The following is an 866,392-nucleotide window of genomic DNA, read 5'->3' on the forward strand; positions in this document are numbered from 1 at the left end:
GTTATAATAGTATTAATAAAAAGCTACTAAGCCTATCCTATTAGTCATATTACTATTAGTTATATAACTAGTGCCTTTAAGGTCTAGCCTATAGTCTATTTATCTAATAAGTATATATCCTAAGGCTATACTATAGATAGTCTATAATATTATCCCCTCCTTTCTTATTAAGTTATTTTAACGCGCGTATATATAAACCTAATTAGTCTCCCCTTTTTAGTTTATTTATTTATAATTTTTTAAATATATTTTATTATAGCTTATTCTAAAAGTATTACTAATATTCTAAAGTCTTCTAAAGATTCTTCCTCTATCTATACTTATATATTAAAAAAAAATATTATAAAAACTAGTATTATAATACCTTCCTATTATATTTATTATTTAGAAAATAGTGACCTCTATATTATATTATTTTATTCTATAAAGTATTTAAAATACATTTATATAGGTTATCTTTATATTTATAATTATATACCTTTTTTATCTAACTAAGCTAAAGTTTAATATAAAAAAAAAATTAAAGTTAAAAGAGTATAAAGCTTATAAAGAATCTTATAAATTTATAAAGCCTTTTAAAACGTATTAAATAATTCTAATATCTATCTTAATTATCTTACTTATTAGTAAGAGTTTCTTTAGAATTATATTAGTAAGTTTATTAAATTGTTTAGTATTTATTCTAAGATATTTTTTTAATTAATAAGATATAAAATATTAGGTATATTTATATATATTCTAAAAGTTAGAGTTTATAATTAAGTTATCTAATTTTCTCTAGAATTTTAAATAGTTTTAGTTTTTTATAGTCTAATTTATTACTTAGTCTCTATATTTTAATATTTTATTAGAGTAAAAATACTTTTTTCTTCTTTTTAAAGTCTAGCGCTTCTATATACTATTAGTTATAATAATATTTTATTTTATAATTTAAGAATTTAAAATTTAATTATAAATACTTATAGAGTTTATATATTTATTCTACTAAAATCTCTACTTCTAAGGTATACGTCTTATCTTCTTTTAATATTTTTATTATTTTTATTTCTCTTCTATAGTTTATAAAGAAAGGTATTATACCTATTAAGACGTTCTTTACTTTATTATAAGTAAGCTATACTATTAATAATAATAAAACTTAGTTATCTTATTTATAGTTAATATAATATCTTAGATACTATTCTACTATTTAGTTTATTCTTTTACTTTATCTATTTATTTATAGATAATATACTATTAAAGCTTTTTATTTAATCTCTATTCTTTTAGTAAGTACTATCTAGAATTTATATATAAATATTATATCTCTATCTAATATAATTTTATTCAATAATTTTTTATCTATAAAGATATATTATAATAAAATATATACTATTTTTAATAATATAGTTTTTTTAATAAATAGTATAAAATAGGTATACTTTATTAATTTATCTATAACTATAAGTATTAAATTATATTAAATATCTATCTATAGCTTTATTAACTTTAATAGCTTAACTATAAAGTCTATAGCTATTAATTTTTATATTATTTCTTTATATAATATTAACTATAGAAGTCTATATAGTATATATTATTCTAATTTATTTTATTAGTAAACTTTATACTTCTAGATATATTATCTAATCTCTATATTTCTAACTAATAGTAGTTTTATATAATTTAGTCTATAGTTTTCTTAATTCTAAAATATCCTATAATCTTTATATTATAGTTATCTCTTAGTATTTATAGTTATACTTCTCTACGTATATATATTAATCCTTAATATAAAAGTATTCTATTCTCTTTTTTATACTTTTTATTATTATCCTTAATCTATTCTAATAAGGGATCCTTTATTATTATTTTTTATATTTTATTTATTAGAGTGTCTTCTTTAGTTATAACTATTTAAATAGCTCTTAATACTTACTAATTTAAGATTATACCCTTAATATCTAAATCTAGATATAATATTACTTTAGATTCTCTTTTCTTTATTATTAAATTTAGTTTTTCATTTAATATATCTATAAAGGCGTTCTCTATCCCTTTATAATATTATATTTTAAAATTATAGTAGGCTAGTACCTTAGTATACTATCTTAACTATTAATAAATAATTTCCTTAGTTATTATAAAGTATATTAGATTCTAGTACTTACTAATAACTATAGTTAAATACCTTACTCCTTAGAGTTCTTACTTCTATCTCTTAAATACTATAATAATTACTAGTAATTCTTTATTATAGATATTATAATTTTATTCTATAAGGGTTATAGTTCTTATATAGTATATAACTAATCTTAGTTTTTCTATATTATCTTTTTATTATAATTATAATTTAATTATATAATCTAATATATCTATATTAAGATAACTCTCTTTATTTAGGTTAAAGTATACTTATATATCTCTTTAACTAAACTTTTCCTTAAGTTCTTAAAATACTTATTCTTTATTAATTCTCTAAATAGACTCTTTTACCTTCTTAAATAGATCTATTAAGGGTTTTACTATTACTAAGAATTTATATATATATTATTAATAATAATTTATTAGTCTATAGAACTATTATATTTTTTTAACTATTATTAGTATAGGCTAATTAATAATAGCTTTAATCTTATCTAGATCTATTTAAATTCCTTTGATTAATATAATATATTTTAGAAACTTAACTAATTATTTATAGAATTTATATTTTAATACTTTAAGGTAAACCTTATATTCTTTAAGTTTCTTAAGTACTTATTTAACTTTTTCTATATAGTCTTCTTAGGTTTCTTTAGTAAATATTAGGATATTATTTATATATACTATAAATATATCTAAGTATTTATATAGTATATTATTAATAAGTATCTAAAATATTATTAGTATATTAATTAATCTAAAAGATATAATTAAGAATTTATATAATCTAAATTATATCCTAAATACTATTTTCTATTCTTTACTTTCTTTTATTTATATTTAGTAGTAGGCTTCTTATATATCTAATACTATAAAGTATATTATTCCTCTAAATCTATCTTATATTTTATTAATAAGTAGTAATAAGTATTAGTTCTTAATTATTATATTATTAAATTATTAGTAATCTATATATAATTATAAACTTCTATCTTTCTTTAGTATAAAGATAATTAGATATTCTACTAGTAATTATAATTATTATATATATCCTTTTACTAAGTTATTATTAATATATTTTTATAATATTTTAAGTTTTATCTTAGTTAGTTTATATATAGGTTTATATATAGATATACTATATTAACCTATTAGGTAATATATAAGTCTACTATAATATATTTCTAAAAGTAATTTAAGAACTTAGAGTCTCTATTAGAAATAACTATTAGGGGTAGGCCTTAATTATATACTACTACTAAATAAAAGGCCGATACCCACTTATTAGCGTTTTAATTATTATAACTAAAGAGTAACTTAATAGTTTTAAATAGCTTCTTAGTAACTATAGAAATAGTATTATTATTTTTACTCTCTAATAGACTAATAATAAAGTCTATAATAAAAATATTAAATGGGCGCGCTAGTATTAAAATAAGCTATAGTTTATTAAGGAGCTTAGTATTTTTTATCTTTACTAGAGTATATATAGTATAACTTCTAATATATAGGTAGAGGTATTCCCTTACCTAATCTATAAAGATATATTCCTATAGCACGTATAGGAATCGCTTTAGTCCTAGATATCTATTATTATTATAGATAAGATAAAGGATATTAGAGACTAGTAGATATAAAATATATAGCTAAAGCTTATTATTTATTATTTAAGTAAAAAATAGCGTCTTATTACTAATATAGAATCTATAGAATAAGTGGCCCTTCTTCTTAATATATTTAAAGATCTTCTATAAGATAGTATTATTTTTAAGGTAAGTCTTAATATTATAGAGAAACTAATTATTTAGTTATAGGGAGGTAATTAGATAGACTTTTACTAAAGATAATATATCTATATTTATATTAAAGAGAATAAGGTAAATAAGTTCCTTTATATTATTATACTTAGGTATAGAGAATAAATAATCTACTAAAGTTAAAGTATTTAAATATAGAGGCTAAAGATAGATAGCTTTTAAAGAGGTTCTAAGCTTAAACACTATATTAGAGTAAATTAATATATTCCTTTAGTAGAGGTATATTTAAGTTAGTTTTCTTTATAAAGAAAGCGCACTTATCCTTTTTTTAGTAGACTACCTTTTATAAAAACTATCTTAAGCCATATAAGGGGGGAGATAATAGTAGTATAGAAGGAAATAAAATATCTATAGTAGCTAAATAAGCTAATACTAGACTCTAGTTTAGATAATATATAAAGGAAAAGTAGATTAAATATAGTAACTACCTTTTACTACTATATAGCTATACTAAGTCTATTAATATAGTAGCTAAATAGTTTAATAGACTAGTAGCTAAAGTAGTACTTTTATAGAGAGAGTATAATACCTATAGTTTTAAGGATAAGGAAGATTAAGTTAAAATAGTAGAGGTAGTTATTAAGTAAATAAAAATAGATAATAATATTATTAATAAAAATAAAAATAAAAACCTAAAGATACTATATTAAAAGGTATTCTATTTAATACTAAAAAGAAGGAGGAGATATAGCTAGATCTATTATAAAGATAGTAAACCTCTTATAGCCCCTATAAAGTATAAAGAATACTATCTTCTACCTATTTTCTTAATAGATTAGCTACTAAAAGAACCTTTTAATAATATATAGCTTACTATTCTTCTAAACTATAAATATAGGCGATACTATTATATTATAGACTACCTGCGGCGCAGCCCTAGGATATATACTTATTAGACGGATAGATTATAGGCTAGACCTTAAGGGCACTAGTTATATAATTAATAGTGATAGGACTAATAGAATAGGCTTGGTAGCTTCCTATTAATACTATTATAATAACTAATAAGAGTAATAGAAACCCCTTAGTAGAGAACTATCGCACCTATTACTAGATATATAGTATATATATAAAGATACTTATTACTTTAGAATTAAGAGTCTTATACTTATAATTAAACTAACTATAGTTTTACTATACTACTTAATATAAAGTACTATTCTAGTTATCTTATAGTATATTTATTAAATACCCTTTTATCTATTAATATAGATTAACTTTATCTTTACTACTTATAAAGATCTTTAGTTTTTATCTAACTAAAGTACTAATTAAAGCTATATTTAGAACTAGGAGATAATTTTACTATAATATTTTATTCTACTTTAGTACAAAGCTATTTTCTATAATAACTTATCTTTAATCTAAGCTTTCTTCAAAACCTTTATATCTTCTATTTTATAGTAGATATAAACCTCTAATTACTTTTAGGTAATTAAAAAGCGCCGTTAGCTTATAATATTAATTACTCTAACTTTATAATTATAAAGAGGTAAAAGTAATTCTAACTTACTAAAGCTATAATAATTATTATAGCTACTTTAACTTAAGTAATTTATAATTATATATATTAAAAAGAATAAAACTAGGTATATATTACTTTATCTCTAAAAGTATACTAACTATAGAAATATATTTAAAGTAAGATAAGTTAGTATATTATTAGTAAGTAAACTAATTACTAATACTAATACCTTATTAGGATAAATATAATAAAAAATTATTAAATTAGAAAAAAGAGTTAAAGAGTAACCTAACGATAAATAGCTAGATAAAATTAATAAATAAGTAAAAGAATAATAAAGACTACTTAATAAATATTAAGATATTATTAAATAGACTTTAGAATAAGTTAAAAGTTATAAAGATACTATTAATATACTTAGAGTTAGAACTAGAGATAAAAGAACTACTATTAAAATCTATAAATCTAATATCTATAAAGAAGATTATACTAAATTAGAATACTTCTTAAGAGAATATAATATCTACTTAATAACTAAACTAGGAGTTACTAATATAGAGAAAGTTATCTTTATAGAATCTTATATAAGAGAAGTAGTAGTAATATAATTACTACTATACCTTAAGGATTAGACTAATACTAGAGGATAACCTATACTATATATAGATATATATATAATAGCTATATATAATTTAAATATATACTTAGATAACTTTTTAAAGATACTAATAGAAAGAGGACTTTATAATATAAGCTATAAGGACTTAGATAAACTAAAGATATAGTATAGTATATAGTATAACTATAGTAAATCTATTAGGAACTAGAAATCTATAATAATAAATAAAAAATAGCTATATTTAAATAAGGATTTAAATTAGAAATCTAATATAAAACTATTAAAATAGAACTAAATAATTTTAAATAAATAGTTAAAATAGTAGTATATATTAATAATTAACTTTATAACCTATAAAATATATAATAAGAAAAGAGTACTTTTTAAAAAGGAAATTAATATAAAGGATTAAATAAATATAATAATTATAGTACTACCCCTATAGAATTAGATACTATTAAAAAATATCCTTATAATACTAAAAAGAGTAAAAGATATAGAGATAAGAAGTTATATTTCTACTATAAGAAACTAAAATATATTATAAAAGACTATAGAAAGAAATAAGGAAATACTAAGAAATACCTTAATACTACTACTATATCTAAGACTAGTAGCTATAAGAAGAAGTAAAGTAGAGAAGGCTACTAAGACTTATAAAATATTAAATAATACCTTAGGGTAATAAGGAAAACTACCTATCTATAGCTACTAGAGGGAAAACTTAATAATATATATAAATAAGTACCTAATATATAATAATAATAAGAATAGTAAAGATAGAATAAATAGATTAAATAAAAAAATAACTAGTATCAATATAATAAAATACTATAATAGGATAAATATATAATCTAATAATAAGCCTAAATTAAAGAATTAAAATACTAGAATATATAGATTTAAAAGGAGAAATTAAATAAAAATATAAAGATATATAGGAAATAAATAACTAAGAAAGTAAAATACTATAGATAATATTTAAAAATAGTTATAAACTACTATAGGAATAAAGAGAGAAATATAATAATTAAATACCTAATAAATACTAGATAGTATATAAAGAGAAAGGACTATACTTTAGATATAATAAAGAAAAATAAATAGAAGTTAGAGACTCTAGGTACTTATACTATAATAAATATAAATAGGAATACTACTAAATACTATACCTTTAAAGAAATATAGAAATTAGGATAAAGATTTTATTATAAAAATTATATAAAATACCTATTATATAGAGATAGTAAGAATATTTACTAGAGATACTATATAAATAAGGAATATCTAGTATATATTAATAAGTACTTAGAATAGATAAATAAAAAAAGTATTAATATAATAGACTAAAAAAATATAATACTATATAAATAACTAGAAGTCCTATATTAAAGAATAGATAAATAGATTACTATATAGTATAAGGAATATACTATATAATTTAAAGGAAAGGTAGTTATATAATATTAGTTAAAGATAATATAATACTTATAAAAATAACTATAGCTTTAAGAGAGTTAAAAGGACTAAGTAATCTAGATAGTAGAGTATTTAGATAAGGACTTAATATATAAACTTAGTTAAGAAAAACTAAATAAGGAAATTTAGGCTTTAACTAATATTAAAAAACTATAAAATAAAACTTATAATTAATAAACTAGAATATAAAGAAATAGATAATTTTAATAATTTATAGAACTTAAAATAGGTAGAAGTTTAGCTATAATAAGAGGGAAGAACCACTTAATAATAGTAGTCTAATTAGTAGGGCTAAATATATAAGTACTAATCAATTTAGAAGCTACTAGAAATTTTATAAATCTAGAATTTATAAAGTAGTTAGAGATTTATACCTAAACTAAGAAAGAACTATAGAAACTAGGAGGCCTTAATAAAGACTAAAACTAAAGAATTAATAAAGAAACTAGAGGTATTTTATAAAAGACTTAATCTCTAAAAAACTCTAGAGGGATATTATAACTCTCTAAGTTTATTATATTAAAATACTCTATTTCTTTATATTATCCTTTAATATATACCTTTATATCTCTTATACTATATAGTAATTTATTTATCTATTCTTTAGTATAGGACTTCTAGTTATTCATATAGCGTTATATTTTCTTAATCTATTATATTAATACTTTTTCTATCTATCTATCCTAAGTACTTATTAATATATACTAGATATTCCTTATCTATATAGTACCTCTAGTAGATATCTTTACTATCTCTATATAATAGGTATTTTATATAATTTTTATAATAAAATCTTTATTTTAATTTCTATATTTCCTTAAAGGTATAATATTTATAATAGTAGTCCTATTTATATTTATTATAATATAGGTGCTTAAAATCTTTAACTTCTATTTACTTTTCTATATTATATTTAAAGTATAGTCCTTTTTCTTTATATACTATCTAGTATTTATTAGGTATCTAGTTATTATATTTCTCTCTTTATTCTTATAGTAGTTTATAACTATCTTTAAATATTATCTATAGTACTTTATTTTTCTAGTTATTTATTTCCTATATATTTTTATAGTCTAATTTAGTTTCTTTTTTTAAGTCTATATATTCTAATATCCTAATTTCTTAATTTAGACTTACTACTAGATTATATATTATTCTTTATCCTAATATTATATTTTATTATATTAGCGCTAGTTATTTTCCCTATTTAATTTATTTATCCTTTCTCTACTATTCTTATTATTATTATATATTAGGTACTTATTTATATATATTATTAAGTCTGTTTTCTAGTGGCTATAAATAGATAATTCTCTTTATTACCTTTAGGTATTATTTAATATTTTATAAGTCTTAGTAGCCTCCTCTACCTTACTCCTTTTTATAGCTACTAGTCTTAGATATAGTAGTAGCGTTAAGGTATTTCTTAGTATCCCCTTATTTCTTCGTATAGTCTTTTATAATATATCTAGGTTTCTTATAGTAGAAATATAACTTCTTATCCCTATATCTCTTATTCTTTTCTATATTATAAGGTTGCTTTTTAGTAGCGTCTAATTCTATAGGTATAATAATATAATTATTATATTTATTTAATCTTTTATATTAATTTTCTTTCTAGAAAGTGCTTTTTTCTTATTATATATTTTATAGGTTATAGAGTTAATTATTAATATATACTACTATCTTAACTATTTATTTAAAATTATTATATAGTCCTATTTTAATAGTTTTATATTAGGTTTTTAGTTTAAATCCTTATTTAAATATAGCTATTTTCTATTTATTATTATTAATTCCTAGTTTTTAATAAATTTACTATAGTTATACTATATACTATGCTATATCTCTAGTTTTATCTAAGTCTCTATAATTTATATTATAGGGTCCTTTTTTTATTAGTATCTCTAAAGAATTATTTAAGTATTTATTTAAATTATATATAGTTATTAAGTATATTTATATATAATATAGATTATCTTCTAGTATTAGTCTAATCTTTAAAATATAGTTTAAATTATATTACTACTACTTCTTATATATAAGATTCTATAAAGATAACTTTCTTAGTATTAGTAACTTCTAGTTTAGTTACTAAATAAATATTATATTCTCCTAAGAAGTATTTTAGTTTAGTACGATCTCTTTTATAAATATTAGATTTATAAATTTTAATAGTAGTTCTTTTATCTTTAGTTCTTACTTTAAGTATATTAATATTATTTTTATATCCTTTAATCTATTTTATAGTTTATTTAATAGTATCTCTATAATCCCTAAGTAGCTTTTATTACTCTTCTACTTATTTATTAGTTTTATTTAGTTATTTATTATTAGATTAATTATTAATTCTTTTTTCTAATTTAATAATTTTCTCCCTTATTTATATAAGTAGATTATTAATATTAGTAGTAGGTCCGCTTACTAATAATATATTAACTTATTCTACTTTAGCTTTAAGTATATTCTTATAGTTAATATATTTTTAGGGGTAGGATAATATATATCTAATTTATTCTTCTTAATATATAATTATAAGTTATTTAGGTTAGAGTATCTATAATAGTATAGTAGCTCTAATAAGTTAAAATTACTTTTACCTCTTTATAACTATAAAGTTAGGGTAATTAATATTATAAGCTAATAGCGCTTCTTAATTATTTAAAGGTAATTAGAAGTTTATATCTACTATAAGATAGAAAGTATAAAGATCTTAGGGAAAGCTTAAATTAAAAGTAAATTATTATAAAAGATAGCTTAGTACTAGGGTAAGATAGAATACTATAGTAAGGCTATTTCTTAGTTCTAAATATAGCTTTAGTTAGTACCTTAGTTAGATAAAGGCTAAAGGTCCTTATAAGTAGTAAAGATAAAGTTAACCTACGTTAATAGGTAAAGAGGTATTTAGTAAATATAGTATAAAATAACTAGAATAGTACTTTATATTAAGTAGTATAGTGAAACTATAGCTAGTTTAATCGCGAGTATAAGACTCTTAATTCTAAAGTAATAAGTATCCTTATATATATAATATATATTAACTATGCTAGCTATACTAGCTATACTATTTAGTATATCTAAGCTAGTATAGATAATACTTATTTTCCTTACTATCTCGCTATCTATAGATATCTAAGCTGGTGAGCTAGCTAGTACTAGGTTCTTCCATTTTAGTTACTTTGTCTAATAAGTATATAGTCTAAGGCTGCGCCGCAGATGGTCTGTAACACTTATTAACTAAATTAGTACTAGCGTGGCCAGAAAAATATCATTCTAATCCCATATATAGGGGGGAGATATTAATTTCTTTCTAGTGCTAGACCTTTATTTTTCTTAGATGTTATATCTATTTTAACTTTATTTTTTGCTCTCTGGCCCCTTATTAAGAAATTTTTTATATCTTCTTTATTTTTGTTTTTATACCTAGCTTATATAAGCTAATTTTGAGATATCTACTCCTACTAGAGTTAGGTAGGTAAAATTATTAAAAATATGTATTTTTATATTTATTTTTATAATTTTTAGATAATTTTTAATATTTTATAAAGTTATATAATACCCTAATACCCTTCCCTATCTAGATATATCTAGAATGACCCCTAGAACTGTAGATTTCCCTTTAGATTAGCCGTTTTTTAAGTATTTTCTAGTTTCTAATAGAGAAAACTAATATTTACTTGAATATTTTCTAGAAATATACTATACTAAAGGTACTTGGCCTATTTTAGGCATCTTAATAAGGTGTGTATGCCTAATAGGTATAAAGGAATATATACCTATTACTAGTAAGCTAGTAAAAAATATAAGAAGGTAAGTACTTTTAGGTTTTTTTAAGTAAAATTAAATATTTAGTTAGATAATACTAATAGTTTAAATAGATAGAAGAATTAAATAAATTATCTAAATTTATATAACTTTAAGTTACTATATAGACTCTTTAGAAGGCTAGTCAGTCTATTCTATAGAGTATTAAGGACTATTTTTAAGCTATTTTTAATAGTTTAATAGCGCCTTAGCGCAAAAAGCGGTTAGCTATAAATTATTAAGGTGGCTTTATTTAAGCTACTAGGGCTCATTTACTTCCTCTAGTATAGAAAGGAGGTCTAGTCTCTTTCTATAAGTGTAAGAGTAATAAGTAGGTGGATTTTTTAGGTATAAATATATATCCTTAGTCCCCTAAGAATAGAGAGAAGCTAAATGATAAATAGCTTAAGGAGTTAGGAGAGGCCTAGTATAGATCTCTTAAGATTATAGTGCCTAGTTTAGTTTAGAGAGTATTTTTAGAGATTTTCGATAGTTTTTTAATATATTTTTTTTTAATTTTTTTAATTTTAAAATAGAGAATAATACTTTAGTAGCTCTGTAGTATATAATTAATTTAAAAGAGCCTAAAAAGGCCTATTTTCTTCTTCTATTTCTGTCACAAGCTGACGGCGCTCCTTGATTACCTAAAGGTGATCAGAGGTTCACACCTGCCGTAAGACAGAAGGTACGAAGGTCTTAGGGAAAGCTTAGGTTGGAAGTAAGTCGTTATAGGAGACGGCTCGGTACTAGGGCGAGATAGAATACTATAGCGAGACTATCTCTCAGTTCTAAGTGTGGCTTTAGTCAGTGCCTGGGTCAGATGAAGGCTAAAGGTCCTTATAAGTAGTGAAGACAAAGTTAACCTATGTTAATGGGCAAAGGGGTATTCAGTAAATATAGTATAAGACAACTAGAATGGTGCTTTGTATTAAGTAGTATAGTAAAACTATAGCTAGTTTAATCGCGAGTATAAGACTCTTAATCCTAAGGAAATAAGTGTCTTTATATATATGGTATATCCGGTCCCTTCCTCCTGATTCTTCTTAGGTCCCGTCATGGACCTGATGTCCTGGTCCCTTCGTGGACCTTTCATGTTCGGTCCCATAGGGACCCGTCCCTGGTCTTGGCATCTGGGACCTGTCCTTATGGTCACGTGATGTGTAGTTATTCTGTCCCGGAATCTTGTTGTCCAATGAGTGTATATCCTAGGGCTGCGCCGCAGGTGGTCTGTAATATTATCCCCTCCTTTCTCATCGAGTCGTCTTAACGAGTGTATAAGTAGCGAGTGTGTTTCCCTCCTTTTTATTAGGTAAGTCTCCTTTCTTCCTTCATCATGGCTCCCCATTCCGTTATAAAGAAATCTTCCTATCTTTCTTGTAACTGGGCTACCGAGCGTATAATTCTGGCGGCAGCTATTGATCGTTCTGGTTCCTTATCGCGCTCTTGTTATGATAACTATTTTTGGTCTCTTTAGCCTTGTGTTATGATAGATTCCTGCAGCAAACGTTATTCCTCTTGCGTTTATAAGGATTGTCCTTGCGTCGGCCGTCTTGTGGATGACTCTCCTTGGGCTAAAGAATTGGCCTGGCTTCCTTATTATCTTGGCAATTCTGACATGGATATCGCTGGCAATATCCAAATGGTCCATCAGGCCTAGGAAAAGCTCGCTAAGGCTTAAGACAAGCTTTTAGTTATAATAGCTTATAATCTTAAGCTCTATCGGCGTTAGGTTAAGTTGTCTAATAAAGCTACTTCTTTTAATGCTACTGGTGAACTCCTCGTCGGTCCTCTATCCTCTAGTAGCGTTTCTATTGATCAACTTCTCGAAGCGTCTTCTCCTACTTCTGAACCTTCTGGTAAAAGTCTTTGACTAGTCCTGGCGAGTTCTTAAGATATCATGCTGGTTTGTAAGTGTTTTCCAAAAAGTCGTATCCCTTCTATTTGACTAAGTAGTGGGTTTATCTACTGATTACTTTCTTGTCTAGGATCTTTTCAACTTTATATTCTTTTTCTTGATTTTCTGGTTATATTTCTGGTTCGTATGGTTTGGTGTTTTGGGGTGCTTTTTCGAGTAATGAGACGTGGAACGTTGGGTATATTTGCATGTGGTCTAGGAGTTGGAGTTTGTAATTAAGTCGTCCAATCTTTTCCAAAACTTTGAATGGTCCCAGTTTCTTGTGGTCCAATTTGTCGCTTGGTCTTAATGTCTTGATGTTTTGTCGAAGTAAGAATACTTTTTCCCCCTTTTTAAAGTCTGGCGCTTCCACGTGCCGTTGGTTGTAGTAGTGTTTCATTCTGTAGTTCAAGAATTTGAGATCTAACTGTAGGTGTTTATAGAGTTTGCACATCTATTCTACTAAAACCTCTGCTTCTAAGGCGTGCGTCTTGCCTTCTTTTAGTGTTTTTATTGTTTCTATTTCTCTTCCGTAGTTTGCAAAGAAAGGTGTCATGCCTGTTGAGGCGTTCTTCGCTCCGTTATAGGTGAGCTATGCTATTGGTAGTAGTGAAACCTAGTTATTCTATTTGTAGTTAATATAACATCTTAGGTACTGTTCCACTATTTGGTTCATCCTTTTGCTCTATCCGTCTGTCTGTGGGTGATATGCCATTGAGGCTTTCTATTTAATCCCTATTCTTTTAGTGAGTGTTGTCTAGAATTTATATATGAATCTTGTGTCTCTGTCTGATATAATTTCGTCTGGTAATCCTTTATCTGCAAAGACATGTTATAATAGGATATATACTGTCTCTAGTGATGTGGTCTTTTTAATAAATAGTATAAAATAAATATACTTCGTTAATCTATCTGTGACTATAAGTATCAAATTGTATTAAATGCCCATCCATGGCTCTATTAACTTTAATAGCTTGACTATAAAGTCCATCGCTATTGATTTCTATGCTATTTCCTTATATGGTATAGGCTATAGGAGTCCATATAGCACATGTCGTTCCAATTTGTTTTGTTGGCAAACTTCACACTCCTGGATGTATTATCTGATCTCTCTCTACATTCCTGGCTAATAGTAGTTTTACGTAATTCGGTCCATGGTTTTTTCAATTCCAAAATGTTCTACAACTTTTGCGTTGTGGTTGTCTTTCAGTATTTATGGTCGTACTTCTCTGGGTATATATATTAAGCCTTGATATAGAAGTATTCCGTTTTCCTTTTTGTATTTTTTGTTATTGTCCTTGATTTGTTCGAATAAGGGATCTTTTATTATTGCTTTTCGTATTTTGTTTATTAGAGTGTCTTCCTTAGTTATGACCGTTCGAGTAGCTCTCAATGCTTACTAATCTAAGATCATACCCTTGATATCTGGATCTAGATGCAATATTGCTCTGGATTCTCTTTTCTTTGTCATCAAATCTGGTCTTCTGCTTAACGCGTCCGCGAAGGCGTTCTCTATTTCTTTACAATATTATATCTTAAAGTTGTAGTAGGCTAGTACCTTAGTGTACCATCTTGATTATCGATAAGTGAGTTCCTTGGTCGTCGTAAAGTATATCAGATTCTGGTGGTTGCTAATAACTGTGGTCAGATGCCTTGCTCCTTGGAGCTCTTGTTTCCATCTCTTAAATACTGCAAAAATTGCTAGTAATTCTTTGTCATGGATATCATAATTCTGTTCTGCAGGGGTTATGGTTCTTACGTAGCATATAACCAATCTTAGTTTTCCTGTGTCGTCTTTTTGTTATAACCGTGCTCCAATCGCACAGTCTGATGCGTCTGTATTGAGATAACTCTCTTTGTTCAGGTTAAAGTGTATTCGCATGTCTCCTTGACTAAACTTTTCTTTAAGTTCTTTAAATGCTTATTCTTCGTTAATTCCCTAAATAAACTCTTTTGCCTTCCTAAATAGGTCCGTTAGGGGTTTCACTGTTACTGAGAATTTGTGTATGTATTATTAATAGTAATTCGCTAGTCCATGGAACTGTTATACTTCTTTGACTATTGTCGGCGTAGGCCAATCGATAATAGCTCTGATCTTGTCTGGGTCTATCTGGATTCCTTCTGTTAACACAATATGTCCTAGGAACTTAACTGATTATTTGTAGAATTCACACTTTGATACTTTAAGGTAAAGCTCATATTCTTTAAGTTTCTTAAGTACTTGCCTGACTTTTTCTGTGTGGTCTTCTTGGGTTCCTTTAGTAAATATTAGGACGTCGTCTAGGTATACTACTATAAATATGTCCAAATATTCGCGTAGCACGTTGTTGATAAGTACCTGGAATATTGCTGATGCGTTGGTTAATCTAAAAGGCATAACTAAGAATTTGTATAATCTGAATCATGTCCTGAATACTGTTTTCTATTCTTCGCCTTCTTTTATTTATATCCAGTAGTAGGCTTCTTGTATGTCTAATGCCGTGAAGTATGTTATTCCTCTAAATCTGTCTTATATCTCATTAATGAGTGGTAATAGATATCGGTTCTTGATTGTTATGTCGTTAAGTTGTCGGTAATCCACGCATAATCGTAGACTTCTATCTTTCTTTGGTACAAAGATGATTAGGTATCCTACTAGTGATTACAATTGTCATATGTATCCTTTTACTAAGTTGTCGTTAATATATCTTCGTAATGCTTCAAGTTCTGTCTCGGTCAACCTGTATGTGGGTTTGTATGTAGGCGTCTTCCCTTCCACTAGGGGTATCTCATGATCCCATGCCTGATGTTCCGGCAAGCTTTCTGATGGTTCCCGTTCTCTAAATACCTCGATTAGGTCGTGATACTCCTTCGGTATCTATTGTCGTAGTTTATCCATTTCAGTAGCTTTCTCCGTTTGGTGAACCGTTTCCTGCTTCTTTGTTGATCGATTGTTTGCAGTTCCTGTCGTTCCCGTTTTGACCTGGGGCGTCTTGCCCAGTATCTGACCTCGATCCCTTCTTTCGGTGCGGGTGGCCGCAAGGGTATCAGTCTTCTGGTCAGAGCGGTGGTTTCCACCATCTAGTCATAATGTGCCGTCTCTCTAGTTAATAGTCGGGTTGTGTTTTGCTAACCAAGGGTGTCCTAAGACCATGTCGTAACTCCCTAGGCTTGTCACGTCGAAACATTCTGTTCCCTTATACCGTCCTTTGACGTGTACCTTCATACCTCTGGTTTCCTTGTTAATTCTTTGGTTCTAATCTTCGTTAAGTCCTTCTAGTTTGTATGGTTCCTTTTTCGTTTAAGTATAAATCCCTGACTGCTTTATAAATTCTAGATTTATAAAGTTCCTAGTAGCTTCTAAATTGATTAGTGCTCGCGCGTTTAGCCCTACTAATTAGACTACTATCGCTAAGTGATCCTTTCCTCTTATTATAGCTAGACTTCTGCCTATTTTAAGTCCTATAGACTGTCAAAATCATCCATTTCCTATTATCTTGATTTATTAATCATAAGTTCCGTCGTACAGTCCTTCAGCACTAGTTAAAGCCTGAATTTCCTTATTCAGTTCTTCCCAACTGAGTTTGTCTGTCAAGTCCTCGTCTGGGTACTCCGTTGTCTATATTGCTTAATCCTTTCGACTCTCTTGGAGCTGTAGTTATTTTCGTAAGTGTTATGTTATCTTTAACCAATATTGTACTGCTACTTTTCCTTTAAACTGTGTGGTGTATTCTTTATACTACACAGTGATTTGTTTGCCTGTTTTCCAGTATAAGACTTCCAGTCATTCGTATGGCGTTATATTTTCTTGATCCGTTATATTAACACTTTTTCCATCTATCTATCCTAAGTATTTATTAGTGTGTACTAGACATTCCTTGTTGGTACAGTACCTCCAGTGGATGTTCTTGCTATCTCTACACAATAGATATTTCATATAGTTTTCATAATGAAATCTTCGTCCTGATTTCCATATTTCTTTAAAGATATAGTATTTATAGTGGCAGTCCTACCCATATTTATTATGGCATGGGTGCCTAGGGTCTCTAACTTCCGTTTATTTTTCCTTATTATGTCTGAAACATAGTCCTTTTTCTTCGCACACTGTCTAGTGTTTGTTAGGTATCTGGTTATTAAATTTCTCTCTTTATTCCTATAGTAGTTTATAACTATCTTTGAACGTTATTCGTGGTGCTTCGTTTTCCTAATTGTTCATTTCCTATATATCTTCATATTCTGATTCAGTTTCTCCTTCTGAGTCTATTTGTTCTGGTGTCACAATTCCTTGGTTTGGGCTTGTTGCTGGATCATATGTTCATTATTCTATCGTCGCGTTCTGTCGTATCAACGCTGGTTATTTTCCTTGTTTAATCCGTTCATCCTGTTCCTGCCATCCTTGTCATTGCTATATATCAGGTACTCGTTCATATATGTCGTCGAGTTCGTTTCCTGGTGGCTATAGATAGGTGACTTTCCTTATTACCCTAAGGTATTATCTGACATTCTGTGAGTCTTGGTAGCCCCCTCTACCCTGTTCCTTCTCATGGCTACTAGTCTTAGACGTAGTGGTAGCGTTAAGGTGCTTCTTGGTATCCCTTTGCTTCTTTTTGTAGTCTTTTATAATATGCCTAGGTTTCTCACAGTAGAAATATAGCTTCTTATCCCTACATCTTTTGCTTTTCTCAGTATTATAAGGTCGTTTCTTGGTAGCGTCTAATTCCATGGGTGTAGTGCCGTAATCGTTGCGTTTGTTTGACCCTTTATATTGGTTTGCTTTCCAGAAAGTGTTCTTTCCTTATTATATATTTCATAGGTTGTAGAGTTGATTGTCGATACGTACTGCCATTTCAACCATTTGTTCAAAACTATTGTATGGTCCCATCTTGATGGTTTTGTATTAGGTTTCTGGTTTTAGTCCTTGTTTGAATATAGCCATTTTCTGCTCATCGTTATGGATTCCTAGTTCTTGACAGATCTGCTATAGTTGCGCTGCGTACTGTGCTGCATCCCTGGTTTATCTGAGTCCCTATAGTTTGCATTGTAGGGTCCTCTTTCTGTTAGTGTCTCCGAAGAATTGTCTAAGTACTTGTTTGAATCGTGTGTAGCTATTAAGTATATCTGCGTATAGTATAGGTCGTCCTCCAGTGTTAGTCCAGTCCTCGAGATATGGTTTAAACCATGTTGCCGCTGCCTCTCGCATATAGGATCCTGCGAAGATAACTTTTTCTATATTAGTGACTCCTGGTTTAGTTACCAGATAGATATTATATTCCCCTAGGAAGTATTCTAGTTTAGCGCGGTCTCCTTTATAAGTATTAGGTTCATGGATCTTAACAGTAGTTCTCTTATCTCTAATTCTGACTCTGAGTATATCAATGGCGTCTTTGTGACTTTTAACTTGTTTTAAAGTCTATTTAACAATATCTTTGTATTTATTAAGTAATCTTTGTTATTCTTCCACTTATTTGTTGGTCTTATCTAGCTGCTCATCGTTGGGTTGCTCTTCGACTCTTTTTTCCAACTCGATGATTTTCTGTCGCATTTGCCCTAACAAGGTGTTGGTGTTGGTGGTTGGTCCACTTGCTGATGACATATTGGCTCGTCTTGCTTTGGTATATTCCTGTAGTTAGTATGCTCTCAGGGGTAGGGTGATACGTACCTAGTTTTGTCCTTCTTGATATATAATCGTAAGTCACTCAGGTCGGAGTGTCTATAATAGTATGGTGGCTCTAGTAAGTTGGAATTACTTTTGCCTCTTCATAACCGTGAAGTTAAGGCTCTATTAAGTCGAAATTGATTATGCCTCTTTGTAACTGTGAAGTCGAGGCGATTAATGTCACAAGCTGACGGCGCTCCTTGATTACCTAAAGGTAATTAGAGGTTCACACCTGCCGTAAGATAGAAGGTACGAAGGTCTTAGGGAAAGCTTAGGTTGGAAGTGAGTTGTTATAGGAGACGGCTCGGTACTAGGGCGAGATAGAATACTATAGTAAGACTATCCCTCAGTTCTAAGTATGGCTTTAGTTAGTGCCTAGGTTGGATGAAGGCTAAAGGTCCTTATAAGTAGTGAAGACAAAGTTGACCTGCGTTAATAGGCAAAGGGGTATTCAATAAATATAGTATAAGATAACTAGAATGGTGCTTTGTATTAAGTAGTATAGTAAAACTATAGCTAGTTTGATCGCGAGTATAAGACTCTTAATCCTAAGGAAATAAGCATCTTTATATACATGGTATATCTGGTCCCTTCCTCCTGATTCTTCTCAGGTCCCGTCATGGACCTGATGTCCTGGTCCCTTTATGGATCTTTCATGTTCGGTCCCATAGGGACCTGTCCCTGGTCTTGGCATCTGGGACCTGTCCTTATGGTCACGTGATGTGTAGTTATTCCGTCCCGGAATCTTGTTGTCCAATGAGTGTATATCCTGAGGCTGCGCCGCAGGTGGTCTGTAACAATTTCTTCCTTTTCCTTATAATATTATAATAATTATAGTAACCTATTTACTTCCCTATATCTTGTGCCTTAGTAAAACCACCCTAAAATCTATTCTTTTTTAGAAGAAAAGAATAAAAAGAGTACACTTAATATAGTAGGCTTATTATATTCCATTTTAGGGTTTTCTAAAAGTTTAGCCGCATTACTTTTAAAGTATTAGTAGAGTTTTTAGTAGATAATTTTAGTATTAGCTAGATTTCCTAAGTTAAAATATATTTTCATTTAAAATACTAGATAGTTTCTAGTAGTTTCTATATTTTTAATAAGAAATTATTAGTCTATAGTTTAATTTAAGAAGGGAATAGAGCTTAGCTATTTAAATTTATAAATTTTCTAGTAGTAATTTAGCTATGTCTTTTTTATTTTTAAAGAGGTGCTCTAGCTATCTTCTTTACTTTCTATTATTTAAATATCTTAAAGGCTTCGGTACTAACTATATTCTCTAAAGACTCTAGGGTATTTTCTAATAGTCTATATCTCTTCTAATGAACTAAATAGCTAATTACCTCTCCCTTTTTATTAACTTTCTTACTTAGAATTTCTTCTACTTATTATTCCTTTTCCCTATCTATAAGCTCTAGACTAGAAGATGGGGTGGCCCTATCCCTTTAGTTATATCTCTTTAGTAAAAAAATATAAAAGACTAGATAAATACTTTTATAGGCTAGAGTAAGTTATAGCTTATAAGCTTAGTTTCTTTAGGCCTTAATAATTTTAAATAGCCCTAAGTATTTATAATTAATTTTTTAGGCTAGCCGAATTATCCTAAGGTTCTTTCTATTAAGTAGGATTTAGTCTCTTATATTAAATTATACTAGTAAGTATTTAGAGTTATAATACTTCTTTTAAAGTATTTTTATATTTTTAAGTTCTAAAACTAGTAATTATCTAACTTTTTCTAGTAACTTTATATAATTTACTATCTATAGCTTTTTAAAGGCCGCGGGGGTATCTATATTAATTTTTAAATTAAGTCTATAATCTATTAAGGCTATTACTAGTATTTTACTAGTTAAGCTATATTTAGAGCTATTATAGATAAACTATACTATTAGTAGCTATTTAGCCTAGTTATCTTAATTAAAGTTATTAAAGTACCTAAAGTAATACTCTAATATTTAATTTTAATATTTCGTTTAGCCATCTATTTAAGAATAAAAGGCTATTAAAAGCCTATACTTAGCGCCTAGATAGAAGTATAGAGTAGACCAAAACTTACTAATAAATAAAGTCCCCCTATCTAATACTAGATTAGCTAGTATACTAAATAGGCTAAAAATATATTTAAATAATAAATACCCTAGGCCTTCCGCTTTAATATCCTTAGTATAAGGAATATAGAGTATTAGCTTAGTAAAGATATCTACTATTACTAGGATAATATTATAGGCCTTTTCTTTATAGACTAATAGTAGTAGATTAGTAATAAAGTCTAGGGTTATTATTTTAAATAGCTTTAATAAAATAGGGATAGTACTAAGTGTATTATATTATTTATACTACTAAGGCTTGACCCTTTAGTAAATATTATAGGTTTATATATAAAGTAAAATATCTATTAATAAGCTCTACTAAAAGTACTTATTTTAAATAGCCTTAATAGTCTATTTAATACTAAACTAACCTCTTTATAGGTTATTATAGTTAATTCTTAAAATTTTAGCTATTATCGCCGCTTTATATAGAATATAGATCTTATTATCTATATATAGAATAGATTTATTATTTATAGATTAAAAATAGCTATTAGCCTTAAAGGGGCTCTTTTTATTTACTTCCTAAATATATTTTAATATATTAGGGTCTATTTTTTATACCCTTTTTAAGAGAGTATTAAATAGTTTAGGTATATCCTTATAGGTGCTAAGGGCCTTTGCCTATCTCCCTTACTTTCTATTTAGTACTTTAGTTATTATAAAATATTATAGATTATTATAGTTAGAGAAAACTTTAACTAGATACTAACTTCCTTCTAAGTAGTACTTTTAGTACTTAAATATAACTACTATAGTTAAAAGCTTCTAATTATAGGTATTATACTATATTTTAGTAGCTATAAACTTTTAAAACTAAAAGGCAATTAGGCGCTAGAAGGTATTATCTTAAAGCTATAATAGAATAACTATAATTATAAAAGTAGATATATTAGATTTAATTCTAATATAGTAGTTTAAGTTAAAATAAACTAGAAGGGGTACGCGCGTAAAGCTTAATTTTAAATTATAAAATAAATAATCTACTAAATCTATCTATATAAATAGTGGCTTTTACTTACCCTTTTTATAATCTTTTATAAGTTTATATAAAGGGGCTACTACTTTAAAATAGAACTTAATAAAGCGCCTATAAAAGTTTATAAACCTTAAAAAGAATTATATCTCTTTAATATTTTTAGCATTAGCTAATTAGTAATTATTAAGATTTAATCTTATTCTATTTTAATTCTATCTAAACTAATTATAAAGCCTAGAAATAAGACTTTAGTTTATTTAAATTTATATTTTAATACTTTAATAAAAAGATTTATTTAGTTTAGGCGCTCTAAGACTATAGCTATATATTTTTAGTACTCTTTTAGGGTGTCACAAGCTGACGGCGCTCCTTGATTACCTAAAGGTGATCAGAGGTTCACACCTGCCGTAAGACAGAAGGTACGAAGGTCTTAGGGAAAGCTTAGGTTAGAAGTGAGTTATTATAGGAGATGGCTTGGTACCAGGGCGAGATAGAATACTATAGTGAGACTATCCCTTAGTTCCAAGTGTGGCTTCAGTCAGTGCCTGGGTCGGATGAAGGCTAAAGGTCCTTGTGAGCAGTAAAGACAAAGTTGACCTATATCAATGGGCAAAGGGGTATTCGGTGAATATAGTATAAAACAACTAGAATGGTGCTTTATATTAAGCAGTATAGTAAAACTGTAGCTGGTTTGATTACGAGTATAAGACTCTTAATCCTAAGGTAATGAACGTCTTTATATACAAGTCCTTGTATATCTTGTTCTCCCGAGTCGCTTGGTCGCGCCGTCGACTCCGTCGACCTAGCGACTTATACTGGCTCTCTCTGCTCTCTCAGTCGCTCTAGTGAGTTAGGCGACTGGGCGAGTAGGACGTGGTTGTTCCGTTCTATCTTGTCCATCCAATGAGCGTATACTCTGGGGCTGCGCCGTAGGTGGTCTGTAACATCATCCCCTCCTTTCTTATTAAGTCGTCTCGACGAGTGCATAAATATCTATGAGTGTCCTCCCTTTATGTTTTTAATGTCTTCCTTCCTTTTCAGCGTCTCTCGTTATATACTAATCATATCGTCTAAATCCAGTGATTCTTCTCTTAACAGGCATCGTCTTGCTGAATGTATTGAATGCTCTAGTGTCGTCATGGCCTCTCATTGTTCTTATTATGCTTGTCTTTAAAAGGAGTGCGTCGTCTCTCTTGAGTCAAAGAAGTGCAGCGAGTGTACTTGTTCTAGCAAATAGTATAACGCTGGTGACTTAATATCGGATCTGGATTAGAACAAGCTCGTTTAAGCTACTGATCGCTTAGAGCGTGAAGAAGAGGAGACTTGTGCTTAGGTGTCGGAACTGTTTGGTTGTCTTTCCTATATTAAAAAACAACAGAAATTGCTTCACTCCTGTGTTAGCGAGTTCCTTTGCTCTAATATGAAGACTATGGAGGATCTGGAAGCCTTAGACGCTAAGAGGGAGCAGGCCTTGGCTGCTCAGGCTTCTCTATCTGATGACCAGGCTTTCCTTTAGTAAGAGGCTTAGGATCTCTTTGCTCTGACTTTCGGTGCCCTTTCCTCTAGTGATTATTCTATTGATTAACTTCTTAAGGGCCTTCCTTCTCCTGGTTCTTTACCCATTGGTAGAAATTCTTTACCAGGCGCTGTGAATGCTTCAGGTGCCTAGCGGGTTCGTAAGTGTTTTCTGAGAAGTCATATCCTTTCTATTTAACTAAGTAGTGAGTTCGTCTGCTGATTACTTTCTTGTCTAGGATCTTCTTGACTTCGTATTCTTTTTCTTGATTTTCTGGTTATATTTCTGGTTTGTATGGTTTGGCGTTTTGGGGTGCTTTTTCAATTAGTGAGACGTGAAATGTTGGGTATATTTGCATATGTTCTGGGAGTTGGAGTTTGTAATTGAGTTGTCCAATTTTTTCCAAAATCTTGAATGGTCCCAGTTTCTTGTGGTCCAATTTGTCGCTTGATCTCAATGTCTTGATGTTTCGTTAAAGTAGGAATACTTTTTCCCCCTTCTTAAAGTCTGGCGCTTCCACGTGCCGTTAGTCGTAGTAGTGTTTCATTCTGTAGTTCAAGAATTCGAGATCTAACTATAGGTGTCTGTGGAGTTCGCGCATTTGTTCTGCCGAAACCTCTGCTTCTAAGGCGTGTGTTTTGCCTTCTCTTAGTGTTTTTATTATTTCTGTTTCTCTTCTATAATTTGCAAAGAAAGGTGTCATGCCTGTTAAGGTGTTCTTCGCTCCGTTATAGGCGAGCTATGCCATTGATAGTAGTGAAACCCAGTCATCCTGTTCATAGTTAATATAGCATCTCAGGTACTGTTCCACTATTTGGTTCATCCTTTCGCTTTGTCTATCTATCTATAGGTGATATACCATCAAGGCTTTCTATTCAATCCCCATTCTTTCAGTAAGTGTCGTCCAGAATTTACATATGAATCTTATGTCTCTGTCTAATATAATTTTATCCAGTAATCCTTTGTCTGCGAAGACATGTTGTAATAGGATATATACTGTCTCCAGTGATATGGTCTTTTCGATAAATAGTATGAAATAAGTATACTTCGTTAATCTATCTGTGACTATAAGTATCAAATCGTATTGAATGCCCGTTCGTGGCTCTATTAACTTTGGTAGCTTGACTATAAAGTCCATCACTATTGATTTCCATACTATTTCCTTATATAGTATAGGCTATAGGAGTCCATATAGCGCATGTCATTCTGATTTATTTCATTAGCAAACTTCACACTCCTGGATATATCATCTGATCTCTCTCTATATTTCTGGCTAATAGTAGTTTTGCGTAATTCGGTCTATGGTTTTTTCAATTCTGAAATGTCCTGCAACTTTTGCATCATGGTTATCTCTTAGTATTTGTGGTTATACTTCTCTGGGTATATATATCAGTCCTTGATATAGAAGTATTCCGTTTTCCTTTTTATATTTTTCATTATTATCCTTGATTTATTTGAATAAGGGATCTTTTATCATTGCTTTTCATATTTTGTTCGTTAGAGTGTCTTCCTTAGTCGTGACCGTTCGAGTAGCTCTCAATGCTTGCTGATCTAAGATCATACCCTTGGTATCTGGATCTAGATGTAATATTGCTCTAGATTCTCTTTTCTTTATTATTAAATCTGGTCTTCTACTCAACGCGTCCACGAAGGCGTTCTCTATTCCTTTGCAATATTGTATTTTAAAGTTGTAGTAGGCTAGTACCTCAGTATACTATCTTAACTGTCAATAAGTGAGTTCCTTGGTCGTCGTAAAGTATATCAGATTCTGGTGGTCGCTAATAACTATGGTCAGATGCCTTGCTCCTTGGAGCTCTTATTTCCATCTCTTAAATGCTACAACAATTGCTAGTAATTCTTTATCATAGATATTATAATTCTGTTCTATAGGGGTCATGGTTCTTGCGTAGCATGCAACCAATCTTAGTTTTCCTGTGTTATCTTTTTATTATAACCGTGCTCTGATCACACAGTCTGATGCGTCTATATCAAGATAACTCTCTTTGTTCAGATCAAAGTGTATTCGTATATCTCCTTGACTAAACTTTTCTTTAAGTTCTTTAAATGCTTATTCTTCGTTGGTTCCCCAAATAAACTCTTTTACCTTCCTAAATAGGTCCGTCAGGGGTTTCGCTATTACTGAGAATTTGTATATATATTATCAATAATAATTCACTAGTCCGTGGAACTGTTGTACTTCTTTAACTATTGTCGGCGTAGGCCAATCGATAATGGCTTTGATCTTGTCCGGGTCTATCTGGATTCCTTCTGTTAACATAATATGTCCTAGGAACTTAACTGATTATTTATAGAATTCACACTTTAATACTTTGAGGTAAAGCTCGTACTCTTCAAGTTTCTTGAATACTTGCCTGACTTTTTCTGTGTGGTCTTCTTAGGTTCCTTTAGTAAATATCAGGACGTCGTCCAGGTATACTACCACAAATATGTCCAAATATTCGCGTAGCACGTTGTTAATAAGCGCCTAGAATGTTGCTGGTGCGTTGGTTAATCCAAAAGGCATAACCAAGAATTCGTATAATCCGAATCGTGTCCTGAATACTGTTTTCCATTCTTCGCCTTCTTTCATTTGTATTCGGTAGTAGGCTTCTCATATATTCAGTGCCGTGAAGTATGTTATTCCTCTAAATCTGTCTTATATCTCATCAATGAGTGGTAATAGGTATCAGTTCTTGATCGTTATATTATTAAGTTATCAGTAATCCACGCATAATCGTAGACTTCCATCTTTCTTTAGTACAAAGATGATTGGGTATCCTACTGGTGATTATGATTGTCGTATGTATCCTTTTGCTAAGTTGTCATCAATGTATTTTCATAATGCTTCGAGTTCCGTCTTGGTTAGTCTATATATGGGTTTATATATAGGCGTCTTCCCTTCCACTAGGGGTATCTCATGATCCCATGCCTGATGTTCCAGCAAGCTTTCTGATGGTTCTCATTCTCTAAATACCTTAATTAGGTCGTGATACTCCTTCAGTATCTATTGTCGTAGTTTGTCTATTTCAGTAGCTTCCTCCGTTTAGTGAACCGTTTCCTACTTCTTTGTTGATCGATCATTTGCAGTTCCTGTCATTCCCGTTTCGACCTGGGGCGTCTTGCCCAGTATCTGACCTCGATCCCTTCTTTTGGTGCGGGTGGCCGCAAGGGTATCAGTCCTCTGGTCAGAGCGGCGGTTTCCACCATCTAGTCACAATGTGCCGTCTCTCTAGTTAATAGTCGGGTTGTGTTTTGCTAACCAAGGGTGTCCCAAGACCATGTCGTAACTCCCTAGGCTTATCATATCAAAACATTCTGTTCCCTTGTACCGTCCTTTGACGTGTACCTTCATACCTCTGGTTTCCTTATCGATTCTCTGGTTCCAATCTTTGTTAAGTCCTCCCAGTTTGTATAGTTCCTTTTTCATTTGGGTATAAATCCCTGACTACTTCACAAATTCCAGATCTATAAAGTTCCTAGTAGCTCCTAAATCGATCAGTACTCGCGCGTTTAGCCCTACTAATTGGACTACTATCGCCAAGTGATTCTTTCCTCTTGTCGCAGCTAGACTTCTGCCTATTTTAAGTCCTGTAGACTGTCGAAATCGTCCGTTTCCTATCGTCTTAGTTTATTAATCATAAGTTCCGTCGTGCAGTCCTTCAGCACTAGTTAAAGCCTGAATTTCCTTATTTAGTTCTTCCTAACTGAGTTCATCTGTCGAGTCCTTATCCAAGTACTCCGTTGTCTATGTTGCTTGGTCCTTTTAACTCTCCTAGAGCTATAGTTATTTTCATAAGTGTCGTGTCGTCTTTAACCAATATCTGGTTGCCGCTTTTCCTTCAAACTGTGTGGTATATCCTTTATACTGCATAGTGATTTGTTTGCCTATTTTCTAGTATAAGACTTCCAGTCGTTCGTGTGGCGTTATGTTTTCTTGGTCCGTTATATTGACACTTTTTCCATCTATCCATCCTGAGTACTTGTTGGTGTGTACTAGACATTCCTTGTCGGTACAGTACCTCCAGTGGATGTTCTTGTTGTCTCTGCACAATAGACATTTCATGCAGTTTTCGTAATGAAATCTTCGTCCTGATTTCCATGTTTCTTTAAAGATGTGGTATTCGCAGTGGCAGTCCCACCCATATTCATCGTGGCATGGGTGCCTGGGGTCTCTGACTTCCGTTTGTTTTTCCTCATTGTGTCTGAAACATAGTCCTTTTTCTTCGCACACTGTCCAGTGTTCATCAGGTATCTGGTTATCACATTTCTCTCTTTGTTCCCGTAGTAGTTCATAACTATCTTTGAACGTTATCCGTGGTGCTTCGTTTTCCCAGTTATTCGTTTCCTGCGTATCCTCGTATTCTGATTCGGTTTCTCCTTCCGAGTCTGTTTGTCCTGGTGTCACAATTCCTTGGTTGGGCCCTGTCGTTAAGTCGTGTTCGACGTCTGTTGATAGTTCCGATCTTTCCATGACGGTTCGTCTGTGTTTTTCTAGTGTTTGTAATTCTTGTTGTAATAGATCGTTGTGCTGTTCTGTTGTGATTCCGTCGGTTTGGCATCTCAGGAGTCTTTGGTATTCTTCCTCCGTGAGTCCGTTAGAACTTGATCCATACCCTATGACTGCGTTCTGTCGTATCAGAATAGGTCTCTTGCTGGTTGCCCTAAGGTATTGTTTAACATTCTTTGAGTCTTGATAGTTTTCTCTATCCTGCTCCTTCTCATTACTACTAGTCTTAGACGTCGTGGTAGCATTGAGATGCTTCTTGGTATCCCCTTATTTCTTCCTACAGTCTTTTACAATATGCCCGGGTTTCTCACAGTAGAAACATAGCTTCTTGTCCCTACATCTTTTGCTTTTCTCAGTATTATAAGGTCGTTTTTCGGTGGCGTCTAATTCCATGGGTGTGGTGCCGTAATCGTTGCGTTTACTTAACCCTTTGTATTGGTTTGCTTTCCAGAAAGTGTTCTTCCCTTATCGTATGTTTTGTAGGTTGTAGAGTTGATTGTCGATGCGTACTGCCATTTCAACCATTTGTTCGAAACTGTTATATGGTCCCATCTTAATGGTTTTGTATTAGGTTTCTGGTTTTAGTCCTTGTTCAAATATAGCCATTTTCTGCTCGTTGTCGTGGATTCCTAGTTCTTGACAGATCTGCTGTAGTTGCGCTGCGTACTGCGCTGCGTCCCTGGTTTGTCTGAGTCCCTATAGTTTGCGTTATAGGGTCCTCTTTCTGTCAGTGTCTCCAAAGAATTGTCTGAGTACTTGTTTAAATTGTGTGTAGCTGTTGAGTATATCCATATATAGTATGGGTTATCCTCCGGTGTTAGTCCAGTCCTTGAAATATGGTTTGAACCATGTTGCCGCTGCCTCTCGCATATAGGATCCTGTAAAGATAACTTTTTCTATATCAGTGACTCCTGGTTTAGTTGCCAGATAGATATCGCATTCCTCTAGGAAGTGTTCTAGTTTAGCGCGGTCTCCTTTATAAGTATTGGGTTCGTGGATCTTGATAGTAGTTCTCTTATCTCCAGTTCTGACTCTGAGTACGTTGATGGTATCTTTGTGACTTTTAACTTGTTCTAAAGTCTGTTCGACGATGTCTTTGTATTTGTTAAGTAATCTTTGTTATTCTTCCACTTATTTGTTGGTTTCATCCAGCTGCTCATTGTTGGGTTGCTCTTCGACTCTTTTTTCCAACTTGATGATTTTCTGCCGCATTTGCCCTAACAAGGCGTTGGTGTTGGTGGTTGGTCCACCTGCTGATGACATATTGGCTCGTCTTGCTTTGGTATATTCCTGTAGTTAGTATGCTCTCAGGGGTAGGGTGATACGTACCTAGTTTTGTCCTTCTTGATATATAATCGTAAGTCACTCAGGTCGGAGTGTCTATAACAGTATGGTGGCTCTAGTAAGTCGGAATTACTTTTGCCTCTTCATAACCGTGAAGTCGGGGCTCTATCAAGTCGAAATTGATTATGCCTCTTTGTAACCGTGAAGTCGGGGCGATCAATGTCATAAGCTGACGGCGCTCCTTGATTATCTAAAGGTGATTAGAGGTTCACACCTGCCGTAAGACAGAAGGTACGAAGGTCTTAGGGAAAGCTTAGGTTGGAAGTGAGTCGTTGTAGGAGACGGCTCGGTACTAGGGCAAGATAGAATACTATAGCGAGACTATCCCTTAGTTCCAAGTGTGGCTTCAGTCAGTGCCTGGGTCGGATGAAGGCTAAAGGTCCTTGTGAGTAGTGAAGACAAAGTTGACCTGCATTAATGGGCAAAGGGGTATTCAGTGAATATAGTATAAGACAACTGGAATGGTGCTTTGTATTAAGCAGTATGGTAAAACTGTAGCTGGTTTGATCGCGAGTATAAGACTCTTGATCCTAAGGTAATGAACATCTTTATATACAAGTCCTTGTATATCTTGTTCTCCCGAGTCGCTTGGTCGCGCTGTCGACTCCGTTGACCTGGCGACTTATACTGGCTCTCCCTGCTCTCTCAGTCGCTCTAGTGAGTCGGGCGACTGGGCGAGTGGGACGTGGTTGTTCCGTTCCGTCTTGTCCGTCCAATGAGCGTATACTCTGGGGCTGCGCCGTAGGTGGTCTGTAACATAGGGAGTTTAAAAAAGATAAGGATATTATCTAGATAGATAATATAAAATTAGTTAAGTAAGTCTAAAAATACTTTATTAATATATACTTAGAAGGTAGCTAGCGTATTAGCTAGGTCAAATAGTATAACTAAATATTTAAAATGGCTATATTATATCTAAAAGGCTATTTTCTATTAATCTTCCTTTTTAATAGAAATTTAGTAATAAGCGTTCTTTAGGTCTAATTTTAAATAGAACTTTATATTCTCTAGTCTATTAAATATTTTACTAATTAGAGGTAAAGGGTATTAATTTTTAATAGTAATTTAATTAAGGCCGTAGTAGTTTATATAAAGTTTTAGCCCTCTATCCTTTTTTAGTATAAATAAAATAAGTACCCTAACTATACTTTTAAAAGGCTTTATTTACTTTTTCTTTATAGCTATATTAATATATTCTTTTAGAGCGGCTAATTCTATCTATAAGAAATTATAGATTAATATAAAGGGTAGTAATTAGCTAAGCTATAAATTAATTTAATATTTAGTATTTAGAAATAGTAGTACTTTATTTATAGCTTACTAATTAAATATATAAATATAAGGCTAAATATAGTCTAAAAGATCTAGCGTTAGGCTTAATTTATAGTTAGGATCTAGATATTTACTAGGTTCCCTTCTAAGATCTAGTATTTTACTAGTTTTCTTTTATACGGCTGCGCGTTTACTTAATAGTTATACTAAAGTATAAGTTAGAGTTATAAAAGTAATAAAGGTATTAGCCCTAACTACTATCTTAGTAATAGTGTTATTAGCTATAATAGTTTCTATTTTTATCTTATTTTTAGTAGTTTTTAAAGGTCAATATATAAAGGCGCCGTCCTTTTAATTAATATTTGGGTTAATAGCCTTAAGCTATAAGTATTTAAAAATAGTATTATATTTTTCTAAAGATAATATCTAGAATTTATTTATAAAAGTAAGAGATTTACCCTTTTTATTAATAGCGGTTATTTTTAAGGAGTACTTCCTATAATAATATATATAGTGGCCTTTAACTAATTTAATTAATTTAATAGTACTAGATTAAAGCTCTAGGCTATTTTAGATAGCCTAAAGCTAATAAATATAGTTAGCCTTAATACCTAAGTCTACTAGCGCGTTAATTATCTTTTTACCTTTAGGAATTTAAATTTTTAAGGGGATTAGAAAGGATAAAAGACTTTATTAGCTAAGTAGTTTATTAATAGCCCTATCGATATAAAGGGCTTACCTTATTTATTTTTTACTTTTTTAGCCTTAATTTATTATTCTTTTTATTTTCTTCTAGCTAGGTTAGGAAGTGATAATCTTTATTATTATAGCTACTATACTTATAGTAGATATACTATTTCTTATTCCTAGAGCCTATTAAGGCTTTATTACTAGAGCTATTTTCTTAAGACTTTTTTTTACTAAATAGGCTCTTTTAGAAAGTATTATTAGGTTTTATTTATAAGTCTAAATAATCTACTAAGTTTTGGCTAAAAAAAGTTACTTTTATTTTTTAAAGCTTTGCGCGGCGGTCTATTAGATTATCTTCTATCTTTTTTAGGTAGTATACTAGGCCTTTATAGTTTAAATTATTTAGGTTAATAGTATATTTTTTAAACCTAGCTCTAATAGGGTTTAGGACCTTATTAAGTAAATAAGTCTTTTAATAGATTTTATTATATAAGTTCTAAATTTAGTTAGCTAAACCCTCTAAATAGGTAGTAAAATTATAAATAGATTAGTAGTCTTTTTATCTAGTATAGATATAGATTTAATAGGCTTTATTAGCCGATCTCTTAGAACCTAAAATTTAGCCTTAAATCTAATAGATATATTTAGCTCAGGTTAGTAATTTTAATAAGTCTTTTAAATATAACTATTAATAGTTTAAAAAATAAGGTTTAAAGTATATAGCCACTTTAAAAACCTTTTAGCTATTATAGCTATAGAAGTAAAAGCTATAATAGCTATAAAAGACTTAGGCTATTACTAGGAACTCTTTAAATTCCTTTATATTTTAAGCTTAAAACTTCTTTTTACTATTAGTTTTTTTAGTAAGGGTTAAGCTAGCGCTAAGATTATTATAAATAGCTTTTTAGATTAGTGTCTTAACTAAATATATTAAGGCCTTCTATAGAACTATTCCTAGGATAATAGGTATAGCTATTTAGTTATTTTAGCTAGGTATCCTTAATACCCCTATTATAAAGAGTTAATATTAGTAGTTATTTAAGTTAAGTCAACTTGGCCCTAGCTATTAGTTTAAGCTATAATAGGAGGGTTTTAATTAAATAAAATTTAATTTAGATAAATTCCTCCTTTATTTAAAGTATTTTTAGTATTTTATACTAAGATTTAGTAATTTACTAGATTTATATTAGCTAATACCACGTTTATTTAAAGGTAAGTTTAAAAAGTAAAGAGTAAGGCGTATATATATCCTTTAAAGACTTTTATCTTATTTTTATTAACTTAGGCTATTTAGGGCAGCTTATTATTAATAAGTTTATTCTCCTATTAGAGCTTAGCTAATTTAGCCTAGAGAGTTTTAAGTTCCTTCTCCCTTCTTAGATAGTTAATAGTATAGGTTAGGTCTATAATCTACTAATTAATATTATTATTTTTATTTAGTCCCCCTATTATAGCTATTTATATAGATAGGGCTAATAAATCTAGTAATTATCTTAAAGATTTATTTAAAACTATATATTCTACTATATATTTATTCTAGATATTATTTTTAATAATTTAGATAGGATATTTATTTAAGGTATTTAGAAAGGCGGCCGCGGTTAGCTACTCGTGCCTCCGCGCTACCAACCTGCCTGTTGGTGCGCCCCAGCGTAACGATAATATCAGCGCAACGATAATTTTAACCAAAGCATCAACTTATTAAATTCATCCACACCCAACTATGCACTATATAGTGTTATTTTGGTTGCCTTCGAGATAGTTAATCGTATCTCTATCTTCGTTATATATAATACCAAACTCTTGATGCCAAGTTGGCCGATCTGCTTGGTGTTTTTGGACCAGCTGCTCCTCTGCCTTCTTCCGCTTTGCCCACTCCTTTTTTGCCTCCTCTGCCTTACGGACTTCAATATGTCGATTGGCATCCTTTACCCGTAAGGGGCCACCTACGTTCACCCTGCGACGTGTCCTTGGAGCCTTATATCGCTTGGTTGTTCGTAAAAAGTCATCGAGATCTGCCCCCCGTTGAGCACTGAGTTCCGCCTGGACAAGACTTCCTGTAAATATCTTTTGTAGCTGGCTATTGAGACGAGGAGATATCGAATCCAACTCATTTTGGACATCATCTAGACTCCTTTTTGCCTTGGTAATACAGTCCCGGAGTCGCTGTACTGTCTTCGGTGATGATAGTTGAGATGACGGGGCCGCTGGAGAAGCATCTCCATCGAACATTTGAAGCTCTGGTGTCGGACTAAGCCTCTTCTGTAAAGGCTCAAGGACTTTATTAGGATTCCATGGAATGATGCCTCTATCTGCAAAAGAGTGGATGATTGTTGCTGGTTTAAATGCCTCCTTTCGTACGCCTTCTAAAGCCACGAGGAACTCTCGCTTATTGAACTGAGAACAACCAACCCTTGCAGCCTTGTTTACTGCCTTTGAATGGTAGTGTTTATATTGCTGAAAAGGCTTCCCATCGAGCGGCTGAAGCAGGTGAGTTGTATGAGGCGGAAAAGAGTAAGGAATAATGTCATTCTCTTCGCAAAAAGATAGGAACTGGTGTGTAAGATGGGATCCGTGATTATCCATTAAGAGCATTCGATACCGGCCAACCTGTCGCTTTTTTGAATAAGTATCGAAGTGTAGTAGCCATTGGAAGCCCATCTCATCAGTTGTATACCCATTCTCGGTTGTTACAATGAAGTAGTTGCTTGGGAGGGACGTATTTAGATACCAGTCCTCCATCTGATGCTTCCCTGCAAGGATAAGGCAAGGTGGAAGAAGAGAGCCATCCGCAGCAACAGTTTCAATTGCAGTAATTAACTCGCGCGAGAACTTCGAGGAAATAACGTTATTAAGCTCCGGATAGGCTGTAATAACTATCTCTCCCCTTCCCTGGCCAACCTGGAAGCCGATTTCATCCATGTTGTAAAGGTCTGCTGGCTGGATGTGATGCTGCCTCATGGAGATCTTTAATCGATCAAAAAACGTCTGTATAAGCCCTAGATCTTCTACCTCGATCCTCTTTGGGTCCATTGGCTTCCTCTTTACCCTCTCGTAGCCTGGCAAGCGCTGGATAAACCGATATGGCCACATTTTTCCAACAATAGGTGGTTCAGTATCCGGATCTGTATGATTTCGTAGGAGGATGCTATTTGCGCAATTCTTCACCATCTCCACGGTTGGGGCATGGCCGGCACGGTCTAATTGATGAATCCACTGTTTAACTACCTTCTCCTGATCCTCCGTAAGGCATTTATTAGTTGGTTGCGTAGATAACTTCGATGGGATACCTTTTGACCGGCGGAGGAGTCGCTGATACGGAACCTCATATTCACGGGCAAGAACCGCGAGTTTTTGCTTTTTATCGCGAGAATATTGATCTAGAGCCTTTTGAATGCGTATTTCTATATCTTCTGAGCTAGATAACATATTGGTGGTTAATAAATAAAATGATGAAGTTGATAAAGTGATTATTTAAAAATAATTATCATTGCGCTGATATTATCGTTACGCTGGGGCGCACCAACAGGCAGGTTGGTAGCGCGGAGGCACGAGTAATAGATTTCCTCTTTATAAATTAAGCTAATAGTTTATTTTCAAGTAGCTAAATCTAGTATTTTACTAGTTTTATTAGATAGAACTATAATATTACTTAAAGGTTTAATAATAAAAGGTAATATTAGGGTTTGTTTTCTTTTCTAGGTACTATAAGTTAATACTTACTAGTTATAAATTCTTAGTACTATTTTTAATAGTTAAAGGAATACCCTCTTTTAATAGAGTAATTAGAACTATAAGGCTATAAGACTTAAAGATACTATAATAGATATATAATAGTTAGAACATAGTAATATAGATTAATAGTAAGCTAATCACTAACTTCTAGAAGGGAAGTCAGACTTTGCTAAATAATATAGGAACCCAAAGGGTTGGGCACGTGACCTTGACGCTGGGGGGTCACGTGGGGGCCTCGTGGTCACGTGGGAGGCCTCTGAATGCACTGGTATAACAAAGTAGAAGGTAAAGAAATTAATTTAATATAATAGAGATTAGGTTTTTATAAAATAGAAAGGGTTTAATAACTCTATATAGAAACTAATTATAGTTATTTAGATAGATATTCTTAATATTTAAACTAAATTTATTAAAAGACGTTAATAGTTATAATAATATATTTAGTAATATTAATTTATATTACTTTTATACTATTATCTATTTTATTATTTATAATAATAAAGGTTTAACTATTTATTATTTAATTAGTATTTACTCTATATAATATTAAATATTATTTACCTTATTTATATTTTATCTACCCTTATATATATAAAAACCTTAATATCTTTATCTCTTCCTATAGTGTTATACTTCCTCCTTTATTTTAATATATTAAAATTCTATTTTCTTTTTAAATACTATAGATAAAGCAAAGACCTTAAAAAGTATTAAAGTAATAGTTCTAAAGGAAATAGTTAAGTAGTATGAAGTATATAAAAAGAAGAAGTATAGTAGCTTTATTAAGAGAATATAAAAATAATATAGCTATAAACTTATAGAGTTTAATATATTGCTTAAGCTAGCTAGACTATTTTATAAATAGTTTAATCTTTAAGAAACTTTAAAAGTTTAGGAGGCTATACTTAAAGATATAATAATAATGGAAATATATCTTAATATATTTAATATTAGAGCTATAACTTCTAAATTTAAAGAATCTATCCTTTTACTTTAAATAATATTCCTTTTAGTAATACCTTCTACTACTAATAAGCCACTATTCTAGATTTTATTAGATAGTAGTAAGTCCGCGCTTTAAAACTCCCCTAATAATATTATAATAATAAGTATTATAATATATAAGAGAAAAGCCCTTTAAGATACTAAAGATAGAAAATAAAAACTCTAATAAATAAAAGAGGCCTTTAATAAAGATACTAGTAAAAAAGATTATAAACTATTTAAAGACTCACTAAGCTAGATAAAAAGCTTCTATATTTAAATAAATTAAATTATTCTATTATCTATAGTCCTAATTTACCTAATTTCTTTAATATCTTATTAGGTAATAACTCTATAAGTTTTTATTACTAACTATAATTCCTATAAGTTTATTAGTACTATAATCTATATCTAACCTTATATATTTAATCTATACTTTAATTAATAATACTATTATTTAGTTTATAAATCTTATTACCAAGATTTAGAAATTTAATACTATTCTTTTTAATATAAAAGATATCGCTATTAATCTTAGGTAATAAAATAAAGATAAAATATAATTTTAAGAAGTAGATATTAGATTTTATATATATTTTATAAAAGGTATTTAATACTAATAACTCTAAGCTTAAGAAGTATATTAAATATATTATTACTAGCTATAAGAAGAATCTCTAGCTAGAAGGATAAACTATATTTATTATAATCTAATTCCTTATTATATTTCTCCTTATTTTACTATTTATTCTTCTATATTTTAATATATATAAACGCGATGATCTATAAATAGTAGCTTAAGGTTACTTAGCGCGCTATTAGAATACTTTTTACTACTATATTTAATAGTATGTTTTTCCACACCCTTATTATAGACCACCTGCGGCGCAGCTCTAGAATATATACCTATTAGATAGGAAGGACACGGGCTAGGCCTTAAGAACACTAGTCACGTGACTAATAACGATAGAACTAATAAGATAGACTTAGTAGCTTCCTATTAATACTATTATAATAACTAATAGGAATAATAGGAACCCCTTGACGGAGAACTATTATACCTATTACTAGATATATAGTATATATATAAAGATACTTATTACCTTAGGATTAAACATGAGGATGAACAAGCCGAACCTATAGGTAAATGGGTGGGCGCGCGCCCACCGCCCATTCGGGCGGCCCTCTTAGGGGCCTAACCCACCGCTGGCGGGCACCTAATAATCAAATGGGTGAATGGGCCGCCCATAGGTCCCACGCTAATAAAAAAAGAAAATAAGATATTAAAAATGCTAATAATAGTATCAAAAAAGTATAATATTAGGGATTTTAAACTTTTACTAGCCAGATTAGGAAATGATCTTTCTAAAAATATATATTACTAAGCAAAAGCTCTATTATTCAGCGAGATATTAAGGTTTTGGGCAGATGGGTGAGTTGATAGATTTGACCCATGAATCAATAGGCCACCCACCATCTCTATGAGTTTACCCGCGCCCACGGTGGGTCTAAAAGAAGGCCTGTGGGTATACCCATGCGCGTCCATCCTTATATCTACTTAGAATCAAGAGTCTTATACTTATAATTAAATTAGCTATAGTTTTATTATACTACTTAATATAAAGTACTATTTTAGTTATCTTATACTATATTTACTAAATACCCCTTTACCTATTAATATAGGTTAATATTATCTTTACTATTTATAAAGACCTTTAGCCTTTATCTAACTAAGGTATTAACTAAAGCTATACTTAGAACTAAGGGATAGTCTTACTATAGTATTCTATTTTATCTTAATATTAAGCTATCTTCTATAATAACTTATCTCTAACCTAAACTTTCCTTAGGATCTTTATACTTTCTATCCTGTAGTAGATGTAAACCTCTAATTACCTTTAGGTAATTAAGGAGCGCTATCAGCTTATAACAACCCTCTATTTTATATTTAATAGCACTAACTATTATCTTTCTACTCTTAGAATATATAGTGGGCCTACTTTTAAATATATAATACAATATATAATCACGCCATATCTAGGGCTTAATATAATTAGATAGATAGCAATTAATTAACTAACTATATTATAATAAGTGATACCATATTAGTATATAGAGCTAAGCTCCTATTAAAAAGGAAAAGGATATTACTAAACTTAAGAAAGAAAAATAAGTAAATAAATAAATAAATAGTAACGATAACTAAGAAGATAGAATCTTATTAAGCTTAAGGATAGAATAAATAAAGAGATTAGAAGTAAATATTATATAATAAAGTCCTTAAAAAATAGAAGATATAGTATTAATATTAGAAAGGGCTTCTTTTCTAGATAGTAAGAGAAATAAATAGAATAAAGGACTTTTAGAACTTTAAAAAAGACTTAAATTAATTAATATTAATTAATAAATATAAGATATATAAAAAGTATTAACTAAAATAGTAAAAATATTTACTTTTAAATAGTTTTAAAAAAATAAAAAAAGAATAAAGAATAACCTATATATTAATTTTTTATAAATAAAATAAAGATATTAAAGGATTTATATATATTTATACTTATATATTTAGTTATTTATCTTTTTACTATTAGTTTAGCTTCTTATTCCCTTTATATCTTCTTTAAATTTAACCTACTATCTTTATAATACTTTTAAAATATTTAAAAATAATTATCCTATATTTAGAAAGAATAAACTAAATATTCTATATAATATATAAGATATTGTAAGCCCTAGAGTATTAATAAGAAACTAAGAAAGATATTAATAATATATAGAAGGATATCTAGAAGAGTAATATTTAAAAAGGGTTAATATAGCTGCTTCCTTACTACAATATTTAAATCTATTTATTTTTATTAAATAATTTTACTTTACTTCAATATAAAAGTTAATCTTTAATTAATATAATTAATATAATTTCTTATTATATAAAGTATTCAATTAATCTAATATATTAAATTATTTAAACTATATTAGAAAGTTTATATAGATATTAAATTTTATATAGCGGAGCCTGGCTGAACCGCTTCTATCGTAGGCTACACCTTTATAAAATTTTCGTTACTACTCTATAGATAGTAAAGAGTGAATCATTTCTTATTATAGAGTATATCTTAATCAACCTGCTTCTCACAACCGATCCTATTCAGTAGTTCTTTGCGGTGGCCTTGCCCAGATAACCGAACACTGGTTGAGCTTGCACCTCCCCCAATACCAGCACGTCGCACCCAGTCTTTCAAGCCAATTGTTTCCACACCAACTTCTTCCTCTCGAGGTTGAGCTTCGTCCTTATGCTCTTCCTCTTCATCACCTTCGTCTTCTTCGTCATCGCTCCTAATATCTTCTGCACCGTTGCCTTTAAGCACTCGGATAGCTACCCTGATAATTGATACGGACCATATCATCATCATGACCTGCAATATCAGAAGAAAGGACAGGAAGCCAATCATGATGTTATTACCCCAACAGACAGTACCAACAGGGTTAAGGAAGGGCTCCAAGAGGTCAGACCAGGTGGAGGAAGCAGGCAGTGGCCCACGAAGTTGCTCTGCTGAACCCCTGAAGCACGCAGGCTTTGTTACCCGAGGAAGGTCAAAATAAACGCTCCAGCAGGTCATAATGTAGAAGACGTGACGCGACACAAACCATACGGCTATAAATACGCCAAATAGGATATCACACACTGTGGTAAAACCGAGATATTTGAAGCATTTAGCAAGCTGCCCGGCGTTAGTGAGATGGTAGCGTATCAAGAATTAGCGCCTGACTTACGGGGAAAACCAGGTCAACAACGTCCATCAGCACCATAATCAGGTTACCGACACGGGTTTGGTGGTAGGCGTAGCATGCACTCACTAGGGTGATGCTAACGAAATGATGTGCCAGCATCTGCCAGTGATCTTTCCGCCGATCCTCAATATGAATCACTAAGATTTGCTGCAGCCAAAAGGACCACTGGCCAAGCATGTATCCTTTCATGAGCCCACCGAGCTCTCGCTGAGGCCAGTCGGTCCAGAGTTCTTCCATATTGAGAAAATACGGAGACTTGTAATAAATGTACTAGAGGAGGTCAGTTTCAAGCGTGACTCGCGGCTGGCCGTGGAGAAAAAAAGGTATATAAATACCACACCCAGCGGCCAGAACACATTGTAGTAGACAAGCATCCATCCCTGTTCCGAGAACCTGAGAACTTCTTTTCTCTTGGATAAACCCCACCGTTTGGCTAGTGGTGTTATAATATATTCCATCGTGCCTGCGCGTAGGCCGGTCAAGAGCACAACGAAAAAGGCAACGAAGTATAGATCATTCTGGCCTGCAGCATATTTCCCAGTATTTGAGTTGTAATAGGATAGCGTTAAAAACTTGGATGTATATGGCCGTGCGGATGCCATGCTAGTGTGGGTGACCACGAGGGCACCGAGGAGACAGAAGGAAACTTCTGTAGAAAGTATAGAACTGTTAATAATCGACCGAGCCATAAAAAATCGAGGGCCACTGGATACGAGAAATGGGGAATTTGCCAGAGGCCTCGGCGACGTACCAGCTTGTTTGTTCAGCAACCAACGCGTCAATCGCCTCAGCAGCGCATCGCCTCTCTTCTTCGTCTTCTTCATGCTATTTATAGCCCCATTGTGCCCTGGTGGCTGCCTCCTGCGCGTCTGAGATGTGTGCTCCCTGTGAGCGAGCTTGCTGCACTCGTTCGTAGCTGTGGGCGGAGAGATTGGCATTTCTCGTGATATTTTAACGTTTCTGTAAACATGCACTAGCAGCAAAGAAGCTAGCCAAACAAACGAGGCGCTCTTATATCTCCTGGCCGTCAACAACGTATCTCTGGCGGGACGAATATACGGCGGTCCTGTAGTGTGTGTGCCTGGCTAAAAACTCCAATTCCAACCTGCTGAAGCTGAAGCTAGGTGCCAAATCTTCCCCAGGCTCACGCTAAGCGCGGCGGAAGCAGCGGGCCGGGGGCTTGGCAGGGGTATATTGACGCCAAGTTATACAAGCTGTACAGACTGTGTTCGATGTATAGACCGTGCAATCGCGGCTTTGGGGATGGCTTATCACAGCTAGTTGCCCGAATTACTACTATGCTCGCACTCCGTATTATCCTCAGTGTAGATGCAGAAGCTAGGTGAGCGCTCTAGTTCGCACAGCCTCCATGCATCCTTTTCTCTCTCACCCTCACTCTCTCCTCTCCTCCCATCTCTTCTGCCTTCATCTCTTTATTATCTCTAAACCTATCTCCTCTGCCTGCATCCTCCTACTTCGCCTTGCCCCTTTCGAGATTCCTGGCGGATATCTCACGTGACAGACTAAGAGCGGTTACCATCACGTGACCACTTTAAGTACGCGCTGCTTCTTTTTTTTTATCCGAACGACTCTGGAAATGGTTCATGACGAAATAATATCCTTTTTCCTTCTCTCCAGCTCTGGCACTGACGCGCTTCTGATGTCAGCATAACCACGCCACGGACTCCCTCGCTGCACTTTCGACTCGCTATAGATACCGAGCTTTGTGACAGTATGGCCTCCGGTTCCTACAACATAAGCATTTCTACTCCATGAGCTCGCAAGCATGGAAGACCGCGTTCTCGATACTCCTCGACGAAACATGGCGGCCGCGCGCCAGCCTCTGGGTTTGGGTACGGATGCTGCCTTCGATACCCTTGAGCCGTTGGAGCAGGACACAATAGCCACCGTCCCCATCAACGCCGACCATCCTCATCTCGTGCCTACTCAACCCACCCAGTTATTGACACAGCCTACCCAAATAATTCAGCAAGCAAACCATCTCAAGAGCTCGCCGCAGCGGGACTCTGTCATTCAAGTAGCCAGCTCATCCCCCCTCGGCCCATCGATGCAGAATTTGAACAGAAAATTTACAGCCTCTATTGCACCAACTGGTACCCAGTTTCGACCCCCAGCCTTCGTTGCCGCTCCAGTGAGACGGACACCGGTTATAGATCTAAGTGAGGATGATGGTCCCACTTATCGCGGCGGATCCTCTGATGATGATTGTTCTATTGTCCGAACTACCGATATTAAGCCCACGACATTTGCAAAAGCGTCCCAGAGTCCAGATAAAGACGGTGATCTATTATCGTCTCTCACGACATCTGGAAACGCTACTGCTAGATTTCGCGAGATCACTGCAGCTGCGTTCTATAATTCAGACGCAAGCAAAGGCCAGAAGCGATCCGCGGACAATGCTAACATCACGAAGAGTGCCTTTCCGGAAGGGGCCCGTAAACGAAATCGGACTGGATCAACGACGCCCGATGCCGAAGCCCTTTCATTGCAAAAAATTGAAGACTATAGCCTGAGAGTGAAGGTCCAGAGGTTACGCTCGGTATACCCCAACAAATCTGTTCGGTTCTGCCTTGATTCGCTCATGAAGCATCGCGGCAATTACCAAAATACTTTAGACCATATCGCCACCTCAGAGGAAAACGGGGCTGCACATCAAACGTCGGAAGATGAATTGAGCCTAGATTGTGAGGTTCCTCGAGTTTCTGCTGTAAAGCAGCAAATCAAATCAAATGGTCGAATCCAAGATAAATGGACAGCCAGCCAAAGGCCTGTACCCACCCGCCAGGTTTCTGACGACATACCATCGGTTCCTCGCCGGCGCCTAATACGTGGCTCCAAATCACGCCGTGAATCACCCGCGGATACCACAACCTCTGAGCAATCTACGCTCGTTAAACCTCCCAGAAAACTTGCCACGCGTGGGAAAGTGCGTTCGGACTCCCCGAAAATTTCTCACGACGACGACTACACTTCAGACTCCGATGCTGAAATCCCTGCTCCTGAGGATGGTTCTCAGGCAGCCAAGGTCCTGCGTTTTTTTAACTCTTGCTCTTCGGATGATCTCGCTGATATCGCGGAGATACAACCTGACATCGCGTCCGCTTTTATCGCATGCAGGCCGTTCTCTACACTAGCCGCTGCTCGCCTCGTCTCCCCCGAAAAACTCATGAAACCTGGACAAGCTTCAAGTAATAAGAAGTCTTCTAAAAAACCTCTTGGTGATAAGATAGTCGACAAATGCTTGGATATGTGGACCGGTTATGAAGCAGTTGATGCTCTGGTAGCTAAGTGTGAGTCTCTAGGAAAGCCTATAGCGGCCGAGATAAAACGCTGGGGAGTTGACATATTCGGATCAAAACGGGACGCCGGCGAGCTGGAGTTGGTATCATTGGATAAACCTTCGCCAGATGGGCTCCATGACTCTGGTATTGGAACTCCATCTAGCCGCCGATGTGCTAGCGAGGATGCAGATGGTATTAAGGATCAATCACGGGGTAGAAAGTTCATTTCTCAACCGGCCATTATGAGCGATACAATCACCATGAAAGACTACCAAGTTGTAGGGATCAACTGGCTTAAGCTGGTTTACGACCAAGGTCTTAGCTGCATCCTCGCTGATGATATGGGACTAGGAAAGACCTGCCAGGTTATAGCCTTTCTTTCTCACCTGTTTGAAGTCGGTATTTATGGCCCACATTTGGTTGTCGTCCCCGCCTCGACGCTCGAGAACTGGCTCCGCGAGTTTTCTCTGTTCTGCCCAAAGCTCAAGACAATGCCCTATTATGCAGGCCAAGCTGCTCGAGCAGAAATCCGACAAGAAATAGAAGACAATAAAGATAATATCAACGTTGTCATTACAACATATACCATCGCGAAAGCCAAGATAGATGCAGCGTTCCTTCGATCGGTGAACTTCAACGTCTGTGTTTATGATGAGGGCCATATGCTGAAAAGCAGCAAGTCTCTACTTTACGAGAAGCTCATCCGCATCCCCGCCCAGTTTCGGCTTCTGCTTACGGGCACACCTCTCCAAAATAACCTCCAAGAGCTAGCCTCGTTGCTTGGGTTCATCTTGCCTTCCGTTTTTAAAGAGAGAAAGGATGACCTTGAGTATATATTCAAGGCGAAAGCCAAAACCGTGGACGATACGCACTCGGCCTTACTATCAGCACAACGGATTGCTCGAGCAAAATCCATGCTCATGCCGTTTGTCTTGCGACGGAAGAAACATCAGGTGATTGACCTGCCGGCTAAAATTTCTCGCGTGGAGTACTGCGAAATGAATGAATCTCAAAAGGAGATATACCATAACGAAGTCCAATCTGTCGAGAAACATATGTCCGACCTGGCGGCCGGGAAGAAATCTACAAGAAATAAATCATCTAATATACTTATGAAGTTGCGCCAGGCCGCAATTCACCCCCTCTTTTATCGCCGGTTATACGATGACAAAACGCTAAGTCGAATGTCGAAAGCATGTCTGAAAGATGAGAAGTGGGCACGGTCTGACCCTGATCAAATTTACACCGAACTTTGCGCCTACAATGACTTCGAATGCCATACCTTATGTACAAGCAACCCTGCCTCCCTTGGCAAATTCTCGCTCAAAAATAACGAATGGATGATGTCTGGAAAGGCCGACAAACTCTGCGAGCTATTGACCAATTATATCGCGAATGGTGACCGGGTTCTAATCTTCTCTCAGTTCACGATGGTGATGGACATTCTAGAACAGGTCCTTGAGACGCAAAAGATCAAATTCTTCCGCCTCGATGGGACAACCAGCGTTGAAGACCGGCAATCCATCCTCGACGCTTTTCATGAACAAGTGGAAATCCCGGTGTTTATGCTCTCGACAAAGGCCGGCGGTGCAGGGATCAACTTGGCCTGCGCGAACAAAGTGATCATATTCGACTCGAGCTTCAATCCGCAGGAAGACATCCAGGCAGAAAACCGTGCCCACCGTGTTGGACAGACACGTGAGGTTGAAGTTGTACGCCTTGTGACAAGAGGGACAATCGAGGAACAGATCCATGCACTCGGCCAGACGAAACTAGCGTTGGACCAGCGAGTTGCAGGAGAAGATGAAGGCGCACCTTTCGGCGGAAAACGGGAAGACGGAAACCTTAAGGCTGTGGAGGAGCTGGTCATGTCGACAATAGAATTAGAGGGGCAGAATAGCTCTTAATGGATACATCGCTATCACCATCGCATCATCTCCCTCAAGCCTCCTTCCCTCGGCTCTACGCCCGCCGCCTCTCTTCTCTTCGCCTGCAGAATGGATGCTGTCTTCGCTAATACGCCATCTGCTGAACAGCCACGTGAGACGGACGATATGGTTCTGCATCAATTTTACCATGTCTGAGGCAAAATTGTGTCTGATGAGCTGTGGCTCGCCTATTTTTGCTGGCCGTGATAGGCCTCCTTTAGAGTTACAGGCTAGATTCGACTAAGCAGCGTACCTGAACTTCTTGAACCTTCTAGCTGAAGATAAATCACGGCACCTAAACGCCACATACATAGATAGCATTATACGTCCGAGAGTTTAACCGGCAGATATAAAAGAGCGTTGTCACTTTAAGCGGGATATCAGTGTGTTGTATAGATTATCTCGCAATGCTGCCAAGCCATGTCTCGCCCCAAGGGCGCGCCGGCCATCTAACGAACGTACGGGGTATATAGAATAAGAAAGTAGATGAGAGAATCAAACGCTCGCTTTGACCGGGAAACATACTTTCAATGTGTTGATGATAAGCCCGGAATATTAATGCCTACCTGCCATCCCTGGCTGCGGATCTCTTATTAAATGCGTTCATATATATAGTACAGATACTGAGCGGAGCACCTCGGAGACAGAGGATGGCCTTTTGGTGCGCTGACCCGGTACAGATACGCCCTCATCACTGGTATCATCACATCCAGTGGCGGCCAAAGACTACAACTAAGTATATACGGAGTACCATGCCTACTGATGCGCCGTCGATTCACCTTTGATTAGCACACCGCCTACCCCGACGGAGAATGGAGTGCATTTATTTCCAGGACCCTTTTACCCATCCTGACGGAGATACTAGCTGGGTATGCTTGCGGCGGAACAGCGTTATCTTGCTCGCTTCGACCCGAGCAAGGGTCTAACCCATGACATCGCGTATATGTATATATATATGTATGTATATATATATATATATGGACGTGGAATAAGATCATCCGACTGTAGCCTTCGTGTGGAATTGGCAACTCAAAGAATCCTCCTTGACAACCCCATGGCATGGGGGAAGGGAGAAAAAAAAAAAAAAAGAGATCGAGAGGAGCATAGAGTTTTAATGCCAGCCCATAATCGGTGATACAGACGAGGCTATACGGGAGAAGCTCATTTCAGGGACTGGGGGAGCAAGATCTCGATCATCTCGGCGTGCTGCTCTCCGCCAGGAATCGTGTATCTGAACCAGCATCACGAAAATATAATGTCACCTCAGGCTTCCCAGAACTCGCCATATCCCTGCGCTGGAACCTTCTTCCTCGTGATGAATGGAGCGGGATCGCCTTGTCCGGACGAAACTACGAATTAGGAGGCGGGCGAGGAACCCATATTTGCCTCTTGGGGGTCCATATCTACACCGGACGTCAAATCACAGCCTGCTCCTATCTCGTTCGACTCTTCTTACGGAGTACTCCCAACGAGCTGGTCTTCTTGGTATCTTGTTGCTTCCATTCTTCCTTGAAGGTACATGGAACCTCTTGGCCTTGGCAACTGTATGCAGGATATTTCCATCTCCGAGGTCGACATCTCGGCTGCGAATTGAGGCATTCCACAGCACGACATCCCAGGTTACGGCGGCCGAATAATAGGAATCCCAGCTCCGCCCTGACAAGACATCTACAAGTATCTACGGAGTACATGCACGCTGGAGCCCATAACATGATGCCGTTGCACTGTGTTATCTCTGTGAGACCCGGTTGCCGCCAAGAGAGAGCTAGCTAGGTCAAGCGAGCAGATGGCTCAATAAAATGACATCCTTGCATGCAGGGATCGACAGCGGAGGAAATCAACTTTGCAAGGGGTTTCGAACTGGGGGGATGCCTGAGCCCTCCGCAAATTACACACTCGCCTGCGTCCAGCTCAGCAATTGACTTGCGGGGGAGAGGCGGGGGAAGAGAGACACAGCTTCTCTCGAGCCAACCCCACAGAGAGAGAGACATCCAATCCTGAGGGAGCAAGGATTCGAGGAGGCCCAGCTCTGAGTTCCCGGAATACACATCCATGCGCTCAGTTCAGTGCTCGTGAAGCCACGATACCCGGCAGGTTGCGGCCGTGGGAATGGAAATTGGTCCCCGCAAGGAACCGAGCAAGAGAGATGAAGGGATGCATTGGCTGATATGGGAAGCTGTTTCTCTCAGCCTCCCGGGAGACTGCTATATATATTAAGCACCGCCAGGCCCAGTTTCTGGATGAGATCGGCAGGATATTCAATTAGGAATCCCATCTCCATTCTTCTACCAGCCGACCTTCTCCCTTCCACCTCACCCAGCACATCAGTATGAAGGCACAATTGTTGAGCCTGGGCGTTGCCCTCACAGCCCTCTCCCAGGGAGTTGTGGCCGAGCAGGGTGATTCCTTGAACTGGCCGTTCAAGCCTCTCGTTACAACTGTGAGTATTGATCGATCGATCGCCGTCCCTGTCACACTCCACACAAAACTGGAGAACCACGTTCTGATGAAAATTCACTCCTACAGGAAGGCATAGAAAACAAGATTAAGCTCAAGGATCTTATGGCCGGTGCCCAGAAGCTGCAAAGCTTCGCAGACAGTCACCCTGAGAAGAATCGAGTGTTCGGTAGCCCTGGCCACAAGGACACCGTCGACTGGATTTACAATGAGATCAAGGCTACAGGCTACTACGATGTGAAGAAGCAGGAGCAAATGCACCTGTGGTCGCACGCTGAAGCAGCCGTCAACGCTAATGGCAAGGATCTCACTGCCAGCGCCATGTCCTACAGTCCACCTGCAGAGAAGATTTCTGCGGATCTTGTTCTGGTGAAGAACATGGGCTGCAATGCCGTACGTTTCTTTTCTCTTTTGTGGCTTGTCAATCGAAGATAGGAGGAACTAACGTTGCAATAGACCGATTACCCAGATACCGCCAAGGGCAAGATTGTCCTCATCGAGCGTGGTGTTTGCAGCTTCGGCGAGAAGTCCGCCCAGGCTGGAGATGCTAAGGCTATCGGTGCCATCATCTACAACAACGTTCCTGGATCACTCGCCGGCACGCTGGGTGGCCTTGACCCCCGCCATGCTCCAACTGCTGGACTCTCCCAGGCTGACGGAAAGGACCTCGCTAGCCAAGTTGCTTCTGGCAAGGTGACCATCACCATGAATGTCATCAGCAAGTTCGAGAACAGGACGACGTGAGTACCCCCATGCTTCATACACCTGTATCGTAGACATACTAATACTGCTTTATCCAGCTGGAACGTCATTGCCGAGACCAAGGGAGGTGACCACAACAACGTCATCATGCTCGGTTCGCACACTGACTCCGTGGATGCTGGCCCCGGTATCAACGACAACGGCTCTGGCACCATTGGTATCATGACCGTCGCCAAAGCCCTCACCAACTTCAAGGTCAACAACGCCGTCCGTTTCGGCTGGTGGACCGCCGAGGAATTCGGCCTCCTCGGAAGCACTTTCTACGTCAACAGCCTCGATGACCGCGAGCTTCACAAGGTCAAGCTCTACCTCAACTTCGACATGATTGCCTCCCCCAATTATGCCACCCAGATCTACGACGGTGACGGTTCCGCCTACAACATGACCGGCCCAGCTGGATCTGCTGAAATCGAATACCTGTTCGAGAAGTTCTACGATGACCAAGGAATCCCCCACCAGCCCACTGCCTTCACTGGTCGTTCCGATTACTCTGCTTTCATCAAGCGCAACGTCCCTGCTGGCGGTCTCTTCACCGGTGCTGAGGTCGTCAAGACCGAAGCTCAGGCTAAGCTCTTTGGCGGAGAGGCTGGTGTCGCTTACGACAAGAACTACCACGGCAAGGGTGACACCATGGACAACCTCAACAAGGCTGCTTTCTTCCTCAACACCCGAGGAGCTGCCTACGCCACTGCTGAATATGCCCGCTCCCTCCGCGGATTCCCAACCCGCCCAAAGACCGGCAAGCGTGAGGTTAACCCACGCCGCGCCTCTATGCCCGGTGGTGGCTGTGGACACCACTCTGTCTTTATGTAAACAGATGACTTTTTCTAGCTGTGATGAAACTAGCTATCTAGAGTAGAAATATTATACCATCTACGTTCAATTCTGTTTCATACCTAAATTTATTGCGCAGGAGCATTGTAGTGAAGTCTTGATTGTAGTTGTAACGTGATGGCTGAGCCTTGAATGTAATATCCTATCTGCTCTTTTTGATATATTTATAGTATAATGCTTCTAGACTCTATTGCCGGAGGAACATGGCAAAACACCAGATGTCCGTTGACAAAAAATAAAAGGACTATGGCCGACTGAAGACGTCAGATGCTCCACCAGTTTTCCAGAACGCCAGGCTTATGATGAAACATGCAGAAACAAAGAAAAAAGGCCATCGTCTATTCATTAGGCGGTTACCTGACTGGCGAGCGTGTCACCTCTAATGGCGTTCGGGCCAGCAGATACGTCGATTCCTCGACCGATGTCACCAGAAGGCGTAGTAGTAGCATGAGTAGGAGGCGTATGAGAGACCCTTGCAGCCTTCTCGTGGACTGCGGGTTCCAGCACATCGGGACTCCGCTTGACACCCGCCTCTGTCTTGTCAGTAATGCCCAGGATACCGTCCACATGGTTAGCCGCCGGGAGTAGATCATCGAACCCCAAGATGGTGCAGCACTGAGTGTACGTCCTCGCGGCCTTGGCCATCTGGGCGTCCTTGTCCTTGCCCGGCAAGAAGATATTGAGCAGGTATTTTGTATTGCCCCACTTATTCTCGCACTCCATGGCCGTAAGGATGTATGTGTGTGCGAGTTCGCGCCAGGAGGCCCGGCCGCCGTCTTCAGCGCTGCGGAAGCAGGAGAAGTTCGACTCTGCAGAGGTAGCAATCATGGCGCCGTCGACGTCATACTGCTTCATGAGTTCGAGTCCGTGGTCTCTAGACTTGACGTCTCCGTTCATCACGCATGCCACCCCGGCCGCGCGACAGATGGAGGCGATCATGGGCAACTGGTCACGTATGGCGGCCTCCCGGGGCCGCATGGGGGTAGTGCGGCAGTGGACGGTCAGGCCGGTGATGCCGGTTGCACAAAGGGCAGTGACCAGCTTCTCAGTCTCTGCGGGGTCTCTGAGGATGCGTATCTTGACGGATATACCGATCTGCCAGGGCTGGCCGACCTCACGCACCAGTGCTTCGAGTATGGAGACGAGCAAGTCCGGAGTCCGCAGCAGGGCCGCGCCCATGCCGCCGAGCGTGCTGAACGGTTTGGGGCAGCCGGCGTTCACATCGATGCCGGAGACGTCTGCGGCCACGACTTTGGCAGCCTGGACGGCGAGGTCGGGAGAGGCGGTGCCGAGCTGGAAGACGAGCCTGCCTCTCTCCCTGGCCGGGTCGATGCGATAGATGACGGACACCTTGTCGGCTGCGGGACCGGGGTTGGAGGGCACGCGGGTGAACTCGACGGTCTGGTTGCGAGGGTTGACGCGTCTGACGGCGCCTATGAGGGAGCGGTCGATGGTCTCGGGCCCCCAGACGAGGTCGGCGCCGTACCTGAGAGAGACGAGTCGGGAGGGCAGCTCGCCGGAGCGGACCATGGGGGCGAGCACGATCTTGCCGCGATAGTCGACGCCGTGCTTCGGGATGGGCACCGGGGCCTTGGACACCACGGCTTTGGATGCCGCAGCCTTTCCCAGGGCGGCCATGACGGAGCGAGCAAGCCTGTTCATGTCATTATCTTGCGTGGTGGTTTCGGACGGAGGCTCAGGGTGAAGATTTTGATGCCGATTTCTCAGCGCTTACATAAGAACAGCGTCCAGGCCGCGAAGATCCAGCATTCGATGCTCCGTGTTGATAAGAATAATAGCAATTGAGCCAAGTGTGAGTGCCTGCAGATACCTCTGAAACGGACTAGCAGCCTGAGACAGCTTGTCGTCGCATCCTTGCTGGCCGAGATCTGACGAGATACAGATACAGACGACGAGAGACAGACACGAGACCGACGAGAGAGAGACGCTGAGTCTTGGACACTGAGTCAATTGGATAGAGAGGTCAATTGGACAGACAGACAGAGAGAGGGAGAGAGCAATTGGATAGAGAGAGAGATGGCCCTAAGGTGTGTTGTGTTGTGTTGAAGTGTATAAGTGTAAGCTGACTGAAGAGGCCCACCATCTCCGAGACTGCCCTTCGCCTGCGCTGCCCCTCGCTCTCCCTCCCTCCCCCTCGCTGCTTCACCCCGACCGCCAGGCTGGCTCCAAGTATAAAGCGCGCCGCCCTGCTCTCCCGGCACCTGGCTTCTTCCTCTTCCTCCCCATATCCAGCTATACCAACCATGGCCCCCAAGTACACCGTCCGCAACGTCGGCGCCCTCAACACCCTCGAGTGGCGTGCCTTCATCGAGAAGGATGGCGTCCCCGTCTCGCCCTTCCACGACATCCCCCTCTTCGCCAACGAGGAGAAGACCGTCCTGAACATGGTCGTCGAGATCCCTCGCTGGACCAACGCTAAGCAGGAGGTCGGTCCATACCCTGATATCTACCTCTTTGATATCTACCTCTTTGGTGTATATACTGACCAGAGCAGATCTCCAAGGACGACTTCCTCAACCCCATCAAGCAGGACACCAAGAAGGGCAAACTCCGCTTCGTCCGCAACTGCTTCCCCCACAAGGGCTATCTCTGGAACTACGGAGCCTTCCCTCGCGTAAGTCTGCCGATGTCGATGCTGGTATAGATGGAGACTGACGGAGACAGACCTGGGAGGACCCCAATGTCGTCCACCCCGAGACCAAGGCCAAGGGAGACAACGACCCCCTGGATGTCTGCGAGATCGGTGAGCTCGTCGGCTACCCCGGCCAGATCAAGCAGGTCAAGGTCCTCGGCGTCATGGCCCTTCTCGACGAGGAGGAGACCGACTGGAAGATCATCGTCATCGACGTCAACGACCCGCTCGCCTCCAAGCTCCACGACATCGAGGACGTCGAACGACACCTCCCCGGCCTCCTCAGGGCCACCAACGAGTGGTTCCGCATCTACAAGATCCCGGACGGCAAGCCAGAGAACCAGTTCGCCTTCTCCGGCGAGTGCAAGAACGCCAAGTCAGTGTTCCCCCTCCTTCTTATACATGCTCAATGTCTAACCGATGCAGATACGCTATGGATGTCGTCCACGAGTGTGCCGAGGCCTGGGAGAAACTCATCTCTGGCCAGTCCCCCGCCGGAGGAATCTCCCTGTAAGTTGATCTTGACTTCCATATCGACGTCTAGCTAACATTGACAGCGCCAACTCTACCCTCGAACACGCCCGCGTTGACGCCGGCAAGCTCGAGTCCATCCCCGCTGGCACCAACCTCCCACCGGCCCCAATTGACGGCAGCATCGACAAGTGGTTCTTCATCTCCGGTGCCGCTGTCTAAGCGTGGCCCGTCTTCTTCTCTTCAGCTAAGCCGGTATCAGTGCTTCCGTCAAAGCGTTTTAACGGTGTTGATCACGATTTAAAAGGAAGATGAAAGGGTGGCCTTTTCGTGCTGTAGATTCAATAGACAAAACGGGAAAAGCCTGCGGGCATCTCTGGTTCTAGTTAAAACATCTCCAATGAAAGCACGTTGTTCATATCAACCTCCTCTCTTCCCAGTATCTCTCCCAATGGATAGACCTTTATATGCATGATGGTATTCGTAATGGTACAAATCTAGTATACACTGCCCAACGCAAAGAATATAACTCTCGGAAAATAATTTCAAACTCCTCCCTTTGCAATTATACTCGAATTTATGCCTTCAGACTCTCCTCCCTCTGAATCAACCTCCCCACCCTCCCAACCTCCTCCATAACATCTCCCACCGAAAGGCGTAGCTTGCCCACCTCCAACTTCATTTCTTTCCCGTTCCGAAACCCTATCGTCATCTCAGGCAGCTGCTTCGAGTTCTTCGGCAGGTGCGTTACGTTGATCTTGATGTGTGCGGCAGACGAGGGTGAGGCCGTAGTTGGAGTCTGCAGGAGGGCCAGGAATAGTCGGCATGGTCGCGACAGGGGGCTGAGAGGGGAGAATGAGGTGCGGAACGACGTTATTGATCGAAGCGGAAGAGCCATTGTATTTTATGATGGCCTGGTTTGATGGTGGATGTTCTGGTGAGATGTTAGAATTTGGGCACTGCTTTCTGGAGTAGACGGTTCCCGCACCTTAAACCTGATAATCTCAGCACGTGGACATGCAATTGACACCCGACAGCAGTTGGATAACGGGTAGTTTTGTGTATATAGACGAGTTCTCTGTCAACTATCCCGATCTCCATCTTTCATCGTCGTTCGCGGTCACAAAATAATTAATATGTCACGTGAGATGTTTGCAAAGTTGTCAAACATAAAGACCACCATGACATCAAACATATACAGGCAGCGAGGATGATGATATTGAATGAATTAATATGATTTACGTCTTCTTCGATACTATAATACCAAGAGAACAGTTGTGATCATAGACGGCCGACTTTTCACTGATACCCAAAATGGCCACCTCTCTTCATTCTCGTCTTACTTCTGTCGAGGCAAACATCGAGAAGGTCTACGGCCTGATACAGCGTTTACAGTCTTTTGGCAGCTCGGAGAGCCCTGACGACGATGGGCGTATCAATATCAGTACCGACATACACCAGGCTCTAGGAGAAATAGAAGAGGAGATGGAAATTTTACGGGTAGAAACCCACCCCCTCGAACGGAGACGACATCAACGCAGGGAAAGTGCACAAGTTGGACCTGCTGGCGGGCAGTCCATGGTACTAATGGCGAAATTGGAGGAAGACTTGAAAATGTACGAACACATCGATACCCTATACGTTTGCCTTGCGAGATATACGATGAAACATTCCATGCTGACAGCTCGTTTATAGAACAAGGTCTAAATTCAGACGGGCGCAGATAGAAGCCAAACGCAATTCAGAAATTGCAAAAAACAGACAGAGGCAGCTCCTCTTCCAGCCTGCTATGGATGGAGGGGATGGACCGAAGAGGAGATCACCGAGATTCACTCATGGTGATATCGTTGCAAACTCATCGAAAGATGTAACTGCTGCATTGAGGCAAACACACCACCTCATGCAGTCTGAACTTTCAAGAAGTCAGTTTGCACAAGAAACGTTAGGTCAGTACCACTAATGCAAGATGCCTTTTTGGCAAGTTTTCTACCTTTGGCTAATACGAGATGTAGAACAATCTACCAAGGCCCTTGGCTCCCTCTCGGAATCTTACAGCAACCTAGACACCCTCCTTGCCTCATCTCGCTCGCTTGTAGGATCCCTTCTCAGGTCCCAAAAATCAGACACATGGTACCTCGAGACAGCATTCTATATTCTGATCGGCACAATATCATGGCTCATATTTCGTCGAATACTCTACGGGCCCCTCTGGTGGCTACTCTGGCTTCCCCTAAAGCTCTTTGCTAAGCTTACATTTGCCATCTTGGGAGTCTCGGGGGGTGTCTCACAGGGCATATCCGGTAACATCAAATCGATCTCATCATCTACTCAGTCATTACCTACCGCTAGCCTGGGGCCAACCGTAACCAACTCGTTGTGGAACCCCAAGTCTACTGACACAGCTAGTATTCCTGACATGGCGGAAGATGTAAACCGTTGGATCGAGACAGGACAAGAAGGCGGGAGTCTAGTCTCCACGGATAAAGATAATCACCAACCTACGCAGCTGCCGGACGGCCCGAAGGTTTTCCCCAACCCTAATAAAAGGATGTGGGAAGAACCGGTAGTGGACGAACTCTAGTCGTCAGCCCTGGTACCCTGAATTAGTTTGGATAAGAACGGAGGTTTAGAGTTAATTTTTGATAATCCTGGCAATGCATTCACGAAACTATACCGAATACCTTTCATAGGCTACCCTAGTCACTACTTAAGTTACTTGTCTACTTGATATGTACTCCGTAGTTTGATCAACTTGCCATCTCTAGAGGCTGAGGTGGCACAATCTCTCTATACGATGTTCTATAATAAATGTTATATACCCAGCTAGCCCTTTCTCCCTTAACAATAATACTTACAAGGTGTCTCTTGATGAGAACACCTACATACAACAGTCAGTAATTGGATCTGTAGACAGGGATAGACTGAACCCTGGGTTGGAAAACGCCTTGCGCGGATAGCCTGCAACCCATCCATACCCGTCTAAGATATACCGGTGCGTTTGCCGTAGGTAATAATTTGACCTGGATAATCAACGAGGAAAACCGCGGGAGAGAAAGGGAAAAATTTATAAACTCGGCCCGGGGGTTTTACTTTTGCATTCGGCTATTCTGTGTAGCCATGAAGTTCGTCTTACGTATAGATATCAAATATATATATATATATATATATATATAGATCCCTGATATTTCGATAGGTAGAAACTTTGACACTATAGCGGTCAGCCTTAATTTTAGAATCATGCTCGTTATTGGTGCTCTCTTTTTCGGTAAGCCCGGTAAGCCGCAAGCGTTGAGGGCCAGTGCATGATAGTCAGCTTCCGAAGCCCACCGGTCGACGGCAGGTCTATTAGAAGATCTCTAGAGAAGTAGGGCTCTATCAGCTTCTCGGTCAATAATTATGGGGAGAAATAATCGTGGGGAGATATAATTGGAAAAATAGATTCGTCAACGAAGGAAATGGCTAGAAGTAGACAAATAGATACAAGATTAAACATTTACAATACAAAAGAGCATATAATTAGTTACGAACGGGTTATATCTACCCCTTTTAAATGTATCATACTATTATATGTAATTATTTGAAAGCTAAAAGGACTGTCATCACCTAGCCGAGTAAAGAGATTACAGAGTAAAAAATAACAATCCAGAGCATATGATGAAGCATACAATATATATGACGAGGCAGGATCTCATTTTGGCAGGACAGTGGAAGATTGGTCTTTGATCTTCGTCAATCAGCAGCTGCCTCAAAAGCGGCCGCTTGGGAGCTGGCATATTGGGTATCTCCGCTAGCCATGGCTTGCATATTATTTGAGATTTCCGGATGAGAGATGTTAATGATGTGCAGAAGACGGGAGGGAAAAATTGGCCCAGAAATCAATATATAGGATATATTGATCATGGCATGCATGGCTTATGTAGGCTGAGTCTCAAATGGCCAGAGTTGCAGAACGTTGCATATTAATTTGTCTCCTTTTCCTCTTTACCCCAAATTCCCTTGTATTTCCGTCGGGGCCTCACCTAGGCCCTAAATTCGGGTATCGAAATCGCTAGTGTTAGGATGGGCCAGAGTCTGGTTTGTAGCGCCATTATACTTCTAGAGATGTCGATACTCAGTAGATATCCGTAATTTGTTTGAAGGAAGGCAGTCCATCCCGCTGCTTCGCCTTGTCATCATCTACCTTGGGCCCTACCCTTGACCATAGAAAACAATTCACAATGCAAAAGCCCGATCGAGTCACATTGTTGGTGGTTCCACCAGGTCAGGCTCATGAAATGTGTGAAAAAAGGGGTATCTTATGATAATCAATAACCTGAATCAGCGTACAGAGTATGCCATATGGTGATATCCGCCATAAGATATTCTCAGATATCTCAGTTCGGGTTGGTCGACATGTATCAGGTTATGATGTTGAGAAGTCGAGATGGATGTGGCATTAGAGTCGCGGCTAAGTTAAATCGCTTTTTGACGCGCTTCTCCAACGCGACGTGAATAGCTTCACACGCCGAGAACATCTCATCTCACCCCGCCGCCGACTTCTCTTCTACGTTGCTATCACAAGTTCTCTATGGCGTCTAACTTCTTCAATAATAAGGCTCGGGCTGCTGCAGCCTCGACTGCCAAAAATAGCACGAGTAATGGCCAGGACTCTGACCAGCAGACTCAGCCATGGGTTGAAAAATAGTGCGTCAGGCCCAACTTCTCAAGCTATACACGAAGACTAACAATGAGGATGTGAAATATAGCCGGCCCAAGTCTTTGGACGATGTGACTGCCCAAGGCCACACAATCGCTGTTCTCCAGCGAAACCTACATGCGTCTAATGTAATGGACAGCCTAAATCAATCCTCGCCATTTCCTACATATTTTCTAATGCATTTCAAATACTGCAGCTTCCACACATGCTCTTCTACGGATCTCCGGGCACCGGGAAGACATCGACTATCCTTGCCATGTCCAAGTCTCTCTTTGGGCCGGCCCTTGTTCGTTCGCGAGTTCTAGAGCTCAATGCCTCAGACGAGCGCGGAATTAGCATTGTCCGCGAGAAGATTAAAGATTTTGCTAGAATGCACCTCTCTCAGCCACCAACCGATCCTACATACCGCTCCCAATATCCCTGCCCGCCATTCAAGATTGTCATCCTTGATGAAGCCGATAGCATGACACACGACGCGCAATCTGCTCTTAGACGAACCATGGAGAAGTACAGTCGCATTACAAGATTCTGTCTCGTATGTAACTACGTTACGAGAATCATTGATCCTGTGGCAAGTAGATGCAGCAAATTTCGGTTTAAGGTACTGGATGGCTCTGCTGCTCGAAGTCGACTTGTTGACATTGCAAGGATGGAAAAACTAGATTTAGATGATAATGTGGTTGAAACTCTACTTCGGTGCAGCGATGGAGATCTACGAAAAGCTATAACATTTATGCAGAGTTCTGCAAGGTTAGCCCGTTACGGTTCAGGGAAGAAGAAAGAGGATATGAATGATACCCCTAGCAAGATCACTGTGAGAAGTATCGAAGAGGTATCAGGCATGGTTCCAGACAGTGTTATGGACCGTGTCGTGGCGGCCCTGCGTCCAAGCAAGCGGACATCAAAATACGACGAAATTTCAAATCTAGTAACCGACCTGGTAGCCGATGGATGGAGTGCCTCCCAGGTCCTCTCACAGGTATGGTGTCCAGTCGCCCCATGAGCTTCGAGGGTTATACGCTAACAGTAGACCCAGACATACAAAGCCGTACTCCAGGATGAGTCGATCTCAGACGAGCAGAAGAATCAGATATTAAAAGTCTGCTCTGAATTTGATAAACGACTAGTAGATGGAGCTGATGAACATCTCTCGACGCTGGATTTCATGTTGCAGATATCTGGCATAATACAGTCGAACTAGAAATGGCAAACTCGAAACATAGTTATTAAGCTTCTCATTTTCCCTATCTTATATTGATCTTCGTAGTTTTATATACTTGCTCCCTACTTCCTCTTGATAATACTGCGTGTTCCCTTTTAGGTTGTGCGTGGTGATAGATCGCGCCTATCTCTGATTACGTAACTGTTATATTCTTTCCCCAAGAAAGCACCACGGCTAGATAGACAGAATACAGATACATTATCGCGAGCATTGTGCTGGGAATTCAAGGATTAAACACCCTTGATAACAATATCTACTCATGAGCCGACTACGGGTACTCAATCGCTTGACCCTCTCTACACCTCGACTTCTCTCCCGAAGCTACTCCCGGTCATCTGTTCCAGTTCCACCGCGAAACTGGACCCCTACACCATTTGTGACTGAGACTGTGGTATGTCATTGCGGACGCTCGAACTTGAGGATAGAGTTAAGAAGCTAACGATTGCTGTGTTTCCAAAGGGAGGTGGCTGGCACACCTGTATGCGACGGCCCTAAACCACATTCCTTTCACGAGCAGTACTGACACAACTCTCAAGATGACATATTCTCACGTCTCTTAAAGGTAGGCGTTGACATTTGATATTCCTTATACCGGTGCTGACTCTAACTCTCTCTTCTAAGGAACGTATTGTATGTCTCAATGGCGAGGTCGACGAAAGCCTATCCGCGGCAATAGTTGCGCAGCTTCTATTTCTGGAAGCAGATAATCCCGAAAAGCCAATCCAACTATATATCAATTCCCCCGGAGGGTCGGTGACAGCGGGTATGCTATATATACTTGAACCGGTGATTGACCTGGCCTAGCATAACTAACATTGACTTGCAACTCCATAGGACTCGCCATATACGACACGATGACTTATATTCAATCCCCAGTTAGTACGATATGCGTGGGCCAAGCGGCATCTATGGGATCTCTTCTACTCTGTGGCGGCGAGGCTGGGAAGAGATACTGCCTTCCACATTCTTCAGTTATGATTCACCAGCCGTCTGGAGGATATTTTGGCCAAGCGACAGATATCGCGATCCACGCGAAGGAGATTCTTCGAGTACGCCACCAGTTAAATAAGATATACAAACGCCACTTGACAGGGAAACCGATGACTTTAGATGAGATCGAGAAGCTGATGGAGAGGGATTACTTCATGGGCGCGAAGGAAGCTCTTGAAATGGGTATCGTGGATGCTATACTGGACCGTCGAGTACCTCCAAAAGAGGAGGTTACCATACCCTAGAGTAGGAAACTAAAACCTAGCTCTGTACGATAGGTGATCACAAATCTAGACGGTATTTCGTAGCGTTACTGTGTATTGCTACAGAATTACCACGCATATTCCCAAGACTCAATCGCACACTGTAACTTGCTATTAATAGATTATTCGTTATTGTAGTTCATGGCTAAATATATACAGGGCTCTATGCTCAATGGCATATATGGCCAATGGTAAGTCTTCTAGAGAAGATTAAGATAGGTGATTTGGGAGGGGGTCATGCGCTAGCGGTTTCCGTTTGAATGCCTAGTTGGCGTCTAATAAACGTGCTGGCCGGGTCTCTGGTGCTACCTAATGAGGCAGAGGGAGGTACAAGCGTTGTGTTGATTCGGTTACGCCACTGCTGTCGGAGTGTGCGTCCGACGTCCAGATCCATCACCACGGCTTCCCCTGAATAGAAGTAGTCTCGTGGATGAATATCATAGGCTGGGTAAACATCTCTCACACCGCTCCGATTTGAGGACTCAATTCCCTCTTGTTGCTGGTCTTCTATATCAGGCTCCAGGCCAGATAAATTCTGGGGAGCTCTCAATAGTCCCTGCTCTTCGGAATCGTGGTCTTGCTCCTGCGCGGCAGGAGACGGTGTCGACCCAACAGTCCGCTGCGATGAGCTTAATCCAGATACCTTTTCTTTCTCCAAAAGAGCTCCCACCATAAGTATCTGGAGGCATATGACCAATAAGTCGGCCGTGAGTAGCTGGAATTTTGAAATGGGCCCTCTTTGGCCGACAAAATCAATGAACAGCCCGCCATGAAGGTATCCTCTTGAAGCTTCGCCCGCGGACGGGTTTGTTGAAACAATGTGGAGAAAAATACAGATTAAGTTACTTATGATAATTGCTCCAATATAAGGCTGGTTCTTCGGTGGCTCGGGAAAATTGGCAGCCTTGGGGGTTAAGAATAAAAACTGCACTATGGCTCGCACGGCGAAGTGTATGATAGAGCAACTAGCAGGAGAGAATAGATATTAGTCAAACAGCACCATTGATGGCAGGTTGCAAGGGCATATCTTACTCCATATAATAGAGAGCCGAAAGCTCACAATATATCAGCAAGTCGAAATCACGAGTGAGGCGACCTAGAAGTACGGACTTGGATTTTGCAAAGGTCGCTCTCCTACTACCAACATCGGATTGGCTCTGATCTGGGGTGAGCGTTTCGGCATCTTCAGGATCTGGCCTGCTAGGTATATTTAGGACGTCTGTGATATACTCGGCATCCGTAATTGGAGCCTGGGTTGTCATAGAGATGTTTGGGGGCAGAATGTGAAGTAGTGGAATTTAGGAACTAGACGAAGCAAGCTGATTATTATATTAGAGGGAAAAAACACCCCAAGAGCTCTCCAGTATGTCGCTGCTCGATGCATATTATTCCATCGCGGAAAGTTGTTCTGTATGGGTTGAGTTGGCTTCAAGCGCGAAACGGCGAGACGTCGTCCATACATATGCTTACTAAGCAGCTTTTTTGGGTCTGAGCTACATCCTAAGCAAAATCGACAAAACTTCCAGACGAAGGAGAAAATAAGATCGAGAGAGTTGCAGAGAGCGTGTCATTTCTTCTTCTTCTATTTTTATGGGAGTGTTTAAATGGAAATATGAGCTGCGGAAATATACCATAAGATGAGACGAAGCCGTTTTTGCTTTAAACGGTTGCCATATTCGCGGTCTTCAGTCGGCCATGCAGTGTTTTCATCTGCATTTCACCAGCCCAAATCAAGGTGCCATTCAATGGCAGCATCGACAGCGTCTTGGCGCCCGTTGAACTTGTATATTCGCCGTCAAAAATACCCCAGGGTTTGCGGAACCATTCATCAGACCGCGCAAAACTTTACAAATCGACGATATGGCAGCATGTCAGGGGATGACGGCCCCCCTGGTTCTGCTGCTCCAGATGGCCTTGTGGAATCTCCGATAATATTAAGAAGATCTGAGAAAAGAGACCGCCCGAGTAACGCGGAGAAGAGTGATTGCCGCAGCAAACACTGGGATTCTGATGGATTATTGATCCGCAACCCATGGGCGTTAGCTCTTTCAACCCCCCCTCGGCTCTGCCGTGCAACACACACTCGACTCCCAACCGAGTTGCTGCTAGATTTTGGCCTAGTTCAACATCCTGAAACGTCAGCCCCGTGGATATTTCCTACGACTCTACTCGAGGATGAGTTAGCGGAGTCGGAAGCGACGAATGACTCGGTTTCTATGGATACCACCCAGGCAGATACCTCTGCAGTGAGCGAAGAGATACCTGCAGTAAATGATGACCTCTCTACATTGAGCGAAGACATACCTGCAGTAAACGATGACGTCCCTGCGGTGAGCGATAAAGTCCCTAGGGCGACTAGCGAAAAAGCGCCAATCAAGAGAAACCATTTCCCATCATTCAGGATTACAAATAACGGACAGTTATTAGATATGTTATCCGATCGAAAATACTCGAACGTCGGCAAAGGATTAATCCCGCCAATATGGGGTCGACCGGAAGGGCCGCTTTCCCAAAACTTTCTAAAATCCTTGGTTTGGAGGGAGGATATGCCCAGCTTCGTGTTTCAAGCAATGAGGAGGAAAGCTTTGAAAGGACTGAAAAAAATAGTGCATGGGACCGCCAAAACAAAGAAACTCCGAAGGCAAGACACCTGGGCAAAATTGAATATTGTCAACTACCCTATAACTCAAGATGAACTGGAGAACTCTTTGCGACAGCTTCCTGAGTTACCAGGTATTAAGAACGGGGTAGTTTTGATCCTTCGCAGCAATGATCCCATAACAGAGGCGGAGGCTGCCCGCCATGACAATACCATTACAGCCCATGATGCCTCTGCAGATCCTTCTGACACAGTTACCTCAACGGACACAGCCACGCAAACCACCACTCTAACAATTGCCGACAGGGAGTCAGTTGCTCTGGTTGAACTTCCTGTGCAGGAGTCGCAGGTTCCCGTCTTTGATCTTACGAAATTGCTATCCCCTGATGAGCTCCAGGAGGTACGCCAGCTGGGAGAAGTTTTCCAAGAGAGCGCTTTATACTTTATACCGTCAAGGAAACAGTCAGCATCGGTTGTTTTAGACCTCTGGCGGCTGAAGTTGTTTGATATGGACCGCGATCAAGGGGAATAAAGCTATTTCAGCCATCTTTTACAACCAATGGATGCGGCCCGGTCGACACAGGCATGATATAGCGGTCTGATGATCGGCATGTACAATATATACTATAATATATACGGAGTTTGCAGGGAATAAATCAATTCAGTCTATACTCTAACCAGCCCCTGTCACCATACATCACGTTCTATGCACCCTCGAGCAAATCCTTCAACTCATCAACGTATGCGGTGGGGGCTATTGCCGAAGCAACAAGCTGCTCTCGCGACGTGACGCCAGTCAACACCGCCAACGTTCCACCAAGGCCACCATCTATACCGAATTTGATATCTGTATTTATTCGGTCACCAACCATGCAAGTTTTTTTCCTATCAAACTTGAACTTGCCCTCAATGGCATCCATCATCGCTTGGCTAGGTTTCCCTAGCGAGAGCGGCTCGGCACCTGGAACGCCTGGACCCCCTAACATCGCAATCAGTGGCGCACATATCGACCCGCCGCCTGGGAACAGAGAGCCAGAATTTGGCAAAGTGCTATCAATATTCGTTGCCAAGAATACGGCCCCTCGCTGGATATAGTGCAATGCCACGGCTAGTTTGAGGTAGTTGATATGGAAGTCCAACCCAACCAACACCACCCCGACTTCCGGATCCATCATCGAGGGGTCGCCAGAAGCAATTTTCGCATAGTCCTCTGGCGTAATTTCGCGTCGATAGGCTGGGTCCGTTCCTCCAATGTAGGAGACACTTTCGGCCGCTAGTTCTTGTTCAATTCCTGATTCTCCCAGGATGAAGACCTTACGCTTATTAGGCGGCAATTCTAGGATACGCGAGATGTATACCGAAGCACTATATGAGGAGGAAAATATCTCCTCCTATATGATGACAGTCAAAAAAACCTATTCTCTCATATGAGGATGGCTGAGAGGGAAGGTCTTCATCACCTACAATTTGAGCCTTGATCCCCAAGCCATCGAGTTTCTTTCTATAGTCTACCCTTGATTTGGTGCTGTTATTAGTTACAAACACAATCGACTTTCCTGTTGGGGGTAAGAAGGTTAGCAACTCCTTATATCAGGTTGACAACAAGGGTATGAAAGCAAAGTAGTCACCTTTGTTCCTCAGCATGTCCAAGGTCTCAACGGCCCCTTGGAAGGGTGTATCACCAGACCATAGCACGCCTGTCGGTTAAGCCAACGTCAGTTTCGAATTCATTGCCAAACTAGGGGATGCATAGGAAATTGATATATGCGAAGTAACGAACCATCACAGTCAAATAAGAATGCCTGGATTCCGAGCAGATGAGTATAGGTACATGGCTCGGGGAACGATTGGAACACGTACATCAAATTTATCGACAAACTCTTTGATGGCAAGCTTGTCGCCTGTCAAGTGCTGTAGAGGGGCCATTTTTAATTGTCCAATCCAATTGACGTTCACAAAGGTGAAGAATGTATAGTTATCTAGCCCAGGGAACGATGAACATGCAACCTCGACGATAGATGTACTCTGTATCGAGGACATTCGAAGCCGACGTTGAAGAAATTCATCCTTCAAAAACTCAAGGACCCCGCCCCACCAACGTCCGTATTTGAACCTCACGTTTTCATCGCCAGAACCACGATGGCTTCTCACGACTGTAGATTCTCAAGACAGCAGAGAATCGGTTGTATCCCTCGAGATGGGACAAATCCTCGCCTTGCCATATCTCAGCTCGCACTATACAAGCCTCTAGCCCTAGCGTCGGCCATCTTGCTATTAGTTAGTTAACTACGCCCTTTATTATAACGAGCACTCGGAGTATGTCGGAGGCTAATAACTATCACAGACACCTATTCTCCGTTGCTGTATCAAGGTCCTACGACACGCAGTGTCCTCTCCGGGATACCTTTCTCAGCATCTCTTCGGGACTGCCATGTCTACAGCCGGCGAGCTCAGAGGCGAACGCAAATCGAAAGCTATTGATTGGTATACCCCACAGTTTTCAACACCCTAATTTTGGCTAGAAAATCAGCTGCAGCCCGCTTGTGGATAGAGATTCATCGGCCTATCCACTGTCTATGGCACTATGCCCCGCGAGATGTCGTTATTATAGGGGCGATGGGCGCGAAAGCTGGTCGTCCATGTTGGGCTTTGAGTTACGGCCAACTCGTCCCGGTCCAGGTTTGGGGTGGAAATAGATACCCCGAAGCCATGTGCCGCGACATTTGCGGGGAGGCGCCCTTGAGATGGCATTTCCCCTCTTGAATTCGGCAATGGCCAGTTTAGATGAGACTGATGCTCCATCGAGGTTGTAACACCACTTTGGGAGGGGGTGGGCGGGCACAAGTGGCTCATTCTCTTGTTAGCTCGGGGATGGGAAATTATTTATTAAACCAGCTCCGCCCAAATTTGGCCAGTGTTAGCAGCTAGATATCCTCTCGCATCTGGTTTCTGGCTCTCCGCTTGACCGTTTGAAACCAGGCATCTTGAAAAAGGCCTAAGCCGCCATTCGATTGCTATAGTATTATACCAGCGCAGGCGCCAGAATCATTATGAGGAACCATATGGCAGCGGGCTGGTTCTACTCGCCAGAGCAGATTCGACGATATTTTATGACCCGAGTTTCCAGCCTTAAACCCCCAAAGGTTGGTTTTGTGCTCCTGGCCGTTCGGGCACTTTATAGACACGCGGCTTGGCTGATAGTCACATCCCATCAAGCTAGACCGAATTGAAAACCCCCTATTATATTCTTCGCCAGCTAGATAGTCACCAATGGCTTATGTTTGCCGTCGGTTTTATCGCCTGGGTGTGGGATGCATTTGATTTTTTTACTGTGTCCCTCTGCATCACAGAGATTGCCACTGAGTTTGGAGCTACAAACTCAGAGGTATCGTGGGTTAGTTTACCCCAATTATTCTCTAATTCTATTGCTTACCATATCTAACTCGCGTCCAGGGATTGACTGTGACGCTCATGTTACGATCCGTCGGCGCAATTATTTTGGGATCTTTGCAGATAGATATGGACGAAAATGGCCAATGATCATAAACTTGGGACTATTCGTCGTGCTTGAGCTGGGTTCCGGCTTTTGCCAGAATTTGTCCCAGTTTTTAGCAGTCAGGTCCTTATATGGGATTGCAATGGGAGGTAAGCAATACTACAAGTTGCGGCTTTGAATATTCCCCACCAATGGCCGTGTACTTATCTATGAATATAATAGGATTATTTGGCCCAGCTGCAGCCACTGCTATGGAGGACCTGCCTTATGATGCTCGCGGTATTGCATCAGGCCTTTTCCAACAAGGATGTGGCACAGGCTATTTGCTCGCGGCTGTGTTTTATCGGGCATTTGTGCCAACCACCAAACATGGATGGCGGAGTCTGTTCTGGTTCGGCGCTGCTCCCCCAATCCTCATCATCATTTTCCGTTGGTGTCTCCCGGAAACCCGTCATTTCCAGGTCATGAAGGCGGAGCGAGAATCACGAATCCAAGCAGAGGAGGCCGCATTAGAGGGCAACCCGGATATCAATACTACCCATACAATGCGGAACTCTCACGTCAGTGGTCTGCGCGCCTTCTGGAGGGAGTCCCGCCCTGGTCTGCAACAAAACTGGTTCTTAATGGTCTATCTCGTTGTAATAATGACTGGATTCAATTCGTGCTCTCATGGCAGCCAGGACTTCTACCCAACGTTTCTCAAGGACCAGGTGGGAAAGACCTCAACTCAAACAACGGTCATCATCGTGGTTGGAAATATAGGTACCATTATCGGCGGTACACTTATAGGGTGGATTAGCACATTCCTCGGAAAACGGTTGACGATGATTATCGCCAGCTTTTTCGGTGCTGCACTCATACCCGCCTACATTCTACCCAGGTCAGATGCTTTGATTGCCTCTTCCTTTTGGCAACAGTTTTTTATTGGTGGAATCTGGGGACCTATTCCCATTCATCTTTCGGAACTCTCTCCGCAGTCGTTACGAGGCTTATTGGTGGGATTGACCTATCAGCTGGGTAACCTGGCTTCGTCTGCATCGGCAACCATTCAGGCGGTTATTGGAGAGAAGTTCCCATTGCCCGCTGGACCACATGGAAAGAAACGGTTCGATTATGGAAGAGTCATGGCCCTTTTCATGGGGGCCGTATTTGCGTTCTTGTTCATTTTACTGCTCCTAGGGCCGGAAATGTCTCAGGAAGAGAGAGACGAGGAAGAGCTGGCTTCGAGAGAGTTAGCGAGACAACAGAGTGAGGGGAAAACACTGGAGGAAATTGGAAGGGAAAGGGCTGGGTTACCACATGTCAAAGTTCTGGATATTGACGACGGCGACAAGGAAGATGAAGCTAAGGAGTCAATGGCCCAGCACATGGATAACGTAACACCGGAGAAGGCAGTTTAGGACATGCTATACTTTGTATATAAGGATGGGTTGATGGGTTGAGAAATTAAGAAACTCAACGGGCCTTCAAATATAAACGTATTTATTTCCTCTACTGGTTATAACGTCGCCTCTAGAATACCTAGCTTATATAAACTTATTAAGAAGCTGCCGTTTGGTTCCGGATTCGAGTTCTACAGTTAGCCTTTACACCAGGCGCTGGATGCTTCTCGCCTTTCTTTATCCCTCGTAATTCTTCTACTTGCTATCTATCTGCTAAAGCAGATCTTGAGCATCCATATCCCAAATACATTAGACTCAAGATATTACTATATAGTAGTATTAATATACGCCGTGTTAGCAAAATGTCTCCTTGTAAGTGGAAATATCAGAAAGGCGAATTTGGCTAACAGTTTCTAGTGCAAACTTCCGACCGACGACCTATCGTCATTTCTGGGCCTTCAGGTGTCGGTAAAGGGACTCTATGCCAGAAGTTGATCAACTCCTATCCGGACATATTCGCGTTTACGGTATCTCACACAACCCGCGGTCTACGGCCCGGCGAAGTCGAGGGAGTCTCCTACTACTTTGTCTCCCCTTCTTCCTTTCAATCCCTGGTCTCCCAGAGCGGCTTTGTAGAACACGCGGTTTTCAGTGGCCACAACTATGGTACCAGCAAGCAGAACATCTCGGATCTAACCGCGAGAGGGCTTATTCCTGTACTGGATATTGATGTACAGGGCGTTCAGCAGATCAAGTCGAATCCATGCATTGATGCGCGGTATGTCTTTATCAAGCCACCGAGTCTTGGTGCCCTCGAAGAGCGGCTCAGAGGACGTGGTACCGAGAAAGAGGAGGCCATTCAGAAACGACTGGCCCAAGCCAACATCGAGCTCGAGTACGCAGACATACCAGGCTTCTTTGATATGGTCATTGTTAATGACGACCTCGAGGAAGCGTATAAGAAGTTCGTTGAATTTGCGTCTGGGCCATAACGGGTACGGCAGACTATCCCATATCTCTACTGCGTAACTATAGCAGATCACAACCATTGAGGAACTTATAAAGATCTGCGCCGAGGAAACGTACCGAAATGGAGAACGACACGGGCTAAAACGACACAAGGCCTAAGCATATCGAAATACTAGGCACCGGTTTCGAAAAAGGGAACGGGAAGCTGGTTAATTTCGCGTCTGGTCTATAAGGGCCGTAGGGCATAGAGTGATTCCGCATTTCTGCCAGGTAGAGCAGATCGCACCAGCGAGGAACCGACAAGCATGTAAGAGAAGGAGGACGCAACTCGAAAAAGATTTGCCCCGCCATTTATTCCCGAGCTAATACTCGGCCGTGTCCAGTAATTCGGAATCGAAACGATAAACAACTTCAGCCTATATAGTATATGTTGTATGGGCGGAATCCGGGTCGGGATTATGCCGTGCGGCGTTGCGGGCGGTTCCCTATGTGCAATGAAAGCAATACGCCTTACAACTTCCCTTACCAGCGTCGATTGAACAAGGTTAGATGTTGAACGGCGCGAACACTACGGAGGCGCTTTGACAATGAGCAACGGAGATGAACAAACAACTCTAAGTATCAAATTGTTAGCTATCTGGCTGGAAATACATGGGATAATGCTTCCTTCTTATAGCCTATTCCCTTACAAGCTGAAGGCTCTATCGTGAAAACTCCGACTATATCTCTGTTGGAGAAGATATCGTTTCCACGGCTCGGTTGGGCGATTTGAATCAATCTTTTACCTAGTCTGTAGTCATTCATATCCCACATCCATGCTCTATGTATGGCCTAATCAACAAGGATCTTGGGCGCCAAAGTGGTATAGTTCTCGAAGAAGCTAGTGAACAGCCTGGTTGCAAGCGCAACGTCCTTCGTTCCACCGGTCTCTCGGATACTGTGCATGCTCAGCTGTGGGCTTCCGAGATCCAGGGTTCTCGATCCTAGTGCCGCCGAAAGCATAGGACCAATGGTACTACCGCAGCTAGAGTCGTTACGAACGACCAGCAACTGCATTGGCACAATAGAGTCTGATGAAATATTGCTCTTAGCTACAGCGGAACGAGCCACTTCATGCATCAAAACGATTCCAGGAGAGTTTGTAGCGTAGCGAGCATTAGCGTTGATCTTGATAACTGGCCCCCTGTTGATTTCTGGCTTGTGTTCCGACTCATATTTAAACGCATAGTTGGGGTTGACAGCATGCGCCATATCTGCAGAGACAAGGAAAGAGGTCGAAAGTGACTGTTCATAGGCAGTAGAGAGGTCTCCCTCATCGGCCTTGTTGCCAGATACGCGGAGCATAGACAGACGGTGGATAATTCCTGGGAGGATGTTTGAGTCGGCACCCTGGGCAGTCCTGCTGCCAATTTCCTCATGGTCAAAGAGGGCAACCAGGCGGATGGCTGACTCGTTTTCCAAAGCTGAGGGGCTTGCAAGCGACTCAACGAGTGCGACGGTGGCACAGAAGGAAGAGTTCAGGTTATCTAGTCTTGGCGAGAAGATGAACTGATCCATCATACCGCCGAGGCAAGATTTGTGAGTGTCGTAGAGAAGCATCTCAAAGTCAATGATATCATCCGGTTTGACAGACAAGTCAGATGCTAGCAACTCAATCAGACAGGGGTGGTGACGCTCCGAGATCTTTTTGAATGGAGAGACCGAGTCTCCAGCACCCTCAGGTTTAGAGTCACCGCTGGTCCGGGATAGCTCAGCGGCTACCATCCCGCAGATTGGAACAAGCTGGGTCTCCTTGTTGAACGCAAAGGTCTCTGTGCGGTCAAGGTGAATGGCTAGAGTAGGGATACGCAAGACTATACAAAATCAGCATAGTCACCAAAACGAGTGCAGACTTTGGGGGTTATGGGCTTACTTGGCTTATCAATGTGGACCAATTTGGAGCAAATGGTGCCATCAGCTTGCCTTACCATCACACGGCCAGCAATACCAAGATCACGATCGAACCCTAGACAACGCGTTAACATAAAATGCGTTCCCAAGAGGAAAGTGAATGCATACATGTGTGCCATATGCCACCACCATAGGGCTCCACGGCAATCTGGAGGAACCCTTCGTTGGTCCTCTTAGAAACGGGCTTAATTCTCAAGCATGGAGAGTCCGTGTGGGCACCGATCATGGCAATTGGGTTACCGGCCTTCGGCAATTATCGTTAACCACTTAAAAACACCAAAAGATGATGATATTTCTATCATATCAAGAACGAACCTTCCACTTGTTTCCGACGGCAAAAGCAATGATCGTAGATCCATTTCGAGTAACATAGTACTTGCCTCCGGGCTTACAGACGTCTGACCAGCAGTCTTTCTCCTAGGAATTTGGAGTTTGGTGTTAGAACAGTACGAGCCAGACAGGTCTCCTATCCGAGAAATACCTTGATCTCCTCGAACCCGGCATCGGTAAAGCGCTTGATTGCAGAAGCAACAGCATGGAACGCTTTAGTTTAATCGTTAGTACATGAAACATTCACTGATATTAGACTATAAATCGCGTCTTACGGGTAGGGGAAGCGTTGACAAAGGACAAAAAGTCCTCTGCCCGCGCCTTTTCGTCGGCGGTGATCATTGTGGCTAGGGTTCTTGAATATGGTGACAGCGAGAGTGGAGATGAAGGGCGCAGGAGAGCGGCTCTACTAGATAGTATCTGCGGTCTAGAGAGCGGACGACGGAGTAGAACGAGACGGGAGCAGCGAGCAGCAGCAGCAGCAACGGCAGCAGCGGCAGCACAGGTGTCCAGCAGAGCGATTGACATTCAAAACACAGGGATGGCGGGTCGTTGGCTGTCTTTATATATCCCGTCCCTCGCGATGTTGTTTAAAGATCCTCGTCCCTTTGGCCCTCGTCTACCCTCGGCTGACTAAGTGCATGACTAAGATGCTTACTCATCTGAGGAAATGCCAAGTCCTTATCATGTGACTGTTGCCCGGCCACCTGATTTACCGTTTAGGACTAGCGCCTTTTTTGCGTGACCTTCGCGGGTTTTTGTTTTCCCACTTCCCCTTTGGGCCAAACAACGGGACCCAGGACAACGGCCTGTGCCCTGCGCATCGACGTTTCCTTGCCGCTTGTTTTGATATCTCACTCCTCCAGCCAGCCATATCACCGAAGACATTGCGCATTCACTCGTCACACTCGCCGGATATCGCAATTCAAAACCGTCGGCGCCAACAGCTTACACACCCCGGCAACCCCTTTCGATGTTGGTTTTCCCGTCGCGACATCTACACAGCGCCTACTTCGTCGCCAACTGAAGCGGTCACCACCGCGCAGAGGACAAGCTCGTTGCGCTTCCGTCGCATTTGTATTACAGTCTGATACCGCCTGTTCGCCGTCTGGGAGCCCGTCGTTTGATGCCTCGATACCCGCTCGGCACCCAGCAGCACCGTACTTCGCGCTATCGCCGGTGTTTATCGATTGGAAGGGCCCCCTCCCAGGGAACGTCGGGGGAGGAATGGCTGAGACTGCAAAGGGAGCAGGCCGTACTCGTGCGGCCACTTCACGCTCGTCCAAAGCAGATACCCTAGCCGCCATGATGGACAAGAAGCCCATTTCCCCGCCAGCCTCCAACTCTCCTCCTCCAAGCCATGGCAACAAATCGAAGTCTACCCAGAGCAACCCCCGGTCCACCAGACAGCGCTCCCGGCCTGGGTCTGAGCCGATAAATCCAGATGCCCTTGCCCGAGCACTCAAAGACTTTGAAGACGCCGGCCGCCAGCGTGAAAGAACACCTGGTAGCAGCCCGAGCCGGAAACGACAAAGGGTCTATGGTGATAGGTATGTCTTTACATGCGATTATATATATATACCCCTTGTCCGTGCTACTTTTTTGGCGCATAACTGTAACCTCATTTAAACGATCACTTGGCTTTGTCAACCTCAATTTGCAGAAACTGACAATATGTATGCTTGCAGGTTTATACCCAATCGTGATGGACAAGACCTACAGGCTGGATTCAGCTTGCTCCACGAGGAAGGCTGTCCCTCGACACCCTCAAAAACGAAGAAGAAACCCACTCACGGCGAAATCCACTCCCAGAAGAGTAAGTCCTCACGCAATTACCTGGTTATGTCATCACTTTGCTTACTCTTGCATGTACAGCGGAGGAAGCCAACCGGACATATTCTAGAGTTCTTCGAAACGAATTCTTTGGCTCTACCATCCCTCAACCCGACATACACTCCCTTTCACCCAACCCAATTCCCGGGCGATCCAGTGCCTCTCGGGATCTTGCCCACTCTAATACCCCTCCATCACATAAGATTGCCATGTCCCTACCCCCCGCCAGCATTACTCCCTCTACGCCTAGCAAGAACCTACTTTCTTATACGTCCCCGAGAAACGTATCCGGAAACCCTACTCCGTCTCGAACTCCCCGCAGCCAGCATGGCCCTAATTTCGACGCCCGCTCCGACTTGTATAGCCTTTCTCCCATACGATTTGACAGCCAGCAAATTCTTCAAAGTCTCCGCAAACAACCAAGATACGTAAATAAAGTACCCTTCAAGGTTCTAGATGCTCCCGACCTCACCGATGATTTCTATTTGAATCTTGTGGATTGGGGTAGTAGTAATATCTTGGGCGTTGGCCTGGGGTCTGCTGTTTATATGTGGGATTCTATAAACGGCCATGTTACAAAACTGTGTCAGTTGGAAGACGACACGGTGACTAGTGTAAACTGGATCCAGCGAGTAAGTTTCTACCATATTCCTAAAAACTTCAAGCATGTTCAATACTAACCCGTCTTCAAAGGGCACGCACCTTGCGATTGGGACTGGCAAAGGACTTGTTCAGATTTGGGATGCTGAACATTGCCGTCGACTACGGACAATGACTGGCCATACTCTCCGTGTAGGGGCGTTAGCATGGAACGATCACATTCTCACATCTGGCTCTCGTGATCGACTTATATTTCATCGCGATGTTCGCTCTCCCGACCAGTATCTTCGGCGCCTTGCTGGCCATAAACAGGAAGTCTGTGGCCTTAAATGGAATACGGATGACGGTCAACTAGCTTCTGGTGGCAACGACAATAAGCTAATAGTTTGGGATAAACTAAATGAAGCCCCATTGTTCCGGTTTACAGACCACACTGCTGCCGTCAAAGCCATTGCATGGTCTCCCCACCAGCATTCCCTCCTGGCTTCTGGCGGAGGTACAGCGGACCGGACGATCAAGTTTTGGAACACGTCGACAGGCTCGTTAATAAAGGAAGTCGACACAGGAAGCCAAGTCTGCAATTTGGCGTGGTCCAAGAACTCGGACGAGATTGTCAGTACCCATGGGTACAGCCAGAACCAAATCGTGGTATGGAAATACCCACGGATGGAGCAGGTCGTCTCACTTACTGGTCATACCTTCCGAGTACTTTATCTTGCGATGAGTCCGGACGGTCAGACGGTAGTAACCGGCGCCGGTGATGAGACGCTGCGGTTTTGGAAAATATTCAATAAGAAGGGTCTCAAGCAACAGGATCGGGAGAGCAAACTGGTCAGCTATACCACAATTCGGTAGTCATGCAACGAACAGGAACACACACACACACACACATACCACTTCACCTCCAGGTATCCCATCACACGCCTGGCTTACAAATTTTTCGCACATTTATGACCCACACGTAATGATCTAGCATGACAAAAACATTCAGACATTTTAAATCAGCATTTGACTTTGGGCCCAATGTTCTGTTCGTTTCAGCATCGGTAAAAAAAGGGGAGGATTGATTATATGGTGTTTACGGGGGGGGGTTGGGAACATGGACATTGTTACCGTTTTATTTTCTATCTTTCTCTCTGTTGAACTGTTCAGGGGGGTTAGGGGGGTTGACCGGGCACACCAGTGCGGCTAGTTATCGAGTTCTGGATTGTGTTTTACTTATTGCGCAGCATCTTCGCTTTGTTTCTTCAGCGAGCGTTCATGTTCATCATGTTTGTACTAGCAGAGCGAGCGCATGGCGATGGGGCGCTTCGGACTGGAATCGGAGCCACTCGGTTAGGAATTCTAAGACTATTATCATACCATCCGCTCTATGTTCAACCTCTATCCTAAGAAGCGTTGACATCATAATTTCTTTATGGATTAATAGTCACCCCCCGGAACTGACTCATTGCTTGTGAGAGGCGGTTGAATTGGCCAGCAGTAAACTCAGTCTTGCATGCACTACAGGAACGATAGGTGTCAGAATAAAACGCAACTAAAATATCGATGAAAGACTTACTCATTGGTTCCTGCCATGTAGTTGTGAATTGGGTCAGCTCCAGGCTGGGAGCAAGTGTCACGGCCTGTGGGACAGCCTGAGGCAGCAGACGCTTCATATGGAGTATCATCAACAGAGTCACCAGGAGCCGTACATCCGCCCTCGTAGGTATTGAAGAGCCCTAAAAGCAGGGACCCTATTAGCTCATAGTCCTTTGGTATACTCAAATACTGATCAACGAAGGGAGTATTCGAGAATATACATACCAACCCAATGTCCGACACACTTAATGAGGAGTTTTCCTTGGTCAAAGTCGGCGATGGGTCCTCCAGGGAGAAAACGGCTATCAAGAACACACCCATCCTTCCAGGGGACACTTTGGTAATCCCATGGGAAAGAAGAAATCTAACATAATATCCCATGAGTCAAACCGAAATCAAATGTAAAGTTCCAGAGAAGGATTGTATACATAACCGGTAAGATCGCCTGGACGTTGATCTGGTAGAGACTGCACAATGTAAAGATTCAGGTATGAAACTTCCCCCTTTCTTAAAGCAGTTTTCATGCTCTGCTCTGTAGCAGAACCGTCAACAACCCCCGTAGCCCATGTGGGTTGGACAGTTCTATCCAGGCCAATGAGCCTAAATGACAAGCCAATTTGGTGAAAGGGTTCGTTAAGAACTTGAATTTGTCGCTGCACCAAAGAGTCCTAGAGATAGTGAGTAGTTGAGCAATTAAATAGCATCAGCATTCACTTACAGGTACATTGCCATCTTCCACTGTACCTGACTTAGACACAACATGAACAATTACATTAATTGCAGTCGCAGCATTAGCCAGGCTAGTAAAGAGAAATGCAGACAAACTGCAGAGTGCCAGGACAAAGGACCTCATCTTGAAGGCTATACACAAGTAAAGATATAAAGGGCTGCAGAGTTGGTGAAATCCTCCATCATTCTGAGGGAAGATGTAGGCATTTATATCCCATCCCCTCTTTGCACATCATAAGGCTTTCAATAGTTTTCCTATTGTAGAACGCCACGAATATGCTCCTTATCCGTTGTTCTAAGTTGACTTGAGCATGCGCAAGCCACTCGTAAACAAGCAAATATTGAGTTAAGATATAAAGCTCGATGTTGGTGCAAATTCCACGGCCGAATGATCCGTATCGGGGCTTATTCGGGCAGCCAAATCCCAAATTCGAGGCAGCTTTGTGCTCTCAGCTGGCAAATCAAGCCAAAAGATAAAGTGCTAGTTGATCGTATTCCTTGCCATTTGCAAAATTAGACAAAGCTAGGCGTGTTGGCGGCCTCCCGAGCAGCTGGGCCAGTGGGTTAGAAAAAAACAAAGTATGAGGCCAGTTGAAAGGGGGGCAAGGGTACGGAGTATATCCCACGCCTGAAAGGAAGAAACTGCTTTCTCCGCAATAACCATTCAAAGCTTAAACTAGGTACAATGATTAAAGTGCTTAGTGAGCGAGGAAGCAAGATTGAGCTATGAATCTGCGTCTGGGGAAGACGGTCCTTTTAGCGGCCTACACTGGCTATATTAACATCTAGTTAGCTCCTGGTGAGCAAGCCAAAATCATACCAAAATGACGGACTTTTGACCAACCACAGTAAATAGAGTGGTAAATATTGTGTATAAGACTAAGTACCGTTAGAATGACCGTGTTATATAAGGAGATTAATGTTATTGAGAACAAACAGGCGCCCTTAAGAAAGATCGGTGAGATTTGTTCTTGACTGAGTACTCCGTATGGGACAATCCACTTTTATCCCTCGGTTGACTGAAGGAATAATCACCGCCACGAAGCAGTATAACACTATAAATCAAGTAGGTACAAGCAATCAATCAAAGAAAAGCCAACACCCCCCGGCGAGCTGCATTCGAAGGCACTGAAACGAGAAAAAAGAAGTATTTAATACAAAATGGAGTATACAAAGTTAAAGGGCGCGAGCAAACCAGTGTTCTAAAGAGCCAATAACTGAGCCGGCTCTTCTTCCAGGAGTACTTGCATTTTCTCCAAAAATGCCATAGCACGAGCCTCCTCCTGCTCCGGGATCGTCAAGCTGAATATGCTCGTTTCCTTATCCCCTTCCCACCCTTCCACCCTGCTCACAGATCTCTTGCTAGGTGACGATCGACCAGTCAATACATCTATTATATCACCTGTAGACTGTCTCTGTGCCATTTGCTGACCCTCCTCCGAACCGGCGTAGAATTCGGCAGGAGAGGCAATTTCCGGAAGGTAATCGCCCCGGGACAATGCCACATGTGTAGAGGCAGAGGATCTCTGGCCTAGAATTTCGTCGAAAAGAGCTGACGAGCGCTGCTTCTGGCTTGGCTTGACGGGTAGGTTTTCATTTGCAATATCGGCCGCGCGGGAAACGAAGGTGGCAAGTGGGATCTCAACACCGACGGAGGAGCGGATCCGCCGTCGAACAGAGAGAATCTTAGAGAAGGACACCGGAACAGCAACCTTTGTCTCAAAAATAGATTCAACCTCCTTTTGCGCCAGTTTAACCTCCTCCTTTGCCTGTTGTTGTTCCTGGGCCGCAGGAGTAGCTGGAGATGGAGCTTTGGGCGTGGAGATTTTGATATTGCTTAAATCTAGACGCGAGTTTTTTGCAAGCTGTGACGCCAAGTCGGCAGGGTAGCTGGCAGCGATTGAACCAAGGTAGGAGAGCACATCTCCCTTCAGTATTCTGCCATTTGGCCCGGTTGCTGTGATCTTAGATATGTCTTCGGATGGGATATTGTTTTGTTTCAGCAATTGGGCAACGGATGGGTAGAGCGGATACGACAAGTTGGGTTGAGATGCGGTTTGCACGCCTAGGCTAGTCTATCAGCAATCACGTCCATAATCCCCGCAACATTGAGTGAGTAGGATAGGAATGTATATAGCCAAGTGCACTCACATCTCACTGAGCCATAACGACCCAATTGGCGAAGCGGTATGCGTCTGGAAAGGCCCGAGATCTGAGAAAGATTTGCCATTGCAAGACACTGGTGAGCAATGATCCGCTGGCGAGAGGCCGTGAGCCCTGTTTCTGCCGTGAAGCAATAATTGAAGTCGTCTAGAGAGCAATCCTCATGCCAAAGCGACGCTGCGTGCTGTTAAACCGGTCTCTTCTCACTGCTATCTGAAGTGTTGAGTGGAGGTTGGACCTGGGGATTTTGGAGCCTCGGCGGAGGGATTATCTCTTGGCGTTGTTGAGCTTCAAACTAAACCGCTTCAAAGTTAGCATCTCGGTCTCGATCTCGCGCAAAGAAGCAAAGATACGTCAGAGAAGCACTCGTGGGAGAAGTCGAGTGTTGTATGAGAGTAGCGAAGGTAGGCGGCCGTCCACTCGGTTTTAATTGATTTATTAGTATGACACGCTGACGTCTAAACAGTGATGCTTTCGCCATGTTCTCCCGGTCAATACATGTCCAATTGAGCCTGTCACGGTTAATACATTCTCCTCGCGTCAATTCAGCCTCCTGTCCCTGGAAACAAGCAGCTGCTAGGGCGACTCGTCAATTACGATGCTATACGACGAGTAAACCACCTCCACTCCGTCTCCCGAATACTCCAGCGAAAGCGAAAGTCCCAGAGCTATCCTTAAAGGAGCCTTCTCCGTCACCACCATCAGCCAACAAGTTCCGCAGGTTCGAATGGGAAGTTTCCAAACATGACGGGCCAGTCTGTCTATTTCGTGCACCCAGCCAACGGTCATATATCATCGGAGCGTACACAACCGCGTCTTTTTGCTACATGTATGCTGGATATAATTTCTATACCTCTTCGATTGATCCGATATTGAAGATTCTCTGGTGGCAAGAACTACTCTTTGGCGGTATTTGTTTCGTCATAGCAGTCATGGGTACTGTCTTCTTCCGTCGTGGTTTCGGTTTAATATCACAGATCAACGCTGTCAACACCAACGGTCAAACTCAGCTATCAATTAAGGTCAGACGCATGCTCCCGTTTCTAAAGCAGCGTGAGATCCTAGTTGCTCCATCAGAGCTCTCTATATCGCAGAAAGTATGCGTAGGGGAAGAGGAGCTCACGACGAAGGGCTGGAAAGAATCCCAGCAGAGACTAGTACGGCAGCGGAATATGGATGATACTCCATTTCTTAAGATGCCAGTACAGAAGACAAGCCTGTCTATATTCAGAGCCTTTTCGAATGCGCGGCGACTATTCACACAAGAGCATTTTGTCTATCTACAGAAGAAGGGGCTGAAGACTACCTTGAGGCTAGATGCCCAAGGCTCATTTTCACCCGAGTTCCACTTGCTGCAGAAGGCAATCGTAGGAGTGTGAGTGGACTAGAGTCTAGCTCAAAACGATTTAGAATATTTCGTTTATGTATTATACCATTAAAAAAAATTATGTACTCTTAAGATTTATACACCTGTTCTATAATTATCTATTAGTGTGTCATTTGATCGATGGGTGGTTGGAAAGATCGGGAATCTGGCAAAGAAAGTCGTGGGGCGCATTTGAAAGCTATCTAATAGAGGGCGTAGATTTGAAAAATAAATAAAACGCCTATAAATATACATTCGAGAGCTATGCATCAACGAAAATTAGAGCAAATAACACATGAACCACGTAGTAAATATTACTAGAGCATTCGTCTCCGAGCAGCGGTTGACTATGGTACACATAGTTGAAGTTGAATGCAATCGAACTAGCATGCCTGACACCCATGCAACAACCTCACGAGTCTGCGGGATTGTCGATGCGGTGATAGATATCCCCGAGGGTACTTGGAGTTCGCAGTCGCCTGGGCGGTATTCTTTTAAATGCAAACTTAGATCATCGATATTTGCGTAGCTGTAGAATGTATATGTTAGTGACCTGTCAAAACATCGGGAGAATGATAAGACTTACGTCAAGAGTCAATGCCTTACTGCTATTTGCAGCCTGATCCCGATAAATACCAACAAGTGCCTCGCTGACTTGGAATAATCCAGTTTTCAGACTAATCACGATAAACTGCATTCCAGGAGCTGCATGGTCACGGATATAGTTGGCAATTCTGGCCACGTTGGTGTTATCGAGGGCAGCATCTACTTCGTCTAGAACGAAAAATGGAGATGGTTGGTAGGAATGGATAGCGAATAGCAGAGCTAATGCAGCCATGGTCTTCTCTCCTCCGGACAGATGCTCCATGTCACGGAATCGCTTCAGGGGTGGCATAGCATGGTATTTGATGCCATCAAGGTAGGGCTCTTCAGAATCTTCGATATCCAGGTATCTGGTTTGTAAAAATCTAAGTTAGAATTTATCATTCCTTTGATGGATATAAAGTGTAAAACATACGCTTTACCGCCCATAGGGTAACTCTCCGTCCGGGTTAGGTCACGATAGATTGGCTCGATTTGTTCGGAAATATGTGTAAACGCTTTGTTAAAGAGCTCAGATCGTTTCTGCATGACGTCTTCGAAGTCATCTTTAGCTCTCCGGGCGCGTTTGCGAGAATCTTCAAAGTCCTTTTCAATAGTTCGCAGTTTATTCTCAACACCTTCGAGCCGTTCGATGGCGCGCATGTTGGGTGCCATTTTGTCCAGTTCGCCATTAAGCGATCTAACTCTCTCTTGAAGCTCTTCTTCAAGTTTGTCATCGGATTCCTGTAATTAGATCGTTAGCTTCTGCTATGAGACTTTTTACTCGACAATAGTGTACTCACCTCCTTAAGAGAGTCTCCCAAAGAGGAGAAATCCACTTCTATACCGAAGTCCTGTACAAAACGACTCTGTGAATTAGCTGTGTTGGGATCCTCATCAACTTCCATCGCGTCTGGGTCTGGGTGAACGAGCTCGTCGATAGGGAGTTTATCCAGGGGCTCCGAATCCTCTGTCAGGGGTATATCGATATCTTCCAATTTACAGCGCCTTATCAGCGTGTATCTGCCCGAAGAATGGCGTTGGGTATCGGCTTCTAGACCGTTAATAGTTTTCAAGGTGGCTTCCACATCCTTACTTCGTCGCTGAAGTTCTCGTCGTTGCTGGTTGAGATGCTCAGTAGACTCAGAGAATAAACTCTGCTGTTCCTCAAGGGCATCGTTCAACGATTTCAACTCTTCGTTCAATTCATCGAGCCTTTCTTGAATTGATTCACGTTCCGCCTCCAGGTCACGGACCATCGTCTCGTCCCTCTGTGACTGCGCCTTGAGGCTATCAATTCGCATTTCAGTTGCCTGAAGTCTCTGCTTCTCAAAGCTAAGCTGGTTCTCAATCTTTGTCTTTTGGGTAGTGAACTGGAGCTTCTTTTCGGCAGCTTCCTGCTGGAGGGAGCCCTGTTGGGCATCATACTCCTGAATATTCTTATAACCCAACCGCTTACAGAAGTTGCGATAGACCTTATCTTCGACCTCAGTCACAGAGCTCTGAATCTCTTCTATCGACTCATCAAGGCGTTCGAGCAAAGCGGACTTTTCGCGATACTTTGGTTGGACACTCTTCATCTGGCGTTTGGCGAAGTCTATTTCACTCGCCTTGCTCTCCAGGTTCTTCTCGAGAGCGCCCAGTTCATCGCGAGAGTAGGCAAGGCGTTGCTCTAAGCCAGCGAGTTGGCCCTGAAGAGACTCTTCTTCGGATCCCCTGCGGTGGGCCTTGGGAAGGTTGGCCAGGTCTGCCATCAGCTTATCCTTCAGCTTGTGTAGGTTGGCAACTTCCGTATCCTCCCATCGTTTGGAGTTGCGCTGTCCAGGGCCACGACCACCCGTCATTAAACCACCCTTATGGATAACCGTGCCATCCAAAGTTACTGCTTTCGCCTCTACGCCCTTCTCGTAGCATAGATATTTAGCGGTCGCCAGGTCATCACACACTATTGCGTTCCCACAGGCATATGTAATGGCGCGTGAGACAGAGTTATCGTAGTCGACTGTCTCGATTGCCGGACGCATCGCACGGTGCATGCCCTTTAAGTTTGAATTTAATGCCTTCACCTGGATTGTCTCAAGAGGAATAAATGTGGCCTGACCAGCACGCTGATCACGCAGGTGTTGAATGCATTCTTTTGCGGTCTTTTCATTATCGACAACAATTGCGTCGAAATGACGTCCCAGCACCGTACTGACGGCCTCGGCGTATTTCTTCTGCTTGGGTTGACATAATTCGCTAACACGACCTTTGACGCCCGGGAAGATACGTTTCAGGGTTGAGATCATTTCTTTGGCGCGCTGCTCCTTTTCATTTTGTTGTCGACCATCATCTGCCTCTAGCAGCTTCTTCAAGGTGACTTGGAGTTTTTCCTCAAGTTCCGTTCGCATCTGAGCGACACGCAAACGCTCCGAAGTAAGGCTGTTGAGCTCCTTCTTAGTAACATCTATTTCCTTGGTCGTAGACTTGATAGTTGCAGCGATGGTTGTCTTGCGCTCTAGTATGTGGTCCATATCAGTTTGCAGGTTCTTCGCCTGCCATTCCGCACTTTCGAAATTGCTTTTCAGGCTGTTAACTGTTTCTGCGTCAGCCTTCCTCTGGCGTTTCAAGTTGTCCAGTTCCAATTGCGTGCTCGAGGAACGCTTGCTGACTTCTTCTTTCAGCCTGCTGTATTCTTGGAGGTCTGCATCAGTCAATTGGATACCCTTGACCGCGATGGTTTGTTTCCACTCATTTTCCCACTGGCTTTGTGCCTTCTCGACGATCTTGAGGTCCTTTTCGAGCTGCTTTACGGTCTTTGACTGTGCGAGTGCTTCCTTGGAGACTTCTGCTACTCGCGCGGCATACTTGGCCACCTTTTTCGCTGTGATTTCTATCTTCTCGTCCACGGGAACAAGAGAATTGGTAGTCTCTTCAATCTCCTTTTCTTTCGACTTGATACCCTTTTCAGCCCTGGCAACGTCCCTGCCCACCCGAGCGTGGTCCTTTTTGGCGTCTTCAAGGTTCTTTTCGTACTTTTCGACGCCTCTTCTAAACTCTTTCAATTCGTCCTGATATTTCTGTATTTCCGCACTAGACTCTAGGATTAAGCGTTGGAAGTGAAAGAGTTTCCAGAGGATGTGGGTGATGATGGCTTGATCACGTTCTTCAGCTTTCCGGGCGTAGGTTTCCGCTTCCCTTTTCTGTTCCTGGTACTGTTTGATTTCTGAGTTGATACCTCGGCGGCGGTTCAGTTGGAAATTGAGATGTTCAGAAGCCTCCTCCTGTTCCGCCTTTAGTCTCTCGTAGTCCGCCTTGCTCTCCAAGCTCCCAGAAATCTGCTCGATCAGCCGTGTCAGGTCCTTGGGCGATTGGGAAGCGATCGACTCCACGTCACCCTGGAATACAAGAAAGTTGCGTGCTTTGATCAAGATGTTTTCGGCTTCGAGTGCGTCGTTGTACTCTTGCGCGGTGACCACGCGGCTGTTTATGCGGTATTCGCTGATACCCTGGTTCGTGATGGAGCGTTTCCACTGCTGCTCCTCACCGGCGTCGTCCTCGTACACGGCCATAACCCAGGCCGACTTGGGGTCGCTACGCTCTGCCGGTTCGTCCGCAGCATCGCCATTCTGCTCTCCGGACTCCCCTGCCGCATTGTCCTTGGAAGCTGAGCCATCGTCGTTGATCTTTGCGGTACGGAGAACGCGACCACGGTAGACTAGATCGCGAAGGTGGGTTGAGCGCAAATGCGACGACTTGATTCCAAGAACGAAGGAGATCGCGTCCATACTACAGACAACTTAGCAGCCATCATTCTCTAACAATGGCTCAGCGGAACAGGAGCTTACGAGTTCGACTTCCCCGACCCATTGGGGCCGATGATGGAGGTGAAGTATGCATCGCCAAAGAGCAAGGTGTGATGGCCCTTGTAGGACTTGAAATCTGTCTTTCTGTCAGCAGGCTGTCTTAGCCGTGACCTGGGGATATATACTTACTAAAGAGCTCGAGGCGAATCAGCTTCCCCATGGCGGCGGCCTGACGTTGATAGCTGTTGCTGCTCTCTTCTCCGTTCCCTTCTCTGGTCGTGATATTGCTTTCTGAAGTCGCGTCGCGTGAGTCATGTGATGTCTTATTAACACCTTATTAAGCCCTTATATAAGCCCTTAGTCATCGCCCAAAGAGGCAAGAAAGACGTCGGACCAACCACGCGTGCGAGGCCGTGCACGTCCCATTACGGTAAGCAGCTGGCCGCCCTTTTGGGGTGCTCATGGGATTATGTCCTTTTTTATATAGAACATCGCTTCCCCTCAAGCCATCCCGACCGTTTGCCACCTGCAGGACAATGGGGCGTGGGATCACAGAGCCTGCATCATAGATATAACGTCCTCGTCGCGCCGTGAGTTCTCTCGTCCTCGTCCTGCTTTCACCCATCACCTTTCTTTTTGGTTACCCTGCAACCGGCCGTGTCGCAGCTCAGCCCTGACTCAAAGACCCATGGCCAGAAGCTAGGCAGCACATAATAGCACCAGGGCTTCTCTTCTTTTTTTTTTCCTTTTCATCTTAGCCTCCTATCCTCTACAGCTGGGGGATTATCTCGGAGCTCTTCTCGATCGTTCACTCTGTCCTCGCTGTGCCAGACCGTCGAGAGACTCCGTCATCATGGATCGCCCAGATCTACACAAGAGCAAATCGGAGCCGGCCAACATACCTCAGCTGGCGAACACCGGGTCCGGCTCCAGTGACGGCGAGACTATCGTGGTCACTCAGGAAGAAGCTGCGGTTATAACGCCAGAAGGTGGACGAAGCCCTCTGGCACTGAGCCCCCTGTCACGCATATCTTCAGAGAGCAGCAGCTCCTACCAGGAAGACTGGGAGCCGCTCACGCCCGTCGAGAGGTTGACGGTCCTCGATCTGCTAGGCAACCTGGCAATTTCGCAGAAATTGGAGAAATGGCAGACCTCACTCAACGCTCAGAAGGAGAGGGTTAAACGACAGCAGGAGAAGTTCAGGTCGACCAGCCAGCAGGCACGGCAGAGGGTTGTTGGTGAATTCAAGAAGAGGATGCCTACCTCTGAGGAACAGCTGCAGAAATACAGGAAACGCATGAAGCACTCTGTTGAACGACTTACGGTCCGGTGGAACGACACAGTCACGGTCACCGCCATAGAGAAGATATCGTTCATCGCCGGTGTCCTCAACGTTTTCATCAGCGGCTACCTGCTTGGAGCCTACCCTACGTACTTCTACCTCTGGTTCACAGGCCAGCTCGTCTACTTTATGCCTCAGCGATACTACAAATACTGCAAGATCGGATACCATTACTTCCTCGCCGATCTCTGCTACTTTGTGAACTTTCTGACCATACTGAGCATGTGGGTGTTCCCGAGCTCGAAACGACTGTTCCTCAGCACCTGGTGTCTTGCCTATGGAAATAATGCTGTTGCCATCGCCATGTGGAGAAACTCGATGGTTTTTCACAGCATAGACAAAGTCGTCAGGTAAGTCATCCCATCGTTTCTTCTTATTTTTTTTAGAGGTTGATTCTAACCCTCCCTGGCTTTAGTTTGTTCATTCACATCATGCCTCCGGTGACCCTCCATTGCCTGGTCCATTTGACGCCCCCGGATATGCTCGAAACCAGATTCCCAGCGGTATACCAGATCAAGTTCAGCTCGCCCGGTTCGCCTGAACACTACACACTTGGAGCAATGATGATATGGGCATCCGTTCCATACGCAATCTGGCAACTCAGCTACCACTTCCTTATCACAGTACGCCAGAGAGATAAGATTGCTGCCGGCCGCCCAACCAGTTTTACCTGGCTTCGACGATCATACGCCAAAACATGGATCGGCAAATTTGTACTCCATCTCTCTGATCCCCTGCAAGAGCCGGCCTTCATGCTCATCCAATACATATACGCAATCCTCACCATCGTGCCCTGCCCTCTCTGGTTCTGGTATCAATGGGCAAGCAGCGCATTCCTAACTGTGGTATTCATATGGAGTATCTACAACGGCGCAACATTCTACATCGACGTGTTTGGAAAGCGGTTCCAGAAAGAGCTCGAGCAGCTGAAGAGAGACGTTGCCAAATGGCAGATGTCCCCCGACGCTCTGACGGCAGTCGCTGATCCCCTGAGCCAAGATGGGCTCAAACCAGCCTCCCTCACCGAAGTGGTCATGGCAGCACCCAAGCAGACACAGGTAGAACCCAGCCAGGCCATCACCAACCTCGATTTAAACGCGAACGCCAAAGCTGTCTCTACGGGTGCTTTGGTTGATGACGCACCTCCCTCTACGACTCATAGACGACCTTAAGAAGCCTCCCTCTAGCGTTGTTAATTTGCCCACGGTTTCATTCTGTCCTGTTCCTTTGTCCTCATGCCTCTATTATGTTTGCAAAGTCTTAGGATGTACATATATACCCCTTGATGCGTCGTTGGATCGTGACTAGCTACGTCTTAGTCCAGCCCCCATTTAATCTTAATAGTACCAGCAGAATACTACTGTATACATGATATGAGTTCCACTTCCGTAAAACAAGCGCCATCCTACAATTCCTATCCCCAGTCTTAGCCTCGATCCCGGAAAGCTTGTGTCTTCGCCTTTTCCTTCCATGGATCTTTTTTCTTTGGCAGTGGCGTCGGCGATCGGGGAAACGTATAGTCCGTAACAATTTCCGAGGGCCGGAGAATTACCTTACCTTCCAGCACCTTCACAAGCTGAAAGTCGCACTCTTGGACATTTCAGACAGATTCAACCCAAGAGAGACGTCTGACAACCATTGAACAATCTCAAATCACCCGCGGTATACTCGACCTGACTTATTCGACCCTCCGCCGCGCCCAGATACAACGCATACATGGCTGTGCGGAACCTTGGACAGAATGGAATACTTCTAAGGAGGCTCATCCAGAGTGGTACGCATCCCTACATCTCCATCGATTGAGCACTTCAGACCTAACAACTCAGCAGATACCAGCCGGCTTCATGTCGCCAGATACGCCTACTCCGCCTACCGGGCTCAGGCTGCCCGTCCAGCGCTGCCTGCTGTCGGCCTAGAGCTCGCGCAGCTCCGCCGTGGCTACGCAACCGGCCCATCCACATCACCTGGCACAAACAACTCCAGCTTTCCCCCGCCCGGATTCAACGTTGAAAAGGCAAAGCAACCCCTTCCGAAGGAGTCTCAGGCGACCTCAACTTCGTCGTCTGAAAAGTCCTCTACGTCAAATGCGGTCTCGAGGGAACTAGACAGTATAGAACTTGAGTCGAGGGAGTTAGAGAAGAGAATACACACTGCGTCTATTGCCGAGGCGGTAGAGAAGGGCCAACTGGAGGAGAAGAAGGAGGTTAAAAAATTGACTATTGGGCAGAAGATTAAGAAGGAAGTACAGCATTATTGGGATGGAACGAAACTATTGGCCGCGGAAGTTAAGATTAGTTCGAAACTTGCACTTAAGATGGCTGCGGGATATGAGCTAAGCAGGAGGGAGAACAGACAGGTAGGTTTGCCAACTTATTCCCCGACTACATCCCTGTTGTCCAGTACTGATGGTGGTATTTTAGCTTCGAAGAACAGTTCAAGATTTGGCTCGACTTGTCCCTTTCTCTGCCTTTGTTATCATTCCTTTTGCAGAGCTGCTTCTCCCAGTTGCCCTCAAGCTCTTCCCCAACCTTCTTCCAAGCACCTATGAGGCTCAGAAATCCAAGGATGCTAAAGCTGCCACTCTACGAGGCACCCGAAAGGAAGTCTCAAACTTCCTCCAAGGAACTCTCAAGGAAACCGGTCTTCCAGTCAGCTCAATAAATGCGAAGAAGGAAGAGTTTACGGAATTCTTCCGCAAGGTCCGAGCGACGGGAGAAACCCCGTCTGACGAAGATGTTATCGCCGTTTGCAAAATTTTCAAGGATGATCTCACATTGGACAACTTGTCACGCCCACAACTGGTTGCTATGTGCAAGTACATGAATCTAAACACATTCGGGACTGATACAATGCTCCGGTACACCATCCGTGTCAGGATGCGTCAGATCAAGCGTGACGACAGAGCCATTGCCTACGAGGGAGTTGAATCCCTACTCGTCCCCGAACTCCAGATGGCATGTGCATCCCGTGGTCTTCGAACCCACGGCCTCTCGCCAGCTCGACTCCGCGACGATCTCTCCATGTGGCTTGATCTCCGTCTGAAGCAGGGCGTTCCCTCCACTCTGCTCGTTCTTAGCAACGCCTACATGTATACCCAGCACTCTCAGGAGTACGAAATTTCGTCGCAGATGGACGCTCTCCGATCAGTCCTATCCAGTATACCTGAAGAACTCTTCCACGAGATTGAGCTCGAGGTCCACAATGCTGAGGGAGCTGCCACGAACAAGCAGCGTCTTGAGGTTGTGAAGGAACAGCAGGAGCTGATTGAGGAGGAGAACGAGCAGATCACCGAGAACGGCAATACGGGTGTACCAGCGCCAAAGGACCACGAGGACATCGACGAGAAAGACGACAAACAGATGGACGCCTCTGCTTCCAGCGAGGCAGCCGAATCTACTGGACAGTCCGAAAAGACAGAGGAAGATGCCAAAACCGACAAGGATTCTCCCAAACAGCCCCAGGCAGATGACAAAAAGCAGTAAATTGCCAGTATGTGTCATGAACGCGCCCTCTCTTATATTCCCCTTCTAGGTACCACCGAGTGTATTTTGTTGAACTTTTTACTTTGTAATTATACTATGCATCCTCATTCTCCCATCACTATCCATACACACACAGGCTCTGCCCCGGTAAGGCGAGCCGACACTCTACACTAACTGCCTATTCCTGGTTCGCCCCATCTTCCTTTTGATCCTTTTTCTTTTGTTATTTCCCAACCCCTTCAATATGTTTTACGTGCTTTGTTTTCTTGGTTTAGACTGGTGGGAGCAGTGTTTCCTAACGCTACATTTCTCTAAAGGAGGATTTGTAGTTAGTTTATAGAAGTTTGGTGATGTTTTTGGTGGCTTGGCCTCTCAATCACTCGAATGATTTATCTACCTTAGATCTTTGATGAAAATATTACTTGATACCATTAATAAATATTAGGTTGTGATACAGTCACACCCCTCTGGCTATCCATATACCTCTCTAGATAACCTCACACCATATAGTTACTTTAATAGGTATAGCGTCATGGAAAACTAGATAGTTAAAGGAAGCCCCTTAAGTAAATACTTAGTAAGTTTAGAGAGTAAGCTTAGAGAGTAAGCCTAGAGAGTAAGCCTACAGAGTAAGTCTAGAGAGTAAGTCTAGAGAGTAAGTCTAGAGAGTAAGTCTAGAGAGTAGGTCTAGAGAGTAAGTCTAGAGAGTAAGTCTAGAGAGTAAGTCTAGAGAGCGAGAGGGCAGGCTTAAAGGTATACCTAAGGGTAGACCTAAGTAAGAAAAGAGGAGCCTAGAGGAAGCCTAAGAGGAGGCCCAAGGGAGACCTAAAGGCTAAAGGGGTAGCTTAGGGATAGCTTAGGGGGTAAAGTCTTTAACTAAAGAATCCTCTTAGGGGCTTTCTTTAAGTATCTAGTTTTCCGTGACGCTATACCTATTAAAGTAACTATAGGGTGTGAGGTTATCCGGAGAGGTATATGGATAGCCAGAGGGGTGTGACTGTATCACAACCCTAAATATATCTCCAATGTTGTTCCATGTTTTGTATATTCGGATCCGTATACTCCGTATATGTTTGGCGGCTGATCAATCCTGAGCCTAGCATGCTCCGGCCTCGGCACGGCGGCGTTGGGCTAATACGTATCTTGGGCGACGACGTGAGGCCAACGAGAGAAGGCAACTAACATATATAAGATATATTTCGCCAGAGAGAGATGAGACTGTGTCTTCGCTCAGTGCCAATAGACCCAGCCCGTTGCCATAGACTCAGCCATAGGCTATTTTCGTCCTTTGCAGGATCCCAGACATTGAAAGGAAGGATGGCGCCGTTATCGCCGGAATCTCAGGTCGGTACATATAGAACCTGCATAACTAACGCCCTGCTGCCCTCTTTAATCTACAGACACATTGTCTCATGCGGGCGATCATATATAATGTTCCAGAAAGCCTATGAAACATCATCTAACTCCTTGGGGATGGATATTAGAATGCGATTGAACGCTTGCGAGGGTATACTCCGCCCCCAACGAACTACCATGCCATGCCATCCACAAGACAGGCCTCAGTATTATTATTACTCTTTGCCGATCGGAGAGGAGACCTTCGAGTTATCCTAACAATACGTGCCAGTACCCTCAAATCATGTATGTTCATTCCAAGGCCTTTTCAAACATGGCAACAACTAACATGACCACCACCATGGCTCAGATCCCGGCCAAGCAGCTCTCCCTGGTGGAAAGTCGGATGGACCAAGCGAGACGCCTTTTCAAACAGCTCGGCGTGAAGCGTACGAGGAGATTGGTCTACCCAATATAGACCAGCAGATGCCCTCGCCCTTCTGGGTTGAGCATCTCTGTGAACTTCCTGCGAGCCTGGCTCGAACAGAACTTGCTGTTCGGCCATGTGTTGCCCTTTTACACTCTCATAATGAAAAGACGGGCGAAGACGCTGATCCCGAAGAAGCATTCATACCCCAATTAGACGCCAAAGAAGTAGCGGCGGTATTCACAGCCCCGTTCCATAATTTCCTAAAGATAGAAGATGAGCCTCGCGGAGAAGAGGATGACGCTCTCCCCGGAAAGCCAAGCGATTGGTATGAGGGATCATGGACGAAGTGGAATTCGACATGGTGGAGAAGTAAGTAGCCTTATAATTCCCCGGGTTTTTCTATCTTTTGGTATATGAGCAAGACCGTTAACTTACGGGGGAATCAGTGCACCATTTCTTCGTGGCCATAACGAACCAGAAGGTAGCCACGCCGAAGAAACAACACAACAAGGAGCAAGACGCTGCTATTGACCAGTTAGAGGAAGAGAAGGCCTCGTTGGGCCTCGAACGATTTCGAGTGTTCGGTATGACGGCCCGCATCCTTGTCGATGCCGCAAGGGTCGCATATGACGAAGTCCCTGAGTTCGAACACAATAGCCATCTTGGAGACGAAGATATGATCTCTCGATTAAAGACGCTTGGAAGATTTAGCGAGGTCGTCGATCGCGAAGACACCTTGACCCCAGAGATATTTGAGAAAGCAGCAAAACTGTCATGATAAAAACCTAGTATACCATCTTCATGACCATTAATTTACTCTTCCAGCGTTCGAGAAGATGAGGTTTTAATTATTATTTTCACGCTAAGGTCCGAGTGCGGGTTCATGCGCCGATAAAATGCTGGGTTGCCTTTGTTCCCGTAGATCTGCATTTCCTTTGTCTACCCCCTATCTTTATATACTTGCCCAATACCCAACCCTAGAAGGCCACCGAATATTTGGATGTGCAGCGTGCATATTCAACTCTATTCATTTTTTTTTATTTTTTTATTTTTTTCGGACGACGCCGTACATACTGCACTAGTCAAATATGCCTCCGTGGTTAACTACAACTCCACAGCATTTTCTACCATCTCATAGCCTCAATGTAGCAACATAGCCTGCGTTATAAATGTTGGATCAGTCATGTGGGAGTTCTAATGACAGTTTTATATGCAAGAAGCAAACCGGATGTGGCAACGGCCCTGCAGAAATCCCATTATCCTTTGTACCTTCATCATGAATATCCTGTGCCTCCGTCAGAACGGGCTTTGATGTCTGAATCCTAGAATGTCATTTAATAATGCCACCAAACGCATTCAGGTCGATCGACAATGCAAAAAATTAGAGGCTAATATATCATCAGCCTACCCCCCAGACCTATATTCTCTTACCTTCTGCTCTTCTATCTTCAACAACCCATCGCTATAACGACGTAACCAGAGAGAAATATGTCGTTGATGCTAGGACCCCGAGCTCCCTACATGCACTCTCTCCTCCCTTCATCGTCATTGGAAGGGTTAGAGCAAGTGATACCACCAGAGCCCAACTCCCCCAAAATTTACATACCAAGATGGAAGCTCGACAAACCTCTTCCCACCCCTCCAGAACGAAATTCTGGCATTTACTCTTCAGACGACTATTATCTGAGTAGTGCTCGTTACCAGCGCCCCTATGATAGACAGCGTGAAACTGGGATATACTCACGAAACTGCGGCCCTACACACGCCCGCTCGGTCGATGAACTCCGGTTATTTTGTAGCCGGCAATCACCAGTTCCCCGTTCACCTCACTATCAGAGGATATCGAGAAACGATCAGTTTTCGAGCCTTGCAAAACGTGCTCGACATTCGACCGAGCCGATATATCAAACCCATGACGAAGGGTCGATAAAGGCTCATGTGCGGATTGACGACAAGATACCTCACAAAGAGCTGAAAGTTCCTAAGCCAAAAAGAGAGTCAATTTCAGGGGTAGTGAAGTCAGCCAATACAACTCTCATAACACGTATAGACGAGAGTGCTGAGTCGGTAGAAGCCGCCCAACCACGGACTGACACTCCCGAGGGCCACGATAACCGCGATCTTTGTTTCTGCCATAAACCCCACCCCCGTCACAGCAAAACGTACACAAATAAACGATCCTCAAAGTCTAGTTCCAGCGAGGGGGTTCAGGCTGGGAATCTCCCTGATGCAGCATCATACATTGGACTCATCCGGCAACAGTCGGCGCCGGATATCCCTCACGTTAAGATAGAAGAAGTCCCCGGTGGACAATTGAATTCGCGGAGAGAAGACGAACCCCCCAACCGCACACAGCTGTACTCGTTTACCACCTGTGCGAGCACATCCATGATCGATGAATTCCCGGACACAATCAGCAGGAAGGAGAGTTCCGGATTTGGTCTCTTCCGATCTCCTCCCTTACCGCCAGCCCGTCAAGAGAACCGTCACAGGCCAAAGCAGCTCGCAATCCCGCCGAGCGACTACCAGCTATATGGAGTCAAGGGAATGCCAAAGAACAAGCCGAAGAAAAAAAAATCGGGTCTTCTCCCCAGCTACATCAACAAGCTGATCCCCAAGGTCATACGACGGCAAACGAGCGAGCCACAGATGCAATCGTTGACCACACCACAAACGGCACCACCGTACCTGCCAGGGGAGAATCCTCATCGTAGCCGTGAGGAGTGGTTCGGACTGGGGAAGAATATCAACGCATGGCGGTCAACGATTGAGTTCTCCCGGGATGCCTTTGGCTCGAACGCGAACAGGGCGGCTGAGCAGAAGAGAAAGGAAGAACTGAAGAACAAGATCGTAATGGTTGGGCCAACACCCCACTGGCTGTAGACGGTTATCTCAACCCTTGGATATCTTATGATGTTGTCACGCACGGGAGTTTTTTTGGATGTTTTGTTTTTGTATTAAATGTAGTATATGAAGAATGTTTGATATCAGGATCTGTTCCATTCAGCCGACTTTGCTTCCGGCCGTTCCACGATCAGCAGGAACCGTCCTTGAGCCTCCTTTGGACCTAGAACGCGTCCGTCTTTCCGTAGACATCGTGTCATAAGAGCTCGACCCCGGAAGAGTTCCCTGCAGGCGCTTGGAGGTAGAACAATCAGGAGATACCGGTCAATATATGTCGAGTCAGGAGGCGAGCTGGGATAGCACTGTCTTCCTGTCCTCCGGGGACAAGCTAGAAAGCTACCGGGCAGTCGTCTCGTATGTATATTCCAGTTCATATTCAAATAAATCGCTGCATGACCGGTTTGTCCTCACTGCTGCATATCCGGATCAAGTGACGCGGTGGGAAACCCTGGCCGAACTGCACATCGGCCGCTCTGGTCCCTGGGCCCGGGTACGAGCGACGGCGCAGCAGGCTATCATGAGGCCGATCCACGATATCTCGCTGGCTGATCAGGGCTGCAGCGTTCATGGATGGCGGCAAGTTGGAAGTTGAAGTTGAAGTTGGTGGATCGCCAAGGGGTACAGGCACATCCCCGGCGGGCGGGCTTGCGCGTGCCGTGGAGAAGCTTGCGGGGTAGGCTTTTGTTGACATATAAGAACATCTCTCGGAGCTCGAACATCCCACTGCTTGACACAATTAGCTATACAGGCTGTCGAGGTCGACTGTTCATCTGCTGAGCTGCGACTGTGATCTCTCAGTTATACGTCTCCAGCACCGCAATCATGGGCGGGGAAGCTCCCAAGCATGTTCCGCTCTACCCTGTCCTCGCCGAACGCCCGGTTGGCCAGCACATCACCTCTATCTACAAGGACCGACTTCGCCAATTCACCGCGACAGGCCAGTATCAGAGGTATAACCTGCTAGAGTGAGTTGTCCTGCCCTTGCTACAGCTTCCTGTACCTTGTTATGCTATCTAGATCGCACTCAGCTGACTCCTGGGGACAGCAAATTCTTCTACGCTTTAAATGACGACGAACAATATGTTAAGCTGTGGGTTTACTCTGTCCCGGACTTGAAGAGACCGGCCTTCAAAGATGTCGTCAACCACGAGTTCAAGCCTACTCGAAGAGGAAATTCATTCGGTCCCAGTTGGTCTACTCACTGGTTCCGAATCCAGCTCACCGTCCCAGAGTACATGAGGAAGTATGACCATCTAGAGTTCCATTGGGACGCCGGAAACGAAGGCATGGTCTGGACGGAGGACGGCCGTCCGCTGCAGGGCCTGAGCGGTGGTGAGAGAACCGAGTGGACCATCCCCAAGGACTTCAGGGATGGCAAACCACACATCTTTTACATCGAGATGGCTTGCAATGGCTTGTTCGGTAACTCAAACGGAGACATCATCCAGCCTCCAAATCCAAACAGGTATTATCAACTCAGCTCGGCAAAGATCGTGGCAGTTAATTTAGAGGCGAGAGCGTTGAACTATGACTTCTGGCAGATTGGAGGTAAGTAAAGGGGGCTTCTTCGCCCGCTTGACGTTAAAGCAGGCAACTGACGGTCTTAGATGCTGCTCGAGAATTTCCGAGTGACTCCTGGCAGGCTCACAAGGCCCTTATCGTCGGCAATTCCATGATGGATGCCTTTATTGACGGAAACGGAAGTCAGGAGTCTATCCTAAAGGCGCGCAAGATTGCCCAGGAATTCATTGGAACGAAGGTCGATTCTCCCGACGTTTACAAAACTGAGGGTGAGCCCATCGTTTTTGCGACGGGTCACTGCCACATTGACAGCTGTTGGCTGTGGCCGTTTGCTGAAACAAAGCGAAAAGTTGCCCGGTCCTGGTCATCCCAGTGTGACCTAATGGAACGATACCCCGAGTTCAGATTTACCTGTTCATCGGCACAGCAGTTCAAGTGGCTCGAGCAAGAGTACCCTTATGCTTTTGACCGAGTCAAGGAATGGGTGAAGAAAGGCTCATTCCAGCCGATCGGTGGTAGCTGGGTCGAACACGATACCAACCTTCCCAGCGGCGAATCGCTAGTCCGTCAGTTCATATACGGTCAGAGGTTCTTTGAGAGCCGTTTTGGTGAACGATGTACCACATTCTGGCTACCTGACACGTTTGGGTACTCTTCCCAAATCCCCCAGCTGTGCCGCTTAGCTGGAATGAGTCGATTCTTCACCCAGAAGCTCAGCTGGAACAATATCAACAACTTCCCGCACACCACATTTAACTGGGTAGCCCTTGACGGAAGTCAGGTTATTTGCCATATGCCTCCCTCGGAAACGTACACCGCTAGTGCTCATTTCGGTGACGTCAAGCGAAGCGTTACCCAGCATAAATCTATGGACCAGGACAATACCTCTCTTCTAGTATTTGGAATTGGTGATGGCGGTGGTGGCCCAACTTTCGAGCATATCGAGAAACTCCGTAGACAGAGGGGTATGAGTGATACTGTCGGACTTCTTCCCCGAGTCACGATCGGAGGTTCAGTCGATGACTTCTTTGCGAAGCTCGAGAAGAAAGCTTCCGAGGGCACTGACTTTGTGACCTGGTATGGAGAGCTCTACTTTGAGCTTCACCGTGGAACTTATACCACTCAATCAAACAACAAACGTAACAACCGTAAGGGAGAATTTGTTCTCCGTGATGTTGAGCTCCTAGCAACTCTGGCCTCCCTGAAGAGTTCCTCATATAAATACCCCAAGAAGGATATTGATGACATGTGGGAGCCTGTTTTGCTCTGCCAATTCCACGACTGTCTTCCTGGAAGCTCAATTCGACTTTGCTACGATGAGTCGGATGCTTTCTATGCCCAAGTGTTCAAGACTGCCGCAAAAGTGAGAGAGGAGGCAATGAAAGTACTCGGTTTCCATAATAAGGAGTCCAGCTCCGACGGCAAGCTCGCCGCTTTGAATACCTTGCCATGGCCTCGTTCCGAGATCGTTAGAGTGAACAACGCAACGACCTCGTCTGCCTCCCCCCAATACGCTCTTGCGAGCGGAGATACTGGAGTGATGGCCGTGGAACCATTAAGCTCCGCTCAATCAACCTCTCTCTCTATCAAGGAAGTTGAAGCGAATGTTTTCGAACTCCGCAATGACAGCCTCGTAATAAAGGTTGAGAAGGGAGTGATCACGTCCCTATTCGACGTTAAAGAGAACCGAGAGACGATCGCGAAGGGGGGTAAGGCAAACCAGTTCGTCATTTTCGATGACAAGCCACTATACTGGCAGGCATGGGATGTCGAGGTCTATCACTTCCAGTCACGAAAGGAACTGGCCTCCACGGAGACCAAGATTGCAGAGAACTCTCCATACAGAGTCAGTGTCGTCACCGAGACGAAGATCAGTGACAAGAGTTGGATCAAGACGACAATCAGCCTTTCTGCCGAAGCCAAAGATACCCCATCCATGGTGGAAATGGACTGTGAGGTCGAATGGCAAGAGACTATGAAGTTCCTCAAGGTCGAATTCCCCGTTGACATTCGAAACACTGAGGCATCTTATGAGAGCCAGTTTGGTATCACAAGACGGCCAACCCACTATAACACAACGTAAGTCTATACTCCTTCCATTATTGCCGTAAGTCTAGCAAATACTAACCTCACCTTATAGCTGGGACATGGCCAAATTCGAAGTATGCTGCCATAAATGGGCTGATCTCTCAGAGAGCGGATATGGAGTCTCAATCCTCAATGACTCCAAATACGGATTCGCAACCGTCGGCAACTTGATGCGTCTCTCTCTTCTCCGCGCTCCCAAAGCGCCAGACAGCACTGCAGATATTGGCCGCCACCATATCCGTTACGCTATCCTGCCACACTCTGGCCCTCTTGACTACCGTACCGTTCGCGCAGGATACAACTTCAACAACCCCTTGATCCTACAAGCTGCATCAGGACCGGAAACCCATGATGCCTTCAAGGCCATTCGGCTGGTTGACGCCACCCCAGCCCTTGTCATTGATACCGTGAAACGCGGCGAAGACGACGAGGATGTCTCTCGCGGCGAACTTCCACGCCGTGCAGGGAAGAGCGTTATCGTACGTATCTTCGACTCCATGGGAGGAAGAAGCACAGGTACCCTCGAAACATCATTGGCCGTTAAGAAAGTGTTCAAATGCAATCTTCTCGAAGACGATATGGAGGAGCTGAAGATCGAGGGATCCGGACCATCGCGTGTCAAGATTGAATTGAGAACCTTTGAAGTTGCGACATACAGACTTCAACTTTAAGCTATCTGGACATCTGTGTTCCAGAATCGAGGAGGGTGAGTTTTATTTCTGATCTCATTTAATGATTCGTTACGCACCCTTAATGATGACCCACAGCCCATTATCTCGTAGATAATAGTTAGTAGTAGGGAGTGCATATTTTATGGCTGAAATTACTCCTATGCAATGAAATTGAGGTTTATGTCTTGAAAATTGTATGTCTTTTCTATCTCCTCTAAAAGACGGATGCAACATCTAGTTGATATAATATAACACCCACCCCGTAAACACAATTCGCCAACTGCCCAAGGTATAGATCGCTTTTCCCCAACACATCTGAACGCCAGTAGTAGAAAGGAAGAATCAAATAGTATACAAGATCACCCATCTCACTCTCCTCTAACGTATGTGATCTTTAACCTCTTTAACGGCTGCTTATTATCACCTTCATCACCCGCTTCTCGATCTCTCCGGGCGGCCGAGGCATCCCCAACAGACTTTCTGTTGTTCTTTTTGTTTACAGCAGCCTTGTTCCCAGCTCCAGCAGCGGTAGACTCCTTGCCTTCCGCGCCCTTGAAGCCTGGTCCGGTTGATGTAGGCGTTTGTGCATGTGAGGGTGTGGTATGAGCACTCGATGGAGCGGGAGAGTCCTAAATCGAGATATATTAACAAACAGCTCTGGCCGTAACCGAATTCCACGCATATCACGACGCGTCTCTCTGAACCACACCTAGGAATCAACTCACTCTCATAAAACTAGCAGAGCTCCGAGAAAACACCCTGTCTGTATCCGCCACCTGGCCCTTCCGCCTCGTCGTTGGCCCGTTTCCAGAGCCACCAAACGACGAGCCCATCCCACTACCGCCTCCCATGGTAGACAAGCTAGACGCACCCTTGATGTAGTTGTCGAACCCTTTAATTATATTTCCCGCGCCCGTTTCTTCGAGGTAGGATTGTTCAAAGCGGTAGATCGATTCCTCCAGAGCAGCCTACACGAGCACAGCCGTCAGTTATTCGCCTGAGCAAATGGGAAGCTCCATCTATCACGAGGGCGGATTAAATTACCATATTTTTATCCATCAGCCGCTTCTTCTGCAGGGTATCTCGTAGCTCCCGCCTTAGCTTCTCGTAGTAGGGTATTCCGCGTGCGGGAGGCTGCTGGTCTGCGCCGGCGGGAGCTGCAGGAGCACCAGAGGCGCCAGCAGTCGCGGGAGCTGTGTCATTCGAGGCGGCGGCGGTGGTTGCGGGTATATTGTCCGCCGTCGTCGAGGCCATCGCTGCAACTGTGGCTGTGGCTGTGAAGGACGAAGGAGTTGGTGTGTTGCTTGTTGCTTGTTTGTATGCAGCAGGTTTGAGGATGAGAAGTATTGCGCTGATAAGAGAAAGTTCGCAGGGGAGATAAGCTTTCTCCATGTTTGTGCAGTTTGCATCTGCCCAGTTTACTTAAAAAGAACCCCGGCCATACTTCTGCTCTGCTTATTCTCTACTTATTCTCTTATTCCTCTTATATTCCCTTCTTATATCGGTTACTGTTTATCTCATTCTAGCTTGAATCCATATTTGTTGTCGTATTATCTGCAAGGGTACTGCTGGTGCTATACATGAGTAGCAAGATGGACCACGATCACGGCCATGGCGATATGGACATGGGGAACCAGTGCAGCATGAATGTCGGTTTCTTCTCTGTAGCATAATTATACCCCGGAAGAGCAAGCTGACAGTCGTTAGATGCTGTTCACCTTCTCCACGAAGAACCTATGCATCGTCTTCTCCCAATGGCGAATCACCGGGCCCTTCTCTCTGCTCCTATCCCTGGCTGCCGTCGTGCTCCTAGTCGCTGGCTACGAGGCCCTGCGAGAATTCACGCGCCGATATGAAATGTCTACTCTTCATTGCCAAAGGGACCTGCCCTCCGGTATGTACCTCCCGTTTCTTCCTCCCTTGCATGCCTTGTCCCTCCGATGTCGTACTACGTTTCGTCGTGTATGAACGGCCGATTTGACAATTCGCTCAATGAATTGGTACAAAAGACGCCGGGGCAGTTGAAGGTCCCAGACCGTCAGCGTTACCAAACAGGCACTACGAGACAGTCGTAAGTGATGAAGGTAGCTCACTGCTCTTCTCAGCCCGGACAGCAAGAGGAACCGCCGCGGATAGACAGGGGAAAGTCATCCGTGCTGCCCTATATGCGGCCCAGGTCTTTTACAGCTTCTTCATAATGTGAGTTGTCTCTTCCTCGTGTGTTGAGATCGAAGTCGTCTCATACCGTTTTTTTTAGGCTTCTTTTTATGACCTATAATGGCTGGGTGATGCTGGCCGTTGCTGCGGGGGCGTTTCTTGGATTCCTAATGTTCGGCGAGTCAACGGCGTCGAAGTCGGTTTCGTGTCACTAGCCATAGCTGGGGCGGGTATCTGGTATCGTTGTTATCTCGGGGAAGATGCATAGTAGCTTGCCCGAACTGTATATAGAGCTCTCTGGGCTACGGAAGTATGACTTAATTCAGGGCATGGCGTATGGGAGATAATGTATATTCATGATAACCGGAAAACCTACGGCACTTCAGCATCGCTCTCGTCACCAAATCCAAAGCTAAACCCTCCATCAGTAGAAACATTTGAACTTTTTACAACTTCTGCCCACTTCCGTTTCTTCTTTGCCTCTATTTCCAGCAATGCCTCCTCAAGCATATCCGGATACGTTTCTTTCATCCTCTGCACAAACAGCCCGTAAGGGTCTGCAATATCCTTACGGAATCCAGAAACCTGATCGGCCTTGTGCTTCATGAAATCCAACGCAGAGCGGAGGTGTCTGCGAGGGACAAAGTTCTGCGTAATAGCTACCGACTCCGATAGATTAACGACCAGATGCCACCAGCCGGAAGGGACGTGTAGGACCTCCCCTTCACCGCATATCCCTTCCAGGCATCCAGACGTATTCCGCGCTTCCTCATGGAAATTCAGCAGCCACTCGGCAATGCTGAGAGGGGAGGTGACTTCAGACTGGTCTGCGGAAACGTATACACCCGGCGGAGGCGGAAGTGACGCCGAGCCAGGAAACATAATCCAATACTTGGAACCACGCAGAACCGCATTCCAGGCACTGGTAGCATTGGGATCCTTGTGGAAGGTACTCCCGCTCCTGGCAGGGCCGATAATCAGCCACTCCTTGTCAGGTCGCTGGGAGCCCAGCACGGCAAACAGATCAGCCCCGAAGCATGACGGTGGCCAAAACACAACACCACCCTCGTCCTTGTTCTCGCCGCCATCGGATAGCCCCATCTTCGAAACGAAGTTCTTATCGAATAGATAGAGCGGACTCTCATCCGAGTTATTGTGCATGTAGTCAACATATGTCTTGAACGGCCAGTCGACCGCCTCTGCCCGGAAAAGGGTTTCCGCATGCTTATCCAATATGCATTCGACAGACCAGGATTTGAACGCCGGCCACTCCTTGACTGGCTGAGTAAGGATAAACGGCCGATCAGCCCATGACTCGTCGAACTCGGCCTGCGTCAAATTATCCAACCGCGGTATCTGGTTCCTTGCCGGTATGCTCGAGTACATCGGCAGAGGGAGATGCGAGCACTGAAACGGTCTATGAAGCGTATCCGAGAACAGCTGCGAGCAATCGGGCGAGGCAACCTTTGACGGCGGCAGATTCAAGTACGTCGAATGCCAGTCGCCGTGCCACGAAAACTCCGACGGTAGCGCTCTACAGAGAAGATTAACCATCGTATCATGAAAGTGGTGTAAAAGAGAATGAGCTTACCGTATAAACAGGGCCTTCCACAGCTCCTCTGCCCGCGTGAACGCATAGAGAGCCCTGCAGGCCGCACCCAGACATCTCAGCGTAGACGCATCAAACGACTCTAGCAGTATCAGTATCAGCTCGTCCGGCAGCAGAGCAAAGCCGCCCATCGCCGGCCGGATGTCCCATGACGCCGTCAGACCGTTGCCAGCAGGCTTCACTCCGAGTGGATGGGCCGGGATAGCATCTTCATCAGGCGAGGGCTTCTCATCGTTGGCCGGTAACAACTCGGCGGGCTCGAGACTGAGCCGCACCGCCGCCCTGTCACCCAATTCGCATCCTGTTGTGTAATTTCTCATCTGTATTAGCCTTGTTAGCTGTAGCGTATACGTGAGGCATGAAGATACGACGCTGGCTCCCTCGAGGCATACTCGTTGTGTGCCTTTTGCTGTGTATATTTTTTTATATTTCTTCAACGCCCCACCGATAGCTTATCTCCAACCTGGTATACCACTACTAGACAACACGCAGATATAAGATATACATAGATAATAAAGTAGATGCATAGAATGAAAGCCTGAGGCCAGAAGACCCGATTCATGCATCCGGCGACGAAGACGAAGGCTCTTCTGAATGGCCGGCGTGGGGGCGGTTTTTCACTGGCTGGGCCACAAATCCCGCTAGCAGCTCAAAATTTCCACGGTCTTTTTTCTGCCCCCCAAAAGACACTAAAAAACGACAAACTGCGAGGTGAAAAAAAAACTCTTCCTCTCCAACTTCAAACACACCACACCAACAACTGCTCACACACCAGAACACACTCACTCTCCTAGATCCAGACGTGCTTTTAACTAAGCACAGGCTCTAGTTAGATACTCAGCAGCTCTCCAGGCCTCTCTGCCCAGTCGTCTCGACCCCTCCGCTCGCAGTTGACCACAGACATCCAGGTCGTGGTCACTCTATCTCAAATACACAATCATGGCTGACAAAGGTCTTGAGGAGATCCCTGATGGTAAGCTGCTCTCTACCTCTCTGCTGCTGGCTCTTTTTATCTCTGCTGGTGGTTGTTCTGCCGGGCCTGTCCTATCTTGATGCGACTGGGAGTGTCCGGCTGTGGCAACCATCTTTTCAGCCCAGCAGCGGTGAAAATTTCGTCTCGGTTGAAGATCAAGTGCTAACTCTTCCTCCACAGGTCAGATCGAGTCCAACTATGACGAAGTCACAGATTCCTTCGATGCTATGAACCTCAACCCCGAGTTGCTTCGAGGTACGAGCTGAAAAAAAAGTTGTCCCGCGCGGGGCGGAGGGATGGTCAGGAGAGCCGCACTAACAATCGTCATACAGGTGTCTATGCATACGGTTTCGAGCGCCCGTCTGCTATCCAGCAGCGTGCTATTATGCCAGTCATCAAGGGTATGTCGCACTTCCTCGCTACTCTACCAAACATATATATGTTGGCTAATGCGCCTATGTCCTCCAGGCTCCGATGTCATCGCCCAGGCCCAGTCCGGAACTGGAAAGACTGCCACTTTCTCCATCTCTGCCCTGCAGAAGGTCGATACCAACCTCAAGGCTTGCCAGGCCCTCATTCTCGCCCCAACCCGTGAGTTGGCCCAGCAGATCCAGAAGGTCGTCGTCGCCATCGGTGACTTCATGAGCGTCGACTGCCACGCCTGTATCGGTGGAACCAACGTCCGTGAGGACATGAAGGCTCTTCAGGACGGCCCACAGGTCGTTGTCGGTACCCCCGGCCGTGTCCACGACATGATCCAGCGTCGTGTCCTCAAGACCGACCACATCAAGATGTTCGTCCTCGACGAGGCCGATGAGATGCTTTCTGTGCGTATATACCCTCCCTCTCTCTATCTATATATGTACTAACCTCTATATTAGCGCGGTTTCACTGAACAAATCTACGACATCTTCCAATTCTTGTCTCAATCCACCCAGGTTGTCCTTCTCTCTGCTACTATGCCACCAGATGTTTTGGAGGTCACCACCAAGTTCATGCGTGACCCCGTCCGTATCTTGGTCAAGAAGGCCGAACTTACCCTCGAAGGTATCAAGCAGTTCTACATCGCCGTTGAGAAGGAAGAATGGAAGTTGGACACCCTCTCCGATTTGTACGAGACTGTCACCATCACCCAGGCCGTCATCTTCTGCAACACCCGCCGGAAGGTCGACTGGCTCACCGACAAGCTCCAGGCCCGTGACTTCACTGTCTCTGCCATGCACGGAGACATGGAGCAGGCCCAGCGTGATGTTATCATGAAGGAGTTCCGTTCCGGATCTTCTCGTGTCCTCATCGCCACTGATCTTCTTGCTCGTGGTATTGACGTCCAGCAGGTCTCTTTGGTCATCAACTACGACCTTCCTGCCAACCGTGAGAACTACATCCATCGTATCGGTCGTGGTGGTCGTTTCGGTCGTAAGGGTGTTGCCATCAACTTCGTCACCGCCGATGATGTCCGCATGATGAGAGAGATCGAGCAGTTCTACAGCACTCAAATCGAGGAGATGCCCATGAACGTTGCTGGTAAGCAATTCTCCCTTCCCTCGCCTCCAAATCCACGTCATTTAACTAACAAATACTTTCAACAGATCTCATCTAATCACCTTATCGTTGGCATACCCTCGGAACTTCCATTTCTTTGATCTTTAGAGTCGTAATTATGCCCATCTCTTATTTACGGAAACTCCGACGAATGATGTCATTGTTCTTGACGGCCTTTTGAATCTGAATAACGGGTACTACTGGCAGTCATGTTTTCAGCTCGAAAAGTTTCATTGCTTTCAAAAAATTCCTTCATGGCTTGATGATTCTCTGGGGTGGCTTTCGATAGAAAGGGGTGGCGGAATATGTCTGTTAATGTATCCCGATCCAACTCCTTTGTCTCGAGGGCGTCACCCATGTCTCATTTGTGTGTTATTCCTTTTCAAAATGCCAGTCCTATTCCCATTTCTTGCCTCTATCCCGTATCACTCACTCTTTTCCTTTCCCTGACTCCCCCCCTTTTCTTTATGTATCTGATATTTGTCCTGCTTCTTTCTCCTTGCATCCGGCACGATTCTTCTCGCCTATTCGGTTAAGCCATACTTAATCGTATATCATCAGGAGGGACGGAGCTTGATGTGGGCATGTGGACTTACCCCAGTGCTCGTGAGGATATCTTTTGCTCTTTTTTTCTTTATTTTTTAATATGGCGCTTTCCTGATTAGTTATGATCATCACGGCAAATTGGGATTCATGAGATGAGCAAAAGATACCAGACACGAGGCTGCTGGCCATGCAAATGTTTTTAGCTGAAAAAGAAAAAAAAGAACTATCAACAAAAAAAAGGGGGAGAACCTGAAATTACTTGAGATGATTGATGTGGTACCCTATGGTGTCTCGGTTTCTTTTGCTTGTTGATTCCCCCCTTGCCAAATACATGTTGCATCTTCTGCGTTCTGTTATAGATAGAGCTAAATGGGACTTCACCTTAAAAACTTCTACTTCTCCCTTCGTTTATGCATTTATACCTAGGCCATTGCCATAGTTCGTTGTGCAATTGCGGCCAAGAAGGGTTATAGGCTCGCTCATGTGACGGTCTCGAGTGCCCTTGTCTACCCCCTTTCCCTTGGTTAATACAACCAGACTCTATAGATACCCCGTTCATCGCAGAAAGCCGTCAACGATATACCTATACACGAGGAATCATGTCATCTCAAGGCAGACAGCCCAGCTCTCTCCAACAAAATACCCATTCTAAGGAGGGCCCCAAGCAACCCAGCACATCATCACCAGCTTCGCTCCTTTGGGCCCATCAACTCCACCGCGAACAAAACGCGCTCTCCTCTCAGCTATCCAAGCTCGAGTCATCGCTAATCAGCTCAATTACAGCCAGCAATGAGTCCACACTTTTAAAAATAGATGCATTCACCGGACAACTTGACTGTTTGAGAGATGAGGTCGAAAGATTGAGACATGATATAGCTCTAGATTCCGAGAAAACGGCGAGATCTCAGGATAGGAAATGGAATGAGAAGTTCGATGGTATTAGCGAGAGACTGAAAGCTGGGTTTGAGAAAGATCATGAGATCACTGGGGAGATGGTTCGGAGGGAGCTTGGGGTATTTAAGAGCGAGATAACCGATATCATTCAAAGGTCAAGGTCTGCAGGTAAGCTTCTGTTTGTGAGAGTGTCTAAGCAGCCATTAACTCCGTCGGTATTGATACGGCTATTCAGCTGACAATGTTATATAGAAGCAAAGCAACAAACCCCTGATATTCCAAGGCCAAGGCATAAGGTGCCATCTCCAATTCCGAAAGCATCTCCAAGTCACCCAGTAACGATGCCTGTGCCGGTAGCTTCAGATACGCTATCCCATATAGAAGAACCGCCGGCGGTTGTCTGGCAGGACAATATATGTTCATTGTCAACACGCTGCGACACGTCACTCGAGAACTCAGTTGCCCGAGGTACCAGTCCAACCGGTATCGAAACAACTGAATATACCAGCCGCTCAAAGCATATGAGGTCAAAGAACAAGCAGCTAAAACCCCCGGAACTGATAATGCAAGGACACAATCCATTATCCAATTTCCTGGAACTAGGAGCAGTATATATTTCCCAGGGACACAAGGAGAGCTGCGTAGTGCAAGCTCTATGGAAAGGGCTGAATGACCTTGACTTGCGAAGACATGTTGCAAAGGAGATGCCTGCTGACTTTGACCAATGGACCTGCAACCAGTTCAGCAACGTGGTTAGAGAGATTGAGACGCAGAAAGAGGAAATGAATAAGGATGCAGGAAAGATCAAGGCAAAGACGGCTGATGGTAGAAAGAAAAAAAGGCGTCGAGTCATTTCTGTGGTTTGGCCGGTGGAGGAGAATGAGGAAGAGGGCTAACCAGGTGAAAGTTGAGACATGGTGTCCAGAATATCTGATAAATTGAGTAAAATCTAACCTGGTAGTCTAACCTGTCCTGATTTAGATAGCAGTCAAATGGCAAAATGAATAAACAGACCCCAAAGGGAGCCATAGGTATATACCGCATCCCTAATTAATTTTCAGCAAACTCATATCTCCCTTCACGGTCTTTGACCATGACTTCTAGCCGTCCTTCTTCGATTTCCTTCCCATCAACTCGTACACCAGCAGTCATGACTTGGCCGTCCGTGACCTCTCCTACACCCTTGGGTGTACCGGTCAAAACTAAATCACCGGGATCTAGAGTCATCACCCTTGAGATATCTGCTAGCTGACGCGGGATTCGATAGATCATAAGTCCGGTGTTGTCCAATTGCTTGGAGACTCCATCAACTTCAAGATGGAGAGTGGCATTGTGCGGGTCTGGGATCGAAGATTTAGAGATGAGCGAACTGATAGGTGAGAAAGTATCGAAGCCTTTCGCAATTGACCAAGGAAGACCGGCGCGTTTAGCGGAGTCTTGGACATTCCGGGCAGTCATATCAATTGCAACGACGTAACCTGTAAATAAGTCGTGATAAGCGTTCATCCCGGTAGCCAGGTAAATTATGATTGCGACAATCTTGGTAGATTAAAGCAGCCATTATGACCGCGCTCTGCGAGTTTATCCAGCTATAGATCCCGCTCCTTACCTGCAATCGAGTCCAAAGCGCCCTTGATATCGTTTGGGCCATGATCCCGCAGCCTGGAGCCCATTATTAACCCCAATTCGACCTCATAATGCAGCTTGACGCCCTTCGGTCTCAAAACAGGTCCAGCTCCCGGGATAAGGATTGACGAAGGAGGCTTCAGGAAGAAGAAAGGCTGCTTCGGCTTGGAGTTCTTCAATTCGGCGATATGGTCCCTAGAGCAAGAAGCATTGTGTTAACCGCTGCGACGGAGATCAAGGTTATACAGGTAAAACATACGCATAGTTCCGGCCAATGCACACGACCTTTCTACAGTTAGCTCTGATAGAAGCCATGATTGTTGAATTGACTTGGCTGTTTGTTAGAACGACGCTGGCTTATCCCGAAACCCAGGGAACATAATGCCGAGGCCAAGGAATCTGCGTATGGCGGGGGATGGTTGTTCCGTTTTAGTTGGTAAGGTTGACTGAGGATATAACAACATCTGTCTGTCAATCTAACAAGAGACAGATTAAATGGATGAAGAGTATTTGCCATGATGCAGGTCGCTGGTGTGCTTTCTGATCTTGCCTCCCTGAGAGCTTGCGTACGTGTTGCCTGTTCCTAAGTTAATATAAATAACCACGCTATTGACCAACTGCGCATTAACATAAATCTCCATGTATAGGATCAATCAGACGCGCTCTCTTTGGTCAGCATACATAAAACTGTGCAGTGCTCCAAGTCAGCATCGTCTCAACTGGCAGACTCCAAATCCGGGCAAAGTCATGGGCAGTCTCAGAACCAGGACGTGCAGCGGGCAACGGAACTTATTGAGCTGCACAAGAGCATGAAGGAGCATCATATCTACCAGAACGGCGGAGTAGACCCTGGCCTCCGCCAGGCAAGGATGGACGTGGAGGGAGTGCTGAAGAAACTGAATCGGTCATGATATATGGGCGTTAGGAACAGAAATCTTCCACGGTTAATGATAATAGATAGCGCATGGCAGATAGCGGCATTCATGGATCGATATTCTACCTACGAGAAGGCTATATCATACTTCACCCCTTTGATATCCTAATGGCTAAATGGAGTCAGACCCCATATGTACGCTGGCCCATAAATTTCCATCGAATGCTACCTGCACAGCATCTTCGTATGTGGATTGTATAGATAGGGGTACAGATCCTATATCTGACCACTATTGAGCTTCCAATTACAGAAAGGGGGCTTTCGCTTCCTCTGTCCACTCAGTAATCTCAGTCTCATAGCCTGCCGCGCTATCATTCTAAAGTGCCATACATTATTTACACGAACGCACCATCCAAGGCGCGGAGTATGCGGGTGTTTAAAAAGTCACTCACTGTCAGCACAAGAACCGGGTATATAATTATAACATTTAAACGTTACATGATCGTCTAGCGGTAGACAAAAACCATTGCTGTTGATGGCTCGAGCCGGCGCTGTTTCTTATTTTTGAGTGTCTTGTATGAGACATACACTCCAGAAGCGGTTGCAATAAATCCCAATACACCAACGACTATACCCGCAATATCCCCAGCCCCCGATTTATTACCCGCTCCCGAAGTCTTGCTAGTATTGTCAGGTGGACTAGATTGATTCGAAGGCTCGGTAGGGGGTGTAGTCCGAGTTGGGGTATGACTAGCTAATAGGATATCAATTAGATATTATTTTTAGTTAACTCTTAGGCAAAAAGAATGGATATGAATAAAAATAGTTCAGCGATCAGAAAGGAGAACCTATTAGTTTAACCATAAGAGAAGTAAATGTAGTGAATATTCTTCGAGAAACAAGTATATCTGCCTCACCGGTTGTTCTATGTGCTGAAGGCTCACTCAAACTTGAATATCCTGCACTGGCGCAGTAATTTGTATAGATACCAACTGCCTGAGTAATATCGACTGCATTGCTTGAACAATCCTTGTTCACGCAGGATGAGAGGTAGGATGTAGCCATGGCCTCTAAGTCTGTTCGGCAGAAACAGTCGTTCATTATAGGGACAGGACAGCTCAGTTGAGACGCAATCAGGCGCCCAGGTTTATCACCTTCACCATCCACCAGCCGCCCAGGATTACCACCGATTTGAACACAGCCACGGGCACATTCGCGCAGTTTGCCATACTCTAATGCTTGATCAATTGACACTGGAGCATCGGAACGGACCGATGTACCAAGCAATAACATTGCGAGAGGGTAGGATATAACTGGAGAGCGCATGTTGGGTAAGCCAGGACAGAGCTGTCACCTGGACTGCGTACAAGCTCAGGGCGGCTGACTGCCGTATATATAGTATATTAAGCCACAGGACGGGCCCAGTTGACCGGCAGATGTACTAAATATAAACAATTATTCCGTTTCAATATTGAGTATGTACTCAGCAGTATATACCCCGTATGTCCATTTCGTATGTCCATTTCGTATACCCATAAGCTTATATCTTTTCTGTCCACGAGGCTGCGACGCCGTGTTTCTAGTGGTAATCATACATGCCAGAAACAGGGGCGGCACTGGGTATCTAACGCTGATCCCGTACATGGTGACGGACAAGTGCCATTCGAGATAGTGTTGCAGGCCCTCAACCTTGAGCCAGTCGGTCAAAGTGGGAGCCTCGAGTGCTTGCTCATCGAAATGCAGGGAGCACCCATGCTATTCTCAGCTCAGCCAGCTTTCAGATCCAATCATTGATACCTATATGGTTACTCAAGAGTCAGAATGGCTGAATGCAACCCAGCGACTAAACCTCGACATCGCTGCGTCGTTCGCAAGAATGAGATGTATATTGTTTCTGCGGGCGAGATGGCAATCCCACGCCATGGAGATTAAATAAGCTCTCCACTGCATCATTAGAGACCGCCCTGCGCAGACTTCTCGAGACAGTCGAACTGGTGTCTTTCAGCGTCCTTCATCAGGCTGCTTCGAGTTTCCCAAACGCCATGAGCTACTTAGACGGTCAGCTGCGCCGCATAAAGCCGAATAGCTGCAAGCTAAACAACATAAAGACAGAACCCTTGGACTATCTTTGTAGAGAGCTTGAGGTAGAAGTACCATATTTCATGATGGAGTTGAGTTCGACGCGCGCGTTAATTGAAGTCTCCGGGTTTTTGTTTCTCCGCCCGCGTTCTCGTGTGAGCTCAAAAACGCCGCGAAAGCCGCAAAAGAAAGAATGTTTAGATGACGAGAAGGTGAACTGAGATCCGGCTTTGCTCACTCCAGCTTCGTGGATACCGGCAGCCATTCGACATCTCCCATTGCGTGCATATCCGGGAACCCGACATTACCGCGATCATGGACGCCAAACTGCTCAAGTCGACCAAGTTTCCGCCCGAGTTCGCAAAAAAGGTGGACATGACCAAGGTCAATATTGAAGTGATGAAGAAGTGAGTGCTCGGAGGAGCTGCCATATCCTAACTAATGCTGACAGCTTGTGCTCCGGTCTAGATGGATTGCGGAAAAGATCTCGGTTATACTGGGAAACGAAGACGATGTTGTTATTGAATTATGCTTCAACTTACTCGAGGGCTCACGCTTTGTATGTTGTTTCTATATCTGTGTCGCTGCTATTGAGAGAGTCGCGTGGGCTAATATGTTCTATACCTTGCAGCCAAACATAAAGCATCTACAGATTAACCTTACCGGGTTTTTGGAAAAGGACACTGCGAAATTCTGCAAGGACCTTTGGAATCTATGTCTGAGCGCGCAAGATAGCCCTCAAGGTGTACCTAAGGAGCTACTTGAGGCAAAAAAGCTTGAATTGCTGCAGGAACAAGTTAGTTTTCAGATACATGGTAATCTTTATGCTTGCAGCTAACTTTAGTCAAGGCCGCCGCAGAGGAAGCACGTCGCCGCGAAGAAGCCGAACAGGCAAGGGAGCGAGACTTGGAGAGGATTCGACAACGGGAAAGAGACACTCGCGGCCGCGGAAGAAGAGGTCGTGGTGGGCCGTCACGAGGCATGGATCGTTATGACATGCGAGACTCACCTTCACCTCCTAGGAGGAGACGCAGCCCGCCCGATTATCGTGATGTACCCTCCCGCCGAGGTGCCGATATATACGTACCCGGCGGCGGTAGAGGCCATCGACGAGATGATAATAGAGGGCGCCGACTGTCAAGACAATCATCCAGTTCGCTCTCCCGGTCACCATCACGTTCTATTACGCCGCCCCGTGAGCGTCGGCGCGATAGGAGATCCCCGGAAAGACGAAGACGACGATCACTCAGTACCTCACGCTCACCGTATAGGCGCGACCGTGGCCGGAAAAGAGCCCGGAGCCCTATCCGTGACGACTCGAAGTCTCCATCCCGCTCGCCTTCCAGGAGAAGACGTAGAAGATCGCGAAGCGAAAGCTCCTCGTCTCCGCCACGTAACCGCAACTCGAAAGCTCGCCGCGCATCCTCATCACGATCTCTCTCGAGGTCAAGTAGTCAGGGTGATCGGAGAAGCCGACGCCCTCGGAGGAGATCCCCATCATATCAAGCAGGGCCTAGACGGGATGAACCCAGAGCTGATATTCCTAAAGATCGCAGAAGTCATGACGACCGCCGGCTAAGCCGAAGCCGAAGCCGAAGCCGCGGAAGAAATCGCCAGAGAAACTACTCGACCAGCAGCAGGTCGTCTGCAAACAGCTCGCGCAGCCGAAGTCGAAGCCGCAGCAGGGGTGATCGGAAGAGACATCAATCTATCGAAAGATATGCCCCAGCTGGGCGCAGATTGCGCAAAGATACTTCAATCCCCCCTCCCGCGCAAAAACGACAGAAGATAGCTGATTCAGAAGGAGAAACGGCCAGAAGTTCCCCTCAACCCGCCCAAGATAAAGCTACTAAAGATAATGACACACCGGATAGGCCTTCAGCTACTGACGAGGTGGGTCGATGAACATGTTGGTACTTTTTTTTCAAGTTTGTCGACAACGCTCCAGTGCATTTCAGAGTTATAATTCTCCATTCAAAAGGCTGACTGTCTGCGCTGGTAGCACCCACCACGGTCATCCAAATCACGTCTTACCTCGACCCAGCTTCAGGAACGGCTTCTCAAAGAGAAAGTGATAGCCCTCCGTCGATCGAGCGCAGAGAAAGCTGCAGTTAAATCGTCCTAGGTTCGAGCACAGGAAGGTAGTGTTTGGTCAGTCACTCTCTCGATCACACTGGCTAGAGCCCTTCTTTTCTTCGTGGCTAAAGCTTTGCTTGTGTTGTATCCTTCCCATTGAATCCTCCTTTTATCACTATCATCCGGGGGTATAGGACGATACTATGGACTCTTGGCGGCATGAGCTTATCTCTTATACGATATAATACCAACCGAAATAAATATTCCATATCACTCCTCATCTTGCTCTGTAATCGCGTTGAGTCGTATATCTTTAATTGCTGATTCGTCTGATATTGAGAAGTTGAGGTTGTGGTTGCCGTGGAAACGTTTCGTTTACCGTAGCTCACGTGGTAACCTCGACATCAACTTCAAAAATGCAGGATTTTGACCCTTGAACCACGTCGAAACGGTGTTAAGAGACGATAACGACGGCGACTTTCTTACAGAGTGTCAATCGATGAATATCAGCACAATCTATATCTCTTGCCATGGCTTCTCCGACCCCATTACCGACGGGTCACCGCAGATTCGTTCCCAGTTCACGCGTCGCATATCAACAACCGGCCTATGAGACCACATCTCAATCGCATTACAATTCGGAACTTCCTAGCATGATTTATTCAAAAGCAGAGGCGAAATCTCGCACGGCGCATGCAGATACTATCCCTCTTGCTGACAGTTCCGACGATGAAGCCCCAGAACCCATCGCGTTCAGCAAGTCCGTACTAGCTATACTTACGGATTCCCTACCTCAAGAAAAGCGAGAGGCGGCTGCCACATTACAGAACGGGTCATCAGGCAGGAAATGGGATGGAAATTCACCCCGCGGCAGTGAATCCTCGTCCTCTTCGCGAAAGGGCGGAAGTCGAGCAGAGTCATCCAATACTAGTAGAAATGATGGCACTGATGCTATTACCCCTGCCCCACGACAGCGCGTTGTCCGCATATCGCGGCCTCGATCCGGAAACCAAACACCCTCGCCCCCAAGAGCTTCGCCAGATCGCGAGGATAAATCTAAGGATGACAACCACCATGAATCATACTCTCCGTTTAGGCATAGAATGCCAACATCAAAAGAGGGTGCTACCTGCGAAAGAACTGGAGCAAGAAGCATGTTCAGACCAAGAAAAAGCGACGAGGTTATTGGAATGCAAAGCTCCATAAGGGTGAAGCGAGTTGGTAAACTTACTGGAGAATTTTTGAACGGTCCAGCCCGCAGGGGAATGCTACCTCGACGTAGCGAAGAGCAACAATACTATGAAAACGAAGAGCCCGTTAGCCCCTCAGATGCTGAAAAGGACGAAGAAGTACGACGCCGTACCCCTTCACTACCGACATATGAGCATTCTGCCAGGCTAGAAAGGCGCTCGCCCAGCGGATCAAACCATCGACAACTATCTCCAGTACGGGTCCGTACACCTCCACGCCAGCCACCTTACCACGATGAATCATACAGCAGAGAGAGCAAGTCGAAAGCTCCGCGTGTGTCAAGCCCAGTATATCCAACTCCAGGCATGGGAGCAATGTCTGGGTCCAATCCTAAGGAACTTGCTCCTCCAGCCGATATTCAAGCATACCATGTCCCTCCATTATCGCAATTTTCTGCGAGCCGTGACCAGGAAAACGAACCACCACCGACTTTCAAGAAATCTAAACCGCAAAGTTTCGATCTGCTCGATAGAGTCGACAAACATTCCCACCGACAAGACCAAAACCGGAATGCCCACAAATCTACTCCACAGGATTCTCACAGGAAACCACTGGGAAGCATGAGCACCAATGCTCCTACTCCGCACAGGGCCCCTCCACCGCCTCCAAAAATGACTGTTCTTGAAACAGCCACTGCAGCTGCAGGGGCATCATCATCCTCCAGCTCCCGAAGGAAAAAGGCGATCATTACCGTCAACAACAAAGCCTACACCCGATTGGATTGTATTGGTCGAGGAGGGAGTTCGAGAGTGTATAGAGTCATGGCCGAAAATTGCAAAATATTTGCCCTAAAAAAGGTGAACCTCGAGCATGTCGATCCCACCAATCTTGCTGGGTATAAAGGGGAAATCGACTTGCTCAAAAAATTAGAAAAGGTTGAGCGAGTAGTCCGACTCCTTGATCATGAAATAAACGATGAAAAGGAAACCCTTAGCGTTCTTATGGAAATGGGTGAATCTGACCTCCACACGGTGATAAGACTTAAAGTGAACGCCGAAGACTCGATATTCGACCCCTCCTTTGCGCGGTTTTACTGGAAGGAAATGCTTGAATGCGTACAGGCCGTCCATGAATACGACATCGTTCATGCCGACTTAAAACCAGCAAACTTCCTTCTCGTGAAAGGAAAGCTGAAACTAATTGATTTTGGAATTGCCGATACTATTGAGGATCATACCGTCAATGTCCATAGGGAACACCAAGTTGGCACCCCAAATTATATGGCTCCTGAAGCCATCATCGACTATAATGCCACTATCGGGCTCCCGTCATCGGCCGGAAAGATAATGAAGATAGGAAAACCTAGTGATGTATGGAGCTTGAGCTGCATCCTATACCAAATGGCATATGGCAGGGCTCCCTTTGGCCATCTAGCCAAACAAATGGAGCGTGTTTTATGCATTGCCAATCCAAAAGTGGCGATAGAATACCCGTCCACCGGTGTTGGCGGTGCCACAATCCCTCATAGCCTAATACGGACTCTTAAAAATTGCCTTCAAAGAGACCCCTCACTCCGCCCAACCACTACGCAACTGCTGAGTAGGTCGGATCAATTTATATATCCTCCTTCATATCCTGAAGGGGCAGTGCCTGTGACCCAGGAGGCCCTCGGAATGGCTATGACCAAGATAGTCAATCATTGTCGACTACACGGAGTTCCAAGGGATGAGGAAGTGGTAGGCTGGTCTGCTGGGCTCTTCCAGAAATTACAAGCCTCAGCTGAGCAAGGATACAACCTATAACATTCCCAGTGTTTACATGATTGATTGTTCCTGGAATATTCTTGGTGTTTAATGATGTTTGTTTGGGTCTGCAGACTTATGGCTTGATTTTTTGGAGTAGATGTTGGTGGTTTGGATTTACTATCTCGTTGGAGCATTGGTGACTTATCTTGTTTTACAGTTTTATATCCTCTCCGTTTTTGTCTTATTATTGGGAATTGCTTATACCAAAACGCCACCACGGACCTTTCATTTTAGCACCTAATAAGAAAACTGTATACCATCCGTCTCTCATTTCCTCAGGCATTAACATGCCTTCAGTGCGTAGCAGTCTTATCTACGTCACTGGCTTATTTGGTTGATCTGATAGGCTTGAATACGGGAGAAATACGCCCAATGACTTATGTTAATTCCATTTCGATAGGGAAATAAAAAAAATAATTCTCCAACGTAGGATATTGTACAGGGATGTGGAATAAAATACACAGTGCAGAAGAGGCTCAAAATCAGTATCCCCCCATCCTCAACACCTAATATCTAGCAAGAACAGCTGAAATAGCGATATAGAGCTCGGACGAGATATACTTATATAACCCAATCCAAATGCAAACGCTCATGACACAAAGGCATTTCACTCGACTATCTTAGCGCCCTCCGCAAGCAGCTCATCAACCTGCTTAACCTTGACATCCACCACCTTCAAAATCGTAAACTTGTGTTTGCTCTTAACTCTTCGTACGTGTCTCTGTCTCCTCTTGGTCTTCTCCTTGATCCGTATTGGTTCGGCCTCTACCCCCAATACTCGCACTCGGCATTCAAAGAGCCTTTCGTCAAGATACGGTGCCCCCTTCAACGTAAAGTCTCGCGAGCCGATATTCGATGCTCGGTTTAAACGGAGGACGTCGCCTGCCTGGACATTTGGCATGCGGAAGGGTAGTCGAAGCGTGTCACCGGCTGTGAGCAGGTAGGGTCGCGCGTGTAGGTGAGCGGTTATATAATGTGAAGGTTGGGTTGCAAGGTCTGGTAGAAGGGTCGTGATTGCGGGCGTGAGTTCTAGCGGGCTCGTAAATGTAGGCGGCACAGCTGATCTCGCTACTGGGATCGTGGTTGGAAACACTTCCGGAATTGAGCCTGGTGGGAGGTGAGAAAACGGCTCAGGGACTTCTGCCTCTTCCTGGGGAGGTATTTCGGGTTGTGTAGCTTTGAATTGAGCTCCTGCTATAGCTTGATGCAAACATGCTCGACTTCCGGCAAAAAAAGCCGGTGAACTTGTAGGAATATATGAGACTGCCCTCAATTCCCGGGCATTCCGGAAAACAGCCCTTGAAAACATCGTGAAAGGGTAAAGGAGCCTGGCGTGGAGGTTCAATTGAGACCGCTCGCTCTCTCTCTTCTCTTGCGCTCGTTCAATCTTCGAAGTTGAGAAATTTCACAAAGCATCTAAGTCATGTGATCTGGTATTTAACTCACGTGGTATATCAGCTTATCGGTGGAAAAAACATTGATGAGAATTTATGAGAGGGCGAGGAAGCAGACACACAGCGGCAACAGGGAGTCAAGATGGTAAGTTGGTGTTCATTCTGCCTGTTATATGCTTTGCGCTTTTAATACAAATTGCTAACTTGGGATAATAGCCGCAAAACGAGTTTGTCACCCACGCTCCGTCCTTTCCACAGCCATTTAGCTAATCAAAAATGCGGGCAGGTATATCGAGAGATGGACGAAGCAGCACGGGCGACGGTACGTATTGGATATTCTCTCCAATTTGGATTCTCCTTTCTCAGGTGGCCGGATATTGGAGTTGACGCTTTGAAATGCTGCAAAATGGAATTCCCGATTCTTGTGCTTTAGCTAACGTGAAGATGACAGCCTCGACCACGAGGAGCGCACCCGAAAGCGTATAGCCCGTGAATCGCACAAGCAGTCGCAGGACTCTCAAAATCTAAAGGGTCTACGAGCTAAGCTCTTCCACAAGAAACGCCATGCCGAAAAGATCCAGATGCGGAAACGCATCAAGGCCCAGGAAGAGCGGAATGTCAAGTCCTCGGGCGAGCCAAGCGAGCCATCCTCTACACCACTGCCAAATTATCTTCTCGACCGATCTCAGCCTACAAATGCGAAGGCTTTGTCCAGTGCTATCAAAGACAAGCGGGCTGAGAAGGCCGCCAAATTCTCTGTTCCCTTGCCCAAAGTTAAGGGTATCAGCGAAGAGGAGATGTTCAAAGTTGTCAAGACCGGCAAGAAAATTCAGAGGAAAGGGTGGAAGCGAATGGTCACCAAGCCCACCTTTGTTGGAGCTGATTTCACCCGTCGACCAGTCAAATATGAACGGTTTATCCGACCAATGGGTCTTCGATATAAGAAAGCCAACGTTACTCACCCAGAATTAGCGGTTACTGTGCAATTGCCTATAATTAGCGTGAAAAAGAACCCCCAAAGCCCTATGTATACACAACTAGGCGTTTTGACAAAAGGAACTATCATCGAAGTTAACGTGTCAGAATTGGGGCTCGTCACCACTGGTGGAAAGGTGGTATGGGGTAAATGGGCACAGATTACGAATAACTGTGAAAATGATGGGTGTGTTAATGCGTAAGTTCTATCCCTCCCCACATACCTAACACAGCGCATCGGCTAATGTGTTAAATAGTGTTCTTCTTGTTTGAAATACCCTGTTTTCGTTGTGGTGGTATCTCTCCCCACCCTCCCCGCGCCAGCAGTTGAGATCATGCCGAATTTCAATTTATATCCCCGGGCGTTCATGACGGCGAACTCGCGCCGCATTCTCGCGTAGTACAACCTTACCGGCAACAGATCAGGCAGAAGTAAAATCTCAAATCTTGAGTGAGACACGGGATGCGGGGGTCTGATAATTCTGTTATAGAATCTGGCGTTACGGAGAAAAGGCCCGGGTTGTTAGTAAAAGTCAAATCAGGATCGCAACCTAGAGTCAGCAGCAGATTTGATCAATCAATAGCAAGGATTTTTGATTTGCATACTGCTACATCCCTGCGAGCTCGCTTTTTTACTTAGATTCGAGTATTTATATCACAGTTCCAATATACCTGCCGGATCAAAACGATAACTCTATTGTCTATTACTTGCATATTGAGTAGAGTATACTTGATTGCTACTTTTCTATCTTTTGATGAAGGATGAGACATTGAACACATTTAACGAAAAGACAGAGGGCCAGCCCAAAAGCCCAGACGCCTAGATGCCCCGATTATATTAATAGACAAACAAGAAATTGATCGTTCACGGATCGTGACCTCCTCGTATACAGGGAGGGTAGCATCATAATGGAGCAATTAATCCACACCCAAAGGAATTTGGCATCAGACATGAATGTCGTAGCCGATTGAAGAAATTCTCAGCTCGGTCGAGGCTTCAGACGACCACAAGACTGGGCATGGTTGCGGTTGGTGCTCGCACTTGATGCAGATGCAGCTGGGGACACCAGCCCAGATATCGCAGATGAGGCACCAGGTCGAGGATTCGGTCCATTGAACCCCCGTCGGTGTTCGTACTCGTCAGAGCCGTAATAGTTATCACCAGAGTGCGGGTTACGGCCAGCTCCCACTGGCTGCTCGTAGAAATGGGCATGTCTGCTATCATGGCGATTCATCAAGCCCACACCCGGTGAGCGAGAGAAGGAAGACGAGCTGTTCATGAACTCTTGAAACTCCGGTTTACGCGGTTCATTTCGCAACAGCTTGGTCACCCCGTCGAGGCTATCTATAGCAAAGGTCAAAAATTCTGCATCTTTTCGGCTCACGCTCAATGTCCATCGATATTCACGTAGCCGGGCTCGGTAGAATTCTTCCTCCTCCTGTGTCTGTGCCGTCGTCCGCAGTAACACTCCAAATGCGCCAACGAGAGCGAAATTGGTGCTGGCAGCAGAAGGCCAGAATGCTCGCAAGTGAACAGGCCTCAGGCGGTTTACAAAATCCATGGCTGATATAAGACGGGTCTTAGCCGCTGACCGACAGATATGTGCGAGATAAGGGTCGGTGGTTTCTGGTGCTATAGACCGGATGATGCATCTGTGAAGGGTGATTTCGGTTGCGAAGTAGGCCAGGTGAAGTCCACCATTTGCTCCAGATCCCGCCACACAGTCGGAGTCTACTTTCAATTCGACGGGCAATTGGACAAACCAGTCCTTTAATTGGATTTGAAGCGGCTTTGCTTTTGATAAAATAAGATGGGTACGCTGTTCGCCAGCAGCAGAGAAATGTCGGGTGGCTTCGAGGGTATAAAACGATTCGATGATATCGGATAGAATTCTGGTCAGGGCAACGAACTGGCGGAAAAAGATGGGACCGAACTCAATGCCAGAGGGTGATGTAGGGGAAGGAAAAGGAACAGAAACATGAGAAGCAGCATGGGCTGCGGAACGTGTGGTATTATCAAAATCATCTATGGTCAAATCCATTACTGTCCAGTTGGACGAGAATATATGTGATGGTCGACCGTGCACCAAAGCACACCATTTATCTTGCATATATAAAGCCCACGCCAGTCGTTTCCTCAATCCCTTCTCCCAGAACTGCATCTGCCACTTGGAGCAGTCTTGGTGCAGGCCCAAATCGAATCCTGCTGTCACCAACTGGGCCATCAACCTTGGCGTGAAGAGAGAGGATTTCTGGGAGAGAAGCAGGCCGGCCTGGAGAGTGGGTAAGTCTGGTCTAGAAAGAGACTTGTTCAGATACTTAGAAACCAAAGCCTCGAGGCCAGCAGCATCTGGCGGGCGTAGCGTCTGTATTCCGGTTTCAGGTTCTAGCCATTTCAAGGCTACAAGGTACACCGTCCCTAGGAGAAGAGCCGAAATACCCTTCCGTGTTCTGTATGCACTTCGAAAACTGTCCTCGAGGATGATTGGGAACGTCGGGTGAAGATGTCGAAAATACTTGTCTACCAACGTCGGCCCAAAAGGGGTGACAAGATTTTCTACCGTTTCTAAGGAGACTGCAGAAGCATCAATCGCTGAAACATGTGTGTTTCTCGTACAGCCGCTCCCGCCTAACGAGCTTCGTATTCGAGCTGCGGCTATCTGGCTCTCGTCGTTCCAGTCCTGTGGGAGAAAGTCAAGAAATAGCGGCTCTAGCTCAGTGGCTATGCCGTTGTTACGGCAGGTTGGCGGTGTTTCCCGCGATGCATTAGTGTTGATAGAAGTCCGGCGTTGAGAGCCTGGCACGAACTCAGAGGAAGGGGATGAAAGGTCGTCCCTTGCTTGTCTATTAAATTGCAAATGCAATAGGTACTATATTAGCAACCAGTCTAAACCAGGCTACTCCTTTCTTTTCACGTCTAATGAGAGAAGGGGGGGAAATACAGAAAGAAATATTAAATGGGCAGCTACCTCTTTACAGGATCGATTACTCCTAGGTTGGAGCCATCATGCTTCCGCTTTCCTGCTTGGTTACTTATGTTGAATGTACATTCCTGACGATGGAAATCACACGAGTAACACTTGCTGGCGTTTTGTTTCATGGCACAACGGGTTTTTCTCTGGTAACAGGCATCGCATATAGTTGTGACGACATCGTTTGATGGGAAGGGGTCCGCCGGAGGCGAATTTGGGAGTGTGTTTGGTGGTTGAAGATGGGATGGAGGGCTTTCATCCGCTTGAGTAATGGGTATAGAGGATATGCGACTAATAGGATGATGTCGGGTTGATTGTTCCTGATGGTTTGTTGAGTTACCAGATCGAGGAATTCTGGGAGAATGGTGCTCGGGTTGCGGTCGAAACGACCGGGATAGACTGATGGTGGCAGCTGTGGCCATAGCAGGAAGGGTAAGGAGTGGTATTTATCGTCTATCTTGGTTATTTTTCGTCCCTAGGACCTTCACTAAGATAAATTTCCCTTTTTTCGTTCCAGTGTTCTAGTCTTCGTTGGTAGGGGTATATACTCTTTACAGAGACAATATCTTATGTTTGTTGAGGCAGAAGGAGATAGATACAAAGACGACCGAGCAACAGGCTTGAATGTTCCTGCTCAGCAAGATACGTTCCTAATGTCTTCAGTAGGGAGAACGAGGAATCAGTATTTGTCAGAATGTCCAATGAGTCCACTTTGATAAAGTATCTGAGATTGCATTAGTAGTATTCCTAGCCCGTTCTGGGAGGGTATTTGGAGAAGAGTGGCTCGGAGAGGAGAGAGAAAGAGAAGAGATGAAAAAGAGAGGAGAAAAGACGTTCAATTTCAAATCCTCCAAGCGTAAATAACTGGAGCAGAGCTTTTAAGCTTCCTTTGACACTATTCGCACGGGCTCCCAGCAAACAACTTTCTATATTACTATTATTAATGGGATCACAAAAATAGAGTTGAACGACATTATCCAGGACATAACAGGAAATATCTCCTAACGGCCCAAGCTTTTGCAGGTAGTTTCATAATGATTGATTCATTTAATTACCGGAGTTATGGCACAAAAGCGGTGCTGCAGGAGACAATACGGGGTACTGTGGTGTAGGCATGCCTGGGAATGTAACAGTTGTAATTCGAGTAGATAAGCATAACTGCTCCCATTGGATTACTTTCCTGCGCTAGCGACTAGGATGTCCCATCGTGCCAGTGAGCAGCGTGGGATTATCTAATTTTCGATACATAATAGCGCCCTTGGGCCCCTGCTGCCGAGGTATTTGCTGGCGGAGAAAGGCCGCCAGTGGTTTGAAGCTGTTTATAATCGCGAGAAATATTTCTTAGTCAGCATGGTTGATGTCCAATCAAAGTTGTCGGATAAGCTCAAAGGCTGCACACAGGCCACCCCTAAACCTTGAGGCTTAAATTTGATGCTATTCTTAGTATCAAGTGACGTAATGGCCGGTCAACCAGCTACTGTTTCTTTTGGATGCCGAAGGCTGGCACAGAACCACATTGTTATTATATACTCTAAAGGAGATAAATGCAGAAGAAGCAAGCGAATTAGAGGGACCGACGAAATGCACAAATTTAGGTGGGGGAAGAAGTAGAATAAGAGGAAGAGGAAGAATAGACCCTATACGTTGCATACGTCCATTTCAGTGTGGGAGGGCTATCCTGGTTAGCTATCTAGCGTTAATAACCGCCGGCCTTTCCCTTGGTACAGGACTCATATGTCTTCCACTCTCCGTATGTAGGGAAGTTGTCTAGGTCACCCTTAGCCAACGGCTTAACGTCACGTTTGGCAACACGGATCTCCAGGCCATGGCCGCCATTGGACTTGGCAACGTCCTCGGTTGGGATCACGGCACCGGCTTGGTCCTGGATTTTCCAGGTGAGGAATTTGGTGAGGACGGGAACAACGATATGTTCGTCCAATCCGAGGATGGTGCTAGTGGACAGCAAGGCAGCAAGGGCGGGCGAGAGCGGAATCTCACCACAGACGATGCTAGGGTCCGCCATACCCATTCCATGAACGAATGTTCCGTAAGATCCGACCAAGTTGGGGGCATATCTCCAGGTGCTCGAGTCCTTTGGTGCGTCTCCCATGAAGAAGTGGATGCTGAAGGGTCTGGCCACGGCGGCTCTGTTGATTTCATGTTAGAATACTTTCATCCCACTAGTCACCTCTTTTTATCATCCTCGTATAACTTACTTGTTGACCCTGATTTTGATAACCCACTGTTTCTTCATGTTGTTAATACCCCATTCATCGAACTTTTCCAAACTTTTACCAATGGAGTCTCCGATCGCATCGATCATGTTAAAGGCATTGTCCAGTATATTATCAACGTCTGGCGTAGTGTGACCATGACTGTAGTTTTCGCCTTCGCCGTAACCTTCAGATCTGTGGGCATGGGAGTGTCTTGATGCTCGCTTCGCAACATTGTTGCTAGAGTCAACTCTGTTGGTTGGGTTGTATAGAGCATTAACATTTCGTCGGACGTTAGCCTGGAGCTGTTGTTTGCTGACACCCCAGTCTTCAATTTCGGGGTAAGTGTATCCGAAGGTTCGGGTATATCGTGCTGAGTTTGCGGTGTAGTAGGTATTATCATTTGCGTGGAATGGGTATAATGCTGCACATTAGTAGAATTTAGTATTGAGCATCACATCTCCTATTAGTGATAAAAAGGTACTTACGTGAGTTACCGTCTTCAATGGTGCCTGGTTGAGTGACGTAGCCTCCACCACGGTTTGGTACAGGCTTAACGTATGAATCAGGATTGATAGCTTGCCATAGGGCAATCAAGCGGTCGACATTTCTTTTCAAAGTTAGCTTTCAAGTCTGGCTTAGTACTGGTAATAAGTGAAGCACTCACGCATGATGAAGCCAGAAAATCGGGTCATATGCAGACCATGGGATGTAAGTCATATGTCCCTCTCCTCCTACCAAGCTGTGGACGTATCCGTGGACGGTCTCAACGTTGTTGTAACCTTCCTTGTTTGGCAATGCCTGGGTTGAGAAGGTGCTGTAGTCCTTTTCACCAGAGAGAAGCTGGTACACACTTGATCTGAGTCTATATAGAACGAAATAGCAACTGTTAGCAAAACACTATCAGTAGGCGAATTGGGTCTCCTTACGATGCACCGTTGGATCTCATAGCTCTTATGGCCCTGTTATTCTGAGACTCTCCTCGAGAATCGGGGTATCGAGTAGAATGCGACAAAGATGTGAACTGCAACCATTATTAGCAACGTTAGTACATAATTTAGGTTAATGGTCAATGCGAAACGTACCGAGTCACCGGCCGGGAAACCCTTTTGGACAGATGGATCAAATTTGTACTGGTATAGGGGGCTGTCGACACTCTGCATGCCTGTAGGAGTGTTGATGTTGATTTTCGCGGAGGACATAGAACGGGGAATATCGGGGTTGCTTGCCCAATCCCAGTATGGGATTCGAAGGGTCTTCGCAGCGGCGACGTATTTGGCACGGACATTCGCAGGGTAAGTGGCGGCAATTCTCTGTGCATGTGTCCAGATCATTTCCTAATATTCAATCTATGAGCCTTAATACATTAAGGTTATTCTGCACGGTTCAATTCCACTAACCTCATGAATAGCAAGATAGGGTCTGTGCCAGAGAGGGAACAGGGTTGAGTCGTGCAAACAGTATCCCTGCTGCCTGGAGGATTGCATACCGCCGTCCCATGGTCCATATGGCAACCCGTGGACACCTGTATGGATTTGAAAATATGTTAGCAGCCGAAAGAACGACGGGGGCGCTCTTGGCTAGGCCACCTACTGGCGATGGAAAAGTGGCTGCGAATATCCTTCTGATCACTGTACTGGAATGCACGGAGAGCTTGGATATAGAGATCGAAACCAGGACCAGAGAACTCCCAGGTCGCAAGGTTTTGACGCGCCGGTCTTTGACCAGTCCTCTGGTCAACTCCAGCCTGAACACCCCTAATTGAGACAGTTGCGAAAGCTGGAAGTGCTGTGCATAGCAAGAAGTAGAGGACAGTAAGTCCTCTCCATAGAGAACCCGCCATTTGAACGGATTATTCCCCCCTTAGGAGTGAGGTGATCTCAACCAAATAATAACCAATGAATGAAGGAACTCAAAACAGTAATTAAATAATATATATATATAGAAAGGGTAACGAGTGAGGTAAATGTGGAAGAGAATATGATTCAAGGAGAGAGAGAAGGAAAGTAATTTGCTATATAAACGAGGGAAAGCAGGGAGACGAAGAAGGAACAGAGATGAAAGGGAGCAAGTCCGTGCAAGACGAAGTGCAATGGTCTCGACTAGCCCGTAGATTTCGGAGACCTAGCTCCAGTGTTGAGCCAAGGAGAACGGTATCTGCGTTGGGGCTTAAAAATTAAGACATTCGATTTGGGGCGTTAGCGATATGTGATAATTGCGGGTAGTATCCTGCTGCAAGGACTCTAAAAATAATACCCCTTATGGACAGGACGCGCTGCGTTCAAGGATCGCCGTGGCGGCAAGGTACATGCAATGTACTTCGTACTATGTGACTAGTATTCGTTTAGCGACCCAGGGCCGTGGAGAAAAAGAGCTGTCAGGGAGCGAATTAACTCTCTTATGTTTTCCGGAATTGGATCTTTGCAACTCACTTTCATATTACCACCATTTAACTGGAGTACGCTGTGCCTTGCTTTTTCCCCCTCCCTCAAAACGTATTGACAACCAGGCCAGGGTTGCTTTGTACTGGGAATGGGCCCAAACCGTCCAACTCGTATCCTGTGCCAATTCTGAGACCGCTACCAGTACTCCATCTCCTCAGTAGTACTCCGTACATCCGAATAGTCGAAGCTGGGTACGGGGTATATCCAAGGGTGATGACAACAAGATGGAGATTCCAACCTTGCTAGTAAACAAGCCTTCTTTAATCTGTTCGACCCGCTGACAATGCCCACCAAATTTCCCCGCTAGGGGGTCAAGGGCCACGAAGTCCCAAGATCGGTGAATGTAATCTAATACTACCCCTGTTCTAGCGCCGCCGGCTGTAGATGTGGGAAGGTTTCACGGTTGATAATTGGACCTTTGTGCCGAAGGCAAATTTTTTTTTTTTTTCAAACTTCAGACATGGAAGTCGGATGAAGTCAAAAGATATTGCATATTTCCCCTGTTTTAACCTGCGGGAGAAATAGGCGAGCATGATGTAATGCAAGCAAAGATGGAATCAACGTCTCGCACATCACAGAATTTTTGTTGCATGACTTGCCCATCTAGGAGGCTAAGAGGATCGTCTTCGACGACGCGTATGTTGGCGGTTAAAAGGGGTAGGCTACGAGGCGTTAACTTGTCGGTATGGCGCCGGTGTCGCCCGATAGCAGGTGCAGCTGAATGGCCGTTGGTTTATGGAGTTATGCGCAAAGCACTAGTTCCTCGTAGTATGAGTTGCCACAATAGTACGCGGGGAATGTGATGTGGTGGTTATCACATTTGCCATGCACAAGGGCACAAACTTGATATCCAGATACGTTTGGCGGATGGGATTCTAGCGAGTCGTGCTAACTGCAAGATCGTGTCACCAGCTTGCTTGCCGTGCATCTCCGGAGACACAGGAATCCTGGCAACGATCAAGGGCCCCCTATCGTCGTATCTATCCGGCGCATCCATTTCGAAGTGTGTGGCACGAGCAGGAATAAAAAAGCAAAAACTAATAGCCTCCCTGCGGGAGATGATGTGCAAAGGAAGCGACTTTGCTTTTTCCTCTTAGTCCCTTGTTTCCTCGTATGCGGCGACCGATCACTGCGACGCTAACAATGGCTAGAGCGTGCGTGTACCTTGAAGATTGAAGATTTGAGGCTGGAGCTGAAGTTGAAGCTGAGTTGGCAGAGGTGATGTTACAGAATTGAGATGACCAGTTTGCCGTTGACATGGCAGCGCTAAACACCGCGCATACGTAGTATAGTTGCACATCTATAGCACAGCTCCAACGCTACCCAACCGCCGCTATCGTCATGGTGTTTCTTGATATACCTCTAGTAGTCGGGGATAGATATGTGCCGGGGTACCGAGGGTGGAATGCGCGATCTCAAATTTGACCCTGCACGATAGCCACAAGCTGCTTGTCTTACATCTGTGCAACAGCTGCCGCAGGCCTAGATACTGATTGTGCAGGCTGCATCCTTTACATGGCTCCATGGCTTGATATCCCGCTCTTTGACGTGCGGAACGCAAGACAAAACACGTCAGGTATCCGACGCATGGCCCCCAAGCGAGACATCCATATGGTGTTGGCTGGTAAGGAAGAGGACGCCGCAGGCGCTTCGGGGAATTTACTTGCGGTAGGGACGCATCCAGGGTAGGGGCCATGGTGGGTCGTGGATGATCGGTTGCTTGAGAAAATCAAGTTGCAAAATAATATATACACCGGCTGCCATCCTAGCACAGTCGACAGAGCTCGTATCGCCCCGGGTAGGTCGGTCGTGGACACCACTTGCATTATGTTGACAGGGAAATTATAAATCTTTGAAAAAAAAAGAGGATGGACTTCTGTAGCCTGGGTCGACGGCTTGTCGCATTACCATGTCCATAGTAGCCACAGGTACCACACAAGGGATATCCCACCCACCCACCTTGTAGATGACACGAGCTCATCTCGAAATACCTGGATGGGGCGTCGAGTTGCCCGGTTAGAGAGACCCCTCTCCAGGGAGATATCGGCCATCCCATGGTAACTATCATCCAGGAATCCCCACCCGGGCCGTCGTGATCTCGTGTTATCGCTAGACACAGTCGTTGATGCAGCGGAACCTGCAACCGCACCGTCTCCCTCCCCAGTGCCTCCAACGGTCTGGACCGGTTTGAAGCCACGGGGCTCGTAGGGCAGAGTCGTACTCGCAGCCCTGCTTCGGGTCACAGAATAGGATCCGCCGATGGAATTGGATGACGTCGTTGAGGTTGATGCAGCGGGGAACTCGGTCGAATGTGGATAGTAATCATCGGCGGACCGCTGATGGACCAAGGGCAATATGGAGTCAGTCGCAGGAGAGCCCCCCGCTTTCTGGTGGAATGCAAGCGAAAGAGCGCGAACGAGGAGTATCACTACTGTTAGGACGAGGATGTAGCCATATCGAATGAAAATTGCGATTTGATCGGGGAGCAAACACATCTGGTTTTGCAGCGTCTGCGAAGAGCCAGACGGATCAAGTGCAATGCCTGTTTTTGGATCAATCGGATTCCAAAGCGCTGCAAGCTGGACTGCTGGGCGTCTGACGCTCATCGCCAGAGACATACTCTTCACCGTGATCTCCTTTGGAGCGCCGCTGAATTCACGATGGGTGATTTCACAATAGTCGTGGTCGTCCCCGGAATATATTTGCATCACCGGCCCTGCCTTGGCCATTATCTCATTGGATATCACTGTTGTTAGGACATTCTGATATTGATACCCCTTACTGATCTGAATGGCGTTCCTCTCATCCTTCTCTGGCAGAGGATCGGTCGACGATGGAGGCCAATGCTCTCGGAGAGGTCCACAGGGCGTATGAGGCTCCCTGTATAATGGCACATGGGTAAGAAGAATTGTTGGGAGCTGTGTTTCGGACTTTGGAGCAACGGAATCTGCCTTCTCTCCAGTTAGAGCAGATAGCTCCTGCTTCAAAGCGCTCTGCTTTAATGTCTTCAGGTTGTTGAGAAATTCCTCGGTTTCCCTCCATATCTCTTTCATCTCTTGATTCCCGGTGTTCGAGCCTCCAGTCTCCGGATGTTCCTGGTCCATTGCGCTGAACGACACGGAATCAATGGACACAATGGTGTGGTTCCCTACAATATCCACTCGGTTTGACTCGCCAAACATCGATCGAAATCTGTTGACAACCGGCATTTGCACAAGGTTCCCAAATCCAAAGTCATGATTTCCCGGCAAACCAGCCACCATCTTTCTCCCTCCGTGGTTTGACGATGTTCCCTTCCCGCCTAGGCTCCATGTATCGAAGAATATCTTTGAAAACCGCTTGTAGTCTTTCATCCAGTAATCGTTCCCATAATTCTTAAATCTAGGATCAGGACTAGAATATCCCTCCGTTCCCCATTCCCTGCCTCCATCGAAAAGGTCCCCAAGAAAGAATGTACTATCCGGCTGCAGGTATTCCTGGAGTAGCGAATGTGTGCGGTAGAGATATAGGTCGGTGTAGAACTCTGTCAGCGATGACAGCGGCCATGGCCGGCCAGGATAGGTATGTGCATCGATAAGTTGCGGATCTGCAATGAAAGCAACATGGTGAGGCGTGGCGCTTGCTGGCTATTACAGCTGTTAGTTAAAAAAAAAAAAGAGGGATATAACCATCGAGGTAAACCATGAACTAACCCAATGCTCCCATTTATTCCAATCACACGCCCTTAAGCTCTCTCTAAACGCCGTCCTTTCTCCCCACCATAGCGTGAACCCCCAAAGTAAGACCAAAGCAGTCCGCACATTAAGGAACAGCCGCAATATAGCCCGTATCCCTCCAGGCCGACCGTTTCGCCTTGTTGCGCGAGAATATGCAGTTCCGACGAAAGCGATACGAGCTCGAATCCTATCCGCCCCCCATTTAAAAACTCCAGGTATCCGTTCGTATATCTTCTCGAGCGTGCTTGGTTCAGCGAAGGGATTGCGGCTGGAATGGTCGGCATTAAACAATGCCATGTTTGAGCTGTGTAAAAATAAAAACAGCTATATAACGAATGATGTGTAAAAAGAGTATGAACCTGTAGCCTCACATGGCTGATATCCTATCCCTTCTCCCTCTGCCAGCCCGTACCGTACCTGTTGAGATAGATAAAATGGTTGTGGTGGACGTTTGGAGATTCGTCAGGCTCCGTCAAAAGAAAGCGTTGAACAAGCAAATTCCCCAATGTAGATGGTCACGTGCTACGTACCCCCTTATCGGAGATAGAGAGAACTCGGAGATATAAACTAGATGTTAAGAGTTAGGATGTTGAAAGGAAAAAGCACCGTACGGCGCGCTGAATTTTGGGTACACTAGCCTGATAAAAGGGCATAACCTGGAGCCAAGGAAAATATATCTATGTACAAAAGAGGGTTGGGGATTGAAAGAACGTATGGGAAACCAAAACAGTCAAGCTTCAGGAGAGTATTCAGGTGTAGCCACAGGAAGCGCCCTGATATTATGTCCAAACTAATGCATAATGCAGTTGGAAGAGCCAAAAATACAAGAAACCAAAGCTGTAGAAACTATGAGATAACGGAGCTAACAGGAAATGTTGATAATGATGGTGTGCGTATGCAAGGGCAGCATCTATACCGAGGGGCAACACTGACGACCAGGAGCACAATCATCGCCACATTCAAGGAGACAAGATTCGCTGGCGACGGTAGTAAGCTGAGAGCTGCCGGGTCTTACTGAGGCTCCGTCCAAATCACTTCCCGGGTGGAACTCAGGCTGGATCGTCGACGAATGAATTCCATAGGCATGGAGGCACTTCCTAACCTGTCTTGCGAGCGACATGTAGCGATCTGATCCTTCTCCCTTAATGTCAAAGCTGACCTGGATGTGGAGGGAGGCAACTAGTTTGGTATCGCTGAGCTGCCATACATGCAGATGGTGACAGCTGATGATGCCCGGCAGCTGTTCGACGTCCTCGATGATATGGTCGATGCTAAGGCCGGCAGGAACTGCCTGGAGGAGAATCCGGGAAGCAGCCTTGCAGAGTGGGATGGCGGAACAGAGGATGATTACGGTGATGAGGAGCGAGATAGCGGGGTCGGCGTAGAAGCGCCATGGGTATTTGGTAAGCCAGATAATCAAGGCCGAGACGATGACGCCGATGTTACCGAGGGCGTCACCCATGACGTGCAGGAAGACGCCTCGCATGTTCAGGTCGTGTGAATGGCCGTGTGAGTGTCCTCCTCCATGTCCGTTGGCGGCATCGTCCTTGGGTTTGGCGTGGTTGTGTTCGTCGTGGAGATCGTTGGTCTTGCGCTTGCGCGGGTTCGCAGTAGCAGCATATGGTGTAGTTCCGTTGCCATTGGGGAGTAATCTGGACTCTTCCGACTGTCGAGTGCCTTCTCTTTCAGATTCCTCCGTATCCGGCGAGTCGTCTTCAAAACGGCTGGCTTCAATCACATCCTGGCGCAGGCTGGCTGGGTGGCCGTTGATATCTTCGACATCTCTGAATCCGCGGGATGCAGTGCTGTAGCGTCGACTCTCCCGACTAAGACGGCTGATGGATGGATGATGCCTGGAGTGACGTTTGGAAGAAGGAGACTCGGGCACTGTGATATCGGAGTACGTCCCAAGCACGTTCTCGGGCATCACGCTGGCGACGCTGCCGCCCTGGTCTGCGATAACTCCGGTGTAGCCCTGCTCGGCTGACTGGATGGGCTCTTCGGCATGGCTGTGGCCGCCGTGGGCGTGAGAATGGTCATGGAAGAGGAGAAGGCCGAGGATGTTCGAAAAGAGGCCGAGGGCGCCGACAATGCAGACGAGCTTGGGGTGCTGGACTTCCTGGGGCTCGACGAAGCGGTTGATCGCTTCAAGGAAGATGGATAGACACAGCGCAACGAGGAACACGCCGTTGATCAGGGCACCCAGTGTTTCCGCCCGTTGCCACTACACATCCATTAGCAGTGATACTTGTATAGATAGGTAATAGACTCACCCCGTAGGTGTACATCTTGGAGGACTTTTCATTGGCGACCCTGACGGCCCATAGTCCGACCAGCAGCGAAAGAACATCATTTAACTGAAACAGGAGTTAGCAAAGCGTATACCGACGACGACTGAGCGAGAGCGCATACCATATGAAAAGCATCTGCAACAAGAGCTAACGAATGGACGGCATAACCTGGATAAAATGGATAAATTAGTATTAACTCGTGTCGAATCAGACACGTCGTCTCATACCAACACTTAGTTCGATAAAAAAGAATATAGTATCAATGATAAGGAGGATAATGATCCTCTGCGACTTTGTCAACCCCATCCTGCGCACAGCAGCTGGTATCAACGTCAATTGCACAGCGTACGGTCGGAGTCGATGGCAGTTGAGGTCGAGAATGTCGAAGGTCGATGTGAGTCGTGTTGAGTTCGTGAAGCTGAGTCGAAGGTTGAGGGAACGGCGAGTTCAACGGCGAAGGACGGTAAAGGAACGGCGAGGAACGGCGAAAAAGCAAGGTCTGAAGGATAATGCCACCAGGGCTCTATATAAAGGCGAGATCAAGACAGCCGGTGCATCATTCGAGAACGAGAACGCAGACTGCTCGTTCTCTGCTCGTCTCGTCGCAAAAAGACCAAGTTTGGGCGAAAAGCTCGAAGGTTTCAGGTGGCGCGAACTACTGCATGCAGGCTTAGTCACCTACCTTGTCGGACGTTGAACTTGAATATGAAGATGATAATATGAGAATAGTAGAGAAGACGAGATGACGAGATGATGAGATGATGAGATGATGAGAAGAGAAGACGAGAGAGTTGATAGTTGAGAGCGCCTTACTGCCGCTGTCGTCGCTGTGTCGTAGATGAAGGTGAGCTCGAGTGTATCTATATACCTGGGACACCTATGCATCTGGGATACGAGCAGGAATTCTGGTCTGGAAGGGCCCAGATCTCGAGGTGCGGACAGGGTATGTACGTACATGCGGGATGTACGTTGTATAGATGTATAGATGTAGGTACTCCGCATGCAGTAGGTGTGTAGGTATGTAGGTGTAGTATGTAGTAGATGTAGTAGGTATGTAGTATGTAGTATGCAGGTATGTGTAGGTGTGTGATCTATAACAAACGACTCCGAACGCCCTCCCATGCCTAAAAATCGAATCCGACCTCGTTGTCCCGTTTTGCGCTTATCATGATAACCAGGACGAATATCACCAGGATGATCTGTGGCAGACGTCAGCATCCAGCACGACATAGATGTATACCTAGGTATGTATATGCTTACCCCTGCCGACACCAATGCAATGAAGTTCAGCTCCCTGCCGCCGGCATACACCTTGCCTCGCGCGAGGGCATGCTGCTGCCGCCAGAACCGATAGGCTCCGGCCAGGGCGACCAGGATGGCGAGGACGTGGCAGACGCAGGCCAGCGGTTTGCCTATGTGGTGAAAGCCAAAGTGCGGGTTGTGGACGACGGCGTGGTTGAGACTGAAGAGCTGCGCGATGAGGACGCCCAGTATCGCGAAGGTGAGCGATGTCCGCATGTACGCCAAGTAGGTTCGCTCAAGGGCTGGCGTGTGTTAGCGTCATGGCTGACTTCGTGTAACTGAAGGTATAGACGTGGATAGATATAGGTCTAGGTATAGGTATAGAGATATAGATAGAGATAGAGATAGACGTACCGAAGTGGTCGCGGTTCTGCTTGCGAGGGACGCGGACGGAGATATGGGCCATCCAGAAGCGCTTGAGGCCTCGAAAGGGCCCTGTCGGCTGCATGCTGGCCGTCGTCATGACGCTCTCCCGTGTCTGGCGGCGCGAGACGACGATGCCCAGGTCCGAGGCCACAGACAGCGGCGAGCTCGACCGCGTAGAGTCCGGCGTCATGATGCCCAGCTCGGTGGCATTTCGCAGCTCTGGCGGCAGGGAAGAGACCGCCGTCGCCATGTCCGGGTGCTCAGGGCTGGGAATCGCCAGGCCAGAGTCGACCAGGCTCGGGAAGGGATATGTCCTGCCATCGAACGAGCTGCACCGTCGCTGTCGCTGTCGTCCCTGTTCTCGTCCATGTTCTCGTCCTTGTTCTCGTCCTCGGTCGTACTCATCGCTCTCGCTCTCATAGTAGCCGCTGCGTACTCCCTCGTCCCTCTCGCGTTGCTCCATATGGGCTCATTGATCCTTTATCTCGTCCTCCTGAGGTTGACTCTTGGTTAAGCATCCAGGTCGAAAATGCAGACGAAAACTGCCATCCAACGGGAAGAGGCGAACAGGCCGTTATATATTTAACCTCGGGCACCGCTTGGCTGGCCTTGAACCCGGGAGGCCCATTATCGCAGACTTGCCTCTATCATTCGCCCATGCAACATACGAGCGACGGGAGATGTCCATCCAGTGGCTCTCTCTCTCCCTTCTCCGTTCTCCTGTTGATCCGATCAGCCGGCTGCTCGGTCAAGAAGGCAACGAACCGCCCGCTCTTCAATTTTGCTGCACATCTATGGAGCAGGATGGCAATAGAGCTCCAGCTTGAGGCCCTTGTACCATGTCTGTACTCTCACTGTACTCTTACTCTGTATCTGTACTCTTACTCTCCTCCTCTCCACTTCCACTTCCACTTCTCTCCTCTCCTCTCCACTTCCATCCTCTCCTCGTCCGTCCTCTTCCTCGTCTACATCTATCGTGCCGTCCAAGGTGTGCAACTTGCTTTTTCCTGCGCTTTTCGCTTCCACCGCGGCCCAGCCAGTCCGACCCCTTCCACTTGGCGAAGCTTGGCCGGGCGCGGTGGCTGCAGCGAAAAGCGTGGATGTGGTGGTTTGGTGAACATGGCGACCATGGCGACCTGGTGGCGCCGCGTTGGGCACGACGTCAGGGGCACCGGAGATGTCTCCGACTTACAGAGGTATACAGATACCTAGTATAGATGCAGGTATACGAGGATCCGATATCGGCTGTAGATATAGTGAGTATAGCAGATAGATAGAACATAAGAAGAACATAAGAAGAACATAAGAACATAGGAAGAATGGAAGAAAAGAGAGACCACTGGTCGGCAGAGGTACGTCTACCGCCCGATGTCCAGACGCCGCTAACACAGCCAGGCATACTCGGCATCAGCGTCGTTTGTCCCCAAGCTCACGGAGACGGTGCTACAATACCTCAGCCCGCAGCAACACGACAAGGTGCTCGACGTGGGATGTGGCGATGGCAAGTTCACCAGCAAGTACGTCTGCCGTGTAGCCTCAGTGCTGGGCATCGACTCGTCGCCCGCGATGATCGAGGCTGCGAAAAGGGACTTCGGTGCAGACCAGACCGAGTTCCGCGTCGTAGACTGTAGGTATCTCGACCGGGAGGACATCGTCAACGGAACCTGGGATAAAGTGTACGTCCCTTACAATACTACTTACACAAGGCACGACTAAGAATGTAGAGTGTCAAATGCGGCCCTCCACTGGATCCTCACGGACAGTACGACGAGAGTCTCCGTCCTGAAAGCCATCTTCGACTCGCTCAGGCCCGGCGGTGCCTTTGTCTTTGAGATGGGAGGCCACGGCAACGTACCGGAAGTCCATACGGCACTGCTCGCGACTCTCGTACACCACGGCCTCTCGATCGAAGGGGCACGAGAGGCCAGTCCGTGGTTCTTCCCGTCAGAGTCGTGGATGAGAGAGACGCTGGAGAGCATCGGCTTCATTGTCGAGCGGTTGGAGGTCGAGTATAGGCCTACCAGGCTTACGGTGGGAGCTGACGGCGGTATCGAAGGGTGGGTGAAGCTGATGGGTGCGCCGATGCTAGAGGCCCTGGATCCTGCTCGTCGTGAAGATGCTGCGAGGTGGGCATGCGCTTTGCTGGAGACCATCATCACGAAGGAAGACGGGAGTAGATGGTTGGGATACGTTCGTCTACGGGGGGTTGCCATGAAGCCTCAACTTTGATAATAAATAACTACACTACTATGTGATAGATAAACATACTACACTACTACGTGATAAATAAAATACTACTATGTCTTCGCATTTTTAGTCTACCCCCCATGGGCCTTGAGGGCAGGGTAGGTCTGAAAACGGAGGTAAAGAGAAGGCCTGCTCATCCATACCAGATACGCACTTCCACCACCGATCTCGCCTCCAGCTTTCTCCCTGCCCAGCACATTTCATCGACCATCAATCCATCACAGTGCATTACCTCGTGTAGAGCATATGACGTGTTAGAAGGAAGGTAGACATAAAACGAGCTGGGGCAAGAGTCCATCTAGAAGGGAAGAGTGATATCAGTAACATACCAAGGTATAGGTTTGCAGGTCTTTCTCATATTATTCTTGCGCTGTTCCCTGGAATGACACCGCAACGGATGGTTCCAGGGTGACTTGTGATCTGCCAACCATGGAAGTGAAGGATGGAAGACGTCAATGCTCTGTTCTGAGTAGCGCGTTGAACGGAAATAGAAGAAAAAGACGAACGGAAGGAGAAGAACGTGGAAACATGGTGAGTGTATTGCCAAAGGCAGATCATCAATGGCCCAACGCCGTCTATGCCAGTTAGTATATGGTACATAGCCTCTAACTATATTGTACAGTGTTCCAAAAATTAAATCTATAATAGCGGAGATATATCGTAAAAAGGTCAGGGGAAGTGGTATCGTGCATTCATCTTCATGCTGCGCCGGCAACGGAATCCTGAGACGGGCTCATAGATATCTTTTTAACATCCCAGCCCTCGAGATCAGGCCAATCTTCCTTCTTCTTGCCCAGCAGGCAGAAGGAACGCTGTGACGCCTCGACGATGAATTTCTGCGCCACCTCGCTCACATCTTTGGTCGTGACATCTAGCACCTGTTCACGCCACTTCTGGTCCATTTCATGTGTGACGCCGCTCATGAAGTAGCGATGGCCCTCATCCTCGATGCTCATGGGCGCGTCGAGCAATTGGAAGATGCTGAGCTTGGCCTCATCCAATTCTCTCTGTGTCCATGTCCTGTCTCTGGCATACACGCCACTGTTATTGAAGACTTTGAGGGTGTTCATTGGGTTGGGGTCGCGGTAACTGGAGAATGTGAAAAGACCTCGGACCGGGCCGTTGCTGGCACCCGCGCCATAGGCACCGCCCTTTTCTCGAATTTCGGGATGGAGGTAGTTGTGCGTTAGAAGTTGGGCTAGGACGCTCAGAGGAGCGCTCGAAGAGCTGACGTACGGGGTCGTCTCCATAGCCAAGCCAGAATAAGAGACCTGGAAGGGGAGGTCATACAGCACTTTGTCCGACGATGGCTTAAGGAAGGTAGTTCCCTGGCTAGAAGTTGGGCTGGTGTTGGAATGAAGCCCGTTCAACCATCGCTGGAGCATCGCTTCATTCTCTCCCCTCATCTCAGGCTCGCACACAACGCGGACTTTGAGATTTGATGACCGTCCAAGAGCAAACGACTGAATCGTCTGGAGGTGGCCGATTAGTTCCTGCAGCTTATCGGGCGACTGCTGGGCATCTTGGAGCAACTGGGCCATTTTCTGAATTTGGGAAAGACCAGAGATCTGTTCTTCAGCCCAGAACTTTCGTGAAAGTGAAGACGATGCCATGTTCACTGCAAAGCGGTGTCCGGTGGCTGCCACGGAATCCAAAGCGCCATTGCAGCTAGACTTTAATAGTTCCTCGATCATCTTGGGAGCGTCGGGTCCGGTGAATGTAGTTTCATTCACAAGAGTAGTTAGGATTTCGAACATGTCGGGAATATTCTTGTCAAGAGCGAAGCCTGAGAATTGAATGCCTTCGGAAAATTTGTCAAGAGCTAGAGGAGAGGACGCCGAGAAGGTCGACGAGTTGATTCCGCCGGTTTTCAATTTGATCAAATCTTCCCATTGTTCCATGCGTCTGTTGCTAGTACCAAGTCGCATGATGCAATCATTGAAAAGGGGGACCAGTAACCTTAGATGGTCGGGGAGGCCGTTAAGAGCATTGAGCACTTGGATATACGAAAGACCATTCGTCGGAGCTTGTCGCCAGACAACGTCAACGTTGTCAATCTTCGATTCACTCAATGGTTTCTTCTCCTTTTGTCGAGGAATATCGCTAACGGTAAGAGTGGGTAGGCAGGATAGATCGGCTTGTTGCGCTGCCTCCTGGACGTTAAGTAGCTCCAACTCCTCCTTCTTGAGCTGGTCTTTGGCGAGCTCCATTGAGCCGTATTTTTGGCTCAGCTCATTCATCATCGTCTCCTTGCGAGAATTCTCATATTCCACCAGCGAGTTGTTATACGAGGAATCTCCAGTCATCGTAAACACCATATATTTGTCGTTCATGAAATATTTCTTCATCAAGCTTTCCAAGTACCCTCCTTGCTCGTAGCGTTTCTTGAATCCATTGATCACCTCGTTCCAGGCTAAGTCCTTCATGGGGTCGGATCCGTTAAACCAGGCCGAAATAACCTTGTCCATGATGCCCATCCCAAAATTCGCCGTCTTGTGTCTAAGGGCAAGTTCTAGTTGGTGCAGCATGCCCTGAACCTTTTCGTCATTGAATCCATTGGCTAGGTGCTCTTCGTAAACGTTCTGTATGCTCCTCTGGACATCGGCAATGTTTGCTTCAGAAATCCCATTCACTCCAACTGAAAATATTGGAACCTTGCCAGACGTGTCCAGGCCGGTGTTTGGGGTGAAGGATGAGCCAATCCCGCTCTCTACCAAGGCCCTGTACAAGGGAGATCCATAGCCATCGAGAAGCAAAGACGACAGTATTCCCATCGAGAATAATTCGACGTTGTCGCTAGAATCGCCCGCTAGCCAAGAGACTGACGTTTTCGTTTGCTTATCCTCGCTTGCGAATGTATCAATCGGTCCAGTCACCGCTATATTCGATGGTCCAGAGCTAAGGTCCACAGGAAGTTTTACATCCAATGGTTTTGACTTCTTCTCGAAGCCATTAAGAACTTCACCGACCTGAGCCAGATGGTCATCCAACGGCATATCCCCATAGGTGAATATTCTCGCGTTACTCGGGTGGTAGTTCGACTTTGAGTAATCGACGAGTTGTTTATGCGTGAGGTCTGGGATGTACTTGGGGTCGCCGCCAGAGTTAGCCAGGGCTGGGATAATCTGCTCTCTAAATCTGATATAGTAGAGATAATTCGCATCCGACATTTGGCCTTTCATCTCGTTATAGACCACGCCTTTGAACACGATGTCATCTTTTGGCTGTTCCCCGGAAGCACCTTCTGGACTTTGCTCCGGCCTAGCGTTTTCTGGGCCCAATCGCCAACCTTCCTGTCGAAAATCCTCCTCCTTGAGAAGCGGGTGCAGTGTCGCATCTAGATAGACAGATAGCAGGTTCTGAAAATCTTTCTTGTTGGTTGTAGCAAAGGGGTATGTGGTATGGTCCGCGGAGGTAAAGGCGTTCATGAAATTAGAAAGCGAACGAGGTAGCATCTTGAAAAACGGATCTCGAACTGGATATCTATAATCAATAGGGTGTTAGTCAAGGGTGTTTTTGTCAAAAAATAAAATAGCTTTAATTGGTACTGACTTTTCACTGCCGCAAAGTGTGGTGTGTTCAAGGATATGTGGCACACCGGTGGCATCTGGGGGATTCGTCTTGAAGGAGATGCCAAAAACATTGTTCTTGTCGTCTCTTGCGACGTGTAGATAGTCTGCATCCGTCTTCTCATGTTTCAAGTGAATAGCACTCAGGTGCAGTTCCGGGATATGTTTCTTTTCCTGTACGATGAACCCGTGGAGCTTCTCCCCGGCCGATGGATAGTTCTCCAGAGCTGTAACCGTAGACGCCCATCTCCTGTCCCTGAGTCCTAGGGCTTTTCCCTGTAGCTGCGCATGCCTCGACAAGGACAACGGAGCTTTGAAGCTCCCCAGCTTGCTCAGTCTGCTCCCTGAGCGTAGCATCTTCTCAGCTGTAACTTCCTGTCCGCCGGATTCTCCCTCTTCTCTTCTTTTATTTTCTCTCTTCTTTTCTTGTTGTCGTCTAGTATACGGCTATCGTCATCGAATCGTGTACTCCGGTATCAATATCAGGTCTCGTCGTTGTTTCTGGAGCTGTGTTGTATAAGGTCCGGATCGATGGGAAAAGCTGCAAGACGACTGCCAACGACGTCTACTAAAGGAAGAAAGTGAAAAATGCCAAACACAAACAACAAAACAATGCTGTAATGCAGCGTTGAAGATATTCTACCTGTTCGCCAGCATCGATGAATCTTTCCTGAAGGCAGAGAAACATCCAAGTTTTGGCGCTAATTAGCGTTGCTTCATTTGGTGGTCCCTCTCTTGGTATTTCTCTGACAAATGGGCCTTGAGAACATACTGCGCTCCTCCAAAAGCACACGATAAGACCCTTCACAGCCTCCCAGCCCGTCGCCCAGAGCCCCGAACGCTCGAACAGACATGCAATAGAAGCCCAACCGCTCGTTTTCCGTGTTCGACCTTCGGCTCCTTCGATACAACCACCGTCACCACCGTTTCTCGGGTCGCTTGGCCTGAAAATTTCCTCTCCAGGACGGCGTACTCTGAGGCGACGGACTACCTACTGGGATGAAAGATCCACACAAGCTCCCTTCTATCAGTGCACACGATCCGATTGCTCCCCGATCTATAGTCCAGGCGGTTGCGAGGATATAGACTGTTCGCAGGGTGGGCTTCAACCACCGTGTTATGGCCCCGAGTTACTCGACATCGACCACAAAAAACACGGTATTCCTTGACGGATAAGACGGGCAGCGTGTGGACGAACAGCCTGGGTTTCTGCAGTTAGAGCGCTATTTGGGACCGAGATCGAACCCGCCGTCATGGCACCAACGGCTATAGCGAAAAAGGCGAAGGGCAAGAAACATGCCGACCCCGGCGAAACCTCCAAGCTCCTAGCCGCGAAGATATCCCAGCTTGAACAAGATGCGGCCGGTGAAAAGGACCAGGAGGCTGAGATAGGTACGTCCTTTTTGCGTAGTATAAGTGTAGTGTATCGTTTGCGCTGGAGGAGTCATGTCATCTAACCTTGGCTTTTGCCCACATTATCTACAGAGCGCGAAGTCAAGAAGGCCACCAGAGACCTAAACCAGCTACTGAATACCATCGAATCTCCCATGACACGGCTTGAAACCGTGCACAGAAAATATACCGAGCTTCTAACGGAGATGAAAAAGCTGGACCGTGACCACAACAAGAGCAAGAAACGTGCGGATCAATTACAGAAAGCCCAAGACAAAGGGAAATCTGAGCTGAACAAAACGGTCACCATGAAGGACAAGCTTGAGAAACTGTGCAGAGAGTTAACCAAGGAGAACAAGAAAGTCAAAGTGGGTTCCCTCGAAATGGTCTAGGATAGAAGGGTATATCTGATCAATGAGTTGTTGAGACAGGATGAAAACAAAAGGCTCGACGATACGGAAAGACGAGCCCGCGGAATCGTGAACGAACGCCTTGATTCTTTACTTTTTGATATCCAGGATGTTATGGCAGCCAAGGGAAGTTCTCGAGTGGAAAACGTCGATATCGATCTTGATGAAGCGTAAGTTACGCCAACTCTATGTTTAAATTGTTTGATATAGCCGGGGGGGTCTCTGTTAGATACTAATTACCCAACAGCCTCCGAGCAAAGATAAAAACCATCGGGGAGAAGTTTGAGTCTCGAGAATTACATTACAAGGCCGTCCTTCGCAGCAAAGATGCCGAGATCCAGAGTCTCACCGCTAAATACGAAGAACAACGACGCGGGGCCGAGAACGAAGCAGCCAGATGTCGTGCATTGAGCTCACAGGTTTCAACATTTTCGCATACAGAGGCGGAACTACGCAGTCAACTCAATATATATGTTGAGAAATTTAAGCAGGTATGATGATGACGATGATGATAATGATGACGCTTTACGGCAAAGTCACCTCCAATAATAGGCGAAACGTTAACAGCCAACCCCCTCAGGTCGAAGATACGCTCAACAATAGCAACGAACTTTTCCTAACATTTCGAAAAGAAATGGAAGATATGTCAAAAAAAACGAAACGCCTTGAAAAGGAAAACCTAAATTTAACTCGCAAACATGACCAAACAAATCGGAACATTCTTGAAATGGCGGAGGAACGAACCCGCAACAACGAAGAGCTCGAGAAATGGCGAAAGAAAAGCAACAGTCTGGAAGCCCTGTGTCGGCGAATGCAACAACAAGGCCGTGGCCACGCCGTAGAGGGCGAGCTAGACGTGGACGATGAAGGCACCGAGAGCGAATACGAGGACGAATATGAAGACGAGGATGAGGAAGATATGAGTGAAGATGGTGAATACCATCCACATGGAGAGAACGAACACCATCACCACCCAGCAACAGGCGGAGCTCAACCAGCGAAGCCAGTCTTTGGCCCTCCGCCGCCTCCCACCATGCTCGAAGCCCGATCCAACGGTAACGTCCCTGTTATGAACGGATACATGCATTAAGAGGTCTTTAAGCGGCCACCACACCGCTCTGTAGAGTATTATGAAAAACAAAAAAACAGAACTTGTGCAATGTACATGTGAGGCAAGAGAACTCGAACGCCTCGGATGGGTTATGATACGACGCAGCTCAGGTGATGTTCCACCGCGGATACCAAACTCCTATCTATATCTTCGTTTTGAGCTCTCCCTATTAGTTAGAATTGTTTTGTGTAACAGTTTTTATTTTCTTTTTGATATTGCTTCATGTTCTTTCTGCTCTCCTTGATGGGTTGCTGTCAGGTAGGTTTGTTCACCAGATTTGCATTCAGCATTGGACGGTGCTCTTGGGTACGCAGGGTCTACTGTGGGAAATTCGCAGGGTCAAGCGACGGTTGCTCAACGCAGCCGTAGAAGTATTACCTTGTACGCAGATAGGAGGTCAATTGAAGCATATATTCTTATATTACCGCCCAAGCTGGATCAAGTTGAACATATTAAGGTCTATAGATGATACAGTCTCAATAGCCGATATCATCAAGGAAACCGACAAAAACTGGTATAACACAGACAAAAGGGCATCACAATTTACTGCCCTGCTTATCGGCAGTATAGGAGTAGCCTAGCTCTAACATTTGCCGGGCTTCGGCAACCATGGTGTCGACAATCTCTTTGGCGGGCTTGATATCCTTGACAATGGCAGCGACCTGTCCCATCAAGAAAGGGAAATCGACCTCCTTATCCTCCTCCATATCCTTCATAAGCGGTACAATACCGCTCTTCGTCAGCCGTAGGATTTCTTCGGGTTTGCTCTCCCATTCTTTGATATACTCGTTCTCACGGCACCGTAGCGGTCTGCCGGAGATCACCAAGGTTCTAATAGTATCTCCAAACCCAGCGCTCACAACCGCTTCCTTATGCAGTCGACTGGCACCGCTCTCCTCTGCGGCAACAAATCGTGTTCCAACCCACACCCCCGCAGCACCCAACATGAGGGAGGCAGCCAAACTGCGTCCATCATTAACACCTCCAGCAGCAACAACGAGCGGCACTTTACCCGTCATTGGGCTACGGTATTTGCGCGCCACGTCAACGACGGATGGAATAAGGATCGAAAATGGGATATCACCCGTATGGCCTCCTCCCTCACCGCCCTGGGCGCAAATGATATCCACGCCAGCCTGCAAGGCCTTCTCAGCATGCCTGGGAGCCCCAACCATGTTCATGATCAGAATCCCCGCCTCGTGCAGACGCTTAATGGTGTGAGCCGGTGGAATTCCAACCGCAGAAACAAACAGCTTCGCACCATGCTTAATCGTTACTTCGATCAGTTCGTCGAGCTGCCCGTGGGTATAGTCATGGTTAGTGGCGCGAGCGCCCTCCCCAACTTTGGGAAGCGCCAGATCAACACCGAATGGTAGATCTGGAGACTTTAGGTGTGATTTCAGCTCGACTAGCATCTCATTCATCTGTTGTGGGCTGTAACCAAGACCGCCAATTGTGCCGAGACCGCCTGCGTTGGAGACTGCGGCAGCCAGCGGTCCACCAGATGTGCGCGCCATTCCTGCGAGGAGGATGGGATGCTGGATGCCCAGGAGCTCACATAATGGAGTTCTAATGGGGGACGCGGGAGACATGGCGATGGGGATGTGTCAAGATCTAGACAAAATGGTGTCCAGTGGCTAGGGTGGCTGTTTAAACTCGGCAAATAAGAGCTCTGTTCGGGCGTGAAGAATAGTTTTCCAGCCTGGATTCGGTAAAACTAGATTCGGACAATATAAATACCAAAGGAGTGAAGATAGAGAGCGAAGATAGGAGTAAATATAGCTTCAAGATTGGGATAATCGAAGAAAAGGCCTGGGGAAGCTCAAGCCGCGGTTCAAAAAACCCCATGGGGATCGTCGACCGAGGCTTCACGAAAGCCATGCACAAAACCACATAAACGCACATAAAACACACCAAGGCCGTAGTTCTTCTCCGTGTAAGCCTCTTCGGATAAAGGCAGACCTTGTCTTGTTATTAGAAGCCCTAGAACCATCTTCCAGGCTTTTGTTGAGCCCGAGGTTTTGAGATCGCCATGGAGTTAACATACTCCATCCACCCGTAGAACGACAGGCACATCTTCGGCCAAGTGTCTGCTTTATATCAGTATATGTATATGCCCTGGGCTACGGAGTACTCCTACATACCTTTGAGAGCATCTATAACCTTCATACGTGTTCAGGTACGGCCATCTTAGCTGGTACCGTGTCTGGTCGTGTTAGACCGCATTGAATACCCTTCACCTTCACAGTAGAATCATAAGATGACAAGAATAACATCTACCCAGAGATGCTTCGTATCTATCTTCTAATAACCAATTCAACTGTAAGAAGTCGATGTTGAAGTGAAGAAACTGGTGCCTGTGAAGCTTAACCACGTGAAGCTAAAATGCTCGCGTCGCTTTCTTCAACCCGCGTCAAGCTTGATAAATAGACAATTTCTAGCTATTTGATAACGAACCCTCGAATGGTGAATACGTCGATGCTGGCCTGAATGAAATTGACACTCACCGACACTATATGCGATATTCTCCTAGTTAGCAATACCCGCAGCATACTTCCTCCCAAACACATATACCATGGAGGACCCCGCGGAAGCCTTTCTGCGTGCACCTGAGTGAGTCGGCGTCAATAGTGGTCTTAAACTGTTTAGTTAATCTGTTTCTAACTTGTTCGGTGATCAATTCTAGTGAAGATGAGTCTCCGGATGCTATATTCCGCGAACCCTCGTTATACAACCCGATGGCCACTTTCCGTCTCCCCGCAGGCGCAGCAAGGCATTACCAGCAACAATATTCTGATATCTACTTTCTACGGCTTACGAGACTCAAACCTGCTGTCTCGGAGGTTGCGAAAGCTGCCTGGGAAGGCTATAACGTACGTCCCTTTCAATAAGAGTGCAATGGAGCTCAATCCTATATCGTTCGGGTGGGTTAGCGGAATCAAGCCTGATATACAATGGGCTTGGCTATGGATCAGGGACATGGCTGATATTAGTTTCCCTCGCTGAGTAGATTGCTGGAGAGTATGCGCGAAGGGTTGACCGGGTGCTTGATGTCCGTCAAGGTGAACTATCATGGGTGGTTGGGACAGTTTATATGGCGCTTCCATTGAAGCCCAGTATTATGGACGACATCACCAAGGAAGTATAAAACCTCTGGCATTAAGGTACCAACGGTTCCTTGCTGACATGTATTCTTCCTATTTCTAGAACTGGACTGCTGCGCCGGTACCGCAGAAGACCTACCACGACGCTAACAGCAAAAAACCCACTCAAACGATGGTAGAAGATGAATCTGGAAGATTAGTTCTCACTGGAAGTCTGCTGCAATCAAGCTTCCTGGTTACTGGCGTTGTAGCCGCAGTACTTGGGACCGAGAATGCTGATGGAGAATTTGAGGTTGTCGATATCAAAGTCCCGGATATACCCCCTCAGCCTGAGCGCTGGGAAAGAGAGGATTCCTCGGAGGGTGTCCCAGCAAAACGGAAACACAGTACAGTGGAAGACCATAGGAACAGGTCCGCCAAAGGCAAGAAGATCGCCTTTGTTAGTGGATTGGGAGTTACTGGTGCCTCTGGTGATACAGTAGCTTTATCCCTTCTCGCGAACTATCTTCTTGGTTACAACGGCTCCTATTCAGATCAGGACGATCCCACACCTACAAACCCGTCCCGAATTTCCCGCATTGTAATTGCAGGAAACTCGCTTGGAGCCAATGTCGCCTCTACAGTCGACGACACCGCTGCTCCAGAAAAGCGCCAGCCTAAGAAATATGGCTATGATGCATCAGCTTACAACGCCTCTCCCATCACCCTGCTAGATACCTTTCTCTCCGATATCCTCCCTAGTATACCCGTCACACTAATGCCAGGAGAAACCGATCCTGCAAATTTCTCCTTACCTCAACAAGAAATCCACACAGCTATGTTCCCGCAGTCCAAAGTATATTGCACAGCGGCAGCTCCCAGGCAACAGGCCTTACCATCAGAACCAGGCTGGCTGGATAACGTCACAAATCCCTGGGAAGGGGATATCGAAGGATGGAGATTTTGGGGTACCAGCGGGCAGAACGTGGATGATGTCCTTCGTTACGTTAATCCTGACGGTGAAGAGGAATCGGAAGAAGTTGAAGACACCCAAAATGGCATAAGGCTGGATCTGATGAGCCACATGCTTAGATGGCGCTGTGGCGTCCCAACTGCGCCCGATACCATTTGTAAGAACACCCGTTTCGTCTATCCGATATATTAATATGTCATCTAATGTTATACTCAGGGTGTTACCCATTCCAGGACAAAGATCCATTCGTCATACAATCATGTCCTCATGTGATGTTCACCGGAAACCAGCCGCGTTTTCAGTCTACCATTATCGAAGGCGGCCCAGAGGGAACTGGGGATGAAACCGTCACAAAAGTAAGACTAATAGCCCTGCCGAAGTTTCATGAGACCGGCGAGATAGTCCTACTGGACGCCGAAACACTTTCTGTGGAAGTCGTTAAGTTTGGCGTTGCAGAGAAGGCTGATACCGCCGTCAAGGAAGAAGAAATGCCTGATGCTTCATGAAATCTGCATATCTAATAATGTATTTTTTGTTCAGCGAGCATTTTCAGGGAGCCAGGAAGCCGACTCTGGTAGCTATAAGTTTGGAGGGTTCTTGTGCTGAGAGTCCAACTGTCGTGTTGTTAGATAATACCTGGTACAGTTGACTCTTTGGAAACGTCCATTATGACTGTAGTATTGATCTTAACAGTGTAGTTGCTTGCATGAAACCCTGTAGTTGAAGATAGGGAGATATACTAGGAGGTTAGGGTTAGGGCTCAAATCAGTATCTGTAACCTCGCCTTCTCTTCGACTATGATATTTCATCCTCGCGGCCAAACGTATACTGCCTCCCACACGGTTCGTCGAGTAGCGAGGCAAGATGCTAATTAACGAAAATATATGTAAGTATACACTCATTTAACACCAATACTTTTTCTTCGCCTCAGTTGGAGAATCGAGGGCAGCCAGTTTCCAGCAAATTGATATACCACCAACGACAACTAACCCACTTTGCCTAACTATAGGTGTGTCCTCTTCAAGAGTTCTTCTTGTGCCTTACTCTCCACATCATGTGCATAAATACCATGAATGGATGAAAGATCCTGTATGATTCTTTTGAGAAAAATTTACCCCTCGTTTTATACCCGGGAGGCCCTATGTTAAAGATACCACTTGAAAGCGTCACTCAAGCCTAAAACCCATATAGCATATTGCCCTGTGTTGGCCATGGCAAGAGGATGGTATATTCGGCGTATTTGAACATCGAGGCTGACTCCATCCGTGCTAGGAGAAAAGGAGATACAAGAAGCTACTGCCTCAGAACCACTTTCGCTAGAGGAAGAATACCGCATGCAGCAAAGCTGGAGAAAAGATTCGGACAAATTAACATTCATTACGTGCAAGCCGCTATGTTCGCCAGAAATAACATTTTCTGGTGATAAGGATACTTCCGGTCCAGCTCGAGATTGTGGCTGCCATCAAGTTTGCCGGAATGTCGACGATGCTCCAGATCGTATGATAGGCGATGTCAATCTATTTTTGAAACTAGAGGAAAAGGACGATAGCGACGGGATCTCTAACCAGGCCCCAGAAGAAGTGATAGTGGGCGAGGTAGAACTAATGATAGCCGAAAAACAACTACAGCGGAAGGGCTTCGGGAGAGCGAGTCTGATCTGTTTCTTGAGATATATTGTTGACCATACCGAAGAGATTCTAGCAGAGTTTTTGGACAAGGCAGATATAAGTGCTGCTCAAGAGGGGAAGTCTGCAACTACAATGCCTCCTATGAATAGACAATTCGAGTACCTAGTGGTGAGGATCGCAGCTAGCAACGAGCGGAGTATAGCTCTTTTTAGGAGCCTAGGTTTTACTGCTGTATCGGACGAACCAAATGTGTTTGGGGAACTGGAGATGAGGAAGTATGGGCTGAGTAGCTCAGGAGAACTGCAAACATGGCTACAACGTTACGACATAGAAGGCTATGGAGAGTTGCCTTATAATTAGAAATATTTGATCTTGTTTTATGCGCTCACCTTTCAAGATAACCAAACTATGACTTATAAGCAGTATTACATGGCTTACCTAGGAGGCTAGCCTCTCCATTTAGGGTATAACGATATCTAAAAAGGGAGAGCGATAGTGGTCGATTAACGGACTGAATCTGCCGCGCTGTCTTTCATGAATTTCAGCCAGCAATATAATTGGCAATTTCTCAAACCATCCAAGCAACTGGACAATTCGGGTTGTATGTGGTACCGTAGCTACAATAAACAGTACTGTAAATCGAAAATAAATTGTTTGAAAAGCCCTTGCTCATAAAGAGCGGGATAATTTATTGGGATATCATAACAACGAGACCATCCAGGATCGGGAAGGCGGATATGGCGTGCATCCGGGTGTAGTAATAAATACATTAATTGGCTTCACCAAGGCACAATGAATCTCTGTTGATTATGTGCTGGACCCATGTCACGCTCCATCCAATCTTCCCGACATTAATCATGCCCGCTCGCATTAGATTTTTTTTCAACAGCACCACCTCTCTATTCACCCATACTCGCTATCTAGGTGGACTTCTTCTTGGTACCCTTGGAGACATCGACGATTTTCAAGGCTAGGATTCATCCATCAGTGCATTGTCCCAGGCAATAGAATATGCCTCTCCTATTCCGCCATTCCTTTATTTTAGGGAGAACTTACCAGGTGGTAAGCTTTGCTTCAGCTTGTCTGCCTTATCGGAGTCTCTGAGAACGAGGGTGTACAGAAATCTGTTGCATCGGACCTTGAACTTGATCTGTTGGGTGGAGCGGTTGCGCTTGATGCGGGCAGCTAAATGAATGGATCCAGTCAGCATTCCATTCCTGCGACATGACGCCGCCTTGTATAGCCAGCCGGTCGATTCCGTATGGTACCGCTCAAAAAGCGTGGTAGAGGGTAGAGAAGACCAAGGGAACACTAACAGGAAGCGTCCTTCCGTCTGCAGATCTCAATGAACTGCTTGATATCGGAGACTTCTGAAGGCATGATGGGCGATGAGTATGGGTAACGGTCGAAAATTGGTGGCCGGATCGTTGTAATGAATGAACCTCGCTGTCGCTCGTCGATTCTTCGATTATTGAAATGTCGCTGTGTGTGAACTTCAATTAGGGTTTCGCGACGGTGAAGCCCTGAATTGTCGCCAAATCGGGACATGGTTTCTGGGCTGGCGTTTAGCGCGTTTACACGCCCGGATCAGGTTAGTCCAGGCTACTGCATTATAAAATAGATACCAGCTGGCAAGATGGACAGCGAAGAGCATATAAATAGACCTGCTGGTCTAGAATTTGTTTGATTCAAGAACAACATTCAAAATAGCGACACGATGCCTACACCGTTGGATAAAGCTTTGCAGTCAAAGGTAACGTACTATTCCCCTGAGCTTTGATGCAGGTGTACTAACAGATCGTAGAATCTACTTGTTGGTAAATATATGAACCAGAGCCAGAGATAAGCTTGTGAATAACTCTTTGCCAGGGTTTGTCGGCCTTGTGACCGCCGCTGCGATATGGAGCATATGGGGAAGCGAAATGTTCCCTGCCGAAGCCGACCCAACTGGAGGTGAGTTCTTCTACCATCAAGCACACATCTATATACATTAATCAAAGTTAACGGAGCAACCGGTTAGACCCAGAGTACTGGACGTTTGACGAGCTAAGGAGGTGGCTCCGTGTGGTAAGCATATCCATTCTGGCATCTGCGCCCCCCCCCTCTGCACTGCTGGGAGGCATTAAAGTGTAAGCCCGTGTATGGGGCAGAACTAATGCAAGTGTGAACTCATAGCGTGGTCGACTTCCGGATGAACAAGCGTCAAGAGAAGACCTGTTGGAGCGAGTGAAGGCGAATATGAGGCCATAGTCGAGAAGTGCATTGAGCGTTTGACCCGTCTTTGATGATCGGGTCTTTTTTTATATTCAAGTGATTTTTAGCTGGCGGTAAACTTGTTGCTTCTGGCGTTGATAGTTGAAAGATTGTCTTGCTTCCATCTGCTATTCTTTGTAATGATTCGTAATACTGAGAACGAGTTTCATCCGTTTAAAGAAGGCAAGATGGTGATAGCCGAATGCAAATAACCTCCTAGAATCCTGGGCCTATCAAACGACAATCCTAAAGTTCTGGCTCTGTATCAACCACTGCTTTCCTCGACCCTTCGGCCCGCCGGTTGCCTGTGGATTTGGAATAAGGACAAACGTCTCACTGAACCCTCTATTCGGTGAGTCCCACGTTTCCTTTCCTTCTCCGAACTTCACATAGCCGCTAACAATGACCAGTATCGACATATTCTTGGTTGGATCTGGGGTATTTCGGTTTGGGTTGGCTCCAAATGGGCTTGCCGTGTTGTCGGCTTGTGTGGGTGGGATCGTGGGGTAATTTGGGTTTAGAACCTGGCAATCAAATGACTGGACTTCATGATGCGCAGGAGGTAGTTGGTTGACGAATATATCTTGGACGGAAGCGCCGTCGGCTACGACGTTGCCGTTAAATATAATTTTGGATACTGCTGGAGCGTAGAAGGTTGCCAGGGTTTGTCGTGCGCTTTCAAGCGCGGAGTAATAAGATTGAACGAAATTTGTAGCAGCTGGTAGAAGTTAGCACGCGAACAGAATATGGCTTGAAGAAAAACCGTAGCTTTGAAGTTCTTACCCTCTGTCGATACAGTTGTGAGGACGTCTTCCTTGATAGCGGCGGTCATGGTGCTGGAGCCTGTGGCAGTTCAGTCGTGCGTCGTAATGTGGAAAAGCCGTATAATAAACGAAGTATTGGCGCAGAGTCTTAGAGGGAGGTTGCTTTTGTATCTCAAAGTTGGGTGATCGTTACTCTTGATAAAAGAAATGTTCGATCTCGAAGTCGCAGAGCCGCGATATGTAAAATAAATATTTAGCCGGAGCTTGGACCACTAACCACTTTTTTTTAATAGCCGAGACGCGCGACTCGTAGGATTCCTTGCTATATATCTCCAGCGGCACAATAGCACCGGCTCAATGGGCAACAATGTTGAAATTTGAACTCCGGATTATTTCACGCGCCTCCATATTCCGAAATGCGAAGCCTGGCTCGTGGGCATGCGGCCCGTGTCGACGTGCTAATCCCCGACCTTTCTTGAACCGCGGATACGCAACTGAAGCAACCCCCGGAGCTAAGCCAAAGCCATATTATGTCACAACACCTATATTCTATGTCAATGCCGGTAAGACTGCAGTCCGAGGACATATACTGGGATTAATCAACTAATCCTAGCTTTTAGCACCACACATCGGTCACCTTTATACCATCCTCATTGCCGATATCCTTAAACGATGGCAGGTCCTCCTTGGAAACGGCGATGCGAAGCTCCTCACAGGGACAGACGAGCATGGCATGAAGGTGCAGGAGGACAACAAGTAATACTATTGGGATGAGAACTGTGGCTAATACGCCGAGGACAGATTCAGCAAGCTGCCCTTCAAAACGGATTGGAGCCTCAGGCGCTTTGTGACAGGAATTGCGAGACATTTAAGGTCCGTTAAAGCCTCTATGTCTGATATATATACTTCTATACGGAGGTTAACATATTACAGGTGCTTGCAAAGGAAGCGAACATCTCTAACGACCACTTCATCAGAACGACGGACTCCGCGCACAAGCAGGCGGTGCAATTTTTTTGGGTATGCGCGCCGGATATACGATTATTACGCCTCATTGCTAAACTATAGTAGGAAAACCTCAACCATCGTGGCTATATATATGAGGGCAAGCATGAAGGCTGGTACTCTGTCAGTGATGAGACGTTCTACCCTTCGTCCGCAGTACAGCCAACACTTGACCCGGCGACCGGACGGAAGATGATGGTGAGTCTCGTCCCATTCTGCCATTTAGCCGGATACTAATCATGACAAGGCTTCAATCGAAACTGGAAAGGAGGTAGAGCTGTCACAGGAGACCAACTACCATTTCAAGCTATCCGCTTTTCAGGACCGGCTGCTAAAACACTACAAAGAGAATCCGAACTTTATCCGTCCTCAGGTATACATGGACAGCATTGTGCAGAATGTTTCGTCTGGATTGCAAGATCTGTCTATTTCCCGGCCCGTCGACCGCCTGTCCTGGGGAATCCCCGTTCCTGGAGATTCGACACAAACCATCTACGTCTGGCTAGACGCATTGGTCAACTATATCACCTATGCAGGCTACCCGTTCACACCCGGGCACGAAGATAAGTCCATCTGGCCCGCCGACGTCCATGTCGTGGGCAAAGACATCACCAGGTAAGCCAGCACTAGAACCTTTTGTACCCAAACCCAACAGTGGCTAATATCCCACAGATTCCACTGCATCTACTGGCCAGCCTTCTTAATGGCTCTGGACCTGCCTCTGCCCCGTACCATCCTGACCCATGCGCACTGGACGATGAACCACTCCAAGATGTCCAAATCCACTGGCAATGTGGTCAATCCGATGTTCGCCATGGCGCGGTACGGCGTAGACCCGATGAGGTTCTACCTAGCTATGAACGGCGGGCTTGCGAGTGATACCAACTACGATAACTCGTTTATCGTGCGTGACTACAAGCACTCGCTGCAGTTTGGGCTGGGTAACCTGTGCAGTCGGATGATGCGAGGCAAAGGGTGGAACATAAGAGAGTGTGTGATTGCGGTAACTGGTTCAAACGATAAGTTGCGAGTTGAGGGTACGGAGGAACTAGACCACAGGGCCTTTTTGGAGGAGGCTCCAGTTCTTGTGTCGAAACAGATGGACGAATTGAACCCTCGAAGGGCGTTGGAGGAGATTATGAGGATTATCGAGCAGGTGAGGCGTGCTTCCATATCTCTACGACGTCTGCCTGCCTTACTAACTATACTGGTGTAGACAAACAAATATGTACAGGATGCTGCACCCTGGCGTCTGGCAAAGATGACAGACGACCCGAAGTCCTCTGAACGACTGACTGGCGTAGTCTACAACACGGCCGAGTCTCTCCGCATTGCCGGCATACTCTTACAGCCCTTCATGCCCGGAAAAGCCAAGGAGCTGCTCGACAAGCTCGGCGTAGAGCAGGATATCAAGAAGCGGTCGTTCACCGCCGCGACGTATGGCTTTGACCTCGACTATGGGACACCGAGCGAGCCGCTGGGCGAAGGAAAGAAAGGGACACTATTCCCGCCCCTACTGACCGAAGACTGACCATGTACCGTGTAAGCATGTAACCGGGGAATTGTACAATAAGCGAGCGTGGTGGTGTAGACCTGTGTATGCTATGTTGTATGTACGATATATAGATGCCCAATAGAGAGAGCCAACCACAAGTTGCCCATGTGATGACGACCTCCAACCTCAACCCAACCCACCACGGCAACCAAACCAGATCGATATATTCCTTCACGGCCATTATCATAGTACAGGTTGCCTAGCTGCCTGATACAAGCTAAGTGTCGCCTGAAACGCGACATTCACTCGGGACCAGCCGCGGGTGTACGGACGTCATCCCGTGCCTCCACCAGACCTCACACTCGATACTCGATATACTCAACATTCTATAGAGACAACCCCGGATGATATGGAGTCCTACCCCAGCCAAAACAACCGACAGGCCATCCAATGCGTGTGTTCTATTTATATCATGTGCAGACATGGTTCGACGCAGCATCCTCCAGTCCGTGCAGCCATCCTGCAACGGCAAAAGTTGGATTCTCCCCAAGGCCGACTGCGTCGTTGAATATGTCAGTATGCCAGATCTAGACTGCCGGCTATCTCAGCATCCAAGGATCAGAAGGTTACGGTTACGGTTACGCCAGACTAACGGTGTCTGCGTCAGCTGACGGACAAGAATAAACAAAGACGAAGAAGAAGAAAGCAGAATGGGAGATTGAAAGAAAGAAAAAAACAACCAGGTCACACGTCCAGGTCCACCAAATCCACGTCGATGCTGCCATCTCTTGACATCGGTAGCCGCGTCCGAGTCCAGCCGGAAGAAGGAAGACGTGGATTCTGGTTGCATGCTTGCTTGTTTATACGACCGACCGTGCTATGTACAAGGACGCGCACTGGGCTGTTTCACCGAGTCGGCGTTACGATGCTTTCTCTCATCTCCGCCGTGATATCGATCGACCGCGAGACGGCGTCTGGGCTGAGCAATCAGCGCCACGCAATTGCAGTCGTCTCAGCCGTCAGCATCAGCATCAGCAGGCACGCAGACTCTGGGGAAGATATTCTCCGGCAGTACTTCGGATACGCATGATATCGCATCACCGTCGACCTCACACTACAGACAGACAGACAGAGATTAAGATGACTCCGCTATAACAGACAGACGTACGGAGTATCTCTGTCTCTATCTGTCTACTGTCTATCTACTTCGTCTGTTTATATACTGTCTGTTTATATACTGTCTATAGTGTTACTGGTCGGCCGAAAGTGGCAAGACACGTGCCCGGGAAAGTTTCGGGATCCCGCGGGAAACTCTTTTCGGCCGTCGGGAAACTCGCCGAGTGGGGCGTGCCTGGCCGGGATCTCCACGCTTATGTCAGTTGACACTGGTACTTCTGCGCCCACCAAAAAAAGGAGTGAGAAGAAGTACCAAGTACCCTCGGATGTACCGAAGTGCCGCCGCAACTCTGATATGCCGGCGGCTTCCTGGCTTCCTCCTGGCTCCTGGCTCCTGGCTCCTGGCTTCTGGCTTCTGTCCTGGCTTCTGGCTTCCTGGCTTCCTGGCTTCTTCCTGCCGCCGTCCTTGGATGCGCATGGCTGGACGCTCTCGGCTTGCCCCAATGCCCCAAGCCCAAAATCCCCGACCTCCCTGGGGCTTCTGTCCTTGGCTGTTGGGGAAAGTTGGAGAAGTTAGAGATATATAAGATGCTCCCGTCGACCGCTCCATTAGCCGGGCTGACTTTCTTAGCATCTCCACCATCCGCTGGGTCCCCAAGGTTTTATCTTATCCAGTTTCCCGCCCGGATATCTGCAGCAAGCTTATTTATTTAGAGGGACCAAAAGTTGCTTCGACTTGACTTTGATACTTTTTTTTTTTACTCTCCCTCTCCTGTTACTCTCCCTCTGCTCAACCAGATATACATATCACAATGGGAAGCGTCGAAGAACCAAAGCAGCAGCGCTTGCGCCTGCCCTGGATCGAAACCCCTCTGATTGAATCCACCAGCCTCTCCAAAGCTGCCGGATGGTGCGTCTCGCCATCTTCCCAGACATAACACAGCAGTGCTAATATGTGTACAGCCGCATATTCCTCAAGCTCGACAACCTCCAGCCCAGCGGCTCCTTCAAGTCCCGCGGCATTGGTAACCTCGTCCGCGGACATGCCTCGGACCCCGCCAACAAGGGGAAGAGACTGCACTTCTTCATCCCTTCCGCTGGAAACGCCGGTCTGGGGGCCGCCTTTGCGGCCTCTGCCCTGAAATACCCCTGCACCGTCGCCGTGCCCTCCAACACCAAGCCCGTCATGATCAAGAAGCTGCAGCAGGCCGGTGCCCGCGTCGTTCCCCATGGCGCCAATCTGGACGAGGCCGCCACCCGTATGCGCGAGATGATGAAGGAGCTCACGGAAAACGGCACTCCAGGGGGCACCGAGGTCGTCGCCATTGAACTTCACCCCTTCGACCGCCAGCACATCTGGGAGGGTGTAAGCACACTGTCAGACGAGCTCGCATACCAGCTTCCCCCGGCCGAGGAAGGTGACCAGTGCACCCGCAAGGCCCTGCCCTGCGATGCCATCGTCCTCTCCGTCGGCGGCGGCGGGCTCATGAACGGCATCATCATGGGCATTGAGCGCCAGGCCCCCATGCTCGAAGCCGCTGTCAGCACCACAGCGGCCAATGGTACTACAACTGCAGCCACCCCTACTCCCACCAGGGACGACAACATCCACATCATTGCCACCGAGACCCGCGGCGCTCACGCCCTCGCTGCATCCGTAGAGAAGGGTGCTCTCACCTCCATGACGAAGATCACATCCGCCGCCACCTCGCTCGGCGTCCTCCGCGTCGCCGAGAAGACATACGAGAATTACGTCTCCCCGCCAAAGGGCATCAAGGTGCATTCCCTCGTCCTTTCCGACGCTGACGCCGCACGAGGTGTCCTACATCTCGCCGAAGAGGAGAAGATACTCGTCGAACTCGCCTGTGGTGTCTCCGTCGAAGCAGCCCTGGGACCCCATCACCAAGCCGACACCGCACCTCCGCCTGCAAAGAGAGTCAAGCTCGATGCTGATAGTGTCCCCGCTACCAACGGAACATCAGCAGCCAACGGAGTCGTGAACAAGACCTATTTGCAGCAGCTCATTCCCAACTTCGGTCCACAGACAAGAGTCGTCATCGTTGTTTGTGGAGGAAGCAATGTTTCACTTGATATGGCCTCTGAGTGGAGACAGAGACTCGATGCCGGCTGGGGAAGCGATGATGTTGGCACCATCGTCCTCCCGCCAACCCCAGCACCAGCACCGACTGCTGCATCAACATGAAAATACTCTCTTTCCTCGTTCTTCTTTTTTTGCATGATTGTTTTATTTACTGACATCCGGCGGGCTTCTCTTTTACCTAATGATTGCTTTATATGAATGGGTTCATGGCGTTTTGAGCGGTTTACAAAAATGTGGGACATGGCTTGTTTTAATACACCTTTTTATCCCCTTTTTACCTTTTTGCCTTTTTGCGATTGATGATTGCATACGGATGACAGTTTCATTTCCTCATATCCCATGTCCCTTTTCTTCCTTTCCTTCGTCGATGAGAAAATGTCATAACACCCCCTATACAGAGAGATATAGAATAGAAACGAAACGAAACACATAATCCAGCTACTTACACACACATTGCTTACATATCCAACGCCCTAATCCGATAGTTCCAATAATTCTTCCTGACAGGATCATACTTGTCTTTCAACAAGGTAAACATCCGCACTGCACTGGCCTTGGCTTCACTTCCACCCGCAGCCTGCGTTTCTTCAGCAAACACATCGCCCAACCACTCAAGCGCATGGCTGCTCTTAACCTGAACTTCGCCCTCGCCCTCAGCAACCACTTCTTCAACAATAAACCGCTGCGCAAAGGTCTTTAGATCCCCCAACCCTCGCCCAGCAACCCTGAGGACACCACGCATATATGCCCACGGACTCCTATTCTCAGGCGCCAGCACAATCTTCTTTTTAGCATACTCCACCTCCCCGTCAACCATATCTTCATCCACAACGACCATCTTGCCTCCACCAGCTCCAGCACCAACACCAACACCGGTGCCCACGCCAGGTAATCCACCATCAAACCCTTCCCGCGGCGCAAACCGCATGATCCACCTATGATTCCATGCCGAATTATTCCTCACATCCTCATCAATCATCCTTTCCACATCTGCTAACTCGGCAGGTGAATCCCATAGCTTGAAACGACGAAGTATCCAATGTCTGTATGTCCAGACGTGATAGTTTTTGGCATCTAGAGCAAATATCTTCACCAAGAAGTCAAGCTCCCCTTCCGGTAAGGTGGGGAAGGCAGATTCATTGGACATTATTACTTGGCGATGGTGCCTATAGGTATAGTTGGTCAGCGGGGTGATACGATATCAAGCCGAGCAGGATGGGGACGGTAGTACCATATCTGATAGCTTTTTAAATATTTAGTAGATAGCTGGTCGAGCCAGGCGAGCTCGGCTTTTAGATCTTTACCTAGAGCATTGAGGATTTGTGCTCTGTATAGCCTATATCAGATCAGATATTAGCATGAAGCCGTCCAAGCCAACAAACACAAATGGGAAATGGATATATATATATACCAGACTGTATAATGCGCTGGGTTCGACCGAATCACATCCTCTGTCAACGCCAATGCCCGATCAGACATCTCGTTTGCAGCCATCACGGCGCGCAGGTATGCTGTCGCCTCAGCATACTCCTCCGAATACGCAATTGTCGCGAGAGGTATTATTTCGCCGGCTACACCAGTATCACCAGCGCCGGCACTAGCACCAGCACCGTCTTCTCCCTGAATAAAGTGATTTGACCCGTCATCCAGGGGTATGGGGGTAACCGATGCCCACGCGGGGTCAGAAGAGTACTTGGACATGGTTGGGTATTTTCTCTTTTTCCCACAACGAAAAGCACAAGACAGACAAGAAATATTTAGCCTAGGTCTTTAGAGGCTGAGGAACTCGCAATTAACAGTTCCTATATACTCAAAGGGCGATGCGAGAACCATGAATCGGTCTTTGGTTTGTATTGTTCGAACAAAGAGTGCGCAAGACAATAGACATCGCGATTATGTAAGACCAACTCCAGCATATAAAAAAATATTGAATATCGATAATAGGAATATAAAATAATATTTAAATAGTTACGCACTGCGAAGTCTTAATCTAACGAAAACAACAAAACTCCCTACAAGCTTCATAACAAAATACACACGATGTTTTCGCATGGGCGGCTTGAAGGAATCGAGAATTGAACGTCATCCCTTCATACATGATTAAAGCATAGGAGGATAAAAATGAGGATAAAAACATAAATAACAAGCGTGTTAAGACGTCAAATAGCTCGCAAAGCCCCGAACCAGTAGTGCGTAATCGTCGATTGACCGAAAAGAAAAAAATAGTCCTTCATCATCATTCCACGGGGGCCTTCTATCAAGTTGCAGTGCCGCGTCTCCAGAACTTCCAGCCCTCTCTCTTCTCCGTGCCACCGACTCCGACTAGCTGCTCGATGCCGCTGATGCCAACGGCGTTTTCAAATTTCAGCTGGTCGATCTCCTCGCCGCCTTCTTCGTCGGTGCCGTTCTGGAGCACTGCAGGCCAGAGAACACCGACTCCGTCTCCGCCCAGGGTGGTCTCGTAGCGTTCGTAGCCCTCGTCGCTAAGTTGTTCTTCCAGATGCTCGACTGCGGCCTGGTTACGTTCGCCCTTTAGTAAGGTAATGGCACATCCGCCTCCGCCGGCTCCTGTCAGCTTCGTCCAACCGATTTCTGCATGGTCGACCAGCTCTCGAATACGTTCCAGGCGCGGATGGGACACGCCGAGTGATACGAGCAGGCCATGGTTGATGCGGAATAGTTGGCCGAAGTGATCAATAGTATCACTGCAGCGTTCGTCAAAGTCGTCTGATGCGATGAGGCGGTGTGCGTTCTCGGTGACCTGACCGATGCTATCCAAGATTGACTCCGTGATGACGGGATGCGCTTTCTTCAAGGCACCGACCTTGGCGACCTCCGTGGCAGTTGATCGTGGCTGGCGAGAATTGATGAGGAGAAGGGGTAGTTCGGGGAAGTCCAGGATTGGAATCACAGTCGGCGGTTTAGAATAGTCCCCTCTCCTGAATATGACTGCTTTTCCTCCGGTAGACACTGTATTATCAACACCACTCGGGTTGCCATGTATACACAGCTCTCCAACAAACGCCCACCGATTGATACGCTCGAGCTGTACTTCCGCCTCATCCGGTGGCTGATCTTGATGTGGCCCGGCCAGGATGCGAACTTGTAGCAGCAGTGCAGCGCTCAAACACACCGAGACACTCGCACTGCTTCCCAATCCAGCACCAAGCGGTATCGTCGACCGAAGCGTATAGATGGCAGCGTGAGTCTTTGGCGACCCGAGCGAGAGGAAGAGATATAAGAACTGATTGGCAGAGTGATGGTGAATTTTCCGTATTTCCTCCGGCTTATCAAGCGACACCAGCGCGATATGAGGCTTCAGGGCTTCGAGCAGCTCAGGATCCAGCTCCGTGACAGAGTCGTAGTAGAACTTCTTCTTGGATTTATGCTGGAAGACGTCCCACGGCAGGGAGTCGATATCCCAGGTATGATCCAACCCGATATCCCTAAAATTCAACGTAACCGTGCGATGCGACTTGGACAGCGTCGTGACGAGTAGATATGACCGCAGAGATATAGCAGCAGCCATTGCCTTCCTCCCATGCACCACAGCATGTTCTCCAAAGACGATAACCTTCCCCGGGGCCGAAACCATGAACGGCGGTGCCATTGGGGACGAGAGCTTCCTCCCCATCCTCGATTTGACGCTCAATCGGCCTGGCGGAAGCCCTTCTATTCCTGATCGTACCGGCGAGGGTGTGATGGCCCCGTCAGAACTATCTAGGGATTCATCGTCGGGTACGGTCATCCTCAGACTGTGACGGCCGTTGCGCATCGATCGGACGGGTATATTGCTCTCAAACCGCTCAACCATGGTCGCTCTTAGCCCGGAAGCTCTTCTTATTAATCGCGTTTGTTTCTCTGGTTCACGGCGAAGGGTGGTTTCAAAGCTTTAGGAGTTTCTGGTTATATTTTTCTTCGTCAACGTAGCATAGTGGCGCAGTGGAGGCCAGGAAAGGAGGGAGGGGATTCGACGGCCGTTTATATGCTGATAATTTAGATCGTATTTGCCTGGTCAATTAGCTGCTGTCTCGCAGTGGGATCAAGGAAGGCCGGATGGATCACGGATTCAAAAGGCACGCCGAACTTCTGTCTTCGTCCCTAGCTGTCCAGACTAATGTTTTAATTCTCTTGGTGATGTAAGCTCTGCGCGCGCGCTTTAGCCGGAATAGCTGTAGCTGAAATCTTAACTACCTTGTTGGGACAATCTGGATGTTTTCTTTTTCCCCGAGTTTCAGACGACAGGGATCCTGATACAGCCTTTATGCCTGTTCGCCGTTATATCGAGGCCTCCTGTGCGAAGTCCTGCTAATCTCGTCTTTACCAGTGACTGTGGCGTCTGATCTATTGTCGTGACTAAGAATAGTTGTATAATAGGCTGATACTGGCAAAGAGATCGAGAGGCAGTTGACATGAAGACGAACTTAATCTAGGTGATATACGGCGATATACAGGGGATGAGATAAACGATAAACGATATTCAACGGTTGTCTGCATAGTCGATATCAACTATGATTTCATAAGTGATCAATTTATGTAGTACCGAAATATATATACTTGTGGAACGCTAGAAACAGAATATCCGGAAGCTCTAGAGTAAATAACAATTTAAAGGTTCATCGTCACCGTGACACTGTTGCTGTGCACAAGTAGACATGGAGGAAGCCCGTCGCATAGCACTTCGAGGTCATCGACATAAGCTTCACTGGAAGCCTTGTCGCGCCAGACACCTTCAACGGGGGTCGGCAGTGTGGTGAATACCACGGCCGTCTCCTTGCTTTGTGATTTGATCAGTTCGTTTAGTATTAGATGCTGAGCTCGGCCTGGCAGGTCATTGAAAGACAGGGGAACTGCAGCCTGGAATGGGTATCCGGATGCTCGTGCTTGAGCTTCTGAGTCCCCTTCAGCTGGAGCTGATGCTGGCTGATCTGTAGTCGCTTCGGTTCTGGCATATATCGATTCATAGCCTGGTTTTGCCGTGCTCCCGCGGCGCGGAGGAGAGGAGTCAGCGAACATGATCGATGGCCCTACCCCTTCTTCAGAGACCACCTTTGTCACCGGGATAGGAGCCGAGGAGAATTTGGCGCTGGATGCGACACGGCCTTTTCTCATGAACTGGGCGCGCGGTGATGCGGTATTCGCGGTCTCTTCCGGTTCTTTGATAGTTGGAGTTTCAGAAGCAGCCATCGGGTCATCTTCGCCCTCTGGCTCGTGTTCGCTCTCACTCAAGTACGGCTCCAGGTCACTCTCGTCTGAAGACGATTCGTCATCATCGTTCCCATCAGAGTTGTATTCAACCATGGAATCCAACAGCCGATGTGTCTGCATTCCAAGACTGACGCCAGGTCCAAATGACCTCCTGCGAGATGATTCAAGGACTCTCTTCAGGCCCTCAAGTCCAGCACGTCGTCTTCCTCCTTCACGAGGCGTTGTAGAGCCAGATCCAGTGGGAGTTTGTCTCTGTGACCTTGTAGCTCTGCTTCTGGACTCTTCTGAAATGGCTCGATAGCGCCCAAGTTCCTTCCACCAATCCTCATCTTCCAAAGTCTTCTCGACGGAATCCATGATATCCTTATCCACGTTATTCTTCTCTCCGTTGATGATTACGCGGTAGGTTTGTAGGTCTCCGCTTGCTAGCCAAAACACCAACACTTCTGCACTAATTCGAAGCCTTTCAAGGAGGGTCATCACTCGCCCGCGTTCCTCCTCAACGTCCGTTTCATATTCTACAAACACTGCCACTCGAAGCTTGTACGAATGTTTCCAGGATGGAACAGTGTTGAGAATACAGCCAAGCTGTAAGATTAGCGTATAGGTATCAAAGTTGGTCGTAAGATAGTTGGTATGCGTGCGTCCTCCGCTTTGTGATATTTCTCCGGACATTTGAATCGGCCACAGGTCGATGTATTTAGTCGGTAAATCCCCGTCATTTGTCCCCGGCAGCTCGAGGTTCTCAAACCCTCGGGCGACTGCAACGTTGATACGCAGTTGAAATAGCAGATCCTCCAGAACCGTCAAGTAGCTTTGGACACTCATCGTCGAATCTCTTTCAAATGATCCCATTCTGCCCTTTCGAATATTATCTCTTTCGACCTCGCTGACACTCGAAAGGCGCCTTGTTGGTCGTCTCAAAGGTATACCAAAATCAAACGGGACGACAGGCTTCTCTTTGCGAAATTGGTCAATCACGACAATATTCGGCCGCATCCCTCCTAGTCCAGCACTCAAAACGATGTTCCTGATGCCCCATTCCATATTTGGAGCAGCTGTTATGCTAATAAAAGCCTTCACTTTTGAATATTCGATAAACTTATTCCAAGCACCCTGCTCCCTTCTAACCTCCGGAACAGCAGTCGCAAACTCATCCGTAACCACCACACGGCCAAGAACGAATAGCGCACCTTTTTTTAACGAATTACAGAAATGAATCATCTTATACTGTGACTCGAAATCGTTGACAAAGAGAAGAATCTGTGGTCGCCAAAATTTGACGTGCTCGGGTCGAAGGCGAAGCAGATATTTGCGAACTTGGTGGTAGATGAGACTTTGGCTGACATCTCCCCACGTCTTCGGAGGAGCCATGTAGTGGATTAAAAGGAACAGCGTCACCAACACACAGACACAGCCAGTGGCGTACACTCCATCAGTAAAGAACATGCTGGCTCCACTGATGACTGTACCGACGAGAGCAGTCGTTGAATTGAAGTAATGGAACGACGGTCTAAAATTCGGTGCTGAGCCAATCTTGAGCAAGAAACAAGCTAGATTAGTGACCAGGAAGGTCATCAAATATGCCATCGAGACGAAGGATGCGATTTGATTGATGTCGAAAAGTGTTGTTACTTGGGCTATTACGAAGGTGATTAGAATAGCACTAATCGGGTTGTCGTTGTTATCCGTTCCTTTTGCAAAGAGGGACAAGCCAGGCAGTAGGGCATCTCTTGCGATGGCTTGCAGTACCTTTGCTGCACCAATAATTCCCATAAGAGATGAGAAGAACGAGGTCGAGAATTCTCCCAAAACGATCAGGGACCCCGAGATACTGGTCTGTGGTTATTGGTTAGCGGAAGTGCCTGAGACCCGGGAACCATATAGTGTCACTAACATCTTGGATGATATTGACATCTTTATATAGTGATTCTCTAGTGACACTAGCTGCTAGTGTAAGAATAACGGCTGTGTATGTAAAAAAAGTAAGACCAAGGCCGTAGAGCGTTCCCTTAGGAATAGACCTGCTCGGGTTCTTGAGATCGCCAGACATGCTAGTCCCTCTGTAAACATATAAGTTAGCATAGTTACATGAGCGTTTGGGAAGGGTCTTCACGAACGCAAATATCCCAGAGGTTGCGGGGAATAGAATTCCGAACAAATCCTGAAAGGTTTCCCGCTTCTTTATCTGACTACCGGCCGCACCTCTGGTAAGCCTTGGATATAAATTGTCAAGGAACGACTTGGCGCTGAAGCCAGTGAATTCGATTCCTAGTCGTTCGTTTTTGAAAGGCTGCAAAATAGACGCTGACAACGGAATGCTGAAGGTTGCCACCAATAGAACGACGAGCAATCCATTACTCGCACGAGCAAAGACAGAGCTCCCTGCCAAACAGATTGCCGTGCAGAGGACCAAGATGATGGTTGCCCAGAGGTACTCCCACCAGAATCCCTCGTAGAGGAAATGGGCCTTGCTGCCGGAAACAACGCCAAAATTTTGTTTAAAACAGTCAATCAGACCAACCGCGTTCATTCCCGTGTTCAGAACACAGCCAAGATAGAACACTATGCCAATTGAGCCGCCAAACTCGGTACCTAACGACCGACTGATGAGATAATAAGCACCCCCACCTCTAACTGTTCCGTTTGTTGCAATTGCCGAAATTGACATTGTAGTTATCAAGTCAATGGCGTATGATATAATAAGCATGCCTATCCGTCTTCATTTAGAGCTGGATCGTCAAAAGGGTTACGGAGGGAGGATGTTCCACTAACCCATCATGCCCAAGACACCGCTCTGGCCTAAAATAAAGCCGAAACGGAGGAACATAAGGATACTCAGGACATTGAGGGTCGTTGGGACGAATACTCCGGAGAAGGACCCCAGCTTCTGTGCCTCATTGCCATCGTCCTGGGCCAGCTTCTCTCTTTCGTCTGGAAACCCGAGCTTAGCAGGTATGGGCCGGGCCATTGAAGCTCTCTGGAGTCGAGAAACACTCCGGCTTCTCTGTCGAAGCCCATGCTGGCCCTCATGGCCCGTTCTTCCGTGTCCACCGAGCCCTGGTATACTCCTATATAAAATGTTAGACATGGCGAGAAGACTCCTCGGTTCAGTTGGCGGTCAGTGGGATGTATCCTAACCAGCCAGCTCCAGAGGCGTGATCTGCCTCCTGAGTGCTATTGCCATCGTTGGCAGAGCCATTCCTCGGGCGACTCATGGTCGATGAAGAAGGCACAGGGAGTGTTGGAAACTAGGCAGGGGGTTGATGCACCGTTGGCACCCCCCGTCACACGCAGGACAAGGGCTCTATCGAAGCATACTCAACGCTGAACCTGTAGATAGTCAATACAGCGTGTCGAGCGGGACAGATATAAGGGTATGAAGACGTATAAAAGCGATGAAGTTGATATCTTGACCTGCCGCGTTTCGTCATCGGCCCAAAAAAAGAGAGCTCATCCACGTGACCATATCCTATTTGGTAGCTCATATCCCGATCAGGAACAAAGACTGTTACTAAGCCGTAGATCATTACTAATCAAGTCACCTGAGCTTATTTTCACGTCAAAATAGGTACGCTAGCCGTATGCGGTTAGAGGATGACCTAAGCACTGCGTCATAAGTGGTTGAGCCAATAAGCGCGAGCCCGTTTTTTGCGATTCGAACGACTTTCAAACCCTCGTCACGCTGACCGAGCACGAAACCACGACCACGACCAACCGCTCCCACGGCTGAAGCTGCTGACCGTCCTGCAGCATAAAACCCCCAGCCATCCCCTCCTGCAGAGCTGCCAGACCTGTCGTCCCACGGAGTACACGATTGGCATCTCTTGCGTCGGAACCTGAGCCACGGAGTGTGTCCGTTGATCTTGTGTGACGACATCTACCCGGCCTGCGTTTCACCCGTATCCAGCAGCCAGTGAGTGAGTTATCGGAAGATTAGAGAATCAGATGGCTGCAACAACCAGCGAGATGGACAAGGGAAAGGCTATACCGACATCCAACGGACAGGCTGCAGAGTCAACGCGTGGCAGAGCAATCAGCAGCACTACTCCTCCAGAGGGCGGCCTGGCTCCGGGCTCGCTCCCAAGACACCTAGCCACGGCCAGGCTGGCTTCTCCCGTCCCTTCGTCGTCGTTTACTGAAGCACAGGACCTGCAGCTAAGACGAGTTCCAACGCCCAGGCAGACCGCTCCGCCTGATGCCAAAGATGCCACCGACTTTAAAGCCTCGTCCGTCGTGCCGTCATCGCCCGACGCTCCCAGGCCGTCAGCCCTGACGAGCGCCCTTCAAGACGAGAATGCCTCCAGCGGAACCGCATCGTCTTCGAGCGGTGCTCCCCTGGAAGACGCAGAGGTGGTAAAACGACACTTGGTGCAACCACCGCTCGAAACGGCTGACTCCAATGACGCCAACGGGAAGAAGCCGGAGTCGACCAAATCCGGCGGAAGTGGGAGCGGCAAGGATGCAGCAGAGGAGTTTTCCAGCTTAAAGCTTCAAGGTGGTGACATAACGAGACCAATCTACAGGTGGGCCGAAGCAGAGGCTCAGGAGCAGCAGGGTCCCAAGAGACGGAAAAGTTTTGACCTTGCAAGGCCAGAACCCGAGGCTGAGACCTTGGATATCAACACGATCAGAGTTCCAGGTGGCTTCCGCCGAGACTACCTGCGTAGAACTGGCGGAGAGCAAAACACTCTCACTGCACCAGCAGATCCGGAACAGGCACTCGGCCAGCCTCGTTTGCCGACGAACAGCTTCTTGGAATTCCTAACTCTGTTTGGCCATTTCGCCGGTGAGGAGCTTGAGGAAGATGACGAAGTGCTTGGCCCGGGTGAGTTCTTCACCCGAAGAACTGGATTTGGAGAAGAGGAGCCGTCAGAGGAGACCTCGCTGCTTCGACCTGGAAGCGCCGGAGGCCGTACGCCCAAAGACCGCGCCGCAAAGGCTACCAACACCTCCATGGGAGCCGTACTCCTTCTCTTGAAGTCCTTTGTTGGAACCGGTGTCTTGTTTCTTCCACGCGCCTTTTTGAACGGCGGTATGGTGTTTAGTTCCATCGTGCTAGTCGCGATATCGGCGCTAAGCTACTACTGCTTTATCTTGCTTGTGAACACCCGGAATAAAATCAACGGCTCGTTTGGTGATATGGGAGGCGTGCTGTATGGTGAGAAAATGAGAAAAATCATTCTCCTCTCAGTTGCACTCAGCCAGCTTGGCTTCGTTGCAGCATACATCGTTTTCGTCTCGCAGAATCTCCAAGCTTTCATTTTATCCGTTAGCAACTGTGAGACTTTCATGAACATCAAGTATGTTATCATGATGCAGCTCATAATATTCCTTCCGCTTTCACTTGTGCGCGATATCTCCAAACTTGCCTTTACAGCCCTAATCGCGGATGTGTTTATTCTGCTTGGCTTGGTCTACCTTTACGGATTCGGCATTAGCACCATCATGGAACAGGGCGTTGCCGACATTCAGCCCTTCAACCCCAAGTCCTACACACTGCTAATCGGAACCGCTATCTTCACCTTTGAAGGAATTGGCCTGATCATTCCCATTCAAGAGTCCATGAAGCGCCCTGAGAAGTTCCCCGGCGTCCTAGCCCTGGTCATGGTTGTCATCACCGTTGTCTTCCTCTCCATGGGTGTTGTTGGCTATGCAACCTTCGGTTCCGCAACCGAGACCGTTGTCATCCTTAACCTCCCTCAGCAGGATAACTTTGTCCGAGCAATCCAGTTCTTGTATGCCATTGCTATCCTTCTGAGCACACCCCTTCAGCTCTTCCCCGCCATCCGAATCCTAGAAAATGGCCTCTTTACTCGCAGTGGAAAGTACAACCCCGGAATCAAATGGAAGAAGAACATCTTCCGCTTCTTCCTTGTTTTAGTGTGCGCTTCCATTGCCTGGGGTGGAGCCGGTGACTTGGACAAATTCGTCTCCCTTATTGGAAGCTTCGCATGCGTTCCCCTTGTCTTTGTGTATCCGGTATGTCTTTATCCCTAATCTTCCGTTCATGTAAAAACGTCAAAGCTAACCATTTCATTATAGCCCATGCTTCATTACAAGGGCGTGGCAACCACTCGGCTGCAAAAATCCCTAGACATCTGCCTCATGACCTTCGGAATGTTATGCTGTGCATACACTACAGCCCTAACCCTTAAGAACTGGGCAGGCGGAAGCAGCGCTCCCAAACTCCCAGGATATTGCGACAAATAGTGCATGAATCCCCCATTTTGGCGCTGTCTGGCGAACAGCAGCATCTCAATCTCCCATTAGCATTGAATTATTGTTTTTCGGATGCGAGCATTTCTCAGGGCCTAAATTCCGGTAAATCACACCCTTACCTCCGATTCAGGACGTACATATTTTCCGCTTGTTTCACGATATAGATTCCGTCTCACCACCACTACATTTTCCATACACGTGTTTGTCTCTTGTTAAATTGATTCCATTTTGCCTGTTTCTTTGGGTCGTTTGTTTATTTGTTTTCCTTACTCCTGAATCTAAGACTTCATTCCTCTTGTGGAATGTAGAGGTTAGATGTGATGGGCTCGTTTGGTTTCTTACCCTTTTGTTATCATTCCGGTAGATTTAGATACGCGGGTTATATTTCCATAGATAAACCCGGTATACACGGCTTCGCAATATTCAAGATTGGGTTCTACTTACATTGTCAACCTCGAAGATACTGTAAGTAATATAAGATATACAATCGAAGCTATCTCCTCTATATTTGTCCTAGCCTATTTAAAGAATGCAAGAACTAGATCATCCGCAGGTAGCCCTTCAATGCAGGAAATGCTGAATTCCCCGTATCGACTTGCACTCGAAATGTAAAATAAGAAATAAATAGCTTTATTAAAACACAAGTGAACAAACATAACAAACCAAACCGTGTATGCTTAATAGGTACAATCCAATCCAACGAAGCATCTATATGCTTTTGAAGGAAAGAAACGAGAAAAGAAGAGTATTTGCAAATCCATCAACCATATCTATGAAGAAGAGCTAGGTTCAGCAGCAACTTTTCCTACTTTGGCGCCGGCTTCCTTGGCCTGGTTTGCGAGAACTGCCTCTCGTCCTCCCCACCTAGACGCGAGAAAGAGAATCAATTAGTTTAGAGATCGTAGTTTATATGGCTAGCAACGACGTAAAGGGGAAGAAAGGATGAAAGATATGAAAGAACGACGTACTGCCAGTAGTTCATCCACCGGTATCCTTGAGTCAATTGGGCTCCGAAGTTGATGAAGTGGCATGCGAAAAGAAGGTAGTTCCTGGGCGTAACGGCGAGGGAATAACGCATGAAGGTTCCAGAGTAGATGACCAATGCACCGGTCATTTGTGCAGAGATGCTATATAGTATAGATAGTTAGATGGGTGATATTCGTATAGGCGCGAAGATAGCCGCTCAACCAACGAGGTTGACAGTTTTAGTATCAGGGGTCGCGGAAAGGGTGTGATATCTCTCAACGACGTACATTTCGGGGTCTTTTTGGGTATCCATGACCGCGGCGACTGGAATACCGAAGTTGGAGGCTGGGCCCCAGAAATCTATATATATTCAACACTCATTAGCATCCGGCTCAACACTGAGGCAAAGGGTGAGGCTGAAGACGAGCAGGATATCGAGTTCAACGACGCTCAATCCAATCGAATCGCATATCCAAGAGCAATTAGAAAGATAGTAATAGAGAAACATACGTGTTGAGCAGAAGTAGTCCAACACCTTGTTGGACCGTATCTTCGCATTGATCGCTTTTACGACGGCGGCCATTGTGGCGGTATTTCTCTGGGTAACGAGGAAAAGAGATTAAAGAAGTAAGTTGAAGAAGTAGACCGTATCTGACAGTCGACAGATGAAGAGTAGAGATGTTTCTGGACGCCGCGAGTCGAAGATCTGGATGTTTTCTCAAATGCTGAATTGCTTTCCCCAACTAAAGCTCCGAAGTCCGGAGTGAATATCCATATTGGTCACGTGAGGACATCCCCAGACCGCGCTTGAACTTTGGACTTTGTAGACCTGATATAGGACAATAAAGTGAGTAGATTAATTTATCTTTTGATAAGGTCACAGTATATAACTAGCAGGTGTAATATTCTCAAACTAGTGCCTCAATATTGGGAGGTCCTTTAGCCTTTCATTCACCGATACCACCAAACGCCATGGAGAAGAAAAATGCGAAAAGGGTAAGAAAAAGGAAACAAATGGTCTGTCATCATTGTTTGTGAGCAAGGGAATCATGCAATTAGGTCTTTGCTGCCGTTGTCAAGACACGCTGGGTTTCGTAATCCAAGTAGTGCGAGATTATCGTCCGCCCATACCAGGTGGGAAGCCCCTCCCTTGCCCTGGAGGCTGGAAGCCAGGTGGTGGTTGGAATCCTCCAGCTAAGGCATTGTCGTTAGTATGCGAGTAAAAAAGAACATGTAGGATAAACGTTGGTACTTACGAGGTCCGCCAGGGGCTCCAGGAGCGCCAAAGCCTGGTGGAGGTCCAAATCCGGCTATATCACAAGTCAGTATAAACAATTAAGAAGACAACGAGAATTCTAGGCAGAATAAAACGTACGTGGTCCTCCAGGCGGTCCTCCAGGAGGTCCTCCTCGACCTCCAAAGCCAGGAGGCGGGCCACCAGGGAAGCCCGCCGGTGGTGGGAATGCGCCAAATCCAGCAGGAGGAGGTGGCCCTCCAACGCCAGCAGCCGGTCCACCAAGACCAACAGGCAGCCCTCTTCCAGCAGGTTTGCTGATTCCAGGGCCCGCAGCGAGTGTCGCGGAGACACCACCAGGGATACCGGTAGCGGTCGTTCCTAGTCTAGCAGCTGGTTCTGCTGGTGGTGGGCCGTCGACCGAACATGATACAACGTGTGTTCCGCGCACGATCGTGAGTCCCAGCGTTCTCTTCTCCTCTGCCTCGACCAGCTGTGGGGTGCTGCCTGCCGCAGACTGTCCTCCTTTGGCGGATCTCTTCTTTACTCGACGGAACTCTTCGGTGTCTGCGAGAACGAGGTTCATGTGCTATACACCGTCAGCATCTCTACACCAATATCGAGGCTCAAGACCTATCGTAATCATCATATAATCGCACCTTGTCGAATGCAAGCATCTGGCCGGTCATCTGTCGGCCATCGGTCAAAGTAACCCTCATCCTATAATTGATCTAGTCCGCGCGTTAGCCAGACCCAGAACACGCCCAAAAGCGGATTGCACAGCATTGCATAACGACAGCGAGTAAGATAACCGTACGAGATTTTGCTAAAAGGCCATGTCAGCGATCGTATCTTGCTATCAGACGAAGCTCCAGCTAAACTCACCATCTTTCCCTGCTTGTTTGAAGCCATGCTGCTCCAAGTTGCGCACGGATGCGACTTTACAGAAACTCGGGGATAAACGAACCGCCCAGCGCCAGCAGCTCTGCCTTCAATACAGCAGCACAGCAGGTCTGTCGTGGAAATCAACGATCTGCTTGATATATCTCGTCTTTTGTCGACTTGAAGATGAAGATGCGATTTTCACCTGTTCGGGTTTAGCGCGCCGCCAAGCCGCGTAGGGTTTTTTCGCTTCCGCGCACAACAAAAGTAGGAAAACACAATCGCGATTTCGACAACTTCGATATCTCTGCGCTTCCTCGACCAGCAACTCCGATCCCCAGCAACGACCTCACGACTCACAATGGTACGTCCTGGCCGCCGTGCGTGCTCTATGCAGAAGACTAACAAGATGGCAGGCCGAGGGAAACGACAAGACCTCGAACCCCATGCGGGAACTCCGCATCCAGAAACTCGTCCTCAACATCTCCGTCGGCGAGTCTGGTGACAGGCTTACTCGTGCAGCCAAGGTGTTGGAACAGCTGAGCGGTCAAACTCCAGTCTACAGTACGGATATCCCAGCGATTGCAGCGGAATATGGAATATGGAATGTTAGGAACTGACAAGCGACCGCACACAAACAGGCAAGGCCAGATACACCGTCCGTACTTTCGGTATCCGACGTAACGAGAAGATCGCTGTTCACGTCACCGTCCGTGGCCCCAAGGCTGAGGAGATTCTCGAGCGTGGCCTCAAGGTCAAGGAATACGAATTGAGGAAGCGAAACTTCTCTGAGACCGGTAACTTCGGATTCGGTATCAACGAACACATCGACTTGGGCATCAAGTACGACCCTGGTATCGGTATCTACGGAATGGACTTTTACTGCTGCATGTGAGTGTCATCGGAGGACTGCAGAAACAATCATGGCCGGATTACTGACCACCCGCATCTAGGACTCGTCCTGGTGAGCGTATCGCCAAGCGCCGACGATGCCAGTCCAAAATCGGTGCTCCTCATCGCATCAACCAGACCGAGACCATCAAATGGTTCAAGAGCAGATTCGAGGGAATTGTCCGATAAATCAATCTTTAAAATCAAACAAACTTCCAACCTTTTTCCTCTGCCTCTCTTCTTTCCCATTTTTTTTGCCCTCTAATGCCCGGTTCAGGCGAGGAAGAAATACCATATCAGACAGCATGAAACGGCCACTCCCGCCCCGTTTCTACTGCTGAGCTTCGCAAAACAACCCTCTCTTTGCTCGTTGTGTTTTATCATTGGGAAACCATGGTGGGGTGGGTCATTAAAAACGGCGTGTGCGTGCTAGGGCATTTTCCAACGAAGAAGACTCAACGGCAAGCAAGTATGATATGACATGCAACAATAAAATTTACATTTCAAATGGCTTTCTTTCCCAGCTTCACAATGGAGGCTTCACATAGGGTGTTGTTCCGCTTAACCATTGCTGAGAGGGACGTTGGCATTATGCCATACATTTCTGGGATGGGAAACGACCTCGTTTCTTGTTCCAGGCGGCCTATTGAAAGCTTCGTCTGTCTTGTCCTACCATCTCTTTCGAGAGGCTGCCGGACCTGATCAGGCTGGCTCTCTGATTCATCTTTCTCTGCTCGCATGTAGAACATCGTAGTGTGTCATCTTCAAAGTATGTAAGTGTTCACGTAAGTCGTAAGGTAAGAGTAGATCCTATATTGGTATTGCAATGTTATACTAACATAATACGAAACTTGATAACATTAATAATCGACAAATGAAATAAAGCAAACGTTATTAACTCCAACATTAAGCAGAAATAATGTCACAATCATAAACGACTCAATTCTCCTACACATTCCTTAAACTGAAAGGAGAGTTGAACGGTCTGTTATCCAGTCCACTTTTGCATGTGAGGCAGTTTCAAATCATATACCCATACCTCCGAAGATTGCAACTTGATCAAAATGCAGCGATCATGAATCCATCACTTGTTCTTGGGAACAGCCTTCTCTCCCTTGACGAAGCTATATATTCACCGTCAGCATCAGCCATGCTTCAACCCACTCAGCGGTTATGTAGTATAAGACGAGGAGAACTCACTTATCCCACCACCTTCCGAGGAACCTTCTATCCTCCGGCCCGGAACCAACGGCTTGCTCCCTCCAGCTCTGTCTCCTATTGACATAGAGCGGATCACCGGATAGACGCTTCTGCGTCATCAAGCCTGCATATGGCTGGTCAGAGTGCGAATTAGTTCGCTTCGACGCACCCTGCTGTCCAGGACTAGATTCAGATTCAGACGAGACAGAAGCTGAACGTTCCTTCGTCGCAAATGGGAAGAGGTTTGATGCCACGCCCGGAGACTGAGCTGCTTGGGCCGTGGCGGATGAAGTAGATGAGAACGAAGCTGATCTCTCGGGAGCAATGCCAGATATGGCTGGGATGCTGGAGCTGGTAGATGCCTGGATATCACGACGTTAGCAAGGGACGATTCTTTGCACTGGCATAGGTATAGTATCGGTATCTCCTTACCCTTCGCAGCTCTTCGTTAGCTGCCTCCGATGGCATAGAGGACCGGCGAGGATGGTAGAAGTACGGCGTTCCACCCCTAACCCATACCGGCGGACGGTCTGGACGGTCACTCATGATGTATATTATATATATCGGTACTGATATCGAGTGTTCTTGGTGTATACGTTTGGACAGTCACTTTATCCTGCTCTCTCAAAGACAATATCTAGAGCAATGAAGGAGAGCGGGGGAATCGCCTCTCGTTCGCTCTTTTACCTCTTTTGCCCCCTCCCCAGTCCAAGGCAAAGCCCGGTTGGATCCAGGGTCGATCCAGGTCCAGGTCGAAGCCATAGCCTGTGGTTGTATCTCGGTGAGAAAGCTGCTCGTATATGGTGACCTATCGATGTGTACGTGTTGGCGTCTACTTTCCACCGTTGGGTCGGTTTGAGAAGCATACAACGGTCTCTGCGGGTTAGTAGTATGATATATAGCTCTATGCCGTTGTATATGTCGATAGATTCCTTGTAAAAGTCGACTTGTTGCGAACTGTGTACTTGTAGTAGATGTAGGAGGTACTTTTGCTCGTGTGATGAAGCAAGCTCTATACAATCCGCTATGATGTCACATCTTGCTGCATATCTGATTGGCCAAAGGCGCACATCCTCGATATATCATTCGCTAACTATCATACGATCAAGGTATAGGGCCTGGCATAAGTAACAGCGTTGAAGGCTCTAAATAACAAACTGGATGGGGGCTATATATAAATAACGGCGTAACAACATACAACTTTTAAGTTGCTTTGGTCATTTTACAGATGAGATCCTGTCCATCGACGGAATCTCCCTCCTTAACATGCAAGCTAGCAATTTTACCGTGGTGAGGTGCGGAAATAACCATCTCCTATACGCAGGCAGGTTAGTTAGTATGTAGTCAACGACGGGAAGGATATACAACGTTAGACGTACCATCTTCATAGCACTGAGCACGGCAATGGGGTCTCCCTTCTTCACCTCGACACCCTCATGCACTCTGATCTCCACAACAACACCGCTCATCGGGGCGCCAACTTGGCTGCTATCACTGGCATCGGCCTTGAGGCGGCTAGTATCGTCCACAGTGGCGAGGACATCGTCAACAGAAACCTGTCGAACTTCACCGTTCATCTCATAGAATACCTCTCGTTGACCAGTCTGTTCAGACAACGGACCCACAGCCAATAGTTTCAGGATAAGCACCTTTCCTTGCTCGAGCTCAACGCTGAATTCTTCGCCGATCTCAGGTCTGGCGAGGAAGTATTTCGTAGGCAGCACAGAGAGGTCACCGTATTTGGCTACAAAAGTACGGTAGTCCTGGTAGACCTTGGGGTACATGGCGTAACTGGCGACATCGCACTCGGTAGCGCTGCCGAATTTCTCCTTCAGCTCGGCCTTGATCTTGACTAGATCTAGCGGCTCGAGGTGGAGACCTGGGCGGTCCTCGAGCTTTCGGCGATCGCGAAGGGCACGGGAGCGGAGAGGTTCGGGGAATCCACCGTAGGGTTGACCCATGAGGCCCTCGAGGAACTCGAGGACGGAGCCGGGGAAGTCAAGCTCGCCGGCACGGGCAACCACGTCGTCTGGGCTGAGCTTGTTGGAGACCATGAACTGAGCCAGGTCACCGACGACCTTGGAGGTAGGGGTGACTTTGACGATGTCGCCTAGGAGGTCGTTGGCTTGTTCGTAGGCCTTCTTGGTTTCGGCCCACTGAGCACCGAGACCAAGCTGATGGGCTTGGAAGATGAGGTTAGTTAGTTGACCACCTGGGATTTCGTGTTCGTAGACCTCTGGGTCTGGGCCTGTGAGACCGGCTTCGAAGGGAGAGTATAGGAGACGGAGCTGAGCCCAGTAGGAGTCGATGGCGCGGACGTTGTGGATATCAAGCTGGGGGTCTTGGTCGGTGCCCTGGAGCGAGGCGAGGATAGCACCAACGCTGGGCTGAGAGGTCATACCGGACATGCTGTCAGTAGCAGCATCAACGGCGTCAGCGCCAGCATGGGCACAAGCAACCATAGACGCAACACCAGTTCCTGCAGAGTCGTGGGTGTGGACGTGAATGGGCAGGTCTGGGTATTTCTTCCTGATAGATCCAATGAGCAGGGTTGCAGCCTGGGGTTTGAGGACACCAGCCATATCCTTGATACCGAGGACATGGGTGCCGAGGGCAACGATCTTGTCGGCAAGATCAAGGTAGTAGTCCAGGTTATACTTCTTCTTGGGGTTAAGCATGTCTCCGGAGTAGCAGATGGTTCCTTCAATGACACCACCGGCGGCAGCCACAGCCTTCATACCAACCTCAAGCTGGTGCACGTCATTGAGGGCGTCGAAGACACGGAAGATATCAACACCATATCTCTTCGCTTGCTTGCAGAAGTGGTAGATGGCATTGTCAGGGAGACTATCAAATTCACATTTTAGCAGTTGTCCACCTAATTCATATCAACGTGACGGAAACTTACGAAGAATAAGCCACACCGTTGGCACCACGCAGCAACATCTGGAACGGAATGTTTGGCACCGCCTTTCTCATCTTTCTGAGCCTATCCCATGGATCTTCATACAAGAATCTCATGGCAACATCGAACGTTGCACCACCCCAACATTCCAAACTGTACGCATTGTTATACGCATAGCTTGTCTCTCTGGCAATGTTAACCAGGTCAACTGTACGAACCCTGGTCGCCAATAGCGATTGATGGGCATCACGCCAGGTGGTATCCATGATAAGACATCCCTTATTCTCACGGACAGCCTTGGCAAATGCAGCAGGACCCTTGTCGTCGATGATCTGCTTCCATCCCTTCTTGCAAGGAGAGCTGATATCGAGTGGTTTGCCATCGGCATCGCGCATGATAGGCATCAAAATGTTGCCCTTGAACTTGGGATCGCCGACCTGGCCCTTGATACTGCTTCCGTTGACGGCGACATCACCAAGGTATGCAAGCAATTTCTGGGCACGGTTCTGGGAACCGATGAGGGCAAATAGTTCGGGGGTATCGTCGATGAAGGTGGTCCAGCATTTGCTTTCGATGAAGGTTGGGTGGGTTAGCAGCGAAGCCAAGAAGGGAATGTTTGTCTTGACGCCACGAATACGGAATTCGACGAGGGCACGGAGCATCTTTCGTCGTGCGACTTCGTATGTGGAACCGTGGCAGGTACATTTGACCAACATGGAGTCATAGTGAGGGGTGATGATGGCGCCGGCGAAACCGTTACCTCCGTCAAGGCGGACACCGTTACCACCAGCAGAGCGGTAGACTTCGATCTTGCCGGTGTCAGGCTGGAAGCCCTTGGTCGGGTCTTCGGTGGTGATACGGCATTGGATGGCGAAACCTCTGATGGAGATGCGGTCCTGGGTAAGGCCGAGCTGTTCCAGAGTGGCACCGGCTGCGATCTGGATCTGGGCAGCGACGATATCAATGCCTGTGATTTCTTCGGTAATGGTGTGCTCGACCTGGATACGGGGGTTGATTTCGATGAAGTAGTATCTGTTCTGCTGGTCGACGAGGAACTCTGCGGTACCAGCGTTGCGATAGTTGACATGTTTAGCGAGCTTGACGGCGTCAGCCAGGATGTTATCACGGACTTCGATGGGGAGGTCCTTGGCCGGAGCCAGCTCGACGACCTTCTGGTGACGGCGCTGGACACTGCAGTCACGCTCATATAGATGGACGACGTTGCCGTGGTTGTCACCCAGAAGCTGAACCTCGATGTGCTTTGGTTTGTCTAGGAAACGTTCCACGAAGACGGTGCCGTTGCCAAAGGCCGTCTTGGCCTCTGAGGTCGCACGCTCAAAGGAGTCACGCAGAGATTCCTGGTCACGGACGACACGCATGCCTCGTCCGCCACCGCCAAAGGCAGCCTTGATGATGATGGGGAAGCCGTACTCGTCGGTGAAGGACTTGACCTCCTCGAAGGACTCGACCGGTCCGGGGGTACCGGGGACGACGGGTACCTTGCACTCCATGGCAATGGTTCGCGCGGAGACCTTGTCACCCAGCCTGTCGATGGTTTCCGGAGTTGGTCCAACAAAGACCATACCGGCCTTTTCGACCGCACGGGCAAACTCGGCGTTCTCAGACAAGAAGCCGTAGCCGGGATGGATGAGATGGACGCCATGCTCGGAGGCGATGTTGACGATCTCCTGGCCGGCCAGATAGGCGGCAACAGGCGTATACTGACCACGCTTGCCGATCTGATACGCCTCGTCGGCCTTTTGACGGTGCATGCTCAGCCTGTCTTCGTAGCTGAAGATGGCAACGGTCTGTAGGGAGAGTTCGTGGGCGGTACGGAAGATACGGATGGGGATTTCGCCTCTGTTGGCGACGAGGATCTTCTGGAACTGCATGATGGAGGAATTGGCCCGCAGACGACTGTGGACAGAGTCCTGGAAGTTGGACGGGTGGTGGTCTTCCATGACATCTTCTTCTTCGATGGCGTCCTCGCGGATAGCCGCGACATTGACGTCTGGTATTGGTACTGGAGGGGGAGCCATTGTGCAGGAGGGATAGATGAACGGGGGTATCAGAAGAAGATGGCGAGTCCTGATATCACGCCGTATCTATACGCAGAGCACTTCTCTGGGGTGATTCTTTTGACTGTATCTCGCCTGTGCCGTTCTCAATGTTATTATTCCTAGAGCATCGAGTTAGCATCGAGTCTTCCCCTAATATTCAATGGCCAGAGGGGCATGAAGCCGCGGCATCGGCCTGGCGGAGGAGGGGCTAGGGAGCAGTCCGCGGTGGGGCAGAGGCCAGCAGTTCCTGTCTAAGCCGACCGGGCAGCGATTGACAGCGGCCACGGCGCCGGACAGGACGCTGGGAGCTGGGGACGTACCTGGACACTTCGCTGGAGCGGCGAGCAGTGGAGGAGAGGCAGGCTGGAGGTTGACGATGTCCGCGATGTCGCTGGGCGGGCGGGCTTCCCTTATTATGTGCCGCCCGCCCGCCGAAGGTTAGCTTAGGTAAGCAGCTCCGTCCCGCCGCCCTGGCTCGCGTTAATTATTCTCCGCTCACGTGGGAGGCACATGACGCCGGCACATGACCCAACACTACCACTACATATAAGATATACACATATATATACAGATACAGATATAGATATACATAGAGATATATACATATGATATATATATACAGATACATAGCTATAGATAGATGCAGATAGAGGATGGAGATAGATACACGTAGAGACGGCCGGTGTACTCCCGCCGGAAAACCCCCTGGCCTCGGATTCTCTCCACCAAGCAAAAGACTGAAACCAGAAGCCGAAAAAGAAAAATGATATCATCAGCAGTTGCTACGACATGGGTCCGCCTTCCATTGCCTTCTCTTTCTTTGACTAATATCATTTGAGTCATTTATTCATCTCCCGTATCCTAAGTCTAGCCGAGCAAGAAAGAAGCTTCCCTCGTTTCTTTTTTCCCCGGTCGAGAATTTTTTGTTTTTCCTTTTCCTTTTCTTTATGCCTGGTTTTTTTACGTTTGCTTTCAACTCTTCGCGCCGTTTAGCCGAGGATAAACCGGTTTGGTCAAGGGTGGCTGCTGTATAGGTCGGGGGGTGGGTAAAGACTCACGTACCACTGCGTGTTGGGGTGTGCTCCGACTGGCTAGACGATCTATTTACATTCGGCGGTAGTATAAGTTAGGTAGACGGTGGTGGTTGCGGTGCTGACGCAGATGGCTTCACCTCATCACACGGTTGGGGAAGTGATCGTATCGTCCTGCATCTGGGGAAAGTCTAGTCTCTCTTCCGGAGAAATAAATATCGGGCAACTAGTGAGGTGCACGGAGGTCCGTCGGCAGATTCAATCCATTTACCGAAGATAAGACGTTCAATTACAGGGAAAAGGAAAATAAAAAGAAACAAATATCTCGTATCAAATACATGGTGAAGAAGGGGACATGACATGGTTACATTTAAGAGGTGGTTAGGAGCCGGGGAGCCGAAGCCGAAGCCGGCCGTGACGATGGAATGACAACATTAAGGGTTTTATTTTGTGAAGCGACGAAGAGAGTAAGCAATAGGGAAGCAGGACAAAAGAAAGAAAGAAAAAAAGAAGCAAAAAAGGAATCCCCTCCTCCATTTCCATATTTCGCAGTCCCAGATGATAAAGAAAAGAAGTCAGAGTGGTAAGGGGAATAATGACAAATGAAACCACGACGATCTTTAATTCTAATTACCGGAGATAAGAAAGATAACAAAACAACCAACCAGCCCATTTTCATTCAACGGTCAGGGCTCGTCTGGTTATCTTCGTCTCGTCTCATCCTATCTTCATCCCTTGCTTTATTTATCCGTGTGTGTTCGTTTGCTCGTTCGTGTTTAGAAAGGTCGGAACCCAGTAGGCTGAGGCGTTATTCCATTCGTCTGTCCACCGAACATCGAGGGCGCTCCTCCTCCCATCGAACCGCTGGGACCTTGAGTCAACATCAGCCTCGATCCGCCCAGAATAGGCGTGTTGTCTTCTTCCTTCTGCTGTGTGGCTTCCTTGGCCTTGCGCTCCTCGTTATCCTTCTTCAACATCTCGATGGTCTGGACTTGCTGACTGAGCATGTTGATCATGTATGGCATCGTGAAGTCGTGTAGGCCGTGGCGCCAGGACATCTCCAGAACCACGTCAGGGCGGATGAGCTCGTAGCAGGCGTAAAGCATGCCAACGTAGCATTCGCGGCTGCCAATGTCGACGAACTATATATAATTCATTAGTATACGTAGCATATTTAGGTGATAGACAGTTACTCACGTAGCGCAACAACTCCTCGACAACCTCGGGCTTTCCGGAAATAGCTGCAGTCTCAATAGCATCCTTGAACAGCTTATCCTGCTTGGATAGCGCAATAGACTTCTCCCATCTCTTGTTCTTGCGGTAGATGTTGGCAGCAATCTGTCTGAAGAACACAAGCTCATGCTTCTCCAGCCTCTGTGCCAGCTCGACAGGGTCATAGTTGTCATGGTTCTCAACCGAGTCACGGAGCGTCTTGTGGTCTTCCTCCTCGATCAAGAGGTCGTTAATGGCATTATTAACAGCACGCTTGTTCTGTGGCTGCACGTTAAGTAGGAACGGCTTGATCAGCGGGATGTTGTCCGATTTCTCAAACATGCGGACAACTCGGTTGACGTCGATACGGGCAGTGAGGACTTGGAGCAGATCAGTCAACAAAAGTGGCTGCTCTTGTAGGTAAAAGTTCAAAGCGCGGTAGTAGATCTCGAGATTGGCAACTTTGACGACGATGTCCTTGAAAGAGTGGTGCTCCCATGAGTCGGCGGCACGCTCCATCATTGCCAGAGCAGCGTTGTCCCATTCGTCGTAGTGGCAGTACAGGAATACAAGCTCCGGCCAGAGGTTGGCATCCTCGCACGCACGGATCATCTTGGGGATATTGATTCGGGTCCAGAACAGCTTGAGATGTTCCATCACGCGGTCGGGGTGGTATTTCGACAGAGCAATGCCTAGTTCAGTGAACATGCCCATATGGGCTCTCTCAAGGCCAAGACCAGCCTCGAGCAAAGCAATGAGCTCGTCAAAGTAGCCATTGCGCTCATACTGGCGGACCAAGTCTTGCAACTCCTCTGCATGCACAATGAGGTTCAAACCGCAAATCTGAGCAAGGCGGAATTCCTTCTTAGCAACACAGGCAGCGTTGACTTCTTTCCAGACCTTGACGCTATTGCCCTTACGAGCACACTCAACAGCAGCTTGGTAATCCTCGAGGTGGACAAGAGTAGTAGCAAGTTTCGCCCAGTTGGAAATGCTGGTAAAGAAAATCTTAGCAGCCTGGTGGTAGCCTTCGGCGTATGCTTTGTCACCAGATGCTTCGACATCAGCAACGTTGATTCCGCGAAGGAAGTCGTCAAGTTCGGAAAGCTTATCGAGTCTGGCAAAGCTGAAAGCCATGGCAGTATCCACAGCAGGCTCTCGGAGCGTCTTGCGAGCCATCTTGAGGTACTCAACCAGGTCCTCATCCTTGCCGGCGTGAGTTGCGGTTTCAATAACCTCGTTGTAGTTCGAAGGATCACCGGCACGGATATAGGAAGCAATAGAGTCGGAAATGCGAAGACCGTCCAATTGAGCCTTGGCGACCTTGCTCCATACCTCGGGAAGCTCAACACGTTCAGCATAATCTTGTGCGCGGTCGATGCTGACAATATGTTCGACAAGGACGTTGGTGGCAGCTGGGTGGTTCTCAACCTTCTTGTAGATCTCGAATGCCTCCTCGTACAGGCCAACAGACAGACACATGCCCGCAATCTCATCGGCGTTGAACTCGGTAAGTTTATGGATGTAATCCATCAACTTACTCTTGTCAGCCTTGGCCGCAGTCAGCATCAACAAGTTCTGCAAGCTGCTGTTATCGCTGAATGGAGATGGCTCCAAGATGATCTTCTCTAAGAGTTCAATAAGCTCAGTTGGGAGATCAGCTTCAAGGAATGCCTTGACTGCTACAGACACCTTGTCGGGCTCAGACGACTCTGGAACTGCAGTGGCGATAACCTGGTCAACAAGGGATCGTCGATGAATGTTGTTTCCATTCAAGACGAAAGCCCAGATCTCACTGTCGGCTCGCTCAAGCAGATATCTGGCTTGAGCACGATACATCGAGTTCTCGTTGGTGATGTTGATGAGCTCAAGGTCATTCTGACCCTTGCGGTATGCAATGTAGGCAAGGTTAGGATCACGTTTCTCGCAGTACTTTCCGACAGTGAGAGTATCGTAAAGGTCGTTCTCCTTGAGGAATTTCTCGGGGTTGTTGTTGCTGTCAATGTAGATCTTGGCCAGAGCATTGTAGACCGCCTGCTGCTGGTTGCCGGTGCTGAGTGTATTCTCAAGGAAGGGGAGAAGAATCTTCAATCGGTTCCTCTTCTCAACCTCGCCAACAAGCTCATCAATAGGGATGGAGGCTGGGTCAACAGTGGTAAGGAGGTTCTTGATAATGGACTCATCACAGTCAACATCAAGGAGCCCACCGACAACGGCAGGGGTTCTGGATGGGTTCACCCTCTGCACGTAAACCTCGATGGAGGAATACTGCTGGTTCTGGTAGAGGTACAGAACAAGGTCGTGAACAAAGTTAAATCGATCGCAGACGGTGATCAAAGGCAACTGCTCAGTAAGCTTGGCCTCCTTGAGGAAATTCTTGACTTTCTCGGGGTTGTAGTGGTTGCTGTCACGGCAGATACGCTCCACTTCGGTCATCTGGCCCATACGGGTAGCGGCCTCGATGTATTTGAAGTGAACATCAGCATCTTCACTCAGGTTCACGATGCTACCAAGGTAGTAGTAGAGACCCTCAGCGGTGCGATACTTCTCGAGTAGTTGGATGAGGTTAGTAGGGCCCAATAGATCAGAGAACTTGGTGGCGATCTGAACAACTGCTTGGAGGTTTTGGCGAAGGTTAGATTGAAGCATCTCGTTCAGGCATTCCAAGGACTGCTCAACAGAAAGGCGGCCGAAGAACTCCATCAGCCATTCAGGGCTCAACTTGTCAGTACGGACGATGTTCCGCATGATCACAGCAGAGTCGTCGGTGTTTTCAAGAGCACGTTGGAAGAGTCCTGCGTTCTCACAAAGTTGCGAGATTCTAGCCCTGTCGTAATGGGTGAACATCTCGTTACCGAGAATGGCATCAGCAACCTGGGGCGCGTTGACGAGGTTCATTTCCAAAAGTCTGGTTTGAAGTTTGGCATGCTCTGGCTTGTTATCCTTAAGGGCATCCAACAAGAACGCAGTAGCCTGTTGAATCATGTTTTGCGAGACGAAGACATCGACAACTCGGTCAAGATCAACAAGGGCACCGCTGTCATCATTGGCAAGTTGTCCAGCGAATTCAGCACACTTCTCAGGGTTGACTCGGACAATATGTTGTAAGAGCTGAACATAGTCGGGCTGATAGCCAACTTGCTTAGAGTAAGCCAGGATCTTGTCAAATTGACCCGTCTCGGCGAAACCAGCAACGACCTTGTGGGGAACATTGGCCTTCAGGTAAATGTTCAATGCAATGTTCATATCATGTGGTCGTACAATATCACCCAACTCTTCGGAGCATTCCAGCTTGTCTTCGCTGAGCCACTTCTCAAGGAGATGTTTTCGGTTTTGTTGCAGCACAGGTCGGGTAAGTTCAACACTCTCGTATACATTCAGGGACCCCTTATCTAGTAACATTCCAAAGTATTGGAGAATGACAGACATGCCCTGGCCCGTCTGGGAGACAGCCTTGAGGCGGTTGATGGTGTCTGTAGTTCGCAAGAACCCGCGAGGCGAGTTGGCAGCAATTTTGGCAGCCTCGCCATAGTTTCCTTGAGAAAGTAGCTGCTCAAATTGTCTTTGGAGGAGATTATCTGCACCTGGAAGGCCGGCTTTGGATGCAAGTTTGACTGCCAGAGACGTGTTTGCTGGGTTTTCAAGGAGGTATGGGATGATGGTGCTCTCGTCCACGCTGACTGAGAGCACCTGGCCCTTGCGGTTGACACCAACAATACCGGTAGACTCGGTGTTTGGTGTGGTCACAAAGATGGTTTCGCTGGAAATTCTGTTCATGAAGATACAGGTGCCGGTCTCAAGATCGTAGAGGTGGATAAATCCGAACTTGGTGACGAGATAGACGACATCGTATTTCTCAGAGACCTGCATAGCAACTGGGAAATCGTTGGTGGCCTCCTGTGGGAAGTATACCTCGACGGCCTTCTTCTGGAACTTAGGGTTAGGCTCTTGGTGGTCGATTTCCGCAATCTGTAGCTTAGCACCAGTTGCGGTCCTCACGGCGAAGGTGAAGAGCTTGTGTGGCAAGGGCGATCCGTCGACCTTGATAGTAGCAAAGGCCGCAGCGTGACCTTCAATATGTTGCGATATACCTCGCTCAACCGAGTGCAGCTGCATTGTTCCTACTATTCGCCCTTGCTGTTGGCTGATACCAACGACTACCATCCATTTCTCCTCCTCATTAACTCGGTAGCTTATGATTTGGCAGTTCTGGATTCCAATTGATTAGTCTTCTTTCTGTTAACGCCAAAAAGTAGTCATTCAACACCTACCGCCAGGTTCGTAATCCTGTCGAACATCTTAAGGGGCGCGTGCTGGGTGGCGTCAAAGACATTCCAGTGGTAAACCGAAGATTCAGTGACCAAGCCAATGCTTGTCTCACTGTACCACTTCCAAAACACGACATCTTCAGTCATCACCGCGGACTTGAGTTTCTGCTTTGCTTGGAGGTCAAAGACCTGGATGGTCTTGCCTTGGGCTTTGAGGGCGATGATGTTCTTGTTCCAGTGCATGATAGCACTATCGGCGTTGATTGGGCGCCGGATGACCTCATTGTTATTTTTAAGATTGACTATGATAACTTGCGTCTTATCTTCATCGTTGACTTTTTGTCGTATGCAGACGAAATTATCGGATTCTAAAGTCTACGCCACACCAACACATCATGATTAGCAATTGCCGGCATAAGGCGGAAAGGCAGTAACGCAACGAGACGCTGGAATATCACACTTACACATGAATTAAAGCCGATAGATGCAGGCTAGATAGAACAGAGGCAACCAGGCAAGGGGGCCCAGAGCAATTAGCTACCATTCCAATTTCACATATAACTTCCCCACACTCCTTCGAGCTACTCTGGCGCTCGATATGAGCCCGAGACGCGCGGTATCGAGGGCAACATCACGCTGCAGACCTCGTCGACTCGTAGTGATAAGGAATGGGGGAAGCCTCGCTCGCGTGGAGAGTGATTGCGTACCACAATATCAACATTCGTTAACTACATCACCACAAAAACCGATTAGTAAAATGTAACTCCCACGCCGCCCAACGCAGCCATCCAGAAGATCGAGACATACCTGTAAAAGCTCCGTAAACTGAATAGGAAGAGGAGCCATGATTTCGTAATGGCCGTCAAGGCAGCGACCTCATCCAACCAAACCAGGAGCGCCAGCTATGCCGAAGAGAGGAAAAGGAAGGGTGGAACAGCGACCGGGCAACGAAAAGAACTAGTGGAAAGGGAAAATAGGAGTGAGACGAAGAGAAAGAGTGCTCTCGTAGATGCTATCTGGATCGCAGCGGTTGATTAAAGGCAAAGAGACAAGGAGAAGGCAATAATAAACAAGCTTCAGGAGGTTTGCTGGCCAGATAATAGAGACAGTCACGTGGTGTTCCCTTAGTAAGCTCAGCCTCGTATCAGGCACGAAGAACAGTAACAGTGAAGGAGAAGTGAGAGACTGGAGAGAGAGTAGATAGATAGAGGGAGAAGAGAGGTAAGAAACTGTGAAGTGCTGGTGAAGAGATGGTGAAGTACGGGGTATCCGGTGAAGGGTTGCCTTCAACGTTTCGGTCTTTGTTAGTGACGGCGAGAACAGTGAAGCCTGACAACCTAGGTATGCACCAATTGTTCTTTCACTTCGGAGTACTCAGTGTAGAGTACCCATAGGCAGGAAGAAGCTGCTATATACTTATTCTGCTCCGTCGACTTGTTCCGGATGGGAGTTCCTTGTCTGTAGAATTCACTGTTTGCATACGGGAAGTAGATATCTCATTCATACTCTACAAAGCACATCTAAGACACGATCAAGGCAACAGGTTGAATCAATGTCTATAACCCTCGCTATTCCGTATACACATTTAACTAATCAACCTCGAGCTGTTCTAACTCTCTCGCCTGTTCTAATGATGCTGCCTGTTCTATAGAGACGGCGAATGTCGACCCCACGTGACCTTAAAAATGCACATAAATTTCGACTTTATTTTTTCTCTTCTTTTCTCTTTCTCTTTTTCTTCTCCATGAACAACGCAAATAATCACATTCCACCAAAATGTTCTGCGAAAGTTCCTTCGGGAATTCATGATGCTAGGACGTTCAAGTAACATGACTATGTTTCTTGAGGAATGGAGAAGGAAAACAAGATTCGGTCTTGGGTGCAGTGTCATCCAATTTATGGATGGGATTGCAATGATTGAAACTACAATTATCGCTTTACGCGCCACTATTATCATTATGGAAACAGCTCTTGAAGACGTCAAGGTAAAGGTGAAGAGATTTTCATGGGTATTATTAGTTCAAATTACAAAATATATCTATCTTGGTTATACAAATGGCCCGACTTTGTCCATGATCGCCCGAGTGAAACCAGAAAATCGTTGCAAACAAGGGGTATCCCGTAATTCCCTGCGTTTCCTTTATTCCATAACTAAGCCGTAAGCCGTTTCGTCCTCTGGTTCGGTCGAAACGGAAAGCGAGAAACAATCATTGTTCGTTCATGGTGCGAGTTTCCGCCCGATGTTTCCGAAGCAAACACAGCTGCAGAAGAGCACGCTGGCAATCCACGTTCCAACTGCGAGCTGGCCCTGGGAAAGGTTCATGCCTGCAATGCCGCTCTTGAACACGGTGTCGTTCATTGTGGTGGACGCGCTGGTCGCGTCGTCGGGGGAGAAGACTATGCCGGGGTTCATTTCAAGTAGAGCCATCATGCCCGTCAGCCCAATGGCGGTGGAGAGAACGAAGCCAGATTTGGAGCGGTCGATGAGGTACCATAGGAACGGGTTGACGAGGGCGAGGGTTAGAGAGACCTGAGTCGTGGATTGCCATGGTAGTTTTCGCTAGGCGAACGCATGTTAGAGTCACGAATCCTTGATAGGAAAAGGAGAGGAGAAAGAACTTACAATTGCAAACGCAACTCCCACAAAGGCCCCGATACTGCGCACCATCGGGTTCCAGCCTGCTCCGCTGTTCCCCCCCTTGACTGGCTTCACGCCCATAACGTCTTCCCACATAACATCGAACCAGGGCAGTAGATTCCCCAGCGCAACTCCCGCCATACCCCAAAAGACCAGATAGTGCCACCACACCAGTCCAAAGTTTATAGCCTCCACTCTGACGGGGATATGAAGAGGTAACAACCTCGCCATCTGCGGACTATCGTGTAAATGCATAATAATGACGCCGTATATCACGCCAAAGACGAACAACAGCCCACTCTGTTGCAAGGTAGGCAATAAATAGCCACGAACAAGCCCATGCCTTCGACGAGGAGATGGTCGGCGTCCAGCTTCAGCCCTGGCCTGTCGTTGCCGTTCTTGCTCTAGCTTGTATAATTGTCTCTTCTGCTCATCGGTGAACCTGTGCCCGTTACCGTTCCCATTCTCCTTCCCATTCCCATTCTCATAAATCGTCGGTTCTCGCAGGCTGGGCGTCTGCGCACCAGTCCCCCACGGCGTAGCTCCAGGAATATCCCTCTCTTCACGACTCCCGTCAAACGCGGTAGGCGAGTAAATCCCCAGCAGCGTCGAGGAGGTCAGGTTTATATCGGACCGTGTTCGACTAGACGGTAACAGCCCATCTTTGTCCTTTCCGGTCACGCTGCCGTTTCCAGCAAACATCTCCTTGATCGTCTCTTCTGGCATCGGGGACGGGGGAGCCGTCGATTCGGCAGAAGGAAGCTCAAATGGTTTCCTCGCGCGCGGCCGTAGAACCCGACCTTCTTGCTCCATGTCTGCTGCTTCCGTATCAATTTCAATTTCAGTGTGTGTCTGTCAACGGCAGTCGTTAGCTGTGGCCACCCAAGGTTCTCTCAGTCTGTTAACAGTGAATTCGAAGCAAGGTAGGGGGGCGGCGAAAAAACTCCAGGCCCAAATCACATCAGAGTTCCGTATTTGCATACAGTCATGTGCAGCCAGGGGTAGCAAAAAAAAGAAGATTTACCAGATCTGCCGTAGCGGAGGTTTAACTTACAGCGAGACAGCTGAGTGTCAGGACGAGTAAGAAACAGGCTGTTAAACAGGAGACTTAAGGACCAGGTTAAAGAATTAAGGAGTAGAAGTAGAAGTAGAAGCAGAAGCAGGAGTAGAAGAGTATACAAGTGTGTATGTGTTTATATTTTTGTTTTCGGGAAGTCGCTGTCACATGCTCTATCAAGTCACGACCTCCTTTTTCCTCGACGCCACGCTCGCACAGCTTCTTCTTTGCTATATCACGAAGAAGAGGATGCTTGCCACCAGGATGTGGGAGTCCGGCCGAGATGCGTGTCGGACGGGCAGGAGTATGGAGACGTCGACTGCGGTGAGGCGAGAAAGGCCGTCAGCTATACATCCAGCTTCAGACATACGACGGAAAGTAGAGTATACATCCAGCTTTAGATAACGACGTGGCAGATGAAGGATGCTATGCTGTTTGATCGCAGGGAAGAGAGCGTGTAGATATCCCTGTGCGTACAGGAACTTGCTCGGAGTGGACTGGCTGGGATATATGCATATTGCTTTAACAATATCCTGCTTTATATGGAGTACATGAGCTGTAGAAGTACGAGTAGAGTAGAAAGTAAGACGACGGAATGATTATTTATGCCGTATCCTTCTCTCGCCTATTCCCTCCCTATAATACTACAGAATATAAATGTACAATCAGACCCCAGCCCAAACCCAAGCCAACAATGACCTACATATCCTGACCAGAACGGACGAGCCACGACACGGTGGATAGAATATATGAAGAGAGAGCAAAGGTCTCTAATTCCCAATCCCAAGGCCCGCCCATATTTCCAATCCCAATGCCTAGACCTCTCGTCTAACCCTGAGCCATAATCTCGTCGCCGTCCTTGTCTACATGTTCACGATCACGTCCACGTCCGCGCTCGTCTGCATACCCGTTTGTGTCTGGCGTATCAGCTGCGGCAGCCAGGGCGGTGGCAACGACATCTTCCTCTGTCGAATCATCGGAGTCGTGGTGGCCGTTTATCGAGGCTGGGAAGGTCTTGTCATCGGCAGCAGCAGTGATGGCGGATGGCGCGGCAATGGCTCCAGATCTGGGTTCATGATCTGGGTCTGGAAGAGGAGAAACGGAGAGATGTGATTCACCCTCTCCTTCAGCATCTTCATCGCCGTCACCGTCATCGGCCCCCTCGCCACCATCGGCACTAGCATCGCCCAGTATATCTTTGTCGATATCGTCTAGTCCGCCATCCTCGTCATCGTGGTCGTGGTCATGGTCATGGTCATGCTCCCCGATATCTTTCATATGCACGTCGCCCCTGGATGGTGAGCTAGGTAAGCCTAGCTCAGATCCAGCCGCACTCGTACCAGCAGCACTCGCTTCCTGCTTGATAGCCAGCGTCTTGTTAGTAGCTGCATCAGTCTTTGCTGCAGCCGCAGCCGCAGTGGCAGCCTTTGATCTCCCTCCACGACTTTTCCTACCCCCCTCACCGGCCGGTTTGCGTTCAGGTAGCGGCTTGCGGCGAATATACTGCCTCTTACCAGTCGGCGTAGGTGCAGCGAGTCGGTTAGGGTCCGGCGTCGACAGCTTATCAGCATTAGATTTGCGATCTCTTCTGCCTCCCCTGCCGCTCTTAGGGGGCGGAGGAGCGGCGGGCTCAGCTTCTTCCTCTTCGCCCATACCGCCGTTGGCGCTCGCGTTCCCTAGCCCGAGGTTATAGTCGTTTGATAGCCCATTCGGCCCAATGTCCTTATCCCCCGAGGCGATGGCCTGCCAGTCCCATCGATGCATGCGTCGGGCCACCTTCTTCAGTACGGAGAGGTAGTAGCTCCCTGACTCGCCATAGTCTTCCTGCTGAGCGTTTGGGTTCAGACATAGGCCGCCTTTACCCCAGGAGTGGTCGTCGTCAGTGTCGTAGTCCGCCGGGAGACATTGAAGGAGTCGACCGGCACGGATGAGACGGGATCCCTGTTCTCTGAGATGGCGAGCTTTGCTGTATTCCTCTGCACGGCGTTGGGCAAGGATGTAGTCTACGCGTTGCCGGCGGTTCTGCTCTATAGCTAGTTGGTGTTGCGTTAGCGGTCGAGGGCGGCGAGAAGATGATGGTGTCTGTCCTGGTGCGGGCGAGCCAGCGCCAAATTGGTGGAGGACGGGATGGCTAGAGCCAGGAGGTGCGGGTGAGGAAGCGTCGGGAGTTTGGTCCATTTTGGTTTTCAGGACAATACGGGTTCGTCCAGCGTTGGTCGCTGAGCGAGTGGCAGATGAGTCTCGTTTGCGTTTATTCCGTGATCTCAAGCTTTGGACTGGAGTATGTAGCTCTTCGTCTTCGTCGTCGCCTGGTGCTGGACGTTTTTGATTAAGAGGCGTGAAGAAGCTCGACTGTTTCTCTCGACCTGGGAACAGGGGTTAGCTTCGACCCGACGATGAGAGGCGGCATTGGGTACACTCACCAGTATGAGAAGGAGTGCCGCTCGTAGGGATATCGGCAGACATCTGGTCATCACTCATCACATTGTCTATAACATGTTAGCATCATGATCGCAGTTTAGCTAAAGGAGGTACGACTCACCCTTCTTAACCCGCTTGCTTCGAGAGACGATATCGTCGTCATCAAGTATTCCTATACACCAAGTTAACACAATCCTAAACCACTCCATGCATTAGATATAACATACTCTTGCGTTCCTTTTGCTTCTCCTCTCCATACAGAATCTCATCCTGGGTATCGACATTCTCCGCATCGGCTTCTTCCTCCGTCAAATCTTCCAGCTGAGGAATCTTCAACGGCGAGCCTTCGGTGCCCTCGCCAACCACCCCAGGGCCAAAGGGGTTATTCAGTGCCGCTTCATCAGAGAAATCACTCTCTAGATAAAACCACATCAGCCACAGGAACGCCGTGGCACGACTCTTACTACTCAACGTGGCACGCATGACCAGGTCGAAGAAGTCGTGCGGCGAATGGAAGTGAATTTCCGATATTTTAGGTGCGTATTGAGTTAGTACGAATATGAGGTTGACGGGATTGGTGCGCGGGACTGGAGTCTCCTTTAGTTTCTCGATGGTATTAGGTTGTTCGGTATCTTCGGAAGCACCCTTGAGGATCGATTTGAGACGAGGTGCGTCTTGGAGCTGCTTGTATGCGCTGGAATCCTGGTGGGCCTGGAGTGAAGGGATGGAGTGGTATGTTCGTAGCTGTGCGCGCATTTCAGGGAAGACTAGTTATAATATTAGCACTGATAGAATAAAGATGGGGCATGAGACTCACAGTTAAGGGTGGTATTCATCCTCCCAAAATTAACCAGTAGACAGACCATGGCCATGTTGATAGCCGCAGGTTTGTCACTGATCAATTTATCCTTCAACACCTTGCTGGTCTTGCTACTCTTCGCCATGGCGTCGATATATACATCCGCAAAGCTCAGTCCACCCTTCCCATCCGAAAGCCGAGTGAATACAGGCGTAGTATCCTCGAACACCATCCGTAAAAAGCGATGTTGGATATCCCTTCGCCAGAGCGGAATACCGTCGTCTTTCTTGAGATGGCGGATCTTGTTGCCGGAGTAGACGCTGCCAATTGTGCCGTTTGCCTGTCGACGAGTACCAACAGTTGCGTTGGCTGTCGAGTTGTTATGTGCAGCGTTTGCAGCGTCTTGCTGGTCGCGATCCTCTGATGCATTGACGGCCGATGTAGCTCCTGTCTTTGAGCTGGCTGCCTCAGAAGCCGCACCCTTCTCGCTCCCTCCATCGGGTTTGCCATTCACCTGTTCCCGTCCATGCTCTTGTTCTTGCGTCTGGTCATGGCTATGCTGTTCTTTTTCTTTCCCGTCCGGACCAGGAGTACTGCTCTTCGGTGGCCAGTCTTCCCAGCTACCCGACTCTGTCCAAAACCCCTGTAGCGGATAGTTGGGGTCGTCTGTATAATGTCTCTGTCTTCCGCCCTTTGTTCCTGGCTCCGGCTCTGAGAGACGCTTCACACTTGTCCTCGGAAGCGGATATCGGGAGGCAGGAAGCGGAAAATCCTTCCTCGAGCCAGCGTAGTAGCCTCCATCAGGCTTGTCGAGATGTGTTTCCTTCTCGGGCTCAAACGCGCCTCTATCGTCGTCTGTCGTCGCTATCGACAATACCTCGGGCTGTGCTTGTAGTTTCGGCGTAGAACGAGACTCGATCTGCGACTCGACAGCTTTCGACGGAGCTCGTTCAGGTGTAGATGAAGATGCTGGAGCTGACGCCGACGCCGACGCTGATGCTGATGATGATGCTGCCGGCGCGGATACCGGTGCAGCTGCAGCCGGACTGGCCTGGCGAGACGGCGAATTGGTGCTCGCCATTGTACAGACAAGCAAGCTCAGCTCGACCTGAGCTTGGGACGTAGGAGAAGGAGAAAAGACGGTTAGCGAAGCACCTGAAAAGGCCAACGGGCGGTAAAGTTAACACTAGTCGAGTGCAGGCAGGATAGTAATCATTGTTCGTGCCAGCCTCGATCGTAAGCTGAAGTCGAGTCGGGCGAAGAGGGAGAGCAAGATGGAGAGCAGAAGGAAGAATGAACGAGGTTTGGAGGTGAAGGCGAAAAAAGTGCGCGCGGAAGTTTTGCACTGACTAGTGAAGCGAAGTTGGAAGGCTGGTCAGGAGGTTGTGCCCGTACCTTATCTCGAGTTGCATCCTGTCCATGGCGAGGTACCTGCGGGCCCTGCCAATTTACGCGTGGGAACGCGTACCTCGCCATACTATCTATGCGCCACCTGCACCTCATGCGTCTGTATACATACGCTCTGTACAGTCGAATAGGTAATTAATACTGTGAGATGCTATATTATAGACCCTCTTATGAATAAATACCCCGTAGATATCTTGCATCGCATCTCCTTATGCACTATTCACAGGGAAGCGCTAAGAAGAAGAACAACAACAATAATATGACTGAAGGGTTGCATTTTTATAGTAAATAATATTAATCTGCTGCTATTTCCATTCTATTCCATCTCATCCCATCCCATCTCAACCATGAGAGAAAACGACCAGCCAAACCGGGCCGGCAAAGGATAAAAAAAAAACTCCCCCCTCTATGAGAAGTCTTTTTTCAAAGTTCATTCCCTCTCGTCTAATTTATGGGAAATGACATGAATGATATGGAAGAGACAAAAAAGGATGATGACTTCGTATTTCTGCTCCCGGCCAGGGGGTGCGACGCAGTACGTTGACGCCGATGCGATGCGGAGGAACGTAACCGTCGCCTAGCCAGGCTTGTTGTAAAAGACGTAAAGAAAAAAGACATTATCGGGGCGGTGGCGTACATGTAGGAGGGTGTGTATAAACATGCTGGAAGGTTGTTAGAGGTAGGAGGTAAGTAGGGAGGTTGTTTGGTTGTTGGGTATCTCATAGACAAGCCATAGGCAGAAGCAGAAGCAGAAACAAAAACCCATCATGAAGCAGGCGAGCATGAAACATAAGAAGAAAAGGAAAAAACAACATGAGAGACAAAAAAAGAAACACTCCACAATCAACGCTAGTCTATATGATCTTCATGCAAGTTCCGATTCCCCGATTCCCGATTTTTATTTTTCTTCCCTTCCTCTCTTTCCCTTATCCGTTGTGGGTTGATGGCTCTCGAAAAAAACGACGAGGATAAGGAAAGAAAAGAGACAAAAAAATGAGAACAAGACAAGACAATGCAGAGAATGCAAAGGCCCAAACGACACCACCACAATGCAGGTATGCAGGTAATGTTTTCTGGACAGTTGCAATGCGTTCGTAGGAAGGAAATGTGACAGAACCTAATCAGCCCACCCGGGACTCAGCCTGCACTCAAAAGACGACTCGAGTTAAGTCGAGTCTGATCATTGTGCGTGTCTGTGGAGGAGTGTTCATGCGTGTAAGAAAGAAAATCATGTCGAGATAAGCGCATACTTCTGTTTTTCTGTTTTTCTTTTTTTTTTTTTCTTGATGGACGAAATGGAATGAGGATGTTGGGAGGGAAAAAACAAAGGAAAATAAGATAGGAAATAAAAGAAAAGAAGAAACGAAAAGGAAGGGATATAATAAAAGGAAGAGAAATTCGTAGCAGATCATCACAAAAAGCCTCTCCCTCTCGTTGTTTATCCTATCCTCTTCACTCCTTTTTCCCCTCAATGAAACAGAAAGTCACTTTTCAGTCGTGAGAATTCGAGATCGAATTTGAAAACCGTTGTAAAGCAAGCTGGACAAGCAGATTGTGATTTTATCAAACCATCTGCAGGTGTTGTGTTCCGTAGTGGAATAATTTACCACCAGGATGAAGGGCCAGTGGGACCGGATGGGTTGCCATAGCTTCCACCTCCGTAACCACCGCCACCACCATATGGAGCAGCACCGCCGCCGTAGTTACCTAGTAGACAATATTAATACAATTCTGCATAATGAAGGAAGAGAAGAATAAGGAATTCTTACCACTACCACCGTAGCTTGGGGGAGCAGCGTAGTTGCCACCACCACCGAAGGCAGGGGGACCACCGCCCATTCCACCACCCATGCGACGCATATCACGGTTAGCACCAGTAGAACCACGGCCACGGCCGCGGCCACCACGACCACCACCAAATCCGGCACCCTCGCGAGCAATGTTCTCCAAGAAAGATGGAACTTCCTGGTGGGCCTCCTTGAGTAATTCGATGAGGTCACGGACAACACCGCGGTTTCCACGGTTGAAGAAAGCAGTGGAGATACCAGTGTTTCCGGCACGACCGGTACGACCAATACGATGAACGTAGTCATCGATGTCAGTGGGGAGATCGTAGTTGACGACGTGAGTGACGTTGGGGATATCGAGACCACGAGCAGCAACAGCGGTAGCAACGAGGATTGGGCATCGACCGTTGCGGAAGTATTCGAGGGCACGCTCACGCTCACGCTGGGTACGGTCACCGTGAATAGCGGTGGCAGGGAAGTGCTGGTTGATCAGGAACTCGGAGAGAGAATCAGCCATACGCTTGGTCTCGACGAAAATAAGGGTGAGACCAGCGCCATGGGTGTGCAGGATATCAAGTAGGACGGAGCGTTTGTCACCATCCTCGACATATTCGACCTTCTGGGTAATGTTCTCGGAAGTGGAACCAACACGACCAACGGAAAGGAAGACGTAGTCCTTCAAGAAATCACGGGCGAGCATCTGGATGTCACGGGGGAAAGTGGCTGAAAACATGAGGGTTTGACGGCCAGCAACTGGTGGCATGTCTTCACCTTCAACAATACGACGAATTTGAGGCTCGAAACCCATGTCAAGCATACGATCAGCCTCGTCAAGAACAAGGTACTTGATGTTGCAGAGAGAGATACGTCCACGCTCGATGAGATCGACGAGACGACCTGGAGTAGCAACGAGAAGATCACAGCCACGTTCAATCTGGCGGAGCTGAGAACCGATATCGGCACCTCCGTAGACGACACATGGGCGGACCCAAGAGCGGTAGGCGAACTTTCTGGCCTCGTCGTAGATCTGAGAGACCAACTCACGGGTGGGAGCGAGGATGAGGGAAGTAGGGTATGCCTTGCGTTGACGGCCGTAGCTGAACTGACCGCCCTGTTGGGTGGGAGCAGCGGAGGGACCGTTCTGGAATGCCTGTGAGAGAATGGGGAACAAGAAGCCACCGGTCTTTCCGGAACCAGTCTGGGCACAAGCCATCAAGTCACGGCCTCCCATGACAATTGGGATAGAATACTTCTGCACGGGGGTAGGAACCTTGTAAGAGGCAAGCTTGATGTTAGAAATCAAATGATCGTCCAATGGGGGGTTCGTAAACGTGGAAACGGGTTCGGGGACGTTTTGGCCGGATGCCTCGACGGGGATATCATCGTAGTTGGCGAAGTTGATACCGGTCTGCTGCTTGCTGGGATCGTTGGGGACGCCGAAGAGTTCACGTTCGATACGGGCGTTTGCGGGACCTGGAACGTGTTTACCATCACGCCACTGACCATCACCAGAGCCTCGGGCGGCGCCGGAGCCACCACCGCCATAGTTGTTTCCTCCGCCTTGTTGACCTCCTTGGTGACCTGGGTGACCGTAAGCATGTGGATCGAAAGCACGACGGGAACCAGCGGGTTGACCCCAGCCAGAATTACCATTCACGGCCGGTCCGCCACGGGGAGCGAAGTCGCCAGCACCCCAACCAGGAGCGTTATTAGGACCAGCTCTATTTCTTCCACGAGTTAGTAAAAGAGGTTGAGATAAAAGTCTTTTCAAAGGATCAGGGAAATACACACCCAGGAGCCCAGGCGCTGGCGTTCATGCCAGCTGGGCGACCGTTTTGTGGTCCGGGGGCGGGAGCGTGTCCGTCCATAGCTTCGACAGGAGCAGGGCCGGGGGCAGGATCAGCGGCGGCAGCTTGACGAGCTTGACCACGGAGATGGGGAGGGATGTATGCGGAGCGTCCAGCAGCGTTGGGCGCGTGCTGGGAGTCGTTGAGGGACAAGTTTCCAATCTTGATATTATCAGCCATATTAAAATCTAGAGGGCAACAGTTAGCCAAGTGAGGTCTAACACACTCCACGCAGGAACACACAAAGAGAATCACTCACTGGTTTGAAATATCAGATAGTCCGGTGTTGATAGTTGATTACAGGGCGCGGCAGGGTTTCGTGGAGGTCGTTACGAGGAAAAAAGCAAACTGAGATTTAACAGCACAAAAAAATAAAATAAAAAAGAAGAGGACTGAGATTTTATCTAAACAGCAGCAGAGAAGACCTTGAACACGAGATTAAAAGGACGTCTCTCTCTTATTTGCGCGTTGTGTTGTGTGGGATGTGTGTTGTGTGTTTTCTGTGCAGGCGATAAAACAAGCGGCGAAACACAGGTCGAGGCGGTGTAATTAAAGTAGATTGTAGTGTAGGGATAGCAGCTGAAAGCCCTTCAAGCCTTACTTTTTCTCTAAAACCAAAGAGAAAAACAAGACCAGGAAAACAGATGAGAAGAAGAAAAACAACAGACTGAGTGTTGGTGGGAGGAGTGAGTGATGGGAGGAAGAAGAAGTTGAGGTCGGAGGAGGCGAGAAGGGAAGAATATTTTTTTTTTAACCAAGAAAAAAGAAGAAAGAGAGAAGGCTTGGCATCACTTGGCTTGGCGCGTGCGGAAGAGTTTTCCCCGCTTAATAAGCAGTATCCATCTTACATGACGAGACAACGGAGGATCTGGTTGGTCAGTCGACGTTACAGATCCACTACGATGGTATACTGTGACAGTACAGCTGACTCAGCCTCGCCCCCACGCCACATCCATATATAGAGATATAGAGATATAGATATAGAGATAGAAGATATAGAGAGATATAGAGATAGAGATATAGACTTAAGATAGAGATATAGATAGAGAGATAGACTGGAGATGGAGTAGAGTAGTCGTAGTCTGAGGTTGGTGACAGATCAGTATGACTGTGGCTGATCTGTCATTCAGGGGTAAGGCGCCCGATAGGACGAGGCTAGGAGCGAATAGAAGAGAGTAGCTAGGTTGCCGGATGCATAGTATCTGTATTCAGCTATACACCCCGGCCAGTCATCATATAGAACAGATACGCCCAAAATGTACAAAACTAGAGGCAAGGAGAAGACCACCCAACAGTAATGGTATACGCAAGAGTGAAACAAAAGAAGACAAAAGAAGCCAGTCGTTAGAATCCCGTACTAGTTTCCCTCCAGAAGGCTAGGCCGCCGTAATCGCAGACGCTGTCCATCCACATTATCGACGTCAGACACTGCTTTACCCCTTCCCACGTCGATAGGCCCTTCATCCGCACCGTCTGGTCGAACCGAGCTGCAAACCACTCGCTGTCAGGCATCCCTCTCGACGCTATGCCGCCCATCACGATGATCCACAGATATATACACGACACTCTCTCCTCCTCTTCCAGGCCTAGTCTGTCCAGGCTCTCTCGCCCGTAGTCCCATGGCCATTCCCCGCATTCGGCCACCCAGCCGTGCCCGTCGCCGCCGTCCACGGCGATCAGGGCGTTGATCAGCAGCGAGACCAGTCTCTTGAACGGCCTGTTTGCTGCTGGTAGAGGGAAGATGACCAGCATGCTGTACACCATCGCTGCGAGACGGCAGGCTTCGTATAGTCTGTAAGTAGCGACGTAGTCGTCTGGGAATTCGTAGGAAGGAGGTAGCGAGACGAGGTTATATTGGATGTAGTTGCGGCGGTCGGCGATGACGGAGAGTTCGAGGTTGGGGAGTAGACCTTGGGTCTGTAGGTCGACGACGATGTTGTACTCGCGCATGTTTTGGAGGATGACTTGAAGGTTTGGAGGGATGGGAGAGAGGGGGTTTGTGGGGATGGAATTTTGCATGGGGCGGGTGCTGAGGAGGAGGTGTAGAGTGTTGGTGGATGAGGAAGAGGAAGAGTCGTCCGGTGCGTTGGTGGTTGGGGTGTTACCATTTCCGTTGGCGTTGTTGCTTGTGGTAGGGTTGAGAGAAGGCCAGTTGGGTGTTTGACCATAGGCAGTCTCCCTGAAGATGGGTACGAATGGCAGACGAGGTTTGGCGAGATATTTCGTCGACAGCATAACGCCAGATCTAGAGAAACAGTCAGCATATGCATCCATGGTATATTGAAATCGTCGGGAAACGGGAAACATACGTAGATAACGTCTCGGCCAAGCCGGGCATCTTCAACGCCTTCAACCCTCCTCTCGTCTCGATAATTGCCATCAACCCTTTAACATGGTGGTCGTTCAACGACAACCCGCCGTAGACATCCAGCCATTGTAGATTCCTCAAGGGAGCCTTGGGGGACGGATCCGATACCGTCCAGCCCGAATAATCTATCCGGTTAAAGGCCATACACAGCACGGCGAGAACGACTTCATCCGAAAACGCCTGAGACGGATCCTTCATCATCTTATTCAGCTGCTTGATCGTCTCTGTTTCGCATACAATCTGCTCCAGCTTCTCCTCCCTCGTCTGAGGCACAACCTGTACGCTATCCAGACGCCGGCGCGTTTGCATATGGCCTGCAGCTCCGTACAGGAATGCGGTAAATAGCGCTGGGTTCGCCATGGCGCGAGGCAGCCATACTCCCGCCGCAGCTTCACGGTCCCAGCGCTGTCCTTCAGCGCCCAGCACCAGACCAGGCCATAGATCAAAGGCAGCGTACCGCATGAGCTTACTTATGGCCGACTCGTCAAGCATGGAGGGACACATTTGACCGGGATTCTCGAGCCAGTTGATAAGTTGGTTGAACGGACGGTTGACATTGTTGTTTCTATCCACGCTGGATCGCATGGGATCAGGTGTCCAAATATGTGGTGCTATCGCGCGACAGCCTGTCGGAGGCGGAGAGCCCTCAGAGTCACTGTCGTCGTCCTCGTAGGTTTTGGGTTGTATTATCTCCTCTACATCGGCATCTGCATCCCCTTCCACGCCGTTGGTGGCGCCGTTGGCAGCAACGCTGGTATGTATATCGCTATTGGGCTGAATGGCTGGAGGTCCCTGTGTCTGCATATGTGATATGCTGCTGACCATGGTCACGGCCTTGTGCACAGTCACTCCCATTCCCACCCTGCTGCCCAACGGTGTTTCGTCCTTGGCTCCCGCGGTCCAGGCCTTGAACGCCTGTCCACGACGACGAGAAGCAGCGACGGTCTTGCTGGCCTCAGCTCCGGTATACTGGCGTACTGCCAAACCGGGTCCGTTCCCGTTGCCGTTGCCGTTGCCGTTCCCGCTCCCAGCTGCGCTCCCGGATGGACCTCCCACGCCGGCATCCGCACCCCGTATCGCTCGGTGCTGCCTCCATATGTACTTGCTGGCGTGCGAGCGGATCAGCGTCCTGTTCTCAGTCTTTTGGTCTTCCGATATGGGATTCACGGTAACGAAGTGGAAGACATCTCCGTTTTTGTTGCCAGATCCGTCTTTCCCCGTAGCTCCGGCCGCGGTGGCCGCAGCGAGGGCACGACGTTCGGCGAGCTTCGACTTTTTCGATTTGGGCGGCATGATAGAAGATGTTGTGGGGAATTTGGTGGTTTCGTGTATTGATCAAGTGGAGCTATTCACAATGTCACCAATTCATTCTTCCAACGCTGTTTATTCATATGTGATATAAGAGATTACCTTGAACGCTAAGTCCTAGATGGGTGGGCGTGGATGTTCACGGTAAGAGATTGAGATAGATCAGGAGCGAAGAACATGGTATCCGCATATCATATTGCATATATATCTATCCTCTCGACCCGTTGCCCTGTCTCTGGGTGTGTAACGGGATTTTGTATCGTCTGCAGCAATGGTCCCTGTCCTGCCAGTCCGGAGGGACGGGTCTGGGCTGCTTAAAGGGAAAAAAAAGAGAGCGATGAAAAAGAAAAGCCGGCGGATTGAGCTAAAGTGCGCCAGCAACAGGCCCAGGTCGCACCTGGATGCGTTAGTCATATATCTATTCCGTCGTTAGCACACCTTTTTCCCGTTGCGTCCTGGGGGGCGGGAAGTGCAGCGAGCAGTGGCATCAGCAGCGGCAGCGGCAAGCATCCAGGACCAGAACAAGAGGAACACAACGACCAGCAACAGGATACAAGGGCCAGCTGCACGTCCCATCGTCCGCCAAGCTCTCTAAATCTCCATCCTGACCGAAAAAACAGAGGTGAAGAGACGGCTAGTGGGCGCAAAAAGCAAATACATGCCTCGAGTCTTTGCTTATCCTGCTCCGTTTTTGGCTTTTTCCCTCATCTGCCTCCGCCCTTTTGCCCTCCGACTCGGTGAGGATGATAGCGAGCTAGGTGTTTTGGAAGGTTGGCAAGGCAGTTGCAGACGCAGAGGGCAGACAGTCTATTGCAGCCAGGCGTAGACAACGCGGCAGAAGCAAACAACCAGCCAGCCCCAGTCGAGCTAACGTTCTCGTTGTAGTGAAGTCTTGCAGTGAGTCTGTGTGCGTAGTAATGTTAAGTCTCGTAGTAAAGTCTCGCAGTAATTGTAAGTGCGAGATTCTCCACAGCCGTTACATGGATCGCGCCGTCGATGGCAGCCAGGACAGGACAAGCTGTCGTCTGCTCGGCCGTGAGACACTGAAAACGAACGTCGTACGGCGTGCGGAAGGCTGTCTGTCAGCCACGGCGAAGCATCTCCTCGACAGCCCTCGACAGCCCTCGACAGCAAGTATCCCATCTCCTCCGTATGTCGACCCTCAGATCTCCACATCGCCGTCTTCTCGGCTCCCTACCGGCGCCCTCCTAGCGTAGACTGATATCCAAACTTTCCAGTGACAGATGGAGTGTAAACGAGTAGCCGGCGGTCGAATCGGATAGTTCCAGTGAGTGAAACCTCGCCGAGGCGAAACCTTCTGCATGCATAGATCCCTGAGCGACAAACGGGGGGGTTTTTATGCTATCAGACGCATCAACTTCTATTTCCGTGGATCTGTCGAGAGAAGAGTTTTCCCCGGTTGGCCCCAAGCACATCCCCTTCCGTGCGATGGATGGTGGAAGCACCTCGAGGGTTCGTTACAGGCGGCGTAGAGCGTCGGGCCAGTCTGTGATCGTCCTTTCATCAGCCATGGGGGCAAATGGTGAATGTTGTTGCATGCTGCATGTCTGCATGTCGTAGATCGCCTGCGCTTCTCGAGAACCAATCCGCCGTCCACTGAGCTTCAGGTCCCGGATGGTTGGATGTTGGAGATACAAGCATAGGAGTATACGGAGTAGCAGTTGGTGTCACTCGGGTGGTTATATCTATGCAACATTGGGGATTGTGCGAGGCTCGATGTCAGGAGTCAGGAGGTCTGGTTGTGGTGGTGCAAGGGGCGCTCGACGAGGCACAAAGTGATACCACAAATGATACCGCAGTCTATACTCGTACCTCGACCTCGACCTCGACCTCGACTCGAGCAGAGTCACTGTGCGCCATATACTTGTATAGCCTATCGTATAAGCCCCTTGTGGCTTAATACCCGACTTAGACTAGAGGTTGTCTCTAGTATTCAGCTGTCGCCATGGCATTCTATACGGCGCAACACCCATCGACGCTCGCTAACCTAGCCACGAACGGCTAGCATTCTATATCTCTTGGTGAAGCCAAAGGCATGGCAATTAATTATTATTATAGCAGATATTCTATAGGCTCTATATACTTATCTAAGTTAGCACGTGTGTTTCATACAGCCCGCGCAAAGGCAAGGGTGTACAGTTTATCCCACTCCCTGCATATAGAATCTAGATTCCAGACATCTTCAGTAGGGATAGGCTTATCTTTACCTCCTCTCAACAGGCCGACAGACGGATACTGCTTCCAGCCCGGACCGGCTTTTGGATCCTTCACAAAGTCTGCCCACAGCTTCTGCAGCCAGAGCTCGTTGGCTTGTTTGGGGTCACGGAGCCCCTGAGTGCCAAACACATAGCCAATCTCAGAGGTGTGGTATACCCCCAACTCTGGATACCCCGGGTGCCGCGCGGCAGTATCATTAAACAGATATTGCCATACAGGCACACCAAGAGCTGTGGAAGTTAGATTGGCGACAAGACCTGCAGGGCAGCGGAATGTTGCGTCCGTAAGGATCTGTGAGATGATTTGGTGTCCCGTCGAGAGGCCTGCTGTGGCCGGCGAGTCTGGTGCATATAATTCGGTGATCACCTTTGATACCTCGGGGGGTAATGCCAAACCCTCAATAAACGCAGTGACATTATCACCCGTGCCGTGAGCAAAGGTTGATCCGTCATCCAGATTCGAGCCTATAAGAATTGGAACTTTGGATGCCTTGCCAGCGGTGTATGCTGTTATGGGTGATGCGAGAGACGTGGCATTGTCTATCACGGGCGTCTTGAATGATAACCCGGTTTTCAACAGTATCTCTCGAAGGGTGTCGACGCTCGCAGCACGAACGCACTCTAGGATGGCGGCATCTGAAGCACCCGTGCAGTTGAGTTGCTCAACTACGCCAGTCCATGATGACGCCTCGCTGTTGGGGGGAGCTGGGGGGATCTGAAACAATGCAGAACCTGACTGGAGAATGGCCCCTCGAAAGGGTAATTCTGGGGTTGCCGTATTGATAAGATGTCCCACAGATACTGCACCAGCAGACTCGCCAGCAATTGTTACTGCATTTCAAAGAAATTTAGCGGGTTGCATACATAAACAAAGAAGTCAACTCGTTCATACCTTTATTTGGATCTCCGCCAAAGGCATGGATGTTTCGCTTGACCCAGTCAAGAGCCAGCCGCTGATCAAGTAGTCCAAGGTTCCGTTTGTCTACCGGAAGCTGCGGTGACCGAGGAAATCCAAACACTGCATTCGAAAGAGGTTAATCCATATTCCTTCGTCGGATGTACGGAATATGCCTGGTATCAAAACTCACAGTTCGTCCGGTAGTTTGCAGTAACCACAATGATGTCCTGGTTTGCAGCAAGGCTTGAGCCATTGTAGAGAGGAAGTGAACCGGCACCGAACCTATACGCGCCACCAAAAATCCAGAATAAGACTGGCTTACCCTCGCATTCACTACTGGGCCGATAGATATTCAGATATAAACAGTCCTCACTCTCGCCTGGAGGTGGAGGCGTGTTAAAGAGCGTCCTTTGGAACTCGCTGCCAGAAGACTTGTTGCCGAAATCTTGAATGCAGGCTGGAGGGCTCTCTATAACATGCTTGGGCTCTCCCCAAGGCAGAGGCTGCTCTGGAGGAGAGAATCGGAGATTCTTGACTGGTGGTTTGGCGAAGGGGATACCAAGAAACTGATGTACGGTTGACTCGGAGCCAGCTACGTGCACATTTCTACCGACAATAACACCGGAGTCAATGGTCACGGTAGGACTGGATATTTCGATATCGCGGCCCTTGAAGAGTTCATGAGGTGAAGAGGCTGTGGCTGAGATAAAGACGCCGCAAAGTGCGATGGTCTTTGGGAGAATACGCATATTGAGGTAGATTGTTGACAGTATTTGAGCATTGAAGTTGCTACTCAGAGAGCCTCCATATACTTATATATTTGTCATCATCTCAATGATTTTGTATTATATATAGGTACTTACGTGCTAGACAACCGTTACTCCATCGATCGGCGGTGAGGTTGGAAATCGAAGGATCTCAATGACCAGATCAGGTTTGACACGCCGCCCGTGGATACTTGGATATGGTGGCTGACTGAGGCGAAGGATCAGCTGAATGTGCCACGCGTATTTGCCTTGATCGACCCCAACGATGCAAATAGAATCAAGATCTCGAAGGATAGAAGAAGTCAATACACAGTAGGCTTTCTTGGGCCGTTTGGAAGTTCAGTGATGATTAACAGTGTAACCGATCGCTGTCCTACCACCAGCCATCACAAGCAAAAAACAGGTAATTTGGTGATCAGAGCACAGAGTATATAACGCTACGGACTTGTGTATACTTAAATGGGGATTTGCGTTCTGTTATGTACCTGAGAGAAGTAGGTATACAGAAAGGGTAAAATGTACAGCGGTCTGAATGGCAAACGAAGACAAGAGGGCTAAATATTAAAGCAGTTGCAGCAGAATATAAATCATATGAGAGCATGGTATACGGCGTCTACTATTTGCTGGTATCTGGCTTCAAGGGGACATTGCCCTTGTTATATCGTAATCGTCCAAAGAGTCCTTAATTTCGTAAATTGACACATTTCACAATCATCAGCGGATCCGGATTTTAAACGGGAAAGAAATTGAGCACACGATGGTAGCACTGAATAAGACGGGACGGGACGGGACGGCAGACAGTGTACAGACGTGCAGGTTCAATGTAAAAAAGGGTAGGATAAAACCATCTAGATTTCATCACGGACTGGGGCCTCTTCTTTTTGAGTGTCGGATGATGATTCTGTACCTTCTTCGGAAGAAGCACCTTGTTCCTTTGGCATCTCAATTTCTCCGCTCTTCACGATCTTGACCTCCTTGCTTGGGCGGTCCTGAGCACCCTTTGCGACGTTTTGGATTTTGTCGACGATGTCGTAGCCCTCGAGCACTTCACCAAAGACGACGTGCTTGCCATCCAACCAGCTATTATCATGATCAGTAAATGTACATGGCTGATAGATATGTAGTAATAATGTCGATGATAACATACCTGGTGATGGCGGTGGTGATGAAGAATTGAGATCCGTTAGTGTTCCTTCCAGCGTTGGCCATGCCTATTCGCAGGAATACGGTTAGACAGTGTCAACTACCCCACTAGCAGCAGATGATACATACTGAGAAGACCAGTCTTGGTGTGACGTAGCTTGAAGTTCTCGTCCTTGAACTTCTCGCCGTAGATGGACTTTCCACCGGTTCCTATTTTTTTTGTTAGTAAAGACGGACATAGCAACGCAGGTACGGGTCAAGATGGTACTAACCGTCCCCCTTGGTGAAGTCACCACCCTGGATCATGAAGTCCTTGATGACACGGTGGAAGGCAGAGCCCTCATAGCCGTATCCCTTCTCGCCAGTGGCCAAAGCACTATAGCGCTGGTCAGTCCTCGATCCCCAATACCAATTGAGCGGGTTCAATTGCCGGGGGACGTAGTGAATGCATACCGGAAGTTCTCAGTGGTCTATAACACAGACAGTTAGCAAGATATAACTCCCATTTCGTAGATACAGGGGTATCAACCCACCTCTGGAACCGTCTTTCCGTACAATCCCATAACAATCTTTCCAAGAGGCTTGCCATCATGTTCGATGTCGAAGAAGACCTATGTACCGTGACCCTGTTAGTACTCTATCAACCTCTTCAGCCTGCTATCGTGACAAGACACGACGTACCTTGTTGGTGATCTTTGGTCCTTTGGCCTCGACCGTCTGTCCCATGAAGAGCAGCAGGCCCAAGATGGCGCAGGCCGCAATGGCCAAGACACGCTTGATTCCGGCCATGGTGACGTATATGCAACAATGAAATAAGTAGAGGCACTTATCTCGCGGAGGATGGAGGAGTAAGTGGCTTGATGGGAGAAGGAATCAAGAAACAGGCCAGAAACCCGCCCGAGTTGGACACCTTTTACGTACGCTTTAAGGTTGTGCCTGGCCCGAAGAGGACTAGCGCGTGGGGTTATGAATAGAGTCACGTGACATACACTTAGACACGGAGAAGCAGAGATATTATAATAGAAAGAAATATTTAATTCATGTAGCATACAATCTAGTCTACGTAGCACGGAGTATACGGGACATACGGAGTAGTTGCTGATATCTGGCTGTCATCCTATGTGGTACTATCTACTTCCAAGACCGGGTTTGGTGACGGAGAAATATTTATCCGATATGGCCAAAATTATCCCATCGACAGTTAACAATTTGATATCAAGAGCAGCAGGAAAGAGTGCAGCATATACACCACATCAACCACCATGGTACGTCGAATGACACGCCTAGACATCCCAATTGAACACTACGAACTAACTCGCATGGCCAGGTCTTCATCTTAGGTTCCAGTTTCCCGGAGCGGCAGCTCGTCAGGGCAAGTTCACTCTCATCATACCCTCCTCAACGCCCTCTCTAACAAGCCATCCCATACAGAAAGCCCTCCGCTCCTTCTTCGGCATCGGCGAGCTACGATGCAACATGCTGATGGCCCGATTCCACATCCATCCCACCGCAACCATCGGCGAGCTAGCAACTAAGCAAGTCCTGGACCTGACGGGCGCATTGTCCAACATGAAGATCGAGAACGACCTGAAGCGAGAGATACTCAACAACATTAAGAGATTGAAGGATACTGGAACGTATAGAGGAAGGAGACATGCCCTCAACCTGCCAGTTAGAGGACAGAACACTAGGAGCCAGGTATGCACTCCGGTCTTGATATTTGGGGCTGTTACTGACATATGTAATAGATTAAATCCGCGATTGAATTCAATCGTATCGACAGGCAGTTATGATTGCGTACCGCAGATATTTTCTCTTTTGTGGTGTACTGTTATAGGGTATTGGGCGGCGTTTATCGACACATATCTGCCATGTAACAATAGAATTTACATTTCACACTCTTTAATCTAACACGGCTGATCAAACATTTAAGGCGGATAACGGCCTAATCGCATTCATTTCTTCTGTCTATTTATTTTGATATCACCTCCTTTTGAAGAATACCTTTTCCTCGATTTATCTGAACAGCCTTGTCCTCGCCAACACTCGCTATTCCAACTGTTTTATCCCAGCAGACATCAAACACTTTAACGCCATCACCACCTACTCGCTTGCCTTCTTCCTCAACACTCTTTCTTGAAATAGAGTATATGCTCTCTCCAACAACGCCGTCCTTCTCGGTCTTCGTGGACCGTATATCCCATATCCTACATGTGCCGTCGTGGCTGCCACTGATCAATCCGTACTGACTGTTCGGGTCTCGGGCAAGAGAGACGACAATGTTAGTATGGCCTCTCAATGTCATGGCCGAGACGGCCGTTGCTGAGTCTCGAGGATCAATCAGGGTAATATGTCGCGCGGCTGTACCGGCTGCAAGCAATGTGAGTTCTGGTAGGTGTTCAACGCATAGTAGAGAATAAGAGGTAGTTCGGGTATCAACGAGAGCGGAAGTGACCAGATCCCAAGTACGAAGCGAATGATCCCAAGAAGTCGAATAGCCAACAGTTGAGTCCTTGGCATCAAATATAGCAGCCGAAACGGGTGCGGTATGCGATTCTAGTATAGCCAAAGGTCCCCGCTGAGGGGTGCTAACGGAGGACTTGACTTTTCGTCTTTTGGCGCTTCTTGCAGCACTGGATGGCAAGAGATCTGCAGGAGCCTCAGGGCTTTCCGACTTTTTCGTAGACCAGAATCCGACCGTATTATCAGCGGAGGCAGACAATATCCTATTCGACGGGCCATGGACAGCAATAGAGTCCACGCTTCCCTTGTGCCCATAATATTCAATTTGCGGCGTGATCGAAGCAGAAAATCCGTCTTGACTCTCGCTGTATTTCCATAATCGCACAGTCCGATCCATTCCGCATGAGACAATCTGATTTGGCGAGATCATTCTAGCTCCTTTAACTGACGAACCGTGTCCGCCGTTACCAGCAGACGGAGAAACAGCAATTGTCTCCCCGGACATATTCCACATCCTCAGCAACCCATCATAACTACCAGACAGTATCCTCTCTTTTCCTGCTTGTATCTGGTTGCTGCTCCATCGCGCAGCTGGAGACGTTCCGGACAAAACATCAACGGCGCTCACCCAGTCGTCATGCATAAAAGACGCGACATGGAGTGGGGGTATGAGAGCTCGAACATATTCAACGTCGAGCACAGTTTCCGCTGAAACACCATTGGCCGTGAGATATTCGTCTATCGAAGTTCGGAGATATCGCCCATTGATTAAAAATTCAAAGGGTATTGGTTTCGGCGATTCGAGCAGGTTATTCACAAGTGTGGATAGCGCATATCGTCGTAGCTCTTAACATTGAGAAAATGGAATGTCAGTTATAAATCGCAATACTATATATAATTATTTCTTCAAGCAACGGAAAAGGGTGTGAACTATACCTGTAGGCACAAGGATAGGACCTGTTGACTCGGGCAATGCGAGATCTGCATGGCGCGAAGTGAGTCGCAGCCTGACCTGTCGTTGCACTTGTGAGGACCCCTCCTCGGCAGCAGATGTAGAGTCCATCAATGTATCCATGATTGCGATTTTGAAAGACCCAATTGAATAATGCGGGTTTATCAACCATCCGGAGCTTTATCTTTAGTATTTTTTTATCGCCAAAAACTTTTTACGGTGGGCAGAGAGAACAAAGAGTGCAAATGCTTGGCGGTTTCTATCAAGTTTACTGCGAACATGGATAGATTGGAGCAGATCAATTGTTATTTAAAAGTAGATATATAGGGGTCTAGATGTTGGAGAATCGTCATGGCTACTATGAGGAGCTCCGTATTTCTGAGATTGCCTTCCTCCTGTGCTCAGAGTCCGCGAACAAAGCCTTGATCAGATCTATGAGCTCATCGGGGGAGAACTCCAGCTTCAATTCACCCTCGGTCCACAGATACTTGATATCTGCCAGTGAACTTTCCAATATGTTCATCAAATATTGGAATTTCAACCAGTTCGGAACGTATATCGCGGTCATGGCAATAGGTTCATCCCCAGCTTCTGCGCCAGTTTTGGGTGTCTCGGGCAAGAACAAATCTTCGAGTTTCGAAATAAGGCCGCAAAATCCGGCGAGGCGCTGTGATTCTGGGTCGGAGATGTCACTTAGATCTTCGATGTCAAGAATGATCTTGTTGATACCCGTTGAAAGTAAAGACCCTGTTGACTGTAGTAGTACCGAAGGGGAAAGTATAGCCTTCCACTCGGTATGTACGCTCCTAACCCTGTCAACGGTGGCCTTGATGGCCCTCTCACATTCTCCGAGATAAGGCTGAGAATTGCAGCTTGAGAATCCCTGGCATCCATCAAGGAGATCCGTTAATATCGTTCTTTGAGAATGCATCTCCCTCCCGTATGACAGCCTCCCGAATCTTTCGATCGAGTCGATATCTGTCCCTAGCCTGGAGAAGTTGTGTACCTCAGAAAAGGTGCGTAGCTTCTCTGCTAGGTAGATACTGTCATTGTAAAGGTACATATGACTAGTGGCGGATTTTTGAGAGTAGAAGACAGGTGCGGTGGCTTTAAACATAGCGACGATGAGAGTGGGTATCCCTAGAAGAGCTGCACCTGACGGCGCAATCTGAGACGATGAGTATCTATGAATATGTTAGATAGGTTCATATGAACTAGCCTGTGAGCGGTGAGTGACTTACTCTGGCTGTTTGAGGCGCTCCGAGTCGGAGACTTGATCTCTTATCACCCCAACGATGGCATCTGGAACATTGGTTACTGTATAAAATTCCCTTAGAGTAACTTCTCTAGGAGCTGGTTGCGGCGGGTTGTTCTCTTTTTTCTCTGATGCTTTGTGGGCCGATTTCGATGGCTCATTCAGGGGCGTATCGTTAATTTCATCCTCGCCCCATCCCCAGGCGTCATCTACATCATCATCTCCCTTACCAGCCTCTTCGGGTTCTCCCTTGTCGTCGTCATCATCTAAGCCCCAAGCGCTTACATCTTCTTCCTCGTCATCTACCTTGTCGTCTTTGGTAGTGGGTTTAATTCCTTCGTCATTATCATTTTCCCAGTTGGCATTCCAGTCATCCTCTACGTCTGCGTCTGCATTTTTGTCCTGGAACATCTCATCTGACTGCAAAACTTGCTGTTTCTCTACCCTCTCCGCCTTTTTGAATTCTCCAGAATCGCGATAAACAATTAACCGCACTTGATCTAGAGCATGAGCCCGTCGTCGAGACAACCACAATCTAGGTATCTGTTTGGCCCAGGATTCTAGCTCCGTAGGTTCGTTGCAGCCCAAATTTTTAAATACCTTGGAGAATTGCGAAACGTCGTCTAATACATGCTCAAAAGTAGTCATATTCTCGACAGATACCGGTATCGCGGGCGACAGCCACTCGGATATGAGTAGCTGGATAACAGAAACGGAAAGAGTAGGGGAGAGCAATTCCCATGCCTTGGCCGGAAGATTGTTCTTGATGAACGTAAAAAGAGTGAAAATTGTGGCTAGAATGTCCGGTATCGAAGGCTTTGCGGTTTGGCTGTTTAGTCGGATGTGGTCCCCATCAAGAGAGAGTAGCCTATATTCCGCATTCTTTGGAGGAGATAGTACGGGCTGCAAAATGTATTTTAGCAACTTATCTCGGAAAGAATCAAGTGTGTTCTCCAGAATCCCTAGGTTGGAAAGCCACGTTAAATGGCGATCCAGCGCCGATGGGTCTATATCATGTTAGAAATGAGTGAAAATATAGTCGTAGGGAAGGGCGTCCATACCCTCAGACTTCACGATAAACCTCCCTGCTTCCTCCTCTACGCAGACGATGCTATGCCATGTATTCTGTAGCGCAGTGCATAGTGAAGCACGAACAGTGGAGGCTTTTTCTGCCAACAAAATGATGATATTAGAGTCCTGGGGTAGCGGCAACTGTTTCAATTCACCGTCAACCTCCTCAAGCTTCTGAATGGCCGTTTCCAAATCGTCATTATTACTAGCGACCTGGGCACTGGCTATATTTTCATCGATAACGCGCGCTTTGTTAAGAGCATCCCTTAATGACCGTGTAAATGCAGTCTCGCGCTGTAACAGGCTGACCTTGGCCGCTGTGTCGTCGACCTTGATCTTGAGTGCCTGGGATTTTTCATAGTTTTGGACGATCTCTCTCGCTGTCAATTTCGACCTCTCTATATCTTCGTGAAGTTGTTTCGCCTGCGATATCCATTCGTCAACATCAGAGGCCTTATCCTGGCTCAGCGCGCTGATCTCTCTCTGCGTAAGTCCAATATCATCAGCAATTTGCTACTACCTTAAATCCAGGCCCATATTATCTCGTACCTCGACCTTTTGCCTAGCCTCTGATATCTGTTCAAGTCCGGCGGGGAGAGCTGCAACCGGGTAGTCCGCCTTGATAATAGCTTCTGACTCGGGGAATGAACCGTCCGTTACGAATTTGAGTAATGCCCGATGCACTTTGTCCGCAGAAACGGTGGCCGGCATGGTGATATGGGCTTCTTGAAGCTTGGAGTGACAGCTGGTCTTTCGGATGTTAGTATTAACATGTTAATATAATAATTTAACACCCGCAAAGCTTACCAAAAGAAGACAAATTATATTTAGCAGTTATCTCACGTCTAGCTTCCCATTCCGCGCAGCTAGGTTCATTATAGAACAATAGTTGTTATAAGTATGGTGGTGTGTTTGGTGTCAAGCATGCGGCGGCCTTTTTTAACGTATCTCACCACTCGATGACCGCCACCACTCGATGACCACCCCAACAAAAATCTTCATCTCGACAACCACCTATCTTTAACCACCCACAACATGCCTAATAAAGAAGCAATTGCTTGTGCGATTAAAGATTTAAAATCACAGGATGTCCCTAATTATATACAAATAGCTAGAAAGTAGAAAATCGATTAGAGGACTCTTGCGCGTCGATATTTAGGTAAAATAGTATCTAATAAGGAAGCTACCTTAACTCATTATAAAAAGTTAATAGATACTTAAAAGGAAGTCCTTTTATAGTATATTAAATATTTATTAAATAGAGGCCTATCTTCTATACCTTAAATTATTATAAATCTTATTCTAGAGCTTACTAAATAGCTAATTAGTATTAATTAGGTATTTCGATTTTATAAGAGATATTAGGCCTAGATAATATTAAGATATCTTTAAACGATTAATTAATATAGACATATTATAGATAACTCTACCTATTTTAAACATTTCTATGATCTTATAAGTATTTAAATATTTATTATTTATTAGATATCTTATTACTAATACCCTCTTCTTTAGCTAGGGAAGGTAGTTAATAAATATAATATTACTCTTAGTAATATCTATAACTTTGATAAGAAAGGCTTCTTAATTAGGCTTAGATATATAGTAAAACGCGTAGTTGTCACAAGCTGACGGCGCTCCTTGATTACCTAAAAGTGATCAGAGGTTCACACCTGCTGTAAGACAGAAGGTACGAAGGTCTTAGGGAAAGCTTAGGTTAGAAGTGAGTTGTTGTAGGAGACGGCTTAGTACCAGAGTAAGATAGAATACTATAGTAAGACTATCCCTTAGTTCTAAGTGTGGCTTTAGTCAGTGCCTGGGTTAGATAAAGGCTAAAGGTCCTTATGAGTAGTGAAGACAAAGTTGATCTGCATTAATAGGCAAAGGGGTATTCAGTGAATATAGTATAAGACAACTGGAATGGTGCTTTGTATTGAGTAGTATAGTAAAATTGTAGCTGGTTTGATCGCGAGTATAAGACTCTTGATCCTGAGGTAATGAGTATCTTTATATATAAGTCCTTGTATATTCTATTCTCCCAAGTTGCTTAGTCGCACTGTTGACTCCGTCGACCTAGCAACTTATACTAGCTCTCCCTGCTCCCTTAGTCGCTCTAGTGAGTCGGGCGACTGGGCGAGTGGGATATGGTTGTTCTGTTCCGTCTTGTCCATCTAATGAGTGTATACTCTGGGGCTGCGCCGCAGGTAGTCTGTAACATTATCCCCTTCTTTCTTATCAAGTCGTCTCGACGAGTGCATAAATATCTATGAGTGTCCTCCCTTCGTGTTTTTAGTGTCTTCCTTCCTTTTCAGCGTCTCTTATTATATATTAATCATATCGTCTAAATCTAGTGATTCTTCTCTTAATAGGCATCGTCTTGCCAAACGTATTGAACGCTCTGGTGTTGTCATGGCCTCTTGTTGTTCTCATTGTGCTTGTCTTCAAAAGGAGTGTGTCGTTTCTCCCGAGTCGAAGAAGTGCAGCAAGTGTACTTGTTCTGGCAAATGGTATAACGCTGGTGACTTAATATCAGATCTGGATTGGAACAAGCTTATTCAAGCTACTGATCGCTTGGAGTGTAAAGAAGAGGAGACTTGTGCTTGGGTGTCGGAACTGTTTGGTTATCTTTCCTGCATTGAAAAATAACGGAAATTGCTTCACTCTTGTGCTGGCGAGTTCCTTTGCTCCGATATGAAGACTATGGAGGATCTGGAAGCCTTAGACGCTGAGAGGGAGCAGGCCTTGGCTACTCAGGCTTCTCTATCTAATAACCAGGCTTTCCTTTAGCAAGAGGCTCAGGATCTCTTCGCCCTGACTTTTGGTGCCTCTTCCTCTAGTGATTATTCTATTGATCAACTTCTTGAGGGCCTTCCTTCTCCTGGTTCTTTACCCGTCGGTAGAAATTCTTCACCAGGCGCTGTGAATGCTTCAGGTGCCTAGCGGGTTTGTAAGTGTTTTCTAAGAAGTTATATCCCTTTTATTTAACTAAGTAGTGAGTTCGTCTACTAATCACTTTCTTGTCTAGGATCTTCTCGACTTCGTATTCTTTTTCTTGATTTTCTGGTTATATTTCTGGTTTGTATGGTTTGGCGTTTTGGGGTGCTTTTTCAAGTAATGAGACGTGAAACGTTGGGTATATTTGCATGTGGTCTGGAAGTTGGAGTTTGTAATTGAGTTGTCCAATCTTTTCCAAAATCTTGAATGGTCCTAGTTTCTTATGGTCCAGTTTGTCGCTTGGTCTCAATGTCTTGATGTTTTATCAAAGTAGGAATACTTTTTCCCCCTTCTTAAAGTCTGGCGCTTCTATGTGCCGTTAGTCGTAGTAGTATTTCATTCTGTAGTTCAAGAATTTGAGATTTAACTATAGGTGTCTATAGAGTTCGCGCATTTGTTCTGCTGAAACCTCTGCTTCTAAGGCGTGTGTTTTGCCTTCTCTTAGTGTTTTTATTGTTTCTGTTTCTCTTCTATAATTTGTAAAGAAAGGTGTCATGCCTGTTAAGGTGTTCTTCGCTCCATTATAGGCGAGCTATGCTATTGGTAGTAGTGAAACCTAGTTATCCTATTTATAGTTGATGTAGTATCTCAGGTACTGTTCTACTATTTGGTTCATTCTTTTACTTTGTCTGTCTGTCTATAGGTAATATGCTGTTGAGGCTTTCTGTTTAATCCCTATTCTTTCAGTGAGTATTATCCAGAATTTATATATGAATCTTATATCTCTGTCTAATATAATTTTGTCTGGTAACCCTTTGTCTGCGAAGACATATTGTAATAGGATGTATGCTGTCTCTAGTGATATGGTCTTTTTAATAAATGGTATGAAATAAGTATACTTCGTTAGTCTGTTTATGACTATAAGTATTGAATCATATTAAATGCCCGTTTGTGGCTCTGTTGACTTTGGTAGCTTGACTATAAAGTCTATCGCTATTGATTTCCATGCTGTTTCCTTGTATGGTATAGGTTGTAGGAGTCCATATGGCGCGTGTCATTCTGATTTGTTTTATTAGTAAACTTTATACTCCTAGATGTATCATCTGATCTCTCTCTACATTCCTGGCCAATAGTAGTTTTGCGTAATTTGGTCCATGGTTTTTTTAATTCCGAAATGTCCTGCAACTTTTGCGTTGTGGTTGTCTCTTAGTATTTGTGGTCGTACTTCTCTAGGTATATATATCAATCCTTGATATAGAAGTATTCCGTTTTCCTTTTTGTATTTTTTGTTATTGTCCTTGATTTGTTCGAATAAGGGATCTTTTATTATTGCTTTTTATATTTCGTTTGTTAGAGTGTCTTCCTCGATCGTGACTATTTGAGTAGCCCTCAATGCTTGCTGATCTAAGATCATACCCTTGGTATCTGGATCTAGATGTAATATTACTCTGGATTCTCTTTTCTTTATTATTAAATCTGGTCTCCTACTTAATGCGTCCGCGAAGGTGTTCTCTGTTCCTTTGCAATATTATATCTTGAAGTTGTAGTAGGCTAGTACCTCAGTGTACCATCTTGACTGTTAATAAGTGAGTTCCTTGATCGTTGTAAAGTATGTCAGATTCTGGTGGTTGCTAATAACTGTGGTCAGATGCCTTGCTCCTTGAAGCTCTTGTTTCCATCTCTTAAATGCTGCAACAATCGCTAATAACTCTTTGTCATAGATATCATAATTCTGTTCTGCAGGGGTTATGGTTCTTGCATAGCATGCAACCAATCTTAGTTTTCCTGTGTTGTCTTTTTGTTGTAATTGTGCTCTGATTGCACAGTCTGATGTGTCTATATTGAGATAACTCTCTTTATTTAGGTTAAAGTGTATTTGTATGTCTCCTTAACTAAACTTTTCTTTAAGTTCTTTGAATGCTTGTTCTTCGTTGGTTCCCTAAATAAACTCTTTTGCCTTCCTGAATAGGTCTGTCAGGGGTTTTGCTGTTGCTAAGAATTTATATATGTATTGTCAATAATAATTTGCTAGTCCGTGGAATTGTTGTACTTCTTTGACTATTGTTGGCGTAGGCCAATTGATAATGGCTCTGATCTTGTTTGGGTCCATCTGGATTCCTTCCGTTAATATAATATGTCCTAGGAACTTGACTGATTGTTTGTAGAATTTGCACTTTAATGCTTTGAGGTAAAGCTCATACTCTTTAAGTTTCCTAAGTACTTGTCTGACTTTCTCCGTGTGATCTTCTTGGGTTCCTTTGGTAAATATCAGGATGTCGTCTAGGTATACTACCACAAATATGTCCAAATATTTGCATAGCACGTTGTTGATAAGCGCCTGGAATGTTGCTGGTGTGTTGGTTAATCTAAAAGGCATAACTAAGAATTTGTATAATCCGAATCGTGTCCTGAATGCTGTTTTCTATTCTTCGCCTTCTTTCATTCATATTTGGTAGTAGGCTTCTCATATGTCCAATGCCATAAAGTATGTTATTCCTCTAAATCTGTCTTGTATCTCATCAATGAGTAGTAATAGGTATCAGTTCTTAATTGTTATATCGTTAAGTTGTCAGTAATCCACACATAATCATAGACTTCTATCCTTCTTTAGTACAAAGATGATTAGGTATTCTGCTAGTGATTACGATTGTTGTATATATCCTTTTACTAAGTTGTCGTTAATATATCTTCGTAATGCTTCGAGTTCTGTCTCAGTCAACCTATATATGGGTTTATATGTAGGCATCTTCCCTTCCACTAGGGGTATCTTATAATCCCATGCCTGATGTTCTAGTAAGCTTTCTGATGGTTCTCGTTCTCTAAATACTTTGATTAGATTATGATACTCCTTTGGTATCTGTTGTCGTAGTTTCTCTATTTCAGTAGCTTCCTCTGTTTAGTGAACCGTTTCCTGCTTCTTTATTGATTAATTGTTTGCAGTTCCTGTCGTTCCCGTTTCAACCTGGGGCGTCTTGCCCAGTATCTGACCTTGATCCCTTTTTTCAGTGCGGGTGGCCGCAAGGGTATCAGTCTTCTGGTCAGAGTGGCGGTTTCTACCATCTAGTCATAATGTGCCGTCTCTCCAGTTAATAGTTGGGTTGTATTTTGCTAACCAAGGGTGTCCCAAGACCATATCGTAACTCTCTAGGCTTGTCACGTTGAAACATTTTGTTCCTTTGTACTGTCCTTTGATGTGTACCTTCATACCTCTGGTTTCCTTGTCGATTCTTTGGTTCCAATCTTCGTTAAGTCCTCCCAGTTTGTATAGTTCCTTTTTTGTTTGGGTATGAATCCCTGACTGCTTCACAAATTCCAGATCTATAAAGTTCCTAGTAGCTTCTGAATTGATCAGTGCTCGCGCGTTTAGCCCTACTAATTAAACTACTATCACCAAGTGATTCTTTCCTCTTGTCGCAGCTAGACTTCTGCCTGTTTTAAGTCCTGTAGACTGTCGAAATTGTCCGTTTCCTATCATCTTGGTTTGTTGATCATGAGTTCTATTATATGGTCCTTCAGCACTAGTTAAAGCCTGAACTTCCTTATTCAGTTCTTCCTAACTGAGTTTGTCTATTGAGTCCTCGTTCGGGTACTCCGTTGTCTATATTGCTTGGTCCTTTTAACTCTCTTGGAGCTATAGTTGTTTTCATAAGTGTCGTGTTGTCTTCAACCAATATCTGATTGCCGCTTTTCCTTCAAACTGTGTGGTATGTCCTTCATACTGCATAGTGATTTGTTTACCTGTTTTCTAGTATAAGACTTCCAGTCGTTCGTGTGGTGTTATGTTTTCTTAGTCCATTATATTGACACTTTTTCCATCTATCCATCCTAAGTATTTGTTGATATGTACCAGACACTCCTTGTCTATACAATACCTCTAGTGGATATCCTTGCTGTCTCTACACGATGGACATTTCATATAGTTTTTGTAGTGAAATCTTCGTCCTGATTTCCATATTTCTTTGAAGATGTAGTATTTGTAGTGGCAGTCCCACCCATATTCATCGTGGCATGGGTGCCTGAGGTCTCTGACTTCTGTCTGTTTTTCCTCGTTGTGTCTGAAGCATAGTCCTTTCTCTTTGCACACTGTCTAGTGTTCGTCAGGTATCTGGTTATCGCATTTCTCTCTTTGTTCTTGTAGTTATTCATAACTATCTTTGAACGTTATCCGTGGTGCTTTGTTTTCCCAGTTATTCGTTTCCTGCGTATCCTCATATTCTGATTCAGTTTCTCCTTCCGAGTCTGTTTGTCCTGGTGTCACAATTCCTTGGTTGGGCCCTGTTGTTAAGTCGTGTTCGACATCTGTTGGTAGTTCCAATCTTTCCGTGACGGTTTGTCTGTGTTTCTCTAGTGTTTATAATTCTTGTCATAATAGATCGTTGTGCTATTCTATTGTGATTCCATCAGTTCGGCATCTTAGGAGTCTTTGGTATTCTTCCTCCGTGAGTCTGTTAGAACTTGATCCATACCCTACGACTGCGTTCTGTCGTATCAGAGTAGGTCTCTTACTGGTTGCCCTAAGGTATTATCTGACGTTCTGTGAGTCTTGGTAGCCTCCTCTACCTTGCTCCTTCTCATTGCTACTAGTCTTAGACGTAGTGGTAGCGTTGAGGTGTTTCTTGGTATCCCCTTGTTTCTTCCTATAGTCTTTTGCGATATGTCCGGGTTTCTCGCAGTAGAAACACAACTTCTTGTTCCTGCATCTTTTGCTTTTCTCAGTGTTGTAAGGTCGTTTTTCGGTAGCATCCAATTCCATGGGTGTGGTGCCGTAATCATTGCGTTTGTTCAATCCTTTGTAACTGTTTCCTTTCCAAAAAGTGTTCTTTCCTTGTCGTATGTTTCATAGGTTATAGAGTTGATTGTCGATGCGTACTGCCATTTCAACCATTCGTTTGAAACTGTTATATGGTCCCATCTTGATGGTTTCATATTGGGTTTCTGGTTTTAGTCCTTGTTCAAATATAGCCATTTTCTGCTTGTCGTTGTGGATTCCTAGTTCTTGACAGATCTGCTGTAATTGCGCTGCGTACTATGCTGCGTCCCTGGTTTGTCTGAGTCCCTGTAGTTTGCGTTGTAGGGTCCTCTTTCTGTCGGTGTCTCCAAAGAATTGTCTGAGTACTTGTTTAAATCGTGCATAGCTGTTGAGTACATCCGCGTATAGTATGGGTCGTCCTCCAATGTTAGTCCAGTCCTCGAGATATGGTTTGAACCATGTTGCCACTGCCTCTCGCATATAAGATCCTACAAAGATAACTTTCTCGGTGTCGGTGACTCCTGGTTTGGTTACTAAGTAGATATCGCATTCTCCTAAGAAGTGTTCCAGTTTGGCACGATCTCCTTTATAGGTATTGGGTTTGTAAATCTTGATAGTAGACCTCTTGTCTCCAGTTCTCACTTTAAGTGCATTGATGTCGTCTTTGTATCCTTCGATCTGTACCATAGTTTGTTCGACGGTGTCTCTGCAATCTTCAAGTAGTCGTCGTTGTTCTTCTACCTGCTTGTTGGTTTCGTCCAATTGTTCGTCGTTGGGTTGGTCGTTGATTCTTTTTTCTAATTCAAGGATCTTCTCCCTCATTTGCATGAGTAGGTTGTTGACATTGGTGGTGGGTCCACTTGCTGATGACATATTGACTTGTTCTGCTCTGGCTTTTGGGTATATTCCTGTAGTTAGTATATTTTTCAGGGGTAGGGCGATACGTACCTAGTTTTGTCCTTCTTGATATATAATCGTAAGTCACTCGGGTCGGAGTGTCTATAACAGTATGGTGGCTCTAGTAAGTCGGAATTACTTTTGCCTCTTTGTAACCGTGAAGTCGGGGCTCTATCAAGTCGAAATTGATTATGCCTCTTTATAACCGTGAAGTCGGGGCTCTATCAAGTCGAAATTGATTATGCCTCTTTGTAACCGTGAAGTCGGGGCGATCAATGTCACAAGCTGACGGCGCTCCTTGATTACCTAAAGGTGATCAGAGGTTCACACCTGCCGTAAGACAGAAGGTACGAAGGTCTTAGGGAAAGCTTGGGTTGGAGGTGAGTCGTTGTAGGAGACGGCTCGGTACTGGGGTGAGATAGAATACTATAGTGAGACTATCCCTCAGTTCCAAGTGTGGCTTCAGTCAGTGCCTTGGTCGGATGAAGGCTGAAGGTCCTTGTGAGCAGTGAAGACAAAGTTGACCTGCGTTAATGGGCAAAGGGGTATTCAGTGAATATAGTATAAGACAACTAGAATGGTGCTTTGTATTGAGCAGTATAGTAAAACTGTAGCTGGTTTGATCGCAAGTATAAGACTCTTGATCCTAAGGAAATGAGCATCTTTATATATATGGTATATCTGGTCCCTTCCTCCTGATTCTTCTCAGGTCCCGTCGTGGACCTGATGTCCCGGTCCCTTCGTGGACCTTTCATGTTTGGTCCCATAGGGACCTGTCCCTGGTCTTGGCATCTGGGACCTGTCCTTATGGTCACGTGATGTGTAGTTATTCCGTCCCGGAATCTTGTTGTCCAATGAGTGTATATCCTGAGGCTGCGCCGCAGGTGGTCTGTAACATCCTGAGGTAATGAGTGTCTTTATATATAAGTCCTTATATATCCTATTCTCTCGAGTCGCTTGGTCGCGCTGTTGACTCCGTCGATCTGGCGACTTATACTGGCTCTCTCTACTCTCTCAGTTACTCTAGTGAGTCGGGCGACTTATACTGGCTCTCTCTACTCTCTCAGTTACTCTAGTGAGTCGGGCGACTGGGCGAGTAGGACATGGTTGTTCCGTTCTGTCTTGTCCGTCCAATGAGCGTATACTCTGGGGCTGCGCCGCAGGTGGTCTGTAACAATAGCGAGACTATCCCTCAGTTCTAAGTGTGGCTTTAGTCAGTGCCTGGGTCGGATAAAGGCTAAAGGTCCTTATAAGTAGTAAAGACAAAGTTGACCTATATTAATAGGCAAAGGGGTATTCAGTAAATATAGTATAAGACAACTAGAATGGTGCTTTGTATTAAGTAGTATAGTAAAACTATAGCTAGTTTGATCATAAGTATAAGACTCTTGATCCTAAGGAAATAAGCGTCTTTATATATATAATATATCCAGTCCCTTCCTCCTGATTCTTCTCAGGTCTTATTGTGGACCTGATGTCCCGGTCCCTTTATGGACCTTTTATGTTTGGTCCCATAGGGACCTGTCCCTGGTCTTGGCATCTGGGACCTGTCCTTATGGTCACGTGATGTGTAGTTATTCCGTCCCGGAATCTTGTTATCCAATGAGTGTATATCCTGGGGCTGCGCCGCAGGTGGTCTGTAACAGGCATGTATATAAAGACACTCATTACCATAGAATCAAGAGTCTTATACTCGCGATCAAACTAGCTATAGTTTTACTATACTACTTAATATAAAGTATCATTCTAGTTATCTTATACTATATTTACTGAATACCTCTTTACCTATTAATGTAGGTTAACTTTGTCTTTACTACTTATAAGGACCTTTAGCCTTTATCTAACCCAGGCACTAACTAAAGCCATACTTAGAACTAAGGGATAGTCTTACTATAGTATTCTATCTCGCCCTAATACTAAGCCATCTCCTATAATAACTCACTTCTAACCTAAGCTTTCCCTAAGACCTTTATACCTTCTATCTTACGGCAGGTGTGAACCTCTAATCACCTTTAGGTAATCAAGGAGCGCCGTCAGCTTGTGACAGTAAGCAACTTGTCTTTAATAATAATATTTTATAGTATAAAAATTAAGCTCTTAGTAGTACTTTAATTATTAAGAAGTAATAAAGGAAGAGAGGTAAAGAATTAGGCCTTTTTAATAAAGAGAAAGCTAGCTAGGCCTAGTTCTTTTCTCCTTCTAAAGTTAATATAGTAAGGAAGAGAGCTCTAGATATTAAATAAGAAAAATAGGCCTAGATAGCTTAGGCTAAAGAGTTAAAGTTTTAGTAATTAATAAATCGCGATATAAAGGCTTAAAAGGCTATAAAGAAGAAGGCCCAAAGGCTTAAAGAGTAGTAGGAACAGAAGGAGGCCCATAAGAAGGCCTAAATAGAGGTAGTTACTTAGCGTGAGTAAGTAGCGCTAGAAAGGAAGCGTAAGGCTAGTAAATAGGAAGCCTAGTGAATAGCTAAGAAGGCTAAAAAGGCCTAAATTAACGCCCCGAGCCCTATCTCACCTTCTAAATTAGGAAAGAAGAAGAAGTTACCTATAAAGGTGGCTCTAATCGATCCTGTCCCTTTATTACCTAATTTCTTATCCTATAGTAGAGAAACACGTTCTGGCCGAACTATTAAGCTCAACACTTGTTTATTTTCCTAATCTAATTAATTAATATGTAAACTAGAGCTCTACTATCGTTATTTAATATCTAATTTAATTTGTTATTCGCGTTGTTGTGGATATATTAATACATGTAGGGGGGGTGGTGATATCGGTGTTTATTTTGATGGGTGGTCATCGAGTGGTGGCGGTCACCGAGTGGTGAGATACGTTACCTTTGGTGGCAGTGCCAAGGATGGTGGGACATGAATATTTATATCAAATCCACGACTCCTATATTCTTTCGTCTGATACTTAGCTACCACTTGGGGCTTTATACAACGGCCTATAACCAAGCGAGTTTCCATTGGGTGCGCTTGACTCATATGTTGGTCTTTACATCTCTGAGAGATCCTTCTATCAAGTAGTTGCGTGCAGAGTCGCCTCTTGCGAAATCCTGTCCCCGCAAATACAACAAGGTAAGAGAAAAGCAGTCCAAGAAATTGATCAGTTTGTTTTTAAAGCTTCATTTTGACACCGATCCTTGCCATCATATCTGTTGAATCCTTTGTCCTTCGTCCAATATGTGGGTTTTCCGTCGAGTTGTCTTCGAGAGTCTCATCGATACCATGGTGTGTCCCGTAGGATTTAAGGCCGTTCCCTCAGCGAGGGACGGGAAAGTATACTACTCCTTGAGCTTGTTATTATTCTGCAAGTCATTGAGCCTTGTTTTCGCATTAGCTAACATCAGGGGTAGCTATTTCCCAAGGCATATTCTAGCTCGCATCTGGCCAATATGCAGCTTCAATATTCGTTCCGGCGAATCCAGCGATTCACTTCAGAGTACTCTACCTCCGTCTTTACACAATATGAGTCTGAGAGGACTGGGATGAGGGTGGTCACTATTGACCAGAAGGGACCAGAGGTTCAGGGGCACTTTGTACTTGCTACAGAAATTCACGATGACTCTGGAGCACCCCACACGCTGGAGCATCTGTGCTTTATGGGCTCCAGAAATTATCAATACCCAACTTTCCTTCGCAAGCTTTCAGAAAGAGCATATTCGGGGATAAATGCCTGGACGTCAACAGACCATACTGCTTACACCCTAGACACCGCCGGATGGGAAAGTTTTGCTCTGGTACTACCTGTGTACTTGGAACATGTCATTGCTCCGACGTTGACTGACGCGAGTTGTTATACGGAGGTTTATCATGTGGATGGCACCGGTCACGATGCAGGAGTTGTATATTCCGAAATGCAAGGGCTTCAGAACGATGCTTCGAGCCTGATTGATTTCCGATCCCGCCGGTTACTCTATCCCGAAGGGGTGGGCTTTCGATACGAGACTGGTGGTATGATGGAGCAACTTCGAGTCCTTTCTCCAGAGAGAATAAGAGAGTTTCACCGAGAAATGTATCAACCAAGGAATTTGTGCCTTGTTATCACAGGAGAGATTGATCATGAGAATCTCCTTACGGTGCTTGATAAATTTGAAGACACTATTCTAGACATTATCCCAAGCCTAGATACCCCTTTTAAACGGCCATGGGTAGACTCGCCACAGGTTCCACCTCTTGAAAGATCTACGATCGAGAGAGTCGAGTTCCCAGAGGAGGATGAGTCATATGGCGAGGTTGAAATCCGATTCTTAGGCCCTGATTATAGAGACCGGGTTCAAGGTAAGCTTCGCCTATGTAATATGATAGAAATGTCAATGAGGCTAACTAGTGGCCACAGCTGGAGCATTGAACGTCGTCTTGCTCTATCTTTCGGGTTCATCTGCCTCTCTTCTGGACAACATCCTTGTCGAAAAAGAACAGGTCGTATCAGCGATATACTACAGTATAGAGGATGGACCTTGTACTGAGCTAAGTTTTACTCTCTCTGGTGTAGCTACGGAACAGCTAGAAGTAGTTGAACGCCGGTTCTTCGAGCTCCTTCAGGACGCAATGAAACAAGAAATAGACCTAAAATATATGCAGGAGTGCATTCACCGTCACCAGCGGACCTGGAAATTTGCTATCGAGAACTCGCCTACCCCTTTTGCTAAATTAGTGATAACCGACTTCCTCTTTGGGAAAAGGGATGGCTCAACACTTCAAACTGTTGGGACATTAGAGGAATATAAAGTACTAGAGAAATGGACTGATATCGAATGGCGAAATTTTATAAGGAAATGGATCTCCGATGCACACCATGTTTCCATTTTAGGCGTTCCATCGGCCAAACTGGCCACAAACCTTACCGAGGACGAGCAGAAACGTATGGAGCACCGAAAAAAGAAACTGGGGGAGGAAGGCCTGAGGAATCTTGCAGAAGCCTTAGAAAAGGCTAAGACGGAGAATGGCATGGAGGCTCCAAAAGAACTGCTATCTAGTTTCGTTATCCCTGGCACGGATTCGATCCATTTCATCCAAACGACAACAGCCAAATCCGGCCCTGCTTTGAAGTTGGGGCGCCCAGACAATGACATCCAGCAACTAATAGATTCTAATGGACCAGAGCTGCCGCTGTTCATCCATTTTGAGCACATTCCTAGCAATTTTGTGCAGTTCACTTTGATTATATCGACAGCGGATGTCCCGCTTCAAGTGCTACCCTTGCTTCCGGTATATATCGAAGCTTTTTTCAGTCTTCCTATCGAAAGAAATGGAAGGACCATTGCCTTTGAACAAGTCATAGTAGAACTTGAAAAGGACACCGTTGGCCACTACATTCATCCAAGCTACACCAGCCCTGAATCCCTCTCAATTACCTTTCAGATGGAAGTGGACAAGTATCAAGCGGCCATATTATGGCTTAAGGAGCTAGCGTGGAACTCGGTATTCAAAGCTGAAAGGTTGGTGGCTATCGCCACGAAGCTATTTTCAGGTATCCCAGATGAAAAGAGAAGCGGAGAAGACATGTTAGATGCTATCCACCTAATGGTACAACGAGGGCAGAATTCGATATCTAGGGCTCACACTGCTTTTGTGAAAGCACGATATTTAAAGCGTGTCAAGAAACTATTGACTGACAAACCAGAGGAAATTATCTCCCATATGGAAGATATTAGAAATGGCCTTTTCCGACCCGAAAATTTTCGAGTTTTAGTCATCGCCGATCTAGAGAAACTGGCTAATCCCGTTTCCTCTTGGGCTACTTTCGTCGATGGACTAGACACCTCGAAGCAACTCAAGCCCATTATCAAGGTAGCCGAGAGGCTAAGTGATGCTGGCAAAAATCCAGGGAGACATGCATATGTCGTCCCAATGAAGACCATCGACTCCTCATATGCCGATACTAGCGCAAAGGGTTTAGACGCCTACGACCACCCAAAATTACCTGCTTTGTTGGTTGCCATTGCTTATATGAATTCGAGCGAGGGGCCCCTATGGGTCGCTATCCGAGGTCCAGGTTTAGCATATGATGGCTGCCTTAGGAACGATATTGATAGTGGACTTATACATTTTATGCTCTATCGATCCCCCAATGCACACAAAGCATTTGAAGCAGCAAAGCAAATCGTTGAAGGTCTTCTGTCAGAATCTATCATGGCTGACTCAGAAATGGTGCTTGAAAGTGCAGTTAGTAGCATTGTTAGCCGCTTTGCTGCTGAACAGCACACACATTATGAAGCAGCTCATGACAATTTTATTAAAGAAGTGATTCATGGTGTGCCAAGTGACTACAATAAGACTATATTAAAGAAGATCAGAGCAGTTAATATGGGACAAGTAAAGGAGGTACTTCGTGATATTATCATGCCGTTGTTTACTCCAGGCAAAGCAGATTTATTTGTGACGTGTGCTCCAGCACTTGAAGAAGTAAGTTATGGTGTTTTTTTTTTATTACTCATTTTATGATTTGCCAGTATTTGCTGACTGAAGCCCCTACTCTAGAACATCTCCCGTGGGTTCAAATTAGCTGGGTTTAAACCGGAAACACGGACTTTTCGTGACTTTGAGGATGACTATGGGCTGAAGCTTGACGGGGATGAGAGTGATAAAGAAGACAACGATGATGAAGGCAGCGAGGAAGAGGAGGAGGAGGAGGAAGAAGATGACGATGATGACGATGACGAGAGAGGCGAAGACATGATATAGATATTGTGTACGGCCTATGACTATTATTTGAACTACTCCTACCATAAATCCTTAGGGGACTTTATATTTTAATAGATCAGGGTGTTAAATAAACTTTTATAAGTCTGGGGACAAAGTAAGATTACTAAGGCTAAAAAGGGGCCATTTTCTTCAATCCTCTAGTAAAAAATCTAAGGACCCGTAAGAGCTTATGATAAAATCTTCCATATGGCTCTGCTCGAGGTGTTTACTTTTGCCCATGTACTTAATAAATATTACCTTAAATATGAATTTACGTGGTAATGCATATGACGTTGTAAAACATCATCACCCTCTATTAATATATATATTACAGCATAGTATCACATAGGCTACCATATCCAATCTAGTTGAATCCAATGCTATAGTGCAATCCCCCTTAGTGTTGCGAACCCAATTTCATTAAAACAGTCGCATAATCATGTCACTATCACCCACAGATGGCTAAACGATAACTCATATTTACTCCGCACATAGAGCAGTATATTGAGAGATAGTAAAATATGGTATTTTGATACCATATCCACTATTTCTTCACATTCCCCTGAAGAAATAAAACGGCTTCTTTCTGGCCACCTTCCTCTGCTGCCATGATTGGTGTTTGGCCATACATATCTGCCTCGTACGGATCTGCACCAGCCTCTAGCATCAGGCGGATCATGTCCATTCGGCCATCGTATGCAGCATACCACAAAAGATTGCGCTTTGAGTTAGACTTGTGCTGACCGTCGACTTGGCCAGTGGCAAGGAGTTTCTTCGCAATTTCTAGGTGCCCATCACTTGCTGCACGCCAAAGTGGTGTGCGACCTTCGAAATCGCTAACGTCGACCTTGATCCGCTCTTGGGCAAGAAGGAGGTCCACAATGTCGACATGTCCGTATATAACTGCAGTATGTAATGCAGAGCTATATGCCCCTCCCATCGAATTTGGGTCAATACCATCCTCTATAAATTTTTTGGCTAAGTCGAGATCTCCGTTCTCTACTGCCTCGTGAAACGCTTTGGTGCGACTAGCCTCGCTCAATATATCCTGCGCCTTGCTCTCTACCATTTCCTGTCCCCATGATGGCCAATGGTGTCTGAGAATTTGTCGTAGAACATTTTTTCGTCCATTATAAGCCGCAGCCCATATGGAATTTCCATAGTCGCCAGCATCAGCGGCAGGGTCGGCTCCTAGCTCAAGGAAAACTTGCACAATTTTCTCGTAGCCCTTAGCAGCGGCTGCTCCTAGAGCAGTCCCATACTTCCCATGTCGGATGTTAATGTCTGCACCGCATGCAAGAAGGATTTGAACAGTTTCTTCATCGCCTTTCCGAGCAGCCGCCTGGAGAACTGTGCCAAAGGTCCCGTTTTGCATATGGATGTCTGCGCCCGCGTCAAGAAGAGTGCGGGTGAGCTCTCTGCTTCCATTTGGCGAACAAACAGCGGCTTGTAGGGCGCACCCATACTCCCCACATTCCTCATTTACATTGGAACCTCGCTGGATGAGGGTTTTCACAATGGATAAATTTCCTTCTGAGGTTGCAGCGCTGAGGGCTGATCCCAACCTCCCCGAGCATATATGAATATCTGCACCATGGTCTAGAAGAAGGTCCACCATCTCCTCATGTCCCATACCCGCAGCCGCCTGTAGAAATGTACCGAATCGGCCACCTTCTAAGTTGACATCGCCACCATTTGAAATATAATCCTTTACCCAATCTATTAGATTATATTCCACCGCTAAATGGGTTAGAGTCGCGCTTGGGTCATGAAGCTCATGGAAACAACTTTTGTTATCAAGATCAGAAAAATATCTCCAAACTGGGAAAACCTCTTTCATGCGCTGGTATAAATACGACGGACGACCCTTTTCGTCCGATTGATAGGTCCTGGCTGCCACGATATGCTCAAAAACAGAGTGAATCGAGTAATGGAGAAAGGGGAAAAGCCAGCAAATTTTCTTGAAAAGCTCAACCGATTTGGTTAAGCCAAGGGTGTCTGCTTCAGAATGTGATTCAGCAAAACGGCGCAGCTCGGTAGCGTTTAGGTAGTTAATGCACGCCTCAGCAAGTTGGTGGTGGCCATGGCAAAGAGCCTCTTCTGTTGCACTAGAGTCAAACAATTGGAGGCCTCCGTGCTTTAAGAGGAAACTCCTAACCGAGTCATGTACAAAGTGAACAGTCTCCTGATTATCTAGGTCGAAAATTTGTCGAGCATACGCTGTTTTGACTGCCTTTTGTGTTCTTGTTTCCGTTAAATTGCCAGTGCGGGATCTATGAAGTAAATCCATTTGCTGGTCGCTTTCAATAAAGGACAAACAATTTTCTGCTTCAGCCTGGGATTTATACCCGCAATTCTGGAATGCGAGCGCATAACGTAGCTCAAGCAGGGTGATCGGTCGAGAAGCACAAAGCGTCCACTGTAGTACCAGCAGCGTTTCGACGGGGTGGTCTACTTTGACACTTTCCAGCGTTTCTTTATAGAGTGCTTCTAGCTTATCAGGAACAACCTCTACCATTTGCTGCATTTTCTTCATTGACTCGCCGTTGTCGTTGGCCTTGATTATTTTATTAATAATCAGAACAACCCACAGAAATACCCCCTGAGCTTTCTCGATGATATAGGACTTGAGTTTGTCAATATGTCGTCGTCGGAACATTGGCTCCAATTTCCTTTCAATATAATTTTCGATATCATCGCTGTTATGTGCATCAATATGGAGTTCAACGTAGTTCCCCACTTGGATGGGAGGATAGTGCCGGCTAGAATAACATATCCTAAGAGAAACTCTTTTTTGAAGGGCGGTGGCGCGGAGGGATTCAAAAAATGTAATGATATCTCGAGATTCTTCGCACTCGTGGAGGGCATCGATAAATATATATGCAGATGACGGTGACAATTCTGTCATAACGGACATGAAAAAATCTTTCAGCTCCTCCTGGTTCCAGGTCCACTCGTGATTGTAAAAGTCCGCCTTCTGACGAAAGTTGGGCATAAACCGCTTGAGTATCTGCTTTGATTGCCGAAAGAGTTGAAACAACAACGACCTGAAAAGTCCTAGTTGTGATTTCTCAAGAGGGGTTCCGCGATTATTAAAGAAAAAGGCCAACTTGATGTCTGGGATATTTCCATCTTCACTCCACAGTTTTGAAAGGGCAACCTTTATTGATGTCGATTTTCCAGTTCCTAGTTTCCCTTTCACTCGAAGAAGAGTAGTCTTTGTCTGAAGGTCAGATAAATCCTTCCAAGAGCGATATTCTTGAAGGTTAAAGAGCCAGGTGCAACTTGTTTGCACGTCCGGATTAGTTTTGTGTTCCCACATGTCGACTTCAGGGACACACAAAGAACGTAAACATTCTGCCCACATATCAGCAAATGGGATATCGTTACATAGCTGTTAGATACTTTCATACCGAGTTCTTCAGACGATAGCCTCTCTGCAAACAGGTTAGTTATTATAATTGCTTTATTCCAAGGGAACATCAACCAATAGGTACCTTCGACTTCTTCCTGGCGTTCATGACGAAGAGTGTCCACAATCTTGCAGAGTTCACCTCCTACCTGTCGATATCCAGGATCGTCTTTCCCAGTGAAGCGACACATCTCACGATGGTTTGCGTTTATATGTTCGGCATGCTCTCTTGGGTCATCTAACGACGACGATACGTCCATGACTACCTATAAGTCTCGGTTAGTCAAATTTCGCTACCTGGGTGATATAACAACCTTCGTCCTCGTTCCATCAATCCATCTAGTACCAAGGCTCTCCTGGAACGTTCGAACAATAAAATTTTCCCGACGCCACTGTCGGATGAAGTCCTCCCTAGAAACTTCAAGTTCGGTGCTATCGATATGTAAAGCACGTATATTTTTGTCATTTGTATTAAACCCACTGATGGCAACTATTTTTCTAACAGTTTCACCCCAGGGCGCCATGCTGCTGCCGCGATGAGGCGTCCCCAGAAAGATGAACGCTTTTGTGGCATTTCGGATGTCCAGCAGATCCGCATCTTCGTCGATTGCCGCCCTACGAAGCACCTATAAGGAACAGTTAAGCTATGTCGCTGACAGTATTCGGGAGAGGATATAGAAAGGACATTACCTCTTTCACGAGTATTCCTATATACTCAAGGGGTCGAAGTCAGCTCGGGTATATGGTTGGCATGAGGTTTCAAGTTAGCTAATATAAATATATACGTACCCCCCAAAGAGTGGGCAACAAATATTATATATCGGCCTTGCTGTGAATAATTCCGAAAGTTAAACCTTTGGCCTATTTTTCTTCAAGGTATTTGTACTAACACAACCACGTCTACTTCGTCCAAGTGCGTATAAAAGGTTCTTAGAATGTCCATGGATACTGTTCTGGTTTGCCGGTCCGGCAAAGAACTTCGTTACCAGAGAGTCATATCCAAACGTCAGGACCCGACAATCTGGACAATCTTCCGGCAGCAGGTCAAGGGGCCAAAAGACGGCGTCGCCTTGGGAACTGACGCTATCGTCTGATCGACCGTCGTTCGTTGACTGGCGGCGTGAGTCTTTCGCTATCAGCCATCTCAGAAATCCCGGTCTCCGTGAATTTTTCTTGGATGTTAATTCATTATGCGAAGGGCGTGCCGTCCATGTGTTTCTCGGATGCCCTTGAAGTCCGTGGACGAAGACGATGCTTTCATCGACAAAACTGTTCAGACTTGTTTTATAGCGAGCCGATGGGACGATCTACTTACTCCGCAAGTGTATCTGCCTCCGCGGGGCTGTACAAGACGCTGAGGCCGTTGGCTGTGATAGACATGGTCTCCAGATATCTTGCTCCTAGGCCATTATCCCAAATAATTGCGGACAGCGAGAGAGATCGCTACGTGGATTGCAACTTTTTTCAGTGGGGAGACGGCCCGACGCGAGGCTTAGGCTCCCTGCATCAGCCTGCATATTTAGTTCGGTTGACGGAAGAGATTCTGAGACCAAGTTCCAAATGCCTAAACCTGGTTTGAATATATACGTTCTAATGGTATTTAGGGGAAGGGGAAGTGGCGGAGCGAGTTGGGCCGTGAAGTTGTTTTGTGCCAGGTTAGAACTAATCCCCCCTTCAGCTAAGTGTTTGTTTATATTTATGCTAATTTCAATCTGATCTATTTAACTACCCTACATCATTAAAAGCCGACGCCTACTATTCTTGCTGTGTAGGTGTCGTCCAAGACATGGGGTTTCCGCCCCAGAAGTTATATGAAGCCAAGCGACTTCATTCTGGGCTCACCGGAACAGCTCTACGAAAGTAATGACATGGCTCAATATATCCCTGTGTACTCCGTACTCTGTTCTTATTGGATCGAAGGATGCCTCGACAAGGATGCAAACCCCGCAGTCACGGGCGTATTTTGGTCAAGATGTGAATTCTGAAATCTATTATATCCATCAGAATCCTACCTGCTTTGATGCAAGATCATCTTGTCCACTCAAGAGACAGAGAAAAGGGACTCTATTGCTTGCTAAACTCTTTACTAGAGATTTATACTGCTCGCCATAGGCCGCCATCATGGCCTATAAAGTTGATGAATCTTTTCTCCCAGCAGAAATCTACAACACCATCCCCCACATCGACTTGCGGGAAATCGACAACCAAGAGAGGGAGCAATCTTCCGTGCGTGATGCTCTCCTCAAAGTCATCCGTGACCATGGGATGGAAGACATCTTTTCTCTCCATCTTTTGCACCGACACTATGACCTTCCTTCGAATCATGCCATGGTCTACGAGCAGGATTCCAACCCCGAATCACTAGGTGTCCCCTTTCTTGAGATCTGCAGTCCCCGGTGCCTTGATAACCTCGATACCTTGGGTGAACTCCGGGGGAAGTTCTTTTTCTACCGCCGAGACACTGCCACAATGAGCGCCTACGAATTTACCACCGAGGTTGGGCCCAACATCACCTCGCCAGCATACAGTAACTTCATACAAGATTTCACCCACCAGCTCCTCTCACTGAAGATGGAGAATGTCTTTGCCTTGTCTATCTCCCCGCCATCAGAGAAGGCCAGGATCCTGTATGAGATTGAAATCCCGAGGTACTGCGCTACCTTCCGCGTCGAAAAGGCAAGCTGGGTGCCGGATGGGTTTAGTACAGATTGGGCGGGACTTGATGGCAAGTCAGATGGCATTTATGAGAATGCAGGCTCGTTAACGCGATCCAAGCCTCCTTTGAAGGGTAAACATGGCAGGAGGAGAGCCGGCCAACATAGTACTGTTGAACTCGATGGGCTGTTGACGGATCCGAGCAGCGTCGGGATTGTCTGGGATGACGAGAGGTTGGACCAGACTTCAACGGCCTATACTGTTATTGCTAAGGCAAGAGAGTTAATTGTTTCTTCGTGAGGCATTCTACTGATTATCCATGCTTATTTCCCTTTTTGTTTTATGTTATCTGTGACAATCTCAAGTCTATACTGAACTAGCATGTCTATTTATAGATAGTAGTTTATGCAATTTTTTTCTATATTCAACTAGTAAATATCCGGTGATGCGGTAAGGCCATGCTACTTGCCCGGTAGTCTTATATTACGATAGTAATGTTTTCATCAAAAGGCAGCCCTCTGAACATATCTCTCTGGTGCGGCTGAGAGCAAAGGACAGTTTGCAGTGCAAGTCTTGGCGTCTATGTTCGCGCTAAATAAATAAATCTGGTCCTTATCGCGAGCTCACGCAACCTCGAAGACACCAGAGCATCGCTTCCTTGTAAACGGCACCGACAGCTCTGTAGCCATGTTTATTCTCCAGGTAAATGGTCCTCCGGGCTGGCGATTGACCGGCTGCCCGCAGTAATAACCCTCGTTCTTAAGCTAGATGGCTGATCTCTATGTTGTATATAGGAGCTCGCGCGGATTCTCGACCAGCCCTTTTTCCCCTGGAAGAAGGTCCTCGTGGGCTTTTCTCTGGGACAATACCTCCTCGAAGGGTTCCTCTCTCTGAGGCAGTACAAGTTCCTGCAGGCCACAAAGGTTCCAAAAGTCTTGGAAGGTGAAGTTTCACAGGAAGTGTTCGATAAAAGTCAGGTATGCGCGCGGAAGTCCTGGGAGCCATGGCAGTGCCGTCTCTACTTTTATGTCGTATTTCATTTACTTCGAGGCTCTAACTGACCTGTACCGCTGGGTATCATAGGCATATGGACGCGCAAAGGCTCAGTTCGGTTTCGTTAGCGGGCTGTACAGCCAGATTCAGAACCTTGGATTTATCTACTTCGATGCCCTCCCGAAACTATGGGGAGTAAGCGGTCTTTTGCTGTCTATATACGCCCCTGAAGGCTTTAGGGGAGAGATCACTCATACCCTGATATTCGTCTTCGTCTTCAACATTATTACAACGGTCCTCTCGCTCCCCACCTCATATTACAGCACCTTCGTCCTGGAAGAGAAGTTCGGCTTCAACAAGCAAACTCTCAAATTATGGGTTATGGATATGCTCAAGGGTCAGATGCTGACCGTCGTCCTTGGAACTCCAATCATCAGCGCCATCTTGAAGATCGTACAGACTACCGGAACCAGCTTCTTCTACTACCTTTGGATGTTTGGAATCTTTGTCCAGCTATTCGCCATCACCATCTACCCCGTTGCTATCCTTCCTCTATTCAACAAGCTGTCCCCACTGGAACCCGGTGTCTTGAAGACTGGAGTCGAGAATCTGGCTAAAAGGTTGAAATTCCCCCTCTCGGAATTAAATGTCATCGACGGAAGCAAGAGAAGCGCACACAGCAATGCCTATTTCTTTGGACTGCCATGGAAGAAGCACATTGTCATCTACGATACCCTGATTGAAAAGAGTGAGCCTGAAGAGGTCATTGCCGTCCTTAGTCACGAATTGGGCCACTGGAGCTTGAGCCATACTACAAAGTTATTTGGAATTGGACAGGTATGTTTGTTCATTATTGCAATATACGTTACTGGGCTAATCATTAACATTTTTATAGTTCCATATGTTCTACATCTTCGCTTTATTCTCTGCCTTCGTTACCAACAAGTCACTGTATCAGGATTTTGGCTTCCACAACGAAATGCCAATCATGATTGGGTTCCTCCTATTTTCAGATGCACTCGCACCAACAGATGCCATTATTAAGCTGTTGATGAACATCCTTAGCAGGAAGTTCGAGTTTGAAGCCGGTTTGTTCCCATTATCGTTTCTTCTCTAGGAACTTTAACATCTTTGATACTAACGACTCTCTAGATGCCTTTGCCGTGAGCCTGGGCTATTCCAAGGAGTTGGCCAGATCATTGCTGAAACTCCAGATCCAAAACCTTTCCACGATGGATGCAGACTGGATGTACGCGAGCTACCACTACTCGCACCCAATCTTGTCTGAGCGACTTGCAGCTCTCGGCTGGAAGGGAGGCAAGATTACTGGAGAAAAGGAGCCCATCGACAGTGATAAAGCCGTCAAGGCGGCCGACAGAGAGCTATAAAAGATGTTAGAAACGACATCACAATTTCTAGGCCCTCTTTTTTTGTTTTTCAAAGTTTTTCTTTAGGGCAGAATAAACTTACCGGATTGGCAATGACTTGTTGTAGGATAATCAACGGTTATCGATAGACAGACGGAAAGAATAGTTAAAATTTTCAATTCAAATCTCCGTTTCGTCTTCCTTTTCCTTGGCCGCCATGAGGGCTTTCTTCTCTTGCTTGCGTCTCTCCTTCTTCTTTCTCTTTCGCTCGTCTTTATCGATTTTATCGCCCTGAGCTGTCTCCAGGTCGTCCTCGACTGCAACAACTTCATCATCACCATCCCCAACCTCCACGATATCGGTTTGCTCCCTCTCGTAGCTCTCTAGATCCTGCCATCCGGTAACTGCGGCGGCATCTCGTTTCTTTCCTCCCCAATTCTGCCCGTCCGTTGCATTGTGTGACTGTAGCTCGAACACGCCGCCAGAGGAACCGCCCTCGTTTTCAAGTTTGGCAAAAATGAGATCCTTCCCGAGCACTTCTCCGGCCAACCCAGCTTGTACTCGCTTGAGGTTGTGTATAACTAGATTTGGAGACGAGCCCACGCCTGCAGCGATGGGACCTTGTGGTGAAAGGGTTGAATCTGGCTGGAAGCCTGGATCTGAAGCAGCGCGATCGAGATAGGCTGTGAGGAATTCATGGGCCTCTGACTGCGAGATGCGCTCGCTCTTGAGGATTGTGGTCGCAGGTAGCGGAGTTGGGCCTGCTTTGGATGCCATTTTCGAGGCACGTCTGTGTATTATTTAGCCGTCGACAAACTGTGTAGACAGAATTTTGACAGTATATCCAATTGCAAGAGCTATGGCTTGTAGCAAATCGTCAAATCCTCGTTCAATGGAAATTGAGTCTGCGATTGGTCTTTAGATTGAATGTTCAAGATATTTTTTTTTTCTCTTTGGCTCGATCAAAAAAGTGGCCCGTGCACCTTTTTGAACTTCCTGCGAACTTTTTGGTTTCAATCGACGATGAGACGGCGAATTGAATCAACAATAACCAGCAATCATGTTCAGCTTACGAGTTGCGAGGGTCAAGCCCTTTGAAATCACTAGATGTCTCTATGAAAGAGCTCCGAGCAGCATCTTAAGGTGAGTAAGCCCACAGTTTGTCCGCAGACATTGCCTTTATGGAATATCTCTGACAGCTAGAAAACAGCTCGACTTTACAAAATACGGCCAGATCTTTCTCTGTGCTCAGTGCCTCGCGGCCTACCCTCTCAGCAACTCGCGCAACATCAATTCTGCCACAGCCATCGTCCTCAACCTCTCTTCTACGCCAACAATCGCCCTACTCAAACCCGATATCGAGCTCGCTTATAACGACCGGCCTGTCTACATCCCGCGGCTTCTCATCCACTGCCTCGCTGGGCGTTAAGCGAGACACCTATAATCCCAGCCGACGGGTTCAAAAGCGTCGCCATGGCTTTTTAGCACGCGTACGGAGTCGCGGTGGCCGTGGAGTTTTGGCACGGAGACGATCTAAGAGCCGGAAGTATATGAGCTGGTAGGAACGGAATGATGCTCTTAAGGATAAATTCTTTCCATACCCTTTACAACAGGCTATGGAGAGGCGGCGGGGATTGGGAATGAATTATTTGTGACAGCCCAAAGTTTGGGTCTGGGGTTGATTTTCCTTTGGCTGTAGCTTATAGGTTTTGGCCTAGGCTGTTGCTTTATAGGTCATGGGGAAAGAATAAACTATGTACAATAGTGTGTTATAGAACTTTTTATGTTGGAATCCTCCATGTATCTGTTATCATTATCTTCTCTGCTTCCACTTGTATCCGTCTAAGCCTTACCCAGTACCTTGCTTTAACAGGTGCATCCTTGAATTATTTATGTTCACATTCCATGAACTCAGACTCATTATACATATGATCTAAGTAGTATCAGAATGCTTTTGGAATAATTTTATTTCATAGCTGTCATTGCACATTTTCTCCATTTTGTACCTTTTCAGCCCCAACCTAAAAAGACACAGTTTTATCTATGCATCAGAACAACGGGGGGAGCAGAAAAGAGCAAGGTAGGATGAGAACGGGGACTTCGACAAAAGAGAAAGTAGAGGTAGAAAGAAGACTAAAAGAGACTCGGAACACATGAGCCGTATGCAACTGCTCGACATAAATGGAATATGCGGGGGGGCAGGAAAGTAGAACAGTAAAGGAAGGATAAAACCATTAGAACAAGCGGAAATATGCTTAAAAGTATGGAAATAAGACCTTGCTTTTTTGCCATTTGAAAAACGTATTTGCCGAATATTTATATTGAGATGCGGCAGGATTAAGGTAGAGAGGAGACAGGTCGTTCGTTATATCTGAGGCATATATGGTATGCCTAGTTAGCTGTTTTGCGGGTATAGCAGTAACCTTTTTCTCTCTTGACTGATATGGATACGGCCCGTCCCTGCACATTGCAGTCCTCTGATTCCCTCGACTCTCTTTCGTAGCCCCTTTCTGGCAATCGTACATCTCCCAGGAGTGTAAGTGCCACCAACATGTCATATCAAATTCAGTTAGAGATCGGCTCCAGCGTGTTACCACTATTTGAAGGTTAGCATTAATTTTATATATTATTCTGCAGCGCCAAGGGATTGACTACTTACGCAACGATGTTGGCCCAGCCGATCAAACGCCAATGCTTATCGATTCTTCGACTGAGGGCAATCTTCTCTCCGACCTCAGTACAGGCAGGACTGGTCAAGCTCAACTTGGCAGCATCTGCCTTGACACCCATGACCTTTGCACCGGTAGCGGTCGAACCAATGTTCACCATGAGCACTTCATTCTTCGCGAGCTTAGCAACCTTGGCCTGCTTGCCATCGGCGGTCTTGACACCCAACAGACGACGGAGAAGGAAGTAGTTGACTTCGATCTCACTGTAGATAGCAGGGAGACGACCGCGGTGGCCGAGGACGAAACCAAGTAGACGATCAGCACGGCAGAGGGTAGGGTCGATCTTGGTACCGACACCAATAAGACCGCCGGGAACAGCAAATTTCAGATCATTCTGTTCAGCAAGGAGCGTTACGACGCGGCTGAAAATAGGACGGCACTGGATCTTTCCTTGTTCATCCTTGGTGACGATACCGGGTCGAATCTCAATCTCATCACCGAGTTTCAGCACACCTGTCAGGATACTGCCACCAGCAACACCACCCTTGAGATCCTCGATTTCAGAACCAGGCTTGTTCACGTCGAAGGATCGAATGATGATCATGTGAGGGGGGGCGAGGAAGTCTCGCACTGGAACTGGAATGTGCGAGACGAGATATTCGTTGACCGCGTCGATGTTATACTTTAGCTGAGCAGAGATGGGAATAACAGGAGATCCATCAGCGACTGTTCCTCGGATGAACTTCAATATCGACTGGTAATGCTGCAGAGCGCCGTCTTCGCGCATCAGGTCGACTTTGTTTTGTAGGATGATGATGTGGTTGAGCTTCATGATCTCGATGGCAGCCAGATGCTCGGAGGTTTGGGGCTGCGGGCAAGTTTCGTTACCAGCAATGAGGAGAAGGGCTGCGTCCATGACGGCGGCACCTGAAAGCATAGTGCTCATGAGAATATCGTGCCCAGGGCAGTCGACGAACCTGACCATGTTAGCATGAAATCTACATTTCACATTCAACGAGCACTTACGAGACATGTCGAAGCAGTCTATATCTGCCGGTACAGCCCTCTCTCTCGCATGGAGGGTCGACCTCCTTGTCACTCTTGAAGCTTCGGTAGCAGGTAGGCCTAGGACAGGCCTGGTTATCACACCTATAAACCTTTGCGTTCGCATATCCCAGCTTGATGGTAATATTTCTCTCCAGCTCGTTCTTGAACCTGACAGTCTGCACGCCCGAAATGGCCTTCACCACCGTCGACTTTCCGTGAGCGACGTGACCGATCGTGCCGATGTTGATAGTCGCCTGTCGAGCAATGATCTCGGGCGTCAGCGGCGTGAGCACGTTCAGATCGAGGGTCGACGGGTCAGGCTGCTCGGGGAGCTCTGGCTTCTTCTCCTGGCTGGGCTGTTTTAGAGCCGACTTGAGCGGCGTCTGTGAATCGTCTTCGTGGTCGAGCGGTTCCTGGTCTTCAAAGGCATTTTCGACGCCGTTGGAGTCGCCCAGGACGGGCGAGCCGGGCTGCGACTCGTCGTCGGAAAAGTCACTGTTCGTCGCCATGATTGCAACCGGGCGCTGTCTGAGCTGTCGCGACGTCGGGATGGAGGAATCGGTTGTCGCACACAGAGGGACGAGAATATGGCTGAGAAAAGTGGAAGGTTTTAGTATGGGAGCGAGGCAGTGGGGTAACTGCAGTTTTGCTGAGGGCGACGCCTACTTTGCTGCGAGACGGCGGCGACTGGGCGACGGACAGCTGCGTTGGTCGAGGAAGAATCACTGTCTCTTCTTCTCTTCGTCTTCTCGTCTTTCTTCTATCTTTGTTTCTTCGATGTTTTGGAGTCACAGTTTGAAAAAAATATCAGTTATCGGGCACGTGACTGATAAGATCGATACTGATACACACTGGATATTATAGATATTATATAGATATTATATATAGATAGATAGATGTATATGGTGTAGATGTAGATGTAGATATGGTGTAGATGTAGATGGATATGGATGGATGGTGGATGTATATGGTGTATATGGTAGATGTAGATATGGTAGACGTAGATGTATCTGTATTGCTGCTATGTATGTATAGAAGGGGTCTGGGTTGCCCCTGACTGATAGATAGTCAACGGTGTCATCTAGTCGTCTTCACTGTCTTCCTCTTCCTCGTCTTCCTCTTCCTCTTCCTCGTCTTCATCTTCATCATCATCGTCCGGGACTGTAGATTCACGCATGATAAACGCCTTCATGCAGGTAACCCTATTCCCAGTCTCGTATGTCCCCAGGACTTTGCCTATCTGCATAGGCTGGACGGGAACAGACTTCTTGCCGGCCTTTGAAGCTTTAGCCTTTGCAGGTTTAAAAGGTTTGAACTCGTCTGGACTGATGGTCCATATTCTCAGGGCCCCGTCGCTGCCAGAGGTGACGACCAGGTACTGCTTCGTCTTCGAATCTTCCTGCAGAGGGAGAATCTCAAACTCCTTTATCCGGCTGGACTGGCCGTGGTCCTTGCCGCCCAGCTGGAAGAGGAACGGCGCTGTTGGGATGCTGGTCTCGCTCCCCTCTGCGGGCTCCTCCAGGCAGTCAACCGCCGTCGAGTAAAACACCAGCCGTCCGTCTTCTGTGGAGGCAACGAGTAGCTTCTCATCCGACGAGTCGAGGTCTAGATACGCAATGTGGTGTATCTTTGTGAATGGCGAGGTCACCACTCTGCATCTCGCAACCGAGTCCTACCCAAGTCAGTATATAGCTTTATATGTAGAAAGAGAAACATACCACTCCAAAGACGACGATGCCACGCTCGAATGCTACGGCAAACTCCTCCCCGGCCGAATCCCACCTGATCTTCCTTCCCTCGCCGCTCCCCCATTTCCCTTCCTTTGCCGCCGTAAGCACCTCGCGCCCAAAATTCAGCACGCCGGCCTTGCGCCCCGTAACCAGATTCCAGAGCCGCATGCACTTCTCCCCCTTGCCCACCGTAAGCATCAGCTTCATGCTGGGGTGGACGGCAAAGTCGTTGACGCCCGCAGGCGCACCACCCACCGGCGCCGTATCACCACTCGGCCTCCCCTGCGTCTTGGGATGCGGCGCCTTGATCGACGAGACGACCGTCCAGTCCCTCGTCCTGGTGACGGCAATGGTATTGTCCTCTGCGGCCGAGAGCAGCTTCGAGCGGGTTGGGAAGTGCATGGCCGTGATGCTGGCCGAATGGTGCATCAGCGCGCCCAGCTCGCGGTTCCTGGGGTTCTCGAGGATCTTGTTGCCGGCCAGCGAGGGGACGGGCACCAGATCCGCGTCTGCAGCCATCGGCGAGACGGAGAGGCTGTACAGGTTGATGCGGTCGTCTGTTCCGCCAGTCGCCAGCAGGACGTTCTGCTGCTGCTCGTTGTCTGCGCTGGGCATCGGCGACAGCGCGAGACAGCGGACGGCCGACGTATGCGCCTGGAAGAGAAATGTATCCGTAAACCTCGTCTCTTCTGCTTCATCTTCGTATATTGTTGCGTTGATGCCGTGGAGGACTCGCTCGTAGGAGCCCGTCACTATCTGTATTGTAGCTCTCTCTTTCTTTCCCTCGCCCTTCATCGCCTTGCGCGGTCCCTCCTCCGTCTCTCTCTTCCTTTTTCCCATCTTTCTTTCTCTCGTTATCTTTTCGTTGATATCGTGTGTTCTCTTGCTATATTCTCGTTCTTTTTTTATATTTTATAACGATTATGGTGGAAAAAAGTATCGCCGCGGTCACTTAAGAACTTCAAGATCTCGACAAAAACTCCCAAACTCCCCATCTCGCCCATCTTGCCGCCATCAAAACCTGCGTCGCCGCCATCGATTCCATCTCATCAGAGCGACTCGTCGCGCTCGTATGACCCCCGAGAGCCGCTGGGCCCTCGCTTTCTGCGTGTGAATCGGATGCCGCCGCGAGACAGCCTCGATGCTCCGTGACGGGCTGCTCAGATCCAGGCATGACGAGATCGCGTAGGCTACGCCCTCCCCCGACCCTCCCATCGTTCTCCCCGTCCCCGTTTACCCTAGATCGCTCGCTGACCTCTCGTTGCAGGCGTTGTTTGTCGTCGCGGAAGCGCAAGTTGAGCGAGCTGTACTATGCGACGGCCGCTTTCCCCCATCCCAGCGAGGGCAGCCCCCAGAGCGACCCCGAAGCCCGCCAGCGCGAGGCCGCGTTCCTCGACGCCAACGACCTGACAAAGTACGTCGTCTTGCTGATAGTATCCCTACCGTGGTGTCTAATTCTGGCTCCATGGATTTGGGCGTGACCGGTTGTGGTTGCGTTGCTAACTGTTCATAGAGGCCGATGTTACGATGAAAGCACCCTGCCACAACGACCGCACCTCGAAGCTATTCTCGCGGAACATGGGAGGAAGTACGGGCTGCCGTCTCAGTCGCGCGCAGACGGTGACCTCGAACAGCCCCAGGCCTCGGCTCCAGAACTAAACGGTCATCAGGGCCAGCAAATTCTACACGGCCAGAGTGCATCGTCAGCTCAACCACAGCTCGCCGTGTCTTCAGCAGGTGTCCAGACGGTAGAGTCGCCGGCGACAGAACCGCCCGCTGCCTCTGCTCAACAGCTCAACGGCGTTGGCCCTGTACATGCGACCGCTTCTCCAACAAAAAACCCGTCCTCTCCCCGACATGCCACCACCAGCTCCCAAACTCCGCCTCAGATCAACCGAACACCCTCGTTTAATGACCGTCTAGGCGTCGTGCCCATCGTCGTCCCTCCAAAAATCACAGAGACCGCGTCCTCACCCGTTTCCTCGGGACCGTCCTCCAGCCATACCTCTGCCACCGAACGATCGCCAGCCTCTAGCTCGACCGAATCAGTCGCCTCCATCGCCGATTCCATATCGATGAGCAAGGTTTCTACAGAAGAACCGCAGTCCAACGGCCAGTCCCAGCCCTTGTCGACCGCCGTGCCTTCAACTCCGGATGAACAGCTTCAGCTCGAGGCAGCCATGTCCATGCGAAACTCCGCAACGCCCAACCAGTCGTCTGCAAACGGCCAGGATAGGGATGGAGACCAACAGATGGCCGAGGCGCCGCCTGGCGACGTGAAGGAGCCAAATTTAAAACGAGAACCAACGGACAGTCGGCCTTCTTCGCCTGCCGGCTTACAGAACGCGCCTGATGCCAGACACGTCACGAAACCGGTTGAAACCCAGAGACAGGCCCCCGAGCTGAACCCACGACCGGAGAGGATGACCACGAGAGTTGCGTCAGGCGCAATCCGGCACAAATCTGTCTCGGAGATCCTGGGAGAGAGTCCAAAACCGAGTACTCCGGACACCGAACAGCACTCGAGGGACTCTCGACGGTCGTCTCTATTCGACAGACAGGCCGCGACATCGCACGCCTCTCCAGCTTCACCGTCCAAATTACGGCTGGGCGAACGACCGGACAAGGAGAGAAGCAAGCTGTCTACCGTCATCTTTCCCAAGACATCGACCCAGGAGAAGGAAAAGGCCATGCGGCTAGCTCGCCAGCTAGAAGATGTATCGCGGAGATCCCCCAACGAGGAGCAGGATTACCTTTACACTCTTTTCCAGGCAAAAGCTCACTATCCTCCCCGTACCATGAGCCTCAATACCCTTCTTTCCACTGCACATAAAACCCTAAACACTTCTAATCATTTCCTTGAATACCACGAACAAATGGACTGTCGCACCTTGAAGCGAATATATCAACTACAGCACTCGAACCGATGGGCTCTCAGACAGCTACAACGGTCTCCGGAACCATCGAGGCAGGTGACGCACTGGGATATCATGCTGGATCATGTAAAGTGGATGCGTATGGATTTCCGAGAAGAACGAAAGTGGAAACTCACGGCTGCGAAACGTTGCGCTGAATGGTGCGCGGAGTATGTTGCCAGCGAGGAAGAGCATCGAGTTTCTCTACGTCTCCCTGTTAAACGGCCGCCAGAAGCCTCAGATCAGAATGACAAACCTAACCCTCTTCTTGACAGGATCATGGAAGGGAACAACGATGAGGTATTGCCTAATAACCATCCTACCCCTGACTTGATCCCTTCTGCAGACGACGACTCTGTGAGCGATGGATTCAACGACGACCAGCCGGATTTCGGTGATGGAAACGTTCCCGCTGCCATTTTCTCATCAGGTTCAGATGAATTCACATTTCGCATGGAACGAACGATGGCCTCGGAGAAAATACTCGGAGAACTCCCATTCTACTGTCCCGTGCAGATAATACCAGAAACCAATAAGCCTTCCTTCAAGATCGAGCCAGACGACATATGGAAGACACAGTTACTGGCAGTCTCGAAATACGCTCAGGGAACGATACAGTTCAAGGAAGACGGTCCACCCAGGAAACGAAGTCGATATGATTACGAACAAGACATGTCTAATGATGCCGATGATGAAGATGAATACAGACCTCTCCCACCCGAACAGATGGACGTCGCACTCTTTTCGTCCGAATACAAGGGCCTTCGCGATCGAATTCATCCAAGCCATACATTCCGTCCTCCAACCGAGTACGTCATGCCACCGCTTGGGTTTTACGAATCTCGACAATCGTCCCACTGGACATATGCAGAGGACGACGAGCTTCGCAAACTCGTTCAAGAATACTCTTACAACTGGTCACTTATCGCCAGCTGCCTTGCTCCACGATCTAGCTTTACGTCTGGCTCCGACAGGAGAACACCCTGGGAATGCTTTGAGCGGTGGATTGGCTTGGAAGGTCTACCTGCGGACATGGCAAAGACTCCGTATTTCCGAACATACAGTGCACGACTAGAAGCTGCCCAGAGATCCATACTTAATGCACAGCAGCAGGCCGTGCAGCAGCAACAACAGCAGCAACAGAACGGTGGTCAGCTGAATCCAAACTCACAAGCGATGATCAGGAGGAGAACCGCGCAACCGTTGAGGGTCGAGAGGAAGCGGACATCAAGACACCTGGCGCTCCTGGCTGGGATGCGGAAACTATCTCAGAAACGGGAGGCGATCCTTCAAAAGCAGCAGCATGGTATGCACGCATTCAAGTTTTTTTCTTTCTCTCATTTCCTTGTCTGTATATTTTCTGTGCAACCAAACTGACATCTTTTTTAGCCACACAACTCGCATCGCTGCGGAAGGTCAATGAAGCAACTCAGCCGCGTCCACCAATCTCTACGCCGCAGGAATTCAGCCAACTGAAACATGAGAGGGAACTCAAGTTCTTGGAGAAACAGGAGCAATACCGCCAGCAAGTGATTGCTCATCAACGGGTAAGGATTTAACGAAACGTACTCCGTCTCATCCCATCGCTGACTCGTGCATCTAGGCTGCCCTGGCTCAGCGTGCGGCACAGCTAAACCCATCGGCTCAGTTCAATGGTATGCCAGGCCGTCCTGCCGCAGCGGTCCCCAATTCAGCCGCTGGTGTCCAGGTCCCTATTGCAAATGGACTACCGAATGGCATGCCTAACGGTGCACCCGTTGCTCAACCTCGTCCACACCCCGGTATGGCATCTATACCAAATGCACTCCCGGCCACTGGTCCAATCCCCGTTCCCGGTGGAATGCAAATGAAGATGATGCCACAGCAAGGCCTACAGCAACCTATCAGTGGGCGGCCAGGTCTCCCTGTCCAGGGCTCCCCAGACAACTCACGCATCATCCGCGAAGCCAACCGTCTACAAGAGCAACAACGCCTTCTCCAATCTCGCCAACAACAGCACCAGTTCCACGGTGGCCAGCAAACCTTCGTTCCACAGCAAGGCCCTCATTCCTCTCCTAACATGAACGCCGCCCCAACCACTACGGCTAACAACCCTGCTCTCATGGCCGCTTTCCAAGCTGCAACCAATGCCGGAAGCCCTTCCTTTGCCGCCTCATCTCTTGCCCCCGGTATTATCCCTACTGCTTCTCCACGCATGAACCATCCAGCTACCACCCTCTCCAACGGCCCCGCCATGCCCACCGTAAACAATATCCAAACTTCCCTCCAACGTCTCCACCCAAATATGTCGCAGGATCAAATCTCCAAAATGGCTGCAGAGCGTCTCCAACAGTACCAGCAGCAACAGCAACGTTTATCCCAAGCTGCCCTGAACGCCGTAGTAGGTAACATTGGCGTCGGTACCCTCCCTCCCAACTACCAGGCCGGCAACGCCGGACAGCAAATCCCACAACAGGGCGTCGTGAATGGTACACCGGTGACTGTGCAAAACCAGGCACAGGCACAAGCGTACATTAACCGTCTCGGCGTATCGCAGGCTGGTCAACAGAGTCGGCCAGGTGTAGGTGTATCTAGCCCCGCTCTCACTAGCATGCTCATGCACCAGAGTCGAAGCGCAACGCCGCAGAATCATAGGCCTGCAAGCGCCCAGGGAGGTCCACAGCAGCAAGCGCAACAGCAACAGCAACAGCAGCAACCACAGCAGCAGTCACAACAACAGCAGCCGGGCAAGAGTCCGCGACCCCCGCAAGCTCAAACAACCTCAAGCTGAGCACGACGTTGATAGTGGATTTTTATGTCTGCACGATTTGCGCTGTTGGTGATCTACTCGTTACGCCGCTTTGCTCGATACTTGCTCTATATTAATCGATCCACTTCATGCCATTACATGGATAACGACATACGTTTCTCCCTTCCCTTCCCACTTACCCTCCCTACATCAATCCCTAGCACGTACCCACAACTTCGCCGAATGCAATCTGCCTTTTGTCTAGCCCTTACTGTATGTATTATATTGAATAGATGCGTGCATGTATAGGTTTGCATGCTTGTGTCTGGCCTGTCACGCCTGGAGGGTAGGACCGAGCCTTTCACATTTTAACTATTTTTAATTCCCATGATTCAACTTTTTGCCTATCTCTAAACATTTTGTCATTGTAGTTCTCTTGACCTTGGTTATTCTTGCATAGGAGGCCTGTCTACATAAAAGCTTAGTCATCCGTAGATATCTTATCGCCACAAAGTTAAGAGCTTCGAGTCAGGAATTAATATCTTCGACTTGCAACTCACCAACAAGGGTTTCTAGGAGGGTTACCTGGTTGTTACACACCATAAAAGATTCGTTATGCCATCCGGAAGCTCAGAGGCAGGTTCAAAACCGAAACCATTTTCCATCGCGCTATCCAGTGACTCTTCTCGACGGTCAACGCCCACCCCGTCATCCCAAAAGCCAGCACCATTTGGTACAAGAAACCTCTCTAGCAGGACCCGGAAATTCGGCGACCATGATTCAGGCAGCGAAGATGAAGCAGAGCCAGTCCCTGAAGAAGTAACGGGCTTCGACCACCAGGCGGGCGGCGCAATAATTACCAATAAACGAGTCAAGACAGAGAAACAACCGTTAATCATTAAAGTCGAGACACGGAATAAGTGGAGGGATAAACTACAGGCGCAGACACAAACTGCACGCAGAAGCTTGCTACCGGCCGAAGTACAAGCTCAGAGACAGAGGGAGGCGAACGGGACAACAGACTCAACGACAGAAGTTGAGGCGCCAGAAGTGAAATTTGGCTTGAGCTATGCGGAACCTAGTAGTGATGTGGTTACAGGGCCTGCACCACAAGGGCATTCAGGGAATGGCGAAAATGGAGAGCATACAGTCGAGCAAGTATCGACGACAGCAGAAGGATCGGAGGTGAAGCCACTATCGCAGGACGAGGTTGCTTTACAAGCTCTCATCCGTGAGAGCAAGGGTGAACAAGCCGAATCCAAACGCTCAGATCTTGTCATCACTGCTCGACCCAAGGATAGAAAACCATCTTCTGCCTACGACGAAACCAAGTCCTTCCGTCGAGATATAGATTCCCGTCCTGCTCCAGCCAGTCTAAGTGCCTACAACGCCGTGCCAGTTGAAGAGTTTGGAGCAGCGTTACTGCGTGGTATGGGGTGGAAAGAGGGCCAACCTGTCGGCAGAGGAAACTATGGTGATACAGAGCTTACACCACGCGTCCCTGAACGAAGAGCAGGATACCATGGTATCGGCGCGAAAGATATTTCTGGAAAAGGCGGAGATGCCGAAGTCGAGCTAGGTGCTTGGGGGAAAGCCGCAATGAGAAAAGCGAGGAATGATGGCGAAGGCCTCTATACACCTGTTCTTATGAAGAGCAAAAAGACCGGAGAGCTCATTACTGAAGATGAATTTAAGGATCTATCTACCAAGGCAAAGGAGAAGGAGGGTGCTGATGATTGGAGAGAAAGACGAGACCGTAATTTACTTAAAAGCGGTCGGGATACGGAGAAGGATCGTGATAGACGACGCGATTTTGACAGAGATGATTACGATGATGATCAGTCGTCCCGAGATTATCGTCGTAGAACTGAAAGCGGCTCTTCAACTGATCGAGATAGGGACAGGGACAGGGGCAAAGATAGGGACAGGCCTCGCAAAAGACACTATGACGATAGGCTGGACCGAGACAGTGACAGGGAGAAGGACCGGAGCAGTAGCCGTCATCATCGAGATCGAGATCGACACAGGGACCGAGAGCATAAATCAACGCGGGATAGGGAGGATGATCGAAGTAGGGGTTCTGACAGCGGCAGAGATAGAACTCGGGATAGGGATAGGGATAGGGATAGGGATCAAGATCGAGACAGGAGGAGAGATTATGAAAGGAGTAACAGATGATGAGTGGTCTACATGTATGCCTCACACGAATACTCCCAGGATGGCTAATATAGTTTTTGTCGCAGAGTATGTACCAATATATAGATGAATAAAGACGTTGGATCATGATCTATTAATCAAATGTGCTTCCAAAACAAACTCCGTACACAGTAGTATACAACTCCTTAATTAACCCCATGAATCCTATACTTTTTTTTTAGCTTCGACCAGCTCCTATACACAATGACAATAGTATTCATCCCCAGAACTTAGATCATAATGATGTCTTCCGCGTCTGTTCCATTTAACGCTGGTGCGGCGCTTCCAACACCTCCATCCATCTCGCCGAGCACCCATTCCACCAGGTAACTCTCATCGACAAGCTCTTCTATTCTCCTGTAATGTCTCTCCGTGTATGCAGCTAGTGCATCTAAAATATCTTTCATGGCAGCCGATTTCTCGGCCTTGCCATCGGCTGGCAAAGCATTCTTTCGGCCAGCAAGTTCAATAAAGGTAGATGAAGGGTATGATCTAAAAAGTGCATACAAGATGCGTTGTGATACTCGTGCCGTTCGAGCATTCGTATTCCAGTCCCGTAGACGGATTAGGAGAATATATAGTAGTTCATGATCGAGTGACTTGAGAACAGCGTCGATGTCAGGATTTCCGGTCAAATTATCAGGCCCCCGCTCGGCTGTATCGTCATTGGCATCGATAGCACTGGTGAAGAGGGATAATAATCGTCCTGGATGGTTTAGCCGGAGAGCAAGCGTGATGGCTTCGCGATATGCACCTGCATGAATATAGTTTTGAAGCTGTTGATCCTGCTCGATGCGAGCGGAACTTGCTGTTACAGCAGCAGACAGTGTGCTAGATGTTGTGTCCTTCCAGAAAGTCACCACCGAATCGGTAGCACCGGATATCAAGGAAAAATCTAGGTGACTTTCTCGAGTATTTGTTTGTGTGGATGTGGTAGATGAGGGTGCGTATGGCGTTGCCAAAGCCCAAACACGGTCAGTATGGTTATCTAGAGTCGTTTCTACCTCGCCTGTGAATGGAGACCATATCTTCACTAGCCCATCGGCACCGGCAGAGGCGATAAGGGGACTCGTTTGTGCAGCCCCTCGAGAAGATATATCTTCATCTGACTCGGAAATACGTGGTGGGGGAAGCCATAGTACTTTTAGTACGCTGTTAGCATGGCCTTCGAATGTTAGAAGACAGCTGTAGTCAGAAAGACTCCATAATTTGATGGTCTTGTCTCCAGAACCTGTGGCAACTATTCCTCTACCATTTGCCCCAGAAGCGGTGGTGGAAACTGGTGTATCTTTCGGAGCAAATCGAATGGACCATACACCTCTTTTATGGCCACGAAGGACACCAGTAACAGAACCGTCCTCGACCGACCATATCTTCGCTGTACGATCTTGGGAAGCGGACGCGAACAGCGTAGATGAATAGTTCACATCAAGTGCATTTATATCCTTGTCATGGGCCTTTCGTGTATAGAGGGCCTTTGGGGTATGAAGTTTTGATGCTGTGACGCTGAGTTTGGACGTATCCCATCGCTTGATGGTTCGGTCCTGGGAACCAGTAAGGAAAAAAGGAGGTGGGTGGTTGAGAGGATCCTCAAAGGCAGGGGTACCAGCAGCAGGTGCGGACCTTGGAAAAGCGATTGCTCCCAGAGATTCGGCATGGCCAGTGAAGATTGCAAAGCAAGTGAAAGACGAATTGACTGGGTCAACCCTCCATAGTCGTGCACTGTTATCTTTGGCACCGGTTACCAGCCAATTTCCAGACCAATCAACATCAAGGCATATTATAATCTCTTCATGGCCCTCCAGCCGAGCGATGTCTACTCCAAAGTGGTTCTGGGACTCATCGACTCCGTCCATAGGCTGAGCTCGGACAATCCGTATATATTCTGAGTTGGTAGCTAGTGCAAGCAAAGACCTATCTCGGCCAATACAAGCCATGTCAATAACCTCGTCATCGTTGCCGGCAATTTGTCGCGTGACAGAAAGAGGTTCAATTTTGGCACCTGGTGTTAATGAGAACAATGTCTCAAGAGAGTGAAGTTTTAGAGATTGGTCCACATGAACCGTGAGGATAAATGGTAGCCCTTCAGAATACTGAACTGTGACAACACTCTCCTGTTCACTTCCCACTGCCTGATCTTCCGTAACTTCGCTGCCTCTACTCGAATCCCAGACTCTCAACCGACCGTTCTCACCACCGATGTAACATAGCGGACCATCGGATATAAATCCAGCCGCTTCAACACTCTCAAGAACTGGTATGATCCTTTTGCAATCCCATGTTCCAGCATCCCAGATAATGACCGTTTTATCTCGACTTGCGGATAGCAAAGTATTCCCTGATTTGGAGAATGATAGGCTGCGTATGACAGAAACATGGGAGTCTAAAGATGCGGCAGATTTTCTTTTGTGTAGGTCCCAAATCCGGATCTTGCCGTCCTCACTTCCAGATGCTAAGCGAAACCCTGATGTCATGGAGTCGGGCAAATCACTATCGTTGGATTGTATGTTTTTGAACTGGGGTTTTTGCTTCACCGCGAGCTTCTCTAGCTGAATCTCAAAGAAACATAAAGCTGAAACCACTCCTCCGTGGCCATGGAAGGTATGCGTTGCGTATCCTCTTCGAAGGTCCCATATTTTTATCGAACCATCCGCACTACCGGTCGCAAGAAGGGAGCTCGTGGGATCAATTGTGGTTGTAACGACGGGAGTAGTATGTGGCTTGAGCGATCGGAGGAGCTCTGCTTGAATGGAACCAGAGGATTCCTCGGAGGGTTTTAGGGAAAATATTCGCATGGAGAGTGACCTCGAGCAAAGAGCTAGATGGGACCCATTGGGGGATACTGATCACAATGTTAGCTTAGTTGATAGCCAATAAGGGAAATATGACATGAGAGTGAAACATACTGGATATACTGGTGATAAGTTCGCCATCCTTTAGAAATCATGTTAGCGACAGCTCGCTAAAGAAATCTCTGGAAATCACTCACGCCTTCAATCTGCGCCAATCTCTCTCCCGTTTCCAAATCAATTACCAAGGCATCTTCTCCAATGCATGTTGCCAGCAAACGGCCACTAGCATCAAGCGAAACACTTCCGCCAGTGTATATCGGCTGTATGGTCTTGTGTGCCTCAAAGGTGGTCTTGACAGCAATTTTAGACATGGTTCGATAAGGATTTTGCGCAGGTATCGATAGAGTACTGGAAAACACGATTGATTAAAGCGCCATGAGTTCGATTACTCAATATTGAAAATTAAAATCCGACACCAATCCTCGCAGCAAACATCAATTCTTCGTCCAGTGTAGTCGCAAAATAGTTGCTGTATTCTTGAGCTTAAAATTTTATTGAAGATTAGAAAAAGGTGGGTCGTGCCCAATAGCCGCGATAAGCGCCACTTTTTATAACGTCAAATCACAATAACTTCATAAACGTCACAGCAACATTCCAAAGGTCGTATATCCATGAGTGGTTCTGGTGAGTGTAGCTGTTCTGGATGCTCACTTGGGGTTGAATGATAGCATTGCGAAATGCTTCCTCTATCCGTCTACCGAACCTTGATCTCCAGTGCTTAGTATGGGGAGACGCGCATACCTCAACTCGCTCGCTTTGGTATGTCCACAGAACATGTATTCCTCTGCATCACTTTCGTTTTCTGCTTCTTCTTGCTCTAGATATGCCTCTCTTTATGCTACGTGTTATGTTCTGGCGCCGTTATGGATGCCAGAGACGTGGCTAAACCAGACTGCGCAAGCTCCCTGAACCGCATCTACCACATGTTATGTCATCGCATACATCCTGGAGCTACATAAAATTTTGGCTATACCCGTAACTAACTATATATATAGGGCCGGTCTCCCTATGAGGCTCCAGAACTCACGGTTAATGGAGAGGCTGTACCGCAACCCAACCAACATTTAGCAAATACAAACGCAGACGGATATGTCCAAGAGTATGACGCTCGGGGCCATCCCATCAACCGTCGTTCAAAGGCGGAGGCCAAACAACTTAGAAAAGCTAAGAACGATGTTTTATCTACCATGGGCATCGTTGTAAGCGGCGAGGACCTAAACTCAGCCAGCGTGAATGAACAAGACAAGATTGCTCTACTCGCAGAGGAGAATGACTATGGCCTGGCACTGGCGGCTATAGATCAGCTGGCAATGTTTGGAGCGTCATGGTGGACTAAGTCTCTTGCTTGTCGAATTCAAGTAAGCTCCTATAGCTTCGATTAAAAAATGATATCACCTGAAAGAACTAACCATGTTATATAAAGACATTCAAAAGGTACAATTATGCACCATTGAGAGATATCATTTTACGGGAGCGCCAACAAGCTGGCTTTGCTGGGTTTTATTTGGGTGGACTCCCAGTTTGGACAGTGTCATTTTTACTGTCCGTCTGTCGGTCACACTTCCTAGAGTCGGGTTTGGACTCTCTCCATTCAATGGTTTCCCCTCTCCTGGACGCACAATGGTATAAAAAGTTCATTGACGGCTTATTCAAAATAATATCATTCGGGTATTTACTCTCCCCATCAAGTGTCTGATTATCTTAATACTGACTTGTATCCAGCGCCAACTCCGCTGTTATAATAGTCCTTGGGCAGGGATACATGTTCGCGCTCTTACAATCACTTCATCTTTTACCCGTATTCTCTATCCCCTCGCTTTATTCCCTGATTCCCTTTACATCGAGCTCCCTTATACAGCTGCCGCCTTTGCCTTCAGAGCTATCCGCCCGGTCCATCGGCCTGTATGGCCTTTCCCTAATTACTTCACCCTTCGTCATATTTAACCTGTATGTCAACATACGCCCGATTATTGAAGCTAGAGTTTACAGGATTCTTCGGCGTCGTCTCCCGAAACCAGATCGTCCGGATAAGCTCTCCCTTCGAGTTGCTGTAGAGAACGAGCTTATTGAATGGACCGTTCCGTCCTTGGGGAAGAGATCTGAGGAAGAAATCAAACGGAGCCATTTCACGCTAGCTGAGGAGATTGGATATGAGTTGATTACCTTGAAAAATTGGCTTCTCCGGCTCATAGGCCATCAACCGGCTACTGAGCCAGCACTGGATCCCAGCGAAGCTCCGTGGCTAGAACGATATGAATCTGTCCAAAGACGAGTTGAGCAGCTACAGCGTGATCTTGGACTAAGGCCAGCCAGCCCAGATTACAGCCATGATGCCCCAGCAGCTGATGCAAGCCCTGTGTACGGTGATGGGCGCGCCACAATGCACGTCTCAATTGGACATCCGGTTCCTCTACACTCCCACCCATCGCAGGCAGAGGGTGTCCAAGAGCCCGGCCAGATCCTTGTGGATGAAGAAAATCGCTTTGCTCAGTCACCCCTCCAGATGCCAGAAACATATTTCTCAGACATGCACGCTTCAATACAACCCCCTGGTGATGAGGCACATGCTTCAACACCGGATCAGCATAACATGCCGCTTCAACCCCCAAGGCTAGAAACTGCCCCTGAGCCTATGCCTGTCTCTCGACCTAATACCCTTTTCTCTCCTTCACCTTCTCCCGAATCATCCCCACCCTCTTCGCCCCGAGTCAGGGCGTCACTTATCCATCAAAACTCCGACGTTATTACCATGCATCTAGAGCTCTTGCAGAGCCACACAGGGGCGGATGTGGAGGACCAAGCTTTAAATGCAAACGTCTCCATCCCTAACGGCGTGGTTCACAGAACCGAATCACAAACTAGTGCTATCGATCGTGCTGCAACCGAACTATTGGATGCCCTACTTGCGCACCCAACACATCGATCAGATACGAATCCTGGCGAGCCAAACTCAGAAGAGGCGCGTCATGCACCTAACGACACCCTACAAAACGGTGTAGGTCCTAACGGACATACTCCACTGCGGGAGTCAGACACTGAGTGGCAAACACTAGGCATGGGCGAAAATCAGCCAAATGGCGCCCTTGACAACATAAGTAGCAGTTCAAGTGAACATATGGCGAACGGCACTACCCCTCGAAGACAACCGCTTGCCGACCGCTCTAGACAGCAACCTAGTGAAGAATGGGACCATCGTGTTACTATCCTCTCCTCACATCCCGTGGATGCATTTTCCTCGCACCTGTCCTGCATAATTACGTCTGTTTTATTTTATCCCTTTGAGTCTCTCTACCTTCGCAGCCTCGCGGCTACGTTCTTATCCGCTCAACCTACGACTATGCTACTCCCAATAGGGGCTACAGCAACGGTGCTAGGGCTTCGCTCTGATGTACGGCCATTAGGGGCATGGCTGGGCGGGGGGGGTGCAACGGATATGCTCTTCTACGTAGGGAAGATGGCATTAATTGCAGGATTTGAAGCAGCCATTAGTGCGGGAGTCTGGGGTCTAGGAGCTGGCGCTGCTATCATACTGGGTAGGATGAAGTTCCAATGGGGCCAATTATAGGTAAAATTACTCTCTCTAGTCCATGGCCAAATATATCTTCCTAATCTTAATAAGTTGCCATTTGGTTCTTATATCGTACGAAGCTTTGATAGCAAATTCGGTGCGTGGACATTCACAGCCTGTATTTAACAGTATTCAACAAATAACATGTTTTAGACCAATTGGTTACTTGTTCGCACCAGGTGGTTTGGTTTTTCTCCTTTCCCAAACCATTAAATATCCCTCACGTGTAAATAGGGTCTCGCTCTCCGTACGTTTCACCCACAAATCCTGGGCCTCCAGCCATTCAGGCCCCTTATGTTGTTGCTGTTGCGCATTCTCTGTAGCCATAGCTTTATCATGTAGCTGAATCAGCCATGACACCTTATGGTTCCCTGCTGCTGCTCCTGGTGTTGTTGACGCACTAGGTGCGGACGGTCCTAGCTCTGATAACTCTTTGCTCGTTTCTGCACTGTTTGCAGCATTTTCTGGCCCGCCTGGAGCAGTCACTGCTGCATCCAGGATGACGTTTGCCACGAGATCGTAAATGATAGGTTCTCCTGGTGGCCATACAGATGGGTCTGGTTCAACGTATGGTGACATGTCAAGCCCGTGAGGTGACGGGAAAGTGACGATTGTTGGATTTCGCTCAGCTACAAATTTATTTTTGCTGAATCGTTTGATATGAAAAAGAAGGTATGGTGGAAGTGGGTGTAACAACCGGTGTCTTACTCGATGAGAGAGCTTCTCGGATGCCGTAATACCGTTGTACTTGCTTAGGAGTGAAGTAAGCGGAACCTGAGGAATGATGGAGTCTTTGTTTGAAGACTGGAATAAAGGTGTAGGGGGAAGATCCAACGTGAGCATTAGGAAAGGGTTAACCTGGGATGTTGTAGTACTTGATTCGGAAAAGACAAGACGAGCATTTGCGCTATCCGACCTAGCTGTGATAGCTTGACTTTCGATACGAAGTTTGCCATGGAAGGCCGACTGAATTACACTGGTTGGTTTGGATGATGGTTTTTTAGAACCACCGAGAGTCAAATGGAGGTTGTTTAGGAACCATGAGAGGAATTCGATCGGATCAGACTGCTTTGTTAAGGTGAACCGCTTCGAAGACCGGATGGCGACTTCTTGTAGTAACTCGTGTGGAGAGACGTGTGCTTTGAATGCCCGAGGATTCCAGAGTTTGCGCACCAACATGCCAAATCGTAGCGGGAGCTGGGGGGTGCTCAGTGCTGGGAAATCGTGGAGTAGGAAGAAGTTTCGAATCGGGCGAACATGCGCAAGGAGTTGAACGATTACGTTGAGATAGTCGTTGGACTTGATGTTATTCATTCCAACAAAACCTGGTAAGCCAAATGGTTAGCACTAGTAATAGCTATATAAATCCGGACTTTGGATTCCTTACCGGGCCTGTAACGTTTGCCTGAGAGATCGAACGCATCTATAACCACCTTGTCTAGCTTGGCCACTTCTTCCTTTGAGAAGTATGGATCAACCACATATTTGATATCATCCAAGCTCTTATTCTTAACCTCGTACCCTTCTGGTAGCACGTAGACCTTCTTTGTCTCCATATTAACAAAAACATGGTGTCCAACCTCAAGCGCATGGAAATAGGCATGCGATTTATGTCCACGTCCTTGGTAGTACTTCCCGCACACCAGGCAGGCATAAACGTTGATATTCGATAAAGATACAGAGCATAGCTTCTCAAAATCAAAGTCGAGAGCAGCTCTCTGTATCGTGTCAAGGTATAAATCGTCGTAGCCTTCAAGGGGCGCATTCTGCCGTATTGTTCTATGGCGGTTGTCGTTTTCCTCCACATCTGATAGCTCCGCTTCTTCGGTTTCTTTTTCTTCCTCATCTGTCGGAGCTGATATATCATTCCTCTTTCGTTCATCACTCGCCCATCTTTGTTCTGTTCTATCTGCGAGATCGCGCGGCTGGTCGATCGACTCGGGTGTTTGGTCTGTAGAATAGATCTTGGGCCGTTTTGCAGCTGGCGAGCCAACCTCAATTGGTTCACCAGGCGAGTCTTCAGCTGGTCGTTTCGCCATTGCGAGAGGGTTCCCTTGGGTCGATGCAAGGATGTCTCGTCGTCTGTTCTGTCTATTATTTGTTCCTTTTGAGATGAAGCTTGATAGCTTTTGAAGTTCTGCAAACAGTGCAAACATACCCAGAGGGGACATGAGTTTACGCCGATATCAAAGAAAGATTGATAAAGATACCTACATGGGCTTCCTCTAGCAAGCGAATCCTCTTACGTCGCTAAAGGTGTGTTGTATACGAGCATACTGCTTAGAAGTAAATATAGCAGCGATCTAGCAAGCACGAGAATCATTCGAACCCAATTCAATAACCGGCCCAGACATGAATTACAATGATAAAACGCCCATCCAGGTCTCTCTAAGCACTTCGAACCTGTCTGCTATTAGCTTCCTCAAAGTCGACCTCCCTGATTCCATCCTTCGTCACGACTTTCACCAGGACCTAGAGCGGCATATGTCAGCTTTTGATACGGATAAAGCGTAGGCAGTCTAAAACTCACCCCCTTGAAGTCGATCGGTAGTCGTCGCTTCAGTTCATCCGAGCACATCTCAAGGAGTTTCAAGCCTTGCTCATAGGAGATATCAGGGTGATGATGTTTATCAAGGATGGATAGACAGTAGTATCTGACGAGGAAAGCGCGGTTAGTATGCCATTTGGACGCAAAGGGAACAGATAACATACTGGGCATAGCCATGGGCGGCATATGGAACCTGTGCCAACGACGCTAGATAATCTAGCCAGTACAAGCTGGGCTTCTCTGTGATGGGATCCACGCCGCCGAGGAGGAGGTTAACGGTATATGGGCTTCTTGATCGGAGGCTTCGAGCGAGCTCTCCGCGAACAAAGTGGGCAACTGCAGAGGGACCAAGCTCGGTTTGGTTTCGCATGGAGTACAATTGGGTATTTGCTTGTATAAACTCGGCGAATTGGACTGTTGGAGCCGTGTCAGCCACTGGCGGTTCTAGAGCAGGAACTGGCGGTCCTTACTTGTATCTCCAGCTTCTCCCGAAAATGCCATGAGGGTGTTCTTGTTTAGCTGTCGTGTCTTGTCATCTGCGGCCTTCAGGATCGTAGCTCCCCTCATCGCGGCCTTCGACGCTGCAATGAGCGTGAAGTCCTTCCCCGTAATACCAAGAAGTACCTCCCTGCGAATAGCATGGTCAGACGGGCGATACACACAGACGAGGCCGAGCACGGTGAGCTTACATGGTGATAGTCTAGCCGTTCGGATGTCAACCTGACCACTAGAAGCTTTAGTATCGGTAGAGAATGCTGGCTTTCGTCTGCTGGATGTGCTGCTTGTTTGTTGTTGAAGCTGCTCGAAAGCTGCTCTGTTGAAGCCGCGTGAGAGCTTGCGGCCTGTCTGCTTAGTCACCCTTTAGGCTTAACCTTTCTCCGAGCTCCACCAACCTTTAGCTAAAAAACTTCAAGACAAAAAAAAAAAACTGACTGTAGCGTGACAGTGATAGAGGGCGCAGTTTGCGATTATCATGGCTGGACGATAGGCCTCGAGGATACTCCCTGGACTCAATTTTGATTTGCCCGCGCCCCAGCGACCATGTCGTCCTTTTTCACACTCCCTGCGTCGCAGCGGAAGCGCAAGAGGGAAGACCGAGTAGGAGCTCCGGTAACCAAGAAACGAGGAGTTACAAGTAAAGGCGCACCCCAAACCGGTGATAAATCCCGGCGGCAAGGAGACAGAGATGAATCGATATCAGGGAGCGAGTCCGAGGGAGACGAGCGATCAGAAGTAGCAGCCGGTTCGGACGATGAATCGCTCTCTGGATCTGACGAGGACGAGACCGCGGCCGAACGGAGGTTGAGATTAGCGGAGCAATATCTACATAATGTTAGGGAGGAGGTTGACGAAGTTGGATTCGACGCAGCAGATATAGATCGTGACTTGATTGCGGAGAGATTGAAAGAGGATGTGGTATGTGGTGCATATACAACCCAGGCTTTTGTGTGGAACAAAAATACTAATTGGACGGAAACTAGGATGAATCAAAAGGGCGGGCATATAGGTTGGTGGCCTCGGAGCTCTCTCTTTCATCTGCTTCACATTCATATTTCCGCGCGGACACAAACACTACCACGAGTATTGCTGTACATTACCCGTTTGCCTATACGGTGTCAAAGGATAAAACCCTGATAAAATGGGAACTGTGCACACCTTCTTCGGCCACTTTTTCCATGCAGAATGGAAATACGCTCGAGTCAAGTCGACCTTTACGGAAAAAGCCCAAGAAAGTTAGATGGGCGCGAGGATTGCGGCCAGGTAGAGACGGCGGGGAGAAACAAGGACATATCGGCGAAATATTAACTGTTGCAGTCTCGCCATCTGGTCAATTTGTTGCAACGGGGGGCACAGACAATCGTTTAATTATCTGGGATGCTGAAACCCTCACTCCCTTGAAAACCTTCACATACCATCGCGATTCTGTCAGCGGTTTAGCGTTTACCCAGCGTATATCCTCGTCAAGCTCAGGTGAACAGTTGTTTTCTGCCTCATTCGACCGTACCATCAAAATCTGGTCCCTTAGTCCGGATGCCCATGCCTACGTCGAGACCCTATTCGGCCACCAGGATCATGTTCTGGGAGTCGCGTCCATGATGTCAGACCAATGCGTCAGTGTTGGCGCGAGAGACCGCACAGCTAGGCTCTGGAAAGTCATCGACGAAACACAGCTCGTATTTCGTGCTGGAGGCATGTCCAAGAACTGCCAATATTCTCCAAATTCAACGGACTGTGTGGCCGCGCTACCGCCAACACATTTCGTCACTGGCTCAGACTCCGGCGCCATATCATTATGGTCTGTCCATAAAAAGAAACCTCTACATACGATATACGAAGCTCACGGCCTCGACCCGCTCCCTCCCCCTGAAAAACTCTCAGCTGAAGCCGACGCTGACGCACAGGCTGAAAAAACAGCTAACGTTCGTCAAACTCCTCGCTGGATAACGGCCTTAGCTACAGTACCAGGCACAAACATCGTTCTAAGCGGTAGTTGGGACGGATGGATTCGTGCATGGGAAGTCTCAGAAGACAAGCGGCGACTTCGCCCGCTCGGATGCGTTGGTGGAAAGGAGTTGCCAATGGAATTACCCTTACCCCTTTCGAACGGCACCTCACACATCCCTGCAGACACAATACCCATGAATACCGATGAAGACGACAAATCACATATCTCGCCGCCGCTAAGAGGTATCGTGAATGGGATATCCGTCTACGAGCGACGGGGCATTGATTCCGTCAAGCCTGGCATTTCCCCCCTTTCTACGTCTTCGAAAAAGGACAAGAAATCATCCACCGCAAAATCACATGAAACAGATGTCAAGGGCCTCTGTATAGTAGCTGCATTGGGCAAAGAACATCGTCTTGGACGCTGGAAAGTGTTTGATTCTAATGATTCGAAGAATGTTGGATGTGGTGACGTGGGAGGTAGGAATGGCGCTGTTGTATTTGAAGTACCTTTCTCAAGCTAAGATCTTTTATATATCCATGTCACCAAAAAGGGAACGGCCGGGGAAAATTTGGAGTTAAATAGATGATTACATATGTCGCTCCAATATGATACACTTTTTACAATTATTATGCCTTTACCAAACCTATGCTTTACCTAGTTAGTTGGCTTATATATCTACTCGAGTAGCTATGTAACTATGACCAGAGAATGAACAAGGAATTCATAACTAATGAATTTGTCAATTCCATACCAAATGCTATATAATTACAACCAATAACTTCTAAAAGAGCCCAACCAAATAAAGTATTGCGGACGTAAATTCCAGAACGCCACGCTTTGATGTGTTTTAGGGCACAACAGGGCATTGTGTGATTAAGACAATGATGGAGTGCAGATAAAGTGTAAAAACTGAAAAATGAATAGAAGAGAAGCCCAAGCCAGGGAGGAGAGAATAATCCAGAATTTCGTCCGATGACCAAAAAGTCAGACCGGTATAAAACCCATGTCGAGTATGCCAAAACAAGCTAGGACAAGAGAGTTACTTCACTGTGAGTATAGTCTGTCCGGTTGGGGATAACTCTTAGCTTCCAAAAGGGGGTAGGTATCATGAATAAGGGCATTGGGATAGTGTTCCTGCAGCTAGAGGGGAGTGATATAAAAGCTTTTCGATTGCTGGTCGTTACGGACTCTTAACGGCGCCGCTGGGAGTTTCGTTGCCTTACTGGCTGCCGAGGAGATGAAGAGTCGTCAATAACAAGGGCGCTTAGGGAATCGGTTCCCCCTTCGGCTACGGCCCCATTATTGCCGCGAACACGCATGCGAACCCCGTTCGTATAAAACGAGAAATCTACATCGTGAGCGCCTTGCGGACGAGCATTTCGCCTTCGTGGGGCGGGCCTAACTGGCTCATCGTCATCATCTGACTCTTCCTCTGTGTGGTCAGCGGATAATATTTCCTGAACTGAAGGTGCTTCCTCGTCCTCGATCTCAATAACAGAGCTGCTATTGCCATTCGAAGCCCGGCGCACCGTCGAGTGCGAGCTTTCTGAGGCGTCTGATGATTCGCTTGATTCTTCATCCGACTCATCTATTGAATCTTCGTCCACCGAGTCTTCATCCAATGAATCTCCATCGACCGAACCCTCCCCTCCAAAAACATCCATGAACGGTTGATCGCTATGGTAATTGAACTCGTATCCATAAGGGTCGCCGCCTAACATGAAATCGTCTTCGTCTTCAGTAAAAGTGCCGTTCAGTGCCTCTTCGATTGCTTCAAGGGCATCAAGGTCGTCGTCAAGCTCGTCAAGCTCATCGACGTCTGCGTCCTCGGAGTCCGATACTGAATAGCCGCACTGCATGCACTCGCCATCTTCTAGTTCCCAGAGACACCCTGGACACCTTGTGACACCTTCATCATCATCGCGAATTGGAGCTTTGGTTTTGTTAAAGCATCCTTGGAATAGGCCGCCCTTTTCAGGATCGGTATTCTTTTTGTCATTCTCCACTCTCTCGGTTTCCGCAACTTGGTTGGCTAAGTGTTCGTGCGTAGTTTCGTTCGCATCCGTCAACTCGGACCGTCCAATGAACATATGTACGATGTTGCGAACCTAGAACATGGAAACGTCAATGAGCACTCTCTTCCTCGACAGAGCCTTTTGGGAGATTAGGACGTACCAAATATGCGGGAGCGGGGGGTGACTTGACTGACGACCTACAGTCTGGACAAGTTTTCGATTGGCCGTGGCTTGTAAACCATTGAACAAGACACTGTTATGTGTTTAGTAGCTCTTCCAAACAGTCAATCCTTGTATCCGTGACCAGGTTTGACGTACGCTGTAGCAAAATGTGTGTCCGCAGGGTAACGTGTACGGCTCGTAGAGCGGCTTGATGCACACTCCGCAGTATATATGGCTTCGCAAGTCGTCGATATGGCGCTGGAGAGTTTCTAGTAGCTTTAAAATTGTCAATATCAAATTTCGGGCATTAGGCGGGGTTACTGTCAGCCATCAACTCACTCCTGAAGAATCTGTGTCCTTTTTCTCACTAGCCACTGGAAGCGGCGGCGGAGGTAGCGTAGAGGGATGATTGCTACTGTAGTCGACATCATCTGAGCGTCTCCTCTTTGACCTGTTAGCAGGCATCTTCGTATCTGCACCGACTCAAGCAGAGCTTCGAAATTTGGCGGCCGAGTGCACGAGGGCAGCGATGTTGCGATAGTAGGTAAGGCGGGCCGAGCGAGATGCAGTGCACAGCCAGGTAAACAGCCGTATAGCAGCGAATATTGAGGAGGAGAGTCTGGCACGAAGAGTGAGTCTGCGGTAAGAACAATCGCGTCATGGCGGAAGGTCGAAAGGCGCGTTTCTCTTTAACGCTCAATTTCGAAGTCACGTGAGGTCGCTACCATTTAATAACGGGCGATGGACGAACTTCAGCACAGCGAACGCCTCGACAGCGAGGTTGATGGTGACCGGCTTCAGTATGCGAGCTTTGGTCGAGGAGATTACGCCTCGTGGTGACGTTAGGCTCAGGTCACCCACAAAACTCAGCCTAAGAGTTGTCATCTACCGTGAAGCCTTCTAGATGCTAGGTGAGGAGGGGATGTTGGATGGAACGAGATTTACGGCATTCTCTACTTCTACGGCCCTGTGTTGTAATGAGATATGCTAATGCTTATTAGTTTGTCTCGGCCAGTGGCTTTCCCTGATGCTGGAAGGTATCTAGCAGATATCGATGGAAATGGCCACTCTGACACTCGAGATATGGTGATACTCTAGATATGGTTGATGAATGAGGGCACCTCGACTTCGCTTCTTCGGCAATTGCTCCCGCTGAATAAATGCGAAAATATGGTCAAAGTGAAATATCAGACACGATACTCTCAAATCATTCGTTCATACCGATCTCCATTATTTCGCATTTTGTTCTAAATCGATACAGAGACTACATCTCCCATGTTCACTCTTTCTTGAAAGCCCAAGCATGAGACTATAACTACCCGGCAATCTCCTACTCTGGACCCGGATCTATCTTCCACTCAAGAAGTCTCTCCCCGGAACCAACCCAAGAAACAAGAGCCCAGAAGCAACAGTAGAGCGAACTCCCCAAAGCAACACTACCTGGCATTAAAAGAAACGACTATCACTCATTAATATCTTGCGCAAATTCCCGTCGAAACAGGCTGCTGAAATTATTTCCAAACGCGACAACCCCCAGATTTCTTTAACAGGATAAAAAATGAATTGTACCGAAAAAAAAAAAAAATCAAAAGCAATGTAATTAAGGCCAGCGGATCGAGATCATTCCCGTGCGGCCAGCCAGAGGTCAGGCCATGTTAACGGAGCCGTGGAATTCCCTTGAGACCTTATGCAGCAACGAAGCCCTGAAGCAACTGTCGATTATTCTTATAGAGCCGTAGCTCGTGCCCGTCTTCTAGAGCGCTCCTTCAGATCCTCTGATCGCAGATGACTGTCGTCGGTGATACCCTTTTGTACCTTATCATTGTCGACAATTTCCTTGTTCATATGGGCCAGGAACTCTACCTGGACAGCAAGGAATTCCTTGAGTTTCTGTGTGTTGAATGCCCGACCAGCATATCGTGCATCTCGAGCCGCCTTGAGCTGTTGCCTAATTCTTTCCTCGAGCATTTCGAGCCTATATTCGCTAAACTGAAAGTACAGTTCAGAGAGATCGGAGATCGGCCGGACGGTTGTCAATACAGTATCGTCTGGCAAGCTTGGGGAGCGCGGGCGGAATGAGGTAACCATGGTGATGCGCTCAGTCGTACCCAGAGCACGCAGGGCTCGGTGCTCAATATATCTACCCTGGAGCACAACAGCACATCCCTAACACGACCTGTCAGTATGTGTTCGATTTGGTTCGTGCCTATTTCGTGTATCAGGTGTATTGACATACCATTTGCGGCCCTCTCACTTTGACAACATTTCCATCACCTCTGCGGAGCGCCGTTTCGCCGCCTATCATCTCAGTACAGTCACTCAACATTGTCACGCAAACAAACGGATAACTATCCGTGTGCCAGTCAACAATAGGCGCAATGTCATCGTCATAAGTGCCGGCTTCTCCCTTCACTGCCTCAGCAAGGGCATTATTTTTCTCCTCCTCTGTTTGGACGGAGATATTTATGTGTCCAATCTCCCAATCCATGGCTGTAACAAGATCTATGCCTGCAATATTTGACACGATCTCCAGCACCTCGGGGCTTTTCCATGCATCATACACAAATGGTGCGTATCTTTTAAACGTCAGCAAAGTTCTACGTAACGAGAAATGGGGATGGTGATAGAAACCTACTTCGGGGCGAATCCTCGCAGTTGGCACATGGCGAGATCGCTCGAAAACTGATACTCACTCCATACCTCCTTGCTCAGCACTTCCGCCCTCATACAGCGAATGGCTTCGGCCGAGAACAACGGGAACGGTTCAGAGACCCCAATTGGAGATATTCCAGCATTGTCATCATACCCCAATTCCTTCATAGAGTGCACCTTTGAAGGAGGTGTAAACTGAATATGCTTTTCTGGGTCAAACTGAACCTTTTCCTCCTGTTCTGTCCCTTCGCCGTTGCTGATGAGCGGCGTCACCTTACTATGTTTTCCTGGAAAATGGGGAGAAGATAAAAAGGAGGTGTCGGGGAGGCCGGGGGGGACGATGGTATCCGGAACTGCCATTATTCTACTATTGTGAGTATGTTCCCATATTCCAGGCTCGGGAGAACATTTGCATCTCTTCTATGGGCACCCGTGGCTCAATATGGCAGTGGATATAACAAATGGAATTAGAACATCCATAAATGGGAATCCCATGATGTGGCGCCCAGACAGAAAAGTGTTATGCATTTCGTCGTCAATACTGTGGCCTCTTGGATAAAATCACTCACCCCATATGATAACGGTGATAATGACCGCAAGGAGGGAGAAGTCGACGGTGGATCCAAGGTCACAACGCAAGTAAAAGATGGGATAAAGATCAACAGCAGTCAGACTAAGGGAGATTTGAAAAGAGTATGGATGGCCGTTCCGCACACAAGGATCTATGGCAATGGATTGGATAACTGAGGACAGTTCAACCATCCTAGGAGATAAGAGGGGGATATTTATATTCCTGAGATGAAGGCTCTACGCCACCTGAATGCTCGGTTCGACTGTTTGCCAGCATGTTTGATTCTACTGTATGACCCCGGGAAAAGCCGATCAATACACCTAGACCTTGATTCCAGGACCGGTTGACGTGTTCTCAACGCAAACGGCCTATGCATCACTACTACAGACTCCTGGTACTGGCTGGTCTACCACCATGAGGCAAGAATGTGGAGCGCATGGATAAACCCATGGCCTGGCACAGACATACCGCTCAACAGGGTGAAACACGTTACCTCCCTTGTGCCCATGGACGCAATTATCAATTGTGTGTGGAGGGAGGCCTATGCATGTTGATACTAGACGATACATTTCTCCCTATCAACTACGGAAGTACCGGATCATTCCCATGGAAACGACGATGAAATGACAACACACTCACCTTCACATATGCAACTTTGATCCCAATCTTACTCGAGGTGACCTAACAGCACATTTCGTGCGAAGATCATGGGTTGCAAATGTTCCCTCTACTTTACCGAAAGTTAGAAGTACAATATTGTCGTGGAATAGTCTGGGCTACGATCACCAGACCAGAGAGGACCGCTTCTGCAGGCTAAATACGGGTTTGAAACAATGTCCAGCCTTGACAAGAAACTCTTGACTGGCCTTGTGACTATGGAGTATAGGGTAGGCCATGTTTTGCGTCGTTGAAGAATTACAAAGTGCCGTGGGTGGGAATTTACCCATATTTCACCCATGAGAACTGCGGTACTACTTCTTTTGTCCAAGCTGCATGCTGCCGTTAAAGGATGATTGCGATGATGATACCCGTGTTATGGTGTCTTTGCAAAATCACAATTTGTCCTCAAAAAATTCCCTCCACGCCATGGGAGGGACAAAGGATGCGACGTGTCAGGAGGAAAACTTATAGCCACGACAATGGCGGCTATTAGCCTGATACCCGTTGAAAGTTTCCAACTATAGCTACCAGAATCTTATTTTGGGACTGAAGCTTATACTATGAATGGAACAAGAATCCTGGTCACTGGCCAGGACTACGTGAAGAAGAAAAGAAAACCTCGAAGCACGGAAACTAGCACTCATGTTACTCTTGTTTCCATGGGCGTGGGGCTAGCGTGTCTCCTGCCAGCAAATGCAGAGGTATGGACTTTTTGACTCGATTAGGAAATGGTTTGGTAGGCTGTTGTCGGGGATGTACCCTCGCGCTTTTCGCTTCTTCACTTACATAGGTCGAACCTTCGAAAGGTCTAGCCAGATCCCGAGACAAACGAGATCGTTAGCTCTATTCTTATTTCCTACACTCCCTTCGTCAGCCGGGGCGGATAATCCAATTTCATGGAGACCCTAGCGATGGTTCTTATGAAATCCGGGCTTTGAATACTCAGTCTCTACCTTGCAACTCGTTACAACCACCGGCCGCCTCCGTGTGTATGTGCCGGATGGCTAAATTCCTGGCTCTGACACGCCGTTATGCCCGCCGATGTATGTCATATGACCAAGCCTGGGCTAGTTAATATTCACCCTCCACCTCCGGCCAAATGCTCCATTTACCCAGCCAAGCAAATATAAATGCGTCGACAGCGCTACCAGCTTCGTACAAGAAGGGAGTCGGCATTAATCAAAACCACCCGCAGGGATCGTTATAACGCACCACTACCGAACATCTCGGGTCAAAATAGATACATAATAGCCTACTCGTGCCGTACTATTATCTCGTGATTTCATAGCTTAGAGGGTCGCCAAAGCGTGCTACGCCTGCATTGACATCCTAGGAAGATATAAATACCTTTCACAGTTTTCCCGCATTAACGAGAAATGTGCAGGGGATCTTGGATTCTGCAACCCCTTGGGATATGCATGTTCAACAAAGTGCCTTCTTTACGGAGTACATGACGCAGTGCAGCTGTTAAGTGTAGGACAAGAGCGACCAATGCGCCAGCTAGAACGGCACCCAGGCCGGCGCCGCTGTTCGGACTCATCCTCTCTCACATTCCTTTTTTCCGGGTGCCATCCTTTCGGGAGATGTTTAGTAGAAGACCGAGTAAGAACGGAGCGAAACACCAATAAAACCTCCTAGAAGCTACTGCCATCACACCGCATCGCATGTTTCCTAACTTATGGCCCATGCAGGCAGACCGCTTGCCACTCTATTTTTTTTTGTTTTATATATTTTTACGAGACGACTCAAGTCCTCATCCACGCTTAGCTCGTTCTTTATTCTGTTCTTACTGCGTACTGTAACTTTAAGCTTCGCGCATCTGGAGTTTAATAGCTGGAACTTAAAATTTCCCGGGGCTTGAAAAAGGTACGCATGCGATTGGCAGATGTTGCCCAGAGGACGTTATTGGCCTATTTCGGCCACGGATGAAGCCAAGCTTACCTCCTAATTGGGTAATATTTGTCCAAAGTGCTCGATCATCGAGTAGACACCACCAGTATGGCGCTCTCCCCGCCAACTTGGGATTTCGTTAAATAATTAATTATGTCGACGCAGGATATCCATGGTATATCGCTTTTCTAGCATAGGAGCAATGTACTTTTGTTGTTTTAGAGCTGTGACGGAGCATTCAGCGTTCTTCACTCTTGGACCAACATCCGCGCCAAGACTTTCAACCTCACCCATAATTCTTCCATCTCGACGTCGTTTCACCATCACAACTCTTTTGTTAATATCAATCACCCCAGATAACCCATATTTGTGGGACGGAAGAAAATTTGTTTTGTTGACAGCCCTATAATCTTGCTCACCATGAGCTCCGCGGACAAGCAGAACGATTCTCAGAAAATCTTTGATAAATCTGAGCCTAGATTCAGAAAGTACGTACGGCCATAGTCCTTTGAGTATATCCCTTCCCTTGTTTGGGCCATGGTTTTTTACCTCTCAACTGCGCGTGCGATGCATCGTTTGGGCTACTGTATAACCCAAGTCTCTGTTTCTGTCTGATTCTTCCCAGCTATGATACCCCAAGAAATAGAGATTGTATTTCCAGCATGCGCATAGACGAGCTACATTCGTCAAATTTTGAGACTGCAGCTGGGATTTTGGCTCTAGAAATTTTGATATGATCGTCCAAGTGTATTAACTTCGTTCTTTTGGCGGGAAACAGTAAATCAGCCAGCGAATATATGGACCCATGCCAGGAGTTTGCCGACCGAAGTATTAAATGTATGCGACGGAATAACGGTGACCGAGATATGTGCACCGACTATTTCCAGTAAGTCATACTTCTTATGTTTTTCTCTATTGTCCTATTTTATTTCGTGTACCAATTGAATTTCTGCTAACTCCAGACCATCTTAGGGCATATCGAGACTGCAAGAAAGCCTGGGTAAGTGCTATAAAGCTTCCTCAGACAGTTATAAGTTCTCGTCGTTTTCTTCTCATTTCCTCCCTCTCACTCTATTCTCCCACGACATAAGTGGTAAGGGAAGAAGGTGTCATTCTATACTCATCACCAGCAAAATTTACGACGCTTGTTCAATTTACTAAAAGTTAGCAGTTAAACCAGAAAAAGACAAAAGGTACTACCAGTTCATGAACGAAATGTACAGGACGATACCACTATCACTATCGAGTTCCAATATGAATATCCCGTTTATGGCGTTTGGTTCTAGACCCTAGCTTTACGGCATCGGTAGCATGTATCTTATGTCCGTTCTACTTTGTACAATACTTCAGGTGTGTTTGGTGGATTGAAGAGTGATCGGGGATTCTAGGGGTTTGAGCGTGGGTTATATTGATTACAACTGGGCATGCGAAATAGGGCGCGTTTGAACTTTTATCTCATCCATTATAGTGCTCATTTATAGCAATTTTAAAGAGGCGACCAGACACTAAATAAGAATACAATCTTATATTATTTTGGCCACGATTTCCGTCGTTTGTCCATGACGTGGAAGGGGGATTAGACCGACTTGTTACGTCTAGACGTGAAATTGGATCTACACTAAGTGGTGTTTGTCACAAGTCCACCATTAACTATATCAAAGGCCCTGTATTCATCACTACAATAGGTTGATCTCAGAGCCAGCATATTACCAGGATCAAATCCCTAATCCCAGGCCTGTAGCCCATGAGGGATGGCCAGGAAAATTTGGTTACTGTATGAAGAAATGGACATGTTCGAAGAGCTGTAAAACAGGAGAACCTATTATATATCCCGCAGACTATATAAAAAAGACAAGGGTGTTAAGGGACTGGGGAAACGATCAGTAGGGGTAGTATGTTGATATTCAAGTTGAAGCTTTGGCGATGGCACCAAGATCGGGCAACTCTAAAAACATAAATATTTATCACAAATCATGCTACATCATATTGCTACCAAGCGCCAGCAACGCTCTTCACCATGGCTTCCAACGCTGTTACCGAGCGGAGAAATAAGCAAATACAAGATGCTATCGATGGACAGAATTTAAAGCAGGCATTGCAGCTGTGTGAAAAGCGGCTGAAGAAGGGCGAGGACTCGTCTTTTTTAAAGGTCTGTAAAATATACCCCCACCGTAACATGGTCCTTTGCTGCTGAGGAGCCCTCCCATTGATCATGGCAATTACTAAGGCCTGAACTCCTGTTAGGCATGGAAAGCAAATATTCTCTTCAGCCATGCGGACGATGCGCATCGACAGCGCGGTATTGCGGAAACCCTCCAACTGTGCAGCTCAACCCCACCTGTCACCGACCTTGAAGCTCTGAATATACTACAAGATACACTGAACGAGGTGGGAGGACATGGAGACACAGCTCGAGCACTATGGCAGAACGCGGCAAAGGCAAAACCTCAAGACCTGGAAGTCCAATTGAGGTGGTTCCGTGTCTCGTCTGATGCCGGGGATTGGAAGACCGCTCAAAAGGTGCGACAACTAGAGCTGGGTGATGTGGCCCAAAGGCAGGCCCTGTTATTCTCGACATAAGTTATCGAGAGGGATAATTGACATTGTTCATCTAGGCGGCCATGAGTCTACAAAACAATTTCCCCAAAACGAGGAAATACTACTTCTGGGCCATCTTTATGTGCTACTTGATTGCAAACGACACGGCAAGCTCGGAGACTGACCGCAAATTATTCGGAACACTTGCCTATCGTATGATATCAAAGGCTGCGGGTAGTGTGCCCACAGACCCGGTATGTAGCTTCTTCCCCTATAAGATATGAATCGACTCTCACGACTCATAAGTATTATTCCATAACCACAGAAAGAATTGTTGAGCATACCACGGGCTATTCAAACAGCGGAAGAGCTGTTTTTGCTAATTAAGATTTACGAAAGTCAATCCCGCAACGATGAACTCATTGAACTGCTGAACAGCGAACATTTGGGTGTCACATCGCGCATCGCCCAGAATGAGTGGTTGTTTGTAACAAACAAGTTATCAGTTATCGAGAAAGGTGGGCATTGGGAGCAGGCAATATCTTTCACAAAAGAATTGTTGACACTCGATGATAGCGTGACGGCGGAATCAAAGCCGGATGCCAAATATGAAGAGAGGGATGATTGGAAAGTATGGAACTTACTTCTTCTAGCCACTAAGAAAATAGAAAAACCGGAGTAAGTTTGGTTGTGGTTCATTCAATTCAGTTGTTGACCTTCGTACAAGTTTGCTAACCCCTTAAAGGGCATTCCGAGAGACTGAAGAGGTCATTTCAAATTATATCAAAAAGCGTCCGGCCTCAAGAAATGCTCAGCTAGCAAGTCTCGAATTGAAGTTGCAAGGGATCGAAACCAGAAAGTCAACCTCTGAGGATGTCCTCTCGGGATGCGTTCAATATTTCGATCGAAACCAGCGAAAGATATATTGTTTCAATGATCTCCAAAGATATCTTATCGAATTAGATGCAAACCTATATCAGAAATTTGAGACCGAAGTGTTGAAAATTGTTAAGGAAAGCAAAGGCGTAAGATTTCAAATGAACATTCCGGCTTGGTGCTGCAACTCTTTGCTAACTTCTCATGCAGTCTAATGCGATCCCACAAATCAATGCTTACAAACTAGAATATTCGTTCCAGCTTCAATTTGAGAATACCAAAACTGCAATCTCAAAGGTGGAGGATTTTGTCTGTCGCTGTTTACGTGACTTCAGAGATGCCGGACGAGCGGATGCCGGCGACACGCCTTCGACTATTGAGGCAGAGCCAACAGATGATCTCTGCCTGCTCGCTGCTATGGCTTTGATGCGACTACATGAAGCTGTATCTGGTTCAATGATAAGCTGTGTTCTAGTCCAAGCAGCTGGAATTCTCGAACATTTGCTGCTTAAATCACCACACAATTACGAAGCCCTGTTACTGCTAGTCCGGATATACCTTCTCCTAGGCGCAGGATCACTTGCCTTGAAGAGGTTCTCCAAACTTTCGGTAAAACAGATACAGTATGAGACAGTTTCTCATAATCTTTTTACACGACTCGCAACTATCCATCCCCAAAGCGCGCCACCATCGGAAGACCTCGATAGGAAAGACTATGATCCACAAATGGGCCTCAGGCAGGCATTGACCTTTTACCGAAATGCCGAAGCTTCTACCACATATTCTCAGTCGACCGGGTTGGAGCACGGTAGCTATATTAACGTGGAGGGAAGCATTGAACTTCAGAATGACTTAAGGAACAGCATCTGTAGGAAGATGTGGGCATTAGAAGCAAGACGTATACAGCGACTTGTTGGAGGCCCATCGACAAGTCAATATGATAAGATCGGTGAGATTCTTCCTGCGAAGATACTAGGTTATGTCTGAATGCTAATTTGTGGGATATAGTCTTGAATCAAAGTCCCCTTTCCGATAAACGTAGCTTTGAGGGCTTGATGAACTGTGAGCCTCGTGGGAAGCCAGCGTTTGAAGAGCGCGTAAGACTAGGGCCCCTGCAAAAAGTAAGCTGGCTCGAAATCTAACGAGACCTTGTTTCCATTTACTAACTTTGGATCATAGGCTCATGCCATAGATGCTATGGTTGCCACGGATGCTCTGTTTAATTTCCTAACGAAAACCCCGTCTAAAGGCTTGAAAACTCAATTTTCTCAATATCTTGATTTAGATATTGATTCAGCAGCGAGCGAACTCACTCAAGCAGAGATCGAGAATACTAAGATACACCTTCTTCTACTAAAGGGCCTGTCAGTCTTTACAGGAGAAACACCATCTGATTCCAGCACTGTGAACAACATTCTCTCCAAGATCGACTCCTACCTGGAAGGCAGGTTGAAGAGTTTGGTGAATCCCGACTTCACGAGAAATGGGACAATAGACTTGACGCCCAATTCATCTCCTGCGTCGCCAGCTCCTTCATGGATATTCCTGCACGGCGCCATTCTATTGCTCGAAACTCTCAAAGCCATATCACTCTTTATCCCATTTATAAACAAGAATAAATCGTTCTCTTCCGGAGATGCCAAAGCCAAGCTGGAAGCCCTCAAAGCTGGCGTCAAATCTGCTTCAAATGAGGTTAAAGTTCAATGTCAGGGACTAAAGATGCGAATCTCTAGCTCTGGAATGCTAGGCCATCTTGTTGACATCGTTAGTATGCGGCCCGGTGGGAAGGCTGCAGAATCAAAGGGAAGTCTATCACTTGATACTGAGATCGAGGGGTTGATGGATGCGGCGTCTTTAGAATTGTTCTGTGGCTCTCTTATGGAAAGCTGGGACGATGCACTTGACGGAGTTATTTCGATTTGCTCTACACTAAGATGACCTGAACTACTCCAACGGCAAAACCGAGGGATTTATATACAAGTCATTTACCTCTTAGTCGTGAGGTCATCTTCTTGAACGATGTGATCCATTGAATCACTATGTTAGCTAACGACCTATTTGTTCGAAGCGTTTAAAGAGCTAAAATTAAATTATCTCCTGCTTTATCATGTCCGCAACGCCATTTAATCGGTAGAACATAAGTAAAAACATAAGAAGCCCCAAAATTCAAGGGATAGTCTCGTTCTGACTTCGTGTTTCTAATCTTGTCGTCCCTTCAGCTTCCGCTTCGTAACCTTGTCCTTCTCAATAATGTACACGTACGCACCCCAACCGGAAAGGGCATCACGGTCAACAGCGTTCAATAGCGCTTGAGAGATGGTCTCGAAAAGGTCCTCGGGTTCCTAGCGTCAAGTCATTAGTTACGTGTCATTCAACAGGGTTGCAAATTGGAATAAATGAGCCCATGCGGGAAGAATAGAAGCAGTGTCAACGTACAAGATCTGGCTCCCACAGCGATTCACAGGTTCCGTACAACTGGTCGCTCGCTGTCCCGCTGACAATGAAGTTCTTCGCAAAATCGATACATCCGATGCTGTCGAAACCACATACGAAGGGTTTCCCAGTGGTATGATTTATTCCCGCCAGAACCGGGCTGACGAAGAATGGTCCGAATCGCTTCTCGTACAAACTTGAGCTGACCAAATTAGCCAGCGTCTGGGGGGAGATGTTTCGCTCCTCCCGAAGACGGTAGAGATTGACTTTGTAGCGTAGCAGCTGAGATACGGTGTTGACGTCTGTGGCTAGGCCGGTGAGACCTAGGTATGTGGATGGAGCATAGTTGAAGATCTTGGGGAACTCGTTCGAGACGGTGAGAGCTTGGAGACCGAGTCGGAGATCACAGGCTATCGCAACGCAGTCTTTGCCAACCATGGCCACACAGGCGCCGCCGTCTGACAGTGCATGTCTATTAGCATCGAGAGAACTGGATATATATGACATGTGGTAGGGAGGAAGAGGGATATCTCGTACTGATGTCGAATGGTGAACCCTGGGGAGGCGTTAGTTTACAGCACAGGTACCCGCGTTGGAGGAGATACTCACCATGATTGAGGAGACAGAGTAGTTCAGCCGGGTCTAAATATTACGTATACAACGGTATCGAGGCGCTCTTCTGTTGTAGTTGGGGTGCAATGGTGGACAAGGTGGCCGTGGTGGTTTGTTGCTGGCGAGCTCCAGGTTCCAAAACATCGATTCGTAGGGAGGAGCTTGGACCATCGGGATGACGATTCGCCGCTGCCTGCGCTGGGAGGGACATCACCACCACCAACAGCAACAGAGGGGAGAAGTCGACATGTTTGCGCAGCCCTGATGGCTTTCTCCTACGGATATATACTGCAGATTTAAACAGACTGGTTGGTTGGTGTCATTTCTTTTGTCACCTGCGAGGACTCAGCTAACGATCCGGAGAAGTAGAGCCTATCTAGATACGCCGCTTGTTATATAGACTACACTCTCCAGCGCCTTGATATCCCACACGATGGCTGCTCATGTGGTTGTGCTTGATGCCAGCGCGCGCAGGGCACTCGTTAAGGTGACGCCGACGAAGCATATGAGTGATGTGCTGGGTGACGCTTGCGCGAAGTTCAATATCAACCCCGCTCAATATGGCCTAAAGTGAGTTATACGCCGTTTCTCGGGATGATTTCACGTTGAGGCTTGACATGAGCTGACAAAGAGATTGCCGTGCATGATAGACATCAGAAGAAGACTGTCGATCTATCATTATCCTTTCGGTTATCAGGCCTGAGTTCTGGGGCTAGGCTAGAGCTTGTGCAGCTGTCAAAATCACCAAGCGTCGTATCTATCGCCCTCCAGCTACCTGACTCAGAATCGCAAGGAACATCTAATGGTCGACTAGTGGATAAATTCCCAAGCAACACCACCCTGTGGCTGATACTACGGAAATTCGAGTCTGGTGTTGCAGGTAGTAGCAAGAAGTTTAACCTGACAGCGAGAGGTGCTCCACAGGTCCAGGAAGGAGAGTCAGGCTCGGGGAGACTATTCTACGAAACCCCTGTGCTTAATATTTTAGGCAAGGAACTATCGTCCTTTACAGACCTACAGAAGCCTCTCAGTCAACTGGGGTTGAATAATGGAAGTGCGTTGATAAGACTAAGCTTCAGGATAACCGACCAACCACTGGAGGAGGCTATGGTTGATATAGACACATATTTCAAGTCTCTGGGCGGCGACAAGAATGTGGTTGAACCGAGTGAGGCTCCATCGTCGGCTGCTGAGGCTGTAACAATGGGAACCCCAGTATCGTCAGAGGATGCCTCAACAGCAGATACACAGGTACCGGTGATCATATCTTCTAGGCCGGTGACTGTATTTGCGCCTCCATCCAACTCGACTCCCCATTCTGCCCAAACCCCCTATAACGAGAGGGACTACCTACCCACCATCGAACATGCACAAACCCACCAAAAGCGCCTCAATACGGCCTCCCGACCTAACCGTTTAGCGGGTGATGCAGAACTCGCCGCTCAAGAGGCTGCAGTGCAAGAGAAGCTATCAAAAGTCAAAGAAATAGAAGTCAAAATCCGGTTTCCCGATCAAAGCCAGGCGGTCTCTAAATTCACAACGGAAGATACCACCAAGTCGTTGTATGCCTTTGCAAAGAGCTGTCTGGATGCTCCGCTGGCAGATGAAAAATTCTCACTTTTCTACTTCCCTGCTCTGACGGTTGGTGCTCGGCCTGGTTCAAACGTGCAAGTGCAGATCCTGGAAAGCGAAGATAAGGCGCTCATCCGTGATCTAAAGATGAGTGGGAGGGTGTTGGTTAACTTTGTTTGGGATACCAATGCAGCTCTCTCAGCACGTAGTGCTGGGGGATCAGTACTCCGGCCTGAACTACGGCAAGCCGCTGGGAAATTACAGGTTAATGATATTGCAGCTGATGAGGACGACGAGAATGAGGGGAAGAACAAGTCCGGGATTCAGAAGACACTACCTAGCTCCTCTGACCATGGGAAGAAGAAGAGCGGCGTCCCCAAATGGCTGAAGTTGCCTGGCAAGAAATAGCTATTTTACCCTTACAAGCTGGGACGATATGATATATGACATTGATTACGGTTGGGATTTTACCTCGTTTCCTTATGGAGTTTATGCATAAAAGACAAGCGGTCAGCATACGCGGTATATAGATGTTCGAGAATCAAGTAGGTAAATCCAATATATGGAAGTCAGGTTGAACGTTGTAATGTTTTCATTTGTGATATCTTATCAGGTCGTAACCATGAAAACTCCTTTTGAACCCATAAATTGCCATGTTCCGTTTCCCTTGCCATCATATTCCCATCCCATTCAGCATCTCGCCAATTCCATAAATGCGTGCATTGCACTTCAGACAGACACGTATGTAGACAGAGGTACGGTACGGCCATCGACCGGCTGGCTGGCTCTTTTGCGAGTATCACAAGTTAATAGAAGGACAAAGACGAGAGCACATTCAGACGAATAGCGAGGAATGTCGTTTTCCATTGAAATTGTGTGTTGTTTTTTTGGATTTTTTAAGAAGGGTGGGTTGGAATTATTCGGAACTGGGAAATAAGTGACATGATTCCGTTGTTTAGTGACCAGCTCTCCTCGACTCAGCAATGACCTTCTGCATATCGTCGACCTTCCGCTTGGCGCGACCGAGGGTACCGAGCTGTTGAAAGTACATGTTAGCTTATCCACCAATATCAAAACCCATCGCCTGGTGCACGGTGTCCCAGTCGTTCCTAATAACAAGGCCGGAGTGTCTTACTCTCTTCTTAGCGAGCTTTCTGGCACGCTTATCCTGGGAGTTCCTCAACAATTCAATGACACGACGCTCATATGGGGCGAGACCGGAGACCTCCTTGACGATTTCACGGACGAAGGCGGTGCGGCGAGAGAGATGTCCCTTGGTTCTGGAGATACGGGCGCGTCTCTCGATGGGGGTGGTTTTCTATATCGCAAACAGGTCTTAGCCATACATGGTCTCCCTTCACGGCCATCCATCAATCTTCATTTCCTCATTCTTTCGTGGGGAGTAACGTACGCGACCCTTGTTCAAGCCAGCGGCGATTCCGGAGCGTTCGTTCGCCATCTCGATCGGTGATGTCGACGGTTGCTGCGGAGGGAGAGAAGTTGGCGATATTTTCGATGTTCGACGATGTCCAAATCGCGGACTTTTGGGCGAGCTTTTTTTGGGGTGGCTTCGCCTGCGGGACGCTAGCTTCTTTAGGAACTAGGGCTTAGGGTTTAGGGCTAATTATGTTATTAAGCATGCTTATGTCATAACCTTTTATTTACTTCCTTTTTTATTCCTTGCAACAACAACTCGAAAGCAACAACGCGTCTTCTTATTCTTTATGCTCTATCCTGAATCCTCTAGGGCGGGTTTCGACCGGATAATGGTGTGTATTGTCGCCGCAGCTAAGGAGATGGCATTGTCCTGCCCGTGATATAGGTCTATGCAGGCCCCATAGGTCAGCCTGTGCTATGATATCATCATCACCCTATCAAGCCCCTTTGTCGTGCTTCTCCAGGCCACCGAGGACTGAGGAAAGAAAGAAGTTGATAAACAAAGCCAATTCGAGGCCATATCTAACCAGAATATGGCGCCTGAGCTGGCATTCCTCCCTTGTACGTGCCTAGAATGGCCGCCTCGCCTACGAACAATACCGCCTGCTGATGCAGCTCGTTCAAAAATAGCTTCAGCGTTGCCGGAAGGCATTGGTATTTGGACGGCAGCGTCTCATTTGATTCTCAAGACCTTGCATTTACCACTATTTCACACCTATACCGTGGAACTCCAGTCAGACCTATTTCTGAGGCGCAGCAAGGCCGTGAAGAGATGTGCAAGCGTCTTGCAGCTCGCATAATTGACAAGATTCACAAATGCATGCAGATGAGTTTTCCGGGGTCCTACATACGCTGACCTAGCATCATGTTTGGGATTGGTCGCTTGCATTCCAGCCTAGGTTCCCACGAATCCCGCGGGCTGTATTGTACGACATGGAGCAAGAAGGGCCTCACAGTGTCATATAACGGGAAGGTATGTGGATTTCTGGTCAAACCGAGAGGGGTTGGCAAAACTCAAGCAGTCCAATTGAGAAAATAAGCACTCGCCTTTAGACGTCGCGATATATGCAAGAGGTCTTCACAGGCCAGCCAACGCGTCCGCCCGTCCACCCCTCTACACCCTATGGGTAGGATATGGATGCATATGTGGGCTACAGATTGATCTGGCCCTTAGTGTGCTGGCATATTCGACATCTACCAAGACCTAAAATCTCATTTTCCTCGTGCCCACCGGATATACAGTATTGATCGATGAAGGGCTAAGGGCCGGCGATGGATCCTTCAAAGCAACCCCAAGCTGCCGAAAATTGTGTAGAGGCTCCAGCAGCTGGGACTTGTAACCAACGAGTAGTGATGAGCCCTTCCAGAACTACATCTTCCGATATTTAGTCAACTTCACCCACACTGGTCAGCTGTTTCATGAATTCGATTCACGGAGTGTTTGAGAGCCTACTCCGTATGATGAACATCGAATGCGAGGAAGGAGGCGATAAAATACGAAGTAGACATGACAGCTTATGCGCTAGCACTATCGCCGGGGTCAGAAACCAGCGTTATCACAACCACTGTCAGTCTGATATTATCGCTGCTGTCGTTCCTTTTCCTATCCCTGCCGATCTACCGCCATCACATCGCATCGTACATGAAATCTTCCGCCGAACCAGCATTAGCTATGAAGTGCTCGGCCGCAGTTCAGCCGGCTGTAAACGATCTGCGGAACACCGATCTGTCCAGGCCCGTTTGCCCGACCGTCTAACTACTACGGATGGAAACTCGATGCATCCTGTACCTCTCACTTATCAGCTCTAGGATCAGCATCAGAAAGCACGAATTAGCGCGATACTGAAACCGATGCTTTGACTCGAGCAAGGGATGGGGTTCTCCACATCGATTAGGGTATCGCGGGAACCTACTCCATCCAACAAGACGCATCAAGTTGTTCGGGATGGAAGCGAAGAGCAAACGTGTCTCTGGCGTTGATGGCTGTACGCACCCGGGTCGCACCGCCAGGGTCGCCACCATGGTACGGAGTAACTGCATGCCGGGTATCTGCCTGTACCCGTTGAGACAGGGGGATGGCTAATGAAGTTCGCTGGAATGCGGAATATGACCAGTAACAAGATGCATCGCGATCCCGCAGCTTGGTGGCTTGCTCTAGATGCGCCTAGCGCCTTTTCTTCTTTTCCTCGTCGTCCAAGAGTACGGGGGAAATACTCTGCTTCATCTCGTCTATCGTCTTTTTTATTTCATCTGTTTCAATTATCGACGTCCTCTGGTCTTGTAGCTACTAGGTTTTTTTTTTGTCTGTTTAGTGCCCTCCCGCAGCCAAGACATTTTTTTACACTTGGACTTTACAACTTACGCATCGACATCAACATCCACATCGCTCTCACGCTTCTACGCCAACGAGAGCGCCATCTACGGGGTACGCTCGCTGCTCGCGTGGTAATCCCCTACCTCTCCCCCCCAGCACGTTTGGATGGGATACTGATATAATACTCCAGACAGAGACCTATCGATGTCCTAGCAGCACTTAATCATGACCCTCACAGAGGCCCCCAACCCCGGCATGGCCTCCACCACCAGCGTCAACGAGAGCTCCTCCGGCTCCTACAGCGCTGCCGACTTCGAGCAATTCACCGTTAGCGCTCAGGAGAAGCTTGCCGCACAGCTAATGCATCGCCAATTCGAGACCGGCCAGAGTAATGCCATTGAGCGGCTGGTATCGTTGAAAGCAGACCTGCGCGACGCCGACGATGATACTTTCTGGCGGGATCTCATGGAGGGAGTGACGAGCATATGTAACGCTCAGTGCGGCTTCGTGGCAGAAGAAGTACCCCCAGGTAGCAGCACTGTAGATGGTACTGGTCGATCTAGGTCTCACCTCGCACCAGTTGTCTACTTCAACGACGACGGCAAGATCCGCATACATCGAAACTACAAGCCCTGGTCCTGGGACCTCCCTTGCAATTTCATGGCTCGAGATATGCATAAATCCTTCCTCGTGGCAGATAACCTTTCTTCGCTGGTTGGGGAGTCGAGCATGGCTCATTTTACTTCACCCATGGCGGCTTGTTTGGCAGTTCCGCTCTTCGACGCCCGTACCCCTGTCGCTCGCGTGGGCCTCATGTGGACGTCTGCTGGCCTGGAGAAGAGGAATGTCTCCTGGGCGTATCTTGAGATGATACTGCATTCGCTACAGGACATGATACTACAGCGGATGGATGGAAGTTTGACGCAGCGGCAGCTCGAGATGGAGAGGGAACTGGAGAATGAGCGGCAGAAGGAGCAGGAAAGGGAGCGAGAGAACGAACGATCCCGGTGTCGCTCTCGCTCTATCAGCCGGCGGCCCATTCCTTATAAGCCAGGAGCTGGCCAGCCGACACTCAAGCTCTACGCGCGTAGTATGTCGCATGAGTTGCGGACACCGATGCATGGCGTTGTTGGCATGCTGGATGTCATGCACGGCACTGTTGCAGACACAATACATAGAGCGACAGAGGGAGATGAGGGTCTAGTTCCAGGCGTGGTTAAAACATTTGAGAGACTCAGGGGAGATATTGAGGTTGTTCAGGGTAAGCTTCTTCTATATATATTCCATCCCATTACTTATACTAACTTAGGTAAATAGATTCTGCTCGTCGTGCTATCGAAGCTGCAGACAATATTGTGCACGCCTATGATCTCAACATGCAAGTCCCTGATACACCCGAAAGCTCCATTATCGGCGATTCCCACTGCGTTTCCCGCAACCACTCTCTTAATTGCCCAAGCGACGGGCGCCCAGACATCCTAATCGTCGGAAATGACCTTCTCATGAAACCAATGAAAAAACGGCCTCGCAGCATTGGCTACTCGCGCAGCTCCTCACCTAACTTTCCAATAAAATCTCCACGCCGTGAGCGCTCGCGGACGTCAGAAGTCAGGAGTGCGGTGGAGGAGAGCGATAAGATTGTACATTCGACTCCGGCTAGAGGGGAGATGAGGGAAGCGTTTATTGACGCCGTGGCCCCGTCAGAGCACGATGATGACGGTCATGATGAACATACGGATGACTTTACAGATCAGCCTCCGAATACCCGCAAGCACGCGCGATCTTTGTCTAGAGTAACCCGCCCTGTTCCCGTCTTCCCACCCATGGTCCTACATTATACCAAGATCCGAGAACTACTCCATCTAGTGATTAATGAATCCCTACACGTTGGTGGCCGTCCCGACTCCTCCATAACTGAACCCACTGCCACCGGTGAACGAATCGAAATCCGCTCTCGCTCGTCTAACGGCACTGCATCAACTAAACAGATCTCTTGGGCCGTTGATCACTGCGTACCTGAAACACTGTACATGGACGAAAAGGACCTCGCCAAACTTGTCTCCTGTGTCTTCTTGAACGCTCTCAAGTTCACCGAGTCAGGAAGCATAACTCTTACCGCTAAGCTAAACCACACTTCCCGATATGTTGTTATCAACGTCACTGATACGGGCACGGGTATACCAGAAGGGTTCCTACCTAACTTGTTCAAGGCGTTTGCGAGGGAAGACGGGTCTACAACACGCAGCAAAGAAGGTCTGGGTCTAGGCTTGCTTGTGGCAAAGGGTCTTTCGAGGAAGCTTGGTGGAGATTTGATTTGTGTTCGCTCCTCGACTTGTGGTGAGCATAGAGGATCAGAATTCGAGATTCGCTTGCCTATCATACCAAATGATGTGCTTAGCAGGCCTAGTACGCCGAGAACATGCACATCAGTAACCTCAACTGCAAGCACGCATACATGTACAAATGCTGGCAACGAGGCGAACGGTGACAAGAATGAGAATATGGTAGAAGACTCCCCACCTCTACCCGAGCATTCGAAAGACAACGATGACAACGAGAACAACAATAACAACAACACCACCACCACCGCGATAGGGACAGAAATGAATAACTCAGCTCTCTCTCCACCTACTACTCCCCAAACACAAACACTGGCACCACCCCGAACCTTCGACGTAGTCCAATCCCCTATACATCGACCAGGCCTGCCATCCTCCATATCTGCCCCTATACTTCCAACTCCCATGTCAACCACGACCCAATTCTCCTATAACAGCCCGTATCTAAATGGACACCAGACCCTCGCTGAACGCCACCCACTCACTTTCATGGTTGCAGAGGACAACGTGATCAATCGTAAGATCCTAGTCACAATGCTTGAGCGGCTTGGCTATACAGACGTCTACCAAGCTTATGATGGCCGCGAGGCCGTCAGAGTTGTCAAGGAGGTACTGGAGGGGAATACGTTGCGGCCTGCAGGAAAGGACAGCAGTCCTGATCAATCACCGAGAACCGTTTCCCTCCCACCCCCAGCTATCCCCCAATCCCAATGTCCATCTCAGTGCCCATCCCAATGTCCATCCCAACCTCCATCACATTCTACATCACCATCCCCAACCCCACATCAATTCACGGCATCCCCGTCACGCTCACCCTCCCCTACACCTTCCACAGAACATAAATTTATCGACGTAATTCTCATGGACCTCTGGATGCCCAACATGGATGGCTACGAAGCCACGGAACATATATTCTCCTTTGTCTCTTCATACCGCGAGCGAATGGCAAAATATGATCCAGACAATGTCCCGCCTCCCGGCCCTACAGTGCTCGCCGTCAGCGCAGACGTTACCGACGAAGCTTTGCGACGAGCCACGAAGGTCGGTATGAAAGGATATATGACGAAGCCGTACAAGTTACGAGATCTGGAGAGGCTGTTAGTGGAATTTTGTGCATCACAGGCAAGGTGGAGGATATAACACCATCTTTGTCTTGGACGGTTCTTAGCTATATATGTCCATTCCTATTTTCCGGATGGATGATGACGATTTTATGATTTGGCTTGGATTCTTATCATTTGGCCCTATTTACTACATTTTAGGTAGCTTCTATAATGTGTTTTTTGATATATTGCTTTGCGTTTTCGTTATGGGTTTGATTCCGGGGGTGCGACTGCGTGGCTTCTACATATACCTATTTTATCTAGTAATCATTTAATTTACTACCCTTTGGACCTTGGATCTTGTTGGCGTTTTTGATTCCGCGTTGCTGGTTGCTGGTTTCTGGTTTCTGATTCTTGTTCCTGGCCCCGGATAAACAGCTTCGGCATTGAGTTTGCGCCCTGGGGTTAAGGTTGGCCCGGCTATAATCCCGACCTCAAACTGTGGAGAGCCGACTGAAACTCATAAATGAGCCATCCAACCTCCTCGACGTCGTCAATGGACCTGTGAAGAAAGGCAAAAGAGAACAGAATAAACATGCACAAGTCCTATCTTTTGGCGCTGGTTTCGCTGCTGGCGAGCTCGCTCGTCGGCGCTAGGTCAGTGGATGGTCAAATCCGTCTCAGCGATGGCAGCAGCGACGTCATTGACAGTGTGGACAGCATTGACAGCGTCGGTACTGGTAGCGATGCTATTCAGATCCAGAAGTCAGAGATGGATAAAGTAATTGCTAGCTCTGAGCTGCTTTCCCTGCACCGCTCCCTCGTTGAGATCAAATCCATCTCCGATAACGAACAAGCCGTGGGAGAATTCCTGCTGGACTATCTACACTCCAAGAACTTCACTGTCGAGAAACAGTACGTCGCCTTCGACGATGACACCGGCAAGACCATACGTTCTCCTCGCCGCTTCAATATCTACGCCTATCGTAATAGTGCTTCCCCAAGCATCATCCTAACGAGTCACATTGACACTGTCCCGCCGTTCATCCCATACTCCCTGAGCCATCCGTCATCCACTCCCTTCAAGCGCGATGACATTCTCATCTCTGGTCGTGGGACCGTCGACGATAAGGCGTCTTTGGCCTGCCAAACTATCGCCGCCATGGACCACTTGGACGAACACCCAGACACCGAAATTGGCCTTTTGTTCGTTGTTAGTGAGGAAACCGGCGGTCGGGGCATGTCCAGATTCTCGGAGTCCCGCCTCAACTCTGGGACCTACCACACTATCATCTTTGGTGAGCCCACCGAACGTGCTCTCGTGGCAGGCCACAAAGGCATGATCGGATTCAGTGTCCGTGTGCGAGGCAAGCCAGCTCATTCTGGATACCCTTGGCTAGGCCGCAGCGCAGTGTCTGAGATCTTGCCTATTCTGATGAAGATCGACCAGCTGGGTGACATCCCCGTATCAAAGGGCGGGCTGCCTTCCAGCAAAAAATATGGCCGTACGACGTTGAATATTGGGTTCATGGCTGGCGGTCTTGCGTCAAACGTTGTCGCAGAGGAGGCTACTGCTAAGGTTTCTGTACGTCTTGCAGCTGGCGATCCAATGGAAGCACAGGATATAATTGTCCGTGCCATTCGTGATACGGCTAGACAGAACAGGAACGATACTACCGTCGTGGTTACAAGTGGTCGCGATGGTAAGAAGGGAGACGTCGAAATTACTTTCGGTGCGGAGTCATACAGCCCCGTCGACCTGGACTTTGACGTAGATGGATTCAATATCACTACTGTCAACTACGGAACGGACGTGCCGCACTGGAAGATCTACGGCGACAACGTGAAGAGATATCTATATGGCCCTGGAACTATATTTGTTGCTCATGGCAAGGATGAGGCATTGACTGTCGGGGAGATGGAGGCTGGGTTGGAGGGTTATAAGAAACTGATTGCGGCGGCCGTTGAGAGAGAGCGCTCATAAATAATATCCATATCTGGATGTATATATATATATATATATATATATCTAGTTACAAGTAGATCTATCCATATGATTTCGGTGATCATAAATATGGCATTTTATTCATGGTATATCAACGAAATGAAATGCAAACGCTCAGCAAGCAAGAACCCTAAAAATACAAAGTAACAATATAACACCGGCATGCTAGGTATAGAAATAGTATAAATGCGACGAATTTCCTTATCCCTAGCGAGAGGTTATTCCTCAGCTTTCCACTCGGTCTTCCTCTTCCATCCGGTCTTGAACAGCTTCCCCATCTTGAAACGAGGGAAGATATGCGCCTCCGTATTGAAAACCGTCTCCGTAAGAGGAATAAAGTCCTTGTCTGAGAACAAGAGATAGAAATACTTCAGTGTCTCGGCAAGCCAGAAGCTTTCCATATTATCTATTTTTCTAGGAGGGATCATGTCAGCATTCGCTAGCGACGTGAAGGCTCGAATATATGAGCTCTTAGACGGGTGTGAATCGTCGTGCGAGGCCGAGGATTCTGACGACCCCTCGTGGCTCTGTTCATTGGTTGCCTCCTCAATGACGGCTGTATGTTTGACGAAGTTTTTGAACATTTCCCAACCCCATTCGCGGTACATTTCGTCTTCTGTGATGCGGTACAAGTAGAAGAGCGATTCGATAGTTTCAGGTCGTTGGAGGTTATGCCTGTCTGCAGGTTTGATGATGACATCCTTCCTCCAGGCACTGTCCTTGTCGTCAAGAGGTTCTAAAGGTTTGGAAACGATATGTATATCCTCTCCCTTCCCCCTTTCCTTTCCTTTTCCGCCCTTTTCAGCTTTAGTTTCGCTCTTCGACCTTGGGAACACATCCTCCATCATCCTTGGGGGTTTATCGACTTCGTAGTATGCGATTTCGGGAGCTAGGCCCGTTTCCGTCGCAAGATATGTCGCCCAGCATGTTTTGACTAATTCTTTGGCAAGAACAATTTCATCCTCCTTCTGACGGTTCCAACCCGGGGATTTTCGAGCTTTGGAAAGAGGTAAGCCACCCGTGGCCCCAAGAGCGATGGTGCCTGGCAAAAAGCATACCAAATGGTCCATTTTGGGTACTAAGGGGTCGTCGAGCCCGCTAGGTCGTTCGGCCACAAGAGTTAGGGAAGCATGTTTTGTATAGGTGATGAGATGTTTGCGGATGCCTGCAAGTGCTTGGTCCCACATATTCTGGTAGATCGGTTCTTCGCCAGATGTTTGTAAAAATTGCTTAATGAGATATTCTATAGACTGTTAGTACACTTCAAAATAAGATTTAAGATGGTATAACTTACCGTAGTAGGAATCCCCCCGACTTCCCAGTCGGATATTTTCGCCCATGAATTTGCCTGTATCAGCCAGGATAAAAATCGGCAATAATCCATCTCTCATTTCATTCCCGTCGATGACTTCCATAACTTTCTCTACCTTCTCCCAGTAATGCGATTCGCCAGTCAACTTGGCCAAATATTTGAATTCAAGCTGCAAACTGCCGGCCTCTGCCGTCGATGACGCCCCGTTATCCGTGTGCGACGGTACACCATGTGACGAATTGAGATTCAGACTCGCATACGGAATGCCTGACGGCGAATCAAACGCGCCTAGTAACCGATCCGCTAGACCAGTTGCTTTCTCAATATACAGGTCATCACCAGGAGCACCCTCATCGTCATCTACCAGCGGAGCAAGGGTTGGGTATTTTTTTGATAGGTAGTGCGCGGATAAGAGGCCACCCAGCATTCGGATTGTAGTTTCGAACGTGTTAACGTTCTGGTCTTGTTGGTAATGGAGCGAGGTTCGAATCCATTTGCGGGCATTTTGGACTTGTGTTGTTAGGTTCATGAGCATCAGCGTGTCGAGAGTGTCGACGATTATCCAGCCAATTCCGTCTTCGACCATATTGCTCCCAGTTCTAGCTAGAGGTTGATAAACATCCTTTCCTGTATCCATGGTCAGCCACTGTCCACAAAAGCGGAATCCCGATCTATCGAGAAAGTGTGCAATTCTAATGATATGTATAAATACTCACCCCAAGCATCCTGTTCATACCCTCCCCAACTGACAAGGAATGCATCCTTGACCCTCTGCCTCCTCTCTTCCCAATCTACCGCATTGCCCTTGCCACCAACAACTCCCTTCTCAAAACCCTGCACCCATTTCCACATCTCTCCGCCCTTCATCCCAATAGGCCTCACAATGCCTGCATGTCCTCCTCTCCCACCCAAAAACCACCACAAACTAACCAAGAAAACCACACATATCGTAATCCACAGCGCCTTCTTCCGCTTCCGTCCAACAGGATTTCGCCCCCGGGACTGAAAATATGGCTTATCTTTATACATCGGTAGTTCTCGTGAGGGTGTTATGAAGTTTCCTATCTTCTCTGAGAGCTGGATGCCGGACTGTTTGGCGAAAAGACTGTTGGTTGTGGCAGCGCGCCAGTAGCCATCCTCTATTTCGCGCTGCGCAGAATTGAAGGCCGGCACTCTGTTGGGGACTTGGAAGGCCATTTAATTAAAATGGGTATGCCCTCGTTATTTTATCCTGGTGTTTTTTTAAAACTCTGGATAGGGTCGGCGGGCGTCACACGGAAGGCATTCGGATGGGTCTCGGGACGAAATAAGGGGGGTTGTATGGAGCGGAGAGTAAGCTTTCGGCGGCCTGCAAGTGGACAAGTGGTCAGTTCTAGTGATCCTGGGTTTCACTGGTAAATTTTGAGGCTTGGGTTAATTTACTGATTTGTTCATGAAGCTATAGGAAGCGCGAGATGCTATAGAGCCATTGGGATTGAAACGCAACTGATGCTTTTATCTGCGCCAGCGTAGTGCCAGCATATACCTCCAGCGGCTATCTAGTATTCCGCAGGTTCAATAGTTATAGAAAATTCTTCAGCAATTGAGCGGCGAATTGTCTGCCCTGCTCTGTCATGCGATCAATTTTTATAGAAGTTGGCGCGTGGCATAAAGTCGTAGTACCCCCTGTTTGCATTGTTTGCAGTCTCCATGAACGCATTTTGTATACACGGCCACGGGAGAAAGATAGAGAAATGTATTACAAACGGATAGGATGTTTGCCTGTACGGTGGATTTGTATAGAGAATGGTAAGAGATGGACTAGGGGGTTGGGCCGCACGGTAGGCAGTAGTACGGATAATTATGATCTGATTTACATAGCAGAGGACAACCATATCAATCGCTCAAGAAGCAAGACGCTTTGATGGTATAACAGGGATATCTACTTCTTCTATAGTTTTTGATATTCCAGCTTTCCTTCGAGTTTCTTCGACTCTGCCACCTTTCGAACAGCCTTGTTGAAGTCGTCCTGGTTGATGGCATCTCGGTAATCTTTGATAGCGAATAGACCACTACACACTGTTAGAAACACTCTAGCAAACGTATCACTACGGGATAGACTTACGCTTCGGTAACCACGTTTCTCAAATCGGCTCCGTTCAGCCCATCGCTCATCTTCACAATCGTCTCGAAATCAATCTCGCCTTCCATCGAAACACCACTGGCATGAATCTTCAGCACCTCCAGTCGGCCCACTTCATTAGGTAGCGGGATTTCAATCTTCCTATCTAATCGCCCTGCTCGTAGAAGAGCTGGGTCAAGCGTGTCCGGTCGGTTGGTAGCCATGATAATCTTGGTCTTGCCTAGATAGTCGAATCCATCTAGCTGGTTGAGGAGTTCCATGAGAGTTCGCTGGATTTCTCGATCGGCAGAAGTTCCCTCGGAGAATCTTCGGCCACCGATGGCGTCGATTTCGTCCATAAAGATGATACATGGCTCGTGTTCTTTGGCGTAGCCGAACATTTCACGGATAAGGCGGGCAGATTCACCGATATATTTGTCAACGATTGCAGATGACACGACTGTTTACTCGTATGTTAGTTATAGGTTAGGGTAGATGGAGGGCCAATCTACACATACCCTTCAAGAAATTGGTATCTAACGAGCTAGCGACGGCTCGCGCAAGCAGTGTCTTTCCTGTTCCTGGAGGCCCGTACAATAGCACACCCTTGGGTGGTTTTATACCGACGCGCATGAATAGCTCAGGGTTCTTAAGCGGTAGTTCGATGACTTCTCTTAACTCTCTGATCTGATCATTTAGACCTCCAATACCGCCGAAGCTGACCTGTCCGGGATCCTCTAACGACATGTTGTAAACGAGCGGATCGACTTCGCGGGGAAGCATTCGCATGATGGTCAGGGTCGTCATGTCGAGAGCTACTCGTGTTCCTTGTTTGAGCTTGGCCTTATCGACCTTTGACCGACAACCAACGACATATCTTGGGCCGGAGGAGGCTTTGACGATAACTGGGGCGGAGGTCAGTACAAAACACATAGAAATAACAAGACCAGTGTGATATTCAGTCCCGAGTTGAAGGATCATCATCACTTACACCTCTCTTCATCAAGCTGCTTCAAGACCTCGCCAATGATCTGGCCCACGCTCTGGAGGGCTTTGATGTTATCCTCCGTCACATCAAATTCCTTCTGTAGGCCCTTTATGCCTAGTCGGAGATTCTTTAGCTTTGCTTCCCACTCTCGTGACTCCAGGAGGCTCTTCTTGTAGTCCTCCAAGGCTTGCTGGCGCTCTGGGTCGCCGGTACCGTCCATGATGGTGGCTTCTGCGTGCCGGGGAGCGGCGCGTTGGGCTGATGAGGGATCGGATATAGTATCGAAGTAAAGCGGGAGCTAGCCGAATATCAGTCCAGGCGAAAAGAACCGTCACTATGCTCGCAAGATAGCTTCAATCCTCCTGTTGTGTGTTGTCTTGTGCTTCTTGGACCTTCGGTTTACCTCCAGGCGTCGACACAGCTTCATCACGGATTACATAATCCTCTATCACAATGCAAACAGAGCAAACAACGAGAGTTTGTCTGACTAAGCATAATCACGTGTATATTTCGGATTAAATATAGTCCGTGTATAAGGAAGACATCAGATATCAAAACAAAGCCCTCTATCTAGTTCTAGTCAAACATTTTACAATCGTCCTAGCTATAGGAAGCTTCTTGGGGGTTTACACAGCCTGTTTTCCTTCTTTAAAAGAACTGATGTTGGCACGGGTTTGAGTTGCAATAGTATAAGCACTTGGAGCATGTTCAGGTTTTTGATGCTAAGAAGAGCAGACGAATTATTATTAGAACGACCCCTTGACAAAGAACTATAAGTTTAAATCAATAGAATCCTTTAATAGTAAGATATCATATCGTATGTTGTTGCCTGAGGTCCAGGATATAGATCTATGTGCACGTGACCATATACATTTTGCTTGGCAGGGCATCCCGCTTTTCTTAAAACTCCCGATGAGATTTATATCTGACCATCTCACGTTCATATTTATACAAGACTGCCTTAAAGGACTCCTATAATCACAATCATGACCTTCTCAATACTACGTATAACCAGAAAATGAGGTTTAGCAGTACCATATCCCGGCCACTCTGATATCAACACCTGCTCCGGAGACCTCAAGGCTGAAATTATTTGTGATCTTGCAATTTTTATATCTACTTAAATCCTGCTATGTGTATAGTTATGTATGTACATGCTATATCAAGCGGATGAGAGACGACCCCTCTGTTCCCGAAAAAAGCCTCCCCTTGTCTTTCAACAAAGTAATTGAACGGTGCCACCCACCACGCTCGGTATTATTAGCCATCGACTCTGCAAAGCTGGAATGAAAATCACCAGGCAATTCTAGCAATAGGGCCCCGTGGGAACAGCCGAACCAGCAACTTTCTAAACTCGTCCATGCAGAGAATACCAACCGCCAGCGGAATGGGTAGCAACCAGTGCTCAATCGGCACAGGGGCAGTGTTGAAAAGTCTGTTAATGCCAGGCGTTTGAGTAACGAAGACTGCGATTGCAAGTGAAACCAAGACAGCACCTGCAAGCCATGGGTTGCGACGTTGCTTTCGGATTGGATCTGCCTGCAGAATCGAGAGCCGCTTGTTTCGAATGGACAAGATGTTCCCCCACTGCAGTACCACCAGGGTGACGAAGTAAACGCATTGCCCAACATTGTTGAAGTTCGTGAGTTCGGCCTTGGTATAGCCATAGAAGCCATCGGAGTACTTTTCATACGCGAAGACGAGGGAGTGGAATGGGATGCCGGCCTTGCGGTACATGTATAGGAAGAACATCGCATGGGCGCACACGGTTTCCATCACTCCAATGAACAAATATGACTGGGCATATATCTTGAAGTTGATAAGATGGTCCTTCTTATGATTGCGTGGTGGGAGGCTGAGAAGGTCAAACTCTTCTTTCTCCATGATCAGAGACAACGACAGGAACAAATCCGTGAATACGCAAATGATGATCATCAGGAAAGAGCTGAGGGGGAGAGGGACACCGATGAACTGGTTCATAAGCACCGGCCATATCTCAGACCAACTTCCGGCGGGGAGGAGATAACTGATGAGCTTCTGAAGGTTTTGGAAGACAAGGCGGCCCAATCGGACGGCTTCAACGATGGAATCAAACTTGTCCAGCAGGACCAGGTCAGCAGCTTCGATGGCCACATCACTTCCAGACACGACAGCAATTCCGACGTCAGAAGCCCGGAGAGCGGGGGCGTCATTTACTCCGTCACCGGTAACCGCAACAACGTTATCACGAGCTTTGAGCTCTTCAACGATGCGGAGCTTCTGCTCAGGAGTCGTACGTGCGAAAACAATCTCCTCATACTTGCAAATTATATCCCATTTGTCCTGAGTAAGAGCCGAAATTTCGGGTCCTTCAACCAGCAGGCTTTTAGAGGAAGAAGTGTCAGCCAGCTGGACTTGATTGTTCTTATCCACGGGAGAAATAGTCTTGTCGTCAAAATCGCGGACACGATCAGGGTCAGCAGTTCCTGTGAAAATACCAATGTCGCGCGCAATCGCTGTGGCTGTCAAGCCGAAATCTCCAGTAACCATGAAGAAGCGAATCCCAGCTCGACGGCAGGAAGCAATTGTCGACCTAGCCTCTGGGCGTGGAGGGTCGATGATACCGTACAGGCCAATAACAGTCAGGTCTTTGATACAGTTTGTCTTGATTTCGTCACCGAAGTAGTTGGAGCCAAGAGGCGCTTGGGGCGTATAGCGTCGCTGGCAGAGGAGGATAACTCGTTCGGCCTTCCGTGAAAGCTTCTCCTGGAACTCTGACAGCTGTCGTTTTGCCGATTCATTCAGTCGCATGACTCTGCCCTCTTTCCCTGACCAGTACGAAGTACACATTGGAAGGAGAACATCTGGTGCTCCCTTGACGAAGACGTCATAACTAGAGGTATTTGTGCCCTGTGGTTTGTGCATTGTAAGCATCCACTTGCTCTGTGAGTTGAACGGAATTTGGAAAACCCTGTCGAACTCGGCAACGACACGCTTTGATGGCAATGCTGCTTCGGCTAGGCGTAGAATAGCGCAATCAGTCGCATTGCCGTTCATCGCTCTCTCGTCAAGAGGCTGGCTGATGGTTGCGGGTTCGAAGAAAGCATCGTTGCAGAGGATGGAGCCGCGGTGGAACTCCCCAAGAACGCCGCCATGGTTACCTTCCTTGAGAGCGTCGTTGAGCTCCTCAACGGTATATTCCTGGTCCACGAGACCAATGGACTTGACAGTCATCAAGTTTTGGGTCAGGGTACCGGTCTTGTCAGAGCAGAGGACATTAACACAGCCGAGAGTCTCGACAGTGGAGAGGCCCTTGGGCAAGATGTTGGCAGATTTCATGCGATTAGCGATCATCATCATCGTAAGGGCGACTCCAACAGGCATACCCTCAGGGATGAAAGCAACGACACATCCAAGGACATTGTTCAGCATAGCGACGACATCCATGAACGCAGCATGTTTAATCCTGATCCACCCGACCCAGCTGAACAGTAGAAGCGAGGCGAGGACACACGTCAAACCCACGATGATGCGAATGAACCGGCTGATTTCTTTTTGGATGAGCGTTGGCTTTTCCTTGACATTAGTGGTAACCATGGCGATACGGCCCATGAGAGAGCGGCCGCCTGTCAAGACCACAAGGCCAACGGCATGACCGTTTGTAACGCCGGTTCCCATGAAAGCGATGTTACGGGTCTCGAGGAAGTTGTTCTCCGTGGCGTCCAGGGCACCTTCAACCTCGTCGGATTCTCCAGTGAGAACTGATCTGTCGAAGCGTACATCACCAGAACTCGAAATGAGCCTCATATCCGCCGGCACTTTGTTACCAGAAGAGATATGCACGATGTCTCCGGCCACGAGGTCGGTAGCTGGGATACGAACGATCTCGCCATTGCGCAAGACCTGAGCCTCCACAGGTAAAAGATCGAGGATAGAATTCATCACACGGTTGGTAGACCAGTCTTGGAAAGCCGAGAAGCCAGCTTGCAGGAAGATGACGATGAGGACGAGGACGGCCATGCCCAGATTTGCTGGTGATGGTGGGTTGCTAAGGGGCTTCCAGCAGACGAAGAAGATAATCACACCCACCCACAGGACGGAGCAGAAACCACCAAAGACATAACCCAGGATCTTGCGAAGGTAGTTGGGGCGACGACGAGGGATAGTGTTCTTCCCATCTCTCTGTAGACGGGTGTTTGCAGCTTCGGCGCTGAGACCTTGATCGGACGAGACGTTGAATTGTTGGCACAGTGTGTCCTTCGAGAGGATATGGAAGTCGAGCTTCTCGAAGTATTCCTTGTCGTTGTGGACGCTTGCACTGGACCCTTCCTTAGCGACGTCCGTAGAGACATTGCGAGACTCGCTGATTTGGATGGACAGCGTGCGGAACTCGATAGGGATACCGGTGAGAGCGTTGTTGCCAGTACCTCCACGAACGCTGCTAAAGGAATGACGGCTCCTAGAGCGCGACCGGCGACGTTCACGCTCGCCAGAGGTACGACGAGTTGGGCGTTCATCATCTCTCCTTGGCTGCTGGAAGGTGATACGCTTGGGTCCGTCGGCGGTGCCTTTGCCTTCCTCGCCCTTTTCTAAATCGGCGGCTTCCTTGTCATCACTGCCAGCCGGTGCATCGTCTTGGGGAGACATGGTGTCAAAGGAGAAGCTGTTTAAGGTATTGAAGTGGGTTGAACGGGGCGATTTCGAATCGGTTTCAGGGGGAATATCCAAGGTAGGAATCAAGAGAGGTTGAGATGGGCAATGGAGGAGAATATCTGCCCATTACTACAGCCTACCCTTGTCGTATTTATACCTTCTTACTTACATCTACAGCCCGTGCCCTACAGCAGCTGAAGAGGGGATTGTGGGAAAGGAAAAAAAAACTTCTTTATGACGGCAGGCCAGCCTCTTCTGTTTCCGTTCTCCCCTTCGCTTCGCAACTGCTGAAGGGGAAAGTATATACAGTCGCATATGCCAGGAAAAGCACGGGAGAAAAGTTCCCATTCACGAGCACTCGAGCTCCATCCTCTATGGTTTGCGGCATCTGCCAATCCCGACGATGCTACGCCGTGCGTACGTCTCCCCCCCTCCGATGGAGGTTTGATATCGCGAGATTAGCCCTGGTGATAAATGCCTCATACAACTCCTTCAGGCGCTTGTGGTTTTTATATTAGCCCTGTGGCTATTCGCTGCTAAGCTGCCATGTGGAGCCCGCTAAAGCTTGATCCTTACCTTCCGTACGCACGTCCAATGCTTTTTTGCATGTTCTCGTGGCGTTTCGGCGTGGGAATTGCGTGGATCGGATCATATAAAAACCACATCGAGCCCCTTTAGGTAGTCCCAGCCGGACACCACAGCCACAACGCAACGTTCAGTGCAAGCGACGAGTAGGAATGCTGGATGAACATCCGCGGCAGCTAACCCTGATCCCGGTACTTCCAGCTTGCTGGGAGAGGAGAGGAGGCCGTAGCAGAACTTCGAGCAGCAGAGATGACCTCAGCTCGTATTGGAGGCCTGCTTTGCTCTTGCATTCGCTATTGGTGACCCCGAGCAGAGCGCAAGGTAACTCGGGAATGCCACAACAAACCGAACCGTCGCATAGTGCTTTCGGGTATGGTAGCGAGAGGCAAACCGTCTAAATTTAAGCCAACATTTAAAGTATAAAAACTAGATTTTCCACAACATCTATCTACATGTTTGGTTTCTCCCACTCCAAAACCGTCGATGTTGTTATCTATGAATCATCACCACTTCAGTTCGTTCAGCTTTACGCCGGTCAGCTTCCATCCTCCACTCCCTTATCCGGATCGGGTATAGCACCCAACGATGAATTTTTCGGCAAAACAAATTTTGCTTGGTATGATGACACTCGGGATGTCTCCAACACTCAGGCCTTCGTTATCTTGACGGCCGTATTGCAGGTTAAAATATACCGCGATTGGCCTAGGTCGATCCTGTGTAACTTCATCTAAAACGTGGGAATCGTATGCCCATGCTGCTAGATAGCGCGCAGTATAGCGTGGTCGAAAAGTAAGGAGATTAAATATCTGCGATCCACCAGGCAAGGATTTCTTACGATGTTATTGCCCACCAGAAACTGTACGAACCAGTGGTGCCGTTGCGTTGTTGTTGAAGATCGGCTATCCACATTCCGTCCGACCGAAATTACTTGCCCTTCCGATTTGCTAACTATTAATATCCGACTCGTCCTCGATAATTCGCTACACACTCCCTTTTGTTTTTAAAATGTTGCTTTCCTTCTACGCCCTAGTAACAGAACCGACTTGACGCGGGGTTATAGCATTTTCATACACTGTGGCCATGGCGCCCGGCTATGGTAACGGCTCTCTATAGCTCAACGGGTGAATCGTTTGGCTGCCAATAACCTTTGCTGAAGAAATACCTTTAACTATTAAAACAGCATTCTGGTCTTAGTATCGTTATTTGTCTTCAACATGTAGTACCTGACAGTAAATAGTGGAAGTTAAAATAGAGTAGGTGCCAGATGAGGCCTATTCCATCGTAAGCCATAACATATTCCATGATGGAAGACGAGGGAGTATATATCTTCTTGCAGTTGTATCCGGAGTAAGTATGCTCCAGGAGTGTAAAGAGAGACGATTACTAAGACACCACGTGACCCGGGATATTTCGGGGTTAAGCGGGATGGTCCGGGATGGCCCAAAGAGGCAAAGGCCCAGGGCATCACCACGTGACCCGCCTTGTTTACTCCCCTCCGTCCATCCCGCAAGCATCGCAGGAAGCATGAAAGAAGACGAAAGAAAGAGAAGACACCAGCACGCCTTTTAATACCGCAATTGAGCCTGTCAGGTAGCCGAGACCAGCAGCAGAAGAACAACGCACGCAGCCGCAAGTAAGTGAGGCTCCCGCTCTATAACATACAACTAGCAAGGTTGATTAGCCTGCCCCTCCATCCCATCTCACCCCGCCGTCACAAGCACTACCCTGACCAGATATATAAACCACCCAAGGACACTAGCAAGCCTGCTGCTGTCGTCTTCTGCTGCAAATTCACTTAGCTCTACCAACCCTTACTGACTGACAACTGGCCGCAGACATGGCCATCACCAAAATCCACGCTCGTTCCGTCTACGACTCTCGCGGTAACCCAACCGTCGAGGTCGACGTCGTCACTGAGACTGGCCTTCACCGTGCCATCGTCCCATCTGGAGCTTCCACCGGTACGTACCTATTGATATCACCTCGCTGCCGTTGAATGGGCATCACTGACAGATTATAGGTCAGCACGAAGCCACCGAGCTCCGTGACGGAGACAAGGCCAAGTGGCTCGGAAAGGGTAAGCTGTGCTCGTCGGTATTCTGATGGAGAGGCAAGTCTAACGCAACGTAGGTGTCACCAAGGCCGTCAAGAACGTCATTGAGATCATTGGCCCGGCCGTCATCAAGGAAAACATCGACGTCAAAGACCAGTCCAAGGTCGACGAGTTCCTGAACAAGCTCGACGGCACTGCCAACAAGTCCAAGCTGGGTGCCAATGCCATTCTCGGTGTCAGTTTGGCTATTGCCAAGGCCGGTGCTGCTGAGAAGGGCGTCCCACTGTACGCTCACGTCTCGGATCTCGCTGGCACCAAGAAGCCATATGTCCTTCCCGTGCCATTCCAGAACGTCCTCAACGGCGGCTCTCACGCCGGTGGCCGTCTCGCCTTCCAGGAGTTCATGATCGTCCCAGAGTATGTTTTCACCTCATCCAGCCTGATACGTATCAAAACGAGCATATGCTTACTCTGGCAGCTCTGCCCCATCTTTCTCTGAGGCCCTCCGTCAGGGTTCCGAAGTCTACCACAAGCTCAAGGCTCTCGCCAAGACCAAGTACGGCCAATCTGCCGGTAACGTCGGTGACGAGGGTGGTGTTGCACCCGACATCCAGACCCCTGAGGAAGCTCTCGACCTCATCACTGAAGCCATCGAGCAAGCCGGATACACTGGCAAGGTCAAGATCGCTCTCGACGTCGCCTCCAGCGAGTTCTACAAGGCCGATGCCAAGAAGTACGATCTCGACTTCAAGAACCCCGAGTCTGACCAGAGCAAGTGGCTCACCTACGAGCAACTCGCCGACCTGTACAAGTCTCTCGCTGCCAAGTACCCCATCGTCAGCATCGAGGACCCCTTTGCCGAGGACGACTGGGAGGCCTGGAGCTACTTCTTCAAGACCTCTGATTTCCAGATCGTCGGGTATGTATTTTTTTTTTTTTTGCCTATTCCAGGGGGTAATAGAGGCATCTTGCTAACTTGTCACCGTGCAGTGATGACTTGACCGTCACCAACCCTCTCCGCATCAAGAAGGCCATCGAGCTCAAGTCCTGCAACGCCCTTCTCCTCAAGGTCAACCAGATCGGTACCCTGACCGAATCCATCCAGGCCGCCAAGGACTCCTACGCCGCCGACTGGGGCGTCATGGTCTCCCACCGCTCCGGCGAGACTGAGGACGTCACCATCGCCGACATCGTCGTTGGCCTGCGCTCCGGCCAGATCAAGACCGGTGCACCTGCCCGATCCGAGCGTCTTGCCAAGCTCAACCAGATCCTCAGAATCGAGGAGGAGCTCGGCGAGAACGCCGTCTATGCCGGCGAGAAGTTCCGCACCGCCATCAACATGTAAACAGTCGACATCCAAAGATCATCTATGCTGTCCAATGTTACGTTGACTAGGAGAACAACGAACTGACGAACGGGCAATAACATAAAAGTGTACTAGAAAATGAAATGACCATCCCTTCACTGTATCATCTTGAACATGATAAAGAGTAGAAGTAATAGAAGTAATAGAGTAAAGAGTAAGGAGAAGAGGATGACTAATATCACGTGCCTCCACCCCGCCAATGACGGTCACGGGCTTGTTGGGCAGAAAAGAAACAGGCCCAAAGGAGGAAGACGAACTTTCGCTCTCACACAACATTTCGACCTCGACATCGCCCTTCGCACACTGATATATCGTGTCTTCTGCTCGCTGTCTCTCACGCCTATCTATAGCCTAGCAAGAACCAGTTCGACCAGCCTCTCGCCCGTCTACCGTCCAGTTTACACGCTCGCCCGCCAGATCCCCAAACGAAGAACATCACCACCTCCAGAAGACGTCCAGAAGAGAACGATATATAGACGAGAAACAAGCCTTAGACCAGCATGGCGCCGTCAAAGTGGGGTAAGCATATATCCTATGCCTGTGCCTGTGCCTGCGTTCCTCTCGCTCCGTCGCTTGCTCGCTGCCATCAAAGAATTTAATGACTGGGGTTCGTCTGTCCGCGTGTGGGATCGCTGCCTATGCGTTGGCAATCACATCATCATACATAAACCACGTACATAACGCAGCGTCCCGGCCGCGACACGATACGGGACATGGCCTGGTCAAACCCAGAAGAGCGGTGAGGCGGACAGGCGAGCGAGCCAGTCTAACGGGTGGGATGGGGATGGGGGATGCGATGATGAACTGACAGGGGCTAACATCCTTATTTCGTTTCTTTTTTCTAGAAGACGAGGAACAAAGTACTCCTCCATCATCACCTCCGCTCGTTGCTGCCCCGCGACGCAAGTTCGACGATGAAGAGGATAGCGATGAGGTGGGTGATAGCCTGTTACGTCCTTAGTAACTCTATACTAATGTTGGAACCAGGTTCTCGACGACTGGGAAGCCGCTGAGGACAGCGAAGTTGAGCGTGAAAAGGCCAAAAAGGCAGCTGCTGCCAAAGCCAAAGCCGACGCTGAAGCCCTAGCCAACAAGAAATCCAAAGCCCAGCGGATAGCCGAGCACCAGGCCGCCGCCGCTCGACGACGGGCCGAAGAATCATCATCTGAAGAGGAGTCTGACTCCGAAGTAGACCTGGCCACCAAGCGGGAAGAGCTACGCAGAACCGAACAGGCCGCCGACCTCAAGCATGCCGAAGATCTATTCGGAGACATCGACCTGGCCCGCACCCGCAACCGCACCGCACCCACCAAGAGCGTGATATCCGACGCCAACGACCCCACCAAGTCTCTAGACCTCGCATCCATCCCTCTCTTCAAGCCAAGCACAAAACCGCAATTCACAGCCCTCACCAACGCCCTTGTGCCTCTGCTAACGGCCCAGTCCAAGAAGGCAGCATATACCCTGTGGCTGCAGGACTTTACCAAGCAGCTGGTCAAGGAGCTGCCTAGCCAGGAGATCAAGAAGATCGCCAGTGCAATGACGGCTGCTAGCAACGAGAAACTCAAGGAGGAGAAGGCTGCTGAGAAGGGAGGAAAGAAGACCAAGGCTGCTAAGACCAAGACCAGCCTTGTTGCTTCCCGGGTTGGTGGCAACAGTCGAGGAGCAGACCTTACGGCTTATGATGACCTGGGAGATGACGACTTTATGTGATTGCACTGACTCGCCTTTTTTTTTTCTCTTTCCTATCTTCCCCTCTCCTATCTTCCTCTCTTCCTATCTTTCTTTCTCCTCCTTTCCTCGTCTGATCTGATATATCTCCCATATCCCCAGCAATGGAGTCTCAGCTAATATCGTTCTAATATCCCTACCCTGCCCTGTCCTATTCCTACTACGTCATTTCATACATTTCCTTATCATGCATGTCCATGTCATCGTTCGTCTAGCCTTCGAGTAAAAGAGCCGCCACTTTCCTATCATTCGTCATCCAAAAGTTTAGAACATTGCAACCAAGCAGACACCCAGATTGAGAGACAGAGACAGCCTATCTTAGTTACTTTTAGCATGTTAGGTGGTTTGTTAGGCTGTTTTGTTAGGATATTTAGATTTCATTTACTCTTTTTTTCTCCTCTTGTCCCTTCTTTTGGGCCTGTTGATAGAACCTGTTCGATTATGTCTTATCTAAATGATGCTTCTACCACTGGTCTCTACCGCAGCAGCCGCCAAGGCACCCTCCATCTTGACAGGGGCAGCCTGCTTCAACAACGTAGATAGATGGATGGCATAGATAGACAGTTCAGACCGCAAACCCGAGCCCTGCACCGGCCAGCTTCCCTCCAGCCTTGAAAAACCCCTCTGCCGCACCCTTAGCCACCCAATCCACCTGACACAGCCGTATCACCGACATAACTGCCATCAGAGTCCAATACTCTCCCAGCTCCCCCGTCGCTCCACTGCCCTGGAACCGAAACGTACCCATCTTGCAATCCTCCCCTATCTCCAGCTTCTTACTCCATATACCAACGACCTCCCCTTCCGTCCCGTCAGCACCCAGCCTCGACAACCTATACTCAACCATCTCCCTCGGCTTGGTCGAAAATAAGTGATCACTCCGCCATTCGAAATCCCCCTTCTCCTGCCCCGCGCCAACACCAACACCAACGCTGAAATTGAGAATCGCAAACTTAAGCTTCTTCTGGTCCGTCATTCGCTCGATCTGGTTACCTCCCTCACCACCAGCGGGCACAGGCAGCCCAATCACCGACGTGGAAGAGAAAAACTTCTCCGTACCCGCTAGACCAAGCGGTGCAGAGTTAAGGTCCGTACCAGCGTAGAGTATAACCTGCAGCTTGACCATGGCCGTATGAGCGGTGAAAAGGTTAAGCGGGTTAACTCTCCCATCTTCGTCCGTTGCTAGGTAGAAGTGGTCTGTCTTCTTGGCCTGGCCGGGTCCAGCGAAGTAGATGCTAAACTGGCTGGGGAAGCTACCGTAGACTCCTGGAGTGAGGCGCGGTGTCGATAGGGGGTGATCTGCAGCTGGTTTCGAGGATGAAGTCGTATCCCCTGCCTTGCTGTTTTTCGAGCTGAATATCTTCTTCAGGCTCTTCATGGCGGATATTGATATTGTGACTGCGTAGAAGATGGACGGCAGCTTCTCATCCTACTGGCCGCCATCAACGACTTATATATCGATGATCGATACTGACGGCACGTGTTATATCCGTTAGATCGCTGCTGGCTCGTATTATCGACATTCATCAGTGGTGTAATGTATACTTCATGGAGCGCCATAGATCTCCTGCCCCTTTCCATCTACTCCATACTCATAGTCCATACTCATAGTCCATACTCGGTGCCCGTACCATCCCACTTCCAGTCCGTACTCAGTCCCGAGTTTAGGTTGGCTGCTCCGTGATAGAGACAAGGTTCTCTTGCACTCGGAGATCGTGAGTTCGCCCGTCGTTAGTTCATGTTAGTTCGTCGTTTGTTCTTTGTTTTTTCTACTCTAAAAAATGAGGCTGCAACTCGTCACATGACGGCATCGACGGCCTGTATAAAGGGGCAAAGGAGCGAGGCTTCTTCACGCTCTCGAGGCTCTGCGGTTTGAGCACGAGAATAGCGACGGGGAGGCTGTGCAGCCCATCACAGCCTGCTGCCTGCCTGGTGTTTCATAGGCAGCGAAGAGCAGGCAGACCGGCGCGTATGTCGGGCGCAGCTCTATCCACGTACACTCTATACACCCCCAGTCCTGTTGTATTGTATCCGGTACTTTATCCCTTGCAATTACCTGGCCATAGAACAGCCAGTAGCAGTATAAGTAACAGTAGTAACAGTGGTTGTATCAGCCTGGCGCGTAGAGAAGTCAGCATGGTGTCACAGTTAGCGCTGAAGACTCGCTAAACACAAGGCAGAGAAGACAAAAGATAACCAGACCGGAGAGAAGATAAATAGCCATCTCTTCCAGTGATCCAGTGAATATAATACCATCTTCGTCTCCTGTTGTCCTGTTCTGTTGTTCACTGTTGCTGTCCAGTTGGCTGTGTTCCGCGCTAGGCAAGTTTGACCTCTGGCCATCGTCATCTTTTCCCACACACTCCTCCACCTTCAACTTCGACTTCGACCTTCGACTTCATCTTCAACTTCATCTTCACCTCGCCTTCACAACTCAACACCAACACTGCTCTCTGCTCTGCCAGGACTCGCTCTCTAACCGACACAGCCTGCACTTCTCGATCCTCGCTCGAACCAGCGTATCTCCCGCCCAAGATGACATCTGAGGTAAGTTTACCCCTCCCACAGGCTCGCGCTGTCTACGCTTCACCCAGGACAGGCAGACTCTGCTTCCTGACATCTTCTTCTCTCGCTGTCTACGTCGTGAGCATCCTGGACTGACATCATGGCTCTCGGTCTACAGCGTGATAGGTAAGCTGGACCCTCGTCCTGCACCCAGCGGCGGCTCGTTGCCTGGTACTGACTGGCAGTGTAGCAAAACTTTCCTCGCCAGGCTCTGTGAGCAGGCCGAACGCTACGATGGTAAGGACCCAATCGAGACGCTGATAGAACTTATGTCGTCCATCCAATCCCCCTGGAATCGAGTTGTGGATGAATGCTGATTGTTTGTTTGTTTTTTGCCTGGTACAGAGATGGTCACGTACATGAAGGTAAGCCGCATAGCAGACATGTCCAGCGTCAAATAACTCGAGAATACTGACAATCCCTCTAGGAGGTTGCCAGCGTATGTCGTCCATGCATGAATCGGCAGTTTATACTTGCCATTATACTTGCCACGGCCCACTCAACTAACCCGTTACACAGATCGGTGGTGAACTCACAGTCGATGAGCGCAACCTTCTCTCCGTCGCGTACAAGAACGTCGTCGGAACCCGCCGTGCTTCGTGGCGCATCATCTCCTCCATCGAGCAAAAGGAAGAATCCAAGGGCTCCGAGAAGCACGTCCAGGCTATCAGCGAGTATCGTCAGAAGATCGAGCTCGAGCTCGAGCGCGTCTGCCAGGATGTCCTCGACGTCTTGGACCAGTCTCTTATCCCCAATGCCGAGTCCGGAGAGTCCAAGGTTTTCTACCACAAGATGTACGTCTAACCCGGTGATGTCAGGGTCGAGAGATACACGGCTGATGCGTTATTATAGGAAGGGTGACTACCACCGCTACCTCGCCGAGTTTGCCTCTGGCAACAAGCGCAAGACCGCAGTCACTGCTGCCCACGATGCTTACAAGGTGGGTACAGTCCATATCTTGTGTTATCATCGTATATCTAACATTCCATAGAACGCCACCGACGTTGCCCAAACCGAGCTAACCTCCACCCACCCTATCCGTCTCGGTCTCGCCCTCAACTTTTCAGTCTTCTACTATGAAATCCTCAACTCACCCGACCGTGCTTGCCACCTAGCTAAGCAGGCCTTCGACGATGCCATTGCTGAGCTCGAATCCCTCTCCGAAGAGTCCTACCGTGACAGCACCCTCATCATGCAGCTTCTGCGCGACAACTTGACTCTCTGGACCTCTTCTGAGGGTGGTGAGCAAGAGCCACAGACCTCCCAACAGCCTCCCCAGGCCCCCGTTGAAGGTGCTGCCGGTGAAGAGAAGAAGGTCGAGGAATCCACCACTGCCCCTGCAGCGGATGCCACGGCTGCTAAGTCCGAGGAACCGGCTCCGGCCGCAACTGAGGTCAAGAAGGAAGAGCCTGCTGCTGAGTCCTAGATGGGATTGATGGTTAGAACTCAGGCTTGACTTAAAAAAACAAAACAGCAAGGCAAAAAAGAAGTAAAAAAAATAACAAAAAAAAAAACTGAACTTTTGATATTGAAGACCACAAATCATCATATGTCCGAAAACTTTCCATCCCCGGCTTCAATCAAGTCTCGTATTTCCGCCGGAGATGGTCCAAGCCTGACAACACGGACCAAGCATGTATCCCGGTCATCCTTCATCAAATCCACCCAATCCCTACCCTGTCCTGCCTTGCCTTGCCTCGCTCGTCTCGCCTGCTTCTCTTTACCAAGCTATCCCCATCCCGATTCACGCTCTATTCCAATTCTATTCCATTCCGTTCCGATTCCCTTTCCTTTCCTTTCCTTTATCTCAAGGGTTGTGTATCTTCTGCTGGTTCGGCGGAGTTTTTAAAGCAATTGGAGAAAGACCTATGCCTGGACAGATCGGAAACCTTTGTCTTTTATTCATCTTTTCCACTTTCCCTTGTCCCCCCTGTTCGATGAACAATCCCCCATACCCCGTATTGTCCTGCTTGTCTTCAGAGCTTCGTGCGCTGCTCAGCTATGCATCACATAAAATAACTTAACATGACATAACACTGTATTGCATTAAATTGTCGCATTAAATTAAGTGGTTTGGCTTGCTATTAGTGTCTGGGCTTATACAGATTAAGTAAATCAAGTAGGCATAAGTATAATTTCTAACATGATAGGTTTGTTAGAATATAAATAAAGGTAATGATAGAAGGTCAATATCTTTAAACCGATTCAATACGCTTATTCAAGGATTGTACTTTCCGGAACAGCGGAAGTGGCGGATATATCCTAATAAATATTTTCCATCTCTGTATATCATCACCTGCAACCAGATCCAAGCCCGGTTCCTGCGAGAAGGACCGGATATCATGGATCAGGCATGCTGTGCACACTGCAGGCAGGCTGCGGCCATCGATGTTCAACTGGGTCGATCGTGAGAAAAAGCAACGGTTTAACGAAACCAAAGCGAGTTTTGTCTCCATGCCTTCTATAGACACCTGATAAAGTGACGGGAAACTTGGGAGAGAGCAACAACATCATTTATCTATATTGGCCATGCCTTCGTGTGCAAAAAGCTATACGATAGCACACTGCCGCCTGCGACGATGACCAGGCGCAGCCTCTCAGCCTCATCCCCGCGCCGCTGGGCTGCATATAGTGCTATAAGTACGTCCAAAGTACGTACCGCCCATGCTTTCTCATAATTCTCCCAGACCAGGTTCTGACTCATTTCTACGGCGGTCCTATAAAGCTTTCCAGTTCAACTCACGAGTCAAGAAAGAGATATGGCAAGTAGGAATGGTAAAGAACCCGTTTATCCCGTTATGAAGACAAGTAATGGCCACCGCTAACTCGCTCTAGTTGACTCTCGTGGAGAGCAGAAGCAAAAGCGTCGGGCTCCAATTTCAAACTTCTTTGGAAGATACTTCAAAAAGTCCCCTACCATCAATGTCAAAGGCGCCATCGGATTGCATCTCTTGTATTCTCCTCCAGACCCGATTGTTGATTTCATCTTCGTACACGGTCTTGATGGCGGTTCTAGGAAAACATGGAGCAAAACAGAATCGGACTCGCACTACTGGCCAAAGGAATGGATCCGTAACGAGCCTGCATTCGCAAAGAAAGTACGAGTCTACAGTTTCGGATACGACTCAGCCTGCGGCCCTATGAAGAAATCGACCTTGACCTTGTTTGATTTTTCCCTTGAATTGCTCTCGAGCCTGTCCAACTGTTCGTCTATGAGGGACACAGGTGACCGTACCCGAATAGTACTTATTGGGCATAGCATGGGAGGTCTAGTGATCAAAGAGGCATACGTGAATGCAAAACTAAAACAGCAGTATAAATCGCTAGCTGATCGAATCCACACGATGTGCTTCCTCGGAACACCACACGACGGATCTGCCTCGGCTGAAACTCTGCACAATGTTCTAAAGGTTTATGGTTTTCCTCGAAGATTCGTTAAACAACTAAAACCCGGCTCTAACACCTTATTCAAGATGAATTACCAATTTAGTGATTTCTACGATGGTCTAAAGATTTGGTCCTTTTACGAGACAGAGGAATATAGTCTCCTGGGTTCACTGGTCGTTGAAAAGAATTCTGCTACCCTGGAATGTGGAAAGCACGAAACTGTGCGCCCGTTGATCGGTGACCACCGCTCAATTTGCAAGTTTGAATCGCAGGAGGATCCAAACTATAAAGCTCTTTGTGAGGCTTTTGAAGTTACCGTTCTCGAAATCTCTAAAATAGGTATGAGATGCATTCTATGATCTACGATGACGGCCCATGTCCTTATTAATACTGAAATTAGATGATGAACTCTCACAAAACCAGATGGAAAGCCTAGAAGCATATCTTGGTGTGTGCGTAGATCCCTTCGCCACTCATCTTGAAGGTACTTGCCAGTGGTTTTTGGACAAAGAACCATATAGACAGTGGAAAGAATTTGCCCAGGATGTTCCTAGTATACTCTGGGTCACCGGAAATCTAGGCTCCGGAAAGTCGACCATTGCGAGGTACATAATAGAACAGCTCCGCGCTGCCGGTGAGGATTACAGCCATTACTCCGTCAAAGAGGGAGAGTTGGACATGAGGCCCTGTTTTCGGTCCCTCGCTTTACAGATGGCGCGTAGATCCCCCCAGGTTCGAGGAAAGCTTCTGGAGATAACTCAAAAGTCTGGAACGAATCTAGAGAATGAAAATTCAGACGAGATATGGCAAAAACTATTCGAATCCGGCATATTCAGAGTGGAACTCCACAAACATTACTGGGTTATTGATGGGTTGGATGAATGCTCTGATTGTGACTCCTTCTTTCATGGGCTGCAGAGAATCAATCAATCCATACCCCTGAGAATCCTGATCACCAGCCGATACATTCCAGACTTGAAAAGGAAATTCGATAGCCTCAGCTCCGACCAACACCGACATAATATCTCTATAGAGGATACTAAAGACGATATCAAACGCCTAATTGAGTTCAAGATGAAGCACCTACCTGAAAATAAGGGTAATGAAGCTTCTCTAATGGAGACTCTCCTCGAAAAGTCCAATGGCTGCTTTCTGTGGATAGATCTAGTATTTGAAGATCTGTCGAATGCACATAGCGAAAAGGAAGTATCTCGGATTCTTTCAAAGATGCCTAAAGGAATGGAACATAAATATCGGAGGATACTAGAGATAATGTTAGGTGCCACACGCGAAAATGATACTACCAACGCTATTCTAGCGTGGGTAACGTGTGCAGAAAGACCACTAGAAAAGGACGAGCTTAAGGAAGCTTTACAACTTGATATTGAGAGCGGGATTCACAATCTTGACGATTGCGTTGCCGCCCGATGCGGCCAGCTGGTGGCTTTCGATGGGTCTGGAAAGTTAAGGATGATACATGAGGCTGCTCGAGAATTCCTCGTTAACGAAGACTTAGACTCGGAGTTTGCGGTCAGGGAAACCGTGGCCCATACTCGTATTGCTAAGGCTTGTCTCCGATACCTTACCAAGGACGAAATGAAGCCTCCTCGATACCCTGGTGAAGAGCGCGCTCGCTCCAAGTTCTTAAAGTACGCTGCCATGAAATTCTCGTGTCATCTGGCCAAGGCTGACCCCCTTGACGGTGATATATTTCGCCTGCTTGATATCTTTTTATCATCGAATGTTCTTTCGTGGATAGAATTTATCGCTAAAGACCAAGTTCTCACTCCTTTAATTGACACAGCGACCACCCTTGCTGTATATACTGATGCGCGTTCCAAACTGGAGGCGGAGCTTGACACCGCAATAGAAAAAAAGATCAGGGGCTGGACAAGCGACCTAGACCATATAGCAAAGAGGTTCTCCGAGGATCTTATACGTTCCCCGTCAGCGATTTACGCTCAAATTCCACAATTTTGCCCCGAGGATACTTTCATCCGGAAGGCCACTGTATCAGAGCATGAGTTCTCGGTTTTTGGCTGGCCCGCTGTTGAATGGGATTACCAGCTGGTTAGTACGGATGTCGAGGGGGGTATAACTGCTTTGTGCTATGGCGAAAAGTTTTTTGCCATCGCTTCTGCCACTGAAACTGATATTGAAATTGTTACTGCATATATAACGGTGTATCATACATCGTTATTCGAAATATACAAAACCCTGACCAACGACGAAGAAATAAAGTTCCTCCAGTTCAAGCCCGGAGCAAATGATATTCTGGTCTGTTATGGGACAAAACGTATTAAAATTTACGATGTCGTCAATGATAAAGAGGTGACGATATTGCGTCAACTAAATAATGATGAAGAAATACTGTATATTATGGACTATTTGATTGACGGAGAATCACTAATAGTGGCTGTGGAATCAAAGACCAGGCATCTCAAGACGTGGTCATGGGATTTGAGGGGCATTCCTTACCAACACGCCAAAGAGGGATTGGCAGGGCGACGGGAATGGCCGCTTCGTGCATCATTCTCCAAGGTCAGCCGCCTGCTAGCCGTTAGCTACCATGACCCCCAAGTGATAGAAATTTGGGACCTTGATAGGAGATATATCCGTGACATACCTCTTTTGGATAAGCCTTCCATCACTGACATTGTTTTCGGCCCCAGAGAACTATTTGGCCCCAGCGAAACGATCGCCGTACTTTTTAAGAACAATGAAGTACTGGTTATTGACATTGACGGATCAAATACAAAGAAAATAGACAAGAGAGAAGGACCTGTTGAGAGCCTTGCTACCAGCCCGGATCGGCAGCGACTTGCCGTGGTTGGAGATTCCAGTATTGAAATTTACGACTTCCACACTTCTAAGCTCCTACACCACGTGGAATATTCTCCGGGATCCTTTGTTAGAGCGGATGTCGATGCTGAGCAAACACTCAGGCGAGTAGCCTTCAGCGAGGACGGATACTCTCTAGCAGTGCTCGAGGATGGTGCTGTCAAATTTCGGCGCCTTCCACCTCCAGATCAGCAAACTACTGGAGGCGGCCGACAACTCGGCCCGTCCCGCCCTGGGGAAAGGGCTAAAACTCTGGCTGTGGACAGAGAGGGAAAATACGCATATTATGCCAAAAGTTTTGGGCGGGTTTACCAACATACTCTCGGAACTAATGACTCCTGCAAGCTATATCAGCACAAGGACAGGAGTTCGGTATATATCATTTGCGTTTGGCCAGAATACCATTCTATCATCAGTGTCAGCACCAGTGAAACCGGCCCAGACGAACTTTTGGTATGGCGTTTAGACGAAAGGAGGACGCTATCCAAGGACAATGTGCCTGAATACATCTACCAAATATTGCCTTGCGCGAATGAACAAAAATTTATCATATCGGCCCGCGATTCTAACTGGCTTTGGGACATCAATGCCCAGGGGGGGACTTACATAGAAATGCCTGAGAATTGGGTGGCGGGACGTTGGATACAGCATCCGCAGTCACTGCAACACCTAATCTACGTTATCGAGGATTCTGCTTGCATTTATACATGGGGCGACTTTATAAACCGAGTGATGTTGAAGTCTCGCGAGGAAATAACTCAATTCTTTGGAGCTATAGCAAAACTAGAGCGCCCAGCCTTCTCATTCACTCTGGATAACGATAGGGCTCATATTGTTATCCCGGTGAGATTGTTGGACGGTAGCGACTGTTGGCAGCGACTCTATCCGTACAGTTTTGATCTCGTGCGCTCCTTTGACGGGACCCTCTCAAAAATTACGTGCGTGGAGGAGAATCCGTGGCTCCGAGTGATACTGCTTAGCCCAGTCCTCCAGAACCACATTCTCAGCATTTACGGAGTTAGCAGTACCAACCATCTAGTCTTCCAAGGTAAAAACCGCTGGCTTTGCTCTATGGATCTTGCGAGCCTTCGCACTAGGCCGTTGTCATACAAAAGGCATTTCTTGATACCACACGAAGTTAAAACTACTTGTATGCTTATCTCACAAGAAGATATTATCATTTCTTATTATCCGGGTATTGTGAGAATCAAGGGCGGCCTGCTTTACGGAGAGAAAGTCAAAGTGGAGTTTTAAATATCAGATCGAGTGGCTGAGTTTGAAACTGATATCCAGCTAACCAAGGATGTTTTGGAGAATTTAGTATTTATATCCTAACTTCATATTCTCTTCAAGAGGCCACGAATATCTCCGTTGCCAGAGCTGTCAGATTTAAGTTGAACAAAGTTAAGTTATGGATTCAAGCGGCCACTAAACCTTGCATAAAAATATGCGGGGGAACTTGGCCCGCTGGAGTGGATCTACGGGGAATTTGGGTTTGGTGTTTTCTTGTATATACCTGGCTGCTTTTTGAGACCTCTGCTTCGTTTCTCCTATGGAGCGAACGAAAGAATTTTGGGAGGTAGCTATATTTAGCCAGATAAGTCCTCCAAGGGTTAGCAGAGCCGACCCAAGGAAGCTCCAGCTAGACTTTACGACTATGTATAAAAATATTAATCAAGAGTACTCCTTAGGCATGTCGGAATGGTGCATTTCAAAATGAAGCTAGATCATAAACTGATAATATGAGCTAAACACGCACTGTCACCTGATTGACCAATAGCTTTTTAAAGAGGTTGTATTCTCGTCATGGTACTCCGTGTACGTTAACAGCTAGCTACTTGAGCCTTTGATGATACCAGCGACATCCGCAAATGCAAGTTCCTCTTCTTGCCACAGCAATTTGGCAATTCTATCACCCTCGCGGTAGACAATGGGTGCCATTCTGCGCAGTGAAATAATAGTAGCGACATCATATACTGTAACATGGCCAGGAGGAAGAAGCGGAGTTAAATCTTAAACCCGAGTGCTTATATAACATGCGGCTCAAATGTCACATGTTACCCACGTGGACATCACCTGACATCTTACGTGATCAACTATAGCCCTAGTCTACTTTGATGCTAGCGTCATGTCGGCATGAGTTATTCCGGGCCCCGAAAAGACCACGTTGGTCGAAGCTCAAAGAAAAAAGCTGTAGGCGCAGGATTGATAAGCTGGATGCATCTACACATTTCTCCAGGTACACAGCTTGCTGGCTTCTTCTCTTCCCACTCCTCCCGCTCCCTTTACAGTCTGCTGCGAGGTCATTGGCGATAGAGTGGCTGTCCTTACTGTGCTCGACCTGTTCGTGAGCCCAGATTGCTTTTATTATCGTCCATCCCCACCCTATATCGATATCTTTTTGCGGGGAAGATCCCATATATCGGCAGAGTCGTATACGTACCTCGAAGCCCAAGGCTCAGCCCGTATCTCAAAGCCCCTGAATACCTACCACCGCCACCTATGGGAGAATTCCACGAATCAAATTGAGTGCCTCTATTCACACTCGACGCCGTCATCGACATATAACCAGTTAGATTTGTCAGCGCAGAATTTCTTGAGGCCACGGTACAGATTGGGGTTCTATAATATACTTTCCCTCTCTCCCTCTTCTCGCGCCTGGCGCAGAGCTTGAAGAAAGCCAAACAAACACCATGGATCGATCGTTCCTCTCTAGCCCGCAAGAGGTGCTTGCGCATTTCGGAGTGACGGAAGAGCACGGCCTACAGGAAAGCCAGGTGGCTAAATACAGAGAGAAATATGGTTCCAATGGTAGGTACCTGTTCTATTATCTATACGACCATCGGAGCAGCTTCAGGCTAACTCGTTGACTCTATTCAGCTCTCGAGGAGGAACCCCCAACGCCGTTGTGGCAGCTTGTTTTGGAACAATTTAAAGATCAACTCGTTATCATACTGCTAGGATCGGCCGTGGTCTCCTTTGTACTAGCATTGTTTGAAGAGGGTGAAGGTTGGACCGCATTCGTGGATCCCATTGTCGTAAGTGCGCCTGGGACATATGATTTACCCTTTTATTCCTGTACTCACACCTTCTAGATCCTCACGATTCTTATCCTAAATGCGATCGTCGGCGTATCTCAAGAAAGCAGCGCTGAAAAGGCCATTGCAGCTCTCCAGGAATATTCAGCAAACGAGGCCAAAGTCATTAGGGATGGAGCTATTCACCGGATTAAGGCGGAGGAACTTGTGCCTGCGGATATCATCTCGATAGCCGTCGGTGATCGCATTCCGGCCGACTGTAGGTTGTTGGCTATCCAGAGCAACAGTTTCCGCGTTGATCAGGCGATTCTGACTGGTGAAAGTCAGAGTGTTGCTAAGACTACAAAGGCGATCAAAGACCCCCAAGCCGTTAAGCAAGATCAGATTAACCTGATCTTCTCCGGAACCACCGTCGTGACCGGCCATGCTACCGCTATCGTGGTACTTACTGGTGCCAATACCGCAATTGGTGATATCCATGAGAGCATTACTGCTCAAATCTCGGAACCTACCCCACTGAAACAAAAACTGAACAAGTTTGGTGACACACTGGCTAAGGTTATCACGGTTATCTGTATCCTCGTCTGGCTCATCAACATCGAACACTTTGGTGACCCAAGCCACGGAGGCTGGACTAAGGGAGCCATCTACTACCTCAAAATTGCCGTCTCCCTCGGCGTGGCTGCTATCCCAGAAGGTCTCGCTGTCGTCATTACCACCTGTCTCGCCCTTGGAACCAGAAAAATGGCTGCCAAAAATGCCGTCGTGCGATCCTTGCCTTCTGTCGAAACCCTGGGAAGCTGCAGCGTTATCTGCTCTGATAAAACCGGAACACTTACTACCAACCAGATGAGCGTCGCTCGCGTCGTCTACTTGAATGAAAACGGGACCGGCCTCGAAGAGATTCAGGTTGAAGGCACTACCTTCGCCCCTCATGGCGACCTCAAACAGAATGGAAAAGTTCTCAAAAATCTGGCCGCGTCGTCTTCCACCATCCAACAGATGACGGAAGTCATGGCCCTTTGCAATGAAGCTGAGTTATCTTACGACTCGAAGACTGATACCTTTAGCAATATTGGTGAACCCACCGAGGGCGCTCTCAGAGTGCTAGCCGAGAAGATTGGTACCGACGACGTCTCCATCAATGCAAAGATTAGAAGCCTGCCACCTACCGAACGTCTTCATGCCGCTAGCAAACACTACGAATCGCGATCACCTGTTCAAGCTACGTATGAATTCTGCCGTGACCGAAAGAGTATGTCCGTATTGGCTGGAAAGGGAAGAAGCCAGAAGCTCCTTGTCAAGGGCGCTCCTGAGTCGATTCTTGAGCGATGCTCTCACACCTTGGTTGGATCAGACGGAGAGAAAGTTGCTCTCACCAAGAAACATATTTCACTGATCCAGCAAGAGGTCGCGGATTACGGCGACCAGGGACTCCGCATCATCGCCATTGCCAGCATTGTCAATGTGCCGGAAACTCCCCTGTTGCACAGCGCTCAAACTTCGCCAGAATACAAGAAATTAGAGCAAAACATGACGCTGATCGGTCTTGTTGGCATGCTTGACCCACCCCGTCCAGAGGTCCGTCCATCCATCGAAAAGTGTCGTGAGGCAGGCATTCGAGTTGTCGTTATCACCGGTGACAACCAGCATACTGCTGAATCTATTTGTCGACAAATTGGAATCTTTGGTAAAGACGAAGACATACGCGGCAAGAGTTTCACCGGTAGAGAGTTTGACGATCTGAGCGAGCAAGGAAAACTCGAAGCTGCCAAAAACGGCCTGCTTTTCTCTCGTACCGAACCAACGCACAAATCGAAGCTTGTCGACCTCTTGCAGTCAATGGGACACGTCGTGGCCATGACCGGAGATGGTGTTAACGATGCCCCCGCGCTAAAGAAATCTGATATTGGTGTTGCCATGGGCTCTGGAACTGATGTTGCTAAACTCGCAGCCGATATGGTCCTCGCCGACGATAACTTTGCTACGATCGAAGTCGCCATTGAAGAAGGAAGGTCTATTTACAGCAACACCCAGCAGTTTATCCGCTACCTCATTTCTTCAAATATTGGAGAAGTTGTGTCCATTTTCCTTACCGCTGCTCTCGGCATGCCGGAAGCTTTGGTTCCTGTCCAATTACTGTGGGTCAATTTGGTTACAGATGGTCTTCCTGCGACAGCCCTGTCGTTTAATCCCGCGGACCATGACGTCATGAGGCGCCCACCGCGCAAACGAGACGAGCCCCTTGTCGGAGGATGGTTGTTTTTCCGTTACATGGTCATCGGTATCTATGTTGGTGCCGCCACGGTATTTGGATATGCATGGTACTTCATGTTCAATCCAGAAGGTCCTCAAATTACCTTCTGGCAACTGGTAAGAAACGTTCCCCATATAATTCTATTTTTGTTTTTGTTTTTGTTTTTTTTTTCAATCGGAAACGAAACTAACTTTATCTCCACAGTCTCATTTCCACAAATGTTCCAGCCAGTTCTCTGAAATTGGCTGTGAGATGTTTAGCAATGATATGTCTAAATCTGCTTCGACCATATCCCTCTCCATCCTCGTTGTGATTGAGATGCTAAACGCCATGAACGCGCTCTCCTCCAGCGAATCGCTCTTCACTTTCCCACTATGGAACAACATGATGCTTGTCTACGCCATCATGCTCTCCATGTCCCTTCATTTCGCCATCCTATATATCCCCTTCTTACAAAGCCTGTTCAACATTTTGCCACTCAATTGGCTTGAGTGGAAGGCTGTCTTGGCTATCAGTGCGCCAGTCGTGGTCATTGATGAATTCTTGAAATACCTGGAGAGAGTTCTTTACGTGACCCATGCTACCCCGGACCGCAAGGAAGAATACCAAAACGGGTCCAACATAAAGCCAAAGAAAGCGTGAATTAGGAACCCAAGGCTGCGTTGAAACCACTGCATACAACAACACCCCTCTCTTGTACTTCTATGTACGTATTATGAGTGAAGGCTCTCCATTCTTGCAGAATTATCTATCAACCCTAGCAACAGCAACAGCAACACCAGAAGCCCCCGCCCAAACACCAGCGTCAGTGTAACACCTCTGGGTGGGAGAAAATGACAAAAACAGAGATAAAACAAGAAACAAGGAGTCAACTTCTATCAGCTACTACCTCGTTTGGTTTTGGTTTCGATTTTGGTTTTTTTATATAGAATAGATTACTTTTCTGTCCTACAGGTGGAGTGGAGTGTGTTTTACTTTCTAGATCCTTTCTTCGGAAGTGTACGTTATCTGTGAATTTATATTGTCGTTATATCAATGGATATATGTATATGTTTGTATGGTTCTATAAAGCTATTTCTTCCGTACCTAGGTAAGGAAAATACTGACCTGCTGACCACTCTAGAAGACTCATGTGGCCACACGTAATAGAGGTCGCGTGATTCACCATGTGATATTGAATAGAAACAGTGAGCTTTAAGCGATTTTGGCAGGCGCTTCGTATGGAGAAGGTGTAGGCAAAGTTAAATAGATGGCAGTTCTCGTATAAAAACTAGTGGACTCTATATACGGAGTATTCGATTAAGACTTACTCAAGGGCGTAATTCCGTATCCATGGGCTAGAATTCGAAATAATCAACTAGACTAAGGAGGAAGGAGAATATAAGAATGTTTAAGGCGCGAAGAAGTACTGCTCAATTCGCTATAAACTAATAGGTGCAATGAAGGTAACTTTGAATGATGGGATACATCATGAAGAAATAAATAATATGTGCAGAAAAATGACACTCAACCAGTGGACGTGGTCAGGTTAAAAAATGTACTTGAAGGTATAATAATACCCCTCAACATCGAGTTCGGGGTGAATCGCCATCTATTACTCAATAAAGATCGTTTATCGGCCGCTGCCGTTGTAGAGGAGGCGGTTGGTGGTGCCAGATCCTGGGTTACGGATGGCGGCATTGGCGAGCTGCTTGAGGCGGTCGCAAACTTGGCGGGGGTTGGCGCCCATTCCGATCATGTAGGCACCCATACCGGCAACGTGGGGAGAGGCCATGGAGGTACCGGACATGGTGGTGCTGCCACCGCCGGGGCGGGCGGCAATGATATCGGAGCCAGGAGCGTAGATGTCAACTGCAACAAGATGTTATTACTCGAGCCTTTGGCAACATTGTATGAGTATAGTTTAAGGTTGCTACTTACCAATTGGGCCCCAGTTGGAGAAAGAGGACTTGCTGTCGTTGATGGTGGACGAGGCAACAGTGCAGACAGCAGGGGCGGAGGCCGGGGAGTAGTTACGGGCATCCTTCTATAAAGCAGGAAGATATGTTGTTAGTTAATTGAGCATTAAAGGTGGTGAGAAACTTCGGGTCCAGGGTTAAACTCGAATTAATAGTTGAACTTACGTTATCGTTTCCAGCAGCGACGGCAACGAAGATACCGGCGTTCTGGGCACGGGTAACGGCGTCGTTGTTGGCCTGGCTGAAGCCACCACCGAGAGACAAGTTCATAGCGGCCTTTCCAAGGATTCCGCGAGACTGGGCATCCTGGACACAGTAGTTGATACCCGCGATGATACCGCTGGTGCTGCCAGAGCCATCGGAGCCAAGGACCTTGACGGCAACAATGTTGGCGTTCTTAGCGATACCATAAGCAGTTCCAGCGAAGGTGGAAGCAGTGTGGGTTCCGTGGCCGTGGCGATCGGCGTTATCGCGATCAGCGGTGTTGGTTCCCCATCTAGCACGTCCTCTGAAGTCTTGATGGTTGATATCGATTCCGGTATCAACACCATAGATAGTGACACCTCGGCCAGCGGAATCGTCGAAGACGTAGTCACGGCTTCCAGCTTGACGGTGAGAAACACGTCCTAGACCCCAGCTGGGTGCATTTGACTGCGTGACCAAACCGGAGATTCTGACAACTTGGTCATGCTCAACGTAGTCGACCTATGATGCTTGTTAGGTCCCCGGTACTTGAATATAGGTAAAGAGTTGGTAGGTGGGAGACAAACCTTTGAGTCGTTGAGAATTTCCTCGAGGGTCTCGGGGTCGAAGTGACCGTTGTAACCTCTCCAGTTCATGATATCGAACTTGCGCTGCATACCATTCGTCTTGCTACCTCTCTTGGCCTTGTTGGTGTTGTGGATTTGGTCAACGGAGGCAACGTGGGCAGTGAAATCATCCTTGGAGACACCATCTTTCATCACGACAATATAGGAGTCGGGAATGACTTCCATAGTGTTGCTCTGAGCCTTGAAGACAGCGCGAGCGTCGGCAGCAGCCAACGCCGCAAGGAATACGGACAAAGTCTTGAGGCAGACCATTTTGAATGATGAAGAAGGAGTGTGAAGAGATGTGAAGGAGTGTGAAGAGATGTAAAGGAGTGGAACGTCTGTGGTTGTTGATACAGAAGGAAGATCTTCGAATATAAAACTGGCGGACAGAGGTTGAATTTATATTCATGTCCCTATCATCCTCAGCCCGCACATAGCGCTAGGTCGAGGATGAAAGCTCCGTTCTCCTATCTTCCTTGACTGAGGTACCATGGCGCCATGCCATGGATGGTCAGGATATCCCTTGAAAGGGAGTTCCACACAGCCAAACAGGAAAGAGATTGATATTACGGCAAGATGCGGCGAAGGACTGAGGTCAAGAGTTGACCATAGCTGACTTTGCTATACCTCGAAATTTGGAGGCCGAGGTATGGGTATCTGCAGTTGAAAATAGATATCTCTCCAGGGATACCAAGTTATACCAAGAGTTTCATAAATGAGTCGGATGACTTTTTGATCCCCGCAAAATACCGAGTCATTGATTAAGGATTGCGGTTAGTCGAACAAAAACCCCATGGGGTGTGACAGTGCACCTTCCTCAATGCGCCAAGTGAGGCCGAGAAATTCTTGCGATGTTGTGCTCCTCTATCAGAGAACTACTTGTCGAAAGTTTGCCAGGGCGTGTCGGAAATACGGCTGTGTATAGAGTGAGTGTCCGAAGAACTGATAGTTTCAGGCCAACCCCGTTTCCTTGGCCTGGTGGAATCGTGCCGAAACATCTGACTAACGTGTGGCTGACCGCCCTATCAAAGACCGTTATCCTGAAATTAGACATTACGGGAGATCAAGGGCCATCCTCAAGGGTGCGATGGAGCATGCAACCTGATTTGCGATTTGGGGCTAATTATTATGCAATTGATTTCCCCAAGGTACAATGCAGCTTGGGCACCAATGGGGCGCATTGGTTTGAGTTGCCACGAAGAGCGGTTATCCCGGTGCATGAACTATACTCTGGACCTTAAGAACTCGTATCCGGGGGGCGAACAATCTCGAAGCCATAGAAATACCCCCTCTCAGAGGTGCGATGTCGGGTCGGTTGCGTGATTCCATGGCTCTCCCTGGTTCGAGGAGCATCGTATGTATGGCCGGAGAATGTCCATGATAAAGGCCGGTGCTTCCGCGGGGACCTTGGGAAAACTATCCTGGAGATAATAAGATGTATCCCATTCTGTTAAGATGAGTTCGCGAGTGTCCCATGCCCCTAGAATTACCCGTAGCTCTCACATTGTTCCCGTATCCATTTGGGGCGTCTTCTTTTGATGAAAGCTGGATCGCCGACCCGAACGCTGAGATGAACGTGGATCGGCATGTTTAGGCGCGAGCCGAAGCCGTCACCGCGGCCATGGAGATCGGCCGAAAGATCAGCTTGACGAGAGCAGGCATCAACGACTATCAGCGACTATCAAAGCTGATCAGGTTCGAGGATGATGAGCTTGTTGCAACTGTTGTCGTCCAAAGTAAGTAGAAAGTAGACGAAGGACAGGACGACGTTTTTCCGGTCGGCGAAACGTAACTCCGGACATCCAACCTCAGGCCAACCGCAACCACGAAGACGCAGCTACTTTGGGCGCGCACTCCGGGCCCGCAGCCATCTCGGCCAGTTATCAAGGGCTCAGGAATACCAAGAACTCGCATTGCAACGTCACAGTGACTTCTCGGTACTCAAAACAGCGAGCATATAATTTAATTGGTACATCTGGGCCACACTAATAAAAAAAAAACATGTCCAACGAAATCCACCTTCGCCTTCCAACCAGACTCTCACCATCTACTCCCACCACCCCTACCCCCCCTACTGCTGCTGATGCTACTCCGGCTGATTCCTCGGGACTGTCCAGCACGATCCCGTTGCTCGGGACGTGGTACGTCCTAAGCTCCTCAGTCGACTATTGGAGGGATAAGAGAAATGTATCCATTTCATATGCGCTAGCCAGCGACCCGGCCCAGTCTAAGGAGATCAACAGTGCCAACGTTGACTTTACAAAGGATTTTGCCCTTAAGTCGGTAGCTTCGTACCAGTCGATCTCGGGAGAGGACTGCGAGAAAGTTGATACCATCGACGGGACAGATAGACCTATACCAAACTCTCCTCCAGGGACGATAACTTGGCGAGGTACCGGCTTCATCAAGTTTCTAAGCAACCGATGGGAGATTCTGGGCTATGGGAACGTTCCCGGTGAGAGTGGAGAGCTCAAAAGGGAAGGTGATGACCAAGCTATGTGGATGCTCATATTTGCGGATAAGTCAATGTTAGCAGCCTCGTCCTTGAACCTCCAAACGAAGGGTACCAAGGCGCTTTCAGCCCGGAATATGGAACTAATAAAGAAGGCCTTGAGAGATTTGGACAACAAGGAGCTACAGGAATGTTCCGAGAAGATGGTTGACATTTTACAAGAGTGATTAGGGGACATGTCTTTTCTTACTAACATAAAAATATATTTGGTTCTTTTTGTCCATCCTCTTCTTGGTTTATGACGTCTCTATATTCACTCTGGCAAGATTCTAAATTAAACACTCAACAAAGTTAAAATACACTGCATCAACTGCTATCTATACGGAGTATACTGTGTATTTTCGACGCATCAACAATTTTGCCAGTGCGCAGTTCAATTGCCAATGTCCGCATAAAACATTGTGGCGTTCTCGCATCAGCCAGTTTCATAGTTCCTATCCTTCATTACCACGTGCATCAAGTCCCGTTTCATTGTTTTCGAAACATACCATCTCGCAGGGCTGGATGCACGGTGCCGGGGTAGTGAAACACGCCCTACTGGCTATCTGGGAAAAAGCAAACAGAAACACACATTTCATGTTTCCTTCATCAACTGCCAGGACAGGAATGTCCAGTCGACATCAGTGAATCTCGTTAAAAAGGCTCATCTCCTTCATCCTCAAAGACGGCGAATCGGAGCCCGTTAAAGTCTCCTGAGTTCCCAACGCGAGACTCACCGATAAAAGATGCCCTGGGAAGGGAAATGAGGTTCCCAGCCGGAATATATGCATGCCGTCCGACAAAGTAAACGGGGCCGTTGCTTTGTCCTGGGTCAGAACTCCGATCGGGATATCGTCCGCCATGTCCTGACCCTACCCCCTCTCCGGAAGCATACTATATTAATGCGCATCCAGGGTGCCCTACCTAGCAAACCGGCTCCCGCGGAAAGTCGTCGAAGATAGGAATACTCCGTCTTGACTTGCTCTTCCCATTTCTTTGCATGATGGGCAGACATATAATTTAGATATTTGACCAAACCTCTCCTTGCATGCGCAAGGGTTCAGATGCCGTTGCATTAGACTGCCGTTGGCATTTATTCGATGGATCCAGGCAAATACCAACTTTATGCACTGCCGAAACAGGCCCTCAACTGAAAGCTGATTGCTTGCACGCGAATGTCAATGAAAAATTGTATGCATTCGTTATATGCAGAGGTTCGCGGCCGACGATATAGTGAGACATCCCCGAAGGCATGGGCATAGCCATGTAAAGTCCAAATCGCTCCTTGGCAAATGGAGTGATGAAAGCTGATATTTTATGCATCGCTCCATTCTTATCTTATGATCGACGAAACCACAGCCTTATTATTGGATATGGTCAGTAGATCTGGCTAGAAACTAGCGGGGCGGCAATGTCTTACGGCACGGGTAACGATGGAAGAGGGCGGCATTGGTCCACTGTGGTTATATCATGTTAACTATACTAGTTAACTACAATATGGCTTCGCGGGAATTGGGATTGCTAGCTGGAATTAACAGTCAGCATCGGCGGCCATTTTTTGTCATCGGAAAATATGCAACAGATTTCCAACCCACGGATATTATTACAATGCGAAATCCTATGCACTTGTTCATTCTATCCATACCCATACCTACAGGAAGGAGATCAGACTCCACCCGTGCAAAATTTTCAGAGACATTTTGTTAAATAACAGCTGAAGCGGAGTTTATACACCGGCAATATTAATTTGACGGAGAACCAGGAGCAGAAACTATGAGCTGAAACAATTTTCCGTGCATAAGAGAGTATCATTTGGTACGCACACTCGATGCTACCTTTTCTCGTGGAGTCGTGCATAGGAGTCGGGCATATGTTCCCGCGTTGTATAAATAAGCCTGAAGCGAGGAGTTTTGTTGGCAGATAAACAACAGTCACGGCTGCTACATAGTACAGGCAAACCCCCTGAAGCATTTAGTGAAGTTGCACTGATATCACCGGCTGATGAGCAGATATTATATTTAGATTCTGCCCATTGTAACAACAATATATCAAGTATCCGCAATATATGAAGTCTAGACATTTTAGGTGTATGATACTCAGCATACTTCTAGAAGACCAGTAGTAACTTTGCCTCTAGCACACAAATATATGGGGTAAATAAGGGGCCATACATCCAAATGGCGTGATATAGCCACACCCAGTAACCGTGAATTTCTCTGTATAGCGATTTAGGGGCGCTATATATAGTCTCTCGCTATTCAAAGACCCCGCGTCGGGTCGACGGCTAGGGATGATATATAGGGGAAGAAGGGATATTCCTTGCTTTACCTGTCCTCCCCGGGTGGTTGCTCCAAAGGTTGGACGATCGGACCATTCCACCCCTGGGCTATATTAGGAGGAGATATGATTTCCTGTTTAGTGTAACTAGGGCGTAACTACATCCTGCTGGTTAGTTTGCTAGCAGGGGCTTTAATAGAGTGCCAAGTTCCCCAAGTTTGCCCATAGAGGAGTATAAGTCTACTTGGCTAGGATGAGCCATGAAACGAGAATCCCCAAGTTGTTTCCACATGGTATCGTTGTCGTTAATTAATCTCATCCTCCTATATAACTGTAGGATCAACAGGCACTCACACAAATAAGAGTAGAAACGATGCTGTTCCATAACCTATATTTGACCCTCGGTTACGACAGACACGCAATGATCGCAGCAATCGCAGCAAGCGTCCCATTTGGATCCTTGACGCACACCGTGTGTAGGCCAAGCTGCTTAGCCGGATAATCGTTGCCTCCCGGGAATATCGCGTCACCAATAAACATCATTTGCTCGAGCGGGATATTACTCGCATCACGGAGCTTCTGTAAGCCGTACCCCTTGTCAACGCCTTTTTGAGTAATATCAATTGACGTTGCACCGCCCATATTAATAGACACGTCAGGTAGGCGGATACGTAAATCAGCTTGAATAACCTTGCGCTTGTTAAAGTCTGGATCCCAGATTTCTTTAGCGTGGATAGGTGCCTCCTGGCCGAGGGCAGAGAAGGTGATTTGGCTACCGCGATCTTCAATACGGTTTCCCCAAGTCTGCTCAGGTTTAAAGCCAGTTGCTTCCAAGGCTTCGTCAAAGGCTGTCAGGATCTGCCGCTTAACGTTATCATCAAAGAGCTCTGCATACACGGTTTTCCAAGCCCCATCCTGGTGCTTGTACAATTTTGTACCAGTTGTCGGCATAAGCCAAAGCTTCGATAGATCAGCCCGTGGCGGGAGGCGGCTGGCGACCTGTTTTTGGAACTGTGGCCAGTCACCGCCAGAAATAACGGCTACATGGGCCACGGCTAGTAGGTCGGCAAGCGCTTCGCCCATCGAGTCTTCCAATGGCTGTTTGCTTTGGGCGAGAGTGCCGTCAAAATCGAACGCGACGAGGGAAATCATATTTGTATTTCTGTCAGAGATGTGAAATGATCGGACGGTTGGTATGTAATAGGTACGTAAGTAGATATCTGAGGGAAATAACGTTAAATGTAACGCTTCGTAGATTGACTTATCGTGGTATAGGAAGTTAAGAAGACAAGATCATAGAGGGGAACCTAGATATAGACACGTGATATGTCGTTATTTCAGCGAAATATGGCTGTTGAGACGGTGAACTTATGGAATTATTTGACTGGGTTATTTGGTTGACCCCTGGCTTGTTGTAATACTGCTCCGGCGATCCGCAAGGCCGAACAAAGAAGACTTGGTGACGCATTCTGGATTTAATCTGTCTCTATCTAACGTAGATAAGTATTACCCCCTTTCTAGATTGTCTCCCTAGAAATGGAATATATAACGCACTGCAGATGCTAATTGCCCTGGCTTTCCAACCGGCGTTGTCTATGAAGAAGTTGCCATCTAAATTTAGGATTATATATAGTCGTGCCTGGGTATTGTTTTCCCTGAACCACCAACATTTTGTCCTTGTTGATCCAACATATACCTTCTAGCGTGCCATCACGTAAAAGTGTGCCCACACTGGATACCTCTCCCTATCCCCGGTGCCAATCAGCTTGGGCAAGCAGCTTCATGATACTAAACGGAATAACGGAGTCCTCCTGGCCCGTGTTGATACGATACATCATTGGATAGACGTACATCGGCGAGGACCATACCATGAACACGCCCACCCAGATAAAGCCAACAATTTTCTCAACGAGATAATATGGCCGAGATCTATCACCAATAAAGGATCTGCGGTATGTGTGGGTAACGAGGTCCTCGATCACAATTCCAAGCGCTTGCGTGAGGAAGAATTGCAAGGATCCCGAATGGTGCACAGGAACACCGGCCGCCACATCAATTAGGAAATGCATGAAAGCTGAGATGGTGAAGATTGTGATCAGCCTCGCATATCTGGCTAGTTGGGTTCCACGGGAGAGGCCCAGGAGCCGGTGAAGGGTGAAATCTGATATTGATGCGAATTTGGAGGCATTGGTCTGATGCCAAAATACCCTATGAGGCAGAAAGCCGTTAATTGCCTATTGTTCATTCCTCCAGGGATAGGAGATCAGGGGCTTACTTACGCCCAGACTCTTCGCATTGAGAAAGCCTGCGAGAAGGATCCGTATAATGGGGGCCATTCCCGTGGCTCGCTAATACTAAAAAGCACGCTCAAAAATGCAAGAAGGTAGTAGCATCCCTTTTGAACGCAGGTCATCATTAACGCTGAGGCAATGGTAGCGAATGTTCGCATCATGACCTCCTCAGTGGTGATCTCATATGTTCGACGGAAGAAACCGATGTTCTGATGGGTGAAGAACAAACGGTTGAGCTGAGTGTCGACTTGAAATGTGAGCAGATCAAGAACTATATAGATTGCCACAAATGTGAAGCCTGACCGTAACAAGAATCGAGATCTAGTTGGAATATAGGTGGTATTATTATCACTGAACGCAGGCACATTCTTGACCTGATAGGGTGTCCCAATATGTCGGAACGAAAATGTAGCTGAAAGACCAAACTTCAGCCTTTCCAATATGCTTCCTTTCTTTCTCCTCTTGTTATTGACAGCCTTGGGTATATTTTGGCCTGTTGCTGGATCGATGGTCGGTCCATTCGTTTCGAATGACCAGCCCCTGAGCAGGGCGATATCAAAATAGTGTAGAAGGAAGGTGATGGTGTATCCGGCGACTGAGGTAGCCCATGGAACTCGCACCATGTAGTAGATGCTCGTGGAAATGCATTGTAGCGAGCAGATAATAATAATAGGGACAGCAGCCAGACGGAAGATAGAAGATGGTGCCGTGAAGCCTACAATGACAACAGTAACTCCCACCACTGCTGCACAGAGAAGCACTGGGTGAACCTCCATCTCCAAGCACACGAAGCCAGGCTGGAGAAATGAACAGATAATGTCGAGAGCTAAACAGGGAAACACGAAGCTCTTCAAGTGAAGCAGGAACCTTCTATAGAGCGTATTTGTAACTGATATCCCCTGTCTCTATATTGCTAATACATCTCCGGGCCCAATTTATTTGATAAATATCGAGTAGCACCCAGACAGCCTACCATACGCCGTGCATCAAGACACCATTACACAACCAGCCAGCCATCAGCCTAGCTTTGCGCCACCCCCACCAGTAAGTTATGCCTGATGCAAGCCTGAATAGAGCCTGGAGCCTAAGATGTTGGGCTTGCGGCGAGGATATATCAAGGACGACCTCTGTATCTTTCGGAAACCCGTATCTTCCATTCATCTCTTTAATCATTGCAAGCGGTTTATATATAAAGAAAGACATTAACACGGCAAAGGAGTGGCAGGGCACATTATACCAGGGAAGGAGAAGAAGTGATCATAACACATTTCTCCAATCATCACCTCAGATCCCACCATCCACTCGAACAAAACATAACAAACAAGGTATCAAATCCAAACAGACATAAGAAAGACATGAGAGATCTAAGATGCTTTAAGCAAACATCTTTGCCAGCGACATCAATCCGCTGACACCGCCGGCTATTCCCTCTCCGCTGAGCCCATCACGGCCACCGCCGCCACCAGCACCGCCGCCGCCCTTCGATAGCGACGATAGGCCGGGTATCCTAATACCCACCTTTGACAACAACTTCTGCAACACCCCACCCGTTATCAACGGCATGATGACGAGGAAAAACACCTTCATGGGATGCCTCTTCATGTAGTACATTATATCTCTAAACAGCCGCTTGATCTTGCGCATCATGCGATGAACGAAGCCCGCCCGCGGCTTTGCGCGACGAGACGACGAACCAGCGGAGAAGATCGATGAAGCCATTGATCGGTTGGCGTTGGAACCTAGGCCGAAAATCGAACCCTCAGTATGGCGGGTGCTTCCGTTCTGGTGGCTGTGGCTGTGGCGGTGACTGTCGCCGTAGGAGGAGCCGTGTCCGATGACGGACGAGGAGGAATGGTGATGACGGCGGTCCTTGGAGTGGGAGCGATGACTGGAGCTGTGGCCGTGATGGCTGCCGCTACTGCTATGTCGACGACTGTCTGAGGGCGCAAAGGGGTAGAGAAAGCTCATCACTGAGGGAGATGTCCCCGGGCTTTGTGTAAAAGGAGGGGTTTCTGGTGTGATAGACTCTTCGTCCGTCTGTTTTCTGCTATTCACGCGGGGATGGCGGCGGTTTCAGGAGATGGGTATAGAGAGTAGGGATATCGTTATCATCAATTCGACAAGAAGCTTTTATCTAGATCCACGACTGTAAACAAATCAATCGCAAGGACAGGATCGACAGGCTGCGCAAGACAAGTCAGAGCTCCTCTATATGAAACCGCACAGCTCTTCTGCTCCAATTGCGCAAACCAGCACCGTGTATATCTCTATCTTCATCTTCATCAGGAGAAGGCTGGAAAGTGTTTACGGGGTGGCTGGGAGCCTTAGTCAGCAGAGGAAGCTCCTTCATCACGTGAGTAGGGCGGGATAACGTCATCGGGCAACATTTTGTACTTAAAAAGGCACGAGACAAGACGAGATTCAGGCTTCACGTCGCATTCAAGGGATTGCAGAGACATAAGACGCTTGATAAGACGCTGATAAACTATTTCGACAGTATGGCAGGTATGTTTCCCCGGCAGAGTCGCCGTCGCCGTCCGAGATGTGCCTGATGTATGACATGCTAACCAAACCATAGACGACATTGTTGACTACTGTACGCCTCTAGTCGATCACCAAGTATTCTGTCGATCAACATCTAGCTAACCGCCACACTTACAGATGAGTTGCTGGAGATCGACCCAACCGCGACGTTCCAGGAAGTCCGAGAGGCATATAAAAAGTTCGTTGCCTCTTCTGCAGCATGGAGACTACACAACTGACCTAGCTACACTACTAGAGCTGCACTTAAATACCACCCGGACCGCGTGCCCGTCGATTCCCCCGAACGCGCTGAGCGAACCAAGAAGTTCCAACAAGTAAATGACGCCTACTACACCCTGTCTGACAAGAACAGGCGCAGCGCATACACCACCGCGCACAACACCAAATACTTCAAAGGAGCATACGCCACACCACCACAGTCAGATGAATACTCCGCAGAGCAATTTGGCTCTGTGTTCGAAGAGATGCTCCGGGAACACGGTATGATGGGCGGTGGCCGTCGTCGTGGGGGTGCGCGCCCGGATACAGGTGCAGGCACACAGGCTCAAGACGAGAACTTTGGCCTAAGTGGTGCAGGTGGGGGGTGGTTCTGGTCTATCATCGGCGCTATCGGCGGTGCGATGCTGGGATTCATCATCGCTAACTTTACGGGTCTGGTTGCGGGGACGGTTGCGGGTAACAGGCTGGGTGCTATTAGAGATAGACAGGGCAAGAGTGTCTATGCTGTGTATCAGGACATGCCTCAGTCGGACCGAGCCAGGCTATTGAGTCAGCTGGCCGCTAGGGTGCTGCAGTCTGCTGTGTCCTAGTGGATGAATGATTGATGCTGCAACGGGAATGCTGTAATGAGCTGGTTAACGAGGTTCCATACGAACTGTATAAATGAAATGATATCAAGGCATTCCGCCATGTATCGGCGTCCACAGTAGGCTCCCAGTTGTTCATGTATGGTCCTAGAGTAGCACATTTCAAAAACATAACGTCGATCTATAACTCCAAGTCTATAACTCCAAGATATAGATCTGGCGGGTATCAGGTAATAGGCTGTCCTTCTATCATGAAGTCTCTGGTGTACGTCATGTGCAGTCGCGACTTCCAAGATTTTGTTAGTATGTGATTATGTAACACTACACGTGACCACGGAACCCAAGGACTCCGTTGACCACGTGACGGAACTCAAGGACACCGAGAGCGTCATGTGACCTTGAGCCGCGCCGGGTTTTCCCGCATGCCACGATAACCAGCCGGAGCTTGGCGGCCTTCCGAGCGCCGACGTCCGGATTTGCCTGCACATCTCTTATATGCAAGTACTCAATATGCAAGTACTCTGCACTCTGTACGGAGTATAGTCAACGGAGATGATATTGACAGGATAATACTCGGTACAAAATAACAACAACAGGAGCATCACATATATGATCTCGCTGCTCGCAACGGACGCCGAAAGAGGAAACCGGTGCGAGAGTCCGCCGACCGGCCCTTTGCGCGGGCGAAAGTCGTCCCGCCAACCCGACCCTGGGAGAAGGGAACTGGTCGCTAACCTTACAAGCGCGAGAACAGATGGAGTCAAAGCGAGATTGACTCATGAAGCAACACGGAAAAAGGAGAAGGCTTGCCCAAACACGCAGATGGCTTTTTTCCCGCCCAGGCATTGGAGGCACTGTTCGCCGTGACCTGAAGCAAGGCACATGGACATTGGCCATTCCGTGCAGTATGGCGATCGGGAACGGCTGCTCCTGGAACCGAGCCAGGATCGAGGGTGAACATCATTCCTACAGACTCGAGGCTGAAGTCTTACGCTTGGGGGCTGGGTTTCACGTCATCGATAGCTGTCGAGCAGAGAGGATGAATCTCTCGAGGTTTCAGCACGGAATATGCTCATACACCCTCACGCTTCCCGATCTGATACGTGTAACTCAGTCGAGTACGAGCAAGATGCACAGCACCCTTGACCATGACCGCCTCTTCGATCATCAGGACTGGCCACGGGCTGGGGGCGGCCTTGCCTGGGTTGTGTTGTCGTTGGAGCCTGAATCTCGTTTTCCTCATGCTTCCATCCGCTAAAAGCTGATCTCTCGCGCCCCTTGCAAAGCTAAACCTGGTGAGAGCTTGCAGAACTGGAGCGGCGGCCCCGTTTCTTTCTCATCATCGAAAATTATCCGATCCTGCTATTGGTGGAAGGTTAAAAGGCTAGATTGGCTCGTGTTGAGTATAGGGTTTACCGATCTATTCTTATATCACCCTTTTTTTTTTTTTTTTCTTCTATTCAGCCGAGATTTCAAGGGTCGCTACTTCGCTTCTTCCGTTCCCGGGGCTACTTTCGGGGTTGCTTCTTTGTATCTATTTATTGCTATGTTTATATATTTGGCCAGGCCCCGTTCACTCCTTCGTTTCGTATCTGGTACATTTCTATCTCTATCCTATCAAACTACACATACTCTCTACCTCAACCCCAGACAGGCCAAAGTCCGGGGAGACTCCTTCGATCCCATCTTGCATACAAGTACTGTCGGTGCATGAGAAATAATGGGGCTACGCAGTGTATTCTCCAAAAAGGACCCGGAGGTCAAGGACAAGGACACCGAAGTCGAGTCCAGCGCTACCTCCGTCTTGCCGGGCAATGAGCATAATGAGGAGAGCCTGTCAAAGGACGCCAGCGGCCTAACTGAAAAATCTGGTGGCATGGCCACCGAGGTGAAGGAAGAAAATGCTGTTGCTGAGGAAGACGATGAGACGGTGAACCACGTCAGCGGAATCAAGCTGGCCATCGTCGTCACCGGTCTATGTTTGGCCGTTCTTCTCGTCGCTTTGGTATGTAGAGAGCTCCCCCGGGAAGATTCACAGCATCTAACGTTCGTTTGCCATGAATAGGACAATACGATTATTGCTACCGCTATCCCTAAGATCACGGATCAGTTTAACGCCATCGAAGACATTGGCTGGTACGGAAGTTCATATCTACTCACCACTTGCGCGTTCCAGTTGGTCTTCGGCAGAGTGTACTCTTTCTTCCCCGTGAAATGGGTTTTCCTGTCGGCCATCACCATATTCGAGGTCGGTTCCGTCGTCTGCGGTGCTGCTCCTAACTCGACTGCTCTCATCATCGGACGTGCTGTTGCCGGAATTGGCTCGGCCGGTATCTTCTCTGGTGCCTTGATCATTATTGCCTACTCTATCCCATTGGCAAAACGGCCGATGTGTAAGTTTTGCCTCTTTTCTTCTTCCGAGCCGCATCATGTATTATCTTTTAGACGCTGTACAAGTGGCTAATCGTGCATCTGCGTATATAGACACTGGTCTGATTGGAGGAATGTACGGAATTGCCTCTGTTGCTGGCCCTCTTATGGGTGGTGCTTTCACCGACCATATCAGCTGGAGATGGTGTTTCTATATCAACCTGCCCATCGGAGCCGTCACCATCTTTGCGATCCTCGTCTTCCTCAACCAACCAAAGCAGAAGCTCGACACCAACCAGACCTGGAAGGACCGCCTCATGAAGCTCGATCCCATCGGTACCATGTTCTTCATGCCCGGCGTTATCTGTCTCCTCCTCGCTCTCCAGTGGGGAGGCACCAAGTACCCATGGGGCAATGGACGTATCATCGCTCTCTTCGTCGTCTTCGCCGTCCTCATCGCTGGATTCATTTATGTGCAGATTAGAGCTGGCGAAGCTGCCACCGTCCCACCTCGCATTCTGACGCAACGCAGCATCGCGTTCGGTTCATTCTTCTCCTTCGCACTGGGAAGTGCCTTCTTCATCATGGTCTACTACATCCCCATTTGGTTCCAGGCCATCAAAGGCGCATCCGCGACTAATTCCGGTATCATGAACATCCCCATGGTTTTGTCCTTGGTCATTTGCTCCGTCACATCGGGCATCTTGATCACTGTCATCGGATACTATACACCCCTGTACTTCTTCTCAACCATCCTCGCTTCCATTGGTGCCGGTCTCCTCACCACCTTTACCACGGAGACAGGACATGCCAAGTGGATCGGCTACCAAGTCATCTTCGGTGCAGGTGTCGGTTCTGGTCTCCAGCTTTCTGTCATCGCTGCCCAAGCTGTCCTGCCACTCGAAGATATCCCAATTGGAACCGTCGTAATCATGTTCTGCCAGACTCTTGGAGGTGCACTCTTCGTCTCTGTGGCGCAGAATGTCTTCACTAATAAGCTTGTCAGCGGTGTTGTCGAGGCTGCCCCAGGCCTTGACGCCAGTCTCGTCCTGAGGGTTGGCGCAACGCAGCTCAAGACCATGATCCCTCCACAATTCCTCGACGGCGTGCAAATTGCGTACAACAACGCCCTGACGAATACCTGGTACGTCTCCGTCGCTCTTGCAGCCTTGACCATCATTGGTGCTGCCGGCATGGAATGGAAGAGCGTCAAGGGAAAGAAGATTGAAGCCGGAGCTGCATAGATGCATCTATATACCCACCTTCTCATCATTAATTCATCATGCATGCACGACACCGCATCGCTTGCCACAAGCCCGCCCTCTCTCCTCCTCGGAACATGTTTCACAATACAGCATCTCTACTACGCACATACTAATCCCCGCACATATATGATGTATTTGTCTCTTTTCCTTTCTTGTCTTATTTTTCTTGTTATCCTGGGCATGGCATTTATACATGGGATATATCACGGCGCATTGGGGGTACAGGCTGATACTGGAATGGTTTATTTGCTTTGATCCGCCGTCATCTGATGGCGAGGGTTGGTTGACGCACAGCCCGAAAAGTTGTGTGCTTGCTGGTTCAGCTACTGTTTTACTAGATCTATATACATATTAAATGCGAAAGAACATGAACTATATACCTTGTTGCCCCTAACCCCCAACCCCTAACCCCTAACCCCTGAGCAAGCTGGGAGTGATAGTGCTTATCGATAAGAGCTGCCAGTTGTGTTTCTGCTTACGCCCACACGGCCCAGCGAACTAGCGCCCCACCAGATCTGCCCTCTCCCTCCCCGCCATCAGTACTGGACAACTATACAGACTACACACCACGAATCTTCACTGTTGACCGGTTCAAATCTCATCCAGCGTTCAAAGTACAGCGATTCTAAACCTACCAATCCCGTTACCATACTGATTACCGCAACAATGGCTTCCGGTGCTGGCGTATACCCTCCCCTTGAGAGCCGCCCCGTCAAGAACACCATCTGCTTGTTCGATGTCGATGGCACCTTGACGCCTGCCAGACAGGTGCGTAGATAGAGATATATTCTCGATATAGCTTGGAGGCCATCTTGCTAACAATGACCCAGGCCGTCTCTCCCGAAATGCTGCAGCTTCTCTCTCAACTCCGACACCAGTGCGCCATTGGTTTCGTAAGTGCTTGACCACCAACCCAATGGATATACTACCTCTAACAATATCATCCCATCAAACAGGTCGGAGGCTCAGATCTCGCCAAACAACAAGAACAACTCGCCACGCCCTCTACAACCGTCACAGACCTCTTCGACTTCTGCTTTGCTGAAAATGGTCTCACCGCCATCAGACTCGGGGTGCCCATGGCTAGCAACAGCTTCATCCAATGGCTAGGTGAAGATAAATACCAGAAGCTCGCCAACTTTGTGCTAGGATATATGTCGAAATTGACCCTGCCCAAGAAGCGGGGTACTTTCATAGAGTACAGAAATGGAATGGTCAATATTAGCCCTATTGGAAGGAGTGCTAGCGTCGAGGAGCGACATGAGTTCGAGGCGTAAGTGATTTGCCTGTCTTATTTGATAGTAGTTGTTATCTGCGGGCACCATGCTAACGTATAGGATAGGTACGATAAGGAACACAACATCCGCAAGACTTTGGTCGCAGCACTGAAGAAGGAGTTCCCAGATTACGGCCTCACGTAAGTCTATGGCATACAATCCTGCATAAATATCTTTGTTCCGTGTTTTGCTAACGACAACAACTAGCTACTCTATTGGAGGTCAAATCTCCTTCGACGTCTTCCCCACCGGCTGGGATAAGACTTACTGCCTTCAGCACGTCGAGGCTGAGAAGTCCGTCTCAGGCGTTGAATATACCACCGTCCACTTCTTCGGTGACAAGTGCTTTGAAGGTGGAAACGACCATGAAATTTTCAGCGATAAGCGAACCATTGGTCACTCCGTCACTGGACCGGATGACACCATGAAGATTGTTAAGGAAACCTTCAAGTTGTAGATAGGTAACTTGATTTACTACGTAATATAATAGGCAGAGGGTGCTGGGCTATTCCCTCTGTTATTATGAGTTGGTATATAATCTTCACAATATAGCGAGCTGAGACCACCTATATCTACCCAGCCGAATAGTATGCTCCATTTTCTGGAAGCAATTTCCTTTAGCACATAATGTACGCCTCTTGTAATACGGAGCCTCGAAATATTCTAAGTAGAAAGTTCAACTCAATAATGTAGGCCGGAGGAGGATACATATCAGCATTATGTAGTATTATTAAGTCTTGTCATCAAAGCTAATTCGAAAGTCTTAAGCTAGTATCAATAAGGATGTCGTGAACGCTATCAAATCATATCATCAACCTTAAAGAGCGCGCTATCGCCCGAGCCGTAAAAAATGCCCAAACTACTGTTGGCTGTATTCGCAGCGAACCGGGTGCTTCAATGGTACGGTGCGTGGGCTGAATCCTAGACAGCCCGTGTGTCCGCCTGGGTTAGGATTGTTGCCAGAAATCCAGATCGACCAGCCGCCGCCAGGGACAGAGGTGGGACAGGCAAGGAGGCCCTGACCCTTGAAACTGAGGTTGCCGTTGCCGTCGACCATCCAGCCCTTGTCCTCAAAACGATTCGGGAGGGGCCCGTCGCCAGTGAGATAGCCAGTGACGCCTTGGCCTATTTGGTAGTTAGTAAACAAACAGCACCAATCTATATTTACAGAGGAGTCCAACATACCAAATCCAGAACGATCGGTGAAGACCTTCTGTATCAAGCCCTTTCCAGTGTACAAGTAGAGGATCTCATCTTTGATGTAGAAGGTAGCGGTGGTGGGTGGCTTCTCTCCGTGCTTAACCTTGCATACGGCGTCCTGGTTCTGTTGGTTGATGCGAATACTGCCGTGGGCAGCGCTAACCTGGCCGAAATGGATTGGGCTGGCAGAGCGTAGAGACATGATTCCAAAGGGCTTGGATCCGGCTGGAGGTGCCGCAACGGCAGAGCCGGCGACGGCCAGAGAGGCGACGAGTGCGGATATCTTCATGATGAGGAGCTTATGGCGAGAGAACCTTGGGATAATATTGAGTAGACAGAGCAAACTGGACGGTGTATGCGTAGAATTGAAGAAGAGATATGGCCTGAACGGGCTTCTTATATAGTATCTACGCCTGGGCCATACCCTCGGTACACGATGTAGTGGTGTCTCATATTTGGATAACTTAGTTTCTTCAGCTCCGCCCCTTCATGCTACATCATGCAGGAATCAGGGAAAGCCACCTATTGCGTCTCCGTATAGACGAGAGACAAGACAGCTGGCTGAATAGCTGGGCTACCTCAACCAAGAAATGTAACCGATGCATTGGGAGCTCTTGAACAGCTGTAACCATAGCTAGAATTGGCCTGCAAAAGGGGGCATGGATTTCGGATTGCACCTGACGATCTTCAGCCTTTAAACGAGGTCGAAGTCGCGGGCGAATTAGAGATGCTTACTCATCAGATTGTGGTTCTATTAATAGCTACCTAGGTAGTTTCCTTTTTAAGCTGATGATGTAATTCGCGTTTATATCACATGACCTGGTCTTCACTCTTCCTTCTTTCTTCTTCATCCTTGCTTCATCCTTGCTTCATCCTTGCTTCTCACCATTGACTTATCTTCCCGTACTTACACACGTCTAGCCATGCAGGCTACAGACGTATATGCCATGCAGGAGCCTACGACAACACCGTGAGGGCTGGGCGCCTGAGCAACTCAAGCCGGTTTCGAACCTCAGGATGGATGATAGAGGGCTTGTCTCGGCCACGGATCAGAGACAGAGTGGCGCCGTCTCCATCCGCCTTGCTCGAAGCGGGACGGGCAGGGAACTCTATGTGCTTATTGAGAAGCCAAGCGACGATGGCAGCAGCGGCAGTGGCGTGAAGATCGAAGCTACACCTGGAACAGAACAAGGGTGGAACTCGTATCTCGGAGGAGTAGACCAAGACGGAGGTAATGCTTATAACTAGATGCCTTCTAAAGTTGCAATTTCGATGCGCTTCCAGAGATGACGGCTCAGATATGTGGAACCACCCTGCCGCTTAGCTAGGCGCCAATTGAGCACCTTTTCTTTTCAGCCTTAGTATCTAGGCTCGGTGAAGTTGCCAATAGACGCCGTATTGTGCGACCTCTTTGAAGTCTCCGTTGGAATTCAGCCACTGTTAAGGTCCTATATTACCTACTTTTAACCTTATTCTCTTATGTAGCTGATCCCTTCCAGCCTTACTTCCCTTTGCCATGCCTGCTCCCACGTTGTGTCACTGGGAACTTATTAAATACCAGCAAATGCAGCTTGTCCAAGCCTAGCCTCCCGGCCTCTCCCAATTGAACACCGCTTCTCTCAACCAATTCTAGGACTACCCAACAGAATTATATTTCCCATTAATCATGCACGCCCTGCACTTGGAGCTTCGCATAATCTTTCCGAAAGGTATTGCAGTTTAGTATAGGATGTCATTTCTCACTACATTTGTTGAGCAAGGTCCGGTAAGACGTAATAGATTGACATTAACACCCTAGGCATCGGGTTCTTGATATGGATAACACTTATCAATGGACAGTGAATTTTCTGTAGGTCTAGATTGTGCAAGTTATAATAAATATTTTTTCTCTATAATTTCACATCGGAGGGTTTCAACCCTGTTGCGCACCGGTTACTATATCTCTAATGCGGGCAATAATCAGGTAATGGCTCTAATACTTGTCCAGCTTTACCCTGTGTAGATATCACCATAAGTAATGTATGAAGTCGTTCAACTCTATACTACCTCGGCAATTACCCAGTCGAGTGATGACGTAATTAACCATCACATGATCACGATCTCTTATCGATCTTGGAAACTTTGTCAGATTCGGTGCAGGCGCAAACTCCCAAACGTCACCATCACGACAGATACAGTTGAGGGCAAGACACAGCCATGCCAAAACTACAGCTAACCGTCGTCGAGTCGCCGCGCATCGTCCGGCCTTCAAGACGGCGCTCAGTTCAAAACTCCCTTCGAACCATCTTTCTCTCCGCGAACAACTCCCAGCTGAAGGCCCACCATCTTCTTCCCCCTGTATCCTCAAATCCACTTCAGAAAATCGTACCGAACCGGCGTGCCTTCTCCGCATTAGCATGCCGCTTCTCTTCTCCGTTAATACAGAAACACGCCCTTCTCCTCCAGCAAAGTAACTCTTCCAAAGCACAGAGCGCTACTTCCGATCCGGCGCCGATAAGGCATAATGGCGTCTATGTTGCGACGTTTAACCCTGCTCGACGAGCATTCCATGAGACTGCGGTGACACGGAAGGATCACCATTTCGATACTCTCAAGGTTGTCCAGCGGTTGAAGAGTGAGGGGTTCAGTGACGAGCAGGCCGTGGCTCTTATGAAGGTTATGACGGAGGTTATTGAAGAGTCGATGCAGAACCTAACGCGGGCGATGGTGTCTAGGGAAGGTTAGTCTTTGGATTTTACACCGTTGAAGATTGTTTTTTGACGATTAGTTTATACTAACGATCGATTTGAATAGATGCTGAGCGTTCAACGTATACCCAAAAAGTCGACTTTGCCAAACTCCGGTCTGAGCTGCTAAATTCAGACTCAACAGAAGCACAACTTACCCGTTCATCGCACGACAAGATAGCAGGAGACCTGGCTAAACTCAACTCCCGATTACGAGACGAGATAGGTCGAACCCAGGCCTCCGTCAGACTAGACCTAAACCTTGAAAAGGGGAGGATCAGAGAAGAGTCGAATAGCCAAGAGATGCGTATCAAAGAAACCGAGACTAGGATAGAGCAGGAAGTAGCCGGTGTTAGGGAGAGAGTGGAGGCTGTAAAGTTCTCAACTCTACAGTGGTTAATGTGAGTTTTCATCCCATCTTGAACCTGGAGTGGGTAATACGAAGATGAATACTAACATATATGATAGGGGTGTATGCACGGGTACTGCGGCCCTGATACTCGGTGCCTGGCGTTTATTGATGTAGTGTCCTACGAAAACGCGTTGGGTGTATACAAATCATTGACAAGCCGAGTTGGTTCGTCCCTAACATCAAACTACAGGAGAAAGTTATCCTAGGAATAAGGATGATCCCCCTCTCAACCCTTAGCCACCATCCTCTCGTTCTCTCATTCACATTTCGCGTGGCTTGGCGTTTGTATAACATAAAACTTCATGACGATAGATATTCCCTTTGTTCAAACAATCAAACAGATTCTTAGCGCTCAAACCGCTGGTCTAATTCTATATTGGAAATTCTCTTTCGGAAGCGAAGAAACAGAGCTAATCACTAATGACAATAACCTCTTGCTCGCCAGTGTGATTTGGCGAGGAAGATTCAGCTTCATCTCTGTGGTCGTCGCCCCACGAACCCATCAACTCGACATGCTGCTCCAAAAAGGCCTTGATAGCAACCAGAGGCACACCATGACGCATGCCTGTTTGATCGTCCCATGATGAATGAAGCCCGATCAGCGTACCATTTGCCTCCACAAGTAACGGTGCACCGGAATGGCCCCAATACGTCCACGCATCATGCTTCATAGCGCCAATTTCAGAGTTATCCTGCCAATCAACCCCCGCCACCATCCCCCGAAACTTGCCAAACGACAGCTCGACGAAATCAAAGTTATTTTTCGCTGGTGTGCTGGACTCCAAATCGTCCATTCCTGCCTGTCCGATACATATTATCGGAGTTTTCACAGTCGGTCTTTTCAACGCTAGCCGGGCAAACGGGAAGGAACAAATAATACCATCCTTTTTCTTGCCGGCATCAGACTCAATGACGATTATTTTTAAAAGCGCCAGGTCTCGCTTTGCATCCCACACTATACATTCAGTCTGCACAGCCAGACCGGTATAGAACAGGAGCCAACGACGTTTGCTCGATGATTGGAGTTCTTCCTCCGTGTCGCCGAAACAATGCGCACATGTCAAAATCCAGCCATCTGCACCGATACATACGGCAGTTCCAGCTTCGTATTGAGCAAATATCAACGTTGCTTCAAGAGCATTGTGGATGGAGAGAGTGCCTCCATCCGCGCAACCCTCTGCCTCCTTGCATAGGGAGGCAGCGTCCGTGGCTAGGCGCTGTTGTTTCTGTCGCAGGAGCCTTAGCTCCGTTGATGTTAAGCCTGGCAATCTAGAGCCGGTTGGTATAACTTTGATGGCAGAGGATTTGTTCGTAGAATCTGGATGTGAACAGCGTAGTCCTGCTAAGGCTGGCGTTGTGTCTGGCGCAAGATCATCGGAAGTGATATCTTTTGCTGACCTCAATTTGCGCATTTTGCCCAGAGATTTCGGGTTTGTGCAATAGCCAGGCGACAGGCTGCACCTTATACTGAATTTTATATTCCCTCTCAGAGGGTGATGCCAGAGAAAGGGCGATTAGGCAGCCATCACGAACAGCACGGGTGGCCTTGGCGGGATCAAAGCCCACCAAACCAAACACAGCACTCCCTCATTATATATCTATTCCGTTGCCGTCCCCTCTCTATGCCCTACATGGCAACACGCGAGTCTCGATGAAATCGGAGTTCATAACTACCCAAAAAGGGTCAAAAGATATATATCACGTGATATGATTATTCATGTGATACACGTGACTTTTAACCTGGTGTTACGTCATAGTTATTGTTTGGCCTCTGATTGGCCAATTGCACATACTTAGCCACCTCGACGAGCTCGAACGTCATCACATTGATTGTTTGCGCTGCAGTCGAATATGGATGAACTAAACTCTCCAGGCAGTGATATCGCCCACGCCCGCGCAGCGTCTCAGTTTGCTCTCTTCTCTCCAACCATGTCGAACTCCAATCGAGACTCCTATACTGTTTTGACTCCTTACCAGCTAGAATTTGGGCAATTTACCCCGTGGTTATGGCCAGTCGCATCCGTCCTACGTCCGCCCCGGTGGCATCTCCCAAGATAGACCCGGATTCCGAGGATGGTGAGTAGTTGACTCGTTGATTTCGCTTAAGTTCAAAGTTCGCTAACGGCTTTTTTGGCGGGAAAACAGCTGCCAGCGCCGCAGCGTTGTATGTAACACAGCCGCAGAGAACTGGATTCCGGACTTCAAGTGGTATGTGCTGTCCGCATGCAAGTTATATGGAGAATTAGTCCATTTTCCTGGCGCATTTGTTAACAATGGTTTTGGGTGGCAACAGGTTTGCGGCCCACAGGGAGCAAACGGTCGTCGAAGGATGTGGGCGGCTATGACCTAGCATCAGCAGGCGCAGCGGCTAGTTATGCTTCACGTGGCAGCTACGCTAAGCAGGAGCAAAGCAATGCGCCGGAGCCTTCGTCCTTGGATCTATCCGGTGCTTCCGGTGAAGAGCCGTTGAGCGCGGCTTCGAAGGCTGCCTCCAAATCCCTCCGGGACAGCGGGGTATCGGGTTTAGGCGATGAGCCCATCAAGGAGAAGGGTCCCGACGCAAGGACTGCCGCAACTGGCGCCATGTCAACCAGTCGCAGGCGAGTCGAATCTATGGCGGATGCTCCCGACGGGGTTTCGGATTTAACCGGGGCACTCTCTGCGGCTACGATAAGCCATCGAGGTTCCCAGCACGGAAGACCCAAGACAGAAAAAACGGTGGAGTTCCAGATAACCCCTAAGAGGGCTTACAACCCTGCTATCACCAATGCTCGGAGGGAGATGTATACATCTCACCCACCTGTGTCAGTCGTAGTTGAGGAGGAACAGAGAAGGAAGGCCCTGCAAACTGCTGCCGTTTCAATGGCACAACAGATCTATGCGATTATACCAAAGACGGATGATGCGAAGGATATGGAAACCTCAAGTTACACCATGGATGAAACGGAAGAACAAGCACCACGCCGTCAAGAGTCGCAGCGAAGAAGGGGGGAAGGCGAGTCAGGTGGTTTGGCTGCCGGGATGCGTGGCAACATGTACCGTCCGCGCTCGCAATATTTTGCTGCAACGAAGGTCAGGCCATTATCATCTAGCACAGCAGATAGTGGTCGATACTTTGGAGATCGTCGTAGACGGTCCCGGCGCGAGTCCCGAAATGGCAAATCACAAGCTGAATATGACGAAGCCGTCATGGCTGCTGCACGGAAAAATGTGAACAGGATGATGGACAACATTGATAATCACATATACAACTACTCTTCGCGTCCGTCGCCAGCCATGATGAAAGAATGGGAACGTACGGCCAATGAACGTGTATTAGCGCACCGTGAATCTGCAGCATTTGATGTCGGTCCGGAGCAGCTAAGGGGCGAAGAACGGTTGGTGCCACCGAAAAACGTGGAGGATGTGGCAAGGGCTAGAGTAAGGCCAGCTCTACACAACATCGACGACCGGGTCGCTGCTCGAAAGGCAAGAAAAATAACGGATAAGCTTGACGAGGAACGCCATCGGCGGTGGGTAAGCGTGCAGCGATCAAGGGACAAGGAGGCCCATGAAATTAACAAGATAATAGTCGGTATGGTAGCTCGATGGATAACACTATTTTATACACCTTGGAATTACTAATGTTTATGAATAGGCAGGATAAGAGACCCTAAGAGAAAAGCAAGATCATGGGGTACGAAGGAAAAAGAGGGAACAAAGCGCCGCTATGACTCTGATGAAGAAGAGCAATCGACCTGGCCTTATCCTCCCAAGCGTGCTAGCCATGATGTACAGAAGGAAGAACCAAAGGAAGAACCAGAATCAAAGGAAGAAACAATATTCCAAATCCTCAACGAGAGTAGGGTGGATACACACGTTCCACAGCGCCCACCAACCCCTCCTGAGCAAGCTGGTGAATCATCTAAACCAGTGATTCCAGAAGTTAAGGCCGACGACGCTGCCCTGGAACAGGAAAGCGCCGTTGCTGAAGAGGCTACGAAGGAAGAGACTGCCGTGACAGAGCAAGCTGGGTCCCAGGCTAAACATGTACGCAAGCATAGGGCGGTCCATAAAACATGGATTAAAAAACCACAGGACGCTGCGGCGAGCGAAGATGAGCCACCCCGGCAGGTGGAGCGTATAGAAGAACGGATCATCACGGAGATCGAAAAGGAGCGCCCTTCAACTCCCATCCAGGCTGCAAATACTCCCATGGCCTCCGGCGCATTGGAAGTTCCTGAAAGTCCCCGCTATGCACCTTCGAGCCACTGGAGTAGCTCAAACGAAAGCGGGCCAGGCTCTGGTCGCGGAAGCCCTGGATTGCAAAAACAAGATGAGTCAAGCAAGTCAAAGAAACGACTTGGGTTTCCGCATCTGTTCCACCGCCAAAGTCGACGCGATACGTCGGGGAGCCAGGGTTCGTTCGCCGTCAATAGACGCTCTGTGCCAGAAGGCATGCCTCAGATCAGTCTTCCTAGCCAGCCAACGGCTGAGCCTAGCTTGAAAACACCTGGATCAAGGCTCTCTAGGTTCCAAGAAAATTTATAAAATTCTTCCTGCTTTGAACTTTGGTCTATCTTTAACAGGCTTTTGAATTAATATTTCTCTGGTTATTTTGTATATTTATTTGATTTTATTTGGATCTTCTTGTAAAAAAAAAGGGGGAAAAGAAAAGGATGCGGAGTATTCGGCTCTCTCGAGGTTATACAATTTTAGGAACTACCTAATCAGAAAAAATGTACGTTTTTGTAATGCTTTTGATAACCTCTTATACGGTAATAATCATTCTATCAATAGTTAAAGTAGAGGGGAATTGAGATAGAGACTTTATATACAAATCATCTATCGTGGCTTCTGTGTTGACTAGCAACGCCTAAATTGAGCTAGAATACTTAAACTAGTTATTCAACACTTTATTTGACCAACAGCTTCATCGCGAGTCAGGGTGAAAAGCTCGTGAATTCTCCTGGACTCTCATCCAGTCGCGAACTATATTATTATACTAAATGTTCAGAGGAACGTCGTTACTCATGTCTTCGTTGGGTGATATGCCTTGTACACCTGCAGCGCGCCCTCGATCGACTGCACCAGCCCAAAGAAAACAGTCAACAGGAGAACCAACACCGCTACCCAGAAGGTATACCACTGCACGCCATTTCTACGGTCGTGCCACCATTGCGAGACTGTCCCTGGCCGCGCCTCATCATACAGCTGTTTCAGCATCACCAAACGGTCGTGCCAGAAATGGAAGTTCTGAATCTGGCGGTCTTCTGTGCGGCACCAGCCACATCTCAAGACCCTTTCATCGACGACAGCATTCTGTGAAGAGCAGGTCTTTCTGAGCCATCGTCTCATTGACCAGTCTGACTGAGGGAATAAAAGTGCTAGCGTACGAAAGGTTTCGTCTACCAGTCCGTCCGGATAGAGGGAGCTACCGCGTTGATACTCGAGGAATGAGACCTGATGAAAGATCTCTACCACTTGGTCATCGTGAGTGAGCCGGAGATGGTCGGCCAAGTTACTAGTGAAACTGACCCTGAGGCCTCCGATGGAGCTAAGGTTTCGTGCTGTGAACGACTTCTCTAGCTTGACGGAGTCGTAACTCCTCAGAGCTGGTTGATGGAAATGTTTCTGCACACAGCTCTTCAAACAGCCATCTTCCCATGTCAACTGGCTACGATTTGCGATTGTTCCACGAAAGTCACCCAAGTTAATCATGAGAATGGAGCGGGCAGCCAGATGGATTAGAGGGTCCTGGTCCGTCGTCGCATTTGACGAACTAGGATGCCGACAGATCCTCTGTTTTAACTCCTCCCTGGTAATCGGGGTTCTGAGAAGGTCAATCATGTCAAGCACATCCTGGTGCGTCGTGGACGAAGTAGCTCCATCAAATAAAGCGAGGCTGCATTGCTCAGCGTAGTATTTGAAGTATGGGTCAAGGCTAGGGCATGCGAATGGCTCGCCATTGAAGTGTCGTGCAGGCGATTTCCCCAGAAGCCGCTCCTTGAGCTTCTTTTGGACCGGAGGAGATTGATCGCTAATAGGCTGCAGAATGCTGCCTATGGTTTTCATCGTGGAGAGGTCCCTGAAACAGAAAAATCCCTGGATATAAGATGATAGATACGCTCATATATCTATGGAACGACTCAAAAATGAGGCACCCGCATCATGCTTGCCCCTACCGAGGGAAGTTCTCTCGCTAATTGATGCGCCAACTATCATGTTCATGTGGCTATGCTGCACCAACAGGGCGCAGACACTTCAACTGCAGGGTCATGGCATGCAGCTTCTTGAGGCTGATTATTTATACGAGGTGTAACAAGTGAACCAGTGAAGCGGTCATGGGCAAGGCTTTACTGCTCGCCTCGAGGATGTCAGTCGCCTACCTGCTACATGAACAATCCAACACCACCACTAAATCTACGGAATTATGTTATGAAGTGACCATCCCACTGCTGTGGTTAATTCAGTCACAGTCCCGGCCGTTAGATGGCCCCATAACTAACGAGTCGACATGAGTCTTACTGAGACTATTACCTCACTGATCCGGCCACCCAAAAGCAACTGGCCACATCCTCGCGCTTCAATCGGCAAAAGGATCTCGTTCACAGAACTACCCCGAAAGTACACCTGCTGGGAAGCAGTAGGGCCAGCCCGAGAACTTTTTGAGGCTGAGCTGGGTCCTAGTATCGATAAGTTTTTCGAAGGCTATCCTACGTCGGGTGCGACTGTTTATATCTCGATTTGTATGATCGGGAAAACCGAAGACACGGCCGCCCCGAAAGTGATTTTTAGTAGTACTGACGCGACCGTTCGAAAATGTTTGAGGAAGCATGCAGAACAAAGCTCCATCATGGCCTCTGACCACCTTCGTGGAATCAAGCTGGGGGACAGCTCTGAGCGCCCTGGAACTCAACTTAAATACTATGCTAGTCGGGAGAAAGGAGAATGGCAGCCTCAAGACAGGGCTACCAGCCCAGAGTCAAGCCACTGCTCTTATAACGTGGGGGAAGCTCCCTTCGGGCATCAGACAGGCACGATGAGCCCTCAAGCATCGGGGGTGACGAGCTCAGATGCCGCTGGACCGTCGTCATTACCACCAGTGCTGCCTGGCGGATGGTATGTCTCGCTGTATCTCTTTATCTCGCCATGTCCAGAAACATATGAATATTGCATTTTACTGACGATATTACGTTCACCTCGTAACTAGTACGAATCCATCGGAGTACCTTAAGACGGTAATTTCAACAATGCCACCCATCGAACCCGATAATCGGCTTCTAGGGTACAGAGACGTCAATCCGTTTATGGCGTCTGAATCTGAGGGAGAGGAAACTGTAGAACAGCCTCAGTCCATGGAATTTGATTTACAGGGGATTGGCGAAGAGCCAGTCATTAATACGGAGCAACTCGAACTAAACTTCAGAACCTATGATACCCAATTTGCCTCTGATGAACAAACTCTGTTCGGAGAGGAAGGAGAGAATCATCTCCAGAGTCAGGATGTTAGTGGCGAAGCAGTCTTTGCAACAAAGCGCAAAATTGGTCCGGGGGATCGTCTTCTTGTCAGAGGCCTCGGAAACAATATCAATCAATTTACTAAGGTTACCGCTGGACCGCTTTTATTCTGCCAAGGAAGGGAGTATGTTCTAACCGTTGGCCATGCGTTCCAAGGTGGTGAATTCAGTTTGGGAGACGACGATGCTCTGCAGCCCGCCTGTAGCATTGATGGGCTAAGTGACGACGATATGGAGAGCGATGAAGATATGGAACAAGAACTATTCAGAAACGCAAGTTTTACGTCTGAAGAAGGAGAAATCGCGAGCCCTTTGTCATCAACAGAGTGGGAGAGAGACTCTTCGAGCGCATGCACCAACCAAGACCGCAATAATGATACAATTCAAGATCACGCGCCTCATGCACAAGACTCCAGACAACACGAAGGCAGTAAGGGGCTAGAGTCATTAGATGGAGCCTTATTAGCGCAACCAATTGGTAAAGTACGACTAAGCTCTAAGGGGTCCAGCCTGGACTACGCATTGATTGATGTGACAGGCCAAACGTCACGGTACGCAAATGTGGTGGGCGTGTCTACTATTGTTCCATCTGGTCGACTTATTTTGAAGGTCAGGGATACCCAGTGGTGCCACCCAGTTACTATTTACGCCCTAACTGCTTCTTCTGGCCCTATCAGAGGAGTCTTACAACCAAATTTCACTTATATTCGACTGCCAAATAGCGATCGATTCGAAAAGATGTATGAAGTCGACTTACAAGGAGTTCTTGTTACAGGGGACAGCGGCTCCGCTGTTGTTGATGCTAACGCCGGATGGGTATATGGAATCATCATTGGTGGCACACCAGGCACAGGAAAGGGCTTCCTAATCTCGGCGGCCGAAATTATAAAGCATATGGAGTCTCGGCTCGGTTCTAATTTGTCACTATCTAAACCCATCGCGTTTGGAGATCTATATATGAGCATGAATATGGATCCCGCCGTTCATAGAATTACTGGCAGACCAAGGAGTTTCGTCTCTGACTCCCCATCGCAGGAAGAGTCCGTATTCTCGGAGCAATCGGCTGCATGGACGACCTCTACAGCATCAACACAGTATTCTACCACTTCTGTTACTAACACCAGGGATAGCAAGGCTTTTAATGAAATCGGGCCATACACCTTCTTCCCACCCGAGCGGAAACCGTGGAGTCCTCAAGGCCTTCAAAGGCCCCTGGCAACCTCACGTCCTCGACCGCACGAACCCGCGCAAGGATATACAAGGAGCGACAGACAGCCTTTGGCCCATACGGCAGATCCGGCGCACTATTCAATGAACTCAAGGTAGGGTGTTTGAAACAATCCAGCATCAGAAACCCGGAATGCAACTATTGGCACGATATGTCAAAGGCAGTGGCATTCCAACCATCTCCCATCCCCAAAATTTTTAAGCTTTGGAGGTATAAATTGTTAACTCTTGGGATACAATTTCTACAACAGTAACAGGGACATTTCACCAATTCGTGCGTATCGTGACGTACCAGACTCTTACCCCGATCGCCATGAGCCATATCGTGACGGTAAGATAGTTAGGCCAATGAATTTAGATAACCATGCTTGCATAAAATCCACAAAAAATAACACTCCACTAAATTAGGGCCCTGGAACTCACTCGAAATCAACGAAAGCACCAGGTTAAGCATAGGTCAGCAGATCCTAGATACGTTGCTAGATCCAAAAGCTAACCCATCGAGAAGATTACTGCCTTCAACCCAATAACTTTTTCACCATTGGTAGAGTAAGCTTTATTCCGTCAGTCATCATTTTATACCTTGCTTCCTAACTCATATACGGGTGTAGGTTTTATCGGTTGTCTGGACGGAGCCTGATCTGGACATCAAACAGCCACGCGGCAGTGACGAACCGTGGGTCTGGTATCGTCAAGAGACCGGTACTCATATCCGTAGGATGGTTATTATAAAAAATGAACCCGGCTGCTCTTGGTGTTTGTATGCATTCCCTACCATTTTAATTAACGAGTTGGCTACTAACGTTTTCCTAGGCCTATTTACACCTATGTTGGAGCAGGATTATGGGAGCTAGGAATCAACTTTGAATCACACGCAGCCATCTACATTAAGGGACATAAAACTTCGACCATCAAGGCAAATAGGAGCTTAGGAATACCTCCGCTTATGATTGAACTCCATGGGTCCGAAGTCTCTTCCTGGCCATGGCCATGGACTTATCTTAATTTTGGAAAAGTCTTTACCGTCAACCATAATATTAAAGTAAAGAACCTAGGACATATAAGTGACGAGTCGATGAGAACATTCCGCAGGGCCTGGAGGCGGATATCGGGGAGGAAGATTGATGATTAATTGTACGAGCCTTCCTCCCTCTCAGTCGGCGTCTCGACCCTTGCGTATGCTAATCTCCTTGAAACAGTACGCCTCTTTATGTTCTAGCAGCGATGGCTAGTATACATGTCATCCTCATACTCCGTGATGTCTACAAGCATGTTTGAGTAGAGCATCTATACTTTCGACCTTCCCTTTATACTTCACCGTGTTGTTGTTCTCGTTATAGTTTCGATATTTCTAGATAGTGCCTACTGGTAGATTTCGGATAAGAGAGTATATATACGCTATCATGCTTAGCATCATCCAACTGGACTACCGTCTATCCCGATATCTTTCATCGCCGCGTATTCGGCTGTATCGTCGTATCGCCGTATCGGGCGGGGCCCCACAGCGGAGTTAAGGTTGTTTAGAGTTATTACTAAGCTGTTTCTTCAGCGCAAACTTTTTTGGATCTCGCAGTTTCAGCCTTTCGAATCTGGGGATAGCCGGAGTAACGCCGGCACGCGCGAGGAGTCTAAGCGAAGCGCGGGATGAGAAGACTGAACAAGCCGATTACTGCAGGGGAAACGGCTCGGGGCACAGTGGTAGCACAGCCAGCAACTGATTGATATTTTGCTCATTTCAGCCGGACTCCCTGTTCACACCATGATCCTTTGACAGGGAGACCGAACAGTTACTCACGCGGGATGAAGGCAAAGCAAAATTCGGAGCGTAGATCCTAGCTCCCGTTTTATACAGGGTCCCCGTGAGCAAGGCGGGAGTACGAATATTCCAGAGCTATTCTTCTAGCTCTGTCGCCGCTTCTTCCTCCCCTGCTGCGCAACTCCCACAATCATCGAATATTGGTGACCTGGGTGTCGGTCCCGCCGCAATTCTACACTCTCTCTGCCATTAATACTACACCCAAGAATTCGCGATGAGTGTCATAACCTTTCTGAGAAGCCGTCATTTGCGAGCTAGGAACGATCAAGTCACGAATGCTGCTCAGTTGACCCTACGCCAGAGTCTATGGCCACTAACGATTGTCACTATCTTGTTCTTTCTATGGGTTGGTCTTGTCATCATTATACGTGTTTTATCGAGTCAACGTCTGATTATCCCTAGGGTTTTGCATACGGCTTGCTCGATACCCTCAATAAACACTTTCAGAATACCCTGGGCATAACACGAACTCGTTCTTCTGGATTACAGGCTGCTTATTTCGGGTACCATTTCTCCTCACACTGCTCGGCCCTCATGAACTGCTTATGCTGATTATATATTCACAGAGCGTACCCTCTTGCTTCCCTTGGCTATGCCAACTGGATGCTTCGAAAATGGGGCTATAAGTCCGTCTTCATCATGGGATTATGTCTTTATGGAATAGGAGCCCTCTGCATGTGGCCAGCTGGTTTGAATCAATCGTTTGGCGGATTCTGTGGTGCAACCTTTGTGATTGGTTCAGGATTGGGCTCGCTCGAAACGGCAGCGAATCCATATCTCTCAGGTAGGTATTGTATATGTATGCCAATTCTATGCGTGATTGCTGACCATTGCACTACAGTTTGCGGTCCACCAAAATATGCCGAAATCCGAATTAACTTCGCTCAGGCTTTCAATGCCATAGGCACGGTAGTAGGGCCCGTCCTTGGCTCCTATGTATTCTTTTCTACGACGGAAGACGATGTCAGCGCCTTACAGCGAGTCCAATGGGTATACCTTGCAATTGCTATCTTTGTCTTCTGTCTTGCAGGAGTATTTTATATCTCCAACATTCCCGAAGTTACAGACGCAGATATGGAGTTCCAGGTTACCCAAACGCACGTCACTGACAAGGACGAATCGTTCTGGAAACGATATCAGCTGTTCCATGCAGCATTTGCGCAATTTTTATATGTTGGCTCGCAAGGTAGGTCCCACCTTTTACCCCCTGGTCGGTTTTTCTCGTCAGCAACCATCTAACCAAACTTCTAGTGGCAATCGCATCATATTTCATAAATTACAGTGTAGAAACACGAGCAGATACTTCTAGCGCCCTGGGAGCAAAATTCTTAGCTGGCGCGCAGGGGGCATTTACAGTTGGTCGATTTTCAGGAGCTTTCCTCATGAAGTATATCAGAGCTAGATGGATATTCCTCGTCTACTTAGCTGGAGTCGTTGTTTTTCTAGCTGCGTCTACCACACAGAGGGACAACACAGGCATAGGTGAGTGCCTGTAATCGTACCGATATTCCACGAGGGATGTTGAGTTACTAACACTAAATTACGACAGCTATGCTTTTTATGGTTCTATTTTTTGAATCAGTTTGTTTCCCAACTATCGTTGCCTTGGGAATTCGTGGTCTAGGCAAACACTATAAACGGGGATCTGGATTCATAATTGCCGGTGTTTCTGGTGGCGCTGCCATTCCACCGCTTCTCGGCTATGTCGCTGACTTGCATGATTCGACTGGATTTGCAATGATCGTTCCAACAGTTGTAAGAATCAACTAATATCCTTCCACCCATGTTTCATCCTTTCCAGTGTACTTTCAAGTTTCCTTTCTAACTGGACATCTAGCTCATGGCGGCGGCTTGGACATATGCCGTATGTGTAAATTTCGTCCCCTCTTACCGTGACCCAGCGGATAAGGTTGGAGACAGTAATCTTGGTATCGCAGACGTCAGGGCGGATGAAGAACATACCGGCGCTGATATACAAATCGCAAAGTCGGATTCCCCCTCAAAAGGGGTTGAATTCGTAGCTCCAATCGTTGGGGAGAAGGAAGTGAAGTAAACCTACATTCACTCCTCTCCTGCTTTTCCTTTATTTTTGTGGGCATTCATTCACTCTGTGTCTTGGGGTAATGGCGAGGCTATTTAGCTACCAACGATTGATGTTGCTGGAAATGGGGTGAGGTATAAGATAGTTTTACCGTGGCCATTTAATATAATTAGCGGCTCCATTTGTATACAAGCCCTATCTAAATTAAAACCCGTGTAGCATGCCGGTAGTTGGTATCGTCAACCAGAATACTCATAAATTGCCATTAAATGATTATTCTATACAGCCCCTTAACATTGGCCTTAGCCAAGGTAGTACCAATGTAAGCGATAGCAATCAACGACAGTCTGCAAGAGCGACATACAACTAAATAATCTTAAGTGGGGTGTATGTACGAGTAATGTAGTATCCGATATAAATATATTGAGCCGTCAGAGAGAGAAGGAGAAATATATAAACGGAAGAATAGGCAAAGACAATAAGATCTATAATAAGGAGACTATAGCTCGCGGAGTATCAAGAAAAGAAGAGGTAGAAGTGAAATGAGGTTAGTTGAAATACATGCCAAGAGGAGTAAAAAATATAAAAGTATGTTAATTCAGAGTGTAAGAACGATGATTGACCTTTGTGGCGGGAATTGCATTTAAATGGTATAGAAAAGGGGTGGGTAGGGCGGGATTCCAGTTTAAAAAACAATGGTATCAAGGGGTAGTGTAGAGTAATGGAAGATCGGAAAATCGAGAAAAGAAGTAAGTATCGGTACATGGGATATATAGTCGGAATATATATAACTTGACAAATGAGATGGAGATAGATGTAGCGTAGGGGATATCACAGTTGGAAAAGATCGTGACTTTTAAAGAAATTTTAAGGGCCTTTGTCAGTCAAAGGCTTTTCCTGGGCGGAAGAAAGGGCTTCGTCTATATGCTCTAACGAGTCATTGGCCTTTGTACTGCCGGGTGAACCGTTTTTCACTTCTCGGAGCGACGATGAACGGGGAGGGCGTACAACCGCTTGCTCGTGTTCTGATGGCGACATCGGCGAAAAGGGAGGATACTCAGTAATCTCAGCAGCGGGCAGGAGTTGTCGACCATCAGAACAGCCTTCATGTTCGGCCTCAGCGCGAGGCTGGGTTATATCCATCGTGGCAGCAGCGGCGATTGCGGTAGCATAATCTACATCCAACGGAACGGCCGAGGTGGCTTCAGGGAAAGCCGGGGCCCGATCATCGGTTGGGCTAAAACAATCTACCTCTTCCGTGGTATCGTCAGCCAGCACTTCATCCTCTTCCTCTTCGATTATTTGGCTCTTCCTAGCACCAGTCATCAATATTTCGCCCGAAGCTACACTGCTGGCCCTACTTCGCATCAGGCTGGGAGTGCCCGGGCCACTGCCTGACAGCATGTGGGTTGAGGTGAGCGAAGGCCCCTTGAACGTAGCTCGCTTCCTGCGAGCAAATATAGGACCTGATGTAGGCGAAGGAATAAGAGAAGGTGCAGCTTCGTTGAAAGCACTGGTCAGGTTGTTATTAGGACCCCCCCTTACCAGCCGGATGTTGTTCGGGAAAACGGACATGGAGTTCGGCGTCGCGGGAAGGATCTTTATTGAAGAATGAGGAGAACGACCCATGCCTTTGGTGGTAGAACCCGTTGGAGTAGAAATTGTGTCAATGCTGTTGGAGGATATGGATGAAGTTTTGGAATGGGAGTGAGCATGGTGGACTGTGCGAATAGAGGAAACGGACGAGGACGTGGACTTCCGCCCTCTTAAACCAGCAGAGGATCGGCGATATGAATTTCGTGGAGTTAACGGAGACGGTGAAAGAGAGTTGCGATGATGGGAGTTTGAGGTATTTAAGGGCCGTTGAGTTATTGATGAAGGCCGCCTTGCACCAGGGTATGAAGCGTTACTAAGTGCCAGGCTGCTCGAGTTGGATGATCGTTTCGTCGTAGGGGTTTGCTGATTCGGGGCAAAGGTAGCGTTAGTTGGAGTGATTGCGGTCGCGTCTTTGGGCGAATCTTTCTTTTTGGGAGGGCTTGAGTGGTTAGAGAGGAACTTCATGGTCGAAGAACCGGCGAAGGATTTTGGATGTGGTGATTTGGTGCGTTTTGTTGACTCTATTATCCAGTGTTTGAGCTGTGCTAATTGACTGATAATGGGATATTGGCGGCGACGGGTGCCCTGGCGCCTTAATATCCCCTGTGGTCGTGTAAGGTCTGGCTGAGATGCGCTAAGATGATACGCGCTTCCTTTAGATATCCGTCTTTCCTTTGGAGGAGGCACAGGACGGTTGCGAGAAGTAGACCTAGGAGAGCGTGGAAAGTCCTTTTCGATTGGAGGCGGTGGTGGAAGTGGAGGAGTTAGAAGACCATCTGAAGATGCCGCAGTTTCTGGGAGTTTAGGTAGGTCTGGGATGTTCAGTTGCGCTTCAATGGAAAAGTTAGCATCAAGTCGAGAATGAGAGTTAGTAGAGTAATATATGCTTACGAGTTGTTAAGCTTCGTCTTTCTCGTCTACCCCTAGCTTTTGGCTCTTCAGGATGGCCTTCTTCGTCGACCTCGACAAGTGCAGCAGATATCCGTTCCAGCCGGCTACTCGCCGCACTCAGTCGGCGTAGATTTTTCGCCTCTGCCTCCTTTTCACGCCTTTTACGCTCTCTTCGTCTCTCCTTGCGCTCCTCCTTTTCAATCAGCAGAGTCCACCAGCCTGCCAGAGCATCACAGCGTTGAGCCAGTACATTTTGCATGACCTGGTCTGTATTCACTCCGGCGCTGCGCATGCGCTCTAGGGTTGCCTTCTCCAGCAGAGTTGAGAAAGGTGGAGGCCGTGTGAGCTTCAGATTTGCCTGTTGTTGCGGCGCATATTCTGCTAGGAACGGATGGGCTAGAATATCGCTGAGAGTCGGACGGAGAAGCGGACGTTTTGACAGTAGCTGGTTGATAAGCGATTTGGCATCGTCTGGGAATCGGTCGGTAAACTTGGGCTCTTCGGTAAGGATCCTAGACTTGGTGACCTGGTCGTCGTCCTCGTCATATGGCAGTTCTCCCGCGATGAGCGCATAGAGAATGATCCCAAGACTCCATACATCAACCTTTTCACCCGCGTACTTCTCGCCCTTGAGCATTTCCGGAGCACTGTAGCAGATGGTCCCGCAGAATGTCTGTAAATAGCTCGCTTTCCCTTCATATTCTCTTGTAAAGCCAAAATCGCATAACTTGACATTTTCGTGTTTATCCAATAGAATGTTCTCCAACTTTAGATCTCGGTGAACGCAGGACTTGCTGTGGACGTAGGCTACAGCTCCAACTAGCTGTGTAAATATCTTCTGGGTCTTCTCGATCGGCATGGGGCCATTCTGAAGGAGGTGGTTGTATAGCTCGTCCCCTACGTCATATTAGCATGTTCCTCCGCACAGGGCTATACAGGCGGGTGCGCACCAGGACAATACTCCAATACCAGCCATACCAGCTTCTCCGTCACGATAACTTCGTATAGCCGGGCTATATGTGGGTGGTGGAATTGACGGTGATGGTGTATCTCACGGGCGAGATTGGGGTCATCCCGGTCTGAGGATTTGAGTACGACCTGTCAAGAAATACCCCTTAGCTTCGTGTCGACATATCTCATATCGTAACCCGGTCTTTCATACCTTCGAGCCATTGGTAAGTTTATGTGTAGCTAGATAGACCTTGCCGAAGGAGCCCTTCCCGATCAGCTTTCCGAGAGCATAGTTTCCGACATTCCGTAGTTCCTTTGACGAGAACTCGCTAACGAGACAGAGACACAACCTGTCAGCTTGTTCCGGGCCAGTCGTGAAGGATGGGGGGAGGATTGGACACCGAACTTACTTCAGGAGCTCATGGTAGGAGTTTACAAGCTATGAAGACCCCCGAGTCAGCAAATCTGTTCTCCCAATTGACCGCAGCAAGTAAGCACCAGAGCAGCATCCTAGGACCAACCTTTTCCTTTTGAAGCTGCGACTCGGCTCTCGACCTTAGTGGCGGCATGTGTAAGTATGTACTGGCCGCGCGGAGGTGTCTAGACAGACGGCGATGCAGCGACTGGCAGGAAAGCAGTCTCGATGCCTGTTGATATTGTTCGCCGGCCGAGTCTCTCGTTGCAGCAGCAGTCCATTCGAAGGCGACGCGGAGGAGGAAGACGGACGGAAGGCTGTAAGTGTCGGCGTAGGCTGTCTATCGCGAGGCGGGCTGGTCATCGAAAGAAACGGTGCCCCTGTCCGGATCCCCTAACGCCATCCAAAAAGCAGTTCCAACGAGCGGAGCAAGGACGGACACGCCGTTGAGCGTCGAGCGAGTAGGGATCGATGACGGACTCGAAACAGACTAGGAGTTTGAGGATCGCGGTTGATGGGAAGATATCTAGTTAGTGTCAGGGAGTCGAGATGAAGCATTTGTTTCGTCGTCGATGGTTTTGGTGCGCCCCGAAACGTTAGTCCGGAAACATCGCATCTACATTATTTATTATTATTATTATCTACATGCCATCTATTGTTCGAACGGTACTGTGCATGCATATATGCAGCTTATAGCTATGGCGAACATGCAGACTCTGCTACAGATGTTCAGTTAGAGTACGTAGAAGCAGAACTGGCCATTATCTGTATCTAGTGTCTCCAAGGGAGAGAGTCCAGGTGGCTTCGTACACGTCGACTGGCACACAGCATAGGGTCGACGCCGTCGAGTCCTTCTTCGCCGAATAGTCCCAGAGACGCGAGGCCGAGATACGAATGGAGCAAGTCTACATCAGCCTGATTAGTCCACGACGGAAACACGCATCAGATACAATGAAAGACATACCAGGTGGCTCGCCAGCGGTCTTGCCAAACCCTCCGATCATATGCTGCGTCTTTTCAAGCAGGTATCGACGGTTAGCCTGCGCGTCGACAAGGCTGAGCTGGTCGAGCATCTACCTGACGTTAGAGACTTGTCTGACATGGAATATGCTGTAACCCGCCGCGCGCTGGAGAGAACAAGAACATTCTTACCGCGAGTGACCCTGTGACCCAGAAGCAATAGCAGGTATCGGCTATTTTATTCGGTCTGCCGTTGAATCCGGCGTAGAGCCCGTCTGGTTGTGAATCTATTTCTAGATTTGGCAGCAAAGTTATAGCATCTTCAAGAGATGTACAGTTATTGCTCTGGTCCTGTGCAGCAGTGGTAGGCTTCTCGTCATCTTCAGCCTCCTCGTCGTCTTCCTCTTCTTCTTCCTCTTGCTCGATAAAAGTAGTCTGTCGATAGACGAGCCATGATATCAAACGCTCATTCTCCGGCGAGCCACGTAGAGTAACCGAGGACGTGAGCTTCGTCCCCGGCTTCAGACATCCCAGGAATGACAGTGTCCCGAGTGCACAATACGTCAAGCCAGCTATACCGTGTAAGCAAGAAGATATATCAAGACAGAAGCATGAACGTACCATTCGACTCGTTGAAGGGGGACTCTGCAAACCCGCCTTCGTACGTCTTCAATGCAGCATGTCAGTAGATAGAATGTATATATCAAACGGTAGATGCTCACCTGGCACTGCTGGACATAATCTATCAACTTTTCAACATTGATATCTCCAACGCCGTCCAACTCTCTCTCACCGTCGCCTCCCAGGATATACCGAATACCTGCTGCACAGCAACAGAACCTCAGATCTCGGCCGCCATCGATACTCCCCCCAGGTCCCAGAGTCTGTCCAAACGAGCCGTCCTCACGCTGCATGCCGCGTAGCCAGAGCAGACACTCCCTCCTCCGAACCCGCGCCAGGTCATCCTCCAGGATAAGCAACGCGACGAGCGCAAAGAACGTAGCCGGGACATTGGCCGGGTCCCAGCATTCGTTCTCTGGCGTCCGCTTCTCGTCACCGAAATCTGCGCCTGTGAAGCCACGGAAGCCGCCTGAGGACGAGACCTGGCAGTGATATAGCCAGTTTATGTATCCCTCGCGCTCTGCGGCCGACACAGCCGGTTTCACGTCCTCTGCGCCGGTATTCAGAGCACCCAGGAGATCGAGACCGGCGAGCGTAAAGTACGCCAGGGTCATGCGATTGGAATCATTGGAGGTATATGGGTGCGGGAGGAAGGTCTTGAGGCAGCGCAGGAAGTATTTGACCTGGCGGTCTCTTCGGAGCGACATGTTAGGATATATCTTATGTTCAGAGCCGTCGTTTCAGCTCATGCTGGGTATAAATATCGATCGATATCAGCTATCCATGTACTTATAACCAGCTGGATATGCTGTCCTTGGTGGGCTGGCTGGATAAGAGGCAACCCTGCACCTTTTCCCTAGCCTAAATAAATAGTGACATCTCTCTCCCCCAGCGTCTGCTGCCTGATCCTCACCACGACAAACCGCCCCCCAGAACCCCCGACACCCAGCTCGATCAAATGTGATGTAACGCTCACTTGATACCGAGACCAACGAGCGAGATCGCACTGCTCTTCCTGCGCGTCCTGCACTCTTCTCCGGGCTGGATTGTGCGGGGGGGAAACCTCGAGCTGAGCAGACAACAACCAGACAGAACACTCCGAACGCCAGCAGCAAACCAACTACAGCTGCGCAATGGGCCGGATATCGTCAAAGAACTACATCAGGCTTCATGCCTTGTTCCAGGTTGCGCTGGCGATTTACCTGACGACCTCGCGCGAGACGGTCAGCGGCGCGGAGCTGGTGTATAAAGTCCGGAATGACATGAGGATTGTAAGCTTGAGCTGCCAGTCCATAGCAGAGCACATATGCCATCGATCTTATTGATATAACCATGGTTATACTGACTATCATTGCAGGATAACATACAGCCGTTCAGTCTCCCGCGCTCCCCGTTCGCATACTGCGGCATCTTGCTTCTGTCATTCGCCCTGTTCGACCTGACGCTGGCCATCAAGCTGCCCATGCTGAACCATATCCTGGCCGTAGCGGAGTTCATCCATCGCCAACAGCTACAGCAGCAGCAGGAACGTCAGCAGCGAGAGTCTCTCTTTCGGTCTCAGACGTCATCGCCCGCTCCGTCGACTTCGAGGTCGAGGTCGTCGTATGCCCGGCCAGCGTCAACCCGTACACCATCTTCCTCATCCACAGCCTCATCGGCATCGGACACGTCCACGTCCTCCGAGCTCAACGATGCAGCCCTAAAGATAACCGCCGAATTCTCCTCCCTCTATCGCCAGCTGTGCATTCTCCTCATCACCCTGCGGTCATGGATCTTCATGGTTGTATCGTTGCGGATATATCTATCCCCTGAAACGGAATGGGGTGCTACATCAATGGCTGCATCGGCCACCTCGACAGTAATGGGTGTGCCAGGAACGAGCACGGTTGGCGCAGGCAGCGTTGCGACCCCCTTTCGTAACGCCGCGGGCAAGACGATACTATGGTTTGACGAGGCCATGCTCAGCGGATCCGGACTTAGCACTGCAGCTGCTGCGTCCGGCTCCGGTTCTGGAGTTAACGTGGACGATCTGAAGAGGAAAATCGTGTTGGGCTACGGGGTGCTGGAACTGATGTTTTCATGCTGGGTGAGTGCTCCATCTACATCTACGACCACTAAGTTGAGCTAGACTAATACATGACAGATTTTGTTTGCGCTTCGTGAGGAGAAGAAACGAGCCGAGCGCCATCTTCGTTCTTTCGGCGTGGGCTTGGGCGCTGATATGGTTGCTGCTTTGCGATGACATACTACTAGACTGTGATACGATACACACTACATGCATTTTAATAAAGCGATACATCTTTCTGCTTCTTCTTCTTCTTCTTCTTTTTCTGCTTCTTCCGTCTCCTGTCTGCGTTTTATAGCGATAGCTTGAGTTACACTTGATCTTATATTTCAGCATGCTTTACCTGATAGTGAAAACGCACTTTATATACATACGCTGATAGACTTAGGCGCACCCCGGACCATGGAGAATTTCCACCAGCCCTCTAGCCAGTATCCTATCGAGAGATCAACGCCCTGGAGAAACAGCACATTCTCGCTGCGCAAGGATGAGGCTACATGGACTTATGCAAGGTGACAACTGCTCAGCCTCGTGTGCTGGCAGCGACTCCTATCCTATCCTCTGCGCCATTCTCACTTATTACTATCTTATTTCCCACTGACAGGTAACCATCCTTATATTCTCTCCAATATTCCTCTAACTTGCTGTTTTGATATACGGAGTGCTGAATAGTCAACAACTGGTACTAATGTCTCTGCTCAGTTCTCTCAAAAACTCGCTCCTCTCCATAACAAACGAAAATAATGGCGCCCTAGCGAACTTCAAGTTCGACTTCTCTCTCGTCAAGGTGGAAGCGCCCACCGAATATCTGCCACTGGGCTCGGCTCTATCGACAAAACGACGAGTTGAAGCCGAAGATGGCCCTCAGCACCGAACGGCTCAACGACTGGCGGCGTTGTTTGAGCAGCTCATCCCCTCGGCGCCAAAGCTCATTGAGGCGTACGGTAAACGGATATCCGAAATCATCAAGATACCCGGTGTCAATCCTGTCGGTTCAACGTCCCATGGGCCGTTTAAAGAGTACATAGGGGTTGACGGAACGGCGATATGGGCTGCAGCGACTTCAGGACGCTCGGCTTTGGCCATATTGCTTCTCGCCTGTATACTCGCCCGAGCATGGGACGACAAGGAGGCAATATCAATATGGGTCGAATTGATTGCCGAAAGAAAACGAGAGATCCAGACGTCTCTTGAGGTCAACAACATGGTCTCTGCATCGAGTCTTATGAGTTCTCTCCAAGATATCTCGAGACAGGACCTTGCACTCTGGGATGCAAGTTCGCGTGCCTGGCTTCGCAGTGCTGATCAGGCGAAGCAGCGGGAGCACGATCAGTTGCAACTCATACTGAAGAATATCAATCTTCCTTTCCCGGGAGGGGCTTCTACGTACCAAAAAATCATATCAACTTGGAAAGGAGCAATGTTGGGCGTAGAGGACCTCCTGTGTGGTCGGCCTCAGTCGATATCAGACGCTGGTGTGCTTCTCGCACTCTCTTCCTGGCACCTATACCCAGATCTCATTGTTCTGAGAAACAAGACGGTGAATGTCAAGTTCAAAGATCCATTGTTTCCCAGCACAGGTATTTGCACGATCGGTCTCCAAATAGATGCTCCGGAAGAAAGCGGTGGTGTACGATGGTCGTTGGCCTTGTCCCATCTACAGTACTACGGAGCCCCTGTGACCGTCACAAGTTCGCCAGATCATACACGAGGCAGCATCTCGCAGCTATGTCTCGTTGCACTTGGAGGCCTTTTTGGTCATTGGGATGTCAACTCAAGAGACTTGGAAGCTGCAGCAAAGTTTTTCTGTGCTATTGGGGATATCCTAGAATTGCCAGCCTCAGGGTATACGGTTCACTATCATCCCACATGGATTAAGCCTTTAATCGCGGCCGCGAGGAAACTGTGCTTATCGGCAGGAGAGGAGAAAGAGGATAACCTCAGGCTTTTGCTATTTGGCCGAAAACTGGCAACCACATTCCTTAGACGAGCCGAAGAAACAGTCTCGCCTTACTTTGGCCTCTGTAACATTCACATTCTTTCTGCGCTCTCCGAGCACGAAAATAGTGAGTGGGGTGTTACATATTTAAGAGAGATTGCGAAATCGATGGGATACAAAAGCGGCGATTATATCATAATGTGCGCTCATTTCAGTCCTCCCAATGATCCAGGTCCTGATTATGTGGAGTATATGACTGCCGTCCCCCATAAAAGAAGACTTCTAGGCAAAAGGAACTCAGAAGGACAGGAAATTTGTACAGCGGTACATGCAAGGTGGTACGCTACATCCTTTGATACTACAGACAAAAAGGTGGACGAGGTCATGGAGCTTATGAACAGTCGTATGCACCAAGTCAGGGCGAGACATGAGGACTGCTTTCTTCTCCAAGCCGCGCAGGCCCCCCGGTATTCGCCTGAGCTACTGGAATGGGATCATCCGCCGCAGTTATTCCGCTCCTATGATCATGTTCAATCCTTACCCGACCATCACTTGGCCTGTTCTCTATTAAACGACTCTACTGCATGCCAATGCTTTGAACCAAGCTTCGGCTTCGACTATTCAGAGTCAGGTTTCAAGTTTACTTCGAATTTTATCCGCTTATATGGGGACTGGCGCTTTGGTCTGTTCGTTAAGCGCCCAGTTCATGAAGTGAAAGATAGAATAGCTGCGATCGAGATATGCTGCTCTATAAGCCCCGGCGATGCAGTACAACGTCTTGCGCAGCGTCCAGTGCTCGCACAAAGGCTCGGATCCTATCTACATTCCATACAAACACTAGCCAGCAGATTCAACCCTCACGTTGGTATTTACCTCTTATTTGAAAATATAAAGATCACTGGAAGCTTCTTTGCCTCCTTGGACGCTTTATATTTTGCATTCCACGTTTACAATCACTTGGAGGGTTCGACTATACCTTTGCGAATCGTGTCTAAGACGCTTTGTGATGCTAAATGGGCATCGAAAAGAGTACATTTTTCAGCCAGGAAACAGGCATTTGCTTGCATAGCTCACCTGGACTCAGGGACGATCGACCTCGACCCTAGTGACCTGAACAAAACACTCGCGGTGTGCACTCAAAACTCGATATTTGTCGCCAGCTCAGTCCTTTCTGACCCTCTAGATGCCCATAAGCGGCCCAAAGTTAGACGTCTGGTCGGAAACATTGGGAAAAATGGCATCTGCCTGTTAGTGGCACCTAAAGATCCCCAAATACGCCCGCTACAATACGACTATCGTCTTATGCACCACGCACCATACGACTATAAGAGGGAAAACAGTTTCAGTGACACTTCTCTACACCTCTCGTTTACGGACTGGCGTGTTCCCCTACATCGGGGAAACCAGACGATTGACCAAGACGTCTATTTCGTCGAGTCTGTGATATCTGTCCGAGACCGTGGACATTGGGTGGCCGACCTCGATGTTCTCATGATCGAAGACCGTACATATACCGGCCCGGATATTGGTCGACCTTGTCCTGGACATGAAGACGACATGCTTGAGTTGGACTATACGTCTATAGACAATTGGGAAGAGCTACTTGACCCTCCCTCCCCCGTGGGAATATTCCGAGCCCATGGGAATTGGGTAGCTCGCCTCGCAGCGGTCAGCATATTGACTCAGAAGGGTAGTCTAGGTCTGCGAATATGTGTTTCCAAAGAGTCTTGCATAAGGTGCATCGCTTCGCAGCTCGAAGCTGAAGCAGACGAGATTAAGTTGGAGCCTTTCTCCGCTATCCTTATAGACTAGATCCGAAGATATGCTGGCAGGCATCTCAATGTAATTAGGACATAGAGTAGGCCATTACTATATATATGTAGTGACCACATATCAACTAAACCAGATGACGCACTACTCCAGGATCTCATCGTCATGAGGCTATGCGGGGGATCGCACTAACATCGCATCTCCATCGAACTGCATTAGCATATTACGTGCCTCTGTTATATCCGGGGTCAGGATGCGGGGCGATATTACCAGGTTCTCAGCCTGCTATAGAGCGACGATGACGAAAACGACAAGGACACACACGAGACCGAGCAGGTAATTATTTTATGCTTTCTCGTAATAGTAAGCCTGTTATAGGCAGGTAGAAGCAAACAAATAGCAAGCATTAAGCAATTACATAATATATTTGCGTTAAGGAAGACAAAGGAGAGTTTGACAAAGGAGAAAACAAAAGAGATACACGATAGAACCTGTAATTTTCTCCATTCAGTCTTGATAGCTGCTAAACCCGAACTGAACTGTGCCCAATTGAGTTGGAGAATTGATTAGAGTAGAGTCGGTCTACGCAAACCGAACTGAACTGCGCTTAATGTAGAGCTTAAAGTTGGTCTACGCAAAGGCGACGACGAGAGCGGCAATGGCAGCCAGGAGACCACCGTTGGCGTTGACGGAGACGGCGGCGTTTCCGGTCTGGGTGGGAGGCGTGGTCGAGCCGGTAGGAGAGCCAGAGCCAGAGTGAGTGGCAGAGTGAGTGGCAGAGCCAGAGTGAGTAGCAGAGCCGGACGGGCTGCCGGTGCCAGTAGGGGTGGAAGAGCCGGTGATGGCGGTGCCGGTGACGGAACCGGACTGGGACGAGCCGGAGGTTGGAGTCGCTGAGCTGGACGAGCCAGAGGACGAACCGCCGGTAGGGCAGACGGCAGAGTCAGGGACGTTGACTCCAACGGCGCCACAGATGCCCTGGGCGAACTTGATGGTTTCTGTCGAGTGTTAGCTGTGTAATTGTATAAGCTGTAGGTAGAAGGGCTATAGGCGTACGCTTCTGCTCGTCGGAGTTGCAGGTGCTGGCGATGCAGCAGGTGATGGCAGAGAGGAACTGCTGGGATGTGCAGATGCACTTGACCTCGAGGCCGCACTCCTTGGGGAATCCCTGGGCGGCGCAGGCTTGCTGGAGGACGTTAGCAGCGGTCGACTTGGAAGCATCTTGACTTGGAAGTTGGACTTACAGCGCACTTGGGCAGGCCGCTGGTGTCCTGGGCCGCAGCGACGGCGACGAGAGCAGCGAGAGCGATGGTGAACTTCATTCTGACGATTGAGATAGCGATTGAGATAGTAATTGAGGTAGTGATTGAAATGGAGATGTTGTAGAGATGGAGATTGAGATGGATGGGAGGAGGAGAAGATATAAGTTTCGACTTCTGCTAGTCCAACCTTCGACTTCCCCTGTCCATGTCACTATATTAGGCACAAGTCTTCTATCTAGTCTATCTAGTATAGTCTACGTAGTCTAGTTATAAGTATAGTCTACGTAGTCTACGTAGTCTACAGCTGTTAGCCAGTCTTAGGTATGCTCAAGGTTGAACTCGCCAGCTCAAGCCCAACAAGCAAGCGAGCAAGCCATCAGGCCGGCCAAGCGAGCAGAAGCCATCAAGCCAGGAGTGACGGACGGCAAGTTGGTATTGAAATGCTCATTATTCCGTCACGGCCAGCATCTTGTCCTCCGTAGCAGAAGAACAAACATGGGCGGATGGATGTAACAGCGAAGATCTCGAGTCCAGGGCCATCCCTGTGTCTTCTTTGGTCTGGTGGCGTTGAGTAGTGCTAGACCAGGAGATAGTTAGACCGGGAGATATCTCGAGACATATCAAGACATCATCGACCTCACCGGCGACATCTATGCTGCTGCTGCTCATCGGCGAAGACGTACTGCATCATGGCGCTGGGCATACTGGAAGACAGCAAACTCGGCCATGTCCCTGGTCAGTGAACCCACAGTCAAGGGATGAATTGATAAATTAATAAACGGTATAGGGACGACCTACGTGCTCGACGACGATGGCAGCTCTATCGAGACGCCTGTTCCTGAAGAATCGCATCTCAAGTACGACAAGACCGGGCCTGTTCCTGTCATCCTCGTCCCCCAGCCCAGCGACGACCCGAACGACCCTCTGGTACGCATCTACAGAAGAGAATAAGAAGAGAAGAAGAAGAGACTGACTGGACAGAACTGGCCGCTATGGAAACGCGATATGATCCTGCTCATCCTCTCGTTTACGTCCGTCATCTGCGCCACGACGTCACCCATCCTGGCCGCAAACACCATCACCATCGCGCGCACATTCACCATCGACTTCACCCAGGCCGCCCTGCTGACGGGATACCATCTCTGCGGCGTCGGTGTGGCCGGCATCGTCATCGTGCCCACTGCCAGAGTATGGGGGAAACGACATCTCTTCCTGCTCGGCAACCTCATCATCGTCGTTAGCTGTGTCTGGGCCGGTGCCAGCGGTACAAACCACGCCAGCTTGATATGGGCCAGAGTCTTCCAGGGCGTTGGCCTTGCTCCTTTTGAGGCCCTGGTTAACGCCGTCGTTGGCGACCTCTTCTTCGTTCACGTACGTCTGTCACTTTTTATTTCTCTAATGTGTTCTAATATGGTGTAGGAGCGCGGGAAACGCATGGCCCTGTCCAACGTTGCGCTGTTCGGAGGCGCATTCCTCACGCCCGTCATAGCAGGAAAGATGACACACACGCTTGGCTGGGAGTGGACGTTCTACTTCATCGCCATCTTCGCCGGTCTCTGTCTGCCGCTCGTCTTCTTCTTCGTGCCCGAAACGGCCTACAGGCGCGCCGAACATCTCAACACCGACTTTTCAGGAGACGCCGATCGACGGGCGGCGAGAGTGGAAGCGCACACTGAGATCGAGAAGGAGGTACAGTCCGGCGCAAATGCTGGACCGAGTTCGAGTGCTGCAGAGGCCAACGGTGGTGCGAACGCTGCGCCCGCTGAAGTGCCGAGAAAGGCAACATTCGTCGAATCCCTCGCCCTCTTCAACGGCCGCAAGACGGACGAGAACTTCTTCAAGCTGCTGCTCAGGCCCTTCCCGCTCTTCTTCCACCCTGGTATCGCATGGGTAAGTCACTTCATACCATTACTTCTATACTTACTAACATCCGCAGGCATGCCTGATTCAAGGCGTCATCATCGGCTGGACAGTCTTCATCGGTGTCCTCCTCGCAGCCCTCTTCCTCGGCCCGCCCCTCTGGTTCTCAGAAGTAGAGACGGGATACCTCTACACAGGCGCCTTCATCGGCTCTGTGGTAGGCCTGTTCATGTCCGGCCTGTTCTCGGATTGGTCTGCCAACATGCTCATTCGCGCCAACAGAGGCAAATATGAGCCTGAGTTCCGTATCTGGCTTGTTCTGCCGCAGTTGATATTCAGTGGTATCGGGCTGTTCGGGTTCGGGTTTGCGGCCGGCGACGTCCCGAGATACGGATGGATTATCCCGGATGTCTTCTTCATGTTTGTTCTTATCGGTATGGTCATGGGCGCTGTGGCGAGTGCCCTGTACATCGTCGATGCTCACCGTAAGCTTCTACTCTTTACAACGTTGGTCCGTCTCGATATCGTGGCTAACGGTGAATAGGTGAAATCGCCATCGAGGCATTCACGTGTCTGCTCGTGTTCAAGAACATGTTCAGTTTTCTGCTTACTTACTTCGCCTATAACTGGGTGGTGCTAGGTGGCCCGAAGAAGGTATTCCTTATCATCGGCGGCGTCGAGGTCGCCGTCTGCCTTCTCAGTATACCCATGTGTAAGTCAACTTCTACAGCAACAACCCCTTCATTCCCCCTCTAACAGCGCCCCTGATAGATATTTTCGGCAAACGCAACCGCTCCTTCTTCCATCGTCATGATATTCTCAAGATGCTGAATCTGCGGTAACTTAACACCACCACGAACATACCACGAACAAGCTTCGGTCTACTTCTAGTTGAATCATCGTTTGTCCATTTCGGGAACGGAGGGAAAGCGTCCATTTCTTCATTAGATTTTACATCTCATACCTCCAACTTGCACAGCTGCAAAGCCATAAAGAGGAGGAAAGCTGCTAGGCATCAATGTTGTTTGCTCACTTGATATGCATTGTTATTTATAATTATGATTTAATAGTTTTTAATAATCAGGCCGTCTGGTCTGGAGGAGGGAGTGAACATAATCCGAATATACCCGTCTATCTATTTATCATCTTCGTCTACTTTCTTCTCATCCGTTACCGTCAGCCCGTCGTCAACACTAGTCAAAGTAACCATCCAAACCGTTGGAATAGCCACCACCAACGCCCCGATACACAGACCCCAGTCCATCGCCAACTGCGTTATCGGCGCCGCATTAAGCGCATTAATTCTCCAAGCCATCGCTCCCCCCGCAGCCTGGAACGTCTTGTACGCACCTACCAACACGGCAGCCACAGCCGCAGAGTTCGACATCGTACCAATCAACCAGTAACAGTACCCCTGCCACAACGCATCATACGACCCGTAGAAGAAAAACAACCATATCGGCCCCGTAGCAATACCTGCGTCACGAGCATAGTCGATATCCTGCTTCAGGCCGCGCGCAAGTCTCTCATCTTCCCAGCGTTGGAACGCAAGTCCGCCCCCCCAAATCGCCATTCCGGTTATCATAAGCGTCGCCCAGCCAAGCCACGCGCGCTGTCGACGGTTAAAATAGGCGAAATCAAGAAGAAAGCCCATGAATAGGCCGCCAAACATCTGTGCCATCCAATATATGGCCGAGTTAAGCGATCGAGTTCGGATATTGAATGTCGTTCCGTTGACGTTATTCTGTTGGTAGGAGTAGTACACGTTCGCACAGAAGAAGAGCGGTAGGATGCAGAGAACCCGCACCTGCAGGAGGGCATGAAGTATATTCATTAACCTTTTACCTATAGATTGATGGATGACGCTGGATTCCGCCTCGTGTAGCTGTAATAGCTTGATGCGGGACGGAGGACAGATGAAGACACCAATCACCCACCCAAACATCATAATTACCATCGTCGCAATGTACGTACTATTCGACACCGAGCCTTCTTCGGAATGGTAGTTTAAGCCAAAGCTGGCTAGAGACCCGATCATACCGCCGAGATTGAATATTATCCAGAATACAGCGATGGATCGACCCTTTTGTGACTCGGGGACGTAAGTGGTCATTATAGCCCCCTGAGTTACCCATAGGAATGAGGCGCCGACTCCAAGAATGGCTCCCGCTGCTATCACGAAGGGACCATTATGTCGTACTATCGTCATCTTAGCATGGGCATCTCTTGTTCAGTGCTAGGGAAGCTCTCACTGTTAAAGTTCAGCAAACTTGCGCTGTACAGCGCATACGTCCATCCGCCTACTAGCCAACAGGTTCGGGGGCCAATGATTGAGAATATCGGTCCAACGAAGAAGAGTGCCGTTGCAGCAGTGGCAGATAATAATGCTACATTCGCATTGGCAGCTACTGTCGCGTCTACCTGACCAGACCCTCCAAGTCCTGTGAGGGCGTTGTACATCTATACATGAAGTTGTTAGCTATATAATCATGCAGCTCACGGGTATATGCAGGGAAAAGGTAACACTTACGCCTGGACAGCAGAAGCAAATAAAACTGATCAGTAGTACTTGGAACCAAGCATGGCTATAGATGCTCATCCATCTGGACTGTTTTGGGCTGTCGGGCTCTCCGTTTCCCATCTCTCCCATCGTTGGTTCTACAGACAAGGAACCTGCCATGTTTCCCCTCTTGGCTCTCCCCGTTTCACTTGTACCGCCAGATATTGAAACACTGCTACCTCAAGATCAGGGAATCGTAATGATATAAGAAGTGTATAGGTCTCACTGCTATGACGGAGAAAAGGGAGGGTGCAGTGTTTTATACAACACACCAAAGGATTAGGCTGTATTAATAGCGCTTCTCCAGGTTATGGGGAAGCTTTCATCATTGCTTTTTGGTGCAGCAGAAGGTTGTATCCAACTGCAACATTCTGACATGGGGTAATCCTGGGTTGTAAGACATCCTTTATATAAATCCTCGGTATAAGGCCCGATCGCTGAAGGATCCATCAACAAGTTGCTGAGCTGTCACCCCGATGCAATGATCATATATGGCTACTGGCTTGAGACCTGAAACGCACGGCTGCAAGAGTATCAGCTTCTGAGCCACGGACTGGTCGGTGGATCAATGTCGCATTTCAGCTGTACAAAAGATGTCGGGCGATCAAAATCCGAAGTGGTACGCCCCTCGTATTTATTGACATGCCATCGTATCCCTCCACAAAAGGTAGAGGTTTCTTCGACTCAACTCCCAGGAGCTTTCTTTCCAGATACCGTCGAGATACTTCGATGTCATTGTCAAAGAAAGAATATGTTTCCTGGCTTTCTTTCTACTTGGGAGGTTGGAGCGACGTCCCGAAATTCCCTTTTGGGCGAAACTTGTAGTAGCTAGTCACGTGTGGTATTGTTATTTACCAACATCTTACACTGTATTTTATACCTTCAATATCAGAATTAAAGGAAAATGAACAAGGAGTCTTTTGGAGTACTTCTACGGGATAGATTTGACGAGCCTAAGAATGTGGTTACTCTGACGGCTTTGTGCATTGTCTAGCCAAGGTGTTATGTGAAGAGCCTTGAACTGGCGATCCTTCGGAAGGATGCAGCGTTGGGATGTCTTGACTCAGGCCACAACGCGGATGCTACTGCAACCACACGAGCAGCCATACAGCATCCAAAGACTCTTGGACCAGTATCTACCGTGGCTGTCAAACATGGAGCACCTCGTACCTAGAGCTTATCTCGTGAAAAGCCTTGCAGTGGGTCGCCTTGCCTGGAATACCACAAAGAACTACCTATTTTCGCCTTACCATGCAACTCGCCTCCCTGTCTCTTCATGAAGACCTCCATACCAGGTACACAATCATCGACGAATACATAAAATTTCGAATACGGTGGGTGTGAAGGGGTACACAAACGAATCTGTTTAGAGACATGATATGATGGGTTCGTTTATCGATCTGTCAACCCTGCAGACCGAAGGATTGAATCCTCGAACAACAAACATCGACAAAGTCTCAACCCTTGAACTATGTCGCCTGATCAATGATGAAGACGCTACAGTTCCGGGAGCGATTGTTCCTTGCCTGCCGCGCATAGCTGATGCCATCGATGCGTTGGCTCCTCGAGTATCTCGCGGTGGACGCGTTGTATATGTTGGCGCTGGTACAAGTGGAAGGTGAGGTCCCCTCGCTATGATACCTCCGTTCTTTTTTGTGTGGGATCCAGCCTATCTAATCTCGGTTTTTTACCCCAATATGGTAGACTTGGGGTAATTGATGCATCAGAGATACCTCCCACATTCTCTGCCCCATCTGGCCAGTTCGTTGCGCTGATGGCTGGCGGAGATGCGGCAATGCGTAAGGCGCAAGAAGGGGCCGAAGATGACGATGCTGCTGGTAGTCGCGACTTGGAGCCGCTGGAACTGGATCCTGATCTCGACACGCTGATTGGGATTGCTGCCTCAGGCCGTACTCCTTATGTGCTATCTTGCCTAGAGTATGCGAAAAAGCTGGGATGTATAACCATTGGGATTTCCTGTTCAGCCCCTTCAGCCATGGGCGCCTCTGGGTTGGTAGACTATATGATTACCCCCGTTACTGGTCCAGAGGTAGTCACAGGTAGTACGAGGATGAAAGCAGGCACAGCCACGAAACTCGCGTTGAACATGCTAAGCACCGGTGTCATGATTAAAATTGGTAAAACATATGGAAATATGGTATGCCAATGCACCGTATATTCATGTTATTCGTGATCGCTTTCTAATTTCATATAGATGGTTGATGTTAAAACATCTAACCTAAAACTTCAGCAACGCTCAAGGAATATTATCCGGAAACTCAGCGGCTCATCCTGCCCATCTACAGATACAGAGATAGATGACCTACTTTGTCGGTGTGATGGCAGTGTCAAACTTGCCCTGGCTACCCTTGCACTAAGTTCAACTCCCGAATATGCACGAAGAAAGCTGGAAGCCTCTAGCGGCAAATTGTCTGCTATCATGAGAGCCGACGCAAACCCAGCGCATAGTCTAAATGCCATTGGACATTCCAATTCTGTGCACCTGTCTATGGCGGAACCGAATGACGTACCCTACTCATTTGTTCTATACGTGGACGGGGGAGGGACAAAGTGCCGTGCAATGATTGTTCGAACTCACTTAGAGAGGGGTGTAGGTGAAGCAGGGCCATGCAATGTGTAAGTGGGAAGGAATACGAACATTACAGGGATAACGAAACCTCACACCCTCTTTCATAGATCCGATACGTCCCTGGATTCCGCGATAGCTGAAATTAAACTTGCCGTACAGCGGGCTCTTGACATGTTTTCACCAAGGGGGCATGAGGACGATCCACGCCTAAGCTTGGACAATGTTAAATTCAAAGCAATTTGGATCGGGCTTGCTGGATATGATAGGCCGCAAATGAGAGCTCAACTCGACCCAGCCCTGTTTTCTATATTTCGACTGACCAAGGACGGAGTCTTTAAGATATCTAATGACATCCAAGTGCTGGAATCGGGCTCAGACTTACTTCTTGGAGAAGTCTCATCGACTTCTAAACCGTCCGTCAAGATTATTCTCGTTGCCGGAACTGGTAGTGTTGCAGTACGGTATACCCGTAACAAGTTGACTGGTGAATTCATCCAGGACGGGAAATCAGGCGGATGGGGCCATTTACTCGGCGATGATGGTTCAGGGTACGACTTGGGTCGAGAAGCCATTCGCTCTACGCTCTATTCTCTGGATAATTTACGGTTTTCTACCAATAATCAGCTTTCTGCGGAGGAAGCTTACAAGAAATTGAGCCCGCTCTCTCAAAGAGTTCTTGACCATTTTGGTATCTCCAAGCATATGAATGATTATGACTTGGTCAGTGCAATCTTAACTGATCCTTGCTCAAATGGCTCAAATGGCAGCCCCAAAAACAAAATTGCCAGCGTTGCAAGGGTCGTTTTAGAGGTGTATAATCCTCAGCCACTTCGTGGGATGCCACTCGACACCACTTGCGCAAGAGATAGCGATGCGAAAGAAATAATTGCCCATGGTATTAGGGGTTTGATTCGTATCTTGAGGCCACTTCTAACGCCACCCGTGGGCCGGGAGTCTGGTATAGTTTTGAGTGGTGGTTTATTGGGAAATGAAAACGGCGCATACTGCGCAGAATTAATATCTGAATTGAAAAGACTGGGAATTCCGTGCCGAACCTCCATGCACCTTCAGACTGTCACAGATCCTTGCAGACTCGGGGTAGACATATTGGCGCGTCGATACCTAAATTTATCATAGTATAAACCTGTTAATGTATGTAGTATACTACTTAGACCTTGATAATACTCTGTCAACCAAGTTCATCGTGAATATCAAGCCCCTCCAAATCCAATATTTGGGAGATCGATGAAATCATGTGCTAGGATCGTGCTAAACTAGAGACGTCTGGGATACAACGCACATGGAAAGGCGGTGCCTTGGTTGGGTTGCTGGATTTTACAGACTACACAGCCAGTTTCATACTCGACACGGAAATAGCAAGGTAACTATACCTCAAAATATATTAAGGGCTATATAGTTTTCTTAGACTAATCCAGGTTCACCTGCAAGCCAAAATCCCATAACACATCAATCGGAAGGAAAACCGTAGACATTTTAGTCTATTTCCCATGCGAGTGATCATACACTGTTCCATAAAAACGTCCCGATGGCATATTGTCTTGCCTGCAATGAGCATCGATCGCTTTCTAAACTTCCCCTTAGCAAATATCCTGAAGGGCTGCACGGAAACGCCAGTTGAACATACCACGTAAGTTTTGGCCAGGTAAGCGAGGCCTTGAAAGTAGCCTCATCTTTAGCTCCATCATAGGCAAACTTGTTGTTGTTGCGTTTGGTCAGAGCCCTGAGCTCGGCTTCATTCTCGGGTCTGTTGAAGCTGACTTTGTTGTTGATTGGAACCCTGGGGCCGGCCACTTTCTTAGGTCCATCGAAGGCGAGTTTGTTGTTGCGCTTGCAGAGATCCTCACCCCCCGAGGCCAGAGCCCTTGGGATTAAAGGAGCAGCAGCAGCAAGGGCAGCGAGGGTGGTGAACGCAAGGAGGAAATGCATAGTGACCGGTTGGACAGTTAGATGTGAGGGAGAATGTGAGCTTGGAAGATATTTTTCTGTTTCTGTAGACCTTACTTTAACGAATGTTACAGAATAGTAGGGGTATTTATGTATTCCTGCTTGGGCCCTCTAGTCATCCATCTCTACTTGATCTGAACAGTAAGACCTGTATCACATACTATGGATCAAATGTATTCTTGAATTCTTCAGCCGGTTTAGGAACTGATGGGCTTCCGCGTTTGTTATCCCGTTGGTATATGAGACAAGTCTCCTCCATTGCGCTGCAGGACATCCACCACCAGATGAGCACCACACTCCAGGATAGATACATAAGGGATATATCATAATAATGCCGATGGGAAAGACACAGGTTTCTCCTGCAAAACAAACTCTATGACGTTTAACTGTCGTTTGCTCTATCAATGATAGCAGTGGAGTGTGATACAGCAAATTCGCTGTACTATAACCCTATACAAATCTTGATTTCTGTACTCCACGGCCCTACCACCTAGAGCTGCATGTTACTGATAGCCACTGGATGATTGCAGCTGCAGCAAGGAGCGGAATTTCCCCGGAAGGAGCTTGCATTAATTCGTGATTGTGCCCTGAGTTGAGAGTACCCTCTCTTTCTGGTGGATATATCCTACACTATTCTTGTAGCTGACTGTGATGTATTCGCTATTTCATAGCCATGGATTCCCATTACTCGCCCATTCGCTCAACCGAAAGCCAGGACGAAAAATTCTGTGAAGAAGAAAAGAGACCGCAGAAGTCTCGACTTCGATTGACTCTTCATCCTGACGCAGAAAAGAGAATTCCCCGGCACTGGCTCTACCTGTGGGCACTTTTCAACATGATATTCAGCCTGGCTCTTCTGACCGCTGCTATATCATTCGCACAAACAACATGGTTGATTGATAAGCCTATGCCTGTATATTGTGAGTATTCCAAGGGCTGATGCGGGCAAACGCTGACAGTATCATGAAGCACCTGTGCGCGAGGATGGCGCTGAGCGATATATCAATACACACTACCAGCCCAATAAAATATTCCAGTCTCCTCCGTCAGATGAGGTAGACGAGGCTTGGGATGGATGGCTCCGAGGTGAGAAGCTCGTGTGGTAAATCTCAGAGAACAAAAAAAGGCAGTACGAAGACTGATTGTTTTCCAATCAAGAAAATGATCGCATATTCAAGTTTCCCAAAGAGAAAGCGAAAGAGGTCAAACTGCCCGAGGCAGTTGAGCTCTACAACGACCCAGGATATGGCGCTTATAAATTGGGTGTTCATCATCAAATGCATTGCCTAAATGTGATTCGAAAGGCGCTGTATCCAGACCGATATCATTCAGACAAGCCTCAATATAGAATTCTGCAGCACACGGGTAAGTCAGAGTTATAATTATTCCTAGCAGCCTGTTGTGCTTACAGATGTCAAGATCATTGCTTTGACACGCTTCGACAAGCCATCCTCTGTCATGAAGACATATCAGTTGTGTACTGGTGGAACCATAATTACACGTATATTGATGAGGCTGGACATCGACAATATTCGGAAGAATATCTGCACAGGACGCCTGAGGAGCGCCTCACTGGAGCCTTTGTTACGTGGGATAGCCAGCTTCAGTGCCGTGATATGGATGCTATCAATGCATGGACGAAGATGAATCAGGTTGACGATAATAAATACGGAGGGCCACCGTTGGTTTAATCCTGTGCAACGTAGTCAAATTTCGAAGACTAGCAGTTTTTAGCTACCATTTGGATCGGGCCGACTTCCACCGAGTTTAGTTACATCTAGTTGAGGTTCCGGTAATAGTTTTCTAGGGGTTAGTGGCCAGCTCTCTGTATATCGCCCTTCTTGTCAAATCTGCTCTACCGATTCGTGTTAATCCTGCGTTACTTGCTATCACGTCTCAGATAGCTTCACATTAATTAAGAAATTAAAAATAGACCACGATAAGCTAGTTCGAAACCATGGGATATTTGACAAAACCGAGCTTACGGACTAACAGTCGAAGCATACAAATATCATCCCAAGAAACTTCTCCATCCTTTTTTCTGTCGCTCTTCCTCCTTCAGACGGGCTTTCTCCTCTGCCACCCCTTCCGCATGACGCGTCATGTACTTGAACATCATGTCACTATCTCTTTTGCCCAGCTCTTTTTCATCCATCAACCCCTTACCGCCATCTGGAAGGGTGTCAGGATCCGATTTCCCATCATACTTGGACGTAGGCACATTGCTCCCCGCTCCTATAAGCTGGATAAGAGCGTTACATTTCTCCATCAGCCAGTTGCGATTGTCCATACCATCCCTCCAGTGTGATGGAAGAGAGTTATACCCTAACCAACTGCCGAGGAGGGCGCCTGCGGCACATGCATTGGTGTCTGCATCGCCAGCTTCATAGGTGAGCTCCGTGATTATATTTTCGAAAATGGCCGAGTTAGGTAGCGCAGCAGGGGATCCGACTCCAGGGTTATTGCTATAAGGCGATTGCTGCATGCCCATTCGAAGACTTAATATGGCCGATCCCAAACATTTATACACGTATCCAATCTTGGATGAATCATCGAGTTGTAGATCCGCAAATGTCTTTGCATATGCGTGCTTGTCGAACTCTTCCTTATCAAGGAACTCCCGAACGTCAGGTTCTGATGTTTCGCCTTCGTTCTGTTCAGGTTCTCCATCCTTAGCGAGTCGAACATCTCGAATCCATGCATCGACCCATTTATACGCGCTCTCTAAGAGAATGTCCAGGTCTTTTTCATCCAAAATTTCCCCTCTCAAAATGCCGCGGATTAAGCCAGTAGATATGCAACAGGACACCACACATCTTGGATCCGCGTGGGTGATCAGGGAAAAGTCTGTGGCGGTCTGAAAGGTTTCTTCCATATTTGAGGAAAGGCATATAACGCCAAGTGGATGTGTTCGCATCAAGGATCCATTCGGTGCTATATTTCTACCAGACTTAACCCAGTATTGATGCGCTTTAAGGATGGGATCGCTTAGGTATTGCTTATCCAGAACAATCTACAAAATAAATGTCAGTAAAGGTAAAACCATACATAAGAACACTGTAGTGTTTATCTACATTGCTTCTACGGTGAGATCAAATTTGAGCAATACTTACCGAACCAACTGTCTTTCCTAAGCCACAGGGAGGCCTGCCCAAGGCCCTTAATCCCTGCTCCACCCAGATCTTTAAACGCCCTGCAAGGTCTGTGACAGAAAGTTCTTCGCCGTTGTGGTGTAGGTACGAAAGCAATATCAACAGTGCGTGGTCTGTATCATCCGTCCATGCTTTCTAGAGTAACATAAGGCAAAATCGATGATATCAGCATTCTGACCTAGGCCATAAATGATTCCCGATAATATTACTATAATAAAAAACGCCAGGAAGTAAAACTTACAGCTTCAAACTTATCTAGTTATTGGTATCTTGGTTAGCATATCCTAGCCTCTGAGCCGAAATTGCTGGTATAGATGCATGATACAAAGGTAACTTACTTCGATGACCATCATTCCGGAATTTCGTAACTGGATCCACCAGCTGGAATTTCCCCCCAGGGTATGCATCACAGGCAATCTTCTTAGATAAAAATTCTGTCCTCATGAATTAGCCTCGGTAACATTACCCTTGACAATGCAACATCTCAATGCACCAGGGTTTGGCCTGACAAACCAGTGTATAAACCAATACAGTCGCCTAATGCAGATCCAAAGATGCCTCCGCGTATCTTATCTTGCACCGTTGCCTTGACGAAGGGGTGAAGAGATATGAAATCTGCATCAGTAGCATGATAGGGGCGGGTCTCCGGTTTAGTTTCTCCATGGGCCGCCATGATGGATATGGTCACAAAAAAGGATACCTGGAAGAAGAGACGATGCTTGCTGTAATGTATTCCCTTCTCTTCCTTTTCTCACCGTAGTTGTCACTTGATATGTGAAGCTGCTGCCTGGACCAAGTGAACTGAGCCCCGACGCCAAGCCCCACAGCGGGAAGATAAGCTTAATTAGCCTATAGGAGCCGAATCGAGGTTAGTTAATTCCATAAGTCCGGATAAGCATAAACCTTTACCCGTGATGTTGTACGGAATGTTGCTCACCAATTCTTCAGTGATTTATATAATAGACCAATATAGTGGTGTTTCTCAGCGTCGGTGTGATTCCATTCTGCATTGGTTCTGCCAGCTCGACGCATGCCGCAAGGGTTTCATGGTTTCTGCATATTGGTGCCTGTGTACCTTCTGTTGTACTCGGGCAACATTATGCTGGAGGGGATAACGGTTAGGCCCTCGCCCTATCAGAATGCTACCTCAAGGTCGCCTCTCAAAAACCTGCAAGTATGATAGTTGGTGAGCCAGACCTGATTGAGCTGCCGTCGCTTGACTCCTTTCGAGTTTCTCAGCAAGTTGCTTGCGCGGGAGACGTGGTGAATAAGTCTAGCACTTTTTGCCGGAGACTTTTAACATAAACACTCTGATCTGACACACAGTTTTATGTGCTCTAGGGCCTAAGGTTCAGGTCACTCTAGCGCTTCTATCTCTGATATATTGGGAGACGGTGGGCCCCGAACAGGACTGCTCGGAGTGCATACTGACCGTTAACTAAAATAAGGTGAAAGTCCAGGAATGGTTGGAAAGTCACCTTTGTTTTGTCGCCGCAACGCGCTACCATGGCTTCTATCCAGCAGTCAGCGGCGAGCCTCATCCGCGTCTAAGGAAACAAATCGCCTATTCCGGGATTTCTGCGCTGGCCCCATAGATCCCTCATAAAATACTCTTCAACCTGGAAAAGACGGGCATTGTGAAAGTTACGAGCCAGCCGCTGCAGTCTAACTCGCAAGTAGCGTCTGTACGGAGTAAATCTCCTCGGATTCGTCTTGGGCCTCATCCAAAACCTCCTTGCTTGGTTTATAATCTGGATTCAAGTCTACTCCGAATCAATCACGAGGAACGCATTTCTCAAGATACCTTCAAGTGACACGTCAGACTCCAGATGCACGCCTTGAGACCTTCCATGGGAAGTACTTTGTCTGATATCAATAGCTTGATGTCAACTTTGCCTCGCCTCAGAGTAAGAATAGAGTGTACCGATTATATAATACTAAAGATCACATGACCACGCGTTTCTTTTTTATATCGCGACTAAACTAGAGATCAACCTCGTTAGCTTATTGCCGCCAGCGCATCACACACCATCACCATGAAACGAACACCTAGAGCGCGAGATGAAAAGGTGCTAAATATAGCAAGATGCACTGGCAGCTGAGATGTCAGATGAAGGCCCAAAAACATGCCGAGGACACGGAACAGTACGGAAAATACGAAATCCAAGAACGGCCCAAGTGCAAAAGGGGGCAAAAGGTCGAGACAAATACGAGCCTTAACTTTGAGTGCTCCCAATAGCACGGCCCTGTCTCCCGCATGCGGAGCCTCTAGCTCGTATTGAACAAAGCCTCCTTTTTATTTTTTTAAGCCCCAATGGGATAACACCCACCGAAGAGGAAATCGCTGTTGAAATTAGGATAACCAAAGGATAAGCAGAGCCTAAGCTTCTTCAAGGCATAGCGTGCTGTTAGGGCGCGCTTTTATGGGATAAGCTGCTCATTAACTGGTCGCAGATCACCTGGGCGCGGTATGGCCTCAGGGGGGTTGAGGCTATGTTGCCCAAATATATAAAAGCTAGAGCGTGACGCGATCGCTCACCGATTGGGAGAAAGTTACATACTCGCGAGAAGGCACATTCGCTAGGACCTTGGCCTTACCCTCGGGAGTTATATATACCAAGACTGTCTGTGTGTGTCATCTGCGATTCTGATACTTTATCCCTGCCTTTGAACTGTTCCAGTGGCTTTTTTTTCTACCTCCGTCAAGAGCCAGGTAGAATCGCCCTTTCTCCTTTGTTAAAACTTCTTCTGTGATATCTGGCATGGCTCCCAAAGGTGGAAAAGGAGGAGGTGGTGGTAGTCGCGGTGGTAGCGGTGGTCACCGTGGTAGCAGCATTTCGAGCCATTGTCGTTCCGGCGCGTTTGAGGATGGGGCCATCGTCGCTTCTATGGTGTTTTTGTCTATCTTTCTGTTCGTGTTCCTCTGGATGAGCTGCATTACTTCGTCAAAGTCGAAGGCAATGAAAACGAGAGGTCAACGCAAATCAAAATCGCTGTGGTGTGCATTGACATTATCATTAACGTTGGTTATCGGGTAAGCCTTTTAAATCCTATGCGCCTGGCTCAAACTTCAGATATGCGACCATAGACAATTGACTAATGCCATACAACGTTTATAGTGCTACTATACTCTTCATTGCTACAACAGTCATGCGCGAGTGCGGGAATACTGGTAGCTATGAGACACTCACGATAATCCGAACCTGGTTCAGGAACTGGGGCGCTCTCCTCCTTATTGGCGTCATCATGGTGCCGCTCTGCAAACATCTGCACCAGTTGGCTGGAAAGGTTCTTGGGCGAATTATCGCAGTCGGCCATTTTGTTGTCATGATTATCATGGCAATCCTTCTCCTCTGTTACCTGGGCTTGCAAACTAGTCTTTCGAGCATTAATGCGAGCTATAGAGTACTCGGCTCTCTGTCCAAAGTGACCATTGGGCTTGGTGCCACCTACAGTATAGTCACCGTGATTGGAACAGGTCTAGCGTCAGTTAGCATACTCCTCGCTACCATTCGAAGCTCCCAGATTCAGAATTCTGTAAGTCTAATCGCTCTCCAAATACTCCTTCTTTGCGGCAATTTCATGCCAGCTAACATGATATACTCAGTGGGCGAAGAAATGGATCTTCCTCGTGATCATTTTTCCCGTCGCATTGACGTTCTTTGATTTGGTTTATAATTTCCATTTCTACGTCAGGGGAGAAACATACACTACGATAGCCTTCGCCGTATTCACGTTCCTCTGGAACCTGTTCTATGCCCTGTCATATCTTGCCGTTCTGTACATTGTGTCTGAGGGATCATTGGCCCCAGCTGCGCAACCCGGCCCAGCAGCTCAGCACGATCCTACGAAGGGCGTCTACGCACCGGTTCAGGGTACCGCCCAGCAGCCGTTCGAAAACGTAAACACAGCTTACAATAGCCCGATGCAGCAAACTCAGCAACCACCGCAGATACAGCTGAACAATATGCAAACTCCACCACCCATGAGCCAACCAGGATTCGAACCAACGAGGAACGATTTCGTTCAACCTCCTGCACCCCCGCAGCAATACTATGACCCTGTTAAGGGAGAGGCCCATCAGTCTCTCCTGCAAGGTCCGTCATATGAGCAACCAGCGCCACAATACCAGAATTACGCCCAGCCACCTGTGCCACAACCCTACAGATAAATAGTGGACGAGATTACGAGTGAGAATCCGAGGCCTAATGGGGGTGGTTACTCGGATGATTGCCGGTCAGCAGTCAATCGCACGAAAATGAACTACATTGAGATACGAAGCGCGTGCAGACTTGATTGAGGTCTTAGCAGAGAAGGCGATGCAAAGACCTGGCGTGGCGGATATGATAATGTCTTTGGAAAAAGCTATTGCCCAAGTCTTATTCTTCTGTTTTCCACATGATGCCGCCGCGGATACCCTATAATGATACCCCATGTTTTGTAACAATCTATTTACTACTATTATTAATCTTAACGTTTAATACCATATTTATGCTACATTATGTCTTCGAAACTCTTTTTGAATCCATGACGCTTGAGCGTTTGAAGTAAGATGGTTCCATGGTTAGCTTAAATATCGGTGCATAACGATGCTGCTAGAGGGCAGCAATGGACGGTATGTTAGATATTGAGATATGTGCCATCGTCTTTTGTATCATCAATCCATTCAATCAAAGGGTAATCGGGTTAATAATACATTTGGAAACGAAAAGGGGGTAAACCCAGATCAACATGCTTTTATATAAGATAAAATAGACGAATGATTTAACACAAGTTACAGAGAAGTGAATAGTATAAGGAGAAAAAGGAAAGGGAGAGTAATAAATTATCCTCTTCTACCCTTCTTCTTCCTCTGCCCACTAGAAGAACGTCCTACTTCTTCGACCGTCTCCTGAGCATTCTCTTCCTCTTCAAACTGCTCGGCCGAATCGGACGCGGACGAAGTAGAGGTCGAACCAATGACACGTCCAACAGTGCTATTGTAGATCCACATGGGAAGTCGGCAGACCATGGTATCCTGAATAGTAGGCTTTGGGATCTCGTCGACGTCGAGGAGGAATTCTTCCTTGACGCCATCTTCATTCTCTTCAACCAGGTATACGTCGCCAGAAGAATCAACCAGGAGGACCTTGCCGTTCTCAGCAATCACCCTCTTCCTGTTTCTAGTCTCGACGCCAACAGGGGTCGCAGTACCAGTTTCAGGGCCAGAGGAGTCTTCGCGTACAGCAGCGGGTTTGGGAGCCTTGGCAGCCTTGACGGGCTTCTTTCCTTCCTTGCGACTATCCCTCTCCATCATGCGTTTCTGTCGTCTGTTCACGGGCATGGCGGCGGCAGCGGCGGCGGCCTCTTCGGTGGTATTCTCAGCAGCAGGGGCACTGGTAGATGCGCCGGAGGCAGTGGCAGTCTCACCCAGGCCAGAGATACCTGGAATACTAAAGTCATCACCCCACGCGGCACGGCGAGCATGCTTGACATATCGTTCCACGAATGCTCTCTGTCGTTTCCAGCTCAGCGTGAGGGCAGCGTAATGTCCAGCTCCACCGAAGACAAGGAACAGTCCGAACAACACGCTAACCAAGCCAGGACGGAAGCGGTTATAATAGTATCCAGTACCCTTCCACGCGGGAAATCCGTTGTTCAAGAAGTGATCGTATCGTTCACGGCTCGGGCCCTTGAGGATATCGGCAATCAGACCAAGACGAGCGAACTGTTCGGTGGCCCGTTTGTGGGCCTTCTCGATCTCGCGGTCCGTAGGGCCCTTGGAGACGTGAACTCCAGGCTTAGCACCTGGTTTGGCCTTGCGAGGACGAGCGTAGTTGGCGATGAAGGCACGCTTGACCTTGTCCGGATGCAATTGCTTGGATTTTTTGCGGTAGGCCTTGACGAGCTCACTTTGGCCGACATTGGGCTTGACGCCGAGGAAATCTGATCGACTCAGTTAATATATAGCCAATTGAGTGCCGATGGGACGGGGCTCAGGACATACCGTAGAAGGTCACATTGAGGCCCTGGGTGGCGTGGAGTTCATCTCGAAGACGAAATATCTCATGATCTAAGTCGGGCAAAGAGCTTCGTTAGAGCAGGCAAGCCTATCAATCCACGTCTCGAAGAGATATCTACCTTCTTTGGACCACGCAGCAACGAGGCCAACAAGCAGCAAAGCAAAAGCGAGCAACCGCAGGGGATCAAAGTGCCTCATATTGGGCGTACCCGCAGCTCTGCGTTGCTTTTCCTTCTTGATATCCCTGACTCTGGCGCTCTCGTGTCGCCTGGTGTCTGACAGGAGCCGTTACCAAAGGATTGACGGCACGTCGAAGCCTTTCACTGATTCTTCGTAGTTTACATGGAAGTCGTTGCCAAAGTCGAAGTCGCAAAGTTGCAAGGTGGTTTATATGTGTGTTGTCAGGTGCTGTAATATTACCCATGCTTACCCTGTTAAGTGTGGACTTGGCGTGGTAATCTATGTATCATCACGTAACACCCCCAGCGAGACATCTACGTAGCAGTCATCTTAAAGATAGATAATAGTAGACATTATAAATGCATAGATCCAATATGTCTAGATGAATGGAGGATTGTGAAATATAGAACCTCACTCTTATAGAATATACATCAGTCAGGATCTCGAAGAAATAGATAGGAGATAGGAAGTTCTTAAGATTCCCTGGCTTTAGATCTAGCAGAGTATTCAATATTTAAGATCTCAATTGATCCGTCTCATCTTTGTCTCATCTTCATCTTCCTCATCGTTGTCTCCATCTCTTCTTATCCTTCTCCTCCTGATTGTTGTCTTCATGTTGTCCTCAGGGGCGCTTACCTCAGCCACCAGCCAAGCCACAACTGTCCACGTCGCTGCGACTTCAACTCTGCAACTTTCTCTCTTAGCCAGGCTCCCTTATTTATTTCTTGGTGGTATATAGCTCGCTGTCCGTTGCCGTCCCTGTCTCAATTGACACTCGCCTTCGACCACTCTACAAAGACTGTTACGGACTGAAAAGGTTGGTCGACGCTGGAGTTGCTGATTGGCAGCCTCCGTCCATCCCTGTTGATTGCTGATGCCTCATCGTGTGCCGTCCTTTTTTTTCTTTGCTCGGATATTAACTAACTCTTCAGACCTAGAACCGACTGTTAATCTGCCTCTCTCGCTCACCAGCCTCGATTTATCTTCATTTACACAGCCGACCTGCACAATGGCTAGCATCCAACTCCCAATCGAGGCCTTTACCTCGCGCCTGAACATCTCTGAGAGAATAAATGGCATACGCTCCCAGTCAATGTCCAGTCGGTTCGCCAACCTACGCCCCATCTCCGAATTTCTGGACATCAAGCGGATTTCTAAGCCCGCCAACTTCTCCGAGTTCCAGAGCCGCGCGAGCTACAACCTTTCCTACTTCTCAAGCAACTATGTCGTTGTCTTCATCGTGCTCAGCATCTACAGCCTGCTCACCAACCTGGCTTTGCTTTTCGTCATCCTGCTAGTCCTTGGTGGCTCTTACGGTATCGGAAAGCTGGAAGGTCGAGATCTTAACCTTGGCGTGTTCCAAGCCACCACCAGCCAGCTATACACCACTCTTCTAGTTTTGACTGTTCTACTGGGTCTATGGGCGTCGCCATTGACAACTGCATTGTGGCTCATTTGTGCTACCGGCGCGTGCGTGATGGGTCATGCTGCGCTGATGGATAAGCCGATCGAGAATGCTTTTTCGGAGGAGGCGGTCTAGGTGGTCGACCGCGAACTCCTTATGATGTGCCCTTATGGGGAAGACCGCTAGGGGCATCGCGCGCGGGGAAGAGTCAGAAGAGTCAGAGTAAGCCTGCGGAAAGTGATTACGATGATGATGATGATGATGATGAGGAGGAGGAGGAGGAGGAGGAGGAGGAGGAGGATGGTGATGAGGACGAGGACGATCAAGGTGTGTCGTTAACTCCTTTTGACAAAGGGAGAAAGGAGGTGCATAGTGAAGCAGGGGGAGTTCCTGGGGAGTGGTCTGGGAGTGATGATTATGAGTATGACGACGAGGACGACTATTCAGACGATGATTACGAACAGGACTCGTTGATGGAATATGGCATGGATGGTCCGTCTACCGATGACACAATTGCATATGCAGTGGAACTAGCGATGCGAGATCAGGAAGACGTGCTTGTTGAAAATGCGCTGGAAAAGATAAGACGTGCACAGATGCATGGGAAGGCTAATTTCAAACTTACCGCCAGAGAGATTGCCGCGCTGGAAAGGAGAAGACGACGGGATTCGGAAGCAGAGCCTACTTTGACCCATACCCAATCTATAAACGAACGAAGTGACACTACATCGAGGCGCAGCTCCAGGCAGAAATCCGGAACTTCGAGAAAACGGAGGCCGTCTGACACAACCAGTGTTGCCGAGACAGCATATACATCACCACCCGTATATCCTGGATACTACATTATGCCCGCTTCTCCAATTCCTAGCCATCTTTCCATTACGAACCCATCCAACCAATCTCCCGCATCTCGATCCCAAATACCAACCAGGCAACAATTGCAAATGCTACCACCACAGCCTCAATTCTACCCCTTCAGCCAGCACCAGTGGATGCCAGCACCACCTAATACAGCCGGCGCAATACCGCTGTCAGTGCCACAGTCGCAGTATCCCATGTACCCTCGACCAGGCTATCCACCACCTTTATCAAACATCATGTGCCAACCTGTCTACCGCCCTGCATCCCGCGACACGTACGAGAATCATCCACCTACCGATCAACTCGCATTACAGCGACCATCTCTACCATCATGCACGCGGACCTCGAGCAGGGGTAGCAGTAGTGATAACGGAGTTAAGATTACCAATGACAGCTCAAGCGGCAAGAAAGATGCGCCAGCACGTCAAAGGAGGGCACCAACGAAGTCAACGTCGAAAACATCTAAAGCCAAATCTTCCAAGAAGCCCGATACGCCTGCACCTGATTCTGCAACCTCCGCTACTTCCACTGCGTTAGATACATCCAAGTCGTCCTCTTCCAAAACTTCCACGGGTCGAAACGGCTTTACTCGACCGAAAAGGAAGAGATTTCGATGGATTTAACACATCCATACCCCCTCCACTCCACAACTCCCCCATCCCCTCTTCCTTGACTCTGACTCTGACTCTGACTCCGACTCTAAACCAACGACGCGATGCCTCTTAACATGTTTTCATATATTGGGACAATAATTCATAAGGAGTTTTTTCAACTCGTCTTCTTTTCCTTCTTGCTTGTTTTCTAGCTGAAGCTTCATACATGCCATTAGACTTCTTCTTATCTTCTTTTCTTAGCTCTTCCTTCCGTCTTGTATCCCCCTTTCCCTCCACCAAGAGCTCATATTACTTCTCCTTCCACCCTCGAAACGAACCGACATGCTCTTCTTTCATACCACTTTTGCCTCCTTTTCTTTTTTGTATTGTAGCTTTTATTCTTCGACGAGGGTCTTATATGGTCCCCGGCTATACGTTTAAAATTATATCTTTTAATCGTGATGAGTTCCTGGCTGTTCGTATTGAGAAGAAAATGACCCTTTTCTGTGCTGTTACAAATAAAACTGGTTGTCAAGGGGAAGATTAGCTTGACTTGACCGCTATATATTTTCGATGTGTTGGTTCACATATTTGCGGTAAGCTGCTTCTTTTTGACCATCCAGATATGCTAACATTAGCAGCCTGAGCCGAATATCACGTGAACATGCAACCTTGGGAAGACTGTATCTCCACCGCGCTCTTGGTCGCGTGCCAAAACAGCAAGAAGCTCGAGAAGATTGAGGAAATAAGCCTTGATCGATCCTCTAATGCTTAATTCTAGCATCTAGGCCGTTACACTCCGTGAAGCTGGGTGGACGAGCGCATGAACTGATGGTTATTCCCGAGATTATGTCCGGGTCTTGGCTAAGTTGAAGATGGTTATGACATCATTCATCCGAGGAGCCGAAACCCACCGGGAATTTTTTCCCACGTTGAACACGGGCGTCATGGTACATATAGGCACCGCTGGCCCTGCGTCTCTTGAGAATACAGAAGATGGCTTTACTATCGTTTAGCTGAGGTTACAGTTTCTTCTAGTTTTCTCCCCAGAGACACCAATTGCTGTCCACACGGAAGGCCGGTTGTGCGGAATATATCTAGGCTACAGCGTATCGGGTGTTCCTCGAGGGAGAGACGGTACCGTGGTATACTATATCAATTGGCCTAGTTAGCCTTCCCTATGATGTGGTTCATATCGTACTGGATCTTCCCACTGGTAGCAGCGTGTGTATGGATAGGTAAGGGCCCTCATCGATTTTGAAGAAGGTACGTAAACTAACTCTTCAAAAATAGCTACATTAATAGTACTCCTAGTACGATGGAAACTTGATGGCTCACCTGTCTATGCCTCTATGGAACCGGGCCAGTCGATAGCGTGGGTTTCCTATCTAGCACAACTAGATATATGGCAAGATATGCGACAGGGAAAAAAAACTAACGCAGATCGCACTGAATAGGTATATATCTGATGTCGCTGCTCAAGGCTTAAAGCCGCTGTTTGTCGCTGGGTGTGCCGTATCGTCAGTGTTCTTTGTGTTCGCATTCGCGTCTGAGCGCTGGTTAAGGCACACTCGGCGCCTTGCGCCGAATAAGGGCAAATATGATAAAATCCTTTCTCTACTTGCCATATTATTCTCAATGGTTGGAGCGGCTGGGCTCATTTTACTTGCACACTTTGATACCCTTCGACACAGCCGTCTACATGGTGGCTTTCTTATAATGTTCATGTAAGTAACATGCCCCACCTCGTTTCACGATCTACTTCTGTGAAAGATACATTACTAACCTTTGCCGTCTGGCCTTTCATACATAGTGCAGGATATCTCCTTAGCGCTATTTTTATCTGTTTGGAATACCTCCGCCTTGGAATTTACTATAAGGAGCACAAGATCATCTTCTCGAGCTTCGTCACAAAGCTATTTTTTATAGTGGTCGAGTTAGCCCTGGCGATCGTATATGGAGTTCTCGGGAAACGGAGGTCGAAGAGAGACGCGTCCGCAATTATAGAATGGGTCATTGCCTTTATCTTCGCTGGCTATGCGCTTTCGTTCGTGTTCGACTTGTTCCCTGCGGTGAAGATAAGGAATCATATACCCCAAGGCGAACGATCACAGGGCATGGCTCAAGCATCCTCAAGTCTAGAATCGGGATCGTACCCGTCGAGTCCTCCGAGAATGAGCCACGAGGCACAGCTAGCTGTAGATCCGATGGTTGAGATGGGACAAACTTATCGTGGTCGAGTCACCGATGGAAGTCGAATGCCCGCAGCTACTTATAATCCGCATACCTATAGACAGACGCCATTGACATGAACTGAAGATTTTGTGTGAGTGGGCGCATTACCAGGGGCATTTATTTCAATATAGAGGCGGAGCTTAGAGGCTGGCGGTTTTAACTGGGGGCAATATCGGCGCATTAGATAAGCTGGGGACGTACAAAGCCGACCATGGTTCTTATGATTTAGTCACTCAACGGTTAGATAGCCTGGAATGAATCAATCCATTGAATCAGCGTTTCTTCGACTCTTCTTCAGCGGTTAAAATTAAGGTTAAATAATTACGTAATGCCGAGGAGCCGCAAGTGGAGTCGAGTGATGTCATGTGATCATATCGATAAGCAGCGCGACTTTTGGCCGCGCATCTGCCTAAAGTGCTTTTCAACTTCTTCCATCCTCACCTGCTGGAGGAAGCCGGACGGGGCACTCGCGAAAGATGGCATTCGAGCAATACAATGTCATGGTTCCAGGTAAAAAGGATCAATTAGCTTTTCTCCTCCGTTTTCATCGACGTACTTTACTAATAGCACTCTGCTCTAGGGCGTGTTCCTGCGGACCTTGCTTCACTCTCCACCAGCACCAACAACGCAGAATCGGAAACCTCTATGGAGCCTCCAGAGAAACGGAGAAAGATAATGAAAAACATACCTCGTATTGACCTCGAATATGCTGCGGACGTCTTACCCCGTTACGTGGCAATCGGCAAAATTGAGATGTCACTTGTAAGCTGGATATCCGTTCGTTCCGCATGGAAATACTTATATCCTCAACTAATGTACCGCTTCTCTCTAGGAGTTTACCAAGCCACCTTTGCATCCACCACTTAATAACAATCATGCTATCGATGTGCCAGTACTTGCTTTGGTCAAAAACCCGCATCATACGAGGCCAGGGGTGAATTTGGTTCTCTGGACGAACGAGCAGGAAATTATTTTAGAGGAAGCCGAAGGCCTTGACTCTCAGCCGGAGGATACTTTTATGGGAGCTCTCTGGACCTCTCTTTCAAACTCGACGTCAATTTACTGCGCTCGCGGGAAGCTGCCGGCTGTGTTCTCTCAGACACATCTTAAACGAGGTTCTGACCCCAACACACGGTTTTACATCCTTGAGACGAGGATACTATGGATAGACTCAACAGAGATACGATATATAATACCCGACTTCGCCTTAAAAGCACTCTGGAAATACTACAAAGCACAGCTTGGTTTTTCTGCAGACTCTATATACCCCCCTCACCCCCTCCCAAAACTTTACCCGCAAGTAGCACAACCTCAGTTAAGTCTAAGCGACTTTTACGACAGTGTTCATGTCCCGCAATCATATGTGCATGTGCCAATGATTGAGAAATTGGATTTAATCAAGTGTAACTTGTTTCCTTTTCAGCAAAGAACTGTTCGCTGGCTATTAGAAAGAGAAGGCATGGGTGTCTTGCCTGATGGGACATTACGCCAGCGACCACGCACGGAAGAAATTCCTCTCTCATTTACCAAGGCGGTAGATGTGGATGGCCAGCCATGCTATGTCAGCCTATTATTCAGGGTTGTCATTAAAGATCTGTCATCTTGGAACCACGCGGAAAAATACTTGAGAGGGGGGATTTTGGCGGAAGAGATGGGTTTGGGGAAGACTGTGGAAATGCTATCCTTGATATGTGCCCACAAGCGACCCGAGCGTACCAACGGGACGTACCCTCTAGTTCCCACCGGGCTAATAGAATCTCGAGCAACTTTGATCATCACACCCCCATCGATTCTAAAACAATGGGAGCAGGAAATCGCTATTCATGCCCCGGGCCTCCGTGTTAAACATTATACGGGGCTGAAAAAGAGCAAGGCAGATGACCAGGAACTAACTCTCGAGTTAGCTTCCTATGACATAGTTCTGATGACATATATGGTTTTAAACACCGAAATATATTACGCGGAGGACCCTCCCGATCGGCCCTCCCGGAACAGGAAAAAGGCCCCCATAAGGAAATCCCCTTTGATGCAAATATCCTGGTGGCGCGTATGTATCGATGAAGCTCAGATGGTTGAGTCACAGACTAGCAAACCCGCTCGGGTTGCTAGAATCATTCCGCGATGGAATGCATGGGCCATGACTGGTACTCCCTTGCGAAAAGATATCGAAGATATATATGGCCTTTTGTCATTCTTACGCTATGAACCATTTTGCTTTTCGTTGAGTACCTGGAAGAGGGTCTGCACCTTTCCGCCGATTTTTAAATCGATGATTGGAAAGATTGCCATCAGACATAACAAAGATATCGTATCTCATGAGCTTCGACTACCAAAACAGAAGCGAGTTGTCATCACTGTCCCATTTACAGCCGTGGAAGAGCAGCACTATGACCAGCTTTTTCAACAAATGTGTGAAGAGTGTGATCTCGATAGATCTGGTGTTCCTAAGTCCTTCGAATGGGATCCTGAACTAATGGAACCCCAGACGAGGGCTGTTATTACGAAGATGAGGTCGTGGTTATCAAGGCTTCGTCAAGCCTGTCTTCACCCTGAAGTCGGCGTTGCTGCTGGTAAAGCGTTCGGGGTCGACAGACCACTCAGATCTGTTGCTGATGTACTTGCCGTGATGATTGACCAGAATGAAACCCAGATACGAACTGAGGAGCGTGCCCTACTACTTTGCCAGATCCGTAGGGGCCAGATAATGGAAAATGCCTTGAAACCAAAAGAATCCTTAGAAATTTGGAAAAATGCTGCAGAGCGCTCAGGGAAAATAGTGAAAGGCTGCAGGGAACAGCTTGACGATGAGCTCAAAAGGAGAACCGAGAAAGCGAAGGATGACTCCTCAAGCACAGCAAGTGAGGATGAGGACGAGAATGATAACAGTGACGCGGATGAACTGGAAAATGAACAACACAACAGACTCGGAACTCTCCGACATCGACTTCGGACGGCATTAGAAGTTGAACACATGTGTGAATTCTTCATGGCTAATGCTTATTATCAGACTAAAACCAACCCGGAGCTTACTGAGGCAGAGTCTGATGACTTCCGGGAATTGGATAGACTTGAAGAGAGCGGATACGAAACTGCCAAAAAGATCAGAAGAGAAATGCTTGCAGATACTATCCAAATGGTGAACGGCCAGATCCATCGCCTCCAAGCAAAAGTTGACAAGGATGGAGTATGTCATGTTCCAGGAATGTCCTCAAACCTAGAATCCGTCGGTATAGAGAGTCGACGCTTGCTGGATCAAGTTGAAGATTTCTGCGACGCCATGAAGCCTCATTCCGATACGTTCAACGAGTGGCTCGACCATATGGCAAAATTGCTTCTAAAGGCCTTGGTCGACGAAGAAGAAGGCACAGAGCTGAAAGGAGACGAATATGAATCATCCACCAAGCACCAGGATGAAATGTATGTTTATATGGAAGGTCTTCGAGTGATGTTTGCTCGACACTATGCTGCTATTACTGGCCAGGTAAATAACTTGATCACGCATGAAGTTGGCGTGGCGCTTGAAAGAGCTAAACTGGGCGAAGGACCGGCTCCAGAGCTTTATATCTCGCTGATCAACAAATGCGAGGAACTTAAACTTCCTCGTGGGCAAATGTCTCTACGAGGACTTGTGAATGAGCTTCGCAATCTTGTGGTATCGTTGGAACGGCAAGAGATACATGGGAGCTCAAGAGCCCGCGCGGAGCATTCTATCGTTAGCGATATCCTCCGTGCAGTCAGCAAAATGTTTTCCACCCAGTCCAAAGCAATCCCACCCCTGGAAAAGCAAATGGATCTTTTCAGGACTGTTATGAATAAAAGGCTTGAATATTACCGCCAACTACAGCAGATTTCTGACACTGTTGCGCCGTATGACGAGGAGCATAGGGGCCAGCCTCTTCGTCGTGTAGAGTTTGATGCAAAGCTGCGAAATGAACAGAAAATTGACGCCAAGATATCTACTTTGAAGGCCAAACACCGGTATCTTATCCATCTCCGAGATGAATCTGGTGCGGATGAAACGGCCAGGATTTGTATTATCTGTGATACCGCTTTTGAGATTGGTTAGCTTTTCGATCCCTTCTGAAGCTTCCGCGTTTTTATCCCCGAGATGGGCGTTGCGCTAATACAATGGTATATTTTATAGGTGTTTTAACTGTCTGTGGCCATAAATATTGCAAAGATTGTATACGACATTGGTGGCGCCAAAACCAGAGCTGTCCAATATGCAAGAGCCGCCTAAAACGCAGCGACTTTCACGAGATCACATATAAACCGCAGGAAATTATCGCTCAGGAGGAAAATGCACCCAGCACTGAACCGGGCCACGCGACTAAGAACCCGATATACTCTGACATTAGTTCGAGAGTATTAGAAGAGATCCAGAATATTGATATCTCCGGATCTTACGGAACGAAGATCGATACCCTCTCACGGCATTTGCTATGGCTTCGTCAACATGATCCTGGTGCTAAATCCATCGTTTTCTCCCAAAGCAAACAGTTTTTGTGGGTGTTAAGTCAGGCCTTCAGCAGATTTAAAATTGGACATACTAGCATTGATAGTCCTTCGGGCATTGAGCGGTTTAAGGAGGATCATACGGTACGTTACCTTCCCTCTCCCATTGGTATACCGTTATTCCCTGCCTTTCTAATAAATATAATAGAAAGAATGCTTCCTCCTTCATGCGAAAGCACACGCCTCCGGCCTCAACCTCGTTAATGCAACTCATGTCTTTCTTTGCGAGCCATTGATCAACACCGCCATCGAACTTCAAGCCATTGCTCGAGTCCATCGTATTGGGCAACATCAAGACACGACAGTGTGGATGTACCTGGTTGCTAACACTGTAGAGGAAGCAATTTACCAAACTTCTGTCACTCGCCGCCTCGCACATATTGCTCGTAGACGTCAAGAGCGCTTAAAGAAGAAGGGTAGTCGACACTTCCTCACTTCCTCAAGCCATCTTTCTGAAGACCACCAAAACTTCGACGACTACCACGACCTAGGTATAGACGGAGATGCTGATGTCAATGGTGATACTGCCAGTTCTCTTATAAATTTACGCCATCTAGATGAGAATGTCCTCGAGTCTGCAAACTCCCACGAGATGGAAGATGTTACTCCCGGAAATTTACTTTCTGGGCCTGGAGCAGATGGTGAGAGGGTGGGAGATTCAGATATATGGCAGTGTTTGTTTGGCAACCAGAGAAGGAAAGGCACTGCCGCTAACGAGGTCGTGGATGCGGAAGCAATCGAAGCCGTCGAGAATGATGTTGGCCGTGCTCTAAGGGCCAATGCGGCTGATACAAGGCGACGAAACGGCCAACTGCAGTAAAAGGGGGCGGGAGCCTGATGTATATTTAAAAGGACGCTATATGACTTAATATCTATCTAGAGATATTTTTAGAAATTTCCTTTTATTTATTTTATACATCCAGCTGTCAACAGCTTCTATTCTATTACATATAGTTAGTTATTCATAATAATACAGCTTGAAAGAAATCTAGGAACGAAAATGCCCGATCCAACATCACCAGCCCAAAAGAAAACGCTCATGCTTTACTCCTCAGAAAGTAGTTTGAAACCCTCAAGTACAGCCTCGTATACTCCAAGAGTTATTCCGGCAGAAGGGATAGAACGGAGAAGATGTGGCGTCAATCCGCCGTATAGAGCTCTAAATCCTTCTTCCCTACATAGAAGCCGGAAACACTGGATTACCCCCGTGTATTTTACACGTCCATTCGCCATGGGAGCCTGTCGTAGTCTTGTCCGTATCACCTGTAAAGTGTCAGTTAGCCTAAGGATCCTAGTATGGGTTGGGAATATCCAAACTTACTTCATGTGGATAGGCAATGATCGAGGAAATAAACTTGGAAAGTGCGGCCGCACCACCCATTCCCAGTAACCCAGAAACCCGATCGCCGAGTGTTTTATTTCCAGAAATGGAACGACCAGATAGAGCTGCCTGTGTCTCTTGTTCAGTTTTAGTCCGCGCTATGAACATCTTCAACTGCTCATATAGCGCAAGATGAAATGTTGTTTCTAAACTTCCCAAGTAGCTTGCCGATAGTCCTCGATATAATCCTCTAGGGCCTTCCTGTCGCAAGACCTGCTTAGCGCAGTCGAAGCTATTCTTATATCGTCTCGGGGCGGCATGGGGGTTGGTGGCTGATTGTGATCTGTCAAGTTGTAGTCGCGTCTTGATCACCCATATCGGGCTTGTGAGAGTTCCAGTAGTTATCCCCGCTGTAACGGCTGAGATGATATGACAGCCCATCGCGTTTTCACTGTTGGGCCCGAAAAGCCGAGATTCGCCTATTATACGCTTGACGTTCCCGTATGTGTAATATTTGATGGCGCTGGCTGGCACAACACCGGTTAGGTTTGGCCCCAGTCCTCGAAAAAGTCCACGCCATCCCTCAATATGGTATATTGAAAAGAGAATTTGGAATGTTTCGCGAATATGACTTGACATGGAGCGAGATGCTTGCAAGATGTGCGGTGGAATGGGCTGTGAGCTGGCGGACTGAGAGAGTGCTGGGCGGTAAAAGTCTGACTGTAGTCGAGTTCTGAGGACATCGAGAGGAGATGTGAGAACTGCGGTAATGGCACCGCCAGTACTAAATCGAAGGGATAGTGGTCAGTAACCGGAGTAGTTCATAATACTCATGGCAAGGAAGTCGTAGATGGTATTCTTACGCGCCAGCAACCAAATGAGAGAGAGATTTGACCAGGTCACTGTTCGATTTGGTCTGTAATTGCGGTTCAGATATAACTGCAGGCTGTAGCAGTGACGCTTGGGAAGAATGCACCATTTTTTCGTAGCTAGGACTGTGCATGTTGATGTAGTGAAAGAATTTTATACGAAGAAGAAAATTTTGTCGAAGGATGTTTGAGAGGTCCAGGTCATGAAAAATTAATCATTAAGTGCTATTGGCATGGTATCTAATAGTGGGCAATAGGCGTAAATAACAAAAATGGCTAGAAGAACGCATGGAGCTCGCTGTCCTCGACCACGGCGCGTTGCTGGTTTCTTATCCTCTTGAGATAAAAAAAAAACCTCCTAACGCGCTAAGATCAGGAACAGAGTTTATTTTGGCGATTGTTGAACCAATAGATAAGCGCGGTTATTTAGTCGCCTATCGCAGAGATTAGAAAATCATAACTGTCCACGTGATGCTAATACCGTTAGCGCCATGATGACTAATCTTTAAGTCGACTTCAATGATGGAACCTGCGGAGTACACGCCAGTCTCTCGTTGCCTAAGCAGAGGAAGGAGATGATGATGATGATATAGTGACTTCTGCCTAGGGAGACAACATATTCTGATGCATTTAAATAAGTGCGTGGGCTAGAAAATATATACCTAGCTTTACAAAAACAACGCCTCGCCCCATTATATTTGGACACAACTCGATAACCATGGTGGAAAGCACAGAAGACAGAGAGCTCGCGCTAGTTTCTAAGCTGGAGCTGCGTATTGCTCTCGCAGACTCGGATGCAAGGCTCCAATCTCTTCTTCATACATATCTGACTCCGCTTCTATTGAAACTTGCCTCCGAAAATGCCTCTGTTCGCAACAAGGTTGTGGCTCTTTGCCAGCATATCAACACCAGAGTCCAGTCTCAATCCATAGCTTTTCCAGCTGAGGCACTATTGAAGCAATTTAAGGAAACAAATAACTCCCTGGTCAGACACTTTGATTTGATCTACATCCGGCATGGCCTTGATCGAATGGGTCCAGCCAGCAGTCTAGATCTCCTGCCTTCTCTGCTCCATAACATAGCTCAGTTCAATGGCTCTGAGACTCAAATGTCCATTCTTTTCAACTTGATACTGAAACTTCTTCCTCTTGTCAAACTCCCTGCTAGGGGAAGTGAAGAAGACTTGAATATTGGGGAAAAACTGAAGCTACTTCCAGAAGATAGCACGTTTCTATCACGCTGGTTTGGAAAGTTGCTTCTCCTTACACCCGCCGCAGGGGCTGCCAGGCCTTGCCCAGGTTTATCCATGGCAGAGAATAAATTTCTAAACCGAGAATCAACAAACGGAGAAACCTGGGACCCAACAGTTCCTGGTGGACTAAGCCTTATAGACACGAAGGCTGCCACCCTAAAATTTATGAACAGCGGCGCGTTCAAAGATTCCGACCGGTTTATGCCAGCGTTGATTGCAACGGCCGACCCCAACGCAAGAATTTCCGACGTTGGAGATGACACCCTTAAACGATTTCGTCCCGATTTGGAATCTAGCGAGGTCGTTGATCAGTTATTTTCTCTTTACCTAGGTTCGAGGGAGACTGACGGTGCAACACCAGCTCGCCCTGCCTTAAAGATGAAAATTCTCCATTTTTTGAGTAAATCGGTGCGCGCAACCTCCAAAACCCAACAGATAATCCAAGTCCTAGATGATGGTCTGATATCCAGCGATCTGGGTGGGGCTAGAGGCCTGGAGGTATTGAAATTACGACAGCAAATTTTCTCTTTGGTCACTTGGCTGACGAGGATGGGATCACCGTCTGATTTGAACTTGGTTGCACCTAACATCATCAGAGCACTGCGAGAAATGGTCGAGGGCCAAGGCTGGCCGGTTCCCGAGCAAGCCTTAAAACCAGCCGAGCTTAACTCTAGGAGCCTCGCTTACGAGTCTATTGGACTTCTGGCTCCAAAAATCGACCCATCCCTAGCAGGGGAGAATAAAAGCCCGATTGATATCGACCTTTTAGAATGGATGTTTACAGCTCTCGGCTCGGACGTTTCTGGCCCGCAAATGTTTGTCAGTATTGAGGAGGCCCTAGGTGGGATTCTCAACTCCATCACCAAACATTTAGATGACAGCGCAATAGACGAGATCCGACCTATTCTAGCTAGATTTGCAACTGTTGAGCCTGGGGTACAAGATAAACAATCTGGGTTCACTATCGTTAGAAATACTCGTTTTGCTGCCGTTAGATTTTCTAACCGCTGCATGCCTTACAGCGACGTTCGAGGTAGATGCATCGATCTCCTTGCCATTGCAGGCGGCCAAGATGGTGGACTGGAAATGGCTGAGGAGGGAAGAAAAGGACTTGACCCTTATTGGTATCGAATGTTAAATCCTTGTGATAATATTGCCATCCCGACTGCCGAGAACAAGCGCTACGTGTTCCCGCGCTTCAAGGAGCTCACGCAGTATCTATTTGATGAACATATGGATAACGAAGACCCCCTTCGACAAAAACTTCTCTCTCTTCTCGCTTCTGACAAATATACCACCGTTTATGCAACTGCCGTTACATTTATCCGCAACATACTGCTCTGCGAAGCATTAGTGAATACTGATGCTATCCAAGATATAGAGCATAATTGGGAGCAGCGAATCGACAATATTCTTTTGAATAGCGAAAATGCTCGAGAGTCGGTGAGGGCCTACCTTACCGGATGTGATGATGTTCTTCCCTTACTTTTGAACGCTTGCTTAAAAGGGTTGCTCCTCAATTCGGGTCTATCAATCGGCCGGTCGGCAACTCACTTTATTGAAATCGCCTCTCTCACATCCAACAAGCTCCTTAAGCCGCTCATAAAATGTTCCCAGCCCCTACTGAACACGTTGCTGGCAAGATCCCCACCTGAACAGGACACAGCCGCCCAAGCTTTCGGCATTGTAATAACCCACCCTTGCTCGTCTGAGGATGAAAGGAACCAGGCATGGGGAATTATGAAGTCTCGTGTATCTAGTTGGCGAGAGGCTGTCGGCAAAGCGGCATATATATCGCGCGGTGCTCTGCTTGGCCAAGCCTTCATGCTCTCTCGGCTATATATTCGGAACGAACAGATTCAGGGGCAGAGTCTAAAGGCTCAGGAGTGCTTAACTACTGCAGTTGAGATTTTGAAAGACTCTCGAGACTCAGCTCTTAGGAATGCCGCGTACGAGGTTATCGGACAACTCAGCCTCGCGTCAGCTATTACCGTGGAGAATATACAAGATGGCGACAACTGGAAATCTATTATCGAAGCCATCTCAGCGGATGCTAAAAAGCACAGTGAGCCAGCGATAACCGCGCTTGGGCGTTTATCACTGGTAATCCCCAAAGAAGAAAGCGGATCCGCCCGTCTGGAACAATTGCTGGACGTACTATATGCGCTCCATGAAATCAAGGTGATTGAAGTTCAGTTTGCAGTAGGAGAAGCCTTAAGCATTATCGCAGCTGGGTGGCAATCTGCATCATTGATTGCATCCTTGGATGTAGACGTTGCAAAGCCTAACTCTAACATTCCCTCCCATGTTCTCTCTAAGATACTGGACAAGGTCATGCGCGATTGCAAAGCACCTAAGCCATCTCTAAAGAAAGCGTCAGTAATATGGCTTCTTTGCCTTATACAGTATTGCGGTCAGACCCAGGAGATTCAAGATCGGCTCTGGAAGTGCCAGCAAATATTCATTTGGCTACTTTCCGACAAAGACGAAACCGTCCAAGAATCTTCCTCGAGGGGTTTATCTCTAGTATACGAGTTAGGTAACCAAAGCCTTAAGGACGACCTGGTTCGTGATCTCGTGCGGTCGTTTACGGCAGATAACTCGAATATGGGAGGGGGAAAGATCTCAGATGAAACAGAGCTATTTGAGCCTGGAGCCTTACCTACTGGCGATGGCTCAATTACGACATACAAAGATATTGTCGGCCTTGCGTCTGAAGTTGGAGACCCAAGTCTGGTCTATCGATTCATGTCATTGGCCTCCAATAGTGCGATATGGTCCAGTCGTGCTGCTTTCGGCCGGTTTGGTCTAAGCAATGTCCTCTCGGATTCTAGTGAGAACGGATATCTTTCTCAAAATCCAAAATTATATCCCAAATTGTATCGATATAGATTCGATCCCAACCCCAATGTACAAAGGTCCATGAATGATATATGGAATGCTCTTGTTAAGGATTCAAATGCAGTGATTGATTCGCACTTTGACGCAATTATGGAGGATCTTCTTCTCAGCGTTGTGGACGGGAAGCAATGGCGAGTCAGACAAGCTGCCTGCGCTGGCATCGCCTCCTTGCTTCAAGGTCGTCCAGTTGAGAAATATGACAAATACCTCGGCGAAATACTCACAAAGTCGTTTAAAGTCTTGGATGATATAAAATCAACAGTACGGCAAGCCGCGTTATCACTATGTCAAACCCTTAGTGACACAGTCTTACGTGCTCTTGAGGCCGGCGATGCCTCGTCAAAGCGGGCAAAACTTATGCTGAAGCATATTGTCCCCTTTCTTCTTGGCCGTGAGGGCCTAGAGTCGGGCGTTGAAGAAATCCAAAAATACTCCATCGTCACAATAGCGAAAATCATAAAGAATGCGGCAGGCCCTCTGCTTAGACCGTTTGCACCACAAATTTTGGAAAAATTTCTCACAGCGCTTACATCAATCGAGCCCCAGGCCGTTAATTATGTTCATCTCAACGCCGATAAATATGGATTAACCGGTCATGCAATCGACAAGATGCGGCTGACTGCGGTTAGAAGCTCTCCGATGATGGAATCCATCGAGCTACACCTGCTGAACTCACTTGATGAGGCGAGCATGACAGAAGTAGTACCTGCGTTGGAATCTTCACTACGTTCCGCAATTGGCCTGCCATCCAAAGTAGGCTGCAGTCGGGTTCTAGTTATCCTAAGCTCTAAGAATCTATTGTTCCGTCCGTACGCAGCTCGATTCATCCGATTATTGCGAAAACTTGTCCTGGATCGGAATGAAACAGTCAGTGCATCATATAGTTCTGCCATCGGGTATCTTACACGTCTAGCGAGCAATGATGATGTGTTGGATACAATCGAATTCGCCAAATCACTGTATTTGGAGTCAGAAGATATAGCTCATCGCGTTGTGGCCGGGGAAATCACAAACTCGATGTCGAAACTTGCAAATGAAAGGGTGCAAGCTGTTGCTTCGGCTTTCTTGCCCTTTATATTCCTTGGGATGCATGACACCACCGACGAGGTGAAGGAATTTTTCAGTAAAACGTGGAGTGATAATGTGAGCGGAAAGCGCATTATTTCGCTATACCTGAAAGAAATCCTTGAACTTGTTTCCTGCTACTTGGATTCACCGCGATGGCCGATTAAGCACGCATCTGCGCTTAGCGTGGCCAAAACCGTTCTTTCGATAGATAAGAATATGGATCTCCCCACAGCTAGATCTATCTGGCCACATCTTGAAAAGGCTCTGGAAGGGAAGACATGGGACGGAAAGGAGAAGGTCTTAGATGCATTTGTTGAATTTTCCATTCATTCCAAGCCATTCTTGGAGGAGAGGAAGGACGTTAAGGCACGAATGAAGGTCAGTTGGTTTTATTCATGGACACCTTCAATGATATAATCCGCTGTCCATTGACTAACAACAATTTAGGTCATTGTAATCCGAGAAGCAAAAAGAAAGAATGTCGACTACAGACCTCACGGATTGACGGGTCTAGGGCGTTTTGCCAGAAACCAAGAGGATCTGGATATGATGAACGAAACTTTAGCAGTGGTGTCTCCGATTCTGGAAGAAATGGTGGACGAGCTAAAAAGCGATAGAATGGATATCGACTCGAAAGATAGCCGCGTTCCAAAGTGAGATCATCGTACCTCTTGTTATAAATAGTCGCTTTACTGACTCCTCTTCCAATTATCTAGCATTGAAGACAAGACCATCATTGCAGGGGTGGAATGTCTATACAATGCTGCAAATCCTACTCTCCCACCAGCGGGTATGTCCTTCCCCTGTTATTTTCATATCTCAATCACCCTCTTAACCTATTTTCAACCTGCAGATTTGTGCGATTACCTCACTCAAATGTCAGTTGTAATCAAACCGGTGATTACATATGCTGGAAGGTCCGTATACCCGACGATATTCGACGGTGTGAAGGGTCTTTTCGATCGGATCGATGAAAAGCTCCTGGGCGGAGGGCGAGAAGGCGAAAAATCAGTGCCGCTACTACTAGAAAAAGGCCTTGTCTCAAAGCTAGTCAAAGAGCACGAATTTCTATTCCAGGAGTTCGACTTACCGATCGAGAGTGTAAGGAACAAATTTGCGAATGCAGTTCTCTCGTACACGAAATTCTTCGAGAAGTGTTCTATGCCGCTTGATAGCTCCCAGCGAAGTCGGATTGAACAGTGGCGAGATGCCGAACGGTCTGAACCTGTTAAAGCAGTCTGGCATGAGATTTTGGAGAGATCTCCATGATAAGTCCAACTGAACTTTCTTAAGGGACGAATTTTACTTGGTACAAAGCGATAGATCTATGCTACAATACTACGTCCACCTTGGATCAGTACTAGATCAGCAAGGCGCTTTAAGATGGCATTTATCAATCCCCCGACACATAGTCTACCCGAACAATCCATTTATAGAATACGGGCTATCTGCTGTATCACCTCCCCTTAGCTAGCCAAGGCGGAAAACCATCCGGTTACTTAACCTTTCATACGGAGACAACATGGTCCTACATATTATTATTTGTCAGTATAGACATCGATATAGATGATAATCGACATGAATACGGCATATTGTGAAGTGGCTATCGCAGTGTCTCGGGGCTCATAAGACGTCCAGCATGACGAGGACAACTGGTAGCCTTTCTAGATCCAACATCCTACACGGAGAATTCCAGAGACAGCTCTATAAAAACAAAATTGATCCCTTTGAGGGCTGCACCCTGCAGATCACGGGATACACCTTAGTAAGTGTCCGTTGCTTCGTCCGTAGGAAAAAACAACAACCTCCTTGCTGTCCAGGTCGATATGTCACCGTTAACATCTGCCAAGTGAAACAACAGATCAGAAGACTGAGATATTCTGTTAGATTCCAGCCGGATGCCGACGCAGCTCTGCCGTTTATAGAAGATTCCACGATCTCGCCGGGGAGCTGAGGGAACAGGGGGTCAGACCCAGCCTTGACGATCGTACGTACGAGAGCTCGTTACTCGACCCAGCACTCAAGCGATTCAGATTAGCTCCATGCTCGCTCAAAATTACTCTGGCTCTCCATCCCAGGGCCTCTGCCTACCGCTGATTGATGGAGGCATACACTGCACGAGCCCGTAGGCTGTGGTGTCGAGCCACCATCCCAGGACGGAGGAAAACTAGCGCGGCTCTCCCTCGAGCATACGGGCGCAAGGGCTTCCAGCAAGAGCTCAGCGAAAAATGCAGTTTCCATTCCGCCCAGGCATGACGAAGCCCTCATAGGGCAGCAAGTCTGGATGCCCTGGGATTGGCGTGGAGATGAAGCTGGCGAGTTTGTGCTGTACTTGGCTCTTCGTATTACAGTCACTGCTTCACCTTCAGCAACTACGGACATTTCTTTCAGTACCACCAGCTCTCTCACCGCAAGGATCTAAAGAGGCCACAGGAAAGCAGCAATATACCCTTTCGCGGAGGTTAAATCTCGAAATGCTACCGCTTCTTTCGTCTTTTAACGCCGTTATGCCTCGATCTTGTCGCTAGGCGAGCAGGGCGTGCAAGGCTGTCGCGATTAGCGACACTCAAAATACCCCAAGTCTGAATTCTCCTGCAGATTCTTGCAGATGCTTAACTAGCAAGCGCGATTATATGGCGATTAACCCATAAGCCACTTCTTTTCGGACATCATGCCCTTCAGATCTACCTAAAAGCTATAAGCTCATACCCAGCATTCCCTCCGTACACCAACGGAGACCGCCGAGGAATGTAAATTTTGCTGGAGCTACCAGTTAGTGGAACTGTCCATCATCATCAAGAGTGTCATGAAACAATCCTAAGCTTTTGTTACTGTTATGCTTAACTGATAGTTGATATATTTCAATCGGCCTCAACGCCACCTCTATCTCTATGCTCTATTGTTTCTTGACCTCTTCTTCAGTTTACCATCCTGAGCATTCTTATTGTGGCTATTAACTATTACGCCATAATTTGAAACTGCCTTTTGCTTTGACTATTTTTCAGGACATTCCAAATCATCGTACTGCCACCGAGTCACAACCGATCTGCCGCCCTGTGAAAGTGGGAAATACGACTGCATATGAATTAGCCCTGTGTCTACTTCCTCAGCTTCGTCTCTACGTACAGTGCATGAGGCCTTTCGCATTTCAAGGATTGTCGAGACACCAACCGGGCGGTGTTGACTAACGTTCAGTTCAGTTGGAGCGGGCAAGGGGGGAAACATTTGCTTCACCATGGCTTCTACAAAATACGCTCAACCACTACCACCCATCGCTCCCAAATACGGCATGCCCAGAATGGCAAACTTGGACATGGGATGGGAGATGGAACCCTCTAGGCTTAAAATGCCGACTAGGGTACGTTTGCCTCCAAGGTCGAAAACGGGCTGTTGGTAAGAAGAATCTAAGCCCAGTCTATTATTCTATTCCTATATCTAACATTTCCCGTCACTTTAGGACCTGTAGGGTGAATATTCCAGTTCCGGCTACTGTATATCGAGATTTCAGAAAGGGCTAACATATGGGTTGACTGTGATTGATAGGCGCGGAAAGGTGAGGAGATGCCTTTAATATTCTATTAATAAATGCAATAACTGACGTTTCTTAGTGAAATGTGATGAAGGCCATCCAAGGTGCGGTGTATGTATCATATGAATCTGCCAGCTTTCTATTTGATCTGATACTAATAAAAGCGACAGCAATGCACGCGGTTAGGTCATGAGTGTGACTATAGTCCAAGGCTTTCCTTTAGAGACGATACTCTGAAAGTTATGGAAAGGATGCAAGATGTTTCCATCTCTGGGAACGCTGTTTGGGACTGTACGAGTATCTACCTGTTGTTAGATTCTTATACAATATGGCTAACATATTATACTAGCTTCCTCCCCCACGCCGCCCGAAAGTAGTTCCGGATCATCCACCAGCACCACTAGCGATGATATCCTTCCTCCATTCGCATCATTGACAACGGACATAGAGCGAGAGATGAAGGCAGAATGCTATAGCCCGGGTACATATCATGTGGTGGTGAACCCAGATAGCTTCGCAAATTTAACGGATGACAGCGAATGTTCACAAGATGACCTTCCTCCAATTAAAAAGACTGCTCGGGCAACGCAATCAGCAACCCACAAGCGGAATTGCTCCAAATCTCGGCCTCGTTCGTCGACGGAATCAACTGACCCGAATGTGGTAATTCTATCCAGATTTGAAGACTCTATGGCTTTAAATACAAGTTATTGGAAATCCCTAAGGTCTTCTCCGCAGACAGTGTCGTCGAGATCCAAATCACCCGAAGATTATGACGACAACGCGAGTCGAGGGCCGGATAAACCAAAGCATCCTATATTTGTAGGATCAACGGGACACTTGGAAGATGCAAAATTACTTGGTCATTTCAGGAGCGTTGTATGGAAGCACCTTGTCCAAGGAGGCTTAGGACATGATGATATGTATGGAAATGGCTTAAATATGCCAGGAGCAGATATATTTGAGAAAGAGGCGGCCAAATTTCTACCAGTGAGTTTTCAACGTTCAGTTCTAAAGCTTCAATCTAACTATATGCCCTTTTCTATAGCTCTTCCATGCTATGATGGCTGTTTCTGCCCTAAGCCTATCACGCCAGGATCCTGCGAAAAGTATCGACTCCCTCCAACACTACCAGCAAACCCTCCCATTTCTCCAGACAAGCATGCGAAGCCATCAAGACCTATCATCAGACGGGGTGTTTCTAACCCATTTCCTCCTCTTAATATACGAGGTGCGTATATTCAACCAAATAAGATCACACATGTTGTATCTACCCATACTTACCCCCGAAACCCTAGATCGCCGCTGCCGAGCCTGGTGGATCGAATTTATGGTCTCACCATATCCAACGATTAATACGTATATGTTATATGAGAGGAGCCATTTTACAGAGGGAGCCATTCCCATTCGTTGTTTGGTGGATATGTTGGATTGATCTCTATGGGCTATTCAGCGGAGCCGGAACTGGGGACTTTGTGCGAAACTTGCTGGCACATGATATGATACCAGCCGCCGTGTCCCAGCTATACCCAACTGATATGGATGGCAAAAGCGTAATCTACCCGGGAGAGGAGCACACTCTGCCCGTGATACTACGGCTAAATCGCGATACCTTTATACTTGCTATCAGACTGGGACTTCTCGCTGCGGAGTGCCGACGTGATGCGGTCTCTCAGACCTTTCCGGATGGATCGATCGGTTACACGTTGCTCGGACGGCCTGCCAAAGAAAAACGGCTATTTGATATCCAGCAATCTTTTCTCCAGCTGTGGGCATCACCCCGCGTATCCCTCTTTGAGCGTCAAGCGCACCAGCTACCTCGCCGTTCCAAGGAAGTATTCCAACATGTAAGCCGTTTTCCTTTCCCTGTGCATGAAATCATAACCCCCTTTGCACTATTATTGCCGTTCCGTTTCATATACAAGCAAATGCTAAACTACTCTTTAAACCAGTGCTCAACTCTCTTCCACACCTGCATGATATACTCTTATATCAGTATGTGGCCAAACCAAGCTGTCGAGACAGGCGGTTTATCGACTCTTGATATCGATCAACGCATCTCGGCAATCCTTTCGACGGCCAACGAAATTTCAAGCACGGGGAGGTATGACCTTCGTTTCATCGTCTTCCCAACTTTTATCGCCGGAGCAGCCTCGACGTCGCCATCCCATAAAATGATGGCACTTGATATATTATCTAGTTTCGAGGCAAATGAGGGCGTTGGACGAAATGTGGCGACCGCCCGCCAGTTATTACAAACGATATACCAACATCAAACAAATGGATATATGAGGCGTGGCCATGCTTTGGATGTTGACTGGCTCGAGGTAATGACCAAGCAGGGGCTACAGATGGTTAATTTTGGTTTATAAACGCTATTTTATTTCTTTTTGGCTTTATTTATTTTTTGGATTTGGATTTGGATTCTAGCGGGCGTTACCAAACTTTCCGCTTGAGACTTTGATATTGGCGGTGTTTTGGTCAATTAGTGCGAGGTACTTTGGATGGCAACGCGGACATCCTTTCTATTCCACTTCCCAGACTATTGCGGCCTCATTTGGATTTAGCGTGTCTCTATCTCCCTTTTATCTATACAAGAACTTAGTACTTTTGGTTTTCTCTTATTCCATTGCAGCGCTAAAAGGGCTTTATACTGGTGGGTGCTTGTATTGGTATATAGAGTATCGCACGCCATTAAGTCTATTTATCGCCGTAATGTGGATGTTGTTGTTGTTTTGACCTCACCATAGCTTGATAGGGTTTGGATATTGATCTCGACGGCGACTTGCCAGCCATTTACTTATTCAACACAACGTATTAGTACCGGAATCGAGCTATGATTAAATCATAGAAACCCGGGCAGTCGAAGTGAGATGTCGAAGTTCTCGGTGAGTGAGTTTATCCCTTTAGGAAATATATACTCCATACTTCCATCTATACAAGACGCGTTGTTGACCGTTATGATAGCTATTTCTGACCACTCCGGCGAACAGTTCCTGGATTCTTATTAAATTTCGCGGCATGCCTTCGCAGGCTTTCCCAGCGCTAAGTCGACCGTCTGCCCTGTCCATCAACGGCCTGGACGAATGAAGTTCGCGATATCTATGCCAGTCCCGCCAGTGGAGGAAGCCATTAAACCAATCGCTGTCCACAGACGCAAGTGTCAAGTTTCATTTGGCCACCATGAATCTTCAGGCTGCATCCAATCATCTCTTCTACGGGCATCGTAGCCGCCAGCTTCACGCTTGGCGTACTTGGCTAGTTTATCACAGCCCGGCGAGCTCCAGGGACGACGGGGGTCAAAGGGAGGGCTTTTCTGCGAGAAGCTGTTGCCGCCAACATTCAGGCAGACATCGCACCCTTTTTCTCTTCACCGTCTGCGAGATCCCATACTTTACGGAGTAGTTAACGCTCTATCTATCGCCTACAAGCGCATTCCAAAGAGAAGCCTCGCTCCCCACTTCGGCTGCAACTGTTCCCCCCGCCAAAAGTGGCTGCTGGCCGTGTATATATAACTATACCGACAGTTTTCCGCCGCTTGATCAAGTCGAACGAACAGCAAAGCTAGCAGTTCGAGTGTCTCGATGACTCTCGGAACTACGCGCCATGAGTTCTAGTCACAATACCAGCAAGGGAGGGGACGAGATGTTTCTCAACTCCCCTTCCAACCACGAACCTCCGGTCATCTCACCTCTACGGGTTGCAAAAAGAGGCACTCCCTCACCTGCGCCGAGTACCTCCTCAAACCCTCAGCAAGATCGTCCAGGCACTTCTCAAGCGTCAGTGTCTCCGCTTCCGTATCCCGACGACCGAAGGATGCAAGATCAATCATGGCATCACGGCAATAATGGGTCGCAACCTAATGATCCAAGGGAGCATGGTCGGCCGTCTTTCTCGCCAATATCGCTTTCCTCGCCAGCGTCTAGCGGTGGTGAGATTCCTGCTGCGTTGAAACCTCAAGACCGTCGAGATCCAAAACAGGTCCAATCTAGTCTTGCGGAGAGAAGAGGGGCTGCTGCTCCAAAACAGCTTGAATCTCCCACCGCTGAGAGCCCAGATAAAGAGGGATTATTTCAGTGTCTGCCACAGAGGGATAACGCTCAGCAACCTAGCGCTTCCACTCAGAATAAAAACCCGGCTGTTGTCGTGAACCCGTACCCAGATTATCACCAACAATACTGGCCACCTCCTTCGCAGTCAGCCTCATCTTCAAGCGGGAATCTGCAGCCACCTAGCAGTTCAATAAATCGCATAGATTCAACCGCTTCTACCTCTACAACGAAAGCTCAACGCGGCTCTCCCCCTCCGCCAGAAACACCCATAGTTGGACCAGGCCAACAGCCAAGTTCTGATATCGAAGCGCGGTATGCGGCCTCGGGGATTGCTGGCACCGCCACACTAAGTAACATTCACGCCCACAACCACGCCGCACAACAGAGAGCGCAACAGTATAGCGGTATTCCTGGGAGAAACAACCAGCCAGGCCTGCAGCAAGCCACGGTTCCTCCTCCCCGGCCATGGACACCGACGGAGCAGCCAGGCAGTGAACCACATGGCCCTCCCAGGATTTATCAAGGCGATTCAGATGTCACCCCTATACCAGTGACCGAAGGACCCTCTGGCCAGCTCCCGAAGCCACCGCAACCCAATAATAATATTAATAATAATAATAATCAGAGCCAACTCGATGATGATTTCCAACGACTGAACATGACCGCCTCGCCACCGCCAGCATATTCAAGCGTGATGGGCGGACAAAACATGGTATACCCCAATGAAAAACACGGTGGTGGCCCTACCACCCAATATCCCCCAATTGCAGGGTCAGTAGCAGCTAGCGGGCCTCCTTCCGTGACCGGCTCCCAGCCCTCAATACAGAGCCATCCTGCATTTGCAAATGACTCTCGTCAAACGCAATCAGGGACTCCGGGCCAACAGAGCTTCCAGAGCGGACCATCCGCTTTCCCTTTGTCGTCAAAACAAAGTGAACCATCCTCAGCGCATCCAGGACCTGGACCGGCGTCTCCACCGCCTCTCCCAGAAGGCTGGATAGCTCACTTGGACCCTAACTCAGGTCAATACTACTATATTCACCTCCCCACGCAGTCAACGCAGTGGGAGTTCCCCAAGGGTCCAACGCCACTTAACCTCAATGAAACACCGTTATCTCCCGGCCATAGCACATTTGGCGGACACGGACTTACATCTCCCGGACTGTCCTTTGGAAAACCTTTAGCTTCTCCAGCTTTATCCGCGTTCGGTCAACCACTAGCTTCTCCCGGCTTATCAGCATTTGGTCAACCTATGCCTTCTCCAGGTTTGCCAATGACCCCTGGATACGAAGGTAGTGTTATGGGTATGAATAGTGGCTTCGTGGGACCACCCCCGTCAAGTGGCGTGGAAATGTACAAAGTAGCACCTACAAACGGGGTCTATTTCGGGCCATACTTGCGGTATACCAACATGGACATGGAACGAGGCCTCTGGCTAGGCTCTATCCTACTGGTGACTGATGCAGCCCAGCCACCAACTATCCATATGCATAAGAGTACTGACCTCTCGCCGAATCCAAGACAACTCCAACCAGCCCGCATCGCCAGTCACCAGCGATGGGTATTTTACAAATATAGCATCGATATACAAATGGACGATGCAAGCTCTAACAAGTGGACTTATGCCATTACCTCACACCTTGGTTGCACACGGTACGAATTCCTAGTGGCCGGAAGACACGAGACCGCATGGCGAGTGATTGCGACTTCTGGCAATGATTTTGCTCTTAATGTCAATGCAAACGAGCGCTCTCGCCTAGGCGGGGTAGGCTATATGTGGAAAGATATCATGCAAAAACACGTTGAATGCGGCGGATTTCATGCACAATTATGTATTGGCGGGCAGATCAACGCTGATCGCCTGTGGAAGGAAGTCCCATCTCTTAAACAGTGGCTAGCCATCAGTGGTAAGGAGGCGAGGAAAACAGCTCCATGGACCGCCGCATTGGAGGAAGATGTCACGCATGCATACTTCCATTATTATACGAGCCACTTTGATCAGCCCCATTTACGAGAAGCATTTGCCCAACTACCTCATATCTCGCAAGTGGATGATCACGATATGTATGTGTATCCCCCGCCTGCGTTATATGATCATACAGGAAAATACTAACAGTCTATCTAGTTTCGATGGCTTCGGTTCGTACCCGGACCATATGCAATTTTCCAACATGTTCAAAAATATTGGCCGCCTTGGAATCGAAATGTATCTCTTGTTCCAGCATCACACAACCTTAGAGATTCTACGACACGTTGTTGATGACTCCGATCTGTTTACTATAACTGGAACCGGCTGGCATTTCATCAAATACCTTGGCCCGGCTATTGCAGTTGTCGGCCCTGATTGCCGCTCGGAGAGAAACCCTCATCAGGTTCTGGCCGGCCCAACATACCAAGGCATCTTCCCCAAAGTTGCTACACTCCCTCCAAGTGTACAACATTGTATTTGGATGGTTGCTGTGCCTCTTATTTACCCTCGCCTGGAAACAGCGGAGCATCTTGCCCAGACTGTTGCTACTGGTAAAAAGGCTGTGACTGGCGCTTATAACATGCTAGGAAGGGTTACGAGCTCAGTAGCTGGTGTTGTCGGTGCCAAGGGCGCGGTGGGATCAGGCTTTGAATCTGTGAAGCGAGCAGTGGGAAAGTCAGGCCTGATGGGTGGTGTGCTTAGTCCGTTTGGTGATATTGATATCTTTGATGAGCTTAAGGATCAATGGACCCATGAGTCAAAGGTAGGATTTTATATACCCTCCACGTATTATTGAAACCGCATTACTCACAAATACGTAATACAGGACCTTGAACGAACATATCTCATCCGCACCCTCCAGGGAATTGCACATCAACGAAGCATCCGAATGACTTTCCTCTCCGGTGCCGTAAACTGCTGCGGAGCCGGACTCGTTCATGACCCTTCCCATCCAACTGACCATAAAACAATGTACCAGATAATTTCATCTGCAGTAGTTAACGCCCCTCCTCCCTCATATATCCTCAAATTACTCCACGGCAACAACAAACCTTTATACATACCCATCAACGGACAGCGATCAGTTACCTCCCAGATTTCAGATACAAAGGAGGATATGATGGAGCTCTTCCAGACCGATGTTGCCGGCCAACCAAGAGAGCATCGCAAATTGATGGGCCGCAGAAATTATGTTGCAATTGTCGGCTATGATCCAGATGCTGTTCAAGCTGCATATAGCAGCATGCAATCGCCTATGCATCCACCTGGGAGCTCCGCCAGTAGCTCGTTCCCAAAACTAAGCCTTGCCGTGGACTTCTTGGTGCAAGGTGACGGATCATTTGGGAATGTAGTCAAATTCGGACCTGTTATAGTGCCTAGTTTGGATCTAGGCAGATGAAACGTACATGAGGAAAATTCATTACTTCAAGGGCCATGCGACCCTACCGTTTCGTCTAGCAGGCTACATTGAAAAGTATATGAGAGGGTCCAGGTCAAGTATTTGATGTGGCATGTTAACTCTATTTTGAATTATTCTTGGATATATTTACCCCATACTTTTGTCTTTCTATGCGAGCGTCCATGCCATGTTTGCCATCTAGCGATATAACTACTACTTTTTCTACTTTGCCTTTTGCATTTGGGTTTCTATCGTTATTGAAAGCAGTCTTTATATATGTGATTAGAACAAGTATCCTGCAGCCTAGTGCATTGAAAGAAAGTGAATCATAAATGAGATCAATTTGGTAAATTGCCGCCTTGTAGCATTCTATCCCAAAAACCGCGCCTTAAGCTTGGAGCATGACGATCAAGGGTATAAAAGGGTATATAAATCACCAGATTCCTCCTTCTGGGTATCTCACGAGCTTCTAAATAATAACATTGCAATCTTACGCTGAGCCGGCTAGACAGGTAATAACTATCGTACCTCCAACAAAAAAAAGGAAAAAGAGGGGGAAAAAGGGAGAAAAGGAAATAAAAGATATACAAATCCTGTCAAATTCCGCATAAGAACTTATATTAACACGAATTTATGCAACACCATGACCGGTAAACGGCCACTTCCATTTCCACCAAGGTGCTTTCTTCCCGTTATTGTCCGGAGACGAGTCAAAAAGGTTGGGGAAACATATCCCAACTCGATGGAAATAGTCGCGATGCGCGAAGAAGAGCTCCCAGGGCTTAATTGCTCTTGCTTCAACCTCAGATTCTAGGTCATCCGACTGAAGTGGATGCTGATCATCATCAGACAAGCTAGATGACGACCATGGCAACGCGCTGCGTAATTGACGAGCATATGCTTCCTCCTGTTTGCTAATACAAGTTGGGTCGGCAGGGCCATGACAAACTCGTAAATCCACGATTGAAGGGGGGACCTCGACTTTGGTAATGAATATCTCACCAGAATGCATTCGATAATCCATGCTGGAAGGCGGGAGGAGCGGAACGGGGTCGTCCATATGGGTTATACGGCGGTAAGGAAGGTGGAGATCAGTAGCAGCGCCTTCGTTAGAGCGAGCAGTCGAGTTAAGACCAAATATTTTGCTGAAATAATCTGCAAGTGCCTGGTTTCCTACCCGTGGCTCCCCAAAAGTTGTTACATGTGGGTTCCAGCCCCTCAGTTTGAATTCAAGACTTGCCAATGCCGCTACAGCACCACCGAGTGAATGGCCCGCGACAACCAGCTGATAATCGGGATGTTTCTTCATAGCCTTGATAAGTGCAGGGATTATCTCTGGCCGCGTATTTTCCCAGGAACGTATGAAGCCCCCATGTGCCGTGCAGTTTTCACACTTCCCATCTGATGGATCGGTGGCATTGGGATATGGCATGTAAACTTGTGGTGCCACTGAGAGGTCCGCAATCGCATTCACGATCGAGTAAGTCCCCCGAAATGAAACTATGATTCTCTTTGGCGAAGGTGGATGTGATAAGGTGATATATCCACAAGAATCAGACAGCAGCGGGCCAGTGTTCCAGGTCTAACGTACTCCGTATTATATGAGCTTCAGTCTACATGCGCATTCTCCCGGTCGTGGGAGGGCGGTCAAAAATAGCAGGGTGCGCAACCTACCTTCACTAACTCAAAGTTTGGGAACTGTTCGCATAAACCTGGGCAAGTAAATGGTTCATATATCCCCCAGTTGCCAACACAGTATGCTATGTCAACGATTTTTGCTAGCTCCTCAAGCTCATCGAAGAGGGCTTTAGACACCTCACGTCTGGCATCATCCGGGCTGGATACGCTATAGCCATTCCCCTCTTGTTCAGCTAAACCAGCCGTGATCACTGCGGGTAAGAGGAATAGCCATATTGCGGCAGATAAGAATAACGCCCCGATACGGGTCATAGTTATATGTGGACAAATATGCGCCGGGTTGATGCCGTGAAAGCAAAATAAAATGCCGCAACCAGCGTAAAAGGCGAGCTATTTCATGAGCCTCTGCCTTCAAACATGCTCACCGCCGAATATATCTATCATCATTGCATGCGCAGGACGGTCAAAAGTCGTAGGGAAGAAGTTGTAAGAGAGAAGTCAGCCAACCTGATGTCAGATGACCTAATCACGGGTGAGCCGCACTCTAAAACCTTAATTTAATTACTGCCACGTGATACCTTCGGATATATAATACTCCGAATTACGGAAGGGCCATATCGACACGTGATGTATATTCTTGTCCGCGAAAGGGAAGGCAGCAGTGACAATTCTATGAATAACCAAGAACGAAATCCTCACTGTAGAGTCTCGGTCATGGCTATGTGTGTACTAAAAAGGGCACCACCTTCTGAGGAGGGTTGTAAATTAAACCATTACACATCCCAAATCACGACCCTACCGTCGACGCCGCTCGCTAGACCCAATAGTTAGCACAGCATCTATTAAAAAAAAAGGGGGGCTATGAATTTAAAACTTACAGCTGATTTTCTTGACAGCACCGCCGGCCTCTTCGTAGATCCTAAGAGTTAAGATGGTATTTTGATGAACACTCTGTAGCTTGGAATCATCTTTGGTGCTACCCTTCAGGTCCATCTGTCTAAATTTATTGAGAGCAGATTCCTCAGCCACGGCACCTCTATCTGCCCCGGTTTTGGTCTCCAATGACCCAACCATCTTCCAGCCAGACGCATCTCCGTTCAGACGGTAAACTTGACAGTCCTGAGTGTGTATCCTGTTAGTCTAAAGTCCATATGAAGGATAAGGGTATAAGGACAGATTCCTACATGGCCAGCCGCAATTATTTCATTCTCTCCAGTCCAGACCAGGCTCATAAACGGCAGCAGCCTCGTGCTGATGTTCAACATCGCTCTAGGAGGCTGATCCGGCGCAGAAGGATAAACCACGGTTACACTACTATCATGGCAAGTAAATGCCAGCGCGTCGCCGCTTGGGGAAAAGGCGCAGCCATGCACCCATCCTGCCGAGTCGTTCAAGTATTCTCCACAGTTGGTGTTGAATGGCACTCTCTCACCCCAAACACTGGGCTCCGGGCGCTGGTCGATCCCCTTGATGTAACTGGAAAGCACCCTGCAATGCGAATCGGTCGAGCCAGTTGCAAGGAAAACCGAGTTGGGATGCCATCCAAGTGTGGTTATAGTGCTTCTAATCGGCTTCTTCAAGTGTTTCGAGATCCACCAGTCGTTCTCCTCCTCGAAGTAACAAACTGCGACAACGCGGGCGCCTGAACCGACAGCAAACTTCTGCTCCGACGGAGACCAGCGAACGAAAGTTGCGGCACGGTTAATTCGGAGTAACACGAGAGTAGGCTTCCACCCAGACTCTGTATGTTCCCATACATAGGCATTTCTGTCTGTATCATTCCATCGATATGTTAGAGAAGGTGCTTCCTCTGAGAGCTGTATACTGAGCCATACCTTGGGAACAGGTCACAATCCGCCCACTATTAGGAGCGATATCAACGCTGGTAACGGTCTTATCATGGCCTTTAAGCTCCTCTTTCAAGGTATACTTATTACCACTAGTCTCATAGAGCTCAACGACATTATCCCTGGCCACCGCGAGACTGCGTCTGTCCGCAGCGAAGGAGTGGTCGGCAATAGGGTGGTGGAAAAGGTGGTGGGCTTCGGGAGGCGCCATGTCTAAACAATGCGATAGGAGGAGCTCTCTACTATCGCCTTGCGTATTCAATTAATCCATGCAATAAGAAGAAACAGGCTTGTTGTTTCTATATCACCCCGCGAACTCCGCCATCTCGAAGTCGTATTTAGTTTACGTAATCACTTATCATGTGACCACTCACTTTGTCCACACAGCTTGGAGCTTCAGTGCAAGCACGATATTGATATCGAGCAGAGAGCACCACGCTACAGGAATACAAACCTCGCGCTGCTTCCATACACGTACATTGAAAGGGAGTTTAGTTTTATACTCGTTGATCATTTGCGATGGCCTCGAAGACTGCTGCGACGGGTGCTGGTGCGCCAAATCAAACGTCAGTGCTGAGCCAAATCGAGCTTCCCACTTGTCTTATTCAAAGCGATGACTGACTTCATATAGACTATACTGTACCAATCTCCCTGATAAACTCAAGAAGCCCGATTTGAGAACGGCCCTATACACTCTCTTCTCTACCTACGGCCCAGTGCTCGATGTGGTGGCCATGAGATCGAAAAATATGCGAGGACAGGCACACGTTGTGTTCAGGGACGTTCAGACAAGCACACAGGCTATGAGGGCATTGCAAGGCTTTGACTTCTTTGGGAAAGAAATGGTACGTCTAGATCAATTGTCTGTTGAGAAGATAATCCAAAAAGGAGTCGGGCTAAATCATTCGATAGAAAATCGTTTACGCGAAGGGGAACTCCGATATTATCGGCAAGCTTCGTGGGACGTATAACCCCCCAGGCGCGAACGCGGACCAAGGCATATCAACGGACCTCCAAAAATCCATATTCCACGGTCCACCTTCTGCAGCGACTGCTGCAACCACAACACAACCCAAACCTGTGAATGGTCAGACAGCCCCAGCCCAAGTACCACAAGGCGTAAAACGGACTCGAGACGAGGAGAGCGAAGGCGAAGCCCCAATGGATGAGGAGAGTGACGTTTCCATGGAAGCATCCTCTGATGAGGATTAAACGCGGCTATACTGTTGAACGACATGACAATTCGAGGGGGGGATACAATGGCTGCATCATGAAGAGCTTTTAAGCGGGGGTAATAATAGCATCGGCAGCCGCCTCCAGCCAGACACCTATGCTTTCCCTGCATGTGCAACAAGTTCGCTAGGGACATTTAAGCCAACACAGTTCCCTATTAGCCCCAACCACAGCAGCAGATATGTTCCAGTTGTCTGCTGCTCGTTGCCTGCAACACTCTTTAGCGCCTCGCTGGTGGCGCATGGGTGGACGAAATACACCGGCATTCCGGTTATAGGGTGGTTCTTATATGATTTTTTTATGAGCTTCTGCGTTGGAACGAGGGAAAGGTTGAAGCCCACAAAGAAACATTGCTTACAGTAATGCTTACACCCCCCATGACTCCAACCTCTCTCAGTCCCGACCTGAACTGAGCAGGAATCAATAAATCGTACACTTTGTCGAGCTCGTTCGGCCTGCAGGGTGGCCCATCTCGCAGGAAGAAGTACAACACGGGGACCTGATATGTTGGTGATAATATAATGTTATACTCAACTTCGTATTTGTGATCTGAAACGGGTGTCCGAACGAGCGCTTCCTGTATGCTAGCGGTTAGAGATACATCAACTCGGATATAGATATAAATGTGAGGGGTAGTCAAACAGGATCATCGATCTCTACGATTTCTTCATCTTCGCCTTCTTCTATATGCGATTTTGTGTCTGGTTCTGTAGTATGCGGTGCGACAAATTTCCTGACTACCAGGGCCGGTTCAGGCGCCTATATTGATGATTAGCTAGGCATCCGCTATTTACTTTTGTATATCAAGGCCGTCGAGCTGTTGGCCATGATACGTGGAATAAATCGGAACAAGCCATACACTATTATTGAACTTCACGTCTGTCCATCCTAGAGAGCCCAGCTGGCCTTCGTAGGCGTGGACGCGGTCTATAAAATCCTGGCAGCTCAGTGCGAACTCGTCGATTGCAAGAAATGGGAAAGCCGACAGTTTCATTCTAGAACAACCAGAGATTTCAGCTATCAGAGTCGACGACTTGCTTGATAGTGATTTACACTTCGTCTTCGTTCAGGGCCTTTAGACGGTCTCTGATACTTCTCGAACATGTTGCATATACGAAGGGAGATAGCCAAAGCTGAGTCAGTAATCTTATGCTAAACCCGAAAAATGTATATTTGCGTTTGATACTTTATCAAGCATATAGATTTACCAGATCACCGACGTCAACACGAGCGATCAGCCCCACGATCGTCCTTCGATCAGCAGACGACTGTTGACATGCTTTTTCTCGGAGAGCGAGCCCGACGATGTATAGAGAGTGCGGAATAAACATAGGGGTTGCCATCAGCTTACTTCGCCAGTTCAGTTCAGGGGGTCTACTCCAAGCACTCCATACTGAATCGCATTGCCAACTACGCCTACTTCCTTCTCATACTTGGTCCATTCCACAACTAACTCGGCCAGCTTTTCCGGGAAGAGCGCTCCCAGGTCGTTTGTTTCGCCTGGATCCTCGCTGAGTTTGTACAGCTGCCATTTCCCAGGGCCATATGGCTTTGGAATATGCAGGGCCTTCCAGTCTCCCTTGCGCACTGCCTGGCGGCCAAAAAGCTCCCATCCAGTAACGTGGTCCTCGGAATGTATGTATGGCTGGCCTCCCTGAAGGTATGGCAACCAAGACGAACCGCGCATGGGAACGATAGTCCTAGATCTGTAAGACGGGGCCGGATGCTGGACACCGGCCAGTTCAAGGATAGTGGGAGCAATATCCATAACCGTACAAAACGAATGATCGATGTTAGCTTTCCCCGATGTCAGAGGCGGGTAGTTGAGTATAAGGGGGACGCGGATTCCGCCCTCGCTGGTGAACATCTTATAGAGACGAGACGGAGCGGTGGCAGTGGATGCCCAGTGAGGTCCATACCAGGTAAAGGAGTTGTAGTTGCCCACATTCTCGACGGAGTTGTCGTAGTACTGGTCGATATGGTCGTATATATCGTGCTCGATCAGGGGCAGGGCCTCCAACAGCATCCCCTCTGCGCCATTGTCAGACATGAACAGGACAAAGGTGTTGTCCATTTCGCCTGACTGGCGCAGATGGTCCAGGACGCGGCCAATCTGGGTGTCCATACACTGGACCATGGCTGCATACACTTCCATGCATCGAGACGAGAATCTACGCTCGTCAGGGGTGAGTTCGCTCCAGTACTTCGACAGAGTCCGCTTGCCCATGGCGACCACATCATGGGGCACTGTCCCGTCTGGTATCAAGCCCAGCTCCTCGAGCTTCTGCAGGCGTTTTTGGCGAAGGACCTCTGGCCCTTCGTCGTAGACGCCCCTATAGTCCGCGATGTCTTCGCTAGGAGCTTGCAGCGGCCAGTGTGGTGCAGAGTACGGAAGATAGGCGAAGAACGGCTTCCCGCTGGCGCCCTCAACGTCCTTTGTCCGATCCTCGAGATACCCAATCATCTTGTCGGTAAAGGCGACGGTGGAGTAGAAGTGCTCTCCCAAGTCCTTCGGCTCGATAGTCTTGTCATCTTCCACATAAAAGCTTGGTATATGCGACATCAACGCGGGCAGTTTCTCGTCCCGGTGCCGGAGCTGAGGCTCCCAGCCATAGTGGTTTGCTGCGCCCTGTCCGAGCCCCAAGTGAATACCATATTAGCTGACTACGAACCCAGGGACACGGCAAAGATGCACCAATTCAAACATACTGGGAGAAGGGCGTACGATCGATCGAAGCCACGCGCCTGGGGAGTGCGATCTGGATCCAGCCCCAAATGCCACTTTCCCGACATCAGGGTTTGATACCCTGCATCCTGCAACAGTTCCGACAGGGCCACTACGCGGTCGTTGAGGTATCCCTCATAGCCAGGCTTGCCTCGCTGGAACTCAGTCTGAGACTCGTTCATCGTCCCAAGGCCGGCGATATCTACATTTTGTTTCCCAGGTTTTATGTCAGCTCAACTGGGGGGGCGGGAGCAGGCTCTTGCATATACGGATTGGGATTGGATTAGCCAGGGGGGGCGGGGGGGAAGAAAAGGGTTTTAAATTACGGTTGTCGGTGCCAGAAAGCAACATCGAACGTGTGGGAGAGCATGCTGACGCAGCATGGAAATCCGTGAACCTCAAGCCACCCTCGCTTGCGATGCTGTCGATGTGAGGTGTCTTGATCTCGCCGCCGTAGCAGCCCGTGTCCGAGAAGCCCAGGTCATCAGCAACTATCACAAGGAAATTTGGTCGACGCGATGTGGCCATTGCGGCAGCCATGGCTGCAATAAGTTCAAGGGCAGGGAAGGAAGGAGGATGGGTGGCTTTCAATCGAATCAAGAATATATATATGATTTCCCTGGTTCGAACCCCCCCTGACAATTGATATACGCAAAAAATATGGGCACTCGCTGTTTCAAAAGGCCACGCTGAACGGTGGGTTCGGACGGGATACCCTGGGGAATATGGAATATTGGAAGGCTATGCTATCGACTAATCAGGCACAGTCGACGGAGTTTTGTCTACATATGTACTCCAGTTACGTACAGGATTCGTGGGGGATACGGCGCTTCCACCTGTCGAAGATACACTGGCAGGACGGTGGAGACCAATAAGTTACGAAGCCCTTCGTCCGGTGGCTTGCAAGGCCGGTGGCCGACTAGTCGGCCAGGCTCAACTCCGAAGGATGCCAACACCCCCTTCTTTGCCTGGCTAGCTCCTCCCAGCATCCCGTCCCCTCGCTCAGCGAAAAAGGATCTATTATTGAGGCGGAACCAAATCCGAGCGGCCCACGCGGGTTAAAACCTATCCGAGAAATAAACGTCGACACTTTGAGTTCCTGGCTCATGAGCCGATGGATCACTCACATTTTTTGTTATGGGAGAAAATCGAATAAGGTTGTTAGCAACATGCATCCAAGCCATTATCTGGCTTGGTGGTGTTGTGCTGCTCTAGTACCAGGGCTGGAACCCCCGTTCCCCCTGCAAGCTTTGCTCGCGTAGACCCGAAACAGATTGTGACGGAAGGATATACGAACGATCGCTACTGTCAAACTGATTTCTGTCGATTTAACGCTGACGGGGGCCCGACTCCATCAACACTTATAGCGGGACCCGCTGCTCTTCTTCTACTTTCTCCATCTTTCAAAATTATACAGCTTCATGTTACTCCATCACTTACTCCGTGCCAGATCGTGTCGCAAAGTCGATTATCCGTCATAGACTTCTACTTTTAGATCAGAATCGTCCCCATCTTTACTCGCCTCGCCAACGAACTAGCACCGAACTGAAACTAACCCCTTCTAGTACTACGTCTGATCTTTCGTTCGCGTGCTCAACTCTCTCTTGCTGAGATCGACCAAGGCCTTTCGCGACCTTTTTCGACATGAGCTGATGTCGTGACACCAAATATATACTCTGGGCCGACCCTGGATAGGCATCATCTTCGCGAGACATCTTCGCGTGGGGAGAGTTACAGTCCTATGAGCGTCCCTGGCAGGCGCGGAGTCTTGTGGCTTTTATTTGGGAGTTGATCTCCTCTAGGACTTTCACTCCACCCGACCGAGTGCGATGGCGGCACTCCTACTAAATACCGCGTTCGGCGAGAAACCTACAAGCCAGGGTGCTTCACCAAGAGCAGCGCAATTGTCACTCCTATGTCTAGTCATGGCCATCGTTGGGGGGATTTTGGTTATTATACGTTTTATCGGAAGATACCTAAAACGTGCGATTGGCAGCGATGACTGGACGATTCTTGCAGCATACGTACGGAACCCACTATCGCTAATCCTTTCGAAAATAACTATGCTAACCCAAATCTCAGATCCTTTCACTTCTATACACCAGTCTACAAATAACCTGTAGGTAGTGCCCTGGAAATATTTTCAAGAACTTACTTGCTAACTGGCGGACCACTCACTATAGGCGTCCAGCATGGCCTCGGCAAACACACATGGGAGGTTTCAGCAGAAGATAAACTCATAACATTGAAGGTGAGATAAACCCATAACGCCCGGCTTAGTGGCTGTTCTCCTCATCTCTACTTCCACGATCCTTGTCTCTGCGGACAGTCGCTAATTTAGCCCCGTTGAGGAATGCAGTATTTGTATATGTTACAAATCTCATACAAGATATCCCTCTCGCTTATTAAAATTTCGTTTTTACTTCTCTTCGTACGAATATTTTATGTACAAAAGGTGTTCCGCTGGCTATGTTATGCCCTCATGGCCGTGACTGCGGCAGCGGGAATCGCATTCACATTTCCAACCGTCTTCCAGTGCAAACCGATAAGAGCTTATTGGGATCGCTCTGTTCCACACAAATGCATCGAAAATGCAGCGTGGAGAGTTTCATATGCACTATTGAATGTCGTCACCGACTTCTTCATCCTCGTTCTCCCAATACGAGAGTCCATTTACCTCCTAACAACTACGAAGGATAAGATCCTTGTGATTTTCATATTTTCACTTGGTCTCTTGTGAGTCAACCCACAATGTTTTGCTTATAAAGTGTTGTTATTAATACCGATGCCTCAGTTGTTGTGCAGTGAGCATTATCCGAACCACGACCATCTTCGGGACTTCCGACAACAAAGACCCATTATGTTAGTTACTCTCACGTTCCACTATACATGGCCATTGCTAACCACTTTATACTGTAGGGAGCGTTGCCCTGATCTCAGTCTGGAGCGCGATCGAACTCAATACTGGTGTCATAGTTGCCTGTTTGCCCATGCTTCGCCAGTCATTCTTCTTGATATTCCCCAGGGCATCCACGGCTTTAAGGGACGCAACTAGGAGTTCCGGGAGAATTCCCCACCGGATAAAAGACTACATGCTTAGCAGGTCGGCCCCAACATATATAGCTCAGGAAGAGGGGAATTCGCAATCCGACCCGCGTAACGAACAAATATCTATGGGCACCGTGAGGGCAGAGGACGAACCCACGGTGAACGGGAGGACACAGAGTCAAGAGAGGATTGTTACACTACATACATAATTGCGCCATGAGACACGAAAGTAAATAATGTACATAGAGATAAATGCATATACGGAGGAGAAATGAGAAATTTCCCCAATCCACTCCACCTAGTATCCGCAATCCCAAATTCCACACTTTTAGCTATATGGACACCGCCTGGGACATACTCCATACATATACCCGTATCGACGCCTAGACCCTATTATATTTTCGGCAAATGGAACGTGGAGCCCTTTTGAGGAGCACATGGGGATTTTCTGGATTTACGGTAAATTAAGGTACGGCAATTATGGAGCCAGGGCGGCCCGCAGCCGCGGCATTCTCCACGCGCTTACGGAGTATTCTTTATCAAGGCGCCTAAAAGTAAACTCGCATGAACCACTCCCTCCCTCTCTCTATTTTACCAACGTCTTTCTACTTTACTCATAATGTTTCTTTCGTTTGTAGGTGATTTGTATATCTAGTTTAATGCCCCCATGCAGCGTTTACATGCATCGCCACCAAAATAGAGATCACCGCCAAGATAGAGGATGGTGGTTGTATACTGCAATGATCGGCATATCGCCGAACACATAGCATAGATGCTAGCAAGAACGTTTTAATCTAGCCATTCTAGACTAAATCTACTATCTGAATAACCATCTAAAATTTGACGCCTAATTTCCAGCCCACGCAACAAGCACGGCTCCAGATGAAGCATGCTAAGGAGATAACATAACAAAGTGTAGTCCATAGGACAACACCCCAGTAGCGCCCGTCGGTCAGCCGAAGAAGACTCCCCGCAATTGGGATACCTGTGAGTGTGCCAAATGAGACGATAGTATAGCAGGTTGCATAGTACCTCCCATACTCATTGGTGTCACAGAGTTGGCCTACACATACAGGCGCCAGGGAGACGTTGGAGCCAGAGGCGAAGCCAAATATAAGAGCAAAGACAATGGAAAGCGCCTTGATAGTGGGCGCGGAGGATGGAGTTGTGGTGAGAAGGGAAGCCGGGAGCCAGAGGGTTATAGTCATCGCTGTACAAATAACAAGCGCGGCAACCATGCTGTTGAAGCGACCTAGTTTGTCGGCAACGTACCCGGGTAACGCCCGACCGATGCTCGAGCCCGCGTTCATTATAGCGATGAGCTGGTACGAAAACTCCAGAGACATGGCGCCTGTGGACAAGGCAAATGCAGTAATATACGCAATTGGAACAAAGAGAGCCCATTCCATGAAATAGGTCCCTAGAGTAACGGACAGGTACGCCTGGTTACGGAAGATCCGTACGCTGGGTATAACCGTCTGTCCCGGTTTTGGAGGTAGACGAGAGCGTACTAAAATGACGGCGACAGCGCAACAAAAGATGACGGCGAACCCAACGATTCTGGTGGCCCAGGCAAATGACACCACGGTGTACAGTTTTTGCAAGGCTAGTGGGAAGACGATGCCACCGACAGAACCGCCTGCTGCCGCGATGCCAGTTGCAGTTGCTCGCTTCTCAGAGAACCAGTGACTGATTGCTGATAGCGCGGGAGTAAAGATCAAGGACGCGCCTGTTCCACCGAGTATGCCGAAGCACAGCATAAAATGCCAGTATTGGGTACACAAGCCGAGAAGCATCATGCTAACGCCCATGCAGACGCTGCCGGCGAGCATGAGCAGTCTGGGACCATGGGCATCAAACACAGGCCCGACCTGGACACCACCAAAGAAACCAAGGAAGATGAAGGTGCTGAATATCCATCCAGTCGTTCCTTCGTCGTACTGTTTGAGCTGATGTTCAACAACATATGCCTGGAGGGTACCGACTGTGTTCCTACACAATCGTTAGTAACAATTCTCCCTGGCCGCTCGCTCGAATCAACTCACATCATCCCAAGCGTGACAGCAGTCCCAAAGCAGGACCCGACAACCACCATCCATGCCTCGAAGCCGCCTTCAGGATAGTATACCCCGTCATTCGGGAGTCCCGCAGACTGCGCTTCACTGTCGCCATGATGGCTCCCATTCCGCACCTCGGCCGGACCGCCTGGACGTTCCTCTCCTTCAGTATCGGACTTCTCATGGACTAGAACGTCATCGTATCGAGATCGGGTCGACGGACAAGCTGAAACGATGTGGTCTTGGGGATTGGTAGGGGTGACAGTAAATTCAGCCGCCAGTGGGGGGACAAGCGCCATTGCTCGCTAGTTTTCGTTTAACAAGTCGGATCCCCGCGTTTTGCCTTGGCCTGCACAACTCTTCAGGCGTTTTCTTGTCAAGTTATGGTGGTTATGCCGTGAGGGAGAGGGACAACCGTTTTTATATCGGTATATGGGTTTATGTTGGCGATGGTTTGCCGTAAGGAACGATGTCGCCTTCCACACCGCCAGCCTGTGTCAGACGACAGACAAACCCGCCCGAACCGAAGGGCAAAAGGGCGAATAATGCATTAGCCGGCAAGGGTAAAGACTGGTTGAGGGCAAGGGGACGATGTCTTCACCGCAACCGGAGACGCAGCCGGGAACTCCTCTCTGCTGTGGTATATCCCTGCATATCCCTTGCCACTCCGGTATATCTTCTACCGATCCCCGATCATACTACTTTGCAGTTAACTAAGCCTTTATATACAGTACAGATGTCTACTCACCAGGCATGATATCAAGTCTACTCTGCAGTTAACTGAGCTTTTGTATTTGTAGTAGTTATTCGGCTATATTTTTGTATAACTACGAATAACTCCTTGATACCCTCCCAACAAAGCCGAACTACGCCCTCAGATGGCAATTCTATAGTTTGCTTCCCTTTGCTGCCAGCTATCATCTATAAAGATAACCATCAACCAATCTTCAAAGAACACTGCAGAGGGCTGTTTACTGGCAACGGTAGCTTTCAACTGGCCGTTGGCTGCACACTTCTTCCTCAGAAAACCAGCTTCCGTGTAGTCCATACGGCACTCGTTGAGGCAGGCGGATGCGGGTTACCATCTGCATAACTCTGGCGTCAATTATCCACAGCTCACTCTGTGTACCTACTGGAGCATTCCCGTCTTCATCAAGCTGAGACTCGTCAAAAACAAAGGTTAAAAGCCACCCATCGTCCTCTGAAATCCCATTTGCTCTAGGCACAAAACTGCATTCTTGTGCGTACCATCCGGAAGGCATTGGAAATATTCTGATAGGGTCCTCGGGGTTATTTGAAGACAGAATCTCTTGAACTGATCGGCCATCCACACAGCCAGTCACAGACATTGGGGGTCTTTTAATACCCTCGTTGATCAAGGCCCTCACATCTACCTTCGCCAGACAGTCTACCTTGGCGGCTCTTCCGAGTGCCGCCGTAAATGTGCCGTTCGATAATGAACAGCCATAGACAAAGCGGGTGGAAGACATGGCGAGATTTTTGGGTACGTGGGGTAATTCAAAAGGTATTGCAGAGAGAGCCCATTGATGAGAAATGACGTTTGTCGCTTGAGATAGGTCGAATTGATAGTAATAAAGACGGCATTCCTTTTCAAGCTTGTCGATGCCTGCCGGTGATGGAATATTTCCTGCGTTAAAAATGATCGCAGGGGTCGTCATACGGCAGACAAGCATATTCAGAACCAGCCCATCAATGCCGCCCTCTCCACCCTCTGATTCCCACGTATTGGTAGTGTGGAAAATGCAACAAGGGGCGGTTTCAAACCATCGCACCTGGTCTGGTTTATATCGTGGAAAGATACCGAAGCGAGTACAACCGTCGACCTCATAAGCAATGACAGGCTTATTGTAAGCTAAGTTTACCGGATCCAGGGAAAGAGGAAGATCAATTATGACAGTATGCTCGTGTGATACACCAAAATCATGCATCATCTTGGCTGACTTAATGCCTGGGACGGGTATATTGAGAAGCGGGGACTGCGGCTCCAGAAGGCCATGTTGGACTCGTGAATCGGGCACAACAGAGTAGTGCACAAATGGCGGGAAGAACGTCGAATGAAAGAGAACCAGTTCGCGAGTTTGAGGATCTGCCCTAGGCTATAACCAGTCAGTCAATTGATATCGACGTCTGGCCAGATGCCCTTACATGTCCAGTGGTCCATTCATTGAGAAAGCCAGTCAGACCAATTCCCCCAAACCCAAGGCGAGATGAGTGCAAATCCAAATCCCCTGGCTCTCCCTCTGCCTTCCAGCCGTTGAACCAACCGACTGTTTCGAGCCCTGGTAGCGACACTCTCATGGGCGGTCCACTCTCGCAGGTAGCCAAAGCACGACCATCATGGTAAATGATATTGGTATTAACAACGCTAATCTTCTTAATCGGCCTTCTTGAGCCATTCACATATGACCATAAAACAAGAACAAGGGTCCGACATATTGAGTAGACTATCTTGCCTAGGGTCGTCCTCGGATTGATCAAAGTTGTAACACTTGGCAGTATTGGCTGACGGAGTTTCGGATTTGCCAGGGCAGCGAGATACACATCTGTCAAGACATAGTTGTTGACATATTCTGCCTGGACGGCGGTACCCTTGAGCCTTCTAAAGAAAACGCCGCTGAGCATGCCATCTCCATCAAACCAATGGGCATCTCGCCCTAGGTCGTCATTTGTCAATGGATTGCCCCCATTACGGACATATTGTCCGCCGATGAGTTCTTTTGGGATATCACCTATGTGATCACAAGGTGTGGGTGGGCAGACATTGTGTATCGGGGCAAAATTTCCTTTCAGGTACCTTTCCGTAAATCAGTTCGTGCTGTTACTATTAGTTAAGATGGGTAGACTACTTACATATGTGTACATCCGCCATCTTTCTTCTTGTTGGCCATCGCGGCGATTAGCTTAATTTGAATGTAGTCGAGGAATTATTTACCCTCAGTCGGATTTAGAAGTATATATTTCCACCGCCTCGGGTTAAGGAAGGATCGACATACATACCTTATTATAATTTCTTCTGATAATTCAGCCCAGTTTAAACTTCATGGCTTGACATCTGTGGTGCCAATCATGGTGCCCCCTATTAGCACTCAATGGCAAATGGAAATGCTGATCCAGATCCAATACTAAGCGTCAAGATTAGGCTCAGCATAATTTATTCGTAATCCTGAGATTAGATGGGCAGAATATTCACTCAGTAATGCTAGCATCTAGAAATTTTTGTGTATAGTTTGGTATTCATTCGTTTATACCGTACTCCTAAGCCTCTGTAGGGCAAGGAAGGCTCAGGCGGTGTGATGGAAAATATAAGAGCACCAGGAGAAACTGAAGGTGATAGGTCTATGCTACCCACTTCCAATCATCGACTTGTTAAAGTATATAGTTCCTCTTTGTCGAGTAGAGTTTCAGGTATGTTTTTCAAAATGTCACTCCAGATACTTTCGCGTAGGCTTATACCTGTTTTGCATGTCGTTGCAGTAGAAGGTCTTCGCAAATTTAGTCTCAATCCCTTGATCCAAGAAAAGGATATCACTTACGGACGAGGCTTGCCATCAGCAAAGAAAGAACCATGAGAGACTTGATTCATCGTAGCAAGGACATAGAGGTATTGGCAGGCGGCTTGTGACACATTTCTGTACACAATTTTCTCCAGCAGTTGTGCAATCTTGTTGGAGTTAAAGGAGCGAAATAGTCCAGTCCGGCAAAGGCCAGGGGATATAGACCCTACCAATACCTTGCTAGAGTCAACCTTCTTTGCGAGCTCTTGTATCCATAAGACAACAAGTAGCTTGCTGATATGGTAACGCTCGTAACATGCATAAGCTGTAGGGTCGTTGATCTGGTTCAGCAATTCATTTACAGACGGCTGCCTCGGGTTAGCCCATGCATACGCCTCAGATGATACGATCAATAATCGACCTGGCTCCGAAATTGTTGATAGCAATGGTAAAAGAAGTAGCGAGAGCGCACAGTTTGCAAGCACATTCACCTGTTCTATCATCAGCCCGGCACCTCCACTAGGCTACACGATGTGCGTGTATGAGAAAGAGAGGATTTTCGGACATACTTGGATGTGACTCTCCCTGCCAGTTTCTGAGCAAAGCGAAAACTCAGCATCATAAATTCCAGCATTTAAGATCGCCATGTCCACTTTTGACAGCTTGCGAAGCTCTTTGTTAAAACTGCGAATGGACTCGAAGGAGGTAAGGTCAAGCTCTGAGAGCTCAACCTTAGGTATAATGCCTGAACGTGTAGCTTCATTTTGAACTTCTCGAAGTGCTTCCTGTCCTCTCTCCAGGTTCCTCGCTGTCAAGATAATACGGCAGTCAAAATGAGCAAGCATTTTGGCGCATTCAAACCCACAGCCGCCGTTGGCCCCGGTGATTAATATTGTCTTTCCAACAAACTGGGTGGGATCAATTGAGTCGATAGTAGGTATCCTTGCGGCGAATAAGCGGTACAGTGCAGGAAAGGGGCCATCGGGATCCAAGCTGAAGCTGTAGGGGTTGCGGAGAGCAAATGAAAGCAGGTGGAGAGATGAAACGGGCATCTTTTTCGTTGTGGCCTGATTTTATACGGGGATAAGTATTCACGAAATATAAATATGACAGTTGTAGTTGGTAAAGAATGTTGACCACCTGCTCATTTTTATCGCGGCCAGTTAAATAAACTAGATGATACCCACTAATTTAGCTATTCCTTACTAACTAGCCGTCTTGTTAGTTCAATCGAACCAGAATATGACCCAGGTCTTTAAGTTGGCATATCATTTGCTCATGGTTACTTCTCGACATAAAAGTTCTACTACGTTATCACCCTTTATGCTACTATTTCTACTGGTTCCGGTTTATAAAACCGATTGGCCCCCCACAGGATAAAGGCACAGTATAGCGGTCCGCCCCAGATGTCAAGAACTCCATAAAACACGGCCTCGCTGGTGGGCGATATAACGTTTCCGCCCTCACCCAAGCCCCAACAGACCCCGTATAACGGCCAGAGTATCGACAAGAAGATGCCGCATGCAAGATACATCCGCGTTAGAGATGGGACCTTTGAGCGTACGTGGAGGTATCCGGTCTTCATTATCATCCAGGCCAACGCCACGCATGCGAAAGCGCCATATACACTATTCTGGTCAGAAGAGAAGAAATAAAACTCGGAGCAGACCACTCACTAGTATGCCCATTTATATGCCGTGGGAATCAGCGCTCCGCCCAAGCCTGTTATCATCACTATTCCAACCATGAAGATATCATGAAGAATAAGACTTAGAGGTGCGTTGATGAAGAGGAAGAGTTCCGTCATGAGAATTGGCGTCGCGAGCAACCTTGATGAAATCGTTAGCGGATGAAGCGAGAGATGAGAAGGCTTGTTGGAGACTCACCAGCCAGCATAGCGAATCCAAAATACTTGTCGAGTAGGATTCTGAGTGGCAGTGTCGAAAACAACCTGACTACCGCGTGCGAATTCAACTTCCACAGCTACCCAGCCGATATTGGCGCCCATAGCGAAATAGGTCATGGAAAAGATGTAACATGATAGCGCCGACAGGTAGTATAGAAGCCGGACATTTGGATGGCGAACGACGAAGCTTCCGACCAGGAAGACAACGGCAGAAAGCGAGAAAATGCCAGTTACAGCCCAGTACCTAGAAAATATAGTGAGCTCACGCTTTCCAGTCGTCTTCATAGAGTGGTGTATACCATATGATGCCCGGCTCCGATACCGTGATGTCGGCATATTCCACCAAAGTGGTTATCGCATTCGTTGAGAGCGACATTGGGGAAAAACGAACACACCAATGTTCAAGGGAGCGATCAGTTCAAGCCGAATAAATCAACATGCTCACACGCTCTTCCAACGCAGAGGATACTTCACGTCGACTACCGCAAGGTTAGGGGTCAACGGCGAAGGAAAAACCCGACCGATCCAAACCCAACTTTTGGGTAAACGTCTATCTGCGACTATCTATATATTGTGGACATGCTACTAAAACACTATTTATACGGAGTGAATGATTCCGCAGGACTCAGCCGGCGATCATGACCAGCTGAATTGGTGCCAACGCCATTTTATGCAGGATAAGCTGGCTATCTCTGGGCGCGCAAGCCATTTCTGTATGCAAAAAGAAATATATGCAAAAAAAGAGATCGAAAAGAGCAGGATTCAAGCCTCCGGGGGGTTTCACTTGCAGGGCTCGCTTCCGTCCAAATCACCCGGCCATCTTACCAGGATATTAAGTTATTATCCACCAGAGATTAAACTATAGTTGGGTATATGGTTAGTTGGGCTCGTTTCCCACACCGTCAAATTTTTGAATCTTTTAACCTATCGCCAAGATGAACTTGATGGCGTATGTCCCGATGATGAAGCAGTTGGATGTTGATCACTGTGGCCACAGATTGGTTTTTGCACGTATGATGGATCGACGAGACTGGCTGGGCTAGCTACGATGAGGGACTCGTCTCTTTGATAAATATGCAATCTAGAAAGACTCATTGAGATACGTTTAGCCATCACGGTCACTCAAGCTTGGAATACACATTGCGATGAAGAGGCATACTGCTATTGTGGTTGGTAAGTAGACTCTAGCTCTAGCACCAGCGAGTGTGATGATATGGGCTAACCTCGCTCTCCATAGGTGCTGGCGCTGGGGGCGTATCTACTGCTGCTCGCCTGGCGAAGGAAGGCTTCAAAGTAACTGTGATAGAAAAGAACGGTTTCATAGGCGGTAGATGCTCGCTTATCCAGGAAAACGGCTACGTTTGTCTTTCCTACTCTATTCCCAGAATATCGAGCTAATGTTCGTATCCAGAGATTTGATCAAGGGCCATCTCTCCTCTTGCTTCCTGAACTCTTTGTGGAAACGTTCAATGATCTTGGTACCTCGCTGGAGAACGAGGGCGTTCAGTTGCTCAAATGCGAGCCCAATTATAGAATATGGTTCGGGGACCATGATCGCGTTGATATGTCAACTGACATGGCCAAAATGAAATCTGAAATCGAGCGCTACGAAGGCAGACAGGGATTCGAGGGATATCTATCATACATGAAGGAATCTGGTCGGCACCATGACCTATCTATGATTCACGTCTTGAAGCAGAACTTTCCCAGACTTCTCAGTATGCTTCGGCCCGAGTTTCTGCTTTCTACCCTTACGTTGCATCCATTCGAGAGTATCTACAGCCGAACTAGCAAATACTTTGCTTCGGACAAGATGAGAAGGGTTTTTACCTTTGCAAGCATGTATCTCGGAATGAGCCCATTTGACGCCCCGGCAACATACTCGTTACTCCAATATTCCGAGCTCGCCGATGGTATATGGTATCCTGTTGGTGGATTTCAAATAGTAAGTCTCCCACGTTTAAGGTTGTTCTATTTATTCTAATTGAATACAACAAGGTTCTAGAGGCATTGGCGAACATTGGGAAACGCATGGGTGTAGAATATCGCCTCAATGAGCCCGTGTCATCAATTCAGCTCTCTGAAGACGGTCGCACTGCAACGGGGGTGAAATTGAGCTCTGGAGAGATATTGAATGCAGATACGGTTGTTATAAACGCGGACCTTGTCTACGCTTATAATGAGCTTCTACCACCCTCTTCTTTGGCTAAAAGTTTGCAAAAGCGACCTTCATCTTGCAGCAGTATTTCCTTCTTTTGGTCCTTCGATCGCATCGTTCCCGAGCTGCGAACCCATAATATTTTCCTTGCAGATGAGTACCGCGAGAGCTTTGACGCCATTTTCAAGGACCACAAGATACCATCGGATCCATCCTTTTACGTGAACGTACCCAGTCGCATCGATCCAACGGCCGCACCACATGGCAAGGACGCTGTCGTGGTGCTTGTTCCGGTAGGCCATCTGGTGGACAACAGCATCTGGTCTACAGACATGGACGCCATAATATCCAAAGTACGAGAAGGAATTATCAAGACAATTGAATCTCGCACAGGTGCTCGAGGTTTACGTGATAGCATCGTTTCCGAGAAAATTGACACGCCGTTCACCTGGAAGGCAAAATTCAATCTAAACCAAGGAGCTATCCTGGGACTATCACATTCATTTTTCAATGTCCTGAGCTTTCGCCCGAAGACTAAACACGATACAATCAGCGGACTTTATTTCGCTGGTGCCAGTACACACCCTGGTACTGGAGTTCCCGTTTGTTTGGCTGGCAGTAAGATTGTCTCCCAGCAGATTTTTGATGGGTACGGCATCATGCCGTCTGGCCAGAGCCGAAAAGGAAAGTCTTTTGAGTTGAGGTCCTACGGGGGATGGCTCATGACTCTACTCTTTATAATTGCTTGGGTTATAACTTATGGGCTCTGGCACTCTGGCTAGGTATATCATATACGCCAGTGACTGTCAAGATGTTATGAACAGCTATTTAGGGTTATTATATTAACTTTAATATGAATTATTGGAATGTTATGATATTTGTTCAGACTTATCAAACTATGATACTATCCTCTTCAAAGGCATTGCCCTAGATCGTCAACATAAAAAAAGCCCAGAATATTGGGAGCGTCTATTCTACACTCCCCCGATCCATCGCGATCGCAACTCTACATTGACATGGCTATCCATGCAACCTTGAGCCGCCTCCAAGTTGGAACCTTTAACTTTTCATCCAAAATCCTCCCTTCATTTTCCCGTAGCATTTGGCCTATCTCCATGTAACTCATGACCGTCGCTCGAACAGGACCTCGGACATTTGATGGAAGCCTATCGATCGCCTTCTGCGTAGCTTGGTAACACATGTCGGCCTTATCAAGAATCCTTCTTCGGAGGGTAGCGAGCTGAGGATTTCTAGGCTGGTCAATAACCATCGAGGGTGTAAGATTCTCCTTAGCCAGCCAAGAGGTAGGAATATAAACACGGCCGATTGCTGCGTCTCGCACAATATCACGCGCTATGTTCGTATATTGCAATGCTTTCCCCATGCATTCACCCGCGGAGATCACCTGCAAACGCTCGGTTTCGCTGACAGGCATTGGATAATGACAGAATACCAACTCCAGAAGAAGTATGGCAACAGTGCTAGCAACGTGATAGGCATATACATCTAAGTCATCCTCGGTAGTAATTGGGAAGCAGTTGCTCTCGGCATCAAACTTCAAATCAATTTCGAAACCTTTAAGAAGGCTATAGAGTGGTTCCTTTGGGAGTCGCGAGGCCGGTAGCAGGTGTATAGCAGTATGCAACGGTTGTGGAATGGATTTTGTCAGTATTTCGTAGGCTCCAGCATCGTCCAACGTAGATTCCTTGAGCTTGAACCGCAAGTCTAAGGCCTTTTCACATTGCTCGATCCAATATTGTGCAGTTTTACGATCAGGCGCGTCATCAATCAAGTCGTCGGCTTTGCGACAGAATGCGTATCTGGAAAAAACATTATTAGGAACAGCAATTTGAATATTCGGAAAAACGGGGGGCTTTACAATGCGATTAGGTCCAACCGTAGTTGACCTTCAAACACTGCACTTCCCAAGTACATGCTCTGACTCTTTTTCTGTAGAAGCGAGACTGCTTGGGAAATCTCTCGAAGAACGGTAGTGTCGTATTGATGGCTACTCTTGAGGAAAGGGGCGATGAGCTGAAGGATGGACGGCATTTGACCAACAGCATCGGTGGATATGAAGGCGTTGTACTCGAATAATGCAACTGCATTGTCAATTGCTGAAAGGCCGAGGACTACCATAAGATTGGTGACAAGGAAGAACAGCGCCTCTCTATATATTTGTGTTAGACTCGTCCACTTGCAGTGAATTAATTCCCGGGCTAGGCACATACTCTACCTCAAAACCGGCCCAGAGTTGAAGGTTCATTTTCGTTCCATTTTCTATGACCCAGGTTCCTCTCCTCAATGCAATAGTGTCCACCAGCCAAAGGTAAGCTGTTGGTAGTGCGATTGGCACCAAAGTGCTGGCAAGCGGAAGCGCAATGAGGAAGCGATATATGAGAAGCCTGGATCGTTAGTAGCTTGACATCGATTCGGAGATCAGAAAGCCTACCATTGCATGATTATGATGGGGCAAACCCAGCTGATTATCAACCCCATATACGTATATTTGCCGCCGTGGTAAATACCTGAAATTCCTAGGACCAGACATCCTGTAAAGAATAAGGTACCCAAATCCCTCAACACCCTCAGAGTTGCGTTACCAAATAGGCTTGTGCAGCCCGGGAGGTTAATAGGCCCCGACAAATAAGATGGTAGGACCAATCTTTTGTTAAACAGGATATAGATGAGACTGGTGTTGTAAGTCTGGATAATGAAAAAGAAAACTTCCTCAAGTGGAATTTTGAAGAGCGTTGGCCCAACAATTGATTCTGGAGGATATGACCATATCCGAGTACGAATCAAGTACGAGTCCCATGGAATTGTCCAGACAACTGCAATCTATTTGGCCATTTTTCAGCTTTGGGTAGAAGAATTTGCGTTGGAGAAAACTAGAGGAACTCACCACACATAGCAACGAGATTTTATAAATGTCCAACCGGGTAAAGAAAGGCTTGTAGAGAATGGTCATAAACAAAGCCGGCGGAAGGTTATATTTCAAATGACTTGAAAACGTCAACCAAAGGCTCCTACTTATGCCGTTGAATAGTCGCTGACTTACATTAACAAGTAGTCAAACCCCATGGTTCCGTTTTCACGCTGAACATAATATCATAAGCTCAGCTCTGTGTGACTGGGAAAACTGAAGGGCCACCAGGTATTGGTATGATATCGCGCCGTTTCAATCGGCTCGCAAGGGCTGCAGCCCACAGTATACCTTAAGTATTCTGTGCTCCATAGAAACGTAGCATCCAAGGCCATAGCTCAGCTACGCCCCTTTGCATACCATGTAGGCTGCCGTTATAAAATCTTGATACCCAAAGCAACGTAGATCTCTCCCACTTGCGATCTGCCCTCGAAATCTCCGTCTACTCCCTCGTTATCATTTTAACATATTTTGGGTAAAAAACATGTGTAGGTTCTCCACTATACCTCAGTCGGCATTCTGTACGGATATATCAAGCCCCATTGTGGGTGGAGGGGACCCTATCAAAAGCCCCATATCATATTGATATGGATGATCAAAGTCCGAGTTGCAAAATCTATGCAACCTCAAGCCACAAGCACGAGGGCTGGGATGACAACAGTGTGGTATAAGTTTCTCTGGCAGAAAGGGTGATCTTCCACCATTCATGCCGATGTTCGTGGCTGTCGATCGACGTTGAGAAGCCCTTCGATCTAGTTTGATGCCGTTATATTTGCAAATACAACAGACTAATAATGGGCTGACATGGATCAACAGGCGCTGCTGCTTGATATCGAGTTGCGCCAGGAAAAGATAGAAAGCTGGATCCACGGTCAGCTATCAGCAACGAAGCCACACTGAGGCATAACTAGTGAGTGGCTACTAAGGTTACCTCAAAAAGAAGAAAGGTAAACTATAGGCTCACGAAGTGCTTGCTAGATCTACCATCGATCATTTTTCAACAACCGCATCCTCTACTCCGTACTACACCGCTATGCAGCCTTGGCTTCGGGAAAGACGCCATGATATTTCCCGAGGAGTAGAGGCACCGGGGTGACAGACACAGATCAGATACTATAGTATCAACGGGGTAGGGATGGAAACTATTATGTTGCAATCTCATCTATCGCAGGGAAGAGATTTGATACTTACAGAGGCCGGTTTCTCCCCCGAGATTAATCGCTTAATATAAACTATGCTCAACAACAATCACAAGCAAGGACAGTAACCAAACGCCCTTCAAACGATCATCACACGGAGCGTGTTTAGAGATATAAATGGCCGAATCCGAGGGCTCCGGGTGCGATGTGTCTGGGAATACTCCGTCAGACCATCCAGCCAATCGAGGATTCCGGCATAAACAACCGGCTAAGCGTACGATCGAGCGCTGTCGAAACGGACCAACAGGCATGACGGCGTGCGGATTATCGCCTCGCAACCAGTGCAGCATGAATATTCCTTAGCACTCGATGTATCGCCACCGAGATTAGGCCGAATACTAATAACCAATATCCAGACGTGTATCCCATGATCTCGGGGCTAGGGGAGGTTTCAGCCTAGCCTTCACAAGAAGAGTCGGCCATGATAAAAGATCCCTTCAATAACATTAATACTCTCGAATGAGCAGTAATAAGATGCTCTAACCGAGTGACACAAGGGTCGAAGTCGAGGCCCAGAGCGGTATACGGTATTTCACCAAGCAATATTCCAGCAAAGGAAGATATCGGGATGCCAAACACGGAGATGAGAGCACTCTGTATAGAGATAGAGCTCCGGACAGACTCCAAAGAGATGATCAGGAGCGTGAAGAGTCCCCCGCATCCAGGCTCAGCAGGCATTCTATCCCTGTCCTCATACGTCAGCGCGACCTGGCCAAACGACGAGGCGGATGAACCTCGACTCGACTCTTGATACCAGAGGCCGTTTGACTTCGGCTGGATCTCCCAGTCGTCGGACCCAGCGAATATGGAGCGGAAATCGACCTTGACATGGGTTCAGGGCTATCATCCTTGCCACCAACCGCATAAACAAAGCAATATGGGCGAATTACATCACGTCAAACAGGCTGGCCCCGTTCGAAGAAATAAACAAACGCCTTCCTGCAGCTTTGAATCACGGCTAGTGCCTTGGCCAGCTGTCGTCCTCCCACTTTACCCCCCTTGCCTCCTTATACCGATCAATCCCCAGTGCTCCAGTTGAACGACGGGCGGTTTGGTAGAGCGGTTAACGAACAAGCTAAACTGAATCTATACCATATATTTTTAGCCACGGCAAACATGGAGACGACCAAGGACTCATCGATCCGGGACCAAGATGACGGAGAAGCTAGCGCGTTAAGCAAAGTGGACGCTGATCTCAAAACTCAAAGCGAAGCGCTCGATTCCCCCCTTGCCAGCCACGTTTGCGAGAACGATAGGAGATATCAGGGCTTCAGGCCCGGTGCATACTGGTATAGCTATCTTCCATATCCCTTCAGCTTCAGCTACCTTATTGAAAAGAGAAGAGATAAAAAAGAAAAACTACAACTTCGAGAGCACTCTACCTGAAAGCTAGTTGAAAGAAAACTAAGTTTCTTAGGGGCCCGAATGATCAGGAAGCCGCCGACAATCTCAACCTGTACCACCGCATCTTCTCTCTCTCCTATCGAGGAAGGCTATGCCTCGCACCTATACCAAAGGCACCCGAACGCGTGCTTGACCTGGGAACCGGAACGGGGATATGGGCACTAGACTTTGCCGCAGAGCATCCCTCAGCTACCGTTGTGGGTACGGATATCTCGCCCGTCAACATAGATCCGGTCCCAGCGAATGTTACGTTCAAACAGGACGATTTCTGTGAAGACTGGGGCTCCAGCCATGAGAATTACGATTTCATACATGCCCGCTGTTTATACGGCAGCATACCCAACTACCCTGCCCTGTACGAGAAGGTGCTCAAGGGCCTCAAGCCTGGCGGCTGGTTCGAGCAAGCTGAGATCAGCGTAATAGCGATATCAGACGACGGCTCACTCAAGGGGACACACATGGACAAATGGGGTTCCCTGGCGTTAGAAATCGGTGAGAAGACCGGCAAGTCGTTTGCTATCGCCGAAGAGCTGATTCCACAGATTCAAAAGGCGGGGTTTGTCGACGTCCGCTCTCATACCTTCAATTGGCCAGTTGGAGAATGGCCCGAGGAAGAGCGACTCAAGGAGCTTGGTAGACAGAATCGCATAGGCTGGGAGAAGGGGTTGGACAGTTGGGCGAACCTCCTCTTCCCGAAAGTTCTCGGTGTACGTTCCTCTCCCCCTTTCTCCTCTCTATCATCGTGGCGTTGAATAATTTGCCTGGCGGCCACTACATCTTCTTCTGCGTGCTCATGCCAACCGGGATGTCAATAGTGGAGTGTGCAAGAGACGAAAGAGCTGTGTGACAATATACGCCAGGACTTGCGCAACCCAAAAATCCATGCGTATCAACACATGTAAGTGCCCTTTCCCTCGCCCTCGCCGTCGCCCTCGCACGGAGGGCTCAATATTGCACTCGTCTCACGGCTCTGGCTACAGGACTGTCTGCTACGGCCGGAAACCCTTGGAGCCAGCTCCATAGGCAGGTCAACGAGAAATGAAATGAATATCTTCCTACTTTCCTTCTTTCGTGTCTTATCCTCCTTCTTTCATGTCTTATCCATCTTTCGTGTCTTATCCATCTTGTCATCTTAATGGCTCGTTATATCTAGTAGATTAGCAGCATCGTACAATGATACATCAGGCCATGTGTTGACGTCCATACATATCGAATATCGAATTAACGAGACCTTGGCCGTCTCCCTCTTTTTTCTCCCACCGCTTCTTCGACTGGTAATCAAGTCCATCTCACGCAACACCATCCCAGCTAGAATGGTTCCTCCAGGTCGTAACAGCAACCAGAAACCGGGCGGGGAAGAGGGAAGAAGCAGCCAGCCGAAAGGCAAGTCTCCATCTCGCCTTCGAGGAGGCTGAAAGCTCTTCGGAATTTTATGCCCGGCAAGCTTTGTTTGGGACCAGGCATGAGCAGCATTATAAATAGGCGTTTATATGCATATATCATATCGTATAGAGGCGACTCGAGACAACTCAAGATGCAACTCAAGATACAACTGCACAAACGTTAATCCATGCCTTTGACACAGTTTGTACGATCCCCGAAGTCCTTGTACAAGCCGTCCTTATGACGAAGCAAGCCACATCCCCGTCGCACCATGCCGTAAACCTTGGACGCTGTCAAGGACTTCGGGCTGCTGCGCTGACCGGGAAAGTTGGACGCAGACAGAGCGTGAACCATGTTTATCTCCCTAAACGCTATCCCACGGCCCCCATCGCCTGGTTATATATTCCGCAGCTTGTCGGTGCTTCATTCGCTGGCGATGGCTGCTGGCTGTAGGCGCCTGCTGCTATTTCATGCGGGGGTTTCAGGTCAGACAGCAAATAACAGCGACGGCGAAGGGCTGCAGAAGAACAGCTGCAGGGGGAAGAGCCCCAGCGTGGCGGAAACAGAATAAACAGACTGAAGAATTTATCTCTCCGGCTGATTCTCGTCGTTTTCATCTGCGTCGTCGGTGAGGAGATACTCGATATCGATATTATACCGATATACGGTCAATTACAACGCCGGATATCACCTTGGCCATCCTGCAGCCAGCTACCAGGTATCAAGGAACGCGATTCGATCATGGCACGTCATGTATAGGTAGGGATTTTGTGGCTAAATTGTGTCTAATTTACCAAAATCTCTCCGCAGCGAGGGCGCTGGGGTATGAGCTCAGGGAACACACCGGGAGCTGCGGAGGTTCAATCTACAGGTCGACGGGCTGCTCAATGCCCTGCTGGGCCCCTTGGTCCCCCTGATACGACGAGACAATAAGACGGAAGTTCGTTCGTTGCTCCCGTTCGTCTACGGACCAGCTGGAATATGGGGAACTCGCAGTCTACGCCAGACAGCACGCAGAGACAGCACTCGACCGGCCACTCAATGGCACGAACAGCTCCAATTCCAGCTTCGCTGCCAGCCTCCTCGGTGCCAGCTTCAGTGTCAGAGCATAACCGCTGGCATCTCGAGCCTGTTGCGCCGGAGTCGACGCCGCAGCCTTGCCGCTGCCAATGGTGTCTCGACTACGCGGTGCCGGACAGCCCCTACCAGACGCCGTCGACGCCGCTCGAAGAGTTCCTCGAGTTCAGACGTCAAGTGCTCAGCCGGGTCGAGAGGAAGTATGGCGCTGGAGCGGACGAGGACGACAAGACGGCTTCTCGCTCGCCGGCCGGGGCCAAGATGAGTGGTTTTAAACGCCGTTTCTCGCGGTCCAAAACGAACTTCTCGCGGCGTCTCTCGCTCAGCTCCAAGTTTGCATCGACTCATGACCTCACCGCAAACGGAGATAGGGATAATGCGGTCATCCAGGACTCCGGTTCGCCTGTTGGCTTGGGACTCGTCGAGGACGATCCGCTGTCGCCCCAGAATCCTCCGTCAGGACAGCCTCGTTTAGTCTCAGCCCGCCGACGGTCATTTAATATACCCGGCGTGCCAACGAGGTTTCCGCTCTTCAACAGGTCACGGCATGTCGCTCGCCGCAGTGATTCCTTCTTTCACTATAAGTCGGACACGTCGGAACCGCTTCGACGAAGTTGGACAGACGCCGGGGCTGTCCATAACCATACCAGACCCAGGACTGCTTCTCCTACTCGAGCCATCAGCCCGTTCGAACAAGGCTACACCCACCTCGGGAGATTCAAGTTTGGCTCTCTCCATGTTGTAAACGGGTGCGCCTCCCCTGCCCCAAGCAGCAAGAAACAGAGGTCGTCCTGTCCGGATTTAAAATCGATGGCTCAGTCCACTGAAACCCTTCATGACGGCGATTCTGGCTCAGAGGCCGGTATATCGACAGCCGAGGGACACCCTGAGTCTTCTTCTTTCCCTTCTTCTCCTCCTCCTCCTATTCCATTAAGGTCGTCGTCGAGGCTAAACGGGCGTCTCGACATGGCTCCAAATTCCGAGGATGCTGCAAGGCAAACACCCGTCGAGGACCAACGGCCGGCGAAGAAGTCGGTCTCTGACCCTCGTCTGAAGCTCATGCCGTTGACGACCACTCGAAGGCCAAGCATGTCCTGGTTTGATGACAGCCCTACTTCGCCGCCTTTCGTCAGTAGTCCGGACTCCGTCCACCTCAGGCCTTTTACTCCGCTCTCCATCCAGCCTACTCCGGTCCTGGTGACGACGACCAAGGCAAATGAATACGATGACAACCTCTTCGAAGATGAAGGGATGGAAATTCCAGTCTACTGGGATGACACAGTGCAGTCCCACGAGAGCTTCCACGATACTCAATTCCACGGGACCCTAAGCAAAGAACGACAAGAGGCGAAGCAATGGTCTACTAGTGGCCGTTCCGGTACTTTGAACAAGACAGATAGCGGCTATAGTTCTGCTTCTGGGAAATCTACTTCAAGATACCGCCATAGTTCGGGCCAAAAGAAAAGCTCGAGAGACAGAAATGGCCGCATGTTCGAGGGAGATTCCCAGGGCTTGGCCCACTGCAATGGAAGCATAACTGACCCCGTCGAGGGGACCATTTCAATTACTTCGCATGGAAGTAAGGAAATCATCAATGCAGTCTTCCCGTGGCCTCCCGCCCATCTGAGGTATCCGGTAGAGCCATATGCAAGTCAAGCACAGAAACAGAAACCCGAACATCAGTCCCCTTCCCGGTACGAACCTAATGCAGACACCATGTCTGAGTATAACCTGGATCCAACGTACCCGGTTAGAGTCAGATATGAGCCTTCTCGCCCGCCACCAATACCACCACAATATCGCCCAGCAAAAAAGTCGTCTCACAGCCGGCCATCCAATAGCCAACATACCCAATACAAGGGCCCTACCACTAAGAGTTCTATGACTAGATGTTCTCCTATCAAAGGCCTTGCTATCAAGTGCCCTGATACTAAGGACCATACTTCTAAACGTCAAGCAACAAAGAGTCATCCACAGAGTCATCCACAGAGTCATCCACCCAAGAGATCTAGCAGAAGACATCGAGATTCAACTCCCGCCCGCATGACGGGGGAGAAGCCGCGCTCCGCTTCCCAACTTCACGCCAGGTCTGCATCAGACCTGACTTCTTCAAGGCGTTCAAGGCGTGTAAACACCGATAAACCTCTACCGGCCTTACCTCCATCAAAGGATTTCCAATTCCCAAGGCCTCAGATGCCGACTCCCCCACTCTCCCGTTCAACCTCATTGGGAGACTTGAAACTATTAACTGATACCGGTCCAAATGACCTCATAAACTATATCACAAACCACACACCCGTGGAGATAGATAACAACATGTGGGGTTCTCTATCGGCAGATCCAGAGCTAGACCTAGAGCTTCTTCCCCTGAACTTGGACCTTAACAAATCTGCTTTACACGACTATCAGCCAATCTCCCTTCAAGAATCGATCAATCAAACGCGAAGGCAACAAAAACTGCACCGGAGCGCATCCCATTTCAGCTTCGATTCTAGCATTAACCAAAGGCCTGGTGGTCGATACTCTCCCTTCCCCCCATCGCCTATTAATGACGTATTCGGCGATAACCATCGCAAGTCTCGAAGACCAAATTACCAATCGGGTCCACCACCAACAACATATCGCATTTCGCAATCAAAAACAACAGCTACTGAAAAGCGCTCGAGTCGGCCACCGAAACCGTCGTCATCGTGTGCTGCGCAGGTTGGCAGAACTCATCAAAAACCCGGCGCATTAAACCACATCGAAAGCTACATTTGATTTCATTTTTTCTCCTCCTCTTTCCTCTCTCTCTCTGTCTTTTTGTTTTTTTTGTGGGACGTCCATTACCTGGACATTGAAAAGCATGCATATACCTTTTTCAGATTCAGCCTATACCATTCCTTCCATGATGCCTATATGTCCTTCGTTATACATATACCCAGCTGTTACGTTCGCTTTATATACCTCATCACCCAATCGCTTATTGTTATGATACGTGAGGCCGTCTACGCCATGAATCTAATGACCTCACAACGATCCTTGCTACACAAGCTAGCTTATTTCTTAATGTTTGAAATTCCAGCGCTCATGATGCAGATGTATTGGTTAGGAAGGAGAATCGGTTAATTTGGGTGGTAGTTTACTGGCGCTAAGTCATTCATTGCATTTGTTTTGAAAGTTTTGATCATTTAATTGAATATTTCGGGCTCTATATGTACATTTATCTTACATACATATTTTCAGGGGATTTATCTGCCATATATAATAATATGGGGAAAAAAGTGTATAAATATTACCAATGAGTTCAGTTCGTTTTCCCTGGTTCTTTTTGAGCTCGAGTATAAGCTGTGATTGGATTCGGTGTCTTTACAATGTCAAAGTGGACTTGTGAAGGTTATTTTGAGATCGAAAACTAATAATTTGATTTAAACACTACACTAAAGGAGTGATTACATTATATGATTTCGAAATAGGAGACAAAGAAGACAGGAAAGCTGATAGTAGAAATACAGGCAAAGTAAGGACAGTACAGCAATAAACTCGAGTAACTTCCATCGTCGTTAAAAAATCAATAGATCGTAACGTTGCAGTCATAATGGTGAAGTAAGGCGTAATTGCTCATCGTTTAGAGGATGCTGATCTTCTTGATAGTTGGAGCGGAAGCCTTTGGGACGGTGATGGACAGAATGCCCTCCTGCAGGCTAGCGCGAACAGCATCCTGATCAACGCGGGATGGGAACTTGAAGACACGGTTGAATTCGCCAATCGATCGTTCGGTCATCCAGTACTTGAAGGCAGGAGCTGCGTTTGCCTTCTTCACAGCCTTGGACTTGTTGACTTTCGCAACCTTGTCCCTAGCTGGAGAAGCAGGGCGTGATGTGTCTGGGCTGACAGTGGTGGGCTCCTCTTCATCTTCAACGGTGGCTTGGTGAGAGTCCCTTCTAGTGGAAGATGATTCATCTGCCTCTGCATCTATGGCAGGGGTGGCAGAAGCACTCTCCTCGGTGATGTTTGCGTTTGAAGTGGTGTATTCGCGCTTAGTGCGGCCGCGAACAACAAGTGTTTGAGGTTCGGTAAATTCAATTTCCATATCCTTTTGACTGACGCCGGGAATTTCTCCGTCAAGATGATAGGCGTCCTTGGTCTCTCTCACATCGAACTTTGGAGCGAAGGATCGCGCAATGGAGGCCTCTGATGAGCACGAGCGGTGGGCATCGTAGTCGTCAAGAAGGCGGAAAAGGGGGGTGAATTCACCACCAGAGAGGCGTGGGAAGAAGGCCATTTTGTTTGATCGGTTGGAGTTGATGTGGTTTCTTGAAGTGGGAATCTTGTTGACTTTAAATAGAGTCGACTTTGGAGCTCGAATGTTTCTCAAAGTGGATGTAATGCTGTTTTTCTTGTAGTTCTTGAACTGGCTGTCTTGATGCTTGTGTTGTCTGTGATGAGAGAGAGAAGAGAATCCCCATAGACAAGTTGGTTGCTTATATAGACCGAAGCCATGATGCTAGAACCTGCCGTGACCCTTGAGTTTGCCATCGTGAACAACCAAGATTTCCAATCATCGAATCGTCTCCAAGGCGCGTCGTGTATCCTCGATGCTGCCTGTATCTTCAACCGTTCTTCGAGCATCTTCATCCGTCTTTCTAGCATCTTCGCCAAGCTTCACGAAGCTTCTAGCACCTTCCTCATTGGTCAGCGGATGAATATAATCCCGGCTGATATATCATACGTCACGTGATATGGGTATCTTGCTCCCAGAAGTAGCTGATGGCGACAGAATATATGAGGATTCAGATCCAGAGCCCGAGTTTAGAGAGTTTTCATGGGATACGAGCCTGCAGAGCTCACCCAAAGCCAGGTGTCAGCCTGTGGCGACTTGACGGTATCACCTAGAGACATTTCGAATAGCCGGCGATGAATACATCTCCAGCTGCCGGTGGCCCTTCCTTAATAGATACTCAATGGCAGAGAAATCCTTCTTGCTAATACTCAGGTTCTTCCGAAATTCTTGTCTAACCGACTATTAGCAAATGCGGCCATGAAATCGGTCCGTCTTTGGATTTCTATGTTTGGGGAAGGCCTAGCCGGGGGTGGGAGTATCCGGATAGACTCATGTTTCTCGATATCCATGACGTAGTGCATACCTGGCAAATTGCTTGAAATTCTCCTGCGAGTTCTATGACGTGCGAAGTTAGCTCTTGGTTCTTGGGTTTACAGATATGCGCAGCTTCGGAGTAATCATTTCACTCACAGCTGGTTTCTTGCGGATTTCTCGAAAGCACTGGCGGTAGAGGCTCATGACCTCCCGCTGTATCCCTGATAACCGCATTGTTTCCGGGTATTCCGAATGGTATCTTCCTTCTTTCTATCCTGTCCTCTACTGTTGACCAAACATCAAAAATTGATCGTCTTGCAGCTTCGGCCGGGCATGGAAGTTTAATTTTCCTAGCTCCGAAAGCTGGGGTATTAATAATCCTCGTCTGCGACTGTTCGGCAATTCGGTCATAACTCCGACTCAGCCTGGTATGTAGATGTCAACACCGTATATTCGCTCCTCGTATCCTGTGTGCCCTCCACTATCACGTATCGATATATCCAAAAGCTGGAGCTGAACATTCGTCAGAATGCCGGCCTTCTCTGTAAGAACATCATAGATGTAGGCTACACTGGGATGAGAATTGGAGAGCTGACTATCATGTCAATAGCGTCTTGTTCGTTTCCTTGCCAAAGATGGCTTGGTATACCACGGAGACGCCATTCTACCTGCTGGAGTTAGTGATATTGCCAAAACAACTAAGGCACGAATTATCAAGGGCGAGATATTCGGCAACCATCAAGTCACAGATCAAGTCCAGGAAGTGAAGAAGCTGCTCTGTCCACTTGGCCGCAATGACATTAGGACCGTTCGATGTCTAGGCCTCAATTACGCCGAACACGCCAAAGAGTCAAACATGCCTTTGCCGAAATATCCTATCCTGTTCTTCAAGCCTGTCACAGCAGTTAGTGGACCAACAGATGACATTCCAGTCCCACCAATAGCCCAAGAATGCGAAGGGTTAGATTATGAATGTGAACTGGTGATTATCATTGGGAAAGAGGCACATAATGTACCGAAATCGAAGGCACTGGAATACGTACTTGGATACTCTGTCGGGAACGATGTCTCCCATCGAGAGTGGCAGATTAAGCGTGGAGGCAGCCAGTGGGGGATAGGGAAGGGTTTCGATGGATGGGCACCCTTTGGCCCAGGAATTGTGTCCTCGAAGATAATTCCTGATCCGAATGCTCTACGGATATCGGCCAAAGTGAATGGTAAAGTCGTGCAGGACTCAAATACGAAGGATATGATATTCGGCGTGGCAGAGACAGTTGCTTTCTTATCTCAGGGAACAACTTTACTGCCAGGTGATATTATCTTCACCGGAACGTGAGTGCTGCTATTCCTACATTACCCATATCTGGAATCATTGTTGCTAATGGAAGTATTATGTAGGCCTCAAGGAGTTGGCATGGGGAGAAAGCCCCCTGTATGGTTAAAGGATGGTGATAGAGTGGAGGTATCGCTCGAAAATGTAGGGACATGCGACAACAAGGTTACGCACGTCGACTCTTCTTCTTCAAAGCTATAGAATTTTATATTGATAGGCGTCAAAATAAATTCATCATGGTCTCACTCCTGGATATAATTAAATCTACCTGAGGATGGAGAATAACCTGCTATACCGAATGGAAAATACAGAAGCTAGCCAGTTTAGTTGGTCTGAGTACCGTAGCCTTTAACCCGATCAGCAAAAGCCCAGCTTTGGTTCTCCAGCGCCTCATCCTCCTTGATCTCCACTCCCTCCTTCGTAACGACAGCAATCGAATATCTGTCCGAACTTCTCGCATCTCGGTAGAACAGCACCTTCATGCAGTCCTTCATAGCTTTCACAGCCTGCTCTTTCGTAATATTCTCTATGCCGTTTTCTTCTGGGAACAGTCGACGCAGAATAGGAACAGCCAAGTGCGCTCCGAACCCTGTGGCGAGAGATGGCGCAGAGTAAGTAGTTCCTAGCAAGTCCGCAGAGCTGAGGAATGGCTTGCCCTCTCCATCAAGCCCGGCAACGAGAATGTGGTTCCAGAGCGGGTTGAAGTCGGATCGCCGTTTGTAGAGCAACTTGGAGAGATATGTGTGCAGATTTTTGGCGTTGAGGGAATGTTCGCCGTACGTGGAGTAGTTCTCTTGTATGTCTAGGGAGTTTAGGACGCGGTCGATATATTGCATGTCTGAGACGTCACCGCCAAATCCAACCACGGAAGAGTTGTCGAAGACTCGGAGACGCTTCAAGTCGCTGAATCTAGCGAGGGAGCCATAAGAACCTGGAGCAAGCGTATTAGTATATTGCGCCTGCTAGGTTCATAGAGAGTCGTGAAGATGTGTGGCTACGAACCCAAGTTGTCCGAAGCTATCACTACACCGTCCTTGAACTTGACAGCAATAACAGACGTTCCTGTCACGATTGGGCGCTGGGTATGGGTCGTTGGGCCGGAAGTCTGGAGGTACGAGTGATCATAGGCTCCGTACACATCATCTCTCGGCTATGGCAAGGAAACTGTTAGCTATAAAGCTGATAGCAGGTCTTATTGTCCTCGTGCTTACCCGGCCCCAAGCTTCTGGGAAGTGGTTCATGGTGTACGGCGGGGAAGAGTCTTTGTAGGGAAAGTAATACAGATAGCTTCCGTATCAAGGAGCCAAACAATCAAGAGTAGAGTCGCTGTAGCAGGATCGTGGGTGGTTGCTGGATGGTATGTGTTGTTGGACGCAGCTTGGGCGTTGGTGAGAGCTTGCGACTAAACGCAGCCTAGAAGCCAAACAAGCCAAACATGTCAACAGGGAAGTAGACAATAACCAGCTACACCACGGCATCTATCTCTATTATACTACGTTTAATGGGATACAACCTACATTTACGGTGATCTGACGCGTAGTTTTAATTCTGAATGATATATTCAGTAAAGACGATTTTGTGCTATCTATCCAGGGTATATTTTAATTCCCAACCACACCCAAACTCCATATGCTCCAAAATAAATTCAAAAAGAGATAGGAACATTGAAAGGGACTATCGCGACCTGGATCTCCTCCTTCTCCCCGGTGATCGCGAACGGTGTCTCCTGTGTTCTAAATCCATCCTTCTCTGCCGCTTATCCTGATCACCTCGTTTGTTCTGATCCAGTTTGAGCGGAGACGGCTCCCGACTGAGGCCAGCCATAACTCTCTCTGCCGCACTAGATTTCAGTTTACCGCTTCCAGGAGTGCCGCTTCCAGAACCCGGAACAAACTCAATAGCATCACGGTCAGATTTCTTTTCCTCCAGCTTACGCCGTATGCTCTGCTGGCTCTTCGACAATTCGTCCTTGTAGGCCCATGAAGGAAGAGTCGACACGTCCCATAGTTCCGTAGGTAGAGAAGTGCTGTATTGCGCCTGTTCGTCTAGTCCAGCATGTTTCATCATACTCTGAAGCAGGTTTGGATTCTTTAGTGAGGATGAAGAGGCCAGCTTTTCGTTGAAATGAACGCCTTCCTTTTTAAGGGTTAGGAAATGCTCGAACTTCTTGTTCATTTCGGGATTGGGAGAGCCTGGAGGAGAGGGGGGTATGTCGAGGTTTGGAAACGGAGGGAGCGTCATATCTCGGCGTAGCGAGCTGATGGAGATGAATGACGATGACTTGGGAGATTGAGCAGATTCTTCCGGGAGAAGCGGCGTATAATCAGATGGTGGGAGAGGTCCAACGATCGGTTTGTTCGATTCATCAGCTGGTTCAACTGTTGCAGCTTGGTATACACTTGGTCCTGGGGAATTGTAAGCAGGATGCACCATCTAAAGATTCAATGCGGTGGAGCTGTACCTTTCACTTCGCTCGCCGTATCCCCAGCCGACTCCTTGGACAGAGACTGCGCATCAGGCAAGCTATCACCTTGCTTCATCTTATCGATCGGTAGTTGAGAACTTGTCACTCGTTTTACGCCGGCAGAGACATCGTTGGTGCTCTCATCCTCGCTACTACTTTCGTATGTACCGAGCCCAAGCATCACTCACGCGATAAAAGCCAGCAGGTAAGCAGTAACAGCTCTATCAAGGATATATCAAGCTCGAAGTTGTCCTTCTTGTAGACAAAATGCTCGTCTATTACCCGCGCGGCTTGGTCATGTGCTTACATAATATAGGCAGTCAGCTTGCGTTGACCAGCTTGAGGAAGAAGAAGCTCCAAAGCAGCATCAACAACGAAGCAATAACCCCCTTCAACTCGCCTAGAACCAACTGTCGCGCCTTGATCTCATAGTCCCTTGCTGCATTGTCCTCCTAGTTTGCTTGTTCTGCCAAAATGAACTCGCTCTTAACCCACCCCGATCCTCACAGCCAGCCCATTGGGTACTCCTTCTCAGAGCAGTCGAGCGGCCCCAAACAGCACAGCTTCAACCCGTAAGTTCTCTGACAGGCTGGACTTTTTGGACATCGCGGTAGCTAATATATGCCACTAGATATACGGACAATGGTGGTTCTACCCTTGGAATAGCTGGTGACAATTTCGCTATTCTAGCTGGCGACACACGATCGGTATCTGGCTACAACATCAACACCAGATATGCCCCCAAGGTATTCAAGATCGGCGCAGATGAAGTCACCGGAGAAGGCGGCCACATGATTCTCTGTGTCGTGGGCTTCTCTGCCGACGGTCGAGCTCTAAAAGAACGTCTCGACGCCATCGTCAAGATGTACGAATACCACCACAACAAACCGATGTCGGTCAGAGCATGTGCACAGCGTCTATCTACGATCCTATACTCGAAACGATTCTTCCCATACTACGTACACGCGATTCTGGCCGGAGTTGATGAGGAAGGAAAGGGAGCTCTGTACAGCTACGACCCAGTGGGTTCATATGAGAGGGAGTTCTGCAGGGCGGCTGGATCGGCGGCTAGTTTGATGATGCCTTTCCTGGACAACCAGGTTAACTTCAAGAACCAGTATGTTCCTGGTAGCGGTCAGGGTAACGCGTCGGTGGCCAGGAAGCCAGAGCCTCTGTCTAGACAGGGAGCGCAGGAACTCGTACTTGATGCATTCACCAGTTCCGTGGAAAGACATATCGAGGTTGGAGACGGGCTGCAGATGATGATTGTTACCAAGGATGGAATAGAGGAGGTGTACCGCCCACTTAAGCAGGATTAAGCATGTTTTCATAGACAATATCACCGTCGCATATTTGACTTGCGGCTAAACGATGAGGTTTCCTTACATAAATGCACCTCCTAATATTCTCGTGTAAAGAGCCGTAATTGTATATCTTTTCGTCTAGATCCCATGATATACGTGTGCGCTACCAGTCCAATATATTCCATAAATCAAACACCGACAATAATCGAAGCGCAAAACCAAAACGCCGACATAATACCGAATTCGTGTATTCCAGACATGCTACTTTTTTAAAATCGTTCCTTCATTCGTGACGCAACAGTACGCAAATTACCATATACCTTGCCCTATAAAGGCGTTAGTAAAGTGTGTAGCAATAGCGCATGAACTATGGGGGCTACTTACCGGAGGGCTTCCCAGAATCAAACTAACAATGGCTTCTCTAGCAACGTGAATATTCCGGAATCCACCCAAAATATGTATCTTTTGATCTGCGAGTACAACCCTAGTCCTGCTGGCATTCTCGATAGCGAACTTCGTCTTCCCATCTTTCCCAGCTATTCGACCAATAGCTCGTCCCAGATGCTCTCCATTTAGCGTCTTGACATCTTTAATCTCAAATGTTTCGATATAAAGATCGTCTAGTCGAAGTAAGGCAATAGCGTCATCCACGTCGAAGCCAAGGGTAAACGCCTTGACAAAGTCTTCACCCTTTTGTAGGGCGCCAGTGTCTGTCGTGTGCTTTGAGGTGCGCAGCTCCACTGCTCGGTTCTTCATGTTCATGCGTACTTGGAGTTTCAAGTGCTCGACGAGCGGCGGATATATCTTTGGCCATTCGGCCTTGAGCGGCGTCATGCGGTGAGGCGGGATCGGTACTTTGCGGGTTTCAACTCGATATGCGTCGCCGGACGTCTTGATGGGCGTGAAGCGGAGTCGTCCTTCCTCGTCGATTGCCATTTCACTATCCTCCTGGCCCTGCGGTAGTGGTACCGATGGCTCTTCCGGCTGTGCGGCACTGGTGTCTATTAAAATATCATCCTCATCTATGGCATCTGTCAGTATATCTTGCACCATAGATAAGAGATTTCTGGAGACTGACTCTGGACTGGCTGCTGAGCGGGGACGAGCTCGTTTTCTTCTGGCCCGTTCAGGCGCGCTGTGGGAGCTGGCATGTCTGGCAGTCTTCTCTTCTCGTAACTATGTCAAGTAAGTATTCTGTAATATCTATGCCGTCTGTATATCTGCTTGATGCGAGTTGGTCGCGATAAAATTGTTTGAGTGGGAAAATCCACGGTGCAAACAGGCCAAACAGCGCAATCTTATCGCCGTGGAAAAAAACTTGCTGCAAAAAGAGCTTCGACTTGCAGCTTCAAACCACAACATCCTGCATCACCAGCTCGAAACGACGCATCAATTCGAGGCAGCGGGAATTCGGCGCTTCTCACGGCCATCCATGATGCCACAGGAGACATGTCCGGGCATATAGGACGACGGCTGTTCTCGACGCTGCGCACCAGCTTCCCGGCCAACTTTATCCAGTCCAGTCGCCAGGGCGTGCTAGGCGGTTTTACAGAGAGCTGCCATACCACGACCTCCAGCTTCAACCTCTTCCGGAATGGGTCAATCCGGAGCTTCTCGCGCTCGAGTCCGAAGAATGTAAAGAAGATCAGTCGTCAGTTTGCGTCGGGGGGGTTGCTGGTGCTGGGTACATCGTCGACGAGGAGTTCAGCTACGGTCGAGACAGGGACGGCGGCATGTGCAGTAGCTTCGGCAGAGAAGAGTGTGTACCATCATAGCAGGAGGTTTACGGGCGGGCTAGGGCTCCAGAGTGCTGCTAGCTGGGGATGGAGGAGATACCTTCACACGTCCAAGTCGAAGGGAGAGGGAGGCAACAAGGACAATACTACGGTGGAAGGCGGGAGACAGCAACCTGGTCCATCTACCCCGAAGCAAGATGCAGTGAAGCCAGAGTCCGGGTCAGAGCCGCTGACGGCTTCACCAAAGACGGACGGCGGATCCCACGGGCACAGTCGATACCATCTGATGGATCGGCTACCGCATATGCATCGGCCTACGAAGGAGGAGCTTCTAGCTGCCGCCACAGGGTTCTGGTCACGATTGAAAGTCCGGTTCAAGTGGTTCTCTATCAGAAGTGCACGACCGTTCAACGTTGACGAGATTAGCACATTCTTCTCCTGGGTTCTGCTCGGACATGTGCTGTGGATTATACTTGGAACCACCACATTCTTTTCACTCTTAATCCTCACTATCAATACCGTTTTTGCGCAAGGTGAGTACATCTGGTTCAATGTTTTGTCTCTGCGTTAGCTAACGATAATAGAAACTCTGGCGAGATGGATTGGTAACTACCTGACACGATCTTCGGGGGTGAAGGTCGTTTTCGAATCAGCAATTGTACCCAAATGGGGTGCAGGCGTGATAACGTTCAAAAACGTCTTTGTCTCCCGCCGACCCGGACAAGGAAAGGGAAATGTGAGCAAAGGGTCATCCAAAACAGCTGCCGCAGCTGCATTCCAGGGAATGGACCAGCCTCGCCATCAGAACGAGGAGGAGACCGAAGACGGCAACTATACGCAATTCGACGTCTCCATAGATACCGTCAACGTGACACTCTCCTTTACCAAATGGTTCAATAGCCACGGCCTGCTGAAAGACGTCCACGTCAAGGGAATCCGGGGTATCGTCGACAGAACGCATGTCAAATGGTCCGAGTCCGATGCCCAGATCGATCCGAAATCGTACCGCGTGGAGCATAATCCGGGCGACTTTGAGCTGGACTCGTTCAAGATGGAGGATCTCCTAGTAACCATCCACCAGCCTAACAACTTCCGACCATTCACCGTCAGCATCTTCTCATGCGATCTACCACAGCTACGAAGACAATGGCTCATCTACGACTTCCTATCCGCCAACATGATGTCTGGCTCCTACGATAACTCACTCTTCACCATCCACCCTCGCCAGACACACAGATACACCGGCGCCCAGCTCCAGGACGGCTTAGAAGAAGACGGCACCCCCAGCCCCTGGAAGAAACACAACCGCATCCGCATTGATGCACTGAACATCGACCATCTCAACACCGGCGTCCAGGGCCCGTTCTCGTGGATCCACGAAGGTACCGTCGACATCGTCGCTGACCTTATGCTGCCCGCCGAAACCGACGAGAGCCTGGCAAAAGTCATGTCCGACTTTTACGACAGGATGGAAGCGACGGTGACGGCCAACAGGTACCAGCAAAGCGACGCCATTGTCCCTGCTCAAAGCGAAGACGATAAGCGATTCGTGGTCACCGATCTACGTATACACCTGAATAACGTTCGCGCCGTGGTGCCTATCTTCAACCGGGACCTATCGTACATCAACAATGCCCTTATCAGGCCTATTGTGGCGTACATCAACAGTCGACGAACGTTTATACCTATCCAGTGCCGGCTTGTCAAGCGAGCTAGTGACTTTGACGGTAGCTGGACGATCTTCGACAGCGGACTAATGGATGATCTATCCGCTGAGGTGAGTCTAGCCCTCCCGTCCCGTTGTGACCCGGATGAAAGGGATGCTAACTTTTGTATAGACGTACGACGCGTTTGCGCGGGACGTTGTCGACGAGCAGGCTCGAACACGGCGTTTCAAGAAGGTCGGCCTGTGGTCTCTGCAGCTTGCGGCGCAGGCCATCTTCATGGGCATGGCCGGTAACATCATATAATAATCTCTCTCTCTCTCCCCCTCTCTCTGTCATCTCTGTCCTCATCTCACCTCCAGCTGTTCTCACGACTTCTACGTCCGGTCTGTTCTGTTCTGTTCTGTTCTGTTCTGTACTGTTCTGTATTCGGCGGACGGTGTGCTGGAGTCTATACTGTATTCTATCTTCTTCATGTACGCGGAGTACGGTGCTTTCTTCTTTTCGAGCCGTTTGGGGGCTGCAGTGTATATGAAGATCAACGTCAGCAAAGTCAGCGACCTGCATAGTTACATGCACAAGCATCTGTCACCCAGGCCGTCGCCACCTTCTCGCCTAGATATGTTAATGTCGACCTGAATACGAGCGTGGAAGCGTGGAAGCCCGCAGCCGCAGCTCCCATGGCAAGATCGGCCTCGTATCCAGCTCTACCCCAGGACGACGTTTGCCTTTTGCGACCTGTCCAGATCAGCCCCTGAGTTCGCAGGCCGCGCTCCTATTCTAAGAACCGTCCCACAGACATGCGGCATGCAGGCGGTTGCAGATGTGATGCATGTGTGATGGGACGACCAGGGGCGCCACCGCTGCAGCCAGTCAGATCGGCCATCTATCCGTGGTAATGTTCATGGTAGTCGGCTGTTCCATGGTACGGAGTAGAGTCTGTATGTAGATATCTATATAGATGTTGTAGATGTCCTGTATGTATATCGTCCATATGAAGCATGAGTCGCACAGCAGAGCAGATAGAAGAATATAATAGGATATAATAGTAGTAATAGTAGAATAGTAGAAGTAGTAGAAGTAGAAGTAGAGAAGTTGGCAGCTGTCGAGTGGGCGTGATGGCATCGCCTGATCGAGAAGTTATACAACTTCAACTTCAACTTCACCTCTTCAACCTCATCTCTTCCTCTTTACCTCGTCTCTTTACCTCGTCTTCCTCTTCACCTTCACAGCTTAGTCTACGTCCAATACTCGAGCTACTCGTTAGTGCTCCATAATTAGAACTTGCTCGGCTAGCTACATCGCCTAGTCTGATGGCGCCGTCTTTGAGCCCCTGAGCAGTTCGCCGTCCCTCTTTTCTCTGGCGCCTCCAGCACACCAGGACACACCGTCTACAGTCAGTGATAGGATAGACCGCATGCGCGCAATCTCTCAACCATGTCGTATGTCCGGCGCCAGCGTCAAGATGCCCTGGCACACGCCCTGGCACAGCAGCCAGGTCCATCCCGTCACGAAACAGCCCCGGTCCCACCAGACTCTTCCTCTCCTTCTCCCCTGACGCCGATACCTTCAAGTCCTGCGTACCGGCAGCAATACCTCGACCAGGCGCGACAGTATCCCGAGAGCCAGCGCCAGCAGCAGCAGCAACAGTCACAGAAACAGACACAGCAGCAGGACCAATATCTGCACCAGCAGGTTCAGCAGAAGAACCCTGCTCGCTATTCAGCCGCTCCCGTGCTCTCTCGCCCGCTGTCCACCCATGCGCTGCACCCGTCCTATTCTCACTTCCATCAGCAGCAGCAGCAGCAGAACCAACATCAGCAACCCCGTATGCCCCAGGATGCCCTGAACATCCATACCGATAGCAGACTAGCCCACTCCCAACGTGCTTTTCCTCAGACGGGGGCCTCGTCACACCCGTCCTCTCCTCCTACTCCCTCCTCTACTGCCGCCAGACTGGACTCTGCAGCCTCCTACTCTCCCTTTCCGCGCCAGGGCCAGACGCCGCCTTTCCCACAGACGCACGACAGAATCAGCCCGGTCTCCTCGCTCTCCCCGTCACCCTCCGCCCTCTACTTCCACGAGCGCATGGCGGGCCACCACCAGGGCCAGGGGCAGAAGCAGGCGCTCTCCCTACGTCTGCAGCGGTCCAGGGACCAGCTCGCCAGAGAGAAGGAGAAGGAAACGGACCAAAAGGGGACGGACAAGGACGATATGTCACACTCGCACTCGCCCTCGGATTCCGTTTCTGCATCTACGTCTACGCCGAATACGTCGCCTATAATGCCTACCAGTAATACCACCACCACCTCTTCCTTCGGCCAGCAGCCATCGACGTCGACATCAACAATGTCGAAGACGATATCATCAATGCCAACGGCGAAACCTACCCCGCGCACATCATCGATAGACTCTGCCATATCATCTCTCTCATCCCTCTCGCATCCGGCGTCCCACTCGCACAAATCCTCCGTCGACAGCCCCGCCATAACGCCGGCAGACATCAATAATCTGATATCCGCTGCCAACGGGTCGCCAGAGGCCGTCATTGCGCACCTCCTGAAAGAGAAACAGCAGGCTGTTTCTCAGAATTCGCAGCTGTGGAGACTGGTCGAGAAGCAGCGTCGCATGGTCCTGGCTCTAAACAAAGATTTAGAACGTACCGTGGAGGAAAAGGATCGGCTGAAGAAGAAGGTCAAGGAGTTAGAGAAGCAGAAGGAGGATAGTAAGGCCGCGGCCGGGACAGTCGATGGACCAAAAGATGGAGCAAAGGATGAAACCAAAGATCTTGATGGTCAGCCCGAAAAGGACAGAGAAAGCAGTGCCAACACTATCAAACTGCCACTTCAGACACCCACCTCCGAATCAACCCCCAAACAGGCGCAAACTCCACCCTCACGCCGTGCTCCGCCTGCGCCACTACAGCTTTCTGGGAGCCAGCGTCTCCGTCCGCATATCCAAGTAGACCACTCTAAACAGCAGCCCGCCAGTAACAATGCAGTCGCATCTGATTCCGAATACGACTCCGGCGTCGAAGACTCTGAGCTCCCCAACTTCGAGCGCGGCCGTCGAAAGACCCGCGAGGAAGACGACAGGCTGCGTGAGGCCATACTCGCGCAAAAGGAGAAAGAACAGTCCAAATCCAAATCCAAGTCAAAGGGACGCAGTCAATCGAATAAGAAACCCAAGAACATCAATCCTCCTGAATCCCTACAGAAGGAACAGGCGCAGCACGATACCAGAAATGGGCCCGGACCAGGTACTGGCTTTTCAGGTATTGGTCTGCCAGCCAGTCCTCGTGTCTCTGTTTCGCCGCCCAACTTGGCCAGACAAGCTGGACAGAGTCTCAATTCCGTGTTGGGTCCTGCGGACGGCGGAAAGGCGTTAAGAGCGAGACTTATCAAGGCACCGCCTATGAGTCCCGGATTACCACAGAGTCCACGGCCAGGTGATCGGCCGATTGGGTCACCGATGCCTCGTCTGCCTAGAGACGGACATATGGGCATCTCGACTCCCCTGCGCAATGCCTTCCCTGCACCACTCCAGTCTCAGTCCCAACAACATACCAGCTATCCCGCCCAACACCCAGTACAGCATGAGAAGAAGGCATCCACAACCTCCACGTCCACCTCTGCGTCAACATCCACTACCATCCCGACCATCGATCCAACAGTGCAGATTGACAGCTCCACTCCCACCGCAGCTACCACCCCAAAGCCCATCTACCGCGGCCTCGTATCAGACGACTACCCCGACCTTCTCCTCCCGCCTAACTCACTCCCTTCCATCCTCGTACAGGTGGCTTCCTCTCGTCTCCGTCCATCAAGGCAAAGTTACATGAACACGCAGTCACAATCCTCTAACGAACGTGGCAGTCCCGACGAAGACCCCGTCTTCACACTGAGTGTCTTCGCTCGCTCCTCGCGTGCAGAACTCTGGCGTGTTGAAAAACCCATCATTGCTCTGCCACAGCTTGACCAACAGGTTAAGACCCTCTGTAGGTTTGCTGGTCGGATACCAGAACGCTCGGTGTTTAGTGGCCATTCCCCCGCAAAGGTTGACGCCAGACGTGCAGCGCTGAACAGCTACTTTGAGATGTTACTCGATACCCCCATGGACGATGAGGCGGCGTTGGTAATATGCCGATTCCTCACGACGGATGCGATTGAACCACGGGATGATGAGATGAGTCTTGTATCCGGAAATGGACATGCCAGTACCTCTTCTGTCGGTACAGGTGATGTGAAGGCATCCATCCAGGTGGGACCAGATGGCAAGCCAAAGATGGAAGGATACCTTACCAAGCGAGGCAAAAACTTCGGAGGCTGGAAATCACGCTACTTCGTCCTTCAAGGGCCGGAACTGAAATATTTTGAGTTCCCTGGCGGTCCGCACCTGGGTACTATTCGCATCCAGCATGCACAAATAGGCAAGCAATCCTCTACCCAGGGCAAGAATGGCTCATCATCCTCGCAGGCCGAGGACCAAGATGATAACCAGTACCGTCATGCGTTTTTGATATTGGAGCCGAAGAAGAAGGATTCCACCTCCCTGGTCCGTCATGTTCTGTGTGCTGAGAGTGACGAAGAAAGAGATGTATGGGTTGAATCGCTTCTTAGCCATGTCGAGCGCGTTGAGGGAGAGGACGATGATAAAGATAAAGAAAGGCAGATGGACAAAGACGGTAAAGATGAAACATCGAATAAGCCCCGCATACCCCTAAGTACCACCAGCGCAAACGCAAGCTCGTCTAAAAAGGGAACAAGCAAAGACTCCTCCGACGGTCTTGACGCCGACGGTCTTCGCGCAGTCAGCTACGATGATGTCGTGGCTGCCGAAGCCCCCATCCGAGGAGGCGCGCCACCAGGCTACGAGTCTACCGACTCCCTTGCCGCAGCACAAGCGCACTTCGACCAAGCCATGCCCTTAACCCCTTCATTTAAACCTATCTCGGGTCCTACCAACGGCGTTAAGATCCAAGATCCGTCCGCATGGGGTAATAAGCCCACCACGACGACGTCAGTCAAGGAGAAAAAGCGAAGCATATGGGGATTCTCGCGCCAGGCTGCACCCAGTGATTCGGGCAATGCGACTGGACGCCAGGACTCAATTAGCGGAGCAGCTGGTTCTATGGCCGGTGGTGTAAACGGTAGCGCATCTTCTCTCGAAGGCAAGGAACCTGTCCGTGCCGTCTTTGGTCTGCCTCTTGCTGAGGCGGTGGAGTTCTGTGCATGTCCTGAACCAGGAGCTGATACAACTTTACCTGCTGTCGTTTACCGATGTCTTCAATATCTGCGTGCTCGCAAGGCCGAGTCTGAGGAAGGTATATTCCGTCTCAGCGGCTCGAATGTGGTTATCAAGGGGCTCAAGGAGCGGTTTAATACCGAGGGTGATTTGGACTTCCTAGAAGGGGATATATATTATGATGTCCATGCTGTTGCATCTTTGTTCAAGCAGTACCTTCGAGAACTGCCGACTACGGTGTTGACCAAGGAGTTACATCTAGACTTTATTAGGGTCTTAGGTATGTGCTGCTCCATGTTTTTTATTTCTAATATCTTCCCCAATGGTCCGCCATATACTAACCAGCCCCTAGATCTCGATGACAAGCAAAAGAAGATTGCAGCCTTCCACACCCTTGTCCACCATCTACCCAAGCCAAACATAGCTCTCCTTAAAGCCCTATCAGGATTCCTCATCAACGTCGTCAACAACTCCGACGTCAACAAAATGACAGTCCGAAACGTCGGCATCGTCTTTGCCCCAACCCTCAACATCCCTGCTCCCGTCTTCTCCCTGTTCCTTTCAGACTTCGACCCGATATTCGGTGACACCCCACCACCATACGCTCAGGCTCCCGCCTCATCCCCTGGTTCTCCACCAGGAACAGCTCCAGGCTCAGGATCTGGACCAGGAAGCCCCGGCTCCGTCGAAATTACCGTCGACTCACCCGGCTTAAGCGCAGACGACATACGCTCCCCACGACATCAAATGTTCTCCGATCTACCATGTACACCTGCCTATGACCAGAGTTCGTTCCACAGCCAGTCCAACGACGCAAACGCAAATGCCTACCGACACGCTAAAGAAAACTACGATATCAACACCGGCTTCGTGCCTATGCATTCTCATCAGCATCCACACCAACACCAACAACACTCATATGACCCTTCCACGTCACCAATGAACGTGAACATCAACCTAGCCCACCAGGGACAGCGAGATGGACAGTTCACGGGACTAGACGGAATGTTGGCGCCGTCGGGCAGCTCATCGCAAACGACCAAGTCGAAACGCCGCGAGAGTTCGTTGTTGTTCATGACTCTTGGGAGCCGGAAAAGTTCGATGCCAAAGATTCGCGACGAGGAGTAATTTGGTTTCCCTCTCAACTCTATCATCTATCATTTTATCTATGCCGACATGTCTGCCCTGCTCCACCTACGCACTTTTTTTGTGAATATGGAAATTTCCATATGCTCTAGCAAGCAAGCGAGCGAGCAAGCGAGCAAATGTCTATTTTTCCCTCCCTTCTCACCTTCCGCTTTTCTCTTCTTTTTATACCTTGTTATTTCTTCCTTGCTTAATTGGGCGGCTTTTATGATTTTATCGATCTACCTTGCAATTTTCATCATGTAATCTCATATTTTCCCACGTATGCCTCTTTCTCTCATCTGTGTAAGCGCTTTTCCTTTCGCAGGCATAGTCTTCTTCTTGTTTTCCATTCTCTGAATACCCGAGGACGAACGGATATACCCCTCTTTCTAAATTTCTTTCCCTCTCACTCCTAATATGTATTCGATCATATCCGTTGGTTAACTGGTTTAACCTGGATTTTGTTTTTGTCGATATGCACATATGAGATAATATGCAGAGGGGCGCATTCATTCTTTACTGTTACTGAAGTTGCTTGATTTATTGCATTCATATTAAGTAAAGTAATTCTTAATTACTATTCATCTAAACTTGACGGGGAGCAAAGAACTAGAGCTGCGCTAAATGAGATATGCAAAGAAAGTAAATTGGTGATATCAGGGTGCTTTCCCCATCCATCCCAATTGGGTATATATAATTACGTACAAATATATTGTCGTCAACATCCAACGTCCATTTTTAATTCCATCCCAATGCTAAAGGACAAAGACAACAATGGCTCTGCCTTTTTTTTTTTTAAGACGTTGACGTCTCAAGACTGGAGCGGTATTAGAGCATGTTGTTCACCAGGTAACTCGGCGGCGTTTGCTTTTGTGTTCACCTGGGTAGTCGACGGCAACTCTGATGGCGGACCGTTGTTGCGAGCGTCCCCTTTACCATTCCCGTCAAGCTCTGGAGTCCAAGCCTCGCCGGGGAACTCATGTTTGTCTTCCTGGGCTGGTACATATCCCTTGACCTCCTCGTCTCCAGACTGGCATCTCTGCTCCCCTAACGGTGACATGCTTCTCCGGTTTCTCTTCTTCCTCCACATCCTACGAAGGAATAGCAAGGTCCCGGCAATGATGAGTAGTAGAACTAGTACACCCACGCCCACACCAATGCCAATTTTCGTTGTCGTCGCTAGTCCGAACTCATTATGTGTTAACGAACTTGGTCTCCTGGACGTGGTACTCGTAGGCTCTGTGCTGGAGGCCGGCACTCCGATTTGACTGGGCGTTCGTGTTGGATGGTTTTCTGTCTCGTTTGCTCGTCCGATGAGAAGGCCGTTATCGTCCAGGAAGAATCCAGCCTTATCGATGCAGCATGTCTGGCTGTCGTCACAGCAGTAGCTCCCATTTGCAGGCCCTGGCTGCTCGCAAATCACAGCGCGCGGTAAGATGAGTGTATCCTTTTTGTCTATGTTACATTAGCCCACTTCCTTGAATAACAAGGACAAATATGCATTGACTTACCGTACAAACATACTTGAGCACAGCTATTTGTCCACGGTCGATGCACGCAGGGAGCTCTTATCAGGGTCTTCGGGTCATCCTTGGACGTGCAGAGGCGGTCCGGACGACATTGTTCAACAGTCTCACAGCAGGAATCGGAATTAGGGCACTTGACGTTATTTGGGTATGCCTTGTTTCCCTCATAGCTGTAGCATGTTATCTTCTCGGCTTTTTTCCCCATCTTGGTGAGGGCAGTAGATGATGCTCCGTATGCGACGGAGGATTGGAATAAATCTCGGCTCTCAGCCTGATAAAATAAGGGGAGATTCCCTCTTATGCTGTAATCTAACCGCTCCCATGTCCGTCATGGCCCATATCCTTCATGAACGGGGGCCAATTGCAGTGGCTAAGCCGTCCGTTGATCCCTGACTTAGTGATCCTTCGCGCGTTCCAGCGTCGCCTTGGCCTGGATCGGATGATTGATCATAATCCATAATCGCAGATTGGATGTCAATGCATGCAAGACGTACATACTGTATGTATGTATGTAGAACATAGGATGTTGCAGACGGATGCATGGTCCGATGATGGACGGTGTATAACGCTCAGGGGCAAGCTGGAAGTTGAAGAATATCGTCAACTTTCCCCCTGCAAGCACTAAACATGAACTAACAGGGATTTCCAGTTCTGCAGCCAGCCGCTCCGGCCTGGCCGCCATGCCATACCAAGTTGAGAAAATGGAGGAAATGTGCGGCTGAAGGAGATGCTTGAAAGGATTGGCACGATTCGATCTCATGTACGGAGTACTCCGTAGGTATAGGGCGCTGCCGTGAGTAATAGCAGGAGATCCCTAATGATATGATCCGAAGTGTGGCTGGTGTGAAAGGCGCAGCTGTGTTATATTTGGCTTCTAGATATGGGGGGAATCTGGGTGTATTCATGACCGCCTAGGTACTCCTTATATAGGGGTCGATATGTTACCAAACCAGCTCTACTAAGCTTGATACAATCGATACGAGGAGAACGTAGTCATTAGTATACATATATCAATCAATGACAATCTCTATCATGATAATGCGTCACCACCGCCAGCAGCTGCAGCCCATATAATAAACGAAAAGAACCGGCTGAAAGAGCACAGAAATATTTTCAAAACCTCCTCGTGTTTTGTCCGCCCCAGAAACCCATTACCTCTCCGCTCTCACTCACCCACTCTCTAGCACCATCAACCAACGCCTTTGCCATCCCTTTGCTCTTCGTCTTCGCGGAGCTGGCGCTGTGCTCTCCATATGGCGTCGTATCAACCGACGCACCACCACCACTACTCGACGAGCCCATCGACCCAGTCGCATACTCCGAGCCCATGGTAGGCAGCACATTCTCTCCTGCACTCAAACTGACAAAAAGCGCGAACGGAATCATCCACACGCACAACCCGAAATATGACGCTATCTCGCCAAACGAGGGCGTGTCTACGGCTGCACCGTAGTAGTTATAGCTCGATCCGCCGGGTGACTTCCACCCACCGCGGTTCCACGACGTAGGCGCTCCACTGCCAGAGTTATAATCTGGACTCGAAAAGTATCTGAACCACATCCAGTGGTTTAGGCCGACGAGGACGCATGACGACAGGAAGATCGGATCGGAGAGCTTGACGATTGGAAACCGGCGTAGGTTGCCGGCGTAGACCATGTGGGAGACGATGCTGAGAGCGGATAGGTAGAAAGGGAACCCGTCGACAAGCCAGAGAAGTATGTGTATGCCGATTATCGTGTATATCAGTCTGGTCAGAAGCCGCCGGGCGATGACGGTATGTTCTTCAACGAGCTCGGAGAGGTAGTAGAGGCCCGAAGCTGTAGACAGTACATTAGCTACTGCATTTATTTAACCGTCGGCTTCTATGGGATATCACCTATTGCTAATGTCAGGAAACAGAATCCTATTATCACGCCCAAGTATCCTAATAGAGGTAGAATCCACATCGTGAGCTATATATCCGGATGAAACGGCGTGACGTCGGCGGGTTGAACGGAATCCAGTGTAGTCACTGCTTTGCTGGGGGTATTTTAAACGATATTTTAAAGGGTCGTAGCAGGCGCCATTGGTGTAATCACTTGCGCATGTCCTTTCTCTGCTTTTTGGTCTTTTTGTATATTTACCAAAAGTGAAGCTGTTGGTCGAAGCAAGCCAGATAGGCCATTAGCACATTAAAGAGGCACTGGATATCTGACTAATACAGCAGAAAAAATGACGCCGCTTTAGAAGCCTTAGTTCCCCCACATATCATCATTTTTTTTTATCTCGAACTTTTGGACAAGACGTTGGAAAGATTTCGTTATTTGATGATAATAGTTCTAGCGGTTAAAGAAGAGAGACGTTTGCATCTGCATTTATAGACACGTCCGAGCAGTCGAATTCCGCTGTCAGATTCCAGCGCATCACATAATAGTAGAGCTCATCTCTACCGCTTATCTTAAAGAATCTATACTCGAAGCGCAAACATGTCTCGTCCTGAGGATACCCTGTATGTGTATGAGTACCTATTATTCATGGCAGCTACTAACTGGTTTGGACTATAGCCCACCGGACCTATTCTACAATGATTCCGAATCCCGCAAATACACATCCTCCTCCCGAATAAAAAATATTCAATCCGACATGACACATCGTGCCCTCGAACTGCTTGAACTTACCGCTCCGTCATTGATCCTAGATGTTGGTTGTGGTTCCGGCTTGTCCGGTGAAATTCTCTCCTCCGTCGAGCCATCCGACGGCGGTCCACACACATGGATTGGCATGGATATATCACCCAGCATGCTCGATGTTGCGCTCCAACGGGACGTGGAAGGTGACCTGTTCCTAGCCGATATTGGGCAAGGCGTGCCGTTCAGACCCGGCACTTTCGATGCAGCTATAAGCATCAGTGCGATCCAGTGGCTTTGCAACGCCGAGACTAGCGATGTTAGCCCAGAAGGTAGGCTAAAGCGGTTTTTCGAAGGGCTATATGCCTCCCTACGACGAGGTGCTAGAGCTGTATGCCAGTTCTACCCCAAAAATGACGCGCAGAGAGGGATGATCAGTGGTGCGGCTATAAAGGCTGGTTTCGGCGCGGGTATCCTTGAAGATGACCCTGGTACGAAAAATGGGAAAACCTATCTTGTCCTTACAGTTGGTGGAGGCGGTTTACAGGGCGACATTACTGGTGTGGTCAAGGGAATGGACGACGTCGACATTTTGGACGCGAGAAGGAAGGCCAGGGACGCAGCCAAGGGACGCAGAGGACCAGATCAATCGCATGTCAAAGGGACCAAGGCCTGGATTTTAAGAAAGAAAGATCAGATGGAGAAGAAAGGGAAGGTCGTCAAGGCGAGCTCGAAATATACCGGAAGGAAGAGACGAATTGCATTTTGATTGGACCGCCCTGATGCTTTACATCCTTATCCCTTCTTTATCTCGGACAAATAAATGCATTACCCGACACCAGGCATTTCCACGATCAAATCTCACCGGACCGGTGTATATGGCCACGAGAAATGAATATTACGCAAATCCTCAGACATCTAGGAGCCAGTTTTCATTACTCGTGATCCGCTTCTCAATTATAGACAAGCCAGCCGATATACTGGGCCCAATAGCCAGTATAGATCCTGCAACGGGCAAGATATGGCGCATGGACACAAGCCATACAATTTACTCTAAGTCTCCAACGTGTGCCAGGCTTCAACCGACCCAATGGAGATACCCATTATCAATATGGGAGAGTTTTAAAGTGCCGCAGGATAGTGAGCCCCCTTTTGGTTCAAACTCACACGAACGATATATGCATATCATGAATACCCATAGATAACCGCGAGTCAACGCAGTACTTTCTGTGTCTATCTCTTCAAATCGCTCTTTCAATGATAAATTAACTCTTCGCTTGAATACCTAGACCAAATCTAATGTGTATTCTGTAATTGTATTGCCTGCCTGTCCTGTGTAAACGGATCTCACTAAAAATTATATCTCTCTTTTTTTGTAATTATCGCTATGGGCAAACAAACAATACAAGAAAAATCTTAATCTACAGTCATGCTTCGATCGAATCATTCAATAACAAAAGAAAAAGAAAATCCAGTATTCAAATATGGCAGGTAGGTAGATGATGGATAAATGAGGTTCAAGGGAAGAGGGTGCAGGAGGTTAACGGCAGCGTTCGCTAACAGGGCGCTTATTTACTTTGGAGGAGGGCGGAAATATTTTATTAGATTAACGACCGGCGACTTATATTGGTAGCGAATGGCGTTTAGAGCTGGGCCTCCATCTTGTCGAGGACGGCTCGGGTGAACTCGTGGGTAGTGGCACGGCCACCCATGTCACGAGTGCGAACGGCACTATTCAACGGCGTTAGCTAGGATATAGATAAAATGGAGGACATATGATGACTTACCCTTCACCGATGACGTCGTAGACAGCCTTGGAGATGCGGTTGGCGTGGTCGTCTAATCCGAGGTGACGGAGGAGCATGGAACCAGAGAGGATCAAGGCAGTTGGGTTAGCCTGGTCCTTACCCTGAATATCAAGACCGACGTGACGGCAGCCGGGCTCGAAAACGGCAACATCTCGTCCCATGTTACATCCTGGAACGATTCCAGGGCCTCCGACCAAAGCGGCGGCAACGTTGGACAGGATACCACCGTACAAGTTAGGCATAACCATGACATCGAATTGCTGAGGTCTGGAGACAGCCTGCATAGAGGCGTTGTCGACAATCATGTCATTGGTTTCCAGAGTTGGGTAGTTCTCGGCAACCTTCTTGAAGGTGCTTCGGAAGAGACCGTCCGCAAGCTTCATGATGTTCGCCTTGTGGATACAGGTGACCTTCTTGCGGTTGTTGGCAAGAGCAAAGCTGAATGCGAACTTAGCAATGCGCTCTGATTTGGCACGGGTGATGATTTTGAGGGATTCGACAACTCCGTTGACAGGCTGGTGCTCTAGGCCAGAGTATTCACCTTCGGTGTTTTCACGGATGATGCAGAGATCGACATTGTCGTGGCGGGTCTGGTAGCCGGGGATGTTCTTGATCAAGACGATAGAGGCATAGATGTCCAATTCCTGTCTAAGGGCAACGTTGAAAGACTGGTGGCCGGATCTTTCAATGGGGGTGTGTAGGATTCCCTTAAGTCCGAGCTTGTTTCGGCGCAGAGATGCGATCGACTCCCTGAAGAGGTCCTCGGAGTGCTTGTTTCCAGAGTCAACACCACTGACATCAACCTGCTCCCACTCGATGGGGACGTTGTCGGCCTTGAAAATGGTCTTGACGGACTCCGCAACTTCCACACCAATACCATCACCTATTGTTGACCAGATTCATTAGCTATCTGAACTCTCAACAAAGCTTCAAAACAAAGAAACCGGAAGCCGGCTGCATGCTAGACTCAACCAGACTCCGTATAACCGGAGCTATAGGTACATACCAGGGATCAACGTTACTGTATATTTGCCGCCATACTTGGTTGGCTTGAAGATATCCGACTGGACGGTAGCCATGCCTGCATTGTCAATTGCTGGTTAGCGAGCTGGAGAACACGCGGGAATCGAACAATACTCACATCTAACGCCTCCTGAGGCGCGAGAGAGGCATGACGAAGAGCTGGCGACGCTTCGCAGGACAGACTGCGCGTGGTGAACTGGTTAGCAGGCGGGGCATGAAATGCCGCAGCAGAGGAATTGATATCATACCTGCGCAGGGCGTGCAGTCCGGAGGGAGAACATGTTTGCAGGCAGCTTAGAATTTCGTCTGGAGGGCTAAAACATCGAATGCGAGAGCAGGAGTCTGGATAGCAGCCGGGAGCTTCAGGTTTGTCTTCAATGTGAAATTTGTTCACAGGGTGCCATTTTGCCGGAGCTTCTCAGTCCGTTGTAACGCTGGAGGATTATGTAATGAAACGGGATCATCTTTATCCCGAAACACACCACGTGATATCGGGGATGTGCCGACCTCGACGTCAGTTCCTGAACAGTATGAGATTCATACCCAGATGGTATATCCAGGAGACTAACAAGACCACGTTAAAGAGCATGTTGAGAAGAGATGAAGTTCCAGACATAAGGCCAAGTCCATTGTGTACAACGGACAAGTGGCAGCAGCTCTTCAAGGCACGGACAACGGCCATACGTTCATATACAATGCAAATGCTTGTTCATCAAGCCACCCCGGAGCCGCTTTGCCTTGGATTGCTCGACTCTTTGCAGAGTACAATGAATGGATTAACCAGACCTCATGATATGGCGTTTGCAACTGCCAGAGTCAGCCCCGTCCACAATTCTCCCGGGGGTCTGGGGCCCCAGCTCTGGACCTTGGTTAATTGATGCTTGTATGCGACATGTCTCCAAGGGACCAAGACATTTACAAACCGATCTTTAGCTTCTGGCTTGCTGCTCGAGGTTAACGGGACGCTCGAGATGACCTAGATGCCTTTGTTGATATCCCCCCTGGACCTCGTGAGAACTCACAAAAGTGGACCGTTAGACAGCCTCGACACCAACCATGCCAGAATTAGATGATTAATGGGCATCCATCATATACCAGGCTATTCAACTGCGTTGTTTTATTCTGATCGCAGCCGCAGCGTCCAAACAATCCATGACTTTGGCCTTTCTTGCCGCTGGTCGAAAGTATTACCCAATCGGGACTAGTGTTAGGGCTAACCTTTGACCCTTATTGACAACCAAATGCGGGCATCAGCTGAATAAGGGAATTCCCTTCAACATCTGATTGAGATACCAATCCGGTCTGGGGCCTTTCATCTTCACCTCACCGTCTCCATCGTCCCCTTGACTTTTTGGATGTGTTCATGCCGACCGCTGCGTCAAAAGTAGTATGAGCCGCCGTTGTGTTATTCCACTAGTGCTAGAATGATAGACGACGGGTTGAGGCCTGGGGTTGGTCCTCGCTGGCTATGGAAGACTGTGGATCATGTCTCCGGAGAAGTCTTACTTCCTTCATGGGGGTTTATGCATGTCTTTCGATTAACTTGCCTACAGTACCTGCGGCATTTCACTCCATCTCAGTTTAGACTGAAAGCGCATCAGTCTAGGTGAATGCCCCCGGTTGATAGCTTGGAACACTAGGGATCTTAATTCCCGTTATCAAGCCTAGCTACGTCCTTCGTTATCAAGCCTAGCTACGTCCTTCTTTCCAGTAGTCCTCTTTACTGAGATACTACTCAACCTTCTCTTCGTCTGTCATATTCACCTATTGGCCCAGGGTCAATCTCCACATACTCGTACTCTCGGTTTGTCCAAGAATACTTGACTTATATTATCCGGTTCTATTGAGGGCTTGATGCTTTTAGGCCGTCAATTAGCCCGACAAAACCCCTCATCAAATGCGTCAAGATATTGCCACAAGGGGTGTCTATAAAGGAGGCGTCCTATGCACGTCCTTGCATGAGCTCTTGTGTTGCTATTCTACCAGACTTGTCTTCCTTTATCGAATATCCCCAAGATCAGCATCTCGTGAAACAAAGCTCCCTTTAAATTCATATCCATTTCTTGATCCTCCCCATTTCAAGAAACTTCTTCTCTTCACCAGCAATCATGAAGGCCTTCGCCTATATCCTCGCTATCGTAGCTGCCTCCGTGGCCGTTATTGCTGCTCCAGCCCCCGTTGCTCAAGTTGCTGAGGCCCAACTGGAAGCTCGTGCCCTTGAGCCAGTTCGTAAGTTACCCTGCATCGTTTATTTATAACAGGGGACACTCGTTCTGACTTGCTTTATAGTTGAGAAGAAGTGGTGCCACATCCCCGGCCAGCCCTGCTAGATATCTAGCAGCCTATCTGTCACATCAGCCATGAGCTCATACTGGAGAAATGGCTTTGATGTAGACAGCTCAAACGGCGTGGTGCGAGGTTGAGTCTGTATGAGTTATGGGCCGACGTGCGGCAATTCGACATTATCTGGATGTCTTTGATCTTTTTCGCTTGTATTTATTGTTTTATCCTCTTTACCTGGCCGAATTTCGCTCCCGTTCTGCAATTCGATCTCTCTTCACCCTTTCGTCGGCAAAATACGCTTATGCCACACGGACAGCTCCTCGCTACCCTACAACAACAGTTTGGCATATCGTTCAGTGCCCAGCACCTGTCAAGGGATGCAACATTATACACGGCGTCGACACTATACCTACGAACAGGCAAGCGCCGCCTTTATAACCTTCCTTGACCTGGACTGGGCTATCGTCTTCATCGCTACCAAAACTATATGAATTCGATAATGACAAGAAAGATGGGGGAGAAGCTCGAGCTACATTACATCTGAGACTGAAATGAGGCCAGTTTTCCTTTATGGAGTACATAGGTTCGATCCAGTATCACCCCAGTCGGGTATCCTATATAGTCTTTGGCTATTGACACGGAGAGTTTTGGAAAAGGTTCAACTACTGTCTTGTTCAATTTTCTGATCTCCATTTTCGTTTCTGTTTATATTTATTTAACTTCCTGCTTTGACATTCTGGAAGCTTGGCTTATATATGGTAATATACACCTCATGGATCTCACCATTTATCTGCCTGCTTCTCTTATCACCCCCAGCCATCAGCTTTCCAGTCACTCACCCTATATTGGAACAAGGGTGTGTGGTCCTGAATCCAGCCCTTCCATTCAAGATGTTGCTTTATTAACAGGTGAAGATGACTGGTCTTGCTATTCAATCATTTATAGCTGAATAAACATATATATATTCATGTCAATCATTGATATGTATTATTTCCTGAATTAATCTGCAATATAGGCGTGAATCTCCTTGTATATCTCCATACTCTTGGTACAAAATAGGGTGCCGCTTATATAATCCAACCCTTGCCCTGCCATGTGGACAAAGTGTGTGTACAAAGCACAAGAAGGGGGCGCGCAAACATCCTGCAGCCTCAGGTTTGCTACATGCATAACTATGCAAGGTTGATCCTCTCCATCGGGAATCGAACGCCATTTTAATTTCTTTGAACCTTCCAAAAATAAAAGCCACATCAAAGCCAAGTTTGTACCACCTGGGGAGTCAATCATGCTTGGGGCCAGCGGTGCCTTAAATACTATGAGGAATTCAAATACGGACTGCATCAAAGCCCAAACTTGAAGACACCATATTCACATCCTCCTATCACGATCACTACACCTTGGATATTTATTATGGATCACTGTTTTCTGTGGCTATATGTATGCTCTAGGCCTAGACAATCGCCTTCTATTCAATGGCTTAAGAACTTGTGAAGAGGATAGGTGGTGTAGATATATATTAGGTTACACTACTCACCAATCGATTTAAGATCGTACATTTCATATACCTAGTGATTATGTGTGACATGTCATATACTAGCCACGTCGCGCACCATCCAATCCAGCATGTGTACCATTCCTTTAGAGTTGGCATTCTCCAGGGAAGAACATTAATTTTACACACCCCATGATTATGTGCTGCTCGAGGGTTATCTAGTGCGCCTGTTGCTTTAGCGGGTATGAGAATGATCAGAACACTAACAATAAACCATACACCAGTCAGCATCTTATCAGGCAACAGGCTGTACACCTGAGTGGAACTACTCTATAAATCCCAAGAGTGCAAGGTATCTCCGCTATCCAGCTTATTGCCCAGGGCCAGTTTCTTCTGGATAAACCGAGAAATTAACGCGAAACATACAAAAATAGATTGAAACATTTAATTTCATACCGGATATATAGAAGGTGATACCAATAGTTTCTATCATCCTTTCGCATAATTGTTCATTTATGCTCCAAAATGGGCAGCCTCAAGTGGGCCAGCTTTGCCGCCAAGAGCCGAGAAGCGGCCCGTTATACGCGGAAAAGCTTAACTTGCTCAACGAAAGTCAACCTTAATTGTGGATGACGTCACACTTCGATGAGCCTATGCATCTACCGTACAGAGTACCATGGTTATCTAGCTCTTGAAATGGTATCATAGACTGTCTAAAATGGCACCAAAAATTTTCATCTGGCTAACTGGTCTCTTGCCTGAGATCCTACCCTATAAATGAGCCTTTCAACTCGCAATAACTATTAATTATCCCATTTTAACCAGCAACATCCCAAAGGACGGTGCCGCAACCTGCAAATCTAATTCGCCCGTATCTTCTACTAAGTAACTGAATGATGAAACGGAGAGTAAGCTAAATGATTTTTCCTCTTCTACCGCAAATAATATAGCTAATAACTACCATATATGCCGAGAGATATGTTAAAGATCGTCACTTTCCCAGCCCCTTCTGCAACGGCTGACGAAGTACACTGTTTCTTAAGGACATGGGTTGCTGCAGTAAAAGATGTCCCAGTCAATAGCCTTCAAATAAAAAAGATGCCTATAAATTTTGAAGGCTATGGAGCAGCGTTATACGAATCGACAGCTGATGAGCTAGAAAAATATTTCACAAAAAGCCCTAATTCGACAACCCCTGGTTATGAGTCGGATGGTGTTTCAATCTCACTTGCCAAGTCGTTGTATCTGTACTTATGCTGGGCTAAGGTAAATTGTCCTTATGAATATAATTGATATTATGTTGGCTGACTTCAAGGATAGGAACGGCAGGGCTACTCTGAATCCCAATATTTCGGACATAGTACCAAAATTACTAAGGTGTGCTATCTTTCTCAATAATCACTACTATGGTGGCTAACTTTAAGACTTAGAAACAACATATGCTCGCTGAACGTACTGGGCTGTGTTCTGAAACAATTAACATCTGTTTCATCATTGCTTTTGTATCCCTTGTGAGCTTCTTACTGGTGCTCGGGGTCAGGTACTTGTAGACGAGAAATCCTAGCAATAATAATACCAGTAATAACTTTAAATTCATTCATTATTAACCTGATACTTACATTTTTTTCACAACTACCGTGGGCCGCTGATGACCCTGTAACCCGCCGTAACTAAGGCATTCCAAGCCGTTCTGCACTGCTTCGCGAAGTATGTGGTTTTAAAATATGGGTTGCTGTAATGAAAGATTTACCACTCGATGGCCCTGGAACTTAGTAAACAGAGCGTGTAAGTGGCTTCTATATTCTTGATTAATAAGGCTTTCTGTTTCTCAAGTCAACATGATACACTCTTTATTGATTACATACATCATAAAAAAAAGAAGAATTGAGGATTTTAAACGCTGTCGACCTGCAAGTGGAGATGGGGTATTGAACGTAAAATGATCCTAGGATATTCTAGCTATTGGTGGGAAATGAACTAGGACTGTGTATGAACGTCATGCAATCGGTATAAGGTTGACAAAAGGAAGTAGCCCGGTTCTGGTGGAACATGCAAACGAAATGAAGAGATGAAAGGTCATAACAGTAGCCCACATGAAATAAACAAAATAGAAGAAGGTTGCCAATTCAAAGATTCAAACAATGCCAGAAGTCCCAGGAGTAACAAAAAGTGGTATAAGTACCATCCCCCATTCCCCTCTTGGATGTTCACTAATCTAAAGCATCTGCTCATCCTCAAGCCAATGGGCTCTCGAAATACCACAACCAAAGTAGTACTTCTTCATCTGGAGCACACCATATTGGTTTTCCATTGAACGTTGCTGCTGTTGCTGCTGCTGCTGCCATTCATATCCCTTGTAAGCTGGGTCTGTGGCCTGGTTATAAGTCTGGCTTGTAACCTGGCTTGAAAGGGGAGATGTCGACGCAGGGGCACTTTGGCTTTCATATTCCTGCTGCGCAAGGCGCTCATAACCCGAAAGAACATATGGTTCAGCGTTATTCGAGTCATCGACAATTTTCTCGTCGTCCATCATCATATCATCGCCGCCTTGTGGTTGAGGCTTGTTCGGGGTATTTGCGATGTTTGAAAGAAACCCTGTATGTACGATATGCGCACCCTGGCTAGGGAGTATGTTTGCCACGGTAGCTTGGTTAACCGAGCTAGAAGGAGATATACGCCACAACTCAATGAGACGGAATTTCTGTTCTGGGGCGGCCTGGCTGAACAGGGTTATTTGTGACGGATAAAGCGAGTCCGGGTCGATGTTATAGCCTCTCAACATATCCTCTGCAGAAAATGCAGAGGCGGGAGTAGGGTTTGGTGTGTTTGTGTGTTCCTGCTGCATAGCGTCGGAGTCCGTATCTGTGGACGTACTGCTCTGGGGCGCAGGAGTAGCCTGGTGGGAGGAGTGGTGGTAATGTTGGGTTATATTATATACAATGGAAGGGGTATCATTAGGGAGAGTAGAAACTTTCGGGTTGGGAGCTTGGCTTGGAGGGACATTGATTGTTGGTGTGTTTCCCATGGCCATTTTGCTGGCAAAGAGGGCCGCGAGATCATCATCCATCTTCATATCACCTTCCATTGCCGACAGGCCGCACTGTTGAGGATCAGGTCAGATATCTTCAACCATTTAGGGAATGAATGACTTTAGCTGGGACATGAAAAGGGGTGCTCCTTACTCGCTGACAATGAGGGTTCTCTGCAAATGCTGGAAGCGTGTTTGAGAGGTCTGTCTCGTACGCACAGTACGGACATCGATGAAGAACGGATGCCATCTTTGTTCAGAGTAGCTTGCTTTCCTTGGTATGTTAGGTTCTGTAGTTGTTTTGGCCAGACGTTGGGAAATAATGTATTCAACGGGAAGAGAACTGCGGCAATAAACAACTCCTTTTTCTTGTTCCTATATATTTCTAAGCTAGTTGAAGGAAGCAACACTAAATCGAAAGATGGAAAGAAGTTGTGTAGTTCGGTGTTCTCTCAAGTCTAGGTATTCAAATGACGATATGGCGGGGGGGAGAAAGGTGTTATATGGTCCGGTGATGCCCAACTTGGGAGTCGGTGGTTGGCAGGAGAATATAATAGCCGCCTGATCTGCGTAGATATCTGCAAAATTTGAGGAGCCAAGCGGAGCAGTCCTGTTTCTCAGATCGATCAGCACTTTATGCAAAGAGCAGCCCTATCTATGAGGGGGTGTATCGAGCGAGTCTGATTCGTTTTGCTATCCAGGATTCAATGACAAGAAACGATGAAGTGAGAGGATAGCGGGGCAGAGGTAGGATGTGGAGAAGCCTAGCAAAAAAAGGGGAAGGGCCAAAAGAACCACTCTGATAGATAGCGGGACAAAAGACTGGATGTCAAGCGGACCAAGTATCGATTCCAGAGCCTAAAGGGCAATAGATATGCCTGGCAAGATGGACAAAGGCTTTAGGGAGCGGTGAAAAGCCGGTTGAGTGGCTGTTTATCTTGTAATATGTTAGTGATCGATCGCTGCCCAACAAGCTAAGATTAGTGGCGGCTAAACAGGCATGTCAGGCAGAAACGACGATGAAGAATAGAGCCCTGCTAGTCCGTCCTGTCAGCGAGCCAGGGATCTCATAGGCCCAGTAGATGACATCCTGTATATTAATCCCAATGCTTCCTTGCGTTCTTGAGCGTATCAAGAGAGGTGAAGTTGGCGAGAAGTCGCAAGGATCGAAAGAGGAAGAAGAGAAGGCGGCTTAGTCATATGGCTTAATCAGATGTTAGTCAGATATCATGTGACTTGAAGCTCGGAGGCAGCAGTCCCGTGACGCAGCGAGCTGGTTGGAAGCTCCAAAGGCCCAAACAGCGAACTAACCAACAGCTGCGAGAGACGAGAGCATCCATTCTACCGCCAGCACACCGATATTGACTCTCGACGACCGTGTTAGCATCATTGATACACGGCACAGCTGAAGGGATCCATTTTCTGCCTCTTTCGCGCCCCACAACGACCTCAAGATGGTATGTTGATACACGCTCTGGACTTAGAGGGATATGCGATATTGGGGCCATATACTGACTGCCCGTGACTACAGACCTCCATAGGAACGGGATACGATCTCTCAAACTCCGTCTTCTCGCCAGATGGCCGTAATTTCCAAGTGCGCCCGCCCTCCCTTTCTTGGTGCTAAAAGTGGCATCCCTTCGTCTTACTGACCACGCACGCTCTTCGCTCTCCAGGTAGAATATGCGGTAAAGGCAGTTGAGAATGGCGGCACGTCTATTGGAATACGGTGCAAAGACGGCGTCGTCCTCGCCGTAGAGAAGCTTATCAGCAGCAAACTACTCAAGCCGGGTGCCAATAAGAGAATAGCAACTGTTGACCGGAACGTTGGAATAGTGAGCATTCCTCGTTATCCGTGCTTTTCGAGTTTGCACGTTATGGTGCTGATGACTCTGATATAGGTTTCCTCCGGCCTGATTCCGGACGGACGACACTTCGTTTCCAGAGCCCGTGACGAAGCTTCTTCGTGGAGGAGTACATATAAAGGCCCAATCCCAACGGATGTGCTGGCCAACCGATTAGGTGGATACGTCCAAGCATATACCCTATATTCCTCCGTTCGACCATTCGGTATCTCCGCCATAGTTGGAGGATGGGACTCAGAGGCAGAGCTACCAGTAGATGGACAGGTCGGGTCGGGTCCTGAATCTGGTTCCGGCGGTAAAGTCAAGGGAGCCAAGGCTGGCGGTCCTGGCTTGTTCATGATCGAGCCCAGCGGTGCCTACTGGGTATGCATCCCGCTATTACCCACTCATACTAGAACTTTACTAACATATTCAAATATAGGGCTACTACGGTGCCGCTACAGGCAAAGGCAGACAGGCTGCCAAAGCTGAACTGGAAAAACTAGACCTCCCAGCTGGCAAGCTTAGCCTGCTAGACGGTGTCAAGGAGGCTGCTAGAATCATCTACATCTCTCACGAAGACAGCAAGGATAAAGAGTTCGAGCTGGAGATGACGTGGATTAGCTCTCTAGATGGACCTACCAAGGGCCGACATGAGGAAGTTCCAAAAGAGTTGTTGGAAGAGGCAGAGAGGCTTGCCAAGCAGGCGATGACCGAGGACGAAGACGAGGAAGAAGAGACTACCGGAGACAAGATGGAGGAATAGATAGATTATTATTTCTATTAAACACGGGATTTTTGACCAGCGGTTTATTCACTCTACGTCGTGTATCCTCAGCGATGCTAAATGCTTCTCCCCAATTAATCCAGCAGCTTTGAGCCCTTAACAATCTACACACTGCAGCTAACAGAACGCATAGATATACCAAATCCCAGCATAATAAGCTAAATTACATCGTGTAATCGAACATTCATACACTATTCCATCCAAATTACTAGTTACATCATACCATCCCGGCAAAGAACTAACAGCTTATCACCCACCCACCACCTTACAAAATCTTCCCATCCAACCACCCTCTCCTCTTCGCACCTAATTCAACAGCCGCACTGCCCCAATCCTCGCCGTGATTATGCATACCCCCTTCCTTCGCCAGGCCAGCTCTAGCCAACCCTTGCTCCTCAGTGAGAACCGTCAACAGCCCAAAGATAACAGGAACACCCATATCGAGCTGAACACGCATCAGACCATGGCTCACTGCGTCAGCGATATATTCAAAATGCATTGTCTCGCCCTTGATCAATACGCCGATGGCAATTATTGCGTCGAACGGCTTCGTGCCGGCGCTGGTACCGGTGGTGCCGGTCGTTTGCTTTGTGAGGTCTGTTGTGGAGCTGGAGAGAAGGTCGGCGCTTCCTCCCGACGAGGGTGCGTTTGCGTTGACGTGTGAGGCTGCGTATATTCTATACTCGGCGGTTAGCTGGGACGGATAGATAGGTAGATATATAGGTGGGTATACCTCTGGACGGCAAATGGCAACTCATAACTACCTGGGACGCTCTGGAGGACGATATTCTCCTCCTTGACGCCCGCGCGGGCCAAGCTCTTCTTTGCTCCAGCTATTAAGGAGTCTATGATCACTGTGTTCCAGCGTGCGTGGACGATGGCGACTCGAAGGTCGGATCCTATACACAAGACATTAGCTATCACGGAAGTAGGATTGTGGGATATTGCTAATATAACATCATCACTGTAGTTGCTGGTATCATGGGTATATATAGACAAGCAAGTAGGTATCCTCAATCTCTCTAGTTATTCCATATATACAAGGCTTGATAGGAGTGCGGGGGAGTAACAGTGATCAGCAGCAACAATGCATGGAAGAGGGTAATTGTCGTACCGTCAAACGTCTGCGCCTCGCCGGGTCCCTTGATATTAGCCATTGTATGATATCCGTATAAGATCAAGCGTGTCTAGCTAAGGTGTATCTCGTCGTGTTTATGTAGCTGTTTCTTCTTCTTCTATGTACGGAGGGCGGGCACAGAAGCGTAGATTAGATAAGCATAATCACGTGCTTTCCTCCCGAGGCAACCTTGATAGAAGGCGATATAGAAGGGATAAATGGATAAATGGAAGTATGGATGGATATCGGAGACTAGAGGCATGTTATGATATTGTGTGACTATAAAGTGGGTACGTAAGGCCAGCCAACACACACATGCACAGAGACATAAGCCGCATTACAACATATAAGCAATAAAAAAAGAACGCAAAAAGAAACAGAAATGAACCTCGTAGCAAATGAAATCAAGCTAAAATAAGAAAGTAACGAAAAGGGGTGTGTGTAAAGGGGAGGTTGAGGGAGCCGTCTCTCCTTTTATCTTTTTTTTGTAAACCGTGCTCATTGTATTTCCTTTTTTCGCGGACCCAACCCAGACCCATGGCGATCTATAAAACACCATCACTTTTTTCCCTTCACAGCCGTTAACTAGACTCAGTCTGTTGTCAACGTTTACTCGACGGTAACGGACTTGGCCAAGTTACGAGGGAAATCGACGTTCAAACCCTCACCGACAGCGAGCCAGTAGGCGATGAGCTGAAGGGGGATGACGTTGAGCAGTCCCTGCAGGCAGTCGACGGTGCGGGGGATCTGGATACGCTCGGTCTCGGAGGCAGGGAACTCCTCGTCGTCTGGGTTGCAGATAACGATGGGTCGGCCGGCACGGGCAATGACTTGTTGGTAAGCGTTGAGGGACTTAGCGAACAGGTTATCTCTGGTCAGGATCATGATGATGGGCAGGTTCTCGTCAACGAGGGCGAGGACACCGTGCTTGAGTTCACCGGACATGACGGCTTCGCAATGTAGGTAAGAGATTTCCTTGATCTTGAGAGCACCTTCGAGGGCAGTGGCGTGCTGGCTTCCTCGTCCGAGGAGGAGAAGAGACTTCTGGTTCTTGAAGAACTTGGCACACATCTCCTTGATGGGCTCGCTGAGCTTGAGGATCTCTCTGAACTGGCCGGATACTTGGCCGAGGCCCTTGATGATCTCTTCGCGGCGCTGTTGTTTGGATGCACGGTCTTCACTGAGGGAGAGGGCGAACATGACCATGGCTACGAACTGGGAGGTATAGGCCTTGGTGGAAGCAACACCGATCTCGGGTCCGGCGTTGATGTGGACACCACAGTGGGTGAGGAGGGAGATGGAGGAGCCGACGACGTTGACGAATCCGACGGTCAAGGCACCGCGCTCGAGACAGTAGCGGAGAGCGTTGAGGGAGTCGGCAGTTTCACCGGACTGGGAGACGAAGACGCAGGTATCGTCACGGAAAACGGGGGCTTCTCTGTCTAGGAAATCGGAGGCCAGCTCAACGGAGATGGGGATCTCGGTCAATTCCTCAAAGACACCACGCACAGCCATACAGGAGTGGTAACTGGTTCCGCAGGCAATGAAGATGATACGACGGCATCGACGGATGGTGGTGATGTACTGACGGAGGCCACCAAGGGTGACCTTACCGTTCTCAACATCGAGACGACCTCTCATGGTGTTGACGACGGACTCGGGCTGCTCGAAGATCTCCTTCTGCATGAAGTGGTCGAACTTACCCTTCATGATCTCCTGGAGCTCGAGCTCGATGGTCTGGATGGCACGGACGTTGGAGGTGCCATCGTTCTTGTTGAGACGGTGGATGTTGAGCTGACCGTCGTGGATGTGGGCAATGTCGTCGTCCTCGAGGTAGAGGACCTTCTTGGTGTGCTCGACGATGGCGGAGGGGTCAGAGGAGAGGAAGAACTCTGCTGGCTGAGGAACACCGTCATCCGAGAGGAAAGCACGGGACTGAGAGCGGTGGAGGAGGGACTTGTCTGGTGGAGCAAGCAAGTTGGTAGCGGACTTCTTGATGGCGGCGTTCTGGGAGGCCTCCTCAGCTGGCAGGGCGCTGTCCTCGGAGTACTCGACGTCGACGAAATCGACCTTCATCTTCTTCTCGGTACGGACACCGATGACGAGGGGAGAACCCTTGCGGGCAGCAATGACCTCGTGTGGGTAGTGGACAGACTTCATGAGCAGACCAAAGGCGCCCTGGAGCTCCTTGACGACGGCCTTTGCGAGGACGGTGAAGTCGATATCTGGGTGCAGGTCGTAGAGGTACTTGGCCAACTTGGCGATACACTCGGTGTCGGTCTCGGTCTCGAAGCGGAATCCCTTGCTCTCGAGCAGGGCCTTGAGTTCCTTGTAGTTGGTGATGATACCATTGTGGACGATGGCGAACTCCCACTTGGGGTCAGATCTAGGCAGGTCAGCTACTAGTTCTAGCATCCGTAGTGAAGAGGGGAGTATACCGGTGAGGGTGGCAGTTGATTCTGGAGGGGGAGCCGTGAGTAGCCCATCGAGTGTGAGAGATGCCGACGTGAGACTCAAAGGTCTTGGTCATATCAGGCTTGGACGAGTCGATCAACTCCTTGAGCTTTGCGACCTTTCCAACCTCCTTGAAGGCGAGGACTTCGTTCTTCTTGTCTCCATCGACAGCTAGACCGGCGGAGTCGTAGCCACGGTATTCGAGTCGGGAGAGACCTGTCTTGCGTTAGAACTGATAGACAGAGAGAGTATAGAGCTCTGAACCGACCATTGATGATAGTCTGGATGATGTAGGCACGATCCTTCTCGACCAGATAGTTGATGTAGCCAAAGATTCCACTGATATTGTTAGCTACTGACTGCTGGACTGGACTCCTGGACTAGACGGCTGACGTACCACATGGTGACGGATTAGCGAGTGACGGAGGTAGAGCAGAACTATAGCAGTGACTAAAGCTGTTCAATCGTAGGTGGTGAAGTTGTGGTTGTGGTTGTGGTCGTGAAGCTGAAGCTGAAGCTGGGTTGTGATGGTCGAAGTTGGTGGCGGTGAATGGAGGGGCAAGCAGGGAAGAGGCCAGAACAAGACGCCAGACAGCAACGAAGACGACGGAGACGAGGACGAAGACGACGATGAAGACAGAGACGAGGAAGAAGAAGATAGAGGAAGCAGAGGAGGTTAATATACTTATCCTCGACGGTGCAACAAGTGAAACCTACACCAGTGGCGGCCCATGGCTCTGCGGTGCTTATCTACTACGTTTCTACCTGAAGCTGCTTCCCCTGGTTCTACAACCTCCCAGTTTCTTTGCTTCTTCTTGTTTCCTCTGCTAATAGTTACCCTCCTCCCAGCGTATCCGCCTCCTAACTGTCCGCCTATCCGCCTATCCTGCTGCTATCTCGGTCGTGTCCGTCTATATCTGAGGCTGTGCTGGCTCCATCGAGCTCTGCGTCGTATCCACCAGCCCTAGCACCTATACACCATCCAGCATCCTAGAGCATCCTAGTTGACCTACGAGCCAATGGATCATCGACCCGCCAGCACTGTAAGACAGCCCTCTGCTTTGTCCGGCATATCTACGGACGGAGCTGCATAACCGCCGGCATATGGCATGATATACAGCATGGAGCATGGAGCAAGACGCATGAATATCATGAATATCATGCAGATTTCTCCATCCATCGACACTCTCTCCCCGCCAGCATGAGCTTGTCGACTTCGTCATCTCCTCCCTGTTCTTTTGTCCTGCTTCATCGCTCGCCCATGTCTCACCACAGTGGAGTTCGCACACCCGCCAAGCCGCTTTCGACTAAATATAACGATCTCCAGGAACAGCTTTTCTTTTTGCCGTGGATGAACTACTGACAGAGCGTCATGACGGGCTTCTACTATACATGTCTGGGTAGCTATTTTTATCCAGGCCGTACGGGAGTAGGGAGTAAGGGGGGCAGCTGAGCCAGGGGAAGGGGCATGCAATTGAGTTCGGGAGATTCGGCTGTTCGTCATGGCAGGACAGGAATAGCATCATAAGTACTCTATCTGCCTACTCTATTGTACCTTATTCTTATTTCGATCTACTCCCTTACCTCATGGTGAAGGGCGCAGAGATAACATGCAGGTAGCATCATAGCTCGCAGACACCTCCACCCGATTATACATCACTTCCATGGCAGGCCACACTCGTCGATAGACCGCACTCATCAATAGATATCATCATCGACATCAACACCATCATCATCAACATCGATAGATATCAACATCATCGGCATCATCATCAACATCAACATCAACACCATCGACATCGATAATATCAACATCATCGACATCATCCGTACCAGTAACGATACGTCGAGAACGGCTGCGTGTGGTATATAAAGTAGACGGACGTAGGGCGGAGGGTGTTCGTTGCTAGCATCGATCGATGGCAGGACTGGCTCTATCGACTCGTCACGGCTTCAGTCCGGTAGACCGTATACTCATCGTGTAGGCTCCGTTGCGTAGAGGACTCATGGCTGCAGTCATGCAGACATCAGGTATCAGACATCACCATCCATGATAGACATCAGGCATCAGGCATCCCTATGATAGACATCACAAATCATACATCAGACATGACAGACAGTGGCCGTGATCATCTATCATGACGGTTGTCCGGTAGGATATCATCTCGCTCAGTAGATACCGGTCGATCCGCGGCGAGCAACCACACCGTCACGTCGATGCATCTTCTGTCCAGTAATCGATAACCGACAGCACTCCGTACTCAGAACAGTCGTGTATTCATCATCATCATCATGATCGTTCGTCCATAGTATCGTCCGTGCCTCTTACCACGCCGCATCCAAAGCATCTCACTCCGTCTTCTCCCATCTATCGTCTCCATCTCTATCTCCATCTCTCTATCGCCTCCATCTCCGTCTCTATCTCCCGTCTGTCTCGTCTCTCCATCGTCTCTGTCTCGTCTATCGTGGTGGTCATCGTGGTCGTGGTGTGGTGGTGCAGTAGAACGGGTCCAAGATTTTCCCCCTTTGCTCCAGAACGTCAAGTCAGCAATTCTTCGTTTCTCGATCTCCGCAAGAAAAAAACCTCCAACCCTCCACCACCCAACAACCAGACCGTGAAGCTGCTGTCGCCGCGCCCGACGCTCCTACGGCCTCCTCGCTCCTCTGCTCGCGGTCTCTGCTCCTTTTCGCTGCGCTTCAGCCGGCCTCGCCACGCCCAGCAGCCCTATCGCGTTGCTTCAACCCGCCCCCAAGAGCAGCAAGGGAGAAAAAAAAAACACACAGACACCACAGCGTTGGTCCACGCCAGCACCTCTCCAGCGACCGCATGGCTTTATGAGAACACATCTGTCCGATACATTGCGGCCGAGGATGGTGTTTGCACACGCTCGCCAGTGTGTATCAGGCTCGTAGCCAGCTCCAACCATGTCACGCGCCTCCGCGGGCTTTGCAGACTTCTTCCCAACGGCGCCCTCTGTCCTGCAGAAAAAGCGCAGCAAATCCAGCCAGGATCGTCAGAAGGGCAAAGGAGCCTGTGATGCTTCGCCTTCTTCCGTCGCCGGCTCCGTTGCTGCTACCGAGCACGATGGTGGGGGTTTCTGTGCTATCGCTAACGGACATGATTCCCTCTCCCCTACGGACGCTGCAGCAGCAACGACGACGACGGCTACGACAGACGCAGCGGATGCACTGGATGCAGCAGCGGACTCGCAGCCGGTAGCTAATGGCGAGGGACAGGGCCATGTCACCCCCAGCACGAACAGGATCGGCTCGTCCAGCTCTACGGCTACTGAGTCGTCCGTCTCCAGCTGTACCTCTGGCGGCCCGTCTGCAGGTACTACTCTCAACGGGATATCGAATTACGCTCTCACCCCCCTCACAAACACCGACTCTTCCCCCCCGCGTAAGTCCGGTAGCCCAATGCTTCCCAAACCGGCCGGGGTCGACACATCTCACGACCATCCTGTGCGCTCAAAGAGGAATATAGACGATGCCAAGGCCGCCGTCACTCCCATACACACTCCCCCGTCTCCCCGGCGGCATCCTCGCCCGGCTGGAAATGCTGCAAAGGGGTATAAGCTGGTCTACGATCCGGATCTGGACAAGAAGACCCCGTCCAAGGACAAGCGGCAGAAACCCCAGTATGCGGCCTTTGGAGAGGACGAGACGGATGCCGAGCAGGCTGCTTCCTCTGATCCTCGACGGGCAATCGCAAACTACACTCGCGGTGCCGGAAGCAAACAGAAGACGAAATATCGACCGATTCCATACACGCTCAAGTCATGGCCTTACGACCCAGCCACCTCCATCGGGCCTGGCCCGCCAACCCAGATCGTGGTGACCGGCTACGACCCATTGACCACGATCGCGCCCATCAGCGCCTTATTCTCCAGCTTCGGAGACATAGCCGAGATAGATAACAGGACCGATCCGACTACCGGCCGCTTTCTCGGCGTATGTTCAATAACTTACAAGGACAGCAGGTCGTTCCGCGGTGGCTCGCCGTTCTCGGCAGCCCAGTCGGCGAGAAGAGCATACATGGAGTGTAAAAAGGAACAGCGCATCGGCACACGGCGCATCAGAGTCGAGCTCGACCGCAATTCCACCGCCTGCCATCGCATCGTCGCAAAGTTAATCGCAATCCAGAAACAGGAACAGCTTGCCTTGTTTGAACAGCAGAATAAAGCCGCCGATAGCGATGCCGGCAGCCAAACCACCAGGAAACCAGATATCAAAAGCGCAATTCCTCCACCACCCATCGGGCCCAAGGCGGATGTCGAGATGACACTGCCCAAGGATAACGTCCCACCTCCTACTGCGCCCAAGGGCCCGTCCGGAAAATCCTCCCTACATCCTGCGCTACAACTACAACCTCCCGAGGGGCCCCGCGCCATAATAAAACCTCCACCCGCCTCTCTAGTCGAAGAAACCCCGATCCTAGACCAGATTAAACGAGACCCTTATATCTTCATAGCACACTGCTACGTTCCCGTCCTCAGCACGACAGTCCCGCATTTAGAACGACGGTTGAAATTGTACGATTGGAAATCTGTCCGCTGCGATAAAACCGGATATTATGTACTTTTTGAAAATTCCCGCCGCGGCGAGCTCGAGTGCGAACGATGTTTTCGAGGATGCCATATGACCGCCTTGTTCACATACGTCATGAATATGGAGTGTCAACAATACGGCAACCCTACGTACGAACGCAGCCCGAGCCCCGAACGAGTCAAGGCCGAACAACAGGAGAAATCAGAAAAGTCGCGACTAAAGCGGGAAACAGAACTCGATGTCGAAGAAGAGAAGAGGCTTCGGGCGGAAAATGTTGATCCAACTACTGAAGTCGTTGCCATTGCTGTTCGTGAGTTGAGGGATAAATTACTTGAGGATATCAAGACCCGTATCGCTGCCCCGGCGCTCTATGACTTCCTCGATCCGGATAGACATCGTGCGAAGAGACAGAAACTTGGAATTGCCGACCCCGAAGGAGCGAAGAGACCAACCTTTCATCTCGACGCTGCTGTTGGAGAGACCACCAGCGAGTCACGGAACAGCCCTGCACCATCGGGCGTGGCTTCGAAGAACGTACTCTCTCTACCCCGTATCAGGAAAGCTCGCGACTTTGAGCAGAATAACTCTGCCTTTGTGGATGAGCGACGACGTCGTCCTGTGCGCCGAAGAGAGTTCAGACCACTCTACCACCGTCTTCAGCAACTTCATGATGAAGATGATTCGGATGATGAGCAGCAGACTTCGTTCACGCGGGATACGGAAGAGCAAGAAAGTCGACCGCTCAGTCGCCTTAGTATGAAATCGAGCGAAGGAGAGAATGACGATGACCAGCTTCGTGGATCATTGGTACCCAGCGTCTCAGGATTTGGAGACTCAGGCCTCGACTCAGCCGGTATCAAGGATGAGTTGGATGACCTTGATCGCGAGATGTTGGGTGAAGGAGGCGATGATGAGCAGTTGGCTGGGGCGTCTCCGTTCTCGAAGAAGCGGAAACGTCTCAGCATGGAATTATTGGAAATGGAGAAACGGCGGAAAAGGGATGATGAGCTGTTTGGTGTCGATACTTCGCATGTCGTTGGTGATCTTGGTCAGGAACCAGATGATCTATCGAACATGTCTCTTGTCGTAGACTCTCAGCCATTGACCAAGGGCAAGGGCAAAAAGCCTAAGAAAAAGACCAAGAAGCAGCTACTTGAAGAGAAGAAAGCGCTTAAATTGGCTGAACTTGAGGCGGCCGAGGATCTCGTTTCCAAGGTTGATATCTCGCTTGACGTCACGCCTATTGAAGAAGAGATCGAGCCTGAAGAGAAAGAGGAGGAAGAGGAGTATGTTAAGCCCGAAGTCGAATGGGGTCTGTCGACAACTGAGCCTAAGGCAACTGTGGAGGACGATGAGAGCATCGTTCTTGATCTTGACGGCTGGCAGAACCTGGTCAAGGATGCAGAGGATCTTCGATTCCTACGAGAAGCACTACATGCCCAATCTACTTTTGACATTAAAAACGTCACAGCATGGGCCTGGAACCGGAAGGAGATCAAAGCTATCAATAGCCGTGGTGCACGAGGCCCTGTCCGTTCTGAACTCAAGATAGAAGGCTACTACGTCCCCAACCCCACAGGCTCAGCTCGAACGGACGGACGAAAACGTATCCTCGAATCTGAAAAATCCAAATACCTCCCTCATCGCATCAAGGTCCAAAAAGCCCGCGAAGAGCGTGAGGCACTCGCCAAAAACGATCCGCAGGCCGCTGCCGATGCCGCCCGCGTCCTAGCAGCCAAAACAATCTCCAAATCCACCTCCAGATCCAACCGAGTCAACAACCGTCGTCTAATCGCTGACATCAACGCTCAGAAACAGGCAATGCCCACTCAAAGTGGCGAAGGCGATGTACTACGCTTCAACCAGCTTAAGAAACGTAAGAAGCCAGTCCGCTTTGCTCGCTCTGCGATCCATAATTGGGGTCTATATGCCGAAGAAAACATCACTGCCAATGATATGATCATCGAATACGTTGGTGAGAAGGTCCGACAGCAAGTTGCGGACATGCGTGAACGTCGATATCTGAAGAGCGGCATTGGAAGCAGTTATCTGTTCCGTATTGATGAGAATACTGTCATCGATGCAACGAAACATGGTGGCATTGCGAGGTTTATCAATCACAGCTGTACCCCGAATTGTACTGCCAAGATCATCAAGGTCGACGGCAGTAAACGTATCGTCATTTATGCCTTGAGAGATATCGAGCGAGGTATGTCTCAACGTCATATTTTAACCCCCTCCGTGTTCAATTTACTAATTCTATTCGCACGTTACAGATGAAGAATTGACATACGATTATAAATTCGAGCGAGAATGGGACAGTGACGACCGTATTCCTTGTCTCTGCGGCTCAACGGGCTGCAAGGGATTCCTCAACTAAACCAACCATCATCCATCAACGACCATCCGCACTCTACCACCCCTTTCCCCCCCATCATCTTCATCCCGCCCTGGATAGAATTTCCATTATTATCACCTCTAAAACACCCTCATAATAAGCAAGCAACATATGGTGCAATGGGGTACCTTTACTTTTCCGCATGCATTCTGCTTTATATTCAAACCCACCAGCCCGCAAGGGTATCTGCATACAAAACCCATAATTCAGAGCTATATTAAAGCAGGAAAGGCGTTGACACATTACATTTCACATTATTGTTCTTTCCCTTTCATCCCAATTCCATTCACGATCGATCAATAGGCTTTGGCGTTAATATCATATTCTATCCCAGATTCCCTTTTCCTTGTCCCTTCCTTTCCTGCCTTTTTGTTAAGATATGCGACGATATTTCACATGCACCTATTACGCATTATTGTCCAATCTTCTCCCTGTATGTTCCCTCCCATCCTTTGTCTGGTCGAGGTCAAGGTGTGGCTTGCTGTTTTCAGGCTTAAGGCTTCAGTCTCATGTTTTTCCTTGTCATCCCTGAAAGCCACGAAAATCCTTTTTTTTCTATCCCCCTCTGGCTTGTAATAACCCTCATCGGTCCTGTTTTTCAACCTTTCTTCGTTTTCTTTTAACTGTCTTTTGCTTTTATTCTCTGTGTATATTAGCTGGATGGTCGGATGGATAGATGTGGGGTTTTTCTTATTTATGCTGGGAGATAGGCGCTGGCCAACGCTGGGGGATCATAAATGATAAGTAACATTTAACATATTATATTGAATAGGATGAAACAGTTAATAAATGGATAGCTTCTTATCTTCCTCTGTTACTCGTTTGAGTGGGTATCATAGCATCAATCTTCAACCCAGAGCTAATGATGTTACCCAAAACACCGCCTCTACCTCTTGATAGTGTTGCTATTTTCATAACCACTCTAACCACTCTATTACTTCTTTCTTGTATCCTTCTGCCGCAGGCTGTGCATTGTCACTTGAGTGAGAAAGGTGGCCAAACACAGACATGGAATCGGAATAGATATTCAGGTATTCCAGTACTGATTCAAGATATAGTTGGTCCCATGCTATGTTTCTCCATCTAGCTAGGCTAGTGAAGAGGGTATCAGCTTTTAATATTGTTGCATTATTTCGTATCATACTACAAGGGCGTAAAGAGAACTCATGGTTAGTAAATATCTCAAATATAATAACCCGCCAAAAACAGTTAACAGAGGGTAAAAGGTAAATCTTACCAAGATGGCTTGGAAGCAAGAAGTTTGCAATTCCTTCTTTTATCTTATACTCATGGCCACAGTTCCCACAAACCAGCTGTCCTTCCACAACATGAGTTTCAAGCAGTAACTTGTGGAGATCACGCATTAACTGTTCATTATTCAACTCGTCTCCTTCTGGCTTTGACTCGCTTATCGATGGGAATCCTAGCTAATAGTGTGGAAGTAATAATCAGCGCAAGCCCATCGCAACCCTAAAAAGGCCATAAAGGCGAATTAAACGGTACAAGTCACAGCACTTACCTCGCTGGCGTTAACTTTGAGAGCCTGCCAGTCTATTCTTGGAAGAATATTCTTGACAAAATCAGGTTGGAATTCGAGTTCTTCCTCCTCGAGCTCTGCGTTCTGGAAGTGAAGAGGGTATGATGCGGAGGAAGATTTGCACGCTTTCACGGCGCAGGTGACGAAGTTTGACGTGAGGACCTTCATTTTTTGATATGTTTTTTGCTATGTCTTTACTAAACTGTAGAGATCTCTTGTATCATCATAGAACTTGTCAATGTATAGGTCGAGGAAGTTAGAGGGTGAAATATTTTAGTTTGGAAAATTCCTTATCGCGGGGAGGAAGCTTATCGATAAGGCCGACTATATATCGACTTTGACATATGCGACTTTATATGCACCTTAAGGAGCCAACTAAGATGTATACATTAACTGATGGATGTAGCATACGATTACTATAGTTCAAAATTCTGGATATCCTGTAAATTCCTACATCTATGCTATTTCAAAACTACATCAATACAATCCAGATCATCAATATCGTTGTCCCCAATTAACGACTCTGGACCCAATCGATCTCCATCGAAGAAGAACGAAACAGACTTGTCCGCAGGTACGCTCTTCATCTCCCGGAATTTATTGATGATATTGTTTATTCGCGTTGAGGGCCGGACCTTAATCTTGAAATCGCCCAGATCCGGGTTTTTCAGGGTGATACGAACGATATCTCCCTCTGGTGCTTGCACCTTTGGTTCATCCTCGCTTGATTCTCTGCCGTGATCTTGAAGCGATTTCGCTATCCGACGTCTTTCAGCCTCGAAGGAGTCTGATGTCATAGCCTGCATGTGGACACCTGCGGTTCCCTCCTCCGATCCGAAAGGCCCGTCATCAGATGCAGGGAACATGGTGTTATCGTTATTTTCAGATTCGTTAATCCCGAGGGCCTTGCATGTAGTTGCGTCAAATAACCGTCTTCCCTTCCAAGTTAAGATGATTGAGTCCGACATTTCCTCTCCGAACTTTTGGTGACTGCACCATGCTTTTCGCACTTCCCCTAGATTCTGGGCCAACTTCCGACGGACAAGTAGTGGTTTAGTATTTTCTATTTCGGATGTAATAAGGATCGTCACAACTGTGTCTATTTCTGCCTTGGGGGACTTTGGAGCCGTCGCGGGTTTTGAAGGGCTTCCAGTCTTGTTACTTGGCTGCCCCAGCTGTGCAGTATCCTTGCTAGTAGGAGATTTGGACTTGCTCTCCGCCTCTGCAGCGCGATTGCGCGCTCTTTCACGAGCTCGTCGGACTAGTTCTGCACATTCTTCATCCGATTCGTCGTCCTTATCACCATCATTATCCGAGTCTGTGTCGTCCTTTAATACGATAGTTGGGGGTACCCGCGCAGCTGGAGGGGGAGGTGATTCCGAGCTAAGGCGAATGACATTGCTAGGTGGTGATGCCGATTTCAATGGCGACTTTCTCGGGTTGAGTCTTCTTGGGCTCGTACGCGCAACTTGAGAGGTCCTTGGTGGTGTTCTGCTAGTCGTAGGCTCTGTCTTTGGTGTAGGCTCTAGTTTTGGCGTAGGATCCTTTGCTGTCGCGCCGTTTGTATCTAGTTGAGCCGGTGTCTTGCCCCTTGACTCTGAGCTTGAAATAACTGCTGGCTCATCCTCGGTAGAGATACGTCGTCTCTTCGAGTCGTTTGTCTTATACTTGGTCTCAGGTTTTTCGATTGTCTCGTCCTCGCTATCCTCGTCATCCTGCGCCGTAGCGACAAAGTCAGAGTATACCTGGTTGGAGCGGCGATAGAAGTCTGTTGGCTTCGCAGGCGTCTTTGCCTGCGCCCATGCTGGCTTCTTGAAGAACGAGCTCATCTTGTCGAGTTGCTATGTCTTGCTCTGGGATATAATACGGTCTGTTGGCACTCGAACAAGAGGGTCGGTTAGCTATTTAAAGGAGGGAAAGTGGGAAGACAGCTGTGGTGGGACTTTTCGACGCTGAGGCTCGTTTTCATCAACAATAGAAAGCCCAAGTGTGTTTTGTCTCATCGATCTATTGACTTCAATATGCAAAAGATGACGGTATTAACCAACGAATAGGCAAAACCCTCCCCAATTGATCTAGTCAAACAATGTACCAAGGACTGTCCTTGACGCCTGCATATAATTTATAATCCCATTGATCGAGCTTCTTTCTCCTTGATCATCGCGGAATTTGTTTCGCGTCGCGTTTTAATATAACCAAACTGGGCGTATCACGTGATCAAAGACCGTTGAAAGTGTTGATGAAGATGGAATGATGAAGCTGTTTTTCTATAGTAATAAAGATATCACTGCCACCTGTCTTGACCCTATATCCTTGAGCTTCTTCTTGTATTTCTCCGTCTTATAACGCCACGATCTCGACATGGAGGCTTCATCTTCTTCCGAGGGCAAAGACCCTTCTGCCTTCCTCGGCGAAATCACCGGCGCTCCAGTCACAGTCAAGCTGAACTCCGGCGTTGTTTACAAAGGTTCGTTCTTTGCGCATGGTTACGGCTTCCTTTTTGTCTGCTAGACGTGTTCTAACTCGGTATAATAGGCGAGCTCCAGTCTGTTGACGGCTACATGAACATTGCCCTGGAGAAGACCGAGGAATACGTTAACGGCAAGATGAGACGGAGCTATGGAGACGCATTTGTGCGAGGAAACAATGGTATAGGCTACCCGGCTGGTGAAGCTATCTCTAAATATATTCCGTACTAATGTGTGGTTGATAGTGCTCTACATCTCGGCGGACTAGATGGCAGTTTTGTTTAAATACTTTACGATGTCTTAACGATGCGCTGTTGGGGGAGACCATTCAACCTTCCTACACACTATTTACGAATTAATGCGCTCGCTGGACTGAGGATATGAATTATGGCATGAGAACAGGTCAACATGGCTAGAAGAGACACCTTGCTGCAAATAACTGGGGGAATATTGCTACGGCAACACGAATGCCGCCCAGGAGAGCTGGAGACTGCTCGGGAGAGAAGAGTCCTTGGGTTCTAGGCTATTTATTCCAATTACATATAGATGGAGAATGTTAATTTGCTCAATCTAGATACCATTTCATATTCTGAAAATGGTCGTGAGGCCTCGAGCATTGATTGATTCTGGACAGCTACATCGACAATTTCAGCTTCCCATTCGCGCAATTATCCGTAGGATATTGAAGATCAAGCTAAATATTAATAATGAAGCTATATTAAATATAATTGCCGACTTCATGGATTGCGATATCGTAAAGTAGCTGATGGTCGAATAATCGCAGGTTATAGGCTGGGTTGAATTTTATACCATCTTGCCCCTCCCCCGCCATAAATTAATCCTCCGCCAGCACCGAATAGATAGCTGAGGAACAACGGACATCCAGCTGTTTTTGCGATATTCAACCAGGTTATAGCTTGAATTATTTCTCATTTACACATTCTATCCGCGGTGTACAGAGACGAAGACATCTCCGGCAGCCATGTCTCTCCAATCCATCCGGTATAAGCGTGGCATGCTACAGATCCTCGATCAGCTCCAAGTACCGCACGTCGAAAGATATATTCCTGTCTCGACAGCTAAAGAAGGATGGCATGTTATAAAAGAAATGCACGTCCGAGGCGCCCCGGCCATCGCCATCGTTGCCGTTCTCTCCCTCTCGATCGAGCTGACCGATCTAATGGATGACGGGAAGCTGTCCACCGAGGCAGACGAGGTCGAAGCCTACATATTAGAGAAACTAAACTACTTGGTTACCAGTCGGCCTACTGCAGTTAACTTGAGTGATGCGGCTACCAAGCTGAAGGCATTGGTGCAGACTCGGAAACAGATCGGGGACCCCAAGGGAAAGGATCTTGCGGAGGCGTATGTGGAGGCTGCGGAGAAGATGCTGATTGACGATGCGATGGATAACCATCGGTTGGGTGATTTCGGAGCCTCGTGGATTGTGAATAACACCACCGCGGGCAAGGATGGGAAGAAAGTGGGAGTCTTGACACACTGCAATACAGGGTATGGCTGGCTGCAGCAGTGCGAGGTAGAGAAGCGGGAAAGGGACAGTGTGCTAATATGATTTCACTATTCTAGATCACTGGCAACGGCTGGGTATGGAACAGCATTGGGGGTCATCCGCTCCCTTGTAGCTTCGGATAAGCTCGAGCATGCCTTCTGCACAGAAACCAGACCATACAACCAAGGCGCCAGGCTCACGGCCTTCGAATTGGTACATGACAAGATCCCGGCCACACTGATTACAGATTCCATGGCCGCCTCGCTCCTCGCGCAAAAAGGGACCGGCCTCGCAGCTATCGTCGTTGGAGCTGACCGTGTCGTCGCAAACGGAGATACAGCAAACAAGATCGGAACCTATCAATTGGCTGTCCTTGCCAAATACCACGGCGTGAAATTCATCGTTGCTGCGCCTAGAACCACCATCGACCTGCACACCAAAGAAGGAGAGGATATCATAATCGAGGAACGTTCAAAGTCCGAAGTCACTAGAATCACTGGCCCGCGCATCAGCGATCTGGGTAAGCCTAATGGCGACAACATCGCCCTTGAAACCGTAAACATCGCTGCTCCGGGCATTGATGTCTGGAACCCCGCCTTCGACGTCACTCCCTATGACCTGATCGACGCAATCGTGACAGAGGTCGGCGTTGCAGAGAAGGATGCCAATGGTCTTTTCCAGCTGCAGAAACTGTTTGGTTTCCCTTGATCCCCATTTCATTGCTTATCTTCTTTCCCCTGCTCGTCCTTGCTGCCATTCTCCGCGACAGATTTATCGCCCTTTTCTGCGCTCTCCTCCTCTTTTCCTTCATCTTTCTTGAGTGCTGTATCCGAGCCCTCCTTTGCTGCTTCGACTGATCCAAGCAGACGATCTATTTCCTGCTCTAGGCGCGTAAGATGGTTCTCAATAGCACCGGCTGTTTGCTCGCCTCTATTTATATTCTATGTTAGATATAATTTTGCGCCAATAGATATATATGGGCCCCATCTGGGCTGGATTCACTCACCTGGCTACATCTTGGAATGCCTAGCATGCGAATGAGACGTTAGCCATACTTGTCACCAATAGATGTATGTGCTGGATATATAGAGCTTGGTTCTATGGTGGGGGTTCTTAGCCGAGATGGGAGAGATATACCTTCGCCAAATGCGATTCGGGGCTTTCATTTTCATCGAAACCGCCCATTGTATGCTCTGCCTTTGTCTAATGCAGTGTTTCCTCTGGAGTCTGATATAGATGTATCGTTGTCTTGCTCTCTTCAACATCGAGAGAAGAAACGCGGGCAGGTAAGTTGATCACGTGACTGACGCCCACGTCCGAAGTTCTTCATCTTCACCATCAACATCAACCCGCATACTCCGTACAATCACATTTATTTGGATATCCATGCTCGCTTTCTGCATAATCGTGCCGCGTTGCTGAAATTATACGGGACTTATTCCAGGTACGGCATATTCTCCGTTCTGGCAGGACGGCCGGTCAACGGAAAAATGTGACGGAACATATTTCCTATAAGGGTATCTGTTCGTTGCTTGAGGTGCCCAAGAGTGACTCTCTGCCAATGATATCAATACTGGAGGCATCCCATTGCCACAGGAAGGTATATTAAAGACCTACTGCACCTTTTTTCTTGGAGACATGGATTCCTTGCAACCCTTGTGGAGACTATCCAACAGCAATGGTTATATTACTCCTCCAGCGTCCGGTTATTAATCGCCACAGACCTGGCCAATATATATGAATATAGTACCAAAGCTAGGACCAATAGCTATGTGAATGAAACTGGATGCTTCCTGGGTCCGTTGAGTCATGCAGTTCCCCGTCAAAACAGAAATCGCCGGTGGTAGCCAGGAGAAAGTGACACAAAACACAGGGGGGATATACAACTAGCCATGCAGCATGCATGACGTCCGAGGGCCATTTTCAAAATGATTCATGCATTTACTCTGTGGTTCCTCCTCACACCCCCCCCACACTCGGCTTTGTCACTCCGTGGACAGTTGGAGTATCCAACGCCAGTGTAATTTACATGCGGCCCCGAATGCCGTACATAAATACCTAGTGGAAGCCTCCCTGTGCCACAATCTCAAGCGTGGCTAAACTCCGAAGAGGTCCACCCGATACGGGCTTATACCAACGTCACTCCATGAAGGATCAGATGGGGGTTCATCGCATGCACATACTACATGGTTTATTTCGATCAACCTGCAACCTCCTCCGTAAAGAGGGGTAATCGAAACTACCGTTTATCAAAATGTGAAATGAAGGTGCTAGGCTACGCAGCAGTTACCCAGATAAGGTATGTAGAAAATCAAAAGAAAATGCTGCATTTCTCCAAGACATGCGACTAGCGATACTTCCGAGTTTGAATGATCGAGAAATCAAGGATGTCGACTCAATACTCATGAATAAGCTTCCTAACTAATAACTTGTCACTAAACAAGTGCTAGGGTAATAACATGCAGGAAATTTGCACCACATGTTCTCAGACTTCCGGCCCAGGGTACCTAAACTCCAGCCTAATAGTTAGTAACGGGAAAGCCGCTGGTCTGGAATACATCTACTCACAAGGGTTCTCTACACTCGGGTATAGTAGAGTGCTCCCTCCTTATAATCGCTCTTGGCTTCAAAATTATCACGCTTGACCCAGGAACCAGGATAAAGTTCTCCTTCAGCTTCACCCTCAGAGTTAGGGCTCTCACGTTTGACCCAAGAGCCAGGGTAAAGTGCCCCCTCTACAGCATCGCTCTCAGCTTCAGATTTGTCGCGTTTGACCCAGGAACCGGGATAAAGGGCTCCCTCAGCTTCGGCATCGACATGCTTAGGAGACTGCGAGGTGGAACCGGTGACTGGCAGCGAAGAAACCAGAGTAAAGGTCGAGATAAACCCTAGAACTGCGTAGGAGAACCGCATCTTGGACTATGGCATATAAATAAGGCGTTTTTGCGTTCCTTGCTTGTGGTGTATGTGTAAGTGTGGTCTCGAGGCAAACATAAAGTATGGATTGCTCTTGATACTTATATAACTTGGTCTGCTGGCTTACCATCCATACATCAAGGGAAAGAAAACCAAACAACCAGATGTAGCCGGGCTGCTTCTCGTACCCCAGCGTTCCCATCCTAGGACCTCTCGTTTGTGTATCATACTATGCATGCCTGAAGGGTGGTGTTGCATGGCCTGGCTGGGGTTTAACAATAGCCTAATATATCGATGTAACGGTTATCCGTCATCCCAGGCTCTTGGTTTCACCCAAGGCAATAGTCTACATATGCCTAATTGTGGATTGATTTCTGATATCCATTTGCTAGTTCAGCTTCTATGGATGACCATGTTATCCAAAACTCATTATACCGGACATTAATTTCTCTATTCTTTGAAAATTACCGCTCATTGTGACAATGAAGGATCCTTCATCTGAGGGTTTATTGGGCGACTCCGGTTCAGAAGATCGCGGACACTTGTCCATTAGGTCAAGCAAGTATCCAAAGCGGCTTTTATATGGAGTGTCATCAGCACTTTGTCTCTCTTTAATTGTTAATATAATTTTGGCTCTTTTGTACTCCAAAGCCTGGCTCTACCACCGTGAAAACTTGGTCACTCAATCACAGAGTCTTTATAGTAAGTCTCAACACTACTAATATCCCTCTGGAATAACATGATTTAATTCGTTCATTATAGGCCCTGCGAACGAAGCAATTTCTTATAGATATGTCAAATTTGACAGCGGGGTTAATGGAGGAGAGACGCCGTACCAAGGCAGGCCGACCAAAGAAAACAACGCCCTTTGGAATGGACTATATGCGCGTAAGTACTTATATATATCCCTTTGGTACATTATTTAGTTTAGCTCATATCTAGTAGATGAGCAAAGCCATATCTCTGCCGATGAGGCAAAACTTCTTCCAAACCGTACAACCGCAGAGCTTCCGTATCCGGGCAGCGGATACCTCATTGTCCTAAATGTGTTTCATAACCTACATTGCCTGGACAGCCTTCGGAAAGCACTTTATTACTTCGTTGATCCAGCATGGAATGAAACGGTTAATCCCTTTACACTCTATCCCAATGACCCAAATTCTGGGCTCAAAAATGCTGGAGGCCATGATACAGACATAATGCATCTGGACCACTGTATAGACGCGCTTAGACAGAGTGTTATGTGCGAAAGTGATGTCACCCCAACTGTGTTCCAATGGAGTGAAAAGCTCAAGATAGTCGGCGCTAGAGCAACAGTTGTACATCAGTGTCGAGACTTTAAGGCAGTAAGTGATGAACCTCGATAAATGGGAGAAGAGAAGCTAATTTGTATAGATTAAAGAATGGGCAAAGGCACATAGAGCCAGGCCATTTAAAGGGTTTTCTAGTCATGACGAATTGGGGAAATGTGGGTTTGATGATCCATGGACATGTTTATATACTTAGAGCCTGTTCTACATATAAATATGTCGATACCAATCTACAATTATAATACGCATATGAGCCACTCGAATTTTAGCACTTAGTTTCTCCAGAGAGCAAAATATGTAACTATAGAAGAGTGACCATCGAGCTGCTCAAATATCCTTCGTTTGATGTCAATAGCGTAATTACGAAATGGAATCAATAAGTATTCACGGACAGTTTGGTCATCAGGAACTACAACTGTGCCTGAGACCCTAAAAATCTTTCCGAATATCCAGGGATTCTTCCATCTCCAGCTTGATTTATTAGCAAAGGTATAACTGTCATGTATATATAGCTTTTTTTTTAAGCTGGGAAGAACTTTACTTACAACTTTGATGCTGCAGTCCGTCGGGGTCGGGGTAATTCTCCCTGCCGTTTCCCTCCGCATCAGGACTCGGTGAGGAGAAGATTGGGTCTCCGCATAGAATGTTAGTAACTATAATATGGGCCCTCATCCTCCACCAGAAATGAAATGGATGATCATGGCCGTTCTGCAGCTTCGTAAGCATGAAACAGTGCTTGATCGTAATGTGTCCAATAAGGCCTGTGACGACAGGGGTTATACCAAGATGCCGTGGGGATGGACCGATGGATGGAGGGGTTCGTCGGCCTCAAGCACCGAAGCTTTGTACATATAAATAAAGGGCCAATTCCCTGATTTCTGTCTTGAAATATAATCAATCGCACATATCTTCACTTGAAGCTTCATCAACTTGCAGCATACACCCATCTACCACTCAAGATGGCAACCCGCGATATCAAGCCGTTGGTTCTTTACGGCGTCCTCCCTACTGCCAACCCCCTCAAGGTCGCCATCATCCTACAGATCCTAAACATCCCCTACGAGCTCAAGGCTACCGACTTCAAACAGTGTAAGGAGCCTGAATATCTTGCAATTAACCCCAATGGCCGTTGCCCGGCTATCCACGACCCAAACACCGGCCTCACTCTCTGGGAATCCGGCGCCATCGTTGAGTACCTGATTGACGAATATGACAAGGAAAACATCATCTCCTTCTCTACGATGCCAGAGAAGTATCACCTGAGGCAATGGCTTTATTTCCAAGTCAGTGGACAGGGCCCATATATCGGCCAATTCTCCTGTGAGTCCTCCGCTTATTCCAGTACACCGTATTTCTGCTCGACCGTAACATTATCTAACGGGATTCTTTCATCTAGGGTTCAAATGGTACCACACCGACAGATTCCAGTCTGCGGTTGACAGATATTCCGCCGAGACCCGTCGCATCATGGGTGTTGTCGATCTTGCACTGAAGGACAAGGAATGGCTCGTTGGTGGTAAGATGACATATGCCGACCTTTCGTTGGCCCCATGGTTCTTCTGGGCCAAGAGAATCGGCGGAGATGAGTGGTACGCACAGCAAGTTGCCGAGCTACCAAACTTCCAGAAATGGTGGAACAAGCTTGCAGAAGTTCCCCAGGTCAAGGATCTCTGTGCTGGCGTTGCGCAATTCGACCCATCTAATGTCCCCAAGGATGTTCTCGATAGGTTGAACAACAAAACTGCCTAATCTTGTAATATGAGATATGTCTGTGTCATAAATTGGACGAGTAACGCTGGATAGCGTTTGTTGTTTTTGAAATAGCTATATGTGGCCTCGCAATGGTTGTTGATAGCTGCTTGAAATATCAGCTTTATATCTTGCCAAAGTTTGGGCTTCGGAAAGCCAAATTAGAAAACTATATTCCCATTAGTGGATGCTAATATATGTACATATGCAGTGGCGGCAGGAGATGTGTATCATAGGACCGGCCTATCTGACAACTGCTTGCTCGCCTTATTGCTCTTGCTCTCAGTCAGAAGCAATCGAGATAGACGCCAGCTATAGCACTGGGGCAACCAAACAGAACAACCACCAGTGGAACCCATATAAGAGCACAGTAGAAGATCTGCGCTCTGGACACGGCACTCTGATCTGGTGGGGTAAACCACTGAACCATGCATAGCGGTGAGAATTTGACGTTGATGATGATTCCAAATCGGTGATAATAGCAGGCAGCGCGTGACATTCGTAATTCCATAGCCGTTAGGTCCATGAAGGTTTAGACGATTGTCTTATTTTTTCCGTCCGTAGAACTCCAAAAGCATATTCCGTCGTCCTCTAAATCATGATATAGCGCATGGCAGCTCATTTTTGTAACGGAACATCCTATAATTTTGTTGTAGTCCTCAACTGGGAGAGCATCACTGTGTCACGGGGGAAGGAGCCTAGAAATCCCAGAGGCATACGCAGCACAATAAACGTGAGCTTGTTTTGACGGAGATCACTTGTTCGTTGTCGTTGGAGTGGCTTTCCCTGTAAACATTCTGATATAAGCATATAAACGGGGAGACTTGAAGTTTAAAGCAATATTTGGAAGTAAGAAACGGGAAAGGGGAGCCTTCATACCGCTTCCGCTGCGATGAATTATATCTTCCCGCTCTAGCTTGTTCCAGGCCCAATAAGCAGCTTGATAACATAGCAGGGACCCAATGAAGATCTTCACAAAAGGTCGTCCGAAGTTCTTGTATATCATGACCTGATAATACCAATGAGTGAGCTAGTTCCTCGTAGTCATAATAGCTTTGGAGATGCACATACATGAGGCGAGGTTCCCGCTGGCGGCTGGGTGTTGCTGCTATAGCTCCGGCGCGTGATTTGAGCCATCTTGAGCAGAGTCCCGAGCAGTCGTTGGTCAAGTATATGGTGTCTGGCCTAGATTGGAGCTATCCACGAAACACCGAAAGACTTGGACGTCCTTTTATCTTGTTCTACTTGAAATGTTTACGTGAGTTTCTCCGCGAAAGCCAAAAAGCCACGGGATCTTGGCATGGTTACTTAATCATGCAGCTTACATAAGCTCACTGACATCATGAAGTTGCTCTCGTGTTCATTCGGCCTTTAACGCGCGCATCGCAGTCAATTTACAGGCGAAACAGCTCTCCCTCTGACTCAATTCCCGTGGAGATTCCTTCAGCTATATCTGTTCAGTTCTGCTCGCCTTGCAGGAACTTCGAATCCCTCCATTTTACTCGAGATCTTTCTAGAATCCGCAAGTCATCAACTAGAGGACAGTTGGCCAGTTCGCATTACTCTCTGCAACGTGGTAGATATATATACGCAACCAGCAAGGAATTGAGGAGCTCTACCCATAAACTATTTACGCAACACCTCCGACCCTCCTTACGAAAGAATTATCCGGGAAACACCGCGCCACTAGGGCAAACCAAACGATCATACCTTTACATCCTCGCATCTAGATCGACTTCCGTCTCAATTGCAGAATGGTACGTCAGCATGGAAATTTCCCAATTCCAGCTCCCTGGTGTCCCTATTTAATTTGGCCGACTACTAACTCTTCTTGAATCAAACCTGTAGGCACCACAAACTCCCCAGCAACGAAGGGCAAATGAGAAATTTGCCAAACAAGAAGCCTCCAAACGTGGAAGGCCAGAGGTGGCGGCGAAGCCAAAGCCAAAAGCAAAGTCTCCGCTATCCATGGGCTGGGTTGGTATGTGATACTTGTCATTTTCTACCTTTAGAACCACCGGGCATTTACTGTCCTACATCCTACAAGCTCTTATATTTCCGAGCAGGAGTTAGACATTATTATATGGAGGATAGTTACTAACAAGATCTGGTATTCACCCAAACAGTTCTATTAGTTTTCGTCCTCTGTGGCGGTATCCTTTTTGAACTGGCGAGAGTTATCCCTGAAATATGGGGATACATCTCCCAATTTATCAGCCAATGGACCAGCTAAATGATATAGCTTCATAAAGCTTTCAACAGTGACTTCCTGCATCTACCAACAGATCACCCCATTCTATTGTCAATATTTGATTTAATTTTCTAGCTTTTTCTCCTTTCAAATGTCCAATCATGTGGCGTATTCCCTGGTTTGTATTTTAAGATATCTCCTTTAAAGGGGGTGAAAAAGGCTACTTTCTCGGCTTTAAATTCTATTGATTCAGTTTACAACAGTCGATCAAATCATTGTTCAGGGCTGCTCGTGACATTGTTAGATCCATTATAAACATTGCTCTAGCTATGCGGATTATAACGGGTCTAAAATATGCCATATCTATTAGCATTTCCACAATGTTGGCCGTCACTTCGTCAAGATGCATACTACCTGCTTATGCATATAAACCAAAAGTATTGAGCCGGAGATCCGAACTCCACACCGTAGTAAACTATTCCTCGCCTTCCACCTGTGTGGGAGCCGTTTTCTTAGACGTCGTTACTTTCTTCTTCTTCTTTTTCTTCACCACGGGTGCTTCCCCCTCTTCGCCCACAGCCACATCCTGAGACTGAGATGGCTGACCATCTGTCTCTTGCGTGCTAGACTTGCTCTTCTTAGAAGACACAACTTTCTTCTTCTTTTTCCTCTTTATCATCGTCCCCTCGGCAGGGACCTCTTGGCTACCATGAATCCGCTCAGCTTCACGTTGCATTTCCAGACGTAGCCTCTGTATTTCTGCCATTGCCTTTACCATCTCTGCATCTTCTGCTTCCTTTCTAGCCAGGTCACCAATATTAGGGGTCAAACCGCTCTCTTCTTCAAGTGAGAGTTGGCCTATTCCACTGGAATCAACTTCTAGCAATGACCTCTTTGCTCTGGTGACTGCTGAGACAGAGTCAGGCTTCATACTAGGCGAAGTGACGGGGTTATCGAACTCCAGGGTCTCGTCCCCTATAATTTCAACCTTTTTAGGTTTTAGTTTGCGTTTTGGTTTCCGGGCCTTGAGTGCATCTGGTTTGTCCGAGGATCGTTGATCAATGGCAAGATCGATGATTGGAATGGAGTCTAGATCTAGATCCTCATTATTCGCACCACGAAGAGCCTGGTTAAATGGCGTGGCTGGGTCAGAGGACTCTTCGTCCGCTTGTCCCTGCCCAATATAAAACGGGTCATCTTTATTTCGCTCTCTTCTTGCCGCACGTTTTCTAGCAGTAATGTCCAGTGGCTCGGACAATAGCCCTTCAGAAACGTTTTGATATGAGGTTGGTTGAACTGGTGTGGGCGATAGAACCTCCTTTTGTGGCTTCGTGACGAAGCCTGTTGAATCTGGTATGTGGTAAAATTGATAGCATTCGTCGTGGTTGAAAGAATCAAACCAGCCATTGCTTGACTCACGCTGAATGTGGACGTAACGAGGATTAATCGGTTGATCAAGGTCAAGATCACTTGGGATTGGGACTTTCTTCTGCGCTCCCACTGCAACGGGATTGAGATCTAGGCCAGTAAACAAGCTTGGAATGGCCGAAGATACAAGGAGTGGTACACTTCCTGATTCGATATCTGATGCAGATACCGCTTCCTTGGTGAGTCGTAATAACTCTAGAAACTCAATGGCTCGTTCTTGCACGTCCAATTCCGGATGGGAAGAGAGTTTCTCTAGGAAATCTGTAATCCGAGCGAGTAGTAAGGATACTTCACCCTGCCTACTCACATTCCAGTCATAGAACTGAGACGTAAGGTGGACAAATATTTTTGGGATCGCCTGAATATACCCTGCAAGCACTGTAGGGGAAAGGGTTAGGTTGGAGGAATGAATTAAGGAAGAGAGCGACTGGTCTGGGAAATTCAGATACTCGGCATACTCGCCCACTATCCATGCAACGGGCTCTAATAAATTTGTGCTTGAGGTTCCGGATGAAGGGAATAGAGTTGCTCGATTATCTATAAGCACCAGCGTTTCAGCGGCCCGAGCTGCCTCGGGGCGCACGCTCTTCACTCTTACGGCGACATTGCGTAGCTCGGTACCAATTCGATTTGATATGTCGGCTCTTAGGTTGTGGGCGTCTTTTGACGAATGCTCGTCATTGGTTTTGGAAGCACTAGCTGGGGGAATCAACCTCACCAACTGGACTAAGACGTCCACGTACCACTCAAAATCGGTGAGGTTGGAATATGTATCCCGCGAGCAGATGTCTAAAATCCGGTGGAGAACCTCTAGTCTGTACTCATTTGGGAGAGAAGGCGCAGACATTCGACTTTGCCTGGCAAGCTCCAAGTGCGCTTCAGGGTCGTCATCGTCGTAGTCTGCGGATGGGGTAATATGGGCAAGGAGAGAAGTAGTGGCCGTGGGACCGTCTGTGACTGCAGATGCGGTCTGTAGTTGTGTGATCAAATGGTTGACAACAGACTGCAAGGAGTCACTAGCCACCATCCCTGAAACTAGTTCAAGAGCCTGTAGCCTGATAGATATGTCGTTGTCGTCAAGGCAGCCCATTATTACATCCTGGTGCGCCGAAACCAGCATCGGATGCGTTGTTACGATCCTATTGAAAGCAAGGAGAGCAACGTATTTCACTGGGACCCTATTAGTATATTCATTCCACCATCGACAGGCGCAAAACTTACAGTTCGGGTCCTCTTCCAGAACAAGCATGCCCCGGAGCTTGTCAACGCATAACTGTGCAATGGCTTCTCCTTCGCGGATTCCTTCTACCCCATCGAGGATTCCACCTTGAATTACTCCATTAATGCATTCATACAGCAGAGACATGGCCGACGTAGTGTGCATAATGTTGGTTAGAGGTCGTATAAGCTTCCGGACCAGTCTTGGCTCCAATGGCGTTAAAGATGCAAACTGGAGTAATCATCTTAGCTTGCCTAGTTCTCATAACTAGGGGTGATAAACTCACGAGCTTGATAATTTTTATAGCCATCCAGTTATTACCTCCGTCAACCAGTAGCTCGAAGAGCCGTGGTGCTAGAGGTAAGAAATCTTGCGGCCTCCTCCAGCCCAACTCACATACGACATTTATGACAGCAGCTGTCACACTACCATCTTCCTCGGTGTCCATCAATCTCTCTTTAATTTTCGGCCATGCTATCCGGAATGCCTCAGGGTATACCAACGACAACCGATACAGGTTCACCACGGTCTTCTTCCTAACCACCGGGTGTGAATGCGTCAAACGGGGTATAAGGTCGGTAAGCAGTGATAGCGCAAGGGAGGGCGAAATTATATGCGGAAGTGTCACGAGAGGTAGGGACATCGTAGGAACCTGCGGAGACACGATATCCTATGATACTAGTCAGCGCAAGAGCCGTATAATCAGTAATATACTTGATATCCTGCCCAACCTTCTTTAAAAGATTTGTTGCTAGCATCAGAACTTCTGTGTCGACGCGGAAGCTCTGCACGGCTCCGAGGTAGCCCACACGCTTCTGATGGAATTTCGGGGAAGACATGACTTCGAGGACATGGAAGGAAGCCCACGACATGTCATAGCCAAACATCTCCAGGTATATAAGTTTCAACAGCGAGGTTGCCTTCTTGTCTTGAATGAACAGTCAACCTCCGTATATATAGAAACGCCGCCGCAAATAGGACTAGAATAAGTCGACTAACCCATATCCTGTGATTTTATCTCTGCTCGACATTCCTTTAAGCTGTTCTGGATATATTCGCTCTCGCTTCCTTTATGATTCCGCAGGCCTCGGATGAGGTCATATAGTGATTTTTCGAACCTGCGGACAACCACCACGGTCAGCAGCTATAGCATGATATTTAGAGGGAGTTACTGACATGGCGACTAGGCTCTTCCGATATCACTTAAGATTAGATATATAGGCAGTTGGCGGGGGACTGTGTATCCGCCGGGGTCGAATGAACTTGGTGGGATGAGAGCAGGCAGGCCGATTCACTCAGACACAACGCAGCTTTCGGGCAGGGTTTATGGCGCATACTCCCAGTATCAGGTAATAGCATGAAACGGAGCTCCGGACTGTGTTTCTATCGTCCTCCCCGGCAGTGTGTGGGCGAGTGCCGTGGTCATGAAGCATCGAGTGTGCACTCTGGTTATCGCGTGAATCCCTACTAGCGCTCGACGTCACCAACCTTGCCGCTTCTCTACACATCGAAGGAATCGCATCGAGGAGCTCCAGACTCCAACATCTCTACCGACTCTACACCATTGCGCCAGCCGCACTAAATATACAGACAGATACGGTGTCTGCGATGGCCGCATCCCTCCTTCAGAAGCAGATGGGCTTAAGCTCGTCTGACCCGCAAGCGTCGCTCCGGCTCTCCCAGAAAGCTCCCTCATTCCTCCAAAGCCAACCGTCTCGGTTCCCTTCCTTTCCGTTCTCGATATTCTCCCAGAAAGAGTCACCTGAGCTATGGATGAACTATGAGCAGCTGCTGGCTGCGTGTCTACGGACAGGCGACGATAAATCTGCGCGGGAGTGTCTGGACAGACTGTCGTCCCGGTTTGGAGAACAGAACGAGCGGGTGATGGGATTAAGGGGATTATATGACGAGGCGACGGCGGCGGACGAGGCAGCTTTAAAACAAGTGCTCAGTAAATATGATGCAATTCTACAAGAGAATCCCGTAAATGTGGTGAGTATTATCTATATCAATCCTGTCCGATGCAGGCTAACTCCTATCTGCAGCCAGTATTGAAAAGGCGCATTGCTGTTCTACGGACGCTGTCCAGACACGCAGAGTCCATCTCAAGTCTAGTCGAATTCCTCGATGCGTTTCCAACAGATGCCGAGGCGTGGTGTGAGCTATCAGACCTATATCACAGCCAAGGCCTATCTTCGCAATCCATATTTTGCCTTGAGGAAGCCCTGCTCATCGTGCCGAATGCCTGGAATGTAAGGCGACACACCATGCCTACCACCAAATATTAAGATACCACTAGTTATCAAGATTGTGCTGACAAAGTATATCAGCTCCATGCCAGGCTAGGCGAACTGCAATATATCTCTACCAGCACGCCCGAAGCTTCAGAGGCATCACTAAAAACCCTGGCGGAATCTGTACGACGGTTCTGCCGAAGCATTGAACTTTGCGACGATTACTTGCGCGGGTACTACGGTCTGAACCTGGTATGTCACACCTGGTCTGCCGCAGCCATCGTCTTGGCCATTCACTTACTCTTGTTCCAGAGCACTGCCCGACTCCTGGAGAGGTTGGGACCCAAGTCTAGACGCGACGATACGCTGCCGACTCTCGAGACGACGCAGAAACTTCATGATCTATCGATAAAGAAGCTGCGTGAGATCGTAAAGGAGAGGTGTGTGGGTGGGAAGAGCCCCGAGTTTAATGAGAGCGAGCTGATTGCTGCGCAGGCCCTGCTTGACAAGCTGGAGGAATCAGGTTGAGCGTCTCGAAGAAATAGAATATTATGCATATTCATCTCTGCGGATATTATTCTATCCACCCTTACCTCTATTCTTCCACTCAAGCCACATTCAGGCGTAAATACCCTTATATCTTGACAGCAAGCCAAGCCACGCCCAATGCGCCAGCCTTCTCTTCGTATGGCATATGCAAGTGATATAAATGCCTCGAGCAGCTATGGTCGACTACCACACGGATAATTCATCGATGTTTGTTCTAAGCTCTTACAGCAGATCGGCCAGCACACGAAGGCCGGTCCAGAGGTATGTATGTAATGACCGGGGTCAGGTCCTGATGGCTGCTGCAGGGTGCTAGCGGTCAGACTATTAATTCGATCGCTATCAGTTACGTGGGCAAGGTGGTTCGATGCGGCCTCGTTGGTGATGCGGGATGACTGTTTGCCTGTCGGCTTATTCGATGCTCGTAATTGGACTCTTATATTGGACTTTATTTGGATGTCCATGCTCGTAAGTCTCACATAGTAATCCAGACATCCAACAGACAGACATATACATCCGACAATAGACATACCTCGACAAGATATGTAGGGAGTACGGAGTATGGAGTATGGATTGATCGACAGCACATCCCGCACCCAGAACCAAGTTCCCACGACTTGACTATTTCAATCGCAGCTGGCTATCCGTACCCATCCCATCAATTCTATCATCTCACCTGATGAAGAAAACAAGAAAGGACTCGAGGTCCCCCAGCCAACAACCGGCCCAACCAGTCAGTAGACGAGCCATCCTACCAAATAAAGAGCATTGAAGCATGCACGCCGCGACACCGCGCCATGCCATGCGGAGGGAACAGGACCAGAATCGGCATCGGCCTCAGATTTGCGATGCAATGGTCTGACGTGGCACCACAGGGCCGGCCGGGCCTGTATCTTGTGCACGCAGAGGGAGCACCGGAAGGTCGATATCACTCCTCCTGGCGGTCCGCGGGCTTCCACCGTTTTCGACGGCGTCTCTGCGTTCGTCGTCTTCAGTATGGGGAAATATCGAATATTGACGTAATGGCTTTCTCCATAAAGACTAATCCGTGGGAAACGTTCCTTTTCTTGCCAATAGTCAGGTAGCGGAATATTGTTTGCTCGTATACAGACCGTAATGCGATCAGTCAAACGTCAGGGGTGCATCTCTTTATCCTTTATCCCTTCTTCGTTCTTCTTTATCCCTCCGTCTCCCTGCGTGTACGCTGACCGACTGTCATCGGAGTCGATTCGTGGGCAGCTAAGCAGCTGTAGCGTCATGTACCTAACGCCTCACTTCGTCCAGCAGCCTCACTGCGCGGGGTCTGGCGGTGACTTACATATACCATAGGAGCATAGACTTGATTAGCTGCAACCTGCTGTCTGTCCCTGTCTCAACCTGTCTGCCTGTCTGTCACTGTCTGCCTCAACCTGTCTGCCTCAACCTGTCTGCCTCAACCTGACTGCCTGTCTCTCTGTATGTATATGTAGCCTGTCTCTGTATCAGCATCTGTCTGTCTTCTGTATCTGTATCTGTATCTTTGTCTCTTGTATATCGTATATCTGTCTCTGTATATCTGTATATCGTATATCTGTATGAGGTCGAAGTTTATGGGAGCCACATGACCTGTCCCGATCGAGCGTAAACAACTTCAACTTCTCAACTTCTTCTCTTCAACTTCACTTCTTCTTCTTCTTCACTCTCTCTTCACTCCTCGTCGACTTCTCCCTCGACATCTCTCTCTCTCCAATCCTATTCCTCAGCCTTCAGCTGGGCACTGGGTACCCATCGCGTTGGGTTGGGCGAACCTAACGTCTGCCCTACCAGACCCCCGCCAGATACACCACCAGCACCAGCACCGGCAACCGTCTAGGTCGAGGTGAGTAACGATGATTTACATACATCACCCACATAATGCATCCTCCCGTCGAGCCTCTGCTTAGCCGCTCCCTTGCGTGGTCTCTGTCGAAGCCTCCGAGCTGAGAGCCCTGCCTCTGCACCTCCGTGAGGATTACTACAGATTGGGCAGCAAAGAAGGGTAGAAAAAAGAAGCCTCCCCACCTGTGCATCTTCACCCTGGCCTGGCCCGCCCTGCCCTCTCCTCTCGCCCTCCCTTTTTCTTTTTCTTTTTCCTCTCGTCAGGTTTTGCCTTAAATAGGTTACCTCCCGCTGCCTGCCTGCTTCTTTTTTTGTCCTCGTAGACAGCACTAACACACATACGCGCAGCATAGAGTCCTGTCCAGTCCCGTTGTGGTACCAAACTCGCTATCGTCGAACAGCCAAGCCTCGCGATAGGATCCTCGCCCATCCTGGCTAGATTCATATTGAACTGGCATACCCCAGATACCTACTTTGACTTCCGATAAAACGAGGGACCGCACCTGAAAACAAGCCAGGGACTGTTTCATCCTTGAACACTCATCATTATATAACCGTTTTATCCTGCGTCTCCTGCCGTCATCAGCCAGCGTCGCCCTCAGTTCTCGTACTGCCGCCAGCAGGCTCTCAAATCGAGGATATATTCTCCCAGATCATTCCGTTCGGTGGATAGATCTGGCCGGATACTTCCTCTTCCACGCCAATCGTCCCATGCCGTGAGCATCTTCCTGTTCCTTTAGTTGATGGATGCTAACTACTTTACCAGATTGAACCGCGGTGTTGCGCACGGCTCGGACCATTCACTCAGCGACGACGACTCGTCGGGCACAGGCGTGCAAGTCTCACCGCCCTCTGCCACCTCTAGTCACGAATACCAGGACTACGGAGTCGGAGGACCTTGGTCCCACCTCCAGTATCCAGACGAACTAAAACCATCCGATTCTGCTTCAAGACCGCGCACATCCAACAGACTGCGAGAACCGGTCGACCCACGGCCATCCCGCCATCGTTCCTCGAGGCGGCACCAGCATCAGCATCAGCACCAGCACCAAAGCCAGCACCCGCATCCTCATCCCCGTGCGCACCCACGCGCGCACCCACACCCACACCCACAGGTCCAGGAAGTCCGCGAGGTGCCTTCCCACAGGTCGAGAAGACAACACGCCCGGGCGGCACCCCCGCAGCCGCCTCCGGTCCCCGTATCTCCTGAAAGCGACTCCTCAGAAGAGGAGGAAGAGGAAGAGGAAGAAGACGACGAAGACGACGACGACGAATACCTAGAATACGCACCGAACCCGGGAGACAGACGTTTTTGGCCAGCACCTCCAACACAAGGTCCAGCATCTTCTGCGCCCTCGTTCAACCCGTACGCACCGCATCCACAACATCCGCCTAACGGATCCTTCGGCCAGGCGCAACATGCTCATGTTCATGCCGGTGGACCATCAACTCAGCTTGTTCAATTGGGACCCATGGGCCAGCAGACCCCTATAGGAGGACACATGGGTCAATATTCGCATCAGCAATACCCCTACGGCGGGCACTACCCGCCCGCCCAGGGGCACCAACAGCTCCCTCATGGGTACTACACCGGCCCAGATGGACTGCCACACCCTCACCCGCAGGCGGGTCAACGCATGCCACTTCACCATCCCCACCACCCGCAACACCACCCGCACGGGCATCATCCCAGACATCGATCCCGCAGCGACTCGCCAGACGATGAAGATGACTCGCCAAAACCCGCCATGGCACATCCTGCCGTCGTCCATCCACCATCATTCCCCGGCACACCGCCATACATGTCACCGGAGATGGTTCCGTACGGTTACCCACACACCCTCCCGCACCAACATCCGGGGATGCACCCACACGCACATCCCCAAGCCCAGGCCGCTGCAGCGGCGGCGGCATATTACCAATATATACAGCGGTACCCGCACATACCTCCAAGCATGTTCCCACCCCCGCCTTTCTTCCAGATACAGGCCCGCGAACCTAGTCCCGCGAAGCCAGAAAAGACTCCAACCCCGCCTCCGCCTCCGCCACCGCCCCCACCACCCCCGCCACCTCCCGCTCCCGCCGAGCCTCCACCGCCAGATCCCAAAGATGAGGCCATCGCGCGCCTCGAGCGGCTCATTATCGAGGAGCGTAAAGAGCGAGAGGAACGCGATGCTGCCCGTGAGGCGGCTATAAAGAAAGCGGCGGCCGACAAAGCTGCGGCAGAAGCACTGGCTGCCAAAGAAAAGAAGATTGCTTCCGAAGCCGCTGCCGCTGCCACTGCTGCTGCGAAGGAAGAAGCTAAAGCAGAGGCAGAAAAGGCTGCTGCTGCAGCTGCTGCGAAAGCCAAGAAGGACGCAGAAGAGGCAGCAGCTGCCGCCAAGAAGGAGGCCGAGGAGGCTGCTGCCATTGCTATAGCAGAGGCCACAGCCGCTGCAACTGCGGCGGGAGATACGAAGGCTGCCGAGGCCGCCGCAGCAGCAACTGAGGCTGCACTGAAGAAACCCCCACCGCCAAAGAAACCCGTTCAATTCAAGGATGCAGTAGGCAGGAAATTCAAATTCCCTTTTGCTCTATGCAAGACGTGGCAGGTACGTTGCCCTCTTTTTACCTAGGCCCGAAAATCGGGGACTATACCCTTGCCCTCGCTCATATTTTGTCCATGCATACTAACGTCTCTCCTACAGGGTATGGAAGAACTTATCCGCCAAGCATTCCTGCATGTCGACGTAATAGGCCAACATGTTGCAGAGGGCCACTACGACCTAGTCGGTCCCAACGGTGACATTATCCTCCCGCAGGTCTGGGACACGGTTGTTGAACCCGACTGGACCGTTACCATGCACATGTGGCCCATGCCTGAGAAACCCAAGGATCCGGATCCCTCACCACCACCCCCGCCGCCGCCGCCAGAGGAAGAGCCTCTAATCGCCGTACTAGACGTTGGGCTACCACCGCCCCCACCCCCTGCGCCAAAGAAGGCGTTACGCGGAGGTGCACCGGGTGGATTTGCCAAGTGGATGACGGGCGGAAAGGTGAAGCCAAAGGCTAATTCAAAAGCGGTCAAAAAGCCTGAGATGGTTCCGCCGCCACCTCCACCGCCTCCAGCGCCATAGATGATGCCTGTAGGATGGAGAGAGAGATTATCGAGAAAGATAGGAGAAGGTAGCTTGGAACGCGAGCGCGAATCGCGATGAAGGCCGAATATATATCGCCAATGTGCACACAGCGTCCGAATGCGACACGCTTGATACAAACGGCACCATTGCTACAACGAATGCGCTTCAAAGCCGGTTCTAGGATCCTCCTCCTTCCACTCTCGGTTGTCCCTTTCTCTCCGCCGACCTTGCACATCTCACGTGGTACAACATCAGGAGTTACGAATCTGACGATGATATACAATGCAATATACAACGGTGCAGCCGCGCCCAAAATTTAAAAACCATAAAAGGAAAAAAATGGTGGTGGCATTCTACTTATACCTTACATCTTGCGTCTTTCTTTTTTTATTTCCCACTGGTTTTTTTTTTTGGCCTTATGATTGAGTTTATTGAGCGTGTTGATATTGAGTTCTGTTCCTGTTCCTGAATTCTCTCAGTCATTGCGTTTGCGATTTGACTTTTTAAACGCTTTTTCCTTTTGGATACCGGCGGCTTGATGCGAAAAACGATATATAGATCTCTGGTTGTTCAACTTCTTATTTAACACCTTACCCATCCCCAACCCCTCCCCTTATCCCCCCCGATGTTGCAGGCTCATGTTGAGGATGGCATGTATGATTAATGGTGGGAGTTGCCGAGAGAGCGAGGAGGAACGGAAGGCACATCACGGCGCAAAACCACGAAAACACAAATGATGAATGATAATGACGGCAGACGGACGAAGACGAGGAGACAGATGATGATGTGGAGGTGCCTGTTCTCTTTCCCCCCCTTTTCCTTCTTTCTTCCCTTTGTCACTCCCTAGCACCCTACTTTTGTATTTCCGCCAGATGTAATACCCATACCCATACCCATACCCTTTTATGCATTTTATCTTTTGAGTAATTAATCTATACCTTCTACCGACACTCTTTCTCGCTACTGCTCTCCTCCACTTTTCTCCTCCATTAGCCTACTCATCCCCTATGAGGTGCAGCCTATGGCTTTTCCGTTCATGCCGGCGCACCGCGAATCTTAACCTTACGCGCTCCAGCCCTGACAGCTGCATAACCAGGCCTGCTGCCTTAACTTCCGGCCCTGGCGCATGAACTAGCTAAGGGTAGGGTAGGCAGCCTTACTACCGGTCGACATGGATGGGCGTTTCGCTGTACGGAGTATGTATAACTGCGGGTGGAGACTGGAGTATAAAGGCATTTTGCTCACCTTTCACCTACAGATAACGGAGCATCCTCCGTCTCGGACTACCTATGGCATCATCTACCGGCGCAGAGATGGTAGCATCTCGGGCTGACGTAAGGAGTCCAAGGCCTATCCTGAAACGCCGATTGAGCTCTATCTGCGCCAACCAGCAACCTCGGGATATTAGTAGTGCTTGGACGTCCTCGAGCTCCAGCCTGGCCATACATAACTCGGTCTATCGGGTTACCTTCTTGAATTGTAGCCCGCCATCTAACGCAAGCTCTCCAAGCTATAGCTCAACAGCGAGCCGCAGCGTCGAGATGTGCGCCTGATGGCGAATCTCAGCCGTGTGCCCAGACAGATACCCAGCATCGACTCCAGAATTAGCTGTTGGCTGTAACGGTTCCCTCCGTGGAAAGCGAATAGAAGAGCGTCCATCCATGCCCTTAGCCGTCCTCCTTGCTATATAAAATGTAAAATGTAAAATGTAAAATGTAAACATAAAAACGGCCTCTTATTACATAAGCATATCATGTGACTGAGTTGACGTTTTTCCCTTTTCGGTTCGCGACTCCGACTTCACCTCGACTTTTGCGGCAGACAAGATGAGACAGACAGCTTGATATCGGCCTGACATCGGCTGCTGACCGTGATCGCGGCCGTATCGCCAGGTACCCATCCCTCCCAGCTCCATCCCAGGCTCCATGCTGACTCGAATCCTCACACCTCGCGCGCGCGCTCTCCACACACACGCCCGGCCAATCAGCGCCGCCTCCCCGTGAGGATCTCGGGGGAACAGCCAGCCAACTAACTTTTCGCGCCCCTTTATTCACCTCCCGTTGGCCCTCCAGCATGATTTAGCAACAACCGCCCTAGCACCAGGAGTCCAGGACCGCCTATAAACAGAGCAAGAAGCCAAACGGGATTGGGATTAGCAGCCCGAGAGACAGGCCAGGGAGACCGAACCTAGCACCGCCCCCTGCGCCGAACGCACGACTCGACCTGTCGGATCCCCGTCCTCGTCCCCATCATCTGTGTGCCCATGCACGCTGTCACGGCTGTGAGGCCCGTCGTTGCGCCTCTGGCTCTGTACGCATCTGCCGATTGCTGTGGTTGGTAGGATTTGTACGATACTGATAGAGGGTGGCCAGGCACTTAACTTGCACGCCTGCGCGCTTTAATATTAGCTAAGATTCGATCTTCCTGCTCACTGGGTTTCTGGTCAACTCTTCCTTTTTTTTCTTTTCCCTTGTTTCCCTTTTTTTTTTTCGCGTTCGCTGCTGTTTTCCTTCGAGACTCGAAACTCGATTGCTGGGTGTTTTCTTTACCCCTTCTCCCGTCGGGCCCCCGCTCTCTCTCCCTTTCGACCCCCTTTTTTAGCGCTTCTGGTCGCTCACCTTCATATCATCCTGTTCGCATCAGCATCAGCGTGTAATTTTGCTCTCTTTTGCGTTCTTCATTCATTACTTGCATCGATAGAGTGCTATTGATTGCGCGGCTCCTCCGTTCGCCTCTCGCCTCCCGAGTCTCGTCCCAAACCACCACGAGATCAACGTCTATACTCTCCTCCTTCTGTAAGCTTTTTTGTTCCAATTTTGTTCATTTCCTCCCATCTTCGCTTCTAGCCGCTGTTATCATACAGGTACTCTGGTATATGTTATATGTCCAGCTGCTCCCTGAAGAATTTTTGCCTCCATGCATGGCAACCGACGTGCATCCTTGAGGAAATCTTGTTTTCCCTACCGCCTTGCCCCCTGTTTAGGTCTCGTAACTGATGCCCAAGATTACACAGCGTCCTCAGGCAGGGCCCCCGGCTCGTCTCTGCACCTGTTTACTGCTCCTGCTGCTCCTGTTGCTCCGGGCTGCTGCTGTCGTCGCCTCTTACTGCCTGGGTTTTTTTCGGCGATCCCTCCCATTCCATGTGCCTGTACTGGCTTCCTCGCATTCTCCGCTGCACGCCATTTCTCGTCCCTGTCGTACAAAGTCTCGAAGATGTCTCATGCAAGTCGTGAAGCATAGTGCAACAGACCCATAGCACAATCCCAATTCCACGCGCAACATCTCATATTACACCCTAATTGACATCGTCATACCATCCCTCGCACACCCCCAAAAACCGCACTGTCAACACTCCCACCGCGGCCATTTCAACCCATTCTCTTAATCGCGCGCCAGTGAGGTGATGGTTGTATACATTGCATCCTCCAGGTTGCAGACATGACTTCGACCATCCCGCAACCTTCTCGGTTGTCATCTAATCCTCCCCCTCCCCGGAGTCCTCCCACATCAGCTCTCCCTCCGATACCAGCTACGAAATCTAGAAAGAGCATGCCTGGGCCCGGCGAAGCGGCTAGGCTATACGCAGCTTCCCCTCTTCCTTCAAAATTACGATCTCCCTCCGCTATTCAGACTAAATCCGCCATACCATCCAATCTCGGACCATCGGGACTATCGCCGAATAAGAGCTCGTTTCGATCCCCTTCCGTATGCCTCACCCCTGGCAGTCCAGACAAAGCCATACGGCGGACTGTGAGCATAGCTGCATTCCCACAGCCTCCCAAAGCCAGCCGGCCGTCTCTCTCCACTCAGTCTTCCTTCTCAAGCAACGCCCCAGAAACCACCAAGCCCGCATCCGCTACCAGAACGAAGAAAAAGGCCCCGCGCATTGATACAGGGGGCAGCTCACAGCTCAAGAACTCAAAAACACCTAGCCTGCTCAACGGTAGCGGAGATGGTAAATCGATTCCAAATTCCAGAAATTCTGAAGGCCATGCCAGTATCGTCTCGCCTACACAGAGCAGGAGCTCGTCTACTCAGGACTCGTACTCGACTAGTGCTACCACATATGATGATAATGAAGACAGCACACGACGGGGCAGAGACGGTGTAGAGGACTCAGCTGGAAGTTCTAATCGAAACCCGAAAGGCAAGGAAGGGAAAGGGAATGTGCTTGTCAGCGTACGAGTTCGACCTGATCTAGCTTCCGCGGATGGTAAGAACTCCGAAGGAGAATGGCTAGTCGATGGCAGAAGAAGTTTGGTTTCGTATAGAGGAAAGGAAGGAGGCGACTATTTTTATGGTATTTTCCCCCTTTCCTTTGTCACTATCTTATGGTTAAAAAGCGAACATAGATTGACTAACTGATATAGATAATGTTTTTACCACCCATGATAATAATGCTAAGGTGTACGACGCATCCGCGAAACGACTTGTCCGCCGCGTTATGGAAGGATACCACGGCACTGTTTTTGCTTATGGAATGACGGGAACTGGAAAGACGTTCTCCATGCAAGGAACTGCGACATCTCCTGGTGTCATACCGCTCGCCATCACGGATATCTTCTCATATATTCGAGAGACGCCCCACCGCGAATTCCTACTTCGAGTTAGTTATTTAGAAATATACAACGAGAAGATTCACGATCTACTGTCTATGTCTGCCTCAGGGCAAGGAAATGGAGGTGGAGGCGGACAGGGACAGCAGCAGGAAGAAATCAAGCTACGCGAAGATAGCAAGAGAGGTGTTTACGCTACACCACTCAAGGAAGAGATCGTCCAAAGTCCAACGCAGCTGTTACGAGTGATTGCTAGAGGTGATCATTCCAGGAGAACGTCCAGCACCCAGTTTAACTCGCGAAGTTCTCGAAGTCACGCTGTCGTGCAGATCGTGGTGGAAAGCAGGGAACGCGCCCCCGTTGCTGGGCAGGAGAAGCGTGCTGCAATTGCACCTGGTGGCGTCCGAGTATCGACTCTTAGTTTGATCGATCTCGCTGGCTCTGAACGTGCTGCTGAAAGTAAAGAGCGCAGAGCAGAGGGTGCCCATATTAACAAGAGTTTGCTCACACTGGGAACAGTCATTGCTCGTCTAACTGTTGAAAAGGAGGGCAAGAATGGCTCGGAGAAAGAAGGGAAGCATTTACCTTACCGAGACAGCAAGTTGACTCGATTGCTTCAGCCTGCGTTGTCGGGTAACTCCCTTGTCAGTATTCTCTGCACGATTCAGGTTGGATCTGGTGGAAGTGTGGCATCCTCTCAATCGCATACAGGCGAGACCATGAACACGCTCAAGTTCGCCGCACGAGCAAAGAATAACATCGTCAGTCATGCGAAGCGTGCTGAAGAGTCCATGGGCAATGGCACAGGTGATGCCGGCAGCAGAGTACTTCTCGAACGATACAGGATGGAAATCCAATCACTACGACGCCAACTAGAGAACCAAGCAAAGGCCGAAACACCGACTACACACACTGAATCTGAATCGAAGGAAGAGGAGAGGGCAAAGGAAAAAGAAGCTGAGCTTCGCCATGAAGAACAAATGCTGGAGATGCAACTTGCTCGCACAGCGCTAAAAGAACGAATTGAGCACCTTAATAGGTTGATCCTATGCTCCAAGTCGACAGGCGTAAACGCAAGTCTTGCTGGATTCACCCAGACGAGCCCGGGATCTGTCGATATGCGCTCCTTGCGCTCTTCAGCTTCCCAATCTACACTGGGCGCGGCCTCGGCATTAAACCGCTCTACATCTCTTGCCTCGATGAAAAGCACCAGCACAACCGCAGGCGGCCAAACTACCCCGTCCGCATCCTTTGCTCACCACGACCATGACGATGATGATATGATGGGTGAATTCGGTGACGGTATGGCCAGTTTACAAGTCCAAGTCAACGCTTTACAGGCCGATCTTGCGGATAAGAACAGATACATCTCTACTCTTGAGCGTAGGCTGCTCCAAGCTCGTCGATCAAGCCACTCCCGCGTTTCAATGGGTCTAAATCATCATCACCTCAAATCTTGCAGTACTGCGTCATCCTCGAATAACGACACAGACTTATCGGCTGCCTTACGGGATAAGGATATCGAAATTGCGGACCTGCGACTCCAGTTAGACGACAAGGACCGAATGGTTGCGGCATTGAGGTCGGCCGCCAGACAAAGGGACATGGCGCATCTGACAGGCGGGACTGCAAGCACACCCAGTCGAGCTGATGCTGCGCCCACGCCGCCACCACTTCACCCCCCGCCACCCGTGGGAGCAGATTATAAAATTATGGGCATCAACAACGCCATCCTATCCCACCATCACCACAATCACCACCACCATAACCACCAGGGTGACACCAACTCATTATTCAGCGGTAGCGGTGCCGGCGCCGGCTCGGTATTAGGAAGAGTCAGCCCCAACCTTCTCCCACCCGTCAAGCTAGCGGCCGAAAAGGAGAGGGACAAGAAACGAAAAAGTGTTGATGAGATGTCACGCATGCTAGACGAGATGATCCAAGATCGTGTCGAGAGCGGACATCTCGTTAAAAACTCTAGGGGACACATGCGAGTTTCCAGTGCTGGTATATCACCCAGAACTAGCGAAACCCCACCCATGAATGCTACCAGGATGTCCACTGGCACAGTTGCAGATCACACGTCGACAAGTAACGGTTTCTTTTCTGAAACCAACTACCACCCAGATGATACCAAGGGCTCTATATCCTCCAACACCGGAAATGAACTGCGGCGCGAGGAATCGTCAGAGTCGACTGCTCAGTCTCTAGATACGGTCGTTGGCAACCTGCATGAGCCGGCATCCCGGCCTTTATCGTCGTAAGCACAATTACGTACGACTCTCCGGCTGCCTAAGTAACGTTGGTCATGACTGTTTTGATTTGATCTTACATACGGTTTATCAAACGAGTTTGGTTTTATATTTTTCGATTTATCTCACTTTACATCTATCTCGTTACCTACGCAACGCTTCGGTGATATATTTTTTCTCCTCGCGAAAGAATTTTTTCTTTTTCGATCCTCCCCCATGAATTCTCATCACATCTACCCTGTACTATTTCTGCTTCTCTGTATAAGTTGGACATCTTGATTTTTTTTTCTCCCCACTACCTGTTTGCCTCAGGTGGCTAACCTTAATTCGTTACTGTTTGATCTGTCTAAAATCTAGATACGATTGATTTGCCTCTTTTTTTTTCTTTTTTCAGACACATCAGTTATATATCCCCATTCTTATTTTTGTCTCTTTTGGCTGTTTAGTCCTTGATTTGTTGGTTTTTGTACGATTTTCTCTCTTTTCTTTTCCCAGTGAAGAGGGTAAAGGAGGGTAGGGAAGAGAACTTTGGAATGAAGTATTTACAAGACGAAGTATGGGTTCAATATAATGCATAATATTGCCTATCTACACTTGTTTCTGATGCTTAGATTACGTGCTCATAGCATAAATAGCACACAGCGTATAAACTGGTAAAGAGATTAAAGTAATATACATCAATAAAAACACCAATTGCAAACCCGTAGAAAGGAATATATAGTCGAGATGACAGCTCGCGCAGTCTAGCCGACTATTACGACGTCTGCCTCCGTTCGGCCTCCGTCGTCGGCCTCTATGCTTGCACCCTTCCCTCGTAAGAGGTTGGATACTTCCTCATTCTTCGACACCGACAAAAGAGTGTAGCCATTACTATCTCTAATATCTAGAGAAGCTCCCCGGTCGAGCAAAAGAGTGACGAGGTATATATGTCCAAAGAATGCCGCAATGAATAATGGAGTTCGGCCATCCTCATCCCGAGCCTCTATATCAGCTCCTTTCTCAACGAGGAATAGAGCCATCTCCAGATCCCCTTTTCTCGTTACCGAAGCGAGAGGAGTGCTACCTCCTGCATCCTGAGTCTCTATATCAGCTCCATGTTGAAGCAATAGCTCGACTAGTTCTTTACAAACATTTGCCGCTGCAGCAGCCAAGGGAGTACTACCGGTATCATCCCTGGCCTCTATATTAGCCCCCTTATCAAGCAGGATCTTGACAGTTTCAATATTCCGGCTCTCTACAGCCACAGCTAAGGGGGTGTAGCCACTGTCATCTCGGGACTCCAGATCGGCCCCGTTCGCAAGCAGAAGCCTGACTATTCCCTCACATCCAAGTTCTGCAGCAGCTATGCCTAGGGCGGTACGGCCGTCCCAGTCCCTGGCCTGCGTAGAAGCACCTGCCTGGAGCAAGAGCTTAACTATTTCCGTATATCCGCGTTCTGCTGCTGCACTTAAGGGAGCAGTGCCATTTTCCTGATTTTTAGTCGTGAGACAAACGCCTCTCTCAAGAAGAAGCCTGGCTATATCCTCGCGTCCGGCTTCTGCTGCTCGGGATAGGGCAGTATCACCATGCTCACTCTCGACATCTGCGTCTGCCCCGTTATCAAGCAAGAACTTGACCATTTCTATATCCCCTTCGTCCGCTGCCATCATTAGCGGGGTATTGCTCTCGACATCCATAGGATCTGGATCTGCTCCTCCATCAAGTAGTAGTTTGACTACCTCCTTGTTACGGCCTATTGCTGCCCAAAATAGAGCCGACCGCTCATGGACGGTGTCCTGGGGGTAAGTCTCAGCTCCATTCTCCAACAAGAGTTTAAGCACGCCTATGTGCCCTTTGATGGCCGCTAAGACTATCGGCGGCTCCAAGTACCAGGTCTGAGGGTCGCCGCCTTCATCGAGCAATTTTTTGACAGCCGCTTCTTCCCCGGTATGTGCAGCATACACAAGTCCCGAGCTCTGCGAGTTCCGCACATTATAGCGATACAGGTGGGTATTCAGATTTTGGTAAAGCTGGCGGCATGTTTGGACGAGTGCATTGATATCCTTCTCGTTCCCCAGGGCCTCGGTAATCAGCAGGAACAGTTCAAGGGGCAGACTAAGCAGCGGCATCGTCTTTGTTTCTTTCCGGGTCGTCCGCTGTCCTTTTCCCTTTTATCCTTTTCCTTTCTTCCTTTCTTCCTTTCTTCCTTTCTTCCTTTCTTCCTTTCTTCCTTTCTTCCTTTCTTCCTTTCTTCCTTTCTTCCTTTTTTCCTTTCTTCCTTTCTTCCTTTTTTCCTTTTTTCCTTCTTTATACTCGTACCAGCGGAGTTGGAAGTCAAAAAGCGATATCACGTGCCTCGGGTAATGAGTCAGCACTATAACTCGACGTTTTTATATTTTATATCAAAGAACGACAAGAGAAAGCGAACAAGGGGCCTCCGTTGCTTGTCCCAACTCGGCACGACGGGCAGGTAATTATCCCTCAGGACACTCGAGCTGTTTCAGATGAAAGGGGAACCTTCAGCCATGGGCCTGCTTAGCTCGACTCGACCTTGCTGGTGCTGTTGACAGCGACAATGCCGGCGGAAAGGAGTCGAATTAATGGCCAGCATCAGGATGTCATCATGCATGAAGGTTATTAACACCTTGCAGACATTTATCACCAGCTCACCAAGCCACCAACGGGCGACATATAAATGCTCCGTCCTTAGTCAGGCCAGTCTGAGAGCAGTGCAGCAGTGAATCCGCTGCTCCATGGCGCTCCTGAAACACTGGCGTCTCCACCAGGGCCGGCCACAGTTCGGCTATCACGAATCACTGATCGCGCCCTGATGTCAGTGGCTGGAATGCTAGCCTCCACCGGCGAGCTTAAGACAAAAAATCTCCCTAAGGCTATGTCCAATCAGCCCTCTTTGGGACCAAATGACAGTCCTCCTCCCCTGTTGCCATTGTTGAAACACGAGTCTGACGGAGGGGGAGGTGGAAGAGGATGCTGGAAACGACATCGTCCCTCGCCGGACGGGTTGTCGATCTCATTCTACCTATCATATCGAGATCATCGTTGATATGGCACCGAGGCGACGACCGTGGCACAGCTATCATCTTGTCCACTTCTGTCCGCTTCGTTGTCATCGACAGGCGAACGTTGACGTCACTCCTGTTCGCTTCTCCCACTGATACGCTGTTCGCCAGTGCTACATGTCCACAGTTATAATTGGGATCCGCAATCTTAACTCTGCTTCCCCATATTTTCGCGTGTAGTTCCTTGGATGGCCACTTTTTAAAATGAGTTGTCTAGATGGCCACTTTATAACCCTAGCCTAGTAAAGTAGGTACCTCTATATTTTATTAATTACTAGTTTGATAATTATTCTATTATGTATTAGAATATATATCTAGAATTAATAATATTAGCCTCTACTAATATCGTATATTATAAAACTATATATTATTTTTATCGAATATTAAATTAATAATATATAGACAAATATATAAATGAATATAAAATAATAAAAATATTTCCCGTATTCTAGTTTAAATTCGCATCGACGTGAGGTTCCTGTCCGGCCAATGGTCCGATCGACGCCTGTGGTGATGGAAGCTCCCACAGATGGCGGACAGCAGCAGCAATGTTCTCGAGGACGATGTCATCCTCTTTGGCCGTGAGAGCCTCGCCGCGTACTCGCTCCATAACAAGATATGTTACTGGTAGAGCGTTCATTCGCTGTTCGGTGAAGTAGTCATAGACCTTGGGTGTGTACGGAGTACACGATGCTGTGGTCTACATTTTCGTTCACAAACTGCTGCAGTATCGCTTCGGCTTCCGTCACGCCCGTGCTGTACTTGATCCAGATATCGCTATTGTATGGGATGCCGGTCATCAGCGCGCGGAGGAACTGAAGACTGCTCCATGATACCCGACAGAAAGGGTTGCAAGGCGATTGAACAGCTACGTAGTAGCCTCCATGTTAGGAGTGTCCTCGCCATCTACACTGTACTTTCCGCTCTTTCGGCTGCTGAAGACAGCATAAGTCAGTTGGCAAGACTGAGAATTTAAACGGTAGAACGAAGTGTTTGTTCATCTGTTCGGTATCAATGGTACAGAATGTCGAGAATAGTACTCTGTAAGTTGTAACTCTGAAATACTTGAGCATGAGGACCAAAGGCTGTTAAAATAGCCTAGTACTACTATTTTTTTCATATCTTATTATTTTATTTTATTTTATTATTTTTATATCTTATTATTTATTATATAACTATTTTCTACCATATTGTATAAAATTTTAACAGTTAATAATATTAAATCTAATAATAAATATATATTATTATTTAAAATAAAATACTAACTTAATAGCTACTAAGATATATATTTAATTATTTATTAAGAGATTAGGAGTTAGAAGTGCAGGAATTACAGTATATCGCCCCTAGTACGCGGGTTCTCTAGCGGCGACAATCAATCTCTCACTTCTTCATGCTTCCGTCGACAGAACTCAAGTTTCAGGCGACTCTCGCTATCCTTGCATGTTTGACATGCAATATTGAGGAGTTATCCTGTTTAACTGGCGTGCTGGTCTGCCCAATCAGCCTCTGCTGCGTTGATCTCGCTTCGTCCTGCTTTCTCTTCTCTTTCTTCTCTTTCACTTCTTTCTTCTGCTTCTACGGAGCATCTTCTACTTTCGCTTCTTCCCGTCCTCGCCCCAGCGGCTGGAGATTTTCAAGAACTATACGCTTAGTGATCGACTGGCATCGGTTTAGACTTTCCACCCGTGGTACATCTCATTTTCATATAGATCACCGGGTCCACCGTGGTTACATATACGATTCAATTACTCCGACCCCCTTGACGAGCTCTGCTCTTGTGCCCCATGCCCCCGCAGTCCCTTCTTCACCCTCAATTGCCGTGTTCTTTTATATATCACGCCGGGGAACGTCTTCCCTAGCCGGCTCTCTCTTCCTCTCCCTTTCGCCCGTGATTGTGCTGGTGCATTTGACCATATTCTTCCCCTGGCCGGCCTGGTGGAACATGTCCTGACCCTTTAGTCATTCTTTTATTTTGCGCATTTGGGAACGTCGGTCCCTATATACTGTGAATATTGTGGCCATCCGTTGGAGCTTAACATAGGTTCGATTAATACCGCGAGGGATATTGATGCACTGAGAGAAAGGGAATTACGACCAAGTCGCGGACTGACTGATCCGTGGCTTTATCCATCACACCTATCCAAGTTAAAAAAGAAAGGATTTGTTTTTAGTACCTGTCTTGCAATATGATTATCGCCTCTCGACGGAATTTGCATGACATGAGTGTGCGCAGGGCTCCTGCTACCCTATCTAATGCCAGCCTACGGGTTCCATTACTCGACTCTCCACTCCCTTCTCCCAGCCTACCGTCCGTATTACCTCGCCAAGGCAAAGAGTCTTCGCCGAGATGGTTAATACGGCTTCGAAGACTGTCTGTATGGATTGGATGCCTCGTGGGCATATTCCTATGTCTACGGTCATTTCTCAGACCCACGCGCCTCGACCCGGTCACCCTGCCCGGCAGCTACGAAATCATTGAAAGCGAGACATTACCAGAGGTGGCAGGTCCAGTTCTTATAGAAGACGGGCGCGGACGGACGAGATGGACGGTTTCGCTTCCGGAGAATCTGGACTATCCCCTTTCTCCTTCGGAATATTCGAAGCTATGCACACAGACTGAGGCAATGGCACGCCACCTCGCCGATGGCAAAGACAATGGCGGATATTACCATGTGGACAAAAACTATATGGATATCGATGAAGCCAAATCGCAGGATATTCTTCCGTCGAAGTTGAATGGTCGAACCCCACGAAATGTTGCTGATAATGTCGTCGGCGGTGATAAATATCTCAGGATGCGGGATACCATGCCCGTATGCAAAAAGAGTTTGACATTCGTGATGCAGACTGAAGACGCCGGTTTGGGTACTACCTTGATGGGTCTATGGATGAGTTATGGCCTTGCGAAGAAGGAAGGGAGATCATTCTTTATTGACGACAAGAATTGGTCTTATGGTCGATATACCAGATATTTCAAAACCCCTACATTGCCCGACTGCCAACCTCCTCCTGTTTCGCATAGGACTCCCTTCCCTCATCACGCACGCCATCTCCTCGTTTCATCCGCCACGATCCCATGGACGTTTGGGCACAAGTTTAACGAACAGTTCGAAAGAACACGGAAAGCAGGTGCCGAACGTCAAAAGGAAATGTTCAAGTTTCTCCGCGCAGGGTACGAGGCGCTATTTCATATCGATAGCGATGATGCAAAATACCTTGAACACCGAATGACGGAAATTCGAAGCTCAATTCCAAAGAGCGGCGGGCCACTGATTAGCATCCACGTCCGTCGCGGTGACTGTCATCCGCTTGAATTCCAATATGAGAAATCGTATATACCACTTGATGTATATGTTGACGCGGCAAATGAACTCGTCACCTCATTCTTCGACAAGAAACTCAGCACTACCTACAGCATCAACAGCAGTAGTAGCAAAAAGGCCTCCAAGGCCCAGTACATAGCTACATCGAGCATGATTCTCGCCTCCGATGACCCGGAGACATATTCCTCCCCTGAGATGAGAGGGATCATCAAAGCCCAGTCTTATCTCTCCTTAACCAGCAAAAACATCCTGGACGCCGAACCCCCAATCGACGACGATACACCATCAGGAAAGTCTGCGAAAATTGTCGCCAAGAAGACACCAAAGGACGCAAACATTGGCTGGGAAGGCGGATTTTTCAGCAGCATTTTCTGGTCACTTGGAGATACATCGCTCATCCCCTCTGCGGAAGGCAGCCCTTCTGCATCCGGGGGCAAGTCATCCGTATTCCCACCACATCGCGTCGTCCGCGAATCGGAATACAATCGACTTCGCTTCGATCCCTCTCCACAGGCACTGCAGCTGCGCGAGCTAGTTGCTAAAGCATATCTTGTGGATATATCGCTTCTAGCAGAAGGTGATGGGGTTGTTTGTGGTGTGAGCAGTACCACATGTCGCCTATTGGCCGTTATGCTCGGATGGGACAAGGCCATTTCCCATGGAGGCTGGAAGAACGTTGATGGAAACCTGGACTGGACAGGAATCTTTTTATGAGGGGCTTCGTCTCTCGTTTTATATCCCTTCTACGTTATACGTTTGTTGACGTTCTGTTCTGGGAATAAATTTCTGGCGTTAATTGTTTTTCATTTTTTTTATCTGGTTCTACTGAGCGCTTGCAGCGATCATACATTCGTTATTCTACTAACCACACGTTTGTTTTTTCTTTTCTTTTTTTGAAGCAACATGATACCCGACATATTGCTGGCGACCAATGTCACAGAATATTTTACTTCTGGGTTCCACATAGAAGCACGACCTACCTCCACGCACATATATCATAGATCACTGGATATCGATATCTAGAGTGTCGTCATACAATATGACTTGTTACACTGGGTGTGAAACACATTGATAGACAAAATCGAGATGAACCATAGAAATACCTAGTGCATTCTCAATAGGCTCCAGCGCATATTATTTTCTACATTTATACTCGTAGCGTAAATGGAAAGGTTGTTTGACAGCTTCATTCCTGTGGCACTAATAAATATGGAGAGTACAGAGAGTATATGGTTGTGTATCCCCGATGATGCAATATTCAACGCCGATACGCCAAAAAATGAAAACAGTGGCTATGGAAATTGTATCACAAAATATCGACGCCTCCGACCAATGGTCAAAATCATATCCAGAAAAGAGAAAGATCACCAACTAGTTGAAATAGTAGAGACACGACGCGCCTAAGCGGTGATCTCAAGCTCGGAGATCCGGTCGGGGGCAAAAGTATCCTTCCACTCGTCCCACAGCTTCTCCAGTTCCCGGATGTATTTCTCATGCAGCTCGTCAACGTATGCATCTTCAATCTTATTCCTATCGCTCTGTTGGATAACGTGAATCGGTCTACCGACAACGATATTCAACGGTCTTCGGTACGGCATTAAGCCAACATCATAATTAAATACCCCTCGAGCATGGAAAAGCGGAATCGTAAAGCCCATCGAACTCTTGACGAGCATTTGAAATTTATGAATGAGCGGATGCTGATCAGAATCTATCTGCTCGTAAAGCTCGTTTTCGCCAAATGCGAGGATAGGAACGAGATCCGCGCCCGTCCGAATAGCAAGCTTCACGAATCCCTTTCGTCGACGAAGTATCAGGCGGAGAGTATTTGGTCTAGCATCGAGAGACTCTCGCGCCCCGCCTATGACGATGGTAATTGCCCGCCCCATGCCTTCTTTATTCAAGCCACCCTTCGAGAGGATATTCTCGCATGATTCTCGCGATACACTGCCTAAACCCATTGCCAGTGCCCAGTCACGGTAGAAGGGGAGACGGAAATTGGAGTCCAGCGTAAGTAGCGTATTGGTAATTCCCGGGAATAGCTTCGAAAAGCCCAGACCCTCGGTAGCGAACGCCGCAAAAGCCCCATGGGAGATGATTCCATGCGGATGGTAACCGAAAATATACTTTCTAGTTGGTGGGAGTTGTACTGTACGGTGAAGGCGAGCTGGGAAATATGACCCGAACAGCTTCCAGATGGGGAGGGATCGAATGAAGTTGTTCCGTCGAGATAGATTTCCGTCCGTTGCAGCTTTGGAAAATAGCGAGATGTAGATCACATATGGGAATAGAATTGGCCAGAATAGAGGGATTGCGCAGCAGAAGAAGAAGGACATCAGGCAAAAGGCGATGGAGATTGTGTGAAGCAGCACAACGAGAGTCTGGAGTCGTCTTTTAAGGCTGATATTTAGCGGAGCCCATCGAATCCTGCCAGACCAAAGGACAGCTTGTTAGTCTCGAGATATACCATATATAGTATTATTGAATATAAATTCCCCAGGTTTAAGAACATACCCCCTACGCTGAGAATAAGCGTCACCAGACCGAGTCTGGAGAGTTGTGGTAGTATCGTTCGGTTTAAACGAATCCGACCTCGTCCTGACCAGGCCCTGGCTTCTTTGAGCAAACTGAGACGCAGATAACCCATATGCTGTACTGCTTGCCGAAGAGGAATCGTTGTCTAATGTATCCGGAGACGAGTTCACCATGCGTCGGAACTGTCGCATGGAGCCCGTATAGTCCTCCACAGATTGCCCGTTCATTTCAGCGAATACTCTGTCAATGTCGGGCATGGAGGCTGAGATGATAATGTCTATTCTTTGAATTAAACAATGCAGTCTTTGGAAGCAAGCGGCCAGACAGCCTTGGAGTGATGTTTCAGCGCGAGGTGGCTATGTCAACCTGAACAAAGTAGACCGGTCTCTATATATGCATCCCCAGGCCCAGTGAAGGGTGAGTGACTATCGCATGAAAAGGCCTTGACAAGTGAATGAAGGCACAAGTGAAGACAGTGTGAAGATAGGAAACAAATCAGCTTTACAAGGAGGTTGGACTTTGACCTGTGAATGCTGGATGACGTAACAGAACATGGCTTGGTTTCTTATCGAGGCTAATCTAGTAGTTTATCACATGCATCAACTTCCTTTTTCTCATTGTTTTCGTTTCTTTTTATTCAATATCTCGACTACAGCCTGAGAGACATCCAGAATATCTTTTAGGGGATTCCTTCTAATCCGTCGACATGGCCCGTAAATCGTTGGTCCTCATAGCCCATAGTTGGCAATCCACACACGGCGGTACTCGTGAATGATAAGTTCGGTAAATTTGCGGATGGCATCGTACAGATCGAGCGGTTCGTCGACCATGATGGTCGGATGGTCCTGCAACAGCGTACGCAGATGAATACGGAACCTAGCCAGCATGATGTCATAATAGGTGTGTAAGGGTTCGTTGAACTGCCATCCGTCTGGCGGAGGAGATAAAGGCTTCCTAACGGTATACTTCAACGCACGCACGGCAACGTCGCTGTTGGGAGTCTGGACGGTGGTTTTGAATCCATCAATCGAGCCAAATGGGGTATAATGCCATCTAGAGCGGACGTTGCTGAAGATGCTGATATGGTGACGTTGGGATTCTTCGTTGAAGGTTGCCTCGTGGTAACGGCCTTTTCTCCGGAGGTGCTCACGGAAGCAGATAGTAAACTGTTCGAGGACCGTGGAATAGTATACTAAACATTTCTGGCCAGGCAACCAGCCAAATGGTGGTGGTTTCTCCGGGACCTTCACTGCCTCCTGGAATGCGCGTGCAGCAATTGCAAAGAAATAACGCTCGGTATTGTTTTTGAATTCGAAGCCTGGAGGAGTGGGAGGCGGGGGTGGCAGAGGAGAGAAGGCAGAGATGGCTGGCGTGGCAGCTGGAGTAACGGGCGTATTTGGCGCTGTTGGAGTAAGAGTAATTCCTGGTATCCCCTATATTTAAATGCATGAGTAAAGACGAACTACCTCGCCATATGCCATCACCGCAAGGCCAATGGAAGCATGAAAAGTGATAAGGGAATGCATACTTTGGTCGGATCGCCTGCAAAGAGAACAGCTGGAACGCGGATCATTCCCTCGCTATCAACAATATAAGGACCTGTCCCGCCCCCTCGGAGCTTCTCAGCCAAGGAGACTTCAAAATCGAGCATGGAAGCCAACTGAGAAGTGTCCGCGAGCGTCATCCCAGATAAGCCTGCCTGAATGCGGCTCAGACAGACATCCATGGCATCTGATGTAGCCAGAGAGCTGCCCTGGCAACTTCACTAGGCAGGGAATATAGATCGAGGAACACGGGATTCTAATATCGCTGTTTATATCTGTCGATTCTGTCGAATCCCTGTTGGCCGTTTTCTGACAAGTGGTTGTATTGTGTGAAGGTAGAAGGTGAAAGCAGGAAGTTGAGTGCAGAGAATTTGCAAGAATTATTGTAGGCGTGACAGCCTATATTGTTTTGAAAAGAAGACCATGAAGTAGGACGCCATGGCAACCAGGAGGAGATACTGTAGAATCATCTCCTGGGTGCGTCCTCTAGGGTTGGGGTTAGTTCTAAGTATATTTCTGAGCATTATAGCTAGAAATGCAAGCCATAAGATAACAATAGAGATAGAAAGATATATCCAAGGCAAGTAAATTGTCAAAAAGATGTATTATTTTAGCGCTTCATGGGTATATAAAATCATCTATCTTGCAGTTGGGTCTATAGCCAAACATATTTCAAAAATGCAGCTGGACCATGGACAAATGTAAATTGAACAAAGCAGAAATCAGCCTGTGGTCATAAATATCTATTCTCCTGTTAGCTAACAGACACCATTGTAAGGGGTCAGACGATAAGTATACCTCATTCAGGGACTTGGAATCCATCACAGCTCGTCTCTTTTGCTGTATGTATCGGCCTCGCAGGAGTTGCCGAGCAAATGGGATAACACGCTCCTTTACAGCAATGGGAGCCACGGTATGTGAAGTCGTATCGTCTTCTTTTATGCTTTTTGCATCCTCGTCATCTGAGGTTGCCGAGGATCCAGCCTTGCTAGCCTGTAGCTCTTCCTTTCGTTTCCGCTTTTTAGATTTCTTCTTGTCTTTGGATCTCTGTTTATCGCTTTTCGAATCTGTTGAGTCTGCATCAACCGGAGTTTCGGCTCTGGATGCGGAAGCCGATGGCTCGGTCGCAAAACCACTATCTGCAATATCCCCAGACTCTTCCGACCCTTTCTTCCGCTTCTTTCTTTCCTTAGATTTCTCCTTCTTCTCCTTTCGTTCTCTCTTCTCCTTCTTCTCCCGCTTTTTCCTCTCTTTCCTATCAATATCTTCACCCGCCGACTCCGTGATAGGTTTTACCTCTTCACTGTCTTCCGACTCCTTATCCTCTTCGCCATTCGGTATCTTATTCACCTTGTCTGGCACTAGTAGCCCGCCGCCAATAAAGTTCATGCAACCCCATCTCCGTTCAATATAAGTCAGAGCTTTAATATCACTTTTCACCTTCAATTCTTTTTCAATTTCGACTTCGCTTCTCCCATTAAGTCGCCCTAATAGCCCCTGAAATGCGTCTAATCCCGTGGGTTCATCGTCTATCAGCGGCCGGCGGGGTTTAGCGCCTAGCCCAAGGGTATCGTCCTTGAGGGAAACTCGGATATGACTGGAGCTGGCAGCAGTATAAGTATCGGCACGGTTATTGTCTGCTACGCCTAGATATTCGCCAGGCGCCCAACCCTGGGCGGTCATGATTTTGTGGCCATAGTTGGACGTCGATCGTGTCCACGAGGTGTTATTTGGGTCGTTGAAGATTTTCGTCTTTCTATTGCAGAGTCAGTTGGACTGGCATGCAGATTCAATTGCTACAAGCCATATACTCACTTTTTAGGACCGGCTAAACCCATTGTGACGGCTTGAGGATTTAAGTAGAGTGAAAACGCAGGTGGAAATTTATTTTTATCGAGATGGACAAAGCTTGGACAGACGAGATAAAGTATTTCTTCTGCACCGCCGCTTTAACCGTTCTACATCCAGACAAAATTCCCATGCCCCCTGCAAACTCGCACCATGTACCGAGTAATCATTTTTAAATTAATAAAACTCCAATCAATGATTTATAGCCCAATTTAATCTCGCTTTAAATCATTTATTACATCTACAGCGCCGCCTATATAGATTGCTACACGCCGGTGAAAAGGACGCCGCAATAAGGATGCTGACATAACCACATCCCACCGGATTAATATTTACCCGTAGCTCTATTTTGACCTTCAAAGTTGAATCTCGAACTTCGGCTTCAAAACAATTCAAAACAGTTCGCAACAGGTCGCAACACCTCGCGCATCCCGTCGTGACCTTGAAACCGTCTGTCAAAGAAAAGGAGATGGCCCCCAGACAAGCTGCCCAAAGGCGACGACCGAAACCCCCCGCGAAAGGTAACTGGAGAACAAACACGGTGGACAGTGAAAGCGGGCTGTCCGTCGATTCGGCTGCGGAGATCACGGCAAATTTACTCAAGAAACTAAACAATTCTGTGAGCAGCAAGTGCTGTTGCTAGCGTTATGTTTATGATATCTATCAATATGGCTATGGTGTTTCAGGAGTATTAACAAGTGTCATTCTCCTAGGCAGTAGGAAGGAAACCTGCCAATGATGGACGCCAGAAACTCCAGTCTCACCACAAAGCATGTGTCAAGAAAGTAGAAGATAAACTAAGAGAGGTGTCGCAATCAAATGGAAAAACAATGTAGGTATTGTGTTGTACTTACATCCTGCTAATTATAGGCTACTGCCCGATTTTGGAACCCCAAACTTCCACCCAAGCTCGTCTTACCGGTTTATTGACGTATCAATAGCCTAGCATACCGCAAGACACAGCTTGAAAGGTTATCAGATCTAGCAAAGAAGAAGCTGGAGATTGAGAGCGAGATAGCCAAACATACACTGTTTCTGGAGAAAGAATATGAGATGGCAAGAGGAACAGTGAAAGCCATGCTAGAGAAAAAGATCGAAGCCCTTCGTTGATTCTGCAAAAGGGAATTACCACTTCTAGCTGTCTGGTTGCATTGTTAGGGCTTCCACACCTGTGGATGAACTAGAGGGATGTGATGCTTAAGACAGGGGTAATGACATATTTGTTGTAATACTGGCCGCTTGTTCTCTATTTCTTTATTGTTCCTTATTAAACTGATTGTTTACTATGGTGAAACTCCTTAGAAGTATCACTTATTATTTAGAGGGGTGCATGGCGTACTAACAATGACGTACTTTATCCATATTTATTTTCAGAAGCTTTATGTATTCAGGCACGGAGTATCCAGTAATAAAGCTACAATGGCCATTACTATCATTATAGTAACTTGCATAACTTACATCATGAGAGCCGGAACTACCCATCTCGAAGCCAACTATATATTTAACAAGTGAGGGAGCCAGACATTATTTTCCTGTTTACTTTTTGCAACCACCACTTTCGCCCACAACCTTCTTTATAATTAAGCAGTTAACCACACCAAAAAGAAGCAGCATTCTACATCAACAAAGCCTGCCGTTATATCGTCGTCCTCTCCTTACTGTGGCCCTGCGTGATTGCAGGCAGATGAGGAGGAATTCATCTGCGCCAACTGAAAGTGACGTTTTTGTCTCCTCTTGGTGAATAGGCTAGAATATACGACCAGAGATCCCAACACCCTCTCAACCATGCGCCTATACTTTTTTAAATAGTTCATGCGTGAGAGATCTGCTATATTATATTCAGACATAATACTTCCACGATGGCTCTGCGAGTTCTCTGCAGGGATGAACAACAGCGCACAATCGTTCTTGTGGCAAACGGCTATGCCCTCACAATAAACTACGTGCCGCTAGGCTCAGAATCCATATCAGACAACACGTTCAAGTTCTCCAACCTCAGCCCTCCAAGGTGTGTTGTCGAGTTTGCCGCCGCAGATACTATACCTGTATCCAAGTTCCGTACTCTGGGGACCGGCTTGGGGACACTGGGACTCATCAAGCTTGCTACCGGCGACGTTTTTATATGCATCATTACGCGCTCGACTACTGTGGCCAACGTGAGGCCCAGGGAAACGGTGCAAAGAATAGATAATGTTGAATTTTGTACTGATCTCCCCCTCCCTTTTCCTTTCTTTTTCTGTTATGTTTCTTACATCAGTTTGAGTTGATGAGATCTTGTCCATCCTAACTAACAACCGACAATAGTCTGCCTAAACCGACCCGATTACGACCTAGTCGTAGGTCCTGATTCAGATACGCGTAATTATAATTATGGCACTGCTTATCAAGGATACGATGTTGCCCCGGAAAATCCCTCTTTGGCGTTGAAAAAGCTTTTGGATGATGGGAGCTTTTTTTATAGCTCTGACTTCAATCTGACGGAACGCATTCAGGATAGGTAATGAATGGCACTATTGAATTTCTAAACTATACCTTAGCTAATTCCTTAATCGACAGAGTTGATGATCCCGTTGCTTTCGACATCGAAAGTCTTGACGAGGACTTCCTTTGGAACTCATATATGATTAAGCCTTTGCTGCAGTTCCGGAACGGCTTAGGTGTACAGGACCGACAGAAGCTGGACTCTTCTCGACTCCTTACGTCGGCAATTCGAGGATTTGCCCAGTCATTAACCATTCCTGCTTCTTCGTCTCTCTTCCCTAATATAGAATCAAACCTCCCATCAAGTTTAACTGTGATCTCACGTCTCTCCTCACGTCGTGCGGGAACCAGATTTAATGCTAGAGGCATCGACGATGACGGAAACGTTGCAAATTTTGTGGAGACAGAAACAATCCTATGGATCCCCCCTGCATTGTGTTTTTCCTATACTCAGGTTCGGGGCTCGGTACCGGTATTTTGGGAACAAGAAGCGGGCTACATTCCAGGAGCACAGAAAGTCAAGGTCAGCCGTGCCGCAGCCGCCGCACAGCTCGCCTTTGACAAACATTTTGGAGACTTAACACTTAATTATGGGGCTGTTCATGCAATCAACCTACTTGCTAGATCTAAGGAGGCGGAAGCAGAGCTGACGGCACGGTATATGTATCATGTCCGTGGAAGCCCACTATACCGGAAACCTGGCTCAGGAGCCGCTCCAGGACACGATCTTTTAAAGATGACAGAATATGACTTCCACGCAGAAACTAAAGGGCCGGCAGGATATGAAGCTGCTAGCCGTATCAAAGACGTGATAGGAGACTCGGTTGAAGGGTTTGCGTATTTTCTGTCCGAAGAACCTGCTGGCCGCGAAAGTGAACTTTCAACATCAGACATCAGACTCGCTAGACAGCAGAATGTTGTACTTCAGCAGGATGGCGTTTTTCGAACAAATTGTTTAGATTGCTTGGACAGGACTAATCTCATTCAAACTATGATTAGTCGCATGGTGATCGAAATGTTTCTGGCACAACGAAATGGCCATTCTCCACGGGATTTTTGGATGAGACATTCAACCCTATGGGCTGATAATGGGGATGTTCTGTCAAGAATCTATGCAGGAACCGGTGCACTGAAGTCATCATTTACGAGACACGGCGCAATGTCTGTTGCTGGTCAGTTTGCTGATTTCCGCAAAAGCGCTACACGTCTATTCGTCAACAACTTTACGGATCCTGGAACACAAACTACTATAGATACACTACTGGGACTTATGACTGAACAAGTACCAGTGCGTCTATTTGACCCGATAAAAGATATGGTAGACGCGGAGCTCAAACGAAACGCCGCGGAGTTTACATCTCACGAGAAAATTCGTATATGGGTTGGAACATTCAATATCAATGGTTGCAGCGAAGGAGCTAGCGAAGATCTTAGTCCATGGCTGCATGGATCCCTTGAGAAACTTGGTGAAGAGCCTACAATTGTGGGTGTAGGATTCCAAGAAATCGTTGCGCTTAGCCCACAACAGATCATGTCTACTGACCCCAGTACGCGCTTGATATGGGAGGAAGCGGTTGCAAAGTCGCTTAACGATAGGGCTAAGCAGAGAGGAACAACCAAATACGTTTTCTTGAGGAGTGGTCAGCTTGTGGGTGCAGCGCTCATTCTCTTCGTGAAGGAGGATGTTATCGAGAAGATAAAAAATGTGGAAGGTAGTGTAAAGAAGGTACAGGCACTGAACTCCCACATACAGAAGAATTCAAGTAACTAACATGGAATTACAGACTGGCTTGTCCGGGATGGGTGGAAACAAAGGGGCTTGCGCTGTTCGTATGGAGTATTGCAACACAAGAATATGCTTCATCACCGCGCATTTGGCAGCTGGCTTCTCAAACTACGAGGAGAGAAATCGCGACTATCAAACTATTGCTCGGGGCCTTAGATTCCAACGGAACAGAACAATCAACGACCACGACGTAATCATTTGGTTCGGTGACTTCAATTATAGGATTGGCCTTAGCAACGAGCGTGTGAGACCCCTAATCGAAAAGGGAGATATAGAGACATTATATCGGAATGATCAGGTAATATCCCGCCCGCTTAGCTCTTATAACTACATACACAGTTGCTAACATACTGTAGCTCAACATTCAAATGGTTGCTGGCATGGCGTTTCAATTCTATATGGAGGGGCCAATCACCTTTCCACCAACATATAGATATGACAACGGCACGGACCTATATGACACTTCGTAAGATCTAGGAGTCTGCCTCCTTTATTGCTCTTCTATGCTAATATTGTTATAGAGAAAAGCAGAGGATCCCCGCCTGGTGCGATAGAATTCTCTGGAAGGGAAGCAACCTGCGTCAGTTAGCGTACCACACAGCACCCTTGAAATTTTCAGATCATCGACCCGTCTACGCGGTATTTGAATGTGAGATATATGTCGTAGATGAAAAGCGCAAGGAAGAATTAGGCCGAAAACTCTATGAAGCACGAAAGGATATGCCTATAAAAACACCGAGGTGTCTTATATCCGACGACCAGGAAGAGGAGGACGATTTTGATGATGATCATTTTGATATAGAGGATGAATTTCCAGTTGCCCCTGGCCTCCCACCTCCCAGCTCAGACAAGCAGAAGTGGTGGATTGACAATGGTGAGAATACTTTCCGCCATTATCTTATTTGCTCATGCTAATGCTGGTATAGGTCGTCCTGTTCGATCAACCATTTCTCCGCCGCTGGGTGCTAGGAGCAATGTGCAACGTGGAGCCAATCCATTTTCAACATCACTAGGGTCCGATTGGAGCCAAATCGGGGAAGGCGAAATTCCAGACTATACTACACCTGGTCAGATGGAGCGGAGTTCAAGCCGCAATTCAACAAAACATCCACTTTCTCCTTCCATACTCCCACTCAGGTCAATGACAGAAGTCATACACGAACAAAAGCCGCTGAATAGGAGCGCATCACTGCGGTCTGGGACCATGGCGCTAGATGGGTCTAAGAAACCACCACCTCCTGTCCCTAAAAAGCCGGCAACTTTAAGTCCGACTGCAGGTATGGCAAAAACAGAGAACTCGGCGGCTGCGGCTAGCAATAATATGCCAAAACGATGGACCGGCTTCGAAACCACACTGCCACAACCTGCGGGCCAACCACGTAATGGTCAAGGACAGACAGACATGGGACAAGCTGATGGGACACCGGGCTCGCAAGCTCCAAGAAAGGTGGTCAGAGTAGGCGCTCATGCCTCTTCAACTCCAGTGGTGAAGAAAAAACCACTGCCTCCCCCTAACGAACTTATGGATGCGGATAATGGCGCACGAGTACCATCCTGGGAGCCCCTTTGCCCGCAGAAGTGATTGAAGGTAGAAAGTGGATTTCTAGATTAACCGTTTATAGGTTTCCACGCTGGGGAGTTACCGTTCTAGTAGACTTAGCTAAATCAGAGCATATTCCAATTCATCCATATCGTTACCTCCTAACAGCTTGATACGACAAAAATATAAGTATCACTCAGCATGATATTCCAGTAAATGATAAGTGAAAATTATATATATAGTTTCAAAAGTGCCATCATAGCCTGTTAGCCAGATTATAGATATTAGATTAGGTCAATATTATGCATCAAACCCTTAATGAGAGGGGACTTGTGCGTGATGCATGGATTAAGTATCTAGAATCTATAAATAAGAACATAGCAGTGGCTACACTGGCTGAACCTCTGCTCTATTTATGGCATAGGGTCGGTCTATGGCAACATCTCGGAGGGTAACCAGGGACTCTCGGAGTGATATAGTGACTCGAGATGGCCTACTCAGCGGTGTGAGTACTGACTGTGTTCCTTGAATGCCCACATATTCCGGGGGGATGTTAATTGGCAAATATGCCTGCCCTCTAGGACCGTGACCTAATTTGCCCCTTCATACGTAGCCGCCAGCTGTGGAGGGTGAATATCAGGCACTGGCCAAGGTTGCCCATGCCTACGAAAGACGGCCAGCGGAAAACCGTACCCATTGAATAGCATGTCTGCATGCACAACGGTTGACAATATATCCCGTTTTAGCCACTGAAGCTATTTGGATTCATTCACGAGTTATTAGATCCAAGATCCGATGATTTGAAGCCTATCCTCATTTCTTCATGGCTCCAAAATCGAGTTGACGGGAAACACCTTTATATTTCCCATCGTCAATCTCACCAACTCGTCTACCCATATCATTCCCCATTTTCTTTTCACCGCCTGACTTCCTAGGTAGGTTTTCATTTTTCGTTGGTTTGGGTTCAGAAAACCACCACTGATGTTGTAGAATTTGAGTAGCCGTGCTTCGTTTCCTTGGATCAAGTTTTAACATGGAGGCAAGTAAGTCGGCACCTAAGGGTCCAGCTGTTGGGAACTGACGGAGGAAAAAATCTCGTCCTTGCAAGGGTACAATCTGGTTCTCCTCAACAGGCACATAGTTGGGTAACTTCGTTACGCCCGGCCAATTTTCTTCGGTAGGCGCACCAAAGGCAGCGCAGATTTTGGAGATTTGGTCCATGTCTGTATTTCCGGCAGCAAAGGGGACACGAAGAATTAGTTCCGCGAACACCATACCCATAGACCATATGTCGACGGCACCAGAATACTGTCTGGCCCCAAAGAGTAGTTCTAGCGGTCTGTACCATCGTGTGATAACCTGATGTGTCATGTTCAAATATGGATCTGCAAACGATCTTGCGAGACCAAAATCCGCCAATTTAACCTCTCCGTCGGATCCAATTAGCAAGTTGTTTGGTTTAATATCACGGTGTAGAACGAAGTTCTTGTGGCAGAACCAGACACCACGCGCAAGCATGCTTATCCACGCCTTTATATCAGCAACACCATACTGAATTGTATTATCTTTAATCAACATCTCGAGATCGCCAAGGGGTAAGAACTCGAGTACCAAATTTAGGTTTTGGTCCTTTGAGGAGAAAACGTCGTGTAGAGCGATGACATTCGGATGAGACAATTCCTGAAGGTATTTTACTTCTCGAATTGCGTCCATCGAGAGTCCGTCTTTGTATTCCGCGTTTAATTTAATTTTCTTAATTGCGACGAGCGAGGAGGGATCATCTCGTAGATGGCCCAGGTATACCACTGCATATGTACCTTCTCCAAGTTTCTTGTCTATGAATAGGCATGTATCAGCATTTCGAGGTTCTGCAGGAGGCAATATTTGGTATCTATTATACCCTTGACGTATTTCTGCCGAACATCCGCGTTTAACTGTTCTGCTGCGTCTGGTTCGGGGGCAGATGGTTTGGGGTGTGCAATATCGCTGCCAGGTACGGCGCGGGTTTCTTGAGACGTAATATTGCGCATTGCGAGGGACTTTGGAGCACCGGTAGCAATAGCAGTCGTAGGGATTTGGGTGGGCAGGGGCGATACCGCCATGGTGTCAGTGAATTGGGAGTGTCAGCTTCGCCGGTGAGCCAAGTGAATTTTTTTTTAAATCAAGGAACTATCCTCCTGCCAAACAAGGCCAGCAGTCCTAACAAACGTGTGGCTGTTTTCTTGATATTGAAGTTATATACATGGATATAGCTTAGAGCTTGAAGGTGAGAATATGTCGGAGCCGGAATATCTTAAGTCCGATCTCAACGCCAAATTCAAATTTTGGTGCAAAATCTTGACCAGGAGCAAAAGGAAGGACACTTGACACCTTCTATACCACGCAATTGAGGGCTATCTGACACGCCTTTGGGTTGAATCGTGCGGGATTCTTGAGCCTACGGCACTACGGCGATTTTATCCCTCGTACACCAGCTGATGGTGGACATACGCCATAAGCTACATCCATCCATCTCACCCTAAGCTTCAATCCGAAGGCCGATATTATAAGAAACACCATGGCCGCCGCGCGCATACCGGGCTTCAATGCTCGAGCCTCGCTCCCAATCCGAGTTTTCAATTCTATCACAAGCCCTCACCACCAACTATGCGTGCGCTACCTTCACAAATCTCTAAAACCCGCGGCAGTCCCAGCTCCTACTCCGTTCGTGCCAGATACTGAAACATTCCTACGCCTAATCGGACGAAACATGTCTAGATATGCTAGCAAGCTCACCGAATGGAACAAGCTGTTCACAGCCGACGCGGATGAGCTTCGAGAATTGGGGATGGAGACCACAAGGGACAGAAGATATTTAATGCGGTGGAGAGAAAAGTTTCGAAAGCAGGACTACGGCCCTGGCGGAGATCTGGACCATGTCGTCGATGGAGTTGCTGAGCTGAGAGCTGTTGAGGTCCCGATCAAGACCAACCAGTCGGCAGAGAATACCAAGAACGGAGATGCCTTAAACGTCGGTCTAATGGGTACCGCTACCCTCACACCTGGAATGCACTATGTGATTGTCAACCTACCTCCCGGCGAAACGAAGCTGAAAGATCCTACCCAGCCAATCAAGAGATACGCCCACTATAAACTGCACCGTGGGAATATGATTAAAGGTCCATTTGCTCAGATTATTCCACATTCATGGAGTACTGCTGTCAAGGTTCAGGTTACGGATGGTATGTGGGAACATAAGCGTGGTAGAAAGATTGACGGTGGCCAAAGGAGGCAGAAGGAAATTAGGGCAAAGAGGTGGCTGGCAGAGAGAAAGGCTGCTCAGGCAGCTGCTTAGAAGGTTGATATGCGCTAGAGTTGAATGGGGAAGAGAGAAGTTGATAACCCTGCTTGTCGGTTAAGTACCAACATTACTCCCTTGGATGCTGTTGTTTAGATACTGAAACGTCCCAGTTGAGGGAATATGTACTATTTCTCCAATGTATATTACTCTTTTTTTTTGTTACGTCAGGAGCGGAACTGAAGAGCAGATTTCATCTGTTGGCTGTGTTTATCGTTAAAAGGAAGTGTATTAAAGTTAGGTTCTGATATCTACATCCGCATTTTCGAAACAGGCTGAAGAAAAATTATTACATATGCTCTATTCCAAAGCGCCACTTGCATGACCGTGAAGTGGAATTTGGCCCAGGTGTATAAAAAACAAGAAGAATTAACAGGTATAGCAAATATGAACGTAAGTAAATCTGCAGTCGTGGTTATCATTTGGGAGATGGCTGCTTTCGTTTCTCCCACGCTATCATTGGGTTGCCAAGGGGTTTTGAGAATAGAGACTATTCATGATTGATTAGTTATACTCTTGCATGCCGAGGATGAAAAAAAAATAAAGGAGAGAAAGAAAACTTACCGAGTAATCAGTATCTGGTACGACAGCCTTGGTACCTTCGACTTGCTTCCATTTCAATAACCTCACCAGAGCAGCTGTTACTGCTCCAAGTTGTACATATGCGAACTGTTCACCGATACATCGATGTCTTCCAGATCCGAATGGGAGGTAAGGGCTGTTAGCGCCCTTGCTAACTAAACCATATCCGTAATCGGTCTTTTCTTCGCTGGCTTCCACCACGGTGACGCCGGCATTGCCCTCCCATCGGTGTGGGTTCCAGAGCATTGGGTCGGGGAAATACTGGGCATCGCGGGATGGGACACCGGGGGCTGCGAGTAGATTGTGAGAGGTAGGGATAACGTAGTTTGTTCCCTCGACTGGCATGGGAGACTTGACAGCACGGAGAATGGAGTGGATTGGGGCGTGAAGACGGAGGGTTTCCTTGATAACGTTGTTGTGGAGGTCGAGTTTCTGTAGCGTTTCGTAGGTGAGTGGTGGAAGGTCTTTGCCTAGGACACGGAGTTGTTCCTGGTACAGTTCCTCGAGGATATCTGGACGGCTGGCGAGGCGAAGAACGATCCAGGAGCCGGTAGATGAGGACGAATGCTGACCAGCCATCAATAGCGCAATCATCATATGAGCAACCTCGATATCAGGGATTGGGGTTCCGTTCTTGTATACAGAGGACATCAAGTTCCACACCATATCCTCGGAGTCCTTCTCTCCACCGGCCTCGCGTCTTTGGCGGATGATGTCGGTATAGACCTGAGCCATCTTTTTCTGGGCACGATCACGCTTGCGGTTGTGTGGGAAAGGAACCCATGGGAACATAAAGTTGATGGCGGCAAAACCCATATCAAGATCGCAGTACAGCTCGGCGAAACTGGAGTCGAATTTCTCGCGAACCTCTTTGCCCTGTAGGGATCGAGAGGCAGTGTAGATGGTGATTTCGGCCATAACCTTGCTGACGTTGAGGACACCGGAGTCGCCCTTGAGAACTGGAGACGTCTCGAAGAACTGTTCGACTTCTTTGGTGATCAAGGTGACGTAGGATCGAAGAGCTTCAGATGTAAGGCCGAATTTGACAAACTAGATAATCACAGTCAGCGGAGGTTCTAGAAATCGAGAAAAACGGTTCAACATGGCATACCTTCTTCTGTTCCATGAGCTTGGAGTTGGGGCAGTCATAGACGACATGTCGTCCGAACACTGGGGTGGTGAGAGGAGAATAGACCTCCTCGGCGCAAACGTCCTTGAGCTTTCCGTTCAAAATGAAATCATTGCCCTTTGTACCGAGGAAGACGGTCGTCTTCTTGCCCAGGAGCACGAATGTGAAGATATCTCCATACTAGAGAGACGAAGTCAGCTATCCATGCACTCCAGACCATATGGGTGCTTGCGTCAACCTACCTTTGCCTTGCAGTCATCGAAGAACTTGTACGGATCAATGCCATATGAGACAGTGCTTCCAATGATTGGAACCCAGTGAAAGACAACTGGAGGCTGGTTCGGGTCTTTGAACAGGAGCTGGAGGAGGACGTTGATAACGATGGAGAGGACGATAAAGGCCGATACGGCGCTGGAGACGAGGGCGGTGGTGGACAGGGTCGAGCAGTGCTCGCAGAAGCGAGAGACGACCTCAGCTAACAAACCCATGGTGACTGCGGGGATCCAATCCTGTGTTCTTCGCTTGCTTGCTGGGTTGGTTGCAGTTCAGTTCCAGAGCAAGTTCAAAGTCTCGAGATGCAAGTTGATTTCCTCATTTAACATTTTTGGCGGCTGCAAGGGGGCGGTATCGGTATGGTCAGATCGTGTATCGTGCCTGACATTAGGCAGCTTTTTACTGGTTCACAGCGGTATCTCCAATACATATATTACACTCCTTGTACCCCCTTTATATTCTGCATATCAAGTCATCTATCGAGTATTACGACGGCAATGATGGAGTCAAGGACGTCATCACGGCTTGTCTACGGAAGACTTCTCTGTACCGTTGACGGCGCATCAGGCCATCGCGGCTGGCACCAACCCGGCTTAGTCATGGTCGATGTGGCTGTGTAGAGAGGAAAAGGAGAGAGGAGGAAAAGAGAAGAGACAGTAAATACATTGCTAGAGATCGCTAGAGTACTCCTAAATATCACATAAAGTAATCCAAAATAGTCCCCTACATCCACCTGACACCTTTCCAGAACCCCGTCGAGTTAGTTTTCTGCTCTCCCGCCATCTCGATTAGTGACCCCTTTCACCTGCCCGTCTGGGGTATATATATATATATGAGTATAAAAAACGCTAGTTTCCTGGATAGCAGATGGGAGAAATAGCAACAGGCCAAGTATATAAGACAGCCTGTGTCCATCTTATATGGCTACCACCTTTCACCTCCTTCTCCCGCGTGGAGGCTCATCCTCGGCATCATCATTGTTGAACAGCGGGCCATCCCTTTCATCGTCAAGCTCCAGCGAGTCACTATCAGATTTATCATCGAAGAGTACCTGGTCTCCCCTTCCACCCAGTTCCATGAATTCCCTCGAGTTGCGATTCGCAGCTGGTTTGGGCTCAGGTATTTTCCCGACAGGGTGATTCTGGTATATGGTTACCTTTTTAGAGCCCGGGTCATCGCTCTTCTTATGCACCACCTGCTTGATCGTAACTTCGTGCAGATCACTCAGATACGTGCGTGATAGGGTTGGTCGACGATCTTTCGATACTTTGAGACCGCCTATGGCGCCGACTAGGCCGTCTGTGCTGTCACCGATGTCAGGCCTGATTCCGGTAATCCAGGGATCCTTGAGACATTGGTCAATGGTGATGCGATGCTCGGGGTTGACGACGAGCATTCGCTCGATCAGCTGGATGGCTTCGTCGCTGACTGGATCCCAGAAGGGGGAAGGGTAGTGGAAGATTCCGTTCTTGATTTGATCTCTCTGGGTGTATGGGAAGGTGTTGTCGTCGTATAGTTCGTCGGAGAATGGAGGGAAACCACAGAGGCAGATGTAGAGTACTACTCCCAGTGACCAGATGTCAACTGCACGCGTATACATGCGTTGGGCAGGGTGGTCTTCCAATATCTCAGGGGCGACATCTGGTAATCGTTAGACACGGATAAAGTAGATTGAAAATTAGTAGGGACATGACTTACAACCGGGCGTTCCACATCTATGGACTGTTAGTAAAATCCGTTATTCGTAAGTTAGGTGATAGGAGACTTACAGAGTTGTGGTGAAAGACTGTTCACCGATAATCTTTGCAAGGCCAAAATCAGCCAGTTTTACCGAAAGGTCCTTGTCAACAACGAGGATGTTCTCTGGCTTTATATCCCGATGGACAATATTCCGTTCATGCTATAACTATCGTCAGACATGCATTACTTGTCGTTGTAACTGGAAGAACGTACCAGATATTTCAAGCCTTCGAAAAGCTGTATGAATACTTTCCGTGTCTCGTCCTCAGTCAGCTTCTGGTGCCTGATTATCCAGTTAAACAGCTCGCCTTCTGGCGCAAGTTCAAGAACCAAGTAGACGCCGTCACTCTCGTCAAAGGTAGCCTTTAGACACAGCATGTTCGGGTGATTGACACTCATCAACATGGAGATCTCTTGCTGGAGTGCTTCCGGATCAGTCTTTTGAACCATGCCCGGTCGTCTCTCAAACCGTTTGACAGCAAACTTCAGTCCCGTTGAGCGTTCTGCGCATAGATAGACGCTTGCAAAGTGTCCCTTGCCCAGCATGTCGAGAAGGGTGTATTGCTGGCGGAACTTGCTGGTGTTCCGGCTCCGTGGGTAGTTGAAGACGAATCTAGCTTCATCCAAGATGGTGATTTCATCACCACCCTCGAGCTCTCGGCGTTTATTTCGGCCAATGATGGCGTCGTTGACGAATGTCCCATTGCTGGAAAGATCTTCAATAATCGCAACTACATCTCCTCTCCTGTTCTCGTTGAATATCAGGCAATGGCGATTAGATATCGTGCGGATATCAAGCCTGAAATCTATAACGTTGACAAAATCGTTAGTCAATTCGAACCGTTGCACTCATAGGTCAGAAACCAGAAACTGTACTCACCACACTCGCTATGCCGGCCTATCAGATATCCAGCACGGTTGATCTCACTTGCACCACGCTTCGACTTGGTGCTGCCGGGTGTCGCTATAGCTCCACCTACAGGCGTGGTAAGGGTGCTATCCCGCTTCTTCAGTATCAATTGACCTCCAAATTTGTTATCCAGCGGAGTGAGATATCCCCAGACCCCCTCAGCAACCTCGTCTTCTATATCGTCCATGAACTGCACGGGAGGGTACTGGGAGAACCCTTGCGTGGGACAAGACTCGTCGGGCGATTGACCGCGGCGCATCTGGCTCCGTCCTTCGTCTGGGGGTGTGGCCGTGGCATCCTTACGCGGTGTATCTACCGCTACTTCGTTTCCCAGAGGGGAGGGTAAATATCCGACATCTGGCTGCAATTGAGATGCGATTCGTGGTGACCGCCGAGGTTTCTTCGGGTCATGCTCGAGGTCGGCATTTCCCTATACAACGACACCGAGGTGGTTAGCAAGGTACAACGTTCTAAGAAACCGATATATCGCTTCAAGTGCTAGACTCCCTACCCGCGATCTCTTCAGATGGCTCGTCTCTCTCTGTGGAGGCATGGTGGCTCTATGTAGTGAAGTCGACGACAACGACCGAACCGTCACAAATGGCCCCCAATGGCTTCTCCGTGCTGTAAAGAGAAGCGCAATCCGTCCGTCAAGACAATAAAACCAAGATTAGTACTCCGTATATACTCTGCGATCCAGTAAAGGTCGAGATGGGCGCCGTTCAATCGGCTGAGCGATTGAGAGTGCAGTTACTAAGTAAACAAGGATAACAGAAGAATATATTAGCGCTGGGGGCATAAATATCTCTGGCTGACCCCTTCGAAACTGGACCAGGACCGAGAACAAGCTGCAGCAAGCCGAGAGCAAGGGAAAGACGGCGCTTAAGGTCAATGGCAGGTCGAGCGAACTTCTCGAGCTTCCTGAACTGGAGGATCTTTGGTCGCTTTTTATAAGGTTGGCGAGGAGCTTAGAGCCGCATCCACGGCTTTCCCTGCGCCCAAATATTCAACGATGATCTATTTCTTTCTTTTTGCTATATGCTGGTCGCCTGTAGAGGTTTTATGCATGTAGGCAGTAGACGAGCAGATGGACAGCCGTGTATCAGGACAGCCGTGTATCTGGTGTATCTGTGTATTTGGATGCTGTAACCGCTGTCTTCTGTCTCCCTCTCGAGCGACCCAGGCTGTAAAGGTAAAGATCAAACAGATCAACCCTGCATCTTGTGCATCTTGTGCATCCTGCGTCCTGTATCTTTGTTTCTTCTGTTTCTTCTATATCTTCTCCTGTCCAGTCGTTTGTATGGAGGCTGATGCTGTGGCTTGGCATCCTCCCAGCGATTTGTCCGCGAAAGACACGAAAGACGTCTGTAACGAGGAACACTCGCCCTCACACACTCGCTCCGGCCTCGATCACAGACCAGGAGACCCCTGGCGAGCTGCACTGTTGACAGGACATGTAGGTGACTTCGCTGGCCACGCTGAGCGCATCTTTCCGCTAACCGTGCAAGGAGTTCCAGGCATTCGTCGTCGTATATCCGGCGTGCGGCCCTCGAGAAGCTTGCCATATTAGCCACGAAACACCCCAGACAGGACGATGAGCTGGGCAACTCCGACGTCGAAAGGCTCATCAGGGCCTGCCATGGCTCCAAGGCTTCTTCTGGTGGCTCAACAGCTCGCTGCGCCCCAAGTGTACAGCCTCTCCCTCTCTCCATGTTGCCCCCCGTATCTATGCCCGATGGAACATACAGCTAAGATGAAGCTAGGGTTTCCGAGAACTAGACGTCCTTCTGGCTCTCTGCAAAGCAGCAGGGTCAGTACAGCGGCCTGACCATGCGGCAAAGCTCGTCTCGCTCCTTGCGGGCTGTCTCCCGACCGTCCACACCCTACGGATACACTCGTCCCCTTTCCTGCACACCTCTAGGCCTTCGCCTTGGGAGACCTTGACGCATGACGTCGTTGCGGCGCTCCTCTCTCTCGGGTCTAGGCACAAGTCGCTACGGGATGACGTTCATGAAGCTGTTGACGAATACCTGGAGAACTGTCACCAGGCAACAGAGAGACTACCGGCATTCTTCGACGCCGAGGGGACAGGGATACATGTCGATAGCCACGAAGCTACAGACGTGGCGGCTCTGACGGTGTCTCTTGTCGGGTTTCTCAGGGGTTCCGCCGAGTTCCCGCACTTCTGGACACCCTTGGACCGCCTTGCTATCATAAAGCAGCTACATATTATACTTTCGGAGCGTTTCCTGGTGGCTGTAGAGACCATCTCGTCTAGTATACGGAATTCCCGCTCACCGGATCCCTTATTGCATGACTGGAGACGGTATACCCGTCAGTATGCCGCTGATGGACGGCCCCTTGGCTCGATGATGCTGCAACAGGCATTCATGGGTTTCCTGAAGTCGTGCACATCTCCCATTGAACGTGACGGAACACAGGTTTCTGACGACACCCTTCTATGCCGTTATGCAGATGGTGGCTATGTAGCCAAAATGACTGACCGTGGCATGGACGGCCTCGTGAAATACGCCGCAGAGATCGCAAATGACCAGATCCACCTCCTCGAAGAGGGGTCGGACTACCTGCAAGTTAGCTCCGCCTGGCAACAACGCCTTGCATTCTCAGTCAAGGCGTTGTCTATAATGTGCTCTATCAACTGCATCATGGTTGATGAGGATTCCGTGGATCTAGATCTGCTGTTCACATCCCTGGAGAACACCATCCTGGACGCGGATCAGATGGTGAACCGGGAACTGGCAACAGTTGTCCTAAAATCTGCCGTCGTTCTAGCAAGGTTATCTCGAGGCAGTGCAACCGGCCTGACTCGCTCCCTTCTTCGATTCATCGTGCAAAACGGCCAAAGTAGCCCGGTAGTTGCACTCGGAGCCCAATGTTTGGCCCAGAACCTCCGTCTCCTCTCCCAGGATACCATCATTGGCACGCTATACTCCCTGGGGAACGTGCTTAGCTCCGGCCCCGGGGCCGACAAAACTGCTACAACCCTCACTCCTGAGCCGGGCACTGCCTATTCCAATTCTATTGAGCCGCGTTCCCATCCGACGAATGAGAGTTTTCTATCCCTCGCTATTGATGGCGAAGGTGACTCGTCTATTACGGCTAGGAATGTGGTTCACGCCATTATGACAATTGCCACTAGTAGCGAAGACAGCAAGATAGTTGCCCTTGCACAGTCTATGCTGGTGCAGAAGATTGGTAAAGTAAATGTTGTAGTTGATGCATACATCATTCAAGAAACGGCAGCTCTTTCGCTGAAGAGTGAGCCTGCGGAGTTTCACTTACTGCTGAAGTTTTACTCTCGTTTGCTGCGAGATACTTTTGCTCAGGGGAATAACTTGATGATTGAGGCGGTACGTATTATCCTTACACTGTTAATATGCTTCTTGCTACCACTTAGCTTTCTATAAGATTTCTAACATAACACTCAATAGATCCATAAAGCAAGAAACCATCTTGCCGCCCACCTCGACCCAAGCAGTGAACTATTCAAAATCTACTTGGTATATCTACTTGAGAGTATCGTCAACCAGGGAGCTGCCGTTGAGCGTGAAAAGATCCACCCGGAAGACATAGAGTCCACAGCTAAGCAGATTGTGCCAATTCTCAAACCCCTCGCAATCCTTTTAGCCAGAGCAGGCCGCCTGGAGAACTTGCCAGCAGGTGTATGTGACAATGAAGACATCACGGATATGCTACGGGATGCGTGGTTCAACATCGCCGCCCACGACATCTCTCTTAGATCCGAGCTCGGAAAGGAGAATTATGAACAACTCCGTATCTTGGCCGAACACTCGCCCCCTCTTGTGTCTGAGAACCGTGCCGAACTGTTGGAAAGCGATATTGAGCTGAACACAGTTCTAAGGCGTGGCCAGAGCCCTCACACAACAATCGACAAGAAGAAGAACCTGTCTGCAGAGTTGCCTGCGCAAGAATATGACATTCGACGCTTGAATTATCCCAAGGCACTCTTCCTTAACGCAGCATTGTTAATCGAAACTCTCCGCGCAAACTCTGGCGATTGCACAAAGGTCTTTACCTACTTCCTAGACCCGACCCTGAATACCTCCGAAATGGGCAATTGCATGAGAGCCATCGCCGATAAAGTCGTTACCATTTATTTGGAGAAAGCTCTAAGGAGCACTGCCATCAAATTCTCAGCACCCTACATCGCCAAGCAGTTGGCCGACACCTTTACCGCATGCTGCCATCGCATTGCTCAAGTCCAGCAAGCTGCCGCCATGGCAGCTAATAAAATAATCACGCAGTGTCCTTCAGCTTTATGCCAGAAACTGTCTCTCTTCACTCTTCTGGACCTGCTTACTCTGCTTTGGTCATCATGCATGGATGAGGAAACGGATGAATTTGCTTGGAAATCTACGTTCACCTCAGATAGACGAACAGTTCAAATTGTGTTATCGGACAACTACGATTTCAGAAGGCGCACCCTGAAAAATGTTCATAATTCCGCTCGTACTTGGATTTCAAGTGTTATGAATATGGCACCGTTGGATATCAAGGGTCTACTCCAGGTAAGCCTACCCCAATAGTACTCTATCCAAAAACACAACTAACTTACCCAGACTTACTTATCTGATTATGACGATGATGGTGTATACGGCAACATAACCATGGGTCGCTCGTTGGCACTTGAGATGGGCTCGGCCATTCCCCTGGCTGACCAAAGACTAGGTATGTATATTGCCATTGCTCGATATTTCTTTGACTTGACACTAATGGTTAATAGGATCAATTGACCATCCTGGTGGTACTGTTTTAAACGTTGCTTCCGATTTTATATCCCAGTATACGACTCGCCAGGAGTATCGCTATTCCGAAGCAGGGCCCGCACGTCAAGGAAAACTACCTTTAGAGATAACTTATGGTAAAATTGCTGTACCTTTGACACACTATGCTGGCAAAATACTGACGTTTGACAGGCCAAAGCACCACGGCTCAGACAACAGACTATCCTGAGACCGTGCAAGAAGCCCTCGCCGCCCTAGAGAAACAGATACGAACAGACAAGCATATGTCACTGGACCTACCACGACACATCCTTCGACGCACTGCTGCCCTGCTTTGTAACACTTATGATAGCCACCCGGCAATTATTGCTCATCTGGTCAATATCCCCTTCCAGATCTTTACCAAAGAGTCCATTAGGATGGGTATCGCATTGTGGCTTGGGGTGATCAACGAGAAACCAGCCATGGAGTCAAGGATCCTAGTAGAAGTTGCACAAGCATGGGAACGTACTATTCGTCGCAAACAAGGGATCTTTGACCCGAACTTCAAGTAAGCTGCCTTCGTCCTTTTGCACGAATATATTGCTAATGCTCTATCAGACACAAGAATCCTTTCATGACGAAGCTTGAATCGTCACCCTCAGATAAGGAAGCGATCCTCAGACGTCACAGGAAAGCCCAGAATAAAATAGCCCCTCATTTCCTAATCTTGCAGTTCCTAGAAAGCCATTTTAATGCGAGCAGGCTGGGCAGCTTACATACCCAGCGAGTGTTCAGACGCCTAGTCAGCGAGACATTAATTGCCATGAGAGATTCAACTGCCCACCCGTTAGCGCGCGAGATTCATTTCCATGTCATACTGTTTAGTTTGAAAGTACTACGCAGCTGCTCGGGACAAAACAACGTTGGGCTATGGAAACTCAAAGATCAAATCCTCTCGGCTGCGTTGAGTTGGTTTAGCCGTTCTCCAAGGTGAGCTATGCTTCTCCCCACTCCAGTTTCCAACAGCTGCTAACTTTGGTGCCAAGATGGTCGTTTGGTGGAAACCGCTTACAGCTCAAAGCGGAAGATCAGGTCCTTCATGATATAGAATCTATCCTGGAAACTGTATCTTGGAAGGAGGCGGTAGATTCAAAATCTCGCAGGTCTCTGCAATTGAAACATGATTTACTCCTGATACTGATTGGCAATGAACGGTCTCGGCTAAAAGTTTGGCTTTCTCCCCTCGACCAGGAAAGAAAGTCGTACTTCTTTTATGGAGCTGGCAATAAAGCTGTCACTGAGGTTGGTTTCTTAATTGCCTTGCTCATGTAAACGGACCTCTAACATTTTGTGTACTAGGAGACTGTAACAGGGCTACTTCGACTAGCGTGGACCGAAAATCCAAGCCTAGCATTCCAGTTAGGCTCACGATTCCCGTCCGCGAAACTCCGAAATGATATCAGATGGCTTTTGCTCAATTTCCCCGAGAAGGCACTCAAAGAACCGAATGCACTGGAAATATTACTTGGATCATCTCTCCCCGAGGATGTTTCATTCCAACTCAAGGTAAGTTAATCTTCATACTGCGCGGTACATGTAAAAAATTCTGATGATTTCGCAGTACCTCCTCTACTGGGAACCAATCGACCCCATCTCTGCCGTGACTTATCTCTTGCCGTCGTACGGAAATCACCCATTCATCTTGCAGTATGCCATGCGGTCCCTCGAGAGCTTCCCTGTCGACGTCGGCCTTTTCTATGTTCCCCAGCTCGTGCAGGCTTTACGATACGATGCATTAGGATATATAGAACGCTACCTTTTGAACACTGCTCAACTTTCGCAGATGTTTGCTCATCAGGTCATTTGGAACATGAAAGCGAACGCCTACAAAGATGAAGACTCGCAGATCGTGAGTACTAACTCTTTTCCCCCAATACTGCTATGTTTACTTGGGCTTAAACTAATTATTAAATAGCCTGATCCACTTAAACCTGTGCTTGATAGATTCATGGATACTGTCATCGCAAGTTTCACAGATGAAGACCGAGAGTTCTACGAACGGGAATTTGCATTCTTCAACGAGATTACTGGTATATCTGGAAAGCTTCGACCGTTCATAAAGCATACCAAACAAGAGAAAAAGGAAAAGATTACCGAAGAGCTACGAAAGATCAAAGTTGAAGTTGGCGTGTACCTGCCCAGTAACCCTGACGGTGTCGTTGTCGGGATTGACCGAAAGTCTGGCAAGCCTCTGCAGAGTCATGCCAAGGCACCTTACATGGCAACATTCCGAATCAAGAAGACCAGAAGCCTTGAAGATGGTAGCAATACCGTCACTCCTGCAGAAGTGAATAAGGAAGAAGAAGCTTTGCAACTGTCGCAGGTTAATGAATCGACCATACAAAACAAACGAGCAAGCCTAGCATCCCAAGCAGCGACATATGAAGTGTGGCAGTCTGCTATCTTCAAGGTGGGAGACGACTGTCGACAAGACGTTCTTGCTCTTCAAATGATCGCTGCATTCCGCGAAATCTTCTCCAGCGTCGGATTAGATGTCTTTGTCTACCCCTACCGTGTCGTGGCAACTGCCCCAGGGTGCGGAGTAATCGATGTCCTGCCCAACTCAATATCTCGAGACATGCTAGGCCGTGAAGCTGTCAACGGGCTATACGATTACTTCGTATCGAAATATGGAGGAGAGCAATCGATAAAATTCCAGGAAGCCCGAAGCAACTTCGTCAAAAGTATGGCTGCGTATTCCGTCATTTCATACCTGCTACAGTTCAAAGATCGACATAACGGAAACATCATGATCGACGACGCAGGCCATATCCTCCATATCGACTTTGGATTCTGCTTCGATATCGCGCCAGGTGGAGTGCGATTTGAACGTGCTCCGTTTAAATTAACTACGGAAATGATCGCTGTCATGGGCGGATACCATCCACCTACATCAACCGCCGCGTCAGTTCCCGCTTCGGGCGCTGCCCCAACGGCCGCCCCCACAGCATCACACAATGCCGGGTCCCAGTCGTACCGCTGGTTCGAGTCGCTTGTGGTAAAGGCCTTCCTCGCCTCAAGGCCATATACCACAAAACTCTCACATATCGTCACTCTAATGCTGGACAGCGGGTTGCCTTGCTTCACGCCCAACACACTGACTAATTTCCGTGACCGGTTCGTGTTGGAGAAGAGCGAGCAGGAGGCAGCGCAGTATATGAGGGAGCTGATTAGGAAGAGCTATGCTAGCATGTCGACCAAGGGCTATGACCAGTTCCAGTTGTTAACCAACAACATCCCTTACTGAGTCAGTGCTTGGTGCCCGGCCAGTCATATTCTTGTCATATGTTTTTTTTTTTTTTGTTTCTAGAAGGAGGCAAGTTTACTGTGGAGGAGAGTGATATTCGATAGACCTGCTACTGCATTTAATTTTATAGAGTATTTAATAAGAACTACATCTGTTGTCTTCACAACTTGCCTAACTGGGAAGTAGTACCATGCCAAGGAATCGCTGGGATAAATATTATTCCGCATCGATATGCTTAGTCAGTCTATATACTTCCGACCTCGAGACGTTGGGCTCAGCCTCAAGTACGACTTGATTCCCTTCTTTTCTAGCGAAGTTGCTACAATAACCCAATCGCATTAAGTTGTAGCTTTAGGGGTCACACTCGTTGTGGCCCCAAATCCTCTGGACCTAGTCCCGACTTCGCTTTTTGCTCCCGGTTCGAAACCGAGCACCTCTTTTACCCTTTAACAGTTTTTTTAATACATAGCCTACATCACACACACACACACACACTCTCTCTCTCTTTCTCTCTCTCTTACAATCTCCTAACGTATCCAAACGATAGTTAGAAGATGTACAAATTGTAATGTTGAATAGGAGGCTCCTGCTTAGTCAGAAATCCTTCGACTCTGATCTATATCGCTTTAGGACTCCGACTCGTGTACATGCAACTATCCCTATCCCTATCCCTATCTCTACTCTCCCAGCGAAGTGGCTAATAACTTAACGGTTAACATTCTTGTCAACTGAGAAGGAGCCTGGCTCCAACTTCGCTTTTTGTTATCGGTTCGAATCTGAACCTCTCTTGTATGAGGTCAGGGGTTGACATACGTAAAAATTGTTCACCGTAAAGAGTATATGATAGGCTTAGGCCCAACTTATGTACAGTATCCAGCCTACTTTGCCAGCGAAGTGGCCACTCCAATAACCCAGTTGATTTATCACACTTTGTACTGGAGCCTAGCTCCAGCTTCGCTTTTTGGCATTGGTTCGAACCCAAGGGTCTTTTTATCACCGTACGAATTTCCATGGGAAGCCTGCCTGGTCCGCTAATTACGGTAGGAACTATAATGATAATGAACTTATGGTTAGCCCGTAGCTGTAGACTCCTACGTAGTTGGGCAGGCAATATCGTTAAAATGTGAGCTATTGGTTTTAGACTCCCGACCTATGTACGGCACATTCTCTGTCCTCTACTAGCGAAGTAGCCACGTTAAGCTTATGTTATGTCGTGTGATACACCTGACTTTCGATGCTCAAACCATTGGAGCCTAGGTATTCGAGTCCAAGGAGACTTTTTACCCCTCTGTGAGCATGTACGGATCCCTCCTTTCTCTACAACCATCATTAGAACTCTCATGGTGCTCAAGCCACGGTCAAATATATGTTATTTGTAATAATGTTCATATTGGTGATATAGCCAGCTAGATAACACATATTCACACCAGAAAAAGGGGGCATGATAGAACTTATAAGCTTGTGCATGAATGCTTGCTTCAAGAGCTAAGAAGAATAGAAACGATCCGCTGATAGAAAGGAGAGCCAAGAGCGCGACAAGGAGACGATATGATCATAGCCTTACATGATATGATATTCCAGCATGTAGAGTTGGCGAATATGCAGTATAGCAGGAGAGATGCAAGAAAAGACGAGCACGAGTCGACTCCACTCCACTCCGATACCAATATTCGAATAATTCCACCCTCCCTGATAGTTGATAGTTGAGTTGGTAAATGAAATGCCTCCGTACCGAATAAAACTCCCAATAACTTCCTCGTAATAGAGGGAAAATAAAAACCTTAAGACGACATATAGGTTAAAGGAAAGGGAAAAGGTCCTGGATAAGCATGGAGCTTAGATGGGACATCATAGTCAATCCATGAAATCTGCCCTCAGAATCTTTTCCTGGAAATAATCCGGCTTCGGCCGTGGCTTGGCCTGCTGCTGCTGGGATCTCTGCTGCTGTGTAGGCGGCGGTGGCGAGGACGGGTGACGCTCCAACAGCTCCTTTGGAGGCGGCTTATACGCTTCCATGGTAGCAACAGAGGCCGACCGATGATGTTTGCCCGAGAACGAGCCAGATGAGAATGAAGAAGACAGAGATGGGGAGGAAGATGGAGAGGTGGAGGTGGTGGACGAGCCAGCAGAGAGGGGCTGTTGGTGTGCCTGCCCATGCCCATGCCCCTGACCCTGGCCCTGCTGCTGCTGATGCATGGAGAAGCTTCCGGCAAGGGACGGAGCTCGTTCAGCTCTGGTTCGAAGGGCTTCTGGCCAGTTGAAGCCTTCACCTGTTTGGACAGACGTGTTGTCAGCATTGACATTCTCAAGTATGAGAATATGTGGGGTAAAAATTACGAATAGGGCGTTGACTGTAACATCAATGCCAGCACTATTCAATTGACGAAAAGTTTCCTACCAAGGCTACCACCCCTGCCGTGATGGATAGAGGTGGTGTGGTATTTAAATGAGGGAACCGGAATGGAAAGGGATTGATATATACCGTTTATACTGGCAGCCCGATCCCGGAAGCTGAAGGATACTCGCCTCGCGAACGGGGATGCAGATGTAGGCAGTGGTGTATCGTCGCCTTCCTCGTCCTCTTCCTCAACGACTGCCTGTTCCATTGTTGGGGAGCTCGAGAGGATCGAGCTGGACATGCTTCCCCGTCGGCGTCTGCCAGACGGAGGTGCTGCTGGCGCCGTCGTCGGTGTAGCGCCCGCCACTGCCTGGCCAAAGGGAGCTGACTGGTTGGTGGGGGAGCCAGACAACCCGAGTGTGGTGATTGACATTCGACGACGGTGTGGTTGCTGCTGAGCATTCGACGCTGCCGCCGCTGCCGTAAAGAGGGGGGCGGCATTCGATGCATTGGTGTTCAGCGGCGGTGGTCCACCATTGCTAGGCCGAGAGAACATCTCGGTGATCGAGGCACGGCGGCTTCGAGGTGCTATGGGTGTGGCAGGAGGTGAGTTCGAGATATGTGCAGCGTTAGAGGACATGGTGGGCGGTGTAAAGTGGTTGTTGACTAATAAACGGTGTAGGTTCAGGCCGGTGTGGTAGATAACGGTTGGACGGCCGTTAGAAAACGGCGGGTTCGTCCTGATACCAAACCAGCAATTGCAATGTGGGTAGAAGTCGTTCTTTCAACAAAGAGGCCGGCCTGCTCTGGTTTCCTTGATATCCGGTTCTTCTTGTTAGAGACCGTCGTTCGATGACGTGGATCTGCAGATCTTCAAACAGGCACTAGTCGATCTCAATAGTGAATATACGGAGTAGCGTATGAGGTAGAGAGAGAGTCGGTGTCAAGAAGCGAGAAAACAGGCAAGGAATAGAGAGCACTGCTTTGTCCTGCTTGTCCGATGGAAGAAGGAGAGGCGATAGTGAGCGAGGTGAGCGAGTGGGGAGCGTTCTTTATCTACGGGAGCTGTGGGAACCTGTGGAGAGCTTGGGTGGCGAGCAGTGATGCCCTATCCCTTGGTCTGCCAGGGACGGACCCAAACGACCCAACCAGAGGGTGAATTGAAGCCTGAATTCGAGCGTTAGAAGGCCGGTGAATGAAGTAAAGACGTGTAAAAAGATGAAAGATGAAGAGGAAGAAGAAGAAGAACGAAGTGTGAATAGAGAAGAAGGAGGAGAGGTTCGATTAGGTAATAAACTCCACACACAGACCACGCCACCTCCAGCCAATCAGAGGCCAGAAGTGCCTAGCTCCATCACATGATAATTACGCTTACCATACCATACGCATAAAAACACACCAAAAGAGGAATAAAAGCGGTGGCCGATACAGCCCATTTCAGAGTTCGTTAGTGTAATTTACCCCGGATTTTCATGACTAAGCTAAAGCTGACTAAGATGCGGGGACGGATAAACCTTTATCCTGCGGACGAATGGAGAAAGCATGTGACTTGTCATTATCATTAGTTAAGCTAAGGGCCTGCATTATTTCGCCCTGGGGGTGCATAATCAGGGGAAAGCGAGTAGAGGGTAGAGAAACAAGAGAAAACGTTATACATCCATACACGGTCTGGTGGGGAAACTGGGGAAGAGGGAATTTATGAGTGCGCGGTTTTTGCATTCGCCATTAGCATCTGAAACGCCACAAACAAAGGGAGGAGAAACGTGGGTGGTATCGCCTTTACAGAACTGATAAACGAATAAAGGATGGGCGAGGTGAAAGACACGGGAAGGGATAGAGTAGGGATGGGGAATGGAAATGGGATGGGACGGGATGGGATGGGGTAGGGGAGATATGCTGGAAGGGAGAGAAGGGTGATTATCCAGCTAGAGAAGACACTTTGCCGGCAAACCGTGCACCAGCGCTTCCTCTCTTATGCAGCCTCTCTCGCTCCTTGCTGTCAACGCTGGGGGAGAAGGAACCGGGTCCCTCGTTTCCACGGATAGTAGGCAGCGCACTCAGAGTGTCGGCGGTGTTACCACCAGGCCCAAGTCGTGATGATCGAACAGTTCGCTGGTTCACATATAACTGCGCAGCCTGAGAGAGCGGAATGGCAGGCATCTGAGATGGAATCACAGCACCGTTCTGCACCAAAAGCTCCGCAACAGGGAAAGGTATCGCATTAACACTGACACCGGAGGAATGAGAAGGAGTAAAAGTTTTAGAGCCGCCTAGGGTTGGGGTCGAGGTTCCAGATCCTGGTGCTGCAGGGTCGGCAGCCGCAAGGGCTAGGAAGACGGCATGCGTATTACGTGAACGATCTGCGACGTTGAGGTTCGCCCGTAGAGCAATGCCGTATAACACCCCTTGTATATCGTTCTTCTTGATTGAAGCAAGTAGCGTTTCATCTGGAGATGCGAATCTCGACAAAGTGGTTGATAGCGGTCGAACATATGCTCGATCACTATACTTTGCCGTAATGAATTTCAGTCGCTGGTCACGCGTCGCTTGCGGGCCGGGCTTGATCCCAGGATCTAACTGCGCCTCCCAGACCATATTGCTAACGCGATTTCCTATCTGTAGCAATATCTCCACGATATCATTTGAGAAGGAGTGGATGTCGAGTGTCAGCGAGCGTATTTTGGATATATGCGTTCCCAACGATCTGTGGATGCCACTGCATTCAATGCATAGGACTATTCCGAGGTTGATAGATACCCATTCAACTTTCGATGCGGATCCGCAGTCCGCACACCAATTATTGCCCTGGTCGGCGTTGTGGATGGTTTGCAGGAGTTTGGCAGGGTCCTCATCAAAGCTATGGCTATCGCTCCTCACGTAACTGGGTCGTGCGCCTACTGTTGTGCGGCGGCCCATATTCCCAGTATTGCCCGTGTTGGAGGATGTAGAGACACCATGCTGGCCGGAATACGACGAACTCTTGCCCGTCAGGACAGATCCGATGTCTCGTCGGGGCTTGTCACCAGGTGATGGGTTACCTAAGGGAGCCATGCCTCGACCCTCGACGGCGCTCTGTAAGGCGTTGTTAATCGCTAGGATCCAGTTGGCCATGTCCTCTTCGGAGGTTGCTTGGTATATCCGTTTATATTGAGGAGTGATGACCTCGAAGCAGAACCGTCTCTCTGCATTGCGTGCCTCGCGAACAGACGCCATCCGTAGATCGATGGGGTCCATGTGCAGATCGAGCTTTTGCTTCCAGTTGCTATATTCTGAGAGCTTGCCTTGGTCGAGAACGATCCAGAACCTGAGTTAAAAGTCATATTAGCCATGTGAATCTAAGGAAGATGTAGTTGAAACGTGAAAAAACTTACTTATGCCATGCCTGTTTATTAATGCCCTTGGGATCGATATGAGATCCTGGACGTGACAAGGCCCATAATAGACCTTCCTTTCTTTGTTGGCCATTTGCCCGTTCCGCCGCTGCCATGCTCGTGCTATCACGTTCTTCCAGGTCACGAATCCCCTTGAACCGGTTATGAGTTGAAGAGAGTGATCCAATTGTCGATCCGGTCAAGGCCGTTGCTGCGTTGGGGGACGATGACAAAGCTGACGTGTTACTCACGACGCCCTTCAACGTCGAACTTGTACTGTCCGCTCGCCCAAGGTCGGAGTCAGACGTATAAGTGGTGGTGGCGGAGGTGGTATTAGTACCGCCAGGTGTAGGTGGTGGTGGGCCTGGGTTCGGGACTGTCTCTGGTTCAATATACTTCTTGGTGCTGTTCTCGAGGGCCCTGCGTTTCTCTTCCCGCTCCGTACGCTGAAACTGGAACTCTTTATCGGCTTCGGAGACCTCGTGCATCAGAGCTTCGAGTTGCGGCATCAGCTCACCAACTTTTTTGGCGGTTGCGAGATAACTCTGGGCTTGCGTCCCGGCATATTTGGTGAGATAAGAGAGCACTTCCTGGTCCTTCTTACCACCGTGTAAGTCTTGCATGAACGATGAATAGTCGAAACGCTTTAATTCGAAATTCCTTCTCTTGGTTTGGTATTTGGAATCACTCTCCGCTCTCTTCTTTTCTTTCAGAGAGTCTTGTCGTTGGCCCAGATACCTTCCAACATACGCATAGTAGTCTCTGCTCTCATCGTCAAAGATCTTCTTCTTCCATTCCGCCTGTTTGATGTCTTGTGTATAGAGTTTCGAAAGAGGTTCGATGATAAGCTTTTGCAAGTTGACGGAGTTCTGTTGCTCGTAGCGGAGGATTTCTTGCGCAGTCTTCTCAAAGTAATGGTCCATGGCAGGCTGTATAGCGTTGGCGTTGGATTTGGACGCTTCATTCAGCGCAAGGATGAATGCGCAGACCGAATCATTACACGCTACCTGTGCCTGGTGCGCAGCCTCGGCCTTTTTGAGAAGTTTCTTCATCTTCGCCCGCATATTTCCGGTCTTTTGTTCGAGCGCCTTCATCGTGGCTCGAAATAAGGGCCCATCGTCAACCGCGCTCATATCCTCGCCCGGACGTTGACAAGTAACATCCAACTTGACGGGCGCAGCTGTGGTCGCATTTGAAGAGATACTGGCGGCCGGGGCGAACGGGTTCTCGGCATGGTCAATGGGCGAGGTGGGGGCCAGGTTTTCGTTAAACGTGCTGTCTGGCTCGCTCATCCGTGACATGTTCGAGTGGGATGAGATCTGGCGATTACGTTGGGGCACCGCCAGTTCGAACCCTGTAGAGTGAAGGCTGGGACTGGTGGATGGTCTCGCTGGGCCTTGAACCCAATATTCGAACGAAGCCAACGTATTCAACCTGTTCGTCCTCTGGTCGTAGTCCAAGAAGCTGCAGCAATTTCTCCATCCGCCGCCCTTATCTTCCGACCTCTTCGGCGGCTTCCATCGCCATACCCAGTCGAACTGGACTGAAGGTGTGCCACCCGTCTCAAACGTGCCAACGTGCTGAACATTATCATTATTCTGGAGGTTCGGATTCGCATGGAACTCTCGTGTGATCAGGTTGTCGAGCTCCTTTGCGTTCGATGCGTGTGCGAATGTGACTCCCTTGAGCACCGTATCGGCGACTTCTGGCAGCGAACTGGCGACACCGTTTATGGTTGTTGCGGTGGGTATGGGCGAGATTTGGGTCTGTCGAATAACGAATGTGAATCTGAAGTTGAGCTCGTCTTCATTGTTTAATCGGAGGAGGAAGGAAGGTAGCGCATTGCTGCCCACTGAGTCTGGGTCCTATTGCGGTATAACGATCAGCATTGCTATCAAACCCGGAATCACAGATATAACCTACCTGAATGAACTCAATAGGCGTATCGTCACCAGCATCTCTCTTTGCAGTAATCCGTGACGCAGGGAATGAGTTTGGCACAATATTGAGGAGAACGGCGCCGCGCTGGTTGGTGATGATCAGGGAGGAGATGCTCACTATCAGCCCACAGTTAGCAACCAGGCCATATCATAGACAAAGAAGCAACACTCACGCTTAGTCTGGTCCTTCAGATAGAGCACCCCAGGCTCATCAGGCCTGCTGTTGACATTCCCCATATTGAGCGATGCAGAGCAATTGACCAGGCAGGCAGTAGGGCGGGGCTCAAAAGAGACAGCACAAACACAGCTTTATGGACTCATGAAATTCTCGCGCGCCGGTCAGTCTAGGGAGACACCACCATCTGAGCTGCGGAATATGCCAGCAGTTGCGGTAAGCAGGCAAGGCGACGCGTGGTGGAGTGTTGGAGCTGGAGATGAAACAGCGACCCTCGATGCGGGTGTCCCAAGCGCCTATACCGATGGTGAAGCCGGACGAGCGAGCGTGTCCCAAAGAAAAGAGCAAAGACAGAGCTAGAGTACAGCAAAGAGAGAGAAGCGAAAGCTGTAGGTCTAGTAGGCCGTTTATTGTTGACGCCGGTGGAGGTTGTACTTTGCTATCACGCAGATAAGAAGTGGTGGTGGTGGTTCTTTAATTAGCCCCCGGTTCCCCCTTAGTCACGCAGGTCACGAAGTTAATCTGAGCCACAAAGCAACGATGAGGATCTTCTCCGTGACGCCGGCCGTGATGGACAGCATGGTTGATATGACGATACGAGGCTCTGGCGTAGTCACTCGGGATGGGAGGCGAGGCGAGGCAAGGCTTGTTCCTGGCCTGACCCTGGCTACAGCTGCTCAAACGGTGTCAATAAGTAAAGATATATCCCTTGTACGGAGGCTGTCTATTACTCCGCTTATTATTGGAGCAATATATGATCCCGTATTGCATCCTTCGGCGTCAAACTAGTCTGCCATCTACGGAGTACGATCTATTCGTGCCTGGTGGCCGGTTGTCCGAGACCAGCGTAGCCACCGGCTGACCAAGATATCTACAGACAGGAGATGCTATTTACGCGCACGCGAGCAGGCGTTTGATCCTGGGATATCGACCTTGAGGCTGCTAACTTCCCCGTGATTGACTTCGGCCAAGATTCAGCCTCCTAAATGACGTGTTATCAAATCCAGCATGAGATACAATAGCAAGCATGGGGTATCGATCTTAGTTCTATGCTAAGAATGTCCATAACAACACTGCCAGAGTACCTGTAAGAGCTAGAGTGGTGGTGCCGCCACTGTACATCGCCGCTCCTCCGTTCTTTAGAAAGGTACCGTTTCTGGCAGCATACCATTCCCCCGAAGTCGAGTTGAGCAGCAGCGGCATCCCCGTCTCGTCGGGGACTAGGCGAATGATACCATCATGGTAATGCTCCTTCTCACTCTGATAGTCTCCGCTATAGTTTGACCAAAACTTAGAGTCCTTAGCAGGCAGGATGTGGTGCCCTTGAAACCGAATCTCCGCCGTCAAATAAGTGCCAGTGTGAGTGTTATTGCGTAAATAAATATGTTCAGCCTTTGTAGAAAGAGTGACAGCCGCACTACTGTTATCAAACTGAAAAGTGTAGTTGAGATTTTGGGCATCCGTCGTCCAGTAGATTCGGCTATCGCGCCAACATCCCTCCCCGGTGTGTCCCTCCTGGCGGGAAGCACAGTAGTGATCTGAATCGTTATTCGATACCTTGGCGCATGCCAGCTCCACATAGCGATTAGGACCAGAGTACTGAGTATCCTTTTTATCCTCAAATAGCGCCTCCTCGGTACCTTTAATCGTCCAGGCTGGGAGGCCGTCGGATGGCTCTTTGTTGGGTGCAAGAATTGCGGGCTTGATGACGCCGTTGACGTATGGCCCGGGGACAGACCCATTGGAGACGAGAATGTCATAAATCTGAAGACTGATGGGATTGAGGTTCCATATGTCCTTGTTCACTTCATAGACTCTCAGCGCAACATCAACAGCTAAATTCTCCAATGAGGTAGTCGGGGTGTTGGCCGGTGGACAGAGTCGGAGTGTAGAGGGATTCGGGAGGTCAATGTTCCAGGTACGGGGACACTTGTTCCCGTTATAGTTGATATCAGGTAAAGCATCGGGAACGTGAACCACGGCGGACATATTGCCAAAGTACATGAAGCAATACGGGTTCCGGTTATCGAGATTGCTGTCAGCCGTCCTCGCAAGAGTGAGAGGAAGCGAGAGGAGGAGAAGTGAACATATGAGGCCGAACCCTGTCATTGCTGCCCTTGGAAGCATCGCCATCTTGTCTGCGGGCGTCTGTAGCAGTAATGTCAGGTCGGAGACGCCAGGGCGAGAGTGAACGAGTGCAATCCACGACACAATGGGGGGTATCTGCTCTGACTATATATTTAGGTCGCAAGCGCTGTCCGAGAGGAATAACAACGGGCTAAGTTCGCCCGATTTCCCGACTAGCTCGCATCCTTGCAGGTTGAAATTTCACAAAGGGGTAATCGCGGGAGTCATTCTCCGGCTCCAGTAAATAATGGGTGTCTGTGGAAGGGCGTCATAACCACAGTATGCATAGTAGAAGCGTAAACTTTGGCATAGACGCGCGCGAATTACCTTTTGGCCTATCTTTGCGCTTTTTGGGCAGTTCAGCGGCATCTAGATACTACTAAGTCGCCGTGGTTGCCCGTTGACCTGGGTTCTGAGCCGCATATTCTGTTGATCGTCCTTTGCCTATAGTATCAGTATTAGATATGTGACATCTCCGTTTCGCCTATCAAGAGGCTGTGTGTAGATTCGGGGGCATGGCAACCAAATGGTGGCCCTTGTGCTATCCAAGTGGATATCCAGCTGATAGATAATAAAGAGATATATACGGAGTACTAGGCTGTTAGTAGTGAGTCTTAGGGATAAAAAGGCAAGACGGAGTTCTATATATTGCAGTTAGTACCGTACGGTGTCATGGAGATACCCTCTCGTATTGAGTGTTCAACGGTAAAATGTATCCATGGAAGTTTTGATAGAGAAAAATCCAACCTCGGCTCTAGCTTAGTAAGCTGTTCTATTCTGGGACTAGCGTGAGTGTGTGAGATACTAACCACGTGATATCAACTTTTATCTCTGCCGCTTTTACAAGTTGCATCATCACCAGCATCTTGAGCATATATCTAGAACGACGGGCTCCCAGGCACGGTTTCGGACTCTTCACGATACACACTTTGTTCTCTAGTGGCATACCCTTGAACAGGTACCATACTCAAGTCGCCCAGCTACATATTGAAATACCCACATACGCCATGGCCTCCCAACTTCTTCCATTAGGTGGGCTGTCTCTCTGCGAAATACCAGTGTTTTCAGCGTCTGGGACAAAGTACTGATGATGTATTGTTGGATGGCTGCAGAGTTGATTGACAAATGCGTGGGATCGAAAATATGGGTTGTTATGAAGGGCGATAAGGGTAGGTTCATCATCTCCAAAGTGCCAGCCTCTCGGCCTTTGCATGCATGGGTGTTCGAGTTGATGTATTGGCGGGCTTGTTCTTGAGTGGCGGATTCTAACTATCATTGTTCAGAGTTCTCGGGGACTTTACTCGGGTTTGATGATTATGTTAGTACGTATACCTGTGACCTTCTACCAGCGGACGATGCATAGTTCCCTGTCTAACGGTTGATACACGATACAGATATGGTTCTTGAGGATGTGACTGAATTGTATGTATGATTTTCCTCTTTGAAGTTAAGGTCAAGTCTATCCACTACTAACTTCATTCAAGTGATTATTCTGGCGGCCAAACGAAACTCTCTAAAATCCTACTAAACGGAAATAATGTCTGCATGGTAATTTATATCCGCCAACATGATCTTTTATTGCTCGACCCGTTAACTGTATCTCTAGTTAATACCCGGTGGCGAAGGACCAGTCAGCGCAGCTCCCTAGCTCAGCAGAGGACGGATTTGATGAAATGCACAGCACGACTTGTTAATCATGATATCAAAAGAAATTCCACGAGAAATAGAAACGTATGCCTTAACGAGGATCGTCGTTAGTGAATCGTTTCATCAATTTCGTTAATTTAATCTAGAGTCATTCCGTAATGTATTACATTAGAATAAGATCCAAAAAGAAGGACACAAACGTCTTCATGAAAGATAAGGCAGTCAGATAAGGCAGTCCAGCTGGGACCAAGCCTGTAAGCAACGCAGAAAAACATGCATAAACCAAGCCATTATGAAAAGAAAAAAAACCCGGTAAGACGCAAAAATCCATGTAAACTCCCCACCATTATTTTGAAGATTGGCGTAGCTTAAAATTCTCGATCGTATGGAGAATCAGCCTCGATTCTATGGTGTGTTTTTCCTGTAATATGTCGATGGCCGTGCGCCCTTTTATGTCGAGGGCTTCAACTTCAACGCCCATGTCGAGTAGGACCTGGGCGGCGCGTTCGGGGCATTCTCCAGGCGTGCATCTGGGCGAGTTCGCGGCTAGGATGTGTAGTGCAGTTTGGTTTGAGTGGTCTACGGCTGTGATGTCCGATCCGGCCTTGAGGAGTCGTCTTAGAAGGACCACGAACGCGCTGCCACGGCTGTCGTGTGGGTTTCCTTGTTCATAGTGACAATGCAGTGCTGATGATGCCCTTAATAGCGGTGTTTCGCCATTTGTGTTTCTAGCTCCCAGATCAGCCCCTGCGTCAAGTAGGAGTTTCACTACTTTTTCGTCTGGCTGAAATGTGGACACATGTAGATGCACTGCTCAAACGTCAACAATCATAGCAATATACGTCACAAAGCACCGGGAAAAAAGGACATACATGGAGTATTGAGTCTATCGTCGAGCGAGTTTACATCGGCACCTTGACTTAACAAGAATGTAACAAGTTCAGGAGACGGTTGGTTTGTAAAGCAAGCTGCGTGGAGTGGAGACTGATAACCAATTGCGTTGTCGTTGTCGAGCCTCATGTTGGAAGCCAGTAACATTTCAACCACTTTCAGATGCCCGGACGCGGCGGCCGCGCTGATGGCTCTACTGGATTTCCTAACGATCTCCGGGTCTGCTCTGTCAAGCAGGAGTTGAACAACCGATAGATTCCCAGTGGAAGCCGCGCTGACTAGCACCGAGCTGGGGCTGTCGTCCGTAGGGTTATCCAGAACGGCCCCGTTGTCGAGGAGAAACTTTACCGTCTTGTAGTCCGTGAATCCAGCTGCATGTCCGAGAAGAGACGGGTCCTTTGGGTTTGCCGGGTTAATAGACCCTCCATGGTCGAGGAGGAATTTGATGAGATACTGATCGCGTGATAGGACTGCCTCAAATAGCTTTTTCAAGGCCTCGTTAGGGAAATTATATTGCAAAAATCAAACGGCTACGGGGAAAAGAAAGAACAGGAGATGAAGGAGATGACGATGATGAAGGAAGAGGTGAATACCATGCCGGACTCGTCCACGCTAAAGCCGTAATCGAGAAGAACCTTTATCGTTTCCATTTGCTTTGCTTCCACCTTGCGCGGGGAGAGGGAATAATACAGGACCATGCCCAGGGCATTCCTCCCGTCGAAGCCCTTTCTGTCCCTCACCGCGCCTCTGTCCAGCAGGAGTTTGACTATGTCTGCGCGATCCTTGTTAGCCGCCCAATGCAGAGGATAGGAGTTCCCAGCGCGATCTCTGTCGAGGATGTTGACTTCCGCGCCATGGTCCAGCAGGAACTTGACGACTTCCAGGTCGCCATTGTAGAAGCAAGCGAGATGCAGCGCGGACATGCCCTCGAACCCATCGCCTTCCAGGGCATTCACATCGATGTCGCTGGTGAAGGCAGCCCTCAGCTGCTCCACGGTGCCATGCCGGGCCGCCTTAAAAAAGGCCGTGTATGAGGGGTCGTCCGATGGTGCCCATGTCACTTCATCAGAGTCCATCGCTGACCGGCCTCGGAGACTTATCCCTCGTTCATGAAAGGGGAGGAACAAGCATGGAAGGGAGTGGGATAGAAGCATCAAAGGACATGTATAGGGAGAAGATGTCGTCGCGGCAAAGGTTTAGGTCGCGATGCGTAGTTCCTTTGTCGGACGCCAAGCAAGGGTAGCTCTACGTGGGGTCGCCAACACACCACCAACAATAACAACAACACGATAACATCGACAGTGATAGGACGGCGACGGCGATGACGGCGACGACGATAGGACGACGACGGCGATGACATGACAGTGACGATGATGACAGTGATAGGACGATGGCAGGATACAGGACGCTGTTCCATGGTTGACCCTCGCAGACCATGATCCGACTCGCGGATGCGTTGACTGAGCTGGACGATGAGATAGTGCGAGGATCATGTCGTTTGGCTGCTGGGAACATGCGAACCATGGTCGACTCTGTCGATCGTCTGTATCTACGAAGCGAGACGCGCAATACGTCCAGCATTCCAGGCTCAGCACGACGCCTCACCATATACCCGGTTCTTTACATCTGGACGACACTCATCTACGATTATTTGATCATTTGTCATGCTATGTCAGATATGTCAGCTATGCCAGATGTCAGCTATGTCAGCTATGTCGGATATGTCAGCTATGTTAGATATGTCAGATGTCAAATATGTCAAATATGCCAGATGCCAGAGAGACTACGCCAAGGCGGTTCATCCTTCAGCCAGACTTTTGTGCCTGATCAGGTAGCATTCACGAGTGACAGCCACGCCGTTGAACAGAACCTTGTCGACGCGTCGGCCCTTCCGGCTGTCCTTACCGTGGTTCACCAGCGACATTCTACTGGACACCGCTGTCACATTCTTAGCTCGTCAAGGGAGCAGCCACTGCATGCAAGAGACTGGCAGCTGTGATACTGCGTCAGGCTATGGATGTATACGCAGAAGCTGGAATCTTCAATCAAGCAAGCCTTTTCTCGAAGCTTGTTGTTTCAGCTCGTCGTGGTGGCCAATGAGCAGCAGAACGCTGTAGCATAGCTCTCTCGCTAGGGCCAGCTCTTATCGAGTGCTGGACTGGATACGCCTTACAGCCCTTTGACCCTAATCCTTAGTCCTTCATCTATCATAGCTGGCCTCTTATACACCTGTTACTACCCAATAGTCACCCCGGCCAACACTTTTGCAGCGAGTGGTGCTGGCAGCACACCTGGGTAAATTATATTGATTCCATGCACAGCAGCTATCTTATTTCAGCCTCTCAACTTCTATAAATATAGCACCCAGCAAGTGGTATTCACTCACTCCTGTTCAACCCATCCTAGCATTTTGATTCTAGTACCAATTATATAGACTGTCTGTTGGTATACTCAGTGCGGGGTGAACGTATGATGAACGTATGATGAAAGCTGAACGGGAGATGAACACACATCCACTGCTCCGTCGATATTCACCGTGTTCATACTAGGGTCCACGCCCTGCTGTCAGCCTGAGATAGCTTGTCTGGTTTATCCCTCGATCGTTGGCTTTAGGGTATAGCACATGCGGAGAAGCTTATCTTATGCCTTTCAACTGTCATAGTTCAGCCCCGATATCCTCGGGCATCTCCATACTTACAACCAGCCATTGGTGGAATTGCCATGGAGAGTTCACTCCCTTCGCCAGGTCAACACGCAGCCGATCCTAGATGACAGATCCAAGAAAGACTAATCCACATCTTGGGATCATATTCTATGGTAGAGAATACGTCGTAACTCCGTACGTAACCATTCCAAATCTTTTAATAATAGCAGGGTGTCCAAGAAACGGTACGAATACTTCGTGATAGTGGAGATCCAAGCCGTTGTTCAACCGTTCAATTCAAGCCAGGTGGAGGAGTACTTGTAGAGTTACTCTGGTCCAGGTCGCCTGTTTTGTCCAATTGTCTGATGCCGCTCGATTAGCTCGTGCCTATAGCTGTATATCCCGTCCTATATGATTACTTGCTAGCTTCATCTGGTAACTGGTATAAAGTATATCGCGTGATCTTGTAAGGCCTCTTGGACCAGCGTTGATATGTGAGACTTTCGCGGGGATGGCCGGGGGCCTCTGCGAGCGGATGCACCAATTTCCTGATAGCGTGTAGTCTGATAACCCCAGGCCGGGAAGATGCAGACTGATCTATCCCTGCGGCTGTAGACAGGGAAGTCTTCCCATTATCTCGACTTCATTACCCCCTTGCATTGTCTAGATCAAGGCCGTTAACCATAGCAGTTCGACTATCTCCAGTAAATGTCGTCCTGTAACTGCAGTCTCCGTAAGACAAGGCAGCACGACGAGCCATCCGCAAGCCGGAGGTGGATACACCAGGCTCGAGGTTTATCCCAAGCCCCGGGATACTCCCGTTCTGGCTTTGCGTCTCGTAGCATCCATCTCATCCCCATAAGACTACCACGGAGTACGGCCCGAACATCTTATCCAGCAGCGGTTTGAAACTCACGCTCACGCCTGGCCTCGAATTCTCCGTGACTTCGGGATTCTTCGGTGCAGCGGATGGTGAGATGTCTGCATCGATGGTGTGGCTTTTAGCGAGGCTTCACGGCATATCCCTGGGGCCATGGGGGTCGACAGTTATTCCACCAATGCCCGCAGGATCGCTGATTACTTGGGTTTGCGATGGAGCCCAAGGCCACGAGGACTCTTAACAAGAACTGCAGGGGGCCGGTCGCTCAGCCGGGTGGGACCGCACAGTTGATGCCCCTTAGCAGTCTATATGCACGATTGTATGGACTGGAGGTTGCCCCGTAAGAGATACACAGATACAGGGGCATCTCTTTGCATCGATCGTATGGTCAAGACCGCCGCACCAGGTCAGGGAGGTGGTTATCGAACGCGAGGTAAAGCTGGAAGCGATTATGTGCAAGGGATCAAGCAATATTTATTTAAGACTTCGGCTAACTAGTTGACTATAGCTGGGCGGATTCTAGAACCGCAGGTCAAGCCTTTGTACATCTCGCTGATTCATCAGCTCAAGGATGTCAATTTCGACTTCATCTCCTTTCCATCAGATGTCACAGGAGACACTCACGGGCAGGACCGTGGAATGGGCACCGCTACAGCCTCTGAAACCTTCAAAGAAAGCCACAGTCTCATCGGTATGGCTTCTGACCATTAGCAACCCGTCATTGGGAGAAGTCAAGTTCTGTCTGCGGGCCAGAGAAGAACATGCTTCGAGAAGTTTCAAGTCTATCTCCCGCCTGCACCATTATCACCGGCTGAAATACAACCTTATTGGCGGGTCAGCGCTTCCCCATGCCCGGCTATATTGTATGCATGATCAGGAATTTCCACGCTTCGACCCTGTGTCCCAAGGCTGCGAATTCAGGGGTATCTCAACCGCTCCAGTATGATGGGACCGCCGAATGATATCGTCTAGCGCCTTTACTCTAAACCTCCATCAGAGCAACACTACACTGTACGGAGTATCAGCCCGTCTTTGTGCCTGTCTACAGCTTTCCTCGCGTTCAAGAGGCATTCGGGATTCTCTCTCTTTACGGATAGAGCAAGAGGGCATGCGCCACCTCTGACGCTCAAAGACATGTAAGATGAACAGTCTACCTCAGCTCTATCGGTGACTACATCTACCTTCAACACGGAGTAACGCGTAATCCTTCGTGGCTCTGGATTCGAGAGGGAGGGAGAGAAAGAGGCTACGTAGGACGAACTGGTGAACTGCACTCATTGGCCCCCCCAGGTCATAAAAAAACATTTCAGCCAGGATAAAGCCACCCACTTACGCAAAGAAGCAGGTCGTTTGAGATGCTGATCAGCTCGACTCTCTGTTCTGCATCTCTAATTAGTCTCGGTTGCATATTGAGTTTTCTGGCTGCTGTTTAGTACCCATATTCATTGCATCTGCAAATCGACCAGAATAATAGCTTGATCCAACGGATTCCCCAGCTCTGCTCCCGTGCCATACTCCGCACCCTAGTCCCATCCCCTTTTTCCGACACTAAGACGGTGGAGTTTCAGCATTTCAACAACTCCGTCTGCCCACAAAAAAAAAGAGTGTTTTGGCCGGCAGCCTTGGCGCTTGGAAGTCTATAAAACACTATTCTAGCCAGGGATCAGCCTTGGTCACAGACGGCGAGTTGATCATCAGACTGGCCTCATCGGGGTCTCTTCATGATATGTCCGGTCTATTCTATGCAGGGAGATTTTGAACACCGTCGGAATAAGCCCATGTGGCTACGAGGATCAAGTTAAGGCTAGCCTAGCCCTATGAAACATCTGCACGCTGCGCCTAGAGAAGGTGACGAAGCAAGCCACATGGAAGTTGCCAGGACATATGCTCGTAACCCGGGTGGGGATGACGCATGGAGCCCATAGCAATCATCCTCGTCTTAACGGATAGTCCCCTTGGCCGGCATCCTTGCCAACGGGGAAATCGTCAATCATCCAGATAGCCAAACCATGATGCAGGGTCCTGGTACCGTGGAGATGGTATACATCGAGCCTTGCTCGAAAGCCTAGCCATACCGGGGACCATATCGGCACACATATAAATCCACTTGGGAGGGATGCCATCTATGGAAATATCCCCTGACTCTCATCCATCACTAGATGAGCCAGCTTTATCTTCTCCTTATATCCCTCCAGTCGAATCCATGCTCCAGTGAAGCAATATTGTTCTCTGTAGTAGTTAATTCTACATTTATACTCTGCAATACCTAATCTCCCCATCCTCCAACCTCCGAGCCGTGAGATTTCAATACCCAATACCCATTCCAATACCCAACACCGTCCCTCCAACTCGAACACAGTATGGACTCCAGCAGTGACAATGCAACCAAGAAACGTGTGAGAAAGTGGCATCACCGCGGGTTTTCAGGTTGCTCGACATGTAAAAAGAGACACGTGAAATGCGACGAAACATCTCCGGCTTGCTTGAACTGTACCAGGCGAGGTGTAGATTGTGATGGCTCTCACCGAAACCCCACGTTCAAGGCCTATTCACAATCACCGCCAGCGTCAGCTACAGATCAAGAGAAACCAAAGACCCCCGAGACCACGGGAACAGGGAGCGGGTGCAGCCCTATCGACAACTACGTCAATTCAATCGATATCAAAAAAGAACCCGAAATCACCGCACACCATGTTTTCTCTCTAGACACTACACTAAATCTCTGCCCGGAAAGCAAATATTATTCATATTTTGTTAATACGGTCTCCACGCTTTTAATCATATACGATACGCCATATAACTCGAATCCGTTCAGGTACATCTTCCCGCGATATGCATGCACATCAAAGACACTATCACAAGCGATGAGTGCCGTTGGAGCTCTTCATCTTGCAAACACAACGACAGGACGTGATAGGTCAATACATCTTCACCACGCCATGAAGACGTATGGCGAGATAATGCAATCCCTCAGACAAGTCTGGGGGGATCCCAAACGTCAGTTTCAACTAACGGATTTTGCGACTTGTTTACTGTTATGCATTTTCGAGGTAAGCCTACCGTCTTCTTATTTACCACATACTTGATATCGAATATATGGACTCACATTCCTTACTAGATGCTAGACTCACAGATCGAAAACTGGAAAGTGCATTTAGCAGGCGCTCGCGATATATTCGAATCAATCGTCAAGACTCCAACGACAGCCACTGTGGTCCAGAAACAAATCGACGGTTTGGATCGGCCGTTCAAATGCATTCTCATATCGCTCATGGCGTACCTTGACGTTGTGGGCGCAGTCTCTACGAATGAAAGAATGGTGATCGGTGGGTCATACCTGGAAATGCACGGCGAACAGGAATATAACTTTGGCATCTCAACCATAGCCACAGAACGCACAATCGAGGATGTCTACTTGGGTGGGCTACGGCATGCTTGGTCAGTTTTAATGAGCATTAAAGCGGACATTAGCGCATTTGGTGACGCAATAAATCGTGGCTTGTCTCCGAAAGAACAACATACCATCCGTCAAGGCTTAGAGGACAGGCTAAGCTCGTGGAAAGCCCTGGCGCCTGACTGTTTCGCGCAGATTGGAAGTTCAGAGAACATGTCTGATGAATTCGGGAATATCACACTGCTGGAAAGCATGGCTTGTGTCAAGGCACACGAGCAAGCCACGATTATATATTTACATAGAGTGGCCATGAGCGGCCAGCAGGTATCTCGTCCTTCGCCCCCGCATGTACAAATTGCAGCATGCCAGGTTCTAGCGCTGGCAAGAAAATTTGTGAAAGGAGTTGGAAGGCTGGCCATGCTCTGGAATATGTATATGGCTGGCTTAGAGGTGACAGATGGAGGCGATCAAGCGTTTGTGCGTGAATGGTATCAAGAGACGGAGGCATACGGTTTCAGAGTTCGTATCTCCCTTCCTATTCGGCTGGTTAACTCTAGATACTAACATGATCAATATAGACTGCAGATAAGGCTTTACTCACCCTTGAGGATGTCTGGAATAACAAGGCTGCGTCTGAGATGCATGGATGGATTGAAGCACCAAATATAAAAGCTTCACTTCTGTTACCTTTAGGCTAGACGCAAGTTCTTGATGATGAAGTGATGAATACCCGGTAGAAAGAAATAATGATGCTTCTATTTTTTTTTAAATTGGCGACCCACGAATACCATATACAAGCAATTCATCATGATGGGAAGTGAGAAGCACAAGTAAAGTGGATGAGCCGTGTGTGGACCTGTGGAGCGTATTATCATTGAGCATATCAAGCAATCCAACGAGCATGAAATGACTGATTGATATATGCAGCTATACTAGAAATATGGGTTTGCTTAATTAGGAACTATATAGAGCTAATGGGTTCAAGACAACAACAGGCCAACAAAGGTAAACAGATAGTGTACGAGCATATAGAGAGTAGCAAATCATATAGTACTAGATAAATGAAATTAAAGGAAGAGAATGTATATGAACACTACAAGCGAACATATATAAATGTAGGGCCATGTAACGGATTAACCCTTACCCCGTACAGACGAAAGACCAGATTCAGCTTCACCCTGAATGGTTCTATCCTAAGCGAGTTGTATCCAAGCCTATTTCCTCAATTTCCACCGTTTACTGCTACAAAATGAACAGTCATTTGTTGCCATATCCTTACAACCAAGAGCGTCGTCCTCCAATATTCCGGTGTGAGACCTTGGCTAATGCGCTCTACGGCTTTTACCTTCGTTTTCAACTCCCTGCTGCTCCGCCAACCAGTCTCAAGCCAATTCAAGTTGTTTGCATTTCGGACACCCATAACTCGACTAGAGAGATTTCACATGGCGATCTTCTCATTCATGCTGGTGACCTAACTCGAGATGGCACATTCGAAGAGCTTCATGATCAACTTCGATGGCTACAAACCCTCCCACACCCTTGTAAAGTTGCCATAGCAGGGAACCACGATCTCCTACTGGACTCAGATTTCGTTGAACGTCATCCAACTCGTCTTCCCAATCATCCTAGATCATCTGTCCTCGACTTGGATTGGAACAATATCTATTATCTCCAGGACTGTTCTGTCACCCTGGAATTTTCAAACGGGAGGAGATTAACGGTCTACGGCTCACCTCAGACGCCAGAATTTGGTGTTTGGGCCTTTCAATATCCAGCAATTAGGGATGTCTGGACTCAGAGAATCCCTGATAAGACGGATATAGTTGTGGTGCATGGCCCTCCAGTGCTCCATTGCGATGCCGGAAAAAAGGGAGATGGGTATTTGTTGAGGGAGTTGAGGAGGGTGAAGCCACAGCTTGTTGTGTTTGGTCATGCCCACGATGGATATGGAGAAGATAGCCTGTTTCATGATGGGGTACAGAGTGCATGGGAAGATGCAATCCTGCAAAGAAGTGGTGTGGCTGCAATATTTCGCATGAGTTTCTGGATGGTTATAGCATCCCTAAAGGCCTTGCTGGGGGTATCACAGCCCAGGCCAACGAGGCTGGTGAATGCGGCTGTTGCACCAGGAGCAGAGAAGAGAGCAAATAAAGAGCCTATTGTATTAAAAATATAGTCTTTTGACCGTCTATACTGGTGATGCATCTGCGAGGCGACGGTAGCTGCATGCCTATACAACCAACCAGACGGCCCCTGTTGTTTGTTTCTTAGTCTAGGGACACCCCGCCAGTATAAATAACCGGCCAAGTCCAGAGACGCGACCGTCCTTCTCACAACATCCTAGGAGGCGCGAGGATGTTTCTTCTCAACTTTCTAGCTCAAGCAACGGAGCTTTTTTACTCCAGCATGTCGAACCACGAGATGCAATGTGCCCGTGATGGCCATAGCGATGATATCAAAGAGGTCGCCTACATTACAATGCTTCCAAACGAATTGATCCTGTCCATTGCTGAGAACCTCTCCCGGAACTGCGATCTAAACTCGTTTTTACGATGCAATCGCAGATTCCACAGTCTACTGAACCAACAGCTCTACCGGCTAGATGCACAATCTCCTGGAAACGACTCTCTCTGGTGGGCCATAAAGACCGCAGATGTCGACTTAGCAAAGCGCGCCATCGACGCGGGCTCAGATCCGAACAAGAAACGTGGATCGAGGATATGGGTTGGCCACCGGCCATTACTGGTAGCAGTCCTCCAAGCAAAGAACACTCATAAGAGGAAAATTGTGCCCAAGAACGAACCGCCAGACTTCCTAGAGAGAAATGACAACCTTATCCGATACCTAGTTTCCCGAAAAGTGGACATGAACCTGGATCACTTCCAGGACTCGCCTCTGCGGCATGCCGTTTTCAACGGAGAAATAACTACTGTCCGATTACTCCTTGACAATGGCGCCGACGTATCGATACAGGATTGCCGAGGCGGCGGGTTAGCCCAACTTATAGTCGGACGTGCTCAAAAAGATAACCCAAACTCGCCCATTTACTTTCAGATTCTTAAGTTATTACTTGAGCATGGACTGGATCCAAATGCCGGTAATCGGTGGAAATTCACACCCTTACACCAGCAGATAAAGGCCGTGGGAACCGGAGTAGAAAGGGCCAAGAGGAAGAACTACAAGAATATAAATGAGGAAAGAGTGGAAGACGTTCTTAAGCTTCTACTCAAGCATGGAGCTGACATCGATGCCCAAGACCACTTTGGTGAGACACCTCTTTCGCTTGCTCTAGACTGTTTACATGACGAGCCCATATGCCTCACGCTATTGCTTCAGTATGGAGCCGACACGTCTCTAGTTAGCTTGCCATCCTGTCAGGAAAAACGGGAAGCAGCACTTAAAGTGTGCGAGGAAGTTTCACAGGCGACTGGCAAGACATTCAAATTTCGCACCGAGTAGGGACCATGGTGGAACTGGCAACTATGTAAAGTACGTTCTCAAAGTTTCTTGGCTTTATTGTGTGGTTGAGATAGAGCATATATGATACATAAGTATTCCAACCCCATGGGTTGGCTTATAAAATGTTGTCAGTGTTTATTGCGTAGGATGCGTCATCGAAGATGGCATCGAGGGTTTCGTTGAGGATGTAGTTGGGGATGTAGTTGGGGATGTCGTTGGGGATGTAGTTGTAGTTGAAGGCCAGCTTTTCCAGGCATATATTGGAGCAACGCAGTATGTCGTGTTAGACTTGAGACTGGAATTGCAATCAACAGTCGACAAAGACGGGTTAACATCCCAGAACAAATGTGCAGGAATGAGTTGACTAATGCATATGGTGGCACACGTGTCTTCTTGAGCAGCCGTATACCACTTTCCACACCCAAATGTGGTACCAGCGGCAATTGTCGCATTCTGTGGGGGAGCAATAACCATTGTCGCATATCCCGATCCTGGCGTGGGAGTGGCTGCTGGAATTACACCAGTCGGGGTATATGTTCCTGCTTGAGGGGCAAGACAGAGAATTTTACCCAGTACCTCGCTAGCAGGGTGAAGGTTTGTGCAGTCCATGTTGATCCAGTTATTGTAAGCTCGGAGCCCGCCCACTCTTATCAACTTGGAGTACTCGATTGACGAGCAACTATCGGAGGGTTGTAATTCGTAGGTCTTCTCGCAGGTGAGGGGAAGGCATAGCTCTACGCCAACTGGTAATTCTTTGGCGCAATTATGAATGAGTTCAGAATTCCCGGCAACCAAACCAGCAGATGAAATACTTTTTGCCAAGGCAATGGAATCGCACGTATCCCCATGTTGGGTCGTATATTTGTTCTCTGATACGCAAATCGGCGGTGGCGGCGGTGACTTGAGAACCGGGGAGGGAGGAAAATCGGTAGGAAGGGATAGGCCACATTTCTGGTTAATGACCTGAATCACCTCCTGGTAATACTCATTATAAACAGAGTAGGAGCTGGACTGCATAATCTCATTTCTTTTGATATGACAGTATGAGCATAGCTCATTCATTGGCATCTCATGAACAGTAGAGACGGTGGAAAAGCGATCAATAACTCCTATGAAATCAGTGTTAGTTTTATCCATGAAAGTAGTTACCATGAGAAAAAGAAAAGATTACCGTTGCAGTATTTCCCAGTGGAAGCGTCCTGAAGACATGTTTCATTGTATCCCTGGTAGAGATATCCTCCCAAAAGCGTTGGGAGTGTCCCGGTAATATTTTGGCCAGAGCAAGCCAACTCAACTGTTTTAAACCAATCCTCCAAGCTCTTCTTACATCCATCATCACACAAATCTGGGGTAAATCTATTGTCGAAAAACGTCCCGTGATAACTTGGCCTTACCCATTCCTGGTACACTGGGTGGCAATCGATACGTTGAGTGACTGCCGTTTTGCAAGTTTTGGTGATGCCTGATAGTGTTCGATTTTCATATAGATGGAACCCCGGGAACAGTCACTCACCAATGGTAGTGTTCTTATCCCTCACCCATGCCAATAGGGATGACGTATACCCGTTTTTATTTTCCGCTGCATAGGTAGGCCTAATCCCCGTTGGAGTAACCATCTCGATGATAGATTTAGTCACGAGGTTGAAAAACCAAATATCAACACTCTCCTCAATTTCAACACCACGATCCTGGCAGTTCTCTTTCTCCACACAATCTTGCTTGTAATCCGAGAACCAGCTGTATAGCCCTATAGAAGGGTTAGTATGTGTCTTATGGCTAACTTAGTCACTAATGCAAAGAATGTACTAACCAGCACCCAGAAAATACACCGAGGCACTATCAATCACACGTAATGCCCACGAAGAGGCACAGGTCTTAGAACTGGCCTCGCAGTCTTTGAATAAAGGATCGTTGGGGAAAAGGCCCGTGGTAAAGGGGCTTGGCGCTTTTGGAACTGGTTGGAAATATGGCGACTCAGTTTGAATCATGCTTAGGAGCAAATTTTTAGCATTTGAAATCTGGTACTGATAAAGTACGCTGTGTTCAGAAGCTGTTGCATATAACCAGGTAGGCCCTTTGCTCTCGATTAGTACGCCTCGGGCCGAATAAATATCAATTTGGTCTTGAGAAACCATATCTAGGTCGTGATCGGCGACCCAGGCCCATAAATTTTCGAGGTATGCAGATGATTGAGAGGTAAGATGCAAAAGTAGAGAGGCCGCTTTGCAAGAATCGTTGACTTTACCCGTCAACTTAGGGCATTCTTTTTTCTGAAGGTTAGAACCAACGGCTCCACCAACTCGGAAGTGGGAATCTATAAAAAGTATGTTAGTCTTATGTGAAGAAAAATAAGGTAGTTGAATCATAAGTAAGAAACTCACCCCACATAGCTGCAGAACCCTGAGAAATTTCCTGCACGTTCCACTCCATCAATACCACCCCAGCAGTTGGGCCGGATACGGTAAACATCATATCCTGAATCTCAATAATACCTTTATCCCCTGCCTTCCCCACTTCTATTGCAACTTTTGGGCTTGTCTCATTTGAAAATTGAGGTCCGGTGGCCATTATCTGAGACCATACCTGACCGATGATCCTCGAACCAACCGGGATATGCAATGTGTTTTTGATAAGATAGATACCATGTGGGAAGTAAACAATAGAAGACATGTTACCTGCCCGAGATAGAATACTGTTCAGAATTGCAGTGTCGTCTGTATTTCCATCCCCCTTTGCTCCAAGAGCCTTAACATCAAGAATTTGGCTTTGACCGAGATCTAGATACTGCGGGCGCCGGCGGGTATAAAAATTTTCTTTATAATGGCCAGAAGGTCCTAGGAGCGATACTGAACGATTCATGGTTGGGATATTTTGCCCACTAACAAATTTTCCAGGTTCAGTAGAGTTAACGTATAACCCAAATCCCCAAGAGTCAACTAATACTTCATTGCCGCCAGGCAATAAAGTATCACCGCTCACATTTTCTGTAATGGCCTTAGGTACGTTAAAGAAGCCGGTATTTTGAACGAGAAGCGCAGTCGAATTCCTGCCAGATAAAGAAGTGCTGATTCCAACGGGTGTATTGGCAATTATCGAGTCAACGAGGAGCAGGGAGCCCACAGCCTGTCCAGTACTTCCAGGGCCACCGGCCTTTGAATGGATGAAGTATTAGTTAACAAATTCTTGCTGAGTTGAAATGTCTAGATGGATAATGAAATATAAACATACCCCGCCAACAACTACTAGGCCCGTCTTGCACGATTCAATTATGATATCCTGCATTGTCCATGCCCAGTCCCAGTGAACTTGCAATGCTGTCTTGCAATTGACGAAAATCAAGTGTGATGTTGTAAATTGCTGATTCCCGAAATAAGCTCTAAACCCACACTCGTTAGAATAGGAAAGTGCCTAGTGGGGTTTATACGCGAGTGTTTGGCCCGGTTCTGCCCTGCAAATGAAAATAAGGGCTGATGGAAAATAAATATGAGAGAGTGACGCGTACCCAAGATTTCCACCCACGAATGTGAGGTTAGAAAGAAAGCCGCCACTTCCATTCTCCATGTAGATTCCCTAAACCACTTAGCAAGGGATTTTCTACGCTCTAAGGCCAGAAGCTCGGCTCACCTGTTGTGTTATAGTACTATCCTGCACCATATAGAATTCAATATTTTCTAATGATGTCCCCTGAGCAACCTGCCAGTGGATTGCACAAACATATGCGCCTGGATCAGTTCGTCTGATATCCATTTTGAAGTTCTTTATACTTCTAAGAAAGTTATTTGTATTAAGATACCTATTTGAATTAGTTAAATATTTGGCTAGCATTTTCAGTGGTAAATTAAGGAGCGGATTCTTATTACCAGGAATTTCCATTACCACCTTCAATATAAACGTTGGAGGAAAAGACCCCTAGTCCAACAAAGCTGGAAGCTGCCAAAATGGTGGGATAGTCATGCGGCTATGAGTTTGTAAGCCTTAAAAGTCCATGAGAGTATATATGGTTATAGGGAACGGCTTACTTCACCAAGAAACTGAGTGTTATAGTACTGGATAATCGGAGAGCTAACCAAGTAGGTCCCAGGGGGGAAGTATACCACAGCAGGATATATCGTACTTGAGCCGCAGTTTTCACCACACCTATTTCCTTCAGATATTGCCCTATTTATCGCCGCGGTATCGTCGGTGACGCCATCACCTATACCATGAAATTAGTCAGACTTCAAGTAAATACCTAACTATGGGGTTCTTACCTTTTGCTCCGTAATCTTTAACATTTCTCCAGACCTGGAATAGGTGGTAAGTTATGATTGAAATCAAATTAAGCTCCATAGCAGGACTGACCAGCTCGATAATAGAGGTGAATTTAGTGAATATTTTGCTTACCTTATACCCAGATGGCGCAAACGGGCTTGCACCTCGCTGTGTTATTGTTGCCATCCAGTGTTGTTTAGCAGCCCGTTTCCCAAACGAGGACGTTGTATTAGCTTTGGGAACTAGGTCTTCTTGTGCATCAAGTGGGGAGATAAGATAGCCCTCTAATCCATTGGGTTGGACATAGGTCTGCGGAGGGGTGTTTGTGTCGTTTCCTTTAAGCCTATACTTTGCTTGTATTTGAGCTGCAATTAGACTATGATTCCCTAGTTGGCGCTCGAGGGGACTCGCTTCAGCTATGATCCGTGCAGCACTAACGAGATCCGGTGGGATATAGTAGGTAAATTCTTTGTCCTTGACAGCCTTTGCAACGGCGGAGTCAGTAAGCGCTCTTGCTGCCCTTGAATTATTCCTTGCAATGAAATCAGCCAAGTCAAAGATGGAAGGGGGCTTGCTGAACGTTTGGGCCTTGAACGACGCAGATTGCTGGCGAAACTCGTATTTGTTGAAACTGGGGTTCTCTAATCTTTTTTTATTGACCACTGAAAGCGCGTGCAAAGCTTTGTCAACCAGCTTCTTCGGCTCTGCCACGGATGACGGCGTTGATGTTCCAATAGGTAAAGATGTTGTATGGGCGGTGATTCCAGTGCCGGCAGCACGGTGATGAAAGCTGGCATGACGGTGATGTGCGCCATGCCTTGAGGCGAAAATTGGATGGAAGAGCAAAAAAAGTAAGGAAATTAGAAAACAAATATGAGGGGCCGCCCATCGGCTACCAAAATTTGAAAGCCTACTCATAGTTGACACTTGACACCTCCCGAGATCGAGTGGTAGTAATGGCAATCGAGGAGTAGCTAGAAGAGGATATAGGATGTTATATTACCATGCCCGCTCTTGTGGCGTGGGAAAACAAAAATCAACCCCCCATCCTGAGCCATCATTGAAATATAAACAATTTGGAGAGTACTCCATACATTGCAATACCAGGGATGCATTGTTAATTATTCCATGCAGTATCCGTATAACCAAGTGAGGAGGGATTTTTAATGTGACGACAAGAATTGCACCCTTGTTTACCAGGGGGTACACTCTCCAGGAAGGTATGTAGGGGCTCCAAACGCCTAGAAGGAGCTGGCCATCATTAGCGCTGCCATATGCATGACAATACTATGATACACCTGGGACGATGGTGACCAGTCCATGCGCCCCATGCCTATAATAATGAGCGTTTCCCGATATTAGTATACCCCTACCCCTGGGTTATTTGTTGTCAATGTCCCTGGCTAGCCTATGCAACAAGATAGTGGGAAGAATGCAGCTTCCGGGGCGATATATCAGTCCAACAAGGTGCGACATTAGTTCGCTTTGCAGGAACAGTACGCCTACTGTATTCGGAGTACTCAGTACGTAGCACTGTTCAGGGTATATGACTTGTAGACGATGTAACGATAGGATTCGATCATTAAAACTGTGAGAACCAGTGTTCCAAAGGGACAAGTTCAATGGGAACTTGCTCTCGATATACTCTTGAGAAGAGTTATCCAGACGTCTGATGTAGGTGGTTAAGTTAAGGGGTAGGTGCACGGTGTTCCAAGGTTATTTTAAGATTCGCATCACGTGTATCGCTTAGTTCCAACTATAGCGCCAAAAGAGTTTTCACGCCGGGCCTTTGGCTGCATAAACCCAACTACTGACGGCTACAGGGTAGACGGAAATGAGGCTATGCTATATTTGTCTACAGATGCTCATTTAACGTGCAGATACGCTGGACGCACCCGCATATTTCCTGGGATGTATCCCCGATCACTCCGGACTCATACAAAGCCCGAAGTCAATTTCGAGGCGCATGGACGAGACGGACGAGCTGGTACTGAGTACTCTAGACGATGCCTCTTCTTTGGGCTCCTTTTCCGTCTGGCCACTTCTGATGCAGCTTTGATGGCCTTCTTTTCAACCCCTCCTGAATATTTCAGGCTAGCGTTAATATCGCCTTAATATTAACGCCGTCCTTCCGGGATATGTCTACCACGGGAAGTATCCCTTTCGGAGGGCGTTATGCTATGGCCGCGGTCGGTGAAGATACCTTGCTGCATATTGCGGAGCATAATGCAAGGCACATTCATACCCAGCATCTTCTCTCTCTCTCTCTCACCAGTCCCAAATCAGAAGGTGGAAGGTCAATTTTTAGCAGCATGCGCTCCCTGTGCCTGATATCACGACTATTTTCCGCGGAACCTAGCCCATCCATTATAGGAGCTACCTTCGCCGCGGAGGACGTCCATGGAATTTCAGCAATATCCTTCTCCTGTCATCCTTACCCTGCCCTCTCTCCTGCAGCATTAATCTACTATTGAATTACCTGGCAGGGAGGCCTTGTCTAGAGCCATCTTAACCTGGCAGCCTATGTTTTTGCCTTGTTTGGGAAAAAGGGGGAAATCAACCGCTCGCTGGAAGCACTATGGATAAATGCACTCAGTGAAATATTCTATTCTTCCTTCTCATTTCATCCCATTCCATACTTTTTGCTCATTTGTACGGAGTATTGACCAAGGACTTGTCATAACTGAAAGAGGATATCGATTTCCTAGCATTACAGGGCTCACAAAATGAGATTCAATTTTCAGGAATCATTAGTTAGCCCATTTTCTCTGATACTTGTCTTTATTTTTGCCGGATCTGTCTTTTCAGAAACATGTAGTAGAGCTAATCCATGCTCTACTGGCTGTTGCTCAAAGTTTGTGCCCCGAAATATCACAAAATTTGCGGTTTGACCTGACCTTTCATCGTTTTCAGGGAAGGGTACTGTGGAATCGGTGATAAGTACTGTGTATGTTATTTCTTCCTTTCTACGTTGAGCTCATAAGCTTACACAGTTATATCGCAGTCTCCCCAGAACTGTATCGATACTTGTGATTATGTGAGCGCTACTGGCCTTGAATGCGATAAAAATAAACATTGCCCGGAGGGATGTTGCTCAAAATATGGTGTTTGTGGCTACGGACCTGACTGTAGGTTTTTCTTCTTTTTTATAAATATTCTTATAGCCTCGGGTTGATTTGCTATATGGGAATACCTTTTGCTAATCCTCGAGTACAAAGTCTGTGCTCCTGAAAACTGTCTATCTACTTGTGACCGCAAGTCAGAGTGTGATCCAGGTGATTTTGGGTTAGAATATGCACAGAAATCTAAATGCCCACTCAACGTTTGCTGCAGCAAGTATGTTTTTTTTTTTTTTTTTTTTTTTTTTTTAAAAAAAAAAAAAATCATTTCTAGAGCATCTTCTAATGGTTTGTAGATATGGTTTTTGTGGAACTACAAAACCATTCTGTGGTACGTTGATATCTGTCCATACTCTACATTTACTCTGCTTAAACCGTAGGCTCTTACTTTGCTAATTGGATACCCACAGGAGATATCAAAGTTGATCGCCCTAACTGCCCTAACCAAAGTACTCTACACAGGGTGGTCGGCTATTACGAAGGTTTTGGGACCAACAGACCATGCTATGCGATGTATCCCGAGTTTATACCCCTATTATATACCCATATCAATTATGCCTTTGCGCTTGTTGACCCAATCACGTTTCACGTTGTCCCTGCAACTTTAAAAGACGTTGATCTTATGAGGCGAGTTACCGCTCTTAAGAGACGAGATCCTTTCCTCAAAGTCAACATTGCAATTGGGGGATGGGCGTTTAATGACCCTGGCTCAACGGCGACTACATTTTCAGACCTTGCAGGGTCTGAAGCTAACCAGAGGATATTCTTTAAATCGCTTATATCATTTATGGCGACATATGATTTTGATGGAGTAGATATTGACTGGGAGTATCCTGTTGATAAGGATAGGGGCGGCCGACCACAAGACTTTAAAAAATTCCCAGACTTTATGGCGAATCTAAAAAATGCACTAAAGTCAACCGGCGGAAGGGGGGAAGTTAGCGTTACTCTTCCGGCGTCATATTGGTACCTGCAGCATTTCGATTTAAAAAACCTGTCGCCACATGTTGACTATTTCAATATCATGTCCTATGACTTGCATGGAACGTGGGATAAAGGTTAGTAATATCCCGTTTTTGCCGTTTTATACCATCAACTTGGACTCTTATATATCCGTTTTTCAAGGGAATAAATGGACTGGGAATATTCTCAATGCCCATACAAATTTAACGGAAATCGAACTTGCACTGGATTTGATATGGCGCAATGACATCGAGCCCAATAAAGTTGTAATGGGCTTAGGCTTCTACGCGAGAGCTTTTACGGTCCAGGATAAAAATTGCTTGTAAGTTGCTTCAATCTAGCCCCAAAAAGTTGCAAGCGATTATACCTATAGCTATATTCTCTCTAACGTCTCCCCCGTTTTACACGACTCTCAGGGACCCTGGTTGCCTGTTTACGTCTGGATCAGACCCTGGCCCATGCAGCAAACAGACTGGGGTTTTATTGAACAACGAGATTGACGACATTATCAAAACAAAAAATCTCGAGCCGAAGTTAGACAAAGATGCTGCAGTTAAGATTTTGACATGGGATGATCAATGGCTTACCTTTGACGACGAGGAAACCCTGTCACTTAAGACCTCTCACGCACGACTCCGTTGCCTAGGAGGCGTGATGGTTTGGGCTATTAGCCACGATACCACCGATAATAAGTACGCTAAAGCTCTTGCAAAGGCTGCTAAACGGTCGTTTGATGTTTTCTTTCCCATCAAGGATGCAAATGATGAAGTCTATATCGATGTTCGTGATCCAGTCAAGCAGTGTAAATGGACCGGCTGCGGTCAAACATGTCCCAATGGATATCACGTTGTTGACCGAGTGGATAAAGAGGCTAAAAAGGGTGAGATAATGCTCGACCAGACTGGCTGTCCTAAGGGCTCTATTAATACCTGGTGTTGTCCGGACGACTCGGGTTTGGTGGAGTGTGGATGGTATCAACATAACAACGGCAAATGTTCATCTGAATGTCCAATTGACCATATCGAAGTGGGGTCGAACTCGATGTACTGCAACAACAACAAATACCAGGCGGCGTGTTGCAAAGTTGAGAAGCGTAGCATGGGAGCCTACCGGAATGTCGAGTGGTCCAGGTACCCTGATTGCGATTCTGGACATTGCCCATTTGTTAACCAGTATAATAATCAGGTATTGGTTCGATCTGAAACTGGAAGTGGCGGTGCTACGTGCAAGCCAAAATATTCGGGCAATCGCCTCAACCCGATCAGCGGTTGGGAGTCAAGGGCTCTATGTTATGGCACCAAACGTACCAACGACACCCTTGAGGACTGCTTTGGAAACGACTTTTCAGGCGGTATCGGTAATCCGCATTATGACTCTGCTCTATGCCTTTTAGGATGCCCAGAGGACAAAATCAGACTCGCAATGGATACCCATTCTAATGAGTGCGCCTTTACCGGCGGTGCAAACTCCTTCTGCTGCAGGCCCTCAGTCTATACAGAGCGTACACAAACTAACCCCCGTATCACCGATTTTCGCGAGGCTCTTAACAGATACCTAGATAAACAGCAGTGCCCTGCAGAGCGCCCGTTCGACTTATCTTTTCTTCCTATATCAGGAGTATCGCATGGTTCTATAGCCAAGAGGGACGAGAGTTTGCCCAAGGATTTGGAAATATTGATTACAACTCTTGGGGATCTATTCCAAGCTTTGACTTATACCGCCTTGCAAAGGAAGCAGGTCGAAGATTGGGATACAGGAGTTAGGAGTACGTACCCCAATCTAGTCATGAAGTCCCTCAAGACCTTTATTGTCGGCACAGCCATATGGAAAGCCAAAGGTGCGGTACATGCAGTATACAACCTCTTATGTGACCTCAAAGGATTCAATAAAGAGCTTGATGATAAGGACAAAGAATGCAAGTGCCATGGTACCATCTGCCAATATGTGGCTGAGGTTTGTTCCCCCGAGGATGACAAAAATCACCCCCCTACGGGGCGCACACAAGGTAGTGCTCTGACTATGGAGAGAGGTGTGAGCGTGGTGGAACATCGCGCATCCAGCCAACTACACAAGCGCGGCGAATTACGAGAGTACACAGCCTACTGCAAGGATGGGGATACCCACTCACTTCAGATCTCGCAGGCGCCTTACACATCTGCTGGAGGATGGGATGCAAATCATGATATTTGGAATCGAGCCATAGATGTGGCGGACCGCGGAGACTGTGGTAACCCTGAGGTCCTCGAATATGTTGAAACCCCAGAGACGGCCTACCAATATCATAGTGAGTTAATTTCTCAAAATTATACCAAATAAGCATTCAAGAACTCCTACTAAAATAACTTTACAGCGGAACACCTTCTTGAGATACAGACCATTACGATCTTCTTCGAGTATGCGAGTCAAGGCAAATATCTATATGGAACAGGAACGTACGACCGAATACCATGTGAATTTTTCCAACAGCTTGGCACATTCCTCATCGATGAGCGTACACCACCGTCATTCCCTGGTGGTTATCAGTCACCATCCCCAAATGACAGAATAATGGACGCTCTAGGCTCTACAGCTAATAATCAGGATTTCTGGCTCCTTCAAGCAGGCATTAATGGAATGAAAGCAATTGTATGTAAACAAGCCCCTAACTGCTCTGCTTTTCCCTATCACTAACCATGGCGTGCCAATAGCTATGGTCAAACAAGAACCCAGCTTCCGAGACTAGAATGCAGGCGCTTTATGATTTGGACGACCCCCACCCCGCAATTGTTGTTATTCAAACCACGATCGCAGTGTTCAAATATTTAAGCCACCCGGCTGTCCTGAGGTCCCTTAATAGGATCGAGAATAACCTTAGATTGGTGTTTGAGGACATTGTTCTTGCATACAACGAGAAATATGGGGTTCAGGTAAGCCTGGTCGCAGCCTGGGACGACTTTATTGAAAACCTTTTAGATGGGATGGAGAAAAAAGCAAAAGATTTTGTTGAAAATTGGATTAAAAAAATGCTAGACAAGTGGGATTCTGCTGATGCCCCAGACCAGTGTGCTAAGGCTGGAGCCGTTGCAGATCTTCAAAAGCTTGCGACCTACAAGAGTCACATCATGGTTTCTACTGAAGGCTTTGGTGGCAGGCAGGAAGACTAGAGTTATTCCACACACCTGCAGTAATCTAGTTAGAGCTTTTGATACATATAAAATGTGAAGTTGATGGCACTATTTGCTAATTTTACACTTATTAGCTGCTGCTTGCTCACACAGAGGCGGTGACCTCTACAAGGCCTGCTTCTCCAGCTGTATACCCGTGCAAATCCAATCATACCCATGGGACCTGAACGTCTATCCTAACAAACCCTCATTCCCAGTTTCTGATGTTCTGGTAATTCTTGTCTGGTATAATCATACTATTACCGCGGGCAGCTATATCCCCAACATGACGGATTTTTTTGGAGGCAAGATCAAAACAACCCTTGGGATATTTAGCTGCTGGGCTTTTGCGGCAAAGCGGGAAGAGTTCATGCGTGCACATATCGCAATAATAGCCCTCACTTTTGGAAACAAAGTCAGGACCGCGCGAGTTGGGATGTTCGCAAAGTTGCTTTGCACTCATGGAGTCACTAATAATGATATCGTTGTTGAAGCAAGCGTTCCTGGGCTCCTTTTCCGCTCTCTCTTTCAGCTCGGTGACCTCCCCCCTCTTGTGCTTGATTCCATAAGTTGGAACTGGAATTCGCCCTAAGTTAACCTTTCGTAGGTGTAATATCTCCTCCGCTGTTGCCTTTTCACCGGGCCCCGGATGGCACATAACTTTACCGTCTGTCAGTGCTTCCTTGAGGTCTGCATCGAGGTTCTGGTCCTTGAGTGGGGGATTGAAAACAGGTAAGCAGTTTAGTTCATCCAATCTATCGTACATATGCAACCTAGGGCGGCTGCACATTATCTCATTGTGCGCTTGGTATTGTGCTTGTCGTTTCTTATTTCCAACAAAATCTGTCAGATGAATGCCGATTCCTTGGGGGAGATTGCCTGTAGTTTTTCCATTGTCGCCTGGCCCATCGATCCAAAAGCACGCTGGCTTGTAATATTTAATGTCGCCACTTTCGTCAGTCGTCTTGATCGGCTGACTAGAATAGTACCAGGTTGCTCCACACGCTTTCGCAGTATCCCCGAGAAACGCAAAGTAGTCGGCATTTGTAGGCGGTGTTACAGCAATAGATGAAATGCAGATGGCATCGGTGCCTGAAGCACTGATAGAGATATATGTTGGAAGTTCGGTATTTTTGGAATCGATCGGGGAGACACTGATATCCGCAAATCGCCCCTCGTCAATATTGCCATGACCTTTCCCGCTCTTGAATCCAATCCTATCTCCCTTCTCATTGAACAGTGCTATATTTGGCGTGTTGCCCCCGGGGCTAAAACTTTTCTCGCCAGGCTGTGATAGTGCGGCAGAGACACGAACGATGGTGTCGGCTTCGGCACGCTTTGGGAAAAATAAATCTGCAAGTGGGAATAGGGAAAGGCCTGAGATCCCAAGGAGAAGACCGTTGAAAACAGTACCCATATTTGAAGGTGAAACCTCGGGGTGATTGGGAATAATCTGCCTGCTGTAAAAGGTGTAGCAGAAATGAAATTGATATGATTGATGTTGCCATCAAGAAAATAAAATGTCAATAGAGGGTTCACTCGCTCCTATTTATACCCATGGGAATATGTTCGGGGACATGTCGATATTATTACGCAGTCCCAGCAAGCTCCAAAGGAATGTCCGTCTTCAAACCCCAGCATGCTGAAACGATGGCAGCAGCTTGTAAAGCCAGACAGTCAAGAAGACATTCTACTCTTGCTTCAAGGAGGCAGATGACACGGCTGGACGGGAATATCCTAGAATAGCGCTAGAATAGGTGATCTCGAGCTGGCTCAGGCATGCTGATACACCAACGCTGCACTTAATAACGATATGACTTAATAACGGCATGCTGTTACTGAGTCAAACATATGTTCATAAACTGTTTATGCGTCGAAACTTGGATGACGATGGGGATCTTTGTCATAGTTTATTGATTATTAACCTGATATCTGTAACATCCAACGTTGACAGTTATGCATTCAGGGGTCATGTCATTAAACTCGGATAATACATAATCCGTACCCGGAGTATATTTTACCACCCTTTCCAATCAGATATCCATCTACGACCTATGTATCTACTCGGTTGTTTGAATACCAAGATCTCTGCTATTTCTTCTCCGGGGGTACAGTCTACTGCCACCAATCATCATCACTATAAGGCCGTTCAGTTGCTCCGCTCCAACATAAATTGGCCAAAAAAATTAGTGTATCAGAATAATCACATTGATATCCCAGCACTACATTCAGCACCACACTTTGAAATATCAGCGCTGCACGTTGATACATCAGCTATGCGGATGCATCTATCACAGCGGCCTCGTCAGCTTGTTGGCTCAAACTGATTTATGCGAGGGCGGAAACGCAAGATGACCCAGTGAAGCGGCGAAGCCTAGCCTAGCAAGGAACATAATCGTCCGTGGATATATGCCGCCCATTCGAATGGATGGGAGGAGAGTAAGTGACTTGTTTGCTCCAGGTGTTTCCAAACAGCGCTTCAGCTCCGCAGTTTTAAATATGACAGAGATAACTAATCACTATATGTTGGATGAAACCCATGTTACATTCGCTGTAGTTACTAAGGGGATTAGTAGTTGCACTACTGATCCTTGATGGAGGCACCATGGCAATTACTATTGTGCTTTAAGGAGACCGAGGGCGGTCCTAAGGCGAGGAACGGTATGATGGTGTCTGGAGATCAAGATATAAATATACCATACTCCATTCGACTCCAATATTAGGAAATCAAACAAAGCCACCATTCTACTGAATATCTGATTGATTACACCTTAACTTCTTAGCTTCATCTTACTCGAGATACAATGCGTTTCGACGTCTCCAAAATTATCCCGCTCCTGGCAGCGATTGCCTCCCTGGAACCCTTTGCGGCCGCACGGACAATACCAGGTGGAAAGTTAGGGGACATAAAGCGAAGCTGCGATGTCGAGCCTTGCGATGGTAGTTCACGTTTTCCATGAAATTCCTTCTAAGAACGGTGTATATATTAACTACTTGTCACAGCTGGCCCAAATTTGCCTAAGGGCCCGCATGAACTAATTGCTGGCTTGCGCGTCAGAAGGCCCCCAATTATCCCTAGGCCCCCGAGCCCAAGCGGGGGCAAGTCTGGAGGAGGGAAGCCAGGAGGTAACCCCAATGAGCCTCATCCAGGTCAACAAGGTGCCCATGGGCCGGGAGAAAACCGCCCTCCCCCAACTCCACAAGAGCCATCGCCACCAGTTTTGCACTCTAGACCCAAAGATGGGTCGTTTGACGAGAGAAGAATTCCCGGGGCCTCAGAGGACCTGGGATATGAAGGATACGGAAGGAAAGGGGCGGAGGTGAGAAAGATACTTGATGATGCTATTTCGGACAAGAGACCGGATGTGGACAGGCCACCCTTGGATTACTATTACAATACACTCAAGATCCGCTCAGATATAAGAATACCTGTCTCAAAAATGAGGGAAAGGCTTGGGGCGATCGAGGAAGAACCGTCTACGTTTATCGCAGTTCTGAACAAGGAGGATCTCTTTACACAGGTTAAGTCCAACTACCGCCAAATTCACGAGGGATATTACAGTCCGGAAAAAAACTTTGTTCATATCTCGAAATCCTTCTCCAGGAATGACTTTTTACCAGACAGCGTACGTCTACCATACTCTGACATGATATACCAGGGCATCAAGGTTACGGGAGGCAGACCGAGAGACTTTAAATATATAAGTCAAACCGCGATTACAAATATGGAAACAAGGGCGACGATAAGGACGGCTCGGGAAAAACTCAAGATTTCCGAGAGAGAAGAGCATATATTTCGCCCGTCGAAGCCTGGTTCAGACGAGGACAATGCCTTCAACAGCTTAGCAGGGACAGAAAACGCCAAATCCACCTTTCGTATGCTGGCTGATCACCGTGCGGAATTTGGCGACCTCAAGGTGGTTGGGATCCACACGTATGATATAGATGATGCGCTCCTAATTGAGTTAGGACATCTGAACTAAGAAGAGCTTGAAGCAGGTAGAGACGATTGGGGTTATAGTCGATCAGTTGTGATGGACAGGGATATGCAAAGCTAGTCTTTCAGAGCTTGTCTTTTGGTCTCACACGGTTTGGGAGTAAGAGAGATGGTAATTGTTTTTAGTTGGCCTAATGCCGTTTGTTCTAGAAGTACTTCTTACCAATAGAAAAATATATATCACAATATCAATGCATGATGATCAAGCTTTTGTAGACTAAGCTAGGTACTCGTACCTGGATATAATATAACTAACTAGTGGTCATTTGGTAGGAAAGTTATAACCAGATGTAACTTCCACCTTCTATACCAATTACCATTACCTGTGGGCATGGTTATTCAATGGTTTTCGATATAGACCTTTTGTCCCCTGGTCCCATTAGTATACCGTGTGGCGGCAGCCATTTCTCATCTAACTACGGCATGAGCTGCTGTGGCCACGGTATGACTAGAGTACAGTCGGGTGATTATACAGCAAATACAGAGTATGTGATGTCAGAGACTGCAGTAGCCCCAATGCCTACTAATCACTGTGCATGGGCATACGTAAAATGTTATACCTACTTGGAAGCGACAAGGATCTACAAGAGCCTATATAATACCCCTGAATCCCCCTCTATCTAACTACATAACCACCAACATTCTATGCTGATTCTCGTTTTGCACGTTTCCCAGCCTCCGCCATGGATTCCCTGTTGCCTGAGATCTGGCAAGAGATCTTTGATCAGCTCATCATCATTGCCGGGCCTGAGTACTACGGGTTTAAGGTCTTCCTCAGATTGAGGCTCGTCTCCAGTCAGTCACCTATTCATCAGTCACCTATTCATCAGTCACCTATTCATCACTTTGTAAAAGCTCTGTGGTTGATTAACTAACCAACCTTTCACACTAGGCTTTTTCGATCGCGAAATCCTGAGGGCTATTAACTCAACCCGAATATTCGCAGCGGAGTGCAGCTGTATGAGGATTTCTCCCTCGGAACGCATCGGTCGTGATTATCTACGATTTCAGGTTTTAAGCAAAAGTGGATGCAAGCCTAACAATTTGATAAATACCATTCGCACCACAGTTAAGACCCTGGTACTTTCAAGCAGCGACCCAACATGCGATGAAAGCGTATATAATTATACCACTATATTATCGAAAGCGCTTTTTACGATTTTACCAACTCGAACTATCTTTTCTGCACTCCGCTCGGACTACTTTCCCTCTGAAAAAGATGGATATTCATCCATCCTTGTCTCAGATACCTTTCCTGGCCATATTCCCCAGCAGATTTATCCTCCAGATAGCCCTCGGCACCTGCTTCCTGCTGCAGCATGCGTTGGAAACACTACTCTGGTAGAAAGCCTACTACAGCAGGGTAGTATTGGTTGTAATGACGCCAGCAACTACTTCGGGACTCCCCTTCACCTTGCAGCATTTTATGGGCATATCGACACAGTCAAGCTACTCCTCAAAGCCGGCGCAGAACCTAATATGCTTACATGGGATTCACAGCTTATCACTCAGTCAGACAGGCGATGCACTTGGATCGACGGATACGAGGTAGACAACTTTGAAATATTCGCTGTAACTCCGCTACAGTTAGCATGCTACGCCGGCAAATGGGAAATTATCAAAATACTTCTCTTGCCTGAGTACAATGTTCCACTGACCGGTTTCCATTATCACATGGCGATACTAAACGCTACTAAAGGGAAACATTTAGACATCGTGAACCATCTTGTGGACGTTGGGGATTTAGAATCCATGCCGCCAGAATTTCTTGACCGTTTCCGGCATCGGATGCTCCGCGTGGCCTGCGACAATGGTGCTGTTGATGTGGTCCGAATGCTACTTAACAAGGGGGTTTCAGTTATTCCGCTGGATCCGAAGGGATCCTCGTTGATACTAGCATGTCCCACGTCAATAGCTGCTGGTCATGGATACGATGAAATTATTTCTCTTCTTTTAGAAACGGGTCCTGATCTAGATCGTATCTCACCGAATCCGAGAACTTACGACGTTTATACCCCCATTCAAAAGGCAGCGAGGTATGGACATTTAAAGTCATTGAAGCTGATGCTGGAGACCTATTCAATATCTTATGAATCCCAAGTCCTCTTTCACGCCATTGTAGGCGGACAGGAACATATCATCCGGTACCTTGCACAGGACGGTATTTTGAACTATGAGGAAAAGTTCGGTGAAGCATCGGTTGGGTGTGGTCATGCCGCTTTCACTTATGATTGGACCAGACCACTCGTTAAGGAACTTGGACTTCTTCTGCCACGATAATTGCAACTTTCTGCATGTTTACGACTGAGGTCACCCCCTTTTCCTGGAGTGTGTTCATATCTATAGGCATTTCAGTACCACTGAATACGATTTATACGTAATTGAATCTCCATACACTGAGTACCTGATTTTTTCCTCTATAGATACGCTATACCGATGTCCTATATCTCTCGCCCGTCTGACAGTTAATAGTCAGCAGGGTGGTTGATAGCGGGGATAATGGCGCTACAGATTCGACGAATTACTTTAGCCCTCCTCATCGAGCCTAAAATCATTTGCAGGGCCAGTTTCATACTCGATCCATTGTATTCTACGCCCGATATTCTCTCATTGGGGCGAGATGCGTGAGTAAAAGTAAATCCTGACATAAATTCCTTGGGAAATCCACGGCAAGACTGCGGAGGCTTAAGCGCCAATGTCGGAGAAACGCAAGCAGGGCTTCCGGTGACGACCAAATAGTGGAATGAAAGACAATCTCCTGTAGGGGAGGTAGCGTGTCTATTGGAAAAGTGAGATAGTTACCTTCTCAACGCCCAAATTGCATTGAAGACGTCTTAAGGTGGTGGCACCCTGGATAAGTTCAAAGGCCCAATCGATAGTGTCAGGCACTACGTCGAAAAACAGCAAGAGGTCTTAAAGATAGGATACGGCGATGAAAAATCCTGGTTTTCGAAGATCATTCAAGCCCAAAAGCTTTGCATCCATACTATGGTTAGCTGAAAGAGCCCCCTGGGTGTCCCAATCCAACTCTAGTGATTTTAGTGGCAAGGCATTCTCAGCAATGGTATAAATGATGGTCCTGGTAGCGTCGCTCGGTCCTAGGACATTGGATATATAGTTCCCCTTCTCCATTGCACCTCCATAACCGACTTTGAATGAGTGACAGTTAATAAGGGAGACTAGGATATCAGATATCATTTGTACCCGGCGTTGCGGGATAATGAGGTAGCCAGACGGGTCTCGATCCCACAATAGCTCGGCCCCTAGTCTCGAATGTCCGCCTTCCACGTCAAGGGATTGGACATAGTGACTCAGGCGTGGATGGCTAGATGTAAGGATGAGTTTCCGTAGGCTTGTAGCGGAAAGATTGGTCTTTATGGCCGTAAACAAGACACCAAAGCAGCGCTCGGTACTGTTGTAGATGAGCCTGGACGTACTCCGAAACGAAGCTAGATCGGTAGGCTCAAGGAAGGCGGCAGTTATTTCAATAATCTCTGTCGGCAGTGTGCAAAGTAGATGGCCAGCATAGTGGCAGCCATCATCTGGTGAAGGGGTATAAAGGGTAACGGTCTGCTCTGTGCCATCTCTCTGAGAAGCATGGACAAGCTATCTCTTAACAGAGGAGATTCGTAGTCACCAACTGACATTAGTTACATATTGGAGACCGTAGTGCCCAATAAACTCCATCATTAAATGTTGGTGACTCTCAGAGGCGGCCAATCAACTGATAGGGCGTTGATTGGAGTTTGTGAAGTCACAACATAACCGCTTTAGGTAAATGCATTTGCCTGGGAAGCGTTAGAGGATGTAAATAATGCCTTCGAGTTTGAACGGAGTAGATTCTTGTGCTGCCGACTCTGGCCATACCGAGAAACAGCCAAGAAGGGCATGCTTTTTAACCATCGATCTATCGTCCTCGACGGTCAAGATCTCCGCTGTAAGATCTTCATCCTGGCTGTATCTAAAGGGCAGTTGATCCAGGGTGCAGAAGTCGAACTACCACTTTTATATGCCGTCCATGAACATCAACAGGAGTTTGGGCCATGCACCCTGTACGCCTTAGGCTGCACAGCGTTGATAAGACTTTGTGGGCGTCGATTGAACGTAATTAGTGCTGATGATCTTTGGATGACCTGCAGTTGAGCTTGCTTTTGGCGGCCATTCACCGGCTCTTGACTTCGGACCTATGTTCTTCGTTCGACATAGCCGGCTGATCGCGTCTATACAGGATAGAGAACATGCCATCGGTTCGACCAGGTTTCGACTTCAACTCTTCAGTTATTCATGCCGCAGAGATCCGTATCCACCAAAAGCCACACGCATGGATACGAGAAGCATGGCGTTTTATAAGTATGGTTGCCGGCTTATACGCCGATTTGACGGCGTTACTGGCCTGGCTGAGCCATCATACGCAGACATCCTGGACAGCCTCTCTCTCTCGTCTGATACGGAGGAGAGAAAACAGCCGAGCCAGCGAATGGTGGCAAGTTTCGCTAAGTCAGGCTGAACCCGAGTGCTCGACCCAGACATGAGCTTCATCCATGCATTCTTTAAGCTTATACGAAGTTTCGCCGTTGAACTTGCCGGCCTGCATCGAATTGCAGCCAGCGAAGCTCCCCCCTGGCTCTCACACGCACATTTGGGTCCCCGGCTTCGTGTTAACTAATGCAGTGCGACAAGACGCTGCCGTCGACGATCTGGCATTCATCTTTGAGCATTGTCGCGGGAAGCTGCCAGCAAAGACGCCAGGGTGCCCTCCCTTGCCCTCGACCCGGTTGGCCCGCCAGTATACATATCTCCCGGCGCTTCGCCCACATCGGGGTTGTGGTTAATATCCTACGGCCTTGGTCCTGGTCTTGGTCCTGCGACTGGACGAGGGGGAGCGTTTGGCCCAGCTAGTTCGATTACGACTGGCAGTTAAGATGCCATTTGTCCCCATCTCGCTCCTGGTTCCTCTCTACCGCGCCAGCCGTTCGTCCTGAACCTGTTTCAAAGCTGCCTCTAGAGTCTCGTCGTCTCGCCCCTTCATATATGCGGCGGAACTGTCTCTTGCTCGATCCCATGCATTCGATCCGGCTGTAAATACATACCGCTGTGATGGTCCTGGCCTAGGATCACTCAACTCTACGCTCGCCCATCAAGACTCCTCGCCATGCCATACGGAGACAGGGACCAGTATGGCGCCCGCAGCTCATCTGTGTCCGCCACCCGCCGCCCCAAATCTACATTCGAAGTAGAAGTCCCTCGCTCCCACTCATATCCATACTATCAGCCGCCGAGGCAGTTCCCCCGCCACCTCCACGGCCCAGTGCCGGAAACTCCAGTCATCTACGAGGAAGGGCGGAGGCCGACGGCGGCAGCAACCTTCTTACGGTGGTTTATCGATGGCTTCAAGCGCGATCCGGACGCACAGCTCACCATCACTAAGTCCACGCCGTTTTTGGACCGAACGGAGTTTGATTTTGCGGGTGCGGCGGCGGCGACCGCGAATTCGCCGTTGAAGCGTAGGTTGCAAGGCAGGCATCTGCAGATGATCGCTATTGGAGGGTCGATAGGTATGTTCTGCATTTCGCTAAAAAATATATGATGGTTTTGAAATGCTTAATTCCCTTGTACAGGAACCGGCCTGTTTGTTGGATCGGGTAAATCGCTATCAACCGGCGGCCCGGCTTCGGTATTGATTGCCTTCCTCCTCGTCGGTGTGATGATATATGCTACCGTTCACGCACTCGGAGAGATGGCTGTCCTCTTTCCCGTTGCCGGATCTTTCTCGGCGTACTCTACTCGCTTTTTAGACCCGGCCTGGGGCTTCGCAATGGGCTGGAACTATGCACTCCAATGGCTTGTTGTATTTCCACTGGAGATTGTGGCCGCCTCCGTGACGGTGTCGTATTGGAACCATTCCACTCCTCTCTCGCCGGCGGTCTGGGTCACGATTTTCTACCTTTTCATCTTTGCGATTAACCTCTTCGGCGTACGGGGGTATGGAGAGGCGGAGTTTATTTTCTCAATCGTCAAAGTCGTCGCCGTCGTGGGATACATGTAAGCAATGGCTCGTTGAGGTGAAGCTTCAGTCGCACATTTACTAACGAGCGCAGAATTCTCGGCATTGTGCTCAATGTTGCTGGCGGCCCGGATGGGAGTTATATTGGTGGCAAGTACTGGCGTGATCCAGGAGCGTTCAACCACGGCATCAAGGGACTATGCAGCTGCTTTGTCAATGCCGCATTTGCCTTCACCGGTACTGAACTGGTCGGACTCGCTGCTGCCGAGGCAACTAATCCACGAAAATCACTTCCTACGGCGGTCAAGCAGGTGTTTTGGCGCATAGCGCTCTTCTACATCATAGCTCTGACAATGGTAGGACTTCTTGTGCCCTACACCGACAGTCATCTCCTCCAAGCCACCTCAGATGCAACCTCAACAGAATCTACGGCTTCTCCGTTTGTCATTTCCATCACAAACGCTAGTATCACTGGCCTTGACTCCGTAATGAACGCCGTCATCATGGTCTCCGTCCTTAGTGTCGGTAACTCAGCGATATACGGCTCTTCACGCACCCTAGCCGCACTGGCAGAGCAGAACCAGGCTCCCCGTTTCTTAGCATACATCGACCGTCGAGGAAGACCCATCTTCGCCGTCCTAGTCGCATTCGCAGCCGGAATGCTCTGTTTCCTCGCTGCATCGAGCCACCGTGACGAGGCCTTTACTTGGATGATAGCTATCTCCGGCCTATCCGCCATCATGACCTGGTCATCTATTTGCCTAGCACATATCCGCTTCCGCCGCGGATGGCTTGCCCAAGGCCACTCTCTGGACGAACTCACCTTCCGATCCCAACCTGGCGTGATCGGCTCTTACATCGGCCTGGTATTCAACATGCTAGTACTCATAGCACAGTTTTGGATTGGCATGTTTCCAATCGATTTACCCGAGAACTCTCTCAAAGGACATATACAGAATTGGTTCTCCGTATATCTTGCAGCGCCCATCGTGTTAATATTCTATGTCCCATATAAAATATGGTTCAGGACTTCGATCGTCCGGGCCAAAGATATGGATTTAAAGACTGGTAGGCGGGATTTGGATTTGGGCGATTTGATTTCTGAAGAGAGGGAGGAGAGAGAACAGTGGCCGGCTTGGAAGAAATTTTATAAGATATTCTGCTGACCTCTTGATTCACATAGTGTTGCATTTTGTTGTATAGATCATCTTTGCTTTGCAAACGGTTGGTGTTTTGGAGCTCTGAGTTGGCTGGACATGGTTGTGTGTTTGGGGGGTAGATCATTGGGTTATTGGTATGTTGGCCTATTTGATATGAAACGATATGTATGACCCTTGTATATATACGCTCATGAGCTATAATAACGTCTTCCCTTGGTTGTTAATGCCTGTTCTAGCCGGACAGGGCAAGTCCGACCTGGGGTTTTGGATGGGTTGGTCCGCCTCAGCTACGTTTATTAATCCTTCTCTTGTTTATTCTATTTTCTTTTATACATGTCTCCTGGTACCCGGGTATGCAATCGCGAGGTTCCGCAAACCACTCGATACTGGCGGTTTTTATCTAACTGGCGAGTCAGTAGCGTGATTGAGCAATCATTCTGCTGAAGACACCTAAAGACCAAATCTAACTCCTCTAGACAAGAAATGGATACTAGAGAGAATATGTGATCTACCTTCACTGGTGGTTCCAGAGTTGTACCGTCTGCAGTTCACCAAACATGACTTGACCTTCATGAAAGCTCTGTGCCTCGTAAAGTTCGATTTCAGTGGCAGCCTACTAGAACTCGCATTCAGGTCAGATAGATGTAAGCAAGCGTAGATCCAGAATCTTGAAGCAATCAATCGCCCAATTATCTTCACTCAGTAAAGGAGATACCCTTAACAAACTGTTTGTTTGGGTCAATACTCCTTAAAAGTCTCACTCTAGATGACGTCACCCCCTAAACAGCCAAAATCATTAGTTTGTCGCCTTTCCCCTATTTCCCCAAGGAGCAGCATCTGTTACTCTTTGACTGGCTGTAATGTCTTTGTGGCTATATCTGCGCGAATACCTTCGAGCCAACGTCGACAGCTTGCCGCTGTATTCCCCCTATTATGTGGAGCTCGTCCATGCTGCCAGAACCCGACATCCGTCTTGTTTCTCGGTGATCCTGTTGATCTCGACCACGGCGTTTCTCGTCGTCCTTTTGACAAGCGCCCAACGGAGCCACTTTTTCTATTTATACGTCAGCTGTTCTAAAAATGGAAACCGGCGGACCCGGATAAACTGTCGGAGAAACATCGGATAAACTCGGTGGTGCGCTAAGCTATATCGGGATAAAGTGGATATTATATAAGCATTCTGATACGCTCACGTGCTGCTTAGCTCAGCCACTACGTAAGTACAGCCTCCTTGCTTCTTCACAGCTTCATCAGCGCAATCTCCAGCTTCACCCTTCTCCGTCGACGCCGTTCTCTCGTTCGGATATCATTCTTACGTCCTGTCATTTATGTTTTGTTTTCTGGGCTAGCTGGATCTGCTCTCCGACCTCGTTTCTACCGCATCCCGAGCGCTCGTTCAAGCTTGCTTCAGTTCTCTACCAGTTCACGCGCGACAACCGAACTATCCCGGCCAACGCCGTTCCATAACGCCTGACGAACCCCGGGTATACTCGATATTTTTCCTTATTTCACATCCGTACGTAGCGCCGTGACAATGCCGGAATTTGCGGACTCATTTTGGACTCCCGACTATGCGTCTGGGGTCCACACCCTGTTCACAAAGCTCCACCAAGGCATCGTGGAGAACCAGCAGATTCTCACGATGGCCCAGATGCGTGCTGAGGCAGAACGTGTATATGCCGCACAGCTCGGGGCCATTGCTCCGGCTCTTGAACGGAAGACCGGCGGCTTCGACCGTGATGACGGTGCCAGCGTTCGGAAGGTTAGTTTTCAGCCTCATCATTATATGTTGGTTAAACGTTTTTTTACTAACATCTAGAAGGCATTTGAATGCATGCGCAAGCAGATGATAGAAGAACAAGGCATCCACCAAAAAATTTCAAGCAGCATTCAACAGCTCGTCATTCAAGAGTTTAGCCGCTGGGCGAGCGAACACGAAAACCGCGTTCTCACCTACGAAAAAGCCCTCACCGCACGGCTCAAGGAATACTCTAAACAATGCGAGGAAGTGAGCAATCTGAACGAAAAGTATCTGAGCAAGTGTCGTCAGATTCACGACCGCGAACAACAGGAACTATTCGCCTTCCAGGAACCTGAAAGCGCTACTGCAAGCCCAAAGCACAAACAACTGACGCTGAAAGCCCCCACCATTGTTCTACCTGAAGCAGAAGAAGACCCAGAACCGGTGGAATTGGGTGATCTGATATATACACCAGAGCAGCTGAAGCAGGTGTTGAAGCATATGCTAGAGACTATTCCTATGGGAGAAGTGAAGGTGCGTTTACTCGGAACATACCTCAATACGTCCCTCGGATCGGATATTGTTGAGTATCTACAGAAGCACCTCGGTGCTTCCTCTCTCAGCTATGCCGAACGGATTGGCCAGGACATGGCTGATAATGGCTTCATTACCTCGATCGGTGCCATGGGCCCTAACCCCCTTGTCAACACCACCTTTACCGGTAGCTCGAGATCGACTTACCAGTGGGATAAGCGTGTATTTCAGATGACTGGAGTCCCGGAGAAGAAAAAACCACTAACTCGCTCCGGTACTACACTAAGCCGCACGAGCACCGGAACGGGAAGCGATGACACCCCGATCGATTCCCCTACTCTGACGGAGCGATTTGCAGCCTGGAACCCGCTAAAAAACCAGCTCTCTGATGAAACCCCAATGGAAATTCTTAAACGCCAGGCTGATGAGGCTGATGAGCGATACAAGCACGCCGTTAAATATCTAGATGCTATCCGTTGCAGGCTCGAGGAGGAAATGTTACATTCCATGAAATTCATGCAACAATGCGAACTACACCGTCTTGAGGGCATCAAAACCGTTGTTATAGATTTTTCGAGCACGATCAGCAACGTCATTCCATCCCTAAAGAGTTCGATGGACAATATTGTTCTACATCACGAGGCTATGCAGCCACAGGGCGACTTGCGTTACATGTTAGAAAATTATCGCACTGGCTCGTTCTGCCCAAAAGTTGTCGTTTATGAAAGCGGATCGAAGTCCACACAAGGTGAGCTATAATTCTATCTTCTCAAATACCGACCAACCGAAGTTAATACTAATTAATAATCTTCAGAACAAACTTTTGGTGTTGACCTAGAGACCCTAACCGCGGCGGAAGGTAAAAAACGGGTTCCAATCCTGGTTACTGGTATTCTGACGTACCTTGATAAACGTAAGCACCCCGTACTCGTTAACCTATTATATATATATATAAATCCAAGTTCCAGCTGACGATGATAAGATTATCTTGATCTGGAAGGAGACGACGCTCGACGAGCAATATGGCTTCGCGATGTTCCTTTGTCCGAGACCCATAAGCTCCGCGCAAAGCTGAATAAAGGTCGTTCTGGGCCGGTGGTGAAGGTAGATGACGAAGTAGACGCCATAGGAGAGAAGCTGCGAGAGTTCGAAATGCCTGTTGTCGCAAGTGTTTTGAGGCTCTACCTTTTAGAGCTCCCTGGTAAAGTTCCCACCTTTCTTATCCGCAATCAATATCATACTAATATAGTATAGACTCAATCGTCTCCTCCAAGTTATATGAAATCTTCCGCACAATTTACACCACGACTCGCGACACCTCAGATGAAAACCGCATCAGAGTCCTTCAAAGCACTCTTGGACAACTCCCTCTTCCATATATCGCCACTCTAGATGCCATAACTACTCACTTCTGGCGCCTCGTTGATCTCACCATCCCTGAAAAAGACCAATTCTCCACCCGCGAGGAAATATACATTTCCGCCCTTGCACCAGGACTAGCCCCTTGTATTTTGCGCCCTCGTGTCCAGAACCATTTAACTATGGATGAAAGACATAGCCACCGCCTCGTGCGTGACTTGATTGTCAACCAAAAGCAAATCTTTGGGGAACTTAGACGCCTATCCAGCAAATCGAGCAGCGCTGCCGCCCAAAGACCGCGTGCTATTAGCACTGATGAAAGTAACCGACGGGCAAATATGGAAGAACGGAACCGTGCAATTGCAAGCCGGGCTCGGGGCACGAGTCCGGCTCCATCTCCTCGCCACCGCCGCGACAGATCAGTCGGAAGTTCAGGATCGAGCACCCGGTTCCCCGTTAGCGTACCTGGTGCGGCCCCTTCAGAACGGAAGCCTGTACGCCATTCCCTCGAGGTACCTGGAAGTGACACAACGGCGGCTCCTGCCGACACCGCAACCACTCATACCAATGGCACAGGCGAAGACACTATTGCTGCTGACGGTGTAGAACCCTCTACCAACGCTCCATCTGCTGATCGAGCCTCCACACCACCAACCACAATCGCAGCCTCAGCAGTCCCTCCATCTATGACTGGCGAGGTTCAGAAGACAGGATCTCTTTCTCGCTCCAGTCGGTACAGCCACATTACTGGCATAAAGCGAGAGGAAGCCGACGGTGCCGGGCATGATGTTCCCGCCCCCAAACCTATAGGAGTAACACTGGAAGATAAGCCGATTGATGATTAAATTTAGCCTGACTTTGTTTCAACCCAGAATATTGTCACCCCTCCTTTATCCTTTTCGTTATCCTTTTGACTTGTGTTTTTGTCATGATATTATGTCAAGAGCAACTGATTTAACGATATCCCAACATTTTCTCCTATTTTACTCCCAAAGCCTCAGTAGCTTACCTTACTTAACCTTAGATACGTTCTTTTGTATTATGCTTTCATTTGTTTCCAGTGTGTTTTATATTGTGCTACCTTATTCTGCCCCTCGGCCCTATACTTAATTGGTTTGTTTATTCGAGTGCTCCATCCCTCGTTTTTCACGGTGCTAGATATCCATGACAGATAGACAGCGTTCTAGCTACAAGGCTTTATGTACTACAGTATAAGGAGCTAATGACGTTGCTTGATTGAAGACAATGTCATTAAGCCTATTTGATTTCTTGAGAGCCGGATCCTTTTTGATATTTACGAACTTCAAAGCCTGGAAAGCGATCAGAAACACTATAAAGCGAACTGCTGTTATGCATCCGGCCCCCGTGCGTCAAGGATTTCACTCAAAGGTAGATACTTAACTGACAAACGAAAATGGAGTATTATCATACAAATTCAAGGCCAACTATTCCCGTCATTGGTGAAATCCATCGCGCGGCCTATTTTCCAGCATCCTCACGCTTTCCGGCATCATTTCGTCGTCTCCTCTTGATGCCCCTTCCTGATAACGTTTCTCGGTCTTCTTCCTGTTAAACAGGCCTTTGATATCCAAGGGATCAGCAATTTTCATCATTAAAGGCCTGGTATCCTCTAGCGTTCCTTCCGAGCTGTCATCTTTTTCCTCCGTACCGTTCGCGAGCAAGTATATGTGTGGGTTGCTTGGTAGGAGACTTCCAGGGTGAAAAACATTGAACATGGCCACGTTTATAAACATTATGAGAGCCTCCAAACAAAGAAATGGTGCCTCAGTAGCTCGAAATGGATGATCCGAAGGTAGAAAATTCTCTTGAATCGTTTTGTTAGCCTATTACGTGACCATAGAAGGTGGATTCTTGGACTTACCAGCAATATGATACCCCGATCTCACGGCTATCAACAAGGAAGAAGCATATAAAGTATATGTGACCTTCACCCAACCAGGAGTCCCACCAGCCTTTTGATGACTCGCTTTCCAAAAACCTCGACTTGTTGCCCGTATCTGAAAGATAAATATCACCACAACGAAGCACATGAATAGGGCGAGCTGTATGATCACCGCAGCCCTAAGTAGGTTCAAGCCCAATTTTGCCCTAACACTATTTGGGTCCCCGCTACCGTCCATGATACCCGCGCCAACCCAAACGGCAATTTCTGCCAGGACATCGAAAACAATGAACGTTCGGACGGTTCTGAGAGGCGATATTGGTGCCGCCGATCTGACATAGCTGAATATTCGGCCACATACGAAGTAGTCTGCACCCGCGTATGTAGGACCGGCACCGAGGGTGAACATGGAGGATATACGCCATAATGTGCGTGCATCTCCTACCTTGAGAGCGCTCAACGAACGAGCGACGAAACCGATACCAGAAAATGTTGTTCCTAGGATGAAGGGCATAGTGAACTTTTGAGGCCGCGTTGCGCTGCACAGTAGTGTAGTTAGCATTTAATTGTTATGGTTCGATATTAAAGTAGATAGGAATGGCAGAGCGTAGACATACTTATACTGAACTTCATGAAGGATGGACGACGCGATGTATAGAACTGCAAATATGATGGCTGCTGCTTTGTTCGGGAAATAGTGATATAACTCCTTGATCATTTCCTCCTTGGAAGCCATGTTTATTTCTTGCTCCTCTGGCTTTGATTAGAATTGTATATTAGTGATAATGAAAAATAATTTGCGAGTATATGCGTGAAATAAAATGAGGTTGATATATACAACTAGGACCTTGCAGAAGGTATCTTATATACCGCCTACATTTATTTACTTTATGCCCAATATATCTTGTTGACCTGGCCGTAGCCATGTCTGCGCCTCAAACACTCCTAAGCTGAATCTCAGAGTCGCAAGATTCTACGTTGTACGTTGTATAGGGCTGGATACACTTTTATGCCAGAGCCACGGATAAAAGTGGAGCAAGAGGAGCTCGTACCAGGTCTTGGCCACCTTAACTTCCTAAACGGGTCATTTAACGGGAGCTTAACTTTAATTCCAATCACGTGATATTATATTGAAAAACACTGCCCATGGGGCCATTGTCTCCATGCTTGTTTATGCAGTTGTCTGTGGAGTACGCATATCCGAAATTACCTAAAAGGGCGAATATCAGGGAGTGGCTTAGGTATGGAGGATTAAAGATGTCAATAAAGTAAATAATTAATTTAACACAGTACTCCTAGGCTTAACGCTATTGCAGAGCTAGAAGAGAAGAATAGAAATAATTGAACAATGAAACAAGAAGGTGACCCAAAAACAACTCCAAACACCAGGGTATGCTAGCTATAATAACACATGCATCGCCATAAAAAAACATGGACGTGGCTAATTATACATTAATAACAGGTAAACTTTTAATAATCGTCAGAGGCAAGCAGGGATCTGAGAATACCCTCTCCGGGGCCAGAAATCTGACCTTGCACCTCCTTTTCTCCAACAAGGCATACTAGACCACTATCGTCTGTTCGAATCATGTTTCGCACAGCAGGTGGCCTACCACGACCGGATTTTGTGGGGGTAGAGAACAGCCCGGCCGAACCTGCGGGAGAACCAGCTCCACGGCCACGGCCATCGACCTCCCCAACCAAGCCCATGGTTTCAAGGTTGCTGATGACATCTCTAAACTCGGTCGCGGTAAGCGGTTGGAGGACGTTATCTCGACGGCAAAGTCCGGAGTATGTTTCGAACAGCTCTCTGCTTGTAGGCGCAGTGGAGCGTGGGGACTTGGTAGGCGTTTTATAGACAACGTTGGCAGTTTGTTGCTTCTTGCCGAATGAAATCAAAGCGCAGAGGGCAGCCTTTTGTTGCAGGTTTAGGTTTTGAAGTCTTTCAGTTGTGCCGTTCCCGAAAGTAGATGAAGTGACTCGAGCGACATGGGCTACTGTTGCTCGGGGAGCGGTGGCAACTGTGTGCTCCGTCGGCTGTGGAATAGATACCGGTGTTGATGCCAGATTCTTGTTTTCGAGTAGAGGTGCTTTGGAGGGGCTAGTAATAATAGCAGAAGCAGCTTTTTGTTGGGTATCACGCTCCAAAAGAGAGATAGTTCGGTAAACGATATCAAAGGCCTTCCTTAAATCTCCCGATTGAGAGGCAACCTTCCGCGAACAGAGTTGAATAGCAGCCGGATGAAGGAAAGGGGTCGGGTTTGCTGCAGCTTCGGATTCCTTGGGTAGTAAAGATCGTAGACGGGTGGTGATGACATCGGCAATCTGTGCAGGTGTATATGGAAGGAACGGCAGTAGGTGAGGTTTCAGGTTCTTCGCTTTCAAACGTGGCAAGAGTCTATCTGTCAAGTCTAGTGCATTTGCAATCCCAATCAGGATAAGGTGAGATGACTTGTGCAGGGACCATTCAAAGAGCTTGTACAGGATCTCAATGTCGCCGGTCAAAAGATGATCGATTTCATCCAGAACGACAAGGTAGAGTGGACCGGACGACTTCTTGGGCACGAACATGGCCTCAAGTCGCTCCGCCTCGCTCTTCTTGAAGACACTGGTGTTTTCACATAGGTCTTCGATGAGATTGCCGTAGATATCCCTGGCAGTCGTCAAGCTGGCACAGTTGACATGGGCCACTTTGATGGAATCGGGAGACTTCTCCAGCTCCCGAGAGACCTCGTCTATGAGTGCCGTTTTGCCTGTGCCTGGGGGTCCGCTCACGTAGATGCATCCGCCTTTCCTGGCGTCGACCGACTGTTGAATGAAGTTCTTCATCTCTCTTGTCTCATTGTCTCGACCAACCAGCTGGCCCGGGTTCGCGCTCCTGGTGAAGAGTTGCTTTGCAGCCGTGAATACGGATCGGGTAGCCTTTGGTGTAGATAGGGTACGTGGAGTTCTGGGAGTCAAGGGCTTCCCTCCAACCTGCACACGATGCTTTGGCGTAACCGGGAGGAGAACGTTCGTGTATCTCTGTGCTTTTGGAGTGGTGAACTCGACGGGTTCGGCATTTTCATCTAAGCGCGTACGTTAGCTATTTGGGTCTCTCTGCCACGGACAGATCAACCTACCATTAAGCCCGTTAACCGTCGACTTGCTCGGTGAGCTGGTCTTGTCATCGGTAATACGTTTCGTCCGTACATTACGGCTTGGTGTGTTTGCATCGCAGGGGCGCTTGAGGGTGGTGGTCGATCGTGAGCTGGAGCGTTTTTGGCATGTCGACGATATAAAGGGGTCCTCTTCGTCGGTATAGATCTTGCGGCTTGCCCTTGCCAGACGTTTGCTTAGTGATCGTAAAGAAGGTGCATCTACAATTATCACGGGTCAGCTTTGTATCCTGGAAAGAGAGGACTGAGCAGAGTAGAATTACCAGCAGACTCGAGAGCAGGTCTCTGTCGCTTCCCTAGAACTGACGATGCCATCGCTCTGGCTGCGAGTTGGTATAGGAAGTGAAGTGCGTGGAGGAGAGGCTTGGTTGCTGTATTGGCAAAGCAGCAAGAGAGAGTGTGGTGGTTGAGGAAGTACAGGTGGAGCGCGGAGGAAGTACCTGCAGAAGTACCTTTTTCTATGGGTGGAAGTCACTTTTTTCCAAGGCGCGTCCAGACCTCGAGACGCGAGCGCGTCGTGGCTTAAAGTGGCAAGGCGAGCGCGTTTCGCGTAGGAAACAGAAAGAGCAGGTTAGCCGAGGCGTCTTGGCAGGGACACGCTGAAAGGGGAAAGGGCGTGTCCCGCGTCGTGTCGGTGGCCTGTTCTTCCGCTCCGGGCCTAATCGGGTCTTCCGGAGGACCACGGTTGGCGGCAGAGACCAGACACGCAGCTGGTTGTGCATTATTTTGTGCTTTCTTGGCAAGAAGCCACAGCCACATTAGTAATATCTGACTAATAAATAGCTTCTGACTAAGCAGCCTCGGGTTTGCGGCCCGCGACGGGATCGGAACATCGTTAGTGCGGCATGCCGTTTGACGTTCGACCTTGGCGGCTTTCTTCGATGCTTGTTTCCATCATAGTGAGATCATACGCAAGAACTGGTGGATGCCTGCGACTTCACCGACTCTCGGACTCACAAATACTTCTAGAGGCCTCTGGACTGTCTCTCGATAGCGGATTCTTCTTTCACAACCCCCATCACTCACCACACTGGAACGTTCCCCTTTGTGTTTGCTTAAAAAGCCGCCTATCTTGAATCGTCATATCTGCCCCACGCATAACCCTCTTCATTACTCTCTAGGCCCATCTGCTTCCTTCAACAGAGTGATAGATAACCGGGAAACCTCGCTCTATCACATCTCAACTACACCTCATCTGCGCCCTGCCCTGGACGGGCCACCGACGTCACCATGGCCGACCCAACAGTGGCACAGTTCATAGAGATCACTGGATCTTCTCCAGAGATCGCTACCCAGTACCTACAGCTGACCGACAGCAATCTCGAGACTGCCATGCAGCTCTACTTCGAGAACGGCGGCAATCCGATCCAGCCTTCCGCGCCCGAAACACAGACTGCACCCCCCGTTCCACATTCATCAACTCGACCGCAACGAACGACTGGCTACGAAGATGAAGACGGGGTAGTACACTTGGACTCTGACGATGATGATGTTCAGTTTGTGGACACGGTTGCAGACCACAGTAGTGGCCCCGCGGCAGGTGGGAATACGTTCGACGCAGACCTAGAGATGGCCAGGAGGCTGCAGGAGGAATTTTACCACGGCGGCGATTCGATAGGTGGGGGTATAGGCGATGACGTTCGAGCACCGATGGAGAGAAGGACCGAAACGCTCGTGGGGCCGGATATGGACGGTGGACTTCCAGACGGGGGATTCAGCCGGCTGCAGGCATCTGCGAATCGTTGGAGTATGATTTAACTCATATAACACAGATACTGACCATTGATTGGCCATGGCTAACTGTGATGGATAGGAAACCGACCTGGTATCTTCAACCAGAGAGAAATCGACAGCTCTATCTGGAACGAAGACACCGAGCCCTCAAACTCGGCCATTCTCGCACGCGCAACCGGCGGAGCCTCAGAGTCATCGTCCAAGGCTAATATGCTGGCTGAAATGTACCGACCTCCCTTTGAAATCATGTCTCGCCTACCCTGGGACCTAGCACGAGATGAAGGCCGAGAGAAGATGAAGTGGCTATTAGTCAACATCCAAGACTCGTCCATCTTCGACTGTCAACTATTAAATCGCGATCTATGGAAAAACGACGGCATCAAGGAGACAATACGAGAGCATTTCCTGTTTATGCAGTTCTCAAAGGATGATCCTCGCGGTGCACAATATATCCAATACTACTTCCCAGGCCACGATGTATCCGACAACTACCCACACATTGCCATCGTCGACCCACGGACCGGCGAGCAGGTGAAGAGCTGGAGCGGCCCGCCTGTCGTCAAAGCTCCCGAGTTCTTAATGCAGCTACACGAGTTCCTCGATAGATACAGTCTCGACACCAACGTCCGCAACCCTGTAGCGAAGCGGAAACCCGAAGTCAAACCTCAATCAAAAATAGACACCATGACGGAGGAAGAGATGCTAGATATGGCGCTGAAAAACAGCCTTGTAGGCCAGGAATCGTCAAAACTGGAAGATCCGGATGACCTAACGCGAAGTATCGGAGATATCAAAGGCAAAGGGAAGGCCATTTCTATTGACGATGATGATGATATAGATATGGTCAAGGGCCACAAGGAACCGAATGGCCATGGCGACGACGCAGACGAGGAGGAACCTGCTGCCTCAGACTCACCATTCTTTAAAATACCCTCTGATAAACCACATACCGAACCTGCCGCGGACCCGGCAACAACCACTAGGATCCAATTCCGCCATTCTTCTGGCCGAATAATTCGACGGTTCGCCCTATCGGATCCTGTCCAGCGACTGTACGAATGGCTCAAGGCGTCGCCTCTCGAAGACAAGCAGGGAGTGGAGTTTGAGCTGGTATCTATGGGCCAGAATCTGATATCACTACTGGACCAGACTGTTGAAGAAGCCGGGCTGAAGAACGGGACAGTGATGGTTGGATTTATTGAAGACTAGATAGGCTGCCTTTGACCATAATGCAGTAACACATCATGATACCACGCAACACGACCCCTGACGCGCTTTACATCATTCATCTGATATAGACTGGCTTATCTAACTGGCCTGAAGCACTGTCTGCCATACCCATAGGCGCAGTGCAATGCACTCATGACCTTTCCCTGGCGAACTTTTCTACTATTGGTCTGCTGTTTGGTGGCTGGCTATGGCTTGGACATGCAATAGGCCTTGGATTCTGTTTTCCTACACAATGTACGGTGGAATACTGACTCCTTTTCCGCTCATTTTTTTCTTGAAGCTCAGGGATATTATAATATTAGGTAGATAAAAGGAAGCAAATGAGACATCCATTCAAGCCAGCCATTTCCCGGCTTTCCAGACGTTGCGAGGAGGGCGAGCCGGCATGACGGGCGTGTCTTGCACCCCTCGACGTCGAGTAGACAACCGTATGACTTCCCCTTCTCCCTGTCCCTCCCCTCCTCTACTCACCTCACCACCAAACGCGAGATATCTCCATCACTGATCCTGTCAGAGGAGGGCTGTGGCCATCCAAAGAAGTGAGTATACCCTTTTAGCATTGCGCACTGTGTATTCTCTGCTCCTTTTGGGCCGTGTATGTCAGGTATGCTGACCTGTCTACCACGCGCCAGTCAGACTGTCTGTGAATCAAATCCATCATAAACTCATCTAGAATCACATACAACACCCTGTGCTGTGAGATATAGCAATCATGCTTGGAGACGAACGTCCAGGAATGGCCAGGTCAACGTCTTCCACCAGCGTTCGCGGCGTCCTTAAGGAGACGACAGAACCAGCAGTCTCTCCAGCAAAGGCAGAGGCAGCTCCCCAGACTGCACCAAAGCCTGCTCCTGAAGAGGGCTCATCAAGCGAAGATAAAGATGCTGGCTTCCTCATGCATCCCAAGGGCGTGTACATTGTCATCTCAGAGAACAAACACTTCACTGAAAAGTTCCACTGGGGTATCATTGTTGCTCGCAGCCAGAATGAAGGAATCCTCTACCACCGTGTCTTTGATGGCAGTGACTGGGTGCTTGAGATTGAAGAACATAAAGACATCCCTGCAGACAAGAGTGTCATGGTTATCCTGAAGGTGGGAGATGTGCCTGAGGTCACTCCCCAGTGGATTGAGGCCATCCAGGAGTGCATTGTCACTGCCCAGGTGCCCAGGATGACCATGGGGCCCGTCACCTGTCGCACTTTTGCTCTGGCTGCTGCCTATGAGATGGGGAACGGCGGCTTCACCAACCTGTATCCCAACTGGAGCAAGGTGAAGGGCATTGAACGTGAGGGAAACCAGTTTGCCTGGCATGCATCCAACCTGGGACGTCGCCTGGTTGTGGCCAGCCAGTGGTGCGACCTCTAGCTCTATTCACACAGGGCTCTGTGGGAGTTATGATGATTATAAGAGTATAGAGTATGATGGGTTACTGGAGTTATCAGAGGAATGGCCTTATGGAGTTATCAGAATATGGTTATGGAGTTATCAAAGGAATATGTTATGGAGTCGGTGAATAGGAGAAGGTGTTAATGGATTGACTAGTATATCTAACAATATCAACCAGCTGTTAATCTCATCCAACCAGCATGATATCTCCCATCTAACTAGATAATCCATGCAAGGCTCATCGCGTCTGTTGGAATTATCCATGGCCAGCTCAAGGCACAACCTGCTGCCGGCCAATGAAGAGCCCCTGGTTTCAGCTGAGTTGCAGGGACAAGCGGAAGAAGACGAGCCTTGTACACTCGAGACGTTAGTTCCCATCAGTCTAACCTGGCCTCGCCGACTGATTGGCCGCGGCGACGTTGCTGGGCCGCCATCTTCGGTGCTTCAGGCCAGGGGCGCCCGCGATGCATCGTGACATCTGCCCCCAAGCCAACCAAAACATCCGGTCGATCGTAAACACAACACTCCCACCTAAATAAACAACCACCGCCCGCCCGCCCGCCGCACCAGCTCCTCCTCCGTAAATAATTGGGCCTCCCAGACGCGACGTATCCGTCCTCACGCTTCGTGTTTTAAGCTTGTCGTTCGGCGTTTTTTATCGTGCGTTGGTGCTTGTTCCTCGTCTCCCCGCGCTGACCCACTGCACGTATAAATATAATAAGTTGAAAGAAAGAAAACTTCAACTCTCCCATGCGCCGTTTCGCAGAAGCTGTCGACGGTTATACGATATATCGGCGTTTAGATCGTGAAGTCGAGCGGGAGTGAAGTGACCGTCGACATGGAGGGCGTCGTGGACCCGGAGACGCTCTACACAAAGCAGAACTGCATCGGTATATAAGCCTGCTCCCCTGACCTGAGAATACGTGTGCAACCGGGGATCATGCGCTAATGAATTGTCCTTGTCAATAGGCGGAGGGAGTTTCGGGAGAGTCTATAAAGGGTACTGTCGTTCGCTCGTTCTCTTTGTCCTGAATGTCTGTCACTGATGTACGCCGGTCTAGGGTCGACAAGCGGACCGGTCAATCGGTTGCGATCAAGATAATCGACGTTGAAAATGCCGATGACGAAGTCGAAGATATCATACAGGAGATCTCGATATTATCGGAGCTCAATTCGCCGTACGTCACCAAATATCATGGCTCGTTCCTGAAGGGATCGGATCTATGGATCATAATGGAGTTTTGTTCGGGGGGCAGCTGCTCGGATTTGATGCGTGCGGGGCGCATATCGGAGGAATATATTATGATTATTCTTAGAGAACTGCTGCTGGGGTTGGATTACTTGCATAACGATAACAAACTACATCGAGATGTCAAAGGTATGACAAGCGTTCATGATAGCTCTTTTTGGGGCTACATTTTTTGGCTGACTTCTGACCTATACAGCGGCAAATGTATTACTTACGGCGAATGGACAGGTCAAGTTGGCCGACTTTGGTGTTTCTGGTCAACTATCGGCAACAATGACCAAGAAAAACACCTTCGTTGGAACCCCGTTCTGGATGGCCCCGGAGGTTATCAAACAGTCGGGTTACGACCACAAGGCTGATATCTGGTCCCTGGGTATCACGGCAATTGAGCTAGCTATGGGGGAGCCACCACTCTCAGACATTCATCCCATGAAGGTTCTCTTCCTGATTCCAAAGAACACTCCACCTACCCTCCAGGGAGCTTTCAGCAAATCGTTCAAGGACTTTGTTGATCTATGTCTAAGGCGTGATCCGAGAGAACGACCTACTGCCAAGGAGCTATTGAGACATCCGTTCGTTAAACGTGCGAAGAAAACAACATACCTAACAGAGTTGATAGAACGCTATGAACGATGGTTTGCGAAGAACGGGAACCGGCTACCGGACGATGAAGATGATGATATATATCACCAGCAGGAGCAGTACCAACCTGCCATGGCCGGAGGGGACGACGATCTATGGGACTTTGGCACCGTACGACCGGCAGGGGGGAACAGAGCTGCTGGGCTGCGTGCCATGAACGAGGCTGCAGCAAACGCAAGGGCACAGGTCCCCAATATGCAGAGTCGAACTCAGTCGAATAATAGCCATCATCCCGACTTACAGGAAAATATTCACAGTAAACTGTCGAAAGAGACGCTCAAGAGCCCGCCATCACCGCAGAAACGAAATTTCACTGCGGAAACACCGCCTGCGACCCCAAGCAATGTGTCCAGAGTACCGCTACCAACGCCTCAGCATTCTCAAACACAGTCGATACACCGCGATCAACTAAAGACACCAACTGCCCTTGGGAAGCCTCACCCTTCTCTGCCACAGCAGGAAGAAGAAAGCCCTAACACCCATGATTATGACCGGGCATTGCAGCGATCACTAGCCCAGGACCTTAACTTCCTAAAGCTAGCGGAGTCCCCTAACAGCACACCAACGCAACCTATCCCAAAAGCACCCGCTACTGAAGTAATCCATAGGAAGCCAGCTCCGATGCAATTGCCTGAAATACCTCCATTTAAGGGGCCATCTAGGTCATCGACCCCCACCCATATGTCCAAACCCCCGGGACAGTATCCTCTTCCTCCCCTCTCGGCTCATCCTTCGTCCAATCTTTCATCCCATCATCATCATCAGCAGCAACAACAACAGCAGCAGCAGCAGCAGCCTCAATCCACACGCTCCCAACCCCCAACTTCAGCACCAGAACATACCCCTGCCCCTCGCAAATCTCGCGACTCTCTAGACTCCATCTCCTCCCAATCAACAGTCCACTTCTCCTCTCACGACCAACCTAACCCCAACGAACCCATCACCGCACTCAACGGTGTGATCCTCCCTGCCCTCGAAGCCGCTCTCCACCGCCGCACATATGCTCTCAACTCCATGTGCCGTGTCCAACCAGGCACCCCAGCTAACCAACGGCCGTCGACAGAGCAGATACAGCGGCAGGTATATGCACACGAGAAGCTCAAGAGGCTCGTCGTCAAGGCTGCAGGCGTATTCAAGGAGATCGAGCGATGGGACTCTGAGGCGCCGTTGGGTATGGGCGGGGACATCAATGCGTTCCTTGAAGGCTTTTTAGAGGAGGTTCTTGTTCGTGTTGAACCGGAGGAGGACCCAGGAGAGTGAATTTGCATGTTTGCATATTTTCCTACCCTTATTCTTCTATTCGCTTTACTTTCGGTGTGAGGTGTTTACTTGTGTCTTATTTGGGGTTTTGCTTCCCTTCTGCCTTGTCGTTCCATGCGGATTTGGCATTTTCCGTGTTTCCCTTTACTTTTCTCTTTAGGAGTATGAGATAGCCTGATATGTGTTTACGTTTAGTTATGGTTTATGATGCTGATACCTTATGGTCGGTGAATGGTCAATGATGAATGAAGGATAAAATGTACCGTCTCACTCTTGCGATTTTCTTGCATCAAGGTAAGAGATGTCTATCTCTCATTGGATCTCTCGTTGGATATCCGGAGAGCTCTAGAAAAAGTAGAAAGAGAAAGAATATCGGCATATCGATAGCCTGCCTTATATAGTAGACGTAATAAGCCAGTAAATTAAAGACAGGAACTAATACTATTTATTGTAGATGCTGCTGTGTCCACAAAGTGTAGTGCAGCCTCCTTTGAGTCTTTATTATTGAGAACAACTGGCTCAGCACTACTGTCATCATCGTGTTCATCTAGACACTCCAAAAATCCTCGAATAAGCTGAGCCATCTTTACCCCAGCCACAGCCGGGATTCTTATATCGGTTAGTTTCACCAAGGCAGCTTTTATCTGATCAGGATACCGAGTGTAGGGCTCTGTTGGGCATATGTCACCTTCATCGAGTTCAAGTAGATTGAAAGCATCAATGAAGGCATCAGAGACCGCAGGCGGGTCCCTCGTTTTCAGAAGACTCTCCCAGGTGAGAATCTCTAACATGCAGACTCCGAGGCTGTATACATCATGGCCCATCGAGTACTCCTTCTCTGACGTGGGGAGTTGCCGCTCCGGGTGCTGATAGATCTTTTTCTGTAAGGTAACTTCATTCCTTAGGTTTGTGACACTATAATCGATGTGTCTTGCATATTGCCATCCAGACAGAAACAGATCCGGGGTCTCTTGATTGTCTAGCAAATCTCCAAGGGCCCCAGCTGGCTGAAGGAAAATGATATTCTCTGGCCTGATGTTCTTATGCACCAAGCGCAACACATGGGTCTGGATGACTGCTCTTGCGAGCTGATAGCATAGACTCACACGAAAGTTAAGCGAAGGCATTGCTGGATGATCTGACATGTAAGTCAAGAGTGTTGGAGGAGCGGTGCCCCCGAATGCTCCCGTAAACAGTAGTTGAAAGCTTGAAACGCCAGGCTGGCAATCATCTCGGAAGCCAGCGAGCTTGAGAATTCCAGCTTTCGGCTGAGCGTCGTGCACCTTTTCCGCCAGAATGCGGATATTCTCTCGAACGTCTTCCTTGTTTGAGGCGACATACGGCTTTGATTCGTATAAGAACCACTGAACGCCAGATGGGAGTCCGGCCTGGGGATTCGTGAGCCTTCCTTTGCTCAAGAATGTGCCTGGTTCTGGCATCGGACACCTTGTCTCGGGTTCAATCACCGTAAAGTCGTTGCCAGCGAGGAATAACGGTGAATAGCTTCTTTTGACCTCGCGAACCGCTATAACAGTATCCCGGAATCGTTCAAGCATGCCGGAAAGCATGTTGTCTCCCCCCAGAGCGGCCAACTGATCCCTTGCCTCATGTCTGGCAACCGTGTTCAGAATGGAGGAGTTCAAGATAATTTCGTCATAGAGCCGATCGACTTCAATCAGACGCTCGTTAAGGCGGTTCCACTGGCTTTCGAGACGGCGCTTGTGTTCTTCCTTCACCACAGAGCTTTTTAGCACATCCTTTGCCAGCTCAATCCAGGCAAGGAGCGCGCCTCTCCGGTCCTCTACCTCGAAAACCTGCAGCTGCCGGGCTATGGCTTTCAGCTTCTTTTCATGTTTGATTCTCTTGTAGATGCGTCGACCAAGGGTCACAAACTGTTCGCCGGCAGACGCTGACGCCAGCGCGACGCCAACAATCTCCAGAACCATGATCGTTAACCCAGCTGGTTCAGTCTCAGGGCACAGGGCCTTTGGTCTAGTTCATCAAGACTTCTCGCAGAAATATATCGAACTGGAGAGTGAGTGGCGGGGTAATCCTTCAACTTGGATGTATAGCCGCCGCTGCTCTTTGGGATTGCCAATATGAAGCCAGCAAGCCAGCAAGCCAGCAACCAGGCTGCATATACATGTAGTTTTCTCGCTGGGATATATTACGCCCTGGTCCCCGCGGAATATGAATATTCAATGCTGGCATTTCTCTCCCCGTGCCACCGTGGTGCTCGAGTTCCCCAACGATCTTGTTCTCTACAGACATCATTCTTCGATCCCACCAGGCTATAGGCCATAATCTTCCTCCCATTTAACTGACACCCCGGGTCTGGGTATCGTGATCATGAGTGGGCTTGAACCAATCCCCCTTGGTTCTACGGTTCTCGCTATGAGGTCGGGCATCGACTATCTAAATGCCCGTATCATGGCACACGTTCCGGAAACAATAGCAGAGCTCATCCAGGAGCTATCTGCATTAAACTGTCTTCTTCTTCAAGGAAGGGATTTTATTGAACAACAGATGGTTGACAACACAGACACCAAGAGGCTGTCTGAGTGCTTGAGCCTCTACTACGACCTAGCTCCTCAGATCCGAACGCTGGAAGCTTACCTCCAACAGTTACTGCCCCATGCCCACTCAAAAAGAGGAAAGCTCAAATGGCTACAAAAGAAGAATTCGATAGAGAAAGATATGATAGTGATTCGCCAACTGTCACTGAAGCTACTGGCCCTCCTGGATGAATGTGGTGGTGATAATTTTACTCCTACTTTAGTGTATTTTGGAGGGGATACAACGACATTGCAATCATTTCTCGACTGGCTGAGCCCTGATGATTACTCCACTCGGCTACAGGACATCCTTTCGGGGCGCATTCCAGACATTGGACCATCGATAGTGGAGCACTCTGACTTCCGTGAATGGCTGGAGAATCCTGGGGCGGCAATCTTGTGTACCGGCATGCGTAAGTTAATGTTCCCTTGGCCTTATGAACCTTTCTAACCACTAGTTATTCCTAGCTGGCATTGGGAAAACCACTCTCTGGTATGTGAATTCCAAGAATAAGCAGTTTTTTATTGTCATGATACCAATTAGAACAGTTCAACCGTTATACATCATTTACTCGAAAAGTATCCCCAACCACAATTTGCAGTGGGATATATATTCTTCAGTAGAGGAATACAGGACAATATGCAAACAGCTAGAGTTATTGGTTCGATCCTCCGTCAGCTTGGCCCCATATCGCTAAATTTGCAAGCCAGCCGCATATACTGGTCCCCTGGGCAAGGAATCCGACCCCTGTTGCACCAACTAATAGGGATTCTTATGTCTGGCCTCGACGAATTTAAACAGACTTTCATCGTTTTCGATGCATTGGATGAGTATAGTGAAGGAACTCAGGGATTTTTTACCAAGTTTGGGCCTTTATTTAGGCATCGTTCTACCAATATACTGATGACGTCGAGGCCATGCACTGCAAATACTCCCTTCAATAATGTTATACACATGGAGATTAGTCCCCCAAACGACGACGATATTCGCAAGTATTCGGCCGCGCTAATTGCACGTCAGAATACACTAAATACACAGATACGAAATGATACTATAGACGTGCTCGTCCAAAAATCTAACGGAAGGTCAGTAGCATGCTTCAGTGGTCACTTTTAAATTAACTAATATCTCGGTTAGCTTCATAAAGGCACGCCTGATCTTTGACTTACTACAGGATCTAGGAAATAATAAGGGATCGTACCCAGCGTGGGCTTCAAAAACTGATGCACACTCACTAGAGGGGCTGTACAGCCAAGTCATGGCCCGTTTGGTTCATACCAATTCAGCTTTGGAGATAATTACATGGGTCTACTGCCCACACAGGCCGCTAACTGTCCTTGAAATTCAGGAGGCTATTGCCCCGAATGTCCACGGTTCCACTTTATACGCCCGCCAGGCTCGACAGGATGTGCCATTGGCTACATTGTGCCATAACATGATCGTAGTAAACTCTGTATCCAATACAGTCACCCTTATTCATTCAACATTTAAAGAATTCCTAGCGAATTACCATAACAAGTGGCAATCTCTCCAACTCCCAGGCCTAAGCAGCCCAGCTACCTTCCTTTCACGGAAATGCCTTGCATATTTATGCCTCGATCGATTGGATGGAAAGGTGCCTTTGAAATTAGAAGACCTAAAGGAAGAACTGGCTCGTTATCCACTGCTTGAATATGCCGCAAATTTCTGGGGGAAGCATGCCCAGAATATCGAGTTGGACGATTATTTGGAACTCAGTCAAGCACTATTTGCTTCAGAGGCAAAGACTATGAGAGCTGGCTTGTTGATGGTGAGATCTGAAAAATACGAAAGGCAGTATGAAGAAGCCTATGCGAGAATGCGCCCATTACATATATGCGCGAGATTTGGGCTTGCCCCACTGGCCAAATATCTGATATCAAACAAAGCTCATGATATCGATGTGATGACTGAAGATAAATGGACTGCTTTGCATTGGGCAGCACGAAGTGGCTCAAATGAGATTGTGTCCATCTTACTCGACTCTAAAGCTCGTACTGAGAGCCGTACAAAGATAAGTAGCTGGACGCCGCTCCACCTTGCATCGAAGGAAGGGCATTACGAAATTGTGAAACTACTTTTAGATTCCAAGGCCAACGTGGAGGCTGAAGATGCCCAAGGTCGAACCCCTCTATATTTGGCTTGCTTGTCAAGGAAGGAAACTGTGGTCCAACTTCTTTTGTCACATACCAACAAGGCCGATGCAAATGTATACACCAAACTGGAACTAATGCCATTGCACTGTGCCTCCAAACTAGGGTATATTGAGATTGTGGAAGTCCTGATAGGTTATTCTGACATCAATGCGCGCGACGGCCTAGGGTATACCGCACTCGACGTGGCCATTATTAAGGGCCACCAATCCGTGGCTGATCTTCTTACCAGGGCAGGTGCCGAAGGCAAGAATAATGAATCAAGTTCCTCTGGCGATCCTACCATGATGAACTACAAAGCAAGGGACTGGTCAAGATTTGAGGTGGACGAGAAGAAAACAGCTGCTATCCCCCAGGGGAGTCAGTGCAAATCGCATGTGTTACGACACTGTTCAAGCCCCACCGCGACTCTACCAACTGTGAGTATTTAAGGCTTCAATACATTTTACAGGTGTCTTTTAGTTGAAACACGTTGCTAAAATCTCACGAATATGCAGGAAGTTTTTCGGAAAACATTTCATCTAGACAATTCAATGACTGAACTCCCAGAGCTGAGCTCCACAGAACGCCGAGATATAATCTCCAAATATTTCCTTTCCGAGCGCCGCATCCTCCATAGATTGCAGCACCCCAGTGTCGTCGAGTACTTCGGCTTTGATGAAAATCCTGATCAGAACACTCTCCTTTTGTATATGGAATATTGCGATATGGGGAACCTAGACCAGTTACACGGACTACCGCCTCCAACATCCCCATGTCATGAATTCGACCCTTATGAAGATAGTGGACCTGCATATAATGAGGATGAAGATGAAAACGGATTTTATACAGCCGAACGAATGCCCCAGGGTAAGACGACACCGCTCAACGGCTTAGAGGTCTGGGGCTTGATCTATCAGCTTAGCTCCGCGCTCGCGTATTTACACTATGGGTTGTCAATAAATCGAGAGGGTCCCAGGACTGCCTTTTTCGATGAGCCGTGGGCGTGTATAATTCATCGTGACATCAAACCTGCGAATGGCACGTGGACGATAGACCCCCGTTAAGTAAATAGTTACAACCGCTACTACCAGCTAACTGAGATATTACTATTAGTGGTCTTGCAAAGCATCGAACCAGGCATGTGGATCGCAAAAATTTGTGATTTGGGGATTGCCACCGCTCTTGAAACGAATGTTACAAGGCTGATCGGTACAAGAGCTTTCTACCCACCAGTAACTATCCTTTCATTCCTGCGGTCTTAAAGCTAGGAATTCTAACTTGATTCTAGGAGGTTTTAAAAGAGAGGCCATGGGCGATTAAGGGGGATATATTCTGCTTGGGCCGTAAGTCTGCACATTCAAATATCCCTGGCGCAAGTCTAGCATTTAGTAACGCTTTATAGGAACTATCCAACATGTATTGAAGCTGCAAGACGAGAAAAAAGACTCCATTTGCAAGTTCATTAAGGGTTGTTGCTGTCCCAACCCGAAGGGCAGGAAGAGTAGCCTGCACATCATGGAGGAGGCATATACCCACCTCCAGAGAAATGGAGGGCTGAATAATCTACCAACTACAGTCATCGAGCAATCGGCAGCCATCCATTCATACCTTAACGTTGGAATTGGGGGCTATGTCTTCCAAGCTTTCAGGCATATTGCAGAATTTCTAGACACCAATAAACCATTTGATGAAAATGCTAGAAAACAGCGGAAGATCACACTTGAGAAACTCAACCTCCTTTGGACAGATGGAGCCGGAGATCTGATTCTGCAACACCCTGACGATTCCACCGCGGCTGTCCTCGTCCTTCTAAGAAAGCGGTTGAATCTTGAGAAATTACTGTCATCAGGCGGGGATATCAATGTCCAGTGGAGGAAATCCGGTTGGACGCCCCTACACATCGCTGCCCAAGAGGGAAATACAGAGATAGTCAGGATGCTGGTAGAACGTAACGCACAGAAGACTGTGCGAGATACTACGACAAAGCTTCCGAGAGACTATGTGACTATAGGTGAAATATTAAAACTTCTTAGCTGACACCAGGAGACTGTTAAGGAGTATATGCGGCCTTATTATAGATATACAAAGCTACTAGATAATCTACATCTGGTTGCTTCATCGGTGGTTAGCGACAACATGAAAGTTTAGCAATTTGACGGAAGGATCACTAATTGATCCAAGGTACTCAGGGGAAAATCTCTTTGAATGGTGCATATTTACCCAAAGTCCAGCGCCCGTCGAGCGCAGAAAGCAGATCGAGGTGAGAAGAGGGAGAAGGACAGGCTGCAAGAGAAACATACGCCCCCAACGACTCAGCTCTATCGTAGGCTACTTGACAGCCGTTGGACACGAGAGAAAGGCCTAAGGATGTTCAGAAGACGCTCGCATGCCGGACACCACGCCCTTCATTATCAGCCCAGTTGAAAAATACTACTCTTTTTGGATATGGTTCTCGGGCTCAAATCAAATACGAGCATGCTTAACACGGGAACTAATGCAGGGATGAGGCATATCGCCATCCAGTCCAGCAGGCAAAAACGAGACATCTCCCAAAAAGGCATATTCTCGCAATATATAACCTGGCGACTGCTGCGGTCCCTTTGGGCCCCCGTATCCTGTTCAGTCTGACTCGGCTTACGCCATTGAAAAATCGGCATCGGCACCACTAATTGGTCTTCTTTCAAGCATAATGCCCACGTAACGGTGGCTCATCGCGTATTACTCACTATGTTGGTCTTTCGGCAAGCCCAAGGGAGGTTTCTGGACCATGGCTCGATAAGCCAGGCATGAAGTTAAGTATAAGCCAGCGAACTCCAGGGAGAATACTATTATTCTACCGAGAATAACTTATTCCTCTTGTCCCAGTTCATACATTTTTATGAATGGTAACCCTTCCAGCTGTGTTTCTATCAATTGTCTGCCTCCTGGCTTTTCTCGCCCTTCCAGCTATGGGCGATACCCCTTCGCAATTTGCCAAAGCCTTTCCGCCTGTGGACTTGGGATATGCTATCCATAAACCCACGTACATCAATATTACTGCTTCAGGTCTCTCGGTTGCAAAATATAACAACATTCGCTTTGCTCAACCCCCCGTAGGAGACCTTCGTTTCCGCAAACCGAAGACACCTCCGCCACAAACACACGGCGTTCAAGATGGCAGCCAATACCCTTCTACGGACTGTGTTAGCAGTGCTTATGCAGGGGTCCCATTTCCCGGACTTAATGGTACTACTTGGGGCCAGGAGGACTGCTTGTTCGTAAATGTACAAGTTCCAGATGGTATCAAAGAGGGTGATCAGGTACCAGTACTCCACTGGATACACGGGAGTGGATATGCCTTTGGAAGTAAAGATACAGTAGGGATTACTGTTGATCCAGAGGGATTGTTCGACAACTTGCGCAAGAGCGATGAAAAGTTCATCTTTGTTACGAGCAACTACCGGTAAGCTTCCTGGCCATATTTCTCTTGAGAATTGATCTCTCCTAACCGTCATCATAGCCTCGGCCTTTATGGGTGGATGTCAAGCCCCGAAGAAGATATGGCTGCAAATATTGGGTTACACGATAGCATTACCGCAGTGCAATGGACCAGAGACCACATATCTAAATTTGGTGGTAGCCCAGAGAGGATCACTGTAATTGGGCAAAGTGCTGGAGCGGGCATAATAAACTTGATGTTGACCTCCTATGGCGGATCGGGCAAGCTCCCGTTTTCCCAAGTGAGATTTGACATTCCTGATAACTACTCACTTTCGACAGACTCTGACGTGATGGAAAATTGTAGGCCGTTGTACAATCCCCTTCCATAATGCCTCGAAGAAATGTGACTTCCCGAAGACAAGATGTATACAACGAAGTCCTGAAGGCTGCCGGCTGTCCCGACCTAGCATGCCTGAGGACTGCTTCCTCAGACGTTCTCAAAGCAGCGAACCACCATCTGATAGTTGAAGTACCCACAGGAACTGGAGGTGCCTCATTTGGCCCCGGCATCGGGTTTTCGCCCGCTGTGGATGGAAATATTGTCCCAGAAGAGCCCATGATACTTCTTGAGCAGGGCAGATTCCATAAAGAGGTACAGCGGGTTCTCGCGGCAAATACCGCCTTTGAAGGAAATGGCCTCAGTACGGACAGTAATATGCCTGAAGCGTTTCCCGGCTATGTTCGAATCAACTTCCCTACCGCAAGTAACGAGACGATTCAACGCATCCAGAATCTTTTTCCATTCCCCCCTGACAAACCAGAAAGGCTGGCCTGGGACTGGCTGACATCAATTGTATACGCATGCCATTCAACCACCATCACAAAGGCGTATGGATCTAAAGCATATCGATACGTGATGCGTATTCCACCTGCAACTCACGCGTTGGATTTAACTTGTAAGTTGCTAGATCGCTATACCTCAATACAGCATGCTTCGATCGCATTACTAACCTTTCGTTTGACCAGACTTCTTCTTCGTTGATAATCAAACGACACCTGTGGTAAGCTATGACGTTGCGCGACAGTCTCAGGAGTATCTTTACCAATTTCTTCTGGGTAAAGGCGACAAGGGTGACGCCTCACTTCTCCCGTCTCCTAAATACCCTGCTTGGCCGCCATATGGAACGAACTTCCATACCATGGATATTGTTGAGCACGGATTCGAGCTTAAAACTGATCCTTGGGAGACGAATGGGATTTGTCGGACTTTAATCGATATTGTCAAGGATCCCGAAAACGGCAACTAGTTATTGACCTTAGACGCAACAATGTTCCCTAATTATATTCTTTAAAGTAGCTCTTCTCTAGAGGTCTTGAGATTTCCACACACTGAATAGTATATTCCATGTATTTAATTTCCATATACATTTATTGATAAAGTCCTCATTTCGTTAATATAAAAGGTATATTCAGGATAAATAAAATATACACGCTTGCTATAGTCAGCCAAAAAGATTAAATGCATACTCCCAAACTAGGGCCAGAATAAATGAGAAGGGATATATATATCACATGAGTGTGCTATGTGGTAGCTCTAAATAGCCAGTCCGTCTCAGGGGTCGGAACCATATAATTGGTGATATTAAACTCGTTCGTCGCCTGTACTGCGGCTGCAGCGTTGACAGCAGCGGCATTAGCTAAATCAGCGACCGAGATGCCTCCCACTGTTGCAGAGACGGTGGGGTTATTTGGTTGTGGTTGAGATGGCGAGATTGTCTGCTGTTGGGCTTGATCCATTACTAGGTCATTGATTGGCGGGGGGCCATTGGGGTTTCCCCCCGTTACAGGGACGCGAGGAACATTGAAGAAGTCAAAGATATCCAAATACTCAAGTTCATGAGGGCTGAGGTTGCGTGGTGGTACAAGTGGCGTAGTAGTATTCGCTTTTGGCGTATTCGTGCCACCTACTGCTGCTGCGGCCCCTCCTATCACGGGTGTCTGGCTAGTGCTGCTGGCTCTGGGAGGTTGATGGGAAATCAAAAAGTCAAGATCGAAAGCACATCGCCTCATGTCGGCTAGGATCTTTACCGATGAAGGCGTTGTGCGATCCCCATCTGTGGGACCGGACTGTGCAAACTCGTTATATTCGTCCAAGACTCGTTGCAGGATCTCGCTATATCGCTTGGCGACTTTCCAATATTGGCCCATGCGACGAAGCGAATCGACGAAGAAGGTAATCGCAGGGTCAAGCGTATGGGCTGCTGTTGAGCCGTTCACTAGGAGCAGTCGTGCGGATACCCAGAGTGTGAAAGCGAACGGGGGACCAAACTTGTCTAGGACATTATTATCCACGACAAACCTGGCGATGGCCCGGATCCTCTCAGTGGCGGCGAGACAGCGCTGGATGGCGCCGTATGATGGGGTGAAGATGGGAGAGCGGGTGGTTGGATAGGCAGCTGATGAATGTAATCGGATGATGGTGCTTGGAAATATTAGCATATTGCCAAAGTACTCCGTAGCGTTGTGAAGAAGGGTACTTACGTTTGGTACGCTGCATGTAGCATGATCCAGCCACAGTGAACGGATCTAGACTTAGAGGATGCCAAATATCGGGATGACATCGCGAAGGAATACTCTTTCGGTAAACGGTATTCCCACGCAGTCAACTCATTATCTAGCTTCCTATATGTCGACTGCCACTGTTCAACATCGGCGATCGCACTGATATCCACTGGTCGTTTAAGGAACAAGTGTATTTTCGACAATATACCTAGAACCTCCATATAGAACCCAAACGAACCCATATACTGGCTCCGACTAACGTACTCTATCTGTTCGTGGGTATCAAAAAACCTCGTCTCAACAGGTTGGTTCTTAACAAAGTATTCGTCTTTGCATGGGAGCCTCCTGTCAATTTCCTTCCCATCAAGTGCAAAATCGAAGGCTGTGGCTATTGTGGAATATCTGTCCAGTAGATAGGCTGCCCAGAACAGTCGTCGCCTACCTTCGTCTTCGATCCATGTTCTAGAGTCAGGAAGAATATTGGCTCTGAGGGTATATATAGATGGGAACATTGTTGCTACAAGAGATGACGTAGCCTCTACAGCTAGGCCCAGTTGTACAACCGACCTAGCAATAAGCGCGAGTAATTTCCATCCTGGAGGGCCGTTAGATGAACCGACAACGTCCAATGCCAAAATCACTAGAGCTTCTAGAGACGTCACTGATGAATTATCAAGGCCGTATAGAAGAACCTTCTGTTTACACGAATCGTGGTACCGCTTCCGGTTCTCTTCGTTGAGTCGAGTATCCTTAGAAAATCGTAGGGTTGTAGCGACTATTGCATATAAAAGCATCCGATCTTCTTCTTTTAACGGTGATGGTCCGAAAAGTGTGTCTAATGTTGTTCTCCGATGAAGTATCGGGCACCATGCGTTTATATGTTCAAAGTATAGGTCGACCAATGAGTAAAGAAGATCGTAGGGCGGAAGATCGGCATTAGGATCGGCAAGAGACGGGCTACTCTGATTTGAAGAGTGGATAGGGACGGCTGGAAGCCTCAGGGATGATGGCTCTCCGGGAGTAAAATCACGCCGCTGTGTTTCTGTGGGCTGGGGTAGTAGGCTTTGCGCGGGTAGGCCATTTTGAAGTTGACTTGGTGGAGTATTACTGAACGGCTTATCTGACGGAGTGGATGTGTTTTGTTCCTGATTATAATTCCCGATAACCGAGATGCGGCGGTGCGGCGTCGGGAGGCTCGAGGTCGAAGCATGTTGGTATAATGTGTCCCTGGGGCTAGATTCGGGCGCGGCGGATCGGTCTGATGGGGAGCCATAGGATGGAGCTGCTGGCGGACATTGATTCGGGTGAATTTCATTTCCTGTACGGCGTTGGCCTTGTATTATATGGGTTTCGATAAGTCGTGCTTGCGCCTGGATAACTTCCTCTAGGCGGTCTATCGAGAGGAGCGCTATTAGTATCGTACTTTGACGGATAGTCCCTATCAAGGCGATTTTGGGCTAGGTAGAGTACCAAGTCGTTGTTCAAGCTCCCTTCCATATCCAGCCCTCAATCCCGGTTTCTTTCGCTCTTTGTATTCGCATAGTTGTCCGTTTCGAGCACACCAGCCACAACTGGGTTGCGTACGATCTAGCAGGTGGGTGAGTCCAATTCGATGTTCACTTCGAAGTCGAGTTATACGCACCACATTTCACTTTCCGCTGCTTACAAAGTTCGCATCTGAATTGGTCAGTGACTGCACCAGGAGTTGAATTATTGAAGGACGATGAGGAGCATAAGGAAGAAGGCCGAAAGGGTGCGGGGGGGGTGATATACGAGACCATCACCGGACGTTTTCTCTTCAACGACCGCTCCGAGGATTGCGAGCCCTTTCGATCCACTGCGCCAGCGTCGTGGCCGCTCTCCTGCCCTGACCAGGCGTCTTCCGGGCTATCGGCTTCATCGCGATCGTCTGTCTGTCTGCCAGCTTTGACTTGACCAGCCGGGAGCGAGGTGTTGGCTTGTCTGTAGGCGTGTGGAGAAGGGAATGGATGCTCCATCGGCGCACATTAACGAGGACCCCGATAGATGTAACCGTAATAGTCGTGCCCAGGGTAACAGCTGTTCATATGGCCGAATCTTTAACTAACCACGAAAGCGCTAGGAGATAGAGCTCGTAGAGGGATGTGGCAGGTTACGGAGCCAGCTTGCGATCAAATCCCAGGATCTCTTCTCGCCAAGCCTTCCTCCAAGCCCTGCGTGGGAATGGCCGGGAGCAGATGAGCCCACTGGTTTATTGAGATCAGACGTTTATCGCTTCAGCCCTGGCCCTGGGCCTTCGGGAGTCGAGCCTCGACGGTCCAGCGGTCTCTCCCCCTAGTGCAGGGTTGTGGAGGCCAGGTGGCTGATACCACCCGACACGGCGTGGCCATGGATCCCAGGTGTATTCTGTACATGTCCGCCATTGGCTGCGCTTGGAGTTACCAGTAGCTGTGCAATAGTTGTGATAAGACACCTCTGTCGATGAGTATTCGGCTTGGAGGCGAGGGCGAGTCAGACGGCTTATCCCGAGAATTACTTTTGGTTTATTCCGTCTCCTATGAAGTGTAGCTGGGCGAGTTTATTGGATGCGGAGAAAACTCGGGTCATTTTGCATCATCAGATGGAATCAACGAGATTAGCCAATCCCGCACCGATCTAAAGCTTGAGCTTGCATATAAACTATTTCAACCGGGAATATCGACGATTGAGAGGTTACACCTCAACTCGACATCTGGCGGTGCGCATGTCCCAGCGAAGTTAGGGATAGAAAATATTAGCGACGCGTTGAGCTGCATCCTGCAATATAATAGAATAGGCACTTGGAGGTGGAGTATTTGCCAAATATCGAACTGTGCTGTGATTGTCTAATATGCACCGGAGGAGTTTTGGTCCACAGGCCATGCCTTGTGGTCATGTCAGGGTCCATCCTTGCTTGGCCGCATAAGATATAGAGGGAGAATACCCGGGCCTGTCGTATAAGTTTGGAGGCATCATATTCGTTTCTGTGTCGGGCTGGTTCTCTCCATAGTCTCGTCGTTCGGGTTATTATTATGTCCTGCAGACCTCTGTCTTGTCCTTGCCCATGTCCTTGACCTCGTCGATATTACAATCTAGCAAGCTCCGATCCTTCGCAGCTATTGGCTTCACGATGTCGCTTGTGGAGGAGCGTTGTGACATCTGAGAACCGGCGTGTGCAGCTACCTGATCTGAAATCAAGCCAGTCGATGTGAAATCAGATCGTAACGCTTGTCCGTGCCGCACTTAGGCCGACGTCATCCCACGCAACGAAGCACTCCATAGTTGATCAAGGCCATTGAAAAGGGAGCAAAAGAAACACCCCAGTTGAGCTGGATCTCAACTCGACGCCTCTTGAATGTTTTAGCTCCAAGAACCACGCGTGGAGTCAAAAATATAGTTCCGTAAACTTAACTCTTCACCGAAGGAAAAGCACACGTATCCTGTCTCAACACGCTCCTATCTCGAGTCATGACGTCGCGGAGGTTGAGAAGTTGAGGTAGAAGGAGAAAAAGTGGCTGGATGTAGATGATTACATAATACAAGATAGGAGGAGAGACAACTTTTTTTCAACCTCAACTCTCGTTCTTTGCTGGAAGAAACACACAGCTCCCTGGCCCACGTCCAGCCTCGATCTCGGTGTTGAAAGAAGCCCGACTGGAGAGTTATTTGGCTGTGGAGCGACGGCATGACGCCCTCTGCAAGGATGGCTTCGTGGAGGGCCAGCTGTGACAGCTCGCTGGATGCTGGTTGGTGCCTCCGAAATTCTGTCCTCGGTCGACGGATAAACCTGCTGCTGCTCTCCTGCATAACGACTGAAGGATTGCAATAATATCTACATTATATTTCTTCTTCAGCAACGCAAAATACCCGGCACAGCTTTCGCAAGCCTTGGCGTTCATATCACGAGTGCGTTGGCGAGATGGTTGGCTATATGGCTGCATTCCCTGAAGCCATCAAACAAGATCACTAGCGAATCAGGACATTAGTCAGGATTGAAATAACGTGGCGTTGGATGGGGAGCTCGGAAGAAAAGTTAAGAAAACAAGCCTACATATCCTGCATAAACCTCCGGGAAACATCATCCAGCGGCGATGAGCACGAGATGCCATCTTTTTTTGAGCTCGAACACCGCGATTATGCTTTCTATACCGGAGATTAGAGCATCCTCCCTCTCAATAGCAAGAATATGGAGAAACTCTCCTCGGTTGCTATGAAACTCTCCTCGGTGGGAAGTCTCCTCGGTGTATTTACAACCGAGAAACTCTGGGGCCATGTGGAGAATGGAACCACTAATTCACTGACTTCGACACGTTTGCACACTTAAGCTTCCGAGGCGGCTAAACTGTCGCTACAATTGTCGCCTTCAACCACCCAGGTTCGCTAAAGCAATGGCCACGGTTGTGCAATGTATACGCATGGGCCAACGTGGGGACTAGATATACCTGGTTATGGCGCCATTTAATTACAATCCTCCGAGGGCGGATCTAGATATCCCATCAGCTTTTCGGTGAAACAAACAAGCTCATACCGATGGCACTAATCCACGATGTGGGACACATCATCTTTTGGGTAGCTATATATACAGCCCTGAAATTCTATCTTTGAAGGATGCCTGGCAGGATATAATCTCATCACCTCATACGGATTCGCCTTTGGTACACCCCATCCAAACTTCACCATGGCTGTCTCATTTCCCGCTATCAAGGCCGTAAACACCTTCGTCGTTGATGGAGTGGGCTCTGGAGGCGACTATCACAATGTATGCCATTACCTCCAATCTACTCAGATGATACTATCAAGACGTTAATCTATTATCTCCTTGCATCTAGGTGAAAGGTGGGCACTGGCTTATTGATTCCCCCATTGCAACGCCAATGGCTAGATGGGAGCAGTACCGGGGCTCCCGGACAAGCTGGGGCATAAATGTGCTTGGCTCCTTTTGCGTTGAGATAATAGCAACAGATGGCAACAAGGGGTTTGCAACTGGATTCGGTGGCCCTCCAGCATGTTGGTTGGTGACGCAGCATTTTGAAAGATTTCTAATTGGTGCAGGTGAGTGACCATTAGTTTCATCTTATTTCATTATAATGAATTCTTGCTGACGAATCATACTCCAAGACCCTAGAGATACAAACAACTTGTTCGAAAAGATGTATCGTGCTTCCATGTTTTATGGCCGAAAAGGCCTCCCAGTTGCCGTCATCTCAGTCATAGATTTAGCCATCTGGGACTTGCTAGGGAAGATTCGCAAAGAACCAGTCTACAAACTTATCGGCGGTGCGACTCGTTCCCGACTAAACTTTTATTGCACTGGCCCAGAACCAGGTTTTTCTAAGGCCATGGGCTTTTCCGGCGCCAAAGTAGCCCTCCCATTTGGTCCGGACGAGGGCATCGATGGCCTTACCAAAAACGTCGAGTACCTGAAAAAACAGCGGGAGAAGGTTGGCCCAAACTTTCCACTGAGGGTTGATTGTTACATGTCCCTAAACGTATCCTACACCATCGAGCTAGTCAAAGCCTGTGAATCGGAAAATATCCATATCGATTGGTGGGAAGAATGTTTGTCGCCAGATGATGTTGACGGTCAGGCTTTACTCAAAAGAGCCCATCCAACTGTCAAATTCACTACTGGCGAGCACGAGTATTCAAGATATGGGTTTCGAAAGCTGATAGAATCACGAAACTTGGATATCATTCAGCCAGACGTCATGTGGGTTGGAGGCATGACTGAGCTACTGAAGATATCGGCAATGGCAGCAGCTTATGATATACCCGTTGTCCCACATGCCTCTGGACCCTATTCCTATCACTTTGTGGTTTCACAGTCCAACGCGCCATTCCAGGAATACCTGGCCAACTCTCCCGATGGGAAGAGTGTACATCCTGTCTTTGGAGATCTGTTTTTAAACGAACCGATTCCGACCAGAGGCTATCTTGATGTTAGCGTTTTGGATAAACCTGGATTTGGGCTCGAGGTGAATCCCGCCGCAAAACTCATACCAGCAAATTACATTCTTACTCCAAGCCCTCAGAAACCACTAAAAAACAACAATTTCGTTTACCATAAGCATGATAAACTGGATAGCGAAAAATCCCGTTCGATGGTAAATGGCGCTGTATAGTCCTAGATTGGCAGTATTATTGGCGCTCTTGAAAGGGTGAACGGGAAAATCTCCTTTTCAGTTATTGAGTTCACCTATACTTATATTTACCAATATATTTAGACTATTCATGAACAGATACTTTTGGGCTTCGACCTTTTATCACAACTTCTGATGTCATGCTTGGCTAACGGTGTATTCCGCTCAGGGGTTGCGGTGCTGGAGCAGCCCATTTGTAACCGAATTTTGCTGGGATTCCGGGCGGCTGCATTTCAGATTACAACAACACACTTATCCTAGCCCAATCCCTTGTGAACTAGGATACAACAATGCAGCAACAGGCATATAACCCAATCAACCTAGACGCTAATGCGCCCCTTTGTTACATCACATTTACCACTAGTTGCTGCAACTAAGCGCCCACGGTGCATGGTAACGAGGGGAAGGCTGTACTCAAAATGGTACTGATTATGATTGTCCCATTTTCTTGTGAAAAGTACAATACTCCCAAAGACCCTCAGTTGAATTGCGCTGAACAATCTACTTATCATATACTGAACAGCCTGATCATACGTTAGAACCCTACAGTCGAGATGCCTTTACAGTCACTAGACCGCCATGCGATTCACCAGCTGCAAGCAGAACAAGCAGAGTTGCTTGATGTCATTGACACCCTACGAAGCCTCCGCTTGGGCCAGATAGTTGAGCTACCTCAATTAATTGTCTGTGGTGATCAATCGAGCGGCAAAAGCTCCGTCCTAGAAGCCATTTCACGAGTCCAATTTCCTGCACAGGACACCGTGTGCACTCGGTTCGCTACTGAGATTATCCTGCGTCGCAGTGCTGGCCCCAGTTTCAAGGTCACGATCGAACCTGGCCCTTCTAGGATGGACAGGGCCGAAAAAGATCGACTACGTGCATTTCCGGGTGATATATCGGATCAGGTCGACCTTCCCAGTCTAATAGATCGGGCGAAAGAATGCATGCAAGTGTCACTAGATGGGAAGATGGCTGGGTATAGCGACGACGTACTGAAGGTTGAGCTCTGCGGACCTAGCCAGCCCGAGTTAACGCTGGTTGACCTCCCTGGCCTCTATCGTTCAGGCAGCAAGGTCCAGGGAGCCGAAGGGATTCCAGTTGTTGAAAAGCTAGTGGATTCATACATGAGCAACAAGAAGAGCATTATTTTGGCCGTCATATCGGCCAAAACGGAATATAGCCTTCAGGACATCCTCGGACGCGCGCAAAAACATGACAAGAATTGGGAGCGAACTCTAGCAATCATTACCAAACCGGATCTACTAGATGCAAACTCAAAGCTAGAGGAGGAATATATCAATCTCGCATGCAATGAGCAAATAAAACTTGACCTAGGATGGCATACCCTCCGCAACAGAGGGTATGCCGACAGGGACTCTTCTAATGATGCCCGAGATGAAAGGGAGAGAGAATTTTTCGATAGCGGTCGCTGGTCTAGTGTGCCTCGAGAATCTGTTGGAGTTACAACGCTTCGGGCTAAACTGAGCAGTATTTTGCTCGCTCATATCAGCAAGAATATCCCTGGTTTGATAAAGGAAATTCAAAACAAAATCGTCGATCGTCAGCACAGAGTGGCTAAATTGGGAGAGGGACGGTCTACTTTGACAGAAAAAAAGGAGTACCTCCTTACCGTTAGCAGTCGATTCGAAAAGATCACTGCGCAGGCGATTAGTGGACTGTATATGGACAGTTTCTTCGAAGGCCTTTATCCCGCTCCCGGTGTCCCTGATGTCAAACGACTCCGTGCCCTTATCCGCGGGCTGAACGAAAATTTCGCTGAAGCGATGGCAGACAGGGGCGAGAGACGCCGAATCATAGACGCCGTATCTCCTGGTGAATCTAGAGCCAATGACATATTGAGGGACGATCTTGAGGTTGATATTCGAGAAATGGCAAAGAGAAACCGGGGCATCGAACTACCAGGATCTGCAAACCAGCTGCTCGTTGGAGACCTTTTTCGCGATCAATTAAAACCCTGGGAAGCACTGGCGCAAAACCATTTGATGATAGTATGGCACAAAATCAGACAGTTCCTTGAATTGCTTCTTAAACATCTGACTGATAAATTTACTTATCCTCTCCTTATGCGTCATATTCTTGACCAGCAACTTGAAGAAATGAAAGAAAATGTCTTGCGGAAGCTTGATGAGCTTGTTTCTTACAACAAACGAGGACATCCTCTCCCATTTGACGGGCCTTTTCTTCAGTCACTAGACAGTTTTACGACCGACAAACAGGTCAGGGCGCTGGAAGCGGCTCTTCGACAGGATCGTGATCAGTTGGCTGACGCCCCCCGGGCCGGAAATAATAACTCCTTCACGATTAGAGAAATTCAAAATGCAACGGCAACTATTAACTCCTCAAGGGATAGGTATGCAGCGTCAGGAATCATTGATCTCATGAGCATATACTACAAGGTGCGTACACTCTTCCGGGTTCCATCAGCGCAGTGACTCTTCGCTGGGATGAGATCGGGAGCCATAACTTTATAGTGGCAATATTGATTAATTTTCTCTTCACAGATGGCCCGCACAACATTTATCGAGAATGTCGCAATTTTGGCAATCGAAAACTGCCTTATATTACCACTCGAATCTCTTTTCACCGCAGTAAAAGTGAATGGTCTCAAAGACGATCAAGTCAACCATCTCGCTTCCGAGCCACCATATATTCAGAGTGAACGAGAAAGGTGCAAATCTGAGCTTGGGAAATTAAAGGATGGGCTTAGGGCATGTGAGAGGTATAGCAGTGAAGCTGGGAGGCTCTCTGTTCCAGTTGAATGTAAGCCGCGTCCCCTTTTCATTTCCACTACATTCTATTGGTCGAAAGCAACTTATTCTAAATTTCTGGCGTATACATAGTGCCTATGTCGCATGTGGTTAACAACGCTACAAAGACTATACCACCTAAGGACCAGGTTTCCGTAAATACTCCTACGTCCTCAGCCACACAAGGAGCATCAACGACTGTAACTGGTGCTAGCGGTAGAAATGTATCTGCTGAATTAGGGCCTAAGTCTTCGAAGCCTTCTATTTTTGGCTCAGCTACCCTGGCTACTTCGACTACTCAAGGAAGTCACTCAATCTTTAGCTCTCATACACCAGCCTCCAATCCATTTATGGACTACGGGAAGCCAGCCTTTGGAGGTATATCTAAGCCCTCAGCGTTCACCACCAATACGACGCCCGCTCCCTCTAAGCCTAGGACTGGTTTATTCTCACCTAATCCAGCTTCACAAAATCCCTCGCCATTCACCCCTAATATAATTCCTGCTTCCACATCATCGTTTGGGTCTACTCTAAACACCTCCAGCAAACCCAACTCCAACAATCTAGGCTCCCTTTCAAACCTCAGCAAAACTGCCCAGTTCCCAAGTCCGTCAGATGATTCTTTCAGGTCTCGAAGCCCTTCCCACACTTCGAATTAACGTCAACCAGATGGCGACCTAACTAGAAGATAGGTACGTTCGCCTGCATGGTATTAAAAGCTCAAGGGATTACCTAGAACAGTTAAGTTTAGCGTAAGCTCTCTCATTCACTAAATTATCAGTATTACCGTGTTAGCTAAACTGGACTTGATAGGCCTTTACTAAACCTCAGAATTTCCGAGTGTTTAACTCGGAGCGATCGTTTCCATTCTATTGTGGCTTTGGATTTATATAGTGGTTTCTCCTTCGAGGTTAGTATTCTCGCCGCTTCCCGATATTTTTCATGCCTTTCCATTTGCTATTCCTATTCACTCGGCCCAAATGCAATGAGATACTGATATCTTGTGGTGGTAACAGGAAATAAGATTAAAAGACTATACGGAAGACCTTACAGGAATTTCTTGAGCCAGTATCTGACTGACACGAATTTATGGGTAATTGTGATCTATTATTTGACCTATCTACAATAGATAAAAGAAATCAATATTCGTATCCGTCTACACGGCCGGTATAAAGCAATAAGGGAGGGTTAGATAATCAAATTATTTAAATGGTAGACTAATGATAAATGGTAAAATAGCAACAACGGTATAACAATCATATTACTTTTTCTTCTGGATAAGACCGCTTCGAAGGAAGGGGAATTCTACTCCAACAACCTCACCTGCTTCCTTATCAACTGTGAACACGATCCTGTCCATGGGCATGCCAGCATAATATAACCAATCCACAGTTTGCCATGAAGTACAAAGGGCTTCAAGTCTCCCTAACCCAGGGAGCTCGGACTTCTGATCATTACCATAAGGCAGAAGATCAAAATTGATTCTCCAGTCTTGTTCAACGAGGTTCTCATTGCCCACTTTGGGAACAGATTTCTCAACACCGGTGGGGTACATTCTCATTTCCGAGGTAAGGGGGCCGATCATGGCAAGACTAGTAGCCCAGATTGTGCGAACGCCCTCGAGAATATCAGAGCCATTGCGTGTGAGGGAGTCTAACTTTATACCAGGCCCATCGTCCATAGACGTTTTGAATTTTATAGGCGCATACTCGCCCGCCTTTTCACTGGCCTTCTCCTGGCTAATGTATTCACCAATATACATTCCTGCTTGTTTGCGAGTTTCCTTCTCAATAGCTGGGAGAAGGGCGCTGAGCACAGCTTCGTTGATAATGTATGCAGCGGTGGAGTCCATTGGACCAGCGGTTGAAAGGACAACGCCGATTCCGTATTGATCAATGATGTTGATTTGGGAGATGTAACCGGGTGCACCACCGCTCTTTCCGTATATGTCGATTGTATGTGGGTGTTCAGGGGTCATGTTTGATGTACGTAAAATCTCCCATGGCTGGCCCACGAGGGTGGATAGGGACGATGTGGAGGATTTTGGTTGGAGCCATCTTCGAACAGCCTGAGGGTTGTCAAAAACTGTATGGTCAAGGATGCTAGTTACTAGGGTGGATAGATCGTTTAACGAAGAGTAGAGACCACCTCCACTATTACTTCGTTAGTGACATTTAAACAAGATAGATGAAAGCGCGGATGGCATGCATACGGAGCGTTATATCCATATTCGGCACCCCATCCCTGCTGTTCGACATTAGGAATCACTGCACGTTCATCATTGCCTGGAGACACACCGGTGTTCTTAAGGCCCAGCGGACGAATGACATTCTCATCAAGCATCTGAGCGTAATCCTTCCCCGTATCATTGGCGAGCACTAGGGAGAAAAGAGTGAATGAGAGCTGAGAATAGACTGGACGCGAGTAGGGCTCAGCAACAGGGTGAGAGTGGACAAGCTCCTCGAGAAGTTCTATGCATTGCCTTTAGTATATAACGTGAAGCTGAAGGTCCGCGCTATGCCATACCTTCTGGGGTACATGCCTTATTCAAGCCTGCAACACCACATTTAGGGTAATCACTCATTTCCAGCGGAGGAAACCCTAGTGCCAGGTATAGAGATTCCAGGAAGTAAAATTGAAGAGCTCCGACTAGAAACCTATCATAAGCAACTTTTCATAACAAAGTAATCCAATGCTGAACATACTGGTGTTGGCTGGAATTCCAGAAAGATGCTCTGACAAGGACATGAGAGTAATGCTATCCCAGTCTATCGGAGACGATCCGCTCCCCTTGAGCTGTGGTAGATATTTGGTGATAGGATCATATAGATCTATGTCCGACTTTAAGAGAAGTAGGTCTGAAAAAACCTTCGACACAGACCCAACCAAGTACTGAGAGTCCCCGTCTAGATGTTTGGTGCCGTTAACGTTCTTCTCTCCCAGATGGTGGTACTCCCAGAGGATACCGGTCTTCAAACCCTCATCCTCAAGGCCACCATTTGGGGACACAAGGGCGATTGAGAACGATGTATTGGCAACGTCCCAGCCGGACTTGATCTTCCCTGCAATAGCATCATCTAGAGATTTGGAAAGATATTTCGTAGCGTCCTTGATGTATTCTGACTGACTCAGGTCCGTAGGATGGGGGAGCAATGCTCCGCTAGGCACGCACGCCGGGTTTGATGTTGATTTAGTCACAGCGGCAGCGACTTGGAGGTTTCCGAATGGCGACGAAAGCCATAGCAAGGAGACAGAAGCTGTGAGAAACCGTTGGTAGAACATCTTGAGGGTTCTGCATACACAATTTGGACATGCTGAAGCCGGTCATGGGCTGTCAGGCCGTCCTTATATCAGAAATTCATGTCCACATCGTCGACAATCAACCATCCCGAAGATGGAAACTTTTCGTTCAACCAGTGGGACCCAGAGAGCCATGGTATGAGACATTTTTTGCGTTGGAGAAGCATAACCGAAGCCTGGGCTGCCGTGAAAAGCACCATGTTTTTTTGGTTCCTTCAGCCATGGTGATCAGGAAGAAGCTCGAGTCGGATCAACATGCCCATCGTTGCCAAGTTAGTTGAAAATGCGTACTCGCTTCTCGTATCTCACCCCCTGGCTTTTGCTTATTTTATCCCCTTGTTCATCCCACTTAACTAGTTATATTTAGCGTGGTAGGTCGAGTTCAACAGCAAACTTCTTCAGCATTGTCACAGTTCCATATCCGAGCTTCATCATATTGACGAGAAGTAACATCGTAAAGGACGACAGATGTCTTCTCCAGGGCTTCTCCGTGGTAAAGTGGCCGCGATAACGGGGGGCCTGACAGGAATTGGGCGTGTACGATACTCCTTTCTAACCACTATATATACAACTCCCTAAACCATTTGGCTGATCGATGAAATGCGTCTTGCCCTGCCGTGTCTGCAGCTGGGCGGGAATCGAAACACGCCTTGATTCGATTAAATAGGCCATTGCTATCGAATATATTAGACAAGGAGCCTTTGTGGCGGTTAATCATCTTGGATTGGACCACGAACAGGCGTTGATCTCGGCTCTACATGAAGAGGTCGCCGATATTATTTCATCTGAAGGGATACATAGCCCGACTAACGAAGAAGATGTAGCGAAACCGGCGAATCCCAGGCTTATCACAGTCGCAGGAGACGTGTCGTTGCCAGAAACTGGAAGTCATTTCATAAGGGAAATAGTGTCTGCGTTTGGCCGGCTAGATGTATTCGTCAATAATGCTGGAATATGCGAGTTCAAGGAATTCCTAGAGTATGCAATCTCTTACTATTACCGGCTCTTGAATAGTCCTCTAACAAATACAGGATATCGCCTGCTCTGTTCGATAAAACAGTGTCAGTCAACCTCGGCGGTGCATTCTACGTCACCCAAGCAGCAGCCCGTCAAATGGCACTCTCCCAATCCCCACCAGGAGGTTCGATAATCGGGGTCTCGTCCATATCTGCGCTTGTCGGCGGTGGCCTGCAGGCCCATTACACTCCGACAAAGGCAGGTATAACATCACTTATGCAATCGTGCGCTGTCTCACTGGGCAAATACGGTATCAGATGCAACGCATTGCTACCTGGAACCATACGGACGGGGTTAAATGAGGAGGACTTGAAGGACGATGAAAAGAGAGCTTATATGGAAGGGAGAGTGCCGTTGGGTCGGCTGGGAGAGCCCAAGGATCTAGCTGGACCTGCGGTTTTCCTAGCTTGCAATGAATTGAGTGGCTATGTGGTAAGTTCTGCTACCTTGCTGTCGGTATCCTGTTGCTGCGTACTGATTGTCTTCCTGCTTAGACTGGCGCACAGCTTCTGGTTGATGGGGGGATGTTTGTAAATCTCCAGTGATGGTTCTTACAGAATTATCACTGGCGTCTATCCTAATTATACTGATAGCCATCATGATCAGATGTTGAAAACTTGTTGGCAGCGTCGAAAAACTTTCAAATACACCTCTTTCTAACACAAAAATCCTGGACTGTTCGAGCTGTCTAAACCAAATAGGCTGAATTGCTTTTACGCATGGGAACCTCTGACGTAATTGCTCGCTCGGTGCATTTCAACCCGAGTGCCAGATGGTGAACTCTGTATTTACCTGAGTATGGTGAGGGATCAAGCTATATATCCCGAGAAAAGCGGCCGATCATGTCGTTTGTCGCTTAAGTGAAACGAGTGCTCTATTTTCCGTGACCGGCAACCCTTGCTGGCCAATTATGACCACCTTCGCTTGTCTTGTAGAGTCCTTGGAGTTGGCGTAAACCAGCAGAAGAAATGTTAAGAGAAGACGAATAAGGCTCAGGAGCTAGCCGATAGTTATAATAAGCTTAAAGCTCTACACACAAAATATAAATAAACAGACTTATCACTCTGCTATCCCAGCCCTGATTGCTGCTATGTTTAATGACCAAGCACCCTTGACTTTATTTTATCCATCTCACCCAACAAATGTGATATTTTAGTTTGTAGGGCTTGGACTTTCAGTTCTGACCCTTCGTGGACGGTCCCGTTTGTTTTGAGGGCATCAACCTGACGCTGAATGTCAATCCCCAGAGACCGCATCTCATAATAATAATCATACTCATGTTTCCCGTTAAAGCATATCCCATATCCCTCGCAATAACAGACGTGTTCCTCCGGACAAAGTTCTTCAACGCCTGCAAAGACGTACTGCCAAACATACTCCCACACTCGACCAGATAATCTGTCGTGCAAGGGCGAGTTGAGAAGCCAGTCTCGATAGAATATATAAGTCTCCCGCGGTATCCGACGTATGCGATCGGCGCTTACAGCGAATTGCCCACAGCATGGCTGCGAGAGCACCTCTGGGATTGGGCTCTCGGGGAAAAGCTGTTGCCATGATTTCGCCATCACAGCCGCCTCGGGGAAGTTCGCGAGGTCGTCACCCCCTTTTGTCGGATGGATGTTACCTGGACAGCCCGGTTCCCAATGACAGCGAAGGCTCATGTAGCCGTCGCGTATCACCTTCTCACTTCGAAGCCGCTTCACCATGTTTGCAGAATTCGAGTCTAGCATATCGTTGTTATGCCATGTAACCAAATGAGCGTGCATGAAGATAGACACGTCGCTGAGGCTGTCATATCGATCGATGATGTGTGTCAGATAGACCATCACCTCATGGCCCTTATTTCTGGGCACAGTGAGCGGTGCGGTGGGATTGTCAACAATATACACTGCTGCCGTCAAGCTCCTGTCATCACGAGCGAGCTCGCGGGCCCAGCTGGTATCTTCCTCCTGGAGACTCGCTATAACGAGCGTGCGTGTATAATGTTTACCCGGCTCTACCACGCCTGGCACAAACGCAGCCGCTGTCTCCGTGGCATTTGACAGATCTGTTTTCGAGAGATGGTCCGTACTCGTCCGGTCACGGCCATGGCGTGGAATGCGAGTGAGGTAGTAGCCAGATGAATAGATGGCAAGGATGCTAAAAACGGCGAGACATATCAAGCTCTGCCATCGATGACGCTGGGGTATGCATTTCATCGCAGCTATATCAAGGAGGAAATGGATGAAGTGAAGATGCCATCTGTGAGGCCTCTGGTGTCCGATCCATCCCATCCGACATTATATCTCTTGCGTCGCCCATGCTATTATTATTAATCTCCTAGGCCAAAGGATTCGCCCAAAGGCCCGGCGGAAGCTCTGGATTAGGAACCGCTAGGCTTCGCCCCGGTTACATGCTTGCTGCCATGTATGTGAGTACGGGGATTCGCGGCTCTAGCTAAGACACGTTGGCCAATCCTTCCACTCCACTCTTGTTGGATCTTGACCCCTGTCTTGTATACATTTGCTATATATATGATAGCACCACGCCGCTATAAAGGTACGCTCTATCGCTGTTGGTACTCTGTTCATGCTAGTTAGAAACAGCTATTCAGCTGTTACTTTCGAATCCTACCGCCAACTCTCTATGGATCATGCCTTTGGGGCTTCACCGTCCAAGTGGCGGATCCAATTCCCACCCCGTTCTCTATATTTGGAGCTGATTAAGAAATGGATATATATATATGAACTAGAACGTTTGGTATATTAGAACGGTTCAAAGTACACTGCATGAATTTCAAGATGAGTCTTATTTCCATGGCCAACAGAGCCAATTGTATTATTTATTGATTCGTTAATTAACTATGTGATTGGTTGAATACGAAAGTTGGATATTTAAAGAAATAATGCCTGTCGAGATGTTGCTCTGTTTAGATTTCTTGATATTTGTAACTCCATAGGCACAACTACCAAAATCGATAACTAGACAGCCACAAGAAACGCTTCAAAATGGCGATTCCCGTTATTGATTCGCACGTCCACCTCTGGACGGCCTCGCACCTGAATACTCTTGCATGGCACTCACCTTCTAATTCTTTGGGTTCTCAGCATTCTGTCAAAGAATACCTTGATGCCACCTCTACGTCCATTACTACTCTAGAGCCTGCATCTTCATCTTCGCCATCTAACTATCGCCTGAAAGGCTTCATCTATGTTGAAACAGATCGAATATCCTCGCTTTCATCCGAGGACTGGACCCATGTTCTTGACGAGGTTTCTTTTCTTACACGCATAGTCCGTGGGACTCCGCCAGATGGCGAAGGACATACATCTTCAGACAAACAGCTATGTTTAGCCATGATCCCTTGGGCACCGGTTCCTCTAGGGCCAACGGGACTAGAACTATACATGTCAAAGGTAAAGGAGCGGACAGGGCAGGATGACGAAGGAGCGAGCATATGGAAAAAGATCAAGGGAGTGCGGTACCTAATCCAGGATAAGCGTCGAGGTACGATGCTGGAGGACAGTTTTATACATGGCCTAAAGTGGCTTGATCAACGCGGTTTGGCATTTGACCTTGGAGTTGATGTCAGGAGAGGCGGTATACAGCAACTTGAGGAGACCGTGGAATTGACGAAGATACTATACAAGGAGGGATGCCAGGTGAAATTGATTCTAAGTAAGCTACTGACCGCCAACGCCTGTCGGTCCATCGGTTGTTAACCAGGCGGATAGACCATCTGTGCAAGCCGAATCTACGCATACCACTCTCTGAAACTGTTAACCATCCAGAATTCATCGAGTGGAAAAGGCACATAACGTCTCTCTCGGCCTATCCAAACACATACATGAAGCTTTCCGGCCTCTTTTCCGAGCTCCCGCCGCTCCCGAGACGAGTAGACGACGAATTAGACGAGGCAGAGCTGGTATCCTCCACCGTAGAAGCTATCCAGCCCTGGACAGATGCCATATTCACCACATTCGGCACTGCAAGAGTGATGTTTGGGAGCGATTGGCCGATCTGCAACATCGGCGGGGGCGATAACGAGACAACTTGGACGAGATGGATGAAAATAGTCGAGATGCTGCTGGAGAGGCGAGGGACCGGGGAAGATGGTAAGCGAGATGTCTGGTGCCGAACAGCTCAGACAGCGTATAAAATCGCTGCCTGCTGAGTTCCCGCTCATATAGCTCTTCCGTTCCCTGTAATATAAGATGCACAGCGTGGCATGATGACGGGCTAGGCCCTGCCGAGGTTAGACAGCAGTTCTGTATCCTGATCCCTGGTCGATGGAAAGCTGCATAAAAATGCCATCATCGACGCGAATGCAAGAAGTGCCAGCCAACCACGCAGCTCTCCGATACAACATGAGGCTTCCCCTCTCTTTGAATGAGCTGACCGCGGGGCGTTTCACACTCTAAAGCTAGGCGAGATGTTTGCGAGAGATAGGCATGTCAGTATGGTTGACCAGTGGCTGTAACCCAATAACGAAGACATAACTCTATAGTTGGTGGCTATAAAGTCGCCTTGCCCCCTCTGTCAGTTCAACTTCACAACAACCACGATATAAAATCAACCTACTCACATTGATCTCTGTATCCAAGCTACTAAGCAGCGACGATGACGTCTCCCGAGATCCCAGCGCAGGCGAAGGCCATGGTCTACGACAAACCAGGCAGCGTGTCGACCAAACTGACGATGGTGGATGTCCCCGAGCCAGGAACTGGCCAGGTGCTGGTCAACTTGTATGCATCTACTCTTCACCTAAACTGATGTTTGAACAATACTAATCCTTCTCCTGATGCTAGGACACACTCTGGAGTTTGCCATTCTGATCTCTCTGTTATGACCAGCGGCGTATGTGTTTGATCTTGTGTTGCCTATGACGTTATTCGCTGACCAGGTCTGGATAATTAGTGGCCTGGTTTTATAAAACCAACTCAGTCGGGCCAGGTCGGCGGCCATGAAGGAGTCGGAAAGGTCGTCAAGTTTGGCCCTGGAGCTGAATCCTCGGGCCTCAAAATTGGTGACCGTGTGGGCATCAAATGGGTTTCATCTGCTTGTGGCAATTGCGGTAAGCATCCATCTCGTTCCTTGAACCGACGCTATTCTAACTATATGAATAGCTTACTGCCTTGAAGGCACTGATGGATGCTGCCTTAACCAGAAGGTCTCTGGTTACTATACCCCAGGTACTTTCCAGCAGTATGTCCTCGGACCGGCACACTATGTTACCCCTATCCCGGACGGTCTTCCCTCCGATGAAGCAGCACCCATGCTCTGCGCTGGTGTGACAGTTTATGCTGCTCTTAAACGCTCCCGCGCCGAACCAGGCCAGTGGGTGGTCATCCCAGGCGCTGGTGGCGGGTTGGGGCACATAGCCACCCAGTTGTCCAGCAAGGGACTCGGCCATCGAGTCATTGGCATCGACCACGGAAGCAAAGAGAAGATTGCTCTCGATTCAGGAGCAGAACATTTCATCGATATGACCCAGTACCCGCCTGACGAAAAGGGGACGCAAGCCCTCGTTGAAAAAGTCAACTCCCTGACTGGTGGTCTGGGTGCCCATGTAGCCATCGTCTGCCCAGGATCGAACACTGCGTATACACAGTCTCTACAGTTGCTGCGTACTAACGGTACACTGGTCTGTGTCGGGCTACCTGAACATGAAGTACAGCCAATAGCTTCCTGCACACCCTCGCGTATGATCAAGCGTTCCCTTACCGTCGTGGGTTCACTTGTAGGGAACAGGAAAGAGGCCATTGAGGTATTGGACTTTGCAGCGAGAGGCCTCATCAAGACTCACTTCCGCGTGGAGAAGATGGAGAACCTTACAAATGTATTTGAGGAGATGAATCGCGGCGAGATCCAGGGAAGGGTTGTTCTAGACCTATCGTGATGCTCCCAGCTGGGTAGCCTTGATATGTGCAATACGCTCTCGACGAGTTTTACAATAACAACGTCATTAATTCATATAAGAAGAAATTAAACCTCAGGGTTCTTTTTATTGAACTAGATATTAACGTACTATCCACCAGGGGTATTCCGATGTTATAGTTATGAGAATTAGTCGAGAGTAGAGATCAAAAACCTAAAACCTTGGCCCAGCCAATATGGTAGCGATAAATCGAAGGGCAAGCAATCGCAGATTATTCGCCGTTCTGTTGTAGAGGGCCATCACTTCGTCCTCTTGCGGCCACTAACGGACCCAGAAGTTGCGGGGCGCTTTTGACCACCCGCTCCTACAGCGGCCCTCGCAGAAACATCACCAGCTATAATGCTGTGGAGTTTGCGGAGATACGGCACTGGCGCCCCGTTCATCTGCATATCACTAAATATAGCATCAAGTTGGGGGGTTATTTGCTGGAGGACCTCCTCTGGTAACAGCTCGAGGCAAGAAAGGACGAAGAAGTCGTCTCCATCAACAGGGTTGTAGATGAGTTGGAAGTATAGGTTTCGATCTTCGGCAGTTTCGTCAGAGCCGGATGCACGATCCCATGTGCTGGCTTCGAATGAATCAAAATTATATTGACAAATCGTGCGGAGAAGATATAACAGAGCCTCTGCGGCGCCCTTGAAGCCGCGGGGGCTGCGAGATAGCGTATTTTTCTGAATTTGTCGTAAGTGAGCTCGCATTTCCTCAGCAACGACATCGACCTCCAGGGCCATACGGTCGGATTGTCTTGGTGTGCCCTTTTGCCGATACTGGTTGAAATCGACGAGTAGGGCGCGTATCCTCCGCTGTATTTTATCAAAGAATATAGCTGCGCGGGCTCCAGAGGGCATAACTTTGCGAAGACTAGCGTATACACTTTCATCATGCACAGCAAGACGAAACATGGTCGCTTCGAAATCACCTTGAACCACACACTGTTCGGGTGTGCGAGGTTGGCCAATGGTTTCCACTAGCTCGGGACGGAACTCATCTGGCATTGTGTCTGCACTGAAAGCAGAAAGGAGATCTCGTGCTTTCTCAGGTCGACTCATGGGTGTCGAGTTGTACTGGGACATATCTGTAGGCGTCCCGGGGGTAGGGATGTATGGCCATTTCACCTTCTGGCAAATATCTTTCATATTGTCCCCGATTAGATCCAGCATCGGGTCAAGCGTAGAACACTCCCCTTTTGGCGAGAGCTGGAGCCCAGCAGATGGCCTCCCTGGCAATACCCATCGATGAAGTTGATCGACAAGCCACTGTGATGCACCATTTTGTTGTTAGCTGCAGCCAGTAATACCAAGAGTAGCCTATCAACGGGAGAACTAACATATACATGTCTGCACGCAATGCGGCTGTCTTGAAAGTCTGGGCATGAGCATGTCATCGGGCCCTCACCCACATAGACGCGGCCATGATCAACAACATGGAAATCATATCCACCACCGTAAATTGGCCTGCATTTTTCGACAGAAAATTCTCCACTTAGCCCATGTCGCGCTTTTGCTCTTGCACTCTGAGAGAGCATTCGCAGGTCGTAAGTGATTGACGACCTTCCCCGAACAGTCACAGCAGCTGATGAGGGTGAACCGCTCTCCTCATCGCTACTCGACGACTCTTCTTCTGATTCGCTATCAGAGGATTCTTCGGTATCGTAGGGCGGCTTTTGCCCTTGTCTCTGTGATCCTGCATGGGGAGCAGACATGTCACTTCCGAGTGATAAGTTTCCAAGTTCCTTCGTAGGAGCAGACATGTGAGGGGTAATGGAGAATTAGGAGTCGACTACAAAAAAAATGCTCAAGTGTTCCGATAGAGTAGTCAAGTAGGTTGTTTTGAATGATCTGAAGGCTGAGGACGGAGGAGAGTGATATCGTGAGTTTCTCCTCTAGATTTCGGAGTGACTGGCCTCCTTTTGTACCTTGGATGCCAGACTAAGGAACAGTCATAGGTCGAGACGGGATCTACAGAGGTCGCCGTAGGTCGTTGCGGTAGGGGGGGCGTAGAATTAATCCGCAGCCTGAGTGAACGATAAGGCCGAAATGACTTGAGCAAGGGATGGCAGTTAGAGTGCTACTAGAGCGGCCGAATCACAACTGGTATCCGGATATCTCTAGCGGCGCTTACGTTTGACGGTGACGCGAAGTATCTGTGTTCCCAAGCGTCGGAGTAAAAGGAGAAAGGAAGCCAGATAAGAGTAAGCCCATGTAAAGCTAGGGCCATCTTTGATCGATTATCCCTCCGTGTTCCAAACAGTGGGGATCCTGGCATCGTCTAGCATTGCATAACTAGCACCTCCAGCCAAAACGGCGTAATGGCCGGGTTTCTTCAGGGTCCCTCGTCAGGTAGGGGGTGACCGGGGTGGTAAAAGGTCCCGGATTGCGGCACAGACTGGAAGACCAATGCAAGACGTGCATATTTGACTAATTTAGGGTCATCTAAGATGGTATGCTCATGGGTATACGATGTACTGCAGGGACGAGGGAAAGGCCGCATGGAGGAGCCGTCCAATAGAGCATCCAACTCCCATGGATGAGCCGCCAGGTGGAGAAAACATCTCAATGGCAACCGCTTCATTCCATGCTCGCTTAGAATTATCCCAGGAATGGTCGAGTAATTTGGGGTGTTCGAGAACGTTGCAACGTTCTGAGGATGCTACATGTTAGTATGATGATATCAAAACGACATCGCCGCCATATTATTATCACCCCACCCTGCGGCCGGCGGGCTTCGGGGTCCACTTCAAGGCAGCAATCATCCTGGCGTATATTCCTCTTGGTATAATGCAGCCCGTTAATAGATTCTTCAATATGTCACAGCGTGAGAGGCTCAGCATCCAGTCTGTTGTGGCATAGGAGAGCGTGAGGCTCGAATAGTTCTCTCGACGCAGTTCAGCGCCTCAGAAACGAGCGGAAAGGAGAAAAGACAGGCTAGGAGAACAGCCGCCAAAAGGAAATACAAGTAGAGTATGGCATATGCATGGCTCTACCTCCGTTGCGGTCAGGGTTACGGCGTAGGCTGCGCGTTGTTCGTGAGGCCGAACTGTGGTCGAAGTTCCAGGAGGCAGAGGAAGAAAAAAAGGGGTCGTGATGACTAAGCAGTAAACCTCCCTGTCCCGTTCCATTTCTGGCGGATCTTTCTCCATATCAGAGCCTCATATCGACGGCGTCTTCCTGATATTTCGGGGAACTAGATGCAGAGTTACGCTCCCATGTCCTAGGTCACGATGATACACTGGGCTTTAGACGTCTAATTGGCCGCTGCCCCCCAAGATGAGGCTATGTTCTCCAAAAAAAAAACTGCTGTGCCGCACGCTATCTCATGCGGCCACTTTGGCTTCACTTTTCATGGCCCAGTAATACCGGTTTACCCCCCGAGTCATTTCTGCGAGGCTGTTACTACATACCCCCTTCCACATGGCTGCTCGTCATTTAAGAAAGTTTCAATCACATGTTCGAAAGGGACACCGGCCGATCGTTTCTGTGATCCTCGAGGGTCGATTCCCTGCCCAAGGATATCAGATTTACATGTCTGATAGGCCGATCCAAGGATACTCCGGGCGCTTGGGCTGCTCCCGCATGCTATTTGTGTCCTACCATGCGCGTGACGGGGTTGGCCGTGTCGTAATAAGCGGCCATCCCGGCGGGCACTGATCCTGTCCAAGCTGAACCTGCACTCCAGAAGGCCCCGTCTTCGCCTGTTTCTCCTTGCCGACCACGACTGCAGATACATCTGTGCCTTGGTCAGGGAATTTTAGATTCGCCACAGCAGGGCGAGTGTCCAATGGCGGCGTTGATGTCCCATATTGTCAAGCTGCAACCCTCGACGGCCACTTTTGTTAGCGTCAACATTCCAACATCTCTCGGGGAACTGGAAGGAGTGCGTCTAGGCGCAAGGGCAGAAGCATTTATCTTGCATCATAGCCCAAAATGCGGCGGATATAGACGGGGAGGCCTGGCCAGGCCGGGCAACTCCCGACAATGACGATATCCCAACAATGACGATATTACCATTTTACGGGCAAAGCACAACTACACAGAACTATCCGCATCGTTTATTCCCCAGCTCTTTCCGCGCCAAATCCTTCAAGGGTTCCCGGATATGTGACGGATATTGCTGTGCCACAATTCTTATATCGGTAATATACCCGCTTGGATATTAGTCATTTGATCACTTTACAGAGCCTCAGCACAGTGTTATGGCTGCATCATGATTAATAGATCTTATCAAAGGTAACATTCGCGAACCAAGCGATAGTCACGGATATGAGGACCCTTCGATCTAGAGGGTGCCGGGATTGGAGAAAATCTCATCTTGCCGTAAAGCACTTGCAGGATGGCGTGGATGTGCCTCGTTTTTTTCTGATATTCTCGTGGGCATGCTTATATAGCATACGATGACTGCAATTTATAAGTGCATATTTATACAGGTACTATGATATGCAATGTGTTGAGATAAATCTTTGTTACTAACCTCTAGACCAGTCTTGGGGCTGCCTTCTAATGGTTCATGCTATTTTCTTGTTGCATTTGAAGTATGGCCAGCAAACGCCGCTTTGCTCCCTGTAAATCTGAGGTTAACTAATGACTCGCTTTAATTGTCTTGTCATGGCAGGTAATGAAATATAAAAGATAAAAGATAAAAGATAAAATATCAACTCGTACACTCCAGAGATAGAATACGAAATATCCAAAACATAAACAAGCTATAAAAAACCATAATATGGAATAGGAATAACTTTAGCAATAAATCAATAACGCAATCGAAATACTATGCGCCACCTCCATCATCACGACGACGTTCAGCCCTCCTAGTTCTCTGCAGTTCTCGTTGTTGCTGTTCTTGTTCTTGCTCCTGTGGCTGGCTATCTACGGCCTCTTGCATACGAAGTAAATTGTACTCAGTGGAAGTCATTAAAACTCCGTTGTGTCTTACACGCGCACCGCCAGGACGTGATGGTGGTCGTGGTATCTGGAGCTGTGGTACATCAGAGTTGCCGGTGCTCGATTGGTTAGGTAGAGATGGAGCTGGCATCGGATTGTGAGTTGGTGTAGATCCATTTTTTGCTAGAGGTTGCTGTTGCCCACCCTGCTGCTGCACAGGTTCTTGGGCCCCGTCCCGTATGGCAGATATAGTCGCACGCCCAATTTCCCGCATTTGCTCTAAGGCCCGCTGTGCTGCTGCTAGGTATGAGTCTCCTGGGAGGGTGTTGCTGGGTGGTTCACCGTAAGGCGGATTCTGTAGATGAGTTCCTGCAAATAGTTCCGCTCCTGGCTCCTCCTGGGAGCTGCTCGTGTAATCATCCAGCTCTTCCTGGCCTTGATCTTCCACATCTGCCGCCTGGTCACTCTCATCGCTCCCCTGTTCTGCTGAATCTTCGCTCACATCGTTGCTATCAGGTGCCCCTTCTTGGCTTGACTCTTGACTTGATGTTCTAGCTGGATTTGGGCCTTGGTGTGGTTCCTTTGGTTTGTCAGACGGTGGTGTATCTGGTCTCTCTTCTTCACTGCTAGTTACATCTCCATAATGATCATCAGGCATATTCATGTCTGGCGTTTGATGGTCTCTCCCACATCCAGGACAATCACAGGGTCTGCTGAAGAGTCGACATGCTGTGTCATTGGTGAGAGCGACCTTTGAGTAGCGTAAGAACAATTCCTCTCCTCCTCTTATAGCCCTATTAGCATGTAAAATAAGCCGGTTAGGAATTTCCGTATCCCAATGCCAATCTACATTGTGATGTGGCGGACAGGCATGTTTGAATATAGACACCACAGGGAAGACATAAAGATCAGGAAAGGTCGGCATGACTTCATCAACGTCTTTTGCGTCCACTTTCGTGATCTCCTTGGTACGTTTGACTTTCTCCTTCACAGCTTCTGGAATGTCCTTGTCCCTTTCGTCATTTGGATGCCAGGGGATAGCTGACACGAGTAATTTTCTCAGCACAAGCTGGATCACCCATGTATCAAACGTAAGATCCCGAAAGATGTCCACACCCAGGCACGAAAGGATGTCGAAGGGGACTTGAATATTTGCCGCAAACGAGAACGGTAGATTCTTGGTGAGAGCAGACCATTGCATAATCGGCATGAGCTCATCGATTTCATACGCCAGCAAATTAGGCTTGTTATCAGTCTTGCGTCTGAGAAGTGTGATGTCAAAAACTTCTCTAAGAAGCAAGCTCAACAGAGTGCCATGCTTCTCATTTGTATGGGAGAGTGTGCCTAGCTCCCTAGGCACGGATCCATCAGGCCACCGGTTTGGTCGCATAGTATCGTGTAGCCATTTCCAGTTTCTCCCACATACCCGGTTGTGATATAAAGATCTTGCAATTTCGAGACACGAGAGACGCTGGCTGGCGGCATCGCCATTCTTTTTTTGTCTCTTTGTGGTGGTGCCTCTCGCAGTCTCCTGTTCATCATCTGTGTCAAAGCTTTGGGCGCGAGAACGTGTCCTACGGCCCTTGCGAGCAGCGGAAGAAGCCGTCGTAGGTTCGGGGCTCTGCTTAGAAGATCCTCTTGAGTCAGAGTCGCCGTCTGTAGAGCACCAGTATAAAGGCGTCCTGAAACAATTGGCGCATTCGCAACTCGAGGGGTTCGAGGAAGTGGAATTACTATCTGCATCACTTTTTTCAAACGGCATCACGGCCGGGGTAGGAGTGACTGGCCGTTTACAGTTCTCACAGCGGTGCGTTGAAGGCCTTAGGCGTTGCAGGTGGCCCCTGATTGAAGGCTCGTCCACATAGATGACGGCTCCCTTGGGTATATCCTCATCGGCGTAGACTGCTAGTCGGTATTCATCGACATCCACTTTTATGTGTTGAAGTCTGTAGGTCAAGGCCTGTGATTCATTCACCATATCTTTGTTCATCCTTTCCGCAATCTGCTCTATCGCCAGGACGCTGTCCCAAGGTTCGTACGGATACTGACGGCAAGTGATGAAACCATAATGTCGCTCAAAGAAGTATTCGAGGTAGTTGTGCCGTTTTTCTCTTGCTGCATCGCGAGTGAACTCCGCCAACTTCACTTCCCGTTGCTGAAGCGCAATTTTGTCACGGTCAGCCATGATAAGTCTTGTCCTCAAGTATGGTTCGGTAGCAGCGTAGTCCTCCCAGCATTGCATTGCCAGCAAACTAAGAACTATAATATGATGGACTGTTTTGCGAAGTAGGGGAATAAAGCTGTTTACCCCATTTCCTTTTCGCACGAGCTCAACCACTGTAGACAATTCAGGCTGTTTAGTGTCAATCTGCAGTATATGGCGTTCGATAGCATCCCAGATGCGTATGTAAAGGCCAGGCTGCATGTGACGCTTCAACGGATTGGCAAGTTTTTCACACAAAAGCTGCGCCCGATATGCATCGCCAATTGCCAGGTCGAAGTGGCCCATCTGATAATATAAGTACGCACGACTGGTCCAGTACGTGGGATTATAAGGGCTAAGGGATATCGCCCAAGTATACATATCAAGGGGTGATAGTCGGCGTTTGGAGGTTATTTTCAGCATATAGTCATCCGCTGATCGTTTGACACCCCACTCCGATAAGTCCTGGCGAGGCAGAATACTACCTTTATCCTCATCATTTGGGGTACTGGCTTGTAGTTTTTGTAGTTCGTCATCATAGAGCCTCTGTCTCAGAACGGAGACCAGATCATTTGCTGGGACTCCTCTTGCACGGAGTTCTGGCTGGAGCCTTGCTTTTGTCCAATATTTGGTGTCTATGAGAGGATTATGACCTTGGACCAAGACATTTGGGGCGCTGTCGTTCTGGGCTTGTTGTGCAGAGTCCGGCTCGGAATCAAATATCTCGCTGTATAACCAGCCACGGCGACCTTCACCATCCCTAGACGACTGGCGGACGAATTTGTCCTTATCAATTGGCAAGTTGGAGGAAGATAGGATGCTTTCATAGACGTTCCTTGCAAGGCAAGCAGAGGGAATGTCGGTTGAGGGATGGGATGCCGTCAGCGTGTTGTTTGGTATCGACCACACTTTATAGGCCTTCGCTATATTTTCGTCAGAGGGAAAAGGCCCCCACTCAACTTCATTGAATAGGGTCGGTCCGTTGGGATAGGCTGGTGCAGCGAGATCGGATCCAACTGGTACCTGGCATTCTATAGCCCTTGGAGGGGCCCTCGCTGGTTGAGGCTGGCTCCCCGCCATGCTGGAGTTAAAGGTCGGTATAGATTAATGCCGTAAATCCTGTGCTAGCTTGTAAACCACCACCCTGGGCTTTCTTCCACCGATTTCACCAGGCCAGCCCGGTTAAAATATCGACAAATAGTCTGTTGGAAGTGAACAGTTAGCAGCCTGCTTCAAGGATTGTTGTATATTTGAAGCATTAGGGAATAGCCGTAGGGGATTGGTAGAGTGGTAAGAATAATTAGGATCATGGTTGGACACAGCCAGAGTAGCGGGAATCCAGCTCTATTGTAGCTTAGGGCGCATCAAAGGGTATATCTGGAGCGAAGGGAACAAAGGGCATTGGACCAGTAGATAAAAGAAAGGAAAAAGGCCATGACTGTATGGAGAGACTCATATCCTCGCTCTTATATATCTAAAGATGCTGCGTTCAGTCACTTCTTGATATCCAAAAGGCGACAATAACAACGGCAGCCCAATGTAACAAAGCCTCTTTATGAAGCTCTTAACAATGTCAGAAGCAATGCTGGATCATCATAGGTGAAAGACTGGGTTTTGCTCCATGGTAAACAGCTGCCAGCCACTTTGGAGATTTCGGCCATTGCGATGACGGGGATGGTATAGAACCAAGAAGCAGCAAATGCAGAGGTGAAATAGAAATACTACAACTGTAGTACGTCAAAGAAAGATTGACTGGCACTCATGAAGCATTATCCAGAGCGACTTCGAGCAGTCCATACAAAGGCTCGTTTATCGGGAGAGAGTTATTCCTCGCCAGTCGGTCCCCAGCGCAATCTCCCACGTAGAATGAGCCTGGAGAGATATCCGCATCTCAGGCCGAAGTGACAGCAGGATATCAAATCGTTATCGTAGAATCGTGGTATCGTGGAATCATGCTGGGTATCCATACTGCCTCCGCCTCGCCTGGACAGAGCATGAAACGAACGACGGTTGGAGCCAGCTCTGCGCTCGCTAAGATGAGGCTCGTAAATGGTGCGGCAACGACTCGTTTATGCGAAGCTAGAGGAGGTTTTGATAGCTGTTGGTTGGTGGGCCCAAAAACATGGCTGAGCCCGCGCATTCGCAATATTTATAGCCCCCAGCTTGGCGGGCGGTTGAGCTCCTCCTCAGTCTCTCGAGCAGCGTCGACAGCGCAGCTCCTGGAAGCAGAAGAACGGCGGTCGCGATCAGGAGTCAAAGGGCTCTGCGTTGGGCATGTTGAGCTATAGCAGCTGCTAATTAATAAGAAACCGACGTGACCTTGATCTGGTGATGGTCGAGGTTGAACATCGCATCTACTTGCGCCTGACCACAACATCGCGATAGACGGACGACAGCGACATCTGGAGCAAACCACCGTCTCTCAAGTTGAGATAGACGTCCTTTTCGAGTTTCCAAGGGTTGAGCCCTGGTTCTGGTACCGCCGGAAGGTTTAAATGAACCCTGGACATACAGAGTCTGCCCCTGATCCAACGATTCACGGACATATATAGTTACAAAGCTTCGGTGAGTGGCAGCTTTCTCATGGACGAAGCTATACCCAGACACAAGATACGGAGCTGATATATCTAACGGTATCAGCAGCCATGTACGGCTCACAGCATCCGTATCAGCCGCCGTGGCAGCAGCAGCAACAGCAGCAACCGCCTCTGCCTCCTCCACCACCGCTCCCTCCAGCCGGCGACCATTCTCAACAATGGCACGGAGGTGACCAGACGCAGAATGCGCAGCCTCAGTCGACTTACAACCCGAATACATATGGCCCGATGCCTGGGACCCCGTCGATGGACCAGAACCAACAGGATACATCGCGGTGGGGGGTTCGGTATAACCAGCAATATGGACATCAGCATCAGCCTAGCATCCATAGCCAGCAAAACGCACCACCACCGTTACCGGTAAGCATACACCCGGCTACTGAAGCAAGGCACTGTTCTAATACTCTGTATAGCCTCGTCCGGCTAGCGCGTTCGAGTTCTCTCAGGTGCAGATGCAGAATCCTCCCCAGCAGCAACAACCACAGTGGCAGCAGCCCGTTCAGACAAGTCAGCCGTATTATCCTCCAAATCAAGGAATAAATGTCCCGGAATATCCTCCAGTGCAGCCACCCCCTCCCCCGCAGTCATGGCAGCAGCAGCCGGCCCCTGACCCGAACTATGGTGTCAACCAAGGCGTTCCGCCGCAACCACCACCGTTGCCATCAGCATATCAAGCAGAGATCCAGCGTCCTGCTTCTGCATGGCAGACCGCACCAATATACTCGCAGCATCCTCCAACTCACCAATATGACCCGTCTCCCCAGCAGCAGCAGCAACAGCAAGGACAGCAAGGACAGCAGCAACAAGGTCAACAGCCAGGACAGGCCCTATATCAATCTGAGCAGCAACAACAACCGCAGCAGCAGCAACAACAGCAAGGACCATATCAACATGATCAGCAGCAACAGCAGCAGCAACAAGGGCCATATCAACATGATCAGCAGCAATATCAGTTCCCACCACCGGAGCAGAAGCAGCAGCAGCAACAACAACAACAACAACAACAACCGGTAGTGTCACCACCTGAGCCTTCGACGCAAAATGTTGAAAATACGGGAAATTACAACTACTTCCAGTCTCCGATGGGTGGGATGCGTGATCATCTTCACAGTCCTCCGCCTGATAGCAACTTGCAGCAGCCACTTCCCCCGGCGACACAGGCTCCCGCTGCCTCCCTTGCCCCAGCTATTTCACCACTCTCTGCCCGGGCGTCTATTGCTACCAGCACACCACCTCCAACTACCGTTACAACAGCTCCTACCAAGACGGCCACTACCACCGACACCAGTGCATCAGCCCTTGGATTTGGAGGTCCATCTGATTGGGAGCATTATACGGCGACAGGAGAGGAAGTAGATGATACAGCTGCTTTCGGCTTGAGTACCGAGACCCCTGTCAAGAAGACTAACACATTTGAATTACCGTCGGACCCGTCCCCTCGGCTCCCAATGTCTAACGCCCAGGTGGCTTCACAGCAACCAGCCAGAGTATCGTCTCTGGCGCAAGTTTCACCAGAACAACCTCCACGGTCAAACTCGCACGTAATCTCTCCCGTCGAATCTAATAATCAGCGTGCACAGAATCAAACAGGCAACCTATTCGGTCGTCTGGATAGCGTCAGCTCCTTCGGATCTGGTACGCCCGTTGATGCCAAAGCCATCGACGGCGTTATTGAAGTCTGGTCGCAACCAGTTGCAGCAGCAGGGAGCCAGCAATCCAGCTACTCAGAGCCGAAACAACACCAACGTTCAAACACAGTTTCTACGTTTGAATACCCCCGTGTGTCTACACCTATTTCTCATATTCATGCGTCTCCACAACAGCAGAGTCCAATGCGTTCAGTATCTGGTGCCGATAGCCGACCCATACAGTCCATCGTCACAATTTCCGATCCATATGAAGACCTCGATCCGTGGTACAAATCTTCTTTGACGCGATATGTTACCATGCTCCGCAAGGAGATGGAGACAGAGTCAGAGGAGGAGAAGTATAAGCTTTTCTCAGCTTTTATGCACAAAGAGTCGAAGCTACGGGCTATTATGTACAATGTGGAAAACTTCCTAGACCAACCGCCTGCGAAATCCGAATCCACTCCCGTTCCCGCCCCGGCACCGGCACCGGCACCTGCGCCTACACCAGTACCTGCTGTTACTCCAGCGACACCCGGCCCGAACGTGAATGATGCCCCAACACAATCACAGGCAGCACCGTCAAGAATAGTCATACCCGATCCACCAACACCGAGTGAGCAAGATGATGTCGTCTCTTATAGCCCCGGTGGATTGCCACGACTAGCCTCTGCACTTACCAACCAGATGCGAAAAGGCTCGGGCTCGGACGGATTGCATCGATCGGCCTCCAATCCCGCTCGGTCCCAGGGGCAAGCCGGTGGTGCGAAGAACCCAGTTACTCACTTGGGTATAGCCTCGCACGCAAATCCTTCCCGATCAGTCTCAGTGCCACCAGAGTCTGCGGTAAGGCCAGAGAAGAACCCTGCATATACAGTTGAGCCACCACATGCTGTCTACACGCCATTCCGGTACAATGCCGACCCCCGGAGGGCTTCTGTATCTGCTCCCCCAAGCCGTCCGGCTTACCAGGGATACTCTGCACTGCGCCTGGCGTCTGTAGAAAGCGGGCGTGTCATGGCTCAGCCATCTTTGCAAACCCCTCCATCATTCCCTTCAGAACGCTCAGCATCACGCGCCGAGCACGATGAAACCTTTTTAGGTCTTATCAGAGAGAAGAGTGTTGCGTATCGTGGCCACCGGCCGGGAACTAGCCTAGCAAATAGGCCCGCTTTGCCTAAGAAGGGTGTATCAAGTGCGACCTTCGACGAGCTGCAGGCATTGGTGCCTGGCCCGCCACCACGCCTCGAAAGTACCTCCAGGGTTGCCATGATACGTGACGAGATCGATAATTTCCCCCAGGACTTTACCTTTATTGAAAAAACGCATGGGGCATGGGATAATAGCGCGGCCAGCCGCCAGGAACAGGTCAACACCCAACGTCAAGCTCGCCAGGCGGAATCAGAAAGCCATATCGACTCTCTTTTCAACGATAAAGAAATAGGGTACTCCGATATCAACGTATTGGAAGATGAGTTCAAACAGACCGAGGCTCAGATACAGTTAAACGAAGAACGAAAGGAGTTTGAAAAGTATGTGGAGATTGTATTTACGCGTGTTGACGAGAGACTGGCGGCAGAAATTAAACGGCTGCAGCACCTGTATAATGAAACAACCGTGCTCTTGCAGCCCGAAGGAGGAAAAGCTTCCTCATTGGCGAAATTCCAACTTACCCACGCCATGCGCAATGCAGTGGATATCTTCCAGAAGCTCGAGATCCGCCATGCCAAGCGGGTGGCGGGTGTGCTTGAGCGAGAACGACGCAGAAAGAAAGCCGAACGCCGCTACTACGTTTTCCTGGGTGAAACTGCAGCGTTGAAACAAATGGACAAGGACTTCACAGCATTGGAACAGAGGACTCTCCTCGATGCGGCCAAGGCCAAGGACGACCGGACAAATAAATTGATGGACATATTTGACGATGCAAGCATGCGTGGAATTGGCGAGAACCAACGCCTCCTGGACGATATCTCCGCCAAAATCAATAAATTTGACACGGACCTTATCCGCACAACCCCCAGTCTCGTCCCCACCAGCGGCTCCAAGATATTACAGAATACTCTGGAATTTGTCAAATTTCTCGGCGCAAATTCAGAGTCCGTGCTAGAAAGTTTTGGTGTCGCCGACAGACTTCTCAACAATGCCGACTACGATGTCTCGGTGGCTGAAGCCAAGGTCGCCGAGTCCAATGCTGATATCTTCCGCCGTCTAGAAGAGGAGAAGAAGAAGGAAGATAAGAAGATCGAGGACGATTTGCAGGCCAGAATGTCCAGTGTTCGGACGAGCCACCATGCTATCATCATGAATATCGAGGAGGTGCTAGAAGCCGTAGAACAGGCCGTTAGTTCCGGTGCGGGTACTTCCCTCACGCCACCTTCAGGCTCAGACTCGCGATCGCGAACTACGTCTTTGTCTGGCGGTATTGGTGCATCCGATACCCCCCCTGCTTTGGGTGTTGGTGTCTCCACTCCCCCTTCTACGAGTACAATGAGTGCAGAGGAACAGCAACAAGAGAGACTTCGGAAGGCGTTGGAAGACGCGAAGAGGAGGAATGCCGAGAAGGGACATACTTGAAAGGATATGAACCGAGAGCCGAGAGCCGAGAATCAGGAGAACGAGTGCTCGATGATACCCCCTTTTACACATTACTTGTCTTTGACCTATATTTCCTGTCAGCTTTGTCTTGTTATTCATTGTATACAAATTTTTGGTCTTTTATCTTGGGCCCTTTGGCGTTTCGTTCCGCATGCAATAATCACCATTATCTCTTAATTTAGCTTCTTGAACAACTGGTTTGATCTTTTTGTTCATCTGAATGGTTTATTTGGCGGTTTCCTTTATGTCATCTCACCTCTTTCCCCCCTCTCCCCACAGCATCTAATGGCCTTTATCAATACTATTGAAAGGGGATATTGGTCATCTTGGCTCCCGGGTGCATGCATACATTTTGAGCCTAGAGCACCGCCCCATCGGTGTAACTTGTATTTTGAAGGCTGCCATCGAGAGACGAGCCATAACTATTCATGATTGGGGGGCCAGTGGCAAATAGAAAAACACCTCCTCACTCTAGCTTGGTTTAGTTGGAAGCTCGAATCTCGAAAGCATCCCGGCTCACCATCATCTCCGTCGAATCGAGCCAGTCCTACTGGAGCAGACAGGCCATCCTTGTCGTCAACTTATCAATCTCCACTTGGCCGCGGCGTCATCCTCCCCCCAGTCAAGAAAAAGCAAAGGCTCGTATATGTACATACTCTGTACGGAGCACAGGTTAGCTCGCTGCCGTTGGTTGGAGATGGATGGAGGAAGCCCGGCGAAGCCACATACGCTAGAATTGCCAATCACAACAACACCTACCCCGGACTGAACAATTGTAACAGCAGGGCCCGGTTCTGCAGGCGTCAGGACCTCCCCGGCGGCAGGCACTTTTTGGCACTGCACTAAATATATACATGCACAGCTCGGCTCAGCCGGCGAGAAACTTATACTTAGGTACCCGTACCTACTAGTGACCAAGTCTAGCTCCGTCACAGCACAGCCGCTGAAACAGCGCCTTGACGAGCTAAGGGAGGTCTGGATAAAACGCCCATCCATGTTTAATAGCTCCCCGACGAGGCAGAAGCAGGGAGGGCGACCTTCTAGAAACCGGGCTCCTCAACCGCCATCCTGCATGAAGCGTCAAACTTGGCACATCCCCGTGGCGACTCAAGCCCGAGGACGTGTCTCAAGCTTGGATCGCCCGTCCCTGATGCAGGATGCAGGCTGTCCCCTCCACTCGCATGAGTCGCAGTGGCTGATATTGAAATCGCAATGACGATATCTGGTCGGTTTATACCTTTTCTTCCCGTGCTTTTTTATAGCCAGAGAGCTCAGGATGTATATGCTGACTCAGCCACTCGTATTTACAGGACCGTATTTGACCGTACGGCAGGGGTCTCTCCACACTGTGGAGCAGCAGGAGGCTAATCTGGCCAACCACAGGCTGCCATCGACGCCCTGACCGCGCTGCTGAGCCGCAGCTTCGGCCACGAGCCGCGTATCGTCGTATCAAAGCGCGGTATTGGTGATACCGTATGGTCACGCATCGTATTTGCGCGCAGTCCAAAAGTACACAAGGAATTCAGCCCCAAAACGGGCAATTTCAACTTCAACTTCGACTTCAGCTTCATCTTCTTCTTTCTTCCTTCACTCCCTGCACCTTGATACACGCCCGATATTCATGCAAATCCGGTCTTTGCTGTTGAGTGCGCCGTTGAGCCGGTTACCGTCCCTCAGCTGATCTGCTTTGGCTGCCCGTCGACTGAACCAGGGGTCGCAGAGGCGTCTTATTCAGCGTGGCGTCGTACCCAGTTTCCGCCTCACGCCGTTTCCATCTTGCTTTGCCTCTCCAAGAGAAGTTATTATTGTTGAGGGTTCCTACGGAGTATATCTTGCTGGTGTCTTAGTTGCCGCCGCCATTGCACCGCCAGATCGACCGTACGCTCGTGTTGTACTTGATCGACTCCTGCAGTCTTCAACAGCTCTCACCGGAGGTGCAGCCAGAGAGCTACGCAGTGCATAATTCAATTAAAATACGCTACTTATCTGCGCTGGTCCTGGCCCTGGTCGCCTGACTGCCAACGGCCGAACCGTCACGGAAATACTACTTCCTACGTGCAACTTCTGTTTCCTCTTTCGCAAGGACCCCAAGCGCGGGAATCGACACGGCCCCCGGCGTCACACTTGCCAGCTAATTCGCAATATTACATATCGGGCTTGATATTGGCTCTATCGAGTTACTGTCGATCGCATCAGACCCGAGGCTGGCACTACCAGTTCCTTTCTCGCGAGATTAGCCCGTCAGCTTGCGCCACAACTCGCTCCTCCAACGCCGACACATCCAGGCCCACCTCCACCAAGACCGTGAGTGTCACCCTTCCTCCTTGCTTCGCCCTCTTCGCCGTCGCTTTATTCGCGCTTGCTAGTCCTCCGTTTCATCGTCCTCTGGTATCATTTGCTGCTGCCCGTTTCGTGGCTCTCGCGTGCTGCTCATCAACGACCGTAAACGTGATCATCGCCAGCCGCGCAATTTTTTCCCTATCCCAAAATCTTCCTCCTAACAGCGCTTGCTCTCCCATCACATCACACTTTTTTTTTTGACATCCAGTCACTACCTCCCATTGCCCGCCGATTAACAACTGTAATAGTTGCGATATCTGGCTTCCCCCAAATCCACAACTTGTCTGTAGTGGGCGGTGTGACCCCAAAACAGACCCCCCAGGCTGGCCGCACCGGCAGTCTTCGCATGGCTGAATCCCTCACACAGGCTCCTGAACCGGCCTGCCCTCCAAGCCCGGCCTCCAGGTCTTTGAATGGTCGTGGCTCCAACTCTGCGACCCCAACCCCGAGCTCGATTTCGTTCTTTTTGAAATCCGACGACCTGAAAAACGAGCGCAACCTATCATCCATCGCGAACGCGGGACTGAACGTCACCTCCACGTCCCTAACTGAGAGAAATAAGCGGTTATCCCCGCCCTCAATGACGTCTACAGGTCAACGCACAGAGGAGGAACAGGCTCAGCGTCAGGGCAGTAATCCACTGTCCGCCAGGAGGACGCCAGAAATAACGGTTGTGGATGAAGGCCGTGATCGCCATCCTGTTCGCTCCAGACGGTCATCTAAACCTACCCTGTCAGAGGAAATACAATCTCGCAGAAGCCCGTCCAGCGCAGCGGATAACTTTGGCAATGGAGACAATCCACCCACGCTCATGAACAGCTCGACGGTCGCCAGCCCGGGCCCCATAGAGGAACCCAATCCGCTAGATGATAAACCGCAACAGCGAGACGAGATGGAAGAAGCTGGCAACAAATCGTACTCCTATCCTGTTCCCATGCCGGCTGCTGGTGGCTTAAATGACCCTCGGCGCGGGATGAGTCTCCCGCATTCTGGACTCAACAGATCCGGCGCACGTTCTCCGTCTTCGAAGAAACAGCATCGATGCCCATATTGCGCTACCGAATTCACCCGTCATCATAATTTAAAAAGTCATCTTCTCACCCACAGTCAAGAGAAGCCATACGTCTGCCAAACATGTCAATCTCGATTTAGGCGCCTACATGATCTAAAACGTCACACAAAACTACATACTGGCGAGAGACCGCATATATGTCACAAGTGCGGCAGACGGTTTGCCCGTGGTGATGCACTGGCCCGACACAACAAGGGACCCGGCGGCTGCGCTGGCAGGCGGTCTAGCATGGGCAGTTTTGCCGGTGAAGATGAATTTGCTGATAATAATGCTGGGTCCGGTCCAGTAGCAGAAGACGGGATGGAGGGACTCATGTATACGGAACCAGATCGGATGGACGAAGAAGACGAAATGCGCCTGAATCTCCCTTCCATCAAGAAAGATAACCCTTCAGATCAGTCTCAACCGGGTTCTGCACGCCACGTCTCCTTCCAGCAGTCCCATCAATCAAATACCTACCCACCACTCGCGGCCACTCGAGTGCAGCAAACTGCCAGCGGTAGTAGTGGAGGAGGCGGAGGCGGTGGTGGAGGTGGAGGTGGAGGCGGCCTCTTCCCTCCTGTTAGCACCCATCAGCGCTCTAATTCATCCGCGTCCTCGATATCTCAGTCCACTTCCCATCTCTCATTCGCGCCCGGCGCCTCATCGCCATCCATGTTTGCGCAATCAGGTATGACCGAATCCCCCAAACCGCTCTCTCCCAACAGCGCGGCCTCTCGTCAACTCGGCCACGGCCCCGAAAACCCTTTCCGCCAAACCCACTCCCCTAATCTCCCACAATATCACTCTCAAATGCGCAATGGCTCTACAGGATTAGGCATACCCTTCTCATCCGTCTCATCACCAGGTGGCTCGCTAAGCCATCCCGGCTCGCAAGCAGGAACTCCACACCTTCCACCGCCGCCTGGTCTCAACCCTCCAGATTCCCGCTTCACTCTACACTCCCAGCAGCAGCAACAACAAGGTCCCCATCACCCCAACCGCGCCGGCTCTAACCCGCCGCTCCAACATCCGCATCACCCCCCTCATCCCTCGTCGAGCATCGACAGTAACGTGGCGCCCAGCTCCGGCACCAACAGCGGAAATAGTAGTTATACCAGTGCCCCATCCAGTGAGGGGTTCAACGTGAACGGCTCTCTTGCGAACATATCAGGAGCGTCCTATTTCACTCATTCGCCGCATTCACGGGGACCAAACGATCAGCCCACACGGCAACTATCGATTCCCAGCCCGAACCCAAATCTACCGTCGTCCGATCGAATATGGGGATATATGCGAGCGCTCGAAGATAGGGTTAACGGACTAGAAAATGAAGTGGTCAGGTTACGTGGACAGTTAAGCAATGCTACAAGTAGCGAGGAAAACCAGGATAAAAACACAAGAGCCAGCGGAAGTGGTGGGAAAATTGAGATGTCTAGTCCTAACCCACATACACTACCTACGCCGGTGTCGAGTGCTGGTCCCATGGGAACAACTACAGCTCCGCAGACAGGTAGTGGTGCAAGCTCGAGCGGAGGAAACGGGTCGAGCACCCCGAAACCTGCGAATGGAGCTTGATTAATATATACCTACTCAGCAAGGAAGGAGACCAAATTTGGATTTGGTCTTGGAAAGTGGATTATCGTTCTGGATTATCTAACGAATTTTATACCCCCTTTTAATGCCCGCCATTCATCAGATGGGATGGTCGGGAATCAGCCTTGCATTCTTTCTTGCGCGTTGGAATATACTTAGCTAAATTCTACTGGATTGCATTTGACTAGGCTGTTGGAAACCAATGACAGTGGCGGTCATTGGAACTCATACCCTCGCTCTCTCCATTCGATTCGTGCAAGTCTTTCATACAGAACAGACATTTATCAGAGAGTTACTCGAGATTTAGCGGGAAATAACTATCCATATACCCCAATTATACCCAAACTCAACCCAAGCACATGTGCTCTACAATATAATGAAACCTTAATTCGAAAAAATTATCGTCGTCACCTCCCAAAAAAAAAATATTGTATATGACTTGCCAACCTTACTTGCGTTTCCATTCGCTTGCTACTTTACTTTTTAGTATTTCACTTCTATCCAGCTAATACTTTCATATACGTACCTTGTTTCCCCTTTTTGCCGTGATTACGTCTCAACCCCCTTCTCTCCCAGCCTACCTATACCAGCCACCGCTATCTACATCTTCGCCCTTATATACCCTTCTATGCCGCGTATTTTCACCGGCCTTGACTCATTCTACTTTATGAAACGAAGTAGCTAATCTAAATGAATGACTGAAATGATTATTCCACTCCACTCCTCTTTCACCTTCTTCTTTCCTCTTCCACGCACACGTCTTGGATGCTTATCACTTCCCAAGCCGTCTTTCTCCTTTTAATGGTTCGTTGGTTTTCTAAATAGTACCACGGGTCGGTTCATTTGGAATGGCGGACGGGATGTCCTTATCTGTTATGTTTATTTTTACTTCGTCTTTAGCTTACGAGATGGTTATGGGAAAAATCCTTAGTTTACACCCCTTTGCATCCTCTATCTTGCTTGATTTTCAACGACGCTGTCAGTCTCTGTTTTATTCCATTTTATTGGATCGTCGGCCTTTTGTATGAGAAGTTGTGGCGTGTAGCTGTATACTAAATACTAAGAATGGCTTTTTATATGGCTTTTCCTTTATTCTTACCTTATTATCACAATAAGTTACATCAAAGCCTAAGGTAAATTATAAGAAGGCAATACCCCTACGCCTTTCCAGTTATCAGTACACCGCTAGGTCATTATGTATATGTCCCTAGGTTTGCTCTCTAGGCTACATTCTCTACTCTTATAGCCTACTAAAATAAAAGGGGTGTTATAGCTACTGGAGATCTGGTGGAAAGGGGGAAGACGTTAGGATAACCAGGAGGATACGAGAGTATCACCATTCAAACTATATACGTCTGTAGAGACTGAGATAATGGCTAAAGGAGTGGCTGCCCTTGCTTCGGCTAACATTAACAATACAATATAACTTATACAGTGAGAAGAAAACCCCCGAGTCCATCTTCAGAAAAAACGAGCGTTCTGGTCCCTGCTCTTAAGTTGGAAAACTCATCATATCTCCACCTAGTCATTCACCTTTCAACAAGTGGATATAATCCTATTTCCGTGCTGGCACCTTCTGTTTGCGCTGTGACTTGAGCATCTTCATAAATTTTCCGGGTTCAGCATTGATGAGACTTGGTACGCCAACGTACAGGTTTTCATGCAAGCTCGAGGGCATTTTGCTCTCAGCCGTTGGCGAGACCGCAAGCGTAAATTTCCACGTATAATCCGGGGGCGTGTTATCTCTCATTTGCTGTTCGGTTTTGAGGTGCTGTTGGACCATCCCCACGGAGGCGTATGCCGGGTAGATGGTTCGCTTAAACCAATGCTCTTTCGGTCGGCCAGGGATACCGGTATATTTGAGAGGAATATGGGCAACGACCAGGTTATCTAGCCAGCCATGCGGCACATAATTCAAGGTCTGGACACTCTCGATAGGTACTGTTGGCGGATTCCTCGAGACCTCAGACACAGAATCAGGCGATCTACCTTCGGAAGGTTGCGTTGGTTGAGAGGCAGGACTCGCTCCGCTCACAGGGAGCTTTGGTTGTGCAAGGTGATCAGGCATAATAGCCTTGGCGCCAGTGAGGACTAGTACAGCGAATATGCGTTGAGATGATAGAAAACTTGGAGATCGTTCAATCCAGCATACTTGGAAAGGTCAGCATATCCCCATGAAACTATAGATGATAACGCTTACCTTCAGCAGTAACATCTCGCCATCCAACCAGTCCTAGCTCGCTGCAATCCCACGTCGTTACCTTAGTGACTTCGACTCCATCCACGTACTTTGGGAGATATGTCGTATGCCCGTCTTTCCAGTAACGTTTCAGTTCACCAAACGTAGCATACCCTGCCTGATTCCTATCCATATGGCTAGACCACCTCGCATACCACGACTCACTCACATGGCGTGGGGTACCACCAGGTTGGCCATTAGGCAAGGTGATGTCTAGCCGCTGCATGGCGCGACGAGAAAAGAAACACCTGGTACCCTTACAGCCAGGCGACTTTAGTGAGTTGGGATAGATATCTCTACCGTCATAAGATGGTCCCCTGCTCTGGATAACATTAAATGCTTCGTCAAGGCCGTGTTGAATGAACAAGCGTATATCCGGGTAAACCTGGCCAGATACCGTCGGAAGCTTCTCATTCTCTGGTATCTTACCGAGTTCAACTGGCCTGACATGGAGATAGTTTGGCAAATTACCTCCGGGGGGTTCTTGTGGCTGTTCGGGAAGAAGAGCAGGCCCGATTTCACTTGTCTCCGTCTGGCCGTTCAAAGGCTGCTGTTCTGGCGGAAGCCCCTGTCCTTTCGTAGGCTGTTGTCCTGGTTGAGGCTCCTGTCCTTGCTTAGGCTGCTGTGGCTGCGGTTGCGGCGCAGATGCCGAGGACTGCGATGCCTCCGCTGCGTTGAGTGGCTGTGATGGTCCTTGTTCGGCTGCTTCTGGCGTTGGCTTAGACAATTCCTTAGCGGTCTTGTCCATTTTCAACCCCTTAAATGCAATAAACACTGAGAATAAGATGAAATAAATTGAAAAGATGAACGACGTAAACAATGAAACGAGTGTCTTGACGGTCAATATGAATGATATATCAGGATGGATATAACTGTTGTTGACGGCCGTGAAGAAGAGAAGAGAAGAAGAGAAGAGAAGAGAAGAGAAGAGAAGAGAAGAGAAGAGAAGAGAAGAGAAGAGAAGAGAAGAAAAGAAGAAGAAGAAGAAGAAGAAGAGATGTTTCTGGGAAAGTTGGCGAGTAAACAACTGCTCGAAGAAACAGCGACCCAGAAGCAGGGAGAGTAAACAAACAATCAAGGGAGGGAAAGAAGCATCCCTTGATTGTAGGTAGAAAGCTGGAAGGCGCATTTTTATTGAGCAAGGTGCTATGAAAATGTCTCCTTAATCATACACCATCATCTATTCGTAGAAGAAAGGGGGTATCACTGTGTATGGGTGGACTTTTATTTGCCTTCAAGCTATGCAGGAGTAATGTAGGAATCCATCATACACTCCGAATTCCCGGCCCAACGCTCCCCGTGTTGAAGATCTCGATGAGACCCGCGCCCAGCGCTTCTTCCAGCGCCCATCGAAAGTCCAACCCGTACAGCTGCTTCCACTTGTTCGTCCTTCCAGGTAGAACGCCAGAAAACTCACCGCGAGCGTGTTTCGCGATGCTCGCTCGGGAATTCAGCTCTATAGAACCATCCCATCGGTCACGAATCAGGTAGACAGGCGCCTCGCTGTATCGAGACTTTCGAAGTGTGTCTAGGATATGGGTGCGTGCCGCACCGAGGAGTCGGAGGTATGGTCCCATATTGGGCAGAGAGAGGATCATCGTTGACCCACGTTCTCCGGATGCGTTGCTGGTATGATCTGTGGACGCGGCAGACGCGGTTGAGCGGCCGAGGTTGATGTAGCCGCTCTTGGAGTGGGATGATGCCGTGACCAGGAAGCCCGAGCGGACGAGTGCCGCTGTTTCTTCAGGCGAGAAGAACCCAGCAGGCACTGCAGGCGATTTCGTGTCATTCCGTAAAGCCTGGGTGAAGCGGTCTAGACATCATTAGAGGAACAGCAGAAACATAGTGAGGAGACAAGAATGAAGCTCACCTTTCAACGCATCATCCAGAGACGTGCTGCTTCTGATAAGCCTCTCCCAGTCATCTAACGAGACAAGACAGTCGCCCAGCCCATACGTCCCATCGCCACGGCCAGTAACAAGCAATCTCCGTACAACCGCCGAGTCAATCAACTGCACGATATCCTTCTCCACCCTCGTTGGCTCATTAAGCAGGACATGGACATGCGCCACGGACACGATCGGTGGAAGTGACTTTCTGAAAGCCATGACCTGCGCAATCCTCGCGCCGTTCATCCCCGACCGCCTCTCTGGAATAGCACTGAACATCGTGTTCTGGATATACTCAACGGCCTGAGTCACGGTGCTGACGGTGGTCGATTCTGCGAGGACCCGTGACGGGCCAAGGTCTGGGAGCGACTCATCGAATATCCAGTTACCCTTGCCGTTGCCGCTGCTGCTTCGAGCAGTCCCGCTGCCGCTCCCAGCTATGGGCTGCGCTTCGGACTCGTCTTGCTTGCCATCGCTCTGGTGGGCAGGCGAGGCGGGGGCCTTGGTGCGGCGGAACGAGGCAAAGGGGGTCTTCTGGCGAGACCCGGACGACGGTTTCTTGATGCGGGATGAATGGGCGGCCGTCAGATTAAGCGGCATCACCGTCGTATATATATCCTCCTATATATATCCTCGAGTGCTGCACTTTCGTGTCTTCCTTAACATCTCGAGCTGAACGAAATCAGCCGATATAGTCACGTGTATATATTATATAATCTTGTAGTCATCAAACTGAGTAAGCAACACGTGATAGAGCCTTATATAAGCGGACCACTTACCTAAGCTAGACTTACTAAGCAGGGCAAAGAACAAGTTCGCCTGGGCAACTTCCAGATTTCAAGACGTCGATATAAAACCGGGTCTGCTTTCTGATATAGAATAGGTTACGTCATGGCGAGCGGCTTAAAGCGTGGTATCCAGGAGGAAGACTCTCCGTGTCCAGTGCGTATACGTGTCGCGCTGTTACCGTTAAGTCTGGGATTGGAGCTATATCGAAAGCTGATGCTCTACGTCGACGAGTACTTGAAGATATCTTGCTCGAGAAGTTGCCAATATCGGAATCACTGACGGCCACTCGTGGTTCACACCCTCTTCCAATTCAGCGAGTAAGAGTACTCCTACTTCGACATCAGACGGCGGTTCGTTCTATGCGGTCATAAGTAGCCGAACTGGTCGGCTAAGGAAATGCAGGGATGGGCGGTTGAGGATACCTCGAGGCTGCTGGAATGATAGACCATTAGCATATAAGGTGGATACAGCTTCTGGTGACGTTCGGTCAATATACTCGGCCTGGTGGTATTGTTGTAATTCCATGGGTAGTTGATTGGCGTAGTTGTAATTTATAGTGTAGTAATTCCGCGCACTTGATTCCATGGATGTAGGCATCAAGAGGACTCTATCATAGACCATCAGTCTCTCGGTGCCTCGTTGTTCGTCCATCTACCGGCTATGCAGACGTGCTTGGTCGGCCCCAGACTGCGGGCTAGGCGAGAATGACGTAGGTAGCATGTTCTGGCTGGCTGGCTGGATCCAACAGTTCCCATCGTAAGAAACTCTTTGTAGCAGAGCAACTGGCAAAGGCAGCGCGAAGTTACCTGCAAGCCCAAAGCCCAGCGCGACCGTGGTTAGTTATCTGGGAATATCCGGGAACTTGGTGGAAGCTCTCACGTTACCCAACCGACTTCACCTCCGTCCACCTCCAGGTCTCGGCTACAACGTCAAACCTCGCTCTCTCGACCACTTCAAATGCCTGATCCTGACGTTATCCGGCGAATTGATGCTGCTGTGACTTGATGCGCTTCACGTAGTGCTATCGCCGTGCTCCCCGCTAGCCTGCTGCCCCTCTTTCTGCCTATATATATGGAGGGGTCACGACGCTGTGACGAGGCACTCATACATGCTCTGACAAGGCGCTACAACCAGCAACAATGACGATATTCATCGTTTCGCTGTATGTTCCCAGTCCCAATTAGCATAGACACATCACTGACCGAGCAGCTTCTTACCACACACCATCGACTTCGCCCTGCCGGAGGGCTATCAACTGCGCAAGTCTTCTCACCACCACCGCCGCAAGAGCTCTGGCCAGAGAGCCACGCTGTTTGGCCGTATACCCAGCCAGTCGGCCACTCCTGCGTCCGCTTCTGCCTCTGCGTCAACGCCTACACAAGCGTCGAAGTCGGCAACAGCCCATCGACCGTCGAGCTCTAGGGACCAAGGCCGCATCTTCTCGCTCCCAGACTACTCCTCCTCCGGGATAGAGATTGAGTCGCCAGAGCCACGCCTGCTAGCGCCTAGTGACCCGCATTCACCCCGTTGGGGGTCCCCAGGTGCATTCAACCAGCCCAAAGCTCAGGCTCTCGCACCTCCATCCTCGTCAATCCTAAACCATACCCAGGGCCGTCTCAAGGGCCAAGCTCAGGAATCTGCCTCGGAGCTGTCCAAGACCCAGCCAGTCCTTATTCCCGCCCAGGCACAGCCGCCTAGCGGCCAAGCTCCCCCGTTAAGCCAGGATAAGGTCTTTGAAAGCGCAGAATGGACCGTTCAACCCTCGGAACAAGGAAATGGCGGACTTCTAAATGCTATCCGCTCTGCCGTCGACTGGCCGTATATGAAGGATAAAATATGGGTTGGCACATTGGGTATGCCCACCGATGCGCTGCATGACAAGCAGAAAGATGCCATTGCCGAAAAGCTAGCCGCGGACTGTGAGGCGTTGACGATATTCGTCTCGGACAACGATTTTGACAGCCACTACTCACATTTCTGCAAGATGATCCTCTGGCCCGTCTTCCACTACCAGATACCGGATAACCCCAAGAGTAAAGCATACGAAGACCATTCGTGGGTATATTACCGTCGTGTCAACTATAATTTTGCACAGGAGATTATTAAAAACTGGAAGCGAGGGGATGTGATATGGGTACACGATTATCACCTCCTTCTGGTGCCAGACATGGTAAGGAAAGAGATACCAGACGCCCAGATTGGTATCTTCCTACACGTCGCCTTCCCCTCGTCAGAGGTGTTCAGGTGTCTTTCTGTCCGGATGGAGCTGCTCAAGGGAATGCTGGGGGCCAACCTGATCGGGTTCCAAACGCAGGAATACTGCCATCACTTCTTACAGACCTGTAGCCGCCTGCTTAATGTGGAGGCTACCAAGGATGGGGTGCAGCTGGAGGACAGGTTTGTCAATGTTGGCACTTTTCCAATTGGCATTGACCCTGTCTCGCTTGATATTCGACGACAGTGTGGAGAGGTCAAGTCATGGATTCGTATCCTACAGAATAAATTCAAAGGCAAACGGCTCATCGTGGCCAGGGATAAGCTTGACAACGTCCGAGGTGTCCGCCAGAAACTACTAGCTTTCGAGCTCTTTCTCAACAAGTACCCTCACTGGCGAGATTCTGTTGTTCTGATACAAGTTGCATCTACCACTACAGAACAGCCAGAACTAGAGGCCTCGGTCTCTGATATCGCCACGCGCATCAACTCAGTCCACTCTAACCTTGCCCACCAGCCTCTCATCTTTCACAAGCAAGACCTTCTCTTCGACCAATATCTTGCCCTTATATCTGTTGCAGACGTCTTCATGGTGACCAGCCTGCGTGAAGGAATGAACCTCACCAGTCATGAATTCATCCATTGTCAGGACGGCCTGCTATCCCCGTCTAAACATGGGCCCCTGATCCTTAGTGAGTTCACTGGTAGTGCCTCCATTTTCCACTATCATCCTCTCCTTGTCAACCCATGGAATTACCAAGAGTGCGCCGACGCGATCAATACCGCCCTCGAAATGCCTGCTGCTACTCGCCAGGCCCAATGGACCCGACTCAACACCACGGCCAAGGATCACGTAACCACCAGATGGGTTAATAACTTCACCTCTGCTCTTAACGATGCATACTACCAACAATCAACTCGTGAAACTGTAGCCGTTCCGCGTCTTTCAATTCCTAATCTCTGTGACACCTACCGTACCTCCACCCGCCGTCTCCTCATCCTAGACTACGAGGGCACCCTTGCTTCCTGGGGTCAACCTACCAACACAGTCCTTACAACCCCCCAGCGCGCTATTGATACCCTCACAGACCTACTTGAAGATCCCTTTAATACTGTCTATGTCATGTCCTCACGCATGCCAGAGGATATGGAACGCCTCTTCAGCCGTGTCCCCGGTCTAGGCCTTATAGCAGAAAATGGATGCTTTGTGCGGCCACCTCCAGCTTCCTCCCCGATCCCTTCTCCGCCTTCCAAGTCTCTAGGCACCACAGAATGGATCCGCCTCATTGACATGTCCAAGATGAATGACTGGAAACTTTCCCTCTCGCCTATGCTAAGCTACTTCCAAGAACGAACAGATGGAAGCTGGATTGAAGAAACCCATGCATCCCTTATCTTCCACTATGAGCGCGCAGATGACCCAACTAGTGCAGAGCGCCATGCTTCCGAATGTGCGAATAACGTCAATGATAGTTGTGGCAATCATGGCCTCAGGGCAGTGCAGGCCGACGGCTGTGTGGTTGCTGGACCAGTGGAGCCAAATAAAGGTACAGCTGCAGGCGTTGTGTTATCGGCGTATACGAGAAGAGAGTCTCGGAGGAGTTCTAGTGCCGGTAGCACTAATAGCGTGAAGCACGGTATGGCGGGAGAAATTGACGATATGGACGAAGATGCACCGGATTTCATACTCATCATTGGTGATGGGAGGGATGACGAACCTGCGTTCCGATGGGCGAATCGCCTAGGTGAAGAGAAGAAGGTGAAGAATGTTATGACTGTTACGTTGGGGTCGAAAAATACGGAGGCCAAGGCCACCTTGACGCAGGGCGTTACTGGTATGCACACCCACCCAAATTTCCACTATTAGATCCCGATATACTATGAGGGGGATGGTGACACGGTTATCTAACTGATACTAACCTTATGTTCTTGATGTAGGAGCATTGTCATGTCTTGGAAAACTGGTAGATATATCACAGCGCAGAGACTCGGCGTCTCTAGCCCAGCAGCTATCTTACTTTCCAGCATCAAATGGGGAGTAAAAGTAAGTCCCGTGAACTACGATATTGCCTCAATACGTTTTATTTTAGCAATGTATAAATAAGTATGATTCCATTTGACTCCGGCGTATGTATAGCTAAATATATCATCCATTCCGCTTCACCCTACTCTGCTATTTTGATGTCTATTTCTGTCCGAGGGAACCAGTTTGTCTATACCTGGCATAGTTTTGTTTGATTCTATATTGGTAGCAGCAATGCCAAAGCATCCTTTACCTTGATGTCTCTTCCTAGTGCCTCCAGTGATGACGAAATTATTATCACGTGCTATGCTCTTCATGGTTATATAAGCTAGAATTTAGGCTTTAGAGTTTGAATCTCGCTCGGGCCACGAGTCAATTTTGACTTCTTGACACTTCGACATGTTGACGCCGCTGTCAAACTTATCAAGGGGAGTGCGGCTCAAGCATGGCGTTCTCATCCATTGGAGCATGTTTAGTAGTTGAAAGTTTCACGTCAGCTACTACGTGCTGCATCAGACGCTCACACGTAAATTGATTTCGAAACATTATGAAACTATCCACCTACTTGATCCAGTCTCCATCTCAATCAACTGGCACAGGATCATGTTTTGTTCTGCGATTGGCATACGAATTGAATCTGTAGGATATTCAAAGTGAAGTCCTAATGCGTTTCGTGGACGCTTATCGCATTTATTGGCTGCATTACACAACATGGCGGTTAATAGAGTCAATATTTCCTCTCAATAAACTGGAATATTGGAATCGGCGCTAGATATTGTTTTCCAAGGTTTACGGAGATTAAGAAACGATAAGCGTTTAAGGTCTTTAGAAGACAAGCAGCACCTTCTAGCGCACGAGTACTAGAAGATGGAGTGGGCCTAGACAAAGAGGCCGTCGATTATGATATTAATGTTGAAAACGTGGTGATCGGTAAGGTGCTGTTACTTGTGTCGTGGAATGATTGGATACATTCACAAGTTTTTCAACGGGTGCTGTCTCGGGGGTACGGAATCGAGGCCCGAAAAGCCGAAAACGGGTAAGTCGCCTAAGGATAGCTTCGACGATGGTATCGAGATGGCCGATGCTACTTTCTGTGACCTAGACCAACGCAAGCTCGTTGCTAAGTTGAAGAACCAACCAATGTGGGGGAGATGCTTGATAGGATCGCAGGGAGCGGCTAATAGCTAACATTTGAAGCAACTAGATAGCGCATATACGCATGACAGAAGCATCGCCGATCTGTCAACATTGCTCATCCTGATTATGCAGCCTTCAAATGGACAACTTGATCTTGATGCGTCTCTAAGACTTCCCTTCTGTTACGAGTCAGGGTCTAGCGGGAGAATTGTTTTCTAATCACCCATCAAGAGGGGGGATCAATGCAACTTCTACACATTATACTGAATCCTAGCTAACTAGTCGCACATTTTCACCCTGCAACGGTCTCGTCCTGCTATGTAATGAATGATAAATAATTCTCCAAAAGGCCGTACGCAATGCCTCTACGGAGCACCCAAAGCAATGTAGGGTCAGTCAGTATAGGATAAGAATAACATGGAATTGGAGGCCTCTGTGAACATCATTGAAAATGAATTATACGGCAAAATACTCGTAGTATGACTTGAACTTATATCAACGTGGCCGTAACACGATATTCTAACCATTAAACTAACATATTCAACGCCGGTATTTATTCTAGATCCGGGACAAAGCCGCTAAAGATAAGCCCATTCTTACAGCCATACTTAACGGTACATGTTAAAATTTTGAAACCGAGCTATAGAGCGACTCTTATATATAATTATTTAGTATTAGCCTCTAGGATTAAATAGGACGATAATAAATATCTATTAAATGTCCTTTCAGTGCCTTGGTAGCATAGAGTTGACACCTGAAATATTAGCCGAGGCATCTCGGCGCAAGCTAAATCGACCTCGACAACCTCGCGATCGATTATCGACGACCTTACACTCTTTTATTCCTTAACTCATACCCGGTAGAATCAAGTCTGTCTCTATCCTACTCTCAGTCTAAATAGATTTCTTTCGTACAGATATTCGATCTGAAGAAAAAAAGATAGCGATCGAGATACCCGAGGAGCTATGACGACAGCCAAATTGCAGCCCGCCGGCAGCTTTGAGGAAGCCATTGCAGTTACACCATTGTCTTCACACACATATTCTGCGAATCTGCGATCAGAATGGTGCATTGGTAGCGGTAGGCGCTTGATTTCTTTCCTTTCATCCCATCTTCAGCGACGCATACTAATGGAGTAACGCTACAGTCCCCCACGGAGGTTATGTGACCTCCATCTTCTATTCTGTCGCCCGAACGCATATGAAAACCACCCATCCAACACGCCACAAGGGCTCTCCTGACCCTATCACGGTCTACCTCACTTTCATCCGCAGGACGGATATTGGACCGGCCTTGTTCACCGTCACGGACGTAAAGCTGGGTTCACGCACGTCGACACTGCATATCGGCCTCAGCCAGATAGACCCAGACGGTAATCGCCGCGAAGAGGTAGCGGGATACATCACCATATCACATATAGCGAGTGAGGAAGGGCCAACTATGCAGACGGCCTTTGCGCTGACTCCTGCGCCACCAGCAGTTGACTTCAACCAGCTAGCCAGGACGGGCGAGAGCGGAGAGTGGAAACGGTTCGAAGTAGCCTTTGCATCGATGAGGAAGGCGAGCAGACAAGTCGAATTCTACGCTCCTTCTGTGCCGGGGATGATGAAGCGCGGGTTCATCGAGCAGTGGGCTCGGTTTGCGCCATATGGGAAGGTAGAGAGATGGACGGATGAGACGCTTGGGTTTTTAGCCGATATGTTCCCTATGATGCTTGAGTCGTTTGACGAGAAGCCATGGGAGAAGAAGGCGAGAGAGAAGAAGGAAAAAGAGGAAGAGAAGGACGGCAAGATTAGCCCGAAGGGGAAGTTTTGGTATCCTACCATTCTGCTGAACTTGGATATTAAGAAGAAGTTGCCGGCCGAAGGGGTGGAGTGGATGTATTCTCGAGTGCAGACGAAGAGGCTGCAAAATGGTAGGATGGATTTAGATGTTATCATCATGGATGAGAAGGGAGAGCTGGTTGCGTTGAGTAACCATGTTGCATTAGTGATTGGAGCAGAGAGGAACCTGAGTGCCAGAAAGGGCAACGGGAAAGCCGCTGGAGGCGAGAGCAAGATATGATCAATAGACTTGTAGATGTATATATCGATGTATAGTTGAATTTAGTGGCATATTTACACTCATGTAGTCGTCTAAAGCTTCGAATCGTTGACCATGATGAAGAATCCCACGGCATCAGCACACACATACTTCCTCTTCACCCACTCCACCTTCTCTCCGTTCGGCTTGATCGGGTTCTCCTCCTGCACCAGCTGCGCTCTAACCCACCACTTCCGCCCCTCGTTGCCAATAACCCATGTCTTCAGTATAGCATGCGCACCAGCTCTAACAGGCTGCTTGAACCTAGTATCCAACTGCATCGTATACAGCCTACCAAACTTGTTGGGGTTGTTAAAGTCGAAACCGGGTATATATGCCGCGATGCTGACGGACATCAACTCGTCGAGCAGCGTAGAGATGACGCCACCGTGCACGACGCCAGGATGACCGTTGACGCCTGGCTCACCGAAAAAGAGCAAGTTGATTATATCTGCTGGCTGGGTGGAGGGAATCTTTGGCCATTGTGCTGGCGGAGCGGGGAGGGATGGAGCCTTTGATGGCGGCGGGGAGAGGAGGTTCGGCTTTCGGTGGAGGGTTAGGAGGTGTGGGATTGTAGACGGTGTGTTTATGGTGGATGCGAAGAAAATGTCTTCTCCTGTCTTTGTCTTTGGTTTGCGACAGAGGGTTTCGACCGGTTCGTAGGATGAGTTCTTGAGCAGAGTGCTGGTCCAGGTGTTGGCTTGGAAGGCCGAGATGGTGGCCTCTGGCACGCTGTAGGGTTTAGAGGCTGTCATCTTGAGACACTATGGGTGAAGGAGTGCTGGTCAATTGTTAGTTTACTCGTAGATGTTACTCGTAGTTGTTAGTTGTTGTTTTTCGATGTTCGATGTTGTCGGTATTTGTTTACAACCTCGGCCAGAAACATCTTGGCAGTACAAAGTGAAGTCATCATATACAACTTCGCTGATTTTCAGTAGATGTAATCCTATGTAGAAGTAATCCTATGGCCAGCAGAAGGAGATGTCACTAATCTAGTAATATGGAGTATGGTGGCGATAATCATGACAATTGACAGCTGTCCATAGACTTGCATCTCTCCTTTTGGCCACCAAACTACGGCGTACTCCGGCCGAAATCATAGCAGAGAACGGCTCAAGCTATCCACGGCCGGCAGTTGGATCAAGCCTCAGGCCTGATCTCGATCTCCCCGATCGGAGCGCGATTGAGCTTGAATAGTCACCTTGGCGCAGATGCTACTCCCACGGGCACGGATATGTGAAGCTGCTTTCTCTCCAGCTGATTCGCCGAGTATTCGATCTATCACGCCTCCTGCGACGCCGCCTGGGAGCTTCGTATAAAGTCAATTGGACATCCGGCACCCGCGGTTCACCGTCTCATCTTCCAGCTCTAGTGAGGAAAAAGCAACCTAATCAGCGCCTCCGTTACGGATCAAGTGTGGATGAAAGTACGGATTGGATCAGAGTAAAGGGGGAGCTCATCTGTAACAAATAGCTGCCCGGTTGTTTATTATGCCACTCTCTCATTAAAGCCCCTGTCAGCTCGCAGGCATGAACCATGAACCGTGGCCGACTTGGACCATGGGCAACGACACAATGCCAACCCGTTGTAAATAAAATCCTTTAAAGACGCCTCCATATACAGGGTTGCACGACCCCTTTTGCTGGACGAGGGAGCGGAGACCTGCTCCGAGTCAGACAGACTATTTCCTCGGGGTAACGCTAGCCAGCCGGTGCTTCGATAGTCGAGTCGAGCAGCCAGACAAGGACCGCGGGCCTGTTCAATATCGAGTGTCAGGTTTAGGGGCACGGAAATTGCAAGCTGGGCAGGGAAAAAGGACAGAGGAAGTACCTTTGCGCCTAAAGTTTGGTGTAGAGGTACTTGCAGAGACGCGCCTTTCCTCTTTGGGCAGTTTGCGATCGGTGCCCGCCCAACGAGATCCTGGTTTTTGTTTCTCTCTCTCTTCTTCTTCTTCCTCTCTTCTTCTTCTCTTGTCCTCGACAGTCCTCTCCTCCAGTCTCTGCAGTGCAACTCTGACGTGATAACCAGTCAAGCATCAGCCGGTAAGTACACGCCTACAGCCACTGATCAGTGATCACTGATATTGACTGTTGACTGACCTGGTACATAGCCTCTCACAGCTACAGTTTGAAGCAACATAAAGTCACCATGCTCTTCTCGACTCTCATCTCGCTGCCTGTGCTCGCAGCCACCGTCTCTGCGCTGGGCTCAAACTACACTGTCCCACCAGACTTCAATCCCGGCTCCGTCTCTGCCGACGAGAAGGGTAAGCTCCCAGTTGCAAGTTCCAAAAAGTCCAATTGACGGATACTAACGTGTCTGCACAGCTACCTGGTGTGATGGTGAAGCCAACACCTGTAGCGACGTCTGTGGATCGTACAAGATCAACAGATGCGACCCTGTAAGCTACAATTCCCCCGCCGAGGTACGGACCAGCTAGCTGACGAACTCTGCAGAAAACCCTCGAGTACTCTTGCGAATGCCAGAACGGCACCATCCCCCAGATGGACCTCTACATCAACTCTCTGCCGTGGTTCATCTGCCAGGCCACCTTCGGCCAGTGCATCAAGGCCCACCCGGACGATGCTGACGGCCAGCAGGGCTGCAAGGACGCCCAGGACAAGTGCGGTAAACTGAACGCTACTGCTTCCACCGGCGGCGACTCCCAGACCACCTCCTCCTCCGGCAGCGAGCCCACCGCCTCTTCCACCAGCGGGCCCTCCGCTACTCATACCGGTGGCAGCTCTGCTCCTTCCCACACCGGTGCCGCGGCTGTCATGATGGCCAAGGACTACTCTCTCGGTGTCCTTGCAACCGTCGTCTTGGGTGTCTTTGGCCTCATGCTGTAGACGCCGAGCCCTTATCTTAAAACTAGCTTAATATTTCCTTGTCTTTCCTATGTTATCCCATGCGATCCCCTGAATGATGAATTGTTTGCTCGGAGATTGAGTGTTGGCAGTGCGGTTTTTGGGATCCAGCGATGATTGGCACTGCATCCTGGTTTGGATCGACGGTGTCTCGCGCCGAACCTCACCTGCTTGTCTTGAACTCTTCTCCACTTTTCCTTACCTGTTCTATTCCCTGCCTGTCCCTTGTTGCAGCGTCGAGCATGACGATGATGTATCCGCTACGTATGAATACGATATCCAGACCGAGCCTAAAAGACCTTACTATAAACGTGCAGAATCTACTATAAACATACTCCGTACAGAACCTACTGTGAAGGGTAAAAAGAACCTATGAGGGTAAGAAGAAAAAGAAGAAAAAAAAGTGCATCGACCGGGAATCGAACCCGGGGCCCGTCGATGGCAACGACGGATTTTACCACTAAACCACCAATGCTGTTTCTTGCGGTAAGTCGGACCAAAGTGTCTGACCTGCTTACGTTTCGCTGCTCCCCGCCAAGCGCCCACACAAGAAATTTCTCCCGAAAGAGGAACTTTATCGATACGTTTTCAAGCAAAACTCACAACTTCATCCCACCAGCACCACCAGCAGCAGACTCGTCTTCTTCCTGCTCTTCCACTACACACACGCGGGCGTCGCTTTCAAGCCGCAGCAAGGAACCCGCTGGTTGATCAGCTGAAAGAAAATACAAGGATGGCCGCCACAAACACCCTCCTGATCGAGGGATCGTTCGACGAGCTCGCAGACGAACTCGCACGCTACATCGACTCGATCCGCAAGTCCGTCTCTGCTGCTTCGGCGACTCCAGATGCCGAGGTGCCGTCTGTCCATGCGGAGGTTGCGCCGCTGCTGGAGAAGTTGAGAGAAAAGGAACAGAGCGAGGAGGAGTTGACGGAGGCACAGGGCACACAGGTCGAGAAGGAGAGAGACGAGGTGCTCAAGAAGTTGGTGCTTGCGGCTCCAGTGCTGAATGCCGCTCCCGAGAAGGGTACTACCCCTATCCATATCTATATTTCCTATCTATATTTCCTCTGTCTCTATATATACATGGAATACTAACGGTTATAGAAATTACGGCGGCATACAACTTGCTCGTCTACCTGATCCGCCAATCGTCAAATGCCGGCATGTTCTTGCCTAGAATCTGCTCATTCCTGGCTAAGCCAATGCCAGCGTCGCCGCAGCATGGCCCTTCTATCGCCCTGTCAATCCTGGCAACCGTCTTCAACACCATGAGCGCCGAGGACTCCAACAGATTCCATGTCTTCCTCGCCATCATGTCCGTTATCCGAAGCACCTCCTCCAGTCTCGCATTCGAGGCCCTCAAGACTCAGCTCGCAAATCAACTGTCCGGCTGGATCGAGTCGTGGGACCTGGACGATGACGATACCCAGAAACTGCACATGGCCATCTCCGACGCCGCCAGAGCCTCCGGCGACGCTGAGCTTTCCTACCACCACCTCATCCTGGCCCTACATGCCATCCCGCCTTCTGAAGCCTCGTCTAACGAGGCCCGTGAACTGGCCGTCCGTGGTCTCGCTACCGCCCTCTCCCTCCCATTCGTCTTCGACTTCACCCCTCTAACAGCCAGCGATGCCGTCCAGAACGTGCGATCCACTGATGGTCCCCTCTTCGAACTCCTCGAGGTCTTTAGCACCGACAACCTCGACGCATACGAGGAATTCGTCAAGTCTACCCCCATCTCCTCCATCCCCAGCCTGGCATCCATCAAGACCATCGCACCCTCCACTTCCTCTGCTTCCCCCGCTTCCACTGAACCACCATCCATAGAGTCCATCCTACAGACCAAAATGCGTCTTCTCACGCTCACCAGTCTTGCGGCAAAGTCTCCCACCCGCTCTCTTCCCTATGACGACATCGCTTCTGCCCTACGGATTGACCGCGCCGACGTCGAGAAATGGGTCATCGATACCATCCGCGCCGGCCTAGTGGAGGGAAAACTCTCCCAGCTAAAGGGTGAGTTCCTCGTTCACCGCGCCACCTACCGTGTTTTCGGAGAGAAGCAATGGCGTGAAGTCCAGGGCCGTCTGATGGTCTGGAGACAGAGCCTCGAAAATGTACTCGAGGTCGTCCGCTCCGAGAAGGAGAAGTTTATCAAGGAAGCCGCATCCGCTTCTAGTGCGCCAGCCCAAGCGTCTGGAGATGGCGACCGGTTCTCATTCGGTGGTAGAGGCGGCGGCGAGCGAAGGAGAGGAGGTCACCAGTCACATCAGCAGCATCAACCCAGAGACATGGAGTTGGTTGCCGGTGGTGATTAGTCCCCTTTCTCTCTCTTTCTCTCACATTTTTTTATTCTACAAAGACTTGAATGTATTGGGCGTTATTCGTGTTTTTGTCTACTTCGCTTCTTCCCCAGATTTTCCTTTACATTAATCACTTTATGTGGTTTGATCTTCCCTTGACATCAATACTCCTTTTCTCGCTTTCAAAATGTTGAAATCTAGAAAGGACTGCGATAGATCAAGCTCGTTATTTTAATGATTTTGAGCATGAGCATGAGCATGAATGAGTATGAGGGATGAGGATGGAAAATAAAAGAAGAATTCAATCTACTGTTCAATACGTCTATCTCTATCTAACGTCTATATCTATCTACTTCCGTGACGTCCTTTTTAACCTCCTTAGTCATTAATTAGGGCTAAACCCTTTACGTGAACTCTATTATGTAAATTATGTAATGAATACATCACATGACTCTCTAACCGTATCGGGCGTAGTTCTCGCTAATCGCTCTTTGCGGCATCCAAAATTCGATGGTTGCAAAGCGCACACAGAAACGAGAACCTCATCGCAGCGCCTTCAACACACGTCGACTCGACTTCACGGAATCAACAAAACTCCCTTCAAGATGACTCACGAATCCGTCTTCTACAGCCGCCCACGAACCTACGGCAAGGGCAGCCGTCAATGGTACGCTACATCCATGCGGAGTCGAAGTTGGAAGATATATCGGACGTGGACGTGGAAGTGGAATATAATGCTAACGGGGATATTCTCTGCAGTCGCGCTTGCGCTCACCAGGCTGGTATCATTCGAAAGTACGGTTTGATGATCTGCCGTCAATGCTTCCGTGAGAAGGCCCAAGATATCGGTTTCGTCAAGGTAAGAACTATACATCGAACAAACGACGCCAAGTCAGCAAGTTATGGAATATATTCTTACATCCACGCCTCCCAATAGTACCGATGAACAATTAAACCGACCGATTTCTCTTGTCCTGCTCCGCTCCGTTTCTTATCGTTTCGCATCATTCGACATTCCCGCTCTCCTTCCTTGAATCGAAGCGCGCACCACCCACGCCACCTTAATCACTTCTATAACAAATGAAACCGGGGACAAGATTGAGAGAAACGGAGGAGATGGAGAGGGGTAGACGAGGATGTGCATGTGGATGTGCTTTGGTGTGGGCGTGGGAGGGAACTTCTTGACCGGACCAATCTGATACATGTCCTCGTTCTCCGTTTTTTAACGCATATCATACCAAATCAAAATATGGATACTTTGCGGAGTTGATTCTTTTAGAATGGAGATTTCAATCAAGTCTTTTTTCTGATGGGTGTTTGGTCTATCGTTTTGATTGTAAGGCGGATCAGGGTTGGGCATTCTAGTCCACGGTAAGCTCATACTTTGCACGGAGGAAACAATACATGCTATGCGGTGGTCTGACTCAGTTCTACGCTAAGTTATATCTTGGAGGTAACAAGTTGACTATGTAGAAGGGTTTATATTCAGGCAAGACATAACGTCTTACACCCCTGTAAAGATCTAAATGCATTTATGATATATGAAGAAAAAAAGGAAGGAGGGGAGAAACACCTCATCACGGCTCGCTTTGCTAAATCACATATGTACCAAACCCTGCTTTAATTTCCTTTTATAGGCAAGATACCACGGCTCTCGATCTCCTTTTGAATGCGAGCTGTCACCTCCGCCTCAGTGCCAACAGCAGAAACGCTCATGACCTTGCCCATCTTCTCATAATGATTCACAACCGGCATGCTGGTCTCTTCGAAGACACGGAACCGCTTCTTGATAGACTCGATGTTATCGTCGTCGCGTCCGCTGGTCTCTCCGCGCTTTAATAGGCGATTCAACATCACGTCTTCGGGGCAGGAGAGGAACAACGTCGCAGCAGACAGGCAGACGGTCTCTTCAAAATAGACAGCTTGATCCATCTTGCGGGGGAATCCGTCGATAAGGAATCGTGACGTAGACTGCACCTTTTCGTCGTCCTTCTGCTTTTCGAGAATTGCAGCCATGGCGTTGGAGAGTAAAGTGACGGTGATTTCCATGGGTACGATGATCCCCTCACGAATGTTATTCCGAATCAAGTCGCCATACTGGCTTCCCTTGCGGTCCTGCTCGGCTCTCAGCAGATCACCAGCCGAAAGATGAGAAAAGCCATAGTCCTTGACGAGCTTGGCCGATTGTGTCCCCTTCCCGCTGCCCGGCCCTCCCAGCACGAAGATCACGGTTACCTCATTGGCAGAGAACCTGGGAGAGGTGTTGGTCGAAGTAAGCGGCGCAGGGAGCTCGGCCGGGATCTTGGTCTCCGCCGATTGAGGCATATCACTGGCCGCCTTTGACATCCTTGGGCGCGCGAGACTTTATCAAGAGAGCGTAGACGCCGCTTCCAATTGCGAGGATTGCAAGGATAGGTAGGACCTTTATCTCAGAGTTGTTTCGGTTGCGGTTTGGAGGAGGCGGGGCGGAAGAGTACGGCCGTGAGAAGAACTGTGTTTGTTGGGCTGCAAGGCGGGGTGGCTGATATCCGCTGGACGAACGAAAGACCTGACGGGCGGCCACGGAGCCAGATCTAGAGATGAAAACAGACTGCGAGAGTGGCATTCCTAGCCCTGGGTAGTTTAATTGCTTGTTCTGTACGGAGTAAACAGGCCTGACACGCTCTTATCCACGACTTTTCGTCCTTTTGAAGCCGAATTTGAGGTTGAGATGGAAAACCAGGAGCTGTCCCGAAACAGACTAGCGGCTTGGCAGTGACATCAAGGTTTTAAGCGTATTTTCTCCCTTTTGCTTGTTCAACTTTAAATACTTACTAAGTTGTCTGAAAACACGCAGGTTATATCTAAGGAATCCAGGACAGGATAGCGTTTCTACCCATCGTAGAGACGTGCCATTAAAGAACCCTCTAAGATGAGAATATTGGGTCGTCTAGCGGAGTACATTTCTGGAGCGAGGTCCTCGTAATCAGCTGGCCCGATCCCGCTATGTACGAGTTGTCCGAGCCCGCACATGGCCGAAAAGTCTGGAGAAGCTTGCAAGATCATCCCTGTTTAACTCCATGCGTCAATCAATACGTATGCCGTCTGGTCTCTCGGCCTCAGCTGCGTTCTCGCCTCCATGACAAAGGATTGCAGGGGCTTTAGCGCACGCGAGTGATTTCAAATACAAGAGCCTTCGCACGAGTAATCTTCTATTAGCTTGTGCTTTCTTCCCATTCCGCCGCTGTTCCACTCGACGATACCATGGAGAAACACGATATAGAGGTGTCAGGCTCTGATCAGCTGGAAGAGCCGTGTCAGGTGGTGCAACCTGATAAGATAGATCTTGACGACCCAGATGCTCATTTGAGCGAGGCAGAAAGGGAGAAAATTGTATATCTCCATCTACTGACTCGAAATGTTCAAACCAATACTAGTGCAATCACTAAGCCTTGTATCAATATAGGACAAGCAACTACTGTGGAAACTCGACCTCAAATTGATTCCCTGGCTCTCTTTGCTATACCTTGTCAGGTTCGTGTGACTGGAGCTCAACCAACCTGGCCTAGCATTAATATCTAGACAGCTTTTTAGATCGCACGAACGTCGGAAATGCAAAGCTAGAAGGTCTTCTAAAGGACCTGCATCTGACAGATGGCCAATATGCCGCGGCTTTGACTATATTTTTCGTCTCTTATTCCGTCTTCGAGCCAGTGACAAATGTATTGCTGAAACGGCTGAGGCCTAGCATCTTCATTCCCGTCATAATGCTCATATGGGTACGTCGAAATTCGCAGAGAGCACACTTTAAATATGGCTAATAACTCCCTTGCAGGGCATCTGCATGACTACTATGGGATTAACTACCAACTTCTCTGGCTTCATGGCAGCACGATGGTTCCTAGGCCTAACCGAAGCAGGCCTCTTCCCTGGAGTCGGCTACTTCCTGTCCTGTTGGTACAAACGATCCGAATTTGGTGTTCGCATGGCGATATTCTTCTCTGCCGCAGCCGTGGCCGGCTCTTTCGGTGGTTTACTCGCTGCTGCCATCGCAAAAATGAACGGCGTAGGAGGTAAGGCTGGGTGGGCATGGATTTTTATCCTCGAGGGTCTAGTTACTATCGTCATTGCCGTGGCATCATTCTGGATGGTGCAAGATTTCCCAGACTCGGCGACATTCTTATCTGAGGATGATCGGAAACGAGTCATTCGACGGCTGTCACAAGATAAGCAATCCAGTGCCGAACATGAAGAGTTCAAGATGTCGTACTTCTGGGCTAGTATGAAGGATTGGAAGACCTATGTGTCTGCTTTTATATATGCCGGGTGTGATGGGCCGCTATATGCCTTTTCGCTTTTCCTTCCAACCATTATCAAAGAACTAGTAAGATTATGCTCTTGCTATACCTGTTTACGTTGCCATGATATTAACTATTTCTTTAGGGTATTTTCGCCAATATTAACTCTACACACTTACTTCCAACTAACGTATGCAGGATACAAATCAACCAAGGCTCAACTACTCTCTGTTCCACCCTACGCAGTTGGCTGTGTTTTGACCATTGGAATCGGCGTGCTTGCTGACCGCACAAAAAAGCGTGGTCTATGCAACATTGGCGTCTCACTCCTAGGAATAGCAGGTTTCAGCATGCTTATCGGCGCTAAATCGCCAGAAGTACGTTATGCTGGAACATTCCTCGGTGCGATGGGCATATATCCCTGCATCGCCAATACCATATCGTGGGCCAGTAATAATACTGAAGGTACGTCTACACCATCTCTCATCTACCTCATATCTATCCAAAGGTTCTAACGTTTATATCTAGGCGTGTACAAACGTGGAGTCACTCTCGGCATTATAATTGGCTGGGGAAATCTCAACGGCGTGGTATCCTCCAACATCTACAGAGGCCGGGACGCACCGAACTTCTTCCCGGGACATGGCACAGTACTGGGCTACCTTATAGTATTCCTACTTGGCGGCAGTATATTGCAGCATGTCTTGCTTCGGATTGAAAATGGCAAGAGAGTTCGTGGTGAGCGGAACTCGTGGGTCGAGGGACTTGATGCAAAGAGCATTGAAATGTTAGGTGACAAACGGCCAGACTTTTTATACACCCTTTAAATAGTAAACTTGAACGGGATATAGATTATCGGACGCACCAAAACGAATTAAAACTGGTTTCGTTACAACCATGGTACATACGCGCATTTGGGCTGTTGCCGTTCGTTCGTACTTTGTCCAAGGTTGAAACGTAGACTTTACAATATCAAACGTGGGACTGGCATTTATCCGTGGGGCGAACCAGTGGATAGGGGCATGAGCATATGGGTCATGCCGCACTGGCAGGAAACATGCATGAATAAATCAAACGGCAGTCTAGTGCGAGCCTACAAATGAAACCAACTGCCAAACCCCAAACAAGTGGGCACCCAAGTTAATAATAACATCGACAACCCACCATGACGTCCCGCCCAGTTCATCTACTCACTTCCCGTGCTTCGTCTGCGCAACGCAAACACTTTGGTATATTTATCCCCTACACCAAACATCAGCAAAATGGCACCGTGATCCATGTTGTGGGCGCGCCTATGGTCGGGTATAAGCTCGAATTCAAACGAAACTTCAGCCCATCTACCGCCCAGCCGCCTCATACGAACACGTTAATTGGACACGTCGCTGTAGATCTCGTTGCGGATGAAGGCTCCGATGTTGATTCTGCTGGTTTGAAGCTTGATTATACGCCGAAGGGCGAGTTGGAGAAGATAGCGAGCCAAGTGCCTCCGCCCCCTATTAGTAAAAATTTCATGGCTCCTGTTGACGGTGTACGTAAAAATATAGACTTCCTTGGAAACTGATTATGCGTGACCTTACTGACTTAGAAACCAGATTGTTAACAGAAGGTGTCAAGAGTGGACGATGGATTTTATTGAGAGGTTGGTTTCGCGGAAGTACATCGAAGCGGAGGCACTGTGCATTGCTCAATCTCACCGCGATCCTCCAGAGCACGGAGTCGGTTCCGGGGTGCAGGATAGATAACGAGTCATGTATGCAATAGGATTACGGAGTAAGTATATCACCATGACACCAGAAAATACTTTTCCAATCAATTTTTTTGTTACGGCGTAGCATATTGGACTCGTCTCAATGGTTTCATACTTCCGCGGGAAGACAGGATACCGTTTGAATTTGATCGCAACTTCACCCCCAATTCCCAAACCTACCCAGCACGTTATTTACGATAAAATGCAACATCTTTCAACGATATTTAGTTGGCCTCAGCTTGCGCCGCCCAAAAGCGAAGGACGGCGGTCGATCCCCATCTTACTTTGGCCCGATGAAGGCTTGTCTAAGTTCTTGGGGTACATGATAGTACGGCGTACAGAGCGAACAGGCGGATTGCAAATATATATTCTGTCCCAGTGCTCCGGAGACGACAATACAATCACCTTGAAACTTTGTACAGAGTACAATAATCACAAACGAACCCTGCAGAAAGTAGTAACATGCATGCACGGGGGAAGCAATGCAGGTGGCCTCTTCAGCAATTATGTATGTGGCGGAGTGCGATGGGAATGCCTGTAATTGGGGCCTCGCCTTCTTCATTGCTTGCCTGGGTGATCCTGGTTGAAGAAGGGATGGGGAGTTGATGGTACTTTCCTTCTCACCAAAATAAAGTGAGGAAACAAGTACCATCGAGTAGTCCACTTGTTCCCCACTATTTTTAGCGCTGTTGAAATAGAGTTAAAGCTTGAGCCAATAAAACACCAGTGGGTTCGTTCTAAAAGTAGAACATAACCCGCTGATTGGCTGTGTGGATCCCGCGGGACTAGCCGTAGTGGTCCTAGCGCGTGACCAAAGTTGCATCCATCACGCCAAGACCACCTGTATCGCTGGCCCATCACAGCAACCGCAGCACAATCTGCATGTCGACTGCATCAAAGCACCGATCCTGGCAGGCAATGCGGGCTTGTCATTCGCCCACACCCTGGCCTTGACTGGGGGAAGATGGGCCCTGTAACCGCTGGGCGACCGGACGAAGCAGCTCGCGACGGGCCAAACGGAGCACAGAGCTGGTCTAACTGACTGTTGGACGGACCAGGCCACCCTCGCTCATTTTCGCAGCACCGACCGAGATCCCTGGCAATCACATCACAGCTTCGCTTTTTCCCTTCTTTTCTCTTTGTCATGCCTGGCGCAATTTGCACATCGCAAGGGTGATTGATGCCCCTCTTGCTAGGATCGTCGTTGAAATACATAGGACTGGCCGACTCCTTTTTATCTATTTGTCTGGCACTCTTCGTTTGAAGGTTCACATGCTTTAGGTTTGCGACTTGCCTCCCTGGTGGCATAAACATTCCCACGGAGTACATACCCGTCATTCTGTGCGGGCGGTTAACGTCGAGAATCTACTGGTTGCTTGAAATAGCTCACAGTTTCCACCCTCTCAGGGTCCCTGGTTGCGACGGGCGCTAAAGATACAATATCTCCCTCCCATCGTCTTTCCTCGTTCCTCGACAACTCTCTCAACTCCTTCCTGTGTGTCTGCTGGTCTCCCATTTCCCTTCACCATACGGCAACGACTGGTTTCGTGCCTCTTGCAGCGCAACTCACCTTAACAATCCATCTAAGCGCCCTGCTCTTGCATATAACCGAAAGCCTACATCAATCACTTGAGCAAAAAGACCTTAGAAGTCTGCATACCTCGTTCTCGTTCTGTATGTTGATCTATGCAGTCAAGTCGCCCTCTGTTCTTTGTCCTAACTTGTCCAACGCATAGATCGTCACGAAGAGCTAGCTCTCTTCCAGCTGGTGTTTCTGCGAGATAGGAACCCTCCTATTTAGCACCTACGCCGTTTCTCCAGCCTCCTTCACACATCTCTGTTATGCCTAGCCTACATCCAAACGGCTATACTGAGGGATCAGAGCACTCGTTCTCTCACGAACCCGTCACTCCCGTCGACGTAGTGCAACCAAGCCGCAGACAAATGGTTGGATTCGCTGCTCAGCCCACTACGATGGAGGGCTCCTCTCGGGACCCTCCTTCAGAGTCGCCTTTTGCAGACCCTCCAGTCAAGTCGACAACTCCAGACTCGAACAAACAGCCAACCGTCTCCGATGTAGGATTTGGCTATGTTGCTGATAACCAGCCTGATCGGGATGTTCCTGGTTCTTCCACCAACGCCCCAAATTCCCCTCTTAAGAGTGCCATGAAAATCCCTGGGACGCCTGGCCGGTTCGGCACCGCGAACCCTTTGAGCCCAACATTTAGAGAAGAGCAGATTCTCGAAATCCACGAAAAAGATGCGGAGGAGGAGAATGCAAAGGACCTGGTATGCTCTCTGCCTTGTATGCTTGATATTGCAGGTCGCTAACATGTCATATAGAAAATCAAAACACGAGTGCGTCTGTCAAAAATTATGCTTCGCGGCGTCAACTTCTCTTGTAGCATGATTGTCCTTGCACTTCTTGCTCAGTCATTTCTCATCTTCCGCGCTACCAGACATTTGGAGACTAGGAATGGACTGAGCCCTTGGGACCCCAGTACCAACCCCTGGCCGCAAATTCTCATCTTGGTCCTTACATCCATCAACATGCTCCTATCCCTGGGTGTGATTTGGAATAACTGCCGCGGAAAGGAACGCCGTGCAGAGAAAGTGGGTGTATACTATACACTCTTTGCTGGTGGATTCTTCGTCTTCACTGTTGTCATGTGGGTGGTAGCTGCTGCTATCCTGCAGAACAGCAAAGACAGCGGAAATGGCAAAGATCTTTGGGGCTGGGCTTGCAAAGACAATCTACGATCCACGCTATTTAAAGAAGTCGTCGACTATGCCCTTGTCTGCCGTATGCAGGTAAGCAAAAGAATGCCGTCTTCGCTACACCTAAATATAACCGATAGGCTAACCTGATATAGGATTGGACTCTTGTCTGTATCATCGAGATTGTTGTTGACACCATCACGATTGCCATTTATGCCGTAGTATTCTATCGTTTCTACTCCAAGCGCAAACTACGCAAGTCAATGAACGTCCGTGACAAGGCCAGATCAGATCTCTACCTCGCCAACCTCCGCGTGCAAACAGCACCTAACACCCCTGGCTTTCCACGAAGCCCAGCCATGACCGCAAACCCTTACTCCACCGCTGAAAATGGACAGATGCACGAGTACTACAAACCACAATATGCTAGCCAAACTCCCGTCACTGCTGCCAACAAGCCATTCCAGCTACAGCCTCCACCATCCAGATCGAGCAGCAGCATCCATAACTCGCCTCGTGCGGAAATGCAAAATCCTCCTCTTAGCCCCGGCATGGCAGAGCGAGTAAACCAGCCCGTTGCTGCTGCTCCAGGCGAACAATCATATGGCGCTGTGCCAATTCCTGGAGCTTATAGGAGTCCCAGTTTCGGCCCACAGCCAATGACGCTCCCTAATACCCCTGGTATTGGCGTTGCGATTTCATCAGACAATGCTCCCCACACTCGCAACACTTCAAGGTGACGCACATAGAGAACATAGCTAACATTTGAAGTTGGATACCCTTGTATTTACTCTCCCCTATACCTGTTGCAGTTTTCTGTCTTGTTTAAGCATAATTCTTAGCCTTTAATTCCCTCATTACATCTCCTATGTCATTTCTATATTGTCTACCTACCCATCTCTGTTGAAATACCCCCCACCCCCTCCCAGACAAAACAAGAGGGATTGCCCTACTTCTTTTCTTTCTTCTGGCGCTAAATAATTGTTTGTGGTTTTTGGGCATATCATGTCGTATAACGAGGCATGGAAAGGAAATGAAGGAGGAGTCATACATGCATGGCGCTTGTATGCTCTATGTGGATTTCTATTCTTATTTTTTTTTTTTTTTTGGAGGCCGGGTGTGATATTGAGTATCAGCCAAGTCCCTATGATTTGATTTGTTTAACTATCTTGAAATCATAATCACAAAGTTCCTCCCAAAAATGGCTATTTCATCTCGAGAATTAAGTAGATCGTTTATTATTTTAATCATGGATTCAGGTGATATCAAACAATGGTTTCTCCAAGTAGGGATATTGATTACATTATCTCGTTAACGTTCCTCTCCTTTGAGGCATGCTATTAATCAAAATTCCACTCAGCTAATCATTACACATGACATCAAGTAAAATATAAACATTGCATAATGCCCCTGGCTAGCAGCAAAACTCCAACGAGAAGACAAATCATTCATATAGGCCGAAAACGCATAATGAATAGGATTTAATACGCTCAATTTGCCCATGCTATGCATCGCCCTCAATAACAGCACCAACGTCCTTAGTCACATATATCTCCTCTAGTCTCCCTTCCCAATCGTCATTCATACTGCCTTTGTTTTTCAACACGAGACCTTGTTCGTTCGCTAAATGGAGAAGACAGATGAAGCCGTATGACGTGCTGATGTCGCGCATAGCTTGTTCGGGATACGATTGCTTCAATCCATTCATGACATCGGTGAAGCGAAGACTGTTTTTAAATTCTTCGGACTCGTCGCTAGGAGAGCTGTTTTCGACACTAGGTTCAGGGGCTGGTTCTTCAGGGGCGGTTGTCGTGGTGACTGCAGCAGATGGAGAAGAAGAGTTGAATGAGAGTGAGGCGATAAGGCGTTCACCCATTCCATTCCACATCACTTCCTTCAAGCGGCGAACATCTACCTTCTTCGCTACACGGGCGTAGTTTACATATTCTGGGCGGATTCTTCGGCCTCCTTGGGTGACTAGCTGTGAGCCGTAACCTCCCAGCAAGGCGCCACCAGGGGTAGCAACGCTGTTTAAGAGTGCGTTGAGGCCAGACATACCACCCGCCGAGGTTGCGGGTCTCGCGTCTGAGTCTAGTGGCGGGGAGAATGCCTCTCGAGCATCTGCGAAAGGCATGTTGTCGTCGTCATCATCGTCGCCCATGGGAAGGCCATGTGGGAAAGCAAGGCCATCGTCGTCCGCAAAAAAGTTAGCATCGTATGTTCCCTGAGCAGCATCCTCGTTTGCCGCTTGCTCCATGTCTTGTTTCTGTGACGCCCAGAAGGCTTCATCCATCTCGCCATTGTTGGGGCCAGAAGCGTCATTCTGACGGGAGCGGTTGTTATTTCTTACTAGTCCGCGTAGCCCCATCTTTGCTTTGGGCTTTAGGAAAAGGCGGAGTAGTTCCCTGGAGTTGAAGTGTTTATCATCAGGTAGCAAATTTCGACCCTTTGTTTTCCACTGGGTTTTTGGGAGTGAAATTGCAGAGTTAGAGCTCGAGGTGGTGTATATCAGCTCTGCGGTAGCAGGGTCGAGGTCCGCGGCAAAATTTATCTCAAATGGCTCCTTTTCTTTCCGCTGCCTGGGCGCTGCTGTCCCGGCGGTAGCGGAGGTCACATCCTTCATTCGTCGAATCTTCCAATGCTCGGGACCAGCCCAGTCTTTGCGTAAGGCATTATCAAAATAACTCAGGATATTATCGTGATCGTGGTTTGCATTTCCATGTGAAAGGGACAAGGTGAAAGGGTCATTTTCCGTGTTATCAAATTCGACTGTGGTGTCGTTATTGTCGCCTCCAACTCCAATGTTGCTAATGCGGTGCACCTTCAACATTGGTTCGAGAGCAGCATCTCTCGCCCATGCCTCACCACCTTGCCCGAACTCGGCATCACCACCGAGATCGAATCCAGTAATTGTGGCATCGTCATCATCAAATCCGATAGCTATATCGTCATCCAACATGATGCCAGATGCATCACCAAGGCCTGGCTGCTCTGACTGTTGTTTATCTTGCCTCCAGTCCTCAGGAGCGCGTAAGAATGGAATTTCGAGAGACCCGCTGGGGTCGCCCAGATCGAAATCTTTCAGGGAGGGACAAATATCATGGTCAGCCAGCGCGTCAAGGTTGGGAAAGAATCTTTCGGCTAAGCCGCTGACATCGACGTCCAAGTAGTCATCATTTGAATCAGATGTTCCAGGTCTTGGAGTCGGGGACTTGGAACCATCTTCTTGGCCATCTGCGTTGTTGTTTTGAGCCTCAGAGTCAGCCGTAGCTGTGTTAGCATCATCGCTGCTATCAAAAACAATTCTTCCTTGACCGTCAATGGATAGATGGTTCAAAAGTAGGCCCTTGGCGCCGCCTTCATCGAAATCAGCGGAAGCCTTTTTAAATAGAGGATCCACGGAGAATTCCAATTCAAACTTCTTTAATTGCAGAGATGAAAACGATGGCGCTAACGTGGATTCGTGGGATCGTGCCTGTGGAAAACAAGGTAAGTATAGGAAAACGGGATTACCAGCTCCAGTTGTACGGATTGGCCAACCTTTTTCCGAGTTTTCCGTCGGACTCCATCTTCACCTTCTTCCCCTTCCTCATCATCGTCTTCTTCGTTTTCTCCACCATCCTCACCGCCGTCCTGTTTCTTTTTATTTCCACTATCCGCCAATCCACTCAGCAGTTTCCCCGTCTCAGTCGCAACGCTGTCCACTCTGCTTGTATAAATCTTCACACAGCCGTCGAGTGTACAACTTGCCTTTTGAAAATTAACTCCATCGCCTTCCTTCAAAAGCGACATGTCATGAAAGTAGTCGATGAGAGCAAAATTCCACGAGTTAGCAGCATTGATCTTATTATCCGTCGCCATCTTCATCCACTCCTCAAAGTTGGCTAGGATGGGCACACGCTTCATCGGCGTCACTGCGCGGCCGAGAGCATCGACATCACTGTCTCTCCCTCGTACAGAGCCCCGGGGGGTGCGCGGACTGTCGGCTGTTCCATCATAGTTGTTGAATCTGCGCGGGGGCATCGGCGTCTTTACCGCCGCTTTGATCTGGTCCATCTGGAGGTCGTATTGCGCCTGGCGGGAATGTAACCGCGCAACCTTCTCGCCAGCGTCATCGTTGAGGGGGATTCTGTAATATCCCAAGTGCGCGTTAGCTATCAGACACTCGCTCCCTGACGGCGGCACTTTCCCCCGCCATATCCCTTGCGGGAAACTTCTTTCAACTCTGCGCGAATGCGCCATGGCCAAGGGAATAGGCAATAACGTACTTCCTAGGAGTATTTTTGTGTGGTGTAGTGTTATTCGCCGGCTTCGAGGTGCCGCGGCCATGACGGCTCTTGACGGGGGGGTTTGCGACTCGGGGCATTTTGCGGAGGGTCTTGCGCAGCGTCGTGGGGTGTCGATGGGATGCTTGTGTATTTGAATAATTATATCATCCTCAACAGAGATTGTCCAGATTATAGCGTGGACAGGCCTCCGATATCCTCTGCTTTGTCTTTATATTCTGCGCGCGCTTCGTGATGTTTCTTCGGTTGAAGTCAACATAAACAAACGGAGCGCGGGGCAGACCACTTGCGCAGTTATGCTTATGTAAATTGCTTATGTCATCATTGTCGGTCCTATATATATCCGAACATGACTAACATACTACTAATAAAGCCTCGGAAAAATATTAATATTATACCGGAGGCTTATTACTCAGCAACAGTACGATGCTGCAAACAAAACAAACATACCATATATAGTAATTTCCCATGGGACACCCCTAGCAATTACGTCAGCAGGCGCAGCTTCAAGTTTCCAAACAACCGCAAGCAAAACGGAAGTTCGATGACCACATCAAAACAGCCACATCGCCGACCAAGAAGCAGGGATTGATAGAGTCGCCCTGGAAGACTTGCTGGGTACCGCCACCCGATAAAAGCTGTGCCTGTCCTACGCCTCTTCTCCCCCTCATGAATACACCGTGTGTCCCTTACCAGCCTGTGGATCCAAGGTGCATGTACTCGCGTGTCTCTTTACACATAATGCATCCCCCATGATGGAGGGCCCTTCAAACACATTTTTCACCAGGGCTGCGCTTGTCCGTAACTCCAGGAAGCGGTATTCAGCCCGTGTGTTCTATCTTGTGATATTTACCGTCCTTGCTCTGGCCCTTGGAAGCCGTTTTCTCCCCCGCATCCGAGATGAACTCCCTGCGCCAGGGACTTCAAGAAGTCGAAGGTCGTTTTCGCCGAGCACACCGGACTGGACGGTACAAAAGCATGTAACAGAGGTAAGTGGACGCGAATACTATGAAAAGTCAAGCGGTTCTTTGGTGGCTAACGATGTTCGGACGTTCGTAGTGTCGACTGGTCCACCATGCCAAAGACCAGTGCGCCTTTATTCGAGATAACTGCCAGGACGAAGATATCGGCCTTATTTCCTACCTAGAGCTTTACTACTGTCGGCTCGAGGGAGCGAAACCACTTGGCTTCGCCATACTCGCAACATGGCTCGGTATGCTTTTTAGCACGGTGGGAATCGCGGCGAGCGACTTCCTATGTGTCAACCTAAGCACCATCGCCAGCATCCTTGGAATGAGTGAGAGCTTGACGGGTGTTACATTTCTCGCCTTTGGAAATGGAAGCCCAGACGTGTTCTCTACATTCGCCGCCATGAGTTCCAATAGTGGGAGCCTGGCTATCGGCGAACTTATCGGCGCTGCTGGGTTTATAACAGCCGTTGTTGCCGGATCTATGGCACTTGCTAGGCCCTTTAGAGTTGCTCGGAGAAGCTTCGTTCGCGATATTCTCTTCTTTGCGGTCGCTACCGGTTTCAGCATGGTATTCGTTGCAGATGGAAAGCTACAAGCCTGGGAATGCGCGACCATGATCGGGTTTTATATCTTCTACGTCATTGTCGTTGTCACTTGGCATTGGTATACGGGTCGACAGCGACGGAAACTAGAGCGTGATCTTGCTGCTCGTGCCCATTTCCATATCCCCCAAAACCAAGAATTGGAGATTAATGAGGTACCGGAAGACGATGATCCCATTGCTGGTGGCGAGCAGCGTCCGCTTCTGGGTGCGACAAATGACGATTTCGGAACTTTGGAACGGGCAGATATCCCTATTTTGAGAGTCGAGGATGAGGATGACGAAGAATCTTGGGACAGACAGCAGCTGGCAGAGCTCCATGATAATATGCGAGTGAGCAGGCCACAGACAAGCCAGAGAATGGTTCCTAGTAGCGCTATCCGGCCAAGTTTGGTTGGCGCTCTGGAATTTAGATCGGTTCTCTCTTCGTTGCGCAAATCCAGAAGTCTCCAATCTGGTAGGATTCATTTACGAAGCTACTCAGATGACCAATATGCCACCACAGACCCGAGATCATTCCGCCCCAGAGCTTCAACAACCCAGCGTCCACAGTTTTATTCCTATCATGACGACGAGAGGGCGGCCCCAACAGGCTTGTCTATCGCCTCACGACCACATATACTAGCTCACGGCCCAGATAATGAGCCAGGGATCCAGCAGGAACAGCATGCGAATTTCCTCTGCGCATCGCCTACATCATCGGGCTATCCTTCAAGGTCTCAAAGCCCTGCTCCCTCCGTCGATCGCTCAAAATCTCCTAGTCGGTTAGTGCCTCCACACACTGTCTTTCATCGACCATCCTACGAGTCAGGGGGCCCTACTCCGTCAATTCAATCCTCGGTCTCACCTCAGACAACTCCTCGCACTCATGGTGGTGCTACCACTCCGGATAGCTCTGGGTCAATTACGCCGTTTCCTCCTTACACTGATGAGGCTGCCTATGGCCACTCGAGTTTTCCCAGTCTTCGATTTCAGAGATCAGGCCACTCGCTGGGCTCAGAGTACATACGCGGACAGTCTGCAGGCACCGATATCGAGGTTCCTGGACCAAAATGGTGGCCGCGTTCATATCTACCCATCCCCGAAGTATTCGTATCAGCACTCTTCCCGACGCTCTACGGCTGGGGAGAAAAATCCATATGGGACAAGCTTCTTGGGATTGCGGCAGCACCTAGTGTTTTTATCCTGACGGTGACTTTGCCTGTAGTGGAAACGGAAAGCTCTGAACCTGAAGTCACCGCTTCCCCTGAGCAGACATCGGCAGCCGCAATTCCACATAGGCCAGGGAGGAGCGGCTCAGAGGCGGCTCCGTCAATCACAGTACCTCGTTACTACGACGATGAACAACACGAAACAAACACCGATTTGCTTGTTCGGCCATCTATCAATCGCGTCCGACAAGACTCCGAACTACCAGTCATGCCACCAAGTATGGAACCCAACAGCAAGGGTGATTCTTCTGCCAAAGAGTGGAACAGATGGCTCCTATTGCTTCAACTTTATACCGCTCCGTTCTTTATTACCCTAACGCTGTGGACCAACCTTCGCCCAGAGCATAACCCACGCACATTAATCTTACCAACCCTCATATCGTTACTTGTCTCTTGCGTCTTCACCGCCATTCTCATTCTTTCAACTAAAGGCTCCTCTAACAAACTACCTAAACCCCTTCGGCCATTTGCTGCCTTCCTCGGATTTGCCGTTGCAATCGCATGGGTCTCGACGCTAGCTACTGAGGTCGTCGCCCTGCTTAAGCTGTTCGGTGTAATTCTGAACATCAGCGATTCTTTGCTGGGCCTTACTATCTTTGCCGTCGGTAACTCCTTAGGCGATCTCGTCGCCAATGTCACCATCGCACGCTTGGGATATCCGATAATGGCGCTCAGTGCGTGTTTTGGTGGACCAATGCTAAACATCCTTATTGGTATTGGTGTTGGAGGGTTATATATGACTCTCCAGCAAGCGCAGAGCCTTCAGTCCTCAGGTCTCGTTTCACAGGCGTTGGCGACTATTGTGCAACCGTACCCCATCGCGGTATCTAAAACATTGATTATCAGCGCCGCCACACTGATGATCACATTAGTCGGACTACTTATCGTTGTGCCATTGAACAAGTGGCGGATGGACCGGAATGTTGGATTTGGACTTGTTGCGCTATGGAGTTTTAGCACCATTATTAATGTCGTCGTTGAACTAACTTCATGACGGAGATGGCGAGCAGAGCTTCCTCTTTTATATATAGCAACCCCATGATATTATTCTTGACTATCTCTTTTCTTCCCTTTCTGGTTAATAAGTTGAGTCTATTTATATATGTATATAGTGTATCGGTTCAGAAGTAGCCATGTATATATATTGCGTTCGTTTAAGAGTTTCGTCTATTGTATTAATTCGCTTCACCACGCTATTCGTAACGATCAATATGTCACGTTAGATCATACTGGTGATATTTTTCTTAGGTTTATGTACAGAGTTAACAAACTATCTAAATGGAATTATTTGTTTATGGCAGAATACAGTAACAAGTTTATTCTCTTTCCAATGAAACGGATATTAAAAACCCAACTAAGACCGAGAAACAAAAACAGCGAGCAAGAAGTACATCAACGGCTAAAGAAAGACGGTGGAACATCTCAAATAGTCACTCATAAGAAGCATTGCAAATTGTGTCCATTGATCATTTGGTTTTGAAGAATACTTTACAACACACGTCCGGCAGAGCTTGCAGTGCTTCGGTCTTTGGTGGTTACTTTCCTCAGCGCCCTCCCTGCCTGGATATCTCCTAGCAAAGCACCTCGTCCCATGCCTGGTGGACCACCTGCGCCAGGGCCAGGGGCTGGTGGCGGAGGTGGTGGTGGAGGAGGCGGAGGAGGCGGCGGAGCGGCACCTGGTGGAGGTGGTGGCGCGGAAGTTGGAGGGCCCATATCTGGGAGTGGAGGTGCGGGCGGAGGCATTGACGGAGCTTCTTGTGTCTCTTCCTGTGCTTGCTCAGTGGGCAGTGGGGGAGCAGGCATTGGAGGTGCAGGAGGAGGGGCTACTGGGCTTTGAGCGACTGGTGGCGTGGGAGTCTTGGATTCTTGGGGTTCATCCATTGCGCTTAGAGGACGTGGTGGCGCCATGGTGCCGAAGAGGATGCTGGCAAGCTGCTTAGCGCTTCCACCGCCCACTCGGTCATCATCGTCATCAGACTCGTTATCTGATTCAGCCACAGACCAGTCGTCGTCCTCCTCAGGGCGAGCTCGCGATTTACGTTCGAGAGGTCCAGGAAGAGTGGCGTCGCCTGTTGCAAATGCTGATTTAGCGTTATCTTGAGCAAGGCGGTGGAATGGGTTGGTGGATTGGGAGTCTTGGGCTGCTTGTGCTGGCGGTTCAGGAGCATGGGACTCGGATGACTGGCTTAGTTGGCGGAAATAGGGGTTCCTTGACTCCGTTTCAGGGATGGCCTTTGTCATTACTGGCTCAACGACAGGATCAGGAGATTGAACTCGGATCGGTTCCTCTGGATACTCCTCGTGCCTGATAGTAGGAATAGGTACTGGAGGCGCTGCAGTGGGAGGAGGTGGAATAGAAGCCCTTGGTTGCTCGAAAACTTGGCTTTGGGTAGGCGTGGTATCCTGAGGTGTGATAAACTCGGGCCCATCTTCGTCGGAAGAAGATTCTTCGTCTCCAAGGTTCTCCAACTGTCGTTGCAGTTCACGTTCTCTTTCTTGAGCGGCTTCCAACTCAGCTCGTTGGGCTGCAAGTTTAGCCTCTTTCTCCTTTGCTTCTTGCTCAGCCTGCTGTTTACGGCGCTTCTGCTCCTGTTTCTTGATCTTGCCCTGGCGGACTTGCTCTTCCAATGCCTTTAGTCGGGCCTGAGCCGCTTCCTTCTCGCGTGCGAGAGCTTCCTCTTGCCTCCTTGTTTCATCTCTGTAAAATTCGTGGGTTAGAACTAGTAAAATTATCACAATTTTGTGGCATGACTTACTCTAGCTGCTCTGTCTCTGCCTCCTGAGCCTGTTGTTCTTGTCTAAGGGCGGCTTCTTGCTCTTCTTTAGCTCTGAAAGCCAGAGCCTCCTCCTCGGCTTTTCTCGTATCGTTTTGCTCCGAGGAATCTGACCTGACCTTTCGGGATGGAGGAGGCGGTGGTGCCTTCTTTGGTCCACCCTTAGCTGGTGGAGGTGCAGGGGCTTGCTCGTTCTCCAGCCTCCTTAGCCTTTCTTGCTCACGCTTAGCATCCTCTTCCTCGGCACGCTGAAGCCTTTCTTCTCTTTCTTTCTTCTCACGCTCTTGTCGTTCCATGAAGGACTCACCGGCATCTGCAGGCTTGAGCCCAGCAGCAGCCATTCGTTCGGCAATACGACGTTGAGCTCGCTCCCTGGCGGCTGCCACCCGCTGCTCGTGTGTAGATCCAGCGAGCGACGGCGATTGAGATGAAGAACGGGGTTCGGGGCTAGGTTTCGGCAGGGTATCAGAGGAGTTTGCGTATTGGTTTGAGCCGCCCATTCCACGGCTGGATTGCTCCCTATAATAAATCGATTAGCTTGATAGATCAGATAAAATTGAAGGTGGGTGTTACTGACTCTTCCTTTCTAACCTTTGCAGTCTTACGATTGCGTTGAAGGTCATAAATGAGGTCTCTAATTTGATCCTCAACCCCAAGGGCCTCCTCCCAGCGTCGTCGTTCATGTTCGCGAGTAGAATTCTCATCCTCTCCTTTAAGACTGTCCTCAAGACTAGCTGAGAACTCCTTGACACTCTCCTCAACATCTTTGGTCATGGCCTCGTTACGCTCACGCTCAGCGTTAACTTTGCTTCTCTCCTCTTCCAATCTGCGAGCAGCGGCACCTTCATCAGCAGCAGCAGGGGCTGGTCGACCTGCTAATTCTGCAGCCCTAGCTTGCATTCTTGCGCGAGCACGAGCTTTGATACGATCGCTCTCAGTGATTGCGCCGCCTGGTCCGGTACCAATGATATCCAGGGCACTTCCTGGATTTTCCTTGGCATCCTTCAATCTGAAGAGCTCAAGCTTGCAATCTGCGATAGCCCGCTCGGCCTTACGAACGTTAGAAGCCAATTCAGGTAGTTGATCCTGGTAAGACTGAAGTTGACGACGCATGGAGCGACGCTCAGCGCTAGAGTCCACGTTTCTGAATGAAGCTTTCGGGTCAGTATCGATGTCGTCCTGTACCCGTCTGATTCTATCCATAAGCGACTCTGCCTCCCTTCTATCCCTGCGATCAAGTGCCTGCTCCTCTTCGGCATGGCTCTCGTCCCTGAAATCAGTGGCATCAAGCATGATTTTGGTTTCGCGGATTTTCTTCTTCAATTGCTCAACGGATAAGTCATCTTCTGACCTCTCCGACTGCACAGACGAGGAGGGCGACGGGGTACGGCCAGCTCCAATGCGACGACGAGCACTAGACTTGTAGCCAACGGCATCATCATTGTTCTTGAAAACGGTAGCATCTTTCCTGCCGTATCCAGCGCCACCTGAACCTGAATTAAAAGAGTGTGTCTTCAAATAACTGACACCAGTCTTTTGTGGCTGCAAGAACGCGCCGGAAGATTTCCTAGCCTCCGCATCCTGGGAGAGCATCGACTTGACGGCCCCAATTGAGTCGTTGAGGTTGCGAGTGGAAGGCGGCACTAGTTCTGGGGGAAGTCTGTTTGGAATAGGATAGCCGTTGAGTTTTCTGTAAATGAGATGCATGGCCACGGCAAACTCGTCTTTGTTCAAACGACCTCTATTATTGGGATCTGAAAGAGTCCAGATTTGTTCAAGATGTTGGCGATCCAGTCCACTTTGGCCCATAATCTCAATAGCAACGTCTCCGCCGATAAACCCCTTTCCTAGACCATCCCACGCACGGAATAGTTCGTCGTAAATCCTTTTCTCGTCCTTGGTTACGGCCCATGGAATCGTAGCATTCCCAGAAAGGCCTGCAGTAGTAAATCCGCCTTCCCTGCCTGCTTGCGGCATGAGTCTCTGTTGCAAGGCTTCAATATTCGGTAATCCAGTTGCCGGTGCATTGACAAATCCCCACTGGCCAGGCATTCCCGTCGGTTGGGCGGTTAAGGGCGCAGGAGCTAGACCGGAGGCGAATCCAGTTGGCATCGGAGGCATTGGTGGCCGTGGACCCGAATACCCTGTAGCTTGAGGATTCGGTGGCATGCCCGTTTGTTGCGGTCGTAGGCCACCTGGGTATCCCGTGGGTTGGGGCTGCATGGCGTTCTGCGGCTGAAACCCTGTTGCCTGGTTGTAGAAACCCGTTGGCTGGGCAGTTAATTGTGAGAGGAGCTGCGAGTTAGAGGCCTGCTGGGGCTGCGGCTGTTGTGGTGCGGGAGGAGCAGAAGTATTCTGCATTAATGGCTGATCGAAATTGGGAGCGTTCGATCGCGGGGCGGCCGGCGCTGGCTGATCGTCTGGCACAGCAAAGGATATAATATCGACCATGCCCGAGACCTCGTTCTTGATCCGGTCAGGGAGAGACGACGGGAGATCGCGTCCAGTTATTCGGAGATTGCAGAGGTACATCGCCAGCGCAAACTCGGGGAACATGAGGCGTCCTGACTTGGTAGTGTCCGAAAGCATCCTGAAGATCGTTAACCAGGCGCATTGACGGGGAGTGGAAGTGACCTCACGTACCATATCTTGGAGAGCTCGCTGCCTGGCAGCTTGGATCTTAAAAGTAGATCTCTCGCAGTTTCACCTATAATGTCCCGCGAACGTCAATTCCGTCTCTCTCCCTTGACAGCGCCAATAGCCCGTAATACGGATCATAACTCACCATCCAAAGACTGGGAATCCCCCACAGCAAACTTGAAAAGCTGTTCAAACTTCGCCTGATCCTGCACCGTGATAAAAGAGAGTCGCATAGGCGGTATCTTCGACCCGGCATGCGCATTTCGTGGTGGAGCAGCGGGGGTCTGTCCCGGGACGTTTTGGAACGACTGTGCTATTTGCGACGAGGTTTGGCCGGTGGGCTGCGGTACTTGGTTGGTTTGTTGCGGAACCTGTAAACCCGGTGTCTGCTGTGTATGATAGCCGGTCATCTGCGGCGGTTGGAGGGAGGATTGAAAGGGGGCCTGCTGCTGCTGATGGAGTTGCTGCTGAGGCTGCTGCATGGCGCCGGGGAAACCGGTCGCCTGGGGTTGAAGCTGGGGCATGCCATAGCCAGTCGGCTGAGGCATGAAACCTCCAGGCTGTTGCTGTTGCTGCTGCTGGGGTTGCTGCTGCTGGAAGCCCGGGAATTGCTGCTGTTGCTGGCCACCATACTGCGGCTGCTGGCCCGGCTGGCCGGTAGGAAACGAATACATTACACCAGTATAAGAGAACAATTAGAGGGTAAATTAAGAATTAACAATAAGCAAAAGAAGAAACCGAGAGAACGGAGGGAGAAAAGGAGCGTTGCGAAGGAAGACGGTGGTTGTGCAGCCTCTTGTTAGCGTTGTATCTATGAGTTGACGACGCCCGGAGAGAAGGTGAGGTTGCCTACGCCCAAAGCGGCAAAACTTCACGCCGCTCGAAACGTCTTGGCGTTTTTGCCCGTTGACATTCACTACGAAAGAAGATGAAGAGAATCTCTGATATTAAAAAGATAGCTGGTCCGCAGGTGAAAGAGACAGCCAGAGGATAGAAATATAGAGTCAAAATTGCCTTAACCCCCCGAGGACACCAGGAACAAAGTAATCATCATCCGTAAAGCAGCATAAATAGCCCCCATCGTGCTAAATCTATTCTCACGAAGGAGTGGACAGGTTTAGAGGCCGTTGGGTGCGTCGTGCTGCTGTGCGCCGGCACCGACCATCTTGCGCAACTCATACTCCTTGGTGAATTCACGGCTCAGCGTTCCGAGGTCTTTCACTAGGTCGTGGCAGGCTGTGAGGACGGCGTCTTTGGGCGTGATTTGACCATCGGTCTGGACGCGAAGGAGGACTTTGTGTACCAGTGGATGCGGGATCTGCTTGAGTGAGTATATAATGGCATAGCAGCATGGTTGGGCAACTTAACATACCTTGTATCCGGAGAAAAGGACATGCGGGCTCTGAAGGAGACGAGATCGGATCATGTTTCCCAGAGTATGATCCTCTTTGTTGAATGTAAATATGGCAGTGGAAGGGACACCTGGCATGAGTTAGAGCAGTCTTATGCTGTAGGTGGCTCAACGTAACGTACGAGTATCAATTTCAATTTCGACCTTCTTCTCCCCAGGCCCGAGAACGAACGACTCGAATCTGAAATGTGCCAGGTTAGTTATGGGTCAAATATATCATTCTCGACAGCAAATTAGAAATATAACAGATCAGTGGGGCATTATTCAAAGCATGGCAGACAGAAGAGTAAAATGATCGCTGAAAAGGAGTAAAACAGATGTCGAACCTCGAAATCAGGTCCCTGTGAGGGCGAACTTGGGTACGGCAAGGATTCTGGCGGTAACTTGCGCAGGAAGAGTCAAAATAGAAGCGATCGAGATCACCTCGCTTCCGCTCCCTCTCAGGCTCTTCATCCGCCATCGTTACAAGATTTGTGTAGACGTTGCAAGCAAAGATCAAGACAAGCAGAGAGCAGGACAATGTGCAAGGAAGATGTTGTTAAGAGAGAGAGAAAGAGAGAGAGAGAGAGAGAGGGGAAAAAAAGAGAGAAATGTAACAAAAGTAGTCATGATATAAAGATGCAGGCCCGGCCAGAAAGCAGTGACTAGCATACAATCGGCAACGACAGAAAGGCATGAACAGATATGAACAGGCAGAGGATGCAGTCAAAGAAGACAGTCTAGCATAGAGAGCAAGTATACAATGCTTTAAAAACCTCGTACTGCATAATTTAGGGATGAAAAGGGGTATATTCGACGGCCCATCTTTCCGTAGCAAATAGCAAGCCCATCGAAAACGAAACAGATGAAAAATCCTTACCGATCTGGAGCGTTCATGTTGTTGTCGTAGAAAAGGAGGCGTGAGTTGAAGGAATACTAAAAGACCAGAGGTAAACACCGCCCTTCCGCCGGGGAGGGATGTCGATGTCGATGCTGGATATATGGAGAGCCCTGTCCAAGAAGCCGGAGACCACGGGAAATAGAGGCGAAGTAGGAGGTCAGGATATAGGAAGTCCGAGGGATTAAGGTGAAATAAGGGCCAGTTGAGAGATAGGAATAGGGATATGCGGTATGTGCTGGTTTGAACCCGGGCGATATAAATGGCAAGATAGATTAAATGTGTGGTGAGAGCTTGGCGTGGTGTTCACTTTTTCTCTTTCTTTATAGCTTTGTGTTGTTTGTGAGTATGGGATGTACCCTGCAGTGTGGGTATGGCCGTGTAGAGACTAATCAAGACAGTTGTGAGGAATATATCCAGACATCCAGAGTTGCTTCTCTCGTTCTCTTTCGATCTTCACTTTCCTTTCCCATGATGCAACAAAGATGGAAGTTTTAGCTTGGTCAGATCACGTGATCACTCAACTTCAACTTCGCCATTTGACATGGACATAGACTCGACATATTCATGGCCAGTGATATATATATCCTATCTATTTAAGAACATCTTGGGGAGTCGAGGTTATATTATGCGTCTGATGATGTTTAATTACAGGATAATAGCCTTGTTACTTTGTTTTCGCTGATAAGAGCTACGTGATATAAGAAAGAGATGAAAGATTGGACTCCCCGATATAGTAAAAGTGTTGAGGATTAAAGACGAAGAAAGATGCCTGGAGTATCAGGGATACGAAGGACTATAGACCTACGAAGCATGCATCGATATCGCCGGGCCCATAAACTCCGTGGTCAGGACAGGGGCAGGAAGACACCTCACAAGCCTTCATAGATCAGTACGACCATGATGCGCCCCTGACTCAAACCGCCTGAGTTCGTCGGAAGAAGGGAACTCGCCGTGATAATGTAAATCTATACTTTTGATACTCTCAGCGTCATCTGGTGCTGCATAAACTAGCCGAGGCAGTTCTGTTAGCTAGTAACTAGTAGTTAATAGTTTGAACAGTAACTATGACGTCTATTATTAGAAGAAGGAGAAGTACATCTACACTACACCGACATCATCATCTAGCACATAAATCTGGCCACCCTTGCATGAAAGTGGTGAAGGGCGCACTATTTGATCCCGCGAAGCTTTGCGTCGGCGCCTCACCGGCCGGGATAGCAATCGGTGGACCCAAACAGGTTCGGACAGACGCCGTGCTTATATATCAATCTCACTTAGATACCTTCAGCAGCTCGCGAGGATTCCGTCGTCAGCTATATACGAAAGACGTACCTGCATGGTGATATTGATCGGATATACGGCATGAGAAGTCTATATATACCATACAACTAACCACCGCGCTTCTATATCACTACACCACACTTCTAACCATCACCAAACAAGATATAATATACAATATACCCACCATGTCCTTCCTCAAGAAAGACTACCCCTGGATCCAGCTGCCCTTGATAACATGCGCGCCCATGCTGTTCGCCGCAACGGGTGAGCTGGCCGCTGCCGTCTCTGCGGCCGGCGGTATCGGATTCATCGGCATTGGCTTCAAGGAAGAAGACTTGGAAACTCAGCTATCTCAAGCCACTCGCCATTTCCAAACCACTCATAAAGACGTTAAAATGGCCACTACATCACCGGAAGTTCTACCGGTGGGAGTCGGGTTTCTGAACTGGGGCGCGAACCTCGACGCTGCACTGCCGGCTATCAAGAAACATGTTCCGGCCGCAGTATGGTTATTTGGAGTAGCAAAGGAGACCATGATCTCCGTTTACGGATCGTGGATTACTCGCGTACGCGAAGTGACTGGTGGATGCACCAAGGTTTGGGTTCAAGTTGGTTCGGTGGCGGATGCACTGCATATGACTGTTGATATGAAGGATAGCAACTCGGTTCCAGACGTGCTAGTTCTCCAGGGTGTGGACGCAGGTGGTCATGGCCTCAAACATGGAGCCGGAATCATTACTCTCATGCCCGAGGTGCGAGATACATTGGCATCAAAGGGGTTCCCTGATATTCCACTCATAGCTGCCGGAGGTATCAGTGATGGTCGAGGGGTTGCAGCGTCTCTATGTCTGGGTGCCGATGGAATATGTATGGGAACGCGGTTCCTGGCTTGTTCACAGACAGCAATAACGCAAGGATATCGAAATGAGATACTCCGTGCCAGCGATGGTGGTCGAAGCACGGTTCGAAGCACGGTGTATGATCGGGTAAGAGGATATGTGGAATGGCCTGAAGAGTACGATGGGCGAGGGGTTACGAATCAAAGCTACTTTGACGAACAGAAAGGTATGGAAGACGAAGAGAATAGGAAGTTATATGAGGCAGAGAAGCAGAAGGGGGATGCTGGTTGGGGTGTTGGAGGTAGGATGACCACGTACGCCGGGACGGGCGTAGGGTTAGTCAAGACCGTAGAAAGTGCAGAGGAAATAGTTCGCAAGACCAGAGAGGAGGCGAAGAAGATAATTAAATGCGACTAGAGATGAGAGAGATATGAGATTAATAATGACATTATTTCCATGCTTTTCTGATTCTTGTATTCTTACGTACATGAGTGAATTGTAATTATGAACTTGGGGAATGAGAACCACAAACTCCGGTCCGAGAATAATAACGCCAGAAAGAAAAGCACAAGCAAACAAGAAAGTATCTGAAAGGAGGAAACAAGGTCGAAAAAATTCGAGTTAAAGATTAAAGCTAGTATCCGTACATTTGTGTGTGATGGTTCTGGTTCTGGTTCGTTTTGAGGGGCCCGTAGTGTGCGATTAAAGGGGTAGGTGAGTAAATATGATATAGTATAAAAATGCAACGCCGAGAAAGAAGCAAAGCAGAGTAAGACAAGTCAGGTAAGCAAAGGGGATGATTAAACGCGGTATAAAAGGGTGAAAATGGGGTGGAAAAGAAGAACAAAAGCATCAACTGAAATACATGAACGGGATTTTTTATGTGTTTCCAAGCAAGTAACGTACTCGAAATATCACCTTCCCCAATTACGCTTCACCTCATCATCTCATCGCATCTCATCGCATCTCATATCTTGCCATCGTCCGTTAGGTTGGTAGGCAAGCCGCTGAAAAAAAGGCCAAGATTGGAAGTCATTGATTGGTTATATGGCCGTAGGGTGAACATAGTCGCCCAAAGTCCCCGCATGATCATCCCCACCACCACGTCGGAACTTCCAGCCGGTCTTCTTCTTTTCGCGATTCTTCATCATCTCTGCCCATGCCTTTTCGTCATCTTCGTCCTCGTCGCCTGCACCAGCTGCGGGGGTTGGTAGGCCGGCAACAGAGGCCCGACTACTATTTCCTCCTAGCAAGGGGGACAGACGACGGAACATTGAACTGACAGGACGAATTGTGGGGGTTGTTTCTGACGTCGAGGGCGTGATTGTGCTGAGATTTGTGTTTGATTTGTTCGCGGCTGAGAGACCGATGGGGGGTGGTCGTTCTTCTGTCCATGGTCGTAGTGTGGAGGTGGTGAATGTGGATGAGCGATTAGCCCCAGCGTTGGAGTTGGATTGTTGTGCGATTGTTGAAACCGGACGGTATCTAGATGCGGCGCCTATGTTGCTGCGTTCCGATGGTGCAACGGATGGTGCGTAGCCTGTTCCTCCCATACCCAATCCCATACCTAGAGACGGACCGCCCATATCTGGAGTCATTAGGAATGATGCGCGGTTTCCCGGCATCTGTCCTGGAGCCCATGAACCGCCAGATGTAGATGGATCGAGCATGCTTAATGTTCGATGATCGACCTGCGGTGGTCCGCGATAGTGAGATGGGTTGGAAACCATCGAGAATGGTCGTTGGTTGGGGTTTGGCGGCTGCAGTAGGGACGATGTGCTGGCGTTCGGGTTGGCAGCTGGTATTTGCATTGGCATCTGACCGGGCATTTGGCCTGGGAATGGAGGCATCTGTTGCTGTTGGCCTGGTGCTTGCGTGCCCTGCATTTGCATCATTTGCTGCATCCATTGCATCTGCACCTGCATCATCTGTGTCATTTGCTGCGAGACTTGCATCTGCGTTTGGTCGGCTGGAGATCCAACGCTACCGGCCTGAGGGAACGGATGATGGTGATGATGCGGGTTCACAGTTCCAGCTTGTCCAATCAAGCCGTTTGCATGCATACCATTCGGCAGACCTCCCTGAGCAGCCTGAGCCTGCTGCTGTTGCTGAAGCTGTCCCAATAACCCGCCCATCTGCATCTGTGGCTGCGGAGTGAGGAAGTTGGTGTTGTGCATCTGTGGCATGCCCATATCGTACACACCCTGAGCATTGGGGCTACCACGACGCATTGCGCGCGCCCGTTCTTCAGATGCAATGACACCCACCAAGCCGCCCGGTGGAAGACCCGGTGGTCCCAAGTTTACAGTGTTTAGGTTTACACCCGGAGCACCGCCACCGAGAGCTAATGATTCGCGGTGTGAAGGGTTAACGAGGCTGGCGCCAAAGTATGGGTCCTTGGGCAAGTTGCGGGCGAAGACGGGGAGGGTGCTTCGCTTAGTTGAGCCGGATGGCGCTCCGTCCGGCGTCCCAGCGATGGAGGCTGGGCCAGCCTGGTATGCGGCGTTCAGGTTGGGGTTTGAGCGTGACAAGGCCAGGTGGGAAGGTGGACGATTGCGGTGTGGGAAGCCATGGGCTGCGAGGATGCCGAGTGGTACATCGTCATCATCGTCGCCGTCGGAGGGAGTAGATTTCGCGGGACCAGCTCCTGGAAACAGGCCCGGGGACAAGCCCGGAGACGTCGATGCCGTGGTGGTGGTTGTTTCCATGGGATCCAGGACGGATCTGCGATTCTGGTTGGTGGTAAGATGGGTAATTGACTCCGAGCTACCGGCAGCGTCGTTGATGTTGCTCTTCTTCTGTTCACCCGTAATTTTCATCATCTGCTGTCTGTAAACCGACAAATGAGCTTCCTGCTTCTTCCTCTGCGCCGCAGCCTGCTTCCTCTTCTCAGCCTCATCCTCATCATCTTCGCTGTCCACCTCGTCCTCCTCGTCGGAACTATGTTCACTAGGGGCTCGCTGAGCCTGTTGCTGTTGGTACCTTTCGAACTGTGCAGGTGTCATTACTTTGTTTACCGGCTTGGCCGCAGCGAGCGAGGCTTCGTATCGGGAGGCCAGGGAAGCGTTGGCGGCCATTCCGTTGCTATCGTGGTTTTGGCGGAGCGGAGAGTGATGATGGTGACGTGGAACGTGGGTGAAGTCCTTGTCACTGGAGAACAGGGAGGAAACCTCCGGATCACGAAGCGGCGGGCTCATCGTGTTCCTCTCTCTCTCCGAGGAGTAGATGTTGGGCGTGGAGCGCGAGTTGGGCATGTAGGCTGCTCTAGGCTTGGGGCTGGGCTCGGATAGCTCGACGTCCCGTAATTGGCTGGCTAGTTGTTGAGAGAGGGTGTAGTCGTCAGCCGCAATCAGACTGTCGCGAGAAGTCTGGCTGTGATTCGAAGAGAGTGGAGAGAGAGGAGACGGAGACACTCGTTTGTCTTTGGCGGGGACACTGGGAGCAGGTCGGCCGGGCTATACACTCGATTAGTATCTTTGAGTATATTCAATAGCAGCCGGGAGAGAAGGGCCCTCTTACCTGTGGCAGGTTAGTGATGTTATCCAAGACCCTGCTACGTCGTTTATCCACTCCAACGCCTTCAAAGATGTTTCCCATCTCACCGGCACCCTCGAGGTTCAGATCAGTCTCCATCAGCTTTGGAGGCGTGGCGGTGCTGGTGGTACTGTTTGTCATGGCCCGCTCTCTATTAGTGCTTTCCGACTTTCTCGGTATCGACGTCTTGGAGGCCTTGGAGCCAAACGAGAATGTGCGTCCGGAAGCGCGAATGGAGAAGGCGAACGGGCTCTCCGGGATGGGGGGCACCGGTATGCCATCGTGGGGTGAGTGGTCCGTAGAAGACGGCAATGTCGACGAGGAGCTGTATCTGGCCGAGGAGGCGCTTGAATTATCGTATGGCTTGCTCGAGCTCCCATTCGAGCCGTTCAGCTTGCCGTTTCTCCCATTGATGTGGGAAGCTGTGTTTGTAGTCGTAGCCGGAGCAGGTTTCTCGATTCCGGCGAAGATGTTGTCTGGATCCGGGTCCTCTGACGCCCGTGGCCGCGCCGCGGACTGCTTGAGAGCCGTGACCGAGTCGAACGAATGGCTTGCGCGATGTGACGGCCGCTCGAAGACGCGAAACGAGGGCTCGGCGGCGGGAGTGGGAGCGGTCGTCTCGTCCAATGTGTTGCCAGAGGACTTGCGGCGGCCGAAGCCGGGGATCTTGATAGGCATGGAGTTGGACTGTGATTATTCCGGCCGGAGCGAGTATGTCAGGTGAAAGAGAGTATGCTAGGTGCAAGATGAGAGAGAAGAGAGGAGAGGTCTATGAAGAGTTAGCAACGGTCAATTCACTGACAACAAGCCGTCTGTCCTGCCGAGCTGGTCTCTATGTGTATCTGAGACATGTCCTGCAGCACCTGCAGCTGAGCCACCACCGCCAGACAAAGAGTAGACAGTGTAGAGCAGTAACAGGATAATAAGATGACAATAAACAGCAGACTGAGATAGACCAAGATGAGGGAGAGGGAGAGACCAAGATGAGGGAGAGGGAGAGACCAAGAGGGAGGGAGGAGGGAGACCAACCTGATTAGAATGTCTCAGCAGGCATGAGTGCTAAGTGAGAAGCGAAAAAGACAAACAGACAAGAAGCAGAGATAATAACGACAGGAATAACAATGATTAAGAATAAGAAGACGCAGACAAGACAAAGATGCAGATGGTGCTGGTGAAGGAAGAAGCGACGTCGAGGAAGAAGTTCTGAAGATGAAGAACCAGGGGCCAGGACCAGGGCCAGGGGACGAGTCGCCGTGGCTCCGTATATATACAGCACAACAGAACAGCAGATAACACGACAGAAAAGACGAGAAGAAGAGATGAAGAGAAGAGGAAAAGAGAGAGAAGTCAGGAGTCGCGATGTCGATGTTGATGTTCGGTTTTGGTGGTGGCGAGCGGATCTCAACTCGAGCGCAGCAACAGTTTCATCAAGATGCTGTCACTGTCACCGTAACCGCCGCTGATATCACGCTGGGGGACTATCACTGTTTCCTGTCAATGCTACTGTCATCAATACGTCTCTCCTCTGCCTGCGCAGAAGCACGCAGTCTGCTCCCTGCTCGTCGCCATCGTCTCCATCTACGTAACTATCGAGCTGGCCTGGTATATTGCTTTTTCCCAGACAATGGCATTGAAGAACCACGATCGCCGGCGATCCAACTTCAACTTCGAGACGCCATGCCCAGTAGTCCAGTAGCTTTGGCTGGCTTGTGCGACGGGGCAGCCTGCTGGCGTTGTCGACGTGCTGTCGCTATATCTAGGCTGATATACCATCTCACGCTACGTGTCTCCAGTTAGGCTATCCAAGGCAGAGGCATGAGGCATCGACGTGAAGACATCGATGAAGGGATGAGGCATCGATGTGAAGAGATGGTGGAAACTTCCCGAGCCTAGTTACGCCTACCGTGGATCGAGGAGGCTTATTCTGATGATGACTATATTCTTTGTATGAAGTACTACATGGATGATAACTACATGGTATGAGCATTCAGTCCTCCGATCAGGGCAACGTTGGCCGGCGGCTTCACGTCCACCACATTGAAGCACGCAAACGCAATCACCTTGCTCAGCGCCGGACATGCCCGGAACAGGCATCCCATCAGATAGTCGTCCACCCGCGTGTGGAACGAGACATCCAGCTCCTTTAGATACTCATACCTCTGTCCGTCCCCAAACACCTCCCCGAACGCATCGTAGCTGACATGGCGACACGAAGAGATGTTCAGCTTCTGCATCTTGCAGCCAGAGTGCGCCATCAGCGCTGTGAAGCCGCCAGAGGCTAGGCCGGTAGGTGAATCCTCCTCGCCGTCAGGGAACATGGGTTCCAGATGGCGGATGCTCGAGAGGTCGACCGTTGAGACGGGGGGGTTGGCCCAGTTGACGAATAGGTTGGCAAAGGACTCGTCGGTGCAGTTCTCGTTATGGGAGATGCGGAGTTTACTCAGCTGTCTGGCCTGGTCGTGAAGGATGGCGAGACTTGACCCGTCAAGCGGCTTGAAGTGTTCGAGCGATAGGGTGCGTAGGTTGCTGCATCGTGCTTTGAGTAGAGAGTTGATGGACTCGAGGTCATCGTCCATGGTAGAACTGCTGTCGTAATGGCGCATGTCGAGAGAGAGATGTTCCAGCTTCTCCATCTTAGCAATCGACTCGAGGCAGCCGTAGGTTAATTTCCAGCAGTCGGTGAGTTTCAGGCGACGCAGATTCGGACAGTGGCTGGCTATCACGCCTACCGTCTCGTCGTTCAACGCGCAGTCTAGGTTTGATAGCTTGATGGTCTCTAGCTGTGAGCCGCAAGTCGTGAAGAACCGACGCCAACACTCCTCTGATACCAGATTACTCGAGTCGAGCGTTAGATGTTTGAGGCGGCTCTCCCGGCTCATGACGTATTCCAGTACAGAGTCCTTGAGCTGTCCGGCACAGCGGAAGTTGGCCTTTTCCAAAAACGGCATCAACGCAAACACCTTTTTGAAGTCTTCCTCCTCGAGTTCTATCTCTGTTAGCAGCAAGTATATATGGTAGGTGGTAGGTACAACGTACTGGCAGCATCGTATATGTCAATGGTGTTGATATCACTGCGTAGAAACAGTTCTAGAGTGCGCGGCGTGAGAACTCGTCTCTTGCATAGGATCTGACTGAGTCTATGTAGTAGCTCTCCTGGCAAATCTCCAAACCCTTCTACATCATTGATATTGTTCGCCACTTGCTATACATCTCGTTAGCCATGGTATTTCCAGTTCACACCGGGCGGACTCACCTTGATGCACATCTCCATTAAACTAAAGGCCCCGCGCTGCGCAATACCATCTAGCAGGTTACTATAATTCTGCCTCTTCGCCCCTCTTGCGGCCTTCTTTGGCTTCGGTTTTGCCTTCTTCTCGTCCGCCGTCATCTGCTTACCGCACGGCGTGCACAGTAGACCACCATCAGGCCCTGTTTTGCTATATGCCGTCACCGTGAACCGCTTATCACATAGCTCGCAGTTCGACAGTTGTCCAGGAACGGGCAGTTTAGCTTGATATAACGCATCATCGTAGTCTTCATCAGAGACATCCCTTCCCTGCTGTTTCGCCTTTGCTTTGGCCTTGGCTTTCGCTTTGGCCGTTGCTGCCGCTGTGGAGCGTTTACGTTTTCTAGCATTCGCTTGCTGTATCTCTTCTTCTACCTCTGATTCTTCCAACGCTTCATCTTCTTCTGATAGATTCCGTAAGCGGGTTTGTAGCTGTCTCTCCAATTGACGCTGCTCAGCTTCGTTCTGTTGCTGGGCCGCGGTCAGTCGCTGGTTATAGCTCTGTCGGATATCAGCTGCAGAGATGTTATGCGACTATTCAAATGTTAGTGAATGGACGTATATACATGAACCGTAGACGACGTACAGCAAGGAAGTCGGTCAGGGCAGAGTGGCTGTCCCATGGTCAGTTCGTGTCTGTCATCATCTTTTTATATATTCACTTACGGCCCTTGGATCCCTCGTCGAGGATTCGCCCTAGGCAGCAGTCAGCATCAACAGACCCCACGTATGTTCAACTCTAGCCACAACCGGTGTCACTCACATTGTATCTATCAGAACAGCCGTCCTATCACCTCGTAAACGTCCAACTTCACTGCCGTATGCTCGTCCTGTGTGATATCTGCAGCTTTCAAGGGGGCTTAAAGTGGTTTTTCTGTCTCACGTGATCACGTGCCGCGTTTTCCGTTGCGACGCGTTGTTTCAGGCACGCTTTTGATAAGATACGAGGATAGCCAGGACAGGCAGACAGACAGGACAGGACAGGACAGAGAGAACACTGATATAAAAGTACCATTCGGAGTACTGGAAAAGTCTTCACTCAGTTACTGCGGACACTAAAGGAACCATGGTTAGGGGAGATGGCAAAAGTAGGTACTCCACGTCCTGTGGTTGGCTGTGCTAAGTTTTATCAGGCAAAGCGATGCCTCTCAGGCAGGCTGCAACTCGACGCAGCTCTCGCATGGCATCTTCCCAGGCAGGCCACGAGAGGACAGACACCTCGCGGAAGGTCGAGACGGCAGTCATGGTCTCTGTTCCAGTGAAGGATACGTCCAAGTATCGCTCAGCGTCGTCCTCGTCGTCACGGGCCGGCGAGAGCACTGCAGGGGACTCGACCAACGCCTACAGCACTCCGGCAACGACGGCCAATGTAACCCCCAACAATGAGTCGGCCTCGAGTACTCGTCGTTCTGGCCGAGTAAATGCTGCAGCACGGGCCCTGGAGCTGAGAAATAGCTCCCTTGGCCTTAATGGCAGGAAGAGAGCGGCTCCGGCCACCACGAACCCCAGAAAGAGTCAGCCAGAGACAATTGATGATGCCAAGCTGGCTGCGGCGTTGCAGGAGGAAGAATACAATGCTGCACCTAGTATCAAGAAGCAGAAGATGAACAGTGGCCGTCCAAGCAAGTCGAGAGTGATACCAGACACGGACACAGATACAGACTCAGAATCAGACTCAGGTTCAGACTCAGATTCAGACTCCGGCCTATCGTACCAGTCATGCATGCCGTCTATGCCGGACTGGTCAGACATGTCAGACATGTCCAGTTTGTTAGATACGTCAGACTCCGATTTAACCGATTCGGGGAGTGAGACGGATCCTTTGATACGTTTTCGCAATCCCCCTCCTACGCGTTCTATGGTACAGCGGCGACGAACAGGAGGACCACAAATGACAAGGGTAAGCTCCTACTTATTCCCGTGATACGTATCAGCATCTAACGTTAAATCTACAGGCTCAGCGAGAACGCAAGAAACTTGAGACTCAGCACCCGGGTATCGTCGACATGTGGGAGAAGCTCGAGGCTACCCCTATTCTTGCACCAGCTCCTGCTGCACAGCCGGCAGATATAAATCGAAAGCTGAAGCCTTTTCAGCTTGCAGGCCTCAGCTGGATGCGAGCACAAGAAGAATCAGAGTGGAAAGGCGGTTTGCTTGGTGATGAGATGGGCATGGGGAAGACCATCCAGGCTGTTTCTTTGCTAATGTCGGACTACCCGGTTGGACTACCTTCGTTGGTCGTTGTGCCTCCCGTAGCCCTGATGCAGTGGCAGTCGGAGATTGAAGTATGTTTTGGACCTCCCGGGGATATGAGATCAAGCTAACGGTACATCTAGTCTTATACGGACGGCAAGCTGAAAGTGTTTGTCTATCATGCTGCCAACTCAAAGGTCAAGAATATCACGATCAAGGAGTTAAAGTCCTACGATGTCATTATGGTTTCATGTACGTCACCCACTCCCTTCATCACGTACACATCTAACCTCCATAGATTCCGGCCTAGAATCCATGCACCGCAAAGAAGTCAAAGGCTGGAAACGAGATGGCGGGCTCGTCAAGGGAACCAGCATGCTTCACTCGATAAAATTTCACAGACTGATACTCGACGAAGCACATAATATCAAACAACGCACTACTAGCGTAGCAAGAGCCTGCTTCGCTCTGAAATCAAAGTACAAATGGTGTCTATCTGGAACACCTGTGCAGAACCGAATCGGCGAGTTCTTCTCTCTCCTGCGGTTCCTGGAGGTAGAGCCGTTTGCATGCTACTTTTGCAAAACGTGTAAATGCGAGGCTCTCCATTGGAGTCAGGATGCGCAGAAGAAGTGCACGCTCTGTAAACATAGGTATGGCCCTTATACTTGTGCTCTGTCATTGAGTTAGTGCTGACACGCGCCTATTAGTGGATTTAATCATGTATCGGTGTTTAACCAGGAGATCCTCAACCCGAGTAAGTTTTATATGCTTTAATATGCTATAACCAAGCTGACAGTTAGGAATAGTCACGGAAGGAAGACGCGATCCGTCAAAACGGAGAGAGGCATTGGCCAAGTTACGTCTTCTCACCGATAGGATCATGCTACGAAGAGTGAAAAAGGACCATACGTCTTCCATGGAGCTTCCGCCAAAACGGTATGTTTTCATCGCCACGCCAACAACTTATACCGTCATACTAACTGCCGCAGCATTGAAATCCACCGTGAATTCTTCGGAGAAATCGAACGAGACTTCTCATCTAGCATCATGACAAACACCTCCCGCCAGTTCGACCGATACGTCAGCCGCGGTGTCATGCTAAACAACTACGCCAACATCTTCGGTCTCATCATGCAAATGCGACAAGTCGCCAATCACCCCGATCTCATCTTAAAGAAACACTCCGAAGGCGGCCAAAACATCCTAGTCTGCTGTATCTGCGATGAACCAGCCGAAGAAGCCATTCGGTCCCGATGTCGTCATGAATTCTGCCGTCAGTGCGCAAAGGAATACATGGCCTCGATTCAATACGGGTCTGAACCAGACTGTCCACGCTGTCACCTGCCTTTATCCATCGACTTTGAACAACCTGATATCGAGCAGGATGAGAGCGGGGTGAAGAAGAACTCGATCATCAACCGTATCAAGATGGAGAACTGGACCTCGTCGACTAAGATCGAAATGCTGGTATACGATCTATACAAACTCCGAAGCAAGAAGAGAACAAATAAATCCATCGTCTTCTCGCAGTTTACTTCCATGTTGCAGCTGGTGGAGTGGAGGCTGCATAGAGCAGGTATCAGCACCGTCATGCTAGACGGCAGCATGACGCCCGTCCAACGACAGAGGTCAATCGATTACTTCATGACCAATGTAGACACTGAGGTTTTCCTCGTCTCTCTCAAGGCCGGTGGTGTCGCTCTCAACCTCACAGAGGCATCGAGGGTGTTTATCGTTGATCCGTAAGTTTATTTCTTTCCTGTCACTTTCTACGTCCTATCTTCTAACGTTCATGCAGATGGTGGAATCCAGCAGCAGAATGGCAGTCCGCAGATCGATGCCATCGAATTGGCCAACGGCGACCATGTGTGATTACTCGACTCTGCATCGAGGACTCGGTCGAATCGCGAATGGTGTTACTTCAGGAGAAAAAAGCGAACATGATTAACGGGACTATTAACAAAGATCAAAGCGAAGCGTTGGAGAAGCTGACGCCGGAAGATATGCAGTTTTTGTTCCGTGGGAATTAGATGGGATATACCCTTTTTACTTTTACCTAGCGTCCATTTTTTCTTTTCTTTCTTTCTCCCATTTTGAAGATGTACCTCCAAATGTTCGTTTCGGTTTAGTTAGTTTAATTCTGACGATTTTGATGGCACCTTTGATGATTGATCATGGTTTCTGTGGCCGTGGATAGACTTGGAAGCTTACTCGCACAGAATCCAGGAACAAGGTTATGTTCCTTATATATAACTTGGACTGTACCAGATTGAGACTTCATATGACAGTGATGTAGTTATTAGTTACGTACTATCTGTTGGTTCTCTTTACTAATTGTTGTACTTGTGAGCATTTAGGACTTGTTCCTACCAACAATAATCTCAACACCACCAAGCCTCCTAAGCTACGCAAGCATCCTTGATTCAGGAGGCTGACCATCATCAACTACTTCTAAATGTCTGACTCTTCTATCCCTTCTATCAAAGTCGCACCTAGATAGGCTCAGGTCGGACACTCGTTGTATGTGGATCTTACCTTTGCCTGAGCCTGGTTGTCCTAACTTACAGCGAAAATTTAAAGCGGACCAGATATCTGCTCTACTCCATACCGACACATATCCCCTCGTATATGGTAGCACTATCGGGGTCTGCTGGCTGCCAGCATAATGTGCCGGAGCTGAATAACCAGGGTCAGGGGTGAAACTCCAACCCCTTGAGCATTATATTTGACCATGCCAGCCCTACGACGCAACTCCAGACGCACTACGACGCTGATGATGCGATGATGTGGCTAGTGCCAACTAGGGAATAACAGCCAGACTCCACTGCGCCTCTTGTACTGTGAATTCTTACTGGCGCAGGCTGCTACAAGCATTTGGGGCTGATGCTTCGACTCCGAGCGACCTTGGCCGTTGGCTGCGAAAGAATAAGGGCTATATATTCCCCTCTTTTCTCGAACAGCCCCTATTTCTCGCTTCTCGTCCTCGCTTGCTATAGCAATTGATATCGCTTCTTGAACCGTCATTTGTGGACGCAGGCTCAAGCGCTCGTTTACTCGGACCTCGTCGCTGCTCAAGGATGGGCTCCAACGCGGATACTGGCACTGGCAGGCCGCAGACAGACACCAACGGACATACTCGCGAGAGACGGGCCTCAGAGTCCCATCTTCCCTCACCCAGTCACCAGGGGCCGGCGGGAGGATATGATATCACTCCCTTACCCGCTGCGCCGCCAGGATGGACGCTCAAGTTCATCTTCCACCGCGCCGAGAACCTGCCCCTGGGGGATCTCAGCACGATGTCTTCCGACCCGTACCTGAAAGCCATCCTCGAGGTCGACCTGCCCAGTCGCCATCCCAAGCAGGATCCCATGATGACCTTTCGCACGCCGACGATCAAACGCGATATCCACCCGCAATGGAACTGCGAGTGGGTCGTCGCTAACGTGCCGGCGTCTGGGTTCCAGCTGAAATGCCGAATCTACGACGAGGACATTGCTGATAGCGATGACCGGCTGGGAAGCGCGTATGTCGACGTGAAGGACATTACAGAGTCGTGGCCGGGGATCAAGGAGCAGGGGTTCAAGATCAAGAAGCGCATGGGTAGTCACCGCGCATACTTTCTCAGAACTATCGCCTCTACGTTTTCTAAGAATGTCGATAACGAAGGGTTGCTGTTTGTAAGCGTTGAGTGTTTGGGAAGAACACCAGGCAATGAGGGCGCTCATATGTATACCATCGGGCCAAACTATTGGACCAAGCATTTCTCCCCGCTGATCGGCAGGTTGGCAGGCACCAAGGAGAAGATCAAGGGCAAGGATGGCAAGGCACCAATTGAACGATACAAGTAGGTGTCCCTGAACATATCTCTAGAACATCGACACTAACATACAAGTAGCTTCCAGGCGATCCAGATACAACTCTCGGGCCCTGTTCCCACGCCGTTGTATCATCGATATGTCGAGTTCCGTCCCTTTGTGGCTGGCATGTTCACTGCGAAGAGCTTGCGAGGACGTCTACTCAACCATGCTCTCCATCATCAGCATGAACGTATCTACACGTATGACCACAACACGGTATACGGTGTCTTCCGCGAACCATCCATTGGCATGACCAAACGCTTCCTCGAGTTCGTCCAGTACGGACAAGGCGGCCGTATCTTCACCTACGTCATCACTCTAGACGGCCAATGGCGCTTCACGGAGACAGGCAAGGAATTCGGAGTCGACCTGCTCAGCAAACATACCATGCACAGCGATGTGTCCATATACATCGCCTACTCTGGCGAATTCTTTGTCCGCCAGATCTCCTCCTACCACGAGTCCTCGTTCCAGCATGATAGTGCCGAAGGCACAGAAGACTCCGATACCCAACCACCCACCGAACCATCTGATTATGAACTCATCATTGACAATGACAGCGGCACCTACCGACCCAACGGCAAACTCCTTCCCTTGCTACAGGAATTCCTTGTCCAGAACCTTCCTGGCCTCAAGATATCAACCCTCGACTCCCAGCGTGATGCAACGCGCATGGCCAAGCTCAAGGACAAACAGCGCGAGATGAAGAGCCAGTCTGGTCACAGGATGATGTATTTGCAGAAGAGCACATCCTCACTTTCGCTCTCGTCTCTTTCTAGCTCGGATGAAGATGAGCTCAATGAGCGAGAAGCAGGGATGGGGAGTGGTGGGAAAGCATCAAACTCGAAGAACAAGGGGAAGAAACTTATGGGTGGACTGCGGAATCCCAAGGGGAGGTATAAGCGGTGGTTGGAGTCGGATTATGAGACTGTTAGCGGACAGGCTGGTGGAACTGGTGGGAGACCGGCAACTGCACATACCTAGGCTGTCACTGATGATGAATGTGCACCTTTGAAAGTGGCCGGTTGATTTTCGGACTTCGGCTTCGGGATATACCCCCAAGGAAGCTGGATTCATTTCGGGAATTCAGGATGTATCACGTTGTTATGAGATAATGAACTAAACAGTATACATAATTAATCACAAACACCTCTCTTTATAAACTATTAGGGTATATTAAATGTACAATTCGACGACGAGTATATACTGAGCAGCTACAGATCACCCCCTGAGCGGCAGTATCTTCGACGCAAGAGCCTCCTGTCTGCACAGAGGGCATTCCGGTTTCTCCTGCACCCAGTCCCGTATGCACGTCCAGCAGAAAACATGGCCACACGTCGAGACGCTGGGGTCTTTAAAAGGTTCAAGACACAGGGTGCACTTGCGCTGTGGACCAGCAGGTATCCACGACAGAGCCAGCGCGTCCTTTTCAGTGGACATATCGTATCGTGCTTCCTCCGGTCCTAGCAGCGGCATAGTATCTGGCATACTGATACTTTTAAATGCCCCCTTCGCTGCCTCGTTGGACGGTTGCGTTGAGCCCCTCCCGACCTCCTCTTGCGTCGACTCGATCAGCTCCTTTGCATGCACGACAGCCTGCACAACTATCTGCAGAACAAGCAGCACTCCAAGCACTTCATACCCTATCCTCTCCTCGCTATCACCAATCCGCTTCGTAAAGACATATCGTAGTCCCCACAACCGTTTCGAAATATGATAATATGCCCCCGAAAAGTAAAACGCCGCAAGGTTGACTGCAAATATGGGAGAAAGCGAAGTAAGCGAATTAAGATGTTCGAGTATATAGCTTTGAAACCGCAACGAGAAACCTCCCTCTTGCATATGTCCGTTTTTCGAGCCTGCGTTAAGCCGTGCTTGCTGTGCTTGTTTCCTAGCAATGCTTCGCTCCAACTTCGCCCGAAGCTTCCGCCGTAGAGCCGGAAGTAGCCTTTGTAATATCGACGGAACCAGTATCGAGCTAACAATGTATCCTGCTCGTCGACCGATGGCCGGAAGCTGTAGCGTGTCATCCTCTAGCTGCACGACATCGCAGTACTCCTCGCCGAGAGTCCGGTTGCCGATGAGCGTGGTGAGAGATAGATATAGCACCTCTGTGGCTTGTTTGATTGCGTCGCTGTGAGTATGCGCATATCGAGCACCGCGGAGGGTGCGGATGATCGATTGAGCCTGTGCTGAGAGCGTGCTGGTGATGTAGCTGTCCTTCTCATGGGCGCGGATGATATCTGGGGAAGTGGCCCAGGGGAAGAAGTAGGATGGCTTGGTTTTGGCAAGCTCAGCGTCCGCCATCGACGTATCGAAGAGGCCGTCAGACGCCATGATCTGTGTCTAAGCTGTATAAACCTGTCTGTCTCTTCTATCGTCGTCTTTGTCGTCTTTGTTGTCGTCCTGGTGTCGTCTGTCGTAGTTTGTTATATTTCGACCTTTGCTGGACCTCGGCCCGATAAGACTATTCACGTGACTTGTTATTTTTATCTTGCGGCTCAGGAGAAAGTTGAAGCTCAAAAAGTTGAAGCCGACGAAAAGAACAACAAGGGACGACTCGCCGGTTTACTTCTCGTTTCTTGTTTTTGTCTTGTTTTATCTCGTTTTGGTTTATCTGTCTAGCTGCGGTTTCGATGGAATATGGAGGCCGGCACTCTCGAGCCCCCTAAGCTGGACGGGTTCAGTCTTGTCTTGCCTCTCCCTTACCGCGTTGCTGTTATACTAGTTGCTGGTGAGTTTCATCGTTGCGGAAGAACTGTAAAGAGATATATGTATCTAACATTATCTAGGTGTCTGGGGATGGGGATTAAACGTCCACTATCTCACTACCCTAAAAATCGTACGTGTCAAAATTATCTCAAGACCTGACGACGTCATCTATAAAATTCATCGAACCAGCTCTAATCCTCCCTAGGATGTCCCAGCATTAATCCGATATCCCTCTCGACCTAATACCGCCGGCTCTGTCTCCGTTCACAAATCCACATACCATCTCGCGACCCTCCTGTCCATCCCGCTCGCCATCTCCCTCCTTGCCTTCTGGTTCATCACATACGGTGATCCTGCCCGCGTCGTGGCTTGGGAGGCTCTCCCACAATCATATCTATTCCTCTTCGTCGTACTACTTGCTCTACCGCTTCACCGTCTCTCCCGCGGCGGCAGACACCGATTTTTAACCACCCTCAAACGCATCATCCTAGGCGGACTCGCAGAAGCCCAGGATGGCAAGTTTGGCGATATCATCCTCGCTGATGTGCTTACCAGTTATTCAAAAGTGCTTGGAGACCTTTTCGTGAGCTCGTGCATGTTCTTCTCACGCGATGTATCGAGTACCAGCATTCCCGATAGAGCGTGTGGCGGCCACATCGCCGTCCCACTGCTCATATGTGTGCCAAGCATTATTCGACTAAGACAGTGTCTCATTGAGTTTTACCGGGTATATAGACGTGGGAATCGCCATGTGGATGGATGGGGTGGCCAGCATCTGGCTAACGCGGCAAAGTATGCCACCGCGTTTCCTGTTATTGCCTTGACCATGTTACAACGAAATTATGATCCAACCGTTGTAGGCATGAGTGTGGAGACATTACATAAATTATGGTATGGCCGCGTTCTTTAAGGTATATCGCTTCCCGTTGCTAACGTACATACAGGATAGTATCTGCCGCCATCAATTCCTCCTATAGTTTCTACTGGGACATTGATAAGGATTGGGACCTTTCGCTCTTCTCTGATATCGTCAACAAATTCCGACCAGCTCATACCTTGAACGATGCAAACCCGCATCCCTTTGGCCTTCGTACAAACCGCTTCTTCTATGCTAACGGCATCTACTACTCTGCCATGGTGATCGACTTCATACTCCGCTTTACCTGGCTCAGCCGACTTACCACACGACTGAACTGGGTCAACGATCTGGAAAGCGGTGTCTTTGTTCTCATGTTTCTAGAGGTCATCAGACGGTGGCTGTGGATTTTCCTCAGAGTAGAGACCGAGTGGGGTGAGTGCTTCATCTCTATATTCCCCTCCTTGCGCACTATTAGTTCATGGACATTACTAATCTATTGTATAGTTCGAAGCACCCGTGGCCCAGCCCCTGATGACATTTTACTTGGAGAATTCACCAAAATAGACGAGGACTAAACGTCTCAGTCTTTTCACTGTACATATACCAGCGGCTGGATATCTCTGCCTTTTTACACCTTAATATTCTTTGGACCTGTATTATCATATTTAAGCTCATTTTTATCTAACCTGAGCATATATACTTGAACGAGCAGACCACGCTATGCCTACATGCTTACGTGGAGGTTGACCGTTAATGGAAATGATAGATTTTTTTTTTAGTATCTTGATTATATATTCGGCTCATGCCATAACTCACAAAGGTAATATGCGTTAAGGTAACAGTGCTCGAGTGGCTCTGTTAGCGGATTAGCTGACATATAACGGTGCAGGTTCCAACGACACAGAATATGATGGACGAGAAGGGTCTTGGTCTTTCCAGTGAAACATCCGATAACGCCAAACCATTAACTCGAGGGCACAGATCCCAAACGCATGGCTCCGAGCATGTCTCCGGCCTCAGGCGCAAGTACAGGCGCAAGATCCCTACCTAAATATAGTATCAAACAAGGAACTCTTTATTACTAAACTAAGACTTTGCCGCGCGCCAATCTACTTCAAGTTTTAAGCGCAACGGCCGAGCTATAAATAGCCGCCGGTGACACGAAGCTTTTTGCGGCCCGTTTGAGGTTCCACGGACTCTATCTTTCGTTCCTTATTATCCCAATATCTCCTGGACTTCTGTCTCACGCCTCTGCTTGAGGGGTAAATCACACTGAACAGAAGTTGATGTAACCCGCAGTGGCCCTTGACGGATCCATGGCCCACATAGGATCTCACTAGGCCCCGTCGTATTCCAATCATGCATGGTTGCCCCCAGCCTGCGCCACTGAGGGATCCCCTCCCGGTGAGGATGTCTCACCGGCGGTCATGTTACTATTATTTCGTCTTGCTAGCAAAGCAAGATAAAATTATTGCATAGATCTAATGGCCTCAGTCATCTGTACTTCGTGCTTGATGCTCAGTTCGCCTTGTTCTTCCGTTGGCATTTGCTTTTATATCAACTTTTCTAATGACTGAATGTCATGTCTAGACGATGGGCTCACCGGCGCATCCACCTGCTGGCTGCCTTTCTGTTAACTACCACTCTCTACCTATGCTACGGTAGTTTGGCTACTTCTCGACTCCTCCCAAGGTTCGAATTGCCGCTCTCTCATTCTAGCGTCGGCTTCCACAGTGGTGGTGCTCACGGCACAGGCGCCCCTAATCTGCCTAACACCAGATCAGCCGAATATGGCGATGACACTGTTGAAATGGTCATAGCCAGCATGAAGCACGAAAACATCACATGGCTTCACGATTACCTTTTGGATTGGAAGAAGAACATATATGTTGTAGATGATCGCCGCGCCAAATTGACCGTTCCTCGGAACAAGGGAAGAGAGGCCATGGTATTCCTAACGTGAGCGAGTTTGGTCACCCAAAATCTTTTCAGACATTCTAACTATGCCTTCTAGATATATAATTGATCGTTACGATTCCCTCCCTGGGAGCGTCTTCTTCCATCACGCCGAACGATTTCAATGGCATAATGACAACCCTGATTACGACGCGCTGACTCTCCTCCAACGGTTCCGCTTTGACTACCTTAAGGAGCAAGGCTATGCAAATCTTCGCTGCGATTGGGCCTTGGGCTGTCCCGCAGCGATCAAACCGCTTGTCGACGCAACTGAACCAGTGCCTGGTGAAGGCCTTAGCTCAAAGCGCGTATATAAGAAAGCTTTCAAAGAATTATTTCCTGGCGAAGCTGTCCCAGAGACGGTCGGTGTCGCCTGTTGCTCCCAATTTGCAGTACGGCGAGAGTCAATTAGGAAGCGTCCCAAGTCAGACTATATTCACTATCGCGAATGGCTGGTAAAGACTGATCTTGAAGATGGACTCAGTGGACGGGTGTTGGAGTATGCGTGGCATAGTAAGTTTGCACAGAGCAATTAAGACCAATGAGCTACAAAATATAGCTAACATACAACAGTAATATTTGGTAAAGAGGCTGTCCATTGTCCAGATTCAGGTGCTTGTTACTGTAAAATGTACGAGCTATGCGAGTTGAACTGCGATGAGAATCATTGTGAAGGCCAGTATACGCTCCCTAAATACGCGTCACTTCCAAAGGGGTGGCCAAAGTTAGGTTGGGATAAAGAGGACAGGCACTGGTCAGGTCCGGAGTAAGAAATAAGGCAGGATATAAAGATATACCTTTGTTTTGGAGGAGACCTCTTTAGTTGGAAATGGCGTATAGGAGAAGTGGAGTTTTATATAGTATTGAATGGGTCATTCTAGAAACGGTTGACCCTGGTAGCCAGAACTTACGAATAAATGTGTTGCAAACAGAGGCATAATATAGAGATTTTGAATGCATAAACTGTAGAGCAGAGAGGCTCTGGAGTGCCCATCGATAATATAGAGCTAACAGGATCCTATTTTGAGCCGAAGGCGCTGAAATTAGGAAGCGAAAAAAGTGGAAGCCTGATATTATCTACGGGTCCGGGGGTAAGACGTTCGAGCCAAAACCCAACACCGGAGTCTAGTCGATGAAGATACCTATAGAGATATTAATATTATATCATGTATTTACTGCTGAGAGCAGGAGCTTAGGAAACACAAGTAACTAACTTACTTCACTATCCGTGGATGTCCACCATATTCAAGGAATAAACGCTCATATATAGTAGTAGCATTCGCTACAACATCCTTCGGATCGACATCATCAACCCTTACCTCCCGGTTAAATGGCTAAAATACAACGACGGACTTTCCATCTTGATAGGGGGCAACAAACGCCTCGCCAAAGAAGTCAGTATACCAGTCTTCGCAGTCCTCAGGCTTCCGGCTAACTCCACAAGGTATATAGTTAGCCCTGCGCCATATACTGCGCGAGATTGGCGGCTGTTCAACAGCATCGACGTCATCGTTTCTTGAGGAAAAGATTTGCCCCATAGCTCAAACTGTTTTGATAAGGTACGCGGCTCAGAGGAGTTGATCAGGATGTAAATGCTCTTGGGAGGGAGAGTGAGCGCAGAAGTTAACTATCTTATAACCGCTGCCAACAATATCAAGGGTGGAATATAGTTTAGCCGACAACCAGCTCCGTACCATAACTAGGATATAATCTAGTTAAATGAGTAGAGGATGAAGTATTATTTATATTATTCTTATTCATATTGATAGGGATATTGTGTTGCATATAAAGGCCGGAAAACAAGCAATCACACACTAACCGTGATATAAGGAATGACAAAAGCATAAAAAGCGAGGCACTGTACACGAAGGATAACGAAATATATACCCATCTTTTGGAGTGGTTGCTGGTACAATTAGATCACTGGGGGTTCAAGGTGCATCTGGCTAGGAAGGGACACGGCAAGGATTAAGCCATAGGGCTCCTTTCTCGGAACGAACATGCACCATGCGGTTGAAGTAAGGAATGGTAATGGGGATATAGTAAGAGATAGAGAAACTATCAAAAACACAGACACAAAAACAGACAAAACGAACCTTCAGCTTCCTAGACGACGCCATGAATGGATGGGATGGGGAATAGTGGACTAAATCAAAGAAACGTAAAGCGTAGCAAAAAGAAAAAGCCCATCAACTCCTACAAAGCCTATTTAAATGTCCAAAATGGCTCAGCTCGACCGGGCCCACGAGATGAGATAAGATTGGTAGAAATAAAAGGGGAAAATAGAGGCCGAACATATGGAGCACCAAGATAGTCAAACAACAGGATGTAAGGTTCTAAATAGAGCGAGTAAATCGGAATATTGGATGGGAACGACGAGGAAATGGTAGACGTTAAATAAGCAAGTGCTATCGCTGGGGCCCGGAAGGATGGTTTTCGAATAGGTCCTCCAGATACGCGCTTGGTGCGCGACCCTGTGGCGCGGAGGTGAGGTTCAAACTACTTGTAGACGGGTGTCCCTGTTCGAACCTACGTCCGGTAGGAGATAGGGCTGGCGAGTCTGGAGGTGTTGGTCCCGTTGACCGCGTTCGCGAATACCCCTGTGCCTGTGGGCCAAGGGGCGATAGACCGATTGAGGATGTGCTGTGCTGAAGGCCCGGGCCTGCTCCAGGAGATGCCCCACTAGCAGCGTAGTAGCCTGCTGGTAGGTAGCCGGGGCCTCTGTTCCCAGCTGCATGCATGTTGCTTGCCCCTGCAGTCGGAGAAAAGAAAAGGCTCGAATTTGGCGGTTGGCTGGCGCGGGGGAGAGCAGAGTGCCGATTGTTGCCCGCATTGCCGCTGTTGAGCTTCTCTAGAGACATGGAGGCTCCTACAGATTGACGGTAGGCCTTTGATTTGCGTTTTGATGGATTGAGGAGAGCCGTGGCCGCGGCATCTGATTGGTGAGGGGTGGTGGCTGCGCGACGGACGGAGCGGTTGATTGACCACGCGACAAGGGCGCGCCAGGCGAAGACCGCCAGAAAGATAGCTCCTAGTCCGGCGCCTACACCGATAAAAACAGTGCCTTCTGGAAGATTGGAGTGTTGCAGGTACGGGGCTCCCTTCTTAGGGGGAATAATTGCCGTAGGGATTTGGCCTACTCCTGTGAGCGAAGGCAAGGAAATCGAGGGTCCATTGTTGGTCATGTCGGGGAGAGAGATCGAACTGGTTGGTGAAGATGAAGCCGATGTCGATCCCTTATTCTCAGTGGTCGTGCCGAGCGGGGGTAGGTTCACGGTCTCAGAGGGCTTCTTGTCGTCTGTAGGAGCAGGTGGTGCTGGTTTAGGACTCGTTGCATCGCCAGTGTTGTCAGGCTTATTTGGCGTGGCTTCTGTTGGTGCAGGAGCCGGGTTTGGAGCGGGTGTATTCTTCGGGGCATCGGTCTTTGCTGGCGGCGGCGGCGGCGGCGCGGGTGTATTTTTTGGGTCATTTGGGGTCGGCTTTGGCTGGTTCTTGGTATCTTGTGCCACCGTCTGGCCTGCAAAGAGGGCAAGACATATGAAGACGAGGCATAGAAGGAGTATCGGGCGTGAGGCTCTGCCTCCTGAGAGCCTCATGGTGGGCGGTCACCTGGATGGTTGCACCGGGAGAATCAAGAGCAGGGCCGAGATTAAATCAACGAGTGTCTTATAGCGGTCCCAGCGAGCACTTAGGTTGCAGGAAGCCCGAAAAGAGTGAACAGAGGCTGTATCTCTTGTTTAGTGCTCTGATGAAGTGCTGGCGAAGGGTTTATTTACACACCTTTTAAGGGGCGGGCTAGAAACGACGAAGCGACGGGAAGGCCATGCGAAAGAGGGATTAAACGGGCGACTGTGGCCGAGCGAGAGCAGCACGCTGAAACGAAGGACGAGACGCCGGAGATGCTGGTGGTTGCTGGTGTTTGTTGTGTTCTCGAGAGATGTTTTTGGCCGCTGTCTCGGTCCCTCAAGGCGGTTTGATTGATGTTCCAGAGACTCGCCCAGAAGGGAAAAGCGCGCCAAGACATGCACACTGATGCTTTTTATATAGGAGAACAGGAAGACGAGTTCACGAGAAGTACATGAGAAGTACATGTTGATTAAGTAGTAAGACGTGCTGCAAAAATATACGGATGGAGATACAGAGATAGAAGACAGAGAGCGAAAAAAAAATAACCCAAAAGGAAACCAGCCACGAGCTCTAGCCTATAATACTTATTGCTGCTTCTTGCCTGCAGCGCCAGCAGGGCCGTTCTCCTTGTCAAAAGATGCATACGAGACCTGCAGGCTGGTCAGGGCGGACAGGCCGACGTACAGAATGCTGCCTAGGATGACGGTGACCATCAAACCCATGAAGAGACCTGGTCATGTTAGCAGGGGGAACACGGACGGTAGTTAGGGATATTGCTTACCAGGACTCAGGAACTGGTACTCCACAAACAAAGAGCGAGTCGTCTTGCTCTCGGGCTTATCTTCGCCCGAAGACTGGCTCTGGAACTCCCTCTTGAAGGAGAGAGGGTCCTGGAGCGGGTTGGAGCCCATCTCGTAATGGCCGATGTCTGCATCGGCGATTGGCTCTGCTCCTCGTGGCGTCGTCGTGTATAGTACGGTGTAGTTTGACGACGGAAGGAGGTCAATCAACGTCGCAAGAAATCCATCTATCAACAGTCAGAGTGGTCCTTCAGTCCCGCAGAAGAGTGTACACACTCACCATTCTCAACCAGCTGGCTCGACCTGCTGATATCCACCGGTAGAGCAGGGAACTCGACCTTTATAACCTGCGGCCGATGTGTATATCCCGACGGAAGCACTGATACCGTTAGCCTTATGCCAGTCATATCATCCACATAACTGTCTGGCATCACATACCATCGCCCTTCACCAGCACCGTCTCAGCATGACACTTCTTCTCTAGCTCTGCCTGCAATGATCCGGCGTCAAACTCTCCCACTACCTCGCTGACCGTGAAACTCGATTTAATAGCCTTATCTTGCCGTAGGACTCTTTCCCGTAGTCGAGGCGCCGACCGCCGGTTGCTGTAGTCTAGCACATGCACGCCCGGCTGGGAGACGAGGACGTAGAAGTCTGATGGGCACGAGGAGAGGTCCGTCGACACTGATGAGAGGAGAGAGCTGGCGGATTGCAGTTGCGAGGATTGTGTTTCGAAGCTGTGAGCGCGAGCATTGTTAGTTCAGCTGCTGCTTGGATGATGCCTGGGTTGTTGCGTTACCTGTTGGTCGAGAAGAGGAAGAAGGGAGATGTGTCTCGGAATGCATCGACAGAGGACGCAATGGCGCCGAGGGCCAGAAGCCCGCAGGTCTTTAGTTGCATAGTGCTGGATGTTTAGTTCGCTGTTGCAAGTCGAAGCTCTATATCAGTTTGATGATTCAACTTCATCCTCCTGGTCCTTTGGTATATATGTCACGTGATGTAACAGCTGTGGTGGACTCGAGGTTATGGGAAGAGATGGAGAGCTTTCTACAAAGGACCAAAGAAAAGCTTTGTAAGAGTCGACACAGTGGTTTAGTTACCCAAACTAAATACGCTCTCCGGTTGAAAAGAGGACTCTGGCATTGTATAGTATCCCTTCTGGTTAGATAGTATCTTTGTGCCGTTGTCATTTATAAACCAAGTGTTGAAATGTGTATGTCCAAAAGCCCATGCTTTAACGGATAAACTTGTCCAGCACTCCTGAGATGTCAGATCTGTCATGAAACCTGATGTTACCTCGCTGTCCTTATGTTTAGGATCTATAGCCCTCTCATCTACACAAGGACTATGGTGTGTAAATATGACAATCTGTCTTTGTGGCTCTTTCTCCGCAATTTCCTTAACCTGATGATTAAGCCAGTTGAGGTCAGATTGATGCGCAAGATTATGATCTTCCACATTCCACTGGATAATGTTCCTGAAATCGATAAGCCGGTTCGCCACAGCGAGTTCCTGTGACGGAGTAATATGCGAAAATAAGGTACAGCCTAGGATAGTGAGCGTGTTCGAAATGTCATATCGAGTCTGATCAAGGAATACGAAACGCCCGACGGTAGAATGTGTGCGTAGGCTTGCCATCTTTCTTTCGAACGCTTGTACTCTGGTCTTCGCAGTGTCAAAGCGAAGGTTGCATGGTTCATGGTTCCCAAGAAGGAAGAATACGGCCCAGTATCGTTTTACTTGCTTTTCGAGGAACTGGAAAAGTTGATCGTCCCCGACGAGACCGATATCACCAAGAAGGGCGAGGTATGGTGCAGTTTGTTTAAAATTGTAGTTATACGAAGGATGAGTTTCGAGATGGAGGTCGGACATGATCTGAAACATAACAGGAGCCATATTGAGATGCAGCTGGCAACAAGAGCCACTACATATACTCCGTATACTCCGAGATATAACGTATAAATTGCAGTTTGATAGATAACTTAACCCACACAATCAGATATCTTATAATAGAGACTTCCACTTAATAGATATCGCTGTTTATAGGTATATGAAGGCTCTCATGCCCGTCACTCTAAAGGAGGAGAGTATTTAAGAGTAGAAAGAAGGAGAAGAGAAAAGGAAGTCGAAAGTAAGACTGATGCCAAGCCTACGTCAACCGCCAAGCCAGAGATAAAATACGAGCTAAATATTTAAATAATTTCTACACCAGACGACCAAATATAACGAAAGCTGCCTTCTCGACGAAAACACATTCTGGCGACTACACAGTGGGAGAATATACTAATTGATACTTCCCTGTTTGTGTAATATATTTAATAATGCGCCCGCCCACGAAAAGAAGAAAGATCGCTGTCCCCGCGCGTGTGGAGGAAATATCATTCAACCCAGAGTCCCGCGAGGAGTACCTGACCGGGTTTCACAAGCGAAAAGTACAGCGCGCCAAACATGCACAGGAAGCTGCAGAGAAGAGAGCAAAGGAGGAGAGGAGAGAAGCGCGGAAACAGGTGGGACACAGCCTGACATGCAATCTCTACCTTGTTCATAGCTAATGACGGGAGTAGATCCGAGAAGAACGAAAGGCAGAATTCGAAGAAGCGCTGAAACGGCATCGGGCGGAGATGGAGGCGTTAAATGGCTTTCCCTCCACCGTGGGAGGGGACGATGACTCTGAGGATAGAGATGATGGCGAAGAATGGAATGGAATCATCGATCCCCCGCCAGTGGATTACGAGGCGGAATATATCGACGAAGACAAATACACTACTGTCACTGTGGAAGAAATCGAAGCTACCAAGGGCGGACTAGTAGTTATGAAGAGGGACGTAGACGGGAAACCTCAGGATAAAGATGAGGCTGCAAACACGGAAGACGAGGATGAGGACGATGAGGAGAAGAAAGAAAAAGAGAAAGTGAAGAGCGACGGGAAAGGAAAAGGAAAGAAGATATGGACGAAGGAGAACCCTAATAAAGAGAATAGGAAGAAACGGAAGAAGAAGCGAGACTTCAAGTATGAGAGTCCGCTGGAGAGGAAGCTGAACAGGGCCAAGGAGCGCGGGAAGAAGAAGAAACAGGCTGACGCTAGAAAGGCAAGCAAGGGATGATACTATAGCATTGAATATAGATTAAGATATGAATATACGGAGTACTGGTACTGGACTATGAGCAGACGTCGATTGAGTATGTACTTCGACTATTTAAGGTGAGAAGACACTTTAGAAGTCGGCAGTATGTAAAGGGGTAAAAACTATTAAAATGAACGAAGCTCGGGATAGAAGAGAGAATTAAAAAGGTTCAGGATGACAGCTGGTAGGGTATGACAAGGATGAATGTATGTAGTTTTTGAGAAAGGGATCTCTGAAAGGTTTATTTATCTCCTGCATGCTAAAACTCTAGACATCGCTGATAGACCGCTCCAATTCCTTGAGCTCTTCCTTGACGGCAGCGTACTGCTTCGACATCTCCTCGTATTTGGTCTCCCACTGCTCGCGAGTGGCCTCGAGAGCCTGCACTTTACGCTCGAAGTGGCCGGCCTTGACGTCCGTTTGGCGCAGCCTATGCATATAAGTTAGAACAACCATCGTCTAGACGGGCTCGGCAAAACATACTTCTCGTTGGTCTCTCTGAGAGTCTTATCAGTCTGCTCGGCCTCCTCCTCCATAAGCTGTATACGGCGCTGCAGGGACTCGTTCTGTGTACTGTCTTGAGCCGCCTCGCTCGCTTTGGATTTGGCCTCCTTGAGCGTGGTCTCGAGTGTCTCTAACCTCGTCTCAAGCAGCTGATTCCGGTGGGTGAGTGAGGTTACCTCTTGTTCTTTGGCTAGGTTCTCCTGTTCCAGCTCCTTGATGCGGGCCTTCTGTTCCTCGATTTTGGTGGCTCCGGCGTCGATGTCCGCCCGCATAACCTCAATTTTCTGCCATCATCGTTGTCCTGGTTAGCATGGGACTCGTTGACCTGGCGGGGGAGGGTGGGTGATGAAAATGCATGGTTGATGTTTATGTGCCCCTGGCTGCCCCGCGGCGGCCGTTGGGATGCTTACCCGCTTGATGCCGTCCATGGTGACTTGATGTGTGTGTTTTGGGGCGGTAGATGGGTTGGAACGAGTGGGATAGAGGCGTCTCTGTATATTATTCTGGCGCAGAATCTCGTTGCCTGGTGTTGCAGTTGGGAGCAAGTAGATAGGAGCCAGAGCTGCTAACTTAAGTATGGAGGGCCCGCCCTGGCTTACATACGCAGAGACATCACGTGAGAATGTTTCTGCCCCTGTTGCTGGGGGGACAGAAATCAAAACAAAGGCGAGACAAGTTCGAGGAAGCAAAAAGATATCGCGTCGACGAGCAACGCATCATACAGAGGCTACGGTTGCTGCCTGCTGACGAAAGACTGACGGGTGTGCCGAGATGCTGTCCATCAGAGGGCAAGGCCAGGAGAACCTGGTTCACGCGCACCAGACGGCCGCGGCCTCTAAGCCATTGAACCAAGGAGCGCGCCACCTACCGCCGAAGACCCCGTTGAACACGCTCCCAAAGACGCCGTTTAGAGTACCGCTTCACGATGAGAATAGACCGCTTACACTGGGGAAGGGGATGGGGGCGGGGATTGGCAAGGCGATGCTGAAGGGTCGTGACGAAAATGCGGTGCTGCAGGGCAAAGGAAAGGGCACGGAGAAGAAAGTGTTGGCTACACCGATGGGTGAGTAGATGTGCAGTGTGATGCCAGAGAGCGATGCCAGGTAATGAGAGGGGAGCTAACAGTAGATGTAGGTACAACACGAGCGCCACTTGGGATGAAGACGACCAATGCAAAGGCGCGGGCATTCCAGACTCCAGCTCCTACGCTGCCGATGGGAACGATCAAGCAGAGGAGTGCTAAACGGGGATCAACTCGCAAGATCAAAAAGGCCGCACCCGTACCCGTGCAGACTACGCAGGAAGTGGCCGTGCCGGTGGAAGATGAGCAGGAGCTAGAGATTGAATATATGCCCCCAAAGCCGAAGCGTGAGTTAAACACTGCATATCCAGTATCAGGAGCTTGACAGAGTGCTGATAATGGATTTTATAGCCCTTCCTGACCATCCCGATTATATTACATATGACACAACATTCCCGCAGTTCAAAGGAGCCAATCTTGGCCGTGGATGGGAGAAGCTGTACGAAGACAACAGCGTGGGCCCAGATGGACTCACGGCCAAGGAGCGAGAGGCCAAGGAGCTCGACGAGGCGTACGATAAGCAGATTGATGCCTTGATACAGGCCCAGATTGACAGCATTGGCACTCTTGAGTTGGAGGGGGAGCTAGATGACAGGGTCGAGAGTAGGCCTACCAGCAGAGCCACAAGCAGGGCTACCAGTAGGTCTTCAAGGTCAGAGCGGTCAGTCTCCACTCTACGATCAAGAAACGCGGCTCAGGCACTGGCAATGGACCCGAAAGGCAGCGTACGTACTCGGTCGTCCCCAAGACTCGCTGCGAAGGCTGCTGCAAAGGCACCGCCAAAGACAACGATGAAGAAGACCACCGAACCATCAAACCCATCTTCAATGCGCCATACAGCTGCCGTGGCTAGCTCGAGGAGCACCCTAGGCTACTCGAAGGGACGTGACGTGCTGTCTGCTCTACAAGGGGAGTCCGAACCTGCCAGGGCGAAGACGATGACGTTAAGGAAGAAAAAGGCCGAAAAGGAGAAGGAAGCGGAGAGCATCCTCTCGCCGGAACGGTACATGCAGCTGTACGGTCCACCACCGTTTGGTAGCGAGATGTGGATGCGGTGCAAGATTGCAGGGTACTTTGAGGAGGAGGTGAAGAGCACGGAGGAGCTGCTGGAGATGGACGGGCTGGATGATGCGTATGTTGAGGATGAGGAGAGTGCTAATTTCCAACTTACTCTCTGAATTGGCCTATTCCATACTCCATATATCTGGATTGTATATTCTTTGGACCGGCGTCTGGCGCTCTCAACTGTATTATTGTATCTATATACCCATAGCTGTCATCTTTACCGTACCTCATCTTTATCTCATGTATTCTATCTGTATCTCGTCGTCTCTTCATCTCATCTCATCTCATCGTCTCTTCATCTGCCTGTCTATGATCCCTACTAGTGTACCAGAGCAGTGCAACCCCTTGCCCCTGAAACGTCAAGCTCGACGTGCATGTGCCGCCAAGCTCCCACCACGCACTAAATATCCTCTCCTCCTCTGCTCTCTGCTCTCCTGGCTACGTATACAGACTCGCCTGCACCAGCGACGGGGTATCTGCCATTGCCTGAGCTTCATCTCGCCTGCCATCCGCCTCGCACGCCGGTAGTTGGTGTCTCCTCGCCGTCCCCGTACCAAGCTGATCGCTGTTCGTCGTAACCATGGCGAAGAAGTTGGTCAACCAGAAGCAGGCCACGGCCACGGCCACGCCAGTCAACGTCGACGTCTCCGGTGTCGAGTTTATCGAAACCCCAGCTGCGTCCTGCGTGAGCCCTAATGCTGAGCCGTGTGGTGTCAGGACGACGGAGGTAAGCTATCTCTCTACGTTGCAATTGCATATATATATATATATTCTGTTGGGATGGCGGCGTCCCACACAACAACAACCACCAAGCTATATGTGCTGACGATGAGAATGTAGTATCCTGCCATAAAAAACGCTCCTCTACCCGCCGATGCAGCGGGTTCTGACTCCTTCTCCAACACCCTTCTCATCGCCATCCTTGTCCTGGTACCTGGGTACCTTGCCCGCCAGCTCTCTGGTGGGCTATGGACCACCCTGTTCCTCGCCATCTTCACCTCCGTCCCTATTCTCATGGCCTACTGGACCGTGGCCTCTACTATTTCTCCCCGCAAGAACGAGAAGGCTAAATACCCCGGCCGTCCTGTCGAGTACTACCTCAACTTCCTCAGCGAGCATGACCGTGCCAAGTACCATGGCAAGTCCAAGGTACCAATGGAGACCTTCCACGAGATGTACTTTGACGGACAGGTGGACTTCAAGGGTGACGCATTGGAGATGTTGGAGTACAGACATGACTGGGCTCAGTTCAGGTTTACCTGGAGCTTGTTCAAGTACTTCTTGACCGGCATGATGCCAGAGGTTATCATGCACACCAGAAGCCAGGGTGAGCACTACCACACTCCTCTTACCCTGTCTAGATCTCAATTTCACTGTACTAACCCCTGGCAGATGAGGAGCAAGTCCGTGGACACTATGACCGTGGTGACGACTTCTACAGCTGGTTCCTCGGCCCACGCATGATCTACACCTCCGGTATAATCAGCGACATCAACAAGGAAGAGACCCTTGAGCAGCTCCAGGACAACAAGCTCGCTGTTGTCTGTGAGAAGATCGGCCTCAAGCCCGGCGAAACCATGCTCGATCTTGGCTCTGGATGGGGTACTCTCGCCAAATACGCCTCCGTCCACTACGGCGCCCATGTCACCGGTATCACCCTTGGACGCAACCAGACTGCCTGGGGTAACTCTGGCCTCCGCAACGCAGGAATCGAAGAATCTCAATCCCGTATCCTATGTATGGACTACCGCGATACCCCCAGCGTCCCCGGCGGATACAAGAAAATCACCTGTCTCGAGATGGCCGAGCACGTTGGTGTTCGACACTTCTCCAGCTTCCTCCGCCAGGTCTACGACATGCTCGATGACGACGGTGTGTTCTTCCTCCAGATCGCCGGTCTACGTAAGTCATGGCAATACGAGGATCTTATCTGGGGTCTATTCATGAACAAGTATATCTTCCCTGGTGCCGACGCCAGTACGCCTCTGGGTTTCGTTACTGAGCGTGTCGAGGGAGCCGGCTTCGAGATCAAGGGTATCGATACCGTTGGTGTGCATTACTCTGCCACCCTCTGGAGATGGTACAGGAACTGGATGGGCAACAGGGAGAAGGTTGAGGCCAAGTATGGCAAGAAGTGGTTCCGCGTAAGTCATGCATCTCTACCTCCATATGACGAATATATACTAATGTTCATAGATCTGGGAATACTTCCTTGCCTACTCTACCATCACCTCCCGTCAAGGTGGTGCTACCTGCTGGCAAATCACCATGGTGAAGAACATCAACTCCACCCACCGTGTCGAGGGTATCCCAACCCAGTTCGGCCTTGCCGGCGCTCGCGAGTCCAGCATCCAGAATGTCGGTGGTGGCCAGCTGTTGACCGCTGCCGTCGAGAAGAAGTAAGCTGCACCTGCATACATTCTTGGTTACGATGGTAGACGGGTCGATGGTTAGACGGATAGATGAGATATTCGGGAGGTAGGGTAGCTTGGACGATGATGAAAAAAAAAGTTCTAGTCTGGTAGGGTAGTCGGGGGGAGGAGTAGCATCATGCGGGTTTCCTTGCTTGTCTTTGGTCTGGCCGCTTAGATAAATACTTATGTAGTCGATGGTTTAATTATAATGAGACACACTGTTACTTCTTACCTGGCTCCGTACTCCTTACTGTTTTATCCCCGTACATACCAGTTCTTCCTATCTCTTCTACTTAAAAATAAAAAGAACGCTAAAAATATCGCCCACCCGCGGCTTCGAACTGCTGCCCTCCTCCATCGCGATGACCTCGCACCTCCAGTTTGCCTTCGCAACGAGTAAAAAAAACTTGTAGCTTCTCTTTGATTGAGCGTGTCATCCTTAGTGCAGGGGCCATGCTAATCTTCTCTGTATCGTTACTATGACCAAATGCCCGAAGGCGAAGTAATAGGAAGCTGTATGCCATATAAGGGGAGGTTTTCTGACATAAGACATTGTCATTGGCTGAACCAGTTAGCGCCTATTAGGTAAGGGCTTATTAAGATGATGGAGTATAGATAATCCGCGTAACGGGAATAAGATAATCCGACGCCCTTTCGGAATGGAAGAAAGAAGATCCGTGACATGATTACATAACGTGCGGGGAGCCGAGGCCGAGGGAAGCGCCGAAAAGGGAAAGAAAGACGTCGTTTTGTTCAACTTCTGCACAACTCCAGCTTGTATACACATCTTCGAGCTGCCATTGAGGCATACAACGAGGCCATGAAGAAACACCGGCGTATATCCTGGCTCTGGTGGTGATGCTGACAATCACTGACCTACCAGTTCCCCGATCGGGCGGCGTTACGCTAAGGCCGAGGTCTCGGTCTCTCCACTGCGGAGTGTTCGTGTAGCGGCTATTTGGTGGGATATCTCCAGCTTCTTCTCTTCTTCCTTCGTTACACTCTCTCCTACAGCTCTACCAAGCAGCCGCCGCCATGCCTTCACCGTCCCCGTACCCCCCAATCGACATCCCAGTCGTCGACCTCTGGAAGTTCCTCTTCGAGAACGAGCAGCGCCAATTCCCAGATGACAAGGGTAAGCAGCCACATCCCTACCATAGCTCTCAACCATTTTCCGTCTAACCCATGGACAGTGGTCTATCAGGACGCAGACACCCTGCGCTCCTACACCTACGCCCAGGTAAAATCTACAGCAATTACCTTCGGAACAGGCCTCAAGGCCTCTCTCGACTGGAAAAAGGGTGATGTCCTTGCTCTTTTCTCGCCCAATGATATCGATATTCCACCGGTGTTATGGGGCACGCATTGGGCCGGCGGTGTAGTGACGCCTGCCAACCCGGCGTATACGGCGGACGAGCTTGCGTTTCAGCTCCAAAAGACTCGTGCGCGTTTCCTGGTTACGCACTTGACTTGTCTGGATGTCGCTGTGCGTGCAGCGGCCAAGGTCGGAATTCCAGACGACTGTATCGTACTACTGGGTGACGACCGACATCCCACCCGAAAATATAAGCATTTCACATCCGTTCGCAACCTGTCTGGTGCAACAAGGTATCGTAGGACACGCCTTGATCCAAAGACGGATCTTGCCTTTTTAGTATTTTCGTCAGGCACCACGGGTGTACCGAAGGGTGTTATGTTGAGCCATTACAACATCGTCGCGAATATATTGCAGCTTAAGGCGGGCGAGGAAGGGAACTTGTCGTGTAATGGAGGGCCAGATGGCAAGGGAGACAAGCTACTTGCTTTCCTCCCGTTCTTCCATGTTTATGGTACTCTTACCCTCTCGTTTCTGAACGGACTGTGCTAACTTCCATAGGATTGACCTGCTTGATTCATAGCTCGATGTACTCCGGTTACCATCTATACGTCATGTCCAAGTTTGACATCGAAAAGTGGTGTGCACATGTCCAAAATTATCGCATAACGTTCTCCTATGTCGTCCCACCAGTGATTCTACTACTAGCCAAGCATCCCGTTGTCTCCAAGTACGATCTTTCGTCCCTTCGCATGATGAACTCTGGCGCTGCGCCGCTCACCGCCGAGCTGCTGGAAACCATGTACGCCCGCATCAACAAAGGAGCCAAACAAGGATACGGACTTAGTGAATGCAGTCCTACAACCCACACCTTGTCGTGGAATGATTGGCGCCGCAAGGCCGGCGCAGTGGGCAAACTACTTCCAAATATGGAAGTTAAATACATGACTAGCCCGGAAGATGGGTCGGAACCTGTGGAAGTTCCAGCCGGAAAGACAGGAGAAGTCTACCTTCGTGGGCCCAATGTGTTTTCAGGATACCTTGACAACCCAACTGCAACGGCAGGCTGCCTTTCGGCCGACGGCTGGTTCTGCACTGGCGACGTCGGTCACCAAGACGAGGAAGGAAACCTGTACATCACCGACCGTGTCAAGGAGCTGATCAAATACAAGGGCTTCCAAGTTGCTCCCGCTGAGCTAGAGGGATACCTTGCCGCACACCCAGAGGTAGACGACGCAGCCATCATTGGAGTTGAGAGCGAAGACCACGGTAGCGAGGTACCGCGTGCCTACATCGTTGTTAAGTCCGGTGTTGAGAAAGGAGAGAAGACCGCAAAGGCAATCGCAAGCTGGTTGGCCGGAAGAGTAGCACCATACAAACGATTGAGAGGAGGAGTCAAGTTCGTCGATTCAATCCCAAAGAGTCCCAGCGGGAAGATCCTTAGACGGGTGTTGAAAGAGATGGTCAAGAAAGAGAACAGCAAGGTTAAGGCGAAGCTATGAGGTATCTACCCTATCTGTTTGGATATTTTTGGTTTGATCTTCGCCATTTAGCATTCCTTTCTGCGTGGTTATGTCGGTTTCCATTTCTTACAATCTAGGCTTCACCGCCGATGCGGACGGTGGCAGTGGTGATGCGAGTAAGTATAGAGCGCTGAGTTGCCGCGTTTGCCATCCAGCATACCATGTCTCGGTCACTACCGAAATTATCATACAATAGAAAGAACAGTTATTCAATCATCGCCATATTCCATCCGTCATTCCACCATCTACGTATGGAAGAGTGATTATTTCCTACGTTATTCAATACTTACAGCAGAGTTACAGCGCAGGATCTAGCATTAACTGCATGATTAATTTCCCCAGGCTCAACATTAACTATACCCAGTGGCAAATCTGCCTGGATGCCTCGTCCTTCACTGATATCCCTCACAGCCCCAAATTTTACGCCCGCCGACCTTCTTTTAATTTCCCAATTCACGGCATGGCGATACCCACCACTATTTTTCCGCGTCCCACCGCAGGATTCACCGTCTCAGTGACTGGAGCCGCTCCAGTGACGGTGCTGACGGTGAAGCGGATGCCCGCTCCCTGAGGGACGGAGGATGCATAAATACCCGCCCCTCGCCCGCTTTCTTTCTTCCTCTTTCTCTTCCCTTTTTTCTTCCCCAGTATCCTTCTCCTTATATTTCTCTTCTCCCTTCCAATTTCCATTCCTGTTCCTCTCCTACCATTACCAATGAACCAAGTGCTGCAATAACGAGGTATTTTACCTCCACATCCATGAATCCTAATGGCGGTGCTTCCGGCCACATAGCCAAAGGCCGTCACCGTCACCTTTCGATGCCTTAGCCTACTTGTCTCTTCGTCTTCCCCTGGGTCAACGCAACATACAGGAAAACTCTATTTTGTTCCTCAAGCATTCGTGGGACCGATACGTGGAACATAACAGAGCGAAGAAGATGGTCAAGCAACTGGTTGGAGACTAGGAATCACAGTTTACCACCTATCTCGAAACGATCAAATCCAAGGTTAGCAAAGAGGTCGAAGCCACTGAAGCCAACGTGCCAAACACAAAAAAGGCACGGAGGTATCCAAAGACCACGAAAGGCTGATTCAACCAATGGTCTAAAGTCCGCCTTTCTAGATTTCGCGGCCAACAATATCCTCATGCATATGATAGGACAAAGCAACTCTCGCCTAGCCTTTCTCAACCGCCGAGGCCTGTGGTTTCCATTACTTCCTCATTTGCCAGGTCGGTACCCTACTACTCTCTCACGCTTAGCACGATGCCAGTCCAGCCCCGGCTTCTACTCCTACTAAGATCCATATCATCAGTACACGGGTTCCTTCCCCTACCACTCAAGTTCCTTTTACCACAGGGAACACAACCCCAGCCCTTAAAAACCTGGCGGAGGAGCTAAACGGGGCCCCAGTTACCTATTTCACAGCTAGGCTAGTTCAAGCCCCTCTACCATCTAATTGTTACTCGGTTGCAAATATCATACCAACACTCTCGTTGCCTAACAATAGGTCTACAATACCCTCTTACTTCAATCCTCGAGGGAGCCCTTCTCTGGCGACACCGCAGGGATACTCAAGCCCATCATATCCTGGATGAGGCCTGTTGGCTTCCATCTTTTCTCCTTCACTATATACCCTATACCTACAATGTCAACTTCATAAGTCCCAATTCACATTCTCAGGGTGCTCTTAACTCTGTCCCTGTCAAGGGCTCCCTTGGTTCACGAGATATCCTAGATCTTGGGGTGTGTCATATTTGCTACCTCTCCCACGTTGACCCCTGAATCATGCCTCCTTGCCTGCACTTACTGCCCTCTGAGTCTTGTTGTTGTGGTTGTCGACAATACCGGTCGCAACAATCTTGGTGAGTATGGGAGCCTCATTCACAGGGGTAGCGTGACGGTGCGCCTATAGAGGCTGTCCACTGGGAGTATGGCGAAGACATGTTGGATGACGAGGAGCCGTTTGAGGGTTTCCTCTCATGTCAGGTCTCCCGGTGGAGTTGAGCAAGATCTCTTCCTGTCTATTCCTATAATGATCCCCGAGATGTTGATGGATGGCTCTATTATGCGAAGCGGCATACTGAAAAAGTCCTGCCACGGTATGTTATCTCGAGCACTTTATACGACCACACCCATACTGAACCAGTTACGGCAATTGAATGTTTTTGGGACTATGTGGTCGATACATGCTTAGTGGCAGTAGCCTCGCAGACGCATTCAATGTCAAAAGGGGACCTGCATCCAATACTGCTCTTGATATTCAAACAAGGTTTAACTGTTATTTTGATAAGGTCATGCATACATCAATGTTGTCTGGTTGAATGGTATTAATAGGTAAGGACGTCTATATCTGAGAGAAGTTAGGTGATTTTGCTGACATGATCCAGCATAGAGCCGAATACACACCAAGCATGATCACTGATCCCCTACCTACCCGCACGGCTTTTATGCAAGGATTATCATAATGCTTTACCCAAGAAACTGGATACATATGAGCCACGGCTCAACGGTCTATTGACATTATGCAGCACTTATACGCCTAATTCCCAGGGTTTAACAGAGAGCGATTTGGCCTTGTCACACCAGGCATTGGTCTGGCGGCTGGATTGGGAAAAGTGTTCTGAAATCTCCGAGGTTGTGCGACTGCCTAATACTGGGTGGTTTCCTCCCCGGTCGTCGCAACCGGGTCATACGATTTTTTATGATATGGCGGATAAGCAGGCCTGTGGCTTCTTGAGGTTTATGGATGTCGGATTCACGCTACGAAAGCAGAGGATGATATCATTATGAATCCAGACATCCAAATTCCAATATTGGCCAGCCTAACAACACCAAGAACGCCAAATATGACTATGAGGAAGTTACATCCATGTGGAGCTGGAGGGCGCTGCATACGTTTTATCAATTTATCGGGCTTGGAGGAATACCGACCAACAGAGGATGGATATTGAAGCCTACAAACGGGACTTTTGATTAGTCTCGAAAGCTATATCCATACAGAGCATAGTCGTACGAGAAGCCGGGATGCTTACAACCGCCTAACAATCCCTACTTACCAATTAACGCGCTTTCGGAATCCACCTGCTGTACACTGCTTGGTGGATGGATGCTTAACTACATGGCGAGCAACGAAGTATATCCCTCAAACCGCCAACACTATAAGATAAAATGAAAATCGATGTGGGAGATTGAGGAGAACGGGCCACGTTTCAACAACTACGAGTGGTGATACACCCAGACACACAATCCAAAGGGAACACTGCCCAAATTTCGATAAGATCAAGGAGATAACGGATAGTGTATGCCTGGGACAGGATTACTTCAATTTGATGCGCGGACGAAAAGGCCCCCCGCTGATCCCCAGTCTAACACATTTCATACGCACACGAAATGTAAGTCGCATCTAGAAGACAGTGATTTTGGCTGTGCATGCGACTATTGAGTTCATTATACGGTTGGCGAATACTGATCTATATTCCAACAATGATTCCCCGTATATCAGTGATAAACGCACGGATGACTATATGCCACACCCGATATCCTGGGTTTGACAATGCTTTGCACCTGATATGATTGTCTATGATTGTTGTTGAAAGATTACCCAAAGGGAACGGCTAAAATGTTTCCTATTTTCGCACACCAAGTTCCACATAACAAACCTCGATGATTTTGACGGTATTGCAACCTTTTCTACAACCGCACTTCCAGAAGAAACATCTAACTGCCATGCCCACCAACTTAAACCAGATATTAGTGGCTGTACACACCTACACCTGACACCCACATATAGTTGGCTATCGCGCTTGCAGGGCTGGGGATACAAGATAGATCATGCAGCCGATGAAGAATAACTACCTCATCATACGTCACTCCACAGCACTCTGGTTTCCAGTCTCCGATATTGGTAGCATGTCTAAGGAATAGACGTATCCCGGACAAATAATGCGTTTGATTTCTGAACAGACATCGAGAAGACTTGGATCAATCAGTATTAAGCTCCTGGGAACTTGCAACAGAGCTAAACGGAACAAAAGCTGTTCTTAGGCTCGGCTTAACGTCCTCCAGTTCAGGGGCCATCAACGGTGGAAATACCAATCTTACGAGCAAGAAAATGCCATAACTAATCCAATTTTTTTTTTTTTAAAAAGATGACGTTGGACACCCACTGGCTTACTCTCCGAACCAAATGTCCTGTCTGAGCCTCCGGTCTAGCAGCCGTACCGCTACAAACATTGGAGATAGAACTGGAAGATTTACTCGATGAGGCCGGGATCAAGGAGTGACCATACTCCCATGCACTGTTACCCTCAAACTTTTGAAAATTGTTTGGACTCGTTTGTCCGCCGGCATGTGCCAAAGACTGCGTGGTTGCGAATCCTGGTTTCCTCCTCTTCTTCGCTACCCGGTGTAGAGCCTTACATTCACTTTTGTCATTTCAGTTAATTATACCCTCTTGCACTATCGGGTGGATGTTTCTCAAGCGACTCTGTGAAGGTGAATTTTGTCATTGCAAAGCAGTGCTAACGCATCATCTTTAACACCCAAACCTACTACCTGGGGTCGATTTAAACAGGCAGCATGTCGTTTATCCCCGAAAATTTTCTTAAGACTTGAGAACACCTAGTCCTATAGGACCGTAGGGTTTGTTGATTCCCTTGGGAACCTCAGACCCTAGCGCCATGTCCTCGCGACTCTAAGGCATGTGGTTGGTGATGCTTCGCCATGGAGGGCAACACGAAGCATATGCTAGGGGAAGGTGAAGCGTCTCGTCTAAGGAACATGCCGATTCCATATTCCATACTACGAGTACAATGAGAGAGATCTAGGACTCCCGGGCTACTTATCCCGTGGCCCAAGTTACTGCCTCTGCTCTCTACATTCGTGTCCGCTGTTTTGGCAGATCCGAAACTATCGCAATATCTCTGATCCTGCCTCCTAACTATTCTTGGCTCTAGAGAAATACACCTATAGTGGGAGAATGGAGGCAACCGTGGAGCCGGAGTCTATCTCTTTGGTAGAGTGGAAGTCCAACAATCAGCCCTGCTACATGGTCAGATGAGATATTCATGAGGTGTTAGTAACCTTCCATCGCTGACATTGTGATGGGGATATATACAACTAGCAAGGAGCAAAGCCTTGACGCAACAGTTTCGCTTCTCTTTGCCATCGTATCTTGTTGTTCTACCTTGGACGTGATTTATGAGGAAGCGCTCGCAACTTAGCATGTTCCTCACTCGTTGTTGCCTCCATAGCTTGCGCAAAGGATTTGTCTGCATACATCAAGACGTGCTGCTACATACTATCGGCTATTCGAGTATGTAAAGCATGGCATATTATACCTACTCCAAAAATGTTTCTTAGCGCAGAGAACACTGCTGGGTATATACGCCATCCCTCACGCTCACATTCGGCGGGTTTTTCAACCTTGCAAATCAAACGATAACAACTTCCGAAATGTTGTTCTACCCATCAGCCCAACCTGATCCTATATCATGTGGTAACTACGAACATGATCTGACTACTCCGTAACAGTGCACATGATGGGGAAGTTATCATCACTGACCCTAATAGCACAGTTGGTGAAACTTACCAGGAGAAAAGTACACTGCCATACAGTGGTGGATGTACTGCCATCAATACTTCATATACCCCACAGGCGCCGAATTTAGGGGCCCTCAGGACCACCACACTGGGGCGCATAGTAGGAGGTGAAAATGAGTGGCTAATGGTGTGGGTTATATATCTGGAGTGATATTCGTGGCTGTTATTGAAAGTGTTGCATGCCGAGAATTTCAGTTGCTGCTGGAAATAGAGGTCTTCGCTATCTCCAGGCTAACTTAATTATTTCCGAAGTTGTCAACCCTGACTAGACCATGGATGCCCTATAGCGCGAGGATTCGGGAGCTGATTGAGGTATGAGGTGCGCCGGGGCAGACAAAGCTGGACTATACTGAAGTAGCGCAACCAAGATTCGGATTATCGAGATGACAGCTGAACGAATCATGGGCGAAAAGTTCTTCATTATCGAGCGCATGCGGGAGCATATACTCATCAACAATGATAAAACCGTTCATAAGAGAACCCTTTGACAAACTACCAAGACCGCAACCACAAGTAAGCAAGTCACTACTTCCAGAAAAGACACTTGGGGGTTGATTCTTCCGCAGTTAATACATGTTGGACCACAAGGAACAAAAAGGCCTAGTGTCCAATGGGAACCATCAGCTAGTTAACTATAGGAACGAGTCGTACCCAACACACAGAAAATCCGACAAAACATAAAGCCTCACGAACAGATCCAGAGACATAGGATAAGTCGAGCGGAAAAAGAAGCAGAAGAGAGTACAATTTTGTAGCCATGCGTGAGAAGTCGTGTCGCTGCTGGCCGAATTGGTGGATCGGCCCGGGCTGAAAAGGGCTCGAAAAGCTCAGGAAAAGGGGCCAAAGAAGTGGACTGGTTCCATTTTTTGAGCAAGGGAGAACATCGAGAGTATGAGGCTCCTGACATTGGCACAGTCGACGATTGCGTTGGGGTGGTCAAAATGAGCCAGGAGAGTGTTGAAGCTGCCCCTTGAGAATGCTGTTATCCATGGGGAATCTCTGCCTGATTCTGTCCAGGACGAGATATATAAACTCCATACAGAGAACGGGACTAAAGAGCTCAGTCAACCTTTGCTTCGCGCCAACCTGCATTCCAGTTGTCACTGGCTGGACGGACTACCCGTATTCATACCCAGCGCGCGGCGCACTTCGACAGCGATGTCCTGGCGGGAGCTAAGAATATTTAATTACCTTCTAAGCTCGGTTGCTGAGATAAGAATAGGGGCATATTATACCACAGATATTAGCCCTGGGCCGGCCACGACACACGTATGTTGGCATATATCTACTCGACGGTGATAAGAATCCCACCACAGTCATCGTCACGGTCGACCGTATGTCAGATGGCCCATGGAAGGGCGCAAGGGATCGGCCGCACCTCCATCTATATACCCCAGTGCTCTCTGCGCCGGGATCATACTCGGTGTCGGAGTGAAGTAGAAGCATATGATGCCTGGGAATACTTCGAGACAATGGTTTTTCCACCGTCCGCTTCAAATAAGACATGTTCAACAAAAGACTCATAGGGTCTGACGGTGACCTCCTGTTTTTGGGCTGGGGGAAGCCCCTGCTTGCATGGCCGGTCGTAGACTACGCGACAATATGCCCAACGGGGCTCAGTGCTATCGTTCTACTCTTAATAGGATTAACAGCTTGACCTCGACCGTGAGCACTACCGTTGTGGAGACGAACATTCGATCTGTGGGCGATACGTGCACAATTTCCATTGCGCCTGTGGTTGTAATGCTACTTAGCTACAACTGACGCATTAACAGCGCCATGGGCTATCGTCAGTGTCTTATGGTAGCTAGAGAAGCCCCCTAAGACTTCGCCGAGAATGATAAGAATCGCCAAAGGGAAAAGTTATCGATACTTAGCGACAAGACCGGCTACTGCCAGGATGAAAACCTTGGGACGCCAAAGAAACCATTTACCGGATTATAAAAACTCAGCTCTTCCTCCCAGCATTCCTTCTACTCCGTGAGCTTAATACCTGGATGTACTGCTGACGTACTATGTAGAGGACCTCCTTTACTTGGCTCATGCTCTATGGGAGGACGAAGGACATACCATGCCAGTGATGAAAAAGGATGGCTCGAGTCGAAAAGGTCATCCGCCGCGGTGAACATTCCTTTCCTTCTCCTTAGCCATCATGCATAGACGCCAGCAGGGACCCGTCGTCAACTCGTTTAGGCGAAACAAATATGCAAGTTAACGTAGCTGTTGACAATACTGTCATGAAACTGCATGGACTTCTAGGTGGTCATCAGTGCACTATTTAGAGCTGTTTTGCCATCACCAACAACTCCGAAGGCTATGGTCAGTCGAATATATGTTAAAGAAATATACGCCTCCCGAAACTTACGATCGACAATGGCCAGGCTTTGCCGCACTCTGCCCCTTTTCCCATTCTCTCGAGGATGGAGCCGAGTACAGTCTCCAATAACTCATCTAGAGACATACCAGTACATTCCTTGTGATGGTTGGAGCCTCCTATCGGATGCGCCAAAACTTTGCACAAGGTTGACCGCTGCGAAGGTATATCTGCAAGCACACTTAATATGCAATTCTTCTAAATGCCTGTCAATCAGTGTCACTACGTGAGACGATCCCATTTTTAGTTGTCTATTAAACGTACTATGCAGTATTTCACGGTCGATTGCAACAGTAGCGACTTGAAGGTTGTCCAAATTGGTTCATCTATGGTGCCTGTCTCAACATCGACTTAAAAGACCCAGCAGCCAGGGTATGGGCGTTGAAGCTAATAATTGGCCTGTTCAGATATGTAATGAGTGGCCATGCAGCGATGGGGAAACCGAAAAGAGTTGCGAAGGAGCTGATACATATGAATGGCCCCATCGTTGCAGTTCGCCATGAAACCGACTTCCCCCTGTCCAATTTCAATCAACACAAGGAATGCAAGAAACATATCCCTTAAAAGTTGCTCCGGGCGTTTGGGCACGAAAGATGTGTTGATTATACCTGGAGAAGTAATAGGTGTGTAGGATTGGTATATCCTGTCCATCGTCGTGTGAGTCCTTGAGTGTGTTTGCCAGTGATATCGGGACTTGGACATATCCTTGGAGTGTCTGATAGCTGCGGATCATATAGCCCCTTGACCTATACCGTTGCTTAAGACCAGTCCAAGGTCTTGATTTGATTGCCCTGTTCTAGCCTCATTTTGAACCCAATCTGGCCCCGAACGCTTCCTCTAAGCCTCATTATAGAACGGTTGACCCGCAACAGCATTCTCTTCACCAAATACCATGGTCTGTTTGCCTAGGAAGTGATATTGCGCACGAGATCACAAGAAGGGATTGGCAAAGTTGACTCTGGCTCTCCGTATTTTCCTGATATCTGCGGTGTACTGCCCTTCCGCAAATGTGTAGGATTATTTATGGCCTCTCACTGAGGGAGCAAGCGTTGGAGCTGATTTGTCTCCGGCTGGTGGACGACAACAGAAGACAGCTCGTCTGGAATGAGAGGATTCCGATCCTAGAGCAAGAAATGAGTGCGGACTTTGCCCCTAGGGAATCACGTCCATTGGAGCTTCACAATAACCGTTCCAAAGCTCACCATTAGCAGAGTTAACATCAATCACCTATCCACCACCACAAGATCGCCAAGTAGGGCTGGAATTTGGGGTTGGGGTTGAGGTTGGCTTGTACGTGGCGGCCTCTACGAAGCTGGTTGATCTCATGGAGCAGGACACCATCCCCCTATCTTCTAATAAAGAACGGTCTTTGTTGAAGTAAAGGATGAGGAAACCCTGACTCAATACTACGAAAGGGCCCAGGCCTGGGGCCTTACATTACTTTGGCACGGGCTGTCTACAGGGCACTCCGTGAAACTGATGCGCGCACGAAATGTCTATCCCGAGGCCATATAGGAACTGCAGATACAGACGAAGAGATTGTGTTGAACGAGCAAAGGGCGATATCACTAAACAGTTGGCTCGATGTTTTCTTCTCCTTTTACGCTAGGATACGGAGCTCGCACTTTTCAAATCTTATACTTCAACACCAGACTGGTCTGCAGTTCAAACACAGACTTCCTTTATACCCCTTCCCTAATCATGTCGTAAGGGGAACATGCGGTTACCGCAACCTGACCACACGCCCTCTGTCTATATCGATAAAAACCAACAAAGAGCTATAACAGAAAATATGGACGGTAGATCACGCTCATCAAATTTCCCGTTCGAATATAGAGCGTCCTACGCGTCACCGCCAATATAAATAACAACCTGAATAGCGAGATCCTCCTTGGCTCTGCGTATTGCTGCGCATTGTTCTCGTGTTGTTGCTGCCCTATCGTCTCCTCCGTTCCCCGTCGCATTCTTTTATTTATTAAACGGCTTCAGAACTCCTCAGTGGCAGAGAAATCTAAAAGTTGTTCTACCCTAGATCCTTCGGTTATCAAATGTGGCGCCTATACCCTCTGTTGTTAAGGGTCCTTTGGGATGCTAACATTTGACACTGATGTTTGAATGCGATATATTGCTTTACAACGTTACGTTTTATATCACCTTTGATTACAATCGTCTCGGTTCCAAATCCTAGTATGTTGAAACATCCCCTTACCTCAACCTCTATACCCGCCTCCGATTATTTTCGGCCAAGCGTCGTGTTGAGGGAACACCACGACCAGAGCAATGGGGCAGGGAGACGCCTACGTCTTCATTAACTACTCAGCCAGATGGCAGGAAGGTCATCGTCCGAACATCGATTTTCAAAAAAAAAAAATTTTAAAAAAAATACGAATAACAAGATGTCGGCAGTGATTATTGGAGCGGTGGCCGCCGGGGGCATTTGCATCGGGTCCATTGGGACGTTGTTAGGTGTGTGGGTGGCGTGGAGGCGAGGGGAGGTTTGCTAGGGTGTAACATATAACTATGGATGTTAATTGCATAAGTCACCCCAGGGATCAGGAAGGATATGGAAGCTCCCAGGATCCTCCCACATCAGTTATCTCAAAAGCCACCTATGACGTGTATGATCCTACCATATCCTACCTTTCATCGTCAGTTCCGAAAGCATAAAATTTATTCGCCCGTGGACTACAGACTCTGGGCAAAGGATCCTTTCTACTGCTCTTCCACCGCTTCTTCCCTAAGCATCAGATTCCAAAATATGTCTGCGTGCGCCAGAAACGTCAATACTACTTATATAGCGGCACCCAGCGCGTTAGAAAGGGAGAGTATCCAGAAATACTAAGAATCGGCTACGAAGTTGAGGGATTTGGACTGGTCCAAAATCCATGGATTCGTGCCGTACTGGGAGACCGACTGGCTGCGCAAATAGCACCAGATTCAAGGCAGTTCATAGAGAATCTCGTTCTTCTCAAACACACCGCTTTCTATTGTGGGTGTGGCCTAGCGACTAACGGCCCCAATACCCTCCGTTTTAACCATCTGCAGGGCTTATGCCTAGCCGTTTGAGGTTTGAAGATCAAAATACCGTTGGCCCCTGAGACATTTGATGGTGTTTATAGGAAGTTACTTCAACATATCCGGGGCCAAGAACTCTGAATTTGCTAGCGACAGGCCCGTTCTATATTACCTCTCATCTTTTGCCTTGCTGTCCTGGGTCTGATGGCCGTGGTCTCCGTCTACTTCTATATGGGAAGCGCCGAGTGCCTCCGCGCATGCAGCAGTGGACTTGCGTTGCCTTCCATGACACCACAATGCACGAATATCTACTCCTGGGAATGTCCTATTTAATATACTTCACTAAAACTGCTAAAATCGTCATACAATGCCGTTACGTGCGGAATTCCTCAACGCAGGACAGAGAGTAATTGAAAAAAAGGAGATGTCAGCTACTTTAGGGGAATAACTAACGTCATACGACTTATTTATGGAGCGTGGACTAGTTATGCCGGTCCGCTGTAAGGACATCACGGACGTCCATATTATGCAGCCGGAGAACAAAATATCAACCTGACATGATGTTTATTATGATCCTGTCCTATGTTTTTTTTGCACATAGCAAAGGCCCTTTCTACTCCACAGCTATATCATCTTAGCTAGAGAGAGGTATTCGGCCTTCATGTGGCAGAACGATTCCCGTTAACCTGACAAGGAGCAGGAGGGGATATACATGCAATGGATGGCGCCCCAGGCAACTTATACGGAAGATGTCTATCTTTTGGAGTGCTAATCAGCAGCATCAGCATCAAATTCGGAAAGATAAGTTCTGCTCGCACACAACACGAAGCTAGCATCAAGGGATTTGGCCATTTTTGCCGAATCAACTTTACCCCCCAAGGGCCTGGACACGATAGCGGGCTGGAGTGATGAAAAAGAAGATAAAGCGAAGAAAATATACTGGAAAAAGGCGCGTGGTAGGGGTGACCAGCAGCTATTTCTGCACCACTCAAATGGAGTGTTTGGCACTTTGGGGCCATAGAGACAGGACCCTTTTGTCGCACATATAGATGCGATGCTATGGGGAAAACGAAAGGAGCTGCCCCTAAATTCCGACCTACACACCGTACGGAGTACCTTTGGTTACTTTTTTTCTGGGACTTCGCAAAAATATGTGCTTTTAATCCCTCCTCAGGTCGCATCTTGACATGCGGTACATTAATCTACTGGATTGTCCAATTATACGGCCAGAATAACACCAGAGCACCGCTCTGTGATTATAAGAAGTCTCCTCCCTGTGCTCTTTTTTTGCCCTATTCCAGCCTTTCCTCACGTCGTTCGTTCCCATCCTAGATCAATTACACTTGCTCGTGCGCTTTGTCATGCCTGAAGCTTCCATTCTGCTGGTCCCCTGTGCTCGGTTCATGTATGCCGTGGGTGAGTTCCTCCTCACGGGTGCTGGGGTCGGCGAACTCTGCTTTGGAAGCCGGATGACATACTTTCTCCCAAATCTACGAAAAGTTGCTCAGTCTCAACTTCGAGCATTGGAGCGATTACGCCAATTCCTGTGCAGAGGTAGCCGGCAGCCAGCAATGTATTTCTAGCTGGGCGAGCCATGGCCAAAAGCAATACTACCCTCTACTATTAACAACTCCACATACAAATCAACATAAAATACTTTACGGTCCAACCGTGTGAAGTCTTTACAGCTATTCTCGACCACCATGTCCTGGAACCAGTTATACAATGTGTTGGGGGACTACATGTTCGGCAACCTTGCTCCTTTAGCGGATGGCATTCTGGCAGATGCAAAACCAGATCATTTCTTTGAGGGCCCTGATTCTAGGGATCTGCTACTCAGCCTGTACGCCTCAAATTTCATCAACAAATAGTCTAGACGGTCGATCTCAACATACTGTATAGTCTGGTGACGTGCTTCCACCCCATAATTCTCGATATAAAAACTACGTCTCTGGACGCCACTATGACCTACCTCCTAATGTATTCCTATAAAGTGCAAAAGTAATGTTAGATAGTTAGCGGCATGTGCCCCGATGTAATGTATTATTCGATTATGGGTTAGATATTCATAATTTAAGGAATTTCCATGATAATCGGGTGCCATTTCAGGGCTTCTACAGTTCTAGTAGTTCCATTAATTGGGTAGACTGATTGTAAGGTCTTGATTAGGTAACATGCTAATTGAACACATAATTCGTAGTTGAGGCAATAGAGCTAGTGTCTTCATCGTTTATAAATCTCTGCTTGAACGCCTGCCGTCAAAGAAAAGAAAGGTCGAGAAGGCGAGAATCAGGCATATTGCAGCTACTCAAGCGATTAGCAGACGAAATAATATGATGGAAAATAGCACGAACTCACCTAAAGTAACACTCATGTAATAGTACCCAACCAGTTCAGTTAGAGAGCCTGAGAGCAAAGGTCCCACCATCATTCCAAGACTGAACGCTACTTCCATCATTGAAGAGACTCTAGAGTTTCCTCCATGGGCTCCAAATATATTCGGGTTCTTTGACTGCATGTCATTCACCACAGCTACCACCATTATGAACCCATTAGTATACAGATTTACAGGGTTGTATGAAGAAGAGGTAACTTACCAGTCAATTGGACAGTTCCAGCACCACGAGCTAATGTTGTAGCCGTGCCAATGCCCACAATACAGGATATAAATATAGCTTTCCCATTAGTTTCAGGGCTGGCCCATGGAAAACGGCTATCCCCCGGGACACCCATGAGCCACAGCAGCGGGACTAGGAGAGCCCAACCCGCCGCGGTAGGATATCGGAGTCCTACTCGATCTCGGAGCCAGCCAACGATGGGGCTAAGGAAGATGGAGGGGACCTGCAATGCGAGAAAGGTCATGCCTACCGGCAAGCTCCCCCAATTGAATACATGGCGAAGATGCAGAGGCAGAGTGGCGTCGAATCCGCATACAATAGAAGACATCAACACGACGCTCGCTAGACCGGCCAGCACACGGGTATCCTGTAATGTTGTGTAATAGAAACCACGAGGTGCTATGCTTTCCTTGGCGCCCTTGACGGGTTCATTATTCTTCACAGACTGGTAATTCTTACCAGCCGATGCAAGTAGCGAGGCCTCTTCATCGTCGCGTATAGTAGTTGTAGTCTCAGTAGAAACTGGAGAAGGCGAAGCGCTATCGAACGAATCCGGGCATTTGATGTACCTATCTCGCCCCTCAATCATGACCAGGCGAGCAACTATATCGCAGAATATCACCCCTAATGGGACAGACCATGTCGGCCAATATCCCGACAACTGCAGCAGAGACCCAGCAATCGCAGGCCCTCCGATGACACCAGCCATCACGAAGGACATGGCCACTCCCATAGTCTTCCCCATGTGCTCCATACCGACATTATCGACCAGCGTCGCAAAACCCACGATCCATGCCGCAGAGCCAGCAACACCCTGTAGAATCCTCCCGGCAAACAGGGTCCACACTGCATAGTTATCCGTCAGTATATACGGTCGTCGGACAATGATTTGTGGCGGGTAAGCATACAATTAGGCGTACACGCGACAAGGAGGGTTCCTATGAGACATGCTGCAAGCGAAATCAGCAGCGGGGTCCTCCGGTTTGGCGTTTTATCTGCAAAATGGGCGATAACGGGAGCTGATATGAGGGCAACAAAGCCGTGGATGGCAAGCAGGGCAGAGGAGAGACTTTGGGTTCGCGATGGGTCGATGTGCAGGCGGACTTCAAGCATGTAACTCAAAATCGGGACCAAGAAGCCATAGAGGAAGGTTTCTAGAGACCAGGTTAGAATTCTGCGACGAGGTAGAAAAGTCAACAGGACAAGGGGGATCGATAATACCAGCAAATAAGGCCAGGACGATGGTAGAGATGACAAAAGTCTTAGATGACCGCCATCGGTAGCCCCATGGCTTCAGACCATAGATCGCCATCATCTAGGTAACGCAGAACGAAGAAGTTAACAGGCAGCATCTCTAGAGCTGAAGAGGGCGCCGTATATATAGCGGCAGGGGGAGGATCTTCCTCTAAGGCGCAAAATTTATGTCAACCAAGGCCCAGGGATGCATAGCCGAGGTTCCCGGCCCGCACCTTATTTTCGCTACTCTTTATATAACTCTTTATTGTCTATTTAGACGGCGTCACTTTTACCAGTGAATCTATCAGATTACATTGACGAAACCATTGGCTTAGGATGGATAAATACTACACTAGTCTACAGTTATACATGCGGCCATCTATAGGCTTGCTTTGATAGTCTCTGGTGCTGGAAGCATGGGTCCAGGAGCCCAGACGCCCTTTGAATACACCCATTCTGAGATCCCACTAACCTGTGCGCCATGTTGGAAAAATATTCTGTTGACCGTCTCGTCGCCGGACCCATATGTGATGGCGGCCATTTCACTGCCCGGTATGGTGGGCTGTGTTGGTGGATTTAGATCCTCCGCCCATCCCCTGCTGCCTACGTATAACTTGACGCTGATTTTCTGGCCGTAGGTGGTGTAGAAGACACGCAGGTTAGTGTTATATCCATCTTGACCAGCAACCGATGTTATAGCACCGCGGGGCACTCCGCCGTACCCCAGGGCATAATCGGTGGTCCACCCGCCTCCGATTTTTCGATACCAGTCAATGTTCTCCAGCTTTGGGTCCTGGTAGTACAATCTGCGAAGACAACGTTAACTACAGTAACCTCCCGCGTGGCCAAGACTAAAGAGCCAATACTTACTTGAATGTGGTCCTGTTTTTAGCTATGTAGGAAACGGCTGATATCGAAGTTCCAGGCAAACAACGGTGGAAAAACGTTTCGTGTTCCCACTCACTTCCGACATCTAGTTAATGGTCAGTACTACATTGGTAGTTTTTTTTTATATAGGGGCCATGTAAACTTACCAGTACTGTTATAAACGTTTATAGTATCATCCTTGGACTGATAGTAGATAGACCGGTAGAACTTCGGATGCCCAGGATAGACGGTTGCTGCCAGTTTCGCGTAGTGTGGAATTTCCAGTTGCATAGCACCGAGATTGCCATGAGACCAGTTCTTGGTGGAATCATCGTAGATAGTCTCCTGCACAAAGTTGTCGTCACTGACATAGAAGACAGAGATCTACATACTGCGTAAGCCACGACACACGGCAGGATATGTATGCAATTCCAAAGGGTTATTATGGTACCTGCTTAAGCTCTTTGGTAACGGCAGCAAGGGGACTGCCAATCCTTGCTTTCCCAATCACATTTGTCCCCTTGGACCAATTCGCGCCATCATAGGCAGCTTCGAGGATATTGCCGTAAATATCTTGAAAATAGACCCGGATGTGGTCTTCGGCGTTGACAGCGGCAATGGCCGTACCTTAAAATGCCAGTCAATGGATGGGATTCAGGTATTAGGAGTTTGTTTAACTACTCACGGAAAAGAATACTCTTGACACCAGTAATAGACATGATTGATTGAAAGATTCTATGGTAACCAGATTAATAACAAAGCTTGCGATATCACGGCTCTGGGATGGCTTTCTCCTTTTATACATTGAAAATGGACTTTGGCGCAAATCACCCATCCCAACTACCTTTACAATTAGTTAGCTAGCCCAGAAGTATCATCGTAGCCACCTCCACATGATGATCAATGTAGCCGTGCCTATTCCAGTTGGTTAATCATCAAAAACGAGACTTAAGCGCTAGTTAGTCGAGAAAACCAACCCTCAAATTGAGCCGGTCATCGTCAATTGCACTAGAGATAGATAGGCTGCGAAAAAAAAAGAAAAGAAAGAAACACTGTTTAAGGTTGATCCTCGGGATGTTGAGTTTCCCCAAATTTGAGGTTATGCGGAATAGAGCTGAACTTGTAGATCAGGCCGCCACGTATTTAACTTCATGTACTCTCGTTTGCAAACGTGTTCGGCGAATTTATTAGATACGTATACTCCGTACCCAGCACGCGCAGGCAGGGATATGTGCATTCCACTTCATGCATAATATCCTGCATCTAGGATTATCCCCCTCCACCATGATTGTAGACTCACAACGCCATGTCTGGCGGGGTGATTGCGTATATTTAAGTCGAGAAGAGGCCAAAAAAAAATATACGTGCCATCATAGCAAAGCGTCCGTCAAGCTTGAATTTCCCGTTTTGTGCCTCCCTTGTCGAAATTTCACAATGTCAGATATCCTCGAGTTCCATGTCCCCGAGGTCGGGCTCACATTCAGGGTGAAGCTCGTCACGGATAACCCTGACGTCGTCGAGCAAGTGCTGGCCCAGCTGCCATTGAAGAGCGTGCTCGGCCACGTCGTGATTGCAGGCGAGACATTTTGGACGCCAACTAGGATCTTGCACACCGGCCGCAACAACATGGTGGAGCGACGCCTGGGGAACGTTTACCTCAATGCCATGGGCCAGTCGATATGCCTCACTTACGGCAAGATCACTGAAAGCGCGCGGGTCAACAAATTCGGCCAAGTTTTCGACGAAGACCTTGCTATCCTATCGCAAGTCGGGAACCTTGTCTATGCCAAAACAATAGCGCAGCCCCGTCGCCAGATTTTGGAAGTTCACATCTCGAGCCAGGTTGCGCACCCTGGACGTTCGCTAGACCCGCCCGAAATCACGGAGTCTGATGCCGGCTGGCGCAAAGCCAAAGCTACGATCGAAAAGGAGATCGATCGAGTCTGGCTCCAGGAGCCGGAGGAGATCCAAAAGATCCGCTGCGGAGTCATTGAAAGCGGTGCCGGCACTGGAGAGCAATACTTCACCGTGCTGGTGCACCTCGAGGCGTTTCTGATGGTGCTGGGAGGGGATCTGATACAGAGATTGCTGAAAATCTCGCAGTACGACGACGTGCAGCTGCCGACGCTCATTCGCATCACCAGAGAGCTACTTATCGGAGATTTCGACTTGTTTGAGTTCATGACAGATCTTGGGCTCACCAACATGCACCAAATCAGCCAAATGTATTCGGAGGCACTCGACACCCTGACCACCAAGGAGGAATACGCACAGCTGACTGGTGCGATGGTGACCTACGTCAACCGTATGCATCGCTGGTCATATTTCATCTTCCCCTGGAACCTCGGGGTGGCCTTCCCCCACCGCAAGCCATCTGAAATCGCGGCGCTCTCCAAGATGATCGGCTAGCCAATGGTGGTAGGGATCCAATGACGGGGAACGCATGGGCAGACAATGTTGACATGGATAGCCTGAGTAGTAGGATTTAGGGGCGGTCAGGGTGTTTGCTGTTCGAGAAGAACGGGGAGAAATGTGTGGTGGCAGTGATGCGCAGTCCAGTTAAGAATAAAGTCGAAGCCGACCCTGCATGAACCTTAGGCATAGATCCACGAATTAAAAGCTCGTTCGCTTATTATGGAGCATAAATACGACAAGTTATAGCTCGATTGGCGGGTTCTTTCCCGAAATAGTGACAGGTGCAAATATTGTCTGCCGGCTTGTCCCGTTATTATTGTCTTGCAGTGCGTTTTTTTTTAGCAAAGTATACACTGGAGGATTAACATGTCTTCGTCAGTTGCAACATTTTCACTAAGAGAGCTAACGGTGGAGATTAGCATTCAGCTCATAATTGAGGAATGATAGACCCATCTCTTTGCAAAGAAGCATCTCCCTGCCACATACTGAGGCCTAGCAAAAAAGATACAGACCGTAATTATCAAATCATGCTGGCAATGCCTTTTTTCAGGCATTCGATAGCTGCCTTCTCGTATATTTAGTTAGTTCCGTTCTCGACATCAACCAAGATGTCAATAATTCCTATCAACCCCCTTACCATTTGAACACGCTCACGGTCTCATCCTTGAGAACAATTTTATCAACCTATCAACCAATTTCTGCTGTGAAGATGCATTATCAACGAATGGCCATCGAGAAGGAGGCGCCCGAGGAGATGGGCGCCGTCATTCGCTACAACCTCTCCGAGAGCGCGGTGGCAGACCGTACTCTCGCAGACCTGGGAATTTCCATACCTGCCGACCTCGTCCTCACCTATACGGAGCACCAGGGCAGCTCACAGATCAGGCGGTCAGTCGCGGAAGCCTGTGGGCTAACACCAGATGATATCCTTGTCACAGCTGGAGCGTCGACGGCGCTATTCATTGTGGCGACCACCATCCTAGGGCCGGACGACCATCTCGTCGTCACTCGGCCCAACTATGCGACCAGTCTTGAGACGCCCCGCGCCATCGGGTGCAGTATCTCCTATATCGACCTGGAGTTTGAGAAGGATTTCCGTTTGGATCTGGACCAGCTCGCCGCGGCCATCAAACCTTCCACAAAGCTAATCAGCGTGTGCTCTCCAAACAACCCGGCTGGCACGATGCTAGACGCCTCTGAATTAAAGGCCCTTGCAGATCTAGCCCAGAGTCGTGGTTGTTATCTCCTTGTCGACGAGACATACGCTGATTTGATTCACTCTGAGAATCCTCCACCAGCGGCGGCGTCACTGGGGGATCATGTCATCGGCACTTCGTCCATGTCCAAGGCGTATGGCGTGCCCGGGATCCGCATCGGATGGCTTTCAACTAAGAACCCAATCCTGCAAGAATCTTTCCTAGCGGCTAAGGAGCAGATCAGCATCAGCGGCAGTGTCCTGGACGAGCTAGTGGCTGAAAAGATCCTTAGCCGAAGGACTGAGCTCCTCAGCGCCACCAAGAAAGACATGCTGGCCCGTCTCAGCCATCTCCAGGCTTGGGCCAAGAAGGAGGAGGAGCACGTCGAATTTGTGTCGCCGTCTGCCGGGGTGATGGTTTTTGTCCACATCAAACGTGAGCCTGCCGGAGGAATTGAGGCATTCTATAAGCGTCTCATCGAGCATGGAGCGTACGTCGGCCCCGGTCGATGGTTTGAGCGGCCAGACAGCTTTTTCCGTCTGGGCTATGCCTGGCCAACTATGGAGGATCTGGACGCGGGTTTGCAAGCAATCTCCAAGGCATTAAGGGGAGAGTAAATTATAGCAGTGGAGAGACATCATCCTTCTCAGGCTTCAGCTTGAGACCTCCTGTTTAAGTCATCGTCAAACAAGTGTCAAGAAGCTTCATACACAAAAATAAAAGCATAGTCGAATATAGCGTTGTCCCTTATTAAAGAGTATTTATTTATGGATACCATAGCAAATACAACTTTCATCCCGGCCTGTAAATGTACCATTAGACGATCTGGGTATTGATGAATATGATGGTCATAATGATAAAGTCTGTGTAAAGTATCTTAACTGATGGATGTATATTCGTCTGAACAAGTTGTAATTTCAAGGCTTTTATCTAAACGTCCAAAAGATAATATTTAGCTGGCTGAATAAGCACCACAACCACCAGCGAAGGCTCAACTACTGCAGCTTTTCAAACACAAGAGGACATCTCAGCCCGCTCGGAACGGCATCATGGGTGCTGCATTGTTTCATGATTTCGTGGTCAAATGAATCTGACAGCCTGGTTCGGTATCGCAGGAAAATCCCTGCAATCAAAACCTTGATCTCCAGGGTCGCCAGCGGCTTTCCTAGACAAATCCGAGCACCGTATCCAAACGGAATGAGATGCGATTCTTGACCCGCGGTCTGGTCCTGCAACCATCGTTCGGGAAGAAACTGATCTGGTGCAGGGAAAACGTCCTCGGTCTGGTGCAATGCGGTGATGGACGTTGTCACAACAGTCTATTGTTCATCATATATTGATCAGCATGAGCTTGAAGCAAAAACCGGACAACTGGCGAAAATACCTCTTCAGGGACATAAACACCAGAAAACTTCCTCCCACCGCTTGGTACCACACGCTCAGAACGTCCACTTGAGGCAGGGTGAAGACGATATACTTCCTTCATACACGCTTCTAAGATCGGGGTTTCGTTGATGTGTGAGAATGAAGGAAAGCCGTCTGCTTGAACTGGTAGGTTGCTCAGCTCCTCTCGCACCTTTTCCTGCCACTGTGGCCGGAAACTGAGGTGATAGAGGAGGTATGTTGCTGTTACCGAAAGCGTGGCCTCCGCGGCGTTGATATTGTCTAGGACTTCGGCGGCGATGAAATTCTGCTCAAACGACTTCTTTGCTCTCGCTTCCTTTGTGTCCAAACCACCACACTGAGCCACGAGCCTCCGAAGTAGGCAGTCATCTCGATCGAAAAGGGGATCTTCAATTGCACGCTTGACCTTGTCGTAGGACCATACCGCCAACTCATCTTCCGCTTGCAAATAATCGAGGCTTGGAATCCAACTTAGGAGGGAGACTAGAATCTGGAAAACCCCAGGAAGGTTGATGTGAAGGGGGCCCCAGAACTGAAGATGTTTCAATCCCCGTAGGATCCCACGCTCCTGGCTGTCTTCCTCGATGGCGTTGGTGCAGTGCCTGGGTCCGAGTATGAGGCGTGTGATGATATCAAATCCATACCAGTCTGTCAACGAATAGACGTCGACTGAAGGATTAGGGCCCTTGCATTCCACATGCCGCAATACAGCCGACAATCGATCCCGAGTGAGATCCTCAACCTCAGGACGGCCGTATATGTTAGATGCCTGATAAAACTGAGATGTGTGTCGTCGTTTCGCCTGGTGCTCCTGATGTGGAAGAGTTGCGAACACTGATCGCGCATTATACCCCTTAAAGTGGTCGAAATAGCTGCTTTTGGAAAACTTGCCTGTCGAGCCGTATATTTCCCTGGTTGCCGACAGTGAAGCCACGGAAACTGCATTTGGAGCAATGCATACTATAGGGCCATACTTCTTATGCCATTCCAGTATCGTTTCGTTCCGCTGCAGGCACACATCGCGCACAACGAGGTTGAGTCCGGATATTTTGCTCAACCACGGCCCGGGAATATGGGAGACACGCTGATACCGGCATAGTGCTTGAATTAAAGCCCAGGCCAAATAGAAGAGACTTGAAAATATCAAAAGGTTCACGATTCCAGTTGAAGATAATTTAGATGACACGCCCGTTGAGCTGTATAGCGCTCTACCGAGGCGATACTGGGCCAATTGCTGAAGGATTGAAGGTTCTGAGCCTGCCATAGTGAAGGAAGGCCAAAGTACAAGCGTCTCGAGGGGGCAAGTCAAGCTCGAGGTATCTTGAGCCGGTACCCAAGCCCATTCTCTGCTCTGACCTTCGCCATATATGCTTCCGGGAACAGCATTTCTGTGGATACTATCACCCTGTTTGAGATGACCAATATTTGAGATCAAGACTAAGGGAACTTCATTCCTATCCAATGCAGGCTCGGGTGAAATTGACGGCTTATCCTTTAGCTGTTCCAACGAATTAGCCTCAGTGCCTCAACCGCCATCTCATGCTGTTGCTATGAGTGGCCAATTAACGCCAAGTTGGATTTTTGCAATTTAGAACAGTTCCCATGATGATGAGTTTACAAGCCGACGCAACTCACCCAGCGCCTTATGCTACAGTAATCTTAGGCCTAGTTAGAGGAATTCAGCTGTTGGTAGTACGGAGTATACACAAGCGTTTACGGAGCTCTGGCTGGCTGAGTATTCAACTCTAGGGCAGGGAAGCGTGGTCCACAGCAAAGGCCGTCAGTTCCTGTACGGTTAGCTAGTATATACGGACGGGCTGCATATCTCGCAGCTTACAGGCACACTCAACAGGCTCAACAGGGGCCTGTGCCCTTTTTGCTTTGTGGTGGAATAGGCCTCGTATCTAGGAGAAAGGGTAGTCCTGGGCTACATTGGCTTGGGAGGCGTAGATAGAGCCTGTAAGGCCCCCTGCCGTGCAGCAAGCTAAGAGCAATACAGCGTAGTATGTCCGCTAGGTATGTCTGTTCAGATGCCACTAACATGATGGATAGTCGATAGCTTAATTTACCTTAAGCATCCAACCTTGTTCTTCCTCTTTTTTGATACTTTTTTACTAGCCACACCTAAAGTATATTATCAACGCCAACTATGCACAGCTATGTAGGCTTTGCAAATAAAGGAACCGCCCCATGATATCAACTCACTACTCGCATATGGAGACACTCCGTATGGAGCACGGTTTCACCTCAAGCCCACTTTAGACCTTCGCCCGCGGAGACGGCTTGATTCGGTCGGCGATGTGATTATATCGAGGTGGAGTGAGGCCTGCCTTCATCGTATGGCGAACTTGAATCTCAATTTTGAGGTGAATACGTAAACAATCTGGCATTTCGTCTGCAGGCCTTGTCAACAACATGGCACTCTCCCACGGAGCTGAGATGCATCGAAACCCCTGTCGATTACCTAGGTACACAGAAAGCAGCCCCTCTGCAACAGGAAGCGGTCAGCTCTGCATCCTCTCCCTTCTCCCTCCCCGAGAGCAAGCTCAAGTTTTCGTCACCAGCAACGTAGCTACCAGCACATAGCTACCAGCAACAGAGCCATTCTCGCACTCAGGGCTAATCTCCTGGTGATCAGCTAAATATCCAAAACTGCAATTAACGGCTGCACCATGGATGAGAAGCTCAATTCCGCCTTGCCACCCCGCGTGGGTCATCTCAAATCCGGGATGGGCGAGCAAGGCATCGACGTCGTTATCAGCTTCAAACCAGAAAACAGCTTCTATCTGTCGGGCTTTAACCCAATCATTTATTCAAAACCAATCATTGCGATCATTACGCGGAACCACGACCCAATCCTCTTAGTGCACGCCTTGCGCGATGAGCATGCCCGCGATAGTTCCTGGGTGCAAGACATTCGCTTTTTTGGAGTCTGGGGTACGAGAGAAACTCTTGCACCAACATGGCAGGAGGCACTGGTTTCGGTTCTCGCTACACTTGGGTTAGCCGGACAGACCATTGGCATAGAGGAGGGCTTCATCACAATCCAACGTTCCCGCGAGCTCCAACAAATACTACCGGATGCTAAATTCATCGATTCCAGCAGCCTGATCGAACGCTGCCGTATGGTCAAAGACCCGGATGAGATCGAGAATTCACGAATCGCATGCAAAATTGCCGATGTTGGTATGGAGGCGGCGATCGCAGCTCTCGCTCGCGGAGGAACTGAGCGAGACGCCACCGTCGCGTCCATGCATGAGATGAATAAATTTTGGGCGGAAACATATAAAGATGTTGAGGTTTGCGGTTTTGGCTCTTTAGAAGGTGGCCTACACAACGGGCTTTCGACCTGGGTGCTAGCTGGCCAGCACAAGTTCCACAGCTGTGATAACCCAACTACCTATAAACCTCAGCCTGGCGATACGGTGGCCGTTTATATCTGGACTGTTGCGAATGGAATGCACGCTGAGGTTGAGCGGATCGTTTGCATAGGGCAGGTCGCAGATGTCGATAAGAAAGCGATCGAGGCCATTCTCAAGATTCGAGCTGAAATCGATCCCCTCATTAAGCCAGGTACACCTATCAAGGAGCTATACAACGCAACCCGTAAATGTTTTGAGACACACGGCTACGGCGCTGATATGCCTGGCCGCATCGGTCATTCCATCGGACTTGGGGCCCATGAGGCTCTCTCGATTGGTGGCAGTTCCGAGGTCGTGTTGGAGCCGGGTATGATTATAACCATTGAGCCTAATATTGAAATAGTGGGTGTATGCGCGACACAGATCTCTGACACGGTCCTCATTACTGAGACCGGTCGTGAATATTTGACTTGCGCATCTCCTGGCTATCTTCAAGTCTGAGTGCGCTGCCATAACTGGGCCAAGAAGCACAGAGTACTCTCACCCTAGGCAACATAAGACGTCTTTCTAAAAATATTAAATGAGCGTAATACCGTGAAGACCTGTGGCCCTTCTAGCATATGCATATAAAGAGATACATTCCATAGGATCAAGAACTCATTCACGAAATTGATTCCTCTAATTTCACCAAGTCTCTCACCCAAAGTAAAGTTTTTCCACTCCCATGGTTATTATTTTTCGACCGGATATTATGATTCAATTTGCAATAGTACCTTCATGTTGTCAGTGAGGCTCAATGTTCTAGAAGCTCGACTTGTCCTCTCGATCTATAGGCCCCAGTAGCCCATTCGACCAGCTCCGCCTAATTGGACAGCTCCTCCGCAGAAGGGGATATCCAATAGGTAAAATTTCCAACCTTGGCGACATTTCTCTGGCCATGAATACCAAGGACGCTTGAGGGCAAATTGGGGCTTTCGGTGTCAACATGTCTGCCATATCTGTTCCGTCATGGACAGAAAATAAAGTAGTTTATGGAGACCAATGTGGAGGCTGTGGTTTAAGCTTTCATGCCAAGCTTAGTAGAGGTACGGAGTATGAGATGCAAACTGAACCTCACATTTACTGATAGTCAGATAATACCAAGGTTCCTAGCACGTATATTATATATATCACTAGGGAAGACCTTGCATAGGTTCGCATATCTCCCCGAGGGCGTCATATATACTTTCGTACATTGAACCAAATTCGCTATTCTGACCTAGGCCAGGCGTTTCGAGAGAGACCAACAGGTATCACCATGACACAATACGCATCTCGCCGTCCTCAAATTCCCATTGCATGCCATGGTCGAACTTGCCTTCGTCGTCTCCGAGCAATTGTACGATGCTTTCTGCCCCAGTGAGAGGATCCTTGCCCCAGGCAACGTAGTTGGAAAACGACGTCTTTAGTACGCCCGGGTTCGAGATGAAGAACCGGATGCGTGGCCTGGAGTCGTTCTCCGGCCCCGTGTCTGCGACACGGTCGTTCTCTGCCACTTGCAAATGAGCTGTCAAACCATTCATTCCGACCTTGCTGGCGCCGTATGATGGGATGCGGCCCATGCGTCGGGGGGATAGCACATTCGTGATGCTTCCCAGACCTGAGCTGACATTAATTACCCTGGGCGAGATGGATCGGTGTAGGAGCGGCGTGAAGGCATGTGTGATGACGGCCACCGATGTGACATGGACATTCATGTACTCGTTGAATGTGGCGCGGATCGCAGAGAGCTCTGTGTTGTGTTCGTTGAGGCGCACGAATCCGGCGTTGTTAACCAGTACTGCAATGTCATGTTAGGAAAACCGGCATACTATAAGGGAACAAACAGTGACGACTTGACGAATCAATTCACTTCTCTTACCATCGAGCCGGCCGTACTTTGTTTCGACGTATCTCACCGCTGCAGCGATCTGGTCGTCGTTGGTCACATCAAGTTGTACCAAGTCAAGATTTGCTTTGACTCCAGCCTCACGGACATGCGTGATAGCCGAATTACCCTTCTCAATATCGCGAGAGCAGAGAATGTAGGTATCATTTGGAGAGCGTAGGCCCGCGGATTCGATGACAGCTAGGCCGAGTCCCTGATTGGCCCCCGTCACAAGCACAATCTTGGAGGGAATGGTATTGGAAGCAGCCATATTTTCTCGCGCAAGAGTCAATTTCCAAGGTATTTAGAGAGTGTAGAGCAGTTTATGAGTGGAAGTACATTCATAAAAATAGGTTTTAAATGGGGTTGAGGCCGTCCTTTTCAACCAAGGCGTCCTGAGACAGAACGATCGACTCATATCGGAGATAAGAGCACTAACTGCGGGATCCATGACCGGACTTTAGAATCATATAGAGCGAGATGGGAATCGTTGGCCGATCTTTGATCGTGATCATCAACAAGACGTTGAAACTTGTTGGACCAAAAAGGTTGCTGGATATTGATGACTAAGTACTGAGATTATGTATTAAGGCTTCGGGAGGACTATTATCCCTAAGTCTATTTTTACTCCAACTGCTTACGTAATCAACTCAATATCGACATCAAAAACGGCTTCTTCACGACTTCATTCTATACAAATACTGCTGCTCGTGAGGTTTCTATATAGAGTGGTGCATTGAAGATGGCCAGGAGCAGCCGGATTGTTAAATTGATTATATCCCACTAGTGCTCTACCCTATCCTGTACCGGGACGTTGGATGGCCTCCTCGAGCGCCATCGTCTTGATACTAGCCTTCCGGTCTTACCACAGCAAATGAGCGGCTTCAACCGTTAAAGAACTTTGATATATTCCAATATACTCAGACATTACCTAAGTATATCTTCCGGAGATCCGTCTAGGGCTACGCTCTACCTATGACGTTGCATCGCGGGAGCATCCGAACCAGGGACTGCACTGGCGTTTCCCTGGTCGGCTAGTTATATACCTACGGCACCCAGCAAGCGAAATGAGGCCCTACACGGAGGTCCAAATCGGCCGATGACATCAGTTAAATATCTATATTCCTGGCTCAGTGACCGTTCTTTGACCGGTTTTCAACTTACCGAAAGCTAGCCGCCGTCATCCTTTTAGTTGCTGGATCCCCTTCCGCCGTCGCTCTTCCTTCTTTTTTTCTCCCTGCCCTACTGTTTCTATCTCCTACACTTGCCTGTGACTCCGCTATTCCACTTCATTAGCAAGCATACTATTATATGGGATCTCCTTTTGCTAGATTAATTTCTTCACACCCTTATAATTCTGATAGGGCGGTTACCCTTACTCTTGTGGTATATTGTTGCCTTTAAATATTGTAAGTGACCTCTTCCTCTATTGCACACATGCATTTCATATTATCTAAACACATTATATGATGATTTACAAGCATACCAGCCATTTCTAAACATATGTTAATCTTAAGTCAGGCTCAGTCGCAATGGGATGTGCTAACAAGACGCCTCCACCAACGGCTTTACGGCTGCAGCCGTCAATGCCACAGCTCAGGGAAGATTTGCGGGAGGTCGCAACCCTCGAAGAGGTTCCTTCGCTTATGGTTTCTCCTCCGCAGCCACCAATGCCACCGCTGGAGAAAACTTCCCCGGAGTCCATAGTCCCGTGTCTTTTGCGCATTCTACGGCGGCTCCGCGATTCCGGAGGCGTCTATGAGCGAGGACCATGCTCACTAGTCACCTTGCCTTTAGATATACTGCTTTTGATTGCTGACTACCTATCCCCAGTCGATCGCACGATGCTTTGGCTTACTTGCAAGGCCTTTCACGTCTCAATACCTATGGAAGACTATCACCCCCTCTCTTGTCCCCTCGCACGTCTCAGAGCTTTTCGTCTTCTCTTCAACTCCTCTCTTCTCCCATACGCTGGGGATCAGGATGGTGCTCCGTGTAGAAGAAAAAGCCAGGAGAATGTGAAAAAGTTCTTGAGATCGGAACCGAGATGCGTCCACTGTGATTACTTCTTTAAAATGGGTAGATACATGCACTGCCCCTTTCATCCGACAATTCAGAAACAAATACCCCGCCTCAGCATCCTTCGCCAGCTTTTTTCACGCTCTCCAAAATTGCGAGCTGTAACTGACGATAAGAGTTTGACCCTGGAATCATACATCGAACACTGCCAGCCAAACATATGCCGTTGTTTAAAACGCCTCAAAGTCGAAAAAACCGCATGTCATTGTAAAATGTCATGGCGTGTGAATCTTGGGATCATGAATAAGGAGTACCAAATACAAGATAGGGAACGCCGAATGAGCGACGGTAGAGGGCGTAGCGTATATCTCAACGAGCCAACCCTCTGGTTTGACGCGGCGTGGCGCAAAAAACACGGAGCGGAAAATATTTGGACTATAATTACATGCAATCACTGTCTAAACATGTTACCGCAGAGTCCAGCAGCAGGCCAGCCCTGCCTCCACTGTGATTGCGCTGTTTGCGGCTTCTCAGAGCCTAAAGTTCTTCGGTATTCTCACTGGGGAGCCCCTCCTTCATATATACTTCTTGGGAGCATCGCCAACCCCCCTACTGAAGACGGGGATAATTTTTGGGTAGCTGAGAAGGGAAGGTGGTCACGCGGGGGTCGTGGACTGGCCTTCGGGCGATATACATTATCAATAGCAGTTGGATAGTGTATATCAATTATTTAGTCTGCATATATCTAATATAGCCTCTTACAAGGATAGCCAAGCTCACCACAAAGACCATAATGTTCAACACTCAATTATATTTACTTTCATCCTGAATGTTATGTATAGCCACCAATAGATATTATTATTCACGATAAGACTATATTATTATTCGATAAAACCCTAATTCATTGCTATGTACTCTGTAGGACTCGGCAGTATGTCATGTACAAATAGATGATTATGTTCGCTGTGGGCCACTTTCAGTGAAGGAATGTAAGAAGTCAACCGAAAACACATGATATGCAGCACCTTCTCGTCCCGCCCCGTCTCCCGCATTAAGTATCATCCTCATCTCATGTCTACCTCGGATTCATCTCTTCAAAACTTCTCGGTTCAGTCTAGACACCAGACAGCGATGCTATCACAGCAGCTTAAACTGGGCACTGCTTGTAAAGAGGAATTTCGGAGCAGAGAGCAGGTGGTGGCAGGGTCCAGTCGTTGCAGAGAGTGTTGCAAACGGTGTTCTCTGGCACGAAAACGAGGAACTCGTAGTTCTTGAATGGCAGACGGAACTGCTTGTTGAAGTCGTTGTTGTACTTGCTCGCCTTGTAGCCAGCACGGCAGGCGCAGTGGAAGGTTGATCCAGTGTTGATGCAAGAAGTGGTGACGTCACAGAAGTTCTTGCCAGAGATGGGGTTGCAGGTACCGCAGACTGGAGGAGAGTTGCGGTTGGCAATGCTCTGTGGGAGAGCAGCGGCCAGGAGAGAGGTGCTGGCCAACAGGATGGAGGCGGTGGTGAGTAGGCTGAACTGCATCTTGACTGATGGTTTGATTGGATGATTGATTGATTGATTGATGGATTGGTTGGATGATGCTTTGTTTAGTTGCTTGAAAGTTGGATGATATTTCAAGGGAATGGGGGCTTCAATGCTCCTTTTTATATCTTTCTCCCCATACCCTTCAGCCAACCTCGTGAGAGATCTATTCTAAGAAATGAGCGCTGTCTCACTTCAGCAACGGGTATTTGCCCCATCGTATGTTGTGCGGGGCTAAAAAGAGGATGAGGCACCTGGCTAGCTCGGTAGGCTTTACTCTCTTGAGAGACTGCCGGAGCATCAGGGCTATGCAATGTCCCGGGTGGTGCCTAATGTTGCTCCGATATGAGAGGCAGGGGCTTCGTATATTCGGTGGAACTGCAAAAAAGCTGCCCGAATCTGAATCATCTTCGCCCCGAATACGGAAATGATCTCACATTGCAACAGCTTGATGAAATGGAAGATGATGCAGATGCGTAGTAACTGCTCCTTCACAGGCCTGAGACCTAAGAGCGGTAAGAGTTAAATCGCCCAACGATCCTATACTAGGCTATTATTAGCAACATCAAAAATATATCAGCCAAGCTCGTTAGGAGTGTCTTAACCAGGGCATCGCCTTGAAAGAAGAATGGTTGATAGGGTTTGTTGCCGAGTAAACGGCCGCCAGAATCGAAGCCCATAATTCCTTAGTGCCACGCCGAGAGCAGAATCCGGCCTTTGATGATCCAGGAAAACACCAGTATCACAATAGAACATGTATAGGAGTGGTGTTAAAATGATCAACACGATCAAACCATGTTATTCATTCAAAAACCGCATGTCATAGAATTGTGAATTGGCAAGGCAGCTTAATGAAGCGGCTTAAAACCAGGCCCTATATCCTCGTCTAGACCGGCATATCACAGGATCCTGATACTTCAGAGCAAGCCTGTATACCAAAGGCAATGGTGTATCACAGACAACGGCGTATATCCATGCCCACCACATGGGTATAGCACGTTTACCTAGTCAACCCGCCAATCTTGAATTCAGGCTTTCTAACGGCAAAAGCAAATTGTATTAGTGCCAGCAAAATGGCTTGAGCATGGATCACAGTTCACTAGGCGAGGGGTTGGGAGCTGGATATCGGGGACCATACGGCCGACCTAGCCGTATAGCTATCCAGCTATGGTCTCCAGTTGGCTGCCAGAGGTCGGAGAGTTCGGATAATACGACGCCGCAGCTTTGTTCCCAGGGAATAATGCATCCAAGCCATAGGTGCTCAGAGAATGAGTGGTTGTTCGATGCGAGTTCTGCAGACGCATTCCTCGTTTCCGGAGGCTAGCGGCAACCTGCCAGCTCATCCGATGCTCATTCGCCGTGTTTCCAGAGCGCAGCTTCTGGTGGCTGTGGGAGGTATCTCTAGCTGAGACATCTCGCTTGCAGGACGTATATACGAACGAGGTGAAAACTGAGTTGCGATGAAGTCATGCACCGCGAGAAACACAGCGTCGACTAGCGAGTTAGCGGGCATCCACTCTGGGGTAATCATCCCTGCACCCAGAAGCAGCTCATATAGGACAACCATACACGATTTCTGGGTTCAGCCCTCGCTAGCTGGTTCAGCCTTAGTTGGTTCGTGGGATGCTTAGTTGGGATCCTCTCTCGATGCTCCGTCATAGACTTGGCGGCTTAAACGACGTGGCCGAGTGGCTTTACGGGAACATCTAGATCATCCTCGTATGATCGATGGCCAGTCTACGGTGCATATATTCTAAGACATGGACGTGAACTAATCCTGCATAGTGGCCGCTATATAGCAGAAAACTCATGATCCCAGGACGTTGCATCAGAAGGCCATCTCATCCGAGCCATTAATCAAGACTCGAAGCCAGGAAGCGCAATTGAGAAACGAGAAAACGGAGGGCTCATTTGAGAAGTAGATTAATCGAACCATTCGCTATTTATTTTGCAGGTCATCAATACGAAACCAAATCCTACATATCCATCGCCGCATCATCATCTCCAGCTTCAATGAAAACAAGCCGGGTGCCGTTTCCGCTGACTTGCCAGACCTGTTGAAGGAAATATACCTGTTAGCAAAGCACATTTACACGTGTAGTAGAGGTGGGGATATAACTGGATGGTGGGAGGACAAGGGATTGACGTACGTTCAGCTCTGCATATTCATCAATTGCCTGGCTGAGTTGGTCGTCAGTGAATCCTTTCGCGACAACTCGTTCCCGAATCCTCTTCATGTTGAGCGTTCCTTCGTCTCCGTCACCGATGGCAGCCGCACCACTTTCTCTCATGGCGCAGATGAGATTGTAAATCTTGCTTGTAGGGCTGTGGTCGAGGCCAGCTTGTGAGTCCTGGTGCAAGCTGGATTTACTGACTTCGATCAGTCGTAGGGCTTCGTCGATATCCTCTGTAACGACACGGTCGCTGAAACGTAGACGGGCGAGAGCCTGGGAGAGACGGAGCACACCCAGCAATGTTCGTGGCGTGACGTGGGAGAATTGTTTTTTGCTTCCTTCTTCTAATTTTTGCTGCTTGCGCATGCGGACATAGGCACCTACCATATATTCCGATACACTCTTCGGTACTACGGGGCGGTATGTTCGTGCTTTGGCAATGTATTGTCGTACCTCGGCGGGCGTGAATACCACCTCATCAGGGCTGGTTTCTGGGTGTTTGTTGTGCATATGCACGTATGCAACGTGGTTGGCGAGTTCTTCGTCAGAATCGCGGGAGGGAGTGTCGAGCATGAGGAAGAGGACATCGAAACGAGAGAGAAGAGCAGCAGGGAGATTGATGTTTTCAACCGGTGAAATTCGAGGGTTGTATCTTCCATACAGAGGATTGGCAGCCGCAAGGATGGAGGTACGAGCGTTGAGTGTTGTCGAGATTCCAGCTTTGGATATCGAGATGGTTTGCTGTTCCATGACTTCGTGGATGGCAGTCCTATCTCCATCGTCCATCTTATCGAATTCATCGATACAGCAGATACCGTTATCTGCTAGGACAAGGGCACCGCCCTCAAGAACCATTTCATCTGTAACAGGATCACGCATGACTGCTGCTGTCAGACCGACTCCACTGCTTCCCCGTCCAGTGGTGTAGATAGCACGAGGAGCCACCTTGGTAATGTATTTGAGGAGCTGAGATTTTGCAACTCCGGGGTCACCCATCAGGCAGATGTTGATATCACCGCGAATGCGCATTCCGTCTCCCATCTCCTTCGTCACACCACCAATCAAGAGGAGCAGGAGAGCCTTCTTGACATCAAGGTGGCCGTAAATTTCCGGCGCAATGGAGCGCGATAGATACTCATACATGTTTCCTGAGCTTGCATGTCTAGTTATCTTTCTCAGCGTTGCTGGATCCATCACAAGATGATCATATGCCTTTTTATGCTGGGTAATATGTTGGGCTTCAAGATAGGTATCGGTTAGTAGACCGGCTTTAATAGCACGGAAACCTGTGTATGGCGTGGGTAGGAAAATGCCGGCAATGTCAACATTATCGCCCGGGTTCAATTGCCGCGCTAAGTTGCCCAGCAAGTGGACCGTCAATGTACGAGGAATGTGTCCGATGGGCACCTGGTCTGCCATCTCTTGTATCTTGGCCTCCTGGAACGGAACGAACTTCGAGGCACGAGTAGATAGGAAGAGTTGTCCCTTGGTGTTGTTCTTTGTGCATTCTTCTGAGAGACATTCGGTCATTGGGAGAAACTGCTTCGTGGTAATGGGCTGGAACACTTCTGACCCGCAGCGGTCGCAGGTATATGCATTGATCTTGACGGAGGGCTTAACGTCAGAAACTCGGATGGTGATTCCCCTGACTGTGATCAATTTCCCGAGCTGGGCTCCACGAACTTCTCGAACCGCGAGGGCTTTGGCGTTGCGGTCGCTACTGGACCCAGAGGGTGTGATTGGTTTAATGTTGAGAGTGTATCTCCTGGTGAGTTCGGGGGGGAATGTAGATGGCTGCACGCCGACGTCTATATCTGCTTCCAGTGCCATATTCATGGCGTCATTCCTTCGTCCACGCTGAGAAACGATTACATCAACAACATCATCCTTAAACCTGCGAATATATATTAGTCCCTTGAATATTTACATCACACTAATCATGCACTCACGTCACTTCTGCGGTCTCCTTGGGCATGATTTCGTCAATCGCATCCGAGAAGACGTCGATATAACGTTTCGCATTGTTCGTAATAGTCTCCGCAAGGTTCGAGTGTGGTCCATCGGGCACCGATTTCAAGAACTATCCAAAAATATATACATTAGTTTTTGTTGAGGCGAGGGGCTTCATAGCAACAATAATGCAGGAAACATACTTTATCCAGATCGTCCAGCTCGATGACAATGTTATTCTTCAGCCGATCCGCAATGTTCTGTAGAATTGACATGTATTTAAGCTTGGGTTCCCGCCTCTGTCGTCTCGTTGTTCGCTGATTCTCCTCGCCATCCTCCTCCATTTCATCCAGCGCATCAAGGTCATCTTCGTCAATGTTAAGATCCAAGATCGCTTCAGTCGCAGAAGCTTCAGAGACGGACTGGCTAGATTTGAAGTGCTGAAGGAACTCTTTGAACACGTCCTGCTCTTCCTCGTAGTTTACGTTCAGACGGAGGGGGAGGAGCGCCATCTTTGCTCCGCTGAAAGTAGACGGTTTAGACGGCTAGAAAAGTACTTGCGCAATGGTATAAACGGCGAAATCACGCTCAATAAGGGACGATAAAAAAACACTGCGCAGAGGCCCGTGGAGGATGCGCGATCAATTGCGAGTAGCAACTGCAGCTCTTTTGAAACTTGCGCTGGAGAGAGAACGTCGAAGTTCGCACTCAAACAAACAGCCAATAAGCGCGCCGAACGCGAGCCGACGAGACGCGACGCGTTAATATGGCCAAACTGGGGTTAGCGTATTCTCAGTCATATATTAGTCATCTCGGAGCGGAATAAACATCGGCCCGGATTCGCGGCTTTTCGGAACCGGAGAAACTGTTTTTGCTCGGGATCACGAGTTGCCGCATGCTCGAGGTTGCTTGTTCGGGCCAAGAAGCTGGAGAAAGCGATATCTCGCCCGCGCAAAGGGAGACGAGGACAACAACATGCATCGCGACCCCTAGCCTGGTTGATTCTGTGTCCCTTGCGCCGTTCATTTTGTTATCCAGCGCATCTGCTGGCCGCATTGTGATTTTCTCGCCTTCAACGCAGCTATGGCCCCCAGCAAGAGAACGCCTACCTCGGCGGAGATTGCCCTGGTTCCCCTCAAGAGCTGTCTTGTCAACCTCCCTCCTGCGCTCGTTTCGCTATTAGTCAATGCAAATACAGTAGGTAGAGTGTCTCCAGCTGTAGAGCTTGCTGCAATTTGTTAACCGTTGTCAATAGCCTGCACAGAATGTCATTGTCGAGCTACAGCATCGTGGACAGTCTACATCTACGTCGAATTCCGGGAAGAATGGGCAACCAGTCCAGAAGTCTGCACACGTTGGGTGGACAGGAATGCCTAGCAAGAGGAAGCTGGCACCAGTGGTAACCAGGGACGGGATCAATGGCACGAGGGGGCAGCCCAAGGACCAGGATGTGGCCGTGATTGAGATTGATTCGACATTCGGAAGGGTATTAGGTTTGAGTGACGGGCAGAAGGTATGTCCATACACTCCCTTTGCTTGTATGGCTGCTAACGTTGGTCCCAAGGTTGGCGTCTTATTACACCTAGACCCGCCAGTTGCTCACACGGTGAACATTGAACCCCTGACGCCCGCGGACTGGGAGAGTACGTAGCTCGCATTATCTTATTCTCTGTATGCGTTGAATTCTAACATCTCTCCTCTATAGTTATCGAACTACACGCCAACTTCCTAGAGCTTAACCTTCTATCGCAAATTCGGGCCCTTCCTAACCCTGCATACACCCCTTCCTCCGATCAACCAGAGCATGCGCATCCACTAACCCTACACCTCTCCCCAACTTCTACAGCAAATATAACTATTACATCACTCACGCCACAAGCCCCTTCTACATCGCCTTTCGCCAAAATTTCATCCGACGCAGAGGTCATTGTTGCGCCAAAGGTTCGCCCGAAGACCGGAAGATCATCTCACAGTGGGAACAGGAGTACGGCTAGCACTGGACGCAGAAGCCAGGGAGGAAGAAGTGTCAGCAGTACCCAGAGGCCGAGGAGCAGTCACTCGGAGTCTTCGTCACGTGGAGCCGTCTTCCTCCGGGCAGTGAACAGGAAATCTGCATTGCATTGGTTTGATGGTGATGTAGAAGGAGAAAAGAATGAAGGGCTAAAGGTTTGGGTTGATCGGGATGTGCTGGTCAAAAACGAACTTCGAGGATCTTCCTGGGCCTGTGTTTCCATTATCAGACCAGCAGCTCTACAAGCTCCCGTTGATCCTCAGCAGCAGGCCCAGCAAAAGGAGCTACAAACCCCTGAAGCCGGAAGCATTTCCCGAAAGCTAGTCGCTAGGCTGCTCCCTTGGGACGAGAGTCCCGACTCTGAACATGTTGCCCTTTCCTCTCTTTTATGTTCTGCTTTAGAATTCGATGGCTTGGTGGGTGGAATCGTTCGCATAGAGGCTGCTCCACCACCAATGCAAAAGCCAGCAGTCAAAACACTCAAAATATTTCCGTTTGGTACCGACTCGCCGAAAAAGAAGGATGGCTTTAGATTCGGTGGTGACTCGGCCAGTTCTCGAGACGCGTTTGTTGAACGATTAAAACTGGTATATGGAAATACAGGATCAGAAACCGGGATTCTGAGTGGCCCTATTACAGACGGGATGGTCCTACCAAAACTAGATGATCAAATGAGAACTTTAGATTTTGATGGAGGGATGATTAAATTTGACCCTCCGCTGAATGGAAGTGCTCCAGATGCTAAACCGGCGTTTGGCTGGATACTTGGCTCTGAAAGCAAGATTGCCATTGAAATGCAGCCCGCAATACCTAAACCACCGGATTCCTCATTCCAACCTATACCTGACGACGAAGTTATACCCCTCGAAGCCCCGAAGTTAGTAGGGATTGAACCCGTCATTGAAAACTGCATGTCGAATCTTACACGATCTTCGTCGATTCTTCTTACAGGCGGGCTAGGATCTGGAAAGACCTCACTGGCCTACCTACTCGCACAGCAACTGCGGGAAGATTACCTCTTCAATGTTACATATTTCCCCTGCCGCAAGCTTCTTAACGACGAGACCCGTGTTTCCTCCATCAAAGAAACTTTACGACGACTCTTCCTTTCGGCTGCCTGGTGTGCAAGGCTCGGTGGCAACTCTGTCGTTATACTCGATGACCTAGATAAACTCTGCCCTGTTGAAACAGAACTCCAAGTCGGTGGTGAGAATGGACGAAGTCGGCAAGTCAGTGAAATCGTTTGCTCCACTGTTCGGGAATTCTGCTCAGCTTCATCGCCCGTCGTACTGCTAGCAACTGCACAAGCAAAGGAATCGTTGAACAACGTAATTGTTGGCGGCCATGTTGTCCGAGAAATCGTCAGCTTGAAGGCGCCCAACAAGGAGGGACGAAGAAAGGTGCTGGAACAGTTAACCAAGGACGATAAAGCTTCTTCATCGCTCCAGGCGGAAATGAATGGTCATGCTCGCAGCCCTAGCTCTTCATCCCAGGATTCCTGGCTTAACCCATCAAACCCTGCTTCGAGGCCCGGAACTTCTGGTCACTCCGATGGATTCGTGTTAAGCAAAGATTTGGATTTCCTCGAGTTGTCTGGCAAGACAGATGGTTATATGCCCGGTGACTTGGTACTTCTTGTTTCTCGCGCGAGGAACGAAGCATTGATTAGCGCAGTACAAGATACTACCTCATCGTCAACGGCCATAACTCTAGGCACAGAGGATTTCGAACGTGCATTAAAGGGGTTTACACCTGCATCCCTGCGTAATGTCACTCTTACCTCCTCGTCGACTACTTTTGCCGCAATTGGAGGTTTGCATAGCACAAGAAACACCCTTCTAGAAACCCTACAGTATCCCACGAAATACGCTCCCATCTTCTCCCAGTGCCCGCTCCGACTCCGTTCTGGACTTCTTCTGTACGGGTTCCCAGGATGTGGTAAAACTCTACTCGCCAGTGCTGTTGCAGGGGAATGTGGCCTTAACTTCATCAGCGTGAAAGGCCCTGAGATCCTAAACAAGTACATCGGTGCCAGTGAGAAGAGCGTGCGAGACCTATTCGAAAGGGCCGAGGCTGCACGTCCTTGTATTCTCTTCTTTGATGAATTCGATAGTATTGCGCCTAAGCGTGGCCATGATTCCACCGGCGTGACTGACAGGGTCGTCAATCAGCTCCTTACCCAGATGGATGGCGCAGAAGGCTTATCAGGCGTGTACGTCTTAGCCGCAACGTCCAGGCCAGACTTGATTGACCCTGCTTTGCTGCGACCTGGCCGTCTCGACAAGTCACTACTCTGCGACATACCCAACCATGCCGACCGTGTGGACATCATCCAGGCTTTAAGCGGGAAACTTAAGCTCAGTGATGATGTGATGTCCCGACTCTATGAAATTGCTGGCCGAACAGAAGGGTACTCCGGCGCCGATCTGCAGGCTGTTGTATACAATGCCCATCTAGAAGCTATTCACGACAAGCTAGGCGACCGAACACCAGCGCTAGCAGCTCCCTCAAAGACCTCCAAAAAATCAGCAACGTCCAACGGCACAAAGTCAGCAGAGGCCGATGAATCATCTGCTACGAAAGCCTCACAAGTTAGCAAACCATTCATTCAATTCTTGTACGATTCCAAAGAACACACTCTCGCCACTACGTCCAAGGGCGTAAGAAACACCTCCCTCGATCCACCTGCTGTCATTGCAGCGAAAATCGAGGAACTCAAGAAGGCCCGTCAACGCCAACGACAGGCTGAGCGCGGTCATCAATCCGACACGCTTTCAAACGCGAATATAAATAACCCTTCTGTCGATGCAGGGCTAGATGACGATGATAAAGACTCGGACGAGATCAGTATCGAGTGGACTCATATCGAGCGATCGCTGGCCTCTACTCGCTGCTCCATTAGTGCTGTAGAGAGGAAGAGGCTTGAGAGTATATATCGCGAATTTATCGTGGGTAGAAACGGAGAGATGCCTACTGGTGAAGGCGCAAGGGATGTCGGGGGAAGAACGACTTTGATGTAATTTTATATACATATATCTATTTCTATGTTCTACGTTTGGTGGTTTGCTTTATCTTTGCCATTCCCGGGCCTATATGCAGGCATTATATACCATGGATTTACGCGGGGAGTATTTATTCATAGGATCTGATTGCATAACTAAATATGCCATTACATCACCGAAAATCTTGCTAAGATGTACGTACCCCCGGAAAGATATTAATAGATATTTAACAAATCCCCGGAAGCGCTTCAATTTAATGATCGGGGAGCCCAAAAATAAATCCGAACCACATCCTAATAAAAGGCAAGTCTCTAATGAGGAAATAAAAAGTTGGAGAAACGAAAATATCAACCAAAAAAAATTGTTAAAATTTTCATGGCGTGGTCCTCGAGTTTGCAATACTTACTACGAGGATATCAGTTGCACCAGCAGCCGATAGCTCGTCCATCACAGTTGCGATCTGCTTCTTCTCTACCATGGCGCTGACAGCGACCCAGCCCTCCTCTTCCAAAGTAGTAACTGTTGGTGCGCGTTTGCCAGGCGTGATGGTTGAGGCTTTCTGTAGGATGTGTCGAGGAATGTTGTACTGGCAGAGCACGTATTTCTTGGCAGCTATAAAGAGTATCAGTAGCTGTGACAGGTATGCTGAGACAAAGATATAGATCATGGATGTAGACATACTGATAACACCACGTATTCTTGCGACGATAAGGTCCACGAGTGGGTTAGTGGTGTTTCGTGATTTGACCAATACAGCGTTACTGCTGACGAGTGTGTCGATGGCCTTGAGGCCAGCTGCTTTCATGGTTTCACCGGATTCTGTAATTGCATGAGTTAGATATGTAGAAGCCATAGTTGATGGGGTAAACGCACCGACGAGATCGACGATTCCATCTGCTACTCCCAAAGCACAGGCAGCCTCTACACTGCCACCGACATACTTGATCTTGGTCTTTAGGTCGAATGTCCCATCCTCCTTTTGCTCTACGCCCTCTAGCTTAGCAAAGTAAGCTCGCGCAAGGGCAGTGAAGCTCGTAACCACGTTCTTCCCAACGAGTTCCTTGGAATCAGTGATCGGGCCCTTCTCTGGGACCTGGACCTGTAGCTTGCATCCTCCGAAGGCAAGGTCGAGAATCTCCTCTACGCCAGATTTTTGGCCTGGCGGATGACGGGTATCATGTTCGGCGACCTGGTCTTGTCCGGTGATACCTAAATCAACACGACCTTCTCCAACGAAGGTAGGTATATCTGCTGCGGGGAGAAAGATGAGGGCAACCGGAAGATTCTTCACCAAGGCGATATCCAGACGGTGTTCACGGCGGAATTGGATGTCTGAGCCGTCCAGGAGATCGATTGAAGCTTGCTGGAGGCGGCCCTCTATATATCGAGTTAGCAGACAGCCCTTGGCCCGAGGTGCGGGGGAGACTTGCTCTTGGGCACTGCAAAAAGCAGCCGGCCTTCCAGGCTAGAATGGATCAGCGTCTAGTCGCCAAGTTTCGGGGTAGACAGCGATCGTATAGCTCAGCTACTTACTGGTTTACCAAATCCATTGCAAAGGGCGTATTGTGTTGGGGAGTGCTAAAGAAATGGTGAGTCAACCGCGAGCAGTGCAATTGGCCTTGTATCCGGTCTTATAAAAGCCGGAGGACGACAACGACAGCGAATAAGGGTGAAACGACAGCAGTACAGCCCCTCGGCCTTCAACAATCCTTGAAATATGCAGCTCAGCTCAAATGGCGACAACTCCTCACCATCGTCATGACACAGCCCAATCGCGGGCGCAGGAAGCTTCGGATCAACTTTGATAAGGATTTCCCCTCCAGCCTAAACTCAAAGCACGTGAACTTCCCTGGCAAGCCACTTCATTTAATAGAATTTCTTTTGACGAGCTTCATTAGACAGTGTCAAACTAGTGCACTCTATATCAACGTACAAGATCGAGCCAGACGTCCGGTAATTTCGCCTTTTGGTTTGATGTTATAATTAACGACGTATATCACTGGGGTCTGAGCAAGGCTTGATTAGAACGACCCCTGGAAACCTACAGTGACGGATAAGAAACGCAGCCAGCCAGACCAGCAGTGACGGCGATCCCTGCATCCCGGGTGATCATCTAGCGACTGGAATTCGACGGCTTCATGGTGTATATCTTCGACGGTCCCTTCTAAGCGGGGGGATAGAGCTGACCGTTCATCACAATATTGTTCCATGTCGGGCTCCGTCAGAGTCTTTAACTCCGGGTCGAATGCTGCCACGTACTATAAAATATAATATAGCAAGGTAGGGACGTTAGGATAGGAGTATACTTTGTATAAACCCCTGGAAGACACTTAACCGGCCAGTATGTCGTAGGCACTCCCGCTTTTTAAAGTCCTCATCTGTAACTCTCGCTACCGGAGGACTCCGTTTGTTTGTACATCCGCTCGTAGCCTCCCTGGGGAAATCTTCTTGACAACCTAGATAAGGAGGTCCTCAATGTGAAGCGTTGCTTCAATCCTATTCACTCGGCTTAGAGAGTCCCCGAAATCTGCAGCTTCTGTTGGAGGCCCTATTTATAGTTAGTATCTAGTTAATATACTTGCAGGGCTTACAGTGAGTTCTTGTTTAACGTTCTCTAGACGTGGACCATAATAACAAAGGGATCTTCTACCGGCAATGCAACATATACCCAAGGCAAGAAGAAAGAAAGACTACGGCGGTCTCCATAAGACTTGTTCGTCCTAGGCAGTCCTCAATCTTATTCCATGAAGAATAAATGCATCATCCCATTCTTGATAAAGATAGCATCTTCAAGACTCAGTAGATCTCCGTATAAGAAAGCGTTGTCTTGTTGACGTCGAGAGTATATCGTAGTTGCCTGGTTGGGAAGTTATCAGGGCTTAGGGCTATATGCCGTATTAGGCTAGTGCGGGACTTCGGGTAAACCTTCCGCCGGTTCTCACCGCCCAGCCCGATCCGGCGGGCCGCTAGTCGGCAGAAACTGCTTCCCACAACGAGATCGAATTTCGTTATTCTCGAACATCGCGAACTTCAACGACAACTTCACCTTCTCACCCGACCACCGCAGCACGAAGCTACTCCTCCAGCTCTCCCTCACACACTCGCACATCGCCCACCATGGATGCTGGCAAAGTTCCCGCTAAATACGCTAAGGTGACCAGCGTTCTCGGTCGCACCGGTACGTTTAACTGTTCGGCTCTGGAGATATGAAAAAGGGCCATTCGGGCAAGGAATCGCAGGGTCGGGACGGAAATTGAGGAAACGGACGATGATTTTGGCCAGAATATAAGGCTAATATGGTTTTCTTTTTGCACGAACTAGGCTCCCGAGGAGGTGTCACTCAAGTCCGCGTTGAGTTCATGGACGACTCCAACCGAAGCATCATCCGCAACGTCAAGGGCCCAGGTATGCGCGATCTCTCTCTCTCTTGGTTGAGAGCAACTTTCGATTTCCGGCGATTCCTCAGTCGGTGGAATTTGCGACCCATGACGAATTTAACTAATTATCTGTATAGTCCGTGTCGACGATATCCTGTGTCTCCTCGAATCCGAAAGAGAAGCCCGCAGACTCCGATAGACGGAGAGTTGTTTGGTGGTGGCCATGATATAACGGAGGGGTGTTAACTTGGGCGCGATTTCCTGTTACTACTCGATATTAATTCGAAAGCCTTTCTGATATCCTAAAAATAAACGAAATCAAGAGCTTCAAAACAACTATTACCATTCCATTCGCCTTTTGTTCATGACCCGGAATTGAAGGCCAGCTTGCCAGGTGGCTAGGTGCTGATGTTCTCGGGATATATACCCTAAGGAGCAACATTCAGCTCATTTTGGTTTCAGGCGCATTTGAAGTGGCACACGGCTAGATGAGAAGAATGCAATTATGTATTGACTTTCATCAAATGTCCAACCAAGGATATCATTTATATGGTACATCTATATCAAGATAGCCAAACCCCCAAACGCTAAAATTACAACAGCTCGATATCATTCAGAAGACGCCCAACAAGGTCCATGGCACTTTCATCGGAGTTCTCATCAGACAGAGTCTGGAATATACCCCTCAGCATACCGTCCATCTTCTTCCTGCTAATCTTAGCCTCCAGTTCTTCAGACTTGGTTCTCGCGACCTCCAAGACCTCAGACGGGATATTAGCTAGCTTGGCAACGTTCAACCCATACGACCGATGAGCTACGCCTTCACCCACTTCGTAGAGGAAAGTGATATCCTGGCCTTCATCGCCGGTCTCGGTGAACTTCATGTGCACATTCCGTAGCTCGCCGCCGGGGAATGCATGGGCAAGTCGGCTGAGATTCTGGTAATGCGTGATAAACAGCGTTAGACTCCGTAGACTGCGGACCATGTAGTCTAGAACTGCCTGGGCTATAGCCACGCCATCATGTGTAGATGTTCCACGGCCCAGCTCGTCAAGTATTACCAGTGATCGCGGAGTGGCTTGTTTCAGAATATCTGCTGTCTCTGATAATTCGACCATGAATGTAGACTCGCCTGCAAGCATGTTGTCAAATGCCCCCATGCGTGTGTATACAGCGTCCAACATGCCCAGTGTCGCGGATTCCGCCGGCACGTAGGAACCGATCTGGCCCATAATGCAGATCAAAGCTATCTGGCGTACGTAGCTGGATTTTCCGCCCATGTTAGGCCCGGTGACGAGTAGAGCTCTGGTTTCATCTGTGCTTAGATGGGTATCATTAGGTACGTAAGAGTCGATCAGAACCTTCTCGGCCATCGGATGACGCCCTTGCGAAATGCTGATGGTGGTGTCATCCGTGTACTTTGGTTTGACATAGCCTGGCTGCGCGGCGATGACAGATAGCGAGTACAATGCATCAATTGTTGCAAGAGCTTGGATACAATCGCGGAATAGCTGGTATTTCGTCGATATGCCTTTAAGGAGACATGAGAACGCAGTATCACACGCAGCAGCAAGAGACTCCTTTTGTTGGTCTCTTTCCCGCATCATTTTCACGACTTCAGGGGTATGAAAGCGTGATACCTTCTTTGTACCACTGATCTTCCGCCAGGAGGCCGGTACCTTCTTCAAGGAGCCTTGGGAGTTCTCGACTTCCACCAGGTAGTCAATCCCTGCAACAGACACATACTGGGCCTTCTTTTTACCCAGAGTCTCGGCGATAGACTTCAGGTGGTCCTTGAGCTCATACTCTATCGTCCCGATCATCATACGATGTTCGCCTATCTCCTCGGATTCCTCCGATTCTCGAAAGAAATCATACTTATCATCTTTTTTCGCTGCTGCTTCGTTGATTTTATTTAAATAGGTAACAACATCCTCCTGCATCGTCGGCAGGATGGCGATGGACTCGCTCAGGATAGGAGATGTGAAGCCAGTATCCGCTGGAGACTTCACATGCGAGAAACCCGTCGCGATTGTTTGCATGCTTTTCAGCATGGTTAAAAGCTCAGGGCGAGTACACTAATATGGCCATCAGAACACCTTATCATCTGAATATTAGGAATGACTGCTAACTCACCTTCCCATAATACACCCGAATCAGGGCCTTTTCTAGATCTATTTTGATCTGAGATAAAAGGGACCCCAGGTTGTATGTTAGAGTAGTTTTCTCTGAGTCGAGTAGCTCCGTCACAGCTTCAGTGCGTTCCTCAAGCTTTGCCTTCTCCAGCAGCGGCCTTCCAACCCACCTGCGGAGTAGACGTTGTCCAAACTTTGTCCGCGTCCGGTTCATACTCCAAAACAAGCTGCCCTTTGAGGAGTAATCTGTCTGGTTTTGATAGATCTCCAGATTTGTCAACGTGTTGCCGTTAAGCAGCATGTGGGATCTTGCTGAAAAGGATTGAAAATATTTTGTAAGGTCAAAAACATGCTCCAGCCCATATTCAGTCAAATGATTAATCATAGCCGAGAGGCAGATGGTAACATCCTCAGGTAGATTCAACACCTTATCAAGCAGGCTGCTCGCCTTTGCGTCCTCTGACGTCCCTGTCGCTGTCATCTTTCCAGCATAGAAATTGGAGATATGGCTATGTGCTTCGGCAGCGGCTGTCTTGGATTTATTGGTTCGCTCAATCCGCACACTATCGCCGAATGTAGTCATTCTGCCTTTCGAGAGATGGTGCACGAGTTTGTTTGTTGCCGTAGACAGATCTCCGACTAGGAGTAGCTCGCAGGGTGCAATATGTAATAGTCTCGTTTCAATCTCGCTTCGCATAAACCCGTCCTCAAAGCTATCGTATATAACGTTCCCAGTAGCTGGTTGGACCGCAACAATGCCAATTTGGACCTTCTCATCATTGCCTTGGCCTTTGGCGCTGCCCTCTGTTAAGCAGAGCAGATGGCCTGTAGACGGTTCTAAGCCACCAGACAACTCCAGCTCAGCTTCGCCTTCTATATATGTTGCCTTGGTGTACATGTTCGTAAGCTTGCGGACAAAAGGTGCATTCCTATTATCACCAGCAGCTTTTAAAGCGGCGGTCTCGAGCTGTTTAACCACGCCAACTTTATACCCGGCGGTCACCAGCCGTTTGACATGTACATGTAACCGGTGAATAGGTACACTAGCTGACGCAAATCGAGTGAGATGCGCCTCCGATGGATCTAAAGTAGCTAGCATTAGCCCGTTAACCCATAAGGTGCGTAGAAAGAGGACACTAACGCTCATCAAACCTCAATTTCCCCGGGATACACACTATGCTTAATACCTTGGCTGCAATCTTCGCATCCTCGCCATAAAATTGATATTTATACCCCACCTGAATCAACAGTACCGCATCAAGATGTTTATTCTTGATATCGATTATCTGCCTCTCCATTGGTGTCAGTTTAGATCCACCCGCTTTCTTCCCTGCTTTCCCTTTCGGTGCAGGAGCCGTTGTCTGTTCCTCCTCCTCATCGCTTGCCACACCTTCGATCGCTAGATCTACTTCCGAACCACCATCGTGAGAACGTAAGGAGGGAAGGCAATCTGGCCCGCCCAGCCGCCAGACAAATTTCTGGTGTAATTGGTCTTTTCGCTTCCGTTCTGCAGCCGGTATCTGTTCTACTGCCGTGGGTTGCACAGGGGACAATTGGAATCGGAACATTTCTGCTCGAGACGCAGAAGACCGGGGTTCTGCGTTTGGTGGAGGACTGGGTGGCTCGTTTTCCCTCTCCGCATCATGACCATTTATCTCTGGCTGCTTTTCTGGTTCCTTCTCGGCAGGTTTCCAGGCACTGCTCCTTATTCGTTTTTTTACCGGTAGTATAACCTCGTCCTCATCATCGTCCTCGTCATCACCTTCGCCGAGGCCATTATTCACTTGCTGAGGCCTTGATTCAGGCCCGGGGGACCCTTCAGTATGACGTCGTTGGCCATTTTCTTTCCCTTTTTTCTGAATAGTCGTACTTCCGTTCGACGATGGGCTGGGTGTAGCCTTGGTGAAGAAGCTAGAGATGGTCTGTTGCTTCCGTTTCAAGCTTGGAGTTTGGCTCATTATGCCTCCGCCTCTGCTTTCTGGACAGATTTAACGCAACTGAGCCGTTATCCTGTATGTAGATGGGTAATTGTGCTGTCGTCTCTCAAAAGTTCATCAAACGCGTCGAAATCGCGTCTCGTCGTCATGCTTATATAATCTCCAATTAATCGCCAAAATGACACGTGATCAGGCGACCCTGCAGAGCGTATGAAAGTAATGTCAATGATAGAAAGACAGTGAATCGGCTGGGAAGAAGACTTTAAAGGGTACAGATATTTTTCAAACACAATTACCCAGGAATTGCTTAAGATAAAGATGAAGTAGGCTTAAATTTCTATCTAATAACGCATTAGTTCGTGGAAAGAATGGAGCGTTTAGCGCAATACGTGTACATCGATAAAGACATTTTGAGAAAAAAAAAAAGGAAACAAACGATAAATAGTACAGCGAGACTCCAGCCACTTATGCCATATAAGCTTACCATATTTACTCGAGATATCCATAGTATCAATTCCAAGTTGACGGCCTTGGGGTGTTGGTCTACAATTTTAGTTTAGTTTTTACAAAATATTCAAAATTAAGTTAGAACATAAAAATCTTCTAAAATTGATATACGCTTGGTCTGACCAAAACACTGAATTCAATGTATAAGAAGCACTTTCAAGACACAACCAGTAGGGGTCTGATCCAAAGGCTCGAGAGAAGTTGATTAAGCCGTATTATGATTTATCATGTAGCTGCGAATAAAGGGGAAGTGTAGATCCAGCAGAATGATCATCTTATCGTGGTATTCGTCCAGTGACCTGATATCTGTACAGCGGAGAGGCATTAGCTTCCGGTATATGGTCGCACTGAGGTCTAACTGATTAACGAAGCTCGGTCAGCGTTTATCCCTATATTCTCTATATAGAGGGTATACTAACATGAGTATCTCGTATGGACGAGGCTAGCCCCTTTAATATCATCTTACCATCCACGACGCTGTAAACATAGTAGAGGCATCACTCTGACCATGTTCTTGTCCACCAATAGCCGTCATATCTGTAAGCCAGTAACTGAGGTGTCGCCTGACTGTATACATGGCTACATCAACGCAGTGTAGCCACGATCAGGGTAGACAGCTGCTTTACCCCATCCCCGTAGCCAGTTTATTTTCCAGTGTATTCTCCAATGTATTAGTTCTCGTTGTAAAGTCTAGAGGCGTCTGGTAGGTGGCCAGAGGGTATGCGGATACAGCGTTTACCACGCAACTCAACGCAACATGCCCTTAACTCGTGGTAAAATTGTAGAAAACAGCTCTAGACATCTAGTAACAGCGTATGAACACATTTCAGATGGCGAAATGCTCCCACCGCAGCAGGTCGACGTCGCTTCCTGCGCTGTTTTGGTGGAAGGAAGACGACGCACAGGCCTATATGGCCATTTTGGCCAAACGGAAAGCGAGGATAGGGGCCTCCAGGTGGTTATATAGGACGAGAGGCTGGTCTACATTCATTCTATCAGATCTACAACTTCAATCCGGCGCTGCGTTGATGCAGCTCGCCATGCTGCTGGTGGCTTGTTTGGCCGTAAGAGCAGTTCTGGCAGCACCACCACCAGCGCTCCTAGAGTCTAAGAAAGGGGCGGGAATCAAGGACAGACTCGATATGAGTCTGCAGATGCCGGTTTAGCCCATTTTCCAACGTTCTCCTACTTCGTGCGCAGGCGCAGCTATCCAGCACTGTTTTTACCGGCTGGCCGATGGATGACCGCTCCAACCGCACCCTATAGGGATGAAAGTTGTACCATCGGACTCCTCTCGTCCTGCTCATTCCAACCATGCCTTTTTCTATCATTATTACACGCAGCTTGCAGGTTGCTTTCAGCATTGCTCCCCCGTCCACCTATTCCACGATATGCTCAATACGCCCTCCGACGGCCGTATTTTTGGTGAAAAAAGTGGGAGGCAGCTTCCACATATCAAATTCGCCTCCAAAACAACCGGATAGAGCAATATATCTTTCTGATATAGGCAACTTTTGGTGGCCTCTCCTTCTCATAATTTGCAGAATTGCCTGTTCGAGAAGGCAGAGGGTGCTCCGATGGGTATATAAAGGCCGCTCGAGCGAGCTTCTGCTCTTTTTTTTCCTTCCTCTTACCACGTTCGCGTCACAGTTTAGCCGTCTTGTATCAGTCCTCGTACTATACAATACCCTATCCTGACTTGGAACTTGCCTTGCTCTCGACTCTGTCTCTGTCACTTGACTTTTTGTCTCTTGACATCCTTTTTTTCTTTTCTTTTTTTTCCTGCAATGTTTTTGTGTTTGTCTTTTTCTGCTGCTGGTTTTCTTGCGTTTTTATATTTCCTGGGCGGTGGTAAACGGGGTTCGCGCACCGGCGCCATCTCTCGCAAGCCCAAGCCTGTCAAGGTAAGTCAAGTTTCTTTGCCTACCGCCGCCACCCCGTGTCGTCACCCTCCATTGCGGTATGAGGAGCCGTTTAGTGGCGACATTCCCTCTTCTCCTGGTTGCCGTTGGGTTGCTGCTCCTTTGTTTGTTCCTGAGCGTTTTTATCGTTTTTTGCCCACTTACCACCCGTTTGAACGCGTTAAGATCACCCACCACGGTTTCCTCCCTGAGGATTACCAGCCTGTACTTCCTCCGTTGCGTCGTCGTGCGTTCCGCCCTGCTGTTGTTATTCCGCCCCCTACTCCTCCCCGCTCCGCTCCTGTATCCGCCACTCCTGTATCCGTTGTTGTTGCTCCTCCTGTATCTCCCCCGCCTGTTGTCATTCCCGCTCCTGCCCCCATCCTTACCCGTGTGCCTGTTCTTCCTCCGTTTCCTGTGCCTGTATCTCGCCCGCCTGTATCCTCTCTTTCTTTGCGTGTTGCTGCGTTGCGTTCTCGCGTTGTTGCTGCCCTGCCCGTTGCTGTTCCTGCTCCTGCGCCTGTATCTCGCCCGCCTGTATCTCCTCTTGCGTTGCGTGTTGCTGCGTTGCGTTCTCGCGTTGCTGCTGCCCTTGCTTCCCCTGCCCCTCCCCCATGTACCAGCACCACGGCACCAGCCCCTGCCCCTCCTTCTTCAGCCCGTCCGCGTGTAGCGCGTATCCCACGAGGGCTTGCCTTCGTGGGACGAGCTTCCCGGATTCCCGTCTCCGTTTTGCCGCGTTCTCTCTCTGGCCCCCCGTGCGCCCTTCGGGGCGCACCCCGCTGCGCTGACGTTATAGGCCTGGAGAAGGTGAGCCGGTCTTGTACTGCTGCTATCCCTTCTCTCGTTCCATCGACCGCCGACTCAAGTGGCTCCGAAAGCAAGATCGCATCCCGCCCCGGAGGGAAGCGAGTCCGCTTTGCCACTCGCCGACAAACATTCACGACGACACGCTGGATCCGGCCTGGTATCCACACCTACTGTGCTTCCTCTCAGGAAGTCAGAATCGGGTGGACCCGCTGGCGGAAGGAGTGTGCTCTGAGTGATTACTATCTTCGTGCCCAGGACCTGGTCGCCGACCTCGCCGCCGAGGACCGCAGCTCCAACTCTTCCCCCAGAAAGAGTGCCTTGCGGTCCGCTATCGCCGACGAGACATCGCCAAAAAAGCGAGTTACGTTCCACGATGTGGTAACCGTCAAACGAGTAAAGAGGTGGATGGTGGCCGGAGTTGACTCCTGGTCATGGTAGGCCTGGCCAGCCTTTCCATGACCGGTTGTTTCTCTGGGAGGACGTGGCCTTCGTCAGTCGCTCGGGAACTCATGTCATATGCCATACCTAAGTCTCCCCCTATGCCCCTGCCCCCATGCCCGTGGCCTCACGTCGTATGACTTCTAGGCCTAGTGCATTTGCCCCCTTCCTGAAAATAAAAAAAACCAAAAAAATTTGTTTACCACTGCATGTTTGTTCTTGCCGTTTCGTCGTCGCCCGCGTTCTTCTTTCCATGGATCTGGGTGTTTCACCCCCCCCCCCCCCCCCCCCCCCCGATACTGCTAACGTGCGTATAGATCGGACTTTATGAGGCGGCTCACTGTCGACTGGTAAGTCAACTCCATCCTCACCGTCGCCTCGTGCATCAAACATGTTGCTAACGTCGCCGTCTTAGGGAGGTCACCGGACCATGACTGGAGCGGGGTGGATGGTGGCGAGCGTATGCCCAAGCCCACGTAAGTAACCCCGTCCCTTGATCGTATAGGAAGATGTGAGCTAACCGTTCCGCGCTTAGAATTCGGGCCGCCCGCCTCACCCCAAGTTACCTTCGGGTGGCTTGGGTGTTGATGGCGTGGCGGCCCGCTGAGGCTACCCGGTTCCTGCAAGGGAGGATTGGTTTGTCCGTGGTGGCGCAGAACGAAATGCATCGAGGTGTGTAATGTTAGACTCCCATCGTAAACATGTACTGACATCCCCATGGACACTTGCCCGCATCATATCGATCGACAACGCTGCCGCCGCATCGGCCTGGAGGAGGTCTGTCCGTGGTGGCGCATAACGAAATGCATCGAGGTGTGCAATGTTAGACTCCCATCGTAAACATGTACTGACATCCCCATGGACACTTGCCCGCATCATATCGATCGACAATGCTGCCGCCGCATCGGCCTGGAGGAGGTTTGTCCGTGGTGGCGCAGCCTGGACTGCATCATGGTATGTAGCCCATCTCATCGTCGTCGTTGTCATTGCAAGATCCTGTCTAACCATTTCGTGTGTCTCCTCCTTGATAGGTATGGAGTGTGAATGGGTATAGGGGGTTCTAACATAGATAGCGCAGCACCGGCTTCTTCTCGGTAAGCAACATGTTCCATCCTCATCGTCGTCCCCACAGTAGCATGGCTAACCGTGTCCTGATCATCTGTGATCAACAGAACGCGACACGACACGATACGAAGGATTGGTCTACCTGTGGTAGCGCGGCATCGGCTGCTCCGGGGTAAGTCACCGTGTCTCCCTCATTCACCACACTCAAGAGACTAACCACTGCATGACTGTCTGTTACTTGACAGACACGCAACGCACACGTAACGGAGGATTTGAGTCAGTCTTGTGGTAGCGCAGCAGCGCTGCATCGCGAGTGAGTTATCCCAAATCCAAAGATGAAGCTGCAAAATGTCGAGATGTCGTCGCTTTTTGCCTGTTTGAGAGATTAACACGTGACTTACTTATGTAATATTTCTTTCCTTGGCAGCGCCCGATGTTTTTCCGTTATGCGAACTTGGGGCAGGGGTGAGCGAGGTGGGATGGCGGGTGCTCAGCCTGGAGACAGCGTGTATCTAGTCCCTTGACCAGTCTTGAATCAAGATGCTGCTCTCCATCTCAGTACGTTGACGTAGTGTGGTTGTAGATGTAGATGTAGACGTAGGTAGATGTAGATGTAGGTAGATGTAGGTAGATGTAGGTAGATGTAGGTAGATGTAGGTAGATGTAGGTAGATGTAGGTAGATGTAGATGTAGGTAAATGTAGATGTGGTTGTGGTTGATGTAGATGTGATGTAGGTGTAGGTAGTGTGAAGTGTAGTTAATGTAATGAATTGATGTAGCCTTGCCCTGCCAATATACGAATACATAAAAGATGATATACATGGGAGTGCTGATAATCACTCCTGAGCCGTGATGGGAAGAGCCCGTAGACGACGGCCCAACAGCTCCAGCTCACCGACCACCCCCCCAGAAGACAACGACCACTTCTCTCCAACCAACCGTCCGTCGACACGCTCTCTCATCAGTCCACTCTGTGCATAGTACCGCAAGAGACCGGCGGCTTCGTCCTTGGGCAGACCACGCAGCTCCATGTAACCCAGCGACTTTGCCTCTGCGAAAAGTGAGGCAACACGCTCATCCACCTTATGGTACAACATAGGGTAATCAGGGGAAGAAGGATCGACGCCAGCCTGTCGAGCAGCAACCTGCTTGATTCCCACCTCGAGGGAAGGCACAGTCAGCGAGTTCGAGCCAGACATTGCGTAAAGGATGAGACCACCGTTGGGAAGGGCCTTCTTGGGCTCCATGCGAGCCAGGGAGAGGAAGTGCTCTACAATCGTGAGGTCGTGGGCATGGATAGGCTTATAATCGGAGCTGTAGTAACTTGTCTTTGCCATCCAGTGGGAGAGGTTGTCGACGGTGACTAGAAGCTGTGGGCGGGCCTTGAATGGCCGCGTGCCTTTAGCAGCATTGGTGTCTATCGCGGGTCCAGTTGCGGTAAGTTCGGACCAGAGGGAGCGGAATATCGACCAGGAGATCTCGGGCTGTTGGATACCGATGTGCGCAAGCTCGAAGAGAGAGGTCTCGGGATCCTTGACATTGGGGTGTGCTCGGGAAACGTGGAGTTGGGAAAGGACTTCCTCGTTTCCTTCAGCCATGCGTTTGAGCAGCTTCGCAACGGCGTCTTTCTGGAAGTACTTGATGGGGTCTGAGCTAGGCAGAGGAGCATATGCTGTGGTTCCATTGACCAGATCCCAAGCTAAATGGTAGGTTAGCAATAAAGCTCTATACTGGGTGTTTCAGGGCGAAAACTCACCATCTGGAATTGTGACGACAACCCAATTCTTCAAGAACGCCATGGTAGTAGCCTGAAGCAGATGAACACTCTTCCCCGTACGCCTGCCGCCAGTGACAAGGCTCATGACCGCCTCCGAACCGTTATCTCTACTGTGAATCTGCTCAATCAATTCGCCCAATTGAACGGTCTCCTTCCTTACCACAGTACAAGGTCGTCGAAACAGGCCCCATCCCTGGCTCCTCTTAAAGGCGTCGACAGCTCTTAATCTATCGACCAAGTTCATCGGTAGGCCGACGACCTGGGCCCTAAACTCTGGGTCACTCATATTCGCAACACTCAGATCCTGCATACCAGTAACTTCCAGCGCATTGTTGTTACTTAGCACGATTCGATGGCTCAAAGCTTTACGTTCCTCTGGGGTACGTCTAGCGGGTCTGCCAGTCTTTCCTTTTCGGACAACTCGTGTGGTTCGAGATTCACGGAATTTAGGACCGGGAGGGCCACCCTTCCCTTTCTTGGGCGCGGCAGCATTGAGAGTGGCACTGGTATGAAAAGGCGAAGCGGTCGTTGGCGTACGGAGAAGAGATGCAGACTGTGATGGTAGCGCGAGCGTTCGAGACGGGTACGCAGGACGGACGTGGGAGACGCATCTCCAGCAGCATGAAGAAGCCATTTTCGGGTACACCAAGTTGCCGACCTGGTTCATACCCAATGCCAATGGCTTGCGAGATGAATTCGCTGTTCGTGAGGAATCAATCTGCTCTGAAGCCTTTGAAAAAAGTTATGGAAGCAAAAGGTCGGAAAAGGGAAAAAGTACACGCTGTTTTAAAGAGTCACGTGCCGTATTTAAGCTTGACTTAAAGCGGCGAGGGTACATCCACTATCGCGGAAATTTTGATTATTTTTCTAGAAGAAGCTTGAGATTGATATCCATTTCGCATGAAGGATAGCATATTCACCCAGACAGACATCATGCCAGACGTAGCCATGGCGAATTCGGCGGCCGAGCCAAAGACAAAACAAAAGGCAAAGCCTGAAAGACTGTACGCTCCTCCTTCCTAGCTATCGCCGTTTATCTAGTCTAACATGCAAAATCAGGCCGATAACAGTCGAAAAGCCCACGCCATATGTATTCGACCTAGGAAACCTGATGGCTCTAGATGCGAATCCAATTGATATACCCGCTCAGGCTGCATCACATACCGGCGCTTCTTCACTAGCACTAAACCAGGCCCTGAAAGCGACTGCTCGCGACGGCGCCCAGTGCCTCGTAAACCAGCTCCTCACCACCTGCCCGATAACCACTTCCATACAAGATGGCGTCCTTCTCACTCTCCCGCGCCCAACAACCATGGTACCACGCTTCAAGCCACTCCCTACACCCAAACCACCTACCAAATGGGAGCTGTTTGCCCGCAAGAAGGGAATTGGCCAGTACAACACCAAGATTGGCGGTGGTTTAGCCGACACCGAACGGAAGAAGAACCTGGTTTACGACGAGGAGAAGGGTGACTGGGTACCCAAGTGGGGATATAAGGGGAAGAACAAGGGGACCGAGAATGACTGGCTGGTTGAAATCGATGATTCCAAGTGGAAGAAGGAAGAGAAGATGAACAGCGAGGGTAAATCGATCAGAAATGAGGGCAGGAAAGAGAGGATGGAGAGGGCGAGGAGGAATGAAAGGAAGATGAGAGCAAATGACCGGAAGGCCAGGACGGGAGGGTCCAAGTAGAAGTGCCAGCTAAGAGACAGCGGAGGCTGAAAGGTCCATTTGTTAGTTTTGCTTGGTGTTGCGGATTCCCATTTTCTGTTTGAACGAGTCGCATGGCGTTTGGGTTAGCATGGGCTACATACTATATGTATAGGATTTAAAAGTGAATAACCAAACTATGTGAATTACGAGCAACCACGTTGAGTAGTAGAGGGAGATGGATAGTAGACACGTTGCATTGACATTATATTCAGAATTATACCCAGGACACAGCTTCAATAAACAAGTCGTATGGTGTCTAATTTTATAAATCGAGAGCCGAAGATGCAATAGAAACAAAGCGGAAGTGTGTAAGTGGCAAAGCTTTAAAAATTAAACAATATCAAAAATGACATTAATTCAAAAGGGTTTATTCAAATTGTATAAACAAGAAAGACAAAATAATTACCAAAAGGCAAAGCAAAATCCACAAAGCCAAAAAAAAAAAAAAAAAAACACAAGTCGAATAGAGTGCGCCGACGAGGAAGATATCAAATCGCTCGATGCGCCGAACCAATGCTTTGCACGTAGGAGAACCAAATAAAACAAAAACCGGAAGTCATAAAAAAGCCAGCCAAACGAGGATAATAAGAAGCGACAAGCAAGAAACTCATTAAGGGAAGCAAGAGGTATAATGGTGAAGGCGCGCGGGAAGGTCATCCTTGGAATGAAATAGGTGCAGGAAAGCAAGAGGGGAGTAACGGAATAAAAAGGTATAAGTAATCCACTGCAAAATAAATAGGAGAAAAATATTCCGAGAACGAAGATTAGGTGCAGTGGAGGAGTAAAATCACACGATCTATTAGGGGTACTTTCTTCTTGTTCCTGCGCCTCTTTCACGCTTAATCTAGTTTGAATGGCAAAGGCAAGGTAGGTGGTAGGTAGATAGATTAAAGAATATCATGTAGTAAGTTCGGTCGAAAATCTGATGGGTGATAGCGGTGGGCCTAACTCGGGGAGCTGGGAAGCTGATCGTGAATGGGCGTTTGGATGGGATACCTCTTTGGCACTCTTCTTAGGGCTCACGGAGCGGGTTGAGGTGCTGCTTCTGGGAATGGTACGTGGTCCTTCTGCACCGTCGGCTGAGCTACGTGATTGCTGTGGCGACAGCTGTTGCGGCGATAGTTGTTGCGGTGATAGTTGCTGTTGGTATTGATGTTGCTGGTACTGTTGTTGGTACTGTTGCTGTTGTGGCTGGCTACTGCCAGACGACGAGATGGCTCTCTCCTCGCTCGTACCACCAGATGTTCTTGATGGCGCCACTGCTAAAGCATCAGCACAATCACCATTCAGCTGTTTCTCCCTCTCTTGCCTATCTAGCTCGGCCTCGATCTCGAGATGTTCCTTCTCGGTCCAGCACCCCTGCCAACAGTTCTTCCAGTCGCAGACAAGAAACTGGAAACAATACCCGTCTATTTTCAAACAGGGCTGGAAACAGATACATAGGTTGCGGTAGTCCATTTTATTCTTGTCGACGTAAGAATGGAGGAGGCTCAGATGGCATGTGATTGTGAAAAGGAGATAATAGTTATATGGCGGAAGTTTGGAGAGTTCGTCTTTGAGGAGTTGCGGTGCGGTTGTGGCGCCGGGGGCTTCGGCTGCAATCTTTGCCTGTGTTGCTTTGGGCAATATCTCATCGGGAAGACAACGGAGCCATGCTTTGAACATGGATCCTATCGTATTGATGTCGTAGAGGTCAGGTTCGTCGAAAAGATTGATATCGAGTTCTATTAACACAGTTAGCTGAAGATATTGAGTGAAAACAGCTAATAAGAAGCACAAACCTGTATCAAACCGTCGTTGCCAGTGCTTGACCTCTTTTCCGCTCCCGGGAACACGATACAAGCCTTCCTCCTCACAGCCCTTGAAGTTGAGATAGCTAGAAGGAAAAAGCAATCAGTACTACTTCACAATGAGCTCACATGTAAAATATGACGGTATACATACTCGATACACCTCCACGGCAGCGCTGGCATCCAGAATTCGGTCTTATCCTTGGAGTTTCTCAAGCTCTTAACCATTCTCGTACGTCTCGTCTGCTCCACGAGAGGCAGATTAATCACTGAGCACACGTAATTATCATCTGGCACAACCTCGCGCTCATGGCTACTGCCGCTTCGCGCAATTTTGCCAAAGAACCCTTTGCCAGCCTTGCCAATACGGTCAGCGGCTCCGCTAGAAGTGTTCTTGATGTTGTGGAAGAGCGACGAACTCGCTACAGAGCTCATCATCGAGCTTCCATGGCTGCGTTCTCGCTTCGTATGCGCCTGTAGATGCTGCATACTGCTGCTGTTCTGGTTGGAAGAGAAGTTTCGACTACCGTCTCGCGTGGCTGGTCGGTCGGCGGAGCGGTTACGGGCAGTCGAGCCCATGACGTCTCTGAATGTTCGTTCGGGTTGTAGCGGAGCGGTTTTGAGGGGAGGATCGGTGTCGCCGCGCGTCTCGTCTAAGCGCAAAAGTCCGTTCGACGGTCGTTTCTTAGGTGCTGACGAGCGAGGGCTGTGTAGACTGTCGTCGACGCGGATAGAGCGAGTACGCGCCAACAAGCCCCCGAAGCGTGGTTTGCTCTTCTTTGGGTTGAGGGCATGTAATGTCGACGGTGGGGGTGGTGCCGACGATGAAGGTGGTGGAGGAACTGGCGGGTTGAAGATTGGGGTGGAGTCTTCAGTTGGTTTTAAGCTCGCGGAGCGTGGAGGGGGGGAGTGGTGATCTTCGCTTGTATCGCCTAGGAACAAGGAGCAGGGGCCAGGGTTAGCGTTGCAATGTGAATGAAACTGATTGCATACATACTGTTGGATTTATCAGTTTGCTTTGGTGAGTCGGGTTTTGGTGACGTTTGGGTTCGCGTCTGGGTCAAGCCACGGCCAGCCCTATCTCTAGAGCTACCTCGGCTCATGGAAGATTTCTCCTCTCCCGAATGTCCACTCGACGCATCTGACAGATGTATTCGCTGCGTGGACCGGGAAGCTTTAAGGTTGGAGAAGAACGATTTGGAAGGGTCTCTGGCATGTCTATTGCCAGGTTGGGGAGATGGAGGATACTGTGGGATGGCAGTTATACCTGGTGTCATCGGCTGTTCGACCTTGTTTGTAGTATTTTCCGTTTCCTGCGAGTTTGTGTTTGTCTGCTCGTTTGCTATGTTGGATGTGGACGTGACGGGTCTGATAGTCGATCCCTTCGGGAATGATGAGGTAGGGCTCAGTTTCGACGGAGGTGATGTTTTGATTTGAGGAGATGTTTCGCGGCTGGATTTTTCCAGCTGCAATGGAGCAGTTGGAGGAGACTTTCTAGCCATGCTGGTGGATATGTAAACGGACGCTCTATTGGGCCTTCCCTTGGGGATATATCGTGAGATCTGATATGTCGACGAGAAAGACGCAAAGGAGATATGAGCGTGGTAGAGTGTTGCGCCTGAAGGCAGGGCTGGATCTGGGCACTGGCTGAAATAGATCCAATTAGTCATTTTGACGGTGATAAGATAATGTATGGAATATTCGGTGAGGGTAAGGCAGATTAGATTAAAAAAAGAGAAGGGAAGATTAGGCTGAAATGAAGTGTGCCCAAAAGGTAGCATACCGGACAAGATATAAGAGCGTGAAGAGCCAGCCTCGATTGTCAACCTGTCCAGCAACACCGTTGCACTGGCATGAAATTAGAGAAGAATACTCCGCTGAAACGTGGACTCCGAGTCGAGATCTTCGGTTTATGCGTCAAGCAGTGTACAAAATATGCGAGGGGCTATTTTCGGCGTTGGGCTCCAACGCAACGGACGGAGGCAGACTCCAGACGATGATTGACCAGATTCTCTTCCTGCACCACGTAGGAGATTATAGCTTCGAAGAAAAAAAGGCGATAAGGCGATAAGATCGGGTGCAGGCCATCAACGGCGTAGAGGAATGCCTTCGGGTTTCAAGAAGCGTGTTGCGTTGGTGAGATATGAGCAGTCGCCGACTGCAGGATGCGTGACACGAAAGGGGGGAACAGTGATGTCGGACGAGGAGCCGCTGCGTTCACGGGGTAGAATGGCCGGAGGATGGGATTCTAGAAAGATATGGGGTAAGCCTAGTTCGGTTCCTGATTAAAGAAGCAAGAAAGCGGGATGGATATTCAAGTGACGGTGAAGGAATCGATGAGGCAACAGACATGACATGACATGGTATGCGTTGCACCTCGAAGTTGGTTGCAGTCGAACACAGAAAAAAGCAACCTTCAACGGGCAAGGGGATAAAGAAAGGCACTGGAAAGGCGTCGTGCAACATGGGGGACAACAAAAGAAGGCGCCGTGAAATAGGGCTGACTTTTTTTTTTATTTTATGAAGATGTTGTTTCTCGTTGTTCTCCCTGCGTCACTTCTGCCTCCACTCTGCTCTTTGTGGTCAGCTGTGTCAGATAGAGTGCCCGCGAGCGGCCCCGACTCCATCGACGGATCGGACACAGGTACAGAGACGGAGTTATTCGTCTTGAGCAGAGGCGATCGACAGGCTCGAATACAAAATAACAACAACAGACCAAAGAATAACACGCGCGCGGCCAATGGGGGAGGGGGATGGTTGAAGCTGAAACCAAAATCAGCCGAAAGCTGAGGAGGATTAAACCCTACCTTATCCTGATTCGCGCAGAACCGCACAGCTTGCCTGCTACACGAAAGATTCTCAGAATGGGAAAAAAGAAGATGGGAAACCGGATCCTTTTTCCCCTGTGCGTTTGTCGTGGACGAGAGGTTGTTCACGGTTGCACGCGAAATAGGAGCACGAGCATCGAAGGGAGAAAAAGGGTTAAAGAGAGACGACGAAGAAGCAAGCCCCTGGCCGGTCGACGGGGACGCAGGCACCAAGTCCTGTTAGCGTCGATCAATCTGGCAGGTATTACGAACACAAACACGCACACCCATTCAGCTTCTTCCTAACCGCTGAACTGGTGAGAGCCTATTCGCGCGCTGCGACTTTTGTCAATGCAAGTACAGCTCAGTTGGCGTGGTGTGGTGTGGGTGGTGGACTAAGTGCGATGTGCCTTCGATTAGCCTCGTCCCCGGACGGAAGAACAGCGAGGACGAACGGGCGGTAAAGGACCCGGCGGACGGTAGGACAAGGAGGAGGGCGAAGTCAATAAACCCGGCAGACGACAGCAGTCAGGCAGACAGGCCGTATATAATCCCAGTCGGCGGGTTGACGCTGCAGGTATACAAGTATATACGCTCTGATATGGCGGGCTAGGAAGCTTGGCTAAGGGGGTGAGGAGGAGGCAAAAGTCAATGTTTCAGCATGATGTGCGCTTGGCGACGACAGGAGCAGGTGCCCACCAGGACAAAACAGCCGGAGCACCACCAGTGAACCACCACAGAGACGTCTGATATCGTAGCTATAAGGTGAAGCTGGAGGATGAAGTCGAGATGAAGTCGAGATGCCCCGAAAGGGAAACGCCAGGGGATGAGGCGACGCGTGCTGACGTCAGCGCCCCTTTGGGCCTAGCGCCTGGGTCCGGCGGCTACGGGCTTGGCATGTAATTATGTAAGATCATTCCTTATGTAAGACACTTATGTAAGCCACCGCCATCCCGAGGTTCTATAGGCCAGAGCATAAGACTTCCTCTTATATCACCTACTTCATGGAGTTAGTCCTCGCTTGAAACCAGGCCCTACGACGGCTACCATCAGGTAGTTCCTTTGAATCTTATGCCTGAATCTATGCATGACTTTGTGCATGAATTTGTGCATGAAATAATAAGCGAATAGATCCCAAACCTAATGTATCATGCAAATGTCTCGACTATGAATAGGGCGTAAGTCTAGCCACGTTCCACATTCTAAGCCATGGCCATTATGATTGCCTTACACAGAGTCAAGTAACTGAGGAATGCGCCATCTTGAGAGTCGTGTGATAACTCCTCTACTCTCCATAATAATAATTCTCACAAAAATACATCGTATATCCTTTCTATTTGTTTTACATGACCAAACTCTTGGAATGTCACAAGGACATAAACTTAAGCCCAAACCAGTAGGTGGTAGAGGAAAGAGCCAAGTATTCTAGATACGTAGATACATGTCTCCATATGATAGACATTACTTTAAAACACCCCTTGTTGAAGGAAATATGGAGTAAGATATACTTTACATTTTACTCCGCAAATTAAGAAATAGTTAAATGCTACTGCTGTCTTTATACGAAGCCAACGGGCTGTATATACCATCCAACGGGAATCGTATACTCCGTAGCTCTGCCTGTCCATCAAGTTCAACTTCCTGTTCCTATAAAGATATGACTTGGCGCCAAGGCACGGAATCGATTACATCATCCCGCCGGCTTTTCGGTGCAGGCTCCCGAGTTCGTCCATAAACAGCAAACAGTTGATAGAACACTGATAGTGGTTCAATGGACATATTTATATTGGCCGATCAGGACATCTTCCAACGAACTGATATCCGTTGTGAGAGGCTAGATTGCCGAAATACCATAACCCCCGCCCGTCACTTCCTGCAGGTTAGCACACATGTCCCTAGTCTCCGGCCCTGGTAGGGGCGGATCGACTGGCGGAACGCAGGAACTCTACGTCCAGAAACATGTAGACTATATCAAGAGTCTCAATACTGTGCGTCAGCTTCCTACCGTCGGATAGCGTTGTTATGTTCTGTCCAGGCACTCGCTAACCCCACCATGCCAGCGAAGAGATGAACTCGAATACTGGCTGACAGAACACCTTCGACTCAACGGTGTCTACTGGGGTCTTACAGCGCTCCATCTACTCGGACACCCTGAGGCATTGCCCCGCGACAAGACAATCGAGTTTGTTCTATCCTGTCAGAGCGAGGACGGCGGGTTCGGTGCTGCCCCGGGTCACGATGCACATATGCTATATACCGTCAGTGCCGTTCAGATACTTGTTACACTGGATGCAGTCGACGAGCTAGAGAAGGATGGACGCGGTGGGAAGGAGAAGGTCGCTTCTTGTACGTCAACTCCTTGTCAATATGGGCTGAACGATACTAAGATATCTCTCCGCAGGGATTGCGAACCTTCAAGACCATTCAACGGGGACGTTTAAAGGCGACTCATGGGGGGAGACAGACACACGGTTCCTCTACGGCGCGTTCAACGCACTCTCCCTCCTCCGTCTCCTGCACCTGATCGACACTGAGAAGGCCGTAGGTTATATCCAATCCTGCGCTAATTTCGATGGAGGATACGGCGTACGACCAGGCGCCGAATCACACGCAGGCCAGATATTTACATGTGTTGGGGCACTCGCTATAGCCGGCAGACTGGATCTTGTCGATACCGACAGGCTAGGGGGGTGGTTAAGTGAGCGGCAGTTGGAGAACGGTGGGCTAAATGGACGACCGGAAAAGAAAGAGGACGTGTGTTATAGCTGGTGGGTTATGAGTGCGCTGGCAATGATTGGGAGGCTGCATTGGATCGATGGGGAGAAGCTGGCCGGATTTATACTACGGTGTCAGGTAAGATAATGTTGGTATGAACAGCATAGCGTGAGATATGCTGACTTCTTCAGGATCCCGAACACGGCGGTATCGCTGATAGACCGGATGATATGGTTGATGTATTTCATACAGTGTTTGGGCTAACGGGGCTGAGTTTGCTGAAGTATCCTGGCCTGAAAGAGGTGGACCCAATATAGTATGTCTCACCACCGTCTTCCTTCTCCTACAGCATCAACTAGGGGCTAACAGAAACCAGCTGCATGCCAAAGGAGGCGACGGATAGGGCATTGGGTCGCTAGGCTGTAATATATATTTAGACCGTGTTGATGACCAACCATGCGTAACTATCCAAGTAAGTTATCTACTCCGTACACAAGTAGAGACAAGAATGATGCCACAACTCCCGCTTCAAATGGCCCGTCGACCTTTATATGGACGATGGGACACTCGGCAGGAGGAGAATATACCTACTCGCGCGCCATATATCTACTTGGGGATACATAGATTAGCCCTAAGAGCATCGTGCATCGAGAACATACATAAATGCATGTTATACCACGATAAGTCTGCTGAACTAGCTGTACTTATCATCTTCAAACATCTATATCGCCATCAAGAACATTGATCTTGGCTTGATGTGCTTCTCGTTCGTGTTGGTCTATGTTTTGTGCCATCCGTGCTCTTTCCGGGCATCTCAACCTCTTTCTTCGCTCTCTTCGTCTCCTTCCACGACTTCAGGCCGTCTCAACGAGATACCAGGCTGTTGACAATTGCTCTTCCTCTGGCAAGGATTGCATATAATAATAAACAACCCCATTGAGAAGTTGAGGAGGCCGCTTTTCTCCTCGCCGCTTCTTTTTCTTCTTCCCTCCCTCCCTCCATTCGTCTATCCAACGTCGTCCTCCCATACGAAGAAGCCACTGCAAAGACCGTTCGGCAGCTTTCATATCGTACTTATTCCCCTGACTGCATCGATATCTTACTCTTCGGGCGTCTCTCTTTTTTCCCTCGTCGTCCTGACTTCTACTTCGTGATACCCAGATATACCAGTTCCATGAACGTCAATACTTTCAACATGGCTCCATCATTGTTGAAGTGCAACATATGTCCTCGCAAGCCCAAATTCAGTGACGTCTCCCACCTGTTGACACATTTGAGCTCCAAGGGTCACTTATCCCACTACTTCAAGCTACAGGTCCGCAGCTATCAAGAGCCCCAGGCCACCGAGCTTCTGGCTGCATATGACCAGTGGTATGAGAAGAATAAGCTTGCTACATTGTTGTCAGATCGTATGCTGGCCAAAGAAGCCCGGAATGCCAAAGGTTCTCGTACGGGCACTCGTTCTAGTCTTCCTGTTGCCTTCCCGAGCGATATCTCTTCTAGAGCCATGGCTTCTGGCTATGGGAACCCTACTGTCGATGCTAAGAAACGGAGAGACTCGCTTCCCAGCTTCCTTGACCCTCGACTCTCTCAGAATTACAATGGTTATGATGCTGGTGACGGCAGCCAGAGACAGAGCGGGCCCTCGTACGCTCCCATGTCTGTCGGTATCATGATTAACCCAGTTACCAATTCCGGTTTTGGCTGGAATCAACAACACCAATACCAGGCCCAGGAGCCCATCACTACTACCTCCATGCCAAAGAGGCTGAAAGATGACGACGAGACAGAGTCAGAGGGGGAGAGAAGCCCTTCGATGGGAAGGAGAACCAGAACCATGGCTCAGGCTGGACCTTCGATGGATTTTCCCACCCACTCTGCTCGTAGATCGCTGATTCCCGATCCCTTCGTCGACGATGCTGCATTTGAATACTATGAAGACGAGGACGAGCCTACTCGGCGGGGCGGTGATGAAGCAAGTAGGCTGAAAGGCATCTTCTGGCCAGGTATGGACATCTTTGATTCTGCTACGGAGGAGATGAGACGCAAGCGGAACCAGAAGAAGGACGGCTCCATTCTCAAGCAGATGGAGGAGACCTCAGAGAGCGTCGAGCCAACAGAGCTTGTTTTCTCTCCCAATGGAACTCTTCGAAAACAACGTTACATCTCTGGTATGGTCGATGATAGCAGCCCGCTCAAGGGAGAAACTCCCATCCCTAAGAAGCGGGTATCTCGCCCTCGCAGGCGACCCTTGTCTCAACTGAACGCAAATGCCCAAATGCAATCAGCACAGAGCAGGTACAAGATGCGGATGAGAGAGGAAAACCACGCCGTCAGGCTCGAACAGTTGTCTCGACAGGCAATTATGTATGGAGATTCGTCCGGAACTATTAGCAGAGGTTTTGATAACGGTGATGGAATGGGTTATCCATCATCGGACTCCCACCGCCCCCGTGGACTTGCTGTTTATCGTGATGGCAACAACGGGCCTAAATTCGGCCTTGAACGCTCTGTCAACAAGGGCAACGGACACAACAAACCGTTCTATGGTTCTTTCAAACCTCCAAGTACTGGTAAGTGTTATTTTAATACCATCTAGCAAGATATATCTGACTGACTGCTTTTTCACTCACCAGCGGCCTATCGTGGCAAGGAAAACATCGAACCAATGTTTACCCACATGGGGGATCGAAACACCCAGCAGCAGAAGTTCTACTACAACTTCCCATCGCAAAATGATAACGATGCCTATGGGTACTCGATGAACCCATTGTCCTATGCTGCTCCTCAACAGCCCTGTGTCCCCAACCATAATGCAGACGGGTCAAAGGATAGGATGACGATAGACACGAATGACTTGTTCGTTCAGCCAACCCCTGGAATGTTTGGAGCCGGTCGTGGCGTGTCTCCTTTCGGCGCCATGTCTAGTATCGAATCAGAAGGAATGGCCGAAATGAGCCTGATGGAGTAACTGTCGGAACGACGCTTAAGGGATCACCCTCCTTCTACGAGGACTAAGCTTATACCCTCCTTATAAATATTCCCCCATATTTTCCCATTCCTTGTGAATGACCATCGGCTACCTTTACACTGTTCACTTTTCCTCCAGCACACCTTTACATATTATGATTCACACGATAAGTCATGCATGGCATAGCGAGCGGTTCCCATCATTAGCGAGATGATCATAGGTGTCGTGTACGTTCCTATCAATAATGGTGTATGATTTTTTGAATTTTTAGGTCATGCCCTTTGTATAAATAGCTAGATGGCGAATTCATACGTCCATTTCTATTACCTAGGGTCCGTAGTACACCCACGAAGAGCGACTATCGAGTTGTAGAAAATCATTTCCAATATACAAGGCCATCCATCAACCTCCTGGCAGTTCTATATACTGTCGCCCTGTCAACGACGCGACTATCACCGTCTTTAAATTTTGCGCCCACAACTAACGTGCCACCAGGATGGCCAATGACCACACCATCGCCCGGTCCCCCATGCACAGTCGAGACGTATTCTCGAACAACTGATCCCTCCAACTTTGTAGCAACAGCAAGACTTAGCCCGGCAGTAATGGGAAGAGCCTTGTGCGGCTGGCCCACAGAAATGGTTCGAACAGTAATGTCAACACCCTCCTGGTCCGGGGTGGAGATAATATTTATCTTCGGTATGGAGGCTGGCACTTCTTCTGTCGTGCTAGCCATACCCATTTTAATCGCTGCTTGGACTCTAATGCTCTCCAGGCGTTCAAGCAAGCCAGGAGCCGCAGATATCTGATCCGGAGATATCTTCCCATCGATAGAGAGGTCAGATGCAGGAACGAATATCATCGGGTTACCAACATCGATACATGTTGCTCGCACGTCATCAAACATATCGATTAGATTCCCCGTGGGTAGTAATTTTCCTGTTTTCGAGCCTGAGGGATTGATGAAGTCGAGTTGAGTCCTTGATGACGACCCAGCGACGCCGTCGATAGAAAATTCGCCATTAGCTTCAGCCTCGATCGTTCCATCTGGCGAAACAGATACTGGGAATGTAGAGTCGATTATCTTTTGGGTATTTGTGTTGTATATGCGAACAGTGGTCGTGTTGTCATCTTGATTTATATCTTCTTTGCGCAGAGTAACCAGGCCTGAATCAATGGCAAATGGCCCAACGGCACTGGTTAAATTTCCGCAGTTCCCAGAATAGTCAATATCGGTAGATTTAATTCCTACTTGGACAAAGGTAAAGTCCACCTGTGCCCCCTGTGCCCGAGACTGGTCTGATGCTGGCGAGACGACGCAAATTTTTGATAAACTCGATGAACCGCCCCCTAAGCCGTCGAGCTGTCGGCCATTTGGGTCTGGGGAGCCCAGTGCACCGAGAAAGATAGGTTTCCAGCCATCCCGAGACGTAGGTAGGTCCTTTTGCTGGAAGATCAATCCTCTTGAAGTTCCACCACGGTAGTATGCGGCTGGAATTCGGTTTTGTCGATGTTTTATGACACTGGATGAGAATGCCCGGGATTTCACCGAGAACTGGGTCAAAATGCTAAGTATCACGTTCAAAAAAATTATTTAATTTATCAATTCAACTTACGACTGAATGGGTTCGAGGTCGCCACATCGCTTCGTCGTCAGATTCCACATCCAACTATTACCGGATATATTGGTGGTTTTGGTGATCTTGTAGCACCACGAGTCATGACTATTTATTTATTCAAGCTCGGCTAGTCAGGGCAAGCATTTGATATCGATGATCCATTCCACGATAGCCTAGGTACTGGGGTAACCAACTCACCACCCCTCGATGCAAAGAAACAAAAAGAAGTAGTAAAATACTGCGCGCTAGATAACTGCGGTGGTATCAGATATAATATCGTCGCCATTCAAAGTCACAAAGTGTATGAACGTTTACATGCAAAGAATTATGAAAAAAAATGTATGAAAAGACAATCCAAGTTAAGCCATGGCTATCAAAACACTCCAAAAAACCGATCAATCCTCAATTCCTATCGCATCCTTGACCTTCTTCTTCAGTGGATGCCCGTCGGGTGACAGGTGTTTATGTTGACTGGACCTATATTCGTCTCAAATGGGCGAATGCGTCGCAAGCCTTAGTAATGTATCTTCTTCCATTTTCGAGGAGCTCTTGCAATTGTGCATTCCCCTGGGCAGCAAAAGCAAATAACAGGGAATGGGCGGAGGCAAAAAACGAATCAAGGTCTTCAAAACCACGGTAAACGGGGCGTTGAGCATAGCCATGGTAAACAGCTATGATGTCAACATTGGGGCAATAGAAGGAAATAGCGACCCCGATTAAGGCGATAAACAAAGCACATGTGAAGAAACAAGTAAATAGAGAGAACCAGGGATTGCGGTGATTAGCACCGGTAGCAGCAACGGGAGGAATGGTGTCCATGGGAGCCATAGGTGCATTAAGAGTATTAGGAGTAGTAACAGCATCAGGTTCAATGGACGCAATAGGAGCACGAGGAGCAACAAGAGAATGAGCCGCAATTGGCGTAACGGAAGAAGTTACGTACGATCTTCTCTGATCTTTTTCCCTCTTTAGTCGATGTATTATCTGTAACATTTCCTTTCGAGCCGTCGAAGCGTCCAGAGGAACGCCATCCAAGGCCATGGTGACATACTCTCCAGAATTCGCTTGCAAGAGCCGGTGTTTCAGTAGATATCTCATCGTTATGCAGACAAATACTCCACAGTCGCTACTATTTTCTTGCGTAGGCGCATCCCGCATATGCACGTACTTGATGGCCTTGTCACAGAGCTTGCTGATTTTGGCCGTGACTTCGCTTGCTTCAGTAGCATTTCCGGGTGGGAGGGAGTCGTAGTGGAATGCAAGTCCGTCTACAAGAGAGACGAGAAGTAGAGACCAGTGGGTGCCGCCTTCTGCTTCCATGACATTTCGGCAGTCATTGATGGGTAAAAAGATGTGGGAGGCGTTGGTGAAGTCAGGAAGCGCGCTCTTCAAGGTATGCGGATCTGGAGTTTGGAATAGGAGGAACGACATGCTTGGACGCAGGAGTATGATCCTGGTGTCATACTTGGATAGCAAGTCATGCTCCAGATATCTACCATGGATAAGTCAATAATAATACATAGTTGTAAAGAAGGGAGATCATACTCCTCCCAAAATGCGATTACATTATCCGTCAACCAGTCGTCTTTGAGGGTATGCACATCCTCGTATGTCACTGTAACTCACACTTTAGTAGCTATCGAGACTTGGAAAAGTGGCATCACATACGGCTTGTATCGTTATCTGAAGCGCGAACCGGTTAATGAACAAAATTCCACAACATACGCCGTATAAAGCAAATGATATCACTCACATGTCAAGTAGACTTCATCCGGGCTCTTGAAAAAGTCAGCATTCGTATATCGGTAAAAACGACGCAAAATTTTCCGATATAAAGCCATCGCAACAGAACAAAGCCACTTTGCAAAGGCACGCGGGTTTCGCGATAATAAACGAGTAATCAATTTAAACAGGTCCATTGCTTCAGGTATATGATTTATTGCCTTACTTATTCACCCAAGCATGCTCAGCTGAGCGAGGCGATGGATAGCAAGCATGTTGTGCAAGCTTATATCAAACGCACTTAAGCAAACTATGCTGAAGCGCAGATACAATAACAACTCTGGAAATGTCCAGCAAGGCAGATTGAGGAAAGTAAATGCTAAGTGAAAGTATTAACTGACCGATTCACTGAATCTTTCTCGCATCCTGTCCTTGAACCGACTGAATCCCCCTTCGACCATCTTCATCAGACGCGGAAGCCCCCGCTTCCGGAATTATGAGGTGTAGGCGGTCTACTTCTGGAGTATCTATGTTTGGGAATGGAACAGCCTTAAAGAATCGGAATATCGATATGGAATACTAATGAGAGATAGAAATCGGGGAAACGGTGTAGTCCATGGAAGTTGGGAGGGAGGATGCATTAAATTAGTCGGTTTATGCAGATGAGATGAGAGCCAGTCAGTGGCAACCAACGCATTGTAATAGGATCACAGTCGGAGAGCCTCAACGAATATGGCACTTCAGGACTGCCGAATTAATTAACGTCGTCACCTGGTCTGAAACTCCAAGTTCTAGGCAACTTCTTGTAAAAAGCAATATTTACTTGTTTAAAAGGGCGCTTTACCCCGGATCTTTCAATAGCAAAACATCACGTGAAGGTGAGGTCATAGTTCTTGGCTAGACAGAAGGTATAAGTATCCTAATTTACATGAAAGGTATAGTGATTAAGAAGTATAACAGCGTTGGGCATGCCCTAAAGATGGAGACAAAGGGAAGTAGAGGAAAGGAAGATGGAGAAGACGAGAAATTATAGGGGATCTGTGAGATGGCGGACTCGTATTGATATTGATGCCGGACGGGGGATGGCTGGTGATCGGTGATTTTCGCTTCCTGTTCCCTATTCCTTCTTTTTTTTCGGATTTTTTCTTCTTCTGAAGCTGTATAGTTCCTCCTTTCTTGCTTTCTGTCTTAGAGTGCTTGTTTGTGTATGTTCCGGGCGCCGGGGTATATGTAAGTCAAGTGTGATATAGTTAGTATGCCCCCTTCCAAACCCAAACCGTGTCACCATTGCAAAAAAAAAAGAAAAAAAAAAGTAAAAAATAAAGAGATCGGAAAAATAATAAGGCCATATAAAGACAAACAGAAAACATGCTGGTGAAATGTCGCCCAAATAACAAAGGGAATAGATAGATGGAACAAGACAAAAAGAAACAAAACAGATGAAAGGAAATGAAATAGTCTGGCTCGAGGATGGATGAAATGATTCCATGTGTGAGGGTAAATAAATAAAACATAACGATAACATAATGATGCGTGGGACGAGGTGCGAGGTGGCCGACTTAGCCGGCTAGCTTGGCGAAATGCTTCGTCCAAATCCAACCGACCTGATGCGTTGGATCGTCTTGGTTTCGAGCAAGCCAAAGGTCTCCTTTTTCGCCGATGACATCGAATATCTCGCCAGCCACATAGGTTAGGTACGGATACCCTGCCTCGCGGCGGGCGCGGTCGATATTGAACTCGAACATACTAGCGGCCAGGAAGAGGATGGAGGGTTCCTTGGGCGCTGAGCTGAAGCTGGTATGCGCACTTGTGCTGGCAATGGTACTGGGGTTGATGCTGCTGCTGCCAACGCTGTTGTGGCTTTCTGGTGCTACGAAGCGAGAAGGTTCGGGGGTTTCGGGCATTGGCATAGCTGAAGAGAAGAAGCCTGAGTATCGCGGCGCTGAGGGGGAGGAAGGATGGTCGGCCGGATCTGGAGCTGTGTTGTTACTCAGGCCGTTGACGTTGATGTTGAAACGGCTGCTGCTCATCAGGTGGTCTGGGAAGAACTCGAGGCGAGGCGTGTCTAGGGCGAGCTGGGGAAGTTTCGGCGAGGTGTCAGACATTCGGAATGATGCGTTGGTGGTACCACTGGGCCCCGTGACGCTGGAGCGGGTAGACGGATTAATTATTGACGGTATCGAGGGGATATGGCCGTTGGATAATGCCGGTGGTCCGACAGAATACGTAGAGTTAGCGCGTGTGCGGGAATCAGATGTTTGAAATACATAAGATCCATTTCCATGTTGCATGAAGCCGGTGCTTGGAGGAGTTTGGATTGAGTGCTCTGGACTCCGTGAGCCAAAGTCGTGTGAGACTTTGGGGGAATTGCCTGATTCACCGGAGAATGTTCGACCGGTTGCGCTGTTGACTGTTGACGGGCGGCGGGAGGAGGTGGTATCGGCTCCATGAGAAGGTGGTGGGGAGCTATAGTTGTTTACAAGTGTTGTGTCTGCGAGGATAGAGCCATTGCAGACCCCCAGGGACAGTACTTGGGCTTCGCTGAAGGAGAAGTCGCCCGACCAGTCGCTGATGATCTGATTGATGTCCTGAGGTAGTCTGTCGATGGTATAGCCCAGTCTCTTCTGCACGAGGGTGAGCCATGTGGCCTGGGTTTGGACGAAGGCATTCAAGCACGCTTCCATCAATTTGCCGGTAAGGGATAAGAGTCGCGGCAATTCGTCTTTCAACGCCATATTGAGCGCAACGAACTGCTCTCCTTGCTCTGTGATTTTCTTATCTGGCTTATCCCCTCGGTCCTTGATGGCTTTGTACTTGACGTAATCCATTAGCCGCTTGTTACGCTTTTGCATGACTCGTTGCGGGCCGTCGTGGAGTTTCAACAGTGTAACCATCGGAGTTACAACGCTCTTTCGAACTTGCGCGACCTGTGACCGTTAGCAAACGTATACTATTGGGAGAAAAGGCCAAAAAGACTTACATGATCCACCAATGCGACGGCCATAACATCTTTAACCGCCAACCGGAAACGACACCATTTACTCTCCAGCTCGGGATAGTTCGACGGCGCGAGCGTAATATATCCCTCAACAGCAACGATAAACTCGTTAAACTTGCCCATAGAAGTCTGCACCTCACCTAGATACCCTTCCACATCACGCATGACAAGCTGCAGCTGGAAGAAGTTATCTCCAAACCGTTGACTGAGCGAATCATAGTCTTTATCCGAGAACATTTCCGTGATACCGACGTGTTGTTTTAATTTCTCGGTACGTCGACCAAAGGCCTTGGATAGGCCGGCGCGAACATCGGATTCTTTGCGTTTACGACTATTTCCAACAACCTGGCCGACGAGATCGGCGCGTTTCTTCATCTCGTTTATTCGTACGGAGATAGCGGTTGTAGCGGCAAGGGCGCTTGATATCGCAGCATGGTCCGGATGGTCGGCAGGAGTTGCGCTAAGTAGCTCGGTCAAAAGGAGCGGGTATTTTAGAATGCGCTGGACGGGCTTCACTAGTAGAGAGTCTAGATTCCATGCAGATGTAAGGTCGGCAGCCCACTCGCGGCATTCCTTCAGCCAGATGTTGACGTTTTTGTTCTTCAGAAGGGCCTCGAGAGTCCTGTTTGCTGCATCGTGATTACGTAGATAATCTGAATAAACGGCCTCCATTCTCTCGATGTTAGCCATGAATGCTTCACCAATAGAGGTCTTGCGATCGTTCTCTTCATCAGCCACCTGCTGTGGGTCGGCGGGACTGTTGAATACGGCACTGTTCTGGGTACACTTGCTACTCCGCTTACTGCTCCAGCGCTGAGACTTTGGTAGGACATAGATGCTTTTCGCCGCCTGTTTGAGAGCATCTTGCCAGTCCATTGAGAACTGGACGACTTGCTCTGAGTTGCCGAATAGGGTTTTGACGTCCTCTGGTGATAGGCCGAGGCAGGAACTTGATGTACCCTTGTATATGTCCACGACAACAGTCATGTCTTGGCCGAAGGTATATTCAGTATCTACCAGTTCTTTGATTACGTTTCGCCGTTTCTTGAGCCGCCGTTGCTCAGGGGTGGGGGACTTGCGTGAAGCGGGGTCGAGTATGTCGTGGAACAGCGATGTAGTCTCTGGTGCTAGGGATGATGGCTGCTCTTGGGAGTGCGAAGTTGAGGAGGAGATGGTTTGCGGAGGGGTGATGTGCAACGAAGAATCCTCACTTCGACTGCTAGGTGGCGCATCGTGGAAGGTAGGTAGAGCGGGCATCACGCTTGACGGGGGGCTATTGGTGTAGACGCTTGGAGACGCTTCGAAGGCAGCTGGCTGTTCTTCTGTCGGTGCAGTTGCCGGAGGAAGAGTAGGAGGAGGCGGAGGAGGAGGCTGTGATGGCGCGGGAAGATGCATATGGAATGGCGATGGTAGTGTAGGCGAGTCTCCATCCTGCGGTGACTGCACGCGAATCTCTAGTCCAAGTCCTTCCACTGTACTGTCTATGGACGCGAACTGCGGTGGTCCTGGCATCTTCGGGGTCTCTGCACCTTCTTGGTCCGAGGTAGAAGCTGAAGTAGATGTATGGAGAATCTCTGTTACATCCGTCGCTTGACGTTGATGTTGTTGATACTGATGCTCTGGCTGGTGGAGCTGCTGCTGCTGCTGCTGCTGCAGCATCTCATCCTCCCCAGCAGCCAGGTGCATCCAGTCTGCAATAGAAGGTGATGTCTCCCAGTCATCTCGTAGATGTAGACTTGCGCGCGCAGGAAGGAATTCAGCAGTAGGTATTGTCGCAGAGTCAGGTACGAGAACACCATCTTCAGCTTCAGCTTCAACCTCACCTTCCCTTTCGCTGCTTATACCTCTCCTCTCGCTATCCTGAGCAGAGAGCCTCTTCCCTTCGCTCTCACTACTGCCTGGCGTCAAAATGGGGACTCGCGGCCTCTCATATCCAGCCTTTGCTAGCTCCTGTAGGTATAATTGCGTTGCTCGCTTCGAGTCCCAGCGCGCTTGCTTGGCGATAGTCGTGTAGTGGTTTGCCATGTTCATGCTGAATCGTCGTTCCAGGGAGGCTATTACTGCATCATCACCGAGACTGTGAGAAGTACCGTCACCTACATCATTGCCATGCTTGGTCGATAGATCTGTCTGGGAGTCGTCGGTTTCACAAGGCGGAGAGGGTGGGAAGATGGGTTGTGGAGTTGTTGCATTTTCGTGTAAAGAATGGGAGCTATCGCAGCTATCTTCCTGAAGCTTTGAGTCGGCATCCTCCACCTCGATCTCAACATCTCTAGATGGCGGATGTTCTTGGAACGAAGAGTTCCATGAACTCATACTCCATCGATGCTGTGGATTCCCGACCCCATGCGCTATCGAGTCGAGGTACCTTGACCGTCGGAGCATGATACGTATCGACTCACCGTCGTCAGCGGTGCTATCTTCGTGCTCGGTGTCGTGGTCATCATGGCCGTCAGACGTACTCGATACGCTCGGGCTAGATTCTCGCATTTGCATTATATGGTTCAGCATGGTTCGGTGAGTGACCAGTCCATCCTGTGGCTCAGGGTCGAATGTAGTGATTTCCGTCCCCACCGTTACGGCCGATTGGGGTATTGTATCAGTGTTATCTGATTCTGGAGTTTTTGGTCGGTAGTCGTGTAAGGTCATGTTGGGTATGTGTACATCTGTATGCTCTGCAATGACTTCAGGTTCATGCTCTGGCGGTTCATGCTGATGCTGATCCGGGTTATATGCTATGGGTAGTAGGATAGGTGATCGGCCTTCGTCGGGCGTGACGAAGGAATCATTGTTTTCTTCACTGACGAATTCTCGCTCAACGCACTCACTCACGGGCTCATTATTGGCGGCTGGCCCCTCGTCTTCCGCCGGTGTCTGTTCCGGGAGCGTTATTGACGCCGGTTCAACGTCGGCCTCTGCTTCTACCAGTACCGGTGCCGGGACCACCTCTAAGTCAGGTACGGTAGAAGGCAGTTGTTGTGGTTCCTCCGGTGGCGACGGCAATCCTTCCTCTAGTGCCTGTGCTTCCGGTTGTGGTTGCGGTAGCGGTTGTTCTTGGTGCGATTGTGGCTGAAGTCTAGCCATCTTCCTAGCGATCTCACGCTCACGTCGTACAGCTGCCCTTTCCTCCTTCTTAGCATTCTCCTCCACCGTCCGATTGAAGGCCTGCTGGATCCTCTGCCGCCTAGCTGCAAAATCTACGTTTCCTAGCTCTGGCGGTTTCTTCGACGAAGACCTGGACCCGGAACCGGATCCTCGAGACGACGACCCGGCACCGTCCTTTGACTGAAGTCCTGATATCCGCTCTACCAGTCTCGCGCGGGATGCTGTCGTGGTGGCACTGGATACGGGCTGTCGAGGCCTCGAGCTGCGCAGAGGAGGGGATTTCTTCGGCAAGGGTGCTGTTATGAATGCTTGTAGGGTGGGACTCTTTTGGTCTCGGGGAATATGCCGGCGCGAACCAGCAGCGGTGGTGGTAGTCGAGCTTGCGGCAGTGTTTGTTGAAGAGGAACGAGTGCGGAATCGCGGTGAGGTCGGTGATGGCTTAGGGAGTAAACTGACCCCCTTGGGGGGTAGGAGGCCGCTCGACGGAGCGTACCTATCTAGGGCCGAGTTTGTGCGTGTCGAGGGCGACGAGTTGCCTGAATCCGAGGCCTGGCTTGCTCGACGGGAGGGAAGGGGTATTCTCGAGTGTTGTCCGGACTGGGACTGTGACTGGTACTGTGATTGGCGAGATGAAAAGGATGTCGATATAGGGTGTGGGTGCATGTTCAGTTGCGGAGAGACGGGGGAGCCCAGGTCACTTCGCGAGCGTCGATGCGAGAGGGCAGGCAGATACCATGCAGTCGGCGAGTCGACAATGTCTGCTGCGTGAGAGGAAGAAGAAGAGGAAGTAGGGAGAGGGTGAAAATGCGGTTGTGGTTCAAACGCGGCGTTGTTGTTCAAGATGTGTATCTGTTTGGGCGTATGCATGCAGCTGTCCGAACCACTCCTGCCTCTCCCCCTGCTCGAAATTGGGCCCGAACCCGGGTGGAGGAGCGAGTGTGGATTGCTGTAATGGGCTGATGACGATGAAGAGGGCGTGGGTGTCTTGGATGTCTGTCTGGGTATAATTTCACCGAACAAGGGCCGTCTGGTAGCCGTAGCTGAAGGAGGACGAGGGTGTCCCTTGTAGAAGGCCGTGTTCGTCCTCGCATGGGCGTGTATAGACGCAGCAGACGGCTTGGGCACGACCTCGTCCGGCGTCTGGTTGAACTTGTTGACGAGGTCCTGCAGCGAGGACTGTCTGTTCTGGTAGCTCGACGCCGAGGCGGTAGTCAATGTCGGTGTGGCCGTGGCCGTGAGGAGGGCGCGTCTGGTCTTGCTGGGCGAGAGATCAGACAGCTTCCGGGCCCTGGGCGGGCTCTGCTGGTGAATCTGGCCGTGGGCGTGCTGGTTATGCGAGTGCTGGAGATGCTGCTGGTCGTCGAAGGGGTGGTACTGGAGGTAGAAGTCGTGAGGGTCCGGGAAGGCATCGTCCCTGGACGATGGCGGCTCGTAGGTTGTCTGGGGCAGCAGGACGTCCCCCGGAGAGTCAAGGTCGCTGTCGAGAGGAGCAGACATCGTGAGAGGCCTTCATCTAGGGGCAGTCGACGGCGGACAGCAGCAAGCAGGGCGAGGGAGGGAGGGAGGAGGTGGAAAAAGCAAGGGAGGCCTGTATGACGCTGTAAGACGGGCAACAGGAGAGCAGTTCGACGTGGCAGACCAGGAGTCAGGGCGAGCCCGTCATCTCATCTCCTTCTCTGATGCCTGTCGGTCTCTCTGTCTCTCGATCTCGATCTCTGTCGCTGTTGGCGGTTGGCGGTTGATGGTGATGTTGATGCATGCAGGGTGCAGGATGCAGGTCGACGTGGTCCGCTGTCTCTCTCTTTCTTTTTCTCTTTTTCTCTTCTGTATCGTTGTCTCTTCTCTTCGTCGTCGTCTCTTCTTCGTCTTCTATGTTGTCTTCGTCTATATTGTCGCTCGTATGTGGTAAAATTCAAGCATCTAGGCCGGCGATCTCCAGTTTTACGGTTACGGCAGAAGTTGCTTACTGTGGGGAGTTTCTTTTCTTCTTCCGCGAGAACTCGGTATTAGTGCGATTTGACTGGAGTTGGTGAGATGTGTTTCGAGTAAGATTAAGGGTCGACTGTTTGGATCTCGCTCTCTTTGTTTCTACCGTTCGATCGATCTGCCATCTGTTTACTGTTTATTCGATATGTCTCATCTGATCCAGCATCAGGAGTATATAGAGAGTATATAGAGGAGGTAGAAAGGTAGATATAGGAGAGTAGATATAGGAGAGTAGATATAGGAGAGTAGATATAGGAGAGTAGATATAGGAGAGTAGATATAAAAAGGATTAAGGTATATAAAGTAGATATATAGAGTAGATATAGGAGAGTAATAGGGGTAGGTAGGTAGAGTAAGTAGGTAGAGTAAGACTCGTACAAAACACGACGAGATGGACAGCCCAGGAACACGGAGACGGAGACACTGCAGCCAGACATGCAGGACGCAGAAGAACGCGCAGGAGCTGGACGAGGAAGAGATGAGAATAAGCGACCTGTACAGCAAGACGTGCTGGCCGCCTACTACCCGCGTCTGCTCAGCCTGCGAACATACCTGCTCGAGCTGCTGCCGGCGTCGTCGAGGTCGAGGAGACGCAAGGTCGCCCTCGTCGGCAAGACAGACGATGGCCTGAAGCGAGTATCTCTCGGCGGAGGAGGTGGTGATGCGCGTTCAGTCGCGAAACTGGGCCGTCTGCTGGACTCGACCATCGTGGGAATAGTCAGGGAGGCCAGTCCGGCAGTCAACTGTGCGAGACAGCGGGAGCTCGCGGCCTTTACGCAGTCGCAGGTTCGGTCGTCGGCGTGGCGAGGGACAGACGTCGGTGCTACCAGTGATATCGCAGAGGTATCTATCCACGATGTCGTCTATCCGGTTTATATGTGTAGCTAACGGTGTAGATTGTCGACTTTGCTATATACAGCCTGTTCAACCCGGCAGACAGCTTGCCTGCCTTTCCATCGCATATTCTATGCCATGGCTACCAGCGTGTGAGGGAGAACCTGGCTCCCAACCGTGAATATGGCGGCTGCAGCGGGATACCAGGCCTCGTCCCCAGACTCCCCAACAGGAGCGTGTCTATTCTCAAGAAGTCGCCGTGGACGGATGTTCTCAGTCTGCTGGGCAAGAGCTGTGAAGATATCATGCTACATCTGTTACTGGACTGTGGGCTGTTCATCCATCTGCAGGGGCAGTCGTATTACCAGCTAAGTGGTGAGCAATATACCTCTCGTGCATGGATTATGATGATGTTGAGCGTGGATTATGCTAATATTGTTGATAGGAACCGCGTTGCTGAAGCTGGATACACTGGATAAAGCGCCGCAGAACACTGTAAAGACGCCAGCGGAGATCGTCTTCGTGCGTCGACGCATGTTCTACGCTCGCCCGGCACTCAATGCGAAGGGTGAAGTCAAGCTGGGACTACGGCATATCCGTACTTCTTCCTGCTCACCATATTTACAATGGCATTGCTAACTAATATATAGATGTGCTGAATAGATACGCAGAGATCAACAGGGCCAATACAGTGCATGTGATGAAACATATATTCCCGCGCCAGTTTGGCCTGCACAATGTCTTTACCGCTACGGTCAACTGGGCAGAAACAGACATGCCGTTCAAGGACTATACCTTTCGAGAGAAGGAGATAGACCTGAAGCCGGGTGATAAGATACCTAGACGATTACGTGGGAAACTGGTTGAATTGGTCCAGAAGCTGCAGAAGAGACACTCGCGTTGTTCATATGTCGAGCTACTTCGGCATTATTGTCCAAAGGTATGTACCTTGCCTTTTACTACATGTTACCTTACTTTGGCTAAGTATATTAGCGGACGGTGATGGATGCAAATGAAGGCGTAAAGAAGGTGAAAGTGACAATGACAGACTTTGCGACCCCGACGCATGCGGTGTCGGCATTCTGTCGCGCCGTTCTTCAAAATCTGATACCATATGAGATGTACGGAAGCGGAGAAGAGGGCGTCCTCAATCGAAACACGGTAATGCGCAATGTGGACAAGTTTGTGTCCCTGCGGAGATTCGAGACGCTATCACTCCACGAGGTCGTTCAGGGGTTAAAGATCGGATGCATATCCTGGTTATCGCCAGATGGAAGCATGGGGACGAAACTAGCACTCTCCGATATCCGCAAGAGGACGGAAATCTTCCTCGAATTGATATATTACACCTTCGACTCGCTAGTTATACCCCTTATCCGGTCGAACTTTTACCTCACCGAATCCAACGCGTTTAAGAACCGGCTCTTTTACTTTCGTCACGATGTATGGAAACGTCTCTCCGAGCCGGTCATGGCCGACCTCAAACGTTCCGTCTTTCAAGATATCAAAAGGGACGCGGCTGAGCGAATACTCAACGGCGAATCGCTTGGATATAGCCATATCAGACTCCTGCCCAAATCCAAGGGCGCCAGACCAATCGCGAACCTCAGGAGACGGCCAATGCTGAAAAGGTCAAGGACAGGCGTCCCCATGCTTGGGTCCAGCATCAACTCCCAACTTGCGCCGCTGTTCAATGTGCTCTGTTACGAGCTCGCGCAGAACCCGGACTACGTAGGATCGAGCTTACCATTTATCGCAGGCATGTACCCCCGGCTGAAGAAATTCAAGGAGGAAATTACAACACGAGAAGGCGGAACGGCGGCCGGGCCGCTTTATTTTGTCAAATTGGATGTTCAGGCCTGTTTTGACACCATACCGCAGACAAGGCTGATGGAGCTTGTTGACGACCTTGTGAGTGACGATGTATACCGTGTTTCAAAGCACGTGGAGTTTCATCCTCATCCTAGCCTTAAGGGCGGGCCGTGTCGGGAATTAACGAAACCAAAAGACAAAGGTGGCAGTGAGCTAGACCATGGCAACAAACCTAGACGGAAGTTCGTGGCAAGAGCGGCTGCATTTGATGATTTTCAGCCCGTCTATGATGCTGTTTCGACGCCTGGTCAGTGCCATCGTGGCGGTGCAGTGTATATGGACATGGGAGTGCATAGAACATACACGAGGGATCAACTGCTAGCTCTACTAGAGAAGCATGTGCGGAATAACCTGGTCAAGATCGGGAAACGGTATTACCGGCAGAAGAAAGGCATTCCGCAGGGCTCCGTCGTTTCCAGCCTGCTATGTAGCTTCTTCTACGGGGAACATGAACGGGAGCGTCTGGGATTTTTACGTGATGCCAACACTCCAACGCTGCTCATGAGGTATATCGACGACTACCTGCTGATCACTACAGGGAAACCGCTAGCCGAGCGGTTCCTGCAGGTGATGCTTGAGGGGGATGAGGAGTTCGGTATATCCGTTGCGCCGGAGAAGACCCTCATCAACTTTGAGGCAGAGGTTAACGGCAAACATATCCCCCGCCTGGACTCCAATCAGTTCCCATACTGTGGCAGTTTGATCGATGCGCGATCGCTGGCCATCAGCAAGGATCGCAGCCACGTGAAGAGCCACCGATCGTCGACGAAGATGAAGATGATGGACATCCGCGACTCGCTGACGGTGGACTCGACCAAGTCGCCGGGCCAGACGTTCACCCGCAAGGCCCTGGCGGGGTTTCGAATGCAGACTCACGCCATGTTTCTAGATACGAAACATAGCGCCGCAAGCGTTGTGCTGGTCAACCTGTACCGTAACTTTATGGAATGTGCCCTGAAGACCTGTGCGTACTGGTGTCTGATGAAACAGCGGCAGCGAACGTCATCGCCTCGACTGCTGTGTTTTACAATCACCTCGCTGCTGGAGTATGCAGCGCGGTTCATCCGCTCCTCTCGTTCGTTTGAGTGCACCGTCACACGCCGACAGGTTCGCTGGCTGGGTGCTATGGCCTTCCGCGTCGTGCTTAGCCGAAAACAGGCGCGTTTTAGAGAGGTGCTAAGGTGGTTGGAGGGTATCGTCCGAGACTCGAAGCCGTCCACCGACCAGGAGCTGTCGAGGCTGCGTCGGGCTGCCAGAGACGGCAGGCATGCCTTTGAGGGATGTCACTATTAACCGCTCCCTGTTCTCTCTCTCCCTGTCCCCTGTACGGAGCATTGGAGTCCTCCATATATCCCTCCCTATATTTGTATTGTTATCATCCTTCTATGATCCTTCCATCTCGTCTCTTGAGTGTGAGTGTTGTGTTTATAGATATAAACTTACCCCTGAAACGCGCCAAGACCGGAAATTGCCAATTTCGGCGGCAGAAAAAACCCCTGACCGCTTTTCTTGGCGTGTGGCGGTGGCTTGCCCTAACCCTAATCCGCATTAGGGAGGTCACGTGTTATAGGTCAGCCACATCGGGAAGTTCCTCCCAGGAACCAACTTCGAACCTTCGAACTTCCATCTTCAACCTCCGACTTTTGGCTTCTTCCTTTGCTTTCATCGTCTTCCTTTCGTCGTCTTCCTTTCTGTCTTCTCTCTCGTTCTGGTGCGTCGTCCTTGAGCGTGGCCGGTCAGTCGTTTCTGCATGTCGAGGCGCGGTTCCCGGGTCGAACTCTCTCGTACTCCTCCCTCTCTTGCCTCAACTCCACTGGGATTCTGGGAAAGTTAGATCTAGCCAACTTCTTCCCCCCCCCTGCTGCCAGATCGTCGTATTTCCGGCGTTCAGCTCAGGTTCACGCTCACTTTCACAGCCTGGGGCATCTCCTTTTATCCGGCCACCACCAAAACTCGACTTCGGGCACCGTCACTCGTTATCATCTCGCTCGCTGCCTCACCGGCGCTTCGACATATACTAGCTTATCACATCTCGAACACGGGCTCGATACATGTTGGGATGAGATGACTACTGTTTCCACCGCTGCACCGGACTCGCCCCCTGACCTCTCGGGGTCGAAATCCTCAAAGTCCTCCTCTTTCCAGTCCTCCTCCCACCAGTCCAATTCCGATGGCGTGTTCGCCGATATATCCAACTTCGAGGATATAGCGCTCGAGGACGAGCTGGTCGCGCAGTTCGGCAGTAATGCGTTAGACCATCGCCATTTCGACCAGGGGCCGTATCCTCTGCGGTCAACGGGCGTGCCAGGCAAGAAACAGAGCCTTAGGCACAAGCAGCAGCATCAGCAGCAGAAGAGTAATAATAACCCGGACCTGGGTCGAACGAAGAGCAATACGGCAGTCATGACGATGCGAGACTTGACTGGACCGGTAAACAGGCAGAACAGTGCCCGCGGCAGTCTTAACACCTCGAGCACGTACGCCCGTAATGCATTCGCGCACTCCACTCCACACGTCAATGGCACGACACAGGCCATGCAGTCGCTTAGTATACAACCTCCATCAGCTAGACGAGCGCTGAGCAGCACGTCAGATCCGTCGTTACTCCTACACCCATCTCGAAACAGACCTAGAACCCGATCACCTTCACCTAGCGAGAGTCAGGCATCCAGCAGTCGAAGTCAGGCATCCAGCTCCAGTCGGTCACGCAGTCGTCCTCCAGCTCCTGAAGCAACATCGTTTCCCAGGTCGTCATCCTGGCAGCCAAGCCGCAAGTCAGTAAAGGAGCTGGAAGACGAATATCACGACTCTGACGAAGATCTGCCGGAAGATGCTACACTGTGGAATGTTCCGATCTCTCCGCGCCCGCAGGACGAGCGTCCGAGAGGTCGAGACAGTCGTTCACAGAGCCGCAGTCCCGGTCCTCGACCTATCCCGTTACACGGCTCCGTGGCGTCCCCGCCGCAGGGGCTGTCACCTCAGTCGACATCCCCTCCAACAACAGCTAGTACAGCCTCCAGATATAAACCAAAACACAGACGTGGGCGATCACGGTCCATGGGGCCCAGCCAGCGAGCTTCCCAGAGTGCCATCAGCCCAGCTCCGTCAATTGATCGCCGTGGGCCCAAAGCCAATACGTGGAATGTAGTCATGTCAGAACTCTCCGAGGAAGCAAGAATCATCACTGAAGCTCTGGAATATCACGCCGACGAAGCTGCGCGAGACCACGAGGCGAGAGTCCAGGCTGGCCTGAAACCTAAGCCTTCGGCAAACAGCAAACGAGCGTCCGGCGGGATGATCGAGCTTCCACCATTGCAGCGACCTAATATTATGATTGATCCCCTACCTATCAGTAAAGAGAAGGAAAAGGTATTATCACGAACAAGACCCAGCTGGCTTCCGCCCAAGGATCAAAAGGAGGAAAAACGACATCTCAAGGAATACAAGCGCATGATGGCCTTGTCCAGGGAGGCTGGTACGTATTTGATCTCTTCACTTTAAAAAAGGGGGTCGATGCTGACTTGTGATAGATAAACGCCGAGCGGCCGAAGAAGCATCCGTGCAATGCAAGAAAGACGACACGAGAAAGATGCTTCAACGCATCTGGGATGACTACGTGTTCCCTGACTGGGACAGGGTGATTGCCGAGCCTCGAACTCGCGAGCTATGGTGGCGCGGTATCACGCCTCGGTCTCGCGGGGCCGTGTGGCAGCGTGCCATCGGCAACGAGCTGGCTCTGACCAGTGACTCGTTCACCAAGGCACTGGAGCGAGCGGAGCAGCTTCGAGGCAAGTCGGGAGACGGGTTCAAATGGGCCCACGAGCGGTTTGGGGCGATACGCAGGGACGCAGCGAGTGCGTTCCCTGCTCTCAACGTGTTTGCTGAAGGTGCACCGTTGCATGAGAGTCTGGTGCAGGTGTTGGATGCATATGCCATGTATCGCAGCGACGTGGGATATATCCACGGCATACACGTACGTTCTCACTCTACATTTATCTGTAATATAGCTAACCGTCTCTAGACCATCGCCGCCATCCTGTTACTGCAACTGCACACCCCGTCCTCGGCGTTCCTCACTCTCGCCAACGCCCTCAACCGACCCCTGGCACTGGCCTTCCTAACCTCTGACCCCGGCGCCACCGCCCGCGCCTACAGCCTGGCCTCTGCAACCCTGCGTCTCAAATTCCCACGTCTCTCCACCCACCTGTGCGAGAACCTCTGTCTGTCCGACGCCCAGATCTGGGAACCCATGTTCCGCTCCCTCTTCACCAACGGCCTGGACGTCGACCACGTATCCCGCATCTGGGACTGCTGGGTATTCGAAGGAGACCGCATTCTGTTCCGAGCGGGCGTTGCCGTGCTGGGCTGTCTGGAGACACAGCTTCTCGGCCTTGTTCCCGGAGAGGAAGGACAGAGGGGAGCCGTCGACGTCCTTGGCTGGGGAGGGAAGCAGATTGCCAGACGGGGCCGGAGTCGGTCGTCGATGGACTCTGTGGCGAGCGAGGGCAGTCCGGAGTCAAAGCTGTACTGGTCGTTGGGCACGCAGGGGACGGATGCGTTTATGCATTTGGTTAGGGAAGCTGGGAGGTAACCGCATTAATACTCATACATTCTTTCGTTATTCTCTTGTACATCGCCTATATACGTAATAATTTAATCATCTTCAACCCTCTTGTATCTAGTATATCTTAGTATATCTCTTCTACATCTGTATAGTTGTCTGTATATATCGGATAAACGTTCTTCCAGCCGCGTGTCGGGCCTTCTGCCTTCAAGCTCAAGCTCAACTTCAAGAAGTAAACAAGTAAAGTAATAAACAGATCTCTACACTCTTCTCTCTCTACTCTTGCTCAAGGACCGGTTTTCTTCTCTCCGTACACCTCTCTAGCATATCCTCTACCTCCAGCACAATGAAAGCCGGCGTCACGGGCTGCCTGGGAGAAGGTGTGTACAGCTCCAGCTCAGGTAGCTTGCAGGACTAACTGGCAGCAGATGGCATCCACGTCGACATGGAGCACCTCAAGAAGGGAGAAGTCAAGTATGTCCTGCCCGTATCCCCCATTGCATCGACACCGGCTAACCTCTACATCCAGTCTTGGTACATCGATGTGAGTACGGCTGCACGAGAGGACACACGACCGTCTGTATAGCTTGCTTCTACAGGAACGACGGTTAACGAGAGACAGCATGGCGATAAATTTCAAGGACGGAGTGATTCTAGGCGCCGACTCGCGCACGACGACAGGCTCATACATCGCCAACCGCGTGACAGACAAGCTGACGCAGGTACACGATACGATATGGTGCTGTCGTTCCGGGTCAGCGGCCGACACGCAGGCGGTGGCAGACATCGTCAAGTACCATCTGGGCATGTACGGCGTGGTATACGACAGACAGCCAACCACGCAGACAGCTGCTGCTCTCTTCCAGGAGCTCTGCTACGACAACAAGGACGCTCTCAGGTATTCCCCCCGACATGTGTATATATATGGATAGATGGAGGCTAACGGAGCAGTGCCGGTATTATAATTGCCGGGTACGATCCACGACACGGCGGACAGGTGTATAGCATCCCGCTCGGCGGCTCTCTGCACAAGCAGCCGTATGCGATTGGCGGCTCGGGGTCGACGTACATCTACGGCTACTGCGACGCGAACTGGCGGGAAGGGATGGACGAGGCGGAGGGTGTCGAGTTCGTGAAGAACTCGCTGCGAGAGGCTATCAAATGGGACGGCAGCTCTGGCGGCGTCATCAGGATGGTCGTCTTGACGCGAAAGGGGGCGGTCAGGCATCTCTACCTGCCCGACAACGGATACACAGGGCCCGGCAGCGCTGCTCCTTGATCTCTATCGTGTTCTCTATCTCATCTTGTTCCCTCCATCTCCATCTTGATATCTTGTTCCACTTAGTATCGTGTTAGTGCAGCTAAGGACATGGATGTAAGTAAGCAAAAAGAAAGCGACCACCACTGGCGCGCCAAACGCCCACGTTCGTAGAACAAACCAGCATCTTGCAGTAACTTTCTGCTTCATCTTTTTCTTCGTATCTCTTCTTTTTCTCCTTCTAACTTGTCCCTATATAGATCCTATACCAACTTCTCTGTGGCGAACCGCCCAGCCTGCCCCACCACTTCTCTACACCTGCAACTACACCTACGCCGACATCTACATCTACACCATCGACTTCAACTTCAACTTGCTCTCCCCGCTATGTGCATGCTGACATGGGCGCCGTGGCCTGCGCTCCGTTGCAGCCGCCCATGATCGCCAGCAACAGCTCCAGGACCGTCAGCATGCTCTCCGCGGGCCTCAAGCGCGAGCTCTCGTCGCATACCGAGACCGGGACGGAGACGGAGACCAGGACGACAGCATCGTCCACAGCTACGACAGCAGCAGCATCCAATATAGATAATACCACGGCTCCGGTCGAGTCGGCGCCAGCTTCGATGAGCGCGAGCCTGCACCAGTATCAGCGCCAGCATGCATCGGCCAGCACCGCCAGCTTGCCGGCCTCGACACATCCCCATAACCACCAGAGACTGCCAGACAGACAGCGGCCGCTCCAGTCCGGCCTCAACGGACACGATATACACTCGCAATCCCAGCCTGCGTTCCGGCCGCTGGTCGGGCCCGACTCGCCGCCAGCAGCTTCAGCAGCATCAGTATCAGCATCAGCTTCAGCTTCGACTTCCACGTCTCCTCCTACTCCCACCCGTATAAAAGTCCGGGACCTCTCGCACATCCAGTCCTTTGCCAGTGAAGAAGCCCTGGCCACGCCTTCACACCGCACCGTCCCGCAGAGACAGTATGAGATCAGCTCGATGCCGGTGACGGACGTCATCGAGATGGTGGCCGGCCTGCTCACAAAGATCACCACCACAAACGACCTGCAGCACGAACATCTGCATCGCCATATCCCGCGGCCAGAGGTAGGCTCCCTGCCGCCGCAGACAACCAGCGTGCTGGCCTTTCACGGCAAAAACGTGCCCGGAATCACGATACTCAACTATCTCAGTCGCATACACAAATACTGCCCTACCACGTACGAGGTGTTTATCAGCTTACTCGTCTACTTTGACCGGATGACGGAGACGGTGAACTCGCATCTCCTGCAGCAGATGCAGCGTCGTGCTCATCTGCGTCCGAACCCCAACCCGTCCATACGCACCATGTCGACCTCCTCCTCCAACCGACCACACACCTCTTCCTCTTCGCCTTTCTTCTCACCTTCCAATCCCGGCGTTGGCGTTGGCGCCGGCGGGAGACGCTTCTCCTCCCGCAGGTCAACCGAAACGTCCGTCGCGCGGGCTGGGGCCAGCAAACTCCCGACCTCACCTACCGTCGACCTCCCCATGCGTTCTCCCTCCCTGGTCCAGGACGACCATGACGTCGAGCACGATCTCAGCGACTCGGACGACGATCTATCAGACGACTTTGACGAGCTGAACTTCTCCCATTTCCTCGTTGTAGATAGCTATAACATACACCGCCTCGTCATCGCAGGCGTTACCTGTGCTAGTAAATTCTTTTCCGATGTCTTCTACACTAATTCCAGATACGCAAAGGTACGTCCTTACTCTATATATACATGTTTATACTAACATCATCAGGTCGGCGGCCTCCCACTTATCGAACTAAATCACCTCGAGCTCCAATTCCTGCTACTAAACGACTTCCGCCTTGCAGTTCCCGTCGAAGAACTAGACGCTTACGGCACGATGCTAGTGCAGTTCTATGCACGAGAAATAGTTGCCCAGCAGCGAGTGCAGGCCGGCCAGCAGCCCAGCGTGCCTCAGCCAGGTTTCAACGCCACGGCCGCCGGCGTCATGCAGAGCCAGCCCGACCCCTAGCGATCCTCAGAATTCACCTCCGCCATAAACACGCCCACGATGAAGCCAGATGACGGGAGGTATCAGCAGTGGTGCAGGAGTTGTACATGCTTTGCGTCGTAACTTTCTTTGCCTTATATACTGAGATATCGATATCGCTGTTTGTGTTTGCCTTTTGCTACGGATTTGTATGTATTGATGTCTGGATGGACGGGATGGACGGACGGATGATGCCCTGTTTCTGTTTTCTCTTGCCGCTGGCTTTCTTTTTGAATCTATTAGATCCCCGAATCGTCTGATAATGTCTATTCCATGCATTTTGCTAGCTCATGCATGATCCTGCCGCTCGTATCAGCCATCCATCTCGATGATCAGCTCACAGCTCCCACAGCAAGCTCCCCCCAGCCTGCCCGTCTCGTCCTCGTATCTCTGTCCCATGTCCCTTGCTGTCCTACTTTCTATCTGTCTACTCCCTGCTGCCCCTGACCCCTTGGCCCCGTAGTTTTCCATGTGAGCCGCCGACTTACGTAAGCCGCGCGTTTCCATCATGCTTTCTCCCTTTGCTTTCTCCTTCTGCCTTCTTTGCGCCCGTCGAGCTTCGCTTTCTTCTTCCCTCGCATATTTGCTTCTCCCGCATACACGACGCCTGAGCGCTGGCTGATATTCGCTGTTCGACCTCGCTGAACCCTCGGTGGCGCCGCTCTATCAGACGTATCATCTTTTTTACGACTTCTTCCCCCGCGTTTTTGGGCGGCCAGCGGACGGCACGACGGCCTCAACGAGACGAGACGGTGCAGTGCTATTGGAGAGATTGGCAGACGGCAGAGAAGAGCAGTGAAGAGAGTGTCTAGGGTACCCTTTCGTCGACCGACTACGTCCATTGGATATTGAAACCGCTCGTTAATAGGCGCCCGCGGTTGAGATGGCGGACGCACCTCCTCCTCAGCCGCCGTCCGGATGGAACTTTGCTGCCATGGCCGGCAATGTCGTGCAGTTCCTGAGGCTGCCGGTGCTGGCATCTGGGGGTCTGGCGGTTCTTGCCAGTGGCATGCTATATTTTAAACAAAAGTAGGGCTCCTTAGGCTACCACATGATAATATGTATCGACTAACGACGATGGTCACAGTGAACTTATTTACCCGCGAAACATCCCCGTGGATGCTCGAACAAACGTTCCAAAGCCGTCGGACTTTGGAATGGCCGATTTCGAAGACCTACGCATCCCAACGCCAGACGGCGAAGTGTTGTCCGCGTACTTCATTCGCCCTTCTAATAAGAAGATCAAGCCAAAGGTCACGATTCTCATGTTCCACGGAAATGCGGGGAATATCGGCCACCGCGTACCTATCGCCCATATGATGGAGCAGGAGCTTAATTGCAACGTCTTCATGCTAGAATATAGAGGCTATGGGTTTTCTACCGGCACACCAGACGAGCAAGGACTGAAGATAGACGCTCAGACTGGGCTGGATTATATCAGGCAGCGGGCAGAGCTGCAGGGTACCAAGATAGTCATTCACGGGCAGAGTCTGGGTGGAGCCGTCGCTATCGACCTTGTCGCGAAGAACCAGAAAGAGGGAGATATCAAGGCTTTGCTGTTGGAGAACACCTTTCTCAGCATTCGAAAGTTGATACCGAGGTATGCTCATCGTAGCCACCACTCATTTTCTGTCATGTTGCTAATACCGTCTAGTATCTTCCCAGCCGCGAAATACGTCACTAGACTATGCCACCAGAACTGGCTGAGCGATGAGATGTTACCCAAGATCACTACCGTTCCCATATTATTCTTAAGTGGCCTGAAAGATGAGATCATTCCGTAAGTTCATACTTCGATTATTTTATATAATATATTCTAACACACTGTTCAGGCCCGATCACATGGTAAGGTTATACAAGCTGGCCAAATCGACTGATTGTGTCTGGAGGACTTTCCCTAATGGCCAGCATAACGATACCGTCGCCGAACCAGGATATTTCGAATATATCCACGCCTTCATCGTCGAGGAGGTGCTGGATTGATTGGTAACTTAGAACGCTTCTCAACACGCCTCCGTGTTGTATTCGGGTGGGATTGCATTTCTGTTTGTCATCGTTTTTCCTTTGTTTGCATGGTTTCCAATCTTATAGGGGGTTTTGTTTCTTGTTGGTGCACTTGGTTTTGATTCTGGACGTACTTATTCCGTTACATGTTTGGCTACTGGGTTCCATGTTCGCGCACCATTGACACGATACCCGGGCTACAGCCCATTGCATGGTTGGCTTATGGCTTATGCTACCCCTCACACCCTTCACCCATAATTACTTAAGTGAAGGAGAGATATACTACATTTAATAATAGCGACATTAGGTTATTCATCCCCCGCTCGTAGACTTGTCTAGTTCTATATTGTTACATCATTCTATATTGTACACACTGCAGTCTACCCGCGAATGCCAAATCTAGACCCTTTGAACTTCATCGATGAGCTCCTGCACCTTGAATCCCTCGGTATCACCCTTGGTGAACATCCTCAACATCTCCCCTTTCCTTCCACCCTCGCTACCAGCCCCCTCAGCACCCCAGTCGTAAAACCTCTGCAGCCATAATACTAGCAGCTGCGCATCGTCCGTCGTCATACCCCGATCCGTAACCACAGTGCCATTCATTAACACGATTCCCTTCTCATCGGCAAAGTCTAGATGGTGCGTTATCACAGTATGCGGCGGCGCATAGCCCACGTGCAACTTATACTCTGCCAACGACGTAAATATCACCGTCGAGGTATGCGTGTTATGTGTGTTCAGAGGCGTCGGCACTGAAGCAGGGCTCGCCGACGCAGGAGGATGGAACCCCCATTGAAGAAAGTGCATTTCTGCCCCTATAGCCTTCTCAGCTGGTTTTTCTGATTCAGGCGTTGGATCCGTCGGTGTCTCTAGCTCGCGGGGAAGAGGGAGGATGAATTGCGGATTCTGTCGAGCAACTTTTATCATGCGGTTATACGTTTCGATGGGGATGCAGGCGCATATCGAGTTCGCATTGGTAACGTGTCGGGCACGCCATATTTTGCCAATCATATCTGGTGAAAGCGTACGGGTCTTCTCGATGTCTAGATATGATGATAGCGGCTTTATGCCGGGTGCAGACGATGAAGGTGTCTTTGCGGTAGGTGCTGGCGCTTTCTTATCCAGTCCGGCTGGTTCAGATGAGGCTGTCGATGGTTTCAGGGGTGTTTGAATGGGTGAGTCGGCCTTGCGCACTTCCTGGATCTTCTCTTTATATGCTTCCTTGAGCGAGGATACGGACTCATGGCCCTCCCTGGGAGTTCCTCAGTTAGCAACGTACTCCGAATACGTATAGAATTGAGGATGGAATCGAATCTGATACTCACTCTTTGGCCTTGCGAGCTAACTTCTCCTTGTATTTTTCAATGACCTGAGAGGATTGATGGGTTGCCACGAACCGCACATCGTGAACCTGAGCCCATCGTCGCTGGACGTGCCTGGTAGACAGAACAGGACGGCTAAGGAGGTTTCTGATGACTGGTGCACGAATTGAAGCCATTCCGGGTCCGTTTGCTGTGTCTCCTAGCTTGTTGTTCCTTGTATACGCAGATTGTGTTTCTTGACCCGAAGAAGTTCGCCGTTTGGTCGGATTTAACTCGTCCCCGCCAAGACATCTCTAATTTATAACTTTGTTCAAACAGCATGGTTAAGCGTCACTACCAGTTCAACGGTCAAATCAAGGAGTGCAGAGAGGTTGTCAGGCTCACGGAGACTACTACGCAAATTACATTGCACATGTCTTCGTCATTAGAAACCAAGACAGCAGGATGATGTTTCTCCACTGGCTGTCCCCTAATCTATATAAGGGGTTGGTATCTCGTCTTGCACCCTCCACTTCTGCTTCTGCTCTATCTTGACTTCAGATGCTGAAGTTCAAACAAAGTTTGCAACATTAACCAATTTCATGAGTCTTGTTACTCTGGGGCCTGAGACCCAAAAAGTAAGGAGGGATCTCAATGAAGCTACATGTGGTGAGTAAAGAGTTCTCCAAACAAATAAAAATTGCTACATGATAAACTGACTCAAACCAGACTCGATTTCTCAAGATCTGGGTAAACTAGTTTTAGCGAAGCTTTGCGGGCTCAAGGAGAGGGGGTTCTTGCAAAAAACATTTGATAAGTACTGTATCGAGGGCCCGTCTCAATAGAAATGTAAGTTTTCCGTCTCTGATGAAGTAGCTCCTTATACTGATAAGATCTTAGACTGGGACGAGAAAAGCTTTCAAAGGCACATTAGAATCACTCATTCTAAAGATATAATCTCTGATACCGCACTCCAACTTCTCTGGAGATGTTTTCATTTCTATGCACATCATCCTTTTCCTCGAGATCCCCAGAATGGGCAGGTTGATTTTGATGGCTTCCAGCGCGCGGCCTTGCTCATAGTTTACCAATGTGACGACCTCCTCAGCACTCGGGAACTTGAATATCACTGGCGTAACGATTCAGAATTCTTCCAAAAAGCCAGTTTTGAGCGGGCCTTTAGGAGTATTGGGGTCATTGCGAGTCAGACGAAGCAACAGAATACTATTGCTTCTACTATAAGCGATGCCATGGACGTTTTGATAATGGTTATTCCACAATTTATGCACACAACTCCATCACCGGAGTATCTTGAGGATGTGGCGCGAAGGCTGGTCGCTGGGGAACCTACAGTTACCCAAGGAGAAGTAAGGCGGGAAGATATATCAATCTTAATAGATTTGCTGCTGCGAATGAGACTAGAAGAAGAGAAATGGGGCTCATTTTACCACCTCGGCGATTTGGCAGAAGCCAGCCCAGAAGAACAAGAGTTAGTCGAGGCGTTGACCCATAGTCTGGTAGGAGGCAAAGGTGAGCAGCCTCTTATGTCTGACTTTGTCCACAGGATGAATGTAGTAGTAAGTTCTCGATTTGCCTTCCAGGCGTTCAGCTTTTACTAAAAATCCTTCATAGCCTTATCTCCAGTTACGGTTCTATCAGTTATGGACCATCTTGTTCCTGTCCACTGATATGACAACACCATCACGGGTGCCTGACGTCCCTCCAAATTATATCTATGGAGCCATTTCTCTCTTCGCACCCCAACTGGAAATTGAACATCGTTATCACTCAAGGACTATCAAGCAAGATACCCGACTTATGCTAGAGGAGATAGAAGGCTCATTAGACTCGAACGATATCGCTATATCTCGTCTAACCCAGTCTCTCTCCTGCGATTATCTGCGTATATTTTCCTTCTTAGTGGCGATGCAGTCGTGACTCCAAGGACCATCATAGGCGCTTATTTCCCTCGTCCCTCAAGCATAATTACTACTAAATTAAAATTTGAATATGGTAAGGCTCGACACACTACATGTCTACTTTTTCAACTCCAGCCCAACTTCCGACTCCTGCGTTCAGGGAAACCTGATATGTCACTAACCGACTTGATCAAGATAGAAGGTCAGCTGTCGCTCGAAGATGAAGCCTTCGGACCATTTAATGGACCTTATTGGATTGGAGATGAAGCAGGCCAAGGGGGTCTTGGGGTAAACCTGGAGAAGAAAATAGCGACGCTCAGGAGCGGCGAAAACAACGGGTCAGACTCAAGCTGGGAGGTTGCGGTCCAGAATCCTAGGATGGATATATTTACAGTGAACAGCGTGAAAAAGAAGCCACAAAATGAGAGCACCGTGACGGTTGAGAACAGCCCTAAGTGCAAGCCATATCCGCCAGCTGAAAATCTCACGATCGACGTGAACGAGCTCAAGAAGAGGATCCAAGGATTTGGCCCCCGTTAAAAATGCCCGTCCCTGTGCCCTTTCAACTTTTGGCCCAAAAGTCTTGACCAACCGCCACAGCCAACCAAGACCAGGGCTAGGGATAAACCTTGACGTATACTTTCGTGGGGTAAAACGAATATATATAACTGTATGGAAGACACTCTTTATTGCAGCATTGCAACGTTAAGAGAACAAAAGATAGGAGACATGCCTAACCATCTACCCTCTATTGCATGCATTATTTAGACAATTACTGGCCATTATTTGGGTTTCAGCTCATGCAACACCATGGTCCGATATTCCCCCCATACCTTGAAGCCAGCACGCTCATACCAGTTGACATGGTTGGACCAGTCAATAAACACATGCTCCATTCCTCGTCTCTTCAGATCAAGTGCGGCATGAGTGATCAACGCCAGGCCTACCCCTTTATTCCTTGCCTCAGGGGCAACACCCACGCAGCCAATTTGGCCAGACTTCATACCCACAAGAGGCTGCAAGGCAAGTTCCCGAGTCATCCCTATACCTAGTTCCTGCATCAATGTCCATCCAATCTGTTCCCCGGTCGACGAATCCACAGCTACCATGACTTGGCTGTGGCGGTCCGTTTGCGCGAGATGCTCATAGGCGCCGATCCATACGCTGTCCTTGCCGAACAATTCATGCTGCCTTCGCATGCATTCCTCGTATTGATCCTTTTTCCAGGGCGCGAAGGTGATTCCTAACTTTTCTGCGCGCTCAAGAACTCCATTCTGCGCCTCGTATACGCTAAGGTCAGCGGTATAGTCCCTTGACGATGGGCCAGGGGCAGGACAATATCCGCGGTGTATGAAAAAAGCCTGTGCTTGTTTGGATATATCCATTGGGACGCCTGGCCAGAACCGAGGGAAGCTGGAACCAATTGTTACTGATGACGCCGGATAATTTTCTCGGAGGTACTGCCGGGAATGTTCGAGTAGAGCTGTTCCAACGCCTTTACCATGATGGGCAGTGTCGACTAGGAGAACAGAAATAAATGTCGTTGGCCGATCCTCGTTCGCATAGGTGGCCACAAACCCTACAACTCTGTCTTCGAAGCATGAAATAAAGTGATTACCGTTAGGACGCGTTAAAACATGGGAAAGGGTTTTGGATGGTATAGCGTATCGTGGCAGAAGATTATGCCAGAGATCAATTACACTAGACAGATGGCTGTCTGGATTGAAGGGCTGAATCGGTATCTTCGGCCGTTGGGTGGAGACAGGCAACTTGCCCACCGGCTTAATGTGTCCGAAAATTATCTCGATAGCGGGTAAAAATGCCTCAGGAGTTGGCTCATATATGGTAAGATAGGTCTTGATAAGAGTTGTGTCGTTTAGTAAGTCATAAGGTCCGCATATGGCGATTGCAATAGTCTTGCTAGACAAACCTGCAACTGTTCTAGCTAACTTCTCCTGAAATTTCGATAATTTTGCATTTTTCGTGACGAGAATGACTGCATCGGCTTGAGAGATCTTTGCTTTTGCTTCCTCATCATCTTCAAGTGCAGCACCTTCGTGAACTGAACATTCAACCACGCTTTTATGGTGCTCCTTAATCATTTCTGCAAATTTCAGCGGTATATATGGAACCACTGGGAGAGCATCGTTACCCTTTCCTGCCACTACCGGGTACACATATACCACACTCTGCTCCGACGTTAAAGGTAGAGCGTTCTGAGAATCTCTCACCAAAGTCGCGCTTCGTGCGTAGATTCTGGCTGCTAGTTTTTCATGAGAGTGGCGGAGTTCTGCAAGCAGTTCGGGCTTACGCTTGGTGAAAACAGATTCCCAACTGATAAACGCGTCTTTCAGCCTTGATACTCTCATAACCGACTCGGAGACACGGTTAGACGTAATAATGCCACTGTTCAACGCTTTATACACTTCATTATAGGCTCCAATCTGTGCCTTTATAGTATGGCAAACCATCGCACAATCGACTCCGGCAGCAATTGCCATCACGGCACCTTTCTCAGTGCCGTAATGTGCGCGAATAGCATCCATCTCTAGACAGTCGGATACTAATAAACCGTCGTACTGGAGCTTATTTCGAAGAACATCCACGCATCTTTTACTTATGGTCATGGGCAGATTAGATTCTTCAAGCGCAGGGAGCACGATGTGAGATGTCATAACGGCTTCAACTTGCTCGGCTGCTGCTCTCCGGAACGGGATAAGCTCACAGGCCTCCAGCTCTTCGCGGGACTTGTTGACGACGGGAAGGCCATAATGAGAATCAACCTTGGTATCCCCGTGTCCTGGAAAATGTTTCACACATGGGACGACTCCTTTCTCACGCAATCCTTGTGCAAATGCGGAGGAAATCTGCCCCACGCTTATCCCATTGTCTCCTGGAGAACGCACTCCAATAACCGGGTTGGATGGTTCAGAATTAACATCGCAGACAGGGGCGTAATTCATGTTAATACCGAGAGCATCCAATAATTCACCAGTGGCTCTAGAAACTTGAGTAGTGTCTTCAGTAGATCCAGATGCCCCTAATGCCATAGGGCCAGGAAGCTGAGCGGCGACTGGAGCCCTGATTTGAGTGACCCAGCCATTTTCCTGGTCAATCGCGATGAAAAGGGGCCGGGAATGGCCTGCATCCCGAGCAGTCTGCTGGAGCTCATTTGTAAGGGCAATTAACTGTTCAGCGTCACCCACATTGCGCTGAAAGAGAATAACGTTTCCAACATAAAAGGGAGCTCGAATGAGAGACTTTATATCCTCATTCACGGTCAAACCGTCGAACCCAACGATGAAGAGCTGCAGCCGTGGAGTCAGCAAATTAACTGTATTAATAACCGTTTAGCGGTAGGAGACTATACCTGACCCAGTTCCCGTCGAACGACCTCTTCGCTCATGGTGTCGGGAATCACTCAGGGTCTACCTAGTGATGACTGGAAAGTTGTTAGGAAGAATGGAAGTGCAGGAAGTAGTGATGTTATTTATCTACTTAGCCCGTACGTAACTACCCCACCAAGTAACATAGCCGTTCGGCTAACTAAATATACGAGAAGGAAATCCTGCTTTTGAATATACGTGATGCCGCCAGTCTTGACTATTCCGGTTAATTCTATCGCTTTTCTATTCTCCTATCCTGTCCCTGGTTCTTTAGACTGTATCAAACTTGGCTCAAACATAGCACGGAGGGGTGCCGGAGTTTTGCTTCACGATACACTCCGTACCCATAAAATTCTCAGCCATGTTATAGATGTGCGGGATAAACCCCCGAAAGCCTCCAGTTTCAGATCTGCTATGATGCTGTAACATGTCGCATTCTCTGTGCCTCAGGAAACCTCTCATCTATCATCAACGAGTCGACGCTCAAATGTCCGCCAAGCAAGAGATCTAGCCGTGGGATCCAACTCCCTGGTGTAGTTGGGATCTATACTACGCATTATAAACCGTCTGGACACCATGTAGCCTTATAGTATACGTTCAATAAGCAATAATAGGGTGGTATTACTTAGTGACTGGCTGAAATAACAAGTTTAGATTGGCGTGTACATGGAAATTTCTGCTAAGACTAGTACAGACAGCCTGGGAAGGGGAAAGGAAGATTTAAGCTGAACGAGGAAATTGAAAGAAACACCCATTAACTCTGTAACGGCCGTAACACATCAAGGCCGCGGAGGAGATGAATTAACTCTCCGTCAATATCCCAATACCAAACTCGCTTCAAGATAGTGTCTTGACCTAGTCCGAAATTCGCAGTTGTCGGCCATTAACGCTGTTACATTCTATAAGACAGTTAGGGAAGAATCATTAACGTTAAGTGGAGCGGAAGAATACCTTTTGACAGGAGTAAATCCAAGAAGACGCATCCCATTCTCCAGTACCTGGCGAGCTGCTTCATATAAAGCTAAGCGGGCAACCATAACTTCACGATTTTCAGCACCGATAACCTTAATTACATCATATCCAGACGAAATTTGGTGCGCAAGTCGGAATAGATATGTTAGGATGGTTGTAGGCTCCAGGGTTTTTAAGGCGTTGCTTGTAACCTCGGGATACTGAGCTATGAGCCGAATAATATTAATAGCATGGGGTTCCTTTAATAAAGAAAAGTCTGCTGCAGCGATATCCTGAGGATTGATATCCGCCTTTCGGACGATAGAACAGAGTCTCGCATGTGCATACTGGAGGTAGGGACCGGTGTCACCTTCGAAGGATGTCATCTTGGCCATGTCGAATGGATAGTTGCGGATCCTCTTCCCAGCCATATCCTGGACCATAACTGCGGTTATCCCCACAACGTCTGCGATCTCGGCGGGATTTTCGATCTGATCGTATTTGGCAGGGTTCTTGCGCATGACATCGTGCATAGAAGCACCACAGTCGTCAAGGATATCACCCAGTAGCTTCACAGTCCCAAGTCGCGATGACATCCCCATAACTTTTCCGAAATTGACATGTTCGAGTTTTGACGAGATCTCGGGGTATCCCATGAGCTCAATGGTTTTGAAAAGGCGCTGGAAGTATAGATCCTGCTCGGTGGAGACGACATAGATCATTTTGTCAAAGTTATGTTTCTCCACTCTCTCCAGGACGGCTGCAATGTCACGGAGTAGATAGGTCGTTGTTCCGGTTCGCGTTCTCACGACAGATATACCTAGATTAGGTGCCCCGTGCTTCTTAAAATCAATGATCCAAGTGCCATTATCCTCTGTATAGATATTTCTCTCTTTGAGAAGCGCCTCAACCTGACCAACGGTCTGCGACTTTACAGTAGATTCGCCGGAATATTCATCGAATTCAATGTTCAGGCGTGCGTATGTCGAGACATAGCGCTCTATACTGACTTCCCTGAAGCGTTTCCATAATGCAATCGCGTCTGGATCACCGTCTTCCATTTTCTGAAAGAATGCGTTTCTTTCTGCAAATATTCCCTGACTCTCAATTTGGGACGTATCCTCGCCATTGTCTCGAGCCCTTTGGCTAGCATCTTTTTCTGGGGCAAACAAAGAATTTATCTTTGCGTATACCTCGAGAAGATGCTTCAAAGGCTCCTTTGCAAATTGTTCCTCGGATCCAAATCTCTGCCAACCAACCGCGAGGAGGCCAAACTGTTTCCCCCAGTCGCCCAAGTAGTTTATTCTAACTACATCCCAGCCCATGGTTTCATACAAATTGGAAATGTAGGCGCCAATAATCGTGCTTCGAAGATGGCCGGCATGGAATTCCTTGGCAATATTTGGGGATGAAAACTCGATGATGGCCTTTTTCTTGCCTGAATTCTCGTCTTTCGTATCTTTCAGGCCTGGAAGCTGGTTTGTTCCATAGGAGGCCCGGCGATCAAAGATAAAGGGCAAGACCAAGGCAGGCAGTGTAGCTGGAGAGAAGCAAATCGGGATAAATATCCCATTAGCAGCCGGCTGGCTCAGAAGTGGTGTTGGCGGAAACTAGCCAGCAGCCATATTAGCTAGAGTCTTCCTCTTACAGGTTTGCATAATCGACCGTAGACATACCTTTGAGACAAGATCCTGCGCCAATTGGTTTGGGTTGGTGCCTTTTATCTTTAGACGGGCGGTTACAAGCATAAGGTCAGCATTCGTTGCTGCGCTGGCCCATTGTACCGCGTCGTATGCAACCTCCTCGTTGCATCCCGTTAATTTGTGAATAGTATTGGCTACATAGGAACGGTATATATCAATTGGGCTGGAAACAACATTGGCGCGGGTGAATCGCGGTACTGGGGTTTGAACACCGAGTGCTTGGAGGAGGGACTCCAGGCCTTGAAGGGATAGTGAGCTCATGTTCATATATCAATATCTCTGCTCAGGAAGATGAAGTTGGTTGTTTTTCGCTGTGAGAATGTGGCGGTTGCAGGCGAGCTTTGTACTCTCCCCTGAGTCATCGAGCAGGCGCGATGAATCACCCCAGACAATCTCACGTGGCGGCGCATCTCTTCTATTTCTCGCAGTCCCTTGTCTTCTGCTTCTTATCGGAGGCATCTCTCCCTGTTTCTCGGTGGAATGGTATTCTCTTCTCTCAAAGTCCTCCTGTATGTAGAATATATCGAGGTCGTTGGATCAGAGTGCGGGAAGCTAAATTTAACCTTTTTAACGTTTATTATCTTTGATAGATTTTCGTTATGTAGTCGAAACTCTCCCACCCCACCATCTAGTTTGACAGGTAGCTCGACGACCTGCCACACCTCTTCACCTTTATATAACAGTCCCGATGTCTGAATATACGTTCAAACTTAATACCGGACAGGATATTCCTGGCCTCGGCTTTGGGACGTTTGACCCCAAACACCCAGAAAAAGCGTACGATGCCACCCTCCATGCGCTCCGTGTTGGGTACAGACATCTCGACTGTGCTGCTCTATACATAAACGAGGAACTAGTCGGCAATGCCATTCATGACTTCCTTCAATCCCGTCCGGATGTCCATCGCAAAGACCTTTTCATCACCACCAAGGCATGGAACCATATGCATGAGCCTGAAGATGTAGAGAAGAGCATAAAGGAGTGCCTCAGGAAGCTAAGGCTTGATTATGTTGACCTTTTCCTTCTGCACTACCCGATTGCTACGGAGAAGGATGAAAATGGAGAGCAGGCGATGGGTGCCGACGGCAAGGTGCGTGATTAGTTCCCGTTCCGCTATACATAGGTTATTTGGCACTTACAAATAAACGATCAGTATATCGTCAAGAGAGACTTGACGGAACGACCAGAGCCAACTTGGCGTGCGATGGAAAAAGTTGCAAAGGCCGGTCTTACTCGAGCTATCGGGGTTTCTAATTGGTCTCTATCTCGACTCCGATCACTGCTGCGACTGGCATTAATACCACCAGCAGTCAACCAAATTGAGATCCACCCGTTTTTCCCGAATAGCAAGCTTGTTCAATACTGCTTCGATCATGGTGTTCTTCCCGTGGCATATTCACCTCTTGGATCCCAAGTTCTTACATGCGGGGAAGGAGAAAAGGCCCGTGGAAGCCAGGTGCTTCGGGACATGGCAAGGAAGAAAGAATGTGATATTGGACAGCTCTTAATCGCCTGGGGTTTACGACGAGGCTATCCGGTACTCCCCAAATCTTTTACTCCGTCACGAATTACGAGCAATTTTCAGCCCATCAAACTTACGTCGGAGGAATTTGAGGCTGTTGGCAACGCTGCGGGTAAAAACTACCCTCGATTTGTTGACCTTAGCGTTGAGTATTCATACGATAACTTCTGGGCCGATGAAGAGGATAAATAGACTTACGGCTGTTGAAAATAAGCAACTAATGATTATTAGACTATTTAAATAGAGGAATCCGATTGACTTGGATATTGAGATATTCGAGCTTTAGAATGTTGTATTCGGCTTCTCGCCATTGTGGAGAAGTCAATACATAAACACTATATATATCGTAATGATAATCCAAATGTAATGACAGTCTATACTGGTTGTCCCAATGGCATTTGGTAACTCGAACACTTTATCTGTACGGAAGTAAATGCATGAACTTATCCTTTACTGCAATCTGAAGATTGGGTATTGGTCACCAGTGCTGAGCGGTATGATTCCGAACGAAGCAAAGGAATCCATATACTCGGGCTAAGATTGTAACAACAGTTAGCTGTGAGTAACATAGACGACATTCAGGGAGATATGGGCTAATTACCTCCAATGCAACAAAAGCGAGGGCTGCGTTTTTCTGATTTGTCTTTAGCAGATAGCTGCCTCGAGGAAGATTAACGTCCTGCTCAACCATCGTTGTCTTCACCGTTGATATAACGGCCCCCTCATAGTATTCAGTGTCAAAAGTAACTGATGTAACATTCAATGCCTGTACGCGTCCCTTGTAAGCGAATGGCAATTTGTCAACCTTGAGACCAAACACCTCTAGGCGCTCGACGACATCTGGCCATGATGAAGGGATCACATAGGCTCGTGGACGGCTGCGAGTCATGACCGGGGTAGATGGTGAAGTTCTTGATGTAACAGTGGTTTAGTTCTAGGACCAAAGTTGGGACAGTATAAATAGGGCAGACTTACGAGGCAAAATCAACGGGATAGTCGAGTAGAGAGCCGTCGGTTACGTTGATCATACCGAATGTCTTCTGAATAATAGGAGATTTGTCAGTGATGACAATATCGCCCTTGCTGTGGATGAAGCGCTTGATGCCCTTTTCCATAGTATTGAAGACCTCGTCGAAATTATCGACGGCGGTTTGAATGATGCTTTTAGCCATTGTCAATCCACTAAGAGTTCTGCGCTCGAAATGCTGATCGGCACCACCGATTCCTCTGGTTTCGCAGAGGAAGACAACACACTGCGTCAAGGCCATAGCATTTCTGCCAATCTTAGCATCTGTACCGGCCTCTAGAAACAGTAACTTTGAGCTAGGTGAGTCTCCCTGGGTGACATATGGATCCCACCGTAGCCCGGCGGCCTCAATATCTTTCCCCATACGCTTGGCAAATAGCTTCTCCGACATTTGACGAATGCCTTCATCAACGTTGAGATTCTTTCCCGCGCTGAATAGTGCATCGGCAGCATACGCCACATCTTTGTTCGGGCCGAAGGTTCTGCCTGCAGTGAACTCATGCATGTCTGTCGCGATATGTGGGCTGAACTTGCTAAACATTTCCTTGATATCTCTAGTTTGTCGCCGGGCAAGTTTGACGTGGTCACGGTTTGGATCAAAGTTGGTGGCCAGGTAGCGCTGGAAGTAAAAGACGCCATCAGGATTGTAGCGAGGCAGGACCAGGATATCCATTTTATCCAGGACACTGGCGGTCCACTTTTGGTTTGCGGCCATCTCTCCGAGGAGCGCAAGCATGGACTGGTCGCCAGCCGGTTCGTTCCCATGGACACCTCCCTGGAGCCAGACTCGCAACTTGTTGCGGCTTCCTGGGTTCGTGAGGGACGAGTTGCTCCCAGATAGGTATACATAGGGGAACTTTCGGCCTTCTTCAGAGGTGAAGTCGGCCTGATGGTAGGTCATCCAGCTATTTGACCTTGCCAGGCCACGGAGGAACCTATCTATGAGGACTCAGCTAAACAGTTCAACTTGGGGGAAGAAAGCACAAAAGAAAAAAAAAAAAGCAAAACCTACCCATGGTGTCATCACTAGTTGGCCCAGACTTGCCAATTGAGAAGTCCTTTGGCACAGAGCTAGGAGACTTAAAGGCAGGAGACAGCAATTTCGTGCCATTTATCGCAGGAAATGCTGCTTCGAGCGCACCCGAGTCCTTATGCACGGCGACCTGGTTGTAGCCATACTGAAGGGCGTTCGCACAGTGGGAGGCCAAGCCCAGGGAGACGAGAGTCAAGATGCTGTAGGCCACCATGATTGAGGATTGCGATTCTCCCGAGCTGCGCTTCCTTCGATAACGGTGTCTATCGTAGAGGCCAACCCGCACGCCGAGGGGGGAATCTCGAGTTTTATAGGCCGCCCAGCCCAGCAAGCCCGAGGTGTCATTCCTAATTTCTGGGCACTTTCTGTAAATTTTGGTCTTCAGGGCGCCATGGAAATCTATATCAAGCCCCTGGCCCTGCGCGGTGGCTGTGATTGGGCGTTTAGGGGGCATCTCCGGTCGGAGTTTTTACTCCGCAGAACTTGCATCGAGATAGCCGGTTACTAAGCATGATGATCCGACTTGTTCCTGCATGGTTGAATAGAGGAGAAACTGTGGGAGATGTTCTCTTGTTGCGGCGTATACAGACTTCGACGTGGTAGATTGGGGCTATATAGTGCCTTAGTCCATACACTTAACCGATTATATTTTACCAACATACTGACCGACTATTCTGGATAATGGAACTATATCAGTATCCCAGCTTAGATACAGGGTATCGAGAAGAACGAAAGCTACAATATGCGCTATTCACTCACCATGCAGTCAAACCCTTTGCTAACACATCGTTATAGAGCAGTTCTTAGAGCACAGATATAGGGTTACGGACCGGTTGAACTGGCCTATGGTCTGCTCGGATACCTCACTAGGTAATTATTGTTGACCTATGTCATCGTGTCAAACTTTGCAAGCTGTTAATATCAGGGATACGGTATATTGAACTGTCAGGCATTAACTCCGCACGCCTTTGGGATTGTGGGGATGCATCGTTCTGGCAGGCCAACGGACATGGGGCACGAGGATGTCTTCGCTTGATAACTTTTTATCCCTTGCCTGTCTGTTCCCCGGAGTTAGGGCCCATGCCCTTGCCATTGACTTGCCGGCCTGCGGGATTTATGCGTTAAGAAGGTGGCAATGGCCCATGTAAAGATATAATAATAGTATTTCTGGGGTTGGATTCAATGTGCGTTCGACCCATGTAGCTAACCGCATATTAAGAGAGGCAAATGTGCTTTCGGCCATTGGAAAGAGGCAGGCCTTAAGTCCCACAGAACAGCAGTTTAAGTAACGCTCCGCTCGCCGTCACGAGATAGCATTCCCACTAGTGATTAGTTTCTATCATTTATTGGCTATAGTGATAATTATTGCTATAAATTATCATGGATTATGTAGTTGTGTGCGCCTTTCCGTTGACTAGCCTGCCAAGGAGATATATCACGTCTGCAAAATGGAAATACCAAATTTTTATGAGAAAAAATAAAGACATAGAATTCATTGCATTTCCTAAACTATACACTGGTGAAGCGAGGGCCTCCCAGAAGCCTCAAGCAACCTTTCGTTACATTCCTTTACTTACACTCTTGTGGAACTTCGGTGCTGCCAGTACGTGTCTTTCCGAACTTGGCACCAGTGCCCAATCCGCGCTTGGCGAATGCCTTCCAGATTTCACACTTGTTCGATCCCTTGGTGAGGTTCTTGTCGGCGGTAAGGATAGCGTCACGGGCCTGGACGAAGTTTGGGTTGCAGGGTTGGCTAAAATTAACAGGTCAGCCACATGAAACACGAAGAAGGCAAATAGGGGGTAGAAGGGGGCTCAACATACATGGCCATGCCGTCCATGACAATCTTCATTGCAAGGTACTTGCCGTCATTTGGAACACCGTTCTCGAACACTGGGGTTGGGCCATCATTCTTGCCGTGCTTGTCGATCAAGTTCCATAGCATTTCATAGAGCATAGTGGCCCAGACGGTTCCGATAGCATGGACTTCGTTCAATTTGTTGTTTGAGGTGTAAACGAGGGGATTGACGTTCATATCGGTGGAGTAAGGGTATTGTCGAACACCCTTGGGGCTGTTGTTAACCCATTCACCCTTGACGTAGTTGGTCTTGCGGGTGTCGGCGGGCTTTAGGCGGACAGCAGTGGCGTAGAAGTCACCCCAACCTTCTCCCATACCGCCAGATTCCATAGCGTTCAAGCAGCGTGAGTTGGCGGGTCCACCACAGAGACGGTTGGAAACTAGAGTAAATTTAGCTTGTAAGAACAGAGAGTAGAAGCAGCCAGTTAAAATACTTACGGCCGTGAGTGTATTCGTGGACGATGGTACCTGCCTCGAAGGAGGCATCGCGAGGTGGGTTAGCCCTGGTCCAGATGTATGCACGCATGCGGCCGGGCTGGCCATCAGGGGGAGTAGCGAAGTTGGCGTTGTTGGTGCCAGAGCCATCCTGGGCGTTCAAAATGACAAAGTCACCTCCCTTACCACCTTGGCCGTGGTTGTTGGTCTGGAAGTTTCCTGCCTTCTCGGTGAATCCGAGCATGTAGTATAGGTCGTGGCAAACATTGGATGTGTAGAAGAGCTGGGTGACAGATGCATCGATATAAGTCTTAGGGGGGTTCATGCTTGGAGAGTATGGGTATTCAAATTTGAGGTTCTTGGCATTTGGTCGGTAGTTGTTTTCATACTCGTTGCCTCCATCGGGGTTGTACTGGGCAATTGCGTTGTTGCCTCGGGTTGCGGTGTAGTTGTTCTGTCCGTCAGCAATCCAGGTGAATGGGGATGTCTTGAGGTTCCATGGGTTTGTGAGGGTTTCGCGGTTGCCTTCGGTAGGGTCAGCAAGGCCCCATTTGCTGTTCATGGAAGTTAGCCTCGATCAATCATCTTTGGATAAATGAAATATGCAGGTGAGATGGGGCGAGGGGGGGGGGTATATACTAGACTTGGTAGGTTGCGTGAGAAACGTAGTCAACAACGTTGTGAACTTTGCTAGTGTCCTTTGCATCCATGTAGGATAGGAGCCAGTTGTCGCCCATATCAGTTTCAACTCTCCAGGTCAAGGCCAAAGATCCATCTTCTTTAGCCATGTAGCAAAGTTTGGCGGTAGGGTCGGAAAGTGCTCCAGAGGTTCCCTTGAACATGACTTTGTGCTCACTCATATTCTCAACAGAGGCCTTGTCAGCCTTGATTGGGAGGTTGAGGGCCTTGCGGACTCCGTGAAGGGCCTGCATAGGGTCGGAGAAGTCTCGCTTCACCATTGGCTTGGATTCGGGAGCCGGCCCGGTGTAGAAGGAGTTTCCATGAGAGAGGACCTTGCCATCTTTGCCAATCTATATGGATTGTAAGTTTCAGGATGGATATAGACTGTAGACTGTGGTCAAACCTACGTTGACATTGAAATCAGAGTTGTCAATATCCATGCCGTGCATGGTTTGGCGGAAGTACACATGGCCGATACCAGACTGGCCAATGTAATGGTCGTCGACAAGGCGGAAGGTCATTCCTGGCATTGTCTGCTTGACCATCTCGGTAGCAACCTCAACATAGCTTCCAGCGCGGAAAGAGTTGATAGTTGGCTGCTTCTCCATCTCCTCATGGCCGGTGTAGCTGGACCTATGGGCAAGACGGTAGTCGTTCAAGTCGACGGCACGGTTAGCGAGGCCTGTGCTAGGCTGAGGGTGTGCGAGAACATGGAGAGGCAGGCTAAGAAGCCCGGCAGCAAGGAGGAGGCCGTGCATGGTGGTCTAAAGAATGTACAGAGAAATGGCCTGGGAAATTCCTCTTCAGTAGTAATGGCCCTATCAATGGGAATCCCTCTTGAGCTGTATAGATTCCAGGGGAAACAACTCGAGTTTATATAAGTCGATCACCCTAGCCATGCTAGATCTTCATGCTAAGATCTTCTCCACGTCTCCGAGTCGCATGGTATCCGAGGCAGTACGGGATGCTTGAACGCCCTGGTGATCCCCCTTCATGGTGTAAGGGAAGGACTCTATGGTATGGGGCAGCGCGCCGCATGTTTCCGGCCGAGCGCATCCCATGTCTATTCTGTCACCATAGTTCATGCTGATCATTCCACGGCGCGACGAGGATAAGGATGACGACGAGGATGTTGAATCCTAGATGTCGTATCTCGGGACATGAGGCCGGTGATAGCCACGGCCGGGGTGTGTATCATAAACTCCACATCAAAATCGTGGGGTTATCATTGTATCGCTGTAAATATATATATATTCATAGGCTTCAGCAAAACCCTATGCCCATATGTAGTGGGGTTCAGGCTCAGTGTCCGTGTTTGAGTGTCTAAAGTTTGCTAGGCTAGCCGGCAAAAGTGGCTGATGCTGAGGTCGCCAACATTATATAGGATAATGAAGGAGGTGCACCAGTCTACAAATATGGCCTGAGAACTTCCTGTGTATGATCCCAAATTTTCCCCTGCGCTTTCTCTCGAAGCAAGTGCATAGCCTTCGCATTTGGAGTACAGCTGCACTTGCGATTGACGAGAAACAATCCATTCTCTGGCTGCTCCTGCGAATTTATACCTGGTGGGCCATGCCACGGTACGCCACGGCCGCCAAAAGCAGCGCTGGTGCATTGGAATAAATGTCTTTGTCCAGACTCCTCGTCGCTAAAACTAAATAGGGTAATAAGGGGCTCAAGGATAAGCCAGATGAACCAGGCCAAGATCGAATTCGGCTCTAAACCCCTTCTTACATTTCCAGTGTTGACCGATCCAGGCCAAGAGTGGATGAACGTCACATTGGTATTGTCGTTTGCAATCTTCTCTAGAGTCATGGAGTTCATAGGTATGTATTGCGTCTGAGCCTGGATGCCGCTAAAATTCCCAGGCTTCTTTAGGTCCAAGTCGTCTAAGTCGATAGTTGTCCGCTCCAATCCACCACCCAAAACACTGATGACTCTGGGAGCTTCTGCTTCGCCCAGGAGGGGGAGAAGATGTAAAATGAAGAGCATTCGGGAGTAGTACTCCAGGCTCTGGGCGACTTCTATGCCCTCGGCGGTCTCCTTACGTGTGCCGAATGGTGCATAGCCCGCAGTAAGGAATAGTAAGTCCACGTGTGACTCCTTACTTTTGATAACTTCGCATACTCTCTTAGTTTCCGCGAGGAGCGCGACCTCGCCCTCGATCCAAATGACTTCTGCCTTTGGGTTGATGGTATGCAACTCCTGGATGAAAATACGCGTATGCTCTTCAGAGCTCTTGCGGCCAACTAGGTAGACCCTCACGCTTGCATCTGTAGCGACCAGGGCCGTGACCGTGAACTTTCCAATACCGGATGTACCGCCGACGAAGACGGCCACGCGTGGGGCGTTTGTATCGTTTATGAGTGCGTTGGACGCTTTTATTTCTTTATAAGAAACCATTGTAGGCGGTGGAATATACGGAGTATCCGTTGATGGGTTATTTAGTTATCTGGCTTGAGGATGTTTCTCAGAACGTCACTTTATCGAATTTTCACGGGCAATGGGAATATTCTGCGAGAGATGATGGAAGCCTGGCAGACCTGGCAGGCCTTACGTAGTTAGCGCCGTCACCAGCCACACCAACCACAAACCAAACTCTAAATGGCCATTAAAACGCGGAGACGGAATCTTTGAACATGCGAGCCGATGCATGCTCGGCAGACATGGGATGGGCCAGCGCGTAGGTCCGAATAGACTTGCAGCCAAGGTAATGAGGTGTAACCCCCCATGAGCTTGTTCGGTCGAGGCGAACCGGAAGGCGTGACGAGCCGAACAAAAGAGTTGACAACTATCTCAAGCATAACCTTCGAGTATAGAGTCGAACAAGGCACCTTTTCGCCGAGAGCGACGTCGGTTTCGGCTGGGAGGGCAAGGCAGGTGTGGAGTTGAGACGAGGTCAGTTGGGCCGCAAATCGTCTCTCGTTTTGGCTGCAAAGTTGGAGCCGCAAGGATCGCAGCCAAGCCCTGCCCCTGGAGATGAAACATCCTCGAACATTTCTGAGGATTGCTTGATACAAAGCGCTCGGTCGAGAAGGTCCGTCCAATCGTACTGGGGCAGCTCTCAGGCTAGCTCCATCCGCCTTTCCGGTGATAAGTTATCTCAGTTATCAGCCCACAGAGGTAGTTAGCCTTGCAATAGAAATCACAGCCCTGCATTGAAAATCATAGCAATGCCTGCAAGATGGTTTGGCAGCGTTGTAATTGGGCAATTCCACCGAAACAATTAATATTCTAATTTAAGATGCTTCCATGACATTGTCGATCGCATCAAAATCGTCCCGAGAACATCATCCACGAGCCGAGGAGAACTGCCATTCCTGAAAATATACCTCCAAGTCGATTTATGATCAGCCAGTCAAACGGTGAGGCTGTCCCTGCTACCAGTCCAGCAGACATGGAGCCATAATTAGCAATCTCGACAGCTTATATGGGTGCATAATTCATGCGAGACTTGTCAGTTGTCGTCCCAAGAAGCTCTCAAAACGCACAGAGTACTCCATACGGGGCACTGTTGTAAGAAACACGGGGACAGAGCTTAACGAAAGACTCGGGCTGTAGTTGAGAAACTAATTATCCAGAGTCTTCTGCACTGGGGTGGTTATATCGCAGGTACTATGTATGGAGTGCTGCGTAAATGCTTCAGTGGACAAGGGCACCAGACGACGTTCAAAGCATAACCCCGCATTGTTATTCTGCCTAATCCATGAGCTAAATGGGGAGCCCCGAGGCTCATGGCCGAGGGAAAACCCACGCAGTCAAGCGCCAGCAACATAAGGATAACCACGGGCGTAATATCAATCAATCAATCATTCCGTATGGACTCCCGTGGTGTCCCATATTGTCAGCTGAGGAAAAGAAATATGTCGGAAATTGAGGGCCCAATGGACAACCAGATGTGACATGGAGGGTGATTGCATACGAGGTCAGCGCATGAACAGAAGAGGCACGGAGAAGTATCCCGACTGGGTCTCCCCCGGCCCTGTACGCCACCCCAGCACGTGTTTGCCTTTACGTATGCTTCACAGGAACCCCAGGTTCCTGTGAAGAGCCATGAACTATGGCGTTTTTCTGGCGCGCGCGGCTAAGGTATTGATCTTTGCGTGAACATCTGGTTGAAAGACCATCAAAATGGCGCTTGTCTGTAGATCAAATGCAGCAGGAAACCCGTCTCGCTGTTCGATCTTCACTAGGGGGTGATGGAGTAAAGGACCTGCCCGCATTAGTGTATATAATAGGTCAATTATGACTATCCTTTCCGGGATTCCGGCGAGACAAGATTGGCTTGGGTAAGAGTTTATGAGCCACTCTTGGGCCATTAAATTCTTAGCAAGGTTGACTTTCTACTCTAATTTCACCGTCAGAGGGTCTGGCACTTCGCCCCACGATGAGCAAGCATACCTTGGCTGAGCGCGTGCCAGTGACAGCAGAAAATAATGCCAGACGTCAATATGACAAGAGAGGAGTCCGGTGGGAAGGGAGACCAGTCATTCCGCAGCCATAGAACAGAGGTCACAATGGTGGGCTTTGGTTTCTCAGTAAACTGTTCTGCAACTACAGCCCCGGTTGACAGTAACATGACGGTAAATTGCGAGCTCCTGGTCCACAGTTGTCATTTTATCTGCAGCCATAGGGATCGTTACGTCGGGCGATCCTAGTTATCTGCTCATAAACGAAAGTTGATCTCTCAAAAGTCGGTGGTCCTTGTCGTTGGATTGAAGTAAACTGCGACTCTGTACAGAGTACTCCGTAATTGGAGATAGAGTCCGGCTGGGTTGAGTTGACATCGTGGTGATATCACGTCCAAAGAAGAACGATGGAAAAGTCGCGTCTGGACAAGTTCGCCGGCTCGGCCCGAGATCCACCCGAAGTCACGGCAATATATGGCTTGGCATCGGTACTCGGCATTATTTCTATACTTCGACTTCCTTAGAACGAGTAGAATGAATGTATCGGTTTCGAGGATGTTCCCTAGCATAGTTGGGATATTTAGAGACTGATGATTTAGCCGATATCTCTCGGTGAGAACGATCGTCGTGGGCAACTGAGTTGGGAAAGTCATCAAGGTTTATTAGGAGGACGAGGTTGGTTATCGTCTGACGACATAAAATCGTCAGCAACCTGGTATTTCTAAATATCATTGTTAGATTTCTAAGTTGAATCGAAGTAGAGAGATATGTATTTGAACCATAGCTTTACTGCAAGTTTGCATCATCGTAACCTACTAGGTAAGCGGTTAAGGCTGATAATTAGGGAATGCCGGTTTGATTCGACTGATCTAGAAGCCTGTACTTTAGATCGCGATAGACATTCTCTGCAAATACATAGCTTATGACGGCGGCAGCCGCAAGTCTATGGTTAAAACGCATTTCTAGTTGAATCGAGAAGAGATATTAAGAATAGTTAGGATGAGAAAGTAAAGTCATGAGTATAATTTCCGTGGTCTCGTTGCTAGTTTTTATACCTATCCTAGATGGAGGATATCATATATCTCCTCCATGGCCCCCGTTGAATTCTCTATAGCAAGTGTATTAAGCCGTGGGTATCAACTCTAAAGGGTATTAACGGTTATATATAGGTTGCAAATACATAGTCGTTGAGCCCCTTTTGGAGCCCATGAAATTCGCTTCGTGCTTTTTATGGAATATATGCGATGGGGCATACGAATTAACTAGTCGATATTACAGATTCTTCACCTGCTTCGCAACGAGAACTTTTATATTGGTGCTACCTTTTTAGCCGTTACCAAGCGTCTTCGCTCGTTAAATACGCGAGTCACATGTACCGTAGATTGATGATTATCCTTGAAGCTCTCATTTGGGTATGTATGCTGACTGCCAAGATAAACTGTAGGGGTTATTTCGTTAAGTGTGGCACGGAACCCCAGGCCTCTTACTTTCTATAGGAAGATATTAGGTATGTTCGTTCAGCTTAAGCCCCGGCTGTAATAACCAGGAAGCAAGCAACTTGTGACTACGATTAATTGCCATTGCATAAGCTAATTATCATACCGGCTTCTTATCGCCCTGACTCCAAAATTTATTGTACATGATATTTAGTGAACATAGTCATAGTGATTGATATTATATCCTTCATATCCCCAAGAGGAGGCCAAGTTAAATGAAACATATACGGAGTATACGCATACTATACATTCTAGGTTTCTCAGCACACTATTAAGCCAGAACACGTCCTGGAAGTCCAAAAATCCTAAGCTGCCAAATCCCCAGAATTTTACCCCTCAACCACTAATGGGCTATGGGCTGGACCTGATCCTAGCTGAAACGTGTCACCATGTGGTTGTTCGTATCTAACATATCTAGATCGGTTTCTACCGTACGATATCTCCAAGGGTGCAATGCAATGACATGTAGAGATATTGTAGTCTTAATACTTGCATACCGTTTCAATGACTCCGTATTTTCAATGTCAACTTCCAGGGAAATTTACTCATCATACAAAGGTACTCGCATAGAATAAACGAGGCCGATTGTTTTGATATTATGGCTGGTCGACCAAGTGTCATTGAGAAGACCTTATAAACGGTATATTGAAAGAAGTCATTCGTTGAAATGAACCGAAAGGGCGCTGTATTCTCACTTGTCTATCATGACGCCGCCATGTCGTAAATTATTGATCTTGGCTATCTTCAGTTGTGTAGAAGTCCGAGGTAGGTGACGGCTAAGACTGTCGCGTATTGCTAGGCCAAGAATTATCCAACACTGATATGCTGAGTCTGCGCTTCGAAGGTGTTGCCATTATCAGGTGGCATTGGATCAGCTCAATGGAAGTATTTTCCTAAAGGTTGAAATAAAGTCACTTTGTAGCTCAGTGAAGAAAATGGAAACGGAATATGTTCGTTCATAGGTTCTCCGTGAGTTGGCATCTTAATATTTTCTTTTTCCCGCTGATCTGGCATCCCAAATAAACGCATGCCTTTTAAAATAAAATAAAATACAAGGTAATATGTTGGTGTGGCCATGTATGAATAGAAAGAGAAATACACAACCACAGGGTATAAGATATGTAATCGCATGATTATGAATGGTAGTTTAACCATAGCCTTCGCGATAACTTATCGGGCTTTAGTTCGGACCCAGTGCAAAGCCGCAACTGGAAGAACGGCAAACGCTACTATTATGCCACACATGAGCCCAGCGGACCCTGCAAAATTCAAACTCTTGAACATCAGAGGAAAGTAGAATGGCCCGACCTGGCAGTATTGTTAGCCAAACATAATCCTGACCTGAATCGTGCAGCAAGAAGTAGACTTACAAAACCGATTTCTTGACGAAGGAGGTTAACTAGAACTCCAACGCCAGCAGCTTCCTGTTGATGGCATTCAACAGAAAAGGAAATAAGAGCCGTAGTAACCACCTGATTACCGAAGCTCGCAATCGCGGCTCCAACAAGGGGAGTGACATTGAAAATCCCATTGTTCGCTTGCTCGACCCGAATACCCCATACAAGAAGTCCGACAATGGCAGTCAAAAACCCTATATAGGAGGCCCATAGACGGTTTGCAGGGAGTTTGTAACCGACCCAGGCCTGATATTTCTCCAGGAAAAGGTCGGTAAGGGGTGCACTGAGCACTTCGCCCAGGACACCACCGATGATGATAGAAATAAAGAGTAATCCTAACTGCTGAGGGTCGAGATGATAACGCTCTCCAAATACACTGGGCATTTCAACAGTAACTGCAACGCCAGCGTAACAAAACACAACAGCATACGCAATGCTAGGGATCATTACATCGATGTAGCGAGCCATGAACAAAGGTGCAAAGATTCCACGCAGTGAGAATGGGGTTGGGTCAATACGGCTGAAAGACAACCGGCCCCCCTTGGGTATAGGTTTGCCAGCAATCACGTCTTCACGAGGGAAAAGAGTTTCGCCACCCAAGAATATATATGCGACGAGTTGACAGAGATTTATGATCGCAAATATCCAGAACATCCAGAAGGCGCCGGCATGTTTGACGACGAAACCCATGAGGAATGGGCCCACGGGAACCCCAAGGGTGAGCAGAAGCGTCCACCAACCCATCTTCGTTGCGCGTTCATCGTTGAAATATAACTCTGTGATGACACCGCTCCCAATACCAATGGGGGGCGATATGAACATTGCTGTCAGCGCACGAGTCGCTAACTGGGCACCGAAGGATGTGCATCTTGCTCCTCCAATGTTACAAACCGCGCTGCCCAAAACCGATATCATGAAGACGGGTCGTCGTCCGTATCGAGCGGCGATTGGGTTCCAGATAAATGGTACAATTCCGATAACCGCAATCTATTATAGATTAACATTCCGCACTTTGGTAAAAAAAAAAATATGCAGGCGGCGAATGAACTGCAACCCTAATAACGGAAAGAGGGCGTACCTGGATGGAAGTTAGATAGGCTGACGTATGTACCGACACTCCATATTCTTCGGCAAACACTTTGGCGGCAGGAATAATTCCAGCAGCCATAAAGGTGCACATCATAGAATGGAAAGCGACTAAAAGTGCTTGAGTATTTTTCCTCCAGGTCGGCCAATTGAGAGGGTCGTCGGGAGACATGGACGGTAAAGGCTCCAGGTCCAGTCTGCCATGCCGGGAGACAAGGTATTCGCGGTGGCTGTCGCTAAGCCGCAGTTCTTTTAGGGCACCCTCCAACTGAGCAGGCACTTCACCTTCTCTGTATTTCTCCTGGTCAAGTTCTACATTTGACTCCGAACGATCTGCCGAGATAGGATACATGTTGGGCAGCTGGCAGCATGGAGCCAAAAGGAAGAAAACATGGATTGCAGGCGAAGGATGGCAGTCTCTGTTGATTATAAGCTCAGCCTCTCGTGGGGACTCCAGGGTGTCCCCAGGAGGCGAATCTGGGGAATACGGAGCGGCGTGGTCGAGCCTGACCTAGACTCCCGTATAACTCGGGGGCTGAAACATAACGCCGGCAAAGTTAAGCAAAGTCAAGCGCGGAGCGGAACATCCGATGGTATATCACGTGACGATGATATTACCCAGGCGAGGTCCAAACTGTTTAGAAGTACTCAGAAGTGTTCCAGGTAGGAGCAAAGGCGTTCATACAGTATGGGAGTATCGGAGAAATGAGGGTGATAAAATGGTGTATAGAATATGCCCACCGCTTGGGGATTTGGTGCTATGTCAGCTAACACCAGTCCATAACTTAACATGTCCGCCACGAAGAAACCCGTTTTCAAAGATTTGACTGTGAAAGGTGACCTCGCGAGACTTGATGTTGCAATTGCCATTTCAGAAAAAGGCATCAGATAACGGCCAGAAGTATGAGGCGGCGCTAATTATTGGAGAGGATGGTGAGACAGTGATACTGAGCCAAGTGTAACACCCATCTAACCATTTGAGCCACTAGGTATCTGCTCAAGATGAAGAAAGGAGTAATTCCAGATATGGAGGTGCTGGCAATTGTTTCTCCTATCTTCTCTCATCAAGTGACTGTGCCCGCCAATATGATGAATTCCCATGAATATATCAACATTTGATGACGGATGCCAATGCGAGATGATGAATTGGACACAACCGCAATATAATATGTAGTATATCTATTTCGACAAGGCCAATTGTATAATCTCGTGCTCTCGCACTCGGGAAAGTCGGTCGTTGGGTAATGGAACACACCAGTTGACTTGGGTGAGAGGAATGTTCACTATGCCAATTTTGACATTATCATAAAGAAGGTATTGTTTCTCATCCCGCCATTCTTAAGGTGAAGGCGGATCTTTCACCTCTTAAAAGCTGGTTTAGGGAAAGTGGTAGTCTCCAGCTGCGAGTCGGGGTAGGAAGCAACGACGGGTTAAAATCATCTTGAAGCCAGACATATAATAGCCTTTTGTATGGACAGAGATATACTCAACATGGATATAAGAAGGCTGCCCTTTCACTCGGATACTGGTAGATATTGATTTCAAAGTGTTCACGTCGCCGTCGCGAAGTTGTCCTGGTGGGACAGAGTTTGAGTTCGCCGGCTCGGCCCGAGATCAACCCGAAACAGCGAACTCTACCTCTATAAAACTATGGACGAGGTATAAGCCGTGACGCCGGAGTTATATATAGTACTTGGATAAACGGAGAGAAGAGAGACATTAGTATGAGGCCTTGGTGGCAGCTGAGCCTTGGAGATCCCGGGGTTCCTGGTATACTTCATTGGTGTCGTCGATACTTGTGTTGAGAATTTCTTCTCCTAGCTGATTAGTTATCCGATCCCCGGGTTAACAAAGTCTTACTGATAAATTGTATTGCTAAGTGGTATTAATTCTGTTTCCTATATCTAACAGCAGGAAGCAGCTCGCGTGCACCATAGCATTGAGCAACGTGCGCTAGAAACTCGCTCTTTGATCGAGCACGTCTGTGCATACCACAAAATACACCATATGGATGCAATCCCAAAGGCACTAGATCGTCTATTATATGACTGGGAATGCGGCCCAGGCGATATTGCTCGAACGTCCAGTCACATCCCCGGCACCAAAGGCCGTGTTCAAGGCTGTTATCGGGCAGTAAGGAGGGAAATTTTATAGATGCCATGCCACGGCACCTATCATCTGGAATGTTTCCGTTTGAGGGTAGCCTTGACGGATTGTCGGTTAGAGGTTCCAAGGGAGCCTCCCGAAACCACTTTTTCGTATAGATTTCCTTTATCGTTCCATCGCTCATATCGCGAGGTGTCGTGGCGTCCATCGTTGGCACTGAGCCATTAATCCTTAACGTGTATTCTTTCGCCGCTTTGACGCTCACGAGCGTCCGCCGTCCCCGTCGCAAGACCTTGTATTTGATACTATAATCTCCAGGGATACTTTGCATGAGGGGAAGTTCCTTTAGATCGCGCTGGGTAAGGTTGAAGCACTGCTTAGCCAGAGGGAGAGGGATCACCCAGAGTGACGGATTGTGACGGAGACATTCGAAGCAGCATCGTTCACACGTTGGAAGGAATAAGAAGGGGCCAAACTCCCTACATGAGATGCAAGCTTCAGATTTTAGAACTGCATAAAGTTTGTTTGCAGAATGGAAACTAATAAGGCCGGTTTCACCAAGTGCCCTAAGTATGTCTGGGGTATATTTCAAAATCTCCCGGTATACGAATAAAGACTCAACAATACTTCTACCTCGCCGAGAAACGCGTAAAAGACGAGACAGGGACTGGAAGTCCAATATATTCAGAGTATAATGTAGAATCTCAAGGGGCAAATGATCCAGGAGTCCCGAAGATGATAGGTCAGGACGACGGTGCTCGAGATATGATAGCTTAGCTGGATCAGAAATTGAAATCATCCCTCTTAGCAAGTCGTGATGACGATAGGATAGGCTCGCAAGTAAATCCTCGTCGCAGGGCGCTTCAGACATGGCGGCGTGGGGGATTCCGGGCGGCGATTGAAGCTCGTAGTTCGGCGCTTGGAACGGGTATGATAACTTCGTCGCGCTTATTTTCTAATCCTCGGAATAACTAGAGTTGGAACTGCTGCCCCATGGGACAAAGGCTGGGATGTCCAGCGGTCAACTAGGTACAAATGCGGTGAACAGGATGCTATTGAAGAATGGAAGGCATTGTTCTTTGGGTAGAATGGTATGGCCTTATATAGATAGATAAAGCGTTTAGGATGCTTTATATAATCCTAGGATATAGTGCCCTTCAAGGAGATAAAGATGGCTATTATTTAGCACTTTAGGACTGTTTTCTTGTCCAGAAACGTTATTCAACACTCACGTGAGGCTCCTTAAGCGTCTGCACAGCGTCAGCCTGAAGCAAGATACAGATATATATAGTTCCTGCAGAATATCAAAGTCAACCCCGAAGCCCACCCCGAAGCCACCTATAGAGCCAAGAAATAACCAGAAAACATGCATAAATGTGTACTTGAGCCCGGAGCTGAATGGAGAGACATGGAAGGCCCCTATTAACCGGTAGCTAGGAAGCTAGTGACTCTTGACATGTTCAATTGCCCTCTCGTATGCCAACTTCCCCAGCGCGTTTCCAGTTCTACCCCTGTCGTCCAATTCAGGTCCAGGAATGTGTTCGCCGTTATTGATTATCGAAGGTGCCCTCGAGTCCATATCGTAGGCATGCCTCGACAATAAAACTCTGTCACTTAACATGTCCAGTACATACGACCACAGGAAGTGGAAAACAGAGCTTCCCGTCCGCTCAGCTGTACTTAAGCCACTTGCCGGTCGGTTAGTAGTTGGGTGGGTGACCACCAGCGAATCCCGACTGTCGTATGTTTTTGACTATTTTTTTTGCTCTTTGTCAGATTGGATTTTGAACTTCAAGGTTGAGTTTGGCCGTTATACTTGTGATTTTGAGAGCCCATACGTTGTCATAGTTGATTGAAACCGCCACCACCGGATCGTGGTCAATCATATTGAAAGTAAAGCTGGCTTTTCGACAGTTTTCCATGAAGCTTGACGATAGAATCAATCTGTCATTTGTAGGGTGTGCCGTGGTAGAGGATTGAAGCATGTTGAGTTAAGCTCCTTTGTTAGGTTTTGTTAACGAGCCGCATCAAAAGGAACCGCCGATCGCTGGGAGCAACAGCATATACCAATACAGGGCCCTTTGTAAGCTGGTAAGTTGTTAGGAATATCACCGAGCCCTGTTGTTAAAGTGGCCGAAATGAAATCAATAGAAACGGCATCTTGCTATCTGTATGTAAATAACCGAAGAGGTAAAGACGTATTACCAGGTAGAAGGTTATGTCAAATAGACATTATGATAAATGACAATCTATATAATGATATCTGACAAATATCACATATTTCTCAACATCGAAGCGGGTAAATATCACTGCGGGCACGTAACTCTATCTGGGATAGGCCAGGCATATGCCTCAACAGATACCATGACATACATGGCGTTCGTAGCCCGGTAACTGCCACATACCCGTCCTCCAGCTCAATTCGCTCCTGGCAGCGGTAACATATTCCTCGGGTGCCTGAATTCGCGACTCGGGCCCGCCCTTACCGTGAGATTGACAGGGGTAAACGGGCCAGTAACACCTGTGATACTCATCAAAGTGCCAGGTAGAGCTAGAATTCATATCCATACACTGATATAGGCCTCAGTTGAGACGACCAGATGGGTTGCCATGCTTGTTGGAGGTCATACGAATAAGATCCCTGCTGTGAGGTAGAAGGTAGGTGATGCGTGCGCAAGCGTATTTTATACAGGCCCGTCGGCCACGGGGGAATCGTTAAATACTATCGGATGGCGAGTGTTAATTCGCAAGTCGTACGTGGTGGAGCGCTCATATTTCCATAAGATCCGGTACCGAAATGCTGCTTGAGAGACTGCTAATCGTGGAAGTCGGTTCAGAGCTATGTTCCCTAGCTTTTGTTTGCGCCTTCCAAGCCTTTATGGATTCGGCACCTCCTTCGATAACTATCAGACGCTCCTCTGCATCCTTTCCGAGAACTGTTCCTTGAAACCTCGATTCTTCACCAGTCTTGCTATGCTTCTTTTTAAGTGCTGCGAATAGGTGATAGATAGGTAAGCCTAATGTTCAAGAAACAAAATGGTGCAGGGAGAGCAGAGCGAAACATACCACTCAAGTAGTCTTCTTTCTCTAACGAATCTTCATCAACCACCTCCCCCTCACCAGCAATAAATCCAGACACTCGCTTGATTTCTCTATTCGCTGGCCCACTGAACCATGATAGGAATGCTTCAACCGCTCTCATATCTTCTTCGCCGCAGCGATCCTCCTCCAGCCTGCTAATCTGGGGTCGTAAAGCGCCAACGTCTTCTAAAGCCATAATCGTATCGTCAAGTGTCGGTATAGGGCACACTGGGTGGCTGTTGATGGCATGTTGCGCAGTAGCCGAAGCGAGGAGAAGGAGATACCGACTCGCCATGTCGGTGAGAGTATCAACCACTGCCGGGCGGGTCGAGTGGAATCCTGCGGCGCGGAGAATTTGAATAACCGGAGGGCGTAATAAACTGATATGGAGGTCCGGAGTAGACATCTTGAGGTGTATACAAGTTGAGAGACGAGCGAGTAACCAAGAATCAGTGAAGCTCTCGCTGGCCAGAGATGGGGATAAGCATTCTCCCAGCGCGATAAGAGAGAGAAGTAAAAAAAGATCGTATTTTCGGTCGCAAACGGATCAGGCAGTCAATACGGCCATTCAACGGAGATTCTCTGCTCGGTTTGTCCTCACCTTCGCTGTCATTGAACTTGATTGTTGAATGCGAGAGCAAGAGGCTGGTAAAGCCGCTGACTAAGCTGTGTTGTCTCCTTTCAGTTATGACATCTTCAACTCTTCAAGTTTGTCCTCGCTCGCGCGTTCATACGACTTGGAAGCTTGACACTTACTTCATTCTTGCATTTGCTAGATAGGCAGCTGATGCGCTAAAGATGGAGGGCCGGCACATATTGAAGCTGACGTTTGGCAAGAAACCAGCTCAACCGACGCAGAAATCTCCTACTCCTCCACCGCAACCACCAGCTCCTCCTCCCCCAGCTGCATCAACTTCAGGTCCAAAGATCAAACTAAAATTTGGCCCAAGGCCGCCGTCTCAGCAGCCAGAACCGAAAGCTACCCCGGCAAAGCCTAAGAAGGCCGCGAAAGCCCCCAAGAATGCTTCCGCGAGCAGCTCATCAAAAAAGAGGCCTCGAGATGCGATAACAGGCAACAATGGCGTAGGGCCGGGAACAGCTGTAACCGTTGAAGGCACTCCTGTCAAGCGGTTCAAGCTCACTACAAAACCCAAGATTCCTACGTCCATCCGAATTCGAAGCAAAGGCGCGCCACCGGCGCGACCGAAAGGTGTAGGGTATGATTCCGAGGCCTCCGATACCGAAATCGACCCAGCTCTGGAAGAACAGTTTATCCTACGGATGGAGCCTGGGGAGGATTGCGATTACTTACGAAAGGCCGTTGAGGAAAAGCGGTTCGGGCCACGCTCGCAAGGCGGCGCGGATGCGAGTTTCAAGGCACTTACGCGAGATGGGCGGAGAGCCACAGTTACAATACGAGGAAACATATATGCTGCTACTCTGGTCGACCTTCCGTCGATAGTTGAAGGGTTGAAGAGTTGGGATAAGCGGGGCTGGTACAAGTCTGCAGACATCTGTCAAATGCTGTTGGTGCTGGGGAAGGTTAAGTCAGAAGAGGAAGCTCACAGTTATCCACTACCGAAAGATATCGACCCATCGACATTCCAATATGCGCATGGTCTAACACCGCCCTTACGCTGGGTGAGGAAACGACGTTTCCGGAAACGTATCAGCAATCGAACAATCGAAGCAGTCGAGTTGGAGGTTGCCAGGCTACTCAAAGAAGACACCGCTGCCATTAAGCCGCCAGATTTTGAAATTATGGATCAAAATCATTATGCGCGGGAACAACAAGGGGAACAAGACGGTTTCGATATGTACGACGATGAACAAGACGCAGAAGGCGAATTCTTTGACGAACAGCAGTACGGCGAACCGTCAGCACTCGACGACGACCTCGCTGCGGAGATGGAGGCCGAGCTTGCTGCCCATGCGGATGCTAGCTCTGCCCCAGCGTCAGCCACTGCGGATGTCAGCCACACCGGAGAAGGTGGCCATGAAGTTGAGGTAGAAGGCGAGGTAGAGATAGGCACGCCTCGATCGCAACCACATACCACAGCAGAGTCTTCAGGAGATGAGGAAGAGAGCGGAATGTCTACGGCCGAAGAAGCCAATCAAGGCCTGGATGAAGATGCGCTCGAGCAACAGCGTCAACTACAAGAACAACTCGAAGAAATTGCTGAACTTGAAGCGCTTGTACAGGCCGAGACCCTCCGGTGGGAACAAATGGGTAACCCAATCCTGAAGTCCAAGCTGGGCAAACGAGTGCAGAGTTTGAAACAGGCCCTGGAGCTGAAGAAGGTGTCTATCGGTGAAGGCGGCACAAATGAATAGAGAACGTGCCACTTATACTATTATTCTTTTAATGGTACGAATAATCGATTAGCTGCAAGTATCATGACTTTGCTGCATTTAACAATTACCCGGTCCGTCACTTAAGGCAAGATGGGGCGATCTAGTCATTGTCCCATGTATGCAAACAAAAACTACCAACTACCCGCCGGGTTTGCCCCTTTCTCGACCTATATTTATCATTCCTCCAAGTTATCTCAAAATCACAGGATGGTAAAAATATCAGTGTAACCATGACTTCGAGAAAAAATGGGTTCTCCCGTCGACCTTTCCGCTGCTGCCGTGACGCTATTTTACCAGAAGGTCATTACAAAGTTCTACTAGCAAGCTCGGGGACTTTTCCTACTGCGTGAGCAACAGCTGTCATGGCTTTCGTTACATGACGAGAACCAGTATAGCAGCCCAGGCCAGTGGTCTTTCACTAAGCTGGGCGCGGTCATTATTAATACTGCTGACGACCCCGATAAAACTCAGTTTAGCGGTCTTTCAATATGTGATTAACAGAATCTACTTGCATTTAAATAAGGTCTTCAGCCAGCCTTATCTAGGTTGATGACGGTTTCTATACTCTCTATCACGACCGTCGGGGCTTTGGCCATACTTGTGGTATGAGGCGTTTTGCTAGTCAAAGGACGGCTTCCCAATTGCAAGTGAGAAGCTAGCACTTCCCAGAACATGCAGGCATATGTATGTACATCTATTATATTAATGTCCATATAACTAGATATTCTTGGACTAACAGAACCGCTCCTAGACATGCCGAGTCAATTGGCATTATCTATACCCTGAATACATTTAATCTCCTTTTCTACGACTCACTTCTCATATAGTGAAACACCACTCCCTTAACGCCTTTATGCAATCCTCCCTACTCAGCTTCACATGAACTTCACCAGCAGGTGGTATCTCTAAACCAGTACCGCTTCCCTCCTATAACCGTTGCCTTACTATGTTCATTCTGAGTTGATACACAATCGACTCTTGTGATCCTGTTAGTACTCAAAGAGATATGCTATAGTAATTGCATTATCGAGCCGATTGATGCTGCCACCCCTAATGCTGCCTGGCTTTACGGGCCGTATATATCAATCTGCTATCATCAATCCTTTCTAGATATTCGCCACCTACAAGGAAGCTGAAGTTAGAATAGAGTTTGGAGAATTGAAGTCACATGATATAACTCTGTTTCTGCTTATATAATGAAAATAAGATAGGATGACTAATTCTATATAGTCACGGGGTAGTCATGTGATCTTGAGTGACGCACGAGCCAATCCATGACCCTTCCTATTTCGGAAGGTCATTATAGGCCACTAGGCGTTTGTCGTTTCCTACCTAAGGTAACATCGAAACTGTTCTTATATAGTCTATAGAGGAGATATAAAGTATCCGCGAGTTAAAATTTTAGCATCAGTATAGGCAATGTAAGGGATAGGTACTGCCACTTGGCTGATTTGTGCTAAGCCTACAGAAACCCTGAGAAAAAGTATGTGGCGGCCCCTGGTATATAATGAATACTCTGTACTCTAATACTCAACCGAAAGTTTAAGATATCCATGCTTTTAAGATTAAAAACTTATAGAAAGCATACAATAGCTCAAGTATCGTGTTCCGCCCTTGCCAGCCCATTTGCTGCAGTTATGTGCCATATGGCAGTGACCAAGTGGCCCACCGCCAACGCAGCACAGGTGCTCAGTTCACCCGCCAGCACAGCCGAAGCGACAATACGTGCCAGCTGCCGCGCATTTGTCCCTGGATAGGTGCTATGAGGGCCGCTTACCCCTAGCATATCAAGTATGGGCAGACTAGGCTTCGAGGATAGTTCCACCGCCAATGGTTCCGACCTCCACGGATGGCATGAACACCGCAATGTGAAGGTTTCCATCTATTCTAGAGAGTTCATTAGCACTGATATTTCAAGAGGAAAGAAGAGTAGCACATAGTGCATGCTTCTTCATAGTCGTGATACAGCTGGTACTTTCAACGTTTTGAGCTGGATCTTGTCCTGTCGCTAGGAATACTGCAGCCACCAAGTTCGAGGCGTGCGCATTAAACCCGCCCATGCTACCAGCCATAGCACTGCCGATGAGGTTTTTGGACGTGTTTAGCTCAACAAGACTATCAATTCTTGGGTATCCGTATACCATCTCCACGCACTGCTCTCGCTGAGGTAAAGTCGGTGGCTGCCTCTCAGGAAGGGCTGAAAGTCCAGGCCCAAGTTCCCTGTGGATGTCGCTGCTAAGCAGTCGGTGTCGATGACTCGCAGGCTTCCCTCCAGCATATTGAGATATGTTGTCGCGGCCGCCAGAGCGATTACAACCAGCGTGTAGATTAGATATCTGCGGATGCTGCTGCTTCCGTTAATCCTTGGGTGTTGCCGGGAATATATTCGGCGTAGTCCCATAGCTAACGATTGGATATAGCATTTCGATAGCCCAAGCTTCCCATTCATGCACTTTCATTCCATCTCCAGATCACACTGGCGCCATCATTGCTGGCTACAACGACTTCAACGAGTCCAGCAGACTCCCGCACAGTTAGGATCCCCGTAACCAGCCACAGCAGCGTCCCAAGAGATAGGCATCAAAAATAGCAAAAACAGTCGCTTCTTCGGCATCTTCCGCCTCACCACCAAGCTAGATGAAGATGTATTATACAATAAACCGCAGCCTTCGAGTTCGACGGGCTCCAGTTGTTTACGGAGTCAGGATGTGTTTTGTTTTTAAATATCTGTAGAAGAGATGGACGACGAGGTCAGATATTTATCACGGGAGCATCATGTGACCTCTTGACCCGCGGTGGCTTTTGTTACTTCTGCAACCTTGGACATCGTCCCTCCCACCATAGCAGATATATACAGCTAGGATCAAGGTCTGAAGGGCAGCTCTTCCGCGATCCCGGCTTTGATATCGAGCAGTCGGGGGGTACAGAGTATCTTGGTCAAGGATAAAGAAACGACGGCTGCTCTGCATGTAATTCTACATCCCTCTCTCTACAGTAATAGCCTCACGAGCTGCATGTAAGCATATCTAACGCAAGAAACACAGTACTCCGTGTCGGACATAATGGTCTTCTCATTTACCCTACCAACAACCTCACACGCCCAGTTCCAGTCATTCCTTCATTCAAATACCCATCCCTCTTTACCCCAAGCAGGTTCTACAGCTCGCCACGGCTTACGTGCAGCTCTAAAGAAGCATAAACGTCTTACCCCTTCTCAGCGAGCTGCTCATCTTCCACATGTCCTGATAGCACTGAATGAGTATATCCCGTACCTCTTTGCGATATCGCGTGGTTTGAGCTCTAGCTCATGGCAAGATGAAGGAGGAGGAGAAGAAGCTGGGAAGCAGTGGAATGATGTCGAAGAGGTCGATATATTACTTCGATCCGAGATAGAGGTTGAATGGCGCCCGACTTTGAGCTCAATGTCGACAATGCGGTTTTTACGTCAGAATGCCATGCGAGGTCATGATTCTTCGTCTCTATCATCCTCGTCGTCACGGGTAAAGGGCCGTGGGCTGGATTTTGAGATTGCCTTTGTCTTATCAACCTTGGCCTACGTTCTCTCATCCCTTGCACGGGTAAAATATCTTACCATGTTATACTCGGTCACTACTCCTACGGTTGAGCAAAAGGTGGCGGCCATTCAGACTGCGACCAAGAATCTGCTGCAGGCAAGCAGTATACATTCTTACCTCGCCACATTTTCCCCAGCATCTATTTCAGCTCCTTCAAATACCTATACACCGGGCGGTTCTGGAGCTAAGATGATTCAAATACCCGTTCCTGACCTGGATCCATCCACGCAGTCCGCTTTATCCTCCCTTGCCTTGGCCGAGGCGACATTGTTAGCTGTGTTAAAGGATGATGCCTACATGTCGGCTTGTATCCAGTCAAGGAACAAGCATGACACAGAATGGATGGTCAAGGCGCCTGATATCCCGAAAGTGAGGACACTACTCTTTGCGCGGCTCTGCGTTCGAGCTGCAGAGTATGCGGAGCAGGCTGCAGCTAGTGTAGGAATGGTGCAGAAAGGAAATGCTTCTGCTGTAAGTTCGGGCGATTCTACCCTCGAGAGAAAAGTAGATGATGATCTGGTAAACTATATGTCTATCCTGGCAAGGGTATCAAGAGCAAAGGCCTGCCGCTTCTTCGGGATTGATGCCGAGATGGCTGGGAAGGTCGGGGAAGGGATTGCGTGGTTAAGGGCAGCTCGGGCAGTGCTCGGGTTCAAAGGCTCAACTGCAGAAACTGGCGCTGAAGGGCCCTCAAAGAGTAAATTAGGCGGATTCTCTAGGTTGAAAAAGGAGTGGTCAGAGAGAAGGGAAGAAAAGAAGATCGAGAAAGAGGCGATGTCATCGTCCAAAGGTGGCGACCTGGAGACTGATATCGACTACGGTGATGATGCCGGAAGAGACGAGGAAGGGCGAGTGATTGATATGCTTGAGAAGAAATGGGTGAGGATGAACGACACGGTATGTATCTTCCGGTGGCTAGAAGCCAGCTCGTCACTAACTGTCTGGTTAGATAATGACACAGCTCATCCCGTCTTCGGCGTCATATATTTCCAATTTACCCTTAGGGAGAGATATACATGCACAGCCGGCGCTCTATGCACCGCCAACGTTAGACCCTGGACAGCTGGAGCGGCTGCGGGCGCCTCTTGACCCTACTGACGACGATGCAGAAGTAGAAAGCAGCGAGGATGAAGAAGAAAATGATACTAAAAGGAGCTATTATTAATATCGGTAGGCAATAATGGCGTGGATGAAAATAATGAATAATAGGGAACGGAGAAAGTTGAACAAGGAAATTCAATTCTCTTGCGATGCTGAAATGACAATAATGTCCATACATAAAAGAGCCGCAAGTATCTATACATGGAAGCGGCCCAAAATCTAGCCGCGTACAACGAAGTTCCCTCATTCCTCGTCCCCATCCCCGGACATCCGTTGGGTTGACGATTTGATAGCCCCAAACTAAACAGATCACACTGTGCCGATAATTCGTAGTTCACACAATCGCTATGTCCATCCTAAACGTCACGCGCATCTCCTAAATCCTCTCATTTATCCTTGGTAAAGTAATTCTTCTCCTCAAACAAGTATCCCTTGACCTTCCTTTCCTTCAGTAGCTCGAAGTATTTGTCTATCCGGGGTCATATACAGGTTAGCACCTAGCCAATACTACAGCCGGCCACGATAGCCCTTAAACATCACCTAGAAACGCCGCAAAGGGCATATAACCCACCTCTGAGCTTGCCGCATTTCTCCAAGTGATTCACACCCTCTCTTCTGTAGCATTTGCCCAATTCATCGCCTACAAGTCTGGACATCATGCTTCGAACCCATTGTTCGCGGATTATGGCATCACGGGCATTGTGAAGGGCGACTGTGTCTTCGAAGTCGACGCCGTCGTATGTTGGTGGGACGGTTGGCTTTTTGGCCAGGAACTCGGCGGACTCGGCGGTCGGCATCGTGATTTAGTCCACGACGGGAGGTAATTGGACAGATAACCGGGTATTGTAGAGCCGTTCTCGCGGCAGGGAGGGAGAAGCTGGTCAATTGCTGATATTGAATCCGATCTGATGCAACAACTTCGCGAACTTGAGGTCTGGATAAAGCGAAGCTCCGATTGGCCGGGATATACGTCACGTGTAATATGATTATGTCATCATTATGTATCCTTTTTTTTTTACTTAAAGAAGAGAGTATATAGAGAAAGTCCATGAAGAAAACCCAAGAAGTAGGACTTAGATACATAATACAAACATTCCTAGGAACCGGAATGGAATGGCAGCGGCGGCAACAGATGCAACAACTCATGAGGCATTGCGTACTGGAAAATGAATCGTACTTTTCCGAGCAAGCAAAAAAAAAGAAAAGGAGAGAAATAGCTGATTGGCACATCCAACATAAGCGCAAGCAAACATAACACACACAGGCAAGAAAGGGAGTGATGGTCTAAGATGAGATGCGTCGCAAGGTGTGGACTGGATGCAGAGAGGTTGAGAGATGAAGAAGATGGCAAAACGAAACAGAACCAGCAGCCCCAGGACAGGAATAAGGTGATATTCTACTGTCGTGCGTGATAACAAGGAATATGGTAGGAGATCCGCGTATACTCGGGGAAGAAAATAGAGGGAGGGCGTGGTAGAAATGAAATGAAAGAAGAAGAAAACATTATATAAAAACAACCTCTCAAGTCCGATATATTTTCAAAAAAGGGAGGATGTGAGGGGGTCTTAAGGAGGAGAGAAAGAGAAAACAAAAGAGCGCCATTTCAATATAAAAATAATACCATTTTTAAACAGGAAGGTAGAATAGGTTAATGATCAGAAGGGAAGATAAGGAAACTCATGGATGCTTCTTAACCTCTTTGCCCATCATCTTGTTCCACTGGTCACTAAGGGCGTCCTTGAATTTCTCCCAGAGGGTTCGGTTCAGGTAGTTGCTTAGTTCTCGGTAATTATAAATTTCGGACCAACAGTCTCGTCCCCATTCGCAACCTGCCATGTTGACCAGGAAGTCGCGGTCTTTCCTCTGGTAGTGGATACCGGGATCAGTTCCGTCTCCACAGGCGCCGGGTGGGAAAGAATTCATCCTCCTCTGCGGGATGAATGCGACGTGCGGCCGAACCCAAGGCTGGTTGATATAGAGGTGCTCGAGGCTGTCTTGTTCCTTGTGCTCCCATTCCATGTGTTTCTGTTCGTAGAGGACCGGGTCCCACCAGATGTCTAGGAGTCGGTCGGTCCAAGTGCTGCGGCGGATCATGAAAGAACCGAGATTGAATCCAGCACAATCCTGGGGAACGATCATATTTATAGACGACGCCTTGTTGTCGCCTACGGCAGAGAGGGAAATGGGGTCAAGGTAAGGTATGGAGGGCGGGTGGGTGATGTTTAGAGGGTTGTATTTGTTGATATCACGATAGGTCTTCTTATCGAGATTGTCTAGGATGTGCTGTTCGACGGAGTAGGAGGGTTCCATGATAAAGGTGTTTAAGTCCAACCACCAGAACCTACAGGGAACGTTAGTGTCAGCGAAATGTTTCACCACCGTAGTCTATTCGGAAGCACGAACCATTCAGCTTTGGGATATTTCCGTAGCGCCCCACGGATGACATCGACCTTCTCCCATCCTTCTCTCCACTCGTGGGCGTATCGTTTCTTGGTGACCATGTTGACCACCTCCAAGTCGTAACCCCATCTTTTCACGTATTTCTTCTTGTTGCGAAGACTGTCTCGTTCGATAGCCCACTCTCTCGCTCCCTTCCACTCCATGACACCGCCACCAACATTAGACGCAACGATTAGCACTATTTTCTTTCCTCCGCCGATGGAGGTCCGTCGATATGATTCATAGATAGCTATGAAGAAGGTTAGACGTTGTTCAGAAGACGATAAAGAAGAGGGAAAAAGAAGGGGACGTACAAGATGAAAAGCAAAGCCAAATAACAAACAACAAAATCGATAATAGAAGTAGACGTATTCTCGTGCGGCGTAGAAGATTGCCGAGCAGGGATTTCACCCTGAATAATAAAGGGCCGCCGTTGGGACCAGACCATCGTCCTCTGCCCAGCTTCTCCTTCTCGCCGTAGTCTAGCATGGAGTTGAGTCTGAATCGAGGCAGGCTGGCAGAAATTTTCCTTCTCTGTCTGGAGAAGAAGCCGTTGTTCCTGGTGGAAAAGGAAGGGTATCCCTTGACCCGGTCACTCTTTGCTTTGGCAGCCATCCAGGAGGCATTGTTTTCGGCATTATCTAGTCCTCCGTTTGCATGGTATGTCTGGCCATTGGGGGTGAGATCGCCGTAACCTCGTCGGGGACTGGAGCTGCCACTGCTCCCTGCAGTGACAGTGGTCAGGCCTGGGCTGGACCAACCTCCGCCTGGCCTCGGTGAAGGAGATCTAGATAGCGACATGGGCGAATGGCCCGTCGCCGAGGGAGTACCGGGAATGGGAGATAGGGAGGCGGACAGATGGCCAAGGGAGTCCGTTCGAGCCGAGCTGACAGCGAAATGGCTGTTCCCGCTGCTGCCGCTGCCGTTCGCCTTGCTGGCGGAAGAGTGATTGAGGCTCAACGGCCTTATGTGCGAGGACGATCGTCGCCGGTGATGCGTACTGCTGGCTGTATTTTCGGAGGAGGAAGACGCAGCCAGGTTGAACGATTCAGGCATGGGACGAGTGTGAGAGCGGAGATAGGGAGGTAAGAGGAGATGCTAGGCCCCTGCATCGACGTCAGCCATGATCGAGCGAGACAACGGCGAGGAGAGGGAAGAGGTGTTGAGAGTAGAGATGTTGACGTTGTGTTCGGGGAAAAGACAGAGTAGCAACAACAAACCTCTTTGGATAGAACAACTTCTCGCCCTGCAAGGGTGGAGATGCAACGCCGACAACGCGCGGATGCTCAGCTGCAACGCAACCACCACGGAACGAGCAGATGGTTCTTCGTCTGTCTGTCCGGGATACACAGGACAGCAGCAACCTGGACTGAAGTTGGTTCTCTAGCTGGCGATGCACATGTGTTGCGTAGGGATCGAGGTGGACTCGTTTCTTTTTTCCTCTCCCCGTCGGATGCTGCTTTGCTGTGTCACTGCAGGCGTCTGTTTTTTTTTTCCGGCTGCTTGGCCAGGGTGTCTTGGATTGCGATACGAGCTGGACGATGGAGAAGAGGCTGGACTGATGGTCGATGGCGATGGCGATGTTGAAGATCAGAGACGCCAACGAATAAACGAGAGACAAGAAGTTGGTATACAAGACAACAAGCGAGAAGCGAGACAACAGAGGACAATTTCAATAACAACAACGAGGCTTGGGGGACTTCTTTTTCTCTCTCTCTCTATCCTTTTTAGCCTTCAAAGCAGAGTTCGGTTCTGTCTCTTCTTTCGTTCCTCTGGCTGCGCTGCCGCCACCAAGGATGCAACCAATTATCTCACGCCGCAGCCGGCTTTCTTCTGGGACCTCCTGAATCAGCAAAAGGGGAAACGCTCGCTCTCTGGCTCTCGCTCGCTCTTCGTCTTTGCAGAGTTGCCCCCTGACCCACCGCCGGCTTCGAATTCTGATTAGTTCCCCCAGCACGGTGACTGTTGGGGGGGGGGGGGGGGATATTTAGCCCGCATGCTCTAAATATAAGCATGGAATACGTCTACGTCTGGCTCGCGCGCCATGGTGTATCCCTGGACGCTGCTCTGTGCGACAGCTGGGAGGAAGCCTTTGATCAAACAACCATCGCCATGACCACGCAGGATGAAAGACTAGGCTGCGGCTGTTTCATCGGCCAGCTGAACAACCAGTCTTCAGCCTTACGACTCGTCCATGCTCTACAGGTCATACTCTTCTTGCATCGGTACCCCTACACACCCAGTCGACTCTAAGGACTTTTGTTTCTTCGATATGTTTTGTTCGAGCCGGCCGTCAGGGTAGGAGTAGGGCTGACCAGCGGACCCTTGCAAGGCCGTCGTTCCGCCCGCTCTTCGTAATCCTTCTCAAAACGAGAGACTGGCGGTGGATATTCGTCAACGGCATCAGGGTCCAGGTCAACTACTTCCCGTATAAGACGACATCCGTATGGCCTTGTTAACGCACAGGAAATGAACACATGGCGAAGATCAGTGCCTATCCCAGAAGGAATGAAGGATAACTTCTCTGGCCCTTCGCCGCCCCTTCGTGCTGTGCATGAGATTAACTTATCTGACTTTTAAAGGGGCTACTCCATACAGAGATTTTTTCTATCTCGATGCGACGATCTTTCGAGACGCAATTTCAATTCCGTTTCTCTTCTTATCGCCCCCACACCAGCAACCTTCTAACCATCAATTAATACTCCGTACACACCCCTTTCGATCAAAATGGAGGTAAAAAGAGAAAAAAACCTGCCCTCAGGTAGGCTCACGTGATATCTCGTATATGCTGAGTCAGCCAGCAAGCACTGAGGAAAGAGACGAAGGAAGAAGGAAAGAAAAGAAGGAAAGAGATAGATTGAAAGGTAAGTGGTATATGCATTACTGTCTATTATAACTACTCCTGCACGCAAAAGTTATCGCAGTCATGGCAGGATGCAAGGATGCCTGCAGCTACGTAGATGGCGTTGCTTGACCGTTCGATGAATTCCTCTGCTCTCGTTCGGTTCTTTGCATCAAGAGACTCAGACACTCCAGGGAAGGTGGTTGGGGCATATCTAAGGATGAGTTAGCAAGAGCCAAGACGCAAGAAACGACGAGAAAAACGGTACTACTCACCCAGTATCCAGTCCGGGAGCGTACAGCATATGCTTGTAAAATTCACGATCTGGCAGTCCGCCTTGCGAAACAAACCCGCGTCCGAAATCACGGTAGATCGTGTTGAGGTGTTTGACGAGCTTCTTGTCGTGGAAGTTACGGTTCGCCTTCTTCTGCAGCTTTGAAACCGCCTTCGCGGAAACGTTGAAGGAGCAGATCGCACTCTCGATTTTACTTAAGTCGAGGTCCTTGTATGCAGAGGCAGCGACGTATTTCTTCAGCTGATTGAGGTATTTGGTCATCTGCACGCCGTAGTTGGTCACGTCAAATGGAACGATCTCGTCTGTCGAGAGATGATAGGCAAGTAAGCCGAGGAACTGGCCCATTGCTACGTGAGTGTGGAAGCCAGGGTCACCGAACGTGTCCATCCAGTGATACGAGTCATAGTTGGAATGATAATGATATACAGGGTCAGTGTTACCATCACCTCCGGCACCAGTGTCGAGCTATATGCATAGATATAAGGTCACTCAATGTTCCACTAACATGGCGGTAAACGGATATTCGAAAAAAAGATGACTTACCGAAGCAATGCCGTTGTGAAGGAAGCCGGTGTAATCAGAGCCACTTCCAAGGACGCCAATCTCGTCCCCATTCATGGTAGTCCAGATGTCGTACATGGTGGTGTCTCGGCGGCCCTTGTACGGCCAGATGACCTTCTTCATGGACTCGATGGCCAGTTTATGGAGCTCGGGGGTGGCGCTGACGTCAGGTATAGGCCCGGCGACGGCAACATCAACATTGAGGTATGCAACCGTGGTTGCTTTGAGCCATGGCAGCTATATATTATCTTCAGTAACCGTCGTCATAAGCAGTCGATCGTTGCAACATACATATTCTTCGACCCATTCGGTAGAGCCTACGAGACCATATTCTTCACCGTCCCAAGAACACATCACACTAAGCAAAGACAGTGTTAGTAGAAAGAAGTATACAAAGGCTAGAAGCATAAAAAAAAAAGGAACATACATTGTTCTTTTTGGCTTCCATCCGGCCTTCTGGAGTTTTCCGAATGCCTTGGCGAGTTCGACCATCACAGAAGATCCAGAATTGGGATCAGCTGCTCCTCCAACAATCCAAGCATCACGATGGTTCCCAATGATAACTACTTCATCCTGCTCTGTTCCGTTGATAATTCCAATAGAGTTCCAGATAGGAGCGTAGGTATCACGCATCACATTGCTCATGGAAAGCTTGGCTCCAGGGGCAGGACCAGTCGAGTAAGTCGCATTAAGGGCCCCAACCCATCTGGTGCGGTTTACCTCCTTGCCTGGAGTTCCATGGCCATCGAGGGCGGCAAGAATCGGCTCCGCATCGAGCTGTGAGATGGGAATGGACGGGATCTTTGGCACCACGGGGCTCTTGTCCTGCCGTGGCGAGTCTGGTCGAGATGGGTATCCGGGAGTGGTTGGGTCACCTGGGTAGGTCGACAGGAACTGAACCGATCCACGTTGGACTGAAGAAGGGTTTCTTGCGGGGCCATCTGGATACGCCTTATAGCCCTTTGCAACAGTGACGTTCCCGTCATCGGCGGGGTCAGTGAAGATGATACAGCCGACCATCCCTTGATCTTGGGCATTTTTGACCTTCAGGCCACTATTTACAATACATTAGCCTGCCCGAAGTTACTTGGGATAAAAAGGACTCACCGGAACGGGCCACCGTATCGTGCAATTGCGATTTTCCCTTTCAAATCAACACCAAGAGCAAGTAACCTCTCAAAATCGACCCTTTGTCCGCGCCCAACATAAACGTACTCCGCACTTGCATCACCAGAAGCAGAATATCCATGGAATGTGGGTACGCGGTCAGGGTAGCTGGTGGTATCATCTTCCTTGAGAACGTCCTCCTCCAAAGAAGCCTTCCAGGTGGTACCATTAGGGTGACTCAAGGACAAGGAATGGGAAACCGGGTAGTTTAGATATACGTCGTACGAGACGACAGAGGCAGAAATGCCAAATTCCGTCCACTTATCTGCGGTCCATTGGGCCATGCTCTGGTTGGTCCCGGCAATGTGTAACCCATGAGTATAGTAATAAGCCCAGCTATCAACAGTGGTATTGTCGAAGCTATTCATCAACATAGATTCATATTTGGACAAATGTGGAAGATGCGGGTGCCCCTGTCCTCGTTTAGCGAGTATGCTGTAAAGGTCGACCGAGCCGGTATCCCTTTCACGCACACAGCCTTGGACAACGGCCGTGGCCACCGCCAGCAGCGATAAGGATTTCAGATTCATCTTGAGCTACCAAACTGCGTTCCACCCGAGGGGAAAACGCACAATTGACAAATAGCAAGATGGGCGCACAAAATGAAAAAGAAATGCGAAAAAAAGAGGAAGCGGAGAGACACAAAGAACGGCGGGAAGAGCGGGGAATAAGTAGTTCAATTAATGAGGCCCTGGATAAAGGAAATTATTCCAGAAGACCCCCATGAACATCCTCTTCCATCTTAGCCTCCCCGCATTCAAGTTGGATTTTCTTCGTATCTCCAACCCGTAGGATAGCCGAGTGGACTTCCTGACCAGCTTGGGCCGAATCAAGCATCTTCGAAGAAGCCTGATCCCTGTAGAAAGGCAATGCAACAGCGCAACCTGTCGATATTCGTGACAATCGTCTGGCTCTCCATGGGGAAATTGTGGGGTGTAGAGTTGTCAACGGTCCAGGGAGCTTGATACGTAGCCACGATCAGTTACTCCGTACCCAGAGCTCGTTCGTCTTCTGGCGTTCCTTCATCTATCAACGGCGTTGACAGGGCAGCGCATAATATACGTGCAGTTGTACAGGCCAGCCGTAACCTATCCCATCGCCGCATCGTCATCCTCCATCCGCTTGCTGACCTCTGGGCGTAGGGATAATCTCAGCCAAAGACCCTAGGCAGGGAAGCTCCAAACCCTCGTACTCGGGATACCTGCAATTCCGATGCCCGAGGTCAACTTTCCACGCCCTTTGCCGTCATTCCGAGGTCTTATTTTCTCTCGT

The 866,392-nt window shown here is 48.2% G+C and overlaps 263 protein-coding genes and 2 non-coding genes across 265 annotated transcripts; 127 read left to right on the plus strand and 138 right to left on the minus strand.

The window, feature by feature from the left end:
* Positions 1-39,073: 39,073 nt before the first annotated feature.
* On the minus strand, positions 39,074-40,687 carry GIQ15_04338 (uncharacterized protein; the record flags this gene model as incomplete). The annotated part of the gene is made up of 4 exons (XM_033551755.1): positions 39,074-39,679; positions 39,732-40,019; positions 40,085-40,398; positions 40,501-40,687. The coding sequence occupies 4 exons, from the start codon at positions 40,685-40,687 to the stop codon at positions 39,074-39,076; spliced, it is 1,395 nt and encodes a 464-aa protein (XP_033405485.1).
* An 848-nt stretch (positions 40,688-41,535) lies between these two features.
* Positions 41,536-44,958, plus strand: GIQ15_04339 (Fun30p; the record flags this gene model as incomplete). The annotated part of the gene is made up of 1 exon (XM_033551756.1): positions 41,536-44,958. One exon carries the CDS (start codon positions 41,536-41,538, stop codon positions 44,956-44,958), a length of 3,423 nt encoding a protein of 1,140 aa, XP_033405486.1.
* A 2,350-nt stretch (positions 44,959-47,308) lies between these two features.
* Positions 47,309-49,011, plus strand: GIQ15_04340 (leucine aminopeptidase 1; the record flags this gene model as incomplete). Its single annotated transcript, XM_033551757.1, has 4 exons — positions 47,309-47,419; positions 47,506-47,829; positions 47,893-48,176; positions 48,237-49,011. 4 exons carry the CDS (start codon positions 47,309-47,311, stop codon positions 49,009-49,011), a joined length of 1,494 nt encoding a protein of 497 aa, XP_033405487.1.
* A 366-nt stretch (positions 49,012-49,377) lies between these two features.
* GIQ15_04341 (tRNA-dihydrouridine synthase 2) lies at positions 49,378-50,802 on the minus strand (the record flags this gene model as incomplete). The annotated part of the gene is made up of 2 exons (XM_033551758.1): positions 49,378-50,686; positions 50,768-50,802. 2 exons carry the CDS (start codon positions 50,800-50,802, stop codon positions 49,378-49,380), a joined length of 1,344 nt encoding a protein of 447 aa, XP_033405488.1.
* Positions 50,803-51,296: 494 nt separating this feature from the next.
* GIQ15_04342 (inorganic pyrophosphatase) lies at positions 51,297-52,378 on the plus strand (the record flags this gene model as incomplete). The annotated part of the gene is made up of 5 exons (XM_033551759.1): positions 51,297-51,479; positions 51,548-51,667; positions 51,718-52,061; positions 52,112-52,195; positions 52,243-52,378. The coding sequence occupies 5 exons, from the start codon at positions 51,297-51,299 to the stop codon at positions 52,376-52,378; spliced, it is 867 nt and encodes a 288-aa protein (XP_033405489.1).
* Positions 52,379-52,733: 355 nt separating this feature from the next.
* GIQ15_04343 (uncharacterized protein) lies at positions 52,734-53,054 on the minus strand (the record flags this gene model as incomplete). The annotated part of the gene is made up of 1 exon (XM_033551760.1): positions 52,734-53,054. The coding sequence occupies one exon, from the start codon at positions 53,052-53,054 to the stop codon at positions 52,734-52,736; it is 321 nt and encodes a 106-aa protein (XP_033405490.1).
* A 416-nt stretch (positions 53,055-53,470) lies between these two features.
* Positions 53,471-54,737, plus strand: GIQ15_04344 (Sec20 domain-containing protein; the record flags this gene model as incomplete). The annotated part of the gene is made up of 3 exons (XM_033551761.1): positions 53,471-53,772; positions 53,852-54,102; positions 54,169-54,737. The coding sequence occupies 3 exons, from the start codon at positions 53,471-53,473 to the stop codon at positions 54,735-54,737; spliced, it is 1,122 nt and encodes a 373-aa protein (XP_033405491.1).
* A 2,320-nt stretch (positions 54,738-57,057) lies between these two features.
* GIQ15_04345 (activator 1 41 kDa subunit) lies at positions 57,058-58,053 on the plus strand (the record flags this gene model as incomplete). The annotated part of the gene is made up of 3 exons (XM_033551762.1): positions 57,058-57,387; positions 57,592-57,831; positions 57,889-58,053. The coding sequence occupies 3 exons, from the start codon at positions 57,058-57,060 to the stop codon at positions 58,051-58,053; spliced, it is 735 nt and encodes a 244-aa protein (XP_033405492.1).
* A 280-nt stretch (positions 58,054-58,333) lies between these two features.
* On the plus strand, positions 58,334-59,309 carry GIQ15_04346 (ATP-dependent Clp protease proteolytic subunit; the record flags this gene model as incomplete). The annotated part of the gene is made up of 5 exons (XM_033551763.1): positions 58,334-58,465; positions 58,534-58,552; positions 58,611-58,636; positions 58,696-58,837; positions 58,909-59,309. 5 exons carry the CDS (start codon positions 58,334-58,336, stop codon positions 59,307-59,309), a joined length of 720 nt encoding a protein of 239 aa, XP_033405493.1.
* Positions 59,310-61,072: 1,763 nt separating this feature from the next.
* Positions 61,073-62,458, plus strand: GIQ15_04347 (uncharacterized protein; the record flags this gene model as incomplete). Its single annotated transcript, XM_033551764.1, has 1 exon — positions 61,073-62,458. One exon carries the CDS (start codon positions 61,073-61,075, stop codon positions 62,456-62,458), a length of 1,386 nt encoding a protein of 461 aa, XP_033405494.1.
* A 172-nt stretch (positions 62,459-62,630) lies between these two features.
* GIQ15_04348 (4-nitrophenylphosphatase) lies at positions 62,631-63,852 on the minus strand (the record flags this gene model as incomplete). Its single annotated transcript, XM_033551765.1, has 5 exons — positions 62,631-63,317; positions 63,391-63,482; positions 63,555-63,623; positions 63,707-63,728; positions 63,787-63,852. The coding sequence occupies 5 exons, from the start codon at positions 63,850-63,852 to the stop codon at positions 62,631-62,633; spliced, it is 936 nt and encodes a 311-aa protein (XP_033405495.1).
* Positions 63,853-65,613: 1,761 nt separating this feature from the next.
* Positions 65,614-66,822, plus strand: GIQ15_04349 (carboxylic acid transporter; the record flags this gene model as incomplete). Its single annotated transcript, XM_033551766.1, has 1 exon — positions 65,614-66,822. The coding sequence occupies one exon, from the start codon at positions 65,614-65,616 to the stop codon at positions 66,820-66,822; it is 1,209 nt and encodes a 402-aa protein (XP_033405496.1).
* Positions 66,823-67,166: 344 nt separating this feature from the next.
* On the plus strand, positions 67,167-67,796 carry GIQ15_04350 (uncharacterized protein; the record flags this gene model as incomplete). Its single annotated transcript, XM_033551767.1, has 2 exons — positions 67,167-67,176; positions 67,222-67,796. 2 exons carry the CDS (start codon positions 67,167-67,169, stop codon positions 67,794-67,796), a joined length of 585 nt encoding a protein of 194 aa, XP_033405497.1.
* Positions 67,797-68,604: 808 nt separating this feature from the next.
* On the minus strand, positions 68,605-70,395 carry GIQ15_04351 (aspartyl aminopeptidase; the record flags this gene model as incomplete). The annotated part of the gene is made up of 6 exons (XM_033551768.1): positions 68,605-69,626; positions 69,686-69,778; positions 69,832-69,967; positions 70,039-70,140; positions 70,205-70,266; positions 70,329-70,395. The coding sequence occupies 6 exons, from the start codon at positions 70,393-70,395 to the stop codon at positions 68,605-68,607; spliced, it is 1,482 nt and encodes a 493-aa protein (XP_033405498.1).
* Positions 70,396-70,723: 328 nt separating this feature from the next.
* On the plus strand, positions 70,724-73,341 carry GIQ15_04352 (cell cycle switch protein CCS52A; the record flags this gene model as incomplete). The annotated part of the gene is made up of 6 exons (XM_033551769.1): positions 70,724-70,730; positions 70,777-71,084; positions 71,140-71,603; positions 71,742-71,869; positions 71,929-72,518; positions 72,580-73,341. 6 exons carry the CDS (start codon positions 70,724-70,726, stop codon positions 73,339-73,341), a joined length of 2,259 nt encoding a protein of 752 aa, XP_033405499.1.
* A 2,657-nt stretch (positions 73,342-75,998) lies between these two features.
* GIQ15_04353 (pyruvate dehydrogenase complex protein X) lies at positions 75,999-77,026 on the minus strand (the record flags this gene model as incomplete). Its single annotated transcript, XM_033551770.1, has 2 exons — positions 75,999-76,861; positions 76,948-77,026. The coding sequence occupies 2 exons, from the start codon at positions 77,024-77,026 to the stop codon at positions 75,999-76,001; spliced, it is 942 nt and encodes a 313-aa protein (XP_033405500.1).
* Positions 77,027-78,836: 1,810 nt separating this feature from the next.
* On the minus strand, positions 78,837-82,912 carry GIQ15_04354 (chromosomes protein 1 structural maintenance; the record flags this gene model as incomplete). Its single annotated transcript, XM_033551771.1, has 6 exons — positions 78,837-78,854; positions 78,912-79,278; positions 79,344-79,651; positions 79,711-82,675; positions 82,735-82,828; positions 82,882-82,912. 6 exons carry the CDS (start codon positions 82,910-82,912, stop codon positions 78,837-78,839), a joined length of 3,783 nt encoding a protein of 1,260 aa, XP_033405501.1.
* A 633-nt stretch (positions 82,913-83,545) lies between these two features.
* GIQ15_04355 (uncharacterized protein) lies at positions 83,546-85,206 on the plus strand (the record flags this gene model as incomplete). The annotated part of the gene is made up of 2 exons (XM_033551772.1): positions 83,546-84,384; positions 84,450-85,206. 2 exons carry the CDS (start codon positions 83,546-83,548, stop codon positions 85,204-85,206), a joined length of 1,596 nt encoding a protein of 531 aa, XP_033405502.1.
* Positions 85,207-85,750: 544 nt separating this feature from the next.
* GIQ15_04356 (uncharacterized protein) lies at positions 85,751-87,516 on the plus strand (the record flags this gene model as incomplete). Its single annotated transcript, XM_033551773.1, has 3 exons — positions 85,751-85,808; positions 85,864-86,390; positions 86,455-87,516. The coding sequence occupies 3 exons, from the start codon at positions 85,751-85,753 to the stop codon at positions 87,514-87,516; spliced, it is 1,647 nt and encodes a 548-aa protein (XP_033405503.1).
* Positions 87,517-89,054: 1,538 nt separating this feature from the next.
* Positions 89,055-90,059, plus strand: GIQ15_04357 (NUDIX domain-containing protein; the record flags this gene model as incomplete). The annotated part of the gene is made up of 3 exons (XM_033551774.1): positions 89,055-89,157; positions 89,222-89,650; positions 89,728-90,059. 3 exons carry the CDS (start codon positions 89,055-89,057, stop codon positions 90,057-90,059), a joined length of 864 nt encoding a protein of 287 aa, XP_033405504.1.
* A 710-nt stretch (positions 90,060-90,769) lies between these two features.
* On the plus strand, positions 90,770-92,164 carry GIQ15_04358 (uncharacterized protein; the record flags this gene model as incomplete). Its single annotated transcript, XM_033551775.1, has 1 exon — positions 90,770-92,164. The coding sequence occupies one exon, from the start codon at positions 90,770-90,772 to the stop codon at positions 92,162-92,164; it is 1,395 nt and encodes a 464-aa protein (XP_033405505.1).
* Positions 92,165-92,456: 292 nt separating this feature from the next.
* On the plus strand, positions 92,457-96,465 carry GIQ15_04359 (alpha-mannosidase; the record flags this gene model as incomplete). The annotated part of the gene is made up of 7 exons (XM_033551776.1): positions 92,457-92,539; positions 92,617-92,675; positions 92,747-92,858; positions 92,998-93,150; positions 93,231-93,733; positions 93,793-95,785; positions 95,847-96,465. The coding sequence occupies 7 exons, from the start codon at positions 92,457-92,459 to the stop codon at positions 96,463-96,465; spliced, it is 3,522 nt and encodes a 1,173-aa protein (XP_033405506.1).
* A 69-nt stretch (positions 96,466-96,534) lies between these two features.
* On the minus strand, positions 96,535-97,857 carry GIQ15_04360 (uncharacterized protein; the record flags this gene model as incomplete). Its single annotated transcript, XM_033551777.1, has 4 exons — positions 96,535-96,569; positions 96,890-97,094; positions 97,191-97,433; positions 97,510-97,857. 4 exons carry the CDS (start codon positions 97,855-97,857, stop codon positions 96,535-96,537), a joined length of 831 nt encoding a protein of 276 aa, XP_033405507.1.
* A 1,137-nt stretch (positions 97,858-98,994) lies between these two features.
* On the minus strand, positions 98,995-100,551 carry GIQ15_04361 (F-box protein; the record flags this gene model as incomplete). Its single annotated transcript, XM_033551778.1, has 2 exons — positions 98,995-100,156; positions 100,214-100,551. The coding sequence occupies 2 exons, from the start codon at positions 100,549-100,551 to the stop codon at positions 98,995-98,997; spliced, it is 1,500 nt and encodes a 499-aa protein (XP_033405508.1).
* Positions 100,552-101,170: 619 nt separating this feature from the next.
* GIQ15_04362 (ATP-dependent RNA helicase eIF4A) lies at positions 101,171-102,804 on the plus strand (the record flags this gene model as incomplete). Its single annotated transcript, XM_033551779.1, has 6 exons — positions 101,171-101,204; positions 101,385-101,459; positions 101,537-101,605; positions 101,673-102,031; positions 102,086-102,728; positions 102,794-102,804. 6 exons carry the CDS (start codon positions 101,171-101,173, stop codon positions 102,802-102,804), a joined length of 1,191 nt encoding a protein of 396 aa, XP_033405509.1.
* Positions 102,805-105,236: 2,432 nt separating this feature from the next.
* Positions 105,237-106,127, minus strand: GIQ15_04363 (uncharacterized protein; the record flags this gene model as incomplete). The annotated part of the gene is made up of 3 exons (XM_033551780.1): positions 105,237-105,664; positions 105,796-106,007; positions 106,072-106,127. The coding sequence occupies 3 exons, from the start codon at positions 106,125-106,127 to the stop codon at positions 105,237-105,239; spliced, it is 696 nt and encodes a 231-aa protein (XP_033405510.1).
* Positions 106,128-109,080: 2,953 nt separating this feature from the next.
* GIQ15_04364 (uncharacterized protein) lies at positions 109,081-110,344 on the plus strand (the record flags this gene model as incomplete). Its single annotated transcript, XM_033551781.1, has 4 exons — positions 109,081-109,172; positions 109,234-109,324; positions 109,397-109,561; positions 109,610-110,344. The coding sequence occupies 4 exons, from the start codon at positions 109,081-109,083 to the stop codon at positions 110,342-110,344; spliced, it is 1,083 nt and encodes a 360-aa protein (XP_033405511.1).
* Positions 110,345-111,371: 1,027 nt separating this feature from the next.
* On the plus strand, positions 111,372-113,517 carry GIQ15_04365 (serine/threonine-protein kinase MPS1; the record flags this gene model as incomplete). Its single annotated transcript, XM_033551782.1, has 2 exons — positions 111,372-113,402; positions 113,467-113,517. The coding sequence occupies 2 exons, from the start codon at positions 111,372-111,374 to the stop codon at positions 113,515-113,517; spliced, it is 2,082 nt and encodes a 693-aa protein (XP_033405512.1).
* Positions 113,518-114,444: 927 nt separating this feature from the next.
* Positions 114,445-115,146, minus strand: GIQ15_04366 (YmL49; the record flags this gene model as incomplete). Its single annotated transcript, XM_033551783.1, has 1 exon — positions 114,445-115,146. One exon carries the CDS (start codon positions 115,144-115,146, stop codon positions 114,445-114,447), a length of 702 nt encoding a protein of 233 aa, XP_033405513.1.
* A 361-nt stretch (positions 115,147-115,507) lies between these two features.
* GIQ15_04367 (60S ribosomal protein N) lies at positions 115,508-116,479 on the plus strand (the record flags this gene model as incomplete). The annotated part of the gene is made up of 3 exons (XM_033551784.1): positions 115,508-115,553; positions 115,676-116,405; positions 116,464-116,479. 3 exons carry the CDS (start codon positions 115,508-115,510, stop codon positions 116,477-116,479), a joined length of 792 nt encoding a protein of 263 aa, XP_033405514.1.
* A 707-nt stretch (positions 116,480-117,186) lies between these two features.
* Positions 117,187-118,973, minus strand: GIQ15_04368 (nitrogen regulatory protein OTam; the record flags this gene model as incomplete). Its single annotated transcript, XM_033551785.1, has 2 exons — positions 117,187-118,887; positions 118,944-118,973. The coding sequence occupies 2 exons, from the start codon at positions 118,971-118,973 to the stop codon at positions 117,187-117,189; spliced, it is 1,731 nt and encodes a 576-aa protein (XP_033405515.1).
* A 1,901-nt stretch (positions 118,974-120,874) lies between these two features.
* GIQ15_04369 (tyrosinase) lies at positions 120,875-123,234 on the minus strand (the record flags this gene model as incomplete). Its single annotated transcript, XM_033551786.1, has 8 exons — positions 120,875-121,325; positions 121,395-121,815; positions 121,880-122,001; positions 122,059-122,256; positions 122,321-122,415; positions 122,477-122,704; positions 122,792-122,916; positions 122,985-123,234. The coding sequence occupies 8 exons, from the start codon at positions 123,232-123,234 to the stop codon at positions 120,875-120,877; spliced, it is 1,890 nt and encodes a 629-aa protein (XP_033405516.1).
* A 2,505-nt stretch (positions 123,235-125,739) lies between these two features.
* On the minus strand, positions 125,740-130,148 carry GIQ15_04370 (cell division control protein 1; the record flags this gene model as incomplete). Its single annotated transcript, XM_033551787.1, has 7 exons — positions 125,740-127,461; positions 127,528-127,855; positions 128,082-128,118; positions 128,485-129,775; positions 129,825-129,908; positions 129,964-130,010; positions 130,070-130,148. 7 exons carry the CDS (start codon positions 130,146-130,148, stop codon positions 125,740-125,742), a joined length of 3,588 nt encoding a protein of 1,195 aa, XP_033405517.1.
* Positions 130,149-130,966: 818 nt separating this feature from the next.
* Positions 130,967-131,973, minus strand: GIQ15_04371 (uncharacterized protein; the record flags this gene model as incomplete). The annotated part of the gene is made up of 3 exons (XM_033551788.1): positions 130,967-131,041; positions 131,103-131,386; positions 131,499-131,973. 3 exons carry the CDS (start codon positions 131,971-131,973, stop codon positions 130,967-130,969), a joined length of 834 nt encoding a protein of 277 aa, XP_033405518.1.
* Positions 131,974-132,829: 856 nt separating this feature from the next.
* GIQ15_04372 (uncharacterized protein) lies at positions 132,830-133,739 on the plus strand (the record flags this gene model as incomplete). Its single annotated transcript, XM_033551789.1, has 3 exons — positions 132,830-132,862; positions 132,906-133,186; positions 133,235-133,739. 3 exons carry the CDS (start codon positions 132,830-132,832, stop codon positions 133,737-133,739), a joined length of 819 nt encoding a protein of 272 aa, XP_033405519.1.
* Positions 133,740-134,455: 716 nt separating this feature from the next.
* On the minus strand, positions 134,456-137,683 carry GIQ15_04373 (mitochondrial presequence protease; the record flags this gene model as incomplete). The annotated part of the gene is made up of 2 exons (XM_033551790.1): positions 134,456-137,240; positions 137,310-137,683. 2 exons carry the CDS (start codon positions 137,681-137,683, stop codon positions 134,456-134,458), a joined length of 3,159 nt encoding a protein of 1,052 aa, XP_033405520.1.
* An 896-nt stretch (positions 137,684-138,579) lies between these two features.
* Positions 138,580-140,218, plus strand: GIQ15_04374 (uncharacterized protein; the record flags this gene model as incomplete). Its single annotated transcript, XM_033551791.1, has 5 exons — positions 138,580-138,718; positions 138,812-139,086; positions 139,150-139,298; positions 139,376-139,601; positions 139,709-140,218. 5 exons carry the CDS (start codon positions 138,580-138,582, stop codon positions 140,216-140,218), a joined length of 1,299 nt encoding a protein of 432 aa, XP_033405521.1.
* Positions 140,219-140,775: 557 nt separating this feature from the next.
* Positions 140,776-141,831, minus strand: GIQ15_04375 (2-nitropropane dioxygenase; the record flags this gene model as incomplete). The annotated part of the gene is made up of 1 exon (XM_033551792.1): positions 140,776-141,831. One exon carries the CDS (start codon positions 141,829-141,831, stop codon positions 140,776-140,778), a length of 1,056 nt encoding a protein of 351 aa, XP_033405522.1.
* Positions 141,832-142,814: 983 nt separating this feature from the next.
* Positions 142,815-144,801, plus strand: GIQ15_04376 (DNA polymerase subunit delta-2; the record flags this gene model as incomplete). Its single annotated transcript, XM_033551793.1, has 4 exons — positions 142,815-142,852; positions 142,926-143,112; positions 143,447-144,452; positions 144,512-144,801. 4 exons carry the CDS (start codon positions 142,815-142,817, stop codon positions 144,799-144,801), a joined length of 1,521 nt encoding a protein of 506 aa, XP_033405523.1.
* Positions 144,802-146,843: 2,042 nt separating this feature from the next.
* Positions 146,844-147,303, minus strand: GIQ15_04377 (60S ribosomal protein L38; the record flags this gene model as incomplete). Its single annotated transcript, XM_033551794.1, has 3 exons — positions 146,844-146,893; positions 146,980-147,108; positions 147,240-147,303. The coding sequence occupies 3 exons, from the start codon at positions 147,301-147,303 to the stop codon at positions 146,844-146,846; spliced, it is 243 nt and encodes an 80-aa protein (XP_033405524.1).
* Positions 147,304-148,409: 1,106 nt separating this feature from the next.
* Positions 148,410-149,008, minus strand: GIQ15_04378 (nuclear transport factor 2 domain-containing protein; the record flags this gene model as incomplete). The annotated part of the gene is made up of 2 exons (XM_033551795.1): positions 148,410-148,894; positions 148,960-149,008. 2 exons carry the CDS (start codon positions 149,006-149,008, stop codon positions 148,410-148,412), a joined length of 534 nt encoding a protein of 177 aa, XP_033405525.1.
* Positions 149,009-149,307: 299 nt separating this feature from the next.
* On the plus strand, positions 149,308-151,476 carry GIQ15_04379 (methionine--tRNA ligase; the record flags this gene model as incomplete). Its single annotated transcript, XM_033551796.1, has 8 exons — positions 149,308-149,503; positions 149,561-149,679; positions 149,742-149,813; positions 149,874-149,960; positions 150,012-150,143; positions 150,193-150,560; positions 150,618-151,101; positions 151,162-151,476. 8 exons carry the CDS (start codon positions 149,308-149,310, stop codon positions 151,474-151,476), a joined length of 1,773 nt encoding a protein of 590 aa, XP_033405526.1.
* Positions 151,477-153,368: 1,892 nt separating this feature from the next.
* Positions 153,369-154,759, plus strand: GIQ15_04380 (L-serine dehydratase; the record flags this gene model as incomplete). The annotated part of the gene is made up of 2 exons (XM_033551797.1): positions 153,369-153,466; positions 153,520-154,759. 2 exons carry the CDS (start codon positions 153,369-153,371, stop codon positions 154,757-154,759), a joined length of 1,338 nt encoding a protein of 445 aa, XP_033405527.1.
* A 355-nt stretch (positions 154,760-155,114) lies between these two features.
* GIQ15_04381 (CaaX farnesyltransferase alpha subunit) lies at positions 155,115-156,358 on the minus strand (the record flags this gene model as incomplete). Its single annotated transcript, XM_033551798.1, has 3 exons — positions 155,115-155,823; positions 155,889-155,993; positions 156,069-156,358. The coding sequence occupies 3 exons, from the start codon at positions 156,356-156,358 to the stop codon at positions 155,115-155,117; spliced, it is 1,104 nt and encodes a 367-aa protein (XP_033405528.1).
* Positions 156,359-156,914: 556 nt separating this feature from the next.
* Positions 156,915-158,471, minus strand: GIQ15_04382 (mevalonate kinase; the record flags this gene model as incomplete). Its single annotated transcript, XM_033551799.1, has 1 exon — positions 156,915-158,471. One exon carries the CDS (start codon positions 158,469-158,471, stop codon positions 156,915-156,917), a length of 1,557 nt encoding a protein of 518 aa, XP_033405529.1.
* A 794-nt stretch (positions 158,472-159,265) lies between these two features.
* On the minus strand, positions 159,266-162,836 carry GIQ15_04383 (uncharacterized protein; the record flags this gene model as incomplete). The annotated part of the gene is made up of 4 exons (XM_033551800.1): positions 159,266-161,704; positions 161,763-161,928; positions 161,986-162,577; positions 162,641-162,836. The coding sequence occupies 4 exons, from the start codon at positions 162,834-162,836 to the stop codon at positions 159,266-159,268; spliced, it is 3,393 nt and encodes a 1,130-aa protein (XP_033405530.1).
* A 977-nt stretch (positions 162,837-163,813) lies between these two features.
* Positions 163,814-166,078, plus strand: GIQ15_04384 (vacuolar amino acid transporter 3; the record flags this gene model as incomplete). Its single annotated transcript, XM_033551801.1, has 2 exons — positions 163,814-165,847; positions 165,911-166,078. The coding sequence occupies 2 exons, from the start codon at positions 163,814-163,816 to the stop codon at positions 166,076-166,078; spliced, it is 2,202 nt and encodes a 733-aa protein (XP_033405531.1).
* Positions 166,079-166,857: 779 nt separating this feature from the next.
* Positions 166,858-167,636, minus strand: GIQ15_04385 (uncharacterized protein; the record flags this gene model as incomplete). Its single annotated transcript, XM_033551802.1, has 4 exons — positions 166,858-166,951; positions 167,056-167,214; positions 167,341-167,413; positions 167,564-167,636. The coding sequence occupies 4 exons, from the start codon at positions 167,634-167,636 to the stop codon at positions 166,858-166,860; spliced, it is 399 nt and encodes a 132-aa protein (XP_033405532.1).
* Positions 167,637-168,167: 531 nt separating this feature from the next.
* GIQ15_04386 (SMB protein) lies at positions 168,168-169,199 on the minus strand (the record flags this gene model as incomplete). Its single annotated transcript, XM_033551803.1, has 5 exons — positions 168,168-168,247; positions 168,310-168,363; positions 168,429-168,876; positions 168,947-169,018; positions 169,173-169,199. The coding sequence occupies 5 exons, from the start codon at positions 169,197-169,199 to the stop codon at positions 168,168-168,170; spliced, it is 681 nt and encodes a 226-aa protein (XP_033405533.1).
* Positions 169,200-169,530: 331 nt separating this feature from the next.
* On the plus strand, positions 169,531-170,249 carry GIQ15_04387 (60S ribosomal protein; the record flags this gene model as incomplete). The annotated part of the gene is made up of 4 exons (XM_033551804.1): positions 169,531-169,533; positions 169,586-169,696; positions 169,783-170,060; positions 170,123-170,249. The coding sequence occupies 4 exons, from the start codon at positions 169,531-169,533 to the stop codon at positions 170,247-170,249; spliced, it is 519 nt and encodes a 172-aa protein (XP_033405534.1).
* Positions 170,250-171,144: 895 nt separating this feature from the next.
* On the minus strand, positions 171,145-171,806 carry GIQ15_04388 (uncharacterized protein; the record flags this gene model as incomplete). The annotated part of the gene is made up of 3 exons (XM_033551805.1): positions 171,145-171,184; positions 171,261-171,622; positions 171,693-171,806. The coding sequence occupies 3 exons, from the start codon at positions 171,804-171,806 to the stop codon at positions 171,145-171,147; spliced, it is 516 nt and encodes a 171-aa protein (XP_033405535.1).
* Positions 171,807-172,463: 657 nt separating this feature from the next.
* On the minus strand, positions 172,464-176,204 carry GIQ15_04389 (pyruvate carboxylase; the record flags this gene model as incomplete). Its single annotated transcript, XM_033551806.1, has 3 exons — positions 172,464-172,574; positions 172,640-174,107; positions 174,169-176,204. The coding sequence occupies 3 exons, from the start codon at positions 176,202-176,204 to the stop codon at positions 172,464-172,466; spliced, it is 3,615 nt and encodes a 1,204-aa protein (XP_033405536.1).
* A 1,828-nt stretch (positions 176,205-178,032) lies between these two features.
* On the minus strand, positions 178,033-182,979 carry GIQ15_04390 (uncharacterized protein; the record flags this gene model as incomplete). The annotated part of the gene is made up of 4 exons (XM_033551807.1): positions 178,033-178,398; positions 178,454-181,579; positions 181,730-182,677; positions 182,740-182,979. The coding sequence occupies 4 exons, from the start codon at positions 182,977-182,979 to the stop codon at positions 178,033-178,035; spliced, it is 4,680 nt and encodes a 1,559-aa protein (XP_033405537.1).
* A 1,975-nt stretch (positions 182,980-184,954) lies between these two features.
* GIQ15_04391 (INSIG domain-containing protein) lies at positions 184,955-186,187 on the minus strand (the record flags this gene model as incomplete). The annotated part of the gene is made up of 2 exons (XM_033551808.1): positions 184,955-185,296; positions 185,360-186,187. 2 exons carry the CDS (start codon positions 186,185-186,187, stop codon positions 184,955-184,957), a joined length of 1,170 nt encoding a protein of 389 aa, XP_033405538.1.
* A 1,072-nt stretch (positions 186,188-187,259) lies between these two features.
* GIQ15_04392 (putative INO80 chromatin remodeling complex (Ies1)) lies at positions 187,260-190,732 on the minus strand (the record flags this gene model as incomplete). Its single annotated transcript, XM_033551809.1, has 6 exons — positions 187,260-187,516; positions 187,772-188,797; positions 188,855-188,920; positions 188,974-189,024; positions 189,080-189,619; positions 189,670-190,732. 6 exons carry the CDS (start codon positions 190,730-190,732, stop codon positions 187,260-187,262), a joined length of 3,003 nt encoding a protein of 1,000 aa, XP_033405539.1.
* Positions 190,733-192,661: 1,929 nt separating this feature from the next.
* On the minus strand, positions 192,662-194,872 carry GIQ15_04393 (ATP-dependent RNA helicase DED1; the record flags this gene model as incomplete). Its single annotated transcript, XM_033551810.1, has 3 exons — positions 192,662-192,765; positions 192,828-194,566; positions 194,637-194,872. The coding sequence occupies 3 exons, from the start codon at positions 194,870-194,872 to the stop codon at positions 192,662-192,664; spliced, it is 2,079 nt and encodes a 692-aa protein (XP_033405540.1).
* Positions 194,873-196,036: 1,164 nt separating this feature from the next.
* Positions 196,037-198,353, minus strand: GIQ15_04394 (uncharacterized protein; the record flags this gene model as incomplete). Its single annotated transcript, XM_033551811.1, has 2 exons — positions 196,037-196,937; positions 197,002-198,353. 2 exons carry the CDS (start codon positions 198,351-198,353, stop codon positions 196,037-196,039), a joined length of 2,253 nt encoding a protein of 750 aa, XP_033405541.1.
* Positions 198,354-200,495: 2,142 nt separating this feature from the next.
* GIQ15_04395 (Carboxylic ester hydrolase) lies at positions 200,496-202,252 on the minus strand (the record flags this gene model as incomplete). Its single annotated transcript, XM_033551812.1, has 3 exons — positions 200,496-201,436; positions 201,498-201,623; positions 201,694-202,252. The coding sequence occupies 3 exons, from the start codon at positions 202,250-202,252 to the stop codon at positions 200,496-200,498; spliced, it is 1,626 nt and encodes a 541-aa protein (XP_033405542.1).
* Positions 202,253-203,118: 866 nt separating this feature from the next.
* GIQ15_04396 (peptidyl-prolyl cis-trans isomerase B) lies at positions 203,119-204,202 on the minus strand (the record flags this gene model as incomplete). Its single annotated transcript, XM_033551813.1, has 7 exons — positions 203,119-203,350; positions 203,418-203,481; positions 203,543-203,623; positions 203,686-203,789; positions 203,867-203,883; positions 203,947-204,024; positions 204,095-204,202. The coding sequence occupies 7 exons, from the start codon at positions 204,200-204,202 to the stop codon at positions 203,119-203,121; spliced, it is 684 nt and encodes a 227-aa protein (XP_033405543.1).
* Positions 204,203-204,675: 473 nt separating this feature from the next.
* On the plus strand, positions 204,676-205,206 carry GIQ15_04397 (putative mitochondrial 37S ribosomal protein SWS2; the record flags this gene model as incomplete). The annotated part of the gene is made up of 3 exons (XM_033551814.1): positions 204,676-204,678; positions 204,761-205,111; positions 205,162-205,206. 3 exons carry the CDS (start codon positions 204,676-204,678, stop codon positions 205,204-205,206), a joined length of 399 nt encoding a protein of 132 aa, XP_033405544.1.
* A 179-nt stretch (positions 205,207-205,385) lies between these two features.
* GIQ15_04398 (ribosome biogenesis protein YTM1) lies at positions 205,386-206,951 on the minus strand (the record flags this gene model as incomplete). The annotated part of the gene is made up of 2 exons (XM_033551815.1): positions 205,386-206,722; positions 206,813-206,951. The coding sequence occupies 2 exons, from the start codon at positions 206,949-206,951 to the stop codon at positions 205,386-205,388; spliced, it is 1,476 nt and encodes a 491-aa protein (XP_033405545.1).
* Positions 206,952-207,186: 235 nt separating this feature from the next.
* Positions 207,187-209,865, minus strand: GIQ15_04399 (uncharacterized protein; the record flags this gene model as incomplete). Its single annotated transcript, XM_033551816.1, has 4 exons — positions 207,187-208,012; positions 208,070-209,090; positions 209,145-209,637; positions 209,704-209,865. The coding sequence occupies 4 exons, from the start codon at positions 209,863-209,865 to the stop codon at positions 207,187-207,189; spliced, it is 2,502 nt and encodes an 833-aa protein (XP_033405546.1).
* Positions 209,866-220,919: 11,054 nt separating this feature from the next.
* Positions 220,920-224,423, plus strand: GIQ15_04400 (cytoplasm protein; the record flags this gene model as incomplete). The annotated part of the gene is made up of 4 exons (XM_033551817.1): positions 220,920-220,967; positions 221,093-222,017; positions 222,076-224,144; positions 224,220-224,423. 4 exons carry the CDS (start codon positions 220,920-220,922, stop codon positions 224,421-224,423), a joined length of 3,246 nt encoding a protein of 1,081 aa, XP_033405547.1.
* A 544-nt stretch (positions 224,424-224,967) lies between these two features.
* On the minus strand, positions 224,968-229,215 carry GIQ15_04401 (uncharacterized protein; the record flags this gene model as incomplete). The annotated part of the gene is made up of 6 exons (XM_033551818.1): positions 224,968-227,780; positions 227,837-227,860; positions 227,921-228,097; positions 228,182-228,461; positions 228,726-229,104; positions 229,151-229,215. 6 exons carry the CDS (start codon positions 229,213-229,215, stop codon positions 224,968-224,970), a joined length of 3,738 nt encoding a protein of 1,245 aa, XP_033405548.1.
* A 741-nt stretch (positions 229,216-229,956) lies between these two features.
* Positions 229,957-232,871, plus strand: GIQ15_04402 (CAAX prenyl protease 1; the record flags this gene model as incomplete). The annotated part of the gene is made up of 5 exons (XM_033551819.1): positions 229,957-230,751; positions 231,285-231,467; positions 231,574-232,320; positions 232,379-232,571; positions 232,636-232,871. The coding sequence occupies 5 exons, from the start codon at positions 229,957-229,959 to the stop codon at positions 232,869-232,871; spliced, it is 2,154 nt and encodes a 717-aa protein (XP_033405549.1).
* A 159-nt stretch (positions 232,872-233,030) lies between these two features.
* GIQ15_04403 (uncharacterized protein) lies at positions 233,031-233,627 on the minus strand (the record flags this gene model as incomplete). The annotated part of the gene is made up of 1 exon (XM_033551820.1): positions 233,031-233,627. One exon carries the CDS (start codon positions 233,625-233,627, stop codon positions 233,031-233,033), a length of 597 nt encoding a protein of 198 aa, XP_033405550.1.
* A 283-nt stretch (positions 233,628-233,910) lies between these two features.
* On the plus strand, positions 233,911-234,279 carry GIQ15_04404 (uncharacterized protein; the record flags this gene model as incomplete). The annotated part of the gene is made up of 2 exons (XM_033551821.1): positions 233,911-233,993; positions 234,054-234,279. 2 exons carry the CDS (start codon positions 233,911-233,913, stop codon positions 234,277-234,279), a joined length of 309 nt encoding a protein of 102 aa, XP_033405551.1.
* A 1,136-nt stretch (positions 234,280-235,415) lies between these two features.
* Positions 235,416-237,075, minus strand: GIQ15_04405 (eukaryotic translation initiation factor 2 subunit gamma; the record flags this gene model as incomplete). Its single annotated transcript, XM_033551822.1, has 3 exons — positions 235,416-235,446; positions 235,510-236,496; positions 236,546-237,075. 3 exons carry the CDS (start codon positions 237,073-237,075, stop codon positions 235,416-235,418), a joined length of 1,548 nt encoding a protein of 515 aa, XP_033405552.1.
* Positions 237,076-237,647: 572 nt separating this feature from the next.
* On the minus strand, positions 237,648-239,136 carry GIQ15_04406 (uncharacterized protein; the record flags this gene model as incomplete). The annotated part of the gene is made up of 2 exons (XM_033551823.1): positions 237,648-238,238; positions 238,285-239,136. 2 exons carry the CDS (start codon positions 239,134-239,136, stop codon positions 237,648-237,650), a joined length of 1,443 nt encoding a protein of 480 aa, XP_033405553.1.
* A 301-nt stretch (positions 239,137-239,437) lies between these two features.
* On the plus strand, positions 239,438-243,845 carry GIQ15_04407 (MYB and HSA domain-containing protein; the record flags this gene model as incomplete). The annotated part of the gene is made up of 6 exons (XM_033551824.1): positions 239,438-239,481; positions 239,564-239,710; positions 239,810-242,517; positions 242,601-242,758; positions 242,815-243,771; positions 243,825-243,845. The coding sequence occupies 6 exons, from the start codon at positions 239,438-239,440 to the stop codon at positions 243,843-243,845; spliced, it is 4,035 nt and encodes a 1,344-aa protein (XP_033405554.1).
* Positions 243,846-244,554: 709 nt separating this feature from the next.
* On the plus strand, positions 244,555-246,117 carry GIQ15_04408 (pre-mRNA-splicing factor spp2; the record flags this gene model as incomplete). The annotated part of the gene is made up of 1 exon (XM_033551825.1): positions 244,555-246,117. One exon carries the CDS (start codon positions 244,555-244,557, stop codon positions 246,115-246,117), a length of 1,563 nt encoding a protein of 520 aa, XP_033405555.1.
* Positions 246,118-246,365: 248 nt separating this feature from the next.
* GIQ15_04409 (U3 small nucleolar RNA-associated protein 13) lies at positions 246,366-249,298 on the minus strand (the record flags this gene model as incomplete). Its single annotated transcript, XM_033551826.1, has 3 exons — positions 246,366-248,977; positions 249,042-249,069; positions 249,125-249,298. 3 exons carry the CDS (start codon positions 249,296-249,298, stop codon positions 246,366-246,368), a joined length of 2,814 nt encoding a protein of 937 aa, XP_033405556.1.
* Positions 249,299-249,710: 412 nt separating this feature from the next.
* On the plus strand, positions 249,711-252,552 carry GIQ15_04410 (uncharacterized protein; the record flags this gene model as incomplete). The annotated part of the gene is made up of 3 exons (XM_033551827.1): positions 249,711-249,746; positions 249,983-250,314; positions 250,710-252,552. 3 exons carry the CDS (start codon positions 249,711-249,713, stop codon positions 252,550-252,552), a joined length of 2,211 nt encoding a protein of 736 aa, XP_033405557.1.
* Positions 252,553-252,717: 165 nt separating this feature from the next.
* Positions 252,718-254,594, minus strand: GIQ15_04411 (snRNP assembly factor; the record flags this gene model as incomplete). Its single annotated transcript, XM_033551828.1, has 2 exons — positions 252,718-253,880; positions 253,943-254,594. 2 exons carry the CDS (start codon positions 254,592-254,594, stop codon positions 252,718-252,720), a joined length of 1,815 nt encoding a protein of 604 aa, XP_033405558.1.
* Positions 254,595-254,943: 349 nt separating this feature from the next.
* Positions 254,944-256,078, minus strand: GIQ15_04412 (proteasome component Pre1; the record flags this gene model as incomplete). The annotated part of the gene is made up of 5 exons (XM_033551829.1): positions 254,944-255,027; positions 255,086-255,209; positions 255,268-255,517; positions 255,574-255,949; positions 256,037-256,078. 5 exons carry the CDS (start codon positions 256,076-256,078, stop codon positions 254,944-254,946), a joined length of 876 nt encoding a protein of 291 aa, XP_033405559.1.
* Positions 256,079-256,144: 66 nt separating this feature from the next.
* Positions 256,145-258,072, plus strand: GIQ15_04413 (rRNA processing protein RRP9; the record flags this gene model as incomplete). The annotated part of the gene is made up of 2 exons (XM_033551830.1): positions 256,145-256,519; positions 256,585-258,072. 2 exons carry the CDS (start codon positions 256,145-256,147, stop codon positions 258,070-258,072), a joined length of 1,863 nt encoding a protein of 620 aa, XP_033405560.1.
* A 670-nt stretch (positions 258,073-258,742) lies between these two features.
* On the minus strand, positions 258,743-260,194 carry GIQ15_04414 (RING finger domain-containing protein; the record flags this gene model as incomplete). The annotated part of the gene is made up of 4 exons (XM_033551831.1): positions 258,743-259,660; positions 259,728-259,820; positions 259,886-260,005; positions 260,069-260,194. The coding sequence occupies 4 exons, from the start codon at positions 260,192-260,194 to the stop codon at positions 258,743-258,745; spliced, it is 1,257 nt and encodes a 418-aa protein (XP_033405561.1).
* Positions 260,195-261,454: 1,260 nt separating this feature from the next.
* Positions 261,455-262,741, minus strand: GIQ15_04415 (uncharacterized protein; the record flags this gene model as incomplete). Its single annotated transcript, XM_033551832.1, has 3 exons — positions 261,455-261,895; positions 261,966-262,305; positions 262,365-262,741. The coding sequence occupies 3 exons, from the start codon at positions 262,739-262,741 to the stop codon at positions 261,455-261,457; spliced, it is 1,158 nt and encodes a 385-aa protein (XP_033405562.1).
* Positions 262,742-267,519: 4,778 nt separating this feature from the next.
* Positions 267,520-270,854, plus strand: GIQ15_04416 (uncharacterized protein; the record flags this gene model as incomplete). Its single annotated transcript, XM_033551833.1, has 8 exons — positions 267,520-267,651; positions 267,747-268,022; positions 268,118-268,294; positions 268,366-268,718; positions 268,786-269,065; positions 269,127-269,865; positions 269,925-270,037; positions 270,096-270,854. 8 exons carry the CDS (start codon positions 267,520-267,522, stop codon positions 270,852-270,854), a joined length of 2,829 nt encoding a protein of 942 aa, XP_033405563.1.
* Positions 270,855-271,114: 260 nt separating this feature from the next.
* GIQ15_04417 (proteasome subunit beta) lies at positions 271,115-271,961 on the minus strand (the record flags this gene model as incomplete). The annotated part of the gene is made up of 4 exons (XM_033551834.1): positions 271,115-271,258; positions 271,353-271,807; positions 271,887-271,905; positions 271,959-271,961. The coding sequence occupies 4 exons, from the start codon at positions 271,959-271,961 to the stop codon at positions 271,115-271,117; spliced, it is 621 nt and encodes a 206-aa protein (XP_033405564.1).
* Positions 271,962-272,394: 433 nt separating this feature from the next.
* GIQ15_04418 (uncharacterized protein) lies at positions 272,395-273,941 on the plus strand (the record flags this gene model as incomplete). The annotated part of the gene is made up of 2 exons (XM_033551835.1): positions 272,395-272,531; positions 272,678-273,941. 2 exons carry the CDS (start codon positions 272,395-272,397, stop codon positions 273,939-273,941), a joined length of 1,401 nt encoding a protein of 466 aa, XP_033405565.1.
* Positions 273,942-274,488: 547 nt separating this feature from the next.
* Positions 274,489-274,992, minus strand: GIQ15_04419 (60S ribosomal protein L36; the record flags this gene model as incomplete). Its single annotated transcript, XM_033551836.1, has 3 exons — positions 274,489-274,569; positions 274,669-274,851; positions 274,945-274,992. The coding sequence occupies 3 exons, from the start codon at positions 274,990-274,992 to the stop codon at positions 274,489-274,491; spliced, it is 312 nt and encodes a 103-aa protein (XP_033405566.1).
* A 2,517-nt stretch (positions 274,993-277,509) lies between these two features.
* GIQ15_04420 (histidine kinase M7) lies at positions 277,510-280,763 on the plus strand (the record flags this gene model as incomplete). The annotated part of the gene is made up of 2 exons (XM_033551837.1): positions 277,510-278,545; positions 278,602-280,763. 2 exons carry the CDS (start codon positions 277,510-277,512, stop codon positions 280,761-280,763), a joined length of 3,198 nt encoding a protein of 1,065 aa, XP_033405567.1.
* Positions 280,764-281,261: 498 nt separating this feature from the next.
* GIQ15_04421 (putative peptidase) lies at positions 281,262-282,650 on the plus strand (the record flags this gene model as incomplete). Its single annotated transcript, XM_033551838.1, has 1 exon — positions 281,262-282,650. One exon carries the CDS (start codon positions 281,262-281,264, stop codon positions 282,648-282,650), a length of 1,389 nt encoding a protein of 462 aa, XP_033405568.1.
* A 239-nt stretch (positions 282,651-282,889) lies between these two features.
* GIQ15_04422 (endoplasmic reticulum mannosyl-oligosaccharide 1,2-alpha-mannosidase) lies at positions 282,890-285,180 on the minus strand (the record flags this gene model as incomplete). Its single annotated transcript, XM_033551839.1, has 3 exons — positions 282,890-283,914; positions 283,966-284,610; positions 284,700-285,180. The coding sequence occupies 3 exons, from the start codon at positions 285,178-285,180 to the stop codon at positions 282,890-282,892; spliced, it is 2,151 nt and encodes a 716-aa protein (XP_033405569.1).
* Positions 285,181-285,913: 733 nt separating this feature from the next.
* GIQ15_04423 (26S protease regulatory subunit S10B) lies at positions 285,914-287,292 on the minus strand (the record flags this gene model as incomplete). Its single annotated transcript, XM_033551840.1, has 4 exons — positions 285,914-286,034; positions 286,088-286,544; positions 286,603-286,989; positions 287,076-287,292. 4 exons carry the CDS (start codon positions 287,290-287,292, stop codon positions 285,914-285,916), a joined length of 1,182 nt encoding a protein of 393 aa, XP_033405570.1.
* Positions 287,293-288,365: 1,073 nt separating this feature from the next.
* On the minus strand, positions 288,366-291,698 carry GIQ15_04424 (cation-transporting ATPase pma1; the record flags this gene model as incomplete). Its single annotated transcript, XM_033551841.1, has 1 exon — positions 288,366-291,698. The coding sequence occupies one exon, from the start codon at positions 291,696-291,698 to the stop codon at positions 288,366-288,368; it is 3,333 nt and encodes a 1,110-aa protein (XP_033405571.1).
* A 2,428-nt stretch (positions 291,699-294,126) lies between these two features.
* On the plus strand, positions 294,127-297,421 carry GIQ15_04425 (enolase; the record flags this gene model as incomplete). The annotated part of the gene is made up of 8 exons (XM_033551842.1): positions 294,127-294,250; positions 294,310-294,366; positions 294,420-294,759; positions 294,821-295,261; positions 296,126-296,227; positions 296,395-296,447; positions 296,554-296,642; positions 296,696-297,421. The coding sequence occupies 8 exons, from the start codon at positions 294,127-294,129 to the stop codon at positions 297,419-297,421; spliced, it is 1,932 nt and encodes a 643-aa protein (XP_033405572.1).
* Positions 297,422-298,004: 583 nt separating this feature from the next.
* GIQ15_04426 (uncharacterized protein) lies at positions 298,005-298,817 on the minus strand (the record flags this gene model as incomplete). The annotated part of the gene is made up of 1 exon (XM_033551843.1): positions 298,005-298,817. The coding sequence occupies one exon, from the start codon at positions 298,815-298,817 to the stop codon at positions 298,005-298,007; it is 813 nt and encodes a 270-aa protein (XP_033405573.1).
* Positions 298,818-302,583: 3,766 nt separating this feature from the next.
* Positions 302,584-307,486, plus strand: GIQ15_04427 (uncharacterized protein; the record flags this gene model as incomplete). The annotated part of the gene is made up of 3 exons (XM_033551844.1): positions 302,584-302,644; positions 302,840-303,730; positions 303,792-307,486. The coding sequence occupies 3 exons, from the start codon at positions 302,584-302,586 to the stop codon at positions 307,484-307,486; spliced, it is 4,647 nt and encodes a 1,548-aa protein (XP_033405574.1).
* A 1,439-nt stretch (positions 307,487-308,925) lies between these two features.
* GIQ15_04428 (calcium-transporting ATPase sarcoplasmic/endoplasmic reticulum type) lies at positions 308,926-312,169 on the plus strand (the record flags this gene model as incomplete). Its single annotated transcript, XM_033551845.1, has 4 exons — positions 308,926-309,043; positions 309,113-309,270; positions 309,328-311,643; positions 311,732-312,169. The coding sequence occupies 4 exons, from the start codon at positions 308,926-308,928 to the stop codon at positions 312,167-312,169; spliced, it is 3,030 nt and encodes a 1,009-aa protein (XP_033405575.1).
* A 970-nt stretch (positions 312,170-313,139) lies between these two features.
* GIQ15_04429 (alkaline serine protease) lies at positions 313,140-314,567 on the minus strand (the record flags this gene model as incomplete). Its single annotated transcript, XM_033551846.1, has 4 exons — positions 313,140-313,378; positions 313,448-313,553; positions 313,651-314,190; positions 314,256-314,567. 4 exons carry the CDS (start codon positions 314,565-314,567, stop codon positions 313,140-313,142), a joined length of 1,197 nt encoding a protein of 398 aa, XP_033405576.1.
* A 1,731-nt stretch (positions 314,568-316,298) lies between these two features.
* GIQ15_04430 (uncharacterized protein) lies at positions 316,299-316,976 on the plus strand (the record flags this gene model as incomplete). The annotated part of the gene is made up of 1 exon (XM_033551847.1): positions 316,299-316,976. One exon carries the CDS (start codon positions 316,299-316,301, stop codon positions 316,974-316,976), a length of 678 nt encoding a protein of 225 aa, XP_033405577.1.
* A 2,494-nt stretch (positions 316,977-319,470) lies between these two features.
* GIQ15_04431 (uncharacterized protein) lies at positions 319,471-320,217 on the minus strand (the record flags this gene model as incomplete). Its single annotated transcript, XM_033551848.1, has 1 exon — positions 319,471-320,217. One exon carries the CDS (start codon positions 320,215-320,217, stop codon positions 319,471-319,473), a length of 747 nt encoding a protein of 248 aa, XP_033405578.1.
* A 593-nt stretch (positions 320,218-320,810) lies between these two features.
* Positions 320,811-322,132, minus strand: GIQ15_04432 (TRI7; the record flags this gene model as incomplete). Its single annotated transcript, XM_033551849.1, has 2 exons — positions 320,811-321,273; positions 321,345-322,132. The coding sequence occupies 2 exons, from the start codon at positions 322,130-322,132 to the stop codon at positions 320,811-320,813; spliced, it is 1,251 nt and encodes a 416-aa protein (XP_033405579.1).
* A 598-nt stretch (positions 322,133-322,730) lies between these two features.
* On the minus strand, positions 322,731-323,324 carry GIQ15_04433 (uncharacterized protein; the record flags this gene model as incomplete). Its single annotated transcript, XM_033551850.1, has 1 exon — positions 322,731-323,324. The coding sequence occupies one exon, from the start codon at positions 323,322-323,324 to the stop codon at positions 322,731-322,733; it is 594 nt and encodes a 197-aa protein (XP_033405580.1).
* Positions 323,325-323,854: 530 nt separating this feature from the next.
* Positions 323,855-324,709, plus strand: GIQ15_04434 (uncharacterized protein; the record flags this gene model as incomplete). Its single annotated transcript, XM_033551851.1, has 4 exons — positions 323,855-323,861; positions 323,935-323,952; positions 324,018-324,078; positions 324,136-324,709. The coding sequence occupies 4 exons, from the start codon at positions 323,855-323,857 to the stop codon at positions 324,707-324,709; spliced, it is 660 nt and encodes a 219-aa protein (XP_033405581.1).
* A 1,717-nt stretch (positions 324,710-326,426) lies between these two features.
* On the plus strand, positions 326,427-328,320 carry GIQ15_04435 (uncharacterized protein; the record flags this gene model as incomplete). The annotated part of the gene is made up of 3 exons (XM_033551852.1): positions 326,427-326,711; positions 326,772-327,099; positions 327,191-328,320. 3 exons carry the CDS (start codon positions 326,427-326,429, stop codon positions 328,318-328,320), a joined length of 1,743 nt encoding a protein of 580 aa, XP_033405582.1.
* Positions 328,321-329,007: 687 nt separating this feature from the next.
* On the plus strand, positions 329,008-330,075 carry GIQ15_04436 (phosphomannomutase; the record flags this gene model as incomplete). Its single annotated transcript, XM_033551853.1, has 5 exons — positions 329,008-329,109; positions 329,172-329,234; positions 329,298-329,614; positions 329,684-329,758; positions 329,826-330,075. The coding sequence occupies 5 exons, from the start codon at positions 329,008-329,010 to the stop codon at positions 330,073-330,075; spliced, it is 807 nt and encodes a 268-aa protein (XP_033405583.1).
* A 402-nt stretch (positions 330,076-330,477) lies between these two features.
* Positions 330,478-331,107, minus strand: GIQ15_04437 (uncharacterized protein; the record flags this gene model as incomplete). Its single annotated transcript, XM_033551854.1, has 2 exons — positions 330,478-330,743; positions 330,804-331,107. 2 exons carry the CDS (start codon positions 331,105-331,107, stop codon positions 330,478-330,480), a joined length of 570 nt encoding a protein of 189 aa, XP_033405584.1.
* Positions 331,108-333,014: 1,907 nt separating this feature from the next.
* GIQ15_04438 (DUF1640 domain-containing protein) lies at positions 333,015-334,070 on the plus strand (the record flags this gene model as incomplete). The annotated part of the gene is made up of 3 exons (XM_033551855.1): positions 333,015-333,537; positions 333,612-333,945; positions 334,013-334,070. The coding sequence occupies 3 exons, from the start codon at positions 333,015-333,017 to the stop codon at positions 334,068-334,070; spliced, it is 915 nt and encodes a 304-aa protein (XP_033405585.1).
* Positions 334,071-334,366: 296 nt separating this feature from the next.
* On the minus strand, positions 334,367-335,368 carry GIQ15_04439 (AT hook domain-containing protein family protein; the record flags this gene model as incomplete). The annotated part of the gene is made up of 1 exon (XM_033551856.1): positions 334,367-335,368. One exon carries the CDS (start codon positions 335,366-335,368, stop codon positions 334,367-334,369), a length of 1,002 nt encoding a protein of 333 aa, XP_033405586.1.
* A 594-nt stretch (positions 335,369-335,962) lies between these two features.
* GIQ15_04440 (uncharacterized protein) lies at positions 335,963-338,486 on the plus strand (the record flags this gene model as incomplete). Its single annotated transcript, XM_033551857.1, has 4 exons — positions 335,963-336,032; positions 336,102-336,164; positions 336,250-337,530; positions 337,594-338,486. 4 exons carry the CDS (start codon positions 335,963-335,965, stop codon positions 338,484-338,486), a joined length of 2,307 nt encoding a protein of 768 aa, XP_033405587.1.
* Positions 338,487-338,966: 480 nt separating this feature from the next.
* On the minus strand, positions 338,967-340,010 carry GIQ15_04441 (uncharacterized protein; the record flags this gene model as incomplete). Its single annotated transcript, XM_033551858.1, has 1 exon — positions 338,967-340,010. One exon carries the CDS (start codon positions 340,008-340,010, stop codon positions 338,967-338,969), a length of 1,044 nt encoding a protein of 347 aa, XP_033405588.1.
* A 442-nt stretch (positions 340,011-340,452) lies between these two features.
* On the plus strand, positions 340,453-342,781 carry GIQ15_04442 (uncharacterized protein; the record flags this gene model as incomplete). Its single annotated transcript, XM_033551859.1, has 2 exons — positions 340,453-341,057; positions 341,149-342,781. The coding sequence occupies 2 exons, from the start codon at positions 340,453-340,455 to the stop codon at positions 342,779-342,781; spliced, it is 2,238 nt and encodes a 745-aa protein (XP_033405589.1).
* A 2,320-nt stretch (positions 342,782-345,101) lies between these two features.
* Positions 345,102-346,551, plus strand: GIQ15_04443 (uncharacterized protein; the record flags this gene model as incomplete). The annotated part of the gene is made up of 5 exons (XM_033551860.1): positions 345,102-345,282; positions 345,340-345,684; positions 345,750-345,980; positions 346,048-346,253; positions 346,336-346,551. 5 exons carry the CDS (start codon positions 345,102-345,104, stop codon positions 346,549-346,551), a joined length of 1,179 nt encoding a protein of 392 aa, XP_033405590.1.
* An 855-nt stretch (positions 346,552-347,406) lies between these two features.
* Positions 347,407-352,680, minus strand: GIQ15_04444 (uncharacterized protein; the record flags this gene model as incomplete). The annotated part of the gene is made up of 11 exons (XM_033551861.1): positions 347,407-348,965; positions 349,027-349,923; positions 349,977-350,124; positions 350,189-350,306; positions 350,388-350,416; positions 350,499-350,709; positions 351,219-351,297; positions 351,357-351,465; positions 351,545-351,924; positions 351,974-352,019; positions 352,075-352,680. 11 exons carry the CDS (start codon positions 352,678-352,680, stop codon positions 347,407-347,409), a joined length of 4,182 nt encoding a protein of 1,393 aa, XP_033405591.1.
* A 426-nt stretch (positions 352,681-353,106) lies between these two features.
* Positions 353,107-354,215, plus strand: GIQ15_04445 (uncharacterized protein; the record flags this gene model as incomplete). The annotated part of the gene is made up of 3 exons (XM_033551862.1): positions 353,107-353,244; positions 353,331-354,059; positions 354,117-354,215. 3 exons carry the CDS (start codon positions 353,107-353,109, stop codon positions 354,213-354,215), a joined length of 966 nt encoding a protein of 321 aa, XP_033405592.1.
* Positions 354,216-354,726: 511 nt separating this feature from the next.
* Positions 354,727-357,789, plus strand: GIQ15_04446 (uncharacterized protein; the record flags this gene model as incomplete). Its single annotated transcript, XM_033551863.1, has 1 exon — positions 354,727-357,789. One exon carries the CDS (start codon positions 354,727-354,729, stop codon positions 357,787-357,789), a length of 3,063 nt encoding a protein of 1,020 aa, XP_033405593.1.
* Positions 357,790-358,377: 588 nt separating this feature from the next.
* GIQ15_04447 (uncharacterized protein) lies at positions 358,378-359,069 on the minus strand (the record flags this gene model as incomplete). The annotated part of the gene is made up of 3 exons (XM_033551864.1): positions 358,378-358,745; positions 358,804-358,933; positions 358,992-359,069. The coding sequence occupies 3 exons, from the start codon at positions 359,067-359,069 to the stop codon at positions 358,378-358,380; spliced, it is 576 nt and encodes a 191-aa protein (XP_033405594.1).
* A 629-nt stretch (positions 359,070-359,698) lies between these two features.
* GIQ15_04448 (uncharacterized protein) lies at positions 359,699-361,711 on the plus strand (the record flags this gene model as incomplete). Its single annotated transcript, XM_033551865.1, has 7 exons — positions 359,699-359,744; positions 359,797-359,936; positions 359,991-360,380; positions 360,429-360,899; positions 360,946-361,354; positions 361,414-361,581; positions 361,641-361,711. 7 exons carry the CDS (start codon positions 359,699-359,701, stop codon positions 361,709-361,711), a joined length of 1,695 nt encoding a protein of 564 aa, XP_033405595.1.
* Positions 361,712-362,004: 293 nt separating this feature from the next.
* On the minus strand, positions 362,005-362,982 carry GIQ15_04449 (DUF895 domain membrane protein; the record flags this gene model as incomplete). The annotated part of the gene is made up of 1 exon (XM_033551866.1): positions 362,005-362,982. One exon carries the CDS (start codon positions 362,980-362,982, stop codon positions 362,005-362,007), a length of 978 nt encoding a protein of 325 aa, XP_033405596.1.
* Positions 362,983-364,808: 1,826 nt separating this feature from the next.
* On the plus strand, positions 364,809-367,011 carry GIQ15_04450 (N-acetylmuramic acid 6-phosphate etherase; the record flags this gene model as incomplete). The annotated part of the gene is made up of 5 exons (XM_033551867.1): positions 364,809-365,034; positions 365,157-365,479; positions 365,645-366,066; positions 366,127-366,739; positions 366,922-367,011. The coding sequence occupies 5 exons, from the start codon at positions 364,809-364,811 to the stop codon at positions 367,009-367,011; spliced, it is 1,674 nt and encodes a 557-aa protein (XP_033405597.1).
* Positions 367,012-367,361: 350 nt separating this feature from the next.
* GIQ15_04451 (uncharacterized protein) lies at positions 367,362-367,966 on the minus strand (the record flags this gene model as incomplete). The annotated part of the gene is made up of 2 exons (XM_033551868.1): positions 367,362-367,404; positions 367,665-367,966. The coding sequence occupies 2 exons, from the start codon at positions 367,964-367,966 to the stop codon at positions 367,362-367,364; spliced, it is 345 nt and encodes a 114-aa protein (XP_033405598.1).
* Positions 367,967-369,995: 2,029 nt separating this feature from the next.
* Positions 369,996-370,859, minus strand: GIQ15_04452 (uncharacterized protein; the record flags this gene model as incomplete). Its single annotated transcript, XM_033551869.1, has 1 exon — positions 369,996-370,859. One exon carries the CDS (start codon positions 370,857-370,859, stop codon positions 369,996-369,998), a length of 864 nt encoding a protein of 287 aa, XP_033405599.1.
* A 3,039-nt stretch (positions 370,860-373,898) lies between these two features.
* GIQ15_04453 (uncharacterized protein) lies at positions 373,899-375,307 on the plus strand (the record flags this gene model as incomplete). Its single annotated transcript, XM_033551870.1, has 3 exons — positions 373,899-374,170; positions 374,256-374,673; positions 374,744-375,307. The coding sequence occupies 3 exons, from the start codon at positions 373,899-373,901 to the stop codon at positions 375,305-375,307; spliced, it is 1,254 nt and encodes a 417-aa protein (XP_033405600.1).
* Positions 375,308-375,961: 654 nt separating this feature from the next.
* On the minus strand, positions 375,962-377,335 carry GIQ15_04454 (uncharacterized protein; the record flags this gene model as incomplete). Its single annotated transcript, XM_033551871.1, has 3 exons — positions 375,962-377,061; positions 377,123-377,188; positions 377,257-377,335. The coding sequence occupies 3 exons, from the start codon at positions 377,333-377,335 to the stop codon at positions 375,962-375,964; spliced, it is 1,245 nt and encodes a 414-aa protein (XP_033405601.1).
* A 991-nt stretch (positions 377,336-378,326) lies between these two features.
* Positions 378,327-380,206, plus strand: GIQ15_04455 (prenylated Rab acceptor; the record flags this gene model as incomplete). The annotated part of the gene is made up of 2 exons (XM_033551872.1): positions 378,327-378,787; positions 379,081-380,206. The coding sequence occupies 2 exons, from the start codon at positions 378,327-378,329 to the stop codon at positions 380,204-380,206; spliced, it is 1,587 nt and encodes a 528-aa protein (XP_033405602.1).
* A 2,681-nt stretch (positions 380,207-382,887) lies between these two features.
* GIQ15_04456 (uncharacterized protein) lies at positions 382,888-387,746 on the plus strand (the record flags this gene model as incomplete). Its single annotated transcript, XM_033551873.1, has 6 exons — positions 382,888-382,921; positions 382,992-383,173; positions 383,244-386,389; positions 386,659-386,916; positions 386,965-387,010; positions 387,075-387,746. 6 exons carry the CDS (start codon positions 382,888-382,890, stop codon positions 387,744-387,746), a joined length of 4,338 nt encoding a protein of 1,445 aa, XP_033405603.1.
* A 2,088-nt stretch (positions 387,747-389,834) lies between these two features.
* GIQ15_04457 (proteasome component ECM29) lies at positions 389,835-395,606 on the plus strand (the record flags this gene model as incomplete). Its single annotated transcript, XM_033551874.1, has 4 exons — positions 389,835-394,715; positions 394,785-394,990; positions 395,054-395,127; positions 395,191-395,606. The coding sequence occupies 4 exons, from the start codon at positions 389,835-389,837 to the stop codon at positions 395,604-395,606; spliced, it is 5,577 nt and encodes a 1,858-aa protein (XP_033405604.1).
* Positions 395,607-401,472: 5,866 nt separating this feature from the next.
* GIQ15_04458 (WW domain-containing protein) lies at positions 401,473-405,286 on the plus strand (the record flags this gene model as incomplete). Its single annotated transcript, XM_033551875.1, has 3 exons — positions 401,473-403,982; positions 404,044-404,650; positions 404,714-405,286. 3 exons carry the CDS (start codon positions 401,473-401,475, stop codon positions 405,284-405,286), a joined length of 3,690 nt encoding a protein of 1,229 aa, XP_033405605.1.
* Positions 405,287-405,917: 631 nt separating this feature from the next.
* Positions 405,918-406,718, minus strand: GIQ15_04459 (feruloyl esterase A; the record flags this gene model as incomplete). The annotated part of the gene is made up of 1 exon (XM_033551876.1): positions 405,918-406,718. The coding sequence occupies one exon, from the start codon at positions 406,716-406,718 to the stop codon at positions 405,918-405,920; it is 801 nt and encodes a 266-aa protein (XP_033405606.1).
* Positions 406,719-407,697: 979 nt separating this feature from the next.
* Positions 407,698-408,982, minus strand: GIQ15_04460 (ARP2/3 complex subunit 1A; the record flags this gene model as incomplete). The annotated part of the gene is made up of 4 exons (XM_033551877.1): positions 407,698-407,738; positions 407,803-408,043; positions 408,109-408,695; positions 408,760-408,982. The coding sequence occupies 4 exons, from the start codon at positions 408,980-408,982 to the stop codon at positions 407,698-407,700; spliced, it is 1,092 nt and encodes a 363-aa protein (XP_033405607.1).
* A 308-nt stretch (positions 408,983-409,290) lies between these two features.
* Positions 409,291-409,983, plus strand: GIQ15_04461 (U1 small nuclear ribonucleoprotein A; the record flags this gene model as incomplete). The annotated part of the gene is made up of 3 exons (XM_033551878.1): positions 409,291-409,337; positions 409,403-409,616; positions 409,684-409,983. 3 exons carry the CDS (start codon positions 409,291-409,293, stop codon positions 409,981-409,983), a joined length of 561 nt encoding a protein of 186 aa, XP_033405608.1.
* A 1,381-nt stretch (positions 409,984-411,364) lies between these two features.
* GIQ15_04462 (arylsulfatase) lies at positions 411,365-413,269 on the minus strand (the record flags this gene model as incomplete). Its single annotated transcript, XM_033551879.1, has 3 exons — positions 411,365-412,633; positions 412,714-412,931; positions 413,056-413,269. 3 exons carry the CDS (start codon positions 413,267-413,269, stop codon positions 411,365-411,367), a joined length of 1,701 nt encoding a protein of 566 aa, XP_033405609.1.
* A 3,341-nt stretch (positions 413,270-416,610) lies between these two features.
* Positions 416,611-420,743, minus strand: GIQ15_04463 (carotenoid cleavage dioxygenase 1; the record flags this gene model as incomplete). The annotated part of the gene is made up of 5 exons (XM_033551880.1): positions 416,611-417,769; positions 417,823-418,139; positions 418,968-419,951; positions 420,001-420,649; positions 420,706-420,743. 5 exons carry the CDS (start codon positions 420,741-420,743, stop codon positions 416,611-416,613), a joined length of 3,147 nt encoding a protein of 1,048 aa, XP_033405610.1.
* A 534-nt stretch (positions 420,744-421,277) lies between these two features.
* GIQ15_04464 (uncharacterized protein) lies at positions 421,278-423,631 on the minus strand (the record flags this gene model as incomplete). Its single annotated transcript, XM_033551881.1, has 7 exons — positions 421,278-421,308; positions 421,389-421,717; positions 421,919-422,416; positions 422,914-422,977; positions 423,026-423,178; positions 423,236-423,499; positions 423,555-423,631. The coding sequence occupies 7 exons, from the start codon at positions 423,629-423,631 to the stop codon at positions 421,278-421,280; spliced, it is 1,416 nt and encodes a 471-aa protein (XP_033405611.1).
* A 769-nt stretch (positions 423,632-424,400) lies between these two features.
* Positions 424,401-426,195, plus strand: GIQ15_04465 (phytoene dehydrogenase; the record flags this gene model as incomplete). The annotated part of the gene is made up of 4 exons (XM_033551882.1): positions 424,401-424,428; positions 424,493-424,614; positions 424,667-425,200; positions 425,254-426,195. 4 exons carry the CDS (start codon positions 424,401-424,403, stop codon positions 426,193-426,195), a joined length of 1,626 nt encoding a protein of 541 aa, XP_033405612.1.
* A 224-nt stretch (positions 426,196-426,419) lies between these two features.
* GIQ15_04466 (phytoene synthase) lies at positions 426,420-427,873 on the minus strand (the record flags this gene model as incomplete). The annotated part of the gene is made up of 4 exons (XM_033551883.1): positions 426,420-427,233; positions 427,293-427,583; positions 427,645-427,818; positions 427,866-427,873. The coding sequence occupies 4 exons, from the start codon at positions 427,871-427,873 to the stop codon at positions 426,420-426,422; spliced, it is 1,287 nt and encodes a 428-aa protein (XP_033405613.1).
* A 2,781-nt stretch (positions 427,874-430,654) lies between these two features.
* On the plus strand, positions 430,655-431,965 carry GIQ15_04467 (methyltransferase; the record flags this gene model as incomplete). The annotated part of the gene is made up of 4 exons (XM_033551884.1): positions 430,655-430,827; positions 430,956-431,649; positions 431,803-431,840; positions 431,923-431,965. 4 exons carry the CDS (start codon positions 430,655-430,657, stop codon positions 431,963-431,965), a joined length of 948 nt encoding a protein of 315 aa, XP_033405614.1.
* A 1,341-nt stretch (positions 431,966-433,306) lies between these two features.
* On the plus strand, positions 433,307-436,162 carry GIQ15_04468 (uncharacterized protein; the record flags this gene model as incomplete). The annotated part of the gene is made up of 1 exon (XM_033551885.1): positions 433,307-436,162. One exon carries the CDS (start codon positions 433,307-433,309, stop codon positions 436,160-436,162), a length of 2,856 nt encoding a protein of 951 aa, XP_033405615.1.
* An 847-nt stretch (positions 436,163-437,009) lies between these two features.
* On the minus strand, positions 437,010-437,666 carry GIQ15_04469 (uncharacterized protein; the record flags this gene model as incomplete). Its single annotated transcript, XM_033551886.1, has 1 exon — positions 437,010-437,666. One exon carries the CDS (start codon positions 437,664-437,666, stop codon positions 437,010-437,012), a length of 657 nt encoding a protein of 218 aa, XP_033405616.1.
* A 1,342-nt stretch (positions 437,667-439,008) lies between these two features.
* On the plus strand, positions 439,009-439,815 carry GIQ15_04470 (fumarylacetoacetate hydrolase domain-containing protein 2A; the record flags this gene model as incomplete). Its single annotated transcript, XM_033551887.1, has 2 exons — positions 439,009-439,023; positions 439,090-439,815. 2 exons carry the CDS (start codon positions 439,009-439,011, stop codon positions 439,813-439,815), a joined length of 741 nt encoding a protein of 246 aa, XP_033405617.1.
* A 320-nt stretch (positions 439,816-440,135) lies between these two features.
* Positions 440,136-442,457, minus strand: GIQ15_04471 (uncharacterized protein; the record flags this gene model as incomplete). The annotated part of the gene is made up of 5 exons (XM_033551888.1): positions 440,136-440,743; positions 440,815-440,962; positions 441,024-441,073; positions 441,582-442,217; positions 442,274-442,457. The coding sequence occupies 5 exons, from the start codon at positions 442,455-442,457 to the stop codon at positions 440,136-440,138; spliced, it is 1,626 nt and encodes a 541-aa protein (XP_033405618.1).
* A 293-nt stretch (positions 442,458-442,750) lies between these two features.
* Positions 442,751-443,595, plus strand: GIQ15_04472 (uncharacterized protein; the record flags this gene model as incomplete). The annotated part of the gene is made up of 2 exons (XM_033551889.1): positions 442,751-442,848; positions 442,908-443,595. 2 exons carry the CDS (start codon positions 442,751-442,753, stop codon positions 443,593-443,595), a joined length of 786 nt encoding a protein of 261 aa, XP_033405619.1.
* A 254-nt stretch (positions 443,596-443,849) lies between these two features.
* On the minus strand, positions 443,850-444,731 carry GIQ15_04473 (pre-rRNA-processing protein PNO1; the record flags this gene model as incomplete). Its single annotated transcript, XM_033551890.1, has 3 exons — positions 443,850-443,906; positions 443,965-444,602; positions 444,659-444,731. 3 exons carry the CDS (start codon positions 444,729-444,731, stop codon positions 443,850-443,852), a joined length of 768 nt encoding a protein of 255 aa, XP_033405620.1.
* A 298-nt stretch (positions 444,732-445,029) lies between these two features.
* GIQ15_04474 (uncharacterized protein) lies at positions 445,030-453,352 on the plus strand (the record flags this gene model as incomplete). The annotated part of the gene is made up of 7 exons (XM_033551891.1): positions 445,030-445,849; positions 445,901-447,093; positions 447,155-447,272; positions 447,563-447,702; positions 448,290-448,422; positions 448,707-452,504; positions 452,577-453,352. The coding sequence occupies 7 exons, from the start codon at positions 445,030-445,032 to the stop codon at positions 453,350-453,352; spliced, it is 6,978 nt and encodes a 2,325-aa protein (XP_033405621.1).
* Positions 453,353-454,163: 811 nt separating this feature from the next.
* On the minus strand, positions 454,164-455,083 carry GIQ15_04475 (uncharacterized protein; the record flags this gene model as incomplete). Its single annotated transcript, XM_033551892.1, has 2 exons — positions 454,164-454,807; positions 454,864-455,083. The coding sequence occupies 2 exons, from the start codon at positions 455,081-455,083 to the stop codon at positions 454,164-454,166; spliced, it is 864 nt and encodes a 287-aa protein (XP_033405622.1).
* A 908-nt stretch (positions 455,084-455,991) lies between these two features.
* Positions 455,992-456,534, minus strand: GIQ15_04476 (SVP26; the record flags this gene model as incomplete). The annotated part of the gene is made up of 1 exon (XM_033551893.1): positions 455,992-456,534. The coding sequence occupies one exon, from the start codon at positions 456,532-456,534 to the stop codon at positions 455,992-455,994; it is 543 nt and encodes a 180-aa protein (XP_033405623.1).
* An 809-nt stretch (positions 456,535-457,343) lies between these two features.
* On the plus strand, positions 457,344-458,253 carry GIQ15_04477 (williams Beuren syndrome chromosome region 22; the record flags this gene model as incomplete). Its single annotated transcript, XM_033551894.1, has 2 exons — positions 457,344-457,366; positions 457,422-458,253. 2 exons carry the CDS (start codon positions 457,344-457,346, stop codon positions 458,251-458,253), a joined length of 855 nt encoding a protein of 284 aa, XP_033405624.1.
* Positions 458,254-459,127: 874 nt separating this feature from the next.
* Positions 459,128-460,596, minus strand: GIQ15_04478 (isocitrate dehydrogenase subunit 1; the record flags this gene model as incomplete). The annotated part of the gene is made up of 6 exons (XM_033551895.1): positions 459,128-459,215; positions 459,272-459,443; positions 459,696-460,175; positions 460,299-460,373; positions 460,434-460,497; positions 460,564-460,596. 6 exons carry the CDS (start codon positions 460,594-460,596, stop codon positions 459,128-459,130), a joined length of 912 nt encoding a protein of 303 aa, XP_033405625.1.
* A 5,709-nt stretch (positions 460,597-466,305) lies between these two features.
* Positions 466,306-467,175, minus strand: GIQ15_04479 (uncharacterized protein; the record flags this gene model as incomplete). The annotated part of the gene is made up of 1 exon (XM_033551896.1): positions 466,306-467,175. One exon carries the CDS (start codon positions 467,173-467,175, stop codon positions 466,306-466,308), a length of 870 nt encoding a protein of 289 aa, XP_033405626.1.
* Positions 467,176-468,572: 1,397 nt separating this feature from the next.
* On the plus strand, positions 468,573-469,728 carry GIQ15_04480 (uncharacterized protein; the record flags this gene model as incomplete). Its single annotated transcript, XM_033551897.1, has 5 exons — positions 468,573-468,575; positions 468,650-468,715; positions 468,795-468,953; positions 469,020-469,346; positions 469,405-469,728. 5 exons carry the CDS (start codon positions 468,573-468,575, stop codon positions 469,726-469,728), a joined length of 879 nt encoding a protein of 292 aa, XP_033405627.1.
* Positions 469,729-470,014: 286 nt separating this feature from the next.
* Positions 470,015-470,906, minus strand: GIQ15_04481 (6,7-dimethyl-8-ribityllumazine synthase; the record flags this gene model as incomplete). Its single annotated transcript, XM_033551898.1, has 3 exons — positions 470,015-470,426; positions 470,483-470,648; positions 470,864-470,906. 3 exons carry the CDS (start codon positions 470,904-470,906, stop codon positions 470,015-470,017), a joined length of 621 nt encoding a protein of 206 aa, XP_033405628.1.
* Positions 470,907-471,475: 569 nt separating this feature from the next.
* GIQ15_04482 (glutamine-fructose-6-phosphate transaminase (isomerizing)) lies at positions 471,476-473,722 on the minus strand (the record flags this gene model as incomplete). The annotated part of the gene is made up of 4 exons (XM_033551899.1): positions 471,476-473,252; positions 473,305-473,536; positions 473,589-473,659; positions 473,718-473,722. The coding sequence occupies 4 exons, from the start codon at positions 473,720-473,722 to the stop codon at positions 471,476-471,478; spliced, it is 2,085 nt and encodes a 694-aa protein (XP_033405629.1).
* A 2,523-nt stretch (positions 473,723-476,245) lies between these two features.
* Positions 476,246-480,251, plus strand: GIQ15_04483 (histone-lysine N-methyltransferase; the record flags this gene model as incomplete). The annotated part of the gene is made up of 2 exons (XM_033551900.1): positions 476,246-480,080; positions 480,148-480,251. The coding sequence occupies 2 exons, from the start codon at positions 476,246-476,248 to the stop codon at positions 480,249-480,251; spliced, it is 3,939 nt and encodes a 1,312-aa protein (XP_033405630.1).
* Positions 480,252-482,267: 2,016 nt separating this feature from the next.
* On the minus strand, positions 482,268-483,635 carry GIQ15_04484 (uncharacterized protein; the record flags this gene model as incomplete). Its single annotated transcript, XM_033551901.1, has 1 exon — positions 482,268-483,635. The coding sequence occupies one exon, from the start codon at positions 483,633-483,635 to the stop codon at positions 482,268-482,270; it is 1,368 nt and encodes a 455-aa protein (XP_033405631.1).
* Positions 483,636-484,167: 532 nt separating this feature from the next.
* On the plus strand, positions 484,168-486,492 carry GIQ15_04485 (methylthioribose-1-phosphate isomerase; the record flags this gene model as incomplete). The annotated part of the gene is made up of 4 exons (XM_033551902.1): positions 484,168-484,273; positions 484,342-484,455; positions 485,234-485,786; positions 485,862-486,492. The coding sequence occupies 4 exons, from the start codon at positions 484,168-484,170 to the stop codon at positions 486,490-486,492; spliced, it is 1,404 nt and encodes a 467-aa protein (XP_033405632.1).
* Positions 486,493-486,500: 8 nt separating this feature from the next.
* Positions 486,501-486,969, minus strand: GIQ15_04486 (uncharacterized protein; the record flags this gene model as incomplete). The annotated part of the gene is made up of 3 exons (XM_033551903.1): positions 486,501-486,714; positions 486,791-486,810; positions 486,922-486,969. 3 exons carry the CDS (start codon positions 486,967-486,969, stop codon positions 486,501-486,503), a joined length of 282 nt encoding a protein of 93 aa, XP_033405633.1.
* Positions 486,970-488,361: 1,392 nt separating this feature from the next.
* On the minus strand, positions 488,362-488,697 carry GIQ15_04487 (uncharacterized protein; the record flags this gene model as incomplete). Its single annotated transcript, XM_033551904.1, has 1 exon — positions 488,362-488,697. One exon carries the CDS (start codon positions 488,695-488,697, stop codon positions 488,362-488,364), a length of 336 nt encoding a protein of 111 aa, XP_033405634.1.
* Positions 488,698-490,969: 2,272 nt separating this feature from the next.
* GIQ15_04488 (glutathione S-transferase II) lies at positions 490,970-491,759 on the plus strand (the record flags this gene model as incomplete). Its single annotated transcript, XM_033551905.1, has 2 exons — positions 490,970-491,330; positions 491,407-491,759. 2 exons carry the CDS (start codon positions 490,970-490,972, stop codon positions 491,757-491,759), a joined length of 714 nt encoding a protein of 237 aa, XP_033405635.1.
* A 2,666-nt stretch (positions 491,760-494,425) lies between these two features.
* On the minus strand, positions 494,426-497,600 carry GIQ15_04489 (putative AP-3 adaptor complex subunit APL5/AP-3 complex subunit delta; the record flags this gene model as incomplete). The annotated part of the gene is made up of 5 exons (XM_033551906.1): positions 494,426-496,548; positions 496,600-496,828; positions 496,884-497,071; positions 497,139-497,525; positions 497,597-497,600. The coding sequence occupies 5 exons, from the start codon at positions 497,598-497,600 to the stop codon at positions 494,426-494,428; spliced, it is 2,931 nt and encodes a 976-aa protein (XP_033405636.1).
* Positions 497,601-498,205: 605 nt separating this feature from the next.
* On the plus strand, positions 498,206-499,359 carry GIQ15_04490 (tetratricopeptide repeat protein 35; the record flags this gene model as incomplete). Its single annotated transcript, XM_033551907.1, has 4 exons — positions 498,206-498,589; positions 498,643-498,849; positions 498,928-499,083; positions 499,144-499,359. 4 exons carry the CDS (start codon positions 498,206-498,208, stop codon positions 499,357-499,359), a joined length of 963 nt encoding a protein of 320 aa, XP_033405637.1.
* A 2,586-nt stretch (positions 499,360-501,945) lies between these two features.
* Positions 501,946-504,350, plus strand: GIQ15_04491 (uncharacterized protein; the record flags this gene model as incomplete). Its single annotated transcript, XM_033551908.1, has 3 exons — positions 501,946-501,950; positions 502,001-503,825; positions 503,922-504,350. 3 exons carry the CDS (start codon positions 501,946-501,948, stop codon positions 504,348-504,350), a joined length of 2,259 nt encoding a protein of 752 aa, XP_033405638.1.
* A 3,552-nt stretch (positions 504,351-507,902) lies between these two features.
* Positions 507,903-511,173, plus strand: GIQ15_04492 (uncharacterized protein; the record flags this gene model as incomplete). Its single annotated transcript, XM_033551909.1, has 2 exons — positions 507,903-508,566; positions 508,724-511,173. 2 exons carry the CDS (start codon positions 507,903-507,905, stop codon positions 511,171-511,173), a joined length of 3,114 nt encoding a protein of 1,037 aa, XP_033405639.1.
* A 731-nt stretch (positions 511,174-511,904) lies between these two features.
* Positions 511,905-513,269, minus strand: GIQ15_04493 (ankyrin 2,3/unc44; the record flags this gene model as incomplete). Its single annotated transcript, XM_033551910.1, has 1 exon — positions 511,905-513,269. The coding sequence occupies one exon, from the start codon at positions 513,267-513,269 to the stop codon at positions 511,905-511,907; it is 1,365 nt and encodes a 454-aa protein (XP_033405640.1).
* Positions 513,270-514,668: 1,399 nt separating this feature from the next.
* GIQ15_04494 (uncharacterized protein) lies at positions 514,669-515,020 on the minus strand (the record flags this gene model as incomplete). Its single annotated transcript, XM_033551911.1, has 2 exons — positions 514,669-514,863; positions 514,925-515,020. 2 exons carry the CDS (start codon positions 515,018-515,020, stop codon positions 514,669-514,671), a joined length of 291 nt encoding a protein of 96 aa, XP_033405641.1.
* Positions 515,021-516,847: 1,827 nt separating this feature from the next.
* Positions 516,848-518,260, plus strand: GIQ15_04495 (uncharacterized protein; the record flags this gene model as incomplete). The annotated part of the gene is made up of 1 exon (XM_033551912.1): positions 516,848-518,260. The coding sequence occupies one exon, from the start codon at positions 516,848-516,850 to the stop codon at positions 518,258-518,260; it is 1,413 nt and encodes a 470-aa protein (XP_033405642.1).
* Positions 518,261-518,946: 686 nt separating this feature from the next.
* Positions 518,947-520,308, minus strand: GIQ15_04496 (diacylglycerol o-acyltransferase; the record flags this gene model as incomplete). Its single annotated transcript, XM_033551913.1, has 2 exons — positions 518,947-519,973; positions 520,061-520,308. 2 exons carry the CDS (start codon positions 520,306-520,308, stop codon positions 518,947-518,949), a joined length of 1,275 nt encoding a protein of 424 aa, XP_033405643.1.
* A 501-nt stretch (positions 520,309-520,809) lies between these two features.
* GIQ15_04497 (uncharacterized protein) lies at positions 520,810-523,463 on the minus strand (the record flags this gene model as incomplete). The annotated part of the gene is made up of 4 exons (XM_033551914.1): positions 520,810-521,514; positions 521,610-521,834; positions 522,424-523,381; positions 523,441-523,463. 4 exons carry the CDS (start codon positions 523,461-523,463, stop codon positions 520,810-520,812), a joined length of 1,911 nt encoding a protein of 636 aa, XP_033405644.1.
* Positions 523,464-525,332: 1,869 nt separating this feature from the next.
* On the plus strand, positions 525,333-529,322 carry GIQ15_04498 (SacI domain and endonuclease/exonuclease/phosphatase family protein; the record flags this gene model as incomplete). The annotated part of the gene is made up of 7 exons (XM_033551915.1): positions 525,333-525,675; positions 525,778-525,970; positions 526,030-527,680; positions 527,739-527,984; positions 528,097-528,206; positions 528,262-528,614; positions 528,667-529,322. The coding sequence occupies 7 exons, from the start codon at positions 525,333-525,335 to the stop codon at positions 529,320-529,322; spliced, it is 3,552 nt and encodes a 1,183-aa protein (XP_033405645.1).
* A 771-nt stretch (positions 529,323-530,093) lies between these two features.
* Positions 530,094-531,382, minus strand: GIQ15_04499 (CMGC/CDK/CDK7 protein kinase; the record flags this gene model as incomplete). The annotated part of the gene is made up of 2 exons (XM_033551916.1): positions 530,094-531,115; positions 531,181-531,382. The coding sequence occupies 2 exons, from the start codon at positions 531,380-531,382 to the stop codon at positions 530,094-530,096; spliced, it is 1,224 nt and encodes a 407-aa protein (XP_033405646.1).
* A 455-nt stretch (positions 531,383-531,837) lies between these two features.
* GIQ15_04500 (uncharacterized protein) lies at positions 531,838-532,614 on the plus strand (the record flags this gene model as incomplete). Its single annotated transcript, XM_033551917.1, has 1 exon — positions 531,838-532,614. One exon carries the CDS (start codon positions 531,838-531,840, stop codon positions 532,612-532,614), a length of 777 nt encoding a protein of 258 aa, XP_033405647.1.
* A 421-nt stretch (positions 532,615-533,035) lies between these two features.
* GIQ15_04501 (cytochrome P450 51) lies at positions 533,036-534,816 on the minus strand (the record flags this gene model as incomplete). Its single annotated transcript, XM_033551918.1, has 4 exons — positions 533,036-533,107; positions 533,182-534,249; positions 534,311-534,508; positions 534,571-534,816. The coding sequence occupies 4 exons, from the start codon at positions 534,814-534,816 to the stop codon at positions 533,036-533,038; spliced, it is 1,584 nt and encodes a 527-aa protein (XP_033405648.1).
* A 719-nt stretch (positions 534,817-535,535) lies between these two features.
* Positions 535,536-537,804, minus strand: GIQ15_04502 (serine/threonine-protein kinase chk2; the record flags this gene model as incomplete). Its single annotated transcript, XM_033551919.1, has 6 exons — positions 535,536-536,242; positions 536,300-536,316; positions 536,371-536,501; positions 536,555-537,147; positions 537,222-537,681; positions 537,763-537,804. The coding sequence occupies 6 exons, from the start codon at positions 537,802-537,804 to the stop codon at positions 535,536-535,538; spliced, it is 1,950 nt and encodes a 649-aa protein (XP_033405649.1).
* Positions 537,805-538,551: 747 nt separating this feature from the next.
* Positions 538,552-545,306, plus strand: GIQ15_04503 (uncharacterized protein; the record flags this gene model as incomplete). The annotated part of the gene is made up of 11 exons (XM_033551920.1): positions 538,552-538,707; positions 539,015-540,622; positions 540,704-541,801; positions 541,853-541,961; positions 542,017-542,154; positions 542,210-542,567; positions 542,618-542,989; positions 543,046-543,301; positions 543,359-543,565; positions 543,621-543,908; positions 543,975-545,306. The coding sequence occupies 11 exons, from the start codon at positions 538,552-538,554 to the stop codon at positions 545,304-545,306; spliced, it is 5,922 nt and encodes a 1,973-aa protein (XP_033405650.1).
* Positions 545,307-547,160: 1,854 nt separating this feature from the next.
* Positions 547,161-548,284, minus strand: GIQ15_04504 (uncharacterized protein; the record flags this gene model as incomplete). Its single annotated transcript, XM_033551921.1, has 2 exons — positions 547,161-547,657; positions 547,705-548,284. 2 exons carry the CDS (start codon positions 548,282-548,284, stop codon positions 547,161-547,163), a joined length of 1,077 nt encoding a protein of 358 aa, XP_033405651.1.
* Positions 548,285-549,561: 1,277 nt separating this feature from the next.
* Positions 549,562-553,192, minus strand: GIQ15_04505 (csx2; the record flags this gene model as incomplete). Its single annotated transcript, XM_033551922.1, has 4 exons — positions 549,562-550,948; positions 551,016-552,880; positions 552,939-553,072; positions 553,129-553,192. The coding sequence occupies 4 exons, from the start codon at positions 553,190-553,192 to the stop codon at positions 549,562-549,564; spliced, it is 3,450 nt and encodes a 1,149-aa protein (XP_033405652.1).
* A 985-nt stretch (positions 553,193-554,177) lies between these two features.
* On the minus strand, positions 554,178-555,263 carry GIQ15_04506 (uncharacterized protein; the record flags this gene model as incomplete). Its single annotated transcript, XM_033551923.1, has 1 exon — positions 554,178-555,263. The coding sequence occupies one exon, from the start codon at positions 555,261-555,263 to the stop codon at positions 554,178-554,180; it is 1,086 nt and encodes a 361-aa protein (XP_033405653.1).
* A 1,987-nt stretch (positions 555,264-557,250) lies between these two features.
* GIQ15_04507 (ankyrin repeat domain-containing protein 44) lies at positions 557,251-558,871 on the minus strand (the record flags this gene model as incomplete). Its single annotated transcript, XM_033551924.1, has 3 exons — positions 557,251-557,714; positions 557,777-558,248; positions 558,389-558,871. 3 exons carry the CDS (start codon positions 558,869-558,871, stop codon positions 557,251-557,253), a joined length of 1,419 nt encoding a protein of 472 aa, XP_033405654.1.
* A 2,832-nt stretch (positions 558,872-561,703) lies between these two features.
* Positions 561,704-562,030, plus strand: GIQ15_04508 (uncharacterized protein; the record flags this gene model as incomplete). The annotated part of the gene is made up of 2 exons (XM_033551925.1): positions 561,704-561,752; positions 561,828-562,030. 2 exons carry the CDS (start codon positions 561,704-561,706, stop codon positions 562,028-562,030), a joined length of 252 nt encoding a protein of 83 aa, XP_033405655.1.
* A 2,153-nt stretch (positions 562,031-564,183) lies between these two features.
* On the plus strand, positions 564,184-565,411 carry GIQ15_04509 (uncharacterized protein; the record flags this gene model as incomplete). Its single annotated transcript, XM_033551926.1, has 3 exons — positions 564,184-564,369; positions 564,438-565,232; positions 565,292-565,411. 3 exons carry the CDS (start codon positions 564,184-564,186, stop codon positions 565,409-565,411), a joined length of 1,101 nt encoding a protein of 366 aa, XP_033405656.1.
* A 1,708-nt stretch (positions 565,412-567,119) lies between these two features.
* GIQ15_04510 (uncharacterized protein) lies at positions 567,120-568,172 on the plus strand (the record flags this gene model as incomplete). Its single annotated transcript, XM_033551927.1, has 1 exon — positions 567,120-568,172. One exon carries the CDS (start codon positions 567,120-567,122, stop codon positions 568,170-568,172), a length of 1,053 nt encoding a protein of 350 aa, XP_033405657.1.
* A 115-nt stretch (positions 568,173-568,287) lies between these two features.
* On the minus strand, positions 568,288-573,238 carry GIQ15_04511 (LysM domain-containing protein; the record flags this gene model as incomplete). The annotated part of the gene is made up of 13 exons (XM_033551928.1): positions 568,288-568,416; positions 568,485-569,281; positions 569,686-569,919; positions 569,983-570,486; positions 570,554-571,322; positions 571,401-571,548; positions 571,675-571,742; positions 571,797-571,965; positions 572,033-572,130; positions 572,192-572,367; positions 572,423-572,456; positions 572,514-573,085; positions 573,142-573,238. The coding sequence occupies 13 exons, from the start codon at positions 573,236-573,238 to the stop codon at positions 568,288-568,290; spliced, it is 3,795 nt and encodes a 1,264-aa protein (XP_033405658.1).
* A 2,815-nt stretch (positions 573,239-576,053) lies between these two features.
* Positions 576,054-579,648, plus strand: GIQ15_04512 (symbiotic chitinase; the record flags this gene model as incomplete). The annotated part of the gene is made up of 5 exons (XM_033551929.1): positions 576,054-576,600; positions 576,668-576,827; positions 576,970-578,789; positions 578,856-579,130; positions 579,193-579,648. The coding sequence occupies 5 exons, from the start codon at positions 576,054-576,056 to the stop codon at positions 579,646-579,648; spliced, it is 3,258 nt and encodes a 1,085-aa protein (XP_033405659.1).
* Positions 579,649-579,856: 208 nt separating this feature from the next.
* Positions 579,857-581,065, minus strand: GIQ15_04513 (uncharacterized protein; the record flags this gene model as incomplete). The annotated part of the gene is made up of 1 exon (XM_033551930.1): positions 579,857-581,065. One exon carries the CDS (start codon positions 581,063-581,065, stop codon positions 579,857-579,859), a length of 1,209 nt encoding a protein of 402 aa, XP_033405660.1.
* Positions 581,066-582,452: 1,387 nt separating this feature from the next.
* Positions 582,453-583,631, plus strand: GIQ15_04514 (uncharacterized protein; the record flags this gene model as incomplete). The annotated part of the gene is made up of 2 exons (XM_033551931.1): positions 582,453-582,588; positions 582,652-583,631. 2 exons carry the CDS (start codon positions 582,453-582,455, stop codon positions 583,629-583,631), a joined length of 1,116 nt encoding a protein of 371 aa, XP_033405661.1.
* A 1,493-nt stretch (positions 583,632-585,124) lies between these two features.
* GIQ15_04515 (ankyrin repeat containing protein) lies at positions 585,125-585,925 on the plus strand (the record flags this gene model as incomplete). The annotated part of the gene is made up of 1 exon (XM_033551932.1): positions 585,125-585,925. The coding sequence occupies one exon, from the start codon at positions 585,125-585,127 to the stop codon at positions 585,923-585,925; it is 801 nt and encodes a 266-aa protein (XP_033405662.1).
* A 2,872-nt stretch (positions 585,926-588,797) lies between these two features.
* Positions 588,798-590,815, plus strand: GIQ15_04516 (uncharacterized protein; the record flags this gene model as incomplete). Its single annotated transcript, XM_033551933.1, has 3 exons — positions 588,798-589,200; positions 589,264-589,687; positions 589,744-590,815. 3 exons carry the CDS (start codon positions 588,798-588,800, stop codon positions 590,813-590,815), a joined length of 1,899 nt encoding a protein of 632 aa, XP_033405663.1.
* Positions 590,816-592,343: 1,528 nt separating this feature from the next.
* GIQ15_04517 (uncharacterized protein) lies at positions 592,344-595,288 on the plus strand (the record flags this gene model as incomplete). The annotated part of the gene is made up of 5 exons (XM_033551934.1): positions 592,344-592,571; positions 592,629-593,832; positions 593,899-593,997; positions 594,067-594,285; positions 594,339-595,288. 5 exons carry the CDS (start codon positions 592,344-592,346, stop codon positions 595,286-595,288), a joined length of 2,700 nt encoding a protein of 899 aa, XP_033405664.1.
* Positions 595,289-595,897: 609 nt separating this feature from the next.
* GIQ15_04518 (RTA1 domain-containing protein) lies at positions 595,898-597,082 on the minus strand (the record flags this gene model as incomplete). The annotated part of the gene is made up of 3 exons (XM_033551935.1): positions 595,898-596,268; positions 596,326-596,885; positions 596,964-597,082. 3 exons carry the CDS (start codon positions 597,080-597,082, stop codon positions 595,898-595,900), a joined length of 1,050 nt encoding a protein of 349 aa, XP_033405665.1.
* Positions 597,083-597,816: 734 nt separating this feature from the next.
* On the minus strand, positions 597,817-599,819 carry GIQ15_04519 (uncharacterized protein; the record flags this gene model as incomplete). Its single annotated transcript, XM_033551936.1, has 3 exons — positions 597,817-599,414; positions 599,469-599,705; positions 599,768-599,819. The coding sequence occupies 3 exons, from the start codon at positions 599,817-599,819 to the stop codon at positions 597,817-597,819; spliced, it is 1,887 nt and encodes a 628-aa protein (XP_033405666.1).
* Positions 599,820-600,734: 915 nt separating this feature from the next.
* GIQ15_04520 (UBX domain-containing protein 2) lies at positions 600,735-602,447 on the plus strand (the record flags this gene model as incomplete). The annotated part of the gene is made up of 2 exons (XM_033551937.1): positions 600,735-601,251; positions 601,318-602,447. 2 exons carry the CDS (start codon positions 600,735-600,737, stop codon positions 602,445-602,447), a joined length of 1,647 nt encoding a protein of 548 aa, XP_033405667.1.
* Positions 602,448-603,180: 733 nt separating this feature from the next.
* GIQ15_04521 (uncharacterized protein) lies at positions 603,181-603,834 on the plus strand (the record flags this gene model as incomplete). The annotated part of the gene is made up of 1 exon (XM_033551938.1): positions 603,181-603,834. The coding sequence occupies one exon, from the start codon at positions 603,181-603,183 to the stop codon at positions 603,832-603,834; it is 654 nt and encodes a 217-aa protein (XP_033405668.1).
* Positions 603,835-604,887: 1,053 nt separating this feature from the next.
* On the plus strand, positions 604,888-607,006 carry GIQ15_04522 (serine/threonine-protein kinase 24; the record flags this gene model as incomplete). The annotated part of the gene is made up of 2 exons (XM_033551939.1): positions 604,888-605,233; positions 605,301-607,006. 2 exons carry the CDS (start codon positions 604,888-604,890, stop codon positions 607,004-607,006), a joined length of 2,052 nt encoding a protein of 683 aa, XP_033405669.1.
* A 422-nt stretch (positions 607,007-607,428) lies between these two features.
* On the minus strand, positions 607,429-608,952 carry GIQ15_04523 (het-s domain protein; the record flags this gene model as incomplete). Its single annotated transcript, XM_033551940.1, has 1 exon — positions 607,429-608,952. The coding sequence occupies one exon, from the start codon at positions 608,950-608,952 to the stop codon at positions 607,429-607,431; it is 1,524 nt and encodes a 507-aa protein (XP_033405670.1).
* Positions 608,953-609,400: 448 nt separating this feature from the next.
* On the plus strand, positions 609,401-613,752 carry GIQ15_04524 (uncharacterized protein; the record flags this gene model as incomplete). Its single annotated transcript, XM_033551941.1, has 8 exons — positions 609,401-609,974; positions 610,030-610,054; positions 610,528-610,647; positions 610,700-612,093; positions 612,283-612,774; positions 612,829-612,947; positions 613,004-613,058; positions 613,118-613,752. The coding sequence occupies 8 exons, from the start codon at positions 609,401-609,403 to the stop codon at positions 613,750-613,752; spliced, it is 3,414 nt and encodes a 1,137-aa protein (XP_033405671.1).
* A 911-nt stretch (positions 613,753-614,663) lies between these two features.
* On the plus strand, positions 614,664-616,442 carry GIQ15_04525 (uncharacterized protein; the record flags this gene model as incomplete). The annotated part of the gene is made up of 4 exons (XM_033551942.1): positions 614,664-615,157; positions 615,215-615,495; positions 615,558-616,091; positions 616,162-616,442. 4 exons carry the CDS (start codon positions 614,664-614,666, stop codon positions 616,440-616,442), a joined length of 1,590 nt encoding a protein of 529 aa, XP_033405672.1.
* Positions 616,443-616,716: 274 nt separating this feature from the next.
* GIQ15_04526 (uncharacterized protein) lies at positions 616,717-619,694 on the minus strand (the record flags this gene model as incomplete). Its single annotated transcript, XM_033551943.1, has 5 exons — positions 616,717-617,617; positions 617,677-617,866; positions 617,936-618,085; positions 618,140-619,090; positions 619,364-619,694. The coding sequence occupies 5 exons, from the start codon at positions 619,692-619,694 to the stop codon at positions 616,717-616,719; spliced, it is 2,523 nt and encodes an 840-aa protein (XP_033405673.1).
* A 2,678-nt stretch (positions 619,695-622,372) lies between these two features.
* Positions 622,373-626,287, plus strand: GIQ15_04527 (galactonate dehydratase; the record flags this gene model as incomplete). The annotated part of the gene is made up of 4 exons (XM_033551944.1): positions 622,373-622,453; positions 622,524-622,746; positions 622,813-623,798; positions 624,374-626,287. The coding sequence occupies 4 exons, from the start codon at positions 622,373-622,375 to the stop codon at positions 626,285-626,287; spliced, it is 3,204 nt and encodes a 1,067-aa protein (XP_033405674.1).
* Positions 626,288-627,863: 1,576 nt separating this feature from the next.
* Positions 627,864-629,884, minus strand: GIQ15_04528 (beta-lactamase; the record flags this gene model as incomplete). Its single annotated transcript, XM_033551945.1, has 4 exons — positions 627,864-628,755; positions 628,815-629,073; positions 629,129-629,251; positions 629,308-629,884. 4 exons carry the CDS (start codon positions 629,882-629,884, stop codon positions 627,864-627,866), a joined length of 1,851 nt encoding a protein of 616 aa, XP_033405675.1.
* Positions 629,885-632,013: 2,129 nt separating this feature from the next.
* On the minus strand, positions 632,014-633,117 carry GIQ15_04529 (uncharacterized protein; the record flags this gene model as incomplete). The annotated part of the gene is made up of 1 exon (XM_033551946.1): positions 632,014-633,117. One exon carries the CDS (start codon positions 633,115-633,117, stop codon positions 632,014-632,016), a length of 1,104 nt encoding a protein of 367 aa, XP_033405676.1.
* A 789-nt stretch (positions 633,118-633,906) lies between these two features.
* On the plus strand, positions 633,907-636,797 carry GIQ15_04530 (alcohol dehydrogenase; the record flags this gene model as incomplete). The annotated part of the gene is made up of 6 exons (XM_033551947.1): positions 633,907-634,576; positions 634,690-635,013; positions 635,514-635,643; positions 635,707-635,755; positions 635,816-635,972; positions 636,025-636,797. 6 exons carry the CDS (start codon positions 633,907-633,909, stop codon positions 636,795-636,797), a joined length of 2,103 nt encoding a protein of 700 aa, XP_033405677.1.
* Positions 636,798-637,075: 278 nt separating this feature from the next.
* Positions 637,076-638,586, minus strand: GIQ15_04531 (uncharacterized protein; the record flags this gene model as incomplete). The annotated part of the gene is made up of 2 exons (XM_033551948.1): positions 637,076-638,092; positions 638,236-638,586. 2 exons carry the CDS (start codon positions 638,584-638,586, stop codon positions 637,076-637,078), a joined length of 1,368 nt encoding a protein of 455 aa, XP_033405678.1.
* Positions 638,587-641,600: 3,014 nt separating this feature from the next.
* On the minus strand, positions 641,601-644,996 carry GIQ15_04532 (SAP domain-containing protein; the record flags this gene model as incomplete). Its single annotated transcript, XM_033551949.1, has 1 exon — positions 641,601-644,996. One exon carries the CDS (start codon positions 644,994-644,996, stop codon positions 641,601-641,603), a length of 3,396 nt encoding a protein of 1,131 aa, XP_033405679.1.
* Positions 644,997-646,741: 1,745 nt separating this feature from the next.
* GIQ15_04533 (proline-rich protein HaeIII subfamily 1) lies at positions 646,742-650,715 on the plus strand (the record flags this gene model as incomplete). Its single annotated transcript, XM_033551950.1, has 3 exons — positions 646,742-646,873; positions 646,927-647,267; positions 647,625-650,715. 3 exons carry the CDS (start codon positions 646,742-646,744, stop codon positions 650,713-650,715), a joined length of 3,564 nt encoding a protein of 1,187 aa, XP_033405680.1.
* A 2,707-nt stretch (positions 650,716-653,422) lies between these two features.
* Positions 653,423-655,705, plus strand: GIQ15_04534 (uncharacterized protein; the record flags this gene model as incomplete). The annotated part of the gene is made up of 1 exon (XM_033551951.1): positions 653,423-655,705. One exon carries the CDS (start codon positions 653,423-653,425, stop codon positions 655,703-655,705), a length of 2,283 nt encoding a protein of 760 aa, XP_033405681.1.
* Positions 655,706-657,278: 1,573 nt separating this feature from the next.
* Positions 657,279-660,451, minus strand: GIQ15_04535 (uncharacterized protein; the record flags this gene model as incomplete). Its single annotated transcript, XM_033551952.1, has 5 exons — positions 657,279-657,874; positions 657,924-657,964; positions 658,013-658,965; positions 659,234-659,775; positions 659,833-660,451. The coding sequence occupies 5 exons, from the start codon at positions 660,449-660,451 to the stop codon at positions 657,279-657,281; spliced, it is 2,751 nt and encodes a 916-aa protein (XP_033405682.1).
* A 1,328-nt stretch (positions 660,452-661,779) lies between these two features.
* On the plus strand, positions 661,780-664,721 carry GIQ15_04536 (trehalose synthase complex regulatory subunit TPS3; the record flags this gene model as incomplete). Its single annotated transcript, XM_033551953.1, has 2 exons — positions 661,780-661,802; positions 661,850-664,721. 2 exons carry the CDS (start codon positions 661,780-661,782, stop codon positions 664,719-664,721), a joined length of 2,895 nt encoding a protein of 964 aa, XP_033405683.1.
* Positions 664,722-667,214: 2,493 nt separating this feature from the next.
* GIQ15_04537 (uncharacterized protein) lies at positions 667,215-668,078 on the plus strand (the record flags this gene model as incomplete). Its single annotated transcript, XM_033551954.1, has 1 exon — positions 667,215-668,078. One exon carries the CDS (start codon positions 667,215-667,217, stop codon positions 668,076-668,078), a length of 864 nt encoding a protein of 287 aa, XP_033405684.1.
* A 71-nt stretch (positions 668,079-668,149) lies between these two features.
* On the minus strand, positions 668,150-668,851 carry GIQ15_04538 (uncharacterized protein; the record flags this gene model as incomplete). Its single annotated transcript, XM_033551955.1, has 1 exon — positions 668,150-668,851. The coding sequence occupies one exon, from the start codon at positions 668,849-668,851 to the stop codon at positions 668,150-668,152; it is 702 nt and encodes a 233-aa protein (XP_033405685.1).
* Positions 668,852-670,244: 1,393 nt separating this feature from the next.
* GIQ15_04539 (uncharacterized protein) lies at positions 670,245-670,945 on the plus strand (the record flags this gene model as incomplete). The annotated part of the gene is made up of 3 exons (XM_033551956.1): positions 670,245-670,362; positions 670,424-670,497; positions 670,553-670,945. 3 exons carry the CDS (start codon positions 670,245-670,247, stop codon positions 670,943-670,945), a joined length of 585 nt encoding a protein of 194 aa, XP_033405686.1.
* Positions 670,946-671,367: 422 nt separating this feature from the next.
* GIQ15_t0028 lies at positions 671,368-671,438 on the minus strand. The gene has a single exon. It is a non-coding gene; the product is annotated as a tRNA-Gly (tRNA).
* A 258-nt stretch (positions 671,439-671,696) lies between these two features.
* GIQ15_04540 (eukaryotic translation initiation factor 3 subunit M) lies at positions 671,697-673,282 on the plus strand (the record flags this gene model as incomplete). The annotated part of the gene is made up of 2 exons (XM_033551957.1): positions 671,697-671,991; positions 672,072-673,282. The coding sequence occupies 2 exons, from the start codon at positions 671,697-671,699 to the stop codon at positions 673,280-673,282; spliced, it is 1,506 nt and encodes a 501-aa protein (XP_033405687.1).
* A 1,605-nt stretch (positions 673,283-674,887) lies between these two features.
* On the minus strand, positions 674,888-675,613 carry GIQ15_04541 (adenylate kinase; the record flags this gene model as incomplete). The annotated part of the gene is made up of 1 exon (XM_033551958.1): positions 674,888-675,613. One exon carries the CDS (start codon positions 675,611-675,613, stop codon positions 674,888-674,890), a length of 726 nt encoding a protein of 241 aa, XP_033405688.1.
* An 897-nt stretch (positions 675,614-676,510) lies between these two features.
* On the plus strand, positions 676,511-678,371 carry GIQ15_04542 (MFS transporter; the record flags this gene model as incomplete). Its single annotated transcript, XM_033551959.1, has 6 exons — positions 676,511-676,639; positions 676,713-676,780; positions 676,833-677,025; positions 677,082-677,526; positions 677,743-678,009; positions 678,073-678,371. The coding sequence occupies 6 exons, from the start codon at positions 676,511-676,513 to the stop codon at positions 678,369-678,371; spliced, it is 1,401 nt and encodes a 466-aa protein (XP_033405689.1).
* A 338-nt stretch (positions 678,372-678,709) lies between these two features.
* On the plus strand, positions 678,710-679,286 carry GIQ15_04543 (uncharacterized protein; the record flags this gene model as incomplete). Its single annotated transcript, XM_033551960.1, has 2 exons — positions 678,710-679,072; positions 679,137-679,286. 2 exons carry the CDS (start codon positions 678,710-678,712, stop codon positions 679,284-679,286), a joined length of 513 nt encoding a protein of 170 aa, XP_033405690.1.
* A 1,949-nt stretch (positions 679,287-681,235) lies between these two features.
* On the plus strand, positions 681,236-682,749 carry GIQ15_04544 (uncharacterized protein; the record flags this gene model as incomplete). Its single annotated transcript, XM_033551961.1, has 3 exons — positions 681,236-681,580; positions 681,635-682,102; positions 682,165-682,749. 3 exons carry the CDS (start codon positions 681,236-681,238, stop codon positions 682,747-682,749), a joined length of 1,398 nt encoding a protein of 465 aa, XP_033405691.1.
* Positions 682,750-683,513: 764 nt separating this feature from the next.
* Positions 683,514-686,375, minus strand: GIQ15_04545 (Condensin complex subunit 2; the record flags this gene model as incomplete). Its single annotated transcript, XM_033551962.1, has 3 exons — positions 683,514-685,484; positions 685,523-686,138; positions 686,278-686,375. The coding sequence occupies 3 exons, from the start codon at positions 686,373-686,375 to the stop codon at positions 683,514-683,516; spliced, it is 2,685 nt and encodes an 894-aa protein (XP_033405692.1).
* A 672-nt stretch (positions 686,376-687,047) lies between these two features.
* Positions 687,048-690,072, plus strand: GIQ15_04546 (sodium/calcium exchanger protein; the record flags this gene model as incomplete). Its single annotated transcript, XM_033551963.1, has 2 exons — positions 687,048-687,284; positions 687,355-690,072. The coding sequence occupies 2 exons, from the start codon at positions 687,048-687,050 to the stop codon at positions 690,070-690,072; spliced, it is 2,955 nt and encodes a 984-aa protein (XP_033405693.1).
* A 494-nt stretch (positions 690,073-690,566) lies between these two features.
* GIQ15_04547 (DUF1720 domain-containing protein) lies at positions 690,567-694,902 on the minus strand (the record flags this gene model as incomplete). Its single annotated transcript, XM_033551964.1, has 5 exons — positions 690,567-691,776; positions 691,835-692,371; positions 692,430-694,442; positions 694,496-694,559; positions 694,638-694,902. The coding sequence occupies 5 exons, from the start codon at positions 694,900-694,902 to the stop codon at positions 690,567-690,569; spliced, it is 4,089 nt and encodes a 1,362-aa protein (XP_033405694.1).
* A 707-nt stretch (positions 694,903-695,609) lies between these two features.
* GIQ15_04548 (DNA-directed RNA polymerase II) lies at positions 695,610-696,363 on the minus strand (the record flags this gene model as incomplete). Its single annotated transcript, XM_033551965.1, has 4 exons — positions 695,610-695,810; positions 695,865-695,974; positions 696,026-696,084; positions 696,230-696,363. The coding sequence occupies 4 exons, from the start codon at positions 696,361-696,363 to the stop codon at positions 695,610-695,612; spliced, it is 504 nt and encodes a 167-aa protein (XP_033405695.1).
* A 1,886-nt stretch (positions 696,364-698,249) lies between these two features.
* GIQ15_04549 (2-nitropropane dioxygenase) lies at positions 698,250-699,320 on the plus strand (the record flags this gene model as incomplete). The annotated part of the gene is made up of 1 exon (XM_033551966.1): positions 698,250-699,320. The coding sequence occupies one exon, from the start codon at positions 698,250-698,252 to the stop codon at positions 699,318-699,320; it is 1,071 nt and encodes a 356-aa protein (XP_033405696.1).
* Positions 699,321-699,946: 626 nt separating this feature from the next.
* Positions 699,947-703,115, minus strand: GIQ15_04550 (uncharacterized protein; the record flags this gene model as incomplete). The annotated part of the gene is made up of 2 exons (XM_033551967.1): positions 699,947-702,358; positions 702,423-703,115. 2 exons carry the CDS (start codon positions 703,113-703,115, stop codon positions 699,947-699,949), a joined length of 3,105 nt encoding a protein of 1,034 aa, XP_033405697.1.
* Positions 703,116-704,407: 1,292 nt separating this feature from the next.
* On the minus strand, positions 704,408-706,738 carry GIQ15_04551 (DNA repair protein Rad7; the record flags this gene model as incomplete). The annotated part of the gene is made up of 7 exons (XM_033551968.1): positions 704,408-705,423; positions 705,474-705,639; positions 705,691-706,257; positions 706,310-706,337; positions 706,390-706,419; positions 706,504-706,553; positions 706,736-706,738. 7 exons carry the CDS (start codon positions 706,736-706,738, stop codon positions 704,408-704,410), a joined length of 1,860 nt encoding a protein of 619 aa, XP_033405698.1.
* A 51-nt stretch (positions 706,739-706,789) lies between these two features.
* GIQ15_04552 (DNA repair protein RAD16) lies at positions 706,790-709,949 on the plus strand (the record flags this gene model as incomplete). The annotated part of the gene is made up of 9 exons (XM_033551969.1): positions 706,790-706,811; positions 706,857-707,623; positions 707,679-708,008; positions 708,060-708,168; positions 708,215-708,569; positions 708,627-708,673; positions 708,726-708,855; positions 708,909-709,661; positions 709,718-709,949. 9 exons carry the CDS (start codon positions 706,790-706,792, stop codon positions 709,947-709,949), a joined length of 2,745 nt encoding a protein of 914 aa, XP_033405699.1.
* Positions 709,950-710,996: 1,047 nt separating this feature from the next.
* GIQ15_04553 (C2 domain-containing protein) lies at positions 710,997-712,760 on the plus strand (the record flags this gene model as incomplete). The annotated part of the gene is made up of 2 exons (XM_033551970.1): positions 710,997-711,763; positions 711,815-712,760. 2 exons carry the CDS (start codon positions 710,997-710,999, stop codon positions 712,758-712,760), a joined length of 1,713 nt encoding a protein of 570 aa, XP_033405700.1.
* Positions 712,761-712,997: 237 nt separating this feature from the next.
* On the minus strand, positions 712,998-714,113 carry GIQ15_04554 (uncharacterized protein; the record flags this gene model as incomplete). The annotated part of the gene is made up of 1 exon (XM_033551971.1): positions 712,998-714,113. The coding sequence occupies one exon, from the start codon at positions 714,111-714,113 to the stop codon at positions 712,998-713,000; it is 1,116 nt and encodes a 371-aa protein (XP_033405701.1).
* A 306-nt stretch (positions 714,114-714,419) lies between these two features.
* GIQ15_04555 (uncharacterized protein) lies at positions 714,420-715,922 on the plus strand (the record flags this gene model as incomplete). The annotated part of the gene is made up of 5 exons (XM_033551972.1): positions 714,420-714,510; positions 714,569-714,618; positions 714,694-715,379; positions 715,433-715,779; positions 715,852-715,922. 5 exons carry the CDS (start codon positions 714,420-714,422, stop codon positions 715,920-715,922), a joined length of 1,245 nt encoding a protein of 414 aa, XP_033405702.1.
* Positions 715,923-717,000: 1,078 nt separating this feature from the next.
* Positions 717,001-717,879, plus strand: GIQ15_04556 (uncharacterized protein; the record flags this gene model as incomplete). The annotated part of the gene is made up of 4 exons (XM_033551973.1): positions 717,001-717,008; positions 717,067-717,306; positions 717,362-717,816; positions 717,863-717,879. The coding sequence occupies 4 exons, from the start codon at positions 717,001-717,003 to the stop codon at positions 717,877-717,879; spliced, it is 720 nt and encodes a 239-aa protein (XP_033405703.1).
* A 1,832-nt stretch (positions 717,880-719,711) lies between these two features.
* Positions 719,712-720,899, minus strand: GIQ15_04557 (uncharacterized protein; the record flags this gene model as incomplete). Its single annotated transcript, XM_033551974.1, has 1 exon — positions 719,712-720,899. The coding sequence occupies one exon, from the start codon at positions 720,897-720,899 to the stop codon at positions 719,712-719,714; it is 1,188 nt and encodes a 395-aa protein (XP_033405704.1).
* A 615-nt stretch (positions 720,900-721,514) lies between these two features.
* GIQ15_04558 (uncharacterized protein) lies at positions 721,515-723,626 on the minus strand (the record flags this gene model as incomplete). The annotated part of the gene is made up of 6 exons (XM_033551975.1): positions 721,515-721,660; positions 721,712-721,957; positions 722,011-722,109; positions 722,169-722,467; positions 722,530-722,618; positions 723,027-723,626. 6 exons carry the CDS (start codon positions 723,624-723,626, stop codon positions 721,515-721,517), a joined length of 1,479 nt encoding a protein of 492 aa, XP_033405705.1.
* A 425-nt stretch (positions 723,627-724,051) lies between these two features.
* Positions 724,052-724,834, plus strand: GIQ15_04559 (rRNA processing protein Rrp17; the record flags this gene model as incomplete). The annotated part of the gene is made up of 2 exons (XM_033551976.1): positions 724,052-724,237; positions 724,295-724,834. The coding sequence occupies 2 exons, from the start codon at positions 724,052-724,054 to the stop codon at positions 724,832-724,834; spliced, it is 726 nt and encodes a 241-aa protein (XP_033405706.1).
* Positions 724,835-725,122: 288 nt separating this feature from the next.
* GIQ15_04560 (uncharacterized protein) lies at positions 725,123-725,787 on the minus strand (the record flags this gene model as incomplete). The annotated part of the gene is made up of 3 exons (XM_033551977.1): positions 725,123-725,285; positions 725,339-725,643; positions 725,770-725,787. The coding sequence occupies 3 exons, from the start codon at positions 725,785-725,787 to the stop codon at positions 725,123-725,125; spliced, it is 486 nt and encodes a 161-aa protein (XP_033405707.1).
* A 343-nt stretch (positions 725,788-726,130) lies between these two features.
* GIQ15_04561 (uncharacterized protein) lies at positions 726,131-727,618 on the plus strand (the record flags this gene model as incomplete). The annotated part of the gene is made up of 3 exons (XM_033551978.1): positions 726,131-726,422; positions 726,494-726,727; positions 726,792-727,618. The coding sequence occupies 3 exons, from the start codon at positions 726,131-726,133 to the stop codon at positions 727,616-727,618; spliced, it is 1,353 nt and encodes a 450-aa protein (XP_033405708.1).
* A 467-nt stretch (positions 727,619-728,085) lies between these two features.
* On the plus strand, positions 728,086-729,908 carry GIQ15_04562 (uncharacterized protein; the record flags this gene model as incomplete). The annotated part of the gene is made up of 4 exons (XM_033551979.1): positions 728,086-728,232; positions 728,346-728,832; positions 728,898-729,649; positions 729,702-729,908. 4 exons carry the CDS (start codon positions 728,086-728,088, stop codon positions 729,906-729,908), a joined length of 1,593 nt encoding a protein of 530 aa, XP_033405709.1.
* A 1,046-nt stretch (positions 729,909-730,954) lies between these two features.
* Positions 730,955-732,736, plus strand: GIQ15_04563 (uncharacterized protein; the record flags this gene model as incomplete). Its single annotated transcript, XM_033551980.1, has 3 exons — positions 730,955-731,054; positions 731,113-731,748; positions 731,796-732,736. 3 exons carry the CDS (start codon positions 730,955-730,957, stop codon positions 732,734-732,736), a joined length of 1,677 nt encoding a protein of 558 aa, XP_033405710.1.
* Positions 732,737-745,822: 13,086 nt separating this feature from the next.
* GIQ15_04564 (uncharacterized protein) lies at positions 745,823-749,189 on the minus strand (the record flags this gene model as incomplete). Its single annotated transcript, XM_033551981.1, has 10 exons — positions 745,823-745,863; positions 746,108-746,281; positions 746,347-747,213; positions 747,288-747,521; positions 747,589-747,682; positions 748,076-748,409; positions 748,474-748,576; positions 748,638-748,854; positions 748,922-749,097; positions 749,156-749,189. The coding sequence occupies 10 exons, from the start codon at positions 749,187-749,189 to the stop codon at positions 745,823-745,825; spliced, it is 2,274 nt and encodes a 757-aa protein (XP_033405711.1).
* A 715-nt stretch (positions 749,190-749,904) lies between these two features.
* On the plus strand, positions 749,905-750,879 carry GIQ15_04565 (Cyclophilin-like protein; the record flags this gene model as incomplete). Its single annotated transcript, XM_033551982.1, has 1 exon — positions 749,905-750,879. One exon carries the CDS (start codon positions 749,905-749,907, stop codon positions 750,877-750,879), a length of 975 nt encoding a protein of 324 aa, XP_033405712.1.
* Positions 750,880-751,609: 730 nt separating this feature from the next.
* On the plus strand, positions 751,610-752,698 carry GIQ15_04566 (Pyridoxal phosphate-dependent transferase, major protein; the record flags this gene model as incomplete). The annotated part of the gene is made up of 1 exon (XM_033551983.1): positions 751,610-752,698. One exon carries the CDS (start codon positions 751,610-751,612, stop codon positions 752,696-752,698), a length of 1,089 nt encoding a protein of 362 aa, XP_033405713.1.
* A 378-nt stretch (positions 752,699-753,076) lies between these two features.
* GIQ15_04567 (uncharacterized protein) lies at positions 753,077-754,749 on the minus strand (the record flags this gene model as incomplete). Its single annotated transcript, XM_033551984.1, has 2 exons — positions 753,077-753,400; positions 753,466-754,749. The coding sequence occupies 2 exons, from the start codon at positions 754,747-754,749 to the stop codon at positions 753,077-753,079; spliced, it is 1,608 nt and encodes a 535-aa protein (XP_033405714.1).
* Positions 754,750-756,157: 1,408 nt separating this feature from the next.
* GIQ15_04568 (Xaa-Pro aminopeptidase) lies at positions 756,158-757,348 on the plus strand (the record flags this gene model as incomplete). The annotated part of the gene is made up of 1 exon (XM_033551985.1): positions 756,158-757,348. One exon carries the CDS (start codon positions 756,158-756,160, stop codon positions 757,346-757,348), a length of 1,191 nt encoding a protein of 396 aa, XP_033405715.1.
* A 791-nt stretch (positions 757,349-758,139) lies between these two features.
* On the minus strand, positions 758,140-759,024 carry GIQ15_04569 (short chain dehydrogenase/reductase family protein; the record flags this gene model as incomplete). Its single annotated transcript, XM_033551986.1, has 2 exons — positions 758,140-758,666; positions 758,748-759,024. The coding sequence occupies 2 exons, from the start codon at positions 759,022-759,024 to the stop codon at positions 758,140-758,142; spliced, it is 804 nt and encodes a 267-aa protein (XP_033405716.1).
* Positions 759,025-761,919: 2,895 nt separating this feature from the next.
* On the minus strand, positions 761,920-762,303 carry GIQ15_04570 (phase specific protein; the record flags this gene model as incomplete). The annotated part of the gene is made up of 1 exon (XM_033551987.1): positions 761,920-762,303. The coding sequence occupies one exon, from the start codon at positions 762,301-762,303 to the stop codon at positions 761,920-761,922; it is 384 nt and encodes a 127-aa protein (XP_033405717.1).
* A 1,976-nt stretch (positions 762,304-764,279) lies between these two features.
* GIQ15_04571 (DNA replication licensing factor CDC47) lies at positions 764,280-766,939 on the minus strand (the record flags this gene model as incomplete). The annotated part of the gene is made up of 4 exons (XM_033551988.1): positions 764,280-764,375; positions 764,454-766,371; positions 766,427-766,557; positions 766,631-766,939. 4 exons carry the CDS (start codon positions 766,937-766,939, stop codon positions 764,280-764,282), a joined length of 2,454 nt encoding a protein of 817 aa, XP_033405718.1.
* A 571-nt stretch (positions 766,940-767,510) lies between these two features.
* GIQ15_04572 (peroxisome biosynthesis protein PAS1) lies at positions 767,511-771,458 on the plus strand (the record flags this gene model as incomplete). Its single annotated transcript, XM_033551989.1, has 4 exons — positions 767,511-767,624; positions 767,683-767,940; positions 767,992-768,070; positions 768,133-771,458. 4 exons carry the CDS (start codon positions 767,511-767,513, stop codon positions 771,456-771,458), a joined length of 3,777 nt encoding a protein of 1,258 aa, XP_033405719.1.
* Positions 771,459-771,813: 355 nt separating this feature from the next.
* GIQ15_04573 (ATP phosphoribosyltransferase) lies at positions 771,814-772,990 on the minus strand (the record flags this gene model as incomplete). The annotated part of the gene is made up of 4 exons (XM_033551990.1): positions 771,814-772,052; positions 772,122-772,259; positions 772,314-772,905; positions 772,982-772,990. 4 exons carry the CDS (start codon positions 772,988-772,990, stop codon positions 771,814-771,816), a joined length of 978 nt encoding a protein of 325 aa, XP_033405720.1.
* Positions 772,991-774,557: 1,567 nt separating this feature from the next.
* GIQ15_04574 (40S ribosomal protein S28) lies at positions 774,558-774,929 on the plus strand (the record flags this gene model as incomplete). The annotated part of the gene is made up of 3 exons (XM_033551991.1): positions 774,558-774,618; positions 774,723-774,845; positions 774,907-774,929. The coding sequence occupies 3 exons, from the start codon at positions 774,558-774,560 to the stop codon at positions 774,927-774,929; spliced, it is 207 nt and encodes a 68-aa protein (XP_033405721.1).
* Positions 774,930-775,410: 481 nt separating this feature from the next.
* GIQ15_04575 (DNA mismatch repair protein Msh3) lies at positions 775,411-778,910 on the minus strand (the record flags this gene model as incomplete). Its single annotated transcript, XM_033551992.1, has 3 exons — positions 775,411-776,895; positions 776,954-778,035; positions 778,094-778,910. The coding sequence occupies 3 exons, from the start codon at positions 778,908-778,910 to the stop codon at positions 775,411-775,413; spliced, it is 3,384 nt and encodes a 1,127-aa protein (XP_033405722.1).
* Positions 778,911-784,446: 5,536 nt separating this feature from the next.
* GIQ15_04576 (uncharacterized protein) lies at positions 784,447-786,021 on the minus strand (the record flags this gene model as incomplete). Its single annotated transcript, XM_033551993.1, has 2 exons — positions 784,447-785,309; positions 785,367-786,021. 2 exons carry the CDS (start codon positions 786,019-786,021, stop codon positions 784,447-784,449), a joined length of 1,518 nt encoding a protein of 505 aa, XP_033405723.1.
* Positions 786,022-786,320: 299 nt separating this feature from the next.
* On the plus strand, positions 786,321-787,080 carry GIQ15_04577 (regulator of ribosome biosynthesis; the record flags this gene model as incomplete). The annotated part of the gene is made up of 2 exons (XM_033551994.1): positions 786,321-786,391; positions 786,447-787,080. The coding sequence occupies 2 exons, from the start codon at positions 786,321-786,323 to the stop codon at positions 787,078-787,080; spliced, it is 705 nt and encodes a 234-aa protein (XP_033405724.1).
* A 1,330-nt stretch (positions 787,081-788,410) lies between these two features.
* Positions 788,411-790,393, minus strand: GIQ15_04578 (Rho GTPase activator Bem2; the record flags this gene model as incomplete). The annotated part of the gene is made up of 5 exons (XM_033551995.1): positions 788,411-788,493; positions 788,541-788,825; positions 788,883-788,977; positions 789,046-789,823; positions 789,889-790,393. 5 exons carry the CDS (start codon positions 790,391-790,393, stop codon positions 788,411-788,413), a joined length of 1,746 nt encoding a protein of 581 aa, XP_033405725.1.
* A 3,194-nt stretch (positions 790,394-793,587) lies between these two features.
* On the plus strand, positions 793,588-794,832 carry GIQ15_04579 (geranylgeranyl transferase type-2 subunit beta; the record flags this gene model as incomplete). The annotated part of the gene is made up of 5 exons (XM_033551996.1): positions 793,588-793,686; positions 793,759-794,044; positions 794,100-794,551; positions 794,605-794,729; positions 794,790-794,832. 5 exons carry the CDS (start codon positions 793,588-793,590, stop codon positions 794,830-794,832), a joined length of 1,005 nt encoding a protein of 334 aa, XP_033405726.1.
* A 776-nt stretch (positions 794,833-795,608) lies between these two features.
* On the plus strand, positions 795,609-797,384 carry GIQ15_04580 (uncharacterized protein; the record flags this gene model as incomplete). The annotated part of the gene is made up of 2 exons (XM_033551997.1): positions 795,609-796,986; positions 797,050-797,384. 2 exons carry the CDS (start codon positions 795,609-795,611, stop codon positions 797,382-797,384), a joined length of 1,713 nt encoding a protein of 570 aa, XP_033405727.1.
* A 327-nt stretch (positions 797,385-797,711) lies between these two features.
* Positions 797,712-799,050, minus strand: GIQ15_04581 (DUF453 domain-containing protein; the record flags this gene model as incomplete). Its single annotated transcript, XM_033551998.1, has 3 exons — positions 797,712-797,742; positions 797,870-798,952; positions 799,001-799,050. The coding sequence occupies 3 exons, from the start codon at positions 799,048-799,050 to the stop codon at positions 797,712-797,714; spliced, it is 1,164 nt and encodes a 387-aa protein (XP_033405728.1).
* Positions 799,051-799,480: 430 nt separating this feature from the next.
* On the minus strand, positions 799,481-800,434 carry GIQ15_04582 (Ulp1 protease family protein; the record flags this gene model as incomplete). The annotated part of the gene is made up of 1 exon (XM_033551999.1): positions 799,481-800,434. The coding sequence occupies one exon, from the start codon at positions 800,432-800,434 to the stop codon at positions 799,481-799,483; it is 954 nt and encodes a 317-aa protein (XP_033405729.1).
* Positions 800,435-802,284: 1,850 nt separating this feature from the next.
* Positions 802,285-808,325, minus strand: GIQ15_04583 (spermatogenesis-associated protein 13; the record flags this gene model as incomplete). The annotated part of the gene is made up of 2 exons (XM_033552000.1): positions 802,285-803,652; positions 803,706-808,325. The coding sequence occupies 2 exons, from the start codon at positions 808,323-808,325 to the stop codon at positions 802,285-802,287; spliced, it is 5,988 nt and encodes a 1,995-aa protein (XP_033405730.1).
* A 924-nt stretch (positions 808,326-809,249) lies between these two features.
* On the plus strand, positions 809,250-816,111 carry GIQ15_04584 (telomerase reverse transcriptase; the record flags this gene model as incomplete). The annotated part of the gene is made up of 8 exons (XM_033552001.1): positions 809,250-809,657; positions 809,711-810,023; positions 810,094-810,246; positions 810,299-810,588; positions 810,642-812,763; positions 813,073-814,995; positions 815,051-815,493; positions 815,542-816,111. The coding sequence occupies 8 exons, from the start codon at positions 809,250-809,252 to the stop codon at positions 816,109-816,111; spliced, it is 6,222 nt and encodes a 2,073-aa protein (XP_033405731.1).
* Positions 816,112-816,430: 319 nt separating this feature from the next.
* GIQ15_04585 (uncharacterized protein) lies at positions 816,431-819,369 on the plus strand (the record flags this gene model as incomplete). Its single annotated transcript, XM_033552002.1, has 6 exons — positions 816,431-816,464; positions 816,513-816,628; positions 816,684-816,982; positions 817,036-817,303; positions 817,603-819,084; positions 819,130-819,369. 6 exons carry the CDS (start codon positions 816,431-816,433, stop codon positions 819,367-819,369), a joined length of 2,439 nt encoding a protein of 812 aa, XP_033405732.1.
* Positions 819,370-820,270: 901 nt separating this feature from the next.
* GIQ15_04586 (uncharacterized protein) lies at positions 820,271-821,370 on the plus strand (the record flags this gene model as incomplete). The annotated part of the gene is made up of 4 exons (XM_033552003.1): positions 820,271-820,416; positions 820,475-820,987; positions 821,042-821,167; positions 821,220-821,370. The coding sequence occupies 4 exons, from the start codon at positions 820,271-820,273 to the stop codon at positions 821,368-821,370; spliced, it is 936 nt and encodes a 311-aa protein (XP_033405733.1).
* A 420-nt stretch (positions 821,371-821,790) lies between these two features.
* On the minus strand, positions 821,791-822,892 carry GIQ15_04587 (ATP11; the record flags this gene model as incomplete). The annotated part of the gene is made up of 2 exons (XM_033552004.1): positions 821,791-822,646; positions 822,720-822,892. The coding sequence occupies 2 exons, from the start codon at positions 822,890-822,892 to the stop codon at positions 821,791-821,793; spliced, it is 1,029 nt and encodes a 342-aa protein (XP_033405734.1).
* Positions 822,893-824,107: 1,215 nt separating this feature from the next.
* On the plus strand, positions 824,108-825,154 carry GIQ15_04588 (uncharacterized protein; the record flags this gene model as incomplete). Its single annotated transcript, XM_033552005.1, has 2 exons — positions 824,108-824,272; positions 824,750-825,154. 2 exons carry the CDS (start codon positions 824,108-824,110, stop codon positions 825,152-825,154), a joined length of 570 nt encoding a protein of 189 aa, XP_033405735.1.
* Positions 825,155-825,396: 242 nt separating this feature from the next.
* GIQ15_04589 (beta-N-acetylhexosaminidase) lies at positions 825,397-828,020 on the minus strand (the record flags this gene model as incomplete). The annotated part of the gene is made up of 2 exons (XM_033552006.1): positions 825,397-827,922; positions 827,985-828,020. The coding sequence occupies 2 exons, from the start codon at positions 828,018-828,020 to the stop codon at positions 825,397-825,399; spliced, it is 2,562 nt and encodes an 853-aa protein (XP_033405736.1).
* Positions 828,021-828,892: 872 nt separating this feature from the next.
* GIQ15_04590 (arginyl-tRNA synthetase) lies at positions 828,893-830,915 on the minus strand (the record flags this gene model as incomplete). The annotated part of the gene is made up of 3 exons (XM_033552007.1): positions 828,893-828,899; positions 828,952-830,561; positions 830,628-830,915. 3 exons carry the CDS (start codon positions 830,913-830,915, stop codon positions 828,893-828,895), a joined length of 1,905 nt encoding a protein of 634 aa, XP_033405737.1.
* A 427-nt stretch (positions 830,916-831,342) lies between these two features.
* GIQ15_04591 (GCY protein) lies at positions 831,343-832,368 on the plus strand (the record flags this gene model as incomplete). Its single annotated transcript, XM_033552008.1, has 2 exons — positions 831,343-831,744; positions 831,808-832,368. 2 exons carry the CDS (start codon positions 831,343-831,345, stop codon positions 832,366-832,368), a joined length of 963 nt encoding a protein of 320 aa, XP_033405738.1.
* Positions 832,369-832,626: 258 nt separating this feature from the next.
* Positions 832,627-837,968, minus strand: GIQ15_04592 (Extracellular metalloproteinase 1; the record flags this gene model as incomplete). The annotated part of the gene is made up of 12 exons (XM_033552009.1): positions 832,627-832,710; positions 832,778-833,087; positions 833,152-834,142; positions 834,216-834,665; positions 834,720-834,846; positions 834,899-834,923; positions 834,996-835,014; positions 835,814-835,989; positions 836,060-836,474; positions 836,533-837,083; positions 837,169-837,560; positions 837,618-837,968. 12 exons carry the CDS (start codon positions 837,966-837,968, stop codon positions 832,627-832,629), a joined length of 3,891 nt encoding a protein of 1,296 aa, XP_033405739.1.
* A 649-nt stretch (positions 837,969-838,617) lies between these two features.
* On the minus strand, positions 838,618-839,613 carry GIQ15_04593 (uncharacterized protein; the record flags this gene model as incomplete). Its single annotated transcript, XM_033552010.1, has 1 exon — positions 838,618-839,613. One exon carries the CDS (start codon positions 839,611-839,613, stop codon positions 838,618-838,620), a length of 996 nt encoding a protein of 331 aa, XP_033405740.1.
* A 4,672-nt stretch (positions 839,614-844,285) lies between these two features.
* On the minus strand, positions 844,286-845,950 carry GIQ15_04594 (uncharacterized protein; the record flags this gene model as incomplete). Its single annotated transcript, XM_033552011.1, has 3 exons — positions 844,286-844,423; positions 844,486-845,499; positions 845,591-845,950. 3 exons carry the CDS (start codon positions 845,948-845,950, stop codon positions 844,286-844,288), a joined length of 1,512 nt encoding a protein of 503 aa, XP_033405741.1.
* Positions 845,951-849,336: 3,386 nt separating this feature from the next.
* GIQ15_r0019 lies at positions 849,337-849,452 on the plus strand. Its single transcript, XR_004500588.1, has one exon. It is a non-coding gene; the product is annotated as a 5S ribosomal RNA (ribosomal RNA).
* A 1,021-nt stretch (positions 849,453-850,473) lies between these two features.
* On the minus strand, positions 850,474-851,191 carry GIQ15_04595 (bromodomain associated protein; the record flags this gene model as incomplete). Its single annotated transcript, XM_033552012.1, has 2 exons — positions 850,474-850,694; positions 850,771-851,191. 2 exons carry the CDS (start codon positions 851,189-851,191, stop codon positions 850,474-850,476), a joined length of 642 nt encoding a protein of 213 aa, XP_033405742.1.
* A 392-nt stretch (positions 851,192-851,583) lies between these two features.
* GIQ15_04596 (transcription initiation factor tfiid 55 kd subunit) lies at positions 851,584-853,119 on the plus strand (the record flags this gene model as incomplete). Its single annotated transcript, XM_033552013.1, has 1 exon — positions 851,584-853,119. The coding sequence occupies one exon, from the start codon at positions 851,584-851,586 to the stop codon at positions 853,117-853,119; it is 1,536 nt and encodes a 511-aa protein (XP_033405743.1).
* A 3,083-nt stretch (positions 853,120-856,202) lies between these two features.
* GIQ15_04597 (pH-signaling protein PalC) lies at positions 856,203-857,880 on the plus strand (the record flags this gene model as incomplete). The annotated part of the gene is made up of 2 exons (XM_033552014.1): positions 856,203-857,612; positions 857,665-857,880. The coding sequence occupies 2 exons, from the start codon at positions 856,203-856,205 to the stop codon at positions 857,878-857,880; spliced, it is 1,626 nt and encodes a 541-aa protein (XP_033405744.1).
* Positions 857,881-858,202: 322 nt separating this feature from the next.
* Positions 858,203-858,613, minus strand: GIQ15_04598 (NADH-ubiquinone oxidoreductase 12 kDa subunit; the record flags this gene model as incomplete). Its single annotated transcript, XM_033552015.1, has 2 exons — positions 858,203-858,285; positions 858,388-858,613. The coding sequence occupies 2 exons, from the start codon at positions 858,611-858,613 to the stop codon at positions 858,203-858,205; spliced, it is 309 nt and encodes a 102-aa protein (XP_033405745.1).
* Positions 858,614-859,493: 880 nt separating this feature from the next.
* On the minus strand, positions 859,494-861,311 carry GIQ15_04599 (uncharacterized protein; the record flags this gene model as incomplete). The annotated part of the gene is made up of 3 exons (XM_033552016.1): positions 859,494-860,157; positions 860,220-860,505; positions 860,570-861,311. 3 exons carry the CDS (start codon positions 861,309-861,311, stop codon positions 859,494-859,496), a joined length of 1,692 nt encoding a protein of 563 aa, XP_033405746.1.
* Positions 861,312-863,151: 1,840 nt separating this feature from the next.
* Positions 863,152-865,650, minus strand: GIQ15_04600 (uncharacterized protein; the record flags this gene model as incomplete). The annotated part of the gene is made up of 7 exons (XM_033552017.1): positions 863,152-863,311; positions 863,373-863,857; positions 863,936-864,190; positions 864,245-864,311; positions 864,381-865,007; positions 865,061-865,533; positions 865,594-865,650. 7 exons carry the CDS (start codon positions 865,648-865,650, stop codon positions 863,152-863,154), a joined length of 2,124 nt encoding a protein of 707 aa, XP_033405747.1.
* Positions 865,651-866,392: the final 742 nt, after the last annotated feature.

This window comes from Arthroderma uncinatum (genome assembly GCF_011692745.1).
Source record: "Arthroderma uncinatum strain CBS 119779 chromosome Unknown scaffold3, whole genome shotgun sequence".
Taxonomy (NCBI): Eukaryota; Fungi; Ascomycota; class Eurotiomycetes; order Onygenales; family Arthrodermataceae; genus Arthroderma; species Arthroderma uncinatum.